Below are 1,153,433 nucleotides of genomic sequence, written 5' to 3' on the forward strand. Positions count from 1 at the left end.
GAAAGACAAGGAGCAGGGGTGCTAAGGGTGAGATGTCACATATGGAAATTGTATTGGAATAAGTGGAAGGTGAGCCTAGACAAGTGCACTCAAGGATGAACTGAGGCAAACAGGGTAAGTCATAGCCTTTGGGAAGTTCCCCTTTGGAACAGACACCCAGGGCTACGATGCCCAAGTGGAGTGGAATGTTGGGAGTCAGATGGTTATGTCATCAATAGCTACTGCCCTTCCCCCGGTCCAATACCGCATAGGTGAGAAACGTTACTCACTAAGGCAACTGTATCACCGCCCATATCCTAGACAGAAACAACAGGAGATGAACTTGATCTAAAGGTAAAGATGGCAAGAATAAACAAACAAATAATGAAACAATACATTTGCATGCATTAGACACAAGGAAAATATGCACACAAAATGAAGAACGCAAACAATACATAATGCATGAGTTTATACATGAAGAGTATCAACATGGTATCCATAGCGACATGAAGAATATTAACATAAGTACATGTAAGCTGAATGCACATGAACAATACATGAAAATAGCTCACTAACTTAGGAACACAACAGTAATGGGCAGCCATCTTTTCTAAAATGGAAGTCGAAGCAAACTTCTAAGTAGATGAAAGGCTGCAAGGATTCACGAGAACCGAAAATGATGAAATAACAAAATACAGACCTTTGCAGAGCTCAGATGCTAGCCAGTAACCCAAGCCAAGGTTACTGAGAACTTAGGGACAATCCGAACATTGCAGTGAAAGCACAAGATAACGATTCCCAGGACGCAAGCTATATATTCTTAGATTAATTAAAAGGACAACCAGCCTTTGTAGGCCAGGTGCAGGGCAACAAGAAGCCAAAGGACTTGTTGACCAATTACCCAAGAGAGTCCCCAGTGGTAAAAGGAAATATACCACTCACACAAATCTTAGTTAACATTCCAATAAATGCATGGTGAAATCATTCCAAACATGGTCTCACCACATGTGACCCATAATTGAAAAACACTGTCCATTCATTAGTAATGAACACTGATAGGACACCTGCCTCACTCCTCATACATGTTCCCAGACATGAAGTGCCACACAAGGTCAAATACACAGAAAAAACTCTGGCTCATTGCCTAGGAATACGAGATGGTAATTTCTTTAATTGCAGAGAAGGCAGTCCATGTACCTCTCTCCCCCTACTCTGGTCTGGCTTATGTCTTGGCGACCTGTCAGTTGTCCAAGGTTGGTCAGTAGAAAGCCAACCAATCAAAACCTCCAATATATTGTAGAAGTGATGTATTTTATTGTTATAAGTTTAGAGGTGGTCTTAGGAGGAGCCATCAGATTGTTGTTACCCAATCATAAGTATTAACACCTATGGAATGAATATGTAGTCGATCCCCTTAATAAATCCCCATACCCTGTAGGTTTTGTAGGTTTTTGTAGCTACAATTACTGTTTGCTGTCAGTTATGACACATTGTGATCATAAAACCTGTTCTTTTTGATAAGCACACTGAGAACGGCAACCTTTTATGTTTGTATGCCATCCCTGCTTTATTTGGATGTTATAAAACTGGGTTTTGCTTTCACATTGTGTATTTCCTATATTTAGTGTGGGATTTTGGGCTCCTGAAGCTCTGTATCATTTTGGTGTTTACCGGCCCATCTTAACAGAAAGATAAGGGCAGAAGTGAATGTGATGGATCATGTGGATGTTCAGGTGGGAGGCGTCAGTGTGGCACTGCAGGGGGCAAGGGGTGCATTATAGGACCAGCAGTGGCCCAAGCTGTGGAATTGGTGAAAATGAGGAGCCTCGGATTGTTATCATTAAAAGAATCATAAGACCCATCAATAGAATCAGTACTCTATGTAGACAATCATTACCCATTATTAGACTCACTGTTAGAGAATCATTAGAATCACCATTACCCAATCATTACTCTTTGCTATGGAATCATTCTAATATTGCATTCTGTCTAGTTCTGATAGGTACATTGCTGAAGTAGACACTATCCACATTATTTGACTGCCACCTTTGTATGCATTTGCAATTTGCTTATAGAATGATATGTTTGCATATAGTGCTTGCCATTAGGAGAGAAACATGCTAGACACTTTGCCATTTGCAATAGAATGACACTTGCACCATATTTTGAAGTGCCATGATTGTGCTTTAGAGACACAGTATATTTTCATCATGATTTGCTATGCATTTGTGTTTGCATTAGAAGTAGCGCTTAGGCTGAGAGAAACATATTGTTTGCACTAGAAGAGAACGAATTAGGCCTGGAAATGACACACACAGTCATATTTGAAATGACTTGAAGAGCCATTTAGTACACATGTATGCTTTATAGAGACACATGAAGAGACTGTCATGTATGTATGTATGTATGTATGCACTTAGAATGAGTTTGCATCATGTATGTAGCGCTTGCATTGCGAGAGAAATTGTAAACGCTAGGAAGCATTTAACACGAGGCCTATGAGACAGAAGTTGTTTTGCACTGGGCTCAGCGCAAAGATTGTTATGGAACACTGAAAGATAAGAAGTCACCCTTGTCCAAGTAGAGACGGCCTAGGCTTATCAGCATGGCTGGTGTTCGCAGAGACTGCAAGGGTGGGGGCTGCTCCATGAGCATGATGGGGAGATGGAGGGAGTGCTTTTGCATGAGAGAGAGACTGGACAGAGAGAGCATTTTGTGATGCCAACAGTGGAGTAATGCAGAAATAAATGGGGAAATAGATGGTATTTTGCACTGCAGACCCAGATGGCCATGAAAGATGATATGATGTTCAAATGTCACTTTGACACACTTTGACACAGCACACGCAGTGACAGGACACGAAAGGAACACGCAAACACAGTCTGGCAGGCATTTTTGCTAAACGCTGATAGACAGACATTCTTAGCTTATAGAATGTGAGTAACCACAGGGATGACTGCGCCAGGAAAAGAGTATAACCAAGGAGGCTGGAATTGGCTGGAGTGAGTTGCTGAGGAGTTGCAAAGTTGTTGGTTGCTGAAGGGGAGTTCGGGAGAGTTGCAGAGAGTTGGCTGGAGATGGTGCAAGACGAGATGAGAGAGCGAGAGGTGTCTTGGTGCAGCAGAATCCGTTGGCTCTGAAAAGATCGAGAGCTTGGCAGTTGGCAGTTACCAGATCTTGAGAGGCCTGCCACTGACTGACTGATGGCAAAGACAGAGCTGGAAACACATTCAAAATGGGAAGTATGGGTTTGGCCTACACTAAACTGATTGATTAGAACAGACACACTCACAAAGAGCTTTGTGTGAAGGGGAAATCAGACAGGGATTGTTTAGAGTGAGTGTGTGAAGATGGTGTGGATTGGAAAGGATTGATTTTGCATGAAGGAGCGCTTGCATTAGACTGCATTAGAACCACACACTTGTAGCACAGGCTTGCATTAGAAACCTGTAAGGCTTATAAATATTGCATGGTAGATTTGCTTTGTACCAGAAGCATAAAAGGTGCAAATTAGACATTTCATTAGGATTACCTGCATTGTTATGCTTTGCATTCTGTGTCTTCATAAATAAATGTATTTTGTTGTTATAATTGAATCGATTCATGTGTTATTTATGTGTTGTGTCATATGTTATTCTCTTGATAGAAGCAATCTAAGAGTAACACAGAGCATGCTTGCCCAGGGGGGGCAAGGCGATGGTTAGAGATTTGTATTTTTCAGACTAACAAAGCCATTATAGCAGAGCTGGATCCTTGAGCAGCACTCTTGCCGATATAGAGAGGCAGACAGACAGCAGGCTGTGAAAAGGAGTGTACCAGAGCATTGTAGGCAGCCAGGCAGGCTGAAGTCACTTGATGTCACAATCACTGGCCCTACCAATACTGGCCTTGTCCCTTGCACCTACCCTAGTGTAGTAGCAGGCACATATGCACAACGCCTGGGGTTTCCAAGGCACCACTGGGGTTCTTGGACCAAGTTGAGAAAGAACAAAAAGAGTTGGGCCCAAGCTTGGCGTACCTGGTGCCACATTTCTTATTCATGAGGTTACTATGCCCTGCCACTTCTTATTCCTCCAACATGGAGGCAGAATAAACCAAGCTGCACTTAAAATGCTGCAGGACTGCATTTGGGTGTGGCTGGCTCTGCCTTTTGGGTGGAGCTGGGCATGCTTAGCCATTGGGTGGGGCTGGGCATGCTCAGTCATTGGGTGTGGCTGGGTGTGTTTGGCTATTTAAGCCACACCCAGGCAAGGGTTCCCTGCTTCACGTCATTCTTCCACTGCAGCGTGACGCTTACCACCCTTGCTCCTGCTCTCTGGACCTGAAAGAAGAAAAAAACAGCTGTTAGACAGAGCTCCACTCTACGGAACCAATCTCTGATCCTCAACAGCACTCACCTGGTTATTCTTGTGTGAATTCTTGGCAGCAAAGTTTCTAGGCATCTCGGCTTTTCAACTCCTCTGGCGCTTCGCCTGCTGGAAATGAGAAAAGAAACAAGACAACAGTTAGTAAGTGGAATTACTGCACAAGGTAGCAGCGTTATGAAAAGTATTAACATCACACATACCATTAAGGCAGCAATTGAAGAAGGTGAAAGCAGCATTGTGATTGGAGAAAAGCAGCGCTTCAGAAAGCACCAGCATAGCGCCTTCAACGTCAGCAGCTGCTAGACGATCCACAACAGAGCACCAGGCACCAAAGAGGCAGCACTCTGCATCAAGAGACTCTACTCCGAGCATAGAAGGAACAGGGCACAGCCAGGATGCTGTGTGCCCTGAAGCAAAACTGCTCAGAACTCTTACACCGCAAAAGGACACAAGTGCATACAGCACAGTGCGCACAGCCAAATTGAACTTTAAAACCGCCCTTTACAGACAATTATCTATGCTGCAAGGTGAAAGGACACTGATCCACAGAAATAGCAGGATGGAGAGCTTCGCTTCCCAATAAATCAGGTGAGCAGTGACCACGAAAGTTGGTAACTCAGCGGAGGTACAGGGTGGAGGGAGGAGCCCTATCCACCACTCTCATTAATGCAGTATTGTGTATTCCTTTTAGGATCATGCCCAGGGGTTCAGTTCCACTGGAGGGTCCTGACACAGACACCACACGGAAGAGGTTTCCTGGTGCCCCCGCAGAGCTAAGGTGTGCATTACAAGGCGTGAAGCCATTTATGGACCTCTGCCCGGGCATCATGGAAACGTCAGACACAGACCAGTTAGCCCAGTTGTTGGGGGAACTCTGAGCTGAGGTCCTCGCAGCCCGACAGGAAACAAACACCCTACGAAGGAAATTAGTTGTGAACAGGGATCAAATTTATGAGTTGACTCGACAGGTCCTTCAGAGTCAGAATAGTCAAGCCCCATTACCGGGGAGTCACCCTCAAGCCCCGTCATCAAGTACAACATCCCTCGTACAGGTGGTACTGCCTGTTGCCGTCCCTTTGGTCCCACCTGAAAGATTTTTAGGTGACCCCAAGAAATGTGCTATCTTTATGAATCAGTGCCATTTACACTTCTTGTTTAGGCCAGGGATGTTCCCCAACAACCAGTCCAAAGTTGCCTTTGTGCTATCATACCTGAGGGGAGTGCCGCTGATTGGTCTATTCCCCTAGTAAATCGGGACGATTCTTGGTTGCGGGACCTTTAAGGTTTCAGAGAGAACTGGAAAAGTTATTTGACCGCCATACCAGAGGACAGGCCTTGGACAATGAACTATTGTCACTCCAACAGGGCAGTCAGGACCTGCTAACTTACATAGTCACCTTCAACCGACTGGTCACCGAGAGCAACTGGCCAGAGGAAAAGGGAACAACCCTATTCCATAGGGGTCTGCAGAGTGAATAAAAAGATGTACTAGCCCAAGCCGTGAACCCACCTGGTGGCTGTGCCGAGTTTATCGATCTTACAGTACAAATAAATCATAGACTCCAGGATAGAAGAATTGATCGGGCATGTGCAGAAGGGAAGTCAATGTATATACGTCATAGGGAAACTGAACCCCCGGAAATCTGAAAATCAACCAAAACGTATGCAGATCGGGGGGTACGAAGCCCACTTACCAAAGCCGGAAGGGAAAAAAGAAGACAGCAGCAGCTGTGCTTATATTGTGGTAAGTCATGGCGTTTCCTGCACGAGTGTCATATAAAATGCCCTCGGAAAACCTAAGTTTAATTTTAAAATATTTTTATTGGCATTTGCTTAAGTACAATCATGCATTTCAGTATATTGCTTTCCATTTAAGTCATACATTTATGCCAAAGTTTAATAAAAACCATTTAACAACAAACAAACAGTTTCCTACATAGATCATATGGTGTGTTGTATTGTTCACCGGGGCAGGCGTCTTGGTGCCCGGGGTTCAGTTCTTTCTCCCACTCTCCGGATGTCATTAGTAGCAATTGTCAGTTGGGCGTGGGTAGATAACTATGTAAACATGGGGTAGGTGTGTCTCATATTGTGTGACCCATTCAGGGGGGTTTGTTGTCAGATGGGTGGAACATGTCCCACACCAGTGCTTTCCATGCAACCCATTTGTCGTTACCAACTCCGATCTGAGGACCCCTTCCATCCACACCTTGGTTTCCGCCTCTGCCCACCTCTCAAATTCCCTATGCCATTTTCCGTACTGTGGGCCCCCAGCATTCTTCCAAGGCATGGTGATGGTTCTCTTGGCTAAAATGCATGCCATATCCATGAATCTGAGCACGTTCTTGTGTTTGCTAACTCTGGGGTAAGCTCCAAGCAGGCATTCCTTCGGTGACCATTCATACCTTCCTACGCCAGCTGCTCTGCAGGCTTGTTCTATCTGTGTCCAAAATCCCCTCACGTGCCCGCACCCCGAGAACATGTGTATCAGGTCGGCCCCTTCGCCTCCACACCATGGACATCGTGAACTAGCGCTCTTATTGAATGTGGCTATCCTGTGCGGAGTCATGTATGTGCGGTACAGCACATTTAGTTCTATCAGTTTAAAGCGGTGGTTCCGCGATACTGCTTTGGGGTAGCCCGATATCCTGTCCCATTCCTTTTCCGTTATTTATGTGCCCAAGTATGTCTCCCATTGTTCTTTCAATGTTGTGCTCTTGGGGTTGGGAGTGTCTATTAATATGCTGCACAGCCTTGAAACTGGCCGCCATCTGTCACTCAGATTGCAAATCAGTGTGAGTAGTGGTTCCGCTTGCGGTTCTTCCGGCCAGCCCTCCCATCTATCTTTAGCCACCTTTCAGACTTGTTGATACCAGAGGAACTGCCCACTCGGGACCCTTTCTTTTTCTTGCAATGAGTTAAACTCCCTGAAGGCTCCCTCTTCGTATACATCCCCCCACGCGTGTATCCCCTTCCCTTCCCATCTTCTCAACAACGCCATGCCTGTGCTGTCTTGGCATGTGTCCACCGCTATTGGCACTTCTGGGGAGTAAGGGTGTACGAGTTTCAGTAGGAGTTGTGTCCTCTTCCATGTTTTCCTTCCTAGTGTTACAATCATAGGGGTATGTTCTGTGCTCCCGTGTGTTACCCACAGTATTTCTTTCAACTTAACAGGAGCAACCAGGTGTTGTAACAGGCCGGTTTCTGAAGTGGACTTGTCCGCCAACAATTTGACCATATGGCTGAGTTGGGCTGCTAGGTTTTATCGCTCCAGGTTTGGCAGTTTCACCCCCCCCCTGTCGTACGGTAGGTGTAGCGTTGTTAGTGAGAGTCTGTGGCAGGGGGTGCCCCACCAAAATCCCCAGATCAGCATTTCCAGCGATCGAAAAAAGGACACTTTGATATATTAGTGCACGTTTTTGAAGAAGTACAAGACTCTTGCTAAAATGATCATTTTGGTGATGGCCGCCCTGCCTAATGTGACAGTGGTAACTTAGACCAGAAATTCATGGACTTCTTCAGGCCCTGCACCACCTTTGCTGTGTTCGTGCATCTATTCTGGCATGTATTTTATGTTGACCCCTAGATATATGAACAAGTCCACCTCCCAGTTGATTCCCACTGCGGGCAGTGCGCTGGCGTCCCTCCCTCGTAGCCCCGCTATTGGAAATATACAGGATTTAGATCTGCTGAAACTGTTCCCGACACCTTGGCATAATTGTGTAGTATGTCTAGGGTAACTGGGACGTTTAGATGTGGGTCACTTACGTATAGCAGCACATCATCTGCATAGAGTGACAGTAGGTGCCCCACTCTCCCAACCGTGACGCGAGCATCTAGGTGCTGTTTCCTAAGGTATATCGCTATTGGCTCATGGCCCAAGACGTATAGCATTGGGGACAGCGGGCAGCCCTGTCTGGTCCCCCTCTTTATGTCCCAGATTGTCGACACCAACCTCCCCGTTTTGACCCTGGCCTTGGGGCTTGTGTATAGGATCCGGACCCAGTGAATAAAAACCTCCCCAAATCCAAACTCCCTTAGTACTGCCAGCAGCCATTCCCAGTAAATTGAGTCTAACACTTTTATAGTGTCTAGGGAGAGTATAGCATATTCTCTTTGGGATCCCTTTGTCTGCACCAGGATGTGTTGCAGTCTGTGTAGGTTTAGCTCAGTACTGCGCCCTGGTATGAACCCAGTCTGGTGGGTATGTATTAGGCCCCCCATTATCCTGTTCAGGCGTTTAGCTAGTACCATGGTGAGGATTTTAACATCATAGTTCAGCATCACCAGTGGGCGATAAGAGTCGCATTCTTCCGTTGGTTTCCCAGGCTTGGGTATCAGTAAAATTAGAGTTTTTCTCATGGACACAGGCAGTTCCCCATTGGTGAATGCTTCCTGGTAGACCTCGAGCAGCACCAGTGTGAAAACTGTCTTGTGCGTTTTATAGAACTCCAGAGGGAGTCCATCACTACCAGGTGTTTTGCTAGAGGCAAGGGACCTTATTGCCTCAGCAATGTCATCCTCTGTTATTTCTGGTCTAGGGCTTCTTGTTGTGCCGATTCTATTTTGGGGAGACCTATTTCATCTAGTGTATTCAGTATGTCTGGTTGCGCCACTTCATGATCGTGGCTATATAGATGGGAGTAAAAGTCCCGGAATGTGTTATTTATTTCCTGTTATGTCTTGTGTACTGTGCCTGTTACATATTTGATCTCTGTGATTTGGTGTTGCGGTGCTCTCTTCTTCAAATTTGGAGAGCCTCCCCCATGCTTCCTGGCAGTCCCCTCGCCACTGCGTCAGTTCTCTCTCCTCCTCCTGTGTCCCCTTGGGTTAGCCTCTTTGTGCTTTATCTCATCCTCCATTTTTTCCAGTTCCGCTCTTAGTGTTTTCCTTATGCCTCCCACTCCTGTGATAGCCTCGCCCCTCACCACTACTTTCATTGCCTCCCAGACTGTACCCCATCGTACAACGCTGCCTACATTCACCTCTATGTACTCCTCCAGTTTGTCTTGCAGCCCTTCCGCAAAAGCCCAGTCGGTCAGAGCATCTGATTTCATGCGCCATAGCGGTATGGGTGGCCTGGGACCCATTGCCCTACAAGTCGCCAACACTGGCAAGTGATTGAGATTGACCTGCCCAAGTACTGTGCTGAGTCTATTTGTAGCTGGTGATGCTTGGCACAAATAGGTAGTCAATTCTGGTGTGTCGGGAATGTGGCGTAGAGAAGTACGAGTAGCCTCTGTCCATTGGGTGAAGCTCACACCACACGTCGACCATGTCTAGGGCTTCTACCAGCGGATTTAATGCACTTGACGCTGCATCGCTTCTGGTTGCTGTCGGTTTAGTTCTGTCTAGCTCCCAGTCCCTGACACAGTTGAGGTCACCTCCCCAGATACAGAAGCAATCTTGATGACGAGCTAGTTTGGCCCCCAGTGCATCTAGGTGTTTTGGGATCCCGTGGTTGGGGAAATACGAGTTTATTATGCAGATTTCGACCTGTTCAATCCATCCCCTTACTATCAGTTATCGACCCTCCGGGTCTGCCTCCCAGCTTAGCAGTTTGAATGGGACCGCTGGACTTATCCAAATGAGTGCCCCCCAGGCATACCTGGAGTAGGGAGGCCCATAGCACTGCCCATCCCAGTGGTCCATCACCACCCCCATAGTTTGCTGCATCAAGTGGGTCTCCTGGAGCAATGCAATGGCCACCCTCTTCCTGTTGAGGAAGGACTTCAGTTGGTTCCTGCGCATATATGTTCCCAGGCCCCAGACATTCCATGTTAGAATTTTAATTTTGTTAGCCATTCCAGTGTATAGATCCCCACCCCCAGCCTTTTGACCCTTCTTGTCTCAGACCCCGTCCCAAAATCCCCCTTTGCCTCTCGCCCAGGGTAGCCTCCCCCCTCCAGTCGCACACATCAACACACCCGACTTCTTGGTGCACCCCTCATTTTGTATAGGATTCAAACCGTTTACAACTCCAAAACAAACCAAAACTAAACAAACACTTAACCAAAACTAGGTAACTGCGCTTATCTGCCACCTTTCGAACATGGCGTTCGAGCGCCCCCGCAGCTGCCAGACCTTTCTGGGCCATGACGTGTGGGCTGTTGTGTGTCAGCAACTGGCTGACGCTGAACGGTTCGTAGGGTGTGCTCATTTGCTCTGTTGGAGGTGTTCACCTCGTTCCTGCCATATAGCAGAATGTAATGCTGTTCTTATTCCTTATCTCACACCTGTGGGTCCTTTTGTTATTGTGTTCCACGCTCCCCCCTTACATTTTTTGGGTCTGCTGCTCTTCATGTCACCGCCTCTTTGCCATTGTCTAAGTTATTGTGCTCCAGCCACACGTTGGCCGCTGCCAGCGTTTCCAGAAAGAAGGTCCGTCCTTTGTAGAGAACCTTAAGCCGAGACAGGTACATCAGCATGTACTTGAGATTCAGTTTCCTGAGTTTCAGCTTGATCGGGACAAAGGAGTTCTTTGCCCCCTGCACCGCCGGGGTGTAATCCGGATATATAGCTATGTTGGCGTTGTCTCGGCGGATCACAACTCCTTCTCTGGAGAATTTCAAGATTATTTCTCTCTGTCGCTAAAGTTCAGTATTTTTTGCTGTCATGGGGCGAGGGTGTGTGCCTGGTGGTGGCCTTTTTTACAAGGATCTATGGGCCCTTTCCACTGCAAACCCCTTTGATAGTGCTCCTGCCCCAATTTCCTGCAGTATCATGTTTTTGACAAAGTCCGTGGGTTGGGCCCTTCCATCCCCTCTGGGACTCCCAGTATGTGTATGTTGTTGCGCCGGGTGCATCCTACTGCGTACTCCGCTCGGGCTTCCAGCGTCACGTTCCTCCTTTCTAGCTCCGTCAGCCTTTTCCCCAGATCACTAGTGTTTTCTGTCATCTCTTTTAGCACTGTTTTTGGCCGTCGTGACTGTGAGGTTTCTCATGTCTTGTCTCATCAGTTGTACATCTGATTTGACCTCCTCAATTTTTGTATCTATGAAGGATCTTAGGGTTGCGATTGCATCGAGTACCTGGTCTTCTTTGGTGGCAGTCTCCTTTTCAGGTTGCTCGGGTTGTGTTTCTGAGGGGGTTTGTGATTGCCCTTTTTGTTTAGCAGCGTTGAAGGAGTCCATGATTGTTGGGTCCTTCTTATGTTTTGTGGAGGGCATGTCCTCAGCAGTGCTTAGTTGTGTGTTGAGTATAGTCTTATCTTTTATTTTTTTGGATGTGCACTCTGCTGTTTGTGCGCTACTGTCCCTTCCGTGATGGGGTCCCTCAGATCAGTTCAGTCGGAAGCCTTTCTGTGTCGTAGTTTGTGATCTTTGGCTTATAGTTCTTTGTACTGTCCACAGCATGTGGGGGTTTAGCATTGTTGTTGAGTGCCCAGTCGGACGCATCCCTGTTTCGTGGTTCATGCTGTTACGTGTATGGCTCCTCATACCATTCACAGCCTGTGGGGGTTTGGCACTGTTGTTTGGTGCGTGTTTAAAGAGGAGACAGAGCTATAATGTAGATGCCACACATATAAAGAGCTCCCATTGGGAGAGCCACAGAGGGACCAGTCGTGGTTAAAATGATAAACATCAGATTTAATAGAATTATGACCTAAAAAGTGATTAAATAGTGTGGTCCACAGTACATACAATTCATAAACATTTTAACATATATCAAACAGTCGTTACGTGATAAGCTAGGATTAGCTAATTGACAGTGTATCAAAAACAGGGATGCACTCAACATCAAGAGGTACGCTTTACAGAAAGTGCAACGTACCCTACAGTAATTAGAATCAGTATGTCAAAAACTTAATAACTCTGGTGACAGTACAGAGTATTAGCTCGACATGTTTCAGTTCCTACAGTTATTATGGAACATTCATCAGGAGATATACAGGTGACCACGTAACCAAGACAACATTCAAAAACGAAATGATGACATTTGAAGTATTCGTAGCATCTCCACTGATGCCTGTGGGTGCTCTCTACTCGAAAGGTAGTAGGCGGTGTAGAACTGAGGGTCGTTCCTACCTTCAAGTTGGCAGAAAGAGTGTCCGTCGTGACCAAATCCGACGGCCCCAGGATATAATCCTGCCGCCAGCGCAAGTGCTGTGTGGATAGTACGGAGAGTGCCGTCTGTTATGCGGGCAGCAGTGCAACAGGACTGGGCGACCGATGTGTGAGTGGTAGTCAGGGAAATACAGTTGTTGGTGTCCTAGCGTTTTGTTGGTGACATCCTGTTACCGGGCCTGAGTTGTGTTGTGCTCGCCATAGTGCAGTGGGCCATGATTCCCTTCGTTTTAACCAGTGCAGCGCGCTTGGTTTGCCCAGCACTTCTCTCGTGTGTGCAGGGCCCCGGGGGTGGTGCCCCAGCTTTAGTTTGTGTACTTTGGTGCCCCTCTGCCCCCGCTAGGACCTAGCCCCGAGCCTTCCTCTTCCACATTCTTGGCGGCCGTGATGGAATTATTTCACCCTGGTTCTTATGGCCCGGTTCCCTTCATCCGGGCCAGCTCACTGTGGCTTCGCCACAATGCTCCCACTGCTCTTAAGGTGTCCCAGCACACCTTTCTGTCACCCGCGGGGTCCTCCCGAGGCTCCTCTATGTTGCTTCGATGGTACCAGGCTTGTGCGTGTTTCTTCAGCCTGCGTTGATCTCTTCTCCCCTGGGCGGTTCTCTCCATCAGGTGCCTGCTGCCTGAGAAGACATGTCGCGGTCTTTGGTGATTCATTCCCATTGCCCGAAGCCTGATCAAGCCGTCTGCTCCTCCGTGCCGTCAGCTTCTTTCTCCGGATCGCTGGTAGCTCAGTGCGTATTCCCCAGGCTGTCGTTGCTGTTGTCTTCGCTCTGCCATCTTGTTGCGCTTCACTCCTTTTCCCAGTCCTTTTTCCAAGTCCGCTTCAGCGTTTGAGGGGATCAGTCAGTGGCGGTATCAGGCCCCTGTGTGCCCTCGCTTCATCTCGTGTTGGAGCATGCAGCACCGACACGCGTTGTTGTCTGCTCTGGCCGCTCCTACCCCTCACCTCCGGCCCGTGGTTGCGCCAGCCATCTTGGTTTCATGGGGAGCCTCTCTTCGTTGCCGTCTTTCATCACCTCCGCTCTCTGATTTCCAAATTCATTTATTCCGGGGAATAGGGAATCGGTTGCTGTATCTACCAGTGCAAGTATATTTGCTCAAGTTAACTTTTTTTGTGAGTTAATTTGGGATCGTATAAGGATCTAGCCAGGAGCTCTGAACAAATGCGGCCTCACAGCATGAGCTTAGGCCACGCCCCCTCAGAAAAACGTAGGTGCCTGGGAAAAGGAGATCCCTGACCTCGACCCAGAAAACTTCAGTGCCCGGCAAGAGTAGGGGTCCATTTGTTGAGTAAGGAGAAGGAACCACAGACCTCACAGTTCGCCATGCCAGTGATCCTCATATGCCATCAACAGCCATCTAAGATGCATGCATTGGAAGCATATATAGACAGCGGGCGGTAGGAAACTACATTGATCAGGATCTGGCAGTCCGGATTGGTCTTCCCATGTGTCCAAAGGCTGCAATGGAGTACGTTACAATTGATGGTACCCAGCTGTCCTCTGGACCTGTCACCCACAATACCGATGTTGTAACCCTCCTCTGCCAGAACGGCTATAAGGAAAACATTACCTTCGACTTGATAAGCACCCCACAGTTTCAGCTGATCCTGGGGATCCCTTGGTTAGAGGCCCACAAACCGCACATTGATTGGCGTGCTAGAGTGCTGACCTTCTCTAGGGAGTGCACCCATTCCTGTTATGCAATGGAATCGCAGCCTTCGGAGGGACAAGTCCGAGCTGTTGAAATCAGAAAAGGACCACTGCTGGGTTTGATGGGTATACTACCCCCTTTTACCTTGACTTCCAGGACGTCTTTCAAAAAGAAAAAGCAGAAAGACTGCCTCTGCATCGGGCGTATGATTGCCAAATTGATCTCATCCCGGGTGCCCAGGTCCCTTGCAATCGCATCTATGGCTTAACGGAACAGGAAAACTGCCATTTGAAGACCTTCCTAGACCAGTACCTGGCGAACGGCTTTATCCGGCCATCCAAGTCTCCAGCAGCCTCACCCCTCTTCTTCATACCAAAGAAGAGGGGGGACCTCAGGGCCTGTATTGACTATCAGTCACTGAACAAGATAGTCGATACAGGCCAGATAATGGTGAAAAACAGATACCCATTGCTGCTTATTCCCGAACTCCTAGATTAAGTGAAAGACGCACAGATCTACACGAATCTGGACCTCAGGGGGGCCTATCATCTGGTATGAATAAAACAAGGGGATGAATGGAAGACAGCATTTAGGACAAAATATGGCCTCTACGAATACTAGGTGATGCCCTTTGGGCTTTGTAATGCCCCAGCTGTATTTCAAAGTTTCATGAACAATGTATTACGAGACCTGTTGGACATCTGTGTTATAGTATACATCGATGATATCCTGGTATATTCCACCATGGAGCAAGAACATATCAAGCATATAAGGGCTGTTCTAGAGAGGCTACCAAAACATCGGCTGTATGCAAAGCTAGAAAAGTGGACCTTTCAAGTCACTGATGTTGAGTTTTTGGGATTTATCCTTGCCCCTCATGACATCCGGATGGACAATCGCAAGGTTGACGCGATTCTTATCTGGCCCTCACCCACATCGGTCAAAGGAGTACAAAGCTTCCTAGGCATCGCAAATTTCTACTGACTTTGTATCCCTGATTTTTCTGGAATAGTGCATCCAATCACAGCCTTACCGTGGAAAAATCGACACTTAGTCTGGTCCACAGAAGCCGAGACAGCCCTTCAAGAACTGAAACATCTGTTTACCTCGGTCCCAATATCACTGCACCCAAAGCCTGTTATCCCATATGTGGTTGAGACAGATGCCTCCAATATCGCCATGGGAGCAGTCTTTTCACAGAAAAACCCTGAAACCGGCTGCTTGCATCCAGTGGCATTCTGGTCAAAGAAACTCAATCCTGCAGAAAGGAACTATGCCATCACAAACAAAGAACTTCTTGCAATCAAGGCAGTGTTCAAAGAATGGATGCATTACCTCCTAGGGGCCAGTCACACAGTCACGGTTATCACTGATCATCCTAACTTGCAATATCTGAGGTCTGCCAAGGCACAATTATCCCACCAGCTGATACGGGTTCTGTTTTTTGCAGAGTGCACTACGTTATCACCTATCGCCCCAGGAATGCGCAACGGCAAAGCAGATGCCCTATCTCGTCTGGGGGAAGGGGAAGATGCTTACACAGTCCCAGAACCAATCGCCATCATACCTCAAAACAAACTCCTGGGCGTTACAACAATATCCCCTTTGGATGAACTAAAGGCCGACGTACTGTGCCAGATGAGTACAGAAGACCTGCAGGCTTGGAACTCGAAAAGTACGAAACACACACTCAAGAATGGATTACCATTCTACATGGGCTGCCTCTATCTTCTGACTGCAGCGCAACAAGAACGGATCATTGCCAATTACCATGACACATTGTTGGAAGGACACCCTGGATTGACAAAGACAATGGCTAGGATCAAGCATGGCTACTGGTGGCCAACCTGGCGAAAAGATATCACCCAATATGTATTAGCATGTGGGATTTGCTTGCAGAACATGGCTGACAAACAGAAACCCGTAGGACTCCTGAATCCACTAGCAATTCCTCCCATATCATGGCATACGCTAACTCTGGACTTCATCACCGACCTTCCATACCACTGATAATACTACTCCCCGCATCCACCATGGCAAAAGTATTCTTAAAGCAAATTGTCCGGCTACGTGGTTTCCCATCGGTTCTGGTGTCGGATTGTGGCAGCCAGTTTGTTTCCGAGTTTTGGAAAAAAAGTTGTGAGTTCGCACAAGTCGACGTACGTCTATCTACCAGCCATCATCCTCAAACAGATGGCCAGACTGAGCGAACCAACCAGACACTTGAACAATACTTAAGATGTTTGCTCCACCAATCAGAATGTACATGGAAAGATATGTGATGGGTTGTGTGATATGCTCATAACAAGTCACATCATGCCACGATCGGATGAACCCCGTTTTACACCTTGTATGGCCGACACCCTCGGACTTCAGTTTTTGACTTGCCAGAAGAATTGGAGATGCCCTCTGTAAGAACTTTAAACACCAAAATCACCCAAAGTCTCAAGGAAGCCACTGAACAATTGACACAAGCCAAGGAAAGTCATAAAAGATTTGCAGATCAACATCGGAAAAAGGCCCCCGCTTATAAAATTGGTGACGCAGTATGGTTAGCTTCCAAAAATGTGCCCACTAAAGGTCCCAAGGGCTTCCGCCCCAGGTACTTAGGCCCATACACCATTGAAGCAATAATTAACCCAGTCGCCATGAAGTTTTCCTTGCCTAGTAACATGCATATCCACCCGGTGTTCCACGTATCCCTCTTAAAACCTGTCCAACCAAATACCAGAGTGAAGGCATCCCCGGTTCCTGTAATCATAAATGACGAACCTGAATACGAAGTTAAAGAGGTACTAGATTCAAAAGTAACAAGGTCCAAGCTGTATTACCTCATGGAGTGGAAGGGCTATGGGCCACAAGACAGGTACTGCGAACCCAGTGAGCATGTGCATGCTCCTCAGCTAATTAAAAGATTCCATTGCGAGCTCCCGAGTAAACCCGGGGCTGGAGTGCCTGGAACTACCTTGAGCGGGGCCTTGAGATCTTAGGGGGGAGTACTCTCACGATCACTGGCCCTACCAATACTGGCCTGCCCCTTGCACCTACCCCAGTGTAGTAGCAGGCACATATGCACCCACCCCAGGGTTTCCAGGGCACCACTTGGGTTCTTGGACCAGGTTGAGAAAGAACAAAAAGAGTTGGGGCCAAGCTTGGCGTACCTGGCTCCACGTTTCTTATTCAGAAGGTGACTATGCTCTGCCACTTCTTATTTCTCCAACACGGAGGCAGAATAAACCAAGCAGCACTTAAAATGCTGCAGGACTGCCTTTGGGTGTGGCTGGCTCTGCCTTTTGGGTGGAGCTGGGCATGCTTAGTCATTGGGTGGGGCTGGGCATCCTTAGTCATTGGTGTGGCTGGATGTGGTTGGCTATTTAAGCCACACCCAGGCAAGGTTTCCCTGCTTCACGTCATTCTGTCACTGTAGAGTGATGCGACCGGCCTTGCTCCTGCTCTCCGGACCTGAAAGAAGATAGGGACAGCTGTTAGACAGAGCTCCACTCTACGGACCCGATCTCCGTTCCTCGGCAGCACTCACCTGGTTATCCTTGTTTGAATTATTGGCAGCAACGCTTCTTGGCACCTTGGCTTTTCGACTCCTCGTCTCTGCTCCTGCTGGAAAGAGAAAAGATACAAGACAACAGTTAGTAAGTGGAATTACCGTGCAAGTTAGCAGCGTTATGAACAGTATTAACATCGCGCATACCATTAAGGGAGCAATTGAAGAAGGTGAAAGCAGCCTTCAATGTCGGCAGCTGCTAGACGATCCACAACAGAGTACCACGCACCAAAGTGGCAGCGCTCTGCATCAAGACACTCTACAGAGCACCAAGCATAGAAGGAACAGGGCACAGGCAGGACGCTGTGTGGCCTGAAGCAAAACTGCTCAGAACTCTTACACGGCAAAAGGACACAAGTGCATACAGCACAGTGTGCACAGTCAAACTGTACTTTAAAACCACCCTTTACAGACAATTATCTACACCACAAGGTAAAAGGACACTGATCCACGCCGCAGCAGGCCTGGGCTGGATATTGACCACCACAGTCAATGGGCCTCATTCCGGGTTTGGAGCTAACCATGGAGTAATTAGCTCCATGGTTGCCTCCGAAACCGTCCCAGATCCGGCATGGTGAATGGAGTAATTACCGGTCCATTCCCCATTCACCTTTTGCCCTTCCCCATTCCCATTTCTGCCCCAAAGGGCTCCATGGGAATGAGGAAGGAGGTAATTACGGCACCGTAAATTACGGTACCGTAATTACCTCTGAGGTCCGAGGTACCTTTGCGGTTCCCGTACTTAACTCCTGCTAAGAGCAGGAGGTAAGGAAGGACCCACAAAGGGAACTCGGAATACAGAGTTAAGGGATTACCGGCATCGGCACCCTTACCGGTGCCAGTAATCCCTTACCTCCAACCTCGTAATGACCCCCAATGCCTTAACTGACTCTACACCTATAGCAGGATGGAGAGCTTTTCTTCCCAATAAGTCAGGTGAGCGGCGACCACAAAAGTTGGGAACCCAGGGGGTGGAGGTACTGGGTAGAGGGAGGAACCCTATCCACCATTATTTAATGCAGTATTGTGTATCCCTTTTAGGATCACGCCCAGGGGTTCATTTCCACCGGAGGGTCCTGACACAGACACCACACGGAGGAGGTTTCCTGGTACCCCTGCAGACCTAAGGTGAGCATTACACTTGATGGATAATGTGGACACCCAGGTGAGTGACATCAGTGCAACTCAGAGGGCTTTTGGTGTAGAGCAAGCATCTCCATGTTCATCCCTCCATCGGTCCAAAACCTGCAGACATCCCAGCTTTGACTCTTTGTCCTCAGACCCTTTTACCACATCCAAGAAGTGTAGTGAAGGCCCCAGAGTTACCATAGAGGGGCAAGCTGCTGTGCCTCCAAATTCCCTCCTATCTAGCATTCGAAGAGGGAATTTTCATTTGTAGATTACAGACGCTAGAGCTTGGGACAGCACCTATGACAATAGCTCACAACCCAACCCTCGACTCCCCTTCTTGAATACAGCAGCAGGGTCTGAGGACAAATATTCAAAGCTGGGATGTCTTCAGGTTTCAGATAGATGCAGGGATGCCCTACACCAACATCAACACTTCTGAGTTGCTATTACATTTACTTGGCTTGGTTAACATAATTGTGTGGTTTTCATAATATATGCTGCTGCCTATTCTAATTCATTGCCTGGGCATTAAAACATGTGGACGTCGCACAAATGCTTCCAAGCTGACAGGTATCAGTGTATCTAGAATGCTGCTATCATTATACCTATCTGTGTTGGTGAGTAGCTGAAGAGGGGCACTGATGGCACACCATTGATGCGGGTTGCCCAGGTGCTCACCAATTGAACTCATATGGAAGCCACCAATAGACAAAGAAGAAAAACAGCCTTGCAAATTGAAAGGGTAAAACACGTTGAAAATATTTTAACATATTGATAAAAATCTCCAGCAACACCTCATTATAGTTGAAGACAAGGGGTACTGAAGAAAGTGGTTATACATAAACTGAATGCACTGAAACCAGTCAAACAACTGAGCCCAGGGTTTAGTCCTTGTACTCTTTGGACATCTATACATTTAGTGGATGCCAAATGATAATGTCTATTTTTTAGTATGTCACAGCTATTCATCTGTGTTTTAGTAGACACATACAAAGATGTAATAACATTGTACTGTACCTCCTCCAGTGTCATTAGCCTTGATGTCATGGTGAAGGATGTTTAAACATGTTTTGCATAAGTATTCTGACAGGTAAGGTGTAGTCCACTTGAACAACTACATAAGAGAAATTAGATTGCGATATTAGGGCTAACTGCTCCTTTATCTGTTTACCTAGATAAGTGGCACACCAGCACAACCTAGGGAGAGACAAGTTAATTGTTTATGTGAGGGCAACACACTGAGTCTCAGTTCTGCTCTCCACACAGCCATCTCCTGTAAATAATCTCCAGAAAAAATATGTATCTTGTATATATCTCTAACTGTGTGCAAGGTGTTATATAATCAAACACCCCTCCCCTGATCTTGTGACAAAGGTGTGGCCATCCATCAGTCTTGTGAATGTAAGATCCACTCCTAGCCTTGTGACTGACAAGAGGGAGGGGGAAATGCACTCCTAATCGTATTAAGGGCATTTTGTTTTTGTAACATAACTCTTTATATGAATGTGCAAGTGTAATAAAAATAAAGTTCGATACGATCTTCATATCAGGGCAATCGATTTTTTAAACATTTTTTATCATTACACCCTAGGTGGATTTTGTGTTTGATGAACACACATGTTTCTATCTACAACTATATACAACTTGCAATTTGCTTTAAATGTCTATGATACTCCACTGTAGAGTTATACTATTTTTTAAAGGTTTGGGTGTAAATGCTACATAGACATATTTCTTCAGCTTGACAAGAATTGTGAGTTAAATAAATGGCAATTCCAGCCACAAGATGTCACTGGCGATTCATGGGAAATTTCTCTTTTGCATTTTACTGGCACAGAATGCTCAAATTATGAATATGATTCAAAGTAAACCTGGTCCCGTGAGAAGGTACCGAAAAAAAACGAGTCGGAACATGCCTCATTCAGCATATGTTCATTATTTGAGTAAACAAAGCATTTCCTTGTGATCTTTGTGATCTATATCTTATGGAAAATTCCCCAGGTTGGGTTTGCTGCTCCAAACCAAATGCAGCGTACTTGTTCAGGCTTGTTTCATTTCAAACTGAAGAGAATGGTGTGTTATTGAAAACAATGGAGCTTCAAATGGTGCTTCATCTTCATAGAACTTTGCATTATTCTAGTTCAATTTAATATATTGGATGATTCAAATATTGAAAATGAATAAAAGGTTATTTGTTTTAGAATTCACAAGTGCACCTTCTGCAAACAATATTAGGAATATGGCACTGTGGTGAAATTCTGGAATTTTTCAGTTACGTTCTAAAGTTTTAATACATGGTTTGGGGCTTGCTGAGTTCTGTTGGTGGTAAACATGCTCCAAATGTCTGAGCCTTATCTTTTTACATATGGCAAAGTTCCAACTACCACAGATACAGTTGTCTGCATGTCCTTAGCATCCACAACCTAGTAAGCAACATGTACAAAAGGGACTTAGAAATGGTTATAGTTTGGGATATTCAAATTTACTTTGTTGAAAAATGTCTCAAGTAACAAGCAACAAGCAACAAGCAAGAGGCAGCTATCTCCTACTCAAAAGAATAGGGGGCATTAAAGTTGTGCTGGCCCAGACAAACTGCTAGTAAATTCCTGCACCAGCAATTTTATAGGACAGATTTGCTGGTGGGGCTCTGATTTACCTCCAGCCCTGAGCTGCCAGTAAATCAGGCCTTCACTGGCAAAAAAAATGCTGGATTTACCTCCATATAACGGGATTTACCAGCTGGATCGGCTTATGTAGCTGGCATTTGTGAATGGAAGCCCACGGTGGCCATCGTCAGCAGTGGATGGCAGAAGGTGAGAAAATAAGGTAAATTGCTGCTGCTTAACAGGATTCAGGGAGCACGGTTTCTAGCCCTTCAGAGACTGTAACATAATTAAATAGCAATTGCCCTTTCCTTTGTCTGCCCTTCGGTTCAGACGCCTTGGCAGGAGACTCACCATGATCTAAGAGTTAGAAAAATAGGGCGGGTTAGGCAATTGGATGGGGATGAGGTAGCGTGATCTAGATCCACTTATTCCAGCTGAACCGCTGTGAAAGAAAAGGGGCTGGAAAGCAGAATTATTTTAGGAAAAAATTGTCTGGGTTAAGAAAAAGATCACCAAAAAAGAGTCATGAAAGGATTAGCAGTGATGAGCAGGTTGGTGGGGCAGAGATTGCGTGACCTAATTGCCTACTGAGATGCAAGATAGAGTTTTAATTTTGCTTCGGTATCTCAGTAGAAAAGAAACAAGAAACACTTGTTTTGTGCCTCTGATGAGAGACCTAACTACCAGGTGTTGAATTGCATGTTGTTTGGCAGACTACTTCAGGTTATGTTAAACTGGATTATTGTTTTGAGCAACATTTGTACAATATTGGCAACCATGCATGAACACTGATGGCAGGTTTCTAAAAATCGACAAAAATAATTAAAATGATTAAATGTTTGTACTAATTCATTCTTGTTTACTGCTTTGTTATTTTTCAAATTTGTATTGTGTTTGGCTACATATTGTTGCCAATTGTTGTGTACAAGTGGCTCAGAGGCTCTCTCTCGATCACGAAAGGCAGGTGTTGCCAGAGTTGGCGGTCCCTGGCACCTTGCATCATGACGCATTGAAAGGTTTTTGATTCTCTGATTATATTATCTGAGGACATTACCAGGCTCTCTCTGAAAATTATCAAATGATCTAGCCAGGATTGTGTTGGTGTGTTTGAATGGGATTTGAGAAGGTTTTAATCTTAATAACATATCTATAGTGTGTGCATCTACCTTTGTAGGCTATTGAACCATTGATGAGAAACCTAGGCATTACACTAGTCGTGAACATTTGGACCTGTTGTTGTTGAACACTCTTACCATAGGTTCAGGTCACCCATATGAATATGTTCTCCCCTTTTGTTTGTAGGTTAATCATTAGCTTTGGTCACTCTTCTAGTGTGGATCCAATCATTCAACCTTTCTTATTTATTTATGTATTCATTTATTTCATTTGTAAAGCGCACATACAACCTGGAGTCATTGAGGTGCTGTTCCACATGCAGGTCAGGTACAGGACTGGGGAACATAATTAGACAGACAGTGAGGTAAAGCTGGAACGACAGGGAAAATAAAATGGGTAGGGAAACAATTGGTGGCACTGTAAACAGTTTTACATGCATAAGTCATTCTGAGCAAATCATGGTGGGGAGACAAGGAGAAGTTGACTAGGTGGAAGGGTGTGATGGACTAAGTGGTAGAGGAGGCGAGATTAGGCAAAAGACCCAGTAGGATTTCTCGGCTCTTAGGGAAGGGGGGAGGTTGTTCCAAAGTTTGGCCGCTCAGTAGGGGAAGATAGATCCTCCTGCTATGCATCCTCTCACTTTCGGCACGAGCAGTCTGTCTGACTAAGGGGTCCTGGTAGGTAATGGAGTGGGCTTCTTGCCGCTGCTTAGCGGATTCACAGATCTCCTCCTTTTCCTGTTTTTCTGATTCACTTCATCCTACAGTCTCCTCCTGTTTGTTCTCTGTCCAATTCTGTATGTCCTCTCATTTCCTTTATTTGAACCCTACTAAAACTGAAATTCTGTTCTCTCCCCTGTCTTTTCCTCTTCCCTCTGCTATGTCTGCTGGCATTCTCTTTCCCCTGTCAACCTTTCCTTTTCCCCCACCACTCATATTTGTGGCATAATCTCTGACTCGCCACTGTCCTTTTCAAAACACATTTCCAGCACTGCCCAAACCTGTCACTATTAACTATAAACCTGGTTGCGCTCATCCTTTTCTGTCATTTCATGCAACTAAACTTCTATCTCTTCTCATGTTTTCTCTCGCCTCAGCTACTGTTAAGTCCTCATTGTTGGTCTTCCTGCCACTAATCTCACTTCGCTTTGCTCTGTCTGCAACTCTGCCATCCGCCTCCTTTTTCCTCTACCTCCTTGTGTCTCTATTACTTCTTCTCTCCCTTGTGCATCTCTCTTACCGATTCATAGTCATAGTTTAGGATCAAAAGATTTGAAAAACAAAAGTTTTGAAACAAAGGTTTCGAAAACAAAAGCTGTGACATGCTATGTTTAACATGCAAAGTGCATTTCTTTCGAAACCAATCCGTCGACAATAGTCGTCGATTGGTTTCAATTGAAATGCACTTTTACATGTTAAAAGTAGTATTTCAATGCTTTTTTTTTTGGTAATGTTGAAACGTTAGATGGAGCTGTCCAGGGCTGTAATTCCAGCACTGGACAGCTCCATGTAACGTTTCAAAGTGTTTGTGCATATTGGCATTTAAATGCTTTTTTAAAAACTTTGAAACGTTACATGGAGCTGTCCAGTGCTGTTATTTCAGCACTGGACAGCTCCATGTAATGGTTCAAGGTTTTAGTGTTTATTGGGGTGGTTCCCCCCAGGGCCTCCAACACCCACGCCACCCTCCCACCCCCCAACCCTAACCCTAACCCAAGTTTCAAAAGGCAAACTTTCACATTCTGTTCAAAGAAATTGTCATTCGAAAGAATGGTATTTAAAAAAAAAAGATTTGAAAGTTTGCCTTTCGAAACTTTTGTATTCGAAAAAATGACTGGACACCTCTCTTACCATTTGAATCCTACCTTCTCTTTCACTTTCTTTGCAAAGTCTTTAAGTATACTTATGGTCTTGTCCCTTCTTATCTATCCTCTCTTTCGCTCCTTTGACTTTCTAGTTCCATAATACTGCAATACCTTACATCTTACTATTTTCTCTTCTGCCTCTTTTAATATATTGTGTACCATCTTAAAAATGACTTCCTAATCTACGTCCTATCTCTACTTCCTGTCCCCCAATTCCCTCCTCCTCAGATCACTTTCCAGCCATGTGTGCTTAGACTGCTGTATATTTTATTTTGTCAACCGCCTCGGCGAAAGAGCTCAATAAATTAACATCATCTCTTTCTATAAAAGAACTTTAAATGTCAAAAAATGACTACCTTCATGCCAATCTGTAAAAGATGCCTAGTAGAAAATACCATTCCTTTCCCGTGGGCACCAGCACCTTGCAAACACACATAATCACATTGGTTGTGTGCATTTGAGGTGCCGGGGGGCAGAGGAGGCATGCATGGCATTTTTTACAAGGCTTCTATAGCAGGCCCCTGGGATTCCCAGCACCTCGTATGCAATGTCATGTTTGACCCCTGAGCTCCCCAGCACCTCACTGTTAGCAAAGTTTGTATCCAGTACCCTCTGGGAACACTACACACACCTATGACTACAGGTGTAAGCATACCAACCTTTGGAATAAGTCTGAACTACACAGTTTTGGTAGCGGGGCTGAGCAGTCAGGCTTATCTCAAGAGGGGAATGTGAGCAGTAATGATGTTACATAGAGGTGTACAATCACAAATAATAAACTCTTACACTCAAGGTTTCTTTGATAAATACTTATTAATTTATTTATCTGTCAGTTATTAAGCATTCATTAGAAGGAGGCAATCATATAATAACACATAAATATACTTCAATACTATTTCAATACTATTTCAGAATACTTTTCAAGAGGAGTAAAAGGCAAAGGTTATTCGAACATGAAAGGTTACAATTATTCTTAGACAGTGCAAATACTTGGAGTTCTTAGAAGAGTCAATTCAATTCAATAGTCTAGGCCAAAGTCAAGGGGCTAAAGTCTTAGATAGAATAAAGTGGTTCTGGTAGTTAAATGGAAAAGTCTCTGCACAAGTTCTTGGAAGTAGTTTGTAAAAAGTAGAATCCTATGTTGGCTCACAAGATGATTAGGCCTGCGAGTTGCAAATGTTTCATGCACTTTCACTGCAAGAGGTAAGTACTCTCAGTCTTGTTTCACAGTACCTTACAATGAAGAAAAAGAGGCAGCTGATGACCTCTGTTACTGACAGTTCCTGAAGATCTCACTATTCCTGTGCCTCAGTTGTGGGGACAAGAGGGAGGATGTTGGGGGACTCCTGCACTGCACTTGGACTGGTCAAAAAGCTTGCAACTGGCAAGCTTCAATTCCGGTGGCTGTAAGTAACGCACACAAACTGGTGGCCCCTCCCTGGTCCTACGATTTTCTGCAGCAACTCTGAGGAAATTCAACCAGCTCAGAGATGGGTATCCAGGTGGCTTACTTTGGAGTTGATTGGTCCCACTAACTCAAAGGGAGTAGTCATCTTTTGCAGGGCTTCTCTGTTGATGCAAACTTGGTGATTCGGCCCTCCAGCAGGGCTTCACCAGGTAAACCAATGGTCCAGGAGTTGCAGTAGCCGTCCTCTTCAAACTCTTCTTCGGTTCCTTCGTCCAGTGGTCGATTCTGCCTTCCAAGCCAAGAGACGTGCCTTTTATTCAGTTCTCTCCCATTCATTCCAGCCTAGCTGTCACTCCCCCAGCAGGGTGGCTGTCCTTGCTGAACAGTCAGTCATCCAATCACCACAGAGTGCATTTGGGTCTCCTAGGAGACTAAGCACAGGGAGTTTGGGGCACTTCCCTCACTTCCTGCCCACCCCAGACACTAGGGCGCCAGAGGCGGGTTTCACTCCTGAAGCCCGCCAAAGGCGAAAGAACAATGAGACCAAACCTGGTTTGGCGTGCTGAGAAATACTCTAGAAGGACCTTTCCACAAAGAAATGGCGAAAAAAGAAGACCGGGATCTGTTTAAACAAAGGAGGCTCTGACGCCATCTTGAAAAACATGGCTTCCGCGATTTAACGTTAACGAAGCTACGAATAGTTCGCAGTCGGGAAAAATCATGGTAGTTCATTGTAAAACCACTGCCACCAGCCATTCTGAGAGGAAAGGGCAACATCTGACTTTTACATGAGTATCTAGACATAGGGGATGCTAAGTAACCCCTCCAACACTCTATTGTAAAATAGGGTGTGCTGGGTCTAGGAATTTAAAAGATTAGTAAAGTCAATTTCCTTTACTCACTCTGGGAAACAGTGGTTTATCCCAGAGAAGGTAGTTAAACCTTGGGAATGCCTGCAAGGCTTCCCTGTGTCACTGCACTGAGGGTGCTGTGTGACACAATTGAAAAAGATGATGCGTACGGAGTTGGTTAAACTCCATAACCAAAAGAAACAAACACAGAAAACACATTGATTTGAAAGTACAAAGTCCCAAAGTTCAGCAACTTTTTGGGATCAATCTCATTGGAGTCAGCCAAGTGCTGTCTCAACTCAGGGGAGCAGGCATCAAAAATAGATTCCTACAAAAACAGATTTCTCATTCCTTCAAAAGTGTTAACTCTGTAACCCTTAACCCAGCCATCTAAGTTTTTCAAACCTTCACACACCCGGGTAGCCCAAGGGCTTCCATGAGTCTTTTTGAGGGTCCTAAACCTCTTATGGTACTGGGAAGGAGTTTCCCCAAATCTAGCTATCAAAGCTAGCTTCACATTTTCATACTCCAAGTTCCCCCACCTCCATTACAGCATCAGTTGCAACCTGGGGGAGCCTAGACAAAAGCCAAGGAATCCACTGATTCCCTGTGAAACCCTGTATCCCATAGTAATATTCAGAAGAACCCAACCAATCCAAAATATCAAGCTTCACCACATACATGCTCACAGCTTTCTTAGGCATGCAAGGTCTCTTAGGACTGGAAGACCTAGAAGACTCTGGGATAGAAACATTTTCAAGAGACCATTTCTTAATTTCAAGAGCATGTTGTAATTCCATTTCCCCTAGTTTGAGATCATGCTGTTTGTTTTCAGCTTGGAGTTGCAATCTTTTGAACTCTAATTCAAGTCTCATTCTTTCAAGAGAGACACATTCTGGACTCAGTACTGGACCTGGTAGGGTCCCTGTGGCTAAAGGTTGAGGCCTAAGAGCTTATTGAGGTAAAGAGGGGATCACATCCTGAGACTCCTCTAACTCTCCTGACTGCTCAATAACATTAGAGTTAGACTCTGAATCATTATGGTCCTCATCAACATTTTCCACATTTTCTGAGATAGCAGGTGTGACAGGCCTACTATTCACGTTTTGATGATTCAACAATCTTTCAATCAATTAATTTTTCTTTCCTTTAACAGGGAGATTCCTGACCTTCCACATTTCTTTCAGGTGCTCTACTGTTAGAATGATCAGGGCTTCCTGTCTGAAGTTATCCATATCTGGCATGTTACAATTGATTTTCTAGTGGTGCTTAGCCTTGTGAAGGTTACTGTTTGAACATAAGTAAAGCAGAACTCTCAATGTAACAACTCTACAATTTATCCTCAAGCCTGCCACCAGTGTTAGGCAAAGTTTGTATGCAGTACCCTCTGGGAACACTACACACAACTATGACTACATGTGTAAGCAAACCAACCTTTGGTAAAAGTCTAAACTACACAGTTTTGGTAGCGGGGCTGAGCAGCCAGGCTTATCTCAAGAGGGGAATGTGAGCAGTAATGCTGTTACACAGAGGTCTACAGTCACAGGTGTTCAAATAAACTCTTACACTCAAGGTTTCTTTGATAAATACTTATTAATTTATGTATCTGTCAGTTATAAAACATTCATTAGAAGGAGGCAATTATATAATAAAACACAAATATACTTCAATAGTATTTCAGAATACTTTTCAAGAGGAGTAAAAGGCAAAGATTATTCGAACATGAAAGGTTACGATTGTTCTTATACAGTGCAAGTACTTGGAGTTCACCAGAATATTCAATTCAATTCAATAGGCTAGGCCAAAGTCAATGGGCTAAAGTCTTAGATAGGATAAAGCGGTTCTGGTAGTTAAACAGAACCTTTTTGGAAGTAGTTTGTAAAAAGGAGAATCATATGTTGGCTCACAAGCTGATTAGGCCTGCGAGTTGCAAAAGTTTCAAGCACTTTCACCGCGAGAGGTAGGTACTTACAGTCTAGTTTCACAGTACCTTACAATGAAGAAATAGAGGCAGCTATGATGCCTGTTCCTGGAAGATTCTGAAGATCTTGTTGTTCCTGTGCTCAGTCTTGGGGACAACAGGGAGGACATCGAGGGACTCCTGAACTGCACTTAGACTGGTCAAAAAGCTTGCAACTGTCAAACTTCAATTCCGGTGGCTGTAAGTAACGCACTGAAGCTGGCGTCCCTTTCCCTGGTCCTACGGTTTCTTGCAGCAACTCTGAGGAAATTCAACCAGCTCCGAGATGGGTATCCAGGTGACTTACTTTGGAGTTGATTGGTCTCACCAACTCAAAGGGAGAAGTCATCCTTTGCAGGGCTTCTCTGTCAATGCGAACTTGGCGATTCGGACCTTCAGCAGGGCTTCACCGGGCAAACCAATGGTCCAGGAGTTGCAGCAGCCGTCCTCTTCAAGCTCTTCTTCGGTTCCTTCATCCAGTGGTCGACTCTGCCTTCTAAGCCAAGAGACTTGCCTTTTATTCAGTTCTATCCCATTAATTCCAGCCTAGCTGTCACTCTCCCAGCAGGTGGCTGTCCTTGCTGGATAGTCGGTCATCCAATCACCACAGAGTGCATGTGGGTCTCCTAGGAGACTAAGCACAGGGGGTTTCGGGCACCTCCCTCTCTTCCTGCCCACCCCAGACACTCAGGCGCCATAGGCAGGTTTCACTCCTGAAGCCCGCCAAAGGCGAATGAAAAAAGAGACCAAACCTGGTTTGGTGCACAGAGAAAAACTCTAGAAGGACCTTTCCACAAAGAAATGGTGAAAAAAGAAGACCGGGACCTGTTTAAACAAAGGAGGCTCAGACGCCATCTTGAAATACATGACTCTCGCGATTTAACGTTACCGGAGCTACGAATAGTTTGCGGTCGGTAAAAATGTTTCTAGTTCACTGTAAAACCACTGCGACCAGCCATTCTCAGAGGCAAGGGTAACATTTGACTGTTACATGAGTATCTAGACATAGGGAATACTAAGTAACCCCTCCATCACTATATCGTAAGATAGGGTGTGATGGGTCTAGGAATTTAAAACACTAGTAAAGTCCATTTCACTTTACTTACTCTGGGAAACAGTAGTTTATCCAAGAGAAGGTAGTTAAACCTTGGGAAAGCCTGCAAGGCTTCCCTGTGTCACTGCACTGAGGATGCTTTGTGACACAATTGAAAAATATGATGCCTATAGAGTTGGTTAGACTCCATAACCAAAACAAACAAACACAGAAAACACACTGATTTGAAAGTACAAAGTCCCAAAGTTAAGCAAAAGAGCTGGGGGTCTCTAAGTAGAGAGGAATTAGCATATTTTGAAAATCCTCCCTAACACTCACATGCAGACATAATTGATCATCTGTGCATGTGAGGTGCTGGGAAGCCCAGAGGGAGGCATACCATATTTTTAATGGGCATCTATCATAGATGGCAAGCAAAAATGCAATGCCTGTGCCCCGCAGTGCCTTGCATGGACACAATTGACTGTGTGCCTGCGAGGTGCTGGGGGCCCCAGGATCCCATAACCTCACACACATAATTTGCCCTCTAAACCCCCAGTGCCTTGCGCACACACATAAGCACATTCAATGTGTTTATGTTTGAGTGTGAGGCGCTGGTGCACCAGGCAGCAGGAGTGGCATTTTGCACTGGGCATATATTATAATGCAAGCTTGATAAGTGTTACTACGTGGCTATACTGACATTTTGGTGCAGCCAGACTAGCCATTTCTTAATGTGGCATGACATTTTGTAATGGGTGTCTATGATAAAGCAAGAATGAAAAGTGTTCTTATGCAGCTAGATTGACATTGTAATGCTGCCAGTCTAGTCATTTCTTATTGTGGTGTGGCATTTTGTGTTGGGCATTTTTGATGAGCAAACATGATAAGTGTTATTATGTAGATAGACTGACATTTTGGTGCACCCAGTTCGGATTCATACTGTGGCATGCTTTTTTAATGGTGAAGCAAACAGAAGTATGTTGTGTGGATAATGGCATACACTGGCAGAAACAGCGTGGACCTGCTTTCTTATAGTATAACTACTGACATTGTGCGCAAAGCAAACGTGAGTATGTTCCTATAAGGGAATACTGACATATATTGGTGCAGCCAATATAGCAATGTATGGGCACAGCCAGTGTGAAAATGTGTATACTGGAACATATTGTGGTTAAAGGCATCATGAAAATGTGTTGGAGAAAAGCTCCTGTACACTGTTGGTGGCTTGCACCAATTGGATTTTTTCATGAGTCACGCTTCAAAAGCAATTTCAAACTGTTTAGCTGTTTACCCAATTTTTCAAAGAAGTGTGCTGTGAAATACATCATTTGAATCTATTAATTTAAAGATTTTCTCCTGGGGAGAACCCCGTGAACCCCATTAGATTGTTTCGGGCTCTCTCGCTAGGGCATATTTGGGGGAAATATTTACACCCCTCCAGTTAAATACCAGATGTCACTAGACCTAGAAAACACTCACTTAAGGTTAATCTTAACATAAAAGGAGTCTGTTGTTCGAAAACAGTACACCACATTGTCAGACTTCTAAAATAAACTGGTACACACAAAGGTCAATCCCCTAAACCTAGTGATACATGTTGTAGTACTTACCAACCAGACCTCTGTTTGGCCCTGGCTGACAGGAAATCGTCCAAAATTGATGTTTAATACAGCACAAAAACAATCTGTCAATGAATAGCAGCTTCAGGGAGTTTAAGAGTCCAAAATGGGATTTTCTTTGTTGCATTAAAATGGTACAGCAAACAGGAGTCTGTTGTGGGGATACTGGCATACATTTTCAGAACCAGTGTTGACAAGTTTTCTTACTGTAAAATGACTGGCAATATGTTAAAAGCAAACATGAGTATGCTCTTCTATGGGACTACTGGTATATATTGGAGCAGCCAGCATCGAAATGTATGGGCACAACCGGTGTGAAAATGATTTTGTACTGACACATACTTTGTGCAAAGGCATCATTAAAATGTGTTGGAGAAATGTTCCTGTGCACTGTTGATGGCTTGCATCAGTTGGATTCTATGAAACCAATCAAATGGTATGGCTTTCCACCCCATTTTCCAAAAGCTTTTGCTGTAAAATGCCCAATTTGAACCCATTATTTTAAAAATATTCTCAACGGGAGAGCCCCCACGAACCCCCCGTGATTGGTTTGGTCTCTCTCGCTACGCTCGGTCGTTTGGGCATATCCAGTGGAAATAATTACACTGGTCCGCTTAAAAAATTCACCAGTCCCCAGTGGGTCTAGGAAACCCTCGCTTCAAATTAAAATGAACGTAAAATGACAAAAACAATACACCACATTGGGTCAATCTCCTAAGCCTAGAGCTAACTTTAGTAGTGCTTAGCAAATCAGAACACTGTTTGGCCCTGGATGACAGCAAACCGTACCAAATTGCTGTTTTATATAGCGCCAAAACAATCTGGCAAAGAATCGCAGCTTCAAGGATCTTGCGTTGGAACTGGGGATATTTGGCTCCCCATGAGAAATATACTTTCTCTAAGGCAAGCATTCGTTTGTGAGTGAAGACGATGATTGGGATACAAAAAGTGAAGGAGGTTGCCACAGAAATGCACACTTATGAGGCAATGGAGGATCTGTCCACTCTAAAGAAGGTTGCTTTGTAGACTTTGTGAGGTTTATCGCAATGGGTATAGAGAGTGAGTGCAAAGGTGATATTCATCCCAACTGATAGTGACATGTTCCTGGTTCTCGGGTGAACCTCATTTGGAGATAATGGTCCTCATTTTACCTTTGTGGAAATTCCAGCCAACCAATGGGGAAACATAGTTGATTCCATTTCAACCTAGGACCTGGTTATTGGTGTTTGCCATTGATTTGCAATTCTATGCGACTGGTAGATAGCAGACCAACATAACCATTCCTCCAAAGGTCAATCTATTTTTAAAATGTGGTTTTAAACTTTGAATTTTAGCTTTGGAAACTGAGCTCTTTGTGGGTACTCTAATACATTGTAAAGAGATCTGTGTGAAGTATTGCTCTCTGGCAGGGGTGTAGAAGCCCCGGCTTTTTTGCTGGAGAAGGGTTCACCATTGTGTTTCTCCCTATTCCTATATTTCCTTCCTGTCACCTATCTCAATAACAGGGACTGAACCCTGTAATGCAGGCTTGCCTTTGTCCATTCACCTGTGGTCTTTTGCTTATAAAAGAGGGGGTCTCCCACTCCATCTTTGATTCACTGTTGGATTTCAAGAGTAACGAAGAATTCATTTGGACCTCTTTTGGAAGAATAGATCTTTTTTAAGCCCTCAGCTAATGAGATGAAGAGGGAGAAGTACAAGGCAGAGGCAAGCTCTGCTCCATGCACACACACAGGGCACATTGTGGGTGACTCTTGCTGAGGATTAGAGCCTGCCACTCTGCATCAAACCTCCTTATGCTGGCGAAGCGGACCTGAAAGGACTAGTATGGCCTAGAGCCTCTTGAATGGGTCAAACAGCATTGGGAGGATCAGTTCAGACAAAGCTTCCTATTCAGCCACATCAAACTGGTTGAACCACATTTGTGCTGCGTTCACCACTCTCGAACCAGGAGGACTTATGGGTGCTGCTTTTGGCACTCCATCATACTCGAAGTTCTGCTGCATCACATCTTTTGAACCAGCTTGCTGTCTCATTGTGCCAAGCATCTCCTTTTCTTTCCACTTCAGACCAAACTTGAACCGCTGCCTCTTCAAAATACTGCATTGGTGCACAAGGTCACTGATTCAAACCAATGGAGCTTGATTCTAGTTTCTGGAGCACTGTGTTACACACTGACCTGAAGCATTGGTTACCAACGTCTCAAACTGGCTCAGCTCCTGATCTGACCTTGGTCAACCATCTGAGCAGCATAATCCAAAAGCCACACTCAAACCACACCAAGCTCACTCTCCAAACCAACTAGACACCAGCTCATCAATAGAGCCAGCATGGCTCTCTGCAGCCGAACCTGTCTTGACCGCACCACAGTACATCTCGAAGCCGGGTTTGACACTTTGCGAACAGCCTCAGAATAGTGGGAAGGTACTATTGACTCGTAACTGCCCCCTGCTACATCTGAGAGAGTGGTTAGGTCATTGTTGCACCATTTTCTACTGAAATACATATCACTTTAAATCCATTGTGTTTGCTTATTTCCTTTCCCCCTATTTCATGACACAGAATGCTGCATCTTGTGATCTATTGCATATTCAGTGTTCTCCCTTCCAAGGGTGAATTTTTTATAGTGTTTTATAGTTATTTGTACATTGCTGTATTTAATTAAAATATTTATATTTGTGTAGAACCTTGATTGGACATTTCTTTTACTTAAGACTGTTTTTACGTCGCTGTTGGTGTTACTACTGGATCTCATTTGCACCCCTTCTGAAAGGATAGCCTTCCATTCGGTCCATGTTACCACAAAAGCCAAAGGAGATGGCTGGGCCTTTTTTACCTTTATGATTGGGATCACTGTTGTTTTGTAGAAGTGTGGGCACTAAGCAGGTAGTTAAGCCACTATTCATACTCATAACCCTGCAGAGCAGAAGTCACTTGGTCACAGTCTGATATTGTGCATCTTCTTCCAGATTCTTGGTGCCTATTCCAGGAAGAGAGGGTGATACAAGTTGGTGGAAGGAGAGGAAACGGCAAGATACAAAAACTGAAGTGTTGATGAGTGCAGATTGAAAAAATAATAATTCTGCTCATTGTATTTTTTTGCTCAAGCACAAAATCTTAATGTGTTTAAAAAACAAGTGCAGCAACACTGCATACCACTGTGTTGTGTTGTTGCTCTCTCAGTATTGGAATGTGATACACTGGAGTTTTCCAATTTAATTTGGTAAAAGTAATAACCTTTAAGGCAATAGCTGGAAGAGGGGGAATCTGGCTTAAAGCACTATACAAAAATGTGATTTAATACAAAAGTCTTCGTATGCAAATCACTTTTGAAAATGACTTAGCTTTGACACGTTTCTATGTACTCTCGCCTTGGCTTTTTAACATCTACTTTGCCCGTCTTCTCACCTAATCTCTGCCTTCTCTCCTCATTTCCAGTGTTACACAGATGACACAACTCTTATTCAAGCTCCACTCTTCCTCTTCCCCCACTATAATCCCTGACTGCTTGACTGCTATTCAGTCTTGATGCACCCCCATTGATATCTGTCTTAATGCCAGTAAGACTGAGATATTTCCTATCGGGACACCTGCTCCCTGTTTCCCTCCTGCATTCTGGCCACCCTCTATGGGCCCATCTCCCTCTCCTTTCACTGAGGCCAGAAAACTTGGGGTCATCTTCCTCCACCTTTTTCCTTTACTCCTCACATCTTGGACCTTGCCAAGAAGGCCCACTTTTAACTTCACCTTCTTATGGGCATACTCCCTTTCCTCACCTTCCTCCAGAAGCTCAATGTCTCTAGAGCTGTGGTCCTCTCCAGGCTAGACTACTGTAACAGTCTCTTCCTCAATCTACCACTTTCTTTGCTCTGCCCTCTTCAACTAATCCAGAATAGGACTGTGAGACTTATTGTTGGCCTCAAGCCCTGGGACTGTGTCTCTCCAACTCTATAATCTCTCCACTGGCTCCTGGTTGCTTCACTGATCAAATTCAAGACCCTTTGCATCATGCACAAGGCTGACTGGGGCCTGGGACCCTGCTACCTGAGAAACTCTCTCACACTAAATACTCCCCTTTCAGATCCCTTTGATCTTCTGGCTCCACCTCTCTGCTGATCAAACGCTTCTCCAAGCAGAGAGCAGATCTCTCTCCTCAGCTGGCTGCCTCCTATGGAACAGACTCCTTCTCTCTTTCTCTCTCTTGAACCGGCCACCTCAAGTTCCACAAACAACTCAAGACCTTTCTCTTCTCCTTCTCCTTCCCTTTCCCCCTCCCATGCTAACCATGCAAGACTTGTCCTTGGCCTCAATCTCAGGGATTGTATCTCTCCAGCTCCGAAATCTCTTCACTTTCTCCCCGTGGCTGAAAGGATCAGCTTCAAGACCTTCTGCATCGTCCACAAGGTTTTCTGGGGCCTGGGACCGCTCTACCTCCAACTTTCTCTTCCAAAACATCTTTCTTCTCGAGCTATCCACTCATCCACCTCCAACTCTTTGAGGGCCAGCCACATCTCCAAGCAGAGAGTTGGGGGCAAATCTATCTCTACAGCTGGGGCCTCCCTATGGAACTGCCTCCATGCCTCTCTCAAACTTGAGCAGAACCACCTTTGGTTCCGGAAACAACTCAAGACCTTCCTTTTTGCTTCTGCTTTCTCTCGTCCTCTCCCCTGCTGATGCACCTGACTGCTCCGCACACTGGTCATCTGGTCACCCTCTGAACTCGGGCCCAGACTCCTGCATGTTCAGTTGCCCTTGCACTGCCTCTGGGCTCCCCAGCACTTAAGGGTCTGTATCTGCAACCCTACAGTCCCTTCTCTCTGCACTTATAAGCCACACGCTGGCTGCACTTGTGAGAAAACTGCACTTTCCCCTTCCCCTAGCCCCTGGCACTTCTCCCCTCCCTCTCCCCTGGAATTTGCGCGATTTGAATGACACAGGCCCAGTAAGATCGTTATGTTGTCCTCCCTTTGTTTTCCCCTCCTTGTCTTGTTGCACCTAGAAACACGTGTGTACAGGCGCGTTATAAATGCCACATTATATCATGACATAACAGGTCTATTATTAGACTGCATGCTCGACCTAGAGAACACCTTGTCTATGCTCACATGTAACAGATGTTTATTGTTTGTCGACTTAATTGGGCAGTGCATTATAAATACATTTAAATGAACTTCTGGTGGAAGCCTCTCAGGGAAAGCTATTAGAAAATGGTAAGGTATATATGTTCCATGATATTCTTTTCATGAAAATATCCTTTTCATAGAGCTAAAAACAAGCAGCAAGATTAACTCACAGACGTTCCTTACTAGTTTATTGGTGGTGGTAAATTATGCAGTATTTGAAAATGCCTCATGTTTTACCACCCTGCCATATTGCCAGTTTGATACCGAAATTTCTTGTTGGCTGCTTTTTGCTGATGAAAATTCCTTAATACAAACCCATTACCACATGCAGTATTGCCACAACTCTTCATGTCCACAATGGAGTTCAGTGGACTCCAAAATGTGGAAAAACAGAAGAGCCCGCATAACTCAATCTCGCTGGCTTTTCCTGTTATGGTATGCTTATGGCAGTAACAGTAGTTCCATTTGTCAGTTTACCTTTAAACTCATAATGGCCCACCCCTAAACATGTTTTACCACTGGCTGAGCACTCTACATTAGCCCTGTATTACTCCTTATTGAATCTAACTCTGCCTTTACATTCAGTACACATATTTCGTTACATGATATGATATGATATGAATGATATGATATGATATGATATGGCATTTATAACGCGCCTATACACAAGTGTTTTGGATTGTTATTTCACACCACTTCTATCTTAATGACATAGGAGCTCATGTTGCTGCAAGGAGTAATTTGGTGGTGGGGAGCTGTTACGTGTTGACATACAGGTAGGCGGCTCCCCACCGCCAAATTTGCATGGTGGATTGGTAAAGTGCAGGTCCAAAGGTGGCATGTGTGTACGCTGCCTTTTGTCCAGCACTTTTGCACTCCGCTGTTCAAATTGATTAAACACGTCCTACCATGGCAAGCAGCACTCACAATTACAATCAAACCCTGTCTGACATGTTCACATGTCAGGCAGCATTTAATTTCGTATGTGAACACATGCATGGTAAGCAGTGATGACAATGAAACCCTGTGAGCATGTCAGGCAGGGTTTAATTTTAATTGGAAATGCTGCCTGCTGTGCAAGTATGGAAGGCAGCATTTGCAATGGATACCTATGGTGTTCGGCAGCTTTATGCTTGTGGTGAACAAAGACAGCTGACTCCATAGGGATCTCCAGCATTTCTGCTGGCATGAAAATCCATGCTTGCACAAAACCTGGAACATTAGTATGGCGCCATTAGTATGGCGGAGAGGAAGAAAGGCAGCGGAAACGCAGGTTGCATTCCGCCTTTCTCTCCACTATACAAAGTAAAGTAAATGGCGAGGTAACGTTAATGGAAGGCTTTTATACCTTACATTAACGGTACAACCCCATACAAAATGAGCTCCATAGGATTCAGGCTTTTTAAGGGAAGTGATGTATTACGACGTAGATTCGAAACAAATAAGTGGACTTCCAATGGAATCCCCAGCAGAACTCACTCGACTAATTAATACCGATAATGGTTCAATCATTGCAATAGATTAAGAACCATGTTCACTTCCTATAGGCAACAAATGACTATGGCCGGTCCGCACCGGAGAAAATGCAAATTGCAAGGGCGCTCAGAAGCCAGTATTGGAAGATAATAACATGCGCAGTAAGACGCAACTTAGAGGCAGCTGTTAAAATGTCTCATGCAACAGAAAATGTTCCTCTACTGTGAGCAGCTGCAAAAAAAAATAAAATAATAATAATAATGAGCTACATGTCTTCAAAGAAATTGGGTTTCGAACCAATTGCTGAACTCAGATTTTGAATGCAATTGAATAGAAAGAGTAAGAACATGTCGGTGTTTGGTAACAAGGGGATGCTCATAGCATACATTTGTATTTATTGTAAGGGCCTCATTACACGGAAGGCGGTAAGGGTTAACGGTCACCGGTAATGGTACCGGTGACCGTTAACCCTTACCGCCTTACTACGAGGTCCCTTAGCGGGTTGGTACTTTAACGCCTGCTGTTTAGCAGGTGTTAAAAACCAACCCGCAAAGGGACCAGGGTGCTAATTACGGTACCGCAATTTGCGGCACCGTAATTAGCGCCTTCCCCATTCCCATAGAGCCCTAAGGGGCAAACATGGGAATGGGGAAGGGCAACGGGGGAAGGGGGAATTACCGCCCCGCCAACCTTGGAATAGGGCGGTAATTCCCCTTTCCACCAAGGCGTGCCGGTATTTTACCAGCATGGACCAAGGTGCTAATAGCACCTTGGTCCTCCGCCTACCGTGTAATGAGGCCCTAAATCTTAGGCCCTTATTCCCAGAGCGCTTTACGATGGGTTTTTGCCATTATAAAACACTTCTGTGAATTAGGCCCGTAATCTCCATCTGAATGCTATGTGTGTGGCTGATTTAATAGTGACTAGCAGTATCACTAAGGGATTGGAAAGATCTTGGGGTCTTGTAATGCCAGGAGGTTATACTTTATAATTTGTCAAATGTATATATTAAACAGGAGGCGTGCATTAACCTTTATTTATGTGCCATCCATTGTGTAGCCAAAAAACATGTTGTTTATGTGTTACTTTATACAATAATAAATATATTATGTTTAATATAAGGCAGGCTATTCCAGTGGAAGAGTGGATCAGATGTTTAGGCAGGGGGGTTGCTAGGTTTGTAAAAGATCCAGGGCTACGCTAATGTCGGGACTGGCGGGATTCGGGGCTAGCTATAGCCTTTTGGATGTAGCCTCTCAGCTTCTATCCGGGGCTGCAACCAATCGACCCGGGGCTATAGCCCCCTCATGCCCCCTCCACACCAGCGACACCTCTGTGTTTAGGTATTTTGTTGAAAGGCAATAGAGAAGCACAAAATAATTGGTCCCATTGGTACCCACAAGCCTTCCACTCAGTTTCCTTTTGGGCCCTCCTGGATGAATGTTGTCGTCTAATGTTAGCTGCGCCAACGACCTCGGAGGAAATGAAATGGTGCGACATAAAATGTACCCTCTCCCGTTTATTTGAGCGTCCCCATGTTTAATCAACCATTTGCAAAACATGTTCTAGGTAGAACATCTATCCAACGAAGTCATTGCACCTCGGCTGTTTACCACGCCAAACTTGCTTTGTGCAAATCAACTAAGCACCGAGCAGTGGGGGGAGGGAGGGGCGTCGAAGTGGCACACAGGAATGAGCGAATGAGCAGAGTGGCTGTAACATGAAAGGGAGAGTGAGCCAGCAGGAGTAGGGAGACTGGGGAGAAGGGCGTGAGGGGGGCAGCGAGCAGTGACAGAGGATGAAGAAAGGATCCCCTTTCAAAACCAAATCAAGGAGTGACGCAGGTTAAAGGGTTGGTTCCCCCTTTCCATGCGTAACAAAGCGGGAGCGCAGCTGCGAGTTAAGAGGCAACACATAAGAGAAGCGCATGGAAAGATATGGAAGAATTTCCTGAGCACACGGACGCACTTATGCAGGGCAGGCCTGGGTTATGGAGTGGGGAAAGCAGACAGAGTGGAGAGAGGATGCAGGACGGATGGATGCCTGACTGAAGACGAATGAGAGGACCGTTAAATGACCGAGAGTGAGGGAGGATGTGCGAATTGTGAGGATTGAAGAATGTGTGCGGGTATGTTGCTGGAGATAGGTAAGAAAGATTTTGAAGATGGATGAGTGCATGACGTTTTAAGAGCATATGTGTGAGGATGTATGGAGGCCTTAATGCATAAGTGTGATATGGATCAATGGATAATATTGAAAAAACGTGTAGGGATTGATAAGTGCGTGAGGGGAGCGAATACATGAAAATGCGAGGGTGGCTGAATGATTGAGTGCGAGAAGAGAAGTGCTAAGAACACAGCAAAGCAGTGACAGGTGAACCCACAGCTGCCAGGAAGCTTGAATGTATGGGAACTATGCAGCTGTTATTGAACACGAAAACAAGGACGTATCTCTACTGGCCCTAACAGGAGGTCACTACTGCATGCATTTGACGGTATTCACAACGTATTGGCCACCCCCACATGGACCACCCTTGGTTTTAAGATTCAGTTATTCACAGTGAGCGGTAGACCAAGATTGTATAGGGAATCCTGAAATCCTCTGCCTTGAGGAAGACCTTGAGGGTTGAAACACGTGTTGGCTGATTCATGTATTCCTTACATTAAATTTCACATATATTTACATATTAAAATTTCCTGTGATTATTAGTTGGTGCAACGAGCGCAAGATATCCGGGCACAACCCTTTATTATTCTTTAATGTGAGGTGCAGGCAACACCTTCCCTACCCATGTTCTTGCTGAAGGTTCACCTCTTCCAGTGATTTTTGGCTATCCTAGGACCGGTTCTAACTAATTGTCAAGTGCTGCGCCAGTTTAATTAATTCTCTAATCCCCCCTATTTTCCCTTATAACACAATGCGCCTCATTACGAGTATGGAGGTAGCCATGGTGCTATTAGCGCCATGGCTGCCTCCATACCGGGCTACAATACAGGGTTCCTGCAATGAGGAATTACCGGGTAATTCCGACATAGGAGGACCCGGTAATTCCTCCTTGCAGGAACCCCTCCCCATTCCCATTTGAGCCCCCATAGGGCTCAGTGGGAATGGGGAGGGAGGTAATAACGGGCACATTACAACTGGCCCGTTATTACCTCCCTCTTCCCCTCGCGGGACCCGGAAAGGACGCCTGGTTTTACCAGGCGTCCGTACAGGGTCCCGCAAAGGGAACCTCGTAACTGCACATCCCGTAATGAAGGGTGCCGGTCCCGTACCGGCATCCTTCATTACGGGAGCGCAAGCCTCCTAATGAGGCCCCATATTTGCTTACCAACAAATAGAATCATCAAAGTACTAAGGCTAAAACAAAAGGAAAGTGAAAAATAGAACCCTGAAGAAATTGAGCTACTCTGTCCATCTACCCTTTAAGCAATGAAGGTCACCACGTCTTGCTGCCCATTTCGAATGCGAAATCTCCCAGTTGAAGGTTCCAAATAAAAGGAAACTTAATCTAAAAGCTATAGACTACTTGGCATGCTTGATGCACCATATAATATATTATATTAACTTGTCATTTACATAGCGCTTTTATCCAAAGTGCTTTACATAGAACATATTTACATACACTATTTAGCCACATATTGCTGAAAGTACTGACAGAGTCGATGGAGAGCAGCAACATGCTACCATACAAGCAAAAGAGTTTCAGGAAGTATACCTCTCCTCTGGCTAACATCATGGTGCTAGAAGCCATTATAGAACAGGCCAGGCACACAAATAATCGACATGCAAATGCTATTCCATTGATTTTAGAGTAGTGCCCCCCCCCCCTTTGAAAGAGGCCAACTTAACTTTTTATGACAGAAACTTCACAAGTGGGGAATGTCTTTGGGTTTGCTGGAAGTGATTGGCTCTACATAATAATAAAACTGTGGCTGTTCAACTCTGTAATTCCGGTAGCTTCAGTGAAGCTATGGAAACATATAGGTGCTTTAAACATGGCTGACTTTTGACTCCTGCTTCATTTAACTTATACTTGGCTGGTTTTACCGCAAAGCTTTAAAGCCGATGAGGTATACCCAATAAAATTAGCGAACATCAAATTACAATGGTTGGACAGTTTTTTATTTGTATTTAATTGTTTATTGGTTAAACAAAAGCTGAACCATAACAATGTAATTTAAACAGTGCATTAAGTTACATATTAAAAAAGATATATAAACACATTTTTTACAAAACAAGACAATGCGCCTCATTATGACCCTGCTGATCTGGAAACAAGGGTGCGGGTCAGCTCTCCGGCACCCTTATTTCCGGACCGCGTAACTATGGGTTTCCTTATCAGAGCCGCTGTGCCCGACAGGTCTGACCCTGCGGGCGCAGAGGTCACGGTAAGCAAAGCCATCACGGAAGCACCAGCACCATTAACAAAGGTGCTGGTGCTTCCGTGTCCCCACTCCCATAGAGTCGTATGGGACTCTATGGGAATGGGGATTAACAAAATACCAGGAAGTTAGGCGCTGGTCATTTTTTACGAGTCTGGCGGCAACCCACCGGTAGCACTGGCAGGGTTACCGCCAGGCCCGTAATGAGGCCCAATACATATGATTTACAGAATTAATTATATAAAAAATAAAACATGATAAACTCTAGACCTGTGCAAAAAGGAACACATCGACGTGTCCCACAATTCATTCATTTTCCAAAATGATAGCCAGATTCAAAATATTAAAATAAACAATCACTGCCAATGACAGAGAAGTTGAAAGACCAGTTGGACAATCCTTCCATAGATAACCCCTGTCAGATGTGATCCCAGATTCTATAAATATTTTAAAATATTTAATCAGCAAAACCACAAGTGTTTTACAAAACATTAAAAAGTGTTTATGCATTTCCACCTCCACAGCAAGACCAGAATAGCGACAGCATTTCCATTCAATAAATACCGTCTGTGCTAGATTTTCTAAGTAGAGTTTAGATTTCACCTGAATCTGAGGAAGTCGCTCCTAGCTCGATCCCGCGGGAATACAATTAAATTTGGGGCCGCAGAGCCAAGGCATTTGTGTCCATGTTACAAATAACCAAGGCTGCTAAGCGAATACAATTTTTCTATTGTGAGGCTCCAATCCCATAAACATAACACTTTTTTTTACTTTCCTCTAGTCCTTCATTAAATCAGTGTTATCCATACTTACAGTTGTTAAAGGTGTTTGCCAATGATCCACAAAAGTATTTAATATTCCTTCTGTTCTTTTTTCCATAGCTTCTTTTACATCAGCCTAAAAATGTAGGGACATTTACGGCTAAAATTTTCAAGTAAAACGCAAATATTTTCCAAGACCCCAAAATCCTAAAAGAACTGAACCCAAGATCATATCTTATCAAAACAGATGCACAGCATTTGGAATTCAGATTGCTTTTCTCCAAATTATACTTTCCAGGGAATCGAATATTCCCATCACACTTTCATGGGTCAATTCCATATAGACGTTTAGGCAACACTCTTCCTACATACAAATTCAGCAAAGGTTTGACCGTGAATTTACAGTAAGAACTCAAGGTATTTCATTTGAAAGATTAGTCTTTCTGCCTTCTGCCTATAGTAGATCTTAAGGTATCTTTTACCTGATGTACTCGTAAATGGGACACCCAATAAAGGAGGTGTTCTACCACTTCCAATTTAAGACCATTGACATACCACCCGTTACACACTTTTTTCTTGTGAGCTTTAAAATTCAGAATCTTTGATTTAACAACATTAACCCCAAGTGTGTTTTCCTTGGCATAATGGGAAAAAGCAATTAAAAGCCTCTGAAGGCCCAACACAGTACAATCAGTAAAAATAAAACCATCAACGTAGGCCAACCAGCTTATTCTAATGTTGCCAATTTTTGGAGACACTAATGCTGCATACTCAATGTTTTCTGCTAGATCAGAAATGTACAAATGCAAAAGGCAGGGAGCTAAAATGCATCCCTGCCTTAAACCATTTCTTATGCACATTTTTTTAGAGTAAGATCCTTCCATGTTTAGGCATACCTATATGTTTGTGTTGTCATGTAATTTTATTATCAGTTTTAATCCCCCAATTTGAAAGTTTCCACCATAAGCGTTTATGACTAACTAAATCAAACTCACAGGAAAGATCAATAGCAGCAATATAGAAACCTGATTTTTTTGTTTAAAACCAGATATTGGCAGCATTTCATCAAGAACCCCTGCAGATCAGTTTGATGGGATTTACAAAATCCTGTTGTCGTTTCTCTTTTCTACCAATTCAGAACGCCCACTCTTCCAAGTGTTTCAGGATGATTGCTGCACAGATTTTACTGTCAGCTGATAATATAGTTATAGGCTGATAACTACTAGGATTTGCACGAAGACCCTTTTTAAAAATAGGTATTATTCCCACTCTAGAGAAGAGATTCTGCACTGCAGTATATTATTGAACAGTAGCATAACTATTGTTCCCTACAGATTGGGATTGCTCTTAAAGATTGTGTTGATTAAATGATTCACTCCAGGAGCTCGAGAAGAGCTTGCTTTGGATTAAAAAACTAGTAACCATTTAAGAGCCCATCTACAGCTGGGTGTAATTAAACACTGTGAACCTGTAGGCCCTTTATGCATGATGCTGCTATATGGGATGGATGGGGATGCAGATTTTACTCTTACACCAATAATAAGAGTGACTCTTGAAGTTGGAAAAACCTAACTGTTTTAATTCAAATTGTCTAAAACAGGGAGTACAACAGACATGTACGGATATCCGTGCAAATCTATCTCGACATTTCTCAAAGCATCTCATACAAAATGTATTTATATAGTCAAAATTTGTCATCATTGATGTCATACTACGTGGGAAAATAAGAAAACCTACTTGGGGTTGTGATAGGCTTAAGGGAAACATCTAGGTATACTTTCTACGGGGGAAAGGATTGTGGTTGGGTCTCTGACGTCAGGTGGACAGCTATGCCCACTCCTAGTACAAGTCATCTTCACCATCATGAAATGCACAATGTTTCATTGGCTTTAAAACTATAGGGCTCTTTTCTATGCTGCCCTCTAAGATTGGTTGGCACGTTTGCACTATTCTGGAATATTCCACCCGCTAGCAGCACGCAAGCTGTTATTCCAGGTGCCTGTGGGCTGGACTTGACCATGCCTCCTCACCCATTTAGCCCATCATCCATCATCACTCCTACAGTCTGCCATTTGAATTGTCTTTGAACTCGGCCTTTCAAAGTATCACTGCGCTTCAGAATAGAAGGGAGTGTGAGCATAGTCTTTTCTTCAAGTCTCGGTGTAGCTGCCCAAAGTCTATTTTCATCTAGACCATGTGACAGGAGACCATGTTTGAGCTCTTTCTTTCGTATTTAACACTGTTAAATGAATACAACCTGGCGTAAGTATCATTGCCTACCGATTGGGATTGCTCTTAAAGAGCGTGTTGATTAAATGATTCACTCCAAGAGCTCGAGAAGAGCTTGCTTTGGGTTAAAAAATGTGTAACCATTTAAGAGCGCATCGACAGCTTGGTGTAATTCGACTGCCCAGTGGAATAAAAGATACCCCAGATGCAGATTTGATCACTGCACAGAGAGAAGGTCTAATTATTGGAAAATTCACTCAATACTTTGAAGACTCCATGAGTTTTCATCTAACAGAATCGGATTATGACGGTAAATAGGGTCTTTGGGTGTTGATGAAGCTTTCCAAAATGTTCCGTGTTCAAGATGGTGTGTTGGTATGGAGAGCTCTATCTGGATGTTACCAATGGGTGGAACCTACCTCATTCCAAAGCCTAATGTTGAGCCACACCCATGACACAGCTATTTTTGAGAGGACAGAAAGCTGAGTTGGGGAGACCAAAGAGGATGGTGGCATGGTATTCCAGTTTACAGAAGACAAGAGTGGTTAAGAGATGCTTGGTGGTGCTGAAAGGATGGAGGTGCCTGATTTTCCTAATATTTTGGAGGTTGAGGCGAGCTGCTGTTCCAGCTTTGGAGATGAAAGTAGAGAAGGGTCATATGTGACACTAAGGTTTCTAGCTGAAGAAGAGTAGGGGAGAGTGTAAGGGGGATAGTGGATAGGCAGAGGAAGAGATAGCAGAGTTTTTGGCAGGTGAAATAGAGCATCACTGTGTTGGTAGAGTTTAACATCAGAGAGTGTGAACCCATCCAATATTTAATGGCAGAGAGACAGTTGGAACTTTTGGTACAGAGATCATAGGAGAGTACAGGAAAAGAGGAGATGATTTTGGTGTTGTCTGCAAAGAGTTGGTACGATAACGAAAAATAGGAGCTTAGTGCCCCAAGATGAGAGGTGTCGAGCGTAAGGAGGAGCGATACCAAGACAGAGATTTATGGAACACCAACAGTTAGAGGAGTGAGTTGAGAGGTGCTGTTGCTCCAGTAGAAAGAGAACTGGTGAGGTGCAAGGTAGGATCCAATCCAGGCAAGAGCTTGTTTGTGAATCTCTCCTACATTTTACACAATGCATACTCTACCATCAACCTTTTCCTCTATCTCACACTTAAGTCACATTATTACTGACAAAGTGCTATCTCTGCTGATGAAGGCTAACCCTGCTTGCGCCCCATCAGACCCCCTTACTCCTCAATTAGTCAAGCCTATTGCCTCTTTAGTGACCTACCACCACGCTGAACTCTTCAACCTGTCCTTCAACTCCACCTACTTTCCCTCTGTTTTCAAAACAGCCACGGTCATCCCTCTTCTAAAAAAGCAAGAGACTGACCCCCACCTACCGTCTAACTTTAGCCCCGTGTCTCTCCATCCTCATGACTGTTAAGTGCTTGAAAGGGTTGTGTTCAACCATCTTACCAATTTCTTAGACATGCACAACCTTAGAGACCCCCTCCAAGCAGTTTTCTGCTACTGTCACTCCACGGAAACTGCTCTCATGAATGTCTCCCATTTCATTGACTCTGCTAAGCACTCCAACCTATACACTTAAGTCTCCTTGACCTGTGTGATGCCTTTGATACAGTCAATCACTCTGATCTACTTAATATTCTCTTTCTTATTGGGATTTGCAATTAAACCCTTGCTTGGATTGAACCCTACCTGGCCTATTCTCTGTCTCCTGAAGCAACAGCACCTCTCAAATCATGCCTCTAACGGTTGGTGTTCCACAATGCTCTGTCCTGGATCCTCCTCTCTGTACATTCTACACCTCTGCTTTTGGGGCACTAACTTCCTCCTTTGGATTCATGTACCAACTCTCTGCGGACTACACCCAAATAGTCTTCTCTTTTCTGGAACTCTCCACTGATCTCTATATCAACATTTCCAGCTGTCCCGCTATTATTAAATATTAGATGGATTTGCACTCTCTTATGTTAAACTCTACCATAACAGAGGTGTTCTTCTTCCCTGCCAAATACTCTCTCTCATCTCTTCCCCTGCCTATGCAGTTTCACCGGACACTCTCCCATGCTCTTCTTCATCTAGAAACATCATCATCATCTATGACCCTTCTCACATCTTCTCTACTTTCATCTACTAAACTACAATGGCGGCTCACCTCAACCTCCTAAATATTAGGAAAATCAGGTGCCTCCTTCATTTCAACACCGCCAAACAAATCGGAACCACTCTTTTCTTCTCTAAACTGGACTAATGTGCCAGCATAATATTTGGCTTCCCCAACTAGGCTTTCTGTCTTCTCGACAAGATCATTAACTTTGCTAACCAGACTCTCTTTGAACTCCCTCACTTCACACCTAATTCCTCGTACCATCACCAGGCTGGCAGGCTGATGATGCAAAACAGGATCAGATTTAAATGTCTTCATGTGGTTCACGAATCATTTCTATCCTCCTCTATCCAACTAACAAGCCTTCTAGTGATATCCGCCCTGACTTCTTGACTACCCTTGTGGCACCTCACCCTCCCCGTGCTTCCTCTGGCTTCTGATCTTTCTCTCTTCTTGCTCCACTCGCATGGAATTCTCTTCCACTGCACATACGAGAAACATTCCACGCAGATTTTTTCAAAACTATACTAAAAGCATACCTCATCAACTCTGAGTTATCCTCTTAACCTACCTCTCATCCGCCTTCTAGGTAACATTTTTCCCTCACCTCTAACCTGCCTCTGTCCCTCACTCACTTTCTATGCCATCCACTATAGCACTCCACTGATTATCGTCACATCTTTAACACAGCTGGCCGTGCCACCTACCTACACTTAAAAATTACTAATGTTGGTTGTCCTCAATCTATGTTGGGTCCACCCCTGTATTGTCCCCAGTGACTGTTCCATTTACTCCCATCTACAACCTGGTTAGAATGTCACTCAAACTCACCCATTCTAACAAGCTCACTGCTTCTAGTCAAGTCGGAGTTCTTATCTAGTGTATGTTCTTTTGTGATCAAAAGAGCATTGTTCCTCTCTGTATATGAAATAAAGAAACAAATTTAAAAAATTCACGTTCACGTACAAAAGGGAGTAAGCGGCCGAACACGTTCGTAGGACATTACATATTATTATTATTGTTATTTTTATTAGTATTAGGGTATATATTGAGCGCAGACCTAGATTTGGGAAGCAACTGAGTGCTATACAATCATAGGGGGAAGAACACAGAGCGGGAAGCAGAGAAAAAAGGAGCGGGGAGCTAATAGGGGATGGTGGGCAATTGGCAGCATGGGGGGGAAGACAGTGGGGAGCAGATCACTCAGTCTCAGGCAGGGGGCGGAGTGCAGCATGTGACATATGAAGAGGCTAACAGGTGTATTACGTGCATATTGCACAGCTATTAAGTCAGGAGAGTACGTGTACACTGAACGTGATGCTGAGAACTTGGGACCGGGAAAAGAAATGAATCAATATTCTGAAGACCTTATAAAATGAGTGCAGCGCATGTCATTATTACTGATGAACAGGATTCATCTTGCGTGGAGTCTGTTTGCTGTGGCGCCAGAATCCTGGGTCACAAAAGGTCACCCACAAAAGCGTGCCATGCTGTGGCCGAGGCTTCGGGCGCGGCAGCACACACACTGCGAGCGGTGGAGGAAAGCAGGCAGTCCGAGGCTGGAGCCTGCATCAAGATACTGGGAGAAGGAGTGGGAGGGGGTGCAGGGTGCTGCGTAGTGGCTGCGGGTTTGCAGGTACCCCCGGCATAGACCAGGAGAGGGGCACGCACACCTGCAGAACTGCTGGCTTTTGTGCTGCAATCCCAGGTGCGATCTTTTGTGTGCGATCCATTGACATAGGAGCGATTATCTAGCCTGGATGAGGACCTGAATGGGTTGAAACACATGTCGGCTCGAGCTAAATTCAGAATTGCAAATATCAGTAATAAATCAACACAGACACTAAGAATTAGCAATGTCTACTTCTTCACACTCATAAGGGATCCAGCGCATGCGTGGAGCAGCTCATTTCATCAATTTCAGTACACTTCATTATTCCGTGACTGAGGGCCTAGTCACAAAGGGTGTTTTTTCATCAAGCTTTTCCTGATTTCATTTGAGAGACAAAGATTTGTTGCTACCAGCGCAGCACCACGTGTGTCCAGGTTCCCATCTTTTTGAAACAAATAAATAAACTTAACTGGTCAACCTGTGAAGACTGGAATTCCAGAGAGTAGCACGTGTGGTCTCCAGGCTGAGCTGTGGCAACATGGGGTGTACCCGCTGTTGAGGTTGCAGTTGTCTCTTACTGTAGGCTTGCCTGAAGCGTGCACTGATGGCCTGACTCACTGCAATCCTTTCCTTCACACACTGGCAACAACGCATGACATGTGCCACCGCCCGTGAAGAAGAATTTTCAAAGCATGTACTTTCCATTTGGCCGAAATGTAAGGGATATTGGACCCATTTGTAGCAGCAATCCTGGAATCTACCTGTAGGCACCAGGGGATTAGCCTCTGTGCCCGCCACCCCTGCCACCTTCTCCCAGATGCCAACCCCCCTTTGGCATTCGGCATCAAATCCATGCATTTCCAACGTGGTCTGATGCCTAACTTCATGAATCAGGAATGTGGGCAAATAAATGGCCTCTGGTCCGTATGTGGGGTGGGGGGACAATGGCCCCATTTCTGTTAGCTCTTTTGCCCGGGACAGTGGTGAAGGCACAGAAGAAGTCCAATGGCATGTTCAGGCCAGGCTGGAGAAGAAATTAAGACGAAAACACTGGGGGCCTGAGCTGTGAAAGCATAACACAGAGGTGGCTTGGGGCGCTGTGTACTCCTCTGATAGAATTGTGCTAACTAGTCCTGGCTGTCTGCCTCTGGTTTGGCATGAGCTGCACATTAGTGCTGACCGGCGCTGCTTTTGTTCTCATTAAATTGGCCAATTACTGACATATATTCTTAGCAATGCTAGTTTGGGTTCCCTAAAATGGGGGCGGTGAAGACGTATGTTAAACAGTATTGCCCTGGCTTTTTTTAAGTTAGCAGTGAAGGACATTTTTATGAAAAAGCTTTGTTTTCTGCCAGAGAATTCGTCTTAAAATTGCTCACGGTTTTGTGGATTTATATGTGTCCTTTCTGGGACTTCTGCAGTATGTGGCCTGGAACTCCATGGTAACTTGTAGCACCCTTAGCATTTGTGGCTCGGGGATTTAACTCCGCATGTAAGGATTCCCCTTTAGTAGTTATGTAGCTTTGTTACCACTGCTGTCACACCATCAAAGGTATCTGTGGAAGGCGTCATTATAGCAGAATGCCAATTAGGCTTATTGGGCAGGTAGTGGTTTTCTGACCTCGAGAGCAGTGGGCAGCTTAACCCCACCATGCTACATAGTGCTGAAAAATAGGACATTTCAGGGAAGTCCAGGACTTTTTCCCCAGCTACTGCCTCGGGGGGCCCTGAGGCTGGAGAAAGTGTTCCGCCACTCATCACGCTGGAATACCGGTAGATAAAGTTTTCACTCTTGTTTTTGTTTCGTATAACAGCCAGCCGGAAGTTGGTGACAAACAATCCCTATGCTCAGTGACCTTACCACACCATGGTCCTCATTACGAGTTTGGAGGCAGCCATGGTGCTACAAGCACCATGGCTGCCTCCAAACCATGCTCCATTACCGGGTTCTTGCAATGGGTAGTTACCGTGTCATTCCGACATAGGAGGACCCAGTAATTCCTCCTTGCAGGAACCATTCCCCATTCCCATTTGAGCCCCCATAGGGCTCAATGGGAATGGGGAGGGAGGTAATAACGGGCACATTGAAAGTGGCCCTTTATTGCCTCCCTCTTCCCCCGCGGGGCCTGGAAAAGACGTCTGGTTTTACCAGACATCTGAGCCGGGTCCCGCAAAGGGAACCTCATAATCGGCGCTCCCGTAATGAAGGGGGCCGGTCCCGTGCCTCCCCCCTTCATTACGGGAGCGCCAGGGTTATAATGAGGCCCCATTTCTTTTAGTGTGTGCTAAGTAGTGTAAAATAGGACATTTTAGACTTTGATTATTTTGCATTCTGGCACCTGTCTTTTGCCATTCAGGATGTGCAAAACAACACCATTATCATTTTTTGGTTTAAGATGTTTCTGTAAAGATGTAAACATTGTCTGGTTGCTTTATTTTGTGATTTGTGTATTTTTCAAGTAATTACTATAAAACAGTATTGTTGTAGCCCTGGAAAGAAAATACTGAAATATTTGTATCCAGTAAAACTGGGAAAGTATGTGTGTTCAATGCCTAAATTGTAGAGTGAGTTAAAATCATGCCTTCACTACTTCGTTTGTGATCAGTGGCTTATAATGTAAAAACGATGTGATTTAGCTGCAGACACTGGAGTTCTTAAAAGTGTTTACGTTCATATCACTGAAAAAAGCTCTCTTACAGTGGGTTAGATTTAATGATTTTAGGCACAAGAGGCTTCTGCTGCTCTGTAAGTGGCCCATGAGACCATGACCTAGAATTGCATGATTGTTGCACTGGCTCTCCCTCGGTCATGTAGCATTTGATTTGAAAGGCAGATACAAAGTCTCTGGGCCTCATTACGACTCGGGCGGTAAGGGATTACCGGTACGGGCACTGGTGCCGGTAATCCCTTACCGCCCAATTACGAAGTCCCTTTGCGGGTCCCTACCATAACGGCTGGTTTTACGCAAATTGCAGCCTTCCCCATTCCCATTGAGCACTATGGGGCACAAATGGGAATGGGGAAGGGCCAATGGTGAATGGGGAATTACCGCCGCCAACCTTGGAATGGGACGGTAATTCCGCCATTCACCATGGCGGAATCCGGCGTCAACCATGGCGCTAATAGCGCCATGGCTTAACGCCTGGGTCGTAATGAGGTCCACTGACTGTGGCAGAACCCGCATTAATTTCCTCACCTCTTACTGCCAATCGCCAAAGTCACTTGGGCTGGCCAGTGTACTGCCCCAAAGGAAAATGTGTGAAACTCTTTAAATGCCCGATGATGTCATGTTATGTCATTTAGTCTTGCATTGCACACCTTCTGCTGTTTCCATAGAGTCTTGGAGCTGTATGAGCTGCATGAGGTGAGGCAGGGACTAACATCGAAGCTGTGGGGCAGACCAAGGCTGCCTGGTTGTGCAGATTGGAAAAGATAAGGCTTTTTGTCACGTACAAGTCTTAGAAGTTTTGTGAGTTGTCTGGAGCAGTGGTTAATGTAGGTATCCAGTGATTTTATCAAAATCATTTCCAGAGAGGTATTTTATAACTAAACAATTATAACGAAAAAAACATTGATTTTTTAAAATATACATATGTGGGGTAAGGGTTTAAAACGGGTGGGGAGGGGTTTTGGGTGGGGATAAAAGCATAGGGGACGGGGGGGGCTTGAGGAGGGGAACACCACAATAAAAACAAATTAAAAATGTATGTTTTTTCGGTATAATTGTTAAGTTATAATATACCTCTCTGAAAATGATTTCGGTACAATCACATGGAACAGTTAATGTATGATCCAGGATGGTAATGTAAACCGTGCAGTTGTCTGTGGTGTCTGTCAAATTGGTTTGTAAGGAAAATGGAGAGTTGTTGGTTTATCTGTGGTGAGTTAGTGTGATGTACAGGGAAATTTAGTGTCGGCACTCGCCGCATGTCTTCAGTTGGTGGACGTTCCATTGTGTAAATTGTGTTGTTTCAGGGCTCGGGTTGTTCAACAAGGTGTTGGCTGTTAGGGTTTGAGGTACAATGATTTTGAGGTGGTTATTGTTTCCATGCCTCGACCAACAAACCCACCAATAACTGGGGACAGCATTTTTCACTTTGGAAACATTTATTTGTTTTCAGCCTTGCAAAACATTTTTTCTTCAGCTGTTATGCTTCTTACACCATATTACAGGATTTTAGGCTGACTGATGGTGACACTATGTTATAGCATAAAGTCAATGCCCACAGTTTATATTAAGTTCCCCGGGATCTCCCTTCTGACTGCCCTTTGACACCTCAAAAACACTCCAACTGTCACTCAGTCTGATATGGGATTATGGTAAAATGTAGATGGACAGGGACCATAAACCAGCAAATGACAAAGCCAAAATCTAAGCTCCACCTAAGTGTTATAGATTATTGTGTACAAACTATAGGGCACACCCCAACACTGGAAGGGACTGGGGAAACATATTCAAGGCAAAGAAAGAGCCCATCCAGGACCTGATTTTAAACAGAAATACATTCAAATAGTTTCAATATTGCTGTGTATTTGCAGTGTGCTAGACAAATTTAACTCAGTCCTGCTACAACTTTCACAGTCAGGAGTTATGGCAACATTCAAATATTAGCCAAGGCTTCTCATTGCTTTTTTGCCTAGCGTGAGGACTTTCATCACCCTTCCTCGAAAGAAGGGTGATGAAAGTCTTCACTGATAACGCCTGCGCCTTACCTTCCCCATTAGTTGCTGAGTTTCCCAAGGATCTTGCGTCTCGCTGATGCCCTATGACATTTTTACCAAGCCCCTCTTTAACCTTCTAGACTTGCTCGGCTTGCTATGCTGACGACACACAGATTCTCCTCCCACTTTCATGGTCCTACCACAAAGACTCCACCACACTCAGCGCCCTGTATGCCACAATCCAATCGTGGATGGCATCCCGCGGCCTCTGCCTCAGCGATGAGAACACCAAACTCATTGTTGGTCCAGCAGCGGCACTAAAAATGCTTGATCCCAAATACTCCAACTTCAACATCGATGGATCCGTGATCCCTGTCTCCTCCTCTGTAAAAACACTTGGAATCGATCTCGATGCCACTCGATCCCTAACAAGCCAAGTAAGTGCTATCTCCTCCACAGCTGCATACTCAACAAAACTGCTCAATGCAGCCAGGCCCTTCCTTTCCAGTGACAACTGCCTAATGATTGCCCAGGCAGTGGTGGGCACCAGGTTGGACTATTGCAATGTCCAATTCGCTGTCCCATCAACTTGGAACATAAAAAACTCAAACCATACAAAATAATACCCTACGCACTGCCCTCAATATTCCAAGATCAGAACACATCTTGGCCACCTGCAGAGCTGCCCACTAGCTACCCATTAATGAAAGAATCCTATTCAAGCTCCTTTCAGTCACCCAACATAGCCCCACCTTATTTGGTTCAGAAAATCACCAGAGTTCATTCTAACAGGCCCTCAACTTCAAACGAGTCAAAGCTGGAGTAACCCGCTTTGCAGTTCTTGCCGCCAAGTACTGGAACGCCCTCCCACCCAGCTTGAGAGTGGAAGAATCTTACTGGGTCTTCCGCAAAGTCCTCAAAAAGTGGATGTTCACTTAAGCGAACCACCCACCAACGCACCATTTCTCGCCAATAAGCATCTACTAACGCACCCAGCTTGCAAGCTGTTTTAGCAATGCCTGCATACATGCTTTTGTAACTGTAATCTGTAAATGTATACTTGCTTCTGTAACAATAATTTGGAATGTACCTACGCCCTCTCCCTACCATGGGCCCCATGTGGCTGGTAAAAGCACCCAGATGCCTATGGGCTTGGGTGCGCTACACAAATGGAAAACTAAATAAAACAAGCGTTTATTGTTACAAAATTTCTTTTCTACACTTTTATTTTATAGAATGACAATATGGACATACATAACACATTAGTATGAACAAGAAACATATATAAAAATGTGTTGTTATGTAACAAGTCAATGGATGTAATCAGAAAGAAATAATGTCCCTCCAACAGTGAGAAAGACAGTATTATCTCACAGTCTTCATAACTGTCTAGCTTTGCATACAATTGCACAAATAAAGCTGCATTGACAAAATCAAGGACTCAGGGGTCTATATATACTACAGTTCTATTCAATATGCATGTTTTATTCAATGTGACTGTACAGCCTTGCAGAAGTATCCACTGCTGTTTCAATGAGGCTATACGTTTCGGCGGATACATAACTTAACTCTGCCTTCATCAGGACCAAAGGACACCCCCCGGGCCTGCTTATGTGTAATTATCTTCCGAGTTCAAGTACTCATAAATGTATCATTGAAATGCCAGGTACAGTAACAATATACCAGGATTCCACTTGTGTTCAATTAAGTCAAGTGGTTCTGGGACTGATGGGTGCAGACGAATCACCCTAGGAACACCAGTGCTCAAAGTGCAGCTTCCTTCTGATCCGTTGGGTGAGAAGAGGATGAGAGGGAGACAATCACCGCTGCTTCCTTGTCCCTGACTTCTGCAGTGGAGCAGAGGGAGCTGAAGGCCGCCATCAGGCGGTGCCATCCCCGAACACTTATTTTTGAAGTCAGAGTGCACACACCATACCTCCTGACTTTGAATGTTCCAGCAGGACTGAGTTAAAACTGTCTAGCACACTGCATACACGAGCACCACTGAAACTATTTGATGTACTTATGTTTAAAATCAAGTCCAGGAGGGACTCTTTCTTTGCATATGATTGTGTGGCACACAGGTTTTCTGTACATAATGCATACCTTTGTCAAATTATGACTACAAGCAAGTGGGTTCATCGCAAAAGCTGTCCTGAAGGTGTCTCTAAGTCCTTAACTTATTAAGATGCATTGGACAGTTTAAGATCTTACTTTTTCTATTGTTAGTATGACATAATAAATCTTTACTGACTTTAATGGTCATAACAAAGAAAAAAATATGTTTTTAAAAAGGTTTATTTGCGTGCATATTTGCATGAGTGTGTTAATGTGAAAATATGTGTATGCGTGTGGGTGTGTATTGGTGCGTGTGTGTCTGGGGCAAAGGCGCAGCTTGTGGCGCAGCTTGTGGGCACTGAGAGTGACATGATGCAGAAATTGGATCAGCATGTGTTTATATTGAGATAGAATTCAGTATTTCATTTGTGCACCAGCAGCATGAAAGGGTGGCAGCGCGAGCATGCGGTAATGAGACAAGCCTTTTTTTGGTGCACTAGCAGCATGAAAATGTGTTCTGGAGGGCTAATTCTGGCATTTATTATTGAGTCCAGCCTCATTACTATCTTTGGACACAAAATGCATGAAAGTGAGTAAGACCTCATAATCTGGTTTTTGGCAGAACCTGCTTGAAAGCGGTTGTTGTCATACACTGTTGAGAGAGGACCCCCCTGTTTTTATTTTATTTTTTATTTTAGACTATTAGGTGCCACTTTACCGCTACTGATAAGTCAAAACTATTGCATTAGAGCATAGATAGGGGTAAATGGCATATTAGGAAGGACACACAGCTTGTAGGTGTTGTTTGGTTATTTGCCCACCCATTGACTTCCCATGGCCATGCTAATCCCTCTAGCCATTCACAACCAGTTGCTGACCCTCCCCATCCAAAAAAACTCCTCCTGGGAATTCTTTTAGCTTGCTTAAATCAAGCCTTAACATCAAACTTTGCAATTGAAGTGCCTGTCAGTGTTTTCTCAAAGCAGACTTTAGAGAGTTAAGGGATTAATTGTAGTTGGAAACATGCTACTGTTGTAATAAAAATGTCTTAACCGGGCCTGCCTTCAGCCACTCAATTTATAAGCATTCTGTGTGTCCTTTGCGGAAGTCCTGTTAAAAATAAGCATTGGCAACACCAACAGTTTTGGATTATATATAAGTTTTAGGCATTTGCCAGGTGCTGCTATTAAATGCCTGGGTATTCACACCATTTTGCACCTGCCACCATCAATGGCCAATTAATGGCACAACGGCAGTGCCTAGCAAGTACCTTTCCCATACCTACACAAAAGCCCAAACTGTTGACATTGCCAATGCCTGCTTATCTTTGAGGACAGAAAGCATCAACAACTGTTACACAATGTTCCTCTGTGCTGTTGGCGACCTGACATCTATTGGAGTGTTCCATGTGTGCAAGGTATTCTACTTAGTTGCCCGATTTTTGGGAAATTGTTGCTGTGAAATGCAAATTACAACTCATTATTTAAAAAAAAAAAAAAGCCTAATGGATAGCATTAGTCAAGGCCTAACTGCATTAGTTCAGGTGCACTCGCTCACTTCAATTCAGGGAAAACATTGAAACCCTTCCATTTTGCAAATACCCCAGCTGCAGCTGTTGCAGACTGTAGTAGTGTTGTCTCACGGGGCATGGAACCCTGTGCACTGGCTAGTGAGGTCCTGCTTAACTTCTTTGACCACACATTGGGGGAACCCGATCCACTCCCTTAATAAAATAGGACATTTTCAATAGATCGCTCCCTCCCCCACCCTGACTAGCGGGGTACTCCCCTGGAGTAGGTGGGGATGATGGATCTAGTTGTGGAAACGCCATAACAATGTTTCACCTTAACTTGTATTTTGTAACTATGTGAGTAACTATGTGACTATGTAATCATGTAAATGCAACTTGTAAGCTTAAAGTATTCTTGTTCTCAGGCCCTGATACCTTCGGGTCTGGCGCGCGTTACAAATAAACAAACAAACAATGTCCAACTCTTCTTTGAATAGCCCAGAGCAATCACCTTAAGGTCCTCTTTGTACCTGACCGGCCCTGTTGTTAAATCTCCTGTAAGTACTTACACTGTTGTCTTCTTGCTTAATAGCTTTGTCTGGTTGAAGTTTGAGGAGACCAATCAATGAATGAATCAATGAATGATGGACTTGCGTTGCGCAGCTCTGTGACCGGCTTCCCCTCAAAGAACTGCAGGACTTGAATGAAATAGTGCATACAGTCTGAGCTCAGTTTATTCTCTCATTCTTACGCTTTTCCCAGCGCTTGCTACGAGTTGAATCAGCAGCACTGATAGAGTTCCTAGGAACCAGGAAAACCCCTATCTCAGGAGTCTGCAACCGTTGGCTTGCCAGATAATAGCTCAGCGGCAACGTGCTCGCCTTAGAAGCCACACGCAACAACACAGGTTCGATCCCCATGTCAACGCTCAGAAACCGCTGGGTATTAAGCTTGTTAAATACGCAACTAAAACATATTCCTGCAACAGCGCCCCGATGTCCCCGGGATGTGTGAGCGCTTTAAAAACGCAAATAAATACAAATAAATAAATAAATAATGTTGGACCGCAGTTCCCATTAGGCCTACCCAGCATAGTCAATGAAGAGGGTTCATGGGAGTAGCAGTTCAAAACCTCTGGAGGGACACAGGTCGCAGCCTCTGCACCTGTTCTCAAATTGCAATGCAAGAAAGCTCAGTGGTATCATAAAACAGCTGCAAGGCTCTGCGTGCGGTCTTCGAATTGAAGTTCAAAATCCCTATGGACTCAACTGAGAATGTTATCCTTGATAAAGAATGAGTCCATAGATTTCAGGAAAGGTCACAAGGGTTTTTTTTTTAAAGTGCTGCGATGAAGCAATAACCATGACAGGATAGGAGCTATACATGATGTGGAGAGTCTGCGAGTGAAAGAGGGCGGGGCGCTACCTGACAAGTGTTTGGGGTGTTTTCCTGTAACAGATTGCAGCGTCCCATCATTGCTAAACTGCCCGCCGGAGATGATCCCAGCGGCCACTTCGTTGTGGTCCAGCACTTGCATCTCCGGTAACCACGGCAACGGAAGCTGCTGGGGGAGGATGCCGTTCTCCCGCTCTGACAGGAGCGAGGTGGCGGACAGTGTCCTCTCGGCGGTGCTGCAGTAGGCGCCGTCACTGGGAGGTAGTGACTCAGAAGCTGAGCGCAGGCAGAGAAAGTGACACGAGGAGACGGAGGGGAGTTTTTCCGTTCGGAGGACTGGGGAAATTACTGGATTGGAATTAGTCTCGCGCCCTACCCAGCGCCAGTGCTGCCGCAGTGCCGCTGCCAGGCATGACTGCCCTGGGAACTATAACTTGACAAACTCTTCCTAGCGTCGCCACGAAGCATCTGTGAAAGGAAGCACCTGCGTTACATCACTTCACACACCAGACATCAGAAGTACATGGATCTTCGATTACACGAATTGAGGATTTATACATCATTATTTGCGCTCTGGAAAGGATGCACCTGTGTCTTTCGTGCCGGATTCAGTCGTTAATAAACACAACGCCACCGGGGGAGCCACTTTAACCCTTTGAGCAAAGTGCTTCTCACTCACCACAGGATGTGGCGTTTTCTGGAGGGCAAAGTTGAAGACGTCTGTGGTGTGTTTGCGTGGGCCCGTGGCTTTGTTTCTGGGCTCTAACCACAGCTGGACTTTGTGGTGTCTTGTTGAATTATTGGCAGTGGTTGTATATTCTCCAAAGCGTCACCCCGCACACGCGCCACTGAACAAGAGCCGGGCGCGAGAGACGAGAACTCTGCACGTCCGAAGAGCGCGGGAAACCCGCTGCTCTACAGCCGCACCATGGAAGGTGAGCGCACGAAACACATGTGTATAGGTTGCAGTGTCCCTGGGAGACAGCCGAGTTCTCTGTTTAAAGCTGAGACATTGGTTGGGGCGGAAGCGCAGTCTGTATTTTCCCCAGGCTCACACATTGCGTCAAGCAGATGCGCGGTGAATTGAAATCAGCTCTCCCCCTTACACAGCTATAGAGCTGCGACAATTAGACCCTTAGCTACTTCCAGTTAGAACACTGTGAAGTTGTACCAAGTATACGCAAGTGCAGTTATGTTACGGGGCACTAGGTAACGTTTGCCATCTGCGCAAAGTTAACAAGGTACTAAGCTTAATTTGAAACTTTTCATTATCATCCTGTATTGAAAATCGAGCACCTTTACATTGCCCCGAAGGCATGAAAAGACAGTGTCCGCTTTCTTGAGGGAAAATACATGAGTATTCCTGGGCATGTCCTATGCACATTGCGCTACGCTGACCCCTCCGGTGGTGAAATTCTTGGAGAGTTCCATATTCTGAAGTTGCATCACCTGTCAGTGAGATGGAGACTCCCTCCAGCACACACATACACAGCTCAACGACACCTCGGTGAATCTAAGGTGGGGATTTGCACTATGTCCAGGACAGAACACCCACACACACCAATCACACCTCTGGGACACGTGACCCTCAAGGTGGTGATGAGCATTATGTTCAGGACAGAACACCTAACCAATCACACCTCTGTGGCACGCGAATCTAAGCTGGGGATGTGCACTATGTCCAGGACAGAACACCCACACAAACCAATCACACCTCTGAGATATGTGACCCTCAAGGTGGGGATAAGCATTTTGTCCAGGACAGAACACCTTACCAATCACACCTCTTCGGCATGTGAATCTAAGCTGGGGATGTGCAGTTTGTCCAGGACGGCACACCCAAACAAACCAATCACACCTTTGTGACATGCAAACCCAAGATGGGGGTGTGCACAATGACCAGGACAGAACACCCAAGTAAACCAATCACACCTCTGGGCCATTTCACCCCAAGGTGGTGATGAGCATTATATCCAGGACAGAACACCCACACACACAAATCACACCTCTGGCCATGTGACCCCAAGGTGGTGATGAGCATTATGCCCAGCACAGAACTCCTCACTCATTACACCTCTGTGGCACATGAATCTAAGGTGGGGATGTGCACCATGTCCAGCATAGAACACCCACACAAACCAATCACACCTCTGTGAGATGTTACCCTTAAAGTGGGGATGCGCAGTTTGTCCAGGACAGAACACCTTACCAATCACACCTCTGTGAAATGTGATCCCAAGGTGGTGATGAGCAGCATGCCCAGGACAGAACACCTCACCAATCACACCTCTGTGGCACGTATATCTAAGGTGGGGATGTGCACTATGACCTGCACAACACCCAAACAAACCCATCACAGCTCTGGGCCATGTGACCCCAAGGTGGTGATGAGCAGTATGCCCAGGACAGAACACCCAAACAAACTAATCACACCTCTGTGACATGTGTATGTAAGGTGTGATGTGCAGTTTGTCAGAACACCCACATAAATCAATCACACCTCTGTGAAATGTGGCTCCATGGTGGTGATGATCAGTTTGTCCAGGACAGAACACCCACAGAAATCAATCACACCTCTCGGACTTTTGAACCTAAGGTGGTGATGGGCACTTTGTCCAGGACAGAACACCCACAGAAATCAATCACACCTCTGTGAAATGTGACCCCCAAGATGGTGATGAGCAGTATGTCCAGGAGAGAACACACACAGAAATCAATCACACCTCTGTGAAATGTGACCCCCAAGGTGGTGATGAGCAGTATGTCCAAGAGAGAACACACACAGAAATCAATCACACCTCTGTGACATGTAAACACAAGGTGGGCATGTGCGCTATATCCAGGACAGACCACCCGAACAAACCAATCACACCTCTGTTACATGTGTATCTAAGGTGGTGAAGTGCAGTTTGTCAGAACACCCACATAAATCAATCAAAACTATGTGAAATGTGGCTCCAAGGTGGTGATGAGCAGTATGTCCATGACAGAACACACACAGAAATCAATCACAGCTCTGGGACATGAAAATAGAAAATGGTAAGGCTCAAGTCCTGCGCCAGCACATGAAAGTGTTAACGTGGGTTGTATGTGACATGCAAACCCAAGTCGGTAATGTGCTATATGCCCGGGACGAAACACTCAGATAACAAATCGTAACACCACCTGTGCCCTGCAGGGAATGATGTGCTGTATGTAGTAATAGTAGTTTGTCATTTATATAGCTCCTTTGCCCCATTAGTATGGCCACAATGTGCTTGTGGTGGGACCACCCTCGGGGGCCGAAGTCCAAGGTGTGGGAAAATTGTCTGAATAAGTAGAAGTCTGGGTGCATTTGACCAGGATAGGGAGTTGGGTGGGCTGGACGAACTCTAGTAAGCTACCAATGAAAGTCAGGCATGTGGATGGCTGCAGAGGTGGTCAGGAAAGTGCACAAGTGCAAGACACTCCTTATGTGTCCAGCTAGACCGAATTGTGTCGAAGGTCGTCGCTGCATTCTGACTGAAGCATGCGGGTGGGCAGTCATGCCTGCGGTTGATGTCCACTGAATTTTGGTGCGTGAATATGCACCTTGAGGCTCAGGTGTAGCTTTATCTTTGATGCAGCTGTGTGATCAGGTCAGAGTGGCTGTGTGGTTGTTGAAACAGAACATCTGCATAGCCCAATTGCACACCTGGGACATGTGCGCTTGCGGTGGTGATGTGCCATGTACACAGTGCATGACACCACATGGATATAATACCTCTGCTACTTGTGCACTGAAACTGGCGAATCTCTTTATGCACACACAACACAGGCACAGCCACAATGAACCTATGTGGCACGTGCACCGAAGTTAGTAGTGCATTGTGCTTCTAGAACACGTTCCTCCGAGGAAAGTGCACTGAAAGTGATGAGCTGCATTCCCAGGTCAGAACTCACATACGCACGTATCGCTCGTACCTCTCTGACGTGCACTGAAAGTGGTTCTGTGCTTCATGTCAGTTCAGAACATGCACTCAGCCACTTTGCACTTCCGCGACGCTTTCACTCAAAGAATCCCACATCCACACTGTACTGTGACGTGGGTACTGAAAGTGGTGATGTCCTGTATGCCCATGGCGAAACGTGCACACAACCCAATTACACCTCTGTGATATGTGCAACAGTTTTATTGTACACCGTGACATGTGCACTGAAAGCAGAACGCTGATTTAGGACCCTCTCGTCATCCGTGTGCCTGGATGAAGGTTGGCGGATGGCGAATGTAATACTCAGTTTACAAATCACGGGTAACAAGAGCAAGAAGTGGAACGCAGGGAATGAAAATGGAAAAGGGACGAAGAAATAACCATTTGAGAGTAATTTGCTGTGCTTTCCTAAACCGCAGAGTGACCATTTAGCAGCACAATAGGACCCAGAATAGTGCTTCCTAAATACAGTTCCAAATCAAGGCTCTGCAAGATTGCTTTTTTCTAGGATGACCAGATTTAAAAAATAAAAAACCGGGACAGAGCATCGACATAAAAATAGGACTTCAGTTTGAAAGGGACTTCCTTGGATACCCATCAGTAGTGGGATATTGCGGGGATGGGGCAAGGGTGTTTGGGTCTAGTCACGCCCCTGGAAATAAACTTGAAAGATTTGGCTGTGACTGTAAGCATGCTGAAAACAGAGCAACTTTTGCTCTGATTACTATTTTATGTATTGCTAATGAAGCCCTTATATACCATCACTCAATGCATGTTACTGCTAAGCCAAAGGTTGCGAGTTCGAGGCTGTCCCTAGGCAGCTTAATATAAAATAGCTATTCACATACTTGGTTTATAATTGCTCGATAAATTGACTTTTACAGTCATACCGTGATTTTTCCAAGAGTCACCCTGCCGTTTCACATGGGGCATGCAGGGTTTAAATTAAAAAAGGGGGACAGACGTCTTAATTCTGGGACTCTCCCTCCAAAACAGGTACGTCTGGTCACCCAACTTTTTTCACAAGTTGGACACTTTTGGGGATGCTCTGCCTTAGCTCACGTTGCAGCTGGAGCCCAGGGCGCCACAATAGCTTACACGTGCTGATGTTGCACCTGTCAATCAAAATACAGCTCACCTCATCTTGTGCCAGGAGTCCTATGTCACGCCTTCTTTAGCGCATCAAATCTCCTCGCTGTGCGTGATGGTACTTGTTTTTATTTTTTTTTAATTAATTGAATTTAATCACAAGAGAATGATTTTTACAAGATTAGCAGAACCAAACAGAGACACCCGGACTCATCCTCTTGAGGTAGGTACTTCGTCGTTTGTTAGTCCACTCGCTAAATATCCATGCAATCTGGACGAAAATGTATGTGGTTTCTTGAACTGGGCCATTTTTTCGTCGTCTCGTTTGTGAATTGAGTCGTCATTTTTAGCCCAGGTCTATAAGTTTCACTGCAGCTATGGTCCATCTTCTGGTTTCCCCAGATATCAGTCTGTTCCAAATAGACTCCAGGTCTGCTGTTCGAGAATCAATGATTAATGATGCCAAATAGATGCTGCGATTCTGGGTTGTCTCTGGGCACATCAGCACAAGATGTTTAAGTGTTTCTGGGGAGTCATGTTTTTTGCACAGACGGCATCCAGTTTCTGCCGATGATGATCTGATTGATGTAATTTCACGTGTTAAAAGCAAGTTAAGTCTAGAGTCTAGCTTTCATAAATAGGGTCCGCAATACTTTATTTGGGAACTTAATGCAATAATTTTGCGGTTCTTTGACTTTGTTAAAAGTCGAACGGAGATGGGCCAGCAGTTTTTATTAGCACTTCCTTTCTCGATGGTGGTAATCCAGGCATTCAATTCCATCTTTTTTTCACTCTCTGTGGATTGTGTCTCAGATCTTCCTTTGAACATGCCACCTCGTTCAGTATGTCTTTTTGACGTGCGACCCATGTTTCGCTCCTCAGTTCTTCCGCGATGATGTTGTAGAGAGGTAACAAATCTGCTACTAGGATTTTCCGATAAAGTAGGATCGTGTTTTGTTCAACTAGGCTTGCCAAGGAAACTAGCCCCAATTCCCGTCTGATTGTTGCCATTTGTCTAGACTTTGGTAGTCCCAAAACAGCCTTCCAGATGTACCCCTCGAGTTTGTTCCAGATGATTGGGGGCATATTCACAGAAGGGTCCATCCCATAGATTAATGCCGGAACAACTTTTGTTCTGTAAAATTGGATTGCTGGTAGAAGTGAACATTTACCATATTTGTTATTGACTAGTTTGGTCTGAGATGTCAGCCGCTTCGTTTTCCCCACAGCAAGTCTTGCATTGAACTTTCTCTGGCCGAACTGTCAAATGTAACTCCCAAGTATTTGAAGTTTCTTACTACTTCCACTTTTGTTTTGTCCAGATGCCAGTTTTGTTTTTTTTGTGTGCTTTTTTGCCCTGTTTGGCCAATACGAGGATTTTCGTTTTTGTTTTGTTAATTTCTAGATTATTTTCTTCAATGTATCTGGCCAGGTTATCCAATTTTCTTTGCAGCCCAATTTGAATTTGATTGATCAATATCACGTCGTCAGCGTACATCAGTCTTAATATGGGTGTTAACACTATTTTCGGGGGGAACGCCCTTGCTTTAGTTTCCCATTGTTGGTAATCACCTAAAAAGGAGATAAAAAGCACTGGCGCCAAAGGGTATCCCTGTTTGACTCCCCTGTGCACCGGAATTTCATCGGAGAGGGTACCTTGTCTGTTGAGTTTCACCCTGATTTGCGCGTCCACATGGGGGGTGATAATTGGCTTCGAGATCTCTTTTGGGCAATCCCAGTTTTCAAGTTTGGCCCGCAGTTTCGCTCAATCGATTTTGTCGAATGCTTTTGACAGATCTAGAAAAGCAAGGTATATTTTCGGAGCGCCTTCCTTCACTTTGAGCTTTAGGATGTTGAGTAGCAAGACACTGACGCTGTACTGCCCTGTTTCTGGAAACCCATTTGGAAATGGTCATTGCATGGTGCATTTTTGTGCCACTTTCTAAAGAGTCCAAATAGGCTGGAGGCGTAGATTTTCCCTATGATGTCTAAAAGGGCTGTAGGGCTGTAGCCCTCTGGGTTTTCCCTGCTTCCTTTCTTGAAGATTGGTACTATGATGGCCCTTGACCATGTTTCTGGGATCGATTTCGATCTAGCGCAGTGACTAAAGATTTTACTGATCCACTCTGTTGGGGCTTGTTTCAGATCTATATTGGTCAAGCCATCAGTGCCCGGGGTTGAGTTTTTAAGTTTGATGATCAATTTTTCAATCTCATCGCTGTGCGTTACGTCTGCCCATGGAGTGGAAGAATCCCGTATTTTGATTGGTTGACTAGTACTGGGGAGGTCAAAGAGCGTTTTAAAATGCACTGCCCATTGAGCTTCCGAAACAGAATAGGATATTTCGGTTGCTGATTGAGTTGTCATCACTTTGATCAAAGACCAAAATTCTCCGGATTTTTTGTACTAAGTCTGCTGAGCATTTCTTCCGACTAGTGTTGGTAGAGTGCTGCTCTTCGATGTTTTATCCATGTGGAGTATTGTCTTGCTTCCTCTTCCCAGTGACGCAAAGCAGCTGGAGTATTCCTTTTCCATGCAGTTCGCTTCAGTTTGCGCATGGCTTTCTGTTTTTCTACCACCAACTTATCATACACATGTTTCGGTTGTTCTATTTGCTTTCTCTGTGTAGTTGCTGTTACTCTGTGGGCCAGCAGGAGAGGGAGATAGTTAGGTCTTGTGTAGCCATCCAATTGTGTTGCAGGGATATCCTCGATGTTATATTTGGCATTTATCTTTTTAACGTCTTTTGTAGTGAGGCGAAGCCTTGATTGCTGATTGTTTATGGCAACATCATATTTGTATGACCGTTTGGGTATACGTTTTCCTTGCCAGACACAGACGAGAAGATTATGGTCGCTATGCACAGTTCTCTGTACGTCGAAGGATTTTTTAATCGGGAGCAGACCTTGGCTCACATAGATATGGTGCAGTGTGGCTTTGGCATTTAACCGTTCCCATGTCGGGATAGTATTTTGCTCTGGGAACAGGGAGGCTATATTGTGCAGATTTCTTAGACTTGTAAGACTCATCCAGGCCTTGCCTCTTTCCACTGTTTGGCCTTGTGGGAAAGGGTTCAACGGGTCGTCTGTGATTTTGCTGCACTTTGCGTTCAGATCCCCGCAAATTATAATGTCATTCTTTTCATCTGTCTCGTAGATTTTATCGATTGCAGCCTCCATGTCCGAGCAGAACGCTTTGGTTGTCGTGCGTTGGTGGTTCCAGTAGATATTTATGACCACCAACTGGGTTTGGTGAGCTGCTTCTTCGCTGGAAGTTTTTCGAGTCCAATTTAGCAGGACAGCCAAAATCCCATACGATTTTTCCAAGGTTGCCATCATGGTGAAACCCGAGTCTATTTCAATTGCGGTCAGTAGCCCCGCCGAGGGGCGCCCCAAGAGACCTTTCGTTGCTGGTGATATTTCTACCATAAAGCTATCAAAAGATGGTTTATCCGCCAACCAGGTTTGCTGTAAGCACAGAATATCAAAGTTGCCTAGGTCGACGACTCCTTTCATCGTTAAATGTGTATGTCCTCTGGTGTTCCAGGAACCTAGAGTGTAGGTGTCTGTGGGACTTTCGGGAAGATCACTAAGACTGGAAACAGAGGACATTGGTCGTTGCTACTTCTTGTTTGTAGGCATAAGAGTTGATTTCAACCAGTTCCATGGACCCTTTGTAGTGGGTACTTCTCTGGCACCCCTTGGCTTAACATCTCGTGTTGTTTCACCATTCTGTATTTGCCTCTTTGGGGAGTACATTTGTCTGTAGTTGATTTGGTTGTCTTCTATTTTGTGGTATCTACCACGCTCTTGTAGCCTACTGTGCTTTCTGTATTTTTCAGCGGCATCTCAGAGGCTTTCACTGTCGGCTTCAGATTTGTATTTCCCCTGGTGTTTCTCTTCTTGGTCTATATTCTCGTCAAAAGAATGCTGTCTGTTTCGCCCTTGCCACTTCCCACTTCGGTGGGGCCTGTAGAGGTTTTCTGTTCTTTAAGTATAGTGCTGTTTAGAAAATGACTCTTCTTTCTTTATAGAGTCTTTTTTATCCGATGGTCTTGGATCTCCTATTTCTGATAGGAGAAACCCTAACTGTTCAATTTCTTTGAACAATGCTCTCGAGAAGTCTTGAATACTGTTCGATTTCACATGGAGGTATGCTTTTGCTATCTCCCCTCTGTGGTAAGGTTCCACGAGTTTGAGGTCTTCGGTCCTTATCTGTCTTAGGGAGTTTGTTTTCCTTGTTATTGCCAAGACATTTTCTCTGTTGAGGATCGTATAACCTTCTGCTCGTTTGGCTTGCTCTAGTTTGAAGATGCGTACGGGTCCTTTGTCTTTGTTTTTTCGAGGGGAACCACACTTTTTTCTCGGGCATCTTTTTTTCTGTCACAGCTAGGCATTGCCCGTTTTTTTTGTTTGCATCGTTTCTAGGTGTTCCCTATTTAGGTCCTTATCATGATGACACCTCCGACCGTTGTTATCAAGAGGGTGTACGGAATAAAGAGTTTTGTTTGCTTCTGTCTCACTCCTGCAGGAACCTGCGTGTACATGCCTGATTTTGTCCTTATCCTTAGGCGATTGAAAGCTTTCTTCTTCTCTTATCGGAGTTGACTTTTCTCCAACCTTTGGATCGCTTTCCCAGTGCTGCGACAGGTTTATGAGATCTGAGTTCACCAGGAATTCCTCCGCTGATCTGGGCGATATTGTCAGGTCAACCACTTTGAAGCCGGGCTGTGTGTCGTCCTGTATTCTGACCTCTTCATGATTTCTTTTCTGTTCATTCCCTGTCATCTTTTTGTAATTGTTGGTGTTCACTGGTACCTCCACATGATTTGACAGTTTTAGCACAGTTTGCTGTTTCTCTGAAAGTGGTAGGTCTTTGGGTGCGTTATTCATTATTAGGGTATTATCCATTTCCACCATTTCTTTAGTTCTTTTTTTGATTTTCAAGTCATTGGCACTGTCTTTGTGCGAGCTCATAGCAGATACTTTCTTCGATTTTTTTTTGTCGCTGTTGCATGGCTGATTTTTTATTTCCGCTTGCAACACCTCCGCTAGTTTTTCAAGCATTGACACTTTGAGTTCCAAGGCTTTATGTTGGATAGTGTTTTTAGACTCTGTTGCTGTTATATTTCCTTCTAGGAACTTCTTTTTAGTGTCTATGTTTGACAGGACTGCGTTATTGTCTTGCACGCTCTCTGTCATCGATTCATACAGTTTGCCAAACTGGGCTAGGGCAATAGTAATGGCCGACATTATCGTCATCATACCAGGTTTTTTTGATGGAGAGTCTTTGGGAATTGCTGAAGAGATTTCGCTCATGCACCGGTTCTTTGGAGGGGTAGAGATGTTTGGTCGTTTGTTGCTACCACTAGGTGAATCCAAAGCTTCCCAGAAGATTGAGGCATTTGGTTCATGGCGGGGTTCAGATATCTGGGCTAGGATTAAGTTCTTATTGATACGGTCCTCTTGTGGCCTTGCCTCTGAATCCCCTTTTTTGCTTTGAGAATGCAAAGTTTGTCCTGTGTTTATATGAGCTTTAGTCCACGCCAGGCGTTGGCCCTTTTACTGCTGTTCTTGTGGGTTGTCCACTCCATTAACTGGACCATTTTCTTCTGCGAGAGATTGCCTTGGTGGCGTCGGCACCTGTTTTGGTGTTTTTGCGTTCTGTCCATTTTGCGGCAGAATATCCATTTGTTGTTGTGGTGTTGTCTTTCTCGGTTCCATCATTACAGGCTTATGGCCTGTGTTTGAATGCGTGGGTGTCTCCATCGTCTGCTGGATTTCCCTCATCTGTGGTTGATTTTGAGTAGCATTTTTTGTTGACGCAGGAACCACTGGCATAGTATTTTGCTTCCCACTGTTGGATGCATTTTCAGTTGCAATGTCAATTTTGTGGAGTTTGTTTATTGGCGTAATTTCGGGGGTGGCTTCCAGTAGCTCTGCGTCTGATAGCTCGGTGTCTGTATCTATTTTCCTCTTTTGGTAGTTGGTGAAAAAAGATTTCAGCGGACAGGACAGGAGTGGCTTTGGCAAGAACTGTCCCAAATTTGCCCCACCTTTATTTTGGTTTTTTTTGTAATGTCACCATTGTTGTCTTTCTTTTATTTGGAGCTGTGTTTTTGGAGGCTTGCTTCTGCTTACTAGACTTTGTGTTCGCCAGGTTTTGCGTTTCCACTTGCTTTTTCGTTCGAAGTTTACTTTGGGCTTTTCTCCCTGTGAATTGGTTTTTAGGAAGTTACGGTTGCACTACGCATCCATGTCCCCATCGGTGTCTGGGTCCGAGTTATCCGCCTAGTGACTCCTTTCTGTGTCACTTTCTCTTTACCCTTCACTGCCTTGGACTTCTAGGCGCTGCTCACCGCTCCTGTTGTGTTGCGGTTCTTGGTGTACCATCGCTTTTACACTTGATTTATTGCCCGCTGCTGGCTGAATTTGTTTAGCGAAGTCCTCCAGTGCTAGTGTTTACTTCGTGGGGGGCCATACCAGATCTTCCTAGGTATCATCCTGGGCGTGAGGGGGGTCTGCTCCCCCACTGCAGCTCTTCGCTTTCTCCGTCTCTGTGAGGGCTTGTTCCTTAGCGTTGCTGATGTCTGTTGCGTGATCCGGGACTCCACCCATCGGGGGCAGAGCCAGGCGAGAGCCACTGGAGCCTGTCACCTTGCAGCTGTGGTCCCGCGTGGAGTCCTGCAGGCGCCGACCTCCGGCCGCCTCTGCCGGAAGTTCACTCGCCTCAGTGGTACACGGGACGCTGGTTGCTTCAGAAAGAGTCACTTCAGGCAGGCTCGCTTCGATCCTTGGCTCTTCGCGATTCGAGTCGCTGCCATCGGGTCCCAGATCCACCTTCGAGTTCGACGGTAGGTCATTTTCACTCCCCAGTTTCGGGAGGCTTAATTCCAGATCTAGTATGGTTTTGTTACTCATTAAACGGCAGCGGCCTGGATCAACTTCCCCTTCAGAGGCAATGTTGGGGATGATCTCTTGGGCTTGATTCACCGCCGTAGACGTCATTTTAGACTCAGACTTTTGGAGTTTGTACCCCACTGTATTAGCCGTCACAGGCCGAGGTCTCTGAGCGCGGAGACTTTCCATTTCTTCCATGTCTGCTGCGGACTTCGACAGACTGCCTCTCACCTCGCTTCTCAGCTCTGCTCACCGCTCTGCGGTGTAAAGGCGCTCAAATAGGGAAACTCCCACAAACACCACTTGTTTTATATTCTCTGCTATTATTTCTGGGCCAGTAGACCCTGCCACGGGACAGAGAGAGTTGTTTTCTTTACAACGTCATGACTGCAGGTAACATATTCAGTGGCCGGAGAGGGTATCTGGTGAGAAGGCTCACAAACCGTCCAAACTGACCTTTTCATGACCCCTTCCTGTGACTGGAATTTCGGCAGAATAATCAAAATAGACTTGGGAAAGTGTGTGTGCCGTGTCGTGGGGTTATTTGGGATAACAAAGCAATGCCCGGTTGCATTAAAGGGCGAGCGAGTTCTGTCTCCCAGGTGTTGTTAATTTGCACTCGATCCTATCGCTTGGGTGCACGTGATGTGCACTTGTGCAGTGTGGATGTTGATGCGCGCTAGTGTCACACAGTTCTACTCACACACCCACTCAGTCTTTCGCTATCACTCCTCTGGCAGCTGCCGCGGTCATGACACACTTGTGATGGATACACAGAAACTGCAAAGCGTTGGCAACAGCGATGGAAGAAACCTGCTACTAGCGCTGGAAGGGAGAGGGCGGCGCTGGTGGCAGGAGAATTGCCGCCCACATCAATAAGCAGTCCCCCTGTACAGGTTGGAGTCAGAGCTGCGTGTGTGACAAATGAATGCATGCGTTATAAGCGCCTGGGAAAAGAGGCAGTCTGGGTAATTTGCAGAATGTTCAAAAGTGTATTTGCAATGCCGGCTGCAGTGGAAAAGAATGGCAATATTGCTGAGAGACATGTTTTTGAAGGTCTAATACACAGTTTTTAATGAAACGATTGCAAAATGCTGCCCGACGTGCTTTACGACAGCTAATCTTTTCAGCAATCGGTTTGTACTCCTACACTTGCACAAATGACACGTTATTAACTCACCGTGTGCTATTTATTAGATCTGGCTACAGAGAGAGGTAGAGCTATGTGACAGAGCGCCTGCAATAGTAGGTAGAGGGGCCCTGATGGCAATCATCTCTTCCATCCTGCAGGAAGAGGGCCTCATGATGAAAGCTCTATTATAACGTTCACCATTTGGTAGAATTCAGTGCAACTGTGCGTTTCATCTAGCCCAAACCTAGCTCGGGAGCAGAAGAGCTCAGTACATGCTTTAGAGGGATGGGCACATCTGCAATACAATTCCAGAGCAGTGGCATTGAACCCAAAATCAAGTCCCAAAAAAGCTGGGACAAAAGTGCTTTTCTGAACGATCCTGATAACAAGCTGTATGGTATTCCAGTGTTCTAGGACATAGCACGAGAAGGGCTGTTTCCGGTCCTCTCCCAGCACGCCGGTTTTATTTTAAGCCTTGCAATGGTCGGACTTCTCGGGGAGTTTGTGCCATCATGATATGATATGATATTGTAGGTTATTTATAACGCGATCAATACCCAGAGGTTTCTAAGCACAGAACGGCGGATCGAACCTGTGGTGCTCCGTGTCGTCTTGCTGCCAAGGTGAGCACATTGCCGCTGAGCTATCTTCCGGAGACATTAAATGTGTGGTAAGTGAGATGTGGTATGAGACATCATAGGTGGTAAGTTTGGCAGCAAGAAAGGCAGGCATTCAGGTGGTTGCCTGGTATGTGATATGGGCAATATCTGGGCTAGGCAGCCTGTATAGATCACACAAAATGGGGGCGATGTGGTTGAATATCTTGGACCCTGTTGTGAGGCATGCCACATGTGTGATGGACTACCTTGAACGGAGCCAGGTGTATGGCAGGGAGCCCAGTGAGTAGGGTATTTTCCCATTGATGTGTGCAATCACAAGGTCATGCGCCCGCAGTCCAGAAGTCTTGTGGATGAGGAAAGTCTTAATCTTGTGGAGCAGTGTGAGCGGGAAACAAGCGGTCTGAGGACTTTTGGCAGCCGCTGCTGCCTGGAGATGTTAACGTCTATAATAAACCCAAGGGACTTGGCGAAGGGTGCAGGTTGAGGAGTAAGCCGATCCAAGTGCATATCATTAAGCCATCCTTGAATGAGTTCCTGTCTGGACGGGCGAACAAGGATAACACATTCCATTTTGATTGGGTTGAGCTTTAGTGTCATCCACATTTAAATGGTGGCAATGCATATTCGGAGGTGGCTGATGGCATGGGAGCAGCTCACTCTGAGGTACAGCTGGAAACATCCACATCTTCGGGTAGAGAGATGTTTGGATCATCGAGGAGTTAACCTATTGGTTCCATGTACATGTTGAAAATCACTGGGGGAGTATTACGCCCTGTGGAACTCCATAGATTACTGGGAGGTAGTTGGAGTTGAAGGCGCCCATTTGAACAGCTCTGTGTCTCTCTGATAGGGAAGAGGAAGGCCAATTGAGGACCATGACTGAGATGCGGTTCATTGTACAAGTAGGCTGGTCAGAGTGTGGTAGTTGACCGTATAGAAGTCGTTGAAAGGTCTAAAAGCACCAGGAGGCAAGAATCCCTTTGTCCATGAGTTGGAAAGCATCACAATCACCTAAACAGTAGCTGTTTCTGGGCTACATTTGGGTTGGAACACAGATTGACGATCTTGATGGTGGCTGATTTGCTCATGGACTTGATTGGCTCGACTCTTCTTAACAATTTTACAGATAATTGAGAATCTGGTGATTAGCCATTAGTGGGACGAGATCCTCTTGGGTCAAGGTGTTTTTTTGAGGAGCAGGCGGATCAGTCCTAGTTTTAGGAAGCTTTCAGTAGCTTTTATGCATGATTGCCAGGCCTCCCTTTCCCGCCCCTAACAGGTCAGCATGTTCAATACTAAACACCAGGTGGTTGAGGATGTTGAAAACATGGGAGGATGCGCCGGGGAGCCCTATTTTAGTGATGAAGTTAGCGTCAAGTTTGTGTGTGCTGATAAGATCGATGATGTTGGCTGCCTGTAAGCCGGCTGAGCAGGTATTGATAAGAATTTAGGAACGCAAGAGGGGCATGGTAGGTGGGTGAATGGTGATGGGCAGTACCTGGATAAGGTTTGAGAAATTGGTGGCTCAGAGATGTTTAGCATGATTGACAGACTGGACCACTGTGAGCGTAGGGAGGGGAGGGTCTGTGGTAGCAAGGGAAGCATGGTGATGTCTTATTGGTATCTGAAGGCGACCAGTCCTTTGCTCTGTCGAGGCCCTAGCAGGCAGAAATCAGTCATGCCCTTCTTCATCCTTGGCTGAAGATGCTAGCGATGAGGAGAACTCCCAGTGAGTGGTGTTGAAGCTGGGGGATGTGGGGAGCGGGGGCACCAATGGGCTGCAGGAGGAGGCGGGACCTTGATCACATGACCTTGGCAGATGACATAGATCCACTTGCACCAGCTGACTGACTAAGGGCAAAAGAAGAAAAGTCTGGAAGCCAGATGAAGATGGGAAAGAAAGTTGCTGGGCTAAGGAAAAGAGTGCCATAAAGGGTACCAAAAGATTACCCATGGCTCGCCGGTGGGTAGGGATGAGGTTAGGTGTCCTCGATGCACTTTCAAGCTGGGGGAAAGCTGTTGAATGTTGCATTTAAGAGTTTCATTTGTTTCTATGCTGCTTGCTTGCGACATTAATGGTTATTCCTTTGATGCAAACCCGCTGCTCTACAGCCGCACCATGGAAGGTGAGCGCACGAAACACCTTTTATAGGTTGCAGTGTCCCGGGGAGACAGCTGAGCTCTCTGCTTATAGCTGAGACATTGGTTGCGAGGTAGCGCTCTGTATTTTGCCCAGGTTCACACATTGCGTCAAACAGATGCGCTGTGATTTGAAATCAGGTCGGGCACTGACACGGCTATAGAGCTGCGACAAATAGACCCTTAGCTACTTCCAGTTAGAACACTGTGAAGTTATAATCCGTATACTCAAGTGTAGTTATGTTACAAGCCACTGGGTAACGTTTGCCATCTGCGCAAAGTTAATAAGGTACTACACTTAAATTGAAACTTTTCAATATAAGCCTGTAATGAAAAGCGGTCACGTTTACAGTGCCTCGAAGTCATGAAAACACAGTTTCCGCTTTTTTGAGGGAAAATAAAGGAGTATTCCTGGGCGTGCCCTGTGCACATTGTGCTACGCTGACCCCTCCGGTGCCCAGTGCTGGGCACCTTTGCCCCATCTGACATTCTTGGAGGGGTCCATATTCTAAAATTGCATAACCTGTCAGTGAGATGGAGACTCTCTCCAGCACACACATACACAGCTCAATGACACCTCTGTGAATCTAAGGGGGGGATGTGCACTATGCCCAGGACAGAACACCCACACACACCAATCACACCCTGGGACATATGACCCTCAAGGTGGTGATGAGCATTATGTTCAGGACAGAAGACCTAACCAATCACACCTCTTTGGCACGTGAATATAAGCTGGGTATGTGCATTATGTCCAGGACAGAACACCCACACACATCAATCACACATCTGGGACATCCTGGCAGCTTGGTGTTAGTTTCTACTCAATTGGTGCTGGAGTCGTGGTCCAAAAGCTTTTTCCCACTCAGCTGAGTAGGTAGGTAGAGTCCACAAGATTTGTTACTTTTCATTCATTTTTATTTGCTTGTATCAGTTTCTTGATCAGTTTCTTAACCGTCCTTAGTACGGTCAAATGTGAAAATGTCATAACATTGTTTAACATGTGGTGCCGACACGTGTTTCAACGATAAACGTCTTTATCAAGGCTGGTTGGTGTGTATCCTTGGTTAAGTTAAGGTTGGAGCGAAGAGAGATCTCTTGGTGCCCAACGATGTCCTGAGTTTCGTGAGGGAGCGGCGGTTGATGCCATGGGGGCTTAATGGCGCCCTGCGAGGCTATGGCGCCCCGAGCAGTCACCCGACCCGCCCTGCCCTAAGGCCGGCCATGCTTGCACAGGATTACTCATTGCATGCTACTGCTAACCCAAAGGTTGTGAGTTCGAGGCTGTCCCTGGACAGCTTAATATAAAATAGCTAATGACATACAAGGTTTATAATTGTTCAATAAATTGACTTTTACAGTCACACCCGTGATTCTGCCAATGGTCACCCTGCCTGTTCACAAAACTGAGATGGGGTTTTTAAATTGAAAAAGGGGGACAGACGTCTTAATTCTGGGACTGTCCCTCCAAAACAGGGACGTCTGATCACCGTACATTTTTCGCAAGTTGGACATTTTTGGGGTTGATCCGCCTTAGCTCACGTTGCAGCTGGAGCCCAGGGCGCCACAATAGCTTACACGTGCTGATGTTACACCTGTCAATCAAAAGACAGCTCACCTCATCTTGTGCCAGGAGTCCTATGTCAAGCCTTGTTTAGCGCATTAACTCTCCTCGCTGTGCATTATGGTACTTTTTTTATTCTGCTGTTATTTCCGGACCAGCAGACCCTGGCACGGGACAGAGAGAGTTGTTTTCATTACAACGTCATAACTAACAGGTAACATGTTCAGTGGCAGGAGTGGGGGTCTGGTGGGAAGGCTCACACACCGTCCGAACTGACCTTTTCATGACCCCTTCCTGTGACTGGAATTTCGGCAGAATAATCAAAATAGACTTGCGAAAGTGTGTGTGCCGTGGCGTGGGGTTATTTGGGATAACAAAGCAATGCCCTGTTGCATTAATGGGCAACCGACTTGTTTCCCAGGTGTTGTTCATTTGCACTCGATCCTATCACTTGGGTTCCAGTGATGTGCACTTGTGCAGTGTGGATGTTGATGCGCGCTAGTGTCACACAGTTCTACTCACACACCCACTCAGCCTTTCGCTATCACTCCTCTGGCAGCTGCCGCGGTCATGACACACTTGTGATGGATACACACAAACTGCAAAGCGTTGGCAACAGCGATGGAAGAAACATGCTACTAGCGCTGGAAGGGAGAGAGCGGCGCTGGTGGGAGGGGAATTGCTGCCCACATCAATAAGCAGTCCCCCTGTCCAGGTTGGAGTCACGGCTGAGTGTCTGACAAATGAATGCATGCGTCATAACCGCCTTGGAAAAGAGGCAGTCTGGGTAACTTGCAGACTGTTCAAAAGTGTATTTGTAATGCAGGCTCCAGTGGAAAAGAATGGCAATATTGCTGAGAGGCATGTTTTTGAAGGTCTAATAGACAGTTTTTAATGAAGCGATGGCAAAATACTGCCAGCCGTGCTTTACGACAGCTAGTCATTTCAGCAATCGGTTTGTACTCCTACACTGTTACCAATGACACGTTATTAACTCTCTTGTGTCTGGGGTTGCTGTTGGTACTCTTGTTCAGAGGAGAATTGCCTAGCATTTCGGTGCTGGACTGTATCAGGGCAGGACAAAGACTGATATGTTTTGGATATTTCACCTCTGTGAAACATAGTGAGGTAAAGACTCTGGGTAAGGCGCTCGTAACAAGAACTAATGTGTGGCAGAGAGACTCCCAGTACCCCCCTTGTTATTTGCATATTTTAAGTAACTTGGGTCTCTCCCTAAATTACTAGGGGAATCCAGACATGGACCCCTTGCTCACTATTCTTAGAGAGGCACAGCTCCACCCCTACTGATGAGGTCCAACCAGACCGAAACACGTGTCTGGGGTTTCTGTTGGCACTCTTGTTCAGAGGAGAATTGCCTAGCATTTTGGTGCTGGACTGCCCCAGGGCAGGACAAAGACTGATATGTTTTAGATATTTCTCCTCTGTGAAAGATAGTGAGCTAAAGACTCTGGGTAAGGCTCTCGTAAGCAGGACTCATTTCTGGCAGAGAGACTACCAGGACCCCCCCTTGTTATTTGCATTTATTCAGTGGTCGAAGTGTACGAAAAGAAGTAATGTAACTATGTTCCCTGCTGGCCTGCACCCACTCCACACAAACCCCTTAACCACAACCCTCCCACGCACAATACAAACCCCCAAACACATGCGCCTGCTGTTTAAGGGAACGTTCAAAGCAGGGCACTGAAAGTGCAACTTTCAACTTCTTCCTACACTTTTATTTTAAAACTAAACCATTACAGAACTGTTTCTTTTTAAAATAAAAGTATAGGAGCTGTAAAACATAATTTAAAAAAGTATAGGAGCACCACACCCAACCGCTCCTGCTCACTTCGACCACTGCATTTATTAGATCTGGCTGCAGAGAGGTAGAGCTATGTGACAGTGCGCCTGCAATAGTAGGTAGAGGGGCCCTGATGGCAATCATCTCTTCCATCCTGCAGGAAGAGTGCCTCATGATGAGAGCTCTATTATAACGTTCACTATTTGGTAGAATTCAGTGTGCGTTTCATCTAGCCCAAACCTAGCTCGGGAGCAGAAGAGCTTGGTACATGCTTTAGAGAGCTGGGCACATCTACAATACAATTCCAGAGCAGCGGTAACCTAGGGACGTTGGACCCAAAATCAAGTCCCAAAAAAGCTGGCACTAAAATGCTTTTCTGAATGGTCCTGATAACAAGCTGTATGGCATTCCAGTATACTAGGACATAGCACAAGAAGGACTGTTTCCGGTCCTCTTCCAGCGCACCCGTTTTATTTTAAGCCTTGCAATGGTCTGACTCCTGGGGGAGTGTGTGCCATCATAGGTGATAAGTTTGGCAGCAAGAAAAGCAGGCATTCAGGCGATTACTTGGTATGTGATATGGGCAATATCGGAGCTAGGCAGCCTGTGTAGATCACACAAAACGGGGGTGATGTGGTCGAATTTCTTGGACACTGTTTTGAGGCATGCTGCATGTGTGATAGACCACCTTGAAAGGACAGAAATAGAGGGGAATAGAGTCAATGGCTACCCTGGCCAAAGGCGTGACAGGGGGTCAACAACCACCTTGCAGAGGAGCTAGGTTGCTACTGGCTTGAAAAAGAGATCACCGTAAGGTGCAAAAACATGAAGGTTTATTTCAATAAGAAGACATATTCATAGGACATTTATGTGCCCTAGCACATGGTATATGCCTACTGAAGTACATTTGTAGTTTGCATATTGGTGAGTTAGTACAATTAGTGACAGTCTAATACATGTATTGTTCACAATCACAATACATTAACATTGTACTACGGCACATAAATGTCCTATGAATATGTCTTCTTATTGAAATAAACCTTCATGTTTTCGCACCTTACGGTGATCTCTTTTTCAAGCTAGTAGCAACCTGGCTCCCCTGCAAGGTGGTTGTTGACCCCCTGTCACGCCTTTGGCCAGGGAAGCCATTGACTCTATTCCCCTCTATTTCTGTACTTCCCACCCTCTAGAGTCAGGCCCCCAAAAAAAGAGGGTATCGCCCATTTTTCTCCTTCCACCTTGAAAGGAGCCGGGTGTAGGGCATGGAGCCCTGCGAGGAGGGTATTTTCCCATTCTTGTGTGCAATCACAAGGTCATGCACCCGTAGTCCAGAAGCCTTGTGGATGAGGAAGGCCTTCATTATGTGAAGCACTGTGAGCGGGAAACAAGCGGTCTGAGCACTTTTAGCAATTGCTGCTGGATGGAGATGTTCATGCCTGTGATGAACCCATGGGACTTGCCGGAGGGTGCACTTTGAGGAGTAAGCCTATCCAAGTGCATATCATTGAGCCATCCTTGGATGAATTCCTGTCTGGATGGGGGAACAAGGAAAACAATTTCTGATGATATTGTGATACTGGACAACATTCAAATTGTTCTACAGAGGCTTCTCACGGCACTTCAGGAATACGCCAATCTAAATGACCTTAAAATAAATCCTGAGAAGTCAAATATAGGGATTTTCAAACACCCTGTAAAGATCACTAAAACTTTCACCTGCCACTTGAATGACCAAATAATTCCTATTGTCAAGGAGGTTACCTACATGGCTCCGCAGGTTAGGGCATTTCCAACAAAAGGCCTGCTAATATCGACACTCGAGGCAAAAATTGTGAATCTGGGGTCGCAAATGAAAAAAAAAAAATTCTAATTAGATTGTGTAAATTCTCCGTTGTCCCAGTCATAAGATTTGATTTTGGCTAAGTGATTCCTATCCTCCTTTACAGATTGGATACTAACCCTCAATCATTTGCTATTGACTGGGACATAATTGAAGGGATATTATGGAGGCAAACCCTGTGCCTCCCCAATTGTGTTCCGATTGCCTGTGTCCGTTACGAGCTGAGCCTCACTTCACTTAGAGCATGGTTGGAGTGGAAATGGATCTCTGTATATAGATCGATCCTTGATATACCCTCGCCATCCCTATACAAAGATGTGGAAGCCCTATTACAGGGGTCCACTAACCTTTTCTTAAATAAGCTGTGAGAAAAATGTACTGATATTTTTGTACAGTTGGATTGTACAGTGGAAACATTGATTACAAATCCCCTGAAGGCCAAAGAGTCTGTGAAAAAGATGTACTGGATTAGGGCCATTGAGAGGATGAGATCCCCAAAAATATCTGGATCTCTGACTCCGACTGACAAACCAAGGTCCTTTCTACCAACCAATCTGAGGAAGTCTCCAGTCCCCACGAGAAGATCTGATTTTTTAAAATTTAGACTTAATCTTTTACCCACACTGGAAATGCCGCATATTAGAAATAATGTAGAGATTCCCTCTAATATCTCTCAAAAATGTGATAGGACCAAAAAATAGTCCTTAGAACATCTGTGTACTATGTGTCTAGGAATGTGGGATTTGAGGGTACAAAGACTACAAAGATTTGCACATAATGTATGGTTCCTGGAAACAAACTGTTTTTGGCTAGGACTCGCTTTGGGGAATGAAGCCTTTTTGACAACTGAATTAGTAAGGATTTTGAAAGAATTAAATCTGACTAGATAGGTATGAGAATAAAATAGTAAGATACTGAACAATTAAATGAATTATTGCTACAGAGTATCAGTATAGAAATTCAAAAATGCCTTCCGCTTCCTTTACGAGGTCTTGATATGATAATAATTGTGATTGTTAGAAGATGAGAACTGGTAAATGTACTGTATCTTAACTTTTATAACTGTTATTAACTAAAGAGATAGATTTTATGTTTTGTAGGCTTTGTTGACTAGGTTTTACCCAGAATGCGTATATATATATGAGAAGTGAGTTTGCTCCTGGTTATCTTACTTCAAATTTCGGGATAAATAATCCTTCTAACACGGTAGTTAGTGCGATACAGGTTCGCTTTTATTAATGGTATTTGGAGTGGTTCTTCTGAGAAGCCGCAGGGAAGTAACCCAGCACGAGAATCACTCGCATACAGGGCCCAACAAGAGCCAAGACTGCCCTGAGGACAGCCACTACAAACACGACCAGGACCCCACTTGGGGCTCGCAGCATTGCTTACATGCCTCGAGAAAGATCCTCCGGGTCGAAACACGTGTCGGCTGACCGAGCTAGCGCACAAATGCCAGAACAGTGTTCTAGACACTCACCATTGTATTGAGAAGAACCACTCCAAATACCATTAATAAAAGCGAACCTGTATCGCACTAACTTTAGTTTGAAGGATTATTTATCCCGAAATTTGAAGCAAGATAACCAGGAGCAAACTCACTTCTCCTACGCACCAAATTGGGGTCCAGGCTAAACCCCAACCCACTCCTGTGATCTTGCGACACCAGAACAGTCTTCCAACCCAAATAGAAGTGGCGCTCAGCACGGGCAGGTTCCAATTCTAGAGCCAACCCAGACCCTATATATATATATATATATATATAGATAGTGATGGGAAGTACTTGGTTAATGTTTTAGAAATTGGTGGCTCAGAGATGTTGAGCATGTTTGACCGACTGGAGCACTGTGAGTGTATGGCAGTGGTCGAAGTTTAAGAAAGGAAGTAGCGGAATTATGTTCCCTGCAGGCTGGCCCACTGTCCCCACAAACTCCATTGCCACATAGCTCCCATGTGCAATCCAAACCCCCAAACAAGCACGCCTGCTATTTAAGGGAAAGTTCAGTGCAGTGCACTTAAGTACAAGTTTCAACTTCTTCCTTATCTCTAATTTTAAAATGAAATCATTTCGGGAACGTTTTTTTTTCAAAATAAAAGTATAGGAACTGTAAAACTGAATTTTAAAGAAGTAGAGGAGCAGCGCTTCCAACCGCTCCTGCCCACTTGGACCACTGGTGTAGGGAGGGTCTGTGGTTGCATGTGAAACATGGGTATGTCTTATTGGCTTCGGAAGGAGAAGGGAGCCAGTCCTTTTCTCTGTCGAGGCCCTAGCAGGAAGAAATCAGTGATGTCCCTGTCCATGCTTGACTTAAGATTCTAGCAATGAGGAGATCTCCCAGGGAGTGGTGTTGAAGCTGGGGGTGGGAGCACCAATGGGCTACAGCAGGAGGCGGGACCATGATCACATGACCTTGGCAGTGGCAGACGCCAAGTGACATAGTTCCACTTGCACCAGCTGGCGGACTAAGTGCAAAAGAAGAAAAGACTGAAATACAGCTTAAGAAGAGAAAGAAAGATAAACACTGACTCGCCGGTGGGAATGGATGAGGTTAGGTTTCCTCGATCCACTTTCAAGCTGGGAAGAAAGCTGTTGAATGTTGCATTTAAGAATTTAATTTGTTTCCATGCTACTTGCGACATTGATGCTAATTCCGTTTTTTTTTGTGCTGCATTACACTACGGTCACAAAAATAAGAACAGGGCTACCCATTCATGAAAGCAGCTGCTCCTTGATGCTGAGTGTGCCTTTCATTGGGCCATTGCACCTTAACTAAAGCATTATTTTCGTGTGATCAACGATGCAGTGATTGCGTTGCCTGACAATGTTATTGTTTTTATGTTAGCATGTCAGTTACATGATGATGTTTCCATTCAGTGTATGCTTTCCTTGCATGCGGAAAGGGAGTTTGAGCTGAGGCATGTAGCAATACATTAGAGTGAATTAGCCACTGCCTTATATTTTATGTGGACCTATCGCTTGTGTGTGTTTTCCATCTGTATGAAACATTTGAGCTGCAGCATGTCACAAAAATGATAGTAATTTCATTTCCGCGTCATATTAATTGTTCACTGTGTGCATTCTTGTTTTTTAAAACTTTGAGTGGCAACACTTAATTTAACAAGGCCATTAAATTAATTAATCACTGCATTGTATTATAGGAGAACCTTTTCACTTACACATTATTGGCAAAACTGTAATTGTTTCTATGAAGTTATACAAAGATGCTCTGGTTGCCATGTAATGCATTGCTTTTCTTAAAGTAATGTGCAATGTTATTTCTTTGTGTATTTCACTGAGTAAGCATTTGCATCCGCTCAATTCTCTGCCTTCAGACTGTAGTAATCCGTCCAGTGTGGGCAGATGACATGATTTTCAGGAAGAAATGAGCAGAGGGTCTAATCCAAACAATAGGGCTTTATGGTTATGGAAATCAGACCTGGATGATTTCTGGATGTGTGCATACTATGTGCTGATCCTCTAAATTGAAATACAATTAGACGGCAGAAATAGACAAAGAGTGTGGAACTATGTCAACATTAGGAAGTCTGCACATTAGGAATGATCATTAATTACACATCTGCCATATACATCAACGGTAAAGGCCATAGTTCTAGCTTTGCAGATGTAGAGAGCAAACGTTTTGTCAGTCAATACTTTTTTAGGGACAATAATCCCATGGACGTGCCAAGGCTATAACACTATAACACAGACAATATGAATAGAATCAAATCCAATCAAATAACACATAAATTCGCAACAGATACATTTCCATCAAATACTTAAGAAACTCCTGACTGGATAAGTGCCCCTTGCAGGCTTAGCTTCCTGATGTCATTGCTCTTCTCAGGAGCTGCAGAAGGGAACAGGAAGAGGCTGGTGAATTGGCTTACCGTGGCCTCCTAATAAAGGTAGGGAGCCATTGCCTGAATTACTCAATATTGGGATTCAAAATCTTTCCTGAAGGCCGAATGAAGGTTATCTTTCCTGCTATGTCAGCAAAGACGCTTCCATTAACTGATCTAAAACAACAACCAGAGGGTATTTTGTGTTTCTTTAAGCCAGCATTATCCACACGAGAATCATCCATATTAATTTGTGAGATACCTAAGGTTTTTTCTTCAATGGTATCCAAGAGTGCACCACTTTTATTTATTTATTTATTTTATTGTTTTTTTTATAACACGTTGGGTTCTAAGTGCAGGGGTGGGATTCAAAACTCTTGCGTTGCGTGGTCTTGCTTCCAAGACCAGCACATTGCCCCTGTGCTATCCTACGTTTTATGCATTGATTCATTTTTCAGTTTGACAACTGGACCCAAACACAACTTGTGCTGTGACTAAAAGAAAGGTATCTGCCTCTTCCTCAGTGAAGGTGGCCCCAGAAGGTTGAAGATGGTAGGGACTCAACGCTTATTTAAAAATGGAGGTTCACATTCACGCAGTAGACAATGTGATAACAGTGCTCACAATAATTTGACAACTAATGGACACGTGGTATTGATGGCACCCGATCACGTTTTGTTGTACTCCTGAGTAGTGGAATGAATTACTCCAGAGGAATCTCTGAGGGAAGAACCAGATGTAATAATGACTACACCACAACTAATATTAACACTGAGTTGATGTGCAAACTGTGAAAATCAAGGAAATCAGCTGGTAGATACAAACCTAAAAAGGGCATTCAGCCAACACAATGGGCCTCATTAGTAGTTTGGTGGCATCTCAGCAGTATGTCTGTCGAGATACCACCAACCTGTATTCCCGTTACCGCCACTTGGTCCGGGGGTATTATGGCTGCATTACAAGTAGTGGTAGGCAGTGTTAGTTCCCATTCATTCGTGTCCATAGGACTCCATGTGGGATTTTGGCAGTATTACCACCAGCGGTAAATCCATTGGAGGTAATAACAGCAAATTTACCAATTTTGGACATTAAGGTGGTGGAATTACCTCCAGCTTCTTGCTGGAAGTTTTTCCTCCACCTATCCCCCAAATTGGTAGTTAGGCAGTGTGGTAATACAGCGGTTACAGTATTACAGGGGCATTTTTACTGCACCAACTGACTTATAAAGAGGCGGAATGTCACTGGCCAGAGTGGAATGGTTTGGAAACACAGAAAGGGCACTTGGAGAACTATGAAAATTGATTACACTGTATACTTGCACCAAAGAATCAGCAAATAAATCAGCAAATGACCTTATTGAGACCAAGCCTCTAAGATGCACAGTGACCCCCATATAATACTCATTCTGATATAAGATCTAAAAAGGGTTTGTGGGGGCAATTCAAGCCTCAGATAATGAATGAGTAAAACATGATGGATTTCATCACCGAAAGTCAAGGCTCTCGTATTGTTTTTTCTGTGGCCAATAAAGGAAGAGCACCTTTGCATCATACAGTCCGCAAACCACAGGGAATGTTTGCCCTGATGGACAATCAGCAACCTAAGGCCAGTTCAGATTAAGACTGTGTTAAAAGATGTGTCTATAGACCATCAGTTGGCACTGACAGCCCGACGGGTGGGTTGGATTATCCTGACTACTGAAATACTAAATTGAGACTTTGTTATGGTAACCATCAAGAATTCTAGTCTGACAGATAATCTGTTAAACTCATGGCCATGAATACTAATATAAACAGACAATGGGCCTCATTCGGAGTATGGAGGTAATCATGGCGCTATTTGCGGCATGACTACCTCCAATACTGGTACAGAGTCCGCCCTGGTTCAATGGGGACTTACTGGTCTATTCTGACCTTTTCGGGACCGGTAAGTCCCCATTGAAAAGACATTTGCCATTCCCATTCGAGCCCCCATAGGATTCAATGGGAAGGGGGAAGGCACTAATAATGGTACCGCAAATTGCGGTACCGTTATTAGCTCTAAAGTCCCTTAATGGGTCCCGTACATAACACCTGGTAAAACCAGGAGTTAAGAAAGGGACCCGCTAAGGGAACTCAGAATAGGGCACAAAGGGATTACCGCCACCGGTGTCCTTACCGGTGCCCGGTATCCCTTTGCCCCCAACTCATAATGAGGGCCAATTAATCTTGCCACTCATTTTACCCATGCCCCCACATTCCCTAGCAACAGATCACTTTACCCCTTGAAGTGATGCAATACACGCAGGTAGGGCAAACCAATGAATCCTTACATTCCTTTCTACCACAACAATCATTATGACCTGTTCAGCACCTTGCAGGACATTGACTGACAAAAAGTAAATACATCGAAAGAGAGCATCAAGAAGGTAGCCAGAAATGGCAGAAAAGCTAGTCTCAAAAACATTGTATTGGGACGGCAGGGCATGTGCAGTGGTGATTTATGAAGAACTAAATATATAAATGTGGGCAATGGTAAAAATTAATCTGTGGCTAAAGATACTGAGCAAATCTCATCTCGGAATGTGGCAGGACTTACATGGAATAAGTCTGCTAATGTTTTTTCTACGGATATGAGCAGTTTGACCGAGAAAAAAAATGACGTATTGCCGAATTGACGTAATTTCTTGGATCAAATTATTGTTTACCTACTGTGGGGGGAGACCCCCGATACACTCCCTAATTCAGGGAGAGACCCCCGTCCCCTGACTTTCCCCCCATTTTAACCTATTCCCTTAATGCCACCTCACATCTATTTTTTAATTTAAATGTTCCAATTGACCTAACGAATTCAAAAGAAAAAATACGGTCAATTCGGAGTAGGTCAATTTGGCATTAGATCAAATTGGATAATGCCTTTTCTAGACATGATAGAGTATTACAATATTATACTCTTCTACAAGATCACTGCTTACACTAGTTAGTAGAAACAAACGAGGATGGAATTCTGCCGGTCATTGTGTTTTGGATGTATGTATGTGCTTGGAAACTTGCTTTAATACTGATCTCATGCAGGTTGTGGGAATCAAAACCAAGGGGAAGCCTAATTCTCTGTAATTCACTGTTGTAAATCCCCATGAAAAGCAGAGAACTGTGATTGTTTTGGGGAAACTAGAATTGTTCATTAATGATACAATGGCTGCTGAGACTATTCTTGGCCTTCCACCTTGAGGGCCGATAATGGGCATTGAGTCAGTTTTCTGAAATGGCATGAGAGGTCATATCCTCATCCTCCACTGTGGTATTCTGGCCATTATACAGTTCATCCAGGATGGATCCGATAAAGGGATGGCAGTATCTACTCTTGGCGCCTAGTGGGCAGCACTTAAGCTCTAAAAGAGGGCTTGGAGGGTAAAATGATGGGGAGGCACTGGTAGGAAGGATACGTAAATGCTTTGCTTCTTCTAGCGATTTCCAATTTAAGGGTTTGCCTCATTGAAATCTGTCTTTAGTTCTCATATTTTTGCTGGCCCTCCCTTTGGGCAAATTGATCTGATTGACACAAAACACCATACACTCAATACATCACCAATATTTCAGCCCGTAGGTTGAGAGAAATTGGGGCCTTTTTGTGTAGACCTCCCTTTCTTCAGGTTCCACACAGGATTTAGTATTGACATGTGATCCTACACTTCTCCCCAAAGTGGTAGTGAGGTTTTACTCTTCTCAAGATGTGGTTCTCCCTGCATTCTTTCAGGACCCCCGAACAACCAAAGAAGAAGCATAGCATTCCATCGACATGAGGAAAATGGTCATGGAGTACCTTACTAGAACTGAGGATTACAGGACTACAGTGTCTTGCTGGCTTTTGGTGTGACTGGGGCAGGCAGGAAGGCTATCTGATATCAATCAGTAATTTGATTCGGACTGTGATTTCCATGGCCTATGTGGCATCTTGGTTGCCCATTCCCGAACATGTGCGAGGGTGGTCCACTAGAGGCATTGCTGCTTCTTGGACAAGCACTGAGGTCATTTCCTGCAGGAGATATGTAGGGCTGACACCTGGGAAGATGAAACAGAGTCATTAGACATTAGAGATTGAGCATGGCTAACCCCAGGGATTGCTTCTTTGGGTGTGACGGGTGCTTTCAGTTGGTATGGTCTGATTTCCCTTAGTATTTGTTATTTAAGTTGGTGATGGGATCCAGCAACGCTTAGTGTCATGGTGTGTTCCATTGGGCCCTTCCTTCAAATTACTGCATGGGTACACCTCAAAAGTAAGTACTAGGACGAGGAAGAGGGATGTGATGTGATGTTAATGATCTGATTACTTACTGGTAATCTTCGTTACTTTTAGTCCTACTCTTCTTCATCACAGTACGGATGATCTTCCTTGCCCACCTTGGGTGGGGAAGGTCCCATGATCTTGCTTGGGAAATGTTAACTAATGGGTTGTGGGTAAATGCGAGGTATTATCTCTCTTAAAAAAAAAGGTTTCTATGATGAATGCGGGCATCCAAGCTAAGTACTGCAATGTGGAAAAGTAGAACTAGGAGTAATGAAGATTACTAGTAAGTAATTGGGGCATAATATACCTGCCAGCTGCATCGTGTGCAGTTGTCAATTAGCACAAGCATGTGCGTGTTGTGCACAGCATGTGTTCATTTTTTGTGCTTCAAAATTATATACATTTCAGAAGTCACCAGTGAACCATTGATCTGCTCCTCCCGATGCTCCTGAATGTATTTCTATGGAGACATTCCTGCCTTGTTAGTTCGTTTTTCGCCTACAAAATCCATATCTTCAATTCCTCCCCTTGACATACAGCCAACCTCAATATTGCTTACAGGGATGCTTTAAATCAAAAGCAGTGTAGGCACTGCTATGCGGGAATCACTGTGACTGGCATGCCTTTCCCATGCCCTTTTAAAATAATGAGTCTACCATTTACTTATAATCTGTTTCAAACAGAGAGACGACCTACAAAGGTCACCTTGGGAAATTGCATATGCCTCTGCTTCATCAGGAGATCTCAGAACTCTCGTTTTTCCTTGTTCCCTCAGTTCTTGCAATCCGATTTCCTTTCCTTAGTGTATCCATGTTTATAGGGACCCCTTTGGTCCTCCATAGCACCAGCCTTAGAGATCTGCTACAGTCATTTCATCCTTAGATGTTTCTGATGCATTTATGCTGCAATATGCAATCTTTGACCCTGCAGATGTTTTGGACTGCAACTCTCAACAGCCCTTGCCAGCATTTTATTTATTTATTTATTTATTGTGCATTTGTAAGGCACCTATACAACAAATACATTGTGTTTCAAAGCGCCTACAGCGCCACAGGGAGGGCACGTGGGAATGAAGAACAAATACAACAATGAAAGATAAAAGCAGACCCACTAGGCCTTGTGAGCATTCAGAACACGCAAGTGCAGAGAGAGAGAAGGGACGAGGGAGAGGAGGGGGGGGGGAAGTGCGAGGTGCATCAAGAGGCAAGTGATAGGGAGTGAGCAGCTGTAGGTGTCTAGGTGGAGTCGTCAGCCGCCAATACATGAGTACGTGTAGGCCTGTGGTGACAAAGGCCAGTGGGTGCCAATGCAAAGTGCTTGAATGGGTGGAGTCTGTAGGTGATTGGGTGTGAAAGGCCAGGACTCGGGAGGACACATAAGGCCCTTCATTTTCAGCAACTGTGGATTTAACAGAGGAGGGAGGAATGGAAGGAGAAGGTGAAAAGGAAAGTCTGGATGAGCTTCTGGAATTTGAGTAGATCTGTCTCAAAACAAAGAGGAAGGTCGAGGCAATTCCATAGGAGGGAGCCTGTGGAGGAAGTGAGATCGGCCATCAGCATGCTGTTTAGCAAAGCACTTAACACAGAGAGAGTTGGTGGTAGAGCAACGTAAATCTCTGGAGAGAGTGTATTTAGTGAGAGCAAGTTGTAGATAGTGTGATCCCTGGCCTCAGACAGTCTGGTGGATGGTGCAGAGGGATTTAAATTTGATCCTTGCAGCACCCGGGAGCCAGTGGAGAGTTTTTAGGGCGAGAGAGATGCAGTCCCTGGGCTTGAGGCCATGGATAAGTCTTGCATACCTATTCTGGATTAGCTGGATGGGTCGCAGAGAAGAAGAGGGTAGATTAAGGAAAAGGTTATTGCAGTAGTCTAGCCTCGAGAGAACCAGAGCTCTAGAGACATTGAGCTTCTGGGGGAATGTGAGGATAGAAATAATTCCTTTGCGGAGGTGGTGTTAAAAGTGGGACTTCTTGGCAAGGTCCTGAATGTGAGGGATGAAAGAAAGAAAGGCGATGAAGAGGACTCCATGGTTTCTGTCTTCAGATGAAGGAGAAGAGGGAGAGCCCATAGAAGATAGCCAGAGTCAGGGACAGAAAGAGGGAGCAGGAGTCCTAATAGGAAGGATCTCAGTGTTGCTGGCGTTGAGGCAGAGATCATTGGAAGTACACCTGGACTGGATGGCAAATAGGAAGTCAGGAATGATGGAGTAAATAAGAAGAGGATGAGAGGGAAGTTTGAAGAAGAGTTATGTGTCATCTGCATAACACTGGAAGTTTGGGGAGAAGGTGGAAAAGAGGTGTACAAGTGGACCAAAACACCCGAGGAGAGAGGTTGGAGCCCTGGTGGACAGGGGGAGATAGAGGTGGGGGAGGAGAAAGAGCCCAGAATAACCTGGGACGGACGGTCACTAAGGAAGGAGGTCAACCATTCCAGGGCTCCCTCCGAGATACCTAGGATATTGTGGGAACATAGGACTCTTAGTTCAAACATCTGGGAAGTGCAGGTTGCAGATGCCTACATTAGTGTGTGGAATACTTACTACAAGCTGTTAAAACATTTTTTTTGTCGGAGATGGGTCAGCAGCACAACACAGTGTCTTTATCTGTTCAGAACATATGTGTTAAGAACATAAGAAATAGAATAGAAAGTGTGCATTTCAGTTGCAGTGGTTGCTGAAGGAGAAATTATGTATGTAATGTGACATTTTCTTGTATAGCACACATCTGGCATTTTATGACAGCCCCATGTTGCCTGGAATTACAAAAAAGGCAGGAGGAGGTAGTGGAGTAGGGGATAGGCACACTGTGGAGTTAGTGAGTGCAGGCCAGAAATACCTAAGGCCTGAAGGCCGGTGTGGTTTTATGAGCTGTGTTACAGTTACACTTCAGTATATGTTTTATTAGAAGGGAAAAAAACAAGATCTCTTTGACGACAGCTCTGGCACATAGGGAGCGACACTGATTTGAAGGGTGTGTGTGTTTCTGTGGTGGGGACGTGAATATCTAGGGTGCTTGTACTGGGTTGTGAGTGGCTTCACCAAAGTTACTGTGTGGCAGGGTGGTGCTATCAAGCATAACTCTTCCAGGTCTGTTTCTGGGCAAAGGGTGGATGCTTGTTTGACGGTTTGCTGGTAGGTTGAAGAGTAAAAAGAATATTTGGGCAAGGGAGAGTGCTTCAGAAATCTCTAGGAGCTCGGTCATCAGTGTTTGAGGCTAGGCTGCGCTGGTAGAGTTCCAAGCGTTGGACTGAAATCAGAGTTCCTGGCAGGTTTTATCCATTAAGATGAGGTGTCCCTACTTTTGTGCATCCAATATAATGATGATTGAGGGGTGGAAACCATATTGCAAGTCCAATAGGGAGAGCAAGTTGGAGAGCCTAACCCAACTGAGTCCAATCACCAAGTGACCTTGATTAGGCTTAGTGTGGGCGTTTGTTCCACCTGTTAGTAAGAATGAGCTGCAAGTATCCCATCGCTATTGCATTCTGGTTCAAGAGATTGGTGTTCTAAGTGGACTTTGGGTCCAAGTTCATGGTGGCTATTATGTTGTTGATATCCTACTGGTACAACATTTTTAATTTGTATATCTGAGCTAGTTTGGCTGAGTGATTCGAGTGGGTATAATGGCCCATTCTGGAGAGTTAGAAAGTTGAAACGATCAGATTAGTCCAGTCTTTGAGGGAGACGTGCTTGTTTGTCGATTGCAGTGATATGGACATGCAGGTTTTGAGGGACTTTCTGAAGTCTAGGAGATCTGTCCCTGGACACAGTCCAATGCATATTCTGTTGCATTACTTGGTCTCAAGAAATGAGAAGGAGTCCTTCTTGCCTTTTTCCCATTGAAACAAGGCTTTGATTCTAAGACTGCAGTGTTGAAGTAAAACATTCTAACTGGCTTAAAGTGGATGTATTTCTTCAAGGTGTGTTCAGGGCTCCGGCCATGGAACATCAGGTTGGCAACACAGAGGGTTATGAATTCTGTCTTTGATATTGATATTTTATTTGTATCGCGCTCATACACAAGTGTTTCGGAGTGCAACAAGGCAAGGGAGGGGATAAGGGAAGTAAAAAAACAATTATCTTTCTAGGCCCAGTGACTTCGAGAACATGCACGTGCAGGGTAGAGGGAAGTGGCAGAGTGCAAGGGGGAGGGGAGAAAGTGCTAAGCAGGGATAAAAACAGGTTGTGCAGCCAGCAGTGTGGCAAGTGTTGGTTCAACGCGCAGGCAAGGGGTGTCTGATAAGTACAGGCAAGGGGACTGTAGGGCTAAAGATACAGACCCAAGTGCAGGGGTTGCCCAGAGGCAATGCGGGTGAGTGGATGGGTCGGCAGGGACCTGGGCTCAAAGTCAGCAGGTGACCAGGTGCAGGGTACCGAAAAAGAAGATCAGCAGGGGAGAGGAAGAGCAAAGGCAGAAGCAAAGAGGAAGGTCGTGAGGTGCTTCCGGAACTGGAGGTGGTTCTCCTCAAATTTTAGAGTGGCAGGCAGGCTGTTACAGAGGGAGGCCCCAGCTGAGGAAAGAGAGCTACCACCGACTCGTTGCTTGGAGAAGGGACTGACCCTGAGGGAGTTGGAGGTGGAGGAGCAAAGAGCTCGAGTCGGAAGGTATTTTCAGAGGGAGAGTTGAAGGTATTTGGACCCAGGCCCCAGAAAGCCTTGTGGATAATGCAAAGGGTCTTAAATTTAATCCTTGCAACCACTGGGTGCCAATGAAGAGATTTCAGGGCTGGAGAGATATGATCCTGGGGCTTAAGGCCCAGGACAAGTCTTGCAGTCCTGTTCTGGATGAGGTGCAGAGGGCGGAGAGTAGAAGCAGGCAGATTTGGAAAGAGGCTGTTGTAATCGTCAAGCCGAGAGAGAACCAGAGATCGAGAGACAGTAAGCTTCTCTGGGAAGGAGAGGAAAGGAAGAATACCTCTGAGGTGGTGCAGTAGGTAGTTTGACTTTGTGGAGACGTCAGAGATGTTAGAAGAAAACGAGAGTGTGGGGTTGAAGATGACCCTGATGTTTTTAGCCTCAAATGTGGGTGCAGGAAGAGGGCCAAGGGAGGCAAGCCAGAGAGTGACATGAAAGGAAGGTGCAGGTGTGCGATGAGCAGAATCTCAGTCTTGCTGACGTTAAGGCAAAGATCATTGGCGGCACACCACTCCTGGATAGCGGACAGACAGTCAGAGATGAGAGACGGAGATGAGGTGGTGGAGGGAAGCCTGAAGACAAGCTTAGTGTCATCCACATAACACTGAAAGTTGGAGCAGAGAGTAGCAATGTGGTGGGAAAGGGGTGCCATGTATTGGTTGAATAACCAGAGAGAGATGTTAGACCCCTGGGGAACACCACAGGAAGAGAGTGAGATGGAGGAAAGGAAGGACCCAAGTTGGACCTGGGAGGGTCGATCAGAGAGGAAAGAGGTCAGCCAGTCCAAGGCCTGATCGGTGATACCCAGGTTATCATGGAGACGGTTGAGCAGGATGGCATGGTTTACTGTGTCAAAGGCAGAAGAGAGATTGAGTAGGATAAGGACAGAGAGCACGTTAGAGTCAAGGTTGGAGAGCAGGTCTTCTCAGATGTTCAGGAGAGCAGTTTCCATGCTTCTGGCAGCTCTGAAGCTAGACTGAAGGTCATGGAGAAAACCAACAGAATCGGTGTGAAGATTAAGCTGGGAGATGGCCGGCTTTTCCAGGAGTTTGCCCAGAAAAGGAGTGATGGAGATCGGGCGATAGTTAACCAGGCATGAGGGGTCGGCTGTGGGTTTCTTGAGAAGGGGTGTACAAGAGAGTGCGTCAGAAGAGTGAGGAAGGCTTCAGAGGCGAAGGAGAGGTTGCAGAAGTCGGGCGGAGCAGGAGCAAGGGTGTCAATGTGGTCCTTGATGGTTTTGGACGAACAGGGAAGAACCTGTTTTGATGAGACTTTCATAGATCGGACTTGTCTAGAAACCTTGTCAGGAAGAAAAGACGAAAAGAAAATAAAGTGGGAGGGAGGACAACTGTAGGAGGGCCACAGGTAGAGGAGGGAGAAGGGGGAAGAGGAGGAGAGGAGGGGAGGGTGGACAGGATGTCCTGTTTTTTTTTATAGATGCAATGAGAGGCATGGGACGTGCAAAGGGCCTGGGAGGGGACAGGAGAGGTAGAGACTGCAGCAGGATTGGCCAACTCCTTACAGGTTTTAAAGAGTTTGGCTGAGTTGTTAGAGGCTGCAGAGACGCAGGCTTGAATGTGGACTCTCTTCTTATTTTGGACAAGGAGCCGGTAATGCCTTTGGAGCAGGAGGCAGCCAATTTGTCAGAGTATGTACAAGAAGCCCACCATTTCCTCTCAGCCACCCTACACTCGCCCTACAAGGGTAGCTAGGTCGGAGTGATACCAGGAATTGCACTTGACATTTTGCTTCAAGCGGATCCTCGTGACAGGGGCAAGAGCATCCAGAGTAACAGTGATGGAAGAGTAGATCATGGACAGGACTGTGTCAGGATGTGAATTAGCCAAAGGAAGAGGAGGAGAAGAGAAAGTGGCAGCAAAAGCCTCAACTGACACATTTCCTGGGTCTGATGACTGAGAAGGTAGGTGGCAGAGTTGGAGTTGGCTTGGTCTGGGAGGTAGAGAGGGAGGGATGGCAGGAAAGGAGGGAGTGATCACTTCAGGAGAGAGGAGTGGTTAGAGGGATGGAGAGGGAGAGGTCAGAGGAGATCAGCGCATCAAGCGTGTGCCCTGCGGAGTGAGTCGGGCCAGAGGGGAAAATGGAAAGTGAGAGAGAATCACAGAGGTCACAAAAGAGTACAGAGGAGGAACAGTGAGCATCCAGATGTATATTGAAGTCACCAAGAAGGACGAGTTGAGTGGGTGAGGCCAGGAGGGAGGAGATGAGGTCCGCCCGCTCAGATAGGAAGGAGGTGATAGATAGTAGCAACGGTAAGAGAGTGGCCAGGAGAGTGAGAAAGCCTGCATACAAGGCATTCGAAGGAGGAGTAGGTCTGCATAGGAAAGACAGAGGCAGGAATCCACTCAGGAAAGATCAGGTGGACCTTGAAATTGCCAGGGAGCCAGCTGAGTGTTTGCACTGCCAGGGTGATGTAGTCCCATCATTTTAGGATGAGTGTACACCAAAGACATTGATGGTTGCTGAATACTCTGGACAGACTCTTATTTTTTCAAGCCAGGAGTTCAGTCTGAGGTCAATTGTAGTGATGCCAAAACCATAAGATCTGTTTTGGTTGGGTTTCGTTTCAGTCAGATTTTTGACAACCATGGGTCTGGTTGACCTGTGTTTGAGTTGGTGATGTGTTTGTAGAATGTTTGAGTATGGTTGCATATGTGAAGCAAGTAAGGCCTGAGCTGCTTATGATTTAAAGTTTGGGGGGGGTTCATACAACTGTTATCAAGTGATTGAGATAAGCTTGGGATACTACAGAAGTGGTGTTGCAGGGCCTGACCTGAAGTAGGATATGGGAGACTCTCTATCATGTCCAAAAGGAATTATGTTGTTCAGAATACTGTGGTTCCTTCTAATCCAATGTCCATGAGTCTTTTTAGCAAGATGTTGTGGCAGATACTGTTGAAAGCTGCAGAAACTTTGAGAAGGTTGGATGCAATTAGTAGGTTTGTGTGGCTGTTGTTTTTTAGTTTATCCACATGTTGATATATACATTTTTCAAGGATATGTGAATTGACAGGGTTGTGTGTGAAGTAGGTCAGTAGCTCACTAGGTCATTGAGGTTAGTGATGGATTTCTGAGGCAGAGGCTTAATGAATGCAGTTTTGAAGTTGAGCACGTGGAACAAGGTCTTGTTCTTCAGATGAGTTGAGGCATGTTTGAATGAGATGGGAGTCTGGGATGTTGGTCAATGATCTTGGAGATGTTTTCTGAGCATGGTTCTCCTGGTGATTCTGCGTTGTTATGTGAAAAGGTATTTTTCTATTGTTCAAATAGAAAAAAGATATATTTAGAAATACCGCTCTGTGACCACACAGAACGCTTTTTCTAAATAAAACTGTCATGTCCCTGCCACACACGAGTGAGCACAGGGGCTGACCGGCATGACAGAACCAGGAAGAGCCATCACAGGAGAACAGATAAGAGTTTGTTTGTGTGTGTTGTGTATTTATGTGTTACTTGGGTAGAGGTATGCGTGGGTGGGGAGGGGGACAGCTGCAGATGAGGGGGTTCAGGTGGTGAAACCCCCCAATTTCACAGACATCCTGACAGCAAGGGTGGGGGCAAAAGGGATGTGTTTTTTATCTCTTTTTGCAGGCCGCAGAAACTCGTCCAAAAATATTGGTATTTTTGGTAGGCGACCTACAAAAGTGAAAATATCACATAGCACCAATTCTGCTACTGCCATTGACTGTGCTAAGGAGTTCTTGTATTGCAAAGGGATGGAAAGCTCTCAGTTCCAGTATTGTGTTTTTTGGTATTCATTCCAAGCTTGGTTGTGTGCTGCAGTTGGGCCTCTCTGGTCTATCTGAAAATGGATTTGTGGGTTTTTGCTGCTGAGGTGGTCAGCATAGCCAATGTTCAGTTGAGGTTGGTGAAGTATTGAATTCTTTGGTGATCTTGGGAGGGGGGGTGATTTCACCGTCTTCTCAAAGCCGGTTATTGATGCAAGTGGTCCCATATCAAACGTATGTTTGGGCTCCATTTCCTACTGCTTTAATCTGATGTCGTTTTTGGTTGTCACACGCAAACGGTCAGAAAATATGGCTTTGAGGCAAAAGCAATTTTCTATACCTGGTTCATAAATCTGATCATGAAATCAATATAAGGAATAGGGATAATGAATTCAGTGCAACATAGGTAAAGGACTTCCGTTGGGAATGGCAGCATTGTTGGGCATAGATTATGCCCAACATAGATTTTATTGACGCTGTTCATTTATTTAAGGTGCATCTTTTTTTTTTTTTTAATCAAACCTTTCACACAGGCATATAAATAACCTTTAGAAATATGAAATACAGTGAAATAATTTCCAATACACAGTACAGTCTCAATATTGTTATTTATAAGAATTATTTCATGTAAAATCACTACATATTTTTTATGTTGATAGTCAGATGTGTTCCTATAACCAGGGCGCCCACTTTGTGTGTTGGTTTTATTGTGATTCATTTACAAGGAAAAAGGTTTTTCGAAAATGTGTAGCTGTTGTATTTTGCATTTCTTTGCATAACAAATGTGTTTAAGATCTTTCAGTTTAGTTCTATATAACTCAACTAATTTAGAATTCTGTGGGTACGATTCTGACGTTGGCGCAGTGAGAGTGCTAAAGAGCACGAATCACTGTGCCATATCTGGACGCCCAGACTCCACCACTATTCTCAAGTGGGCCTGGGTGTCCTTGTAGTGCACCGCCTTCATTGCTCCTGTTTTTGGGTACAACGGACGCAATGGAAAAATCTCAACAGCACTTTCCTTAAATAACAACATACTCTTTATAAGTGCTGCAGAGAACCCTTCATATTCAACATGCAAAGTAGCAGTTAATGTTTGCAAATGTATATGTCTCCATAAGGATATTGGTTAAAGTTACAAGCACATTGAACCCTGTCTCTCAGTTGCATACTAGCACTAACTCATACAGTGCACTTTAAAAAGAAATGTCATGCTAAAACACAGCACAAAGGTAGGGCTAGTATGCAGGTGAGAGACATGGTTCAATGCAACCAGTGTCCCACTCATCCCACTCCCCCAAACACTAATGTTTGGCTACCCACCTGCACTGCGACCGGCTTCTTGTGGCACTCCTCCACAATACCGGCACCAAAATGGTACCGTTTATGTGCGCCACTTTAACTCACATTTAAAAGTGGAGGAGTGCCACAAGAATACCCGCCTTAAATGGCAGATAACGAATGTGGCGGTTGCTAGGTTTGTTTCCCACCCATCCTAGCAACTGCCACATATATTCCAAAAGTTGTGCATTCTTTTCCGACTTGGGAAGAATGCGCACACTTCAGAATAGGTCTTAGGTACTGAAAAAGTCATTGACGCCTTTTACAACATTTTCTGTACTTAACACCCAGATGAGAATCGGGCCCACGAGAAGTAAAATAGCCTGTCAGTTTAAACTCTCTCAACCTTTTTCTACTTTTGTCGTAATTGCATTCGATTCTGTGGTCCCGATTCTCATGTAAGCACAGTGAACGTGGTAAACACTGCGCTCCACTGCGCCTTTTCATGACACCCAGGTGCCACGCTTATTCTTAAGTGGTCCTGGGCGTCTGCTCAGTGTAGGACACAAGGAATGTTGTATACTGTGTTCAATCTGTTATTTAAGGAGTGTACCAGCGGTTTTCAAGTTCTCTGCAGAATTTTCGTTAAATAGCATGAAATTCGCAATTTAACAAAAGTGCTGCTGAGAAGAAACTCCTGCACGTCGAAAGCACACACTTAAGTAGTGATGTGAGAATTAGCTGTCTCCTGTTCCATCTTCCTTACCAATCACTCACCAGCCTGCAAGTACTAAACCCACACCACAATTTCTATTACCTAAAAATGTATGTATATGAATGATGGTGCTAACAATGGAATGCTTCAGGTTACTAATTGCAGTGTCTTTGTTAACAGTGTAGTCCATGCACTGTAAAATATGTGTCCTATTCTGAACGACCATGGCTCTGTAGGTCGATACAACATAGCCCACAATTTGTGCAGGCCGGGCAGATGAGGCTAGAGCCTGAAAATGGAAAAAATATATATTTTAGATGTGTGACGAGGGAGTACGGTGCCCTTACCTATTGCCACTTCTCCACAACAGTACATCTTCAGTGAGCGGGCCGCCACCAAAGGAGGTGCTCTATTTGTACATTCCTTTTTCACTGGTGCTAATGTGGAGGAGTTACACCAGAATGAGCATGCAAAGTAACAGTTTCTGAAATTGCCAGTTGTGAGATTGGTTTCCAGCCAATGCAAGCAAATGGTCCACAAGTTTATAAAGTTGTGCTTTCTGTGATCCCTCGCTAAAATCTGACATCATAGGAATAGGTGTTAATTACTGAAAGTGTTGTTAAGCCTTAATACGACTGTTTTGGTATTGAACACCTCATTCAGAAATGGGCCCAGAATGTGAAGGAAAAATCTGTTGCTTCATTTTTTTAATTTAATCAAATTTATCATTCCGTTGTCTAAAGTAGCTATAATTACAGGTAATCTAGGGGATGTGCTAGAGACCCCCCCCCCCCAAACTGAATGCAGATAGTAAATTGTCAGGCTGATCAATAGTTCCAGCATTACAAAAATCAGAATTGTAGCACTTTTTAGGCCAACAAGCACATTTTACGGTGACATATATTTTTAGGGTCATAATGCCTTTCGCAGCGGAATGTATCTCAGGTATTACACATACATTATGGTTACCAAAAATGTTGTCTAGAAAGTGGATAGGAAAAATGTTATTCTCAAAAGTAGGTTGCCATTTGGTAGAATGGCCAAGTATTCAGACGGGGCTGGATTCTAAAATGGCTGCTGGAAACAAGAAGGTGGAATTTGACATAGCCATGCCAAAATAATTAAATACATCTCTAACAATAGTTCATGGATAGTGCACTGCAGCTGGGGCATATTTTTTTTTAACTTCTTGGCAGCAATTCTGACATTGATGGACCGGGGGAGGTCAGTTACATTCTGGGAAAGTAGCAATTAGACAGAACAGCTGTTACACTAGCAACAAGTGGGTTGAGTTCATAGACAGTTCACTGCAGCCAATGGTTATATTTAGACTTTGTTGACAGGAAATCATGGTATAGCCTGCCAAAATGACTCCAAGGGGTTGCCAAGACGGCTCCTTTCTAGACATCAAAGGATTTATAATAAAGGTCAGTAGGATCTCACATACATTTAATTAGCTTATATACCAGTCAAGTGAGGCATGCCAAGACATTTTCTGTGGGATTGATGATTGACAGTCAAGCCAACCAACCCTGGATTAAATATGGGTATGTCTTTAATTGTCAGACACAATCAAAATGTATTGTGGAATACATTATAAAGTTACATCAGCCTTGGAACAGTATAAAAAGAGCTGATGTTAAGAGCCCACTGCTGGTGTTTTCTTGATGTGCTGAGATGCATTAAAAGATGATCTTTTGAAACCAGCCGTGGTACCTGTCTGCCTCTCTGCCTCATGTGTCCAGACTCTGTATGCCTGATCTACAGTTGCCAATGCCAGGGAGAGCACTTGGCCCTCCTCTTCAGTAGGTATGAAAGACAAACCTTTTTCTAACGCCATTTGTATGAAAGGAGCCAGAGGTATACTGGACATATTGATAAAGACAACAACGCTTTCTCGATTGGTGGACTTTTCAAGGTGGATTAAGGTATTAACATCCACAAAACAAACTGCCTATGTTCAGCTGTAAATAACATGTTAACAGCTATAAGATTTGATAATACCCTTTCAATAAACAGTTTAAGTGAAGATGTCGGTTTACAAATTGATTAATCCTCTTATTCTACACTTTAGAAAGTTGATGTTGTAGTATTGCTTCTGCTTACAACCACACTTTAAAAAAAGAAAAACACACTTTGCCAAGATTATACTACATAGATTTTTGAATCTAGTGTGTGTCATCTAGAGTTTTTTTTAAATTACATTGGTTATATTAGACAATTATATTATTAATATCCTCAAAAGTAGCTTGCAACTCTTCAGATGTCAATACGCTTGATATGGAGTCAGTGAGAGCATTTGCTGTGACCGGCCATATATGGCTCGTCTTTGCAAATGTATATGTTACATTTCTTGCTCAGTCCAGAACATAACAATTTAAAGAGCACAATAGAAAACCTTGCATGTTAAAGTGGTCTAACAGTCTGGGGTACTAATGGCAATAATACCGGATAAGGTAATGGCCTGCAGTCTTGGGGCATATTGCCAAAGTGATACATTGACAATTTTGATATTAGAATTGTCTTTTATTTGTGTAAGCCTGGAACTGATAGTGTGGTTAATGAGCATAACGAGGTTAAAACTATATAACATACTTTCTGCCATTGGCTTGCTGGATCGTAACTAAAGTTTATTTTCATTGGTGTCATCTTGAAATTTAACACTTGCCTGAGAATGTTATTTACTTGTATGTGTCAGCACCGTAGTAATCTTTCCATTCACTCTGTGTTTTCCTTGTATGTGACAACATTGAGCTGTGGCATGCAGTAGTACCATATATCAATGCGATTGAATCGCTGCATTTCATTATAGGCAAAGGTTTTCATGTACAGACCAGTTTTTAATGCAAGTTAGTGTCATTGTTTTACAAAGTCGCTGGGGGCGTGGACTGATGATGTGGTGGCTGTGTGTGAATTGGTTCCGTTGAAGCAACCTGTGATATTTCTTGTCAGGAAGAATGTAACAGAGTTTAATCCAAACACCTCAACTTGATTGGTCTGCAAATAAAGCCAAGCTAATTTCTGGAGCATGTTTCAGGTTCAGAGACATTTTAAAAAAAGAATACCTGTGCAATACCAACAGTGAGCTTGGCGTTCTCAAGTAGAAGCGTTGGGAATGTTCTTAATTTTAAAAAAACAAGTCTGCAATATCAAACATTGCCAAAGCCAATGTGTCTGCCTTGTAAGAGGATTCAATTCAGCACTACAGCTAAGTTAACGCCTAGTCTAGAAGACTGAATGAAAACCCTTATTGATATATCTTTAGGTCCAGTTCATGCGTTCTGGATGACTACCCTTATATAACACCCCTCTCTTGGAATCCCCCTGACCCCACTGAGCCAAGAAGTAGTTCTGTTTTGCAAGTTAAAAGGTTTATTTGATAATTTAAACAATAGGTATATATATCCCACTTTATAATAAATTAATAATTGAATAGCACACTTAATCTGATATGATAAAGATCAACAACGGAGAATCTGGCACTAGCACTCTTCTTATAATCACTAATGAGTTGACATGAATGGATAAGGTAACACACTGGTAAATAGGAACAAAAGTATAATGTGGTAGAGGATGCTTTATGTAAGCTCAGGTGGATGCAATATTCAATGAATGCAGTACAGAAAATACTCAATATGATTTCAACCAAACAATGTAATCACTTTTCTCTGGCTATTCACTCCCCCCCTCCTTATGCAATGCAAGGGAATGGGAGGAAAGCACACAGTTCTCAGAAATGCAATCAATGTAATCAGTTCAATCCAGCAAGCTTAGACAACAGAAAACAGATAGGAGTTTTGAAAACACAGGCCCAAATGCTTTGATATGTGCTAGCAATGGATGAGAAATATGCTAAGCGCTTTTAATTCCCTTACAGAGGTTCAGGGTGAGTGGTATCTAGTTAATATTAGTCCAGGCTCACACTAGCAATGATGCAGGGATAGTTAGCAGGTTAAACGAATTTCTGGCAAATGAAATCAGGCAGCAGCAGTTTTTTTTACATGTGAAGAAATTGCAAATCGCGGTAAAATTCGCGGATGCGTGTTCCGCGATTGCGGTAAAACTATAAGGGGTAGGAATGCGGTTCTTGGTGCGATTCAAAGCTACGATTCTAAGCTTTTAAATAAAAGTTATTGCAAGTCTCTAGCACAAACGGTTGCGGAGATATGAGCAATTTTGTGAAGGTCGTTTTTGGGTTTGCAAATTTCAAAAGCTCAAAATGACAAGTGCAGCTTGCAACTAGAAATGACAGGTGACAGCTAGGAGGCAGTTCTACTTAGGTTAAATAGATTGAATTAGATGAATTTAAACTAAGAGATTGGTTCTACACAGTTCTGCTGGGTACTCACACTATATTCTTGAATTAAATGGGCCTCATCACGGATCTGGTCAGGGTTTTAGACTGGGCTCTGGTCACTCTCTCTGGGCACAGCACTGCTTTCTCTCTGGGTACAGCACTGCTTTCTCCCTCTGGTCTGGTCTCTAGTTCTGGATAGATTGAAGTCTCTAGTTTGGCTCTCTGGAGGTTGATGGAGGTAAGTATGAATTTTTCCGGCAGGGCTTCCAGCGGCAGATGGATTTTGAAGGTCCCTATGTGTCCTGACTGTCTGCTTTTATGTGTTTAGAATGTGGGTGTGTTCTAGCATCACTGACCCTACCTCTCTCTCAGCTTCTAATTGGTCAAACTTCCATTTCTTACTTGATTGGGGGAATGAAATGAAGTGTCATCATGATGAGGTCTGTTTATGATACAGAGAACCCACCCCTGTCAACTTTACACACAATCTATATCTGACCTAAAAACATATTTGCACAGGTACACATTTGTTTAAAATTACATATACATGGTGTGGCTGAATTTAGCCATGTCTATGTCCAAATCTGCTCATTCTAGGAGCTTGCATTCAAAGAGTGTACATAATTGACTTTTTAACTGCTTTTTCAATTTCCGACATGGACCCAACTTTACATACATGTGTGCAGGGGGTAGGGACATTAACTGATGAAGTTTCAGATTTTTAACATGCACACATTTAGAGTAATATCCACTTTTCCGCTAAAACCCCCCTGAACATACCACCGGTTCCTACCACGTCTTAAACTGTGGGCAGAAAAATCACAAGAATTATGGTATCATTTATAAAATTTTCACATGTCCGCTCTATGAATTATCCCCCTTTTTATAAAACCATATCCTTGCTGCAGGGGTGTGTCTTTTCAGGTCACATGGTACAGAAACCAGTCTTTCCAGTTTCTGCCAAGCCAGCTTGCTTCTCACAGGCAGTGCTCCTCCCAGCTTCTCCAGGAGGAAGCCACTTTTTACGACGTCTGTAATAAAAAACCTTTGCCTGAGTGGAGAGGGCTTTGTTCACTCTCTGGCAGAGCACAGGAAATTCAATTATCAGATAGATGGCATATCCTTAGCCTGGGCAGCAAAAGGAAGGTTGGCCTGGGAACACAGTGGTGACTCAAGTTTCACTGCTGATGGGTAGTTGCTAGGCAAAATCAAGTTCCTTAAGCCAGACCTTCAGCTAACTTTTTGTTGCTTTTAAAATAACTTGTAATTTTACACATGCAGCTAGAATGCTGATTCTAAGCGCAAAACTATGACATTTCAACAGTTACAAAGGCATGTGACACCAAACATAGGTCACTCATTTAATTTAACATTTTCGATTTTGGTGGTTTTAAATCCAGTTGTAGTTAGGCTTAAGCTGCTGACTCCATAGCATTTTTGTTATAAGCATTGTTTTTGGGCTCTTCATTTCCCAGATTTTGTAGGCACACAAAACTCCATTCTGCCAAATGTCTGCTGGTGTTCAGTGAATATTTTGCACATGTTGCAAGGTTTGAAATAGGCATTTTGCTTGCCTTCAGAAAAACACACAGAGTGGTTTTAAAACGCCGGCTTTTGGATAGTGGTGAGTACTGGTACTGCACCCATTTTTGGGATTTAAGAAATGAATTCCCCACAATTCTAGGTTGCATTTGGCAATCAGCATTGCCATTCCCAATGGTTTCAGACTACTGTGCGGGTAGTCCAATGGTGGTTTTAAAGCGCTTTGAAGCTAACCGGCGCTACTGTTTTTCCTTTGGCAACCCATTTCCCTTATGGCAACCCGGCCTTTCATTCTCGCACTGGTGGGTGGCAAGTGAGGCAACCATTTTGGTGGGCGCACAAACTGCGCAGCTTTCCTGGATTTCAGCGCACATGTGGGTTTTCCGCCATCTTGAATTTTCTAAGCCCACAGCACCAAATGTTGTAGCAGGATAGCTTAAACGTGGGTCAGGACACCCAACAAGTCCCCCCCACGCGACTGCACTTTGAATTTGAGTCGATGGGGAGTCGCGTGCACAAGGGTTTTGACCCATGCACCGGTCTGTCCGCATAATCTTCTTCCTCTTCTGTAGATGGCACAGTTCAGCATCTTCTTCTCCATCCGGTACTGATCGATCGGTTCTCCTCGCCGGTCCTGATGGGAGTATTGGGCGGTCCACTGGGCCCATTGGATCTCCGTTCCCGGTCTCCGGATCGTCCTTCTTGGTCATCCTTCATGGTTTCATCTCTCCTAGGATGATAAAGCAAAAGCGGCAATATCTACTCATAGACGTTTTTCCACCACTGTTGAGGTAGTGGGGCAGCATATGCATTTTATCATAACGAAACATTACATTCTTATTTTGAGAAAAAAAAAACAGTATAACTAAGAGACAGTTTCATGCAAATCACAATATTTTAGAGACTAGATGTGGTATGTTTTATGGTTGGAACTGAATTAGTCTGATACAATACCCGCTAGGATTCCAGAGGATTCCTCCAGTTGTTGCAGAGTGTGCCTGGGATGGCAACATTTCAACTGGTTTATGTGGACCCACTTGTCTTCCCCCTCTGCCGAACCGCCTTTGGGGATGCGGATCTTGTAGGCCACAGGGGAGATCTTATCGACGATCTCAAAGGGTCCCTTCCATGTAGGCAAAAATTTGCGCTGCTTGGCCTGGTTCCTTTGGAAGTTGTATAGATAGACCCGGTCTCCCACCTGATATTCCTTCCTGGAAGTTTTCAGGTCATAATGGGTCTTCATGCTATCAGCTGATCTTTCTAGATTCCGCTGAGCATAAGCAAAAGCATGTTGGAGGTGTTTCCTTAAATTCTCTACATACTCATGAGTAGTGGAGGCATTTATCAGTGTCTGCTCTTGGGTCCTGTAGAGCAAATGCTGCGGAAGCACCATCTTGCGCCCAGTCATCAACTCAAATGGTGACATTTTGGTTGCAGATGAAGGGGTAGATCTGATAGCCATTAGGACCAGAGGTAATCGGATATCCCAACTTGGCCCAGAATCTGCCACAAACTTCTTTAATATGCTCACAATTGTCCGGTTATATCTCTCTACTGCCCCAGAAGAAGCTGGCCGATAAGCAATATGCAACTTCCTTTTGACCCCCAATATCTCCCACATCTTTGTCATTACTTCACTGGTGAAGTGGCTACCTCTGTCTGACTCAATCCTTTGAGGTAGACCAAAACGGGAAAAGATGTGGTTAATCATCAAGGCAGCTGCAGTTTCCGCCTTGCAATTTGGGGCTGGGAGACATTCCACCCACTTGGTAAACAAGCATGTCACAGTCAACATGTACTTATTCCCCCTAGCCGAGCGAATCACAGGGCCCACAAAGTCGATTTGTAAATCTGACCATGGCAGTGTCATTCCCCTCTTTTGTAAAGGCGCCCGGTGCGTGAGGGATGATGGCTGAAATTGTGCACACACAAGACACCCCTTCAGGTACTGGTCGAGGTCCTGCCCCATGTGTGGCCAGTATGCAACCTCTCTTAAGATTTCCAATGTTGTGTGAAACCCCCTATGACCGGCAGTGGCCGCATCATGGGCGTGACTTAACATCAGGCTTCGGAATGAGGTAGGAACCACCCACTGATCGTGGCCAGCTTTGGATTTCCTTACCAACAAACCGTCTTGGATCCGGAACATTTTGGGACATTTCATCAACACTCTTAGGTCCTCTTTCCCAATGTAATCGGTATCCGTCAGGGGAAAGTTCTCAGGGTCCTCAAGGTGCTGGTAAAATTTACCAATTATTGGATCCCCCTTCTGAGCAGTAATCAAATCAGCATCAGGGGTCTCCTTACTCCATTGTGCAATTGAAAGGTCGTTGTTAGCATTTGTCTGGGACCTAGTGATAGCAGTGACCTGGATTTCCCCCAACAGGGACTCAATCTCAATTAGATCCCCTTGGATGGCCCCGGTTTTGGCCAGCTGATCAGCTAAGTCATTTCCAGTTTTGTCTGGTCCCTCTACTTTGGAATGACCCTTGATCTTCTTCCAATAGATGGTCATCCCATTCGAGGTGACCAGATCATCAATGTTTTGGATCAACTTCCCATGTTTCAAGGGTTTGTTGTTAGCACATAACATGCCTCTGGTTTTCCAATTAACCAGGTGCTCCACGAACCCGTTCCGTACATAATCCGAATCTGTGATTATGACCAGTTCGTGGAGTTGATGTTGGACAGCAGTGAGGATGGCCTGATGCACAGCCATCAATTCTGCCACCTGACTACTTCGGGGACCAATTTTGAATCCGGCGGAGGGTTCTGGGGACTCATTCACCCATGCATTCCCTACGCCGGCCACTAGTTCTTTCTCCCCGTTGTAGTCAACATGGTAAGAGCATCCATCCACATAGACAGTGGGCATTCCCTCACACTTGTCTTCTTCAAAGACTTTGTGTGGGGAATTAAGGTATGCCTCCATGTTGTCCTTTATTTTTAGACTTTCGTCCTCGAGACAGTTTTCTCTGGCACAATCATGCAAGTCAGCCAGACCTTGCGCGAGGGGACTCTTCTTGTTTTGGCCATATCTGACCTCCACAGGAAAGCCTTGCATTGACAGAATCCAGGAAGTAATTCGGGAATTACTCACATTTCCGGCCCGGATTCTGTCACTTTGGAGATATTGCAGAGGCTGGTGTGGAGTCTCCACTATGATGTGTTCCCCCTGGATAAACGGGCGGTAATTCTTCAATGCCCACACCGTTGCCAGGAGTGCCTTCTCACAATCGTTGAATTTTTCCTCCACAGAGGATAAAGTTTTGCTCGCATAGGAGATTACTTTATTGACCTTGTCATGCTTTTGATATAATACTGCCGTCAAGCACGTATTAGAGAACCCCGTCTCCAGGAAGAACTCCTTGTTTCTGACAGGGTAAGCTAGGCAAGGCGCTTGTGAGAGGCTTCTTTTGAGTTGTTTTACTGCCTCGGCTTGTTCTGGACCCCATTCCCACTTGACCCCCCCCTTCAGGAGATGAATCAGGGGTCTGGTGATCTCTGCGTAGCCCTCAATGAACTTTCTGCTGTAATTAGTCAGTCCAAGGAGGCTCCTTAGTTCCCGCAGGGTTGTGGGGTCTTTCAGTTTCTGAAGTGCTTCCACTTTCTTTTCCTGGGGACAAAGACCCTGAGGAGTAATCTCATGCCCCAAGAAATTAACACGGGTTCTACACCACTGTGCTTTCTGAAAGGAAAGTTTTGCTCCGGCGGCCCTCAACTGTGTCAGAACATAACGGATCTCCGCTATATGTTCCTCCACAGATGAACTTTTGATGAGGACATCATCTACATAAGCCAGGTTACCCCTTGCACCCAGGTCGGGCATGGCCTTATGTAGGAAAATATTGAACTCATTACCGGAGTTAAGGTATCCGAAGGGAGTCCGGGTCCATGTGTACTGCTGGCCCCCAAAGGTAAAAGCCAGCTTGTATTGGTCCTCCCTACTGACAGGCACGGTCCAGTATCCATTGGTCAGGTCTATTGCAGTGAATACCTGTGACCCCTGAATCTGGGCCAGCCCTTGGTCAATGTAGGGAAGAGGCCATCGGGAAGTGTGGACCCGTTTGTTGAGCTCCCTGAGGTCAGCGCAGAGTCTCCACTGGCCGTTTGGCTTCAATATTCCCAGCACCGGATTATTGAAGGTGCTGTGGACTGGACGGATTATTCCCCGGGACTCAAGGTTCTTAATTATTTCAGTAAGGGACTCCATTGATGCGAGAGGCAAGCGATATTGCTTCACAAACACTGGAGTCATGCCAGGGTCCGTGGGGATTGTTGTGGTGTGGATGTCGGTGCGACCACAGTCATATGAGTCTACCGCAAAGAGATCTTGGAAATCCAAGAAAACTTGTTTCAACTTTTGCTTTTGTTCCAGAGTCACACAGGCATCAGCTAGGTTGACTCTCTCTTCCACCATCTGCCTGAAGCCTGGAAAGACTTCTGGTTTGGCTATCTCCGCGGCCTCCTCCAGCTGGGTGGAGAAGTCCCTGGTCAGAGTGCTGATTTGGACCGGAGGCTTCAGGTGGGAAAGGCAGCCCTCATGGACCTGGAAAATCACCTCATCCCTCCTGAAGTCACAGGTCACATCTTCCTTACCATAGGGGCAGGAAGTGTACACCAGGAAGTTCCCCCCATGCCGGGTAAAAATCCTGTCTGGTGTTGCGTTGTCATCACTGTCACTGTCAAAACAGTCCTTGGGGATGGGTCCTAACAGTTCATTTACAAGATCAATGGAGAAATGTCGGTCATCAACCGCCATTCCAATAATGGTGCCTGCGGCTAGAGTAATACTCTTTAAGTCGCTGTTATCCACCTCTATTAGAATGGGGTCATGTTCTATGTTGACTAATGGAGTCGGGTTTACCCCCAACCCTTGCTGTTGGAGAGAAGCATTTAGATGTATGTAAGCATCAGGGTTTTTCAACTCTTGTCCCCTTTTAACTTTCACTTCCAGGGAGAATTGTCGGGTCCTTTCTGGGATGGTGACTTCCTCTTTAACCTGAATTTCAACTGCATAAGGTAGCAATTGAGCTGACCTAAATGCTTTTTCTGGATCATCAAAGCCCATGGGATTATCCGCTAATCGGGACCAAGCTTTGAAGTTTATTAGGTCCAAACTAATGGCAAAGCGATTGAGAATGTCACTGCCTAAGTAAAAGGCGGCAGTGACGTCTCGCACGACCCAACAATTATGGACTATGCTCTTGTTGCCAATGGAGATTTTGAGCATACACCTGCTTGGCATGAGATGTTTGGAGTCAGGTGCTTCCAGGTCCATTTCCCATTTGTCTATCAGTTTGAAGGTGGGAATGGCTGGATCTTTTGGGAGTTGGCGGAACATGGCTTCGCTGATGAAGCTCTTACCGTTGTTCACACACACTCGAGCGAGAACAGAGTCCTTCCCATCATTTAACTGAACAGGGATGAACAACTGCTCTCCATTTTGCTGAATATCAGCCAGGTTTTGAGCTGATTTCACATCTTTCTGGACTATAGGAGTGGGAGTTTCAGATTGTGGATTGGTATAGAATTTCAGAGTGTTTCCTTCCAGCGTGGAATACCACTTTAGACTGGAAGGAAGGTTGATTTTCAGAAATAGAGAGGACCCCCCATCACCAGTCTGTTGTCCTACTGCTATTACTGTCACGTCTGGAATCTGGTTGTTCTGGAAATGAAATTCTACTTGGTCAGATTTTCGTTCAACCATGTGGCAGGTGCCGTTTAAACTAACATGGTTGACACTCTGTTTTAATTTTATTGGTCGGCTAGTCTGGGTCCAGAGGACCTTGTTTACGCAGTCTATTAGGGGTGACAACCTTCTCAGGAGGTCATTCCCTAGTAAACAAGGGGTGCCCTCTGGGGTCACAACTATGACCGGGTGTTTCAACTTATGTCGCCCGATCTTAATGTCCAAGTCTGCCGTCCCCTCGACGGGAATTTCCTTCCCGTCAAAGTTCTGCAGTTGTCCAGGAAGAGAGGTGAGAGGAATTTGGTAATTCTCTCCCCTTCCTGCATTCAGTTCGTCAAAGGCCCTTCTGGACAGAAGGGTAGCTTGAGATCCAGTGTCCACCAGTGCTGAGATTGTACCCTGCCCCTGTACTTGTACCGGGGCATAATATCTTCCCTCCTTCTCCTCAAGGGGGCACAGATAATGCACATTTTTGGACAACTGGTGGGCTAACTTTCTGGTTTTGGACATTGCTAGCGAAGAGATTTGGGCAACATTCTGTGGAGAGTCTTGGGAATCTGAAAGAAAAATTTGGCAACTGGAGATCAGAGCCATTGTGGGTTCCCCTGGCTCCAGTTCTGGGCCGCCCCCCCCTTTTTGGAGGCAGTCCCCAGGATGGGTTCGAACCAGGGGATTTTCTTGCTGTTGGTTCTGGGATGAGATGGTGGGCGGCGGTAGCTCAGTCTCCACATCTCCCCAGTCTGGATTTGCATCCCTAGGGACCCATTTTTCTTTGGGGGGAGTTCCCCCCTCTCTGAAGGAGAAGATCCTTTTCCCAGGATCCTCTGAGGATCCCTCTCCCTCAAATTGGAAGATCTGTACCTCCTCCTCAAACTGAGTCTGTTTGGGTCTTTTGTTTCTCCTACCCCCCCTCTGCTCCTTAGGAGGCAGACTTTCAGGGGCAAGAGATTTTGTTTCCGGTTCCTGGGTTTCCAGGGGCTGTTTACAAGTGAGGAAGGAAGCTTCCTCCAAGGCTTTACACCCCCCTTCCCTTTGTGCCTCCTCCCTGGGAACCGATGATTTATCGGGGTGCTGCCCCCGTCATTGTTCTGGAGCACCAGGTCCAGAGTTGGGTGCGTTCTGCGCCGGCATGCTGATCTGAGGGTTCTGCTGTGCCCTCAGTATATGACCCATATCCCGCGCCATGTTTTGAACCTGGCGCTCTAACTGGGAAACCCGCTCAGGCTGATACGGGGCCCTGTTTTCTCCCCTGGGCTGATCCCGGGAAGGGTAGCTGTCCCTCCTCTGGTAGTACCCCTGGTTGGGAAGATTTTGGTACCCCTCCACCCTTGGCCTCCCCTCTCCCGGATTCAGTGGTCTGGGCTCAGGGAATTGAGGAAAGAAGGATGGATGATTTTGGGGTTGGAAGTCGGGTGGATATCTGGGGAAAAAGTTCTGCCCAGGGTTTGGTAAATTTCTGCCCTCCTGTGGGAAGTTTGGAGGGAAGTTCCCTGGGTTAGGTGCTTGTCTGGATCCCCCCCCTTGGGCTGGAGGAGTCCACACATAACCCAGGATGGGTCGATTACCTTTGTAGCGAGGACTTACATAGTCAGGAGAGCGAGGGACCCCATTTGTGGGGCTGCCTCCCTGGCTCCCTGTCTGCGACTGGCCCGAGGACCTTCTGGGCCTAGCATTATTAGGTGCAGGTAGGTTTTTAGGCCCCCCCATCTCCAAATCCAAAACGGGGGTGACCTTTACCTCTGCCACCTTGGCAGCAGCAGGGGTGCTGTTGGCTTTGGGGTTTTTCTGGGCATTGCTTTTATTTTCTATGGGCTTCTGCACCTCATAGATGCGGGTAGCCTGTTCAATGACCCAGTCTAAAGATCTTTTCTCGTGAAAATCCCTCACGAGCTGGGTCATGATATATTTGGGCAAGGCATGGAAAAACGTGTTTATAAATTCACGGCTATCCGTGCGCACCCTTCTTGTGGTCTGTGCAAAAGCCCGCTTTAACTCCTGCACAAATTCTTGTGGGGCCTGATCCTCCCCACATTGCAAATTGTAGGCTGCCTTGCGAGCCTCTTGAGGATTTCTGTGAACAGAAAAATGTTTCAGGATGGCCGCCTTATAGGTGGACCATCTTAAATGATTTTGGTCCTCCAGCCCCGCAAAGAAACTGGAGTATTCCGGGGAGAAGGTCCACTTTACATATTGAATGCAGCTTTGGCTGTCCTTCAAATGGAAAGTCTCCATCATTTGTTCAAACAACTCTAAGTGCTCCCAAACAGAATACTTAGCGTTCTTATGGTAAGGCGTGATGACGCTCCTGATCGCCTTAATCTGCTTTAAGGGGTCCTTGAGCAAGGCCCTTTTTGCCTTATTGGCCTTTTTGGTTCGGGTAACCCTTGTCCATTCTTCGTCGGACTCAGAGGCACTGCTCCCAGAGGTTCCCGTCTGTTCTTCCAGGTTTTCCCGGATTCTGCGAGCCTGGGAATGGCTGGCAGAATGTGGGGACCTGGTCTCCTGTGTCCTGCGCAGTTCAGAGGAGTCTTCAGATTCCTCCTTGCTGTCAGGATTTGATGGGTACCCCCTCCACTGACCTAACTGGGCAGAGGTTTTCAGGATGCCCTTAATGGGCCTACTCTCCTGGGGTTCCCCACTGAACTGTACTGTACTTGGGTGCCCATACCCGGATGCCCACCCCTCCATTCCTGAGTGGTACTGGCCTATGAGCCCCATACTCTTAGCTGGATAGTAATCTGCCATCCCTGTGGCCCTGTGCTCATGTGCGCCAGGGGACATGGGGGTGGTAGAGTCCAGGGACTGGGGAAGATGAAGGCCCCTGGTGTTAGGGCTCCTGCGGTTATGGTCAGGAGTCTCTCTTTCCCAGCGGACCTCATCTCTATCCGCCCCTGCTCCCTGTTGCAATGCAAGAGCCTGCATTTGTGCTTTCAGTTCCTCTGTTAAGGCCTTACTCGACTCTATCAGTTTCTCCTGCACCGCTACCTGCTGTTGGAGCCTATCATTGTGTTGACAGAGGGCCTCATTTTCCCTCTGTGCTTCCTGGTTGGTCCTGGAGAACTGGGCCAGTCTTTGCTGCAGGAGGGTTACCTCCTGAGCTGTGTCCCTATTGGCCTGCTCCTTTCTTGCTAGAGCATCCTCCACCCTTCTGGTGTGCTCTACCAAGTTCTGGTTTTCTTTTTGGAGGTCACCCAGCCCCTGGTGGGCCAGGTTATTATCTTCCATTTTCCTTTTTAAATGGCAGACTTCCTGGCCTAAGGCGTCTCTTTCCTGACTAAGAGCCTGCATTTGTGCCGCCAGGTCGTCCCTCTGCCTTTGAAAGGCACCAGCTTTCTGGCGTTCTTCATCAAACTCTGCCTGGGTATCCAGGTCTTTCAAGATCAGCTTGTTGCTCTCTACCTTCACTCTATCTAGATGACTTTGCAGGGTGGCTACCTGCTCCGTGCATGCCCTGTTAAAGTCTAATTGTTGCTCCAGCTTTTTCTGGCTCTGCAGTAAGGAGTCCAAACTGTCTTGGTGCTCCTTCTGCAGGGCCAGAAATCTGGTATCCTGTTCTGACTTTTCCTTTTGCAGCACATCCATATCCTCCTTTATTTTAGTGATGTACCGTCTGCTGTCATTTTCTGACTCCTGGCTCCTCTGCAGCCTCTGCTCAGAAGAGTCCAGATCAGATTGGGCCTTCTGTAATGCCATCTGTTGCCTATTTGCCAGATTTTGGCTTTCCGCACATCTATCCTGCATGTCTCCAACGTATAGGTACAGGTATGCTGCTATCCTGGCAATCTTATTGTGTTCCTCTTTGGCTTTAGGAGCCATATATAGTTCACTCAGGGCCACATGTAAGGGACCCTGATCTCTATATATATCTGACCCTGTTTCAGTGACCTGTTGTGTGATGGCCTGCAACCACACATCCTGGCCCTGTTCGGTCCATTCACCTCTCACAAATAGCTTATGCAAGAGGTGCTCTCTGGCTATTTTCATGTCTACTAAGGTCGTCATTCTAGAGATTGGTCTCTGTCCTGACTTACAGAAGTTTGTATTTTATTTTTGCAGAACAGAACTTTTCTTGGAGTGTCCCTTTTGAGGAATGCTTCACAGCGTAATGCAGCGTGGTGATCCGACTGGATGTATGTATCCCGTCAGTTAGCACACTGTATTAATCTGCACAAATGGTAAATCTAACCCAACATCCCGGACGAGCCCCCACTTTGTAAGAGGATTCAATTCAGCACTACAGCTAAGTTAACGCCTAGTCTAGAAGACTGAATGAAAACCCTTATTGATATATCTTTAGGTCCAGTTCATGCGTTCTGGATGACTACCCTTATATAACACCCCTCTCTTGGAATCCCCCTGACCCCACTGAGCCAAGAAGTAGTTCTGTTTTGCAAGTTAAAAGGTTTATTTGATAATTTAAACAATAGGTATATATATCCCACTTTATAATAAATTAATAATTGAATAGCACACTTAATCTGATATGATAAAGATCAACAACGGAGAATCTGGCACTAGCACTCTTCTTATAATCACTAATGAGTTGACATGAATGGATAAGGTAACACACTGGTAAATAGGAACAAAAGTATAATGTGGTAGAGGATGCTTTATGTAAGCTCAGGTGGATGCAATATTCAATGAATGCAGTACAGAAAATACTCAATATGATTTCAACCAAACAATGTAATCACTTTTCTCTGGCTATTCACTCCCCCCCTCCTTATGCAATGCAAGGGAATGGGAGGAAAGCACACAGTTCTCAGAAATGCAATCAATGTAATCAGTTCAATCCAGCAAGCTTAGACAACAGAAAACAGATAGGAGTTTTGAAAACACAGGCCCAAATGCTTTGATATGTGCTAGCAATGGATGAGAAATATGCTAAGCGCTTTTAATTCCCTTACAGAGGTTCAGGGTGAGTGGTATCTAGTTAATATTAGTCCAGGCTCACACTAGCAATGATGCAGGGATAGTTAGCAGGTTAAACGAATTTCTGGCAAATGAAATCAGGCAGCAGCAGTTTTTTTTACATGTGAAGAAATTGCAAATCGCGGTAAAATTCGCGGATGCGTGTTCCGCGATTGCGGTAGAACTATAAGGGGTAGGAATGCGGTTCTTGGTGCGATTCAAAGCTACGATTCTAAGCTTTTAAATAAAAGTTATTGCAAGTCTCTAGCACAAACGGTTGCGGAGATATGAGCAATTTTGTGAAGGTCGTTTTTGGGTTTGCAAATTTCAAAAGCTCAAAATGACAAGTGCAGCTTGCAACTAGAAATGACAGGTGACAGCTAGGAGGCAGTTCTACTTAGGTTAAATAGATTGAATTAGATGAATTTAAACTAAGAGATTGGTTCTACACAGTTCTGCTGGGTACTCACACTATATTCTTGAATTAAATGGGCCTCATCACGGATCTGGTCAGGGTTTTAGACTGGGCTCTGGTCACTCTCTCTGGGCACAGCACTGCTTTCTCTCTGGGTACAGCACTGCTTTCTCCCTCTGGTCTGGTCTCTAGTTCTGGATAGATTGAAGTCTCTAGTTTGGCTCTCTGGAGGTTGATGGAGGTAAGTATGAATTTTTCCGGCAGGGCTTCCAGCGGCAGATGGATTTTGAAGGTCCCTATGTGTCCTGACTGTCTGCTTTTATGTGTTTAGAATGTGGGTGTGTTCTAGCATCACTGACCCTACCTCTCTCTCAGCTTCTAATTGGTCAAACTTCCATTTCTTACTTGATTGGGGGAATGAAATGAAGTGTCATCATGATGAGGTCTGTTTATGATACAGAGAACCCACCCCTGTCAACTTTACACACAATCTATATCTGACCTAAAAACATATTTGCACAGGTACACATTTGTTTAAAATTACATATACATGGTGTGGCTGAATTTAGCCATGTCTATGTCCAAATCTGCTCATTCTAGGAGCTTGCATTCAAAGAGTGTACATAATTGACTTTTTAACTGCTTTTTCAATTTCCGACATGGACCCAACTTTACATACATGTGTGCAGGGGGTAGGGACATTAACTGATGAAGTTTCAGATTTTTAACATGCACACATTTAGAGTAATATCCACTTTTCCGCTAAAACCCCCCTGAACATACCACCGGTTCCTACCACGTCTTAAACTGTGGGCAGAAAAATCACAAGAATTATGGTATCATTTATAAAATTTTCACATGTCCGCTCTATGAATTATCCCCCTTTTTATAAAACCATATCCTTGCTGCAGGGGTGTGTCTTTTCAGGTCACATGGTACAGAAACCAGTCTTTCCAGTTTCTGCCAAGCCAGCTTGCTTCTCACAGGCAGTGCTCCTCCCAGCTTCTCCAGGAGGAAGCCACTTTTTACGACGTCTGTAATAAAAAACCTTTGCCTGAGTGGAGAGGGCTTTGTTCACTCTCTGGCAGAGCACAGGAAATTCAATTATCAGATAGATGGCATATCCTTAGCCTGGGCAGCAAAAGGAAGGTTGGCCTGGGAACACAGTGGTGACTCAAGTTTCACTGCTGATGGGTAGTTGCTAGGCAAAATCAAGTTCCTTAAGCCAGACCTTCAGCTAACTTTTTGTTGCTTTTAAAATAACTTGTAATTTTACACATGCAGCTAGAATGCTGATTCTAAGCGCAAAACTATGACATTTCAACAGTTACAAAGGCATGTGACACCAAACATAGGTCACTCATTTAATTTAACATTTTCGATTTTGGTGGTTTTAAATCCAGTTGTAGTTAGGCTTAAGCTGCTGACTCCATAGCATTTTTGTTATAAGCATTGTTTTTGGGCTCTTCATTTCCCAGATTTTGTAGGCACACAAAACTCCATTCTGCCAAATGTCTGCTGGTGTTCAGTGAATATTTTGCACATGTTGCAAGGTTTGAAATAGGCATTTTGCTTGCCTTCAGAAAAACACACAGAGTGGTTTTAAAACGCCGGCTTTTGGATAGTGGTGAGTACTGGTACTGCACCCATTTTTGGGATTTAAGAAATGAATTCCCCACAATTCTAGGTTGCATTTGGCAATCAGCATTGCCATTCCCAATGGTTTCAGACTACTGTGCGGGTAGTCCAATGGTGGTTTTAAAGCGCTTTGAAGCTAACCGGCGCTACTGTTTTTCCTTTGGCAACCCATTTCCCTCATGGCAACCCGGCCTTTCATTCTCGCACTGGTGGGTGGCAAGTGAGGCAACCATTTTGGTGGGCGCACAAACTGCGCAGCTTTCCTGGATTTCAGCGCACATGTGGGTTTTCCGCCATCTTGAATTTTCTAAGCCCACAGCACCAAATGTTGTAGCAGGATAGCTTAAACGTGGGTCAGGACACCCAACAGCCTTTGCAATTGTAAAGGTAAGCCTTTTCTTCTGTTTGTGTCCATATAAAAAATCTGCGCTCTACATTAACATAGCAAGACTTAGTGGATTGGCCGTGGGTTGTCCCTTTGTAAAACAGGTGCATGTGATGTACTTGCAGATAACGCATCTAAAGAAGGGGAAAGTGTTTCTTTTCATTTTGAGAATCATCCCCAGAGAACAAGCTAATATGGATGTCACCATTACAGTGTAATGAATACAACATTATCTGGCTAGCTTCTAAAAGAAAGCTGACTAAAAATGACCATGCTTTCCAAACATCAATTCGAACTGCCCTTTGGCTATTTGAAAGGCATCAAGGTACTTTAGGACATGTTCTGCACTTGTCAAATAAGCAGGTTCATTTAGAAATAATACGTTTTCCGAGAGCTAATCGTTCCCCTGAATTTATTTCAATTTAAATGTAAGCTTTGATCTCTGAACACTGTGCTTTTGTGAAAGCCAGCAACACATGTGGCATGAGACCCGTGTCACCCAGTGTTTTGTTTTTCCTAGGCTACATTATTTAACGATTGGAGGTTGCTGCAAGGGACAGCCAAGGTGCACACGTGCATTAGCAATAATCTTAACAATGCCAGTGGCAGCTTTTGACACCACAGGGGCTTGGAGAGGGGCCCCTGAGGAGGCACTGAAGTTATAAATGATTCAGTGTGCATGCCAAGAAAGACGAGCTGTGGTGAATGGGAGGCCATTGCTGTCCCACAAAAATAATGCAGGTTTGCTTGAATTTTCTAGAATCATTTGAGTGTGATTAGCAGCAAGGTCGGGTATTCTTCGCCAAGACGAGTGTACAAAGCCAGTGTGCGCTCTATAAGTACTTATTACCATACCAAACCATTACCATAACAAGAATGTATCTGTAGATTGTGTGGGAAAAAAGAACAACATTTAAACGGCCCACCTTGCTGACCGAATGCAACAGTCTCGGTGTAAAAGGAGTGTTACACCTTAGAAGATTTAGTGCTATGGGGTCGGGGGCGGGGTGGGGCGGGGGGCAAACAAGACCCAGTCAGGGTACAATGGATTCCACTGTGCAAAAGAGCCACCACTAACCTAGACACATGACTAATAGAGAAAGGGTACTATTTCTGGGAGACTGAGATGTCACTTTGAGGGAACCCTGCGTTACGAGTCAAAAGGACTATTGAGGCAAAGAACATGGAACACAGAAGCACACTCTCAGTTTAGCTTTGTATTAAGCATGGCTGTTAAAAAACAAGTCCAAATGCTTGCAAAAAGTAGGGGATGGGATAGAAAGTTTGCTTTCTACCTAACAAAAGAGGGTCAGAAGGAGGAACACAGGGAATAATGGAGATAAGAAGAGGAGGACGGTTGAGGAAAAGATATAAAATGACTGGCTGGAAAGGCAAAAGGGGATTAAAAGAAGAAAGGAAAGACCAAAACGAAGTGGGGAAAGGAGGAAACAGACAGAAATTAAGTGGCTGTGACTGAAGGAGTGTTCAGCCTTAAATCCTGTGAACAAAAGTCTTAACTGTGATTGGGTCGGGAGTGACTGTGCAACCCCACCTCCAGGGTAATGTGCCAATGCCTTGGACATTGTAAGATTAGGGAGACCTGGAATAAGGACAGTAGCTCCTACTTAAATCATGGTACCCTTGCACTGTTCCATTGTATCCTTTAAGGTACCATTGTCCTGTTTGATTGTATTCGTTAACGTATACCCTTGCACTGTCTCAGTGTATCCTTTAAGATACCATCACATTGTTTGATTGTATCCTTTAAGGTATACCCTTGCCCTGTTTGATTCTATCCTTTAAGGTACCATTGCACTGTTTGATTGTATCCTTTAAGGTACCATTGCACTGTTTGATTGTATCCTTTAAGGTATACCCTTGCCCTGTTTGATTCTATCCTTTAAGGTACCATTGCACTGTTTGATTGTATCCTTTAAGGTATACTCTTGTCCTTTTTGATTGTATCCTTTAAGGTACCATTGCACTGTTTCATTGTATCCTTTAAGGTACCATTGCACTGTTTCATTGAATCCTTTAAGGTATACCCTTGCACTGTTTAGTGTGATCGATCTGAATTATGTTTTGGTTTTATTAGTGGAGTTCCCTTAGGTCTTCTCACAACTCTGTACTTTATAAGAATGATACAACGCAAGCCTGACTTTCTACGTATGGAGTCTTAAGTTGATCCTAGTTTCTGTGACACATATGTCTTGTGCATATTACCATGAGAACAGTTGCAAACTGGTTCTCTATAGCAAGCAGCTCCATTGTATCTTTACTGCTGAAATCAATCTTCAGATGCAAATGTGCACTACTCTTGCGGCCCCTCTTCACCATATTTATCGCTTCATGAAGGGGGTTTCCATCCTTCTCAGACACCCAGAAATGCTCCCTTAATACCAATCCCCTCATGCTCTCCTTTGTTACCCCTTCCTCTAACTCTTCTATGATTCATTCTTTGCTTATCCTCAGCTCTAAGAAACGTGCCGCCTGCGGGTGCACGTCTCCATATAGGACATACAACATTATCAATCGGCCAAATGCACCCATGCACTGCTACCCAGTGGGAAACAGAGGGGACCACCCAGAGAGAGGCTATGCTGCCACACTGCTGAGGAAGACTAAAGGGCCCAGAGTGGAGAATAGAGGCTGTGGCTTCAAGAGGAGAGAAGCCGCAGGCACGAACCCCGAGCGATGTGGACTACAGCGTCGGCCTATCCTCCACAGCATTGATTCGATATGCCCGAACACCAGACCGGCTTACCCCAGCAAATATTCTGCCCGCATGGGAATCCGAAATAGTGTAACTATCTCTACTGTCAAACATATGTGTCTTAGGTGCCCAATAAATGGCATATGTGGTTTTCTTGAAAAAGGTCATCCAAACAGGTCACATGCAAGTAGAGAGCTGACCTAATATTATGTTGGCGACCCAGAAAGGGAAAATATCCAAGATAGCCATGGAAGGGTCATTTAAAATTAAACCCGCTCAGAGGACAGCACACAAAAGAACATCAAATTGGTCTTCAAGATGTTGAAAGATGACACCTAAAGTATGCTTAACATAGATTAGCTACTGCTAAATAAAGTAGGTAGGGGCAACTTATTGGTGTCCTCTGGGAACACTCACGCTCTACAGTATATGTCATGGAGATTTGTAAGGTCAGCTGACGGCTGTTGATGTGGCCCGTTTGCTCGTGGAGTGACCTCTGCTTGATGTATTTGTTTTTGCCATTCTGGATCTTCTTCAGTTAATAGTAACTGCACCTTTCCGCTCTCTCCATGTGTGGCACTAGGTAGAAATCGTGCTGTCCATGCACAGACCTGGCGGGCAGGAAGGTACCCGTGAACAAAACTCTTAGTTTTCCGTTCCGGTAACTACGGTACCGGTAGCTTACCAGTACCGTTGTTACCAGAAAGGCGAAACTTATAATGAGGCCATATGTTTTACGTCAACGGTGGCCATTTTTAAAAACTTTTTTTATTTTATTTTTTCCGGCTGCGAAACACAACCCCTCTCGCAGCTGGGGGAAAAAAAACACTAGTACACCGGTCTAACGGGCCCTGGTACTAATGGCAATATGCTCCCCGACTACAGCCCATTGCTGCATAAGGTAATGGCCTGCAGCCTCGGGGCATATTGCCAAAGTGATACATTGACAATTTTGATATTAGAACTGTCTTTTATTTGTGTAAGCCTGGCACTGATAATGTGGTTAATGACTATAACCAGGTTAAAACTATATAACTTAGTTTCTGCCATTGGCTTGTTGGATTGTAACTAAAGTTTGTTTTAATTGGCGTCATCTTGGAATTTAACACATGCCTGAAAATGCTATTTACTTGAATGTGTCAGCACCTTAGTAATCTTTCCATTCACTGTGTGTTTTCCTTGTATGTGACAACTTTGAGCTGTGGCGTGCAGTTTAACCATATATCAATGCGATTGAATCGCTGCATTTCATTATAGGCAAAGGTTTTCATGTACAGACCAGTTTTTAATGCAAGTTAGTGTCCTTGTTTTACAAAGTGCCTGGGGGCGTGGACTGATGATGTGGTGGCTGTGTGTGAATGGGTTCCATGGAAGCAACCTGTGATATTTCTTGTTACGAGAATGCAACAGAGTTTAATCCAAACACCTCATTTGATGGGTCTGCAAATAAGGTCAAGCTAATTTCTGGAGCATGAATCATGTTTAAAGAAAGTTTTTAAAAAAAAGAATACCTGGCCAATACAAACAGTGGAAGCATTGGGAATGTTCTTCATTTTTTTTTTTTAATTCTGAAATATCAAGCATTGCCAAAGCCAATATGTCATCCCATGCAAATGTAAAGGTAAGCCATTTATTCTGTTTGTGTCCAGACAAAAAAATCTTCGCTCTACATTAACATAGCAAGACTTACTGCATTGCCCGTGGGTTGCCCCTCTGCAAAGCTGGTGCATGTGATGTACTTGCAGATTACGCATCTTAAGAAAGGGAACGTGTTTCTTTTGTTTTTGTTAATCATCCCCAGAGAACAACCTAGTATGGATGTCACCAGTGCAGTGTAATGAATATAGGATTATCTGACTAGCTTCTAAAATGACCATGGTTTCCAGACATCAATTCGGACTGCCCTTTGGCTATTTGAAAGGCATCAATGTACTTTAGGACATGTTCTGCACTTGTCAAATAAACAGGTTCATTTAGAAATAATACATTTTCCGAGAGATAATCGTTCCACTGAATCCATTTATACTCACGCTTTGATTTCTGAAAACTGTGCTTTTGTGAAAGTCAGCAACACATATGGCACGAGAACCTTGTCACCCAGTGTTTTGTTTTTCCTAGGCTACATTATTAAACGATTGGCGGTTCTGGCAAGGGCTAGCCAAGGTGAACACGTGCATTAGCAATAATCTTAGCAAAGCCTGTGGCAGCTTTTGACACCACAAGGGCTTGGAGAGGGGCCCCTGAGGAGGCACTGAAGTTATAAATGATTCAGTGTGCACACCAAGCCCTCAGAAAGAAGAGCTATGGTGAATGCTAAGCCGTTGCTGTCTTGCAAGAATCATGCCATTTTGATTGAATTTTCTAGAATCATATGAGTGGTTAGGTGGGGTACTCTGCGCCAAGGTGTGAGTCAAAGCCAGTGTGTGCTTTATAAGTACTTATTACAATACAATACTATTACCATACCAAGACCATAAAGGAAAGGAAAGACCAAAACGAAGTGGGGAAAGGAGGAAACAGACAGAAATTAAGTGGCTGTGACTGAAGGAGTGTTCAGCCTTAAATCCTGTGAACAAAAGTCTTAACTGTGATTGGGTCGGGAGTGACTGTGCAACCCCACCTCCAGGGTAATGTGCCAATGCCTTGGACATTGTAAGATTAGGGAGACCTGGAATAAGGACAGTAGCTCCTACTGAAATCATGGTACCCTTGCACTGTTCCATTGTATCCTTTAAGGTACCATTGCCCTGTTTGATTGTATTCGTTAACGTATACCCTTGCACTGTCTCAGTGTATCCTTTAAGATACCATCACATTGTTTGATTGTATCCTTTAAGGTATACCCTTGCACTGTTCCATTGTATCCTTTAAGGTACCATTGCCCTGTTTGATTGTTTCGTTAACGTATACCCTTGCACTGTCTCATTGTATCCTTTAAGATACCATCACATTGTTTGATTGTATCCTTTAAGGTATACCCTTGCCCTGTTAGATTGTATCCTTTAAGGTACTATTGCCCTGTTTGATTCTATCCTTTAAGGTACCATTGCACTGTTTGATTGTATCCTTTAAGGTATACTCTTGTCCTTTTTGATTGTTTCCTTTAAGGTACCATTGCACTGTTTCATTGTATCCTTTAAGGTACCATTGCACTGTTTCATTGTATCCTTTAAGGTACCATTGCACTGTTTCATTGAATCCTTTAAGGTATACCCTTGCACTGTTTAGTGTGATCGATCTGAATTATGTTTTGGTTTTATTAGTGGAGTTCCCTTAGGTCTTCTCACAACTCTGTACTTTATAAGAATGATACAACGCTAGCCTGACTTTCTACGTATGGAGTCTTAAGTTGATCCTAGTCATGCTGTGACACATATGTCTTGTGCATATTACCATGAGAACAGTTGCAAACTAGTTCTCTATGGCAAGCAGCTCCATTGTATCTTTACTGCTGAAATCAATCTTCAGATGCAAATGTGCACTACTCTTGCGGCCCCTCTTCACCATATTTATCGCTTCATGAAGGGGGTTTCCATCCTTCTCAGACACCCAGAAATGTTCCCTTAATACCAATCCCTACTTGCTCCCTCATGCTCTTCTTTGTTACCCCTTCCTCTAACTCTTCTATGATTCATTCTTTGCTTATCCTCAGCTCTAAGAAACGTGCCGCCTGCGGGTGCACGTCTCAATATAGGACATACAACATTATCAATCGGCCAAATGCACCCATGCACTGCTACCCAGTGGGAAGCAGAGGGGACCACCCAGAGAGAGGCTATGCTGCCACACTGCTGAGGAAGACTAAAGGGCCCAGAGTGGAGAATAGAGGCTGTGGCTTCAAGAGGAGAGAAGCCGCAGGCACGAACCCCGAGCGATGTGGACTACAGCGTCGGCCTATCCTCCACAGCATTGATTCGATATGCCCGAACACCAAACCGGCTTACCCCAGCAAATATTCTGCCCGCATGGGAATCCGAAATAGTGTAACTATCTCTACTGTCAAACATATGTGTCTTAGGTGCCCAATGAATGGCATATGTGGTTTTCTTGAAAAAGGTCATCCAAACAGGTCACATGCAAGTAGAGAGCTGACCTAATATTATGTTGGCGACCCAGAAAGGGAAAATATCCAAGATAGCCATGGAAGGGTTATTTAAAATTAAACCCGCTCAGAGGACAGCACACAAAAGAACATCAAATTGGTCTTCAAGATGTTGAAAGATGACACCTAAAGTATGCTTAACATAGATTAGCTACTGCTAAATAAAGTAGGTAGGGGCAACTTATTGGTGTCCTCTGGGAACACTCACGCTCTACAGTATATGTCATGGAGATTTGTAAGGTCAGCTGACGGCTGTTGATGTGGCCCGTTTGCTCGTGGAGTGACCTCTGCTTGATGTATTTGTTTTTGCCATTCTGGATCTGCTTCAGTTAATAGTAACTGCACCTTTCCGCTCTCTCCATGTGTGGCACTAGGTAGAAATCGTGCTGTCCATGCACAGACCTGGCGGGCAGGAAGGTACCCGTGAACAAAACTCTTAGTTTTCCGTTCCGGTAACTACGGTACCGGTAGCTTACCAGTACCGTTGTTACCAGAAAGGCGAAACTTATAATGAGGCCATATGTTTTACGTCAACGGTGGCCATTTTTAAAAACTTTTTTTATTTTATTTTTTCCGGCTGCGAAACACAACCCCTCTCGCAGCTGGGGGAAAAAAAACACTAGTACACCGGTCTAACGGGCCCTGGTACTAATGGCAATATGCTCCCCGACTGCAGCCCATTGCTGCATAAGGTAATGGCCTGCAGCCTCGGGGCATATTGCCAAAGTGATACATTGACAATTTTGATATTAGAACTGTCTTTTATTTGTGTAAGCCTGGCACTGATAATGTGGTTAATGACTATAACCAGGTTAAAACTATATAACTTAGTTTCTGCCATTGGCTTGTTGGATTGTAACTAAAGTTTGTTTTAATTGGCGTCATCTTGGAATTTAACACATGCCTGAAAATGCTATTTACTTGTATGTGTCAGCACCTTAGTAATCTTTCCATTCACTGTGTGTTTTCCTTGTATGTGACAACTTTGAGCTGTGGCGTGCAGTTTAACCATATATCAATGCGATTGAATCGCTGCATTTCATTATAGGCAAAGGTTTTCATGTACAGACCAGTTTTTAATGCAAGTTAGTGTCCTTGTTTTACAAAGTGCCTGGGGGCGTGGACAGATGATGTGGTGGCTGTGTGGGAATGGGTTCCATGGAAGCAACCTGTGATATTTCTTGTTACAGAGAATGCAACAGAGTTTAATCCAAACACCTCATTTGATGGGTCTGCAAATAAGGTCAAGCTAATTTCTGGAGCATGCATCATGTTTAAAGAAAGTTTTTTAAAAAAAGAATACTTGGCCAATACAAACAGTGGAAGCATTGGGAATGTTCTTAATTTTTTTTTTTAATTCTGAAATATCAAGCATTGCCAAAGCCAATATGTCATCCCATGCAAATGTAAAGGTAAGCCATTTCTTCTGTTTGTGTCCAGACAAAAAAATCTGCGCTCTACATTAACATAGCAAGACTTACTGCATTGCCCGTGGGTTGGCCCTCTGCAAAGCAGGTGCATGTGATCTACTTGCAGATTACGCATCTTAAGAAAGGGAACGTGTTTCTTTTGTTTTTGTTAATCATCCCCAGAGAACAACCTAGTATGGATGTCACCAGTGCAGTGTAATGAATATAGGATTATCTGACTAGCTTCTAAAATGACCATGGTTTCCAAACATCAATTCGGACTGCCCTTTGGCTATTTGAAAGGCATCAAGGTACTTTAGGACATGTTCTGCACTTGTCAAATAAACAGGTTCATTTAGAAATAATACATTTTCCGAGAGATAATCGTTCCACTGAATCCATTTATACTCACGCTTTGATTTCTGAAAACTGTGCTTTTGTGAAAGTCAGCAACACATATGGCACGAGAACCGTGTCACCCAGTGTTTTGTTTTTCCTAGGCTACATTATTAAACGATTGGCGGTTCTGGCAAGGGCTAGCCAAGGTGAACACGTGCATTAGCAATAATCTTAGCAAAGCCTGTGGCAGCTTTTGACGCCACAAGGGCTTGGAGAGTGGCCCCCAAGGAGACACTGACGTTCTAAATAATTCAGTGTGCACACCAAGCCCTCAGAAAGAAGAGCTATGGTGAATGCTAAGCCGTTGCTGTCTTGCAAGAATGATGCCATTTTGATTGAATTTTCTAGAATCATATGAATGGTTAGGTGGGGTACTCTGCGCCAAGGTGAGAGTCAAAGCCAGTGTGTGCTTTATAAGTACTTATTACAATGCAATACTATTACCATATCAAGACCATATATGTAGATTGTGTGGGAAAAAAGAACAACATTTAAAGGGTTCACCTTGCTGACCAAATGCAATAGTCTGGGTTCAAAAGGAGTTTTACCCCTTCGAATATTTAGTGCAATGGGGATGGGGAGGGGGTTAATCAGGAACCAGCCCCGGCAAAATGGATTCCACTGTGCAAAAAAGCTACCACTAGCCTAGCCATATGACTAACAGAGAAAGAGTACTGTTTCTGGGAGACTGAGATGCCACTTTGAGGAACCCTGCCTTACGAGCCATAAGGACTGTTGAGGCAAAGCACATGGAACACAGAATCACTAGTCTATCTTTAGATTAAGCATGGCTGTTAAACAACAAGTCCAAATGGTAGCAAAGCCAGCAAAAAGTAGGAGATGGGATTGCAAGTTTGCTTTCTACCTAACAAAAGAGGGTCAGAGGAGCCATTCAGGGAGTAATGGAGATAAAAAGGAGGAGGAATGAGGAGGAAAAGAGATAAATCGACTGACTGGTAAGGCAAACGAGGATAAGAGGAAGAAAGGAAAGACCAAAAGGAAGAGGAGAAAGGAGAAAAAAGACAGAAATGAAGTGACTGAATCAGGGTTCAGCCTTAGATCCTAGGAACACAAGTATTAACTGTGATTGGGAGTGACTGTGCAACCCCACCTCCCAGCTAATGTGCCACTCCCTTGCACGTTGTAGCATTAGGGAGACCTGGAATAAGGACAGTAGGTCCTACTTACATTATGATACCCTTGCACTATTTCATTGCATCCTTTAAGGTATGCCCTTGCACTGTTGTAGTGTGATCCATCTACCTTATGTTTTGGTTTTATTAGTGGAGTTCTCTCAGGTCTTCTCACAACTCTGTACTTTATAAGAACAATACAACAAGTCTGACTTTCGATGTACGTAGCCTTTAGTTGACCCTGGTCATGTTGTGACACATACGTCTTCTGCATATTAACATGAGAACAGTTGCAAACTAGTACTCTATGGGAAGAAGCTCCATTGTAACTTTATTACTACAATCAATCTTCAGTTGCAAATGTGCAAGTTAGGGAGAATGTTCAATTTAGTGCTAAATTCCTCCCACCTTGGAGACCCCCAGCTCTTTTGTTGAACTTTGGGACTTTGCACTTTTAATTCAATGGGTTGTATGTGTTTTTTTTTTACATTGGAGTCTGACAAACTCCATAGGCATCATCTTTTCCACTTTTGACACACAGCACCTTCAGTGCAGTGGCACAGGGAAGTCTCTTAGATTTCCCAAAGGTTTAAATACCTTCTCTTGGATAAACTACTGTTTCCAAGAGCAGTGAAGTGAAAGTGACTTTATTTACATTTTGTAACTTTCTGGACCCATCACACGCTATCTTACCATAGAGTGGGTTACTTAGTATCCCCTTTGTCTAGTTTCTCATGTAACATTATTTATGTTACCCTTCGCAGCCGCAATAAGGCACCCATGGGTGCCTATTTCATCAAAATGGGCCTGGTCTTCTTTTTTTGCAATTTCTTGTTGGAAAGGTCCTTCGTGAGTTTTACTCTGCGCATCAAACCAGGTTTGGTCCCTTTGTTCATTTTGCCTTTGGCTGGAATCATGAGTGAAGCCTGTATCTGGCTCCAGTATGTCTGGCAGGGGCAGGAAGTGAGGGAGGTGCCCGTACTCCCTGTGCTTAATTCCCTTGGTTACAGGAATGAACCCAAAGGTGATTGGCCGGCTTGCTGTCCAGCCAGGACAGCCACCCTGCTGTGTGATTGACAGCTGGGCTGGAATGAATGGGAGAAACCTGCGTAAAAGGTGAGGCTTTTTGGCTTGGAAGAAAGAGTCGACCACTGGACGAAGGAATCCAAAGAAGAACTTGGAAGAGATACCTCCTGTAACTCCTGGACTGTTGGTTTGCCCAGTGAAGCCCTGCTGCTGTGCTGAAAATCCAAATTCGTACCGACAGAGAAGCCCCTGCAAGGACGACTTCTCCCCTTGAGTTGGTGGGACCAATCAACTCCAAAGTAAGCACATCTGGACTGCCTCTTGAAGCTGGCTGTACTTCCACTGCTGCTGGAACTGAAGTGCCAGGGAGGAACACCAGATTGTGTGTGTTGCTTTTAAGTCAGACGTGAGCGCCAGGAAGATCCTCCGGAATTCCCTGAAGCAGGACTGGCCAAGACTGAGCCACCTCAACAGAGTGCTGGACCCCAGATGCGAGGAAAGGCCAGAGTGATATCCGAGAACTGCGGTGTTGCTATTTGCTGTCAGATGCGAGGAGCTGAAACACCAAAGGACCGCTAAATTGAAGTTTGTGCAATGGTGCCGCTGACATTCCCATTGCAGAGCAGGGGTCCCCTGACGTCCTCCCTCTTGTCCCCACGACTGAGGTCCAAGAACAACAGGATCTGCAGAGCTGTACAGGAACAGAAGCCAGCTCGAACCATTTCTTCTAACCAGAGGTACTGTAAAGTCTAAGAGAACGTACCTCTTGTTGTGTAGCCTTGCTTGCTCTCAGCTGAGACATGTCTTGGTTACCTTGCAAAGTTGCTATAGCTTTGCTCCTCACAAGCCTCACAGCTTGTGTCCCTTCAAGTGATTCTATTTTCAACAAACATTTCTAAAAACATTTTGCAAGACTTTTTACCTACCTGCAAAGAAGATCTTCAGCTCCCTAGCCATTGTACAATTAACATTGGCTGTCCTGAGAGACTGATCTTACCTTTGACTCTGTGCTTAATCTTTTCCCCAGGGAAGGGTTCATTTACTTTACATTGCAAGGTTTTAAAAGTACTTACCTGTTGATTAATTATTTGTTAACCTTTGTTTTACTCCAATATCTAACATTTGCATCAAACTCAGAATTGCTCTAAATCAAGGTTGTCCAACACACGGCCCGCGGGCCACAATGCGGCCCGCCAAGCCATTTTATGTGGCCCGCGAGGCCGTATGTTGGACAACTCTTGAGTAAAAAACAAAAAAAACAAAAAAATATATGTATTTTTTTTAAATGTGCCTGTGCGCAAAACTGTAACTTCCTCTGGTGACCCCATGGGGTCAACAGAGGTAGTTACAGTCCTCAGCCACAAAGCGTTAATTTATTTATGCAATGTTTGTCGGATATCCGACAAACATTGCAGATATAAATAAATTCGTCAAGAAGATCTTGGGACTTGATGATGGAGAAAGGAGAGACTAATTTGTATCACGGCATAGTGAGAGTTACCTCGGGAATACCATTCATTTTCAGTGAGCGCGGGTCCATACAATTGCCCAGTACTCCCACAAACTATGAACAATGGGATCACTATAGTAGCAATGACTTTGTATTTAAATATCCCATTTCAGGCAAGTAGGACCCACCATGCAAGAGAGGAACGGGCTCCGGCCCAGACATGCCCGTTCCTCTCTTGCATGGTGCTCCGAGGGGTAAAAGGTGAGCCAAGATGAAGGGAGGAGGTGGCGAGGTGAGGAGAAGAGAGTGCTGGCCCAGGCGAAGGATTATGTGGACAGGCGCTGTGCAGGAGTTCCTCTCGGCATGGGCAGCACAGCGGATTCCTGAACCCCTGATTAGCCTCGGGCCGCTGCTCAGAGGGCCATTGTGCGGAGTTACTTTCAAGATTTGTCATCTCTGGACATATGTTTAGCAGGGGTTGCAGCGAGACAGCCTTTCTGCCCCAAAAATCATTCTTTTGAATTGCGAATGTCACCGAAGATGAACCTTTATCAGCTGAGAAACTTAAACTTTGCAGTGCTTTTTTTCCTCGTCTCGAGACAAAGAAGAACAGCAGGAGCTCGGTTACGTTTACCTCTAAGCACAGTGCAGATTGATGAAAATGTCCATGCATTATACCAAGTACTTTGGACATTATAGATGTGGCCAGTGGGGTATCAAAGCATGGCGAATAATACATGTACAGCACAATATGTTACCCTAGTAGTGCCCCAATAACACACTGTAACCTGCAAATGGGCCTCAGTGGACCACCTGCTAAGGTTTCTGGAAGTTGCTTATGATCTTGATCTGTGATCTATGATATGATCTGATATGATAGGTTATTTATAACGCGCTTAATACCCATGCAGCAGTGATCCCAATCATAAAAGTGAAACAGGCAAGCCCAACAGTGTAAAGGCTGGTGGGGGTGTCTGTACTTCCGCTCTCTATATGGTAGAGGAGAGGCACAGGACCCCAGCCAAGATTCTCTATATGGTAGCAATGGACGAGCAATCAAGGCCTATCTTCTCAGGAGGTGATGCGGGCTGGTTCTTAAGTACAGTGTAGTCCCCGAACCCCCACAACAGTATGTCCACACACTGTATTACTGAAAACACAGTCTTTATATAATTAATATTCAAAGGTATGTACACGATCACAATAACGCACTTTGTACTCGGAAGTCAATAATGATAAATATATACAATTCTAAAGTGGTACCACTAATGTTATCCAAGCTCATTAAAGTGCACGTACGGTTAAAATGTCACTGTGATGCTGGAAATGCATCAGAGGGACAGGGCCTCGTATCCTTGTCCTTTACTGCTTTTTATCATGTGGTCTGTCATGTTTTCCGCACAGGAGTTCATGTGGGACTCCTGGCGGTGCAGCTCTCTTTCTTTTGGTTTGGTGAACGGACCCGTGGGATACTCTTATGGCACCCATGGGTGGGGGTCCAGCCCTGTGCCCCTAGTGTATGTTTGGGGCACCTGTGGGTGGCCCACAGAGCAGGGTATGGGCTGGTGGCAGCTCCATGCTGAATTTGACAGGTGCGCGGAGTATCCTCCATTTTGGGATACCCCGGCCCTGCCATTGGGATCAGTTGATTCCTGATGGAAAACAAGATGGCCCCGGTGGCCTCTTGCTTTCTATTACCCATTACCTTGTATTCCCAAAGTCCTGGGAAGCCCTGACTCTGTCCCTTCCCCCTGACTGGCTGTTGGATGGAAGTGCCATATATGGTGTTGTTGTGAAGGCCCAGTCAGACTAGCTGGAGCCTTCCCGGTGATGTATGTTGTGGGTACCTCCAGTGGGTGGGACCTGGGTGAATAGAGTGTGTGACGAATATGCATTCTATGTTGTGGGTGTCTAGTATCTGGTGGTTGACACAATGACTGAGACAACCCTGCCCGAAACCGGTATGAATGCAGCTTGGAGTGTTGAATGGCTCGGTACTTGTCCCAATACACATAACTTGTTGTGAGTGTCTGGAGAGAAGTGAATGGCCTGAATACCTCATCTGCCTGACTGGCTGCCTGCCTGAATGCCCGTAGTCGTGATTGGATGCTTGAGTGTGACCCAGCGGAATGAATGGGAGATCAACAGTATATCTGGGGACCTCTCACTGCTAGGAATCGTGTTCAGCAGCTGAAGTCCACTACGACGAGTAACTGGATTAACTGACGCTTGACCTTGAAGCCCTGCTGGACGAGAAGAATTGCTGTTGCTCTCCTTCACAATCTGAAATCTGCTGTGCCTACAAGGACTGACCCAGAGAGGACCTGGTAAAACTAGCAATAGAGATAGGCAGGAACGTAAGATGGTTGAAACAATAGGCAGAATACTGGCCCTGTTACCTAGACACAGTTCTGTGTGGAGATCCCCCCACCTGGGCAACCTGTAAAATAAGATATATCGCACAAGCCCAGTCCATATGTTCAATAGTCTCACTTCTTCCTATTAAGGTTTTTACCTCCCCAATGTACCTGGTGGAGTAGAGTTCTCTGACGATGGGCTGACCGATCCTTCTTGAGTGCCTCCCTTTCAGGCGGGAGCCAGGGATCATCAAGAGGTGTCGGGGAACTTGGTGTTCGGTGTCGGGGAATCGACGGCCCTTCTTGAGTGCCCTCCCTTTAAGGCGGAGTCACGGGTCATCGAACGTCCGACGGTGAACAGAGTGAACTACGGCAGGGAAGTGGCAGCTTCGTTCCTAGCGGTGCTCGTCGACGACAGAGCGTTGGCGTCCTGCAAGGAAGAGGTGTGCGGGGCACCTCAGTGATGATAGTTCTGGACCGCAAAGAGATGATGAAGAACTGTGGCCCAGCAAGGGTGTCGAGTCGTCGGCGTCTCTGCGGTCTGTAGGTGGCGGGAAACCCACTGGTGGATGCTCCTCGGCGCGTCGACGGTCAGGCCTTCTCCAACGGGAGACAAGCGGGTGACGATGCAGACGAGAGCGTCCGATGATCAATTGAAGTTCTTAGGCAAACGGGAGCATGGCGGCTCCAGTCGGCGACGGCGGTCGTTGACAGTGGCAGACAACAGTCCGGGTGCTTCTCCTTGGAGTTCCGCAGCAGTCCCTGTATCGGGTCGGCAGCCTGTCGAAGGTCTGTCTACCAGGGAGCGTTGGCAAAGATCAGCTGTGCACGATGGTCCCTCGTAGCTCGGGAAGAGGGCGCCTTACCAGGTCCTATCTGGGTCAGTCCTTGGAGGCACAGCAGCTTTCAGATTGTGAAGGAGAGCAACAGCAATTCTTCTCGTCCAGCAGGGCTTCAAGGTCAAGCGTCAGTTAATCCAGTTACTCGTCGTAGTGGACTTCAGCTTCTGAAAACAATTCCTAGCAGTGAGAGGTCCCCAGATATACTGTTGATCTCCCATTCATTCCGCTGGGTCACACTCAAGCATCCAATCACGACTACGGGCATTCATGCAGGCAGGCAGCCAATCAGGCACGCAAGGTATTCAGGCCATTCACTCCTCTCCAGACGCTCAGAATAAGTTATGTGTATTGGGACAAGTACCGAGCCATTCAACACTCCAAGCTGCATTCATACCGGTTTCGGGCAGGGTTGTCTCAGTCATTGTGTCAACCACCAGATACTAGACACCCACAACACAGAATGCATATTTGTCACACACTCTATTCACCCAGGTCCCACCCACAGGAGGTACCAACAACATACTTCACCGGGAAGGCTCCAGCTAGTCTGACCGGGCCTTCACAACAACACCATATATGGCACTTCCACCCACCAGCCAGTCAGGGGGGAGGGACAGAGTCAGGGCTTCCCAGGACTTTGGGAAAACAAGGTAATGGGTAATAGAAAGCAAGAGGCCACCGGGGCCATCTTGTTTTCCATCAGGAATCAACTGATCCCAATGGCAGGGCCGGGGTATCCCAAAATGGAGGATACTCCGCGCACCTGTCAAATTCAGCATGGAGCTGCCACCAGTCCATACCCTGCTCTGTGGGCCACCCATAGGTGCCCAAAAGCATACACTAGGGGCACAGGGTTGTACCCCCACCCATGGGTGCCATAAGGGTATCCCACAGGTCCGTTCACCAAACCAAAAGAAAGAGAGCTGCACCGCCAGGAGTCCCACATGAACTCCTGCGCGGAAAACACAACAGAACACACGATGAAAAGCAGTATAGGACAAGGATACGGAGGCCCTGTCCCTCCGATGCATTTCCAGCATCACAAACAGGTATAACTTATTTTCACTCTTTTGGTAGCGCAGTCTGAGGGCAGCCAATACCCTTCAGGAGAGGTGTGAGCTGATACAGTTGCAACACAAAAAACAATAGTACTATGTTCCCAAAATACCTTAGTTCTTGTCTTTCGGATCTCAGCAGAGCCAGGCTTTTCAGCATCAGACCAGAAGCAAGGGTCCCTTTGCGCTGGGCCTGGGGTCAAGTCAGAGAGCAGCAGCGATGGGCCCCAGTGATGCAGTTCTGTTTGGCAGTGGTGCTGATTTGTGGGTAGAAAACGCTGGGGACAGTAGGCCGTGCCAAGTGGATGGCACTGGAAGACTCCGTGACCTCTGGGCCCAGACAAGGGAATACTTGCCTTTGGCGCTGTGCAGGCTCAGCTGACACATCACGGCATATGGTTACGGCAAAGATGTCAAAGCTTCAGCATTGTTATTGAGCAGAACTCCGAGATTCAGGGGTGGTGGAGCGTCAAGGTCCAGGATGATTATGATGGTGCCAATGGGGCCAGCGCTGAGCAGCTCCACTCAGGAGGGCCACGGGCCCGTGTGGGGCCGACAGGCCAGTGGGCAGACTGCAACAGGCCTGCTCGAGCCATCCTGCTATTTATACAAATCTCGGGCCGAGCAGGGCCTGATGGGAGAAAGGAACTACGCTAAAATCTGCTCTTCTGCTGGGCTCTGCGTGCTGGAGCTTCCCCCTACACGTGGGACAGGCAGCTCTGCAGACGCTCAGAGCTTCCGGGGGGTGGGAGTTGGGGCTGGGTCAGGGCCTGCCTTCTTACCCTCACTTAGCGGGGCTTCCCAGAACTGACCCAACCCCTGCCCTCTTGCATGCAACTCATACTTAGCTGGCAGGGGAGAATCTCATCTCAAGGGCAGATCTCCCAGGGTGAGGCTTACCTATTGCACATAGGATTTGCTGACCCCTGCTATGTTCCCAAATGCGGGATACACAACTGCATAATTTCTGGTAGTGGGGGACTGCGTTTGCGCTCTCCCCCCGATTTATTGGTGAAAGAAAAGGTAAAGTGTGCACTAGGCCTGCTAGGTTGCATACTTTAAGATTGTGCTCACATTGTGTTTCTTCAATTAGGTTCACCTTTGGGTGATCGCTTTTCCACATTTTATCTGTTGAATTGAATTATGCTTCTTTCATCACCACAGAAGTAATGTGTATTACAGAAATAAGCTACTATATGTATTGAGCACACTGCACATGCCCAGGCAGCATCAATCATGCTTTGTACAGGACAATGCTGGCCTAAATTGGGAATAGCCAGCATAGACATGTTGCTACAGAGGCATATTTTGGGTACAACCAGCATGACAATGTGTTTGTTACATCAGTGACAGTGCTGTTTTACACTGTGGACACATTGATCATTAAAATGTGTTGTGTTGTAAAATGTACTTTTCTGCTGTTGGTGACATGGAATTTTCATGTTCCCCTTGTAAACCTATGGCTTTTTGGTTACCTTTTCTGCTGTAAAATGCACCATTTCAACCTCATATTTGAAAAAAAAAATCTTTGGGACTGCATGGCTATCACTGCCTGTGATGCTATTGTGTCAAAGGTCACACAATATCGCTTTTTAATATACTGCTTTGGGTGAGGTTGTTGACTTTTGGCTCGCCGGCCCACTGGGTGACAAAAAGTTAATGCTTCGGCCCCACATTCAGAAAGGTTGGACAAGCCTGCTCTAAATGTACCAGTGATAAATCAATGTCCACAGCGTCGTAGCTATTTAAGTCACCTGAGGGTGTAGGAAGTGTCTGTGTGCCATCCCCAATGGGTATCATCTGATTTAGAGAAACTAAGATTGTGTTTTGAAGTGTATTATAACTGTTACATGGTTTGCTCCCTTCTGAAGAAGGCTTATACAACTGACTGTGAAATAAATTAATAATTGTTTTATCAAGAAACCTTGAGTATAAGTGTTTATTTGGATAACTATTACTGTGAAACTCTGTGTCACAATATTATTGCTCACATTGACCCCTCTTGAGATACGCATGGCTGCTCAGCCACACTACCAACCTGTGTAGTTCAGACTTATTCCAAAGGTTAGGTCCCTATTGCTAGGAGATCAGAGTTATTGTAGTGCACCCAAAAGGTACTGCATACAATCTTGACTAACATTGCATTACTCTTGCGGCCCCTCTTCTTCATCATATTCATCGCTTAATGAAGGGGGTTTGCCTCCTTCTCAGACAACTCAAAATAATACCCTTAATACTATTACCTACTTGCTCTCTTTATTTTTAAACAAGGCCATTCCACCCAATCATGGGCTCTTTAAATAGTGCCAAACCCCACTGCTTGTCCTGTTTTTGTATGTTTCAAAAATCAGACTTCCGGGAAGGGGCAATAGACTCTTCTATCTTTTTGAAAAAGCCTGCTTTATGGCCAGGCCAGCATATCAATTGCTGAAAGCAACCGGACTGCCGTTGCTGCCCCATTCGCTAGTTTTACATTTGTTCATCCTGCTCCCCCGATACTAGTGCTCATCTAGCTCCCTCATACCGTTTCAGGCATTCTAGGCACTCGGCAAAAATAATATGCAAAGCCAGAGGTTTGGGTGTAAAAGCTGTAATGTTAACACACACCCCAGGCTCTGGAGGGCTGCATCGACTCTGACCCCTCCCAGGCCTGGCTCATCCTTAAATACAAATCGCAAGAACAGAGAGAGAGAAACATATTTCGTAACATCAGATTGTCTCTGCAAGGCAGGCTCTTATCAACTTTGGGACTTCAGCCAGCAGCTTGAGCTTTAGCGCTGTGTACTTCTCAGAAGGGAGGGCTGTTGATGCCCACCTGCGAGGCCTGGCTGCAGACATTCCACAGCTAGCTCAGCTGGTTGTGCTCTGGTGGTTCTCTGCAACATCTGCTTTTATGGCTTAGATGTTTAGGCCAGTCCTTATGCCAAATCATTAGGCCAGTCTTCCTGCTTCAGATGTGATGTATCTCAAACCAAAAGAAAGTGAGAATCAGAAATGTGCCGCATAACATCTAGTATACTGCGTACATGGATTGAGTCAGGGATGGCACTCTTTAACATGTAATTTCAGCAACTTGTTGTCGCCAACAGGTAACCCAATTACACTCTTTGAAGGACAACCGTCCTCTTATGTGGTTCTCATTCTTTGGTTTCTATTTTTATAAATCCACATTCAATGTTTAGCTTTTGGCCAAACAAGTGTTAAGTTAGAGGTTGTTGGGTGTGGATCCACCCAAACAACAATACATTTTGGTTGATTACTTACAAGCCTTGTTTGGCTGAACGTTTTCTTTATTTATTTTTTTAAGCTTTTTTACATATGATTGCTAAACATTGAATGTGGAGATCTCAGTCCCACTGCCCCCATTGCCAAAGAGTAGGCGCCCAATAAATGACATAGGTGGTTTTCTTGAAAAAAGTCATCCAAACAGGTCACATGCAAGTAGAGACCTGACCTAATATTATGTTGGCGAACCAGAAAGTGAAAATATCCAAGAAAACCATGGGAGGGATATTTAAATTAAACCCGCTCAGAGGACAGCACACAAAAGAACATCAAATTGGTCTTCAAGATATTGAAAGATGACACTATGTTGCGGGTTGGTCAATCGAAAGTATGCTCAACATAGATCACATATTGCTAAATGAAGTAGGTAGGGGCAACTTATTGGTGGCCCTTGCGAACACTCATGCTGTACAGTATATGTCATGGAGATTTGTAAGGTCAGCTGACGGCTGTTGATGTGGCCCGTTTGCTCGTGGAGTGACCTCTGCTTGAAGCATTTGTTTTTGTCATTCTGGATCTGCACCTCTCCGCTCTCTCCACGTGTGGCACTAGGTAGACATTGTGCTGTCCATGCACAAGGTTATGTCTGAACTGAGTGCTTGGATGGATGAGGGAACAGGTGTCTATACTTGGACACTGCCTCTCCACACCCTTTGACATGTAACGCTCATTATACAAGAACTAGCCTACAGCCATGCATGAACACAGTATGAACAGAAACACAAATGGTCAGACTCCCAAGCCAAACGTGTTTGTACACCGTGGAATGTGTACAGAACCTATTTCAATGCTGCTCTGGATTTTGGTTTGGGCTGGGTTGTTGACGGGTGAGGGCGCCACACTGATAAAGAGATGGTAACCTCCTACAGAGTGGCCAGTACTGCCTTTGGCCCCTTGAAAGCTATCTACACCTTGTCACATAAACGATTTATGTCTGCCCAAGATGAAACATGTCAATAAGCCCGAAGTATGTTGCCAAGCCATGATATCTGTACTTACGATGGTACTCAATAAAGAAATTGAAATTCAGAGTTAAGCGTAACTTGTGTCCCCCTTCTTCTATCAATTCACCCCACTTAACGGACGCCATTTTGATGACAACCTTACAGTTACGGTATTCATTGTGCCTTGCAACTCATGAACTACTTCTCCTGTTCTGCCTGCTTCCATAAAGTATCTTCTCCATGGAAGACCTCTACACATGCGTCCAGTAATCCCTAAAGGAATGAGCCTAGAGATGAGTGCTGCGCTAAGGGAGCCCTCCGGAGCTGGTTATCCCGTTCCAGAAATCCAGCAGCTCTGTAGCAGGCAGAGGGGTGCTGTCAAGTTTTGCACCCTGAAGTTTTGTTAAGAGTTTGTGAACTTTTTCAGGCCTTTTTGCAGGTAGCATGTCCATAAATGTCAACAAAGGCTCGCAAGTTTTCCTTTTTCTAGGACAACATGTTTCTATTTGCCATATATTTGTAATAGTTGTTTTGAATCTATAGTAGCATTCCCTGTTCCTTGTGCTTCACTTTAGGCGTCTGTGCAAAATAACAGATGAGCCGCTGCAGCAATATGAAGAGAAGACTGCGGTATCATTAGGAGATCCTTTTTATTTATTATTTATTTATTTTATTGTACTTTTTTAAGGCCCTTATACAACAAGAAATTGTGTTTCATATCGCCCACAGGGCTAACTGGGAGGGAACATGGGAACAAAATCCAAATAGAAATACAACTTATGAACAGGAAAGAGGTGTTCCTACTAAGCCTTGTGAGCATTCAGAACGTGCAAGTGCAGAGAGATGGTCATAGGGTCAAGTACAACATAGGTGCAATCTACCTTGTTCCCTAGCCTCTTAGATGGAAGTGCAGGACTGCAACATCAGTTTAAACGACATCGTTTATGTAGCCATGCCTTTTTTCTGCCCCCCTTGATCTCTCCCATGTATCATGCTTGGGCGGAAACCAGGGTAGTGTTTATATCTTTTATATTCACAGAGCCTTATTCTGACTGCACGGTTCAATCTTTATTAATTTGCAATCAACACTCCTTATACCAACTCCATGGGACGCACTCTCTCTATCATTTTTCAGTGGCCACAAGCATTGTGCTCATTTCTTTTATTAACACCTTGCCTTTTTCTGCCTTCTTGCACCCCCCTGCACATCATATGTAGGAAGTAAACAGGGGAGAATGTTTATATTTTTATCATAAGGCATTATTCTGACTTTAGAGCCACAATCTGTGCATCATGTCTCAAAAGTAATCAGGACAGTATTTCTTTCTTGTATTATCATGAAGCCTTATGTTGACTCCTTGCCCACCCCGTTTGTGCATCGTGTTTGAGTGGTCAACAGGGCAGTGCTAATTTTTGTAACCAGGACTTCTCACTCCACTGGTTATGCCTTGTTTTCCGCAGGATCAATAAAGAAAAGCAAATGGCGTCCATAAGTGCATGAGGGAGATAGGGGAAGATTTTGAGGACGTGCTATACATGAATAAGATTACGGTCATCCTAGATGTGTGCAACAGCTTGACTTTTAGTAGTAAAGAACATGTGTTGAGCAATTTTGTCCAAAGCATCCACTCAAAGAACATATTCCAGGAAATAGCCCAAAGAAGGGCCAGAACCCATAATGTTTTTTGGAAGGGCATAATGGGCACAGCCTTCTTTAAAGAAAGAATTATTATGAGGGGGCTTCTGCCGTATATTGAAACAGGGTCTTGCTCGGGTCTGAACTCCCTGGGACCGCCTTTGCTAAATCATATCATGTTAATCTGTGCACAACTTAAGGAGTAGCTCAAGTGTGTGCACAATCCTACAAACAAGGGAGAACTCTTGAGGGCATTTCAAAATGTGGGCAGCAGGTCCTGACCTCAGATATCTGGACAACCCCTTAAGTGCCAGGCTATTATGTAAGTCTATGCAAAAAGGACGAGAGCATTGAGAAGTTGTTTTTTGTTGTCATAGAGTGCAATAGGGCAGCAACAAATACATGAATGGTCCGTGTGACCTACCTTTTAACAGCTTGCACCATCATGTTATATTGTGTTAGCCAGATTGTATCCTGTGTCAGTGACCTAATAGATATATGTAATACTATGGTATCATATTTTGGGAAATTGGTAATATGTATTTGCATCTTATGCATTTTCATCGGTTTTGCTCATTTTTCAGGGGATACACAAAACAGATATAAAAAAGAGTAAGAGGGTATAGAAACAAGGTAGAGGTTTGTGGCAGGCTTGTGGGTTTATAGACTAGATATACATGCACAGTTGCAAATGCAGTACTTGCAAATTCATAAAGATGTAAATGCAGTAGATGTAAATACATGTAACTGCAAGCATCTTATTGCGGGAGCAGGAACAAGTGCGGCACAGCATGGTCAAATGTACTCAGTAGTTGAGCTTAATGCACAGTGGAAGTGATGGAGGGGAAGCAGCAGATAGAGTTGGCAGAAGGTTAATGTCAGATGCCAGTGGAACAGCCATTGGTCTGGGGGAGTGAAGGGCTGAGGTGTGTGTGTGTGTGTGTGTGTGTGTGTGTGTGTGTGTGTGTGTGTGTGTACACACACACAGCCACGGGTTTGGTGGACTTAGTGGGGCAGGAGAAAACAGCCCTGGCGTTTGCCTTTACATGTGCAAGAACTCATTTAGTATATTCTTGCAATGCTAGGAATGGCGACCCTTGAACCTTGCATGGACAGTGATTAATGTTACTAATACGGACCTGCTCATCCTGTGCTGACAAAGTGTTCAGGACATAATTAGTTAATGGGAAATCAACACTTTCTTGAGCAAGGTGGTGGGGCATGCCTGGCATATGCGGATCATAATGGGAAGGCGTGGGTATTGTTGGTGCCAAAGGCCTGACGACAGGGCAACAACCTGAGGGGACCTAAGTGCATATGCGTGAGGGGATAGCAGGAGGCAATTTCTGGTGCTGTTGTGCATGGTGTCCGACCTGGTACATTCTCCACTCCAGTCTTTACTCTAGCGTCAGCCTCCTGATGCTCCCCAAAAAACTCCAACTCAAAGTTTTGAGTAGGTATGTGGGGAGAAAACACCAAATGGGTTGAAATCATCGGCACTAAAGAGCTGGCGATGAGGCAAGAAGCCAGTAGGACCTCTGTGGGCGTGAGTGAGGAGAAGTCGAGCGGTCAATCTTGGTGCTATCGGACATGACAACATACCTTGGATAGTCCCTGCTCCAGTCCCCACTCTTTCACTCTCTTGATGCTCCGCTGCAGACTCAAACTCAAAGATCGTAGCAGCGTGAGTGCCCAGTGGATCACTCAGTTCGCTTGCTCTATGAACAAGATGGCACGCAGCCTCACGATCCAACAACTCAGTTAAGCTCCATATCGAGTCAGAGTAATGAGTGCCTTTAGTCCACTCAGGTCATCCAGGGGTGACTGAGAGAGAAAAGCATATGATATGATACGATATGGCATTTGTAACGCGCCTATACACAAGTGTTTCAAGGCGCGACGAGGCGGGGGGTAACAAGGGGAGACAGACAACGATCCTACTAGGCCAGGTGTCATTCAGATCACATAGAGAGTGAAAGAGCAATTCACTGAGAGAGAGCATGAAACAGACACGGAGAGCGAGACTTAGAGAGAGAGAGAGAGAGAGAGAGAGTGAGACATTGAGAGGAAAACACTCTAAGAGAGATATCAAGAACGAGAGTGAGGCAAAGGCACAGAGAGGGAGGGGACAGACAGAGGGGGGTAGGAACATGCAAGGAGTGGGAGAGACATAGGGGGTCATTACGACCCGGGCGCAAAGGGATACCGGGCACTGGTAATGACACTGGTGCCAGTAATCCCTTTGCACCCTATTCCGAGGTCCCTTTGCGGGTCCTTCCTTAACGCCTGCTTTTAGCAGGCATTAAGGACGGGACCCGCAAAGGGATACCGGTATATAACGATACCGTAATTTACGGTACTGTTATTGCCGCTTCTCCCTTCCCATTGAGCCCCATGGGGGCACGAATGGGAATGGGGAGTGGCTTTTCAAATGGGGATTTACCGGTCCCGCAAAGGGCGGAATGGACCGGTAAATCCCCATACCACCACGTTGGTGGCGGTACCGGTATTGGTGCTAGTCATGGCGCTAATAGCGCAATGACTAGCACCAACCTCGGAATGAGGGCCATAGTGTAGAGATGTGCAGTACAAATCACAGTACCATAGTCTAAAATAACATAATGTACATAACATATAAGCAGAACACAATGCTCTGAGTGACAGAGATAAGAGAGTGAGGGGGAATATACTATAGATATGTGTGAGTTAAATCCCAGTAACATAAGTAATATAAGATAACATCATGAACTAAGAATATACTGCACCATGTTCAAAGCCTCCTAGCTGGATGGTGCTCTTAATGTGCTCTGTCTGCAGACAGGGGATGGGCCACTCTTGGGGAATTCTGTTAAGAAAACCATAATATTTTTTAGTATATCAGCACATTGCCCCAGAGCAGAACACATTGCATAAGTTACAGAAGAAAGGGAGCAAGATCAAGAGAGAAAGAGACATACATTAGAGCGAGAGAGAAAGAGTAAGAGAAAGAGATGAGTGCTAGAAATCCTACTAGCATATTGTTTTCAGGGTGCTTTGGCATCAGGTCCCAATTTTGCTTTAGGGGCGCAAGTACTGGGCAATCGAAACTGAGTTTCCTTGGGAAGCGTCGGTCTTGGCTGCAAATCTGTGCTTCCACTGGACATTCAAATACAAACTCTTTCCAACAGCCAGGAACACACCTATGTATAAATATGGATTCCGGGGGAAGAAACCAACCCTGACACTGGGCTGTCATACAAATTAGACAAACAAGCAGCTGTCCAAAGATTTGTGGAACACTCCCGTCCCCTGCACACCTAAATATATAAGACCTTGTATACATTCAATTATGATACAAATATTTCAGTCTAGGTTCTTTTTTTACACAATCTGAATTGTTTGCATAGTTAATGCACCAATAGTATTTTACAAAGATATTTTACAAAACAAAATGTCCAAATATCACATAAATAAAGGTTTTCAATATATACAAGCATTGAATTATGTGCTCTACGTCTTACGGGAAAGCAGTTCCCTTTCTCCGGAGCTATTGATCATGTTTTTCGTTCCTCACAGAACCATACAGTGATCTACAGAACTTAAAATAGAGTATACACTTTTTTAGTGGGATGATATATATGGGCTTATTTTCAGTGATAACATCAAACAAAAATCTATCATGGCCTTATTTCATTAATAATGAAAGTTCAATGGAGTGCACTACTAATTCATATCAGTTATAACCGTCTTTTATAATGAATAATGTTACAATAAACTTCAGGTGCCCTGGGTGGTCTCAAGCTACCGGGACAAAGATAATCACAAATAACTGCCTGTCTAAGAATTGACAAGTTACCCAGTCACTCTAATGGGGAAAAGAATCAAATCCCTCTGTTGCATTCCTCAAAAGAAATGTATTCATACTAGAAAATGTCTAAGAAGAAAAAAGAACAAACAGACAACATATACAGAAAAACTAGATAACAATAAGATGCATTCATCTGTTTTAGACAATCAATCAGTGTTGTCATTAGTCACCATATTCTGTTTTGTCTTATCGGATAACACTCCTAGACTTGTATCAGAACAATAAAGCATCAATAGAGATACTATATCATTGCAAGGCTCCTCTATGACTGCACACTACGTGTTTCGGGGCAATTGCCCCTTCTTCAGGTGTGGATGTTATCCTTTTGCAGTGTCTAATAAAGTAAATGAAATGTAAAAGGAGAAGTCCCATTTCTATCAAAATATATGTTCCTTTGTTCTAAGGTAGAACCATTCGGAGAGGCACTAACCTGTGTGATCTCTCATATACCAATATCAATACAACATTGCAGGAGCTGGGATAAGGATATATACAGCCGCGTCACCTAAATTGTTCTGATTCTCAATATCAGACAGTTTTAAATACAGATACCTGTAATAACTCACCTCATTTTCTCTCTCGCCTGGGGTAAATACCTCTTTGAGTACCTCAGATCTAACATGCAGGTTTTTCTAAACGCGCCCATCCCTTATAAGTTATCTAGCATACAACGATCATTGAACCCATTAAGGGTGGGAATTGAGATATCCTTGGGGTTCGCAAAACCCCGATGAAAACAATAGAGAGAATCAAACATTGCACAAGATTGGATATCTTCTACTGAAGGCAAGACCACTGATTAGCAATTCTTGGACAACTTTAGAACCAATGCAGTATAAGCATTAATAAATATATAACACCTATTATTTTAACATAGCAGGCCTTGTGATCGTACCTGAATCACGTGCATGTTCCAGTATTTCAGAACATGATACCTACAGCTGCGACTTTGTGATCTTGACTGACACAAGGTGAATATTAATGCAATAAGACCATGATAGATTTTTGTTTGATGTTATCACTAAAAATGAACTCATCTATGCCATCCCACTAAAAAAGTGTATTCTCTACTTTAAGTTATGCAGATCACTGTGTGGTTCTGCGCACAAATGAAAAACACAATCAATAGCACCTGAGGAAGGGAATTGCTTTCCTGAAATGCATAGAGAACATACTTCACTAAGGCGGTAAGTGTTTACCGGTAAGGGTACCAGTGCCGGTAAACCCTTACCGCCTTACTACGAGGTCCCTTTGTGGGACCCTACCTTAACGATTGGTTTTACCAGCCGTTAAGGACGGGACCCGCAAAGGGACCTTGGAGGTAATTACGGTATCGCAATTTGCGGCCCTGTAATTACCACCTTCCCCATTCCCATTGAGCCCTATGGGGGCAAAAATGGGAATGGGAAAGTGCCATGGTGAATGGGGAATTACCGCCCCCACACACCTTGGAATAGGGTGGTAATTCCGCCATTCACCATGGCGGACTCGGTAAAATCCCGGCGGCAACCATGGCGCTAATAGCGCCATGGTTACCGCCGTCCGTGTAATGAGGCCCTATGTGTTGATGTTGAAAACCTTTATTTCTGTGATATTTTTAAATATTATTTTGTAACATGTCTTTGTAAAATTCTTTTGGTGCATTATTGAGAATGTGTAAAAATAATAACCTCGAGTGAATTATTTCTATTATAATTAATTATATACAAGGTGTTAATTGTTGATTGTTATACATTAACTATAGTTGTGCAGGGGACGGGAGTGGACTTTTAAGTGCACATCGGCACTTGTCTTTGCCAGAAATATATTTGGGTGCTTATTACTGTGTGTCTGTTGGGCAATGCCAAAATCAGGTGCAAACTGGGGGTATAGAAACGAATACATGTGCAGTACAGTAATTTTATTAATGAGGTATGTGCGCTGAATGTTTTGCAAATAAACCCTTTATTTCCTTTGATTGGAGGGGCCCACATTTCTCCGTGCCCTGGGAAGAGCAGACAATCGATGCCTGTTACTTTGTACTGCAATGAAGGGGAGGCATTACTCTGTTGCCTCCTCGCCTGATGAGGGACAGGCACAACATCCCCTAGACCTACTGTATCTTCAATGTATGGACCAAAGCTCTGTTCTGCCCCACAATCTTCAGAAATCTTAAGTTATATAAAGACACAATAATTGTGTTATTTTAACATTCCAGCCCACACTACATTTGACTTGCAGAGAGAAATCAGTGTTTTTGATTTACTTTGATTATTGTCTGTTGTTTCTGAACACAGGTAGATGTCATGAGATTGACATTTATCAATTAAGAGGCCAGACTTGGAATCATATTTAACATAGGCATTGTTCACCAATGTACACACATGGTGGCCAAAATAACAAATGAGTAGGCTCTGCGATAAACTAAAAGTTGCCATGATGGTTAATATCCAGGGCAGGATAGGACACTCTGACCGTAGGTCTTTTGAAAGGAAACGGTGTCTAAATCTCCCAACGATGCTTTCATTGTCCCGGGAGGATAGCTTAACAGCAACGTGCGCGCCTTGGAAGCAAGACGAGACAAAGCAACACAGGTTCGATCCCCCGGTCCGCGCTTAGAAACCTCTGGGTGTTTAAGCGCGTTATAAATACGCAACTAAGACAACAACAGAAAACTATAACGCAAAAAAAAAAAACGAACAAATCCTGTAACAGCGCCTCGATGCCCGCGGGCTGTGTGAGCGCTTTAAAAAAACAATGCACAAAAGAAATAAATAAATGAGCTCCAAGCTTCATCCAAAAAGGACAAATCAAAGACCTCCAACATTAAGTCCCAAATTGCTGCTGCTGCAAAAAAAAGTCTAAGGAAACACTTTGAGAAATTGAGATGGTAAAACGTGCCACTACTCTCTGAATCCAGCGAGTAGTGTCAGCAGTTTGCCAATCTACGCACAGAGAATCGGGCTGGATATCAAGCTAGCAGAGCACTCAGTAAGATCAGATCCACCATGTCCTAAGCTCAGAACATTCTGTAATATTTGCTCCAATATCGCTGGACGCCCTCAAAATGTCTGTTACAGTGCACACAACATTATGCCATGCAAGAGACCCACTACTGGTGCATTGCTGGCTCTAAATCATTAGCATGTCTCTGGCTTTGGTTTAATTCCAAAGCAGCCTAAAAGTACACCAGATAACCCCTCTGTTAAAGAAAACCTCTGAGGACCCATTTTACCTGAACAATTTCCACTCGATATACAGCCTCGCCTTTCTCGTTAAAACTGTTGAGAAATGTAAAGCAATGCAGCTGACCAGATATGCCGTGGACAATAATATACAGGGAGAGGACCGGTCCGGCTTGAAACACTTGTGTATAGGCGCATTATAAATGCCCTATCATATCATATCATGACCCTTGCTCCCCTTCAACAGTGGATGATGCACACATCTCGGCCAATAGAGAAGCATGTCTACTTGACCTCTTTGATATACCTACACTGTTCGAAACAGTATACCACTGATACAGTAGGCCCCCCTGCCCAGTCCACACCCACCCAGTCCATTTCCTTTCCCAGCTTTTACTTGCATTCCCTGGCACTTGCCCTCTTTCTTCCCTTTAGCACTTGCACTTCACCCCTTCACCCTTTTCCCTTCCCACCTTAGCACTTTACTTTGTGCAGACTGGCACGTCCTCCCTCCCGAATGTCACAAGACCTAGTAGGACTGTTATTGTATATTTCTCCCTTGCCCTCTCCCCCTTTTGTCTTGTGGCCCCTTGAAACACCACTTGTTGGATAGGTGCTTTACAAATATCCAATAAATAAATAGATAAACACATGGTCCTGACTGTGGTTTAATTCCAAAACAGCCTAAAAGTAGAGCAGATAACCCTTTTGTTAAAGAAAACCTCTGATGACCCATTTGACCGGAGCAATTACCACTCGATAATCAGCCTTGCCTTTCTGGTTAAAACTGTTGAGCGATGTATAGCAGCTGCGTCAACTGAACCCATTTCTCTCCTCGATCACACTCTCCAACTGCACAGTCACTCAAGGCTCTATCCTTTCACTGTGGCTTTTTAGACCTCTACCTTGCCCCCTTGGTCCACTTGATCTCTTCCTTCCCTCCTCACTTTCATTGCTATGCAGACGACACACAGCTCTGCTTCAACCTTCCCTCCCCTTCCTCCTCTTTCTCCTCTCTCATCCCTGATTGTCTATCTGCCATTAAGTCACAGTGCACTGCAATGATCTCTGCCTTAATGACAGTATGAATGAGATTGTTTTCATTGGGACCCCAGCTCCCACCTTGTCTCCCTCTGGCCACCCTCTATCGGTCCCTCCCCTAACCCTCTTGTGAGGCAAAAAACCTTGGTGCCATCTTTGATTCCTCTCTATACTTCTCTCCTCACATTGATGACCTTGCCAAGAAGGTACACTATCAGCTGCACCTCCTCAAGAGTATTCTCCCTTTCCTCACCTTCCCCCAGAAACTCAATGTCTCCAGAGCTCTGGTCCTCTCTAGGCTTGACTACTGTAACAGCCTCTTCCTTAATCTTCCTTCATCCTGCCTTCGCCCCCTTCAACAAATCCAGAATAGGACTACAAAACTTATTATTGGCCTCAAGCCCAGGGAGCGCCACTCTCCAGCCCTAATTTCTCTCCACTGACTCACGGTTACTGCTAGGAACAAATGCAGGACCCTCTGCATCATCCATAAGGCTTTCTGGGATCTGGGACCCTGCTACATCCAAGGCTCTCTCCCTAAATACCTCCCTGCTAAAGCCCTTCGGTCTGCTAGCTCCAACTCTATGCGTATCAGATGCTTCTCTAAACAAAGAGTGGGGGCTAGATGTCTCTCCTCGGCACGCACCTCCCCCTGGAAGGATATCCCTGCCCCTCTCAGGCTTGAGCCAGATCTCCTTAGGTTCCGAAAGCTCCTCAAGACCCAACTTTTCTCCCCCACCTTCACTCTCCCCCTCCCATGCTACGACCTTTCTTCTGCCTCAGTGATGGGCTGCCTGGCTCCCTCTGAGTACTACAGGGAGCCAGTCCGCGCCTCACCCAGTCCACACCCCCTTCTCTGCATTTAACCTACATTCCCTGGCCCTTGCCACTTGGCCTCAGGCCTCCACTTAGCACTTGGCCTTCGCCCCATCACCCCTTTCCCTTCCCACATAGCACTTTGCTTTCTGCATGCCTGTATTTCCCCCTCCCCCTCACACTTCCTGTTCCGCACAATCTGAATGTCATTAAAGCATAGTAGGACCGTTATTTTATCCTTCTCCCTGGTTCCCACCCCACTTTATTGTCTTGTGGCGCCTTGAAACACCACTTGTATAGTGCCTTACAAATATCCAAATAAATAAATACATTAATTAATTAATAAAAGCATGTCCCTGACTTTGGTTTAATTCCAAAACAGCATAAAAGAAGACCAGATACTTCTTCTGTTAAAGAAAAGTTCGGAGGACCCACTTGACCTGAACAATTGCCACTCGATATTCAGCCTCGCCTTTCTGGTTGAAACTGTTGAGAGCTGACCAGACATGCCGTGGACTACAATTTACGGGGAGACGACCGGTAGGGTTCCAGCAAAGGATGCAGCATGACCCCTTGCTCCCTTTCAGACAGTCGATGATGCACTACACATCTCATCCAATAGAGAAGCGCATCAACTTGCACTCTTTGATATACCTGCAGTGTTGGATAGAGTAGGCCACCAGATCCTCCTTAGCATGATTAAGAGCTGCTGAGGCATTAACAGAATAGTACTCAAATGGTTTCCATCATTTCGCGCCTTGAAACACTTGTGTATAGGCGTGTTACAAATGCAATATCATATCATATCATACTTCCAGGGTCATCCACAATGTGTAGAACCTAAAGTGTTCACGCCGTCTTTTGTATTGCACCAATCGTTGCGTAACATGTAATTGGAACCACTAAGTGAGCTGGTAGGTGGCATAGACCACAAGGTTCATCAGCATGTGGGCAACAGCTTTACCACATCACGATGCAACAAAGGATCATCCTAGTTGCTGAAAGCCTAATGAGGGCAAAAGGATACCTGTACTTGCACTACCTGTAACTAAGCTTTCAAACTGGAATTACCCTGCACGCCTTTGGCAGATGGCACCCCAGGCGCCCTCTCCTTGGGAGATTTCTAAATCTAGTGAATGCCACACCCCTTGGATTTGTATTTGATGCCAGACTTAACTTTCACCTTTACTTTGCTAAAATAGATTCAGTTTCAAGTGGGGCTGTTGGGAAACATAAAAAAACCCGGCCCAGAGTCAGACGTATGCACACAATCAACATCTCTTTGATGGACGTCCCCTTTTGGCATGCCTGACAAGAAGGAGCCTAGAAACGATGAGTCCCCTCCAGCATGCCTCAGCCTAGTACCAGTCACCTGATGTTTCATCCACGTCACACCTCTTCCTTTCCCACACCCTGACTCCCATTTGAAGCTTAATTGAGCCTCATTATGATACTGGCGGCAGCGGCTGCCGGCGGTATAATTTTTTTTCCGGCACCCACAAATGGGCAATTACCGGGGCATTACGGCTTTGCTAGACCCGGTAATTGCCCATTCGTGGGCGCCAGAGAAAAATGCTCCCCATTCCCATTTGAGCCCCATAGGACTCAAATGGGAATGGGGAGGTCGGATGCACCAGCACTATTCCAAATGGTGTCGGTGCATCTGGCATGCTCTGCTTGCGGGTGCCGGTACGCCCGCTAGGTCTGACCTGGCAGGGGCAGGAAGGCACCCGCGAGCAGAACTTGTGGTTTGCTGGTCCGGTAACAACAGTACCGGTAGTTTACCAGTACCGTTGTTACCGGACCAGCAAACTTATAATGAGGCCCATCTTTAAAACAGACCTGGGAAACATACAAGTCTCTGCACTTACAATCTCCAAAATACCTGGCCGTGACGCTTGTTCTGTCCAGTTGACACAAGGCAAAACGTTATCTAGTGATATTTTCAAATAGAAATTACCAAAAACCTTTTTCAACTGATCCAAAATACCTAAAAAATATTGTGTTAAAAAAACATATATGGGGGTGGAGTAAGGGAGTTAAATTGGTGGGCAGGGATTTGCGGTGGGGTTATAGACATACAGAAACAGGGGTTTGGGGGACCCCCAAAATATTTAAAAAATCAGTATTTCTTCGGTATTTAAGATTCGTTAAACATGTTTTTGATAAAAAACATTTTTTTGAAGAAATCACATAGATCCAGCAAAACAAAGCAGAGGAACTAATTTAAAAAGTATCAAGCTCTCATCGACCCTTTCTCATGTTGTACCACCTCAGTTCCATTGCTCATCATTTTCTGCAAAGAACACGAGACTTTTTCAAGAAAAAACAAACCAACATGCTGCCAGATATGGCTGTGAAAAGGTCTCGCCTAATGGTTTCTGAACTATCCCTGATAGCACCTGGCCGTCTCCCCCAACGCTAATCATATCCTTCTTTATCTTCACACCTTGCTCCTTCCTTGCAACACGCCAACCCTTTCCTAGCAACCGACCCTCTGCATACCTTCCTCCCTCATGCTCCGACCACTGATGATGCTAAACCTTTGTGGCCAGCTGTAACTACTTGTGTATTCCCACCCCATATTGCTTCCCTGGCCTCCACCATGGCACGCAGCATGATTGGCAGCTCTGCCACATTTCCACAGGCCCGCCTTACTTGCCATTCCATTTGATCCAGAGCTGACTAACTGGCCTATGGGGAAATTAGGAGAACACCCCCAAAACAGCAAGCAAAATGAATGTGCCTCGAGAGGAGTAGTCACTTGTCCTGTCACAGCAATGCTGACCTGTCAGAGGAAGCAGCCTGTCAAAATGTCTTTGGGCCTCATTCCAAGTCCGGTGGTAACCAAGCCGGAAAAACTGGTAAACTAAATTAGTGGCTCCGGGATTGCTGGAATTACCGGGGCATTAGAGCCCCGGTGGTCCGGTAATTCTGGAGCCAGCATTCCGTTACCCCCTATTCCCGTGGAGTCCCGTAGGACTCCATGGGAATGGGGGCTGTGGAAGCACCAGCACCATGCAGTAATGGTTCAGGTGTTTCCACGTCTGTCTGCGGGCAATGGCATTACGCTCACCAGGGCAGACCAAGCAGGTGTAACACCACCAGCCGCAGAACTCGTAGTTAGCCGGCCTGGAAACGGTGCCGGTACGGTTTTACCGGCACCGTTAAATACGGACCGGCTAACTTGTAATGAGGCCCTTTGTGTGCCTTTGAGATGTTTTTTTAGTGTTTTGTTATTTGATCTGATCTGTGGGATTCCTATACATGAGCCTAGCTGAGTTGTTCAGAGATCAGTGTAGGTGTGGTTGATTGTCTGCAAGTGGGTGTGATATCGTGTTGTGCTTGCCGATGGAGCTCAGTACCTCTGCCTGCATTGACATTGTCGGTCACAAATTCGCACAGGTGCAGATCATAACGTCCGACCACTGGTAAAATAGTGCAGTGAAGGTGCAAATAGCTTCTGTAGGAAAGACACTGAGGAGCTTGTTTATACCCCAAGTTAACAATGAGCAGTCATGCTGCTGGACAGGGCCCAGATGGCCAGGTTTGCAGAGATGTTAAGGGGCCCTTTGAAATGGGCCTCAGGTTAATCCAACAATCATCATTCAGCAACCTGAGCTCTGGGCAGTCACCAGGTTTCCAGGGTTGGTGTATTTTATGTATGTATGTATGTATATGTATTTATTTATTTATTTATTTATTCATTGACATTTGTATGGCGCCTATACACAGGTTTTTCCAGGCACCACAAGACAAAAGAAGGGGGTAAGGGGGGACGTTAGAAATCATAAGAATACAACAAAGAAACGGTTATATTGTTGTTGGTCTAGGGAGATTGGTTTGAATCAATGCTGCCATTGTATTGTGTTAACAGCCTATTCAAATTGCAATATTTCCTAGTAGGAACCATTGAATGAAAAGATGGAAAGGCCACTCTCTTCACAAAAACATGTGTGTGAAGAATTCCCCTTCTTCGAGAAATGCACTCGGAGCTTGGTGAGTCTGTAACGTCCCTAAGCCAGGGGGCATTTGCCAAGCAAGTGTGAGTCAACTTGAGGCGAGAGACAACGCGGGAAAAACGAAGCCAAGAGTGACAAGAGAAGTGTCTATTTACTAATATGTGGCACTCAACCTGCTCTCTGTCTGAGAGGCTAAACGAGCCTGGCTACGGCTGTTGAGGGGGTGGCCATTTAACAAAATGCAAATTGCACGCAGGGGGCACCCTATGTGTGCACTTACATGCTGCAGGGACCTATGCATGCACTTTTTGACTAGCTCAAGGTGGAGAGTAAAAACGGAAGAGTAAAACGAGATGGCATTGCCTTTACTTAATTTTACTCTCTGCTTTGAGAGATATAAAACACTACCTGCAAATATGCCTTGCACCAGGCGTTTCATAATGGATTGCAATGGACTCTGCCTGCCATACAACAGGTGCACAATCGAGGCATATTCCTTTGTAATCTTCATTTTTAAGCCTACATGAAAACGCTGGAGGAAAGCAAACCTGTGGCCAGATTATAGAAACTTTGCCCCGGTGCAAGTGCAAAATTTGCACCGTATTAGCACTAGGGCAACGTTTGCCCTATTTTTAGAGACAATGGGACACATTAAAACACCATTGCACCTTCACAAGTGCAGTTTGGCATATTAAAAGCACCAGTGTTAAAATTGCCATGGTGCTAAAATGATACATTTTTGATGCATTTTTGCACCAAGGCAAACTTTGCCCTAGTGCTAATACAATGTAAACTTTTCACTTGCACCGGTGCAAAGTTTCTGTAATCTAACCCCAGAGATGCTATCTGCGCTTTCCTGCAATCCTATGCCTTAGGACGGCTGTAAAATGAGCTGGTCAATACAAGGAAGGCGTCAAGGCATTGCCCCCTTTCCTTTCCAATTGAGCTCCTCTCTATTAGAACATGCCCCCCAGCGTGAATGCATCGAGTGTTCTCAGTTGTGGGAAAGTATTGCTAGCACCGTGAAGAGCTGGCTTGTTGTTGCAAGCAATGACAAGCTTACTACCTGAGAAACTGTGCAAAAGAATTCAAACCATTATAATAGTACAGAACCAGGTTGTACACGTTTTTGGTGAAAGATAAATGATTGCGAAAATCCACTACCAGACAGAGACATTCCTGAAACAGGGACAGTGAAATTTGAATCCTTGAATCATGAATTGTTTTAGGTCATCCGAAGGGGGACACAGGGGAAAGAGCCAGAAACTAAGAAGGTGACAGGGTGAAGAATAATGTGGGCTTTGAGAAATCAGACTTCCACAGTTACTCCACATGATTTCATTTTTAAGGTGTATTTGGGGCCCTATGTGTTCCTTATTCTGATCTTTAGAGTCCGATTGAAAAAGCAAATCATGGTTGGTGAGGATGCGGTCTGGGATGTTAGGGACAATAGATTGCTGTCCTTCCTGAAAATGTTGCCAAAATATTCTTTTTTTTTATACATGAACTCTATTTAGTATCCGGTGTGCCAAAATGAGAATGAAACAAATACACTGATTGATGCGCTTGCGAGCCTTTCCTGCCTGTAATCCCGCTGACGTTTCTGCATCTCTCGCGTGCCGGTCCCCAGCATTCCTTTCTGTTCTTGACCAACTCAATCATTCTGAAATAAAAAGGGAGAAGGGTCTACGTGTAGTCCCTTCTCCCTTCCCATTGCATTCATTGTTTTGTTTACTTTTTTTCCCACCATGGAACGGGAGAAGGGACTACAGCGTAGTCCCTTCTCCCGTTCCAGGGTGGCCATTTTCTTTGTTTACCATGGCCACCACGGAAAGGGAGAACGGGCTATGGGCCTCATTACACAGATGGCGGTTATGGTTAACGGTGACCGTTAACCATTACCGCCTTACTACGAGGTCCCTTAGCGGGTTGATGCTTTAACGCCTGCTTTTTGCAGGCGTTAAAACCAACCCGCTAAGGGACCTTGGTGCTAATTACGGCCACCGCAAAATTGCGGTGCCGTAATTAGCACCCTCCCCATTCCCATTATGCCCTATGGGGCAAAAATGGGAATGGGGAAGGGCAGTGGTGGAAGGGGGAATTACCGCCCCGCCAACCTTGGAATGGGGCGGTAATTCCCCCTTCCACTAAGGCGGTGCCCGTATTTTACCGGCATGGACCAAGGTGCTAATAGCACCTTGATCTATGTGCAAATACCACCATCCGTGTAATGAGGCCCTATGTTTTTTTTTGGGGGGGGGGTTCAGTTGCAAAACGTGAAGCGACTAGCAACCGAAAAAATACACCATTAGTACCCTGTCTTAATGGGCCACGGTGCTAATGGCGATATAACCCTCAGATGGGGGCATTACTGGTCAGTTAATGACCCTGAGGCTTCATTAAAGCCTGTGCTTCGCTCGGGCATGTAACTATGACACTGGGGGCATTACCCGAACGGTAATGCCCCCCCTCCTCTGGTTATACTGCCTAATTATTCTTCTTGCAAATGAAATATACAGTATATAGAGCAATATGACTATATTATTCAGCTGTTATGAAAGTAGTGCAGCTTATTTTAATGCTTGCTGAACCAATCGTAATTGACTTATTCATGGTCATAGTAAGATGTACTGGCATCTGAAGGCACAGGCCCCACAGCCTGTGATAGTTCTGCTGTGTGTGTCCCTGGCATACCAACACTATATTGGTATTTAATAAAGAGAGCAAAATGCTTCTGTCACCCAACACTGTGCAACATGTCATATTGGCAGCAATAAGAATGCCATTGATGGGTACTGCTTCACCAAAAAAATTAAAACAATACATAGAGGAGAATGCTGAAATCAGTTAATGAAGTGCAGGGGAAATGGAACAATTAAAAGGGAATATGCAGACTGGCAAAGGAGTGAGACATTCAATAATAATATTCATGTAGTAGCACTATTTGAGTCGCTGGCCCAATGGCATTTCGATGTAGCAGACTGGGCTAAAATATGCTGTGCAACTAAAATAGCCTTTTGTCCACTTTAGTACTTTTTGGCATTGTATTAATGATGCACTTATTGCATATGTGTTTCTCACCTTTGTGTTGTAATTTCCTGTGATGTCATGAAGGGCAAATATCATATGATATAATTTGAACGATAGCATAGAGGGCACGTGGTGCTCCCTCCACTGCCCCGTGTATTTTGGTGAATTGTCGTCCCTGCTATAAAGAGAAGACATTTTGGCGCTCTTGCATTTTCTGAATAGAGCAACTTTTCTGCTTTCCGAATCAACTAGTATGTCGGCCTCTGCACGTTCATTTGCCTTTTTACAGTGGCATCAAAGCAAAAAGCAACGTCTAGTGCTTAATTAGTGGATGTGTTTGCCAGGGCTCAGCCCTGGCACCTGTTTTTGAGGCCCGGCACTTATTGTCTCAGACTAACTTTAATAATGAAGTGGTGATAGTCAGTGCATCCATCAACCACATTGAGCAGGTGTGAGCCGTAGTATAACATCAACTATGTCGACACCGCGGGGATCAGATCTGGGTGGCGGCAGCCCTGGTGGGGAAATGCCTACCCACAGTGTCACGGGAGTGCTAGAAAATATTTGGGCCCTGGCACTTATTTTTCTTTACAAATTAAGCAGTGACAGTGTTACATGTGTAAGTGAGGATAGATAGCGGTTATGTTATTACTTTTAACATTGCATTTTGCATATTGTTTGTTAACACAATATTTCTGAAAGCTTAAAAGATTCATATTTTGTCTCTGAAAGATAGCCTTTTTCACGTGCCTCTCGGATGAATAGTGCAGATGTGTTATTTGGAGTAGAAAAGCAGCACTCCCATGTATTTCTCTATAGAGCGATTACGACGCATTAAAAATCTGTGCTTTGGTTATAATGGTTTAGTGACCCCTGATGCCCCTTGATGGCGATTCTCCAGGGGTGGCAGTTGGTTGAACGGCTAATCGCAGGCCCTGATCACCTCTTCTAATCACAGCTCCCTGTTCTAGGAAACCTCCCATCCATCTAAATCGTGTCTGTCACTTAGCCACGCGAGCCCAAAGTTTAGGGAGCGAAAGGGTCAAACCCTTCTGAATAGCGCGTTGTAGACGTATCGATTTTCTTTCCGCCTTTGATCACCAAACGGTACAATTTTAGTTCTCCAAGAAAAGGATTTGCGAGGGGATACTCATTTCTTGTTTTAAAGTACATAACCTTCAACAACACGTGTTTGTAATTGCAGGATGGCAAATGCATTCTGCAGGATATAGTGGGAATTAATTGCTTATCAATTATTCTTATCCATGCAATAAATAATAATTCTATAGATGATAAAATAGTTGTTATTAGCAATTATATGAAACAGCAAAAACTATGCTGGTAGTAATGGGCCTCATTACGACACAGGCGGTAAGTGTTTAACTGCGCAGTAAAAGGCTGCGGCGCCGTTAAACACTTAGCGCCTAATCACGAGGTCCCTTTGCGGGACCTGACCTTAACGACTGGTCTAGACCAGCCGTTAAAGTAGGGACCCGCAAAGGGACCTTGATGGCAATTACGGTACCGCAATTTGCGGTACCGTAATTGCCGCCTTCCCCATTCCCATTGAGCCCTATGGGGCAAAAATGAGAATGGGGAAGGGCCATGGCGGCATGCGGAATTACCGCCCCGCCAACCCCGGAATGGGATGGTAATTCCCCATTCCGCCATGGCGGACTCCGGCATGGACCATGGTGCTAACAGCACCATGGTTTAGCGCCGGAGTCCTAATGAGGCCCAATGTATTATTAGGATTATTTTTGTTGTTATAAATGTTGGGTATATAGTGATTATAACGAAAAACAAATTGCAAATAACTGAAATTAAGAACAAAAAATTATAAAAAAATGTTGATTGTTTTGGTTAAAAGTATACATGGGGTGGGGTAAGGGATTAAAACGAGTGTGGTAGTAAAGCTTGAGAAACAGGAAGGGGGGCCAAATTAAAAAATAGAAAAGATTTCGACATGTTTTCATTATTTTTAATTCCCTAAAAAGGTTTTCGTTATAAATGTGTTTGTTATAAACATATGGGACCTAAATGTTGTTGATGTTTATTCTTGAATCGTCGCTACATCCTGCAGAAAATAATGGACCATTTCTCTCTGAGCCTAAGGCTGAAATAACATATACATCAGACACAGTGGGTATTATCAAAAATGTAATTAAATGAGGTGGGATACTACTTGCCTCTGTGTCTTTAAGAAAATCTCTAATGTTCATCAATTTACTTGCAAAATCTTAGTTTTACATCAAGGGATGAAGACTTCGGGCCTCATTATGAGTCAGGCGTTAAGGGGTTAACGGCGCCGTCCCTTAACGCCTGATTACAAGGTCCCTTAGCGCCATGGTGATTTTAACGCCTGCTTTTTGCAGGCGTTAAAATCCATGACGCTAAGGGACCATGGTGCTAATTACGCCACCGTAATTTACGGTGGCGTAATTAGCGCCTTCCCCACTCCCATTATGCCCTATGGGGCAAAAATGGGAATGGGGAAGGGTAAAATGGGAAATCGGGATTTACCGCCCCACTCACCTTGGAATGGGGCGGTAAATCCGCCATCCACCATGGTGTAAACGTAGTTTACACCATGGTGGTAAGGGTACGACCAAGGCGGTAACTTACCGCCTGGGTCGTAATGAGGCCCTTCATAGTATGTTTATTTGCAGCTAGGATAAAACCACAGTCAATGTGTTCTGTATTGGTTAACAATAACAATAACAGTTGTTAAACATGGATTCAGAAGACAAATCTGGTGTTTTGAGTATTTCCTCCAGCTTAGCCCCTGCCCAAAAGACCTTCAAGGTCATGGCTCCATGTGTAGACCCTGAGCTGAATGGTGTTGTACCAGTACCTTCTTGAGTCATAGTCAAACGTGGTCATCTGGCCAAGGTAGGGGAAGAAACAGTTTTGTGTGGTTTACCTAGTGGATATGAACCGTTAGGTCCTTTTTAAAGGAGAAAGTGCATCCTTACATGGATGGGAGTGCAGAATAGCTCTCACACCAATAACCAGATCGACTCAGGAAGTTGGCAAACAATAATTGTTATATTTTCAATTGTCTCAAACAGGAAATACAACAGACATCAACAGACTTCGCACAGCATAATCTTGACGCATAACACATGAAAAAACATCTTTTTATAACAAAACTCATCATAAGTGACATCATACTACGTGGCAAACTAAGAAAAATTACTTGGGATTGTGATAGGTCAACAGGGAACATCTAAGTATACTTTCTGTATGGGATACGATTGTGATTGGGTCTCTATTGTTAGGTGGACAACTTATGCCCACCCCTTGTGCAAGTCATCCTCAATATTCATCATTGGCTCTTAAACTATAGGGCTCTTCAATACATGGCCCTCTAAAATTTGTTCGCACACTTGTACCCTTCTGAAACATTCGACTCACTAGCAGCACACAAACTGGTCCCCCAGGTGCCTGTGGGTGGACTTCACCAGGCACCCCCACCCCAATTAGCCCACCATCCATTATCACTCATGCTGTCGACCATTTGAATGGTCTTTGAACTTGGCCTTGCAGAGTATCACTGTGCCTGAGAATAGAAGGGAGTGTGAGCATGTTCTTATCTTCATTCGTGATGTAGCTTACCCATTTTCTATTTCCATCCATCCTACGTGACAGGAGACTGCATTTGAGCTTCTCTCCTTGCATTTAATGATATTAAATGAATAAAACATGGCCTTCATAGTGTTTCTGTCATACCTTAACAGGAGCTCACCTTGCTTCTCACGTTCATTGTATCTCCTTGAATAGATAACCAGTTCTTGGCTGGCCCAGCCCTTGACACTGGGCCAGACCGCCTTCATGATCCTTCCTTGATTTCCAGCTGCTTTTCTGCTGCGCCACACTTTCAACCCTTCTCTTTCAAAGGTCCTGGCTTACTAAAGTTGCGATGCTGAACAACCAGACTCTATACATACATACATATTGGAGGCACCACCTGCAGTCTATCCACTACGTATAGCTAGCCTTCATGATTACATAGTCTACTTCCATTACAGCATATGTACAGTTATGAAACAACTTATATTTTCTTCAGTATTCTTCACATGTGCAATCTTCATTTCCGACATTAAATGTTTACTCAATTCTTTATTTCGCCTTCAGTTTTCATAAGCTCTATTCATTCTCTTCTATGATCAACCTTCTTAGTGTGTCACTCTCATTTCTTGTGATGTTGCCAACCTCTTGCATTCATTGCTTCACACTTCTTCAGGGACCTCCCTCAAGAGACTGTCATCTGTTCGCGGGTACATCATTCTTCGTGGGATAGGTACTGTTACTGGCGTTGTACATGTCGCAATTTCCGACCTCCAATATATAGGCAAAATAGGGGCAGAATTTCCAGTAGTGGCATTTGGCTCCTCCTCTACACTCTCCCCCTCTGGTTGATTCAACGACCACTCTCTTCGCATCTAAACATCCTCGTCTGAAAAAGTGCTCCTTTGAAGGACAATCTTCATTACTCCCTTCAGACATCCTGCTGATTTTTCATGGTCATCAACACTCTAGGTCATGTGGCTACATTGTCCATTTGGGCTGCAATAGATCCATCATTCCACACACTTCTTGCGGTTTCTCGGATACAGAAACCTCGTTCCCTCACGTGCTAGACTGCTTGCATCTATATATTTTCTGATTTCTTAATCTGTCAGCTCCTTGGGTCCAAACCCAGGCTCAAAGTCGATCATGATCTTCATTCTTATTGCTTTCTTTGCTGTCTTCTTGCACTGTGTGATTATTACTCTGATCACACAGAATCCGAACATGATCATCACCAGTAGTGCTCCAAGAAACTTGAAGATTGATGCAAACCAGCTGTCATCTGCAATATCTTCTGTCTCATCTTCCATCTTGATGTGCAAGTTCATTAGCAACTTTATGGCGTCTGTCAAGGTCCCATTCTCGTCATCAGGAGAAGGCATGAATGTGCAACATGATTCCCAGATTTTGGCACAAACTCCTCCATACATTGACGTAATCATGTCCAGGACATATCTGTTCTGGAGGGTCATCCGTCTTATGGCTCTCAATTCTTCCTTGATAGCGTTGAATCCCTTTATAGTAGTGTTGATCATCAGCAGGTGCTCCCAGGGTTGATTTGCAACCACTTTGCATTTGCCATCGTCTGGTTCCCTGGCATAAAGATAGTCATAAATACGGCAGCAGTGTGATTGAACAACTGGTGTTCATACGGAATAGAAAAAACAGGCTTACATGGATTTAGCTGAAAAGTAATTCTCCCTTTGTGTTTGATTGATAAATCTAACTGATCTTCTCTTCCTCATGTGAGCATCTGCTATTGGAAACTCTTCAATGTTCAGGTCACTCTTTGAAATCACAAGTGCTGGAACTTGAATGAGTACTATGGAACACAACCCTCCCCAGTCCTTGGGCAACTTCATATAAGCCCTGCAACCGCAGGCCCAGCAGAGGTCCATTAACACCACTGTTCCATCCTTCATTCCTGGTACATTGAAAATTCATCCACAATGCTGATTCATTCCAACCTTTCTTGTGCAATTGTTTCTGAAACACAAGGATTCACTAGCTAGAGGTACTATCTGCAAAGGTCCTCCTTTATCATCGACCCACGTCAGCAATTTCATAATATTCGACCAATGATGCTTGCATTCATTTTCTGCAGTATCTATAAATGGTTCATAGTATCCTGTTAGTGCTAATGTGATACATGCAATCAGGCATTCCGCCCTTCCTTCTGGAGTCATCACTGTTCCCTTGATTTGCAGCTGACCTCTCTCCTTACATCTTCAAATTTCCTTGTGGTTCTTTCCTTGACAACTGAGCATTTTGTTTTCCTCCTTTCTAATTACTGCTCCATTTATTCCAAGCTGTTCACATCTTATCACTTGATTTCTTGTCTCTGATTTCCTTCTTGTCTTTAAATCTTTCCCATAGTCATCGTCTCTTAGAGCTGTCTTCTCAGTCACCCATACCAAGGATGCTGTTCGACACTGGAACTGACCTCTAGTCTGGAAGAGTGCAAGGTGCATCAGGCAATGAGCGTTTTGGACTGCTATTTCTACAGCTATGAATATCTTAGAAGTCCCCATAGAATAGGGTTTGAGAGCACAAACATGGCAACTTTCCTTGGACATTCTCTCTCCCACCTTTTTCATGTGCTGATACCACATGTTATTACCAAGTGTGCTGTGCTGTCTAGATAATTATTTAATTAATAATCATCTCCCCTTGTGCTTCTCTTGTGTCTCCCTCTTGCAAAGTGAGTGCTTGCATAATACTGAAGAAGCATATCAGTAATGGTCCTTCCTACAGGGGTGACCATCGGTACATTTGCTTTAGGAATAGGCAACCTTACATGAGCTACTGGTGTGGGGAAAATCACAAATGGTCTTGGTCTTTCAGTACTGGACAATTCTGTGTGAGTCAATGAAGTGGGAAGAATCAAAGGGATTTTTACATTGCTTGGACCAATGAAGTAAACAGTATGGATCAACAGAATCAGAAAAACCAGGATGAATGCTGAACATGCATATATTGTACACCAATACATGAATCCCCACCATTTATGATTCTCCACACGTCGTCGGTCTTGCTCACTTCCCTAAACTGTACCATGTTCAACGTTCCTCATTATGACTGTGTACTACTTTAAGGAAGGAAAACACTTTTAAATCAGGCAATTCTGTTAAATGGTCAGGTAACTGCAGGATCTGCTCAACTATCGCCAAAAATAACCTCCTTATTGCAAGGCATTTTTAGGATCATGCAGAAAAGCAGGTGTGCTGACACTACACCCAACAAGAGCAGGATGAGCTCCAAGTATAAATCTGAAAATGGTGATAAGGATCCTATGGGCATCGACGTGTGTCAAAACCATAAGTTCAACTAAACAAGTGTGTGGTGTGGAAAGAATCAGTGCATTGCTCACGCTTCCAATCTCTGATTAGATGTTGTCGCTCAAAATTATCCACAATATGTCAATCAACTTTAAAGTTCAATTTTTAAAAGATTCCTGAAGCTCAAGAACTGAGTTTGCACTCCTGCTATAATATTTATGATGAGTGTCCGAGGTGAGCCACCGTCCAAATGCACATGTGCATTTATTTAATCAGCAACCCTAGCGTTCCTTCTTCCTTGTCATTGATCGGGTCTACATATGCTGAACTTCTTCTCCTTGACTTTCTTCTGAATCAATCATTGGGGGTACATCGGACTCACCAGCATAATGCTTTACATCATTCAAATGGATCCACATGCATCTCCCTTAGAATTTCACTGCTGAGGGAGTAATGTTTCCACAAAGTAGGGACCACTTAAGCGTGGCTTGTGCCATTTTCTGGTGAAATTCCGTATTAAGGTTGGATCTCCAATAAAATGTCTAGGTACAGGTAATCATTCTGTTACTCTGGTTGTGGAATGGTCTTCATATGTGTCCTGAGACCAAGCCCCATGGCCTTTGAGTTGATCTGAAATGACAGAGACACTAGCAGTCATGCATGTTAAATATGCAGGTAACTCATTTCCTAACATTTCTGCAGTCTTCTGGGCATCACTTCTGCTCCTCAATGGAGGAGACCAAGGCGTTCTCATTCGCCTCCCTGTTACTAACTCGTGGGGTGTGAGGTGGTGGTCTGACCCAGGCTGAGTCCTTAATGCGTATAAGGCTAGGGGTAGGCAATATAGCCATTCCTTCTTCAGTGTCAATTTTAGTTTAGTGATTCTCTCTTTAAGGAGACCGTTGAGTCCCTCACAAAGCTCGTTTGCTTGTGGGGGATAAGCAGAAGAAAAAACTTGTGTTTAATACTTAACAATAGGCTAATCTGTTAAAATACTTCATTAACAAAATGGGGCCCATTATTGGATCTCAGAAACTCACACACTCCCCACCTTGGAAATACTTCTCGTACTAAAAACTTCACTGCACAGGTGGCATCAGGGTGTGTACAAGGACCTGCTTCGATCTACCTAGAAAAGGGACACACCACCACTATCATATACCTGTATCCACTACATACTTATTGCATATCAACATAGGCAAAATGCAAATGCTGAAAAGGACCATTCGGTCGAGGAATCATTCCTCTAATCATTCTCAGTGTATGCCCAGCGGTAAACTTTTGACATACCATGCAACTTACTACACAAAATGGTAAATGATTAAACCCTTCATTTACTACCATAATCATGACCACTTTTCCTTTACATCTGGAGTATCAAAACATGGAATATCTGGTGAATTTGCAACCCATTTGGCCTCTATGTCTGCAGCTTCCTTCCTGTGAGAAATAAAATCAATTTGCTTAGTATGTTCTGTGCATTTAACTATCGCTGTGGCTATTGGGAGTTGTAGTGCCTTAATAAGCCTGTCCAATAACACTGTACTGTAGTGACATCCGCTCAAAGGTAGCCCCTACTTTTCCAATTTGCTAATCCTGTGTGCACGGTTGACGTCACATAGGCTGAGTCACTGTACACCATCACTTCCTGCCCTTCGTGTTTCTCGAGCGTGACAATAAGTGCCACCAATTCTGCCATTTGCGCGGAAAAGTGAGAAGGTAGTCATGCACTTGCTACAACCTCAAATTCAACATGTGCTCCATGTGTCACCACAGCTACTCCAGAATGCCTTTCCCCACTAGTTTGATTGATTTTCGAAGAACCATCAATAAAGAGAATCTCCCCTCTACCAATGCATTTTCCTTTACACGCGCGATGTCGTTGAAGAATTCTTCGTAGTTCGTGCAATCATGCACATGCTCACCCTCTGCCACAGGCTCAGCTACAAATGTGGCAGGGTTCACTATTTTACATCTGAATATTTTAATTGCTCGATTCAGTATAATCACCTTGTATGCAGAAGCTCCCTGAGATGTCAATGTACCTTTAGGCTTCGCCAAACGAGCAAAGAAAGCACGCTCCAAAAAGAGCATCATAGAAAACCCATCACATTATTGGTAGACTTCTCAATTGCGAAAGCTGCTGCTGCCAGTGACTGTTCGCAAGGAAACAGCCCTCTCATAACTGGATCTAGAATCCCAAATACACATGCCAGAGGCTTATACCCTAGTGTAGTCCTCTGTGTAAGCACTGCTGTCATAACTGTCCCATTTGTGTGCGAGAATAAAAATAACTCCTCATCATAATTGGGAATTCCTAAAACTGGATCAGTACAAATTGCTTTTTTCAATTCTTCAAACCCTCCCTCCATTTCTTCAGACCATTTAATTTTTTCATTGTTTACCTGTGCTTCCTTTGGAGCCTGTAAAAGAGGCCTTATGTATGAACTATAATCAAACACCCAGGCTCTGACATAATTACATAGTCCCAAAAACAGCTACATGTGCTTCACTGTGTGTGATTTAGCTGTTTTCACAATCGCCTCCACTCTTTCAGGTGTGACCCTTTTTCCCTCAAGTGAAATCAACTGGCCCATTTACAACACCTCTTCTCGGCAATACTGTAACTTATCCTTGTCTACTTTATATCCCTTGTCTGCTAGGTCAGTCATTTACTGAATCAGATTGTGTCTGCATTCATCTTCAGCGGTGCTAGAAATCAGAATGTCATCTTCCTACTCTATCACAACGCTCTTCAAATCAATATTGCCTAGGTCCATCTGAAGGACCGTATTAATGATCAGTGGGTACTCATAGTACCCTTGGGGTAGCCTTGTATGTTTCAGATGAGTCTGGCGGAATGAGAAGGAAGTCAAGTCAAATGCAATGGTACTGAGAAAGGCACATTTTTCAAGTCAATCACAGTGAAACATTGTCCCTCTACTGGGATACTGCATAGTATTGTCGCTGGATTAGGAACTAAAAGAAACTCTGCCTCTACAATCTGGTTAATCAGTCTCATGTCTTGTTTGAATCTCCACGACCCACCCTTTGATTTCTTGATAGGATACACTGCGGTATTGCACAATGATTCTGACAGTACCAGAATCCCTTGTTCCATCAGTGCTGAAATGGTCTTAAAAATCCCATCATCCGCCTTTCGAGACTTTCGGTACTGTTTTGCTCAAGGTAAAATTGCTCCTGGCTTCAACTTTATCTTGACCTCCCCTACCCATCTCAATAGGCCTACATCATAAGGGCCTGTAGTCCATAAAGTGGTTGGCACCTTTTCGAAGTCCTCATCAAAAAATGCTGGCTGCTGTCACACTATCACCATTCGCCTGTGGGACCTCTCCTTTTTCTATTCTAATCCAATATGCAATACTCATCTCGAATATTACTTCATCTTCCATTGGCTCATCGTTAAACATATCATCGTTAGTGACATCAGTCAGTCTACACCCTTCCCCAATAGCAATCACTTTTCTCCATGGCCTACCCTCATCAAGGACTGCTTCGACCTTCGAGCTTTGCCATCTCCCCTCACACTATAGATGCATTTTACTCTAGGAGAATAGTCTCCCCCCCCCCTCTTCGTCCATGGGTATCTGTGGCCTGAACAAGAATTCATCAGGTATTCTCATGATCTTTCCCACTAAGCCGGGTAGCGACGTCAACAAAATGCGTACCCCATAAAGAAAGCACTCACGCTGTCTGACATTCAAATTGTCTTTGAACTTTGCCTTGCAGAGTATCACTGTGCCTGAGAATAGAAGGGAGTGTGAGCATGTTCTTATCTTCAGTCTCGATGTAGCTTGCCCATTTTCTATTTCCATCCATCCTACGTGACAGGAGACTGCATTTGAGCTTCTTTCCTTGCATTTAATGATATTAAATGAATAAAACGTGGCTTTCATAGTGTTTCTGTCATACCTTAACAGGAGCTCACCTTGCTTCTCACATTCATTGTATCTCCTTGAATAGGTAACCCGTTCTTGGCTCCTCCAGCCCTTGACACTGGGCCAGACAGCCTTCTTGATCCTTCCTTGATTTCCAGCTGCTTTAATGCTGCGCCACACTTTCAGCCCTTCTCTTTTACAGGTCCCTGCTTACTAAAGTTGTGACATCGAACATCCAGCCTCTATACATATATACATATTGGCGGCACTGCCTGCAGTCTTTCCACTATGTATAGCCACCCTTCATGATTACTTAGTCTACTTGCATTACAGCATCGGTACAGTTATGAAACGACTTATATTTTCTTCAGTGTTCTACACACGTGCAATCTTCATTTTTCACATTAAATGTTTACTCAATTCTTCTTTTCCTCATCAGTTTTCATAATGTCTATGCATTCTCTTCTATGATCATCCTTCTTAGTGCTTCACTCTCATTTCTTGTGACGTTACCAACCTCTTGCATTAATTGCTTCACACTTCTTCAGGGACCTCCCTCAAAAGACTGACATCTCTCCACGGGTACATCATGTAGGGCTTTCTTAATGGATACCTTGTTTTGAGAATTCTTCGTGGGATAGGTACCATTACTGGCGTTGTGCATGTCACCATTTCCGGCTTCCAATATATAGGCAAAATAGGGGCAGGATTTCTGGTAGAGACATTTGACTCCTCCTCTACAGATCGGTCTGCAACCTTCAGGTTTCCAAAAGTTTTTTTTTTTCACATGTCACCAGGAGTTTAACAGAGCGGGCGAGACGGGCCGGTGGTGCGCCCGCCGCAACGCCACGACGGGATCCCACCTCAGCCGGCGCGCGCCGGCCCTCACCTTCATTGTGCCCATGACTCACATGATCCTTCACCTTTGACTGTGCTGCATAGTGCTGATGGGAGTTGCAGTCCAAAAGGTCTGGAGAGTGAAATGTTGCAGACACCTAACGTAGTGGAATGCAAAGTTGTGTTGCTCATCTCCCAAGCTACCTTGTCCTTTTGTCATATCACGTAAAACTCTTCTAGCCCATCAAGCTAATAATTCAGAAAAAAGAAGGACATTCTACAAGCCTGTTATTGTTTTTCATTCATTGACAAATTTGAAAATTAACCTGTAAAATGCAAGAATCCAATGTGTACCTTTAGCCAATTATGGAGAAAATACTGAACGTGTTGTTGTCCCAATTTAAAAGTGAAGGCAGAGAGATGGTCTATCATCTTTAAACATTCCAGTGTTTCCTCTTCTCCTAGGGAAACCCCTCAGTAAAACAGGCCCCTCTGTGGATAGACGATACCACATGTATATATGTTTCATTAATTGTATATTTATGACATGGTTGATTTGTACATTATGCTATTTTTATGTGAACCTTTTTATGAAAAAGAGGCAAGTGTATAAAGTTGCATGTAAACTAAATATGCTCTTTAAACTAAATAAATAAATCGAAGACCTGCTGGGAATTGTTGAAAGATCCATGTCATCCCTTTTCCCGTATGTCCCCTGGAGCCTGTTTAACTCAGCAGTTTAACAACTCTAAATCAATAGCTTTGCTCTCTTTCTAGCACACCTCTGCCATGTCCATAGTCATTGCCAACAGATCTACCATATCCAGATATTTGCCTTGATAGTTATGCCAAGACTTTGAGGCGGTCTTATCACATTTTGTAAGAAACATAATCATTTCTGGGTCCACAGCTGAATTAGTTCAACAATTGTCTGGTAGGGAAGGCATGGGGCAATCAGATCTCATACACCCTCTTTTTGCAATATCTAATTCGGCTCAAATTGAGGTCTAAATACATTGGGCTACTGGAGGCAGGGGTTGCCATTCTGCAGAATTGGGTGTCCTAATTAATATAGGATCGAACACGAGCCCCATATCTGAGACCTGAACACCATCAGTGCCCGTGGTGGCTACATCTTGCAAATCCTGGTCCCCAGGCAAAGGCTCTTCGGAGTATCACAATGAATAGGAGAATGTACCAGCAAGTAACACAATCCTCTGCGATGCAAATCTAATCGGGAAACAATGATGAGGAGTAATACTTAGATAAGTAGCATCAAAGAGGATTTGCGGATTACAGTGTTGGGATTATATGACCCAGAGACAGCTGTTCCAGAGAGACTGGTCCCAAAGCTTATGCAACTAGTCCAGTGAACATGAAATGTGACATTTCGACCATATTTCCTGCTGCTGTCAGAAATAAAAGAAAAGAGTTGACTGCATAATATGATTCCCCTATGCAGAGAGTGTCGGAAGCGGCCAGTTCTGTGCTCTGTTACGCGAGCGAGCGTTGGAACGTTGTGCGGCTTGACGCGTATCGACGGCAACGGGTCCGTTACTCTAACCGCGAAGGCTGCGGGAGAGAACAGCGTTGCTGAAGCTCACGACCCCCTGCTACCCCTGTATACCGAACGCCTACAGCAGCGACCGTAGCCTACATCAGCGGCCGTAACCCAGGGACTGGGGTCGCGGCGGGCAAGCGGCTGTTACACGCCCAGGGACTGAGATCGCGGCCTGGGATTACGGCGGTTCTTGAGCAGTGGCTGCGGAGGCTATGCGGGTGGTTTACGGACCTGCAGGGAAGCGGAGGAAAGCGGAGGGCGGCCCGGAGCTGTGAAAACCTGCCTACCAGCAGAAGCGCCCATGCGAGGGCGAGGGCTGGGCACTTGGTAAGATTTATTTTAAGAAAACCTGGCTATTTTTTTTTTTATTTTTTTTTTCTTTTAGTTTCTGGGCCGTTTGACTTGGCCCTTGCTAGGTCCTATTTTGAAGGACCTAACTTGCACTTTGCCCTGGGTCTGGAGGCCGCAGTGCCATACGTCGACCTCAGTAGGAGACTGTAGGTCACCCTTGGATCCGGCTTTCATACTTTATATACAATCAGCTCCCTGTGACTACTTGAATTCCATTTGGATAACTGTGATCATTTGCTTGCAACCGAGCTTATAGGCATACTTAGCCCAGGGAACTGTTAATACACTGCTCTAAACTGTGTCTCTATACACGCGACACTGAGTTTTCAGAGATTATTAAAGGAGCATTTCAAGACTTAACATGCTATCAGTTAGGAAATGCTCTGCGACGAGATATAATCTACGTAATCAGAAGAGCAGAACCCCGACAATAAAAGCAAATAGAAGCAAAGGATCCAAAGAAGCACCTGTGGAGAAAGGAGCAATCACTGATTTTTTCTCGCTCCCTGATGCTGCTAATATTACAACACCAACACTCCTGATGGATAAATCTACAGGGGGTTCTGGTATAAATACCTCTATGGAGGCACTTGGTGAAAGTGTAATAGATAACAATTCGTTATTGGACTTGTGTTTATCTATGCAGAGATCTATGACTCCTTACCCAGTAAGCAATTCGGCTATCCAGAATGATAGCTATCAACATCTGCCTACTCACACACAGCGGGAAACATACAACAGTCTATCTGCTTCTCCAAATTTGGATGTACATTTGGAATCTTCAGAACCTGATTGCGGTAGGGATCAAGGAGAAAGTCAGATAACCTTGGGTGACTTGCAATCTTCAGTTGCATCTCTGCAATTTGCTCTGAACATCCTTTTAAAGATGTGTGGGAGGATATTGGAAGTCACCCTTACCCTACCATCAGCAAATAATGGTAAAAGTGATCTGCCTCACAAGGAAGAGAAGACCATCCCGCCAGACTGCCCGGAGATCGAAGACATCGATTCTAACACCCCAACGAATGTGGACGTCTTCTACTCACGTAAACAGCGACGACTGGTGAAAAGAGCCCTTGCGAGGAAAAAGCGCCAAATGGCAACCTTAAGACCACTGGACACAGTGGAGCAGGAAGAAGAAATATCTACCCCTACCAAAGGCAGCACCCCTAAACAAGACAAGAAAAAACCCAAATGCAAGGTACCTCGAGAGAATAAGGGCACTGCTAGCAGGGAGAATAAACTGACTAGTTGGCTTATTCTTGAGAAGAGCACTATCAACAATACAGTTGAGGAGATTGTGTCTAATAAGAGTATTATTGTACCTCAAGCAGATGAGAGAGATTCAAATCATTCAACATGTCTTGATGAGCTGAAGGACAACCCCGCAGTTGACATTACAAATGCCATACCAACCAATCCAGCTCGAACAGATATAGTATCTGTTCCATTAGGGGAACTCCAAAACAACGACAAAGGCAATAATATACCATATCAAGGTGGAAGGATATGTATTATTAAAAACCTGTACCAAAACAGCGATCATGATTGGCTCTCTAGATCGGCGCTGTTGACTAGACTGTATTCTATACCACAGCTTAGGGTGCTGAGATCAGAAGACTTCGAATATGTGGAGCCCTTGAAAGCAAAGAACTCTAATACCTCGGCATTACACTGTAAATTTTAAGCGACTGCCAATCTGATTCGCAGCTATAAAGCAAGCTTGTGGGAAGTGGATATTGAAGTAGATGCTGATCCAAATATAATCGATCCACAATGGCCAATACATATACCAAGCACCAAAGCGGTTGAAATTAAAGCACCAAAATTACCTAAAGGCAACGCAGTACAACTAGCGGATGTGCAAAATGTGCTTAAATGGCTTGCTGAATCCCTGCCGTCGCTTTCCTTATCCCAATGAGATCAAAGTTTAATCACATGGAATTGTTGGGGATTTAGCCACTTATTATCGGCAGTGGGCTCCTCTTCTCTGCTAGTGGGGAAAACATGTATTTGTCTACAAGAGACGTGGATCACCACTCAGGCACTTCTCAATGGATATTCAATTCATCAGGAATTAGCCAAAAAGGGTCCCAAGGGAAGACCGAATGGGGGCCTTATAACTGGAATCATACACCCACTAAAATCTTTGAGGATCCACTCGAACTTTGACGAATTTGTATTAGCAGTTGAGATTGAACTCACTGGTAAAGATAAAATGGAGAAGATGTTAGTGATTAATCTCTACAATCCACCTGAATCTCCACATAGAGACCTCATTCGGGATGCATGCCATTCGTTACTGATTGATTGGATGGTAGATTCTGACCACAATCTAGAAGCAATTGTAGGTGACTTCAACTGTCATATTGTGGGTCCAATGAGTAAGACCAATAACCCTTTGCTGAAGAATACAGGCACGATGTGGCATAAGGAGGCAAATTCGGAGGGACTGCTGTGGTTCCATTTTTTTAATGCTTGGGATTCTGAAATCCTGAATGGTAGAACTCCTAGTGACGATCCAGGTCAATCTACTTGGAGAAATACCAGAGCCCGCAGTACTCTAGATTATATCTTTGTAGGTCCATCAATGGCTAATCTGACTGCGGATATGAAGGTCAGTGACAACGATTGGAGCGACCATTCCTCTCTATTGTTAACATTTAATTTTGTTCTTCATCATATCTGCCCTCGATCGATTGGCAATTTGAGAACGAACCACACCTCTTCAAATATTCGCTGGTCAGACAAAAATATCACAAAAGCTGTAGAAGCTATGAATAAAATGCCAGATATTGGTCATGCTGCTCTTCTCAGAATGTCCGGCAACGATATTGAAAAGTGGATAACTTCCTTCTCACACAAGCATGCCGCTGTGAATATCAACATAATTGCTCCTGATGCTAAAATAACTAATACATTTGATGTTGAAATCAGAGACGCTAAAAGAATCTTAAGAGCAGAACTTAGGATGCTACAGAAAAACTCTACTACCTGGGATAGTTATCTGATTTCCAGTAAGAAACGCAAGAACGCCTTTAGATCTTGGCTTAGACAAAAGCGCTATGCATCCAAATTAGCTAAATGGCAAAAGACAGTTCAAATATTATGCACAAGAAATTCCCGCTCCATATGGAGTCTATTGAGACAGGCCAGAGGCGAAACGAATAGTAGTCTTAACAATCCTATTGACCAAGGCCACTGGGAGGAATTTTTGAGCAGTCGCAATAACCAGCTATCTGATCTGACTATGGTGCCGACAGTCTGGAACAGCCCTGCCCCTCCTTTCAAGGTGTCGATCGATTCATTGATAATCATGATCAATAAACTCAAATCATCGAGAGCGCCCGGGCCCAATGGCCTAGCAAATGTTATATTAAAAAGCAACCCTAAATATTGGGCAGAGGTTCTGAAAGTACTGTTTGAAAAAACTTTGAAAAACGGCCTTATACCGGACTCCTGGCGAACTGCAATCTTGGTCCCCATATACAAGAGGGGAAGTCGTACTGACCCCTTAAACTATCGATTATTATCTATGTTGGATTCCACTGGCAAATTATTTTCGACATATTTACTTCAAGAGCTCCATATATGGATGGACAGAGAAAAGATCTTGGACCAATTCCAATGTGGTTTCAGGAGTGGATACTCTACGGTGCACAACCTTATTATAATGGATATACTCCGGAATAAGGCCAGATCTCCCGGAAGTCCTCCATTATACATATTATTCATTGATTTTAAGGCTGCCTTTGATCTAGTGCCGAGAGACTTGCTGTGGACCAAATTAGAAAATCTAGGATGCCCGAAGGGAATATTATATTACCTCAAACAGCTACATTGGGATACCACAGTCTCTCTAAAATTAGATGCAAAGGGTAACAGGACCAATAAGATCGACCAATTGCGAGGCGTCAAGCAAGGCTGTGTGACAGCCCCAACATTGTATAATCTCTTTGTTCATGACATTCCAAAAGCCTTATCTGAAGTCCATAACTGTCCACCTAAGATTAGCCCAGCTCACTGTGCAGTTCTAGCATATGCGGATGACATAGTTATTATGGACCATACTATCAAAGGTCTCCGAAATTCTGCAGAGGCATTATGGAGCTATGCCAATAGGAATGGCCTTACTATCAATTTAGACAAAACCCAGATGATGGTCATCAGCAATAAGAAAATCGCCAGAGTGTGTCTACAAATACAAGGGTCCGGAATTCAATATACTCCCTTTTATAGATACTTGGGAATTGAAATAGAGCCAAAGGGTCAATATGCGATGTGTAAGCAGGTCAGAATCACGAGAGTGGCACAAATCAGTGCTCTAATATATCGTTTTTCTACTTCTCACTGTGGATACACAGTCTGGGCTGCACGACAATTGTATCTACAGGTACTAACTCCTATGATTACTTATGGATTAGAAGCTCTGCAGCTCATGGATTTGGGGTGGCTCCAGATATTAGAAGGAAAATTCTGGAAGAAATTACTTGGCCTCCCAAATTGTATACCAATGGCTATCCTAAGACTTGAACTGGGCCTGATATCTTTAAAAGCACAAGTTCTCAGAAAAAGAGCTGAACTATATTTAAAGATGTCACTAGTTACAGAAAATCCTCTCCTGAACACATTACATAAAGAAATAAATAAATCGTCTTCATTCCCTCCTATGAAAAAACAAATGAAGGAATATCTGGAAAAGATTGGCTGGTCAAATAGGCATAACAGCATTCGAACTTCTACCTTGTGTGCCTTATCTAAAAAATCAGAATTATACGATTGGATTGAAAACTATGCACACTTGGAAGAATTGAAACAATATAAATTTGTCCAACATATGAGTTACATATTTAAGAAACCGGTTCCCTATCTCTCTCTGTGCCCCTCTCCGCGATTAAGACGTTTTATTATATTATTGCGGACGGACCAACTGCCGGTATTGGCCATCAGCGGAATTATGAGTAATCTCACCAATATAGAACGATCCTGTTGATTATGCATGAATAATATGGTGATTGAAACAGGAAAACATGTATTAACTAGATGTTCGGCCATGCAAAAAACCTATGCAACTTGTTATGGGGGCTTTGTCCACCATTTGGACCACATTTGCAGCGAAGATTTTTGGCTTAGAGCGCTCAATGGCTCAGGAATGAAGCTCTATATTGCTGTATATAATGTATGGCTAACAATTGAAAAATTATTAGAAATAGTTATATAGAGACATTTTACCTATTTTTATTATTGTGACTACAACTAGTCTTATGGCTGTTCGTATCAGTTAAGGTTTATACAAGCTATTGACATGCAAGTCTTATAATATAGCTTGAATGCCTATTTTATAAGTTACATTATTATTATTATTATTAGATATGAATTAATGATATTATCTTTGTTTTATCTAAATAGAATTTCATTCTATAAAATGTTTTATTGATTTATATGTGAAAAGCTTATGTTAAGCTGTTAACACATTAATAAATAAATTAAATTAAAGCATAATACGAAGCCTCAGTGCCTTGACATAGCATTTATAAAAATGTAACATTTAGTTACGTGTTAATCATACATTAATCCATTATAGTATAAAATGTCAGTATTAAAAACCTTCTGTTGCTCAAATCAAACATCAAAAACAATGGGCTTTGTATCAGTGTCTACCCTGTTCACCTAAACATTTCCTTCTGCATCCACTGTGCCGCTATATGCATTGTGCCACAGTGCTCTGCAGCACCTTTCCCCCTGTAAATCATATGGCACTACATGCTTCTCTCACTATTTTCATGCCCAAGTGCTGGCTTCTGGCATCAATGCCTACGTGATGGGCAGAACATGCAACAATTATTCACAGACAGGATAAGGGTGGCTTTTTCATAGGCATTGGGTAGGTATTGCCCAGGCCTTGGCTTCCATTGCCCAGGTTCCATCACCACTTTTTACTGTTGCCTTCATATAGACATTTTATCATTAAGCCACTGAGATCCATAATCAGCCAATAGCCGGTTTCCCATAGATCGCCAACATCTTGGAAAGGGGAGTTACACTTCAACGTCCGCCCCTCATCACAAATGATGCCATCTTGTATCATTGCCAGTAAGGGTTGAGATCCCTTCTTGGTACAGGATTGTCCCTTGTAAGCATCTGGGGTGAAATGCTCATATGTGCAGCCCCACATTTGATACAGTGCACTGCAGCACCCTGCTCCATCATTTGCAGTCTGGGGTGGTTCTCTCAGAACATACTCGGAAATGGTCCTCCTCTATCCTTGCTGAACACGCATCAATTGGTGCCATATTTGTAAGGTCTACAAAATGAATGTGTTGCTCAAATGTCATATTGAAATTATCCGGATGTCCAACATGTGTGATTAGACAACAATAAACAATGAAGTTCGCTAATGGCTCAAACACTTCAGTATAACACAATGGTCCATTAGCAGGTTTAAGCAATTGTTTGTGGATCTTAGATAAGTAACAAAAAACACGTGTCTGAGGATCGCATTGTGTAAGGGATTCCACGGTACTTTCGATGATCTAGCCCAACCGTAAAACCTAATTACAAAGTGTTCCCCACATTTCCCACACGTTCATCAATTGGCTCCATATATCATTTTTCATCTTGAAGTTGTACCTGTGCATAACGCCTCTTGGAAGTCCCTCAGCTATAGCTATGCTTTATCGCCCAGGCAGACACATGCACAGCAAAGTCCTCCCTTGAACACACATTATGTCAAGCCAGGTATTATAAAGCACTTGCCCCTCCTGCAGCCACAACCAAATTACAGAAGAATCTTTGCCTCTCTGCATTGACTGTAAGTCACATCCACTGCAGTCCAAGATGGCAGACCCCTAAGAGGAGGATGCACATGTATATGTTTCCATTCATTCTGTCTCACCATCGAAAGATAAAGGCCAGACTAGAGATAGCTATGTTCTGCATGCTCCTCAAGGAACATTACTGCTACTATCCTGCATACAGAACCGGAGACACTGAAGAGCTCATGTTGCTCCTGTGCATAATTTGGCAGCGTGGACCCTTTATGTTTACACTGTAAAGTAAGCGGGTTTACACCACCACATTTTTGCCATTTGCACTGCGGGGTGCAAATGTAAAGGGCAAAAGGCAGCGTACAAGTGTGTACACTGCCTTTTGCCCTTAACATTTGTACCCTGAAGTGCAAAGCAAGTAAACGTCACCTGGCATGCTGACATGACAGGTAGTGTTTAGTTAACATTCCATTGTGAGCACAGCTTACCATGCTTCCGTGGCAAGTGTTGCTCACAATTGATTTTCAACCCTGGGAGTGTTTAATTTCAACTGGGAACACTGCTTACCATCTGCAACTCTGCATGCCCCTCTAACCCTCCCTCCTATGACCCTATCTTCTCCTATTTCACGCCTATCTTTCAATCCAAATTCCTGAAGCTATTTGCTAGCAGTCGCCCATTGAGAGCCCCAAAATACCCATGCCTCCTTACCTTCCTCAAAGAAATATTTTCTTGAAACTATGCAGGCGGCATCACAAGATCCATCATTAACTCCTCCCTTGTCTCAGGCCTATTCCCAGCAGCATTCAAAACATCACACATCAAGCCCCTCCTCATGAAAACCTTCCTTGACCCCTGCCTGCCAGCAAGCTACAGACCTATTTCTAACAACCGCTTCTTTGCCAAACTTACTGACCACACAGCCTACCCCCAGCTTTGCTGCTTCACTGAATTGAAGCACCTCCTCGACCCCACCCAGTCTGGCTTCAGGCCCCTCTGTGGAACTGAAACATCCCTAGTCTCCATCTGGGATGACCTCAAAATCACTGCAGACACAGAAGGTTGTGCCTCACTTATCCTCCTCAACCTTGCGACCGACTTTGACACCATCGGCCACAGCATCCGCACTGACAGACTCCACTCTCTCAGCATAAGGGACAGAGCACTTAGGTGGATTTCCTATTTTCTCACCAATAGATAACAAATCACCCTCCTCCCTCCCTTCTCCTGGTCACCCCACTCTGTCACCAACAGGCTTCTACAGGGCACCTCCTTATCTCTACTACTGTTCACCCTCTACTTGAACCCACTCCCTGCCCTTAATCACTCACATAACCCATCCTGTCACATTTCCCAAACTCTGGCTACATTCAGCCTCAGTGAGAGTAATGCCCTGCTACTCACAGGGATTCAAGAACAGCTCTGTACTCTTATCACCCCTGATACCTGAATGTTGTTGTCTTACCTCCCTGCACTGGGTTTGAAGATTTTGAGTTTGTCCGTAAAGAGCAGAATTCTCGATCCTCAATTAAACAATTTCTCCCTGCATTTCAGTAATGTGTGTTTTGTAATGACCCATTGTTTGGACCCTTTCATCATTCTCATCCATAAGCCTAAACATCTCATCCTCCACTGCCTGTAGTTGTTTGGCTGTTTCACTACCACCCTTTCTGAGCGCTTGAACTTCTGCAAGTGCTAGCTCCCTATCTTTTTGAACACCATCCAAAACAGATTTTAAATACACAATCTATTCCTCGTTCTCTGAAAACGGATGCTCTTTTTTCACCAATCGTGCACTTACATCATCACATTGGGCTTGCAGGCTGAGCTCACTCTGTGTTAGGTGTCCTTCCCCCACACAACCCACGCCTCCATCAGACATCCATGGATTCTCATGCTCTTATCCATTAGGCAGAGACAGGAAAAACTGATGCCTGGCAGTCAAAATGTGTCTTTAATTATCAAGAAAAAAGAACACAGTCAATGCATGTCTGCATCCAACCTATCTTTATAGATTATATAATTATATATTGTATGCAAATTAGGCCCTTGCGAATGGTAGGCTTTGATAGGCCAATCTAATTAAAGGGCAAACATCCCTTCATTACCAGTGGATAACTTCTCACACATGCAAAATTATTCCACATTAGAATAACTGGCATCCACGCTTTTCTCTAATGCACAAAATGTGTATGTCTATTTTAGAATTGGCTGGATATAGCTTTGAAAGTGCTCATCCACTGCCAAGAACATTTTTCATGTGTCAATGTCTGCCTCTTATCTACTTCATGAGGTTACATCAAGATTTCTGGTACACAACACCGTTGGAGAATTTATAGAGCCTTATATGTATGATTCCAAATAATACAGCTGAGCTTTGAAACTAGTTTATATGACATACTTTGTACACGTTCTCCACAAGAACTCAAGGACATAGATAAATGTGTCAGAAGCTTCTATTATTTTCCTAGCCTTATCCCATTCTTGTCTGATTACTATGCCAATTCCATTTTTAATCTAACAAACCTCATATCTTGTTACAAGAGACTGCCAAATTATGTGTGTCAGTCCTTGATTATCTTAAAACCCTTTTTATAGTTTATTTCTTCCCCACACTTGGTTTAGGATTGGAAACCATTTGCATTTGAGTATCCATTTTAAAATACAATCCTGATTTCTACAATGATGAACAGGTGAGTTAAATATTTGATCTTCCTACCATTTTATCTATATATCAGTTGAGGGGAGAGGGGTTGGAACCCCCTGTGCATCCCCCTCTGGTCGATATTTGACCAGAATTCACTATTCAACCACTATCAAACCTTGTACCTAGTGTCTACCCTCCCCTGTATGCAGTGTATCTATCATCCCTATCTCAGTCACCCCCCTCCATGCAATTTTCTCAACATGGGAGGTATCATGAAAGATGAAAGACACTTCTAAAGAACCAATAGTGTCTCCAACCATATTGTATTATCCTAATCTGATATATATACATTACATCCTGTATTGCCTGTTTGTGTGTTTTTGCCTTGTATTTTTTACCTCCTATTAAACTCGGTTTTTTCCTCTTTATTGGATTCGAGTTTTTTTCATTTTTCTGGGATTTAAAGACCTCATGCATGGAGTGCAGGTTTTTTCTATCCTCCATGTGCTAACATATATATATATATATATATATATATATATATATATATATATATATATATATATATATATATATGCATCCCTTTTTCCCTTTTTTGTCAAATGTTGTGGCATGTGTTTGCCCTCTTTTAATCCCTGTATGTATGTAAATATACACAAATAGTAACTTTGTTTGCTCCCATCTTGTTCTCACCCCTGTTCCCAATTAAATAACATGCACAGTAAGTGATTTCGGCCACCATGAGATTTGGGAGCTATCTTTAGAACAAATTTGATATCCCAGGAGGGAACCCACCATCCCATTATTTGCTGTTACTTCCATCCATTTAAGACACTTTTATTCATTCATATTTTCTCTTTCTTCCCACCCCACAACATTTCCTTGTTCCCTGTCTTATTCCCCATTCACTTCTAGTTCATCTTCTTACTGTCATCGTATTTGTCTTCCAGCTGCGCATCTTCCACGCAATTCTTTGCTTTCCTTATTCCAAGTCCAAGGACTTTTTCACTTAGTCCATGTATCATTTACATGTCTTTTTGGTTGATTTGCAGTTAGTTCAAGGCACATTAATTCATAGGCCATTCTTCTTCTTCTTTAAACAAGATAGTCAGTCAAGGGGATATTAAATGTTCTGTGAGTCACTAGGATGGGGGGGGGTTCATAAACAGAGTAATTGCTTTTGCTTTTATTTTTAGCTTTAGTCACAACTGGGCATCTGGCTGGATCCCTCAAAACCCCTTTTCATGATAATGAGGGCTTTTCTCCCTGCCCGCAAAATTGGTTGTCTTTAGTCACCTGGAGTGCAGCTACTGCCCGTAGATCTGTATTATAAAAACTGGGTGAGTTTCTTGAAAAACAATTACATTTTATCATCAGTACTTCCTCTTAAAATCTAAACATTACTGCTTCAGTGCATCCTTTTCTTTAAAGTACTCCTACCTCCTAAAATAATTGCTACTGAATGTCCTCATTTTCTAATGTAATAGAATGGCTGCTTCTTTCTCCCTTTCATACATACCTTAGTATCACTTATATTCATATGTGCTTATACATGGGTGTGCCTGCGACATGAGACCAAAAAGCACACGCATAAGTTGTTTTACTTTCACTTACCCCCACCTTCTCATGGGCTTACACTCCATTTTATTCTTCATATTGCTGTGTTAAAAAAAACAACTGTCATCACCAAACCGTTCTTTTTTAAGTGACAAAGTGACAAAGGAAACCTTTTCTCTTCTTTTTTTGATAAAGCTTTTCTCTGTGGTTGTGAGATTCTTCACACCACTGGGGTTACTTTGTCCCCTTCTTAATAATAAAAACAATAAAAGACAAAACAAAAAGAATGCTGTTTTCTGTAGCCGTTCCTCTCCTTTCTTCTTGGTGCATCCATGACTAACATTGTTTTGCTCCCTGCAGAAACCAAAATAGAGGCAAAGTCATAATGAGCTACAAAAGCAAATGGTATTTCCCTAAAATAGGCCTTTGTCGCTCATGTTTTTCTTTAACATGATGTTGCTGGGGTCATCTTTTTATATCTTTGATCAAGTACAATGGTATCTTATTTTTAAAAAAATATAGAAACAATGGTGCACTTTAATTCATTATTATTTTCTGTGTTAACATGGTGTAGTGGCAGGCCTGTTTTTATTCTTCTCTGCTACGCTGAATGTTTTCTCTGTACTTTTTTAGTCCTCCTTGTGATGGCATGGGACCAGAATGGCCCTCATTACAAGTCAGGCGTTAAGGGTTTAACGGCGCCGTCGGCGCCGTTAACCCTTAACGCCTGATTCACACTTTAACGCCTGCTTTTTGCAGGCGTTAAAGTCCAAGGCGCTAAGCGACCTGGGTGCTAATTACGGCACCGTAATTTACGGTGCCGTAATTAGCACCTTCCCCATCCCCATTATGCCCTATGGGGCGAAAATGGGAATGGGGAAGGGCAAATGGTGAATGGGGAATTACCGCCCCACTCACCTTGGAATGGGGCGTTAATTCCACCATCCACCATGGCGGAATCCGGCATGGACCATGGTGCTACTAGCACCATGGTCCACCGCCTGACTTGTAATGAGGGCCAATCTCTTTATTCTTTACTGCATTTATTCTGTTGAGACATAATTAACACTTTCGTTGCCCTACCTACACTAATCTACCTACCCATGATATTGGAAAGAAGCACTGATCCCATTAAGTGCATGCAAGTGTGGCATATATAGGTATACAATGTTTTGCTTATCTCTACAGTTTCATCCATTTACCAGGTATATATATTCAATATTTTCTATCACCATAATCATAAAGTGGTCACTTACCTTCCATCCTAAAGTCATCTTCATTCTCTCCCCTAGATATGTCCATACTCGCATATATGTACTATTCTGTGCTTACACCTCTTTACACCTTTCTTGGGAAAAAATGTTATCTGTTTAAAAATACTCTACCCCTTACTATCTTTCTCTCTACTCACCTGGGTCCTCTTCCTCCTGATAATGATCAATGAGGTGATTCACACATTTGCTGTGTCCACTGGTACTTACCTTTTCTCTCTCTATATTTGTCCACTAGTGTTTATCTTTTTCATAATGATTCTTCCCATTGTATCATTATACTCGACTAAGGCCATATAGACATTCCTCCCCCACTCGAAAAAGGACACTTTTCCATCTGTAATACATAAATCAACATTTTTACATAGACATATAAATAGGGCCTCATTACGACCCTGGCAGTAGCCCTGCCCTTATTAAGGGCACGGCTGTCGCAGGTAATGATTTTTTACTGGACCCCAGAAAAGGGCAATAAACGGGTCATGCTGACCTTGGTGGACCCAGTAATTGCCCTTTTCTGGGCTCTGGTAAAAATATATCCCCATTCCCATTTGAACCCCATAAGGCTCAATGGGAATGGGGAGGATGCTAACAACGGGCCTGTTAATGGCGGGCCTGTTGTTAGCATCCTGGTCTGCTAGCGGGTCCCGCTAAGGACACCTGGTCTGGCAGACTTTGTAATGAGGCAGCCCGGAATGAACGGTGCCCGTCCCTTATCAGCACCATTCATTCCGCGGCTGCCAGGGTCCTAATGTGGCCCATAATGTTCTTGTTACTTACTCTCATATGTTCTTTTGTGCAATTTTGATGGAAGTTCGCTCATATTGACAGGCAGTGGTATATATTCCGATTTCTGCTGCCCTAGGCCCAGCAAAGTGCTTGCGTGCCTGTTTTACTCCATCCACTTTACCAGACTCTGCCCCTTCACCAGACTCCACCCCATTTGGCTCTGATTACAATAAAGATATAGAAGCATAATTATTAAATCAGAGTGGAAAAATACATTGTATCCTCTTCGTCATTTAGGCATTTGATAGCATTGTGCAGTCACACAAATTGGTAAAACTTGCACATGGGTGACTGCCATAAGACCAGTAATGCCACTCCAAGGCTTCACATAGATGCGTTTCCTAGACATTACTTGGCCCAGGGAGCAAAAAGTAGATCCTGGCAGAGGTTGGTATTAAGCTAACCAGGCTCTTCTAGGCGACATGCAGGAGCTAAAGAGCACCCAGCTCCCTACCATTTTGAACCATGAGTGATAGTTTTTAAAGTCAAGTTAAGGTTAAGTTAAATCACTCTTAAGGACTGATATTCAATTATGAAAAGCTTTATACGATTAAATGAGTTGCTGAGGGTCACACACACTTTATTAAGTGGTACGGTATAGCTGGGATTTCACAGCCCAGTCAGTAGTTTCATAACATAGTCTAAATCACATTCACATTTTATCCCTGTTCTTGCAACACGGTGTAAATAGTTCTGAATGTTTGACTTTCAATACTTAAAAACAGGGTGCAAAATGTGCACTCACCACCAGCCATTCCTTTGTGATGTAATGTAATGTGCTGTATTTATAGAGCGCAGACCAGGGCCCAAGTGCATCTAGGCGCTATAGAAGAACAGTGGTGCACTCAACAGCCATGGAAAAACCTAGAAAAAGTTTGTTTTTAAAGTGGTGCACTCAACAGCCATGGGAAAACCTAGAAAAAGTTTGTTTTTAAGGCTTTTTGAAACTGCATATACTATGTAGTTGCCTGGAGAAAGAAAGGGAGCAAAGAGTGGGGGCAAGGACTGAGAAGGGCCTGCCCCCAAACCGCTGTTCTCGGGGTCTTGGGACCCCCATTTTTCTCCTCTGCACCTCTGCTAGCTCTGCTGGGCTCACGACACTCAGAAAACTACTCAGACAGCATACCCTGAGAGGGAGACAGCTTTTTCAGGGATGTCAGGTTTTATTCATGGCAGACTGACACACATTCTGCAACATTGTCAAGTACAAGAACTCCGGCCCCGTGCTGAAGGTGGACCTGTTTTAATAGCACTTCTGAGAAAGCGAGTCAAGCCCCCACCTTTCTTGATACTCGTCAGAGCAATACCTCCCCATTGGCATTAATCTCAAACCTGGCTATTAGTCATTCTCTGCTTAACCTTCAAATTGAGATACATTTTGGCACTTGCCACTGGATTTCCCGGTTCAGTTACCCTTATTTGGTCATGCAGCTGTGTCCTTTTGCTTAAAACCCAGACACAACATCTTTATCTGTCTTGTCTCAGACTGTTATCTGGCCCTGCAGGGAATATTGGCAAAGTTAGGGCTCTGTGGCCTTGAAACGTTTCGTACAGGGCTGACTCATTTCAACACTGTCTGCACAGATGAGCTTCATTAAATACATTCTATTGGTCATTAAAGGCATTGTTTGAATTGAAGGCATTGGCCAGTTACACAAAATGGTGGATTTCTTTTCTGTCTGGTTACATTTAAACACTTGGTTATTTTTCTACCCAATTTTTTATAGTACAAATTCTGTATCGTACCTACTCACTACATCATGATTTAAAGCATTTTTGACTTTATAAATATAACACAATTTGAAGCACTAACATCTTTTAACCCTATAATTTAAGTTTTAACATATTTGAAAGCCTAGATCACCCCACATGGATTTCTATGACTTGCTTTAAGTGGGCGGGTGGCTGGTCCCACTGCATTCAGTTGTCGACACCTGCTCTTCATTCCCCCATCTTGAAAGTTCTAGAATTTTTAAACAATTACTTTCAACCATATCCATGACCACCCTCCTTGATACTTATCTAAAAAAATATTCTATCACAATCCCACAATTTGTCAAATACTAATATAGTAACCTCCTTAAAATAAAACATGTGTGTGTCTCTAAACTTCTTATATCTTCTTTTATCTAAGCCCCACCTCCATTTCTCAATTTACTTTAAACTAACTATATGCCGCAGATAATTTCACAGCCATTGTGTGACTCGAGGGTTTGGTCAAGCTTTGAGATAACCAATTAGCCCATTGTCTTTTCATATGTCATATGCTGTCTGCGAATCCCACCCCAACGAAATACAATCTCTCCTTGATCTTCTTTTTCTGCCCATGCATATAAACAATGTATTCAAACTGTATTGTTTCCCTCTTGTTCCAAACATTTTCTTCTTTCATATCTTCCACTCGACTCATCTCGGGTTTCCATCTGCGGACAGTCTTGTCCTGTCGCCTTTATCCTCTTTTTTGGGCTGCTTTGCAGCAAGTTTTTTTGTTTTCTCTAGTGTCTCTCTTTCAACAAAGTACTCATATTCATTGTTCAAATAAGTCCAAATGAGGGGGTGATTCAGCATGGGGATACAAGGCTGGGGGAGTCTTTTGCAGACACATTTCAGACAATCATCTTGGTAGGGCTTTCAACTGGGTTTCTCTATGACCTCCCTCTTTCCTCACACGGTTCGACATTAATTTGCTGAGGCATACATATCACTCGATGTATACCTGTAATATAAAAAACGGAATGAGTTTCTTTTGTAAAATAAGCATGTCTCTTATTCAACACATTTCCTACCAACCCATTTCCTTAAAAAAACACTTGGTTGCATATTCTAGCTCTCATTCCCTACCTCCTAGAAAAAAACAACAACTTATTATCTCTCTTGAACACCCCTGCCTTCTAGAGAAAACTAGTTTTTTTATTTTTCATTTAAACATTTTCTTTTATGGGTCATTCCTGCCTCCTAAACAAACTACACCCAACATTCATTACTGTGTGTCAGCCGGCTGGAACCTGGGTTTGTTTTTAATATCATGCATTACACTATTTGTCCTTCCTTGGACACCTTATCCTCCTGAGGGTGACACATGCAACCCTAAGGAAATAAAAACAAAAATTAAAGGAAGACGTCTTCTTCTTTTCTTGTTTTCTTGGCACATCTGTAGTAGATGAAGATGTTATTGGGGATCCCCGTTGTCTGTAGGAAATCGAATGAGACAAAAGTAATTCGGGGACTGGCAAGGGGGTCAAGTTTTCTTCCTAACTTAAACCCCTTCCTCATTTTTCTGTTAACAAAAAATGCTTTCTGGATCATGGTCTAGTTTACTTCAGCCCTTTGTCTGCACAGGCCCTCCCTTATTTGTTGGTGCACATAAACATCTACTTTTCAATACTCAATATAATACTCAATGTTTCGATTTTGTTCTCTGTTCAGCTGAGCGGCACATTCTTCCAGGTTAGCTGAACGTTCTTGGTCAGCTCAGCAGCACATTCTTGCAAGTTAGCAGTAAATACTTAATTTTTTCTCTTGATGTTGTCTTCCCATGGTCTTTGCTTCTGTGCTTTACTTTCATCCTATTGAGACAAACAGAGGCGTTTCCCTGCACACCGTCCCTGCCTAACTCAATCTAGTCTACCTCTGTTCTTCGAGACTATGGCACCAATTCTTACTATGTGCCTCCATTTTTTATCATACACAACAGTGTTTGTCTATTCTAAATAATTGTATACCTCTGTCAAATCAACCTTCTTTGCCATTATGAACACAAACATAATTACCCACCTTCAATTTGACTTCTGTTTTCTGCGGTTGTCTGAAATGGCCATGCTGTCATCTATTTTCTACTCTTTCCACACCTGATTGCACCTATCTTGGGAAAAACGGCTACACACTTCAAGACATTGTGTCTCTTACTACCTCTTTTCCTGTTACTCACCTGGATCCTCTTAGTTTTAGTACTGATGAACTGCGTGTCCACACCCTTTTAGCGTGAACCAGTACTTACCTTTTTCTTTTTTCTCCATAAGGCCATGCAGACATTTCTCGTGATTCCGTGCAAGATCCACGACTCTTATCTGTAACATAAATCAAAATCCTTACAGGCACTCAAAAAAAATAGTTCTTTACTTATCTCAATACATTTTCTTAAATCGGCTTTGTGCACAGTCTTATTTGGCTGGTTGACCCAGTTTTTGGTCAACCATACTCCTTTTCTCTGTCTTCATGGTCACTGATGCTTTTTATTGCCCTACGCTCTTATTTACTGTTGGCCAGGAAACCTAATTAGTGTTATTTATTTTCAAATGTTTTGATTTTTTACCCTTTTTATGCTTCTGGATTTATTCCCTATTTCTTTATTCATTTGTCCAATCGAACCTTCCTCAATTTCTCTTTTATTATTTTTTATTTAAGATAATCAATCATTTTCATCTTTTTCCAATCCATTTTTCTGATCCTGTGCAAAAAATGCCCAAATGCCCAAAGTCTACCTAACATTTTTAATATTTTTTTCTAATCGTCTTTCATTCATATTGAGTACTCATTTCATTTTTTGTCATTTATACTAAAACCTACTTCCTTTCTTTTTACTGTGTGATGCTTTAAGGAAAGTACCACTTTATATTCAATTAAGCCCTGTCTAGGTATACTGTCATCTGTGACATTGTTTAACCTAAATCCTTTTATCTAAACCATTACTATCCTTCATGATTCTTATTTCATTTTCTTTGCTCCTTAATCATTCGCCATGCTTCCCTACATTATGCTACCTCTAATTACATGGAGGTCATTTGTCTCCTCCTCTTGTTCATAAATGTTCATGGCCTGCACCTGAATTTATTAAATATTTTCATCATTTTTCCACTAGGTCACACAGCTGGTTATATTACCGCTCTTTTGCCACAATAATAAAATCCTTTAGTTTTTTCCGAAACAGTCTCATCGGCCTTCTGCCTTTTTTATGCCTTCAGAATTATGCCCATATTTAAATGGTGCATGTCTCGAAATAAACAAAACATGCTTAACCTAAACAACATCCTTATGCTTTTAGGCTTTGTCATCCAATTCTTTCCTCAGCCATCTTAATCCTATAATAATAGAATCTCAACTGTTAGCTCTGAATAAAAAAGGTTTTTCACTATTTTTCAAAGAATGTTCTCCATGTCAGCCGCCAAGGCCCCAAGAAATCATAAAAGATCAACCCTGGTGCAACACCATTCAGTCTGTCCCATTACACAATGTGGAGCTCCTGAAAAAGGAATTTTAAGAGCACCCCAAAACCCTCATTCAGTACATTATGCTATCCTCAAAACTCTCTGAAAAATAGGTCACAGAGGACCCAATAACACCTTTCAACTTCAGAGAGCTCTCTAAATCAAAAATAATAGAGATCATGAATAAAATCAGACCATTCAGCTGCAAAGGCAATGCCTGACCCTAACTGCACGCTAGTTTAAAAAAAAAATGTGGAATCACTTACGCTGTATCTCATGACGTTCACTAATGCCTCCTTCAATCCCAACACTGTCTCTGCATCTGTAAAACAACTCCTAGGAGTGTTCCTTGACTCAGCCCTGTTCATGTCATGCCAGGTTAAATGCTACAATCTCTTCCGTTGCACTTATCATTAAGTGCCATTGCCTCAGCCTCACTACCAAGCTCATTAATGCTATCAAACCTTTCCTTTCCCCACAAAACTGCATATCCATCGCCCGTGCCATTATCAGAGTTACGTTGGACTACTACACTGCCATCCCTGCAGGCACCTTAACAAAAAATCTCAACAGGCTCTAAATAGTGCAGAGCAATGCTACGTGCAGCTCTCAGCATTCTCAAAAGAGTACACATTACTCAAGCCAGGCAAGCTGCTCACTAGCTAATCGTGAAGGAATGGTTAATTTCAAAATCTTAACCATCACACACGAATGCATGAATCACACAACACCAGCATATCTAACTGATACTATCAACAGAGTCAGTTCAGTCTGACCAAAAGAAGTCACAATACAAACCAACTGCAAGTCCCACTAATTGAAAGAGCTCATGCCGGAGGTCTAGGCTTCCCCCACATATCTCCCAAACCATGGAATGCTCTCCCTAGCCAACTTAGAGCAGAACATACCCTGTTTAACAACCCCACTGGTTCCCCCAGCAGGATCTGTACGTATTGCCCCTGCTGCTTAATTAACCACTATGCCCTGTGTTTACTCAATTTCTGCTGTATCCAATGTAAGCTAAACATGTAACTAATCCACTGTAACTACATTGTATATTTTTTGTCCTATAACCACAAGCAAAGCTGTGGCATGCAATCACTATGTACGTCACTTTCTTTGTAACCTGCAAGTCTCTTCTTTGTAACAGCACCACAATGCCTAAGGGGTGCTGTATGCTCTATAAATTTGAGTAAATAAATAAATAAATAAAAGGGTTATCCATGTGTTTAATCCTTTCCGCTCTACCAGGAATTGCCTATTCATTGCCAAAAATACAGTAGGCACCAAATACTGGATTACTGCAACAACCTTTCCCTGGGCATCCAATGCCCAAAACCCTCAATAAATTATAAGTCACACAAAATAAGGCCTCTAGGGCGATACTGAATACCCCCATAAGGAAGCCTCTCATAGGCTAGTAAAGAAGCATACTGGAAATGCTACCTACTAACTTATTTAGTATTTTAATAATGCCATCCATGTGACCAGCGCCACAATGCCCCTGGGCTGATGTTGCGCTTTACAAATTTAAATAACCACCACTGGTAAGTGCCTACTGCAATTATACCACAGCTAACACACTCTCCTCAAAAATGCTAAAACAACACCACATGTATAATCTTAAAAGCTGTCTTTGCTCTATGGACACACAGTCCCAATGTCTATCATTAGACCGAAACATGTTCTTTGTTGCCATATTTCTCCTTGCACTCTAAAACCCTAGTGCCACTTAACACTTCTAAACACATCAGGTTACCCTATGACGCTGTCCTACTGTGAACACATTCATTCTTTTGTTTTGCAAAAGTATTCCTTATTTTTATGTTGACACCTTTTATACCTGTTTGTCCATGTGTATCCTGTGTTTACATATTGCTGAGCCTACATGTAAGCTTACTTACTCGTCCTCTGCAACAAATTCATTTTGTATATAATGCACTTTATTTTCACAAAAAATGCAAAATATGAAAACACAACTAGCTGAGCATTTTCCAGCCTAAATGCTCACATAGGCGTTTCTTCAATCCTAACGCAGCCAGAACCCAGTCTGAGTGGCCAACCACCTGACTGCACACATCCAGCTGACTTCTCCAGCACCACACCTATCGCTAGAAAGCAGCTCCCATCCACCATTTACACCAGCTGCACACATAACTGGTGCACCCACGCACCATACAATGCCATCTCTCTCGACTGACTTGATTACTTCTCAAAAAACAATCATGAAGGAAAATCATCCTTGCTGCCATTCCCCTTGTGTAATTCATCAAACACGTTCTTAAAATGCCAACATTCATAACCTTGCTTATTGTCTGATAGTGCATATTTTTGCTGTGCCCTGGCAGAATTCTCTTTTTTTTATGTCTTCCCATTTGCTTATCAGTTCACTCCAATCCCCTCATAGGCAGCCTTTGGAGATGTCTTTTTACCTCCATCTTTTCTTAATCAGAAACAATCCTTGTATATCTAGTACATTGTGTCACATAATCATTCAGTTCCTAGAAAGCCTGACTCATGAAGTGCTTAAAAAATGAACCACACTCATAAATGCTTCCAAAACTTCTACTTTCAAGTGTTTACAGGTGTTCCATAATGCGCTGAAATGCTCAGAAAACACAACCCTTTGCATCTATAATCTGTATTTGGCACATGCTTTGATAACTGAAGCCTGTCTGTAGTGCACTGGTTTGTACGCGATTAAAATTAGGCTCACGATGTGCATTTTGCATTTCTTCAACATGCGCCAATTTCCTGAACTTGGCAATGTTATATCAAGGCTGCTTCATTGTGCATTCCTGTCTCTCTCGTGTTTTTGATCTCAATCCTTGCCTCTGACCAAAACGAAAACATAATTGAGCTTGTTCCAAATGCAATCCATTAACACATTAACTTAGCTGCATTCTGCACATAACAACACTGTTTAAATCTCACATGTCTCTCAACTGTGCGCTCTTAAGCATTTTTGTCTAACTTTGTATATATTTTTTTCTCTCTCTGCTTAGTGTTCCAGAAACACAGCCAGACTGGAATTTCATAGTGCTGCACTTCTTATCTGCTTTTGCACTGCGCACTTCACATTCTCACAGTTAAATCACTATAAATCCAATGCGATTCTCTGTTCGCACAAAGTTTCTAAAGGTCCTGACCTCTCATTCTGTCTTTCAACTCTGCACAGTTTTAGAGCGCTCATGAACAACAGTACTTCCCTAAATCACGGTAACTCAATTATTTGAATGCTAACCTCTATGGTCCCTTTGCAATTCATTAATCATCTTGTCTAGTGTTAGGAAGTCAAAAATGTAACTCTGTAGTTGTTGGCCTTAATTTATTTACTATGGCTTAAAAAGGGGAACAGTTCTTTTTCAGTTATTATAGACATGCATGGCTCTTTTGAAGTGGAACCACCGTGATTTTGTTTAGCTTGAATTATAGTCTCTAGCCATTTGAACATTTTTTTAATTTTGAGCACATTAAAATTTTAGCTAAAAGCCAAGTTTTTTAGATCATCTTAAAAATATGTATTTTTTATCATAAAGAATATCATACAGTGCACAAAAACAATATCACACATAAAACGAACTCAAGCAAACGACATGACATTTAACAAAATCACACAAACAACATGACATATAACAAATCAGACACACTCGAGCCCGCTACATGAATCTCATGCCCCTAACAATATCCCGACATGGAATTTAAGCCCATCTCTTTCAGATTGCCTCTTTCATCGATTCTAGTTTTCTAGTGTGCACTTTCTTTTCAGGACTTTGAATGCAGGCTTCTTCTAGCGCTATATTAAAGCGTAGGCATCCGGGTGTATCCTCTCTCTGCTCAGGTATCCTCCTGGTATCTCTCTGCTTGGGTATCCTTCCCGCTATCTCTCTATTGCTCAGGTACCCTCAAGTGAATAGTTTCTCCCCTTATATATATACATTATACTCTTACTTTGACATTATTTTTGTTCATATCCCTCCTCCCTCCATTACCTTTTGCTGGGGTTCCCCATGAATATTTTACAGTTGTTTCTGAAAAGCTGTTAAAATTTTAACTGAAGATACTTTTCTAAAAGTGGTCACCTAATGATTTCTAAAATTGGCCTCCCAAAAATGGCTTGCCAAAAATAGCCCCCAAAAATGTTTACCCCAACAATGTGTTCCTCAATAAATGTTTACAGCTATAATGTGTGGGGGGTACCCGAACATTTTGCATGGGGGTACCCCAATATTTCCTCCCCTATCCCCAGATGGAAAGGGCCTCTGTCATGCTATCAGGCCTGCAAGACCGCCAGAGTTTTTGCTCATTTTTGGATTTCTTGGCTTTATTTTCCAAATTTGGACTCTGACATTATTTTCCCTGAAAAGTTGCCAAAAATATGTAGTCCCCTTCTGCCATACTGTTCTGCGCCTCCCTGTCCCTTCTTTTCTATCGGCTAGGGCAGCTGCAGACTGCCCTGTCCCCATCTTATTTCCTATCCCTTTAATCCACTCTTATCTTGGTCAGAACAGTATGGCTCACCTTAATCACGAATGTCCAGGTTCTTTTTGGGCTTGAAGAGATGTACGTTTGTCATCCTATACCTCTTGGACTGGCTCGCCATGTGGTCTCGGAATCCTGGGACCCCCATCCTTCTCCTCCTCTGCACCTCTGCTGGCTCTTCTGGGCTCCCAACACTCAGAAAACGACTCAGACAGCATACCATGAGACGGATACAGCTTTTTCAGGGACGTCAGGTTTTATTCACGCCAGACTGGCACACATACTGCAACATTGTCATTACAAGAACTGTGGCCTCGTGCTGAAGACAGATCTGTTTTTATAGCACTTCTGAGAATGAGAGTCAAGACCCCACCTTTCTTGATGCTCGTCAGAGCAAAAACTCCCCATTGGCATTAATCTCACACCTTGGTATTAGTCACTCTCTGCTTAAACTTCAAATTAAGATACATTTTGGCACTTGCCACTGGATTTCCCGGCTCAGCTACCCTTTTTTGGTCATGAAGCTGTGTTCTTTTTCTTAAAACAGAGACACAGCATTGTTATCTGTCTTGTCTCAGACTGTTATCTAGCCCCGCAAGGAACAATGGCAAGATTAGGGCTCTGTGGCCTTGAAACGTTTCGTACAGGGCTGACTCATTTCAACACTGTCTGCAAAGATGAGCTTCATTAAATACATTCTATTGGTCATTAAAAGCATTGTTTGAATTAAAGGCATTGGCCAGTTACACAAAATGATGGATTTCTTTTCTGTCTGGTTACATTTAAACACTTAGTTATTTTTCTACCCATTTTTTTATAGTACACATTCTGTATCCTACCTACTCACTACATCATAATTTAAAGCATTTTTGACTTTATAAATATGACAAAATTTGAAGCACTAAGGGTTTTTAACCCTATGATTTAAATCTTAACATATTTGAAAGCCTAGATCAACCCAAACAGATTTCTATGCCTTACATTAAGTGGGGTGGGAGGGCTTGTCTCACTGCATTCAGTAATCGACATCTGCTCTTCACTGCACTTTCTGAAAATGTGGAATTTTGAGCAGAATTTGGGATACTGAGCATAATCATTGAATGGGCTGGTAGCGCTTAAGTTTAGATTGGAGGGAGGCAGTGCCTGTATTGGGAATAGCTCGATGAGTGATACATAAAATCTTAAATCTCAATCTTAATCTCAATTTGAGCTTTGACAGGCAGCTAATGGAGCTGCTGCAACAGAAGGACACATGGAGTAATTCCAGGGGCATCAGGGGCCAGTCTTGTTGCAGAATCCTGGAGCACTTGCAAGTTTTGGGTCTGGAAAGCCTGTTGGCCTAAATAAATCCTGTTGCAGTAGTCTATCGATCCCATGATTGACGAGGTGACCACCTTAATATGACAATCTTTGGGTAGGAACGGAATAACTTTCCTTATTACTTTCAGTTTAGCAAAGGCAGTGTTACAAACTTTCTTGATCTCTGCTTCTCACGACCCTAACTGGAGGACCTTCACATCCAAGCTCTGAACCGAGGTACTAGGGACTGGGCAAGGACCAAAATAATCTTGCCAATACTCAGCACAACAAAAGAGGTGATGGCTGGAAGTTTTAGAATAAATCTTAAACTCTGGCATTGTTCTGGGCAACCCTCCAGAACACTGGTTTTCACCTGCCAAGTCATTATAAAAGGGGAATGACCATATGCAAATCATGCTTGGTCCCATCCCAAAAATGGGCCGTCCAGCCTGAACTGCTTGGTTACACACCTTTTGCATGAGACCACAAGCACCCACAGACATGTTTCGGCCTTGTTGGGCTTCATCAGTGAGGAGTAGCTTGGGTCTGTAGGCCCAGCAGACACGGGACTCACGTCTGGGAATACCGGTCCTACTTGGGGTGACTAAGCAAAGCAAAAGAGGCGATGGCTGCAAGGTGTAATATAAATCTTAACCTCTGACATAGCTCTAGGCAACCCACTAGACCATCGCTTTTTGCCTGCTAAGGCATTAGAAAAGAGGAACGACCATATGCAAATCAGGCTTGATCCCGTGTCATACTCAAAGAGAACCTTTTTTCAGTACACTTGACTTATTAATCAAAACACACAAGCAGGCACACCAAGGCAAGCTGTCATGCACAGCCCTATGTACACGTGGGTTCCTGTACATGGGATGTGGTGTACTTGTAAACAATCACTGAAAAGAGTAAATTATATGCAGAAGGGCGCAATTCCTAAAATAAAAAAAGAAAAGAAAAAGTGGGAGGGATCAATGCAAAACACAGTGCGAAGAGACTTCCCAGGAGTTAACACATTTTAAGGGGAAATATGCAAAGTTTATTATGTTGGCCTTTCCTAATGGAAAATAGTGCATAGGACTAACAAGCATTTACTTTTTACAAAAGTCGATTTCTAATAAAACGTTGCTTCGAAATTATAAACGCCCAGCAGCTTTTTAGCCCAAATCTCAATATTAACACACTCCCTTAACAGGCCCAGCATAGCACTATGCCAATAAGACATGACTTATTTTTTACCAGTATCATTCATCAGCCAAGTGTGCATGTTTGTTACATCAAAACACGACGACTCAGGTTCGAGTCGCGGCACGGCCTTCAACCTATATATTCAAATAATGTAGCGCACACTTCCATTATTTTAAATCGCGCGTTCTGCAGGGGAAAACAAAACAGTTATTTGCACTTGCTCTGTTTCATTTCATTTCCGTTTAACCTAATCAATGGGTTTAGCGTACGGCTGAGCGAAGACGCGAACCCGGATCGTTGGGACATAGACCTGAACTCTTCACCACATTAAAATGAAGGTATCAAAGCACACAACATGTTTCATTACAGGTTTTCTCTTTGTGGGGGATGGGAATATTTACATACGTTCTTTGCTTAGCAACGTCATAAAAAAATGAAATCTCTTGTGTTATTTCTCATATGTTGATATTTTCCAAAAGTCGAAATTGCAATTTCTTCCATTGGGAAAGACCAGTTACATCAATTTTATATGTTTCATTTTACACATGTTCACTTGGGATGTCACTTCATATGGTAAGTTGTTGGGACTTCACTTCATATTGTAATGAGTACCATCCCTACCCCACCCCCCACTTATTTTTCAGGACTTGTGCACTGATGTCATCCGAGGCAAGAGTGGTACAAAATGCAATGTATTGTATAAGCCTTCCCGGTGACCTAGACTGTATTCAGGCCTAAAAACCATGTGACAAAAAAATTACAATGCACACACCTTAAGTGTATTTCTTCCACGGTGTGGGTGAGTGCTATGTTCTCTGGAAGGGCAACAGGGCACGAAATAAAAGATCCACAGCCAGAGCACTCTGGAAGCAGTCAGAGAGGGCATCCCTCTCATTAGAATGTGTGGGTGCTTTTTTTATCTGCACTTCATCAATTGCTGCAAAGATTTCAAATAGCATCTTAATTAAGGCTATCAACAGTGATAGTTTGTAAGATGACATTATTCAGTACCATAAATCATTCGTCAAGACAGTGGATGATGAATAAATAAACCATTCCAAGTGATGTATCCTGTGGCTACAAAATGCAGGACACTCCATTACCAGATGGAATAAGGACTCAAGCTTGGTTCAGTCGCACATTCTGCACTTTCGTGGGCCCACCATCACCAATGTGAGTAGGCAGTTTAACATGAATTTTAGGTACCATTTCCAATAGTAGGAACTGTGGAATTTTGCTAGATAAGGTCTTAAGTGTGGCAGCGGTAGGTACATTAGTTCTTTTCCCTTGTAGAGTTTTAGGTGTGAAAGATTGGACAGATCCAACGACCTATCCCAACTTTTTTTGTTTTTCACAGCTATTTCAGACTCAGAACCGTCCAGATCGATCATTTTAGTGAAGTTGTCACATCTGTTTTTCAATTTTCTTAAGCAACGATTGATGTTCTGTTTTATTAGGTTATTTAGGTAAAACCCTAAAGAGTTCTGATCAGACTTTTCTAGATTGTGCATCACAGAGAGGCTTCTAATAAAGTATTGGGCCCTCCAGGATGTGAGACCCAGTTCAAGTCTTATCGCACATATTGGTACTTCTTTTAAGATTTCCCCTTCAAGCATATCAATGAACTTTCTTTTTGAGATGTTCATAAGCTCGGACCTGTACAACACAATGGGTGAAATGTTTGCTTTGTAAAACTCGATTAAAGGCATCATGGAGCATGCACACAGTTTGCTTTTTACCCTTTTGAACGACAGGCAAGAGGTGATCTTATTATCAATTCGAGTTCTATCAGTTTTGCTCTGTTTTTTTACCGATATATCATATCCAAGGTACCTGATTGAGTCGACTTGTTTAATTGGAGATTTATTCAGTTCCCCCGTATATATTTCCTGTTCTTCCTTTTGGTCGAGCTTACCATTATGTAAGATTTTGTGGTGTTCACTTGTAATGAGTTCTCTTTCAGATAACTATTGAGGCCATTCCGTTAGCACTGGAGGCCAGCTGGTGTACAGTTCATTAGGATGATATCATCTGCAAAGACTATTCCCTTCAGTTTGAACCCCGACCACATGGGAAAATATCCTCCCCACTCTTTGCTGGCCTCCCATAGGTGAGCCAAATAGAAATTAAAAAGTAGGTGCCAGCACACAGCCTTGCCGTATGCCCTTATTTAATGTGATTGAGCTAGATAGGTCTTCTACAGTATTTAGTCCGACCCTTGCTGAGTTATTTGAATATACAGGTTCTATTATTATTTTTCAGCAGGACATTATGTTTCTAACTGGTGTTCCTAATGTAAAGAGAAGGCAGCCTATATGTGTGTGTGTTCTCATTGCGGTATTGAATTCTTTCTCTGACTACCTAAATGTGTTTTTACTTTACTTATATTCCAGTCCTTGACAGAGTAGGGAACCACCCTTCATTATACTATTTATGTGAATTGAGCCTGTGATCCATTGATTGCCTGTGCTTCCACAGGATTGAGTGTGTGTGAGTGTGTTTGTGTGTGTGTGTGTGCGTGTGTGTGTTTTTCAATTGTCTGTAGGTGACCTCTGTCGCTCTGGCACTGAATAACACATTCTAAAAGGGAAACACTGTTTCACCTGACTTTTCACCACCATTTATTCCTATATAGTGAGCTTTTTTTATCAAACAATCTGAAGGAAGGCCCTTATGCCCCTCAATAACCAATTATTAAATTATATTCTGCTTTAGGGATAATACTATATATTATTGAGGGTGTATATATATATATATATGTTCAGTTTCTTTGTGCATTTATATGTCTCTACCCCGCCTCATAACCATATCATGACCTAACTAACCCTATTTTTCCAAATCTCGTGCATAATGTCTTCTCTTTTCATATTTTCAAATTCCACTTCTCTTTATTCCTTCTAATTAACCAATTCATCATGTATAATCGTGATCCATAACATGCTGAATACTCATGCCAAACCCTCCTTGTTTCTGTTTGTAATCATTAACTGCTAAATACATTTCCAGTAAACAAGCCTTTGTTTATTGAAAATGAATATATCTGCATTCTTTGCCAAGAAGAATTATTGTTCTTCAATTGTGTTCCTTTATTAGTGCAGCTCCCAGCCTGCTCACACTCATTCATGAATATGCTTTATCTAAATAAACCCTATAAGAGATCTGAATAATGTACTCTTTATTCTTGAAAATCATACTAATCAGGGTGAGTGCTCTAAAAAAAATATGTCTTTGGCCTAATGGTGCACTCCTTTACATGTTCAGGCCTTAAACATACTAGTGGCATTTCGTGTGTATTTACAACATGAATCCCTAAAAATAGGTTACTTACTGAGATCTTTCCTCAATACATTTGTTAATTGTTATAAAATATATCATGCTCTCCTATCTATAATGTGTGTAACTTTAGTCCTGGTGCTATTGAGAATACTTCCTATCATTACTGTTGCTTCCCCATTCTAGATGCAAATATTTGCATCAATGCATGCACTTTTAATAGTGCTACTGAAAAAAGTAATGTATCTTATTAATTCTTGCTGTTCCACATAAATATTTGCTGTGCTTAATAGAGTGTAATTTGCTATTATGTTAACCTACTTTTTTAAATGTAATTTGCCTTCATAATTACATTTTTATTTTCAACGCATGTCTCACAAATAATCTTGGACACGTGTTTTTAATGCTTTTATGCTGTGCAATGGGGTGGATGGTGTCCGCCGTCTTGGAGATTGCCAATTTACCGTGGCATTGGTCCATATGCTTGAGTCTGCATGTTTCCCTGGACATAATATCCTTATGACTCTGTATTGTATTGTGGTGCATATCCCATTCTTCCTCTTTCTGTCCTTAATTACTAATATTTTCACTGTCTGATTATTTATAGCACTCTCATGCCTTTATTGCAATCTCTGTTTCCATGTCCTGTCTGTTCCTTTTCTCACTGCCATCTTTCTCTCTCTTTCTTCACTCACTGTCCTATTTCCCCCTTCTGACATACTTCCTAGCCCTCGCCTTGTTACACATTCTATGAAAATAAACTCTTCCTTCTGGTAGTGCACGAGGATGTGAGACACCTCTATTTGAGCAAGGCACCTTTCCTTGTTCCCAATTACTTTTCAGCAATGTGTTTAGACTTTTAAAACTGGTTTCTTTCCATTTCCCTTTTCTCATCTATGTAATTGCCCTATGCATGCTTGTGATATATACTCTTCCAAAGTGTGCCATCTTTTACTAATAGAAAATGCTTCTATTGCTTAAAATAAGATTAATACATCAGGGTTGCCCTAGTGTGTACTTATCTAATGTCCTATAATCAAATCCTTTAACAAAGGAGGTATCTGGAATAAATTCAAAATAACTAACAAACCTTTTAAGATGGGATGTGGTTTATGTATTTTTTTTAAAGTGATCTGGTGGGACCAATGTAATTCCTATATGTGGAGTGACTGGGGACAATTTCTAGTCTAACACAGTGGGCTCAAAATATGGTTAGTCATAAATGGCTCTTTTTTTTGCAAAAACAAAAAATGCTTCAAAGATATATACCTTTACTAAATAAACAACCAAGGGCTTATCCGCCCCTTAATCCCATATATTCCAATCAAGTGCCCCCCAACAAATTTCTTCAACACAACATGCAACAATATTGCCCCCCAAAAAATGTTCTCCTCAAAATATACCATCCAATCATTATAATACTATCTCTATTGAAACTGTTAACACATGGTCACTCTACTACTACATAAAATATATAATTTTATTCTGAAAAACTAAAAATTACAAAATGTTGATAATCTCCCTTTATTCTCAATGTACACTCATTCAATGAATGGTCTCATATATATATCATCTATAGCCCTAGTGATTCCTATTCATTTTGATCACATATTCATAAATGTATATTTTTATTTCTTCTGTCTCAGATTCATCATCATTTATTCTTCAATGTTAACCATGTTTTCTTCCTTATTCTTCACAAAGTATGCTTTATGCACATATATATCTCTCCACCAATCACTTCCAAACTAATTTAATAATCCAATGTCTACTTACACATATCATGTACATCAATCAAACTACATTTCTTCTGAGCTTTTAACACCACAACGTTTCTCATTAATTCACAGACACTTATCATTTCTCTAAACTTCCAATGTGCTGGTGTCTATAAAATTATGGCACTGTTAAAAAAAACAGTCTCAAATGAATACCTAAATAATACACTTAGGCTAAAACTACATACACAATACCTTACCTATCTTTTGCTGGGATCCCATAAAACATGTAAAAACATGCATTACTAAGCTGCAACTGCTCTAAAAAGGGAGTTGCCTAACACATCCTTTGCTCGAGGGCTCATCACTCCTTCACCCTTGCAAGCTCTTATCTCTCATTGAAGAGCTTAGTCTGCTTCAAGGCAAAGGAAGGCTGTGTCTTTTGGAACATAAATCTCGCACTGCAATATATGCATATTTTGTTCAAATGTGCGCATGTTATCCTAAAATAGATATAATCCATAGCTCTTTTTTTCTTTTACTTTTGGACACGTCATGTTTGACCGGTTCCATGTCTTAAAATCGTGGAAAAAAATGGCTGTGTTTACAAAATATTGCGGCAAATATGCTATGGTGTTGCCGACACAATCATGTAAAGGATGCGGGGTCACCCCTGCAACCCGTAGACCTGTTATATCATTTAAGGGGAGCAGGGGACACCCCCACAACCCCTGCTCCCTTAAATGGTATAATGAGGTACACCTTTAGCGGGTCAAAGCACCACATTTATGCAGCAATTTTTTTTTACCAGCAACCTTTTTGGCGCAATTTTACTACCTTATACCATTTAAACTAACTCTATTAATTTATCCAAAGAAAGGTAAAATCACTGTTAGTTCTTCAAATGTAACTCACAACCCAGTCTGGTAGCGTTTTGTCTTCTATTTGGCACAAAACACAGAACTGCCTGCTTTTTTAGCCAAAAAATGCTCGCAATTAGAAAAACTCACTTGCAGAATTTTTCACTCTCCTCTGTTATTTTTCCTCCTTCGTTTATATATTGTATCAGTCAGATATATATTGTTCTTAGTGTTCTAGTATCTTTAGAGTCTTATCTTCATTTGTGTATTAATTTTATCTACTTTTAACCCCTTGCTTGATGTCAATCCTTTGTTTAAAAGATGTAACAAAAATCGCTTTTTATTTATTTATTTTGGCAATCTTTTATATTCTATTAATTGAAAAACACAAAAGCTATATCCAAACATATAGATGGACACAACAATAACTTAGGACTGGCACCAAGCATTTACTACAGTCCACTTAAACAACTTCAATTCTATATTCACAGTTTATCACATAACAATCATAATCAAAACATTGTGTACATTAAAATCCCTGTGATCACCTTCTCTTTTCCCTATAACATTTATAGTAAGAGGTATTCTTACTACACCTCCAAATATATTTGCCCGTGCAGAGCTTAAGATGTCACCTTCCACAGTTCTGACCGTGTGTATATTCTCTCTTAATATTCTGAATGGAATCTGAGACATCTTCTTCTATCTCCCTCGAAATAGGATTACCTAGGCATTCCTTTATCCACACAAAATCCTGTTACTTTACTTATTTCCCCTTTGCATTTGTCTTCCATATGATGCATATATTTACCAGAATCCATGGAACTGGTCTTCATATCTCGACGTGTGTTATGATGGCAGGCATGAGAACACATTCTGACAAAATGAGATCGTGCTACAGGTTATCACTCACCTATTGCTTCTCCTGGGATCTCCCCCTGTTCGCCAGCAGTACGCACATCAAGAAAAAAAGGGGTCTTGGGCTTGTGTCGCTGTAATCTTATGAAAGATTTAGGGCCCCACATCTGGGCGCCATAATGTTTTGCGGGTCCTTTCCCCACACACCCAATGCCTCCATCAGACATCCATGGATTCTCATGCTCCCACCAATTAGGCAGAGACAGGAAGAAACAGATGCCTGGGAGTCAAACCATGTCTTTAATTTACAAGAAAAAAGAACACACTCAATGCAAGATTGTTCTAGATTACGCAACATTTGTATGCAAATTAGCACCTTGTGAATGGTAGGCATTGATAGGCCAATTAAATTAAAGGGCAAACATACCTTCATGACCATTAGATAACATATCACATATAACTGGCATCCACGATTTTGGGTGTTATTTATAGAAATCAGTGCACAAGTGGTGCATGCGGCTGGCGCACAGAGGATTCTCTCACGACAGGCCTGGCGCGAGCGGGGTACTTGTATTCTGAGGGGTGCGTTTGAAGTTTTACATGCGATTTGGCAGTGTGTGCACTCCCGGGTGTGCCCCCCCTTCCCATGCCCCACAGGCAGCCAACACCACAGGGGACCACCCCATACCCCTGGCCATGCCCCACAGGCAGGCCACATGGAACCATGTGCTTGGGAGCCCCTACACATGTCCCCCAAAACCATTGACGGGCACCTGCCAGCAGGCCCCGACTCATGTCCCCCACACCCCCACCATTGACGGGCACCTGCCAGCAGGCCCTGACTCATGTCCCCCACACCCCCACCATTGACGGGCACCTGCCAGCAGGCCCCGACACATGGGCCACCAAACAACATGTCATAACAAAACAGACCCATGGCCCCAATGCCAACCCAAAGGCCCCCTGCCCCCCAGTACAAGCACGCAACCATCCACCGCACCCACTCCCAAATTAGCTATGCCATGAGAGTCTCAAAAGAACCAGCTTGGCCATGCATGAGTGTACAACAGAGCCACTCAGTGGCAACACATGACTGAGGCAATGCTCATAGAGACATGCACAAAACCAATGAGAGTACACAACACCAATAATGAAGTTTGAATACATGTATTAAAAACATAATGAAATTACATAAAGAAAATCAAATTTGGAAAACAATAAACAATGACAGATATCACCAAAAAATAGAGAAAATCCAATGAAAAACAAAAATCCAAGGCATGAAAAAAGAAAAGTGGTCCATCGCCAATGTCAATATGAAAATATTATCCCAAAAAAATGAAACCATTGATCCATGGAAATGTCAAAAAAGAAAATATGTGCAAGTCTTCAACTATATACAATCCAAGTCCAAAGGGTCCATGATCCCCAAAACAAATGGAACCAACCAAAAAATCCTACGAATAAAAAACTATATACATGAAGTGGAGTAAAGTCCATTAACTCCAAAAAAGAGAAAAAAACAAAGGAAACCTAACCCTAAAGAACTATGTACAAAGGCGGCGGGAAAGTCCTACGACTCCCTCTTCGATGTTCCAGGCCAGGGCATCACTGAACTCCTCTTCAACGTCCCGGAGGTGGGCCTCTCCCCTGGCCTCAAGGTCTCACAGGGATGCAGCCATGGCCTCCTCCAACTCCCTGCGAGTTGCCTCGAGGCACTCAGCCTGCCCTAATGCCCTGCGCATGGAGTTCTCCGCCCTGACCATAGTGAGCCGTGCCTCTTCCGCCCGCTGCCGCTCCGCATCTATTTCCTGGCCCAACCGCTGCCACACGGAAGACAATCCCAATCCAGGGTCCTCCTGCCCTCTGGCCGATGCCTGCCCCTGTGATGTTGATGGCCCTGAGCCATCATCGCTCCGATCTTGATCCTGCTGCTGCCGTGCATGTGCCCTGCCTGTCGATGCCTGCACGTCCTCCTCCTGCTGGGGTCCAGTTGTTGGGGTGGCCACCCCTGCTGGACCTCTGACTCCCGACTGTGGCAGGGATGTGTACTCCACCAGCCTTGCCGCTGTTTCAGGAGCAGCTACACAGGGTGCCCAGGTGATACTTGGGAAGGAAGATGGCACGGAGGACGACTGACGCATAGGTGGTTCAGGTGAGGAGGTGGTCACCAGAAGTTCCAGCACACGGAGGAACCCACCCCTGCTGATGCCTCCTAGTCAATCGACACGGTCAATGAGGTATTTGAAATGACGTCCATTGTCCTCATGAGAACCCTGCACGTCATCCCGAATACCATGTTGACGTAACGCCACCCCAGTTAGGATAGGCTCAACACGGTCCCGGATTGCCACATCCGCAGGGAGAGGAAGGCCAGTTGTTGTGAGCGCATCCCCTCCATGAAAACGGGTCTGGACGGAGGCATCCCTGCTGGTGCCGGATGATGCAGTCACAGGATCGGGGACAGGATTACACACAGGCACCTCCGCGCAGCCTGTGCTGCCTCCTGTCCCTGCCCCTCGACTGCACCACTAGCACCAGTGGAATCCCCCCCTCCAGGCCCCGTGCATGGGCCTTCCACGGCTTCCTTCTCAACTGAACCCCCACCAACCTGGATGACTCTGTGCCATCTTCCTCCATAGGCCCCTGTGTGGGCTCAGCTGCCCCTTCTGCTGCCGAGGAGTCCCCCTCCAACCTCCGCCTCTTGGACCTTCCCTCAGCAGCTGCGGCCGCAGACGCGCCACCATACTCCTCACTTCCCGAAGAGATGTCAACCTGGGAGGGGAGCTGGGCCTTGCGTCTCCTGCTGGCGGTGGGATCCCTGCCACTGTGCTCCACAGCACTGTCTCCGCCATCTTCATCAGTTGACGCTGCCGACAGGGAGAGACAGAACACAGGCATCAGGGCACTGTACAATGGTCTGATACACACATGACAGTTGCACATGCGTGGCAGTCTCAAACTTCACAGTTGGCATCACACTCCCCAACACACATATCAATTGAACCCACACACATGCTCAAATTAACAGGAATCGTGCAGCAGGCAGCAGCATCCATACACATACAACAGCATGAACATCAGAAGGTTATCCTGACGTCACATGCAACACGGGGAGTTCCGAACACATGCGCACACACCACCAGACATACATGCATCTGTACATCTTCACCACCTGTCACAGTGCAATCATTGGTAACTATGTCACATCTGCCAATGGGGTTCTTACATGTCTGTGTCACATGCATCCATGGCGTATCACATTTGCACACATGTCAAACACACACACGCACATGTATGCCATGCACGTACATGAAGGTGGAACCAGCATCCATGTGTCGCACCCCAACCATGCAATAGTACATACACAGAATGCTAACATGTGTGCATCCCCACCTGCATTCGTGCATCATGCATTTGAACACATACACCATTGATGTGCCTCACACATGACTGGACTCACATGCAGCAGGCTCCTGTCCCTGCACATACACATCCATACATTGACCTGTCAAGACAATCAGTACACATGGACACTTACCGCTCGACTCCGGACGGGTATGCCTCTCAGGGACCTGGAGGTGAAGCGCTGGGCGTATATGTTCCAGCACCCTCATCTGGTCATTGGTAAGGCAGACCCGGCACCCCCCTGCATCTGCTGCCTCCAAGAGGCACCGGGCCTTCCTGAGGGTCCTGGACCTGAAGTCCTCCCAGCGCTTCCAGGCATGTCGTATGTCGCGGGCTGCCACCCCCTCCATGTTGATGGCAGCCACGATGTCCTTCCAGATCATCTTCCATCCATCATTGTCGGCGCGTGGTCTTCCGAAGAGGGCATCATAATGCACCAGGACTTGCTCCACCAGGATACCAACTTTTGCGGCACTGAAGCTGGTAGCCCTCTGCCTCTCTGGCTGGGGGTTGCCAGTGGTCTATGATCGTGTTTGCCCTGACATGGCAACCCCCGAGGCAGGTGTGGGTGGGCAACTGGGTCCTGGTGCTGGGCTGTGGAGTGATGGAACTTCAGTTGGGAGTCTTCTGTTCCAGCAGGGGTGGTCAAAGCAACTGGACCCCTGAAGATGACTGACTGCAGGCACCAAATAGCAGGGCACCTGGCCAGCAGGCAGGCAGCAGCAGATGGCTGTTGGGAGTCGGCTCGAGGCTCTGGGGGGCAGGAAAATGGCCTTCTGGGCAGGAGCGTGGTCTTCCATGTGTTGTCGCGTGGCCAGCTTGATACAGAGTGATTTGGCACGTGAAAAACTGCACCTCAGCGTGTAATTCAAGGAAAGACCCTTAGCGCAAAAGCGCGTATGTGATGTAACGTGCGCGCGGGCGTTTCCCTGGCACGGGTTGAAGGTCCCATGTGGGTTTCCATCACTCTGTATGTGGTTTTCGTGGCAAGCGGTGCGTGTGTTTTCCAGGCGTTGGGGTTCACACTTCACAGCGGCTACAGTGCGTACTTCTTCTTTTGGCGTGGGTGTTGGCTATGCCTTCTTCTTCTACACGCAAAGCAGACGGTGAGTTGCACACGCTATTTTTAATAATGCGGGTGTCCCTGTTAGTCGCGTACCCCTTTTTTTCCGGGCATACTAGCCTGCGTGTTGATCACGTACGTGTTTTTTGTGTTCCTGGCTGCCACAGCGTACTGCGTGTGTTTTTTTACATGCACGTGGGCTGCAGGGGTCGCTTATCTCTTTTTCTTGCTTTTTTGGGATGCCTGAGTGTTGCGTGACACGTCATTTCTCCTAGAGGGCCACAGAATGGGACATTCATCATAGCTGTATATACGTGTTTGTTGTTTGTGCACACTTTTGTAATGCGCAGACACACTACTGCCTGCCTTCATGTGGCAGACGTGTTTAGGCCTGTGCGTGTCTTTGGCCGTGCACAGGTTTCCCCTATTCAATTCCATGAATACGTGTGGTTTGCGCGTGTGTGGGCTTTCTGTGTACTTCCCAGCAGTACATCCCCAGTTACGCCCTTATTTTCATGCGTCGTTCCCCATTCCGCGCGTTCCACCCCGTGTTCTGCCCACTTTTTGGTGTGTGCGCTAACGTTGTGCGCTTTCGCTGTGCGCGACGCGCATGGCGTTCTGGATGTTGTAATGTCGTGTGCGCCTGTGTGCACCATGCACGGATTTGGCGCACATCCCGGGGAAAACACGCGCAGGCCCTTCCATGAATCGCACGTGTGTGCTTGCTTTTTCACGCTTGCGCCATGATATTTGGCGCACATTTGTTCCATGAATCGGCAAAATGAATATGTCTATTTTAGAATTGGCTGGACATAGCTATGAAAGTTCTCATCCCCTGCCAAGAACATTCTTTATGCGTCAATATCTGCACCTTATCTACTTCCTGAGGTTATGCCAAGTTTTCTGGTATACATCACTGTTACAGAATATTGGGCTGATTCATGGAATTTTTGCGCCGAAAAACGGGGATTTGTGTGCCATTCTGGCCACAAATCGCCATTTGTTAAACAGGGATTTGCGGGCAGAATGGCTCACAAATCTCTGTTTATCGGTGCAAATAATTCCATGAATCAGCCTCTTAATATATTCTCATATTTATGGTGCCAAATAATACAGCTGAGCTTTCAAACTAATTTAGATGGCACACTTTTGTACACAGTCTCCAACTCAAGAACATAAATAAATGAGTCCGAAGCTTCTATTAATTGACTAGCCTTATTTCATTCTTGTCGGATTTCTATGCCAATTCCATTTTTAACCCAACAAACTTCCTATCTTGTTACAAGATGCTGCCAAAATCCATGTGTCAGTCCTTCTTGCTTATCTCAAAACCTTTGGTATGGTTTATAGTTCCCCACACTCGGCTTTGGGTTGGAAACCATTTGCATTTGAGTTTCCATTTTAAAATACAATCCTGAATTCTACAGTGATGGACAGGAGAGTGAACTATTTGACCTAACTACCATTTTATTTGTATATCAATTGTGGGGGGGGGTGGGAGGGGTTGGCACCCCCTGTACAACTCTGTTTCAATGTTCCTTCCAACTGCAACATTTGCTCACGCATCGCTGTCAAAACACACTGTAATTCAGCAATCACAACAGAATCTTTTGCTTGCAACCTAATAAGTTTATATAATGAGAAACAAAGTTTGGCACACAAGCAAATAAGGCAGTCAACCTCCTGTTTACTGTTACCTGCCTGGAAGAGGCAGGTGACCGTAAACAAGGCAAGGCAAGTCTGTAGAAGGCTCCCTTCAGCAAAAATATCACTAAAACCTTCCTTTTCAAATTCAAAGTTAATCCTTTCTTGCCATCCTGATAATGTGTTGTATGACGATGTAGCCAAAGCAAATAGTTTGGCTTCTCATATTTACAAAAGTCAGCAAATCCAATTTCATTCTTTGTCATATTTGCACCCTATACCACCAAGGCAGTAAAGAGAAATACATTGAGCACCCAGCACAATCACTGTCACATCCCCACAGAATGCGATTTAAAGAGGGGAATAACAAAATGAGCAACATTCTGAATGCTCTTATTACAACACAATATGACCATACTATGTAGATCACACCCAGCACCTGTACATTAAGTCAAAAGGGCCAATCCAGGGATTCCAAAAATCTGTTACATATTTTTATCTCCAGGTCATAACCTTTTGTGCTGTTTCTCTGAGTTCTAGCATGGAGATTAGCTCACTGCACACAACAACAACAAAAAATGTATCTTTTATTCGGGGCACTGACTAAGGGACAGCACCGGTCCTAATGTTATATAGGGCACTCTAACTATTATCTTGTTTTTGCAGTTGTGGTTGGACCAAATTCAACCCTCTACATGTTACTAAATAGATGTGCCAAACAGAAATCAGTCAAGCACAGCCTTTGTTAGTTTATAATGCACTTTATAGATTTTTTGCAGATCAGAATAAAAACTCACAGAAATACATACAAAGTACAATCATTGTAAGATTGAATGTGAGCTGTCAGGTTCTCACAGAGGTCCAATATGGCTTTCAACATGGCTTTTGAAACCGGGATCAGGCCTTGAACCTGTTTTTGTTAGGAACCTCCTCTGTCTACGGTAGGGGGAGCCGATTTATTTAGCCTTCATGGACCTGAGCACTGCATTTGACATGGTGGACAGAGCTTCTCTCTGGCGGGTGCCCGGGTCCATGGGCTGTCTACATGAGCTGTTACAGATCCTTCAATTGCTTCATGAGGACACCAGGGCCTGCTTCCACTTTGGGGAACATGGTGAATGCACTGACTATGTCAAGGTGGTCACCAGAGTTTGTCTGGGCTGTGTGCTTGCGGCACTCCTATTCACTCTCTACATAAATGGCCTGTTCAGAGCACTAGTGAATACAAAAGCAGAGTTTCCGTGTGTGGGTAATAAAGCATTCCCTTTGCTTGCAAATGCAGATGGCACAGTCCTCAATGCCCGGTCACCAATAGCCCCACAAAACTTGATTAATGCCTACACTGACTTTATGACAGATTTACCACAAACACTCGTAAATCCGCAGTGATGGCATGTAGTGCTGGGAGGGGGAAAACAGTAAAAATGCACGCTACGATGAGCAATGGGTCTGTTATTCCCAAGGTAACCAATTTAAGTCTTATCATGGCACTGTTCCGTGCACAAGCAAAGGCTGTGACCAACTACGGGGCGACACTGTGGGGGACTGAAAACGTAATGGGCATGGAAGTTATAGAGAATCACTTCCTGAAAAAACTGTTGGACCTCCCCAGTTCTTGCCCCATTTATGCCATGCACATAGAACTGGGCGCAACCAACATCGGCAATGATTGATACAAAGCACCCTTTTTGCGCTGGTTGGGGATCTGGTCAAACACTAGAGCCACTCTGGCACATTACATTATTAGATCTTTGTTGCAGGGCCCCCTTTGGCAAAAACCCCATGGTTGAAATGTATATTTGAATGTGTGTCTCTGGTCAATTCCCCATCTTTACAATGCCTGGCACAAATCTTAATAATAGCAGAGGGGAGTGTGTACAAGAGGGCCTTCCACTTGCTTATTATAACAAAAGGCGAATTCACAGGCCTTGCTCTGCAATCGGACAGGCTCTGTCTATGCATTTAGAATCAGGATATTATTCTGCTGTATTTGACGCAATATGACAGACAGGCTGATCGATGGCGCCCAATACAGCATGCTGCAATCTGCTCCTGATGAGGGACGTTAAGCAGAAATGGCAGGGGCAGGAGCAGAATGTGTCCTGTCCAGGCTGTGGGAGTGTGAATGAAGATCATTTAGATTTTGTTCTGTTTGTTCTCGTTATCAGGACATTAGGAAACAAACCATTACCCCACCCCTGAGAGAAATGAATCTCACTCATTGTCGTCCAGCACTTTTGTTCTTGTTGCGGGCAGAACCATTAATTGTTTCCTGAGGCATGTCAGAATATCTGAGGAAGGCACGGAATAGAAGGAAGCGCATTGTGAACATTTTAGCAGAAACTGCCTCCTGTCTAAAGTTAATGTTTTTCCACCAGTCTAGATGCCAGACGCTACATGGCTGCCCGTATTTTCCATTTTCCATTTTCCATTTTCTTTTATGCTTTTGGACATTGGGGGCCACTAATATGGACTGTGTACTTTTAAATTGTGTGTATTGTAAGACTAATTATGTTGTGTTTTTATATTGGACTTTGCATATCTGTATGTGAGCATTGGTTTATGGACTTTGATCCGAATAAACTGTTTCAACAGGAAAGCGAGCTGAGAAAACATAAATATATCACCATTTAGCTACACATGCTGGTATCACAATCTGTCAAATAATTATGCAACACATTTACACCCTTAGCAATGTCTGAAACTTGCCCTTGACGCTTTCCCTCCAAGCAAAGTATAAATGTTTCCTTACAGTGGTAACTCTCTTCCTTTCTGCAGGCAGATAGTTTTGCATAGGAAAGCGCATGTGTACTCCAATGAATGAAGAACAAAGGGTTTTCCTGAGCCTAATTTGACTTTCGACAAATCAGGGCACGTTTATCTACAGTATGTAACATTCTCTTCATGGGTCACTTCATGCTTACCATAAATTGGAAATGCATTTTGTACTTGCCGACCGACAGCAATCCCTCATGGCAGCACACGAGCTCTGTCTCACTCTCTCTCTTTCCACGGTCTGCCCATTGGATCACTGCAGCTCTCCCTTCCTTCCAGCAAGGCACAAAGGCAGCTTGGCTCAGAATAGCATCCCAAGTGAAAGGCTCTCTGAAAACCACATTTTCTTTTCCCACTCCTCTTAGTCCTCGCTCTCTTGAAAATAAAACAGCCCTTCCTGCCTCTCTTTGCACGTTTTTAAAACCTCTCTCTGCCAACTCATTCAAGGTATGTCTCCCTACAAGAGGTTTATGATCTTCCAAGCCCTGGCAGTGATGTCATCCCATTAATCATCCACCTCCTCTGGCATGGCCAAGTCATCTGGAAACTTCCAGAAGTCCCTATTCTTTTTAACAGAGTTTTGTTCAATGGGCCCGGGATCGACATGTAATATTTTCATTTGGGCTTCCTGCACACGCAGCTCAAACACAATGGACTGTTTTAAACAGATTGATTCTTCAAATTCCTCATCCTCATTGCAAAAACAGTTTTAATTTCTGCATTTTATTTCTAAACAGCATTGCAGAGTCTTTGCCTAGGATCCCCCTTTACATTCCCCAATGTGCACTCTAAGTTTGCAACCTTTCTAATAACTAATTATGTTAATGGGTTAAGGATTAAATAATAGTATGTTAGGGGTTAGTATTATCAGTCTCTACCGCCAGTCACAATAGCACAGTGAGTAGCACGCTCGCTTTGACATCAGTGCAGTGCCTGCCAATGCAGGTTTGAATCCCAGCAGGGCCAAACTGAGCCTTTCATCCTTTCGAGATTGATAAATGAGCACCACACACTGTGGGTAATAATAAGCAGCGCTCAGATGTCCGAGGGTTTGTAGCGCTATATAAATGCAAAATTATTATATACTACAATGCAGTCCTATTGTACACTATGCTTATTCTATGCTATGTAACCAATTCAAACTACCCATTTCTTTGGTTTGTGTGAATTTACAACAATGTCCCACATCAGCGCAAAGCCACAAGCACATGCTGAAGTACACACCTGCACTAAATGCGCACAGACATCCACTATCTACAGGACTCTAAGTTGGTGGTGAAATTCATGGCCTAGCTGAAATTCGCACCAACTGTATCTCTTACAGTCCATAGTCCTCTGAAATTCGATAACACTAACACTTAGAGAGAAAAGGCTATTATGTTGGTGTGCATAGTCTAGTTGTTTGTAATGTACCCACATTTTATGTCTAGAATAACTCTCCCCTACCACAAAATCAACTGAGTGCTCAGCCAAGAGCTTTCAAATACTGCTAGTGGAAGTGAAACTGAGCACTGGTTGAGATTTCCACAAGCAAATTAGACTGCCCAACTCTATCCAATCCTTGTAAGCTCAACTACGATTACCAAAAAAAGACAGGACAGGTGTAGACAGCCACTGACATTTTCAACAAGTCCTCAACCTTACAAAATATAGCTGCAAAGAAAGCACGTTTGGTTATCGAGAGCCTCCCTTTGATCTGGAGAATCGTTTTGTTAAATAAAAATAGATTTGGGCTATAAATATAGCAGGGGATGAGTTTGTTTGTTTGTTTGTTTGTTTGTTTGTTTGTTTATTTAATATAGCGCAAAACCAAACCCGTGGGTAGCTGGGCGCAAACATTACAAGGATACTTGAAAACTTTATTACATAGAAGTACAGGATACTTAGGAGGCTTGGTTACATGCAATGAGTAATAAAAAACAGTTGAATAGGGTGGCATAAATGCAATTATAAGTTGGCAGTGGTCGAGGGTGGGACCCAATGACATTCCTAGATGCAATCAGCAAATACCAGAAGTATATACGGTAAGGGCAAAGTGATCAGAAAGGGCAATGGGTGGCCCGGCGAGAGGTCCTAAGGGAGGAGAAGCAGTCAGGTTAGGCGTCATTGGAGACGTATCCAGGAGAGGGCCTTTCGCCTGAAGCTGGGGTAAGGTTGGTCGGTTCTAAGGTGTAATGGGAGTCCATTCCATTTTTGGGCGGCTATGACAGGAAAGCTGGAGCCACCGGCAGTGCTCTTTTTGTATCTGGGCACCACTAAGGTGTGGGCGTTGGACATTCTTGTGGGACAGCCCGAGGTTCTCTTGTTGATTCTCTCTGCCAGGTAGTGGGGAGCTATTTAGGAATTTGGATGTGAGGGAGAGAGATTTAAGGGCTATCCTGTCCTTAATTTTAAGCCAGTGGATATTTCTTCTGTACGCAGAGACATGATCTCTATTCAGGATATTTAAGGCTGCTCTAAGGGCATCATTTTGGAACTTTTGCAGTTTGTCGAGAATGTACTCGTTAGATGTCGCGTATAAAGCATTACAGTAATCCAGTGGGATATAATAAGTGCATTGGCTAGTGTAATGCAGCTAGTCTCAGAAAGGAAAGGTCTGCAGGCACGGACCAATTTGAAAGTGTATGCTGTGGTGGATGCTAAGGAATTTATTTTTATTAAAGGTGAGTGCTGAGTTAAGGTAGACCCCCAGTGTTTTGACTGCAGGCATCACTTTGATGACATTATTATCGATGTTGAATGAGGCATAGTTAGGGTCAAGTTTTTTAATCGCTGTCTCTGTGCCAAGGATCAGTAACTCCATTTTGTCATCATTCAGGCAGAGGCTGTGAGATGCCATCCATGCCTGAATGAGGAGATATATCCTGTTTACTAAGGCTGAGTCCTCCAAGAAGTTGCCCGAAAGGGGGATGAGGATCTGAGTGTCGTCGGCGAAGTCAGTGTATATGACACCCAGGTTATCCAACTTGTCAAACAGGGACTTAGTAAAGATATTGTACATCGTGGGAGATACACATGGTCCTTGGGGGACACCGCAGGAGACTTGTATGGGGTCAGCGGCTGCTAATGGAGAGAAGACTCTCATTGTACGGTTCGAAAGGAAGGAATGCACCCAGGTTATGGCATCACTTGAGAAATGGGTGGCAGAATTGAGATGGTTGCATAAGACTGCATGATCTACCAGGTGAAAAGCTGCTGATAGGTCAAGGAGAAGTAGCATAGCTGATTTGCCATTGTCTGGCATTTTGTATATTCGTGCGCCAGGGCTTATTTTTCGGCGTATTGTCAATCTGAGGTATAGGTGATTTTATTTCGAGAAGGATGGAAAATAATTCCTTAGTAGCTGATTTAGCCTTGGATATTCTATCATTAAAGGTATTCTTTTTAGCGTCAATGATTTCCTTTTTGTACAGTTTAGAGTGATTGGTTAGCTTAATTTCATTCTCCTCAGTAGGAGAATGGCGCCAGATTGATTGTAACTTTCCTTTTTGAATTCTTAGTTCTTTCAATTGTGGTGTGAACCAGTTCTTCAGATGAGATAGTTGTCTGCTTTTACGGGTTTTGATTTGGACGATAGTGTTGAGTGCCTTAATCATAGTGCTATTGTAGACTTCCACAAGTAAGGTGGGGTCTGAATTGTTGTCTATGTTGTCAAGAGTGGGAAGAAGGTGTGGTAGGAGATGTTCTGCTGTGATGTGTTTTTTACTCCTAGTAGAGAGTGCTGGGGCCATAAGTATTGGTTTTGGGTGGATAAGGTTGAGTGTGGTAGAAAATGAGATTAAATGGTGATCAGTCCATGATTGAGGTGTTATGTTAGAAATGCTAATATTACAATTGAGGTCAGCGACCCAGTCTAAGGTCCTTCCTTTAGCATGTTTGGAGGTAGAGACTTTTTGCGTCAGCCCATAATCATTCAGTAGTGAGGCTACGGATAGGGCATGTTTATCATTGCAGTCATTAAAGCCGAGATTAAGGTCTCCCAGTAGTAGAATTTGCACATGGTCATTAGTATTATTAGTCAGGATACTGGTTAAGTGGTCCTCAAAGGATCCTAGTGGTCCAGGTGGTCTATAGATCACATAGATGGTGAGGGTACAGTTACATGAGAGGTGGAGTTTGGCTGTGAGGAGTTCGCAGAACTGAAGTGGCAGGGTGGTAGCTAGCCTATAGGTAGGTTAGATGTGTGGATGATGGCTAGACCACCTCCTCTATTGTTGGGTCTGTCAGCTCTTAGTAGTTGGTACCCATCTGGTACTGCTAAAATGATGACAGGGCCAGTTATGACCAATAGATCCATGTTAGCATTGGTTAGGGTGTCTGAGATATCAGTGGCATGCGCTACCATAGATCTAGCATTAATGAGTGACCCAGATGGTGCTAGGGTACTGGATGGTTTAATTGTGGGTCGTTGTTTAGTTTTTGTAGGGGAGACTCTTTGTGAAGTTGTCTGGTTAGTTGCCCGGAGGACAGGGGGCAGGAAGGTATAGTCAAGGTGTTGTGAACGTTTGTCAGCTAAGTCGATGTGTTGGGCAGCCTTCTGAGAGAAGCCTCTGAAGGTATGGTGAGATGACGGTTCATGGAGACGGGAAAGTCTTGCTCTCAGTCTCATGTGTCTGTCCTTGGGGGGGCATGAGGTAGCAAATGTGAAAGCCATGATAGTGAGGAGGCTTAGTGCAAGGTGTATTGTCAAGGTTTTAGTTGTTTTTAGCATGGTCATAGGCTGGGAAGGGCAAGCAATGGGTCGGTACAAGTTTGGCTGTAGGTCTAATCTGATGTCACATACAATAGTCATGCAGGTGAGTGCTAATTACAGCATTCAAGTAGTAGGCAAATATAGGCTGTTACAGCGTTCAGGTAGTTAGGAAAGTCTAAGCAAGTAGGCAAATACAGACTGTTGCAGCATTCAGGTAGTTAGGCAAGTCTAAGCAAGTAGGCAAATGTAGACTGTTGCAGCATTCAGGTAGTTAGTCAAGTCTAAGCAAGTAGGCAAATGTAGACGGTTGCAGCATTCAGGTAGTTAGGCAAGTCTAACCAAGTAGGCAAATGTAGATTGTTGCAGCATTCAGGTAGTTAGGCAAGTCTAAGCAAGTAGGCAAATATAGACTGTTGCAACATTCAGGTTGTTAAGCAAGTCTAGGCAGGATACAAAATTAGCTGTTACCTAAATAGCCAAGAGTTTGGGCAGCATTCAGTTATAGGGCCAGTACAAAATAAATCTATGAAACGGTAATGGGGGGGCTAGTCAGATGCGACATTCACGTGGGAAACAGGGGATGTTAGAGGCATCAGACATATAGTAGGATCAATATAATCTAAGCCGTGTAGGAATGGCAGGACAGAAATCGCTAATGCAATATTAAACTAATAGGCCAGGCAGGGAATCAGTGCAATGAATCGAATGACAAGAGTGTAAAGGCTATGTGCAACCGTCAAGTAATGAGTCAAGTGAGGATAACACATCCAGCATTGCGTGGCAAGCAGAGAGCCTAGTAAAGTTCAAGTCACAGATAGGTGCTAGAGCAGTATGTCTACGGACATATGACGCAGAATGTTTACAAGGCTAGTGGTATTTAGGTCAGCATTGCATTTACCATGACATTTAAACATAGTAGATATAGGGAGGTTAGCGGTCAACAATATTAGCGTTTGCCGGGACAGTCTGGAAATGTCTTAGTCCTTACTGATAGGAGTGGCGTGTCGGCATGGCCATGTGGCAGAACAGGACACGTGTAGGCGGCCGAGCAGAGGAGAGGCTGAAACGAGTTTGGTGTTCACAGTACCTTATAAGTGTCTTCAAACGGGGGCCACGAGAGAGGGTTTCGGGCAAGAGGCAAGTGTCAGGCAATGACAGGCTAGGACATGGGTACTGCCTTAGTGCTCACCTTTGTGCTGATGCTGACTTGCACCTGCCGGCTGATGATTGGCTCGTATCTAGGCAACTTTAGCCAATGGCAGGGCCACTAGTAGCCTGGGTGGACCCAAGCAGGGGGAGGCAGTGGCTAGTCGTGGCGGGCAGCTAATTTTGGAATGGCGGCCTCGAGATTCCAGCAATGGCGTCACAAGTGATTTTAAAATGAGCACTGAGAAGCGTGGGTAGTTTCCGGCAAGAAAGCTTTTCATATGTAGACTGGAGACGGCGCGCAAGCGAGCGCGCTGTGTTTCTGGCGAAATTCGCCTATTTCAATAAAAAGGTAGAGCAAGCCCAGGGGCCTACCTTGGAGTGGGAGGAAGCTCCAGCTTCACTCCCCGGCGGAGCACTGCGCCTGTGGGGCGGGTCTCCTGATCCTCCGAGGGCTGTGTGCTAGTGAGCAGACACAGGCTAGGACAGGGGTACTGCCTTGGTACTCGCCTTCGTGCTGATGAGATTCTTGTCTGCTGACCAATAGGGTGCAGTGTGTTTAATAAAAATAAACAAGGTAACTTTGCCCTTTGGTCAAAATAAAGGTAGTGACTAGAAATTTGTTTCCTTTGGATGATGCCACTCTTTTGTGTAACTGCGCTACACAAAAAGATAGATGTTTGTCTCATAAGTATTCCAGGAAGTTACCAGTAATTGTGACAATGAAATTGGTAAAATTATCCAATTATCCAATCAGACCGAAATTGTTTAAATCATCCAGTACGGAAGTATGCTATGTGCATGTTTAGTTCTGCATTCATTATTACACAAAGTTGTTCATCTAATTAGCACTTCGGTCCTTTAATTGATATGCCTACCATGCAATCAATCAACGGAAAGCATGTGTTTTTCACAAATGTGCCAAACAGAAAACACGCTATCGACTCCCCTTGACAAAAATGTATGTCTCTCTCATGAAAGGGCTGGCGCCTGACGTGTGACCAGTATGTGCGCATAAACACTTTTTCACATGAAACCAGATACACAATCATCAAGGTTGTATACCAGGAACACTTCATTTGGAATGTTAAATGCTAAAAAAAATAAAAAGTAAATACATTGTAAACACAAAGGGGAAGAAAAAGAAAAAAAAAGAAGAATCTGTCAGTATTGGTCCATCGATGTGTTGCATGTTTGTTGATGAGTATTTTCGGAAACGCATGCATGTAAATTTACATGAACAGAATTCATTTCTGTGGTGCACGGGTTTTTTTTTTTTGTTTCGTATTGCTATTTGCTAAAGGATAATTCTGGAGCAAAAGGCTCTTTTTCTGCTCTTTTTCTGGGCTCAAAACACTAGAACATTTCGTTAGTTGACTGGGAAGGCTGGCTGTCTGTGTGGGGTTTCATATACACAGCTGTGTTAGCCAGTGACTTCAGAGGTCATATTGCCCAACACGTTTCTTTGCGTCCGCTTTTGTGAAGTTTAAGAACAGCAATACTCGATCCCAAATGGAAAGTCTGCCATGGAGCAAAGAATACAAGAGACAACAAGGAATGGATGTTCCTCTTGACATTCTGTATGGAGCCCTTGCTAACCTGGGGGGTTAAGGGAAAAAAAGGGGCAGCAACGCCACGGCCTGAGATGCATCCGATTTTCTTATTTATCTAAACAAGTCATCTTAAATGTAGCTGAGACTCTTCTTAGTGAGCAGGCTTATATGGCTTTTTGCACACCAATAACCATAAGATGTTTGGCTGTGTGGTGTTTAAGGAACAATGTTGATTACTAAACGTGTTAGTGCTCATAATGTGTTTATGTGGCTAGCATTTTAATTGTCAATTTAGCGAACTTGTTTTTTTTTATTTTTTTAAATGAGCATGAATAAAAACGTGCGTACCTACCTGTGAGAGCCATGAGGATAGATCTCCATCAATCTGGTTTTAAAAAGTAAGTGGGTTGCCAATTAAATGGCTATAGTGGCTTGTTTACAGAAACAAGCAATGAGTTGACAATCTTCGCCAGAAACGTATTAATGGGAGGGCAAAAGGGGCACTTGCCCCGGGCCCCCACCTTGGAAGGGGGGCCCACACGGCTGCCTGATCTAAACAAGTAAGATTCCAATGTTCATCAGACTTAAATAGCACACGTCAGGATATTTTATGGCATGCTGCTGAGGCTCTAAGCCTGTTTCCTATCTGTTATGACAAGTGTGTTCTGACATGATCAATTCATCATGTAATGCTTTCTGTGTTCACTGTGGTATACATAGTTTGTCTGTTCCTTAGGGCAAAACTCCTGTAGCATTCTTTCTTTCCTGTGGGAATTATGTTGATCATGTGCAATAGCCAAACTTGAAATGCATATTGATAAATTGAGTACAACAACGGTTCAAAAGTTAGCTCAGTGTATTAAGCACTCCTTGCTGAGATATGTGTTCATATGCAGGATTAGAATAGCATATTCCAGCAAGGCTGGATGAGCTGTTCCAATGTTTGAAGTTTATAACCTGCCTGCATATGTACTTGGTTTTGCAGCAAAACAGGTGCTATTATCAGCAATGTACCTGCACCAGATAGGGGTTGCTATAAAAACTGACATGTCATCCACATGGTTAAGGTCTAGAAATTGGTGTGTATAGATGGGGTGTTGTAAAACCTAGGCATTCACCTCCAACGATTAACATAAACTGTTAGTCCAAGATGTGAATAAGTATCCAAATTCAAGACTGTGGAACAATAGCATTCATGCTTGTATCCTGGCTTTGCCAGCAGACGATACAGTGATCCTGGTCAAATCATCTAATATCTCTTACATTACTGCGCTGTCTTCTGTGAGGTTTGCCTTCTCGCATGCTGGTGGCATTGTTTAGCCCTTTACTTGATCTTTCCTCTTATGTAGGCCATTTAAGTGGAAGGGGTGGTAGACAGAAGAGAGCAGGCCAGATGTTGCAGGCCTCAGGCAAGCATAATTTAAGGTCTGCATGTTTGCCACAAAAAAACGGTTTGCTTTTTTGTAAAAGTCAAAAGTTTTTTTTGAACATTTAGAAATGATAATTTCACAAGCCATTGTTTTGGAAGTAAAATACAAAAGAAAACCCAGATTAAATCTGTCAAATCACATTGATCGGTATGCTGGTAATTGTATACTTCCCTTGATGATGGAGAGAATTAAGCGAGAATGATTCCCATTTTGTGTAACACCCTTCTATAATATATTGCTTTTAAAAATTGGCATGTTTCGTAATGTGATTTGTGTACTTTTGAAGTCTGTTTTATAAAATGATATTATTGTAGATCATTGTAAAAATGGGAAAAGAAAGCGGTCAAATGCAGAAATTGCAGAGTTGTCACAAATCCCAGCTTCACCCCTTGACCACTGTGTGATCATGGGCATCTCATGTAATCTTGTATTGCCTAGCCTCTCTCAAAATTGGCAATTCCCAAACCTTTCAAAATTGTCAGCCCTTCAGAGTGATTTCCTTCTCAGGGTATGATCTCCAAAAAAACCCACTCATGGTTTCACTGGCTATAGTGTTGCTTCCACTATAATAGTGAGCATTGATTTATTGCACACCACAGGCAGTATGGATATAGACACCATTCCTGGTAGCTTCTAATCTGCATCCACTATTCATGCTATTATATGTGAAGCTTTCACCTTCCTTCCAATTGGACTCCTCTATGCTTGAGCACTTCTGCATTCTGTGAGGCAGCTAACGTGAGTTCTCTGTCTATTCTGGATTACATGTACCTTTTGCATACACTCCTGCATTAATACTACAGGCTGCTGGATGCTATTGATAAAGACTCCCATATATATACTAGGGCAGAAGTAACCTCTTCGTAGACTGCTAATGTTGGCCTTCAAATGCTACTTGTTTATCATTCTGATTAGAGCAATAATGAAGAGGGTAAGGGGACTTAAAGGGAGTAAACATGCTTATTTTGAATTCTGCAAGGCAGCATATCAACCTATGGGTTGTGATTGTGACAAGGTTGGCCCCCAGATATTATTGATCACTTAATTCCTTTGGTGGAGGTGGGCACCAAAGATGTCCATGCTTAGGGCCCCAAAAAGTGTTTAAATGGCCCTTTTCTTCGCATACATTTGCAGAAAGTTTTGATTTGTCGGTTGCATTTGACCTTGTGAACTCGGTCTGGTTACAGCAGAAATAGGACACTTGGGGCATAGATCCTGCTCTGCTTGGAATAGTCATTGCACTTCACAAGGATACTAGAGTCCTTTTTCAGTTGTCTGGTAGGGAAGAAGGCAACCTGCTACTCAGAGAGTCCCTGTGTAACCCTCCACTGGCAGGGATGTCTAGCAATGTCTCCGGAGGATAACTCATGGGCAACACGCTTGCCTTAAAAGCAAGACGAAGCTGAGCAACACAGGTTCGATCCCCGGGTCCGTGCTTAGGGACCTCTGTGTATTAAGCGCATTATAAATAACCCATTACATTAACATCAGGAATACAGCACCTTGTACTTTACAGAGGCACCCATCACTTTATAACAACAAGGATGATTTGGGAACATGTCCAACGATCAGCTTCAATGTCAACAGCTCACATTGCAGTATCTTCGATAAGCAGAAACAGATTACACCAAAATCAGGAGTGTAGAGCACACACATGCAATAGGACTTATTTACAACATATATACGTTCTTGAGAATGAGTATAATGGTAAAAAAAGTCTCATTCAATCACATTTGTGTGCTTTTAACGTTTGTATTAGTTTTATATACACAGTATATGTTATGAAATGAGTAATGTATAGTATGAATGTTATGGTAATAGTAATATGGAGGTATATGCACTGTTTTTAGGCACTTGAATTATGAAATAAACTTACAACTTATGCATGAAGATTACTGCAGTTTATTAAGAGAAAGCACACTTGCATGGTAGTGACCTAGCCACGAGGAACCCTGCGTAGGCCTCCATAACATTTGCTGAGGTATGTAGAATATTGAAGTCATTATTTTCTTCTTTTATAAATGAAACCCAGAAGGTCACATACACTCAATTAGTGTGGTTTTGGGTAGGGGAAAATTAACAGCTCCAATCATAGGTCACAGAGGTTTGAGGCAGGGGTGTGTGTTTGGCTCCCTGCCTCTTTAATCTCTATCAGTCGGATTTGGGGTCAGCATGTATTCAGCAAACGAGCTTCCCGTCACGCATTGCCAAGTATATGCTCAATATTTCATGAATGGTGATGACATCATTGTGTTTGATTGTACTCCTTTCGGGCCATAGGGGGCTCCAAATGGACTCTATAACTGTTAGGAAACGAACACACTGGAAGTAAACTCAAATAAGTCCAACCCAATTTGTTTTTCAGGGGAACGAAAAAGAATCCGTCATTTCAATTGGAATTTTGCTGGACTTAAATTGCAAGTAATAATTCATTTGCGATACTTAGGGTTTCAGATCTTTAACAAATCAAATAAACTTCACTTATTTTAGATTTTAAAGAAGATTTTGGTTTAGAAGTATAATGAGGGCAAGCTTCACACCTTGCATAGGAGAATGTTGAATTTTACCATTCACTAAAACTAGTAGAAGTAGAGATAAGCCATCATTCTATCTCCGGGTCACTGCTTAGAATATACATCATGCACCAAACCTCTTATCTCCATGCATTGGGAAACCAGCCGAAGGCACAGCAAAAAACCTCTACGCAACTGCCTTCATACACCACCCGAAGACACTTCTCACAACACCTCTGTCATAAGAATGCAGCTACCCTTCACAAAGAAACATTGGATATGCAGTTGCACACATAAGCACTATCACACTCTATCACACTCCCTGTAGAACACCTAGCATCACCCATCCACATGCCAGCTCGACAAGGGTGAACCGCAGGGGCGTGGCCACCCCATATCTGAAGCACTGACCAATATGCACACACGCAAACTAGCACCTCCTCAAATCTTTTCCTGTACCCGGACACTGGTTCCCTGAGAGCGTTCAACCTACTGTGCGGTGTGACCATACTAGTGGTGAAACGAGCTATACAAAATGACACACTACTTTATTTATTTATTTTTACATTTGTATCGCTGACTAAACACAGGGGTATCAAGGCGCTAGATGCATTCAGGTTACATGAAAGTCACTTATGAGCATACAGAAATTCTTGAGTTATTTAAAAAGCCAGGTTTTCTGCAGTTTCCGGTACATCCAGTATGATCACTCTGCACGCAAAGCAGGGGGGAGCGTTTTCCAGAGTTTTACTGTGGTGCCTGGTAAGCTAGAGCCACCTGCTCTGGTGAGTCTAAATCTCGGTTGGAGGAGTCGGTTGGTGTAGGAGGAACTAGTTGGTTTGGAGGAGTGGGCTCTGTTGAGTTTTTGAGTAGGGTATGTGTGAGCCTTGTTGGAGAGGCATTTGTAGGTGATTGACATTGCCTCGAAGGTGATCCTTTCTTGTATGGTGAGTCAGTGTGCTTTTCTCCTCTCCGAGGTGATGTGATCATGCATGGGAATGTTAAGAGCAGAGTGAGAAGAAATTGTTCTGGATTACTTGCAGTTTGAGAAAGTTGTGCTTGGTTGTGCCGATGAATAGGACATTGCAGTAGTCTAGCCTCAAGCTGACAACGGCACAGGCGATGGTGAGGCGGCTTTCAGCAGACAGTAAAGGTCTGCAGGAATTGATGAATTTTTAATGCTGTGGGCTGCAGAAGAGGAGATGGTGTTGACTTGACGATTAAGCTATAGGTTGGTGTCTAGGCGGTCTCCCAATGGCTTCACTGACTGGGAGACTTAAATGGTGATACCGTCTATTGTGAATGAGGAGAATTGTTGGTTCAAGTTGTTTAGGACTGAGGGGAGGAGGCAGACAAGTAGGAGCTCATTTTATTCATTTTGCATACAAAGAAAGTTGGTGGCCCTCCATGCTTAGACGGTCAGGTATACAAAATGTAGCTTTGCAGAGTCTTAATGGTAGTTGCCTGTTAAGGGGAGGAGAATATGCGTATCATTGGTATAGTTGGGTTAGGATATGCCGATTGCATAAAAGAGGTCGAAGAGAGGTTTAGTGAAGATGTTATGTATGAAACACTTGTGTATGAGCGCATTATAAATAAAATACCATATCATATAATGTTGTATAAATATGCGGAGACACAGGAGCCTTGGGGGATTCCACAGGTGATAGGTGCTGGGGCGGGGCACTGGCATTGCCAGCAAAGACTTCCATTGGTGTCTTTAAGGAAGGAGGCAACCCGTTTGGAGGCTTCTGGAGAGAAGTTGCCAGCTGAAGTGAGATTTTGTACTAGTATTTGTGGTCTACTACGTTAAATGCAGCAGAGATGCCGAGGAGGAGCAGGAGGGCTGGATTTCCTGCATCCCTGATCTCGTCTAGCTTGTTCTTCAGATTGAGAATTGCTGATTCAGTGTCATGATCTTGGCAGAACCCAGATTGCTGGGTACCCAGGATACGTTTGGCCTCAAAGTATTTCTGAATCTGGAGATAAGTTGCCCTATCCAGAATCTTTAGGAAGTGGACCGTTGTGTTCAGTTGATAGTATGAGGGGGAAGTGGAATCCAGTTATGGCTTTTTAGAAATGGGAGAACCCAGGCTTCTTTGAGGCTAGTAGGGACATGGCAGGATGAAATGGAGGATATAATGAATGACGTGATGAACGAGAGAAGGGCATGCATGCTGTCTTTAACAATAGTGGCACGGCAAGCATCCCCATTACATCTGGATGTTTTCGGGCTTTTTAGAAGGGCCCTGACCTCCACTTCTGAGACCATATAGAAGATAAAGGGAGTGGAGTCTCGTCTATTGGGGGTGTGGTGGGCAGGGAGACTGTTGGAGCGAATGGAAGCTTGTTTCTGTTGAATTTTCATGTGGAGCACAGAGACGTTTTTATGGGAGGGCAAACGGAGCACTTGCCCAGGGCCCCCACCTTGGAGGGGGCCCCCACAAGGCTAGCTGATCTGAAGAAGTAAGATTCCATTTTGCACCAGTCTTAAATAGCGCACTTCAGGATATTTTATGGGGTGCTGCTAGGCTCTAAACCCATTGCCTTTCTGTTTTGGCAAGTGCATTCTGCCTTGATCAATTCATCAAGTATTGCTTTCTCTGTTCATTGTGGTATACATAGTTTGTGTGTTCCTTATGGCACAACTCTGTAGCATTCTTTCCTTCCTGTGGGAATTATGTTGATCATGTGCAATAGGCAATGGTGAAATGCACATTGATAAATTGAGTGCCACAATGTTTCAGAAGTTAGCTCAGTGTGTGAAGCACCCATTGAAGAGATATGTGTTCATATGCAAAATTAAAATATCACATTCCAGCAAGGCTGGCTGAGCCTTTCCTATGGCTGAATTTTATAAACCTGCCTGCATATGTATTTGGTTTTGCAGAACAACATCTTCTATTATTAGCAATGTACCTGTACCAGATAGGGGTTGCTATAAAAACTAACATATCATCCGTATGGGTTGTTCAGATGGGGTGTTGTAAAACCTAGGCAATCGCCTCCAATGATGGCATAAACGGTTAGTCCAAGAGTTGAAGAAGTATCCAAATTCAGGACTATGGAACGACAGCGTTCATGTTTGTATCCTGGATTTGCCAGCCGACAATACTGTGATCCTGGTCAAATCATATAATATAATCTTACATTACTGTGCTGTCTTCTGTGAGGTTTTCCTTCTTGCATGCTGCCTGTATCCTTTAGCCCATTACTTGATCTTTCTTCTTATGTAGGCCATTTGGGTGGAAGGGCTGGTTGACAGAACAGAGCGGACCATATTTTGCAGGCCTCCTGCAAGCATATTTTAAGGTCTGCTTGTTTGACACAAAAAGCGGTTTGCTTTTTGGTAAAAGTCAAAGGTTTTATGCACGTTTATAAATGAAAATGTCACAAGCCATTGTTCTGGAAGCATTTAAAGTTTTAAAATACAAAAGACAAACCCAGATTAAATTTGTTAAATCACATCGATTGGTATGCTGGTTCTTATATACTTCCCTTGATGGAGAGAACGAAGCTAGAATCATTCCCATTTTGCATAACAACATTCTATAATATTTTGTTTAAATATGCTAATGTTTGGTAATGTGATTTGTGTACTTTCCAAGTCAGTTTTTTAAATAAAATTAGATTATTTTCAAGTTCTTACCATGAACTAAAACGAAGTGTTCAAATGCAGAAATTGCAGAGTTGGCACACATCCCAGCTTCACTCCTGCACCCCTTACCCAATGTGTGATCCTGGGCATCTCATTTATTCTTGTATTGCCTAACCTCTCAATATTACCAGTCCCTAAACCTTTCAAAATTGTCAGCCCTTCCGAGTGATTTCCTTCTCATGGTATGATCTTCATAAAAGCATTATTCATGGTTTCACTGTGTTAATAGTGAGCATATTTATATCACACAGCACAGGCATTTATTTGTTCCTTTGCTAGCTAATGGCAACACAACAATATCCCACTTCTAATCTCAGTCTGTCTGGATAAAGACACCTCCCTGGTAGCTTCTAATCAGCCTCCAGTGTCCATGCTACGGTATGTGTAGTGTTCTCTTTCCTTCCAATCGGTGGTCTCTATCCATGCTTCAGCACTTTTTCATTCTGTGAGGCAGCTAATGTTAGTTCTCTGTCTAGTATGGGTTACATGTGCATTTTACATACGGTCCTGCATTAATACTACAACTACCTTCCTGGATGTTATTGAGAAAAAGTATCCTGTATGTACTAGAACAGTAACCCCTTTGTAGACTGCTAATGTTGGTCTTCAAATGCTACTTGGTTATCATTCTGATTAGAGAAGAATGAAGAGGGCAAGGAGACTTAAAGGGAGTAAACATGCTTATTATGCTGCGAGACAGCATATCAACCTGTAGGTTGTGAGCGCGACGGGTGGGGGGAGCGACCAGTATTCTTGATCCCTTAATTCTTTTGGTTTGGTGGAGGGGGGCCCCAAAGATGTCCGTGCCCAGGGCCCCAAAAGTGCTTAAGATGGCCCTGGTGGAGCAGGGCAATTTTGTCGCGAGAAAGGCATTTTGAACCTTGTTGCACCAGGCCTCATATTTTAGGACGTCAAGTGAAGGGGGGCAAGGGGATTATCGTGAACAGTTCTTGAGTTTTAGAATTTTCCATTGTTATTCTCATGTTGTATGTGGTGGCTTTTCCTTGTAGGATGGCTAGCTTATAGGTTTTAGCAGCAGTCGTGAACAAGGCTTTGTGAGTGGTTGATTGTTTTTTTTCCATTTAGCCTCTGCCTGTTGTTTTATTGTACAGAGGGCAAGGAGGTTGGGTGTGAATCAAGAGTTACGGTGTGGTGGGTTTAGATTTCTGGGGCATGAGGGGTGCAATAGTGTCAACTGCTAGTTGCATAGCTGAATTGTAGAAGTTGACAACTGCTTCAGGATCAGGGTGGGGAGATGCTCTGGGTACATGAGCTCCTTTCTGTACTAGGTGGTATTTATGGGGTGGTGAGAGGATGGAAGCTTCTGTGTGGGATTGAGAAAGTTATGGTATGGTGATCAGACAAGGGGCAAGGGTGACTGGATAGGATAGAGATGTGGCAACTGAGATTGGCTATCCAATCAAGGGTTCGACATTTGATATGGGGTGGGTGCTGTGATGCACTGTTTGAAGCTCAGGGTTAGGGTGACGCTGGCCACAGAGCTAGCATTGGTGTCGTTTGGGTCTGTGAAGCCTAGATAAGTCTCCTAAGATGATAGTTTTGCAGGAGGGCTTAATGTTGGTGCTGAGTGGGTGTAGCATGCTCTTTTCAAAAGACAGTAGAGGGCCTGGTGTGTGGTAGATCAGGTGCAGGCTGATAGTGTCAGTATGGAAAAGTGGTATTTTTATGGAGAGTAGGTCACAGTTATCAAGCTATTAAGCTGCATTGCATTCAGTTGTCTAATATAGAGTGAGCATTCACTATGAGGGTGACTCCACTGCCTTTGGCATCAGGTCTGTCACAGGGTAGGATCCTGTAATCATGAGGGATGGTGATGGACAGTGCGGTGCCTGAGGCAGAATGAAGCCAGGTCTAGGAGACAGCTATGAAATCTAAATTGTTGGCTGTTATGAGGTCATGGATGTCAAGTGGGTGGGCATGACTAGATCTAGCATTGATAAGTGCGCCGTTAAGCGGGGTGGTTGATAGGTGGGGTACCTGCATGGCCTTGGGAGTCTTGTTAGCAAGTTGGCTATGGATGTCAGATTATAAGAGGTGTATTGAGGAGCTGGTCTTGAAAGTCTTGTTTATGAGTTGGCTATGGATGTCAGATTCTAAGCAAGGTGGGGAGGATCCCTGTTGGGTGGGCAGGTGGTGGACGCTATTGTGATGGATAGGTGTAGTACTGATGTTTAGGAGTGGAGCTAGTTTGAATTGACCATGGGAGTTGGGAGATGAATGGGTTTAGGCTGCTGGTCCGTCGGCATTGGGTGGGGAGGGCCATGTAGAGGCTTCGTGCCTCATAAGAGGTGGGAGAGGGGATGTCTGGCAGAGTGGGTCTTTGGTGGCAGCAGGCTTCTGGAGCGAGTGCCGAGCAGCAGCTGCAAATAGATATGCTGAAATCCCAGCTGGTGCTGTTAGAACGCAGAAGGATGTTCAGACGATGTCTAAGGTGAATTCTCCTTCTTTTACCTTCCCACGGGTGGTGCATGGTGTAGGTGCTGTGCAATGGATCTCGTGAAGACCGGTGGTGGATACACAGAGAGAGATCTAAGTTGTGCGAGTCTCATCTGAGACAAAGAAAGGTAGTTTAGTGCCTCCCAACTTACCCCCTGCAAGCTGATTGAGCACTGGGAAGCATAAGCTGACCTATTGGGGAATGGCAGGTTTTAGCCAGCCCCCTACTTCAAGGCCCACTTTCAGACCTTCTGGCATTGTGCTTTGCAACTCCTCACTCACCAGAGCTCATGGATACTCGCCCCATCCCTGCCAGATGAATGCATGCCCGGAGGTCGTGATGCCTGCTTTTCCATCTTGAATTAAGGTAGGAGGACACAGGAGGAAGAATTGATATATTGCAAAATCATCTTTAAGAACTAAATTGTAAAAAGAAAAAGTAAAAAAGGAAAATTAAATCCTTTGAAAGCAAAAAGAAAATGTTTGTGATTCTGCTGTGCCACATGGCAAGTTCTCTCCATGACCATTACCTCCACGGGTTCTTGACTGCATGAAACTGCATCCATTGTCCCTTTCCTGCTGTCCTCGCAGCAATTAAAAGATGCTGCCACCTTCAGCGAGCAAAGTAAGGCTGCTAAGTGCATCCCAACTTGCCCCCTGCAAGCTCATTGAACACTGGAAAGCATAAACAGACCTATTGGGGACCGGCAGGCTTTAGCCAGCCCCCTACTACAAGGCCCACTTTCTAAGGCCCTGTCTGCTCCCTGACCACTGCCGGGACATTCTGGAAGACTTCCTGCACCCCTTACCATTGTAATGGTGCCGTCGCCTCTTCGCTTCTACACTGTTTTCTCTGGTGATCCCATGTTTTAGTTCTCTACATCTACAACTGCCCATTACCCCTCTGAATTTCCATCCTCAACCCGTCTCACCTGGACTCCCTCTCACACCACCTCCAGCATTACCCTGTGGCTGTAACTGTGTTCAACTAGTTTGCTTAATTTTAAAACCTAGCGTTGCCATGTGCCGGCGGTAACTGTGTTCACCTAGTTTGCTGAATTTTAAAACCTAGCGTTGCCATGTGGCTGTAACTGTGTTCACCTAGTTTGCCGAATTTTAAAACCTAGTGTTGCCCTGTGGCTGTAATTGTTTTCACCTAATTTGCTGAATTTTAAAATCTAGCGTTGACCTGTGGCCTTAACTGTGTTCACCTAGTTTGCTGAATTTTAAAACCTAACGTTGCCTTGTGGTTGGAACTATGTTCACCTAGTTTGCTGAATTTTAAAACCTATCATTGCCCTGTGACTGTAACTATGCTCATCTAGTTTACTTAATTAGAAAACCTAGCATTGTCCTGTGGCTGTAACTGTGTTCACCTAGTTTGCTTAATTTGAAAACCTAGAATTGTCCTGTGCCTGTAACTGTGTTCACCTAGTTTGCTGAATTTTAAAACCTAGCGTTGCCCTGTGGTTGGAACTATGTTCACCTAGTTTGCTGAATTTTAAAACCTATCACTGCCCTGTGACTGTAACTGTGCTCCCCTAGTTTACTTAATTTTAAAACCTAGCATTGCCCTCTGGCCATAACTGTGTTCACCTAGTTTGCTTAATTTTAAAACCTAGCGTTGCCCTGTGACTGATACTGTGTTCAACTAGTTTGCTGAATTTTAAAACCAAGCGTTGCACTGTGGTTGGATCTGTGTTCACCTAGTTTGCTGAATTTTAAAACCTATTGTTGTCCTGTGACTGTAACTGTGCTCACCTAGTTTACTTAATTGTAAAACCTAGCATTGCCCTGTGCTGTAACTGTTCTCACCCAGTTTGCTGAATTTTAAAACCTAGCGTTGCCCTGTGCCTGTAACTGTGTTCACCTAGTTTGCTTAATTTTAAAACCTAGCATTGCCCTGTGCTGTAACTGTCTCACCCAGTTTGCTGAATTTTAAAACCTAGCGTTGCCCTGTGCCTGTAACTGTGTTCACCTAGTTTGCTTAATTTTAAAACCTAGCATTGCCCTGTGGCTGTAACTGTGTCCACCTAGTTTGCTGAATTTTAAAACATAGCGTTGCCCTGTGGCTGTAACTGTGATCACCTTGTTTGCTTAATTTTAAAACCTAGTGTTGCCCTGTGGCTGTTTCTGTGTGCACCTAGGTGCAAAATATTGTTCTGTCTGGCACAGTGACTGCATTGTGCTACCTTGTCCTGCTGTATGTGCCTTTCCCCCTCCTCCTTCACCCCCTTTCACTCTTCTCTTCTCCCACCCTGCATCACCTATGGTGCTCTTCATTTCAACTATCTTCTCCAATTGTTTATCCATTGACTAACCTCCCCTTCTCACTAAGTCAGGCAGGAAGAAGTTCAAAAAGGATATCTTAATCTCTAATCCTGGTCTCCCTATCGGTGACACCCATACCAGCGCATCCTCCAGACAAACCCTCACTGACATCCTCTTTGTTGTTCCGTCTCCAGACCTATGGACTCTTCATGTGGTCTCTATGCTTTCCCCTATCTCTTCCTCTCCCATTAATGGTGGCACCAGATGGGAGGTCCTCCTGTCCTCCTTCTACTCCTCTAAGGTCATAATTAATCTCTACCTGAATGGCACCGTCCTGGTCCAAGGCCCCCAGGCAAACCACCTCCTCTTTGATAGACACTTCCTGTGCCTCATCAACTTCCTTCCTTCCCCTGCTGTTCCTTCTCTCCCTTCTCTGACCTCCTTGCCTCACACCTCTGCCTCCTCCCTGGCTACCTTTCACTCTTCTCCCTCCATTTCTGCTCCCCGTTCGGCTCCTTCTACACTTCTGCAGGGCGTACCTCTGATTTGTACCCCTCCCCAGACGTTTTTGAAGGCTGCCAACCTTCTTCATCGTGCCACTCTCAACTCTCACTCGGATGTCAACCACTCTCCGGACATCTGCTGCCTCCTGAAATAACTTGACCTCGATGTCCTCCGTCTCACCGAGACGTGGTTCACGGCCAGCTCTGTCACGAGTTTTGACACTTTCCTCCCAGATGGCTATAAGATCCTCTCCACGCCCACATCCAACCGTCCATTTGGGGGTGTAGCCTTGATCTTCCCAGAGTGGATTCCTGCCTCTGTGATTCCTATGCAGTCCTAATCCTCCTCTCTCTCACCTGCCAACTCTCTCACCATTGCTACTATCTATCAGCCAACTGGACTGAGGAATGACTACTTCTTTCCTCTCTGAGTGGGCTAACTTCTCCTCCTCCTCCTTGGAGACCTCAACATCCAACTGGATGCTTCCTGTCTCTCCTCTGGACTCTTTTGTGACCTCTGCGACTCTCTCTCTATTTCTATTCTTCCATCTGGCCTGACTCACTATGCAGGGCACATTCTGGATGTTTTCATCTCCTCTGACCTCCACCTCTCTAACCCTCTCACCACTCCTCCCTCCCAGAGCGATCACGTTCACCTTTCCTCCCATCTCTCACTCTCTACCCTTTAGGCCGAGCCAACAGCACTGCCACCGACTTTTTCGGTCATCTGGCCCCTTATTCGTGTGTCAGTTAAGTCTTTTGCTGCCACTTTCTTTCCCTCTCCTCCATCTCTGGCTGACTCCCATCCTGACACTGCCCTTTCCAAGCTCCACTCTGCTATCTCCAATACTCTCTATGTTCTTGCCCCTGTCATGAGGATCTGCTTGAAGCCCAAAGCCAAGTGCAACTCTTGGTACGACTCTGACCTAGTCAACCTTAAACAGAAGTGTAGGATGGCTGAGAAGAAATGGCGAGCATCTTGTTCATCCTCTGACAAATTGGCCGGGTGCCTGCTCCAAAGGCAATACCGGCTCTCTATCTGGACTTAAAAGAGAGCCCACATCCAAGCCTGTGTCTCTGCGACATCCAACAACTCGGCCAAACTCCTTAAAATCTGCAAGGAGCTGGCCAATGCTGCTGCAGTCTCTACTTCTCCTGACCCCCCCAGGCACCCTGCACGGCCCTGGTTTCTCATTTAATCTCTAAAACCGGGGACATCCTCTCCACCCTCTTGTCCTCTCCTCCACTTCCAGCGTCTAACCCCGCTAACTCCGGGCCCCCTGCTCCCTCTTTCTCTTCCTTTCCTCTGTTCTCGCCTGATGAGATTACTAGACAAGTCTGATCTTTGAAAGTCTCATCTTCCCTGTTCATCCAAAACCATCAAGGACCATATTGACACCCTCGCTCCTGCCCTGGCCGACCTCTACAACCACTCCTTTGCCACTGGAGCCTTTCCCTCCCGTATGAAACACTCTCTTGTGCATCCGCTTCTCAAGATACACACAGCTGACCACTCCTGCCCGGCTATCACCCGACCTCTATTACTCCTTTCTTGGACAAACTCCTGGAAAAGCTGGCCATCTCTCAGTTTAACCGCCACACTGATTCTGTTGGTTGTCTCCATGACCATCAGTCTGGCTGCAGAGCAGCTAGAAGCACGGAAACTGCTCTCCTGAACATCTGCCGGGACCTGCTCTTTAACCTGGATTCTAATCTCCCGTCTATCCTCATCCTACTCTATCTCTCTTCTGTCTTTGATACAGTCAACCATGCCTTCCTGCTCAACTGACTCTGTGATAACGTGGGTATCACTGATCAGGCCCTGGCCTGGCTGAACTCTTTCCTCTCCAACCAACCCTCCGAGGTAAAACTTTGGTCTTTCCTTTCCTCTATCTCACTCTCCAATTGTGGTGTTACCCAGGGGTCTAACCTTTCTCCCTGGCTCTACATCCAATACCTGGCACCCCTCGCCCACCGCATTGCTGCTCTCTGCTCCAACTTTCAGGGCTATACAGCGAAACTCAGCTTGTTTTCAGGCTCCCCTCTTCCACCTCTTCTCCCTCTCTCATCTTTGTCTGTCTGCAATCCAGGAGTGGCGTGCCGCCAACGACTTCTGCCTCAATGTCAGTAAGACAGAGATCCTCCTCATCAGCACTCCTACACCTTCCTTTCCAGTCACTCTTCGGCCAGCCACCCTTGGCCCTCTTCTGCTCCCACCTGTGAGGCTAAGAACCTCTGGGTCATCTTCGACTCCACGCTTTCCTTTTCTCCACACATATCTGACATTTCTAAGAAGTGAAATTACCAACTGCACCTCCTCAGGGGTATCCATCCTTTCCTCTCCTTCCCCCAGAGGATCACTGTCTCTAGAGCTCTGGTTCTCTCTAGGCTGTATTATTGCAACAGTCTCTTTCTAAACCTGTCTTATACCACTCTCCGCCCTCTGCAACTCATCCAGAACAGGACTGCGAGACTTGTCCTTGGCCTCAAGCCCTGGAATTGTATCTCTCCAGCCCTGAAATCTCTTCATTGACTCCCAGTGGCTGCAAGGATTAAGTTCAAGACCCTCTGCATTTTCCACAAGGACCTCTGGGGCCTGGGTCCGCAATATATTCAACTATCCCTTCAGAAATACCTTCCTACTCGAGCTCTTCCCTCCTCCACCTCCAACTCCCTCAGGGTCTATCGCTTCTCTAAGCAACAAGTTGGTGGTAGATCTCTTTTTTTGGCTGGGGCCTCCTCTCTGAAACTTGAGGAGAACCATCTTCGGTTCCGGAAGAACCTTAATCTTTGCTTCTGCCTTCTCTCTTCTGCTCCCCTGCTGATCTCTCCTGTCCCACACTGGGCAGCTGGCTACTCTCTGAATCGGCCCAGATTCCTCTCCATCCAGCTGCATACCCTCTCACCTCCTGGTAACCCTTTGCACTTGGGTCTGTATCTGCAACCCTACAGTCCCCTTATCTGCACTGATTAGAGAATCGGCTGCACTTAATTCCTGCACTTGTAGCTTGTTGGCTGCACTAACTGTTGTTGTCTTGATCACGTGTTCAGCACTTCCCACTCCTCCTCTTCCCCTTGCACTTCCCCCCTCCCCCTCCCCTGCACTTGCACTTTCTCAATGTCACTGGGCCTAGTAAGATTGTTGTTTTGTTCTCCCTTGTACCCCTCCCTTGCCCTCTTGACCTCTGCGACTCTCTATTTCTATTCTTCCATCTGGCCTGACTCACTCTGCAGGGCACATTCTGGATGTTTTCATCTCCTCTGACCTCCACCTCTCTAACCCTCTCACCACTCCTTACTCCCGGAGCGATCACGTTCACCTTTCCTCCCATCTTTCACTCTCTACCCTTTAGGCCAAGCCAACAGCACTGCCACCGACCTTTTCGGTCATCCGGCCCCTGATTCGTGTGTCAGTTAAATCTTTTGCTGCCACTTTCTTTCCCTCTCCTCCACCTCTGGCTGACTCCCATCCTGACACTGCCCTTTCCTAGCTCCACTCTGCTATCTCCGATACTCTCTATGTTCTTGCCCCTGTCATGAGGATCTGCTTGAAGCCCAAAGCCAAGTGCAACTCTTGGTTCGACTCTGACCTCGTCAACCTTAAACAGAAGTATAGGATGGCTGAGAAGAAATGGCGAGCATCTTGTTCATCCTCTGACAAATTGGCCTGGTGCCTGCTCCAAAGGCAATACCGTCTCTCTATCTGGACTAAGAAGAGAGCCCACATCCAAGCCTGTGTCTCTGCGACATCTAACAACTCGGCCAAACTCTTTAAAATCTGCAAGGAGCTGGCCAATGCTGCTGCAGTCTCTACTTCTCCTGACCCCTCCCAGGCCCCCTGCACGGCCCTGGTTTCTCATTTAATCTCTAAAACCGGGGACATCCTCTCCACCCACTTGTCCTCTCCTCCACTTCCAGCGTCTCTACCCGCTACCTCCCGGCCCCCTGATCCCTCTTTCTCTTCCTTTCCTCTGTTCTCGCCTGATGAGATTACTAGACAAGTCCGATCTTTGAAAGTCTCATCTTCGCTGTTCATCCAAAACCATCAACGACCAAATTGACACCCTCGCTCCTGCCCTGGCCGACCTCTACAACCACTCCTTTGCCACTGGAGCCTTTCCCTCCCCTATAAAACACTCTCTTGTGCATCCGTTTCACAAGAAACACACAGCTGACCACTCCTGCCCGGCTATCACCCGAACTCTATCACTCCTTTCTTGGACAAACTCCTGGAAAAGCTGGCCATCTCTCAGTTTAACCTCCACACTGATTCTGTTGGTTGTCTCCATGACCATCAGTCTGGCTGCAGAGCAGCTAGAAGCACGGATACTGCTCTCCTGAACATCTGCCGGGACCTGCTCTTTACCTGGATTCTAATCTCCCGTCCATCCTCATCCTACTCGATCTCTCTTCTGTCTTTGATACAGTCAACCATGCCTTCCTGCTCAACTGACTCTGTGATAACGTGGGTATCACTGATCAGTCCCTGGCCTGGCTAAACTCTTTCCTCTCCAACCAACCCTCCGAGGTCCAACTTTGGTCCTTCCTTTCCTCTATCTCACTCTCCACTTGTGGTGTTACCCAGGGGTCTAACCTTTCTCCCTGGCTCTACATCCAATACCTGGCACCCCTCGCCCACCGCATTGCTGCTCTCTGCTCCAACTTTCAGGGCTATACAGCGAAACTCAGCTTGTTTTCAGGCTCCCCTCTTCCACCTCTTCTCCCTCTCTCATTTCTGACTGTCTGCAATCCAGGAGTGGCGTGCCGCCAACGACCTCTGCCTTAATGTCAGTAAGACAGAGATCCTCCTCATCAGCACTCCTACACCTTACTTTCCAGTCACTCTTGGGCCAGCCACGCCTGGCCCTCTTCCTACTCCCACCTGTGAGGCTAAGAACCTATGGGTCATCTTCAACTCCACGCTTTCCTTTTCTCCACACATATCTGACATTTCTAAGAAGTGAAATTACCAACTGCACCTCCTCAGGGGTATCTGTCCTTTCCTCTCCTTCCCCCAGAAGATCACTGTCTCTAGAGCTCTGGTTCTCTATAGGCTGTATTATTGCAACAGTCTCTTTCTAAACCTGTCTTCTACCACTCTCCGCCCTCTGCAACTCATCCTGAACAGGACTGCAAGACTTGTCCTTGGCCTCAAGCCCTGGGATCGTATCTCTACAGCCCTGAAATCTCGTCATTGACTCCCAGTGGCTGCAAGGATTAAGTTCAAGACCCTCTGCATTTTCCACAAGGACCTCTGGGGCCTGGGTCCGCAATATATTCAACTATCCCTTCAGAAATACCTTCCTACTCGAGCTCTTCCCTCCTCCACCTCCAACTCCCTCAGGGTCTATCGCTTCTCTAAGCAACAAGTTGGTGGTAGATCTCTTTCTTTGGCTGGGGCCTCCTCTCTGAAACTTGAGGAGAACCATCTTCGGTTCCGGAAGCACCTTACTCTTTGCTTCTGCCTTCTCTCTTCTGCTCCCCTGCTGATCTCTCCTGTCCCACACTGGGCAGCTGGCTACTCTCTGAATCGGCCCAGATTCCTCTCCACCCAGCTGCATACCCAATCACCTCCTGGTAACCCTTTGCACTTGGGTCTGTATCTGCAACCCTACAGTCCCCTTGTCTGCACTGATTAGAGAATCTGCTGCACTTAATTCCTGAACTTGTAGCTTGTTGGCTGCACCAACTGTTGTTGTCTTGGTCACGTGTTCAGCACTTCCCACTCCTCCTCTTCCCCTTGCACTTCCCCCTTCCCTCTCCCCTGCACTTGCACTTTCTCAATGTCACTGGGCCTAGTAAGATCGTTGTTTTGTTCTCCCTTGTACCCCTCCCTTGCCTCTTCGCGCCTTGAAACACTTATTATGGGTGCAATATAAATTAAATATCATATCATATCCATGGCATGGCAGGGGCAGTGGTAGTGGAGGTAAATGCGGGTGCTGGGGAGATCAGAGGTTCTTGGCTGCCGGTGAGAGGCAGGCACTTGATCATAGTTGCTGACAATGCAGGGGTCAGGAATGAGGTGGGTTTTATTTCCGGCAATGAGGAAGCACATACCTTGTTGTGGAGGAGACTTGGGGTGGGGGGCCTTTAGACCCGGACAGGCCCAGCCAGGCTTGTTTGGCCTTAGGTGTTGGTCTTGGATTTCAGCTGGCTCCTCCTGCTGGCTGAGACCATTGGTTATCTCTGTGGGCCCCGCTGGCCAATCCGCAGCACCAAAAGGGAGGGTTTGTCTACCCACCTCTAGGCAGGCCGGGGGAGTCGCATCGGTGGCAGCCAGTTTAGTATGGCCAGACCCCATATTTACAGCAGTGTAGCATAAAAATGCACATGGTGGATGTTTCTTTAGGTATTATTACCTTAGCAGGTAGCATCAACTCAGTCGCCGTTGTGTTGTGGCAGGTGCAGTGAATCTGGAGGCATGAGCGGGCGATGCAGGTCCCGTTTTCATTATGGGAGGATTCCTTGGTGTGGCAGCCGTGTCCGGTGACGTATGATGAGTTGGCCCAGACATGAGCGTTGGTCTTCGGTGTCAGCCTTGGAATTTGGCCAGCTCAGCCTGCCAGCTGAGACCATTTAATATCCTTGTGGGCCCGCTACTAATACTACTACTACTACTACTACTACTACTGATACTACTACTACTATATGCTGCCCAAATGAAGAGAATAAAAGACAGATTTTGTTGCTTCTCATTGATTCCATTGGTGAAATTGTATAATGCAAAAGTCGTTCCTGCTATAGTATACGGGTTGTGAAGTGCTGGCAATTGGGTGATTAGGCTACTTTAAACAGATTGGAGGGAATTTTGTGGAGGAGCGTTCCGGCACTTTCACAGTGCATGTCAGGTCCCAGAATACGATATGAAGTCGGCCTCGCTTCTAAGGGTGCCTGAGTAAGATGGGAAATGCTGTCTTTATACTTTAAAATTCTAGTGTATCCTCCCAACTCTATTGGCCTCATCATGATTCCGGCGGTAGCCATGCCGGTAAAAACGGTACGGCTGCAGCCAAAGTAATTTTTGTTCCGCCACCTGGCAATGGGGACTTACCAGGGCATTAAGGCCCCGGCGGTCCCTATGGCAGGGTGCCGGAAAAAAAGAAAATCCCCATTGCCATCGAGTCCAATGGGACTCGATGGGAATGGGGATTTTATTTTTTGTGCAACAGTGCTGGTGCATCCGTCAAGGTCTGCAAGCGGGTGCTGTTCGGCCCGCCAGGTGATACCTGGAGGACGGAAAGGCACCCGCTCGCAGAACTCGTAGTTTGCTGGCAAGCTTACCGGTACCGTTGTTTCCAGACCGGCAACCTTATAATGAGGCCCTATGTTTCTCTCTCTTAATCTCCCATCCAGTGCATGTGTCCATTTGAACAAACTGACACACAAGTGCACAAGTATTCTGATTTATGGGATATGATTTAACACCTTTAAAAATAATTTCTTCGCAGTGAAAGCTGAGCTATTTGAGGCGGATTGGATGTCCACTAATGACTCTCTCATGTCGGGTCATTACGAGTTACCTGGTCTCCTGCCACTAAATCCAGCAGAATACTGTTAAACTATATCACATTTACACAACTTGGCCCGTTGGAATTACGCCAGATTGCAAGTGGTGGTGGCGGAGTAAATCCCCATTTTTAAAGAGTCCGTTGGACTCTATGGGGCACTTTTGCCGGAATTAGGACTGCAGAAATTCCACTGTGATAATTCCGGCAAAACTTGGTAGAAAGCTAGCGGATTTATCTTCAGCTCATAGCTAGAGGTGAATCCTCCAACTTTCCGCCAAACATGTATTTGGACGGAGTGGGAATGCAGCGGTATATGGTAATACCGCTGCATTTATCCTGCACCGCCCAACTCGTTATGAGGCCACATTCCGGGCTTATTTGAAATGTTTCCCTGTTGAATATATAGAGAAAACTTTTTAGATTTCATATGAATATCCTCTGTAACGGTGAAATAAAAGATATTCATGAATGGGTGTCTGCAGAGAGCAGGATCTGTAGTTTTTGTAATAAAAGAGGTCAGTGGTCATTTTTTAATTGAATGTACTGGTGCTCCACAGTTTCCACTCTTATACTTCAGTAGATAAGTATCTGCTATTGAGGGGATTTTGTCAAAACATTTTTGAACTAGATTAATTGATGGTTCTTCCACTCCATTGAATTTTGTGACGTTTAGGGTAATTACATGTTTTTAACGTGTACCTTACCTGTTTGAGCAAAATTAATTTGCATTTTTTAAATTGTTTACCATTGATCTAAATTTGGAATGTTTTAACGTTTTGATTTTAGATGTATGGATTGTTGAATTAATTATATAATGTGAAATGTTTATGTAAACCAAAACGCAAATAAAAATAAATGAGCATGCATTATCTGTTATGTAAAAGTGAATGGATACTGTAAAAGAAACTGATGGTATGTTTCCTTTTGGGTTTCAAGGCGCATGGCTCCCTAAAGCGCAGGGGAGAAATTAGTAATTTCGGGCTTACCACTAGTACATGGAAGGGAAAGCCGAACTCATGTCGGGCCAGTGGCAAACTGCTAAGAGGAAGTGATCCCTTCATACATTGGTCAAAACCATTGCTATGAGCAACCATTGTGAAAAGGTATGAAGGGTCTCCTTTACTGCCTGCAGGATACCACTTCTCCTCATAATGGTTCATAAGAAATCTTGCTGTGAAGTTGCCCATCTGAATGTGCCCTGATGGATATTGAATGAGGGCAGGAACACGTGATGAGCCCTCAAAATTGATTCTTGTTCTCTGCAATTGGGTGATCAATGGGCATTATTGAGCCTTGTTGGATGACCACCAGCCAATTACAATATGAATTGCTTAGAGCCAAATGCAATTGGTGGTGTTGGTTTGCATGGCCATGCCTGCAAGGAGTTAGAAGAGAAAATGTCAATCCTTTTTCTAAAAGTGGCCACCAATGAAGAGATCCTGTACGAGAAAGCCAGACGAAGGACCGTAATCTTCAAAATTCTCAATATCTCTGTCCCAAATACTCAGCATTTGATGAACCAAATCATACAATCATACATGTGATGCCATGTATCTTCCATGGGGAAGGGGGAACTGGCTAGACCCCTTATTATATCAAATATATTTTTGCTTAATCTGTCTTCTTCCTGAATTGGGTGTTCTTCAATAAGCACCTTAGATATATGTGGTGAACGACGTGGATGTAACCGCTTAAGTGTTTCAGGAGCACAAAAACAAGGAAGTAATGCCCATTGTCTTTATTCCTGTCAGAAAACCTGAGCTCTTGATGGCTTCTGGAGCAGGAGTTGGATAGTGAATTGGATCAAGTCCTGGCACAATGGTGTCACCAGACAACTAGAGTCTGAGAGAAGAAGAAGAAGGATATCCCCCTCGTATAATATTGCAAACCCAATAGCCAGAGATTAAGGCACTTCCTCTTCACTGGGAGAAGATTGTCCCCAGTACAGTCAGGAAAGTCTGATAACAGGTTTCTTAACCCTCAGACTGGTGATCAGATTGAGAGGATGAGCGGTTTCCCATCTAATTCTACCTAAGATGGGCTCTGCAAAATGTACACAGCTGTAAAAGAGAAAACCTGGTTTACGAAGGGATCAACATGGTACTATGTCTAATTGAAAGGTGGAACATGCTTCTGGTCGTTAATGTTTTTGTGAACTGCTGCTGGCTGAAAATTCCCAGAAATGTAGTTTTTCTCAGCATATATTTCTTTCCCTGATCGCTGAACTTGTCAGAGCTAAATGTGACATCTTGCTGCCAGTGTCGCTCCAGAAGGGAAAGGGGACCCCTGATGAGGTGAAATCATCTGCAACAAGGACTGCCTGCTGTTCCTTCTGGGACAAGAGCTGCCAACACTCATAAAATCCCCGAAAAGCCTCCCAGAATCATCTGAAATCACTGGGGGGGGGAGTGTCCTGCATATGCAGTATGTCAATACAGTAGGCACAGAGTAAGCTTTCTTCAGAGCTCATTCCCGTCTTTGATTCATCAGATTCTTTCGGTTCCATGTGATATAATCGTGGCAAAAATTGCTGTGGTAACAAAATATTGCGGCACAAATGCTGCCATTTTTGCACCGCAGTCCATGTAAAACATGCGGGGGACACCCCCGCAACCCCTGGACCCATATACCATTTAAGGGGAGCGTGGGACAACCCCGCAACCCCACTCACCTTAAATGCTATAATGGGGCACACTTTTAATGGGTTAAACGGCGTCATTTTTGCCGCAATATTTTTTTACTGCGACATTTTTGCTGCGATTATATTACCTGATACCATTCTTTCTAGTGGCCCATTTGGAGGCCAACAGACCCCTACGAGTGAACATGTTTGGTATTGAATCTACTCCCACGGTCCTCCAAAGCATACATGTTAACAGAAAATCTGGGAATATAAAGACAAGCCAAACCCTTCTGCAAACCTGATATCATATAAAGAACACTAGAGTAGCTGGGCATAGCGAGAACACTGCATTACGCTAATTTATGCTGAACAACTCAGCTGTGGCCTCTGAATGTTCACACTGTATTTGGAAATCAGAATTGCTCATCGCTTGTAATAAAATGTGTCCTTGACCTCTTCAAGGAGAAACATTGACGCAAATCTTAAGCTTGTCAGGAGTGGGATTACTCCTATGGAGATATTGAAGTGGCAGCCGAGGAGTCTGGAGCTGAAAAGAAATAAGAGGTATCCAGTGATTCCATCGAATGCAAAACATCGAATGCAAAAGCATTGAATGCAAAAGCATCAAAAAATATTTTTTTTTAAAGGTAAAGGTTTTTATTTTTATTATAGTGGGTTTTAAGGGGTAAAATAACAGAGGTTTGGGGGCCCCCCATTAATTTTTTTTTTTTAAATGAATTTTTTCGATGCATTTTTTCAATGCTTTTGCATTCAATGCTATCACTATAAACCGAGTAAGAAAGCCTCCTTCTGCTTTTTTGAGAAATATCTTTCTAACCTGAGTGAAGTGGTCAGGGTTTCCCAGATCGCGACCTTGAGTTCAGACCTGATGGCATGCAAGTTGTTTTTATTTTTTATAGTGATAGGAACAATATTTATTTTATGACAAAATATGTATTTTTAACCTTTTATTTAACTTGCACAGGGTTACATCACCACAAACCATTAGTATACCGTTGTAGATTGCCAACACAGGAATTACAAATTGCATACATTACATTCTCGATACAAGTAAAATGCAATCACTTTCAACGTCCTTTTGTTACTCCAGTAACTGCCGAAAGGCTCCCCAGATATCACGCGTGCTGCAGAGTGGGGGCTGCAGGTTAACATATATCTCTTCCATATCCTTGGGCCACAAAACATCATGAAGCCAGTTGTCGTACGTGGGGGCCTCTTTCCAAGTCCAACGCATCAGAATAGCCCGTTTTGCCAATATAAGACAGAAGTTCACAAATGTGTGTTTCATTGGGTTCAGCCTCATCACGTAACCCAGTAAACATACTGAGGGTTCTCATACCAAAGGCTGGCTGACCTACAATCTCATCAAATGCATGACATATTGCTCCCCAGTACCCCGAACAGCACCCGACACGACCACAGCATATGCAATATACCAGCTTCTAAGGCATTACAACTGGGGCATTTATCTTCCAGGGAAGGAAACATTTTCTTAAGGCCAGCCGGAGAAAAGTGTGTTCTATTTAAAATCTTGCTGTGAATGAGCCTATACCTAGAATTCAGTGATACCTGTCTCATTAATTTGCATACGTGTAGCCAATGCGTGTCTGTAATGAGATGTCAAGATCCCTTTCCCACTTGCCCCGTACATCTACGGATTGCACTCCGCAGGACATCTGCACGATTTTATGAAGCGCTGATACTGACTTTTTCCCTGCATCCAATGATCGAAGGTAGTTAAGACATGAGTGTGATGCAGGTTCTAGCGGAAACACCGGCCAGGCTGAAGCCACGGCTGAGAATCAACAAATAATGTCCCCACACGATATAAAGTAATGGTGATGCGGTATACCTATTACCGATGCTCACCTCGTTTTCTCTAACCTTGAAAAACGGGCAATTTTTGCACAAAACTGTTCCAAACACAGATTGCCACAATCTCGATATATTACTTCTTAGTTTCAGATGGTATCTTGGCAGGTTTTACACAAAACTATTTCAGAGAGGAAAATCACCACTGTCTGGATATACTACGCCCTAATTCCAGACAGTGTCCCTGTTTTCTCTGTCTCTTTACATTAACATCTTACTTGCATGTAATCATATCATTGATGTTATCAAAACAGATCATTACTTTAATTTTTGCACTTGACTGGATACAAAATCTAATCATAAACAAAACAATATTTCTTGTTATTTTAATGAAAAACATAAAACAATCTTTGTACATGAGCCTCAATAGTATTTTGCAAAGTTTTCTTAGAACGGACTTTGAATACATAACATATTACAATCACATTGGCAGCATCTAGATGAATCATGCATCATAGAAAGCAATAATAATTGAAAGCAAGTGAAGCAAACACAATAAAGATAAAAAATTCAAAAAAACAAACAGATGGAAGAAAGAAAACTTTCCATTTGAACACAAATATTGAGTATCACAGGACTTGGGTTCTTCTCCTATGTCAAAAAGATGTTATAAGATTACTCAGTTGACACCCTATTTTAGTTGTGGAAGTCCACAAATGTGCATTCCAAGGGTGCCCAAGGAAAGAAAAAAATAGTTATTATTCCTTGTAGGGTTTGGGAATATATGGCTAGTGTCGACTTAGTTTATATATTCACACATGCCAACCACTTCTTACAGTGCTGCTCAGGTGTATGTATATAAAATCTGGCCTAGCTAATATAGGCACAGTAACCACCAATGTCAGCCAAAAAAGGTCCGTCAGGTGTGGTCAGATACGTTTCGGCGTGAAGATCTAGACAGAAAACGCCTTCCTCAGGACCATAGGTCAGATGTGTAAGATAATAACCCCTCAAATGGGTTTGTAAGAGAACTGCCTGGAGCCAGAAACCAGCAGTCCCACGTTGGAATACTGTTATATCGGCTAGCTGGGGGACACCAAGGTGCAATATGCTCACTGAAGTGTGTATACACTCCACTTTCCGAAGTTGTGGACTGGGCTGGCCATGGAGGATTACGTGTTCTCTTGTTAGCACATGGCTCAGAGAATCGCTAACTGCTTAACGTGAATGTATGCGTCATGCTGATGCGGAAAATGAAAATTCAAGTCTCCACTGTGTGGCGGGTGTGCGAGTCTTCTGGAATTATACAACGGCGTATGCCGTTGTTGCGTGGTTCGCACAATTGCACCAGTTAGATTACATGTGGCTAAACGTCTGCGTAATAGTCATACCCAACGAAAAGTAATGCAACCCTGGTGAGGTGAAGCCATGGCTGAGCGCATCCGATAATACTGGAGCCTGCAGAGCGGTGTGTCCCCTATTTGTACCCTAATTAGATCCCAAGAGACAAAGGCTCCCTCATGAAACAAGTCATCCAGTTTTAGAGTGAGCTGCCAGTAACTTGCCCTATGTCGGGCTCAGGAACGCCATGCTCCAAATTGGTATAGCTTGATTTTATAACACTGTGTTTTTGGTACGTCCAGTTAGCTTAGCCCAAGGCTTCTCCGTGGCTCTCACCGGGCCCATTTGATGGGCATGGTGACGTGTATCCCCCATAGTTAAATGTATCAGTGGTCCAGTGGAATCACCTGCCTCTCCATCCTCACATGCGGCAACTGTGGGCTGCATTCCACCCAGTATATTGCATAGTATGCTTGCGCCGCAAGGCAATACAGTTTGAAAACGGGGGCTGACTGCCCCACAAGCACATAAGCCAATGTGAGTCGTTGCCATTTTACTCGAATGCGTCCTTTCCAAACAAAAGATGAGCATATCTGAGCTATCTTATCAGAGTGAGGTCTACCTGGCCATAGCGGTATATAACAAAAGAAATAGAAGAATTTAGGCAGGATGGTCATTTTTATTAATGCGACACGTCCCATCAATGAGATCGGAAGGTGGTTCCACCTCTCCAGCTTGGTGCCAATTTTGTTAACCAGGGAGTCATAATTAAGCGAGCTGGTAAGAGCAGGTGTCGGCACGATCTCAATACCAAGGTACCGTATATTTGAGGACAACCTCCACAACTCAAAGATATTGTGAGGTTCCTGTGTAGCATCTGTCAGTGGAAACACCTCAGATTTGTTACTATTTAGACCCAGGACGGAGTAGTTCCCAATCTCGAGAACCACTGTGAGTATCTTCTGCAAATATTTCCCTGGTTCTCTAATGTACATCATTATTTCATCAGCGTGTAATGTGATGAGTTCCACCTGCCCAGCAAAACTGATCCCGGCACTCAAGTGCCTTGCATTAAGGCGCTATATAAAACAATAAATACAAATACATTCACCTGGTGGGCTCGCATAAGATCCGCCAGTGGCTCTATCACTGGAGCAAACAACCGGGGCAAACAACAATGGGCACCCCTGCTTTGTGTCGCCTTCCAGCATTAATACAGGTGACAGCACCCCGTTCACATACAGCCTGGCATATGGTTGTTTATACAAAATTCTCACCCATTTGAAAAAGTTCGGCCCAAACCCATAATTGTTCAGTGTCCTAAATAGGGAAGGCCAATACACCATATTGAACGCTTTCTGCATGTCGTATGAAACTGCTACAGCAAAATAAAAACGTGATGGCTGGAAGGTTTTGAATTAATCATAACCACGGGCCTAGCTATGCGCAACCCTCCAGACCATCTTTTTTTAGCCTGCCAATCTATTACAGAAGGGGAAAAACCATTTGCAAATTCGGCTTGGTCCTACCCCAAAAGGGGCAGTCCAGCCCAAACTGCTAGGTCACAACCCTTCTGCACGAGACCACAAGCATCCCCAGGCATGTTTCAGCCTTGTTGGGCATCATCAGTGAGGAGTAGCTTGGGTCTCTAGGCCGGGCTGCCTCGGGACCCAGGTCTGGGCATACCCATCCCAATTGGGGTGACTTTATCAAAACAAAAAGGTAATGGCTGGAAGGTTTTGAATTCATCATAACCACGGGCATAGCTCTGGGCCTCCAGACCATCGTTTTTTAGCCTGCCAAGCCATTACAGAAGGGGAAAAACCATATGCAAATCAGGCTTGGTCCTACCCCAAAAGGGGCAGTCCAGCACGAACTGCTAGGTCACATCCCTTCTGCACGAGACCACAAGCATCCCCAGACATGTTTCAGCCTTGTTGGGCATTATCAGTGAGGAGTAGCTTGGGTCTCTAGACCGGGCAGACTCTGGACCCACGTCTGGGCATACCCGTCCCACTCGGGGTGACTTTAACAAAACAAAAAGGTGATGGCTGGTAGGTTTTGAATTAATCATAACCACGGGCATAGCTCTGGGCAACCCTACAGACCATCGTTTTTCAGCCTGCCAAGCCATTACAGTAGGGGAAAAGCCATATGCAAATCAAGCTTGGTCCAACCCCTAAAGTGGCAGTCCAGCCCAAACTGCTAGGTCACATCTCTTCTGCACGAGACCACAAGCATCCCCAGACATGTTTCAGCCTTGTTGGGCATCCTCAGTGAGGAGTAGCTTGGGTCTCTAGGCCAGGCAGACTCGGGACCCAGGTCTGATCATACCCATCCCACTCGGGGGACTTTAGCAAAACAAAAATGTGATGGCTGGAAGGTTTTGAATTAATCATAACCATGGGCATAGCTTTGAACAACCCTCCGGACCATCGTTTTTTTGCCTGCCAAGCCATTACAGAAGGCGAAAAAACCATATGCAAATCAGGCATGGTCCTACCCCAAAAGGGGCAGTCCAGCCCGAACTGCTAGGTCACATCCCTTCTGCACGAGACCACAAGCATCCCCAGACATTTTTCAGCCTTGTTGGGCATCATCAGTGAGGGTTAGCTTGGGTCTCTAGGCCGGGCAGGCTCGGGACCCACGTCTGGGAAAACCTGTCCCACTCGGGGTGACTTTAGCAAAACAAAAAAGTGATGGCTGGAAGGTTTTGAATTAATCATAAACATGGGCATAGCTCTGGGCAACCCTCCAGACCATCGTTTTTCAGCCTGCCAAGCCATTACAGAAGGGGTAAAACCATATGCAAATCAGGCTTGGTCCTACCCCCAAAAGGGGCCGTCCAGCCCAAACTGCTAAGCCACATCCATTCTGCATGAGACCACAAGCATCCCCAGACATGTTTCAGCCGTGTTGGGTATCATCAGTGGGGAGTAGCATGGGTGTCTTGGAGCCAGGCAGACTCGGGACTCACGTCTGGGCATACCCGTCCCACTCTGGGTGACTTTAGCAAAACAAAAAGGTAATAGGCTGGAAGGTTTTGAATTAATCATAACCACGAGCATAGCTATGGGCAACCTTCCAGACCATCGTTTTTCAGCCTGCCGAGACATTACAGAAGGGGGAAAACCATATGCAAATCAGGCTTGGTCCTAGTCCTTAGTCCAGCTCGAACTGCTAGGTTACATCCCTTCTGCACAAGATCACAACCATCCCCAGACATGTTTCAGCCTTGTTGGGCATCATCATTGAGGAGTAGCCAGTGAGGAGTAGCTTGGGTCTCTAGGCTGGGCAGACTGCGGACCCACGTCTGGGCCTACCCGTCCCACTCGGGGTTACTGAAGCAAAAGAAAAAGGTGATGGGTGGAAGGGTTTGAATTAATCATAACCACGGGCATAGCTCAGGGCAACCCTCCAGACCATTGTTTTTCAGCCTGCCAAGCCAGTACAGAAAGGGAAAAACCATATGCAAATCAGGCCTGGTCCTACCCCAAAAGGGGCGGTCCAGCCCGAACTGCTAGGTCACATCCCTTCTGCACAAGACCACAAGCATCCCCAGACATGTTTCAGCCTTGTTGGGCATTATCAGTGAGGAGTAGCTTGGGTCTCTATGCCGGGCAGACTCGGGACCCGATGAAATGAAATGGCTACCCCATGACTCTCCTCCGGTATCTTTGCATTTACATTATATATCCGTCGTTTGTTAAACGCTGTCGATCTCCCCAATATAAATCCAGCCTGGTCCTCATGCATCATGTATGGCATTAATGGGTTCAATCTAGACGCCAACATTTTTGCAATGATCTTTGCATCAGTATTTATTAAAGATAACGGTCAGCATGAACCACAGTCATTGGTGGGTTTACCGGGTTTAAGCAGTAAGATAATTATTGCTTTACTCATAGACTCTGGGAGTGTCCCAAGTTCTAGAACTTCAGACCAGACCGCAAGCAATCGGGGAGAGAGCAGGTCAATACATTCCCTGTAGATTTCTGCCCCAAGCCCATGCGGCCCAGGGGCCTTCCCTTTCGGGAGATCTCCGATAGCTTTCTTAATTTCAGCATAAGATTTCAGCCGAATGTATCGGTTCTTCCAGTGCACTCCGCGCTTCGACAGATAAAAGTGTTGTGGGAATTTTTGCAAGATACTCAACTATCTCGGATGCTTTGGCCACACTTATTGGAGCGTATAATCCCTTGTAATAATCATAAAATACTACATACTCCTCGGCCTCCGTATTGGCCACCGAGCCATCATGTCAAGTAATACATGCAACATTGGCACTACCCCTATCATTGCGGACGTTTGGGCCGTCAACTTATCAGGGCTATCCAGTTCGCCATAGTGGTGAGCCGCCGCTGGCCTGTCGAAGTGGCCCAGCTCCCTGTAAACTTTACCCCGGTATTCGTCTAGGTTTGACTTAATATCTTTTCTGATTTGGGGCGATGGATCGACTATATAACTCTGTTGCAATTGGGCCAACACCTCCTCTTTCCTCCTCATCTCTTTTCTGATGTCACATGAAACTCCAAATTCTGTAGACATGACGATGCCCCTAATATACACTTTAAACGCTTGCCAAAGCATGCAGTGTGTGCTCACCAACCCCTCATTAATGTTGAAATAGCTGTCAATGTGTTCTGTCATGCACACCCGGAAAAATGGTTCTTCTATGGAGGTGGATTTAAAATGACATTCCGGTCTTGGGGCAATGTTCCCAGGGATGTCTAGCGAGAGCAGAACTGGGGAATGATCTGACAATGTTCAAGGTAATATCCGGCATTCAGTTACCCAATTCAGTAGTTTGCGGGACACCAACCATAGATCGATGCACGAGTGCATGTTATGCACCGATGAATAGGTTTATGCACGCTGAGTGATGTTAAGTGCATGCCACACATCCCTCATCTCTAAGTCCTCAGTGTGCGTGAGTATAGTGTGTGCTGCGTTGGTTAACATTCTAGGTGTTGATGAGGTGTGGTCCAAATGTGTATCCAATATAGTATTAAAGTCACTGCAACAAATAACTGTCGCGGTAGGATATTTAGCACATTTTTGAAATAGTACATCATAAAAAACAGAGTCGTCAATATTGGGACCGTACACGTTGATCAGGAGAACCTAAAAATTATCCAGCTTCCCATGAACAAAAACAAACATGTCGCAGTCGCAACATATGGGGCCTCATTACGAGTAGCCCGGTAAAAGCGGGTTCATTACTGGCATGCCGGAATGAGCGGGTCCGTGCTCGTATGAACCCGCTAATAGCTGGTGATTATGAGTGCGCAAGCACGCGTGTTCCCCCATGCCAGTAATGGCAATACCGCAATGCCGCTAAAGGCCCTCCAACCCCCCTATACCAGCATCGCGGGACCCGCCGATAGCAGTACCGCCTCATACCAACCCCTAAATACCGGCATGGTAATACCACCATGGTAATACCGTTTTCGCAAAAAACGGACCCGGAAATTACGTCGTCGCGCAGGAACGGGAAATGGGCCGGCGGCCATCTTTAAAAACACAATCCATTGCCATCCTCCCTAACCACCAGTCGATACTCGGAGAGCACAGTGGAAATCCATAGAGAATGTCAAAGGCTACCAGGAAGACCACCCCCCGGCTGCGTAAACAGCGTTACTCAGACGCAGAGCTCACCATGTTAGCGGACACTCTTGCTGCACATGCAGACACAATACAATCCCACGACAAGAAGCAGGAGGTGCAGCAATAAGAGAGGCAAATCTGGCAGGAGGTAGCCCGCGTGGTATCAGCAGTAGGTACCACCCCGCGCAGTGTGAAGGACTGCAGGAAGCGGTGGGATGACCTCCGGTTGAGGGTACGCAATATCATGGCCAGCAATCGGAGGGAGGCCATGGCCACAGACGGGGGATCCCACCCCCCCTGCCAAATTGATGCCCTGGGAGGAGACGGCCAGCAGATTCATCAGTCCTGAGTCCATCGAGGGATTATGCGAGATGGAGACGGGTGCGGCATCAACTGTGGAAGGAGGTGAGTGACCCTTCAGATCCCTGTAGGGGAGACCATGACATAGCACAAGTGAAGTGGTAGAGAGTCTAGGCAAGGCAATGCATGTCCCAACACCCACATGACCATATCCAAATACAGATGGTGGGCCAAACGCTGCCACACTGAAATGCATGCTGAGTGCCAATTCCCATAACCAACACACAGCCAACACACCTGGAGCTTGCCCATGTGATACATCAAACAAACCCAAAATCACCGGCATGCCACCAGCCATGCAGTGAATGCTAACATGCCCCCTCTGAATACCCTGCGTGACACACCTGTAAGACATGAAAGCATGATCAAATGAATAATGAACAGCACCATCTCATGCCTCTGCCATGTCACACCATCACTGATGCCCTGCATCTCTTCTACCCCCCCAGGCACTGATGAGGAAGAAGCAACCCAGGAGACAACTGTGAGGGCATCCACCTCACACCCTAAGAAGAGGGCAACCACCACCACCACCTGCGCTGGAGGCAAGCAGGCCACACCCACACCTGTCCAAGGGGAGTCCCTGGAAGCACCTGCCTCCACTGGGGAAGAACTTGATGCCAGTGTGGAGCATGAGGGAGACACCGAGGTGACATGCCCGGCCACACCGAGCCCCGTGCCCACCCCCTTGCCCCAACACCTGCAGTCACCCACCTGCAGTGAAGCTGATCCCTGCATCCGTGAGTGTGACCTACCCACCTCTGAAGAGTAGAGTCCCGAAAATGCCATCCACGTGACCGCACAACCCACCACTCCAGCCCCCTCCAGAACCCTGGAGACACGATTGTCGATGGTGGAGGCCCAACAGGAGGCCATGTTAGACCTACTCAGCCAGTACATAGCAGACGGGGAGGAAACCAGATGGGGTATTGCCACAGCAATTGCGGGGACCACAGCGGCCATCGAAGCCAACACAGCCGCTGTCAATGCATCGGCTCGGCTAATGAGGGACTGCCTGGGGGTGGTGACACAGGTGCTGACCTCAATGCTGCGTCCTATGCAGCGGCCACGGCTTGCAGGAGGTGTGCAACCTGCCAGCGAATCACCTACTACCTCCACACCAGCTTCATCTGTCCCCACCAGCCCAGTGCGCCACACACGTAGGAGTGCAAGGCACACTGAAATGCCGCCTCTGGACAGGAAGAAGTCCCGGAAGTAGTGTGGGGGGACAATGGTAGTGGGACACAAGGTTGGGGGTGAAGGGGTGCATCTTGTGGAGTCTTTTGGGGGTGTTGGTGCTTGTTGGGGAGTCTGGGAGTTTGTTGGGGGGGGCTGGGAGTTTGTTTGGGGGGGTCTGGGAGTTTGTTGGGGGGGTTTCGGAGGGGGGAGTGGGCACATTTTTGCTGTTGTAAATAATACACATGTTGTGATTAGAAAAATCCATGGCTGGACATTGTTATTTTCGGGTGCATTCATTTAATGTGTTACGGTGTTCAGTGCCCAACTCCCAACATTCCCTGTGTGCATGTCCACATTGGCCCAGTGTCTGACTGACACATGTCTTTCATAGTCCCTGTGTTTCAGAAGTATTCGTGAATTAGATCTTGGCATACAGCATGGCCATCCCGTGCATCACGTACTGGCAGGGGGGCTACTTCACCTCCGTATCCATCATCATCCTCACCCGGGCCATGTATGTTAATGTCAGGTGGCAGTGGTACATTTCTCCAGACGAACATGTTGTGCAGCATGACACCGGCCATGGTGATCTTTGCCACCTTCTCAGGCCTATATAGGAGTGCCCCACCAGGCCTGCTGGGGCAGCGTAACTGCGCCTTCAACAGGCCAAAGGTCTGCTCAATCACAACACGGGTACGGGTGTGAACACGATTGTACTCCTCCTCATGGCTGTTCTGTGGGTTCCGCACAGGGGGTGAGTAGCCACGGCCTCAAGGGATATCCTCCATCACCTGCAAGCAGATGCAAATAGGTGTGTGTCACTCTGAACTGCCACCTTCAGGGAGCACAGTCATGGCGGCAGCTATTTGGTGTGAGCATGCACGTGTCCCTGTACGCATGCAAAAATGTTACCTAGATGCAATCTATGCTGTCATGAGGTGTGGTAGTCTGGATGGCGTTCAATATATGATGCAGGGTGTAATCATGCATGCTGAGGCAGATATGCTGTGGTAGTGCAACAATGTTTACCCTCCAATTCATGCTGTTCATTCTTTACTATGCACACTGACCACATTGCCACAGTTGCCATCCTGTTCATTGATGCATTGCTTGCCATCACCACGGTGGCCTGGTTGTGCCTCTTACTTGTTGTCATTGATATGCATTATTTGTGGTATGTGGCCCAGTGATGTGTCATGTACCGTTTGACTGGTTCAGGTCAGGAGTGTTTGGCTATGCATGCATTCTCCAATCACTGGCTATTCCCAACCAGGTGCAGTACTCCCCCCCCTTTTCCCACCCAGGTGCAGTATGCCCCCCCCCCCTTATCCATCCCCACACATCAGTACCCCAAAGCACTGCCATGGGACAGTTGTGCAACTCACCAAGCAGCCAGGCACGTGGTCCTGAATGTCGCTCCATGTGACGGAGTAGCGTGGAGTTACGCAGTAACATGGAATCATGTGTTGATCCGGGAAATCGGGCACAGCAATGTGTGATGATCTTGCTGGAGTCACATACCAATTGCACATTGATGGAGTGGCATTGCTTGCGATTGCGGTACACCGCCTCTATGGCATGGGGGACTACCAATTCCACATCGGTGCAGTCGAGTGCACCAACACAATTGGGCATGCCTGCCAGTGCATGGAAGCCTACTTTGGTGTCGGCTATCTCCTGGGCAGTCCCATGGTAGGGATATGTGGCTGCCTGCGTGCTTCAGGAGGGCATCCAGCACTTGGTTCAACATGCGTGAAAATAATGGCTGTGAAATGCCATGCGGCCCACTGTGTGTTGGTAGGTGCCTGTGGCCAGGAAGTGTAGCACAGACACCACCTTTAGTAGCGGGGGGATGGCAGTGCGTATTTCAATGAGGCTGGCAATGTCGTTTTGTATCATGTCCACTATGGTGGTGATGGTGTCACGGTCCAACCGGTACAGGGTGTGGATCTGCTCAGGGGTTAGGTTAAAAAGGCTTGGTCTGGTGCGAGGGATTGGTGGTTGCCTACGAGGCACTGCTGTTTGCGCTGGTGGTAATTGCTGGGCCTGTCTCACCCTCCTTCTCCTCCTGCGTCTCCTCTGTGCTGCCAGTTGTTGCTGCTGTAGTTGTTGTTGTTGCTGCTGTAGTAGTTGTTGTTGCTGCTGTAGTTGTTGTTGTTGCTGTTGTTTCTGTAGTTGTAGCAGTATGGGCATGTCCTCCAGCACCATGTTTGCAACAGCTAGTGGTAGCATTTTGGTGTTGGAAGGGGTGTGGTGTGTGGATGTGCTCATTTTATTCTGGCCCAGCCTCCACTGATTCCACCTGTGGGGATTGTGTGCACCTGTGGCAGTTGCCTTGTATCCTGATTGCTGTTTGCGGGTGGTCCGCGATGTCTGTATAGCCGGCATCGTGCAGCCTGTGATTACTGGCTTTGCGATGCCGGTATGTGCATGTCCGCGTGGGTTGGGATTTCCCCCTATTACCGGCATGCCGGTATTTGCTCCCTGAAGGTGCGCGTGTACACGCCTATGCCACTATTAGCAGCACCCTTATTTAGGGTGCCGCTAATACCGGGTTTGCAGGTCGGAATACAATGGAGCGGTAAACGATGCCGGTATTGCCATATCGGCATAGTTTTTGCCTTACCGCCAACCTTGTAATGAGTCCCATAGTGTCAAAATTTACAAATGGCAGATACTAATGCACCAAGACCCTGACCCCCTGTGCCCTGGTGAAATAAGACGTGAAATAGCGAAGGTCGATCCACCCAGGGGCTACCCTGTGTGCTTGGTGATCCAACAGATGGGTTTCCTGAAGAAATAAAAGCTTAACTCCCAACCTGTTAACATATGAAATAGCCTTACGCACCTTCTTTGGGGTCCCCAGTCCCCGTACATTCCAACTCAGCAGTTTCACTTTTCCTCAATCATTCCCAGCCATGGTTTCTGAAGTATAGCACAAGGAACATCCTTGCCAAGCGACCCATCATAGCCAGCCCATATTGTGATGTATTCACCCAGTGCAGTTTTATAACTCAACCTTCGACCAACTTCCCCTCCCCCACCCACATAGTTCCCCGAACTTTGAATATGCATGCCCCAACCCTATTCCCCCCCCAATCCTCCCCCCCAATCTTCCCACCCCAACTACGGTATGCACTCGCATTTGGGGGCATCTGTTACCGCTGCGAGTGGAGTTCCACGCAAGCTACAATATTTCTCAAAGTCTTATAACAAAAACAGACAATACCATCAACACATCATTACTACATCTTCACCGGTGTGTGATTCAGCCATGCCATCATGTCAAGTCATCACTGATTCTCGCCCGCAGGGAGAGCAATGTTAGTCTCCACATATGATGTAGCCTCTTCAGGGAATGTAAAGAAGTACATTTTATTGTTGAATTGCAAGCACAGTCGGGCAGTATAAAGCATAGCATAGGGTATTCCACGCTCCCTGAGGGGCTTCTTTACTCTGACAAATGTACGTCTTACCTGCTGCACCGCTGAAATGTAATCTTCAAAGATGTGGACCACACTGGATCCCATCTTCAACTCTTGTTTCGCCCGTGCAGTCTTCAGCACTAAGTCTCTGTCTCTGTAATTTATCCAGCGAGCAATTATAGGTCTGGGATATCCTCCCAGCTTTGGCCTTGCCATCAATGCCCTGTGTGCTCACTCCTCGACAAACATTGGGGACCAACCGGGATCGCCCAGTAGATCTTTCAGCAACTCCTCCACCGCATTTTACATTGCGCCGTCCAGAACATCCTCTGGCAACCCTACAATACAATGTTGTTTCCGCCTCGACCTCGCCTCCAAGTCTTCGTACCTGGTCTTGACAGTGCCCATATCCTTGGCCAGGGCCGTTACATTCCCTTGTAGAGAAGTTATGGCGTCCTCCGATGTGCCGATCCATGTTTCTGCTTCTGTTATCTGCTGTAATGCCTTCTCGAGCTGAGCCCGTTTAATGGTGACATTGGCCCTCATTACGACCCTGGCGGAGATCGTGGTGCAATATGCACCATGGAGCACGGCGGAAAGCTGCCAATACCGCCATGGGGGTTGGCGGATTTACCGCCCCATTCCGACCTTGGCGGGGCGGTAAATCCCCAATCCCCATTTTACCCTTCCCCATTCCCATTTTTGCCCCATAGGGTATAATGGGAGTGGGGAAGGCGTTAATTACGCCACCGTAAAATACGGTGGCGTAATTAACAACAAGGTCCCGTAGCGCCATGGATTTCTCCGCCCGGAAAAACCAGGCGGAAAACGGCTCCATGGCGCTACGGGAACTCGTAGTAGGGCGGAAGGGTCCGCCGCGAATACCGCTGGCGTAAACCCACTCCGCCAGGGTCGTAATGAGGCCCATTGACAGTTATCTTGTCCAATCTGTCATTGATGCACACAAAACCCTGCTGCATTAGGGCCATGTCACCCTGAAGTTCAATGGGCAGTAAAGCTGAAGTTCCTTCTTTCCACATCTGGTCATCTGCTCCTTCTCCCACCATCTCCACAGGCTTCAGATTGGGTTTTGTAAACTTATCCATGGCGCCACATTTTTTTGGCCTGCCCCTTTAGGCATGATATATCGCAATGTGGTTACCACGTCTCAATCCATAGTGCACAATAGTACTTTTCCATAGTAAAGAAGGGGCAGTAATACAAAGTGCCAACCGCTGTGACCAACAGCCTAGTCTCTCATGGCCTCAACCTGCAGCACGCTTGCTATTAGAAATTACAAGGTGGAGTTGTGGGTACGTTAGCCTAAGTGTGCAATACAGGGCTACAAGTCAGCTACTCACCGTACACCATGTAATCCAATGTCCACAGGGAGGAGCGTTGTCAAGAAAATAAAGCAAAGCGCTAATCTTACAAACCAACAGCTCCGCCGTTGCCTCTGCACACTGCAGCCACCCTAGGATGGCCCAAGCGGTGATGTCTATTTGGCCGGCCGGAATCTCAATGTGATCCAGGCCAAGCACTAAGCAGGTGGCCAGGGCAGTTGCAGCTGTTCTCGACCCCAATGGCGCGGGTATGTCCTCGGAGGAATCAGCTGCATGCCCCCGTCAATACAGGGGCCTCCTCTAGGTCGCTCACCTAGTCTTCTCCCCCGCCCGGGCTTCACTCATCTCTATCTCTCTTCTATGCCGCGGCATCCGGAAGGGAACTGCGGGGGAAGGCCACCACGTCAGGACAATTCCGCAGGATATGCAGCTTGAGCAAAATCCCGGCACTGCCACCAGTTCTTCAAGGAAATAGCCTTCGCCACAAGCTTGCAGCACACATCGATTGCTCCTCTGCATTGTAGCCGGGCGGGGCCGCCAACAAGTCACGGGCCTCTCCCAGCACCAAGGGAATCCACTGGGTCCTCATCTTCAGTGGCTGCTCCGCTTTCAGTGGCACGCTCCGAGCATAGTCTCAAACTTCAATGAGCCTTTCACCAACTTTTAAATGAGAAACGCTTTACATTCAGCCATATATCATGCAGGTAATCTCCACTCTTAGCAGAGCGCAAACGCGTTCCGCCATCTTGGCAAACGTGCAAGAGCACCCCCTCCGTGGCCATGCAATTTGCCATGATCTGAAGACAGGAATGTCTTGGTAGGGACATATGAAACCAATCAGGAGATGTGAATTATCTCTCTAGTCCTCATAGGGAGAAAGATGCTTTGTTTAACCTGTGAGTTTCCCCATTGTGCCCAGCCTACAGAAACAAATGAATAATTCAGTAGACCGCAGATGCCTTCTAACATCTCCTCTTTCTAAAATGACTAGTTCACTTAGTCGTCCTGAGTAGTATAGTGTCTGTATTCAACACGGTTAATTCGCAATATCTCAGGAAGAAAGCACATTTGGGGGTTCATGCAGGTAGAACAAAATGTGGGAGGCTTTCCCCGAGCAGAAAGGACGAGCAGGTCAAGACATCAATCTACACTACGATTCGGTGATCCATTCTGTGTCTGCCCACCTTGCCTGGCAAAGGGGAATCAGGAACAGAAGAGCAGGAACAAAATCCACCACCTACCTGTGGGTTAGACAAGAACGGCCCAAAGATGTTTCTTTCTATTGGAAGATGTTTTCTTTCTATTGGAAGAAGACTACTGACGTACTTCACGGAGTACGGACTGATAAAAGTTAAATGATCAGTTTGTAAGATAAGCTTTTGTTTTAACACTCCCTCACTAGGGCAATTATCTTTTTTGAGGGAAAACTAAGTAATCATTTAACAAACATCATCACTTGAAATATTGCAGTAAGATATTTTAAAGAATGAAAAATATGTTTCTATGTATTTATGGGATTTATAAATAGCAAACCTGGATAAGAAGCAACGTAAACTGGACATATGGGATAACATAGGGGATAACCTATGAGGTTACAGGCTGGATGCAGCGGTAGTGGATGTAACTAGAATGGGTAGGAGACACAAGGGAGGGCAGGAGATCCAGATGTGGATACGTAGGGTAGAGTGGAGTGGCCTGCTGCTATTCCTTATGAATCTACCCCGGCTATTAAGCAGACACCTAATATAGAATACCTGAATCGGTTTAATTCATTGGTCCCTCTAAAAAAAGAGCTATTTCACAATGCACATACTGTATGAAAAACTATGCATTCTATAGAATCAATGGAATATTAATCATAGAACATTTTGGAAAGCCGTCTGTTATACAGATACAAAATAAAGGTGAAATTAATGCATACAACACAACAGTCCCTTAAATAAAACAGTGGGCCTCATTCTGAGTGTGGCTGTCTGGAAATAAGGGTGCCGGTCGCACCGTACCAGCATCCTTTCGGGACTGCCACACTCCAGCTCTACGTTCCTAGGCCATTCCGCCCAGCAGGTATAACCTGCCATGAGCATTGGCCCCAGTAGGCAGGGTTGTCACGGAAGCAACACTGCTGGTACTTCCATGTCCCCATTCCCGTGGAGTCCGATCGGAGTCCACAGGAATGTGGACTTAAACTTTCTGCCGTCTGATATCCCGGGCCGCGAGGACTTGTAATGTTCCAGTAGCACCGGGATATCATGCCGCAGAATAGTGTTACGGGTTCGGCGGCAACGCTGAACTCGTAATGTGGCCCACACTTCGTAATGGGCATAATATTTGTAAAACGTCATATATATTAGAAACAATGGAATATTAATACTGGGAGATATTAGAACGCCTTCTGGCATTATTGTGTCCTTCCAGGTAGGACAGCTTTGTCAATTTCTGATAACGGAATTTAGAATGGAATATGAACGAGTCCAATGTAACAGATGTACCCAGATCTTGTTCTAGCTACATCCCGATTTCAGGGTATGCAAAAGATGCAAAGCACCCCCAGGAGGAGTTTCGTACACTTCATGGAGAACAATAGAATAGATGAATACCATTATAAATCAAGGATGGAGGACGGATGTATACTAATTGACCTTTTCACAATTGATTGCGCGAGAATTTACCTTTTCACAATTGATCATGAAATGAAGGTCAATTAGCACATATATGCGGGGGGGTTTCCCTACTCAATCCAAAACCCCCTGCAGCCCCCTACCCAATCCCATTATATTATCTGTTACCCCAAATCCACCCCACACACATATATAAAAGTAAAATAAAGGTAATGTCAATTGTGCAGAAGGTCAATTAGGGCCACTATTATTAGGTCAATTAGGACATTAGAACGCATCATTCATTTTATCCCCCAGAATGCTCCAAAATCTCTCTGATCTGCAGTCAGTACAGCCATGCGAGATGTTGTCTATCATTGTACCAGTTGGTGGCTCCTTCTAATTCAACGGGATCCCTTGGGTGCAAAGTTCATTTGTGAAAGCAAGCAAGCAAGCAAGCAGAGGTTATCTTTTTTCTGTCTGGACATTAGCTGAATATAATGTGGTCATCTGTCTAGCTAGATTCGAGTAACACAATAAACTGCAACATTTAAAATGCACTATTTCAGAATGTAAACAATAACTATTGCCTATTGCTCTTTTTATCATTTGAAATGGCTATTTTATGATCCCATCGCCTCACTATTTTGGCCCCAAATTATCTCTGATGCACGGTAGGTACAGCTATGTGAGACACTGCCTATCATTTCAATACTAGTTATTTCCTTAAAATTCCTAGTAATCCAACAGCAGTCGACGCAACTACACCTGCATGCCATGTCCACACTGCACACAGGTGCAACTTTGTCAAGCACGAAGCATTCCGAAACACATTGTCGCCAGAGTACTGGATTTATATTTGTGTTTTATGTAGCAGGAACCTAGCTCGGGAGAAATGGAGTACTGTACATGCAATCAAGAGAAGAAGCTAGGTACATTTAAATGACAATCCTAGAGCAGTGGTAATCCAGGGTGAGTGGATAATAAGCACGCCTAGGAATTCCCTATAAATCTGTTTCTTAAGCTCTTTTCTCAACTGCAAGAGAGTAGGAATCCGTCCTGATAACAACTTAGATGATATCCCAGTATGGTGGGGCATAGCAGGGGGAATTGTTCCTGGTTCTCTCCCTACATGCCAATTTTCATTCAAGCTATGTGAAGGTAGTGCCTCTGGACGAGTGTCGGCCACCAGTGTATGGTATCTTTTGCAGCAATGTAGACAGGCATTCGGCCAGTGTTTGCCTTGTATGTGATAAGCCAATGTAAGTCATGCAGAATAAGAGTGCTGTGGTTGAATTACTTGGAACTTGTTATGAGGTAAGCCGCAGCATAATGGACTACTTTGAGACGGCATAGTTGTGCGGCTAGGAGCCCAATGAAGTCGGTGTTTCCCTTAGCATTGTGTGTGATCACAAAGGCCTATACCAAGGTCTGGAGTCCTGTGTTGGGAGAAAGGGCTTTATTTTATGGAAAGGCCCTTTGGTTAATATGCTGCTTGAAGGAGATGTTACTGTCTGCAATGAACCAGAAGGATTTGGCAGAGTGGATGAGTTATGCAGTGAACTCATCCAAGTGCATTTCATTCAGTCATCTATGGATGGGTGAGTGAGGAGAACACATTCCTTTTTGGTTCGGTTGAAATGAAGTTTTGTGCTTGTCATTCACATTTGAATTGTGGCAATTCGTTTCTGGAGGCATTTAATGTTGTGGGAGCAGTACACTTTGAGATTTAGGTGGGTAACTTTCACAAATTGTTAAAAATCATTGTGAACCTAGAGATTCCATGTTCAGGTTGAAAATAACTTCAGAGAGAAATGAGCCCTGCAGGTAACCAGATGATGTTTGGATCTGAAGGTGCCCTTCTGAACAGCTTGGTATCTATCTGCTAGGTAAAAGGAGAACAAATTGCAGACTATGCCTGAGAAACTCCTTCTTTGTGGATAGAGATTGGTCAGAGTCTGGTGGCTAACCATATCAAAGGCAGTGGAATGGCCCAGAAGGACCAGGAGGCAAGAATCCCCTTTGTCCATGATCTAAAGAGCATCGTCAGCCACCTGGATAGGAGTTTTTTTCGGTGCAGCATTTCGGACAGGATTCAGACTGGTAATCCCGAAGAAGAAATTAGCAGTTGACCCCCTTAAGGTGTTGATTGGCTACTGTCTTCGAAAATGATTTTCCTAATAAATGGGTAGGCTGGTGAGTGGCTTAAAAGTTTTCTGGGTCTATGGAGGGTTTTTAAGGAGTGGGTCAATCAGTAATCTTTTTAAGCAGCTTGGGAAGATGTCCTGACTGAGTGAGGCATTAACAATTTGGAGGAGAGCAGTGGGGGCAGGTCCTTCGATCTTTTTAATACAGCAGAAGATAGGACGTTGTCACTGTAAGAGCTGTCACTGTAAGAGCTTGGTATTACTGAGATAAGAGCTTCAGCAAGTGACGTGAGAGTGAGGGTGGTGAAGGCAATCCAGTGTTGGGATATGCAAGGTGTAATAGATATCCATTGTGCAACCAATTAAGATACATCAATGTGTTGTCTAATTGTGTGGATTTTGATTTTGACAGGATTATTGATGGAGACGCATTTCACCTGTGACTCTGGTATTTCCAGTCTTGTCGGAGGTTGGAGCAGTGTTTGACTGTGAAAAAGAGGGATGATGTTGTTTGTGGCTTCCACCATCATTGTGGACTAGTAGGATGTTTGGCTTTAGAGGGAGTGCTCAACATGTAGTACAAAGTACCTTAAGGTTGAGGAGGACCTTGGGTGGGCAGGATTTGTGCCAGGGTAGCTTCTGGGTGTACCACAGGGTAGAACACTTGACTCTGGTGAGACATATTTTAAGGTCTGGCTGAGGGTTTACAGTAAGGGGTAAGGGTGCCAATGGTGTGAGAGGTTGATCTAACCGTTTTCTGTGATTCTATTGGGAAGTTTTTAAAGGCGTGATGGGCAGACATGGGGGTCTTACCTTGTCCCCAGTGGGTAGGGAGGGCTGTTTTAAAAGGGTATGGATGGTGGTATGGTCTGTCCTGTCAGCAGAATGGGATTGAGGTATTTAATTGGTACGGGAGAGGAGAGAATGAGGTATTGGATATTTCACATGATGTGGGTGATGGTTTGCATGTGTTGAGTTAGTGCAGGGAGTCTGCAAGGATAGGGAGAATGCCTATGGTGTTTAGTTGCATATCCCAGGGTAATCCAGACGTGGACCCCCTGCTCAGTGTATTTAGAGAGGCTATGCCAAAACATGTGTCTGGGGTTGCTGTTGGTACTCTTGTTCAGAGGAGAATTGCCTTGCATTTCGGTGCTGGACTGCCCAAGTGGGTGTGGCTGGACTGATAGACAAATTGTTATTTCGCCTCTGTGAAAGGATCAGTGAGTTAAAATGAGGTTATAGACCCTCCCGAGTAGGCACCTTCCCAGAGAACATGTTATTTGGCTGTGCTTTTTCTCAGTAGATGGGTTCCCAAACCTTTTTATTTGCAAATACCTGTAAAACAGCAGATTTGTAAACCTGGAGCAGGAGTCTACAAGATATGCCCACAACCTGTGTTTTCAGAGGAGGTTTGGCAGATTTTGAAGCAGTTTGGTATTCGTCTTGTTAGTTAATTGAATTGTATTCCTTGTGTGTCTCTATTTGCCCGCTTTGTTTGTTTGTTTGTATATGAAGCCACCCATTCTCGTCTTTCCTTTGTACCCTTACTCTGCCTCAACCCAATAATCTATCCCATGTTACTTTTCCATTCGTATCACCCCCCAAAAGGTTTGAAACACAGAACAAAAGCCATTTTCAATTTTATATTTCTAATTCACATGTGGTGATGTGTTTGTTCTACCAGGCTCATGTTATAGCTCCATTGGTTCTCCTTATTTGTCTTTATCCCCAAAATAGAAGGAAAAAACGTCTCCCTTTTTGAATTCCTGCTTGTCTTTGAAACCTAAAAACCATTCCATTTGTATGTGAACCAGATAATTGTAACTGTTTTAATCACCTCGTTTGTGTGTCTGTGGAGCCTGTGTGAAGTGATTTGGTTCTCGTAGGAGTCATCTGTCTTTGTTTGTATTGTTTAGTGTGTCAGTTCTTCTAAGAATTGAAATGATGAAGCAGGGCAGGAATGTGGAGGCTTAAGAAGGGGTTGAATTCATTTTGGATGGGGATGGGTATATTGATTGCTAGGTAGAGGAGAATGATGTGCCTCTCTTGGTTAGGAGCCCTGGAGATGCCAGAGGCAAGTAGCCTGAACGTGTGTTGCCTTAGGTGGAAGTGCCATTGGGGGTTGGCTCAGGAAGAGGAGAGGAGGCTGGCCTGGTGGAGGATACAGCGAGAGGCGATGGAAGGAGCAGGAGGACTAACAACAGCATTCAGTTTGCCACAGTAGACAGGATATGGCATAGGGGTGGTTTTGGAGACAGGGATGGTGCAGGGGAGTTCTTATGCCAGAGGTGTTGGATATGACTGGGAACAAACGACAGGCATTTCTTGACTCAAGGCAAGAGGAGAGCTGTGATGTTGCACTTCCACTAGAGTTTCTGGTGGACAATGACTTAACCGTCTTTGGTGTTGGAGAGGAAATGGTGGTAGTGCAGGGAAAGGGTGCAGCAGAGAAGTCGGGCTCTTGAGAATAGGGCAAAGGTGGTGGTGCTCTAGTTGTGGAAAGGGCAAGAATAGAAGAAGAAAGATTTGGGCCACAGTAGATATTTCAGGCGGAGAAAGAGGCTGAAGTAACTGCACCTGTCCATGCTCTTGTAGAGGGAGCAAAACAGGGACAGGCATCCATTGACAAGTTTCCAGTGGTTCGGTGAACTTAAAGAACACAGCCAGTGCCCCCACCTCATCATAGGCCTGGGAGCAATTAAGGTTGTTGGTGGGGAGGACAGTGAGGGGGCAGGAATGCATTATGATGTGCAACTGTCGTAATGCATATTACGCGCGTGAAGGTGCGCGTGAAGTTGCTGATCATTGGAATGTGCAGAGTATGACTTGAGCGCTACGTTCTGTTTGTGTCAGTTGGGGTTATCTATTGCGGCCGGGTGGGATGTGCCGGTGTCACTCGCTCACTGACTATCTAATGTAATAAGGAACGGTGCTGTACCAAGAAATAAACATACCTTATTTCACATACCTGCGTAATGGACATAAATTACATCACTGGCGACGAGGATGGGATGCTCCTGCGGAGGGGGCAGCCGACGGAGCTTGACACCGCCCTCCAGTCTTGCATCCCACCCGGCGGGGCCCCCACAGCGACGGGAGACTGACTGCTGGCGGTCTGGACAGGAGTTTGCCACTTCGTGGATGTGTCTGCATTGTCCTGTTACTTTGGCATTTGCTGTTTTGGGGATTAAGGTGGCGGGTGTGAGCTGCCCGAAGCATCCGGCGTCCGCTCTGGGTGTCCGGTGCCCCTGGCCCAGAGAGGTGAGTGTTGGTCTGGTCCCCTTCTGGAGTGTTTCGTGCCCTGTGTTTGTTGGCTTTCCTGTGCAGTGGCAGTTGGCTTCGTGTTGCCCTGTAGTGGAGTTCAGGAGCGGGCATTTTCCTGTTGGCTGTCATGTCGGGGGCGGTTGGATGGCCTTCCCCCAGCCCAGTTATCTTTGCCGGGCCATTGATGGACGTGGGGACTGACTGTGTTGGTTTCGCGGAGGTCATGTGCCCTGCGTCCACCAGGAGGAGCTGTTGTGCGCGACCGTTAGCCGGAAGAGACTGTGGCGTCGTACACATCGGAGTGTATTTGGGCCCCTCATGGCGAGCAGAAGGGTGATCAGGGGCAGTGTGGGGACACTGTCTGTTATTGACAGCGACATCGAGCTTCACGCTGTCTCCAGTGGGTCCACGGATGATGGGGTGTTTGTTTCTCCAGTGTTTGGGGAAGAGTTACGCGGCGAGAGTCCTGTGGGGAGAGTCGAAATGGAGAGACAGGAGGGTCGCAGCCACTTTTCACAGAAGAGGAGATTGAAGTTGGACACCGGAGTGATGTACTGTAGGTGTCCAAAGAGGACACGTCGAAGGGGATGTCGGTCCTATGGAGCTGAGGCAGGCACCATGAAGGATTTTTGTGAGGAATGTTGTTCCTTGCTGGAGGGCCTCAGGGGCTTTGATCCGGATTTACATCCCTGTTACATTGGTAAAGAGTCTCACCTTGAGTGAGGATTGAAGTATTACGTGTTGTCGAGGCCAGTGTGAGTGCGTGTGAGTGGTAGCGTTCGTGGCCTCCTTTGTGTCTTTGTGTGGGCTTGTGTGGTGCGTATGGTGTGGGTGACTATGTGTGGTGGCCCTGTCATGTGTGAATTTGGTTTTTTGCATTGTAATTAACAAGATGATTTTCCCTTGCAGGTGGGTTCATCTGATGTATTTTATGCAACAGGGTTTTTTTTGGCGCTGGGTGTCATGGGTTGGCACACATTTAGTGATGCTGGGTTTCAAGATTTTTGGGAGTGTTAAGAGTGCTACGGTATGGACTCTATTGTTGAACTTCCTTAACATTTTTCATTTCAGCTTGGACGTTTGCTGAAAGATTTCGGGACTTGTCTTTCATGCAATTTCATTTTTCATGTTGGACTTTGGGGATGGGGTCAACTGCTTGATGGGCAGTGCATCCATTGAGACAAATTATATTTGCTTAGAGCATGATAAAGGTTTTGTGTTCAGTGGAAACTTTTATTGAACATGTGCTGAATAATCTCGATCATTTGGGAATGTATATGCTTGGGGTGTGTTGGGTTGGGGCTCAGTACATGTTCGGGGGGTGTATCCGTGAATCTGTGATTATATTTGCATGTTTGTGGAATAGCTGCGAGTGTAGGCATTGTTGCCATGGCATCACTGTGGGGGCCAATGGATTTGGGTCCTCATTCTTTGTTTGGGGGAGGGTGACAGTTGCTCAGGTTGCAAATGGAGTGCCTGAGGCTGTCATTGGTGGTATGTTCCTCCTGTTAGCTTGGTTTTGAGGGCCATGTAGGGTCCATGATATTTTTGGCTTTGGCTTGTAGTCATGGGAGTTGCTAGGTGTTTGGCAATGGCTTGGGGGCAAGGAAGTTATTAGATGTCGGCAATGGCTTGGGGCCTAGGGAGTTATTTGGTGTTGGCAATGGCTTGGGGCCAGGGGAGTTATTTGGTGTTGGCAATCGCTTGTGGGCAGGGGAGTTATTTGGTATTGGCAATGGCTTGGGGCCAGGGGAGTTATTTGGTGTTCGCAATGCTTGGGGCCTAGGGAGTTATTGGTCGTTGGTAGGCATTTCTGGAAGTTGTTTTAGTTTGGAGATAGGTAGGAATTCTGTGTGAGGTTGGTTGGGCTCTGTTGTAGGTAGCGGGTAGTTGCTCTAGGTTGAGCGGGAATGTACTCGGACGTGGCAGGTCCGTTGTCCCGAGGGGCAGCTCAGGCCGGGAGGTGTTAGTGCTTGAAAGGGTTAGAATGTCAGTGTGTTCTTTTTGGAGTATGTTATGGGTGTGGCAGGCCCATTTCCCAAGGGGCAGCTTGGGAATGGTGGATGTTCTGTTTGTTAGTTTTAGCTCTCGAAGGTTGGGGTTTCCGGAGCAGGTTGTTTTGGGGTACTCAGGCTGAGGAGTTATGTTTGGTTGCTTTGGGGTTCAATAAGACATTTGGAGTTTTATCCACTTTATTTCAACATTTTAGTGGGTGATTGAAGTTTGGGGCCTGCATATTTCAGTGTTGTCATGGGAGCACCATCTGTGGGGATAAGGTGTTTGGAATTGGTGGAGATGGCTACATTCCGTGCTGGCCACACGTTATGTAATGTTGGAGCATTATGAGGAATATTTTTGGGGGCGTGGCCTGGAGCTGATGGCGTGCAGCGGCTGATCCGCTGAGCTCCGGCCGAGATGCCGTTTCCTGATCCTTTTTCTCCGGCATACGAGAAGCAACAACCCGCTGAAAAGAACGCAGTTGTGGGGGAAGCGGTTCCCTCCAAGAATCTCTCGAAGGGTTGATTATCGGACCCCCTGGACAGCAGTGGTGGGCCCGGAATACGCTCCCTCCCCCGCCGGGCCCGGCTCCAAGATGGCGGCCTGAACAGCTTGGCGGGGTCCCCGTGTGGAGCACACACACTTCCACGCTCCCGGGCCTGTTCACCAGTCGGGATCGGAGAGGAGGCGTCAACTGGCGACACCGACAGAGGCAGGCGCCGGAACCCCGAGCTCTCGCCCTGCTCCCCCTCCACCGCAGAGATCGGCTCCGGCTGGCATTACGCGCCGACGAGGGAACACGCGAGGGCCCCCGAGCTTGCGGACCCCCGCACCACGACCAGACAGCGAGCGCCCAGACGGAGGAGCACACAGAAGTTCGCGCCGACGCTGCCAGCCTCTGGACCCCAGGAGCCATCCCAGATCCTGGTCGAGACTGCGGAGTGAACACGAGACGCAGGAGCCTGGTGAACAAGGTGCCTGCGACCGTAAGACACCTGCTAGCGGGACCCCCGGTTCCGCCCTCCCTTGTCACCGCCTGTGCCCACCTCCTAGGCTGGAGCATCTCCACTGCTGCGCCCCAACGACTATACGCCTGTGACCGGAGTGCAAACGCGGTGGGGGCAGCGATAGCGAGTGCCTGGATAAGCTTGTGGAGGCCCGGAGTACTCACGTCACTGGCGGCCAGCGCCCCAGATTTCTCCCAATTACACTCATCGAACACTCTGGGTACGCTCTACTCGAGAACCTCCCTTCTGGACACATAAGTGGCTCCAAACTTTTTCACTCCGGCGGTTGCATAGATCTCGAACTTTAGCCCACCTGGTCCTGCTCCCCCAAAATGGCCACCAAAAACAAAACTAAAGCTGCCACCATGGATTCCTTTGTTTCAACTAGGGCTAAGACCCCCACCCAAGCCAAGACTAGCCCCACCGAAAACACTCGACCGACCGAGGCAGAGGCCAGTGACAACCACTCCCAAATCCTCGACGCTATTGCCTCACTAAAAACCCATATCGACTCCAAGATCGATGAGTTTAAGATAGATATACAACTCATCAGACAGGATGCTCGCAACTTGGCGGAGAGGGTGACGACCTTAGAGAACACGGCAGAGGAAACGTCCGGGACCTCCGCAGCCCTACAGTCCGAAGTCTCGAACCTGAAAAGGAAGGTCGCAATCCTTGAGGAAAGGGCTGAGGAGGCCGAAGGTCGGGCCAGGCAGGGAAATATCAGGATCCTGGGAATCCCAGAGGGGAACGAAGGCTCGAATACCACATCCTACGTCGAAACCCTACTGATACAGGAGATTGGAGCCGGCAAGCTGTCACAGGGGTTCGCGGTCGAAAGGGCCCACAGGTCCGTCCAGAAACGGCTGCCCCCCGGCTCACACCCACGACCAATAATAGCCAAGATGTTAAATTTCCAAGACAGGGAAATCATATTGAGACACTCCAGGGAAACAGGTCCTATCGGACGAGGAGACTCCAAGATCTCCATATACCCAGACTACACTCAGAAGGTGCAGAGGGATAGGAATTAATTTGTCCCGATCAAGGCTAGGCTTCGCCAACTGAACTTCAAATACAGGTTGCTCTACCCGTCCCGCCTAAGAGTCATCCACAACGGCCGAGTGGTATTCCTCGATAACCCGGAGGCAGCCAACATGTGGCTAGAAGATAATAACCTTGCTGAAGGCAAGGACGCTCCACGGAAGGAAGACTAAACCCCATAGACCTTTTCACGGCGCCCGCACGCGGCCATAAAGCGTGCATGAAACGCAGATTGCCGGACCCCAGAAGGTAATCCAGTCAACAGTTTGCCATAGGAAACGGCCCTCGCTCGGCCCTGCCGCCTCGCACCAGCCCCACCCCCAGCGAAAAACAAAATCGGGCCAGTTCTTCACCCGACCCGACTCGCGCCCGATCCCCGGATGGGTTCAGGCGGCTCGAGTGCACCTGAGCACCGCGACAGTGTTGTAGTCGCTGGGTGCACCAGTTTGAGTTATGTTACCAGTTTCGTTAGTTTTACAGTCTTCGTTTCACTAATGCCAGTAAGACACAAGATGGACAGAGGTGAAAAACCAAGTGATTGCGAACCAGATGCCGCCACCATGCAGCCCGCTATCCGCGGCCTGACACTACACCAGGCCACAGGGATTGTATCTCATCCCAAATCCAGAACACTGAACCAATGGCGTCACATCTTACCGTGATGACGTGGAACGTGAGGGGAATGGGCTCGTACCTCAGAAGGAATCGCATTCAATCCTACCTCAGAAGAAAGAAAGTCTCGTTTGCGATGTTACAAGAGACCCATCTCATGGAGGACGCAATGTCCAGACTAGCAGACCGATGGGAAGGGACTTTGTGTGGGTCCCCATACTCCAAATATGCGAGAGGCGTACTAATATGGGTGAACCCGAACGTGCCCTTCCAGCTACAGGGGTGTGAATCCGACAAGGCAGGTAGATTTGTGATAATGTGGGGCACCATAGAAGAGACGCCGATTTGCCTGGCCAACACATACTTCCCACAGCACGGAATCCCGTCATACCTCAGCGTATTAAATGCCAAGTTGGCACACCATCGTGGCCGTACCTTCATATGGGGTGGAGACTTCAATTGCATCATGGATACAGCCATGGACAGATCCCTTCCTCCCCCCCAATCAAGCAACCCCACAACTTGCACCCTGACAGAAACAATCAACCAACTTAACCTGGTGGACATCTGGAGGGCACAACACCCAGCTGACAGGATCTACTCACACTACTCAGCCCCCCATGGAGTCCACACAAGAATCGATTACTTGTTCATAGACAGGGAACAGGTCCCGTTGGCAATAGCTTCCGAGTACTTGGGGAGATCTATCTCTGACCACTCCCCGCTGACCATGCAATGGCAGCTAAGGGGACCCAGACCCCCGATTCCCTTGTGGAGGATGCCCACCGCGACACTAGATGACCCAGAGTTCAGAGAAGATCTTGCTGACAGATTGGAGGATTATGTCAAAATCAACAAAGGATCGGTGTCCACCTGGAGCACACTCTGGGAAGCCATGAAGGTGGTTACCAGGGGAGAAATCATATCCAGAGCTGGCGGCATCCGCAGACAGTTAAAGGCAACCCTGGAGACACATGAAGCAGAGATCACCCGCATGGAAGCCACCTCAGACATTTCTCCAGAGGTCGAAGTGAAACTGAAAGTAGCCCGTGAAAATTGTCAGAAATCCTGGGATAGACTGGAGAAATTTGACTTTGCAACATACACCACTAGATTACACAAAGAGTCAGACAAACCGGGCAGACTGCTGGCCTGGCTGTGTAGGCGTGAACACCCCAAACACCTGCCCATGGAGATAAGGGATGATGGAGTATCTCATAAGATGCAAATGGGGATCAACGAGGCATTCGCTAAATTCTACTCCAAACTGTATGCCCATGAAGCCCAGATACCCACCGAGTCATTAATAGAAACTCTGGAAGAGATAGGCCTACCCCGAATATCCAGCGAGCAGAGAGACGAACTGGAGCTGGAGATCTCTCCCGAAGATGTTAGGGAGGCTATCAGGTCGCTCGCCACCAACAAGGCCCCCGGCAGTGATGGCCTCCCGCCGGAATTTTACAAAACATATGAATCTATTCTCACTCCCATCCTACACGAAGTTTACCAGGAGGCCTATGCGAACGGGATCTTACCCAATACTATGAAAGAGACTATAATCATCCCCATGCTTAAGCCGCACAAACCACCCACTGATTGTGACTCCTATCGACCTCTGGCCATGCTAAACTATGACAGCAAGATCCTCACCTCGATATTGGCCAGCAGACTTGCTAGAGTGATGGGGTCCATAATCCACGAAGATCAGAATGGATTAGTTCCCGGACGTAACACCACAGCTAATCTGAGGAGGCTACAGCACATCATGGCCGAAACCTACGAGTCCGATGAAGACCTAGCGATACTGTCACTCGACGCCATCAAGGCCTTCGACTCCATCTATTGGGAGTGGCTTGTGGAGGTCTTGAGGAGTTTTGGTTTTGGTAAAGGATTCATTAGATGGATCCAGGTACTCTACAACTCCCCGACGGCCAGGGTCAAGACAGGCAGAACACTATCGGAATCCTGGGAAATACAGAGGGGCACGAGGCAGGGATGCCCACTCTCGCCCATGCTATACATACTGGGTCTAGAACCGCTCGCCATATACTTCCGACAACAATTCTTCGATGCTGGCATTAAGGTGGGCAACGTCTACAACATAATATCGCTATACGCAGATGACGTCCTTCTCTACCTAAGGAATCCCGAGGTCAATGCACCGACTGCACTGGAGGTACTTGATAACTTTGCGAAATACTCTGGAATACAGTTCAGCAGACACAAATCCTCTGCATTCCCCCTAGCCAGATTGCGAGACACCCCAGCAAACGACCTCCCGCCCATAGGGATAAAGTGGCAACTAGACAAGTTCCGGTACCTAGAAATTAATGTGGGCCACACTCCGCAGCTCACACATGAGCACAACACTGAAGTCGCAGTCACCAATCTCCGAAGATCTATAAAATTCTGGTCCAAGCTCCCACTAGCGATGGTGGGAAGAGCGGCGATCACCAAAATGATAATTCTCCCCAGATTCCTATACTTCTTCGTGAACATTTCCCACTATGTTCCGCCGCACTTCTTCAGGAAACTAGAGGCAATCATCGGGGACTTTTTGTGGGGCCCCCATAGGCACAGACTGTCACTGGCCACGTTAACTCTGCCACATAAAGAGGGAGGAATAAAACTCCCAGACCTACAGCTCTACTACCTGGCCGCTCAGCTCAGCCACATCACAAAATGGTTATTGGATGAACCAACGGCCGAATTAGGGCTACTAAAACAATACCACACCAACCTAATCCCTAAAGAAACTCTGTGGTACCCTCTCCGGCAACCCTTGGACATCCCCCTAATTGTTGAGCTCGGCAGGAAGATATGGGCCAGGACCTGTTACACAAGGAAGGTGAAGCACCCGTACTCCCCTGACAACCCTATAGTGGTGGATGTGTGCAAAACGAGGGCAGACCTCTCTGTAGCTAGGAGATGGGAAGAAGCTGGCATATACACGGGGGGGGACTTGTTCGGAGAAGAGGGATTCAGGGACTTCGAGTCGCTACAGGACATTGAAGGACTCTCCAGGGGCCAATTTCTCTGGTACCACAGACTCAAACAGACCGCCAAGAAGCAGTGGAACAGCTGGCCAGAGGAACCCACCCCAGACCCGCTGCTGCAGGAACTGCATGACCTCTCGGATGGTTGGAGACCAATCTCCAGGCTTTACAACAAGCTCATCGATAGACCTAATCCCAAAGGATTGACACTGAAGGCGAGATGAGAAGCAGACCTTGAAACACCACTCACCAATAAGGAATGGGAGAGGGCACTAATACACCCCAAGAAGGTGTCAAGAAACTCCAGATTTGGCCAAATACAGGTGAACGTCCTTCACCGAACTTACATGACTCCCCAAAGGGTTGCTTCATTCAACAAGAGGGTCTCACCGGCATGCCCATGGTGCGGGAACGACAAGGCGGATATGATCCACATGTTCTGGACTTGTACGAGGGCGATGTCACTCTGGTCCAAAGCCAAACAGTTTTGCAAGGACGCTGGAATGGAAAGATATGACTGGACACCCGGAGAATGTCTACTTGGGACCTACCCCAGACCAAGTAAGCTCAAACATATTGTGAAGTTGATGGACCTTTCTTGCATATTAGTAAAAAGAACCATAGCAATGGCCTGGAAGACGCCTGCCGGTCCCAGGTACGAACGGTGGCTACATGAGCTGGAAAGATGGGCGGCTGCCAAAACCAGAGCCTGGCAAGAAGGAACCATAACCAGTGGGGACGCCACAAGCGGCACCTTGGACTCCTGGAAGGCCCTCCTGAGAGACATGCGCTTCAACGCAGACCATAAGCCTCCCTGAGAACCCATAACGCTTTGTAGTATTGTCCTTTTGCACCACCACAGAGTCGATGCCCCTGAAACTGTTTTCCCCTCACTTCCCGAATAATCAGTATTTTGCTAATCACAAGCCATCTCAGACTCTAAATATACCATCACACGAAGACTGTTGTTTTTGTTGTTGTTCTTTTTATTTTTTGTTATAGTTCGTAAAGTTTGTATTCATTAATTTCTGTTTCAAAACCAATAAAATACTTAAAAAAAAAAAAAAAATGAGGAATATTTTTCCTTGTGATAATGAACGGGGAAGATGTGTCATAATGCATATTACGCGCGTGAAGGTGCGCATGAATTTGCTGATCATTGGAATGTGCAGTGTATGACTTGAGCGCTACGTTTTGTTTGTGTCAGTTGGGGTTATCTATTGCGGCGGGGTGGGATGTGCCGGTGTCACTCGCTCACTGACTATCTAATGTAATAAGGAACGGCGCTGTAACAAGAAATAAACATACCTTATTTCACTTACCTGCGTAACGGACTTAAATTACATCAGCAACCTATGCAACACAGCAGTGAAATATGTGCACCAAAGAAAGGCAACTCCTTGTAGACTACCATGATGCACAAGCACATACAACCAAAGCTTGGTTACCCAGTCCTGGATGCAGGTCAGTTTCCAGTGACTCTTCTCCCTTCTGCCACCGCACCCTCCAGCGGTGGAAATGACAATGAGGGTGTGTCCTCAAATGAGGACACACCTGCCAATCACTTGGTCACTGGCAATAGAACAAGCAGTATTTCATTACCCTGCCCTCTGAGCACAAGCACCTCTGTTCTCCCTACACCCTGTGCTATTTTCACCATAAGAACCTTGTTCCCACCACCAGCAACAGATCAATTTTATGATTGCTTTGAATGAAATATTACAGGTGGGATATTTTTGTTTTCTATATTTGTACCTCTGCATGTGTAGTATTCTTAATTTTAGTTATTATTACTGTGAACTCATCACCATTTGCACCACTTCAACTCGTTATTGTAGTTAGCCCAGTTGGTTGCCCACTGTTTGTGCAAGCACAGAGTGACCAAATGAGGCGCCATGCTGGCACAAACTACTTGTTTTGGCAGGTGACAATCAGATGGGAAGAGCTGAAGCACAGGGAAGTGAGTATGCTGGGAAAGGGAACGTGGTCTGGCCCACATTCCCTATTCTAAGTGAATGACTGGGCATTGGGTAAGACAGCAAGAAAAGAACATGTCGTTTTGTCTTCCTCTGATCTCAGAGGTGGAAAGATAGTCCCCAAATATTGGTCACGAGGATCCCTAGGATTTGGTGACGGGTCATTTGGGTAAAAGTGGTAATTTCATGCAGACAAACCACATTGGGCCCCTGCATACCATGTGCCATTTTTACAAAAAAAGAATGGAAAATGAAAAACTAAAAACAGGAAAGAGAACCTTTGATTTTACCCCTCATTTTGTAAAAGAAAACAAATTCTTGCCATGGTTCAAAAGTGAGCCTAGTCACTTTGACAAAGGTGGCACTAGAAACGTAATGTGCCCCTTCCAATATCAAGGTCCAGAAGGGTCACGTAGGCTGCCCCTTCCAAGATGGATGTCTTCTGCTTCTGGGGCAGCACGATTCATTCATCTGCAACATGCTAAACAGTACGTTTCAGGAATGGGCCCTTGCATCATTATAGCCCTCTAGTCCAAGGGAGGGTTCATGTCAAATGTTGGGGACCATAAGCTGGGAAAGGGTCATTATTATTATGTGTCATTTATATGGTGTTTAATGCCAGACTCCTCCAACTTCTAAGCAGAGGATCAACCCTGTGGTGCACAGCCAAGGCAAGAACACTGCCACTGAATTATACTCCCATTCCCAAATGGTAATGATCCCTTCCGAGTTCTAAAAGGCTATTAGAATATAGTGCTAGTAGCAGCAAATGCTTTGGACTTGTGGTGTTGAAGTAAAACACGTTTGTTGAATAATGAGTAAAGTACACAAAACGTGCAAGTAAATTAAATGTGGCTTCATTTTGTATTATTTAAATAACTAGGTTCTGCTCATTAGGTAACCATTTTAATTGTAAACCTGGTTGAACTGGAACAGTTTCAGCATGAACTTGCTCTAGCTGCAAAGAAGAAGGAAATGTTTTTTATTTAAAAAATTGAAAACATTCTTCTATGTCTCACCTTACACTTTGTTGTGTTAAATTAGGTTGAAGTGTCTTGTTGAAAGAAACCTTGCTGGTTGGGAAATTGCATTACTGTTTCTTGAATGCGAGAAATGTTTTATGTTGTTCCGCTAGCTTCTTCTAAAGTCAGAATGTCTGGAATGCAGTCAAACGAGTAGTTAGTGACAGCATTCTGAACATTCTGATTGGGCGAGAGGAGCTAAAATAATCTCATGTATGTGCTAATGTGGTTACGCCGGCGGGTCATGGCCTGGCAGCCAGAGTCAACAGCCCGAACGAAGTGAGGGTGGTTAACAAGGGCACCAGGACGTTACCTGCCAGTGTAGCCCATTGAATGCATTACAAACTTTACAAGCATCCCGGGTTACCAAAGCGGTAAACTGGAGTGCTAAAAGAATAATTATTTTCATTCATTGAACTAGACACATGGCGCGTAGAGTTCAATGAATGAAAATACTTTGCCAAGATGGCCCCCATGGTTGTAGAAGGCGGGCCTCCGTATGGAGCCACTCTTCCTTTACCATGGCGGCCGGAAAACTAAGATCCAGGGAAGCTGCTGGGGTGTTGGTGCACAGTGCCGCAGCCACAATCAGGTAAGCAGGGTTAAGGAGGAAGGTTGGGACTAGTTAGAAATAAAAGAAAAAAGGGGAAAGGGAGGGTGTGGGAAAGATGGTGCTGCGGGGTCGGGAAGCAGCCGGCAGGTTCCGTGGAATGCGGGCTGAGATGAGTGGTTTCAGCCTCTGATCCACAGGACCATTGGCTGCACCCCCGCCCCTGTTGATAATCTTCTGTCATGGGTGGAAAAAAGACAGGAGACACATGGAAAATGCATCAAGCCACTACTTAATTCAAAGTCAAAATAACCTGGGAAAATGAAGTAGAAGATAAAAATGTAATACTTTGAGGAGGATATAAGGTGACAATAGACAACAGACTACGTAGAAAAGCTAATTTTTTTTAACTCTTACTTGGTTAGTACTGGAAATGTGCCTACCAATTGTCATAGATAGTGTGTTTTCCAAAGCTTTGATTTTTTTATTTGCAAGTTTTGAAAAGCACAAGGAAGCATTCAATGCTACTTTCAGAGCGTGGAAATGCACCACGGTGAAATATTGCTGTTGAAACACATGCCATGGGGTTCCAGTTGTTCTCCTCTCATGACTAATAGAGACTGGAGAAGACAAATCATGCTCATTTCTGCAGCTATTGTTTCACAGGCAGAATTGGAAAAAATGCAAGAGATACTACTTGGTGTTCCTGTTGAAAGGTAGCCTTCTGTGCATTACTGAATTATTAAACAGAATAGCTGTAGCTGGACCCAAGAAAATAATAGCAATAGTACACCTTAATACAAATGCTAATGCCTGCAATAACTGGTCACCCTGCCCTGCTGGTGTCAGTAACTAGTCACTGGTACTATAGCAAGAAAGCAGCAACATGTTCTGGGATGAACCTGGCAGGATGGACTCGGGTTCCATTGGTGACTGACAACTGGTGATGAGAGGGCTTAAGAGAGGTAGTTTCGGTTCATCTAAGTCCTGTGGATGGTGTCACACCATATGGCACAGCAAAGATGTTGAAATCAACTTGGTCCCATTATTTCCCAGCATTCGATTTGATTACACGGAGTGTAGATGGGGAGAGGTGGTCAGTCTTGGTCCTGTAGTATTAAGATCTTTTTTCCCACAGCTCATCAGTATATTATCTCCCTTCTGCCTCCGAGACAGTGAGTTAAACCATTGTACAAGTAGAAAGGATACTCTGGTGCGGCAGGGAACTTCACAAGTAGTTTATTGGTTATCAGGTTTCATCAGTATCAATAATCAAGGAGCTAGAAAGATCAATGGAGAGCCCATTGGCTCCCACCACCCAGGCGACATCTTCATCAACTGCCTAGGTTAGAACTCCAATCAACACAACATTCGTCTCAGTCACACAGGGTTCCATAGTGACATCATCACTCACCTTGGACATGCATACAGGGACCAGAGCAGGACATAACACACCTCCCTCTGTTTAGTACGAGGAGTACATGAAGGTAAACACCATTCAACCAGCACTCACACAGCCTCTAAAGACTGAAATTGGTCCTCACATCGGGAACAGAGGTACCGAACCAGGCGTAACTAACTTGCTACAGAAGGCAGCACCACAACCTAAACACTCCACCACCATATAAAAATGACTTGACACCTCCTGTTAATTTCTGCCACAAATGAACATCTAGACTGCCACTCTAGAGAACTAACCTGCCCCTTCGTGGGCAAATTAACTGCATTCCTACTCCAACAGTAAAACCAAAAAGCACTTTCCATCCATCTCTGCCACTGATGGACCTCCAGACTGCCACTCTGGAGCACTAACTTGCCCCTCTTGGGCTGGCACGCTGGCCCTTCTGAGCCATCTAACATCTAAGCCAACTTGCGGTGGCAACAACTATCTCCATCTCACTCATCTGCCACAAAGCTCGATACTACCAGGATCACTCACACACACACATACACACATGGACTCAACCAGATGGGAGCAGACGCAGTGGGGCCTACTACCACACTGCGCACAGGCTACTAACAACTAATCTTTGTTTGCTGGCCAGGCAACATAAACACCCATAAAAAAACAGGTATCAACCCAAACTACCATAGGCAAAATGTAAAAAGAGTCACAAGTGATGAACCTGCGCACACAGGGCCCAAGTAATGGGGGTGGCACGGTTGATCTTAACTGTCCAAAGGAAAATTAGTAAACCAACCAATGGCTTAATTCATCAAAACACCTCTGTGACTCACCATTCTTCAGCTACAATCCATAAGTTACAAAATGGCAGGCGTCCCCAACCAAACCAATAACAGCTCAACAAGCTGGCATGTGGAAAGCGTCCTTCCCACATCCCAATTACACTACTGACAACTCCTGTCAACATAGTCAGACGCGCACATGCAACACCATTGCATCTTCCTTTGGCATCAGTGCACAAGTGGCATCTTACCCTCTCCAATGAAAAATCTTCGTTAAACCGTATGCAACTCCATAAGTGCCAAGAACTTGGTCACTTCACACACTCAACACAACCAATATTGGTGCAACTCTGCTATGAGCCCTGAATTGCATTCCTCCAAACACCTACTCTGCATTGCTCTCAAATGACTCACACCCATATAAAGATGTGTAGCATATGCAACAGTATAATATGCATACGATCAAACATCTTTCTTCCCACACCATGTTGACACTCCCGGCATAGTCATGTCAGCAGAGTCAGCACATATACTCACCCAACAGCACTGAGTCATCCTTTGGCCTCAGTGTACTAGTGACATCTTCAAGCTACACAACAGGTTCATTCATCATCCGCACCCTCAACAACTCAAAACTATTACTCGAAATTGCATTTCTACTAACATGCTAAAGCAATTAGTACTATTACTCGAAATTGCAATTCTCCAAACACTCGCACAGCATTATTCTCAAATGTCTTCCACTGCATTCCTCTTGCAATTCCTCAAAGGGTTAACTCTTAGCAAGCACATTGTAGAACACTAGAACACACATCCATGTGCATGGTCCCTCACCAGTAAAACTGTACACAAACTCCTGCACCACAGATACCACACTCAGAGCTGATTACTCTAACGCATAAGCAAAATATATATAGTCACAATATGGTAGCTGGAGCATTTGAGCTACAGTATTCAAGCTGTAATCAGAAATGATAGATACATGCTTCCACAAATCAAATAACTGTGGGCAGAGTAAGCATGAACATATTGTTGTACGTTCATGACTGTACACCCTTAAAAACAATCACTGCACATCTCCATGGATCTCCACTGAGCAATACCCCAGCCTGGTGCCAGAGGTATATACTGGCCAGCGCACATCACACTCTTTCAGCAGTTGGAATGGTACGCCATAAAATGCAAAACCTCATTAAACAGATGTACAGCATTGAGTGGGCATATCGCAGTGCAGGATTTCCAGAATTCGCACATCGAATGTCAGTCAACAGATGAAATGACGCACTGACGGTAAAAATATTGAAAATATCTCCCATATCACTCAACACAATTTTTTACCAACATCATCCCTTGTGTGAGTTCTCTCCGAGTCGAATCTTTCACAGCAGGACCGCCATCTCGAAGTAACTCGTTAGTCCAGCATTAATTGATTTTGCTTCAGAGCCGGCATGTGGTCGACATGTTGTCACCTCCAGGTAGCTCGATTATGCCTCTTCTCAGTCTTTTCATTTGTAGGCCCTCTCACTCTTTGATGCTACTAGAAAATAGGTTATCAGGTATCCGAATTACTAGCATGAGGTCATGACGCCGTCTTAACGCACCAGGGTCCATTACTCTGTGGATCTCATATCTTGCTCGGTCCGCAACACTTCATACCGAGACCGCACACCATGGAATGTGGATGACGAAGAGTTCCCCCTCCACCAACTCCTACACCGGCACAATGACATTATCATTGTGGCCAAGTGGGGAGAGGAACCACCCGGCTCCAACCGCCTCAACGGTTAGTGTGCCATCTCACATCCAGCATCACAACAAAAGAGCTCTGGCACCCTGCGACGCCATGTGAGCATGTCCACCATGACACAGTGCAGGAACACCACGTTCCCTGCGAGCCGAGTTCTATTCCTGCTGGTCCTGCATCTCCGCCCTGCTTGTCCCTCACATCCATGCACAACACTTCATGCAGGCTACGAGCTGGGCAGTTGCAGTGGCTGTTTCTTACCTGGTGCAGGAACACTCTCCCAGCCCTGGGGGCAGGACCACTCTCATTATTCTTTCGCTCGCCATCACCTTTTCGCCCTGGGTGGTGAGACTCAACTCCCGATGGGGCAGTGGGTCTCCCTCTTCCTCTCCACAAACTCAAACTCCATTACTGCTACCCGGGCAGCAGTTGCTCCCATTTCTTGTTTCATGATACATTGACAGGTACTTGTTTTCTCTTTCGTTTTCATCCATGGGACCGTATTAGAGACCAACTCGTCCCCAGTTTTCTACAAATAGAAAGGATTCTCTGGCGTGGCAGGGTACTTCACAAGTAGTTTATTGGTCATCATGTTTCATCAGTATCAAAAATCAAGGAGCTATAAAGATCAATTGAGAGCCCTCGGGCTCCCACCACCCAGGCTACATCTTCATCAACTGCCTAGGTCAGAACTCCAACCAGCACAACATTCTTCTCATTCACACAGGGTTCCACACTGATATCATCACTCACCTTGGACATGCATGCAAGAACCAGAGCCAGACATAACATGAACCTCCTCTGCATGCCTCACTCTGCACTGTTTTTTTCAAATGTTCTATCATGTCGGAACTCAAGAGTTCACGTCTCTGTTTCCAGAAGAAGACTCATGCTTCAGACTCAGTTCAAGACACTGAAAAATAACCTCCTACTATACACCAAAACGTATAATAATTTTCTCTGCAACTACTAACTAGTTTTTGGCATTGATATTGATATTGATATCTTATTTCTATCGTGCTCGTACACAAGTGTTTCAGAGCACGACAAGGCAAGGGAGGGGAACTGGGGAGAATAAAAACAACGATCGTACTAGGCACAGACACATTGAGAATGCGTAAGTGCATGGGGGAGGGCAAAAGTACATGGAAGGGGGGAGAAGTGGAAAGTGCGGAGCAAAAGAGAAACAGATAAATAATAAATAAATAAATAAATAAATAATAAAGGCACTGAACGGTGGTAGTGCAGCCAGCAATTGGCAAGTGCTGGTATTAAGGCAGCAGACAGGGTAGGTCTGATAAGTGCAGGAAGAAAAAAGGGGGAGGGCTCTATGGGTACAGATACAGACCCCAGTGCAAGGGGTGGCCCGGAGGCAGTGCAAGGGGTGGCAGGGTGAGCAGGTGCCTGGGCCCGGAGGACAGAGGGTGGCCAGGTGCACGTGCCGACAGAGAACAGAATATAAGTGAGAGGGGAGCAAAGGTAGAAGGATAGAGGAAGGGTTTGAGGTGTTTCCTTAACCGGAGATGATTCTCCTCAAGTTTTAGAATGGCATGGAGGCTGTTCCAGAGGGAGGCCCCAGCCAAAGACAGAGATCTATCTCTAGCTCGTTTCTTTAAAAAATTACTGACCCTGACGGAGTTAGAGGTTTTGGAGCGAAGAGCTGGAGATGGGAGTTATTTGCAGAGGGATAGCTGAAGGTATCTTGGACCGAGGCCCCAGAAAGCCTTGTGGACAATGCAGACGGTTTTGAATTTAATCCTTGCATCCACTCGGAGTATGGAGAGATACAATCCCAGGGCTTGAGGCCAAGGACAAGTCTTGCAGTCCTGATCTGGATTAGTTGCAGAGGGCGGAGAGTAGAGACAGGTAGATTTAGAAAGAGGCTGTTAAAATAGTCCAACCTAGAGAGAACCAGAACTTGGGAGACCATGAGCTTCTTGGGGAAGGAGGGGAAAGGAAGAGTACCTCTAAGGAGGTACAGTAGGAAGTTTGACTTTTTAGAGACCTCAGAGATGTGGGCAGAGAAGGAAAGTCTGGAGTCAAAGATGACCCTGAGGTTCTTAGCCTCGCAGGTGGGGGTAGAAGGAGGGCCAAGGGAGGATAGCCAGAGAGTGAGGGGAAATGATGATGAAGGAGTGCCAATGAGAAGGCTCTCCGTCTTGCTGGCATTCAGACAAAGATCATTGGTGGCACACCAATCTTGAATGGCAGTTAGGCAATCAGAGATGAGAGAGGAAGAGGAGGTGGCCGAGGGCAGTCTGAAAATGAGTTGAGTGTTGTCAGCGTAGCACTGGAAATTTGAGCAGAAAATGGCAATGCAGTGGCCGAGAGTTGCCAGATATTGGTTGAAAAGCCAGGGCGAGAGGTTAGACCCCTGGGGAACCCCACTGGTAGAGAAAACGATAGATGGTAGGAAGGACCCAAGTTGGACCTAGGAAGGTCGATAAGAGAGGAAAGAGGTCAGCAAGGCCAGAGCCTGATCAATGATACCCAGGTTATCATGGAGACGGTTGATCAGGATGGTATGGTTGACTGTGTCTTTCCACTAAAACATGATGCAGTCACTTACAGGTACTGAATAAAATCATATCCTGACTACTAAGCAATAGTACAGGAGGGGAGTTGGCACCATCGAGCGTGGACTGGCACTGGCCACAAGTATATCTTACGCTAATGATTGTATGGATGGAACTCGTTACATGGCAGTCCTTGACCTATCCTCAGCGTTTGACATCGTTGATCTTACATGTCTGTGGTATCAACCTATGGAATGGGGAATAGATCCAGGACTTCTGTGCATTATTGAGCTATTGTACACAAATCAAATAATGAGGCCATGATTAGGTTAACCACCTCAGCAACCTTGTCTAGTCCTATCTCTTTGGGTCGAAGAATCCACCTAGATTGTGTAATTGCGCCTACATTGTTCAATCTCTATTTGGCTGATCTATGGCTTGAATGGAAACAGTGGGGAGCATATCCCCCAAGGTGTGGAAGTGTGCGTATGACCTGTTTAGCTACGCGGATGACCTAATCCTGATGAATTACACTCCAGCAGGATTGCAACAATCATTGAATGGAGCTACACTTTTTCTGAAAAATAACCACCTGGAGATAAGTTCCAACAAATCTTTTGTGATGATAGTAAACTTAAAGTGAAAACTGAAGTGGTACAAATGGTTTATTAACGAGGCTGTTGTAAATGAGGTAAATTAATTTACTTTTCTAGGCCTTAAATTTTCAGCTAAAGGTGCTCTTCTTAAATACAAAGAGAAAGTGGGAGAGAAAGTGAAATCCTGTACCTTTTTGTTAAGGGTGATTTATAGGAAGTTTTGTCACTCCCTTGTGAGAGTTTTATTGTTTAAAATGTACTCCTATGTGTTTGTATGGTCCGGAACTTACTCTGCTCTCAACGAGAAGGTACTTTGATAGTCATGAAGGTTACATTCTAATGGAGGTTGTGGGATTGCTGAAATCGTTACCTACTAGTGTAATGCGGTTAGAGATGGGTCTGCTGTCCTGGTGGGCATTGTATTTGAAAAAAGCCATTTTTCTGTACAGAAAAATCTTAAATTCCAGCAAAATTTCTTTAGCATTCCATCTTCGTCAAAGGTTTGAGAATGGATCTAATGGATTCTTGACTTAATTTCATAAACAGCATCACAGGTTTATGGAGCTTTCTAACATTTCAATTCTTGACTCACAATAAGTAATTAAAATGAAAATTAAAAGGTGGGACATAACTTTAGTTCTTACTGTTTGGCACAGATTAAAATTGCACTTGAATAATGGTCTTTACGATACTCCCACAGCTGATCTCAGACCCTATATTTGTAAATTCCCCTCAAAAACACTACGGCCCTCATTACGACCCTGGCGGAAATCGAAAAACGATGGCGGAAATGGAATACCGCCATCGAATACCGCTCGGTGCGATTATGACCCGTCACCGTAAAGTACGATGCCATCAGCGACACCGTAGTGAACGCCAACGCTAACTGCACCAAGTACGCGCACGCGCGCCATGCAAAACCGTAATTACCACCATGTCGCAACGGTACGCGAATGCTGACCCTAGCGGACATTTACTTAACGCCATCAAGCATGGCGTAAAGTACCATTCCGCCATGGTGAGAATTACGGCATCATGAACCAACCGTAAATGGCCCTACTGAGTGCCTGTACACCACTCCCTGCCCACATTGCACAACACCTCGTAGGTGCAATGAAGTTACACAATGCAACCAGTGAAATGTACAAGTCACCCATGCATGCCAACGAACAAATGAATGTAGGGGCTCCAAGTGCCTTGTGAGTGGCCATCCATATTTGGCATGTCACCATTGCCGTACTGATGCAGCACAGGCACGTGAAGGTTCAAGTACAGCAATATGAACTGAAACATGAGACAAAACAACAACAGGCCCCCATCACTTGACACCAGTGTAAGGCAACATTCAAAGCAGTATCCTGAGGGAGACTGCACCAGCCCTGTACCCTTGCCAGTAAACAAACCAACCATCAGCATAAGCATGTACCACACAAGTTGGCAGAGTGACTGAGCAGCCAGGCTCATCTCAAGAGGGGCCAATGGGAGCTGCAGGGCACAGATGGCACGAATACAGAAGCTATTCCAATGGACATGACCTCAGTCTCCCTCCAAGAAACGCACGCAAACACAGGCACCTGTGACCAACCATTTTCTGATAATCACATCATTCCACCAATCCACCTGGCTGACCGGCATCTGTTACACAAAAGCTAATCCCCCGCCCCTGAGCATGACATCATTAAAACAGTCATAATGGCAGGCCCCATCCCTGACCTTACTGGGCTTCGTAAGCAAACGCGGCCAGTACAGTACCACGCAACTATACTCAGAAGCCGGAACCCAATGCAGATCTCCTCACAATACACCGCTCCACAAATAGGAATATGCTACATTACTTGCAAAGAATAACGCTACACGGTTGAAATCAGAATCAAATTTTAATGCACATCAAATTCACCAAGCCCATACAGCTATTAGGTCATAAACTCCAAAATATTTTTCATTACTGTGGGCTGCATCCGCAATAAATGACCAGCTTCTTCTTGTGTGACGCCCTGTTCCTTCATGGTACACAGGGGCTACATTCACGTTCAAAAAGGCAACATGGAAGCGCCGAGAACCGCAGGGCCGTCCCATTAGGTAGGCACTAGTCCAGCTGAAAGGTTGATATGTAGCTCCTAGCCACTAGTACTGCGTAAGGGCATGTGGCCCATTGGCGATCATCCCATAAAATCGTAATGGTGCTCCACTGATTAACTCGAAGCAGCAGGTGTCGGGATTAAAAGCCATCTGCAGGAGTGGCATACAGATGGCAGCGGCAAAAGGGGAGGAGATACCTGTCACCCAAATGAAATGAAAAAGAATAGCATGGGCATCAGAACTTCATTTGTATTACTCACTTCAATGATCACACTAAATCCACAGCCATATGCATGCTAGCCCACTCAAAAGGATTATTTCCACCCAAAAATCACTTGCGAATCATAACTATATAAATCGAGGTGAAAACACTATTACAAACGAGTGTTTGTGTGCATGCGTCTGTTAAGACAGAATCCATCAGATGGGATTAGTAACGTGCATAGACACAAGTGTTTGAAGGCGCGTCGAGACAGGGAGGGTTCAACAAGGGCAGATAGACGATGGTCCCACTATGGCAGCTCTGCATCACATAGCGCAGGGTAAGGGGATAGAATCCGAAAAGCCATGTACATGGCAAACTCTCAATTAAATCATCTGTCCATGCATCCATACATCATTCCCTCATCCCGGTATGAAAACGCCTGATTATTTACTCACATCACATTTGAAATTTCCATTGAGTCTGTGCGTAATGCAGTCTGCAAAATCCACTGTGCTCCAGCCCGGAATTCTAGTGTTGTGAAGTAACATGTATTTGGGAACGTCCTGCCTTATCGTCCACTACGCTATTGCGCATCCCATACTATTCATATCAATCATTGCATTCTCGCCATGGCCCCTGTCCCAAGGACATTAAACAATAGAACGTTATATTTGCAGTCAGACCTGTGGGCGTCTCCTCGCCGCTAGCTGAAAACCGAAAGCGCTGTCCTTCGAATTCCTCATTTGCAACATCACGTCGATAAGGCATCTGTGACCACTTGAAATCACGAATTCATCCATGTAGTGCGGCAGTGTGTGAAAATGGCAACTGGCTTCACTCACAAATGGGACGCCCCGCCCGTCGGTGAACCTCGGTACAGTGCTGCATGAGGGTCCACCGTTAATCGAGTACTACATTCCACTGACCCTTCACAAATTTGTTCGCGACTGCAAAGATAGTATGTGAAACAATGGGACCATAGCAGAATGCACATATAAGCCAATATTTCACTGCCATCGGGATTAAATACATGATTGTAATAGCAAGATGCCATGCGTCACATTGCAGCGTTGTGTGCGGGACGTGCTCGCCCAAAGGGGATTGCAGCTGGCACAGGTGGAATGAATCACCACAGGTGGAGGCTATACAGCCTGAAAACACATAAATTGCACACCCAACCCCCTCCCACAACCGCACCCACTCCAAAATGCTACCGGCAGGACTAGCGATGTTGGCCCTGGGGGACCTGATAGCACTGCAAGTACTACAACTTCAACAAGAAGACGAACACCAACTACTACAACAACCGGCCGCACAGAGGAGACGCAGGAGGAGGAGGAGGGCAAGGCAGGGCCAGCAAGGCCCACCAGCGCAGCCACTACCACCACGCAGGCAGCCCGCAATCCCACGCCTCAGAGCCCATCCGTTCAACCTCACTGCTGAGCAGATCCACACCCTCTACCATTTGGACGGGGACACCATAACCGCCATTGTGGACATGACACACGCTGACCTTGTCAGCATGATAGATAGCCCAACCGCCATCCCACCCCTACTGAAGGTGGTGTCTGTACTCCACTTCCTGGCCACAGGCACCTACCAGCACACAGTCGGACAGTTGCATGGCATTTCACAGCCACTGTTGTCACGGACACTATCGCAAGTTCTCGATGCCCTCCTGAAGCACGCAGACGACTACATCTCTTTACCACGCTCGGAGCAGGAGATTACAAACACAAAAGTGGGATTCCATGCACTGGCCGGCATACCGGGTTGCATTGGTGCCATCGACTGCACCCATGTGGAATTGGTTGTCCCACATGCCATGGAGGCCCAGTACCGCAACCGGAAACAATATCATTCTCTTAATGTACAGATGGTGTGTGACTCCAACAGGATCTTTACACATTGTTGTGCCCGATTTCCTGGATCAACCCATGATTCTATGGTCTTGAGGAACTCTACAATACCACGCTACATGGAGCGACACGCAGGGAACAGATCCTGGCTACTCGGTGAGTCTCATTTCATGCATGATAATGTGGGGTATGTGATGCGGCAATGACCTGGCAGGAAGGGGGGGATGCGTACGTAGCAATGTCATTCCACAAACATCCTTTATTGTCCACATACAGGTGATGCCGGGTATCCACTGAAGAGATGGCTCCTTACACCACTCCGGAACCCACAGAACCAGCATGAGGAGGACTACAACCATGCCCACTCACGTACCCGTGTAGTCATTGAACAGGCATTCGGCCTACTGAAGGCTCATTTCCGCTGCCTCAGCAGGTCTGGCGGGGCACTCCTGTACCGCCATGAGAAGGTTGCAAAGATGGTCATGGCATGTGTCATGCTACACAACATGTGCGTACGTAGAAATGTGCCCATGCCCCCTGACGCAGAACTGCAAGCACCTGAAGATGGTCATGATGAGGGTGGGGATGTGGCAGCACCTCAAGGAGTCCGCGAGGCACAGGAGGCCCGTGAAATTCGTCAGAATATCATAGATTCATGCTTCTAGCACTCACGCCTGGTGGCTGATACATGGACACGGGACTTGTGGCACTGTGTGTGTCTGGAACATGCACAATGTGGACTGTACGCCAATAAAGGCCTCGTACACAAAGATCAATGTCCACACATCTAATTGGATTATTATGTAATGTTTATAGCATATGTGAAATTATATTACACACCCCATCGACCCGCCACCCAAGAAAGCCCAACACCCCCCCTCCACCCTCCTACCTCCCCCCCGAACACCAGTGTCCAAAGATGCTCATTGTCAGTGGGCAGACGCTATTGCAAGCCCCCTCTCCGGGTATCAGGGGCACCCCTGCCTGTGGAGCGCAGGTTCCTCCCAGATCTACGTTGGGGGCTGCCCTGGACGGAACTTGCAACGGATGATGTCTCTGCCTGCTCACGTCCATGCATGTCCCTAACGGTTTGTGAGAGCTCAGTGAGCACACGGCGCACAGCAGCAAGTTCACCACATACGTCTTTGGACGTCGCATGCAGTTCCCCCCTCAGGCTCTCGGTGCTTCTCTCCATTTCTACCCTTAGTGTCTCTGTACTTCTCTCGATTTGTGCCCTAAGTGTCTCAGTAGATGTTTCTATGAGTGCCTTAGAACCCCCACATTCATCAGCATGCTCCTTGAGGAGCGTGGCCAGTTGCTGCTGTTGCACGATCACCTGGTCGAGGGACTGTTGCCTCTGCTGGGCCATGGCCATTTGCGGTGGTGTCACAGAGGGGCTGATCACCTCATGTTGCCTTGCCACAGGGCTTGTGGGGGATGGCCAGTAGTCGTCTTGTGGGTGCCCCTGCGTGGTATCCTCATGGTGTACGGGATGAAACAAACAGGGGGATTGAGACAGGTCATGGATGGGTCCTACATCGACAGCACCGTTTTCTGTGTCGGAGCATGCTGCCATTAATGCAGTGTCACCTATGGTGCTGCTGCCACCAGAAGCAGTGCCTTCTGTGGCATCCATTGGGGGGACCTGTGGTGCTGCTGTTGTGGGCATGCTGGCTGCTGGGGTGCCTCTTGAAGTCCCCTCCTGTGTGCTGCCACTTGATTTGTGCTGCTGCCGTGTCTTGATCCGTGCAGCTGAGGTGGAGGGTCTTTGGCCGTTGGTCTTGGCCCTCTTTGCAGGTGTGCTGGTAGGGGTGTCCTGGAGCTCGTCGTTTGAATCGGACCCTGTGGTGGAGTAAAGGAGGGCGAGCGTTATTTATGGGTCTGTGGAAATTGGAATGGCAATGTATCACATGCATTGGGGTGGTACCTGAGGGTGATTTGGGTCAGGGCCTTGGAGGTGGTTTCATTTTTGTGTGGATTGAGGATGCAGTTGTTTTGCAGCCTGCAGTTAGGGTGTGCATGCTGCACATGTAGAGGGTGTTTTTAGGATTTTTAATTATTTATGTATTTAATGTGAGTTTTAAAGTGCGCTATCAGGCCAATGTATGTGGACGTTCTCCTGGACATGTGTTTCTGTTGCACTATGTGGACACATGGTACTTCACATGATTGGACATTGTGGATTTAGCATTGTTTTATTTGGGCCACCTACCTGATTCTTCGGATGTCTGCACTCCTTTCTCCATCCCTCTATACTCTCCATTCCAATGGTGGAGGCACAGATTTCTTCCCAGGGGGTCAACTTGATGGGTGATTCCGATCCTCCCCCGGTAGCTGTGGCAATGTTACGGTTGGCTGATAGTATGCTCCGTACGCGTATCCGCAAGTCGTCCCATCGCTTTTTGCATTGCTGTGGGTTGCGGGGTGCGGTCCCCACCGCACTTACCCGCTGTGCCACCAGGGCCCATATGGCCTTCTTGTTCGCAAGTGCCGTCCTGGTCATTTGCGTCGAGAAGACGACGGCAGCATTCTCCTGGAGGGTCTCTGTGAGCACGGTGAGTTCCTCATGGGAGAAGTGGACCTGCCGCTTGCGGTCGCACGCTTTTTTAGCAACTTTTCCCACTTTGATTGTTTTCACTAGGGTGGCTTACGGGTTGAGATGTGTCTCAGGGTCGGATTTGTAATGGTTGTGTTGGGATTCTGATTTTGTAGGTGTACGGCGTGCTGTTTCCCGTTCCGGCCCCATGTTTTTACTTCCGTTTCCGTATATTTACGGTCACCGTATTTTGCGGTTACCGCTCATTACGGTGACCGCTATGATGGGTGGCGGAATTGCACCTAGGGCGCCGTACGACGGCGGTGAGGGGCGTTTTGGGGACATTTCCACCATCGCGGACTTTGCACTTCCGCCATGGCGTAATGCTCGTGCCCGATGGGTCGGAATTAGCCGCACTTTACTCCATCGTGCAATGGCGGAAACGCTATTTACGCTATGGCGGTCAGGTCAGTTACTTTCCGCCAGGGTCGTAATGAGGGCCTACGTGTTTTGTTCTTAACATTGAGGCTAAACTGCTGTCCAGCACTCAAGGTGATTGGACCGACATAAGGTATCCAGAAAGCATTAAGAACCTGTAGAGTTTGCAAGGACGAGTCTTTGGCGTCTCTATATCATGTTGTATCAGAATGTCCCAGCCTTGGTAAACTTATGCTTCAATTCTTGAGTCTGTATGTGCACTCCACATCAGAAGGTTTGCTACTAACCAGTCTCTGGAGTAGGCTAATGATGGGAAGTCAGATGTCGATAAGCTTGGCTCTGTCAAAGTTTTTGGTATTAATTTTCGAAGGCCAGAAGGCTCTAACAGAGCAAAGACACTCTCTTTTAATTTTGTTTTTAATTTTGTAGAACTCAGATGTACGGTGCTTTAGTGTCAATACATTAAGTATTGTATATTTGTATGTGAAAGATTTACTTTCTTTCTTGATAATCTGCAAATTTTAAGGTAGCTGTATGTATTTATTTATGTACTTGAAAACAAAATGAAATTGCTGCTTTTATTTATCCTTTTCACTTTTTGTTCTTTCTTTTTTTTCCTTCTATTTTGTATTAATATGGGTAAGGTACTTTGTGTACTAAAACGCAATAGAAAAACAAACAAAAAACGTAGCAATATATGACTGTTTCTCTGAAAATAGTATTTGGTAGGTCCCCTGAAAGAGACTGCACTCACTTAAACCCTCTGAATATAATCTTCTCATTCCTGCCAAGATCTATAACACCATACCGCTGCACATATTAATCAGTATTTGGTTTTGCCACTAAAAGGTGGCTCAGTCACTTACAGCCACTGAATTTAAGACTTTTTCTCTGTAACTAATGTATGGTAAAAGCACTAATAAACACACACAGTGAGAAATTCACCGGCATGTCAATTGTTGTGATGGTTTGGGTGGCCAAAGAAGATGGTGCTCCCACTTGCACCATGACACTGAGCCCAGTGGCAGAGTAGAAAGGAACCCCTGGGCAACTCTATCAACCACCGAACGTTAAGAAGAGGCTTGTCAAAGTAACCTAAGAGGGACTACTGTCCCTTTAAAGAACCCACAAACAAGTTCCCCAGAGTATGTGCAAACACTTTCTCAAGATGAAATGTGCCAAATATACATAATAGATGTCAATGAATGGGCAACAATCTCGAATAGTGAGACTCTTAACTGGGAAGCATGAGCGGGAGCAGTTATCTGCTCACATTGTATCCGGAATGGCAGGTGGGTAGTTAGGAGGATATGGATACTTGTCTCACAAATGTGAGCGGAATACACAGTGCAGAGGGAGAATCAGTGTGAGCAGTCCACTTCATAAGGAACTGCTGCAAAAGTGGAATCCAAGGAATATATGTCATTACTGCAATTTATTTTACTGCACATTTATTATTAACTTAATCCATCCCCCCACATATATATGCAGTGAAATGAGGCTTTCAAATTGCAACATTTTGGGATGCGCAGAAATAGCATTTGCAGTAAAGGGATGATACCGAATCCAAGACAGTGGGCCTCATTCCGAGTACGGCACTAACCAATGGCGCTATTAACGCCTTGGTTGACGCCGTACCCGGAACGGCAGCGCCTTGGTGGATGGCGGAATTACCGCCCCATTCCAAGGTTAGCGGGCGGTAATTCCCCATTCACCAAGGCTCTTCCCCATTCCCAAATGAGCCCCCATAGGGCTCAATGGGAATGGGGAAGATGCAAATAACGGTGACCGTTCATTACGGTCACCGTTATTGGCTTGGAGGCCCCTTTGCGCCCTCGACTTTAACACCTGCTCAAAGCAGGCGTTAAGGGCGAGGGTGCAGAGGGAACTCGGAGGATGGCGGTAAGGGAATACCGCCACCGGTCTCGTTACCGGTGGCCCCTATCCCTTACCGCCGTACTCGGAATGAGGCCCAGTGACCATCATAGCAAATCTGCAGAGGTAAGCCCACCAGACAAAATTGCAGCTCAAGCATGCTTTGCTAGTACAAATGCCCCAATCCTTGCACCATTAGGTCCTTAATTAAAGGCTCTTGAGAGCTATAGAAGGTGGGCACTTGACTCAGGCTATGTAGTTGTTTGGACAGAAGGCTGGAGGGGAGATCCCACAGTGCAAGAATAGGAGGCTTTGGTAGGAGAGAAGAGGCAGAGGGTGGGAAGAGTAGATCATGAGATTAGAATAAAGAATAGAAGGATAGGAGGGATAACATCACAACAGAGGAGGCATGATAACAACAGCAGAAATGGGGATGGAGAAATGAGAGGAGGAAAGGAGTTAAAAAGTAGATGAGGAGAGGAGGATGAGAAGATAGTGAGGGAGGTAAGGAGGAACATCATCAGAGAAGAGGAGAGGAGGAATACTGATAGAGAGAAAACAATTGTGCTAGTTGGGAGTAGAGCAGACAGTTGGGAGGAGAGCAGACACTGAACCTCAAAAAGGAAAGCTTGGGATGGGTGGAGGAATGAGCGCATGGCAGAGCATTTAGTAGTTTCAGGTGAAAAACAGAGAGGAGGAAGGGAAGAGAAGAGGAGGAGGTCCAAGAAGTACAAACATTAGGTGAGAGGTGAAAGGGGAAGTAAAATGTGGGCTGGTGCGCTAAAGAGGCAAGCAAGTGGGGAGAGATTGATGAGAAATCAATGGAACCCTATAACTTGGCATCCAATCTGCTCAAGATTCTCAGCCTCTGTAAAAGGATGTGCAGAATCAGCTTCAGGGGCCATCCCACTGTTGATTACCTCACTCGAACTGAAGCCATCGGATGAGGTCTCCCCAGTCTATGTAATCTACAAAAGAGAAAGTCAAGAAAGCAGGACGATCAAGAAAACCTCTTCATCTAGAAACTGAGTGCTGGGGAGAGGCCTCAATAAATTACCTGGGGGGAGGGGAGGAATATGCGATATATTCGGATTTTAGTTGTTTTATTTCAATTTTTCCTTTGGTCATATTTATAAATATCCTCAATACATCATGTTCTTATCCATTTCTGGTGTTGTACCTTTTGTGTAGAAAACACACCTTTGTGACAGCACTCAGTTACATAAAAGAAGTGTTATTCTTAAACATGCAAAAAATATTTGGACTGGCCACTAAAAGATGGTGCAGTCGGTTATATGTGATTTTACCGACCACAATTACAGAGTGTAAATTTTATCGCGGACAAAATACAGAAAAACACAGATTTTCTTTATCTGCCCCCCTAACCACCTTGTTTTTTAAACTCTTAAAACGCCACCACAACCACATCCTGACCCATTTGTGGTTTTCGAATTATGATCCACTCTGAAATGTACCACTGTGTAATGTCTTAGATCTATTGTCTGGATACCAGTGCAGTCACTTAACCGCTGTTGAATATAATGTCATCCAGCCTACTAATAAATATAAGGCTTTTTCTCTTCAAGTATTGCTTGCCAAGAAATATAATGCTTTTTTACAGCAACTAGTATTTAGGATGACCACTAAAGATAAGACTCCTAGTAACAGGCAGTGAATATAATCTCTTGATGCCTACCAAGAAATGTAAAACGTTTTCCCTGTAACTGGTAACTGCTATGGACACTAAGGGATGGCACTGTCAATTGCAACCACTGAATGCAATATATTTTCATGCCTGCCTTTAACATTCTGTGGTTTTCTTCTCCTCACACTGGCAAGAATGGTCATGTGTGGTTATGTCTTACAAGCCTTCACTGGGATATAGCAGATTCAATAGTAGTGAATACAGATTAACTATCCTATATCAATTTGCTAGTTGTCCCTCATGTCACTGGTAGCCTGAATAACTCACTGAGTCCAACAGAAGTTTAACATTGTTTTTATTTTCAAAGAGTCTAGACAACATATGGTGTGTAGTCTTTCTTGTAGCATAAATTTCTCAATACCAACCTGGCAGATGGTTTTACGGGGTGCACCAACTGGAAACAGGATCATCTGGGAAGTGGTTTTACGACCATCCCTCACTCTTCATCACCTCCCATGGGCTACCCTCCCAACCTCTTGCGTATGCAGCCCCCAGTTAGTGCTACTGATCTGTAACCCCTACTGTGTAGCCTCTGCCTTGTGCTGGGGATGTTTTCCGTCAAAACCGTGGCTCGCTAACTCATTGAGGGACTTCCTCACTGACCTTACAGTACCAGTTGTTAGTTCTACAGTGTATGGATGTGCCATGAGATCTACCCATCTCTATATCGCCTTACTATTCTGTTCCCCCTACTCTCCCCTCTGTTCTACTCCTCTTCGTCTCTCTGATGCTACCACCTTTCTTCCTACAAATGCTACTCTCACCATTACTATCACCACCAATACTTATATTCACCCTGCCGTCACTACTACTGACCTCACAACTACGGCTCTCACTACTATCACACCCTCCCCACTACCACTGCATTCTCCATGCACTCCACTTCTACACCCCTCTTTACAAGCCTCACTCTGTGCTAACACTCACTACCTCTCACACTAATTAGTACCCTACTCCTCTACTCCTATGTCCTACTCTATCTCGCTTTCTCTCACATTGTATGCACTCCCACTCCACTTCTTTCAATATAATTACACTACACTATACACCAATGATACCACTCACTCTCAAATATCTAACCTTTTCCAAGCTCTGCCACCAAATCTCCAAAACTCCACTTTGTCGTCCTTACTCCGCCTGCTCTTTCGATCCCCCTCTAGGTCCTCCCCAGACCTCACCCATACAATGCACACTCTCCCTCTGCTGTTGTCTACTTTTAAAGTGCAGGGATGGTAGTTCTATGCCTTTCTCACCATGTGCTGCAGCACTCACCCGATCCTCTTGCAGCAATCGGTGCCTATCTTTTTCCCAAGAGTAGTGCTACACAGCTGAGAGGCTTTACAAACCGCTCTAAGCCCCTCACCCTTTTACAGCATGTTTTCCTGTGAGTGCGGTTGCCAGGTCACAGCACGCAGGAATTGCTGTATTGCTCCAAGTTTTCCCGGCTGCTCACAAGGGGATTCTGGAAGTTGCAGTTCTGAAATACAAAAGAGGGAACTGTGGCTAGCAACTGTTTGGAGAGGCATTGTGATACAATGAGTAGTATCAAGGTTGTCATTTTTGGCACGTGGGAGACCTTTTTCAGGGGCTAGGGATCCCCCCAATTGCCACTTTATATATTTGGGACAGGGATAGTTCTGACTTTTGTTTTAATGAGCTTCCAGCCACAGGTTGAGAACCCGTCTCCCCTTGATGTGGGTCATGATCCTGACTATGTCACACTCAACGAAAACATATTTACATGCTAATCCTAAAATCATTACGCAACAAGAAAAGGCATTGTGAGACATCCTGGTGAGCACAACCTTCTGAAGAAAACAAAGCCAACCTCAGGTCCGTCACAGCCCTATACAAAAAAGAAATCATCCTAGCTAAATGCGAAACTTACAACACTAGAATTGCCCAAGCCAACTCTAGCACGAAATAACTCTTTGTCATCCTCAAAGAGCTAGAAGCACCCATTCCTGTGCCAGACAACTGCATCAAAGACCAACTGTGGTGCTCCAATATACAGCAAGCTCTAGCCAACAAAGTCACAACCCTTCAAACAAAAATTGCCAAGAAAAAGGCTGCACTCTCCGGCAACAAACCCATTAGCATCAACTTAGGGGAACCAAGTAACTCCACCAATCTCCCCAGATTTAAGTTCTCCAAAGTCACCATAAAAGAAACAGAAAATACAATACTATCTCTTAAACCCACCAACTGTCAAGGCGACCTATGCCCCGCTCAACTTCTAAAGGATGCAGCCAGAGACCTGGCCCCCTTTATCACAAAACTTATCAACTCGTCCTTCTCCACCAACATCATCCCTTCCAACCTCAAAGAATCATGGGTGCTTCCTCTAGTGAAAAAGCAGTCCCTAGACCCACTAATACCCACCAACTACTGCCCGATTACTACAGTGCCTTTCCTCTTGAAGATCCTAGATAAAATGGCATACTCCCAGATTCAAAAATACTTGGAAACCAACTCTCTACTATGAACTAGGCAATCAGGCTTTCGGCCCCAACATGGGACAGAAACAGCCCTCATAGACCTCAAGTCACAGATAGACGAACTCCGGGACAAAGGGAAATCAGCCCTCCTTCTACTGGATCGACCAAAGGGTCCTATGCAGCCACCTGGACTCGGCAGTTCACTTCTCTAAAGAAGCCATAGCATGGATACAATTGTTTCTAACTAACAGGACTATGAGAGTTTTCTCTTCCATGGCAGCAGCCAATCCCATCCCCATAACTTGTGGAGTGCCCAAGGGATCCTGCGTCTCACCCACCCTCTACAATATCTTTACCAAGCCCCTTTTCGATAATCTGGACCTTCTGGGTGTCACCTACACTAACTATGCAGATGACACACAGATTCTCCTACCGCTTACCGGTGATTACGAGAAGGATTTGGCCTTGGTGAACAGGATATATCTCATCATCCAGGCATGGATGGCCACCCACGGTCTATGCCTGAATGACGACAAAACCGAGATCATCATCCTGGGCACTCCCTCGTCCCTCAAAAAACTCAGCCCCGAATACTCAGCATTCAACATAGACAACAATATTATTACTGTAGCCAGAGAGGTCAAAACTCTGGGGTTCGATTTGGACTCCACTCTCTCCTTCAAAAAGCAGGTCAATGCCTTGGCCTCGGCCACGGCATATACATGCAAGTTGATTAGAGCAGGTAAGGCCTTCCTGTCACAGGACAGTTGCATCACCCTAGCCAGAGCCCTCTTCCTATCCAGGCTGGACTACTGCAACGCTCTTTACATAGGAGCCAATAAACAAACCATCAATAAAATCCAACACCTACAAAATAATGTGCTGAGAGCAGCGCTAGGAATCCCCAAGAGAGAACATATCTCTAACAACAGAAGAGCCAACAACTGGCTCTCCACTCACGATAAAATAAAACTAAAAACTGCCTCCATCACCCACAAATGCTTGAACAATGCAGCACCTCATTACCTATCCAACAGATTCACTTTGAAGCCTGCCACAAGAAGCACCAGACTCGCCAACACCAACTAACTCTGGGTCCCCAGATACAAACTGGCCAAAATCGGAGGCAGCAGCTTCCAGGTCAAGGCAGCCCTCCTATGGAACTCACTACCATCCCCTCTATGAATAGATCAAACCTATCACAAGTTCCGCCAGAGCATCACTAGTTGGCTCAAAGATGCCAACATCTAGGCATATATCTCGCTGACTTTGCCCGGCACCTCTCTCTACACTGCATGCACCAAGCGCATCAACTACTTTATGTAACTATGCATGCCTCAATGTACCCGCTTGTATATATCGCATCCTCATTTTGTGCCTACATGTAACCAACTGGCACCTGTACATAATGTATCTTACATGTTGTTACCAAGCTATCTTACATGCTGTAACCAAGCTTTGACTATCCTTATGCTTTGCACCTGAATACCTTATACCTACCCCTCAACTGAATCCTGATTTAATTTTATATATGACTCTCAACTAAAGCCTGTGCTCATGTTCTACTGCTCCCATAATTCAATCATATTCATTTTCAAATTCTCCCTCACCTAAAGCATTTTCCCCAACTGCGCTAGCAGACTCCTGCCGCTGCTTAAATAGTCTAATCCCGACATTGAACCATGCATGATTCACATATTTTATTTGATTGTCAAACACACAAATCAATTTGAAAGACCCACTGATAATGTTCGAAACAGCTCAATTCCTTAAAAATTAAAAATATTCAGGCATTTGTATTTATTCTGAAGTGTTTCACCCAGACTTACTAGGTAGCGAAGTGATAATGCATTGATAAATAAAATAAGGCACATGATTACAGGGTTACAAACTTAAATATGATTTATATTTAGTATTTACCACTTAGGTCAAAAACAAATTGGTTGAATTTATTTTTACCAAATCATTTACCGCATTTCGTTACTGCAAATAGGTAATCGTGAGTTGGAGTTAGGTAGATGGAAAGGGAGGGTTCTGAGGGGAGGTGCAAGTGTCTAATCTCACATTTTACAGAAAAGATGTGGTGAAAAAAATCGACCATTTTATATGAGACCAAATAAATTCGGCTAAATAACATAGAGCCCATTAAGGCAATGAGTCAGTATTTACATGAATGCAATTTGCATATGTTTTGCACATTTGTTTAATATTATGTGAGTTATCATATGATATTTTATTTATAGTGCGCCCATACACAAGTGTTTCAAAGCGTGAGTTGAAGAGAAAGGTGTTGAGGGGCAAGGTGGCCGCTTTACTGAAATACAGCTGGAGTTTGAGCTCGGTCTTATATAGTTCAATTTATTGTGTTGCTTTTATGCAGGAGGATGAGAATTCCAGTGATGGGGGCCAGTAGACAGAAAAAGCGGAAGAGTGAGCCAAGATGAAATCAGAAAGATAGCGGGGTCTAGGCCTTTTGATGACAGGTTCCAGGAACTTGAAGAAGCAGCACATTTATATTGGGAGCCAACTAGTGTGGTAGTGGTATGCTGAGGTGGGAGGTGATCTAGGAAGTTGTGTGGCAAATTAAGTATTGTGTTGATATCTGTGAAAAAATAGAGAAGGCCAGTTTGCAGGCTACACCACTACTCAAGTTTGCTGAGTTCCACATGGTGGAGTTTAGTTTTTTGGCAGAGTGTTGGGAGTGTTGCGAGTGAATCTGCTTGTAGTGGTAGCTGTAGTGATAAACTACTTGAGCTTGTTTGATGTCAAAGAGCACTCCAAGTCTGTGTGCCATGAGTGATCGAGTTAGGAGGTTCAGAGCAAAGGAGCTAGAAAAATGATTCATTTCTTGGAGGGGGTTAGCATCAGGCAGCGTAGAACCATCTAGAACGGGATATCAAAGAGGCGGATGGTGATGTGATTCAAAATATCAGAGGTAAAGGAGAGCATGGAGAAGAGGATCTGGGCGTCATCAGCAACAGGTGATAATGGAAGACAGAGGATAAAAAGAGTGTATCCATTGTTCATGTAAATAGAGTGACAAGGTGTAGGGCGAGAACCAGTGAAGGAAGTGGAAAAAATAACTGGTGGTACTCTGGCTGCATCCAAAAACGGACAGTGTGGGATTGCAGCAGAGGAGAGATGAAGAGCAGGGGAAGGGCAGGTTCGCCCTTGACCTTTGGTTTGCCATATTCATTAGATCTTGTTGAATTGAGGCTTGACTAGACAAGAAATACAAGCAATTAGAGCTAGGGGGGTCCTCTTTTTTAAGGGGCTGTGTGGCTGAGGACCAAATACAGGCATATACAACAAGAAATGCCATTGAACAGCTACCCACTTACACACGCACTAGGTGTGTCTAGTTGCAAACGGTGGGCGCTGGACCACGGTGGGTGCTGGACCGTGGCGTTGTGGCAGCCATGCTATATGTAATCTGTCTAAGCCCACGAAACTCTGAGGCTAGAAATTCCAACGACTGTGAGAATCCACAGCCTTAACGTTCGAATTTGGTCTACATGCCTACCCAATTCGATGCCACACACGCCAATGAAGTAATTAGAAGATTGCCATAATGTGAAGGGTCAACCAATGAACCTTTTTCGACATCAAATTCTTGGTGTCATCATTTAACGTCCTGAAGACGGGTTCAGCACACATCTAAAAGCGGTTTAAGTTGGCTATAGAGTGCTTTACAAAAATTGTTGCCAGTTCCCAGAAACACATTTCTCTGTGTCGACAAAGCCAAGGACAAGTTATAAGAATTAGGGACATATAAAACAGCCAAATGTCCACCACACACCCTTACTAACCTCACAATAGTGTTAGAAATGGGAATTGTGGTAGTTTTGATTCATTGCAATCAGTGACTTTCACAGAATGTTGTTTTATGTGATATCTTGTGTAAACAAAATGCATTTTTGTCTTTTTTATATGGAAATTGTTCCGAGTGTTTTTATACTCATAGATAAAAAATAATTAATCTCTATTGTTCCTGTCTTGATCCATTGATTGACATGATTGGTAGCACCATTTGCAACTAGACACACCTAGTGCATGTGTAGGTGGGTAGCTTGACTAGACAAGGGCATCATTACGAGGTTGGCAGTACAACCTGCTGGTAGCTGGCGGGTTTCCGCCAACCCTGTAACACTGGGCCTCATTATGACATTGGCGATAACTGTGCCTGTAATACAGGCACGGCTGCCGCCGGTGTCATTTTCTTTACGGCGCCCGCAATAATAACAGTGCCTGTGCATCCGACATGCTGTGCTCACGGGTATCGTTCTGCCCGCCAGAGCAGAAAGGCACCCACCAGCACAACTCGTACTTGCACAACTTGTAGTTTGCAGGTCTGGGAACTACGGTACCGGCATTCTTACCAGTACCGTAGTTCCCAGACTGTCAAACTTATAATGAGGCCCACTGTTTCCACCGCCTGACATCCCGGTTCTACCGAGATATCATATGCGGCGGTAGAACGGTTATTTTCCATTCCCATGGAGTCCGATCGGACTCCATGGGAATGGGAAACCTTAAGCACCGGCACCATAAGTAACAGTGCCGGTGCTTCAGGGGAAAGCATGCCGGTAGGGGCCTAAATTCCTAGCAGGTCACGACTGCTGAGAGTTCCTTTCCCCTACCAGCAAACTTACAGTTTGGCCGTGCGGAAAGGGTGCCTGTACATTGCTGCCGGCACCTTTATTTCCGGACCACCAAGATTATAATGAGGCCCAATGTCTGGAATAAAATAAATTGAACTAGATCCATTCCCGAAAACAATATTCTCATTAAACAAGAATCTATTTGACACAGGTATCTCTTTAGAACATGCTTATTAGTGTTATCTTTTAGTAATCATTTATGCAGAAACATACAATTGTAAAAATAGCTTAACGCATTGTGAATGGCATCAATTAAATAAGGCTATAAACAGTGTGAGTGGGTAGAAATGATATTTCCCTTTATGCATAGTACAGGAAGCCAATTCAGCTTTAACAGGTGATACCTTCATGTTTTTTTTTTGTTATAATTACTGCATTCCTTTCTTTCAATAAATCATGTTATATATAAATAACTGGAACTGAGCAAAACAAACTCATTACTATCAGAAAGCCCATACGCGTGCCTTCACTCAAAAAAATTATAGTTGCCAGTAATCATGTGGCTGCCATCATTTCAATTGAATAACTTGTTTTGAAGTAAACATAAGGTAAAAGCCCCAAGTCATCAGACAACCCTACTTCCTTGATAGATGACCCTCTGGCTTGTCGACCCTTTGGTTTTGGACTCCCTTATGAGTCACTCTGCATTAGTCCATCACCCCTCTGGGGCTATGCTGCTAATGTGTGTCGCCCCTCTGGTCCTTGGGTCCCCAGTGAGTACTTCTCCTCTGGTCCATTGCTTGTATAGTCCTTAACTCAATGGTGAGTCATTTGAAAAAACATACAGAAGCAAAATAGTTCCTTGTGTGTGTGCTGTTGCTCCCAACGTACATTTGAAAGCCCAAATTCAATATCTTGCATGGTGTATCTATTTAATCAAATTTTATATTTGTTAGAGAAGACTATGGTGTCACTAACTATTTAAAAAAAGCTTTTTTTCCTTTCATCTTAACCGACAACACATCTGGACACACAAATCCCCTGTGAAAAAACACAGGCTACACAATGGAACGTACACCACCCGAAAGTACTTAATTGCACTAAATGACATTAAACCCCTCACTAACCCACCACAACTACACTAACACTCCACACTCCGTTAACATATCTTTATTTATTTATTTTTGACATTTATATAACGCACACAACCCTGAGGTATCTAGGCACTGTTAGCTGAAGAATACGGTTACATTAAGTGCTTGTGCATGGAGCATTACATTGCATTGTGTTACATTTGGTTACATTATTGAAACAGAAGTCAGTGCAAACAATACATACTGTAGTAGCCGTGCCTCTTGTTGCGGGGGGGCTGAAACTGGTATGCGATCAAAGTCGTAGGTACAGTTAATACATACTAGGTACCCTCTTCAAGTTAGCAAAGGCTGCATCAGGCATGTATACATGGGACATCTTGAGAAGGTGGATACAAGCTAGTGGAAATCCGACTCTAGCACACATCATGAGACATAGTAAGTTATGTGTTAACTAGAGAAGCCAAACCTCTTGTTGCGGGGGCTACAACTAGCATACATCATGGGGCATAGTAAGTTACTAGTTAACTAGAGAAGCCAAACTTCTTGTTGAGGGGGCTACAACTAGCTAACATCATGGAGAGAAGTAGGGGAAGTAGTGTAAACTGTAGGAGCCAGAAACTTTAGCAAAGAGTTACATAAAGCAGTAGCAAGCATTGATCAAGGACATAAGGATTGGAGTTTATGCGTGCTATGCTGGCATCGTCGTTGAGTATAGGAGGCTATCCATGACATTCAGAGCGCAGAGGAGACAGGTAAGAACAATCACGGCCTATGAGCTAATGACAAGCCGATCTTTAGAAGTGAACAATGTATAGCAAATATGTAGGTAAAGAGTAGTCCGGATAAAAGGAGAGTGTGGATGCCATTTGTGATAGATCATAGAACTCTGGAAGACAACCACACAATGTGCGTCAGCAACCTGGAGTGCACATTAACCATTGCTCCAGACAGCTCACAAAATATCTAATACATACGCCTCACACAGAGCCCTATCTTTTCAGATCTGCACACACCAACACTGTAACAAGCAACCTTACACCGTTCCCTCTGCTACTACATTGGTCCCTTACAATGTGCACGGACATCGATTCACCAAATTGCTGGGGGTAGCAGAAATGACGTTGCACACCTATTGACATCACAGGAAGTCATGTCATGTTGTCTTTGACCGCAATGGCATCAGTTCCTCTTTAACCACGGTGAGATCACCGGAAGTGGCTCTGAGCATAAAATAAAGTACATAAACTTGAAATTTCTAAAATACCAAATAGGTGCTAAAGTAGACAAGAATATTTTAGATAGCAACCACATTTTAACAAAGGTGCTGCCTTCATATGTCATGGATGAGGTCATGATATGACAGGGTTAGACCCAATGGAATTAACATATGCCGAGGCACTGCGATAGATATGCCGCTTCAGCATTGTATGGCCAGTTACTAACATATTATGGCAGTTGCATGTCAGCTATTGTCATTATATGATAAGTATAGCCCTTATTTTGCCGGTTGCTGTGATAATACAGTGATAATAATAATAATACAGTATCCAAAAATCCAATAGATGCAAGTTACCAACAGTGCACATGAGCATTGATGCTTTTAGTTAATGATAATGATGTGTTAATTGTATAGCGCCTTTACCAAAGTCATTCTTCACCACCCCATATTTGAGAATGTAAATATAATCAAGATGTTTATTGTGGGCACCTTTCTTGAAGTACATTGTGGATTGAAAACAATATGGAGTAAAGCATTGAACTAAATCAGCATCCACTGGGATTCCATTTTTACATACCAGCTTTCAGAGAGATCAGGTGCACCAACCAAATGTACCACGTTGCCATGGTATACAGTCCTGCAAAATGAACGCTATTGAAGAACAGGCATACAAGCCACATGTGTAAGTATGAAACGCATGTTATCTAGTGGCCCTTTTCTTTTGCAAATAATAGTTTTTAATTTTACCATTAGCCCCCAGCATAGCTTCCAGGGTGTAGATTTATTTATTTTCTTGGCAAATGACATTTCTCACTTGGAGGGCACTAAGCTTTTTAACAGTAACCAAAAAAACTACAGTCAAAATAGCAGCCATGTAAGTAGTAAAGGGGCGTTTAGAAGTCCCTTTTCTATTTCGATGTTCAGGCCCTGGTTGAGGCAGATGGAGAGACTGGAGTTCACTGATGCAGGTAAATAAGGATTTACCAAAAGATGGGGGAGAGGCATGGCAGGAAGTGAAGGAGGTAAAGCAATGCAAAACGAGGGACTGAGCAAAGAGTGGAAAGTTAGGTCTATGAAGTACCCATACAAGGACGTGATTGCCAACAATCATTTTCTCTACTCACCCATACTTTAGAAGAAGCACTGGTTTCCCACCTCTTATGGCCAAGCTCCAACTGGCCTATAGGGCAACAGGGCAATGCCTGAATAGAACATAGAAAATGCTGGTGTGGGCCTGGTCTTTGGGTCAAAGTGGGCCAATGTGGGCCAGTTTGAGTTAGTTCACTCTGTGGCTAGTAGTTTTGACCATTGTTGCTGAATAAATATTCTTTAAAATTTGCATCAAATTTCATCAAAAAGCTCCCCCTTAGTTACTATCAAACAGTCTGTCACATAAGGAATGAATTCCCATTTGCAACTTTGGGCCACTTTTTCATTGGTGCCCCAGACTATTTTCTGCCCCTGCCCGACCCAGTTTATGGCCAGTGCTCATGCTCTGCATCATGTCTGCTCTGGAGGCTCTCTTCCTCTTTTTGTCAGCAGCAATTTCATGCACCCCTCCTCTGACCGCCCACCCACCCTGTGTTTTCTGAAAGTGGCTGGTGATGCCTCAGGCCTCCTGCTCCTCTCTGCATCCATTTTGCAAATAGTGTTTGAGGCTATGAATATAATTTAAATATTGAATGGGATGCATTCTTTTATTTGCATGTGGAACATTGTTGTATGTGCATATTTGCATATGGATATTGTCCTGTGGGTTATCTGGTAAAACCTGGTGCATCGCTGTTCAGAATACCTTAAATGTAGCCTTATTGACTGTCATGCAGTTCATGTAATAAGATAATTGATAATAACAAGGCGGGCTGGGGCCATTATTAGTGAACATAGAGGTTATTAAACCATCCTCGTTCCACAAGTCTCAGTATGAGTAAAAACCATACCTGCTCCAGGTGGACTTTTCTTTCTTTCTTTCTTTCTTTCTTTCTTTCTTTCTTTCTTTCTTTCTTTCTTTCTTTCTTTCTTTCTTTCTTTCTTTCTTTCTTTCTTTCTTTCTTTCTTTCTTTTCTCCCCTCTCTCTCTCTCTCTCTCTCTCTCTCTCTATAAAGCTGCCTGTAACTGAATTATTTATAGTCCCTTCCTATCATTGTTATTCGTTTACACATGGGAGTGATTGGTCCCCTTCCCTCAACCCAAGCCCTTTCTTCTTACTCTTTGATGTCAAACATATCAGCCAGGATCTACGAGTATGGGAGTCGGGAGATGGAAAGAGTGATAGGGAGAGCGAGAGAGAGAGCCTGAGTAGCTGGTGGTGGAAACTCAGCTCAAGGAATCAAGATTATTGCCATCTCCCACTCCATTATTTTAGATGAAAACATAGACATTACAATGGTCAGTTAGTTTGAATACCCATGATGCATTGCTGGGTGCCTTGGATCTGGTGGTGAACTTCCAGTGATAAATGCTAGGTAATTCTGTGAGTCAACAAAATAGTGTTTCGGCCTATAGCGGTTTGAGTAGCTTTTAGTATAACGGCCTTCATCAGGACAGGAATTGTGGTATTGGTTCCTCACAGCCCGTAGTGTAGATCTCTAAAAAAAATAAATGTGTGACACATCAGTGTTCTGTATCCAGGATACACATTAAAAATAGCTCTGTACATAGCTAAAGTGAAAACCCAACGGGTTAACACCATTACTGTGCTTAATTATAGAAGCCACCATGTGGGTGGCGATTCTACTGACACGGATGTGTGTGTGCCGACAGTAGTTAAGTGAGTGACCTGAAAGACAGGAACAAAGACAAGAGAGAAGGTTGGCTATTATTGCTAGAATCCTCTCTGCTATCTGTCCGAAGGCTACAGAAGTTCAGAAACTAACTTACCCTCCTAGGAGGAAGAAGGAATCACCTCGGTAATGAAACTGCCAACCTAGTGTCCTTTCTGGATGGCTGTAGAAGTGGCCTCAAAATCGCCCCCAAATTCAATGAATGTCGGATGGTTATAAATACATGTGGCGCACCTATAAGGGATTGAAAGTCATACATGAATACATGATGGTGGCAGATATCGCCATCGTGGATCAGGTGTGGTCCGGGACAGTATACATTTAAAATTGTCAGATGCCATGATGGGTGGTGCACAAAGTCCTCACCATGTTTAAATCGTGGAGTCTTAGCCGAGCCTCCGTGTCATGGTTGTGAACGTTCTGTGCTCTAAGCTTTGTATCCAGACACCCATTGCTATGACTACCGGGGCCGATATAACTGGGATTATAAATGCAGCAAAGAAATCCGCCTTCTTGTAAGGACCCTTTGTTATTAAATATAGGCAGTGACTCTGGCCCCTTAATGGAGTCAGATGTACAAACCAAGGCTATGCATGAACCCAACTTGGGAGTCCCCTACTACTGTACTGATGGCGTACTTTAGTCGGTTATTAAATGGTTGCAGCCCACTGAATCTGATACAGCGGTGCCATGTAGACCGGGACCTGCGGTAAATAACACTATTTGTAAACAATCTCCTATAGTGCATTACGTTCGCATTCCAAAAACAGTGGTGCGAGTGAGACAGTAAATGATATAGATGAAAACCTAATTACTGGACCTTCATTTCATCTCGTTATGCAGACATAACATACATGTAGGGCAGTATATAGCACCTTGTGCTTAGCTTGCAGTGCCAGAGGGCTGTATCTAATAGATCCTCTTCCATTGCATTATTAAACTTACAGAGACATGTGTACTTTGTAGGGGCTAATGCTACCATACTTTTGGCATAGTAGGACAATGCGTGAACCTAACTTAGGTGTCCTCTGCTACTGTAATGATAGTGGACTACAGTTGGGTATTGAGTGGGTGCAGTCCAGTGAATCTATAACTGATGCAGCACGTCCGTGTGGCACCTGACCTGAAAGAAATATGTATAGGGATGAGAAATGACACAATTTATGTTGTAAACAGTCAATTTCCTATCGTACATTATAATCGCACGCTACAGAATCAGCGGTGACACTAAAGCAGTTAATGATATAGACAAAATACATAATATCAGGACCTGCAATGCATCTAACTAAAGGGAAATGACATACAAGTAGAGAAATGTACAGGATCTTGTGTTTCGCTTGCAGTGCCCTGGGACTGCCAAAATGATGTCCCTGTCTACTGTTTTGTTAAAACCACAGAAACATGTTTGCCTAATAACATGTGATGATAAAATAATTCTGGCATACTAGTCCTTTTTCTTATCACCTATTCGCTGATTTTGTTTCACAGCATAGTATGTCGGTGAGGGAAGACCCTCAGCACTCTTATAAATGACGCCCACAGGAATGGAATATGGGTCAACAAAAATATGGCACACTATTCCTTTGTCTAATCACTGAGTGGCATGATAATGTTTGTCAGTACACCAGGTAGGTGAGCTAAAACCCACCTCATCTGTTAAGTAAGGCGTTCCACTCTATGGCTATGTTTAAACCATGGTGGACACTGTCCAGTCTGTAAATCCACCTTTGTTGAGTTCTCTCCGGCGTTTTTTGGAGTCGCCCCCTCTCAAGCTGGTGCTCACTGTTTGTCGCAAACTATATGTTGTAATTTTTCATAGTGATCCATGAGAGGTTTTTTGTGACCAGCTGTCAAATGCATGAGCGGTGCTCTGAGATTCTTTGTTTAATAGGTCTTGTAGTTTTGCTGAAATACATCAACCTACAGGGACATGGAATGGCATTAGCTGCCATTCTACTATTACAGTTGGTTTGCGTATTTAGATTCCAATGGAAGGTGCTGTGATCAAATGTGAGTTTTTTTATCTGTGAATTGGCACATTACGCATTTCCCACATTTATGCGGAGACCCCATGTACGATCAATAGTTGCTTGTGGTCTGGGTTCTCTGTATGTGTGCACCAAATGTTCCCTAAGATTTCTGTTCTTTTTAAATGTGAAGACAGGTTTCCTTGAGAGAAAACCGGTATTCTTGATAAGAGGCCAGTTCTTGTTAATAGCATTTTTCAAGATGTTACTTATGGGGCGGTACATGGTGACACATACAAGTCATTTTAATGGATCTTGGCGGTTGAAAGGTCAAACACACTTCTCTGGGAGTATTAGCTGCTCTTTTTCGAGTTTGTTTGATAGTTTTCTTAGGGTATCCTCTTTGTAGTAGTCTTCGTTGTAGATCTTTTCCATGATTAGAAAAAGTCTCACGATCAGTGCAATTCCTCTGAATGCAGAGAAATTGTCCATAGGGCAGATAGGGATTTAATCTCATTGAATGGTAGCTGTCAAAATGCAACAGGCTGTTGCGACCTGTTGTTTTTCTGAATAATTCAGTTTTCAAAGTTTGGCCTTCTTTGTAAATATGGAGGTCAAAGAAACCTATTGCAATATGATCCCATGTCATCGTGAACTTGATGTTTCAATCATGTTGTTCAACCATGTAAGGAATGCCACAAGTTGTTCCTCTTTGCCTGTCCAGATTAGAAGGACATAGTTGATGTACCTTCTTCAAATTTGTATCCACATTTTAAATGGATTGGCATCTGCATAAATGTGCTTGTTTTTGTAGTCCACCATGAACAATTGGCTATATCAGGTGCAAACGTGGCTCCCATGCTTATGCCCTTAATTTGTTTGAACCACTTGTTTTTTTGAACAAGAAGACATTTTCCGTCATTGCAAGATGGCTGCTTTCAAGAATGAAAGATGTGGGCACAGAGTGGGTGTCTGCTCTCTTTTCCAAGACACGGTACAGTACTTCCAAACATTCCATTTGTGGAATCGAGGTACACAAGGCTTCCACATCCATTGTAACCATTAGGCAAGATTGTCCCACAACCACCGTCTCTAATATTTTAAGGGCTTGAGTTGTATCTTAGATGAATGACACGATTTAAGTCACAAATGGTTTGAGAAACAAATCTGCATACAGTGAAAGGGGTGAAAGCTCACTGATAATGATTGATTTTCTGGTGGAAGCGACTGCTTGATCAATGAGTGTGGCCTCCTCTGTGTGTTTTTATGTTTGATTGTTTATGGGTAAATAGACCATTAGCCAAATATTGGTACTTTTACAGTGGTAATATTGTGGAAGTAGGTGTCTGACTTAAGGGTCTTCTATGACGATAACTTAAGAGGGTATAGGCGTACATATCCAAAATGCAACTAGGCCTTTATGTGTTTCCTAGAGTAAATTGGCTAGGGAATTTTCTAAAATATTACATAAATGACAAACTTGAAAGCTAATTAAATATGTGCTCATATCACATTTATTTACAGGATGTAGGCACTGTTAATAGTATCTTCTTGCCAGATCTGAGAGTTCAGCCCGGTATGTAGGGAGGAAGTCACATGATACATGATAGAAATCATTACTCTTTCTCAGTAGGAAATATAATTCACTTATTATCCTGGACTAATAGTGACCTGGTGCCTAGGAGGATGAGTTGGCATCCTTGGATAATCTCTTCCCCTCTTTGGAGCATTCTCAGATTCATTCAGAGGGAGTCCAGAAGGAAAAGAGCTATGAAACATCCTCTTATGTTAGGGTGTCTAAGATATCTACTTTCACAACACTAGCTATTAGATTATTGTATGAAATTAATAATATGGCTTTCACCCCCACTGTGGTGTGTGTACATGGTCAGTAAAAGCCCACCGGCCAAGCATAGGTAGGACTCGCAAGGGCCTTGGAGAGGGCTGGGGCCATTAGCGGCCGTGTCCACCCCCCACAGCAGGAGTGAAAGCCATTCGCAGCCCAAGGTGTATCCGGCTTGCAAATAGTTAATTCTTTTGCACATGACTCCAATCTCTTGAGAGAAGGAAAATAAAAGATGGTTGCCATCATAGGGAAGAGAGACTATGGGCCTCATTAGGACCCTGGCGGAGAGGGTTTTACGCCAGCGTAGTGCATGGCGTACCTCTCCGCCATACTACGAGTTCCCGTAGCGCCATGGCGGCCTTTTCCGCCTGGTTTTACCAGGCGGAGAAAACCATGGCGCTACGGGACCTCGTTGTTAATTACGCCACCGTATTTTACGGTGGCGTAATTAACTCCTTCCCCACTCCCATTATACCCTATGGGGCAAAAATGGGAATGGGGAAGGGCAGAATGGGGATTGGGGATTTACCGCCCCGCCAAGGTCGGAATGGGGCGGTAAATCCGCCAACCCCCATGGCGCTATCGGCGGCTTTCCGCCATGCTTCGCGGTGCATTTAGCACCGCGAAATCCGCCTGGGTCCTAATGAGGCCCTATGTCCTTTTTCCATGTCTGTGGTGGTTTGCCGGGAGTGGGAGCAGCGCCGGGACCGGAGTAACAAGCTCCAGTCCAGCAGGAAAGTAGGGTAGTGAGAGAGAGCGTGGCAAAGAGTTTGGTTTATTTTGCAAGGGCAGAGCAGTGTGGAGGCAAAAGGGAGAGGCTTCCACTGGCTGTAAACACTTGGCGGGTAATGTGTATTCTTGTCCGCTATTCCTGCTACCTGATATGGCTTTCACCCAAGATGGCCCCACCAAAGGGAAAAGGGCCTAAGTCCCTTTTCCATTTCTATGGCAGCAGCCAGGAGTAGGAGGAGCACCGGGACCGGAGCACAAAGATCTGGTCCAGCAGATAAGTGGGGAGGGAGGGAATGGGGAAATGCTTTGTTTTGGAAGGGTGGGGAGGGTCGAAGCCAACAGAAAGAGGCTCATTGTTGCTTCTCCACATTAAAAAAAAAGGCAGGGGAAGGGCCTGGGTGGCTGGAAACAGTAGGCATTGAATGTGTATTCTGACCTACTGTTCTACCCACCTGATTGGCTGTGTGCCCTTCCCTGTCTCAATGCAGACTAACAACAGGGGTGGATTGCCCTATAGGGAACTCTGAAGATTTCCCAGGTGGCCTCTGCACCCTGTGCCACTTTTGTGTGATATTTCCTAATTTTCCCCTAGGAAAATGGTTGGATTTGCTGAAAATGTGCAGCATGGGCCCACTTTGACATTTATTTCCAGGGCCTCTTTTAGTTCCCAGTCCACCCCTGACAAACAATAAGCTACAGGAAACATTTTGGACACTATGAAAATAATTGTGTAGTGTTCATTATTTTTAATAATTGGTTGTATAATAAATTAACTACTCTTCCTGATTCTAATATGTTGTTTTTTGTCAATGAACCAAGGAATTCCTCCGCGTTTAACGTTTTCTGCCCAAAATGTAAAGAACAGGTAAATGAACAAGGATATCTGAAGATGGTCTAGTGATATTTTAGTATTTGCAAACTTGAAAAGTGATCATCTTTTAAAAGCAGTGTTTTAAGTGATGAACCGCCGACCACGTTCACCAGATATTCTACTGAAAGTGGGAACGAAGGCTTGAGTAAAAATAATCCTCAAATAAATTGTATTTGTACGTCTTTGATTGGTTAGGCTGGCGTTTCAACAAACGTATCTTACAGAGAACAAAACCAGAGAGTGAAGGGAGTTCCTTTTTAGGGTGCTTTTGCATAGTTATAGTGAATATATGGCCCTAGGCAAGCCTTGTCACATAGGGGTTGGGAAGGGAGACAAAAAACCGTGAATAATGTGACAAAAATGGAAAAATAATTATCCTTGAAAGAAAAACAGATTTTGCAATCATTAAGTGAATTCAAATTGTTCCAAATGTGTCCAAAATGTTCCCATACAATACAAATAGTACTACATCGAAAACTGTAAAATGGCAGCAAAGGCCTGTTGTAGCATTAGCAGGGGTGGAGTTTACACCAACACAATCAAACGAAAGTGGGGGGGGGGCGGCAAATCTGTTCAACTGGAGATTCCAAGCCACCCATAGAAAGGAGCTATTCCACAAGATACGTTCTGAAAAACTCTTCATTTTTTTTCCATATTTTCAGTACTCTCTTTTAATTGATCAAGGGTTCTGAGGCCCGTGCATGAGAATTCCCATCTTTGGGTAGTTTGCCTCTCAGACGTTGCTCTGTTGTTGCTACCTCAGGACCCAGGTTGTCTTTGAAGTGAGACTGCCAACGTGAATTTGTATTCTTCATTAACAGTCTGAGCAGCCCTAAGGGGTGTATCAGGCCTGTTACCTCCCTAAAAATGGGAAAACACTCCCCAAAAAAAAAATAGTGAGTAAAAATACTCGCAACAGAAAATAGAAAACAAACACATAATGTGCCCAGCCCCCTGCTTTCAGCCATGCAGCTACATCGATATTTTTGGAAAAGTAGTAAACGTAGTGCGACTGGACGAAACGACTATTATTTCCTGATCCGAAGAGGTAAAAATATATCTTTTAATGTGCATGAATAACTCTGTGCAAAGATGTATTTTTGAAGAATACATCTTTTTTCTTATTTGTACATATGTAAACTAGTCTGATTAGGAATGGGAGAGAAAATAAAGGGCGCCTGGCGGAGTCCTGATATGCCCAGGTGGGTACATATATTGATAACACAAATAATCAGGATGCAAGATCCTCACAACAATCCACAGTTTTTGGATATATTTATTTCAATCTCAAAAACCAGTGTCTTAAATTATTACAAACTTTCGCTAAGCACAAAAGCGATACCAGACAGATTTCAATATAAAAACATAGGGAAGTGCAGTTGTGCACCCTCATCGGGATGTGGAGGATGAGCACCCTAGTGACAAGCACATACGAGTATACAAAGTTGGTGACACAAGTAACTCAGATTAGTGCTGCCAGAGGCTGTTTTTCAACCCGGGTGTGGTTTAAACAAAAACAGTGTACACAACACGAAATTCGAAACATACAACAAAGGGTATTTTCACAGTTGTGCCACAGGTAACCATGAGTTACTTGTGTCACCTACTTCGTATACTCATATGTGCTTGTCACTAGGGTACTCATCCTCTACATCCCGATGAGGGTGCACAACTGCACTTCCCTATGTTTTTATTGAAATCTGTCCGGTATCGCTTTCGTGCTTAGCGAAAGTTTGTAATAATTTAAGACACTGGTTTTTGAGATTGAAATAAATATGTCCAAAAACTGTGGATTGTTGTGAGGATCTTGCATCCTGATTATTTGTGTTATCAATATATGATTAGGATTGAGACTTTGTTACCCCCTAGAAATTCAGATAATTAATAAACATAATAGGCAATCACGGTGAGGGGATTCCAGCTGCAGTTCACACTTATTCATACAAGGAAAATAAAAGGCTTGGGTGGGAGGCTAAACACCCTCAAAGTATAGTACATGGAACAAATGTATAAATGAACTAAAATAGTAAGGTTTACAATAGTAAGGTAAATAACTCAATACAATACATTCTAAAATGAAAATGAGCAGACAGCCATCCTGTCATACAAAATCATATCCCTTACAGGTTTGTTCAAATCTTTGCATAGATACCTACTTATAAGGTCGATGCAACTGAGGATTATGGTACTTTATTATTCCTAGTGCTGACTGCTGACTAGAAAGGGTGCATCATTTTAATTACTGGCATTTGCACAGTGAACACCGATATTTTCTCAGGAAGTAATCTTTCAAGGGTGGAATTAAGGCCCTGATTCATGGAATTATTTGCGTGTAAAACGGGTATTTGAGTGCCATTCTGCCCGCAAATCCCCAATCGTCAAACAGGGCCCTGGTATTGTAATACCTGCTCTGCACCATGAACGGGAATAATTAGCCCAGTTAACTTGCTAGCAGGCTAACGGGTGTTAAACTAACAAGTGCTGTCAGTGAAATTTGATAGCCATTGAGTGCAAGGGTTGTCAACTTCAAAGTGGAGGGATTGTAAATGAACCACTGCAGTATTCAGTGGCAGCAGACACTTTGATCTCCTGACCACCATACACTATTTCTTCATGCTTTCAGCTAACGCCTTTCTCCGATCATTAAAACTCACCCCAAAAACGTTTTTCATCTTACGTAATATTGTTTTTAGTGCACAGTATTGTTCACTGGTCTTATCAATAGGCTCATGAGACCTTACTAGGTTGTGTAATAATTAGATGTTCAAATGTATCAGTCATGGTGGGCCAGGGGCCATTATGTTACTAGTATTGTTCTTTATCTAAAACTGGTTGCTGACATGGACCGTGTGAAAGTGCTAATTTTATTAGATCTTTCAGCATCCTTTCAGACTGTGGATTACCAACTTCTTTTAATAAGTCTAACTCATAGTGGTGGAGGAGGCGCGTGAGTTGGAAATCCTTCTTCCTGTTTGACTTTTCTCAGTCTGTGCATTTGCCACCATTTTCATCGAAATGGAACTCCGTATTAAGGGAAGGTAGCTATGGTTCGGTGCTATGAATATCACCTTCATGATTTAACATATAGGGAACCCCTTCTGCAGAATTAATAGGGTCTTTTGAGCTGGAATATGTGACTAAGGCAAGAATGGTCGAACATCCAGCACACTCTATTCTTCTATTGATGCCATTGATGCCTTGATGTATAAATATTGTCTAAAGACAAAAGGCTCCAAAAGTGAGACCTTTATTTCATTTTGTGCCACGGTAGAAGCCGTAAAGTTGTAATGGCTTTTGTGATTAGGAATGCATCCACACCAAACTAAGACAGTGAAAAAGCTAGTGATATTGTTGAATTCATCCTAAAGCTTTTCTGCCCATATTGCAGCTACAGTATATTTGTGCTTTTGTAATCTCTGCCTTTTATGCCGGATGCTTATCTTTAACTTAACTTCCTGCAGGTTATCAAACTCACCGAAATGACCCCGATTAAATAAGATTCCCCATGACCCACAGCCTGCACTATCTAAGATTGCCATTTCCTTTTTCTAGTAGCACCGTCTCCCCTTTCTGTTGTAACTTATTTTCACCTCAGGCACATATGGTCTACCTAAATTAAGTCTCTTAAGAGTCTGCAGGGTCTTGATATTGAACACACACTAATCAAGGCTCCCAAACCTTGCCTCGCGGTGTCATTTAGTGAGCTTTCAAGTGGAAAATTCTCACCTCCTGTGACGTTGCCTTCCATCTAACCTAATCAATCAAATACTATAACTGAGCATCATCATAATAACAGTCAAATGAGGGAGGACCCAGACATCTCCTCTCCTAACCTCTCTGGTGCTAGACTAATCCTGGCTATCGCCCCAGCTCACAGCAACAATGAGAATAGTGTATCCAAGTTCTTAAAAACTTTAATGGGTATCCTTCCTAGTAAACACTGAAAAGCATAAACCACAACAGCATCTTCGTGTATGGTTCCAGAATGTTGATGGAATCATATAGCAATTTTGATAAGACTGTCAATTCGTTCAGAGTTAGCCGATCCATCATCAAATTAAGCAATCTATTCCAGTTCTCTGCTAATTTCGCAAGGGGACAATTTTTTTGAGTAAATTATATTGTACCAAAATGCACCTGCCCAGGTAGATGTGCGCTTCTAAAAATATAAAACTGATCAGTGTCCAGTGAGCGTCAGTGTCCAATAGGGAGCGTAACTTGTGTGTGCTTACTGGAAACGGATATGATTTTGCCCAATTGATCCTTAAAACTGTAGTAATCCCAACATCCTCAATTTCCTCAGAGATGGAGGTAAAAATATAAGGACTGTCAGCAGCAATCCCCCTGGAAACAACAGGTGCTATTCTTTTGAAATATCGACAGTGGTATTTGAACCAAACCTGAATTTGGCAGACAGTAAATCTGGCAGTATTTGACCAATGCCCCCATATTTACCACTACAACCTAGCTCCTAATTACCCCCATAGAAACAAAGGTTCATTGCAAAGATTGGCATGAGCACAGCTACCTTGGTCTGCTTTGGTGAAATCTAAATTAGCTACTATACAAATGTCATAATCCTGGAACAAACTCCATTATACAATTTATTTGCTGACATATGAAATGAAGACATGCCCATATAATTATTCTTTTATAACGCACTTAATACCAACAGAGGTTTCTCAGTGTGGGACCGGGTTTTGAACCTGTGTTGCGCATCGAAGGCAAACACGTTGCCCCTAAGCTACCCTTCCTCACCACATCCTCTAACAAGCATATTCCATGAAAACAAAATACATTGCTATGCATGACTTTCAGGGGAAGCCATTGGTGACGATTTTCCTTTGTGAAGGTTGTATCATCCTGCAGAGACATCATGGCAGAGGAGTAAGTCATTCACAAGCAACTTCAATATCATTACTGGAGAGGAATACAACATTTTCTCTGCATGTTGGCTCTGCACGCTGGTTGTACTCCTCTCATGCCTTAAATCTGCACCCATGCAATGCTTGTCCATAGTAGGCAGTGCAAGTTAGGGGAGAAGGGGAAAGGAGTGCCATGCACAAACTAAAATTGAAGATGGGTAGCTTTCTGCTACGGATTGTATTCCATCTTGGAGGTCCAAGGGGTATCACAGACACTTGGGCTTTGATCGCGTTCTCTTGCAGGTACCAATCAGAATCCTTCTGTGGGCTATATCCTCATTGTTTTTATAGCTACTCATCCCTATTTCTGTATTCAGACTTTTGTACATGGCATACATCAATGTCCTGGCACATTATCACATTTGAAGCAAAGTCCCGGTTCAAGATTGTAAGATTTTAAACACTTTCTATGTGTAGGGCATACTCCATCTCAGTAAGTCACTGACTGCCAAGATTTAAACATAAGCAGCGTTTTTGCTAATCCCTTTCTCCGCCTTCATCCATGTCTTCATACATTCTTGTTAAAGATTTGTGAGGTTTCTTCTCATGTGTAGAACTTTTGCGAAAATCAATTAGGGGGGAAATGTTGACAAACCTCGAATGTATCCTGATGCCAACCTGGCATCAGGAAATCAGTGGAAGATGCTGCCTCTCAAATGAAGTTAAAATTGTGCAAGAAATTACATTTCATGTGGGATTGTGATATGCATGTCTACATTTTCTTTGTTTAATATCATTTTTTCAATCATGTTACAGTACAACTGACTAGCATTGAGCTCTCACTGCTTCAATGTAAATGCGTGCATTCAATTCATATTAATAAATTACAGCATGAACCAACATCTCGAATATGTAAATTACACTAAGTGGTGCCGTGCAGTCAGCCTATTCATTTTCTAACTTCTCATAATCACTTCAACATCGACCCCTGAACGTTGAAAGTGTTTTTTTTTTTTGTTCCACCGATTCAAACATATATTATAATCTAATTAGGGAACTATCCATTGTTTCTTTTTCGGAGTTTAATATAGTATCGGAGATATCTCACTGTGTTCACTTTGGCTGTTGGGTTTACAGTCGAAAGATACAAACATAAGATTAGAACCAATGTCGAGCATGGCAGTCAATGGGATTATTCAGATCGTGGGCTCTAACTGCTAGATGAAGACTGTAACTTGGGCATTCTCATTGCCAGCCACCACTGCTCCCTACACTTGCCATCACGCTATACTCTGTCTCTTGTTGCCTGCCTCCAACTCCTCTCTCCTTTCTTAACTCCCTGGGCTGAAATTTTACATTTTGCAGACTAATGTGAAGCTTGTGATACACATCGGTTGCAATTGAAATGCAAAAGAGGCTCCGTTTCAGGCTGAATTGTCTATTTTGCATGGTGGTCATCTTTCTTTGGGGTCTTTTCTTTAATCTGACAACACTCGTTATTTCATTAAAGAAAGGTTTTTGTAAATAAATCATTTGCACTTTGGGCATTTTGTTGGGGTGCTAATCGCATGAAGGTAGTGTAGGATTCTTGGCACTAATCGCCTTCAGCCGTGGCACTGGACACCCCCAAATGCTTTATTACAAAAGTATACAATTCGGTTTTTCATGGATGACTACATATATATTTCCATTGCCCTCTCAACAGTTTTTAACATGGGGGGTTTTCCTTTAGGGAAAAAAAACACTTTAGGTTCAAATAGCTCAACATTGTCTGCTTTGATTTTCAAGATTGTTTTCATGCACGTACATTTTATCAGGATTTGGAGCAATGAAAGCAAATTTTGAAAATCAAGCCAGACAATATTGACATATTCAAGTTTTAAGATGTTATCTATGTATCATGCATGCACAGAATGAATATGCATCTTCTGTACCTAGAGTCTGCAACCTATGGCTTTCTAGATGTTTTTGACTACAATGTCCAGCAGCCCTTTCCAGCATGGACAATGAGGAGCGATCATGGGAGTAGTAGTACAAACCATCTGGAAAGCCATAGATTGCAGGCCCTTGTTCTATACAAACTGTACAAGTATAAGTAGAAGTACACTTCATACATGTACATTACTGTACAGTCGAAAAATCACATCAAAGTCAGCACTGACTTTGCTGGGAATTTTTATGTGCCTATGTGATATATGGGAGAAGTAAATGGGGTCAATGAATAAATGTGAAACTCCTATGCCTCCTTATTGTATACAAACTCACATAAAAGTCCAGCTTTAATGTGAGTTTTCCTACATATAGGAGGTATATAAGACATATGCATTTCATATGACTTTACACCAAACATGCATGTTATTTATATGCAATGCAGTCACATCCCAAACACTTGTGCAACCTTACCCCACACACTGTTACAACACATACACTTATGACACACACACACATACAGCACCGTCTTATGGGTCATTGTCATATGGATTGGGTGATATTGAATGAAAATATGTTCTGTGTAAAGTGCTTTGGCAAATGTGCTATATAAATAACACATCATTATCGTAGCAGATAACAATGTTTAATTTTTGTTTGTTGGCGATGATGAGTTTCCTCAGAATTTACGGCATTGATCACCGCAGAGTTTCCTTGTACCCTTTTCATGGCGATGGACTGGATGAAAGATTTAATTGTGAGTTAAAAAGAATCAATGCAGATCTGTTGACATGCTGCCATCCCTGAGAAGAAGGGTTTAGGGGATGACATGAGTTTATTGGATAGTGGAGCTTTCAGCCACAGATGTTGCACCATTCAAACTCATGCTTAGCTACACTGCTGGAACCAGATTGTATGGCTCGTAGCTCTGTGATGCCATGGGAAAAACTAATGACGCTTAAATTGCAAGAATTAGGGAACATGTGAGAGAGGCGCAAGAGATGAGTAAGAAGAGGTATGATGTGGTTTGGTTAAGGGTGTGGCCGTGACCTGTCTTGCGGAAGGTGACTTAGTATTACTAAAGCTTCCAGAAGGGAGAACTGGGGGCTATTCATGTTTGATAAGCAACACTGTGGAAACTGAAGACAGACCCAAGGCGGCCTAGCAAGGTTGGTGCATCTGCTAGCAGTTGGATTTCAAGCTCTCAAAGATGTCTATTCGCAGTTTCTTGCTACAAGGTTATAGGACATGAGTGCACCACTTGTGGCCCGCGGGCCAGTTGCGGCCTGCCATGCTGTTTAGTCCAGCCTGCCAGCAGCAACAAAGACTTTCCTCATGGATGGCGGCCCGCAAGCAGCATCGGCCGCCCTCCATTAGGAAAAATCTGTGTTGTCTTGCGGGCCGGACAAAACACTGACCCTCATTGGTTCAATGCACGCACACCGCGTAGCTCCTATGGCTGGCGTGGTCAATAAGGCTTGATGCCGGAAGGCATTTCAGACTTGCCACGCCAGCCATAGTACCAGACCTTGCCAGCGTTCCAGCTAGACTGCCTTCCAGCACACTCGGTAAGTACAGATTTTTTTGGGGGGATGTGTGTGTGTGTGTTTGGTCTTTGTCCTGCTTGTATGTTGAGATGCTGGTGTGGGGTGTGATTTGGGTCTGCCTGAATGTGTTTGTGTGCAAGTGCAGTGCATGTTGAGATGCGGGGGGGGTGTCTGGTCTACCTGAATGTTTGTTGTGTGCACGTTCAGTGTATGTTGAGATGCGGGTGTGGGGTGTGTGTCGGGTCTGCCTGAATGTTTGTTTTTGTGTGCAAGTGCAGTGTATATTGAGATGCGGAGGGGAGGTGTGTGTCGGGTCTGCCTGAATGTTTGTTATTGTGTGCACATTCAGTGTATGTTGAGATGCGGGGGGGTTGGGTCTGTATGGGTGAATGCTTGTGAGTTTGTGTGCTGAGTTGGGGCTTGGGGTGCTCGGGTTTGTATGGGTGCATGGTGTATGCTTGTGAGTTTGTATGGTGAGTTGGGGGTGGGGGTCTGTATGGGTGCATCGTGTATGCTTGTTAGTCTGTATGCAGGGGTGGGGGTGGGGGGTTGGGGTCTATATGGGTGCACAGTGTATTGGTGTATGCTTGTGAGTTTGTGTGCTGAGTTGGGGGTTGGGGGCTCAGGTCTGTATGGGTGCAAGGTGTATGCTTGTGAGTTTGTGTGCTGAGTTGGAGGTTGGGGGGCTCGGGTTTGTATGGGTGCATGGTGTATACTTGCGAGTTTCTATGCTAAATTGGGGGTGGGGTGGTCAGGTCTGTATGGGTACATGGTGTATGCTTGTTAGTCTGTATGCAGGGGTGGGGGGTTGGGGTCTGTATGAGTATGTATGTATGCATGTGCATGGTTGGGGGGTGGGGGCCATGGGGCATAGTGTTTGGTTGGAGGGTGGGTGTCATGGGCCATGGGTCATAGTGTTTGGTTGAGGGGTGGGAGCCATGGGGTATAGTGTTTGCTTGAAGGGTGGGGGCCATGGGGCATAGTGTTTGGTTGAGGTATGGGGCCATGGGGCATAGTGTTTGGTTAAGGGGTGGGTGCCATGGGGAATAGTGTTTGCTTTGGGTGGGGGGTCATTGGGCATAGTGTTTGGTTGGGGAGTGGGGGCCATGGGGCATAGTGTTTGGCTGAGGAGTGGGCACCATGGGGCATAGTGTTTGGTTGGAGGGTGGGTGTCATGGGCCATGGGGCATAGTGTTTGGTTGAGGGGTGGGAGCCATGGGGCATAGTGTTTGGTTGAGGGATGGGGGCCATGCGGATAGTGTTTGGTTAGGGGTGTGGGTCATGGGGCATAGTGTTTGCTTGAGGGGTGGGTGTCATGGGGCATAGTGTTTGGTTGAGGGGTGGGTGCCATGGGGCATAGTGTTTGGTTTGGGCGGGGGGGCATGGGGCACAGTGTTTGGTTGGGGAGTGTGCACCATGGGGCATAGTGTTTGGTGGAGGGGTGGGCGCCATGGGGCACAGTGTTTGGTATAGGGGTGGGAGCCATGGGGCATAGTGTTTGCTTGAGGGGTGGGTGTCATGGAGCATAGTGTTTGGTTGGGGTGGGGGCCATGGGGCATAGTGTTTGGTTGGGGAGTGGGGGCCATGGGGCATAGTGTCGCACTCCAAGAGTGAACCCAATAATAAAGCTAAAACAGGCACAGTTATGAGATGTACATCCTTTGCTTTTTGTGGAAACCTGACTCAACTAAGGCCATACTCCTCTTGGGCAACCCAGACAGCAAAGTATAACTGTCCAAAATAACAGAATGTCCAATCAAGGGTCAATACAATATATATAATTTAATTAAAAAGACGATATGCAATAACTAAATAGAAATAAATGATAACAATGGAAAATGTGAAGTACAAAATGTAAGTTGGAAATACAAATAAAATCCTTAACCTCAAAAATGTATTCTTTTCCATGTTGACCACTAGTCTGCTGGGGTTTTCCCTTTTCACAGGGCGCTTGAACGTAGCGCCAAGCACTTAATTTCACAGTGTCCAAGTCCCTGTACATTAAGCAGAAACCACTTTAGCCACAGCTTTTCATTCTGTTGATAGAGGCAGTCTGTGGTCTGCTTTGAAGGACTTAGGTCAAAGTCCGATTCTGTTAAATTACTAATCTGACTCTGGAATGACTACCAAGACTCTGCCTCATGGTCACGGCGACATGTCCCTTTTTAATTTCTTGTGATGGGCGGCAGGGGTGTATCCTTGCACCACTAGTATTTCATTTATTTACCAACTTCATATATTATGTTTTATGTAAGATAGGCAGTGATATCCTGACTGCGGATACATCACAAATCCCAATCCCCTCTCACAGAGACGACAGTGTCTTGTTAGGAACAATCCCATGATTACTGCAAAAACTGCTTGACACCTGCACCATTTTGTTTGGCTCAATGTGGCTTTACAATAAATGCGGGCAAATGTGCATTTCTTTGGGAAATGTCTCAATGAGACATCGCTGGGTTATGTAGGACCCAACCAAATCCCTGTAGGATGTTTGACTTTTTGGGAAAACTGTTTACTCCGGCTTTGAGCAACTTCACCCATGTTGCCAGGCAGCCATATGGAATGAAGCAAGTCATCAGTGGATTTTTAAAATTTGCGCAGAAATTGACAACCCAACGGGTCCAAGAGGGGCTTGTTTACCGTGTATGGTGCTGACGTTTGTTGCACCTCACATGGCCTGGTTTTGTAGAAGGTAAAGAAACTGTTTTGTAAACGTTTTCTGGGGCTTACCTATCTTGCGGAACCTAGCACTATGATAGAAACACAGTTGTGTCTTATTTTGTGGATTCTTATAATACGGCGCACACAGTTTTTTTCCAAAATAAGTCAACAAATGTTCAGGCCAATCTGACACAATGTATTATGACGTGCACAATACAACATTCTCTCCTGGACCTGACTGGAATTGAGAGAAACGAAGGAACTAACAAAATTGCCAAACAGACAAAACGAGGGGATACAGGGTGCTGGTGCTATTCAACCTTATCCCGACCGGTCTCCTCTTTTTAGACCTTGAATTATGTGCACCACGCTACGTTTTAATTGCATGGAACACAATGTTGCATTCCTGTAGAGGAAAGATGCATTGCAGGAAGCATAATGTCCTTTTTGACCCTCTTATATTGAGTCTCCGATTCAGAGTGACATACTTGCCTCTCTCCTCGATGGACTGGTTAATTAGCATTATAACTCCTTTCTGAATGTGGGGCTTGACAGGGTGGGCAGCATGTCTTAGATAATATCAACTTTTGAAGGACTTTGACGAGGATTGTATTGGCTCCTGCTCTTTAATGTATTTATTTCTGACCTCCATGCTCGCTTACGGACTGTGAACTCCTTTCCACCCAAATTAGATTAATAGAGAAAGTAGGGTCTTTGTGGAGGAGGCAGAAGCCACTCCGGTTCCAGACGACTTTGGGGTGCCGCAGGGGGCGTGCATCTCCCCATGTCTATATAATATCTTCATGGCCCCCTTCTTTGCCCTTTCGGAGCAGGAAGGGGTCATGTTCTCTAATTACGCAGATGACACTCAATGTGTCATCCCATTGACTCGTTCTCACTCCATAGACGAGGGTGAACTTAACACAGTTTACTCCCTGATAGAGAAATGGACGGTCTGCAACAATCTTGCCCTCAATAGAGGTAAAACTGAGTTGATGATTGTAGTCATCGATGCTAGCAAAATCTGACCCTGCTTATTGCTTCTTCACACTTGGTGATGTGAAATTATCTCCACAGGTGAAAGTAAACTTATTAGGGGTTGCTCTTGACCAACTATTGAATATGAGGGCCCACATGGGCAGTCTGGTCTCGGCAGCTGTCTACTATGTGAAGCTGCTGGCGCACCTGAGGCCATTTATTTCCCAGGATAATGCCAAAACCATAGCAAGAGCTATTATTTGCTCTAAGATAGATAATTGTAGCAGCACCCTGGTGGGCCTTAGTAAAATGGACATTAACAAACTCCAAGTTGTCCAGAACGTAGCGGCCCGAGTGGTCGTTGGACTCTCCCGCCGTGGCCATGTTTCAGCGGCAAGGCGGTTTCTGCATTGGCTCCCGGTGGATTCACGAATTTGCTTCCGCCTTCTGGTCATTACATTTAAATGCAGATCCGGCCATTTGGCCCTGTACTTGCAAGAGCTCATTCTCAAAAAGGTCAAAAGCAGATCTCTCCGGTCTAATAACCAGAATCTGCTGGTCATGCCCAGATGTAGAACGAATAAGGTCGAAATTGGAGCCTTCTTCTCTGCAGGCTCTGAAGACTTGGAACCTGCTTCCTACTGAGTTGCGCAGGCTGACTTCTCTTAATTTCTGCAGAACAAAATTGAAAATATGGTTGTTTTCGTAACTTGATCTGATGGTGCTTTGTCCCTTTTCTTTCTGATTGGCTTTCTGCACTGATATGGTTTCCCCTTCCCTTTGGGTTTTTATGTTTTCCATCTTGTATGCACCCTAATGCCTAAGGGTCTATGGCTGCGCTATATAAATATAATAAAGTAAATAAAGTAGGTGATATCGCCTTTTTGTGAATGGCATATGCAGATGATTTGGTTGACTTCGATAAGACTCCAATTGGGCTTCAGAGAACCATGAATGGTAACATTCTTACGATTTCTACATCCCAGAATGTAAGTCGTTGCCTTTTTGTTGTTGTGTGGAAACGTGATTCCAAAAGCCTTGATGTTGTGAAGGCTGGGTAACAGAAGGGACTGCTCAAGGATTGTGGGAGGACTTCAGAGCTGTAAATTATTTAAACAAAAGGGTGGCGTCCTATTTTACTTTACATACACATTTTCTGCAAAGATGTCAACTTTTAACATGCCTGGTATCAAAAAGAGCTGTATAATTTTGCTCTCTGATGTCAATTGAGAAGGGAGCAAAAAACACATATATCAGAATTTAGCTTTTTTATTTAGCCAAAATAAATCATAAGTGGATTTGATTCCGTAAAGTATTTCTTTTGTGCTTTTTTAACAGAGCCTGAATTTTATATGGCAGGCGTATTAACAAAACAAGGAAAAGAAAAAGCAAAGAAACAAAACACAGATGAGTTCAAATCACCCATAAAGAGACATTGACATTACAATATACATGCATAAATGCAAACCAGTTCTTTAGCAGTAAATGCTGCTGGGGTTGACCTCTATACACATCACATTTCAATACTTCAAATGTGTTGTAGGACAACCTCCACGTAATGTCAAAATCGTCCTTCCGCTTCCAGTATCTGCCTCATTCCTATCCTGCCTCTATCCACTGTCACCCACGCTCTGTGTAGGATGCTGTGACTGTTTAGACCTGTGTGGGTGTGACCATGGTACCTGCTGTTGCCAAACCATGCAGATTGATTCTCAGCGTTTCTCTTCTCTGTGGCTTTGCGCGGACCCACTGAGATATCCCCCATTGGAGTGGCCTGCCATCTTGGCTGTCAGATATCTGCTATTGCTGTCTCCCCGAACCATGCTGCAGTCGTGCTATCTTCCCTCCATGTGCCCATATGCTTCTTTGACAACTGTAAGTGCTCTCTCATCATACGCGCCGGTCTGTGCAGTATGCTTGTTTATTGCCTTTTGGTCAGTCCATATGTTAAACCCAGGGGTGGACTGGGGAGCCAAAAGAGGCCCTGGAAATCATTTTCAAAGTGGCCCCATGTTACACATGTTCAGCAAGCCCAACCCTTTTCCTATGAGAAAATGTGGAAATAAAATAGGTTACCACACAAAAGAGGTCCAGGGTGCAGAGGCCTACCGAAAAATCTCCAGAGTTCCCTATAGGCCATTCCATTTCTGTTTAAACCATTGGTGAATGCTTTTATTTGCTAGGCTGTGATACCATGCATTTTCCTTTCTGTCACACGGGTTCCACTGACATTATCTGGTCATTTGTTTCATTGACACAAGTCTTGTGGACAGCCCCCCTGTGATAAACGTCCTGAATGTGTATTTGCCTGTAGGCTGTAGTTCCACTGGTAATCACAATTTAATAAGTGGACTTTTAATGTATTGATGCAAGCTAGAGGCAAGCCATGTACAGCTCTGGCACGGATGTAAACGTGCTGTAGACTTGAGCAGCTGGTCTGAGCTGGTCAACCCATCAATAATTGATAGACTCCCCTTAATGTAGGAGTTTTGAAAGGGGTACAGCCCTAACAGCAAACTCTCCCTGAACCTCGAAGGCCCAGAAAGACCTTGTTTAAACCCGAAGCCATTCTGACCACCTGTAATTGTAAAAAATGCCCTCTGAAGGTGTTCGGTTTCCAGAGTGTTTATTTGGTGGGCGGCCCATCACACTATGGGGCCCATTATAAGTATGGTGATCAGGAATTAATTTGCTGGCAATTCCATTTACTGATACCTTTCCGGACCACCATACTATAAATTTGCCAGTGGGGATTATACTACTTACCTCCAGCCAAGAGCTGGAGGTAAATCAGGCCCCCACCGGCAAAAAACTGATAGAAATACCAGCACCGGTATTACTGATGCCGGTAATACTGGCATTCCCCTCCATGGAGTCCCATAGGACTCCATGGAATGGGGATTTAACATTATTCCCCCTGCCTGTAATATGTAGGAATTACCAGCATATCAGGGGGCTGGAACAGTAATTACCGGCAGGATACCAGCAAACTCCTAATAGCTACCTGTGTTTCAAATGCTGAAAGTTAATGGCTGGTGACTGACTTACCTGCATGATATATTTTGTATCATTTGCACAGAAAATAAAATTTATCATTTATGAAAGGTCTAAAAGAGGTTTATGTTTAATTTCTGTTAACTTGGTTTATTACAGTGATGTTTCATTCATGCGACATGCACAGTGACTGTGCAGAGGTGCACAAAGAGGACTGACGGAAAAACAAAAGAGGTTATGGCTGGTAGGTTTTGGAATTAATGTTGACCTCTGGCATTGCTCTGGGCAACCCTCCAGACCATGGTTCTTCTCCTGCCAAGCCATTACAAAAGGGGAAATACCATACGCAAATCAGGCTTGGTCCCACCCCAAAAAGAGCAGCCAGACTGAACTGCTTGATCACATCCGTTCTGCACGAAACCACAAGCATCCCCAAACATGTTTCAGCCTTGTTGGACTTCATCTGTGAGGAGTAGCTTGGGTCTCTAGGCCCAGCATGCACAGGACCCACGCCTGGGCATACGCGTCCCACTCAGGGTGACTACAGAAAAACAAAAGAGGTGATGGCTGGAAGGTTTAGAATTAATCTTAACCTCCGGGCAACCCTCCAGACCATGGTTCTTTGCCTTGCCAAGCCATTACAAAAGGGGAAAGACCATATGCATATCGGGCGTGGTCCCACCGAAAAAGGAACAGTCCAGCCCAACCTGCCAGTCACATCTCTTCTGCATGAGACCACAAGCATCCCCAAACATGTTTCAGCCTCGTTGGGCCCCATCAGTGAGTAGTAACTTGGGTCTCTAGGCCCAGCAGGCACAGGACCCACATCTGGGCATAGCCATCCCACTCGGGGTGACAAAGCAAAAACAAAGAGGTGATGGCTGGAAGGTTTAGAATGAATTTTAACCACTGGTATTGCTCTGGGCAATCCTCCAGACCATCGTTCTTCGCCTGCCAAGCCATTACAGAAGGGGAAAGACCATATGCAAATCAGGCTTGGTCCCACCCCAAAAGGGGCAGTCAGATTGAATATAATCCAACATAAACCTACTGCTACTGCCATTAAAAACGATCAGGAATCATCTATATTACTTTCAGAGTGTGCCTTGATTAACTGAAGATCAGCTGTGAAACACAGCACCAATATTATGCAGCTTATATTGGCCCAAAAGCAGCATTTATCATTTTTAACAGAAATGTTGCTCAGGCAGAGCTCTGGCTTGACTTTACATGACCTCGTCCCGCAGAACTAAACGATGTTAATGCAGAATAGAGAAATTGAGAGAAGCCGAGGCCAAACTATCATATTTTGCAACCAAATTTAAATAAAATTAGCTCCTTCCACACTGATAGCCGACAGATGCTTATTGTATCAATTATCTCACACACTGTTTATTCACTTTTTTCAGTTTATCGAACAGAAAAAGTGTTCAATTAGTTTGACTGATACTGCCTTATTGACTGTTTTAGAACAGAAAACACGGACTACCCATGGAGACTTCATGCAGGTTTACTTGATAAGAGCCTGGAATATCTGCATAAGAAGCAGCTATTAACAACATCTCCCATTTCACAGGACACATATTATGTTTAGCACAGATCATTATTTCATTTTCAACCCTCTTCCCTAACCTGGTTGGATTATCATAAGTTTTTTTTTGTATCTTTCAAATATATACTGAGCCACCCCAACCAACATCAATGAGCCAATCTCCAAATTGATCTAAACTGACACCAACGCTTCTTTCAAAGCATCTTCTGCACAACAACCTCCCCGTTTATCATGAGTTTGATGTGAATGCAACTTTATGGAAAATGACAAACTGGATCTCATCCAATGTAGAGACTGTTCTATTGATGTAGAAAGTTAGGACGCGAAAACCAAATCGAAGTTTGAAACGGTTCACCCCTGAATTAGACTACACCAATTCTCACAGAGAGAAAATGTTCTTTTTAGCCCAGGACAAGGAGAAACTCATTAGAATAGCTAGAAATTATAAAGAAGAGATCCGCAGAGATAAACCAAGACATTTTCCCGGTCCCATTGTTAAGGCTCTCTCCCTCCAAAATGTTTTCTATCAGATTATAGAGGAGCTGAGGAAACCATTACCTATAAAGTTTAAATTAAAACACTTGTAAGAACTTTGTCACACTATTGATCATTAATTTACAAATAACATTTTCAAAATGCTAGAGGTAATACAGAAATCAGTGAGGTGCCAGCATCTAACATCTTAGAAACAGAACTCTACCCATAACCTGATTCGTGAGAATTAAAAACCACTTCATCTGCACTATTTAATTGGTTTGCTCAAGACCAGGAAATGTCTTGGTTCTCTGTATGACCCTTAGCGCTCCAAGTTCTAGAAGGCCCTCTCTTGAGAGTTAGCTGTTGCATCAAAGCTCTTGCCTATTTCCAACTCTTCTTTATCCTCGGGGACTGTGCCTGCTGCCCTAGCTAATGCTATACAGATCGCCAGGAAGAAAGGAGTAGACAGCAGAGAAGAGGGAATACCGGTGCTCCTGGGGTTGGCTGTGGCTTTTGGCAGAATTTGTCATCTGATCACCCTGGCATGATTCGGGTCATCATTTTAAGGGGGTTGGCTTGAATTGGATACATTTCTTTCTTATTGATTTGTTTTAGAGGGTGGCCATGCCTCCATTTCTTTCTACAGCACTCCCTCTCACTTGTGGAGAGCCAGAGCCTTCTTCATTTTCAACAATCGTATTAATTGCCTGTATGGCACTACTGATTAGACTGATATAGGCAATGGGTTTATCAGCATGCAATTAGGATGACGACATCCACTTATTTATTAGATTGCGCCTAGGGACTAAGAACCCAGTTGAGGCGTTTGCTCAAACCTTCTCTATCCTGAATGTCTGGCTGGCTTCAAATGCCCTTCAGATCAATCCCGATAAGACTGAAATACTCAATGTGGGAGCACACACATGTTGTTGGCTGCATTCCATTGCTGTGCATACCAAAATGTAGAATTTTGACAGACCCATTTCGCTGCATATAGATGTGGGGGCTGGGCAAAGTTAATAATAAATATGAGGGGGCATGAGAGATTGCGTTGGGTCTCCTCCCGCATTTATATGCAGCAAGATGCGGTAAAATAAAAAAAAATGTAATTCAAACATGTTGGTATTGCGCAGTAAGAAATGTGCACTGATCACACAGATCTTTGCTGGCCTAGAAAAATCTGGTGACAGCAATTTCGTATCCCTACCCAGCCTCAACATATGGTTAGAAATTGGGTATCCTTATGGATGACAATCTGTCCATACACTCTCACGTTTCAGATGTGGTTCAGAAGAGGTGTTTCTATTTAGAATTATTTAATATATGTTTCCTTTCTTGATCTTCCTTAAAGGGTCCAGGCTTTTATGTCAATAGTATTGTCACAAATTGACTATGTCAACAGTGTGTTTCTCAGGGTTCTGAACTATCATTATAGCAGTTTACATCATAGCCAGAATGCAGCAAAGGAAATTCGACAGCATTGTGAGCACCGTTCCGCGGTTATCTGTTACAAGAACAAACATTCTGTATGTTCTACCAAGCCTTTCACAATCTGGGACCTCACATTTGTTTTGGATTATTTTCATGATTTTGCCCCAGCACAGACTTTATGCTCCTCTTGCAGCCGGTCCTTGAAAATGTCAACAACCCACAGCGCCAGACTGGGTGACCAGGCCTTCTCTTTTGCTGCAGGAAGCTTGTGAAACAGCCTACCTGTCACACTAAGACAGACAGAGGACTCTAAAGGGTTTAAGAAACAGCTAAAACATACTGCTTTCCAAAATAAAGACACTTGCTATATGTGAAACTCTCAAGTGCCAGCATGCTTCTACAACTGTGACAGTTTGTGTTCAATAAGAGATTATAACATAATATAAGATTAGCTTTTTCATAAAATATCTTACATTTGAAAAGTTCACTGCTATTCACATTCATACCAGACTTTTAGAGAATTGATCCAACACATCATGCTAAATTCTAGTACATACTTAGAGCTATGCTCGATGTGAAGGTTTAATTCAGATGATCAAGAGATTGCATATTGATCATGTTCCCAACATTAGATTTGCAACCAAACCAAGATTGTTACACATGCTCATGTCAACAGACCAGGGTGTCAATATGGGTTATACTTTGTTGACCGTTTGATGTGCTTATCACGGACATGGATCAACATCTAAAATCCCTACCAGCTGATACCATTGACAAAGTCCCCTGCCCAACACTTGTGGTGAAGGTTGAGGTAGCCACAAGGGCTGGCTGTTGCCTATTTAGCAAAGCTTGGCCCAGGGGTGGTGTGGTCAGGATCCCATGGCTTGGCCCGCCACACCCTGGACAGGTGGCAGGCATGTGTTACATGAAGCTGACGTGTGGTCCCATGTTTGAAGGGACCTGCTTGATATTAAAATACCTGCTCACCATATTAGTCTATGTGCAGCTATTGTATCCCAGCACGTGCCCAATCTTCCTGTGGCAATTTTTCCATACATCCCTAGCAGAATAGCACAACGCTTTAACAGGGTGGATAGCGCCGAGATCGGTAATGCACAAAACTAATGAATAGTTAAACAAACCTGTGTGCCAGAGTAAACACACCCTGAGTTTACCAAGATTAAGACCACAAGCGGATAAGCAAAGGCAAGATCATGGAGCACCTATACTTGCTATTCTCGGTATCGCCCATGACAAGCAGATTTAAAATGTTGGCGGGCCAACTTAAAGACTCGCTCTGCAGGCCAGTGTACAAAGGATGAGGCAAAGGAGTGGTGAGAAAGCCACGGCTCAGTAGAAACCAACCATCACCTTTTCAAAAGTAGAGGGTTGCACACCTGAGACAAGTTAAGTAAGGACAAGATGGTTCCAGTCTCATATAGCAGGCCCAGCTGTTGTCTGAAAGGTGATGGTGTTTAGAGCCAGCGGAAGTGCAGTACAGGAGGATGGAGAGACATGGCAGAGAGGAGCAGGTAAAGCTGGGATAGAGAGAAGGAGGCTGATGAAAAATGAATAGAGGGGATGAGCAAAGTAAAAGCGACAGATAACCTGGTGAGAGGGCAAGCTAGGATCACAGAGGAGACTGAGGAGAGTAAGGAGAACAAAGGGAAAGATTAGGAGATGGAGGAGAAACACGAGGTTAGAAGGAGAAGGAGAGGAGGCTGAAATAGGGAAAAATCCCACTGGAGGAAAGGAAGAGAAACAGCGCCCAGGAGGGGCAGAAATAATGAGAGGGGCAAAGCAGTCATGAGACACACCTGAAGGAAAGGAAGCGATGTGCGGAGGAGGAACAAGCTTGTGACAAAGCACTGAGGTGTTTGTAGAACAGACCAAATGGGAATGCAGAGGAGATGAGGTGGCAGACCCATAATGAATGACATCTTCCAAGCTCACGAGGAAGGAGAGGAAGGCTGGATGTTGGGAAACAGAGACATGTCCATTAGACAGGGAAAAGAGGAAGACAGAAAACACAGCTTTGAGACCAGTCTAAGCCGTTTGCCCCTGTAGAATGTTTGGGGACTGACCTGTTGCTCTTGGGCCTATCACTTGCTGCTTCCAAGGCCTAATGTGCAGGCCCACCGAAGCCCTTTGATTAGTTTACAGTTCCATGTGGTTCTCTCCACTTTTGACCGCCAGAAATGTTTAAATTAAGATATCTTTGAGAATCCCTTTTCAAGACAATACAATGAGGAATTAAAGGGGCGCATATAAAGAACGAGGATATATATAAAAAACGAATTCATGCTAAATTGCTTCGAAGAGAAAGCATATGGAATTACCATACACTGATCACTTGACAAGGGACTATATCTGAGAAACAAGTTCTCTTTCGGATATATAAGGAAACATCTGAATTCAAAGTTAAATACATCACTAAGTCGAAAAATGGCTACGATTTAGTTGTTTAACATTTGAAAGCAGAGAAAATTAGATGAATTGTTAAAAACGGCTGTGATTTAATCATTAAACATTCAGAAGTGGGGCGAATGGCATGAGACGTTGAACTACTCAAAGGCCAAACCATCTCAATTAACTTAAAGAGTTCTGTTCTGATGAAGGCCTAAGTGCTAAACAAATAAATTGGCATTCCAGATGTCGAAGCATGTAGACATGGTTGATTGGAGTGAATGTTATATGAATGTAGTTTGGATTAATGCTACTTGGATGAATTAATGTTATATGTTTCTGTGGTCTTCAATTGATATTGTTTTTAACAATGCATTTTGAATTGCAACATTAAGGAATATTGGAATTATGTAATGTTATCTTCAGACCTTCCTTGTGATGTTGAACATACACTTATCAAGTTTATAAAAATAATTAACTGGGAGCGTTACACATATTGTCTGGCCATTGTCTTGTGAAAATGGGTGAGTATGTGTTGTGGCCCTTTGTGTCCCCTATATTGCTAGTGTAGCACATTCAATGTTAGTTTAGAGCAAAGTAGTTGTGAGTATCTTATGGAATCCCTTACACCATGAGTCATGGATCTTCCTAAACTGTTGGTTTTGGGCCATGGGGGTTGATATCCTGCTCTTAGTGGATTTAGTGCTAATGGTCATGAACATAGCAATGCTTTTGTTTTTTGGGCATACTTGTAGAACGTCAGGCCAATCTATGTGCATCTAAGAGGTTGAGTCCACATGTATGCATGTACATGCATGCTATTTGGTGTGTTGATTGCAGTGCAATAATTTGAGTACCTGTCAAGTCAAGTGAATGGGTATTGTGATTGTGTAAGGGGACTCGTAGGTGTGTGTTCAGGGGTCAGCATGTTGTAGCAGTGAGGAGTCCGGGGGTGGGGCGGATTGCAGCAGTTTGGGGTAGTGGTCCTCCTATGTGGTAATGTTGTAGCATTGAGTAATCTGTGAAGAAGGACTTTTGAGTATGTTGGATTTCAACATGTTTGTAGAATCCATGAGTGTGCGGGTTATGGGATTTTGGAGTGCGTGCCTTTTAGCCCATGAGGATTTTGGGCCATGTGCATTTTTACTTGGAATTGGGTTAGGGGTCCACCCACGTGGATAGGGGTCTGTTTGCTGCCAGTGACCTTGCAAAGGACAGGGTTCTGGCGAGGTCCCAAGTGTGAGGGTGCTGCACACTTGCCATGGTGTTTTGTTGTTAGACTCTTCTTCAGAGAGATATTGGTATTGGAGTTGGTGGCAGAGATCTGGTTTGAGAAGCTTAATGGTCCCACAGTCTTGGGATATTTAGCACAGCTTATGTGCCATCCAAGCATGGTTGTTCAAACGCGTATCAAAGAGTTAGTTGCTGAAAATGGGTATAGTGTGTCATATGAAAGCTTTGTCAGTAAGGTTGTCTATGTCTCTTTATTACAATTGAGCCTCTACTCGGCAAGGAGTTAGTACTAAGCAAGACCTAATAATGCATGGAGATTGTGGGCAGACTATTATACCCCCTAACACGTAGCATAGGATCATCTTGTCTGGTGTGGCGGAGGTTAAGCTTTAGGATGTTTCTCTGCTGAGATACCATTCTCAGTGACTAGTTGCTTCTTGCTAACCCTTTTCTTTCGAGTATGACCATATGGGTTTGAGTGTGACTGGCCACCAGGCGAGGACTGGGATAGAAGCTTCTTTGCTTCTCTTCTAGAAGGCATGGATTGAATCTGCCCATGGTTGGTTTTGTCTTTCCTCGTGTGTGAGTCACTAGGTGAGCCCGTGGTCAAATTGCATTGTTAATGTGGGGGTGTGTTGTCGAAGAGAGAGAGGTCTGTTATATTGTGCGTGAGTTTGTTGAGTGTATGAGGCTTTAGGTAGTGCCTGTCCCTGGTCCTCCTTGCCTGTTTGACTCCTAGTGGAATGTTGGTGCTTGTGGGTGAGTGACAGATCAGACCATTTTGGGTGAATGTGATGCATGTATGGCTCCAGGAATGCCAGTTATACCTGAGCTGTGAGTGCGTAAGGATGGACCAGTGAGTGTCTTCCCCAATATGTGTCTGAAGAGTTACTGGAACTAGGTGCAATAAAGAACATTTAATGTACCTGCGGACTCAGACGTTATAACATGTGCACTAAGCAGCTTTCATCCTTGTGGTATAATAAAAAGTCCATGCTACTCACTGTATGCACTAAATTGTCTCATTTGCAGGGGACGCTCAAAATGCACTCTGCGGTGCTGATTCACAACTATATTACACTCACTTCTCCTCATCGTAAGCATGCAGAGGGCAATTTGATTAACAAAAAAGTTACTATGAGTACGTGTGACCTATTCCTGACTTGCCTGGCATACACTCACTTACTCCTCACTTATACTGAGTAAATCATGTGTAAATCAGAGTTACTCCTTGTAACTTCTTTCTGCATCTAGTGGCCATTCCAGATTCAAGTCAGGGTAAGTCAAGAAGATCAAGGGATTCAATGATGTGCACATTGGGAGAATTCAAACGTTATCTTTTGGTGGCTTGAATTGATGTGTAATTATAGACACCACTTCTGGTGTTCATTCTTTTCCAACGGTTATGTCTCTGTGCCTTTAAAGTAGCCGTCTGTAAAAGAAGGCGTGATGAAGTTGTCACACGTATTGCCTGTCATATCTATTCCAATTCTGGGAAATGATGTATTACATCTATATGACTGTTACTGAGACATACCTCCAGACATATCAGAACGGTAAAATGGTTCCTGAAATATGCAGACATCCATGCATCACTGCTTCCTCCGGCACTGAATTGAATGTCTTCACTTGGTTTAATTAAGTGTAATCTTTCCTCGAACTGAAAAGCAGCTGCGTAGTTTATGTCTAGTAATTCTGAGTTTCTAGACTATAAAGATATGAATTTGAGAGAGGACTTCCCTTTTCTGAAGCCTCCAATTTTGTAATTCGAGAAATACTGGCCTCTGTGACTTTTGGAAAATTAGCAATTTAGAAAAGCAGTACAAATTGCGGTTGCTAAGAATTCCAATTATTGATAAAGGACAAGTAAATGACAAATACTGACATTTTAGCAGTTTATTAAGCATGAGCTTTTGAAACAAGTTGCCCTGATAGAGACCGTCCACTGCTGCATGTGTTTGTTTACACCGTTTGCTTTACATTGTACACCTTTAATTTCAATTTTAAGATACGTATTGTAAGGTTGTAGTTTGTAAGAATGTCGCTTACTGTTTTGTAGTATATGTGGAAGAGGTACACTCTAGAACTACCCATAACCTAGCACCCCTGATATGGGTGTGATCATTGATGGTTATAATTAAATACTGTATGCATGATGATACGCTGAAGTACTTCACAAGGAGCAAATGAGCAGTCAAAATGAGAACGTTTATGCACATTGAAAATTGGGTTTTAACCTCTTATAAGTGGTGCAGTAGTCACTTAAATGTGTCTACTGAGATGAAAAGTTGGACCCACGACACATTTTGCTTATATTTTCTGAAGATTGGGAAAGAAGCAAACTGAATGTTTTAAGAAAACAGCACTATTGCCTGGTTTGTGAAAGAATAGGGCTTTTGTTTGTAGATTATTGTTAGGAGCTCGTTAATCATATGAGGCATGTTTTTGCATGGTTGCATCATACATTGTGTTTTTCTCTGTAAAGTGTGTGGGGCATTAATTAAGTTGCTTTGCCTCTTTGAACTTGATCAGTGTCCTTCTCTGCTTTTTGGAGGTAGGTGACAAGTTGGAGTATTCCAGGTATTTATTTGCATGGATAGATGAGCTGTAAGATCTCTGTGGGAGGAATGAAGTGAGCTATATGTCGAAAACTATGTTGATAGTTTTGTAGTGTGTGGCGGCATCAGCTATGTTGATAGTTTTGTAGTGTGTGGCGGCATCAGCTATGTTGATAGTTTTGTAGTGTGTGGCGGCATCAGAGACACGGTGATGTGTATATGTGTGTGAGGGTATATTAAACAGTAAGCGACAGGAGGATCTTCATTATAGTTTTTGATGGAGCTCGGTGGTGTGGAGGGCTGCAGCATGTTTGTGATTTTCAAAGGGGTGGCATAATGTAGTATTGTGTAGAATCATAGAAAGTGGGAATTTGGGATTCCACTTGAGAACACATGTAAAGAAATAGTCCTTTCTCGGAAAATCCATTGCACTGCTTTTGTCATTGGGTTATAAATTAGAAAAAAGGACCTTGCAATGAGAGGCACACTCACACAACATGCAGCCATTTTGACAGGCCAGGCACAGGAAGGGCATCTTCATAAGGACGTCATGCTCTTTCTCATCCCAGTTTTTCAGTACAAAAAAAGGTATATTGTTTCTAATTTCACAAAGATTCAAATAAGAGAACTCAGAATAAGCTAAGTGACACCAGGCAAAGGACATAATATCAGAGAACAATTAAACTGTCAAGACAAAAATATATACATATAGATTAAAAAAAACTGTTAACACACAGTCTACCACTCAGGCCATAACGGACAATCTCAGTGGAGTAGGAGACATGTCCATGCACAATGTCCCACCACTTGAAATGTTCCTGAATTGGGTGAACCTGCATTGCCATGGACAAGATGGCTAAAAACATTTGAGCACTTTGCCAATGTGGTTTCTGACACAAATTACAGTGTTGAAAGAAATAAATCTCTATTCTTACATTGTATAGGGCCAGCTGGCCAGGAGAAATGTGTGGCTCTGCCTGATCTGATGGCTGTTGAGTGTGGGGATATGAATGGATATGAGAAATAGATATGAAAGATGAACAAGCACTATAAGAAGAAACTAAATTATATTCTAGAACATTGCAAGTTCTTAAAGAGAGTACAGGAAGAAGGAGAAAGTGTTGAATACATCATGGCTCTGAGGAAGCTGGCCAGGACATGCACATTTAATCAACAATTAGAAGAAAGATTGAGAGAGCAATTTATGTTAGAATGTAACAGTAGCAAAGTACAAGAGAAACTGTGGACTGAACATGACCCACCTTTAGAGATGGGTATACGTATGGCCAAAGAGGTTGAACACACTGCGAAATGTGTACAAACCTTAGAAAAAAGGAGTAAAGGAGGTTACAGTCAAGACCATGTCGTCAATTAATATGCTGCAGTCAACCAATGAAGAACTAATCGCCAGCATAAGTAACCCAAACATGAGAAGGAGAAGTAACCGTGATGTGAGAGAACCGAGGTTTACCAAGTACAACTGGGAGAACAGAGATGCCAGAGAAACTATGAAGGGTCAAGGTCATGGTACTGAATTTCGACGAGGTTGAAGTAGTCAACGAGGAAGGGGATGCACTACAGTGAGAACATGCTACAGATGCAACAGTCCATCCCATTGCACTAACAGTCCAGAATGCCCTGCTCCAAAAATAATATGCAGAAATTGTAACGGAAAAGGACACCTAACTAGATGCTGCAGAAATAAAGGTTCTAACATGAATTGGATTGGGAATGATGATAGTGATGAAGGAGAAGAATGTGTGTCAGCAGTGGGCAGTGAACATAAAGAGTTTGACAGCCCAAAGACCACCATAAGAGTAAATGGAAATCTGATCATTATGATGGTAGACTCAGGAGCCAAATACACACTCATCCCAGAAGTAGTGCGGAAACAAATTGGACCACAATACTTACATGAAGTTGACATCAGGACAATGGCTTCTGGTGGCTCATAAAGTGACATAATTGTATGATTCAAGGCTACGTTAGGGTTCAAAGACAGATGGGCTGAAGGAGGTACATATGTTTTCGAAGAAAGGATCATCGCTGCTACTTAGTTGGACACATCAGAGATTACTTAAAGTGCGACTAGAAACGAACACTGCAGAATCAGTTTTCATGATTGAGTCACGTGTAATTGACAAAAGGAAAGTCTGATTTGAAATATTTAGAGATGGGATTGGATGTGTTAAAGGTATAACACTTCGCATTGTACTGATACAAGGGTGCAAACCAGTGGCACAGAAGTTGCGAGTTGCTCCGATATCCATGAGAGATGAGGTGAGGTTAAAACTTAGTAAAACAACACATGCACGTGAATATGCCATACGAGCAAGCATAGAGTGTACTCCACCAAAATTGGTGAGTGCATTATGAAATAATTATTCGGAACTTGCCACAAATTAGAGACTAAACACATGGAACTATATTTAGTTTCACTTAGATGGGTTCATCTTTATTTTTCCTTAAGTACACAATCGAATATAAGGGGCCTCATTATAAGTCTGGTGGAATCCTGCCGGTAAATCTGGTGGGATACTTCCAGATGGAACTAACGTTACCGGAACCTGATCTGCCGGAATTACTGGCAGATTACAGGTGCCAGTAAGGGTAGGTTTGCTGGTAATACCGGCTGTTTTTACTAGTGCAGTGCCTGTTTTACCCCAACTCTCGGCAGGTGTCACAACCTCACACATGCGTGCCCCTGCATCCGTCAAACCAGTGATCCATCCACTCACACAAGCCTCATTGCCTCATTGGGCTTCACAACATTATCATGGAAAAGAACCCAGTTGGACCAGGGCATGGCGCTCCCGGAACCAACACTGGCTATCAACCAACATGGAGGAAGAAGCAGTTCAGTAAGAGAGCTGGAGTAGCAGACTAGTCATCACCAAGGCTCTGGGTGTGGCTGGCTATTAAAGCCACACCCAGGCATGCTCTCATGCTTCGCGTTGAACTGCTCAAAGCAGCAAGACACTCACCGTTGCTCCTCGGCAGCTCCCACCCCGCTCTGCTATAGAAAACCGACTTCCGAGGTAGTTGCATCCCAAGGACACCAACGGAGCCTCTCCGGCAGCAGAACTCACCTGATTGCTGCATTCTAAGCACACCAACAGAGTCTCTCCGACAGCAGAACTTACCTGTCCCCTAGTAGTCATCCGACTCCCGAGGTTGCTGCATTCCAAGGACGCTGACAGCTGCTCTTGCCAGTCTTCGACACGCGGCAGCTTTGTTTCCTTCCTTTTACACCCGCTTCGGCTCAGATTCAGCCTCTGGCATTCACGGCCCATCTCTTCTCAGTTCCTGGGCCCCTCCGAGTCTCGTGCCGCCCTAAAAGAAGACAAAGGGGCAAAAGAACACGTGTCAGGCGAGCCTAAGTCACTAAAACGAAAAAGACACTCAAGAATCTAAGGAAAGGCAAGCATAAAGACAAAAGCCTGTGAGTGAAAGGCACGGCTAACAAGCATACCAGTAAAGAAAAGACTTTAAAGGCTCCTCAGCATATCCATAACACTCCAGCCACAGCAGGACTGGGCCGAAAGAAGCATCAGTGACCTAACTGATGAAACAGGACCAAATGCGCCCCTGCTGAGGATAGAAAGCAGGACGGAGAGCCTACCTTTTACTTATATAAGGTGAGCACACACACACTCGCACACACCGGGTGGGGGGAAGAGGGTCAGAGGTGGGGAGCGGAACCTTATTAAATCCCAGAGCTCACGATCACCTTGTTCTGTCAATCCACTACAGGTGCAGACCCCCAAAGATCAAATCTGCAGGAGAGAAGTTCCATCCTGGGATTCCTGATACTCCCGCAGAGCTAAGGTGAGCGTGATAGCAGAAGGTAAATTAGACCACCCCACCAGCAAACGTGCCGCTAGAGGGAATTCATGGCACGTTAATTCTGGACCGGCAAACTTATAATGACCCCCTAGGTCTTAGAAAAAACCTTGGGCAATGCCCAAACATGGACGACAGGCCACAATCCCCAGCATGAGTAGCTGTTGACAACCCCGATGATAAGGAGTCATATTTTAGGTTGAGAGATGATACTAGGGTGACAATGGAAGTAGTGTGCCAGCAACTGCTCTATGATGTAGGGTTAGAAGAAGGTTGATGGGTGATCCCTGAGGCTCCACAGTGCATCAGCAGAAACTCATCATTACAGTGAACCCTAGAGAACCCAGAGACAGGATGGAATAAGACCCTGTAGGGGGTGAGTAGCCCATAATGAGGGGCACCCAGTGTTATGACAGTGAGGCCTAGAGGGTCAGTGGAGGAGGAGCATCTGGTAGGGATAAAGAGGGCTACCTGAAATAGGCCTTGTGAAAAGAAAGGCATCCAACTTCTTCCTGGGAGAAATCAACACCCAGCCCCAGAGAAACAGATCAAACCTCACAAACCTCAACCCCTATTTTCAGTTAAGAGAATTTGTCACATGGTCTTGATACCCAAATGATTGATTTCTTTAAATTTTTTGACATTTGAACATGTTCCATGGAGGTTATAGGAATGTCTGTAAAATGTGTGGCAGTGGGCAGGTTCTAACTCTACATTTGAGTTCTATGACTTGTGGGACACAGGTCACCACAGGGACTCTGCCCAGGATATTGTTGGCAAAACATAGATCAGCACCAGAGACGTAGACCTGCAGACCGCAACAATGGAGCCCACCTGGGAAATAGCAAATGTTTGCTCTTGCTGTTTGAGAACTGATGACATTGGGTGGCTCCCATCTAGGCGGCTCCGGGTTGTGTCTGCAGGTGTCCACAAGGGACGCCAGATGCCAGTTGCCACTCACCATCCCCTGACGTCCCTACTTACCACCTTCCGCCTACAGGTGGTTCTCCCTGTTGTCCACAATTTGCACTGAATCAGTATTTATAAATTTAATTGCATTGTGAAACCTAGGCCTTTCTCCAGTTCAGTCTAATCTGTAACCCTCCCCGGAAGTCCTTCAAGAATGGCAACCTTCTCCACATCGCCACTCTTAACACTCGCTCAGCTGTCAAACACTCCTCCGACATCTGCCGCCTTCTGGAAGAAATTGACCTCGATGTCCTCAGTCTCACCGAGACATGGTTCACAGCCAGTTCTGTCACTAGCGTTGACATGCTCCTCCCTGATGACTACAAGATCCTCTCTGCCCTAGGTCCAACTGCTCCGGAGGGTGTGTAGCCCTGATCTTCCCTGAGTAGATCCCTGCTTCTGCCATTCCTACGCAGGCCTACTCCTCTTTTGAATGCCTCATCTGCAGGCTCTCTCTCTCCCTTAGCCATTCCCTTACTGTGGCTACTATCTATCGGCCACCTGGTCAGATTTCCTCCTTCCTCTCTGAGTGGACGTACCTCTCCTCTTCACTCCTGGCCTCGACCACTCAACTCCTCCTTCTTGGAGACTTCAACATCCACCTGGATGCTTCCTGTCCTCTCTCTGTACTCTTTCACAACCTCTGCGACTCTTTCTCACTCACTATTCTCCCCTCAGGCCCCACTCACTCCTCTGGGCATGCTCTGGATGTTCTGATCTCCTCACACCATCCCCTTTCTATCTCTCTCACCACTCCTCGCCACTGGAGTGATCACTGTCTCCTTTCCTCCCATCTCACCCTCTCTACCCCATAGATCAAGCCACTTCCATCACTGCCACCAACCTTCTTGGTCATCCGACTCATGAAGAGCGTATCAGTTGAAGTTTTTGCCTCCACTTTCTCACCCCCTCCTCCCCCTTTGGCTGACTCTCACCCTGACACAGCCCTCTCCATGCTCCACTCTGCATTATCTGATACTCTTGATATCCTTGCCCCTGCCATGAGGATCCGCCTAAATCCCAAAGCCAAGTGCAACTCCTGGTATGACTCAGACCTCATCACCCTTAAACGCAAGTGCAGGGTGGCTGAGAGGAAATGGTGTGCTTCTCGTACATCCTCTGACAAACTGGTCTGCAGCCTGCTCCAAAGGCAATACCGGCTCTCTGTCCTAACCAATAAGAGAGCTCATATCCAAGCCCGTATCTCGGCGGCATCTAACAACTCGGCTGAACTCTTTAAAATCTGCAAGGAATTGGTCAATCCTGCTGCAGTCTCTACCTCTCCTATCCCTTCCCAGGCCCTCTGCACGGCACTGGCTTCGCACTTCATCTCTAAAACCTAGGACATCCTGTCCTCACTCTCCTCCTCTCCCCTCCCTCCCTATACTACCTGCTCTTCCTCTGGCCCTTCTGCAGCCACCTTTCTTGCCTCCTTCTCTGCCTTTCCCCTGTTCTCTGAAGACAAGGTTTCTAGACAAGTCCGATCTATGAAAGTCTTGTCAAAACAGGTTCACCCCTGTTCCTCCAAAACCATCAAATATCACATCAACACCCTTGCCCCTGCCCTTGCTGACTTCTGCAACCACTCCTCTGCCACTGGAGTCTTCCCATCCCGCCTGAAGCACTCCCTTATGCATCCTCTTCTTAAGAAACCCTCTGCGGATCCCTCATGCTCGGCTATCGCCCAATCTCAATCACTCCCTTCCTGGGCAAGCTCCTGGAGAAACTGGCCATCTCACAGCTTAATCTCCACAGTGAATCTGTTGGTCGTCTTCATGACTATCAGTCTGGCTTCAGAGCTGCCAGAAGCACGGAAATTGCTCTCCTGAACATCCATGAAGACCTGCTCTCCAACCTTGACTCAAACACCCCCTGTGTCCCCATGTTGCTTGATCTCTCTTCTGCCTTTGACACTGTCAACCATGCCATCCTGCTATATCGTCTCTGCGATAACCTTGGTATCACCGGTCAGGCCCTGGCATGGCTGACTTCCTTCGTCTCTGACCGATCCTCCCAGGTCCAACTTGGGTTCTTCCTTTCTGCTATCTTCTTCTCTACCTGTGGTGTCCCCCAGGGGTCTAACCCCTCTTCCTGGCTGTTCAACCAATACCCAGCACTCCTTGCCCACTGCATTGCTGCTCTCTGCCCCAACCTTCAGTGCTATGCAGATGACACTCAGCTCATTTTCAGGCTACCTTTGGCCACCTCTTCTCCGTCCCTCGTCTCTGACTGTATGTCTGCTATCCAGGAGTGGTGTGCTGCCAATGACCTCTGCCTTAATGCCAGTAAGACTGAGATTATCCTCATCGCCACACATACTCCCTCCTTTCCTGTAGCTTTCTGGCCGTCCTCTCTTGGCCCTCTTCCTGCTCCCACCTGCAACGCTAAAAACCTTGGGGTCATCTTCTACTCCATACTCTCTTTCTCTCCTCTCATCTCTGACATCTCTAAGAATTCACACTACCAGCTGCACCTCCTCAAAGGTATTCTTCCTTTCCTCTCTCTCCCCCAGAAGCTCACTGTCTCCAGAGCTCTGGTTCTCTCTAGGCTGGACTACTGCAACAGCCTCTTTGTAAATCTGCCTGCTTCTACTCTATGCCCTCTGCAACTCTTCCAGAACAGAACTTCGAGACTTGTCCTTGGCCTCAAGCCCAGGGATCGTATTTCTCCAGGACTGAAATCTCTGCACTGGCTCCCAGTGGCTGTGAGGATTAAGTTCAAAACACTCTGCATCACCCACAAGGCCTTCTGGGGTCTGGGGCCTCAATACCTTCAACTCTCTCTTCCTAGATATCTTCCCTCTCGAGCTCTCTGCTCGTCCGCCTCCAACTCCCTCATGGTCAGTCGATTCTCCAAGCAACGAGTTGGTGGTAAATCTCTCTCTTCTGCTCGGGCCTCCCTCTGGACTAGCCTCCCTGCCTCCCTGAAACTTGAGGAGAACCATCTTCGGTTCCAGAAGCACCTTAAAACCTTCCTTTTTGCTTCTGCTTTCTCTCACCCTCTTCCCTGCTGAAGTCCTGGCTGATATTGAGACTGCACTGGTTACCTGGCCACCCTTCTGATCTTGGGCCCTAGCCCTGCCAATTGCATGCCTGCACTGCCCTCCTGGCTACCACTGCAAATGGTGACTGTTTTCTGTATCACTACAGTCCCCCCACCAGCACTTATGTCTGTACTCACTCCGCACTGCCACCAGCTGGCCGTTCTTCTATTTATATTGTTATTTATTATACCATGTACTGCACTTCCCCTCCCCCCCACACTTTTCTTTCCTCCTTCCCTTGCACTTGCACAATCTGAATGATATCTGTCCTTGTAAGATCGCTGTCTGTCTTCCCTCGGTTCTGTTGGGTATTTTGTGTAGATTTGGGGCCTGGCAGTATTTTCTTACCGCCGAAAAATAATTTAGCAACAATCCCTCCTTGTATTCAGATTGGGCCATGTACAACAATAATACAGTGGACATGCATTATTTCAGCACACAGACATGCGTGGTTGGTATTCGTGATTGCTGGTATTTTGGTGAGCATAATTCCTTTGTTTTATTTGTGGCCCCAATATCCAGAACCCCTTATTTTTGTTTAGATTTTTCGTGTAATCACTAGAGAGACCTCAGGCTTGCATTTCAGGATCACCACATTTTCATTTTTAGTGTGCCACCATGGGCAATTTCTCTCTGTCTTATCTACGGCAGCGAGCTATCATGTGGTATTTTTCCCTATCTTATATACGGTAGTGAACTATGTCCCGGGCCTCCCTTTCTGCTGACTCATAGACCTCCGGCAGACTACAACACACACAGTTAGTTATAATTGCTCATACTGAATGACATTGTGCACACAGCTGCAGCCAAATCCTATGTTTAGCTACCTTGAAAATGACAATTGCACTGTCTAAACATCTCCCCACATCATCAGCACTGTATTGGTAAATATAAAACACACCACCCGTCTGCTTTCAGATATTTTTGTGTATTATAAAAGTTGCATTTAAACACGATCTCACTCTTTACAGAAATAAATGAAATAGCACAGTAACAGCATTATCTGTGATACACTGAAAAGAGAGTGGCGGAGACAAGAACTCAATTTGCAACATTAAACACGTGAGTAAAGCACAGGAATCTCCTTTCCTACACTGACTGATTATTCTCGTACACACTCAGCCCCCACACCTCAGCGAGATAATTACCAGGCTTATTCAGCATGTAACTTCTTTGGCTGTTCGCCTTCTGGAGGGGTTCACCCAGCAAGGACAAGCATCTGCTGTCACTCGAACTGGGACTTGTTGACTGGAAAAGCCAGTCTCTGCAACCAAGTTGAATCTGCTTTAGGAATCAGGCATCCCCAGCTGTCAACCCCGTCCTTCTTCGAGCTGTGTCAAGATGTCTCTCTTTTCTTCCCCCAGATTCTGCAAAAAAAAAGCACTAGTCACAGCCTCTAACATGATGCTTGATGTTACGTGCTCCAATCAGAATCAATCCTGTTCTATCCTCCTACTTTTAACAATGCTTCTTCTTGTACAGTTGCAACTGTAACAAGATGATTTCCTGCTTATTCAAAGTCTTTGCTTCCTGCAGTTACTGTGGACAGAGCACAGAAAGGCAAAGAGAAAAAAAAAACTTGAATGTGTGTTTAAAACTGATTTTCAGAGTCTGCCTCTTTTTGCAGTGAAGACACATTCTTTTATTAATGAGTTATAATTATTAGTCGTGTTAGTGATATTAGTTTGTTAATTACCAAATGTGTCTCTTGCAACATAGGCATTTCAGGTGAGAAATAGTGTGCATTTTGAAGGTACAGATGTGTGCTTTTAACTGTGAAAAATGTATTTGCATTTTATATGTAAAAATCGTTTTTGACTGAATAACCTGCCCTTACTTATATGTCCATGTTGCACTGGCAACACATAGCTTGAAACAACTGCATCATAGCAATGCACCAAACCCATGCAGTGGCGCCGCATAAAAATGCTCAATAACACATGTCTTGCTGTACCACATTATATCAATGCACCAAACCCATGCAGTGGCACTGCACTTCAAAAAAAAAAAACATGCTATACATTGATCCTGTGCAGTGGTGCTGTACTCTGTGCTCCCAAAACACTCTAAACACTCCTACAGTTCCCCGTCCCTTGCCTCGTCGCACCTTGAAACACTTGTGTATAGGCATGTTATAAATGTCATATCATATCATTGAACACTAGTTTTATCAAAACAATTGTTAAGTGGTGGGAACCAAGCAAAGTGCTTCTGCCCACGGATGTCTGTGTGGAGGTTGGGCACTCACAAATGCTAGCATGAACTCACATCCAGAGAAATGTCCCAGCCTGATACAAGGAGCTACAGATTTGCCCTATGGCAACACCAATGCACGTTTCACAGCTAAGATAGCAAACAAACCTTATAAGAGCTCAGTCCTCAGTTCTGTGCACAGTCATGTCAACCTAGCAGGAAAGGTTGAGAAGATGGCATTGGAGGCCACTCGGAACAGCGAGGAGGCATTACATGAAAGAGTGAGTAGGGCATAAGGATGAGCAAAAGGGGGAAAGAAAATAGAGTAAAAATGAGAGACTAATTGGTGGAACAGATGGTTAAAGAGAAGGGGCAAAGAACAGTGAAACTCATGAAGAAGAATAAGGAGGTCAAGGGACTCAAGAGGGAAGATGAATGAGAAAGAGAGTAACCATCTGGGGAGGAGAAAGGAGATAATGAGGCAGGAAAAAGAAGGTGAGAATAACCAGAGGCAGGAGGCCAAGAGGATGGGTGAGGGGGCCTGATAATTGCAGACCTCAACAAATAAAGTGGAAGAGAGGAAAAATAGTAAGGGATGCTTGTCAGGGCGGAAGTACCCAAGCCAAGGAGCACCCACATGGTAGCAGGCTTACAACCCAATACTGGTCAAGACTGATGGTGTGTTTGCCAGTAACACTCCAGGGGCCTGAGCTGTCCATTCTCAGGCCTAGAGAGGTATGCCACTACATGGTACACACTTGCAGCCTTGGTCCACAACCCAGGGGCCCCTCAATCCCTAACTGGTGGGGATCTAGGCAAATGGATTCTTGATAAGAACAAGAAAGGAACAAGTAAATCAAGCTAAATAAGAAATTCCTGTGCACTTGAGCCCCCTACGACTGTGTGTAACTTTATTTGACTGACAGGTGCAGACCATCAAAACAAGGAGAGGTGCAAGGGAAGCAAATCCCACACCTAACAGACCCTCAATTAGGTTCAGAAACCTTTAGCAGCAAACAAAACAGTGTTAGGTGGCAAATCACTCTAATGCATCAAGGTAGATGCCACTCAAAGAGCAATGGCTTAGGAGAGCATAGTGCCTCAATCAAACTAATGAAGCATTGAAAACACAATGTGAACAATTTTATTAATTTCAAAAACGAATCAAAAGGCAATAAAATTGCCAAAGACACAAGTTAACAAGAGACCATTATTAGATAATAGGTCAATAACACAGTGCAGCAATGTAACAGACAGTGCTACGTATTTAGAGCTTCTAATGTTCAGCCCTATAAACTTTTATGGAAAAAGTGTCATGAGCTGTGCAAATACCATCAGTGAAACACATCAAACACTCCATTCATACTGTTCAGGATTCACTCATACTCATTCTTACTCTCATCATATTCTTCCAACATGTTTCTTTCCAACGTTATGGGTGCAAATTAGAATGGAAATTCATCAGGGACAGTAGGAAAAAAGGGAGGCTAGGCAAGGGGGAAGTACCCAAACCAAAGAGCACCCAAATGGTAGCTGGTTTACCACCCAATACTGGTCAAGACTAATGGTGTGTTTGCCAGTAGCACTGCAGGGGCCTGAGCTGTCCATTCTCAGGCCCAGGGAGGTAAGCCACTACATGGTACACACTTGCAGCCTTGGTCCACAACCCAGGAGCCCCTCAATCCCTAACTGGTGGAAATCTAGGCAAGTGGATTCTTGAAAAGAACAAGAAAGGAACAACTATGTCAAGCTAAATAAATAATTCCTGTGCACTTGAGACCCCTACGACTGTGTGTAACTTTATTTGACTGACAGGTGGCAGAGCCAAAGGAAAGAGAAGGATACATTGACAAACTATGGTCTTAAGCAAGATTGAATTTCGCAACCTGGTTTTCTTTTAAGTTCCCCATGCTAATTTTGGTTGAGCAGATTTCATTTATTCAATTTTAAAATGTGTAGAGCAAATTTACCACAACTAAGTCTTAAGATGCCTGGTAAGAAGGGGGACATAATGGGGGAGACCTCAGACATTTTGGGCAAACATCCAGGTCTTCATGTCGAGTTGAAATTCAGAGAGGTTGCCAATATCGCTGAAGTATGGGAGGAATTCCATTGGCAAGTGCCATGCACAGCAAATCTGATGCCTCCTTATGTAGGAGATTGGAAGGTTGGGGGGGTCTAGCCAATTTTAGTTGGAGGAATAAAAGAGTCTAACAGGTTTGCAGCTAGGGATTAGGCTAGATACATGATCAAGTGAATGGATGTGTAGTGCTTTGTGAACTAGGATCAAGGTTAGGTTATTTTCAGAATTCTTTGATCAGGAGAGAATCAGGGGTGGGGTAAATGTGCTTGCTGCAACTGCAACTGCGAGACTTGTCCTTGGCCTCATTCCCATGGATCATATTTCTCCAGCTCTTTTCTGGGGCCTGGGTCTCCAACTTTCTCCTCCTAAACATTTTCTTTCTCAAGCTCTGGTAACTTGGCCACCCACTGAACTCGGGCCCAGGCTCCTGCATGTCCAGTTGCCCTTGCACTGCCTCTGGGCTCCTCAGCACTTAGGAGTCTACATCTGCAACCTTATAGTCCCTTCTGTCAGCACTTATGCACCACCCTCCGGCAGCACTTATTGAATAACCTGCACTTCTCCCCTCCCAGAACTTCTCCCCACGCTCTTCCACGCACTTGCGCGATCTGAATGACACAAGGCCCAGTAAGATCGTTGTTTTGTCCTTCTATTTCGCCCCCTTGTCTTGTTGTGTCTAGAAACACTTGTGTACAGACATGTTATAAATGATTTATCACATCATTTCACATCATATCATATTAAAGTTGAGCCTGGCTGATGAAATCTGTACATTTGCTGTTCATATAATAGAACTGGGTTAGTTCCTTCCAGTATGGTATTGAAATATTCCAATTTTAAGGGAATGAGTGCTTTTGTTACAGTCTGAAGGGTTGAAGGAAATATGGTTTTATATTGTGGATAAATGGTTTTATACAGTTCTACGTGTTTTCAGACTTTTTTTTAAGTCTTCATTCTGGTCGTGTTCTTTTGGTCAACAAGAATTTGACTTTGATTTTTATTATGGGGTTTTCCCCCATACCACCCTACCTGCCCCATGGCAAAATCACCCAGCGCCCCTACTCCCTGTAGATTTTAATCCCTCCCCACACATACAGATATATAAATAAAAGAAACAGGCCGAATGCTGGTCGATCAAAAGTGCAAGACCAAAATTAAGATTTTCAAAACGCAGTCTTTCAAGTGACAGGTTGCCGTTTTATACTGTGATGCAGTTTTATGGGTCAACCAGCAGTTTGAAAAATTTGAGCTGCGGCGTGGATTGAATTTGAAACACTAGTTGATAGTTGGTTCAGAAAATTGGCTTTTGAGGGATTGTATGTCTGTGATCCCAAATCACAGTGTATTGGCAGGAGATCTGGAGGGCAGCGAGAGCTTTGGGTAATCCGAATGTGTGGAGTTTGGTTTTGGACTCATTCGGAGAAAGAATGTTCTCTTTCATCCAGGATTGGATTTAGCTTAGGGTGGAATTCATGTGGCTAAACCCTGGGCATATTTACTGTGGAAAATAAACCACTGTGAACCATACTTTCTGGGTGTTAAGTTTTCTATTGACCTCTGTAATGTGAGAGGTCAATTGACCTCTCCATCTTTCCAGTAATTAAGGAAGGGTAACCAAATTAGTTGGGGAAACGAAAGTTGAACCATAGAGTCAAAGTATAACTTGATGAATTATCAACAGAGGTTTTGATAGTTCTCAAAGAATGAAGGAAGAGTGTACCAAGATGAGGAATACAGTAGAAACCCCAACACAAGTCACACCTAGACATGCATGCAGAAACCAGTCAACATTTACCACACATGAGTGCCTACTTTTTAGACAGTCATCTTACCTTAAATCATTGTTTTATCCTTCTCGTGCAACTAACACTGCAGTACCTAAACTTAACAAGTAAAGTGTGGTGAATCTTGTCCTGCTGCAACTGTGTGATAACAGAAAACAGAGTTAATCTTCTGTGTAATGACATCCAGAAGAAAGCTTGAAACAGAGAGCGTTACAAGCCCTTGAAAACAACATTCCTTTGTGTTTCTAATGTTGCCAATTCTTACGGCCCCTTCTTAAAACCCTACCCAAGTTCTATTTTGAACCTTTCAAACTTCTGAAAAAGTTTGCTTTAATTTAAGTGGGAATGGCTGCAGCTCCAAATATTATTGTTGGTGAGTGGGCACCGCTGTAGTCTTTGCTCTCTTTGTCTTGTTCAATTTTGTAAAATTACAATTTTTCTCACATATATCATTGGGGTGCAAGCCCAATATTGAGTGCCTCCTTGTCGGGCAGAGAACCTAGGCTTGTCAACCTTCGGTGTGGGCTGCACACCCTTAAATCCACTTAGTGGTTATCATACATTTTGTTCATGTAAATAAAGAGTTGAATTCGAAGTAAGTTGAAGTAAAGTAAATACTTTTAATTCACTGGTCACAATGGTCCTCAAGGGAAGCGTGTTTACTTTTTAACTCCAAGGATGCCATCTGCACTTCACCTGAACATCACTCAGGTGAGGGTTTCTGTCTTTAATGGTTATGAAAATGTCTGCATTCGAGACTTGTGATTTAGCCCTGATACTGTGCTGCTTTTCTAGAATGAATGACATGGGCTGGCATGCACTTTATTTTTCCCGCCGCTATACAGGGTCAAAATTGTAGAGGGCAGTCGGATACCAATAACAATCCCCAAAAATGGGGCTCGGGTTCAGCTCCCCGAAGGGGTTGCACTTTGGCAATATGGGTTTCTTATGCATGTATTGATGATCCCATAGACCTATAATGTCATTATATATGCAAGCCGTCAGTGGTGTGGCCGTTCAAATAAGGTCCTTTTTAAGAAAAAGAGACTTAATTCACATAAATATTTTATAATGACAAAAACTCATTGGAAAACGCTCTGCTAATTAGGGCCTAGGGCCTAATTCACCGAGAGTTTTCCAATGGGGCTTCGCCATTGTAACTCCCTTCAGTGTTTGCATTTGTGCTTTTAACGTTCTTCGTTAAAAATGAAATCCCAAATAGACTAGTTACCTTGGAAAATTAAAGGAAAAAACAGTCATACCTACTGAAAAACAGTCTGATGAATATATTCCAAAACATATATGGTTTGAACAAACGTTTTCAGGAAATGTCACACTTCCATGTCAATACTTATCGAGTGATATAGAGGAAGGTGATGCTGGTTGGAGGCATGATAGAGTGAGCTCTTTCCTGTCCCTCTGGTTCTTTGTTCTAGTGCCTTCAGAGAGAGAATCTGGTGGAAGCCATTTTCTGGGCTTTAACTTTTGTAAAGTTTGGTGTGTTTCAGGCATTAGTGGAGGTAGGCGGATAATTTAAACCAAGGGACTGCAGGGGTAGTTACAAAAGAAGCATAAAACAATGATTTAAGGTGAGATGACTGTCTAAAAAGTACACATTCATCTATGGTAAATGTTGACTGGTTGGGCATGGTGGGCAAACCCCTTGACAGATCATACATTTTTTAAACATGTTATGTAGGAACAGTCGGATATGAGAGACAATTATATACATTGAAGTGGGGAAAGTAGGATGCAAAAAAACTCTGCTGTCAAAATATGACCACTTTTCATAATCAACATGTTTGGGAAGGACTGCAGTTTTAAGCGAAGACAAATCAGCAATTATGCCAAATTACATAGGTGGAACAAATCAGTGCAGGCCTGTGAGTAGGGTTTGCTAGTTATTGGGTGTTGTTCGGCTGTAATAAGACAAAAGGCACGCAGGGACAATGGCGAATATAAAACTTCTTTCATCAGTGAGCAATAACTTTGGGCCGGCACTTCAGCTCCCGATTTCCCAGACATTCACCGGCCTGAGTCACCAGTCCCTCAGAAAGAACTCCCTTATTACCATTTGTGCAAGCCAATGGGACCTGTGACGTCGCCTTGTGAAATCATGTTTTTGCATTAACTTCCTCTATCTAAGGGGTGGCCTCACTTCACATTCCCACTCCTTCTTTAAGAGGTATTTTAAGTAGTCAGTGTTATTTCCTGTAGTCATCCAGTGGTCTCTGGTCCACCCCATCAGCTGTGGGTTGCTAGGCTGCTATACAGCTGAACCGCTGGGTCAAGAGGCATTCGCTCCCTGCTCCCCATGGACATAAGTGTGTATATGAAGGATTATGAGTGCAGCTGGTCGGGAAACGGAATATTGCCAATTTCATAGGAATCACAGTGAAAAATGGCGATATGCTGTATTTGTACGTCTTGGACACAGATTCATCCATCTCAATTTAGAGCCCCAACGGAGTGAACATACATATATTAAAGGGGCCAGGGGTCGCTGATTGCCAAAAGAAGTTCCTCTTAAAGTAAGTCTATATAACATTAATTTTGTCTCTGTTGGTGAGAAGTCTGGCACATCACCCTGTATCTCTAGTTGCGATCAGCATTTATTAAGCTGTCCTGTTTTATCTACCTTAAACAAGGGCACTTTCTACCATAGAAGCATCATCCGACCGCATTGAAGAAACATCAAAAAGAGGTTTATGGATGAGCCTGGCTCTGAGGAGTAGTTACAACCCACTCCTTTCTAGGCTGGAATGACCTTATTGCAGACACAACAATCCGTGTTTAAACAATAATTATTAATTGTTTCCGGAGTTCTAGTTGCCTGATACAAAAGGTGGTTGAGGGTCATTTGCATTACCGACAATCTGAGGAAGAGATGTCAGAAACCTGAGGTTATTGAGTACTTGCTGGATAAGTCTCTCACATTGCTGCTACTGGCAAGAACCTCTAAGATTGATGTTACACAATTATTTGGGCTCCAATAGCCTGAGAGTTAATGTCTAGTGCTACAAACAGATAGTGCAAGACCCAGGTGGCCTTCAGGTTTCTCCACTAATGGCCTCCGTTGCTGCAGATAGAGAGACATTACATATAAACAGTAAAACAAAGTGTATCTGAAAGAAGTGAACATTGGAGTGTACAACTTGTTATTACACATCTCATAATAAAATTCAACATGGGCCTTCACATGCTGTAGACAAGGGTAACATTAAAAAGTGCTTTGGTCTTTTTGCTTAAAGAGGCCAAGAGGAAAGGGATGTTAGCAAATGAGGAAGCAGTGTGAGAGGCATTCTGGCGAAAAAATTGGGTGAGAATATGCAGTGCCGAAGAAACTGTACATTTCAAGTAAAATGTTCAGTTTTCTTTGGTGGGTAAAATACAGTGCGGTAAAATGGATGCTACTCTACGTGAAACTGAAAAAAATGGATTTCTGGATCAGACAGTGAAATCTGACCTTTTATTTTCCTTAATTAGGAATAGAGGTTTCATTTGCCATTTTAATTTTGTGTGAAATGGAGTGGGGCTGGGGGAGGAGGAAGACAGAGAACAATTGGTTTCCTTACATGTTCTCTCTTCTTGAGGCTCGTTGGTCCATCAATATTTTTGCAAGCGATAAATGATGATTTCAAGGTTGAAATGTTTCCTTTTCAAAATCTTTAAACTTCCTTAGTGTTTCGTGCCTGTTTCCTTCTGGACTGCCTAAAATTGTACCAATCACACCCACGTCGGGGGCATAACAGTGCCGGTAAAGGGCCGCCATCCAGAGGCCAGGCGAGGGATCAGTACTCCGACCAGAGTTTGAATAGTTTGCATTTTTATAGTCCCATGCGACACGGTTCTGCATGTATCTCCCGTGGAAATAAGAAAAAAAGGTTGGCGCCGCCATAGAAAATAGAAAAGGAACAAAGTCTATTTTCTATTTCCTTTGCAGTGGCTGAGAAAGATGGAAGGATGAGGGGAGAACTGATCAGAGTCTGCAGATAAGTTGGGGGGAGGGGAAGGGATAAAGATTTTGAGGGTGACTTGGTGATGATGAGGGGTGGGGAGGTGGACTTGGAGAGGGACTGGTAGAGGGATTGGTGGGTGTTGCTCAGCCACCTAAAAGAAGAAAAAAGGCACTCGAGTAAAGGAGCTTGAGGGGGCTGATAAAATACAGGTGGTACACTGGCAGTTCTCGACTGCGTTTCCAGCCACCTAATCGGCTCAACGCCCTTCTCAATGTGTTAATAAGCAGTCATTGAGTGGATCATGGTAGACAATGCAGATCATTCTTAGGCTCTTAGTCCTCAGTTCAGACCAAACAGCCTCCCATTTCTTTAAGACGTGCTGGAATTAATTTGGGGAGCACTTCTACGGTTCATCCCTTGGGTTTTAGAACAAGCTGGTAATGTACATTCTGTCATTTATTGTGCCCGATTTATGAATGCCTCACTGCTAGATGTATTCATTTGAACTTCACTAAGATACCTACTCTCTGGCTGGCCTCTCTTGGCCCTCCTCCTACCCCCACCTGTGGGGCTAAGAACCTCGGGTCATCTTTGACCCCACACTTTCCTTCTCCGCCCACATCTCTGATGTCTCTAAAAAGTCAAACTTCCTACTGCACCTCCTCAGAGGTACTCTTCCTTTCCTCTCCTTCCCCCAGAAGCTCACGGTCTCCCAAGCTCTGGTTCTCACTAGGTTGGACTATTGTAACAGCCTCTTTCTAAATCTACCTGCCTATACTCTCCGCCCTCTGCAACTAACTAGAACAGGACTGCAAGACTTTTCCTTGGCCTCAAGCCCTGGGATTGTATCTCTCCAGCTCTGAAATCCCTCCATTGGCTCCCAGTGGATGCAAGGATTAAATTCATAACCCTCTGCATTGTCCACAAGGCTTTCCGGGGCCTGGGTCCAAAATACCTTCAGCTATCCCTCCGCAAATACCTCCCCTCTTGAACTCTTCGCTCCTCTACCTCTAACTCCCTCAGGGTCAGTTGTTTTTCAAAGAAATGAGCTAGGAGTAGATCTCTGTCTTCAGCTGGGGCCTCCCTCTGGAACAGCCTCCCTGCCACTCTAAAACTTGAGGAGAACTATCTCTGGTTCCGGAAGCACCTCAAGACCTTCCTCTGTTCTTCTGCCTTCGCTCCCCCTCTCCCCTCCTGATCTGTTTTCTCTTGGCACTGTGCACCTGGCCACCCTCTGTCCTCCGGGCCCAGGTACCTGCTCACCCTGCCACCCACCTGCACGGCTTCCGGGCCACCCCTTGCACTGGGGTCTGTATCTGTACCCATACGGCACCCACCTTTTTCTTCCTGCACTTACCAGACCTACCCTGTCTGCTGCCTTAAACCTAGCACTTGCCAATTGCTGGCTGCACTACCACTGTTTATTGCCTTTATTATTTATTTATTTATTTATTTATTTTCTGTTTCTCCTTTGCTTCGCACTTTCCACTCCCTCTCGCATGCACTTGCACGTTCTCAATGTCACTGGGCCTAGTAAAATCGCTGTTTTGTTCTCCCCTATTCTCCTCTATTGCCTTGTCGCACTCTGAAACACTTGTGTATGAGCGCAATAGAAATAAAATATCAATATCAATACCCTCCAGTTCTGCTGAAACATAGGTGATGCTGTATTTACTGTTTGTGTATTTTTAAGCGACATTGGTTACTTCGTGCTCATAAGCTGATTGGCTATATGTTGTTTGTAATTGTATAAGTCAGCTGCATCTACAGTCTTGCAGTAATAGTGGCTTCCATATGCTCCTGTATATGTCAGTTTCCTCCAACATGGATGGACATCTCTGCATGTTTCTCCTGTAAATTCCTTTAAATACATGTAGTATCATAATGGGGGTCCCTCTACGTCTCTCTCCCTCATTTTCAGCTTTCCCTCCCCTCGCATCACCAGCCTGGTTCTGTCCTTCCACTCCCCACTCCAAAACACCTACACTTTTGAGTCAAATTCTAGGCTATGAGCTAACCCCTACCTCCCTGTTTTCTCCCCAGTAAAGACTGCACTCCCGACATGCAGTACTAATTCCCAGAATGATTATGTAGGTGTCCTAGTGGCGCCAAGTACTCACTAATTGTTCTTCCCATCACCCTATCCCCACAACAATGGAGGTGGTGGAAGGAGTTACAGATTCCATAATATGGAGGCTGGATGGAAAGGCAGCAAGTTGGCAGGGGGACCAGGGTCAAGTCCTAAAAGAAAGTGGGGGGACTCATTAACATAGCAATTGAATATGGTGTCAGCAGAAATTAGCATATCAAGGTGCCCTCTGAAAAAAACTGGGGGGACTTCTGAAAAAGTGGGGGTCTCCGTCCACCCGCCTGTACCCTCGACTTGAGCCCTGAGTGCAACAATGAGACCTAAGAATGTTGGAGGGGTGCAGATGAGGACAGGACATACACTCAGGGGCATGCACCAAAGTTCTAATCAGGTTGATGGGAAAATTGGTCCTGGGCTCACACGTCTCACTACCAAATACCGAAGCTGTCTCTGTGAAGCCCACGTAAGCAACCTCCATTGCACAGATAAAATGGTAATAAAATCACATACGTTTTTCTCACCCCATTTTAATCAAAAGTATAGCTGGGATTTGGCCAATATCAATTGTTTTTGCGGACTCTAGTAATGTGCATGGATCCGGCAAACTATTGGTGACAGTGTGCACTCTGTGCTGCAAACAGCATTGCTCACCAGCACGGTGTGGCAGTGCCGTCTATGCCGCTGTCACTGAGAAGTGTGTGCAGGGGCGTTGCTAGGGGGGGGCTAAGGGGGCTATAGCCCCTGATCTTTTGGTTGTAGCCCCGGATAGAATCTCAGGAGCTACAGCCAAAAGACTAGCTAGCCCCCAGTCCCAACAGTTCCGACAGCAGCTTAGCCCCGGGTCTTTTCCAGACCTAGCAACTCCCCTGAGTGTGTGGAAGTAAATAATTTATGATACACACATTTGGCTGCTTCCAGTTGCTCTGTCTTGCTTGGCCAGGTGCCATCTTAACTTCACTTTGTGTAGCCAAGGTACCTTACATCACCGCAGGCGTTCTACCCCTGCAGGTCAGATGACTTCAACATGTAACATCCCTTCTTTATCATGTCTAAACATTAAACAGTATTAATTAGCATCTCGGCCAAGCCTCATTGAGTCAACCTTGTCTGAGAAAGATAAATCGAGCTTAACATGATAGTGTTCTGAGGTATCCCTCAGTCTGCTGGTCTGTGTGTTGACTTCTCATTGGTCAGCAGCTTCAGAATCTGGTGACACCTCTTCTAGGAACTATCTCATCAGATGAGTGTCCAATTTCTGGCCCGAGACCAACCCCGACCCAATAGCTGGGGTGACCTTCTTTCTCCATCAAGACAATCTACTCAATTGCCATTCAGTCCATGCTCTGCTGAAGTGTTCATGTCGTAATGTGCTCTTTCCTGGAACTCATTCATGGCTCGCTGCAGTGACCTGGGTGGAGATAGAGGTGGAGGCGACTCTGACTCCAGCTCCTGGATTGGATTTTGTCGACTCAGTGGGGACTTTTTTGGCGAGGTTGTGCAGGGAGCGTCGCTGTGGTGTCAATGCTACTACCGCAGCAGAAGGGTTCCTTAGCTGAAATACGTGCAGCAAAGCAGCTGCAGTTGAACTTAGAGGCTGCTGTATTTTGGAGGTGGTTAATTTGGACCACTCGAGCAGCCTGCAGTCTGCAGACCTGAGAACGAAAGTGTGAGAAGCCTGGCATCTGCTCTGCTCCACTCCTAGAGGCGCTGCCATGGCCCTGCAGTGGCGGCGCCATTACGAGCTGTCTTGTGGGCCATGGCGGGGGCTTCTGCTCTGTTGGTGGACCTCCGGGGGCAAAGGTGGCAGGGCGCTGTGACAGGGGGGTATCCTTACCTTTATCCGGTAGGGGCAGATTATATAAGCAGACCAGGCCCAGGCATCCTCCTCTTGCTTTCCTGATGCCGCCTCGGGCCTTCCTGGGCTTGAAGTTTATCCCACCCACTCAACCCTTTTTTTTGTGCTGGCAGTTGTTGTTGGCAGAGTATTTCTATGGATGTATCGAATATGGGTAGACCGTGTGCTAGGTGATGTAAAGTTGCATTTTATGGGTGCTGTTGACGGGGCCAAATACAACTGATTATATAAATGTTCGGACCATGACCAAATTGTTGAACTAATAGGAATTATGATTTTGCTACCCAGGTTGTGGGTTGAGGAGTCCACTCGCATCCAATAGGCCAAGCAGGTGAGGATGGTGGGGTTGGTCCCTCGGGTTGCCCATTTTTATTTTTAGCCTGGGCTTGGGTGTTTGGCCTGTCCTACTGAACATTGGATTTTCTGCAATTAACCCAGGGTCAGCTCAGGCAGCTAGTAGTCAATAAGGCAGCTGGCTGGTTAGGAGGGCTGCTAGGGGTCAAGGTCATATTAACCGAAGATGCTCAATGTAAAAGAACTATGGGCCCCGTCATAAATGGTTTGTACATTTTTGTCATAAAGTTAGGCCTGTTTCCTTCCAAAAAGTTGTGTGTTAAGATTCGAAAAATACAATGGGCCTCGTTTTGGCCCGGCCGGTCCAGAAACAAGGTTGCTGGTAAGCTTACCGGCACCGTTGTTTCCGGGCCGGCATATTACAGGTCTGCCTGCCGGAGCCACTGTGTCCGACAGGTCTGACCCTGCCGGGCACAGCGGCCATAGTAGGCAGACCAGTCACGGAAGCACCAGAACCATTTGCAATGGTACCAGTGCTTCCGTGTCCCGACTCCTCTAGAGTCCTATGGGACTCTAGGGGAATGGGGACTTCCATTTTACCGGTGCCTGACTTTCTGGGCCGCCTGAGTTATAATCTCCCGCTGGCACCGGGAAGTCAGGCACTGGTAAATATTTATGGGTCTGACGGCAACCCGCCAGTAGCACTAGCATGGTTACCGCCTGACACGTTATGAGGCCCAATGTGTGTTATTTTCAGAAGCCATGAGCATACTACGAGTGCACCCCTATGCCGTTGCTCGATTATAATCAATCTGTGAGCTATTGGTGTAGAAAGGACATACAACAGTTGCAGGGTTTGAAACAAATGAAAGGCCCTTTATTCAGGGCTAATTTTCCAAATTGTAGGGGGCCTCGCATCAATTTGAAAATAAAGTAAAGTTCTTCTTTTATTCCCTAAGGGAGGGCGTCTCTGTCCACCTCTGTCGATAAGCAGCCATTCTTCCAGCCCTTCATCGTACGTTCCCATTCCTACTATGCCCAGTGGTATCCGGGCGTCGGGTCCTGTAGCAAGCAGATAACAAAGAACAGAGAGTCTCTGGTTTGGGGCTCTCTCGAATCTACCGCCCGTTCCCTTCCACAATAAGCATACAGGAGGTTTTCCAGTATACCCTGGTTGGCTCCACCCCCTGTTCCCAGCTGTGCCGTTCTGGGCCACATTGGTCTCTGCGTCCAGGGGGCTGCTCCTTGGCTCACCCCTTTCTCCTCACTGGGGTCCCCTGTCCCCCTGCGACCATTCTGCCTTCCCAGGACCACTTGAGCGTATCGCCCTCGAGTCACACGCATTTGGGAGCACATACCGTCAGCAGGTAAGAGCTGCGTGTATGGCTCCTCCTTATGTGCCCGGTATCATATCCCCATGTCCTTTAGACTGGATTTCCCTGTTTGATCAATCACAAGGGGGTCTTCGAGTGACGTCGCGAAGCCCAGCTACAAACCCCCACCAATGGATCAAGCCACTCGGGGCGATCCACTGATCTGGACAGATAGTCCACCACCAACTGGAGTGCCGCTGGGCGATGAAGGGTGTTGAAGGTATAAGTTTAGTTTAGTTTAGTTTAATCATTTGTATTGTGCACCAGACCCGAAGGTATGAGGGCGCATGAGCAGCATGGTTATTCAAAGCTTGGTAAGGCTACAAGATTAGGAACCACCTCAGGACCCAATGGTTTGAATCTTTCTGAACTGCCAGCCATTGCAGTGAGGCAAGGTCCATGAAGATGGTGAGCAAGCGACCCCATTAATAGTAGCGCAACATTTCCACAGCCCATTTGATCGCCAGACACTCCTTCTTTAGAGTGGAGTAGGGGAATTCAAGGGGTAACAACTTTTGGCTGATAAAAGCTACTGGGTACAGTGCATCTTCCCTTCCCTATGGGAGAACAGCCCCAATCCTGTCCCAGAACTAATCTTCTGGAGGTAGAAATACTCTGCAAAGTTAGGGCATCATAACAACAGGACTGATAAGGCTTTTTCGTCGGTTGACAGGTCAACGTTGTGGGATGACCCCAGGGCATCTGAAAGCAGTGCAGCAATCGACGAGAAGGCGGGTATGAAAACAACGGTAGTATCCAATCACCCCCAGGAAGGCCCTAATGTCCCCTTTGTTGGTTGGCAGAGTTGTTTGTAGGATGGTGTTCACTTTGTCCATTTGTGGCCTGATTTCCCCATTACCGATCACATACCCAAGGTATCTGGTTTGGGTGGTTGCCAATGTCGTCTTCCTGGGGTAAATATGAAGGCCTGCTTCTTTTAACAATGTACCTACTTTGACCAGGTATTTGAGGTGGTCCTTCCATGTACTAATGAACACCACAATGTCATCAATGTAGGCTGAGGCGTATTCCGCATGGCTTCCTAGTAGTGTGTCCATAAGGGACTGGAAGGTAGCTGGGGCTCCATATAGCCTGAAGGGCAACACAGTGAACTTGTGAAAGCCGTTGGGGGTGGCAAAGGTAGTTTTCTTCTGGTCACATTCCTGTAAGGGTATTTGCCAATATCCCTTTGTAAGTTCTAGTGTACTAATGTAGCGGCCTGTTCCCAGACGCTCTAGTAGCTCATCAATGCCGGGCATTGGATAGGCTTTGTATGTAAATATGGCATTCAGTTGCCTAAAGTCCATACAGAGCATCTAGTTCCATCTGGTTTAGGTATCAGGACAACAGGGGAACACCATGGGCTGGTGGAGGGTTCTGTGACCTGCAGTCGGAGCATTTGTTCGACTTCGTTCTGCATTTCATAGCTCTTGTTTTCGGGTGTGCAGTATGGTCTTATCCAAATGGCACGTCCTGGTACTGTGCTGTGTCGATTATGTATTCAGCAAGGTTGGTTCACCCTTGCCAGCTAGAGAAAGTGTGAGTTAGGGGACTTAATGCTTCTAATACTTCTCTTTTCTCTGTAGGTGACAGTTGTGTACCCCAGTGTACGTCCTCCAGGCTATACTGATCTCCGAGAGGACATAACTCAGGTTCTTCCTCGGTTGGTTTAGAGTTATGGTCACTTGGCTTGCTGGTTCTGTCCACTTCTTAAGGAGATTCACATGATCATTTTTCTCCTTATCCCTTCCTCCGGCTTGTTGGACCATGTAATTCACTGGTCCCAGAATGGCCATGATTTGATATTGCCCGCTCCACTGGGCCAACAACTTATTGGTACTGGTGGGTAGCAGTACCAGTACCTGACCCCCACTTGGAACTTTCTCATCCGGCTATGGTGATCGTGACGGATTTCATTCACTAGCTGGGACCGTCCGAGATTGGAGTTAGCTGTCTCCCTTAAGGAAGTCAGATGAGATTGAAGTTTGATTACATATTCCGAGATGGACTCCTCTCTCGTTTCCTCCCAGTTTTCCTTGAGAACAATGAGTGTGGTGCAGGGCTGATGTCTGAAAAGAAGCTCAAATGGTGAGAACCCAGCAGATGACTGAGGGGTGTCCCGTAGGTACATCAGGATCCATGGTAGAGCATGATCACAATTCTTCCATGTATGGGCAGTGACTCTTTTGAACACTTGTTTCAGGGTTCGGTTGTATCATTTCACCAGTCCGTCCATTTGCGGCTGGTAAATTGATGTCCAGAGTTGGTTGATGTTAAGTTGTTGACATATTTGTTTCATAATGTTTGACATGAAATTCCTCCCCTGATCTGATACGATTTCCTGGGGTATGCCAATGCAGGGGAAAAAAAGGGATTGAGAATGTTGCATACCTGGGTGCCCCAGGTACCTCTCAGGGGGAATGCCTCTGGGCATCTGGTCACGTAGTCCACCACTACCAACAGGAATTGTACCCGCGGCTTGTAGGTTCCAGGGGGCCCAAAATGTCCATCCAGATACACAGGAAAGGCTCAGTAATCAAGGGCATCCTCTGTAGCTGGGCCTGGAGGGGGGACAAAGGTGCTGGTCTTCTCACACCTGGAGCACCCCAGGCAATACTTTGCAATGTCTCAATAAAACCCCGGCCAGTAGAATCGTTTTAACACCTTTTTATGTGTTTTTTCTGTGGCCAAGTGGTCTCCGGTTGGTTTATCAGGGGCCAGTTATATACCCATTGTGCAGAAGTCCTATGGGACCAGGAGCTGCTCCACTTCTTTCGAGTCTCCATCCTGGGTGATACAATAGTACAAGCCCTTCCTTTCTCTGAAGGTAGGGTATGTTCCATCTGGGTGTCTCCAGAAATCAGTGCCAGTTCTCTAGCTCGATAAGTGAAGGGTTGCTTTGTCCAGCCACCCAGAATGAGGCTTCTCTGCCTTCCGGTATAACACAATTCTGGGGGGGTTTGAAGTTCCAGTGTAGTTTGGCTTCTCTAACTTCTCCTGGTTTTCTTTTTCTTGATCCTGCTGTCTTCTGTAGACTCCATGTCATAGCGAAAATGGGCACTCTTCAGCCAATCCCCCATGGTGAGGCAATCATCAAAGAAGGGGATATCAGCTCCCAACAGAACCGAAGCAGGTAAGGCAGGCATAATGGTGGCCCAGACAGGCACATGCCAGTTTTGGATCTCCAAATCTATTACTCTGGACGGGTACGATCTAGTATCCCCATGCACACATGTAATTGCTATGGGGTGGATTCACCAGGTTTGGTTCCACTTACTTCTGGGGGGATGGCCATCTGCTGGCTCCTGCTGTCCAGGAGGGTATACATGGGTTTCCGGTCCACTGTGATGTTTACTGTGTAGGGAAGTGGTGTCTTCTTCGGAACTCTTGGGGTTGAAGTACGCCCACTTCCATGGGTTCTGCTTTCGGCTTCTGAGGGCAAAATCTTGTGATATGTCCCCACTCACCACAATCATAGCATTGTGGTTGCTGCTGTGCTGGTAAAAGGTGTGGGCGGACTTCTGATGTCCACTCGTAGAGACTTCCCATCATTGGTGGACAAGTGTACGGGCAGGTTTTTCTGACCTTCTGTGCTTCCACCCCCTCCCAGTCAGGGTGGTCTTGCCTTTTGGTAGGCTGTAGCGATGTTGATGGCCTCAAATAAGGTGGGTCAATGGTGCTGCCGCACCCACAATTGAACAGGCCCAGGAAGGGCTTCCACAAACTGCTCCAGTTGGATTTTTTTCTCAACAATCTCAACTAAGGTGGGGGGGTGGGTCTCATCCATTTTTCAGTGAGGTCTTGAATACGGTAATGTAGTTGCCATGGAGTGTATTCTGGTTTTAGCTTGGTTTCCCTTAAGTGCAGTCGGTAAGACTCATCTTCCATACCCAGGCATTCTAGTATGGCCCGTTTGATGGGCCATACTGGTTTTCTTTTTCTTGATCCTGTTGTCCTCTGTGGACTCCATGTCATAGCGAAAATGGGCACTTTTCAGCCAATCCCCCATGGTGAGGCAGTCATCAAAGAAGGGGATATCAGCTCCCAGCAGAACCGAAGCAGGTAAGGCAGGCATAATGGTGGCCCAGACAGGCAAATGCCAGTTTTGGATCTCCAAATCTATTACTCTGGATGGGTACGATCTAGTACCCCCATGCACACATGTAATTGCTATGGGGTGGATTCACCAGGTTTGGTTCCACTTACTTCTGGGGGGATGGCCATCTGCTGGCTCCTGCTGTCCAGGAGGGTATACATGGGTTTCCGGTCCACTGTGGTGTTTACTGTGTAGGGAAGTGGTGTCTTCTTTGGAACTCCTGGGGTTGAAGTACGCCCACTTCCATGGGTTCTGCTTTCGGCTTCTGAGGGCAAAATCTTGTGATATGTCCCCACTCACCACAATCATAGCATTGTGGTTGCTGCTGTGCTGGTAAGGGGTTGGGCGAACTTCTGATGTCCACTCGTAGAGACTTACCATCATTGGTGGACAAGTGTACGGGCAGGTTTTTCTGACCTTCTGTGCTTCCACCCCCTCCCAGTCAGGGTGGTCTTGCCTTTAGGTAGGCTGTAGCGATGTTGATGGCCTCAAATAAGGTGGGTCAATGGTGCTGCCGCACCCACCATTGAACAGGCCCAGGAAGGGCTTCCACAAACTGCTCCAGTTGGATTTTTTTCTCAACAATCTCAACTAAGGTGGCGGGGATGGGTCTCATCCATTTTTCAGTGAGGTCTTGAATACGGTAATGTAGTTGCCATGGAGTGTATTCTGGTTTTAGCTTGGTTTCCCTTAAGTGCAGTCGGTAAGACTCATCTTCCATACCCAGGCATTCCAGTATGGCCCGTTTGATGTCTCCATATGACGTATCCCCTGAGGGATTTGAGGCCTGATAAGCCCCTTGCATAGGGCCAGTGAGAAGGGGAGCAATGTAGTGGCCCAATCTCTCTGGAGCCCACCGGTAATTTCTGTCCACTCTTTCAAAGTTCATGAAAAAGAGCCTGGGGTCATCTCCAGGTTGGTATTTTTGTAGAATTGATGTATGCACGATGGGGTGCCCTCTTGACGTGCCCATGGCCACGGTCACTTGCTTTAGGGCATCCTGACTTTTTTCTTGGGCTGCACTGTGGATCTGGAGGACCTGCTCAAGGCCTGCCGGTCCGCCTTGCCCTGGTGTATTTGAACTTGCAAATTAACAAGGGGGCTCCAGGGAGTTCCTCTGCCAGATGTTAGTCCTGGTTACGAGAGCCTTACCCAAATTCTTTAGCTTACTATCTTTCACAGAGGAGAAATATCTAAAACATATCAGTCTTTGTCCTGCCCTGGGGCAGTCCACCACCAAAATTCCAGGCTATTCTCCTTTGAACAACAATACCAACAGTAACCCCAAACCCGTGTGTATCAGTCTGGTTGGACCTCATCAGTAGTGTGGAGCTGTGCCTCTCTAAGAATAGTGAGCAAGGGGTCCACATTTGGTTTCCCCTAGTAACTTAGGGTGAGACCCGAAGTTACTTAAATTATGCAAATTAATAAGGGGGGTCCTGGGAGTCCCTTTGCCAGACGCTAGTCCTGGTTACGAGAGCCTTACCCAGATTCTTAAGCTCACTATCTTTCACAAAGGAGAAATATCAAAAACATATTAGTCTTTGTCCTGCACCTGGGCAGCCCAGCACCGAAATGCTAGGCAATTCTCCTCTGAACAAGAGTACCAACAGCAACCCGAGACATGTGTTTCAGTCTGATTGGACCTCATCAGTAGGGTGGAACTGTGCCTCTCTAAGAATAATGTTCAAGGGGTCCATATCTGGTGTCCTCTAGTAACTTAGGGTGAGACCCAAAGTTACTTAAATTATACAAACTCACAAGGGGGGTGGGTCCTGTGAGTCCCTTAGCCAGACGTTGGTCCTGGTTACGAGAGCCCTAGCCAGATTCTTTAGCTCACTATCTTTCACAGAGGAGAAATATTCAAAAGATATCAGTCTTTGTCCTGCCCTGGGGCAGTCCAGCACCGAAATGCTGGGCAATTCTCCTCTGAACAAAAGTACCAAAAGCAACCCCAGACAGGTGTTTCGGTCTGGTAGGACATCATTAGTAGGACAGAGCTATGCCTCTCTAAGAATAGTGAGCAAGGGGTCCATGTCTGGTTTCCCTATGGTAACTTATGGTGAGTCCCAAAGTTACTTAAATTATGCAAATTAACAATGGGGGTGTCTCTTCTGTGAAAGGATAGTGAGCTAAAGACTCTGGTTGAGACTCAAACCCAGGACATAGGCCGGTAGAGAGCAATTCCCAGAACACCCTTTACTTATGGCTTTGAACTTGCACCAGATGTTGTAATTGTTGTTGCATCCATAGCGTGCTCTGATGAATCCCACCGCTGCCACCACTTGTCAAAAGGACACACAACAGCCGCAGGGTTTTAACTAAATAAAAGGTCCTTTATTCAGGGCTAATTTTCCAAAAGGTACAGGCTTCCGCTCAATTTGAAAATTAAGTCAAGTTCTGCTTTTATTCCCCAAGGGAGGATGTCTCTGTCCGCCTCTGTCGATAAGGAGACGTTCTTCCTGCCCTTTGTCACTCATTCCCGTTCCTAATATGCCCAGTGATATCCGGGTATGGGTCCTGCAGAGAGTCTCGGTTTGGTGCTCTTTTGATTCTCCCACCCGTTCCCTTCTCCAATCAGCATGCAGGAGGTTTCCCAGTCTACCCTGGTTGGCTCCACCCCCTTTTCCCAGCTGCTCTGTTCCAGGTCCCCATAGTCTCTGTGTTCCATGGCTCCACTCCATGGCTCACCCGTTTCTCCTTGCTGCGGTCCCCTGTCCCTCTGCAGCCCCTGTGCCTTCCCAGGACCACTTGAGCGTATCGCCCTCGAGTCAACCACGTGTGGGAGCGGATACTGTCATCGGGTAAGAGCTGCGTGTATGGTCCCTCCTTATGTACCCGGTATCATGTCCCCATGTCCTTTAGACTGTATTTCCCTGTCTGAGCGATCCCAAGGCGGTCTCTGAGTGAAGTCGAGAGCCCCGGGTTCTCCCGGGGTCCTCGTTGGGCAGAGATGCCCGGCTACAATTGGGCCTGCAAATCCTCAAGCAAACGGTCTCAGACGATGTTTGCGACCCCTGCTCTGAAACTAACAAATGAGTCTTATTCTGAGGCTGCTATGACGGCTGTTAAATCAATTCGTGGGAAAAAGTGAAACGCGTTACCTACTTTTCCCTCCTGCACAAGGGGATCAAAAAACAAATAATACAGATCCAGGAAGTCCGTTGATCGATAACAACTCCTCCTGGACCTCTGTTGCAATTTACAGCACGAGGTAAAAGCCACTGTATCACCTGCAAACGACAATCTTCCAACGACCTTTTCCCTGCTGAGGAATCTTCTAATCCGTCAGCCTCTTGCAAGCCTGCACAGCTATGTGCAGCGAAATCCCCTCCACATGCACTCACACTGAATGCTATTATGGAAATACGTGTAGAGATACACACAGGTGAGCTGAAATTACAGACGTCGCTAGAGCGCATTGAGACACTTTTAAATTTAAATAAAACTCTGATGTCCTCTAAAACCGAGAACAAAGATCCGATATGCCCCCGCCCCCCCCCCCCCCCCGCCTAGTGAAATCAATGTGCAACACCCGGGAATCAAAGCAAGTGCAACTTGCGAATGATAGCTCAACGGGTCCACTTGGAGATGAGATTAATGCTTGGAAGAATGCCGAGTCTGACTGGCCTAATGCCCGAACCAAATACACAAACTGCTGGTGTGGTCCAGATTTTTGGATCAAAGTGGGCCACTTTCTCAGCCAATGTGGGTCGGTTTGATAAGTTACTTCACAATGCAGCGTACAATATTGACCAGTGTTGCTGAATGAATATTCTTTAAAATGCACAATTTGCATTCATTTTTATCGAAAAACTCCACCTTGGGTACTACTCAAAGGGTCTGTCACAAAAGTAATGAATTGCCATTTGCAACTGTGGGCCAGATGTTCATTGGTGCCCAACATATTTATATGCCCAGTTCACCACTGTCTTCTCAAGCAGCCACACCAGCACGCACTGAGCTGAAAAAGACCTAAGCGCAAAGGAAAAAAGAAGCAACAACGGAATCCCATGCGCAAAGCAGTATTTATCATGATCAGCAGCTTTATTGCGGTTTAAAACCAGAAAATAAGCAGCATACAAATACAATGGGCCTCATTACAAGTCAGGCGGTAAGGGGTTAACAGCGCCGGTAAAGGTGCCGGCCCCGTCAACCCTGTACCGCCTAATTACGATGTCCCCTCCCGGGAACCGGTCTGCACGTCTGGTTCTACCAGACGTGCACAGCGGGTCCCGCGAGGGGAAGTGGGAGCCAACAATGGGCCGCTCGTAATCGGCCCGTTGTTTGATCCCTCTCCCATTCCCATTCAGCCCTATGGGGGCTGAAATGGGAATGGGGAAGGCCCGAGTCTGGGTTCCCAGAGGGAGGAATTACCGGGCCCTCCGAACTCGGAATGGGCCGGTAATTCCTCATTCTGGGAACCCAGACCCGGACCCAATTTTGGCGGCAGCCATGCCGCCAATAGAGGCATGGCTACCGCCAAAATCGTAATGAGGCCCAATTTAAATATCACTGCAAACAAAGGGAAAATGCATGCACAGTTAAAAGGCTAGCAATTTACAAGAATTAAGCAAAATTGAATTCTTAAAATCTGGTCACTTTTGCATAAACTAATTTAATCTACCCTTTCTTTACGGGGGTGGTATTGGCACATTACAATATGTTTCTTAGAACAACTTACATTTGGGATTCATGTTCCAACTTTCAAAATGAATTGTCTACATTATTTAGGCAATTTAACCTGAGGAAGGGGGCATTACCGGTGGGCTAATACCCCAGGGGCATAATTAGAAGCCCAAGCCAAGAGAAGGGTTTACCTGACCGTTAATGCCCCCCTCCGAGGGTTATCTTGCCATTAGTACCCCGGCACGTTGTACCGGGGTACTAATAGCAATTTTTCTCGAGTTGTGAAATGGTGCTGCAACCATTTCTCGACTCGAGAAAAAAAAGATGAGAACGTCTGCCAGGGATCGCGGAGAAGGGACTACGCGTAGTCCCTTCACCCTTTCCATGGCAGTCATTAAAACCAATGTAAAAAAGTAAACACAAAAAATGGGCGAACGATCAACCAAGTGCTAGCACTCACACCCTTTTCCTTATAACCTTAATGCGAGTGTTGATGATATTACAGCTATCCGAATGAAAATAAAGCTGTCACGAGCACCGTGACCAGGTGGTATCCCTAACGTAATAATAATGAAGGGAAACGCGTCAACATGAGCTCCTCTATTGCACATTATGTTTAAAGACATATGTAATACCTAGTTCCTGGAAAATATTGTCACTCATCAAAGAGCATAAAAGAGGATCTAGGTTAAATCCAGCCAAGAAGAGTTGGATTTATTACATCCTCTACAAATCGGTTTCAGAGCGGGGCACTGTAGTATTTACAACATATTTCTATTGCAATATGTGATGCAAAGAGCCAAGTGCATGGGATCACCATGCTATACATGGCCTTTGTTGATTTCACAGCTGTGTTTCCCTTCGATGGAATATGCAGATGATATCAAATTGATGGATCACACTATGGTGGGTTTTAAAAGATCCATAAACACACTTATTCATTATTCAAACAATAATAAACAACAATTCATTTTTTCTAAAACTAAATTCCTAGTTTGTGGGGGCAGAAATAAATCTAAATCTAATTATCCCAAGTGGACAATTAATTACATAAAATGACAACAGAGTTTCAAGTACCTTGGTCTGCTACTTAGTGATACGAGAAGTGATAAAGCTATGTAGGAAAGTATCAACATCAAAACCAGAGCCAAATGTACATTTCTGAAATAGTTTACAAGACAATCTTGTGTTTTATCTTTACAGGGATTAGTAACAATGTTCAAGACTTGCACCATTCCCTCCATATGATATGCACAGGAAATCTTTATAGATATCCAAGTAGACTGGCTTAATAGACTCGTGAATGGACTTTGCCGCCCAATTCTATCATTGGGCCTCATTACGGCTTTGTCGGTAGCCATGCTGCTAATGGCAGCATGGCTGCCATCCAAAACCGGGTCTGGGCCCGGGTTCCCTGAGGGAGGAATTACCGGGCCCTCCAAACTCGGAATGGCCCGGTAATTCCCCATAGGGCTCAATGGGAATGGGTGCAGGGAGCTAACAACGGGCCGATTACGACCGTTGTTAGCTGCCTGGTCCCTTCGCGGGACCCGGTAACGACGCCTGGTTTTACCAGGCATCGTTACCGGGTCCCGTGAGGGGACCTCGTAATCCGGCGAAATGGGTTTAACGGGTCTGCATCCATTAGCGCACCCGTTAACCCATTCTGCCAAGATTGTAATGAGGCCCATTGTCACTAAGAATACCCATACAGACTATTTTCCTGGGAACCTTGGCAATCTACAAACGTAATGCTCTATAGATAAAGTTATTGAAGTCAAGTGGTAAAACTGGACAGGGCTTACTTGGTGAGCTTCTTAGAAGAGGCACAAATATGACAATGAAACAATATAGAAAATATAGCCATTATTTGCATGGACTCCGGTTTGGGACCTGGAATCCCATCTCTTATGTGCTCAATTGAAAAATAAAATCTGGTCCTGGGATTGGGCTACCAACACTGCCTATCTGGCTGGGAGGAAAACATACTCTTGAGTACACTAGACAAGCATTTCCAATTGCAGAAATTCAGAATTGTCCTATTTCTTACCCCCACCAAACAATACGCAGATCATGTTGCATTTTTTTAATTCAGTTCTGCCTTGTCTTGTTACTGAAGCCAGACATGGGGCCCGATTCATGGAATTATTTGCGCAGGAAATAGGGAGCTTGTGCGCCAATCTGTGTGCAAAATCCTGTTAGTTGATTCATGGAATCCAATGTGCAGGACTTTTCCAGGACTTGCGTGGTGTTCGCACAAGCTCAGCACGTCTCTGAGAGCCGTCGAGCGGCTTGCGCAAGACACCACTCAGAGCGCAGGCATGGCTTGCGCACAGGGCTGGGAAGGGGGCAGAACACAAGAACATGCAAAAAATAAAGTGGCCGATACTAGGGACGCCCCGCAGGCAGTCTCTTGCACGTACACAATTGTGGCAAATTCAATGTATTCATGCAACAACCCGCGCATCCTCTTGTCATAGAAATGGCCACACAAATCCCTCGATCACTACGCAACCGAAGGCATGCATAAGGACACTTGTCCATAGGATTCGCAGTGCAGAGGTGGGTTAGCATGTCGGATTTAGGGGTGCATGTACGCAACCAGCGTTCCAATCTAACTTAGGGGGTGGGGAAAGCAGTGTAGCGGGGTGCAGGAACCGTTTACGGTGGTTCACACACAAATTTTCTTGAGTTTAACCTGAGTTACGAAGTATCACGCGCATGTTGTCGTGTTGCCGGTAGATATGGGGGACCCTGCTGAGGCTCCCCGAGATGCATGCCTGCTTGCGGTGGACCCCACACACTGTTTGAAGGGTGCATGTATTCACTCCTGTGGGAGCAGGCAAAGGTAGCTGTTCTCGCTGTTTATGCTTTGCATGGGAGACTATTGCGGCGTTCTGGGCACGACTTGCAAATACGGTTACTTTGCACAGAAAATTCCATGAATACGCGTGGCACGCATTTTTATCCTGCGCGAAGGCTCGTGCAGTGTGGTTCTCGGTACGCAGCAATTATGGGAGAAATACGCACGTTTCCATTAATCGGGCCCATGGTATTGTAAGAGAGCAAAGAAATTGTTGCCTTTGTAAATCTGCTTCTGCTCTGGAAAGCACCCAAAATGTGCTTACTCAATTCCCCAACCTTCACAAGTTTTACCAAAAAACCTAGACATTGGTCTTCAAACTGTGGGGATGTCCCCTTTGAGGGACCTGAAGGATGTCGAGGAAGGGCACAAGGCTCTTCCAAATGGGAGTACGGTGACTACTTTTAATGCAAAATATATGCAGATATGGCATCTGGGGAGGGCCGGCAACATCATTTTTTTCAGGGGGTGCTGGGCGTAACCAAGTTTGTATACCACTGTACAAGGGTCTTAGGGAAATTACATTAATTACACCCCTTCAGAACAATTCTGGGCTTATCGAGACTCTAGAGGTTTAATCTCACTAATGCACTAAAATGTGTATGTGATGTAATCATGAATAAGCTTACGACACTATAAACATTATAATTGGAATAACAATATAGAGCCAATGACTTTAATCGTTAGATTTTCCTTAAACTGCACTTGTAATTGAAATTGACAATCAGGCTAACTTAGTTGTACTTATATAATGGTTGACACGTTTATTATGTGATAACCTAGATTTATAGTGTATAGGATTTTTTTTAACATGTGACGTCTATATTTGTAACTTTTTTACTGTGGTAAATGATATATTTTAGCCGTAACACACTAATAAAAGAAAACTTGATTTTCTCGTGATTGTCTGTGACTGGCTCTTGTTTATCATCATTGACCCTTTTATATCTTTCAGTCGCCACGGATGAAGCTCAAACAGTAGGATGAGTTTCCTCCAGTCCTACCATTTCTGATGAGCACGACTTTCATAATGTTTGAGGATCTCTTATTCTCCTACATGCTTTCTCTCATATTTACTTTCATGTGTTTTTCCACTGCAAGGTCATCATTCATGCTGAAACATGTTCTGGTAGTGTGAACAGGAATCATGCCTTTCAAACACTTTCCCATGACAGTTTCCACAATGGATACTCCTGTTGATTTATGGGGCATGGATCTGTATATCATGAGGAACTGATATAGGGTCTACTGCACCTCATTCCCTTGTGCCTGTGCGATTCCAAACACTTTATTTAAAGTGTGCCTAAAACGCCCATTATAACCATTCACACACCGCCATTATACATTGGTGAATAATCTCCAATTTTGCAACGTATTCATGAAATTCCCTCCCTTGAAAAGGAGAACAATTGTCACTTTTTTGCACCTCAGGTAGTCTGTGAGTCACAAACATGGTCTCTAAACTGAGAATTACATCTCAACAGGGGTGTTGCTAGGGGGGGCTAAGGGGGCTATAGCCCCTGACCTTTTGGTTGTAGCCCTGGATAGAATCTCAGGAGCTACAGCCAAAAGACTAGCTAGCCCTCAGTCCCAACAGTTCCGACATCAGCGTAGCCCCGGGTCTTTTCCAGACCTATCAACCCCCCTGCATCTCAAACAGGTGTGAATTCAACCATTCAATATCATGAGCATTGATCAATGTCCACAATGAAATGGTGCTCTCGCTGGAACATACCAAGGTCCAAGCTCAGGTGGGCCCAGGGCTTGTTACTTTTGTGACATTAGGAAACTGTATGCAGGGTGGCTTTTTCAGAGGAGTAGCAATCTGCCACTAGACACGGATGTGGACCAATACTTTCACTTGCTATTCAAGATGAGGGAATCATACCTTTTGTTGCAATCATGGGCCTTTTTACGAGGTTGGCGATAACTCACCAGTACGACTGGTGGATTGCTGCCGACCCTGTAACACTGTTTCCGCTGTCTGATATACTGGCAGCACCCTGTTGCCACTGGAATATCACAAGTTGAAGTGGAACCGTTACTCCCCATTCCGGTGGAGTCAGACTCCACAGAAATGGGGGCACCGAAGCACTAGGAATGTTAGTAACAGTGTCAATGTTTCAGTGAGAAGTCAGCCGGGAAGGGCCTGAAGTCCCGGCAGGTCAGCTTTTCCGGGAGTTCTGAGGTCCCTACCGGCAGACTCAGAGTTTGACGGTCCGGAATGGGGTGCAGTATGTTGCTACATGATGAGAGCTAGGAATCGGCAAACCATCACTCTACAGCAGGAATTTCGGTTATTGGAAATGATTACTGTGAAATGATCACAGGAATAAGGAGTTAAATAAAAAAAGTTTTAACATCTGCAGCCCCTTTTTCTACTGGGCAGGGGGATGTGCGTGTCTAGTAACAAAGTAATAATGTGATATGGCCAGTGGCCATGACTAGTGGGCCCAAAAGAAAGCTATTGGTGCAACATGTAGAGAAGCCCATAGCTAGTGAGACCTCAAGAAACTATCCAACATGTACAGAGGCCATGAATGTAGGCCGTGACCACTGGCCATGGCATGGCATTTGTATGCATTTACAATTGTGCACCATACACTACATTAAAGAAACCAGGGCAAAATACAATGTACTCTCTAAGTATGAAATATGTACATATATGTTATGTAAAAAAACAGAGTTGTCATGTTTCAAAATGTAATTAATCAAACCACTGATATCAGTGATATCATTAGTGATGCCATCAGTGATGCCATGAGTGGTGTCACCAGTGATGTAATGTGTGATATAATTAGTGGCCATGGCCATTGGTCCCCAAAGAAACATATTGGTGCAATATATACAGTGGCTATGTCCGAAGGCTATGAATAGTGGTCATGGCCAAAGGCTAAGGCTAGTGGGCCCCAATGAAACCTATTAGAGCAACATGGACAGTGTTAAAGGCAAAGGATGTGGCCAATGACATAACTGAAGGCCATGTATATTGGGCCAGGGCTAAAGGTTGTTGACACTAGCCATGGCAAAAGGCCATGGCTAGTGGGCCCCAAAGATAAGGATTGGTGCAATCTGTGCAATGGAGAAGGCCAAAGGCCGTCACAACTGTCCATGTCTGAAGGCCATGGCTAGTTGTCCCGATGAAACCTATCAGTACAACTTGTGTAGTGGCCATGGCCAAAGGCCATTGCTAGTGGGCCCTAAAGAAAACTATTGGTGTAACATATATAGTGGTCAAGCCTTCGGCCGTGGCCACTGGTCATGACCAAAGGCAATGGCTAGTAGGCCCCTAAGAAAGCTATTGGTGCAATATGTACAGAGGCCAAGGCCAAAGGCCATGGCTAGTGGGCCCCAAAGAAACTATAGTATAACAAAACCCTTGAAATTCAGTAAAAATAACATTAATTACGAGAGAGTCAAGGGGATCACATTTTACATTGAAAAATACATTGCAACAAAACCTTTTAAATTCAGTGAAAAAAACCCCAGTTAAATAGATGTTAACCTGAACGCAACAAAACCCTTGAAATTCAGCAGACAATACAGGCAAAGCCACCTTAACTACTTGCCCTTTGTTGGGCAGCGTCTGACCATAATGATGACATCAGAGATTAAATCACTGATGACATCACCGATGACATAGGAAATGAGATCACTCATTATGTATGGTAGATGAGATTTTGGAAGACCTCCCCATTAAAATAAAATTATACCAAAATGACCACGGGGGAAAAAAGCACAAGTAATGTGACCTTGTCAAAAACAACTGAGGGTGATTCATCAGCCTGTTCTTGCATTGTCATTGGGATAGGGACTGTGGCTTCAGTCTCCAAGCATACATGTTCTTCCACCTCCTCCGCTCCAGTTCCTGGTTCCTTTTGGGCAGGGTGATGAAATAAATAGTCTGTTGGATTTTCATTGCGTGGCCTATTTGTTAATCTAACATCATGTTTCTGTAATTATAGGATCCATATCCTTGCTGGGGGGGGTGGTGGAGGGCAGCCTCTGACATAATGCAATCATTGGCTTGTGCTCTGTTATAACCACATTTCCATACAAGTAAATGTGACATTGTCTGCTCCCCGCAGTTCCTCAAGCTCTGCTCTCGATTTAGGAGGATTTGTTCTGCCCCGGACTGAGCCCTCTTTGCATAAGCTATTGGAAGGATATTGTCTGTGTTGTTTTTCTGGTACGTGGATGATGTCTAGCATACACAAGGAGCCCAAATTGGTGAGCTGGATCAAAGAAAGCATGGTCTCCTTGGATGTAAGAGCATTCTTTGATTTGTTGGAAGGCCTTCTCTTTGCAGAGTATTCACTCCCACAATGTATCCTTCTTAGTGAGTTTCATCAATGGTTCCGACAAAGTCACCAGTTTTTTTTAAGCATCCACAATAAGTGACCATCTCCTTATTTTCGATGGATTCTTAGGTACGGTTGCAGCATTCATGTCTTTTACCATATGATGATCAGCAGATAAGCCTTCAGCCTGAAATACATAACCAAAGAACTCCAGCCATGTCCTCAGAAACGTGCAATTCTCCAGGTGGATAGTCAATCCTTTTTCTTGGAGTCTGACTAGTACTTGTTCCAGGTAATCCAGATGGTTCACTTCAGTGAAGACATACATAAGAATGCTGTCACTGGTATTCAGCACCCCGGGAGGCTTGCCAACAGACTACGAATGGTGTGCTGGAAAAACCCTGCCACCGATGACACACTGAAGCTCAGCCTCTAATAACGGTATAATACCTGGTGAGTAGTAAAAGTAGCTGTAAAGCAAGATTCAGGGTCTAACACCACCTGATAGTGCCCAGTACTCAGGTCTAACTTCAAAAAGACTGCAGCACCCTGGAGATTTGCCACCACATCGTCAGTCATCAGGGTCAAATGCCTCTCTATCTTCATCGCCTTATTTGGTAGGTGCATTTTCACACCCACATGTACTGATCCTGTTAGCTTTGGCTTGGCCGCTATCCCTATCAGGGACACGTATGGGTTTGAGTTTGTTCAGCACTTGCTCCACTTTTTCATGAAGGTGAAATGGGATTCCTTCACGTTTTAGTGCCACCGGTTGAACAGTATTGTCTATGTGCGGTCTTATTGGAGGACCTTTTAGACACCTGACTTCTTTGAGCAGACCATTGTACGTCTTCAGCAGGCTGGCCATAATGCCTAAGTAGATGCCATATGCAAAGTTCAATAGACTGGAGAGTTCTTGCCTCATCATATCCTCATCTTTTGCTGTTCATGTTTCACAGTTGCTGTGATTGTTCCTTCAGAAGGACTAGGCTTGTACCCAACGAAAGTCTATATTTTGACATTAGCTGGATTTAGAGTTGTTGTCTTCTTGAGCAGGCGAAAATGAGATATGGCCATAACGTTGACTGACACTCCTGGATCAATCAGTAGGAGCGTCTCTCTTCCTTGAATGTTTAGCATGCAAAAAGGCTATGCCTGGAGCTTCAGTCCTGCCTCTTGAAAGATGGAGATGAAGAAAACTTCACCTTCCTCTCTGTGGGAATCCTCTTCCATAGGATCTTGACCCATTTCAATTTGAGCAGCCTTAGCTTTTGTTTTTCTTTTATTCCGTCATTTTCTAGTATGATGCTGAGGGAACTGGGAGTGAAACATTCTTGCAAAATGATTCAGTCTCACACATCTGTCACAGATGTGCCCTTTCTCTGGGCAGCTGCCCATGTGTGCTATTGGGCCTCTGCAATAGTTGCACCCATCTATCTGTTGAGTTCTACCTTCAGATTTGAGAGGACCTTGAACATGGGTGTCATTTAAGAGGCAGCAAGGTTACTGGTTGCGACCTCTGGCCATTTGCTTTGTAGCCCTGGCCAATCCCTTGAGACCATGGGATGTCATTTGGGGGTGGCCATGGGTCGCACCTGTGACCCCTGAGGTCTCCCTTGCAACCCCTGCAGTCTCCGTAGCTACCCCTAAAAAAAAAGATATAAATATAGTATTACCATTATTATTCTTTTTTTTTTTATGAAGCTCCTGGCTGTGGCCAGCGCCATGTGGCTCTTTTTTTCCTGGTGTGGCTGGCTTTCTTGTTCAGACCTCTTAAAAAAAACGGGTGGTTCTAAAAGTGTAACAGTTTGAGCAGTGACTCTTAATATGAAAGAATAGGAATAACAAATAACATTTCTTTCTGGATTTCTATACAATAATTGCTAGACTCATTAAAGGTTTATTTCCGGCACACTTCAGGGGGTGAGTCACTGATTCAGTCTGTTCTTAAACAGGTCAAATTCACAATGCAGACAAAAACATCCAAACACCATTCAGAGTAGAATAAGCATCCATTTCTGACTATGTATTTTGCTTTTCGCTAGTTGCAGTAATAGCATGTTTTTTTTCTGCGGTTGTCTCTGTTACATCATCACAAGACATTCCATCCGTCCTTGGTCACTTGACACAATCCTTGTGCCTAAAAGCTTGTGTACAGTGTACAAATTTTTGACCATAGCACATAAAGTGTCCCTCAATCGCATTGTGCTACAATTAGTGCTTTGTTGTAATGTGTCTATCTTTCCTATCTCTATGGCATGATGTTCAGGATGTTTGCATGTATGAGGTAACGAGTGCCCAAATACGGGAATGCCGTATGACAGCGCTGCTTTCCCTGCACTACTCTAAATTCTTTAATACACAGTTATGAACCCTCCCAATAGTATATATTTTGCCAACCGAAAGCCTGAATAGTAGATCCATGCAGGCTTGTCATGTGGCTAACTTTGCACCAGACCTGCAGACGAACTGGCCTGCTGTTAAATCTCAGTTACCAGTTCAATGGTCTCTACAATTTGCTTTCTGACATTGGGAACAATCAGACATGTATTTGCTCATTTTACTATAGTGGGTAAGTTCGCTATAGCCGGTGAGGGAGCTCAGTGGGTTGAGCATTTGCTGCTGCAATGTGTGTGATCTGCAGGTTGCAGGTTCGAATACCGTCAAGGCCAACAAAGCCTTTCATCCTTCTAAGGTTGATAAATGAGTACCAACACAGGTTAAATTATATTGTATGTATATTTGTTATATATAAAGTGCTTAAGCCTAAGTGCTATATAATAAGACATCATTTGGCCGTGTACATCTGCTTGCATTCACAGTAATTTGGTAATATGGGCCTATACACACTGATATTAACAATACATATGGTGATCCATTCTTGTATGAAATGCATGTCACATAACAGTGAAATCGTAACCATAGTTTTCGTAGTGTACTTAGGAATAATGCTATGTGATGCCACTTCCTCTTTTGTCAAGGGGTGAAAGGTTGTGTTCTATCGCTTCCCGTGATATCACTTCAGGGGTGGGGTCAAATTGCATCTCTTTCTGTGATGTCATCAGAGGTCAAGGGTTGTGTGATATCACTTCCACTACCCCTGGCATTTTGGTGAAATGACGTCCCTGTTGTGACCCCTGGCATCCTCCAATGAAAATGCTGCATGAGGGCGTGGCTAACTCCAGAACGAGGCTGGAAATGTGGCACTCCATTTTGTATTAAATTATGCAGCAGCCAGGCCCAGAAGCACTGGCGTAACAGAGGCCCCTGCAGCCCCGCAATGCGGGGGGCCCCGCCACCGCATGTCCTTGGAGGGGGCCGCACTTGGAGTAAAAAAAAAAGAAAAAAAAATGTTTTCAAATTAGTTTTTCTTTTTTTCTTTTTCTTTGTGAATTCACTCTGCATTTATAAAGAAAATATTTCTGTTACAGAAATAATTTCTTTATGAAGGCAGAGTGAATACAAAAAGAAACTTTCTTTTTGAAGTCAGGGGGCTACCACCACCCCATGACATGAAGACCCTAGGCTGGAGGCCTCCATATCAAGGGGTGGGTGAAGCCCTATGACTTCAAAAATAAATAGTTTATTTTTGAAGCCACTCTGCCTTCATAAAGAAATTATTTCCGTTATGGTTCAGTCCTTAATGGAAATAATGTATTCATGAAGTCAGAGAGACTTCAAAAAGGAACATTTTATTTTTAAAGTATTATTCCTCCCCTCAACCCCATGATGTGTGTGTGTGTGAGTGTATGGTGAAAGAGTGCACACAAATGTATGGGTGGCTGGGTATGCATGTGTGCATGTACAGTGAAAGGATGCGCAATTAAATGTATGGGTGGCTGCCCTGGTGTGCCTGTATGGTGAAAGGGTGCATACTTAAATGTATAGGTGACTGTCTGTGTGAGTGTATGGTGAAAGTGTGCATAATTAAATGTGTAGGTGGCTGCCTGTGTGAGTGTATGGTGAAAGGGTGCACATAAATGTATGAGTGGATGGGTGTGCTAATACGGTGAAAGGATGCGCACTTAAATGTATGGGTGGCTGCCTGGGTGTGCCTGTATGGTGAAAGGGTGCACACTTAAAAGCATGGGTGGGTGTGCCTTTATGGTGAAAGGTTGCACACATAAATGTATGGGTGGCTGCCTGTATGGTGAAAGGGTGCACACTTAAATGTATGGCTGGATGGGTGTGCACATGTATTTATGGTGAATGGTGTGTGTGCTTGTGTTCAGGGGCGCAACAAAACCTACATTTCAGGGGGGCTCACCCTTCAAATGTTGCGAGAGGCGCTAACTTTACGTGTGGTGGGGAGGAGCAAACTTATTTGTGTGGGGGTATCTAACTCCTTTATGCACTAGACTATTCTAGTGCACCTTCAATGTTACAAGCAGTTAACGCTCTCCTTTGAGTCTGAAAGCACCCACTTGGACTACTGTGAGAATGACTGGTCTGTTCCCTCTCTACCCTTCCAATCACTCCCCAGGCATGCAAATACTAAACCCACATCACAATTTCAATTGCTTAAAAAATTTGGCATTTGAATGCAGGTACTAACAGTGAAATGCTCTATATTAGCAATTGCTGGGCCGGGCCCTTGTTAACAGCGAAACCCAGGTCCCGTTTAACATCGGTGTCCTTGTCTGTACGGCAACTGTTCTGTAGGTCAAACAGGTCAAGTCAACATAGCCCACAATGTCAGTGTGTGGGGGGGGAGTGCTGAAGCCCAGTCAGCTCAATGGTGTTGTCCCACTACTTGTATATAATGCCTTGATAACTTATTGGTAATCTGCATTACTCCTGGACCTATTCTTCCTCATCCTAGTACTTGTGTATGAGGTAGTACTTCTGTATGAGGCACTATGCTTCATACACAAGTATTGGGATACGGTAGAAGTACATTAAGGTAATGCCTGATTTAGCTACCTGTAATCTTCATCACTCCTAGTCCCACTAGTCCTCATCCTAATACTTACCTATGAGGCAAGGAGCCTCATACGTAAGCACTGGGACAAGGAAGAGGGACGTGGAGGTAATTCTGGGCCAATGAGCTGATTTTGGAGGTTTGGGTAGGGCATGAGAGGGAGAGGGGATGTGTTGGGGGTGGGATTGTGCAATAAATCAGAATGGTCGTCAATGTCCATGCTAAGCAGGCATGATATGTGGTTTTAGTGGCTAGAGAGGCATTTTGGTGCAGCCAATCTAGTCATTCCTCAGTTTGGTATGAATTTTTTAACTGGGCATTTCTGATAAAGCAGTCCTGCTAAGTGTAATTACCTGGCTAGACTGACATTTGGGGGTCTGCCAGTCTAGCCGTTACTGCAGCACTGTATATTTTTCTGGGCATCTGTGATAAAATGATATGATATGATATGTTAAGTCATATATTACGCACCTGTACATAAGTGTTTTTAGGCATGACAGGACAAGGGAAGGAAAACAGAGGGCTGACAATACAAATGAGGTTACTAAGCCTTGTGTCATTCAGATTGTGCAAGTGCGAGAACGAGAAGTGCAAGGGGAAAGAGAGGGGGGAAGTGCAAGGGAGAGGGGAGGGGAAAACAGGGCAGCAATGCTCTCAGTGGGTGCAGCCAGGGTAGTGTGGCTCTGGGTAGTGCAAGGAGAACAAAGGACCGTAGGTTTACAGTTACAGCCCCTAACTGCATGGTAGGCCCGGAGGCAGTGCAAGGGTGACTGATCAAGAAAGATCCTGGACTCGGTGAGACTGAGGGTAGCCAAGCAACCAGTTGGTACAGCAGACAGGTAGGTCAGGTAGGTCAGCAGGGGAGGGAGAGGAAGAAAGCAGAGGAGAAGAGGATCATTTTGAGCTGCTTCCGGAACTTCAGGTGGTCTGGCTCAAGTTTGGAAGGGAGGCCATTCCAGAGGGAGGCACCTGCAGGGCAGAGGGGTCTACCCCGTGCCCCCACTCTCTGCTTGAGAAGCATCTAACCCTTAGGGCTCGAGAAGGAAGGTATTTTGGAAAAGAGCATTGGATGTAGTGCAGATCCCAGCCCCAGAAAGCCGTGTGGAGAATGCAAAGGGTATTGAAATTGATCCTTGCAGCCACCGGGAGCCAGTGGAGAGTTTTCATGGCTGGAGAGATATGGTCCCTGGGCTTGAGGCTAAGGATAAGTCTCCCAGTGCTGTTCTGGATTAGTTGCAGAGGGCGGAGAGTAGAGGAAGGCAGATTGAGAAAGTGGCTGTTGCAGTAGTCCAGCCTAGAGAGAACCAACGCTCTGGAGACAGTGAGCTTCTGGGGAAAAGTGAGAAAGGGAGAGTGCCTTCGAGGTGGTGCAGCTGGTAGTGGGACTTCTTGGCGACATCCAAGATGTGAGGGGAGATGGAGAGAGTGGGGTTGAACATGACACCAGGAATGAGCAAGAGAGGAGAGAAGGTTGAGGGGAGCCTGAAGGAAAGTTCAGTGTCATCCGCATAACACTGAAAGTTAGAGGAGAAGGTAGAGATCAGGTTGGCCAAAGGGGCCAAGTAGAGGTTGAAAAACCAGGGTGAGAGGATAGAGACCTGGGGAACGCCACAGGTAGAGAGAGGTGGCGGAGTGAAAGGGACCAAGTTGTACAGTCCAAGGGGCGGTCCAAGAGGAAGGAGGTCAGCCACTCCAGGGCCTGATCGACGATGCCCATGTTCTCACGGAGTCGATTGATCAGGATGGCGTGGTTGACTGTGTCGAAAGTAGAGGAAAGTTCAAGGAGAATGAGGACAGAAGGAATGCTGGAATCAAGGTTATAGATCAGATCTTCACAGGTGTCCAGGAGAGCAGTTTCTGTGCGTATGGAAGCTCTTAAGCCAGACTGATGGTCATGGAGACAACCAACAGATTCAGTGTGGAGAGTATGCTGGCAGTTGGCCAGCTTTTCCAAGAGTTTGAGAAAAAAATGATTACAGAAATCGCCCATTGCTGGATCAAGGGTGTTAATGTGGTCCTTGATGGTTCTGGAGGAGCACACAAGCACCTGTTTCGCTGACACTTCCATAGATGGGACTTGTCTAGAAACCTTGTCAGGTGTTAGAGAGAAAGAGGAGAAAGGAGGAGGAGAGGGAGAGATGTCCAAAGGGAGCCAAGAGAGCAAGAGGGAGAGGAAGAAGAGATAGTGGACAGGATGTCCCGAGTTTTAGCGGAGAAGCAAGAGGCCAAAGCCGTACAGAGGGCCAGTTGAGGGAACAGGAGAGGTAGAGACCGCAACAGGATTGGCCAGTTCCTTGCAGTTTTTAAAGAGTTTGGCTGTGTTGTTAAAGGCCGCAGAGACGCAGGCTTGATTGTGTGCTCTCTTCTTGAGGAGTCTTATTGCTTCGACTGGCATTTTGGTGCAACCAGTCTAGGTATGTCTTAATGTGGTCTGGCATGCTTTACTATAATGTTATTATGTGTCTACACTGGTCTACATTGTGCAGCCAGTTGGACATGTTTTCATTGTGGCATGGCATTTTTAATAGCAAAGCATTAATGTTCATATTTACTGTTGGTGACTAGCATGTATTGGATTGGTGTTACCCTACAAAACAATAGCAAACACTGAGGCTTTTTAGCCAATTTTTCTCAGAAAGTGTGCTGTATATTACATTAAAACACATATTTATATCTTTCTCCTAGTGCAGTATGTGGCAAACCCACAGCAGCACGTATGTGCGTATTGCGCAGGTGTGGTTTATCTAGGCCAGCCCAGAGTGTGGCGCGACCAGCGATTTGTTGTTGAGTTGGGGGGGCCCCCTAAGCATAGTTCGCAGGTGGCCCCCAGATCTTGTGTTACGCCAATGCCCAGAAGGCAACTGGTGCAGCTTCAATTTAAAAGTATATTTGTCTTGTCTGATTTAAGAATATAGTTTTCCCCTCGACGTGTATTTTGAAGACAGGAGATTTCTGTTACCGAGGCAAGGGCCCGAAACAAAGCAGCACGCTTGTGTTTCTGGGGTAGGCCTAATTCTCCTTGGCCCTCATTACGACCCTGGCGGAAAGGGGTTTACGCCGGCGTAAAGCATGGCGCACCTTTCCGCCCGAGTACGAGTTCCCGTAGCGCCATGGTGATTTTTACGCCTGCTTTTTGCAGGCGGAAAAATCCATGGCGCTACGGGACTTGTTGTTAATTACGCCACCGTAATTTACGGTGGCGTAATTAACGCCTTCCCCACTCCCATTATACCCTATGGGGCAAAAATGGGAATGGGGAAGGGTAAATGGGGATTGGGGACTTACCGCCCCGCCAAGGTCGGAATGGGGCGGTAAGTCCGCCAACCACCATGGCGGAGTTGGCAGTTTAGCGCCATGGACCATAGTGCAAATTGCACCATGGTTCTCCGCCAGGGTCGTAATGAGGGCCCTTGTGTTTCTGAGCACGTATTGGCAGACTCAAGTCATCACACCTGATGCAGTGCTTGCAGCGCAAAGCAGGAACTGGGCTCTTATATCATTTAATTTAATCACTGTTTTCAGATTCCCTGTCAAAATACATTTTAATGGTGTTTTATTTTTTAATATGTGTGTAATCCGGGATACTTTCCAATGCCTTCTCGTTTAAAAGAACAGAACTGACTACTGGAGGTCGCCTTTTGATTCCCTTTGTGTGAGTGATATACGGATTAATTTAATTTCTGCAAGCGAGAAATCGGAAGCACAAGTCTAGGGAACATGCTGGTTAAAAAAGAAACATGTATAAGCAGAGCCCGGCCAGCCCGTCAACCAGGCACCAACCCCTAATAAACTGTGAGTCCAGACACCTAGCCACCAGACCACCTTAATCTATAATGTTAATGTTAATGTTAAAGGACATTTGTACCGTGCACTATCACCACCGTAGTGGTCCCTTGGCGCTCTGGCGGCTCTGAAAGAGGAGGGGAGGTTGAGTTAGTGGGAGGAAGCAGGAAAAGTGCAAGAGAGCAGTGATGTGCTGTTCACAAACCGGTGAAAAGTCTCATATTGACATTCACCGTTACAGGACATATTTTGTTAGATATTTTTATACATAAAAGGTGCACACCTTTTTATAATTAGCCAGCCGTATTATAGGCAAATCTGTTCTCTAGTCAAGTGCTTATTTGGCTTGTGCACTTTCTTCAACTAGGATAGACAATTTAAATGCAATTTGCATATTTCACTCCAGGATATGTTCTCTTCCAGTGTTATCCAGTTTTTAAGTGGGGTAAAAAATTGAGGGGGGCCTCATTTGGGAGGTATGGGTTCCATTGTGGGCATAGCCTAAAGGGTTCCATTGTGGGCGTAGCCTGAAAAGTGCACAAACCATAGTAAGGTGCACAAACAAATATTTAAATGTATGTAAGTATTTAGAATGTTACGTATTTCGGTTTATAAAAGGTGGCTTGAAAGTGCACAGACTATAGTAAGGTACGCACACTCATGTAACACTTTGAGCAGTAACCCTAAATAAGAAAGAATAGTAATAACAATTGATTTGTCTTTCCGGAATTCAATACAATAATTGCTAGACTCATTAAAGGTTTATTTCAGGCACATTTTATGGGGTGAGTCACTGATTTAGTCTGTTCCTAAACACCTCAAATTCACAATGCAGGCAAAAACCTCCAAAAAGCATTTGGAGTAGAATAAGCATCCATTTCGGACTAAGTGCGTGATTGACAGAGCGTTTGCCTATGGGATTGGCCATTATAAGACACTTCTGTGAATCAAGCCCTATGTAGTTTGCTTTTCACAAGTTGCAGTTATGCATGTTTTTTTCTGCCGTTGTCTCTGTTATGATCATCACAAGACATTTCATCTCAGTGTCCTCCGTCACTTGTCACAGTCCTTGTGCCTAAAAGCTTGTGTACAGTGCAGAAATGTTTGACCATAGGACATAAAGTCACCCTTGATTTCATTCTGCCACAGTTAACGCTTTTTGTCTATCTTTCCTACCTCTGTGGCATGCTGTTCAGGATGTTTGTTTGCATGTATGAGGTAATGATTGCCCAGAGTACGGGATGCCGTGTGAGTACGCTGCTATCCCTGCGCTACTCTAAATTCCCTAATACACAGTTAGAAACCCACCCAATGGTATGTATTTTGCCAACCTCTGGAGCCTGAAAAGTAGGTCCATGCAGGCGTGACATGTGACCAACTTTGCACCAGACCTGCAGATGAACTGGCCTGCTGTTAAATCACAGTTACCAGTTTAATTGTATCCAGTACAGAGTGTTATTTTCTTTCTGACTTTGAGAACATTCAGACATGTAATTGCTCATTTTACTATAGCCAGCAAGCTAGCTATAACCGGTTAGATAGCTCAGGGGGTTCAGCGCTTGCTGCTGTGATATGTGTGTGTGATATGCAGTTTGCAGGTTCGAATCCTGGCAAGGCCAACTCAGACTTTCATCCTTCTGAGCTTGATAAATAAGTACCAACACAGTTTGGGTGATTTTGTATGTATATTTGTTCCCAAGTCAAAGTGCTTTATCCAGCAGGTTTGCCATCAGCATACACAAAATTAAAACATTTCTACGCCAATCACACACTCTCCAATGCTTTACAAAATACAGTATTAGATTTCATTAGGTCGATTAAATAACAAGGTTCCTAAAGAGCCAAGCATGATAAATAAATTTAGCAACACAATACACATCATTTACAATGTCAGTCGATCAGCATAAAACAACTGATTCAATGGTGGTTCTTGCATGATTTTTTCTAGTGAAACCAAGTACATCCTCCTCAGGCGATTATAACATTCACAGAGAAGCAATAAGTGTACAACAGACTCTGAGGCTTTACCGCAGGTTGGGCAAACTACCGAGTTACCATTCCTCCATCTTTGGGCAAAGGTCGCAACCGGAAAGGTACCAACCTTAAATGTTTATGTATAAAGCTTGCTCGTAGGCATGAGTTATTACATCTAGATAACTTTCCCTGTCTTGGATGGGCTTTGAGGAAAGATAATCCAACCCTGATTTAAATTTCAAACAGAGGGTCAAGAGGCATTCCTGATTCTCCCATTTAGCAGGCAATATGTGTTCTATACAAAGCACGTAAGGGTAAATGCTATATAATAACACATCATTATCATTTGGCCTCGGACATCTGCTTGCATTCATCGTAATTTGGTAATATGGGCCTATACACACTTATATTATCAATACATATGGTGATCCATTCTTGTATGAAATTTATATCACATTAGGACCCGGCGCAGGAAAGCAAGAAAAAGAGTTACTTGTTTTTGGCTCGATTCCGAGCCTTACTGCATGGTAATCCCGATCACGCGACGGCATGCAGCTCCCTCCCATCTCTGACAGCATTTTCGCTCCGAAATGGCTGCACGGAGTCCCTTCTCCCCTTCAATGGTGGCCATTTTATTTACTATGGCCGCCATGGAATGCGAAAACGGACTACGTTTTCTGTCCACGGCTGCCATTTTTAAAACTTGTTTTACTTCTTTTTTCCAGCTGCGAAACGAAAACCGTTTCGCAGCCGGGAAAATAAAAACATTAGTACCCTGGTCTAAGGGGCTGGAGTACTAATGGCAATAAGATGCCCCTTGACTATGGGCCATTACCGCATAATGTGGTAATGGCCCGCAGTGTCGGGACATATTGCCTAATTGCAGTGATATTGTAACCATATTTTTCATAGTGTACTTAGGAACAATGCTATGCGAGGCCACTTCCTGTTTTGGCAACGGGTGAAAGGTTGTGTCCCATCGCTTCCCGTGATGCCACTTCGCAGTGGGGTCAAATTACATCACTTTCTGTGATGTCATCGGAGGTCAGGTGTCGTGTAATGTCACTTCCGCTACCCCTGGCCTTTTGGTGACATGACGTCCCTGCTCCTCCTTTGACAAGCACATGCCCATGGCCAGGATATCAGTTCATTGTACTCCACACCACCGCATAAATACTTGGAGTGAGCAGCACCACACCATGTGAGGACTCACAGAGTGTATTTACTCAGTCTTCTGAAACCATGCCTGATATTTGGATCTGCAAAGTTCGATAACGTGGATCCCTTAAATATTCCGCACATGGTCGGGTGGTTGTTTGAAAAAGCTTTTGGATATAGATCTTGCTTTTTTAAACTCCAGCACTCTTCATCCTATCGTAATTATAGCATGTTTGTATATTTGGAATTAAGTGCTTCCACTTTCTTGGTAAATATTGTTATTACTTGATGTGATGCTTTAAAGCACATTGATTGATCTGACAAGCTAAGTGTTCATAGGATGCAAATTGAGCAGAAGGACAACAAGCTGCTGTCCAGTTATTTGACCACAAATGGGCGCAAGCTAAATGCAAAATTGAGGGGGGGGATACGAAAATCAATAAACTATTCAATATCAATTGAATCTATGAAAATTACATTCTCAAGGTCCGAATCACAGTGCACATGTTACAAAAATATGGATGCTAAGACAAGATTAACAACAGAAACAGTAGCAAATGAAGGTATATGGGGATATAAAGACACGGACTCCTGGAATGTAAGAGGTTTATCAAAGGATTTGACAAGATAATATGGTAGGTATTCAGAAGATCTTGAACAGGGAAGAGATGGGCCTGAGTGGATGAAGATTTAAATGAAGTGTCATAAGCACGTGAGACAGGAAATAGAAAGGGTTGGGAAAGACTTTGAAAATGAAACCTTAACGCCTCATTTTGATGCAGGAAGTATGTCAGAGGGGACACACATGTCTTGTGCTTCAGACCCTCTCTGTTGTATTTTTAGTTCAGGCAATTAGGTGTTGCTTGCGACACCAAATGCTGAAATTATTGCATTTGGCTACAGATAGGGAGGAATCAGTAGTCGAAGTGCACGAAACGTAGTGGAACTATGTTCCCTGCAAACCTGCACCCACTCTCCACAAACCCCATCACCAAACCGCCTCCCACACACAATACAAACCCCCCAAAACATACACATGCTGTTTAAGGGAACGTTCAGTGCAGTGGACTGAAAGTGCAAGTTCCAACTTCTTCCTACACTGTTATTTTAAAATGAAACCGTTCCGGAACGGTTTCTTTTAAAAATAAAAGTATAGGAGCAGTAAAACTTAATTAAAAAAAGTAGAGGAGCACCGCTCCCAACCGCCCCCGCTCACTTTGACCACTGGGAGAAATGGCAAATGAGGAGGGACATACAGTCTGTAGGTGTTGTTTGGTTATGTGCCCACCCATTCACTGCCCCTGGCCATGCTAATCCTAATGGCCATTCCCACCCATTCCTGCCTCTCCGCCCGCACTAAACACCTCCTCATGGGAACTCTTTCAGCTCGCTTTAATCAAGCCTTGCCATCAGAATTTGAACTGGAAGTGCTTGCCAGTACTTTTTCAGAGCAGACTTCTGTGAGTGAATGACTTAGTTGGAGTTGTAAACCTGCTGCTGATGTAATAGAAATGTCTTATCAGGCCTGCCCTGCTTGTGTAATACAAGTAGCTTACCAATCCTGCCTTCAGCCACTTTATTTATAAGCACTCTGCGTGTCTTTCACTGAAGTCCTATTAAAAACAAGCACTGGCAAAGCCAACAGTTTTGGCTTGTAGTAGTAAATATTTGCCAGGCACTCCAATTAGATGCCCAGGTACAGGCACCATTTTGCACCTGCTACCATCAGTAGCCAGTTAATACCACTCTGACAAACTGGCCTGCCTCCTGCTCCACAGGCAATACAGACTCTCTGTTTTCTCCAAAAAGAGAGTCCACATCCAAGCCTGCTTCTCTGGGGCCTCTAACAACACGGCAGAACTATTTAAAATCTGCATTGGAGCTGGCCGATCCTTCTGCAGTCTCCACCTCTCCTGTTTCCTCCCAGACCCTCCGTACGGCTCTGGCTTCTCACTTCACCACTAAAATTCAGGACATCCTGTGCTCTCTCTCCTCTTGCACTCCTGCAACCTCTCTCGGCCCCCTCTGGCCGCATCTCCCTCTCCTCCTCCTTTCTCATCCTTCTCAGTGATAACACATGACAATATTTCTAGACAAGTCCAATCCATTAAATTGTCATCAGAACAGGTGCTCCCCTGCTCCTCCTGAACCATCAAGGACCACATTGACACCCTCGCCCCATCCTTGGCCACTTTCTGCAATCACTCTTTCGCCACTGGATCTTTCCTCTCTCTCCTCAAGCACTCCCTTGTGCACCCCCTCCTTAAAAAGCCCTCTGCCAATCCTAACTACCTAATCTCTATCACTACTTTCCTGGGCAAATTCCTGGAAAAGCTGGCTATCTCCCAGCCAACTCTCCACACAGAAGCTGTTTGTTGTCTCTATGACTATCAGGGACGAAAACTGCTCTCCTGAACAACCGTGAAGATCTGCTCTCTAATCTTGACTCCGGCCTTCCTTCTGTCCTCATCCTCCTTGCCCTTCCCTCTGCTTTTGAGACAGTCAATCATGCCATCCTGATCAATCGACTCCGTGAGAACCTGGGCATCACGGATCAGGCCCTGGAGTGGTTGACCTCCTTCCTCCGGGACCGACCCTCTCGAGTCCAGCTAAGGTCCTTTCTCTCCACCACCTCTCTCTCCACATGTGGTGTTCCACAGGCCTCTCACCTCTCACCCTGACTCTTCAACCTCAACTTGGCCCCTTTGACCCACCTGATCTCTACCTTCTCCTCTAACTTTCAGTGTTATGCGGTAGCACTTAGCTCTCTTTCTGGCTTCCCTCAGCCTCCTCTTCTCTATTGCTCATTCCTGACTGTCTATCCACGATTCAGGATTGGTGCGTCTCCAACTATCTATGCCTTAATGTCAGTCAGATGGAGGTCCTTCTCATTGGGACGCCTGCTCCCACTTTCCCTCCCTCACTCTGGCCTCCCACCTTGGGCACTCTTCCTTCACCTTCCTGTGAGGCAAAAAACCTTGGTGTCATCTTCGACTCCACTCTCTCCTTCCCTCCGCACAGCAAAGGCCTTGCCAAGAAGGCCCACTACCAGCTGAACCTTCTCAGAGATATTCTTCCTTTTCTCACTTTCCCCCAGAAGCTCACTGTCTCCAGAGCACTGGTTCTCTCTAGGTTGGACCACTGCAACTGCCTCTTTCTCAATCTGCCTTCCTCTACTCTTCGCTCTCTGCAATTAATTCAGCAATGGACTGTGAGAATTGTCCTTGGCCTCAAACCCAGGGACTGTTTCTCTCCAGCCCTGAAATCTCTCCACTGGCCCCCGGTGATTGCAAAGATCAATTTCAATACCCTCTGCATCGTCCACACGGCTTTCTGGGTCCGGGGCCTGCAATACATCCAACTCTCCTGCTACATCACCAGTAAGTAGTTTACATTTGCATTGCCATATATATCACATTGTTCTAGCTGAATTTAAAACCACGCTGTACTTGCAAGAGCTAAACACTATAAGGTTGAAATTGCACCTGAGTCAACAACCACCATTCCCCACACACATACCATATAGGCCAAATGAGCATTGAACATGGTAACCAAGTAAGAGAAACGCCCCATCAATGTCCACAATTCAAGCGTACAGGGCCCATACTGATAATGTGCCTGTGGGAAAATGTAGGGTTAAAGAACCAGTTCCCAAAAACATGTGATTTGACACTCATCCAACATCACACGTGTGTCAAAGCAAAAACTAAATAGTGCACCAACTTTTAAGGTTTAAAGTCCACCTGTGGAGAGAACATATTAATCTACCTACATGGAACAGTTAAAACATTTTTTTTTTGCGTTAAACTCACAAACATCCATTTCGCTAAATGCATCCCTGATAAAAGCCACAACTTATAACTGTGGCCAGCTTGCACTCCATTCTCAAAACTTACTGCTACGGCCTCTTGCACTCATGCTCAAAATTCCGATACCATAGACCCCTCATGACAGCTAATTCCTATCTTAATCTAACGCAAGTAAAATGCCAATTGCATGCTGCCAAAACGTTTCATCTCCACGTGAAATCGGCACTTTTAAACTTTAAAGTCACCTGTGGAAGAAAACTTGTTAGACACAACATTCCTACCAGCAATCATTGGCAATCATTGTATTGGATACACTGAACCCAGCAAGCTCCACATGACAGGTCAATACCACCAAACTTCAAAACAGGGAGCCATCCCCTAACCAATGTCAACCCCAAAATCAACCAACATCAAACCCACAACACTCCACCAGAAATCCACTTGCATGAACTTGCATAAAGATTATAGCACCTAGCCTAACACACCCACTGAGAATAAGTTCTAGTCACATTGGCACCACTGATAACACACCAAACTAGACACCATTACCTCACAAACTCTACTCCACAACACCCGGAACAACACATTTAGTATAAACATGGTTAACAGTAAAACAAATACGCCAAATAAGAGTCCATAGTTTAAACTTGCAGGGTTGATCTCGGAGTGTACCTGTGGACATAAATGTTAGGTTGGGATACATAGTCATGCATATCTACTTTGAACATTGGATCATGTGCATCAAACAACAAACCAGCCAGACTCACACAAATGTCTGCACACATGTCTGACCACATATGCCAAATACAAAGGCAACACATAACCAGAAACTACCTAGTTCACCACAAAACTGTGTACTACCAGAGCCAGCTACTCTGGGACCATGTGCCACCAAATTTGTGTCACAGCATAACTAAGGACCACTAGTCCCCAACCTTAGACAGTACATGGCAGCCCCTGCAAAACTCACAAGTATGAGTCTCGCACCATGCTCTAAACCACACACATACCAAAATGATGAATTGAGCATTAAAAATGGTTTAAAATAACAATAAACATTGCATCACGATACCATACTTTAAGCCTGCAGAGTCTTAATGGTAAGATCCTGTGGAGAAATGCATGGTTAAGTTGCTCAAACACATGTATTGAACTTCTTTAGCGAATTTCACCCATATGGCAATAGTATGACTCACCAAACTTGAAGTGTGGCCCAACCACAATGAACACTAGAACCTTCCACCAGAAGGTGATAAACCATACATCACCCTCCTGGTCGGTTCCTTGAGGTTCCCAAAACAGACATCCAACCACCAATTAAGAGAACATTAATAGGCCTCATCATCACAGATATGCATTATTGGATGTTAACTTCAAACATCAATAGTTCGACATTTCCATCAAAATTAAATTGTGCACCCCCTTTCCATGAAATGTATCCCTTGGCATCTGCAGCAAAAATCTTCAGGAACGGAGATCACCGCCCCAACTGTCATTCTTGTGGAAATGCAGTACCAATACCGAACACAAGTCACAGACTTAAACTTTCCCCAATACCTTTGCTGGCTTCCTCCGCATTGCTAGCTGCAACCGCTAGTGCTCCATGGCATTCCTCTCTTCCGGCTCCTTTTTGCCCTAACAAAACAACATCATCTGGCCAAGCAAGGCGCTTCGCCTCGGCACGTATCATCAAAAAACAGAACCTAATCACATGCAGCTTTCACGTCATGACGACTCGACACGTAACTTGGGTTCCTTTTTCTTTTCCTTCACACGTCCTCACTTCACTGTTCCAAAGAAGCAAACTCTGATACTAGTGTTGCCTTCGCTCTGCTGTAGTCATCGCCTTCACCCTCTGTATTCTGAATGGCATCATCATTCAGGCTGAGACACCCATGAGAGCGGAGCTCCCAGCTCCAACACACTTTTCTGGAACACGCCCAACTCATAGCCGTGGAGTTCCGCCAGCCCCTTCTGTAATCCATCCACATAACAACGGTACTTCCATTGCACGTTTCTCCCATCAACCGCCGCAATGTTCATCTATGTGACTCCCTGACACAGCATTTTCTCATCTAAACTTTAACCAAAGTCACTTCAATTTTCAGCTCCTCACAGCGCCTGTAGCGCTACACTGAGCTCCAGTCTACTGCAGCTCCTCACAGCTCCCTGAAGCGCTTCCTTGAGACTCCAGCCTATGCCATTCCTAACCAATGGACCTCTTGACTTTCCACTGCGACTTTTAAACAGCTCCCTTGGACCTCCTGTCCAATTACATTTACTCTTCAATGCCGCTTGACAGCCTCTTGCAGTGCCTCACTGCACACTGCAGCACATCACAAAGGGGCTCACTTGCCCTTACTAAAGTGCCTCTTCACTTCAGCAAAGTTCTACACTTCAGCAAAGTGCCTCTTCACACCTCTTCACATCTGCAGCACCTCTACACATTTGCAGCACCTCACTATGCCATACAGCACTTTGCCGCCTCTGCAGCACCTTGTTCACTGCCTGTTGCAGCACCTCACTGCCCTCGCAGCACCTCTTCACTGCACCTCACTGTGCCATACAGCGCCTTGCTGCCTCTGCAGCACTCCTTATGCAGCATTACTTCACTGCCTCAAGTAGCACCTGTTCACTGCCTCATGCAGCACCTCACTGCCTCTGCAGCACTTCTTCGCTGCCTGTTGCAGCACCTCACTGCCCTCGCAGCACCTCTTCACTGCCTTAAGCAGCGCCCCATCACTGCCTCATGCAGCACCTCACTGCCTCTGCAGCACCTCTTCACTGCCTGTTTCAGTGCCTCACTGCCTCTGCAGCACCTCATTGCACATAACAGCCCTCCACTGCCTCTGCAGCACCTCTTGATAGCCATGGCTGCTCTCTGATTCCAGTGCCTTCACAGCACGTCTGTCTGGGCCTTTCTTGCGACTCTGCCTCTGTAGCACCTCTGTCTGGGCCACGCTTGCTCTCACTGCGCCTGCCGCGCCTCACAGCCATCCAGCACTCTTACCTGAGAGAGGATCACTTCTCTTAGGTGGGGCGGTGGGTGTCTCCCTTTGGTGCTGTCCCGCCAGCACAGCCAGCTTCATCCTTGTCACCACTGTTGGATTCAGGGCCCGGCCATAAATGACTCTGACACTCTAGTGAACTGTTAACTTATTTACTTAAGTTCAGGTACATCAAATACAATTCTTAGAGTCAGGTAAGTAAAAGGGAACAAAGGACACCCACCAGCATCCTCTCTCAGGGCTTACCTCCTGAACTGAGAAACCTGGAACACACTCATAGATAAACATGCTAAGCCCTGCATTCCATCTCAAGATTGTAGTCACTGGCACCAAATGCATGCAATGTTAATTACAGCACTCTCTCTTTCAAAATACCTTCCCTCTTGAGCCCTTCGCTCAGCTACCGCAAACTCTCTGAGGGTCAGACGCTTCACCAGGCTGAGCAGCGGGGGATAGATCTCTCTGCAGGTGCCTCCCTCTGGAATGGCCTCCCTGACCATGTCAAACTTGACACGTACCACCTGAAGTTCTGGAAGCTGCTCAAGACCTTCCTTTCTCCTCTGCTTTCTCTCTCTCTCTCTTTCTCTCTCTCTCTCTCTCTCTCTCTCTCTCTCTCTCTCTCTCCTGTAACCTACCTGTCTGTTGTGCTGACTGGTTGCTGGGCTCTCTCAGAATCTCACTGGGTACCAGTCTCCCATGCACTACCGGGCAATTAGGGGCTGTAACTGTAACCCTACTCCCCTGCCTCCTTGCACTTACACCCAGAGCTGCGATGACCTGGCTGCACTTACCCAGAAAATGCTGCACTGATTGCACTTCCCCCGTCCCTCTCCCTGGGCCCAGGGGCATAATTTTATGGGGGGACGAGGGATCACTGATCAGTAATTGTGGCTGCCGTGTATAAATAGTGTTGCTGTCATTACATGGGTTCCTTTTGAATTCCGCGTGCTCTTTTCACACACAAATATGTAGGCAGTCTCCACAGGGATCCCAGCCACTGTGACTGCATCAACATGTGATGCTGGTTGAGATGCGGGCAGCAGCCCTGCACGGATCGGGGACACACAAAGAGTGGACAAATGTACAAAACCAGGAAGTGGACTGAGAGACAGGCTACACATAGCAAAGCATAAAGCTTGATTCTGGTCCAGGGGATTTGCCACGCTAGCTTGTTGTGCCCAGAAAATCTGTGCCGCTGCCTATTCCAATGCCTTGTGGCATTCAGCGTAATGCTGGAGGAACTTTTGCACCCACCCATGCAGCCGCCCTCCATAATTCACAGATTTTGATCTTTTGCCCAGATTGTGCCTAGTTTTGCTTCTCCGATGGTTTCGGTCCTCTGTTTTTTAAATTTAATTGACTCCCTGATTTGACCCTTTCGTACCTCTAAGTATAGCTGGGCTACTTGTGCACCTTGCTCTACTTGTGGACTGACAAACCGGGTTCTTTTCCCCACTATCCATTTCCCCTGTTTTTTGTGTACTGTTAATATACATCTTTGGGATAATCTAATCTGGCCCTGCCTTGACTAAAATGAATTTGGCCCGTTATATTTAATTTGTTATGCACCCAGCTTCAAGCAGGGTTACCAGTCGGCCTTTGCTGAAACTTGGGGACCAAACAATTGGCCAGTACATTCTGTCTATTTGTGTTGTATAAATACTGAACAACTCGTTGACATAAATGCAATCAATTTTTTCACTTTCCCATTGTGCACAAATGACTCTTACGCACCCAGTTGATCCTAACTCACCTACTATGTGATTATTGAATAGCGAAAGTACTCACTGTGAAATCATCATTCCACATATTGTTTTTATGTCTTTTTTCTCTGTTTGCAAAATAGCCAGTTATGGTTCATGATTTTCTGGTTAAAAAAAGAACAACATGAACAATGAATAAATGTAATTGAATAATGACAAAGAATGAGGGATTTGTGCCTTTTTCTGCCATACTTGATGACCTGATTATGCATGTAAAGGATATTTGGCTTACGATTTGAAGCTCCACTTTGAAACATTCATAATAAAATCATGCAGACACTCCGACACTAGGATAGTGTTAAGAATTACTTCTGTGGTTGGAGCCCTTTCTGTTCTCCATAGTTTTGCTCCTCCATCAAAAACCATATGCACTCTGGGAAAATGAATTACTACATCACTGGCAATGGCGAATAGAATCGTCGATCCGCCATTCTGGATTAATTGCATCCATGTAGTGAATGCACCTATGGCCCAGTTTCCGCTGCGTGCATGTTGTTAGACCGCATTCCGAGTGCAGAGAAAGCTCTGAAAGCCCCAATATTATAGGGGTTTTTGTTTGCAGTAGTGTGGGTTATATATCACTGACACTCCGAGCAAAGCAGAATGAGCAAATTGAAAGAGAAATGGCCAAACGCACACCGACCACAAATGAAGACTTATTTGGTGAAGGTGGAAAAAGTATTGTAGGAGAGTACATAAATAAGGGACTCCATTGAGACACACCATGGAATTTCTCGAGTGTAAGACATTAACAGGCCGATTCATGGAATTAATGTGCGCTGAAATTTTCGGCGCAAGCGTGCGAAAGCGTGCGAATCGCTGTGCCAGTGAGAAAATCGCAGTGAATCCCGCGCACAGCGATTCATGGAAGTCCGTGCACGTAGAAATCCCAGGATGTGTGCCAAAATTATGCGTAGCGCACGCTGGCGCACACGTCTCCAAACAGCGTGCGCTACGCACACAGCGAAATCGCACATATCCGCGGTGCACACAACAAAAGTAGGAGGAACAGGGGGCGTGACACGCGGAATGGAGAACAACTCATGAAAATGTGGGCGTCACGGGGAAGTACAGGAGGCAAATGCGCGGAACGCCCACATGCACGTTTAAAACACGTATTCATAGAATCGAACGGGGCTAACGCGTGCGCCAAAAAAGATGCGCTAATCCGGAAACACGTACGCCAGCAGAAAGCAGGCATACGTGGACCCGCGCAGCATAAAAGTGCACGCAAACAACAAACAAGCTCAGACGCCAGGATGAATATACTGTTCCTAGCAGCAGTGGTCGTGGGATACCGCAGGAGGAAGAGGAGGATAGTCAGGCCCAGAATCTTTACACCCAGAACGAGCCTTTTTGGGATGCCTGATGACCAGGTGTATGGGAGTTACAGGTTTCCACCTCACATAATACTCGACCTGATCAGTGAGTGGGAGGATGACCTCACATCACCCACCCGGTACTCCCAAGCACTCAGCCCCCTGCATAAGGTCCTCAATGTACTGCACTTCTTGGCCACTGGATCATTTCAGCGGACAACTGCCATAGTGGGGGGGGGTGTCACAGGCCACGCAGTCACGCTGCCTACACCAGGTCTTGGCCATCATGACTGCACGCCCATCAGTCCGCAGGCACATATACCTGCCCAGAACACCTGCAGAAATGCAGGCTGCCATCCAGGATTTTTACGGGGTGGCACAATTCCCCATAGTGCTAGGTGCCATTGATTGCACCCATGTGGCTCTACGTCCCCCCCGGGCATCTGAGCACATCTACAGAAACCTCAATCACTGGCATTCCATCAACGTGCAGGTAGTATGTGATGCCAAGGGAATCATCACCTCAGTATATGCCAACTATCCAGGGTCCACCCACGACAGTTTCATTTACAGAATGTCAACCCTAAACCGGGACCTAGAAGCTGGTCGGCATGGCGATACATGGCTGCTCGGTGAGTATAAATGCCACAGCACATGCATGCAAGTCAGATACAGAGCAATGTCACAACCCCACTAATGATACCCATCACCACCTCCCCAGGGGACAGTGCCTAGCCTCTGAGCACCCACATGATGATGCCAATTCGGAACCCCACCACGCCACCCGAGGTAAGATACAACACAGCCCACATTGCAACCCGGGGCATAGTGGAGCACACATTCGGAGTGCTCAAGTCACGCTTTCGCTCCCTTGACCGTTCTGGCGGGCACCTGTTATATGCTCCCCCAGTAGTGTGCAGGATCATAGTGGCAGCATGTGTCCTGCACAACCTTGCAACACGCCGGGGCCTGCCTGTGGACATGGGGACAACCACATGCACGGCTGCTGCGCATGGGAGGGGAAAGGGCACGGGGTGAGGCAGCCCGTACACAGCTGGTGGCTAATTACTTCACCTAAAATCACACCCCTGTGGAGTGCACCGAGCCCTGGCACATACCATCTGACAATCAATGATGATGACATAAGGGACAGTCAACTGTCACAACCATACCAGCCTGAGATTGGTCACCTGGAAGTGTTACATTGTGTGCATCTCTACCTACACAAACACCACCAATGCTGTGTCATCAAAGGACACACTTCTATGCTGCTAAATTCATTACCCCCTTGCAAAATACAACATGACAACAGTGCCATGTCACCCAACCCCTCCCCAACACCGCCACCCAACACACCATGGCATGTCATGCTATGTGAGAGCAAATAAAGCAATCCCCAAAACATGACACAAGTGTCAAAGTACAGTGTCTCTAATGGAAACTGCCCACACACAAAATGCTCCCAGTAATGTAGAACCAACAACACACATGACCAAATACTTACAAACAATACAATGCAGCTCCACAACCTCAAACATAGCATAAACATGACAGTACTAAGTTAAAGTAGTGGTAGTCTTACAACCTGATAATGCTAGCACATCGACCACTTCCAACTGTACCGTGCTGCTGCCACGCAAATGTGTAAGTGCACTGCTTACAACATGAACTCCATCTCCAAAGAAGACGGCCTTGTGAAAACATGAGGAATGAACCTGCAAATTAGGAGGAAGACATGGATGCACAAGCACATATCAATACACCATGCAGTGTACAATACAACAACAATATCCACTAGGAATGTATACACATTATTGACTACAGACTGCCCACGCAGCTCATGGGAGTCCAACGTCACTGTGTAAGTCACTGTCACTTGGGCACACCCTTTGCAAGCCCATGGAAACGGGAAGCAGGAGGGGTGTGTGTGTCACGAACCCAAGCATCTAACCCAAACTCAGGACAAGCCTGCTTGTGCCCAGCCGGAATACAGTGGATGCCCACGGGAGCCACACAAGGCAACACACTGTAAAAAAAAATCAAAAATCAAAAATGGCCATGTGGGGGTCGGGCCACCCAGGAGGTCCGAGAACAGGGTGCGCACCAACAGCCACCTGTGTGGATGTTGGGGAAAAAAAACACCTCCATGGGCTTATGGCCTGCACAGCTATGCCAATGTGGGAGAACTGCTGCTGTCAATCTCATCACCCTCTGCTGTTGCCACAGGAAGTGTTGGTGCTATGGTAGGCAGCCCACGCAAAGCCCTGGTATGGTCCTCCATGGCAGCAAGCATGCGGGTGTGGAAGGTCTCGTTCTGGAGGAATATTGTGCCGAGATCCCCATGCACCACCTGACGTGATGCCCGGATCTCCTCCCGAGTTGCCTGAATCTCAGCTGAGAGCGAACGTGTGAGCCGCTCCAGCTGCTGTTCTGTCCTCAGGCTAGTGAAAGCCTCAAGGTCAACAAGAGTCTCCCTGAGGTGATGGAGTTCTACCCTCAGGGCTTCCCTGTGGCCCTGGGACTCTGTTGATATCGATTGGCGTAGAGTCTCCAGTGCCGCCCGTCTGTCCCTGTTGGACGCCAACATGTCCTCCCTGTGTGATTGGCAAATGGAGTCTGTTGCCTGCTGTAGTTGCTCCATCTGCCTTTCAGGGGGGACAATGGAAGTGGCCACCCTCTCCATTGCTTGAGCCATCATCTCAACTGATGCTGCCTGTTAGGTTGCCATACCATATATGGATTGTTCCCATGCGGTATTGCCTGGTGGCGTACGGCCACCGTGTCGGCGGGCACCACACCTGTTTGGGGCTAGGCGATCTGCGCCTTGCTGTGCCGGCACTGCCTGAGACTGCAGGACTGCATTCCCCCTCTGATCTGCTGGCCCAGGAACAGGATCAGATGTTGTGGAGTGTGACCCTGCATCCATAACCGCCAAAGGCGGACTTACCAACACTGACATCCCCATAGAGGGTTCTACCGCTGGTGCAGGTGGGTTGGACAGAACAGAATCCCTGCCAGAAACACTTACCTGTGACGCCACATAGGTCTCATCATCCGAATCAGCACCTGAATAGAGGTCTGGGGAGGTGCACCCAGAGGCACCCCTCGACAGAACGGTCTGCAGCAAGATTGGGTTCTCACCCACCACCCCACCACGTCCCCCACTGGTGCCCGGTCGTGCCTGAGATACCTCCTGGGTCTGCACCATCTCCTCAACCTCAACAGCATCAAGTGCGTCATCCCCTGCAAAAACATGAAAGACAAAAAATGGAAACAGGCATTAGCACCATAGCACACAAATAGGCCTGACAAGCTACAGAACCAGTACATGATTTACACATGTCCCACATGACTATAACCCTCCCATGCATGCACTGTCACTGAGTTGGAAGGGGAGGCAAAAGGCAGACACTGATGACACCAAGATGGAAGAGCAACACATTTGCTGCATGCTGGGTAACACTGCCATCACACATTGGCCTGTGAGTGGCATGTCCAATACACATACATGACACATGCCATCACACAGATGGCATGTACCATAGCCATGGTACATTACACAAGTACATCCATATATCAGTGAATGAATACTGTCGGCCATCCATGTGAGATGGACATGATGAGATGAAAAATGCTACATAGTGTGACAAAATAGGCAAGTGCCACACACTGCAACACATCCAGTGTACAAAAATACAGTGATTGCAGGCCGATGTACATATCAATGGTTGTGCACTTCAACATGACAGGAAACAACTATCATGTTCCACATCCAAACAGGCCCCAAACATTTCTGTGATCAGGCCAATACTCAATCAGCCAGAATGGTCAAATCATTCACCTAACAAGGTAACACATGTGGGCCAATGTGGGGTTCATCAATGACAGAAGCATGTCACAAATGTGACAATAGGGCTGAGGAATGCGTAGCAAAAGTGGGAGAATTGAAACAATCAGCCTGAACGAACACCGAAAAATACAAACAATGTTGTTGCAAGATGCCACTTCAAGGGCAACTGCCGTAATGTTGTGCAAAATTACTACTGTGGGCAGAAGGGATACTGTCACACCCAAATCCAAGGCCGCTGAATGTTTTAAATGAAGCACATGGGTGACCCATACCACTCAGGCACACACACCTTCACCTGGCACTCAATCAGAACCCGTCACCCAAACAACATACACATGCATTACACACACATGCATGGGCACTCACCGGACAATGCATCATAATCAGGTAGTCCTCCCACACCTTGGATCTGTTCCTCTGTGACGAAGGCCCCAGCAACAAACAGTGTAGTGGCATGATTTGAGGCCAGCTTGTTCTTTGCTCTGCGTTTCAGGTCATTCCCCCGCTTGTAGCAATCATCAGCTGTGCGCCTCACACATCCAAGGGCACTTATGCGGTCTGCGATGGTCTGCCAGTGTGCCTTACGTTGACCAGGTGTGATCTTGCACCCTGCAGTCACCACCATTTCGTGGCTATGTGCCGACACATAGGCCACAAGTGCATCAAGTTCCAGATCATTAAAGCAAGGCTTCCTTGAGGTACCGGAGTGTGTAGCCGTGTCTGGGGTCTCAGCCTGTCATGCCAGAGCACCCTTCTTCCTCTTCTTTAAAGGTGGAGCAGAGCCAGAGTGGCTTACGCCGCTCTGGTCAGTAGGGGCAGAATCACCGGTGGACTGGGTAGTAGGAGTGTGGGAATGCACAATGACCATAGGGTAATGTTGGCAGGGGGAATATCAGTTTGATGGACCGGAACTGACACTGTCCTGGCTGGGACAGTCAGAGCTGGGGCGGATGGAGCTGCAGCTGCCCTGCAGCCTCCCCACCCTGCATACTTGGGGCAGCAGATGACATAGCTGCCCCAGATCCATGTGGCTTGGTGACAACAACTTGCACCGCCACACGTGGCCTAGACTTGCTGACCTGGAAGTCAGCCAGGGAGTCATCCTGTGCCAGGTCAGGTGCCACAATGGGCTGGTCCAACAGGGGCTGAGCTTGGATCGTGTCAGCCACGTTTCCCTCAACCATGGGGGGGGGGCATGGGTATCTCTGATTGTTCCTCCACACATGGGGGTATAGGGGCACCCTGCAAATCCCGGCCACGTCCCCTACCGCGCCCACCACGCCCACCTTTTGAGGGTCGGCCACCTTTGCCTCCCTTACCGCTTGATCGCCTCCCAACCATGGCACTGATGTTGTTGTGCGTATGGGAGTTGCAGTAAATTATTGTCCTGGGCAATTGGGGGTCAAAGGGGTAGGATACCAGATGGAATTTCGTACCCTAGTGCTCTAACAAGGCTGTCTGTGACCCCTGGGGGAATATGATGGGTCATGCAACGCACAGGCAGCCCAAAATAAAAAATTAACATGCACGCAACCCCTCGTAGACCACGTGTGTGAAAAATAGTACCCGCACTACGCTGTGGCACCCAGAAACACAAAACTAAGCATACGCGTAATACACACAGCCTACAATGACCTCTGAAGGGGAACGCGACACACGGGGCAAGCACAGTTGCTAAGTACGTGCGGAACTCACCGTCTGCCTGGAAGAAGAACGTGAAAAATACACATGCATCAACCCAATGAGTGAATCCCACACATGGAACTAAAAAATGAAAATGTATTATGTACATGAAATAAAAAATGAAATGAAAGCATACCAAAACATGAAACATGAAATGAAAAGCATGTGAAAAAGATGATTGAATGAAAATAATAACCAATCCAAAAAAAATTGAAAGAAAAACAGTCCAAAGTCAACCTCCAACAACGCAAATCCAAAGGAAATGTAAAAAAAAATCTCCATTGCTTCATGTTCATAATAAAAAAAATAAGAGAAATCAATCCATAGTCCAACTATTTACAATCCGGAAAAAACAAATCCATTGCTCCATGTCCATAATGCAAAAAAATAAATAAAATGAATACATGATGAAATTATATACAATCCATTGTCCAAGGATGTAAAGGGTCCATGACCCCAACCAAACAAATGAAACCTACCTAACTAACTACCTAAAAATATAACTATATACAAATTTGGGTGGCATTGTCCATTGACCACAAATAAAAGGAAAACGAAAAGGAAACCTAACTCTAAAAACTATTTACAAGGGCAGCGGGCTAGTCCGACGGCTCACTTTTGGATGTCCCGGGCCAGGGCATCATTGAACTCCTGCTCATTGTCCTGGAGGCGGTCCTCTTCCATGGCCCGGAGGGTTCGCAGGGACGACGACATGTTCTCCTCCAACTCCCTGCCAATTGCCTCGAGGCACTCGGCCCACCTCAGGGCCCTCCGCATGGAGTTCTCCGCCCTGACCATCGTGAGCCGTGCCTCTTCTGCCCGCTGCCGCTCCGCATCTATAGCATGGCCTAACCGCTGCCCCACGGAAGACACTTCCAGTCCTGGGTCCTCCTGCCCTCTGGCCGATGCCTGCCCCTCCGATGTTGATGGCCCCGAGCCATCATTGCTCCCACCTAGAGCCTGCTCCTGCTGCTGCTGTCCATGTGCCATGTCTGATGGTGCCTGCACATCTTCCATCAGCTGGTCTCCAGTTGTGGTGTCCACCCCTGCTGGACCGCTGACTGTGGCAGGGATGTGAGCTCCACCAAGCTGGCTGTGTTGGTCGGGCCAGGTCCACAGGGGGCCCTGGTGGAATCTGGGCTGGATGACGGTGTGGAGCACGACTCTCGCATCGTCTCCATAGAGGAGGAGAGGTCCGCCAGAGTGTGTGACACATGTAGGAACCCACCAACCAGGACGGAGCCCATACGTTCGTGGGACCCCTAGTCTGTAGGTAGTGGAAAGGCAGATGACATGGCACTCTCCCCTACCTGCGGACGGGCCTGGGACGGGACCTCCCTGCTGGTGCATGGTGGTGCAGTCACAGGGTCAAGGACAGGGACATGCACAGGCCCCTCCGCGGTGACCTGTGCTGCCTCCTGACCCAGGCCCTGGACTGCACCACTTGCACCAGTGGTACGACCCCCACCAGGCCCCATGTGCGGTTCAGTAGCGGGCTCCTCCTCCTCTGTGGAGACCACCAACCTGGATGTCTCCACACCGTCTTCCGCCATTGGAAGCCCCTGTGGGGGCTCACCCGGCCCTTCCGCCACAGCCGTTGTGGCAGACGCAGCACCAGCCCCCTCGGTCCCGGATGATGGTAATTCCTGGGAGGGTGGCTGGGCCTTGCGTCGCTGCCCAGTGGAGGGATCCCCACTGCTTGGCTCCACAGCGCCGTCTCCGCCCTCTTCTTCACTTGACGCTGCGTAGAGGGAGACATAGAACACAAGCATCAGGGTACAGTACAAAATACCCTAGACAGGAAGCAATAACACATGAGTGGCACTGTCAAATGTCACTTCCATCCTGTCATTCCACAACACATGGGTGAATGCACACAACACACATGCAGAAACAGTCCCGGCGCCTGCAATCAACATCAACATCCATGTAGAAGGGCCCCTGTAAACCAAGATGTTGCCTTCAAAGTCACATGCATCCATGGCGTTTCAAAGTCACACACACACTTCTCAGGCACACAGACACACATGTGCACCATACATGTACATGACATCAGCACCCATTCCTCACCCCCCTTCATGTCCAGGAACAGAGACAGCCATGCTTTCATGTGTGCATTCCGCATAGAGCTCCCCATGTTGCATTACAACACATGCACCAACCAAGTGGTTCACACATAACTCGTCTCACATGCATGACCATGATGTCCCTGCACACACACATCCATACATGGCCTATGTCGCACATACAGGCAAGCATCAGACTACCAGCACACTGCAACATGCCCTGTCTCACACTGCAATGCTTGGCCACATTACCGCTCAACTTCAGACGGCTCTGCCTCTGAAGGATCTGGATGTGGAGCGCTGGGCCTACGTGTTCCAGGACCCTCATCTGGATGTTACTAATGCGTGCCCGGCACCCCTCCGCAAGGCGCCGGGCCTTGTGGAGGGTCCTGGACCTGAAGTCCTCCCAGCGCTTCTTGACGTGCTTGATGTCGCGGGTTGCCACCCCTCCACGTTGATGGCAACCACTACGTCGTCCCAGATCCTCTCCCGTCCTTCCTTGTTGGCGCGTGATGTTCTGAAGAGGGCATCATAATGCCCCAGGACATGCTCCACCAGGACACCAACTTCGGTGGCAGTGAAGCTGGTGGCCCTCTGCCTCTCTGGCTAGGGGTTGCCAGTGGTGCCAGATGGAGATGTGCCCGACATGGCAACCCCAGAGGCAGGAGTGGGTGGGCAACTGGGTCCTGGGGCTGGGCTGTGGAGCGATGGTATCCCAGTCGGGAGTCTTCTGTTCCAGCAGGGGTGGACACAGCAACTGGACCCCTACAGATGGCTGATGTGCAGGCACCAAATAGCAGGGCACGTGAGCAGCAGACAGTCAGGAAGCAGCAGATGGCAGGTGGGAGCATGCTCGGGGCTCTGGGGGGCAGGAAAATGGCCTTCAGGGCAGGAGAGTGGTCTCCCGTGTGTGTATGCGTGGCCAGCTTGATACGGAGTGATTTGGCACGTGAAAAATGTGCACATCAGCGTGTAATTCGAGGAAAGGCCCTTAGCGCGTAAGCGGGTCAGCACACTTACGCGATTTCACTGGACCAAAGGCCCGTAGCGCGTAAGTGCGTCTGTGACGTATCACGCTCGGGCGTTGCCCTTTCGCATGTAAAACTTCACGCAAACCCGAGGAATACATGTACCCCACTCGCATAGGGCCCTTTCGCGTGTGAAACTTTACGCGAACCCCAGGAATACACGTACCCCACTCGCACAGGCCCTTTTGCGTGTGAAACTTCCCGCGCACCCCCGAAATACACGTACCCGGATCCAATCGCGTGTGAGACTTCCCGTGAACCCCCATAATACAGGTACCCTGCTGAAATCGCGTGTGAAACTTCCCGCGAACCCTAGTTATACACATACCCCACTCGCAAAGGCCCTTTAGTGCGTGAAACTTCCTGCGCACCCCCAAAATACACGTACCCAATCCAATCGCGTGTGAGACTTCCCGCGAACCCCCATAATACATGTACCCGGATCCAATCGCGTGTGAAACTTCCGCGCACCCCCGAAATACACGTACCCGATCCAATCGCGTGTGAGACTTCCCACGAACCCCCGTAATACACGTACCCTGCTCCAATCGTGTGTGAAACTTCACGCGAACCCCAGTTATACGCGTTCCCCGCTTGGCGTTTGCTGTTTGGCAGCCCTGTAAACTGGTCCAGGGTTAGCGCAGCCCTTTGCGCTGGATTGGGGATTTTGATGGCTTTTCCTTGCGCTAGGGGCATTCTTGGGGGCGTAACTGGCGCTGCTGCAGGGTCGCTGCACCACTCTGCGCCACGGCTGGTTTTGGAGGCTAAAATCCATGAATACGCTGTGCGCGGAAATCGATTTTAGCGCACGCGGCTGGCGCAGACATTCGCACGCGCACACTGTGCGCCAGCCGCGTGCGCCAATTTTGTGTAAAATTCTATGAATTACCCAGTAAATAAAAAAGGTTTGTTTATTTATTTATTCACTTATAAAGTGCGCTAAACCCGAGGGCATCAAGGCAAATAGAGTGGTGCTTCCATGCTTTTACAATGTGTTTTTTTATTTCTTTTGTATTATAAATTAGGCTGCTCTAATACTTTCTGTTGTTTGCCTGCTTGATGCTCCTCTAATTAGACCATACACCCCACCCACTGTACAACATTTGACCCGTTTCCCTTACTGCGAAGATGAAATTGTTCACAGTCATTTTCACTTGCCAAGTACTTCTGCTCAATATAGCGGGACGTAGGATGGAAAGGTTAGACGTTAATGGCCGGAATAAAACGAGCACAGGTCCCCTAACAATATATATGTGATGCGAGAATTTTTGATCTACTATAAATCTCGCTCTGCGGTAGCGACAATGGGGTGCCGCTCTGGCGCCATGAGATCAAAGACCCAAAACTCCTTGTCCGCTGAGATAACGAGCAATGACTCAGCACTCTACTGATACAAAAACACTGATGAGTCAATCTATTCATAATTGGAAAATGGAAGAGGGCTTTCTATCAATCAGCAGCAACTTGGGCATTCTATAAATAGTGACCGAAAAAGTGTTTTGCATTTCCATAAGCAATGGCAATGGGAAAGAACATTGCTTTCCATTGTGCTGAACTGCCATTCTTGCGTTTCAGTATTGAGGTATAATATAGATTACCCCTGCTATCTGCGCAGGGAGTATTAATTCTATTAAAGACTAGGAGGCGAGCATTATGCTTCATCTTCATTTATTACTACTCTTCAGCAGTTCAACAAAACACTATAAAAAATCGTGAAAAGCGTAAACTTTGCTTTCCTCTTTTCCTTTCCTTCTTTCTTTTTTTTTTTTTTTTTTTAACTACAATGTCCATGAGTCTCTGTAGTCCATGCCCTTTCCACCAGTCATAACCCACTTCCTGTGCTCGGGCTCCTCCTCTGCTTTTACTCGCTCTGAAACTGCACAAGTCCATTAACTGATCCTCGCCAACAGAGCGAAGGTTCTTCTGAACTTTAAAACTCCACCGCCGGTGTCCTCCCGGTCTGCTACTCTCAGCTACGGCACGGCCATCAGTTATTCTTCTGATCTTCCCCTATGAAACAGAAATAGAAAGTCTTAGGGTGGTGCGTCTGTAGTGTACTTCACTCATATAATGCCACGACATTTAGTACAGTACATTACTTCGGGAGGGAATTTAATGCTCGCCTCCTAGTCTTTAATAGAATTAATACTCCCTGCGCAGATAGCAGGGGTAATCTATATTCTATGACAAGACTGGAGGCGAGCATTATGCTTGTTCAAAGCTGCCCAACACTGTACTAGCCAGACCCTCTGTTGGCTTAAAGTAAAATTCTTTAAAGGTACGGTCGTTTGACCAGTCCGCTGTTAGCATTATTACATTCAAGGGCACTCCCGCTCTCGCTGCTGACGATGCCATCGCACCCCTCACTGAATGCGCTCCATACATGTCCACATTCACACCCGCTGCATGCATGATCTCCTTTACCCATCTAGCTATAGTAGCTGATGTTACGGCGTGATAGGGTTTCCTGCGCGCTATTAGCAACTGGGTAACCTGCGCTGCTCTGTTCTCTGCTGTTCTACTCTCGTATTCTTTAATACACCGTGCAACGCACCACTTCGAATTGCCCGGAAAATACGGATAATGCACTGTGGAGGTACCTGTCTTGGTTCTCCTAGCAATAGAGAACGTGACTCCTTCCGGTCCGAAAGCTCGTCTGTTAATCTCCAGAGCTTTAACGTCTGACACTCGTTTGCATGAGATTAGACATAATAACATAGCTAGCTTACCGGATAGTTGTTTACGGGTAAGACATTTATCCGTCGGCCAATCCGATAATAGTCTTAATACTGTCGCCACATCCCATGTCGAATTATATCTGGGCACTGGTGGCACTCTGAACTTTGCTCCTCTAACGAGCCTGACTACCGCTGGGTGTTCTCCTGCTGGCCCTCCTTCTATTGGAATGTGTCCCGCTGATATAGCTGATCTGTACACCCCTATCGTACGAAAAGCTTTCCCGTCCTGCAGTAAGTTCGCTAAGAAATTTAGAATTACCACTACAGGTGCTGAAACGGGATGAACACCTCTGTCCTTGCACCAGCTTGTCCATTTTGCCCAAGCTGCGTCATAGCTCCTCCTAGTGGAGGGAGCCCAGGATTCTGCGATAAGCTGAGCTGCTTGCTCCGAAATTCCTGGCAGGGCCCAACGTCTCCTGATATCCTGCACGCGACTAAGGGGAGTGTCCCTCTCACTCTCAGAGGATGACACAACCCAGCTGGGTCCGTGATCAATCGCTCTCCTTCGGGAAGCACTCTGGGTAAGTCTGCTAGTAGCTCCATTAGCGTTGGAAACCACACTTGTGACTTCCACAACGGTGCGACCAACACCAGTTCCGCTCTCTCCCTCCGACACTTCGCTAGAACTCTGTTCAACATTGCGAAGGGGGGAAAAGCGTAATGCGGTCCTCCTGTCCACTCTTGCAGGAACGCATCCGTTCCCTGCGCTTCCGGATCTAGCCTCCAGCTGTAATATAGGCTCGTCTGTGCATTGAGCCGGGATGCGAACAGATCTACCTTCAGTGGACCCCATCTCCTGTCCAGTCTCTGAAACACGACTGGGTCCAGCTTCCAATCGCTGGAGTCTATCAGGTAACGCGAGTTCCAGTCCGCTACTATGTTCTGCTCGCCTGGCAGGTATTCCGCTATCACTGACGTCTCTGACTGTAGACAGAAATGCCAGAAGTCCTTTGCTAGTTCCGCTAGCATCTTGGACCTCGTACCGCCTAGGTGATTTATGTAACGTACTGCGGAGATGTTGTCCATCTTCAGCAGCACACAAGATTTCACTCTTCCTCTTGTGAATGCCTTGATCGCGAACGATCCTGCCAGTAGCTCCAGGCAGTTTATATGTAGCCGGAGCTCCTCTTCGCTCCATTTGCCCCCGGTCTGTAGGGTCCCACATCTGGCCCCCCAGCCCTTCCGGCTGGCGTCCGATTCTATTACCAGATCTGGTTTGTCCCCGAATATGGCTCGCCCATTCCAGGCGTCCATATTCTTCAACCACCACTCTAGTTCGGTAATGGAGTCCTGATCTAGGGGTACTTTCTGGTGATACTTCAGACCCTGTTGTAGGTGTCTTATCTTTAATCTCTGTAGCGCTCGGTAGTGCAGAGGCCCTGGAAATATGGCCTGAATGGATGCTGCTAGTAGCCCCACTACTCTCGCTAGCGTCCTGATAGATATCTGCTTCTTCTCCAGACATAATCTGATCTCCCTCTTTATGTCCTTCATTTTCCGAGCTGGCAGCTCCAGGGTCGCTTTCTTCGTGTCTAGTACGAACCCTAAGAAATCTAGCCTCTGAGCTGGTACGGTATCTGACTTCTCTGTATTCACTAGGAATCCTAGAGATAGTAGGAGGTCTTGTACCCATCCTGTTTGATATACTAGCACTTCTCGGTCTTCTGCTAGGAGCAAAAGGTCGTCCAGATAAATTATCAGTCTGACGCCTTTCTCCCTGATCGCTGCCGCTACTGGTTTCATCAGCTTCGTAAACGCCCAGGGCGCCGAGGCCAGCCCGAACGGCATCGTCTTGAAGTGCCAAAACTGTCCGTGCCATCGGAACGCTAGAAATGGTCTGTACTCTTCGAGCACGGGTACTGTGAGGTACGCGTCCTTTAGATCTAGGCGCGTCAGCCAGTCTGCCTCCCTTAGGGAGTCCCTGAGCTGATGTATGCCCTCCATCTTGAAGTGGCGATATATGATCCAACCGTTCAGCTCTTTGAGATTGATAACTGGGCGTACCTTCTCCTTCCTGTGTACTAGGAACATATTGCTGACAAACTTGGGTGGCGTTTCGCATCTCTCTATCGCTCGCTTGCGCAGTAGCTGCTCTATCTCGCTGTCTAAAAGCGCCTGTTCCGCTAGCGCTAGCCTCTGGCTCCGCGGCCTGTCCTTTTGCACTGGCCTCTCTATGAAATCTAACCTCATACCTCTGACGGTTTGCAGTATCCAGGAATCGCTGGAAAGCTTGCGCCAATTCTCTAAAAACATGCGCGTCCTCCCCCCTACCGGAGGATACTGAATCGCTCTCACCTGGTGTAAACCCTTGACCTCGTCCTGATCCTCTGGACCTGCGGCCTCTTGGGAATCTCCCTCTGGATGGGAAGAAAGTATCCTGACTCTTGTTCTCCCAGTATTGAGCTCTGGGGTTTTGAGGCCTTCTTCCGCCTTGGGTCCGACCGGCCGCCCGGCCTCTGTAGCGTCCGGTCCCTCCAAAAACTCTATTCGGGAATATCTTGCGAATCGATGCCTGGGCTTTCTCGAGCGAAGCGTATGTCCCTACGAATCGGCCCATCTCCTTACCGAAGGTCTCACCGAACAGGAGGCCCTGGGCCCCTTCTCCTGCCTCATACGATGAGAGGTCGCTGAGCTTAGAATCAATCTTGAGCAGGAGGCCTTTCCTTCTCTCCGAAGCGATGGCGCAGTTCGCGTTCCCCAGAAGGCAGACTGCTCTCTGCGCCCATCCTGCGAGAGCTTCGGGGTCAACTTCCTCTCCCGTGTCCCTTGCTCTCTCCGCCAGGTCCATGATTTTAGCGAGAGGGCCTGCTAAGTCCAGAACTTTCTCCTGGCAGCTTTTCCAGGACCTATCGATACCCTTGCGCGGGTCTTTATTTGTTTTTGATACGAATGTCAGCATCTTCGGGTCGAGCTCAGGGGCCTCCGCTACTTTTCCAGGGAGATCTGGGCGCGGGCATTCCGCTCGCAGGCGCTGCCTCACCTCCTTGTCGAGAGGCTTGCGCAACCTAGCTGCCATGTATTGTGCTACCCGGGGGGATGGTTGCCACTCCGAGGATTTCGGGTTCCGTATGCTATCGGGGTCAAACATATCCTCTTGTGGCTCGAGGAGGTGCTTCTCTTTACGAAGTCTTTTGCCCCCGCTGGGTTTGGCCCAGTCCTCCTGCTCTATCTCCTCGTCCTCTAGTGAGGCTTGGAATCCATCCTTCTCGTCTTCCGAGTCAGGGTCTTCCCCTGTATTGTCCTCCCCTGGAGTGGGGGTCATGAGGTGTGGCACTGTCTGGCGTTGCAGATAAGCTTCTTTCAGCTTCGCGAACGCGTCAGGCACCTCTGGGGCCTTATCATCTGCCCCTTCCAAAGAGCCCCGGGGGTCGTCAGAGGCTTTCCTCTTGAGGGCTAGCTTACTCCCCTTACGTCCCTCTATCGCGGGATCCGTGGGCGTGCGTCTCCAGTCTTCGGTGCTGCTGCTAGGCTGTGAAAGCATGGCCTCCAACGTCTCCAGCCTCTCCTGTAGGGGTCTGACGCCCTCTGCCACTGCATCAATGAGGGAGCTTCCTAGCACTTTTTTGAAGCTGGCCGCGAGGTCCTGGGACTGCTCCTCCTCGCTCCACTCAAATTCTGACATTCTCGTGCTTGTGCCTAAAATACCTGAGTCAGGTGTCTTAGCACGCCCACAGCTCCTCTTGATGATTTGGGGTTCGTAAAGTCGTCTTTACTCTTGCGCTCCCCCTTTTCTTTTTTTTTTTTTTTTTTTTTTTTTTTTTTTTTCAGTGGCTGCACCTAGACGCGATCACTCGTGGCTCCGAGAAGCCTTCACTTCTGCTGCGCCAATCCTCTGCTACTTGGCAGTGTAAGAGCTCCGTCGGTTTCTACCTTCTGCAGCTCCCAATCCGTGACTTTATCGTCACTCAATGTGCTTCATAGGAAACACGGCGCTTGCGGTCGCTATAACCGCTAAATCAGAGAAACAAGTCGCACGACTGAAAATCATCAGAAATGATTGTACACGAGTGTACTGTAGTCGGTGAACTCTGTAGACAGTGGCGCCATGGAGCGACCTGTCGGCACGTGCGCTTATGCGCCTAACTCCTCCCACACAAGGGTGGGGGCTGCTTGCGGAGCATTTGGCCGCGCACCGAACTTCGCGGGAGCCGGCCCGCCTCCGCGGAGATGGGGCCTGCTCTCGGATGTCGGCGCGGCCTATGCTGCGTCGTTCGCGAGGCTGACTAACCCCAAGTGTGCCGAAATTGCGACACGGGGCCGCCCGCCTCGCGAATAAGCCCCTGCCTGAGATACCCCTTGGGCTACTCCCACGCAAACTCGCGCCGACGCGAGCGCTCGAAAATCTATGTCAACGCGCTTTTACGCAGAATACACTATGAAACCATTATAGTGACTAAAATACCAAGATATTCTTTTTTTTTTTTTTTTTTTAACACGCTCTCTCGGCGTTCCTCTCTTACACACTCATATCTAAAGAATTCATAAAGATTAATCTCCCACTCAACCCCCGTCAATACATTCATGCGGAGAGGGAAGAAATTGTACTTATCTGCTTGAAGAGCAGTAAAAGAAGAGGAGGAGCCCGAGCACAGGAAGTGGGTTATGACTGGTGGAAAGGGCATGGACTACAGAGACTCATGGACATTGTAGTTAAAAAAAAAAAAAAAAAAAGAAAGAAGGAAAGGAAAAGAGGAAAGCAAAGTTTACGCTTTTCACGATTTTTTATAGTGTTTTGTTGAACTGCTGAAGAGTAGTAATAAATGAAGATGAAGCATAATGCTCGCCTCCAGTCTTGTCATAGAATAGCATTGAATATGGTAGTTGTTTTATTTTGCCAAATGTGTCTAGTTTCTTCTTTTCTTCTTTTTTTTATAGGGATTTAAGTATAGATGTATATTTTTGTGATTTTATACTCATGAATTATTGTAATACGAAGTTTTTTTTCTACTTTTCTCTAACGTATTATGGTTGAAACTTGTTTTTTTAAAAAACCAAAATACAATTAAAAAAGAAATAGAATTAAAAAAAAGCATTCTTTGAAAACAAACTTTAATCTCTTACGTCCTATGAACGTACCTCATACATGATAGCGGCTAGTTATCAAAGAAAAGTCCTCTCATTGGAGCACTTCATCGTAGCTGTAATGGCCACAGTGAACGAAGACAGAACATTTCCTGGGGTGTTGAAGGGTTGTCAGGCAGTCGGAGATTGTGACATGATTCACCTGGAATTACCATAATTATGGATTTTAGGTACGAGTGGAGTAATTGAAGCACCTTTGCCATTACATGATAGCAGAAATATTGTGAAGTGCAGGCAATTTATTCATGAATGTGTTGTCAATCCTGTGGGTTTTTCAGGCAATTTTAAAGATTGCGCGTGGGGTGAAGAGTCCAGCGTACCCGATTAAACATGCTGGGAACAACTGCCCTGCCAACAACTGTCTTTGAAAATAGCACAAGTACAGTCATCAACAATCAACATTGCGAGAGAGAAGGAGAGAGGGCGCGCGAGAGAGAATATATATATTACATGGCCTGCAGTAGCGGCCATGTAGTTATGGTTAAGTTGCTAAACCCATAGGATGAGCACTTTTTGGGTGGCTTATAACTTCGCTCCCCCTGGACGAATCCTCACCAAACTTTGCAGAAACAGTACATGGCCCACTCGTAATTTTATTTGCAAAGTTTGGTGAGGTTTGGTCCAGGGGTCAAGTCTGTTTCTCACAAACAGTCGGCATGTGTGACGTGTGTGACTATTTGTTTGTGAGAAACAGTCTTGATTTTGGGGATCTTACCCCGTTATTACTACAGGGACATCAGTCCTATGGATTGTTTACATGCAACTATGGCCCAGATTTGAAAAAGGCTCAGCAGAGCTGAAACATGTTATCGTACATGGGCTTTGCATTCAGTGTGTGAATATGCAATACTATTAAACATACACACATCTTGATGGCGCTGAGTCCTGCATTCTTTTCTTTTTCACACTGTTTATGGTGACGGTTAAGCTTTTTTTACCGTCTGGATACAGTGACCCGCTACATCCCTGAAGTACTTTATGGTTTCAAAGATACTGCACCGTATTCTCAACCAAAATCGATATTAATCCAAGGGATTGAAAGGTGTCGCCCTTCAGAGCAACTCACATTTTTCAGTCACAAATATGATTGATGACATCACTGATGACATCACATGTCTAGCCCCTTCTTTTTTTGTTCACTGACATATCTAGGCCAGTTGAGTTTATTCACTGACAGTCAGAAACTTAAAATTCAAAAGGTATTGCATTTGTAGACGTTGCTATTCTCACATGTTCTTGCAGTACTTTCCTTAGAATTTAACCGCATCTTATGATGCACATACATAGAAGCAGTTCAGAAACACAGCAATCATTTCTGTGAGTAAAGATGATCATGTTGGTTATACACAGTGGCTCATGATACTGCCTCTTGTTTACTTACTTTACTCTCCCTGTAGAAGCCATTTCTATACATTGTGGTCTCTTAATGTTTTGGGTGTAGTAGTACAAGCATGTAGTAAGTGATGCATTATTACCTACTTAGTATATGTTTCACAGTGTGCAAAAGTGTGATACAGAAGCATTCACCGGTTTACTATCCAACATGGGAAAATTAGAAATATTACATCTCTGTGATGTATGCTGCAGCCAATGCCTATGTTTCTGTATGAGTAGATTCCTGTTCTAGAAACAACACTGCAATGGAATGTTCTTTGGAGCAATACATTGTATAATCAAGTATGTAGTTCATCACACATCTCCAGAAACATTGCACATGTGATGTCATCAGTGATGTCATCAATCATATTTGTGATGTCATTTTTGATGTCATGGGTGTTATTCTTAGCAGTGCACGGTGGTGGCATGAGTTATGGTTTCTTAGCTTACCATAACTGGCGAATTTCAGGGGTTTTTCGGTTTTACTTGTAACCATAACGTCCCTTTAACAAAGTTTTTTCACTGAATTTGATAGGTTTTAGTAGCGCAACTTAACCATAATGTCCCTCTAACAAAGTCTTTTAATTGAATATATATATATATATATTCATATATATATATATATATATATATATATATATATATATATATATATATATATATATATATATATATATATATATATATTACACGGCCCACGGTAGTGGCCGTGTAGTTATGGTTAAGTTGCTCATCTAATAGGAAGAGCACTTTTTGGGTGGCTTATAACTTCACTCCCCCTGGACGAATCCTCACCAAACCTTGCAAAAAAAGTAAATGACCCACTCTGAATGCTTTTGCAAAGTTTGGTCCGGGGGGGAAAGGTTATAGGGGGGATCCCAACATTTCTTTTTTTCCCATAGAGTGAATGGGTAAACATTTTTGCTCAAGCCTACAGCTCAAACCGCTAGATGGATTTTCACCAAATTTGCGGCAGGAGCAGCAGCTTGGTCCCCAAAGCGTGCTTTTGTAAATTTGGTGGAAGTTGTTTTTTTTTTAAATGACCAAAAAGTATGTCTAAAAATATGTGTGATATCTATGTCTGCTCCGTGGACACATTTCCCCGTTCGCTCCGCGGACAGGACACCGATTAGTTAATCGGCTTGCATCATGTCCTCAGACAAGGGACGTGTTCGCTGATTGGCTGGGGTGAGGCATGAGGTGTGTCACATTGTTTTGATGCACCCACCATCTTGGATCAGTGGACAGCGTGCCGTTGAACAGAGGAAAAATACAATTTCAGGGAGTGTGTTGCTGTGTAGGAGTGCTTGGGAAGGGTGGGGGAGTAAGAGGTGGGTCAAATGCTGTATTTGTTTAGGTGGCAGGAGCCCCTGATGTGTTCACGATGTCCGCAGTCACTGTGTCTGTTGGTGTACATACTAAATGCTGGGCGCACTGCTAGCTATTTTAGTTTAGTATGATGATGGTTTTGGGTTGTTAATAGAGCATTGATTGTAATTAATATCCCCTATAAGCAGCCCACATACCACAGTCAAAATGTTTGTTAGCATGGATGTGTTATGCTGCGGTGGTTGTGGCCAGGGCCTAGAGTCTTGGGTGCATGGCCGTAGGCCTTCGGCCATGCACCCAAGACTCTAGGCCCTGGCCTCAACCACCGCAGCATAATGCACCCATAGAATCAAACACCCATCAAATATCCACATCCCAAAAGTGTGTGTACTGTTTGATTCGTAGAGTTTGTATATGAAGTTTTGGCTAGGCCATGCAATTAAGATTGTAGAGTTTGGTAACAAGCACTGCAGTATAACATACCCATTGAAGTAAACATTTTGGATTGTGGTGTATGGTTAGATGTTTGCTTGAATGGTTGTGTTATGCGCAGTTTTTGTGAGTCGATTTATTATATACTTACTGTTTGACATTTTGTAGCTGTATGTAGTTTTTTCATGACATGGGTAACTGAAGCAGATATTCCTTTTTCAATCTCTGTAATAAAAGAAAAGATCATATGTTAGTGTAGGTAATTCATAATGAGTTATTGCATTGCATAATAGACATTTCTGCATTTTTTCGAACCCTCATATTTAGTACTTTAGAAGTACTATATTTCAAACCAGTGTACTATGCAATTTGCTCAGTTTCTGTGTTTGTTTATTAAATCATTTGTTCTGTGGGGAAAAAAATCCATGCAGGATTAAACAAAAAAACCTTTTTTTTTTCGTTATGGTACAATATATTTCTTTCATTGTTTTCAGCGTTTATTTCTTCTTTCTTGCTAATCTATCTTTTGGCTTGTTGCAGATTTTTGGGGCACTTTAATACTTGTTGGTGTAGTCTAATTTTTTATTTATAGTTTCATGCTATTCTTCTATCTGTTGGCTTGTTGCAGATTCTTTGGGCCAGTTAGTTACCTGTTGGCGTATTCTAACTGTTTATTTCTTGTAACATTTTAGTGGTATTGATTTATTTGTTTGGTTGTTGCAGAATCTCTGGGCAGTTAGATAGCTGTTGGCATATTCTAACTGTTTATAGTTTTTTTATTTATACTTTCAAGTTATTCATCTATCTGTTGGGTTGTTGCAGATTTTTGGGGCAGTTAGATACCTCTTGGTGTATTCTGTTTATAGTTTTGGAATTGAAGTTTTGTTAATGTTTATGCACAGATTAGTTATTAAATTTTGGTTTTAAGAATATTAAATAAGCATTTACAAGATTTGCTGGTAATCGTTGTTTTAGAGTAATGGTAGTATCATTACATTCAAGCCATCCACATTTTTTTTATATATGCAGTGTAGTGACCTGAGTGGTTGAGGCTCCTGCATGATAGATTATACCTATTGTTTTGAAGGTTTTCTTACCAAGTGATACTTGACCATGTGTGAATCCAGTCAGCTTGCAGTTGTGTTGGCACCATCTGCATTGTAACGTAAAAGCATTACTATTTTGGATTTACTATGTGTCTGTATTTGTAAGATGGAGTGATTATCTGAATTGCAGGTAGTACATAATCTGCCATGGTTTGCATTTTGTACAAGTTGCTGAAATGGAATGGATTCACAGTTAGGTATGGATACATACATGAAGCATTCATTACGGATTTGTTCCTGTGCCACATGGTTGCAGAGAGTGCATGTATGTTTCCACATGTATGAAATCTGGAAGATTCCATTTATAGGTATGTTTTTGTTTTCCAGTACTTGTAGTAAGTACATTAGACATTTTTGTGGATCTTCTTGTGAGTTTATAGTGAATTTGACCATTTCAGCACAGTAGTCTAATTCTTGCCTTATTCTAGAAACACTGTAAGTGTTGTCAGGATTGTTGGTTGCATTTCTATGAAGGACTAATATTTGCAAACACTATTGGTCTGTATTGTGTAAGTAAATGTCAATAATTGGTGGCAATTGGAATAGAATATTTATTGCTACATTTGTGTAGCAATTTACACCAGTTGTATTTGAAAATTTGAATGGACCTGACAGTTCTGTATCCAAGTCATTTGTTCGGGGTGTGTGTTGCTTCTTTGAAGAAGTACCTGAGTTACTTTGAGCAGTAGATTCTTCTTTGGTTGTGGTACTTGATGAATTATTTGCTTCTTTTACTTTCTTTGGAGGAATTGCAGTGAGATCCTGTATCATTTCCATTTGAAGTAGTTTTCTTTTACAATGTTTTGCTTTTTGCGGAACAGGATAGGTTTTTAGATGGGGGTTGTACAGTGAACATAGTCATTGTATTCTAGAATGCAAGGAATATCAGCATTTACTTTACTTGCATCAAAGTTGATTATAAATAGTCTGTCAAGTGTACATAAGTGTGAAAGTGCTACATAGCACATGCCTTCTTTAAAGTCTGTGCTCCCAATATCTATCAATGCTTTATCTAGGTTAAGACCTTGTGATTTGTGAATGGTGACTGCGTATGCTAGAGTTAGTGAAAATTGTTCTCTGCGTACATACATATCTTTGAAAAGAAGGAAGTGGGATGTTGAGCGTGCTATCTTTTTAACTTCTGATAGTTTGTCAAAGAGAATATTGACAAACTGAATGTTGTTATCACGTGGGTATGTTTGAAAGCCAACAACTGTACTCAATGCTCCATTAACTAGTCCTTGCTCCACGTCAAGGTTACGTTTAAGCATTACTCTACAGTTTAAAGATCATTTTAATATTTTCTCCAAACCAGCTGTGTTGGAGATAGAGTTTTCTAAGGAATTTAGTCTTGGTGTGGCTTGTTGACACATGGGTAGTGTCATACCATGTATGTCCATTTTGTCTGTGGAGCAAACTTCAATTATTGGTTGCATTTATTTTTTCAACATTGTTTCATTGAATTTTGAACAGCTTGCAAGAGTTGGCATCAAGGACATACAATTGACATTTTTGTGCGCTAATTGTTCCATGACATCAGTAGCACATGAGTTATGGCCATAGAGTGCATGGATGGTGCCTGATTTTTAATATTGCTTGTGCTTCTTGAGATAGTACACCAACTCTTATACTTTTTAAAATGCTGGCGTATGTGAGGTTTGCAGACTGGGGCATGTTTTCAGTTAATTCTCTGTATTGGAAATGTTGCCAAAGGTTTACATTTCCTATGCTGCCAAGAGTTTTACGGCACGGTTTGTGACCTAAGGTTTTAAAAATAGGTTCACCTTTTACTGGTGTTAATTGAAGAAGATCTCCGAAAACAATAATGTGTTTTCCTCCAAAGAGCTCTTTGTAGTCTGTTTTGAGTACTTCTTGTAATCTGAGGTGAATCAAAGCCAACATTAGTTGGAGACCATGCTCACCTCATCTATTAGTAGCATTTTCATTTGTTTCAAAACTCTGCGTAGTTCCATTGCAGTTTCTGTAGAAAGTTTGTAATAATCTAATTTGTTTTGATGTTCTACTGGAAGGAGTAGTAATCGGTGTAAAGTGACACTCTCTGTGTTGAAGGCAGCTAAACCTGTGGGGGTAGTTACAACAGCTGACAGTTTGTTGTTTGTCAGTTGTTGGAGGAACTTGCTGATGATTTTGATTAAGAATGTTTTGCCTGAACCAGCTTGACCACTGACGTATAGCAGTATAGGTTTGTAGTCTTGGCAGGTACAGTTTTTATTTTCATGTTGTACACCATGTTCAATTTGTTTTGTTACTTCTTGGAAAATGCTACGCTGCTCATTGTTCAGTTTTGATTTCAGTACAGTGAAGTCTTCTGTAGCTTATTCATACTGACACATGGTATTTTCTACTTCTATCATAGCTAAGCCTGCCTCATTTGCTATTAGTGGCTGTCCCAGTGGTTCTTCGCTTCCTGTTACAGAAGGTTGACTACTGTCGGGAGTGTCCTCATATCGTTGGGCCTGGAGTTGTTCTTCGTGTTGCTATTCATTGTGCAATATTGTTTTGTACCGTGTAAAGTTTACATCTGTTATAGTACTTTCATTTGCTTTGAAAGCATCTTCATAGGAGTCATAGGTATCTAGTAACACTTCTTTGCTCCATGGTTTAAAAAGTTGTAGCAGGGACATGTAATATAGTTCTTTATGTTGAGGAGTTTTTAATGACAATTTGATATGATTTATTAAGCTTTGTTTGGTAAGTTTCACTAAACTGCCTTCACAATTTGCCACTCTGCATATACCTTTCTTTTCATCTGGTTTAATATTATTTTTGTATATGAAGTTTTGGGCTATTTGGTATAGACACGTGGTTTCCAACGTGGTACTCCTGTTTGGGTAGTATGTGTCTAGTAAATTGTTTTTCAAAATTGCTTGGCTGTTGGGATCATTTTTGGCTATTGTTTCTATGTCCTCATATGATTTGAGAACTCTTTTTCTAGATTTAGCAGGACCAAGGCTTAGCCATACTATATTTTCAGATTTTCCATACAAGGCAGTACCGGTTAAACGGTCTGCAGCTTCATATCAGCCACATTCTCTATGAGAGAGCATTTTTATGCCTAAGCTGTACAATTTCTGTGACAGTGTTTTGTCAGATGACAAGTCGTCCCAGCGGTCTTGAAACTCTGTTTTTTCTTCTTTGGTTAAGTAGGCTGTGACATATTGTGTAACTGCAGTGCAATTGTCTGCAATGTACTGCACATCTATATTTGCATTACATAAGAGAGCAATGCTTGCATTGTAATCATTGATCTATTTTACTTCTTCTGTCCTTTTTACGTAATATGTGTTCTTAGGCAATTTACCTTCGGCACAATGTCTAAATGAAGACATGAAGTTGTTTACTTGACCTGTTGTAACTGGTCTAGGGAAATCAAAGCAGCATTTGGTGTAGTATTTCCCATTTTTTTTATATTTGCGACAGCAATATTCCCCACATTTGTGTCTTTGAAATTGTAAAATTTGTTCATGAAGGTCACTATGTGTTGTTTGTGAAGGAATTTCACAAGTGACATATTTTTTGATAAACTGTAAAACAGTGGCATCACTGTCTTGGCCACATTTAGGAGCATCTTTAATCCATAAAAGCATGTGGATATGTGGTGCGCCGCTGGATTTGTATTCTTTTCTCCAAAAGAAGTATTGTAGTTGTCCGAGGAGAGGAATAGTTTTATTACAAATAAAGTGTAGCATAGCAATGAAGCGATGATGGAAATATCTTGAAACATTAACAGGATCGAGAGAGCAGAGTTCTACAGGTGTTAGTATATCTATGTTTGTTTTGTTTTTGTTTGCTATGCATAGGAAATCATGTAAATCTTCCCATGCATAGTCTGCACAACTTAATGTAACAAACCAAGTGGGTGGGCCAAGTTTTCTTATCATACAGTGTACATCTACATGACGTCGGAACCAGTATTCTTTTGTACCACACATGTTTGCTAAAGGATTTGTAATGCTTGACTTTAGAAACTCATCTTTTTCTTGCACTTTTTGTAGTAATTGCGTATGTGTGTGCAACTCCATAGCATAGAGTTGCTAGTTCACTTTCAAAGAGAAGGTGGAATATGTATTCCATGTTTTGTCAAAATCTGGGATCTTCAGAATACATTCGTAAAGAGTGGCATTCTGATGCTGTTATTTGTGTGGGTCTATCATTGTATCTTCCTCCTTTTCCAGTAGGAAATAGTAGAGGAAAGGCCTGTGCTTCCATACTTTCATCCCATATGTTGATTGAAGATCCTTTGGTTTGTTGCATTTGGTATGTTTCCAGTGCATCATCTATGTTGTCTTTAGAGTGTAATGGATGAATTGTATAATGGTCTAAAATATTGGATACTGTAGCAGGATCTAGAAGTTGAAATTTACCAGTTTTCTGGTGACTCTTGAGTTATTTCAATGGTTTCTCTCAGGTTTTCTTCAATATTCATTTCTGTGTAGTATTAATTCCTGTCTTTTTGATATTGCAAGGCTTGTCTAACTTTATGTAAGTCCACGAGTTGTTGCCAAATGTTTTTGTCTTTTGTAGGTATGCCATTTACTAAGACAATTAAAGACTGATCTACACGACGTTGCACTCCGAGAGTGTGTACATTTTCTTTCAGATCTAATGGTAAATAAACTACTTTGCCACAAATGCCTTTCACTAATTCAGAGGGAGGTAATTTTGCTGTTTTTGGTTTAAGGTGTATTATTGATTGAGATGGGTGCACTGTTTGAATTATGATGCTCTCATATAAATTGAGTTGTTGCAGGGTTTTTTGTAGTGGGAATAATTCCAAGTTATTTGTGATAGCATGTGAAGGAGTTTGGTTGTTGTCAAGTATTGCAGTGCGCTAACTGCAAAGTATTAAGGGATCAGTCATTTCATATTTGTTTTCTGCTATAAGGTAGAGAGCTAATTCAAACCATTTGGAATCTTCATTGTCTTCTATTTTATACGTTATGTCTACAGTTTTTGTGCTACTTTTATAAAAAGTTCTGCAGCAACACACACACACATGGTTTGGTACTTCAGCGGATGTACTTTTAAACTTTAGTATTTCTTTTTTGTATGTGTGTACTAGAAGGTTGCCATCTGTACAGTTGTTGCTAGTCTGTTGTAAAGCTCTTGCATTTTGTAAGTGGCTTTCACTTCCAAAATATTTTCTCTGGATATGCTTTATTTCTTCGAGTAGTTGTTTGCCTGTACCATGTAGAAGATTGTTATTTAAATTGGCTAGTGCTAAAGCAGGAATTTTAGCATAGTGCAGTTTAAGTACCAGATTTCTTATAGTTGAATGATGTGTTGATATCATTTTGATATGATGGAAGGTGCTTTTGCAAATAGGTCATGAAATGCAGGCTAATGAATGTCCTTGTTTTCCTGTGTATTTGCGCACTGGACAGACATCCATATTTTCTAGTTGTTTCACTTTTTTATTTGTCTTTGCTTTTTACATACTGATTGAGGAACTGGCGTAAAGATTTGAACGATTTGTTGGCAATGTTACACATTGACGTGCACAGCCATTTGTACAATGGATGTTTTGGTTCAGTGGAATGGAGAGGTGACACTGAGTTTTCCGGGGATATTTTTGTGAGCAGCATTTCTTGTTCCATTATGGTATTATTAAGTTTTTCATACCCTCATCCACTGCTATGTATGACAATTGTTTTTTTTTGCTTTTGTTTGTATGCTTCTTCATCAAAATATGGTTTTGTGCTTGTGGTGTGACTCCATTCACCTTTTGTTGACATTCCTTTTATTGAGAATTCTTTTTTGTAGTTTAGTAGTTCGTTTTGTTAGTGGTTTTATTCTGTTTAAAACTAAAATAAATAACTTCCTTTTGAGAAGGTTTGCACCGTCTATGGGAGCTTCTAGGATACATTTTCAACGGTAGGTTTTAAGGGTTGTGCATGATTGCTCTCCTGTTTTTCTAAGGTTCTGAAGGACTCTGTTGTGGAACATTTTCTGTAAAATATTTTTTGGTATGGTTACTTGCCACTAAATCATGATTTATAGGTGCAGTGTTAGCAGTAGTGGTAGCTGAAGTCTTGTTAATCACTTTCTGTTTAATTTTACATTTTGAAAGAGGAGGCAAGTTTCTGTACTGGAAGCTTGTTTTGTTTCGCTTAATGACTGTATTAGCTGTTTTGTTTGAACTTTTTGTACAAATTCTGGTGAAGATGGTTGCTTATTTTGGACACTTTTATTTTGATTTGCTCTACTTCTGCGTTGCTTTCTACAGAGTTGCTTTATGGTAGGCATTCTTTGGGGTTTGTTGGAGAAAAAAGAAAGTGTGGGTTGGGCTGTTGTGCAGTGTATGTGTGCTTTGTGCATGAGTATCTGAGTATGATGGTAAGGATGTATGATGTGGAGGTGTGCGATTGTGCAATGGCAAGCTATAACAAGTTGGGAAGACAATATTTGTATTTGTGTGTTACTATACTGGGGTTCAGATGACAATAACAGGTATGCTAATGGTGAGGGGAAGCACTAATACTAAATCTAATGGTATAGAGTTAATACAGTTCTTTGTTCTGCAATACTAACATTCTAGTGTGTTTGAGTAACAGAACGTTATGGTAGTATTGTACTTACTTTTTTGTATGGAAAGAGTAGGTTTTTTCTGAGTTCTTGTTCGTACTTCAGATGCTGCTGCTTTTCAGGAGAGTGGTCTTTACTGCAATTGTAAAAGAAAGAAGTGAGTAAATGTGTGTGTTTATAGCACTGTTGTTAATTTAGACATTGTTAATTTAGACACTGTTTTTTTTTGTTTTTGTAATAGTTGTGTTTTTTGATAACTGAACATAGTGTACATGCAGTTTCCTTTGCCTATGTGCAGCCTGCATATTTTACTTAGAATCTGTTAGTTGAACATGCTTTACAAATGAGTATAAAAGTAAGCATGTAAAGCTCACTTGGCTTCTTAAGGTTGTGTTATTGAATGTTAGGAGATAGAAGAAATAATCATATACTTGTTTTGCTATTTTTATAGGGTAAATGGCAGGAACTGTATAGAAAAGCATGGAATGCATCCATTTGCGAAGGTGTTGGAAATAAAGCAGAAGCATTTGATGTAGAGGCATTGTTTGTGAAAACAGAAACAAAATATCGAGGCTGAGTACCCCAAAAGGAAATACACCAAACACAGGTTACAAAGGAACATACAAAGTACTTTATTCTCTATCGAATTCAATTACAAAACAGTGCAAAGTCAGATAGCTATCGACCCTCAGTACAACACAACGAACTCCACCGTGGTTCAGTGTGTTCAGTGAGAGACTGTACATTAGAATGCATTCACTTTTTATACATTTTGTGAGCACTATGTCCAACCCCTCTTCGGGTTAATATTCTGCCTTATACATGACTAATTCTAGGGTTCATTGCAGAGTCTCAAATAACCGCATCTAACTGGTTTGTTCTTTATTACATGTAACAATAAGCGTATGCATTAACTGTGTATTCTAAGTTTTGTATTGCAAGTCTTCTTAAACATTAATACAATGTAGTAAAACAGATGTTCTTTGTCCAATGTGTAAATATATTATCATAATACATACTCGTGGATTGGTTTAATTGCGCGAGTGGTCCTTTTACACATATGTCAACGTAGGACGAGGTCTCAGTTCATGACCTCAACAAGGAGCCTGCAGGCAGATTACACATTAGCGATATACAGAGGTCAAGACGGCCAGGTTGTATTTTTGCAATGGCATCGTCCACCATTTTAGCTCACAGGGTGACTTTTCCACATAAATCCTAAAATGGCGGTTTGACCTAAAATGGCGGCCTACATAGATTACAGGTCAGGACCTTGTAACACAGATCTCGCAAGTGACTTTCGAGTAGCTTGGCGTAGGCCAATATTAATATATTTATTACAATAGGAGGCACGATATACTTCTTATTCCGACATGTTGTTCTTTCAGATCGGAGCCTTTCTAATGATAGTGTCTACATGTGTGCATGAATAAAGATGCATGTACTCATCCTGGCTGCATGTAATTTTATAATACACTACACAGCCTTTTTCGACCATTATACTGTTATTTCTCCCATCTTTTAATATGAAATTACACTGTTTAGATAAATGTGAGTGTAAACAAAAATTTGGAGAGCAGACAGGTTTGCAAGTGACCGTTGATCATAGCAGATGGGAGAAATGACAGTAAGTTAATTTTATAGGATATACAGGTTAAGTGACAGTTACCCTGTTTATATGCATTTATACAAGAGCTGTGCATGTACTGTGCAGGAAATATGCATACCTGTAGTTTGTGTTCATGCATGTGGATGTGCATGAAGCTGCAAGCAGAACTCTTGGAGAGTTGTGCAGTAGTTTTTGTAGTAGGTGCTTTCCAATGTCATGAGACTTGTATTCAGAGTGATCAACAGTACATCTGAAGTGCTGAACTATGATGATGGAGTTAGATGTAGAGTTCTTCGATGTAATTTGTGGATTGGATGGTTGTGTGACTGCTTAACAGTAGCCAATGAGGGAATGGTACAGAGAGTGAAGTGGAAAGGGTAGAAGGGCTGCCCAAGAGTTACGCGCTCCGCGGACACCACGGCTGTCCGCGGACAGGGTGTGCCACATACGGGACCTCTGAACATGTTTGGCATGGAAATAAGACTGTAGGCATCAGCCAATCAGGTGTTGAGGTTGTGGTTTGTGTTGAAAGAGGCTGTGTGTAGTGAAGATGGCAGAGGTGGAGAAAGTCAGGGTGTTGGTGGTTGTAGTTATGTTTGTGCATGGTTTGGAGCAGTATGCTAAATGCAGGAATGTGGCAAACAATGTTGATGTTAAAGGAGTGGAGGTAGTGTGGAGCACTGTGCCTGGTTTCAATGTGCATGGAATTGTATACGTTTGTGAAGATATGGGCAGGGTGAACAGTCCCCATGTGGTAGTGTTGCACTGTGGTGCTTTGCATTTGGGCTATGTCAGTGCCCCTACTTTGTTGGCAGATTTGGAACTCTTGGTTCAAGCAGTAATGAAAGTCCTTCCAAATGGCAAGGTTATTTTTTCTGGTTTCGTATCTAGGGCAATATGGAACAATAGTTCTGTTTTTTGTCATCCGCAAAATATTGCTAGGTGTGCAATCAACCGAGGCATGTTTGCTTCCATGCTTAGAGCTGGTATGTTCTTTGGTAATAATGAGAACATTGATTCTGGTAATGTTGTTTATTTTAAAGAAGATGGCATGTCTTTATCTTTTATGGGAAATGCTATGCTGTTTTGGAACATAAGGGTTGCTTTGGAGAAGCTTATTTGAGATTTTTGGAGTAAAATAATAAGAAAAAAACCAACTACAAAATAAAAGGTGTCTCGAGCATCTGAAAAAAATAACAAAAAAGGCTCTTTTTAGAGACAACCTCAAAGGGGAAATGTGGCACATTATTTACATTTTCATTCCCAACACTCAGATTTTTCGATTTATCTGCGGACGCTGTGGTTGTTTGCGGAGATCGTGAATTACATACAGGGATCTTGGTGTTGAGAGGCATGCAAATGAGACTGAGCTGAACAAGGTATTGGTCAATAAGGTTTACTGGGTGTGATGTGTAAGGAGAGAGATTGTCAGAAAGTATTTTTCCTGAGAGGAGAGCAGATAGCTATGGCTGTGTGTTTCAAAAAGCAGATTATCTGGATTTTGGGAGACTCATGGATACATTGATTGGAGATGCATGCAGATCGCTGTGGAGTGGATGCACATCTTGGATTCCCTCATGTGAAAGTTCACTGGCATGGAGTGCATTGAATGAAGTGGCTGGATTCGGTACCTCTTTGTGCTACTTTGGTGACACAGCGTCAGCCAGGCATTATTATTATTAATTGTGGAGGGAAAAGTTTAGGACATGTGTCTGGAATTTCTTTGCAATTTGCAATGAAAGAAGGACTTGGGAAGGTCATGGACATGTTTCCAAAATCCCAAGTAATTCTTTCCCGTATTGCGCAGAGACAAATGTGGCTGCGTTCTTCTTCATTTGGTCCACAAATGAAGAAAGCGAGGCGCAATGTCAAGAAGGCTGTTTGTGCCTTTTTGAGAGATGTTGGAATGTCCTCTTTTCACAATGAAAATATTATGTTTCGTAGCACATACATTTTTCGCAGAGATGGAGTACATTTTACTTATGCTGGCAATCAGATTTTTCTGTGAAATATACAAAATGCATTTCGACTTTTTTTGGAATTACAGCAATCCATTTTGCAGTAGGTGTTAATCATTTGAAGTTTTTGTAACACAAAAAAACACCACCAAAAGGCTCTTTTCAGAGCCACCATTTCCTCCCATAGAAAGGTGCAATGGTTCTGATAGGACAGCCCCTCAAAAAAAAATTAAAGTCTGCAGACTTCTAAAAAAAATGCACAGGGCCCTGCAACATTTAGTTGGCACTTCTATTTTTAGACTGTGAAAGGCGGCTTTGAAAAGAGCCATTTTTTTGTTTTTTTTTAGTTTTATATTTTTAGTTTTTTTAAACATGACACACAAGAAAAGGAGGGAAAAGGAGGGTAAGGAAGGGATAGCAACCACAGGGATAAGAAAGGGCAGGTGGCGAGAGGAAGATGTAGGGTGGGCCTTATTCAGGTAGGTCACAGACCTTCTCATGCTCCTTGACCGCAGTCTCGAAAGCACTCTGAAGGTTCTTCCCCCTGCAGAGTACTGCGCTGCAGTACATGCACAATATTGTGACCCTCAAAAGGTAAGGGTCAACAGCATCATGAATGACCTGCGAGGCAGCTGGAGGGATGCACTGTCCCACAGGAGTGTCTCTTGTGGTGGCAGGAGCAGAAATGGAGGATTCTTCAGGGGACCTCAACTTACTACGTTTATCGCAAGGTACAACCGTACGAATAGCCCCACCGTGGAATGACCTCAGGTGTTGCTTCATTGATGTCGTACCAAAGCTATACGAACCAGGCTTTCCACGACTCAGCACCATGCAGCACTGAGTGCATATCACCTTATTTGCACAAGCTTTTGGCACTCCATCAAGAGTGGTAAATAACCACCGCACCCAAGTCTCACGATGAGTGCTGGTAGTAGGGACTTCCACTACCTCATCCTCTTCATCCTCTTCATCCCTCTCATCTACATCCTCACGCCTGTTCCCCTCTGCAGGCCCTTGGGGAGGTGGTGGTGGTGGAGGGGTGGGAGTGGTGATGAAGCTGAAGCAGCCACGGTTGCTATCTGGATAACAGCAGGCAGAAGTCACCAGTTAATGCAGGTCAGGAGCAATGCTCTGTCAGGTAGCCAGAAGCACAATGAGGATGAGCTCTGGGGTGTGGCCTTTTATAGGGGTGCAGGTGCACGCTCCACGAACAGCTGCGCTGTCCGCGGACACGTTGAACAACAAAAAAGGGCTAAAAAAGTTCCAAAAGTATGTAGATTGCCAGGGACATTGTCTGGAACATGTGCAATGGTGAAATTTTACTGTAAAATACCTTGGATTGCTCAAGAAAATGTTCAGGGGCCCATACAGTGTCTGCAAATAAGGACACATGCTCAGCATGGGTGCAGTCACATGATGACATCACAGACATGTTCGTGAATGGGAAGTCTAACCATAGGACACCAGATGTGCAGGATCAGTTGTGCACATGCGTGTGGGTGTTCTACCGACAGTGTTCTAGTCCCCAAACTAATTAAAAGTGCGACACATGTGCGGCGGACAGTTATGGACAGACGTAATGTTCGTAGGACCCAAGGGTGTGGTATGCATATGCGCAGGTGTTCTACGGACAGTGTTGAAGTCCTTGAATAAAATAAATGTGCGTCATATCTGTGCAGACAGGCGGACGGGATATGTGTTCTATGGACATATTCATTCTGGTTGCAGACATTGCGAACAGGGGGACGTTCTTAGGACACCTTAATTTGAAGAATTATGGACATGCGAACGGATGTAGTGTCCTGCGGACACCGCCATTTTAATTACGAACAGTTATAGTGTCATTAGGACACCCCCATTTTGGTTAATTATGGACATCCCAGACATCGAATGTGGTCTAAGAACACCCCCATTTTGATTGCGGACAGTACAAACTGGTATAGTGTGCTTAGGACAACCCCATTTTGGTTAATTGCAGACATCCCAGACATCGAGTGTGTTGTAAGAACACCCTCATTTTGATTGCGGACAGTACAAACAGGTATAGTGTCCTTAGGACACCGCCATTTTGGTTAACTACGGACATCCCGTGTAAGATCAAGCAAATATCGAGGCTTGGTACCACCAAAAATTAGATATGCCAGTCACAAAGTCAAAGATTTATTCTGTACAGATTCAAATATCAAATCAGATAGCTATCTGGTTCACAGCACCTCGCAGTGTGTACCCGATACACTGTGAGGGGAGTGAGTCCTGGTCATCACAAAACATGCAGTATTTATACACAATCCTGGTCATAGCTCAGCCCGTCTCCAAACTAATAGGTTACACATTTGGGTGCGTGCCCAGTTCACATGGCAAATACAACAATATTGCCTTTACATACTTCAAGTGTTTTCCAGTCTTCAAAATACAATGGTTACAACTTTCTTCTGTCTGGTCATGTTGGTTATCCAGCTTAGGCTGATCCTAATTTCAAGAAACAAATTCAATAGCTTATTGTTAAGGTACACAGTTCTAGTTTGTCTAACATGCAGTTCTTATGTTTGAATATGGCTGAGGCTATTGATACAGAAAACCCTTTAAATTGGAGTTCACTTTAGCTCATGGTTCCTTAAACAAACTGACAAACTTTGTTGTCGTCAGCTGTGTGGATCTTTAGCTTTCTAAAGTACATTCTATTTCCAGAAATTTACACTGGATTCCTTCAAAAACACGCTGCATTAGTTTACATTCATTGTATAACACTGTTTCTGGGAGGATGAGTTTTGTAGACATAGATAACACTTTGAATGAGAGCTCGATCTGACTACAAGGTCTTGTTTGCACAGGACAAATAGTCTGCTCGGCCAGCCGTAGTGTTGACATAGGCTCAAAGGTCAATTCTCCTCTGGCAGCTGAAAACATAGCTAATCATTACTGAAGAGTGAGCAGAAGTTAGAACCAAGATGGAGGACTTTTTCCAAGATGGCGCTTGAAGTCAATTCTAATTCAGAACTTTGCAACGCAGTTTTCCCCATGGAGCGACTAGGCTTAGGCCAATATAAATCAAAAGGAGGCATAATATGATTTCCGTTTAACACCCGACATAGAGTGTGTTCTCAGAACACCTCCATTTTGATTGCGGACAGTATGAACAGGTATAGTGTCCTTAGGACACACCGATTTTGGTTAATTATGGACATCCCGGACACCCGCGCTATCCACGGATATCCCAACTGCCTTTTAATAAAAAAAAAATACAGTGGAATAAAGTAACAACACATATAATATTTATTATTGTATACAAATATTAAATTTATGAAAGAGAGGGGGAAGCAGAAACAAAAAATACAGGGGAATTAGGGGTTTGGACATGATGGATGGGAGGGGATGAAGGGATGGAAGTCTCATCATAACGTTTTTCTTTTTGGGGAGGGTTTGGGATAGTTGACTGGGAAATAGAGAGGGGGAACAGGTACATGTTGGACAGTGATATTTAATGTTTTCTTTTATATGGTCCTCCAAAAAATGTTTTAAAAGATTGAAATTTTTGATTAACATATCCATTTTAGTTCCATTCACTGCAGAGCATTTTCTAATATCTCTCTTGGTATATTATTTTCACTGTTTTTATGGTCTGTTAAAAAAAATTGTCAAGTACACATAAAGTAATGGTTATTATTTGGCTTATATAGATAAGTGTTGTGTCTACCATTATTATCACTGTCTTCACTCATTTCATCCCGTGGGAAATTTTCTTCCAGCCATTCCAAAGTACTGGACATTTCTGTGTAAAAAGAAATAATAATACGTTAGTTTTAGTGTACCTAATAAAGAAAGTTTATACATATATAAAATAGATGTAGTTTACTTACTAGTTTTTGGTAAGTTTTGTTGTTACTGTCGTGTAGGTCTGATGTTGCTTTTTGATGTGCAGTTTATGTGAGGTAATTATGTTGGAGGCATATTTATTTTGTTTTGGTATATTCCATTCTGGTGCATATGCTATTTAAATGGACGGTTGATATCTTACATATAGTTTCCACTTCTTATTTATTATTAAATGTAATGTGTTTATGTGCTGCTTTTTGAACTTGTTCAGTGTTTCTATTGCATGATACAACAATGTAAGATACCCCCCTGAGTATTTGGATAGTGTTGATGTTGACCGTGTGCGTCCGCGGACATGCGCACAGTCCGCAGACATCAAAATCACTAGCTGGGGGTTCAGTATGTTCTATGTTACATGTATATAAACTAAGGAAATCCTAGTAAACACCTATCAAATTCATGCTATGTATATCTATATTCAGTTAAAAAACTTTGTTACAGGGGTGTTATGGTTAGGTTGAGCTATTAAAAAACCTATGACATTCAGTAAAAAAAACTTTGTTAAAGGGACGTTATGGTTAAGTTGCACTTCTAAAAACCTATGAAATTCAGTAAGAAAACTTGTGTTAAAGGGACATTATGGTTAAGTTGCGCTACTGAAAACCAATGAAATTCAGTAAAAAAACTTTGCTAATGGGACATTATGGTTCCAAGTAAAACCGAAAAACCCCTGCCAGTTATGGTAAGCTAAGCAACCTTATCTCGCACCACCGCCGTGCACTGCTAAGACTAACACCAGGACATCAAAGATGACATCACAGATGTCATTGATGACATCACTAATGACATCACATGTGCATTTACTTTTCATGAAAAGTCTGTATAAGGGATTCTTATAGTAAAGTTGATAAAAAAAGTGTGAGGGATTATTGGAATAAATATCATGAGGTACATAGTGCATTAAGCAATACATTCATCCAAATAGCATTGCATTATGAAGTTTTTTCCAATATACTAAGATACACATGTAGTAACATAGGCATAGTGTGCGGCAAACATGATGGAGATTCAATATTAATAATCTTGCCATGTTAAATAATAAAATTATAATAAATGCTTTCTTATTAAAGTTTTGCATACTGTGAAACATTTAATAAGTACGTAATAAAACCCACTTAATACATGTTTGCATTATTGCACACACACAAACAGACAACACGTACAAATATAAGCATATACATGAAAAGTGAAGTAAACAAAAAAACAGCAGTATTACTAGACAATCTTCATAACCTAACTAATTATCAGGCCGATTCATGGAATAAATGTGCGCCGAAAATCCCGGCGCAGAGGGGCCAATACGTGCGCTGCGCCTAAAATCAGCGCAAAGCGCAGGGAAACCAGCGCACGTCGATTCATGGAAGTCCCTGCGCAAGAAAAGCAGAGGACGTGCGCGGAAAAAACGCGCGGCGCAGGCCGGGCCACAGGTCAACCAACGTCGTGCGCCACGGCCACTGCGCCATCACTCCGAGCGCAGCGCACAGCTCTAAAGTAGGCGGGACACAGGGCGGGACACTCGGAATGGGGAATAAAATGGGGCACAACACTCGGAATGGGGAAGAATGTGGGCGGCACGGGGAAAGTTTAGGAGGCAAGTGCGCGGAACGCCCACACGCTCGCATACAACACGTATTCATGGAATAGAATAGGGCAAAAAAGCGCACGCTCAAAGCAGCGCACAGGCACAAACAGGCACAAACACGACCGCCACAAGAAAGCAGGCGGTAGCGTCTCTGCGCCTGCAAGAAATGTGCGCTAAAAGGTGCGCCAACAAATAGCACCTATATACAGACATGATCAATGTCCAATACTGTGGCCCTCCAGGACAAATGACGTACAAAGGGGTACCCACAAACACAGACACGCGCAGAGAGAAAAAATAAACGTGTGCGTGCATACCGGGGTGCGCGGTAAGTTGCACACGCGATATGGCCGGGTACGTGGATTTCAGGGGTGCGCGGGAAGTTCCACACGCGATATGGCAGGGTACGTGGATTACAGGGGTGCGCGGGAAGTTCCACACACGATATGGCCGGCTACGTGGATCCCAGGGGTGCGCGGGAAGTTCCACACGCGATATGGCCCGGTACGTGGATTGCAGGGGTGCGCGGGAAGTTCCACACGCGATATGGCAGGGTACGTGGATTGCAGGGGTGCGCGGGAAGTTCCACACGCGAAATGGCAGGGAACGTGGATTTCAGGGGTGCGCGGGAAGTTCCACACGCGATATGGCCGGCTACGTGGATTGCAGGGGTGCGCGGGAAGTTCCACACGCGATATGGCAGGGTACGTGGATTGCAGGGGTGCGCGGGAAGTTCCACACGCGAAATGGCAGGGAACGTGGATTTCAGGGGTGCGCGGGAAGTTCCACACGCGATATGGCCGGCTACGTGGATTGCAGGGGTGCGCGGGAAGTTACACACGCGATATGGCAGGGTACGTGGATTTCAGGGGTGCGCGGGAAGTTGCACACGCGAAATGGCCGGCTACGTGGATTTCAGGGGTGCGCGGGAAGTTCCACACGCGATATGGCCGGCTACGTGGATTCCAGGGGTGCGCGGGAAGTTCCACACGCGATATGGCAGGGTACGTGGATTCCAGGGGTGCGCGGGAAGTTGCACACGCGAAATGGCCGGCTTCGTGGATTTCAGGGGTGCGCGGGAAGTCCCACACGCGATATGGCCCGGTACGTGGATTGCAGGGGTGCGCGGGAAGTTCCACACGCGATATGGCAGGGTACGTGGATTGCAGGGGTGCGCGGGAAGTTCCACACGCGAAATGGCCGGCTACGTGGATTACAGGGGTGCGCGGGAAGTTCAACACGCGATATGGCAGGGAACGTGGATTTCAGGGGTGCGCGGGAAGTTCCACACGCGATATGGCCGGCTACGTGGATTGCAGGGGTGCGCGGGAAGTTCCACACGCGATATGGCAGGGTACGTGGATTTCAGGGGTGCGCGGGAAGTTGCACACGCGAAATGGCCGGCTATGTGGATTTCAGGGGTGCGCGGGAAGTTCCACACGCGAAATGGCGGGCTACGTGGATTTCAGGGGTGCGCGGGAAGTTCCACACGCGATATGGCCGGCTAAGTGGATTCCAGGGGTGCGCGGGAAGTTGCACACGCGATATGGCAGGGTACGTGGATTCCAGGGGTGCGCGGGAAGTTCCACACGCGATATGGCCGGCTACGTGGATTCCAGGGGTGCGCGGGAAGTTCCACATGCGATATGGCAGGGTACGTGGATTCCAGGGGTGCGCGGGAAGTTGCACACGCGAAATGGCCGGCTACGTGGATTTCAGGGGTGCGCGGGAAGTCCCACACGCGATATGGCCCGGTACGTGGATTGCAGGGGTGCGCGGGAAGTTCCACACGCGATATGGCAGGGTACGTGGATTGCAGGGGTGCGCGGGAAGTTCCACACGCGAAATGGCTGGCTACGTGGATTACAGGGGTGCGCGGGAAGTTCAACACGCGATATGGCAGGGAACGTGGATTTCAGGGGTGCGCGGGAAGTTCCACACGCGATATGGCCGGCTACGTGGATTGCAGGGGTGCGCGGGAAGTTCCACACGCGATATGGCAGGGTACGTGGATTTCAGGGGTGCGCGGGAAGTTGCACACGCGAAATGGCCGGCTACGTGGATTTCAGGGGTGCGCGGGAAGTTCCACACGCGAAATGGCGGGCTACGTGGATTTCAGGGGTGCGCGGGAAGTTCCACACGCGATATGGCCGGCTACGTGGATTCCAGGGGTGCGCGGGAAGTTGCACACGCGATATGGCAGGGTATGTGGATTCCAGGGGTGCGCGGGAAGTTCCACACGCGATATGGCCGGCTACGTGGATTCCAGGGGTGCGCGGGAAGTACCACACGCGATATGGCCGGGTACGTGGATTGCAGGAGTGCGCGGGAAGTTCCACACGCGAATTGGCTGTGTGCTCCCAGGCATTACCTGTACACCCTCCACGGCCCCTGCAGGCAGCACACACAACAGGGAACTACCCTGCACACCTGCTCATGTCTCCCACCACCCCCACCCCCCATCCACCAGGGACACCCTCCACCAGGCCCCCACCCATGTCTCCCACCACCCCCACCCCCAGCACTGTGGGGAACCTGCCAGCAGGCCCCCACCCATGTCCAACCCATGTCTCCCACCACCCCCAACCCCCCATCCACCAGGGGCACCCTCCACCAGGCCCCCACCCATGTCTCCCACCACCCCCACCCCCAGCACTGTGGGGAACCTGCCAGCAGGCCCCCACCCATGTCCAACCCATGTCTCCCACCACCCCCACCCCCCATCCACCAGGGACACCCTCCACCAGGCCCCCACCCATGTCTCCCACCACCCCCAACCCCCGATCCACCAGGGACACCCTCCACCAGGCCCCCACCCATGTCTCCCACCACCCCCACCCCCAGCACTGTGGGGAACCTGCCAGCAGGCCCCCACCCATGTCCAACCCATGTCTCCCACCACCCCCACCCCCCACCCACCAGGGACACCCTCCACCAGGCCCCCACCCATGTCTCCCACCACCCCCACCCCCAACACTGTGGGGAACCTGCCAGCAGGCCCCCACCCATGTCCAACCCATGTCTCCCACCACCCCCAACCCCCCATCCACCAGGGGCACCCTCCACCAGGCCCCCACCCATGTCTCCCACCACCCCCACCCCCAGCACTGTGGGGAACCTGCCAGCAGGCCCCCACCCATGTCCAACCCATGTCTCCCACCACCCCCACCCCCCATCCACCAGGGACACCCTCCACCAGGCCCCCACCCATGTCTCCCACCACCCCCAACCCCCCATCCACCAGGGACACCCTCCACCAGGCCCCCACCCATGTCTCCCACCACCCCCACCCCCAGCACTGTGGGGAACCTGCCAGCAGGCCCCCACCCATGTCCAACCCATGTCTCCCACCACCCCCACCCCCCATCCACCAGGGACACCCTCCACCAGGCCCCCACCCATGTCTCCCACCACCCCCAACCCCCCATCCACCAGGGACACCCTCCACCAGGCCCCCACCCATGTCTCCCACCACCCCCACCACTGTGGGGAACCTGTCAGCAGGCCCCCACCCATGTCCAACCCATGTCTCCCACCACCCCCAACCCCCATCCACCAGGGACACCCTCCACCAGGCCCCCACCCATGTCTCCCACCACCCCCAACCCCCCATCCACCAGGGGCACCCTCCACCAGGCCCCCACCCATGTCTCCCACCACCCCCACCCCCAGCACTGTGGGGAACCTGCCAGCAGGCCCCCACCCATGTCCAACCCATGTCTCCCACCACCCCCAACCCCCATCCACCAGGGACACCCTCCACCAGGCCCCCACCCATGTCTCCCACCACCCCCAACCCCCCATCCACCAGGGACACCCTCCACCAGGCCCCCACCCATGTCTCCCACCACCCCCACCCCCAGCACTGTGGGGAACCTGCCAGCAGGCCCCCACCCATGTCCAACCCATGTCTCCCACCACCCCCAACCCCCCATCCACCAGGGGCACCCTCCACCAGGCCCCCACCCATGTCTCCCACCACCCCCACCCCCAGCACTGTGGGGAACCTGCCAGCAGGCCCCCACCCATGTCCAACCCATGTCTCCCACCACCCCCAACCCCCCATCCACCAGGGACACCCTCCACCAGGCCCCCACCCATGTCCCCCTGGCCCCTGGTCCTGACGATACACAATAATGGCAGTAATGGCCAGCATACCCAGCACAAACACCCAGGCAAGGATTGCATGCACCCACATAGTGAATGCAATCACATGACACAACCCCAAAGGCAAGTATGCAAAAGAACACATGTCCGCCACACACACATACACAATGGGTGCAAGTGAATGTCAAAACCCATATCATGACATGTAAGAAACCAAAGAAAAAATGACACAAGTGTAAGATAATATAAAAATGTATTAAATAAAAAAATAAGTAAACTAATACAACTATCTGGCAAAGCAAATAAAAGGTCCATGTCCGGGAACAAAAATGAGAAACCAAAAAACAAAGGATAGAAAAATCAATAGATTTTGTCCAAAGCAAACACATGTAGCATGAAATCAAAGAAAAACCATTACGACATGGTGTAAACAATATGAAATTAAAAAAATGTATCTCCCAAAAAATAACAATATATACAGGAATGTTCAAGGGTCCATGAGCCCAACACCACTAATGAAACCTAATACTAACTAAGTTAAAAAATATGTACAAAAAAGTGGCCATTGTCCAAGCGGTCCAAAATAATAAAAAGAAATAAAGGAAACCTAGCACTAACTAACTAAAAAACTATATACAAAGGCAGCGGGCTAGTCCTGCGGCTCACTTGGTGATGCTGGCCAGGGCATCCTCGAACTCCATGTCAATGTCCTGGAGGCGGGACTCAGTCCTGGCCCCGAGGTCTCGCAGGGACAACCCCATGTGCTCACCAAATTCCCTGCGAGCCTCCTCGAGGCACTCAGCCCGCCTCAATGCCTGATGCATGGAGATCTCCGCCCTGGCCATGGCTAGCCGCTCCTCTTCCGCCCGCTGCCGCTCCGCACCTATCCGCTGGCCAAACTCCTCCCACACGGAACACACCGCCATGCCAGGGTTGCCCTGCCCTCCGGCCGATGCCTGCCCCTCTGATCTTGATGGCCCTGAGCCATGATGCCTCCCACGTCGAGCCCGCTGCTGCCTCCGACGCCACTGCCTCTGCCAGCACGACGGCATCCAGGCTGATGGTAACCACCGACGCCGTCGTGCACGTGCCCTGCCCGATGATGCCGGCACATCTTCCATCTGCTGGGGTCCACTTGCTGTGTCGTCCACCCCTGCTGGACCTCCGACTCCCAACTGCGGCAGGGATGGGATCCCCACCGAGCTGGCTGCATTGGTCGGGGCAGGTCCACAGGGGGCCATGGTGGCATCTGGGCCGGAAGACGGCAAGGAGAACGACCGGTGGATAGCCTGCACAGAGGAGGAGAGGGCCGTCAGATTGGCCAACACATGCAGGAACCCCCCGAACATGGCCGATCCCAATTGGGCCACGTCGGCACGGTGCACTTCGTGATGACGTGCGTGCTCCTCCCGGGAAGCACGCACGGCATCACGAATCACAGCCGTGCGCATCGCGACCCCAATCAGGACCTGCTCCACGCGGCCAGGGGTTCCCACGGCCGCAGGTGGAGGGGAGTCAGTTGACATGGACATCCCCTCTACCTGCGGACGGGCCTGGGACGGGGCATCCCTGCTGGTGCATGGTGGTGCACTCACAGGGTCAGGGACAGCGACATGCACAGGCACCTCCACGGTGACCTGTGCTGCCTCCTGCCCCTGGCCCTGGACTGCACCACTTGCACCAGCAGGGATGCTCCCACCAGGCCCCATGTGTGCACCAGTGTCGGCCTCCTCCTCCTCTGTGCAAACCACCAACCTGGATGGCTCCTCACCGTCTCCCGCCGTAGCAGGCCCCTGTGGGGGCTCACCCACCCCTTCCGCTGCAGCCGTGGGGGCATCCCCGCCGCCTTGCTCCACAGCGCCGTCTCCGCCCTCTTCTTCACTAGCCGCTGCGTAGAGGGAGACAAAGGACACAAGCATCAGGCTACTGTACAATGGTCCCCTAGACAGGAAGCAATAGCAGATGAGCACCCCTGTCAAAGTACACTTCCATCATGTCCCTCCACAACACATGGGTCAGTCCAGGCAAAACACACACAGTAACAGGCATGGTGCATGCCATGCACATTTCCATGCATGTCCAATTGACTCTTGAAACATTCAATGATATGTAACTCACATGCATCATGGCTCATGCATATCACATGCACACACTTCACCTCAGTCACATCCATCTGGCCCCAATCACACCGAACACAGGCAAAACAAGGGGAAGTTGGGTGCGTCACTGAATCTGTGCATTGTCACACACATGTGTCATGCATCCATGGCATGCACAAGTCACAGACATGCAGGTCAGGCACACAGACATGACTACCATATATGTACCTGGCATCAGCACCCATCCTTCACCCCCATCCATGTCCAGGTACAGAGACTGGCATGCTCTCATGTCCCAAATCTGCATAGTGCTCCCCATGCCGCATTTCAACACATGCAACAACCATGTGGGTCACACATCACTGGTCGCACATGCATTACCATGATGTCCCAGCACACATACATGCATACATGGCCCATGGCACACATACAAGTATCATAGAACCAGCACACCGCAACATGCACTGTCTCACACAGTGATGCTTGGACACTTACCGCTCAACTCCAGACGGGTCTCCCTCTCAAGGATCTGGGCGTGGAGCGCTGGGCGTACGCGTTCCAGGACCCTCTTCTGGATGGAACTCATGTGGCCCCGGCCCCCCTCCACGAGGCGCCGGGCCTTCACAAGGGTCCTGGACCTCAAGTCCTCCCAGCGCTTCTTGATCTTCAAGACGTTGCGGGTTGCCACCCCCTCCGCGTTGATGGCAACCACACAGTCGGCCCAGATCCTCTCCCGTCCTTCCTTGCTGGTGCGGGACGATCCAAAGAGGGCATCATACTGCCCCAGGACATGCTCCACCAGGACACCAACTTCGGTGGCAGTGAAGCTGGTGCCCCTCTGCCCCTCTGGCCTGGGGTTGCCACTGGTGCCAGATGTAGAAGTGCCCGACATGGCAACCCCAGAGGCAGGTGTGGGTGGGCAACTGGGTCCTGGGGCTGGGCTGTGGAGCGATGTAATCCCAGTTGGGAGTCTTCAGTTCCAGCAGGGGTGGACACAGCAACTGGACCCCTGCAGATGGCTGATGTGCAGGCACCAAATGGCAGGGCACGGTGGCAGCAGGCAGGCAGGCAGGCAGGCAGCAGCAGATAGCACGTGGGAGGCTGCTCAGGGCACTGGGGGGGCAGTAACTCGGCCTTCGGGGCAGGAGCGTGGTGTTCCGTGTGTTTTCGGGTGGCCAGCTTGATACGGAGTGATTTGGCACGTGAAATTCCTGCACGTCAGCGTGAAATCCGAGGAAAGGCCCTTAGCGCGTAAGTGCGTCAGCACGCATACGCGATTCTATTGGACCAGAGTCCCTCATCGCGTAAGCGCGTCTGACGTGATCCGCACGGGCGTTCCCCACTCAGCACGTGAAGACGGAGCACACGCGGAAATACTGCACGTCAGAGTGTCATCGCGTGTAATTGGCCAAAAGTGCGCGTACACGCCATTGGCCTATGTACGTGTATTTCATCGCGTGTAATTGGGCAAAAGTGCGCGTACACGCCATTGGCCTATGTACGTGTATTTCAGGGGTGCGCGGCCACTTACACAAGCAAGTACGTCAGCGCACCTGTATGCCTGCTGCGTGGGAATTTCCACACGCGATTGGAGTGGGAACTCGATTCCAGGGGTGCGAGGCTCACACGCTCGCCTACAACACGCGCAAGGCATTAATTTGCGCACTTTTCAATAAACAAGCCAGATGCCAGGATGAACATACCGTTCCTAGCAGCAGTGGCAGTGGGCTACCAAAGGAGGAGGAGGAGGAGAGTCAGGGCCAGAATATTCACACCCAGAACCAGCCTATTCGGGATGCCTGATGACCAGGTGTATGGGAGGTACAGGTTTCCAGCACACATCATACTGGACCTGGTCAGTGAGTGGGAGGATGACCTCACATCACCCACCCTGTGCTCCCAAGCACTCAGCCCCCTGCAGAAGGTCCTGAATGTACTGCACTTCTTGGCCACTGGATCCTTTCAGCGGACAAGTGCCATAGTGGGTGGTGTGTCACAGGCCACGCAGTCACGCTGCCTACACCAGGTCTTGAACATCATCACTGCACGGCCATCAGTCCGCAGGCACATATATCTCCCCAGGACTCATGCAGAAAGGCGGACGTGCATCCAGGAATTCTATGGTGTGGCTCAATTCCCCAAAGTGCTTGGTGCAATTGACTGCACACATGTGGCTCTACGTCCACCCAGGGCAACAGAGCACATCTATAGAAACCGCAAGCACTGGCATTCCATCAACGTGCAAGTTGTATGCAATGCCAAGGGAATAATCACATCAGTATATGCCAACTATCCAGGGTCCACCCACGACAGCTTCATCTACAGAATGTCTACCCTATGCCGGGACCTAGAGGCTGGACAGCATGGAGATACATGGCTGCTTGGTGAGCATGAATGCCACTGCACATGCATGCATGTCAGATACTGGGTCATGACACAACACCACTAATGATACCCATCACCACCTCCACAGGGGACAGTGCCTACCCTATCAGCCCCCACATGATGACCCCAATCCGGAACCCCACCACGCCACCCCAGGTAAGGTACAACACAGCCCACATTGCAACACGGGGCATAGTGGAGCGCACATTCGGAGTGCTCAAGTCACGCTTTCGCTCCCTTGACCGTTCTGGCGGGCAGCTGTTATATGCTCCCCGAATAGTGTGCAGGATCATAGTGGCAGCATGTGTCCTGCACAACGTTGCAACACGCCGGGGCCTGCCCGTGGACATGGTGGTGCCCCCACATCCACAACCACATGCACGCCCGCTGCGCATGGGAGGGGAAAGGGCACGGGGGGAGGCAGCCCGTACGCAACTGGTGGCCAACTTCTTCACCTAGGAATCACAGTGCTGGCTAGTGCACACTGCTCTGGCACATACCATCTGACAATCAATGATGACACTACCTGACAATGTCTGAAATTTACTTGACAATAAACTGTCAGATACACATCAGCCTGAGATTGTTAACATGGAAGTGTCAATATGTGTGCACCCCTAGCTACACATACACCAGCAATGCATCACAACGCAAAGACACAACTCCATCAATCTAATATGCATTGCCACAGGCGATTCACTACATGACAACATTGCCATGTCACCCATTCCCTTCACAGTCCCGCCACTGAGGACACCATGTCATGGTATGTGACAGCAAACAAACTGGCCATCACAACATGACACCAGTGTCACAAATAGCAGTGCCCCAAATGGAACATAGCCGCACTTGAGCAGCTAACGGACCTGGAGCCACTACTACACACCTGTGTAAGAGTAATTTCAATCAAATTACACACCAACCCACCCTGAAGCCCACCCAAACAAGACACAATGCATGTAATCAATGGTAGTCTCATTACCTGATTCTGCTGGTATGTCCTCACCGTCCAGATGTACAGTGATGGCGCCATGCAAAAGTGTCAGTGCACATCTACCGACATGTAGTCTGACTCCAGAGAGTATGCCCTTGTGAAGATCTGTGTGAAATACCTACAAAACATGAGCAACATATGTAAGTAGAGGCACATATCAAACCATCATGCATAGTTAGGTGCAACAACAATGAACACTATGAATGTCTACACAGTATTGACTATGGACTGGCCAACAGCTCATGGGAGTCCAATGTCACCGTGTAATTTGATGTCACTTGGGCACACCCTTTGCAAGCCCATGGAAACGGAAGCAGGAGGGGTGTGGATGTCTGCTACCCAAGCATCGAAACCAAACTCAGGACAAGCCTGCATGTGCCCAGCCACAATACAGTGTATGCCCAGGTACCCACACAAGGCAACACTCTTGCAAAATAAAAATAAAATAGAGAAAAAATGGCCATGAAAGGGCCGGCGGGGGGGGGGGGCCACCTATGAGGTCCGAGGACAGGATGCACGCCACAATCCACCTGTGTGGATCATGGGAAACGAAAACACCCCATAGGCTCGTGGCCCACACGGCTACTCTGTTGTGGGAGATGAGTCGCTATGGCTCTGGCCAGACCATGCAGCTGACTCTGGAGGTGGGGGAGCTGCCTCAGAAGATGGTGTGACAATGGGAGGCAGCCCACGCAAAGCACGAGTTTGCTCCTCCATGGCTGCAAGCAGGCCGGTCTGGTAGTTCTGGTTCTGGGTTATAATCATGCGGAGGTCCCCATGCAGTAACTCCCGGGATGACCTGACCTCCGCACGAGTTGCCTGCATCTCGGCCGAGAGCGTCCGTGTCAGACGCTCCAGCTGCTCCTCTGTCCTTCTATGGGATGAAGCCTCAAGCTCTAACAGGGTCGACCTGAGGTGACGGAGTTCTTCCCTCAGGCCTTCCCTGTGGCGCTGGGACTCCATGGAAAGTGATTCCCGCAGAGTCGCCAGTGCCGCCCGCCTGTCCATGTTGGACGCCAACATATCCTCCCTGTGTGCCTGGCAGATGGACTCTGTAGCCTGCTCCAGTCGCTCCATCAGCCTTTCTGGGGGGACAATGGAAGTGGCCACCCTATCCATGGCCTGTGCAATCATCTCGGATGATGCTGCCTGTTGGGTGGCCATACCGTAGATGGATTGCTCCCAAACGGTATTGCCAGGTGGCATACGGCCACCACGTTGACGGGCACCACACCTGCCTGGGGCAAGGCGGACTGCGCCTTGCTGTGCCGGCAAGGCCTCAGGCTGCAGGACTGCATTCCCTCTCTGATCTGCAGCCCCAGGAACAGGATCAGAGATTGGGTGGTGTGGCCCTGCATCCGTAACCACCGGAGGCTGATCTGCCGACACTGACATCCCCATTGAGGGCAATGGCCCGGCTGCAGGTGGGTCGGACAGAGGAGATTCTCTCCCAAGAACACTCACCTGCGACTGCACATAGGTGTCATCCTCCGAGTCTACACCTGAATACTGCTCGGGGGAGGAACCCCCAGAGACACCCCTCAACAGCACGACCTGCAGCACTTGTGGGTTTTCACCCACAAACACACCACGTCCCTCACTTGTGGTAGGTCGGCCCGGGTTGCCTTCCTGGGACGGCTCAACCACCACATCCCCAGCATCAACAAGTGCTTCGTCCCCTGCAAAGACATGAAAGAGAAAAATGGAAACAGGCATTAGCACCATGGCATGCAACAAGGGCTGATGAACAACAGAGGCAGTAGTTCTACGACACATGTCCCACATGACTGGGAGACCTCCTATGCATTCACCATCACTGGGTCTGTAGGGGAGGCTCAGGGCATACAATGTACAGATTGGAGAGCAACGCCTGCTCACCATGCTGCCTAGCACTGCCATCACACATTGGCCGGTGATTGCCATGTCAAAGGCACATGCCATCACACACATGGCATGTGACATAGCCACCAAGTGAAGAGGGAGAGGAGGGCGAGTTTTTTGGATTTCAACCACTCTGGTCCTGACATTGCATCGTCACTTCAATAAGTATACATGTTGTACATGGATCTGCTAGTCCAAATAGGCCACGATGCACAGTGCCTTGTCTACATCAACAAAATGCAGTAAACAATGTGATTCCACCTCCCCATCACCTGTAAAGGATTCATATTGCATTCGTGAAGCACCGGTCCAGAAATGTATGAAGGTACAGCGGAGCACTGAGGGGTGGTGGGGCAGAAGGGGATGCCAGTCAACAATCCTACTGGTGCTGGTGTCATTCATGTCACGCAAGTGCAGGGGTGGGTGGCACAATGAAGTGCAAGGGGAAGTGGCGGCTGGAAGTGCTGTACAAGGTAAGTAGGACTTGACGTCAAGGGCAGATGGTGTTAGGCGCAGACAAGTGCTGGGGGGGTGGCCTATAGGGGTACAGAGTCAATCATGCAGTGCTGTGGGCTCGGAGGGGACAGGGGAGGTACACACTGCATCTGGCTCAGCAAGGTCCTTGCAGATTTCTATGTTTCCTGCAGAGTTGTCACATGCCGCAGATATGTGCCCTTGGATTGGGGATCTCATCTTGGTGAAAAGGGTGAGGCGCTATTGCCTTTGGAGCATGTGGCAGGCCAGTTTGCCAGAGGATGGCCATGATGCAGGACATTCCCTCTCTGCCACCAGGCACCTGTGGTTTGGGTTCACAAGATCCGAGTCATGCCAGGACTCTGCATTGGCATGGGGCTTCAGACAGGTGGTCATGACCGTGGCAAAGACATCCAGTGTACCTGACATGGAGTGGAGCATGGAGTGGGCCCTGTCAGGATGGGAGTGAGCCTAAGGGGGAGCTGGATGGGGGGGAGATTTTGGCAGCATGAGCCTCGACTGACACACACTTCATGGGTCGGAATACCAAGAAGGTGTGTGACAGTGGTGAGGGTGGCTTTGCCTGTGGGGTGGTGAGGGTGAGCTGGGAGGAGAGGAGAATGTGATCACTCCAGGAGAGAGGAGTGCAGAGATGGACGGAGAGGGGAAAGTCAGATGAGATCAGAGCATCAAGAGTGTGCCCTGCAGAATGAGTAGGGACAGACGGGAGTCTAGAGGGTGAGAGGGAGTTGCTGAGGTCACAGAAAGGTCACGTGGGGGCGTCAACAAGCATGCAGGTGGATGCGTACAGCACCAAGGATGAGGATTTCTGTGTCTGGGGACATGAGTGAGGAGGAGAGGTGAGGACACTCAGAAAGGAAGTAGTACATTTGACCAGTTTTCCCAGACACAGTACGCACTGTTTGAGAATGTCAAGGTGTGGTGGAGAGAGACGTCACACAAGCCATTCCAGAGTGGAGTAGGTCTAAGTAGGAGTGACAGTGGCAGGAATACCCTCAGGGAAGCCAAGGGCACACCCCCCCTGCACAGTAGTGGCGGGCCAAGGAGAGGGTCTCCTGAACATCAGGTAGGAGTGTGTGAAGGATGCAGACAGAGCTGGCCGTCAGACATGTTTCCATGAGACCAAGGATGTCAAGGTGCATAACCTCATGTAAGTGACAGATATCGGAGGAATGCCTGATGCAGCCGCAGTGAAAGGAGTGTAATTGTGGAGGAGGTTGACAGCCTTGTAGGACTTACGGGGAGTGCTAGAGATCAGGGGTGCAGCATGTGTAGGAGTTGGAGTGGGAGGCGGAGAAGGTTCATGGGAGGGTGCAGGGAGGCAGTGCAGGATTGATGAGGAGAGAGGAGGGGGGACAGCAGGAGAGGTAAGGAAGTTGATGAGATGTGGGTAGCATTTCTCAAGGAGATTGAGGTTGGCCTAAGGGCCTTGGACTGGGACGCTCCCATTACCATGCACATCAATAGTGGCCTCTGAGGATTGGAAGGAGGCCAGGAGTACACCCCAACGGGTCCCACCATTGATGGTGGAAGAGGAGCAAGGAGAGAGGACAGGGACCATGTGAAGGGTCTATGGGACAGGCAAAGGCATGTATGAGCAGATGTCAGTGAGAGTTAGCTTTGAGTAGGCTCAGATGCACTGGTCAGCAATAGGGTGGGTCGCATTGGAGGGCAGGGTGCCCTCATTTGACTTTTGGCAAGCAGGTGTCGTGAGTAGGGCACGATGGTCTGAACTGTAGAAGTCATGGAAGATAGACCATGAAGAGCAGCATGGAGTGTGAGGGAATGGGGCTCGAAACCAGACGGTACCAAAGCCCACAGGTAGGAGGTGGATGTCAAGGCAACATCCACAGTATGACAGCATGTTGGTTGGCATTTATATACAGAGGACGCATTAGCATGTGGTATCATTGCATGTCAGGCATGTGAAGATGAAACTTGAATGGCTGGGGGAAAGTATAGGAATGGTATGTAAGACATCAGATGAATAGACAGGGGAGTATGAGCAACAATGTAGTGACAAAATGACAATTCAAGGGCAACTTCCATGGTGTCGGGCCATATGTGCACTGTTGCCAGTAGGGATAGTGCTGTGGGCAGATGGTGTTGCACTGAACATACTGGATGGGGCACATCGGTGCCACTATCAACTCTGCCACACACCCCCTTGACAGGCACCCAACATGAATGCTTCACACACACACCATGCACATGGATAATACACACATGCATGTGCACTCACCGGATGATGCCTCGTAATCAGGGAGGTCTCCCACACCTTGGAGTTGTCCCTCAGTGACGTAGGATCCAGCTACGGACTCGTGTGGTGTGAGTTATATTTCCTGTGCTGGGGACCCACCTCCAGTCACCAAGGTTGCGGCATGACTTGAGGCCAGCTTATCCTTTGCCCTGCGCTTAAGGTCATTCCAGCGCTTCTGGCAATCACTAGCTGTGCGCCTCACTACTCCAAGGGCACTTATTCTGTCAGCAATGGTCTGCCAGTGTGCCTGGCGTCTGGCATGTGTGGTCTTGGACCCTGCAACGATGACCATTTCCCTATCATGATCTGACACATACTGAACAAGTGCATTCAGTTCGGCGTCTGTGAAGCTTGGCTTCCTTGATGGGCCGGACTGTGCAGCCGTGCCTGGTGCATCAGCCTGTGCCGGACGTGCACTCTTCCTCTTGCGCTTGGAAGGGGGTGGGGATCCAGAGTGTCCTACGCCGCTGTGGACACTAGGGGCAGGAGCCGTGGTGGACTCAGTACTGGGTGTGTGGGATTGCCCACTCAGCATGGGAGTAGGTGCAGGCATTGGGGGTAGTGGGATGGGGTCAGGCCTGATCTGAGGTGCATGAACTAGGACCGACACAGTCTTGGCAGGGTGTATGAGAGGTGGGGTGGATGGAGCCACACCCTGGCTACGGGGGCCAGCAGATGACCTATCTGGCATAGATGCGCGTGCCCTGATGACACCAATGTGCACCGGTGCACGTGCAGTGGACCTGCTGACCTGGATGTCAGCGATGGGATCACCCTCGGACAGGTCTGGTGCCACAATGGCCTGGTCCGACAAGGGCTGATCAGGGTTGGTATCAGCCACATGACTCTCAACTGGGGGGGGGGGCATGGGTGTCCCTGACTGGTCCTCCAGACTGGGGGGGGACAGGGGCACCCTGCAAGTCACAACCACGTCCCCTAGTGGATCCTCCACGGCCACCACGTGTGGCTCGGCCACCTTTGCCACCCTTACGGCTTGCACGCCTCCCAACCATGGCACTGATGGTATTGTGCGTATGGGAGTCGGTGTGCACAATTGTCCTGGGCAATTGGGTGTCAAAGGGGTTGGGTACCAGATGGTATTCGTACCCTAGTGCAGTGGCAAGGCTATATGACACCCCTGGGGAAAGATGACGGGTCACGCAACGCACAGGCACCCCAAAAAAGTTAAGGAACGTGCACAATACCCCTCCTAGACCACGTGTGCTGATGGAAAACCCTGCACTACGCTGTGGCATCCAGTAACACAATGAACGTATGCGTGTCACACGCAGCCTAGAATGACCTCTGAAGGGGTAGGCTACACACGGGGCAAGCACAGAAGTTAGATACGTGCGTGACTCACCGTCTGCCAGGTAAAAGAGCGTGAAAAATGAGCGCGTTTGGTTGGCAACACCCCCGCCAAAAGAAGATGTGTACGCTGTCTGAGGAGACAGGACAACAGTAGAAGGGGACACTGTTTGAGGGAACAGGCCCAGGTAAACCAGTACTAGAGGAAAAAGAGAAAAAGCTGTCAGAGGTAACAGGGAGTACGAACTGGAAACGCCGTGAAGTCAATCGCGTGTGAAACGACAAGAAGTACAGAATTCACCCACTCGCTCTCCACGAAAAGCACGTACAAGAAAATGGTGTTCAACACTACCTTTTATACAGGCCCACACGTACAGCGTCACTTACGGCGTGTACGTGCTTGGCCCATGTTCACCAATCACACGCTTTGTCACTTCTGCGTGTGGATCCTTTTTCACCAATCACACGCTTTGACACTCCTGCGTGTAGCTCACTTTTCACCAATCACACGCTTTGTCACTCCTGCGTGTGGATCCTTTTTCACCAATCACACGCTTTGACACTCCTGCGTGTAGCTCACTTTTCACCAATCACACGCTTTGTCACTCCTGCGTGTAGATCCTTTTTCACCAATCACACGCTTTGACACTGCACGTGCAGGTAACTATTGACGCACATATGCTGGGGACGGCTTTTCGCGCGATTCGCTGAGTGTGGGGTTTTCACGTGCAAAATCACTCCCTATCAGGCTGTCCACGCGTTCAAACACGAAAGACCACGCTCCTGGCCAGGAGGCCAAATTAAAGTCCCCCAGAGCCCTGAGCACGCTCCCACCTGCCATCTGCTGCTGCCTGACTGCCTGCTGGCCACGTGCCCCACAGTGCTGGTGGGTGGGGGTGGTGGGAGACATGGGTGGGGGCCTGGTGGAGGGTGCCCCTGGTGGATGGGGGTGGGGGTGGTGGGAGACATGGGTGGGGGCCTGATGGCAGGTGCCCCTGCACTGCTGGGGGGTGGGGGTGGTGGGAGACATGGGTGGGGGCCTGGTGGAGGGTGCCCCTGGTGGATGGGGGTGCAGGGGGACATGATCAGGTGTGCAGGGTAGTCCACTGTTTTGTGGGCTGCCTGCAGGGGCCGTGGAGGGTGTACAGGGTACACCTGTGAGGGCCCACCCAGCCTATTCGCGTGTGATAATTCCCGCGTACCCCTGTGATACACGTTCCCTGGCCTATCGCGTGTTCTACTTCACGCGTCCCCCTGTAATACACGTTCCCTGGCTAATCGCGTGTTGAACTTCCCGCTACCCCTGTAATACACGCACCCTGGCTGTTCGCGTGTGATAATTCCCGCGTACCCCTGTCATACACGTTCCCTGGCCTATCGCGTGTTCTACTTCACGCGTACCCCTGTAATACACGTACCCTGGCCAATCGCGTGTTGGACTTCCCGCTACCCCTGTGATACACGCACCCTGGCTGTTCGCGTGTGATAATTCCCGCGTACCCCTGTAATACACGTTCCCTGGCCTATCGCGTGTTCTACTTCACGCGTACCCCTGTAATACACGTACCCTGGCCAATCGCGTGTTGGACTTCCCGCTACCCCTGTAATACACGCACCCTGGCTGTTCGCGTGTGATGATTCCCGCGTACCCCTGTAATACACGTTCCCTGGCCTATCGCGTGTTCTACTTCACGCGTACCCCTGTAATACACGTACCCTGGCTGTTCGCGTGTGGTGATTCCCGCGTACCCCTGTAATACACGTTCCCTGGCCTATCGCGTGTTCTACTTCACGCGTACCCCTGTAATACACGCACCCTGGCTGTTCGCGTGTGGTGATTCCCGCGTACCCCTGTAATTCACGTTCCCTGCCTAGTCGCGTGTAGTACTTCCCGCGTACTCATGATTTGAAGATTGCCCGCTTTGCTTTCCTTGTTTGCCTGCCCTGTGAAGTGGTCCAGGGTTAGCGCAGCCCTTAGCGATGATTTAGCGATTTTGATGGCTTTTCCTTGCGCAAGGGCGTTCTTGGGGGCGTTACTGGCGCTGCTGCAGGCTCGCTGCGATTCTCTGCGCCACGGCTGGTTTGGGAGCTTGAAATCCATGAATACGCTGTGCGCGGAAATCTGTTTTAGCGCACGTGCCTGGCGCAGACTATCGCAGGCGCACGCTGTGCGCCAGCCGCGTGCGCTACTTGTGCGCTGGATTCTATGAATTAGCCTGTAATTATGTTAATGTACAACAATGATTGCTCTACTTGAAAGCTGCTACTTCCCTATGTATAACTATCACACAATGTGACTGGGCCCTAAGGAAAGTAGTATGAGTACAATGTATACAAAAATGAGCATGTCCAGGGAAAATACAGTAATAAAAAAACAGCACAACTTTAAGAACATGTTCATAACCTTACTGATTATCTTTATACACAACAAAGCATTGCTGTCTTTCAAGTTTGTGTTTTCCCCTATGTATATGTTTCATATGCTGTGAGTGGACCCTAAGTGAATTACTGTAAGAACATATTTGAAGTATAATTGTACAAATTTAGTACTTTTTGAATTTTTAGTTCCTGACTGTTACTGGCCTACACATATCTCTAAAGGAAAAAAGAGTGAGCCAGACATGTGATGTCATCAGTGATGTCATCATTGACATTTGTGAAGTCATCTTTGATGTCCTGGGTGTTAAGTCTTAGCAGTGCACGGCAGAGGCATGAGTTATGGTTGCTTAGCTTACCATAACTGGCGAATTTCAGGGGTTTTCTGGTTTAACTTGGAACCTTAACGTCCCTTTAATAACGTTTTTTACTGGATTTCATAGGTTTTTAGTAGTGCAACTTAACCATAACGTCCCTTTAACAAAGTTTATTGTACTGAATATATATATATATATATATATATATATATATATATATATATATATATATATATATATATATATATATATATATATATGTGTGTGTATATATTACAAGGTCTGCAATAGCAGCCCTGTACTTATGGTTAAGCTGCTCAACTCATAGCAAGAACACTTTTGGGTGGCTTATAACTTTGGCGCCGTTTGATGAATCCTCACCAAACTTTGCAATAAAAGTATGTGGCCACCTCAGAACGAATTTGCCAAGTTGGTGCAGCTTCGTTCAGGGGGCAAAATTATAGGTGGGGCCCTAAAATGTTTGAAATCCTCATAGACACAATGGAAAACCTTTTTTGTTCGTGCCTAGAGCCCGAACCGCTGGACTGATTTTGACCAAATTTGCATCAGGAGCAGTGGGGTGGTGCCGAAAGAGTGCTTTTGTAAATTTGGTGTATGTTAGTGCAGCAATTTTTTTTTAAAAAAAAGGTCAAAAAGTAGAAAACAATAATTAGTGATATTGAGGTCCAGTCCGTGAACTCACTTCCTGATTCGGTGTCCGCAAAGACCTGTGGACCAATCAGATGGTTGCTTGGTGTCTGCGGAGATCAAAGAAACATTCTGATTGGATGTTCAAAAACGTGAGGTGCGTCCGAATTTTTGAAACGGTCACCAAATTCGATCTGCGGACAACTGCCACTGACCACAGACAGCACAGTGAGGAAAGGGTCTGGAAATCGCCTTTGGCGTTACTTTGTGCTGAATGAGGGACTGCTACACAAGTGTCTCTAGAGACTACACTTAACAGTAAGGTCATTGAATAGGTCATAGGGGGTATCTTAAGTGATTTCTGAGATAATGTAATCAATGATAGCTTCTGACATGTTCAAAGTGATACCATATGTGATGTTATCAATGATGACATTTGTGATGTCATCAGTTTTCTTAGGGGCTGTGTAATGGGGCCTCATAGTTAAGGTGGTGTAACTTCCAACCGCTGCCAAATTTCAATGGTTCTGCTGCATTAAACAGCACCTTGACGCCACTTCAAATAAAATTCAAGTGGTTTGTTGAGCTGAACTTATTGACCTTAACAGTTCCTTAACTAAAGTTCTATCACTGAATATATATACATATATATATATATATATATATATATATATATATATATATATATATATATATATATATATATATATATATATTCTCTCTCTCTGGCTCACTCTCTCTAAATCTGTGTAATGTTGGTGACCATAGGTGTGCCTTTTACAGTGAGAGCGAGAGAGACAAAGAACAGGTCTCATGTTAGGTCTGGTGGTTACTAAAAAAAGGTTGTATTTAAAATACAATCTATTTTTATGCTATTCAAGATTATGGGCCTCATTACGGGCCCAGTGGTAACCCTGCCGGTAAAACCAGCGGGTTGCTGCCAGACCTGACTTCTTGGTGCCACCGGTCTACTCCGTGTCTGGTAGCCGGAAAGCCAGGCACAGGTAATTTTGTTAGTCTCCATTTCCATGGAATCGAATAGTACTCCACGGGAATGGGGACACATGTTAAGAACATGTTCACCTCCACTGTCTGTATATTCTGTATATATCTGCTGCTCTACTATTACTGTTTATTACCATGTACTGTGCCTTGTAACTTGTACTAAGCACCCTTTTACTCCCGGGTCCGGAGCACTATAGAAATAAAATAAACAAACAAACAAACAAACAAACAAAACAGTGCTGGTGCTTCCATGAGAACTCTGCAGGTGGGTGCCATCCTGGCCGGCAGGTCTGACCCTGATGGGCGGGACAGCACCCGCCCGCAGAGTTGTACTGTGCCGGTCCAGAAACACTGGTGCTTGTAGGCTTACCAGCACCATTGTTTCTGGATCAGCACAGTTGTAATGAGGCCCTACGAGTTTGGAAGTATTTACCTCAGACAGCACTAAGCATTTGGTAAATGCAGCTTAATTTTGAGATTTAATTCCTCCACAAATAATTCTGCAATTTGTATGCCCACCAAGAAATGGAATAATAAAAACATTAAAGAAGACTTGTGAAGTTTTAAAAGTTTATTTGCTGTAACGCTGGTAAGCACAAATTACGCATTTGTTGCAGGGAAATATATCTCCCTGGGAAAATCCAAATAGGGTGAAAAAGTGGGGTATCTGATTTGTAATTGTATTTATTTGAAAAACAGGGAAGTTGATTTTGATCAGAAATTAATTATAATATTATTTCTCAGGGTTGTATGCATTTTTACATTTTATCTATGTTGCCTTTATTTACCTTCATGGCATGTTGCTGAAAGAAAGGTATTGACTGACATTGACTAATTGACTTACAGTAGCACTTTTACAGTTGGCAGAGGCATTCCCTAGAACAGTGCTTGCACAATTGCACAAAGATGAGAACAAGTGTTGAGCCAGTTTATCAGTCCATTGTAGGGAAATCTAAAGAAAAGCAAAGAATGCTAAGGAAAACTCTACATTTAAAAATAAATATATGAACTGCATCCTGTGCAAATCCTTTGAAAGAAACAAATGCAAGGAAATATTGTGATGTCAGCTGCTCATTTACAGCAAGAGTGCATTTGTTGATAGTAAATGACAAGGCAAAAATAATTCCTTCCACTTGTATGAAAGTATACAGCAATTTGTATTAAATAGAGAACAGTCAATCTGGGATGAAAAGACCAGCCTACTATAGAAAAGTAAAAATTGAATTGCGGCATTTATTATTTCTTTTTAATTCTTTGCAGCACTGAGAACCAGCATTATCAAATAAAAACCTAGAAAGACTTGAAGTGTAAAGCCAAAACACAGGCAGGATGCCATGGTGTAGCAACCTGCAGACATCGCGTTTTGCGCTACACTGAGCGCTTGATCACGTGAGGAGGAGAAGGTTTAACAGATATAAATACACTTCACACAGGCAGTCCCTTGACTATGTCCATGACATCAGCTTGGTGAGGCTACATGAGAAAACAGAGGCGGCCATGTTAGAGGGGAGTAGAAATACATAGAAATTCATAGCGCCTATAATCAGAGCACTGAGCCTACCCCTCATAAAGACTATAATACTGTTAGGGAAATGCTGAAATATAGGTGTGCAGTGCACAAATAAGTTCTATACATATTATGAATAGCCCAAACCATGGTAAAATAAACAATACATGGAACCTCACAGTGCCAAAAATAAGGGCACTAGGTCAATCCCTCATAAAGATAAAAATATGGGGGAAATGCTAAAATATAAGCGCACAGTGCACAGATAATTATATGCATATTACAATATTGCGGCCAGTTGTGAATGACCAAAACCATGATCAAATAAGTAATGCATTCCCAACCTGGTATTATAAAATGCCTTGATAAGAACAATACATAGCAGTGAAATATGCATATTAAACAGCACAAAAGCCCCATGTTAGCAAATGATTAACATCAAGAGATAGCAGTCATTCTGTGTTGGAATCATAAACACATATGGGGAATGTTAACAAGACCAAAACATACAGAATGAAGCCGCAAATGTTTAGTCAACCTCATAATATAAGACGATGAATCATATTATTCCTATCAATCAGATAAAATTGAAATGAAGACAGGCCAGCCAAAATATTTGATGAAAATGGTCAATGAATACAGCTGCTCCAACATTGTGTGTCTAATAAAGTGCCAGTACAAGAAGCATATTTTTATGTGCAAAATGCAAAAATAGCAGCAAGACAACAATGTGTCTATTCTTCTGTGCAAAAATGCAGAACTAGCAGCAAGACAAGATGTATCTATCCAGCCTCATGAAATGTGGGTATGTTAAAGTGCAAGTGCATAAGCAGCAACAGCATGTCCAAATGAAAATACCATAAAGGGAATATGAATAGGCACAAAATATTGAGAGCCCTAAGACACATGACCAAACATAATTAAATCAATGGTTGGACAAGCAAGATCAACAATGACAGCAAAATAGACAGATCCAAAGAAAGAAGGGAAAATCACAGACGTGCAAAAGACCGCATGTAAGCCTCCAAATGAGGAAAACATTATAAATGTATCATATATATATATAAAACATGGAAATATGAAAACAAAAGTCACTTTAAATCTTACATTTGGAATTAAACAGCAATTTTGGGCTACACAGCAACATTGTATTTTATCTGACTCCCACCAGAAGGCTGAGAGGGATGTTCTTCTAGGCCTTGAGGCTAGGCTCTCAACCTTGCGACACTACCTGGATTCACCAAACAAGCAAATGTTTTCTTTGTTCTCAAACAGGAATTCTGAGAAAAGAAATGATGATCATTTGCAATCCCCATTTGTCACTGGTTCTAACCACCACTTCCCCAATGATACAAAGAATATATTCTGAGAAGTGGGCTCACAGTGGACTGGTCCCAAGTAATCAAAAATTGTCAGCAAACAGGTCTTCCATGAAGAATGCGATTCAAGCTTAATTTACCATGAAGACTGGTATTTGTGGCAGTCAGCTCTTGTAATCACTCTGAGAAACTGAACTTAAAAGAACCTTATAATAGTGGTGCTATGACAACCAGCCCTCTCAGAGGTCATAAATGTCACAACTCTGAGCTTCAAAGGACCAGTAGCTAAAAGGGCCACTCCAGCTCAAAAAAGGGAACTACTATTAATATTATTTTAAACAAGAAAAAAATGTATCTTTAAATATTTATATATGGGATCAGAATTTCCTGAATATGCGTTGTGAGGAATTTCATGGCAACTTATTTTTTTTCAATTTGTTTGTGGTGAAAATCTCTAGCCGCTGAATTTCATACAATTGTTTTTTGAGATTAGTTAATTATGCAAATTAGAAAATTGTAGATATTTTTGTGCAGAAACATTGCATGTTAGTGGTTCATATATCCTAGAATCTGTGCTGGGTAGGTCAATATTCTGAGATGGGAACAGAATATTTATGTGAAAAGTATCAGTAAATGAGCAAGAATCTGTCAGAGTCACATCATATATCATGCTGAGATGTGACTAGCATTATTTGATACAACTGAATGAGAGTAATCTGGAAAATGAATTAGTAATTTAAACACATGTGGAATATACTGTTTTATAAAATCACATTTTCCCAGGCGACATCAAATCAAATGGAAGGGAAACTGGGTTTAGTAGTTACTCCCATTAGATATCCCTCCTCATGAATATGCCCAATGAGTACAAAGGGGATGGTTTAGTGTGATGACACTTTTGGAACACTCTCCATTCAGATAGACTGACCCATCAAAATAGAGAAATGATACACACCTGAAAAAGGAAGTTGTTTCTAATGTATAAAAGCCCCAAACCATAGAATTAAAGTGATTCACTGACTCACACACTCACTGATAGACTGACTGACATGACATACTTACTTGAAGAAGGATATGGAAATAATTAAGAATAGGGTGGAGAATAGAATAGCTTGCTTTTCCTTTTTCCTATTTATGTGAAAGAATCGGCAAATAAAAAGCCATAATCTGTCACATGCACATCATGTGTGATGCCGAGATGAGACTAGCATTATTTGAGTCATCTGAATGAGAGTAATCTAGAAAACAAATGAGCAACTTAAACACGCATGGAATTTGCTGTTTTAGAACATCTCAACTGTTTAATGAAAAAATCTCCCTGGTGACATCATGTCAAATGGGAGGCAAACTGGGTTTAGAAGTTATTCACATCAGACTGCCCTCCACATTAATATGCCCAATCAGTATGAAGGGGGTGGTTTAGTGTGATATCACTTTTGGAACACTCTCCAATCATATAGACTGACCAATCAAAATGGAGAAATGATGCACACCTCTAAAGGTAGTGGTTTCTTATATATACAATCCCAAATCCATATAATCAATCAGGGGAACTCACTGACTCATTCACTCACTGATAGATGGACTGACAGGTTTACTTGAAGGAGATAGAAATAATTGACCAGGGGGGGCATGGCCTGATGCCACAGATGACAGACGTGTAGTGCTGCCGCTCTGTCCCTCGTTTATAATTAATGTCATTATTTAAATCTATATAAAATTTACTTTACACACCTTACATCAGGATTCCACCTTCGGTCGCTGCTCCTTGCTCCGACTGCCTTCCTGACACAGTGCAGCCCCTCCTTCAGCACTCCGTGTGCTCCAGAGGTCTGCCCTCAGTGACAGCTCCTGCTGGAATCCACTCTCCCTGAGGTGACTAACAGCTACGCGCCCAACGCAACATGCCGGCTGTGGCCTGGTCGGCTCTCTCTGCTAAACACTGCCCCCTCACTGTCAATAAGTAAGAGAAAAGAAAGGAAAAGGAAAAAAAGAGATAATGAGCTTCGGGATTTTGCTCACACGATGATTCAATCTACCTAAAAGGTACAGGGACACATTTCTATAAAGCTTTGGCTGCAATTTTTTTTCTTTTTTTGCACAATGTTTGAAAAGAACTGGATTCAGCCACATATTTACAATTATATTTCATGAATAAGCTGTCAATATTCTAATAGGTCATATGGCATCCTCTCACAGTACATTTTATATATACACAACTAACAGTTGCATTTAAGTCATCTTATAAACTTGTGGTCTATTACCCTTTCTGTTGTCAGCCATGTTTAGAGCCCCTCCAGTTAATTTTTGGATACCTCATGCTGCATACATCCTTTTATAGACTTTCTGTCTAGTCATGAAGGATCACTCTTGGAGTTGTGAGAGAGGGAAAAAAAGGAAAAAATAATAATAAAACCACCTTGCTCCTTATTCTATAGTTAATCTGCAGATGCTGAATGAATTTTCATTACCTCAGGGCTAGTGGCTCTTCCTGAAACACTCCTCAGTTTACTCCTTGTCATACTTTAGTGTTGGCTTTTTAATCTTCTTTAAGGGGAATGACACTTCATGTATAATATGGATGTAATAATTGTAAACTGAGGTGTACTGATGAATACTTCCTCTGGAGAACTGCTATTACTAATATATATATATATATATATATATATATATATATATATATATATATATATATATATATATATATATATATATATATATATATATATATATGCTGACTCTTCCACTAGCCTCCGTTTAACCCACTGAATGTGTGCTTTGTAGCATGCGCTGATGATAATATAAGCACCTCTGTGCTGTTCAACATTTAAACTTTCAGTCAAATATTCAGATTATCTATATATTCTTATGTGTATCAACAAGCAATATGGCTACTAATAAAAAGATACAACAACTGCAAAGAACCTAATATCTCAGCCTCTAACCTTAAAATACCTAAGAGTGACTCACCACCTCCGCTGGGTATTTCAGATCCTGCCATTGATGCCATTTTATCTGAAATCAGATCACTAAACCCTTCATCGAGACCACAAATAAAAAAATTACAACAACTAGATGACCGATGGAAGGGTTTTGAAAATAGAATGGATGAAGTGGACAGAACAGTTGGTCTTGTGGAGGAGGTTTCTTCCAAAGTTGCATTTCTGGAGAAGTCAGTCAAAGACCTTCAAAGGCACAATGAAGATCTAGACAACTGCAGTCGACACAATAATCTTCGCATTTCAGGTCTGCCGGACGGCTCAGAAGGAAACAACAGCATTGTCTTTTTACAAATGTTTCTCTCAGCCCTGCTCCACTAACCTTCTGATTTAACAATCAACATCCAACGTGCTCATAGAATAAAGCACCCATATCTTCATCTCCTAAAACATCACCCAGAATACTGATTTTCTGTCTTCTAGAATATTCCCAACTTAAGCTCATCTTGTCGGCTGTCAAAGAACGAAAATCTCTCATATGTAACGGCAATAAGGTGTACATTTCTCAAGATGATGCTAATAGCACGGCCAAGCGCAGGAAAATATTTCTATCCTTCCATCCAACCTTAAAACAACTAAATATCCAGTGTGGTCTATACCACCCTTGTTCTTTCAAAGTGACGCATGAACGTCCTTAGAGCGTTCCATCAAATCCGAAGGCATGCGCACATCATCTCCAGCCAGCACCTCTACTTCGCCCATTAAATAAATGTACTCCCCCTTATAAGCATTCTTATCACATATGTAATAGCATGATTATCATCTTATCATAATTTATGGGACGGATGTCCTTACAACTTCTGTCTCCCATCCTGAGTCATTTTTTTTCTTCTTTTTGATGACTCAGCGGGCGTCACCCATCCCTACATTTTCATTCACCTGTTGTCTCCCTTATCCAGTCTGACTCTAATTTCTGTTTTATTGTCATACACCCTACCTAACACTCTCATGATAAGACCCCCTACTTCCCTTCCCTATACCCATTGTGTCACCCTCTTGTGTCTCCTTATGAATATTTATGATTCAATATGTTATTTTCTGGCTCTAAATTTCTACATCAACATGGTTTCAGGTTATGTTATCATCATTTTTGAAATGTAACAATGATTTTCAAGTGTGTCACATGGAACATCAAATGTTGTAATAACCCCATCAAGAGATGTAAGATCATTTCTCATCTTAACAAATTCAACCCCTCTATAGCTTGTATACAAGAAACATATCTTTCTAACAAAGAAGTATCGAAATTGAAGTCCCGTTGGGTGAAAGAAATCATTTCAAGTCCTGCTGTCGCCAATAAAAATGGGGTAGCCAACTTAATTAGCAAGAAATTACCCTTTAAAGTTCTTGACCAAGGTGCGGATACGGTTGGGGGATGGGTCTGGGTCAAACTACAGATAGAATCTACACAGGTCACCATTCTGAACATGTACGGTCCCACTAATCCTGATCCTAATTTTTGGGTTTCCATCAAACAACTAATACTTCAAAATAATTTCACCAACTTAATTATGTGTGGGGATATAAATCAGGTATTAGATGCTTTTCTCAATAGAAAATCTAGTTTTCTGTTCAAAAACAACAAATCACACAAATCCTTTTTGATTTGTTTAGGTGAAACTGGCCTTATTGATACATGGAGATTATCACATCCTACCCAGCTTGACTATACTTTCCACTCTCCCCCACATATCTCCCCCTCTCGCCTTGATTACATTTTCTCTTCTAAAACCCTCACAGATTCCATTATTGATTCTAAAATAGAAAATATCATTATATCTGATCATGCCCCAGTATGTACCTCTATCAGTCTTTTAGACGTGCATAAACCGTCATCTCATTGGAAAATTAATAACTTTCAAGTTAAGCAAGACCCCCAATTCATCCTATCTGTTAAACCTTTTGTTCAACAGTTCTTTCCCGATAATCTAGAGTGTGACACATCAGCTGTGAACGATTGGGATGCTTTTAAGGTGGCTCTAAGAGGCCACATCATGGCTTACACCGGCAAAAAGAAAGCTCTACGCAAAAAGCTTCTGGATGACCTTTACTCTCAGTTTACCTTAGCTGAACAACATTATTATAGTGACTCCAACCACACTAATCTTCATCAGGTTCTGGCCATATGCTTCCTGATAAATAAGGAGATCACTGATCTTGCCGCAGGGACTATTCTCAAATATAAAACGAAGATCTATCAAACATCTAATAAAGCCAGGAAAGCACTTGCCTCTTACTTGAAAACAAAAAAAGAAAAATGTTTTATTTCCCATATCAAAGACTCATCCTGCACTGTAGTTCATCAACCTAACGATATATTAAATTGCTTTAAAACATTTTATGCTAACCTATTCACTCCTGAGCATTCATTTCCCCATAACAACATCACATCCTTTTTTTAAAAATATTAATAGATCCTCCTACCCTCAATTGGATCTATCTCACTTAGATAACGAAATTACGTTTCCAGAAATCTCCAAAGCAATTAAAGGTTTAGGTAAAGGCAAAGCTCCTGGCCCAGATGGTCTTTCCACTGAATTCTTTGATAGTCTGTCTCAATCTCTCATCCCAAAACTCCAAAATCTATTCTCTTACTTTATTTCCCAAAAAGCCTCCTCAGGATCCTTTTCAGAAGCCTTACTTGTACTCTTCCCCAAACCCGACAAGGACCATTCCATCCCTGGTAATTATTGGCCCATCTCTCTAATCAATGTTGAAAGCAAAATCTTTGCAAAGATTTTAGGCAATAGGATCGAGTCCTCTCTTCCTTCCCTAATAAAACCCAACCAAGTTGTCTATGTAAAAGGGCATAACATCTTTTCCAATGCCAGACTACTTTTGAATGCTATCCACCTGTCGGCCAAAAATAAAAAAAGATTACCAAGGCTTCACCGCTATAGCACTAGATGCAGAAAAGGCCTTTGATCGGGTCAATTGGGACTTCATGTTTCAGTCGCTTCATTGGCATCGGTGTGGTGACAAGTTCATTTCCCGTGTCAAGTTACTTTACTCTTCCCCTAAATCTTCAATATGTATTAATGGTTTATCCTCCCCATTCTTTTCCCTTAACAGAGGCAACAGACAGGGTTGTCCCTTCTCACCTATCTTATACGTCCTTTCATTAGAACCGTTGTTAGAAATGATTAGATCAAACAAAAATAACCTAGGTATTTCTGGTGGTATTTCTCATATAAAAATAGCTGCATATGCAGATGACATCCTCATTCTCATTAAAAACCCTAAAATACACCTCTCACATTTACTTGACGTATTATCTCAATTTAGCTCGGTATCAGGTTACAAACTAAACAAAGGCAAATCAGAAATCATGCCCCTCAATCCCTACTGTTTTATACAAGACATTGATTCCTTTGGTTTTAAATGGTGTAGTTCCTCTATTAAGTATCTAGTTTTACGTTTTACCCCTTCTATCAAGGATACCATAATACTTAATACACAATCATTATTAGAAAGATTAAGGGAACTAACATCAAGATGGTCCCACCTGTATCTCTCTTGGTGAGGACGACTTGATACGATCAAGATGATACTGTCACCAATTTTATACTATCTATAACTCCTATGTGTTCTGATATCTCCTTCTTATTTTAAATCTATCTATTCTATTCTACTAAATTTCCTTTTGGGGAGGGAAAAAGCAAAAGAATTGCTTTGATCAAATTGAAGGTGCACTATGACAAGGGAGGGGTTAGATTTCCTGATTTTAAGGTATGTCACACTGCTTTTCTCTTGAAACAATCTAGATGCTGGTTTGCAGGCCCCATATCATCGGATATTCCCACATGATGTACCATAGAGAAATAATTGGTGTTTCTGGCAGAAATAACTGACCTTATTTATATATTTAATCATTCTTCATCGGGCATGTCAGACCCAATCAGAGCCACAATATCTGCCCTTCAATTCTTTCTATTTCCACATACAAAATCTCCTAAAAAAAGCCTCTCCCCTCTATTATGGCATAATAGTAAGATCCTGATTAATAATAGAACCCTAAATAGAAAATCCTGGTTGAAAAAGGGTATTAGATTTATGCAACAAATTATAGATAGGTCCTCTATTTTATCTTTTCAACAACTCAAACATCAGTTTTCTATCCCCAATACAGAATTCAATTTCTACAATAAATTAGTCAACTCTTGCATTGATGCACTCTACAGTTTTTCCAATGACATATGAACTCCTGATGCTCATAGACTACTACAGCTTACTATGCTGTCAGACATTAAGGCTTCAAAATTGAATAATATTCTTATCACATCCTTCAAAATATGTACGATCCGCTACAAATGGGGTAATGCATTTGATCACATTTTAGATGATCATACATGGTTTATCCTCTTTTGCAGAGTTAAACATATCTCTACATCAGTGAATATCTCACAACATTTCTACTTCTTTATACATAGGGCATTCATTACACCTGCTAAATTATCTTAATCTAAGATAATCAGCAATGATAACTGTTGGACATGTGGAGCTACCTCTGCCTCTTATGAGCATATGTTTTTTAAATGTTCCTATACTTTTAAGCTCTGGCAACATGTATGGAAATATCTTAATTCCATTTTTTTTAACTAATATCCCACTTTCTCTCACTAACATAGTCTTGGGAAGCCTAGCAATAACCGTCCACTTGCCATCTGGAGCGGCCAAACTCTACAATCTCTTTTTTAGTCTGTCTTTGAAGAACATAACTGCCAATTTGAAAGACTCTCGTTCTCTATGTATCAGAAGCTGGTGGAATAACATATGTCTCACTCAAGGATGGAACTGTGTATGACAATCTAAACTCTATACCTAAGTATAATGCCAAATGGTCTTTTTTCATCCACTATCTGGATCATTTTAATGTTACCACAGATGGAATGTGACCTATTTTTACCTCTCATACTCCTTGGATACTCATTGCATTTATATATTTGTATTTAATGCCTGATATCTTATTGAATACTTTTATCATATGCAAAAGTGCCATATCTTCCTTACTTAGCTCCCTATGATTCCCCCATCTCCATTCTATCTCTTGTTTGTTCTATGTTTATCTAGTGTTTGTCTCTGCCCCTCGAAGCCCCGAGCAGCCTTCTACGAGCCATCTGCTGCTGCCAGCCACCCTGCTGCCAACATGCCCTGCAATTAGGTGCCTGCACAGAAGAGAAATCGGCCTCATCATGACTTCGGCGGTAACCCTTAAATCTAGCAGTAGTGCTATTACCGCCGGATTTAAGGGTCTGCCGAATCAGGGCTTCGGTGGATTTCGCCCCAGCTCTGAGCTGGGGGGAAATCCGCCAAAAATTTGCGCTATTACCGCCGGCGGTATTAGCGCGAAGATTCCCCATTGAGCCCAATGGGGAATGGGGCATTCCCGAATGGGCTCAGTGGGGAATGGGGACTTACATTACCGCCGAACTCGTGATCCGGCGCTATTAGCGCCGGGGAGTTCGGCGGTAGGGCTAATACCGCCCGCGCTAATAGCGTTACCGTTACCGCCCAAGTCGTGATGAGGCCCATTGCCGGAGGTCCTGTTGCTGCGGCCACCTCTGCTGGAACAGAAGATTCCTGACTGATGTACTATCACTCCACAGCCCAGCCCCAGGACCCAGTTGCCTACCCACACTTGCCAAGCAACATCTGGGGCTAGTGGCAACCCCCAGTCAGAGAGGCAGAGGGCTGCCAGCTTCACTGCCAATGAAGTTGGCATCCTGGTGGAGCAAGTCCTGGGGCATTATGATGCCCTCTTCTCGACATCGCGCCTCGACAAGGAAGAATGAAGGATGATCTGGGAGGACATCATGGGTGCCATCAACGAGGAGGTGGTGGCACCCTGCGACTACAAGCATGTCCTGAAGCGCTGGGAGGACTTTAGGTCCAGGACCCTCTACAAGGCCCGGCACCTCGTCGAGGTTGAAGATGGAGTGGGGAGCCAGGACAAGTTGAGCAACATCCAGATGAGAGTCCTGGAGCGCATACACCCAGTGCTTCAACACCAGGTCCTCGAGTTGCAGACCCATCTGGAGTCGAGTGGTAAGTGTCCATGTGTATTTGTCCAGCGTAGTGCATGTTGAGGTGTGGCAGGAGTGGGCACCTCGGCCATATGTCTGGCATGCCCCATGTATAGATGTCTTTGTGCAGGGACATGACGGTGCTGCATGTGAGTCCAATCAAGCATGTTCCACATCAATGGTGTCTGTGTTGCAATGCATGATGTGCACCAGCATGTGACGACGCACACATGTTTGCATGCCTGTGTCTGTACTCGGCCATGTTTGGGGTGTGAGACATGGATGCTTATGTCACCTTCATGGACGTGCAAAGTGTACATGTGCGTGTGCCTGAGTGGGGAGTGTGTGACTGGGAAACGCCATGGATGCATGACACATGGCCATCTCGATGCCTGATTGACTGATGCGGCACAGTTGCCAACGTGTGCTCTGTGACAGGAGGTAGACATGGCCGGATGCATGACTGTCCAGTGGTCTGTGTACATGTGATCAGCTTGTCCCATGATGCATGTGATGTTCAGCCCCCCTTCTGATGTTTCAACAGTGCCTTGGACATGGATGCAAATGTCTGTTGCACGTGCCATGCTTGTTTGTGCATGTGTGTTGCTTGCACTGACCCATGTGTTGTGTTGGGTGATGATGGTAGTGATGTTTGACAGTGCCACTCATGTGCAATTGCTTTGTGTCTAGCAGACTATTGTTCAGTACCCTGATGCTTGTGTTCAATCTCTCCCTATCTACAGTGGCGATTGAGGATGAGGGCAGAGACGGCGCTGCAGAGAAAATTGGCGGGATGCATCCACCAGGTCGGAGACGCAAGGCCCAGTCACCCTCCCAGGATATGTCATCTTCCAGGAGCAAGGGAACTTGGGCTGTATCCGCGGCTGCAGCTGCCGAGGGGATGCCCAAGAGGGCGAGGTTGGAAGTGGGCTCCTCAGCAGTGGAAGGGGCAGGTGAGCCCCCACAGGGGCTATCCAGTGCGGAAGAAGGTGCAGAGGCATCCAGGTTGGTGGTGGTTGAAGAGAAGGAGGAGGCTGCATCAGCCCTGCACATGGGCCTGGAGGGGGTGATGCTACCGGTGCAAGTGGTGCAATCCAGATGAGGGGCAGGAGGTAGCACAGGTCGCCGCGGAGGGGCCTGTGCCTAATCCTATCCCTGATACTGAGACTGCATCACTGTGTCCCAGGACGGGTGCCTCGGCCCAGGCCCGTCCGCAGGTAGAGGAAGGCTCCACGACAACTGACATTCCTCTATCTACAGACGAGGCAATCAATGACACGGATGATGGGGGGTCCCTTGTGGTGTGGGCTGCCTGCGGGCATGGTCACGGGTGATGGGGGTCCCTTGTGGTGTGGTCTGCCTGCAGGCATGGTCACGGGTGATGGGGGTCCCTTGTGGTGTGGTCTGCCTGCAGGCATGGTGAGGGGTGATGGGGGGTCCCTTAGGGGGTGGGCTGCCTGCTGGCATGGTGACGGGTGATGGAGGGGTCCCTTGTGGTGTGGGCTGCCTGCTGGCATGGTGATGGGTGATGGGGGGTCTCTTGTGGTGTGGGCTGTCTGAGGGCATGGTGATGGGTGATGGGGGTCCTTTGTGTTGTGGGCTGCCTGCGGGCTAGGTCATGGGTGATAGGGGTCCCTTATGGTGTGGGCTGCCTGCGGCCATGATGACGGGTGATGGGGAGGGTCCCCTGTGCTGTGGTCTACTTGCAGGGTGTGTTACGCAACGGACGGGCGGGGTACGCAAGTTCACAGGGGTACGCAAGGTGCTTTTCATACAATTTTGTTCGCGTGAGCGGGGTATGTGTATTGAAGGGGGTGCGTGGTAGATTTTCACGCCATTTGGCTTGCGTGAGCGGGGTACGCATATTTAAGGAGGTGTGCAGGGAGTTTTCATGCGATTTGTCTGCCGTGAGTGGGATAGGCATATTTGCGGGTTACGGTAGGCCCTTTTCACGTGACTTGGCTTGCGCAAGTGGGGTAGGTGTATTGAAGGGGGTGCACGAGTAGATTTTCACTCGTTTTGGCTGGTATGAGTGGGGTATGCGTATTCAATGGGGTGTGCAAGGAGTTTTTAATGCGCTTTGGCTGGCGTGAGCGAGGTACATATATTAAAGGGGTTACAGTAGGCCTTTTTCACGTGATTTGGATGGCGAGTGCGGGGTACGCGTATTGAAGGGGTGCACGGGTAGATTTTCACACGTTTTTGCCTGGCGCGAGCGAGGTACGTGTATTCAAGGGGTGCGTGAGCAGAATTTCATGCTATTTTGCTGGCGCGTGCCTGGAACAACATTTAGCAGGGTTTCGCAAGGCCCTTTTCACATGATTCGGCAGGCACGGGCGGGGTACGCAAGTTCACAGGGGTACGCAAGGCGCTTTTCATGCAATTTTGTTCGCGTGAGCGGGGTATGTGTATCGAAGGGGGTGCGTGGTATATTTTCACGCCATTTGGCTTGCGTGAGCGGGGTACGCATATTCAAGGAGGTGTGCAGGGAGTTTTCATGCGATTTGGCTGCCGTGAGTGGGATAGGCATATTCGCGGGTTACGGTAGGCCCTTTTCACGCGACTTGGATTGCGCGAGTGCGGTACGTGTATTGAAGGGGGTGCACGAGTAGATTTTCACTCGTTTTGGCTGGTATGAGCGGGGTATGCGTATTCAATGTGGTGTGCAAGGAGTTTTTACGTGTTTTGGCTGGCATGAGTGAGGTACATGTATTGAAGGGGTTACGGTAGGCCTTTTTCACGTGATTTGGATGGCGCGTGCTGGGTACGTGTATTGAAGGGGTGCACGGGTAGATTTTCACACGTTTTGCCTTGCGCGGGCGAGGCACGTGTATTCAAGAGGTGCGTGAGCAGAATTTCACGCTATTTTGCTAAATTTAGCGGGGTTTCACAAGGCCCTTTTCATGCGATGTGGCTGCCGCGACCGGGGTACCTGCTTTTTTTCACGCCAATATGGTGTAGGGGGGCTGTATGCGGGTCCAGAGTTAGAGTGGCTCTTTGCACCGTATTGGGGATTTCTATGGCTTTTTCTGGCGCAAGGGGCATTCTTGAGGGCGTTACTGGCGCTGCTGGATTTTCGTTGCGCCACGGCTGCAAATGGCTCGGGAAATCCATGGATACAAGGTATGCCAAAATGCTGTTTTGTGCTGCTTCTGGTGCACGCGTGGTGCATGCTCCCTCTCTGCAGCAGGTGCGTGCACTACTTCGGCGCTGAATTCTATGAATTGTCCCATAAAGATTTTATTCGACAAAGTGTGCCTGACACAAACAATTCCAGTGTCATGGCAGCAGTCCATTTTACTGCCAGTGCAAAAGAAAGGGGATCGGCTCATGCCTGGAAATTAGAGACTCTTTTCATTATTGGATGTCTTGGGGAAGATTTCTTCTCCTTATTATTAAGGGAGCTCCAGACATGTGCCGATGAGTCAAACATATTGTTACCCTTACAGACTGGGTTCGACCTGGCTGTGGTACCACAGATAATTTAAGAATTTTGGACTGATTGATAAGAGGTACACTTCACTCTGGTGGACGCACATTATTTATGATGTTTGTCGATTTTAAACCAGCCTTTGATGGTGTTAGTAGAATTATGTTGTGGGATAAACAGCTTGACTATGGTGGTCCAAATTTGATTTTCTATGCGTTAAGGTTGTTACATGTTAACACCCAGGCACGTATACGCATGAATGAAGAGGACGGTTTATCCATGGTAATTCACATTGGGAAAGGGGTGAAGCAGGGCTTTGGCACCCCTACTGTATAATTTATTTGCAGCGGGCTTGTTGTCTCGGCTTGCAACAGACAGGGGATGTTGCCTGAAGGTTGGTGCATGCAGGGTTCCCTGCATGTTGTACACCAATGACCTGGTAATGATGAACTACACCTATACGGGGCTAAAGCGATGTTTGAGTCTCTGATTGATTATGCAGCTGTAAACGAGATGTCCATAAACCAGGGTAAGTCAAAGATCTTGGCCGTCTTGTTCAAAAAAGTGGAACTCCTTGACTTCCACACTTCTCTTGTTAAGGTTGAATATGTGTTATCCTATCCATATTTGGGTTTAGATATGAGAGGCAGAAGGGCCCATGAGTATATAGTGGCTACCAAGAAGATTAAGGCCCTGCGCATGACTCATTTAATCCATAACTTTGCAAAAACACAGCTGGGTTCTCTATGGAGGGAATCATCACCTTTTACAAACAATGCTTCTGTCCCATGGTCCTATATGGTCTAGAGACATTGACCATGAGAGATTTGCAATGGCTATATCACATCGAAGGAGCCCTTTAGAAGCGCATATTGAGGCAGAGCAAATCCACACCTATGGAATATTTACAGTTAGAGTTGCTCATTAGAAGAGATCTTCTACATATTAAAATCTATTGGCATCCAAAATGTCAATTGCTTACATTACTGGGGACTAGTGTTAGATCCTCCCTTGGGTGTAGTACAGGCCAATTTGATGCCTTGGCCAGTAGCCTCTATAGGGACATTGGCTGGTGTGTGGATTTCTCTAGAGGGACAAGCTATCTCTGCAAGAAATGTATTATTAAGCATAGAGCTCAACAGTGGGACTGGGTAAGTAACTATACCTATTTGGCCACAATCAGAAGTTATGTGTATGTATCTAGAGTGGTGCATAAATATGTGAAACCCCAGAGATACTTTAGGCAATGCCCGAATGTATTGATTCAAGCTTTCGATTTAATATTATGAACAAACCAATTCCAAATATTTGTGACTGTGGGTGCATACTCAGGGATTCCCCTTATAGAGAGATGCTGCTGCCTGTGTAAAAAGTCTAGGGTACTGAAGGCGACAACACACTTATTCATGGAATGATCGACTTTGAACTCTGAAAACATGAATATACTAGAGCAAATGGTATATTGTTATGATTTTATTAAGGATGATACATTCTGGGACTATTGTCTTAATACAAACACACTCAAAGTGTGCATTTTGCATTGTATCACCTGTGGACTATCATAAGCAAGTGATTGTCAGCTGATAAGGAACTGTTGACAATCGGAGGATGGCTATCAGTTTTAGTTGTTTTTAGAATTTTTAAACAAATGTATAGTATTTATTGTTTTAATGATACATTTATGTGTTAGCTGCTTTGTGTTACTTAAGCAGACCTAAACATTGACTCTTTAATCTACTGTTAATTGTAAAAAGGTATAGTATCTTGTGTTATTTTGACAAAGTTACCGAGGCCTAAGGTTATTTTTCACATAGTTTAAATAAGCCACCTGGAATTGGGGTTATCTTCAGAATCCGAGGAATATTACACCTGTGTGTTAAGCTGAAAATTCAAAGTTCCTTTTGGAAACGTAAGGAAGGAATCTGCAGTTGTAAATGAAATTGATTTAATATTTTAACTGTTTAAACTGTGAATACGCACTATAGAGTATGGGTATGTGCCGATGAAATGTAATTAGTTGTTTTTCATTTTATTTTGAGATATCAATTGAATGTACATGCTGGGATATTTTCAGAACTGTAAGTGAGTTTGGAAACTTTGGATTTAATAAAAGATACCAAATGGTGTGTATATTGGGAGATCCGTTTTTACTGCCCCTTGGGTTTTCCCACTTTAAATTGCCCATAGAAAAATGACAAATGACTACACAGTATAGTAAAAGAAACACCATTGAAGGGAATCTAGCAAACATATATGTAAAACATGCATTATTCTTTTTGAAAGTGATTTACATGCCGGAATGACAAGTAGCCTCTCTTTAAATTGAGTTCTATAAAATGCTGCTTGAAACACCCATATATCGATTGTTAAAACAGGAGGTATTTATCTGTAATAAATGAGAAGTAGAGAGATTTAGATAGGCTGGGATATTCTGATGTAATTTTGTTTTTCATAAAATTAAGGCTTTGTCCCGATTCCGCTTTCACTTTTCCATGCATGATGACTGCGTGCTCAGGGTAAACCAAATGTACATATGATGAAGTGTGTGCTGTAAAAACTCTACATTTAAGTTAATTGCAGCAATGGTTTGATATTATTTCATTGCAGTAACCATTGACATTGGAATTTCATTCGAAATGATGAAAATATATACTTTGTTTATATTTTGAATTGGTTCATTTCTAGTTTTTATGTTTTCACTATATAGACACTTTGTGCAACCCTGTGTATTTCTTGTCTGAAATATGGAGGGAAACTGTAAGGAATCAATACTGTTAAACTGGTGGTTAATCTAAAGAACTTTGATGAATAAATAAAAATTGTACACACCTGATTTGAGGTGGGTGGAAGATTCACCCAAACTAGATGTTGCCCGATTAAACACCCTTGACTGTATTGGCCACCTTGTGACCTCCTTACAATTCTAAAGCAGAAAAGAGGAAACAATTACAAATAGTTTGCATTATTCAAATGTGTACAATAGCTGTACGATCTGTAACTGTACATAATTCTTTCCTCATAACAAAGGTGGACATTCATTACAAAATGACAATAATGTATGCATTCTGTTTAAAATAATGTATTAGTTCCAAAAATCTAAATCGGTTACCACCAAACCAGTGGATTTCGTGTAATTAATTAGGCATATTTCAAAAGTTACCAAATATGAAAAACGGAATTGCTTTAAGTGGTAAATCTGTGAAAAAAATCTGCCAAACTAATTTTCAGCCCCAGAGAGTGTGAGAGAGAGAGAATGAGCTAGAGAATGAATGAGAGAGAGAGAGAGAGAGAGAGAGAGAGAGAGAGAGAGAGATAGAGAGAGAGGCAGGGAGAGCATGTCAGAGTGAAATAGTGTGAGAAAAAGTTTAAGATCGAGTGTGAGAGAGTGAGTGAGTAAATATGTGTTTGTGTGTGCATGTGTGAGCTGTTCTAATACGAAATACTTCTACAATAATTGTGTTTGTAAGTGTTAATTTCTGCATTGTTCATAGCACAAAACTTCACATGTGGCAACTCTGAGGCCTATTTACAGAAATGTGTACAGGTGCAGTTTTGCACAGAATACAGAATAAGGTATGTTTTCAATGCACGTTTGCAAAAGAGCTATTTGTGCCCGAAAGCAAATCACATGCCATTTCATCAATAGAGTAAACCATGCCCTAGATGAAAAATGCATTGAAAGAATATGTTTTTGTTCAAGGACAATTTTTGCTGCAGTGCTAATTCTGCGCAAAGCTGCACATATACGAGTGCAAAGGTTCTGTAATGAGGCACCAGATTTCACAAATCCCTTTACTCCATTTGGAAGGTAAAAAGACCCACACGACCTTGTAAATTATGTGGCAGTTGTGATATATGTTTTGATAGTGGAAATGAGAACTGGGCAATGGGAAATGCTCCGGAACCAGCAAAGATTTTGCAAATGTCACATGTCACATGTTGCATTACGAAACTGAGCCTCTATGCTTCTACAGAAGATCTATGTGAGCCTTATAATCAACTATATCATAGCCAGCAAGCAAGTTGAGCAGAACACAGCTGCCCGCTGACCCTAAACAAGTGATGCAGTGAAGTCTTCATGATGTTAGGCAAGTTTCTGGATCTCACGGTAGATGAAAGTTTGGCTGCTGATCTCAAAAAAGATTAGGATTTCGATGAAGTAAATGATATCTCCCTTGTAACCCTGATTTTCAGGGACTTGCTGGAGAAAAGATAGTGGACTATAAGGCAGGGGATGAAAATGTCTTTAGGGACGCTCTTAGTTTCTCTGTGAGGGAGATACAAATTCATCATTTAGCATGGTACATAGGTATTGCCGAATTTGTTCGAATGAAATTGATTGCAGGGTAAATCTGGCCGAATTCAGCTAGTAGCATTTGATCAATTTAATTGGAACAAATTGGGCAATCAATACCAAACATGGGAAGCGGGGGCTGCAGGGGTGTCCCCCACTTCCTGACAAATGGAGGCGGGGGACAATGAAAATAAAAAAAATGAAAGAAAATCGCACCCTACAGCATTAGATTCGACCCGCATAAGAGGGATGTAACTGACGCTGCATGGTCAGAAGCAAGCAGAGAAGCGAAAGGTAAGTGGTGGGCTTGTGGGGGTCAAAGTTTTGCCTGATTTGGCCACAGCAAAATTGTATTCTGTCACGCCGCCCATCCTGGGGTCTCCTTACCCGCTACGGCGCTCCCCGTCCTGGAGGCTGTATCCTCGTTTGCGGCTTCGGGGTCCGGGGGTGTTCTGGGTCCCGGGCGCTTCCGGGTCTCCTACGCGCACTACTTTGGGCATGCGCGGGCGCCCGCTCTCTGCTCTTCGCGCATGCGCAGTGCGCAGGATGCTCGATTCTGGAGGGTATGCGGCTCAAGCCTCGTTGTGAGGTGTCCGATGCCTGGGAGACGGCACGGCTTGCGTTGCAAGCCTCCCAGGTGCTGGCGGGCCTATTTAAGGAGCCCTGATCCTTTTCCAAACCGCGTCTCAACGCGGTTTGTTCGGATCGTGTCTTTGCTGCCTTGCGTTGTATCCCCGTTGCCTGTTGCCTTCCACCTTCCCTTGTTCTGCCTGGGGGACCCCTGCCTTTCTCCTGTCCCTCTCCTTCTCCCTCCTTCCTTCCCCAGAGGTTCCGCTCGCCCTCCTTGGTTCTGGTCCCAGCTCAGTCCTTCCTGTTTTCTATTCGCTCTGAGTCTACCCCCACAAGTTCCGTGCTCCTCTCCTTACCAGCCTGCTCTTCTTACTTCCTTGTCTTTGTCCCTGGAGGGACCGTCCTGCTTCCAGTCCCCGGACCTGCCTTCCGTCGGAATCCCACTAAGGACCCCGGACTATCTACTCAGAGGCTCCCCCTGCCAGTGCTTGCACTGTCCTGACGCCACTCAATCAGGGGTGAGCCAACCCGTGGCGTTGGGAGCCGGCTCACCTCCAATCCGGTTCCATTTGGGCTGGTGTTGGGCTGGTTCCCCGCGCCATCAGTCACGTCTATCCGGATCATCTGACAGCCTGGCCTCATCACCAAGGAACCCAACCGGACGAACAGGTACGCAGCGTTCTCGTGACACTATTTACAACAGATTGAGACGCCTGTCTTCTGACTCCTCGGACTCTACGATGGAAGAGGATCCGGGTCTTCGTAACGAGCTTCAAGCGCTTCGTGCTGAGATGGCGGCACTCCGTCAGGAAAATGTAGCCTTACGCCAAATGGTGACACAGAACGTTGGTGCCATTTCACAACCTGAAGGTCCCATGGCTCACACAGCTCCCATCAAGTTCGATGGAGATCCCCGCCGTGTGGGTGAATTCTGTAATCATTGCCGCATACACTTTCTCTTCCGTTCATCTCACTTTACCAATGACAAGGCCAAGATCGGATACATATTGGGCAACTTATCTGGTAACGCGCTTGCCTGGGCAACTCCTTTGGTCGTTACTAATAACCCAATCCTGAATGATTTTTTAGCCTTTGAGAAAGCATTCTTGGATGTGTTTCAATCCCCCAATCTGGCCTCAGCAGCGCAGAACCAACTGATGGATCTACAACAAGCCAATACCGACATCATCTCTTACATCAGCCGTTTCCGTCAATTGGCAACTGACTCCTTATGGCCAGAGGTAACGCAAAAGACCTTGTTTCGCCGGGGATTAAGAGAGGAATACAAAGATGAATTGTTGCACATACCGGAACCTGATGATCTACAGAAACTTATTGAACAAGTTCTGAGGATAGACCAGAGGTTGACCGAGAGAAAAGGAGAGAGACGACGGTTTGAGAAGGGAAACCCCAGACCACTGATTCTTCCTACTGGGATATCAGCACCTTCGGATGCTACCCAAGAACCAATGCAACTGGGAGCTGTAAGGGGCCCATTATCGGAAGAGGAGAAGAAGCGCAGAAGAAGTCTGCGACTGTGTTTATATTGCGGAGGCGCTGGACATTTTCTGGGAACCTGCCCTCTACGTCCTATCAAGAAAGGGGGAAACTAGAAGACCTGTCGTCTAAGGGAAAGGCTACGACAGGTCCTTTCTTGCTTTCAGACCTTTCCAGCCCTGGGTTACAACTGCCCTCAATGCAGCCTGCCGTCTTGATGATTCTAGAGATCACTTTGAAGTGGCTTGATAAGACGATTGATGTCCATGGTCTATTAGATTGCGGGGCCTCCGGAAACTATATTGATGAGGCATTCGCCATCAACCTTGGTATGCCTTTATTTACCAGAAGAACGGTTATACCAGTAGAGGTCATCGATGGTACACCCTTAGCTTCCGGTCCCATTCGGTTGCATACCATCGGCATGCTGTTACAGGTCAAGGGGCATGAAGAAAGGATAGCCCTCGACGTCATGAAGTCACCATCGTATCCTGTGGTTTTGGGACTGCCTTGGCTTTTGCGACACAATCCTACAATCGATTGGGAGTCCCGTACTTTGAAGTTTGTTTCTGCCTTTTGCCTCCGTGAATGTTGCTGCCACAACACCTCCTTGAAGTCTACAACCTTGATTCCTCTAATCCCGGGAGAGGACTCATCTGCCTTATGTTCCCTGTCACAGATTCCGAATGTTTACGCCGACCTTTGTACGGTGTTTTCGGAACCCGGTGAAATACCTCTTCCTCCTCATCGGACATTTGACTGTCCCAGAGACCTGATCCCTGGTGCTGTGATTCCTCATGGGAAGTTATACTCTCTAACTCAGTCTGAAAAACAAGTACTTCGGGATTATCTGGATGATTGTTCTAAGAAGGGTTACATCGTACCCTCCAAATCCTCCGCCGGTTTTCCGTTGTTCTTTGTCAAAAAGAAAGAGGGGACCCTGCGGCCCTGTATCGATTACCGTCAATTGAATGACATAACACTCAAGGACAGGTACCCATTACCTTTGATTCGGAACATCATGGAGTCCTTACGTTCTGCCAATATCTTCACTAAGTTGGATCTCCGGGGAGCCTACCACCTGGTTAGAATCAAAGAAGGCGACGAGTGGAAGACGGCATATAAAACACCCTTTGGGCACTACGAATACAGGGTAATGCCCTTCGGGTTGTGTAATGCCCCAGCCGTCTTCCAACGGTTTATGGACAACGTGTATGGTGATCTGGTTGGCATCTCGGTCTGGGTTTACCTAGACGACATCCTGATCTTCTCGGACGATCTGAAGGAACATGTCTCGCATGTCCGTGAAGTACTTTTGCGTTTGTCACGTAATCACCTGTACGCCAAAGCCGAAAAATGCTCGTTTCACCGGAATAGCATGGAGTTCCTGGGATACGTAATAAGCAATGCAGGTATACACATGGATTCGGGCAAAGTGAAGGCTATTCAGAACTGGAAACAACCACATGATTTGAAGTCCCTTCAGCGGTTTTTGGGGTTCGCCAATTTTTATCGGCGCTTTATTCCACAGTTTTCACAGGTCACGGCCCCATTGACACGTGTGACCAGTGTTACGATACCTTTCCTTTGGTATCAAGAGGCATCGACAGCTTTTGAGTACTTGAAGACAGCGTTTAGTACAGCTCCTGTTTTGCGTCATCCTAACGATGAGATGCCATATGTCATCGAAGCAGATGCCTCCAACTTCGCTGTTGGAGCGGTCCTACTGCAAAAACATCCTGCATCTGGCGATGAACATCCTGTGGCCTATTACTCTCGGAAACTCACTAGAGGTGAGCTGAACTATGCAGTCATTGAAAAAGAACTTTTGGCCATCAAGACGGCGTTTGAAGAATGGAGGCATCATTTACTTGGTGGTCGTTTCCCTGTAGAAGTTCGTACCGACCATCGCAACTTGCAGTTCCTACGAACATTGCAGTGTCGCACTGCTCGCCAAGCCCGATGGGCCTTCTACTTCTCTCACTTTGATTTTAAAATCACATACATTCCTAGCTCCCAGAACCAGAAGGCTGATGCCTTATCTCGATCCTTGGACAAGGAAGAAGTGGGAGCCGGTTTGGACACGCCTATGATATCTCCCAAACACTTTCTACTAACCTTAGCTCCGCATCTCCAGAAGATCATTCAAGAGACCTTGAGGGATCCGGAACGTGTCGATCTGCTGAAGAAACCCCAGATCTGCGAACGCGACGGTTTTTTGTTCTTCCTGAACCGATTATACATACCTTCGGCTGCCCTTCGCTTGGACATTCTCCATGGTTTTCACGATTCTCAAGTAGCTGGTCATCGTGGTATCAAGGCTACCCAGGAGTTGATCTCCAGGCAATTCTGGTGGCCTGGATGGGCCAAAGAAGTAAAGTCATATGTGGAAAGTTGTCCTATCTGTGCTCAGACGAAGACACCCAGAAGAAAGCCTTTGGGACTACTTAAGCCTACTGAAACTCCTCCCTACCCTTGGCATACTATCGCCACCGACTTCATTGTTGAGCTTCCGCCCTCTGCAGATCACACTTGTGTCATGGTGGTCGTGGATTGTTTCACTAAATATGCACATTTCATTCCCTTCATAAAGATCCCAACTTCCTCCCAGATGGCTTTGGCATTTCTACACAACATTTATCGGTTACATGGACTCCCTGAGAAGATCATCTCTGATCGTGGTTCACAATTTCTTTCTTCTTTCTGGCGTCAGTTGTGTAGTCATCTAGGTATCCACAGAGCCTTGAGCTCAGGCTATCACCCGCACACCAACGGTCAGACCGAAAGGACGAATCAAACCCTGGAGCAATACTTACGTTGCTATGCCAATGCCACTCAGTCAAACTGGCTAATGTACCTGGACTTGGCGGAAGTTTCCTATAACAATGCGGTCCATGCTGCCACCGGGATCAGTCCTTTTTTATGTTCAGCTGGACAACATCCCAAGCTGGTTCCTTTCTCACCTGTGGTGCCCAGCTCTGTTCCGTCTGCGGATCACTTGGTCTTCAATATTCAGAAACAACATGTCCTGGCCCGGAAAACCCTTACGGAGACACGTGAGCGCATGAAGGAGCAGGCTGATAGGGGCCGAACCACGGAACCCGATCTCCACGTGGGCGATCTGGTTTGGTTGTCTTCCAAAAATCTACCTATTCGTAATCTACCCACTAAATTGGCACCCCGGTTCTATGGGCCTTTCAAGATTGCCAAGCGTTTGTCCTCAGTGGCTTTTCGATTGGTGCTGCCCCGCACTTGGAGGATACACCCTGTCTTCCATGTCTCCCTTTTGAAGCCCTATGTGAAGGATGTCTTTCGATGCTCTGGTCCTCGGCCCTCCTCTGATCTGGTACGGGGGGTTCCTGAGTTTGAGGTTCGGGAGATCTGTGATTCACGGATTCGTCGGGGTGTGCTCCAATTCTTGATCGATTGGAAGGATTATCCCGCTTGTGATCGCACTTGGGAGCCGCACTATAATGTGCACGCTCCCCGGCTTATCCGTGAATACTTTCTTCATTTTCCCTGGAAGCCTGGGGCCCCGGGCCTTTCTGGGAGGGGGCATAGTGTCACGCCGCCCGTCCTGGGGTCTCCTTACCCGCTACGGCGCTCCCCGTCCTGGAGGCTGTATCCTCGTTTTCGGCTTCGGGGTCCGGGGGTGTCCTGGGTCCCGGGCGCTTCCGGGTCTCCTACGCGCACTAATTTGCGCATGCGCGGGCGCCCGCTCTCCGCTTTTCGCGCATGCGCAGTGCGCAGGATGCTCGATTCTGGAGGGTATGCGGCTCAAGCCTCGTTGTGAGGTGTCCGATGCCTGGGAGACGGCACGGCTTGCGTTGCAAGCCTCTGTAAGAGGATTCAATTCAGCACTACAGCTAAGTCAACGCCTAGTCTAGAATACTGAATGAAAACCCTTATGGATATATCTTTAGGTCCAGTTCATGCGTTCTGGATGACTACCCCTATATAACACCCCTCTCTTGGAATCCCCCTGACCCCACTGAGCCAAGAAGTAGTTCTGTTTTGCAAGTTTAAAAGGTTTATTTGATAATTTAAAATATATATATATATCACACTTTATAATAAATTAATAATTGAATAGCACACTTAATCTGATATGATAAAGATCAACAACGGAGAATCTGGCACTAGCACACTTCTTATAATCACTAATGAGTTGACATGAAATGGATAAGGTAGCACACAGGTGAATAGGAACAAAAGAAGAAGGTGGTACAAATTGCTTTATAGAGTTCAAATGGATGCAAGGTTGAATGAATGAAATGCAGTATAGAAATACTCAAGATGATTTCAACAAAACAATGTAATCACTTTTCTCTGGCAATCCCCTCCCCCCCTTGATGCAAGGCAAGGAAATGGAAGGAGGCACACAGTTCTCAGAAATGCAATCAACGGTAATTCAGTTCAATCCAGCAAGCTTAGACTACATAAATTTGAAAACACAGGCCCAAATTGCTTGGATATGTGCTGGCAATGAATTAAAAATATGCTAAAAATGCTTTTAATTCCCTGTCAGAGGTTCAGGGTGAGTGGTATCTAGTTAATATTAGCTCAGCTCACACTAGCAATGATGCAGGGATAGTTAGCAGGTTAAACGAATTTCTGGCAAATGGAAGGCAAGCAGCAGCAGTTTTTACATGTGAAGAAATTTTCAAATCGCGGTAAAATTCGCGGATGCGCCGAGCGCTATTACAGGAGAACCACAAGGACTATCTCTATCGTTTTGGGGTCCTAGGAAAGCCTAGGATCTCATCTTCCAAATGAAAGTTACTGCAAGTCTCTAGCACAAACGGTTGCGGAGATATGAGCGATTAAATAAAGGTCGTTTTTCAGATTTGAAATTTTAAAGTTCAAAAAGACACGTGCAGCTTGCAACTACGAAATGACAAGTGACAGCTTTGCAAATGACAGGTGACAGTTAGGAGACAGTTCTACTTAGATTAAAATAGGTTGAATTAGATGAATTTAAACTAAGAGATTGGTTCTACACAGTTCAGCTGGGTACTCACACTATATTCTTGAGTGAAATGGGCCTCGCCATGGATCTGGTCAGGGTTTTAAACTGGACTCTGGTCTGGTCTGGTCTGGCCTCTGCACTTCACAGTGATCTGGGTCAGCTCTCTCTGCTGGTCTGGGTCTCTCTGGGTACAGCACTGCTTTCTCTCTGGGTACAGCACTGCTTTCTCCCTCTGGTCTGGTCTCTAGTTCTGGATAGATTGAAGTCTCTAGTTTGGCTCTCTGGAGGTTTGATGGAGGTAAAGTATGGATTTCTGGATGTTGTATGGTCCGGCAGAGCGCGTTGCAGCAAATGGAATTTGAAGGTCCCTATCTGTCCTGTCTGTCTGCTTTTATGTGTTTAGAATGTGGGTGTGTTCTAGCATCACTGACCCTACCTCTCTCTCAGCTTCTAATTGGTCAAACTTCCATTTCTTATTTGATTGGGGAATGAACTGTGAGTCCGAGGGATGTCATTTTACAGCCTGCAGAAAGTCCACTCCTCCTGTCAACTTACACACAAATCTAGATTTGAAACAAATACATGTTTGCAGAGATACATATTGTTTTAAAATCATATGCACCCATCATGCCTTACAGGAGGTATCCCCTGTTCAAACTCTGCTCTTCCTGGGAGCTTGCATTCAGAAATGGCACATATTTCACTTTTTAACTGATTTTTCAATTTCTGACATTGACCCAACTTTACATACATGTGCGCAGGGAGTAGGGACATTAACTGATGAAGTTTCAGATTTTTAACATGCATACATTTAGAGTTATATCCACTTTTCCGCTAAAACCCCTCTGAACACGCCACCGGGTCGAAAAACCTCTTAAAATGTGGGCAGAAAAATCACAAGAGTTATGGTGTCATTTATAAAATTTTCACATGTCCGCTCTATGAGTTATTCATCTTTTTAGAGTTATGTTCTGGCTCCAAAGGGGTGTGGTTTCCTCTCAGCAATCCAGTTCTGCCAAGCCAGCTTGCTCTCACAGGCAGTGCTCCTCCCCTTTCCTCAGGAGGAAGCCACTTTTTACGACCATTTACGACTCCTGCCAATAAAACCTTTGCCTGGGCCAGGACAGGGCTTTGTTCACTTTCCTGCAGAGCAGGTAATTCAATTATCAGATAGATGGCATATCCTTTGTGTGAGCAGCAAAAGGGCAGATGGCCTGGGAACACAGCTGTGACTCAAGTTTCCCTTCTGATGGGGGTAGTTGCCAGGCAGAATTCAGTTCCTTAAGCCAGGTTTCAGATAAAATGTCACTTTTTGTTCCCCAGTTCCTGCATTCAAATAAAACTAAACATTTTTACATATGCAGCTAAAATGCTGATTCTAAGTGCAAAACTATGGCATTTCAACAGTTACAAAGGCATGTGACACCAAACATAGGTCACTCATTTCATCTAAACATTTTCGATTTTAGTGTCTTTAAATCCAGTGCAACTTAAACTGCTGCACTCCACAGCTCAGCCAGTCTTGTTATAAACCTTCAAGTCACTTCAGAATATCACTTTACATTGTATCCACCTCTCAGTAAGTCTTTCTTTGGCATGTTTTGGGTTCATTTATTCAGTTTTCTACAAAAAGTAAAATCTGGTGTTGTTTTAAAACGCCGGCTTTTGGATAGTGGTGAGTACTGGTACTGCACCCATTTTTGGGATTTAACAAATGAATTCCCCACAGTTATGGGTTTGCATTTGGCAATCAGCATTGCCATTCCCAATGGTTTCAGACTACTGTGCGGGTAGTCCAATGGTGGTTTTAGGCAGTGTCCTTCTGTGCCCATAACATCGGCAAAAATGGGTGGCAGCCTATTCTTCCTGCATTTCCCTGTGCATTTTCTGGGAAGCTCTGGCCATCATGATGTTTTCATGTCAGTACTGCACAGTTTTGAGGTAGGGCTCGGATGCATGGGTAAATACATCCCACAAGCCCCCCTCTTGCGATGGCCATTCGGTTTCACTGATGGGACTCGCAAGATCTGGGATGTTTCCTCATCTTCTTCCAATAGATGGCACAGTTCAGCATCTTTTCCTCCATCCGATCGGATCGATCGGTTCTCCTCGTTGCGTCTCAGCTCCCGGTCTCCGGATCGTCCTCCTTGGCCCGTCTCAAGGTTTTCTTTCTCCTAGGACGACAAAGGAAGAGCGGCAATACCTATTCATAGACGTTTTTCCACCACCGTTGAGATAGTGGGGCAGCATATGCATTTCATCATCACGAAACATTACATTCTTATTTTGAAAAAAAAACAGTATAACTAAGAGACAGTTTCATGCAAATCACAATATTTTAGAGACTAGATGTGGTATGTTTTATGATTGGAACTGAATTAGTCTGAGACAGTACCCGCTAGGATTCCAGAGGATTCCTCCAGTTGTTGCAGAGTGTGCCTGGGATGGCAACATTTCAACTGGTTTATGTGGACCCACTTGTCTTCCCCCGCTGCCAAAGGACCTCTGGGGATGTGGATTTTGTAGGCCACAGGGGAGATCTTGTCGATGATCTCAAAGGGTCCCTTCCATGTAGGCAAAAATTTGCGCTGCTTGGCCTGGTTCCTTTGGAAGTTGTATAGATAGACCCGGTCTCCCACCTGATATTCCTTCCTGGAAGTTTTCAGGTCATAATGGATCTTCATGCTATCAGCTGATCTTTCTAGATTCCGCTGAGCATAAGCAAAAGCATGTTGGAGGTGTTTCCTTAAATTCTCGACATACTCATGAGTAGTGGAGGCATTTATCAGTGTCTGCTCTTGGGTCCTGTAGAGCAAATGCTGAGGAAGCACCATCTTGCGTCCAGTCATCAACTCAAATGGTGACATTTTGGTTGCAGATGAAGGGGTAGATCTGATAGCCATTAGGACCAGAGGTAATCGGATATCCCAACTTGGCCCAGAATCTGCCACAAACTTCTTTAATATACTCACAATTGTCCGGTTATATCTCTCTACTGCCCCAGAAGAAGCTGGTCTATAAGCAATATGCAGCTTTCTCTTGACCCCCAATATCTCCCACATCTTTGTCATTACTTCACTGGTGAAGTGGCTACCTCTGTCTGACTCAATCCTTTGAGGTAGACCAAAACGGGAAAAGATGTGGTTAATCATCAAGGCAGCTGCAGTTTCTGCCTTGCAATTTGGGGCTGGGAGACATTCCACCCACTTGGTAAACAAGCATGTCACAGTCAACATGTACTTATTCCCCCTAGCCGAGCGAATCACAGGGCCTACAAAGTCGATTTGTAAATCTGACCATGGCAGTGTCATTCCCCTCTTTTGTAAAGGCGCCCGGTGCGTAAGGGATGATGGCTGAAATTGTGCACACACAAGACACCCCTTCAAGTATTGGTCGAGGTCCTGCCCCATGTGTGGCCAGTATGCAACCTCTCTTAAGATTTCCAATGTTGTGTGAAACCCCCTATGACCGGAGGTGGCCGCATCATGGGCGTGACTTAACATCAGGCTTCGGAATGAGGTAGGAACCACCCACTGATCGTGGCCAGCTTTGGATTTCCTTACCAGCAAACCGTCTTGGATCCGGAACATTTTTGGACATTTCATCAACACTCTTAGGTCCTCTTTCCCAATGTAATCGGTATCCGTCAGGGGAAAGTTCTCAGGGTCCTCAAGGTGCTGGTAAAATTTACCAATAATTGGATCCCCCTTCTGAGCGGTAATCAAATCAGCATCAGGGGTCTCCTTACTCCATTGTGCAATTGAAAGGTCGTTGTGAGCATTTGTCTGGGACCTAGTGATGGCAGTGACCTGGATTTCCCCCAACAGGGACTCAATCTCAATTAGATCCCCTTGGATGGCTCCGGTTTTGGCCAGCTGATCAGCTAAGTCATTTCCAGTTTTGTCTGGTCCCTCTACTTTGGAATGACCCTTGATCTTTTTCCAATAGATGGTCATCCCATTCGAGGTGACCAGATCATCAATGTTTTGGATCAACTTCCCATGTTTCAAGGGTTTGTTGTTAGCACATAACATGCCTCTGGTTTTCCAATTAACCAGGTGCTCCACGAACCCGTTCCGTACATAATCCGAATCTTTGATTATGACCAGTTCGCGGAGTTGATGCTGGACAGCAGTGAGGATGGCCTGATGCACAGCCATCAATTCTGCCACCTGACTACTTCGGGGACCAATTTTGTATCCAGCGGAGGGTTCTGGGGACTCATTCACCCATGCATTCCCTACGCCAGCCACCAGTTCTTTCTCCCCGTTATTGTCAACATGGTAAGAGCATCCATCCACATAGACAGTGGGCATTCCCTCACACTTGTCCTCTTCAAAGACTTTGTGTGGGGAATTAAGGTATGCCTCCGTGTTGTCCTTTATTTTTAGACTTTCGTCCTCGAGACAGTTTTCTCTGGCACAATCATGCAAGTCAGCCAGACCTTGCGCGAGGGGACTCTTCTTGTTTTGGCCATATCTGACCTCCACAAGAAAGCCTTGCATTGACAGAATCCAGGAAGTAATTCGGGAATTACTCACATTTCCGGCCCGGATTCTGTCACTTTGGAGATATTGCAGAGGCTGGTGTGGAGTCTCCACTATGATGTGTTCCCCCTGGATAAACGGGCGGTAATTCTTCAATGCCCACACCGTTGCCAGGAGTGCCTTCTCACAATCGTTGAATTTTTCCTCCACAGAGGATAAAGTTTTGCTCGCATAGGAGATTATTTTATTGACCTTGTCATGCTTTTGATATAATACTGCCGTCAAGTACGTATTAGAGAACCCTGTCTCCAGGAAGAACTCCTTGTTTCTGACCGGGTAAGCTAGGCAAGGCGCTTGTGAGAGGCTTCTTTTGAGTTGTTTTACCGCCTCGGCTTGTTCTGGACCCCATTCCCACTTGACCCCCCCCTTCAGGAGATGAATCAGGGGTCTGGTGATCTCTGCGTAGCCCTCAATGAACTTTCTGCTGTAATTAGTCAGTCCAAGGAGGCTCCTTAGTTCCCGCAGAGTTGTGGGGTCTTTCAGTTTCTGAAGTGCTTCCACTTTCTTTTCCTGGGGACAAAGACCCTGAGGAGTAATCTCATGCCCCAAGAAGTTAACACGGGTTTTACACCACTGTGCTTTCTGAAAGGAAAGTTTTGCTCCGGCGGCCCTCAACTGTGTCAGAACATAACGGATCTCCGCTATGTGTTCCTCAACAGTTGAGCTTTTGATGAGGACATCATCTACATAAGCCAGGTTACCCCTTGCACCCAAGTCAGGCATGGCCTTATGTAGGAAAATGTTGAATTCATTGCCGGAGTTGAGGTATCCGAAGGGAGTCCGGGTCCAGGTGTACTGCTGGCCCCCAAAGGTAAAAGCCAGTTTGTATTGGTCATCCCTGCTGACAGGCACGGTCCAGTATCCATTGGTCAGGTCTATTGCAGTGAATACCTGTGACCCCTGAATCTGGGCCAGACCTTGGTCAATGTAGGGCAGAGGCCATCGGGAAGTATGGACCCGTTTGTTGAGCTCCCTAAGGTCGGCGCAGAGTCTCCACTGGCCGTTTGGCTTCAATATTCCCAGCACCGGATTATTGAAGGTGCTGTGGACTGGACGGATTATTCCCCGGGACTCAAGGTTCTTAATTATTTCAGTAAGGGACTCCATTGATGCGAGAGGCAAGCGATATTGCTTCACAAACACAGGAGTCATGCCAGGGTCCGTGGGGATTGTTGTTGTGTGGATGTCAGTGCGACCACAGTCATATGAGTCTACCGCAAAGAGATCTTGGAAATCCAAGAAAACTTGTTTCAACTTTTGCTTTTGTTCCAGAGTCACACAGGCATCAGCTAGGTTGACTCTCTCTTCCACCATCTGCCTGAAGCCTGGAAAGACTTCTGGTTTGGCTATTTCCGCGGCCTCCTCCAGCTGGGTGGAGAAGTCCCTGGTCAGAGTGCTGATTTGGACTGGAGGCTTCAGGTGGGAAAGGCAGCCCTCATGGACCTGGAAAATCACCTCATCCCTCCTGAAGTCACAAGTCACATCTTCCTTACCATAAGGGCAGGAAGTGTACACCAGGAAGTTCCCCCCATGCCGGGTAAAAATCCTGTCTGGTGTTGTATTGTCCTCACTGTCACTGTCAAAACAGTCCTTGGGGATTGGTCCTAACAGTTCATTTAATAAGTCGATGGAAAAATGTCGGTCATCAACCGCCATTCCAATAATGGTGCCTGCGGCTAGAGTAATACTCTTTAAGTCGCTGTTATCCACCTCTATTAGAATGGTGTCATGTTCTATGTTGACTAATGGAGTTGGGTTTACCCCCAACCCTTGCTGTTGGAGAGAAGCGTTTAGATGTATGTAAGCATCAGGGTTTTTCAACTCTTGTCCCCTTTTAACTTTCACTTCCAGGGAGGATTGTCGGGTCCTTTCTGGGATGGTGACTTCCTCTTTAACCTGAATTTCAACTGCATAAGGTAGCAATTGAGCTGACCTAAATGCTTTTTCTGGATCATCAAAGCCCATGGGATTATCCGCTAATCGGGACCAAGCTTTGAAGTTTATTAGGTCCAAACTAATGGCAAAGCGATTGAGAATGTCACTGCCTAAGTAAAAGGCGGCAGGGACGTCTCGCACGACCCAACAATTGTGGACTATGCTCTTGTTGCCAATGGAGATTTTGAGCATACACCTGCTTGGCAGGAGATGTTTTGAATTGGGTGCTTCCAGGTCCATTTCCCATTTGTCTATCAGTTTGAAGGTGGGAATGGCTGGATCTTTTGGGAGTTGGCGGAACATGGCTTCGCTGATGAAGCTCTTACCGTTGTTCACACACACTCGAGCGAGAACAGAGTCCTTCCCATCATTTAACTGAACAGGGATGAACAACTGCTCTCCAATTTGCTGAATATCAGCCAGGCTCTGAGCTGATTTCACATCTTTCTGGACTATAGGAGTGGGAGTTTCAGGTTGTGGATTGGTATAGAATTTCAGAGTGTTTCCTTCCAGCGTGGAATACCACTTTAGACTGGAAGGAAGGTTGATTTTCAGAAATAGAGAGGACCCCCCATCACCAGTCTGTTGTCCTACTGCTATGACTGTCACGTCTGGAATTTGGTTGTTCTGGAAGTGAAATTCTACTTGGTCAGATTTTTGTTCAACCATGTGGCAGGTGCCGTTTAAACTAACATGGTTGACACTCTGTTTTAATTTTATGGGTCGGCTAGTCTGGGTCCAGAGGACCTTGTTTACACAATCTATTAGGGGTGACAACCTTCTCAGGAGGTCATTCCCTAGTAAACAAGGGGTGCCCTCTGGAGTCACAACTATGACCGGGTGTTTCAACTTATGTCGCCCAATTTTAATGTCCAAGTCTGCAGTCCCCTCAACGGGAATTTCCTTCCCGTCAAAGTTCTGTAGTTGTCCCGGAAGAGAGGTGAGAGGAATTTGGTAATTCTCTCCCCTTCCTGCATTCAGTTCGTCAAAGGCCCTTCTGGACAGAAGGGTAGCTTGAGATCCAGTGTCTACCAGTGCCGAGATTGTACCCTGCCCCTGTACTTGTACCGGGGCATAATATCTTCCCTCCTTCTCCTCAAGGGGGCACAGATAATGTACATTTTTGGACAACTGGTGGGCTAATTTTCTGGTTTTGGACATCGCGAGAGAAGAATTTTGGGCAGAATTCTGTGGAGAGCCTTGGGAATCTGAAAGAAAAAGTTGGCAGCTGGAGATCAGAGCCATTGTGGGTTCCCCTGGCTCCGGTTCTGGGCTGCCCCCCTCTTTTTGGAGGCAGTCCCCAGGATGGGTTTGAACCAGGGGATTTTCTTGCTGTTGGTTCTGGGATGAGATGGTGGGCGGCGGTAGCTCAGTCTCCACATCTCCCCAGTCTGGATTTGCATCCCTAGGGACCCATTTTTCTTTGGGAGGAGTTCCCCCCTCTCTGAAGGAGAAGATCCTTTTCTCAGGATCCTCTGAGGATCCCTCTCCCTCAAATTGGAAGATCTGTACCTCCTCCTCAAACTGAGTCTGTTTGGGTCTTTTGTTTCTCCTACCCCCCCTCTGCTCCTTAGGAGGCAGACTTTCAGGGGCAAGAGATTTTGTTTCCGGTTCCTGGGTTTCCAGGGGCTGTTTACAAGTGAGGAAGGAAGCTTCCTCCAAGGCTTTACACCCCCCTTCCCCTTGTGCCTCCTCCCTGGGAACCGGTGAGTTATCGGGGTGCTGCCCCCGTCATTGTTCTGGAGCACCAGGTCCAGAGTTGGGTGCGTTCTGCGCCGGCATGCTGATCTGAGGGTTCTGCTGCGCCCTCAGTATATGACCCATATCCCGCGCCATGTTTTGAACCTGGCGCTCTAACTGGGAAACCCGCTCAGGCTGATACGGGGCCCTGTTTTCTCCCCTGGGCTGATCCCGGGAAGGGTAGCTATCCCTCCTCTGGTAATACCCCGGGTTGGGAAGATTTGGGTACCCCTCCACCCTTGGCCTCCCCTCTCCCGGATTCAGTGGTCTGGGCTCAGGGAATTGGGGAAAGAAGGATGGATGGTTTTGGGGCTGAAAGTTGGGTGGATACCTGGGGAAAAAGTTCTGCCCAGGATTTGGAGAGTTTCTGCCCTCCGGTGGGAAGTTAGGAGGGAAGTTCCCTGGGTTAGGTGCTTGGCTGGATCCCCCCCCTTGGGCTGGAGGAGTCCACACATAACCCAGGATGGGTCTGTTTCCCTTGTAACGGGGACTTACATAATCAGGAGGGCGAGGGACCCCATTTGTGGGGCTGCCTCCCTGGCTCCCTGTCTGTGACTGACCCGAGGACCTCCTGGGCCTAGCATTATTAGGTGCAGGCAGGTTTTTGGGCCCCCCCATCTCCAGATCCAAAACGGGGATGACCTTTACCTCTGCCACCTTGGCAGCAGCAGGGGTGCTGTTGGCTTTGGGGTTTTTCTGGGCATTACTTTTGCTATCTATCGGTTTCTGCACCTCATAGATCCGGGTAGCCTGTTCAATGACCCAGTCTAAAGATCTTTTCTCGTGAAAATCCCTCACGAGCTGGGTCATGATATATTTGGGCAAGGCATGGAAAAACGTATTTATAAATTCCCTGCTATCCGTGCGCACCCTTCTTGTGGTCTGTGCAAAAGCCCGCTTTAACTCCTGCACAAATTCTTGTGGGGCCTGATCCTCCCCACATTGCAAATTGTAGGCTGCCTTGCGAGCCTCTTGAGGATTTCTGTGAACAGAAAAATGTTTCAAGATGGCCGCCTTATAGGTGGACCATCTTAAATGATTTTGGTCCTCCAGCCCCGCAAAGAAACTGGAGTATTCTGGGGAGAAGGTCCACTTTACATATTGAATACAGCTTTGGCTGTCCTTCAAATGGAAAGTCGCCATCATTTGTTCAAACAACTCTAAGTGCTCCCAAACAGAATACTTAGCGTTCTTATGGTAAGGCGTGATGACGCTCCTGATCGCCTTAATCTGCTTTAAGGGGTCCTTAAGCAAGGCCCTTTTTGCCTTATTGGCCTTTTTGGTTCGGGCAACCCTTGTCCATTCTTCCTCGGACTCAGAGGCACTGCTCCCAGAGGTTCCCGTCTGTTCTTCCAGGTTTTCCCGGATTCTGCGAGCCTGGGAATGGCTGGCAGAATGTGGGGACCTGGTCTCCTGTGTCCTGCGCAGTTCAGAGGAGTCTTCAGATTCCTCCTTGCTGCCAGGATTTGATGGGTACCCCCTCCACTGACCTAACTGGGCAGAGGTTTTCAGGATGCCCTTAATGGGCCTACTCTCCTGGGGTTCCCCATTGAACTGTACTGTACTTGGGTGCCCATACCCGGATGCCCATCCCTCCATTCCTGAGTGGTACTGGCCTATGAGCCCCATACTCTTAGCTGGATAGTACTCTGCCATCCCTGCGGCCCTGTGCTCATGTGCGCCAGGGGACATGGGGGTGGTAGAGTCCAGGGACGGAGAGGTATGAGGGCCTCTGGTACTAGGGCTCCTGAGGTTATGCTCCGGAGTTTCCATTTCCCAGCGAACCTCATCTCTATCCGCCCCTGCTCCCTGTTGCAATGCAAGAGCCTGCATTTGTGCTTTCAGTTCCTCTGTTAAGGCCTTACTCGACTCTATCAGTCTCTCCTGCATCGCTACCTGTTGTTGGAGCCTATCATTGTGTTGACAGAGGGCCTCATTTTCCCTCTGTGCTTCCTGGTTGGTCCTGGAGAACTGGGCCAGTCTTTGCTGCAGGAGGGTTACCTCCTGAGCTGTGTCCCTATTGGCCTGCTCCTTTCTTGCTAGAGCATCCTCCACCCTCCTGGTGTGCTCTAGCAAGTTCTGGTGTTCTTTTTGGAGGTCACCCAGTCCCTGGTGGGTCAGGTGATTTTCTCCCATTTTTCTTTTTAAATGGCAGACTTCCTGGCCTAAGGTATCCCTTTCCTGACTGAGAACCTGCATCTGTGCTGCCAGGTCGTCCCTTTGCCTTTGGAAGGCACCAGCATTCTGGCGCTCCTGATCAAACTCTGCCTGGGTATCCAGGTCTTTCAGAATTAGTTTGTTGCTCTCTGCCTTCACTCTATCTAGGTGGCCTTGCAGGGTGACTACCTGCTCAGCACATACCCTGTTGAAGTCCAGTTGTTGCTCCAGCTTTTTCTGGTTTTGCAGTAGGGAGTCCAAACCTTCTTGGTATTCCTTCTGCAAGGCCAGAAATCTGGTATCCTGTTCTACCTTTTCCTGTTGCAGCACATCCATATCCTTCTTTATTTTAATGATGTGCTGCCTACTATCATCTTCTGACTCCTGGCTCCTCTGCAGCCTCTGCTCAGAAGAGACCAGGTCAGATTGGACCTTCTCTAACGCCATCTGTTGCCTATTTGCCAGATTTTGGCTTTCAGCACATCTATCCTGCATGTCTCCCATATATAGGTACAGGTATGCTGCTATCCTGGCAATCTTATTGTGTTCCTCTTTGGCTTTTGGAGCCATATATAGTTCACTCAGGGCCACATGTAAGGGACCCTGATCTCTATATATATCTGACCCTGTTTCAGTGACCTGTTGTGTGATGGCCTGCAACCACACATCCTGGCCCTGTTCGGTCCATTCACCTCTCACAAATAGCTTATGCAAGAGGTGCTCTCTGGCTATTTTCATGTCTACTAAGGTCGTCATTCTAGAGATTGGTCTCTGTCCTGACTTACAGAAGTTTGTATTTTATTTTTGCAGAACAGAACTTTTCTTGGAGTGTCCCTTTTGAGGAATGCTTCACAGCGTAATGCAGCGTGGTGATCCGACCGGATGTATGTATCCCGTCAGTTAGCACACTGTATTAAGCTGCACAAGTGGTAAATCTAACCCAACGTCTCGGCTCGAGCCCCCAATTTGTAAGAGGATTCAATTCAGCACTACAGCTAAGTCAACGCCTAGTCTAGAATACTGAATGAAAACCCTTATGGATATATCTTTAGGTCCAGTTCATGCGTTCTGGATGACTGCCCCTATATAACACCCCTCTCTTGGAATCCCCTTGACCCCACTGAGCCAAGAAGTAGTTCTGTTTTGCAAGTTTAAAAGGTTTATTTGATAATTTAAAATATATATATATATCACACTTTATAATAAATTAATAATTGAATAGCACACTTAATCTGATATGATAAAGATCAACAACGGAGAATCTGGCACTAGCACACTTCTTATAATCACTAATGAGTTGACATGAAATGGATAAGGTAGCACACAGGTGAATAGGAACAAAAGAAGAGGGTGGTACAAATTGCTTTATAGAGTTCAAATGGATGCAAGGTTGAATGAATGAAATGCAGTATAGAAATACTCAAGATGATTTCAACAAAACAATGTAATCACTTTTCTCTGGCAATCCCCTCCCCCCCTTGATGCAAGGCAAGGAAATGGAAGGAAGCACACAGTTCTCAGAAATGCAATCAACGGTAATTCAGTTCAATCCAGCAAGCTTAGACTACATAAATTTGAAAACACAGGCCCAAATTGCTTGGATATGTGCTGGCAATGAATTAAAAATATGCTAAAAATGCTTTTAATTCCCTGTCAGAGGTTCAGGGTGAGTGGTATCTAGTTAATATTAGCTCAGCTCACACTAGCAATGATGCAGGGATAGTTAGCAGGTTAAACGAATTTCTGGCAAATGGAAGGCAAGCAGCAGCAGTTTTTACATGTGAAGAAATTTGCAAATCGCGGTAAAATTCGCGGATGCGCCGAGCGCTATTACAGGAGAACCACAAGGACTATCTCTATCGTTTTGGGGTCCTAGGAAAGCCTAGGATCTCATCTTCCAAATGAAAGTTACTGCAAGTCTCTAGCACAAACGGTTGCGGAGATATGAGCGATTAAATAAAGGTCGTTTTTCAGATTTGAAATTTTAAAGTTCAAAAAGACACGTGCAGCTTGCAACTACGAAATGACAAGTGACAGCTTTGCAAATGACAGGTGACAGTTAGGAGACAGTTCTACTTAGATTAAAATAGGTTGAATTAGATGAATTTAAACTAAGAGATTGGTTCTACACAGTTCAGCTGGGTACTCACACTATATTCTTGAGTGAAATGGGCCTCGCCATGGATCTGGTCAGGGTTTTAAACTGGACTCTGGTCTGGTCTGGTCTGGCCTCTGCACTTCACAGTGATCTGGGTCAGCTCTCTCTGCTGGTCTGGGTCTCTCTGGGTACAGCACTGCTTTCTCTCTGGGTACAGCACTGCTTTCTCCCTCTGGTCTGGTCTCTAGTTCTGGATAGATTGAAGTCTCTAGTTTGGCTCTCTGGAGGTTTGATGGAGGTAAAGTATGGATTTCTGGATGTTGTATGGTCCGGCAGAGCGCGTTGCAGCAAATGGAATTTGAAGGTCCCTATCTGTCCTGTCTGTCTGCTTTTATGTGTTTAGAATGTGGGTGTGTTCTAGCATCACTGACCCTACCTCTCTCTCAGCTTCTAATTGGTCAAACTTCCATTTCTTATTTGATTGGGGAATGAACTGTGAGTCCGAGGGATGTCATTTTACAGCCTGCAGAAAGTCCACTCCTCCTGTCAACTTACACACAAATCTAGATTTGAAACAAATACATGTTTGCAGAGATACATATTGTTTTAAAATCATATGCACCCATCATGCCTTACAGGAGGTATCCCCTGTTCAAACTCTGCTCTTTCTGGGAGCTTGCATTCAGAAATGGCACATATTTCACTTTTTAACTGATTTTTCAATTTCTGACATTGACCCAACTTTACATACATGTGCGCAGGGAGTAGGGACATTAACTGATGAAGAGGAGCAGTGCTCCTCCCCTTTCCTCAGGAGGAAGCCACTTTTTACGACCATTTACGACTCCTGCCAATAAAACCTTTGCCTGGGCCAGGACAGGGCTTTGTTCACTTTCCTGCAGAGCAGGTAATTCAATTATCAGATAGATGGCATATCCTTTGTGTGAGCAGCAAAAGGGCAGATGGCCTGGGAACACAGCTGTGACTCAAGTTTCCCTTCTGATGGGGGTAGTTGCCAGGCAGAATTCAGTTCCTTAAGCCAGGTTTCAGATAAAATGTCACTTTTTGTTCCCCAGTTCCTGCATTCAAATAAAACTAAACATTTTTACATATGCAGCTAAAATGCTGATTCTAAGTGCAAAACTATGGCATTTCAACAGTTACAAAGGCATGTGACACCAAACATAGGTCACTCATTTCATCTAAACATTTTCGATTTTAGTGTCTTTAAATCCAGTGCAACTTAAACTGCTGCACTCCACAGCTCAGCCAGTCTTGTTATAAACCTTCAAGTCACTTCAGAATATCACTTTACATTGTATCCACCTCTCAGTAAGTCTTTCTTTGGCATGTTTTGGGTTCATTTATTCAGTTTTCTACAAAAAGTAAAATCTGGTGTTGTTTTAAAACGCCGGCTTTTGGATAGTGGTGAGTACTGGTACTGCACCCATTTTTGGGATTTAACAAATGAATTCCCCACAGTTATGGGTTTGCATTTGGCAATCAGCATTGCCATTCCCAATGGTTTCAGACTACTGTGCGGGTAGTCCAATGGTGGTTTTAGGCAGTGTCCTTCTGTGCCCATAACATCGGCAAAAATGGGTGGCAGCCTATTCTTCCTGCATTTCCCTGTGCATTTTCTGGGAAGCTCTGGCCATCATGATGTTTTCATGTCAGTACTGCACAGTTTTGAGGTAGGGCTCGGATGCATGGGTAAATACATCCCACACCTCCCAGGTGCTGGCGGGCCTATTTAGAGGAGCCCTGATCCTTCTCCAAACCGCGTCTCAATGCGGTTTGTTCGGATCGTGTCTTTGCTGCCTTGCGTTGTATCCCCGTTGCCTGTTGCCTTCCACCTTCCCTTGTTCTGCCTGGGGGACCCCTGCCTTTCTCCTGTCCCTCTCCTTCTCCCTCCTTCCTTCCCCAGAGGTTCCGCTCGCCCTCCTTGGTTCTGGTCCCAGCTCAGTCCTTCCTGTTTTCTATTCGCTCTGAGTCTACCCCCACAAGTTCCGTGCTCCTCTCCTTACCAGCCTGCTCTTCTTACTTCCTTGTCTTCGTCCCTGGAGGGACCGTCCTGCTTCCAGTCCCCGGACCTGCCTTCCGTCGGAATCCCACTAAGGACCCCGGACTATCTACTCAGAGGCTCCCCCTGCCAGTGCTTGCACTGTCCTGACGCCACTCAATCAGGGGTGAGCCAACCCGTGGCGTTGGGAGCCGGCTCACCTCCAATCCGGTTCCATTTGGGCTGGTGTTGGGCTGGTTCCCCGCGCCATCAGTCACGTCTATCCGGATCATCTGACAGCCTGGCCTCATCACCAAGGAACCCAACCGGACGAACAGGTACGCAGCGTTCTCGTGACGCTATTTACAACATATTCACAGTGAAATTGACCACAGTCAATTCTGTCACGAACAATTCTGCCACAGCAAATCAAATATATCCTGGTATATAATGTGCCATCTTTTCATTATGTATTTAATAGTGCTACAATGTCCAGAATGAGAATTGGAATACACTCTTTTAGGAATGTAGTCTGTTAGGATTCTAATGCTTTAAGATTTTAACTCTCCTTTTGAATTTAAAAATATCGGGCAGGATAATTGCTTGGACAAAGAGGCCTAGAACTGGGGCCAGTGGTTGCTGGAGGAGTACATGATATATGGGTTGACAACGGTTGTTCCAGAATAGCCAGATCTAGTAATATTCACAGGTTAGTATTTTCAGTATAGTTGACTGGTGCAGAGCTAATTTATGAGTGTTCCAGAGCGATGCTCTAATGATAATTAAAAAACTAATGTAAGCCACATGAAATATTATGGTTAACTTTTTCTGTGCTTTGGGCAGTTATGCTCATGAAATTGACGTTGTCTAGCTATCGAAGGTGCGTTGTCAGTTCAAACCAAGCAAAACAGGTTTAGTGCCATTGAAATACATCTGGTATTTTGGCACATTGAAATGAAAAATAGGGATGTAAAGTAAACTAATTTAAAAAAAAGCTCAGTATGGCATTGACTGTATTAATATTCCTTAGGATTGATATACTATATATGCAGTATTTTCAATAAAAGTACTACTTATGGGTGTGTAAAAAATGTACAGTTTGTGGGAATTTCAACATAACGCCAGCGTCTAGTGCCCTTTTGAAATGTCCAACCATGGTTAACATGATGATCTAGACTATCAAGGCAAGTGTGAAAGTCCCAGAAGACCTTGTTTGCCTAATGGGAAGCTATTTTGGGATTACCAGTAGTGAGTTCTGTAATGGTGTCAGATGAGGAGCTGCTCATAGCAGAATTCCCCCTGTCTCCACCCATTCACCTAAAGGTTCAAAAAGGATTATTTCGATTTTACCATGTGCTAAAAAGCATCTGTTCAAAGAAACTTTGCCAACAAAGATACTGACATTCGATCTATCAACCATCGTCAAGCATTCACAACCAGTTGGTCACTCATCAAACACTGTGTAGAGTTAAGGGTCTTAAGAGGTCCCAAAGGAAGTTCCGGGGGAAGGAGGCGGCAGCTCCCGCCGACGGTATTCGGAGCATGCAAGCAGGGAGTGAGCAGCAACCTGCTCACGCTCCCTCCTACAACCTCCTGCTTTAGAACTATATACATCCTGAGCATAGGAACCACAAGAGGACATTATCATTTACATTACAGATATAGGGCCTCATTACGAATTTGGAGGTAGCCATGGCGCTATTAGCACCATGGCTGCCTCCAAAATCGTGTCCGGGTCCGAGTTCCTTGAATGAGGAATTACTGGGTCATTCCAACCTTGGAGGACCCGGTAATTCCTCATTCAAAAAACCTATTCCCATTCCCATTTGGGCCCCCATAGTGCTCAATGGGAATGGGGATGGAGCTAATAACGGGCCCATTATTAGCTCCCTGGTCCCCTTGTGGGACCCGCAAAGGACATCTGGTCTGACCAGATGTTCTGAGCGGGTCCCGCAAGGGAACCTCGTAATAGGGTGGAATGGGTTTACCGGCACCGGCACCATTACCGGTGCCGTTAAACCCATTCCGCCCACCTCGTAATGAGGCCCATAGTGTTGTAGGCTGGGAGATCAGTATTATGTGTTAACAAGTGTCATGTGTTAAAGTAAAATAAAAGACACTAACACAACCCCTGGGCTCGTGTCATCATTGACATGCCACTACATAATTTGCAACAAAGGACAGGATCCGTCCAGCTACACTACTAGGCAAGTACCAATGCCACCACCACCATTCCTGCAAGTTCCAGGCAAGCCAGCTATTCCGTGGCTCCAAATCTATCTGGCAGCGATGGGTGGAACAGGCTATCCAGCCGCACTCAAGAAGGCCATGTTATTAAACACGCTGGGTGTGGAAGGACAAATAACTTTTGCAGGCCTGAACCCAGAAACCCTGACAGGAGAAGGTGATGACGTCTATCAGGAAGCGAAAAGGAGAATAGCCAATAGATTCTCCTGTAAATAAAATGTAGTGCTACACAGAATCAGATTTTATGGCAGGAAGCAAGAGATGGCAGAACCTGTGGACGACTACGTAGTCAAGCTTAGAGAACTGGCTGTGCTACGAGCATTTGGAGCAACGTCAGAGGAAAGAATCTGCAACATGCTCATTGTACACATGAACACCAGAAAGGTACAAGACAAATTTATTCTTGAAAAAGAAATTGTGTTAGATAAAGCAATCCAGATTGCGAGGGCTGTAGAAGAGACGTCCAGCAGGCGCAAAGAGTGGGAAATTGCTGTGCAATCACCCGAAATACAGTGGGTGCAATCCAGAGGCAGAAGGGACAGAGGACAATGCGAAGCCAGGGATGACGCAGCAGTGAAATCGACACTTCGCATCAGTGTGCACGTAGAGAGCGAAGAAAACTGTGACAACAATCCAGAATAAAGAAAGCAGAGATGAGGCATACTCAGGTGAAGAAGCAGGCACCACAGTTCTGATGGTGAAAGGCGACACAAGTCGGAGAGAAAAGCCCCACTGCTCCATCAAAGTCAATGGTCATGAAACAAGAGTGATGGCAGACTCAGGTTCAGACCTCACCATATTACCCTTAGGAGTAGAAGCCTACAAAACAAATGTCAGTCCCTCGGTGTATGGAGGTGCAAGTATAAATCTTTTGGGGAATGTCAGAGTGACAGTAGAATTCAAGGACAGAGTTACCAGAAAAAAAGTATATCTGGCAGAAAATGGACCACCAGTGATAGGCTAGGATGACCAAGCAAAACTGCAAATCAGGCTCGACCCCAGCGTGGATGAACAGGTCCTGTCCATGCACAAAATTGGCGCCTCAATCAGCAAAGAATCATTTCCGCAATTGTTTTCAGACACTCCCGGCCGCATCAAAAACTGTGTGCACAAGATAAAACTGAAACAAGGAGCGATACCAGTCAAGCATAGAGTGAGACCTGTGCCGGCAACGACGAGAGTCACACTACAAGAAAAGCTCAACAAGATGCGTAAGGAATTATAGAGAGGGTAGAGTAATCTGAATGGCTCAGCCCAGTGGTTCTTATAAAGAAACATCATACCGGCGACTTGCGTATTTGCATTGACTTGCTCAGCCTAAATATGGAGATGGTGGCGGACAGTTTTCCCTTACTGAGTATAAATGAACTGATCTTGCTAATGAAAGAGAGTTAAATATTCTCAAAAGTAGACATGAGGGATGCCTACTACCAAATCACTTTAGATTGAGAATCCAGACCCCTCACGGTGTTCATAACCCCGTTTGGAATGTATCACTTCACCAGAATGTCATTTGGGTTGTCCTCGGTGGCCTCTGCATTCCAGTGCATGATAGACTCAATCTTGAAGAACATTGAAAACGTCTCTTACTTCCAGGATGATATTTTATAGACAGAAGATACAGAGACACATGATGCAGTGTTCTGCAAAGTGTTGGCAACATTGCAGGAAACAGGAGTGCGACTCTTACTTCCAGGATGATATTTTATAGACAGAAGATACAGAGACACATGATGCAGTGTTCTGCAAAGTGTTGGCAACATTGCAGGAAACAGGAGTGCGGCTTTGCTACAACAAATATGTACTGCAGGCAGATGAAGTAGAATACCAGGGATATACCATAGCCAAGGCAGGGAGTAGTCCCAAGAAAGACTTACTGCAAGCAATCACCAAGGCCCCCCCCCCAACCAGCAAAGAAGAGCTGAGATCTATCAGAATACTATGCAAAATCCATACCGAACTTCTCAGAGACCACTGCTCCCATGAGAGAATTACTCAAGAAAAGCGCAGAGTACTACTGGGATGCAGAACAAACCAGAGCATTTGAAGATGTCAAAGAAGGAATAATGCATGCGCCCTGCTTGCAACCTTTCAATCCCCAATGGAAAACCATGATTACCACAGATGCCAGTGCATATGATATAGGAGCAACGCTCATGCAAAAGAAGGGCGATAAAGAACACATTGTCGCCTTTGCATCTAAGGCTCTCTCACAACCAGATAAAAATTACTCCACCATTGAAAAGGAAATGTTAGCATGTGCATGGGCTATGGATTACTTCCGCACATACGTTTGGGGTACAACATTTCAGCTGGTAACCGTTCACAAACCCCTAGTGCACCTACTGAGCCCGGGAGGAACCCACACAGTGACACTGGCTTGCTCACATTATCGCCAAGCTGCAAGAATACACATACCAAATACAGCACATCGCGGGATGGAAAAATGCCCAAGTGGACTGTATGTCCAGACTCCCACAGCGCAAAGACAAGGAAATCAGTTTTCTAAGAGACAAATGCATCATTGCATCACTCACTGACCTAAAAAGCAGGGAATTCCTTGAAATGAGCGAGAAACACTGGTTTGAAGAAGCAGCCAAAGATGACACCACAACAAAAATCACGGAGTGGGTCAGAAAAGGGTGGCCCAATGAGAGGTATATTCCAGAAGGGTTGCCTCCCTACTGGAAAATGTCAGATGAAATATTTGAAAATAGAGGGATGCTCATAAGAGGAGACCAAGTGATTCCACCCGTAGCCATGAGAAGAACCATCATATGCAGAGCTCACGCCGGTCATCTTGGAAACAACATGACGAGAAGGAGAGTAAGGGAAGCGTATTGGTGGCCAGGCATGGACTTGGACATATGGGCCATGACAGAGAGGTGTCACAAATGTGTGAATAGTGAAAGGACACTCAAAATCAGGCAAGCACCATTACACCCCACAGAAGTGCCCGAAGAAGTGTGGCAAAAATTGGGCCTAGAGTTTATAGGCCCGCTGGAACTCATGTAGCATGAGAGCAAGTATGGCATAGTGCTGGTGGACTATTTATCGAAGTGGACAGAAGTTGCATTTGTACCAAACATAACCACAGCCACAATGATCCTGTTCCTTAAAAACATATTTCAGAGAGAAGGATTACCCAGAGAACTGGTCACCGACGATGGAGAGCAACTCATGTCCAGAGCGATGGACAGTTTCCTGAAGGAGAACAATACCAGGCAAATTAAAGCAGCCCTATATCACCCACAAGCAAATGAGTTGGTGGAACGCACCAACAGATTCATTAAGGTAGTGTTTCAATTGGCCACAGCAGCAGGACTCGACTGCTTTGTACGGGTCAAGGAGGCCATAGCTGCGCATCGCCTCACCCCCAATGGGGTCACAAACATATCACCATTCCACCTCCTCAGAGGATGAAGGGCAGCCTCTACCCTGGTCCCGCCATGGTTAGCAAGCGTGAGAGAGGATGAAAGGGTGGACATGGAAGAATTGGTATGGCAAGTTAAGAAGAGCAAATAACACATGAAGAGATATAGCGATGGAAGGAAAAAGCCCCAACAAAGCACAGTCCAAGAAGGAGATCTCACAAAAATGTAAATGGTGCACAGAGATCCAGAGACAGGGTCCAAGCTCAGTAGACCATTGAAAGTGATGCAACTATGGACAAACCATGTATGCACCCAAGACAGAAAACGGTGGACCTTAGAGAGAGTAGCCCTGTATGAAAGGGGGGGCAGGAGTAGCACACAACTCCAAAACACTAGATCACAGAAGTCAAGAGGAGAGCCTGGCCAGAGAGAACTTGACCATGGGAGAACAGTCAGGACAGACAGAGACAGAAGACATAGGGACACCCCCACAAGTGGAAACCAGTCCCAGGAGGAATACGACGAGGCAAGAGAGAACCAGCGAAAAGGGCTGCAACGCCATGACAAGAGAATCCAGAGAAGAGCCGACCACAGAGAGAAAGAAGACGACCAGGGAAGTACACAGACTACGTGATGGAGTAGAACCAACTTCATCCAACAAAAGGAGATATGTAGAGTAAAGGGCCTTAAGAGGTCCCGAGGGAAGATCCGGGGGAAGGAGGTGGCAGCTCCCACCCACGGCATTTGGAGCCGGCAAGCAGGGAGTAAGCAGCAACCTGCCCATGCTCCCTCCTACAACCTCCTGCCTTAGACTATATACTTCCTGAGCATAGGAACCACAAGAGAACATTATCATTTACATTACAGATATAGGGCCTCATTACACGGATGGTGCTAAGGGATTACCGGCACCGGTAAGGGCACCGGTGCCGGTAATCCCTTAGCGCCATACTACGAGGTCCCTCAGCGGGTCCCGTCCTTAAAGTGTGATCAGACCACACGTTAAGCACGGGACCCGCGGAGGGACTTCAGGGCAAATAACGGTACCGCTAGTAGCGGTACCGTTATTTGCTCCTTCCCCATTCCCATTGAGCCCTATGGGGGCTCAATGGGAATGGGGAAGGGCCTTGGTGAATGGGGAATTACCGCCCCGCCAACCTTGGAATGGGGCGGTAATTCCCCCATTCACCAAGGCGGAATCGGTAAAATACAGGCGGCAACCATGGCGCTAATAGCCATTGGGTTAGCGGAAATTGGGTCCTTATGCTGGGCAAGCAGTAACGATGCTCCTTTCATGGTTGCATCACCATGAGGTTGTGTAAAGAGGCACATGGGCATGCTGAATTTACCCAAACCAATGGTACTTGCTCATTTACACAGGTTTACTGCTTTCCACGACCAGAAACCATGTCATGTTTACCAGAGAATTATACATGTATTTACATAATTTAGTTTGGGAAATTTACTGGATCTGTACTTATCTGCATGGTAGGGATTCAAGGCACATGGTAGATGGTTGTGGGGGAAACCGTGCATACAATGCAGCATGTATTACTGTCATACCATTTAGGATCAAAGGGAATAGTTAACATTTACAACTAGTGTCAAACATGTAACAGTGCCAATAATGTTTGTGGCAAGCAAAAGAGGGGGTTGGGTTGCAAGGGGTGGTCATCAGGGGGACACTAGGTTGTATGGGCTTGGGGGGTTGAAGGGAGTGAATATTGAAGAGGAGGACCTTCATTTTAATTTCTAAATTGGCCGATGGGTGAGTCTGATGTCGACGGATATGAGGATCCACAGCCTGGAAGCACAGTAATGATCCAGGTTTTCTAGCCAGGGTGGGCCTGCACATTATATCTGTGAATTGGAGGGCGGGGGTTCCAGCAACTAAAGTAGATATACTTACTTTAACACATTGTTTATGGACCATGTCAACATTTTAATTCTTCTAGTTTATTGTATACTTTTAACCCGTCAAAAGTCACAATTCAACCAAATGCCCACTTTCATTGAACCGGTACATAGTTGTACACATGTTCTTTCAAGACACATAACAAAATAAACTGTGTGGTAATGCTGCCTGCTTGTAGTCATTGTTTGACAGTGACATGCAGCTTTTTGAAGAGCTACAAAAACAAGCAAACCATGTATATCTGTCTGGCAAACAGATATTGCAGAGATACACTAAGCAGTTTAAAAAGAAAGGGTTTTTACTTTGTGATTCCTTTGGTTTTCTTACAAGATAAGTTTGCTTACTGACTGATGTCTGAGGAGACTTTGGAACCAGTGTAAATCACTAAAATATTCACACATACTAGAAAGACGTCACACGCAAAAGAGCAAAATGCACAGTGAGGACAGTACCGTTTTAACATTTTTTATTTTTTTTATTTTTTATTGTATATGGTTTACATGAAACCTTTACACAAAAAAAAGTTTAAGAAGAAAGAAAACATTCATTACATTTAAATTTCAAATATACAAACAAACATTAAAACATAGATCCAATTTCCAAATAATAAGGGACAAATTTAAATTTGAACGGTTCAGTGCAAAATACAGTGCAGCATTGAAAAAATATACCGACATTAAAATTTAAGAAATTTCAAAGTTCTAAAATAGAAAATAGGCATTCAGGAATTGAAAATTTCATATAAACGGGCATAATCATAACAGAGGGGCGTATAAATCTAGAGCTTTAATAAAACCCGCCACAGCAAGTCCATCCTTAATATTAGAAATAGCGAGACACTGTGACCAGATCAGATTGTCCGCCCCCATTTGACCTATTACATTAAAGCTAGCTAAATATTTGTCCCTTAAAGATGTCAAAGCATTACAATCTAAGAAGGTTTCAATCACCCTCAGAGTTTTGCAGAAACGGCAGATAGGGTCTAAGTCAGAAAACTCCTTCCTTTTATGTAAGACTTCCCGGGTGGGAGGGAGATTCCGTCTAAGTTTAATGTGAAGGGAACGATAATATCTATTGGGAAATTGAGTCAGAATAAAAGACAACAGGCCTCTTTTCTTATTGTCGAATTGTAGGTCTCTCAAAGAGGGATACGAATGTAATTTTTCAATAGTGTTACTCCAGTCATGACTGAAAAGACACTCCTTAACCTTGTTGGGATTCGTTAGTAGAGTGTGCCTATCAGTTGAAATATCCAACAAGGTCTTGTCACAGAGATCACTGAATGCATTGAGATATAGATTATGGACTAAGGGTCCCTGAGAAAAAATCATGTGACCCACTTCAGCATAGAGGGTGTCGGGTTTAGGAGAAAGCAAGGATGAAAAAAGGGAAAGGACCCTCCAGAGAATCCTGGTTCGCAGTGAGACTAGCCCTAGTTCATACCTTATAGCCACTGTTGGAATAGAATTCGGTAGTTTTAGAATTTTCCTCCAATAGATACCCTCAAGAGAGTCCCAAAAAGTCAAAAGTGCCGAGTAGTGAAGTTCCATTCCGTACAGAAGCTTTGGAGTAACCTTACCCTTAAAAAAGTCTACTACATGCTTAAGGGAGAACATGCAGTATTTGTTGTCTAATCTAAGGGATTCGGAGATGAGTGGGAGCAGTTTATGTCTAAGAAATCGTCTAAGTTCAATCGCCGAGGGTTGGGCCAGAATCAAAAAACCAAGATAGACGATTTTATGTGCTCTGATTATATTTTCACCACCTATTTTCCATACTTTGTTGTTCCCCGTTCTCCCCTTTGAGAAGACCATAGAACAGGTTTTGCTTGGGTTAATCTTAAGCCCATTATGAATGGCGTATTCTTCAAATTTGCAAATGAGCCTCTGCAGGCCCACTTTAGTCTGATCAAAAAGAAGAAAATCATCAGCATAGGCCAACCATGAGAGCCTCAAATCCCCAAGTTTAGCACTCACCAGGCCTGTATTTCTCAGAAAGTCATCCACATCAGCCATATGGAGGATAAAGAGACAGGGAGCTAGCAAACAACCCTGTCTCACCCCAATACGTGTCCTTATCCTTCTGGAGAGGGTTCCTTCCAAATCAAGCCTAATATGGACTCCCGATGCATTTGACAGGTCAATAGACGCAACGTAAAGGGAACCATCATATTTACCCAAGGTGGAACTCTGCACGGTACTAATAATAAGACCATTAAGATTAGTTGAGTGGCCTGCCCTAAAACCTGTTTGTTGTTTGGGGAGAATATGATTATCTTTAATCCAAATGTTAAAATGGGAAAAAAGCATAGAAGAAAAAAGCTTACAGTCCTCATCAATAAGCGAAATAGGTCGGTAATGTTTGACCACAGTACGCAAACCTCTTTTAAAAATTGGAACAATATGAGCAGTTTGCCAACTAGTAGGTACTTTCCCAGAATTGACGATGTCTTGAAAAACAGGGAGAGGAGATTGGCCCAGAGATCTGGCTCAGCTTTAAATGTATTGTTGGTTAGGCCATTAGGCCCCGGAGCCCTAGATTTCTTGGCTTTGGAGATGAGTCCTAGTACTATCTCAGAATCCATAACAGGCTTCCAAGCGTCCTTAGAGGGGTTGTTCCCTGGAAGACAATAATCTAGTCCCTCACCCCCAGTATCAAATAGTTTGGTATAATGCTCAACCCATTGAACCTCTGGGATGGCGTTGAGCTGGTCAGCCACCGCCACATCGTCTAAGGTAGACACAGTAACCCAGAATGCCCTCAAATCTCGTTTTATTAACACTGCAAGCATATGCCCCGCATCGTTTTGTAGCATAGTAGCTTTTCTTGACTTACAGTAATTCTTATATTTTTGGCGGATAGTTTTAATTTGTGTTTTTTATCAACCCATTCAATATCTAGGGCTTGTACACCTCTAATAGGTTTCCTAGTGAGAGCCTTTACATTAGCCAATTCTTGATCAAATCTATGAGGGTGGGATATTTTAGAAACACCCTTCCTAAACTGGCCATGAATACTGCAGTGAAGAGCATTAAGAAAACTGTCGAAATGAACTGTGTTGAAAACTGCTAATTTCCAACAGAAGGAAGTTTGGTTAAAAGAAGAAATCAGTTTACGGTTAAGTACACTGATATTGAGAGGTGTCCAACTTACCCGTGTCCCGTGTCCCACAGTTTGGAGATGGGTAGGGCAATGACTTAATGGGAAAAGGACAGAGAAATGAAACCTGGAGGATACCATGATCATTCCATGAATGAAAAGAGACCTCGACATTGGACGAAAAAGGAATAAGGGAATGATCTACAAAGACATAGTCTAAGGTAGATGTTGATGAAGATCTGCGCCATGTGGGACAAGGTAAATTAATGGCGTCATAGTAGCCATTAAGACAAGTTAGACCAACTGAATCCAGGGCGAAATTCCAACAACGCCACCGTACGAATTTCAGGCCTAGGCGAGAATCATCCTCCATAGCCAGTCCCAAGTCATCATATTTGGATTCAGAAGAGATAGAGCAATCAGAGTTGAGATCACCTGCCAAAATCAATTTACCTTCAGGGTACAAAGATCTCCAAGAAAGAAGCATGTCTGTTAACCTTTGCAAAAACGGCTCAAGAGCAGAGATTCCCTTGTGCCAATATAAATTAACCAGAAGTAAAATAACCGTAAAATCATGAGAGGACACCTCCAGGGCCAAGATGCCAAAAGGCGTATCCAAAAGCTCCTTAGTCCTAAAACCAAAAGAGGTTCTAATTCCTATAAGAAGACCCCCCGAAGGCCTCCCTCCTAAGCTGGGTTTAGCATTTTGATAAAAGGTATCAAACCCATATAGAACGGGAGTTGAGAGCATCCAGGTTTCTTACAGAAAAAAACAACGCAAAGCCCTAATCAGAGTTACAGTATCCAAATTTGTGAAGAGATGAGAATTACCTCTGGAATTCCAAGATAGAAACAGAAAACTATTCACGGGAAGAGCCTTTGGAGAGAGTTCCGAATGAATCGAAAGGAACTAATTTCCACAGACCTGCGGTAACCTGTGCCAGTTTTGAAAGTTTCCATTTGATTTGGACATAAATTGCCTCAGTTGGGGCTGTGGAGTTCTTTCTGGATGATATACCATAGTGAGATTGCCCCTATATTCTGCACCCCCTCCGTTATTATTGGAAAACTGAGTGGATTCCAGTAGAATTGCTTCAAAACCAAGTTGCTTTAACCCTTCCCTATGCCCTATGATCAAGTCCAGAACCGCTCTTGATTTAAGAATGATATTACTCACATCTACCCGATCATGAATGGGGAAAAAAATCCTATCCATGTCGTAACTAGAGATGAGTGAGAGCGAGGGAAGTTGATCGAATATCTTTAAAATGTTACCACGATTAAGACAGATTGACATTTCTTGGCCCCAGAGACTGGTAAGCTGTAAAATATCACAATGAACTTTCGCTTCTGATAAATCAGGTAGAGAATCAGTGATCTTTTTAGTGAACTGAGTTAAAGAGTCATCTGCCAAGTCAGTGCCCCTTGCACCTCTTAATATAGTCCTATTTTGGATTGCGTTTGGACCCACAGGAAATCTTTCACATGATTTGAAAGAATTGTTATAATGGACAAAGTCGGGCTCGAAAGGGACACCTTCACGGCCCATAATCGGGCCAGCACTAGGCAAACTTGGATAGGCTGAGTTAAGAGGGATAGCAGCAGAAGGACCCCTCACTAACCGAGCTCCCATATCACCGTCCCTCGTTGTAGGCTCGGTGTTGACAGGAAGACCCTCAGTAACCGAAGCAAACGATGGCTCCAGAGATAGAGAAGGGGAAAAAGGAGCCCCATCCTGGGACGGGCTTATATTTGAGTTAGGCCCTGCCCCGTGGGCAGTTTTAGGAACCAGTAGCGCCTGGAATAAATGTTTGACCATATCAATATTAACCAAGTTTGCTGTGATCGTTGACAGAGTAGTCTCTGAGTGACCCGGATCTATCCCTGATATAGAGTTGGATGGAATAGTTGGGAGAACTGCAACTGAAATGGGATCCTTCGCCTTGACAATAGTATTGGTGGTTAACTCAACTGAAGCATTAATGGAGGTTGGCTCTAGTAAAGTTGGAGCTGTTGTCAGAGTACTAGAAAACGCAGATTCCACAACCCCCTCAGTATTTGGCCCCACTTCTAGAGGGGCAGTGTTGTTAATCGAGGGACCATCAACCAAACCATCCAGTAAGGAAGATAGAGCTACTGTAGTGGGAAATGAATCGGCAATAGCCGAAGTAGCCACCGTAATGGAAATAGGTGTCACAGAAACCACTGGTTCAGCAGAATTCCCAGTCCCCTTCGGAACAGGAGTAGGGGTTGAGGAAGCTAAAGTATTTGCCAAGAAAAGATTTTTAAAGAATTGATTGGTATATGAAGTAATATTTTTCGCGTTCTTCTGATTTTTGGTTTTCTTCATTTGCTGAATAGTTTTTCTTTTCCTTCCTATGCAAGGCAAAACTTTTTGATGTATAATTTCTTTAGTGGGTTCAGTGGGATCAGATGAATTTTCTGAAGTCGAAGTGGATATAGGGTCCACAGAGGAGGCGAATTGGATACCCTTAGATGGATACACCCGTACTAGAGTCCTTCCCACAGGGGGAAGACCTTGAACAATAAGATTGAGAGGCGGACCTACCAATTTCTCTTGGACTTTGTCCTCCGTTAATTCCATAGTAAGTTTGGTGTGAGGAGTAAGATGTGTTACCATCGATCCAATAGCCTCTCGCACACCCTTAGAAATAATTAAAGGAATCATAGAGGGTTGAGTACAGAAATCCAGATCCGAGCATTGGGGGACCGTAAAACCCGAACCCTTATCTAAAACTACCCCTTGTATAGATGGCGTTGTCCCAGTAAGCCCTTGATGTACGATATGGGCTTCAGCCGATAGCTAATTAGAAGGGATTGGGTTAGAACCGTGTGTGGACAAAAGTGGATGTTCTTCCTTAATAATTTTAACTAACTCTTCAAATCTATCAAGGCCCTCTAACATAGAATAGATTTCAGAGAGAAGAAGGGAATGTGATCTTACCTCAGACCATATGTTATCATACAAACTCACAAAGGAACTCAGGACCATATTCAGAGCCGAGATAGTAGGTTGAGAGAGTTTAATTCTTTTATCCGCCTCTTTAAGAGTATGATGTAAAATAGACTCACTGCCCTGATCCTTTTTTGAGTCTGGAAGTAAACCCCTTTCTTTCAACCAATTTTGTTTCTCTGTATAATAATCAATAAAGTTGATGAGATCGGAGGGAGAGCCCACAAAGGAATCATCACAAATTTGCTGAGTGACATTATTTGTATTATTACAGTTGGGACCCAGGTGGCTATCAGCAATTGCCTTATCTGCACATTCTATAATGCTAATATCGTCAATATCCTGAGCTAGAGGGTCTTCAATCTCCAATTTCTTAACTACATCAGCTACATTAGTATGATCCAGTGAGCACGCTGTTGGAAGTAAGTGTAGAGATTTAACTAGGGTGCAGTCCTCTTTCCAAAAAAGTTTGAAATATTTTTCCCTTGAATTGGTTTCCCTTAGGTAACCAAATTGGATTTTGTTTTAAGGGTGGGATTATAGGTTTTATTGAGTGGAGTTTTGAACAAAATAGGATTTCCTTTAAGGAGTATGGGGAGTTCTAGCCAAATTGGCAGAATGATTAACATGGATAGACGAAGTATGATTTATGGCCCTAGCTGAGGAATTAACCTCTGGCGAAGGTTTAAAGGGAAGAGTACAACGTTCCCATTGACCATCACCATTGATGATTCTGGAGCATTAGCTACAGAGTCATCCGCCATGACAGATAGTTTAGGCGTCCTTGGATGAAGTTCAGCAGGTGTTGTAAGCACAATGTTTACCATACTGTTGTTAGAATGAACCAAGTGACCCTTACCCTTTGAAAGAGTAGCACCTTCCACAAGATTAGAGGCTAAAGTAGCTGCTAGACGCTCTTCCTGTGTATCCATCGAGATATCATGTATTCCATTAAAGATAAAGCTATTATAAGATGTATTGCGTGGAATGATACCCATAGCATTAAGTACCTCAGACCTATCGCTGACATGGATTTGAGCCTGGGCCAGAGTTTTAAGGGGTAAGGGATTGTGAGGGACATTTACTGGAATGTGATGTAGATTCCCCAGTGCAGCAGGGGAGGGATCTTCTAAAACAGTAGTAACTGATAAAACAGAGGGGAGATTACCATTAGCAGAGGGAGTCGAAGCAAGAGAAGCCTCCATAGCTGTCTGACTTCGAAGTCCCTTTCGTGTCATTCAGACAGAACCAAAACCCAGGAAAAAGAGACAGGGGACTTAAGGAAATAACAATAATGGGTTAAAACAAAAAATAATGTTTACATTAAAATACACAGAAATCTAAAATTTTGCACTTGAAACCGGAGGCAACCTCAAGCAAAAATAAAACTTGTCCAGATACACTCTTAGATTAAAAATACGAATAAAAAATGGATCTATGCAGTCAAAAAAGAAATAGTAAAAACAAATATATTATGCACTAGAATTGTTGATGTTCATTGTCAATACGAAATCAAAAAAAATTGTTTTTAAGAATAACTACAATCATCCAAGGAGCCAGGTGAAGCGCTCAGTCTCAGGGTAGGGAATGCCCAACAGCTTGTGGAGCTGCCAGAGTCCGACGCTCCACCCCAAACCCTGAGAACTGGAGAAGAAAGTGTGTATGTATTTACAACTCAGGACCCCAGTTCAAGTTACTCACAGGTCACAGCCAAACAGCACAACAGCGGCTCCAGCCCTTACTGCCTCCAGGGCTTAACGCCGCAAGGGCGGTTGGTCCGGCAACTTGTGGAGGCTGGAAGTCACGTGATGTGTCACGTGATCGGGATGGGCTCTGCCCCCTCCAGGAAGCGAGTTCGGCAGAAAGAGCTCTGCTCACAGTGCTGCAGTGAGGGATAGAGCTTGCAGGCACGAGCGTTCGTGGGATGAGAAAAATTCTCCTTCAAGTCAGCAAAGAACTATTTACTACCATTTTAAATAGTACATGGTAGTAATCATTGGTGGGTTGTGATGTTTTGCAATACCGAGGGGGTATTTCACAGTAATGAACACAATCAAATCAAGGGTGGTCCAAGTGGGTTTTGCCCAGTGATAATCGTTTTAAATAATGGATTAAAATGTGCAATTTAGGTGCAATTTCTGTGGAAAATTGAGTAGGAAATTACACAATTCACATCCCGTTCTCTAGAGTAGCATATGACCACATCGAATAGTTGCTAAGCCACCAACAGTACATAGAAGTATTACCTACCACCTTTTCAGGCTGCTGCTACCCACGATATATGCCAACATTCCCATTGTAGAAGCACACTCATGCTGGCTATGACAGATTAGTTCACATTGCCACTGTAGAAACACATGGCTTTGACCAATAATACCACATCTGCAACAGTAAGATCACACCCTGAATGGATTTGTCCAAAAGGCCATTACTGCCTCTGTTAGAACACACTTGGGTTGGCTTTGCCCAAAATCACCAATATTTGTGACTGTAAGAACACACTCACAATTGCTTTGATTGATAAGCCCAGTACTGCCACTGCAAGAAATCATCCATTATGGCTTTACCCAAAAAGACCAGTGCTCTAAGACTCTAAGACCACACTCGGCTTGGTTTTGCCCAATAATACCAGCACTGACATTGCACGAACAAATCAATATTGGCTTTCCTCAACAGGGCCACTACTGCCCATGTAAGAACACACTCATGATGGCTTGGTCCAAAAATACCAGTACTTGCCACTGCAAGAACACACTTGTGATAGCCTTGCCCAAAAGTTGCAATATTTGCCATGTAGGTAGACACTTATGTTGGCTTTGCCACATAATTCCAATATTTGGCCTGTAAGAACACACTCATGATAGCTTTAACCAATGCTAGGATTTACATTATGCAAAAAGACCTCGACCCCACTATCTTACACACACATGTTGGATATTTCACCCCTCCATCTACCCCCCACATGTACATCATGCAGCCATACACACACACACATATACCTCGGCAAGCACTCTCACACAGGGTTCGAATTCACGCTGACACACAACACTCATACATGCAAAGAGATTGTTTTGAACTTTCTTGATGATGATGAAGATGATCCCATGCCTGGTGCCTTAGCTCTGCTCCTCTTCCTTGTCCTGGGCAGCAGTAGGAAGCGGGGAGGGAAATTGACACTTACCACATTGAGTCTTGCCCCCAGAATAGACCATAGAAAGACATGAGAGGGGCATTAAAATAAGTGAGTGCCTTTCTACAGGCTGTACCTCTTTGCTGTAATCTGCTTGGTTCAGGGACAGATGATATGTAGGTCTCCACGTAGGATAGCTCTCCAAATCAGGGTCTGCATGGCATATGTCTCTGCAAGCAGATGCAATTATTCTGTCATTAAGTGCACTTCTGATATGGAGTGTTGTGCAAGACGGAATGAGTATCATCAGGAGCAGTACCACACTAACCATTAAGCACCGCCAGCCAATGAAAGTTTAAAGATAAAAGAAAAGACTGACCCTGCCAGAATGTGAGGAATTGTACATTTCCTCTTCTGATGCGCAGCAGTAAAATGCATGCAAATTAACTGCTGCCTAATGTGGTGAACTAGAAGAAAGACTTGGACTACTCTGTGCCAGGTTAAGGATTTTGTATCTATCTATTTGTAAGGCAGTCCAGAGGACCAGGGGTTTGCATAACATAGCACTGCTTAGCAGAGTACCTGGGGCCCATCAAACCCTCCCCTGGCAATGACGGAGGACTCAGCCATAGGGAAAATTAGAGCTGTCTTTTATTTACCAAACAGACAGGTGTCCTACAGGAAACACAAACATCTCTGGAAATCACTGCTCCTGAGCCCATGTCATGAGCTTTTATCCAGTAATGAGGTCACAATCTCCAACCCTTCCACAGAAACCTAAGAGCAAGCTCTATTGGGTAGCTCAGGTAGTAGCACCTATAGGTATCCTCTATATGAGCTATCTAACTCGTCCTTCCATGTCAGGTGGGTTCGCCTGAGACTTGTCCAAAAACAATCTATTACGTTGTTGCATGGATGCAGAATGACCATTGGCCCTTGCCCCATTACACACCAACCCAGGATTCGTTCTCCCTGATTGGCTGGAGTCGGCCTCCCCAGGCCGGGGACCCTGTTCTGTTCACAGAGCTCAGTGTACCTTTTCAAGGCAATGACAAGTACTGTTTTTCCCCATTGTTAATGATAATGATAATGATGTGTTATTTATATAGCGCCTTAATCCAAAGCGCTTTACAGAGCACATATTTACATACAATATCACCCAACTGAAATTGGTACTCATTTATCGACCTCAGAAGGATGAAAGGCTGAGTTGGCCTTGCCGGGATTCAAACCTGCAGATCACGCTCAGATGGCAGCAGCAAGCGCTCAACCCACTGAGTTATCTTAATCATCATTGTTGCCACTGGTATAGCCACCTAGCCTGGGAGAGTGTCTAAAGGTTGCAATGTCTGTTGGCTAACACATGTAAACATTTTGTCTGTCTTTGCTGGGTACCGCTTCTCTTCCCACCCCGGGTAAATGGCCATTGTTCAGCTTGGCTGAGTCACATGGGTGAGGACTGCAAAACTGAGGTTTTCGGTCTGCAATTAGTGAGGATTTATTCTGTTATTTTGTAGGTGGCTCCCTGCCCCAGGAGGCCTTGTCCTTGGCTGTTTGCACTTGCTCTGTGCTTCGTGCTGCAGAGTCTACATCTCTTCTTCACTTATTCTGAGGCCTGTTGTTTCATGTTTGTTTGTTTGTTTGTTTATTTTATTTAGTATAGCGCTCCAGACCCAGGGGTAAATGGGCACTTAGGACAAGTTACAAAGTTACAGTATACAAGCGGTTATACAAATGTGGCGGGAATATGCTATATATAGTATGTACAGGCAGGTAGTAAGAAGCATTTCAGAGTATGTAAAATATATACAATAAGAACTAAGCTTAGTGTGTTAATGTGAATTCACTACAATCATTCTATGGTTTCCATATATATATTGTATTATTCTTCTTAGGGGTTAGCAGTATTCAGCTCTTCCAGGTTCCCATGGTTTCCCTATATATATTGTATAATTCTCCTTAGAGGTTCCTTATACGTCCCTGTAGCTCCATATGGTTAGTTGGAATAAAGCGGTTGCAAGCTTGCTCTCTGTGACTTTTGCTTTCTTTTGTTTATGCGTTTGGCAAGTGAAAAAGAAAGGCTTCTGATAGTCTGTATATGTATCTGTCCTCTATCTACACAACTGTGCATGGATGTTCTTTGTGAGTGCACATGGGTGTCTGCGTAACTTCGTGCAGGAATGCGAGTTTACTTTGTGACTCAAGTTACTATGTTGGGGTGTCACTAATGACATCAGCACGACAGAATATTTATCATTAGACGACCTGGTCCAATGATGGGGTACCTGTATCTGCGAAGACACAAGCTAGATAGGGTTTGAACGGTTGCCTAAGAGAATATCTGCTAACATACTTGGAATGCACCGGTCCACCTGGGGTTTGGCCAAACAGCGACTGGCATCTCTTGTTTCTCATCCTTTGGGCTGTCATATGCATAGGGGACACAAGGGCAATTCCAGAGACACTCTCTTCATGTATAAAGGTAAAAATGTGTTTGTTTGTTTGTGGCAGGATTTGTGGTGAGGCGTTGTTCCTTATACAATTCCACACTGTTTCACCAATCTGCACCAAATGTTGCATAGTTGCCTGTTAGGACCCTCCGAACATAACTGGCTACATGACATTTGGATACCCCATCCCTTTCCCTAGATTTCAGCAAAAGCCAAAATTTGTTTGTGGGTTTGTGGCGAAGCATTTCTCCTTATACAATTCCACACCATTTCAACAATCTGCACCAAATTGTGCATAGTATGAGACAGGCATGGTATCAAGAGAGACACTGACTCAAAAGTGTTTGTTTCAAACCTTTATTTACTAAGGTTCTAAAGGGATGGTTCCCTTAAATGATGTTTCTAAAGGCAGTTGATGTCTAATAGTCCACAATGAAAGTGTGTCTGTGTCTAAACCTATGCATTCCCTCACTCTGTACAAAAATGTGATAGGAAGTCTTTAAAAAGGAAAAAAAGTGGTTCAACAGAAAATAGGAAACCAACGTTGGTTTCAGGTGGTCTTCTCACCAGATGTAGTATTGTCAATGTCACAAAAAAGAGTTAAATCAAAAGGGCTGTTTATGTGACCTTCCACACAGAGCCCGTGCTACATTCTCCTCTACCTTCCATGTCTTTGGATTCCTTGGGATTCCCTTAACCAAGCTTCAATTTGTTCAAGTTCCAAACACCACAAAATAAATATAACAGTTCCTTTCAAGTTTCTCAGGGTTCCCTTCCCCAAGCTTCAATCAAAACAACAGGTCAGGCCTCTCAGGGTTTTCTCCCCAAAGCTCACACCCCTTTCAACTTTTCCAAGTTAAAAAAAGAATACTACAAAAGAAATATAACCTAGTTCTTTGTGAAGCTTCTTAGAGTTCCCTTCCCTCACCTTCAATCCTTTCAACACTACAAAACAATAGGTTTGCAAATTGGTTCTGCTTCTCAGGGTTCCTTTCCCCAAGCTTAGGCCCCCTTCACTTTCCAACACAAATTCAGTTTTGTCAGGAGGTACTTTGCTTTCTTTGTTAGGCCTCTCAGGGTTCCCTTCCCCAAGCGTAGGCCCCTTTTTGGTTTCAAATACAAATTCAACTTGTTAGGATGTACCTTTCCTTTTAAACACAGTTTTTCACACCTCCTTCACTTGTGGGGCACAATCTTGAAACCGCCTGGTTCTTTGCTCCTCCTAGGCATGGCCACTCTGATCTGTAACCCCTCTCTTTATTCCTTGCTCTTCTTGCACATGCACATTTGCACCTTACCTTTGCTGTTCCTTTTGTTCCACAATGCACTCTTGCACTTTCCTTTACTTTTTATTGTGCCTCTTGCGTACCTCACATCCTTTTGTTTCACTGTGCACTCTTGCACTTGTCTGTTGAATTCCCCTGCTTCCTGCACGCTTAACACACTGCCCTCTCTTCACTGTGTATGCTATATACCTCTCTTCATCGTACACGCTTTTCCCTCTTTAAGCTTTTCACATGCCTTTCTTTTGCTTTTTCTTTTCTTCTGTGCCACTGGCGTCTCTTTTTTCTTCCATCTATTTCTCTTTGTCTATTTATTTCTTATGCTTTCTGTCCTTTGTGCACTGTCAAATCGTTCTGCTCTGTGCTGCTTTAATACTGTGGCCCTCATTACGACCCTGGCGGAAAGGGGTTTACGCCGGCGTAAACCATGGCGTACCTTTCCGCCCGACTACGAGTTCCCGTAGCGCCATGGTGATTTTTACGCCTGCTTTTTGCAGGCGGAAAAATCCATGGCGCTACGGGACTTGTCGTTAATTACGCCACCGTAATTTACGGTGGCGTAATTAACGCCTTCCCCACTCCCATTATACCCTATGGGGCAAAAATGGGAATGGGGAAGGGTAAATGGGGATTGGGGACTTACCGCCCCGCCAAGGTCGGAATGGGGCGGTAAGTCCGCCAACCCCCATGGCGGAGTTGGCAGCTTTGCGCCATGGACCATGGTGCAAATTGCACCATGGTTCTCCGCCAGGGTCGTAATGAGGCCCAGTGTCTTTCTCCCACTCCAATTCAGTCAAACGCATGCTCTCGTGTCTCTCTCTCTCTTACTGGGTAGTGTTTCATTGACAAGGGGTTCCTCTGGACACACAGGGTTGAGGTCAGGGTATTACCACCTGCTCCTCAGACACACTTGGGACCGTCACACATCCCAAGGGAACAAGATGTTATCCAAACACCACCAACGGGATGCAGGTTGCCTTACTCCAGCTCCTTGGAGGCACGGCTCCCTAGCCATGCTAGCCCCTAATCCCTCACAAACACCGAGCCAGCATCTAATCACGCCATTCTCCTCCAGGCTTTTACCCCAGTTCGCTCTCCTTATTGTGAAAAACCACACCTTTAATAGTTGAAAGAACAGTCAAGTGGAGTCAGCCGTGAGTGATCATTATTAAATGCCTGGCCCTGCCTGACTCCATTAGTGGGACAACCTGAGTTCTTTCTGCAGTAGGTTTCCCTTACGTTCCTTATGTTGTTTCTATGGATAATCTTTACTGCTCTTAGTTGCCTCCTCCTCATCTCAGGGAGGGGATATGGGGTGAGATTGAAAATACCCCACGAAGGCTGAGGGAGAGTGGGGGAATACTATGTCTCACCCTTGGGTATCCTCCTACCAATCCCTCATGAACCTCCACTCAGGTGATCCTCCCTCACTTCTTCACCCCCATGGTCGGGATCCAAAAGGCGATGGCTCTTCCCTTCCCTGCCCACCTGAATAGAGGATCCTGGGGATATAGGTGGGAGAACACAGTCAGGTTTCTCACAATAGTTACCTGTTAGGACCCTCCAGACATTACTGGCTACATGACATTTGGACACCCCACCCCTTTCCCCGGATTTCTGCAAAAGTCAACATTTGCATGTGGGTTTGTGGGATCGCAGCTTGGCGAAGCGTTGTTCCTTATGCAATTACACACTTTTTCACCAATCTGCACCACATTGTGCCTACTTACCTGTTAGGACCCTACCACATTACTGGCTGCATGACATTTGGACACCCCATCCCGTTCCCCAGATTTCAGCAGAAGTCCAAATTTGTGTGTGGGTTTCTGGCATGGCGAAGCATTGTTCCTTACACAACTCCACACTGTTTCATCAATCTGTACAAAAGGTTGCAAAGTTACCTGTTAGAACTCTCCGGCCATTACTGGCTACATGATATTTGGACACCCTGCCCTTTTCCCCGGATTTCTGCACTTTCACACATGAGACGGTTACCTGAAATTGGTGAAACATCAATGTGGTCGTAGAAGGACCAGGAGGAGCAAAACCTGAGGTCCAGGCCCTAGGATTAATGGTTTCCAAGATATTTGCAATGCAATGCACTGAAACGAACTGTACCACGCCAGGGTAAGGCGACAGGTAGGGAGAGAGCACAGAATTTCACAGTTTGCAGCAGCACACCAACTCTCGCCTCCCCCCAATGTCTGCTCCGGGGGATCTCAGCCAGCCACACGCACCCATTCTCAGTGCAGTTCACTTCAATATGCAAAGCACCTCAAGCGATAAGCAAATCGGAACAGCAACCTACATGATCAATGTTATCATGTCTGTCTACAGAACCAATTCGGAGAACGGGTACTTCTGCTAGATTAATAGAAAAAGAAAACCCCTATCTAGCCCTACCGACATGAGGGGTGTTCCATGCCTACTGAAACTAAAACTAAGGGTGCTCTTCAAAGACTGATATTGAAAAGTCCTGAGTCAAAATCCTAGAAGCTAACAGGCCCTAACACTTAGAAAATTTCATAAAAAGGAAGAAGCTGGCGCAATGGCCTCTGTCTTCGGCTTCTGCCTGGCCCAATCCCTTGGATCTCTTTTCCGCAGGTTCAGCAGTATTGCATAACACACTTCATAACCTCTCTTTAGGTTCTTTGTTCATAGGTTAATATCTTTCATACAGTTTTCTCTTCCTCAGGAAAATCAAGGTTTTTCTCATGGAATTAACCCCACATTCGACAAGGTGCTTGAAACCTCCAGGTTCTCTTTCTCTACCTGTATTTATTTAAACGTCATGGTTCTTGGATTCTCCAAAGTCCTTTGGCCTTCTCACAGGCTTACTTTCTCTGAGTCTCAGTGGGGCCTCAGCCCATTCAGGTTTGTTCAGTTCCGGCAACCCTGATGCCTCTCCCAGCCTTGAATCTACAGTCTATTTGTTTCTGAGGACTCCCCAAAGACATCTGGCTTGCTACCTCCCTTGTTACAACTTGAATTAAAAAGGGCATCTGCCCACTTGGGTTTATCAGGCTCCCGTAACCTTGTCGACTTTCCCAGCCTTGAAAGTCTCTCAGTTACTCAGGACTCTTCTAAATGCTCTGGCCCTTTTGTAGGCTTGTGTTGTCTCTGCTTGGGTTTATCAGGTTTCCGTAACCTCTGCAGCTTCTCCAGCCTCGACAAGCCTCGACAGTATCTTCATTTCTCGGTGCTCTCCAAGCCCTATGGCCATCTGATAGGCTTGCTCTCTCTCTACTTGCGTTTATCAGGCTCCATAACCACGTTGGCTTTCCCAACCTTGATTAGCAATGTTCGTACCTCTCAATTGCTTTCTCTCCTCGTGAGCACTCGCTTCCCTTCTGTTGCTCATCTCAGCAGTAAACGAGGTTCTCGAGTGGAGCTCAGGGATCGGGGCTCTCCTCTGCTGTCTGGTCTCTGCGTTGGTAACCAGGCCCTAGACCCACTGCAGCTTCTGTGTGGTTGTGGCACATCAGATGACATCAGACTTGCAGCGTCCAGCTGGTGATTAGACACTGCTGGCTCCATGGACTTGCGTGGTTCTGCTCCTCCAGGCTGTCGCTCCATCAGAGGCTTGCCTCTGCGTAAGAATCTTCCTTCTTCGTTCCACGTTCCTTGTGGTTTTATATATATCATCAGAAACAAAAAGGGTGTGCCCTTCTTCTTTGACTGTGGTGTTGAGGCAAGATCCAGCATTTTCTGATGCTAAAGAGATTAAAGCAATGTCAGTATTCGTTGGTTTCAAAACAGAAGTAACAACAGAATTTCCAATTCTCATGTAGGCGAATATTGTTTGCTGGAATTGGAGTTCCTTATCGGAATGGTAGTCCTTATCCCTGAGACGGGAGTCACTCCCAGTGTGGTCCCACTTGCCCAGATCTGTGCGGAGGGGCTTGCTGAGCGGGTTCACCTCCCAAGCCTCAAAGGAGGTGAGTCCGGGTAAGGAGAAGGAATAAATTGTCCAGATTTGTCACATTACTAAGAGTTGTAATGCAGAAAACAAACGCCCACTTTCCCATAAAACATCACTACTTCATACACACTCCTCTTCCTTAAAAATATCCCGAAACAAAGCTCTCATCATGTTCTATAAGTTCTGGCATTTGTATCACATTCCATTTTGTATTCATTTGCATTATACATGTAGAGTGTCATGCGCCAGAATGCAATATAATGTGAGATAAAAGCCAGGACTAGTTTACATTTCTTCACAACTGACATGACATAATTTAAGCTCTCTCAAAACGACCCTATGAATGGCTGTGCTTCTGTCAGACTTATACAAATTTCAAAAAGGACTGTGTGTTAGTCACCTGCTAGTATCATTGTTTGACACATGCCAGTAACACATACCTATTAAAAATGTGCCACATTCTCAAAACCTAACACAAATAAAAATGTTCAAAGGATGTGCTGTTTTTAAGCTTATTCAAAAGTAACCAGAACCTTTCAGCAGGGCTGAGCAGTAGCACAAACAATTCAGTGGAGAGCTGCCTCTGTGCATAAGTCGCAAGGGCTTGCTCCTCACACTGCTGTATGCCAGGCTCCCAGCATCCCCCTGTGTACTTAGAGCACATTTACCTGTGACTGCACTTAAAGGACCTATTATTTTGAAATGTAAAAAAAAGAATTTCTTTCCCTGTGATTGCAAGCGCGATAGCAGGGATTCATTCGACTGTTATTACACTTAAAAAATAAAAGCTTCAAAAATGACTTTGGCATGCATTGCACATCCTCCCTGCGCCTATTCAATTTGGGATTCTCTTTAAAATGTGTGCATTTGTGATGCACACTTTCATGTACCATTTGTGTATTGGATGGACTGTTTTTTTAGCACAAGTGAAGCTGTGCTTGCGCATTTCAGAATCAGAATCAGAATTGCTTTATTTTCGGCACAAGGCCATACAAGCGTGCACAATCATAATACATTACTTTCTATAATTAAAACATCACAAATATTTTAAAAATACATTAAATTAGATACTAACATAAAAAGAGCAATAATCCTTCCAGTCGATGGTCATTATCTCATCAGAACAATTTTGTTCAACAATTAAAAGTTCTCTATACTTTCCATAATCCTGCAAAACAAAACCCAGACATTATCAGAGAGAGCCTATACTCGCAACCCAGAAGTCCTTATAGCAAAACAATTTGGGCATGAACAAGACCACAACATTTCCATCTGCTCAGCCAAGCTCTGTGGATGAATTTGTCTACACTGGCAACCGCGGCACGGTCTGTGGTATTTTCACAAACCTCCGAAGCGTCCCGTAGTGTACGAATATCTGTCTGTCTAACTAGAGGTTTCAAGAGTCACATTCTGATGTATTTTAATGCATCTGCATCACACAATAATAAGAAATGGGCCAATGTCTCCTCATTCAAGCCACAAAGGGGACATAGATTAGACCCATTCCCTATCCAACACTTTGTAAAGCTTGCAACCTGTGAATGACCTAATCTAAAGCTGAAATACAGAGACCGACGGGGGGGGAGGGGTTAATGCCATCCAAGTACTACTCTAATCCAAAATTGGATTTGATTCTCATGTCCCGGGGGCCTAACTTCAACACCCTGGCCATCTCCATCCTTGCACATTTCATCACTTGAGCCAAACGAGCTTTGAGACATGGCCAATAACATTTCTAAATCCACAAATACTTGTGATAAATCCCTTGCCACAGATGCCCAGTAAAAGCCTCCTACCTACGTCTGACCTGGGACTGTCAGAGTTATTTCTTGGATTTATTTGGGTTTATTTTAGCAGCAGTGCCTTTCTGAACAGTCTCTCAATGCTTCCCTTAAAAAAAAACTAAGTCCTGCGAGCATGTGTGTTTATCCTGAATTCCTATTAGGAAACATTGTAGGCTCCTCCCACTCCTGCAGTTCCATGTCGGACAGACCACTTAATATGGATGTGTAGCTCATGTGCACATTTGTATATTGTAGAATTAAGATCCAACATCTTTAATTCAGACAAGGGAAATACTTCCCAACATGATATGTATTTATTATTTGCCCCATTTCTTTTGCCCAAGGATCCAGAATAGGTCAAATAATTATATTTAAATCTAATTGAGTAAACTAAGCTGCAAACAGAGCCCTGGTGCCTATTACGCTCTTTTGGAGTTCCCTGTGCTGTTGTGACTGACCGTTCTAGATTTGTTCTCTTATCAGCATACTGTAATACTGTTTTTAGCCCTCTAAGAGCAGCAACTTCTGACTCCATACTGACCCCTGCTCTGCATGTGAAGTCAGAGGTAGGGCCCCGGAAAATAGAGAGAAACTCTATTGTGCAACTGGGGAAGCAGAAAGACTCACGATGGCTCTTTCCTTTGTGTCCTGGTTCTTTGCTTACTTTTCAGTTCTGCTGCTCTTGTCTGGCCAGTTTTAAATGTATGATGAAGGGCTGACCAGCTATGAAAATGTTAAATGGATAACACAGTTTTCATAACATATATTACTCTCTCTAAATATGGATTAGTACATCGTTTTCCCCCTGGACCAAAGTTAAATACATGTATGGTGCAAATGTGTTTTAAGTAAGAGGTTTTCCCACACTACTGAAGGGTTTCCTCAGATACCTGACCAAGTAAAATGTAACAGATTATGCTAAGGTATTTGTCAGAGCTCGAGACTATTCCATTGATGCCTGGGTGGCTTTAATTTCGTCAGTTGTGACAAGGCCGACTTTCTGAAGGTGGGTGCCTTCATTCCATCGTATGTGTATTCATTTGAAGCACAGATATGCCAATTTCGAACAGAAATGACTTTCAATAACACATTTGCAGATGGTGGCGTCCTCCCCGGAGGATTACTGTACACTAGTACAAAGATGAGAACAAGTGGTGAGTCGGTTCATGAAAAAAGTGGGGCATCTACCAGGGACAAAAGAAAACTAACAGGAAAAATATATACAGGAAAACAGGTGACTTATAAAGGTATCATTAACCTAAGGGGGCAAAACTAAAGAGGAGTATTATTGAAATGTACAAAATGAGATCATTATGTGTCACTGGTGGCAGTTGTGGGAACGGGTAGAAAGGATGGGGGAGTGGGTAGGGGAAGCTCCATCTTAAGCAAGTCAGTGACTTTCAAGCCAAGCTTTGAAGAGAGCCACAGTTGGGCTGACATTGATTGTTATGGGCAGTAGGTTCCAGTGGAGAGGGGCGAGTAGGGAGAAAGTGTGGAAGCGAGAGAAGGCCCAGGGAGGGTTGAGATGGAGAGGTTGAGTGCAGAGGAGGGTAGGAGTGAACAAGATGGCGAGTAAAATGAGATACAATCAGCAGGTACTGAAGAGCAAGACCATTGATAGCTTTGTCGACTAGGAGAAGGCACTTGACAAGAGAATGGTTGTGCATGGAGAGCCATCCAGCATGTTGGCAGTAGGTAGAAGTGGGGATGATCTGGGTAGATTGTAAAGAGTGCAGGCAGCAAAGTTGAGGACTTTGTCTAAAGGAAGGAAAGAACTCCCAGTGCCCAGATGTCAGAAAAACCCATTCTAAGCCTTTAGCGATAAAAAGGACAACTGCACACACACATACAATATGCTTTCACCTCTGCTTAGTAAAGAACTGCAAACACAGCTGAAATGTATCCAGCATTGTGCTTCCTCCCTGGCCAGAGTTGTTGGAGATAGAATGTTACTATTGTGTTGGGAAAAACTCCTAGGTATGCCAGAGGGCCACTAGGAGCTTGCGGATTCTTGGAAGGCCCAGCACCTTCCACAGACAAATGGAGGACTCAGTCAACGGCAAGTCCAAACTGCGGTTTATTACAAATAAAACAAACAGGGATCAGCACAGGGACAGAAGAAATCCATGGCCATCTCAACTTCTCCTGGGTCGCAGGCCAGTTTTGTACCATAATTGCATCAGAGTGATGTAGCAACCTGGGCCCTACTCCAGAAAACCTATGCTCTCTGGGATTGGCAGTCAGGAGCCAAATAACCTATGTGATCGCCAATATGTGTTATTCTACTGGCTCTCCCATGTCAGGTGGCTAGCCTGGTCCATCCCCAAGTCACTATCTATAACAATGTTGCACTGTGAGGGTCTTACCATTGGTTCTTGCCCGTTGTCACCCACCCCTAGGATACTAAACTGTGATTGGCTAGAGCTGATGTCCCCAGGCCTGGGTTCAGCAAAGATTCTCAGCTCTTGGTGTACCTTCTCAAGGTAACCAGAATGGCTATGTATCGGCATTGTAACTTGTGTGTACCACCTTAGTATATGAGAGTACTCTTTTGCTCGGTGCAACACTTTTCTCACATTGTAGCATATTTGTTGCATGCTTCTGCCTGGAAGCGTGAGATCCGCTCCCATTCTGAGCGCTAGTTGCTGTATATTGTCTGCATCGACCGGGTCACGTGTTCCGAGACCATGATTTGGAGCTTTGCAGCTTTGAATTCTGAGGAATGATTCGCATTTACTGCAACTGTTGTTCAGGGAAAGGAATGTCAACCGTATCTGGTGGCCTTGGCAGCGAGTCCTGTCCACACGTTCTGCTCTTGTCCAGCCTGAATTCAGCTCAGCTTGATCCTCGGTGAGAGGCCTGTGGCCTGCTGTAACTTTCCTAAACCTTAATTCGGGTTCTACAGTGTTCATGCTGTTCTAAATTCTCCAAAGGTTAGTCACAGTTGGCTCTGTCAGGTCCCATAGGTGCTCCTGCAGTTCTATAAGGTTATTCGCATATAAGCATCTGCAAGCTCTGTTCTGGATCTCTTGCTTCTTGTGGTTTCTGCATTGCTGCATTTAGCTAATGGCAAAATAATAAAAGCAATGACAGTATGTATATGTATCTGTCCTCTAACTATACAACTGTACACTCGTGTTCTTCGTGTATTCAAGTGTGTTTTGTTTCCCAAAGTGTGGATGGCATGTGTGCTTCATGTCTAACGCTGCTAAGTCGTGGTGTCTCTATTGATGTCAGCACATGGCTTCTCAGAGCTTTTAATCAATACTGTCAATTGAGATGCCTTTAGTTGCAGCCTGGGGCTCCTCATCCACTCTAGGGAAGATTTGTACCACACCTTGCCTGTAGAGCTGGCTGAGGGGGTACCTCTTGACATACTTGTCAATCCTTGGAGCACTGGGAATTGGCACAAAATAGTATGGGCGATCACAGTGTTTCCTGGCTTTTTTCCTTGTTATGTATCTTATAGGAGGGGGCGGGGGGTAAACTTCCCCATCCCTCTTCAATTGTTAACTGCCAAACCCTTTGTAACAGAAACACAGGTAGCATACACCTCAAAAGATTTACTGAAGAGTTTACAAATAGAGAAACCACATGCTAGACTTCAGTTTACACAGAGGGAAACAGGCAGCCCCACAGGAGATTCTAAGGTAAGGAGTGAAAGCACACATTCTACAGAGGCCAGTATGAAATCCAAAACTGTGTCTTCCCTCTATATAGCTCCAGGTCAGCCCCATGATGAGGGTCACATGGGCCAATTAGGAAACAGACTCAGCCCCATCACACATGTGCAGCCTGTTTCCTTGAAATCTAGCCCAGAGACTGAGCATATACTAAATAAAAAGCAGCCTTCCTAAGCATCCTTTGTCAGACTTCGGGAGAGCTTCAAGGAGGAAGGCATATCATAGGATACGCCAAACATGGAGTCTTGGCACCAGGAAGACAAACCTGTGCAGAGCTGTCCAGGCGAGAGTGGCAGACCATGGTACTTGTTCCAGAGAGGCTTTAACTGTAGGCAAAAGTGCCACAATGGAGTGCTGGTGAAGCAGGCCCTAGTATGAGGTCAGTACACAGAAGCAGGGGAGTGTGAGGAGAAATGTGGGTTGTTAGAAGGAGATCTAGAGAGTGAATCAAGGAGTAGTATTAGTGGGAATCAAGCACCTTGGGGAGTGTAACTAATGGTACCATTTGGAAAGTGAAAAAGAAAGTGAATAAGGAGAAGGCTTTACATTGGTAATAGATTGTGGAAGAGTTGTTTTGGGTGAGAGTAAGAAGAATACAGTCTTAGATTGAGAGGTGGAGAGAACCATACGGGAACAGGAAGACATATCATTAGAATAGACAGTAAGATTACACTCAAATAGTAAGGTATAAGAGAGAGGAGGGCAGAGTGAAGATGATGGAGGAAACAAAGGTAGAAAGTGTGATTACCAAATAGGCTTGCATAGGGAGATAGAGAGAGACAAAAAAAGAGAGACAGAGACAGAGAGTGAGAGAGAGAGAGAGAGAGAGAGAGAGGGATTGGGAACAAAGGAGGGGAAGACCAATGAAGTGATGAAGTGACTGGTAGAGATATGTATCATTGATAGAGGATGGATTGTGAGGTGCAGGAAAGAGAGAACAGTGAGGAGACATGGTGTAAGAGAGGCAATCAAGAGGGGATGACTATGGACATGAGACAGACCATTAGAAGAAAGAAGGAAAAGTGAAAAAGTGACAGATAAAGGGAGATTAGGCACAGTGAAAACTAAGGCAGGAGTACATCTCCTTTGGCAGGGAGTTAGCGGGATAGCCCAAGCATAGACAAAATGAAAAAGAAAACAGGAAGGGCTATTTCCTTTAAAATTAAGATGTTTATTGATTCAACTTATTCATATAGGCCAAAAGAAAAAAATAAGTTATTTTCAACCATTTAAATTTAAATGAATCCAATCCAATTAGCATACATCCTGCAAAATATTCTTAAAAAGGATTTTTTTAAAGCAAAAAAAAATGGGTTACATGTCCACTAAAATCTCTGTCATCCAGCTATTTTCACTTACTTGTCCCAGCATAAGGGTAGTTCTACAAGAACCCGCATTATTTAGGAGTTCACAGAGGTCCCTTGTGCTTTTCTGACATACCGCCTTCAACATCATCTCTGCATCAGTTTGCATTTGTTATGATTTAGTGGAACTAAGCCAATTCCTGAACTTCAATTTCCGCAGCCTAATCAACTCCACCAAATTTGTCTGTTTTATATTTTTGGATGGTTCTCAGGGTTGCGCAAAGTTCTTCTTTTGCTTTGTTGACCAGCGGGTCATATGTGTGCCTTGGTGGGGACCCAACCTTTCTCCCGTTCTTCCAAGGTTTAGAGTAATCTTTTAAAATCCAATTATAATCTACACAATTGGTATATGCCTCTACGGCCTCTTTAAATTTCCCACACGTTTTTTTTTTTTTTTCTTTTTTTTTTAAACTTTATTTTTAGGTATTTAAACCTCAATACAACTTCACACCCACATTAGGGTGGACTTTAAACTTTGCGCCATGACCCAGTATCCACCCCGAGACCACCCCCGCACTTCTCCAACATCCCCGCCCCCCAGATACAATGTTATCTCCTGCTGCGTGTGGGCCACCCCCACCTCGCGCTCCAAGGATATGGAATTACCAAGGGCCAGCCCTCACCGCTGGATAACTTCAGAGTCCGAGGAATCAGACAATTGGTCCTCCGTTTCCCCTCTCAAGAATAGTGTCAATGGTCCCCAGATGTCAGGTGGTCGGGTGTGCAGTGGGAGGAGTTTGATAAAGTCTGTTTCAACATCTTGGTAGTAAAGCAGGTCTCTGCGCCAGGCGGCGACTGTCGGGGGGGGCCCCGACCCCAGGCCATGGCAACCCTCCTCCGAGCCAGAGTCAACAAAACCCCGGCAAGTTTTCTTGTTGGAGGTGAGAGCAGCCTAGTCATGCCTAGCAGGGCTGCTGTATGGCTCGGGTGTATCGGTTCTCCCACAATAGCAGCTGTCGTGTCCAGGACTTGTTTCCAGAAGGATGATAGTTCGGGGCAGTCCCAAGCTAGATGTACAAAATTTGCTGAAGTTGTCCCGCATCTGCTGCAACTCGCATCTGCGTCTGGGTGATGTTTGTTGGTTTTTGCTGGTGTGTGATAAGTTTGATGGAGGAAGTTGAAGTGTATACGTTTTAAGCGTGAGTTAAGTGCCACTTTTTGAGTTTGTTTCAGACTATAACACCAGTCTTCGTCTGAGATGTCAACGTGCAATGACTTTTCCCATCTGGCTTTTGCACCTGTGATGGCGACAGTCGTATTGGGGATGAGAGATTTATAGATCTGAGACACCAGTCTACCTTCACCCTGTGCTTGGATAACATTATGCAATAGTTGCCACGTTGGTGGTTGACGCGGGAAGTCTGGCAGCAGCGCCTGAATGGTGTAGCGGGTCCTGAAGTAAAGGAATACATCCAATGCAGTGTTGCCCCCTTTGTTTTTGGCTTGTTCTGGAGTGAGAAAGCCCTTTTCTGTGAAAAGATCCCCTAGGGTTCGTATGCTCAGTTTTTCAACCCACTGGTGGAACACCGACTCTGAGGTCAGTGGGACTCCGGGAATAAACTTGACGGGTAGGAGTGGGGAGTACCGTGACTGCACTCCGAGTTTCTGGGCCAGAGTCTTCCAGGCTTTGTACGTCGTGAGCATTACGTTCATCGTAGAGCTGGGGACCGGTGTGTGGCTAAGGACAACCGCGGTTAGGAAGTTCGGTGTGGCGAGGGCTCGTTCGACTTGTACATGTGGTCGGGAAGCTGGCGAGGCATACCAGTGGCTGAGGAACTGTGCTTGAGCTGCCCAGTAGTATTTCTTGAGGTCAGGCAGCGCCAGACCCCCGTTTGTGACCGGGAGTGTCAGCGTGGTGTACGCCACTCTGGCAGGCTTGCCCGCCCAGAGTAGTTCAAGGACCAGGCTTTTCAATTTTTTGAAGAAGGATTGTTGCAGCAACAGAGGGATATTGTTGAATAGATATAACAGTTTTGGAAGGATCACCATCTTTACCAGGGAGACCCTACCCCAGAGGGTTAGTGGAAGGGACTTCCATCGAGAAATCTTGTCTTGCAGAGACTTGACTGCCTCTTCGTAATCATCACGAAACACATCTTGACACTTTAGGGATAATTGTATGCCGAGGTACCGAACCTTGGAGAATTTCTATGTGAATTGGAAGTCGTCTGGAATCTGTTTGGTGGCTGGGGTCAGGGGGAATACAATGGATTTAGTCTGATTGATTTTTAGGCCTGACGCTGCTCCAAACTTGATGACTTCCCTCATGACTGGATTCAGATTGTCCTCCGGGTCTCGGATGAACAGTGCAACATCGTCGGCATAGAGAGAGATGATGAGCTTGTGAGGACCAATAATGAGTACCCTCTGCTGCTGTTGTTCACGGAGTTTGGAGGCCAGTGGTTCCATCACCAGAGCGAAAATTAAGGCCGATAGTGGGCAGCCCTGTCTCGTGCCTCGTTGCAAATCTATTGGAGCTGACTTGGCTGTACCCACGATGATGCTGGTGCGTGGCTTGGTATAGAGAAGGGAAACAAGGTTGATAAAGCGGGCCCCTAGGCCCATCCTGGTGAGAACCATGAACAGAAACGGCCACTCCACTGAGTCGAAGGCCTTTTCTGCGTCGAGAAGAACTGCCACAGCCTGCAGCGAGGGGTCCAGTGCGGCAATGTCCCCGAACATCCTCCTGATTCCGAAAGTCGTGTTGCGGCCCGGTATGAAGCCGGCTTGGTCTGCCAATACGAGGGCTGGCATCAATGGCATCAATCTCCCCGCCAGCACCTTGGCGAGAATTTTATTGTCAAGATTGAGGAGAGAAATTGGTCGGTAGGATGAACAATCTTCGGGGGGCTTGCCAGGTTTGTGGAGCAAAATGACATTGGCTTGACGGGAGGAGGGTGGGAGGTGTCCCCTTTCCAGTGCCTCTCTGTAGACTTCCGCCAGGAGGGGGGCCAATGTGCTTGCAAATGACTTGTAAAATTCTCCCGTCAGTCCGTCGGGGCCCGGCGCTTTGGAGCTGGGAAGGGACTTTATGGCATCTATGATTTCTTCTTGCGTGATCATTTCATTTAAGGGTTCACGGAGAGCCTGTTCGACCCAGTAGAGCTCCGTGTCTTCCAGGTATTCTAGTGGGGCGGTTGAAGACTTGCTGAGTTTAGCACTATAGAGGTCTTGGTAGTAGTTACGGAACTCCTCTGCTATCTTTTCGTCGGTGTGAACCGGCTCACCTGTCTTGGTCCGGATCAGATCTATTTGCGCATGCTTGCTATCAGCTCTGATTAAATTTGCTAGGAGGGTCCCAGGTTTTTGACCTTCACCGTGTTGACGGACTTGGTTGTTGCGATTCAGGAATTTGACCTCCCGGTCTGCTGCGAGATTAAATTTTAGCAATTCTTCTTTCAGGTCTGCCGTTATTTGAGGATCTGCCCCGTTTGTGGCTTGGAGTTCAAGAGCTTTTAACCTCTCCTCGCTGGTTGTGAGCTCGCGCCTGATGAGCTTTAGGATACCGTTTTCCTTGGCGTGGCAGATTCCTCTGATGAAGCATTTTAGGGACTCCCAGATTGTACTTGCTGAGGGGACTGATCCTACATTGACCTCGAGAAACATGTTGATCTCCTCCCTTAGTTCAGAGGCAAACACCTCATCTCTCATTGCGCCTGTTTTGAAGCGCCATCGCTGTAATGGCGGGGAAGGAGTGGCAGGTTTGAGGCTGAGGAAAAGAGGGGAGTGATCGGAGAGTGTTCTCGGATGTATGCAGCAGCGGTCACTTGAAAATGGACTGCTGGCTGAGACCAAGAAATAGTCGATGCGGGAGCTCGTGTTGTGTACTGATGAGTGATATGTGAATTCACGCGACCCGCCGTTCGATGCCTTCCAGATGTCTAGCAGGTTGAAGGCCTTGCAAATTTCTTTGATTTGGAGTCCCGCTTTGGTCAGAGGTCGTGAAGAGGCTTTCGATCTGTCTCTTACTGGATCCAATACAGTGTTCATATCCCCCCCCCAGATTATGGTTGCTGGGTCCTGCATGGAGAGCTGGGTGAACACCCATCCAAAATTGTCTGGGCCATCTGTGTTTGGAGCGTAGGAGTTCACAAGGGTCACTTTCTGGCCTGCTATTATGCCGCACACTAGGATCGCTCTCCCTTCTGCGTCTTTCACTGTGCGTATCATGCGGAAGCTCAACCTCCTGTGGATGAGGATAGCGACTCCTCTGGAGTAAGTTGAGTAGGAGGAGTAGTATCTGTGACAGCCCCAACTCTTGGCCCATTGGTGGTCTTTCCCTGGGAGGAGGTGGGTTTCCTGGATCATCGCCACGTCAATTTCGTGACGTCTGAGGTATTGCAATATTTTCCTGGATTTAGCTGGAATGTTGCCGCTTCTTATGTTCCATGTTAAAACGTTGAATGGAAGGGGTATATCTTTCTATATGACCAGAGCTCTTCACCTGAAAATGGCCGTAGTGTGGCGTCGGGGTGGGTTTTGCTGGAACTGGTGTTGAGGAGTTGGAACACAGCTTGACAAGATGACCCCAGCACCTGATTGGGAGGCGGAGAGCAGGGGGGTGGTTGAGAACTGGTGGCACAGAACTTCCCTGATAAACTCTGAGGGCACCGGTCATGGGTAGCCCCCCAATGGCCCGTGGTGTTTCTCTCTTTGAGGTGGGCAACCCCCAACTGGCCCACAGGGAGAACCCTCAATAACCAAACAAAACGGAAGGCGAAACATGTGGATACCATGTCGCTGTGAGAACTTTACCCCCAAGGGACTCCGCTTAGAACAATAGAAACTAAACTGGTCGCTGAGTGAACTTTGGGGAATGAACTGGAGCTGTGCTAGGGGCGCCTGGGGCGTTCCAAGTATCCCTGCCCCGCGTTGTAAACAAGAAGAGTTGTACCTGTACTTATTGCAACTTATCGTGAGTTTAAAAGCTGGCTCTGGTCGCTCCGGTTTATGGTGGATTCCTGAGATTTCTGTCTCTTTGGGGCCTGGGGCGACCGGGGCTCGGATCAGGGCAGCCTATCTGGTCGAGAAACAAGCCTGCGTCTTCGGGCGATTGGAAAAAATGGACCCTCTCTCCTTGTTGTACTCTGAGACGTGCAGGATAGAGCATTGAGTAGGGGAATTGATTGGCTCTGAGTCTTTGTTTGATGGCGGTAAAGGATTTCCTCTGGGTTTGAACTGTAGGAGAGAAGTCTGGATAGATATGGATTTTGTCGCCATCATGGACCAGGTCACCCTTCTCTCTAGCTAGGCGTAATATAATGTCTCGGTCCTTATAGTTGAGCATCCTTGCGATGATAGGCCTAGGCGGCGCGCCGGGGGCAGGGCGGGCCGAAGAAATTCTGTGTGCTCTCACTACGATGAAGACTTGAGACAGTGCCTATCTACTGAAGAGTGACGTGCAGAGAGACTCCACGAACTCCTCCATTCTACCTTGTGGCTGCTGTTCCCTCACCCCGATGATTCTTATGTTGTTTCTCCTTGAACGGCCTTCTAAGTCTTCGCATTTGGCCATTGTTATTTTCATTTGAGCTTCGAGCTGCGAGACTTTGGTTGAGAGGGTCGAGGCGCCATCGTCTAGATTTGACACTCTTTGTTCGACCTCATTTAAGCGTTCTGAGTGTGTGTCCATGCGGTGTTGAAGGAGGTCGACCTTGGAGGCGAGGCCGTCCATTTTGTTGTTTAAATTTCCAATGCCAGCTTTCAATTCCAATAGGAGTTCTTTGATTTCAGATGAGTTACCCTCTGATTCCATCTGGGGTGAATTGCTGGAGGCAGGAGTTTGATCCTCACGATTAATGGGGGCTTTAGGAGTCGCACCCCCCTCAAAAGTTAACTTCCTCTGAGATTTGTCGCTTTTCCCCATTTCCAACGTGAATCAGGGGATCTTAGAGTGAGACCAGCAGTGCTTTACTGCGCTATGGGTGATCTTTGGACCCACCTGGCTGGACCAGTTTGGGGGGGTTTTCGGTTGTGTGGTGAGTCAGCTCCTCACTCTTGCGCTGTGTTTCGTGCGTTCTGCGAAGCACTCTGTGGGACCGATTTTGGCTGACCTGGGGGGGGGGGAATATGCTGCACAGTGTGTTTGTGAGGAGCGCGTTGCTGAAGTCGCTGCGGGGGGATGGGTAGTGCTGCTGTGATGGAGCTGCTTCGGCCCGGCAGCAGGGTGTGTGCAGAGAGGACCGTGTGGAGCAATCCGCCTTCGAGTTGGGTCCAGCGCCTGCTTTAGAGTTAGGTAGGAGGGGGGGCGGGCTCTATACCCCGTTATCCGATCACTCCGGAGCCCTTCATTGGGCCCACATTTCGCCGCTCCGAGCCCCCATGTAGCAACTGTCTGTTCCGGAGTGCCACGGGAGGCACGACAAACCCTCCGGCTCAGTGCGGCAGGGGGGGCAAACGGGAGGGGGGGCGGGCCAGCTCGGGAAGGCCCGACTCGCTCACGAAGCACGACCTCCCCCACCTCCGTACCTGCTGTCTCTGCGGCACGTCGCTGAGGATCTCCGCTGCAGGGGAGCTTCGCCGTGGGCTTGGGTGTCTCGCAGATAGGGGGGCGGGCTCCGGCGCCGGGGGAGCGGATGCTGGGCCTCCTCCTCTGCCGAGCCTCAGCGGCCCACCACTGTGCCGACGGGCGAATCCCCCGATCCGGCCGCCCCTCCAGGCAAGGTCCGGGACGTCTCCGGGGCGGCCCCCAACAGGCACACCGTGGGCGGACCCCTCTCGATCTCCCGGCACCCGCCGTGCCTCTTCGGTGGTCCGGAGCGCAGTCCTCGAGCCGGAGGGGGTGTGTGTGCAGGACCAGCTGCCGCCGGGGGTCGGGCCGGCCTCGCCGGTCTCAGGGCCCGGGTCACGCTGGGTCCCGAACAGGTAGGGAATGGCCGATTTTCGCCGGGATTTCACTGGTAGGCTGCTGGGCAGGGTGGGCGGCCTGAAGCCGGGAAATTAAAGCTTTTAAGTACAGGATGTGGGAGGATTGAGCAGGATTAATGCGGGGCGCAACGGGAGCTCAGACCATGGCGGCCATCTTGGTTGGCCCTCTAGCGCCCTCTTCCCACACGTTTTTTAAATTTCCCTCTTTCGTACACTTAACCTATTTCCTGGCCATGATACTTCAACTTGGCCCATCCGGTCTTTAGGAAGTTGTTTCACTTTTGTTTCTAGTTCCAAGCTTAGTAAGTCATGGTCACTCACCACTTGTTTCATTATTTCGAATCTTCTAACTTTGGGGGTCAAGTTACTTGACACAAAGCATTAATCTAGGCACAATGTTCTATATCCTCTTGACCATGTACAACATCCCACATATCTCCCACAAACTGACCATGAGCATCACAAAGTCCCTCAAACTGATTTCCTGAAGCCGGTTCCGAGCTCATCCTTCTAATTCCCTTTCTTTTTTTGGTTGGCCAACTGCAGCAAGTAGATGAATATTTAAATCCCAACAAAAAATCACCCAAATTTCTTCCCCTTCTGTCAAAGCCTGGTCGACCACATTACAGACAGTTTGAGCAAAATCAATTTCACTCCCAGAGTTAACCTGACAATTAACATTTCATAATAATAAATATTCTGAAATCCCTTGCACAACTCTAGATAGCTTAAGTCTTTGCATATATCGATTTGGGGAGAGGTGAACAGTGACTGCAAATTCTGAGTCCATTTTTAACAGAGTTAACAATCCTGAAGATGGTCTCCCCATGACCTCTTTGCCTGCTGGATTCAAAAAGGCCTCATAGCCATCACAAGAGGGTAGGGACTGGAGCCAAGTCTCTTGTAAGCAAATCATATAGTATTCACCAAGGTTCTTCATTTCCTCCATGAAGATAGTTTTGAAACCTCTTGTGTTCCATGATTCCAACCTAATCACCTGCGGGTCTTGTGACCTAAGAGTCTACTTTTGGCTCTTGGATGCTGCCAACCAATCCCAGTTCTCACCCTTATCATCTGATCCTGTTACAGAAGCTGGCTTACAGTTATTAACTGTGAATCTTCATTTGCCTAACTCTCGGTTTTATAAAAATAGCCCTTTACTGGACGGAGTTATTTGGTGTGGCTTCCTTGTCAGCGATTTTTATAGCAAACTCCACGGAGGGCTTCAAGGGACTATTAAAGGGGCTAAGCATGAAAGGAGCGCTCACTTCTTGGCCAACCCTACTATGGTCAGCCAGACCAAGCAAGCCTTCCAGGGTATGCAAGACCATAACCATATAACTAGAAGGAGGTTCCAAACCCAGAAACCCAGGAGAAACACCAGTAAAGCTCGAGAGAACCACCAGCAAGAGGCTTAGGAGACTGAGATCTTGTTTCACCCTTTAACACCAGTCTGACTGTGAGCCGTTGGTCCAAGTAAGGGGGAATCCCAAAAATCAGAACCCAAACTGAGAGATAGATCATGTCCCTCTCTGGAACACTTCCTGGAGATAAACATAACCTCTGTGAGATGAGAAGATAGATTGGTTGTAAATACTTTTGATTTGACCTTTGGACTTTTGTTGCCTGGTGTTTTGGTTTGCTATAAAGTTTGATATTTGAACACTTTTACAAAGGAACCCCTTTGGAGCACATGGGACAATCTCTATTCTTTTGTGCCTTTTGGTAAACCTCATTGCACTGAACCTCACTTTTGAAAGGTACTTTTCACTTGTGACAACACTTGATAGCCTGTCATTGTATGTTTGCTTGCACAATTTTAAATGAATACTTAAAACCTATCTTTTTGTCATTCTCTAGTTCTGGTAGCACTGGTGAAAGGCTGGAAAGACACAGCAACTTCACTAGACAGCATGAACTGGACCTTGTAGTTGGCATTCTGCAAATATCGCTGACTGTTCACACTCTAGAGGTTCTTCCAGAGTCAGGAATCCTACTGTTCTTTGCTTTAAACGCCTTTGTTTCAACCATGACAGATGCAGTAAGATATTTCATAGGGGAACATTTCCAGATCAGGTAAAAATGGATCACACGTAAAGATGATGCCTATTTCGGGGAAAGTGCCCCTTCCTGAAGGGGGCAACGAGTATTAGGTGTGACCCAACTAAGCAAAGCACATTCTTGGTGAGTGAAATGTGTCAGGTGCTGAGAAAAAGAAATGTACCATGAAGAGTATATAATAGACAGTCCGATATGTGGTACAATCCTTTTGCACAATAATTTTTTTGGCACGAATCTCTCACCAGACAACATTATGAATATGTTTAAGGGAGTTTTGGCAGCAGTGAATCTGGGTGAGAGTTATTGATCGAGTTCTACTTCTGCACACCTAGACGGTAAAACTGTGTCTGCCTAAATCACCTACATAGACCAATTGCTAAAACTGGTTCACAGCAAGGTGCTGTATGTAAAATTAAAACACTTAGGTTGCAGGCGCAACCGTGAATAACCAAATCACCCACAAGGATGCTGCTGCACCATTATCAAAAAAAGAACAAAATCCACCAAACATCACTGGTGAAGGTGTGAAGTAGCTCAGGGTCCTCGGTGAAAACAGAAACACGTGCATAATCAGGCTTCATCTCAAAGTGTCCAAATAGTGGGAAGTCACATCCAAACCTCAGAGTCTACAGAGTTACTGGTAAACCAAGATAATGTACTGCAGAAGGAGCTGACTCTGCTAAGCCTTGGAACTGCAGACAGAATGGTGTCCTTACCTATTCTTGAGAGTGGTAGAGGATCTGCACTGACATTCTTACAGAGCTGGAGAAGCAGCATTTCTGATAAATTTAAGAGTATATAAATATAGAAGTTAAAATAGCCACATATCACTCCAAAAGTGGTCATCTTTTAGCACTCTCATGGATGAGAGGTCAGGGAATTAGAACCTGCAATAATATTGCCAAACATGTTTGGGTGATTTAAATAATTACACAGAATTTCAGGGCCGATACAGGGAAATGCTTTTTAAAAAAAAATGTTTTACAAAAAACGTTTTATTTGTATAGCGCACAACAGCCCGTGGGCATTGCAGCGCTGTTGCAAAGGTAGGATAAGCTCCTTAGTTACAGTGTTACATACAGTGAATATCAAAGATATTACAGGTAAATTAGTTACAGTGGTACTGACATATCAGCTGTACACAGTTCATTTGGTTACAGGGAACATGAGTACGCAAACATTAGGCAAGCAGCGGGTGTGCAGAGGTTAGTCAAACATCCAGGTTTTGAGTGCTTTCCATAATGCAGGATGGGAGGGTTCATTTCTAAGGGCGAGTGGCAGGGAATTCCATTGTCTGGCAGCAATGAAAAGGAAGCTGGCACCGCCTCTTTGGCACGTTTGAATCTGGGGATTATGAGCCAGTGGGAGCATGGTGTTCTGATGGGTCGGGAAGGGCCCCCTCTAACTACTTTCAAGAAAGTTGGGGGGTCTGTGTGGAGATACATTTGTGAGTGATGGCGAGAGTCTTAAATAGGATGCGTTCTTTCATGGAGAGCCAGTAGCATTTGCGTCTGACTGGAGAGATGTGTTCTCTTTTGGGAATGTTGAGGGCAGCTCGAAGTGCATTGTTTTGGATTGTTTGGAGTTTCAGAAGGTTTTTTGAGGACGTGTTGGCAAAGAGGATGTTAGAGTAATACACGCTTGAGCCTATTATAGCTCTAGCACAGCTAAACACTCAATCACCACCAAAACAACATGAGCTGAACAAAGCAACACAAAACGCAACCTCAGCAACTAATTCTAGGCAACAATGTGAAAGAGTCGTAACACCGACTGATTCAATTGTAACCATAATGGAAGTGCTAGTAAGGGTGGAAGGAATGCTGTGCAAAGCCTTACTTGACAGGAGCTCACAGGTCACCATTGTCTTCAAACCATACTACCAGAAGTATCTCTGCACCTGCCTTTGGACACCTGGCAGGAGGTGAGATTTCATGGAGTCCTAGATGCTATATGTAATTGCATATATCAAAGTAAAAGCGCATATACCTGTAGGCTTTTTATATCTTTGATTACCTTCACCACCTACAAAAGCATGCATCTACAACATAGGAGATTAGCTTGCTGTTATGTCCTTTTTATTTGGGTCCTCTTGGCTACAATCCCAGACTTAGTGTGGAGCTGAACACACAACCCTTTATATTATGAAAGAATACTCAGACAATGATAGGCCACACAATTTTTTAATATTGCTCTTTTGCTTTTATCTGCATCGGTTTAAAAATAGGAAGGAATTCAAATGTAGTTTACCAAAACATAATTAGAAAAACTTAGAATAGCATAAAGCACTCAGGTACATGGAAATAGACATTAGTAAAATAAAAATGTGGGTGTCTCTTTTCTTCTAAAAAAGGCATGAAACATTTCACATTTATGCATTCCTAGACAGCTCTCCAAATGCGAACACTCTCGGAATCCCTTTTTTATGTTCCAAACCTCCCACAAGAGAACTTGGCAGGCGATCCAGAGCTATCTGCGCAACTTTGGAATATTTTGGGGTGAGTTTGCAATCCAGCAAGTGACTAATCGCGCACAGAAAACACACCTATATATTCCATTATGAAAAGAGCATGAGGTCACTCTTTTTAGTTATATTCTAATTATGTAACTTATGCTTAACAAGAGCTTTGAAAGTGCTCTTTCTGCACCGCTGACAGCGAAATCCTTTCATCCAAGCACAAAGGATCTGTCCCCGTCTACTTTGGCAGTTAACTGAAGCCACCTGACACCCTCCTTTCTCTGCTCTTTTCTCTGCTGCAGACTCTCAGCACACTCAGCAGCCTGGTCTCAGCTCATTGCACACGCCTTCCACAGCAACCACCAAAACTCTTCAATATTCCTACTACTTGCTCGGATCTCCTCTTGGTTCCCCTTTATCTCAGCAGAAAGAAAACCTCCTACTCACTCTCTTCCCCGCTTTAAAGCCTTTTCCCTGCCATCCCACTTTTCATATACCTTCAAACAAAAAGTATATTACATCACCACGCCCTTTCCGTGAGGTCACCCATCAATCATTACTCTAGTATGGCCAGCCTTTCAGTACATTTTCAGAAGTCTTTTAGCTTTTTAACCATCCTCTTTGTGCAGCGTTGATCCTCCAGGCCCGGGTGAACATGCAACATTTCCATCTTGCGCTTCCTGCTCAATCAATGATTTATCTTTGCAAACTGAATTCTGCAGTTTAATCGCGTTCTGAGACTCACATCCACACCGTGGATCAGTTTGCAATTATTTTCTAAGCCATCACCCACAGTCAGCACCTACAGTTTGCACCATAGGCTATGGCATAGGCGAATCCCACTCTAATCACTAATTAGATTAGTTTGGTTAAAGTTAGTGAGGTAAGTATGTTAGATAGGTTAATAACATGAATGTTACTGACATATTAACATTATGTTATTACTACTTTGACTCTACTCTCACCTTCTCTTCTCACATCTAAGGCATGTCCAAAAAGTCCCACTACCAGCTGCACCTCCTCAGAGGTATTATGCCTTTTCTCACCTTTCTCCATAGGCTCACAGTCTCCAGAACCCTGGTTCTCTCCAGACTTGACTACTGCAACAGTCTCTTTCTCAACCTTCCTACTTCTACTCTCTGACCTCTTCAACTTATACAGAACAGAACCGTAAGACTTACCCTGGGCCTCAAGCCCAGGGACTGCATCTCTCTGGTGCTGAAATCTCTCCACTGGCTCCCCATAGCTGCAAGGATCAAGTTCAAGAACCTCTGCATAGTCCACAAGGCTTTCTGGGGCACGGGCCCTTACTATCTACAATGCTCTCTTCCCTCTGGAACAGCCTTCCTACCTCTCTTCATCTTGAGCCGGACCACATCAACTTCTGGAAACTCCTCAAGACTTTCCTCTTCTCTTCCTCTTTCTCACTCCCTCTCCCTTGCTAACCCCCCCACTTTTCGCTAGTTTCCCTCCCTCCTTTCTCATCCCCCCTGCCCGGTTAACTGACTGGTCACCTGGTGCACACCCAGAACATCAAAGGTCCCAGACTCCCCCACCAGTCCTGCACTTGCCTCCGGGCCTTTGCACTGTGCCTGGAGCTACTGAAATATGCCCCATGATAGGGACAACCACTCTGCACTTAACCCTGGCACCTGCCAGACTGGGCGCACTTGTTCCCATCCCCCTCTCTCACACTTCCTGTTCTGCGCACTTACTCAACCTTGAATGTTCTAGGCCCAACAATTCTGTCTGTCCAATCCTCCCTCTTGTCTCCCCTCCCCTAGTTTTGGTTGTGCTTGAAATACTCATGCATATGCACATTGGATGACCAACCACCAAGCAATCTGAAGTACGCCAGACCAGTACTGTAGCTCATGATCTGTATGTTCCCTTCCCTCTCCCAACCTTTTACATTTTCTCCCCTCACCCTTAGTCAAGCACTTCACTAGTAGATATGCCTCTTTGCCTAGTATGCTAGTTATTATTGTTAGATCATTCGGAATCTTCAAGCCCTAAGAATGATGACTGTATTCCCTTGTTCTGTTCCCACCTTGAAGTGCTTTGAAGCACTTCACTTGTGTATGAGTGCTATATAAATAAACAATGACAATGGTTAGTCTCTGCCATACTACACTACACTGTCATGCTATGCTACGCTATTCTATTCAATCTATTCAAGCTATAGTATGCTCAGACCTTTCTTTGGTTTGTCTGATTCTCATCAGTGTCTTACAAAAGTGCAAAGCCGCACACACCGGCTGCAACGCCATCATCATTTGTACACTGGCATACACTTTCTATACGAGTCTGAAGTCACACTTAGGACCTGATTCACAATGGGATTGTGCTATTATAAAAGGCTTCTGTGAATCAGGCCCTAAATGTCTTGCATTGTTAAAATTCACACCACTTGTTCCTTCATCCCCCAAGAAGTGGCTGGAGTATGTAAGGGAGGAAGTGTCTTTTTGCCCCCCCTGTACATTCCCCATTAAAGAAGTCTATTGCTCATCCCATCGCAGCGAGAATTCCCCCTTGCCTTTCCTCTGACGACAGTGGAAGGAAGCCATTGGATGATACACTCAGACTCCATTTTGTGCCACCTCAGACTCCATCTATTTACTAGGCCACACAATGATCTCTAAGAAGCCTTCTCTCCCCTCATCCAGCACCGCGCACAGCCAGCCCTGACACCCCCGCCACCTCCTCCCCTGTCTGCGATGAACCGGCACTTTTCTCACTGAAGCCCAGGCGCATTTTCTTGCAAACAGACACAGTTTTCTTTCTCTTCCTCTGAGCTCATTGTCCTGCGTGTGACCAGGGCGAATCTTGACTTGTGTACTCATCCGTCTCCACAAACCTGCTCCTGCTCCTTCAAACCCCACTTTAGGAATTATTGCCTGCACAACCTTTTGCCCCTCTATTCTCCTTTCATGTAGCAGTTGGTGAGACCCTTCCCCATGAACCACCCTAGATTGCCCCCAATATACCTAATCCTGTGTGATCATATATTCACCATGGCCTAACACCAATCAATCCATGTGTTTGAACCATGAGGCACCAGGGTGAATAGATCTCAGATCAAAACTCCTAGATAAGACACATGGGAAGAAGGACCACTGCATCCCGGCCCCCACAAAGGCCTGGGTTAAGAATGTTTGCCCACGATTTATAGGTGACCGCTCATTTCGAAATAAGTTTGTAGTCTGCATTACTCTTTGCATGCCAATAAATACTGTGTATTTTAGAATAGCTAGAACAATTGCAACTTGTGGACCCAGCCTGACCTTCACCCCGCAGAGATTAGCCCAGCTGACCCACATGTACACAGACCGCTCCAGCCACAGCAACCAATCAGCGTCTGGCACTGTTTATTGTTACATACTGGGCCATAGGGTCCCACCAATGAACGTTTTTACTTTTCACACTATGTATGACATCACGCATGACGTGTTTTTCTTTTATAATGTAGTGTTCATGTACTGTGGAACAGAGCGCTCTCAGAGCAGCAGAGTACTCTGTGTGCATCATTTACCTGATATAAACTTCGTTCAACCTGCAATCTTTCTCCTGGTCTCATTCCCTACTGGGGTGTGTCCATTTATTCTGAGTTTGGGATCTGTGTTTTGGGGAATGACCACCTTCAAGTATAACAAGATATGGCTACTCTTGCCTTAACGTGCGCAATCCGAGATGCCAGTCTCATCATCCTGTCTGTTACCAGCTAAGCTGAGCCATACAGAGTAAAGCAATGATCCATATTTTACCAGGTGTCTGGCTATGCCTCTCTTGCATATTCAGGCATATTTAAAAATAGAAATGGAAGCACATGCTTCACCAGAAGAACCAGCCTTATTTATAAACCTCTCAAATGCTGACTGACTTAGTCATAATTCTTAGCAAATACTGCATGATTGTCCCAGGATCAGTCCACCTTCTCAAGAGTGGCCAACCCAGAAAATGTTGATGTAAGCATCTGAGTATGTTTTGGATACATTTTTGTTTAAGTGAGATCTGAGTTCCTATGACCTGTATCATAAAACACATGCACACCTTGACAGGAGGACCCATGATTGTACGATTTCATGTTACACTTAAATGTTCTCCAGTTTAAGTGACAAAACCCATTTTTGTGACAAAAAGACTGACTAGAAGCAAAGCGTGCACAGAGAATGGTGTGTTTCCACTTGTTGAAGGAGTATCACATTATAGTCACCAACATCATTCCTCTGTTGGAATGGTCACACCGTTGACAACCTCAAGATAATAGAGTTGCGCAGAAGCACCGGAATGAAATTGTCAGTGTAGGTGCCAAGCAGGCTCCATCCCTCGACTATGCTACTGGTAAGACAGTGCAATAGTGACGTGAGGATGTGTATCACAATAGCAGACCTGGTGCAGCCAAAGACATCACCCAACAGTGGACTGCTCATCGGGGAAAGATCCAATGTGCTTAATCTGAGAAGTTTTTACTACTAGATGTTAAGTCCTCAAGATAACGAGAAGACCATCTTTAGTTGAAGCATGGGATTTCAGGAGTTTAATCAGATACCAAAAAGTAAATTAGGAAGGCACATTCCAACGTCGAAGGACAAGACCTTTAAATGGAATGAATTTCTGCTACGAATCTTTTTCTTACAATGTAATTATAAAGATGATTATATAATAATAATAATAATAATAATAATAATACTAATAAATACAGGGGATACTGGAATATGACAAGGGGTCTCAAGGGAATAGGGAAAGCCCTTGGGATCGGTACCAGCAGAGTACTCTTAGCAACTGTCACACAGCAGTATCTTGAGTAGGCGTGCTGAAGAGACCGATAAGATAAGAACGCAGATACTCACCTCTAAAACTAGCACCAAGACATTAGGGGATCCTATCAAGGGGAACAAACACAATCTTCATTCAATCAAGAAGAAAATGAAAATAAAATGGCAGGGTGCTGCTACAGGTCACTATTTGCCCACTACGCATGGTAAGCAGATCACAACATCAAGTAGAATTACGTAAGAAATTTGGGCTCCAAGAATTCTCTGCTGTGTCACTGTTTAATTGTGATAGAACTATATATGTTTGCCTGCAATAATGCACACTGATCAAAATCTTGAAGTCTATCCCACCACCACAGCAAAGCAACAGCACTAAAAGCAAACGACCAACTCCAACAACAGCAATTACTAATGCTCCATTGAAAGGTTCTTCTCTATTGCAAATGTTGAGGACATGGCAGAGGTTCAAGCTTTGTCTACGTCAAAAGGCATTAAGACATTTGGAGGATGCAAAGATCGGCTGAAGAATTCACCAAAAGATTCATAAGCCGTACTAGCAGTATATTGAAATACAGTTAGGGGAACCATGTTTGTGAAGGAGTAACATAAAATAAATGCGTAAAAAACATGTGTCAAGCTTTTACGCATTTATTTTACACTACTGCTAATGTTCATACATTTGTATGAGAGAAGTGGCAAGGATTGTAATTATTGAGTTCGCCTTCCCTTCCTTTTGGTCCTACAAAAAGCAACAGCATTTACGCCAGCACGTCATTTTCTTGCTCATGTAAATGCTGTGGACTCGTATGGAATCCGCCTGCTTTTTACATTAGCAAAAAGCAGACAAATTCCATCGGATTTTACTGTCAACGCTGCCTGCCATGCCTAAATGCTAGGTGGTGTTTACTCAATTTGCACTGCAGGATGCAAATAGAGGTGTGAAGGCAGTTTTGCCTCCACTTTGCACCAATGCTTTGCACTTTGAAGTGCAAATTGAGTAAACACCACCTGGCATGTATGCATGGCAGGCAGCAGGGATCTGTTTGCACCTAAGTGCAACCATAACAGGCCCCTTACCCGTGCATTGTTCTTTGGGCTGTTTTAATCGTACATAGAAAAAGAGGCAGACAGGAAGAACATTCGTAATGCCCTTAACACCATAGAAAGAAATGCTACAGAAAACTATATGTGCACACGTGTGTTCATTCTTACTATAAGAACGTTGTCTGGCCACTCCCATTACACTACATGTATGGATCTGTTCGCAGAGACTCTTTCTCATACTGGAAAGCATTCACTGCAGTGGCAGAGTACACCCCTTAGTCCTTTAATTCACCAGGGCCACAAGAAACCAATTCTGAATAGGTTTCTGGAAAAACTGGAAGCATTCATTTGCCCAGACTGTCAGCCCAGAACTAGCATTATCAAGGTGCACAGTTGTGCTAGACCTCATTACATGTTTGGCGGTGCAGGAAAAATAAAGTGGCAGTAATTCCATTGCATCACTTCTTTTGGTGGGAACAGGATTACTGCTGTTGTTCCTGCACTGCCAAATTATAGGTTTTGGCAAATGTCCTGCAAGTGGAATTACAGTGCTGTAAATCCATCCATGTTTTTTGGGCGGGGAGTGGTGGATTTACCTCCAGGCAGTTACTGGAGGTAAATCCTCCACTTTACCTCCAAAAATCAGCAGGCTTACCATGCGGCAATTTCAACAGCAGTACATCTGCCAACAAATCCCCATGGAGTCCATTATTGGAGTCTAAAGACTCCATGAATGGGGAATTACAGCACCCTTCCACCACTTGTAACCCCATGATAACTGCAGGGGACCAAGCAGCAGTAATGGTAATTGAGTTTGTTGGTAATTCAGCAGATTTACTGCCGAAATACCACCAAACATGTACTGAGTCGCTAAGAAAGAGAGGAGCTGGGAAGAGATACCACCTATAAAAAGTGCATAGTAGCTGCATTGCAGAGAGTCACTTACCAGGTCATGATCTGGAATTAACCTGACCAGTCATGGCCAACAATTCCATCTCCCATGGGACATAGACGCAACGTGGAGGATGGAGGAATAGTACCCGTTCTCTGTGAAGTGCTATGTGCTATAGCTTCCATTCGGCATTGAAAATATGTTTGTGTGTGAAGAACAGATGCAGTCCACTGTATACATTGATAGAAAACAAACTACCTCATGAGGCATGTGTGGGTATGTGGCAGAAACAATACATTTTGTAATAGTTATTCTTACACTGTACTCAATTTAGCAGCCTCTGACAGTGGAGACGATTCCAGCAAAAATTATGTTGTTAACATTTAGAAGCCAACATGGAATCGTATTTCACAAGTTAAAATAAAGTAGTAATTCCTCAAAGTTCATATTGATAGGTTTTATTTCCCCTGAAACATCCATTTAAAAGTAAAAATGAGGTTTCATAATATCAATATGGACATATGAAACACCATTGACTTCAGAGCAAATGTACTTAGGACCACCTTTTAAGAAAATATCTTTCAACTGAGACCGTAGAAATTGAAATCTGCCCATAATTAACAGGTATATTGAAGATTGTACGCACTCCATTGTGTTTACAGCTATTTTGATGAAGTCCTCCATCCCATACACCCTGATCCATAAAGCCATACCATGAAAATTATGAATCGATCAGTATTTTTTGATGACATAAGACTAGTCTAACCTTTTTCTCACTAAAACCTAGAAATACTCCCCATACTCCCCATATAGTTTAGTGTCCTTTTCCCTACGCAATGGTGCTGGACTACAGTTTTTATACCCACACATTTTAAATGACCCAATTTGTTATTTTTACATGAGTGTCAATGTACTGGCAGAGAGTAGTTGGTAATTGCTCAGATGTGTTCCGGGAGAATGGCCTTCAATAGTCTCATCATGATTCACACATATATCTTATTACATCTAAAGATTAGGATGCATACTATATACATACGTTTGCAGCTATTACGCTGTTGATCTTTGTAGCTTCTACCATTCTCCCTCTCTCTTCCCGCCCTCCTTTACTTTTGTCTATACACTTATTCTATCAGAATTGTCCCTGGACCTAGAATGATAGCAACAAATTTTTGTCTCCTCCCCCCTCTTTAATTTTAACCCCCCCCAGCACTATCTGACATGTCATCCGTCAGGCCTAACAGGATAGTCACTTGTTTTGTTCCTCTCCCTCCTTTCTCGTCCCCCCTCACGCACCTTTGGTAAATATCCGGCTCTACCTGAAATGTTGTCAGGCCTAGTACGGTAATCACCTGTCTGTTTCCCATTTCCTTTCTATCTGTGTTTTAGCTATTGCATTATATGAAATATCGTCAGGCCTAGTATGATAGTTAATTTCACATTCTTGTTGTTCATAGCCTATAAGAATGTCATTGTATTTTCCTTTGTTGCCTCCCTTGCCGTAAAGCACTTTGAAACACATTGGGAGTCATTACGACGAAGGAGGTAACCATGCCGCTATTAGCAGGATGGCTACCCCCTTACTGGGTACCGGGTCCGGGTACCTTGAATGAGGAATTACCGGACCATTCCGACCTTGGAGGGCCCGGTAATTCCTCCTTCAAGGAACCCGGACCCGGTACATCCCCATTCCCATTGAGCCCCTATAGGGCTCAATGGGAATGGGGATGATGCTAACAACGGGCCCGTTAATAACGGGCCCTTTGGTAGCACCCTGGTCTCCTCGCGGGACCCGCTAAGGACGCCTGGTTTTACCAGACGTCCTTAGCGGGTTCCCGCGAGGAGACCTCACAATGGGGCGGTAAGGGGTTCACGGCTCTGGCACCTTTACTGGTGCTGTTAACCCCTTACCGCCCTCCTCGTAATGAGGTCCATTGTGTATAGGCGCTGTATAAATAAACTATATTATATCATATCATTGTGAATTTGAATTCCGTGTTTTGTTGCATGTGTTTTGGCACAAATGAAAATCTCCACATGTGTAAAATGTTTTCAAGGGGATTTCAATAGCTATGTTTCTCTCGCTTTACATTTATGGTAGGGCCCTAGAACATATAGGGTTGCATAATGCTTCTTTCTTTTGTGTATGTTATGATTGGATGATCCATTATGTAACACATTATATCCTGATCAAGAGACAGTATATATATTACAGGGCCTGTGGTAGCGGCCTTGTAGTTATAGTTAAGTTGCTTAACTCATAGGAAGAGCACTTTTCGGGCAGCTTATAACTTTGCTCCCCCTTACCAAACTTTGCAAAAAAAGTATATGACCCCCATCTAAATTTGTTTGGCAAGTTTGGTGAGGTTTCATCAAGGGGGGGGGGCAAAGCTGTAGGAGGTTCCCAAAATTTCAGACGTAATGGAAAAAATGTTTGCTCACGTCTACAGCCCAAACCGCTGGACCGACTTTCACCAGTGCCTAGATTCTTGGGTGAATGGCCGTAGTCCGTAGGCCATGCACCCAAGAATTCAGGCACTGACCACAACCACCACAGCATAATACAGCCATGCAGCCAATAATCTGGCCAATGGCCACAACCATTGTAACAATATGTGTACAGAAATGGAATCCGGCCACTGGAAACAACCATTCTAATAACATGTATATAATAATTATACATAGCGTGTGGGCAGCATATATTATTTGTAACATGGTGACACAATAGAATTGAAGTGCAAATGGTACTTATGATTGCTGTACCATTGGGGGTACAGGTTGAGCTTGTTATACATGGTAATGCAGGAGAAATCTTTGCTTCTTTTTCTGTAAAAGAAATAGCATAATATGTTTGGTATGATAGTTCACAATATTGCATTGCATACAATCTCACATATTCATGTACTTTTTAGATCCTCATAATCAGTACATTCTAAGTACTATGTTTGAAACAACATTACTGTGCGTTTTGCACAGTTGCTGTTTTTGTTTGCATAATCCTTGGGTCATTGGAAAAAAAATTCATACAGGATTAACAAAAAATCCTACTACATTTATTTGACGTTATGTGTCACAGTATGTTTGTTTGAAGTGCACAGTAATTAAAGGAATGCTTTAGGTACACAAATAAGTGTATTTGTTGCTACAAGCAGTGTTGCAGTAGGAAGATTTGTAATGATGTATTTGCCATGAAGTGAAATGAAGGGTATTTTTGAAGCAGTTAGATACCTGTTGGTGTATTGTAAGTGTTCTGCTTTTTGAAAGTGCTGGTGGACTCTTTTTTAAAGGAATTTTTGAAATATTTATATATCTGTTGGCATATTGAAACTGTTTTCTATTTCAAAAGGAGTATTGCAGTACTATAGATGTATTTAGATACCAGTTGGCGTATTCTAACTGTTGATAGTTTTATAGTTCTGAAGGGTATTTTTTGAAGCAGTCCGATACATGTTGATGTAGTCTAACTATTTTGCTATTCAAAAGTAGCATTTCAGTAGTATGACTGCAGTTAGATACCAGTTGGCGTATACTGATTGTTGATAGTTTTACAGTTCTGAAGGGTATGTTTTGAAGCAGTTTGATTCCTGTTGGTGTATTCTAACATCAGATGCACCGGCTGATTGGATGCTGAAAAGCATGAGGTACGTCATTTTTTCCAAAACACCCGCCATGTTGTATCCGCGGACAGCTGCAACTGACTGCGGTGGGAAAAAGCCTGGAAAACACATTTTGGATCATTTGGTGTTGGAAACAGGGGCTGGGGAGGGTGGGAGAGTGAACAAAAAGATGATATGGGGCTCTTGATTTAGGTGGAGAAGAGCACACAGGGGCGTGACAGTCTGCGGACAATGCGGTAGTCCACGGACAGACTCTTAGTCAGAAAGCTTGAGAAACACATTTGGAGTTATTTGGTGACTGAATGAGGGCTTGGGTGGACAGCTTCAGAAACACATTTTGGGTTATTTGGCGACTTGGTCAGGGCAGGGGAGTGGAATCTAGATGATATGGGGATATTTGTATAGGTGAAAAATAGGGTCGGCAGTCTATTTCGATGTCTTCAGATGCCATTTGAACTGGCAAGGTCAGAGCAAGTTGCGGTGTGGTGGTTGTGGCCAGTGGCCAGATTCTTGGGTGCATGGCTGTATTATGCTGTGGTGGTTCTGGCCAAAACCACAGCATAACAAGGCCATTCACCAAAGAATCTGGACACTGGCCACAACCATTTTAATAAAATGTGTACAGAAATGGAATCCAGCCCCTAGAAACAACCATTATAATAATATGTGTATAGTAATTGTACATAGTGTGTGGGCAGTGTATTATTTGTAACATGGTTACACAATACAATTGAAGTGCACATGGTACTTATGTTGCTCTACCATCATGGGTACAGGTTGAGTTTGTTATAGATGGTAATGCAGGAGAAATATTTGCTGCTCTTTCTGTAAAAAAACATAGCATAATATGTTAGGGAGGATAGTTCACAATCTTGCATTGCATACAATCTCGCATTGCATACTATCTCACTTGTTCATGTACTTTTTAGACCCTCATAATCAGTACATTCTAAGTACTATGTTTGAAACAACATTACTGTGCATTTTGCACAGTTGCTGTTTTTGTTTGCATAATCATTGAGTCATTGGAAAAAAGAAATCCATACAGGATTTAAAAAAAGACTACATTTATTTGATGTTACCTGTCACAGTATGTTTGTTTGAAGTGTGCAGTACTTGAAGGAATGCTTAAGGTGCACAAATAAGTGTATTTGTTGCGACAAGCAGTATGCAGTAGGACAAATTGTAATGATGTTTTTGCCATGAAGTGAAATGAAGGGTATTTCTCAAGTAGTTAGATACCTGTTGGTGCATTGTAAGTGTTTTGCTTTTGCTGGTGGACTCTTTTTTTAAAGGAATTTTTGAAGTATTTAGATATCTGTTGGCGTATTGAAACTGTTTTCTATTTAAAAAGGAGCATTGCAGTACTATATATGTAGTTAGATACCAGTTGGCATATAGTAACTGTTGATAGCTTTACCGTTCTGAAGGGTATGTTTTGAAGTAGTTTGATTCCTGCTGGTGTATTCTAACTATGTTGCTTTTCAAAACTAGCTTTGCAGTACGATGAATGCAGATAGGTACCAGTTGGTGTATTCTAACTGGTTATAGTTCTACAGATCAGTGACTAAACCTTTTAGACCCTCACAATCAGTGAATTCTAATTGAATTAGATTAGAAATATGGTTGAAACAACATGACTGTGTGCTTTGCACAGTTGTTGTTTCTGTTTGCATAAACATTGGGTCATTTGGATTAAAAAAAAACATACAGCATTAAAATGTGCTACATTTATGTGAATTTTACTTTCACAATATGTCTGTTTGAAGTGTGCAGTACTTAAGGGAATGTCTAAAGTGCACTAATTGTTGATAGTTTCACAGGCCAATGACAACATATAGGTTTAAGGAATATGAAGTAGTCATTTGTTAGATTTCCTGGTGATCTCTGGTTTAGAGTAATGGAAGTGTTTTTGCATTCAAACCAACCAGATCTTTTTTTAATGTGAGCAGTATAGTGACCTGCAGCGGTTGTGGCACCAGTGTGGTACAGTATGCCTACTGTGTTGAGGGTTTTCTTGCCAAAAAATAATTGCCCCTGTGTGAAGCTAGTAAGCTTGCAGTTGTTTATGGTACCATCTGCTTTGTATCTTAAAAGCATTAGTATTACATATTGGCTATGTGAGTTTATGTGTAAGGTGGAAATGATTGTCTGAATTGCAAACAGTGCATGATATGGCATGATTTGCATTTTGCACCAGCAGATGAAATGGAATGGATTCACAATTTTGTATAGATACATACACAAATCGTTCATTAAGGATGTGCTCTTCTGCAACATGTTTGTAGAGAGTGCAGGTATGTTTCAATGTGTATGAAATCTGGAAGATTTAATTTATAGGTATGTTTTTGGTTTCCAGTATTTGTAGCAACTAATTAGAAATTATTGTGGATCTTCCTGTGTGTTTATTCCTGTGTGTTTATTCCTGCAGAGTAGTCACATTCTTGACTTATTCTTCAGATGTTGTAAGTGTTGTCAGGATTATTTGTGGCATTTCTATGAAGGACAAGTATTTCTAAACACAACTGGTCTGGCCGTTCAAGTAAATGTTTTGAACAATTGGTGGCAATGGGAACATTTGCATAGCAATTTACACCAGTTGTGTTGGAAATTTTAAATGGACCGGAGAGCTCTGTCTCTGTGTCATTTGCTGGACCTCCACTTATTTTTTAGAAGAAATATTTCTCTTTATATCTGCTGTGCACTTGCATTTGCACTAGATAGTTTTGTAGTTGTACTACTTGATGGAGTAGTAGTTGTTTTCAGTTTCTTTGGTGGTATTGTTGCGAGATCTCTTATAAGTTCTATTTACATTATATTTCTTTTAAAAACCTTACTTTTTTCAGGAACAGGGTACATATCTAGAAGGGGTGTGTAGAGTGCATGTAGTCTGTTGTACTCTCTGATGCTAGGAATGTCAGCCTTGACTTTGCATCAAAATTGCCTGAAAATAGTCCTTCGAGTGTAAGCAGATGTGAAAGTGCTACATAACTCATACCTTTTTTAAGGACTGTGCTGCCAATGTCAATCAATGACTGATCTAAGGTTAGACCTTGTGATTTGTGAATTGTGACTGCATATGCACGAGACAGAGAGAATTGCTATCTGCATGCATACATGTCATTGAAAAGAAGGAATCGTGCTGTTTAGAGTCCTATCCTTTTAACTTCTGAAAGTTTGTTAAAGCGAATGTTGACAAACTGAATGTTGTTGTCATGTGGATATGTCTGGAAGCCAACAACTGTACCAATTGCTCCATTGACTAAACCTTGCTCCATGTCAAGGTTATGTTTCAGAATTACTCTGCAGTAATTTAGTCGTGCTGTTGCTTGTTGACACATAGCGGGTGTCATATCATGCACTTCCATTTTGTCTGCAGAGCTAATATGCACTATTGGTAGCATTTTATTTTTTAACATTGTCTCATTTTAATTGCAATCAGCTTGCTAGGGTTGGCATTAAGGACATACATTTCATTGTTTTGTGCTATCTGTTCCATAACATCAGGAGCAGATGTGCATGCCCATATAGCTCATGGATTAGTCTACTATTTAAGATAGATTGTGCATCTTTAGAAACAAGACCCGTCTGAAAGCTTTTTAAAATGTTATTATAGGTGGGGTCTGCAGACTGACGCATGTTCTGAGTTAGTTCTCTGTATTGGAAATGTTGCCAGATATTTACATTTCCTATGCTGCCAAGTGTGTTGTGGCACTGTTTGTGTCCTAAGGTTTTTAAAATAGGTTCACCTTTCACTGGCGTTAATTGTAAGAGATCTCCAAAAGCAATAACGTGTTTTCCTCCAGAGTTGTTCGTGATCCGTTTTAAGGACTTCTTGTAATCTGAGGTGAATAAAAGCCAACATTAGATTAGAAACCATGCCTTCCTCATCTATTAGAAGCATTTTCATTTGTTTCATAATTCTGCGTACTTCAGTAGCAACTTCTGTTGATAGTTTGTAGTACTCTCATTTGTTTTGGTGTTCTATTGGAAGGAGCAGTAGTCGGTGTAAAATAACACCTACTATGTTGTAGGGAGCTGAACCTGTGGGGGCTGTTACAACAGCTGAAAGGTTGTTGTTTGTTAACTTTTGTATGAAATTTGCTGATGATTTTTATTAAGAATGTTTTTCCAGAATCAGCTTTACCACTTACATGGAGTAGTAGAAGTTTATAATTTTGACAGCTACACGTTTTACTTTCATGCTTCAAACCATGCTCAATTTCTTAAGTCACTTCTAGGAAGATGCTAAATTGCTCATCATTTAGCTGCGATTTCAGCACTGCTAAGTTTTCTTCTGATTGCTTATAATAATACATGTTGTTCTCTACTTCAGTCATGGCTAATTCTGCTTCATTTACTATGAGTGGCTCTCTAAGTGGTTCTTGGCTTCCCTTAACAGAAGGTTGACTGCCCTCAGGAGTGTCTTCATGCTTGAACTTCTAACTCTTGTTAGCGTTCGTTGTCCAACATGTTTTTGTATTGCTTGAAATTGATATTTGTTATACTGCATTGAATGCAGCTTCAAATGATTCATTGTTGCCCAATAAATCCCTTTCTCTTCTCCATGGTTTAAAAAGTTGCAGTAGGCCCATGTATTGTATTGTATTGTACTGTATTCTATTTGGTTATTTATATAGTGCTCTTTCCCCACTTGTGTGGCTTCACTGCACTTTATTCGGTTGAAACGTCCCATAGTCAGTGTGGTGGAAAAGTCTAAGGGGTTCAGTTTAGGAGATGGATGTGTGCATATTGCCGGTTTAGGGATTGGGTGGCTGGCAAGGCTCGACTAAGTGTCCCAAAGAGATGCCAGGCATGTTGGTGGGCGCTGTAGAGGGTTTGCAATAGATTGCTATAGTTGAGAGTGTCAATGTGTGGCCAGCTATACCGAGTTCCTTTCAGGTGATATTCGCTGTATGCTAGTGGCAGAGGTGTTGAGGTATGTCAGGTGTTTCAGTCTGGACTGCTATGTGTGGCGCTAGATGGGATGAACATAGCCAATAGCAGCATTCTACCGTGCATGGATGCTTGGACGTGCCTTGGTCGGTGTCCACACTGGTGTTGTGAGATATATGTACCATAAGCTTTGAAATTGTTTGGCCTAGATTTGAGAGTCCTATACCATTGGGGAAGCCTAGGTTTCGAATAAATTCTGTTTACAGTATAAAGGCATTTATTGGTGGATAGGATTAGCTTAAGGGATCCTGTATTTAGGGTTTCACTATATAATTTGGGTAAAGAGTCCACACCTAGACCTGAGAACCCTTCACAGTAGGAGAGAGGCCTCGGTCTCACCATACAGTATGTTTCGCCACATAAAGACAAGATGGATGCTACACCCAGACCTGAGGATCATGTGCATTGGGAGAGGTGCCCATGTCACACGATGCAATAGGTTCCACCAGATAGTAAACAAAGATGGAGGCTAGACCTACATCCGAGAGTCCTGTATAGTGGGAGAGAGGCCCAGGTTTCCCAACAAAGTATGTCCCACCATGAAATAAACAGAGATGGAGGCTACACCTAAAATTGAGAATACTGTACAGTGGGAGAGAGGACCAGGTCACACAATGCAGTAGGTTTCCCCATGTAATAAACAAGGATGGAGGCTACACCTAGATTATAGAGTCCTGTACATTGGGAGAGAGGCCTATGTTTCACAATGCTTTTGGTATAACCATGTAATAAACAAAGATGAGGGCTATACCTATAATAGAGAGTCCTTTATAGTGGCATAGAGGTCTAGGTTTCACAATGCAGTATGCTTCATTCTATAATAATCAAAGATGGAGGCTACACCTAGACTATAGAATCCAGTATGGTGGGAGAGAGGCCTAGGTTTCAAATGCTGTGGGTTTCAGCATATAATACAGTAGTTTTCAGTAATATAACAGACATAGGTGGTTTGTTATAACTAGATTTGAGAGTGCATTTGTGGTGGGAGATTGCCATTATTTAGAATTCCCTAAGTGAGCGATGTAGGTTAACATTCACAGTGATTCCTTAGTGATGGGCGTGTGCTACTCTGGGCTACTTATCTCATTGTTTGTGGTCTCTCATTTGGATGATCTGGTGGCGGGGGCGCAGTGAGAATGTTGTGGGTGTGCCACAGTGAAACCAGCTGGCTTGCCTGCAGTGCTTGTCGGGTGGGAGTGTTGCTGTGGGTGGGTTGATAATGTAGGAGAGGCACGATGACAGGTCCGGGCTGCCAGAGTCTTTGGAATTTGGGATTTTGAGGATGATCTGGGTGTCATCTGTGTAGTTGTAGCAGATAAGGTTGTACGAGCTGATGATTGGGGGAATGGGATGGGTTGTATGCAAAAGATGAAGATTAGGGGTGATATGGCTGCTCCTTGGGGGACTACTTTGCATACAGGTAGTGATATGGATGTGAACTGACCAAAGGTGCATGATTTGCGTCTGATGAGAGATAAAGGATGAGATCCAAGAGAGGTCTGTGCTTTTGATTCCAAGTGTTTGTAGTCTGACTAGTAGAATCAAGTGATCAATGGTATTGAAAGCTGCAGAGAGGTCTTACAGGATGAGAACCGCATAGCTGTCTGCGTCTGCTGTTCCTTTTAGGTCATCCCAGATAGACACTAGGGAAGATTCTGTTCCCCTAAATGGGGACTTCTTCCTCCTCTTTCCTCCATACTCCACGCCCCTCTGGCCACGGTGGAGGTGTCGCTCTCCTGTATAACCCCAAATACACCTCCTCCTCCTCATCCCCATCTCTTCCCTCCTTCCCTTCCTTTGAATTCCTCTACAAATCATTCTCCTCTCCCCACCCTATTTCCTTCCTGATCATCTACCGTCCCCCTGGCGCTCTCTCCTCCTTCTTCGAAGGCCTAGATCACCTCCTCTCACTTATTTCTCACTCCCCCTCCCCTCTAACTGTGCTTGGCGACTTTAACATCCATCTCCCCCCCCCCCAATCTTCTCCCCTCCTCTCTATCCTTGACTCCTACCTCCTCTCCCCCCTTCCTTCCTCCCCTACTCACTCCTCTGGTTCCACTCTTGACCTCATCTTCAACTCCTCCTATCCCTCCTCCCCTGTCTCCTCTCTCCCTCTCTATCTCTCTGACCACGCATTACACTCGTTCTTCCTTTCTCCTCGCTCTTCTTCCACTATTAATAATCCCTCAGTTCCAATCTACTCACGTCGTGACCTGCGTGATTTCGACACTACCCTCTTCTCTGACACCTGCTCTTTGTCTCTTCCATCTCACCATGACTTTGCACTACTCTCTCCTGATGATGCTCTCTCTTCCCTCTCATCTTCCATCTCTACTGCCCTTGACCATCTCTATCCCCTTTCTCTCTTCCGCCCCACTCAGAAACCTCCTCAACCCTGGCTTACCTCCCATCCTCTTTCTATGCGGTGCCTTCTCAGGCGCCTTGAAAGACTTTGGCTCAAAACTCCCTCGCTCTCTAATCAAACCTCCTACTTCTCCTACCATGCACTTTACAACTCTTACCTTGCTACGGCCAAATCCACCTACTACTCTAACCTTCAACAGTCTCAAGCCTCACAACCTCTTCGGATTTTTCAAACTCTTTCCCGCCTCCTCTTTCCTCCCTCTCCTGGTCCCTCATCTAATTCCACACTTTCTCCCTCTGACTTCGCCAACTACTTTTCCTCCAAAATCATCACACTCAGACAAAAAAATGGACTCCCTCTCTGACTCCCTCTCTTTTCCTCCCTCCTCTCCTCCTTCTTCCAGCATGTCTGTTTTCTCATCTGTTTCCCCTTCCGAAGTATCCTCCCTTCTTTTGAAAGCCCACCCCACAGCCACCCCCTCTGACCCTCTCCCCTCCGTTCCCATCCCAAAAATGTACCCTCTTCTTATCCCTTACCTTACCACTTTCTTCAACTCCTCCCTCTCCTCATCTATCTTTCCCTCTGCTTTCAAACATGCAACGATCATTCCTATTCTTAAGAAACCCTCTGCTGATCCACTGCTCACTGCCAGCTACAGACCTATCTCTCTTCTGCCTTTCCTTTCTAAACTCCTTGAACGCCTCGCCTACTCTCAGGTCTCTTCCTTTGTCTCGTCTTCCTCTCTCCTTCCTCCTTTCCAATCTGGCTTCCGTCCCAAACATTCCACTGAAACTGCTCTCACCTCGATTCTCAACTCGCTCCTCTCTGCTCGCCATGCGAAGCAATCTTCCATCCTTATTCTCCTTAATCTCTCTGCCGCCTTGACACTGTCGATCATCCTCTCCTGCTCCACACTCTCCCCTCCTTCGGGTTCAAAGGCTCTGTTCTAAAATGGCTCTCCTCTTACCTTTCCTCTCGTTCCTTTGCTGTTTCATGGGGAGGCCAGACCTCTCCTTCCTTCCCTCTGATTTACGGTGTTCCTCAAGGCTCTATAATTGGCCCTTTCCTCTTCTCTGTCTATACCTCCCTCATTGCCCCTGTCATCTCCTCCTTTGGCATCTCCCATCATTTCTATGCGGATGACACCCAACTCTTTATTTCTTTCTCCTCCTTCACACCTGACCTCCACCTTAAACTCTCCACTTGTCTCACAGCCATCAAGAACTGGATGTCCTCACGCTTTCTCTCACTTAACACAGATAAAACTGAAGTCCTTTTCTTCCCTGCTAACTCTCTTCCCCCTCCGTCTCCTCCCCCGTTCATCCACTTTCCTCCTTCCAATCTCCCTATATCCACTCATGCTCGCAACCTAGGTGTTCTTTTTGACTCCTCTCTCACCTTCTCGCAACACATTTCGCTCACCTCCCGCTCCTGCAGATACCACCTTTACAATATTCGCAAAATCCATCCCTCCCTCACATTTCATGCTACCAAGCTCCTAATCTCCTCACTCATCTTTTCCTGCCTCTTCTACTGTTCCTCTATAATTTTTGGTCTTCCCTCATCTCAGCTTGCCCCTCTTAAATCTATATACCACTCTGCCATTCGAACCCTCTGTCTCCTTACCTCCCGTGACTCCATTTCCTCTTCACTCTCTCGACTAGGCTGGCTACCTTTCCACCTACAACTAAAATTCCACTTTCTCTGCCTTGTTTTCAAATCCCATCATGGTCTTGCCCCTCCTTATCTCTCCTCCCTTCTCTCCTTCTACTCCCCCTCTCGCTCCCTTCGTTCATCTGACCACTTCCTGCTCTCTGTACCTCCTTCCCCTTGCGCTTCCTCCCGGTTCCGCTCTTTCCAACTTCTTGCTCCTCTGCATTGGAACTCTCTCCCCCTCTCAATCCGCTCTTCCACTACTCTTATCTCATTTCGCACTTCCCTTAAATCCTTCCTCCTCCATTCCCCACCTTGAAGCCCCCCCTGACCTCTCTACTCCCCCCGTCTTTCCCCTCTTCTAATCCCTCCCCTCCCTTTCCACCTTCCCTTTTCTATCTTACACTCTCTCTCCCTTCCTTCTACTCTCACTCAATCCTTCCCCGCCCCTCCCTTCACTCTCCTATTCGCACTCCACTTCTCCCCCCTCTCAGTCAATTGCTCTTTGCACTGTTTTGTTGTTGAATGATTCAAGTTGCCACTTTGCTCACATTGTTATTTGTTGTTATTACTCTGTATTTTGTTGGTTCATTGTACAGCGCCTTGGTGTAAAGCGCTCTATAAATAAATAAATCAATCAATCAAAACGTCATATTTGTCTTTTATCTTTTGAAATAGTTGGGTAGCAGACATGTTTAAAACATTAGAGCCTGTTTTCAATGTGTGTGCAACTCCATAACATAGAGTTGCTAGTTCACTTTCAAACAGCAGGTGGACTGTGTATTCAACATTTTGTCTGAATCTGAGGTCTTCAGAATACATTTTAAGGAGCAGTATTCTGATGCTGTTATTTGTATGGATGTTTCATCTTATCGTCCCACTTTTCCTGTAGGAAAGAGTAGAGGAAAGGCTTGTGCTGCTACACTTTTTCTCCCATATGCTGATTGGATTTCTTTTGGCTTGACACATTTTATATGTTTCTAATGCATTGTCTATGGTGTCTTTGGAGTGTATTGGATACATTGTATACTGGTCTAACATATTGTATGCAATAATAGGATATACAAGTTCAAATTGGCCAATTCGTGATGAAGCCTTAATTATTTGGGTGGTTTCCCTTAAATTGTGTTCAATGTTTATATCTTTGTAGTAGTCATTGTTTTCTTTAAGATATTGTAGGGCTTTTCTAACTTCTTTTAAGTCTACTAGTTGTTGCCATACTTTTGTGTCTTTCGTTGGTACACCAGTAACTAGTATAATCAAAGATTGATCTATTGGCCGTTGCACTCCAAGAGTTTCTACATTTTCATTAAGATCTAATAGTAAATAAACTTCTTTGCCACAAATGCCTTTTAGTAATTCAGAAGAAGGCAATTTGGCTGTTTTGGGTTGAAGGCGTATTATAGCTTGAAATGGGTGTACTGTTTGAATTATATGGTTCTCATACAAATTAAGCTGTTGGAGATGTTTTGGAAGTGGGAATATTTCAAAGTTATTAGTGACAGCACGTGAAGGCATTTGGTTACTATCAAGCTTTGTCTTACAGTATGTGCAAAGTATTCAAGGGTCAATTATTTTGTATTTGTTTTCTGTAATAACATATAGAGCTAATTGGAACCATTGGGATTACTCATTGTCTTCTATTTTGTAAGTCATATGTACAATTTGTGTGTTCTTTTTATAACAAGTTCTGCAACAACACACAATACTTGGTTTGGTACTTCAGCAGATATGCTTTTAAACTTTGCTATTTCTTTTTTGTATGTGTTTATTAGAAGATTGGCGTTTGTAAGGTTTTTGCTAATGTTCTCTAAAGTCATCTTCACTTCCAAAATATTTACTTTGGATGTGGTCTATTTGTTGAAGGAGTTCTTTGGCTGTCCCATGTAGGAGAATGTTATTAAAATGTTGCAGTTGTAAAGCAGGACCTTTTGCATAGTACAGTCTCTGGAGAAGATTCCTATAGTGGAATGGTTTGCTGCTAACATTTTGATGTGGTGGAAGGTGCTTTTGCAAGCAGGTACCGAAATGCAGGCTAATGAATGTCCTCGCAGTCCAGTGCAGTTATGCACTGGACAGGAGATCATAGTTTGTAAAGTTTTTATTCTAATTTTGTCTTTTACTTTCACATAGTGATTGAGGAATTGTCATAAAGATTTGAAGGATTGTTTCTGTATGTTACACATTGAGCTGCATGTCCATTTGTAGACTGGATGGATTGGTTGGGTGGAAGGAACAGTTGATTGCAAGTATGTTGGGGACGTTTTTTCAATAAGGGTTTCTTGTGCCATAATGGTGTATTCTAGTATTTCATACCCTCGGCCATTACTATGTATGGCAATTGGGTTTCTCTGTTCTTGTTTATAAGGCTCTTCATTGAAATATAGGGGGTAATTCATAGAATTCAGCACAGAAGTAGCGCACGCGGCCAGTGCAGAGAGGGAGACTGCGCCAGCGAGTGCCAGCCGCATGCGCCAAACAGCATTCAGGCGCACTGCATATTCATGGATTTCCCAAGCCATTTGCAGCCGTGGCGCAGCAAACATCGGGCAGCGCCAGTTACGCCCCCAAGAACGCCCCTTGCGCCACGAAAAGCCATAGAAACCCCCAATATGGCACAAAAGGCCACGCTAACCCTGGACCAGCTTACAGGCCCCTACACCGTAATCATGTGAAAAACTATGTGTACCCTGCTTGCGGCAGCCACAATGCGTGAAAATCTACTTGCGCACACCCTTGAATATGCATACCCCACTCATGGCAGCCAAAACATATGAAAATCTCCCCACGCACCCAATTCAATACGCGTACCCCACTCGCAGCAGCCAAAACACGTGATAATCTACTTGCGCACCCCCCTGAATATGCATACCCCACTCGCGCCTACAAAATCGCATGGAAAAGGCCTACCGTAACCCTGCGAATACTTGTACCATGCACGGGCAGCCAAATTGCATGAAAATCTCCTCGAGCTCCCACTGCAATACAAGTACCCCGCCTGCACCAGGAAAATTGCGTGGAAAAAATCACCCGTGGTGTGAGCTGCCTGATGGGCAAGGACAGGAGTGAAGGGTGGTCCCCTGTGGTGTGGGTTGTATGCGGGCATGGACAGGGGTTTAGGGGGTCCCCTGTTGTGTGGGCTGCTTGCAGGGGGTGCATGTGGCACCTCACCACATGGTGCGTGAATCTGGGGGTACGCAAGTGCGCTTTCCACGCAATTTCACTTGCGCGAGCGGGTGTACATGTATTCCGGGGTACGCAAGCGCGCTTTTCACTTGATTTCACTGGCACGAGTGGGGAACATGTATTGTGAATTCTGGGATATGCAAGTGCACCTTTCACGTGATTTTGCCGGCGTAAGCGGGGTACGTGTATTCTGGGGTATGCAAGTGTTAGGCAGAAACATGTGCAGTTCCCTCTGGGACCACTGCAAAAAGTTTAAGTCTACAGGAGTTAGCAGTAAACCCAATTGGTAGCAGTCTGTACCACCCAGATTTACCTGGTAGCTGTGGCTGAGCAGTCAGACTTCTCTCAAGACGAGTTAGGCTGTATTTGGGGTATACAGGATAGGGCAATTTACACAGTAGAACAAGCAGACACTGATCAGAGCTTGGGTGTAAAGATATATAATTATTTATTTAAAAACACATCTATGGAAAACACACTGGCACTAATATGGCAAAGAACTTCAATCACAGTTACTATAAGTATATATCAATCCCATAACAATATTTCGACAAGTCTAGGTTCAACGGCACCACTTATTTGCAGACAGAGGTGAATGCTTTAACCTAGATGGCACTCTAGTATTCGTTAGAAAGGGAGAGAAAAAGGCAGGGTATGAAACCAACTCAGTACCAACACTTTTACGAAGCAAATGCAAGGCGAGCAAGGCAGGGTCTACTGTAAATCACAAAGTTCAGAGGCCAGGCCCACTCGGAGAGAGGCAAGGCTGTATGTCCCAAAAGTATCACAGTGGAAATGCAATTCAAGTCTTTATAGCAAAATGTCACAGAAAGGTTGGACCAGTTTTAGAACAAAAAATTAAGAAGGTCTCGAGGTGACCCAATGGAAAGGTAAGGATTTAAGACACCTCACGCTAACCATCACAAGGGAAGCCAGGTGGACACAGTACCTTACAAGTGAAGAGACAGCTCCGGCGGGGGCAGTTGTTCCTGGTGGTGGATGCAAGTCGGGGCTTTGCCAGAAGATGAGGGGATCCCGTCGTCGAGGAAAAGTTGAAGATCGTTGCACCACCAGGGAAGAGACAGGCCGCGGTGTGCTCCGTCACAAGGCACCACCTTTTGGTCGCGGTACAGGGGTTAGTGGCTATCCAGTTGCCGGGGTGCTCAGCACGGGCAATTCGACCACTAGACGTCCTGGAAGCGAAGAAAAAGCAAGGGACTGGTTGTTCCCACCAGTTAGGGGAAGAAGACTCTCCAGCAGTCGGTTCAGCAGGGCTCCACCGGGGGTGTCGTCGTTGCAGGTCGGCTCAGCTTTACCCTCATCGGATTCTTAGGTCCTGTGGCGACTTCTTAAGTTCCAGTCCCAAAAGCCCTGCTTTTATGCAGAAAACCCCCATTCATTCAGCCTAGCTGTCGATCAAACATGCTAAGTGGTGAGCGGGGTGGCTCAGCACTTGGGCCAATCACACCAGAGTGCGACTTGAGTTGGCAAGGCAACTCAGTAGAGGGTGCCTAAACCCCCTCCCACACCCCCTGTGGTACCCAGACAGAATGGCACCATTCTGGAGGGCTTCTGTGCAGAAGCCCGCCAAAAGTGGAACAACGCGCTCAACCTTCGGTTCGGAGTTACAGAGGCGAACACATACGCCATTTTAAAAACCGAGTTCTGGCAGAAAATACCAACCGGTGGATTTATTTAAGACAAATAAACCGGCGGTATGTTAGAGACTAATGGGAAAAAATATTAGCCTCCAACAATGGGAAGAATCCCATAGGAATATATTCGCGGTCGAATCTAAAAAGTAGTATCCACTGCCACCAGCCAAAACTCGACGAGGGGGACGGGACAGTGCCCCCTCGAACAACAGACCCAGGAGTAATCGAATTACCCCTACTAGTACGGCCACAATAGGATGGTTTGTACTAGTTCTGTTAGTAAATTTAGGTCTAGTAAAGCCAATGGTGACTTTACATGCCCTGGGAGACAGTAGTCAGTCCCAGGGTATAGAGTCTATGGTGGGGATCCTCTAGGACACCCCAGTGTTACGGCACAGAGGGTGCGGTGTAACACACATAGCAAAACACATGAGGCCCTATGGAGTAAAAGACCCCATAGCCCATAGAACACATTGACATTCAAAGAAATCAACCACATTCATGTCCAAGAGTGGGAGGAAAAGAGTCTCACTCTTGGCAGGATGAAAAAAACAAACTCCAGAAATCCAGCAAAGCTGCTGGGGGACTCACTAGGTTAGGACATCCAGTCTAAACAGAGAATTCTCCCTAACACTCGCCCCCCACCCCAGACTAAGGGACAGGAGGATTTAATCCACTCCTGGATGAATCTCATACCTCTAGTCGATGATATACATCCTAGAAAGACCATCAGCATTTTGGTGGTGACACCCTGACCTGTGCTCAATGGTGAAATCAAACCCTTGCAGGCAGATTGACCATCTCAGTAGTTTTGGGTTTTCCCCTTTCATTTGCCTTAATCATCTCAAGGGTTGGTGGTCAGTCTGAATGACAAAAGTAGAACCATACAAGTATGGCCTAAACTTCTTCAGAGCCCACACGACAGCAATGCATTCTCTTTCGATTGTTGCCCACCTTGTTTCAGGATCCTTCAGCTTGCGGCTGATGAAGCAAACGGGGTGCTCCCTACCTTTCCCATCCAGTTGACTGAGTACTGCACCTATTCCTACATTTGAAGCATCTGTCTGACCAATGAAAGTTTGGTGGTAATCAGGAGCTCTGAGTACTGGGGCTTGGCAAAGAGCCTTTTTCAGGTTTTCAAAGGCCTGATTGCACTCCTCGTTCCATCTAACCTTCTTAGGGAATTTTGGAGAGGAGATGACATTCAGAGGAGAAGCTATGGTCCCATAGTTCTCAATGAAATTCCTGTAATACCCAGTGAGACCTAAGAAGGCTCTCACCTGGGTCTGAGTAGTAGGTGTTGTCCAATTTTGCACAGCTTTAATCTTACTGAGCAAAGGCCTTATTTCTCCACCTCCTACCTCATGTCCACGTCCACGACAGACTACCTTACTCTGTCCAATTTGGCATTTACTCGCCTTTATGGTCAGATTGGCTCGTCCAAGAGCCTGCAAAACATCTCTTAGGTGGGTTACATGTTCTTCCCAGGAATTGCTGAACACTGCTATGTCATCCAAGTATGCCATGCAGAAGTCCTCCATCCCATTCAGAACCTGCTTTACCATCCGTTGAAATGTAGCAGGTGCTTTTTTCAATCCAAAAGGCATTACCTTAAACTGGTATAAGCCAGCTGGGGTAGAAAATGCAGTTTTCTCCTTGGCATGGTCTGTCAGGGCTATTTGCCAATAGCCTGACGTCAAGTCAAATGTGTTGAGGAACTTGGCTGAACCAAGTCTATCCACCAACTCATCTGTTCTTGGCAAAGGGTGGGCATCAGTCTTGGTGACTGCATTAAGAGCTCTATAGTCCACACAGAATCTAAGGTTTTTAGATCCTGCCTTTGGTACTAACACAACTGGGCTAGACCATGGACTAGTAGAGGGCTCTATTACCCCGAGATCAAGCATCTTGCTGACCTCACCTTTGATGTGGGTTCTTACACTTTCTGACATTCTGTATCCTCTGCTTTTGACTGGCAGACAGTCACCAGTGAGTATTTCATGCTGGCCCCAAGGGGTCAAGCCTGGTGAAAGTGAGAACAGAGAGGCAATCTGATTCAACATAGATTTGCACTCTTCTTGTTGCTCAGGTGTCAGATTTGAAGAGAAATTTACTCCTTCAATTCTTTCGTCTAAAGGTAAGCCTCTGAGGAGATCCGGAAGAGCTTCACTCTCTTCTTCTTCCTCTGATGATGCTAGAAGCAACGCTCCTACATCAGGTCTCGAGACATACGCTTTGAGTCTGTTGGGGTGGAAGACTGTCGGAGCCTCCTTGGGATTGCCCAAGTCCACCAGATAGTTGACCTCTCCAAGTTTACCCACAACTCTGAAGGGTCCCATCCATTTGTCTTGCAAGGCCCTCTGCCTTGTTGGGATCAAAATGAGAACTAGCTGGTCTTGAGTGAACTCAACCATGTTAGCCTTTTGATCATGCCAGTGCTTGACCAATGCTTGTCAAGCTTTCAAGTCATCACTTGCTTCCGCCATCATGTGTGACATTCTCCTCCGGAGACCTATCACGTATTCAGTCACTCTGACTGGCTTGGGGGAAGGAGCACTCTCCAACCCCTCCTTAATCAGGGCCAATGGACCTCTGACGGGATGACCATAGAGAAGCTCAAAGGGAGAATAACCTACTCCCTCCTGAGGGACTTCTCTATAAGCAAAGAGAAGGCATGGCAGTAGAAGGTCACACTTCCGTTTAAGGGGTTCCTATGAAACACCTATCATGCTCTTCATGGTTCAATTGAACCTTTCTACCAACCCATTGGTTTGTGGGTGGTAAGCTGTTGAGAACTTGTAAGTAACTACACAGGTTTTCCTTATGGCTTTCATGTAGTGGGACATAAAGTTTGACACCCTGTCAGAGATTACTTCCTTAGGAAACCCGACCCTGGTAAAAATACCAAGGAGGGCCTTAGCCACAGCTGGAGCTGTAACAGTCCTCATAGGAATTGCCTCAGGATACCTAGCAGCATGATCTACTACAAGTATAAATCTGTTGCCTGAGGAGGTTGGAGGATCAAGGGGACCAACAATGTCAATCCCTACTTTCTCAAATGGGACTCCCACAACTGGGAGAGGCACTAAAGGTGCCACATTCTTGGAGCCAACCTTACCAGAGGTCTGGCAGGTGTGGCAGCTCCTGCAGTGTTTTTCTACTTCGGCCCCCATCTTTGGCCAATAAAAGTAGAGGGAGAGCCTTTCCTTAGTCTTCTTGAAACTCAAGTGACCAGCCAAAGGAATCTTGTGGGCTAACTGCAAGAACTGTTGTCTGTTCTCTTGGGGTACTACAAGTCGTTTGTAGTCTCCAGGTTCAGACTCAGTCGGTTCACTGTAGAAGAGGCCATCTTCCCAGTGCAACCTGTATTTCCCAGGCTCTTGCCCTTCAGCCTGAGCTTCTGCCTGGTGGCGAAGACCTTCCAGAGTTGGACATTCTCTCTGTCCCTTACTGAAGTCTGCCCTGTTGGGTCCACCTTCTGCCAGTAAAGACTGCAGCTCAGGATGGTCAACAGGATCCAGATCTCCAATGAGTTCCTGGCCTTCCATTAGCTCTTCTTCCGAGTCTAATTCTACCACACAGGGTTGTACCACCCTGTCAGCCTCAGCTGGAGGGGGAGTTACTGGTGTAACTTTGGACAACCCAGGGGAAGTCCTTGTTGGCTGCACTGAAGTGCTGGCTGCTGGTTTCGGCATTGAAGTTTTAGGTTTCCCTTTCGCTTCTGATTTCTTTGAGACAGCAGCCGACAGTTCCAGTGGAGCAGGAGTGATATCCTTCTTCATCATCTCCTCGGGAGTACCTCTCATGGTTCTCTCCCTTGCAGGTCTGGTTAGCTCCTGTAACCGTTTACTAGGAGGTCTGGGGGTATGAGACACAACTCCGAGAGTTTTTAAATCGTTACCCAACAGAACTCGTCTTGGTACCTCACTCTGTATGCTGACAGGTATCTTCACAGTCATGTCATTACACTGGATGAGAACTGGTAATTGGGGAAGCATCTGCACAGGCCCTCCAGCTAACTTGGTGAGGCATTTGGGTGCATTAGCAACATCCTCAGCCTGAAAAAAAGATTTATCCACCACAGTTATGCTGGCTCCAGTGTCCCTAATGGCAGGAGTTTCATGGCCATTCTCCTGGACACTGACCTTATAATACTCTTTAGTATTATCTGGGATAGAATTATAGACATCTAAATTCTGTTGTTCCCACAAACCCAGAGACACTAAAGAAACACTGGCTGAGACTCCAATGGGTTCATCAGCCAGCAGTAGAAAGTTTCCACTTGCCATTTGGACTGTCTCCTCTGGAGCGAAGGCTAAGGAGACAAGCTGGACCCCTGAAGGTTTACCCTTGCATCTGGGATCTCCTTTTACATGGTCAGTAGAGCCACAAACAAAGCATTTTCCGAATGCTTTCTGGAATGGTGGCTTGTTCTGGCCTCCTCTGGTTTGGCACCAGAAGGTACACTATTCTGCTGCGGTTTTCCTTGTGGCTTACCCTTATGGTTTTGTTTGGGGCCTTCTTTGGAATTTGAGTTATTAGAATTCTCTTTTGAGTCTTTTTTAGGCTGTTTTCCCTCATCCTTTTTCTGAGTTGCCCCAGAATCCTTATGAGTAGCCCTGTTGGCAACCCACAAGTCAACAGCCTTAGCTAACTTCCTGGAATCTAATTCCTTTGAATCAGCCAAGTGCTGTCTGAGCTCAGGAGAACAGGCATCATAAACAGACTCCAACATAAAAAGATTCTTCATACCCTCATAAGTGTTCACCTTGTAACCCTTAATCCATCCCTCTAAGTTTTTCAACCCTTTACTCACCCAGGTAGCCCAAGGGGTACCATCATGCTTTTTGAGGGTTCTAAACCTCTTAAGATACTGGGAAGGGGTCTTCCCAAATCTAGCTATCAAAGCTAGTTTCACACTTTCATACTCTTTCCTATCCTCCTCCCCCAACTCCATTACCACATCAGTTGCAACAGGGGGGGCCTAGAGAACAACCAGCTAAGTAGCTCATTACCTGTGATGTTCTGGAGCCCATGATTGTACTAAAAAAAACTCAGCCAATCCAACACATCCAACTTTGGTTCATACATACCAATTAATTCCTTAGGCATCCGGGGTCTTTTGGGACTGGAGCTTCTAGAGGAGCCAGAGACAGAAGCAGTTTCGACAGACAACTTTTTCATTTCTAACTCATGCTTGAGCTCCATTTCTCTGAGCCTAAGAATTTGTTGCATTTCTTGGTGTTTCTGTTCAGTTTGAGCAGTAATCCTTCTGAATTCCAAGTCTATTTTCATTTTTTCTAGTTCAAGGACTTGAGGACTTAGTGTGGGACCTGTTATAGGCCCAGTAGGTACAGCTGGTAAGGCAGACAGAGGAGCAGGGGAGACAGTTTCGTTAGCCTCTCTTTCCTCTTCAGCCTCTTCATCACTATCATCAGACTTTGATTTAGATCAACACCATTACTGTTATCTACATTTGCTGGAGAAGTTGGTTCCTCTGAACCAATACCCAGACTTTGGTTTTCCAGCATTCTCGCTATCAGTTCTATTTTCTTGCCTTTTACAGAAAGATTCTCTTGTCTACAGAGAGCTCTCAAACTCTCAGTATTTTTCCTGACAAGGACTCCTGACTGTAAACTTCCATAGTAGACATGTTTTTTGAAAGTTGCTTTTTACTGCTAAGCTTTGTGGTTAGTTATCCTAAAGTGTTGAAAAGCACTCTAAACTGGATACTCGATACGAATCCCACCGCTGTACACCAGTGTAAGGCAGAAACCTGTGCAGTTCCCTCTGGGACCACTGCAAAAAGTTTAAGTCTACAGGAGTTAGCAGTAAACCCAATTGGTAGCAGTCTGTACCACCCAGATTTACCTGGTAGCTGTGGCTGAGCAGTCAGACTTTTCTCAAGACGAGTTAGGCTGTATTTGGGGTATACAGGATAGGGCAATTTACACAGTAGAACAAGCAGACACTGATCAGAGCTTGGGTGTAAAGATATATAATTATTTATTTAAAAACACATCTATGGAAAACACACTGGCACTAATATGGCAAAGAACTTCAATCACAGTTACTATAAGTATATATCAATCCCATAACAATATTTCGACAAGACTAGGTTCAACGGCACCACTTATTTGCAGACAGAGGTGAATGCTTTAACCTAGATGGCACTCTAGTATTCGTTAGAAAGGGAGAGAAAAAGGCAGGGTATGAAACCAACTCAGTACCAACACTTTTACGAAGCAAATGCAAGGCGAGCAAGGCAGGGTCTACTGTAAATCACAAAGTTCAGAGGCCAGGCCTACTCGGAGAGAGGCAAGGCTGTATGTCCCAAAAGTACCACAGTGGAAATGCAATTCAAGTCTTTATAGCAAAATGTCACAGAAAGGTTGGACCAGTTTTAGAACAAAAAGTTAAGAAGGTCTGGAGGCGACCCAATGGAAAGGTAAGGATTTAAGACACCTCATGCTAACCGTCACAAGGGAAGCCAGGAGGACACAGTACCTTGCAAGTGAAGAGACAGCTCCAGCGGGGGCAGTTGTTCCTGGTGGTGGATGCAAGTCGGGGCTTTGCCAGAAGATGAGAGCATCCCGTCGTCGAGGAAAAGTTGAAGATGGTTGCACCACCAGGGAAGAGACCGGCCATGGAGTGCTCCATCACAAGGCACCACCTTTTGGTCGCGGTACAGTGGTTAGTGGCTATCCGGTTGCCGGGGTGCTCAGCACGGGCAATTCGACCACTAGATGTCCTGGAAGCGAAGAAAAAGCAAGGGACTGGTTGTTCCCACCAGTCAGGGGAAGAAGACTCTCCAGCAGGGAGATCTCCTCTGTTGTTGGGAAGTGGTGAGTCGGTTCAGCAGGGCTCTACCGGAGGTGTCGTCGTTGCAGGTCGGCTCAGCTTTACCCTCGTCGGATTCTTAGGTCCTGTGGCGACTTCTTAAATTCCAGTCCCAAAAGCCCTGCTTTTATGCAGAAAACCCCTATTCATTCAGCCTAGCTGTCGATCAAACATGCTAAGTGGTGGGCGGGGCGGCTCACCACTCGGGCCAATCACACCAGAGTGTGACTTGAGTTGGCAAGGCAACTCAGTCCAGGGTGCCTAAACCCCCTCCGACACCCACTGTGGTACCCAGACAGAATGGCACCACTCTGGAGGGCTTCTGTGCAGAAGCCCGCCAAAAGTGGAACAAAGGGCTCAACCTTTGTTTCGGAGTTACAGAGGCGAACACATACGCCATTTTAAAAACCGAGTCCTGGCAGAAAATACCAACCAGTGAATTTATTTAAGACAAATAAACCGGCGGTATGTTAGAGACTAATGGGAAAAGTATTAGCCTCCAACAATGGGAAGAATCCCATAGGAATATATTTGCGGTCGAATATAAAAAGTAGTATCCACTGCCACCAGCCAAAACTCGACGAGGGGGACGGGACAGTGCCCCCTCGAACAACAGACCCAGGGGTATCGAATTACCCCTACTAGTACGGCCACAATAGGATGGTTTGTACTAGTTCTGTTAGTAAATTTAGGTCTAGTAAAGCCAATGGTGACTTTACATGCCCTGGGAGACAGTGGTCAGTCCCAGGGTATGGAGTCTATGGTGGGGATCCTCTAGGACACCCCAGTGTTACGGCACGGAGGGTGTGGTGTAACACACATAGCAAAACACATGAGGCCCTATGGAGTAAAAGACCCCATAGCCCATAGAACACATTGACATTCAAAGAAATCAACCACATTCATGTCCAAGAGTGGGAGGAAAAGAGTCTCACTCTTGGCAGGATGAAAAAAACAAACTCCAGAAATCCAGCAAAGCTTCTGGGGGACGCACTAGGTTAGGAAATTCAGCCTAAACAGAGAATTCTCCCTAACAGCAAGTGTGCCTTTCACGCGATTTCACGAGAACGCGCGGGGTACGTGTATTCCAGGGAACACAAGTGCGCTCTTTACGCAATTTTACCAGCGCGAGCGGGGTACGTGTATTCCGGGTATGCGAGTGCGCTTTTCACACAATTTTGCTGGCGCGAGCGGGGTACGTGTATTCCGGGATATGCAAGTGCGCTTTTCATGTGATTTTGCTGGTGTGAGTGGGTTACCTGTATTCGGGATATGCAACTGCACTTTTCACGTGATTTCACTGGCGCGGGCGGGGTACATGTATCCCGGTGTACGCGAGTGCGCCTTTCAGGCGTTTTCACCGGCGTCAGCGGGGTACATGTATTCCGGGGTATGCGAGTGCGCCTTTCATGAGATTTGGCTGTGTGGGCCCTCCCGGGTGTGCCCTCTGCCCCTCACCATGCCCCACAGGCAGCCCACACCACAGGGGATCCCCCTACACCCCTGACCATGCCCCACAGGCAGCCCATCATCCCTGACTATGCCCCACAGGCAGCCCACACCACAGTTGACCACCCTACATCCGTGACCATGCCCTGCAGCCAGCCCATCACCCGTGACCATGCCCCGCAGGCGGTCCATCACCCCTGACCATGCCCCACAGGCAGCCTACACCCCTGACCATGCCCTCCAGTCAGCCCACACCCCAGGTGACCACACTACACCCGTGACCATGCCCCACAGCCAACCCATCCCCCTGACCATGCCCGCAGACAGCCCACACCACAGGTGACCACCCTACATCTGTGACCATGCCCTGCAGCCAGCCCATCACCCCTGACCATGCCCCGCAGGCAGCCCATCACCCCTGACCATTGCCCACAGGCAGCCTACACCCCTGACCATGCCCTGCAGGCAGCCCACACCACAGGCGACCACCCTACTCCCGTGACCATGCCCCGCAGGCAGCCCACATGGCACCATGCACTTGTGAGCCCCAACTCATGTAACCCCCACCAGTGATGGGCACCTGCCAGCAGACCCCGACTCATGTTCCCTCCACCAGTGACGGGCACCTGCCAGCAAGCCTCGACTCATGTCCCCCCACCAGTGATGGACACCTGCCAGCAGACCCCGACTCAGGTCCACCCAACCATCACATTGACACAACATACATGCATGTACCAAATGTTCACCCAAATGCCACCCCACACTGCCCCCCACAGTGCAACTCCACACCCATCCATTGTCCCCACTTCCCAGTACAGGCCCCATGGCATGTCATGCACAGAAGCATACATGCATGCACACAAAGACATGCCAAACATGGCCACACACCACTGACACATGACTGAGGCAATGACGACTGACACATGCACCAAACCAATGAGAGCACACAACAGAAATATATGAACAGATGAAAATGTATCAAATTAACAGAAATCTCACAGACGAAAACCAAACATGACAAGGATAAATGAAAATGAACAGAACTGAAATGGCAATTCCCAAAAATATGTCATCAAAAAATAAGAAAAAAATCCCAGTGGTCCATGTCCTGAAAAATGAAAATCATAATCCAAAGGGTGAATGAAAAAAAAACATACCAGCATGGGTGTTAAAAATCAGAAAATAAAAAAATTCCACAATTCCACAACTATATACAATGAAAGTTCTCAGGATCCATGATCCCAAAACCAAATGAAACCTACCAAAATACCTACAGAAAAACAACTATGTACAGTGGAGCAAAGTCCATCAACTCCAAAAAAAAATGAAACGAAAGGAAACCTAAGCCTAATAAACTATATACAATGATGTTAATGTCATTGGCCAGGACATCATAGAACTCCATGTTGATGTCCCGGAGGCAGACCTGGGATGTGTCCTCGAGGGCTCACAGGGACGTCGCCATGGTCTCCACCAACTCCCTGCGAGTCTCCTCAAGGAACGCTGCCCACCTCAATGCCCAGTGCATGGAGTTCTCTGCCCTGACCATCGTGAGCCGTGCTTTCTCCACCCGCCGCCGCTCTGCATCTATCTGCTGGCCCAAGCTCTGCCACACGGAAGACACGTAGTCCAGGGTCCTTCTGCCCATCGGCCGATGCCTGCGCCCGTGATGTAGATGGCCCTGAGGCCTGACACCTGCCACCTCGAGCCTGCCGCTGCCTTAATGCCAACTGACTGTGCAAGCCACAACGGCCTCCAGGATGATGGAATCCCTCGGGGCCTCCGTGCTCATGCCCTGCTCGGAGGTGCCTGCACATCCTCCATTGGCAGAGGTCCAGTTGTTGGGGTGATGACCTCTGCTGCTCCACCGACTCCTAACTGTGGCAGGGATGTGTTCTCTACCAGCCTGGCCGCGGTGGATGGGGCAGGTTCACAGGGTGCCCAGGTGAGACATGGGTGGGAAGATGGCACAGAGGACGACTGGCACATAGGGTGTGCAGATGAGGAGGGGGTCACAAGAGCGCCCAGCACACAGAGGAACCCAGTGCCAATTACCTGTCCTAGCAAGTCACAGGTGTCCAGAATGATGTGCATTGTCCTGCCTGGAACCACGCACATCATCCCGAATCACCTGTGTGTGCAACGCAACACTGACTAGGACAGGCTCAACCTTGTCACGGATTGCCTCATCCACAGGTAGAGGAAGGTCAGTTGACATAGACACATCCCCTACCTGCGAACAGGCCTGGACAGAGGCATCCCTGCTGGTGCAGGATGATGCAGTCACAGGATCAGGGACAGAATTACAAACAGGCACCTCCACAGTGACCTGTGCTGCCTCCTGCCCCTGCCCCTGGACTACACCACTTGCACCAATGGAACCACCCCCTCCAGGCCCCATGCGTGGGTCTGATATGGCCTCCTCCTCAACCACACCCCCCACCAACCTGGATGACGCTGTGCCATCTTCTGTAGCATGTCCCTATGGGGGCTCACCTGCTCCTTTATCTGCCAAGGAGTCCACATTCAACCTGGGCCTCTTGGACCGCCCCTCGGCAGCTGCAGCCATGGCGGTGGCATCCATGCCACTGGGCTACACAGGGCCGTCTCCACCCTCTTCATCAGTCAACGCTGCAGACAAGGAGAGACAGAACACAGGCATCAGGTCACCGTACAATGGTCTGCTAGACACATGACTGGAGCACATGAGTGGTAGTGTCAAACATCACAGACAGCATAACCCCCCCATCCCTCAGGTCAATTGAACCCACAAACATGCACAAACAAGCAGGGAATGTGCAACAGGCATCTTCATCCATTCACATGGAACTGCATGAACATCCTAAGGGTGGCATGATGTCACAAGCATCATGGAGCATGCCATTCACATGCACACAAGCCACCAGACAGACATGCATCTGGCCATCTCTACCTCCTGTCACAGTGCAATCATCGTCCACTATGTCACATCTGCCAATCGGATAGCTACATGTCCATGTCAGATGCATCCATGGCGTCTCACACACAGTCACACACACACCAAACAGACAAACGCACATGTACACCATACACGTACATGAAGGTGGGACGAGCATCCATGTATCATATCCCAAACATGGCTGAGTCCACGCACAGGCATGCAAACATGTGTGCATCTTCACATGCAGTTGTTCATCATGCATCGCAACACATACACCATTATTTGAAGCACACATGACTGGATTCACATGCAGCACGGTCATGTCCCTGCACATACATATTCATACATGGGCCATGTCAGACATATGTCCAAGCTGCACAATCCTGCCACACATCAACATGCAGTGTGTCGAAGGAGAATGCATGGACACTTACCGCTTGACTCCAGATTGGTCTGCCTCTGGAGGGCCTGGTGGTGAAGCTCTGGGCGAATGCGCTCCAGGACCGTCATCTGGTCGGTGGTAAGCAGCACCCGGCCCCCCACGGCATCCACTGCGTCCAAGAGGTGCCGGGCCTTCCTGAGGGTCCTGGACTTGAAGTCCTCCCAGCACTTATGGACATGTTTGCTACCCCCTCTGCACTGATGGCACCGACGATGTCCAACCAGATCCTCTCCCGTCCATCCATGTCGGCGCGTGCTTGTCCGAAGAGGGCATCATAATGCCCCAGGACTTGGTCCACCAGGATGCCAACTTCTTTTGCCGGGGGGTCGCCACTGGACCCAGATGGTGTTTGGCCCGACATAGCAACCCCCGAGGCAGGTGTGGGTTGGCAAATGGGTCCTGGGGCTGGGCTGCGGAGCAATGGAACACCAGTCGGGAGTCTTCTGTTTCAGCAGGGGTGGTCACAGCAACTGGACCCCTAGTGATGGCTGATATGCAGGCAGCAAATAGCAGGGCATGTTGGCAGCAGGCAGTCAGCAGCAGATGGCTGGTAGGAGGCTCCCGGTGCTCTTGGGGGCAGGTAAATGGCCTTCTGGGCAGGAGCATGGTCTTCCGTGTGTTGTCGCATGGCCAGCTTGATACAGAGTGAATCCGCACATGCAAAAACAGCATGTCAGCGTGAGATTGTGTGAAATCCAAGGAAAGGCCCTTAGTGCGTAAGCGTGCGAGTGAAGTTACACTCACGGGCGTTTCCCTCAGCACGGGTTAAAGGTGAGCGGGGGCAACAGTTTGCTGTACGTGCTTTTTGTGGAAACCAACGCATGTGTTTACTCTTCTTGTGATTTCACATGCGATTGCTTCACAGTAGATACCGTTCGTACTTCTTCTTTTGGCGGGGGTGTTGCCTATGCGCAAAAGCACATGTGTTTTTATTTTCCACGCAAGGCAGACAGTGAGTCGTGCATGCTATTTTTCCCACTGTGGAATCCCATGCATACCCGTTTTTGAGGTCATAGTAGCCCGTGTGTTCCATGCGTATGCATTCTTTGTGTCCCTGGGTGCCACAGCATACTGCGGGGGGTTTATTCCATGCACGTGAGCTACCGGGGGTTGCATGCCCATTTGTCATCATTTTTGGGATGCCAAAGTGTTGCATGACCGTCATTTTTCACCAGGGGTCACAAACAGTCTTGCAGGAGCACAGGGGTGCATCTAACATCACATACCCTGCCCCATATACCTCAATTGCCCAGGACAATTGTTGAGTGCACCTCCCATTGGCAATATACCATCTGTGCCATGGTTGGGAGGCCACCAAAGGTACAGGGCAAAATTGAGCATCCTCCCAGTGTTGTGTGTGGTTGGGGACGTGGCCAGGCTGACCAGAGGGTACAGGGAGTCCAGGGTGGCCGCAAAGGGGGAAGAGGCAGGGGTGCACCACTGGGGCAGGATTTCCAGCCACATGTTGGTGCATGCTACCACCCCCTGTGGCTCTGGGAGATGCAGCTGTTGCATCCGACCCAGGCACCCATATGACCCCACACTCAGTTACATCTGCTGTCATGGGCCCACCGGTTGTGGTAGCTGCAGGTGCTGCTGTAATGACCACCACCCAGGCTCAAGGTTGGCCTGCGCATGTTGCGTTGGAACCTGAGGACTCCCAGACAAAATTCCAGGCCATGTGTGTCCAGGGTTGCTGTGATGTGGCACACGTATCTAGGGCAGTGGTGACATCTGCTGCCCCAAGCCGCCAGGTGGTGGTAACTGCATGGGCAGATGCAGCCAACACCACCCCGGGTGTGAGTCTGCCAGCCAGGACTGTGTCGGTCAAAACCTTGGCACTGCGGCAGATGTTGCACTGGGTCCTGGCAACAGCACCCAGCAGCCACTGACTCAAGCCAGGCCTTCCGTCCGGTTCCACCAAGCACTCCCTTGGTTTAGTCCACCAGCGCCACTGCCCCGACTGATCAGGGCGACATTGGACACTCAGGGTCCGTACCACCGCTCAAGAGGAGAAAGCCTGCTCATGCGCAAGAGGCTGGGACCCCAGACACTGCTCAGGTGCGTCGAGGAAGATGCCTTTTAACAAGCAGGAACTGGACTTCCTTGTGGGGTACGTGTCGGCACACGATCGCGATATACTGGTGGGCCCACAGTGTCATACTACGCTTGCCCAGCGTTGGGTTCACTGGCAGCATATTGCAAATGTGTGAATGCCATGGGATTCCAGGCGCATATAGCTCAAGACTGCTACAAGCGTTGGAATGACCTCCGATGCTGTGCAAAACAAAAGCGTGCCTCCAATTATGCCATGACTCCGATGACTGGCAGTGGGCCAGCACCAGAGGAGAATGCGCTCACTCAGCACGAGGAGATCACTGCAGAGTTAATTGAGGCAGAACTAAACTGTGGAGTGCGAGAGAGGATGGATTATGATGCATCGTCCGGTGAGTGTCGATGCATGTTTGTCCAGAACATGTGTATTTGGCTTGTGTGATGTGTTGTGCTTGACTGCCACTACATGCTACGTATACATGGTTGTCATGTGTGAGTCATGCAATGCTTCACTGATGCGTGCCTTTTGTGATGCATGCAGGATATGTGATGCCCACGGGGACTGTCCTCATGACCACACATGCACCCTACTCACATGCAAGTCACTCCGCTGCACCTCCGCTACATGTTCTGCTCTAGAACCTTGACTCTTACAGTCCCTCTGTCCTGATCCTATTTGTTCTCTCCTCTGCTTTTGACATGGTCAACCATTTCACCCTGCTTAATTGTCTCTGTGACAACCTGGGCATCACTGATCAGGCTCTAACCTGGCTGACCTCTTTTCACTCTGATCGACCCTTCCAGGTACAACATGGGTCCTTCCTATCCTCTATCTCCCTCCCTACCTGCGGTGTTCCCCCGGGGTCTAACCTCTCACCCTGGCTTTTCAATCAATACCGGGCAACTCTCGCCTACTGCATTTCTATTTTCTGCTCAAATTTCCAGTAATATGCTGATGACACCCTAATTATTTTCAGGCTTCCCTCAGCCTCCTCCTCTCCTTCCCTCATCTCTGACTGCCTAATTGCCATTCATAATTGGTGTGCCGCAAATGATCCTTGTTTATACTCCAACAAGGCTGAGATCCCCCTCATTGGTACACCCACTCCATCCTTCCCCCCTCACTCTCTGGTTGTCCTCCATTGGCCCTCCTCCTGCCCTTGCTGGCTAAGCTAAGGACCTCGGGGTCATCTTTGACTCCACACTTTCCTTCTCCACACAGATCTCTGATGTCACCAAAAAGTCAAACTTCTTACTGCACCTCCTTAAAGGCACTCTTCCTTTCCTCTCCTTCCCACAGAAGCTCCTTGTCTCCCAAGCTCAGATTCTCTTGTGGTTGGACTGCTCTAACAGCCTCTTTCTAAATCTACCTTCCTCCACTCACCGCCCTTTATAACTAATCCAGAACTGGACTGGGAGACTTGCCCAGGGCCTCAAGCCCTGGCATTGTATTGCCCCACCTTGTAAGCCCTTCATTATCTCCCTGTGGTTGCAAGGATTACATTTAATATCCTTTGCATTGTCCGCAAGGCTTTCTGGGGCCTGGGTCCTAATTACCTTCAAGTACCCCTCTGTATATACCTCCCCTCTAGAGCCCTTCACTACTCCGCCTCAAACTCCCTCAGGGTCAGCTGTTTTTGACCACTCACAGGCTGCACTTCCACTGTTTTGGATCACCATGTGTATTTGTTTATTTACTCATTATTTATCTTGTCCTCTCTTATGCTTTGCACTCTCCAATTTGTCCCCCTCCCATGCACTTTCCCCCTTTCACTCCCCCCGTACTTACGCATTCTCAATGTCACTGGGCCCAGTAAGATCGTTGTTTCTGTTTTCTCCAGTGTCCCCCTCCCTTTGCCTGGTTGCGCTCGGAAACACCTGTGTACGAGCGCAATATGAATTAATTATCATTTCATGTCATGTTCCTGCTCACTCACATGTCTGCATGTGGCCTGTGGTTTGGTTGCACTCAGCACTTGGCCTATCTGATCACATGAGTGCCGTGTGTGTGTGTGGACAGCCTGCAAGGTGGTCCTCCTCACGTGCACGCTTCCTTGTCTCTCAAAACCCCTGCAGCTCAATTTCAATATGGCACTGGAGAGTTACATGTTGGTCTACTGCCATTGCCTTTTCCCTGTTCCTGTGTACATGCACACCTCCCTCTGCAGACCTGCAAAACACGTATCGTGGTGTACATACTTTGTCCTTGGTGCAGTGTGTCTCACTCGGACTGCGCATATGGCAGTGGCTCCCTGTGGACATCAGTGCCCATTCATGCTCCATGTGCATTCCATGTATGCCCCTATGGGTCCTTGACAGGCTGATCATTGTGGTACGTCTCCAGGATTATTTAGGTGTCATGGTTTTTGGTCATCCATTCAATGCTCTCTCTGGGTCAGTCCCTCATCATGTACATGTTTAGGGTCTCCTCGTCTGTGTCATGCACAGGCCTCTCCCTGTTACAGGCCCCCTGCTTCTGTTCAACTGTAATTGTGGCTTCTTCATGCATGGGTGTACTACTGATGGTTCCTCAAGTGTCCTTCTTCATGTCCACTTCTCATCTGCTGTAGTGTAATTTGACTGACGAGATGCAATTGACGCATGCCAACACTGTCTGCCAATGCACTGTTCTCTGGTCAACCTTTCATTGGCATGCACTGGTTCACTGTATCCATGATACCCAGTGCATGCACTTTGCACATGATGGCTGCACTGCCCTGACACTGCCGTCATATTTAGAGACTGACATCACTATGTATGTGTTGTTGTTGGAAGTTGAGGTGGTACACATGCACTGCACTGCACCCACCCATTTCTGTACCATGTTCCGGCCTTCAACATGCCTACGCAATGATGCTATGAAAAAGTGACCTGGCATGTATGTTCTCATGTTCATCCCTTCACTGTATTGAAACGCACTAGCGTAGGTGCATCCTGTGACACATGTACTCTGTATTGGTGATGGTAGTTGAGTGCTGCATATCAACATGCATATTCCATGTGTCATGGTGTGTTTGGTTTCACTTGCAGCTGTGGCTTTTTGGGTGTTCCGCCGTGCTTATGCTACGTGCCATCTCTTTGTTGCCATCTATCATTTCTGGCTTGGATCTGTGCCTGCCAGAGGTTGTGTGTGATGCAGGTGAGATGCAACATGCAGTACATGTTTAGGCTTCCCATTTTACACACATCTATTTCTGCTTTCGGGATACCCTTGCATTGCAATACCACTGGATGCATTTCGGAGATTGAGTTGTGTGTGACATGTCTGCTTCATGTGTTGGCTGTCAATGTTGTGATGTCTATGTGTGTGGTATGTGCTGCTGACATGTGTGCTCATCTTTCCTTTATTTACATTACAGGTGATGAAGCACCGGAGGCAGAGGATGAGGATGTGATTCCAGTGGTGGGTTTAAGTCATCAACCTAGCACCAGTGGTGGTCGTGGGGTGGTAGACCACGAAAACCCATTTTTGCTCCACGTCATTGTGTCCAGGACTGACCATGAGTCAAGATCTGATGAACTCTCTGACCACAATGTTGAGTTGGATGTGCATCATGACGTGTCATCGCTGGTAAGTGATCCTGCAGTGGATGATCCTATGTCGGCAACACCTGCAGTGAGGGGCCAGGCAGTGCTGGAACATCCGCCTGTGGTGGTTACGGGCGCATGGTCACACTCCACACAAGTTGCTCATGTTCTTAGGGCATCAGGTCGACAGAGGGATGCAGTCCTGCAGCTGTGGGTGGTGCCAACCCAGCAAGGACCACGGCTCCCTGGGCCCGGCAGGTGTAGAGTCCGACAATGCAGTGGCCGTGCACCACCGGGGACCACTGAGTGGGAGCATGCCACATATGCCATCGCACAGCAACAGGGGGGAGCAGTTGAGATGATGGCTCAAGGCATAGAAAGTGTGGCCCGTTCCAACCTCACCCCTGCGAGGAAGGTGCAGCTCCAGCAGCAGGCAACGCAGTCCACGTGCCGCTCACTCAGGCTGGGCATGGCGGCCTCCGACAAGGCACGCCGGACTGAAATGGTGGCTCTGCACCAAGCAATTGCTGCTCAGGCAGAGGCACACAGGGAGGCCCTGAGGGAAGAACACCAATCCCTCAGATCTACTCTGTGTGTGCTCATGATGACGCAGTCAGAAGAGATGATGGAGCAGATTGAAAACACCATCTCACCTGAACTCTGTGCAACCCGGGAGGTGCTCCATATGTCATTTGAGGCCATGCAAGCAGAACTCTGTCATACACGTGAGACTTGCAGGTGGGAGCACGTGTATCACCTGATGTGATGCATGGAGACCTACATGCCATAGCCACGCAGGACCGGGCTTACCATACCTGCATGCTTGCTGCAGATAGGCATGGTGAGGCAACTGTGCCATGTCCACCTTCTGATTTACATCCAGAAGGTGGTGACAACAACAACTTATCTCTCACACATGTCGGGCTGTGCAGGCATTGAGCCCATGGAGGATTTTTTTTTTATCTCAACATCAACACATGTTGGTGTTGAGGTGCACCCTGTACCTCCCGCCTCCTGGGTCCCTCCCACCTCCGGGTTGTATGTGGCCATTTTTTTTCTATTGTTTGTCCTTTGTGCATTCATATGACAGTGTGGTGCTTTGTGGCATTTGAAAGCATCCACTGTGTGTTCCAGCTGGGCCCATACAGGCTTGTCTCTTGTATGTGTTTGTGGCATGGGGTCCTGACACATATGCCACTCCTGCTTCCCCTTTCCATGGGCTTGCAAGGATGGCTGGGTGTGACAGCATCTTACACGGGGGCATTGGGCTTCCATTATATCTGTGGCCAGTCTGCAGTCCTACTTGTGTATACACCCCTAGTGGGTATTCTGGATGGTTTGTCCAATGCATGTCTGACTTCATTTTGGGGAGTATTTTGTTGACTATGCATTTCATCATGTTGCTTGTGATATTTTTTATGACTTGCCTGTCTATGTTGTTGATGCACTTCCTGCTGTAGGCTGTAACGTGCACCTTTTGGCTGTGCAACACACACTGAAGATGGGAGGGGTCCTTGTGGTGACAATGTTACATTGGGACACTTGGGCTACAATGATTGGTCACTGTCTGACATTGTCGCTGTGGGGTACTCTGTACATGATGTGTTCTGCTGGTCAATGGATGATCCTGTGTTGTGTTTACTTTTGAGGTGTCAGGGGATTGGTGTGGTTAGACACACTGGGAGGTTCACAGGGGCAATGTTCACATGTGCTGTGTACAGAACACTGAAGGTCACTACTTTTCACATGCATATATTCAGTGCATGTCCCTACTGACAGAAACACTTAGACAACACACCCCCACACCAATAATGACAACTACATGCACACACGTTCAACCAGATTACCTTCTCAGGCATGCTGTGTCCCTGCAGTGCATGATCATTTTCAATTCCTTGATCTTGTTCATGCATCACAGGGTACTTTTGGTTGATTGTACTTATTTTTCATGATGCTCAAGGGCTTTCACCAACGCCCAGTAGCCTCACTGTGCTGTCTGGTGAGCGGTGTGTTGCAGGGGACACACACGCAGCACACAGTATTTCTATTGGCAAATTTCTATTGCCCAATGTGCATGGCAACAGGCATTTTGACTTTTGTTGCTAATACCGCTGGTGGCATGCATTTGTACCACACTTTTTATGGGTGGGAGGTTTTAGTTACTCATTTCATCAGATTCCATGTCAGGTGTAATTGTCTATTGCCTGTTTACTTTTCTCATGTGGCACTTCATGACAATTGTGTCATGTGTTGTGCGTTTAGTTTGCTGTTTTGCCGTTGCATGCAATGGCATTGTGTAGCGGAGAGGGGGTCATGGGGGTTGGGAGGGTTTAGGTGACATACCAGTATTTTCATGCCCTGTTTTGCAGGGGGGTGGTGGTGGGATATGCACCTTGCATGTGTTCCTTTTGGTCACACGGGATTGGTAATGTTTAAGTAGCTATGGATGCACACAATGTAGCACTTCCGTAGGCACATTCTCAGGGTGGTAACGTTGTGACAGTTGACTGTCCCTTTGTCATCATCGATTGTCACCTCGAATGTGCCAGGCCTGTGTGCACTCCGCTTGGTTGGGAGTTTAGGTGAAGAATGTGGCCACAAGCTGGGTACGGGCTGCCTCGCCGTGTGCCCTTTCCCCTCCCATGCAGAGGGCCTGTGCGTGTGGTTGGGGATGTGGGGGCACCACCGTTTCCACCGGTATGCCCCGCCGTGTTGCAACACTGTGCAGGACACATGCTGCCACAATGATCCTGCACACTACTGGGGGTGCATATAGTAGCTGGCTGCCAGAGCGGTCAAGGGAGCAGAAGCGTGACTTGAGCACTCCAAATGTACGCTCCAGTAAGGCCCTGGATGCAATATAGGCTGCGTTGTATCTTACCTGGGGTGGTGTGGTGGGGTTCTGTATTGGTGTCATCATGTGGTTGGTGATAATGGTTTTCATTAGTTGTGCTTTTGTATTTGTCTGTGTGTGACATGCATGCATGTGCACAGGCATTTGTACTCACCAATGAGCCATGTGTTGCCATGCTTCCCAGCTTCCAGGTCCTGGCTCAGGGCAGACATTCTGCATATGAAACTGTCATGGGTGGACCTGGGATAGTTTGCATAGACAGAGGTGATGATTCCCTTGCATTGCATAAAACCTGCACATTGATGTAATGCCAGTGCTTGTGGTTGCTATAGATGTTCTCAGTGGCCCTAGTTGGATGTAGGGCCACATGGCTGCAATCTATGGTACCAAGCACTTTGGGGAAGTGTGCCACCCTGTAGAAGTCCTGGACCACGGCCTGCCTTTCTGCGGGTGTTCTGGGCATGTATATGTGCCTGCGGACTGAGGGGCACACAGTGATGATTGCCAACACCTGGGGCTGCGTGGGCTGTGAGACGCCCCCGACTATGGCAGTTGTCCGCTGAAATGATCCAGTGGCCAAGAAATGCAGTACAATGAGCACCTTTTCCAAGGGGCTCAGTGCTTGGGAGCACAAGGTGGGTGATGTGAGGTCATCCTCCCACTCAGTGAGCAGGTCTAAGATGATATGAGGTGGAAACCTATACCTGCCATATACTTGTTCATCAGGCATCCCAAAAAGGCTGGTCCTGGGCAAAAAAATCCAGGGCCTGGCTATTCTTCTATCCTGCGGTGTCCCACGATCACTACTGCGAGAAATGTGACATTCATCATAGCTGTATGTGCTTGTTTGTTGTTTGTCCGCACTTTTATACTGCACAGGGCGCTTCCACCTGCTTTCGTGTGGCGGACGTATTTACGCGTGTGCGTGTCTTTTGGCATGCATGGGTTTTCCCTATTCGATTCCATGAATACATGTTGTTCACAAGCATGTGGGTATTGGGTGTATTTCCTAGTGGTGCTTACCCCGTTATGCCCACATTTTCACATGTTGTTCCCCATTCCGCATTTTCCGCCCCCTTTTTAGGTGTGTGCGCTAGGAGTTGTACACTTTCGATGTGCATGTCGCGCACAGCGTTTGGATAGTCGCAGTGACGTATAAGGTAAGCGCGGATTTGGCACAGCTCCCAGGAAAACCACACGCAGAGCCTTCCATGAATCGCCTGCGTCGCTTTTTTACGCTTGCGCCACACATTTCGGTGCACAATTATTCCATGAATTACCCCGATAGTTCTGTGCTGCTTTTGTGAATCCATTCACCTTCACAGAACATTGAAAAGGTATCTATGTTGTGCATGTTTAGAAGTACTTTTTGTAGTTTACTGATTAATTTTGTTAGTGGGTTCATTCTGTTTAAAATTAATATGAACAATTCTTTTTTTAGCAGTATTGCGGTATCAATGAGTGCTTCCAGGATAAGTCTTCTGGAGTAATTTTTAAGGGTCGAGCATGACTTTTCCACTGTTTTCATAAAATTGTGAAGTACTCTACGGTGGAGCATTCTTTGTAAAATGTTTGTTTTGGAATGCTTAACTGTGGTTATGTTAACATTGGTAGATATAGCGGTAGGGTTATTAGCAGTTTCATTCTTCTTTATACATTTTTATTTTTATTTTAACTTTTTGGAACAGGGGCCCTAGTTTGTTTAGTGCTAGTTGGTTCAGTATTGTTGACTGACTGTATTACAATTTCCTTTGAGTATTTGATGCACATTCTGCTAGAGGTAGATGAGTATTTAGCATCCTTTTATTTGTATCTGCTCTATTTTTCCTTTGTTTTCTTTGAAGTTACTCTATAGTAGCCTTCTGTTCTGTCTGCTGGAGAAAAAAGGAAAATGCTGGTTTGAAAGTTGTGGAATAAATGTGTGTGTATTGTGAATGAATGTGTGAATATGAGGGCAGGCATAAATAGAGGCCTGTGTTATTGTGCAATGGGCTGTTAGTTCTGGTTACAAATGTTGTAAGAGTCGCTGTGTGTGTAGATGTGAGAAGGGCTTGGGTAAATGCTTAACAGAGTGGTAGTGTGAATGAATAAATAAGGAAATTACAATGTTTTCAGGATAATAGTGGATGTTATAATAATGGTGTTCAGATGAGAATACAAAGGGGCTGATTCATGGAAAAAATGTGTGCCGAAATTAGTGCCACAAGCTGGCGCAAGCGTGAAAAACCAAGCGCACGCGTGCTATTCATGGAAGGCCCTGCGCGTGTTTTTCCCGGCTGTGCCCCAAATCCACGGGTGGTGCACACTGGCGCACACGCCACTGCGACATCCCAAACGCAGTGCGTGGAAAGCGCACACCGTGTAGCGCAAACACCAAAAAGGGGGAAGAAAACACGGAATGGAGAACAGCGCGTGTTAATGAGGACGTAACTGCGGAAGTACTGCTGGGAAATAAACAGAACGATCACACGCGCGCGAACCGTTCATATTCATGGAATCGAAAACGGGAAACCTGCGCAGGCCAAGACACACGCACAGGCGTAAACACGTCCGCCACACGAAGGCAGGCAAAAGCGTCCCCACGCAGTATGAAAGTGCACGCAAACAACAAACACGCAAATACAGCTATGATGAATGTCCCATTTCTCGCAGCACTGATCGTGGGACACCGCAGGAGGAGGAGAATATCCAGGCCCCACATTTTCTTGCCCAGGACCAGCCTTTTTGGGGTGCCTGATGACGAGGTCTATGGCAGGAATAGGTTTCCACCTCGTATCATCCTAGACCTGGTCACTGAGTGGGAGGATGACCTCACATCACCCACCTTGTGCTCCCAAGCACTGAGCCCCTTGGAAAAGGTGCTCAATGTCCTGCATTTTTTGGCCACTGGGTCATTTCCGTGGACAACTGCCATAGTTAGGGGTGTCTCACAGCCCACACAGTCACGCTGCCTACACCAGGTGTTGGCAATCATGACTGCGCGCCCCTCAGTCCGCAAGCACATATACATGCCCAGAACATGTGTAGAAAGGTAGGTCGTGGTCCAAGACTTTTACAGGGTGGCACACTTCCCCAAAGTGCTCAGTGCCATAGATTGCACCCATGTGGCCCTACGTCCACCTAGGGCCACTGAGCACATCTACCGCAACCGCAAGCACTGGCATTCCATCAACTTACAGGTTGTATGTGATGCCCATGGAATCATCACCTCTGTCTATGCAAACTATCCTGGTTCTACGCATGACAGTTTCATATACAGAATATCCGCCCTGAGCGGGGACCTGCGAGCTGGGAAGCATGGCGACACATGGCTCATTGGTGAGTACAAATGTCTGTGCACATGCATGCATGTCACACACAGACAAATACACAAACCCAACTAATGACAACCATCCTCACCTCCCCAGGGGACGGTGCCTACCCTCTGAGCAACCACATGATGACACCAATACGGAACCCCACAACAAAACCCCAGGTAAGATACAACACTGTCCATATTGCAACCAGGGGCATAGTGGAGCACACATTCTGAGTGCTCAAGTCACGCTTCAGCTCCCTTGACCGCTCTGGCGGGTAGCTACTATATGCACCCCCAGTAGTGTGCAGAAACACTTGTGTATAGGCGCGTTACAAATACCATATCATATCATATCATATCATTGTGGAAGCATGTGTCCTGCACAATGTTGCAATACAGCAGGGCGTACCGGTGGACATGGTGATGCCCCCACATCCCCAACCACAGGCAGAGGTGCTGCTCATGGGAGGGGAAAGGGAACGTGGTGAGGCAGCCTGACCCAGCTTGTGGCCACATTTTTCACCTAAACTCCCACCCCTGCGGAGTGCACACAGGCCTGGCACATACCAGGTGACAATTGATGATGACAAAGAGACAGTCAACTGTCACATCCTTACCACCCTGAGAATGTTGCCACAGAAGTGCTACATTGTGTGCATCCCTAGCTGCATAAACATAACCAATCCTGTGTGACCAAAAGGAAAACATGCAAGGTGCATATCACACCACCACCCTGCAAAACAGGCCATGACAATCACTGGTATCTCACCCAAACCCTCCCAACCCACATCACCCTTGTCGGTCACACCATGACATGGCATGCAACAGCAAAAGGGCAAACCAAAAGCACAACGCATGACCAATTAGCTACGAAGTGACATGTGATAAATGGAAAGAGGCCTGAGACAATCACACCTGACATGGAAACAGATGAAACGACTGACCAACAACCTCCCACACATACAAAGTCATACACAAATGCATACCACCAGCGGTACCATCAACAAAACACAGAATGGCTGTTGGCATGCACATTGGCCAATCCAAATCCGCAAATCCCAAACCCGTGTGCTGTGTGTGTCTCCTGCAACACATCGCTCAGCATACAGCACAGTGAGCAGCCATTGTGTTGGGGATATACCTTGAGCATCATATAAAAAGGACAAGCAACAAAAATAACCCAGTGATGCATGTAAACGATCCCCAATTGGTAAGTGATCATGCGCTGCAGGGACACAGCATGCCAGAGAAGGCAATCTGTGTGCACGGTTGGGCATGGAAGGGTGGTTGTATGTGTGGTGGAGCATTGTGTAGTGTGTGTTTCAGAGGGGACATGCACTCAATACATGCATGTGAAATCATGTGACCCTCAGTGTCTTGTACACCTCACATGTGAACATTGCCCATGTCTACACCCCAGTATGTCAAACCACAACAATCCCCTGACACCTGAAAATTAAACCCAACACAGGAACATCCATTGACCTGCAGAACACCTCATGTACATAGTACCCCACAATAAGAATGTCAGAGAGTGCTCAAACACTGTAGCCCAAGCTTACTGTCTGACAACAAAAGCCCCTCATTTACTCATCACCATGACCTTCAGAAGAACTGTCTCTGGGGTCTGTTGGCTTCTTCCTTCTAGTCTACCTGGCTTCAGGATCCCCTTTCCCCTTGGTTTCCTTGTTCTTCCTTTCGTGTAAATAGGGTCCAGCCCCCTCAGAGGCCACCTTGTCTGGTAAAAATACCAAATCGCAGAGAACTCCAAGGAGCCAAACCCCCAAACCAGGGAAAAAGCCTGTAGATACCAAAAAACCCTGGAAGAGTCTCCAGTAGATGACTTGAAGTCGCTGAATAAGGCCAAGCACATGTCCAAGCACAATGATAGAATAACTACCAAGGGAGCACACTTGAACAATGGTTCAACAGGATGGGTAGCAATTTCAGTACACAATAATCAATGAGGATGCATAACTGATGGGTAGTGTCACAGCTCTGGTCTCCAGGCACAGGAGTGGCACGTACCAACCACCCACTCCACGGTCTGGGCGCCTGCAAGGTAAAACTTACACAGGCCTCCGAGACCCCGGCGGGGCAAGAGGGTTAGGGATCCGTTGGTTGGATAGGTATCAGTATTTAGGATAACCAGAAAGAGGGTCAGGAGAGGGGAGGTGGATGGGCAAGGGAAAGTAGGCAAAATACAAAATACAACAATTGACAATTACACATACTCAATCGCAGAAACCATGTTTTTCATGCACATTGTACTAAATGGAACAAAGGTGAGCCAAAGAGAGACTTATCTCTGGGGTGAGTGGGGGCCTCCTGCCCGCACACTCTCAGGTCCAGTAACAGGAGCAGTTCAATGCTGCAAAGAGAGCGTGAGTTACTATTCTGTGTGTGTTTTCCCCACACACAACACCATTCATGCCTCGAAGTTAGTGACTCCTCCCCAAACAAGCACTCTTGTCTGCTGCTTCGTTCGTATACTTTTGCTTGCCCCTGTGATGGTTCATACACTGTTAATGCAGTAACTTAGCTGCAAGTAGCCCTGCGGTAAACAGAAGACTATGGGCCTCATTACATGGTAGGCGCTAAGGGATTACCGGCACCGGTAAGGTCACCGGTGCCGGTAATCCCTTAGCACACTACTACGAGGTCCCTCAGCGGGTCCTGCTGAGGGACTTCAGAGCTAATAACTGTACTACAGATTGCGGTACCGTTATTAGCTCCTTCCCCATTCCCATTGAGCCCTATGGGGGCTAAAATGGGAATGGGGAATGGTATTTGGAATGGGGACTTACCGGGTCCTCCAGCGTCAGAATGACCTGGTAAGTCCCCATACCGCCTAACCGGAACCGGTATGCGGTAAGGGAGTAGCCATGCCGCTAATAGCGGCATGGTTACCTCCTACCGTGTAATGAGGCCCTATGTGTTAAGAATCACAGATGATCGAATAGGCCTTGGATGAGCTGCTAGCCACGTGTTGCGAGGTGCAACTTCAGTACAAATCGCATTCTGCAAGCCACGGCTTTCTCTAGGCAGCGCATGTGGCAAATTGCATATGCTTATGATATGCACTGCACTCAAGTTTGTGCATCGCTGGGGGCCCCCCCTTGCGCTGTATTAGTTTGTGGCTAGGAACACTACTGTTCTAATAACTTAGCTTCTCTGCAGCAGGGGGAACTCGAGGATATGGGCTATGCCCCCTGCGGGTGCCCCTGACAACTTGGAAAGCTTCTTGGCATTTGCTCCTCAGCGCGGCTTAGCTGTACTGTGCGCGTCTTCCCCAACGCCTGGCTAAGCACCCCAGCACTGGCGCTACTTAGCTTGCATGTGCGAGGGGCCTGGAGGAAGGTCGGCTGGGGCGTGGCCCCTCATGCTGCTCACCTTGCTTGGAGCTCATGGAAACACATCTGCTTCTTTCGGACATCTGAGCACAAGCCATGTGCTTCTGCTCATGCGCGCATGCACACGTGTACCCCACCCAACGTGGCCAGGGTTTCTCCTTGTCCTGCAGAAAGGGCATAAACGCCTTTTATAAGGCTGGAATCTTTTCTGTGTGTGTGGCTTAATGCTGCTTGTTACTGGGCCATGTCTGAGACCTACATCTGACTTCCTCCAACACAACCCCAGGGTCTGTACCCTGACAGGTAGAGCTGGAACTTGAGTAGAAAATAACCAAGGAGGCTGGCACAACTGGATGGTTTAGCTGAAACCCAATCAATCCTTGATAGCGTGAACAAAGAAAGGCAGAGACAGCAGGGGCTGAACTCAACAAGTACCAACTTGACATTGTCAACACCCAGCCCCCTCCCACCATCAGTGTAACTTTGACAGCTGAAGGTGCATTAAGCACATATACAGGCAAGAAATGAACATACATCAAAATCAACATCAATAAATGGACAGTTCAATAATGTACTCACCAAAATTGATTGCAGCCATGCCGTGGAGTAAACATCCATAATCCCCACTAGGGGTGTAAACACAAGTAGTACAGCAGCAGACAGGCCACAGATATGACGAAAGTCCAATGCCCTTGTGTAAATGGTTGTCACACCGAACCATCCCTGCAAGCCCATGGAAAGCGGAAGCAGGAGTGGCATATGTGTCAGGACCCCAAGCCACAAACACATACAAGAGACAAGCTTGAATGGGCCCAGCTGGAACAGACAGTGTATGCTTTCAAAAGCCACAAAGCACCACACCGTCACATGAATGCACAATAGACAAACAATTTTAAACTATATTAACTAATTAAACTAAAAAATAAAAAATGCCCACATACGACCGGGGGTGAGGCACCCAGGAGGGGGTAAGTACAGGGTGCACCTCAACACCCACATGCGATGATGTTGAAATAAAAAAAAATACCTCTATGGGCTCAATGCCTGCACAGCCCGACCTGTGTGGGAGATAAATCGTCGTCCTGCTCACCCTCTGGATGGAAAGCAGAAGGTGGATGTGGCACAGTACCCTGACCATGCCTATGCGCAGCTTGCCCCTCTTCGGCAGCAAGTCTGCTGAACTGGTTAGCCTGGTCCTGTACAGCGATGAAACACATAGGTCAGCATGCAGTACCTCACACGATACGGATGCTTCCTCTTGCAAGGTAGCACATGTAACATGGAGTTCTGCCTGCATGGCCTCACATGACATCTGGAGCACCTCCTGGCATGCAAGTAGCTCAGCTGAGATGGTATTCTCAAGTTGCTCCAACCTCTCTTCTAACTGCTTCCTCTGGGACATGTTGAGCACACCCACAGTAGATCTGAGGGATTGATGGTCATCCCTCAGGGCCTTCCTATGTGCCTCTGCGTGAGCAGCAAGTGCTTGATGCAGAGACACCATTTCAGCCCGGCGTGCCCTGTCTGAGGCCACCATGCCCAGCCTGAGTGAGCAGAGATCTACCTGCCTAGCAGGGAAGAGCACAGATTGGGACACATGTTCCATCCTCTGAGCGATCTTATCAATAGCTGCCCCCTGTTGTTCTGAATTGGCATACATGGATTGCTCCCACTCAGTATACCTTGGTGGCGCATGGCCACCGCGTTGCTGGACTCAACCCCTGCGGGGCCCAAGGAGACGTGGTCCTTGCTGGATTGGCACCGCCCGCGGCTGCAGGACTACATCCCTCTGTTGACGTGATGCCCCAGGCACATGAGCAACTGGTGTGGGGTGTGACTGTGCATCCCAATCCACCACAGGTGGAGATTTCAACAGCGTCTGGCCCCTCAATACAGGTGTCATGGACAGAAGATCGTCCACATCAGAATCACTCACCGTTGACAAATGGACATGATGCGCATCCAACTCAACATCATTGTCAGAGTGATCATCCGAGCTAGAGTGATTGCCGGCCCTGGACACGATGGTCTGGCGCACGAGTGGGTTCTTGTGGCCTACCACCCCACAACCCCCACTTGTGCTGGGTTGCTAATGTAATAGCAACCCCGTGCCAGGAATGACATCACCATCCTCTGGCTCCATTGTGTCATCATCTGTAATGTGGAAAAAACAAACATGAGTGCACATGTCAGAAGCACATAACCCACACACACATAGACATCACATCGACAGCCAACACATGAAGCAGACATGTCACACACAAATGAGATTCTGCATGCATCCAGTGGCATTGATATGCAAACACATCCCAAATGCAGAAATGGATGTGTGTAGATAAAGAAGCCTACACATGCACTGAATGTAGTAAATCACCTCCATCACACACCACCTCTGTCAGGCACATGCCACAGGCAGAAATGACAGATGGCAACAAAGAGATGGCACATACCATAAGCATGTCTGAACTCCCAAATGGCCACAGCTGCAAGTGAATCCAAACACACCTTGACACACGTAATATGCATGTACACATGCATCACTAAATCATCATCACCAATATAGCTACACCCATCTGCAGCTCGGCCCATACCGGGTGTCATGGGCCATGTAGACATAGTGAATGTCTGGAGCAAAGTGAGGGCCTGCAACCAGGCATGAGGGACCATAATGCCCAGTACGATCCGAACTGCCAACCACAAAGCCTCCAGGACACCCCTCAGAGCCTGAATGAGCACATTGTGCATTGATTGTGCCCTAAACCATTATTCAGTGTGTCAAATCATCACGGCCAGGCCCCACCAGAATAGTTTATTGGGCCTGGGCGTACACATACTGCATGACAGTGCACCTTCAGGATTGTGCCAGTTGAACATAACGGGCGCAATGCTGAAATCTCAGCAGCCTTAATGTTAATCAACTACATATTAGTCATTCAACAAAAAAGCTGCAGAGGACACATGTGTAAATGAACACTATCACACACACATAAGTGAGTAGCGGCAATGTTGCACTACACAACGGTGAAGCTGCTTGCATATGTACATGTGAAAGTATTCAAAAACACCTGTGTCCATATAGACCTGTATGGTGATTATGAACAGCATCCTATACCGCAAAGCAAGCAGCTAGAATGCTACTTGCTTTGATGTATGTTAAAGTGCACATACACACATGCAGGCAGCTCCACAGTCATTACAACCCGATTGGCAGGCTATAGTGAATCTGCAGCATATACCAGTTAGTATAGGCTGCAGATTGACCAATCAACTTTGTTAAACACCCGCTAGAGTGTTCCTATACTAAGTACATGTGTACGTAACCCACTATCTACATCAACAAGTACATTATGATGTCAATCAATAAACATGAAGGCAGTGTTAGGGCAAGGTCAGGCATCTCATGCTATGTGCATGCAAAGGGTTGCATGGCTGCGGGCAACCTCCTCCCCTTTGTGAAAATACAGAAATGCAGGGAGGCATAGCATGGCAGTGAAAGGTTGTGTATTGGCAGACAGTGTTGAGTAGCGTCAATTGCATCATCTGAGTCAACTGATAACAAGAATGGGACAGTAAGCATGACACATGAGGAACCCTCTGTAGTACACCCATTTGTGCAGAAGTCACTACACCAGTGGGACAGAGTCAGGGGGCCTGAAACCAGGGGAGGCCTGTGCCCCACACAGACCATGACACCCTAAACATGTACGAGATGCAGGACTGAGCCAGAGTGGGCATGGAATGGATGATCAAAAGCCATTAAATGTATGTCATCCTGGACACCTACTACTATGATCATCCTGCCAAGGACACATAGGGGCATGCATGGAATGCACATGGAGCATGAATTGGCACTCATGTCCCTGCAGAGCATCTGCCATCTGCACAGTCGGAGTGAGACACCCTGCATCAAGGACAAAGGATGTACCCCACAGTATGTGTCTGGCAGGTTGGCAGGGGGAAGTGTGCATGTACACAGGAACATTGAAAAGGCCATTGCAGTAGTCTAACATGTTACCCACCAGTGCAATGGTGTAATAGTGGTGCAGGGGGGTGGTGGGGCAAGGGAGTATGCCTACTTGGAGTACCTGCATGCAGGCAGAACACACATGCACGTCAGTCATGCGATGACATAGTCTGAGTGCTGAGTGGAAAGACACCCCAGGCTACATGCAGAAGGGCCCGTGAGCTGGAACATAGACTGGAGGGGCAGCCGGGTGACTACCTTGTGAGAAGGGTGCAAGTGTGGTGATGAGGACAGTCCCTGTCTGCACTACATGTCCAGCATGCTGCACAGCAGGCACGCATTAGTGAAGCATTGCATGACTCACACATGAGAACCATGTACACATAGCATGTATTGGCAGTCAAGCACAACACATCGCACAAGCAAACCACACATGGCCTGGACAAACACGCAAAAACACTCACTGGACGGGGTGTCAAAATCCAGCATCTCTCCCACTCCTTCAACCAATTCTGCCGGGATGAACTCTGCAGCGATCACCTCGTGCAGAGTGAGTTCTTCCTCCTCAGCTGGTGGCTCACTGCCAGTCACCCGAGTCATGGCATAATTGGACACACGCTTTAGGTTAGCACAGCGTCGGAGGTCATCTCAACACTTTTTGCACTCCTGAGCTGTGCGCACCTCATGTCCGAATTAACTAACACCCTCCGCAACATGCTTCCAGTGGTCCCAACACTGGGCAGCCATAGTGTGACAATTTGGGTCCACTAGCATATAATGGTCCTGTTCTGACACGTAGCCCACAAGGAAGTCCAGTTCCTGCTTTCCGAAAGGCTTCTTCCTCGACGTGCCAGGAGCCGGAGCTGTGGCTGGGTTCCCAGCATCTTGTGCAGGTGCAACCTTTCTCCTTTTGGGCAGTGATCCGGACCCTGACTGGCAAATGCCGCCCTAATCAGTAGGGGTAGTGGCGCTGGTGGATTGAACCAAGGAGTGGCAGGTGGAACTAGGACGGAAGCCCTAAATTGTGTAAGTGGCTGCTGGGTGCTCTTGACTGGACCCTGCGCAGTAGCAGCCGCTGTGCCAAGGTCATTGACCTAGACTGTCCTGGCTGGCAGACTCCCAGCCGGGGTGGTGTCGGCTGCATCTGCCCATGCAGTTGCCAACACCCAGCTGCTCGGGGCAGCAGAAGACAACACTGCCCCAGGGACATGTGCCTCAGTCAGAGCAGCCCTACATGCACTTACCACTGCCTCCTGACCACCTGGAAATCATCCTGGGACTCTTCGGGTGCCAACGCAGCATGCACTGGCCGACCCTGAGGCTGGGTGGTGGTGGCCACAGCTGCACCTACAGCTACCACTACCCTTGGGCCCGTGGCAGTTGATGAAACGGACTGCCGAGTCACATGGGCACCAGTGCCAGATGCATGAGCTGCATCTCCCGGAACCCCAGGGGGTGGCATGACTGCACCAACACGTGGCAGAACATCCTGCCGAAGTGGCGCACCACTGCCTCGTCCCCCTCTGCAGACACCCTGAACACCTGTCATGATGCCTGCCCCCGGAAGACCAGACCAGGCCCAGCAGCCCCGGAAGCAGGCATCATGCCACTTGGAGCATGCCCAAAAGCCCCAGTTAGGGGCTGTTTGGGTACAGTCCTGGCGCCTATGGCACCAGGCTCATAAAGATAAAGTCAGTCCTGGCGCCATGGGCGCCCCAGGCTCATTATTGATAACTTACCTGAAGCAGACCATGCTGCATACTCACCTGAGGCAGACCATGCTGCATGAAGACTCAAGCCAAATGAGGCTTAGGAGGGACTATTTTACTGAAGGGACTATTTTGTTACTTGGGTGGGGCTGTGGAAGAATACTTACCTGGATCTACTTCCAAGGCTATTTAAACCACGCCCGGACAGCCACACGTGCTTCGCGTTATTCTGCTTGCTGCAGCGTAACGCTCACCGTGTTTTCAGCAGCTCCAGTCTTCAGCCACGCCCGCTTCAGTCCTGGTACTCCTGAAACAAGAAGACAAAAGGGATAAAGGTTAGAACAGGAGTTTTAACTTTAATCCTTACCTGAATCCTGATCCGTTTCGCCACGGAACTGAAAGACAGAAGTCTTTGAAGCATCGCTTCGCATTCCTACGGCGCCGCGCTGAACTCACCTGCTTGGCGGTACTTCAGCATTCCATCACGCTCTCTCCATCTCGCGGCCGCCCTCCGACACCTAAGGAGACAAAGACAGCAAGGTGAGCAAGGGGACTCTCTAAGGCCATACAAGCTACCCCCAAGGACTTACCTGATTTACCACGGGAGGTACTCACCTCATTTCGGGTCGGCGCAGTCAACTCTGCTTCATCGCCGTACCCTGGCCCCTAAGGGGAGAAAGCAAGGACAATACCAGTTACCCCCCACAAAACTTACCTGATTTACCACGGGGGTCTCACCTCATCTCGGGTTGGCACAGTCAACTCTGCTTCATCGCCGTACCCCGGCCCCTAAGGGGAAAAACACAATAGACTTACCTGAATCTTACCAAGTGCCATTTGGAAATCTTCGAGTGGATTAATCGGCAACTTGCAAGGAATCGGACAGAGTGAAGAGCAGACATTTGAACTCTTATGAACAATTGGACTTTAGAGTCAATACTGGAACTCACCAATTCCTCTACGCCAGTGAAGTAACTGGTCATCAACGCGCCCCTGCGGTCGACGCAGGATGGAGAGCTCATCCTCCCAAACCATCAGGTGAGACTAAGGAGGGGACATCAAGAGTGATCAGTGGGAAGACAACGGGAGTGGGGAAGGTGGGTTGACACTCAATTCCACGGGTGGTTAATTCCTCTTCTCCTTTGCAGAAGAATATTCTTGCGAGCCAGACAAACTAGGCTGAGCGGGCCAGTCCAGTCAGTCATCTCGGCGCTACACGTCACGCTGGTGGAAATAACAGCGGCCCAGTTCCGGTCGACGCCCCCGTGGGAACCAGGTGAGCGTAACAACACCCTGGAGTCCCCCTACTCTCGGGTCACCCCGGCCACATCCCTGACCATGCCCACCATGTGGAAGACGCCCAGCTGAGGCGCGCCTCACCTTTCGTGGCCTTCCAACCATGGCACAGATGTAGTAGTGCCAATGGGAGGTTTACACGACAATTGTCCTGGGCAATTGGGGTGAAGGGGGTGGGGTACTAGATGTTATCAGAACCCCTGTGCGCCTGCAAGGCTGTATGTGACCCCGGTGAGAAAATGACGGGTCACGCAATGCTCAAGCACCCGAAAACTGCAGTAAAACAGTGCACGCAACCCTCGGTAGCCCACGTGTGGGGAATTAACCTCCCGCAGTACGCGGTGGCACCCAGGGACATGAAAAAAACGTACGCATGGGACACGCAGGCTCCTATGACCTCAAAAACGGGTAAGCAATACACAGGGAGACCCGCAGTCTCTCTAGCGTGGTAATGAAAAACACGCGTAGGCAAGACCCCTGCCAAAAGAAGAGATACGTCCTTGATCCGCTGTGAAGTAGTGATGGATCATGAAACAACCAGAAGTAGCAACACACGCATCGGTCTCCACAAAAAGCACGTACAGCGAACTGCTGGCCCTGCTCACCTTTAAGCCGTGCTGAGGGAAATGCCCGTGTGCGTCACGTCACTTACACGCTTAGGCCCTTTTCATTGAATTACACGCTTTAACACGTGGATGTGCTGTTTTTTCACGTGCTGAATCAATATGCACCCGTGCCGAGAGAAACTCCCACGTGTGTTAGGTCACATACGCGCTTACGCGCTAAGGGCCTTTCCTTGAATTACATGCTGACGTGCTGTTTTTTCACATGCCAAATCACTCCGTGTCAAGCTGGCCACACGCCAACACACAGAAGACCACGCTCCTGCCCAGAAGGCCATTTTCCTGCCCCCCAGAACCCTAAGCCGACTCCCACCAGCCATCTGCTGCTGTCTGCCTGCTGGCCATGTGCCCTGCGATTTGGTGCCTGCACGTCAGCCATCTGCAGGGGTCCAGTTGCTATGACCACCCCTGCTGGAATAGAAGTCTCCCGACTGCAGTTCCATCGCTCCATAGACCAGCATCAGGACCCAGTTGCCCACCCACACCTGCCTCGGGGGTTGCCATGTTGGGGAAACACATCTGAGACCACTGGCAACCCCCAGCCAGAGAGGCAGAGGGCTGCCACCTTCACAGTAGGAGAGGTTGGCATCCTGGTGGAGCAAGTCCTGGTGCATTATGATGCCCTCTTTGGAAGAACACGCACCAACAAGGATGGACAGAGGAGGATCTGGAAGGACATCTTGGTTGCCATCAACATGGAGGGGGTGGCAACCCGCGACCTACCACACGTACATAAGCGCTGGGAGGACTTCAGCTCCAGGACCCTCAGGAAGGCCCGGCACCTCTTGGACACAGCGGATGCAGTGGGGTGCCGGATCCACCTTACCAACGACCAGATGAGGGTCCTGGAACTCATACACCCAGCGCTTCACCTCCAGGTCCTCGAGAGGCAGACCCGTCCAGAGTTGAGCGGTAAGCGTCCATGCATACTGATTGGACGCAGTGCATGTTGAGGTGTGCCAGGAGTGTGCAGCTTGGACATATGTCTGGAAAGGCCCATATATGGATGTGTATGTGCAGGGACATGAGCCTGCTGCATGTAAGTCCAGTAATGTGTGATGCACATCAATGGTGTATGTGTTACAAAGCATGATGCGCAAATGCATGTGGAGACACACACGTTAGCATTTTTGTGTATGTACTATGCCATGGTTGGGGTGTGACACATGGATGCTGGTTCCACCTTCATGTACGTGCACCGTGTACATGTGCATGTGTGTGTGTTTGACATGTGTGCGACTGTGATACACCATGGATGCATGTGACACAGACATGTAGGAAGCCGGTTGGCAGATGTGACATAGTTGACGATGATTGCACTGTGACAGGTGGTGGAGATGTACAGATGCATGTCTGTCTGGTGGCGTGTATGCATGTGTTTGGCACTCCCCATGTTGCTGGTGACATCAGGCTAACCTTCGGATGTTCATGCTGTTGTGCGTGTATCGATGCTGCTGCCTGCTGCACCATTCCTGTTAATTTGTGCATGTGTGTGGGTTCAAATGATATGTGTGTTGGGGAGTGTGATGCCATCTGTGAAGTTTGACACTGCCTCTCATGTGCAACTGTCATGTGTGTATCAGACCATTGTACAGTGCCCTGATGCCTGTGTTCTATCTCTCCCTGTCTGCAGTGTCGACTGATGACGAGGGCGCAGACAGTGCTGTGGAGCACAGCAACAGGGATCCCACCACCAGCCGGAGACGCAAGGCCCAGCTCCCCCATCCCGGGTAGTCATCTCTTTGGGGAGTGAGGAGTCTGGTGCCACGTCCATGGCCGTAGCTGCGGAGGGAAGGTCCAAGAGGTGGAGTTTGGAGGTGGACTCCTTGGCAGCAGTAGGGGCAGCTGAGCCCCCACACGGTGCAATGGAGGAAGATGGCACAGAGTCATCCAAGTATGGTGGTGGGTTCGGTTGAGGAGGAGGCCTTGGAAGGCCCATGCACTGGGCATGGAAGGGGGGATTTCACTGGTGCTAATGGTGCAGTCCAGGGACAGGAGGCAGCACAGGCCACTGTGGAGGTGCCTGTGTGTAATCATGTCCCCCGATCCTGTGACTGCCTCATCCGGCACCAGCAGGGATGCCTCCGTCGAGACCCGTTTCCAGGGAGGGGATGCGCATACAACAACTGGCCTTCCTCTCCCTCCGGACGTTACAATACATGACCATATTGAGCCTGTCCTAGCTGGGATGACGTTGTGCCAATGTGTTCTTCGGGATGACGTGCAGGGTTCTCGTCTGGACAATACATGTCATTTCGAATACCTCTTTGGCTGCGTCGAAGTACTAGGACAGGTCGTCGCCACTGGGTTCATCCATGTGCTGGAACTTCTTGCGACCCCCTCTTCAATGAGCCCCCTATGCGCCAGTCGTCCTCCCTGCCATCTTCCGGCCCAAGTATCACCTGGGCATGCTGTCGAGCTGCTCCTGAGCCAGTGGCCACGCTGGTGGAGGACACATCCCTGCCACAGTTGGGAGTCGGAGGTCCAGCAGGGGTGGCCACCCCACCAACTGGACCCCAGCAAGAGGAGGAAATGCAGGCATCAACAGGCAGGGCACGTGCACAGCAGCAGCGGGCTCAGGGTGGGAGCGATCATGGCTCGGGGCCATCAACATCACAGGGGCAGGCATTGGCCCTCGGGCAGGAGGACCCAGGATTGGGAGTGTCTTCCATGTGGCAGCGGTTGGGCCAGCAAATAGTTGCGGAGCGGTGGCGAGTGCGGAGGGCATGGCTCACAATGGTCAGGGCGGAGAACTCCATGTGCCGGGCGTTGAGGCGGGCTGCGTGCCTCGAGGCAACTCGCAGGGAGTTGGAGGAGGCCATGGCTGCATCCCTGTGATACCTCGAGGCCAGGGAACAGGCCAGCCTCCGGGACATTGAAATGAAGTTCGATGATGCCCTTGCTCGGGACATCAATGAGTGAGCCGTCGGACTAGCCCACCGCCTTTGTAAATAGTTATGTAGGTGTAGGTTTCCTTTTTGTTTTCTTTTTTTCTTTGGGGCGCATGGACTATGTCCCGCCTTTTTGTATGTAGTTATTTATTAGGTAGGATTTTGGTTAGGTTTCCTTTGGATTGTTCGGATAATGGACCCTTGGATGTTCTTTTGTATATAGTTATGGATCTGGATTGACTCTTTTTTTTTTACCCATGGTGGAATACTTTGCTTTTTTTTTACTTTGGATTTTGTTTAATGGACGGACCCATTGGATCCTTTTTACTTTGGATTTTATTGATTACAGCATTCATTTTTTTAATCATTTCGGGAGTCCCAGACTTTGATTTTTTTTATTTTCTTATTGTGTGCTTTTGGTTTATTCATTTAGTTTACGATTTAATACATCTTTTTCTCTACTTTACTTGTGTGGTCTTCTCTCATTCGTTTTGTGCATGTCACAATGTGGGTTTTCTCAGTCATGTGTCGCCATTGTGTGGGTCTGAGGGACATGTATTCATGGGCATGCTGGTTATTTGTTTTCTATCATGACATTAGGAATTCAATGTGGAGTGGATGGAATGCTTGATTGGGTGTTTTGACTGGGGTGGCGTGGGGTGGGATTTGGGTGGCCATAAGGGCCATGGCTCTGGATTGTGTAGACGTGTTGGGTGGGGGGACATGAGTCGGGGCCTGCTGGCAGGTGCCCATCACTGGGGGTGGGGTGGGGGAGCATGAGTCGGGGCCTGCTGGCAGGTTGCCGTCAATGAGGGTGGGGTGGGGGGCATGAGTCGGGCCTGCTGGCAGGTTGCCGTCACTGGGGGTGGGGTGGGGGAGCATGAGTCGGGGCCTGCTGGCAGGTTGCCGTCAATGAGGGTGGGGTGGGGGGCATGAGTCGGGCCTGCTGGCAGGTTGCCGTCAATGGGGGTGGGGTGGGGGACATGAGTCGGGGCCTGCTGGCAGGTGCCCATCACTGGGGGGGTTGGGGTAGGGGACACGAGTCAGGGCCTGCTGGCAGGTTGCTGTCAATGGGATTGGGGTGGGGGACATGAGTCAGGGCCTGCTGGCAGGTGCCCATCACTGGGGGTGGGATGGGGTACATGTGTCAGGGCTCCCAAGTGCATGGTGACATGTGGCCTGCCTGCGGGGCATGCCCAGGCGTGATGGGCTGCCTGCGGGGCATGCCCAGGGGTGATGGGCTGCCTGTGGACCATGGGGGGTGGATGGGCTGCCTGTGGGGCATGCCCAGGGGTGATGGGCTGCCTGCAGGCCATCGGGAGGGGGGATTACCACACCCGGGAGGGCCCACACTGCCAAATTGTGTGTAAAATTCCCGCGCACTCCTCAGAATGTGCGTACCCCACTCGCACCAGCAAAATCACGTGGAAAACTCCCTGCGCACCCCTTGGAATATACGTACCCGATTGTGCTAGTGAAATCGCGTGTTAAACTCCCCGCCACCCTCAGTATACCTGTTCCCTGCTTGCGCAAGGCCGATCGCGTGTAAAACCCCCCGCGCACCACCAGAATATGCGTACCCTGCTCACGCAAGGCTGATTGCGTGTAAAACTCCCTGCGTGCCCCAGGAATACATGCAAGCAGCCCATCCACCCTCCCCATGCCCGCAGGCAGTGCATCACCCCTGGGCATGCCCCGCAGGCAGTCCATCACCCCAGGGCAAGGCCCGCAGGCAGCCCATCACCCCTGGGAATGCCCCGCAGGCAGCCCATCCACCCTCCTCATGGCCCACAGGTAGCTCATCACCCCTGGGCATGCCCCGCAGGCAGCCCATTACCCCAGTCCATGCCCCAAAGGCAGCCCATAACACAGGGGGGACTTTTTCCATGCGGTTTCACTGGCAGAAGCAGGGTACGCGTATTCCGAGGGGTGCGCTGGGAGTTTTCCATGCGATTTCGTTGGCACAAGTGGGGTACACGTATTCCGAGGGGTGCACGGGGAGTTTTCCACGCGATGTCGCTGGCGCGAGCGGCTACGCGTATTCCGAGGGGTGCACAGGGAGTTTTCCACGTGATGTCGCTGGTGCGAGCGGGGTATGCGTAATCTGAGGGGTGTGCGGGGAGTTTTTCATGCAATTTCGCTGGCGTGAGCGGGGTACGCATATTCTGAGGGGTGCACGGGGAGTTTTCCATGCAATTTTCGCTGGCAAGAGCGGGGTACGTGCATTCTGAGGGGTGCGCATGGAGTTTTCCACATGATGTCGCTGGCGCGAGTGGGGTACATGTATTCTGAGGGGTGCGTGGGGAGTTTTCCATGCGATTTCGCTGGCGCGAGCTGGGTACGCATATTCTGAGGGGTGCACAGGGAGTTTTCCACGCGATTTTCGCTGGCAAGAGTGTGGTACGTGTATTCCGAGGGGTGCGTGGGGAGTTTTCCATGCGATTTTACTGGCATGAGCGGGGTACGTGTATTCGCGATTTCGCTGGCGTGAGCGGGGTATGCGTATTCGAGCAGGGTGCGCATATTCCGAGGGGTGCGCAGGGAGTTTTCCAATGCAATTTTGCTGGTGCGCGCAGGGTACGCGTATTCTGAGGGGTGCGCAGGGAATTTTCCACACGATTCCGCTGGCGCGAGCGGGGTACGCATATTTCGAGGGATGCACAGGGAGTTTTCCATGCAATTTTGCTGGCGCGCGCATGGTACGCGTATTCCGAGGGGTGCGTGGGGAGTTTTCCACGCGATCTCGCTGGCGCGAGAGGGGTACACGTATTCCGAGGGGTGAGGGCTGTGTGGCGTTTGTAGTGCTTTTTCGTGGTTGAGGGCTGTATGCTGGTCCACTGGCCTTTGCGCCATGTACGGGATTTGTGCAATGTTTTTGCCACACGGGACAGGGTTGGGGGCGTAACTGGCACTGTGCAGGGTCGCTGCACCATTCTGCGCCATGGCTGGTTATGGATGTTAATATCCATGAATAAGCTGTGCGTGAAAATGGGTTTTGGCACACGTGGCTGGCGCACACTGGTGCACGCTCCCTCTCTGCGCCAGCCGCGTGTGTTACTTCTGCGCTAAATTCTATGAATTACTGAATTACCCCCCTAAGAGTATAAATGCTGAGGTGCAATGAATAAGAGTGAAATAAATGTTAGTTTGAAAGGAATTTTGTTGGCTGTTTTGGGGCTACACTGTACTGTATGAGTAACACAAAGAATACTACTACACTAGTACACTTACTTTGTAGGATGTGAAGAGAAGTTTTGTTCAGGTTGTTGTCTTCAAGGAGGTTGTTCGTCACTGCAATTGGGAAAGAAGAAAATTAGTGGGTATGTATGGTAATAGTGAAGTAATTTTAGAGCAAGAAGACATTATTTTTGAATGTGGGAGGTGTTGTTGTGAAGAAGAATTACTAACATTGCACCTCATTATCATTATAGTGGTAACCCTGCCATTGTTGCAGATGGATTGCCACCAGATTCCACATAATTCTTCACCTACTAGCTTCCCGGTGCCACCAGGACATTACAGGTCCTGTTGGCCAGGAAAGTTAGGTGCCGGAAAATGTTAGTCATTATTTCTTGGAGTTGCACAGGACTCTATGGGAATGGGGACACAGAGACTGGCAGCGGTGCTAATGGGGCCAGTGGTCCCGTGAGAATTATGCCCAACAGGGCCTTAGCAAGAAAGTGTGACTTTTTTATACAATTCAAAATCGAAAATGCTGAGCGTTTAAAAAGCTGTCCTTTTTGGGAGACTGTACATGAAAGTTAAAACATGTTTTTGGGATTTATAGCAACACTGTGCATAATGCTTTTCTACAAAAAAAGAAATGGAGATGGAAAGTATTTATAGACCACTTTTAAGTGGTACTTGTGTGAAGGTTTGTTATGTTGTCAGTACATGCATACATGCGAATGTGTTCCATTGTAATGTGCAGTTGCTTGTTAAATGATGGTTCTTTTGTTTGTGTTGTGGAAGTTGTGGTTGCACTATTTGCATTTGAAAAGGTGCACTGCAAGTCCCTGAATGCAGAGAAAAATCGAGGAGCAAATAAGCAAGTACAGATCAGAAAGGGGAATGTTAGCATGTATGCATGCGTGGGAAATTTAATGAAATGGCACACACTGAGAGTTAGTGCACTATGTTGGAGAAATCATTGTCACTTTCTTTTATTTATTAAAATTACAGACATCACTTCTGTAAATGTGTACTTGCATTTATTTGTTTCACTTTAAATGGTGCTGAAATAAATATTTGTAAATACATTGCATTTTGCAAATTTTCATTCCATGTACATGCCATGCTTTGGTAACATACATGCGGTTTTCGTTTTGAGTTCACATTGTGGGAGTCTTAGTGGACTTTGTTGGTGGGAGAAATGGTGTTTAAAGAATGAATGAAAAAAATAACACTTGGTGGATTGTAATGGGTCATATTGGCAAGTATGCATGTACTAGTAATATATTGAACTTAGACACAGGATCGGACACTTAAACATGCTGTGGAAATGTTTTAAATGTGGTTTTCTTTTTTTTCCCAAAAAAGACACAGAGAGTGCTCCTGAAATTGCAAATATGTGTTTTGAACAGTTATGAAAATGTTCATTAAAAGAAAACTTTGCAACCACACATCATTGTAAGTAATTGCCTGTTGATGTCAGGAGGTGGGAGAAATTTGTGTATGATTATTGAGCAGGTTAATGCAGGGTATGTGTTAGAAACCCTGTTTGTATGCATTTGTAAAGGTGTTGGAACTGTCATTTTAAAAATATATGTATACCTGTACTTTGTATTTATAGATGCAGATGTGACTGAATCTGCAAATAGAATTCTTGGAGATTTGTACAGTAGTTTTTGATGCAGGTACTCGGGAGTAACAGGAGACATGTACTCTGAGTGTTCAACTGTACATCCGAAGTGTTGAACTGAGATTACCGATTGAGATGTAGAATATTTGGGTGTGATTGGTGGATGGGTTTGTGACAGCTTGAAAGTAGCCTATGAGGGAGTGCTACAAAGATTGAAGTGGAAAGGGAAGAAGGACTGCTTTGTGTTAGGGTGTAGTCAGACAGCACGGTAGTCCACAGATAGGTTGTGTCACATCCAGGTCTTTTAAGGATGCCTTGCATAGAAAGGGGGCTGTGGGGATTAGCCAATGAGATCTTCTGGTTGTGCTTTATAGGAAGAGAGGATAACAGTTACTTTATTTGGTGTGTGTAGGGAAGATGGCTGTGGTTGTTCAGATGAGAAGGCTTACTGTGTGGATGGTGGAGGATTCTTTCATGGTGAATGTGAAAAGATACACAGACATGTGTGGCATTTCTGCTAAGCTTGGATTGGAGGGAGTGGAGTCTTTTTGGTGTGGGTATATCAGTGCAATAAGTGTGCAGATTGCAGTGAAAGATATGCTGAAGAAACTAATGGAATTGTTTCCATGTGGAACGGTAATCTTTTCAGATATACCTCCTATAGCACTATGGATAGGCACCAATATCTTCTGTCCTCAACAAGCCGCAGGAAGGTGACTTGTAAACAAAGGGGTAAGTTAATTTTTGCATGCTTTTGGGATAACAATCTGCTGGAGGTGAACATACTTTGTTTAGTGAAAGCATCACTTTTACTGATTGTGCAAATGCAATCTTTCTTGACAACGTTCAAAATGCACTCAAATGCACATCATGTAGAGTGCTCTTGAGTAGGAGGAGGAAATAAAATATGAAAATCCCCCTCAAAAATCAAAACACAAAAAAAGGTTATTTTCAGAGCCACCACTAAAGGGTAAATAACTTACATTGCATTTAATTTCTGTCCCCACCCCCTTCAATTGGACGCTCTGTCCATGGACACCGCGGTGGTCCACATATGGCATGTGCCACAACTGGGTCTTTTGAGAAGGTCAGGCATAAAAATGGGACTGTGCAGCCCAGGAGGTTAGCCAATAAGGTCTCCTGGGTGTGGTATGTAAGGAGAGGGTTTGACAGAAGGTGTGTTTGCTGAGAGAAGTGCAGATGACCATGGCTATGGCAATGTCTTTCAGGAGGCAGAGTGTGTTGATTTGGCAGGCTTGTGCAAAGCAGCGTGGAGTGGCTGAAAATCTTGGATTTCAAGATGTTCTTGTGCAATGGTATGGAGTGTGTTGTATGAAGTTGGTGGACTTGCTCCCATATTGTGACAATTTGGTCACACTGCAACATCTGGACATTATCATTGTTCATTGTGGAGGGCATGTAACTGGAATTTCACTGCAGTTTGCAATAAAGGAGACATTTGGCAAATTGAAGGAAATGTTCTCGAATTCTCTACTGATTTTTTCTCGAATTGCCCAGAGACAGATGTGGATGCGCTTGAGTACATTTTGTCTGCAAATGGAGAAAGCGAGGCACAATGTCAAAAAGGCTGTGTGCTTTTTTGGGAGATGTTTGCATGGTGTCTTTCCATAATGAAAATATGAAGTTTGACATTGTAAATATTTTCCGCAGAGATGGAGTACATCTTACCGATGCCGGTAATTAGCTTTTTCTGCAAAACATTAAAAATGCTTTGAAGCACCTTTTGTAAATATAGAAAGCATTTTCCAGTAGGTGAAAACAATGCATGTAAGCACGCGAACACAAAATGCCTACTGTTTTGCAAGTTGAAAGAAAAAGTTTAGTTCAGTAGAATGTTGCTTAGTTTACTTTAAAACTTGAAAAAAACTTGAAAAAAACTTTCAAAAATGAAAAATACAGAGCCAGCACATTCCCATTCAAACAAGTTCAATATTTGTGATGCCACCACCACCTAAATCTTTTTAGATGTCTGCAGACTACTGTGCTATCCGCGGACTTCACAGGCTTTGTAGGGGCCTGTAACAATTTTTGGTACTTCTATTTTTTAACTATGAACGGTGGCTCTGAAAAGAACCTTTTTCGTTGGTTTTTTGTGTTTTACATTTTTTTGGCTTTTTCTCGCAGGAGAGACTAGGGAGGGCAGGAAAGGGAGGAAAGGGGAACCAACCACAGGTACAAAATGGGCAAGTGGAGAGAGGAAGATGTTGGTTGGGCCTTAATTAGGTAGGGGACAGTGTTTCGCATGCTCCTAGATAACAGCCTCGAAAGCACTCCGAAACTGCTTCCTCATACATAGCGGTGTGTCACAGTGCATACAGAGCACTGTCACCCTCAAAAGATAAGGGTTGACTGTGTAAGGGATGGCCTGTAAGGATTCCACAAGCCCCACAGGAGTGTCCCTAGTGGTGGCAGGAGCGGATGATGGGGTGCGGGGGTGGCCATCAGCCTACTCGTCGCTTCAAAAGGTACGACTTTTCGCACTGCTCCCTTGTTATTTGATCTGAGGTGGCACCGCATGGAGGTGGTCCCTTAGCTGTACAGACCTGGTTTCCCATGACTGAGTACAACCTTGCACTCAGTGCATCTAACCTTGTCCGCCCAAGCCTTAGGTACACCCTTAACGGTGGTAAAAAGCTGCCACACCCAAGATTCATGTCGGGTTCTGGAAAGAAGAACTTCCAGTACCTCATACTCATTCTCCTCTTGATCCACTTCTGTATCACCATTCCTGTTCCCCTCTCCAGGCCCTGCAGATGGTGGTGGTGGTGGTGGGGCAGCTGCAGTGGCCACGGATGCCATTGTCTCCAAGAAGCAGAAAGTACAGATAGCTAGCACCATAATCAGCAGTAGGTGCTCTCTCCTGGACAGGCAGAAACACAAAGAGGGGCAGTAGTGGGTGGGTTCCATTAGAGGGGCTGTCCATTGACAGAGCGACTGTACGTGGATGGTCAATCCACAGATAGGGCTTAAAAAGTTATAAAAAGATGCCAGATAAACTAAAACATGGCCTAGGAGCTATGCAAGGGTAAAGTTTCGGCTTCAAACACCCTGGATTGGCCAAAAACACTGTTTTTAACTGTCCAGGGGTATGGACACTGTCCACGGAAACTCCCAACGTGCAGCACGGCTGTGGTCCCATGATGACGTCCCCAGATGGCCATGGACAGGACAGCTGTCCTGCAGACATCTATTGTGTGGGAGACGGTGTGCGCATGTGTGATAGGGTCCATAGGACAGGGGTTTAGTCCCCAAACTAATAAAAAATGTGACACCTGCAAGCAGACATGTACGGACAGGCGAGGTGTCCAGGCGCACAATGAGATCAGGAGCGCATGCGTACCAGTGTTCATATGACTGGGGTGGAATCCCTGAACTAATTAAAAGTGTGACACGTGCAAGCGGACATGTCAAGACAGGCGCGCTGTCCGGGGGCACAGCGAGATCAGGTGCACATGCCAGCTTGTGTCCGTAGGACAGGGGTGAATTCCCTGAACTAATTAAAAGTGTGACATGTGCGATCAGACATGTCTGGACAGGCGGGTTGTCCGGTGGCACAGCAACATCAGTTGTGCATGTGCGCTAGTGTCCGTATGACAGGAGTGGAGTCCCTGAAGAATAAAAAGTGCACCACAACCGAGCAGATATGTGCAGACAGGTGCAATGTCCGGGCACACCTTCATTTTGGTTACAGACAGCCCGGACAGTCACGCAGTCCGCAGACTCCAAACTGGGCCTTTAAAAAGAATATGCACCAGCAGTACAGGCACGCACACATATTTATTTAAACCAAAACATACAATCAATTAGGAAAGAGATGGAGAATCAGAATGGGAAACATATTTGGGAGAATTGGAGGTTTCTACACACTTTTCATGAGGGAGAAAGGCATTGAGGTTTCATCATAGCGTCTTTCATTTAGGGAATTTGATGGGGATGATTGGTTGGGAAAGGGTGAATGGGCACAGGTACATGTCGGGCATTGATATCGGATATTTTCTTTGACATGATTTTTAACAAATGTCATCAACTGTATAAAATTATTATTTCGTTCATCCATTTTTCCAGATAAAATTATTAGTTCATTTTGTGTATTTTTGCATTTGCAGTTAGGGGCTTTCTGTGCCCATCTTCAGGTTCATTTAATTGTAATTCGAGCACACTTTCTTCATTCCCACTATGTACTGTTAAAAACAAAACCATGTTTTAGTGACATCTGAACACATGACATCACTTTTTCTGCTTTAAAAATGTATTCTGTACCATTAGATTTGTTTCCTTCACTCATTTCGTCATGGCTTAAATGTTTCTCCAACCACGCCAGTGTGCTCGCCATTTCTGTTGAAAGAAAACAATACTGATATTTCTTACAAGTTATTTATACATAGTAAATTCTACTGGTACAGAAAGAAATATAGTGCACTTACTATTTTTCAAAGGGATATTTCTGGAATAACTGCCAGCTGCTTCTCGGTGCTTAAGGAAGGTTCCACTGAGCTGGTAGGTGTACAGTTAACTTGCTTGTTGCATTCCATTATGGTGTGCAACCTATGACAACATACTTCTGGTTTCTCAAGTACAGAATTTGTATATATATATATATATATATATATATATATATATATATATTTATTTTTTGAGTGTGGTACATATATCTCTTATAGTTTCATGTACATGTCTTTGCCCGTTGCACGATACAACAATGTAAGGTGATACAACAATGTAAGGTATCCGCTGTGCTTTTGGGAAGTGTGAATGCAGTCCGAAATCTGCGGACAGTTGCACAGTCCGCGGGTTATGCGGCTATCAGAATGGGGCAGAGGGGGGTCAGTATGATGTAAGGAACATGTAAAAAATGTAGGGTATCCTGGTAAAAACCCATGAAATTCAGTGAAAAAACTATGTTAAAGAGACTTTGTGGTTATGTTGCACTAATAAAAACATAACAAATTCAATGGAAAAGGTTTGTTAAAGGGATGTTATTGTTACAAGTAAAATCAAAAACCCCCAGAAATTCACCAGTTAGGGTATGGTAAGCAACCATAACTCACACTACCACTGTGCACTGCTAAGACTACCACCCAGGACATCAAAGATGACATCAAATTTTCATTGATGACATCACTGATGACCTCAGAAATCTGGGGCACTTGGTTTTATTGACTGACATATGAAAGTCAACCGGTTTTCTTCACTAACTGTAAATATTTTGCAACTGTGGTGCCGGCGGGCTGGATAAACAAATTAACAGGATGTAAAATGAATCGGATTGGTGCACAGAGAGGGAGATTAAATTGTACTAGTGGATTATTAGTTACAATGCATAAGTATGCAGAGTGTTTAAAAAATTAACAGGCTGCCTCAGCATTTTAATAATGCATTTCGGCTTCTGCAGGTGCACTGGTTAAATGGTAAACTAATAAGACCAGAAGCTTCTTTGCTACTGACGGTTTAGAGGTTGGGCATGGACATGCGTGAAGTGGTGTTTTGGGTTTCTGCCCAGGCCGGATTTCGTTCGTGTCTCATCTGTAAGAGTGGCTGCAGCAGGGACGTCATTTAGGGGTTACCAGAGGTCGCAACTGCGACCCCTGAGGTCTCCCTTGCGACCTCTGTGGTCACCCTTACAACCTCTAGAAAAAAAAGAAAAAAAAAAGAAAAAAAAGTGTTTTAATTTTTTTTTTGTAATGCAAGCTCATGGGCTGTGGCCAACACCATGTGGCTCTTCATTTCTGGAGTAGCTGGCTTTCTTGTTAAAGCCCCTTAAAAAAAAAGAAGAAAAGGAGTGAAACAAGTCTAACACTTTCAGCACTGACCCTAAATAAGAAAGATTAGGAATACCAAATAATGTGTCTTTCTGGAATTCTATACAATAATTGCTAGACTCATTAAAGGTTTATTTCAGGCACACTTCAGGGGGTGAGCCATTGATTTAGTCTGTTCTTTAACGCCTCAACTCAGCCTTTCATCTTTCTGAGGTCGATAAATGAGTACCAATACAGGTTGGGTGATTTTGGGTGTATATGTATTCTATATAAAGCGCTGAAGCGCAACTGCTATATAATAACACATCATTATCACTTGGTCACGGACGTCTACTTGCATTCACAGTAATTTGGTAATATGGGCCTATACACAATGATCTTAATGATACATATGGCGATCCATTCATGTATGAATTGTACATCACATTATAGTGATATCATAACCATATTTTTTGTAGTGTACAATGCTATGTGATAGCACTTCCTGTTTTGTCAACGGGTGAAAGGTCGCGTTCCATCGCATCCCACGATATCACTTCGGGGTGGGGTCAAATGACATAACTTCCTGTGATGTCACCACAGGGTCAAGGGTCGTGTGATGTCACTTCCGCTACCCTTGGCATTTTGGTGAAATGACGTCCCTGGGCTGCAGTAAAGAAACTTTGTATTACGTGTGCTTTACACCACTCACAGACAAAGGAGCCTACAGGAGAGATAGTAAAAGGCAGTCGTTTGGCAAAAGGGGAAGGTGAACGCGGGAGGCATACTGAGCGGACCAGACAAACACGCAACATGCTAACATGCCTCCCAAAGAGCATGAACCAGGGTCGGATTGGCCCCTCTGCGTTTCTGGGCCAAAATCGTCCCTGGGGAGTGGGGGCCGGTTTCTGGCCATGCCTGGGCTGGTTTGGAAGAAAAAAATTGAAAATAAATATATATGTTTTTTTAGTTCCAAATTCTTTTTTTTTTTTTTCAAAAAGCCTTTCATTCTTCTTAGGTCGACAAATGAGCACCAACACAGGTTGGGTGACACTGTATGCACACCTGCTCCATAAAAAAGAGCTCAAGCTTAAATGCTATACAACAACACATCATCACCGGCCCTGCATGTCTGGTTGGATTCAGAGTAATTTAGAGTACTTGGGTAAAATGCTACCCGATGCCACTTCCTGACCCGCTGAGGGGCGAAAAGTCGTGTTCCACCACCCCCTCCACCCCCCCCGGGATGCCACCCCGGGTGGGGGTCAAACTACACCACCCCCGTGATGTCATCAGAGGTCAAGGGCCGTGAGGCGAGGGGTGGGTCACATTTTTTTGGGTGACCAGGCCTATTTTTTGTCCCAGTTCGACCCTGGCATGAACAGTCTTTCAAGTGCCATTATGAAGTAAAAGAGCGAAACATTGTACAAAAGAAGAAAAAAGCCTCAGCTTTCTTTAAAAAAAGGAAACCTTTCATCTTCTGTGCTCAGATCTCAGCCTAATCTCTTGCACAATTACATAGTCGAAGCAGGCCTGCAGTGAACGTGTGCAGCATTGCTTTTCCCAGGCTAAGGACAGGACATCATCAGGAAGTAAGCACATTTCAAAGTCACCATTGTATGTTATTGTGTCCGCGGACAATGGCAAGCAATTAAAACAATAACGTGGGCAGAGTTTTAAGTAGAATGGTGTATTTAGAACGTGATAAAGGGTCATATTACATGGAGAAGGGAGGCAATAGGGGAGTTTTAACGGATACAAAGAGAAAGAAGAGGTGGTTTACTGGGCTTTCTGTTTCGTTCTGTCTCTGCAGCTATTTTTTGGGACCTGAAAGACAGCGGACCTCACTATAATTCTGGCGGTAGCCGCCCTTATTAAGGGCACGGCTGCCGCCAGAGTTGTTTTTTTTCTGGCACCCGCAAATGGGCAGTAACCGGGTCAGGCCGAGTTTTGCCGTTATGGCCGGCCTCCCGATCCGGGAGCATGGTTGCACCGGCACTGTTTATAACGGTGCGGATGCAATCATGAGTTCTGCTTGCGGGTGCCGGTATGCACGCCTGGTCAGACCAGGCATGCAGTCCGGAACCGGCGAGCAGAACTCGAGTGTGGTGGAGATGTAACAACGACCGGCGCCGTTGTTGCCTTTACGCCACACTCATAATGAGGCCCAGAGACATGCTAGTCAGGTTTTTGTTTCTGATGAATTCTACATACATACCAGGAGATGTGAAAAAAGGGGGAGACACTCTACTGGAGTCCCTGACGTGAATGAAGCTAATACACGAGTCACAGTTGCAGATTTCCTTGAGCGCCAATTTGGTTGTCTCCTGTGGAGAAACAGAACTATCTGAAATTATGGTTTTAGGAGGAGGGTATTGAGTTTATCATTGTTTCTCTATCTGTGTTGGGGCCTAGGGAAAGGAAGAGGTGTGTGTGACGCCCATTGTAATTTGCAAGTGCAAGTCACTCCATTCAGGTTGCCTGGGGCTATGCATCAGTTTTCACAGGGCATATTGAAGATGTGAATCCTAAATTAACTGCCACATTGGAAAAGCCTGGCATGAAAAGGTAATGGCTGCCATCCTATTTGCAAAATACAATGATTAAGTATTGTTATGCAAGGTCACATTGAACAGAAGAACAGCACATGATGCTCTTTTTCCCAGAATGCTGTTTGTGTCTTTAACTGACTGCGAGAAATGGAGATAGTAAAAAGAAAGTGCTTGGGGAGATTCAACCTGTAATAAGGTCTAGCTTGATCTTACCCGAAGGAGGTTCTCATACTAATTTGATGTCATTTGCATAGAGGCGACACGTGATTCACTGCATTGCTTCTGGGTGCATATTAAACACCTTTATTTGGGCGAAGTGGTGTGATATGGTGGGTTCATTCTCAAACACTAGTGCTTCTGTGTCTGAATTGTTTCCCATGTTCTTTGAAGAGATCACAGTGCGGACCAACACGCTGAGCTGCCTCATTAGCACACGTTTTTTAAACAGTGTTTATCAGCCTTCCTTCACATTGCATTTTACTAATATTGGTTCTTGCTGCGAAGAGCTTTGCTGCTGTTATGCTCTGTACCTGTAAACAAAGCTGCATTATTTAGCGGTTTTTCCTTTTGTCCCTTTATCTCGTAGCAAATTCATTGTGATATATAAATGACTGGTGAATTGTTCCGGGTCATACCGGAATAGGCAGTATTGGGAAAGGCATGACTAGTACAACGTCAGGTTTGTAGTCATGAACATGGACTTGCACAATCACGTGTATTGTTGCTTTAGATACAAACCACTTCTGTGTACAAAGCTGACAGAAGGAGGAAAGAGGGCAGCAAAGCCAACTCAGCCTTTCCCCTTGGTGCTCACTGTCTTTGACATTCAGTTCCACAGGCAAAACCACCAGAGGCTCATAACTGTGTGATGCTGTCAGTTGAATTATTCCTGGTTCAACTATTCCACAAAAACATTACATACTGTATTGTAACACTTCATAGTAATATAATGCCACAATCCATCTGGACCAATGAACTATCTCATACATACATTGTGCATGTGTCCATCCATTCAGTAACAGAAATGGGCCAATGAATACATTTCCAAAGCTTGAAATGTACTTACAATTCCTACTTTCTGGTGATATGCCTTGCCACTAAAGGTGAAATGTTGTCTTGTAGGGTAAACCCTAAAGTGTAATTGATCACTTTGTTCTGTGATAAGTAACTGGATGATGTGTTTTAAGATAATTGTTGACTTCTCCCTAACCTGGATTGTCATTAAGTAGGATATACAGTGTGGCAACATCCAGAGGTTTCCATGGTATTGTAGAGCTCTTCAAACGTGTGACTGTGGTTGTGTTTCCATGGGTGCCACATAGTGTCAGCAATATATTTGGAGATTGAGTAAGTGAGCGAGGGAGACAATCACACTGAAAACCACGCAATATGGGGGGTGTTGGTAGGCCTGTTTGTGAGCTTTAGGAAGGAAATAGGCTACTTTGATGTTTGCATATTTATTTGTGCAGAAAATGTCTTTCTTCTTTGGTCATCCATTTAGCTGTGCATCTACGTTATTGGAAAAGTCTAATCATTTAGTGATGTATAAAAGCAGGATCATTCAATTACACAAATGCTTCATTTACATAATTTGACAAATTCATGCTTTTTGCACAACAAGCTGTTTGTATTTTGGATCTTTTACATGACCTTTATTTCTCCAATACATAGATTATTTCTGAAGTATATATATTTCTTGGATTGTAAGGCAGATGCTTGTATGTCCTCCCATGTATTTATATCTATGATCACTGCCCTTGAAAACTTACCAGCAACGTTTTCCTTTGAAATTAAAGGAACACTTTGAGATTGCATTTCTTTTTAACGGCTGTCTTTGAAAAGATTTGTGTTATTTTTTGTGCAGAATATATTTGTATTGGCATTTCCAATTGAACCTAAACAATACTCATAAATGCACTTCAACAGTAAGTGCCAAGCCCGAATATGTGTCTCCTAAGGTGCATGGATACTGCTCTCCATCTTTACTACGTTCAATCTTCATGGCCTTCCCATCGACAATCATCACCTCCCACTAACTCCCAGGTACCAATAACTTTACCCTGTCCTTCAAGCGGGAGCCGTCACCAAGTCTGTAGAAGACACCGAGACTCTCAACCCTATGGATTAGCATAATCCCCATTCTTCCATGAGGTCCCTCCATTCCCAGCCCCCATAGGCCACCATACTTACTTGTGAAAGGAAACCATTCTAAGGCTCTAGAATTTCTTACATTGTGCAACATTCCCATCATATTTTCAAAATCAAACATTTCCCACACCCTGTTGACCCACTCACCTTTCGTTGGTAACCGATTCCTTTAATGGATTGTTAGGCAGGCTCTAGCAGCCATCAATAAAAGTGGGTCATGTGTGGAGGCCTGTCAATCATTCCTCCTCCTCCTCCAAACCAAATTGGATCAAAATATGATCCAAATCCCTCTGTATCCCCTCCAGGGCCCTAATCTATCCCAGCACCTCTTTCCAATACTGCTCCACCTTTACACATGACCACCACATATGCCAATAATTGTCCCTTTCCCCACATCCCCTTTGGCATAAGGGGATAACTCCCTGAAATATCTTTGAAAGCCAGACCAGATCATATTGTCATCTGTAGTAATTTAAGGCCATGTAACTTATATTGGCAGGTGCTTTTCACGTTTTGTGCGGTTTTATGTACAGCTGCTTCCACTCCCCATCACTCAATGCCATACCAAGGACTCTTGTCCATTTATCCCTGGTTCTCAAAACCTCCCCCACTTTTGCCCTCACGGTGACCGCATAGAGCCTGGAAATCAGTAATCTAAAGCCCACACTCATATTTAGAAAATCTTCCATCTGAGTCAACACCCTCTTAAAGTTACCCTTCCATTTCTCAGCCGACAGAATCCCTTTCAATGGCAAGTAGCTAAATAATGATAGGCTGCATATATACATGCTACACTTCAGGTCCCTTAAAAAAAAGACATTCCTCCACTTTCCACAGCTTTCCAACCCTTTGAAAACCCACCTCAAACCACTCTTGAAACCGAAGGGGGTCTGGGAAATCATCTCGTATAAGGGTTGAGGGTGAAAATGTGGCTCAGCGGAAACGGCCACATAGTTATGCCCTTCATTTTCCTTTGGTTCTTCCAAATATCCCAATATAAACCAAGAACATCATGCTGAAGGACTCGCCATGAAACCTTCCCTTTCAGGAACCACAATCGTTCCCAGATCGTCGCTGGCTGCAGCTAGTAGTTTTTAAGTTTCACCAATTGTTTTGTGATATCTTTCCGTAGGGGGGGTACCAATGCCCTCATCTGTGCTGCTCGATTATAACATTTCATGTCTGGAAGACCAACTCCACCCATTTCCTTCAGTAATATAAGGGTGTAGTAACCAAACCTCTGCCTCTTACCCCTTCATAGGAAATGAGTCAGTCTGCTCTTCCCTAATATGAAGTACCTGAAACATATGTGGGATTTTAGGCAAGAGCATCATGTCTAATGAATTCAACCTACCCATCCAGAAGATCGTGTGTTTGGCCCATACTTCTAAATTTCTAAACAGTTGAGCAAACAATGGCAGATAATTAGCCCCATACAAGTCTGCCAGCGTGGGGGTCAATACTAACCCATAATATTGTAAACTCTTCCCTCGAATTTCCATTGAAAGTGGAGCTAAATCCGTGGCATCAGCTGTCAATGCTCTATCAAACAGGGTGTGTATCGACTTCTGTACATTCACCAAAAATCCAAACAAGGCTGTATATTCCTGGATTAACAATAGGGCTGCAGAATATCATCAGCATACATACCAAGTTTATATTCCATTTCTCCCACTTTGATTCCCTCAATCTCAGCCGTATTCCTAATTACCATCCCTAAGGGTTCCATGCTTAAGGTAAAAAGGCGGGGAGACAGGGCAAACCGAACCCTCTGCACGGGAAATTGTCTTGATCTCTTCCCATTTACCATTACCCACACTCTAGAGTTCGCATATACGGCGACAATCCCCTTCAAAACTCGGGCCCCAAACCCCCATACAGGAAATTCCACACCACTTGATCGAAAGCCTTCTCTACATTGAGAGCAAGCAACACCAAGTTGTCACCTCTCCCCCTTGGAAATTCCATCAGATGCAAGGTATTCTGCAGTGTATCGACCCCTTGGCTCCCCGGAATAAATCCCATCTGATCAGGGTGAACCAATTTGGGCATGAAGCACTCAAGGCGGGTGGCCAGTGTTCTTGTGAATTTTATTTCGTTGATGTTTAAAAAGGAAATATGTCTGTATGAAAAGAATTGGACTGGGTACTTCCCCTCCTTATGAGTCACTGAAATTATCACATTTTTAAAGGAATGTAAAGGAATTGGTGGCACCTCCAGTATCCAGGATGCGGTTGAAACGCTCTACCAAATGGGTTAGGTGTTTGACCGAAAACCTCTTGAAAACTCCCACTGAGAATCTATCTTCTTCCGGTGCCTTCCTGGAAGGCATTCTCCTAATTGCAACTCCAACTTTCTCTGGAGTCACCTGAATCTCCAGAAACTCCAGTCTCCTTGGAGGTTAGGTATGGGAGGTACACTTTGTCCAAATAACCTGAAATAGTCCTAATTCCTCCTGTCTCCACTTTCTTATACAACTCGGAGTGAACATCTGCAAAGCTCTGCTATGTCCCCTGAGCTTGTTAACACAGAGGCTTCTACAGTCTTAAACTACTTCGCCCTCGTTTCCGATCTCTGTACTCGCAACTGGGCTGCTAAAAGCATCGCTGCTTTATCACCTCTCTCGTACTACTTTTGTTTCAGGAACCATTGTTTACGAACAATTTCCCCCATTCCAAGCGCCTTTAGCACAAGTCTCTTCCCTCACAGTAAATATTAAAAGTCTCCAGACTCCACTTCACCACTCAACACTAACTAACTAACTAACTAAATAGTTTTTTATATAGCGCAACTCTCACCCAAAGGTCTCAGGGCGCTTACGTAGACAGAGACAACAAAGAAACAAATAAATCCAGATAAGGGATTAAAAAGTAATTTTAAGTAAAATGACACGCAAGGTCACGAAGAGGAACAGGTGTTTAAGAACAAATATCTAATTGTAACCTTAGAACAGAAAGGTCTTAAGACGCTTTCTAAACTGCTGCAAAGTTGCACATTGTTTTAGATGAAGCAAAATCATATTCCAATTTTTTGGGCCCCATGCCGCAAAACTTGCTTCGCCTAGTTTTTTCATGATTGTGCGCGGTTGGATCAGTAACATCTGATTTTTAGAGCGTAAACTACGTTTCGGTATAGCCAATTTTAGTCTAGCTTTAAGGTATTCTGGAGCACTACCTGTTAAACATTTAAAGACTATAACTAGCCCCTTAAAGTTTAGTTGTTGCTCTATAGAGAGCCAGTGTGGTCTTTTACGATGTTCTGTAATATGTGATTGACGACTCAACCCACTAACAGCCTGGACTGCTCCATTTTGGATTGTTTGAAGGCTCTTGATATTGGATTTAGTAGCACCTATAAAGAGGCTATTGCAATAGCCTAGTTTAGTATTGACTATCGCTGCTGCAATTACCGCTCTATTAGCTTCAGATTTAAGATATGCTGCATGCTTCTGAAAAGTCAGATGTGTATCAAAAAACACTCCAAAGGTTTTTACATATTCAGATACTGCAATGTTATTGCCACCTATCTCAAAGGTCTTATAGGAATCATCTAGATTTTTCAGCCTATAGGGTGTGCTAATAATCAATAACTCTGTTTTCTTGTCTTTAAGAGCAAGAGAGTTTAAGGCCATCCATTTCTGGATTGCCTCATAAATTCTATTAATAGTGGCAAGATCATCTTCATAGACCCCAGATAGTTTAACAACTATCAACATCAACACTATAGCCTCCAATTGGGTAATCTCTACTCTGATTCTTTTCTCCACTAAAACCCTCTCTCTCTTTCTACTGGCACTGTCACTTATCAATAGTCACTTCCATGTCGCCTTAGCAGCGTCCCAAAACACTCCTGTCGCAACCTCGCCAGTGTCGTTGAACCCACAAAATTGACTAACTTCTCACCCCATCTTGTCACCAAATAACAGATCACTCCAGAGAGTGTCATTGTATTTCCACGTTGCGTCCCGATTGTGGAGCCCATCAACCAGCAATTCCAGAAGGACTAGATCACGGCCTGTCCAACCCAATGTCTCACTGGTTCTGACTCTATTTCCCGGCCATTTATAGGATAGCAAATAAACTATTCTGGTGTAAGTGTTGTGTCTTGGCAAGACATGACACCACACATCCAATAGGCCCCAAGATCCCAAAATATATCCCAGTCTGTCCACCTCCTGCACAGCCCTCTTAGTTTCCAAGCTTCTCAAAGAAAGTCTATCCATCCCTGGATCTGCTTTCCAGTTAGAGCCCCCCCTATAATGGTAAGATCGGAGTCAAACCCCATCATAAGGTCTAATGTCTGTCTACAAAAGGGTGCCTTAGCTTGGTTTGGAGAGTATATAATTGAAAACACCACCCACATCCCAGCCATCAATCCCTTAACGCTGAGGAATATGCCCTCTATCACTGGGTGCACCTTCAGTTCCTGGAGGACCATTTATCTTCTGAGTACTATTTCCACGCCACCCTTCTTGATCCATCCCAGGGACCAAAAACACTGTCCCATCTGCCCAAAAAGCATATGTTCCGCTCTCACTTTCCATTTTGTCTACTATAGAAACAGGACATACAACTATGCTCTGCGAACTTCTCTGGCGACCAAAGCCCGCTTCATTGGGGAATTCATTTCTTGACTAATCAGAGTGTTTTGTGATCTTTTTGTTGTTGGTTCTCTTCCCCCAGTTTGGGTCCATTTATCAATGGGATTACATTTAGGCACTTGCTGCATTCATTGAACGTATTCAGAGGGCAGATTCATCAGCCTTTTTCTCCCTAAATCCTTGGCTGAGGCCACAACTTGGCTGTGGTAGTCACTTTAACCCCCTTGTTTCTTCCCTTTTTCCTTTTTTGATTCCTTCTGTTCTTAGGGGTCCTCTCTCTCATTTTTAGCTACCCTACCCCCACTCAAATCTATAGGGTTAGTATAACTTCCTACAGCACACAGTGGGTGTTGATCTCTTCTCCCTTTTTTACTGCAGGTGGTGGTGTCAGCGTTTAATTTACAGTCCACTAGACAGTTGGTAGTGGTCGTTCTCATTGGGTCTCAATGTCTGCCTGGGAATTGGCATGTAGCCTAGCCTAGTTAAACATTTCAATATTTTTTTCTCACAGGGTCATTAGTCTTCCTGGTCCTGACGAAGGTATAGAATTCCAACTATTGCTGAAACGTGTGGGATGTGCCTCCATTACTGCTGGAAGTTGACAATTATCCATTTCTTTTTTAATTGCCTTAGCGGATACGCTCCAGCTGTGTCTATGTACTAAGTGCATGATGTATAGGGGCACACCAATATACGTAGACCTGTGATGTTTAACGACATTGTTTGCTCTTTTCATCTGTGTATAACCAGTGCCTAAGTTAATTTTAGCAATACAATTCACACTGTAAATAGGCCACAGATGCTTGAGGTCTGTTATTAAGACTTAATTGTTAGGTCTGTCTTTTTGTTAGTCTTTTTTTCTTCGTTTCTTCATTATTCATTTGAGCATTTTGGATGTATTCCTGTTTTTATTGAAGTAATTTAATTTCACATGCATTCTTGTGATGCATTAAATAACGATTAAATCAACTTAACATCTGTTCATGAGTGTCTTTCAGCATCAATTTGCTTGATTGATTGTTCTCTATATAGGACTGGTTGATTCTCTCCTAACATAGATCTGATACCAAAGTGAGAGATGAGGCTAGGGCCTCCCTCATATGCAATAAATAACATTGTAACTAGTTACCAATAATTCCTGATGGGAACACCCCCTTTTTGTGTTTAGTCATTGAGGAATTGAGCCCCTGCATGTTGAGAGTCCCCCTCAGTTACCCACATAGAGCCAATCCCCTCACTCCACACCATCAACGTGAGGAAAGCAGCCCACACTCATAACACTCACTTTGCGTACTGCTACCGCTCCCACAAAGGACGACCGAAGGTCCAAACAATCCACCATAGTATCCTGTACCTCCCATCCCTCATCCCACTATCCCCCCATTCAAACCCCATAAACATCACCCTCTGATTCGAGATGCCCATCTCCATATGGGCTGCTAGCATCATTTAGCTCTCCACTCCACTGAATTATCACATTAGCAACCACCCTCTTCTCTGCTCCACCAGCCTTCCCCTCATCTTGAGCCTCCACATGTCAAAAGTCCACACAACAAAGTCTCCCCCACCGCCTGCTTCAATGACATGTCATTCAGCTGGGGATGGAGTCCCAACTTCATAAACGTCCTTCCCCTTGGAACACGATGTACCCCCAGTTGTCCAGGGGAACCTGTCGGTTCTCCAGTGTAAAAAAGGTGCCATTCTTGGATCGCTTCAGCTCCAGTAGTAATTCTAAAGTCCACTTTAGCTTATTCAAAGACCAGCGTGAACAGAAAGGCCCACATATATTGAACATCTTTCTCAGGCAACCATTGGGTAAGCTGGCGACAGTCTCTTCATCTCGAAAGTGTGAGTGATGACAGGTCCTGCTCCACCAGCCCTCCCCTCATCTTGAGCCTCCACTTCCCAAAGGTACACACCACAAAAAAATCCCCCACCAGCTGCTTCAATGACATGTCATTTAGCTGGGGATGGAGTGCCAACTTCATAAACTTCCTTCCCCTTGGAACACGGTATTCCGCAAGTTGTCCAGGGGAGCCTGTCGGTTCTCCAGTGTAAAGAGGGTGCCGTGCTTGGATCACATCAGCCCCAGTAGTAACCCCAGAGTCCACTTCAGCATATTCATAGACCAGTGCAAACGGAAAGGCCCACATATATTGAACATCTTTCTCAGGCAACCATTGGGTAAGCTGGCGACAGTCTCTTCATCTCGAAAGTGTGAGTGACGACAGGTCTTGGTAAATCCTTATCATATCTTCCCCCCATATGTAGCAGTTTCAGCCATTTCGCCTTTTCGAAAATCACTGCTTTTTCTTGATATAGAAGGTATCACACCTCCACTGACCGCGGGCCCGTATCATTAAAAGCACCGGTCCTATATGCTCTTCCATTTCCTCTTCCCTTCTGACAATGTCAGGATATATGACATTCATAATGTCCTTCACCTTCTTCTCCACCTCTTTCGGAGTATCCCCCTTCCTGTCACTCAGGCCAACAATCCATATGTTATTCCTCCTCTCTCTATTTTCGAGGTCATTCCCTTTCAGCTGCACCTCCGCCGCCCTAGCTTCGAGGTCCAGGACCTTTGCATCTCCATGAGGTCTTCCGCAAGCTGATTATTTTCCACACTTTCCATCTCAGATTCCAGGGAGACAGCTCCCCCCTTCAAGTCCACCATCGAGGAGTGAATATCACTTCTAAGCACCTTTATGTCACATAATAGGCTTGCAATGTCTTCCTTCATCGCTGGATGAGTGCCATCCATCCACCCCTTTAGTCACCATATCCGTCTATCTCTGAAATCTCTGCAGGCTGCTGATGATCTGTGCCAAGCTCTCTCACTCAGTGTGCCATTCTTACCTGTCTGGCTTTCCTGTAAATCCACACTGAGGCTCTTAACTCACAAAAAGCCCTGAATCTCCACTCCTCCTTGACACACTGCAGTTGGCCTTCCCTGTGCTCATTGGCCTCTGCCACCATTCCAGCCAAATTTATGTCGCAATAACTGAAAGGGAGTTCAAACACGCACATCAGGCTTTTTAGGGCACTCTGCCCATGTTCCAAATCCCAGCCCCAACTCGGTATGCACTCACAGCCCCTCAAACACAGTCTCCTCCCAGACTTCTATCAAATTCTCAGGTACTCCTCCAGGCACTACCAAGATGGCCACTGGGCACAAGAACCTCTGGGCCTTTCCACTTCAGCTCAGCCACCACAGCCGCCATCGTTCTTTGATCAGGCATCCGCAACCTACAGATGTAGAGGGGTTCCGTTGCCCCCTGAAACCACCTCTGAGGATTCCATCTGTCAATCCGCACCACACACAGCACCTAGCTTCCAGCAGTGAGCTCATTCGTCCCAAGTTGGGTCTGAGGCCCTCCTTCAATCAGCCAATCTCATCAAATCAAGGGGGTCATCTGCAGTGGTCGAAGTGTATGAAAAGTAACAGCGAAACTATGTTCCCTGTTGGCCTGCCCCAGTCCCCACAAGCCCTGTCGCCACGCTCCTTCCCACACAAAATACAAACCCCCCAAACAAATGTGCCTGCTGTTTAAGGGAACGTTCAGAGCAGTGCACTGAAGTGCAAGTTTCAAGTGTTGCCTACACTTTTATTTTAAAATGAAACGGTCTCTTTTTAAAATAAAAGTATAGGTACCAAAAAACGTAATTATAAAAAAGTAGAGGAGCACTGCTCCCAACTGCTCCTTGCCACATCGACCACTGGCCATCTGGCCGACCACACCATCGGGGGAGCCTCCTGCCACCTTCCTACCCTTCACCCGCCTATCAGAGGGGGTTGAAATACCTAGTTTTTCACATATTCGGCAGGGTGGAACAGAGCCCAATCTCCGACGGCCATTACGGTCCGCGCCCCCTAGCAGTCTCCTGTGTTCATTTTAAGTTCTTCTAAATAGTGTCTCAAAGTGCTTTCGTCTGCTAGGGTTTCATACAGATCCCCCATGGTTGTGCTTGAGGGTTGCTCAGCCTCTTGTTTTATAGACTTTATAATTCTATTACCAAATCAATTTTGTACGTTTTAATTTACAAGCAAATTGTAATAAATCAATTTGAACATATGTGATATTGCATGATTTGGCGAGGCAAAGCATAGGTCTTTATTTAGTCATCAAGTTGATATTTTACTTGCAATTGCACCAGACTAGTTATAAAATACTGCCTCTGGCTTTTATACCATTGCTATTTGTTCCAGTATCGCAACTGTGTCATAATGCCATCGTCTGTTTTGCTTTGTTTGCGCTTTCCCCTCATTCCTTCTTTCTCTCATTGTGTGTTTGCAGGGTGATAATTTTCGGTTTGTTTTTCTGAAAAATATACTTTCTTTGAGTAGGTGATTGTGTGTTCTCACGGGTACCTCAGTATTTATTCTCAAAAACAACATGTAATTTGTACTTTTACTTCTGTGCTTACTGCTTCCACAGAACCATCACCCCTTACAAACTCTGTATCTGAGCTTGGAGATGTTGAGCATTGAGTAGTTTTGTCATAATGCACTTTCCGAATACGGTCATCATATTTTTTATGAAATGTAAATACTCTCTTACTGTTACAATTGCCTTTATCTCAATAGAAGTTTCTTGCTGTTCTCACTTTAACATAGTCTTGGTGTGTTGTCAGTGTTTATTCAATATCCTATAGTTTTGGCCCACTGTGCTGGGGAGGTTCATTTTAAGTATATCCCATTTTCTTTTTCAAGTTGAGTGTTCGCTTTTCTAGCCTTTTCTATAAGCCTTTGGTTCATAGTGGTGGAGTCATTATGCAAATACTGTTCTCATGTTTCTGCTGCCTCTTTCTCCTGCTCTTCTTAGTACTCTGGGAATATCGCAGTTCTTAGGGTTGCATGTGTTAAAATCGTGGCAAAAATGGCTGTGGACACAAAATATTGTGGCAAAAACGCTGTGTTTTTGCCACCCCAATCCATGTAAAGGATGCGGGTTACACCCCCGCAACCCCTGGACCCATTATACCATTTAAGGAGAGCGGGGGACACACCCGCAAACCCTGCTCCCCTTAAATGGTGTAATGGGGTATACTTTTAACGGATCAAACCACAGCATTTTTGCTGCGATCCCACAGGAAACTAGCCTAGGTCTTTCCATATTTAACTCTTTTGAACCATCACCCTGAGCTCCACGTGAACCACTAACTTGAATATCACGGACATAGTTAAGATGGCACAGCCTGTTCTGTTCTTCCATCGCCTGCGTTGTTTGAGAATAGACATTCTCTGTGTTGGGAACATCTAGTGGGACTGGGTGATCTTGTTCCATTTGTGTAACCAGCCGCCGATTCTGTTTGGAAACTGTGTCCCCAGTTGACAACTCCACTCCCCTTTCATTCACTGATTGCTGGTTCTTTCGACTTATCACTTCCTAGAGTGAACATGGGACAGAACCGGGCTCCTGGATTTAGTTCAGTGCCAATAGATTTCTCATGTTGTGGGCCCTGTCTCTGAATGCCCCCACATTGATCCGAGTCTGCCAGTTCTCTCCCTTCCTCCTGTATCAGACTAATGTTGACCACCCTGTCCTCAGTAGCCTGGTCACCAGCCTCTTCCGTGAGGTGGAGATTTGGAGGAACTTCCTCGATTTGGCCCTGCTGCCCTTCTTTTCCTTTTTCCTGGCCCTACTTGTTGTTCTATTGGCCAGGCCAGTGGTTGCTTGCCATATAGACGTTTGGTTTTTAATTGGAATACTTGGTGTAGGTTGAACCAATATGTGTGAATCTGTCAGACTGTTGGTTATTGGTTTTGGCACCTCTGTAGGTCCTTTCCACCAGGCCCCCACAGTCTCCAAGAGGTTGGTTACAGAATTGTGAATCATTTCTAGGTTCACTTTCACATCACTGAGTTGAAGGGTGTGCGTTGTTAATTCTAATCGGAATGTTGTCGTGTAAGGCTGACAGGAAGCTTAAAACCTAACCTGTTATCCTGTTCCCTGAGTGTGTGATGTAACTGCTGCTGTGGGGCAAAAACACCAATCACTGTATCCTCCTCTTGTAAGCTGGTCAGACTGTTTGAGTTCTCTGTCAAGAATGAAAGGAAACCATCAATGTCAAAAGGGGCATTGAGAATCTCTGGTCTGTCTATGGAAGATAGATTGTTAATTGCTGATCCAACGAGAGATCCCAGATCCAAGAGACTCTGATCAGTGATGAAATTCGTACTTGAAGAGTCTAAGCGTTTCCTTGTCCTTGTCAGTGTTTGAGGCCTTAGATGTGTACATGTCGATGGGCCATGTTTCTCGTAATAGTCAAATATGTTCTTCTTGTTGCCCTTGTTAGAGGAGTAGGAGGATTAAGGGGCGTATTTAACGTAGATCCCATTTAGGTGTTGCCTGTGGCGGGCATCAGCCTCTTAGTAACAGTCTTGGTCTGAGGTAATACATCCCCTATTGCACTGTCACTTCTGTTACTCTGTGGTGCACTCCCAAGTGTCAACTCCCTTAAAGGCGACGTGGTGGGGTCCTCATCACTTGAAGACCCCAAATTGACATTGTCAGTTTGCCATGCAGGTTCTTGATATGATCCTATACAGAGCGAGTGCTCTCTTGCACCTTTATTCCAAGAATCCACCATTGGAGCACACAAGGTGCTTTCATATCTAAAGATGGCCGCGGCCCTAGAATCGTCGTGTTCTCACCACTTGTGCCTGGCCCCTCCAGGATTCTAGCTGCGATTTGATTGTTTAATGTCCTTCCTCTAAAAAGCAACACGATTCGCCGGCATCCGGAAGTAAGGTGAAGAAAGAAGGCAAAAGCTCTGACTGAGTTGACCATTCATCTTCCATGCCCTTGGGAGCAGGAGCTCCTCATCGCCCTTGGTGCTCTGCAGGAGCAGTACCCCTCGGCCCATACAGGATTTGAGGTAAGCTTGGGGCTCATGATCAGCTGTCCCTAAGCCCCACTGTGCCCCGCTGTACTCAGCACTTGCATTTCCTGTGCAGATCTCTCATACCACAATCTACTTCGTTTATTCACCCGCACGCTCCTATACAGAGCGAGTGCTCTCTTGCTCCTTTATTCCAAGAATCCACCATTGGAGCACACGAGGGGCTTTCATATCTAAAGTTGGCCGCCGCCCTAGAATCGTCGTGTCCTCACCACTTGTGCCTGGCCCTCCAGGATTCTAGCTGCTATTTGATTGGTTCATGCCCTTCCTCTAAAAATCAAGACGATTTGCCAGCAGGCGGAAGCCGGCATCCGGAAGTAAGGCGAGGAAAGAAGCCAAAAGCTCTGACTGAGCTGACCGAGCACAACCGGCGCTTGTCAATATCCGTATGCCCATTTTATTGCTGCAGGTTACTGTGATCTCCATTGTTCCTTCCTGCCTACCTCACCCAGCGGTGCCTGGCAACTCTCCTGCGCATGGTAACCCCTACTACCCTGCATCAATCCAAGGTACAATATTAACTTTGTGATCTTAGCGCTTCACTGGTCACTTATATCTCAGTACTCCGGCGCATTACCACGGCTGTTTCCTGTTTCTGCTGCATTCTAGCCTACCATCCGCATTCCCAAAAGACTTAGGGCCTCACTACACGGTAGGCGGTTAGGGTTTACCGGTACCGGTATTTTACCGGTACCGGTAAATCCTTACCGCCTTACTGCGAGGTCCCTTTACGGATTGGGGAATTTAACGCCTGCTTTTTGCAGGTGTTAAAAACCAACCCGCAAAGGGACCAGTGGAGCTAATTACGGTACTGCAATTTGCGGTACCGTAATTAGCGCCATCCCCATTCCGATAGAGCTCTATGGGGCAAAAATGTGAATGGGAAGGGCAATGGTGGAAGGGGGAATTACCGCCCCGCCAACCTTGGAATGGGGCGGTAATTCCCCTTTCCACCAAGGCGATGCCAGTATTTTACCGGCATGAACCATGGCGCTTATAGCGCCATGGTTCACCGCCTACCGTGTAATGAGGCCCTTAATGACTTACCCATCTGCCCAGCATAGCACAGCATTACCCCCACCGCGTCTGTGTGCCCTGCATTGCTTAGTCCGATGTGCCTTGAACCTTTTGCACATGATGTGCCCACAATTGTATTCAGACTCTGCGTGCCTGCATTGCCTAGTTTAGTTGCTCCTCGCACTCACAATTGAAATTAGCCTTTGTGCGCCTTTGCTTTGCTTAGCCTGATGTGTCTGCTCCTACAATTGAATTTAGCCTGTATGCCCTGCACTGTCTAGCATTATGTGCTCTGCACCCACATTTCATTCTTGCCTCTGTGTGCCTTGCACTGTTTAACCTGATGTGCCTGCACCTACAATTGATTTTAGCCTGATGTGCCTGCACCTACAATTTGAATTTAGCCTGTGTACCTTGCACTGTTTAGCATTATGTGCCCTACAATTGTATTCAGACTCCTCGTGCCTGCATTGCTTAGTCTAGTTGCGTCCCGCACCCACAATTCCGTCCAAAGGCTGTTGCTCTCTTTACTGAGAGTCCCCCTCTTACTGTGGGCATCTACCTGTGCGTTCCATTTATCAACATCCAGCGCAACCTCACCTAGCACTCTGTGCACTGGAACCATGGCCCCTACCTACAGACCTTCGGACACTTACCTGAGCACTGAGCATCAACATCCTAACATCTACCTTAATGTCCCTGCCTTATGGCTCGACCACTTCACCAAAAAACCTACACCCAACCAACCTTGCTCTACTCTCCTAAGAAACATAAGATTAGGTCCCAGACTCTTGGGTAGAAAGGGACAACCCATGTACCCAAGAGCATACCTAAAAACCCAAACGCCTGGCTTGTCCCCCCAGATCCCATCTCACCCACTCCTCAGTGCCCCCAGACAAAACCTGCTTCACCAAGCAACGCCGGTTTGATCAAGGCTGGTTTGATCAAGGTCCCTAGCAGCTCACGCACTGGACATTGCTGATCTCATCATGACTCAGGAGCTTGACCTCATTGCCATCTCTGAGACATGGTTGCACCCTGCCTCTGGCCCAGCACTCTCTCTGACCCCCCTGATTACTCCATTACCAGGTGCGACCGAACCTCTAGAGGCGGCAGAATCGCATTCATCCATAAAAACTCACTAGGACTAAGAACCCTACCAAGCTCCAATCTGGAATCTGCTGAGCTACTCTCTGTCAAACTTCCACTATCGGCCAACCAAACAGCCACCATCCACTTAATATACAGACCCCCCTGGTCCCCACACATCCTTTGTGGATTACATCACCACATTAGTACTTGACAAAGCGAAAACAAACTCTCAAACCATCATCCTCGGAGACCTCAATCTAGGTTACCAAGACCCCAATGACTCCGCGGCCCTCGACTTTGACAACACCCTAACAGATCTAGGATTCTCACCTCATATACAAGAACCTACCCACATTAAAGGGCATTCCTTAAACTGGCTTAGCGACACTAACTGCAACATCTGCCTGCTCTCGAACGCCCCCGTGCCTGGTCTGATCACCATATCATCACCTGCAGCATTGAAGCAGCTCTCCTACCTATTCCTCCCATCGCTCCAGCCACCCTTACTAGAAATAAAAAGAACATAACCTCTGGGAAGCTACTCCCCCTCATCCTTCCTACCCTTAATAATGCCACTAACTCTTGCTCGGACCCTACTATCTTAGCCGACACCTATAACCAGACAGTGCTCGCAGCCATAAATTCCATCGCCCCGCTCAAACTTAGGAGACCCAAACAACAAGCGCACCTTAACTCGTGGTTCACACCACAGCTCAGAGTGCTACGTAAAGAGAAACGCAGCGCAGAATCACGTTGGAAAAGTCACCCTTCGGACACCCACAAGGACCGTTTCTTCTTAGCCACTCTTAACTACAAAGAAGCTATACTCCAGGCTAAAAAAGAATCCTACAATAACTCATCTTGTCAGCACATTCAAATACCAAGGAATTATTCAAAATTCTCAAGGAACTCGAGACACCCGCAGCCCCCCTGACTCCTGCACCAAAGATAGCAACTGGTGTACAAATATACAGACAGCACTCCTGGGCAAAATTGCCACCCTCCAAACTAAAATTAGAGACAAACAAAAGTCCCTACAGTTAGACCAACCTTTGACTACTCCCACACCTAGTACACGCCAAGCCAACCTGACCTATAAACCGTTGGCCCTCTCACTACCCTTGAAGTAGAAGGAATCATAAACAACCTTAAGACGATGAACTGCCAAGGTGACCCTTGCCCGGCACCTATTATCAAGGAAGCCTCTCATGACCTAACCCCCTTCAGCAAAGCATTCATAAATGCCTCCTTCAAAACGGGTATAGTCCCTGACAACTTCAAGGACGCCTGGGTGATCCCATTACTTAACCATCCCTTGACCCTAACATACCGACCAATTTTAGACCAATCACTATGGTCCCGCTCCTGCTCAAGATCCTAGATCGTGCAGCATACCTACAGATCCAAGACTACCTTGAATCCAACAATCTTCTGGGTCTAAGACAGTCTGGCTTCCGCCCCAAACATGGCATGGACACAGCCCTGATTGATCTGAAAACTCAGATGGAGACACTAAAGGACAAGAGGAAGTTAGCGTTACTCCTTCTCATCGACCTCTCTGCGGCATTCGATTTGGTCAATCACCACATACTTTGCCAACATCATAAAACAGCAGACCACTTCTCAGACTCTGCCAATGCCTGGATCCACTCCTTCCCCAGCAACAGATCCATGCGGGTCTTCTCACCTATAGCATCGGCAGATCCCTCTCCTATTCACTGTGGCGTCCCTCAAGGCTCTTGTGTATCGCCCACGCTTTACAACGTATTTCACCAAACCCCTTTTCGATGTGCTCGACTATCTGGGTGTCTCCTACACCAACTACATGGATAATACCCCGATACTCATCCCCATCACTGGTGATTACACAGCCAATACCAAATCCTTGAATGATGTCTACCTAGTCATTCAGGCCTGGATGGCACAACACGAACCATGCCTTAACGACGACAAGACAGAGCTCTTACTACTAAGATCAACTCAACGTCTCAACAAATTAGACCAAGCCTACAAGTCTTTCATCATTGACGATAATGACATCAAGCTCTTTAAAGACACTAAAACTCTAGGTGTCTATCTGGACTCTACCCTTTCCCTAAACAGACAAACAAATGCAGTAAGGTCGGCATCGGCCTATACATGCAAACTCATCACCGCCTGCAGACTCTTTCTGAACCCTCACAACTGCATTACCCTTCAAAGAACACTCATTATGTCCAAAATTGATTACTGTAGTACCCTCTACTTGGGGACGAGCCAGTATAACATCAACTGCAAACTATCCAAAATAATGCCATAAGGGAAGCTCTCAATATCCCTAGACGGTCTCATATCTCTAACGTCAGATCTGACCTACGCTGGCTCCCGGTAAAACAAATAATTGCCCTGAAAACACTAGCCTTGAATCATAAATGCTTGGACAACAATGCCCCACCCTACCTCTCATCTCATCTTACACTCCACACCTCCTCCAGACCAACCAGATCAGCCCAAATTCACAACCTAACCCTGCCCAGATTTAAACTCCAAAAAGCGGGCGGTGTGAGCTTCCCTGTCCTAGCCTCCAAACTCTGGAACACACTGCCTACCTCCATCAGAACGGAGCCTTTGTTCCTAACTTTCAAGAACAATACCAAATCTTGGCTGGTCACGCAGAAACTTTGAAGCTCCTTAATTTAAGATACGCTACCGACTTGTAAAATAATAATTTGTGTATATACCTCATATTGTACTTGTATTATAATTTGTAAATTTGTATTTTGTGCATACTTTTATATTGTAACCTGTATCTAAGAATATGCGCCTGGTTGCCTAGGGGCCTGGCTGCGCTTTACATATAAAATAAACTTCAAATTTCAAACTGATATCTCCCGCGTGCTGAATGATTGGGCAATGGTTTGGGGTCAGAATCAACTTTACAAGTTTTTTTTATTAGAAACGCCTCTTTGCTTCCAACCCCTTGTAATCCAGCTTCAATTGCATCTGTGGTCCCTTGATTAATGGCCAGACTGGCCTTCTCTGCTCCTGATGCTTGTACGGACACTGAATGTCCAGTCAGGGGGGACAGCTGATCGGACTCTTCTCCTTCTCCTTCATGTTGGGCTGTTGAAAGCACCTCTGGGGTGCTACCCTGTTGACCTGCAAATGGCGGTCCAAAACGTGAAGCATAAATGAGGAATCCATTACAATTCCAGGCAAGGGCAGTCTCTGCAGTGGACTCTGTGCTGGTTTGGAGCTGCTGGAAGAGGAGGGTCTCCCTAACCTGCAACACACCTGCATTACCTTAAAATCACCTAAGGCACGAAAGCCATGGCGGAGGGCGGACAAGGGTAGTCTCTGCAGTGGTCTCTGTGCCTGTCTGGAGCTGCTGGAGAAGGAGGGGCTCCATAACCTGCAACGCACCTGCCTTACCTTTAAATCACCTAAGGCAGCGAAACTGCTGCGAAGGGCAGACAAGCACAGTCTTTGCAGTGGATTCTGTGCTGGTTTGGAGCTGCAGGAAGAGGAGGCGCTCCTTAACCTGTAACACACCTACCTTACCTTAAACTTACCTAAGGTGGCAAAGCCATGGCGGAGGGCGGACAAGGGCAGTCTCTGCAGTGGACTCTGTGCTGGTTTGGAGCTGCTGGGGAGGAGGGGCTCCCTAACTTACAACACATCTGCTTTACCTTAAAATCACCTAAGGCGGTGAAGCTGCAGCGAAGGGCAGACAAGGGCAGTCTCTGCAGTCTGTGCAGGCTTCAGGGCTCAGGCTGCTGGTATTTGGGATCATATCTGTGTGTCTCGTTACATTTGTTAGACTGCATATTGTTCGCTGTGCCCACTACCAGGAATAAGCTGGAGACAAGAAACCGTGTTTGTTGGCTTAGTGCTGCGGTCCTATCTGAGGTGTCTGCTTCGTGGTCTCGGCCTGAAGGGCTTTTTTCTGCTTCCGCTCAGCTTTCTAGCTTGGTGGAATTCCTCCAGACTCCTCTCAGCTGCTTTTTTGGGTCTCCCGCTTGACGGTTTGCGTTTTGTTTTCCACTCGGCAGGGACGTTTCCCTGCCGCTTTCCAGATTGCGCTTGGGTTGCCTGGCAGCGCAGTGTGTGTTGGGGCTGCCGGGCCCTTTGGACATTGGAAAGCAAAACTGTGAACCAAAAGGGCGTGGAACCGCTAGCCCTGCGAGTAACCCTTGGTTAACCGGCTTGAGCACTTTGTACTGCTGCTAAAAGCAGTTGGTTAACTTAAAGAACTAGAACAGTTTTCCCTTAGTTTTTAGATGTTCAGATGTTATTATTATTTTATATTACCCATTCCGCAGCTAATAGCAGTTTTATTATTCGTTTTTAGCAGGGTGTTGTTTCATGGTGCTACCCTGACAAGACTTGTTAAGTGAACCAACACTTGGAACCATGGTGAAGAGGAAAGCAGAGGGATCTGCCTTGTGGGTTTTGGGGGGGCACAGACCAATTATTATTATTATTATTATTATTTTATGATGTATTTATATCGCGCCAAACAGTCCGCCGGCATCGGGGCGCATACACTTAGACATATACATACAAAGTTAGATAGGACAGCGTAGTCATTACTCCTATCTAACTTTATTTTAAGATAATGGTTTTTATTTCTTTTCTGAAAATCATGTAGTTTTCTGAGTTTAATCGGTAGACTGTTCCAGGTCTGGGATGCTCTCACAGGGAAGGATCTTCCTAGTCCGTTCGCTCTTTTAGCTGGAGTACATGTGATTTGTCCTTGTGTCTCGGATCTTAACGATCGACTTGGAGTATATGGATAAATCCGTTCTTTTAGATAGGCGGTTGCCTGACCAAATAGGCAGCGGTGCACCAGGGTCGTAGTTTTAAAGGTGATTTCCTCTAGTGCTAGCCAATGCAAGGCTTTCCTATCGGCTGTAACATGATCCCTTCTGGCCTTCTGTCTAACGATTCTTACTGCGGTGCTTTGGATATATTGTCATTTCCTTATGCAACATTTGCTTGCTCCCAACAAGAGTGCAGTCCCATAATCAAGCCTGGAGAGACTATTGGCCCTTGTTATAGTAGCTCAGTTCTTTTCACTCAAATACAGTCTGATGCATCTTAATAGCCTCAGGTAGTACTGGCAATTTGAGTTAGATTGTTATTGTGTGCATCTGTGCCTAGTGATGCCTCCATGTAAATCCCCAATGTTTTAACCTTTTCTGATACCTGGATGAGGGCGTTTTTGATTTTGAAAGCTGTGTATTCCCGTTTTAATTTAGCCAGTACCTGATATGATCTGAAGATCATCAGTTTTGTTTTACACCCATTTAAACAAATCCAGTTGTCTTTCATCCAGGCATCAATGATGTTATGCAGGTTTGTCATCCTGTTACTATCAGTGTCGTAGCTCCCACTCAGCTCCACCACTAGCTGAGTGTCATCTGCAAAGTTGGTAAAGTAGGCTCTGAATTCCTCAAGCAATGAGCAAAGACACCTCAAGTGCAGGTTGAACAACATAAATATCTAGAGACATAAATCTATAGAATGCTAAAACCAATCTCTGATGTGAATTTATTGATCACAGAAATGTAGGGCTTATTTCTTGATATAGATGGAATGGATGGTGTGAAAGAAAGTGAGTTGTTGGAAGATTCACAAAAGGAGGCTAGGGGTAAAGTGCCAGTTGTTATTTCGAATTGTGTCACTCTTGAGTGTGATGATTTCATTTCCTTTCGCGATGCAGTTTTTGAAAGCAGGAGGGCTAAAGAGGGCCCTAGACTATGTATTTTGAGCGAAGACCACCTGGCACCATTTGAAGTGGCCCCAAATCCAAACCAAGAAGGTAGCAGACATTTTGTACTTCAGGCGAACTGTAATTGCAGGGTGTCAGGAGCCCAGAATCCTGATATTATCAAATTTTATTCACGGGATCCTGAGCAACTCTCCCCTGTACACTGTGAGACTATAGCGCCTCACGCTGTATCTGGTAGCCCTTTGTTGCCACCTATTGGCCCTAATCTGGTATTTCGAGAAGGAGGGCCAAGGGCAGCCAGGACATGTTTTATACCAAGAAAGTGCTATTACTCTGCCCTTGTCAAACCATTTTGAACACCTCACAAATTGGGCTTCTCCTGTTGAGCCTTGTTGCTCCCCTTTAGTCGATCCCCTTGGCAGATTGTGACCCACAAGAAACGTAAAAAGGATGATTTGCTGTACCTCTATAACATATACAAAAGACCCTCATTGGGCTTGGCAACATTAGTGTGTCTTCAAAATTCAATTAATAATAAGTGCCACAAAGCCCTGTGCTCCAACTACACCCTTGTGGCTGGAGACTTTACTTTACAAATTGACCCCTGAAAGGTCTTTTAGACCTACGGCAAGATCAGGATCAGCCTTGGGATATTACTATAGTAAACGTTCTGGCACCCTCACTAACCATTGTCTCGCTATGGAGTCAGCTTGTAGCCTTTTGAATTTGAATCTCAGGGCCTGTAAGGTGCGTCTTCCCCTGGGACCAACCTGCCAAATAACTTTTCAAGGCCTTTATGGAAGCTCTCTGAAAGATTATTTGGTAATTTCCGGGAAAGACTGGGCAAGACGCAGAGACTTTATGATCTGTGAAAGATAGAAAAGTGACCACCACCCCTTAATGAGTGAAGTTTTGGGCAATTGAAGGGACAGGGATTAATTCCCTGTCCAACCCCTGGAGCTAAATAGTCATACAAGAAAATTGGTTAAATGGATTAACCTATTGAATCATTCTGCAAAACTCGATATATATTCTTCCATTTTAGATGATATCCTAGTTATATGCAATGAGCATTCTAGTGATAGGACTATTCTGGAAGAATACAAGAAGCTACATAGCAATCTAATTCCCTTTATTTCTGTCATCCCAAGATAAATGAAGAAAAGAGTCAAGACTAAGCCTGAGTGGTATGACAGTGATAGCCGTAAGGCCAAAGGGATATTGAAGCTTGTGTAAGAGCTCTATCAGGAACAGATAAATCTACCCTGCATTCTTTAAGATCGAAATACAAAGGGTTAACCACTTTAAAAAAAGAGATTTGGTTAAGGAGAAGTGGCGTTCGTTGGACAGTGCTCTGCAAATGGGCGATGTCTGCCTTTTTTGGAAATTGGTTTCGGACAAGGAGCTAAATGGGGACCGGGATATTCACTGCTCCATTGGTGAAAATGCTTGCTGGCGCCACTTTTCTAGACTATATGGAGCAGAGCATATACCAGCCCCAATGCCTCCTACAGGAATTTCAACTCCTTGCACAAATCTCGTTTTTACACTGAGTGAAGTGGCAGTTGCCCTTAAGTCATTAAAGAATGGCAAGGCTGCTGGGCCAGACTTAATTCCACCTATTTAAGGACGAGATGGAAATGTAGACTCCTGCTTTTTGCAAACTCTTTAATGTAATTCTGAGTAGTGCACAAATCGTTGTATATTGGCAAATGGCCACCATCCTGCCAGATTACAACAAAGGAGGCTGGGATCTCCCAGCCAACTATCACCCAATTTCCCTCTTGGACGGTGCTGGCAAACTTTTTGGGAAACTAATTCTTAACCATTTTCAGGATTGGGCCAATTGTAATAATGAAATTAGTCATCTTCAGGCAGGGTTCAGATCAAATCACAATGGACCACTGTTTTCTATTATCTATGCTTATACAGAAGTACACAGTGCTAAATCAAATGTATCTTTCTGTAGTCTATTTAGACCTAAGCACTGCCTTTGATTCAGATCCAAGGGAAATTTGAATGCAGATCCTGTTAGCCTAAATGCTCCTGCAGATCTTGTTTCAATCATTTCCTCTCTCTACTCAGCCAACAAAGCAAGACACCACTATGGTCTGGGTGGTGGGATGACGCAAGCCTTTGGTGTACATACAGGTGTCAGACTGGGTTAGTCATGGCACCTCTTCTATTCTACATTTATGTACAGTAGATAACCGATGCATTGGTGGGAGGGCGCTTCTGATAAATATCCTGCTCTATGTTATGCCGACGATGCTCTTCTGTCGGCAACTACCCCAAAGGGTCTAAAAATGTCTTTTTTTCTATTTTTCAGGACAAATGCAAGCACTTGGGTCTAAGTTTAAACTCTGATAAATCTAAAGCGATGGTCTTTAACCCCTCTTTTGACAAATGCAAACCGTTGGCTTTGAGTGTGTGTGATTCTGTTATTGAGTAAGTCCCCATTTCGATTATTTCGGGGTGCACTTGGTATCCTGTCCTTTTTTACAAATATGGTAGTGGGGCAATCTCCCGGGCACTGGACCTGTATTAAAATCAAGCACTGGCGGCCTCATTGTATGGCGCCAAATGATGGGGTTGTTCAAATGTTGGTAGGTTGAGTATTTGCAAAATAAATACATTTAAAAAAAGAACTGTTGATATTACCGATTAGTGCTCCCTGGTCTTTGGTCTTTTTAGAACTCAAACATGTTCCACTAGTATTTCAGATATTACTTAAGCCAGTTTTATACTGCCTTAGAGTTTGGAACACTAAGGGGCTTGAAAAATACCTCAATATGTGATCCCACATTACGAGCCTAAATGGAGGCAAGAGTCTAAAATGGTTTAAGCATGTGAAGTCTGTGCTTTCCTACTTAGACAGCTCTGACCTTTGGAATAACCTGCTAGGTTTTCTGCCGCAGGATACAAAGTGCTTGAAATCATGCATGATCTTGAGAGCCGAGAAAAAATGATAATTGAAGCAACAAACCTGAAATTGGGCTCCAAATATCTACAATACAGAATGGAACAGGGTTTCAAAACTTATTTAGATATAATCTCCCGCCCTTCGAGAGATCTTTGCATTTAAGCTTTAGACTCGGCATACTGTCAGTAGCGTCCTTCACTTCCTTTATTGTATTTATTTATTGTTTATTTATATAGCCCTTATACATAGGTGAAGTGCTTCAAAGTGCTTAATCATGGAGTAATGGTGACATTTCAAAATGTCCATTATGTAGATTTTGTAAAGAAACTCTGCCGCCATATTTCATGCTAATTTGTGGGGAAACCTCCCATTTGAGGTAGTTGTACCTGAGACCATTACTAAAGACCTCTGGTATTCGCCATATAGCAGTTGCCTTGTTGTTTTTAAGCCAGTGCTTGTCTTTAAATGCGTTCGCTATATCTCTAGAGCATGGTTCCAGAGAAACAAAGCCTTGAAATATGGAGCTACCAAACTGGGGCCACTGGGTAATTAGGAGATGGTATGCTTTCAAAAAAATGTTTAAACTCTGCTATTGCACTTTGTAGGGCCTGCTGCTGTGTTTTCCTTGACTTTGTATTTGTATGTTTATATGACCCCTTTCTTTCCTTATTCCTTTTTTGACCAGCGATGTATGTTTTTTATCTGTTTTATTAACTCAAACTTCGTATATGTTGTCAAGCAACAGCTGGTGGTTGTAGCCATGATGTTGTCAGTTTCCACATTTTCCCTGTTATAAGCATAAATCAGTTTAAAATTACTCGCTGAAGCAAGAGTTTTGTTATGCTGAGTATTCACGGCCGTCCCGTCTGGTTTACACATTTGCCTCCCACAGCCTTCCTAAATTACAGAACAGGCAGCATCATTTCGTGGGGCATGGTTCGGGTAGTTGCAATTTCCCAATTGTCCCAATGTGCCCAGATGCGCTCTGTACTGGCACGGTTGTAATTGTAATAGTATATACTAGTTGGGCCACCATGAGCAGCCAGCCCCCTTATGCTAGCAATTAACTGATTTTTTAGATCACCTTCTCACCTCACTTGGCTTCTTCCTGTGTTGTGGGTTGCTTCTCAAATTCTAATTCTTTTCCTGAACGAGGATAGTGAATGTAATTTGATACTCGGTCAAGATCACAACAAGGTCACAACAGAGTTCAGGAGACAATTTAGGTGAAAGGAAAAACATGCATACATGACGCACTGTGCACTAGGAGCCTTCCCCCTTCCCAGCACCAACACTGACACCACCATTGTGAGCACTTCGCACACGCTTTGCCCGGCAAAGTGGTTTAAGAATGCTCGTTAGGCAGATTCCAAGATGGCCGCGATGCTGGAAGTACTGCAACCAACGCTCTGCCGACCCACAGGGCCGTAAACACACCAGAAAAACACTTGAAAGCCCTCCCCAGGCTCGAAAAGCACTGTCAACTACCCCAAGGGCAAGCAGAGACAAGAGGATAACAACAGCATTCACCGTCATTATAAACATCCACAGTGTAATCGGGCAGACACTTCACCCACGACCAGCAATGGCAGCGCCCAGCAGGGAGGAACACGCGGCTGAGCCAGCCAACTCCATGCGGCGTGCCGAGGGATAAAAGCAACCGAGGCCGAAGTGTGGACTGACACAACCAGACGCAGAGATAGAGGACTGAGTGTCCCCAACAGCACGCCACTCCCTCCAGCCCATTGAGAGGTACCTGGGCAGAACGCCGCCCAATCCCCCAGCGTATCTTGACGCGCAGGGGTGCACCAACATCGAAGAGTGGGGGGCCGGCAACCCGACCCGGGACCGTTCGGGTGGGCACAGTCCCTCACTGAGGAAATTGAAAGCATCCTCCAGAGGAAAAGGGGGCGGCATGGACCTGAAGCTCAAAACAAGTAGGCCCATAGCAAGTGAACACCTAACATACCCAGCCCCAGCACGACAGGCACCCACAGGCATAGCAGGAGCGGGGGTCCCTCTGTTACCTTCACAGGCCAGTCATACTGACTTGACATGAATGAGTAGCGGCGCTTCACATTAAAGCACCCCCAAACTAGAGCACGGCTCCCAGGGACCACCAGGACAGCACCCATAATACCCTGCCTACGTGGAGCGGGGGGACTGGCCGCTAGACACCTGCGCAGGCCCCGATCAGGACCATCGGCCAGACACAAAGAAGCAGTGGGGCATAACCATACAATTTGCCCTAACTAAGAGCACGGCCCCCTGGGATTATCAGGGAAATAGCATATAGCACCCCGCCTAAGCCAAGAGCGGGGTGCATCCAGGAGTCAATGGAACAGCCAAATGGCAGCAGATGGAAGGGAAGGGGATTAGCCCGCCCTACCATCAGCGCACACACAACCGTTCAAGAGGAGCACATAAGTGGGGAGAGGGCCATGGAATAGATCCCCCTGACAGAGCCTTCACACCAGAAAAGGCCCATTGGGCACTAAGAATGGCAACTCAGAACTCAACTCGCGGACCGGATACCCCCGCTCGCAACCAGAGCTAACAAAACAAGCCTTAAGGCCACTGGCATACAACCTGCATACCAACTATGTTGAAAACCAGGGGAAAAGACCCTCCACCTTTGGCAAGGAGTTACAAAAAGTTCCAGGAAGGTGCACTGGTCAAGATCTGGGCCAAAGAGTCAGACCTTCCCGGCGTACACCACACAGCACACTAGCCCACGGAGCCAGGGGAGGACCCTACACATGAGGAACAGGATCCAACCTTAAAACAGTCTATGCTTAGGCAATTCGTCAGCGACTTCGGGGACAGGATAACCTCTGCGGTACAGAAACAAATAAACGTTCTGAGGGAGGACCTGGCAAGGGGGCTGCAGGAGATCAAGCGAGACACCAACAAAATGGAAGAGAGAGTGGACACCAATGAAAGGGCAATACAGGAGCGGATGGAAGATGCCAGAAGATCTGATGCCCTGTTGGAAACCCTGGCAACCGCCACCCACAACCTCAAATTACAGGCGGAGGACCTAGAAAACAGGTCCAGGAGGTCCAATATCCACATCAAATGCATCTCAGAGGACACACAGGACCAAGATCTCACCAAAGTCGTAAACAATATCTTCAAGGGTCTTCTGGAACCCAACGCCGATCTGGAGATAAATATTCATAGGATCCACAGAGTGGGGCCCCGCAGGCAAGAACCAGGGGCGAGACCGATGGATGTTCTGGCTGTCATCTAGGACTATACCACCAAGGAAAAAATACTCACCAAGGCCAGGAGAGCGAGACAGATCACACACAATGCAGCAGAAATATACCTTTACCAGGACCTGGCGCAATCCACCCTCTTTAAGAGGAGGAAAATGGGCCCAATCCTAGCCTCTTCTTGAGGGACCGAGAGATCTGCTACAGATGGACATACCCATTCGGGGTACTCTTCAACTGGCAGGGGAAGCAACATAGAGTTTAATTGTATGAGCAAGGAGCTACCCTCCTGGGTATTGAAGAAGACCGCTAGTTGATAGCCCACCCAATGGACTCGCAGCAAAACATATGAAGACCCTGGGAATGGACCATTGTAAGACCCAAAAGGGCCAAGAAGGGGGAACACCAACCCCCCCCCAGGGGCCCCGCAGCAGGGAAAGTTCAAGACAAGAACAAAACCCCCAACATAATTCATGGATTTGAGGGGGGCTAAAAGCCAGTTGAATTCAACCAGAACAGGGGAGGGGGGTAGGAGGGCAGGGAGGTGAGGTGGGGTCCGGGAAGATGGGAGTTCCATGGTGGATGGGGCAAGAGGGTAACGATGGAGAAACCAAAGGGGAGGCCAAGATCTGACCCGAAAGCTAGACAGCTACAAGGGGAGCATACACACGACAATGGGTAGCAGCAATAACCTCAAGATTATATCCCTACACATCAACAGCCTAAATTCCCCAACCAAAAGGAAAAGAACAGTGAGATACCTAAGAACAGAACATCCAGACATAGTAACCTTACAAGAAACGCACATCCACACCAGCGATAGTAGAAGAATTAAGTTCTTGGGGTATGCAAGACTCTTCCAAGCCACTCAACCCAAAAGAAAGGAGGGGTACACCTGGCCCTGAAAGATGGCGTAGCCCAGCCCCAAATGGAACAGACACTGCTGACAGGAGGAGATGCCTAGCAGTAGCTCTGACCAGGAGGGGGGAAACCTACACAGTGGCGACACTATACGCCCCCAATACAGGCCAGGACGCATTCATCCAAAAAGCACTGACCAGACTCAAAAAATGTGTGAAAACCTATCCTAACAGGGGACTTCAACATAGCGAGGGGCCCCACTAAGGATAGAAGCAACAAAGCGCTTTATGAGCACAAGGGAGACCTTCAGGGGAGCTCAGGGAAAAAATTCAAGACCTGGATTTGGGAGACGAATTGAGGGAGCTAGAGGGAGACAAGGTGGGCTACACCTTCTACTCACACGCAGATCACACACACTCTAGGATAGACTACATTTGGCTCTCTAGAGGTCTCCTGGGTCACACAACAGGGATCACAGTCGGGACGATCATACAGTCCGACCACGCGCCCATAACTCTAACCCTAAAAAAAGAAACCGAGGCCCAGCTGGATGTGGAAGTGGCGTTACCCTGCCACCCAATTTAAAGATGAGAATAAGTCCAAGAACTTGCCGAAGGGATTGAGGCTTTCTTTGCGACCAACAAGGCCAGAGAAACGATCTCGCAGACTATGCCTTCAAGGCAACAATAAGGGGGCAGATCATCGCCATCAAAGCAAGAAGAGATAGGGAAATCAGGCTAGAGGAAGCCCGTTTAGAGGCCAAGCTGAAGGAGATAATGTCTAGGATGTGGACATCCCTGAGCGCAGACACCAAAGGGAGTACAGAGCCACAAAGGGCCAATTAGACTTAATACAAATGAGGGTGGCGGAGCGAAACCTATTGGCCCTGAGACAAAAATATTACATAAAGGCAAACAAGTCAGACTGCTTACTGGTCAGACTACTGAGGATGGAAAAAAAGGACAAAACTATCCTGAAAATTAAGTCAACGGGGGTAAGACTAGCACTAACAGCAAGGACATTGAGAGAGAGTTTGTCCAATTCTACTCCAAGTTCTCTGGGTCAGACAACCCCCTACCAACACTACCGGAATCCTACTTAGAAAAGATAGATCTGGTGCAAATAATGGAGGGGGAAAGGGAAGCTCTGGAGCAGGACATAACTAGAGAAAAATTCAGGCAGCAATAAAATCATTACCGCCTAATAAATCCCCAGGACCAGACGGCTTCTCTGCTGAGTTTTACAAAACCCACGGGGAAACATTAATACCACACCTGACCGAATTGTTCAATCAGTTTGGCCTAGACAGAGTCATCACAAAGTCCATGGAGGAGGCGAAGGTGGTCCTCATCCCCAAAAAAGACAGGACATGTCGGACCAATCAGGCTTTGTCAAGGGACAATAGACTGGGGACGTTAGGGGGATAGTGCACCTAATTGAAAAAGCACATAAAAAGGGAAGCCCCGCTCTCCTAATGGCCTTAGATGCTGAGAAAGCCTTTGACCGAGTGGAGTGGGGATTTTTGTTCGCAACCATGGACAAGATGAGATTCAGCAATACATTTATGAACAGGGGAAGGGCCAATTACTAACACCCACTCCTCTGACTATACATAAATGGTCAGATCTCACATCCAGTGGTAGTCCAGCGGGGCACCAAGCAGGGCTACCCGTTGTCTCCCATTTTGTATGCAATCCACTTAGCACCCTTCCTAGCAGCGGTAAGAGCCAATGAGGATATAGTGGGAATCACATTTGAAGGAGAGGCACACAAAATCACAGCTTTCGCGGATGATGTGCTCTTAACCCTTACCCAACCAGAGCACTCCCTGAGGGCGATAGAAAATGAATTTAACCAGTGTGAGGCGGCGGCCGGGCTAAATAAACGCAGACAACTCTGAGGTCCTGAATCTCACACTCCCGAAGGAAGCTCTATAAGAGCTTAAGAGGGGCTCCACCTATAGATGGGTGGGACACTCTATAACCTATTTGGGAATCAAATTGGCCAAATCAGTGGAGCAACTACCCGCCCCTCCCAGAAAAGCTCAAGACTAAACTGATAGATTGGGGCCCTGGCTAGGCCGCATAAATGTCCTAAAAATTGTGGTACTTCCCCAACTATTACACGATTTCTCAGCCCTCCCAGTCCACGTACCGCTTGCCCTATTCAGATCACGCCAAAAAACGATGAGCACATTTGTGTGGAATGACAGAGCTCTGAGAGTAGCAGCTAGAGTCATGAAATTGCCCACCTCTAGAGGGGGAGTAGGGGAACCGGACTTTAGGATCTACTACCTGGCAGCCCAGATAAGAGTTATTCAGGACTACAAAACGAGGACTGGGCAAAGGTGTGGAGACCAATGGACCGAGCAGTAGCAGCAGAAAATTTGGAAGTGATACTTTGGAAGCCCAAAGCTGACAGACTGCCCCAAATGTACAGCAGCACCATCCTCTCACTGGTGGGAGACTCATGGGATAAGGCCACAAAGCGGGCACACATCAACTCCTACCCATCCCCATTCACGCTGATATTCAACAACCCACAATTCACCCCAGGACACCAAACCTCCACCTTCACCAACTGGCAGCAGGGCAATGCCAAAAGATAAGAGACATGATTGAGGGAAACCAAGTCAGACAATGCGACCAATGTAAATCAGACTTTGCCTTGGGAGAGAGGAAGAGGTACCGTTATGCTCAACTGAGGCATTGGTTACTCCATCCCACCATGAAACAAGCAGGGACACGCCAACTAAAACCTTTCGGAAAAATACCTAAACAAGGACCCTGTGGACAGGTGGGTGGTAGCTTCCATATACGTGCAACTAAAATCGGGCAAAGACCGACCCCAAAGACCCTAGATGAAAGATTAGAGGTATCCACCGGGCACACAATAGAGGAGACTGAGTGGTCAGACTTATGGGCATACATTCCTAAACTCACCAGATCCCTCCAAATATGGGAGATCTGCATAAAAATGCTCTTCCAGTGGCACACAAGACTCCACACAATGTACCCGATGGAATAGAAACACTGTTGGAGGGACTGTGGTGGGGCGGGAACATGGAGCCACATATGGTGGGAGTGCTCCAAAATAGAGGGATACTGGGAAGTGGCATACACAAGGCAATAGAGCGAGTCCTGGGGGTGAGGGGCAGCAGAAACAGAGGCTTGGCACTGATAAGCCTAGACGGGACCCTGGAGGATCTTCCTTCAAAACCATATTGCAAAGTCTACATTAACATGATGATGGTGGGCGCATTAGTGCTGGCGCAAAAGTGGTCCAAGGACCCCCCACTTGAACATGAATGGGTGGCAAACATCTGGAACTTTGCAGCCCTAGAGTGGCTCACCTACTCCCTTTAGGGGGAACACAGACTGTTCCGCAGAGACTGGTTGAGATTACTGGAATTTCGATAGGAGGGAGCGGTGCGAGCCTGGTGCCCAAGGAAGATGCGCCTCCTGGGAATAGTGAAATAGTCGCTCATGGAGCAAGGGAGATAGCCTGAGGTCCGAGCAGAAGGCTGCTGCCAAGTACGGACTCCCAACACCGAGGAACAGATCGATCTATGGAGTCACTTGTTGACCACGGACTACCATCAGAACAATATGGGGGGGAGCACGAGGGGGCACACCTATGGTTGAACTGGTATGTTTAAAAATGCAAATAAATAGTAACATTAAAAAAGAATGCTAGTTAGGGGAGGGGGGCCATCTCTGGTCACTCTCGCAAGCCGCTGTAGTTAAAGGAACAGACTCCTTAATGCTCCAACCAGCGTCACTCCTGCAGTGCTGTGAAGAAACACTCTCCTGAGAGTTTACAGGGCTCCCAAAACGTGGCAACAAAAACAGCAGAGTAGCTGACAAACACCAACACCACACTTGTCTGCAGTTCACATGAGATTTACATTACGTACATTACACAATTAACATCTCCTAAAAACTCACATTAAAGTCTAGTCTCAGTTGACTTTAAAGCGTGTTTGAAGGTGAAGGAATAAATGTACACTTTCAATATGAACTGCCCACGGAGCAGTTGAGCTTTACAGTTCCTACATTACACAATTAATGTCTCTTAAAACACTGATTAAAGGCAATTCATAGCTGACTTTGATGTCAGTTTTAAGGTAGTGGAATAAATATAGACATGTCATACGAACTGTACACAGAGCATGCTCCTATGACACATTCACCTACGACACATGCTCCTATGACACATTCTGCTATGACACATTTTCCTATAACACACGCTCTTAACACACACACACGCTTATACCACATACTCTAAAGACACACACTTCTCTGACACATGCTTCTACGACATGTCCTGTTGTAACAAGAACTCCTACAACACACAATCCTATCATGCATGTTCCTATGACACGCTCACTTACTACACATGGGCATACTGCAAATAACATGCAGACTTACAATACATGCTCTCACAAGCACCTAAACAACAAAAAATGAGGTTGTCCCATCTATGCCATATCATCACCTGGGCTCAATGGGAATCAAAACATACCAAGAAGAGGAGAACTCAGGGAACATTTTAATGTTTACAAGGTGAAGAGCATACAGATGCTAATTAAATGGGAAAGACCATTCTAATATAAGTCTTGCAAATGTTAACTTTGTAAATTGTATTCAGAAAAAGCAAAAACATAAATTTTACATTGATATCAATTGTAAGACATACAAAATGCTTCGAATAAATTGCAACACAGATATTTTTCAAGGGGACGCGGACATGTGGAACATTTAATCAAACTGTAACTAAATTCAATTCATGAAATTCAATACATTACAAAGCCTGTGTCAACTGTAGAAAAAAAACACACACTCATCCACCAGACTGTCAACCTCCAAGTATCATCATTATATATACCTCAAACCACACTTTACCATAGCACTTCAAATCCCAAACCAAACAATATACTCATAAATCATACTGTGTGAAATAAATAGACACATCAAGATGCTAATATATATTTCCCAGCTGGTGCTGTACTAATATGGGTTGTGCACCAAACTTTATACCACCTAGCGTTGGATTGAATTGATGCCTAGGGACATATTTTAACCAAAAAATATATATCACAAAAACGTAATCCTTCAACTACTATTGAAAACTCGAGTTTCGGCCCTCGAGTGTATATAGTTCATGTAGAAACACCCACCTTCATCAGGGCAGACACAAAACCATAAGTTGGTGGATGGAAAATTCATATACGCAATTGTAGTCTTGACCACTGAGACATTTCATCTCGAATATCTGATGGTAGCAAGAATACAAGCAACCTCCCCACGCTCACTCAGTGCCACAGGGAGCACCTTGGGCAACGGACATCAGAGGGCATGTCAGGATTTAAGGCAAGCACAACAATGTCCTTATGCACCGGCCATGTGGACACATGCCACGTGTTCCCACAAGCACCTAAGACACATGCACCTTCAACACATGCACCTATAACACATGCACCTAACACACACACTCCTAACACATATGCTCCTACCACACATGCTCCTATCACACAAACTATTATGACACACACTGTTATGACACACACTCTAAATGCAGACTCTCCCATGACATAAACTCATATGACACAAGCTGCAATAAAACCTGCTCCTACAACACACACACTGTTATAACCCATATTCCTAAAATACACTACTACATGCATCTCCTATAAATAACATGCAGACGTACGGCACATGCCCCTACCACACATGCTCCAAAGACACACACCTTTACAACACACACTGTTATTATGCATACTCTTACAATGTACACTTACCACACACTCTTACAACACATTCTGATGAGACACACTCCTACAACACGCAAACCTAAAACACATGCTCCTATGACATCTGCAGCTAATACATATGCTCCTACTACACACATGTGCGCCTTTGACAAATGCTCCTATGACATGCCTTTCTATGACATGTGATCTTCCAACACATGGTCCTACGACACACACTCTTACACCACATTCTACTACTATGCATGTGCCTACTACATATAGCATGTGAATGTATGACACATGCTGTCACATGCACCTTGGGTACATGCACATACGACACATTTGCCTATGGCACATGCTCCTACGACACATGCTTCTATGACACACGCTCCTACCACACACACACACACACTCTACCACACACACACACACTCTAATTACACACATGCTCCTATGACACACGTTGCTATAACAAGTGCTCCTACAACACACACTCCTATGGTATATGTTCCTACAACATGTATGCCTACTACATATACATATGCATCTACTAGACATAACATGTGTGTGTATGACACATGCCCTCACGTGCACCTAGGACACATGCACCCTCGATACATGCACCCTCGACACATGCTCCTACAACGCATGCTCCTACAACACACGCTCCCACCACACACACACTCTTATGACATACACACTGTAATGACACACTCCTACAACATGTGCTCTTATGACAGGTGATTCTACAACATGCATGTTTGTACAACACACGCTCCTGCAGCACATGCTTCTACAACACATGCTGCTACAACAAACATTACACAATCTTACAACACACGTTCTTACATCACAGAAACTTGCAACACATGCACTTATGACACATATATTTACACCATGCTCTGTTATGCAGCATGCTCTTATGCCCCACACACACACACACTTATTCTACATGTTATTAAAACAAAAACTCAGAATCAATAATCATGTAACCATAAACAAATTAGACATTGTTTTAAGAGAAAATCATTTTACAAAAGAGTTAAGGCTTTTTGTTTTGTATACATGTTTTATTGAGGGCATGAAAAACCAATGCGTGTACATAATAGTTCTAAAATAAATCTGAAGATGTAACAGTTTGTAAACAATAACAATACTTAAGTGATTTGAGTTGTTGTATCAATAATTAACACATTAAATTAAACAAGCAAGAATAAGAAACTAGAATACATTTTCTATATATATATGGGGAGGGGAAACATATAACAGACATTACAGACAAGGATGTAAGGAAATGGAGAGGATAAGTAGGGGAGAAAGAAGATAGGATCAGGGTAATCGTCAGAACATAAATATTGGTATCATACTAAAAGAAAGGAAATCTAAAAACATTCTCCATTTCAATTCATACTTGTGATATAATATTGGGGTTGATGCTATACAACCCTCCAATCTGTGAACGTTGCATATGGTGTTCCATTCCTCTTCAGTGACTTTTTGGTTCCAATAAACATTCACACTTGCTGGAATGTTTATATATCAAAAAAGATTACAAAATTATTATTTAAATTATTCATCGAACATAAAATATTTTCATAGAAAATATTTTCAATTCAATACAAAACACATCCTTTGCTAATTTTACCCTTTTCAGTTGAATCAAAGAGATGAACACTTAGTACCATCAATGTGCAATCAACTATTACCTTTTGTCATTGACATTCACTCATACAACAATACATCTATTTCACATTGACAAACGCATTTGTTGTGTATTACACTAAGACCCAACATGTTTCCGTTGTGAAGACCAGATTACGCCCGATATTCTTCAGGGGAAAGTTTTCTTAACCCATTAAGTGCTATGGGTATTTCCCCCAGTGTCATTGCCTTTTTTGGTGATTTGGGTATGTGGCCATTCAATGCCTTGTAACTTTTTTGTTATATGAGATATCTTGGCCAAATGTGGCTCCTTTTTCTCCCACATGTAGTCGGTTGTAACGCCACCCAGGAATCTTAGGTTGCTGTAGGGGGGTGAGAGAAAATAAGCAAAAAGGGTGAACATTTTGGGTTTTTCAAAAAATGCCAATAAAATGATGTACAAAGAAGCCTGTGTTTTTTTCCTTGTAATAGCTAGGAACAAATGGTTTGGTGTGCTGAGTTCCCAAATTTCCTGGCTTTCAAGAACAGGTTGAGTGGAAACAAAAAAAAATATTTTTATGTGGTTATCAACTGTTTTGTGAGAGGTAGGTGATTTTGGCCATTTTTGCCAATTGGACATGCATGGACGGAATGGAAGAAAAGGGTAAGAAAGCCGAATTAGAGGACAGAAAGGCATATATTTCTGAAAGCAGACAAAATTCCAAGTTTAGGAAGGGGTGATTTGCGTAGGTCAGGCAACAACTAGGTAGGGGAAAATGCCATAGATTGGGGGAAAAGCGGAAAAATGACTGAAAAAAAGGTATGTCTTGGATATGGTTGGCTTGGTACGGCAATGGCTTCTATGAATTTTGAGAAAAGCAATGCTCCACTACATTCCCCCGACTCTTGCAGTTAGGAAAGCACACATTTTTGTAGTGTTTTACAAAACAAGCAACACCACAAGCCAAACACTGAGCCATGGTACACAGGAGTTATAGGCTCATGGCCTGAACAGACGCACTTAGCATGTGTAAATCGGGAAAACCAATGTGGTGAGGAATGGCAAGCATCAATTTTTTGAAAGAGCAGAGGCAGACTTTTTCAAGGGTAGGTGACTTGTGCAGGTTACAAAAGTGTATGGTGCCTAAAGCAGCGACTAAATGTAGGTCACATTTGGGAAATGAAAGGGCTGTGTGACAAAGGGCAACAGCAAATGGGTCAAAACGTTATGAAAACCACACAAACACAACAAATGTTATACCTTTGTGCATTCCCACAGGTATCTTGATGAAAACGGTACCTCACATGTGTGGGTGCACCTACCTGGGCACCAAGGGGAAAGCCTAAAACACAAGTAACCCCAAGTCTGTTTTCAGACCTGAATTTCACACTTTCTCCAGACAAGCGCAACATACAGATATGGGCCTCGGGTGTCCAAGCCACCAAGGAAAACAGGGAACCACATGCATTTCCAAAAAGAGGACACCCGTGGAAATCTGCAGAGGTATGATTTGCGCAAATTGACTCAGAATGTATTACCCAGACACCCATGCAAACTCCAAAATGTGGGAAAAAGAAACGCATTTTCTGTACATTTCACTCGGCGTACTTATTGAAACACGCCGCCAACAACACATGGCCTACTATCCCGCGTTCCCACAGGTGTCCCAATGAAAACGGTACCTCCAATGTTTGGGTGCACCTACCTGGGTGCCAAGGGGAAAGCCTAAAACACAGGTAACCCCAAGTCTGTTTCGACAACTGAATTTGACACTTTCTCCAGACAAGCACAACATACAGATATGGGCCTCGGGTTTCCAAGCCACCAAGGAAAACAGTGAACCCCCTCCATTTCTGAAAAGAGGACACCCGTGGGAATCGACAGAGGTATGATTTGCGCAAATTGGCCCAGAATATATTACCCAGACACCCCCACAAAATCCGAAATGTGGGAAAAAAACACATTTTCCGCACATTTCACTCGGCGCACCCATCGAAACACACCGCCAACAACACATGACCTACCATCCCGCATTTCCACAGTTGTCCCGATGAAAATGGTACCTCACATGTGTGGGTGCACCTACCTGGGCGCCAAGGGGAAAGCCTAAAACACAGGTAACCCCAAGCCTGTTTCGACACCTGAATTTGACACTTTCTCCAGACAAGCACAACATACAGATATGGGCCTTGGGTGTCCAAGCCACCAAGGAAAACAGGAAACCCGATGCATTTCCAAAAAGAGGACACCCGTGGGAATCCGCAGAGGTATGATATGCGCAAGTCAGCGCAGAATTGATTATCCAGACACCCCCGCAAAGTCCGAAATGTGGGGAAATAAACGCATTTTCCGCACATTTCACTCGGCGCACCCATCGAAATACGCCGCCAACAACACAGGGCCTACCGTCCCACGTTCACACAGGTGTCTCGATGAAAACAGTACCTCACATGTGTGGGTGCACCTACCTGGGCGCCAAGGGGAAAGCCTAAAACACAGGTTACCCCAAGTCTGTTTCGACACCTGAATTTGACACTTTCTCCGGACAAGCACAACATACAGATATGGGCCTCAGGCGTCCAAGCCACCAAGGAAAACAGGGAACCCCATGCATTTCCGAAAAGAAGACACCCGTGGGAATCCTCAGAGGTATGATATGCGCAAATCGGCACAGAATTGATTATCCAGACACCCCCACAATGTCCGAAATGTGGGGAAACAAATGCATTTTCCGCACATTTCACTCGGCGCACCCATCGAAACACGCCGCCAACAACACATGGCCTACCGTCTCGTGTTCCCACAGGTGTCCCGATGAAAATGGTACCTCACATGTGTGGGTGCACCTCCGTGGGCGCCAAGCGGAAAGCCTAAAACACAGGTAACCCCAAGTCTGTTTCGACACCTGAATTTGACACTTTCTCCAGACAAGCACAACATACAGATATGGGCCTCGGGTGTCCAAGCCACAAAGGAAAACAGGGCACCCCATGCATTTCCGCAAAGAGGACATCCGTGGGAATCCGCAGAGGTATGATTTGCGCAAATCGGCCCAGAATGCATTACCCAGTCACCCCCGCAAAGTGCGAAATGTGGGAAAAAAACGCATTTTCCGCACATTTCACTCGGCGCACCCATCGAAACACCCCGCCAACAACACGTGGCTTACCGTCCTGCGTTCTCACAGGTGTCCCAATGAAAACAGTACCTCACATGTGTGGGTGCACCTACCTGGGCGCCAAGGTGAAAGCTTAAAATACAGGTAACCCCAAGTCTGTTTCGACACCTGAATTTGACACTTTCTCCAAACAAACACAACATACAGATATGGGCCTCGGGGGTCCAAGCCACCAAGGAAAACAGGGAACCCCATGTAATTTCCAAAAATAGGAGACCCGTGAGAATCCGCAGAGGTATAATATGCGCAAATCGGCGCAAAATTGATTATCCAGACACCCCCACAAAGTCCAAAATGTGGGAAAAAAAACCCATTTTCGACACACATTTCACTCGGCGCACCCATCGAAACACGCCGCCAACAACACATGGCCTACTGTCCCGTGTTTCCACAGGTGTCCCGATGAAAACAGTACCTTACATGTGTGGGTGCACCTACCTGGGCGCCAAGGGGAAAGCCTAAAACACAGGTAACCCCAAGTCTGTTTCGACACCTGAATTTGACACTTTCTCCAGACAAGCACAACCTACAGATATGGGCCTCGGGTGTCCAAGCCACCAAGGAAAACAGGGAACCCCATGCATTTCTTAAAAGAGGACATCCGTGGGAATCCGCAGAGGTATGATTTGCGTAAATCGGCGCAGTATTGATTATCCAGACACCCCCGCAAAGTCTGAAATGTGGGGAAAAAAACGCATTTTCCGCACATTTCGCTCTGCGCTCCTATCGAAACACACTGCCAACAATACATGGCCTACCGTCCCGCGTTCCCAAAGGTGTCCCGATGAGAACGGTACCTCACATGTGTGGGTGCACCTACCTGGGCAACAAGGGGAAAGCCTAAAACACAGGTAACCCCAAGTTTGTTTCGACACCTGAATTTGACACTTTCTCCAGACAAGCACATCATTCAGATATGGGCCTCGGGTGTCCAAGCCACCAAGGAAAACAGGGAACCAAATGCATTTCCGAAAAGAGGACACCCGTGGGAATCAGCAGAGGTATGATTTGCGCAAATCGGGCAAGAATTTATTACCCAGTTACCCCTGCAAAGTCCGAAATGTGGGGAAAAAAAGGCATTTTCCGCACATCACACTCGGCGCACCCATCGAAACACGTCGCCAAAAAAAACATGGCTTACAGTCCCGCGTTCCCACAGGGGTCCCGATGAAAACGGTACCTCACATGTGTGGGTGCACCTACCTGGACGCCAAGGGGAAAGCCTAAAACACAGGTTACCCCAAGTCTGTTTCGACACCTGAATTTGACACTTTCTCCGGACAAGCACAACATACAGATATGGGCCTCAGGCGTCCAAGCCACCAAGGTAAACAGGGAACCCCATGCATTTCCGAAAAGAAGACACCCGTGGGAATCCTCAGAGGTATGATATGCGCAAATCGGCGCAGAATTGATTATCCAGACAATGTCCGAAATGTGGAGAAAAAAAGGCATTTTCCGCACATTTCACTCGGCGCACCCATCGAAACACGCCGCCAACAACACATGGCCTACCGTCTCGTGTTCCCACAGGTGTCCCGATGAAAATGGTACCTCACATGTGTGGGTGCACCTACCTGGGCGCCAAGCGGAAAGCCTAAAACACAGGTAACCCCAAGTCTGTTTCGACACCTGAATTTGACACTTTCTCCAGACAAGCACAACATACAGATATGGGCCTCGGGTGTCTAAGCCACCAAGGAAAACAGGGATCCCCATGCATTTCCAAAAAAGCACACCTGTGGAAATCTGCAGAGGTATGATTTGCGCAAATCGACCCAGAATTTATTACCCAGACACCCCCACAAAGTCCGAAATGTGGGGAAAAAAAGCATTTCCCGCACATTTCACTCGGCGCACCCATCGAAACATACTGCCAACAACACATGGCCTACCGTCCCGCGTTCCCAGAGGTGTCCCGATGAAAACGGTACCTCACATGTGTGGGTGCACCTACCTTGGCGCCAAGGGGAACGCCTAAAACACAGGTAACCCCAAGTCAGTTTCGACACCTGAATTTGACACTTTCTCCAGACAAGCACAACATACAGATATGGGCTCGGGTGTCCAAGCCACCAAGGAAAACAGGGAACCCCATGCATTTCCGAAAAGAGGACACCCGTGGGAATCTGCAGAGGTATGATTTGCGCAAATCGGCGCAGAATTGATTATCCAGACACCCCCACAAAGTCCGAAATGTGGGTGAGAAAACGCATTTTCCGACCATTTCCCCCGGCGCACCTATCGAAACACACTGCCAACAGCACATGGCCTACCGTCCCGCATCCCCACAGGTGTCCCGATGAAAACGGTACCTCACATGTGTGGGTGCACCCACCTAGGCGCCAAGGGGAAAGCCTCAAACACAGGTAACCCCAAGTCTGTTTCGACACCTGAATTTGACACGTTCTCCAGACAAGAACATCATACAGATATGGGCCTCGGGTGTCCAAGCCACCAAGGAAAACGGGGAACCCCAGGCATTTCCGAAAAGAGGACACCCGTGGGAATTGGTAGAGGTATGATTTGCGCAAATCGGCCCAGAATTTATTACCCAGACACCCCCGCAAAGTCCGAAATGTGGGGAAAAAACGCATTTTCCGCACATTTCACTCGGCGCACCCATCAAAACACGCCACCAACAACACATGGCCTACCGTCCCGTGTTCCCACAGGTGTCCTGATGAAAACGGTACCTCACATGTGTGGGTGCACCTACCTGAGCGCCAAGAGGAAGGCCTAAAACACAGGTAACCCCAAGTCTGTTTCGACACCTGAATTTGACACTTTCTCCAGACAAGCACAACATACAGATATGGGCCTCGGGTGTCCAAGCCACCAAGGAAAACAGGGAACCCAATGCATTTCCGAAAAGAGGAAACCCGTGGGAATCAGCAGAGGTATGATTTGTGCAAATCGGGCCAGAATTTATTATCCAGTTACCCCCGCAAAGTCCGAAATGTGGGGGAAAAAAGGCATTTTCCGCACATTTCACTCGGCGCACCCATCGAAACACGTCGCCAACAACACATGGCCTACCGTCTCGTGTTCCCACAGGTGTCCCGATGAAAATGGTACCTCACATGTGTGGGTGCACATACCTGGGCGCCAAGCGGAAAGCCTAAAACTCAGGCAACCCCAAGTCTGTTTCGACACCTGAATTTGACACTTTCTCCAGACAAGCACAACATACATACAGATATGGGCCTCGGGTGTCTAAGCCACCAAGGAAAACAGGGATCCCCATGCATTTCCAAAAAAGGACACCTGTGGAAATCTGCAGAGGTATGATTTGCGCAAATCGGCCCAGAATTTATTACCCAGACACCCCCGCAAATTCCGAAATGTGGGGAAAAAAAGCATTTCCCGCACATTTCACTCGGCGCACCCATCGAAACATACTGCCAACAACACATGGCCTACCGTCCCGCGTTCCCAGAGGTGTCCTGATGAAAACGGTACCTCACATGTGTGGGTGCACCTACCTTGGCGCCAAGGGGAAAGCCTAAAACACAGGTAACCCCAAGTCAGTTTCGACACCTGAATTTGACACTTTCTCCAGACAAGCAAAACATACAGATATGGGCCTCGGGTATCCAAGCCACCAAGGAAAACAGGGAACCCAATGCATTTCCGAAAAGAGGACACCCGTGGGAATCAGCAGAGGTATGATTTGCGCAAATCGGGCCAGAATTTATTATCCAGACACCCCCGCAAAGTCCGAAATGTGGGGGAAAAAACGCATTTTCTGCACATTTCGCTCGGCGCACCTATCGAAATACACTGCTAACAATACATGGCCTATGGTCCCACATTCCCACAGCTGTCCCGATGAAAACAGTGCCTCACATGTGTGGGTGCACCTACCTGGGCGCCAAGGGGAACGCCTAAAACACAGGTGACCCCAAGTCTGTTTCGACACCTGAATTTGACACTTTCTCCAGACAAGCACATCATACAGATATGGACCTCGGGTGTCCAAGCCACCAAGGAAAACGGGGAACACCATGCATTTCCAAAAAGAGGACACCCGTTTGAATCCGCAGAGGTATGATTTGCGAAAATCGGGCCAGAATTTATTACCCAGTCACCCCCGCAAAGTCCGAAATGTGGGAAAAATAATCGCATTTTCCGCACATTTCACTCAGCGCACCCATCGAAACACGCCGCCAACAACACATGGCCTACCGCCCCGTGTTCCCACAGGTGTCCCGATGAAAACGGTACCTCACATGTGTGGGTGCACCTACCTGGGCACCAAGGGGAAAGCCTAAAACACAGGTAACTCCAAGTCAGTTTCGACACCTGAATTTGACACTTTCTCCAGACAAGCACAACATACAGATATGGGCTCGGGTGTCCAAGCCACCAAGGAAAACAGGGAACCCCATGCATTTCCGAAAAGAGGACACATGTGGGAATCTGCAGAGGTATGATTTGCGCAAATCGGCGCAGAATTGATTATCCAGACACCCCCACAAAGTCCGAAATGTGGGTGAGAAAACGCATTTTCCGACCATTTCCCTCGGCGCACCTATCGAAACACACTGCCAACAGCACATGGCCTACCGTCCCGCATCCCCACAGGTGTCCCGATGAAAACGGTACCTCACATGTGTGGGTGCACCTACCTGGGCACCAAGGGGAAAGCCTAAAACACAGGTAACTCCAAGTTTGTTTCGACACCTGAATTTGACACTTTCTCCAGACAAGCACATCATTCAGATATGGGCCTCGGGTGTCCAAGCCACCAAGGAAAACAGGGAACCAAATGCAGTTCCGAAAAGAGGACACCCGTGGGAATCAGCAGAGGTATGATTTGCGCAAATCGGGCAAGAATTTATTACCCAGTTACCCCTGCAAAGTCCGAAATGTGGGGAAAAAAAGGCATTTTCCGCACATTACACTCGGCGCACCCATCGAAACACGTCGCCAAAAAAAACATGGCTTACAGTCCCGCGTTCCCACAGGGGTCCCGATGAAAACGGTACCTCACATGTGTGGGTGCACCTACCTGGACGCCAAGGGGAAAGCCTAAAACACAGGTTACCCCAAGTCTGTTTCGACACCTGAATTTGACACTTTCTCCGGACAAGCACAACATACAGATATGGGCCTCAGGCGTCCAAGCCACCAAGGTAAACAGGGAACCCCATGCATTTCCGAAAAGAAGACACCCGTGGGAATCCTCAGAGGTATGATATGCGCAAATCGGCGCAGAATTGATTATCCAGACAATGTCCGAAATGTGGAGAAAAAAAGGCATTTTCCGCACATTTCACTCGGCGCACCCATCGAAACACGCCGCCAACAACACATGGCCTACCGTCTCGTGTTCCCACAGGTGTCCCGATGAAAATGGTACCTCACATGTGTGGGTGCACCTACCTGGGCGCCAAGCGGAAAGCCTAAAACACAGGTAACCCCAAGTCTGTTTCGACACCTGAATTTGACACTTTCTCCAGACAAGCACAACATACAGATATGGGCCTCGGGTGTCTAAGCCACCAAGGAAAACCAGGATCCCCATGCATTTCCAAAAAAGCACACCTGTGGAAATCTGCAGAGGTATGATTTGCGCAAATCGACCCAGAATTTATTACCCAGACACCCCCACAAAGTCCGAAATGTGGGGAAAAAAAGCATTTCCCGCACATTTCACTCGGCGCACCCATCGAAACATACTGCCAACAACACATGGCCTACCGTCCCGCGTTCCCAGAGGTGTCCCGATGAAAACGGTACCTCACATATGTGGGTGCACCTACCTTGGCGCCAAGGGGAACGCCTAAAACACAGGTAACCCCAAGTCAGTTTCGACACCTGAATTTGACACTTTCTCCAGACAAGCACAACATACAGATATGGGCTCGGGTGTCCAAGCCACCAAGGAAAACAGGGAACCCCATGCATTTCCGAAAAGAGGACACCCGTGGGAATCTGCAGAGGTATGATTTGCGCAAATCGGCGCAGAATTGATTATCCAGACACCCCCACAAAGTCCGAAATGTGGGTGAGAAAACGCATTTTCCGACCATTTCCCCCGGCGCACCTATCGAAACACACTGCCAACAGCACATGGCCTACCGTCCCGCATCCCCACAGGTGTCCCGATGAAAACGGTACCTCACATGTGTGGGTGCACCCACCTAGGCGCCAAGGGGAAAGCCTCAAACACAGGTAACCCCAAGTCTGTTTCGACACCTGAATTTGACACGTTCTCCAGACAAGAACATCATACAGATATGGGCCTCGGGTGTCCAAGCCACCAAGGAAAACGGGGAACCCGAGGCATTTCCGAAAAGAGGACACCCGTGGGAATTGGTAGAGGTATGATTTGCGCAAATCGGCCCAGAATTTATTACCCAGACACCCCCGCAAAGTCCGAAATGTGGGGAAAAAACGCATTTTCCGCACATTTCACTCGGCGCACCCATCAAAACACGCCACCAACAACACATGGCCTACCGTCCCGTGTTCCCACAGGTGTCCTGATGAAAACGGTACCTCACATGTGTGGGTGCACCTACCTGAGCGCCAAGAGGAAGGCCTAAAACACAGGTAACCCCAAGTCTGTTTCGACACCTGAATTTGACACTTTCTCCAGACAAGCACAACATACAGATATGGGCCTCGGGTGTCCAAGCCACCAAGGAAAACAGGGAACCCAATGCATTTCCAAAAAGAGGAAACCCGTGGGAATCAGCAGAGGTATGATTTGTTCAAATCGGGCCAGAATTTATTATCCAGTTACCCCCGCAAAGTCCGAAATGTGGGGGAAAAAAGGCATTTTCCGCACATTTCACTCGGCGCACCCATCAAAACACGTCGCCAACAACACATGGCCTACCGTCTCGTGTTCCCACAGGTGTCCCGATGAAAATGGTACCTCACATGTGTGGGTGCACATACCTGGGCGCCAAGCGGAAAGCCTAAAACTCAGGCAACCCCAAGTCTGTTTCGACACCTGAATTTGACACTTTCTCCAGACAAGCACAACATACAGATATGGGCCTCGGGTGTCTAAGCCACCAAGGAAAACAGGGATCCCCATGCATTTCCAAAAAAGGACACCTGTGGAAATCTGCAGAGGTATGATTTGCGCAAATCGGCCCAGAATTTATTACCAAGACACCCCCGCAAATTCCGAAATGTGGGGAAAAAAAGCATTTCCCGCACATTTCACTCGGCGCACCCATCGAAACATACTGCCAACAACACATGGCCTACCGTCCCGCGTTCCCAGAGGTGTCCTGATGAAAACGGTACCTCACATGTGTGGGTGCACCTACCTTGGCGCCAAGGGGAAAGCCTAAAACACAGGTAACCCCAAGTCAGTTTCGACACCTGAATTTGACACTTTCTCCAGACAAGCAAAACATACAGATATGGGCCTCGGGTATCCAAGCCACCAAGGAAAACAGGGAACCCAATGCATTTCCGAAAAGAGGACACCCGTGGGAATCAGCAGAGGTATGATTTGCGCAAATCGGGCCAGAATTTATTATCCAGACACCCCCGCAAAGTCCGAAATGTGGGGGAAAAAACGCATTTTCTGCACATTTCGCTCGGCGCACCTATCGAAATACACTGCTAACAATACATGGCCTATGGTCCCACATTCCCACAGCTGTCCCGATGAAAACAGTGCCTCACATGTGTGGGTGCACCTACCTGGGCGCCAAGGGGAACGCCTAAAACACAGGTGACCCCAAGTCTGTTTCGACACCTGAATTTGACACTTTCTCCAGACAAGCACATCATACAGATATGGACCTCGGGTGTCCAAGCCACCAAGGAAAACGGGGAACACCATGCATTTCCGAAAAGAGGACACCCGTTTGAATCCGCAGAGGTATGATTTGCGAAAATCGGGCCAGAATTTATTACCCAGTCACCCCCGCAAAGTCCGAAATGTGGGAAAAATAATCGCATTTTCCGCACATTTCACTCAGCGCACCCATCGAAACACGCCGCCAACAACACATGGCCTACCGCCCCGTGTTCCCACAGGTGTCCCGATGAAAACGGTACCTCACATGTGTGGGTGCACCTACCTGGGCACCAAGGGGAAAGCCTAAAACACAGGTAACTCCAAGTCAGTTTCGACACCTGAATTTGACACTTTCTCCAGACAAGCACAACATACAGATATGGGCTCGGGTGTCCAAGCCACGAAGGAAAACAGGGAACCCCATGCATTTCCGAAAAGAGGACACATGTGGGAATCTGCAGAGGTATGATTTGCGCAAATCGGCGCAGAATTGATTATCCAGACACCCCCACAAAGTCCGAAATGTGGGTGAGAAAACGCATTTTCCGACCATTTCCCTCGGCGCACCTATCGAAACACACTGCCAACAGCACATGGCCTACCGTCCCGCATCCCCACAGGTGTCCCGATGAAAACGGTACCTCACATGTGCGGGTGCACCCACCTAGGCGTCAAGGGGAAAGCCTAAAACACAGGTAACCCCAAGTCTGTTTCGACACCTGAATTTGACACTTTCTCCAGACAAGCACATCATACAGATATGGGCCTCGGGTGTCCAAGCCACCAAGGAAAACAGGGAACCCCATGCATTTCCGATAAGAGGACACCCGTGGGAATCCTCAGAGGTATGATATGCGCAAATCGGCGCAGAATTGATTATCCGGACACCCCCGCAAAGTCCGAAATGTGGGAAAAAAAATGCATTTTCCGCGCATTTCACTCGGCGCACCTATCGAAACACACTGCCAACAGCACATGGCCTACCGTCCCGCATCCCCACAGGTGTCCCGATGAAAACGGTACCTCACATGTGCGGGTGCACCCACCTAGGCGTCAAGGGGAAAGCCTAAAACACAGGTAACCCCAAGTCTGTTTCGACACCTGCATTTGACACTTTCTCCAGACAAGCACAACATGCAGATATGGGCCTTGGGTGTCCAAGCCACCAAGGAAAACAGGGAACCCTATGCATTTCCGAAAAGAGGACAACCATGGGAATCCGAAGAGGTATGATTTGCGCAAATCGGCCCAGAATTTATTACCCAGAAGCCCCGGCAAAGTCCAAAATGTCCTGAAAAAACCCACATTTTTCACTTTGTCGGGGGCTCTGGGTAAAACGTTCTGGTCTGCTTCACTCAAGTTGGACCTCTGTCGATTCCTACTGGTGCCCTCTTTTCAGAAATGCATGGAGTTCCCAGTTTTCCTTGGTGGCTTGGACACCCTATGCCCAAATCTGTAGGTTATCTCCCCAAACCCTTTTGTGTTTACCAGTGGGTTAGCCGTTTCCATTTGCGGCTAGATTGGTGAACCCACACATGTGAGGTACCGTTTTTTGCCGGGACACCTGTGGAAATGCAAGAAGGTATGACATCTGTTGTTGGCGACGTGTTTTGGTGAGTGGACACAGGGAAATGTCTCTGAAATTGGCTGGAAATGAAGACAATTCTCAGACATTTCGCTCTGGCCACCCACCGAAACACACCGCCAACACCACATGGCCTAGCTTCCCGCGTCCCCACACGGTACCTCACATGTGTGGGTGCACCTACCAGGAGCGCAAAAGGAAAAGGGTAACCCACTGGTAACCCCAAGCCTTTCACCACCGCCCATTTTGTTCATGTGGGCAACCTACAGATTTGGGCCTAGGGTGTCGAAGCCAGCAAGAGAAACAGGGAACCCCATGCATTTCTCAAAAGAGAACACCCATGGGAATCCACAGAGGTCTGCAAAAGGACCGGCAAAAGCTCCAGGTTGCACGTAACGTATTTCCAATCTAGCTCTAATTTTAACTAACAATGGGCCTCATTACACGGTAGGAGGTAGCCATGGCGCTATTAGCGCCATGGCTTCCCCTTTACTGCATTCCGGGTCCGTGTTCCCGGAATAGGGACTTACCAGGTCATTCCGACCTTGGAGGACCCGGTAAGTCCCCATTCCGGGAACCATTCCCGATTCCCATTTGAGCCCCCATAGGGCTCAATAGGAATGAGGAAGGAGCTAATAACGGTAGCGCAATTTGCGGCACCGTTTTAGCTCTGAAGTCCCTTAGCGGGTCCCTTCCCCCAATGCCTGGTAAAACCAGGCGTTGGGGGAGGGACCCGCTAAGGAACCTCGTAGTAGGGCGGTAAGGGATTACCGGCACCGGGGGCCCTTACCGGTGCCGGTAATCCCTTACCGCCTACCGTGTAATGAGGCCCAATGTGTTTGCCATGCTCTTTGGTAGGCATACAAGTTTCTTGAGAAATTAATTCTCTATGGTCTTCAACTTATTGGTTTTACCATACCACAGGGTTCTTTCTGCACCATACAATGTAGCTGATATTGCCTTGGCCAATATATATAAAGGGCAGGTTTAACTGCACTATAGCCATGTGTACTCCCACATTTACAGACAGCATTGCTAGTTCTTTTAAGTGTGGACGCTGCTCTCTCAATTTGGCTAGCCCAGGAGTCTTTGTTCGAGAACCTCATCCCTAGGTGATCATACTCTGATGACTATTCAAGCAATAGCCCTGATTCTAACCTTTAACCTCAAAGTTGTCTTCCTCTGCAGATAGAAGACCATGGTCTTCATTTTAGTCAAATTCATTTTAAGGTCATTGGCCCTCATTACGACCCTGGCAGAAAGGGGTTTACGCCGGCATAAACCATGGCGCACCTTTCCGCCTGAGTACGAGTTCCCGTAGCGCCATGGTGATTTTTACGCCTGCTTTTTGCAGGCGGAAAAATCCATGGCGCTACGGGACTTGTTGTTAATTACGCCACCGTAATTTACGGTGGCGTAATTAACGCCTTCCCCCAGGGGAGTTGCTAGGTCTGGCAAAGACCCGGGGCTAAGATGATGTCGGAACAGTTGGGACTGGGGGCTAGCTAGTCTTTTGGCTGTAGCTTCTGAGATTCTATCCGGGGCTACAACCAAAAGATCAGGGGCTATAGCCCCCTTAGCCCCCCCCCTAGCAACGCCCCTGCCTTCCCCACTCCCATTATACCCTATGGGGCAAAAATGGGAATGGGGAAGGGTAAATGGGGATTGGGGACTTACCGCCCCGCCAAGGTCGGAATGGGGCGGTAAGTCCGCCAACCACCATGGCGGAGTTGGCAGCTTAGCGCCATGGACCATGGTGCAAATTGCACCATGGTTCTCCGCCAGGGTCGTAATGAGGGCCATTGTATGACAAGAACAGATTAAATAATTTGCATTGTTTGCAGAGGCCAGATGTGGTCATAGAAATAAGTAATGTGTTGTCTGCAAATAGTAAAAGCCAAATCCTGTCAACTCACAGAATTTTGTCATCTTTGGTTACCTTTTTTGGGATACTCAACATAGGGTTTATTAAGAGACAAACCAGTAATGGAGCTAGGGTGCAGCCCTGGTACACTCCATTCTGGAATGCAAATGTATCTTTCAGGTCCCCTTGCAGGGTCCATTGAACAGCTGCCATATTGTTTTTATGTATAGAGAGGGAGATATTAGCTTTCTGTAGTGGCAGTGTTAACCATATTTCAACAAGTCTTTCCATCAGTCTGCTACATGGAACACCATTGAAGGCGGCTTTTAAGATCTACAAAGCAGACATATAAGTTGATCTTTCTTATGGAGGTATGCTATTGTAAGTGCAGATGGAATCTAAAACATTGGTCCACACTGGAAGCTGTTAGATTTCAAAATGTATATTTTCACATCAGTACTAGATGGTTCACAAGCGGATCGAGTAATGAGGCATCGGCAGCAATTAACATATGATGCCAGGACATGTGTATGTAGGATGGCTGTACCTAAAGAAGAGGCTATACCTGGAATAAGGGGGTTCTTGTTTGGCCATTTGCTTTCCATAACACTACATGGGCCTCTCTATCATTTGATTGGTGCACCTGTCAGAAGAGGCTGTACCTGGAAGATGTTACCTAGACTTATGCGGCTGTATATAGAATTTCATGGCAGAACATGGGAATATTTTGGCAGCACCTTGGCATGTGAGACTGCTGAAAGAATATGATGGCAGTACCTGACATATTTGGCTTTACTTGGCATCCATACACACGTTAGCCATCAGTGGCTGTACTGATGTATGTCTGGATGTTTGCTCTGACATAAACTGTCTGTAACCATGGCATATTAAGGAAGCATCGTATTTAACATATTCTTGGCAAATAAAGTAGCATTTTCTATCTATTTATGCTTATTGAAGGTTTTTTTTTTACATTTGAGATGCCACTTCGACTAATGTCATCATGGTCATGGGCTGTCAATGATGTCTTATGAGTTTATCAGTCATATGAAGTCACTTCCTTCTGCTACCCCTGACATTATGATGTGTTAACAATCCTGCATGAGGGAACACCAACAAAGTTTGCGGCTAAACCTCACACCTCAGGAGGCAATGGCATCTCACCTAGCAAAACTATCAAAAGGTCGGAGTCTAAGCTAGCCCATAAATCGGAGACTCGCAAGCTGTCTTTCTCTTCCCACACCCTGGTCATCTAGAGCACATATCCAACAAAGGCTCGAAATTCGGCCACATTTTCCACGTCCACAAAATACTAATAATGTGGTTCTTTCCACAATATTTTATGGACAGTGACAAATCTCTCACTCAACCAGCAGAATTGCATTGCTCTGTAAAACATAAAGCCCATGGCTGGAAACCTCACATTGTAAAGCGCTACTCTTGCCCCTTCATTATGGAGTGCCTCAGGGTTCTATCCCCTCACCTATGTCATTTAACATCTATATGATACCACTGGGAGATCTGCTGACCAGATGGTCCACTGCCTATGATACTCAATTATATCTAACAGTGATGTCTCTGGGTGACATATTTGACTTAGTGAGTGCCTCAGTGTCATCGAATATTGCATGTCCTCACTTTCCTCAACACTAAACCTATCTAAAACTGAGTTTATCCTGGTTTGTTCTTCTTCCCCATCAGTACTGTTTTAGAGTGGCTTACCCTACTATCTTCTTTTAGCGTCATGCCTTCTCTGGTGCCCTCTGATAAATCTCTGGGTTTTACTCTTTATTCAAATCTAAACTTAATAGCACACATATCATGTCTTAAGCAATCTTGTTTTGTTGAGTTGTCTTTGCTTTGCAAATTAAAATCATGGTTTCTTCCCCAGACCTCCATACTTTCATTTTGGTTCTCCGCAAAATGAACATTTGCAATGCTGTCATAACAGGTTTCCCAGCCTCCACCCTGATGGTAGTATTATACTCTTCCGCTTATCATATTTCCAGCGTTTGGAAGTTCATATGCATTACCCCTATTTTAATTTCTCTCCATTAGCTTACACTTCACTATCATATAGTTTTCAAGATCTGCTGCGCCACAACAAAGAAGTGGTGCTAGAACAGCTTTCGCAATTTGCCAGCAAGTGGCATATTTCCAGGGGCCTGACAAAAACCATGAGTGCCAATATACTATGACTAGAAACGCCACTTTTCAAACATGGCCATATGCAGCTCAAGCCTTCTCATTCGCCGGCTTTTGGGCCTTGAATTCTTTAACAATACAAATCCCTCTTTTATCTTCTCTGTTACTTTTAAAAAAGCTCTCAAAACTCACTTGTTAAAAATTGCATATTCCTATTCATCTAGTTTTTTTTTTTACGTGGTGATAGCTTTATTTTTTATTGTTGTTGGTGTTTTTATTTAATGAATATTGTTATTTTGTTATTAACTTTATGTGTATTACCATCTTTATGGTTTTGTTGTACTGTTCCCTGATGCCCGTAACACAAGGTATTCCTGCTTTGTAAATTAAAAAATAATAAATAAATAAAGCATGATCAAATGTATTTGTAACACATGGAATATCGATGTACTAGATGGACAGCTTAGGGCATGTATTGTGGAACATCTGAAAAGAATCCAAACTGGAGAAGAAAATTACCGGCTAGCCCTACACTGAGAATAAGTTGCGCCATTTGACAATGTAATATTTCTCGATCTGGAAAGAATAGAGGTGGAGACCTTTTCAAGGAATATTGGCAACATGAATCTAAACAGACTTTTATAATGCTCACAAAGCATATAGGACGTAACTAAGATAAGTCACATTCCTTTTTGTAATTATATATATATACTAATGATATAGCACTTTTATATATGACATATTCAGCTGGTTGCTATTACTTACATATGCAGGAGCCATCATTGCATTTTTTTTAATGTGCATTTGGTATCTCTGAGTTTCCCATGCTTACCTACGTTTCTATAATATTAACTTTTTTGATAACATAGTGCATATGGCCACTATGGATTATAGGAACATCGTAGAGTTCAATACCGTATTCGTTGCAATTGTTTTAGGTGTTAGATGATAACAATACCATAAAAAAAAGAATTCATCTGATTTATAGAAGGTTGTATTATGGCCTTGCTTGTATCTGTATTAGCTAGGAATACTTAACAAAACTTCAGAAGAATAGATACATTGTTTCACATCATTGTCAGTCGTGAAATATTTGCCATCCATGGGAACAATTTATGTATGAGTAAAGACCTTAGATATACTTCAATGATCTACTGACGTATGTGTGTGTGTGTATATAAATATAAAATGGTTACATGTTTGTATTCAAGAAATGATTGTGTTTTTAACTATTCAAATGTGTGAATAATTACTTATGTAATCTTGTCAATGTGAATCTGAGTGCACCAATGTAGCTTGTGTGTAGATTGTTAACAGGTTTAATAGAACTAAAGTACAACTTTTATCCTTGTGAGTGTAGCGCAGTTTTGGGTCCTTACTCTTTACATATCGACATACCGTAGCAGGTTGCAGCATGGGAAATAATTACTGCAGCACTTGACTTAATCATTAAAGTCAGCACTGGAATGACAGAAAGGCATTTCGACCATTTGGATTTTTTGAAGTGTCAGTCAAGGGATTCAACACTTGCCCAGCACTAAATGTACTTTTCAGAATATTTTTTTCTATCCACATCACCTTTTTATATCCTCATCATCATATACCCTTTAGTCCGGCAAAAAGCCGTAAAGGTTCATGAAAAATGCACAAATTCATATTGCACATTTTCCACAGCAGCATACATCAACATGGTGCAGTATGAAATACACACATACATATATGAATCATCCCATAACAATTGATTCAATCAAACATAGTTATTTATGGAAGGATGCCTGTACCAGGTCTGCTCCCATCAGGGATTTTGTCGTCATGAGTTTTCTTTTAAGAGGTGTCAGAACTCTGAAGGATTCCTGGTTGGAGATCTGCTCCGGCAGTTGAACCCGTCGAGTAGCTGACAAGTTCTTTCTGCCAATGTACCCCTCAGGGATGTAAAAACAATCACCTGAGGAGGTAATTGACCCAAAGATGGATGGACGCCACAGGATACCGCTGACCTGCAAAGGAAGGTCAAGATTAATACCAACGTATGCACATGAACAACTGACAGGACAAGATCAGGGAAATAGTACCTTTGGGTTAGCAGGTAATGTTCCAGTATTAAGATCTAAGTTCCTTAGGATAACAGGCGTATCCTATGAAATGGATAACAGTATAATAAATGGGTTGAATTAACCAAGGAAATTAGCAGTATGACAAAACAAGACAAGCAAGACAACACCTCTTACGATATGTCCAAAAGTGGGTACTGCAGGGTGAAGTAGGCTTTGGAATGAATGGAGAGGGAAAGACCTACCCTCTGTTGCACAGTCCTTGTACCAATGAGGTGAAGAATGCTCCTCCTAACACCCGCCGACGCAAGGACGCCAAGCAAGTTCCAGAAGGCAGTCCCGCATCGATGGAATTGAAGAATCCTCCTAACACCCGCCGGCACGAGGACGCCTAGCAGAGTTCCCAGGAAGCAGTCCAAGTTCCAGCGAAGAAATGCTCCTCCTAACACTCGCCGGCATGAGGATGCCTAATAGGTTCCTGAAAGCAGTCCAGGCACACCCGGTGGAGAGAGTCAAAAGGTAAGTTAGTGCAGAGGCGGTTTTAGATGAGTGCATGAACCGCACGCTGAGCAAGCAGGTAGAATGGTCAAGAGTTCCGGGTCGATATCCGTGCAGGCAGAAAGAGGTACAGAATCAGCAGCCGTAGCGGGTCAAAAAGCATTCCAAGGTCATAAACTGGATATTGAGAACAGACAGATAAGGAGCAAGACAAGACGATTCCGTGGAGCGTAGCCGGGTAGGTAAGCAAGAAAGTAGTTCCAAACAAAGTAGCAATGGCCGTAGAAAACAAATTCAGAAGCAGTGATTGAAAGAGGGGCGGGGCATAACTAGGAACCATGTGCCACGTGACATGGTGAACCAAGGCTTAACGTGAAAAGACACTTGACTGAATGAACGCGGAAGGACCGCGTCTCCATGGTAACTTCCAACGACGTTTAATTGCTAAACCGTGGATTTTCATGGAGTTAGATGTATGTGGCGCAGTACACTGAGAGTGTAAACGAGAGGGGAAGCCATGGATAGGTAACCTAGCCCGTAAATGAGTTTTAATATTGCCTGAGTGTCTGGACCGAGGCGGTTTCCTGACAGCATCCTCCCCCAATGTTGAGACCCCCCTACTTGAAGCAAGAAATCGGGACATGAGAAGCGGGGCATGGATATTAGAGGCGGGTTCCCAGGTCTGATCTGCCGGACCATACCCTTTCCAGTCCACCAGAAACAGCCTAGTGCCCCTTGATACCATGGAGTCCAGGATGGCATTAACTTTGTACTCCTCAGAACCCTGAGCCATAACAGGAGAAGGGTGAACAGGCAATCTAGTGGAGTCCACACAAGGCTTGAGTAACGATACGTGAAATACAGGCTGTATTTTCCAAGAGTTAGGCAACTCCAACCTGACCACCACGAGATTAATCAATGCCTGTACCAGAAATGGCCCCAAAAAACAAGGCAATAGACATTTACGACCTGGAATATGGAGGTTTTTTGCAGACAACCACACCTTTGAACCAATGGAATACTTAGGAGCCTCCTGGCGGTGTCGGTCAGCATAAGCTTTGGATCTTTCCTGGGCCTCTGTCAGATGAACACCGACTGCTTTATGCACAGCAGAGAGGTCCCAAAGGCAGGCATGAACAGCAGGGTTGGTACTGTCTGGGGCTAAGTCCATGGGAATGGTCCGTGGATTTTGGCCGTACAAAGCATGAAAGGGTGTGCTACCAGTGGATGCATGGATGGAGTTGTTGTAGGGGAATTCAGCATGAACAAGAACCGAGAACCAAGTTTCCTGGTATTGAAGGGTAAGACAACGCAGATATTGTTCTAAGGTAGCATTAAGACGTTCAGTCTGACCATCAGTTTGGGGATGATATGCACTAGAATAGCGGTCTTCAATACCAATGGAAGTGGTAAGGTGTTTCCAAAAACGGGAGGTGAACTGCATCCCCCGGTCTGATATTATCACATCCAGAAGACCAAATAGACGAAAGATGTTGTGTAGAAACAGAATGCAAGGGGAGGAGTGGTAGATATTCTCTTGCAAAGGATAAACAAACCTAATTTGGTAAAGTAGTCAATGACCACCCATATGGTGTCAAAACCCATGAACGGAGGGAGTTCCACAATGAAATCCATTGAAATCATGGACTAAGGACATTCAGGAATAGGAAGAGGCTGCAAGAGACCCATCGGTTTGGTAGTAGTACCTTTACACTGGGCACATATAGAACATGAGGATATGTAGGTGGATACGTCTTTGTGCATAGGGGGCCACCAGCACCAACGTTGTAGTAATTCTAGGGTTTTACGTTGGCCAGGATGTGTGGCCACCAAAGAATCGTGACACCATTGTAAGGCCACGTGTCTCATAACTGAATCGGGAATGTAGACACGGCCTTGGACATATGGTAGTTTCTTGATCACATCCATGTTGTATTCCTGGATTTCCTTAGGGTCCTTAGCCACCCACTCCTGTATTAAGGATTTCAATGTAGGTTGCAAGAACAGACCACCTGGTTATCAAGTAGTAAGGTGCCATTCCATGTCCGGGAGGATGAACCGTGAATCTTTGAAAGGGCATCAGCCTTCGAGTTCAACTGACCGGGACAGTAAATTAACACAAAATTGTACATGGAGAAGAATTCGTGCCATCTGGCATGACGGGCTGTGGTGCATTTCAATAACTGTAATGTACACCTGTACGGGAGAAACAGTACCGAGAAGATGATGGCCCTCATTACAAGTCAGGCGTTAAGGGTTTAACAGCGCCATCGGCGCCGTTAACCCTTAACGCCTGATTCACACTTTAACGCCTGCTTTTTGCAGGCGTTAAAGTCCAAGGCGCTAAGCGACCTTGGTGCTAATTACGGCACCGTAATTTACGGTGCCGTAATTAGCGCCTTCCCCATCCCCATTATGCCCTATGGGGCAAAAATGGGAATGGGGAAGGGCAAATGGTGAATGGGGAATTACCGCCCCACTCACCTTGGAATGGGGTGGTAATTCCGCCATCCACAATGGCGGAATCCGGCATGGACCATGGTGCTAATAGCACCATGGTCCACCGCCTGACTTGTAATGAGGGCCGATGTCTCCAAACTACGAACGCGTCCCGTCGCTAGGAGTTCACGTTCAGTGACTGTATAATTCTGCTTGTACTGTATTAGTTTCCTTGAGTGATAAGCTACTGGATGTAACCAACCAGTATCGTTGCAAACTTGAGAGAGGACAGCCCCAACCGCAACTTCCGAGGCATCAGCCTCCACATGAAACAGACGTCCGGGATCAGGGTGTTGTAAGACTGGTGCGGTCGTGAAGGCCACCTTCAAGGCCTCAAATGCTAGTTGGGCCTGCTTACTCCATATGAACTGACATTTATTACTGGTTAACGCCGTCAATGGAGCGACGGTTTCTGAAAAAGACCGGATAAACCGCCGGTAAAAGTTTGCAAAACCAAGGAACGACTGCAAGGCTTTAAATGAGGTAGGAGTAGGCCACTCCAACACGGCCTTCACTTTGATATCACTCATCTTGATCCCCATGTTAGTGATGTCATATCCTAGAAACTCCACTTCTTTAACATGGAACAAACATTTATCAAGTTTAGCATACAGACGGTTTTCTCTTAACCGTTGTAGGACAGTAGATACATGCTTGACGTGTTCTTGGTGCAATGGAGAATATATCAGTATATCATCCAGATAAACAACTACGTATCTATCAAGCATGTCACTCAGTAAGTCATTTATGAACCTCTGGAAGGTGGCCGGGGCATTACAAAGTCCAAATGGCATAACCAAGTACTCAAACAGGCCATATTTGGTTTTAAAGGCCGTTTTCCACTCATCCCCTTCCTTCATCCTAACGAGATTGTAAGCACCCCGTAGATCCAATTTTGTGAAGTATTCTGAGGTACCCAATTGATCTAGCAAAACCGATATGAGAGGTATCGGATATTTATTATGTATGGTCACAGCATTGAGTTCCCGATAATCAATACATGGGCACAGATCCCCCTCCTTCTTGGGCACAAAGAAGAGGGGAGAAGCAGCCGGAGAAGGAGATGGACGTATAAAACCGTTTTACAGGGCTTTGTCCAGATATATTCTTTAAGAACCACATTCTCTTTTTGTGTCAGGGAATAAACACTCCCTGAGGGAATCCTGGCCCCTTCCACAAGATTGATGGGACAATCGTAAGGGCGATGCAGTGGTAACTTCTCTTTCTCTACCTTATCAAATACGTCCTGAAACCTTTTGTATTCATTGGGTAGAGGAACAGAGGTAATGCCCCCGATCGCTGTAGCTGCATCCAACAGCGGAAAACATGGACTGGTCATTTCGGATTTGGGAGAAAAACTGTGATTTTCACAATGACTAGATGTGAACCTGACTACACCGGATTGCCAGTCCACCAACGGTTTATGCAACACCAACCATGGCAAACCTAGAATGAGTTTGAATTGAGGTGCCGCAATAAAATCAAAATGTATCTCCTCCACATGCCCTGAGGCAAGGGTCATGACAAGGGTGATGGTACGTTCAGTGACCAGTCCTAATAACAATGTGGTACCATCCACGCGCTGACAAGCTCGGGATGATGCTTGCAGGTGACCGGGATGTTCCAGTCTTGTACTTATTGTGCATAAATGTAGTTCCCAGTTGCGCCAGAGTCCAAAACAGCCTGAACCAACCATGAATTCCCAGACAGAACAGTCAACTTAGCATGTAAAACAAAAGGTACTGATAAGCAGGAACCCTGATGATTCTTGCTCGGCAAAGGTGTTCCCTCTATTGCCTGGCTTTGGCATTTCCCTACTTCTTATGTTTTTTCGGGCATTCTCTTAGGAAATGCTCAGCTGAACCGCAATAGAAACACAAATTGTTCTTTTTGCGTTGTTCTCTTTCCTCGGAGGACAAAACACCCTGAATTGCCCCGATCTGCATTGTTCCCCCTCCACCGCAGATGGTACATTAACAGGAGGCAGAGCGAGAAATACGCCTCTTTTCTCCCCCTTCCTTTCTAACCTCCGGGTGTCTAATTGCAAAAGAAGGTCCAATAATTTGGGGAACGTGGAGGGCACCACCGGAACCATGGCTAGGACATCTTTCAATGTGTCCGACAAACCCTTATAAAACAAAGCAGCTTTCTTTTCATCAGGCCACCCTGTCTCTGCGACCAATTGATTGAAACGAGCAAGATAAACCAGCAAAGGGGTGTCCCTTTGCTGCAAAGACAAGAGCTCCAGATCATTAGCTTGGGTTTTGTATCTGGTATCGAATACCCGTGACATGGCCGTGATTAATGCATCACAATCATGAAGCAATGGACTTTCTTGTTCCAGTAGCGGATTGGCACAAACTGCTGCTGTACCACCTAAATAGGACAGAATGAAAGCCGATTTGGTGGTAGAATCTGGAAATGAGGAAGGTTGGCACAAAACGTGTAGTTTAGACTGATTGATGAAGGAACGGTATTGCTTAGGGTCACCATAAAAATGTTCCAGTGGAGCAGGAGGGAACTGAGCAGCCATGAACACAGGGGTCCCCTCCTGTCTATTGGAAGGACCGCTTGGGGCGGAAGCTGAGGGTGCTGCTGTCCCCGAGGTGCTTGCCCCAGTAGGTTGCATACGGGCATGAAATTCGAGAAGATTTTGTTGAGTGGCTTCATGAGCGGCTGTCATATCAGCCCTTAGGTCTGCCACTATCTGGGCCAGAGCGGTCAATGGGTCTGTGGAAACATCCATTCAGAAAAGAGGCTTCTGAATATGTCAGAACTCTGAAGGATTCCTGGTTGGAGTTCTGCTCTGGCAGTTGAACACGCCGTGTAGCCGACGAGTTCTTTCGGCCAATGTACCCCTCAGGGATGTAAAAACAATCGCCTGAGGAGTTAATTGACCCAAAGATGGATGGACGCCACAGGATACCGCTGACCTGCAAAGGAAGGTCAAGATTAATACCAACGTATGCACATGAACAACTGACTGGACAAGATCAAGGAAATAGTACCTTTGGGTTAGTAGGTAATGTTCCAGTATTAAGATATAAGTTCCTGAGTAACAGGCGTATCTTATGAAATGGATACCAGTATAATAAATGGGTTGAATTAACCAAGGAAATAAGCAGTAAGACAAAACAAGACAAGCAAGACAACACCTCTTACCACATGTCCAAGAGTGGGTTCTGCAGGTTGAAGTAAGCTTTGGAATGAATGGAGAGGGAAAGACCTACCCTCTTTTATACAGTTCTTGTACCAATGAGGTGAAGAATGCTCCTCCTAACACCCGCTGACACGAGGACGCCTAGCAAGTTCCAGAAGGCAGTCCCGCATCGATGGAAGTGAAGAATCCTCCTAACACCCGCCGGCACGAGGACGCCTAGCAGAGTTCCCAGGAAGCAGTCCAAGTTCCAGCGAAGAAATGCTCCTCTTAACATCCACCGGCATGAGGACGCCTAATAGTTTCCTGGAAGCAATCCAGGCACACGCGGTGGAGAGAGTCACAAGGTAAGTTAGTGCGGGGGCAGTTATAGATGAGTGCATGAACCGCACGCTGAGCAAGCAGGTAGAATGGTCAAGATTTCTGGGTCGATATCCGTGCAGGCAGAAAGAGGTACAGAATCAGCAGGCGTAGCGGGTCAAAAAGCGTTCCAAGGTTGTAAACTGGATATTGAGAACAGACAGACAAGGAGCAAGACAAGACGATTCTGTGGAGCGTAGCCGGGTAGGTAACCAAGAAAGTAGTTCCAAACAAAGTAGCAATGGCCGTAGAAAACAAATTCAGAAGCAGTGATTGAAGGAGGGGTGGGGCATAAGTAGGAACCATGAGTCACGTGACAGGGTGAACCAAGGCTTAACGTGAAAAGACACGTGACTGAATGAACGTGGAAGGACTGCGTCTCCATGGTAACTTCCAACGCCATTTAACTGCTAAACGGTGGATTTTCATGGAGCTAGATGTACGTGGTGCAATACACTGAGAGTGTAAACGAGAGGAGAACCCATGGATAGGGAACCGAGCCCGTAAATGAGTCTTAATATTGCCTGAGTGCCGGGAACGAGGCAGTTTCCTGACAAGAGGCAATTGAATCATGAAGGCTGCCTATCCCAGAGGGGGCATACCTTTGTTTTACAGCAATGGCCTGTTTTTGCTGTTTGATTTATTATGATGTGGTTGCTTTCGTGTCTATATCTTAATGGGACGTTTCTCAATATTTTCAATATTTAATGCTTGACAAGGGCAGCAGAATTAAAGAGATACAAAAGTCAAATTTCTAATAATATTAATAATATAATCTTTACCTGCATAGCTTCAGGGACTGTTTCTGGGCCAGAGTCATGCCATGATGGAACAACCATTTTATTTTCTGCTCTATATTCTGCCTGATACTGAGCTCCATGTGAATAAAGAAAAGTATAATTCTGTGACTGAACAACACTTTTCATATTTTCTCCATATTCTGTATCTTTATAAATATAGGTACATGGTAGGAAGCAATCAAGAAAAGTGCTATTCCATCAACGAATGACACTTTTCCTCTTTTCCATGGATCTCTGAATCAGGCCGCACGTGCCTGCATTTGTAAAGTTAGAGAATATGGAGCAAATAAGAAAAGTGTCATTGTATCATGGAATTACACTTTTCTTAATTTACGTGGAGCACAGGACCAGGCCCTTAGTGCTAATACGATCTATAGGGCCCTTTAGGGGAATTGCCTCTTTTTCTGGATCTAATGTGATAAAGTTATTGCTCTGTGTTAGGAGGTGTTTCTGAAATTCTCTGGTGAGGTCTTAGTAAGATACATTTTCCGTGTATATGCAGAGTTTAGTAAACACTCTCACAGTGGTAAACGTGACAGAGCAGTCTCGCTTTACTCTTAAAGGGTAGAGGGTTAGTAGCTTAGAAGCGCATCAGCACTCAATAAAGGAATGTCCACAAATTATAATTACTGAACGTGTTGATTCTTTATGTAAAAGTTGTTCATTAAAGAACCAGCTACATATAGGCAAGTAATAATTCGTAGGCATAAATGTTAAAAACAGAGCAAATGTGTTCACATAATACACTTTAATGCAATGGTAAAAAAACACAACCTAGTCCTACAAAAATAGAAGATAAGTGAATGCATTTTTTTACAATTCCCCCAAAATCCTAATACATACACGAATGCACCACAATACTTCTGTTCAGTAATACTTTAGAGGTAAACATTACAGAAGGAGGCAATTGCCAGTCCGTGAAGTGCGTCAGACCCCACCCAAAGTGTTCCAAGACCCAAGTTCCATGAGCAAAGCACAAAGAAGGATGTAGCAGGATGCTGGTAGAGTTGGAGATGGAGCTGCAGTCAGAGACTTGGTTGGGTGATGATTGAAGTCAGTCTGCAGGTAAAGCTTCAAGAATTTGGAGGGGGGATTCAATTTAATAATTCTAAGTCTGAATGCCTTAGGAAGATCCTCCAGGCTGACAGTGATCACTGAGAAGGCCTGAGAGGCACGGGTGTATGGTTTGGCTTTGGTGTCAGCTTTTAGTTTGGGTCAATTTGCCTGTTCCTGAAGCACGGTTGGGAATCAGAGCACTGGAAGATTGCTGGGTGACAAAAACACAGGGTATGACATTAGATGACTCCATCGGAGCAACTCATGAAGAATTGTGTTAGATGGATGAAGCTGCAGCTATGAAGCAAGAAAATGACCCTTTAAAAAGGCTCAAAAATGCTTTGAGACAAGAAGCAGCTGCTGAGGTCGGAGACAGGATGTCCCACAATGGAAAAGATGGCTTTGAGCTACACGCTACTCTAAATGGATTTCCAGTTGACAGCATGGGCTCCAAGGTTTGGGAGGAGAGGATTCTCAGTCCAAGAACTTCAGGGGAGCATCATAAAGCATCATAAGGTGGCAGAGGAAGATGAACTGACTGTGCCCACTGGTGCAAGGGGAGGAATGACTTGCAAAAGGTTTCCCCTGGTCATAGAGAGGCATAGCTTAGCCTTCTGGAGGATAAGATGTAAAGCAGCACAGATTCCAGCAGAGTTCTCAGCGTTGTCTTGGTCTCTCGGCTACCTCAGGATTAGGTCCAGTAAATTACCAATGAAATGGTGCATTATCACTATGGAAACACACACTCATGTCAGTATCTTTACACCATTCAAAGAGTTGGCAGCAAATTCAATGAGGGATGGCAAGCCCATCTCCAGGTATGCAGGCACACATTCACAGGGGTGAGCATTAAGGCATCTCGGAGATCTTTATACAGCTCAAACTAGATACTATCAATTCAGAGGCTCCTTTCTGGGCTTTGTGCACATCCCACAAAGGTCAATGATTCCTGTATGGAAAACAGAGGACTTGAACCAACATAGCCAGCGTTTCCATTCAAAGGGCTTAAAGACAGCAGGCCCCACCTTTAGCCACTAACAAAGGACTAGAGGCTGCCTTGCCATAAAAATGGCTACACGGTGGTGTTACCAAGTAAAAAGAACATATGTGCCACCAGCCTTCGTGAAATTATGTTTCTGGATGAGGGGTTCACCCATGGACAACAAAAAGAGGCAAACGCTGTGCCCCTGTCCTCGTAGTCCTATGGGCTACTACGATAGCACATGATAAAAACGAGTTACAGTTATAGGTGAGGCTTGGAAAAGCTATGCTTAAGATAATATGACCGCAGGACAACAAAAATGTACCTCAGGACAACAAAAAGTTGGGGGAGCTCAAAACGTGAGTCAAAGAACATCAAAAAGGGGAAAACCTCCCTATACTCTTAACTCTTTTATTCCTCAAGGGACATTCTCTTTTCCAAGTGCACCATTCATTATAGTCAATCTTGACGTAACCATGCCAATATTTCAAATGCTGTATTTTCATTTTCTCATTTAGTACCGCAACCGACTTCAGTAGATGGAGTTCAATGTCTGAAGGCTTGGTTTGGTCAAAGACAAACCCGCTTTACGGGGTTGCCCCTGTGCCTTGCTTTAAGATCTGATGTACAGCTAGACCAAGATAATAGCTACCTTTCTGCTTGAAGGGGTCAAAGCCATACCCTCACATATCCAGAATTGGGAGATACGCAGTTATCATCTTCACTAAATATTAGATTATCAAGTGGACACGCCCCTGTGCCCAGATACCTCCCCCTGACAACTCCTTGCTGATAACGCTCTGGCACTTTTCACTTGCTCTTTTCCTTTTGCTATGGAGTCCCCATAACTGGAATCAGGAGTGGGAGCTAGTTGGAGGTACAGTTGCGTGGAATCCTGGGACATGTAGTCTAATGGGCACACACTGCAGAATGTTGATAAGGGGGGACATATCGAAGCACTATAAAGATGTGTGATGGTATTAATTGCACTAACCAACCAGGTAATAAACATGTTCATTGCACTGTTTTTTTTTCGCATTCTGTCCTTCTATATATACATATTTGGAGCAGGTAATATCTCAGTAAGGTAAATAAACGCTTTCGAGATTTATGTGGGACCTGCATTTACAGATTCAAATCATAACATTTACTACTCAGGTCTTCATTTTTCGGAGGTTAATACACTAAGTACCACCGAGAAGGGTAATCATATCCCCTGCTATAATCTGGCATGTGGCACAGTGTAGAAAATGGTAGTAAGATTATTATATCATTTTATGATTACAGCTATGTTCTGATCGTGGTATATACTCTATCCAGCCACTTTTCTGCCATTCCTGTTTACGGCATAGTTAAACACCCACAATTACCTCTTGTTTTCTATTTTTCATGCCTGCTGCATATAAACATGGACATTAAGTACCATTTCCTCCTATACATATACTGTGTGCTGGTCTCTCTGAAATGTCATTTATTTATTGAAGGACATATTTAGTATTCTCGATAGAATGCAGCCTGTTTCAGCAAGGCATGGTAAAATGCTGCCACATACTGTATTTGGCTTTGTTCATTTGTTTTCATATGTTGTATTTTCCTGATGAGAATTCCTCAACTACCGTCTATTGAATCACTTTTGACCTTTTGCTTTTAGCCTCCCTCTTGCACTTACTGTTTCCCCTGACTTCATCAATCTGCTACAAAATGCACCATGTATTCCCTAAACACATATGCCCATTATCCCTCGGCATTCACACAACTCCCCTATCAGCAGACAAACCACCAAAGTTCCCAAGAGGATACACGTGCCATAAGAATCAATTTAGCATCATTAAACTGAAAGATAATCACTCTTCACCTAAAACAAATGTGGCTCTAAAATAAATATATCAATGTAAGAAGTGATGAATTCTGCCTTCCTAGTCTGATTACCCAGACGTTTTACTTTTCTGCGCACTCTATTTTACCTCCACCGAGGAGAAGCCTTGCATTGTATGCTCAGTCCCCATGTGCATCTGCTGTCATTAAAGTAAACCTGCGAAAAGGTTAAACGTATCATTGTGCAATGAGCTGTGTATGTGTGTGTGTGTGTGTGTGTGTGTGTGTGTTTATATATCGATCTTTAAATCTATGTATGTCTGCTATATTTATATATAAATATTGATGTATCATGATAACTACATATTTATAGAAGTGTATATATATGTCTGTCTTTCTATACATCTCTCCATCCATCTAGCAACTGGTCTGGTTGCTACCTATCTAGAAATCTATCTTTCTATCTCTGTATCTCTGTATCTATCTATCTATCTATCTATCTATCTATCTATCTATCTATCTATCTATCTATCTATCTATCTATATATATATCTATTTATCTATGTTCACGACAGAGGGTGAAGTGGGATTTGAGAGGGGAGGAATATGACCACAACAGAGAGAAAAAGGAATTCATGTTGCCTCTGCAAACATTGCCATGCCAAGTTTGTGATTCTGCAGACTGACCTGCAGGTTCAAGCAGGTCAGCAGGTTTGTGCCAGGGCTGGGACCTGGCTAGAGCCCAGCTTGGGCATGCAAAAGTAGCCATAGACCAACTACATGTGTCTAGTGGTAGGTTGTGCACCCACGATGGTCATTGGATCCCCTTTGAATGTCCGAAGGGCATGCCTCAGGTATGGATATGTTCATTTGGCAAATCTGGTTCATTGGAGCTGCATAGGGAATGGTCATGGGTGCACTAGGCATGTCTCAGATGAATCCCAATGGGACCCCTGTGAGGGTTGGGGTGCCCGGTGCATGACCTGGTTTGTTGGGGGAGGCAACACAGTTTTATGGGCTGCCATTGTGGCTTGCAAACTATTGTGATGGAGTCCATAGCTACCTGTGCTGCATTAATTATTTAAAAGGGTACAAACAGTGCCCCCCTGCCATGCTACTACCCCAAGAAAGTTTCGTAGGCGAAAAGGTTACAATATGCCACCATTAGGCTTTAGCCAGAGGGTCTTCAGCCAAAGGCTGGTCTCTCCGCCCCCAAAAGGGTCTTGGGCTTCAGTCAGGTCTTGGATCCAGCTTGAAGAGTGGCCTACAGCGGGACATAGGACTTGGTGCCCGAAATAAGGGACAAAGTGGCCACAGTACCTGGCCTCATATCAGGTCCTGTGGCCACTTTATGGGGGCCAATGGTCAGGGCCAGTGGCCACTTCGACCGTCAAAGTATTCACTGCCCATCACTGCCATCAATGGCCAGTGATCACTTGGGTGGCTAGCTATGTTCATGGGAAATGCAGTTGATCATGCTCTGGGCACAGGTTCATTCAGACATATAACATTAAATACCCTATTGATTCAGTGAAAAGCTACACATTTGCCAGTCAAGCAACACTAAATTGTCCCCTGTGACTGTAAAAAACACATTACTTGGCCCCCGGCATACAATTTCATGACGCAACTTGTACCAACAAAAGTGACATTTTGAAAAGGACACAAGTATCAAGAACAGCTGTGGAAACAATTAATAGCTTGAACTTTCTAGGGTCTCTTTAGTTTTGATGAATGGGCCAAAGCAAACAAAAAAATAATTTTAAAAGTTTACTAAAATAACCTATTTTCCCAAACAATGCGCTGTACGATAATTGTCATGAGCAGCGCATTTGGTGAATGATTTATGGTTGTTTTTCAAAGACAGTGGCGGGGCTACGGTTGCTTTACGAATCTTAACTGGTACATTTGGGGGGGGGGAGTTGCGTCACAATCATATCATCCCATTATTGAAGATTTATATATATGAAATGCAGGGATTTGATGCAACCTGGGATGTTCCTCACCTAAAATCAAAAATCATAGAGTTACCCTTAGGTTCTTGCATATTTTACATATGTTATGGATGACTTTGCTAATCCGAGCATTTTGTTTTCATGAGTGTGGGTGCTCAGCTTTTGCCTGGACAAACCTTTCTTCTCTGACAAGCTCCAATCAGAGGGAAACATTTCTCCGGGCCCCATGTTCTCTTGTTCCAGGTAGCTTGGACCATTTCTTACCCATCCAAAAGATGTAATACTGTGCCTGAAATGGTGAAAGTCTTTAGCCTGTTCCGACTCGGCATGGATAATATTTGATGAACTCTGTGCTTAAAGGCTCTACAAGAAGAAAGACATGTGATAGGGCCAAATAGGGTGTGATTGTGTGATTGATGGTTCTAATTTAGGATGCACTCCACCTAAAAGCAAAACTTACAAAGATTATCTGTCCAGTTTGTGCACCTATTATATGTCACCCTATGCTTTAGAGTGTCTTATTTTGTCTACATTGCAAAAATGCTTTCCTCTGTAACATTTGTTTTTGTCTATGAAAGTTCACTAGATTTACCATGCAACTGATTTTACCATATCATAGCATGGATCCCAAATTGGTAGGGTACAATTCTGTTTGTCAATAGAGGCTGAAATGTGCACTATTTAGCCTGCAATGCGTATCAAAATTGTTGGCTTCGGTGCTTGTGTGCGATTTTTGGTCTATGCCTTAGCCTGAAATAGTGTAAGCCACAACAGTGACGCCTAAGGAGTCTCCAGAACCACTACAAATTATGTGCGTTTGCTATAAAGGGCAGCCTTACAATTAGACATACGCATAACCCACCCCCTCACACATGCACCACTCACAAATTGAACATAAACATTGACTATTTTCTCTGTTTATTTGATAGTCTCTATAACAGGTGCAGCTCAAGCAGTAGCAATTCCACGCTTGTGCTTCGAAAGGCCTACAACTTAATTCTCCACTATTACAGCTCTGCATGCCAACATCCAGGCCCATTGCATCCTGCAGCCGCACAGTCAGCAGTATACAGGCTGTCAATATCAGGAGCACCACCTCACAAATTCACAAATTCATCAAAAGAAAATACAGTGTATCAAAAAACATCCTGGTACTTCCGTTACTTTATAATGGGGAAACATCAGAGCCATCTCAGCAGTAACTCACACCCCACCCAAACAGAGCAGTGCATAACTAAATTCTGTCTACACACTGAAACATCCCAAGCGCATTACCTAAAGTGCTATTTCAAGGCACACTGCGCCCAACAATATATTAAAAAATGCAATGAAACATCAGATGCAATACCCACATTTTGCATAACCACACCAATATATCAATCATTGATTACCTGATCACAGGGATTAGATAACAACACCAGCAGTCACTGACACACCACCCAAACACAAAATCGAACACGCCAATACGAGGGGCTCGAGTGCAGTTTCGAAAGCCATGCGTCATACCAGCCTATATCATCTCGGACAAGGAGGTGAAAAATGCCTTGGAGGCTAAAGATACTTCACGGCCCTGTAATGATTTTTGTTGATAAGGGAGCAGAGATTATTGGTAACATCTGTTCCAGAGTGGCTACGCTCAAAACTGGAAAATTTAGAAGACTTTCTAAACCTTGGTTTACCCTGGACCTCCTTCCTTTACGCAAACACCTCAGAGCAATGGAGTCAAAGTATTGGAAACACAGAACCTCGACTCATGTTGTCAGGGTGAAGTAGGCCCAAAAAGAATATAAACATGCTATCTTCAGAGCAAGTCAGAAAATTGAGGAATCAAAAAAACAATTGGGAGAACCGTTCTCTACTGTTGCCAACTTTGTGCAGCCAAAATGTTTATTTTCCTCTATGGCACCTTCAGTGGATCAGGCTGTTGTTAACTAATTTTTTCATAGGATTATTGATCTAATCCAGGAAAACATTTTACATAGCTGCCATCAATTTTCAGATGGTGCAAACACTGTTAATGATTTCTCTGGAGCAGAGAAATTACAAGCTTGCCCGGAGGGGGAGCCGTTTTCCTTTACACTAGTTAAGGAGGATATAGTACTGTCATTATTTATTGTCATCTGGGTCCGTATCTTTGGTGCTAAAAAGGTCCATGGTCACAACCTTCCTAACAAAATCGAACCCAGACCCTCAGAATCTGCAGAATTACCGATCAGTGGCCGGTTTACTATGGTCGGGTAAAAATACTGGAGTGGATTGTGACTTCTCAACTACAGGAATATGTAGAAGAGAATCCTTATTGGATCCTCTTCAGTCAGGTTTGTGCCCAGGCTTTGGGACTGAGACTGCATTGTTGGCTGTGTGAGATGATGTCCTTGAGGTGGCAGACCAAGGAGAACTATCATTACCGGTCATGTTCGATCTCTCTGTGGCCTTTGATACAGTGGATCACTGTATCCTACTTGGATGCCTCAGGGAGATAAGAAACATCTATGACCAAGCCATAAAATGGTTTGATTCCTTTCTTTCAGACCAGCAGCAATATGTGAGAATGGGTGGGTGCATCTCAAACTCCCTCCCACAGGAGTGCAGAGTCCCTCAGGACTCCTCAATTTCCCGCCTTCTTTTCAGCTTATACCTGCACCCTCTGATGGACATACTGAGGAGGCATAAGGTTAACTACCACTCCACCCAGGTGTTCATCAAAACAGGGAATGTGAAAGAGGTGTTTCAAACTGTAGAACTGTGTTTGGAAGAAGTTCAGGCAAGGATGTCCTCCAACTAGCTCATACTTAATGCCAACAAAAAGGAAGTAGCACTGTTCACATCCAAACATCTTCTCGAGCCCAGTAGGCACCTAGATCCAACATCCTTCCTGGGATCAGACTTACTGTGCGCCCGCAAAATAAAAAACACATAGGCTTCATCTGGCAGTAAAACTTGTGGCGCAAAGCACAGGTGACTGACAAGGTGCAGTCAGTGTTTGGCACATTGTGCTTCTTGCATCAGGCTCTTTGGTTTATTCCAGTTGAGGATCATCCAGTGATGGTAGGAGCCTTGGTGAACTCTTGTCTTGACTATTGCAATGGTCTGCTCACATGTATTACACTTACACAAGTTCAGTGCTTGCAAAAAGCAAAAAATGCTGCAGTGAGATTGTTTTTAAGAGTAAGAATATCCTGTCTGATCTCAAGCTTACACTGATCCATACACTGGCTTACTGTAAAGTATTGAATTGATTTTAAAGGCCTGTGAACATTGTTATTAAAAGTGAAGAGTACTATCTCTAAAATGTGTGTATCGATTAACTTTGGAAATGCCAAATTTTAGGTTACACTTATAATTAGATTATAAACATGGCACAACATAAAACAAATATTAGCACCAAGCATAGCATAAAATAAAATCAACATTATTAGAGCCTTAAATCACCCTCAGACAAGCAACTTAAATAACATCAGCAAATAGGTACAGCTGTACAGTGCACATCAACAGTATACATAGCAAACATGCAATGCATTTTAAGAACACACAACACAAACCTTTTAATAAATAGAAATATTATACTCTTTGTATTAAGTGACCTCAAAACATACACCAAGAGCCAAACTACATACATCTCCAAAGACACCTATTATATGATTTGAAGGCAAACACCAAAAACACACCTCATATTAAATGATGCCAACACATGCACTCACAACCTCTAGCATCACTACCTCTCACCACATAAACTCTTAGCAACATCTTCAAATCACACTACAAATGAAATACAACACATTAACAAGTTGCACTTTTCTTTTAAAACCTCTAATAACTTTGAATGTATTGAACTTCGTGGTGGTTTAAGGAGATTTAAGTGCAGTCTATTTGGGTTATAGGTCAAAGGATTGATTCAAAAGGATCGAATGGTCAAAGGATCGATTCAAAAGGACCGAAAACAAAAGGATCGAAACATTTATTATTATTTTTTTTTACATTTCTTTTTTTCTGGGGGGGTGGTCACCCCCAACCCCCGTTTTTGTGGTAAAAACCACTTTTTTTACCTATACGAAAACCCCAAAAAATATATATAATTAAAAAAAATGTGATCCTTAGGTTTTCGGCCCTATTGCGTCGATCCTATTGCATTCGATCCTTTTGAAGTCGACCCTTTGACCGGAAACCGTCTATTTGGCCGTGGGACTCCTACGTGTGTGCATGCCTAGTCAAAATCCATGCACCAGAGTTTGAAAATTATTAAAAGCAAAAAGACACAACTTCCCATCAGAAAAATAATATTAAAAAGACTGGAACTTTGCTACTGCTGATCACACTGTCATCTAAAACATTGATACAGTTAGAGGAGAAAAGACCAAGCATAGCACTAAGAAGAGTGAAACTGATGCCATACAATGGAATGTAGACTTGGGTAGAGCTGGTGCATCTGCATAGACCACCAGCTTTATTAAGAATTATGATTTTCTGGACATTTATGTTGTTTTGTAATATGGGTTTCTTTTTCTACAGGCATGTTTGCAAAATATAATTGAAAGAGCCTTGGTTCTGGATAAAGGAAGGGGGGTATGGTGTGGTGTTTTTTGGTTATCATTGTTCATTTTACTTTCGCTCTGTTGTCAAGTGGTTCCACTAGGAATCTAGGTAGTATGCAATATTTATATATGAGAATGTACATTTGAGAGAGGGCCAGGAAAAGGCTTAGCTATTGTACCTTTGGTGAAGCGTTCAAAAAACTATTACTTAGTTACTATCCATCCTGCATGAGTCTATATTTCTGAAAGCCAGGGGCATTGGGACACTGTAACGAAGGCAATATTTATTATGTTGCAATACAAGTCCCTTCAAAGCTGATTTTTGCTTTGTCGTAATAAGTACTCAGTGGTCCTGCATAATGTTTGCCACATTGTGGTGCTGGATACATATATTTCTGAAAGCCACGGGCATTTGGACATTGTAATGAAAGTAATATTTATTATGTTGCAATAAAAGTCCCTTCAAATCTGATTCTTGCTTTGTCGAAATAAGTACTCAGTGGTCCTGCATAATGCTTGCCACATTGTGGTGCTGGATACATATATTTCTGAAAGCCACGGCATTTGGACATTGTAATGAAGGTTATATTTATTATGTTGCAATAAAAGTCCCTTCAAATCTGATTCTTGCTTTGTCAAAATAAGTACTCAGTGGTCCTGCATAATACTTGCCACATTGTGGTGCTGGATACATTCCACTGAACAATCCCATTGTTAGCTACCTCTAAGTTCAGCCTACGTAATACAAAAGATAGTTAGAATGGGTTAGTAATTAAAACTAGCCTAGGTGGGATTCTCACCTTTGAAAAAGGGATTCCTAATGCCTCTCACTTCACTGTTGGACTATCTGGTACATAAAGTTACCACACCTTTTTTCATGGCGTTCATCTCCCCCACCTATGCAACTTAACTCTTTGCAGCAGGCCTCCTCTTCTGTCTGATTCCTGTTTCTAAGCACTACCCCTGACTGCAATTGCCTGCCAGAGGAACACGGTTGGCCTACTGTCTAAACTGAGCCTATTTGCTGACATTGAAAACAAATGGCAGGGTTGTACTATTAAAATTGCAGCATCCCGTCTGTTAAGTATGTTAATGTTCTATTATCTGTACCACATGTCTGATTAGAATTTCCGCAACTTTTATATTGAAAAGATCTGCTTTGGCTTGCTTTGCTGAAACGTTGTGGTAGATTCACACACTTTCTATCAGAGTACTTTATACCCAGTCGCATATCAGATTACACCCCAAGTTATGCGCTGCCCTATCTGATGAGACTATCAACAAGTGCCAGAACAAATTACACACACACACGCAACATCTAAAAATAAACACAACGCAGCTTAATTCTAAAAACAAAGTGTTAACATAAACAAATATAAGACTCATTGACTATGCCATTGCTTGTTTTGTTTTTCTTGCTTACCCCTTTCAACTCATTCAACAAAGCTTTAGCACAGTGTTTCGCTATTACTTGTCGTCACCATCTTCTATTGTCTTACATGCATAGACCGTCACCATCTTCTATTGTCTTACATACATAGACCTTCACCATCTTCTATCGTCTTACATGCATAGACTTCCATTTCAGATGTATATGGGTTGAACAAGCTATGCATGAAATAGCACTGTCCTGTAAGACAACAGCATTTTTCTGGAGTAAAAGGCAGGCATCTCAGCTAACCTGCATACCAATAATGCATTGTTGATGTGGCTCTGAACGGAAGGGGAAGTTCCAGTGATGGTTACTCGGTGGCGCTGTGGCATGTGTGACTTGACTCAAATGGCTTATTCTACTTTCACATTTCAGGTGAAAGGGTTTTTCAAATGGTTCTAAACCCACTAACCCGACCATAACTCGTGTTTCCTTCACATGCCCCATTGCTCTAACGACAAGGCTGTCGGGCTATACAGTAGTGGTGATCCCTAATAAGGGTAAGACTGGCATGCAGCTGTCAGCAACCTTGAGTTCTGCTTGTCATTGGTTGAAGAAACTATGTATAAACAACACTGTTCTATGCGGCACAGACATGTTTCTTGAGCTGAAGGCATCCCTGTGGGCTAATTTTCATGCTCACAATGCTTTTCTGGTGTGGCTCTGAACCTGCGGTGAATATCCAGCGATGGCTAGTGGGTGTCACTGTAGCATGAGGGAGTTTGCTCAAATGGCGTATTCTACGTTCCTGTTTTCATACTTGGATACTTTATTCTCTCTTTGGAATCTCTCCCTTTTTAGCTTTTTTTTATTGTTTCGTATTTCTTTTCACTTTTATATCAACTTTTTTACAACAATGGGCCTCATTATAAGTTTGCCGGTCCGGTAACAACGGTACCGGTAAGCTTGCCGGTACCGTTGTTACCGGACCGGCAAACTACGAGTTCTGATCGCGGGTGCACCCGCATGCAGAGCATGTCGGATGCACCCGCACCATTCAGGTATGGTGCCGCTGCATCCGACCTCCCCATTCCCATTTGAGCCCCTTGGCGCTCAAATGGGAATGGGGAGCATTTTATTCCGGCGCCCGTGAATGGGCAATTAACAGGTCTGGTGGGGCTGTAATGAACTGGTAATTTACCCATTCGCGGGTGCAGGAAATAAAATGATACCGCGGCAGCCGGCTACCGCCAGTCTCATAATGAGGCCCAATGAGTTGTTTTTGGCCCTCTTCTTTTTTCTGTTTTATTATTAATTACCTATCACATCGTATTGCCGGTCCGCAGGCCACTGCCTGGCGTTTGCTGATTTGTCCATAATCACTGTAATAGAAGTCTTATTCCTGCTATAAATTATTGTCGCATATTAAAGGCTGCCCCTGCACACATACTTAAAATGTGCATTCTATTTGCTCAACACTACTGCAATTCTGGGTGTGGGTAGATATCAAATTAAGGAAAAGCCAGGCTATTAGCTGGCTCTCGCTTGGTTTCTTTTGTGATTATGGCAGGGACCATTACTCAGCTGTAATGTTTACAATTGCAAAGCTGTGTACGCCCAAGTTCTTATTAGCGCCTGGAATTTCCACATAGCCTCAGGTTACCCTGTCTTTGAGTGCGATTGCTGAGCCCCTGTAAGTGGGCGAGAGCCTTATTTGTAAAACTGCTTTTTGTACAATGGGGGCAGAGCTCTCCATGACCCCTCCTCATTGGCTGAGTCACTCAGTATTATTGAAATGGAAGCACTGATCCTGGTAAATACAATTGCGGGTCAGCAGGAGGTGAATGGGCGCCGCTACACAATTTCTGGACAATCAATAAAAGCAAGGATGCCCACCTGAAAGGATCTGTGTGCAGTGCTACGGAGGGAAATTGCTATGCAGCCTTTCTAAGAGCAATTTCGACATCAAATGTCCGCTCTTTTCCGTACAAGACTTTTCAGCCATGTGAGGGGAAAGCCTCTTGAGAACACTCCCAAAGAGATCAGTTACTCATTCTTGTGGATCACAACAAGCCTTGAGTACCTTCACAAATGTATAATATAAAGAGGAAACTATCCAAAGACTTGGGCATATCCTGGCGAAAATGTCCAAACATCATTGAACTCTACCTTTTTGCTTAAAGGAAAAAAAAGATTTAGAACTTTTTGGTACAACCAGATGCAGATGCAGAAAAGGGGGAGTTAAAAATGCAACCCATTTTTCCATGCATCTTGGGAACACCTCAGGGGAAACGTCCCATGGGACTGCTGCTCCGCTTGGAAATACAAGTGTCATGCAATGTGTATTGGGGACATGAATGGAAAATGACCAACTGCAATACAAATGATGATCATGTAGTTTAATAATAGTTTAATATGTCAGTGTGACATACTGGGCCTCATTACAAATCGCCCGGTATGGAAACAACGGTGACGGTAAACCCACCGCCACTGTTGTTTCCATGCCGGGCGATCACAACTCCTGCAGGCGGGAGGTGATGTTCCGGCCAGGTCTGACCTGGCGGGTTTAACACCGCCCCCCTGCAGGCGGACGAGGAAACACCAGCAGCATTACGAGATGCTGCCAGTGTTTCCATGATGCCCATTCCCATTCAGTCCCATAGGACTCAATGGGAATGGGGATTAACACCATTCCGCCTCCGTGATTCCCGGAAAACCGGTGTTGTAATGCCCCGGCAATTCCGGGAATCACGGAGGCGGAATGGTAATACGGGTCTGGCGGTAACCAGGCGGTTTTACCGCCTCGGTTACCGCCGGACTCGTAATGAGGCCCACTGTATGTACTGTTTGTCACACAGGCATATTTTTTTAAACCCGCCATCACATTGATGGCCTATGTAACATTCAGCATCAAGGTGATGGCGGGTTTATGCAAGGAAAAACCATTGTACCTGAGATGCATGTCATCCAGTAGCCAATCCAGAAAGTTCCCTTGTATTTCAGAGCCACACAGCAATGCGTTGTGGGTGTGCACACTAGCTGAAAAGCTTCCACGTTAGCCCCATGTAAGATTTTCATTAACAGTACATAGGTATAAAGACCTAAGCAGCTAGAACATCCATTGTAGAATACAGGTGCTGAATTCGGAATAGAACAGCCACAGCTCCTTTCGTAATGCATTTTATGGCCAATGAACACAGTGAAGAGTACTTGAAATTGACTATTAGTTCACATAAATAAAGTCCCCCATGCAGCAAAGAAACTCCTAGAGTGGGCTGAAAGGTTCGTATTCATAATAAAGAGCCATTTGAATAGTCTAAATAAAGAGGTGGATGTCCTAGATTTGAAAGTGGCATCTGCTAACCCCGACACAAACATGACTCTCCTCGACTCCCAGCGTTCACAGTTCCAGAGGTGTTGCCATATATTCTCCAAAAACATTTTTCTGAAGATAACATTTTGTAAAGATTGTTTTAGGCAATACAAATGTTATTCAAGTAGAAATATTGTATCCATCTTCCCAGTGTGCTTCTTTAACTCACACGTCACAACATATGTGCACTTAGAAAGAGGTCCACTGTTTAAACAAGGGTTAGTTTCCACTCCAAAATGGCAGCCCCAACAGACAGGCTCCTCCAGAGGTGGAGGGTGGTTCCATTTTGAGTTTAATTTCATTCAACACCACCAGCTAGCAACACACAGTCAATGTTCTGCATTAGTTGCATTAGTAGGGAGGATCCTCTTTTGGGTACATTAAGACTTTCTATAAATGCAATGGGTTCCCATCAAATTTCATAGGGCACATGGCAATAATCAATTAGCAAGCAGCCCTTATTCCAAGTTTGGTGCCATTTTGGCAGTAAATCCACTGAAATACTACCAAACGGATTTACTCTTACCGCCACTTGGTCCGGTGGAATTACCACCGGATTACAAGTGGTGCTATGGCAGTGTTAGTTCCCATTCATGGAATCCATAGGACTCCATGGGGATTTCGACGGAACTACCACCAGCAGTTATTCCGCTGAAATGGGTGCATTTTGGCGGTAAGGTGGCAGAATTATCTCCAGCATTTTCCTGGAGGTTTTTTCTCCATCCCACTGCAAAAACCACAGTTAGGCGATGCAGTAATTTGGTGGTATTGGGGCGGTTACAATGTTACCACCACATTACTGAAGATTTTGAGCCACACACCCTAACTTGTAATGTGGCCCATGGTGCCATTACTTTTGTAGAGGCACATTTGAATATCTTGCTAAAAGGAATGAGCTTTTACTAAAAATCAGCATCTCTTCAGCTCACTTGTGCTCCATCCGGCCAATCCCATCACTCCCTCACTTAGGACACTAGATTTTAGGTAATCTATTGGTCATTCCCATTATAGATGAATAATGTATTTTGCATATAGGCGATGATCTCAAAAAAATGTTTTTACAAATGTTTTTCAGAAAATGTTCCCCAGGGGTCTAACCTCTCTCCCTGGCTTTTCAACCAATACCTGGCAACTCTCGCCCACTGCATTGCCACTTTCTGCTCAAATTTCCAGTGCTACGCTGACGACACTCAACTCATTTTCAGGCTGCCCTCTGCCACCTCCTCTCCCTCTCTCATCTCTGATTGCCTAACTGTCATTCAAGATTGGTGTGCCACCAATGATCTATGTCTGAATGCCAGCAAGACGGAGATCCTCCTCATTGGCACACCTTCACCATCCTTTCCCCTCACTCTCTGGCCAGCCTCCCTTGGCCCTCCTCCTACCCCCACCTGCGAGACTAAGAACCTCAGAGTCATCTTTGACTCCACTCTTTCCTTCTACGCCTACATCTCAGAGGTCTCTAAAAGTCAAATTTCCTACTGCACCTCCTCAGAGGTACTCTGCCTTTCCTCTCCTTCCCCCAGAAGCTCATGGTATCCCAAGCTCTGGTTCTCTCTAGCTTGGACTATTGTAACAGCCTCTTTCTAAATCGACCTGCCTCTATTGTCCGCCCTCTGCAACTAATCCAGAACAGGACTGCAAGACTTGTCCTTGGCCTCAAGCCCTGAGATCGTATCTCTCCAGCTCTGAAATCTCTCCATTGGCTCCCAGTGGATGCAAGGATTTAATTCAAAACCCCACTGCATTGTCCACAAGGCTTTCTGGGGCCTGGGTCCAAAATACCTTCAGCTATCCCTCCGCAAAAACCTCCCCTCTCGAGCTCTTCACTCCTCTACCTCCAACTCCCTCAGGGTCAGTCATTTTTCAAAGAAATGAGCTGGGGGTAGATCTCTGTCTTCGGCTGGGGTCTCCCTCTGGAACAGCCTCCCTGCCACTCTAAAACTTGAGGAGAACCATCTCTGGTTTCGGAAGCACCTCAAGACCTTCCTCTTTTCTTCTGCCTTTGCTCCCCCTCTCCCCTTCTGATCTATTCTCTCTTGGCACTGTGCACCTGGCCACCCTCTGTCATCCGGGCCCAGGTACCTGCTCACCCTGCTACCCCCCTGCACTGCGTCCGGGCCACCATTTGCACTGGGGTCTGTATCTGTACCCATTAAACCCCCCCTTTTTCTTCCTGCTCTTATCAGACCTACCCTGTCTGCTACCTTAAACCTAGCACTTGCAAATTGCTGGCTGCACTACCACTGTTGTTTGCCTTTATTATTTATTTATTGTTAGTTATCTGTTTCTCCTCTGCTTCGCACTTTCCACTTCTCCCCCCTTCCATGCACTTTTCCCCTCCCGCTCTCCCATGCACTTGTGCGTTCTCAATGTCACTGAGCCTAATAAGATCGCTGTTTTGTTCTCCCCTGTTCCCCTCCCTTGCCTTGTCGCGCTCTGAAACACGAACGCAATAGAAATAAAATATCAATATCAATAACTGAATAGAGCCACATCAGTGTTCTCAAAACAAGATGGCAGAAATCTATGCTATGGTTGTTCACTTTTGGTCAATTGTATATCAATAAAACAAATACTTATAGATACATCGAGATAGTTTTCTTCTTTGTGTCTTGCTTTTATTTAATTTATTTGCAGTAGGAGTAAACTTTATTGTTGCTCTAATATCCCCTGGTGTCGGTGCCTTAATGCTGTGCTGCATCCATTTATAGTATAGATTCTGATTGCAAAGCTTTAATCATATCTATTTTAACATAATCATATTTTACTATTTCAAACGTAATAAGTTGCTACTTGAACGACTACCACCTTCTGCACTTTTGCTATTCAGTATGATTTGATTTTATTGTATGTAACCTGCAATGTTATGTTGCTTTTTGACTATTTTTATGAATATAAACACGATTATATTTTTATAGTATTTGTCCTTGTTTACCTGTATCCCTTTATCTGGGCACCTGAAGGGACCAGTATTATCCCCTTGGATCCCCTTATTGCTGCCAAATTCCGATACAGCTCTCTTCTCCACTTTCTGATGAAGCTTCTTGAATCCTTGTCTGGTCCATTGCTTACTGTTTTCTTTAAGGAATCCCTCCCAATCAGGTTTTACACCTGACAGAGGAACTGAGTGTGTGCTGGTCTCCTCTATGGATGATCCTGCTCTCATTCAGGATCGGGGCAGTGAGGGGCCTTGTTGCTACATGACCTCTCTGCCGCCTTTATATGGTCGATCATCCCATTTTGATTGGCCAATTGACAGAGGCTGGCCTCTCTGGTACCGATCTTTCATGGTTTTCTTCTTTCCTCCTTTCCGTTCTAAGCCTATGGCTCTCACATGTGGTGTTCACCAAGGGTCTGCCATCTCATCTCGGCCATGCTGCTCAACATGTACATCCAGCCCTTGACTAAACTCATCTTCTGCCATGGTTTTTGTTGCCATCCTTATGCAGACGACACGCAGATCCTGGTTTGCCTTGACCTGTCGTCATCTGAGTGAGCCACCAGGTTCAGTGGTTGTCTGGAGACTGTGGGAGAATGGACGGAGGATCACTGGCTAAGGTTGAACGGCAATAAGACTGAGGTGATGGCGGTTGGCCCTTTGTCTGGGTCTTCTTACTGGACTCCTGCTTTTTGGCCTTCTACTCCTGGTCTGTTTCCCTCCCCAATCCCTGTAGTCAAGGATCGGGGGGTGAAAATAGTTGTTTCCTTGTGTATGGAGGCTTAGGTTGGGGCAGTCTGCCAGTGTGGCTTTTTCCATCTTAAGATGCTCCCCTGGTCCTCCTGCTTATTCCAGCACAGTTCCAGGCCCCAATGGTTTCGACTCTGGTTGTTTCCCCTATTGACTACTGCAACTCTCTGTATCTGTCACAGCTGGCTTACCTTTTGCGACGGTTACAAGTCCTCCAAAACTCTGCCACCCATGTAGCCACCTTTACATCTCGTTGTGCCCACATTTCACCCATGCTACGGATGCTTCATCGGCTTCCGGTAGCACTGCGTATTCAATTAACGGCATTATGCCTCATTCATCATGCCTTTTATGGACAAGGGGCCGAATAACTCCAGGTGAAATTTCGACCATATGCCCCTGGGCAAGCCCTTTGCTCGGCTAATGCTTTTCTTGTCTCTAACCCTAAGTTTAAACTTAGCTGGGTTGGCGGACAGTCTTTCTCTGTCACAGCAGCGACCTTGTTGAACTCCCTTCCTCGTTTGCCTTGGGCTATTTCCACCCACCTTCGCTTTCATCAAGTATTGAACATTTTTCTTTTTAGGCCATTCTCTTTCTCTTCTTCAGGAGCAGCGCCAAGATGCCTTTGGGTGAAGGCAGCACTTTAGAAGTTATGTTAACATAAAATAACATAACATCAAAACTTCAGCAATCATATGGTTCTTAATTGGAAAATGTCTCTATCAAACATTTAAAAAAATAAAAGTAAATATTAATTTTCATTGGCAACCATGACGTCTCCCATGTTGTTGGCTGATGTTCAGTGCAAATGAATGCATGTCCCCCCTATCCTCACATATTCAATTGTTTAAGTAGTCTTTTAAGACCTCTAATAACTTTGAATTTCTCAAACTTCTTTGAGCATTAATTATTTCAAAGAGATTTAAGCACATTTTCAATGGCCATGGGTCTCTTTTAGAGAGGTTTGAACATACCTAGTTAAATGCATGCATGGTAGCTTGAATATCATAGAAACCATAAGGAGAGAAGTTGCCACGAGAAAAGTAAGCTGAAATAGGCCCAGACCTTTGGTGCTGCTGATCGCACTGTGACCTACATTATTGATGCAGACACATAGGAGGAGACTTAGGATGGCATTTAGAGGATCAGAAATTATGTCAGAAATAGGGGTAAGTAGGAATCTATGCTAGGCAAATGTCTTGCATCTGAAAAAAACACAATAGAATTCAAGACTACCAGCTTTTTTAAGAATTAGGAATTTCTGTACATGTATGTTGTTTTGTTGTATGGGTAGATTTATTATTTTCTTTCTTTTTGCCAGTTATGTTTTGAAAAAATGTTAAAGTTGGAGCCTTGGTTCTAGTTAAAGGAAGGGAGGGATGTGGCATGGTTTCCCTGGTCATCATAGTTTCTTTTAGTTTCCCTCCGATGGGAAGTGATTCCATTAGGGAACTAGGCAGTATAGCATGTTTACATTTGAGAATATCCATTTGTGAGAGGACCTGGAGAAGGGTTAGCTTTTGTACCCTGGGTGCAGGGCTCAATATACTATACCTTAATTACTACTATCCTGAGAGAGTCAATACTTATCAAAGCCAAAGGCATTTGGACCATGTAATGAAGGAAATATTTCACACTAAAGAGGTGAAACCCCCTATAAATCTGGTCCATGCCTTGGGGCAAAGAAGTTCTCAGTTGTGCTACAGTATACTTTACACTCCTTAGTTAAAGAAAGAAATGGCACCCAAGCTATGTAATTGAAGCAAACCGAGGTTGATAAACTGCACTACTGCTTTTAGCAAAATGCAAATCATGGATAGAAAAAATGAGAGATGTAGAAATACCCCACAACCAGTGGTTGAAGTGTACAAAAAGAAGTAGTGGAACAATGTTCCCTGCGGACCTGGCCCTGCTCCCCACAAACCCCATTCACACGCCCCCTCCCACACACAATCCAAACACCCAAACACATGTGCCTGTTGTTTAAGGGAATGTTCAGTGCAGCAGACTGAAGTGCAAGTTTCAACTACTTTCTACACTTACCAGTCTGGAATGGTTTCTTTTTAAAATAAGTATAGGAACAGTAAAACATTAAAAAGAAAATAGAGGAGCACCGCTCCCATTCGCTTCCACCCGCTGTTTGAGAGTTCACACACTCACAGGAACATTTATGCAAGCAATCCCAAAATGAATGGGGTTGTAGTCGACTTTAATTGCAACAACAGAAGTTTCAGAATGCCCCTTACATCATTAATGTGAATGGCGAACTTTGCAACTTGATTAAGGAAGGAGATGCATAGCATTTATTACATATTAGTATCAGACAATATGCAAATGATTAAGCAAGATATTCTCTAAGAAGAGAACATTACCATACTTTCAAGAGATGTACAGTTCTAACATAATGAGTAAAGTGCCAATGTCTTCACTGTTGTAAAGACATTTCAATGTAATATTTATCTGATTCAAATTAATGTGTTTAATATTCACATGATTTGAAAAGTCATATGTTGTGCAGTTTGGAAAAGCTGTGTATTCATTTCAGTCCTCTAATATGTTGGTTTTAAGTGACATGAAGATCATTAGTTGAAGCTAGCTCCCACCCTGGGCAGTGGCTGACAGAATACTCTCAAAATATAGGCATAACATTACAAGATTAAGATTACTAGGTTATATTTTTCTCATAGCAATCTTGGCCCATTTTAATTGAGAGCGTTAAATGCAAATCCACCCATTAAAATGACACTCTGAGTTCTACATGGTAATACACTTGATCCACTATCCAGCTAATGCAAGAGAACAAAGGGATCTGTCACATCCATCAAGTCCCGAACTCCTCAAAAAGGTCTGTTCATTTGAATCATGGGGCTGGCGAACAAGTTCTTATTCATAGAGCAAAATGCAGGCATGACTAAATGTTTATATCCCGCACATGAAGGCTGGTTTGAACTGTGCTGTAGAACTGAGGCCACCCAGTGGAAACAAAGAGCACGTCAGTTGTGCATTTCTAATGTCAAATTAAATAAGAATGTATGTTGTAACATTGATTGTATATTTAAAAAATGAAAATTAACATAAATCAGCATCCCTACCATGTAAACGTGTGTGACCAAGTGTGTTGTGAGCATGTATTCTCTTTTCACACCAAATTAGCATTTTCCACTATTTTGAAAATTGATAAAATTATGAAAATCGATAACTCCATAAATAAATATTGTATCTGGTGTGTAGCATGTCCCCAAGTGTGTCTAGAGGCACAGATTTCAATGGTCTTGATTTCATTGAATTCGTGTGTTGGTGTCAGGAATTATGAGACAAACACAATTTCATTCAGCAGTGTCGGAGTGAAATCACCCTCGCTTCTCCTCATGTGCAAAATATAGTAATTGGGATAAGCATAGGGGAGTGCATATTTTTGGGAGTTTCTGATTATTGAACGAGCCAATGACAGGACCAATGAAAATATGCAGCAGCATCATAATTTAGGGTTTAGAATACTTTGATTTTAAAATAGACTGCAGGCAGATATTAGTATTATTATTATTATTATTATTATTATTATTATTATTATTATTATTATTATTATTATTATTATTATCATCTATGGATTGATGAGAGACACTAACTGAAGAGCTGGGATTCCATAGAGGCTGCAGAAAGGATTATTTCTATTCTAGGTAGATGAGTCCAAGCCATATTTTAACCTGTATAGATCATCTTGGGGGACTTGCTGATTGAGCGATTCCAATCTGAGAGGTTCCAGGATGATTTCCAAAAAATGGAAGCACCATTTAAAGTGAGTATATACCTCTCTAATGTACTTCCAAATTGCCCTTCAGTTCTTTCCATGCAAAGTCCCCAGAGTGTGATGTCTGAGAGAACTAGGTGACAATACTTTCCATTCAGACACAAGCGCATTGTAAAGTGAAATGCATGGTGCTCTTCATGGTAAGTGATTGCAAAGTGAGATTTCAATTGAATAAAACTGGTTACAGTTTTGTATTGCGTGCCCATTCTGTGAAATCTTGGCACTGTTTGGGTTTTGTAAATTAAGTCAAAATAAATGTAAGCCCCATATTTCCCAGGCTTAGTTGAACACTCTGACTATGATTCAATCATGAGGTTTCAGAGACTGACAGTGAGCTATTGATCATTTGAAGCCTGTGGCGGTAGTAGATATTTAAAAAAATGATTAATGGATGAAAGGTAGCTTGGAGTATTCATTTTGATTTCCATGAGAATAAAAGTGAATGTAAATCCTTGGCAACCTCTTATTCTGAAACTGCACAGGAGGACCATTTGTGAAGGAGAGCTCATTTGTGACATGAAAGGGGAAGGTTACTTATTCCTATTCAATACAATCTGCGGCCCATTCTCCTAGGTTAGGATGGGTGAGCTGAGGTTGAGTGCACCCTAAATTGGTGACATCGCTCCCCTCACCTGAGATAAATGTAGGGGTTTGGGGCAATTCACTTGGAGCTTACTTTCAATAACATACCCACACAGGCAGAATTCAGCGTCATAATCACATGGGGGGCATTCAACAATTCCCTGATAACAGCACTGATTGGCAATATTGGGGAAGAAAAACATTTGCATATAATGTGCAAATGTAAAAATATGTGTGCTTAATGGACACTAATTCGAAACAAAGAATCATTTGAACCAAATGGCTGGTGAGCTGCAGAGTATAATTAGAATGCTCTACAGTTATTCAGAATTCAAGTTTTATATTATAGGGCAGTGGTCGTTATATCAAACTTTTGTTAAACCTGAACATTGTTGCTTTGGCATAAAGAATATAAAAGAATGTCTTTCAATGTTCAGCAACCCGTATTGTAAAAATAACATGTGCCTTGCCACCTTAAAGAAAACACCCAGGAAAGATATATCTTCATTTCCCTTGATGGAGGTTTGGTGAAACAAAGTAATTGTCAATACATTTAATGGAACTTTGGTGAAACAGAATTATTGTCACTACCCTTAATGGAACTTTGTTGAAACAGAATATATATATATATTTTTATTTGTTTATTTGTTCTTGGTTTATCACAAACCTTTACAAAAGTTGTCACAAAAACAAAGTAATAAGAGAGAAAAGAACCACTACAATTTTTGGCAGTCAGAATATAGACGTTTCATTTAAAATACATAAGAACACAGAACTAACAATAAAAAACAAAATCAGAAATCAAAACATTTCTAACTTAATTCACATACTATTTTTAAAAAGGAAATTACTTGAATAATCAGAATCGGTTAATATCCGTTTCTCATTCTGTACCATATAAATTCAGGATCATTGCAAACACCATTATCAAATAACTCTGCAAAATATTCAGTTCTTTGTTTTAACAAGTGGGGACATCTCAACATAATGTGTTCAAGAGTCTCATCTGTTTCAAGCACATTACAGAATCGCCACGATTTCTTTTCCACCCGTGGAATTCTTATGTTTAATATAGAGCGAGTGTGCATGACATTGAGTCTAAATCTCATATACGAATTTCTCAACCTCCTTGAGGGATATTTGATCAAGTAATTCTCCATAACCGGCAACATTTTCCAAAAAGAGTGTACCTGATTGTACAATTTAGATGCTAACACTTTACTCTTTGTCAGAGACCAATCCATACCTCTTAAGATCTTTTTGCATTTGTTGGGTTTTCTCATTACAGTGCATTTAGCAATACCAATTTCTTCCATCATAGATTTGATATCAATATTTAAAACACACATAAATTGACAAGAGAAATCAGCACCCACCTCTGCATAAAAGTTAGTAGACCTAGATAGTTTGCATTTTCTCGATAACATAAGCCTTTTGGTTACAACCAACGAATGGAGCGATTGCAAACCCAATTCGTACCTTAGTACTTCAATAGGTATGCAATTTGGCAAAAAGAATAGCAGCCCCCTCCATATAATTCTTTCCAGAATTTTCATGAAATCAACGATCTCTGTTGGGAAAATTTCCAGGCCATAAGTAATCCGTGGTATAACTTTACTTAAATAAAAATCCCTCATGGGTTTCATGGTGAAGCCTCCAAATTTTCTTTCAAGCATTCGCATCTGTCTTAGAGCCACTTCTGCTTTAGACCTAAGTTGATTTTTAAACAGGGTGATTGATTCAGTACCAGTAAAGCAGTATCCAAGATATTTGAACGCTTTTTGAGGCTTAATAAGTTTGCCCTCACAAAACCAGGAAAACGATTCCTGCTTCTTATTGGCACAACCCATTTGAATTATGATCATTTTGGAAGGATTAATTTTTAGTGTAAGTTGCTTATAAACTGTTCAAAGGTCTTAATTAAGTGCTGCAAACCCACTTTGGAGAAATAACCCATAAGGAGAAAATCATCAGCGTAAGGCAACCACGAAATTCCCTTCCCATTCAGTTTCAGGGATACCAAACCCCCGTTCGCAAAAGCAAATTGTGCTCCACTGACATAGAGATTAAAAATCGCTGGGGCCAGCATGCATCCTTGTCGTAAACCATTATTTGTTACAATTTTAGAAGAAAGATCTCCTACAGAGTTCATACGTACAACTAACCTTGTGTCAGTATAAAGCTCAATAATAATATTCAGCAAATGATTAGGTATTTTTAAAGATCTTAATTTGTGCCATAGCATTGGCCTATCAACTAAGTCGAATGCCTTGCTAAGGTCCATGGCGGCAACATAAGTTTGACTCTTCCCCTTAATCCAAGTTTTGCTTTGCAAGCATCACAACACTAAACCCCCACAGTCCGTACCACAGTTTTTCCTAAAACCGACTTGGTTCATGCTGAGGATATGATTGTTATCCATCCAACTCTGAACATCCAACAATACCAAGGAAGAAAATATTTTTGAATCAGAGTCCGCAATAGCTATCGGTCTGTAATTACAGGGTAGCAGTCTGGAGCCCTTTTTAATCACCAGGATGACAACCGAAACCCTCCAAGAATGTGGAATAGATTTAGAAATACACACATCTTTGAAAAGAATACATAACATTTTTGCCGATAGAAAGGGATTGGATTTTAAGACCTTGTTACTGAGGTTGTTTAAACCGGAAGCCCCCGTGTTTTTAGATTTTATTATCAGCCTCATAAATACATCTACCTCACATCTCAATATCCATAAGGATGAACTCATTCCCTGAGGTGAGTGGCATTGATCATTAGTCTTATATAGCTCCGCAAAATGACCAGTCCAGATAGCTTCAGGAATTGGGTTTACCAATGTTAGAGCTTGGGTTGAATCGACATTATTCATCAATTGCCAGAAATTAGATGATGTCGCCCCTCTCATTGCTCCCAACATACGTTCCCCATCACGTTGAGCCATGATACATCTATGGCTCATCAACCAGTTTTTATAAGATTGCTTTAATCGTTTGATAGAGACCCAGGAGCTAGGGTCTACTGTGCTCATTTTCCGTAATCTGCAGAGCTCCCTGTTAAGTTCCCTTTTTCTTTTGTGAACCTCTATATCCATATCATTTTATGATGTATAAGTTGTGCTGGTCTACAGGGCCTATGTTAAAAAATCTCATAATTTTGGATCTAATAGTGCTATCAAATTCTTTTACAGAAAACATTTGTAAACGTTGTTCAAGCTTCGTGTTTTCGTATTCTGCAATCAAGATAGAGGTAAATGTGTTCGTAGAATTAAAAGACCACTTAATCCTATTATTTGCAGAGTTAAGTAAAAGATCCTTGTTATAACACTGTTTCTCCTTCACGCGAATTGTAGATTCAAACTCCACCATCAACATACAGTGATCACTCATCTCAACAGTTTTTACTTCGAACTTTGCCACAGAAAAACTTAGTTTAGCAGTCAAAAAAAATAATCAATTGTGGACACACAGCCCCTTGCATTCCATGTATAGTGGTCATTTGGAATATGCTTTAAACCCCACAGTTTAGTGTATTTAAGCCATAAAAATCCTCTGAGTTTCTGACTACTGATCATAGTGGTCGCCATCTTGAGATACAAAAATTCTCCAGTCAGGCTATCCACGCCACAATCTGCATTTAAATCGCCCGCTATTATTATTTGACCATATATATTATCTGTAGACCACCGGTCTATTTGTTTACCTAGGTCAATTAGGTTGGTTTCAAGCTGTAGATCCGATAATTTGTTGGCATTCTAATAAACATTAATAACCAGTAAAGAAAAAAAATTCACACCCTCTCCAATCGAATAATCGGTTAAGAGAAAAGAATGACCTTGATTCAAAGTATTTTTCATTAGTATACCTGAGGACTCTTTTTAGGCCGTAAGCATGCCACCCTTGGGTCTACCTCTCGGTCCTTTTATGGCACATAAGTCCTCCACTACAAAATCATCCCAGCCCACATGCGAAGTTAGCCAAGTTTCCTGCAGCACAATTAAATCAAATACATGTAAATCTGTCATAAGTGACTCGTTGTTGAAAAGATTGAAATTGCCGCGAGAGTTCCAGCAGAGCACTTTCAAGTTATGATTTCTAGCTATGCAGGTTTACCCAATTCTTTTAGATTAGAGATAGCATCACGCAAAGATAAAGCAGGCCATCTCCAATCCTGTTTTTCAGGGACATCATCAGTTCTGTGATTGGAGTGGTAATTCACCCGATCATATCTTTCCTGCTCAATTGACCCACCTCTATCTGGGGCTTGCGCTGAAATAGACTGATCATTAAATTGGAAGAGATCGAAACCCATTCGTTGTAAGTCTTCTGCTTCCTTCAGTATCATTGAACGAACCAATGGGGATGGGACAACCAGTCTTACAAAATCCCATCTTTCCTTATCTATGAAATCAACCAGATGGATATCAGCAGAAGTAATGAGTTTGAGTTCAGATATCCCCGCAAATAAAGAGAGAATATAAGATCTATTTAGCGGTTGATTTCTCTCATCTTTAAATAATGAGCATAAGATCAATCCCAGCATATTGGGGAATGCCAAAGGTCTGGTCTCCTGCACATATTTGGTCTCTTGAGGTAATTTTTCATTATTCCATCTATCTTCCCCCCTTACATAGGAGCGATAGTCACATTCATTCCTCTCTTCATCTGATAAACCCTCATCTTTTTTTTGACAGTTCAGCTGAAGATCTTTGATTCTCAACCTCTCATTTTCTTCCACAATATCATGCACATTTTTTAAAAGTTCCCCAATTTGGTCCAAGTCTTTGGACTTCAGATCTTTACTTGTATCACTAGATTCAATATGTATAGTAGGTTTCTCCATTTGTACCACCTTAGTCATCTCCATATATAATACCGGTCCCTTATCATTTGTACACACATTCTCATTCATATCGTCCATTACTCTATCTCTTTCTTTCAGCCTTTTATTTTCAATCATCAACTCCTGCACATTTGTCAGAATACCCTCCACATTTGTCTGATTTTCAGGTGAGGTAAAGTGGGAACTATGAAGTCCCTCTTTAACCCCTTGCAACAATGACATCTCATCTGTTTTTCTGTAGGAGTTAACAACTGTTTTATTTGTAAAAGGCAATGTATTGTCTTTAGCAATGTCTTTGTGGTATAAACCCGTATTTATCGATTGTACAATAGGTTTTATTCGAGACTTAACTATCTCCAGGGTAGTCAAGAGGTTGGTTAAGTTTGACCTGTTCTATGACAGTATTCTTGCTAACAGGTCTAATGGGCTCCTTTGGAGCTCGGGGTCTACATCCTTACCCGAGGTGCTCGTTGAGCCCTTAAAGATTTTAAAAATGTCACTCAACTGACAAAGCTCTTTTTTTTCATAGCTTCATACATTCCATCCAATCCTTCTTCATATTCACTCTGGGTTCCCTGATCAGCAGATGTTCTCTCGATTTCGACTGCCTTCGTCTGTGTGGCGCCAGTATGTGTCGCCTCACAAACAACTGCATCCGAAGCATCCTCCTCGATCATGTGTTTCATATCAATATCTCTCAAGAATTTTCTAGAGGATTTGTTTTTTAGATCAGCTTTTTTTGCTTTATTATTGTTTTTCTTAGCTTGTTTTTTTGCTGCTCTAAAAAACAGGGTATCCGTCCCGGGACCTACAGTGATAACCTTGGGAGTGCTTTTCGATATATCAATATGCTTTTTTGCAGAATTGGCCACGATTTCCAAAAATTTGGGAATCGCCATATTATTTATGGGTATTACATCTTTTGGTGGTGATGATAAATCAAAGTGACCCTTCCCTGATCCATCCCTTTCTAAATGACATACAGGTTTCACTTCAGCGCCCCGGATTTCCATCGGCTTCTTAACTAAGGGCACTAGTATATCAGATATACTGTTGGGCAATACCTCTATACCTTTTACAATAGGTATGAGTGATGCTGATAGAACATTTGGAATATTGTCGATCGCTGTTACCAATGACATCAACAATTCATTATGTTTTCTAACCTCAACCAGAATTGCTCAATTAAAAATTCCTAGCATCGTCATCGTATCATCAGCGGGAGGAAAATCATTTCTACCCCCCGTGAAGATGTCATATAGAGGGTCAGACAGAGTGTCATCCGGGATAAAGATAGCCGGAGTGTCTAAATCAAGAACATCCGTCTCCACAGCCATATCCCCCTGGTGTAAATCATAAGGTCCCACTTCCTTCTCATAGTCTCCAAACATAGGTTGGGAGGGATCAACATTTTCCTCTAAATTTCTGATTTCTACCGAACAGTCCTGTGCATATTGTAACAATTCCTCTTCATCTACACAGGGGGCTGGCAGAGGGAGCGCCACCGCTCGTGCCAGGCTAGCCCTGCGAGTACTAACTGCGGCAAAGAATTCTGCCCTGCGGTCTTTACGAATAGCTGCTAATTTTGTTTTACCCTCAATAGTCGTTATTTGAATCACACTATACCACAGGACAAGGCAAGAATAATAGAACAAGCAACACCTACTTTCCAATTTTACAGAAATATTTCAAACTATAGGAACTTCTAAACTCCTACAACAGCCCGCAAAGGTCTGAGGCAAACAGGCTGCAAGATCTCAAAATCTTTATTGAAGAACAACTGGCACTGAGGACAGATAGTACTACCATTTTCCTGCTGAGTGGAGATTTCAACCTCAAAATGGGTGCGGTTCCACTGGATGATCTTCTAGAACCTTCAGAAGACATGACACTTAAAATTCCCAAAGCACAGATGTAGGACTCTGGAGTTTGTGCCAAAGGCCTCCAATGTTTTATTTTGCTTATCGAATAGGGCATGCAGGCAGTCAATGTCTGCGTCCTACCGTGTATACCGAGCCTTCCTACATTCCAAAATCATCAGGGATCGTCCACTATCAATTATTTCTGCATTTCAGTGCAAATGTGGGACAGGATACAGGAATTTGAAGTACTGGATGATCCCGGTAGTGATCATCACCCAATTGGTCTTAAATTGCAATGGATTGTGGGGTATGAAAGGAAGATTGTAAATAATTGGGCCAGAATTGTGGATTCAAATCTACATCTTAAAATTCTGTCAGAGCAATCCCCCTGTGTTTTGTCAATTTTAGACAATCTTGATAACACTGCCCTGGTGGTAACCAGATTTGTTGCACTGATGGGGGCTTTCTCAAAGGGTTTTCTGAAGACATGTAAGAGGAAGGCAAATCTGAATAGGAAGGGGTGGATTAATAAAGCATGTGTCCTTGCTAAAAATGTGTTTTTGGCAGGTATACAATCTCCAGTCGGATCCAAGCGCAACATCATCCAGGAGAGAGAAAGGTATCCTGAAGCCTTGGAAAAGAGGAAACCCGAGCTGGATGAGGAAGCGTGGGTGGGTTTGCTGGAGGCTGTGTCGACGAAGGGATCAAAACGATTTTGGGAGTTTGTGAATGGGGAGTCGGCATACATGGCCGCAAACAGGATGAAGGGAATGCATGTGGATGAACATTCATATGTGGAGTATTTCTCCAGTCTGTTTAACGGCACAGATCATTCTGAGATGGGTTCAAGCTCCAGTTCTTCGCTACATTTTATGTCAGAGGAGGTACTCTTGGTCATCAATAAGCAGATGCCTAATCGCGACCCAGGCCCAAATGCTATTCCTGTGGACCTCTTTCACGAACAGGTCAAAGTCTGGGCACCATTGTTGACTCTGACCTACAATGCCTTTTTGAAGGTTGGCAACTATCCAACCTCTTGGCTGTCAAACATTATTTTCTCCACTTTCAAAAAGGGGGACCCAACCATGCACCAACATAGCCAGAGCTATCACCGGCTCTAGGTTGAACTACTGTAACGTTCTCTTCCTAGGGACCTCCACTAAAAATCTAGAAACACTGCAAGTAATCCAGAACAATGCTCTGCATGCAGCCCAAGGTATCTCTAAAAGAGAACACATCTCGGCCACCAGAAAATCAGCCCACTGGCTCCCAATAAAGGAGAGGATTATATTCAAAGCCCTGACTCTTACTCATAAATGCATCCACCTCTCTGCACCAGCTTACCTATCACAAAGAATCCACCCCACCACATCTGCAAGGCCAACCAAAACACTCTACGCAAACATGCTCATTGTGCCCAGGGTAAAAAGAGCCAGGGCAAGGGGCGCTAGTTTCCCCTACCTTGCCACCCTACACTGGAACGCCCTTTCTATGACGCTTCGTGCCAAAGCCTCACTCCTTGCCTTCTGCAAAACCATTAAAACCACTGTGTTCGCCTGATCAACACCAAAGTCCCTATAGGACCTCGCGCCACGGCTACCGATAAACCTGCAAATGTATCTGCAACTAGCTGACTGCATTAATGTGTTACCAATGTATACTATGTAAAATGTAAAATATGTATATTGTACATCCCTTATTTATATTGTACCTCCCTGTAACTAAGCTCCCTGCAAGTAATAGCGCAGCGATGCCCATGGGCTGTTTTGTGCGCTATACAAATGTAAAAAATAAATAAATGAAATTAAGAAATACCACTGTCATACCGACTTATCTCCCTGCTTGACACTGCCTTCAAAATATTTGGGAGAGTGTCACTGGGGCACATTGAAACATGGCTTTTGGAACGTTCCATTCTCTCAGACATTTAGCTTGGTTTTAGACTAGGGGTGGGCACCATGGAACAGGCTCTGTACATGTACTTAGTGGTCACAAATTTAGTTTTCTGTAAGGTTGAGGCTTTACAGCTCACATTCATGGACGCGAGCACAGTGAATAGGTCCAAATTGTGGCCTGTGCTCAGGTCCATGAAGTGCCGAGAAGAGATCTTCACTGTGTTGCACGAGCTACATAGTGGAAATGAAACAAGTGTGTGCAGCAGGTCGGAGGGGCAATGTATGGCTTGTTTTGAACTTGGTTTGGGGGTTGGTCGGGGCTGTGTTTTGGCTGCAGTCCTTTTCACCCTTTATATTAATTGGTTTACACGAGACCTGTAAGGATATTTAGCAAACAGCACAGAGTACAGCGCTACTGCACAAGTAGCAACATTTTTTTTGCAGCACCACCACCACAAGGGTGCGGTGCATTGCTATATGGGTTAGCAGATTAACAAGGAAAGACAGACTATTCAGTAAAAAACGATTTTAACATATAAGATGCAAATCTATTTTTACAGTTAAAAGCACACGTGTTCATTTAAAAATGCACACTATTTTTCACCTGAAATGCCTATATTGCTAGAGACACATTTGAAAATTAACAGCTAACCTATTAACCATTAACCTGACTAATAAAACCTTATTTTAATATAACCCACTAATAAAATGTGTTCTCTACTGCAGAATTAGGCATACTTTAAAAACCATTTAAATGAGTGTGCAGATTTTTTTTTCTTCTCTTCTCTGCCTGATTATCCGTGTTGTTGTGCACAGTAACGGCAGGAAGGAGGAAGTCAGATTTGCAACAATTGCAAATGTATAAGCGAAGCTATTGTTGAAGAATAGGAGGATGAGAGATGATGGATTTCATTGGAACACGTCATAAAGAGGGCTGAGAGGAAAGTTTTAGTGGGCAGTAGCAGGGAAAAAGACAGGCAGACATCTTTCTGCACTACTGGGGAGAAGACCTGGCTGTGGGGGTGTCCTGCTGCAGTCGAGACTGGGGAAAGCTGAAAGAATTACCTTTCCACTGGCAGAGGCAGTCCTATCTGAAAAAGCTGAGAATTCCAGGCAATGACCCCGGCTTGAGAAGGCAAGCGTTCCTTTTTGCTGGAATTAAGCCAAGAGAGCCACATTCACAGAGAGAAGCCTCTGAACAGATAAGGTAATTACCTAACTGGGGGAGCTGTGTGTGTGCACGAAAGTATGCAGTCAGTGTAGAAAAATGAAAGTCCCGTGCGTGTCTTAATCAAGTGCTAATGTTGCAATTTAAGTTCTGTTCTCCGCCACTATAATTGCAGTGTGTCATTGAAAATGCTTTGATTGTTCCATTTTATTGCTGTAAAGAATGAGATCATGTCTAAATGCAACTTTTATAATACAGAAAATATTTGAAAACAGACGGGTGGTTTATTTTCTATTTACCATTACAATGCCAATGATGTGGGGAGATTTTTAAACAGTGCAATGGTCATTTTAAGACAGATGTGTGTATGTCAGAATCAGTATGAATAATTGTGAGTGACTGTAGTATAACTTGTTGGAGGTACATGAGCCAACGGGAAGAGAGACTCTCTGAACATAGCTCCCTACCGTATATAAGGTAGTGGAAATTACCACAAGACTACCACATATAGCTCTCTGTCGTAAATAAGTCAGTGAGTTTGCCCATGGTGGCGCACCAACACTATCACTGGAAATTGTGGTATCTCTAGAATGCAGGTCTGAGGTCTCTCTAGTGATCACACGAAAAATCTAAGCTAAGATAAGGGATTCTGGACATTGGGGCCACAAATATAACAAGGGAATTATGCTCACCAAAATACCACCAACCACGTATACCAAATATGCAGGTCTGGGTGCTGAAATAATGCATGTCCATTGTATTATTGTTGCACATGGCCAAATCTGAATACAAAGAGTGATTATTGCTAAGTTATTTTTCGGCGGTAATAAAATACCGTCAGGCCCCAAATCTCCACAAAATACCCTACATATTTATGGTGCGTTGCAGGCCGGGAAAGTGATCATAGAGTACCTACTGGGCGTGGCAAGCGTGTCTCACACTGCCATTTGCACATTAAAGGGAACCCATTTTATAATAGCAGTGTGCCACTAAAAACGAATTTCAGAATGTCACAAAGGGAAACCACATTCTCAGATCTAGTGCAATATTTAGAGGCAAAGTTATTTGCACATGGGAATTGGTCTTCGAACAGTACCTTAGAATGGAGTAACCGCATTCAGGGTGAGGTGCAGAAAGAAAAACTAGACAATATTTTTGCAGAAGGCAGCATAATTCAGGTCTGCCTTACAAGATTATTGAATGCAGCCGATAAAAGTGCAGAGAAAGACTGTTTAATACGGCTATGCGGCAAAATATGGTTTATTTTAAACAAGTCCCTGCGAATGCAAGAGAATGATACTCAGCTAATTAACAGGTTAAAGACTGAATTAGATGGGGCAAGTAAAAATCAGGAAATGTTGAGAGCAGAATTGGATGTATGCCAAAAAGACATGCAATTAAAATGCAGAGACTTTGATACTCAGTTATCCAAAAGCAAGAAACAATTTGAAGATAGTGAGCAAGAATTGACACACTTAAAAGCCTTAGTGGATCACATTAGGCAGGATAAAGATGAGGTTGTTTCAGAAATGCAGATTTTACAAAAAGAACATTGCGAAAAAGAAGGTGATCTCCAGAGTGCGGAACAAGAAATGATTAAAATGATCCAAGAAAGAGACAAGAGAAATAAAGAGTTCAATGAATGCCAAATGCAAATGTGCGATATGCAGGAGGCAATTAATAAAATGAGTGATGAAAATAATTATTTGCATGATGAAGCCAACAGACTCCTTAAAAAGTGTAAGGACTTAGAACAGCAAATGTGCATTCCCAGGTCCCAGGAGAGGCGGCAGGGTACCACATTCAATGGAGTGGAGGTGAATTCTAGCTCTGCCCAAAGAGCTAGTGCCCCAGTGACTGGGCCGGTGACTGAACTTGGTTGCAGCGCCCTTGGGGGATTTGATACTCCCATTGGGGGCAGCCACCAATCTCATACACCTGAAAACAGGATTGAATCACAAAATAGTGCAATTCCATGCATTGCAACAAGTAGCCCCATAAAAATAATGAAATCCATTAAAGCCCTGATCAAACCATTTAAAAAGGGAGGTGAATGCTGCATTGAGGATCACTTAGAAGCGGTGCATGACATTTTTAAAGCGCTCCAGATACCTAAGGAACAGTACAGACAATATTTTCATTTAACTTTAGATGCCCCGACGGCCAGCATCATAAGGGGATTAAATGAACAGCAGAATATGACATGGCTGGAGTTTGAAAAAGAAATTAGGCGTCATTTTTCTCCTTTTCAGTCATTGCAGGAGGCAAAGAAAGTCGCGTACACTATTACTGCTGGACCTAATACATCACCTCGCCAATTTTTACAAGACTTAAAAAGAGCATTCTCTCGCTTTGATGTATCTTTTGACTCAAATTCCAATGAGTTTAAAACCGCATACTTCTATGGGCTACAGAAAGACATCATATCCCAATTGGTCCGTGAATTTGACCGTGACAAGTCCCTTGAATGGATTGTACATCAAAGCACCAAGCTATATGAGGTACTCTATTGTCAGGGTAGAGAAAGTGATAAAATGAAAGATACTAGGCCTAAATCTAAAGAACCCTCAGCCACAGTAATGGAAATCAGGTCAGCCAAAATGTCCCTTGAGTCTGCTCAAAGCCAAGGTAAAAATAATGTGACACCTGAACAAAGGGGTAATCAACAAAGATCGCCATTTCCTGTACCAATGTTCCAATCACATGATCCTAGTAATAGAGAGAGCTACATCAGCCCTAGATATTTAGGAGATAGACCCCGGGTAAGGTACCGGTCTGATATGGCAGGTATGAACAATAACCAGAGACAAAATCAAGATCAAAGAAATGATGGTCCCTACCAGTCATTGGGGACACAGAGCAGATTTGATCCCAGCACCATGATATATGGTAATCAGGATAGGCCCCGATATGTGGATCGATTTACTGATAATGGAAATCAATATAGGGGCCAGTACCCACAATCTGAGAGACAGGACATGAAGCAAAACGTGAACTACAGTCCACGCCAGTACAATGATTCCCCACCAGGGGACTATAATCAAAGGATGGGTGCAACCCGCTCCCCTCCACAAATGAATCAAGAGTTCAGAAACCATCCCAACCGGTATCAATCACCTGAGAGGTATCAGAATAGATCCAATCAGGGGGAAAACAACCAATATCGACCTAGGCCACAGAAAGAGGATCCTAGAGAGGTGGAAAGGTTCCAATGCCTTGAGGCCCAAGTGAAAATGTTAGCTGAGCAAATAGGAAAGCTCTATACAGCGCAAAAACAACCTTCCAAAGAGGGGGCTGATGGCCATAGCAATGACCGGGGGGCTTCCGAAAAGTGACTAAGTACTCATGATAACTGCAGTGCCAAAATGACAGATTGCTCTGATATAACTTTGCATAACGACTCTGAGATGACTAATGGATTAAAAATGAAAGTACCAGTAAATGAAATTGTGATGGAAAGTGTAAATACTTCTAAAAAAGAGGTACGGCTTAACTTAGAGCTAAATAAAACAGTAAAGATTTGCACAAATGAAAAAGAAACATTAGGAATTCCAAAAGAACAAAGGGACAGATTTAAGAAAAATGACTCATGCATGGGGAATACCAGTGAACAGGGAGTAAGTGGGGATGCCATAGCTCCTTCTCTGGGCAAGCAAAACAATGACCAAACACAGACAGAAAAAGGAAATACTCACAAGGAGGGTACAAGTCAATCACCTGAAAAATTCTTTGAGCCACATATTTTTGAAGAGGCTGAAAGGGCTGGTATTACACTAAATGATCACAAATGCACAGAATTAAAAAATGACAAATTGCTGAATGATGTTGTTATACATGTTCAGTTGGAAGGTTGTAATGTGGTCTCTGATGTTACCCAGATGGATGGGCGAACGGTGGCCACACTCCAAAAAACCTCTGAACATGGAGAAATGAATAAAATACCTCGCACAGAAATGGGTAAAAAGGAGGGAAAAATGTCTTTTCATTTACCAATGTGCTTAGCCAAAAGTGAAAAAGACCTGAGAAAGGTGAGCCCTGAAATCAGTAAGAATTCACATTTCTTATGTGTATTAGAGGAAGTTGAGGACAGATATTATGCACCCATCACTGTAGAAGAAAAATGCCACACCTTTGCTATGATTGACACTGGCGCACAGGCCACAATTATGTCCAAGGAGCTGGTAAAGAGTATCAATGAAGGGAGGCCTCCACAGAGTCAGATCACAGTGAAGGCAAATCAAGGCCCAGTGCATAACTTTAATGGGGAGGAGGTGCCCATCATAGGTGTAACTGAGGTTGACATAAAAATAGGAAAGCACAGAATGAAACAAGAGGTATTGATCACATCTATTTGTGAAATTCCATTTCTGATGGGGACAGATTGCCTGAAAAGATTGTCTCCTCTCATAGATGGGGTGAATGGAGTGCTGTGGTCCTTAACCAAAAAACCATTGAGGCCTAAGAAACTAAAATCACAAAACAGCAATATAAAAGAATGTCACACCGTTGCCAAAACAAATGATGCTGTGGAGGTATATCTCCAGAATAGCTGCATACCTAGTGTCACTGTTATATTAATGTGTCAAGACAAAGATCAGAGCGACAATGAAAAACTACCTGTACAAATATACTTGGACCCAAGGAAAGATTGGCAGACTGCCATAGACGAACACACATTACGTTTCTATTTAAAAGAGAATACATGCAAACAGAATATTGTTCCTAAAACAGATTCAGAAAAACACATTACCACTCTGGCAGAGATACACATGGAAGATGAGCAACCATGGGTTCACGCTGGTATAAATGATTATCTTAAAACAATAAAAGCCACTTTAGCGCTTGAACATGAAAGGAGTTTCATTAATGAGAAATTGTTGCAAAAAAATTATGGAGAGGGAAGAAATCCCGAAATTTAGGATTAAAAACCAATATGTTTCTGGGTTGGACAGTCCAGACTTTGAAAACCGAATTACAGGCAGATGCATGCTTAAAATTAGCATTGGGCAGAAAACAATTTACCATAATGTATGGATAGTGAATGGAGCACAAAATGAATTTTACATGGGCAATGACATCATGCACAGAATGTGTATGGTGTTAGATTTCCTTAATCAAAAAATATGGTCACGCCTAGGTGGGCCGGCGCCTGAATTTGAAGACAAAAGAAGGGCTTATCATTGTGCACAACTAGTTCCTTATGCAGTCGAATTACAAATGAGGAAAAATACTATTGTTCCTGCATTTACAAAACAGTTTGCAATAACACTGAAATGCAAAAATGGACAGCAGATGAAAGGCTCTGATGCATTTGTATGCCTGAATGAATCCATAAAACAGCAAGGCCTGGATTATGAATACATTCCATTGGTAGACATTGGTGAAGGATCTGTAAAAATCATGGTAAATAATAAAGGTTGTCAGGACATTCATTTAGAGGAAAACTCCCCATTAGGAATGGCCATACAAAAATCACATTATACGGCAGATTTAAATAACATGGTGATTGGGAATATTCCTGAAAAATATGTAGATGCCAAGGGCGAGTTGCCAGAACACCTGGACTCTCAGCCCAAAGGAATATTTAAAATTCATTCTGTGTATCCTTATGATTCCAATGAGACAGTGTGCTGCCATCAAGAGGATTGCATAATATTTAATTTAAATGAAAATGAAACAGGAAATCAGCCCATTGAAGTGGAAGCTGATATGCCAAAATATTTGAAAGTGGCAGCTCTACAAAAAGACACAGCCACACAGTTAGAGGAAAGCGCTGAGATTCCTTTACCAGAAGAGTTTCCAGAATTTTCCAGAATGGTAGAAGAGCAGATCTCCTTAGCGGATGCATGTGACAGCGATGAGGATCGACGCAATCTGAGGGAAATATTTATGGAGTTTAAGGATGTATTTGCAAAAGATGCTTATGATTGTGGTTTAACTGATTTACATGTGGCCACACTACCAGAAGGTTGTAGCAGAAATCCAGTGTTTGTACGCCAGTATAGACTACCGCTGGCATGTTTAGAATCATTGGCAGAGATTATTAAAAATTTGGAATCACGGGGAATAATTAGGCCCATTCATAGCACATCCAATACGCCTATTTTAGGTGTGTTAAAGCCAAATGGTCAATGGCGGCTGTGTGCAGACTTAAGAGAGTTAAATAAAAGAGTACCAGTATCTAGATGGCCACTACCATTCATTGATCAGGGCCTAGCTCAGATACATGGTTCAAATGTATTTACCACATTAGATCTCACATCTGGATATTGGTGTGTGCCATTGGCAGAGGAGATACAACATCTATTTTCCTTTACATTTGACAGGACTCAATATGCCTGGCTTAGAGCTCCGTTCGGGTACATCAATAGTGGGAGTGAATTTGGCATATTTTTGAGAAAGGCCATGCCGGATGCAGCGGAAAGAGGGACAATAGTTTATGTGGATGATGTCTTGATAAAAAATGAAAACCTTAAAAGCCATTTTGATGAAATAAGACATGTGCTTGGCCAATTGCAGAAAGCAGGCGCCAAAGTATCTTTGCAAAAAGCACAATGGTGCAAGAAAAAAGTGAACTTTCTAGGGCATGAAGTGACTGAACATGGGCTAAATCCACAAAGGAAGAAAATAGAGGCCATACAAAGATTAAAAGATCCTAAAAATGTGAAAGGAGTAAAAAGTTTATTAGGGATGACAGGCTATAACAGAAAGTTCATTGAGAATTATGCAGAAATCACTCAACCATTGACTAAACTGCTTAAACTAAATACTCCCTGGAGATGGGAAAGAGAGCAGTCTGATGCAGTGGCTAGATTGAAGGAATGTCTTGTAAAGGCACCATGTTTAGCATACCCCATAAAGGACAGGGATTTCTTTATAGAAATAGGCTTTTCTGAACATTGTATGTCAGCAGTGTTATCACAAAAACACGATTTGAATCACAAAACCATTGCATATGCAAGTAAGGCATTTTCCCAAGTTGAAATGAAATTTAATGAATGCGAAAAGGCCCTATTAACCACTGTGTGGGCGCTACAACATTTCCGCCCCATTGTTCAGGGAGAAAAGGTGATTATTGAAACAAATCATCAACCTTTGCAATTTTTAGAGAGTAAAAGAATTAGATCAGGCAATCTAGCGCAATCCAGAATCACTTCATGGACACTGGCATTACAAGGTTTTCCCGTAGAAGTAAGATATGGACAAAATAAAAAGAGCCCAATTGCTCAAGGGTTAGCTGACTTACATGACTGTGCAGCTGAACAAATAACAAATGAAATGGATGTGGAAGCTAGTTTACAGGAATTTGAACAATCACCACACAAAGCTTTTGATGAAAAAACATGCAAGGATTTGCCAACTGTATATGTGGATGGTTGTGCTTTTCACATTGAAAATGACAGTAATAAACAATTAGTGGCAGGAATAGGAAATGTCTGGTTGAAATGTGAAGGCGTTCCTAGTATAGGGATGAGGATTGGAGATAGGAGCAGTCAGGTGGCGGAATTGGCAGCCATCTATAAAGCAATTGCTACTGCAGTTGATAAAAAGTTCAGTGAAATTGTCCTGGTGACTGATTCTGACTATGCACGGAATAGCTTTGTGGAGTATTTGCCTGGTTGGAAAGCAAGAGGCATTGTTACATACAACAAAAAGCCACTTAAACATGGAAAAATGATACAAGCCATAGACAAATTGGTGTCAGAAAATAATTTAACAATATACTGGAGAAAAATTCGTGGGCATTTAAAAACACCAGGAGAGGATAAGGAGGGAAATGATAAGGCAGACCATCTGGCTAAGATTGGGGCTGTGATGGGAGAATTGCTACCTATTGATTATTTAATGGGTGAAATACAAATTGATGCAGTCACACGTTCTAAAGCACCAAAGGAGGTAGATCAACCGGTGGTGCAGTGGAGTCATGACACGCCAGACCAAGATTTGATTGAGGCACAAAAGAATGATCAAATTTTAGGAATCTATTATAATCATTTGATAGATCCTGAACAAAATCCTTTAACAGAAAATGATTGTATGGGAAAAGAAGAGTTGAGGGTGTTATTAAAGAACAAAACACGAATTAGATTACAGGATGGACTCATGATTAGAGAGTCCATAACAGGGCAAATACAGTGGGTAGTACCCCTTTCATTCAGAGGACTAATGCTACACCATGCACACGATGCCATAACTGCAGGCCATAGAGGTTCACAAAAGACATTAGAAATACTAAAAGATTATGCTTACTGGCCACATATGTCCCAAGATGTGGAATTATATACTAGAGGATGTCTAGTATGCGCCCAATTTAAACCTGCTTCACCAATGCATAGAGCACCATTGATGAAAAGAGGCCTAACTCTCCCATGGTCAGATTTGCAAATAGACTATGTAGGTCCTTTAAAAAGGTCGAGCAGGGGACACCGCTATATTTTGAGTGTGGTATGTTTGATGTCAAAGTGGATTGAGTGCATTCCCGCACCAGATTGTAGTGCGCAAACAGCAGCCACATTGCTGGTGAACCATGTGTTCTCAAGGTTTGGGTTGCCACAAAGAATTGAGTCAGACAGAGGAAGTCATTTCACAAGTACTCTAATGAGTAAGGTATGGCAAATACTAGGTGTGAAAAGGAAACTACATATCGCATATCGGGCGGCGTCTTCAGGTACAGTTGAAAGAAGCAATAGGTCTGTTGTGGATATTTTAAAGAAATTTGTGGCAGAAGCAGGTTCCAGCTGGGATTTGCGTTTACCATTGGTTTTGATGGCAATCAGGTCGACTCCTGCCAAAGCAACAGGTGTTAGCCCCCATGAGGTCTTAACAGGTAGGAAAATGGTGTTACCACAACACCTACTATACAGAACACATGAGCAAACTCTAGTGAGTGCATCCACAGTTCATGAATATATTGATGAACTGAGGAGGCATTTGCAACATGCATTTGCTTTTGTGCAGAGAAATCTGGAAAGAGCTGCTGACAGTGCAAAGTCATATTATGACAAAAAGACATCAGTAAAGGAATACAAGGTAGGGGATCAGGTGTACAAGTTTCATTTTGGAAAAAGTAAACAGAAAAATTCTAAATTTCTAGCAGCCTGGCAGGGGCCATTTCGAATTATAGATAAAGTCTCTCCTGTAGTGTATAAAATTTTGAAAAATGAAGGTGAAACAGCAATAGAGCAGTTTGTCCATGTAAATCAAATCAAACCATGCCATCCCAGACATGAAATCAGGCAGCTTGAGCATGTGGAAACGGATAGAGTCCCTTGAGAAAATAAATGGGTGTAATCAGGAGGCAGTGACAAAGAAGTTAAAAAAAAGTTGATTGTTATGATGGCACATAAACACTGTAATATATGTAAAAATATATAATATAAATAAATAAATAAATAAATAAATAAATAAATAAATGCACATATAACGGAAGCTCGTGGTTGGTGTGCAGAGAGAAAGTGTATTAAATATTGAATGCTGTTTTATATATGCTTGTTTTCTTTTAACTTGTGTTTAATTTCAGAAGAAAGAAAAAAAAAAACGAAGTATTTTTACCAAGCATGTTTTATTTTTGGCAAAAGGATGAAGTCAGTATTGTGCTATGTACTTAATCTGTTTATTTTCTATTTTGATTTAGACAATTAACATTATTTGGTCGGAGGTTCCGGGATCAGAGGCCACGGGAGACGATGGAGTCCTGGAGTCCCCTGGATGAAGACCAAAAGATGCCTGCCTCCAGGTGGAGGTGAAGACAAAATAACCGGAATGCCAAAAGAGATGACTACTGTGGATTCAAGATTGCCAAGATGAAAGAGTACTCGAATGAACCGAATAACATCGCTGGTCGAGACATACCAAAAGAGACAAAGCAAAAGTTCCGGCATATGAAGTTCCACGTATTTATTATTTTAATTATTTATTTTAACTTGTTATATTACTTATTTGTTTTAGTTAGTTGTTTTATTTCATTGTTTTTAATTGACTTGGAAAATTTAAACTTAAAGTAATGCCACTTCCACTGAGAAGGCAAATGTGGAACATTTTATGAACTGATGGACTCAGATGAAATGTTGATTGCAAATTTTCATTGATGCACATGAATATTCATTTTGTTGGATTGCTATATTGTAAAAAAAAATAGAACAAGTTGTTTTTAGGAATTGGCTTGGATTATAGCCAAGTTCTAAAAACAAAAGGAGGGTATATGTAAGGATATTTAGCAAACAGCACAGAGTACAGCGCTACTGCACAAGTAGCAACATTTTTTTTGCAGCACCACCACCACAAGGGTGCGGTGCATTGCTATATGGGTTAGCAGATTAACAAGGAAAGACAGACTATTCAGTAAAAAACGATTTTAACATATAAGATGCAAATCTATTTTTACAGTTAAAAGCACACGTGTTCATTTAAAAATGCACACTATTTTTCACCTGAAATGCCTATATTGCTAGAGACACATTTGAAAATTAACAGCTAACCTATTAACCATTAACCTGACTAATAAAACCTTATTTTAATATAACCCACTAATAAAATGTGTTCTCTACTGCAGAATTAGGCATACTTTAAAAACCATTTAAATGAGTGTGCAGATTTTTTTTTCTTCTCTTCTCTGCCTGATTATCCGTGTTGTTGTGCACAGTAACGGCAGGAAGGAGGAAGTCAGATTTGCAACAATTGCAAATGTATAAGCGAAGCTATTGTTGAAGAATAGGAGGATGAGAGATGATGGATTTCATTGGAACACGTCATAAAGAGGGCTGAGAGGAAAGTTTTAGTGGGCAGTAGCAGGGAAAAAGACAGGCAGACATCTTTCTGCACTACTGGGGAGAAGACCTGGCTGTGGGGGTGTCCTGCTGCAGTCGAGACTGGGGAAAGCTGAAAGAATTACCTTTCCACTGGCAGAGGCAGTCCTATCTGAAAAAGCTGAGAATTCCAGGCAATGACCCCGGCTTGAGAAGGCAAGCGTTCCTTTTTGCTGGAATTAAGCCAAGAGAGCCACATTCACAGAGAGAAGCCTCTGAACAGATAAGGTAATTACCTAACTGGGGGAGCTGTGTGTGTGCACGAAAGTATGCAGTCAGTGTAGAAAAATGAAAGTCCCGTGCGTGTCTTAATCAAGTGCTAATGTTGCAATTTAAGTTCTGTTCTCCGCCACTATAATTGCAGTGTGTCATTGAAAATGCTTTGATTGTTCCATTTTATTGCTGTAAAGAATGAGATCATGTCTAAATGCAACTTTTATAATACAGAAAATATTTGAAAACAGACGGGTGGTTTATTTTCTATTTACCATTACAATGCCAATGATGTGGGGAGATTTTTAAACAGTGCAATGGTCATTTTAAGACAGATGTGTGTATGTCAGAATCAGTATGAATAATTGTGAGTGACTGTAGTATAACTTGTTGGAGGTACATGAGCCAACGGGAAGAGAGACTCTCTGAACATAGCTCCCTACCGTATATAAGGTAGTGGAAATTACCACAAGACTACCACATATAGCTCTCTGTCGTAAATAAGTCAGTGAGTTTGCCCATGGTGGCGCACCAACACTATCACTGGAAATTGTGGTATCTCTAGAATGCAGGTCTGAGGTCTCTCTAGTGATCACACGAAAAATCTAAGCTAAGATAAGGGATTCTGGACATTGGGGCCACAAATATAACAAGGGAATTATGCTCACCAAAATACCACCAACCACGTATACCAAATATGCAGGTCTGGGTGCTGAAATAATGCATGTCCATTGTATTATTGTTGCACATGGCCAAATCTGAATACAAAGAGTGATTATTGCTAAGTTATTTTTCGGCGGTAATAAAATACCGTCAGGCCCCAAATCTCCACAAAATACCCTACAGACCCTGGTGTACTCTAAAGCATAAAATCAGACGTTGGTGGTAGAGCTTTCCCAAACTTAGCTTACACTGATGACACAGTTCTGATAGCCAGAACCCCAGTGGCCATTCAGAAACTGAGCAATGCCTATGCTGCGTTCATCAATAATTTGGAATTGAAAATTAACACTATGAAATCTGCAAAACCCTATGGTTTAAAAGGGAGCAGTCATCCTAAGAGTTAGGGAATTTGACTATTTGGGTGTCCATATGTCATCGACAGTAACGAGTTAAGCCGATCTAGGCAAGCAACAACTGAAGATGTCACAAAACCTGGGTGGGCTTTCCCGTTTTTTGCCCCAGTGTCATGGCCAACCTCTAGATTTGATATTGTAAGTTTATGGCACACAGACAAAGGCTGCTGGCCTCTACGATTCCTCCGTTTGCTGTTGCACAAAAATGCCTGAACTACAGATACAGGGAAAACATGGGAATATGTTTCAAAAGAGGCCCATTAACTTGGGCTGTTCTGTTTCTGGTGCTGGGTCTTCTGGATCGAAGATCCCAGATCTAATCAATAGTGTACATTCCACTGGTCCCTGGTTCCAGGGGCCGTCACAGGACACCTTGTGCTTCTTAAAGCTCAGAGCACCGTAGGAGTAGTGTGAGTTATTGAAATGAGAGAATCAGGCTGTTAAAGATACAAGGTTAACAGAAAATCGTAGTTATATATACAGGTAAGTAATGTGATATATATTCATAGCCCCCAAACTCAAAACAAAACAAAAAGAGGTCCAATATGGTTTTAATATGGGTTTTGGAAAATCTTAAAAGCAACAGTTTTTGACCTTGACAAACAATAGTGACACTTAATCCACAAATAATAAATTACACTTAACGACATTGAGAAGTTCCTCCTGAATATACATCAATAGATCAGTAGAGTCACATCGAATTATTATATGACAATACATGTGATACATAAAAAGCTTGTGCAAATAGATGAATTAAATGAAGAAATGAAGACCATTTTTGGACTATGTTCTTTTTACAATATGTGCCCTTGTATGGGGAAAGTTCTTGCTTGCTTTCACTTTAGATTGAGGCCGTTGTCTTCGGCCGTTTCTATTTCACTCCTAACCTCCAATCTAAAATATCCAGTTGTATGGGTATATGGGTATTGGAAGCCTTATTGTTGATCAGGAATTCTTAATCAGAGAGATTATTAAAACCTGTATTCTGCCTTCATTGTGGCAAGAAAGAATATCGGGGTTATTCATTATTCCTGTCTTATACCTGATTTCTTGGAACCAGGGTTGTCAGGGTCGTTCTTTAGCCTCGTCAGGGCTCCTTGTTGAAGACCCCACTGGTGCTATATCCCATTCCCCAAGCCTGGGTGGCAGTGGAGAGGCACATGCAGCTGTGTGAGTCACGTCAGAAGGGGGTGCTCGTAAATTCCTGTCTTGCTTTTCAAACGAGGAACATAACTTTATGCTCTAAGGTATGGTGTTCAAGTCATAATAGCCCCTTCTTTAGTATTCCTGTGAGCCTGCTTTTTTGTTTTTCTCCGAGCCATCGCCTTGTCCACTTTTATCAGTTTTACAGTGTGCAGTGCATTCTGAAGGGTCACCTCCTTGTTTGTGTCTATAGAGGAATTATGTTGGTATCAGTTATCTCTCACTTGAGCGCTGGGTTCTTCCCAGGGGGAGAGAGAGAGAACGTGGCGGGCGTATAGAGACAGATACAGAAAAACAAATTCCTCCAGGGCCTTCTGGGACTTCCGGGGTCCGCTCCTAGTTATGCCATGCACCAGGACTTGGGACTTTAATGCGCTGATTAATATACCCCCAGGGAATTGGGTTTTGTCCTATTCTGTTGAAGAGATAAGATCATTAATAATTAAATCATCAGTGTCACTGACTCTCCAATGCAATCTTAAAATCAAACCCAGATCTTTGGTAAAGGGTGTTAAAGGCATTATTTGATAATATCATTAGAACATATACTATTCCTAATTCCTGGAGAAGTTTCCTATCTTTAAGCATGGTGATCATCTAGCGGTTGCCAATTATCGTCCAATCTCTCTTCTGGACGCGGATAGCAAAATATTTGCTGGCCTGGTCCTTGGAGATCCTGAAGGCTGGGCTACGGCTAAGGGAATTCACTCTAAATTCCAGACGGGATTCCGCAGAGGCTTATCTACCACACTTAACAACCTTATCCTCACTTGCTTGAGCTCTGGGAGTACAGTTAAGGGAGAGAGACCTCTCTTTGGGGTCTGGGTGGATTTATCCCAGGCCTTTGTCACTGTGAAAAGAGAGCGTTTGTGGTGAAAATTGAAGAGCTGGGGGATTCCTAAGTCCTTATTGGCTATTCTCATAGAATCGGATCATAATTCCACCTTAAGAGTAAGGTTATCTAGAGCTGGCGACTTATCGCAGGTGATTTGTATTCAGAAAGAGGTCTGCCAGGGTTGCTTAGTGGCCCCCTTCCTATTTAATCTTTACCTATCCGATGTGCTTCATTCCTTTTCGACTCTCTTGTTGGCAAGTCCTAAGATTGGAGAGACCAGGTTATATGATATGATATGATATGGCATTTATAACGAGCCTATACACAAGTGTTTCAAGGCGTGACGAGGCAAGGGGGGGAACAAAGGGAAGACAGACAGCGATCCTACTAGGCCAGGTGTCATTCAGATCGCGCAAGTGCATGGGAAGGGGAGAAAGGAAAGTGCAGGGGGCAAGGGAGAGGGTAAAGTGCAGTACATGGGAAAGTGGAATAAATAAAGATAAAACGGGAAAGTGCAGTAAGTGGGAAGTGGAATAAATAAGATAAATAAACGGCCAGCTGGTGGCAAGTGCAAGGAAGTGCAGACATAAGTGCTAGTAGGGGGACTGTAGGGATACAGAACAGCGATCCCCAGGTGCAGGGGTTGCCAGGGAGGCAGTGCAGGTGGGCATTTGACGGGGTCAGGGCCAGAGATCAGAAAGGGTGGCCAGGTAGCCCAGTGCAGTTACGGTCAGGAATTCAGCAGGGAAGAGGGGGAGAGAAAGCAGAAGCAAAGAGGAAGGTTTTGAGGTGCTTCTGGAACCGGAGATGGTTCTCCTCAAGTTTAAGAGAGGCAGGAAGGCTGTTCCAGAGAGAGGCCCCTGCCGAAGAGAGTGCTCTGCCACCAACTCGTTGCTTGGAGAAGCGATGGACCCTGAGGGAGTTGGAGGCGGATGAGCGAAGAGCTCGAGAAGGAAGATATTTAGGAAGAGAGAGTTGAAGGTATTGCGGTCCCAGACCCCAGAAGGCCTTATGTATAATGCAGAGGGTTTTAAACTTAATCCTTGCAGCCACTGGGAGCCAGTGAAGAGATCCCAGTCCTGGAGAGATATGATCCCTGGGCTTGAGGCCAAGGACAAGTCTTGCAGTCCTGTTCTGGATAGGTTGCAGAGGGAGGAGAGTAGAGGCAGACAGATTTAGATAGAGGCTGTTACAGTAGTCCAGCTTAGAGAGCAACAGGGCTCTGGAGACAGTGAGCTTCTGGGGAAGGAGAGGAAGGGAAGAATACCTCTATGGAGGTGCAGCTGGTAATGTGTCTTCTTGGAGACGTCAGAGATGTGAAGGGAGAAAGAGAGTGCAGAGTCGAAGATGACCCGAGGTTTTTAGCCTTGCAGGTGGGGGTAGGAAGAGGGCCGAGAGAGGCCGGCCAGAGAGTTGCAGAGAAGGAGGGAGTGGGAGTGCCGATTAGTAGAATCTCAGTCTTACTGGCATTAAGGCAGAGGTCGTTGGCGGCAAACCACTCCTGGATGGCAGAAAGACAATCAGAGATGAGGCAAGGGGAGTCAGAGGCCGAGGGTAGCCTGAAAATGAGCAGGGTATCATCCGCATAGCACTGAAAGTTGGGACAGAGAGCGGCAATGCGGTGGGCAAGGAGTGCCAGGTATTGGTTGAACAACCAGGGAGAGAGGTTAGATCCCTGGGGGACACCACAGGTAGAGAAAAAGATGTCGGAGAGGAAGGACCCAAGTTGGACCTTGGGGGGTCGGTTGGAGAGGAAAGAAGTCAGCCACGCCAGAGCCTGACCAGTGATACCCAGGTTATCACGGAGATGTTGAGCAGGATGGCATGGTTGACAGTGTCAAAGGCTGTGGAGAGATCAAGCAAGATGAGAATGCATGGGGTGTTAGAGTCAAGATTGGTGAGCAGGTCTTCACGGATGTTCAGGAGAGCAGTTTCCATGCTTCTGGCAGCTCTGAAGCCAGACAGATGGTCATGAAGACAACCAACAGAATCGGTGTGGAGATCGAGCTGGGAGATAGACAGTTTCTCCAGGAGCTTGCCCAGGAAGGGAGTGATGGAGATTGGGCGATAGTTATCCGGGCAGGTGGGGTCGGCAGAGGGTTTCTTAAGAAGAGGGTGAGCAAAGGAGTGCTTCAGGGGGAAGGGAAAACTCCAGTGGCGAAGGAGTGATTGCAGAAATCAGCGAGGGCAGGAGCCAGGGAATCGATGTGGTCCTTGATAGTTTTGGAGGAACAGGGGTGAACCTGTTTCGACAAGACTTTCATAGATCGGACTTGTCTAGAAACCTCGTCTGCAGAGAAAAGGGGAAAGGCAGAGAAGGAGGGAGGAGGGGTGGCTGCAGAAGGGCCAGAGGACGAGCAGGGAATAGAGGGAGGGAGGGGAGCGGAGGAGAGTGAGGACAGGATGTCCTGAGTTTTAGAAGTGAAGTGGGAAGCCAGTGCCGTGCAGAGGGCCTGGGAAGGGACAGGAGAGGTAGAGACTGGGGCAGGATTGGCCAGTTCCTTGCAGATTTTAAAGAGTTCAGCTGAGTTGTTAGATGCCGCCGAGACACGGGCTTGGATACAAGCTCTGTTCTTGGTGAGGACGGAGAGCCGGTATTTCCTTTACAGTAGGCGACAGGCCAGTTTGTCAGAGGATGAACTTGAAGCGTGCCATTTCCCCTCGGCCGCCCTTCACTTGCGTTTTAGGGTGACGAGGACTGAGTCATACCAGGAGTTACACTTGACTTTGGGCTTCAGGCAGATTCTCATGACAGGGTCAAGGATATCAAGAGTATCAGATATAGAAGAGTGGAGCGTGGAGAGGGCTGTGTCGGGATGAGAGTCAGCCAGAAGGGGAGGAGGGTGTGAGAAGGTGGCGGCGAAAGCCTCAACTGACACGCGCTTCATGGGTCGGATGACCGAGAAGGTGGGTGGCAGTGAAGGAGGTGGCTTGGCCTGAGGGGTAGGGAGGGTGAGGTGGGAGGATAGGAGAAAGTGATCAGTCCAGGAGAGAGGAGTGGAGAGAGGGACAGAGAGGGGAAGGTCTGAAGAGAGCAGAACATCGAGAGTGTGCCCTGCAGAGTGAGTCGGGCCGGATGGGAGAATGTTAAGTGAGAGAGAGTTGCAGAGGTCGCGAAAGAGTCCAGAGGGAGGACAGGAGGCATCCAGGTGGATGTTGAAGTCTCCCAGAAGGAGGAGTTGAGTGGTTCAGGCCAGGAGTGAGGAGGAGAGGTCAGCCCACTCAGAGAGGAATGAAGAAATCTGACCAGGTGGCTGATAGATAGTGGCCACAGTAAGGGAATGGCTTTGGGAGAGAGAGAGCCTGCAGACGAGGCATTCAAAGGAGGAGTAGGCCTGCGTAGGAGTGACAGAGGCAGGAATCCACTCAGGGAAGATAAGGGCTACACCCCCACCAGCGCGGTTGGGTCTGAGCGTGGAGAGGATCTTGTAGCCATCAGGTAGGAGCGTTTCAAAGCTGGTGAGAGAGCTGGCCGTAAACCATGTCTCAGTGAGACCGAGGACATCAAGGTCAAGTTCTTCAAGAAGGCGGCAGATATCAGAGGAATGTTTGACAGCGGAGCGGGAGTTAAGAGTGACAATCTGGAGAAGGTCGCCATCCTTGAAGGACTTCCGGGGAGGGGTACAGATCAGAGGTACACCCTGCATAAGTGTAGAAAGCACCTGGGATGGGGCAGAGGGGGAAGGCAAGGTAGCAGAGGAAAGGGGAGGTGGGACAGCAGGAGAGGGAAGGAAGTTGATGAGGTGCGGAAAGGTCTATCAAAGAGATGAAGGTTGAAGGCCTGTGTGCCTTGGACCAAGATGGTCCCATTTGAGTAGACATTAATGATGACCTTGGAGGATAGAAAGGAGGACAGGAGGGCGTCCCAACGGGTGCCACCATTAATGGGAGAGGAGGAGAAAGCAGAGAGCACAGAGACCATATGAGGGGTCCATAGATCTGGTGAAGGAACGACAAAGAGGATGTCGGTGAGAGTTTCCTTGGAGGAGGCACTGGTGTAGGTGTCGGTGATAGGGAGGCCTGGGTTGGACACCAGGATGTCCTTTTTAAACTTCTTCCTACCAGACTTAGTGAGGAGTGCAGGATAGTCAATACAGAAGCAGTTAGAAAAGATGGGGGAACAGAGAGCACCATAGAGTAGGTGGGAGAGGAGGGGCGTCCCAGGGGTAGACAGACAAGACAGCGAGAGGCAAGTGGGTAGAGCTATGGGACAAGATGACAGCGCTCAGGAAGTGAGCTCAGAAAAAGCACAGGGACGTTCTAAGACATGAGAGAAGACATCAATTAGAGAATCCTAAAGAGGGAGAGAAAGGCCCAGGTTTCACAGTGCAGTTTTAGTGGTACGGATACAAGCAAATCTAAAAAACAAGTGGAAGCCACCTAAATTTGAGAATCCTAAAGTGAGAGAAAAAGGCCTAGCTTTCACAGTGCAGTTTTAGTGGTACGGATACAAGCAAATTTAAAAACAAGCGGAAGCCACCTAAATTTGAGAATCCTAAAGTGGGAGAAAAAGGCCTAGGTTTCACATTGCAGTTTTAGTGGTACGGATACAAGCAAATTTAAAAAACAAGTGGAAGCCTCCTAAATTTGAGAATCCTAAAGTGGGAGAAAAAGGCCTAGGTTTCACAATGCAGAGCAAATGGCAAGTGGATTATGCAAGTGGAACTGCAGAAGAATAACCGCTTGTGAGTGGGGGGGTAAGTAGGAGGTCAGAAGGGAGGCGGCTGGCAGCTGGCATTCCCAGCGGACACCTGCAGACACCAACAGGGGAGCCACCAATAGGAGCCACCCTTTGCCTGGGGCCCTTAGCCGAGGGCTGCCGGGCAGAGGCTGCCCAGGGAAGGATAGTGAAAAGGGGAGGGGAAGCCAATCAGGGGGAGTGGGCGGGTTGGGAGGCAGGCAGGAAGGAGGAACAGGCGAGGGAGGAGGGAGGTAGGGACACGGGAACACAGAGGCGATTTACAGAAATAAAAACAACAAAAACACACAATTTGCCAGTCAACAATGGAGCACAAAGCCCAGGAGGGCAACTCGGAATGGATAGAAAATAATGCTGCACTCACCCTGCTCAGCCGGAATGGAAGTGGCGAGCGTGGGTGAGCAGCAAACAACGTAGCCCAAAACACTGAGGACCAAGAGCCAATCAGGGGGGTGGTCGGGTTGGGAGGCAGGCGGGAAGGAGGAACAGGCGAGGGAGGAGGGAGGCAGGGACACGCGAACACGGAGGGGATTCACAGAAATAAAAACAACAAAAACACACAATTCGGCGGTCAACAATGGAGCACAAAGCCCAGGAGGGCAACTCGGAATGGATAAAAAATAATGCTGTACTCACCCTGCTCAGCCGGAATGGAAGTGGCGAGCGTGGGTGAGCAGCAAACAACGTAGCCCAAAACACTGAGGACCAAGAGCCAATCAGGGGGGTGGGCGGGTTGGGAGGCGGGCGGCAAGGAGGAACAGGCGAGGGAGGAGGGAGGCAGGGACACAGGAACACAGAGGGGATTCCCAGAAATAAAAACAACAAAAACACAGAATTCGCCGGTCAACAATGGAGCACAAAGCCCAGGAGGGCAACTCGGAATGGATAGAAAATAATGCTGCACTCACCCTGCTCAGCCGGAATGGAAGTGGCGAGCGTGGGTGAGCAGCAAACAACGCTGCCCAAAACACAGAGGACCAAGAGCCAATCAGGGGGGTGTGCGGGTTGGGTGGCCGGGAAGGAGGAACAGGCGAGGGAGGAGGGAGGCAGGGACACGTGAACACAGAGGGGATTCACAGAAATAAAAATAAAAACACAGAATTCGCTGGTCAACAATGGAGCACAAAGCCCAGAGGGCAACTTGGAATGGATAGAAAATAATGCGGCACTCACCCTGCTCAGCCGGAATGGAAGCGGCAAGCGTGGGTGAGCAGCAAACAACGTAGCCCAAAACACTGAGGACCAAGAGCCAATCAGGGGGTTGGGCGGGTTGGGAGGTGGGTGGGAAGGTGGAACAGGCGAGGGAGGAGGGAGGCAGGGACACGAGAACACAGAGGGGATTCACAGAAATAAAAACAACAAAAACACACAATTCGGCGGTCAACAATGGAGCACAAAGCCCAGGAGGGAATGGATAGAAAATAATGTTGCACTCACCCTGCACAGTCGGAATGGAAGAGTTAGTTATTCACTTGTTAGTCTATGCGGGCGATATCATTGTTCTGGATTACATGCAAATTGGCCTACAAATGCTAATGACGTCGCTGGGAGACTATGCATTTGTTAATGGTCTGAAAATGAATCCAGACAAATCCCGAGTGATGATCTTTAAGCGTCCTTTGACCAAAACGAAGCCATTTTCCTGGAGAATTGATGGCTGCGCTGTCCCTCTGGTAGGGGAACTCGTATATCTTGGCTCTAAGATCACTCCTTGACCAACTAAATTGGAATTGAATAATGTCTTAGATTTGGAAGTAACAAAATTGGGATCTCATATGATCAAGATCCATTCGAAATATTGTAAATTTTCACTTACCCCACTGAAAAAATACTACGTGGGGAAGATTATACTAACCTTGCTGTTTGGTTTGGAGTGCAATATTCAAAGTTTTGAAATTAACTGCGCGCGTCTTGAAGCAAGGATATGGAAAAGAGTCTTGAATCTGCCCAACTATACTCATATGGCCTTTATTCGTTATGAGTTGGTCCTGCTCTCCCTTTGGGTTTTGCTATTTAGACTGATTAGTATCCCTCAAACTGACTCTTTCTATGAGGATGTTCACATGCCATTGCTAAAGGGGAACAATATTTTTTTGAAAACACTTAAATCCAAATGTTCTGATATTCTTGCTTCAGCGGACTTAGATATAGACACCTTGAATTCCAATCCCCTAAAATCCAATGAATATATCAAGAGAAGAGACTGTACTAGGACAATTGGTAGTATACGAACAGCAAAGCTATCCACAAACTTCTCAGCCTATGACAAACCCAGAGCTGTTTTACCCACCTATCTACAAAAATTCCCTGATCCTAAGGCCAGGATGAATTTCCTTCAATTTAAACTAAATGTTTTGCCGACCTTGGAAATACTACATATTCGGGATAAGATTGGCTTCCCAGCTGACACATGTCAGGAGTGTGATATGAACATTAAACACACAACAATACATCTTTTGTTATCCTGCCCTGGGATAAGGGAATTAAGACGGGGAAGATTGCAGAGGTTTTTCGATAGGGAGATATGGCCAAACTTTGCCAGTCTATGGGAGAGAATTATTTCAGGCAGTGAAGGTTTTTTGACAATGGTCAAACTTCTCAAGGATCTATAACTGGCTGATCATGTTCTCATTTAAATTGATGAGGCGAGCTAATGTTTGGCCTGAAGGAGGAGATTATACTTTTGTTATGTTTGCTCTTCTCCTTGTCTTTCTCCTATTTCTTGGTACATATCTTGATAATTTTCTGTTGAGAGAATGGTATTTTTTATTTTCTTTCTAATCAAAAATCTTTGTTTTATTTTGTTTACTGTATTTATTGTGGTGTAGTTGAGTAAAGTGTTATGTAGTTATCTTTTAATTGCTTTAAAAGATGTTATCTAGTTTTATATGTCTTGATGGTTTTTGTACTTTGTGTAAAAAGTCGAAATTTGTTTTGGCTAATCTGAACAATAAAAAAAATAAAAAAATAAAAGGGAGTGGGCTTCCTAGAGGACTAGTGTGTGATGGAACCAATTCTCTTCGGGTTGCATCTCTGGTCAAATGAGAAGGCAAGCCTTACACAGAAAATTCTGTGACTCTCTTTTATAAGTCACTTATTAATTGAAAATAATCCCTCTGCAATTTTCCCCAAGCACACTGCTGCGATGTGCGCATTTAGATCAGCATAAACATATGTTTAGAGCTCTAGTTAATGAAAAAAGGGAATGTAAGGAGTTACTTATTCCATCAAACAGAGCCATAGCAGCCATACGTAGGGTCGATTTTATCCAGCCATATCTTCATTTGAGCTCGAAAAAGGGTGAACATGGACTGATTAGCAATGCATGGTTCATCAGCTTGCTGTTGAGGGGAAACACTGCTAGCTGGAAGGACTTTTCCAGATCTAGATTGCATTTTTAGTACTTTGCTTATCTGCACTGGACTGATTTTCTTTGTAATGTGTTTTTAATGGCATTTTTGTCAAGGGCCAATGTGGAAAACGTAATTGTTATGAATTCATAGGATTGTGTTTAGTGGCTGTTTTCATCCAAATAAACGTATTGAATGAATGACATCTAGTGAAGAGTGTCATAGGAACACTCCTCCTACTAACGGGCCTTATCCCCAAGAAATGCAACCAGATTTCCTTTCCTTAATCTCTATTACTGGAGACAAGTCAAACCCAGTCCATTTTCCCACTAGAGGAATGGGACCTTTAAGAGAAGATTTGGGGAAAAAGGTCTTCTAACTCTAATACAGGGGGGACTTTCCAGATATTGTCTAACCATGCTATTTTACCTATTAGTGAAACTGTATTAGGTAATTTTGAAAACATTTTCGGTCCTTAAGATTGCTTGATACTGGGAAAAGATAAAAAAAAGGATCCCTTTGCAGTTATAAGTAGCCTTTCCTGCCTACATGTTCCTCTATATTATTCAATATAAAGAAGGGCAACACAGCAGAAGAGCAAAGGCGAGAACCATCAGTGCACATTTTGGGGTTGTTTGGCTAAAGCATTGGTGACCAACAAAAAGAAAATGTTAGCTAAGCCATCAACAGGAGTAGGTTCAATGGGTTATAGGCAGCTGGAACACAAGAGGCTTTGGTCATCGTAGCTAAGGTGAATTACCATGGGATGATTTTGATATCATTTTTCTCCAAGGGACATGGTTGAGGACCACCCCAATATCGAAGGGGCTTTACTGCCTATTTAATTACAGCCACAAAAGGCCTCAGGGGGAGGCCTGCATCTGGTTTGTTGACATTGGTGAAAATGGGAAGAACATATAAAACCTCCAAGGTATGGAATCCAAACCCCTTTATTCAGGTCCTAAAAATTTAAAGCACTGGATTATGTAGAGAATAAACCCAATGGTTGATTATATTGCACGTATATTCAGTGGGTATTAGTGATGTCAACTTCATAAATGGAGTTGTGGCCCTGATTGATAAGTTCTGTGAAATTTTGGAACACCCATAATAATAATATGTGGGGATTTCAACATGAATATTTCGAATAAAGAAAGTTCAAGAGCCCGATGGCAGAAAGGGGAATTATGGGGTGAGGAAGCCGCCCTGTGAGATCTATACTGATCGAACAAGGGGCAATATTCAAGCCTGCCCAAACTGTTCTCAAGGGAGTCATAAAAAGGTTCTGGACTATTTCTATGTCTCAGAAAATGTTCAGTTGTGGTTATCGGAGCTTGAAGTAATTCAGATGATACATAGTGACCACAACATAATAAAACTTACGTGTAAGGCAATTTCGGAACTTTTGGACGAAATCTATCCTTTTGAGATTGATATTGCTTCGTGCCGGAACCGATTAAGAATGGACCTGATAAAAAAATTCCTGTAACAGTGCCTCGATGCCCCGGGCTGTGTGAGCACTTTAAAAATGCAAAATAAAAAAAATAAAAAATAGATAGCTTTAAAGATCTTATCACAAAAAGTCGAATTAATTTGAGGACCTAGACTATCCGAAACTCCTCACTTCTTTTGTAGAAACTAGAAAAATCAGAATTAAACCACACTTCTCCCATAAACATTCCTATGACATTGAGTTAGTTATTCAAAGGAAGAAGTTAAAAGCATATCTTCGGAGGGTAAAAATTAAGAATTGTTTAACAAAGACAACTATGGTTAAAAAAAGAAAACAGCAGTATAAAAACTGGATAAAGGCTCGAAGACATCAAATGGCCCAGGAAGACGTGGAGCAAATGCTGGAAAAAATGTCCAGAAAGAAGACAGGCAAAATCTGGAAATTACTGAACTTTGTGAATACCCCACCAGCAGCTCTTTAAGCTAATGTAGAAGCATAATCAGTATGGGTAGACCACTTTATATCCTTTTTCAATATGGACATTGGAAAAAAAGAGCAGGTAGAGTTGAATCTGGAGCCTTAATGGACATTCCGTATGGATGAGGAGGATATATTGTGCCACATTAATAAAGCAATTATCTCTAGGGCCCTGGGCCCGGGGGCCAGTCCAATGTTGTCCTCAAGGAGGAACCAGAATTATGGTCTCGTTTTCTGGTAATATTGTTTAACTGGATCAAGAGGTTAAAGCAGGCCCCACTGTCTTGGAAAAATGTGATAATGGTACCCATTTTCAGGAAGAGTTATAGGGCTGATCTGACAAATGAGCGGCCAATCGCCCTCCTTGACATTATAGGAACATTTTTGGCAAAACTAATCTTAACTCGTCAGGAGGATTGGAAAAGACTTCAGGCCATTTTGATATATGGCAATCAGGGTTTCTGGAGGAGTTGGGTACCTCACAGAATGTCTTTTTGATTAACCTCCTTAAAACACGATCCACTAAATCAAAAAGTAAAACCTTCCTGGCATTCATTGATCTGTCCTAGGCGTTGGATTCTATAGATAGGAATTTGCTCTGGGAGACATTGGAGAACTGGCATTGACCTTGACATATTCTGGGAGCCATTAGGGTTTTGTACATTGAAACATCTTTGCAAATAAAGTTGGATCAAAGGGGTCCTATGTCAAGGCCGATTGGAACATCTAGAGGAATAAAACAAGGATGCCCTTTGGCACTAGCTTTATTTAGACTTTTTAATTCAGACCTGTCAGAAGCATTGAAACAGCAAGGAATTTTCCACCGAAGATCAATGGCCACCTGCTGGATCATCTAATGTATGCAGATGATTTGTTCTTAATTGACCAAACACCAGTGGGCCTCCAATGGCAGCTGAATGCCCTACAAGCCTACGTGATGGCTAATGGACTAAAAATGAATACAGAGAACTCCGACATTCTGATTCTACAATCGGCTAAAGGAAGAACTTCCAATAAATGGTCTTGGTACTTAAATAACAAAAGACTAGTAAATTTGATCATCTGTCTTGGAATGTGTATCAACATCACTTTAAGAGATGCCCCCGTGAAGCTATTTTGTGAAGAAAAACAAAGGCATTGGCATCGCAAGCAAAATTGATACAAAAATGATATGGCAAATTTTCAGTCGCCCCTGTGGTAAAGTTCTATAAAATGAAGGTGGCATCAATTCTAACCTATTGGGAGGAAGCCTCCTTTGCACTTCCAAAAGCAATTTGGCCACTCTAGGAAAGCCTTTTTTGCAAAAAGGTTCTAAATCTACCAACTTCTGTGCCAATACAAGTATCATGACAGGAATTGGGCTTAGTTTCTTTATTTGCTTTGGTCACATGGATGATCATAACGCTATATCGCAAGTGTATGTTGGTGTCACCAGTAAGAGGCTTTGGTCTGTTGAAAAGACCCCTTTGTGAGCAGAAGTGATAAAGCTTTGCTGAGTTGGGAAGCAGCCTGCAAAAAGACTCTGGAAAGTCTAGATACAACAGAGCTTGAACTGTTGGCTAATCCAGTATCCATTAAAAAAATAGGGAGACAGGACTTTATAGAGACATTAGAAAAAGCATCCCAATTCAAGCTCTCTTCCAATGTTTAGATTTGCAGAGCCTATAACACTCTATCACAATATTTGCTGAGATGCCCAAGCCCTCACTGTAGACAATGTTTATGCGATTTCGACTGAACTTGTATCCAACAGCAGAGGTTTTAAAAACAAGAAATTGGGCCAGTGACATGAGTGATAGTTGTAAGCTCTGCAAAAAGGACTCTGAAAAAGAAACCCTTAAACACTTGCTGCTGTTTTTTAGAGCACTAACAGACCTTTCTGATACAATACTTCAGCGCGTTTTGGAGGAAATGAAGACCATTATGCGGGAGGAGTGTTGGAGCATGCTTATGCAGGGGAGAAGAGTTTTCATAATTATTGCCATAAACTTGTTTATGCACACAGGGTTTGAGTGTATTGATAAAGCTTGATTGGGATAACACTCAACAAGGAAGGGAAGATTACTCACAGAAGAGATATGTATATACTGTTTTTATGTGAATGCGCAAGCTGAAAGACTTACTTTAAGTCAAACCAACTATAAATAAAGTGCCTCTGAGTGCTGTTGGCTGAGTTGGCGCCCTCTCTCCTTGCTGGATCTTCTTCTGACTTTTCGTTTTGCTTGGACTTTATCAACAGGTATATTAACAAGAGACAATATTGCTTCATGGGCAGCGACCAGGACACTAATGAACCACAAGAACATAAGTTAGATCTATTTTTTGTGCACTATTCTTAATTTATTGTTTTTTCTTTCTTAGATTGACCTTGGCTCCACCCACACACCAGAATCAGCTGACAGGGCACGGGCAATGCGGCTCTGCGCAGTGCATCCCGAGTGCTGTTGGCTGTTCACTGGGTTGGTGGGGCTAAGGGGCCTGGATAGACCTGCCTCTACACAGAAGAATTGTGCTCTCATATTTTCCGGTCTGTTCAGGGTGAACCTAAGTGCTTGACAAGTCTAGTCTTTTCATTGGGCTTCTCAGTACCAAGTGCACATTTGTAATCAACTGTGTCAATTGTGTCTGGTGGTAGAAGGAAGAGCTTCTCAGTGCAGTGCATTGTTGTGCCACTTGAAAAGTGAGACCTGCACTATGCGTAACAAAAAAGATTGGGCAGCGGCATTGAAAAAAGACATGCTGGTGGTACCCCTAGTTTTCACCAGCAGAAGAGACAGCATGTCCAGCGCCCTAGCGCTTCCACTTCCACCCCCCCTTACCCTTCTGTTATGGCTGAGGTTTTCAACCACGAGGACCGGCAGAGGGGGAAGCTGGTCACGGGTGGGGACACAGTGCGGGATCTGGAGAGTTTGCTACTGGATTTTAACAACTTTACACCTTTTCCACAGGAAGTGCATACGCACATTCTGGAGAAGGCTGCTTTTGACCAAATGCTGGCCTCAACTGATTCAACAAATCTTTCCTTTTTAGACACTCTGCCGATACATTCGCGGGGGTGAAATTTCACTGTTCAGAGTACCCACTTACACAGGGGGATGGTCTGGACTCTACTCTCCTGTCGGCCCAGACCCCTGTGTTGGGCCAGGAAGACAGGAACATGTCAGTGATTTGTTTGTCGGTTCAGGACTCTATATGTGGAGAACTCCAGGAACACACTAAATGTTTGCAAGCACTATTGAAACAATTGGGGATAATGGATGAGCTTTTAGGCCAGTACCCTATGAAGTCTGTTGATGATCAACACTGTGTGGAAAGGGTTACTAAGCTACTGGGAAATGTCCCCAATTTAAGTGATCCAAGGGAAAAGACCTGCAAGGGAAAGTCTTAATTCCATCCCAACAAGACAAAGCTGAGGTGGAGAGGGTAACAGTGGGGGTTGAGTCAACGGCCCTGGTCTCCTCAGTGCTGGCGAATGTAGAGCCGATACTGGACAGGCTAGTTATTGCCAAAAAGGGACATAAGAGAAATAAAATGAAGGATAGAAACAAAATGATGTCCCTAGATTCACAAAGAGGAACTAAACAAAACACCCTGCAATTCATGGAGAACCATGGTGAGAAACAAGGTAACTGACACCCAGGATATTGTAAATTTGAACTGCTCACTGTCTGGTGAGGAGGGGGGCTGCTGTGAGTCATTCACTGGAGGCGGGATACCATCTCTCATGAGGGGTAGAGTAACTTCGAAAGAGAGCCCCGGTGCTAAGTTATACAAATAAACCTGATAGTACCCCTGTGGTGGCTGATGGACCAGGTATTGACAGCATGGAGGCCCAGGTGGAGCAGGGCAAGGGGAAGGGTTTCACTGAAGGAGTGGCTTCCCAAGATCTGTTAATCGAGGAGATAGTCAGATCCACAGTCAAGACCTTGATGGAACAGTGGATAGCCAATGGTGTTCCCCCTTTGGACGGGGAGAAGGTTAGGCTGTTGATCCAACCTGCAGAGGAGGTAAGGGGTCCTCAACCACCATCGCATTTTGAGTCAGAGGGAGTGCCACAAGCAAGGCCCTTAGAGGAACTAGGGGGATACAATGTGCTTTAGTCCCCACTGTAGATACTCAGTGTACCCTGACGGAAACCCCAGGGATTGTGGGGCCTCCCTGACCCAGTTGACACCTCGGCACTCCCATACAAAAAATAGGATATTTAAGTCTGTATCTAACAGTCTATTAAGTAATGTCCAGTGGAGACTGCCTGGCTTCCCATATAATCCCAGTCTGTTACAATATTACATGTTTGGTCACAGAGGGCCTGACTCCCTAAATAGATGTATTAACCCTCCTGAACGAGATTTCAGCCCTTAGACTCATCGTGTCATCTGATATTAAATTGCTTGACTTTATTCACCTTGAAAGATAGGATTACATCAGGCTGGTTCTTCACTCTCAGGTGGTGTATGAGGCTCTCTAGCTGAGGCCTCCAATTTTAAAAGGTTGGGCTGTGAATTGCTAGCTTTCAGTGTTGGATCTAGCAGTGGGCAGAATGATCTATCTCAACAGATGTATGATTGTTTCACTCGAGGGGGAGACTCGTGTGAGCAGGAATAGAGAATCCTTAACCAGACCTAGATAATTGAGAAGGATCAGAACTGGAGATGGCTAGCGCTCCCGTTAAGAGAATCTATTTCTCAGTTGAAAGGCTTAAAAAAACAATGTTAGCCATCCCTTAGTTGTATCACACATTTATGGAAATCTGGGGGTTTTTCTAATTTATGTGCCTGCCCAGACTTGTCATCAGCTTAGCCATTTTCCAATTATTTTTCTACAGGAAACAATGCTGACTGTGCCCCAGAGTTTGGACAGGTATGATATACGAGTGAAACCTGCAACCAAGGGTGCTAAGGGTTGGCCGGCGGGTGGATTATTTGTTGCAACTCGGAATGCTTGTGGTTTTAGTGTGCTTCTTCATGAAACTGTGACCAAAAGAATGCTAGTAATAGTACTAGAGGTGGAATCCAAGTTCATGAGTCAGTCTATTTTGTTAGTCAACATATACTGGAATCCATCCTCAAATGTAAGTCATATGCTTAAAGAACTTGATGGCGTGATTGACATTTTCTTCTCAATTTGTCGGGTGGGCAGATGATAATCGCAGGGGATTTTAATGCTGATTGCTCATCCTCTAATCCTATCAGCTACGATTATCATCAGCTGGGTTCACAACAAAGCCTGGGCACCTTGTTACTGACACATTGGGTGGAATGCCTTTAGGAAACCGAAAGAGGCTTCACAGTAAAATTTGGTCTGATACCATGTCAAGTTGGGGACTGCACATGGTGAATGAACTGCTCAATGACAGTATGAGCCCCGCTACATGGTCCTGTGGGAAACAGAGCTCCACAATTGATCATACATGTATAACAAAGGGCTTAATGGACCAGGTTGTGGAGTTCAGGATTATCTCTGCAGGGCTCTGTGACCACAAGATGTCACAGGTTACCCTCTGCCCTGGGGATGTTGGTAGGACACTGGGATTCTATACTGCCTCCTCCAATGGGAATAATAAAGGATCCCGAGTCACCTGGCATGAGGGTAACATCTCCAATTTGAAAGCTCTTTTTATGAATTACTTTATGAGCTTGACCTTGGATTCTAAGCTGATGAAATATACCCACAGCACCTTTGGGCCTTATGTGCAAGACCCAATCAGTAAATCGGTAAAAGGATCTGGAAAGTTACCCCCTAAGAAAACACTTAAGCATAGGTGTGATGCTACAGTCCAGAATAGAAAAAAATCTTCCATAGGGGCATCCGGGCAATCACCAAAATGTTGTGTAGCAAGGATATAAAAAACACAAGGTAATACTTAAAATATAGAAACTGGATTAAAGCTAGTCGCACCTCTATGTACCAAAGAGATGGGGAACACATGATGTCTGCTTTGAAAGATGGAGCACCAGAAATGTCTGGCTTTTAATAAATGCATAGAGGGCTCACAGTCCTCGACCCAAAATAACCCCATATAGGAAGGGGTTTGGGAGGGTCATTTTCATGCCCTATATGGGCTGGGGGAGCATCAGTTCTCAGCAGGTTTAGTTATAGAGTCTAGGGCATGGGACCTGAACTTCACTGTAGAGGACATTGGGGCTCTGATTGGTAAGTCTAGTTCCTCTAGAGCAGCAGGCCTGAGTCAACTCACGAATACAACCCTAAAGAACAATGTGGACCTTTGGTCTAAAGCCTTCAATATATTATTTAAAGAAATAGTTGTAACAAGATTCTCTCCTACACCCTGAAAAACATCATAGATCGTCCCTATTTGTAAGAAGAGGGACAAGGGCTCACCGCTGAGCTACTGCTAGAAAGCACTGCTAGATGCAGATCCTAAAATCTTCATAGCCTTGGTTTTAAAACACATAGAAGAATGGAGTGATAGTAATAATATTCTGTCTCCACCCAAAAAGGCTTTCAGAAGCAAATGGGCCCTGACTGCGGGGGCCTTTTGCTATGCATCCTTCAACAGTTATCTGGTAGGATAACTCCATCCCGATATATGTGGCATCTAAGAACCTATCAATTGCATTTAATTTTGTCGATAGGAATACATTATGGTCTAAACTGAATAGGAGGGGACTACCTGGGGAATTGCTTGCCATTCTGATTCATCTGCATGATGGCTCCAAAATACAGTTACGAATGAACAAGGAGGGGCTGCTATCCAAAACTATTTGTACATTCAATGGGCTCCATCAGGGTTTTATATTCGCTCCTGACCTTGTTCAATTTGTATATGGCATATGTTGATGACACCCTTGCTGGTGCTTTGTTCGCACCGCCGAAGATTGAAGGTCGCAGAATCTGTTGGACCGCATATGCAGATGATTTCTTATTGATAGATCATACACCGATTGGGCTTCAAAGACTCATGTCTACCTTTAACCAATTTATAGTTGATAACCATTTGAAAGGTAACCCACAAAGCACTGTGGTGATCAGATTAAGCAAACATTCTCATCAGATTTGTTTTGCCCAGGCCTTAGACAGCACAGGACTGACTGTGAAATCAAGAATGATCTATTTGGGGTTCCCTGTCATTTTATCACCTAAAAGGTATTTTTATCAAAATTATTTGTGGAACAAAGCAATCAAACAAGTGGCACAGATTAAAAAAAATAGATACGAAATATGGCAAATTCTATATGACCCCAACAATAAGGTTCTGTTACTCTAAAATAATTCCTCGCTCTGATTTGGTGGTCTGTTTTGTATTGCCTGCTCAAATGTGTGCCACTATCTGTAATCAGATATGAACTAGGCTTACAATCGATTAGTGGAATGGAGGAGATTGTCTTTTATCAGGAATTATATGTGAGCTTGAATGAATCCCTATACATGTTACTGAATAAAGGGGTTAGTGATGGTGTGGCAAAGGAGGGTTTTGTGTTTAAGCTTCATGAAAAATGTCTACTATTGTTGAAGAAGCCGATAAAGCTAAAAGGCAGTTACAACATAATGATTGGGCCATTTCTAATGATGCAGTTATATGCTTCTAGATCTACTCACATATTATTTCGTCCCGAAATTCATTGGGTTGTGCTGAGCCCTATTTAAACAAGAAAATGTGCCAAAATGTCTTGCTTTTTCGACTGAATGTTCTCCCGACAAGAGAAATCTTATCGGTAAGAGGGGATGCAAGATTCCCTATGACAAGCTTTCGCTTCTGCAATGTAGTCGATTCTAAGGAAACGCTATCACATTTGCTGATCGATTGCCAAGCTCTTAGATGGCACTGAATTAATTATTTAAAAAAAATGTGTGGTGATCCCTGAATGGGTCTTTCTGGATCATTTATGGTGGAATATCCTGCATAGCAAATCAGTTGCACTAAATTTGCCAGTAATGTAATTTATTTTAGATAAAGTATTCACATTTGATGCTTCTGTTATAGATAATGGACACTTGAATTGAATCAGAATTGTACTACGGAATTGTATTTGTTCTATGGATAGTGCATATATTGATGTATAAACATTTGTAATTATATTTGTATCACTAAAGGTGTTTTAAATCAATTGTTTATCTATGATATAACGTATAATGTGTAATAACGTTTTTAATTGTGTTGTTCTTAAATGCTGATTTTGTGAAGGTTTATATTAACCAAAACAAATAAATAAATAATAAATAAATAAAATTAAAGAAATAAAATAATGAAGGGAAATTGAAAATTGTTCCCCTTCTTTCGTGTAGAGAAGAATTGATGTTAATTTTCTTAAATATTTTTCCAACTCCCATTAAAATCAGCAGATGTAAACCAATAGGGGACCTAGTATATGAAGGTTCTTGGGAACCATCTAAAGAGAAACTTTGAAAAACAATATCACCTCAAAAAATGTTCACGATACTGTGGCAAAAGAAGCTGATTGTCAAATCAGAAGGTGGCTTACTCTGGGAAAAGAAGAACAACCCACTTAGAAGGGGCTTCTCCTTAAAGTCTGAAAACCAAGAACTTGAAGCCTTATACTTTGAGGAATCAGATTCCTCTTTGGAAGTTTCTAGATCTTTTGGGAAATGTCCATTCATTATACCTAGGATGCTTTATCTGTTGGAGTTTTCAATATCTTGCCTATCAATGCCCGTTGCATTATCCAAGAATCTTTCAAATGTCGGATGAGCAACAAAAATCAAATGCTGAACTCTCCTGTGAAAGCACTATGGGCCTCATTACATGGTAGGCGGTAAGGGTTTACCGGTACCGGTAAGGGCACTGGTACCGGTAAACCCTTACCGCCTTACTACGAGTTCCCTTTGCGGGACCCAACCTTAACGGCTGGTTTCCGGTGCCGCAAAGGGACCTTGCTGCTAATTACGGTACCGCAATTTGCGATACCGTAATTAGCGCCTTCCCCATTCACATTATGCCCTATGGGGGCAAAAATGGGAATGGGGAAGTGCCTTGGTGAATGGGGAATTACCGCCCCCGCTCACCTTTGAGTAGGGCGGTAATTCCGCCATCCACCAAGGCGGACACGGTAAAATACTGGCGGCAACCATGTCGCTAATAGCGCCATGGTTACCACCTACCGTGTAATGAGGCCCTATATCTTTTCATTCTAACGAAACAACATCTTTAGAAAAACCTGATGTCATGCTTTGTACTGCAGATAGGAGACTGTATCGAATCCCAGTGATATCACATGGAAAAACAGCTTGGGCCCAAATAGACACAGGAAGTAAAGAATATGCTTACTTCTTCGGCACTGGAAACCTATGGGACAAATGACTATAGGTTGTATTCATGGTCCAACCAAAGGAACTCAATTGACTCAGATTCATGATACCATATTGGGGAAGGAGGTACAGTTATTAGTGGCAGTGCTACCTGAATTTCCAACTTATTATTTTTGGGAAGTGAGGTACCCCATTTTGATCCGCAGGTATTTTGTATGAACCAAAGAAAAATGGAAACACCCAAAAAGATCAAAAATGAAAATCAGAAAACGTTTCCTTCCTATACCCAGTTGACTCATGTAGAAAAGAAAAATGTCTATCAACAGATTCTGTTTGGAATTGGGAAATTCAAACTCAGAAATCTCTTACCCATTTGGGGAAGGTAATTGGTTCCTTTCAAACTGATAAACCTTGAGCGTGAGGTCGAGACATTAGAGGAAGGGTATTTGATGATTCCTGCAAAGTCATCACTGAGTCATCCAGCCTAAAGTCTCCTCCCATGTTGCCTTGGGAAGGCAGTCACTACCTGATCCTGACACTGGGTGTAGTATTCTGAGGGTGATCACATGGTAGGAGATGACTGTCGGGGCAGGTGATGGCTCTGACAGGGGAGGTTCAGTGTTCTTCCCTTGACAAGCTACTCCTCACTGATGAGCCCCAACAAGGGCGAAACATGTTTGGGGATGCTTGTGGTCTCGTGCAGAAGGGATGTGGCCTAGCAGTTCGGCCTGGACTGCCCCTTTTGGGGTGGGGCCAAGCCTGATTTGCATATGGTCTTTCCCCTTCTATAATGGCTTGGCAGGCAAAGAACGGTGGTCTGGAGGGTTGCCCAGAGCATTGCCAGTGGTTAAGATTCATTCTAAACCTTCCAGCCATCACCTCTTTGTTTTTGCTTTGTCACCCCGAGTGGGACGGGTATGCCCAGACTTGGGTCCCATGCCTGCTGGGCCTAGAGACCCAAGCTACTCCTCACTGATGAGCCCCAACAAGGGCGAAACATGTTTGGAGATGCTTGTGGTCTCGTGCAGAAGGGATGTGGCCTAGCAGTTCGACCTGGACTGCCCCTTTTGGGGTGGGGCCAAGCCTGATTTGCATATGGTCTTTCCCCTTCGGTAATGGCTTGGCAGGCGAAGAACAGTGGTCTGGAGGGTTGCCCAGAGCAATGCCAGTGGTTAAGATTCATTCTAAACCTTCCAGCCATCACCTCTTTGTTTTTGCTTTGTCACCCCGAGTGGGACGGGTATGCCCAGACGTGGGTCCCGTGCCTGCTGGGCCTAGAGACCCAAGCTACTCCTCACTGATGAGCCCCAAAAAGGGCGAAATATGTTTGGGGATGCTTGTGGTCTCGTGCAGAAGGGATGTGGCCTAGCAATTTGGCCTGGACTGCCCCTTTTGGGGTGGGGCCAAGCCTGATTTGCATATGGTCTTTCCCCTTCTATATTGGCTTGGCAGGCAAAGAACGGTGGTCTGGAGGGTTGCCCAGAGCATTGCCAGTGGTTAAGATTCATTCTAAACCTTCCAGCCATCACCTCTTTGTTTTTGCTTTGTCACCCCGAGTGGGACGGGTATGCCCAGACTTGGGTCCCGTGCCTACTGGGCCTAGAGACCCAAGCTACTCCTCACTGATGAGCCCCAACAAGGGCGAAACATGTTTGGAGATGCTTGTGGTCTCGTGCAGAAGGGATGTGGCCTAGCAGTTCGACCTGGACTGCCCCTTTTGGGGTGGGGCCAAGCCTGATTTGCATATGGTCTTTCCCCTTCGGTAATGGCTTGGCAGGCGAAGAACAGTGGTCTGGAGGGTTGCCCAGAGCATTGCCAGTGGTTAAGATTCATTCTAAACCTTCCAGCCATCACCTCTTTGTTTTTGCTTTGTCACCCCGAGTGGGACGGGTATGCCCAGACGTGGGTCCCGTGCCTGCTGGGCGTAGAAACCCAAGCTACTCCTCACTGATGAGCCCCAACAAGGGCAAAACATGTTTGGGGATGCTTGTGGTCTCGTGCAGAAGGGATGTGGCCCAGCAGTTCGGCCTGGACTGCCCCTTTTGGGGTGGGGCCAAGCCTGATTTGCATATGGTCTTTCCCCTTCTGTAATGGCTTGGCAGGTGAAGAACGGTGGTCTGGAGGGTTGCCCAGAGCATTGCCAGTGGTTAAGATTCATTCTAAACCTTCCAGCCATCACCTCTTTGTTTTTGCTTTGTCACTCCGAGTGGACGGGTATGCCCAGACGTGGGTCCCGTGCCTGCTGGGCCTAGAGACCCAAGCTACTCCTCACTGATGAGCCCGAACAAGGGCGAAATATGTTTGGGGATGCTTGTGGTCTCGTGCAGAAGGGATGTGGCCTAGCAGTTCGGCCTGGACTGCCCCTTTTGGGGTGGGGCCAAGCCTGATTTGCATATGGTCTTTCCCCTTCTGTAATGGCTTGGCAGGCGAAGAACGGTGGTCTGGAGGGTTGCCCAGAGCAATGCCAGTGGTTAAGATTCATTCTAAACCTTCCAGCCATCACCTCTTTGTTTTTGCTTTGTCACCCCGAGTGGGACGGGTATGCCCAGACGTGGGTCCCGTGCCTGCTGGGCCTAGAGACCCAAGCTACTCCTCACTGATGAGCCCCAACAAGGGCGAAATATGTTTGGGGATGCTTGTGGTCTCGTGCAGAAGGGATGTGGCCTAGCAGTTCGGCCTGGACTGCCCCTTTTGGGGTGGGGCCAAGCCTGATTTGCATATGGTCTTTCCCCTTCTATAATGGCTTGGCAGGCAAAGAACGGTGGTCTGGAGGGTTGCCCAGAGCATTGCCAGTGGTTAAGATTCATTCTAAACCTTCCAGCCATCACCTCTTTGTTTTTGCTTTGTCACCCCGAGTGGGACGGGTATGCCCAGACTTGGGTCCCGTGCCTACTGGGCCTAGAGACCCAAGCTACTCCTCACTGATGAGCCCCAACAAGGGCGAAACATGTTTGGAGATGCTTGTGGTCTCGTGCAGAAGGGATGTGGCCTAGCAGTTCGACCTGGACTGCCCCTTTTGGGGTGGGGCCAAGCCTGATTTGCATATGGTCTTTCCCCTTCGGTAATGGCTTGGCAGGCGAAGAACAGTGGTCTGGAGGGTTGCCCAGAGCATTGCCAGTGGTTAAGATTCATTCTAAACCTTCCAGCCATCACCTCTTTGTTTTTGCTTTGTCACCCCGAGTGGGACGGGTATGCCCAGACGTGGGTCCCGTGCCTGCTGGGCGTAGAAACCCAAGCTACTCCTCACTGATGAGCCCCAACAAGGGCAAAACATGTTTGGGGATGCTTGTGGTCTCGTGCAGAAGGGATGTGGCCTAGCAGTTCGGCCTGGACTGCCCCTTTTGGGGTGGGGCCAAGCCTGATTTGCATATGGTCTTTCCCCTTCTGTAATGGCTTGGCAGGCGAAGAACGGTGGTCTGGAGGGTTGCCCAGAGCATTGCCAGTGGTTAAGATTCATTCTAAACCTTCCAGCCATCACCTCTTTGTTTTTGCTTTGTCACTCCGAGTGGACGGGTATGCCCAGACGTGGGTCCCGTGCCTGCTGGGCCTAGAGACCCAAGCTACTCCTCACTGATGAGCCCCAACAAGTGCGAAACATGTTTGGGGATGCTTGTGGTCTCGTGCAGAAGGGATGTGTCCTAGCAGTTCGGCCTGGACTGCCCCTTTTGGGGTGGGGCCAGGCCTGATTTCCATATGGTCTTTCCCCTTCTGTAATGGCTCGGCAGACGAAGAACAGTGGTCTGGAGGGTTGCCCAGAGCATTGCCAGTGGTTAAGATTCATTCTAAGCCTTCCAGCCATCACCTCTTTGTTTTTGCTTTGTCACCCCGAGTGGGACGGGTATGCCCAGACGTGGGTCCCGTGCCTGCTGGGCCTAGAGACCCAAGCTACACCTCACTGATGAGCCCCAACAAGGGGCGAAACATGTTTGGGGATGCTTGTGGTCTCGTGCAGTAGGGATGTGGCCTAGTAGTTCGGCCTGGACTGCCCCTTTTGGGGTGGGGCCAAGCCTGATTTGCATATGGTCTTTCCCCTTCTGTAATGGCTTGGCAGGCGAAGAACGGTGGTCTGGAGGGTTGCCCAGAGCATTGCCAGTGGTTAAGATTCATTCTAAACCTTCCAGCCATCACCTCTTTGTTTTTGACTCATCCACTGCATACACATTTCAAACATACACTCAAGAAAGGGAATACATAATTCAAGCAACAATTTGCAGCCAACATTATTATGACCACACACAACATTCACACTCACCCCACTGCATACAGTCTACAAACATACACTCAAGCAAGGAAATACATAATTCAAGCAACAATATTCAACCAACATTATGATGCCCACACAATACATGCACACTCAACAACATCACTTACACATTACACACATGCACTCAAGCAAGGAAATACATAATGCAAGTAACAAAATGCAGCCAACAATATCACGCCCGCACAACCACATACAACACACACAGAGCATACACACTCACCGCACAGCAAACACATTACAGGCATAAACTCAAGCAAAGAAATACATAATGTAAACAACAATATGCAGGCAGCATTAGCATGTCCACACAACCACATACAACACATACACAACTGTAGGCACTCATCCACTGCATACACATTTCAGACAAACACTCAAGAAAGGGAATACATAATTCTAGCAGCAGTTTGCAGCCAGCATTATGATCACACACACCATTCACACTCACCCCAACTGCATACAGTCTATAAACAAACATGCACTCAAGCAAAGAAAAACATAATTCAAGCAATAATATTCAACCAACATTATGATACCCACACATAACATGCACACTCAACAACATCGCTTACACATTACAAACATGCACTCAAGCAAGGAAATACATAATGCAAGTAACAATATGCAGCCAGCATTATCATGCCCGCACAACCACATACAACACACACAGAACATACACACTCACCTCACTACATACAAATTACACACATACACTCAATCAAGGAACTACATAATTCAGGAACCAATATGCAGCCAACATTATCATGATGAAACATAACATATGCACCCACCCCACTGCTTACACTCTACAACATGCACTCAAGCAAACAAATACATAATGCAAGGAACAATATGCAGCCGCACACAACACAGAGACAGCATACATACTCAACCCCACTGCGTACACATTACAAACATACATTCAAGCAAAGAAATACATAATTCTTGCAACAATATGCAGCAAACATTATCATGAACATTATCATGAACACACAGAGTATATACACTCACACCCACTGCTGAAACATTACAAAACGTACACTAAAGCAAGGCAATACATAATTCAAGCAACAATATGCACCCAACATTGTAATTTTCTTTTAAAGATTATGGATAAGATAGCCACATCACAACTACAGGCACACGTAGAGGCATCCGCAATAGAAATAAATAAATAAAATAAACATTATCACAACCACAAAAAGCAGGCAAGCTCATCTTCCTGCATACACATTAAAAAAATACATTCAAGTAATGAATGACAATTGAAGAAACAATATGCACCCAGCATTATCATGGGAGAGGATCACATGGGAGAGGAAGCCCCTTATGGGATTAGGGATGACCATCCCCTGAGCAAGTGGTATACATCCGCTTTGTTAGACCCTCTCTCGTCTTCCCATCCTAACTCTCCTTACCTGTGCCAAACTAGTGACAATATCATGTATAATAAAGGCAGCCAACCTAGTATGCAAGTCTTGACTAAAGCACCAGAGAACATAATGGGCTTTCCATATAGTCCCAATGCAAACATTGTGACAAAGGTGACCAGAAGGAGAGACAAGGTCTAGTTTTTCACAGAATTTGATTGGTCAGAGGGAATACAAAATAACAGAGGGAAAACAAGATGGGGAGAGCCATCCTCCAAGGATGAAACCTGGGAGACGCTGACCCAGTGAGCAGGGAAGCACACCAGGAGATGTTGTGCATGGAGGTGAATGGGAGCAGGAAGGTAGTCCAGGGAGAAGAAGCTCCTGTGTCCACTGCCTGCGCAACCCTCTGTGCATCCCAAAGTTGGGGAAGCCACTGGAAAGAAGAGCTGCAGCCCAGAAAGGAAACAGTGACTGGTGGAGCAACCGCCAGCCAGTAGAAGAGAGCTCTGAACACGGCTGGAGATGGAAAGCACAGCCTGAGAAAGGAGGAGTGACTAGTGGAGCCGTCGACTGACCTGTGAGGGCACCCAAACGCTACCGGAGCCTCACACATGAGCACCATCACTCGGAAGACGCAAACCACACAAACAGGTGTGGGCAGACCAAGAGGTATTAGAGGTCTGGGAGGAATCGGGGAACAACTGCAAAGTACAAGATAAAAGGGATTGGGTCCCTGAGAATAACAGATAGAGAAAGAAACAAGTATATGTTTGGCATGAGAGTTGCCAAGCAGGCCAGAAACATAATTGCAAGCCTGGGACACACACCCATATAAGATCCTGAGAAAAAGTGGGTCTGGGACCCTGATATAAATAGAGGCAGTCTAGAAGGGTATTTATGCTTGGCAGGAGAGTAAACCAAGCTATTGCGAAACCGCATTGCGAGTCTGGGACCCGTACCCATATGAGAACCGGAGAATAAGAGGGCCTGAGACCTTGATTGAAACAGAGACAGTCGAGAAGGGAATATATGCTTGGCAGGAGAGTAAACCAAGCTGTTGTAAACCGCAATGCGAGTCTGGGACCCACACCCATATGAAAGCCAGGAAATAAGAGGGTCTGAGACCCTGAAAGCAAAATAGATAAGAAGAAGAAACCATATGCTTGGCACAAGAGTACACCAAGCTGGTATAATTCATCATTTCGAGTCTGGGACTCGCACCCACATGAAGGTCTAAAAGTGAAGTGAAGAGCATTCAAGAAAGTACCGGGTCTGGGAGCCAAGAAAAGGAGAAGAGACGTTTAACAGTGACTATCCATTATAATTTCCTCGGATATGTTTGGCAGGAGAGTGATCCAGACATAAGCCCTCCATGAACAAAGAAAGGCTGTTCACGGGAAAGCTGTAAAATTTTATTGTGATCTAAAGTAAAGGAAACTACATTAGGGGGAGACAAGCTCCTAGCTTGCCAAGTAAGTTAAGAAGAAATCCAGGGGGAAAAAAGCAGCTAATCTCTAATCAATGGAATATTAGTTTTTCTAACCCTTTTAGTGGTTAATAAAAGTGTGTAACCAAAACTATGGCACCTTTGTGTCCGAGCCTTACTTCTGTACCCTTACAGTGCACATTACAAAAATGCACTCAAGCAACAAAATACATAATTGATGCAACACTATGCAGCCGACATTATTATTCCGGCACCTAAATATATGCACTCACCCCCACCGTACACACATTACAAACATACACTCAAGCAAGGAAAGACATAATGCAAGAAACAATATGCAGTCAACATTATAATGCCCACACAACCACATACAACACACACACACCATAGGTACTCACCCACTACATAGACATTATAAGCATACACTCAAGCAAGTAAATACTTAATTCAAACAACAATATGCAGCCAACGCTATTATGCCACACAACCACATTCAAAAATACACTTTGCATCGCTCTGTGAATTAGGCCCGGTTCAACGTGTTTTTGGCAGTGCAAAGTCACTTTCCACCGCGCTAAACATTCCATGAATTAGGCCCTTACTCAGCAAAAAGGAATCATGATAAGCTATTCAGGATCATAACACATCATTGGTGTACGGGCCGCAGCGGTGGCAACATTGCCACTAACGCTGGGAGTATAATTCAAAGGAATCTATTTCCTGTCGGCCACATGATCACGCGCCTGCCACCTACGCTCTTCGCTAAGTCAGGCACTCACTGTGGAGGCCATGCGTTGGTGATGACCAGGCACATCTGAAATCACCAGAAATCGCTACTCCATCTGCACTGAAGCCGAGACGGCCTTGTGCTACTCTGATCCTTAATGGCAGGCTGTATGTCAGCCATGGCCCAGGGAGCAACAGGACTGCCAGACTGGGGGGAAATTGCCCCCTTAACCCGCTTGCCAAGCCAGTCCTAGTGAGATGTTTTCGAGCCTCTTACATTTGTGCTTTATGTTCAATTCATTTTTTTCCCCTGTATTTTAATAATTACCTATGACATCTGTTGTTGTTCTGCATGCCAGTGCCTGGTGCTGCCACATAACGTTTGCTCATTGGATCCATAACCTCTACTTCTACAAAACGGGTTGACATTGCACGCGAACGTCTAATTGCTGCTATATGTTATTTTAGCAGACTAGGATAATCTCCTCTGCACAAACGTAAAACGTGCAAACTGTTTTTATCAATACTACGCAGTTATGGGCGTGGATTGATATCATGTAAATTAAACATGCTTGGTTTCTTTTGTGATTATGGCAGATACCATTACTCAGCTGTAATGTTTACAATTGCAAAGCTGTGTACGTCCAGGTTCTTATTAGCTTCTGGAATTTCCACATGGCCTGAGGCTTTCTGTCTTTGAATAAGATTGCTGAGCCCCTGTCTGAGGGCGAGAGCCTTATTTTAAAACTGCTTTTTGTACAATATGGACAGAGCTCTCCATGACCCCTCCTCGTTGGCTGAGTCACTCAGTATTATTGAAATGGAAGCACTGATCCTGGTAAATAGCATGGCAGCTCAGCAGGAGGTAAATGGCCACCACTGCATGGCCTCTGGCCACACAGATTCAATAAAAGCATCAGCGTCCACCTGGAAGAATCTGTGTGCACCGCAAAAGACAGGACATTGATATGCAGCCGGTTTGGGAGCACTTTCATCATCAAATGTGAACGCTTCAAAACAATCTTCTCCCATGGGGCCTATTACTCATTCATATGCATCCCCTCCAAGCCTTCAGAATAACAGCTTATAGATATACCCAAAACAAACAGAAATATTTATCTTCGAGTAGAGATTCATTTATTCTGTTTAACTATCTCCTTCAAAACAGTATCCTCTAGAAAGTGATATTTGATTTATAAAATCACATATTGTACAAATCATGGTTTGCTCTCACTGAATCAAAAATGCATTCTTCCAAAACAAAAACATAACAATACTAAATTACAAATCTCTACTAGCGTTCTATGTGATTACATCAACCACATTTAGTTTGTGGTCTGGTAGGTCGACTTTTTAGTCTTGGGAGGATAGCTCAGGGGCAACGTGCTCACCTTGAAAGCAAGATGATGAGAAGCAACACAGGGTGGACCTCTAGTCTGTGCTTAGAAACCTCTAGGTATTAAGCAGATTACAAATAACCAATTATTATATTTTCGTGTTTTTTTATTTTATATGAGGATCCCCCAACACACACAGACACAATAAAAAAGTGAACTTATACCTCTAATTTTCATATCTTCCTATATCATATCAGGGCTTTCCGGGGCACCCCAGCATGCCGTAGTAGGCAATGTACAGAGCCACACCACAAGTAGAGCTGGTGGTATGGGTTCCGCTACGTTGTTGATCGCCCACAGGTGCAGAGAACCGACACCACTCTTCCAGGCATTTGCTGTTCACAATGTACTCCGGATTGGGCAAAAGACAAGTTAGTTTAGCTTTCATGGCAGCGTGCATTTATCATTGTCAGAAAATCTATGCACTGCGTCTCAATTCAATTCATGCGGTGGGTGACCCTCGCCCCTGTTTTTCCATCGCCAGTTACCTTTTTCTAGTTTACCTTCCTGTGCTTCAGCTACCCTCACCCTACCTTCACTGATCTTGCGTGCCTTCTCTAATTTGTTTTGCCTGAAGTTCCTGCCATCTTTCTTAACCCTAAATTCTACCCTTTCTTGAGATCCTTACTCGGGCTGGTTCTATAACCATGCCTGTTTCTTTGGACCTTGCTTTCCTTATGGGAATATCAATAAGTCATCCGCCACAGTTCTTTCACTGTCCCTTGTCAACATTAATGGTGGATGACTTTCCTGCATTGTGGAGCAGGGAGTTAGTCACTGACGCAGCCTTGTGTTTAGCAAAGGTTCAGTTTGCAGTTTGCTCTCTGTTAGCACTGTTACCCTGGAGCATGATCATATTCGTATGAGGGTTTTGTCAATCTCTGAAGGGAACTGGAGAAGAATTAAATGCATAACACAGAACAATGTGTTACCATCAGGTATAATTCTGGCCACTGAGGCAAATCTCTCAGTTGGAGCCAAAAGCTTTACAATCATTGGTTAATTCAGCTCTGCCAGGAAAACAAAATACATCTTTATTTTACATATATTAAGAAACTAAGAATGAAATAATATCAAAATATAAAGTTTCATTTACAAATGTACAAACTGTTTCTTTAGAAAAAAGCTGCCTATACAAAAAGTTCCAAAGCAACACCTGTACAAAAAGTGCAAACATGAGTAGCAATTGTACATAAAACTAACAAAACACCAAATCAAGTGCATTGGCCACATAAAAAAAATAGATAAATTGCAAATCGACATCCACACAAAGCTGTCAGATGTCTAGAACCTACCCAAAAACTGCAGTCCCACTCCTAATCATCTAGACATGCCCTTCCTACAAACTGGAGGACATGGGACACCTAATATATAGGTATATAGAGGAGAGGTGGAGGAAGGGGTTAAATGCACATCAAAAGGTCCATGATATCAGTACTGCCTCAATTCACTTCACCAGAAGACAGAAAGGTATGCACCAATAGCGAGACATCCTTCTTGAAAGTCATGTAATTCACACTTGTGACAGCGCCATCCAGTAGTCCTCCCTGGTAGTTTACTGCCAGTTCAGAGCCACAAAGCAATGCATTATGGGTATGCAAACTAGCAGAAAAGCTTGGACTTTGAGCACACTATGGGAGTTCATTGAGCCTCATCACGTTTTGGGTGGAGCGGTAAAAATATGGCAGTAACACTACTACCAACGCATTACCACTCCCCCCAATCCCGAGTTTGGAGGGAAAATTGGGAGATTCACCTCCAGCTTGAGTTGGAGGTAAATCTGCTGACTTTCGATCCATTTTTGGTGCATTTACTGTGACACAATTTGTGCTGCTGTAAATGCGGCGAAAATACCCGATAGAGTCCTATGGTCAAATGCTACAATGGGGATTTGTAGACTTGCTCAACCTGGGATCCGGGCTAATAGGCAGATTTACAGCCGGCATACCACCCAACTTGTGATGACCATTGTAGATCACACAAGCTTAACTCGGAATAGAAAAGCCACAGCTCCTTTGGTAAATAATTTATGGGCCAAAAAAAGACACAATGAAGAGGATTTGAATTGGACTGCTGTGCTATTTCGAATAAATAAAGGACTCCATGCAGCAAAGAAACTCTAGAGTGGGAAAAAACACTAACATTCAGTGTCTAATCAACTGGATTTGAAAATGGCATCTTCTAACCCCTACATGAATGTTAAGACAGATTTCTGAACTGTGACCTGGTGGGCAGAGGTTCAGAAGGCCAGCCTAGTTTCTTGGAACAGGGTAACCTCTGGAAAAACCACACCAATCAAGGTAGCTATGGCAGGCAGTCAAGACTGAGTCTCACGAGGGCTGAGGGTGACTGAAAGACCTCAATGAGCACACAGAGCAAGGACACTTACAAATTACTCCCAGATAGGTGTATATATCAAAAATATAAACACATTTATTACAAGGCCTTTGTAACTCAAAACACAGTAAAAGAATCACAGCAATCCTACTAAACCAACACAACACAATCAATACAAGATATATAAAAGACCATTGGGGTCTAAAAGGTTAAAGGCACGAAATATATTCACAGCCTAGAGGGGAAGGAACATAGGCAGTGCAGGTAGTCTTTAGTCCCCTGCAACATCAAACACACACCAAACTAAGAGGCAGTCCAAACGCTAAGAAGAGAGGAGCGTTATGCTCAATAGTACACAGCGTGCAGCCACACACGGTTGTTCCAATGGGCAATGGGTCTCTTCAGGGGTCTCTAGCTGCTCAGGAAGCTGGGTGAGGCGATGAAGAATAGATTCCCACTATTCAAGGAGGGGTCCACTTAAAGGGGTTGTATACGAATTGTTCGTTTTACAACTGTTCGAATTGCAATTGACCTTTTCACAATTGACCGAATTGTGAAGGTCAATTGTAACATATATGTGGGGGGAAACCCCTCAGAAACCCCCCAAAAACCCCCCAAAACCCCTATATATATATATATATATATATATATATATATATATATATATATATATATATACGGTCAATTGTGAAAAGGTCAATTGTGACCCTTTAAATTCAGTCAATTGTTCATTCGAACAATTGTAAACGAACAATTTGGGTAATACCCTTAAAGGCAGAGGTGATTCCAAGGTTCGGGAATAGGTCACTAGTTTGCACTAGCAGTGGAAAGGAGAGGGACCCCCAGGGGCCACTCGTGCGTAAAAACAGATGGAGGGGCTAGGGGCCACCAATTAAGGTTACGGTTACTACCCGGCCCCAGGCAGACTCCGGACCAAACTTCGCCAGTTGGGTCCACTGCGGCTGCAGGTTCAAATGCGACAAAAAGGACGTCTCTGCAGCTTTCTGTTCCGGCGATACAGTGATGATTCCCAAACGTGACAGTGGCGATTTCTCCGCTCCTGATGGATGGATCAGGCCAGTTTCACTACAGCAGGCTTCAAGAGCAAGAGGGTCACAATTTCAGCACACCTGCAAAGATTGTTGCCGCAGCTGGGCAACACGGTAACTGCGTTTACTACAGTCCTGACGCACTCGTCTCACTTCAGACCTGGGAAAGCCAAGCGTTCATAATTCGGTGTGAGGGTTGCGAGGACATGGAGCTAGCAGTTTAACAAGTTTCAAAGGCCTCCTCAAAACGACGGTGGACACAGAGCAAAGGTCCTGAGTAAATTAGTCGGCCCACTGGTTGGCCCAGGGACACTTCCGAGAAGGCTTACATGCAGGTTTTGTTGAAGGTGCCAAGAATAATTGGTCCCACTATTCTAATGGGTCGAAGCATCTTCACAGACCTTCTAGGACAGCCAGATGCAGAGGGGTCCCATGGGATGACAGCGGGCTCAGGGTGCCAAACCTTCCAACAGTTCACCAGAGGTTCCTCGGCTCGGCTTCTTAGTTTTAGGATACTTGGATCCTATCCTTCGTTCAGTGAGAACTCAAAAGATTGACATGGTGTGGGTGTTTTTGGCCTCCTCTTATTCAAAGTTCCCATCGCGCCAAAACGGAGAGGACCCAATGGGAGATCTGCTCACAAACACACACTCCATACATGGACCAATCACGGACTACGGTGGTCCCAGGCATTCACAGCACTCCAGACTCTCTGGCACCCAGGATGTGTATTGGGTCAGACACCCCAGCCACATCCTGGAGGCGCACACACAAGGCATGCAGAAGCCCGTGAAAGCTTGGTGTTTCGCGGGAAACTGCATCACCAAATCACCCGGGTCAGCTCAACCTGGGGGAAGGCAAATGGGCAAGATGGCCAAAGGACTGGACAAAGAACCTTGTGGCACGGCCATTTTGGAGCGTGGCCATCTATTCATGCCAAATGCAGTAAGCACAGTTAAAATGGCAGGAAAGGGTTAAAATCGCATGAAAAGATAAGCTGCCACCTGTGCTGTCCATGACACATCTGCACATCTCCCAAAAAGTCCTACGAGAGTATCTAGGGTCTTTGGAAATGACTGTGAGACCCAAGTGCACTGTATTGTAAGGTACATTGTGCACTTGTTACATGTTACAGAAAAGTTGCAACATTGGAAAAGGACTAAGGGAAACAAAGTCTCCCAGTACTGACTGTCTTACGGGCATGTCAGTTTCCCCATAAAAAGTGAGCGAAAGCCCAGAGGATTGCAGTAGAAGGCTGTGCTCCCCTGGCAAAGTCAGACTAAGATGGTTAAACAGCAGCAAAAGGTTTGGGGGTGTACAACTGGAGGGAGCATTACATATAAAATGAAATCTTTCCTAACAATGAACATGTCTCTCCTTGACCTCTAGGGAAGACAGTTTCTGTGGTGTTGACATATATCTCCAAAAACATGTATCAGTAAACAACACATTTTTACTTTTTTTATAGACATTCAGTATGTATATACCTATGGAAGTATTGTATTTATCTTCACCATGTACTTCTTTAACTCACTATTCACAAGCTATTTGCACTTAGAAAGAGGCACGCTGTTTGAGCAAGGGTTGGAAAACACTCCAAGATGGTGGTGCCAGACAGGGTCCTCCAGAGAAGAGGAAGGAAAACTTTGGGCGCCCCCTGGATCATCCCAAATGGTGGCGCCATTTTCAGTTCCATTTCACTTAACACATCCTGCTAGCAAAGCACAGGCAACTTCCAGCATTCAGTGCGCTAGGAAGAAGGATTCTACTCTTGGATGCATTAAGCTATTCTATAGGTGCAACAGGTGTACCTATACCTTTCTTTGGGCACAAACAAATATCACACTAAATTAAGGACATGTTCACATTACTCCTTTTGACAGGAAAATATGAAGATCTAAATAATAAACAAATGAGGTTTTACTAAAAATCAGCATCTCTTCTGCTCTCCTTAGCACTGCGTGGCTACGCACATCACTTCCTCACATGGGACACATTTTCTGATTTTAGGTCATCTATTTATTTTATTTATTTATTGTGCACTTGGAAGGTGCTTAACAGCAAATAAATTGTGTTTCAAAGCACCCACAGAGCAACAGGGGAACATGGGATTGAAAAACTATTTAAAAACTGAAGGATAAAGACGGACCTACTATGCCTTGTGAGCATTCAGAACGTGAAAGTGCAGAGAGAGGAGAGGGGAAGAGGGAGTAGGGGATAAGTGCGAGGAGTGCCCATGCTTGTCAGTGAGCAGCAGGTGTAAGTGCTCGGTGGAGGAAGGGCTAGGGAGAGGTCAGCTGCCAATAAATAGGTAAGTGCAGGCCTACAGTGGCATCAGCAAATGGGTGCCAAGGTAAGTGCTGTGAGCCGGCTGAGGCTGAAGGTGATTGGGTGTGGGAGGCCAGGGCCCAGAAGGACACATAAGGGCCCTGGTCACCAATCTCAGCAACTGTGGGATTAGTGGAGAAGAGAGGGAGGAAGGAGGCGGTGAGAAGGAAAATCTTGAGGAGCTTCTGGAATTTGAGGGGATCCGGCTCAAGATAAGTGGAAGGGGGAGGCTGTTCCATAAGAGGGAGCCAGCTGAGGAAAGAGATTGGCCCCCAGTCCTCTGTTTGTCAGAGCGCTTGACACACAGAGAGTTGGTACCAGAGGAACGTAAAGATCTAGAAGGAAAGTATTCAGTGAGAGCAAGTTGTAGTTAGTGTGGTCTCAGACCCCAGACAGCCTTATGGATGATGCAGAGGGATTTGAAATTGGCAGAAACCGGGAGGTAGTGGAGAGTTTTTAGGGCTGGAGAGATACCATCCTGGGGTTTGAGACCAAATATAAATCCTGCTGGCCTTTTCCGGATTAGTTGGACGGGTCATAGAGAGGAAGAGGGTAGACTCAGTAAAAGGCTATTGCAGTAGTCTAGCCTAGAGAGAACCAGAACTCCGGAGACATCGAGCTTCTGGGCGAAGGTGAGAAAAGGGAGGATTCCTTTGAGAAGGAACAGTTGAAAGTGGGACTTCTTGGCAGGGTCCTGAATGTGAGGGAGGAAGGAAAGACAGGAGTTGAAGATGACTCCAAGGTTTCTGGCTTCAGATGAAGGAGATGGGGTAGAGCCCATAGAGTATGGCCGGAGTGAGGGAAGGAAAGAGGCATCAGGAGTCCCAATAGGTAGGATCTCAGTCTTGCTGGCATTAAGACAGAGATTGTTGGAAGTGCACCAGGACTGGATGGCAGAAAGGCACTCTCGAATGATGGAAGAAGTAAGGAGAGGGTCCGAGGAAAGTTTGAAGAAGAGTCGTGTGTCATCTTTGTAACACTGGATGTTAGGGGAGAAGGTGGCCTTGAGGATGTGCCAGTGAAGCAAGGAACGTGTTAAAGAGTCAGGAACATGTTAAAGAGCCACTGAGAGAGGTTGGAACCCTGGGGGAACAACACAGTGGATAAAGAGGTAGGAGAGGAGAAAGTGCCCAGAATAACCTGGGATGGACGCTCGCTGAGTATGGAGGTCACTGAAGAAGTGATCCTTCCAACTATAGAGTAATAAGGTGTTATGCATATAGACAATCTTCTAGAATAGGTTATTACAAATGTATTTCAGTAGTGCATAGAATGGCAGTAGTGTTCTCACAACAATATGAGGGAGATCTATGATATGGTTGTTGTACTTTTCATTGATTGTGTTACAATTACACAATTACAGTTGTAACGTCCCTAGATAGAGTGAGATAGTTTTCACCTTTGTCTTTTTTTAGCTTTTAACAAATTAACTGCAAAATGTATTTAAAAAGAAAATCACTGATAAGAACATTGTGTGACTATTGTTCTTTAAGTCTGCTGGGTTCATTCACCTTGGATTTCAGGTTCCGAGTTCAACACTGGCACCACTACACAGGTCTGTACCATGTGGGTAAAAGCTGAATATGGTCTCCAGCTTCCCTGCTAAATCAAGATGGCTTTCTTGCCCAGGATTACTTTTTTATGTATCCACAGGGCAGTCTTTTGAATAGTAATGAGGAACTGCCAAGCCGGGAGATGCGACCCAAGAGTAGGACAGGCTGCTATTGATCTCTCTACATATTCTCGGATATGTTGCACGTCTGAAACATAGAAAGAGGGGGGAATACTGTGATATCCAAATAATATATTGTCTGTGAGTGCAATCGTTGCACCGCTTAGGGTGTATGTGAAGGAAGCTGCTTGTGTTACATGGCTTTTACGATATGGCTATGACTCGCCTGTTGGTTATTTAGTATTTTATTACATGTCAAGACCAACTCAGTGCACCCAAAGAACCCAACTGGAAGACCCTTCTACTGCAAATAGCCAATTTAATGGTAGTAATAAGCCGATGTTCCTGAACACAATTCTAACTCTGGGTGTCTCTCAGTATGCAGCTTCTCTGCTGATGACATGGTCCCTCAGGCTGCTGCCCAAGCATTCATTGGGCCCTGCCAGAACGTTATTGAGGATTCCTGGGCCAGTTAGTATAAATTCTACCTATTTACCATTTCATGTATTTTCCTTTCTCAATATTTCACAACATTTCATAGTATCATTCAGCAATGTGGGAGGGACCCTCTTATGAGAATAAACAGATAGGGCCTCATTACACAGTAGGCGGTAAGGGTTAACGGTCACCGGTAATGGTACCGGTGACCGTTAACCCTTACCGCCTTACTACGAGGTCCCTTTGCGGGTTGGCACTTTAACGCCTGCTTTTAGCAGGTGTTAAAAAACGAACCCGCAAAGGGACCTCGGAGCTAATTACGGTACCGCAATTAGCGATACCGTAATTAGCTCCTTCCCCATTCCCATTATGCCCTATGGGGGAAAAAATGGGAATGGGGAAGAGTCTTGGTGAATGGGGAATTACCGGCCCCGCTCACCTTGGAGTAGGGCGGTAATTCCGCCATCCACCAAGGCGGACCCGGTACGGTACCGGCGGCAACCATGGCGCTAAAAGCGCCATGATTACCGCCTACCTTGTAATGAGGCCCATAGTATAAGAATTGTATTATCAGTGGGCCTTCGTGGTCTATATTTCATTTAAACCTTTCTCAATGTGGTTTACATTTTTTTTAATGTGATTTACATTTTCTTAATGTGAATAATAAAAACTCCATGCATCTACGTTCCTTGGTACACAATGTGTGGCTCGATCAAACAATATTCCACAGTACATTCCTCATCATGGTGACTGTGGCCTTTATGTAATCCCTGACCTTATCTGACATCTTGAATGATTTACTTTGCACGGGTATGAAGGTACCATGCCATTATCATGCCTGCACTACAGTTAAGATCTAGAATGAAGGAGAACAAAATTGAAAATGATGAAAGACCTATTGGATCAATGGGGTATGGCCCATTGTCAGAAGGACATATTGATAAAAGTGACTAATTGGGAGCTGAACCTATAATAAACACCATGTGATGTGATAGCAGATAAGAATGCAGTATGGGGAATCCCACTTATTAATCACTGCAAACCAAAAAGGGTATATTGTTTTGCAATAGAAATGCTACAAATCTGGCTTTGGGCTGGAGTCAAAACATAAAATGGGAGGGCTGTAGGTGATCTTCCAGCAAAACCAACTTTTGGTAAAGGAATAGCGCAACATATATTGATGGTATATATTGATCAATCTAAATGTTTGGAATGGTGTATGATCCGGGTAGGTCACTTATCAAACTGATAGCGACCATACCCAATTAATGCTGGTATATTTTGAGGCACTTTCTCATCCAGGATCCGGGGATGTGAAAAAGGTGTCTGTTCCTATTTTTTGCAAGAAAACTATGCATGCTACCCACATTGGAGCAAGTGATGGTTAATCTCTTGGTTATGACATTGCTAATTTTGAACTCTATTAACAACATTACAGAGATAGCAATGTGTTTTGTAGATAAGCCTAGCAATGCCATTGCAACTCTTGCAAGCAAAAGAAAAAGTTGGTATGATATTGATTATAGAAGGTGTACAGTTAAACTTCTTCATTTACTAAAGTCACCACAGGGAAATCATACATCAAAAATAATAAAGATATATGCCAAGCTTAAAAATGTCACTGAAACGATCAAAGGAAAATGTGCTGCAAAAAAAATGAGAGGCTTTGGAATCTGCGATTGTAACTAATGACTGGGGTGATTATTGATTATTGTAAAATTGTCTCGACTGGATGCGAGGATAGACACTGTTCTTTTGGGGCTAGAATTTCTCTGATGAAAGGTTATTTCCTTTTCAGTCCTCATATAACAATCACAGAAGGGCTGATGAGACCCGCTACATTGGTAATGCTAAGCAGACTGTTAGGGAACAGAAATATCCTTCACTTGCCTTTTCAATTGCAGAGGTAGAGGCATCCTAACACAGGCCCAAGATCACATAAAGCCCCGGGCCCTCATTTTTTCTAGCAGATTTATTTAAAATAAAAAATCATGGGCCCCCTATTTCACATTACTTTTTAATAAAATAACTATAAGGGATGAGGCTCCCATTTGCTGGTTGAAGGCAGTAATAGTCCCAAGTTATTAGAAAGGGGCAGAGAACTTCCTAATTGTGTCACAAATCTCCATATTACTTTTGTCTTGACAAATCTATGGTAAAGTCTAGCTGGCTCGATTGGAAACATAGACAGAGGATTGTGAAGTAATCACCCATCTACAGGAGGGGTTTCATAGAGGATTATGCACTTTTGACTAGAGTTCCAGGTTTTTCTTGATAATGAAGTATTGTGTCACATTAAGGAAAATGCACCTATACATGGCTGTTTTTAGATCTTAAAGATGCCTTTTATGGCATACAGAGGGGTAATATTTGGTGCATTTCATAAAAGAATGAGACTCACAAGACTCTGCTGAATTACCCTACATAGTAATAATTGCACCTCTTACATGTGGGGCCCTGGAAGGGAGAGTGCCATAGCTTTCAGTGTGGGAAAAAGAGTTAGAAAAGGGTGCAACCTTGCAGCAATTCTCTTCTCCCATTATATAACTGAAATTACTGGAGCCATTATGACATTATCTGATGATGCTCCATCATTAAATGGCCTTTCCATTAGCATCCTGCTGTTTGATTATGATTCCATAGTATTCTCCAAAACCCTGTGGGTATTAAATAAAAACAACTGAGAATGTTTTCTCTAAATTGTGTGGAGCTAAGAAGCTGGAGATTAATACCAGATAATCAAGGTAATGCCATGCTCCATAAGAAGATGAGGTACATTAAAAATCAATGCAAACATAAATGGCTGCCTATTAGAGGACGCTCACTCCTATTATTATGCGGGGCTTCGACTTACCTCCAGGGAGCTGGGATATACACGTATCTACTGGTATCATTGCTTTGATCTGACACACTGGAGCTGTTAGCAGGTTTACAAGGCTGGGTGGGCAACGTTAAATTGGACCAGCTCTAAAAATCTATAAAATTAAGGCACAACAAGACTCACTTTATGGTGCCAAACTCTGAGGCCACTACACTATCACATCTCTTATTAGTAGTTAAAATATACATTTGAAACAGATGCTGGGGCTCCCTCTATCAGCACCAATTTAACCTACTGGATGTGTGCTGTGATGGACTAAAATTGAGACCCTGGATGCCATTATAGCTGGTATGTGTATCAAGTTGTGCTTAAGCTAAGACCGGGGCTTGCTATCTTTAGAGAAGACCTGCTGGACGTTAGGACATATAGGATATACATCTCTCCCTTGGTTTGCACATCTAGGATCTATGTTAAGGAAGACAAGAATCATAGAGTTAAAGAGAATCCCCATTTGTGTTAGTAACGACTCATCCTGAGAAGATCCATCTGATACAAACCCCGGGTAGGCCAGCGGGGCGGGGGGGGGGGTCGTATCTCAGGGTGAAACATACATGTATTTATGAAAGCCATCTACATGATAAAGATACACCCTTTGTAGGCTCATTATTTATTAAGTTTCATTTGAATACTTCCCAATGGAGGCAGTGTTGAAGACATAGAATAAAATCCTTGACTACCATGTAAAAGCGCAAGAGAATTACCTAAGCTAGTTCCTCACTTAATAATACTATCTTTCCCATGGGATTAAATTGAAGGTTATTTTGACAAGAAATGATTATGTTTTATATTATTGATGTGTAGTTATGGATGCCTTTTGCTTGGTAGTTTGAATGTTCAGAATGTGTTAATACAAGCCTCGGCATTATGAACAATGCAGTGAGAGATTGAGAGTTACTCAGTGAAAAATGTTGATTTGGAGTATATAGAAGTGTTAGAAGTGTTAAATCTGCATTTATCATGGCGTGTGACACGCCGCCTGTATTGTAAGCATCTTTATACCCGATGTGCCAACTGTGGTTGTGGTTTATTGTTTTCTGTTATATTGTATATATGCTGCAAACGGACATTATTAGGCACACATTAAATTGTGATTTAATTTGTTTAACAATGTTCTGTATTAGTACTGATTTGTGCACATTTATTGTAACATATGGGTCTTCCACATATTTGCAAAATGCACTTTCGTTCCATCAACGGTGCCATACAATTTTTCAAACGATTAGGATTTATTGTACATATTTATTGCAATTTAACGTATCAATATTGCATTGTTGCACAAGACACATACGTGTTCTCACAGCACTATGCAAGCACTGTATAAACTAAATTTTTAAAAAAGAATCTCTTTGTATGAGTGACCTCTTTAGCTGCATGGCCAGATGGTACTTGTCTATTGATTTTATGTTAAATTCAATCCACACTAAGCACACTGGAGCGCATTTAGCAAGAATGGTCATTGCATGCTAAGTCCACCTGCGTTCACACTAATGTGCTGTTGGGTCATGCTTTTGCAGATTCCTACATAATGTGTCTGGGTTTTATTGCAGGTGCAAATTGCAGGCACATTTTATAGGAATCCTTTACTTTTATAACAGCATAAAAAACGTATGCTGGCTTAAAAAGAAGAGGTTTTTGCAGGTGGAGTGGGAGGTCTGAGGCAGAAACGTAGTTCCCTCCCCTCTTCCACTCTGCCTGCAAATCATGTGTAACATTGATCGGGCCAGGAAAGCAAGCGTAACGCCTTACTGTGCCACTCCACCAGATTTGTGCCCCCTAGGCATACATCTTCATAGAGTTTCTGGAATTCACTTTTTTGTGCTGTTCAGAGTTCCTACCGCATGAAAGGCTTGCTGAATGGCTCATTCGAATGAATAGTTTGGGCTTCTGCCAAAGAATTGTATGGCAGATAAACAGTCCTGTTAGTTTCTACAGCTTCTTAGGTTTTTGCACGCATATTACATTCTGGGTCCATCAGGATGCAGAAACCTGGCATAGAAGAAAATGGCAACGCATGGTCAGGGTGCACACTTACACTTAAACTAATGCAACGTGCACCTACCGAACAAAAGAGGCAGCGCATCATGCAGCAAAAGTGACAGCAAATAAAGGTAATACAGAGGTAGACCAAGTGGCTGACACCGCAACACTGCACTTCTATATGCCACTGACCATGTATGTTATGAACCTTACATGTCTGAGCTATATGGTCAGTGGCATATATGGTTGAGTAGACCTGGGTTCAAACTTATGACATGCCAAAAACAAATAGACCCCATCAGTGAGCACTTAACCCACTGAGCTATCTTACCAGCTATTTATCCTTAAATGTGCATACCACACATTTGCTAATGTGTTGGCTATGGAGGGGTTTCATTACTTATTAACATAACACTTATTACAGTGCTTAGAAGCAGCAGGGACATGTCATAGTGCACTAGTAAACCTGATAATTGTAGTGCTATATTTTGCTTAAAAAGACTTTTTAAGGTTGGTGGGTAGCTACCCTCATAAATGTTTCTTTTTAACTGCACAATTTATTCTACAGCATAATGTGTTAGAATTGGATAGCTCAGAGAGTTTAAATCTTATGGCTGTATTCTATTCCTGCTGCAAAATGTGTTGTAAAATGTGTTGTTTTGACCTGGGGATTTGTGCAGCTCACATTGCGTCATTCAGTGTGGGAATCTGTCCCATAGCAAAAATCAAAAGCTGACACCCATTAATGTATGCACAGTAAGTGAGCATATCACATGTAGTTCAATATACCTTTCCCTTTAGAAGAAAGTGCACAAGACAAATGAGCATTTGCCTTTCAAAAAACGTTATCAACACTGGAAAAATAACCTGAGAGAGGAGAATTTCTGATAACTATGCTGACAAAGTATAAAGGTGCCCACCTTTAAACCCAGCAATTTATAATGAAATATTCTAAGGAAAACAAAATCCAAACAGCAGACGTGTGCTTTGATGACACTTGCTCTCTCATCATTACCCTTCTCATCCCCAGGTTTGGCTTTCAACAATACTCTGCTGATTGTGCTTGCTGCAGAGTATAAGATATGCATTTAATATTTGTACTCACAATTCTGTCTTGGTTGAGAATGTGTGAAGTAAATGCTAACCAGAAAGTGTACCACCCTTTACATGGATGCACTGTAGCCAGATTTCTGCTGCTGATTTGTAAAGGATACAATTGATTATGACCCACAGTTCTACAGCGCAGTATCTCTCTCCCTTTACAGGTAATCTTCGAGTGAGCTGATAGCAAGTATCTCTAACACTGAATTGCAGCTTGATTAAATAGTCAATGGGCCTCATTAGGACCCAGGCGGTAAGGGGTTTACGGCGGCGTAAACAGCGCCGACCCTTACCGCATAATTCCGAGGTCCCTTAGCGCCATGGAGGTTTTAACACCTGCTTTGAGCAGGTGTTAAAATTTGTTGTTAATTACGCCACCGTAATTTACGGTGGCATAATTAACGCCTTCCCCACTCCCATTATGCCCTATGGGGCAAAAATGGGAATGGGGAAGGGTAAATGGGTTAATGGGGACTTACCGCCCCACTCACCTTGGAATGGGGCGGTAAGTCCGCCAACCACCATGGCGTAAACGTAGTTTACGCCATGGTGGTAAAGGTACGACCCAGGCGGTAACTTACCGCCTGGGTCGTAATGAGGCCCAATTAATGTAATCCCAGATTGTGGTGATGATTTAGCAATGGATGAGTGTGTTTTTAGGAAAACAAAATATATCAGTTGTAAAAATAAAAAAGAAATCGCCAGAGGACTGAAGCCAAACGGGATACGTGGAGGAAGTGTGGCAGTGTTCAGATGCATCCCACCATTTCCACTTTGCAAAATGCGTATACTGCTGTGATATGTTGGAAGCAAATGCCTAGAATATTTATTTTGAGCCTGTGGTTTCAAAATATCAGGAACTTGTAATCCAGTGTGCATGTTTCTTGCATCTGTGTGTAAGTGAGACCCCCTAAGCAGGAGGTAAGGGCTCTGCCAGTGCAGTGGCCGACCTTTGCCTTTGTAGATTGATTGAGCTGAAGGTCACACCGCTATGTTGTGCACGGGGCAAAGAGTACAGTCCCTCCACTCCCACCTTGCAGAAGCAGGCAGGTGGCCTTGTTTAGTGCACAGTGGTATTTCTAGTGTTAGAGCATATCACGCCCCAAAATACACACCAGGCCCATTGCTCTCAGAGGGCCGCCCATGAAATCCCAAGGCGCACACCCTTCCCCAGAAAGCAGCGTGACCCGAAGTGTGCTAAATGGTGGCTGGATGAACTCACCCAGGACACCTGTATAAGCGAAAGAGGTCTCACGCCTGCATGTGTGAAGCCGCTACCCCCCTCACTCACAAGGTCATCCCCATCAGTCCTTGTCGAATGGGACTTCCTAGCTGGCGCACACTGGATATCTCTGCTCTGTCACGGACATTGGCTAAACTCATTCCTCCCCCACATTCCTGTAGCCCACGGATCCCCGTCACATCGGTTTCATGAATGATTGGAAATGGGGCAGATCTGCTTTTGAATTCAGCACGGGCCGCGGTCTGATGTGTGCCGAGCTGAAAGGGGGAGGAGGGGCCTCCAATCACCACCCAAAGTTGCAGAGGGCCTTTTTCGCGAACACAATGGATGCAGTGGAGTTACATAGCGGTGTCAGCCCCCATTGGTGCCCCCCCTTGTCGTGTGAGGATGACATACCTTGGGAACCAAAACCTGAGCAGCCAGTGAATAATAGTCCAACAACTGTTTACATTTTTGGAACAAAGATCACAGTTTGTTGGAGCATAAAACACAAAGGGAGCAGTCCCAGCCCTAAAGCATCATGGTTCATGACCATCTATATCACAAAACGTCTGGCCCCCAAAAAGTGTGGCAAAACTTCTGAATGTTCCAGTGTCCCCTTGCCGCCTCCCTGCATGTCGCAAGGCACCGGACATTTGCTCCAGTTTGGTGCACAGAGTGCTTCTCCCTCGGGCCACTGCATATGAAGGTGAGGAGTCTCCAGTGTTCCTAGGGATCCAATGCGGGTCGTCCGAGTTTGGCTCGAGTACGGCCGTTGGGAAACCGCCCACAGTTCAAGCCGTGGCGTACTCCTCACCGGCTAGGACTGCCCCTAACTCCGCCTGTGACAGAAATGGAACCATTAGTACAAAATAAAGCCAGGAATTTCGCACAATTCCCTTCACACCCACTTACACCTCGATCTCCGCTCATAACTTAAAATTAATACAAATTGAAGCATGCAAGCATTTTAAACCTTTTCCCCGACGCACACCCTGGTCTATGCTAAAAATTGGAGCAACTATACACCATGAAGCAAGAAATTTAAGACACTGTCCTTTGCACCCACTTACACCTTAATGTCCGCTGAAAATGAAAAATGAATACAAATTTGAGTCTTCAAGTCTTTGAAACCTTTTCCCCATTCACACCCTGCTCTCTGCTAAAAAATGTATAATTCTACAGAATGAAGCAAGAAATTTAACCCACTTTCCTTTGTATTCACTTACACCTTGATCTCCTATGAAAATTTTAAAATTAATACAAATTGAAGCAAGCAATCCTTTGAAACAATTTCCCTTTACCCCCACTCACACCTCGGTCTCTGCTTGAAAAAACTGATCAATGAATAACCAACTAAGAAAGCCAACCATTGGAACTATTTACAACACCGCCACTTACACCTTGATCCTCCGCTCAACCTATATTCCACCCTCCCCGTCTTTTCCTGCCTGGAGCTCACACTCTAGTTCATCAAAACTGTGCTCCCCAAACTACCTTGGGTGCTGGTGGGTGGGTAATTTGACAGAGGAGGACTGGAAAGAGGCCATTCTCCAGTCCTCCTCCGTATTTGTAGGCAGTCCCCAGGGCTGGCCGAAAATGCCCTCCCTGGGGATGGCCCGCCCCCACTCGTGACAGATCTGAAGGGGGAGCAACCTGCCTAGCCACGAGGGGAGGGGGGCAGCCAGAGGGGCGCCCACGCTATGTGGGACATCCCTCAAGCGGCCCCTGCAAGGGCTGGAACATCCCCTTAGCGGTGTCAGTCCCCATTGGCGCCCCCCCATGTCATGTGAGGATGACATACCGTGGGAACCAAAACCTGAGCAGCCAGTGAATAATAGTCTGACAACAGTTTACATTTTTTGAAACACAGATCACAGTTTATTGGAGCATACAACACAAAGGGGGCAGTCCCAGCCCTAAAGCATCATGGTTCATGACCATCTGTACCACAAAACGTCTAGCCCTAAAAAGTGGGGCAAAACTTCTGAATGTTCCAGTGTCCCCTTGCCGCCTCCAGGCTTGTCGCAAGGCACCAGACATTTGCTCCAGATTGGTGCACGGAGTGCTTCTCCCTCGGGCCACTGCACATGAAGGTGAGGAGTCTCCAGTGTCCATAGGGATCCAATGCCCGTCGTCTGAGTTTGGCTCGAGTACGGCCATCGGGAAACTGCCCACGGTTCAAGCAGCATACTCCTCCCTGGCTAGGACTGCCCCTAACTCTGCCATGCTTTTGGGGTAGCCCCCCGCTACTCCCAATGCCCCATGCTCCAACAACTTACCATCACACTTATTTGGTGTTGTAGTGTCAACGGGAGATTTCTCGCCATCCGTCCAGTCAAGGGACCTTCATAAGTAATCCTGAATCCCTGAGGGAACCCTCCCCACAGTAAGACCCCTCCCAAAAACTCAGGCATTCCTGCAGAAATTCAAGGGGCACCCCTCCATCCAACCAGTGAGGCCCCATAGACCAAGCTGCCTCATTGCCCCTCTTTTTGTCCTCCTTCAGCACTGAGTCCCCCCTTTTTTCCTACTTCAGCCCTGAGTACCCCCTCAGTTTTGGAGCAGGAAATGACTGGGTGGCTGCCTCCACATCTAAAACCTTGATGAGAGAAACGGCACTTGCTTCCCCAGGTGCAGGACCCTTTATTGAATGGCCTACCCTCAATTCCCAGTTTGCTTGGTCCCTTCCATCTGGTCTCTTATATCCTTCCATGGATACCCTGTTGGCCTGGTCCCCCCTCCCTATCTTGGAGGGGATGTCTGAAATGGCTGCCACTCCTTCTTTTGGTCCTCCTTATTAACCCATGGCCACCCTGCTCCCTTGCTCCCTGCATCTTTAGGCAGGCTGGTCCTATCCTTACCTCCCATAAACTTAGTCCATGCATCCTCATCCCCGTCATCCCACCTCATGTCTGGATCCCAGGCCATCCTCCTTCTAAAGGCTCTATCACAGTCTATCCAACCTGTCGTCCCATATTTTTCGTACTCTGTCGTGATTCCCTTCTTATATGTCAGTAAAGCCTGACCATCTTTTGGGAATGTCTCCAACCAGACTGCTGAACATACAACACAGGGGGCAGTTCCAGCCCTAAGCATCATGGTTCATGACTATCTATACCAAAAACTAACCCCAAAAAAGTGAGGCAAACCATCTGAATGTTCCAGTGTCCCTTTGCAGCCCAATGCTGTCACAATGCACCGGACATACGCTCCAGATTTTAACTGCACATGTCTGAATGTTACGGTGTCCCCTTGCTGCCTCCATGCATGTCGCAAAGCACCAGACATACTCTCCAGATTGCTGCACAGAGTACTTCCAACTCGGGCCACTGCACATGAAGGTGAGGAGTCTCCAGTGTCCATAAGGGATTCAATGCCCATCGTCCGAGTTTGTTTCGAGTGCGGCCATCGGGAAACCAGCCCACGGTTCGAGCACGGTTTACCCCTCCCCGGCTAGGAGTGCCCCAAACTCTGCCAGGCTTTTTTGGGGGTGGTCCCCCCACTACCCGCAATGCCCCCATGCTTCAATAACACATATCCTTGCTCTAGCCAGTAAACGACCTTCAACCTTCACCTAAAGAACAGTTCCACATATCACAGGGTTTATTCAACATCCAGTTTTACCTATGTAAATCCACCTTGTGTAGGGCCCCCCATTTTACCAAACCTTTCCAGGACGCAGTTTTACCTTGTAGATCACATACTTCCAGTTATGCTGTGGCATTTATCTTGACGTTGTGTCCCACTGCTTGCCCAACCTCACAGGTTCACCGTGCCTTCAAAGACGCAATTTTTACCTTGTAGATCCATATTTATCCACAGTTATGCTGTGGCATTTATCCTGAAGGGGTGTCCCCCTGCTTGGGCAACCTCACAGGTTCGCCGTGCCATGTTACTTGACCGACCTTTCAGTTGTATGTAACCACCCTTACAACTTACAGTGCATGTATCCATCACCCGGTCTCAACCCTGCATGCACCGTGTGTGTCAGCCATCTTACCATTTCCGAATGTATCCTTCAGTCTTACCACTGGTATGTAATTGTGGAAGTGTCCCATAGCTTACCAGACCTTCCAGGATCGTTATGATGCATTCCCCGTAACACTCCTGGGCACCGACTGAGGCGTCCACATTGTTTTCCAATCTTATGATGACACATAAGCACAAATCCGTTATTCACACCGTAAATCTGCATACTAGTGCCCCCAGCTGGCGCCATCACCCCAATGGATCCCCCCCGTCCATCTGCGCTAGGTACCCCTGGCCAAACAGCTACACATGGCCAAACCTGCTGCTGGTGAACATACCCCTTGAGCAAGAACCAAGATGCTGCTGAGAAGCCATCTCAGTAAAGGTCCCTCCGTGCAAATGTGATGCAAATTGTTCATTTACGGAGACCCTTATCCAACCTTTATTGTCCTGCAATGCCCCTTTTACTTGTTTTATACATCGCACACCTTACCCTTATTTGAGCTCATTGCCTGTACCGTGTCCTGCTTTCCTAATGCGCCTTTTCCCACTTATGCATCCTCAAACCTGTACTTGCAAATACATCAGATTGTAATAACCACAAAGCAGGTCATGGAGTTCTACTGTCAACCTTTTGGGACTAATCTGCTTAGCTGAAACCTAACCTGTGGATAGATAGCCACCCAATACATAAAATGGCACCCATTTCATTAATTCGCCCTCCTCCTACAATCGTGGGTGAAAATTGCAACCCGCCGGTCTGGCCCCAACTGATTACAAAGTAATGGCTCCCGAACCACTCATTCCGTAGCCAAGTATCTGCCCTGTACTTCTTCAATGGTGCAAGAAAAACACGAAAACACTTATGTCATATGTGTTTTTAAATAAATGAAGGTGACCCTAACTAAGACATCTACAATACCTGAAGGTGGGTGAAAAAAGACAATGGGCCTCATTACACGGATGGCGGTAAGGATTTACCGGTACCGGTAAAATACCGGTGCCGGTAAATCCTTACCGCCTTACTACGAGGTCCCTTTGCGGGTTGGGGGATTTAACGCCTGCTTTTTGCAGGCGTTAAAAACCAACCCGCAAAGGGACCCAGGGAGCTAATTACGGTACCGCAATTTGCGGTACCGTAATTAGCGCCTTCCCCATTCCCATTGAGCCCTATGGGCCAAAAATGGGAATGGGGAAGGGCAATGGTGGAAGGGGGAATTACCGCCCCACCAACCTTGGAATGGGGCGGTAATTCCCCTTACCGCCAAGGCGGTGCCGGTATTTTACCGGCATGAACCATGGCGCTAAAAGCGCCATGGTTCTCTGCCATCCGTGTAATGAGGCCCAATGAGTATTTTACCGTTTACCCATCTTCCTTACTTAAAACTCTTAACCTGGTTTGGTCCCGACCCTCACTCCCGTTCACCAACCACCTTCCTTTGTTGATTTACTAAAATAGGTTTGGGGCACCTCTTATTTCCGTTTTGTATTCCACAGGCCTGTCTTTTCAACCACCTTACCAATGAGCGTGTACTGTCCACCGTACCTCCTTCACCTGAGCAAGTATTCCTTCCAGGTAGCCTAAGACCTGTTTTGGTACACAAGTAAAATTCATTATTCCCACATATGCCGAACAAATTAATTCCATTGATGCTTCTTAACCTAGCCCTGGGAGAGGATGTCATGTCTCGGGAGGTTGCCCCGGAAGCAAGACGACAACGAGCAACCCAGGCTCCATCCCCGGGTCCGCGCCCTGAATCCTCCGGGTATTAAGCGCCATGTGCAATGCTATGTTGTAGCAGTAATTTGAGCAAAATATCTTACCTTTTTGCTCCCTAATCCCCCCCATTGTTCTATGCCATTTTACAGTGCGTGAATACATTATTTCCAACCTGTGCATCGCTATGCACCCCTCAATCTATATATGGGGGGGCGCCATGAGGCGCATCCCAAAGAACCCTTAAGTTCCATATGTCTGTTCCGGCCCTGATAAACCAAGTGTATCCCTCCTTATGATCAAGGGGTAGTGCTAAACCACTAACCATGAAAACAACGCTGTGTTCAATCCCCCTGTGGCCCCACAACCTACTACCCCTTTTTACCCGCGCGTGGTAAACCAACGGTTTGCAAAAACTACCCTTACAGAATGAGAAACGCACAACCTCAAACAAAAAGGGGATCCACAGCAGACGAGGTGTTTTTACAACTTAAAACGTGAAAAACGCACAAGCCCTCCCCCCCCCATACTTCTGACCGACGTAGCATCCGGCACCATGACCCCTGCGACATCGAAGTGCGAGTAACCCTTTCTTCCAAAAAACGTGTTGGAGACACCCCAAGTACACCGGTGCCATAAAAGAAATTGAGAGCAAGCTTGATAAACATGGTGATCAACGGCATGCCATGTACAGTTTGCACCAATACAAGCCATACAAATCACTAAAATACTTAACGACAAACCAGAGCACTACCAACAGCTCTGTCAACCCTTGGATATCACAAAATGGCATCTGCAAAAGCTTCTTGCCTTCCCTACTGGAGTGCAAAGTATTAACACCCAAGGCTAAATGCACCCTAAATGTGCCCAGTATTAAGAGTCAGGGGGCAGGCGATAGCACATTTTTACTGGGTGCCAGAATTCCAATTCTCTTGCCTTCATTCGCAAGCTCGATACATCCCGATTTTCAGGAGACAAGCAAAGATACCTTCATTTTGGGATTTTTGCAGCATAACAGAAATTGTGTGCAAGCTTAATAAACCTGATGTCTTTGCAATCCTGCGATTCCTTCCCCGTCTTGTGGTTTTAACAACTTCTAGCAACTAGCTGTATTTAAATCATACTCCATACAGCTCTCCGCATCGCCACGTGCTTAAATACATTTAAAGCCTAACCCGCACCCAATGACAACAAACCTCCGAAATGCAGCAACAATTGGCTGTTCCGGGGCCACGCAGTGCAGAGCCCACTTCCCTGTTAGCCTGCTCTAGCAAAGCAGGGTAGGAAAGCACTGTTCACACCTCATCGAGTTTTAAATTAAACATTCGCCACACCAGCCGCGGTTTTACTCATTCATAAAGCACACTGTGCTGTATTTAAATTACCGCCACTAAGCAAGACCCTTTTCGTGCACGATAAAGCGCGTCATATTGCCCTATTGATCCACCCCCACAAATGTTACGCCTTTGAGTGCAACTATATAGCCAGACAAAGTAATACAAAACTAAAACCCACGATCTGAACCCTGAACAAGGAACCACCCGATTGACTGCAATTCCCTAAAAACACCTTCCTGGCCCTGTATCATGAACCATTTACTAATCCCACCCCATGCCTATCCATTCAAACTTGGAACCCACTCCACGCACTGCGGTTTCCTCCCTTCATAGTCACAAGCACGATGCCTATGATGAGACCCTGCCTCACCAAATTGTGACTTCTAACCCCTCATGGCAGACATGCTAGCAAGCACTTTAGGGCCTATCCCCCGTACCTCGTTTCCTCCCTGCATCCTCTTTATTACAAGTAAACACGCCTGTATTCCCCGGTAATAATTCGTTTTTGGCCCAGCAAGTAACATGTGGTTTACTTTCACCTGTCTGAGCGGTGGCTTGAACCCTGCTCCTTGCTGTTGCTAGACCCATGCTCTGCAGTTTAAGCTATTGGGTTCCCTATTTGACAAGATCCCTTTGCTGAAACCCTTTCACTCTACTGCACCGCGTATTACCATTTAAAAAACACCCACATGATGCATTACGTGAAATATTCACCCGTTCCGACAGCGGTTCGCCCCCTTAAAACCTATAAAACTTCTACATCTTTATCATCACATTGATGCACCATACCAGCCCCGCGGTTTACCCTTTAAACCCACAAACCTGCTGCCTCTCTTGAAGCACATTCCGCGCCCCTACCACGCGGTCGGAATCATACAAAGTAAACCTGAAAGCACAAATTAGCCCTACTGTGAAAACAACGTCAAAATATCGAGGCTGAGTACCCCAAAAGGAAATACACCGAACACGGGTTACAAAGGAACATACAAAGTACTTTATTTTATACTGAATTCAGTTACGAAGAACAGAGCAAAATCAGATAGCTATCGGCCCTCAGTGCAACACAGCGAACTCCAGCGTGGTTCAGTGTGTTCAGTGAGAGACGCTGTACATTAGAGTTAATGACTCTTTTATACTATTTGCGAACATGATGTCCAACCCTCCTTCGGGTTAATATTCCTCTAATACATTACTGATCTAGGGTTCATGTCTAGTTCGCATATCCACGTGTAACTGGTTTGCTTTAAATACATATATCAACAAGCCTACATGGCAACTGTGTGTTCTTGGATTTCCAATGCAGATCTTCTCAAACATTAATACAATGTAGTTAAACAAGTGTTCTATGTTCAGTATTTGAATACATTGTTCTCAACATGCTCACGGATTAGTTTCTTTGCACGAGTAAGTCCTTTAGGACTCGATGGAATGGGCTTGCCCCTATCACCGGCACCGGTAGTAATGATGCCAGTGATAGGGGCATTTCTTTGCTGGTGGGGGCCTGAACTCCCATCAGGTCAGGCCTACCAGGAGTTCAGTGCCCCTACTGGCAAATTCGGAATATGCTGGTCTGGGAAAAATGCCAGATCTGGTATTACCAGCTGTTTTACCAGCATTTTTCCCAAACAGGCTTACTCGAAATGACCCCCAATGTCTTTAAACAAACATTTTTCTGAGTCCTGATGAAGGCCAATGTCATAAACCGCATGAAGGTGCACATGGGACAAAGGTGCATCCTGTCATTCTAGGACAAAACACGGTGTCAACATGTTTTAAGAGATCCCTTTAAATGACATTGCATGTCTGAAAGATGTTAACCCCTACTATGGGATAAAATATTGATCCATAATTGATCCACAAAAAAATGTATCAACAGTATTGTCTTCTGGACTGATGCCAAACGTAATGCATAGAAAAAAAACTCTATTTTAATTTTGAATATTTTACTTTACAGTCAACACACCTTTGGCTTGGAATCTCTATTCCACATATAATGATCCTACAATTCATAAAGGTAAACAAGACACATCACGACAGTATACTCCATTCGCCTCTTTTAGCAATGTGGGCCAAAGAAAGGCTACACTCTTGGAAAGGCTGGGAGCTAGTAACAGTAACAATCCAAAATATCATTAATACACTCAGAATGAAATAAAAGAATGTATAATTCAAAGTTCTATTAAAATAGGGCCTTTAATCAAACTAAAGAGAATGTAGACTTTATAGTAAAAAGTGCACCCTGGGTCTTGTAGATAGGGGCAGGACATGCAATATTTCAGCAGTGATGTCACTAAAAATATTTATTTGGGAAAATGTAAAGAGAGAGGTCTTAAAAGTCACTGGGGCCCTAAAAAGTGGGAAGGGGTGAAAGGACCACTGGAAATACCCTTTTACCTTGTTCTTGCACCCAAGAGACTTCAGGGAATGTCCTGCAGTGGTTATCTGTGGTCGAATTGGTGACCTTGGTAACCTTGGTGTCTGGGTCCACCACAGGTTGTGGTCCACAAGAAACACCATTACATGGTGTAGATAAGCTTTGCAAAGGCGGCGATGTCCAGGTTATTGTAGCTCACAAGTGGCTTGATGCAGGAATCAGGAACTAGAGCTTTTCCTGACTTCTGGATTGCTGGGAGGCCCTATCCAGGGTCGTCATGGACAAGAGTAGTACTTGTCTGCACTTCTACTTGCATTCTGTCACATGTAGGATATAATAATGAACCTAAAAGCTGCAGTCTTGGCCTCACCCCCTACTATAACTCTATTGCCACACCATTCATGACCAATGATGCTACTGTATGTAGCTGAGAACTTCCATAAAACGTCAATTAGTGAGTTAAATGGAAACCACTTGCAACCATTAGTAACTGTTATGTCCTGTCTTCAGTGTGTTGCATTCCTGAGTGAAGCAAAGGAGATGTGTTATGTCCTGTCTTGAGTGTATGCAGGGACTTAATGCTGTCACAGGTGGAATGTTATGTCAGAGTTGGAATGTTGTTCTGTGAATGTGTGTTCCACCCATGGCAGTTGTAACCATGTAGCTTGTGTGGTGGAAGCCAGTGAGCGTCTCTTCCTGCTTCTGTCCTTGTTCCTTACCACTGAAGCTGTTACTTAAAGTACATGAATAAAGGAACTTGTTATGTCTTACCTTGCTGCCTCTAGAACATTCATTCTGAACAGTAACCACTGAAAATGTTGATGTCTTTACATCACAAAAGGAGGGCAGATTAAAGTAGGTGATGTGTGTAGGTGCCACTTTGCTGCGAAGATATTCACAGGCAGAGACGAGAAGAGACAGAATTAAAATGTACAGCATGGTGCAATGGAGGGTTGGTGGGCGTGTGTGGGGCAGGATGACAATGAGTAAGCCACAGTAAGTATCTACTTCCTTCTCAGCTGCAATGTATTTAAGTAAGCAATAAGACCCAAGAATGGTGGTACATCTCTGCGTGAATAGGGATTGTTTTATCATCAATTGTATGAGTACTTAGATAATTGAAGGCAATGCCACATAATGCTGTAAGTACCTTGGCATTTGGTGGCAAGACATGGCAATGATTTGCAAATGTACATGGAAATGACGAGCCTGCCCTCACCCTTTCAACTGCATCCAAAACCACAGGTGCTAGCTGGGAGCTGCTTTAAAACATGCATTGAGAGGTTTACTGAATCTCTAGACACACACACATGCATGCATGCATGCACACACACACACACACACACGGCTATCACAACTACAATGTCTTTGGGGAAATATCACAGCATTGGTAGTAATGTGAACAATTAATTCCCCAGGACACCAATGTCGCCAAGTATTTTGAATACCAGTAACAATAAGAAAATAATAATTGTCATATTAATGGTGCAAGGTATCAAAGGCTGGAAGGCGGCCTTTGAGCAAGACAGTAATGTGCAGTGGAGTGGGGGCTCATTACGAAATCTACTGTACAGTCGGCTCTGTTTCTTTGTAAACCAGAAATGAAGATCACATATCCATAAAAGCTGCACGTGTAAAATGTAGCAATGCATTAACTCTTTTTGGTGATTTTGTTTCAGTGTCATTGACCTGCTACAAGGCAAAACACAATACAATAATATTAACCCCTATAGTAAAATACATGAAAAGAACAGAGGGCAAACCAAAAACAGAAAGCATAATACAATGCATGCTCAATAAATGCTGCAGGTGTTACATGAATACATCACTGAATGCATTGAAATATAGCAGCAGTGGTCAGATCAAATCCTGAGATATTTTTTGATTGAGATCTCGCCCAATTGATGAGGTGTTTGCTCACTTGATGATCCTCACACTAAGTACAAGCAACGGTCCTCAATCTATAACAGGCGCACCAGTTAAGCATTCGACAAAGCAGCCATGGCTGCTTCAGAGACTGATGGGCACCAAAATGGGCATCATAATGCTTGAAGGGTGCCTTTAGACAGTGCTCCTACCAGCATTGAATAGCAAAGAGCCACCCAGTGGTGAAATGTTGAACAGCATCTCAAAAGGCTGTATGTGATCAATACTCTTGGATCTGTGGCTGATGTGACCAATTCTTCCATTTTTTTAAAGCAATATATTCAGGACACGCTGCTAGGTAATATACCGTAAAATACAGAACAACAACTACAGCTACACACACACACACACACACACACACACACACACACACACACACACACACACACACACACACGACAAAACTAAATGATAAAAATGTAGTCAAAAGCACAGGATGATTGGATTGGATGCGCCCAAGACACAGATGATCAGCCACATCTAACACACAGCATAGCCACTATATTTGTGTGATAGCATCTGAGTGACAGAGAGATCACAATAATGCTGTCAACTGAAAACTATTCTGCAAAATAAAACATGTTCTATGAAACACACAAGATAATCCAACACACAAGGACCATTGTACGAGTACAGTAGGCACCAAAAGACATAACAGAATAAATAATATACTCTAAAATGCACACACTAATCCACAGCCCCAACACACACAAACACGCACATGTCTTCAGTCAAGCACAGTAAAGCTGGAGAGAAAAACATAATAAATAATACATTGAAAAATTAAAAATATTCTGGAAAATGCATAAAATGATCTGCCACATCCAACATGCATTAGGCCCACTGTACATGTGCAGTAGGGTTGGAGATAAAAGAACAAAAAGTGAAACATTTTGCAACATGAAAACTATTCCATGCAGTAATGCCGCATTACACACGATTGGAGGGACAACACTAAATGAAATACCCCAAAATTAAAAATACTTTGTGAAATACAGACGATGTTTGGCCACACCCAACATTCTGTAGGGCTACTGTAATAGGGCACTAGGGTCAGAGGGGCAAAACAAAATGAAAAACATACCGCAATATGAAAAATATCCCACAAAACACACATGATGATCATCTGCATCCAACCTGCAGTGGGAGCGGAGGAATGAAACAAAATTACAAAAATGCACAAAAGTATCTGCAGCCCCAAAACACTCACACACACACACACACATACACACAGCTATTAAGTCATGTGCAGTTAACTGAAAAAGACAAATGCAATGAAAAATATACTGCAAAATTAAAATGACTCCACAAAACCCACATTATTGACCAACATGAAGTAGGGCCACCTTACAGACACAATAGGGCAAGAGGGATACATCAAAATAAAAACATACAGTGAAATTAAAAATATATTTTTTAAGCACAGCATTATTGGCTTCTCTCAGCACGCTGCAGGCTACTGTACAGGCATAGAGAGAAAACGCTATGAAACATTTTGTAAAATGTGAACTATGTTGTAAAATGCACAAGATTATCAATTGCACCCCAAATGTTCTAGGCCAATCTACAGGCACAGTAGGGTCGGGGTGACAAAGCAAAAAGGAAAAACATTCAGCAAAATGAAAACTATTCTCTGAAATACACAAGATGGTTTGACACACATAAAATTCAACAGAGCCACTGTACTTGTGCACTTCGGTCGAAGGGACACAACTAAATTAAAAACATACTGCAACATGAAAAATATCCCACAAACACACGTGATGATCATCTGCACCCACCATGCAGTGGGAACAAAGGAATGAATGAAACAAAATGACAAAAATTCACAAAAGAATCTGCAGCCCCAAAACACTCATGCACACACATACACAAACTATTGAGGCATGTGCAGTTTAGTGCAAGAGACAAATGAGATGAAAGATATACTGCAAAATTTAAATGATTCCACAAAACCCACAAAATATTATTGATGAACATGCAGTAGGGCCACCTTACAGGCGCAATAGGGCCAGAAGGATACATCAAAATAAAAACATACAGTGAAATAAAAAATATTCCAAAAAAAGCACAACATTATCGGCTTCTCCCCTGCAAGGCACTGTGCATGCACCGTAGGCATAGAGAGAATAAGCTGAATGAAACATTTTGTAAAATGTGAAATACTCTGTCAAATGCACAAGATGATCAATTTCACCCAAAATGCCACCAGGTTACTCTACGTGTGCAGTAGGGTCGGAGTGACAAAGCAAATAGAAAAACATTAATTGACATGACAAATATTCTTTGAAATACACAAGATGGTTTGCCACACAAAACATTCAGTAGGGCCACTGTACAAATGAAAAACATACTGCAAAATGAAAATATCCCATAAAACAAGATGATCAGAGGCACCCAACATGCAGTGAAAACGAAGGGATGAAACAAAATGAAAAATATATCTCAAAATATACAAAGACATCTGCAGCCCCAACACACATACACAGCAATATTAAGTTATGTGCACTTAGGTCAAAGAAGCAAACAAGAAGAGAAATATCTTGCTTCTTTTTCAAAGTTTTTTTTTTATTTTCTGTGAGTTGGTTGACATCAGACCTTTCACTATTTAACATAGAAAAGGAGACAAAAATACATATTACAAAATACATTCCTCAAGATAACATTCCAAATCAATCATATAATAATTAACACGTTTATCAAAAGAAAAGAAAACTCAGTAAGAAAGAAGGAAGTTAAGAAAGAAGGAAGAACAAAATTGATAACAGATTAATTAAAACATCAGAGAAGATTTCCATTAAAAATCTTACACTAGCTAAAATGAAAGACACTTGCTAACCCTCTAAAATCGTCTTCCATAAGTCAGTTGAAGTGATAAACTTTATATCTTCAAAACATCTAGCAAAGTGTATCTGTCTTTTCATAGCCAAAGATGTACATTCTATGACAATGGGCTTCATTACGAGGTGGGCGCAAAAGGATACCGGGCACCGTTAAGGACATTGGTGCCTGTAATCCCTTTGCGCCCTATTCCGAGGTCCCTTAGCAGGTCCCTTCCTTAACGGCTGGTTTTACCAGGTGTTATGGACAGGGCCCGTTAAGGGACTTCAGAGCAAATAACGGTAACGCAATTTGCGGTACGGTTAATAGCGCCTTCCCATTGAGCCCTATGGGGGCTGAAATGGGAATGGGGAATGGCTTTTTCAATGGGGATTTACCGGTCCCGCAAAGGTCGGAATAGACCGGTAAGTCCCCATTGAACGAGGGCATACTCGGTACCGGTATTGGAGGTAGTCATGGCGCTAATAGCGCCATGACTACCTCCAACCTCGGAATGAGGCCCAATGTGTCTTAAGGTTTCAACGGTTTTTGTATCGTTGCCTCAGGGCTCATGGAGTACTGTTATGCGCCCCCAAAACTTTGGTTTTAGGGAGCAGGTTGAACCGTAATGTGCCATATTCTGTACTACATATCGGGAAACATCCGAAGATAGAATAGTACAGTGTTTAGAGCTTTTTCTGATCCACTTCTATATGGATATAGTTTACATTTCTTTGTGTCTTCCCCCGTTGCAATCCAATCCCTAACCCAGAGTTTCTTTTTAAACCTTAATGGATTAAGGAGTCCTTATATTGTTAAATTAAATTTTTCCAACAGTGCATCTCCATAAGAGAGCCAGTTCCTTAATTCACTTTTTGAAGTATTTACAATTGCAGCATTTAATAAACAAAAGCATCATGTTTCAAGGAGGTTAAGTATCTTCCTATATAGGGTAAGATATCTCCAATTTACCATTGCTCTGAGAGATGTCAGGCCATGTTCTTGTTTAATCGTAGCAATCTGAAAACAGTTGGGCAACCTTAAAACACTCCTGCAGCATATACATTCAATTTTATCCAAGAAGCCCCCTATCACCTGTCCTACCACTTTGGCTCCATATGTAAGAATAGGGACTATCTTTGATTTGTAAAATTTCAAAACCGGAATGAATTAAATCTGACCAAAACTGATGTTAATTCTATTGCCTTAACTAGCAAGAGCAAAACACTTATTTCAGAGCCTCATGAAATGTGTGATGGTCTCATTTTTGTGAAAGTTGAAAACCCCAGGTAAGTAAAAGACCCAGTGACTCAGTTGTGCAAACCCCACATAAACTTACAATTGGATCTAATGCTCTTAGACAAAATTAAAATCTTGGTTTTCGATGGTTCATTTTTAAAACATTGTTACTTACATATTCCTTAAGAGCTTTAAATTGGCGCTGACTGGCGTGTAGTCTAAGAAGATTATGTCATCCGTATAGGCCAGCCTATTTCCCGGTTTTGGAGCAAAGGATGTGACCTACGGTCTGTCCAATGTCGATCATGCACATATTAAAAAGAAATGGGGCCACCACACAACCATGATGTAGGACTTTGTAAGTAATGATTGGTTTGGATAAGGCACTCTGTGAATTTACTCAGATATCGACCTTAGTGCCGCTATATAAATGATGCAGGATATTTAACAGTCCCCTAGGACAACCCCAAATGTGGACTTTTGTCCACAGAAGGGATCGATTAACACAATCAAATGCCATGATAAGATCTGCAAAAGCCATGAAAAGAAGTGCCTTTTTATAAATGATCTGTTTTCAAACAAAGACAGAATTAGAAAGTTCACAGAGGTGCTCAGATGCTTCCTAAAACTTTCCTAACTGTGGCTCAGCATTGTAGTTCCCTTAAAGTTTTTATCGCTAACATCTGATAATGACCTATCTCCTTTTTTGAAGATTGGAATGATGTATAAAAGTTCCCATGAATGATGAGTGGAGCAAGATGAAAGCATTTGATCATGCAACCCTTTTAGGATCCTGGTCCACATTTATGGGTGCTATTTATTGCAACATTTGAAGCCCGTCTGGGCCAGCAGCTCTAAACGCCTTGTGATTTTTTAACTATTGTGAGGATATCATTGTAGTCAATATCAAAGGCCCACTTTAAATCAGAAGGGCCAGCAAGGGTATCGTTTGTTGTAGTATAGAGCTCATTGTAATACTTTACACAATCCTCTGGGATAGAATGTATCAACATATACGCTTGGGACGTACTGGTACTATTTACAATTTCCAAAATGTTGCATTATTATCGGAAGACAGAAAATGAAGCATAGACTTAAAGTCCATCAATAACATCTGATTTTAAAAACCTGTGACCCAATTCTTATAGCTTGATTTAATTTCATAATTACAGTTTTAGTGGTGGTGTTTGGCGCCTTACATAAAGTTCTAATATAGCATCTCGATTCTCATTTCTTCTCCCAGATGTTAGTATCAAAGATATACTTACGTTTAGGCACATCACATGCATTAGAAAGATAGAAGGTATTAAAGGCAGCAAATAAAATCTGAACATTCTCTAGTGAAAATACCTCATTGTATGTTGCCCAATGTTTAACTTAAGATTTTAAGCAGTCTTGTTAAACAAGAGCTCCATCTTAATCCATTTCCTCCACCATTTATTTCTACCAATAGAATGGTACAATTGTACTTAGGGATAGCAGTCTTAAGGTCTATACTCCTCTCTGCCAGCAAAGGTAGATGGTCACGTTTGTAAACTTCTAGAACTTTGAACAAATTACACCTTAAAGAAATGTCCTCAGAAACAAAGATGTAGTCTAAACTGTATTAGATGTGCCACACCACCATGTGAAATGAGGCAGAATTTCCGCTCGAACATTGCCATTTAGCTTAAATAAACCCCAGGTATTCATAAAGTCAAGCCAGGCTACTCTGCGATCTGTCTGATCTCTCATATGGTGGGGAATGTGGGAAGGGGTGTCCTCTTCTGAGTCACCACAGAAACAATTTAGATCACCAGCAATTATGACACTGTTAGAACCATTAGTTGATGGACACTGATGTAATAGTGAGAATATATGCTCTACTAACTGTCTTCCGGAGGTAGTTGAAGTATTCCAGAAAAGGTTGATTAGAAGTTCAACCCATTTATCGCAATATCCCATACGATTTCAATTGCTTGGGTAAAGGGGGTGTCATCCGACAAGTTTCCAAAGAAAATGCCAATACCACTCCTAACCCCAATTACACACCCTCCAAATGGCCAGCCTTTCTGCCTCTTAGCTTCTGGGTTTAGCCTTATGGTGAAACCATCTGGATCTGCGTGACATATCCACGGCTGATCTTCCTGCAACGGAAATGTTCACATGGGAAATGTATGCATTACAAAATGTTCGTACATTTCCCATGCAAACATTTCCACTACAAATCACACAGATTTCCTTCCTCACCCCCTACTTATCTTTCCTTTCGACGCATTGTGTCCCTGCAGCCCCGGTTCCCTTTCACCCTGTGATTTGCGAACCGGCCCCGCAGAGGCCTTTTTTTTTCTTTTTCTTTTTTTTACTTTTGCTCAGGTGAGCTGCGTGGGTGTCCCCTGCATCCCCAGCCAACTAATCTGTATAGTATAGTGAGCGGGGTGTTGCGGGGGACACGCCCACAACACCCAGCTTTTTTTTCCTTTTTGTTCTGGCAGTGGGCTGGGGGGTGTCCCCTGAAATCCCTGCTCACTGTAGTGAGCGGTGTGTGGCGGGGGACACCCTCCGGGCCCCATGCTGACCCCACTGAAACACCTAAACACATACCACAAAAAGTTCAAACTTTTGGTAGTTAGAACTTTTCGTCGTGTGTGTTTAAGGTCTTTTGGTGGGGTCGGTAATTTTAACTCGGACAGTTCGTCCTATTCCAAACCATCTAGGTGAGTGCTTTCTCTCAACCAAGTCTCCTGTAATTGAAAAATATCAAATTTGTCATGGATTAATGAACATGTCCAGGAGTATTACAAGACAAAACATGGATACAAGGATAATGTTAGTTCTAAAGACAATGGGGAAGAGAAACATTTTGTTTAAAAATGCTTGGTTGCAAAACCATGGCTAGCCATGTTCAATTGTTTGAACTAGCAGCCCTAAGTGCTTCACTAGAGTTTTTAATAAGCACCCATCTTTCCTCTGAATGGGCAAAATCACACTTGATCTCTAATAGAAAGATAATTCTATTGTCAAAAATAGTTGGACACCTCTCCAAATCATAGTGCCGGATTTCTCAAAGATCAGAGCCCAAACTTAAAAGGCTAGGTAGAGCTGATACTAAGGTGTCGAGGACAAGTTGTGATCTCACCTGCGGGCAAACTGAATCAGAAGTGTGATTATTTAGAAATTCTATCTGGTCTATGTTGCTTGAGGTAAGAGATCTTAGGCAAAGGGCTGATTCAAATAATGAGAGGACATTAAATCGATTGAGGACATCTTTATCATCTACTGCTATCATTCTTTCGAGGATCACCCATAATGGAGAAGGTTGGTGATGTATAGTCTAAACCATCTAATGGTAGGTTCTGTCAAGATAATGCTCTAGATTTTAAGTTACATAGTTTTATGTGTCTTTCCTCTAGTGTTCTAAAGGCACGTTTTATGTTCAAGTTATCGCATTAGCATCGTCTTGTTGATTATCTGTCTGTTTATTAGCAATGTTATATTGCCAATCTTCATTATATCATGTTGATATGTTCATGAGATGGACTAACTCTATAGCGCTCGTGTTGTTGGGGTTATCAACATCACAGGGCTCCCCACCTAGTCACTGGTCTTGTTGCTTGAGGATGTTTGTTGTCATTCCAGGCCATTTGTTCTGTTTTTCCTTCTTAGCTTTCTTCACTTCCTTCTTCTTAACACTTTCTGCACTTTCACAGAGACTTCATGCAAAACCACAGGAGATGTAACAAGCCCTACTAGGTTGCATAGAAACTTATGATATCCCCAGCATGTGTCTTTTTATTGCCTTTCTGATATTTAAGTTTATTTTCTTGATGATTTGCTTTGGCTTTCACTCGTCGCCTCTTCTTTTGATAGAATATGGAATTGTTGCCTACTTTCATGGGACACAGGTATTGGAGGATCAGAATCTATTACAGAGTGGACTACAGATTTGAGTAGCATGTTTCCAGTTTGATTGGCATCCTGAGAAATTGCCGTTGTTGAACATGTTCAGTGATATAAGATCCAGAAGAGGTACTGCTGGTTCGTCATGATCATAAAACTAATGCATCTTGGCGGTCTTAGCAGATCTGCTCTCTCCCAGAATGAAACCTTCTATGGAGGATACCTTTACATTCATCATCTAGAGCAAGGATTTCTCTGCTGACTGACAGTCCTTAATGTTCTCATAAAGTTGTACTATTGAGTTGATGCCAAAATTGAGCGCGACCAGAGACGAAGGACCCCGAGAGGCTTGATATGAGGAACCGACTATCAAGTGTGGTGAAAAAAAGGGGGTTGTTGAAGGATGGGAAAAATAACTATCTTTTTGAAGTTCTCCCCTTAAACTGGGTTTGTGTTTTTGAATCATTGTTGTCATTTTATACCTGTTCTCGTAGAGGAGAACTTAAAACTGTGCGGTTGATTTCAGTAGAAGCGTTGTCAGGAACATTAACAGGTTCTGCATCTCGAATTTTAAGCACAATCACTATCTCAGTATTCAGCAGGGATGGGCAATAGAATGGCAACATTGCTCTTTCCTAATAATTCTCTTTTTCAATGGTTATGTGAGGACGCAAATTAATTCTCGTTTCCCTTTTCTGTACATAGAGGCAAATGGTTTTTATTGGTACCAACGCTTTATCCCGTTTTTGAAAAAAGGTTGTTATTCTAGAATCAACTTTTGGAAGTAGCTTTGCCATAATGGTGTAGCTGCTAGCTGAAAAAGATAAGGTGGGCTGTACCTATGCCATAGGAGTAGTTACTGGATGTCGATGTTGAATCTTCCCTGTCGCCTGAGACCCGACAGGTGGTTGTAGAAGCTGCTGGCTCATGGACCCTGTCCCAGAAGGGGAAGCAGAATTAGTGGTCTTGCTCTGCATTTCGTACAGTTTCACCCACCGAACTAGAGATTTGTTAGGCCACAGCAGTACCAGTGAAACGGAAAACTTAGTGGGAGCTAGATCAGCTGAACCGGCTAACAGCGCCCTCCCAAAGCAAGTTGGCTTACCTGGAAAATCAGCTGTAAATGGTGTCTGTTAATAAAAGATGTTGATTATTAGCTCAGTACGAGTAATCTTAAAGGAACCAGCCTCACCTTAGAAAAAGTAGGGAAAGTGTAGGCTGAAGGCGTCCACTCACGGAACCGCAGCGGAGTGCAGCTGACTGCATTTTCACCGCACATCCATGGTGCTCCGTGCTTGAGAGCAGATTTAAAATAAAGCTCCTCCTCTTTCTTCACACACCAGGGATCCCTGCCTCAAAGCTGCAGAAACAGCGGACAGGTAAGCACGTGCAGCTCACTGCATTTTAGCCGCACATACGCACACACACCACCCTAAGTCATGTGCAGTTTGCTCAAAGAGGCAAACAAGATGAAACACGCAAGATGATTGCCCAACATGCAGTCTCTGGAGAATAGCTCAGGGGCAACCCGGTCGCCTTGGAAACAAGACGATGAAGAGCAACACAGGTTTTAGAAACCTCTGGGTATCAAGCGCGTTATAAATAACCAATTACAATTACAAGTAGGGCCACCCTAAATGCGCAGTTTGGTCAGAGTGACAAATCAAAATTAAAAAGCACAGTGAAAGGGAAAATATTTCCAGAAAAGCACAATATAATTGTCTCCACCAAATGTGCTTTAGGGCACTGTGCTTTCACAGTAGTCAAGGAGGGACAAAATGAAACTAAAGATTATGTGAATGCAGAAGGTGATTAGTTGCACCCAAAATGCCTCAAGGCCACTCACCGTACATGTGCAGTAGAGTCAGAGGGAAGAGACAACGTTTAAAAAAAAATCAAAAGAAATGAAAAGCATTCTGCGAAATTAAGCATATTCTGCATAAGACACAAGATGATCTGCTGCTCCCGAAATGTGGTAGGGACCTGATCATGCAAAGAGCAGGGAGAGGAACGAAAAAGAAATGAACATATATACACTGTGAAACGCACAAGATGACCCGCCACGTCCAAAATAAATCTGGTAAGATATTGCGCATACCACTCACACAATATTCTCTTTAAAACCATTTGGAAAAATCTTTTTTTTTTAAATGTAGGGTTCCTATTGTTGGGGGCCTGCTTGGGGTACCGGGCAGGCCCCTTGCGCATGTCGGGATCACCCGACGGGGTCTTCCAGTGCGGCGCTCACACCGCGGATGCAGGGGTGGGGGTCACCCGACCCGCTCCGGATCACCGGAGCTAACCACGTGACTGGGGGCACCCAGGCCGGGGTCGCACCAGTGGCCATGTTCACATGGCCTGGGGATTACCCTGGAACGGCGTTGCCCAGCAGGGGCGCCGTCCGCGAGCTCGGCCCCATCCTTGGGCCCAGCGCTTGCGGTGTGGCACCAGCATGGTGCGGAACAAACACACAGCGGAATCCTAGTTTGTCTGACCGCCGAGCCGGAACTTTTATTAAGTTGGTCACGTGGCTATTGCCAGGAGACCCATTACAACATCCTGGGAGCTACCATCCCATAAGCCTATCATTCCAGCTGTTTGTTTATTGAACTTTTTTTAGGTAGTTGATGTTGTAACGTAGCATTGCCAGGACCAGAGGACGCACGGTGGACATGACGTATTGTTCCAATAAAAGGGCCCACCTTTCCAGTGGGCGGGCGGTACGTTACTAACTTCTCATGTGTGTCTGTGCGTGTGTTTTTTCCAGAGGTAGTAACCCATCTCTGTATTTATGTAACAGTAACCTTAACAAACTATATTTGTGAAACATCTTTTCCATCCATGAAAGTTCATCAAACTTGGCATGCACCTCATCTCAGCAAACCTGAAACGTACGCCAAATCTGGCGAAGTTTCATACATGTTTTCATGCATAACGTGATTGCTGAATAAAAACCGTTGTTTGTCTGTGTATTTCCTTGGAGGTTGAAAGATTGACTATTTAGTTTTAATATCTCAAAATCGCCTACTTCCATTTTCGGAATTTTTGGCACACACCTCGGTCTTAGTATGAAGTAGTGAATACTGAAAACATTAAAACATTGCTTCAGCTAAACTCATAACAGGAGAAAAAAGTGTTTCCGGACTAGGGCAATAGGGCAGAGAAGGGGCAAGCGAAATTAAGTTTAAAAGTCCAGCGCACAACAGCATTCGCAGACAGGACCCCCAACATGGAATGCATGTGCAGTTAACATCAAAGTGCCAAACAAAATGAATTTAGACCGGCCAACACACACAAACATTCACAGCAAGCACACCCAGCATGGAACCAGTGTGCAGCAAGATGGTTGCACAAAGTCAATTTCTGCCGAAACTGAGCAATACATACAATTATTTGAGCCACCCTATGCACTTGTGGAAGAAGCAAGACTCATTACAATAACATAACTCGATACGCAAGCACACACACGCTCATCCTTTACGCGCACAAGCAAGGGTATGCTTGACTAAACAAAATCCAACACACATGGCAATATTTCCGAGGTACTTACATCCAGGGAGGACACTGCCTGACTAGAGGAGACAATAGTGAATTCAATAGCATTTACACCAAAGGATATAAGAATAACAGATGTACCCCCTTTTGGCACAGGGACAACTGCAAACTTGTCTCCTGGAATAGATTGGGCCTAGTGTCAAAATTACTACAACCTGATTTTAAAAGGTTCATTATGCAGCATGATGTGTTTCTGCTACAGAAAATATGTTAAATATCTTTGCCTCCCCTAGAGGGATTTCTTTCGGGTGGCAAAGTCGTCAAAAGAAAACAAGAGAGACAGGAATTGTGGAGATGTCATGTCTTAGGACCTCCGTGCCCGGGGGATGGTCCCCATCAAAGATGGCTACCGTAAGAGTCCGAAAACGACCTACCCAAGATGACACCCGCTCTCCGCCCAACGCTGCCTCCGTATCTGACCAGGAGTTCAAAAAGAACCCTAGCTCCAGTTAAGAGCATGTCGCAATGCTTTAGGTTACCTCAAGCCTGTTCTGACACTGTTGCTTGCTTTCTTGGTTCCTTTGCCTTGCTCCTGTCCTTCCTGGTTCCACTGCTCTTCCTCCTCTACCTGCCAATCCAATTGGAACCCTGTTATTCCTGGTCCCCAGATTGCTGTATTGAACTCTTGCTACTGGTACTCCTGGATACCGGACTGGCCTTAATTTCCTGCCTTCAAGATTTCATATGGGCTTTTTCCCTTCTTGGATTTTTCCCCATGTCTGGCAGCCACCTTCGGACCCAAAAGCATTGCTGCTTTTCCTGGTTGGTACCTTGGAAACAATTAGTGCCTGCTGCTATTACTCACATCTGCCTGCTTCCAGTACAACAAGGTAAATTCCGACAAAATCTTGACAGGAGGCTCGTGTATTGTTTGTCAGTTAAAGCAGACTGTAAGATTTATATAATTGTATACGCTTCTCCTAATGTGTTGTGTTTCAGAATGACTGCCCCATATGCATAATGTGACATTTTTAAACTTTTATAAAAATAGTCTGTCTTAATATTGTAGATTTAGAAGAAATTTGTGCATCATTGTTTTCGTCCCAAAAGGGACAGATTTCCTCCTAGACTAGGAGGTGATTTTAACCTCAAACTATGGAGTGGGCCCTCAAAAGAGTTATTTGATAGTGAGCAGGAAATGGCCTGGGATATACCAGATGTCGTTTTGAGTGATCCTCGACTTGGTGACTTGAGTCTAAAGCTACACTATGTTTATAAATGAATGGGGTTTAAGTCCCGTCAACAGAAGACCCAGTTCGGGTTCTCCTGGGCAGGTAACCTTTTCAAAACTCGAGTTTAATTGCATAATTGGTGACAAATGCATGATTTTAGGGTCATCAAAAGTGGAGAAAAACCATAGTAATTTAGTAATTACAATTGACATGGGCCGGGGCCCATCCACTTTCATCAATGGCTGTCAATTCTGGTTAAGGAAATGGACTTAATGATGGAATGGGATTTGATAATGACGGGGAGGGAAGACTGATAAAGATGCTCATGGAGGATCTCATGGAGGATCTGAATTCTCAGTTTGAACCTTTAGAAGGTATTTGTGATGCTGTTCAAGAAGAGGAAGCATCATTGAGTAGGTCACCGCTACTGCATCATAAACCCAAAACTGAAAATAGATTTGCGGTAAAAGTAGCCCAAATGTGGATTTGTACTGGATTTAGGGCCTCTAATGCTAGAGTTCAGATCGACCTTACTGCTCAGCCAACCTTTGCTCGGGATATCCCAATCTCACATATTGACTAAATATTTGTCAACCTGAGTGAGTGGAAGAGAGCATGTCCCTTTATATAACTGGGAGAGTAGAAAACGATCACAAACCTCTTAGGTTGAAATATTCAGTGGAACTGCCGGACATGATCAGCAATGACAATAACACCATGCGATCTCTAATTTCTTTCATTTTTTCATTGCAAGCTTGTTTCATCAGGTTGCAACTGTTGTTGATGACAGAAACTTTTTCCTTATTCAAGGTGCTCATCTGTTCCTGTAGGAATTTAAATATGGCTCTCATAGAATTTGAAATTCTTGATATCTGCTCTGCCAAAAGGTCTTTTTGCCGTTATATTGGCTGTCTTATATTTCGTTCAGGACCTTTTCAGAATCATGGAATGTGGATGTGTCAGATCCCCCCTCCATATGTGTTGTAGCCTTCTGACATCTTTTTCCATTCCAGCAAGCGCCTCATTTTGCCATGTTGTCCCAGAATGTTTTGTTCTCATAGCTTAATGCTTAATGGGTGGAGTCTCCTCAGAGTTTGAGCAATAAGTGTATCGTTTTACAAGCTCTGCCACCCTAATGCCCTCTGGCAGGTCTGAGAACATTTTAGATTTTAAGAAAATCTGATCAAGCCCCTCCCCCACATAATACATGTTTATCTCTGTAATTAATAGTCATTTTGTCATTACTTGCGCTGATCAACCAACAAGTTTGTTATGTGGAAAAATGCACACACGGGTAGTGCAATTTGTGTATCGCGCCAGACCACACAGAGGGAGGAGTTGTGCAGTGGGTTGCATATCCACCAAAAGTAAAAAAAGGAAAGAAAAGTGACTCGCCAAAGGGCCTGCTATTCACAGCACGTGTCATCTGAGATCACAATTATCCATAACAATCACTGGAGGACTCCACATTGTGGCATGAACCTTGTCTGTGTGATGAAATAGCTGGTTCAGATTTTGTAAAACTACTTCTGTTATATTTCCTTGATCGCAGGCTAAGAGACACCCAAAGGCATAACAATGAAATGTAATTGAACTGTTTTGACTGGGTACCACTTCTGAAGGCACAGCATTACTGAAGTAGTTCAAAACAATGGAGCAGTGCATAGGCTCATAATTACCCCTTTCCCAAATCCCGGAAAGTTATGGATCATCTGTCTCCACGATGTGTGTGCTCTGCATCTGATACTCTATTAAGTATCACGCTTCCTTTCATCTTCCACTCCACTTTAATTTATCATCTTTGCTCCAACATTATTTTACGTTCTCTTCATTTCCCTTTCCTTTCCTATAAATGCATTGATGCATTGGTTAAATGTGTATTCAAATGGAGGATTAAACGAATATAAAAGTGATACTTATTTTCAGGGCCAGAAGGATAGTTATGGCTTCTGTTATTTGTAGCATTTCTAAGTTCCTCCGACCCCCCATAATACCGTCCTTTGTTGTCCAGTGCCCCCTTGTATGTCCTTCAAGGTGACCGTCCTTATCGTTCTACTGCACCCTTCTCTCTTGAAAGCCTTATTTCATTCTTTAGCTGCCATTATTATGGGACCGTTGGCACCTTGCCTGCGATTTTCATCTTTCACAAAATGGAGTGGAAAATGAAAAAGTAAACACAGGCTAAATTGTCTGCACTCCTTCATTGCTCTCTTCGCGTTTGCAAAAAATGTAAATGCCACCTGCGAATGACTCTTTGAGACATCATTTACAAAGGATGACCGAAGAATGCCCCTGATTTTAGCATTTGCTCACTCCAGGCAGATTCCATAGCAATCCATTTGTTTAAAACTGCTTTTGCAGACAGTGTGGTAATGAGGAGCAGGAATTGCTCCCATCATCTCTTCCACTCCATCTATAAAACACCTTCAATACCCACCGAAGTGTGAGACCAAGGCCTAAATCACTTCCATTTTTGTTTTTCCCCTTTTTTCTGCTCAGTTGATACTACAAATCACCCCTTTGTGGGTAATTTGGTAAAAAATGCGAATTGATATTATATGACATTTAAATTGCGCCTATACATACTTGTTTCAAGGCGCGACGAGGCAAGGGAGGGGAACAAGGGGGGACAGGGGGGACAAGACAAGGATCTTACAAGGCCAAGTGACATTGAGATCACGCACGTGCAGGGGAAAGGGAGGGGGAAAGTTCCAAGGGAAGGGGAGGAGGAGCAAGTGCAAGACATAGGATCAAACATTGAGGAACAAGGAAGTGCGGCCAGCAAGTGGCAGTGCAAGGGTTAAGTGCAGTCAGCAAGTGCTAGATAAGTGCAGCTAGGGGGGACTGTAGGGTTACAGATACAGCCCCAAGTGCAAGGTTGCCAGGAGTCAGTGCAGGTGCGTAACTGGGAGGGGAGGGGCCTGGGCCCGTGGTTCACAGGGTAGCCAGGTAACCAGTGCATTATCAGATAGGAGATCAGCAGGGAAGAGGAAGAGAGAAGGCAGAGGCAAAGAGGAAAGTCTTCAGCTGCTTCCAGAACCAGAGATGGTTCTGCTCAAGTTTCAGAGAGGCAGGGATGCTGTTCTAGAGGGAGGCAACAGCCGAAGAGAGAGATCTGCCCCCAACTCGTTGCTTGGAGAAGCGACTAACCCTCAAGTATTTGGAGGTGGTGGAGCGAAGAGCTGGAGTAGGAAGATACTTCCAAAGAGAAAGATGGAGATAATTTGGTCCCAACCCCCAGAAGGCCTTGAGGACAATGCAAATGGTCTTGAACTTGATCCTTGCAGCCACTGGGAGCCAATGGAGAGATTTCAGTGCAGGAGAGATAAGATCCCTGGGATTGAAGCAAAGGACAATTCTCACAGTCCTGTTCTGGATGAGTTGCAGAGGACGGAGAGTAGAGGTGGGCAGATTTAAAAAGATGCTGTTACAGTTGTCAAGCCTAGAGACAACCAGAGCTCTAGAGACAGTGAGCTTCTGGAGGAAGGAGAAGAAAGGAAGAATACCTGTGAGGAGGTGCAGTTGGTAGTTTGACTTCTTAGAGTTGTCAGAAATGTGAGGAGAGAAGGGTCGAAGATAACCCCAAGGTTCTTAGCCTCACAGGTGGGAGCAGGAAGGGGGCAGAGGGAGGCTGGCCAGAGAGTGGCGGGAAAGAGGGGTGAAGGTGTGCCAATGAGGAGGCCCTCTGTTTTACTGGCATTCTGGCAGAGATCATTGGCGGTGCACCACTCCTGAATTGCAGATAGACAATCTGTTATGAGGGAAGGAGAAAAGATGGCAAAGGGGAGCCTGAAAGCGAGCTGGGTGTCATCCGCATAACACTGGAAGTTGGAGCAGAGAGCAGCAAAGAGGTGGACGAGCGGTGCCAGGTATTGGTTGAATGGCCAGGGAGAATGTTTAAACCCCTGGGGAACACCACAGGTGGAGAGAGAGATAGAGGAGAAGAAGGACCCATGTTGGACCAAGGAGGGTCAGTCCGAGAGGAAAGAAATCTGCCAGGCCAAAGCCTGATCAGTGATACCCAGGTTATCCTGTTGAGCAGGATGGCATGGTTGACTGTGTGAAAGGCAGAAGAGAGATCAAGAAGGCTGAGGACAGAGAGGGGATTAGAATCAAGGTTAGAGAGCAGGTCTTCACAGATGTTCAGGAGAGCAGTTTCCGTGCTTCTGGCTGCTCTGAAGCCAGACTGCTGCTCATGGAGGCAACCAACAGATTCAGTGTGAAGATTAAGCTGGGAAATGTCCAGCTTTTCCAGGAGTTTTCCAGGAAAGGAGTGATAGAGATCTTGTAATAATTAGCCAGAAGGGAGAGGTCTGCTCAGTGTTTCTTGAGAAGAGGGTGCACAAGATAGTGCTTCAAGGGGAGGGGAAGGTTCCAGAGGTGAAAGAGTGGTTGCAGAAGTCAGCCAAGGCTGGGGCGAGTGTATCAATGTGGTCCTTGATGGTTTTGGAGGAACCTGTTTAGATGAGGTTTTCATAGTTCGGACTTGTCAAGATACTTCCTCAGGGGAGAAGATAGGAAAAGTGGAGAAGGGGGGGTGGCTGCATGGGGGCTGGAGAAGGTGGAGAGGGAAGCAGGATAAGCCAACAGGGTGGACACGATGTCCTCGGTTTTAGAGATTAAGCGAGAAGACAGGGCCGTACTGAGGGCCAGGGAAGGGACAGGAGAGGTAGAGACTGCGTCAGGATTGACCAGCTCCTTGCATATTTTTAAGAGTTTGGCCGAGATGTTAGACGCCGGGCTTGGATGTGAGTTGTCCTCTTAGTGAGGATGGAGATTCTGTAGTGTCTTCGGAGCAGGCAGCAGGCCAGTTAGTCAGAGGATGTGCAAGATACCCACCATTTCCTTTCAGCCACACTGCACTTACGTTTAAGGGTGACAAGGTCTGAGTCATACCAGGAATTGCACTTGATTTTAGGCTTCATGATGATCCTCATGACAGGGGCAAGTACATCGAGAGTATCACAGATAGCAGAGTGGAGCATGGAGAGGCTGTGTCAGGGTGTGAGTCAGTCAGAGGTGCAGGAGGGGGCGAGAAAGATGCAGCGAAAGCCTCAAATGACACACACTTAATGGGTTGAATGACTGTGAAGGTCGGTGGCAGTGTGGGTGCAGGTTTGCCCTGAGGGGTAGAGAGAGAGAGAGGAGAGGAGAAAGTGGTCACTCCAGGAGAGAGTAGTGGTGAGAGTCAGGCCAGAGGGAAGAATACAGAGAGAGAGTCACAAATGTCGTGAAAGAGACCCGTGGCGGGACAGGAAACATCCAGGTGGAAGTTGAAGTCTCCAAGGAGGAGGAGTTGAGTGGTTGAGGCCAGAAGGGAGGAAGAGAGGTCCGCCCACTCGGACAGGAAGGAGGTGATCTGACCAGGTGCCCGGCAGTTAGTAGACACTGTGAGAGAATGGCAAAGAGGATGTCAGTGAGGGTCTGTCTGGAGGAAGCACTGGTGTACATATCTGCAATAGGGAGGCCTGGGTTGGAGACCAGGATAACCTTTTTGAAATTCTCTGTACCAGACTTAGTGAGAAGGGTAGGATAGTCGATAGAGAAACAGTTGGAGAAGATAGGAGAACCAGAGAGCACCATAGGTAATGTGGAGGAGGGGGAAGAGGGGAAGGAGAGGGGGTGGACAATGAGAGAAGAGTGGCACTGGGGGAGAACACAGGGGGGTGGGGGTGCAAGCAGAAGAGACAGAACAAGACCGGAACAGCAGGACAGAATTAAACACAATGCAGCCACTGGGCACAGCTAAGATTGAAATTAGCAGGACAGAATGCATGCAAGGGGTGGAAAACTTTACCACCTACATGTGTGCTGTTGGGTGCCCTGCATCAAACTTTCAACTTTTACAAATGGAGTGAAAAAAATGAAATCGTAAATACAGGCTGAATCGGCTTAACTATTTAATTTTACTTTCTGTTTTGTGAAAGATATAGCTGCTGCCTGCAATAACGCTTTGCAGATGACATTTACAATGAATTCCTATAGAATCGTCCTGCATTTATCAGGCGTAAATGCAGGCAGATCCCATAGAAATCCATTTATTTTACACTTTCATGAAAATGTCATAGAAGTGTAAAACTGTGTGCTTTTGCAGACAGAGCAGGAATAAGATGGAGGAACTGTATTTCACCTCCTGTCTCTCACTATGCCTGCAAATATCTTCAACAAGCCCTGCAACATGGGGGCAATGAAAGACCTGACTGCCACTTTGGTATCCCTCAAGAGCACAAAGTATGCGGATGACATCCTTGTTGCCTCTGTACTCAAGACACGTCTGAATCAAGCACTCTGCCCTTATCTGTCAATCCTGAACCGTTGCCTTGCTCAAGGTACCTTCCCCTGAACCCCTAAAACCAGACAAATCCTCTAACTTTGCAAGAAACCAACACTGGACCCTGTCGTCCTTAGCAACTACCGCCATATCACCCATCTTCCCTTCCTAGGTAAAATCCTTGAGAAATCAGCAGTCATGCAACAACTGCTGCACATTGATGCCCAGAAATGCCTTAATTCCAGCCAATCTGGCTTTAGGCCAAGACACAGCATGGAAATACTTTCATCAAGGTGATCAATAAAGCCCTTAACATCCTTGACGAGGGACTCCTTGCTTCCTAGTTCATTTTTGCTGAGTTCGATACAGTAGGCCCCTTCAGACGATCAGAAACATTCAACATTGCTGCATGTGGATCAGTGAGACATCCACAGCTGGCTCAAATCCTATCTTGCTAACTGCCAACAATTTGGGAAAATGTATTCCTCCAGATCACCAACTCTACCCATTAGCTGCATATTCTTACAAGAAATCACCCCCTCTCAATAGATTATAAAACTTTAGAATCATTCAGGGTCCTCCTGGCTCCACACAGCATCCACCAATAGGCAGACATCACACAGGTCTGCATTAAGATATCATCCATCTAAGACATCCACAAGCTCAATGCCAGCCTCACATTGATCCACTCATGGATGTCCAGTGCTTACCTGCAGCTCAACCCTCTCAGAACAAATTCCTACTGCTGACCAACAATACTCTACACATCGACATGCAGACTTGGCTGTCTGCAATGACTCTTGAGAACGGCACACTCCAGCAGACCACTTGCACCAAATCCCTTGAGTTCTACATCAATAGACACATAAACTTCTAAGAGCACATAGCAAGGAAAACAAAAACAGATTGGTACCTACTTTCTCTCCTGTGGAAATGCATGCCCTTGATCCCAGCCAACAACTTTAGATTGACTCTCAAAGCCTTGGTCCTCTTCCACCTGTATGGTGGCAAGACCTCTCTATAAATTACACTGCCGATCACCCCGACACCCCTTAGATGTGTCTTACTAGTTGCTGCACAAACATGAATTTGACCCTCTTCGAACTGCAATTGCTCCTTCTACAAGCATATAGAACCTTCAAATTCTGCTGCATCTTTTTCAAAGCCATCTCCCTCAAGTCACTAACCTACATCACTGACAAGCATCTCTGAAGGCCTACAATCAATCAGAAGTAAGGAAATATGCAGAACTGAACTCCACTGGTGCAGTAAGGAAACAACAAGAAGAGAGGACTTCTCTGTCTACATCCCCAAATATCTGGAACCTCCTACCCGTCAACATGAGCATCCCTGCTTTGCATCTACAGTTCTGGAAGGAGCTCAATGGCCTCTGGTTCAATGAATTGCTCCTCCCTAGCACCTAGGTCCGTACACCCTCCACTCACCACCTAACCCGAAACTGGGTGATCTACTTCCCCCTGTTTTCCGCTCTAGTTTATTGTTAATCCATTCATGCCTACATGCCCGTCTGCCCTCCCCTACCCAGTTCTTAGCTCCCCTACCTTGTTGTAAGCCCCCTCCCTGGTATATCTTCCCTCACTGTGCACTTCCTCTAGGACTTGAAAAGCATGCCAATGCTTCCCAAAGCTAGGACCACACTCATTAAATACCCTAACATTAATTAAAGGCGTAAAGCACTTAGGCCTTGATTTACCATCTTGATTTTACACTCTATGTGGATCGCAAATGATGATGCCCCATGTGCTTTGCAGACTTTCCACATGCAGGTTACCATTATCACCTGCAAAAAAATTCAAAGGGGTTCTGTATGCTCAGGGCTTTTCTGGCTTACTTTCAGTAAAAGATACAGATTTTAAAAAAATCTGTGTCAGATGGTTTTATAAATGCATGTTAGGTTTTTGTTGTTTAAAAAAATAATCCATCACTGCTATCTTTCGTAAAATAATGCCCACTAGGGGTAATAATGATCCTTTTAGCCATTATACAGCCAAGATGGTTAAAATGCTGGCAGTCCAGCACATTTGTGGCTATTAAGTTGAGAGGTCGTGCTAGTGAATCCCTGTGTTTACAGGACAACTTCTTTTAATGCTTGGGAGAGCGTTTACAAATGTTACCTCATTTTAGGTGGAGGTAAAAATTGGAAGAATTTGTGTCAGGTATTTCACTTTGTTCTCGATATTTACTGCATGCATTATTTCAAATACCACAAGCTCATTTTGCTCTGTGATGTATGTTAGGCAAAGTTTGTATGCAGTACCCTCTGGGAACACTACAAACAACTATGACTACAGGTATAGGCAACCCAACCTTTGGTATAAGCTTGTACTACACAGTTCTGGTAGCGTGTTGAGCAGGCAGGCTTATCTCAAGAGGAGAAATGTGAGCTGTAGTGGAGTTACCCAAAGATTCACAGTTACAGGTATTCAATTATTCAAATAAACTCTTCTACTCAAGGTTTCTTTCATAAACAATTAATAATTAATAATTTATTTATCAGTCAGTTATAAAGCCTTCTTCTGAAGGGAGCAATAGAATAGTAACACACAAATATACTTCAATACTGTGCACTCTGAGTTTCTGAATCAGACAAGGCCCTTTTGGGATGGCCCACAGACACAACCTACACCCACAGGTGACTTCAGTAACAAGGGTGTTGAGGACATTAATACCTTACTGTTGGCATAGAACACAAGAAATTACAAATAGTCATAAGCAGGGCAAATACTTTCAGATATCACTTAGAAGAGTCATTCAATTCAATCGGCTAAGCCAAAGTCAATAGGCCAAAGTCTTTGTATAGGATGCACCACTTAAGGTAAGTAAATGGAAAAGTCTTTGCACAAGTTCTTAGGAGTCTTTGAGAAAAAGAGGAACCACATGTAGGGCCTCAAGCTGATTAGACTTGTGAGTTTCAGAAGTTACAAGCACTTCCACAGTAAGAGGTAAGTTTCTTAGGCTAGTTTTACAGTACCTTAGTAAAGAAGAAAAAGATGCAGCTGAAGACTTCTGTTCCTGTGCAGCTCTGCAGATCTCACTGTTCCTGGGCCCCGGTTGTGGGGACAAGAGGGAGGACGTTGGGTGACTCCTGCACTGTACTGGCGCCATCAAAGCTGGCAACCAGCAAACTTTACTTTCAGTGGCTGTTTCGCATTTCAGCTCCTTGCGGTACAGCAATTAGCAATAAGCGCGGTTCCTGGCTGTCAAGGTGGGCTTTCCTCACATCTGAGGTCCAGCACTCGACTGAGGGGGGTCAGGCTTGGTCAGTCCTGCTTTGTGGGAGTCTGGAGGATCTTCAACAAGCTTTAAGCCAGCTTACAACCAATGCATGCAATCTGATGTCCCTCTCCCTTGCTCTACGGTTTCCTGCAGCAACTCTGAGGAAATTCAACCAGCTCTGGGATGGGTGTCCAGGTGGCTTACTTGGGAGTTGATTGGTCCCACCAACTCAAAGGGAGAAGTCATCCTTACAGGGCTTCGCTGTCGATGCAAACTTGGCGATTCGGGCCTGCAGCCCGGCTTAACCAGGCAAACCAACGGTCCAGGAGTTGCAGCAGCCATCAACATCAAGCTCTTCTTCGGTTCTTTCGTCCAGTGTTCGACGCTGCCTTCCAAGCCAAGAGACTCGCCTTTTATTCAGTTCTCTCCCATTCATTCCAGCCTAGCTCCCACTCACGCAGCAGGGTGGCTGTCCTTACCAGACAGAGTGCATTTGGGTCTCTTAGGAGACTAATCACAGGGAGTTTCGGGCACCTCCCTCACTTCCTGCCTACTCGAGACACTCTGGAGCCAGAGGCGCGTTTCACTCCTGAAGCCCGACAAAGGCGAATGAACAAAGAGACCAAACATGGTTTGGGGCACAGAGAAAAACTCTAGAAGGACCTTTCCACAAAGACCTGGCGAGAAAAGAGGACTGGGCACCATTTTATCAAGGATGGCTGGACGCCATTTTGAAAAGATGGCTCCGTGGTTAACCACTAGACCCACTCATCGCCACAAACTACCTCCCCATCACGATGGTACCTTTTCTACTTAAAATCCTGGACAAAGTTGGTTACTCGCAGAACCAAAAATACCTAGAGCTACATGAACTCCTAGGGGTCAGACAATCAGGTTTCCGTCCGCTACATGGGACGGAAACAGCCCTGATAGACTTGAAAACACAAATTGATGAGCTGAGAGATAAAGGGAAAACTGTACTACTACTGTTACTCGATCTCTCAGCTGCATTCGACCTGGTGGATCACAAGGTCCTCTGAAAGCATCTTGACTCAACAGCCCATTTCTCCACAGATGCTGTCAAGTGGATAGAATCATTCCTGAGGGATAGAATTTTAGAGTATTCTCCCCATCTGTGGCTGCTGATCCCACCCCAATCGTGTGTGGGGTGCCTCAGGGCTCTTGCGTGTCCCCAACCCTGTACAACATATTCACCAAGCCACTGTTCGATGATTTGGACCTTCTGGGTATCACCTACACTAACTATGCAGATGATACACAGATTCTCCTCCCAGTTTCCGGGGATCATAGCAAGGACTTGGCTTTGGCGAATAGGATCTACCTCATTATTCAGGCATGGATGGCCATACGTGGCCTATGCCTGAATGATGACAAGACAGAGATGATAATCCTTGGCACCCCTTCTTACATCTCCAAACCAGGTCATGAATATGCCTCTTTTATCATCGATGGTAATAACATTACAGTCTCAAAAGAAGTAAAAACCCTAGGTTTTTACTCGGACACAACAATGGCCCTCATTACGACCCTGGCGGAAATCGCGGTGCTAAAAGCACCGCGGAGCACGGCGGAAAGCTGCCGATAGCGCCATGGAGGTTGGCGGATTTTCCGCCCCATGCCGACCTTGGCGGGGCAGTAAATCCCCATCCCCCATTTTACCCTTCCCCATTTTTGCCCCATAGGGTATAATGGGAGTGGGGAAGGCGTTAATTGCGCCACCGCAAAATACGGTGGCGTAATTAACATCAAGGTCCCGTAGCGCCATGGATTTCTCCGCCCGGAAAAACCAGGCGGAAAACGTTCCATGGCGCTACGGGAACTCGTAGTAGGGCGGACGGGTCCGCCGCGATTAACGCCGGCGTAAACCCACTCCGCCAGGGTCGTAATGAGGGCCAATGTCTTTTAATAAACAACTGAAATCCCTGGCCTTCACTACAGCCTACACGTGTAAATTAATCAGAGCCGGCAAGTCCTTCCTATCCAATTACAGCTGCATCATATTGGCCAGAGCATTAATTCTTTCCAGATTAGACTACTGTAATGCTCTCTACAGTGGTGCTAACAAATCCAGTATCCAAAAATTACAAATATTACAAAACAACGCTCTCTGAGCCGCTCTAGGCATCAACAAAAGAGTGCTCATGACTGCAATTAGACGCCAATACAAATGGATCTCTACCCGAAACAAAATACAACTGAAAATTGCCTCCCTGACGCACAAAACATTACACAATGCTGCCCCAGCTACCTTATCAACAAACTATCTAGAAGAATCTCCAGCAGGCCCACCAGAGCTGCCAACACAAACTGTCTGCTGGTACCAAGATTCAAATCCTCCAAAATTGGAGGCAACAGCTTCCCCATGAAGGCTGCCAAACTCTGGAACTCACTGCCACACAAGCTGAGAGCTGATCAACCATACCCACTCTTCAGAAAGACCCTTATCACCTAGCCTAACCTGACTCAAGACTAATCACAATTCTATCCACTGCACCTCAGTACATTTTACCCCCTAGACTGTAAACTTTGTTTACGACTGTATATTTCGATGTAAATATCCTTCCCCCTAATCTACCTCCCGCTTATTCCGTGCCAACATTGTAAACTTTGTACACCATGATGTAAATAACTTTTCTTTGTATCTATGTCTGGCACATGCTGAGCCCTACCTACTTTGTATTGTACATGTCATTTCATACTGTTTACCACTATGACACTTTGTAAGCCTTGCATAACCTTTGCGGCGCCCTGCTGCCTCTGGGCCTGGTGCACTTTATAAATTCAATAAACAAACAAACTAACAAACGTTACCGGGTCCGCGAACGGTTGTGGTAAATACAAACCTTGGTAGTTCAAAACGAAACCACTGCCACCAGCCATTCAATTGAGGAAAGGTTAACATAAAAAATGTTACATGAGCATTTAGACGCAGGGGATACTAAGTAACCCCTCCAGCACTCTATTGTAAGATAGGATGTGCTGGGTCTAGCAAGTACAATGCTAAGTAAAGCCAATTTCACTTTACTACTCTGGGAAACAGTAGTTTATCCTAGAGAAGGTATTTAAACCTTGGGAAATCTAAAAGACTTCCCTGTGCCACTGCACTGAAGGTGCTGTGTGACACAATTGTAAAAGATGATGCCTATGGAGTTGGTAAGACTCCATAACCAAAAAGAAACAAACACAGAAAACCAATAGAATTAAACGTTCAAAGTCCCAAAGTTCAGCAAAAGAGCTGGGGGTCTCTAAGGTAGAGATGAATTAGCACATTTTTGAGAATTATCCCTAACAACGTAATGTGAATGAAAGGCGTAACGCCTTGCATAAGTTATTTAAGCCTTTAATTCATGCCATGCCACATTTTCATTTTTTTCTAGGGCGGAGAGGAGGGGAAGAACTCAACTTGCATTTCTGCCACTCCTGTCCTCTTCGCATTACAAAGACTCCAGCATTTCCATCGGCATGCATTTTCATGGAGGCGCAAATGCTTGGGATCCCTATGGAGCCCGTTGGTTTTTAGCACCATAGGAATACAGTGTAAACGCTGCCTGTCATGCGTACATTGGAGGCAGTTTTTACCACCTGCACAGCGGAGTGCAAAGTGCAGTGCAAAAGGTGGTATACATGTTTGTTTGCTGTCTTTTAACCTCTCCGTTTGCACTCCGCTGTGCAAATAACAAACATTCGGTGGCAGGGAGACGTTTATGCTGCGGTGTTAATGTAATGGCTCATGCTACCAAATTACAGACTCATTCAAAATGAGCTCCCACCTGTTTGCACTATTACTGCCTGACTCATAATGAGGGCCTTACCCTTTGAGAGTGCAAGCTTTACTTTCAGCAGTGTCCACTAATCTCTCTACTCGTAGGCATTAATTGCCTCAGTAACGTATGTTGTCTCATACCTCCAATGTTTAAATTATTCCATGCCACATGAGGCCTACCTAAATTAGCATTTTCCGACAAAACATTGTGCGTGTACTCGTCTTTCCATTAAATTGCAAGACAGCAAACATTATGAGTAGGGATTTGAGGTCCGATTACAGAACATAATGTTACGCAAAACTGAAACAGGTTCCTACCGAACTGTAATTAGCAGTGTTTCACTTAGCTTCAATAAGAATCATGTACGATAAACACGCCCAAAGTAACTCAATTTAATTGAGTCTTGGCTAGCCTGCCCTCTGCCATTTAGAATAAGTAAAAATGTTCACACTGAGATAGTTAATAAGCCTTTTTATTTTCAATGCGTTAAGTTACTACCAAGGCATGTTCTTCAATACACTGGGCCTGATTCACAAAGCGATTTTCAATGGGATTTTCATATTGAAAAATGCTTTATGCAGTACAGTATTTTAAAATGTGTCTAGTTTAGTTATGTGTATATTTTTTATATTCATGATGACTATGAAATGATACATAATAAGAATGTCTTCTATGGTATATTTGATATATTTGTGTGCACCTATGGGTGAAAGGTAATCGAGGAATTGTAGGCTATTATCTAAACACAAATATTTCATTCCTAAGCATATGTATATATTTGACATAAGAAAACTCTAGACACTTTTATTCTCTCAACATGGTAAACATACATGATATTGTGCCTGTTCAAGGTGGCTTATTCGACCCCTCTCTTCTTTTGCTCCTTTTCTGAAGAAGGCCTTCATGTTTTGTCCAGTGTCTTGTGGTTGTTTGAGTAACTTATTAAATCTACTCAACTCTTCTGCGTCCACTCTGTGGAGTGAAATATAGCCCCTGAATGCCAAAAATAAAGAGACCAGGGTGACTTGTAAATGCCCATTGAAGTATATGTCCAGCACAGAAATGGTGATGTCAGACATGAGGCCAATTGAACCAAAAACATACCTAAATCGCCAAGGAAAGAAAGTGGGTTTGAATCTCAAAAGTGTGAATATATGTGCAATGCATTTCAGCAAGAAAAAGAAAGACATGTGGTTGACAATGCTGCTTTACTCAATCCATGGAGAGCTGCACTTTTAATTAAAGAGACAGCAATGCGTACATAATCTTCAATGTAATACCAGATTGTGCTCCAGTCATCTAAATTGAAACCAAGCTTCCTGCATTTACAAGAAATAAAAGTATTTCCTTTTTGTTTTTCCTCATTCAAATGACAGAGAGAAGCCCTTACTAGACTTTCAGAGTTTGAAGATGGTTTTCTCATATAACTGCCCTATACATATGGGCAATCCAGAGGTGATACTCATGTATTTTGAAAATGTGAAATTAAAGAAGTACATTACATATGGATAAGGCCCAGGTGCCTTATAAATGTCATGTGAAATGCATTGTGTGTGAGTTTAAAAGCCATTGCTTGCAGGATTACATGAGCCGGACATTTCTCCAAAGATGAAACTTAACCTCCAAGACCTTTCTTCTGCTGCCCTGGAGAGAGGGGACTGGTTGTCAACCATTAATCTGGGCCATTACTTAAAAATATAGAAAGAAATACAGATTTAAACAACGGTGGAGACAGATCAGGCCATGCCTGTTCTTTCAGCAGAAGTGACTTTGAGGTCACAATTCCCATAAAATGTCCATTAGAGTTGTAATCAGAGCCTCTGGCTGGTCACATGCTCAAAGGTAAATGCAATTTAAGAGAACAAAGGAGAAAGGCTGCAGTTGAATTAATAGAAAAATACACATTATTGCATAAAAGGGGCAGCGATTATGCCACAACGGTCAAACTTTTATTAAAGCTGACATTAACCCCATTTGAACCATGCTAAAACAATTTTTATGTGATAAACATAAATAAAGTTATTAGTGAAAATTTGATTTGGGCCTTCCCTTGATTCTGAGAGACTTGAAAGTTGGTGTGAGGGTGAAGGAAATAAATAACAAGGGAACTATGAAGTGGTATAGTTTTCACTGATATGGCTTCCGAGTAAATAAAAAAAAACATGTCTCTGCATAGGAAGGGTGCGCCGACTTCAGATTAGCATCTTAACAATGTATTCATATGTTTAAATTAGGGTACTTGCCATGTTGATAGAATTTCGTCCATGCCGAGCCCACCTGTCAAATTAGGATGATGAAGATTTCTCCTCCCACAGCTGTTCTGACTCACTCCCCTCATCTCTTCATCCTATTAGCACACAGGTGGGAGGTGGGTAGAGAATACCAACCAATCCCTTTCGCGGGGATCATGATAAGTTATTGATGTCATTTGCCCTATAAATAGATCAGTTTGCATTTGAACTGGGATTTTTCACTTATTCCGCGTGGTAACCTGCTGCTGAACTCTTGCGGGAAATATCCAAGAAGAGAGGCCCAAATATTGCATTGAAGGCAGGATCCAGGAGACATAGAAGCTGACTTGGACCCCTTGGAGGATTCAGAGGAGACTCTCCTTGACTGACACCCTTGTCATCCCAGAGGTGCCCTGCTGGTCACTGATGCCCATTACAAGGCCTCTCCTGTAAGTAACACTATCCCCAAAGCCATAGATTGTCCAGGCCCTGCAATTTTCAAGTATTGTTTTAATTATTTTCCCATAGCAAAATATTATGTTTGTCTGTGTAGATCCTTAGCATATTTAATTAAAGTAAATCAATTAATTCCCCTATAGAAATCACGGGATGTGTTTTGTTGGCATTCAAAACCAACAAGCTCTTGCCAGTGTGTTTTGAGCCAGTATGGACATAAAGATCTGCCAAAAGAATGAATGGCAAAACCCAGTTTCAACGTGAGTGCACAGGGTGCGAAACAAAATTGCCCATTAATCCTCCTCATTTTTAATCAGAAGTGTGAAGCCTGATATTTTCTTTACATGTGCGGGTTGCAAAACGGAAAATGTCTTCTTTGTTCCTATGTGCTCTGACCAAACCAGAAAGCCCTGCCTGTTCTGTGTAGTTGTGGCAAAACAAATTTTCCCATTGCTTTTCTTGCTCTCATATTGCATCTGTGATCAGAATCACAAAATCATTTTCCCATTGTGCTCCCAATCTCTGCCACTGGCCTTCAATTCAGCGGGGTCAAGTCTAATTAATATTTGGAGGGTGGGGGTTGCTGGGAGAAAAGTATTATAACCAAATCAGCAATCACAGTGTGTCTTGAATAGTTTTTTTTTCTGTATTGGTGGTTGATTTAAAAAGAAATTGTGATTGCATATCTCAGTATTATCTCTGTGTCAGTGCCTTTACGGAAGTCATGTGTTTTTTGTTCTTGTGTTGCCACAGCACTGGTGGCTGATGTTAGTCTGTTTGTCAAATTTGGTTTAAATAAATTAATAAATATATTCTTACTAGACACCGGCCTGGTTCTTAGTCCAGTATGGCCCCGGGTACTTATTGGGGTTGGGTGTGAGATGGGTTGAGGCCTTACCAAAGTGAACCGAATCAAAATCATAATGATTTATTGTGCTCCATACTCATTGGGAGGAAAGGAACTCCCTGAGTTGGGTATGACTGCGTAATAAACCATGACAACTACTACTGCTCTATTTAGTCTCTGGGTCTGGCAGGTCAGATGGCTAACATAATATTGTCATACAAAAACACGTCCAAGAAATGGTTATAATCTTCTGGGATTATAACCATTGCAGTGTTTATTGGTTTCAAAGAGAGACAGAAAATGTAGTGTCTATAATGTATGGTCCTCTGATATTAGCTTACTAAGATTAGGAGCAGATGGATAGCTCGACCCTAAGTGTGCCTATGTTCGATGAGGAGCTGCAGCAGGGAAATGAGATGAAACTCTACCAGGGAGGGGGGGTTACTCATACCATCATCCTTCTGGGGTTGGATTGTGGGTAATAATAGGCAATTGTAACACATGTTTAGCAAAACTTTCTAAAACCACTACCCTGGTATGCAACTCTATACAAAACACAAAGGGCCTGATATATGGATTTTTTTGCACGGTGCAAAGTGACTTTGCACTGCCTGTGAACACCATGATTTACAGCGCTGCAGAAATGCACTTTTCACTGTTCTGTAAATCACTTTGCACTGAAAAAGTACTCTTTGCAACGTGAAGTGGGCCCATTTAGCGCGGTGCAAAGAGTACTTTATCAGTGCAAAGTGATTTACAGAATGGCGCAAAGTGTATTTTTGGAGTGCAAAGTGGCTTTGCACTGCTAAAATACACCAGTAGAAAGTCACTTTGCACCTTGCAAAAATATCCATAAATCAGGCCCTAGAGGTAAATTGCAGAAACGTTGCACCGTTCGTTATAAGTGGCCTATCCAAAGAAAACATGTTCTTTCAATTCATTTCTAAACTAGCAAAATGTTTTCCCTAGTTCTTTACCTTTGCCCTGGCTCAAAAGTGCATTGAATTAATGTGTTTCTTGTTGTAGGGCAAGTGTTTTAAATGTTTTCCCTAGTGTTAATTGCAATTGCACCAGTGAAAGGTTTCTATGATAACACCCCACATTCCAATAATAAAAAAAATGAGGTTATCAAATGTATAATAAGATGGATGTTATTACAAATTTATCAAGTGCAATTTATGCGTTGTGCATTTGCACAGGTGTATAATAATCCGAGTTTGAAAAATAAAAAAAAACAGTCAAATGGTGAGTTGTTCCCATTAACAGATTTACTTAGTGATTTCCAATTCAAACTCTCCCCACAGACATCTGTGATTGATTCTGATGTTGTGTATTGATTTCTGAAAACAAGCATTGGTCCTTTGTGAGTGTCACTCAGTCTTTTCATATATTTTTGCTTTTTTAATCACTCCTGTTCTCTGATTGTATCGGAATTCTTTCACCTCCGGCAGATATTTAACTTTACAATTCTGAGAATATCGTATTTGCTTGATGTTCTATAAGTATTATTTGTGTTTATTATTGACCTCATCCCAATCTCTCTTCTTTCCACCTCAGTGGCACAAATGCCCTTAATCACAGAGCACTTTCCAATGGAGTTTTGCCATTATAAAACGCCATTGTGAATTAGGCCCAAAGCCCCCTTCTACCGAGAGAACTATTCACTCTGTTGAAAGAGCATGCCCCGTTTCTCCATGCTTAGGGATAAGCAGAATATCTTTCCAGGGAGCGCAATCAGAGGATTCAGCTTCCAAATTTGGGATGAAGTAGAGTGGAATTTTTAGAATCTCTTTTTTTTGTACCTTCATATGTAGGGGGCCTATCTCGGCTTTCATTGAATAGCATGGCAAGCGTTTCAGTGGATTCAAAGTGGCTAATTAATTCTGGTCGATTGATGACTCTGCATGTCAACCAATGAGGGAATGCACAACATTTTGACCGTCTGATTGGCTAAATCATCTGTGCTCCTGATTGGCTGGAACTTTCATGGATATTGATTGGATGGAATATTGCTCAATTAGAGAGGCTTACAGCTGAGGCCATCCGAAATGAAGTGAGGGTGAATTGAAGATAATTTCACCAGTCCACATTGCTAAGGCTGCTGGGCCTTGAGAAAGATCTATTCATATTTACTGCAGAGCTCTAAGCCCTTTGCTGGAGCACTCGATCTCTACAGACATTTTTGGTTTCATTCATTCAACCAGCCACCGCCTTTTTGATTTGTAATCATGAACTTATAATAGTCTGCAGATTAAATTCAAAGTGCAATTATAAATCCAATATTTCAAAAAATGCTTTACATAGAGTTTCTAAAAATGTGCTTTAAAAAGATAATGCCAGTCCCAAATTATTATTTGCGCAATTAGTGAATTGAAGGATAGAGTTTCTAAAAATGTGATTTAAAAAGATAATGCCAGTCCCAAATTATTATTTGCGCAATTAGTGAATTGAAGGAGAGGAGTTTAGTCAAATAACTTCATATTTTATTTGAAGATGTATTGAAGTTATTAAGCACTCCTGTGAAACTGCTGTTCGGTTCTCATGAACGCTGGAAATCAAACAAGGTTAAAACATGGATTAATTACGAGCAGAATCATTCCAATGTAAGGTTTACGAGTGTTTTATGTAGAGGGATATTTTAGAAGGTAGCAAGATTTATAAGTGTGGGAATATAGCATATGTACATATTAAGAACATTCCAGATTGGAATACAGCAAATGATGTAAGAGAAACAGGTGTGTGAAATTCAGAGGCACCACCAGTGGCTGGGACAGGAGAGTTAATAGAAGAATAAGCAAGAATTGGAGAAATGAGGATATATGTGATCACTGCGCCCCCCGTAACTGCGACAGCCGAAAATGCTGATACCATTTACAGCGCGGCGCAGTGATCATATGGATCACTGTGCCCGCTTCCCCTGGCCTGCATTACCCCTCCCAACCCCCCCACTCCACTTACCTTTAGGGCAGCACACGCAGAAGTGTGCCGCCCGCACTCTGCGATCCCTGCGATGTAGGCTCCTCCCACTAATGTAGTTTGTAGCTGACGCTGCAGGGTGCTTTTCTTTTTTTATCTCACGTGTCCCCCGCTTTCCAAAATGATAAGCGGGGGACACCTCCGCAAACCCCGACCCCCGTTACTGCGCCCCAGTAGAGCAGGAGACACCCCCGCAACCCGCGCTCTGCTTCGGCACAGTAAATGTCACCCTCATTTTGTGCGCCTCCAAGGTCGCAGTGACTGCGGGGGCGCACAAATGAGGTTGACATTTTGGTACAATACCGAGAAATGATCATCGGGAGGTTATACAAATCTGCAAGAGAAGAGAGTCAATGAGGCACATATAGGAATTTTAAAAAACGTGGAAGGTTAGCAAAGGAACATGTAGTAAACATTGAACAGTTGCTATCTGGTTTGAAAGGATACGAAAATGGTGAAAGTCCATGCCAAGCATGCATGCATTGGCTAATACGAGGAGTAACGTCTGGGGAAAGGAGCAGGAATCCAGTTGTGCATGTATAGGGAGAGGATGCAAAAAACAGTATTGAAATTTTGGAAACACCCAAGCATTGGGGAGGATTTAAAATCCAATGCTTGTTTGATAAAATGCAGTCCGAGATTATTGGCCAGAGTAAGATGAAATGTTTTACCAGGTCTGCCTTCACCCACTCGATTTATAAGACTGCTTGTCTTTCACTGAAGTTAAGTATTAGGCATTTGCCTGTCACTGCTATTAGATGCACAGCTCCTTGCACCCTTTGGCACCTGCTATCATCAATGGCCAGTTAATTCCAGTACGGCTTTGCCTGGCAAGTGCCTTTCCCATGCCTACACGAAAGCCAAAACTGTTGGCATTTGCCAATGCTTGTTTTTAACAGGACTTCAGTTAAGGAAATGTACAGTGCTTATAAATCGATTGGCTAAAGGCAGACTCGGTAAGACATTTTTATGACATCAGTAGAGGGTTTACAACTCCAATTAAGTCATTAACTCTCAGAAGACTGATTTGAAACAACATTAGCAGGCACTTTGAGTGCAACGTTTGATAATGATAATGATGTGTTATTTATAAAGCACCTTTCTCCAAAGCACTTTACACAGCATATATTTACATACAATATCACCCAACCAAAATTGGTACTCATTTATTGACCTCGGAAGGATGAAAGGCTGAGTTGGCCTTGCCGGAATTCAAACCTGCGACCTGCAGATCACGCTCAGATCGCAGCAGCGGGCACGCAAGCCTTGAGCTATCTTAAATGGATGGTAAAGCTTGAATAAAGCAACCGGAAAGAGTTCCCATAAGGAGGTGTTTTGGGCAGACAGTGGCCGGAACTGTGTGGTAATGGCCATAGGGATTAGTATGGCCATCGGGAGTCAATGGGTGGGCACATAACCAAACAACACCTGCAGGCTGTGTGTCCCACCTCAAATGCTGTTCCACCATATCTGTACTCTAATGCAATAGTTTCGGCTTATAGGTGTCCCATGCAATACCTAATAGCCTAGATTAAACATTGCAAGGCTTTGGTGGCAATCCAGCCACATCCGTTGTGCCTGTGACATCTTTGGAAACACACAACAGCAGGGACACTGCATTCTTTCCGAACGCCATGTAGCGTTCTAATGTTTATTTGTCATGGCGACCAGTGTTTCTGAAAATGCAGCATAAATACTCAGACCTCGGTACCAGACACTGGGCCTAGTTATAAGTTTGCCGGTCCAGTAGCAACGGTACCGGTACGCTTGCCAGTACCATTGGTACCGGACCAGCAAACTGCGGGTGCTACTCGTGGGTGCCTTCCCGCCCGCTAGGTCTGACCTGGCGGACATACCGGCACCCGCGAGCAGAGCATGTCGGATGCACCGCACCATTCACGAATGGTGCCGGTGCATCCGACCTCCCCAATCCCATTGTGCCCTATGGGGCTCAAATGGGAATGGGGAGCATTTTATTCCGGCGCCCACGAATGGGCAATTACCGGGTCCAGCTGGGCCGTAATGACCCGGTAATTGCCCATTCGCGGGCTCCGGGAAAAAAATGATACCGGCGGCAGCTGTACCGGTTTTACCGGCACGGCTGCCGCTGGTCTCATAATGAGGCCCACTGTGTCACAAACCCTCCTCTTGAGGTGAGAGGCTTTCCATGTTTCTTCCTATGCCTCCCTTTCTCCTTGATTCCTGTTTTTTCCTGTTCCTCTGGATCGCCTGCCTATACTTGACCCTCCCGTTTACCTTCATTTACTCCCCGTTTTACTCCTCTACACTGCTGCTTACAGAGAAAGCTAGTTGAGGCAGCAAGCAACGTGTTTAGGATGATAGCATCTTGTTGAAATCAATTCTAGACTCAATATTGTTTATTACACATGTAATTCAAGTAAATTCCACTGCACATTGTGCCACAAAGCCTATACATGTTTCCCGTGCACTAGTCCCCTATGTTCATCAGGGCGTATAATTAAATATTAATATGCATGGTACATAAAATGTAGATTCCCTGTGATGTCGGTGTGTTATGGAAAGATACCCAGCGACTGTTTACTTCCAGATATGAGTACTGCCCCTTGAGCCGCATACTTGTTTTTAAACATGAGATTCCAATCGTAGATTCCCTCTGGTGTTGGCGTGTTATGATGGAAAGATGCCCAATGACTGTTTATTTACAGACATGGGTACCCCCCCTAGAGTGGTATACTTGTTTTTAAACATGGTCTGTGAAATGGAGATACCAAACGCAGATGCCCAGTGGTGTTGGCGTGTTATGGAAAGGTACCCATCGATTGTTTACTGTAAACATGGTGTAGAAGATGGACATTACGTTTATGAATTCCCTGTGGTCTTGGCGTGTTATGGCAAGGTGGCCAATGTTATTCTTGGTCTGTATTTCACTTTTCTCTACTGCTGGGTCCTCCCCTGGCACGATTCTGCAGTGGGATGTCTTGTTCATGGCCACTTTGATTTTCATGAGCCATTTCATAAAGGCACTCCATGATCAAGCATTCATTCATTTTCTCATTGATTTCCTCTTTGTTTTCTGCCATTTATCACTGGAGGAATTCCGGTCCTCGTTTAGGTTCACCATGCAATCCAACCTCACTGCAGGACCGATCCTCAATTACTTTGCGTAAAATTGTGATGATACAGAAAAGATCAGCACAAGGTCTGGCCCCACTCCCACCTGTTCCTAGAAGTGAAAGAAGGTACAAGCTGAGAAAAGATCTGTAAACCACCAGTTTAAACATTTCAGGTAATACAAATGCTATAAAGAGTAGAATAGATTGTGCTACATAAGTAGGATGAGAATTAGAGTGCACTCAAAAGTTTAGTCAAAGGTTGCAGAATACACAGATGGGGTTACACAAGCAGCATAGAGATGGATGTAGATAGGGATAGGTTGCTGAATACATGGGCAGGGAATAATGTATGGCTGCATGCAACGGATGAGACATGAAGAACTTTAACATGGCGGAGAAAGAACTAGAGCACCGCCGTTTTTCAGACCGAACTTTGTAAAGCTTTTATTCTGAAATACTGAATCCTGACATCAAAACAGCTTTGCACACAATCCCAAGCCCCATGATGTTCAGAAAGACGCTCTGGCCCTAGTGTCAGAAAGGAAGGGGAGGGACCTCCTCACCGTCAGCATCAGACTCACTCCCATGCTCCTACAATTCAGAAAAGAACTCAAGACCAACCTCTTCAAGGAATTTCTCTGCCTCAACACCTAGGCCATCACATCACCCCATGTGTCAACTGACTCGCTAGATACCGCCCGCCCCTCTCATCCCCATCACCCGGTACAGCTGCACCCCGCCTCTGTGTCCCACTGTATCCCACCCTTTGCTGTATATCTGCTCTGTTGTTACCTCTGAAAAGGGCTCCATTATGCATGTGTACTGTTATACACCTGTGTAAAGCACTCTGTTGCTTCTTGAAGCCAGATTCACTCTCAAAAAATACAATAATAATAGTAATAATAATAATAATAATAATAATAATAATAATAATAATAATAATAATAATAATAATAATAATAATAATAATAACATTAATAAGGGGCCCTGACAAAGAATCGAAAGCACACTAGATAACATTCTTCAGAACTTCAGAAGCACACAGCATGCAAATATAAAGTGAATTAGTTTCTATTGGTAGAAGTGAGAAAGTACAGATTGCCTTGATCTCCAGATGCAAATAGACCTCCCAATGAAAAAACGCACAGTGCAGCATACACGGGTTAAGACAGCAGGAACACTCAATAAATAGACTAACATTTGCTCTGAACAGTGATCCTCTACCATGTGATCGGAAGAGTAATTATTTATTCCAGGCCTAACTAGATTGTGCATTTGCTACTCCCTTAGCACATCCATACACCGACAACATGCCAAGGCCACAAACAAATTTTCGATAAGGCTTCATACCTGGGAACGAGAAGGGAGCAACTCTTCAGACTGGATCATAGTGGTCCGTTCATCTCCCCTTCCTCTCCACACACTGTGGCATCACATTAAGATGCCTAAGGTTGCATGAGCAAACATTTAACCAATTAGAATTCTGTCTGCTATGTTGGCTAATGTAGTATGGTGCTAACCAATGATATGTGAGAATGGAGTGTAACATTTTTAGTACGACGAATTTAGGAGCAGCTGTCAGTTAAAGAATACCCAATAGTAGTAGCCATTGCATATAAAATATATAGGTGTTGTATCTTATTACCTTTTAGCTTAAGGGGATGCCAGGCAATTTCATAAAGAGAGGGGGAGCCAACCTGGTATATATAAACAACAAAACACTTAGCGTTCCCTCTCTTGTGGATTATGGTACAGGTCTCTAGGGTTTACACAAACTGGGAATCAGCCTATGATATGCTCCATGTGATAAAGTTAACAATGTTGACGGAGTATTCAACCTAACAAAGTTGACTTTCATCGGTATATTAAAAAGAATTATCATTTATTAAATAAAAAGCAATTAAAAAATATATTTTTCAATTAAAAACCATCATAAAGTGGCTCATGCAAACTAAAGTGACTAGCGCCTAACACCTTTTCAGTGATTTTTAAGTGCAGGTGCAGTAAAATACAAGGTTTCACAGGTCAAGAAGTACACTCAAGTGTTAAATGTCATCCCATTAATCTGATTATAAACAACCGTACATGTTTGGCAGTCAGCTCAACAATACATGTATAGGATTAACGCCTGCTGGTATTACATTAGATATTTTTTGTGTGAATCATAACGCAACACCTGTTCTGGTATTGTCAAAAAACCAACATGTTTTTTGCTCTAATCTAGTTGTCGAAATAATTCTGGGAATTTCTCCAAGGGTGAGCAACACTAATGGAAACCACATTGGTCTATCACATGGTGATATTGCGTGGCACTGGTGAAGCACTCTAAATGTGGGCACTCTCTAACATGGAGTAACATATAATAGAGGCACAGAGGTATTTATTAGTTTAATTCCTCTGTGTCTTCCTTCTCAATGGGACTTATCACCCTAGACCATAAAACAAAAGAAAAAAAGGCGCCTAATCAGTGATAGGTGTTCCTTTCTATAGTCTCCAATACTAGTCAAGAGTAAATGGTAGACACAATTAATGCTTACCATTTTGCAGGTTCTGTAATGCATCAATAGCTGTTGCAGTCTCTCAGTTTAACTGTAGCTGGACCCTAAAATACACATATATGGGGCTAGTCTCAAACAGCCCACAAGTTAAAACAATGCTGCACTCACAGCATAAGGTCCAAAATGAACTTAAGCAAATTAATTAATACCCCACTTACTTGATGTATTATGAAAGGGGCTCGTAGTTCGATCACATGGTGGTGAAGTCATCTAAGGGAACAGGATCAAAACAGATGTATTATCAATATGTCTGTACGTCCCTGGATTCCCAGACCTCATTCTCTCTCATCTTTTAGTCTTTCGTCCTCTTCTTGTGCTCCTTTCCAGAACCTCTGGGAGACAGCTTTGGGAATTTTATGTTACTGTTTTTTTTTGGGGGGTGTTTGTGGGTGGCTTAACAACTGGACTACCCCCTTTAAACAGATTAGTGGTCTTTTTCAGGGTAGAGCTCATAAATTGTTGAGGCAGTGGGGGGGCTCTGCGACAGCTGGTACAATAAGGTATGTTTACCAAATAAGTGTTTCTTTGACACTAACACCCATTGTAGGAGAGGTACCACCTGTTCATTCTGAATATTTTGTTTTTTTTAAGCAAAAGTTACGGTCAGGTGGTGAGTGAGAATAGTTGGAGAAGTGTAAAAGACGAGGATAAGTAAGCTCTCGAGTGGCTAGTGTCTGTAATTTCTCTCGCACTGTTTGTGGTGGCCCAATCTATACTTCCATACCATGTTGCATGTACAAGGAGGAGGAGGACATGGAGCAGAAACGCATGCCTGGAGATAACTGTTGTGCTTTGCTACTTCACCACTTAACTGACGGACCCGATCTGTGCAGGTTCTAAACTTCTTCCACCAATCCCAGTCCTTATTCCAGCTTCATAATCAGCTAAATTCATACGATGAAATAAGACAGATCCGTCTGCCCAAAATAACGTGCATTCTCCTTGACCCGACAACAGCAACAAATATTTTAAAAATCCCTCAGGTCATATCATGTTAGGGGAGTGCTGATGAAGCAGCGGGCTGCAAGGCATGCAGTGCAGAGTCAAACATGCTGGTATATTGCGGCCTAGGTGGCAAGGGCTTCCTGGCCAATGTGTACCACCACAGCACCTCCCTCTCTATCGCCCATCATGTCCACCCAGCTGCAAAGAGGTGGTGCCGCGGCCGGTAAAGGGCTGGCAAAGAAATCTGCCCGGGTGGGGAAGGCAGGCAAGTGGACAGGTGACTATCTAGCGACAAGTCACCCTGCGATACTTCGAAGCCAGGACTCGACTTTCCAGCTCTGTCCCCCGTCCACAGCACCGGCTAGTGGTGAAATGATGAACTGCATCTCACAAGGCTATGCCTGGCGTGTATTGAGAAAGTGCCCCAAGAAATTGCAAATGTCTGTTGGCGAAACGGCAGGTTCGACTGAAACAAAGAGCAATACGTCCAAATGATACTCTCATCCACATTATTTTTATGTTATTTATCATGAACTCTCCCCTTTTTTGTATTCTATTTCATTTTGTCTTTATTATTTCCATTGCACCATTATTGTCTATGTTTAGGCCTTCAAATATCTACCCCATGCTGGCACACATATCACCTCTTGGTTGTTACCCCAGACTCTTTGCTCATATGATGCCAATCTCAACATTTCATCCATCAACGTTTTGACAATTAGGTACTGGTAGGACCTCCACTTACTGAGAATGCATAGTTTTCCTATTACAATGCCATATAGCAATACTACTATTCGCTCTTTTGGGACTATACTGCCTGATATGTTATTAAATACATTTTACATATGTGTTAGAAATTCTATCGGGTTATGTTGTTATGTTGTAAAATGTTTCCCTTTTCTTCGCTACATCTCAGGCATGTTGCATCTAAGGTTTAGTGCATGTTACACATTCTCAATGATGCTCTCTTTTTGAAGTTACACCGTGTTATGTTATGCACACTTTCTTATGTTAGGAACTCTGTGTTTTGATCTAAAGGAATCTTATCTTGAATCTATGCTTTGATTTGGAGCTTCCTTCTGATTTTAGGTGCCCCATTCCCCACCTGAATCCTTGTATAAACGTCACTCAGTTTATAAAAAGGGGCATGACGTCCAAAGTAGACTCGCAGATGCAGTTTGATAACCACACTCCACATCCCTGTTTGGACCTCAGATATGCATACCACCCCCTATTAATAAGAAATCTTAACTGCAGCCCAAGTCAAGAATGATGTGTAGGGCCGGATTATGGAGACTAACTCCCAAAGGCGCCTAGCCTCAGCCTATGAGGAGTCCTGCCTCACACACACCACTAGGCCACCCCCATCAAGTTCCTAACAGGCCTCCAGAACATCAAAGAAGCCCGGTCCAGGGCTTTGCTCCCAATGGAACCATGTTCCGAAACACACACATTAAAAATGCTCATTTTCCCCTCCACCTTTCCTATGCATAGAACCTGGTAGTTACTGGCACAGGGGAGTGCAAATAAGGTTTATGATTTCAGTGATTGTGTGTGCATTGTTTCAACATACACATGCTCACAACAACACCATGGCACTGGGAAAGGCTTAACGTTCCGACCAGTGCTGGGCAAAATTCTGTGGCCATGTCCTCAAACATTTTGCACAAAACCTCACTTGGCATAACCACTAACTGCCTGCCTTCATTTGTTTATAAGGTTAGTGGAACCAGTGATGTGCTCAGGTATATACAATTACAGGTGAAACATTAGATGGTTCACTAGCATGATGAAGTAGAACCTTAGATGAGGGCATGATAGACTTACTTTACAACCGCACCACCAGGCTAGGTCCCTCCAGACTACAATAAACCTACCACATATAAAAGATGTGCTCCTATGTATTTGCCATCTAAGGATGAGCTACATTGAAGAATTGTATTCGTAGGAAGTTATTATCAGCTGGTTACTACATTAAGTATCACCCCGAAGGACGAGGTAGCATAACAGTTACTCATCCATTTTTGCCACTTAACGAGGCAGGAATACAATGTACTCCCCATTTATCTCACTCACTTCTATTATATACTTCCACCCATATTTACAGCCCTAATAACAAACCATTGCCATCAAGCACAACCTTTTTGAGTTCACACTCAACAAGTCATTCTCTTTGTAGTGCTGGCTTGCAGCATCTCTTAGAACCCTGTTGACAGTCCAGGACACCCCATTCTCCCCTTATGTTCTCTTATGGCGTTCTGACTTTCACATGGTCTATTCTTAAACAGAGTGGCCCAGGTCTATCAGTTCTCCTAGAATTACCATTCTGGATCTGACTAACAGTAACAGTCATACATTAACAAGCGACAGCATCAAAGGTCTCTTGTAGTCCAACAAGGTCTTTCAAGCACTTCTTGAGCCCATCACCCAATCCAACACGGTGGGAAGGGAACAAGGGAATACAGTCATTATTCTTGGGCCTTGAGGATTCCGAAAGATCTTAACAGAGATAACTAGCAAACGAGGCCAGAAGCATTTCAACTAGTAGAAATACATGACAGGAACAGGAAGGAATGAAGAAGGGGTGGGGAGACCGTAAATCAATAAACTACCATAATATGACTCACGTCTAGTCAGATAGTGCAAGTACATGACAAAAAGTGGGGAGAGCAGTGGTGGGGGTGGAGGGAAAATGACATATAGAACAATAAGCGACCATACTAGGCCTGGCGACAATTCAGATTGATTAGTGGTTGGTCGACACTAATACACCTATGCTCGAGTATTTCAGGTACAACAAGCAAGGAAGGGGAGACAGAGGGAGGACAGGACACACAAAGTTTCTAGGCCCATTATGTTCAAGGTCGTGCAAGTCCGCAGATAGGAAGTGCGAGGGGGGTCGGGGGGATCAAGTGCACCCAGTCCAGAAAGGGCCTGGTTAAGTGTAGAGTGGTTGCCCCTCTCATGGAGTGTATTCAGAGTGCAGTAATATCAAGCAGAGTGCAGTGGACCGGAGCCAAGCACAGGAATGGAGGGAGAGCCTGGGACCTGTGAGGCTCTGGAGGTGACCAGGCAACCAGTCTGTGACCTGAGCGAGTTGTGAACAGAAAGGAGGGAAGCAAGGGAGAAGGGAAAGGAGCTTAGCAAGGGAGAGAGAGAAAGAGGAAGAGATGAGGAAGGCTTTGAGGAGTTTCCAGAACTTAAGGAGGTCCCTCTCAAGACAGATAGAAGATTATGAAAATATCATACCTCACAAATGCCTCCCATAGACAAGTGAGTTAAAAATTAAACCAAAGAACACATATTATTCCTTTTTCATAAAGGACACATGGACCACCCAAATGCTCCACATGCATCCATGTGATTACAATCATTCGACTCCCCTCGCTGCATTCCACACCTAAGGTCAGTCTATCATCACCATCCTTATCTTGCCATGTTCTTTCTTTGCCTTCTGAAGAACATGATCTGGATACCCTTAGACTACTATGGTGGTGATTTTACACATTATTAAGGCCTTTTAACATAACATATTTTAATGTTCTGCACCTTCTCTCATTGTTTGCTTGAAGTCCAGTTTCCATTCCCAGAGTGCTTGTGCACCTTGTCATGTCTATTTACCAAATGATTTTCCTTTCAGTGTACCCAAGCATATTAATGCAAATAATGTACTGTCACAGATAGATGACACAAATACCACTCTATGGCCCAGAAGCAGTTAAGGGTTTTTTATGGAAGTCTTTGTGAGCCCTATGGCCTATATCTCTCTCTCTCTCTCTCTCTCTCTCTCTCTCTCTTTCTCTCTCTCTCTCTCTCTCTCTCTCTCTCTTTCTCTCTCTATCTCTTCTATCTCTCTTTCTCTCTCTCTCTCTCTCTCTCTCTCTCCCTTCTTATAATGTATCACCTCCCTACCTCCCTAACGCAGACCACCCTGAGCCCAGGTTAGTAGATATGGACGATTACTATGTAATTTTGGCTTCGGAAAGTTGTTAAGGCCTAAAGTTGATACACCGTATCTCTCTAACCTTCCTTACGGACTTTCTTTCTAACTTTCCCTACATTATCCAGTGTCCGTGTTCTACTGGGATTTGGGAATGGTGCCTTACAAATGCCCTTTTGAATTCAGTCCTCTGTCTAGCATGATCTCTCTCATCTCTCCCTTTCCCACTCTTACCTATTATCCATCCCACCTCACTTCTCCTGCTAATCATCTATCCCTTTGAGGTTTCTCAGTCTATATAGGTTTTCACTTCACACTTTGATGTAATCTTTCCTTCGACCACTCTACCACTCTCTCCTTCCCATTACGACTTCCGCCGTTACAATACTACACCCTCCACAACACTATAATTCATCCCCCAATATTATGCACTCCCCCACATTACTACTCCCTCTTTCACAGGGCTACTCCCTCCTTCCCACTACTTCTCCCTCCACTAAACGACTTCTCTCCTTTCATTCAGTACCATCCACTTCACAATCACTCCATACACTAATCATGCTAGCTGCAGTCGCCACACCTTCTTTAATAAATCATTTCCATACTACACCGCTCCTTCCTCCCTCCTGCTGGTCTCTTGGTCATTCAACTCCGATTCCTCCTCCGACCTCACCTGAGTGACCCACACTTCCTATTTCTGGTTCTTCCCCTATATTCCTCCTGGGATTGGTGCTCTTTACCAGACCAATCTGGCCCTGTCTTCCCCACCCAGGTTGGTGAGGTGTCATGTGAAGTTAGAAATAGTGAGGTAAGCCTCACCCACTTTCATTGCTTGGACTAGTCGGGGAACGGCCATGGTAGCCCAGGCAGCCCAAAGTTTCAGTTTGAGTTAGCGAGTCTCCAGCAGGGTGCCACACTGGTAAGTCCCAAGTCGGTGAGTGGTTTTGACATAAATAGTGGCAGCTGTGTCTCCTTTCTGCTTTCTACCAGCTGTGCTGCCTGGCTGTTCTGGCTACTGTTCACAGGGTTGTAGGTTTGTTCCTCTCTCTCCATTGGATTCTCTTGGTTGGGCGCACCTCGCTGAAGATTGTGTAAATGCTTGTTGGGGTTGATGGTTCTCTGCTGCTTCCATGGGGTCCTCAACCCTGGCACTCCTTGTAATGCTTCTTGTTGGCCTGCTGCATTGTTTTTGACTCTATAGAAAAGATCAAAAGAATCAGGCCTACGTCTTGTTGAAGAGGTATGTGGCATGAAAAGGGGGGTTGACAAAGAAGCATGCTTGCACAAGGCGGGAACAGAAACTGGGGACCCGCTCAACTGCCACCATCGACCTCAGGGTTAGGGGTCTCTCCCTGGTAGGCCTCTTGTTATAGTGTTAGCACCTAAGTTGACAGAGTTCTTAAAGCAAAGTGAGAAAAGACCAAATAAGCAGAAGAGTAGTGGCGAGAAGGGGAGAAAGGGTAAGAGGAACAACCAAAAAGGGGCAGGAAGGGAGAAGAAAGGGTGAAGGAAGAAGGAAAAGAGGACTAGAGAGGCAGAAAAGAAGGAGAAAAAAAGTGGAGGGTGAGTGTGCAGAAAGGGAGGAAGCCAGCGAGCGTGCACAAAAGAAGGAGAAGAGTGAAGGGTGAGTGCGCAGAAAGGGAGAAAGCCAACTCATAAATAAATAAGGGTTAATAACCTCAATCTGTTGCAAACAAGAAGTGCCATTTCACTCTCCAGCTAACAAGGAACGGGTTACAAACCAACGTAAAATGGCGATGTCCAGTGTAAGTGGACGAACTATGTTCATGGCTACCCCGGGGCCAGAGAGAATCAAATGGACACAGTGGAAGAAGGGATTCTTACACTACCTTAAAGCCGCTGGTGGGAATTCATTTTCAAATAACAGGAAAGTCGCCTTGTTGATGCACCATCTAAGGTACGAGGGGCAGAGAATTTTTGATACTCTGCCGCAGATCCCGAGCAATGGCGATGCCATGAATGAGCTTGAAAGTGCGTTTGCTAAGTTAGACTTGCACTTTAATCCTAAAACTAACACAATATTGGAGCATTTGTATTTTCACATGAGGGTGCAGGAGCCTGGAGAATCAGTGGAGGAGTATTTTACAGCCCTCTGCCAATTGGCATCATCAAGCACATTTCAAGGATCCAGTGATGAACACTTGCGGGCCAATTTATGACACATTGTAACTCAGATCGAATATGTGAAGAACTATGGCTAAAAGATGAGCTGACCTTGGAAGAGGTCCTGAACATTGCCCGTAGAGTGGAACATTCATTGGCATGTATCGCCAACTTGTCAAGAAAAGAGTCATGCGAAGTGAAGGTGGAGGTGTTGAGTGTGAATGAGCCCAAAAACAATAAGAAAGTGAAAGAAAAAAAGAAACAAGTGCCGCGGGGTGGAACTGATATGAAAATCATCAAACAAAGGGGTGAAAGAGGCAACTTATGCTATTGATGCGCTCATTTCACTGCCTCAGCGGTATGTCCCGGGAGGAAGACGATATGTGCAAAGTGCAGGAGTAAGGGACTTTCCTTTTTATTAGAATACCTCCTAGTTGTCTGTAGATAGCTCAAAACCTATGCATTTGATAGAAACCCAATGATTTTATTTAGAGTGCCACCTATGGGTTGTGCCTGGTATCACTGGCTTATATACATCCAGTATGTCACAATATATGCTTATGTCATAATGTCATATTCTTATGCTTATAAGTATGTCACAGTATGCTTATATATGTCACAAAGTATCACTGGCTTATTTACATCAGTAATCTATGTCATAAAGTATCACTGGCTTATTTACATCCAGTAATCTATTAATCAGATCCTTTCCCATCAGCATGCAAGAAAAGGGGCATTCATCATACCGCACACAAACCTTCTCTTATCTGTTACTTTACTTGCGTTGATAAATTGGGAAATGCGCTACTGCACTAATATGAGCCTCCCCTTTAGGTATTACCTATGTAAACAAATAAAAGAAAATAATTCACAGATGCATGAATAACACAAACTCCCATTTGTTTTCATAGGTACTCATTATATTGAATTACATATACATGTCTATCAAGTCTTACCATGGTTATTTACAGCAACCTCTGAAAAGCCTTAGCATTTCGGTGCTGGACTGCCCGACATTTTTATTTGCAAGGAGTTTGGGGTTGGTCACCCTGAGTTACCTGGGGGCAACCAGATGTGGACTCCCTGCTCACTGGGCTCAGAGAGGCAAAGCTTCACCTCACTGATGAGGCCCAACAAGGCTTAAACATGTGTATGGGGTTGCTTTTCGTATTCTTGTTTAGAGAGGAATTGCCATAGCATTTCGGTGCTGGACTGCCCATGTGGGTGGGACAAAGACTGATATGCAAATGGTTATTTCCCATCTGTGAAAGGTACAGTGAGCAAAAAGCATGTGATGCAAACTCTCATCTCAGAACAGGTTATCATGCCATGTTCTTTCTGGAGAGGAGCGCCTGCTACCTTTTCTGAAATATTTGCAAGGAACTTGGGGTTGGTCACCCTGAGTTACCTGGGGGCAACCAGATGTGGACTCCCTGCTCACTGGGCTCATAGAGGCAAAGCTTCACCTCACTGATGAGGCCCAACAAGGCTTAAACATGTGTATGGGGTTGCTTTTGGTACTCTTGTTTAGAGAGGAATTGCCATAGCATTTCGGTGCTGGACTGCCCATGTGGGTGGGACAAAGACTGATTTGCAAATGGATATTTCCCATCTGTGAAAGGTACAGTGAGCAAAAAGCGTGTGCTGCAATCTCTCATCTCAGAACAGGTTATCATGCCATGTTCTTTCTGGAGAGGAGCGCATGCTACCTTTTTTGAAATATTTGCAAAGAACTTGGGGTTGGTCACCCTGAGTTACCTGGGGGCAACCAGACGTGGACTCCCTGCTCACAGTGCTCAGAGAGGCAAAGCTTCACCTCACTGATGAGGCCCAACAAGGCTGAAACACGCGTATGGGGTTGCGTTTGGTACTCTTGTTCAGAGAGGAATTGCCAAAGCATTTCAGTGCTGGACTGCCCATGTGGGCGGGACAAAGACTGATATGCAAATGGTTATTTCCCATCTGTGAAAGGTACAGTGAGCAAAAAGCATGTGCTGCAAACTCTCATCTCAGAACAGGTTATCATGCCATGTTCTTTCTGGAGAGGAGCGCCTGCTACCTTTTCTGAAATATTTGCAAGGAACTTGGGGTTGGTCACCCTGAGTTACCTGGGGGCAACCAGATGTGGACTCCCTGCTCACTTGGCTCATAGAGGCAACGCTTCACCTCACTGATGAGGCCCAACAAGGCTTAAACATGTGTATGGGGTTGCTTTTGGTACTCTTGTTTAGAGAGGAATTGCCATAGCATTTCAGTGCTGGACTGCCCATGTGGGTGGGACAAAGACTGATTTGCAAATGGATATTTCCCATCTGTGAAAGGTACAGTGAGCAAAAAGCGTGTGCTGCAATCTCAGAACAGGTTATCATGCCATGTTCTTTCTGGAGAGAAGCGCCTGCTACCTTTTTTGAAATATTTGCAAGGAACTTGGGGTTGGTCACACTGAGTTACCTGGGGGCAACCAGACATGGACTCCCTGCTCACTGTGCTCAGAGAGGCAAAGCTTCACCTCACTGATGAGGCCCAACAAGGCTGAAACACATGTGTGGGGTTGCTTTTGGTACTCTTGTTCAGAGAGGAATTTACATAGCATTTCGGTGCTGGACTGCCCATGTGGGCGGGACAAAGATTGATATGCAAATGTATATTTCCCATCTGTAAAAGGTACAGTGAGCAAAAAGCGTGTGCTGCAATCTCTCATCTCAGAACAGGTTATCATGCCATGTTCTTTCTGGAGAGGAGCGCCTGCTACCTTTTTTGTATCAGTGTCAGCAGTTTTTCAAAAGGTCATGGATAGGTTAGTTGGTGGAATAAGAGGAGCGTATGGTTTTCAGGACGATGTGCTGGTAATCCAGAGATCTGAAAAAGAGCATGATGTCATCCTCGATAAAGTATTAGAAATATTGAAGAAGTGTGGCATTATATTGAGGGTGGAGAAATGCAAATTTGGAGTCACCAAGGTGGAATACTTAGGTCATGAGATATCTAAAAATTGAGTGAGACCTAAGGATAGTTTAGTGGATGTGGATGCTACCAAAAAGATCAAAAGGCCTGAGGACAAGGTGCAGTTAAGGTCGTTTTTAGGAAGGACAGAATTTTATCAAAAATGTGTGTGCAACTATGCAAGTGAAGTGGTTGAATTGAGAAAATTGTTGAAGAATTGATGTGAATTTGTATGGGCCCCCAAATGCAAAGCGGAATTTATGAGATTGAAGAATGAGATAGATCGTGCACGCCCTCTGGGGTATTTTGATACCAGGCGTCAGAGCAAGATTACAATTGATGCATCAGAAAGAGGTATTGGTGCAGTTTTGTTGCAGATGGGGGAACAGGGATTATCATTGCAGATGCTTCTTGCGGTTTGAGGGGTGTTGAATCCTGCTATTCCGTGTTGGAAAAGGAGGCTCTGGCGTGCTATTAGGCCACGGAGAAGTTTAGGAATTTTGTTTGGGGAATGAATTTTGTTATTTGCACAGATCATAAGCCCCTGAAGGAAATATTGGAGAATAAAGTCCTGGACAAAGTATCATGATAGGTTGCTGGATGGATCACTCGCATGCAGTGCCACAGTTTTCTTGTTGAAGTTATTCCTGGGAAGGAAAGCATTTTAGCTGATAGTCTCTAAGGAAGAGTGGTTGGAGGAAGTCAGGAAGGATGATACTTTGGTGCAAGTTATATCAGTCTGGCATGTGGCCAAGAAAGATGGATATTCAGCAGGAGGTGGTGCCCTTTTGGGAGGTGAGGAATGAGTTAAGTGTGATGTGTGGAGTGCTATTTAGATGGGAGCGGGAGGTTGTTCCCAAAGTTGCACGCAATAGGGTCATAGACATAGCTCATGGAGGGCATATTGAGATTACCAAAACCAAGAGTGTTTTGCAGAACGACTACTGGTGGCCTGGTTTTGACAAAGATATAGACAGGTGGTTGTTGAATTATCAATTGTGCATTAAAATAGGGAAGGGAGAGGAAGCGAGAAAATAGCCCCTAGTGGAAGTTAATGTGCCAACGGTGGTCTGGAAAGACTTAGCCATTGATATTTGGGGCCCAGTGCATTTGGGATATGGGAAAGGAAAATTTGTCATGGTCATTGTTGATTTATTTTCCAGATGGTGCGAAATTCAGCATCATGAGGGAGATTTCGGGGGAAGCTATGGCTAAGGATATCCAGGAAGTATTTACAATTTACAGCTGTTTGTTTTGGCAGGTACTTAAGAGAGTGTGGGTTTAGGCATAAGAAAACGGCCTTGTATCACGCGAAACTAATGCGTGTGTCAAAAGGATGAATAGATGCACCATGGAAAGCATACATCCAAATGGCTACAGAAACTGGTTGTGACAAAAAGATTGTGATTCAGGAAGTATTATTTGCCATGAGGATGTCGCCACATATGACCATGGGAATAAGCCTGTTTGATTTGATGAGGGGTCGAAAACCCAACACTGCAGTTCGTCCACCATGGTTGGGCAGAAGCAGGAAGAGCGACTATGTGGTGGATGGTGTGAGGGGAGTATTGAAGAAGAAGAAGGAGGAATGGGTAGCCCAAGAGAATGTGAGGAGAGGTAAGAAAGAATTGAGGATTGAATGTGGTGATATGATTGTATTCTGATCCTGTGAGGGTTGTGGCTGTGTTGCGTGGTGCGGTATGAGTAGTTGTGGTCAGGTATGGGACAAGGGTAGCAGTTGTAAGGAGTGTTGAACAGAATAAACGGAGGGAGATGTGTTATAGTGTTAGATTATCAGCTTAGCTTTGTTTACACATGTATTTTAGCTTTTGCTAGAATGTCATGATGTCATCAGGTATCTTCACTGTTCTATATCTATGATATTAGCCTGTTTACTTTCACTGGGAATTCTTTGTTGGGGCAGTTGGTTGTCAGCAATACTGGTGGGCGCTGTACCGGTAATGCTGGGGGTCTTTTAGTGTTCTAATTATCCTAATAAAGCCTATGAAGATATTATACGCGTTTGGGTGTCCTTGGCTTAACACCTCTCACCCCCTGCTGAGAGGGATTCCCATCCCTTCCTGACAAAGCTTGCTTACTGGCCTTGTCACAATACCGTTTGCTCAATGTACTTGTATAGCACTGTTTATTTGACTCGCTCTTTTATGCATTTCAGGAGTTTTGATCAGCAAATGGTGATCTTATTCCTTTCCTCATAGCTCTACAAATTGCATGTTGTTGTTCGCGTACATCAGATCTCCAATAATATGGATGTCCAGATCTTCCCAACCTTTTAACTTTAATTCTTTACCTTCAATTTTAATCTTCTAATGCCTTCAAAATGGCACCACAATTTCTGTTCCCAGGTACATTTTAAATAAATCTCTGGGCGTTCATAATTGCATCACTGTCTTTTTGTGGTAGTGGTCAGCGTTGTCTTAAAACCAGAGGTCGAAGTGGGCGGGAGCGGTCAGGAGCGGTGCTCCCATACTTTTTATTTTTAAGTTTCACTGTTCCTATATTAATTGCATCACTGTCTTTTTGTGGTAGTGGTCAGCGTTGTCTTAAAACCAGAGGTCGAAGTGGGCGGGAGCGGTCAGGAGCGGTGCTCCCATACTTTTTATTTTTAAGTTTCACTGTTCCTATACTTTTATTTTAAAAAGAAACCGTTCCGGGATGGTTTCATTTGAAAATAAAAGTGTAGGAAGAAGTTGAAGCTTGCACTTCAGTGCACTGCACTGAACATTCCCTTAAATAGAAGGTGTGTTTCTTTGGAGGGTTTGGCTTGTGTGTGGGAGGGGGCGCAGGGATGGGGTTTGTGGGGAGCAGGGCAGATCAGCAGAGAACATAGCTCCGCTACTTATTTTCGTACACTTCGACCACTGCTCAAAACATATTCCCCAATAGTAGAGTCAGGACGTATATATCATTTAACTTCGGAAGCATAACCACATTTGCTACTTGTTCTTACATAATGTCTATAATATAACCCAAGGGTCTTACCCACTTTTGTCAAATTACAGTTTTGCTGATTTCTTTTGGTCTAATTTTTAACACTTTATTTTACCACAACATGCAGAAGGTAAATTGGGGTAAGATATATAGAAGGGGGTGTTGTAGATTAAGGGAAGTGCAGGGTATGCCCCCACACATTTTGTGGTAAAACACAAGTAGTTTAGTCGGTATAAATAAAATCTGTAATCATTCATAAATCCATTGCAAACAGTTATCACCAGCTGAATTTTCTATCTTCCTGGGTTGGTTTCATCCTATGCCCAGCTGTCAACAGGGCCTTTCTGATTAAATATGTAGGCACTGTTTATTTATTGTAGTTTCAGGCACATGGCTCTTGGTCTGGAAACAAGGTTATGAACTAAGCGGGTTACTGACTCTTATAAGGCACGTGCATAGTGATAGTTATTCCTCATTGTACATAGTATGCTCAAAGTTGTGGTGCTATTATTTATTTATTTATTTATCCGTGTCTCGGATATAAATGCCACCAATCCATTGTCAATGTATTGATGCTATGTACGTATTCATTAATTCATGTCTAGGATATAAATGCCACTTATCCATTGTAAATGTATTGATGCTATTTATTTATGTATTTAGGCCTAATATATAAAAGCCACTCACCAGTATTGACAAACTCAGGAGCAGTGTCTTTATTTCATGCATTTAGTCCTGCAATAGCAACCAGTTCATATAGAGGTATGATATAGTGTATTCTCACTGAGAAAAAAGGGTACCAGGAGATAGCTCAGCAACAAGCTCCTGGTGGTGACAATTCTACACAGTTATAGGATCCAGGTTGGTGCACCCTGACTCTTGTATTCGCACCTAGGTGTGGTAAGGTGTGTGTCCTTTTCTCCTGATCCCTACAGGTTGCTAACTTAGAGTTTTGCGCAATACCCATCTAGTGGTTCCACATCACGCAAGGGCACCTACACCTTACAGGTGCTCCTCTACTTAAAAAAAAGGTTTAATGTTCCTATACTTTTATTTGAGAAAGAAACAGTTCTGAAATGGTTTCGTTTTAAAATTAAAGCGTACAAAGAAGTTGAAACTTGCACTTCAGTGCACCGCACTGAGCTTTCCATTAAACAGCAGGTGTATAATTGTGCCTGAAATCGAGCTAGGTTTAATAGCTGGCAAATTGTTCTTATTGTTAATCGCTATTCATCAACATGCTACAGCTTCAAATTCTCAATGAAGATGGCTCCTTGAAACATACAATGACCTATACTTTAGATTCAGGTTTATGTGCTGTCACCTGCTCTGGTGTCCTTGAGATGTCGTGGGTGGCCTAATCCTAATCGTGTCTCCCAATTGCATTTGGTGAAAGAATTTCACTGACCGCTTGCTCCCAGAAAATTTTTGAAGATCGTACTACTGACCTATCCATGATGTGCTTCCTTGGGATATGTCGGGTCTTTATTTGGTGGTGCTTCCCAAAGGTAAGTCTGTGTTTCTCACTCCTAGCTCCTTTGCTCGTGGTGGGCAGCCACTCCTGCTCAGCCCTGCATGTCTGACGGTGTTGCCACAGGCCTTTGCTGCCGTCATGACCGTAATCTCCGACTGGGAGTTCTACTAGTGAATCCAACAATAGGATCTCCCCATTTGTACCACTTTTATCTTGGGCATTTGAAACCTGTTTTTCAAGAAAACGAATATGCTATGAATCCCTGACCTTTCAAAGTGCTTGCAATGCCAATCACTGAATTAGACTTTATTTCAGGAAAACTATCTCTGCAAAAGGAAGGTAAAAAACAAAACAATTGCATTAACACTTGTCCCCTCTGTGGTCCCTTTCAAACGACACACTATCGTTTGAGTCCTAAGGACACTGCAGGAATAGGGTTTCTTGAATAAACCATATACAGAGACGGAGTGTGGTTTTATTGTTGCTTTATTTCTTCACGCTAACTTTATTAGTCATATCAAGCCACATGGGAGCTCTTTCTTCATGCTCCGTTCTTCCAGCTTGTTCCTCTCCTTTCCGCAGACTCCCCTACTCCCCCTTTATTTGTTCCCTCTCCTGCGCATGTCAATAGAGACGCGCCACAGAATTTGGGTGGGGGATTGCTTTGTTTCAGCCAGATTGCCATCCTTTTTGATGACTTCGGGCGGCATTTGCTGGGAGTAGACACAGTGACTAACAATGTCCTGGATCGGCTGAATCTTTTGGTTGCTTTCTTGCCCCATAAATGCCTTTTCTTCTGCAGAGGGACCATATGTTTCTGACTTATGGTCACTGCATACCGCAGAACGGTCGATGGCCAACTCTTCTGTGTGCCCCACAGAAATTGGATTTCTGTCCCACTTTCTACATGGACGTTTGCATTTTGTGGAGATTTCTGAATTTGCCTTTGATATGCAGTCTTTAATATTAAACAAACATGTTTCAGCTTCCTCCAAGCACCAAAAGTGCTCCCTGAAAAAATAAACCCAACTAAGCCACTGGTCTTGCCCACGGAAATATGCCCTTTCCTGTTGGGTGCAGCTAGAGGTTTGCCCCACTACAGAGGAAAACATTGTGGCAGCTGCAGACCCATTGTGCATTAGGCCAGGCAGTGCCCATAGGAAAGTCCCTGCAGTGTGTTGCCTCCTAATGCATAATGTGGGCCACACATTTGGATGACACAGCACTTTCCCCTTTTCCCCTTAACTGTATTACTTCACACAGAATGTGCCTGATGTCCCGCATTTAACTTGCCAGAAGTTTCCTCTCCGACAGTTAGGAGCTTACACAGGCACTATAGGAAGTATGCTGGAAAGGGGGTCACGTGGCGGAGTGGCAATACCTTGGTCTCTGTTTCAAACACAGCCAAAGCGCCTCGGTTATTGCCCCCAAAGACTTCAGAGTAGAAAGTAAAATCAGATGTTCGCAAGATTAAAATGGTGGTCGTGGCCTCTGTGTGACCTTCAATAGCGACTTTTAGGAGGGCGCACTCGCTTTCATTTCCCTGGTGGAAGTGGTCGCCCCGATTACAACCTCCATAAGGACCATGGCTTGTTGACACTGTAAGACATGGCTGCGCTCAGTTCAGAGATCAGCTGTCATCCGCCTGGAGGTCCATGTGGCATTGCGATCTCGCGGCAGCCCAGACAAAGGCGAGATAGCAATGTGCCACTCCATCAGCTGCCTCGGAAAATCTGCCCATTGCAGGCTCTTCTGTTCACACGCCATAAAAGGAAGGGACGGGTCTCCGGAGAAAGGCAGAGACGGCAATCATAATGGCCTTCAGCGAATAGTTACAATACGTATGTCACTCCGAGGGCACTTGTTCACTCAAGCCCTGGCCCATACTTTCCAGAAGTCATTATTGCCTTTGATAATAGGCATTCCGTTGTTTGACATCCAACTCCCACCAGGTTGCAAAGAATGCGACGGAAGCATCCGCCGAGAGCTGGCAGAATACAGAAGGACAATTGAATGCCAAGGCCAGCGATGACTTCAGGCCTTTGTAAAAGTTCCCCTTTCGAGTGCCGGAGACAAATTGTTACCGAAGTACAAACATTGACCTGCCTCTTTCCATGCTGATACTATTGTGACGAGAAAGGGGGAAAAAGATGTTTTTCTCTCAACAACGTACTCATGTTTTATCCGCATTATGCCTAACGTGGGACGTTGCTTTAAACAATCACACAACACGTGTCTACGTTTTTAATGTGTGGCAGAAGAGTTGGCGCTGGTGTGTTGTGTCTGCGAGAGACACACGTAACAACTTCTAGACAAACTAATGTTGCAAACTCCTGGGGTCCACATCAGTACTATACCCCCTATTCTGGACAGAGGTGTGTATAAGTGACTTTAGCTTTTCTTTTGTGAGCCACCATATGTGACCCTAATAGAAGATTGTTGTGTACAGTTGGTTTGTTGGCCTGACAAAAAGTCATGCTGATTAATGTATATGGGTCAAACATGGAGATCCAATCTTTTCATGAACTATGTAATCAATTGTTTGCCCAATAGCTGGATGCTAAGTGATATGGAAGGAAGATTACAGTGTGGTGCGTGTACAACTCAAGCACGGATAGAACCTGAGGTTGGGTGCAGTGAGTTGGACCCACTCCCCATCCTGTTCTGTAAGGCAGTGGAGCCACAGGGAACCGGGTTGGTCCAGACGCCACCTGAAGTGCCTCCAAGTGGGTGGTTGCAATGGTATCCCATGGTCTCCAGACCACCCACGGAAAAGCTGCAGCCCCATACAGTTGAGAACGGTATACTCAATCGCATCAGGAAGCCCTTTGTAAACTCTATGAGTTCCTCGGGGGCCGATCACCCTGGTTACATGAGAGAGGATGGAGTGACTGGTGAGAGACTGGAGAGAGATGCGAATGTGGAATGTTCATCATTCCAATCAGCAGCAAACAGACATCAATATAGGCTTAGACAAGTACAGCACGCGAGGAGTGGCCTTCACACCTTTGCACTTTGCACTGTGCAGCTTTACCAGGGGATGCCACAGAAAGCCACTGAACTGAGACCATCACACAAATGGATTCCAAGATGGCGCTCGTGTTGCGGCGCAGCTTTATAAAATTGGTTCTGGGAAAACCTATTCCCAGGCAACCTTATAGCAATCACCAATCCCTGCAAGAGTCCCTCAGACCAGTCTCACCCCTGGAATATAAAAGATGCCAGGGCCAAGCGGGAAAGCAGAGACGTCATTAGCGTGTAAATGTGTTGAACAGCCATCCTTGGATACTGCGGGGAATCCACTACTTGGGGAAAGGTTGCCTGATCTAATCAAACAAGCACGTTATCTTCATCAGAGAACAAAGCAACCCCATAAAACCTGGGTACAGTGTGAGGGAGATGCTGCCAAGCCACTTCCCATGCAGATAGGAGTCAAGGAGCCCTGGGAAAGGTCAGCTTGGCAAAGTCTACGCCGATATCCTCTCCCCATCTAGAGTAAGGAGAGTGGTGACCACTGGCAGGAGGGCCTGAAAACCATCTGCCTGAAAAGACCCTAATAAATGAGGGATGAGAAATACCCACACCGAGATTCAGATTGCCAGACGTTTTAAAGAGCAGATTTACAGTAAAACGAGCAAACCAGGTCTAAAAGAGACCTAGAAAACCAGAAGTTCTAAGGAACAGATCAACAGTAAAGCATCAAACCAGATTCATTAAAAGACCCAGAAAACCTGAAGGTCTAATGAACAGAGCAACAGAGGATCATCTTACCAGGGCTACAAGAGACCCCAGTGAATCCAGAGAAACAATAGGTCTGAAGAAGAGACCTACAGTAAAGTAACAAGCTTGGTCTAGAAGAGACCCCAAGAACCTGAAGGTCTGGGGGATAGACCTACCAGTGAAACTGTGAAACAGTTCTGAGAGAGATCTGAGAAACTCAAGAACATTCATACCAAAGAAAAATACCTGAGAGCAATTATGGGAAAGGTCTCTTGGGGATCCATGAAAACCGAAGGCCTGAACAGAAGGCCCTGTTCTGGGAAGACTTCCTGAAGGTAGAATCCAAGAGAAGAATCTCCCAGAACCTAAAGAAAGGACTTTGAAATGAACCCACTCAAAAGGCAAACTTTAAGCAAACCCAAACCCTGATAAAGTATCACGAAGACCCCTGACATCTTGTTACCAACATTATAAACACAACCCCTTGTAGGGACTTTTCATCACAATTAATTTCATATGTGTTGTGATGTCATCAGTGATGTCATCAATGACATTTGTGATGTCATCTTTGATGTCGAGAGTGTTAATCTTAGCGCAGTGCATGGTGGTGCTTAACTTACCATAACTGGTGAATTTCTGAGGTTTTTCGGTTTTACTTATAACCATAACGTCCCTTTAACAACGTTTTTTCATTGAATTTCACTTTAACATAGTTATCTCAGTGAATATATATATAAATATATATATATATTGTCTCTGTCTTCATTTCTTGACACCCTTCACATCAGGACAGACCAATATATAGGTCAGCCAGCACTCTGATGTAACTTGTATCATTTTAACGCTTTATTGGTATATGAGTTATTATGCATGCTGATCTTAGAGAATATAAACTGTATTCAGAGGAGCATGAACCTTTGGCCCAGGTTGATTATATTTTTAAATCACAGAAGGCTCTTATTTGGGTTGAAGAATGTAATTAATATAATTCCTCACACACTCTCTGATTGCAACCTCATTCAATTGTGATTAACGTTTCCTCCAATGTCACCTTCCTTTAATACAAAGAGGTTTAAAGGACAGGCACTCACTAGTATTTAAGAATGATGTTCTAGAATCCATTACTGCAAAGGATGGTTCAACCAGGAAACAATTTCCACTACAGCTACACTATTAGAGGCCTTCAATGTATATATAGGATGCGTTTGCCTGTGAAAAGGAACTCATAGTTTAAGGAATATCTAGAACAAGGTGAATACACTTGAAAGAGAATTACGTGAACTTCAAATTTGGAACAATTGAATGCCACCGTTGAACTTAAAGTTCAGTTTCTCAACAGATCCATATCCGTGAGACTACATGGTGAACACCAAAGACTTGGTAGATCGTTAGCTTGGCAAGTGACATGGGGAAAGGTGATCATTGATTGATTTTAAATTGTGATGATTTGACAGTTGATTTTAGCTTTACATGTATTAGGTTTAAATGTAATTGTTCTTATGTTATGATTTTATAAAAAGTGATGACAGTGTGGTTTAATGAATATGCATAGCAATCCGAAATAAACTTGGTGATGATGTTGATGACTAGGGAAAGGTAAGATACAAGGGTACAGTAAATATTAGAGGAGGATGGGAGCATCATAGTAGTCAGTCTACAAATTAATGGGCCTTTTCAAATTTCTATGAAAAGTGTCTTCATTCCAAATAAATAGTACTGAGACAGAACTGGAGAATTATTTCGATTCTATAGAATTCCTGTGCCTGAAACACGAAACTTTGCAGCTCTAGAAAGTATTGTACGATCGGACCGAAAACAAAAGGTCCTACCATACAAAAAGACTGAAAAATGCTACCACCAAAGGTTCGAACACCAAAAGTTCGAACCTTTGGTGGTAGCATTGTAGGTAAGTATAAAAAAAAAGACTGCAGGGGCTGCCCCCTGCAACACCCCGCTCACTATACTGTGTGGTATAGTGAGGTATAGTGAGCAGGGTGTTGCGAGGGACACCCCCGCAGCACACCCAAAAAAATAAAAAATACATTAAAAAAACAGGGGTTGGCGGGGTGTCCCCCTTAATACCCCACTCACTATACTTTATAGTATAGTGAGCGGGGGTTGCAAGGGAAACCCCTGCAGGTCCCGAAATAAAAGAAAGGGACCCTGCGGTAAAGGAAACAGCGCAACGCAATGACAGGTAAGTGGGGTGTGGGTACGTAGGGGGTGTGTGGGGGGTGTGTCATGGGTGTGGGTGGGGGTGTGGGTATGTAAGGGTTATGAACGTGTGTTTGCATGGGAAATGTACGCACCTTTTGTGGTTCGTACATTTCACATGCAAACATTTCGGCCGCAGCAAAATCAGCCGCGGTCAGATCACGTAGATCCCTCTAGAAGCCACAATTTAACTGACTGAAATACATTAAGCCCTAAGTGAGCTAGTGGGAAGCAAAGCAGCACGGCCAAGCAACCTTTCAGGTGATTTTCAAAAAAGACGTTATGACTACCCTGGCGCCTATATTTCTTAGACCTTATAATGAAGCATATTCCACCTTCACTGAATGAAGCCACCATTATTGTTCTACGTAAACCTAATATGCTGGCAAATCAATGTGGTTTTCATAGACTGCTGGCTATGCTAAACTTGATAATACATTCTCACTAATATCATTGCTATGCACTGTTGGTTTATGTAGCCCAATATGGATTTGTCAGGGCCACAGCCATTTGAGTTTTTTCAGATTATTTAAGACCATTTTTCGATGCTGGAAAAGTGTTTAACTGAATGGACGTATTAATGTTCGTCATGAGAGCATTTTGGATTTGGCCCTGGATTGGTACCCTGGATACAATAGCCATATAGCATCCCTTAAGCTAGAATACCCCATCATTAGCATCAAAGAGGGTCTCTTAATAAAGCTTTCTCCTTTCAATGGCAGTGGAGCCAAAGTACAATTGAGGCAAATACATTTACAGAATGGTATATGAATCCTATGATCCACTAGCCTGATTTCCCTCTATGTAGAAAATATGGTAATTTATGTTGATGACCCTCAACAGAATTTGAAGCCATTTGTGGGTGAAATTACTCTCTATGGCAACTATGCCGGCCTATCCATTGATTGGAGTAATTCAGAAATGTGTGAATTAAATGCTTTAGCTAGACTACTTTGGGTGATATTGGGTCCAAGTGTGAAATAATGAGGAGTTAGTATTGTCACACGTCCTCAAATCAGTGGTCGAAGTGGGCGGAAACGGTTGGGAACGGTGCTCCTCTACTTCTTTTAATTAAATGTTACTGTTCCTATACTTTTATTTTAAAAAGAAACCGTTCCGGAACGATTTCGTTTTAAAATAAAAGTGTAGGAAGTAGTTGAAAGTTGCAATTTCAGTGCACTGCACTGAACGTTCCCCTAAACATCAGACGCATATGTTTAGGAGTTTGTACTGTGCGTGGAAGGGTGCGTGGTGATGGGGTATGTGGGGAGCAGTGCAGGTCATGAGGGAACATAGTTCCACTACTTCTTTCCGTACGCTTCTACCATTGCCTCAAATGCTCTTCAAGTTGAATTATTTATCATTACTTAATTACTTTTGTTCTCAATTTGAAAGATGACAATCACTGCTTCTGACCATGTCTGGTAGAGCTTCCATGTTTACATGGTGGTGCTGCTTAAATTCCAGTATCTATTTCAGGCAGTTCTAATCCCATTTGCTACATCCTATTTTTGTGTAACTTAGAAGTTTGGGCTCCAGACTGCCCTGGAGTGACGGCAACCCGAGAATGAAGTGGGAACAATTTACCAGACCATGTTATCAAGGTAGTTAAGCAGTTTCAGATTTTTTAAGCTAATATTTAAGCCATAACACCGGAGCCGGTGGGATTTGACAGCACAGGCTCCAAGTTACTCAACGAGGCCCGGCGCTGTTACCACCCGATCCAGAACACCAACTGGAATGCTATTGCTATTAGCGTCCTGGTTGTTAATCCAGGGTGCTGATAGCAATCATTTTGTTTGAATGAATGGGACACATTCTTGTGGCATTCAGTTAATTCAAACAAATACTTACCTAAAATGGCCACCATAGAAATGGAAGATGTAGATCTAGGCGGAGCCCCTCTTCCATATCCATGGCAGTATGGGAGGCGGAGCAGCGATGGTGGTGGTGCCGCCAAAGGAAGAACGTTTAGTGGGGCAGGAGGGTGGGGATGGAAGGGGTTGAGACTGAAGGGAATGGGAGGGCCGGGATTAAATGGCAGGTAGGATGTGAGCAGTTTTCATGTTTCCCAGAGCACAGGCTTGGATCGTGGGATTTAACCCACGATCTGAGCAACCTGATTGGCTGCTGCACCAACCCTGGAAGCTAATTAATGTTTCAGAAACTCTCTGCTAGCTACTGGTCAAAGGGGAACCAAGCTTCCCACATGTAATGGAGCAAAGAAATGTAGAGACCACTGATACACTTACAACAACAGTTGCAGTGTTTCACTGCAAGGCCTCTGTCAACATCAAACCTATTAAAAATTAAAGTCATGCTTGGAGTAAGTTTGGTAAATGTAAGTATAATGAAAATATATCTTCTTCTTCTTTAAGTATTTGGTGTGCCTCTAGTATTGATTTTTCCATCAAACCAGGAATCTAAAAAACATGTTCTGGCAAGCCTTTGGAACATGTGTTATACTTGTTTTCTTGGTTGCTATGGATGTCTTATTCCACCAACATAAATATTACCCCAGGGATATACTTCAATATTCTAAAGTTCATGAAAAATTGAGGAAGATGTTGAAAGAATTCCCTAGACCCACTATTGGGCAAGATTCTATTAGTCAACTAATATTCAAATGATGTAGTCACATTCAGACTGATAGACCTTCTCCATGTTCAAAAGTTCTAGCAGAATGGATAGTATATTTGGACTCCCCCCTGGATGATGAATCCTGGATCATATATGTGCTTCTTCTAGAAATATCTTGTTGAGTCATAACTAACAGTTAATAGACTTCAAAATACTGCCACAGATTGAATTACTGCCCTGGCAAAGGACTTACTATCGTTGGGTTCACTTCGCACACTTACCCTTGGTATGCAGTGAATTATACAAGCTTTTTCCACTTGGCTTGACAGTATGCATTAGTTACACGTTTCTGGAAACAAGTGGCATGTGGATGTTGAGATATGCTTACACTGATGGTCCTCCTATTGCTGACAGGTTGCCTGCTGGGACTTTTCGATGGAGCTCCAGGATTGAACTCTAGGTTTGTTATGCTTGCACTACTCACTATACATTGAAATTCAACATATTGGATTATGATGGTCTATCCGAGGCAAGAGGAATGTCTCGAAGATATGATTTTTGTAAATTAAGGCGAACAAGATCCATTCAGTTTATTCATACCTTAAAACTGCTCCTAAAATATATGGCCCAAAATCCCTACTTACCATAACTCAGTACAGAATAAAAAAGAGTCCTGCAGTGACACTTGATCATCTGTTTTGGAATCACTGTTGCATTTACACTGCATGACAACATTTAGGTATCTGGTAATGGGTTTATGCAATTTAAATCTGCACATTTTGTAATTCATATGCATATCATTGACCTAGATACAGTGCAGGGCACTGGAATTAAGTAATATGTTGTTCAATGCTTCTGTTTGTATTATTGCGTTACAATGGAAATAAAGATAGTTGCTATACCTGTAAGCAGTCAAACAGGTAAAAAAACACTGACAACAGTTTAAAACAACAAATCCGTCCTTATCCAGAGGTAGTATAAACATATAATTTATGTTACTGTATCATATATGGTTCAATGTACCCTTTATAAAGCCTAACATTACATGAAACACACATATACAAATTCTCAAGTGCCTTTGAATCAAAATATGATAGGGTAAGTCAGTAAAATGTCAATTTTGCAAGACCATGAAATGGAATAAGGACTTCAAAGAGCGTACATTATTTCTCCTAAAACACTGCACAGGTTGGAAATGTATGTCTATTAATCTTATTATCCTGCAGCATTCCCATCTATTCTGTAATGCATCTGTTTTTTTTATTTTTTATTTTGAAATTCCTGTTTTTGGTGTGTATGCATTGTGTACTTTTGATTACTTTTCCATTAGCTGTTTGTAAAGAAAATGAATTATTTTTTAAACTAAAAAAGCGTATTTTCCTAAACATTCTATATTGTTAAAGGAAAACTCTAAATTGGTTCCTAATACAAATGTGTTAGCATTGTTTTAAATACTAGGTTAACATGAGGAAATCATCTGCAGCGTCTAGAAAATAACATGTGCATTGATGGTAATCATAGCAAAATGTACTAATACATTTGGAATGCAGTCGAAGTTTGTAAGAATTACATATATGACCTATTTGGTTCCAAAATATTTAATTATGAATCTAATAATTCTCTTTATATAATTGAGAGCTTAAACTGGAAATATCTATTAAGCATCTGAAGATTTGAGTAAAATCCATGTCATAAGTATCTTTGCTGTATTAGTACCTTTTCGATATAAATTAGCTATGGTAAATATTAAAATTTGCACTCCAACGTCTATCAAAAGATTACTGTACCAAGACAGTTTAGAATCATTAAATCAGCATTACCAAATTAGGTTCACTAATGGGCATTACTGGTAGTATTGCCAATATATTTGTCCTCAGTTTATAAAAAAGAATCAAGAGAACACCTTGGTAAAACATCAGATTAAGGTTTTGGTGCATGAGATGAACATCGAATATATGCCTAATATGATGAAGTCAATAGATGTTTTACTGTAGTTGAAACCAGACTGTCCTCAACATTGCATGTAAGAAGTTCCATATCTGTCAGTGCACCCTTTTATATTAAATACTTGACTGTGTTTCTAACATACGTGAGGTTCCACAGGTGCCTAGTTTGGAACTAAAAAAGATTAGATACGTTTTAGACAATATTGACTAGAGACTGAAATTACCTCTCAAATATTATTGTTTTCCCATGTTATAAAAGAGCAGCAAAGAACCCCTTTTTTATTTTCTTCTTCAGGATATTTGACAGTCTAATGAATAGTTTAATGCAATGGTAAATATGCATATATTTAAATAGCCATGATGTATGCATTGGTTTCATAAACTTACTATGCAAATTAATACATTAAGAGGACATGCAATTAAAATGATTCACCATTTTAAAACTCATATGTACAAAGTTAAGGCATATTGAGGACATCATAGAAGCAAAGGGATATTATCCAAAATTCACCATATAATTCTCAAATAGGACAATGGAGAAATGTTAACATTGAGATATTATAACAATATTATCTATTTGTTGCCTTTTAAATGCCCTTTTGGATTTCTGAGGTATACAGTAATTCATTGATTTACTCATTCACCTAAAACACAGACAATCACCCGTGTGGAATCCAACTCTTTTTTTAAATTTTAGAAGCATCTAATAATCATAGAATTATTAGAGAATACACTTGAAAATGGCATGGAGCATGGGAATATCAGACACTTGTATAATTTCTGACTCACTCCATCTAAACCTATAATAAAAAAAATAGTTAAAACTGTTCATTTTGGTCATTCATTGATTGGACAGAGTCATTGGACTAAGTAGGGGCCACGATTCCAAAGTAGACATAATAAAAAGGTTGCATATTGATGGTTTATGCTGTACTACCAAGTAAAGCACTTAGTGGCGGTAGAGGCTTGTGGTGCGATGCGATAAAGAAGTGAGTTTACCATATGGAGAAAGCTAGGAGCGAATAATGTTATTAATGGTTCAAGATGGACTAAACAATGACTGATTACACTGACACAATGTATGTGCAATACAGCTGTAATTTAAGAGTGATGTGAGAATACATGTAGACAATGGTGCATGGTTGACCATAGATAATTAATTCAACAAGTGTGTATTGTATGCTCACTCAGATGCATATTGTATTAACCTTAGCTTTCAAAGCATGAGAGATGTCAATCCATTTTGTGAAGGCATAAGCTGAAGACCTGTTGTGGGTTTATAAGCTTCAATAAATGTTCACTTGCAGGGACCTGCATGGGGCAAAGCATGGTTATCAAAACAAAAGAAGCCTTTTGTCGGCACAGAGTTAGCTAACAATGCTTGCATGATGAATGGTTGTAAGGCAATGCTTGGTTGTGTTGAAAAGTTTAATATGCTTCCTTCTGCATTAAGGAGGAAAGGGACCTTGGCAATAAAGGCAATTTTGTGATTCACAATGCTTTTGTACATGGAAAATAACGTGCATTTGCCATGCTCAGTGGGAAAGGGGTATTTTCCCACGAGCAGGCAGAGTGTGGCCTGTTTTCAGCCTGTTAATAAAGACTGAGGCACATCTGACCATCGGAGTGGGAGCTGGATTTCATCTTGAACTGAGGGCCGTGTGAGTGATTCCCTTCAGCAGAGGGCAGGTGTGCTCAAGAGACAAAATCCACAGATGATACTTTCCTTGTAAATATGATAAGATTGAACATGAGTTAGGTAATATATTCAAGTTCATATATCAGAGATCTGTCTTCACATCATTGAATCAAAACCTGTGACTTATAATGTATCCATCACACCAAGATAAAAAGCATTTTGTATTTTTGATTTGAAGAGTTGGATTAAACTCAATATTACATTACCATGAATTGTTAGATATTAACCCACCTTATGTATCTATAGAGAATGGGGGTCACCTTAGATGGCATCATACTTTCCACACTTTTAAACTTTAGTGGTTACTATTTGACCATGGCCATATATTGTTTCTAGTCAGTCATTTTCTTTCTCACTGGTTCCTACACAGATTCTTCTATCCCATCCAAGAAATGCTGATGTTGACATAGTTGTCAAATAGAGCCAAGTTGAGAACAATGTGATATCAATTAGTCTGCTGTGACACATCTGGGCTATGTCACTGTTTCCCAGGCTGGAGCCACCTGCTTTGAGACTAAGCAAGACCCTGCCTAGGAGCTGAGAAATTGGAGAGAGAAGGAATCCCATTCCTGTAAGGAACTCATTATCTAGAATACACTATCTGCATATATGGGAATACAAACGATTGATGTTACTTTTATTTTGCATCCAACACATAGTGACATTGCTTCAACCTCTTTGGCTTCAGGTAATGCAGTATTCCTCTTGAGCTCAACAGTCAAAGAGGAATGGCATGCCCCTTTTAAAGACTGTGGCAGAAATAAAGAGATTATGAACCTTGAATGGAGGAGAGACAATTCTACGTAGAGGCAAGCCTCTGACATGAGAACGTCCTGGAGGGTTAGATGCCTGCTGCACTTCGGAGACAGCAGTAGCATGGAGGAAGAGCAAGAGCAAAGACAGATGCCGAAAGGTGGGTATCGAGAGTGGCAAGCAAGCTATGGTGAGATGGGGACAGAAGTACTGTCTCTCCTGGTGACGTGACAACGCTGCAGTTGTGTTAGGCCCGGGTCCCACAGAATGATGCTAACACCAGGGTTACATGGAGGAACGAATCCTCCACTCCGTATACGAGGAAGGAGACTACTGAGATGAGCAGATTCTGGAGAATACGCAATGACAAACAGGAGAAGCCAGAGCGGAGAACGAACAGGAATCACCATGTTGAGATGCTCTCCCGCTGGAGCAGACCCGATGATAATGGAGGTACCAGGGTTTCCCAGGGCAGAGGGAGGGGAGTGGGTGGAAGAGAGCAGGAAGCCAGAATGCATTACGGGAGCCCTGGAAACCCAAGTAATGAACATTATTTACTGCCAATACATGACCCCAGCTAGGGAATCAGACGGTCAGGGGAACCCTATTGAAACAAGTGACACTACATTACCCGAGGTAAAGCAAACCTAGAGTGTTCGAACAAGTAGAACAAAAGTCAAGAGGGGAACAACCAAACTGCTGAAAAAGGGAAGAAGGAAACATCCCTCTGTTAAAAGACGCTGACAGACCAGAGAAGCCGAGAGAACAAACGAAAACTACCACAATGGGATGATATCCCGCTGAAACAGACCTGATGGAAACAGAGGTATTAGGGTTGCCCAGGACAGGGGGAGGCAAGTGGAAGGAATAGATCAGGAAGCCAGAACTGGTTACAGGAGCCCTAGAAACCTGAGTCCTGAATATTGGCCATGGCCAAAGAGATCACCCAAGCTAGAGACTCAGAGGTGTCATGAGAAGCCTTTAGAAACAAGTGCCATTGTCCATTATTTTGAGTAGAAGAAAACTTGTAGTGTTTACACACGCAAAACACAAGACAAGAGCGGAACAACCAAACTGGTGGAAAAGAAATGAAGGAAACATTCCTCCATTAAAAGTATATAAGACTTTGGATGTATACCAAGAGTTGCAACTTTTCCTAAGGACGTTAAACAGGGAAGTCAAGAGTCTTCTTTGGTGAACTGGCATTGAACATTTTATTTGGAACTGAGAATAATATCCCGAGATATATTACCCAAAACCTCAGATGGACAAGGATTGAGCCCGAACCATAGTGCTTGGGTTTCATTTATGTTGTTTTTCCACAAGTTGTAGAGCCAGATAGCGGTTGGGTTTAGACTGAGGACTACCTTTGATTTTGACAATAGACAAGCACCCTTAACTTAATTTTGTAGGCAGGGAAATCCCACTTGTGAAACGTGACCTGCATCCGTTTGTGGGCTAGATAGCCTAATCACTGTGTGGTATTGCAGAGCATGGACTAGTAGGGAATACAACATTCATTTGTTTGCCAGTATTACAGAACATCCTATACAAAATACTTTGTTCCAATACACAAATCAAAGAGCAGGAAACTCCCCTGATATGTGTTTGTCTTGCTACTTCCTAAATTAGGTCACTCGAGGTCGGCAAGGATGTTCGCCTCCCCTGAACTTTCTATGATCTATCTGTCAGACAGAGGCATTCACTGATATGCATCATTTGTTAGTATATGGCACTTTTCTGTTTAAGTGTGCGTATGTGCATGCATGCATAAATGCACATACAAATCATGCAACATGTGGCAGCTGGATATCTGTGAAAAGGAAGAACAACTTTAGTGTAAGCTTTTTCTCTTTTGAGAATTAATTTATAAACAACTATCATTTATGTAAAAGGTGAACACTTGTTGAGACTTGCGTTGCTTTGTTGTTCTTTTCACTAATTAGCCATTAATAATCTAATTTACCCTAGTATTCAGCCCCACTCCACAATTCTGGGACAATAATCAAGCTATTTCTGCTCATAACTTAAATATATTCAAACAAAAATAAAACAAAGTGGTCTCCTTATTTTCTTCAAAGGAAGTCACCACAATACGATACATAAACAATGATGATTGTTTTACACAATTTGAGTTGGCCTGCCTCTGACAATATCGCTATGAGATAGCACACAAATGCAATCACACCATATCTATGAAATATAATTCTAACATTTCTATCTTAAATAATACAAGGTCACCTGCAGGCAGCATTCTTAATTCTATGCCACCTATCAATCAATATAGCAAAGCTCTCTTCAATTATTTTATTTATTTATTTTTATTTATTTAACATTTGTATTGCGCCAAACCCTGACCCATCACATGAATAGTGCAACATGTCCATATAATTTAAATGTACACTACAACAAGTTTCATATAATTCTGTACATTTTGTTTAGAAAAACGTTGCTATCAATCTAGAATGAACAAGATATTAGTTCACACACTCAATATAGGAAAATATGTATACAAGGAAGAGTGCCCCTTCCAATTTACTTTGCAAATCGGATCCCACAGGTGCAGAGCCCTTTCCCTACTGCGCAACATCAAGAGATAGGGAGGATACGATTTATATTAGTATGATTTTCTTTGGGAATGGAATTAGGACAGGTAACTGTCTTTCATTTCCACATTCACTTTTTACATATCTCTGGCCTTCAAATGTCACAAATGATCAAGTAATTTTCAGGAAGCGTGGCCACCGATTCACATTAGTGCAGTGAACGCAAGATATAACTCGCACTATTATATCAATTTATCAGCCCTGGGCACTTTGTGCATAAAAATGCTATGTTTTCTAAAAACAGTCAAATACTGTTTGCATTATAGACACAATTATCAAAATATGCCATCTGGAATCGGTACCCGTAGTTGTAATCCCCTCCCTAATCCCTCCCACTCCAGAGAGCTACCAGTGCACTGATTCCAAATTGTATTTGGGGAATCTTGATACTCACTTTGACATATTTTTATGATGTGTTTTCAAGGAACTACCAGTCAGAAAACAAGTCTGCTCCAGGTAATATTATCCTTGTGGATAGAGCCCAATAATCAGAAGATGTCCAGATTGAGGACTCAACCATTTGGAATAGGTTGTATCGCTTATGCGCAGCTTTTGATTCCAGAGTCACATCCCATCCCTTTTCCATGTATTATTTCACTATAATGGGTAATATTCCCACCCTTATGTCACATTTTGTTTATTGGTTATGAAAAGAAAAAGGTGGGTGCTAATCTGCTGTTAATCCTTTTGAATGCAGAATCATTTGTATTCCATATTTGATTGCAGCACCATGCCACCTTGATGAAATATGGATTTCTGGGACCCCCAGCCCAGTTGGGCATCTGGCTATGCAGCACAAATGTGTACAATTATGTAAAGAATCATTGCAAATCATAAGCAATGCATGGAACTTGATAATAACATTTTTTTCTGTTTGTTTTTAAGTAATTTGGTTGTGGATATTTGGGCAAAATATGTTTTAAAATGCATGCATATTATTGGTCCACATAGCCCATTATATTTCTGGCCATTTTTAACTTTCAGCTCTGAGTTTTGTTTCTTGGGAGTTCACAAAGGTGTGTGCCTCATTAAGAGAAGTGTGGAAGTGGTTTAACAGCACCGGTAATGGTGCCGTTAAACCCACTACGCACTATTACGAGGTCCTCTCGCGGGACCCGCTGTGGACGTCTGGTTTTTCCAGATGTCGATAGCAGGTTCCTCGAGGAAACCAGGGAGCTAACAGCAGGCCTGTAATTGACAGGCCCGTTGTTAGCTCCCTCCCCATTCCCATTGAGTCCTCTGGGAGCTCAAATGGGAATAGGGAAGGACCGGGCCCGGGTTCCCTAAAGGAGGAATTACCGGGCCCTCCAAACTTGGAATGGCCTGGTAATTCCCCATTCAGGGAACCCGGACACGATTTTGGAGGCAGCCTTGGTGCTAATAGCGCCATGGCTACCTCCAAAGTCGTAATGAGGCTCAAGGTGTTTGTTTTGCAAGGCCTTTAGTTCTGCCAGCCTAATGGGTTTTCATGATTAAAATCAAACAATGCTTATTCATTCCATCTGAATCAGCCAAATGTACAGAAAAACATAACCCTCCCCACAATGGAACATGTATGCAGGGATAACAGAAGAAATGTGTTTTTCAGAGATTTCACTGGAGAGATATTCACTATTGCCTTAGCCAACTCAAAACATCATATGATTATGAATGAATGAAAGGTGTTTTTACTTCTGTTGCAATGACAAAATGTAAACCATTCTTATCAAATAATATTTGAATGGATTAAATCCTTTGTCTTTACCGTGTTCTAAATGAGAATAGTTTTGCAATATAAAGTCTGCCAAAATAATAAAGAGATGGTACACTGTGATGTGTGTGCTTCATTGTGAAAACATACTAACATTTTAAATTATAACATTACAGAGTAATACATAGGGTGGTGTTGTCTTAAACATGAATGTTTTCCTGGTATGCAACTAGCTCAAGGTTTCTTTAGCTTTCAGTGCGTTCTTCCAATGTGACAAGGCACCACTTTAAATGACTCCAGATAGTTTTCCTTTTTTTAATGTTTTCAGCACTTCTGGATGTGAATGTAGTATTTAGTTACAGATGTGTTTGGTGTGTTGCAAACTCTGCGCCATTTGTTGGGCGCGGTCTCTCAATCAATCATGTAACTGCCTGCATCTCGCAGGTACACCCGTTTCAAAATAAATAAAACTACACACCAGCCTCCATTTGTCTTTGGTTTTCCTCTACACTCTGCCCTCCATCCTAAGTGATCATAGTTAGGATAAACTTGAACAATGGCACGTCAATAAGACACGTCTTTTTTCTTTTGATCTACAGGTTCTTCTGTGTCTGTGTCCAATCTCAGCTTTCATTATGGGAAGAATGCAAGCCACGCCTCGATCAAGAACTTCACCTACTCATTTTACTATCAGCATGCTACCCCGGTGGCGGCCATGTTCATCCTTGCCTACATTTTCATCTTTCTCATGTGCATGATTGGTAACATGCTGGTATGTTTCATTGTGCTGAAGAACCGGCAGATGAGAACAGTCACCAACATGTTCATCCTCAACCTAGCCGTCAGTGACCTGCTAGTGGGCATCTTCTGCATGCCAACTACACTAGTGGACAACCTGATCACAGGTGAGTAATGCTGCTGCCAAGTGCATATACTACATTTGTCACCACATATTAAGTTTCTTAATTTTGAATAAGGTTGTCTAAAATGCTTCTAATAGATGTAACCTATCCACACCTGAGTCATTGGGCCTCATTACACGGTAGGCGGTAAGGGTTTACCGGTACCGGTATTTTACCGGTACCGGTAAATCCTTACCGCCTTACTACGAGGTCCCTTTGCGGGTTGGGGTATTTAACGCCTGCTTTTTGCAGGCGTTAAAAACCAACCCGCAAAGGGACCCAGGGAGCTAATTACAGTACCGCAATTTGCGGTGCTGTAATTAGCGCCTTCCCCATTCCCATTATGCCCTATGGGGCAAAAACGGGAATGGGGAAGGGCAATGGTGGAAGGGGGAATTACCGCCCCGCCAACCTTGGAATGGGGCGGTAATTCCCCTTTCAACCAAGGCGGTGCCGGTATTTTACCGGCATGAACCATGGCGCTAATAGTGCCATGGTTCTCCGCCTACCGTGTAATGAGGCCCATTGTGTCATAAATGGCCATTCCTTTGAATAATGTGGATTATAAAATCTTTAATCTGTTATCCAAGGTTCAGAAACACACATGAAGTAGATCAGAAACACACATGAAGTAAATAAACGAACAAACACGTTCCAGGATAAGTTAGCCCTGAAAGGGGATTCCCCAACGGTGTACTAGCTCCCTATCTCTATCACCATGTGAGAATGTAAGGAAATTGGTCAAATCCTCCCCTTATCAGAATTATTTATTACATTGTTGAACTTATTCTGTGTAATTTCATTTATTTCTTAGTGCTTAATTTGCACAGGTGTAATTTCTATGAGCAATGTATTCAGTGACGGTTGGTGAATTTGTTTAATTAGAGGGGCGTAAACATTTCCCATGAATATGCATGATTGATCGAACATAGCGAGGGTGCCTAAACAACCATGGGGGATTCACAAGTGTTTATTACCTGAGAACATGTTTGCCACAAAGAGTTAACATGATGCATTTTACAAGGTGCTTTGTTCCAGAGTGGGTAAAATGAGTAATGAGAAGGCACATTGTGACAACGTTGAAAATACAGGAGGAAACTCATGTGAAGTGCTATATAAAATGATGGTGTTAATAAACACAGGCTTAATAATGCACATACTCAAAATTGCTTTGATGAAAACCCCAAAACAAAACTAAGTGAGACACTACAGCATGGTAAGTACAATGGAACCATCCCCCATGTAACATGATCTGTAAAAACGTGACCTGGCCTTGTTCTATGACGTCAGATTCCATATCAGCCATGTTAGGTACTGCGTGAAGAATTTGAAATGACTTAGGTGCTCATTTCTTTGAGATGAGTAATTTAACGGGAGGCGGGGGTGGGTAGCCGTTCCGTTTACACTTGAATGTAAGCAGGTTCCTGCCCTCAGATTTTTGTCATTTGCGTGGCAGAGTGCAAATGTGCAGGGAAAAAAGCAGCGTACATGAGCATACACTGCCTTTTGCCCTTCACATTTGCACTCTGCAGTGCAAAGGAAGTAAATGCTGCCTGGCATGCTGGCATAGCTGCACACATGGTAAGCAGTGTTCACAAATATAATTCAACTATACCCAGCATGCCAGCATGTCAGGGGAGGTTTAATAGTAATTGTGAGTGCTGTTTACTGTGCTCGCATGGCAGGTAGTGTGTAAAATGGATCCCTATGGGGTCTGCCTGCTTTATGCTGTGGTCTAAAGCGGGCGGATCTCACAGGGATCTCCAGCATTTGCACCGGCATGAAAATACATGCCGGTCTAGATGCTGCAGCAATTCTATGGCGGAGAGGAAGGGAGGCGACGGAAACACAAGCTGCGATCCGCCCCTCCTATCCACTATACAAATGACTGAAAATGAGCCATGGAATGAATGAAAGGTTTTTGTGCCTTGCTCAAGGCTTTTAATCCTTCCATTCATGTTGCAGCTTTCATGAACAGGAGCTCTTTAGTGTTAGGATTATCATGAGAAAGCTACATCCTGACTCAATGTGAAGTCAGATGAGGAGAGAGGGATTACTTAAAATGTCAGGAGATTGGGGTGTGACCTGCCCTTCAAAAAGCACCTGGAATTGAAACAATGGGCAATTCAGGAAAAGGTGAACAGAAAGATGGGTAGTGTCCGGGTGCAGCTAGCCTCAGAGATCCCCAAGGGCCCATAAATGGACGTCAGCTGTTCTGGTATATCAGACTATATCTGGCTACCGGTGCTCAGGCAGTACACCCATGTGACTGCCCAGTTCTTATACCATGTTACCCAGTCGGAAAGATGGCTGCAGCCCCGCTGCTCCCCGATCCTTCCCCCAACCATATCTGTCCCGAATCTCAGGAACTGCAGATGCACAGTGCAGTGTACTCAGATTACGCACTACTTGCTTGCTTGTATCCCACCCGCGCCCACTCTGAGAGATCACTGGTACACAACAGCAAGACATTGGGCCTCATCACGACTTCAGCGGTAACCCTTAAATCCGGCGGTAGCGCTATTACTGCCAAATTTAAGGGTCCGCCAAAGCAGGACTTCGGCGGATTTCTCCCCAGCTCAATGGGGAAATTCCGCGCTAATACCGCCGGCGGATTTCCCGCCGGCGGTAATAGTGCCAATTTTCGGCGGGTTTCTGGGGGGAAACCCGCCGAAAATTGGCGCTATTACCGCCGGCGGGAAATCCGCCGGCGGTATTAGCGCGGAATTCCCCCATTGAGCCCAATGGGGGAATGGGGCATTCCCGAATGGGCTCAATGGGGAATGGGGATTGACATTACCGCCGAACTCGTGATCCGGCGCTATTAGCGCCGGGGAGTTCGGCGGTAGGGCTAATACCGCCCGCGCTAATAGCGTTACCGTTACCGCCCAAGTCGTGATGAGGCCCATTGTCTTGTCTGCATTGCATCATGTACATACAGTGTCCTGTAACCAGCTGTATGTTCCTGTGGTGTTCTTGCATAATCCTTCAAATACTCTATACAGTCATCCCCTGTACCCAGCAAACTGCTGGCTTTTTCTCGGTTTGAGTGGAATGGGCTGATGTGCACTGCATTTGGCCTTCCCTGTCGCTACAAAAGCAAAACTATGGCCCTCATTACGAGTTCGGCCGGTAGCCATGCCACTATTGGCGGCATGGCTGCCGCCGAAATCGCATCCGTGTCCGGGTCCTCGGAATGAGGATTTACCGGGCCATTCCGAGTTCGGATTGTCCGGTAATTCCTCCCTCAAGGACCCGGACACGGTCCTTCCCCAGCCCCTATAGGGCTGAAATGGGAATGGGAGAGGGAGCAAACAACGAGCCATAACGAGATTGTTTGCTCCCTCTTCCCCTCGCGGGACCCGGTAAGCACCCTGCGAGGGGACCTCATAATGTGGCGGAACGGGTTGAACGGCGCCGTCACCTTTGACGGTGCCGTTTAACCCGTTCCGCCAGGGTCGTAATGAGGGCCTACATGTTTGATATAGAGCACGGCTAGTAATCAACTCGCAGCTTGTTTTCTTTGTCACTGACATCTGCTGGAAGGCCTGACTCATGTCACGTTCTTGTATGCATTGTATGCTGTTCTCAGATTGAGAAAATGAGTGCCTGTCTTTGAGAAAGTGTGCTTTAGTCAATGTTCATCCGTTTGGTGTTTATCTTGACTACTGCCTGACCCGCCTGTGGAGCTCATGTTGTAAAAAATAGCAATTTGACGGCCGGTAGCCGTTAAGTTTACACTGCAACATAATCAGCTTCCACCGAAAAATGTTCATCATTTGCAGTGCGGGGTGCAAATGTAAAGGGCAAATGGCGGCATACAAGCAAGTTTGCTGCCTTTTGCCCTTAACATTTTCACTCTGCAGTGCAAAGTGAGTAAATGCCACCTGGCATGCTGGCATGCCAGGCAGTACTTATTTTTGTTTGTGAGCGCCGCTTGCATCGCTCGCATTGGCAAACGCTGCTCACAAATGAAATGAAACCCTCCCTGACATGCGAGCATGTCGGGCAGGGTTTAAATGGCATTGTACACACATGGCAGGGAGCGTGCAATGTGGATCCCTGTGGAGTTTGCTTGCTTTATGCTGGTGCATAAATTAGGCGCACCCCATAGCAGTACTGCAGCATTTGCGCCGGCATAAAAATGCATTCCGCTGCAGATGCTGGAGCATTTGTATGGCAGAGAGGAAGGGAGCAGCGGAAAAGCAAGTTGCATTCCACTACATCTCTCCACTATACAAATAATTGAGATTTTTTTAAATTTGTATTATTAATTTGGTTAGTTGATATAATCAACCTTTCAAATGAGATTTTTCAACTCACTTATCCTCAAAGGTGACAAGCATATAAATCACGTATGACAAGTGATATAATGCCACATTACGAGTTTGGAGGTAATTCGGCGGTCAATCTTCTGAATTCCCACCTAAATCATTTACTGCTGCTGCCACTTGGTTCCGTGGCCAAACCACAGGATTACGAGTGGTCGAAGTGTGGTATGATTCACCCACTTCTGGCGTCCTTGTGACTCCAAGGGGGTTTTGGCAGATTTAGCGCAAGTGGTCCAAACTCGGAATTTGGTGGTATGGTAACAATGGCGATAATTCTGTTGCCTTCAAAAAAGTGTTGGTAACAGAAATTCCACCACTTTTTTACCACACAGCCGAACTGATAATGAGGCCCAATTGTTTATTTTCCAAGCTGTTATGAGGATGGTCTCTTTTGGAGGACTCCCACAAAGTGAATGTTTAATTAAAATGTATTTTAAAGAATGCTTGTGAACAACCTTGGATTTTAGAGTAATTATTACATTTCTTCATTGAGTTTGTTTAACTTGTTTTATTTTTGCATTTATTGCAGCGCACAAGCCCTTAGGCATCTAGGTGCTAGTTAGAGTAGAAGTGCAACAGCACGGTCCACAAAGTGCAGGACCACACACCAAGTTACAACATAAGGGCGGATTGTGAAAGCACGCTCCGGTAAAGCCTCACCTCATGGTACGGGGTGCTCGTCGAGTGAGCATACACGCATAAGGAGTAACATGTCTGGAAAGCCATACCACATGGTGCAAGGGGCTACGTCAGGTGTGCAAAAAGCATGAAGAGCAACAATTGTGTGAGCATGCACATTCTGGGAAAGCCTCACCCCATGGTGCAGGGGGCTACGTCAGAAATGCTTAAGGCAGGCTTAGCAGGCAGACATTCTTTAACGGTGCAAGTATGCAAATAGTAATGATCAGAAGTATCTAGTAATGAATACAATGAGTACAAGTTTGGTGGTTACAAGGTCAGTAGTTGCAAGATACAAAGTTGTAGGGCATTGATAGGATAGGTAAATCAAACACAAACACAGATACAATGGATTTCATAAAGTTGCGATTAATGTCTCGAAGTAAGAGAGTGTGAAATACACTGCATCCACAAACCACCATGCTGGTGCACTGGATGAGCCTTGTCGCCAAATGTTGGGCTCGGTATGGCCCAAGGAATAAGGACGCACACCAGCAAGGAATGTTCACGTCTTCTTCTTTATTCAGGATCTAACATTAAACTGCCAAACTCTACACATCTCCCTCCCTCCTTCCACGTCATGGGTCCACGTGACTTGTCCTCTCGCCTTTGTCTTAAAGGCGCAGTGCCCCATAACAGACTGGTGCACACCACGGACTAGGGGCTGCATCAGCAGAGCTGGCCAAGGAATCCAGAGACAGCGGAGGGCCCCGTGTTTACTGAGCTTACAGTGGTCGTCGGCCCTGAGATGCAAACGTGTGGGGCAGGCATAAAGATTGTAGGCTTGTCGCAAACCCTTTGGATGGGGAAAGAGGAGGGAAGGAACAGTGGACATTTCTGCAAGAGGTAGGACATCAAGGTTGGACAATCCTGTGCCAGGGTGTGCAATAGTCTGAACGGGGGGAGGAATGGACTAGGGGCGGGTGTAATGGTATTTGGCACCAAACCTCTGCATGACGAACAATGAAACATGGACTAATGTTACAAGGCAGTACTGGGGGCAGTACAGATATTTTTATCTATATGTACTAATGTTAATATCTGTATGTTGGCTTTTATGATAAATTTTATCGAAATAAAGTTAAAATAATGATGAGCACTGATTCTCACGCACAGCTTTACCGATGGTTAGTGTAATAAACGTGCGGAATGAATCGGAGACCGGAAGAGAGCTCGTACTGCAGCCATAACCTCAGGCCTTTACTGAGGGCTGGCTGTGCCTCCTGGCTGGGATTAGCAAGCTCCATTGAGTCACACTCCAGCTAAGGGAAGGCTGTATCTCGTGGGCAGGCAGGACTCGGTGCTGAGTGCACGGTGGTGCTGCGGCCATCACACAATGGTTTTAGGGATGATTCAGATCAATCATGATATGCAGCTGGTGGAAACCTTTGTCTTAGGCCTTCCTTCAGTGCTGGAGCCTAGATGTTTCAAAGTGCTGGCATAGATCCCATACTGATTCAGTAGGGTCAAACAAAGGTCGATTGTGAATGGATGTTAGCCTGTGTCTGTTTTGCAGGTTGTGAGGGGCCTACACAGAGGTGAAGTGTGTTATGAAAGACAGTAATCAGCCTGCAAGAGAGTGTGGAACTCTCTGGGAGTGGCACATGCGCTAGCAGGTACATCCTGATTGGCTGACTGCTAACGATTCTTAGTATTCTTATGAAGTGATGATTCTTAGAATGTTCACCATACTCATTTTATTGGTATAACAGAGATATAGCATAAATAGGATGTAATTACAAGTCAGAACAATAAAATAATAATCAGATTATTAGGAGTGGAAGGAGGGAAATAAAAGAAGAGTATCTCAACAATTTGCATGTTGCAGGGTTCCAGACAAGAGGATATAAATGGCCTGGTGATTGCTCAGAGTATCAGTTAACATGCTGGACAGGATGGCCTCCTTAAGATAAATGAATACTTGTTACTGAAACCTGGATGTGTCATGTGGATCTTCATTTACTTTAAAATGGCAATGAGAATGGGATAGGGGTTAGAATGCTGATAGACACTGGATCTTATTATACCATCATTAATAGAGAAACATGGCAAAACAAGTTTTCTGCAGTGAGCTTAAAGCCTTCTCATCTCAGGGCGAGTGATTATGGCGGTGCCAAGATTGACATGGCTGGTTGTTTTGAGCAACCCTTCAGTGTCAACACAAGCAAGTTCACCAAAGCCAAGGTGTATGTATCGGATATGGGTGGTTGTTTGCAAAGACGGTACCAGCAAAGTGAAATGGGAATTATAATTAACCCAAAGATTCCAGTAAGCATAGCTGTCATTACCCCATCGAAAAATGTGCTGCCTGAGGAAAAAGATGCAGGTGTTTTTAGGGAGAGTCTTGGATAGCTCATGGGTGTCTGTCATTAAATAGACTTAAAAAGTGAGCTATTCCTGTAGTAGCTAAAATTAGAAGCATTCTGCAGGCTTTAATAGAGGAGGTTGCAAAAGAGATCAAACGATCAGTAAAACATGGCAGAATACTTATTTGCTCAAATGTATTCACTTAGACTCTTCACTAGTTACAAATATTGAAACATAAACATTTCTTCTTGAGAAGAGCCAGCTACAGCAGGTACTAGTCAACATCAGCAGACAACCCCCAGCCACTGATAGTTGCTGATGAATCAGAGATGGATAGATGTCAGCCACCAGAAAAGTTCCAAATAGTTTTCTTCTGTTATTGAGGATACAGTATTGGTTCAATTGACAAGTTCACTGTTACTTGAAGTTATGTTGAAGTAAAACTAATGATCAGGATGAACCCAGCTGCAAGAATGTAGAGCACAGGTGTGATCCGTGTACATGGATTGAAGGAAGCAACTGCATTCATCAGCCAGTATATAGAGCTCGGGAAGGAGCTCCGATTTGTTGGAGTAGAGCTTTCCAACAGGGCATGAATCTCCTTTGTCCATTCTGGTATTCTTACAGTCAGTCTTTGCCCAACGGCAGTGCTCTGTTAGATGCCTTTACGAAAGTCATTGTGGTGCTAGTGCTGTGTATTTTCATATCCAGGAGATATGACAGTCTCAATGTTAGTTGTGGGAATGTGCGGATGGGCCTTTGATCTCCTTAACCCAAAGTAGGCCCACCACTTAAGAAGAAAGGGCACTTTTGTCTGGAAAGCAAGTTTATTGTACAAATGGCTAGATGACGCTGTAGAGTAAAGAATAATGAGTCTCCTCAAACCACACAAGTTGACACTTTTTGTAACAGTAAAAACACTCACACATATTTTATTGCAAATCAGCCCCACACATGATTGGTCAAACCTATACAAAAGAAATACAATCTCCTTCAATCCCCATGCTCTCAATGGATGCATTTATTTAACTACCATAACCAGCTCATATAATCGTAGCACACCCCTTTTTTGGATCTTCCGTGGGTAGGTCATGATGTCATCACATAGTTACACATTCAAACACAAAAATAATTAATTACAAGTTCCAGCTGGCAAGGGGGCCTCTAACCCCAGACGTGATGCACATGGTTTCCAAGGACAAAAACGATATGCAGAGGGGGAGGAATAACATGTCCTTTTTAAACTGGTGATAAATATCTCACCGCCCAGAATTGCTGGCCTCTTTGTTTCACTCTAATCTGCACAACTACCCTTTCAACACGCATGGCCTCTGAAGATTCGGACCAAAACCCATAAAGCGGCCCTTGCACAGAATTTATCGCTGATACAAACAGATGGGCAGACTTCCCTGTACACAGAATAACGGGCTCCCATATACTTTAAGAGATTGCATCACCTTTCCACAATAGTGCTAAGCCATTAAAACCCTGAGCCTGCCTGTGGCCGACCATATGATATTGTTGTTGCTGTTGCTCGCTGCCCTTCCTCAACCTTTAACCTTGCTAAACCAGTTTTCCCAGTCACACAGAGTTCATCATGCAAGCTCGGGCTCCTAAGCCCTGCACAATCCTTAGCTATGAGAGGATCTGCAGCATAGAGATTGTATATTTAGCACTCTGGGACCGTTCGGGCCTGTAGGCACCATATAGAAACTCTATAGAATAGAATAAAATAGAATATATTGACCATGTACCGCAATTGTCTCAAACACATATCTTTAAACAAACCCATGTATGAAAGTCTGTACATGTATGTTCAAGACTACTGTGTCCTCGCACTGTGATTTCCTCATTGCAAATCTCCTTTCTCACATGTGCATATGAAGTTCCTCATTACAGAACTTCTAGGTACTACGTGGCACACCATACCTACATTATTTATAGTTCATCAGAAGTTTTGACATTTATCTTGCTAAGCGCGTGCAATCTACAATTTGACAATTTAAACACAAAGTAACACTGAAGTAAACATATCCCATTTCCATTAACTACACGAGAAAAATGTAATTTGTAAATGTGTGTCTACATTGCCTTTCCCCAGTCACCAATATGGCACGTGCAACGTGAATCCCTCTTTCTCATTGGGACCTTTGTCGACCACCCCAACAATCCCCCGTTTAGGTAATACATTAACTAATAAACTAATTTCTTGTTCTCTCAAACCATCACTTTGGGCAAATAAAACCCTGCAACCATCTTTCACATCGGTTCCATTATGGGTATACTCCTCCACTGAACAACCCCAACTCGTCCCCCATCATTTCTGCTATCTACCCCCTGGTCCACACATCATCCCAATTTGGTGGAGGAGACAAGATAGCTTTGGTCTGAGTACCCATGTGATATGAAATGGTAGTGGCTCTGGCATTGGACGGGTCACAGTCATCATGGCAGCTGCTTACTGTACCTGGGCAGAACAGCAACGTAAGAGCATTTGACAAGAACAAAAGATAACAAGAAAAAAAGACAAAAATTGGCATTAAAATCTTGACAGCTAGGCTAATCCAAGACGGTACCGAAGAAAAAAGACAGTCCGACCAAGGGTCATTTGTGATTCCTGCCTCATTCTTCATGACCACCCTAAGCTTGCGCAATGCGACAATAGTTTCAGTCAAAGTACCATTTTCTGAATCATAAGGAGGCACAAATGGGCAGCAAGACCGCCCAATCTTCTGGCACACCCCCACCTCTCCATAGCTGTCAGGAGGTCCAGGATGTATCTGTTATTCAAGGCAATGAGCCTCAGGGCCCATAGTTCTTCTTTTATGGCATTGAAAGCAGATCCAGAGGAATTCACAAATAACAAGAGCTTGTATCAGGTGATCTGGATGCACTTCGCATTTCGATAGCTTGGACACCAGGTGCCAGAAGCAAGTTCAAAAAAATATCTCTGTCTGTCTAAACATATGATACTGCTCCAGAATGTCCATCAGAGCTTTCAAGGATGTCGCTGAAATCTAATTCTACTTCTTCATGATCAGTGTCAGGTTCTCAAATTTGCGCGTAGGTAGCACGTACACCTACCTCCCCGTTGGGTCTTAGTGCCTGGCAGAAAACACAGGGCACCGCGACCCGCTGGGGAAAGAGGGCTAGGGTCCGATGGATTGGATAGGTAAGGGGAATTAGCGTAACCGGGAAAAAGGGTTAGGGAGTGATTATGGATAGGGAAGGGGGTTTTGGGGAAGGTCCGCCTTGATGTGCCCTGCTGGGGCTCCTGATATCGAAGGTACTCTGCCCTTGCACACACTCTCTTACCCATGCAAACTATGGCCTCAATTTGATGACATTGGATCAGTATTTACACATAACACCTTATGCAGAAGCGTTCCTGCCACGCTTAGGTTTAAAACATTTCCTTGGTTGTTTTCCCAGTCACAACTAAATCATTCTATAGCCCCCAGCAATTATTTCCAAGCACAATAGTTGGAATAACCAAACAGCACTTAGCTTCGTATGATGCTGCCGAGTTGCGTGCAAGGCTGCCGCCCAGTTCTTGCCGTAGGACTACGGCGACGAGGTGAGTTCTTGCTGACAGTACAGCGGTGCGCCGCTACAAGAGAACCAAAAACAAATATTAGTTTAGGTCAATGCCATGTTGCTTCACATGGTACTAAGAAACATTCACAATCTGCCCAGAGGTAGCAGGATGCCGTGTTACTGCACACAGAGTAAAGTACACCAGTAAACTCTCTGCAACTTGCTCTTTCCGACACAATGAAGTGTGCTGAGGCTTCCCCCAGCTGACCGGCGTATACACCAAGCGCCGCTACCTAAGTGGAGCCTTCCCCACAAAGGGACAATACACTATGAGTTGTCAGTAATTATACAGCAAGCAATCCTCAACCGATCGCTTGTTCGTAACATGCACAGTGAAGGAGAAATGCACTTATCTGTCTGGGTGCGCAGGGCCTGCAGTCTTCACAGGTGGGGTGTGGCCCCGCGGGTCGCTGCCTGCAGGAGCCCTCAGCCGAAACGTCTTCTCCGCTCCGTATCCTCTAGCGCAAGCGGGGATCCTTGCGCGCACAGCGCGCATGTGTAGAACGTCAGGCGTTGTCCGGTTGGGTAGTTCTTTGGCTCGCGAAAACGCGAGCATGCTGGGTATTGAAGTCTTTTACCGGTCTGGATGCTGGATGCTTTCTGCTGCCCCCGGCCCATTTCCTGCAACAAGGGCACAACAGAGTCCTATAATATGGCAGTTTGCGCCACAACAAACCTTTCTTGGGTCCAGGCTGCTGCCTCCCATGCACCGCCCTGACAATCAGGCATAGTCCCTGGGTTGTCCAAATATGATGACATGGGGATTCAAGGGGCAAAGAGGACAAAGGGGGCACAGATGTTGCTTTGGGCATTGAGTGAGCAAGTACAAAATGTTCTCCTGGAATAACAAGGACAGGCACATGTAGCGTAGTGAGACTGCACATACCTCTCCAGGCTGAAGGCAATTGCCTATAACCATATTGTCCACATCACGAAAACACAACAAGCAGCTCAGCTCAGTGATGCAAGACATGCAGCTGCAGTTAAAATTTGTGCCTTCAGGCACTGTGCCATCAACCTTAAAACACAGCGAAAAATGTTTGAGCAACTGTATTTTAGTAGGCTTTTCTGGCTTCTTGGGCCATGTCAGATATTTTAAATACTTCTTCCTTACATTTTCACACTTTTGGTCAAGTTGTGCCACCCCTTCTTCTGAGAATGCCCTCATTCCACCAGCTCTGCAACTCTTCACACCTTGCTCCCATCAGTTGTTTATTATAATGGGTCCTTTTAAATTCAACTGGACTGTTTGTGTGCAATGCACATTCTTCTGCTCTTAACGATCTTTGGTCAAAATGTATTCTTCAGCAGGTAAGATAGATGCTGTGACTGATTGCCCTAGAAACTGCCCTTGTACCACGCACAGTGAGAGGTGCACCAGACACAGTGCTTCTGCTAACTCTATTTCATATTGGATAAACACCCTAGGGACACCAGAAGTATGGAGGATGAGAGAACAGACAGCAATTCCTATAGCTCTCTCTCTCCCCATTCACATCATATGGCTGTACCATACGTTATCTGATGCAAAACCATGTGCATCTACCATCAGATCTGAATTTAAATCCTCATCATTGCTCATGAAATTGGAATTCATTAAGTGTGACCTTGATAATACTTTGTCAAATTGGATACATTAAAAATATGCACATTCATAATGGCCGTCATTCTGGAACACAATAACAAAATAAATGGAAATAACATATAATAAGCAATCCTAATATTCATTTTAAATCCAAATGTTCCCCTAATTTTAAAAAAAAAAGAACAATTACTGGTCTTCATTCACTCTCCCCTTTTATACTGGACCGATCTGAGAATCCTTAGGGCATACTTAACTTAGAGCCTGCTCGTGCGCCTGTGCCAGTAGAGGGGTGCTGGTATTCCTTTGCTGCCCTCCACCTTCACAGGAGACAGAATTGCAAAACAATATGTGTTGCAGCCCATGGAAATACCAATAGTTCCAGTAAAACAAATGAGGGAACTACACTACGTACCTGGGGAAAAACTGTGGCTGTTGTAGATCATCCCTCAAAATAACAACAAACAGGGTAAACTGTTGTAAGCAAGAGGGCACAGGCAAGCCGTTGGTTTCCTTTGAACCGTTAACAGGATAGACGTGATAACACAAAAACAACGGTTTTATAGGAAAAGAGCGATTCATTAATTTCAATGAAACGGAGAACTGGTAATCCAATTGCTCAAACTCAAGGACAAGGGGGTAAGGGAGAGGCGTTGGGTGGCAGGGGGGGCAGATCCACTTTGGTCAGGCAACTCCTCTATGCACATAGGGTGTGCTGCAGCCGGTCTGTCCCATTGATGGCAGGCAACGCTGATGGTCATTGCTGCTGCACCTACGAGGGAAGCCGCTGCTCCGTGAAGGTGTACGGCTCTAAATGGAGTTGCCTGACCTAGTTCAGACATTCTGAACTTTTGGATTTATTCTTTACATGGAATCACGGTCCTGAGGAAGATGACTCCAGATCTGCATGCCATTGAAACCGGTCGACCCCAGAGGTCATGCGGGCTCTCATGACCCACATCAAATATCTTTAGTACAAGGAAAAAGATATTGTGATACAACAACTGTTCCTGCGCACACCCAGATGGAAAGAGTGTGCATTTCTTAGAAGAGCCTTTCTAAAACCCTGCGGCCCCATCGCCCTTTTATTTTGCCTGTTCTTAGGCTTTTCCACTTTTTGAACTTCAAGCATCTCCTGCTTTTTGTGACCTAAGGGAATGATTAAAGATTGACACATGAAAAGGAATACGAACAGTTGACCTGATCTTAGGTCTTTTCAATCACAACAAGACAGCTACAGAATCTAATCCACAGTTCTGGACAGCACTGTACTAACCAAAGTGGATCTGCCCCCACTCCTCCCACCCAACACCGGTCCCTTACCCCCTTGTCTTTGAGTTTGAGCAATTGGATTACCAGTTCTCCGTAGATCATCCCTCCCCAGCAGTCTGCCTGATTTCAGCTCCTTCCCTCTCTCTCCCTCTCCCTCCCACCTGCTGATGCTGAGGAGCTGGATGCAGAGGCCTGCATTCACGTAAGTGCAACTTTGTGCACAATAAGATGGCCGCCGCCTTCCCCGATGCATGATCTCCGCATCCGTTGTCCCAGAGACCACCTCTCAGACTGATTGGCTGTTCTACACTTCTTGAGTGAATCATGGCAGCCGGGAGGCGAAGCCGCCCCCCAGCTTCAAGGCCCACTTTAAGGCCGTTGTTTGCTGTTTGGCGGCTCCTTCCCTCCGCAGCAGTCTGCCTAATTGCAGCTCCTTCCCTCTCCCTCCCACTACATCACGCCTGCTGATACTGAGGAGCTGGATGCTGAGGCCCGCATTCACTTAAGTGCAACCTTTTGCACAATAAGATGGCCCCCGCCTGATGGCATGATCTCCACATTCGTTGTCCTGGAGACCACCTCACAGGCTGATTGGCTGTACTACACTTCTTTAGCCAATCATGGGAGCCAGCGAAGTGAAGCCGGCCCCCAACTTCAATGCCCACTTTAAGGCTGTTGTTTACTGTCTGGCTGTCTGGACTGGACGGCGTGCCGTGCCTCCCTCCCCCTTCCTCTCCTTCAGGCTGCCTCACCTCAGTGCCCTCCGCACCCTTTCCACCCACTTTATCTCCGGCTGGGGCACCCCTCCAGCATTGAAATCTGCTCCTATCCCTCCCTCTGCCTGCTACATCTACTCGCCCTCCACTTCAACTAACCCGCCTGTGATGAAGCACCTTGAAATTAAGGTATCTCTACTGTCATTCCATGTACAAATTGGCCCTTGTATCATTAAGCACTCACTTTGGTCTTGAATTTTTTCGGTGCTCACCACTGACTTTCGAATCATGGCATGTTCTTGCTTGACTTCCTGAATCATGTTTGCTTACCATTGACTTTTGAATCTCGGCGTGTTCTTACAGGACTTCCTGAATCATATTTGCTTACCATTAACTTTCGAATCATGGTGTGTTCTTGTTTGACTTCTTTAATCATGTGTGTACACTCTCGACCTCTGTTTCACCGCGTGCTCTCATTGGTCTTTTGGCATGTCAAGCACAATTCATTGTTGCTGCTCTTGTTCATTGCACTTCGTCGGCATTGTATGCACTCTCTGATCCCTTGTCTTCTCTACCTCTTCCTTCCTTACCCTCCCCTCTTTCCCTCCCCATAACCTATGCACTTGCACTACCAGGATTGCCCCTGGGCCTAGTATGATAGCACTGTTTTTGTTTTGTTTTGTTCATCTCCCTGCTCCCCCACCTTCCCCTTCCTCACCTATTGTCTTCTCCCTCACCTATTGTCTTCTCAGAAATGTCATCAGGCCTTATACGATAATTCTTGTTCTCCCCCTTTCCTTCCTCCTGCCCCCTCTCACCTTTTTTGTCTTATCCCTGCACTATCAGAAATGTTGTCAGGCCTAGTTCAATAGTCGCTTGTCTGTTCTTCTCCTTCCTGTCTCCCTCCCTTACCTACCACCATTCCCCTCTCACTATTAGAAATGTCATCAGGCCTAGTACAATAGTCGCTTGTATGTTCCTCTCCTTCATTCTCCCACCCCCCCTCCATCCCTTCCTTCAATCAGTGTCATAGCTCTTGCACTATCTGAAATATCGTCAGGCTCAGTAAGATAGTTAATTACCCTTTCTTAAATGTCTCAAGGCTTTGTAAGAATGTTATTGTATTTTTCCCTTGCTCCCTCCCCTGCCTTGAAGCACTTTGAAACACATTGTGTATAGACGCTATTAATATCAATATCAGATTCTTTGTCATTTCTTCCTGAAGTTCTCTTTGATAAGACCACAAAAACTATGAAGATATAAGTCTGACACGTTTGGTTAAAGCCCTAAGGTATTCTCTAAACTCCTCACCAAGTATCTCTTCAGATGTATGTGCATCTGATGCTGTGCATGCAGTTGAGGGTGGTGTATATAAGATAGATTAAGTCACAATGGGCCCCATTACGACATGTGTGGAATGGGTTAATGGGTGCCGCTAATGGTGGCGGGTCCGTTAACACCATTCCGCACTATTACGAGGTCCCCTCGTGGGACCTGGTAAGGACGCCTGGTGAAACCAGGCGTCCTTACCGGACCCCGCGAGGCGGACCAGGGAGCTAACAATGGGCCGGTAGAAATCGGCCCGTTGTTAGCTCCCGCTCCCATACCCATTGAGGCCTATGGGGGCTCAATGGGAATGGGGAAGGACCGGGCCCGGGTTCCCTGTAGGAGGAATTACCGGGCCCTCCAAACTCAGAATGGCCTGGTAATTCCCCATTCAGGGAACACGGACCCGGTTTTGGTGGCAGCCATGCCCTTATTAAGGGCATAGCTACCGCCAAAGCCGTAATGAGGCCCGATGTCATGTGAACTGAGGTGGGGATCTTTCTCTAGCTGATTTCCCAAATAAAACAGAACAATTGGTAAACAATATTGCCAACTTGTATTCAAATCACTATATAACTTTGACAAATGACTTTTAGGGACACCATTTAGTCTTTCTACTGTGCCACTGGCCTGAGGTTGGTACACTGAACACAACCTGTGCTTGATCCCAAGAGCAAAGTCATTTCTGCAATTAAGGCTTTAAAAAAGTGGGGAACATTGTCAGACCTCAGGACCTCACAGATTCCCTACCGTGGAGATACCTCCCTCACCAATGATTTTGCTGCAGAAGTAGCATCAGGGAGTATGCAGGGACCACAGACATTACTACCTCCCATAAACTCCTGTCCCCACAGCAAATCCATGGGAGTGATGGCACATCCCCTCTTTTATCAGAGCTCCTTTTCATCCTTAGGTGCTCTCACTTGCATTTCCATAATTTAAAGCAGAGGGGCTGTATTGTATGAGGCTGGCAACTCTACCTGCTGGGACATGGTTTCCATTTACTGGGACTCTGTAACAGCAAATATGCAGCTTCTTTCACCGCTCTGCCTGCAGCATAATTTCCAAGCCCTAATGGATTATTAAGGTTAGTGTGCACATTGTATTTAACAATTCCTACCTCTGAGGACAATCTTAGTGCTTTGATTAATCTGGATAGCACCACAGCATGTGGGACAGGGGTCCCGTCAGATCTCCTAACCTAAACCCTCTTACCTGCCACCTTGACAAGCCTGGATGTACAGTGGATGTTACATAAACAGAGTCAGGATAAATAGTGACTCAGTTACAGTTCCTCTATAAGTGCCACTAGGTCTGCCACTGGTGTAGAATAAAGTGAATGTAATTGTTTCTTTATCCTGACCTGGTATTCCCCATCCACAAGGCCCACAATGACTGCACCTGTATGCCTCTCACCAGTGTCCTGATTAATTGTCAAGGACTCATCAACAAAGAGTACCTCACCTCCCTCCAAGGCATGCTCCTTAACATTTGTCTTCTCTTGCTCTTCTCCCTCATAAGTCGCACACTCATGGACAATGTCATCAGGTTTGACTGGCTTGTCTATAAATGAATTATGATTTATTAGGTGACAATGTACTGGATATAAGGAAGCATTTGATAGGATAACCACATACCCGAAACTCTCTGGGTCCTCAAAGTCAACTTAGTCTTTTCTAAGATCACAAAGACCACATGTTCGGCCACAATGCCACCGGGCAACCCATAGTAATGGTCGAAGACTTTTGAATTGCAAAAGCGCTGCCACAAAAGCCTGTTCACAAGGAAACTGTCATTGCATCACTGGGTCTAGGAGTCTGCAGTACACTAAAGGTTTATGGCCTAGCAATGTTTGCTGGGCTAGGATCGCTGTTAGAAAAAGATAAAATTACTGAACCCAGCCTTGACTTTCCAAAGGCAGGTCACAATTTCCTCAGACCATTCTATCAGACCTTTCGCCTTCTGCACTCCCTTAAGTACCTGCAGTAAGGGCCTCACATAACTAGAGTAGTCAAAGATCCATGATCTACAATAGTTACAGAGTCCCATAAACTGCTGTATTTGTTTCACCATCACTGTTTGGGATGTATTCTGGACTGTGGTGGCTCTCTCCAGCATTAACTTCCTGCCTGTGGGTGATATCTCTTGCCCCAAATATACTACCTGTGTCTGGCAGTATTGCAATTTTTCTTTGCCCTTCTTCTCTGCAAGCAGGGTGAGGAGCGTTATTGAATCTCCTCGTTACTGCTCTTCTGAAGTACAACACACTAGGAAGTGAAAGCAAGCGTCCCCAAACAGCACGATCCTCCCCGCAATGAGAGACAATGAAGGACTCTCCCAAAATGGGAATAAGGCCAAGACAGAGTGCGGGTGAGCGTAAATGGGAGTTTATCAATCAGAATAGGGCACGCAAAGAACTCTGCAAACTCCGAGAGCGCTCTGTCTGACAATAGCAAAGACAGGCGTATATATTTACAAAAAACGTCATAAGAACCTACACACTATAGGGGGCACAAGTTCAAGGGGATTGGGTGGCGACGACTAACTATAGGTGCTGCTGTGATGTGGTTGGCTTTGGCTGGAAGACGTCACTGGTCAGCCTCGTGGGTTGGGCTGGTCCTGGCAGGGTGGCAGAGTTCATCTGGGCGGTGTTGTCGTGCCATTGCGGCCAGTGTCAGAGATGAATGTCTTTTCTTGACTTATTTGCCCTAGGCCATGCACACCGCAGTCATTCAATCATTTCAATATTATCTTCTTTAGTAAATCTTCCAATAGGTTATACTACAGGTTAATGCAACACAGGAGGAATGCACCTTGTGAGGGGTCTGGAGGTAATACGTCAGGACATGGTTACCAGTGTCCTGTTGACCGGGGCCATAGGTCGAGGGGCTAAGCTTCAGGGCCTGGGACGGGCGGCACAGGTCTTTCTGCCTTGTTAGAAGTTGTTATGGATGTTCCGCTGTGTGTTGTCAAAGTGTCGGGTGTCCTGATTGCACAGGGCCATAAGTCTGAGATGGTCCGGTGGGTTGCGATGTTTACGAGGGGGCGAGTGTGTTCAGGCAGAGGTTTACTGCTGTGCTGTAAATAATGCAGGTGGCGGGTGGCGGCCTTGGGTGCTACAGAGGGGGTTACAAGTCTTTGAAGCGGCTCCAGTCTGGTTGGGGGAGGTAAAGCAGCGCGGCGCGGTCTCTGCTCTCATGCCTTGGCAGCCTTCGCAGGGTGGGAGGGGGAATGGCCTTGCACGTATTTCACAAAGGTATCTCCCTCGTGTGTTGCCGATTTAGGTAAAAACATCACAAACATTTGAACACTCTATAATACTTATTGTAAGCAATACAAAACATGCATTTAAGCTTTGCTGGATGTGTTTCGATTATACCCAGTCTGAGCACCTTATTCATACATTATGTTTTAATAAGTACAGTATTTAGTTATATGCATATATATATTTGCAATAAGTGAGGTAGAATTAGGATTGGTGGAGAACATAGAAAGTACTCCGCCACTATTCGTGACGGTGGTGGCACATATGGGGCCTGGACATGCACACATGACATGCGCCTTCTCGTGCATCCTTCACATGGGGCCTCGGTATGGTTACATTCGTCTTTCTTGTGTCCTCTAGCAGCATTAGTTCAGTTATGGCGCGAGCCCATGGGGTGTAAGTTTCCCAGTGATACACGTAACAAATGGATTCCTGGTGCGTTCCTTTATTATTAGTACCCAACTGAAATGGTGTGGGCTCGCCATTGCTTATATCATGGAAGCATGCTTTCTTATATTTTATACATTTTACAGGCTTTTGTAATATAAGGCATTTTGTGGAAGAAAGCATACTTTGCGAGTGGTCTTAACATTGATATATATAAAGACTGTTTGCCACCTGATGTCAATTTTACTGTTCTTTTCATTGCGCCGGCCTACTGGCCGGGTCATGCTGGGAGCGATGATACACTGCGGGAGGTGAACTGTTACAATGTTAGTGTATTACGCTAGCTCATGTCCGTCTTGTTCGTGGGAACGTGCTCGCAGCGGATCTGCCAGGGTGCTGCGGCAACAAGGATGACTGAAACCCTCCAAGGGTGGGGGCCGCACTACAGTGCGCTGAGCTCACACCATCTTTACCAGACAAAATGGTTTCTGGGCCTAGCTAAATTTTAATACATGTGGGCAATTAATACGTGCGGGCAATGTCTCCAGTGGGTGAACCCTCCACCACCTGGGCCCGGGTGGCATGAGGGGACGCCCAAAAGAGCCATAGCCCTCACCTGGGGAGAAAGCGCAGGCGAGGGGGGTCTCCTGGACCAGTCCTCTCCTACATTTCCCCCATTTCGTTACTAAAGTAACAAATTCTTTAAATCTTCTATCCTCCTACATTCTGCCTCGTCCATCACCGCCTCATCCCATGCAGGAGTTCCTTTGATGGGCATCCATGCTCTGCACACCCCCCTTAAGCTCTCACCTCTCCGGGCGTATTCATCTGGGGTACACATTAGATATATGCATCCACCATCTCCTTCCAAATCTACCCAAACTTCCTCATACCATTCTAGTATACGGGGCTCTTTGATGGTGGTGTGCCACAACTTATCTACAATATCCTTATCATGGTACATAGGCACCAGTTGGTACCTGGGTGAGTTATCTATCCCTGTTTGGACTTGTGCTTCTTGCATCGTTTTTATTGTACCGTGTGAGTTGCCCATTGTCACCATCATCGTTGCACCATTTGGTACTGCGTTAGCACAAACTCGAAGACCCACCTGGCACAGGCAAAAAAGTAAAAGGAGGAACACAACAGCTGGTATTAAAAATTTCACAGTCGTTCCAAGCCATGAGGGAACCCAGGAGAAGATGTTGTCGAACCATGTACTCTCTTCTGCTCCACCTTCCATTTTCATTTTTTCTCCTAGGTTGTGGACTGCTTCGATCACATGGGACAGGGAGCCATTCTCTGCATCTTCAGAAGGTACGAAAGTGCAGCAGGCACTTCCTATTTTTCGGCAAACACCGCCGTCCATCGCCGTCAACAGGTCCAGGACATACCTGTTTTGCATGGTCATTAGTCGTAAAGCTCTTAGTTCCACCTTTATTATATTGAATCCTTCTTCAGTGTCGTTTGCCAGCTGAATCAATTCCCAGCGGGTTATCTGGAGCCATTTTGCGTTTGCCCTTGCTTGGACACTTGAGACGAGCGAGGCAAAAAATGTTTCTGCTGAGCTGAATAATCGATATTTGTCTGGGATCTGAGCCAATAGTTCTGATGATGCCTTTGATATGTAATTTGATGCTCGTCTGTTACGGGTCAGCACTTCTCCCTTGCTTCCGGAAGACAGGACATATATTTGTGACTCTGCAGTTGGTTGAGCCACACTCTGCATGCGTTCCTGTGTCCTTTTGCTCCCATCGATGTGGCTTTCTGGTATCACCATTAGGGCTGAGTGCAGAGTGGCCATTGAGCAGCTGCCACTCCATGACTGGGGGAGGTGTAGGTATGCCTGGTTGCCGCATACCCAGTACGTGTCCATCAGGGCCGCTGTCCCTTTTCTCAGATCTGGAATGGTGAGGGTCTTGTTACAGTTCTTGTTTGTTCCCATGGGGGTTCTCCCTTCTCCTTTAAAACACAGTCCATAGTCCATTTCGCTCTGCAGTTTGAACAGTTTTTCAATGGCAGTTACCCAAGTTAGTTTTGAAATGTGTTCTCTCCATACTGGTGTACATGTTTCTTCTATCCACTGCAATTTATCCGGTGCCACACCTCTTAGTGCTTCCGCTTTGCACAGTACTTCTTCATCCTTCCGCTTGTTGTCAGAAAAAAGTGTCCCTTCTATTACAAAAAATGGTTCTTTCAAACATACCACCCCTGCCGTTTTTGGGTAACACGTTTTCTCGTTCTGCAGCATTTGAAAAGTCACTTTGTGTGCCTGGAAGGTGTTCTTAATCCTGCACAACGTGAGATGAAGGAGACACTGGGCATCTATAATTGGCAACTCTTTGGGTAATAATACTTTGGGTGTACCTGATGCGTGAGGGATGAGGGAACAGACATAACAGCTCTCGTTTGTTGTCTGTTTAGCTGTGGCACTCATGTCTGCATACCACTTATTTGTTTGATGGGGGTGTCGTGGGTCTTCCATCTTATCTAGACCTAGCCCATAGTATTCATCATACTTCCTCCTCCCTGCTTCCCTCTTCCGCCTGTTGTTCTTGTTCCTCATGTACTTCCCAACTCCCTGGGCAGTGGACAAACTAGACCCCCCTTTCTCATTCCCGCCCCCCTTAGCCCATTTATCATATAATATTTCGTGTATTTCTAGTAACTTTTCGTCTTCTTTCCTGACGTTAGCTGGCAGGTTGTTTTTTAGTATGGGGGCAGGCTGGCTGGTGAGGGTGTTGTACAACCATGATATGGCAGACGGATTTCGGTCATTTAGACTGTGGGCATTGTAATTAGATACCCCTGGTGGAGACACTGTGTTGTTCTGCATTCCACCTTGTGGCTTTTTTCTTTGTAAGGTGACAACACTGGATGGTGTGGTATGATACCCCCATACAAGTTTAGTTCCGTCCCATATCAAAAAATCACCTTCCCTGGTATTGACACCTGTAGTTACATTGGGCCCGGTGGTGCTTTTAATTCGTCCAGTAGTGTTGTTACTCCCTCCCCCCTCGTACATCTCGATAGAGATGAACGCTATAAACCAATACGTAACCAGGCCAAACATTATCATAAAAAACAATGTGATGCATACAGATAATCCACACTCATACGAATATCTGCATCTCTCCTGTACTAATTCTCTCATTCTACTAATTCTATCCGTTGCAGGCTGCCCGTTAGATGCCATGGAAGCTCCTGTTTGGGATATAAAAGTGCATTAAGTGCATGTGTGTAAACATTTTGCTAGCACCATCGGTGCCAATATATATTTGACAGGGAATGGAAGTGGGTGGGGATGCGGGGAGGGGTATTCACAGACAAGGGTGTATACAGGCTATAATTTTGTTATTTCATTAATTACATACCATTCAACAAGATAAAAACAAAACGCACATTGGGCCTCATTACGAGTCCGGCGTTAACCGAGGCGGTAAAACCGCCTGGTTAACGCCGGACTCGTATTACCATTCCGCCTCCGTGATTCCCGGAATTACCGGGGCATCACAACCCCGGTTTTCCGGGAATCACGGAGGCGGAATAGTGTAAATCCCCATTCCCATTGAGTCCTATGGGACTCAATGGGAATCGGGATCATGGAAACACCGGCAGCATCTTGTAATGCTGCCGGTGTTTCCTCGTCTGCCTGCAGGCGGGCGGTGTTAAACCCGCCAGGTCAGACCTGGCGGGAACATCACCTCCCGCCTGCAGGGGTCGGGATCAGGCGGTCCGGAAACAACGGTGGCGGCGGGTTTACCGCCACCGTTATTTCCGGACCGCCACGGTCGTAATGAGGCCCATTGTCTTTTTTTTTTTTTTTTTGTTTGAAATATCCTTATCAGTTATTCTCCCACTCTAGTCCAGTGCTGACACACACACACAAGTTCATATTTAGACATTCTACTCAGTTTCATCGTTTGCTGTTGTCTGTGCCTCCTCATCTATCTCCTCTTGTACATTGCTGTATGCCTTCCGTACGTCGGTCAAGTGCACCCAGTACCTCAAGCCCTTCACCTTCACTGCCGTGGGCGTGCAAAATATTACCTCGTATGGGCCATGGAATCGTGGTGCATTCCACCGACGCACAAAGCTTCTAACATAAATTGAGTCGCCTGGCATCAGCTGTAGCTGTTGCTCTGGCTCCGTGACAGATCCTGTTACGTTTCCCTCTTCTCTAGTGAAGGGTGGGGAGAGTTGCTTTGATATGGCGCGTGCTGCCCTTGTCAATTTCCTTAAATATTCTGTAAACTCATCTCCCAATATTGCGGCACTTCTGTGAGCATCTGAGTGTTCGCGCAGTGGAGAGTGTGCTGTATTCATTCGTCTCCCGGTCACTATCTCATGCGGGGACAAATGGTGGTCTTTGCTTGGCTGATTTCTCAATTCAAATAGCGCCAGGGGTAGACAGTAAATCCAATTTTTCTTTAATGTAAAACATAGTTTTGATAATCTGCCCTTTAACAGTCCGTTCATCTTTTCCACTACGCCATTACTTTGAGGATGATAAATCGAACACAATTTATGTTTTATTCCCAATAATGTAGTAACTTCCTTGAAAAGCTCATTCACAAAATGAGTGCCGTTGTATGAGCGAATCACGTCACAAATTCCCCAGCGCGGGAACACTTCCCTTACTTGGCGGCGCTTTTGGCGTCAGGTCGCGCACATGGTCCTGCTTCCACCCACCTTGAAAATGGGCACACAACCACGATCATGTACCGTGCGCCATTGCACCTTTCCCCCATGTCTGCGTAATCTATATGCAGTTCTCTGAATGGGCCAATGGGTTTAGGAATTGTTCCCCTGAGCGTGCGTAATGTCATTCCTGAATTGTATATTTGGCATGTTGTACATTCCATTGCTAATCGAGACACATGCTCCTGGAGACAGGGCACGAACCATTCTTCCTGTATTTCCGCTGCGATGTGCTGTTTGGTATTATGTGCAGGGAAGTGTAGCTGTTGAAATGCAACTTCTAGTAACTGTAGAGGCATTACCACTTTCCCTGAGTTACTTTGCCGCCATAGTAGGTCTGTTCCCGACCGGCTGCACCCCCGTTTTGTCCACGTCAATTTTTCCTCTGCACTAGCTCCTTCCTGCAATTCTAGTATTTGTGATACGGACATCATGTTGTACCCTTCTGGGGGTTCTTCGGTTGTCTTGTTCTTAAGCATGTACTCACCTGTGTCATATTTCTGAAAATAGGAAGCCTCCTTGGCGGCAGCGTCCGCTGCCGCGTTCCCCAAAGATACAACGTCTGTGTTGGATGTATGGGCTTGGCACTTCACTATTGCTACTGCAGTAGGGTTTTGTAGGGCCTCAATTAACTCTTTTAACAATTCTGCATGCTGTACTGGTGTTCCATCTGCCCGTCTGAATTCCCTACGCCCCCATCTTGCTAGACCTCCATGTACTGTCGTTGTCATGTAAGCTGAGTCTGTGTATATTGTCACTGCACAACCCTTTGCTGCATGTAGTGCTTCTATGAGCGCAATCAGTTCTGCTGCCTGTGCAGAGTAATGTGATGGGAGGCGGTACTGTACTAGTGTTTCATACTCACCGTCTTCTAGCCTCACTACTGCCATGCTAACGTGTTTTTCTCCCGTGTCCACATCAATTGATGCAGACCCATCCACAAAGTACACTTCCCCCTCGCTTAGAGCGTTCTCACACACCACTGTGTCCTCCCCTCCTTCTCCTGTGTAGGTTGCGCAATCGTGGTTCTGCATATCCTCTAATGTGCACGCTTCTGTAATGAATGTGGCAGGGTTCACTGTCTTACATCTCACTATATGGATGTTGGCGCTGGACAATATAATCTCGTAGGCTGTTGCCCGCTGTGTGGTCAGTGTGCTTTTTGATCTCTCAAGTATTGCAAATAATGAATGTTCCACAAACAATGTCACAGGGCAACCCATTACTATTGTGGCACTTTTCTCAATCGCGAATGCGGCTGCTGCGAGTGATTGTTCGCACGCGAAATTACCCTGCATCACGGCATCCAAAGTACCACTATAGTAAGCCAATGGCTTGTGTCCTAAGGATGTTTTTTGTGTCAGTACTGCTGTCATGAGTGTTCCCTTGCAGTGTGAGAATAGGTAAAATTCTCGTCCATAATCAGGGTTTGCTAGTACTGGAGCGCTTGAAATTAGCTCTTTCAATGATTGAAATGATAGGCTCATTTCTTCTGACCATTTTATTTGTTCATTCTCCTGTTGTGCTTCCTTGAGTGCTTGCAGGAGGGGCCTCGTGTATGCTGCATAGTCTAGTATCCATGCTCGGCAATAGTTGCACATCCCCAAAAATTTCTGCATATCTTTCACTGTTGTGGGTTCTCCTACTGATCTTATTGCCTCTACCCTGTCGGGAATTATTCTTTTTCCATCTTTTGATATGAGCTGTCCCAGGTATAGGACCTCAGTCAGGCAGTACTGTAGCTTCTCCTTGTCTACCTTGTATCCTTTGTTGGCTAGTAAAGTCAGGAGCGTTGTTGAATATTTTCTACATGTTGCTTCGTCTTGTGCACACACTAATAAATCATCTACGTACTGAATAATCGTACTCTCAACTGATAGGTTTCCCAAGTCTTCATGCAATATGCGGTTTAATATGCTCGGGCTCTCACAGTATCCCTGAGGTAGTCTGCAGTGTTCATATCTCTTACCCCCCAGTGTGAAGGCTGTAAGGTATCTACTCTCTTCAGCCAGGGGTATTGAGAAAAATGCATTTTTTAAAGTCCACTACTGTGAAATGTGATGCCGCTTTTGGGATGCTGCATAGTATTGATGCAGGGTTCAGGACTAGAGGGAACTCTTTCTGAATTACGTCATTGAGGGGGCGTAAGTCCTGTATCATCCTCCAAGATCCCCCTTTCGCTTTTTAGATTGGATAAATACATGTGTTACATGGGGAGTTTGAAGGCACTATTATCCCTTGTGCTAGTAGTGCATTTATTGTTTCTTTTATCCCTTCTTCAGCTTCACGGGACAATGGATACTGTTTGACTCGGGGTAAGATTGCTCCTTGCTTTAGTTTTATTATCACAGGTTGTACGCCGTGCAACAGCCCTACATCATGGGGGCCTGTTGTCCATAAATTGTTTGGTACGAGCCTCATGTCGTCATCAAAAAATGACGGTGGTGTTCCTACCACTGCCATCAATTGGACGGGGATCTCCCTGGCTTGGATCAAAATGTCACAGGGCATCGCTATTTCCATTACTATCTCACCATCCCCTTCTGTGTCTGAAAAGAGATCCTCATCTGTTACCTCGCGTAGGGCGAGGTTGGCGTTTGTACACAGCACTGTGCACCACTCACATCCTTCCCTGTCCACTCCAATCACAGCAATCCTTTTCGTTGATACCTGCACAGCGTGCAAATCCAACGATACCACTGATCCTGGTGCTGCGTTTGGACACACTATAGGGCGGAAGAGGAACTCTGCTGGAATCCTCCAATCCATGCTTCTTAGCTCTGGAATTATGAGGGCCAAAGTCTTTAGCCCTTCAATAAACATTTCCTCATTTTGTGGCAGCCCTCGTATTTCCTGTGTGGTTGTGTAGGCTTGCACTACCAACATCGCACGCAAGGGGCATATCCCGGGTGTAGAACACACTATTCCTCTTTCAGTAAATGATATGGTCATGTTAAGTTTACTCATAAGATCCCTCCCCAACAAATTTATTGGGGACTGTTCGTAATACAGTAAGGGTGCCTTCACAGTCTTGCCCCCCACTGTTACATCCAAAGCTTCTGTGTAAGGAACTTCAATTACAGCCCCAGAGAGCCCCTGCGTCTCTAACTTCCTGTTAGATAACGGGAACCGGCCCTCTCTGACACATGATTTCTCCGCTCCCGAATCAACCATGAATATAAACTGCTTGTCTCCTATCTGCGCCCCTACCAATGGTTCCTCTGCTGCACTGTAGGTGGTAGATAGAACTGGACACGCAAGTGTTCTCTGTGGGCTGTCCTATGCGGGGTGTCTCATCGCCCCCCCCTCATTAAATACGTTTCCTGAGACCACTGACATGCCGTTGTAAGGTGCTGGTGCGGGGGCCCCGTTTGCTGTTGTCGCGAAAGGGTTACCTGGCGTATATTGCATACTGTCGTTGTTTTGTGGGTGGTTCTGTGTTCTATACTGGGGTCCCTGTTGCTGGCCGGCATTACCTTGGCCTGGGTTTCTTAGTTGTTGTTGTCCCATTGGGAGGCCATATGGGCTTCCCGGGTGGGGATGGCCATATTGTTCTACCTCTTGGAACCCGTTATTGGGTCTGCTTCTGCACTCTCTAGAATAGTGCCCCCATCGCCCGCAGTTCCAGCAACTTCCTTGTGCACCTCTAGGACCCTGCCATCCATTTCCTCCCGTTCCCCCGTACCCCGTTCCACCTCCTCTTCGGCCCCTGTACCCACCTCGTCCCCCTCGAGGGGTCCACTCTTGCCACTGCGGACCTCCACCTTGCTCTTGCTCATTCCACTGCCGCTGTCCTGCTCCCGCCCAATTAGCTGCCATCCTTCCTTGTATTGCTATCAGCCCCTCCTCCTCATCGTCTCCCTCCCTGCTGTGTGGGAGCGCAGCTACTGCTGCTGCGACCTTCACCAATTTTGTCTGTACTAACTTCGCTTCGTCTGCCAATCTTTTCTGAGCCACCTCCTTCTCCCTTTCCTTTATTCGTTTACAATGGTGTACTATTATGCTCTGAATTTCTGGCCATCCCTTTGCTTCAATACCTGCTATCTTGTCGAGCCCATTCTGCACTTCCTTTGGGAGCCCTCTTTTTATAATGAAGTAAAATAAAGATGTCGATTGATACCAAGGCGTGCCCGTCTCCGCTCTCCACATCTCTTGGACCCGAAAAATGTAATCCATAGCCTCCTCCCCGTCATTCATTGTACATTGCATCACTGACTGTAAGTCCGGTGTATCTGGAATGTTTCGCGTAAGGCGTCCCACACCCTAGCCCGCACTGTGTTAAAGGAGGCCCCATCATGGCGGTCACAATCTAACGTTACTCCCGGGAAACCCGCTTTAACCCATACTCTTTCAGCCTGATCGCCCACCGCTGATACGAGCAGACTTTTCACATCTCCTATAGCTAGGGGTACCCCAGCAGTATGTTTTTCAAAGGCGTATATCCACTTACTTGCCCCTCCTGATAATGGGGGCAATAGCTTTAATAAATTGGCTTTATCCATCTGTGCCCATGGGATATAGTTAGGCCTCCCTCCTCCTCTGTGTATCAACGGGAGCTGTAGCTTTCCTTTCGTTAGGGCATCCGGACCCGATTTGGATGCTGATGTTTCCAGTGATGCCATTTTCCCCACTCTGTTCCTTAGTCGTCCCGTCCACTCATCGTCCAGTGTTCTCACTGAACATGTGCCATCCCCCCCTTCGCTTCCCCCTCCCATAGCCATGCTCAACCTGTCACTTTCTTCTAATTCGTCCCTTATGTCGCATAGTAATTCCTCTCTATCCCCCATAGGCCTTTCATCATTGTCAGTATCTCCCTCGCGTGTCTCTATTTCAATTATTCGTGTTGGTTCTTCTTCAATTCTGAACAGTATCTCACCTTTCTTCCACCCCTCTTCAGGTTTTCTATTCTCGCCTGGCGCTCTAGACGTGCGCCCTGATCTAGCCGCATTAAGTGCTGTTTGTCCGCACATGTCTTTTATCCTCGAGAGCTCATCTTTTGCTATTGAGAGTCTTGACTGTAAATCATCTGTGAGTTTCTCTATGTCCACCCTTTGTGTACTCGCCTGGCCTCGCTCCCTTGTACTTTCATATGGTGGGGGTGCAGTGGGCCGGTGGGGTGTAGTGGTTGTCGGGGGAGGCACATACGTCGGATCACTGTATCCTTCTGCGGGTACAGGCTTTTTTAATATCGGGTACAAACTTATTACCTCTACTGGTGGCGCTACACTTGACAATTCTTTGATATCTTTCTGTATCATCAGTGGATTGTCTGTGGTGGATGGGAGATCAGGATTTAATGCTGGTGCTTTAGGCGGTGGTATCTCTTCAAATAACCTCCAAAGATCTAATATTTCCCTCCTATTTTGCAACTGCTTTCCTTTGTACTTCAAGAAAATGCATGTGACCACCATATCCAGAACACTTTTATCAAATGACCCTCCCTCTGGCCATATCTGGGGTAACCCCTCTCCCTTCAACTCAGTTACCCATTGGTCGTGATATTTCTTAATCCGCTCTGCGTACCCTGGAAGACTCTTACAAATATGTGATAAGGGTGTTTCAGCCCCCATCTCTGTGCCCTCCTAGTGCTTGTGTGTCTCTGTGTGTCTGCAACTACAAGGTAAATGGAGTATCAATATTTCTTTTTTTTTTATTTTTTTTATGCTACTTCACATTCAATGTTGGGCTTGTTTGGGCTCTCCCCCCTTCCCCTGATTGCACGATACAAAACTAGCTATACACAGCGTCTACTCTGTTCTCTTGGGGGGGCACATACAAGGGCAACCCATCATCTATTTCGACAATATCAATCCGGAAATCAAAACATGCACATCACACTTACCATGACCATTTAACTATTATACATTTATAACCGTTATGCACATTCACAACCTCAAATCGTCCCCTGACACATACGAGGTGCACACACCTCTTGGTAACACTCAATGCACCATTCAAGCTGCCCTCCCTTTCCTCCCTAGCCGGCTGTCCCTGTCCGTCTTACTTAGATAGATGGATGCGCATATGCATATATTTATATGTTTTAACCTGCTCTCCCCCTTCTAGTAGGACCCCTTTTTCTCTTACTTTCTTCCCAAGTTCGTGCTAAACTCGTTTTTTATTCTCCCCCTACCCCTAAAGAAAAAGAAAAGAAAGAAGTAATAGCGATCACTAATATATTCTCAGTGCCCCCTTTTGCTGAACACTTTTATCTTGTATTTCACTTCGTCATATATTCCCAGTACTAGTCAATATAGCACTATGCGGCGCCGCCTTCCACCCCCTTTCGGAGCTAGGTTCCCGTCACTTTTATCTCTTATTCACCTCTTATCCTAATGGCCATATGCAAAGAAAAAGAAAGGAAATTTTAGAATGATCTTTAGTATATCTTCGTACCCCCTTCTCGTTCCCTGTCCTACACTTCTCTCCCCGCTCCCTTTACAATCGCTCACACTCAGTACTCACGTGCCCGTCTTGAACCGATAGTCTCCGAAACTGGGTCCGTCCAGGCAGTGTCGCCGTCAGCTCAACAGTCAGCCCCGGCTCCGGCGAGCGGTACTCAAAGGGGATTTTTCAACCGGGATCCCGTACCCTCTCTCTATTGAGTGCGCACCTCTTAGTGTACCGGTCGCCGTTGGCGGGCAGCCTCCCGGAGCCGGCTCACCGTGCGTATCCCTTTTTGACCGGAGATTCTCGTGCCAAAAGGGGACGGTTATAATGAGTTAGGAAGAAATAAAAATCACGCTATCGGGGTCACCACTGAAAGCAAGCGTCCCCAAACAGCACGATCCTCCCCGCAATGAGAGACAATGAAGGACTCTCCCAAAATGGGAATAAGGCCAAGACAGAGTGCGGGTGAGCGTAAATGGGAGTTTATCAATCAGAATAGGGCATGCAAAGAACTCTGCAAACTCCGAGAGCGCTCTGTCTGACAATAGCAAAGACAGGCGTATATATTTACAAAAAACGTCATAAGAACCTACACACTATAGGGGGCACAAGTTCAAGGGGATTGGGTGGCGACGACTAACTATAGGTGCTGCTGTGATGTGGTTGGCTTTGGCTGGAAGACGTGACTGGTCAGCCTCGTGGGTTGGGCTGGGCCTGGCAGGGTGGCAGAGTTCATCCGGGCGGTGTTGTCGTGCCATCGCGGCCAGTGTCAGAGATGAATGTCTTTTCTTGACTTATTTGCCCTAGGCCATGCACACCGCAGTCATTCAATCATTTCAATATTATCTTCTTTAGTAAATCTTCCAATAGGTTATACTACAGGTTAATGCAACACAGGAGGAATGCACCTTGTGAGGGGTCTGGAGGTAATACGTCAGGACATGGTTACCAGTGTCCTGTTGACCGGGGCCATAGGTCGAGGGGCTAAGCTTCAGGGCCTGGGACGGGCGGCACAGGTCTTTCTGCCTTGTTAGAAGTTGTTATGGATGTTCCGCTGTGTGTTGTCAAAGTGTCGGGTGTCCTGATTGCACAGGGCCATAAGTCTGAGATGGTCCGGTGGGTTGCGAGGTTTACGAGGGGGCGCGTGTGTTCAGGCAGAGGTTTACTGCTGTGCTGTAAATAATGCAGGTGGCGGGTGGCGGCCTTGGGTGCTACAGAGGGGGTTACAAGTCTTTGAAGCGGCTCCAGTCTGGTTGGGGGAGGTAAAGCAGCGCGGCGCGGTCTCTGCTCTCATGCCTTGGCAGCCTTCGCAGGGTGGGAGGGGGAATGGCCTTGCACGTATTTCACAAAGGTATCTCCCTCGTGTGTTGCCGATTTAGGTAAAAACATCACAAACATTTGAACACTCTATAATACTTATTGTAAGCAATACAAAACATGCATTTAAGCTTTGCTGGATGTGTTTCGATTATACCCAGTCTGAGCACCTTATTCATACATTATGTTTTAATAAGTACAGTATTTAGTTATATGCATATATATATTTGCAATAAGTGAGGTAGAACTAGGATTGGTGGAGAACATAGAAAGTACTCCGCCACTATTCGTGACGGTGGTGGCACATATGGGGCCTGGACATGCACACATGACATGCGCCTTCTCGTGCATCCTTCACATGGGCCCTCGGTATGGTTACATTCGTCTTTCTTGTGTCCTCTAGCAGCATTAGTTCAGTTATGGCGCGAGCCCATGGGGTGTAAGTTTCCCAGTGATACACGTAACAAATGGATTCCTGGTGCGTTCCTTTATTATTAGTACCCAACTGAAATGGTGTGGGCTCGCCATTGCTTATATCATGGAAGCATGCTTTCTTATATTTTATACATTTTACAGGCTTTTGTAATATAAGGCATTTTGTGGAAGAAAGCATACTTTGCGAGTGGTCTTAACATTGATATATATAAAGACTGTTTGCCACCTGATGTCTATTTTACTGTTCTTTTCATTGCCCAGGCCTGCTGGCCGGGTCATGCTGGGAGCGATGATACATTGCGGGAGGTGAACTGTTACAATGTTAGTGTATTACGCTAGCTCATGTCCGTCTTGTTCGTGGGAACGTGCTCGCAGCGGATCTGCCAGGGTGCTGCGGCAACAAGGATGACTGAAACCCTCCAAGGGTGGGGGCCGCACTACAGTGCGCTGAGCTCACACCATCTTTACCAGACAAAATGGTTTCTGGGCCTAGCTAAATTTTAATACATGTGGGCAATTAATACGTGCGGGCAATGTCTCCAGTGGGTGAACCCTCCACCACCTGGGCCCGGGTGGCATGAGGGGACGCCCAAAAGAGCCATAGCCCTCACCTGGGGAGAAAGCGCAGGCGAGGGGGGTCTCCTGGACCAGTCCTCCCCTACAGAAGTCATCCACATACTATATTATTGTACTGGACACATGTAAATTCTCCAAATCCATTTGAACCACCCTGTTGAAAACACTCAAAGATTCACAGTACCCCTGGGGAAACCTTGTGTGCTCGAATCTCTGACCATGAAACGTGAACTCAGTGATGTACTAAGAACCGGGGTGTAAGGGGACCAAGAAAAATGTAATCTTTAAATCGATCACCGTGAAGTGGGTTGCTCAATCCAGTAGGGATATTGCAGAAAATGGTAGCAGGATTCCGAACCACTGAGAACCCTGCCTCAACAAAATTTTTGAGAGTATGCAAATCCTGGACCATCCTCCTTCTGGACCCCTTTGCTTCCTTCACAGGGTAGATTGCACATCTCATTGATGTGATTTTTATCACCCCGACCTCCAGGGTCTTGCCTCCACCCCCAGGGGAGTGTCCATGACCACCCCAGCAGGGCCTGTGGTAGGGAAAAGCATGTACCTGTCACTGTACATCATAGATGAGAGCAGGCAACAACCCCTGCAGTAGGTGGCTGCTCCAAATTTCCAACACAGGAGAGGTTTACCAATGTTACATATATTTTTTATTGATAGTCCATTGCTCACACCATCCATTAACCCTTGGTGTGCGTTTAAAAGACATGTGCATTGGATAACACATCAATACACAGTAATTTAAATAGATGGCCCACACTTAATAATCATGTTCAAAGTCATCTGGTATCACACAGTAATTAACACTCAATGAATGTGTCTTACACTCTGATATACAAAATAAATCATTTTAATTATGAGAAATATGTAATAAAGAAATATTATCATTATTATCATCTCTGTACACAACACACTTAAAATGCAATAAACCATTAATGGAAAAGTTGAACCATTGTCATTTGCCTCTACCTGAAGTCAAGACTAAAACTTATCAACCTCCTCCAAGAAATCAAAGTCACCTTAAAATCCAACTACCTGCCTCACCAGGTTGTGATAGGCAACCACACAGAAAATACTAGGCAATCTAGCGCCTGCCTCACCAAATCACGATAGGCAATCTCATAGAAGCATCTGCCGCAATCAATAATCAATACCTCAATACCTTTCTCAATGTGATATCAAATGCAGGGTAAAAAGGACTCATCCATACTCACTAACTGAAGAAGGTAGGGAGTTGAAGAAGGCTAGAGAAAAGACTGGATGCCTAGAAAACATCCACAATTCAAACCAAAAATGAACAATTGAATTGTATGAAAAAGTTGGCCAAAATACCAAAAGACCAAAAGACACCTATTGCTGTACCTTGGGCTTTTCATAAGCATAGGAAAAATGCATAGAAATAGGATTAAATGCATCACAAAGAATGATATGTCCTTTGGACCTCTTAGTACCAGCATATAGTAAATCCAGAATAAGATGTCTGCTTTTAGGGCCTTAGGCTGTGAGCGTAAGTGAGCTGGAATGCCTTAACGGAAAGAACAAAGATATTATAAAATAAAGCAAAATAGCCAGAACCCAGTGTGAGGCTTCAAAATCCAGAGGAAGTATTAGGAGTGGGTTCACCTCTCCCATCTGGCCCATCTGGGAAGCCTGGCTGCTTTTACTCTGCTTCTAGGCATCTACGTCTTCCTCCCATCTCTATCACCCTGAACAGCAGTCTGCAGGGGCTGAGCACATTCCCTTATATACCTTCTGGGCACACCCTATTCTCATGCCTTACATGCCTACTGTCTCTAGCTGACTGCACTGTTCATATGTGCAGCATGCTGAAAATCATGGCTTCTGTCCTTGAACAGCCACTGGGGATTTGGCCAAAAATTGTATTTTAGCTGACAACATCTTCCTCTTGCAAAGACTAGCCAAGGACATGGTCCTGTCCTTCAATGACTACTGGGGATTTTACCAACAATGATATTTTAGCTGACAACATTGTACTTGCGCACAGATGGCCTTCGGACAATTCTCAGTCCTTCAATGGCTGTTTTTGGATTATTCCATGACAATTCCAGTGAGCTACCGAATAAAACTACAGAAAGGCCTGCACTTTGTAGATCAGTGTTTGCCATTATCTATGTGTTGTGTTTAGTGAGAACTTTGGCTCTCTTCCTGGAAAGAGCCTAAATAGCAATCGATGGGAATGTTCATTTAAGCAGAGTACAGTGTACCCAGTTTCAAGGTCACAGGTGCACAGCCCAGAATAATGAAAAAACCCTAATGTATTTCACTGCGACATGGAAAAGTGAATCTTGTGGACTGTGTTTAAACATATATATTAGGGGGAGTCGGGTAAGGGGTTAAAACGGGTGGGGAGATGGTTGGGGTGGGATTAAAAACATAGGGGAATGGGAGGATGGGGATTACCGCTCTCTAATTTCTTGCAGTAAAATCACATAGAACCTGTGCATTTCACTGAATATAAATGTGTTTACCTCGCACTGCGCATCATAGCACAAAGTCCTGTATTTCAAGTGTTTACCTTGCACTGTGCATTATAGCAAGATGGCAGAAGGCCTATATTTATGGTGTCTACCTCGCACTGTGCAGAAGGCCTGTATTTCAAGTGTTTATGTCATGCTGTGCATTATAGTAAGAAAGACCTGTTTTGTGGCTCAAAATCATGGCTAATGTGAGCAGACCTAGAAAATACATGTCAACATGGGGACACAGAAGGTTCTATTATGCCTTGCTTCAATGACATCCTAATGGTCTCATAAAGCCCTTCGCCAGCCTCTCTAGTCATGGGGTACTGTTTAACACGTGGTAATATCACACCAGGTTTCCATTTTATCTGTACAATTCCAACACTCTTTAACAGTCCCACAGCATGGGGATTGCTGGTTCATAAATGGTCCGACACCTTCTCCAAATCCTCTGTCCAATATGGTGATGTATGAGCATGGTCGGTGGTACTTCCCTTTGTTCTATCGCTATCTGGCAAGACACCACAATCGAAAAAACCATCTCTCCTGTGTCTTTAGGTGCCTTCGAACAATTGTTCGTCAGACATGGCCCTTAACGATAAGGTTGGATTGATGCACAGAACTGTACGGCACTCTCAAGCTTCCTCATCGGTGCCTAAGAAAACCACCCTGTCTTTCTTGATGCCATGTGTTACCTCCTGCAGATCAGCAGGCTGAAACAAAAATTCAATCAGTACCGACCATGTCAGATCTCTGATTCCCACAACTAAACACAACCATTACTCCGTGAATGAACAAATCTGAAAGTACAGGTACCCCCCTTATCATGCTATCACAACAGTATGCATGCAAAGGCAGTGCTTCTCTGACTGAATATAAACCTGGAGTCAAGAATACTACACCTTCATCTGTGAAAGCAATTGACATGTTGAGTCGACTGAGGAGATCTCTCCCCGAGAGATTCGCTGGGGTGTCTGTGCAATACAACAAGTGAGCAGATACATTTTGTGTAGCTACCTTAATACGTAGATCCTCGGTATAAGGAACCGATAGGATAGCCGACAGGATAGCCCCAGAGAAACCCTGCACATTGTTTTGCCAGGTAAGGGGAACTCATCTTCCTTGATGCAAGATTTCATTGGCTCTGTATCCACCATAAATTAAAACATTTGGTCACCTATCTGTACACTTATCCTCTTCCGGATCAGCAGCAACAGGCAGAACTTGACACATCAGAGATCACTATGGGCTGTCCTAATTCAGGTACATATCACTGGGGAACAGGAAAGGATTATCTCCAAATTTTCTCCAGTGTAGTGAGTGGCCGTTCCTTGGGGTAAAGGATTTTTCTCTGATGCTTGTACTGTTGCCTTTGCTGGCACGGTTAGTTGAAGTGCATAGGTCTGTGCAGACCCAGTCGCAGGGTTCTGGTCAGCCCATATTTGCTGGGATTGCACAGAGCCTCAGGCATATGGCATGGCTGGGGGTTGCATCTGCTGAGCACCTACAATTTCGTGCCACGTTTCCCATCCTTCCACATGACCAACTCTTTTTCCTTCTCTTGCCTCCTTTTACAGAAATGCGCAATGTGTGCCTGTATTTCCAGACAATCATTGGCCTCCATCCCTATTAGCTTATCTAGATAATGTTGGACTTCTTTGAGAAGTCCCTTTTTTAACATGCTGTAAAATATCGCCAAATCTTTATCCCACGCTCTTCCCATGTCTGCCCTCCACATCTCCTGAATTATCTGGGTGTGTACGGCAGGATAATCGTCTAACTTCATTGACTTGGCCAAAATAGAATTAATGTCTGGCGTATTGGGATACATGTCCTGCAGGGCCCCCCAGTCCTGTGCCCTGTAATTATTGAATGCTGCTCCATTATGGGTGTGTGTATCCAACTGAACTCCTGGATACCCTGCTTGCCTCCAAAGCTCATCTAACCAAAGTGAAGGGAGTGTTTTCATCAAAATATTCCGGTCCATGTATGACCACAGGACGTAATACGCCTTTTCCTGACCCTTCTGGAGAAATGGAAATTGAGTCACACCCGCCTTTTCTGGGGCTCTCCCCATCTTTCCCCTGCTGCTCACTACGGCTGTACAAGTACCACAGTGTCTTCTAAGACCCCATGGCGTGTTCTCTGTCACTGCTATTGGAGCGCGAGGTGTGCTGCTTCACCCTGATCTCCTTGCTCAACATCTGATTCACATTATTCTCAGCTTCTGCTGCTGTTATGACACCCCCTTGTATTTCTATGGGCACGGAAACATACTCGGCACTCCCGTAGGGTGTCAGTTCCCATTCACCTTGCTAGAATCCTGTAAGAATAGCAACACTTCCTTCCTCAAGGTCCCCATTGACCTCTTTGATAACTGACCTATCCAATCTAACAAGAGCTTGTCCATGCTTCCACCTTCCTTCCTCTTCATCCTTTACCTGCCTATGCACTTCCACCCGCTCTTCACTTCTCCGCTGTCGTAACAGCTCTACCTCTTCCGCCGCTAGCCTCAAAGCTTCTTCCAATATATTCCGCTCCTGTGTCTCCACTGCCATTTGCAGCCTATCCTCTAACCTAGAGGTAAAAGGAACAGTCTCCCTTTTTTTACTCATTCTCAACCCTTCCTCTAGTCTTCTGGTTGCCAATCTCACTCTCTCTCGTTCCTTCACCCTTAACGTCTCTGCTAACCTGTGCTTTGATGCCTACAGGCTTGGGCGCGTTACAAATATAAATAGAATAGAATAGAAATTGAATAGAACATAGCAGTTGGGGGAGTTATTCCCTTTCTGCACTCCATTCTCAATCGTTCTGCAAGCCTAATCATTGAAGGAGTTGCCCTTCCACTTCCTCAGTATCCCATCTTTCGGGAATCTTTGCTGATGGAGGTGTTACCTGTGTCCGTCTCGCAACCACTGGAGTGGCCGCTGTAGAAAATGGAGGTTCGAACGCAGGATCAGTATACCCTCCTGCGGGTGATAAAGGATATCACCCATATTGGGGCGGTGCAGAAGGAATTCCTGCACCCTTCTTTCTAAGCCCTTTCTCTGAGATTTTAACATTATGGGCCTACCTACCCATTTTGTACATCCTCCATGAAGCTAAGATTTTTAAATGATTTTCTAACTTCAAACGCTTGTGCCTAGTAGCTAAGAAAGTATAAAGGGTTTCTAATATTCCCTTATCATAGGTCCTCTTATTAGGCCAAGAATTGAGCATGTTGCTGTCTTGTTGATACTTTCAAATCTTCACCTTGTAACCAGGAAGTACTTGACACAAGTGATTCAGTGGAGTCTCCATACTCCATACCAATCTAACTGTAATAATTTTAATTAAAACCGAATTCACGGGACAACCTCAATCCCTTTTTTCCCCTTCCCTGTTTCTTAATTTTACCCAAAATCACTCACTTTGTTCGCTTTCACCACAATCACCTCACTTAGCTGTTCACTTTAATTATACTTCTCACTCTTACACAAAAGAAAGCATATCATCAAACAAACAAAGCCGGTCAAATCTCCATGATATCTCCTTCACTCGAGCATAGAAGGAGCGCAATGTTTTTCACTACAACACCACTGCTCTTCCTCTCTTCATCACTAGTGCAGTATTTTCAGGGGCGTTCTGGCCTGTAGGGAACTCTGGAGATTTCCCGGTAGACCCCTACAATCTGGGCCTCTTTTGTTTGGTATTTTCAAATTTTTCCATCGGAAATTGGTGTGGCTTGCTGAACATGTGTAACATGGGGCCATTTTGAAAAATTATTTCAAGGGCCTCTTTTGGTTCCCAGCCCACCCCTGAGTATTTTCGACTACAATACCATATGTCCCTGACTACTGGAAGATATCTTTCACTACTTTGACTAACCAAGAAAAGCGAGGCGAGGCAAAGTGAAGCCATAGGATATACTCCAGAAAGGTCAACCGTAGATACCTTCAACAACTTACCATAAGATGCCACCTCCCCCCTAGTGAGGGCTCCAGCCAACCAGACAAGCAAACTGAATGGGATCAGGGCAAACCTCACAATGGACCTGCTCAGGGGGATACCAACTCACACCCCTAAAATAATAAACTAGGTAACTAAATATATACAAAGGACTCACAACATGAAACATTTCCTTCACTCCTCTAAAACACTCACTCTCAACTCACCTAACTTCATCTAACTCCACACATGCACGCCTACCATACCCTTACAAAGCCCCTTAAATCAAAGAAACCCCCTCTTTTTCCCCTATTACATTTCCCCTGTAACCCCCTTGCTTAACCTGCCAAAAGTGCACTCAAGTGAAAATAAACCCTGAAGTGCTCTGAAGTGGTGCTCCTTCAATTCAACCTGCACAGCTGGAACATGGTACAATGCCTCCAGAGAGCAGACAGGCCTTTAACCAATATGGCACCTATAGAACCCTCTTTTCACCATGCACAGGAGACTGGTCCCAGCAAAGAAGTGCTGCAGCTGTGTTGTATGGACAGGAAACCCTCAATGTCTTGGAGGGCCTGGGGCTCACACAGGGAGGACAAATGTGCAGATGGGCCTCTGATCGCATTAACCCAAAGTAGGCCCACCACTTAAGAAGCAAGTACAGGTTTGTCCATAAAGGAAGTTTATTGTACAAATGGCCGGGAGGAGTTAGATGACACTGCAGAGTCAATCTAACCAGAGTCTCTTCGAACCACACAAGTAGACACTTGTATACAGTTGTAACAGCAAAACAAAAACTATGTATTTTATTACATCCCACCCCCACACATGATTGGTCAAATCTTTACGAAAGAAATCCAATCTCCTCTAATCCCTACACTCTGATTGGACGCATTTATTTAATAGCATCATCAGCTCATATTCATAGAAAACCCCTTTTTGGCATCTCGCATGGTAGGTCATGACATCGTCACATTCAAACACAGACATAATTCATTACAAGTTCCAGCTGGCCTGGGGACTCTAACTCCGGGAATGATGCATATGGTTTGCAAGGACACTTTAATGATATGCAGAGGGGAAGGAATAACAAGTTCCCTTTGATATCTCACCCATCCATACTTGATGGCGTCCGTGTTTCATTGTAATCTACATGACTACCAATTCAACACTCATGGCCTCTGGTGAAACTGACCGAAACCCATAAAACATTTGTAAACTCTGCCCTTAAGTGGCCCTACCACTGAGTTTCTTGCTGGGTCACAAACAGATGGCAGGACTTCCCTGGACAATTTATAACAGGCTCCCATGTACTGTAAAAAATTGCATCTCCTTTCCACAGTAGTGGTAAGCCATACAAACCCTGAGTCTGACTGTGGCTGACCATCTGATATATGCGGAGCTGCTTGCTGCACTTCCTCACCCTTGAACCTTCTTAAACCAGTCTTATTAGTCACACAGAGTTCACCTTGCAAGCCTGGGCTCCTAGGCCCTGTTCAACCCTTAGCTATGAGAGGATCTGCGGCATACAGATTGTATATTCACCATGTACCCCAATTGTCCCAAACACATATCTTTAAAGAACCCATGTATGAATGTCTGTGCATGTATGTTCAAGACTACTGTGTCCTCCAATCTTAATTTCCTCATTGCAAATCTCCTTTCTCGCATGTGCATATGAAGCTCCTAGTTGCTCAGCTTCTAAGTGCTACATGGCACACCATACCCACATTGTTTATAGTTCATAGGCAGTTTTGACATGTATCTTGCTGCATGTGTGAAATCTAAAATGTATCAAATTAAACACAAAGTAACACTAAAAGTAACTCACATCCCATTCCCTTTAACTACACTAGATACATGTAAAATTGCAACATCGCGTCTACATTGATGTTCCCCAGTCACCAATATGGCATGCACAACGTGAACCCCTCTTTCTCATTGGGAACTTTATTGACCACCCCAGCAGGAACTTCATGGTGATAATTCTCTTTAGGTCATTCCAATTGCACTAGCTCAGTCCGCACTGGAGGATGTAGAATAATACTGCAACAGTTCACCACATTTGAGAAATGGATCCAGCTGGCAATTACCACAGGTACACCACAGCATGAAGCATTGAACTGCACAGTGTAGTATCCATTAGGCAGTAGTAGAGCTTTGCTACTGAAGGTTTCCATTCAAATCACAATCAGCATACACTTGGTTGAGTCTGCATTCTGCTCACATGGGCTGATCTTGAGAATGTCCTGGCCTCTTGTATGGGGTGTTCCCACACAGTTCTTCAGCAAATACAGTTGTACTGTAGAGTCCTCACCATTCACACAGGCATGGGTCTAGAGCACCTCATAGAGAGTTTGGATCCATTTCTTCTGTACTTGATGCATGGTGCACCAGGACTGTGTATCTTCCCACAATAGAGGTCTTTCTGCTGGCATGGGAATATTCAGGATCCTATGCAATGTCCATGACAATGAGTCTTTGTCCTACGTCAATACTCCATAGAATGTCTTCTTGAGTGCACTCAGCAAAGTGTAGGTGGACTCTGAAATGGCCTGTCTCTGAGCTTGTCTTGATAGATTCAGTTCTGTCAGTTGCTCTGCCCATATTTTGGTAGACCATTCTGTAATCTGGAACACCTGCAGAGAGTTTGTCCTGAAGTCTATGAACTTCAGAAGTTCAATAATTGATTGTTGTTCATCCTGTAAAGTTTCCAGGTCTTCTTGGATGATATGCACCATATTCACTACCACATCTCTTCAGCTTGTAGATTCCCTGCTGCAATTCAATGAAGTTGTCATCTTCTGCAAAATGGCTCACCTCGGTGTGCAGTGTGAGGAATCCTACTATCCGCACGGTGGGTGTGCACTTGCCTGGGCTTTTTATTTTTATTTTGTAAGAATTGGAATGATGGGAGATCAACCTCAGAAAATATGTGGGGATAATCCACACACATTTTCCTATGCTAGGCACATAACAAACACATAGTCAAGTGTACTCTGGGGGGACACAGCGTACAGACTCAGTCCTCCCTGTCACATTTAGTCAGACTGTGACAGCCAGGAGTACATGAAAAGCATCAAGAGGAGGAGGGCAACACCTTCCTCCTGCCATGGACAGCCTAATTAAATATCAGTGGCTCCATGGATCCACCCTGCTCATTGTAGTTCTGTGTTGTGGCAGCGCATACTGATGTGAGTTAATTGAAGCAGCTTTGCCAAGAGGCCTGTTCACAGAACAAACAAAGGGCAGGAAACCCCAACACCTCCTTGATATGCAATGATGATATGATATGATAGGTTATTTATAATGCGCTTAATACCCAGAGGTTTCTAAGCACGGCCCCACGGATGAAACCTGATCGAACCTGTGGTGATCTGTGTCGTCTTGCTTCCATGGTGAGCACATTACCCCTGAGCTATCCTCCCGAGACACGGTGTCAGCTTGAAGCTAGCTCCCACCCCTCTATATGAAGGGCAGTGAATGTCATGTCTGGGACAACTGTTTACAGTAGGCAACCCCCATGTGATTTGATGGAGACAGAAAGTCAAGGAAGACCTGCGCTTTGATCAAGAGCCACAATTAACCAGTGAGACACCTTGATCCACAACAGACAGGAAGATGGGTGGGACTTAGTAGCTTATGTTGTCACCCTTTACCTTTCCTGTTGCAAAGCACTCTGGTTATGACCTCACGCATAACAGAATATTGTTCGTGGGGACCCAGGATTGGTTCATTAAGGTAGGCTTAGCCTGCACCAATCAAAGGGGCCCATTTGGCTTTAAAAGAGGGTTGAGCATTCGAGTCCTCGAACCGCGACAAGCTGCACCACTGACTGTTGTCACGGTACAGTCACTCGACTGGCGTTCCTGATCCACCAACCAGCACAGAGATGATTCTTGACCCAGAGCCTCCCTGTAGGCCAGCCTGCAGCCATCCATCCAGCCTCGCTTGCCGAACTGCCTGCCGCCTGATACCAGCAGCTGTCTCCCATCTTGAACTCTGTCGCAGGATATACAAGGTGTCCTGCAACCGACTCGATGCTGTCGAACATCAAGATCATCTCAAGCGCCAGGTACATTGTGGTTCTGTCTTTGTGGTCCTTCTCCCAAGGCCCCTAGTGACCCCTTGCTCCCTTGGCGCTGAAACCAATAGCCTTGAACAGTTAAGACTGATTGCTTTACCGACTATCCTCCGGTCAGCATTCAGAGTGCATCCCTTTCCTTCGTGAAACTTTTGGTCCTTTGTGTTCCCTTACAGGGTGGGTTGTATTTTGTAGAGTGCTAGAACTGTCTGTTGTAATAATAATAAAGTATGTATTTGTATACAACCTTGACTGGACAGTCCCTTTTATCATTGGGTAATAATTGTATTTTTGCTGTGTTGCAACTAACGAACCATCCACGACCTTGCAGAGATAAGCCTGCTGTTCCGTCCATGTTACCAATATTGGACAAGGAGGTTTATAATTTGCTTGTCTTTGCAATCTGTTCAGATGCCTTCTGGTGTACTAGTGGTGTGCTGCTGATTGATGGTTTAAAAACCGATATTCATCCTTGGACCACTTGGGCCCAGAGGTTGATTTGTCCCATGCAGCACAGCCAGTCCTTGGATATTTAGGACAGTTTTCTTCCACATAGGTTCAGTTTCTTTTGCCTTTTCTATGTAACCTACCCTGTCTGGGATTGCTGCCAAAATACCTGCCTCCCCTCATGCATCTATTACACTAACAACCAGATGTGAAGGTTCTTGCTTTGCCATTAGTTGGCATGCTTTGCCTATGGAATTAGCATACATTTGTGAAAGATTTTCTGAAGCCCAAGCTGTGTATGGACCTTCGCTCAAACCTATATGCCATTTATGACATTCGTTGCCTCCAAGATTCCAGTTTACTGGAATGCTTGAGGCATTTGTAATATGTTCATATTTAACTTCCTTTATTGCTTTGTTACGCTGTTTAGTTGTTTACTTAAAGCCACCCTCCTTGGTCTCCTGATCTATATACATGGGTAAATTGGATGGACTACACATTACTGCAAAATTAGTGTGATCGAGAAAACATCAAATTTTATGTCTGCATGCTACATTTACCGTGCCTGTTCCATGCACTTTTTCACATCACTGTTCCATTTCACCCTCTGTGTTAAGAGGGACTGTGTTTTGCCATGTATTTTCTGTCATTGTGGCATAGAATGCTTCATCATAGACCAGAGAAAGTGTAGACCATATATACTGGCCATCAGTAGGATGTGGGGGAATATATATCCATTTTGCACTACACGCTCTTCCTTCACTTGGGGCTTTGGTATGTAAGGAACGTCTTAAAAACTCTAATGGTGAGTCCAAAAGTGGAACAGGACAATGCTTCAAGAGGGTTGTGTCTAACTACTGCACAGGTTTCCCATTATAGAGAAGGAAGGTGTCAAAATATTTCTCAAAACATACATGGTCTGCCATGTCATATAGCATTTCTAGATCATCTTCAGGATCTAACAATGCTCCTTGAGTGAAGGCTTCTATCATGGATTGCACCAGGTAACTATAGATGTCAGTGATGTGCATCATAGGGGTCGCTACCCTACATTCATATATCACCAATAGTGCACGCACCTATGGTTACATACTAGGCGCACGGTAGGGCTATACAGGCTTGTCCATAAGTGTCCTAACACCAGTGGGTTTATGCCTATTTGTGTAGAGACTCCTCCCACATAAGCCTGCACCTCCCTCTTGTGTATTGGGTTTGAAGTGTGTGTTGTTTTCTAAAGTTGAAATATTCAATTTATGGCTGATAATTGGGATCTCCAGTGGGATTAACAAAAGTCCCAAAGTCAATAAGACAAAAAAGGTGAGAACGCTTATCCACAAACAAAATGTAAAACATGATCACTGTTCCAACAGAACGTTTGCAAGCTTTCATGCACTTTATATGGTCAGAAAATCTTCATCTTCACGATAGACCTTGCGCTTAGTTTTGTTTCTAGCCTTGTTCCTGTCTCTTCAGTTCCCTGAAAAATAGATGTGTTTTCATAGGATGTGGAGATTTCTGGAGTTACTCTTAACTTCACATTTTCATCGATTCTTGCCTGCTTGTTAGAAAGAGGTTGTTCAAGAAAGAGAGTCTCCTCCATCTTCTCTAGGACATAATACCCAGATTTGAAGGTCAGTCTGTGACTTCTCTTTGTCTTGATGCTGTTGTGCGTCTTCACCATCGATGCAGTCTCTTATGAGGTTTATGAGGATCAGCTGGGCTGGCCTGTTGAAAAAACTTGTGTAAATCAGACAAATTAATTGGAGCACCAAACAGCAGCTCTTAAGATGTTTACCCTCACATTGAGTAAGGAAAGGTGCATTATTTATGTTTCACTGCACTATAGGAACATAACTCACACAATTATCAGGAGAAGAAAGGATCCATTTAGTAAAGGCATGCCTTACTTTCCCATTTGCTCTCTCTATGACACCATTAGCTTGTGGGCAAAATGGGTTATAGAACTGCAGACTAAAGCCCCAGCTTGACCAGGCCTCTCTTAAGGCTTTGCCTGAAAAGGCTGGCCCATTGCCATCACGGAACACATTTGGTGCTGCCATAGTTACTAAGGACAGCAAACCCATTGTGACCTCTTTACAATCAGCTTTCTTCCTATGAATTAGCCAAGTGAACCTAGTGTTCAAGTCCACCACGAATAACAAATATGTGTACTTTTTGATGGGTGTCAGTGGACCTAAGTGGTTCATATACAGGCATTCAAAAGGCCTGTTTCCCTTGTTAGTGTGCCTACTAGGGGTTAACAGGAATTGCCCACTATTTTGTATAAACATACTTGGCAATTTGCAAGGTACTGTCACACCTCGTTACTAAGCCCTGGCCACCAATATCTATTCTGCAAGAGTCATATTGTAGCTGAAATCCCTAAGTGGGTGAGGCTACACTTGCATGTGCAGTGGGGATTCATTTTAATCTACCCTGCTTGTGTGGTAGTACCCTGTCAGGGCCTCCTTTTCACTTGGGTATAGTGACTATCACTGTATTCTCTTTTACAGTATAGTTATAAGTTGTGAGGAACCAATGAGGGTTATGGCTGGTTGCATCTAAACATGTTTTTATGTCTTCATCTTTGTATGTGGCTGAGCATGTTAATGCCGCTACCACTTTTTGTGCAGTTCGCTGTCTTTCCGACTGATGAGCAAGCTCATTTCCTGCACTGTGCACATAATCTGTTGTGTGCTTTTGTATGCATAACCCAGATGAGAAGTCTAGCCTTTTAGATGTCCCGTATTATTTTCCAAATTTGTTTTGACAAGTTTGGTTTGCCTTTAAAATCTCTGAATGAGTTGGCTTGCCACCATTAGAGGTAAAAGTTATAACCTCTTAATACAAAGTCTGAATCAGACACAATTACAGTGGGCTTATGTGGATCAATTTGTTTTAGTGCAAGGAGGAGGCCTTGTAACTCAGCATCTTGAGCTGATATATCCCCTATGTGTTTTGTTTGGGTATCCTTGTGTTCAAACTCATTGTTATGGTTGAATCTCACAGCAGTACAGGCAGCAGAAGACTTAGACTGTGTACCAACTGCTGGAACAGCTCTTCCATCACAGTATACTACTTTTGCAAGAAATCCAAAGCAGGATATCTGGTACTGCTGCTGCTGCTTCTAGTTGTAGAGATCATTCATTTATAGCTATTCAGGTTTATAACGATGCCTTATATCTGGTGCTGTCTGTGTTACTTCTGCACTATCATTTGTACAGCAGCCAGAATCTGTTCCAGGGACGTCATTTCACCAAAATGCCAGGGGTAGCGGAAGTGACATCACATGCCCTTGGCCATCTGATGACATCACAGGAAGTGATGTCATTTGACCCCACCTCGAAGTGACATCATAGGAAGTGATGGAACACGACCTTTCACCCCGTGACAAAACAGGAAGGGACATCACATATTGTTCCTAAGTACAGTACAAAATATATGGTTGCGATATCACTATAATGTTATATACATATCCTACAAGAATGGATCACCTAACAACAAGAGACTAGTGGAGTAATTTACCGACGTCTGGATCCAACTCCAACTAAAGCATAATAGACAATATAAAACCACAAAATCCAGTCATCACTCTCCTCTAGACACTGCCTCCTTCCTGAAAATCTCGGTCCATGGACCAAAGAGGTACCGAGTTGTGAAAAAAATAGTACACAATTTATTAATACATCACAAAGTTAATATCACAATATCAAAAACATACATCACGATAAAAAATGTGTAAAACCTAGTGCACATTACTAAAACACATACAGTACAAAAATATATAAAAGCAACTATCCCAAATGTAACCTGTACACCCCACAAAGCGACACACCCTGCCTATACAAATCTTCAAAGTTAAATTTGTAACAAGCAAGACAATATCAAAGTGTATAGCAACACAATGGTTTGTAGCACCTCAGAATCCTAACATCAGGAATTAATCCGAGGTCACCATAGATGGTTCAAAGAGCGTACTTTCTACCCTCATATCTGCTACATGGGTGACTATAGCAACTGAATATGATATTAATCAGTACCAATATTATTTTTGTATAAATAATTAGACTTTTTTGGAAGACTAGTCTGTTAGGCGACACTTGAATTGTGAGTCTTGGTAGTTTTAAAATGTTGTTGTTAATCTTTTTATTCTGTCGCGTCTAATCTGAGTTAGGTGGAGAAAAGTCTACGAAACCACCTTGAAAATAGTAACTTCTACACCAACTCAGAGAACAAGAAATGCGCCAGACTGAATTATAGCATTGTCTTAAATTTGAATATTATGCCCATAGTGGTGACATGTGTTTCGGCTATTGAAAGCCTATCTTAAATCAGGGCTATTAGTGCTACCATAGTTCAATAAGAAACCAATTAATGTGATTAGACAAACATATATACATACATGGACACACCGAGATTAGGAGTTGGAGTAGGGGAGGATTGGTAGGTGATTGAAAAATAAAATAACAAAAGAGAGAAATGAAAAATAGATAATCAAATTGCAATAATAATTCAGTATACACAATAGTAAAACCGTTCCATATTTTTCTCATATGGATATATATATATATATATATATATATATATATATATATATATATATATATATATATATATATATATATAACTTCTATTGCACATTATCTTTGCAGCATTATTACATTGTCAATCCTTGTTGGTTTTTTCTGATCATTGAATAGGGTCCAATCCCTGTGGATAAATGCCATAGTATTGTGTTCAATGTCTAATACATAATCTAATATCTTGTTAGAATGCATCTGATGATCTATATGATGTATCATACGAGCAGTATGCTTATGCTAAACTGCATTTCTGCAAAAGCAGCATATATACGTTTAAATGTCCTTTTTGGCGCGTTGTCTTATAGCTACTTGTGTTTACAAGTTAAGACCTACATGTATAAAGAATCCAGAGTGATGCGCTCATGTCCCGCTAGAAGTGTGGCCTTATTATCCATTAGAGTCTAGCGACATTACATTTATATTTGTTCTTGTTTATACTTGCATGCTTAAATCTCACTTTCCATTACTTGGTGCCTCCGCGGCTTGTATACTGGCATTCTAATTTTCTAATTCCCATCTATACCGAAGTGTATCATATGCACTCATAATGAAGCGATCCCATTCGGCTTAATAATTGGCTTTGTTCGCATTCTAGAACTCACTGGAATGCATTGATGGTCTCTTACCTCCGCATCTAGCCCTCCGGCGTCCCTCGCGTTGGCGCTATTCCTCGCGTACTGATCGCCCAATGATAATACTAAATCGCCTCGGTACGTTGCCTAGGCAATGGACAATACTTACGTCCTTCCTCTGTTTCTACTAAAACGCCTGGCTTTTCGCAGATGCCATGTTTTGGGAAAGCAAAGCCCTTACTGCAATTGTTATCAAGTTATACGGTGCCCATACCAAGTGATTAGAGTATTCGATTGTAATCCTGGAATATTGATGTTAACATGTGCTTGACAGTATTACTGTGTACATCATTTTCTTCACTTAGCATACAGAAATTGGTAGAGAATAATGCATAATTAAAAAAGATTCTACCGATACATTGTTATTACGAATATCGTAAATGGCTCATTAGTATCTGATAATCAAGTCACTCAAAAGCATTCTCTAAATTAATGTCTGAAAAGGCAAAAAAGGCCAAATTCCTCGTGGCGACAGATACAATTCCAATGCAAAGTTCAAAGAAATGACGCCATCTCATTGTCTGAATTCAATCCAGTTACTGTACTGTTTAGTTTACAAATGATTCTGGCTTCTGCCTGGCGGAGTGCCCTTTCTCTGTCTCTTCCTCTTTTGCCCATTTGAACATGTTGTAATTCAATGAATTTGAGATCATCTTTCTTTTCCATTTTGTGAAGTTTCTGCCAGTGTGCTGGTAGGGGTAGTCGCTGGTCTTGGGTACCTATTTTGGCCAGATGTTCCCTAATTCGTATACGTAATTTTCGAATGGTACTGCCTATGTATATTTTGTTGCAAATGCAAATTATACCATATACTACATATTTCGTATGGCAGTTGATCACTTGTTTAATTCAAATTTCTTAGCCATTTTGGTCTTTTAAGAGATGAGTTGGTTCGCTTGCAAATTTGCACATTGTGCAATTGCCACATTTTCTGAAAGCTTTGGTAGGTGACAGTCCATGTACTAGTGTTGCATTTCTTAACATCTGGTAAGAGTGATGGGCTTAGTTTGGTCTTCAATGTGTCTGCTTTTTTAAAAATGATTCTTGGTTTGTCTCCCACTTGGACTCTAATATGTTCATCGAGTTTCAAAAGATGCCAATGTTTCTGTAGAATCCTATTGATCCTATGACTATCCTTGTTGAATTTGGTTATGAAACCCACTTTCCATTCTAGGTTAGAGTTTTTGGTTTTGATGTCGCTTGGAATTAGTGTTTGTTCTTGAGTTCAATTTTTGGTTTTATTATACGCTTTTTTCACACACTTATCAGAGTACCCACGCTCCAAGAATCTGGTCTTGAGTAGATTACATTCTTCCTCAAAGGCGTTCTGTGTGCAGCAGTTTCTCCTTGCCCTCACAGACTCCCCCATTTGAATATTCAGTATTGTTGATTGCCGGTGACAACTATTGGCGTGCAAGGTGGAATTGACATCTGTATCTTTCCTGAAGGTTCTTGTTTTTAAACTGTTGTTATCTACATAAATTGTAAGATCAAGGAAGTTGATTGTTTTAGAGTCACAATTACCTGTGAATTGAATACCAAATTGGTTGGTGTTGATCCTATTTGTAAAGTCTTGGAATTGATTTTCAGAACCATTCCAGATAATCAGAACATCGTCTATAAACCTCATCCATTGAATCAGTTGGTTAGGATATGCTTCATCTTCATAGATAACTTTGTCCGCAAAGAGGCCCATAAATAGGTTTGCTAGAGCAGGGGCATATTTGGTGCCCATTGCTACTCCTTTCAATTGTTTGTAGAAACAGTTATCAAAATTGAAGATGTTATATTCAAGTGTCAATTTTAGCATGTTCTTGATCATCTCGATCCGTTGGTACATAGAGGCCGATGACATCTGTGGTGTCTTTAATGTATGATTTGAGTTTACTTGCTCTGGGTCTCAGCACGTTATCCAAGTATTCAGACATATTTTCATTAGCCCAGCCTATCTCGTTGAGGATTGGCCTGCCTTTCGGTGTGTTGCTGAAGTTTTTATGAACTTTGGGTAGAAAATACATGATTGGTGTGACTGGTTCCTTTATTATAAGAAAGTTCTTTTCATCATTGGTTAGAAGTCCATCTTTATGCCAATGAGTAATCATTTTCCCTAATTCTGATACAATATCTTTCTTTGGGTTCATCGATATTTTGATGTAGCATCCAGGGCTCTCTAAGTGTTTTCTGGCCATTTGTAGATAGTCTGTTCTTTCTATAATCACAATATTGCCTCCTTTGTCGGCTTCTTTGATCACCACAGAAGTGTCTTCAATCAGATTCTGGATTGATCGGTATTCCTTAAATGTTAGGTTGAATTTACAAGTATGTTTATTTTTCTTTTCTGATAGTTTGTAAAAATCCTCTGTTATGACTTTATAGAAAGTATCAATGACATTGTCTGGGGTTAGCTGGAGAACAAATTTCGATCGTGGTTTCAATTCCTTCATGGACAAATTGGCTTGTTGAATGTTCAATTCTTGTAAGACATCTCCTATACTGAAGGTTTCAGATTCCCCTAATGATCTCAGAAGATGCACATCTTCTCTTTCTTGTATGGTTGTCTCACTTGGTTGTTCCTTATCTTTTCTAACATAGATCCTTGGTGCGTGAGTTGCAAAGAACTTTTTTAGTTTCAGTTTTCGAATGAACTTGTAGAGGTCGATGTCTAAGTCTGTGTAGTTACATGTTGCAATTGGTGCAAAGGAAAGACCTTTGTTTAATAGTTTCCTTTCCTCCTCTGTTAGTTCTCTTTTTGATAAGTTCAATACTAGGTCTGTTGTTACTTGTTCCTGTTGGTCTCTCTCGCGCTGACTCTGGTAAATCTTTTGTTGACATTTTCTGAACTCATTTGATTTTCTGGGTTTCTTCCCCCCCATCCCCTCTTTCCTCTCCTCCTGGAGTGGGTTGTGTTGGTAAATTATTCGTCGGTAATTGAAAACGGACTTGTTTCTGTGGGATATTCCAATTGCTGTTTTTTATATTGTTTAATCTGATTCATAAATCCTTTGTTCATAAATCTGATTCATAAATCCTTTTGCCTTTTCAGACATTCATTTATAGAATGCTTTTGAGTGACTTGATTATCAGACACTAATGAGCCATTTACGATATTCGTAATAACAATGTATCTGTAGAATCTTTAATAATTATGTATTATTCTCTACCAATTTCTGTATGCTAAGTGAAGAAAATGAGGTACACAGTAATACTGTCACGCACATGTTAACATCAATATTCCAGGATTACAATTGAATGCTGTAATCACTTGGTATGGCCACCGTATAACTTGACAACAATAGCTGTAAGGGCTTTGCTTTCCCAAAATATGGCGTCCATGAAAAGCCGGGCGTTTTAGTAGAAACAGAGGAAGGACATAAGTATTGTCCATTGCCTAGGCAAAGTACCCAGGCGATTTAGTATTATCATTGCGAGATCAGTACGTGAGGAATAGTGCCAACGCGAGGGACGCTGGAGGGATTAATGCAGAGGTAAGAGACCATCAATGTATTCCAGTGAGTTCTAGAATGCGTACAAAGCCAATTATTTAGCCAAACGGGATCGCATCATTATGAGTGCTTATGATACACTTCGGTATAGATGGATATTAGAATGCCAATATACAAGCCACGGAGGTGCCAAGTAACGGAAAGTGAGATTTAAGCATGCAAGTATAAACAAGAACAAATGTAAATGTAATGTCGCTAGACTCTAATGGATAATAAGGCCACACTTCTAGCGGGACATGAGCGCATCACTCTGGACTCCTGATACATGTAGGTCTTAACTTGTAAACACAAGTAGCTAAAAGGCAACGCGCCAAAACGGACATTTAAACGTATTTATACTGCTTTTGCAGAAATGCAGCTTAGCAAAAGCATACTGCTCGTATGATGCATCATATATATTATCAGATGCATTCTAACAAGATATTATATTATGTATTAGACATTGAACACAATACTATGGCATTTATCCACGGGGTTTGGACCCTATTAAATGATCAGAAAAAAAATCAACAAGGATTGACAATGTAATAACACTGCAAAAGTAATGTGCAATAGAAGTTATACATATATCCATATGAGAACAATATGGAACGGTTTTACTATTGTGTATACTGAATTATTATTGCAATTTGATTATCTATTTTTCATTTCTCTCTTTTGTTATTTTATTTTTCAATCACATACTAATACTGTTTGTCTAATCACATGAATTGGTTTCTTATTGAACAATGGTAGCACCAATAGCCCTGATTTGAGAAAGGCTTTCAATAGCCAAAACACGTGTCATCACTATGGGCATCATTAAAATTTAAGATAATGCTATAATTCAGTCTGGCGCATTTCTTGTTCTCTGAGTTGGTGTAGAAGTCAATATTATTTTTGGTGCCTATCCATACCCAACATGTTTCATTCATACATATCTTTACAATTGTTTCATGAACTTCATCAGGGGACCATAAGTGCCCTCTATGCACATAAACAACAACACAGGTTTTGAACCGTCCTACATCTGTAGTTGTGAGGCCCGTCTGGAATAGATTCCAATTTCAGTCTTCACAACCTATCATGGAGTAAAACCAACACAGGAAGGTGACAGACAGGAGAGACAAGGGATCAGAGATCAAAACTTGATATATTACTGTCAGCTGTTCTTCTTACTCGGCTATGATTCACCTAAGTAAGACTTAACAATCATAACAAGAATATTAAATTAATCTTGAGTCTGGTATCAAGGGGAGCGTCTTATCAGTAGACATTCATCACACTCTTAAAACCAAGAGAGAAGGAAACAAGAACAGAAAACAAGAGAAAACCAATTCAGTATACTATGCTTACGACCGCAGTGTTACCTCGAATAGCATTGCTCCAATCACTACCAAACCACCACCACGTGATTTCAATATTCAAAATGTATCTGGCTATCACAAAAAAATGGCCAGTTCACATATTCAACATAATGGGTGTGGTCGTCTGTGTAAAGTCCATTTCTCAAAATGTTTATGAAATCTATTGGTGATACATGCTGGAAAATAGTTCTCTTAGATCGTATTTCAAACACTGTGGGCCTCATTCTGTGTTGGGCGCAAAGGGATTACCGGCACCGGTAAGGACACCGGTGCCGGTAATCCCTTTGTGCCCTACTACGAGTTCCCTTAGCGGGTCCCTTCCTTAACGCCTGGTCAGACCAGGTGTTATGGACAGGACCTGTTAAGGGACTTTAGAGCTAATAACGGTACCGCAATTTGCGGACCTTTATTAGCTACTTCCCCATTCCCATTGAGCCCTCTGGGGGCTCAAATGGGAATGGGTAATGGTTTTATCAATGGGGACTTACTGGTTCCGCAAAGGTTGGACTAGACCGGTAAGTCCCCACTGAACGGGACCGGTGCCGGTACCATTATTGGAGGCAGTCATGGCGCTAATAGCGCCATCACTGCCTCCAATCTCGGAATGAAGCCCTGTATCTTTGTCATTATTAGCCTCTTATGCTCATACCTTCAGTCTTCTCTTATGCGAGTAATAGAACGTGAACATTGTGCATACCCCGCTCACTCGCCCTCTGTACTGCCAAAGGTCAAACTATATAAGCTTGCCATGAACAAGGGACTTGTTATCTGTAAAACGAAAAACAGTATACAAGCTGTTACTACCGTACCGTGAGCAGCCTGAATAAAACAACACATAATCAAGTATACTTCACATAGGTCGCTTACCAGAATCTTTCCTGAGTTCGTTGCTCAGACACGTGTGTGGTGCTCCCGGCATCTTGCCACCGTCTCTGGAAGTAAACCAGAAGTTGTATTGTCGGTCATAACCCGGAAGTATTTCAAGGACCGCGGTCAGTTGCATCCTGTCATGTGACTAATCTTGTCACATGACCATTGTGAAGCCACACCTATCTTGTATCAAAGTTCGTCATCGGGGTAGCTCCCAATAGAATAGAACATGAATGGGTCACCATATGTATCGTTAATATCGATGTGTATAGGACCATATTACCAAATTACTGAGAATGCAAGCAGACGTCCAAGGCCAAATGATAATGACATGTTATTATGTAGCACTTACACTTAAACGCTTTATATAGATCAAATGTACATGCAATATCACCCAACTTGTGTTGGTACTCATTTATCGACCTCAGAAGGGTGAAAGACTGAGTTGTGGTGTTTAAGAACAGGCTAACTCAGTGACTCACCACCTGAAGTGTGCCTGGAAATAAACCTTCATGTATTTAGCGTCACTTATCAAAGTGATACACCTGTGGAACCCCTGTACAAGAAAGTCAGCCACTCCAAAAATAAAGAGCCACATGACACTGGCCACAGCCCTGGAGCTTACATTTAAACCAAAAAAAAAAGTAAAACAATAAAAAGATTTTAAAAAATCCTTTTTTTCTATGGGTAGCATGGGAGACCTTATGGGTCGCAACTGCGACCCCTGGTGAACCCCAACTGACGTCCCTAATCTGTTTTTTTGGAGCACATTTTAGCTCAGGAATTGTATAGACATGTGAATGGTATGCTATGGGTTTTGTGTCTCAATGATTAGATGCTACATATGTAAGAGTAGACATGAATCTGAAAGGGTTGACTCGCACTCTATTTCACTGATCAGTGTCGATTAGCTTTTGTACTCAAAATTTGATGAAGTAATCAAAGTAGCAAATAGTATGTTTAGCCTAGGCGTTTGCGGACGGCATAGAGCCCGTGGACCTGTTCAAGCCATTAGAGGTAGAGAATGTTCCAACACACTAATTTGAAGGGAATTACCCACGCAGTCCGACTTTGCTGGCATACGGTCTTCAATGTATGCATTTTCATTAAGCTGTGCTAGACAGTCAGTGCATTTACAGTTATCAAGAGTCATACCACACAGTTTAGCAGCTGACCTCCAAACAATTGAATCAAGACCAATACTGTGTATATACCAATTTGTTAGAAGAAGCGCCTTGAGAACGACCACTAGGTCGAAACATGTGTTGGCTGTCCGCGGCAGGAATAAATTGGATTTCTACAACATACTATTTGCTACTTTGATTACTTTGTCAAATTTTGAGTAAAAAAGCTAATCAACACTGATTCCTGACAATAGAGTGCGAGTCACCCCTTTCAGATTCATATCTAGTTTTATCATATCAAAACTATAGGTGGGTGGGTTTTATGGAAGGGTGTACGCTGCCTGTTCAAGAGTGTGACTTTAACCATGAGTGGTCTGTAGCACATGGATATACTTTCAAACCCATCAACTCTACTATTACTTACATATGTAAGAGTTTTTGGACCAGGAAATAGTGTACTTTCTGAGTCATTGTCTGTGTTCCTGTCCTGAAGAGGACTATTTTGAGTCATCTGTTGGTAGAACTGGCGCAGGATGCGTGTGTTACCCGCCCTCCCAGTCTGTTGGATGGAAGTTTGGCTTCAAGAAGTCATATAACAGTTTTACAAATGCTGGATAGTCTGCCACATATGATCGCCCAAAGTAAAAACAAAGGCTAAGTATTGCTTGCAATTGCTTAAGTATACATGGGCTTTGTAAGTGTACACATTTCTGCAGGAATTGTGAAGCAAGTCCCCTCCCTCCCTTCATCAGATAATGAAAACCCCAGAAATACGATTTCTCTATGGACTAACTTAGACTTCTTGACATTGAATATGTAGCCTTTAGCTGCTAGTGTTCTAATGATCAAGTCCACTTTCTCTAAGTGTTCCTCTAAATTATCATCTGTACAGTATATGTCATCTACATATGTCCAGCATGTCGGTAAGAGGGATTGTATTCTATTTAAGAAATAATCCCCGAGCCAGGGGGGCATTACCTGACTCAGTAAATGCCCCCCCCCAGCGAGGGGATTATTGCTATTAGTACCCCACCCCGTTGGAGGCCATTGAAAGAAATAAACAGGAAAACAAATAAAATGGCCACCATGGAAAGGGGGAAGGGACAACAAGTAGTCCCTTCTCCCTTTCCATGGCGACCATTCAAAAAATTTGATAAAAGTAAACAAAACAAATGTCTGCCATGGAAAGGAGAGAAGGGACTATGTATAGCCCCTTCTTCCTTTCCATGGTGGCCTGTCGCAGTTTGGGACTGGACGTGCTGGGGACAGAGTGTTTCCAGTGCATACCATCCCGAATAGGAGTGAAAAAGCAGGTAAGTGGAGGGAAGGGGGGGTCTGTGGAAAGGGAGGTAGAGTGCGAAGGGGAGCAGAGCACTTACCTGATTCCCCGCTGGGGGAAGATGGCAGCCTCTAGCTGTGAGGAGGCTCGGAGCGGGGGGATTACCATGTGGTTATTCCCCTTTCTGAACCTTCCCAATTGGCTGGGAGGCTGCCTCCCCATTGCCAGGTACTAATAGAGGATAGCCCAGGACTTGTATATACCCCGTGGGAGTTTAGTGAAGCATATTATTTTCCCCTAAAGGTTAAAGTTGTGTATGTATAGCTCTCTGGATCCGAAGGATGTGTAATAAATACATCCCCAGTTCCAATACAGCTTTATATTTGTATCTCTGTATGTTATCCCAAAGGCCTGAACTATGCATGTTCTGTACAGCCTCTGTGCGTGTATTAGCATTTAACATTCTTAAATCTATTACCAATTAATATGAACGATGTGGTGTGGATACTGCAATTAATGCTATAATGTATGGACTTGTATGTTGTATCAGAACCCCTTGTTCCAATAACGGATTCACAATTACCTGGTATAGCCTGTGCTTTGATTGGATATTGTTTCTGAGGCTTTGGTATTGCAAACACTTGACATTGTATGTGGATGCTAATCAATGTCATGTCCTACATGATTTTTGTACAACTATACTGCACCTAAAAGAGCCCATGAGGCTGCATAGGAGCACACTACATTTTCCCCAAGTCTAAATTAAAAAGGTTGGTTAATTTCCTCCTCCCCTCTAGGAATTTCCCTAACATATAACTTGGGACATTTATGTTCTGCTAAAAGGACATATTCTGTTGTTTGCAAATTAGACCAAAATAGTGCCTCTATTTCCATTGGAGGTTCCCCTTCAAGGTGATTTGTAACTATATACACATTATGCATTTTAGCGCTCACCCAGTCTGGGGACTTAAACCCTTCTAGCCTGTGCATATCCTGTTTAAAGCATCTCCTTAATCTGTGTCTGCTTGGCTGCTATGCCACCTGGTGAGTTTATTCGTGCACTGTGCAGCCCCCCTGTCTGTCTCTCTCCCTCCCCTGCTACTTACATGGCACTCTTTATCGCCCCTATCTTTTCTAACTGCTAATCTATCAGCTATCCTATCGCTCTCACGAAGTCTGGATAAAAAAAGCTTAACAAAGCTCTCCTGGCCTCTAATTCAGGTCTACCCATATTCTGACACCTACGTCAATGCCACTTTCAGGCAGACTATTACCGACATCCTCTTTTCGGTTCCTTCCCTGGACCTATGGACGTCCCATATGGTCGCCACTCTCTCCCCTTTCTCCTCTTCACCCATTAGTGGTGGTACTAGATGGGAAGTTCTCTTGGCATACTTCTCATCCTCTAGGTTCATCATTAATGTCTATCACAATGGCGCTATCATGATCCAAGGTTCTCAACCTACTCTTCTCCTTCTTTACCGGTGCCTGCCCTCTCTCATTAACTTCCTCCCTTCTCCTGCGTCTCCTCCTTCCTCCTCTCCATTAACCTCTCCACCACCACTAACGAAAGCCACACACATGTAGCCCTCCTCGGAAAACTTTCAAAGGTGGTAATCAGCTTCACTTAGATACTCTGAATGCTTGGTCTGCTGTCACTTCTCACATCTATCTCCTTTTTGAAGACTTTGACCTCAATATCCTCACCCTTACTGAGACGTGGTTCAATGCCAGCTCTATCACTGCTCTTGACACTCTTCTTCCTGACGGGCTACAAACTCCTTTCCAAACCCAGGAACAACCGGCCTGGAGGTGGTGTCCCTGATTTTCCTAATTTTCCCTAAATGTGGATCCCTGGTTCTATCATACTTACTCATTCCTACTCCTCTTTTGAATGCCTCATTTCTAGGCTTGGGGTCTCTCCTACTCTCTCACTCACCTTTGGCCCTATCACTCTGTTCCTCTCTGAATGGCCCGACCTCACCTCCTCCCTCTTGACCTCCTCTTCCACGCTCATCCACCTTAAGGACTTTAATATCCACCTCAACTCTTCTGAATCAGCCACCTCACTGTTCCGTGACCTCTGTGACTCCCTCTTCCTTCCTATTCTTCCTTCTGGTCCGACCCACTCAGCCGCACACACTCTGGATGCCTTAATCTCTGGAGACATCCCTTTCTCTAACCCTTTCACCACCCCCTCTCCTGGTCTGACCACTCTCTCCTTTCCTCCCACTTAGAGCCTCTCAGTCTGAGCCACCCCGACACTGCCAGCCTCCTTTACAGACATTCAACCGATGAAGCAAGTATCAGTCGTTGCTTTTGCTTCCACCTTCATCCCCCTCCGACCCCTGCTCCTGACTCTTTCTCTGACACTGTCCTTGCTAACCTTCACCTATCCATCTCCAACACCCTTGAAATCCTTGCCTCTGTCATGAGGATCTGTCTGAAACCTGCTCCAAGTGCAATGGCTGGTATGATTCTGATCTAACATCTCTGATATGTAAGTGCAGAGTTGCTGAACAGAAGTGGTAGACCTCGGATTCATCCTCTGACAAACTGTCGCCTGCTTCAAAGGCAATATTGTTTCTCTATCTGCTCCAAGAAAAGGGCACGCATCCAAGCCCACATCTCTGGAGCCACTAACAACAAGGCTGAACTTTTCAAAATCTGCAAGGAGCTCACCAACCCAATTGCAGTCACCAAACCTCTCTCCTTCCTTCCCAGGCTCTCTGCACCACTTTGGCCTCCCTTTTTGTATCTAAAATCCTGGACATCCTGTCCTCACTCCCCACCTCCCCCGCCTCCAGTCCTGCTCATACTCCCCTGCCTCCATTGGCTCCCCTCCCACCACCCCCCACTCTCCTCCCTCCTGCTCATAGCACCTGATGAGGTCTTCAAAATTGTACGCTCTATGAATGTCTCATCCAAAAAGGTGCACCCCTGCTCTTCTAGAACCATTAAGGACATCTCCTCTCTTGCCGATTTTTGTAACCACTCCTTCACCACTGGCTCTTTCCCTGTTTTCCAAAAGCACTCCCTTGTGCACCTTCTTCTAAGAAAGCTCTCTGCGGACCCCTCCTGCCAGGTTTACTATCGCCCTTTTTCCACCACCTCCTTCCTGGGCAAACTCTTGGAGAAGTTGACCCTCCCCCAACCGATCCTTTATAATGAACTTGTTGGTTGCCTCCATGACCATCGATCTGGATTCCGAGCATTCAGAGGCACAGAAACTGCTCTCCTGAACACCTGTTAAGACTTGTAAATCTTGACTCTAACTCATCTGCTGTTCTCATTATTCTCGATCTCTCCTCTGCTTATGACAAGGTCAACCATTCTATCCTCATAAAATGGCTCTATGATACCCTCAGCATCACGGACTGGACACTGGATTGTCGAACCTCTTTCCTCACTAAACACCCCAGTTGCAGCTGGGCACTTTCTCCTGCACCACTTCACTCCCTAACTACCGCATAACCCAGGGCTCTATCCTATCACCATGGCTCTTCAATATCTATCTCGCCCCTCTTGCCCACCTGATATCCTCCTTCTCTCCACATTTCCAGTGTTATGCTGATGAGACACTTGTTTCCAACAAACTTTCCTCTATGACCTCCTCTTCCTCTTTCATCCCTGACTGTCCGACCGCTATTTAGGCATGGTGTGCAGCTAACAACCTCTGTCTTAATGCAAATAAGACAGAGATCCTACTTATGGGGACACCTGCGCCCTGTTTCCCCCTACCCTCTGCACGCCTTCCTTGGACCCTTTACCCTCACCATCATATGAGGCCAAAAACATTGGGGTCATCTTGAACTCCTCTCTCTCCTTCATCCCTCACATCTTGGACATTGACAAGAAGGCCGACTTCCAGCTTCATCTCCTTAGAGGCATTATCCCTTTCCTCATCTTCCCCCAGAAGCTCAATGTCTCCAGAGCTCTGGTCCTCTCTAGGCTGCACTACTGCAATAGCCTCTTACTCAGTCTCCCCCTTTCCTCCCTACGCTACCTTCAGCTAATCCAGAATAGGGCTGCAAGACTTAACCTTGGCCTCAAGCCCAGGGATGGTATCTCTCCAACCCTAAGATCTCTCCACTGGAGCTCGGTGGCCATGAGGATCAAATCAAGACCCCCTGCAACATCCATAAGGCTTTCTGGGGTCTGAGACCATGCTATCTTCAACTTTCTCTCCTTAAATACTTCCTTGCTAGAGCACTCCGCTCCTCTAATTCTAACTCTCTGCCTGTCAAACGCTTCTCCAAGCAGAGATTTGGGAGCAGGTCTCTCTCTTCAGCTGGTGCATCTCTTTGGAACAACCTCCCCGCCCCTCTCAGACTTGAGCCGTACCTCCGTAAGTTCCAGAAACTTCTCAAAACTCTGCTTTCTCTGCCTCTTTCCCTCTTTGCCTTCTTTGCTAATAACCCCACTGCCGAGGAGGCTGGCGGCCTGGACGTTCCTGAATCTCACAGGTTGCCAGGCCCCTGCCATTCAACACCAGCACTTCACCCCAGCACTGCCCTTGTGGGCCCCCCCCCTGGCCACTGTGTATCCCACCCTAGGAATTCCTCCGCCCTTGGTCTTAGCCAGTGGTCCCCTCCCGGCACTTCCCTCCCAGGCTCTCACCAGCACTTGCCCATACCTTGCTCCCTCACCCACCTCCCCTATCTCCTGCACTTCTATTCACTACCATTACACGTCTGAATGTCACGAGACCTAGTAGGACCAGCATTGTATATTAACTGTTTTTGTCATTATTTTCTCCCCTTGCTCCCTCCCCACTTTGCCTTGTGGCGCCTTGAAACACCATTAGTTGTATAGACGTCTAACAAATGCTCAATAAATAAAATAAATAAATACATTCACCTCAACCACTACTCCTGTGGGAGCAATAACCTCTACTGTTTGATTAGTAGGTATATGATGTGAAAGCTTCTTGTGTCCCTCTTTGAATATGGAGACTTGTGTGCCAGAGTCCAAGTGTACCACTAACCAATCCCTTGTATATTAAGTCACTGGTATTATCCAATGAGTCTGGTTTAGAAATGCTATCATTATTTCCATTGCCCATTCTCAAAGTTGCAGTTTGCTTCCTTTCTTCTTTCTTCTACTTACTCCTGGCGGGCTCCTACTCTCCCTGTTTCTTCTCTTTCTGTGTAGGAAAAGAAAGATGGTCTTCATCTCTGTATCCTTGTGGCTGCCTAAACTGAACCCAATCTCTTAACTGATAGGTGTTTTTTTTCACCACTTCTTCCCTTAAGGGGACCTCTATCCCAACAAACTTTTTGCCTGGGACTGGTGCTATCTCTTTCTTCGAATAACGCTCTACCACATTAGGTCTTCATTTCTTCTTTAGCATGGGCATACTGGAAGCCCTTGCCCTTCCATTTCTGCCTCTCGCTGAGAAGGTATGCATGCCTGTTTCCTGTCTGGTACCAGGGGTACTAGTAGGTGGTGCTCTATTAGAGGGCTTATTCTCACTTGATTCTTTCCTTTGTCCTTCCCAGGGGTTCTATCCAGGTCATCTCTTGCTAGGGACCTGTAAGTAGCTGTTACTATGCAGCCAAACTGGGGTTTCCTTTCTTGGTTACTGAGCAATCCTGCTAGGCATCTGATGACCTCTGGTCTTACTGATTCACCTTTTATAAGGGCCATACATATTCTTTCTACCAAGGAATAATTGCCCAAGCTATTGCCAGCCCTAAACCCATTGCTGCTTCTGCTCCCTGTGAGATTAATATCTGTTTCAGAATGGAGGTTAGTGCTGCAATTGAAGGAGTCCCATTTAAATGAGGGTACAACCAACTATACACTGAAACCCAACTATCATAGTGTTCCATGGGTGGATTACAACCTGTTGGCATTATGATTGCTAACGGCCTCTGCCTCTGCTGAGGAGTGACCTGAGGGTAAGATACCTCTAGCTGGCTCAGTTTTCTTGAATACCATCTAGGGATGTCCTCCTGCTTTGTAGGGCAAGTGCCCCATAAGGCTTTAAGGGTTTGGAATAGACGTGCTCCTTCCTTCCCAGCTACTATAGGTCTGGGTGCTGCCGCAGCAGCTCCCAAGACACTATATTCTACAGCTTGAGCATGCACAGTGTCAAAATGTCTCACCAGAATATCATAGTGCTCCCCGGTATATGGGCCATTTGTCCCCCTGTTTGGGAGGAACCTAGGGATGTGTTCTAAGTGTAACCCTTCCATAGCAAAAGGACCATGTCTAGCCCATGTGGTGAGGTTTGTCAGTACCCCTTGAAACCAGTGTTGGTGGTCTACCTGCTGGAAGGCTGCTTCAGGATAGTCATAGGATGTGTATTGTATTTGATTTAGATCCCTCCTAATTTGTAGGGTTTCAAACATGCCTCCCAGTTTGGACAAGGTGTCTTCATGTATGTTAAGAGGGTTTCCCATGGCAACCCTCCATGCACTGCCACTGCCAATGTGAAGTTGGCGTTGACATTCCAAACACCTTTTTCCTGTAACTGCCCGGTTACTGCACAGTGGCAGCTCACAGGTATAGGGACATCATTATGTGGGTTAGCCATTCTAATACCTTTTAACAAGATAACTGTTAAGAGTATTTGCTTGCACCATGCTCTTCACTTGAGTGCTTTAAGCTATTTGTTAGACACCTTGCTCTTCACTAGATTGTTTTAATGCATCCTAGCAAATAGCTGTTTAGAGGACATGCTTGAAAAGACACTCTGCTCTTCACCAGAGAGCTGTAGGCTTTGGTTTACACTCTGCTCTTCACTAGAGTGTATGTTAGTCTGTGTATTGCCAGGACTGCAGCAACCACCCTGGCTCCTCTTCAGTAGCCTGCATGAATGCCCCACTGAATGATTGGCTGCTGAGCTTGGCCCAGCAGTGTTAATGAGAGACAGAACAGTATATCAGGGGACCTCTCACTGACTAGAATCATTCAGAAGCTGAAGTTGAAACTTGATGCTTAACCTTGAAGCCGAGATGGAAGAAGAAGGCTTTGCTTCTGCTTTCCTTCGACGCAATCCGAAAGCTGTCGTGTCTCCAATAACTGATTCAAGAGAGGACCTGGCTAGGAGACATCTTCCCGAGCTACGAGGGAACATCATGCACCAGCTTAGCTCCATCACGGCACCTTGATCGTCAGTCCCTAACAGCTGTCAACCGGAGACAGGGTACGCCAAGGAACATTGGAGTAAATGCCTGGACTCCGAGGCTGTCAACGACCATCACCAGAAACCGAGGTTCGGAGGACCGATGTAACCTCGTGGATCGGAGCCGCAACACTCCATTGCCTACGACACTTTTGAAGTCAAGGACTCCCTTGCCATCACCGTCGACTGCTTTGTCCTGCCGGAGAAAGTCGAGGTTGCCGATGAGGTTGAACCTTATTTATATAAAGAACTGTGTTATCACCTAACATAGTGTGTGGACATTCCCTTGTGGGGGCTTGGGGACTATACTTTACTTAAGAACCAGCCTGCATCACCTACTGAGAGCTTAAGCCTTGATTGCTCATCCTTCGCTACCGCATAGAGGATCTTGGCTGGGGTGCTCTGTGCTTCTACTCTGCCATATAGAGGGCAGGAGTACAGAAACCCACCTCCTGTCTTTACACCAACCATCCCCATGGACACTCACAGACAGCCAATTAGTCACCTTATACAGACTGAACCGTTCAGCCATCGCCAACCTGCTTACCCTGACACAGGCAGAACTTCAGATCGCCATTTCCATCAGGGCAGCCATCCCAACCCTGCTGAAGCTAGCTGGTGGCAGTCATACATTTCTGTGGCATAGGTACCTTCCAGGACACAGTAGGGACAATGCATGGCATGTCCCAGCCCACATTCTCCAAGGTGCTGGACCAATTCCTGGATGCCCTAATGACACACGCACATCTGCACATCCCCATACCCATCACACATGCACAGGTGCAAGCAGACAAGGCAGGGTTATACAGGATTGCCAATTTCCCCAACACCATTGCAGCATTGGATTGCACACATGTGGCATTGGTACCACCCCAAGCAACAGAACAGGCATACCGCAACCGGAAACAATATCACTCGATGAATGTGCAGATGATCTGCGATGCCGACCTAACCATCAGTCACTGCTGTGACCGATATCCTGGGGCCACATATGATTCACTGATTCTGTGCAACAGCAGTGTGCCTGCGTACATGGAGAGGCACAGAGCCAGCACAGCTATCTCATGGGTAAGTAGCACTCAGACCTGACTGCCAAAATCACTTACACACACCTGGGGCAAATACACAGTAGTAAAGCGAACGAACCACAATTCCATGATGCAACACCACCAACACACAGAATAGGCCAGGCACCTTGAATTACCCACCCCAGGACACAGACATGAAACATGTGATGACACAGGGCATCCAGTCGTGCAAGGCAGCAACACACAGTCAGGGCAAAGTACAACTCATGTAAGCATTACCATGTACCCTACATAGCATACTGCCACTCCGTAGTTGACCAGTACATTTCCAAAGTCACAGCAGTGACAGACACCACATTACTGCCAACTAATACAACTTGTATGACTGCTAGGGAGCCATGCAGCCCATGTCCCTGTAAAGACCGGAGGGGGGGGTCTGCACTTCCGCTCTCTATATGGTAGAGGGGAGGCACAGAGACCCCTGCCAAGATTCTCTATTACGGTAGCAATGGCCGAGCAATCAAGGCCTAGCTTCTCAGGAGGTGATGCGAGCTGGTTCTTAAGTACAGTGTAGCCCCCAAGCCCCCACGAAGGAATGTCCACACACTGTATCGGTTAAAACACAGTCTTTATATAATTAATATTCAAAGTCATATACACGATCACGATAACCCACTTTGTACTCCGAAAATCAACCATGGTAATATGTACATTCTAAAGTGGTACCACTAACGTTATTAGATCCTATTAAAGATCATACGGTCAGAATGACATACAGATCAAAATAAAGAGGAAACCATCAGTAGAGAGAGGAAGGAAAGCAAGATGGTTGAACAATAGGCGTAGTACTGGCCCTGTTACCTAGACACAGTTCTGTGTGGAGATCCCCCCACCTGGGTAACCTGTAGAAGAAAGATACAAGCCCAGTCCATATATTGTTCACCCTTAGACTTCCCAATAGTTCTGCAACCCCAAAGTACCTTGGTGTTGTAGCGTTCCGCGTCGGGGAAATCGACAACCCTTCTTGAGTGTCCTCCCTTTCAGGCAGGAGTCACGGGTCGTCAAACGTCCGACGGAGAACAGGTCGAGCTACGACAGTGAAGTGGCCGTGTCGTTCCTAGCAGTGCTCGTTGATGGAGAAGCGTAAATGTCCTGCAAGGAAGTGGCGTGCGGGGCACCTCGTGTCGATAGTTCTGGACCGCAAAGAGTTGAAGAACTGTGGCCCAGCAAGGGCGTCGAGTCGTCTGCGTCTCTGTGGTCTTTGGGTGGCGGGAAACCCACCGGTGGATGCTCCTCGGCGTGTCGATGGTCAGGCCTTCTCCAGCAGGATACAGCGGCGACGATGCGGATGAGAGCATTCTTGGATCAATGAAGTTTCTTAGGCAACGGGAGCAGGGTAGATCGAGTCGGCGACAGCAGTCGAGGACGGTGACGGACAACAGTCCGGGCGCTTCTCCTTGGAGTTCCACAGCAGTCCCCGTATCGGGTCGGCAGCCTGTTGAAGGTCTGTCTACTAGGGAGCTTAGGCAAAGATCAGCTGTGCATGATGGTCCCTCGTAGCTTGGGAAGAGGGCGCCTTACCAGGTCCTCTCTGGGTCAGTTCTTGAAGCACAGCAGCTTTCAGATTGCAAAGGAGAGCAACAGCAATTCTTCTCATCCACCAGGGCTCAAGGTTAAGCTTCACTCCAGTTACTCGTCGTAGTGGACTTCAGCTTCTGAACACGATTCCTAGCAGTGAGAGGTCCCCAGATATACTGTTGATCTCCCATTCATACCGCTAGGTCGCACTCAAGCATCCAATCACGACTACGGGCATTCATGCAGGCAGTCAACCAATCAGGTACATGAGGTATTCAGGCCATTCACTTTTCTCCAGACTCTCACAACAAGTTATGTGTATTGGGACAAGTCCTGAGCCATTCCATTCAACACTCCAAGCTGCATTCATACCGGTTTCGGGCAGGGCTGTCTCAACCATTGTGTCAAACACCAGATACTAGACAGTCACAACATAGAATTCATATTCGTCACACACTCCATTCATCCAGGTCCCACCCACAACATACGGTCGTTGAGAAGGCTCCAGCCAGTCTGGTCGGCACTTCCCCACACTACCATATACGGAACTTCCACCCAACAGCCAGTCAGGGGGAAGGGACAGAGGCAGGGCTTCCCGGGACTTTGGGAAGATCAGGGTAACAGGTGATGGAAGACAAGAGGCCATGGGGGCCATTTCGTCTCCATTTGGAATCTACCGATTCCAATGACAGGGCCTGGGCATCCCAAAATGGAGGACGCCCAGGGCACCAGTCGGTTCAGCACGGAGCTACCACCAGCCCATACCCTGCTCTGTGGGTCACACACATGTGCCCAAAAACATACACTAGGGGCACAGGGTTGTACCCCTACCCATGGGTGCCATAAGGGTATCCCAGGGGTCTGTTCACCAAACCAAAAGAGAGAGAGCTGCACCGCCAGGAGTCCCACATGAACTCCTGTGCGGAAAACATGACAGAACACACGATAAAAAGCAGTAAAGGACAAGGATACGGAGGCCCTGTCCCTCTGATGCATTTCCAGCATCACAGTCACCCCCCCAGACTGAGATGGAGGGTGCCTAATCTCCCATGGGATAGGCACCCTCATGCAGATGATCAACATACCTTCTGGAAAGGCCATCTGCATTATCGTGACTCTTCCCCAGTCTGTGCTCAATGGTAAAGTCTAGTCCTTGCAGACTAATGGACCACCTGAGCAGTTTCGGGTTTTCACCCTTCATCTGCATAAGCCACTTCAGGGGCATATGATCGGTTTGGACCTTGAAGGTAGACCCGGTAAGGTAGGGTCTAAAACGCCTAAGGCTCCAAACAATACTAAAGTATTCCTTTTCAACAGTAGCCCACCTAAGTTCCCTACCCTTAAGTTGTCTACTGATGAATATGATCGGATGTTCTCTTCCTTTGTCATCTAACTGGGACAAGACAGCTCCAATTCCGGTGTCGCAGGCGTCAGTTTGAATGATAAAGGGCTTGCTGTAATCCGGCGCACACAGCACGGGGGGCCGACACAGACTTCCTTTCAAGCCATCAAAGGCCCTCTGACAGTCTTCAGTCCAATTAACCTTCCTAGATTGCTTGGGCAAAGTCAACGCTGTCAGGGGTGCAGCTATGGTTCCATAGTCTGCCATGAAATTGCGATAATACCCAGTGAGGCCCAGAAAGGCTCTCACCTGGGTTTGAGTAGTGGGAGTCTCCCAGTCCTGTACATCCTGTACTTTACTGGGGAGAGGTTGGATTTGACCCCCTCCTACCTCATGACCAAAATAGGTGACTTTCCCCTGAGCTATCTGGCACTTGTGAGGTTAGCCCTTTTTAACGCCTGCAACACTTTGTCCAGATGGGTCAAATGCTCTTCCCAGGTGGAACTGTAGACGGCAATGTCGTCTAAGTAAGCCACACAAAAGGCTTCCAGCCCACTGAGCGCATGGTTGACTAATCTCTGGAAAGTGGCAGGGGCGTTCTTCAGCCCGAAAGGCATGACCCTAAACTGGTAGAGTCCCTCTGGTGTTGAGAACGCTGTCTTTTCCTTGGCATGGTCCGTCAGAGCTATTTGCCAATAGCCTGAGTTAAGGTCGAGGTGCTCACAAATTTGGCAGCACCTATGGTGTCCACAAGTTCATCAGCCCGGGCAAAGGGTGCGCATCAGTTTTGGTGACGGCATTGACTCCTCAATAGTCCACACAAAACCTCCAATCCTTGATACCTGCCTGGGAACTTGCCTTGGGGACAAGGACCACGGGACTGGACCAGGGACTGGTTGAGGGTTCAATAACACCCAGATCCAACATCTTGGCGACCTTAGCCTGGATGTGCTTCTTGACGGTATCTGACATGCGGTAGCACCTGCTTTTGACAGGCACACTGTCACCAGTGTCAATCTCGTGCCTACACCACGGTGTAAGGCCTGGTGTCAGTGAAAACAGAGAGGCGTACTGCCAGAGCAACGCCCGGCAGGCCTTCTGCTGCTCTGTCGTCAGATCGGGAGAGAGATGCACTCCCTCCATGGAGCCATCCTGAGGCTTGCTATGCAGCAAATCAGAAAGGGGCTCACTCTCATCCTCTTCTTGCCCTGAAGCCAGCAAGAGGCATGAGACTTCAGCCCACCTGTGGAAAGGCTTGAGCCTGTTAACATGGAAAATCTGAGGGGCTGCCCCAGAGGCTCCCATGTCAACCAGATAATTGACCTCACCCATCTTGGAGATTATCCTGAAGGGTCCAGTCCATTTATCTGCCAAAGCCCGAGGCTTGGTAGACTCCATCACGAGGACCTCCTGTCCCGGAGTCCAATCCACTTGCAATGCTTTAAGGTCATGCCAGTACTTGGCCTTAAGATTCGCTGTTGCCTGACCCATCATCTGTGTCATCCACCATCTAAGGCCTAACACATAGTCCCCCACTTGCTTGGCGGGACCTGGAGGGGTGGCCTCCCAAACTTCTCGGATCAAAGCGAGGGGCCCCCTCACGGGATGTCCAAAGAGTAACTCAAAGGGGCTGAAACCAACACCCGTTTGAGGTACCTCTCTGTAATCAAACAGCAGGTATGGCCGGAGGAGATCTCAGTTATTCCGGAGGGGCTCTTCCAAAGCACCTAACATGCTCCTGATGGTTTTGTTTAATCTCTCAACCAAACCGTTGGTCTGTGGGTGGTAAGAGGTGGAGAACTTGTGAGTTACCCCGCATTCTTTCCACATGGTTTTCATGTAACTCGACATGAAGTTGGATCCTCTATCAGAGACAACCTCCTTAGGGAATCCAACATGGGTGAAAATGCCCAGGAGAGCCCTGGCAACCACCTTGGCCGTAACCGTCCGAAGGGGTATGCCTCAGGGTACCTGGTGGTATGATCTGCCAAAACTAGGATGAACCGATGTCCACCCATCGTGGGAGGGTCAAGGGGACCGACAATGTCGATGCCAACCCTCTCAAATGGTGTGCCCACCACTGGCAATGGTTGCAGTGGGGCGATGACTCTGCCTCCAGTTTTGCCAGACAACTGACAAGTTGGGCAGGTCCGGCAGTGGGACTCCACTTCTACTCCCATCCGTGGCCAGTAGAAATGGGCAGAGAGCCTCTGCTTAGTCTTCTTGGTACCAAGATGACCAGCCAAGGGCACCTCATGTGCCAACTGCAGCAGGAAGGGCCAGTAAACCTGGGGTACCACCAACCTCTTGAGGGCACCAGGTTCAGGCTTAGTGGGCTCACTAACAAGGAGCTCACCCTCCCAATGAATCCGAAATGTCCTAGGTACTTCTCTCTGTGCCTGGGACAGGGCCTGTGTCCTCAGACCCTCGGGAGAGTGGCACTCTCGCTGTCCCTTACAGAAGTCCATCCGGGAGGGTCCCCCTTCAGCCAACAAGCATTGAAGGTCTGGATGATCCTCCGGGTTAAGAGCCTCTCCCACAGGAAAGTCTTCTGGCTCGTCTCCCACAGGAGTTGAGACGGGATTTGCCACTGGACCCAGCCCGTCCGGAGCATGGATCCCAATGGGTGCTGTTGGAACAGCAGGAGGAGTAGGGGCTCCCTCCACAGGGGCGGCCTTCTTACTCCTCCGTTTCTTTTGTGCCTTGGGTTTCCTCGTTGCCAAGGATACCAGGCTCGCAGCCGGACCCTGTGTGACCTGCGATCAGGTGACTGCCACAGCAGCCATGGGTAGACAATCCATGATCATCCCCAATTCGACCAAATCATTTCCCAACAGAATATTCGCAGGCACGTTGTCCTGAACCAGGACCGGAAGCTTTGCTGTCTTGGCTCCAATCGTAATGTTGACTAAGGCTACAGGCGATAATTTGGGAGGCCCACCAGCTAACCTGGTGGTTCTCAGAGGAGCACCTACATAGTCCTCTGGCTTGAGCAGGGTCCTGTCTACCACTGACATGCTTGCCCCAGTGTCTCTCAAACCAGTAGAAGGCTGGCTATTCAGGAGGACACTTCTCAAAAACCTACGAGTGTTTTGCGGGATAGTCGCCAGTACTTCTGCGTACTGGTCCCAGGCCCCAAGGGACACTAAGGAAATCTCTACGGGAGAACCAAAGGTGATCCCAGAAGAGGAGGGGAGGACGGTGGCCTCCACCTCAGGTACAGAGTAGGGATAGGTCAGGCTGACAGCCTGGACTCCAAGTGCCTTACCCTTACACTTGGGGTCACCCCTTCGGTGATCCAGAGCCCCACAATCCCAACATGTGCCAGGTGTGCGGGGTACAGTACTGGAACCACTGGGACCCTGCTTTGCAGCAGGCGGACCACTACTCTTACTCCCACCCACAACAGACTTATCCCCACTAGGTTTTTGGGTCTTCGGAGAGGAAGATTTTGGTTTACCCGACTGTGATTGCTTTTGGGACTCCTCAGCTTTCTGAGAGGCCCCCTTTTCTTTGTCCTTGTCCTTCCTACTGGAGTCCTTAGGGGACACCCGGTGGGAGACCCACTTGTCAGCCAACCTAGCCAGCTTAAAGGGGTCCAAAATGTTCTGGTCAGCAACATACTGATGCAGCTCTGGTGAACAGGCTTCCGAAAAAAATTCTCAAAAACAAGAAGTGAGACAATTCAACAAACATTTTCACTTTGTAACCATCAATCCACCCCATCATGTTCATGTGCGCAGCACTCACCCAGTCAACCCAAGACACATTCTCCCGTTTCTTAAAATCCCTGAACTGTTTAAGATATTGGGTAGGCGTTTTGCCAAACTTGGCGACTAAAGCAGACTTCATGCACTCATACTGACCCCTTTCTTCCACACTCAGCTTCAGAATACAGTCATATCCAGTTTGAGGCACTCTGCTTAACAAACACTTAGCCCAATCTCTCTTATCAACATTGTGAATTGCACAAGCATTCTCAAACGCTTGAATCCATTGGAGGATATCAGAACCCTCCACATACACGCCAACCAAATCCTTCATAAACTTGGTTGCTGGGGACCTGACACTCTCGACTGATTTAGCTGAAGTCTCCACTCGAGCTTTCTCTAGCTGGATTCGCTGACATTCAGTGTCCTTGTCTTTGATTTCAAGATCCCTATTTTTGAGTTCCACTTGCTGTGCCAACTCCTCTTTCTTAATCTCAGCATCTAGTTCCAACTTGCGATATTCAAAGGCTAACTTCATCCGCAATAACTCAAGCTCTAAAGAATTGCTGGGCTTTGGAACAGAGGCAGCAGGAATGGCGGCATTCCCAGAATCAGTTTCGGCGACAACCCCCGGGGTAGAGTCCTCATTGGTTGCATCCCCCCCTTCAAGAGTTTCACAATCGATCTGGTAGTCCACCAGGGCAGCTATCAGCTCTGCCCTAGACTTATCCCCTAAGTCTAATTCCCTGGCTTCACAAGCACTCTGGAGAGCCTCTAAGCTCATGCGAGTCAATTTACCATTCGCAATAGATTCCATTGCTTGTAATGCAGTTATCTTTTACACGACTAAACCTTAATTTAACAAAGTGCAGATATCCTTCGTAAGTGGCACGGTTATACACTGAGTCTTAAAACCATAAGCATCCCACCGTAGCCATCAGCTGTAAAGACCGGAGGGGGGGGTCTGCACTTCCGCTCTCTATATGGTAGAGGGTAGGCACAGAGACCCCTGCCAAGATTCTCTATTACGGTAGCAATGGGCGAGCAATCAAGGCCTTGCTTCTCGGGAGGTGATGCGAGCTGGTTCTTAAGTACTGTGTATTCCCCAAGCCCCCACGAAGGAATGTCCACACACTGTATTGGTTAAAACACAGTCTTTATATAATTAATATTCAAAGTCATATACACAATCACGATAACCCACTTTGTACTCCGAAAATCAACATGTACAATTCTAAAGTGGTACCACTAACGTTATTAGATCCTATTAAAGGGCATACGGTCAGAATGACATACAGATCAAAATAAAGAGGAAACCAGCAGTAGAGAGAGGAAGGAAAGCAAGATGGTTGAACAATAGGCAGAGTACTGGCCCTGTTACCTAGACACAGTTCTGTGTGGAGATCCCCCCACCTGGGCAACCTGTAGAAGAAAGATACAAGCCCAGTCCATATATTGTTCACCCTTAGACTTCCCAATAGTTCTGCAACCCCAAAGTACCTTGGTGTTGTGGCGTTCCGCGTCGGGGAAATGGACAACCCTTCTTGAGTGTCCTCCCTTTCAGGCAGGAGTCACGGGTCGTCGAACGTCCGACGGAGAACAGGTTGAGCTACGACGATGAAGTGGCCACGTCGTTCCTAGCGGTGCTCATTGACGGGGAAGCGTAAACGTCCTGCAAGGAAGAGGTGAGCGGGGGACCTCGGTGTCGATAGTTCTGCACCACAAAGAGTTGAATAACTGTGGCCCAGCAAGGGCGTCGAGTCGTCGGCGTCTCTGTGGTCTTTGGGTGGCGGGAAACCCACCAGTGGATGCTCCTCGGCGTGTCGACGGTCAGGCCTTCTCCAGCTGGATACAGCGGCGACGATGCGGGCGAGAGCGTACTTGGATCAATGAAGTTTCTTAGGCAACGGGAGCACTGCGGCTCCAGTCGGCTACAGCGGTCGACGACGGTGACGGACAACAGTCCGGACGGACTTCTCCTTGGAGTTCTGATGCAGTCCCTGTATCGGGTTGGCAGCCTGTCGAAGGTCTGTCTACCAGGGAGCTTAGGCAAAGATCAGCTGTGCACGATGGTCCCTCGTAGCTCGGGAAGAGGGCGCCTTACCAGGTCCTCTATGGGTCAGTTCTTGAAGCACAGCAGCTTTCAGATTGTGAAGGAGAGCAACAGCAATTCTTCTTGTCCAGCAGGGCTCAAGGTTAAGCTTCACTCCAGTTACTCGTCGTAGTGGACTTCAGTTTCTGAACACGATTCCTAGCAGTGAGAGGTCCCCAGATATACTGTTGATCTCCCATTCATTCTTCTGGGTCGCACTCAAGCATCCAATCATGAATACGGGCATTCATGCAGGCAGTCAACCAATCAGGTAAACAAAGGTATTCAGGCCATTCACTTCTCTCCAGACACTCAAAACAAGTTATGTGTATTGGGACAAGTACCGAGCCATTCAACACTCCAAGCTGCATTCATACCGGTTTCGGGCAGGGCTGTCTCAACCATTGTGTCAAACACCAGATACTAGACAGTCACAACATAGAATGCATATTCGTCACACACTCCATTCACCCAGGTCCCACCCACAGGCATACCCACAACATACGGTCGTTGAGAAGGCTCCAGCCAGTCTGGTCGGCGCTTCCCCACACTACCATATACGGAACTTCCACCCAACAGCCAGTCAGGGGGAAGGGACAGAGGCAGGGCTTCCCAGGACTTCGGGAAGATCAGGGTAACAGGTGATGGAAGACGAGAGGCCATGGGGGCCATTTTGTCTCCATTAGGAATCTACCGATTCCAATGACAGGGCCTGGGCATCCCAAAATGGAGGACGCTCAGGGCACCAGTCATTTAAGCACAGAGCTGCCACCAGCCCGTACCCTGCTCTGTGGGTCACACACAGGTGCCCAAAAACATACACTAGGGGCACAGGGTTGTACCCTTACCCATGGGTGCCATAAGGGTATCCCAGGGGTCTGTTCACCAAACCAAAAGAGAGAGAGCTGCACCGCCAGGAGTCCCAAATGAACTCCTGCACGGATAACACAACAGAACACACAATAAAAAGCAGTAAAGGACAAGGATACGGAGGCCCTGCCCCTCCGATGCATTTACATCATCACAGTTCCATCAACCCCAATGCACACAAGGTGTACTGTGCCAAGTCATGCACATAGGGGCATTCACATCAGGACCATTAACTTGTTTCCTGGCCATCACCCTACCATGTCTCACACAGTCCATTCATGTTTTGCAGGTGACGCTGGATCCCTGCAGTTGGCATGGCTAATAACCACTGTGAGAAACCCTGCTTCACCACAGGAGATGGCCTATAATGAGGTGGAGAGGAGTACAACATCATGTATTTAGTGGACATTTGGCTTTCTGAAATCCAGGTTCAGGTGCCTACATCAAACAGGTGGTGCACTGATGTACAGCCCTGAAAAGGTAGGTAAAATCGTAGTGGTCTCCGCCAAGATGCACAACATGTGCATACGCAGGAATGTTGAAATGCCCGCAGATGAGGACAATTAACCCCCTAGCTCTGATGAGGAATAGACTAGATGTGAGAAGAGGGCACCACAGCCCATACATGGGGAAGTAAGGAAAGGCCAGATGGTCCCCCAGGAGCTCATGAATAATTATTTCTGACTCTAGAGACATGACGCCCATGCATGTAATGAATGCATATGCCAAATGTACATAAAATGAAAGCTGTCAGACTGATAAAGATTCAAGTGTGTGTATTACTGGCAACAAGGTGACCACATCCCTAACACCAACTCCCACCCCCTACTCCATCCCCAACACCTACTCCCACCCTCAACCCCCATCCCCAACACCAACTTCCACCCCCACCCTCAACACAGAGGACTACTCCCATTAGCGCATGCGCTTATCACCCTTGTCTGCTTGCATAGCAGCATTGGAGACACGCCATTGTGATCCCCTGGGCGGGGTGCTCACCAATGACACATGCACGCTCCCTCGTAGATGTTCCATGCTGAGATGTATGGCTCTGGCGATGCTGTCATGTGATGAGGACCTTTGTTCAGCCAGCTTGTCCACCCTCTGGCTTGTGAGGCACAGGCTTGCATTGCATGCCACAGTACTCCTGCAGAGACGGTTGATTGACATTGACAACTAGCTTGAGGCTCCCTGGATGCAGTCATGCATGGCCTCTGCATGCCCAAGTGTTCCTGTGCAATGGTACGCATTCCCGCCTGCCTCTGTTTCATCTGGTCCAGACGGTCCCAGATGGCCTGGAGTGTGGTGGCAGGCACTGGCCGTGGTGATTGACCTTGGCCATGTTCCTCATGCTGGTCATGATGGCGAGCATTCCTGGCCTGCTCGTCAGATGAGCCCTCTGCATAGCGCAGGGCATGACGAGATGGTGGTGTGTGCAGTGGGGAGAGGCTGCACTGGAGGGGAGACTCAGGCATAAATTGATGGATGGGGGAATGTAGGTGGCTGGACACAGGGGAGGCACCCTCATACTCCTCAACACCTGTGCCCACAGTGGCCTGATCTGATTGCAGGCTGTTGTCCACACTCTGACCCACCGGTGCGTTTACAGCCGAACCTGATGTGGTCGTATCCTGGCTTGTCTCTGGTGGCACACACTGCACAATTGGGGTCTGTAGTGACCCCGTTGGTGTGTCTGGCTGGATGGTCAGGGTGGCTGTAGGTGACTTGATGTCCTGATGCCTCTTCTTTTGTGGCATTCTCCCACTCTGCCTTGGCCTGGCTGCTTGCTGGCTGTAGTTGCTGCTGGTGTCGTGGAGGGGCCAGTGGCCTTGGCCCCTCCCTGGGTGTCTTGCGTTCCTGTCGGGACAAATTGAGATGTGTGTTAACACATTGGTGATGAGGTGCTTGGCAAATCAAAATTCACTGTCACTTGTACTTCGTCATCACTGTGTGTTGGGTCTCCTGTTGGCACTGGCATCAAGCGTCAGCCGTTGTGTACATGGCATACATTGCATCTGGACAGCCAGGTGTGAGTTGGCCAGCTTGATTTGGTGGTGCATCCCTCGGGTGTGTTTGGCTACAGGCTGTCCTGTCCAGTTGGGCATCAGGTCTGTTGGTGGCAGGTATCCGCTGGTCCAGTCAGGTGAGTGCAGTGCATTTGGTTGTGTGTGGGTCAGGTGGCCATGTTGTCAGATATGTACTCCTCAATGTATGTGTACATGGGCCATAGTAGTCAAGGGGCTAGTGGCTGTGGTGCAACTAGCCACAGGTATGCATCATGGGCAGGGACACGTTGCATGGTGTCTATGTTGGCTATGCATGGATGTCACGTCAGGGGGTGTCCTGTGGCCACTGCTTTATGTCACTGTAGCCTGGTGCCTCACTTGGATGGTGATTGCTTGTTTGTGGATGCCTGCAGGATTGTCCATTTAGAGGTGTATGTGTTACTCACCAGATTTAGCTTGGCTGCTGGCTCCTAGCTCTTCCATGCCCACACCCTCGATCCCGACCACGTGCAGTATCCCACTGACCATCTCCTGCCACTGTGTCAGTTTCAAGGGTTCCACTGAGCCACCTCCAGATGCAGCTGTCTCCCGGCTGTGGATGGAGTGATGCTCCTGATCCTGGCCTTGAGATCATTCCCCCTCTCCTTCATGTCCTCATCCTCACATTGGATGTGCTCTATGACACCACTGTGTCCCTGATTTCTGCCTGTGTATTGTTTTTGCACTGTTGGCTGGTCTTCCTGTGCAATCCCCCACACAGCTCCTCAGAGTGGGCAGCCACTTTCTCTGCCAACACTGTGAGCTCCTGCTCTGTGAATTTGGGCTTCCGCTGCCTCATATCAGGCATCCTGCCTTTTCCCTTTCCCAGGAACATGTTTGACCTTAGCTGGGTGTCTGGGTGGCACTTCTATCTTGAGATATTTGATGGACTGTGATTTCCAAAATGGCCGCCATGGTGCTTTCTTATATAATGAAAACGAATTTCCGCTGGAGGAATTACCACCAGCGATTTTTCTGCCACAGCAGTAATGGTTGGTCTGTCAATTTTTGGCAGAATTACTTCATACCACAGGTTGTTCGGCAGTAACTCTGCTGGGCTGAATTAATTACTGTTACCCCATTGGTGTGTGTGCACATCCACCAGGTTGTAATTCTGTAGTTATTCCTCTGCAGCACATGGAGGCAACGCTAATTCCACCACTGCAGAGTTACCACCGGAATACCACCAAACTCGTAATGAGGTCCTAAGACTGATCACCCTTCTTCAAGAAATTAGAGTCACCATAAAAACCAACTACCTGCCTCACCAGGTCATGATAGGGACACTCACAAATCATGCTAGGTGATCTAGCCCCCTGCCTCACCAAATAATGATAGGAAATCTGATAGAGGCATCTGCCTCAATCAATGCCTCAATAACTTTCTCAATGTGATATCAAATGAAGAGTAAAATGTCTCTTCATGCTCACTAAATGTAGAAGGTAGGGAGTTGAAGAGGGCGGCAGCAGCCTTGGGCCTGGGATTATCCACAATTCAAGGAAAAATTGAAAAATTCCAAAAGTATGAAAAAGCCACCTCTTAATGCGCCATGATCTTTACATCAAAAAGTATCAAAAATAGGATAAAATGCTTAACACAAGGTGAAATGTCCATTGGCCTTACTAGTTCCAGCCTATAAGCAATCCACAATCAGGCGTCTGCTGTTAGGATGTGAGCTGAATTGCCTTGGTGGGGGAAAAGCAAAGATCATCCCCCAAGCAGCTCAATAAGAATTCAAGTTCTGCTAAAAAAAATCAAAATAGCCAGAAACCAGCTTGGGGCTTCAGAAATCCAGAAAAATAATTAGGAGGGAGTTGGCACTCACATGTGGGAGGCCTCACACTGCCCCGAACAGCTGTGTGAACGAGATAGTCATTTGCTGTCACCCTGCGCAATGTCACTCCTGTGACATTCTACACTCTCATTCAGCTGCTGCTTCTGTGCTGCACGCAATTTTACTATCTGCTCAGACAACATCTTCTCCTGCACCTCCAAGCACTGGAATCTGTCCATATGCCTACAGCTCTAAGAGATTACCTAAAGACCATAGCATACTCTATCTATCTCCCTTAGGGGATTGTGTAAGGGTTTTCACATCAGTCGAATGTTCAACCTTTGATGTTTGTGCCACTTCCTCTCTTTCTCTCTTTCTCTCTCTCTCTCTCTCTCTCTCTCTATGTCCTATTCTAACACCACTCACTACCTCTTCTTTTCCTTCTCTCTCTCTCCCGCAGTCTCCACACTCTCTCTCTCTCTTTACCCAATCCCTTCATCTTGTCCCCTCTCATCCTAATATCCGCCTTTATCCTATTCTCCACTACAACTACTATCCCTGTTCTTCCACCACCTTCGGGTTACACTCTCTCCCTCACTCCAACACAACACCATTTCCACTCACTTCCTCACACTGTCTAATCCCCATTCTACTCTAACTCTCTCCCTCTCACTCACTCTCACCATCAACCACTCTCTCACTCTTGCTACACACTGTAAGACATAATTGGTACCCAGTGCCTTAAGTGGCACTACAAAATGAGCCGGGGCTCATCAAGGGGGCGTGGCCTAACGGCGGGGTCCCGCTGGCCAGTTAGGCCACGCCCCCCTGACGAGCCTCGGCTCAATGGCCTACTAGCACCCCTGCCAGGCAGCCTTTTGTAGAGATCAGCACCCTCTCCCCGTTGGGGAGAGGGTGCTGATCTCTACATTTATTTTCTACAGGCTTACCTGGCAGGGGATAGCGCCTCGCCTATTCAGCCTTAATGGTGGCGCTGCCCCATGCCAGCTGGGGAGGGGCATTGTCACCATTAAGGCTGAAAGGGTGAGGTCGCTGGAAGCAGAGGCCTTTTCCTAAAGAATGAAACTCCCGCGAATCTGCGGGAGCTTCAGTATTTAGAAAGCAAGGCCTCTGCTTCCAGCGGCCTCACGTTGTCTCCATAATGGTGACGCCGGCCCACGGGTATCCCTTGCTTAAAGGGACGCCTCGTAGGTGCGGCGCCACCATTATGGCGGAAAGGCATTTTTTTCTGAAGCCTGAAGCTCTCGCACACGAGCGAGAGTTTCAGGCTGTAGAAAAAAATGCCTTTTCGTGTAGTGCCGGAGCTGCCAGGGGAGATTAGTGGGCCCTGGCAGGGCCCCGCCTCAAAACGAAATTTCGGAGCCTGCTAGGGCCCAGCCCCGGCGGGCCCCGGCCCACTTAAAGCCATGTTGGTACCACTCTCTCTCACACAACATACATTACCAGCATTCTCTCTCAGCCCAGCTACAATCTCCTCAGTTCTCCTCTGCTGCATCTGCTTTCCTCCACCTGGTCTCTTGGTCTACCAACTCCTCTCCTGACCTCCCCGGAACTTCTTTCATCCATTTTAGATTGTCCTTGGTTTCTATAGCTCATCCTATCCTGCTCTGGTATTTCACCTTGCTCCTATTGGTTTTTCCTATCATCTGCATTATCAGACAATTCTTGTTTTGCTCCTCACGGCGGGGGTTGGGTTTTCCTACCCCATGTTTGAAAAAGTCTGTTTAGTCCTGTCCCTCTTGTTGGTTGCTGGAATTGTGTCAGTGCTTTCACTGTGCCACTTCGCAGCAATAGGTGAGATTGTCGTTCCCACCACTCCAGATTTCGCTCTGGCACAGGAAATCATGGCATAGAAAGTGTTCATGTTTGGAATGACTGATGTTCAGCGTTCCGTGGGAGTCTGTTTGGTCTGTTGTGTCCCCCCCATGTCTTTCTTGTCTCTGCTCTGGGAACTCTGGGAGATGTAGTCCTGAACAAGGAGAAGCCTGGCCAGAAAAGAGACTGCTAAGCATTGTGGAGGTGACAGTGGTGAGTGCTTTCACACTGCGGAGAACAAAGGGGAGTAACGGACACAACTCCCTAGGATCATCTCTGGGGTAGGTTAGGCTCTGGCAATGCCCTGTTATACCACCTACGCATGGTTGAGAGGGGCCGCTGCTCCCCTCTGACACAGTCATGACCCTGATCCTATCACACAGACCACAGGGTTATGTTGACTGCAGAGCTGATTTCTTCTACAAATGTAAGTAACAGAAGTTAGCATCCGAACTACACTTATTATCCTAGAAAATGTTTTACTCTGTGTCTACAATTCACAGGCAGATATAGTGTATGCACCTTTTTGCCAAAATTTGTGTAGTGTCTTGTATTTCCTTCCCTTCTCCCTGTGTTGGCAGAGTGAGTGCTGGGATGCTTACAAAGTATGGAAGGTTCTTTCCAGGAGGTTCCAGGGGTTACAGTTGGAAGAGTTACCTGGGTGGTGGGGGCCGGTGGGTCTTCACCTACCCCTGTACATGTAACCTATGGACTAACACTGAATAAAGGAACCTGCTTCTACCCTTGTGAGTCGCAGACTTTCAATATTTACACTGGCAACGAGTGGTCCTTGAGGGATCTTGGGATCTAACCTTCCGAGCTGATAAGGAGCTGTGGAAGTGGGCAGCCATATGAGAAGACCCACCGCCCCGGGAAAGGAGGACCCATCCCCCAGAGGTAACATCAAGAGTAAGGTAAAGCGCTGTAAGCATGCCAAAGCGCTATTTGGGTAAGCTTGGCAGAGCGCTAAGAATTCAAACTCCCAGGTATGACGTTAAAGGTAAAGCACTGCAAGGATACCAGAGTTCTACTGAATGAAGAGGCCTTGGACTGTACAGTTAAAAATAAAAAGAAAGGTGCTTCAAGCTGCACAGCGCTGCAAATTAGACCAAGGTATTGCTTTTAAAGTAAAGCGATTTAACCGTAGCAGAGCGCTAATCTGAGCATTTATATAAGGAACCGAGGTACATAATTTAAAGAAAATGTAAAGCGCCAATAAGCCAATGGCATATGCTATGCTGTTTTACTTCAAAGTAGGATAAGTCAGTTTGGCAGCAGCTTTTAACTGCAATATGTTACATTGTGAGTTGGATGATGTGGAACCTTATGTGTGGAATGTACATCATGGTTCCACAAGGTGCTTAGCCTGTTTACCTGTGATGGGGGTTCCATGTTCTATTGGTTAACAGTTGAGTTGATTGCTGGTTGAGTCCTGCTGGGCTCAGGGTTCGTGTTGACAATCAAGCTTCTGTCATCCACTACGAGTGTCCTTCATTTCCACACTGGCGACGAGGATCACTGTCAGCACAGCCCTGTGTGAACCCATGAGGCACCGTGTTTTGACAGCCCAGTGGGAATGCGTCTGCGGCCAGAGGCGTAACAACTTAGCGGGGAGATCCCCGTTGGACACCCCCACCTCCTGTAGCCAGTGTAACATACACACATGATGAAATAACCACAGACAACTTTTGTAAGGTTTTTTGGAATATAGAAGGTCACAGGTTTATTTGGAGCAAACAATAAACTTGGGACGGTCCCAGCCACATATTACATACAGTCAGGTAAGGGTGAACGGTGTCACCATGTTTTGCCACTGGCACAAGCTGACAACGCTTCTGGTTACTCCCAGGAGAACACTTGTTACTATCAGTAGAACACTGTCCCAAATATGCCACTGGCACAAGCTGACAACGCTTCTGGTTATTCCCAGGAGAACACTGGTTACTACCAGTAGAACACTGTCACATATATGCCACTGGCACAAGCTGACAACGCTTCTGGTTACTACCAGGAGAACGCCGGTTACTACCAGTAGGACACTTATGGGCACTGATAAGGAGGTTGCTGGCCTAGAGCCCTAAGGAAGTCAGTGCCCGTCGAAGGATTTGGCTTGAGCCCGGCCAATCCTGAGCCGCTGCCGCCGAAGCTGCAGCGTGAACGTCCCTCATTGGCTAGGACCGCCCCGATACTCCGCCACGCTTTGGGGGTGGCTTTCGCTGCCCACAATGCCCCATACCTTTGCTCCTTTTGTTCTAACTCTGCCCTACCACCTTTACTCATACCTTAAACCTTTCATCTAATTCATCCCAACTTCCATGGCAACCAGTCCCAAGACTGCTGTATCCTAAAGTTGTACCAACATTCCCCCTAGGTGACACTTGGAGATCAGTGTGGGCCACAGAAGTGCCCATGCTCCACTTCTGAGTCCAAAGATCACTTTGTTATGAACCCCCCATACTAGGGGGGGGGGGGCGCTCTGACTGGAGCCATACTGGGCCCACCCCTTTAACCTGATTTCACTCAGTTGCCTCTGGAGATCCGTGCGGGCACGATAGGTGCGCCTGCGCCATCCTCCGGTGTTACCGTTTGCATGTACCTTGTGGCAGTGTCACCAGCTTGCCCACCTTACGTGGTCATAGTGCTGTGTTGCCAGCAGGACATTCAGGTTGTACTTCACCACACTTTACTTATCATTGTCTGTAATATCAGTGCATGAATGCCCCATCCAAGTCTTACCATAGCCATATATTTTGTGGGAGTCTTGTTTGTTTGTTTGTTTATTTATTTAGTATAGCGCGCAAAACCCAGGGGTAACAGGGCGCAACAGAGGTCAGGAAGATAGGATTGCATAAAAACTTGGTTACAGAATAAGATAGGCATGAGAAAAAGAGCATTGCATTTACAGTTACATTGTGTGGGATGTGCATATATACATATAATTGAGCGAAAGCTTACAGGTTTACATATTAATACTGTGCAAAGGGGCAGTTCGGTTGCATTTACATATTTACAAATTAAGGCTGTACATGGTAGTCAGGTTATAGCACTGGCATGATCAGATTAGATGGCAGGGTTAGTCGTGAGGATCATTGGCCCGCAGCCAAGTGAGGGTGTTTCGCCTGAAGCTAAAGTAGGATTGGTCAGTCCTAATGTGGAGTGGGAGGGCGTTCCAGTGTTGGGCTGCCAGGCTTACCAAGTTCCACAGCTCACCGAACCTTTCAAGGTCCCCGAGCGCCGTGTTAATGGCCAGACCCTAACCTGCACATAAACCAGAATGTCCCATTATCAGGGAACGTATGCCACCATCAAGTCTTACCGCAGCATATACCTTGTGGGAGTGTTCCACAACTTACCAACCTGTCGGTCTCATTCTGCCACGTTCCTGCCCATACTCCTGGGGCTAGACCAAGGTGTTCCTTGATATCCTCAATTGTCTCTGTTCCCTATGATAATACATAATCACATGCAGTTATTACCAGTTAATACCCCCCCTTCCTACATGGGTCACCCATCACAACAACCTATATTAATGCTGTGTTTCACCGACCCTACCCTAACACTGTTGAAAAATCCCCCCGTTTTGTATAAAACACCCTCGCTAAGGACTGCACTGCATGGGTCCAACCTGTGCTCCAATTAGGCAGAAAAAGATAAAAGTTAGCTGAATGCCTGAAGCTGGTGCCATATTGGCCACTTGTGGCACCGCCAGCGCCCGAGGGACATCACACCTCCCAAAAGATGCTGCGCACATATGGTGCAGGAAGCATGCAAACATCTGCAGCTAACCAGCATTGCACATTAACCTACTGACCACCTGGCATGTTGTGACTACTGGGTCCCTGTAAGTAGATAAAGCATGCCAGCAGCCCGGGCTGTATGATTCAAAGCCATGCAGGAATTACCACTGCTCTGCAGTGACCAAAACACTTTTCAAATCATAAATTTGTTCGGCAAGTAGTGTGTCAACTACGGTATGCAACTCCCTTTATGAACCCCTAATACCATCTTTGTTTATTCCCACCAGCTGACAAGTAAGGCGACCAGCCTGCCTTAACGACATTGCTCAGCCATAACAACTGGCAGCTCGGCGGCCAGCCAAAGGGAAATCGAAAACCCATTGAATTTACAAAGACCCTTAAGAGGACGCTGCACCTAAAATGGTGTCCTAGGCGACAGAGCTGCTGCCTGGTCCCTTTCAACCTAACAGAACCATCGCCTCATGACCATATACAAAACAAATCGACAGCAACTGCCGGACAAGGTTGTGAACCTCGGTGCTGCACCAAGTGATCCTGAAACTCTGTGCCGCACCATTAAAAACTGTGGCTGCAAGCCCCCAAAATAAATTCATATTTTTTCATTCATATAGCGCTACAAACCCTCATTGACCAGTGTGTGGTGCCCATTTTTATGACCTAGGAAGTGTCGGGGGGAAATTCTCCCGGGGTCGGCTGGGCCGTCCGCGGACCTCCGGGCAGGGAGGCCCCAACTCCTCCCGTATATCCCAAAACCAACAGAGTATGAGGCACACGCAAGAAGCAAGGTGGTTCTGCTGTTTATTAGACAAAACGGCAGGGATGGGTCAAGGATCGTACGCGTCCGTCCTGACACACACTCCTAATCGTGGGGCTCGCAGGCCCTTTTTACCTTAGTATGACGCGCTACTTGCGTCACCTTGGAAAGTTAGCAAAAAACCTATCGCCACTCTGGATTGGTTGCTCGAGTGGTAGGGTTAGTATAGCATACGCATAGATAGTATTATTAGTGGTTAAGGGTTAGTCAGGTGGTATGCTTGGGTTGTCCCTTGAATTTGATACATGAAAATTGTTACATGAAGACCCCTGAGGATTGGTCAATGTTAATGGCGTCAGTGATAAGAGCCCCATGTTCTGATTGGTCCACTCGCGAGCCTCCCAGTCTGGGACCATCGCTGTTCCCAGCTCGCGGTGCACCTGTCATTTGCAACAATGTTTCACTATGAGTATGTGCAGACAATGTGAGGATTTATTCATATGCTGGAAGGCCGACTACTCCCACCGCCGCAGATGTTCATTGGGTCGCTTAATTGTATCTGCCTGTGTCTTGAAACGAGGGATCCAGGCGCCTCCCTCCTCCTGCGCTTGGCTCCCTGTCAGGTTCGGCTTGGTCACGTGGGGTGGGACCGTTGTTGAGGCAGAATTCTGCACAATTAATATTGTTTTTTCCACTGTGTGCCTGGTTTAATTTGCAGGTGTGACCTTGGCGTTGGCTTGCGGCATGCGAGTTTGCAACATTGTGCCCTTGGCTGTCTGCTTTCGGCGGGCTCATTCTACAGGGTCAGCAACCGAACTCTTGTTCATTTAATGTTCATGGAAGCTCTTGCTTGCGGCCTACTTGGGTCTGGTGTATAGGTGGAGCCATTTGATACACAGGCACTTTAGGTTATGGTATCATATTGCTTTATCCCCAGTATCGTGTCGTCGTTATATTTCTCATTATGGCGCCTGGGTTTAGGAGAAGCGTGAGCAAGCTTTTTAGATGAGTTCATTGTGCGTCTTGCGTTTCTGTATTTTGAAAAGCCTATGTGAAAAATAATAAAGATGCACGTCCGTGGGTGTGTCCGTCACCTACGTCATAGCACTGAGTATGACGTAGTGGATTGGTGTGGGAGTGTCCAGTGTGCATGTTTGCACAGGTGTGCTGACTGTTGGCTAGGTCGTCATGGCATCTCTAATGATGTGTTGGTTTAGTCGAGTTCATCCATGCTGCAGGTGTCGGCATGGGTAGGGCAGGCTGGTGGGCAGGCGGGTGGGCACATCCGTATGTTCCTGTACCAGGGTATTTGGTCGTCTGGTAGATGGGCAAACTCCTCTCGTGGCGGGTGCCTGGGCCGTGATACTCTAGGCCAGGGGCGAGAGGGGATTGGTGGGAGCCTTTTGTTCCATTCTCCCACTTCATTCCCCCCTCTGGTCGACTTGTCGACCACAAACATATCCTTTTCCTTATCTCCTCTCACTCTCCATATTTTAGTTACTCCTCCCAAATGCCCATAGTGGTTAACATGGTCTTCAAATGACCAATACATATATGCACATGTTCCTTCAGGTGTGCAGTATACCCATTTCCCTATGTAGCTCCTTGGGTTTCTTGGGTTTTCGAGTTTCACGGATGGTGGGTCCAGGTGGTTGGTGATGATCTGGTTGCGCAACTTCTCTCTCTTTTATTATTGTGCCTGTGTGTTGGCCGTCATCTGCTGGCATCAAGGGGTGCATACCGACCATGTCGATCATCTCGTCTGTGGTGCGTGCCTTCCGGGCCTTCCAAAATCTTGTTATGATCAGTGCAGCTCCAGCCAAAATAATGCATGCAACTATAACCTTCAGTCCATCTGACATCCAAGATGGCATCCATGACCATAATATTGCAAACCAGCTCTCATCCTTTTTCAGACTTTTACTTTCATCCATCATTTTGGAGTGCATCTGGGCCAATTGTGACACTGCTTCTGTCAGTGTACCATTGTCAGCATCGTTGGCAGGGATGAATGTGCAGCATGATTGTCCTATCTTTGCGCAAACTCCTCCTTCCATTGCTGTGAGGAGGTCCAGTACATATCTGTTCTGTAGTGCTACCATCCTCACTGCTCGCAGTTCCTCTTTTATTGCGTTGAATCCATTTACTGTAGAATTAATCGTCATCATTAGTTCCCATCTAGTTATCTGTATCCATATTGCGTTTGCGTAAGCCTGTAGTCCCGGATGTATGATTGAGGAGAAGAACATTGCTGCTCTGCTGAATAGTCTGTGTTCTGGCGGAATTGAAGTGAGTGCTGTTTCCGACCTTCCCCATAGGTAATTTCCTGTCAGAGGTTCTCCTTGTCTTTTCTTTCTATTCAGGACAGTGTTGTTGCAGTTGTTTTCGTTCTCTGGCCCCTTCTGGGGCTGTACAGATCTCTTCTTCCTCTTGTTCCTTTCATCCATTTTGGGGAAGTTCGCCACATTCACATGTTTCTGGAGCACCACTAGTGATGGTACATTAACGTGCACCATTGTGCATATACCATTCCATAGAGGGGGCAGTGTGTGGTATGCCTTGTCTCCGCAGGCCCAGTAATGGTCCATTACTACTGCTGTTCCTGCTCCCCCCTCAGTTAACTCCGTCACGCTTGCACAGTTGGTGTTGTATCCTACATCCACCTCTCCTTTATGTTGGTAGCATACCTTAGGCGCAGTCAGCGGCAGTATTGTTATTGGGTCTTCATCCTTCTCCATCCACGTCAGCATGGGTACGTACTTGACCCAAATCGTCCAACATCTATTGTTGTGTTCATCAATAGTTGTAATATTTTCTCTTGTTACCATGTTGCTGCCAACCACTCCTATGTCCCATCTGTTGTCCATGTATACCTTCCCTGTTATTGTCACCAGTGGTCTTTCCTAACATCCTTGTTTACCAGAACCTTCAGTGGCGTACCAATTACATGGTAGGTATTGTAGTGTTACTTCCTTTGTTTCTCCCTTTTCAGGACCACTTGTCATGTATCTGAATGCTTCAGCATGCAAACTGCTCTTGTGGTAACTCAAATAAGTCTTGAGGAAGTTGTTTTCGTATGGATATGTGTCTCGTGTTTTCCACACCAGTTTCACCACCGTCCCTTGAAATCTCCCTTTCGTTTGGAACAGTGCCAGGTATATTATACATCGTGCTGTATTTTCATCTATATCCGTGGCAACGAAAGTTCGGGAAGCGCTCATGGCGTAAGGGATCAGTGAGCAGACGTAGCAGCTGTCTCCTGTTGTTTGTTTACCTATTTGAGTCAGGTGTTGGTACCACATGTTGTTCGAGACGTGTGCTGAATTTTGTATGTAGTTGTCAATACCTTTATTATCTGAGTATGTGCTGCGTTTAACTCTATTTCCCTTGTGGAATTTTGCTAGTACCACCTGATGTAACACCTGTTGCAGCCGGTGGTGGGGGTATATTAGGTTTGGGTACAGCAAAAATATTGATAGCATAATTGTTCTGCCATACAGAGGCAGCCAAGAACACGGTGATCATCAAAATCCCTATCATCTTTATTACAGAGGCTAATCTCACCGGCATTTTGCTCTTACCTTGCTGCAGTCCGGCAGCTTATTCTTGTGACGTTAAAGTTGCCCGCCTGAAAATTCTCAATATGCTTGTTATTAGTGTTAGTTGTTGTTTTCAAGCTCTCCCTATCAGGTAGTCGTTCAGTGCCCAGGCGAAGAGCTGTTCCCACGCCAATCTAAGTGATCTATCTCTTAGGACAGGCAAGTATGGGTGGAGTTGGGGCATTGAATATTCTATGGCCAAGAGGAATGCTGTGTAGCAGACAAGTACCGTCCTCCTTTTCAGGTACTTTGGCCTTTTTGTGTGATATAGAAATTGGTGTGATAATTTTTCAGGGTAGTTATCGTCTGAGGGTACCATCTACTCCTGGGCAGTGAACTTGTTAGTTATCTGTTTTCTTAGCAGTACAATAATACGCTGTACCTGCATGTGCGAGAGAAAAGAAAGAGAACATTCAAGTGTTTACATGTGTATATGTGCAAGACAATGTCCTTCAGTTGAGTTATTACTGCAGTGGGTAGGGGGTCGATGGGCAGAGGGTTTGGGGCTCAACTGGCGGAAGTCCCTTTACTCTTTGATCGTGTGACCATGGGGTGGGCGGTATGGGGATCACCCCTTTCTTTTTCAGTAGTTGTCTCTGGGGAATCTGGGGGGTGGCAGGGTATGGAGACACTTAGGCCGTTAGCTGTGGTAGAAGTCTCTTCCGCCGTTGGTGACGCTGTTGTTGTTCTTCCAATGGCCCTGTCGGTGACGCTAGGGCGGGTCTGGAGTTTGCAGATCTTTACGTCGTGTAGGTGATTCCAGGCACTTTTGTCCTGTAGCTTTACTGCTCTCGTTGATACCTCCTCTACCAGGTGGGGGCCAGTGAAGCGTGGGCTGTTCCACTTTCTGTTGAAATTGCGGAGTAGTACGTGGTCACCTTTAGCAATTTTGCACAGTCTTTCCTTTTCCAATTCTTTATCAGTGTCTTCTTGTTGATCACTCTTAGACCCGCACCGCGTGCACTCGAGCTGTTGAGACACAAACACTACACTAGTAATCAAAGAAGACACATATTGGTACATTTCATCACCAAGAACAGTTGCAGTGTTTTCGTGGTCAGTGAATGCTCTTGATGTTGGCGTCAGAGGAAGGCGCATTTGACGTCCGGTCACCACTTCGTGAGGGGTGAGGTGGTGGTCAGAGCCTGGTCTATTCCTTAGCTCAAATAGGGCTAGCGGAAGGCAATACAACCAACTTTTCTTTGTTGTTTGCTGTATTTTTGCAATTGCCTCCTTTAGTAGGCCATTCAGGCATTCGCATATATCGTTGGCCTGCGGGTGATATGCACATGCAAATTTATGCTTGATCTTCAGTAAGGATGTGATGTGCTGGAACATTTCATTGACGAAATGCGGGCCATTATCTGACCGCAGTACCTCGCACACTCCCCACCTGGGGAAGACCTCCCTCACTAGGAATTTAGCTGCTCTGAATGCATCTGGGTGTGAGCAGGGCCCTGCTTCAATCCACCACGAGAATGGGCATACTATCACAATCATATACCTATTTCCTTGACATACGTTGATCATATCAACATAGTCAATATGGATGTGTCGGAAGGGTCCCTCTGGCTGGGGTATAGTACTTTTTATCACCTTCAGCGTGTGACCGGCCGTGAACTGTTGGCATGTGAGACAATTGCTGATAAAATTTGACACATGGGAATTTAACTCGGGGCAGAACCAATCTTCCCTAATTCGTGCTGCAATTACTTCCTTGCCTGTGTGGGCTGGGTGGTGTAGTTGGCTCAGGGCGGTGTTCAATAGTGCCAGTGGCATTACAATCCTTCCAGTGTTACCCTGGCACCATAGTGCGTCAGTTGGTGACATTGTGCATCCTCTTTTTACCCATATATCTTTTTCTGTCATTGGTGCAGCCGCTTGTAGCTCCATTATCTGTGTGGCTGGGAGATGGGTGTACCCTTCTCTTATCAACATCTCCTTAGCTATTCCCCTCCCTCTCCCTCTCTCTGACTCTGGGGGGTTTCATATCTCACCAAAATATGCAGCATACTTCGCGTGGGCGTCTGCTGCTGCATTCCCTCTTGAGATATGATCTTCTCCATTAGTGTGTGCAGTACATTTGACCAAGGCTAATTCTTGGGGGTCATTTATTACTTCAATTAGTTCAGCCAATAAGAGAGCATGTTGCACTGGAGTGCCGTCAGCTCTCCTAAACCCTCTTCTCCTCCATTTGGACAGTCCTGAGTGGACAGTAGACGTGACATATGCGCTGTCAGAATATATGGTCACTCGTTTGTGAAAGCTTTCCTTCAACGCCAAGATCAGTGCAACCAATTCGGCTGCTTGAGCAGAGTAATGCTGTGGTAATTGTACACATTTCATCGCCACACACACCGGTACCTCTGTCATTTTTACCACCGCTGCCCCAGTTCTCCTTATCCCATCATTTTGGTCAATTGTTGATGACCCATCAATGAACAAGAGCTCGCCTCCCTCTAGTGCGTTCTCTTCAACCTTTCTAGTACATGAGTACATTTCAGTATTCTGCGTACAATCGTGTGCATAGTCTCCTTCCTCAATTACTTCTGCTAAAAACCTTGCAGGGTTGACCGTGCTACATCTAACAATTGATAGTTCAGCTCTAGATAAGATGATCTCATAACCTGATGCCCTCTGCGTGATTAGTGTGGACTTAGGCTTATTCAATATTGCAAATAGTGCATGTTCCACAAATAGTGTGGTTGGGCACCCCATGGTGATTGCTGACGCTTTCTCTACCGCAAAGGCAGCTGCGGCGAGACCTTGTTCGCAAGGGAAATGACCTAACATCACAGGATCCAAGTGGCCACTGTAAAACGCTACTGGTTTGTAGCCCATGCTTGTTTTTTGAGCCAACACTGCTTTCATTACTGCTGAGTCGCAATGTGAAAATATAAAGAATTGTCGTTCATAATCTGGGGTGGCCAGTACCGGAGCAGTTGATATTGCATCTTTCAGTTCATCAAAAGCCTCTTTCATTTCCATTGTCCACCCCAACTTTTTCTCCCCTTTGTTAGCTTCTTTCAACGCCTCAAGTAGGGGTCCTATGTATGATCTGTAATCAAATACCCATGCTCTACAGTAGTTGCACAGACCCAGGAACTGCTGCAGTTCCCTCACTGTTTGTGGCAATGGCGTTTTTGAAATGGCCTGTGCTCTTTGTGGTGCAATCTTTCTTCCATATTGGGATATGAGCTGACCGATGTAAAGTACCTGTTCCTGACAGTACTGTAACTTTTCCTTGTCTACCTTGTAACCTTTTTCAGCCAATATTGTCAGCATCTTTAATGAGTCATCTCTGCATCTTTTTTCGTTTGTGCTGCAAATTATTATGTCATCGACATACTGCAACACTGTGCTTTCCATTTCAATGTTACCCAAATCCATCTGTATTACTCTGTTGAATATTGAGGGTGATTCGCAGTACCCTTGTGGCAATCTGGTGTGTTTCCACTTTGTGTTTCTGTAAGTGAAGCTTGTCAGATCTTGTGAGTCTGGGTGCAGTGGTATTGAGAAAAAGGCATTCTTAAGGCCGATCACTGTAAATCGTGATGCCTCTGCTGGAATGCCGCACAATATAGTGGCCGGGTTTGCACCTATGGGGTATTCTGCTTCCACTATGTTGTTCAAAGGCCTGAGGTCCTGTATGAAGCACCAAGACCCCCCTCTAGCCTTGCGCACTGGGTATACAGCTGTGTTGCATGGTGATTCTGAGGGGACCAATATGCCATTATTTATAAGGGCCGTTATTCTTTCATATATGCCCTCATCTGCCTCTTTTGATAGTGGGTACTGTTTCACTCTGGGGAGTATTGCACCCTTTTTCAATTTTATTCTTACTCCCCCTATACTTTTTATGCACCCCACGTCATAGGGGCTAGTAGTCATAATGATGTGGGTACTTTTGCCATATCCTCCTCAAAGAAGGGAACTGGGATGGATGTGGGTGCCTCAAGTGCCATTGCAATTTTCTGTGCCACTTGTTTGTACGTCACTCTTAGCCATATTTCCACACTCAACATAAACACCATTTCGCCTTCTTCCTTTTCTTCTGAGAAGAGCTCCTCATCTGACACCTGGGTGAGTCTACATCCCTCTGCTAGTGCTATCACTGCCCTCCATGCTCTTCCTTCTCTGTCTTGGGCATATACCGCAATGTAATCAGCTGTTGCTATAATGCTCTCTATGTTCACTGAAATCACCTTTCCTTCTGGTTCATTGGCTGGTGTTTCTGGTCTGAACAAATAGGATGCTGGCCTCCTCCAGATCTTTCCTTCTATCCCTGGCATCCATGCAAATGCCATGTCTGTCCTGTACTGGAACAGTGCACCATCTACTGGCTCAGCCCTAATCACTGTCTGTCCACAGTATGCTTGCATAATTTGTCGTACCGTGAGCATGTTAATTCCTGGAGTGGAGCAAATTATGCCGTCTTCCGTAAAGGAGATCGTCATATTCAACCTGTTCATTATGTCTCTCCCCAGTATATTTACTGGTGAGGCCCTAGAATATAAAAGTAGGACTGACATGTCATAATCCCCTATTGATAAGGGAATGTTATCAGTAAAGGGAACCAACCCCCTAGCCCCAGAGAATCCTTGGGTGTTCATGGCTTCGCCTGACATCTTAAATTTACCTTCCCTTATGCAAGACCGGGTCGCCCCGGTGTCAACAAGGAATGATCATTTTTTGTCACCTATCGTTACCTCTATGCGTGGTTCCTCCGCACTATTAGGTGTTACCGACAGGATGGGACACACCAAGGCCGTATGTGGGCTGTCCTATTGAGGGTATAATGATTGACCATTTCCTGTGTAAGGGTTGTGTACCAGGACGTCACCCTACCCAGTTGTGTTTGTTGTGCTTGGGGTTGTTGTGTTATCGCTACCTGTTGTTGTGGCAGTGAATATGCCTGTGGCTGTTGTGTTACTAGTTGTTGCTGTTCATTTCCCTGTTGCAACGTCTGCTGTTGCTGTATGCCCTGCTGTTCCTGTGTGGGCCTTTGTTGTCCCTGTTCGCTCCATGATGGTGTTCCTGGTCTCACTCTACACGTGCGTGACATGTGCCCTACTAATCCACAGATCCAACACACCGGTGGTTCCCTGTTCTGCCATGGAAAGCTTCCTGTGTTGTCCTGGTATACTGGTTGCCCGGTGGGGTAGGAATTTCTAAGTCCTCCCACCTGCTGTTGTGTGTTATATCCGTATCCTCTCCCCCTCATCATTCCTCCCCTTCCCCTGTTGTAATTATAATACCCAGCTCCTGGCGTTGAGTATCCTCCTCCCATGTTAGTCGTGTATGGTTGGAGTGGTGGCATCTGTTGTGTTACAGTCTGTGATGATTGTATTTGGGAGGGATCTTGTGCAGCCACTACTTGTGTGGGGCTTTGAGTCATTGTTGCAGGTGTAGTTATTAGTGCGCCTTCCATCGTGTATTTAGTAAGTTTTTTCTGTACTAGTTTAGCCTCTTCAGTTTTCCTATCCTCTTCCTTTTGTTTCATTTTTCCTTGCCATGTCCTACAATGATGCACTATTGTCAGCTGTATTTCTGGCCATGCTTTTGCTTCCATCTCCACTACTTTCTTCAGTTGTTTCTGAACTGCTTCTGGGAGCCATTGTATTAGTATATGGTAGAATATTGCTGGTGTTTTGTCCCATTGTTCTCTAGTTTCCATGCGCCACTTCTATTGAATTTCCTGGATATAATCAACAGGATCTTCGTTCTCACGCATCTTGTGCGAGGTAATTGCTCCTATGTCTGATGTGTCTGGATACTGTACCCTCAGTGTCTGCCATAATGCATGTCTGCAGTTTGCGAATGGTGCCCCATCGTGTGATGTGTTTGTTATTGTGAACCCAGGGAAGTCCGCTCTCTTCCAGATGTCATCCGCTGCATCCCCTAATATTGATATTAGAAGGCCCTTTCTATCCCCCACTGCCAGTTTCTGTCCTGCGGTGTGTTTTTCCATTTCATATATCCATTTACCCGCACCTCCACTTAATGATGGGAGCCTGAACTTTATATTTTCTTTGTCTGCATGCTTCCAAGGGACGTATTGTGGTCTAACCCCTCCCCTCTCCAGAAGTGGCATTAAGTTGTGTCCCGTTTGACCCCTTGGGTTCCACAAAATCGAGTCCGCGCACCCTTCCTCTTCTTCCGTGTCCCCTACATCGTCAATTTCGTCCGTATTTCCCCTGCTCGTAACTCTTGCTCCTCCATCTCTTCCCCTTCTTTCATCATTTCCTGTATTTAATGTGAGCGTGTGTATTAGCTCTCCCTGCCTGCGTCCAGGGAGGTCTCTAAGCCTACCTGCATAGGGTGTCAGTTCGTTTGTGAAGGGCGCGAGTTTAGATGGGTATGTTGCACGTAATGGGTGTGAGGTGGTGGAGCATGTAGGTCGAGATGGTGACGGTGTGGCTTCACGTGTCTGCCTTTCCGCTATTCCTTGCTCTTCCTCCTCACTTCTCTCCAGTTCATCCTTTCTCCTGCAGATCCATGGTGAGTCTATATTTGTCCGGGTGGTGTATAGTTTATCTAGGCTTTCCCTTTCACTATTTCTTCCTTCCTTCTCCATTCCTTCTTCTTCCTCACTACAAAATACATTCGTAAATGGCAACCCCCAATCTGTCTTTTTCCCCCTAATCGTTACTGTTTTTAAGTCTATTAGGTCTGTTCCTTCCTTTTCTTCTTAACCAATCGCTCCCCTTTGCGCTGATGTTGTTGCTACTTCTGTGTCTCTATATACATACCTCCTTACTTCACTCTCCCCTCTCCTATCTTCTCTTTCCCCTTCATTTCTCTCCGCTATCTCTCTACCAATTTCCTCTCTTTTCTTTTTTAATTACTCCATTACTTCACTACTCATCTTTTCCAATATCCTTTCATCTTCTTTCTTCCTTTCCCATCTCACCCTCTCCCGTTCTAATATATTCTCTAACATCCTCCCTTCTTCGTATTTCCTTGTCGTTTCTGATAGTAATCTCTTCTTCCATATTGCCATTTCATTTTCTTTCTCTTCTTCCTCTCTTTTCCTATCAGGCAGTGCTGCTCTTGATACCCTTTCTGCTACTGCCTTTACCCTTTCTGCTCCTCTCTTTTGCTCCTCAGTTCGTTCCCTTATTTTTTCCAACTCGTTCTTACCTTCTTTCCTCTCCCTGGCTCTCTCTCTTTCCTCCCTCTCGAGCTGCTTGATCAGTGCATTCTGCTCATCCCTTAACTCTGCTAGTCGTTCCTCCAAAATCTCTTCCTTTTGTCGTAACAGCTCTTTCCCTTTCATTTCACTCTCCCTGGTATTATCCTCGTCCATTTTCCTTACTACCTCCTTCTCTTCTCCTGTTAATGAACCTCGTAATTTTAATAGTATCTGCGCAGCTACCCACTCATCATGTCCTATTTCCGCAGTCTGCTCTTCTCCAGTCCTCCCCTCCCCTGCTGGCATCTTCCTATGAGCTGATCCCGTCGTACTAGTCCGCTCCCCTCCCGTGTGGCCACCTGTAGGTGTATATGGTGGCGGGCTGTATGCCGGGTTCGAGTACCCCTCAGCCGCCCTTAATTGTTCTCTTGCTATTTCTCCTAGTTCTCTTAAAGGATACAACCCCCCTCCCTCTGTTTTCACTACCTTCGCTAGGGGTATATCGTCGCCTGTTCCTTTTTTATTTCATTTTCTTTTGAGTTGTTACTCTTTTCTCCTCCCTCTTGTCCGTTCCCCGTGTTCTTTGTGCCTTCACTCTCTTTTTCCCCATTCTCTCCTTCCTCCTTAATCTCCTTTTCTTCCGTTGTTTCCCCCACAATGAACATTCCGTTTGGTCCTGGTCGGGACCCTTGGAACATCCTCCATAAGTTAAACGCCTCCACGTGGTGTGTCAACTTCTTCCCCTTGTATGTGTTATGCAGATGGTTTAATAGTGAATGTTGGGTATATTGATCGAAGCTACCATTAGGCGGCCATGGTGTTGTCATTTTGTTGTCCGTCCCCTGTGTCCATTCTATGCTATACTTGATCAGTTTCTCCCTATGGGGTGACAGTGTTTTACATATGTGTTGTAGCGGGGTAGTGAGGGTGTTCCCCCACCCTCCCGACCCTGCCCCGTATTACATAGTAGCCCTCCACTTGTTATCCTTCCCCTATTTGGTAGCAGTTATCTTACTAACACTTTACAATACACACCCTTATACCTTTACCTGGCCCCGTAAGTTTGGGGACTTGCGATAGTCCGCTAAGGAAAATATATTAAAATATAGTATTTACATTTGTATATTTTTTTCTTCTTTTCTTCCTTTACAGAACACCCTTACGGCCCCCTGCGGCCGAGGCGCACGTAGCCCCCTGCGGCTGCGTGCCCCTTGTTACGTTCTTATACAGCCGTCCTATTTTCACTTGCTCCTCCTCCCTCTTCTACACTTGCCATGGCCGGCGTTCTCCGTGCGCAGTCACATCCCCCTTTTCGCCTTCCCCCGATCAACTCATTACCGTTTACCTCCGTTTCCACTCCCTTACCACAACTCTCCTCCCCACCACTCTCAAAAATAAAAATAAAAATGCCTTGTACTCGAGGTATCCTATGAAAGCCCTACTGGTGACGTCACCGATCTCTTCAAACTACTGGTAAGTTCTTAATACACTTGCAATCTACCCCCAATAACCCCACAGCTGTCTTCCTGTCACGCCTGGAACAAGGTAATCAATAATATAATCGGACTGCGCACACTGCGTCGCCTCGCGTGTGATACGCCCCTCGACAGGAGGGCTTAACCAGCCAATTATCTTCTGTATTGGGCAACCAGCTAGCTACCGCCTACAGGGAAACGTCATCTATCTATCGAGTTTCCTGCTCGATCAATAGGGATCCTCATCTACTCATTGATCAATAATTACCAAATCGTAGGAAACCGCGCACACACACACCCTTACACGTAGTCGCGACCTAGGCCAATCAGTGTCTACGAGCGGCCACACGTGATGTTTTCGTGCTCCGCCCCCTTCTCTCCCGTAACGTAGCCAACTGCTCTCGCACTCGTCCGGCTACCATTCATTTCATGGCCAACACTAAATTGTCAAACTTTCGCCGCGCACCTGTGCAACACCTCCCACCTCCCGTATTTAATTCCTCCCCCCTCCCTCATAATTTCACATTGCTTGTTGGGCGTGGCATACTCACTAAGTTCTCCTGATGCGGGGCCGCTCGACAAGCGGCTCGCCACCTCCCCTCGTCTGGACCACGTCTGGACACTCGCCAACCGCGGGCGGGATACTTCTCAACCGGCTCCCGAAGGCCAATATCCGGATTGTGCTGTCCGGTCGTCTCGCAGTTCCGCGATGGTCCTGTAGTCCTCAAAAGGGGGCAGCGGCAGAGGGGGCCGCGCCGCCGGGCCTCCTCGCAACGGGAGCACTCGGAAAAATAAAATAAAAGCAGATCTTAAACAGATCTCAGCAGTGCCTCCAACTTGTCGGGGGGAAATTCTCCCCGGGTCGGCTGGGCCGTCCGCGGACCTCCGGGCAGGGAGGCCCCAACTCCTCCTGTATATCCCAAAACTAACAGATTATGAGACACACGCAAGAAGCAAGGTGGTTCTGCTGTTTATTAGACAAAACGGCAGGGATGGGTCAAGGATCGTACGCGTCCGTCCTGACACACACTCCTAATCGTGGGGCTCGCAGGCCCTTTTTACCTTAGTATGACGCGCTACTTGCGTCACCTTGGAAAGTTAGCAAAAAACCTATCGCCATTCTGGATTGGTTGCTCGAGTGGTAGGGTTAGTATAGCATACGTATAGATAGTATTATTAGTGGTTAAGGGTTAGTCAGGTGGTATGCTTGGGTTGTCCCTTCAATTTGATACATGAAAATTGTTACATGAAGACCCCTGAGGATTGGTCAATGTTAATGGCGTCAGTGATAAGAGCCCCATGTTCTGATTGGTCCACTCGCGAGCCTCCCAGTCTGGGACCATCGCTGTTCCCAGCTCGCGGTGCACCTGTCATTTGCAACAATGTTTCATGTGCAGACAATGTGAGGATTTATTCATATGCTGGAAGGCCGACTACTCCCACCGCCGCAGATGTTCATTGGGTCGCTTAATTGTATCTGCCTGTGTCTTGAAACGAGGGATCCAGGCGCCTCCCTCCTCCTGGGCTTGGCACCCTGTCAGGTTCGGCTTGGTCACGTGGGGTGGGACCGTGGTTGAGGCAGAATTCTGCACAATTAATATTGTTTTTTCCACTGTGTGCCTGGTTTAATTTGCAGGTGTGACCTTGGTGTTGGCTTGCGGCATGCAAGTTTGCAACATTGTGCCCTTGGCTGTCTGCTTTCGGCGGGCTCATTCTGCAGGGTCAGCAACCAAACTCTTGTTCATTTAATGTTCATGGAAGCTCTTGCTTGCGGCCTACTTGGGTCTGGTGTATAGGTGGAGCCGTTTGATAGACAGGCGCTTTAGGTTATGGTATCATATTGCTTTATCCCCAGTATCGTCTCGTCGTTATATTTCTCATTATGGCGCCTGGGTTTAGGAGAAGCGTGAGCAAGCTTTTTAGATGAGTTCATTGTGCGTCTTGCGTTTCTGTATTTTGAAAAGCCTATGTGAAAAATAATAAAGATGCACGTCCGTGGGTGTGTCCGTCACTTACGTCATAGCACTGAGTATGTTCTTCGTGTGGATTGGTGTGGGAGTGTCCAGTGTGCATGTTTGCACAGGTGTGCTGACTGTTGGCTAGGTCGTCATGGCATCTCTAACGATGTGTTGGTTTAGTCGAGTTCATCCATGCCGCAGGTGTCGGCATGGGCAGGGCAGGCTGCTGGGCAGGCGGGTGGGCACATCTGTATGTTCCTGTACCAGGGTATTTGGTCGTCTGGTAGATGGGCAAACTCCTCTCGTGGCGGGTGCCTTGGCCGTGATCCTCTAGGCCAGGGGCGAGAGGGGATTGGTGGGAGCCTTTTGTTCCATTCTCCCACTTCAGAAGGATGAAAAGGCCGACTTTACATTCCAAAATCCACTTCCATCTCTTTTGAAAGCCGAGGCTCTGGCAGCAAGTAAAAACAAAGGAAGGAAAGGTAAGCCAACGTGCCACACCCATGCCCATGCGGCATCCTTTAAGTAGCCACCCTACAGTAATACCAGTTAAAGCCACACCGATCGATGAAGCATTACAAGGAGACTGGGGAACCACAGCGGTAACAGGGTAAACTTATGCCCGCCCGAAAGAAGGCCATTACCTTGTCTGAGGAGGGTTGGGGGGGGAATAGTTAGCAATACCGCGTAATCCTGACCGTACAAGGAAATTAAGCTGAAATATCAGACATTGCCCGCATAACTGTAATATGTTGCCCGCGGAAAGCCACACTTCGGACCCCAGCCCTACGTGCTTAGGATGTAAAATTGCCATGTCTTGTCAATGGCATACTTCCAATTTTTGTTCTTATCTACCAGAAACCAAACGTGTGGCCCGTCGTCCCGCTAAAGTACATTGAAGTGACATCACGTGGCCCCGGGGCATTATTCTTTCGGCCACTTGTCGTACGTCAAAAGGACATCACATGCGGGGCTTAAAACACTCCATTTCAGTACACCCCTTACTGTCTAGTCCCTATCCACCACACGGACTGATGCAGCATACCTGAAAAACGGGCGACAATGGGATACTTACCGGTAAAAAACATATTCCTCCCAGTGGAAAGCATTCCCCTTCCATATACGGAGTGAGAAATTTATTATAATATACACGTGTAGCAACGTAACGGCCGCATTCTGTAAATTATAAATTAAACATCGCCTGCCAAACTCCACACTTTTACCAACCAAAACCGATTATTTGACGATCACCATGTGATCCACCCACCCATCCGAACTAGAGGAAAGGGCCCTTCCAGCTGCTTTTATGCGGGCGAAGGGAATGCCTGTATGTCCCCTCGCTTTAAGTCGCCCCCACACTAAGCTACCTATCTGGGCAACTCGAAATAATGCAACCAATAAGGAAGACGCGGAACAGCAGGGCAGAGTACTTATGCACCGGAAGGGAAAGATTGCGAGGACAAGTCACAACACTTACTCCACCGAGACCGGCTTGTGCTGCCAGAGACGAGCATTGAACATATGAATGTGTAGTGGGATATTCCGACTTTTTCATGGTATCACCGTTCTTAGCACGTCATGTTCAACGTAACGTGAACCCTCAACCCTCAGTCCATCCAAAATAAGCTTTATGTTCGTCAGCCCATCGAACCCTATGCATGTGAGGTGCGGCAGCCATGCAGTCCTCCCAAACAGAGCGCATGTCGCCACCCCGACTCGCGAATTACACTAGTGAAGTCCTTCCGAGTGTAAATACCTTACATTTCTCATGGCAAAAAACCTGTGCTACCTTGGCGTTATTAACACCACGCTCTAACCATTTTATCAGAGCACTGACTACGTATTATCCACAGTGTGTGGAGCTCGTTTCTCGAACTCGGAAGTGGGGGGGCGGGAAGGTCGAGTTTGGGACTGCCGGTATTCAAACCTGCATGGGCAGGCTCTGCCCCGATGCCAAAGCACGCGTTCTACTCGCTGAGCTTGCTATACAACCGGCGTTGCCAACTTCGTGGCACATGCCGCTACTCGCTTTCTACAGGCCTGAAATAAGCTTGTAAGGAGAACTTGTGCTAACAAAGTCTGAGCTAAGTAAACGCGTACCTGCAGCGGTTGCCGAAACAAATTATTCATTAAAATTTGCTGAAAACATGCCCAGGAAAAAACATGCCGCACACTGGATTAGAACTCAGGTCTCCAGCATGCCAGGACCAAGCACTTACTGCTTGAGCCGCTGGTGGCTGCGGTTCGGAAAATGGATTAGAACCCAGGTCTCCAACATTCCAAGAGCAATCCCTTACCACGTGAGCCACTGGTGGCTGTGCTAACACCGGCTGTACTAGGCAAACACGTCGCGGCAGCTGCTGCCCTAAACAAAACCTTTATAAATGTATAATTAAAGGGAATAAAAACAACTGGACCACCGGTTTTCCTGCACGTATTGGTAAGACCACGTGGCAATGATGACCAGTGGGACAGTGTGCACCCACAACCTTGGTGCTATTATTATGGCCGCCTAAACCCCTGCGCCAAACCCACGAAAAACACACAAACCAATCCTGCTGCCGGCGCACCCCACCCCTGCAGGACCGTGTTTTGCATGTTCGGCACAAGTAAGAAAACATTACCCCCATGATCATTGTGGAAAATTAAAACTACCACCGGTATACCATGGCCCGTGGCGTGGATGCCCCCCGGCGGGCCCGCGGAGCCGAAACATACAAAACTGCACCCTGCCTAACCCACAAAATATCAATAGTATCCACTCAAAGACCATTTCCTCCCCATGGCTAACGTGGATTTTGATAGATTTGTCATGGGTGCCGAAAGGCAACTAGACGGCGAGCCCCTAGACAAATTTTGTGCCCGTCTGAGACACCTGGCGACCTCCTGCAGATGGGTCGATGAGGAAGAAATGGTCCGCAACCAACTACTGCAGGGGTGCAGCTCCGGCAAACTTCAAAGGCAGGTACTGAGAGAACCTGGCTTGATCCGCCAGCAAATTTTGGACCTGGGAAGAGCACATGAGCTAGCGGAAGCCAGAGGTGCGAAAATGGATGCTGCCACGCGACCGAAGAACGACGAAGACGCATTTGTTGTGGGGCGGTCAGCAGCAGGAAGGTCAAGGTGGGTGTCAAGAAGGCCTGATACCCCGCCCACGCCAGGCAACACCTCATCGTGCTCCTACTGTGGGTATGACCTCCCCCACAGCGGTGAATGCCCAGCGAAGTCGAGAACGTGCGGCCGGTGTGGCACACCGGGGCACTACGCCAGGATGTGCCGGGCTGCCGCCTCTGTTGCGGCAGGAAGAGGACCGGAGAGAGTTGGACGGGGAGGCGCTCGCAGAGTGAGAGGCATCTCTTCGATCGATCAGGGCCTGCAGGACCTGGACATCGCGGAAGAAGAAGAGGAGGAGGAAGAGGTTTTCTTCATCTCCAGCATCCTAAAAGACCCTGGCACGAGGCGCCAACCCACATGCACTGTCAACATCGATGACGTCCCCACCCCCATTCTCATTGACACTGGGGCTTCGGTCTGCGTGCTAGCCACCAAACATTATGAGGCCCTGCCAGGCCCACCGGAGCTGTCAGCGTCCATGGCACGAATATATGCATTCGGTAGGGACACCCCCTTCCCATCCAAGGCGTGTTCATTGCCCCGGTTTCTCATGGACAAAACACCATCAAAGCAAGATTCTTTGTCACCAGCGTCAGCCCACATTCCCTGCTGAGCTGTGCGGCGTCAGAAGCACTCGACATTGTCCACTTCACGTTTGGGGTATACCACGCCGATCTGAAAAGCATGCTGCACAGGTTCGAAACTCTCTTCAAGGGCATTGGCAAACTGAAAGCAGAGCCCGTTCGCATACACATCGACAAGTCCGTAAGGCCGACAGCCCTCAAACATCGCCGGATTCCTTTTCACTTAAGAGCCCAAGTGGAAGAGGAGTTGCAACAGCTGGTCGACCGGGACATCATTGAAAGAGTGGAAGGCCCCACCCCTTGGGTGTCGCCCATTGTGGTAGCCCCAAAGCCGAAACAGCCGGGGGCGGTACGCATCTGCGTGGACATGAGGCTCCCAAATGCCGCCATCAAAAGGGAGCGTCACCTCACACCCACTCTAGACGACATCGTCGGAGAACTCCAAGGTGCCAAAGTCTTCTCCAAACTGGACCTCAGATCTGGGTACCACCAGTTGGAGCTACACCCCGAGTCGAGGTACATTACGACATTCACTACTCACGAGGGGTTGTACCAGTACAAGAGACTAAACTTTGGAATCTCGTCCGCGGCAGAGGTCTTCCAGAATGCCATCAGAGGAGCCCTGTCCGGTCTGAAAGGTGTCATTAACATGTCCAACGACATCTTAGTCTTCGCCAAGTCGGAAATTGAACACCTTAAACGGCTAGAGAAAACATTTGAGAGACTACAGGCGGTGGGCCTGACCCTGCACCAAGAAAAGTGCGAATTCCTCAAAGACCGACTGGAATTCTTTGGGTTCACCTTCCATGCGGGGGGCATATCCCCAGACCCTGGAAAAGTGAGGGACATAAGGGATGCGCCTCCACCCACATCAGCGGCGGAGGTTCGGAGCTTCTTGGGGATGGTCAACTACTGCGGCCGTTTCATCAAAGACCTAGCCTCTCTGTCAGAACCACTGAGGGCACTTACGAGGAATGACGTGACTTGGCAGTGGACGGAGATTGAACAACGATCCTTCAAAGCCATCAAAGAAGCCCTGTCAGAGCAGGAGACAATGGCCTATTTCAACCCCAGCCGGGAATCGGAGATTGTGGTCGATGCCAGCCCGGTGGGACTGGGGGCAGTACTCATGCAGGCAGACGAACTAGGGGTCATGAGGCCCATAGCATATGCCAGCAAAGCCCTCACCGACACGGAAAAGCGGTACTCCCAGATAGAAAAGGAAGCCCTCGCCATCCTGTGGGGGTGCAAACACTTTAGAATTTACATCCTCAGCAAACCCGTCGTCGTGATTACGGACCACAAACCCCTGATTCCTATCCTGTCGGGAACGTCATCCAAACCGCCTCCCCGCATCGAAAGATGGATGCTGTCCCTCATTGAATACGGCGTCAAGCTAGTTTACTGCCCAGGCACCCATAACCCAGCCGACTACCTTTCTCGCCACCCAGGCACGAGGGACACCCAGAGTCCCATAGAGGTAGCAGACGCTGGAGACGCCATGCATCTCGTCATTGAATCAGCCCTGCCAGTAGCCTTGTCGAGACAGGACATTGCGGACGACTCGAACTCTGACGAGGGGTTCCTAAGAGTGAAAAGGGCGGTGGCCACAGGAGAGTGGCGGGACATCCTTCTAAACAACGCCAGGAGGAACCCTGAGGTACAAAGGGACCTACAACTGCTGTGGAAAGCTCGACACGAGCTCTCGGTGTCCACGGACGGCCTGTTGCTGCGAGGGAACCAGATCGTGATCCCCAGGTCGTTGGCCATGAGAGTCCTCCAGTTGGCCCACACAGGGCACCAGGGCATGGCCAAGATGAAGGCACGCCTCAGGCTGAAGGTCTGGTTCCCCGATCTGGAGCACAGGGTAGCCGAGTTTGTGAGGACCTGCATTCCCTGCCAGGCCACGAGTCCTGTGGAAAGAGGCCCACCCATTCAGGCCATGGAACGGAGCAACGTGCCATGGGGAACGGTGCACGCAGATTTCGGCTCGACAGGAAGAGGCCTATATTTCCTGGTGGTCACAGACAAGTGGTTGAGGTATCCGGAAGTGGAACTCGTGGAATCCACCGCCAGCGATCACACCATCCTGGCGATGGACAAAATCTTCGCCACCCATGGGTTCCCATTTGAGATTTGCTCAGACAATGGAGCGCCGTTCCAAGGACAGCGGTTTGCTAGATACTGCGCGGAACGAGGCATCAAGCACCGGAAGGTAACCCCGCTATGGCCAAGGGCCAATGGAGAGGTTGAGCGTTTCATGCGGACACTAAACAAAATTTTTCGTATTCCTGTCGATGGAGGGGAGGACCTGCGACACAACCTAATCGACTTTCTCCGTGAGTACCGGTCCACCCCACATCGTTCCACCGGAATCGCACCCGCTGAGGCACTGTTCAAGCGAATACCCAGAGGGCTGATACCCGAAGCGGGAGACCGACGCCCAGGTGTGATCGATAGCGCACGGGTGACAGCAGACAGAGCAGCGAGAAACGAGAACGAGACAACAAGGCGGAGGCTGCCAGGAAAAGAGATAGCAGTAGGAGATACCGTCCTAGTCCGGAACAGGAAACCGGAAGGGAAACTCTCGATGACTTACGAAACCCAGCCAATGGGAGTAACTCATGTCAAAGGGTCAATGGTCACAGCTGCGAATGCGCGAGGGACGGTAACCAGAAACGTGTCCTTCTTCAAGCGCATAGGACCCGTGGCCGCGGAGGAAGAAACCAGTCCTGCCGAAGGACAAGCAGCAGAGGCACCGCAGGAAGGCGGTGAACCGCCCGGGGACCCTGGGGGGCCAGAGGACCTCGAGAGAGGCTCGCCCAGGTACCCGCGCAGGGAAGGACGCCGTCCACCGCAAAGGTTCCAAGATTTCATCATGGACTCGGCAGCCTGAGTAACGAAGCCTGTTAAGTACAGTTTGATTTGAGCCACGTTGGCTCCCCTGTTTAATGTGTTTGTTGTTTGGGGGAAAAGGAGGGATGTTGTGTACACGAAGCGCACATGCGCGGCCCAGCGGGCCGGCGCATGCGCGCTAGTTAATAAAGGCGGTTGCCGGGCAGTTCGCGCCGGAACGAGCAGACGTCTCCGGCGTGTATTCTTGCGCGCTGCCTACGCGCGCTGGTGTCCCGACCCCGGGAGGCCCGCGCACCACCACAGGGCTTCCGCAGGGCACAACCTGGTGCGGCTTATTTCCACCCACGGTGTGGGTGCCCATTTATCGAAAGGCTGAGTTTGGCCCCGTCGGTATTCGAACCTGCGTTTGCAGGCTCTGCCCGGATGTCAAAGCGAGCGCTCGACTCGCTGTGCCACTTGGCCAGCTCAAATATACCACCAGTTTTCCATGACACACTATAAGATATGCACAATACAACCAGTGGCTTAAAGTTGAACACAAATTCGTACCAAAACATTTTTACCGAAACACAAACGGAACACATACGCACAGGCATTTATCACAATTGGCACGGCGGCCACCAAGGATGGGCATCCTTCCATAAACAGTTTAAAACATATGCTTATCATCACGTTATGTCCAACTGTTGCCATGCAATCCTTACAACTTGCGCGGCGGCCACACAACGCTGGTTATTTGATTCAAGACTCCAGACATTCCATTACAACTTAACTTGGGTCTCCATTATTCCCCGACCCGGAATTTACACCCGAACCGCTGGTGGCTGTACTGGCCCTGTTCCTAAACACGTTTGCCACATGCGTGATGCGAAAATGCAGCTCATATAAATTTATATAGCACATTCCAAGACCAAGCACGTACCACTTGAGCCACTGGTGGCTGTGCTAATGAAATGTGAAACCATAAAGTTAATCTGCCAAATAATAAAACGTGATCCCAACTGGAATGCGCCGTGGGCAGTTTACCGGCCTAACAAAGTGAGCGCAACGGCCGAACACCATTGTGAACCAGTGCGCTTCTCGCCTGCCCGCAACACGTGGCTCTGAAACCCCGAAATGAGAAGTGAAAACGAGATACAATACTTCGATGGTAAGATATTACAGCCAATGCAATGCACAAAATGGCACGGAGGCCCCATCACACACCGAACCTATTCTTTGCAAACATTTGCATCATGCTTTAAAAACATTAAGCCACGATGAACCCGGCGCAATCGGAAAGACAATGTACGCCAACAACCATGAACACGCAACCCCTGTCCATTGCAGCAAGCCCCCACCGCCAAAAACACCCAGAATGGCCTTGTTAAAGAGCCTCACATTCGTGGCCTCTCCTTCCCGATCCCGCATGGGTAAACAGCACTTAATGTAAAGCCATTGTGGCCCCAAAATGCCTGGCCATCACACCCAAGATCACGTGGCACGGAGGCCCGGGTGTGCATCCAGACACAATGGTGGTCCCCAAAAATGAGACCTCCCAGTGAGACACGAGACGACGGGAGCTGCTGTATCATCACACGGCGGGAGCTGCTGGGCTAAAGACTGACTGCCCGCAGCTCCCGCCCTTAAATGCATCCCCAGTAAAACCCGACCGGAAGCCAGGTCCCTGGGGACGCCTCCTCCACCTAGAAGGAGAAAGAGTTGAGGCTAGACCAACCCCGGAAGGGGGTGGCCAGAGGGGACAGCCCGCTATGTAGGCTGTCCCTCTAGCACCCCCTACGGTGGCCGGTCAGCCTCTGACTAATCAATCCGCAGCATAGGCTCCGACACCTCCACAGGGCTCCCCTGAGAGTGGGGGGGGGTCGAGCGCCGGCAACATCCACCATCCTGAAGAGGAGACGTTACATTGCCTGTTCGCTCCCCTGAGGCACTGGGGTCGAGCGCCGGCAACAAACGTTCCCTGTTATTCCAGGGGCAAGGCGGAGGAAGAAGCTGTCAGTCGCGCCGCGTCCCCTGAAGAAGTGGGGGTTGAGTGGTGGCAGGCATCCGAATCTGGCCGCAATATCGCAACTCCAGCCTAGGCTCTGGGAAGAAAAGGATCAGCACAAGAGGTAAGAAACACCTCCTCTCCCGCGACCAATCAGAAAGGTGACCGAGGGCAAGCCTTACATTCACAAGGCCCCAACATGCCATGAAACGGAAGGCTCGGGCAACGCCTCCGATGAAGCTCAAGCACAGGGGGCGGGCCTCACAATCTCAAGCCCTAATACGCCCGCAAAACAGAAGGCTCTGGTAATGCCTCCAACAAAGTGCAGGCGCAAGGGACCCGTGCACATAAAGAGGAGAGATTTAGCTCCCAAGTGAGCAGAGCCTCAGCAACAAGGGCCATACTACGAGGCAAAGTAAACACAAGAAACCACGACAGTACGTAAACTGTCCAGTTACAGACACCAACGCAAAGAGGAAGCAGCAAGATCAGTAAACAGCAATAAATCACAAACATTGCACGAACAGAGAGAGAGATACAACAATTGGACAGGTAGAACTGTAGAACAATAGTCAAGCAGATATGCACCAGAGCAATGCGTGCCCATCACCAGACTTTTTGCAAATTCCTGGAGAACCTCCCATACGTTGGGATCTATGGGTGGACACTTTTAAAGTGTATTTAAGAGCTGCAGGTGGTGCCAAATTAAATGATGATGACAAAGAGGCTGCCCTCTTAAATTGCCTTGGAACTGAGGGACTGAGAGTGTTCAGGCATCTTCCTGGACCAGAATTGCGTGCACCACCCACAGGTGAGGGGGATGGAGCAGGTGAAGGGATCTTGTTGGCCTATGAGACTGCATTGGGTAAATTGGAACTGCGTTTCGGAAAAAGGACAAATGTGGTGTTGGAAAGATACAATTTCTTTTCTAGGGCCCAAGCTGCAGGAGAAAGTATTGACACTTACCTAACAGCTATACGCACCCTTATTGCACCATGCAAATTCACTGGGGTGCTGGATGAATACATCAAATTATGATGCGCACAAGTGATTCCAGGATAAGGGAGAGACTTTGGATTGAAAGGGATCCCCCCCTTGGAAAAAGTAATAGAAATAGTGAGAGCAATAGAGGAGGCAAAGAAGAGTATCCAAGAAGTGACTGATAAAATTGTAAATGTACATGCCATAATGGCCAAAAGAGGACCTGACGATCAAAAGGGAAGAACCAAGGATAGAAGAGGAATATATGCCCAAAGAGAAGAATGCAGGAGATGTGGTTGGCGGGGACAAGCTCCTTGCGCGAAAGAGTGTCCTGCTGCCAATGTAGAATGCAGGAAGTGTAGAGGGAAAGGAAACTTTGCCCGGATGTGTACAAATACCTTCCAATATAGACAGACTGTCAAGATGGTTGAACCAGATGAGGACAATGCATCCTTTGTGGGTTATGTGAGCGATAATGTACCTGACCAGGGGAACGAGAGAATGCATGAAGGAGTGTTGTTGAGTATGGTGTCTAGCAACAGAATGAAGGGCCCTTGGGTGATGTTATCTGTGAATGATGTACAATTTCAAATGTTGGTTGACACTGGTTCGCCCTATACTATGATCTCTCCTGCGTTATATATGGCAAATTACCATAAGGATGTGACTAATTTATTGCCGTCCAACTTCAATCCATGTGCCTATGGGCATGTTCCCATTAAGGTGTTAGGGTATGAATGGGCCACAATTCAATTTGAAGGGCACTCCACCCGGGGGAAGCTGTATGTGGCCCACAATGGTGACTCTGTAGTGGGATGGGACCAGTAAGCCGCGCTTGAGATAGAGATCCGCCCTGGGAAAGCAGTTCCCATTCTTAGTGGGAGTGTGAGTGATAGTGTGACCAGTGAAGGCATGGTAACTGTGGAATATCTAAAGGAGACTTTTCCTGGTGTGTTTTCCTCAAATCTTGGAATGTTGAAGGGATTTTCCCATAAGATTGTACTCAAGAAGGGCGCAGTTCCAAGCGTCCACAGAGTAAGGAGGGTACCAGTGTTGGCTCGTGAAGGACTCAAAAACGAGTTGGTGAAACTTTAGGAGGCTGGAATAATAGAGGAGGTGGAAAGTTCTGAATGGTTGGGTCCTGTAGTTCTGGCTCACAAAGCAGATGGTGGTATGAGAATGTGTGTGGACCTAAGGGACCTCAATACTAGTATATTGGTGGACAGACACCCTTTGCCCAACATAAATGAAATGTTAGCGCTGGTAGGAAGAGCCTCATGCTTTTCTATGTTTGACCTATCCTCAGCCTACGACCAAATTGATCTTCATGCAGAAGCACGCCCCTTAACATCGTTTGTGACCCCTTTTGGTGCTTTTTGTTTTTGTAGAATGCCGTTTGGTTTGGCATCGGCATCTGCAGTTTTCCAGAGATTGATACAGAAACTTTTTGGTGGTATGTCAGGTGTGGAGTATTTTCAGGAAGACATCCTAGTATGAGGGAAACATCATAGCGAGCATGATGCCAGGGTATTGAGGGTGATGAATGTGTTAAAGGAAAGTGGCCTGACAGTGAAGTGAGAAAAATGTCATATAGCGGTACCCAGTGTGACATACTTGGGACACACCTTGGATGAAAGTGGTATTCATCCTAAGGAGGGTCTTCTGAAGGTGTTAAAAGAAGCACTTGCCCCTGATAACAAGGAACAGCTTAGACCCTTCATGGGTCTGACGGAATACTATGCTCGTTTTATTGCTTCCTATGTTGAAAAGACGGTTAACATGAGGGCGTTACTTAAAAAAGGAACTCATTTTGATTGGTTGGGTAGTTGTCAGGCAGAATTTGAGGGGCGGAAGGAGGAGGAGGACCAAGCTCCATCATTAGCTTCATTTTTGCCTAAAAAGAAGACAGTGTTGACTGTTGATGCTAGCGAAGTGGGCATTGGAGCGGTACTAGAACAGTGGGATGAAGGAGGCTATCGCCCTATTGCTTTTGCTTCAAGGGTATTGAGGGACACAGAACAGAGGTATGCAGTGATTGAAAGAGAGGCACTAGCCGCTGTTTGGGCTTCCGAACATTTCTGGACCTTTTTATGGGGGGTTCCATACATGTTAAGGACTGATCATAAGCCCCTTGTACATGTCTTAACCACTAAAGGTTTGTCAAATGCATCTTCTAGAATTTCTAGATGGATGGCAGATATGCAGGAACTCAACTTTAAGGTGGAGTATATTCCAGGAACAAAGAATGCAGTGGCTGACTGTCTATCACGTCTTCCTAGTTCTTCTAGCAGAGCCTGTGACGATAAGGTTAACATGGAGGAGTGTACCATGATCGCCAGTGTAATTCCTGTGATTGATGTGGAGGAGTGGCACAAGGAAACCTCCACTGATTTGATTTTGAATAAAATTAGAGCTGCGCTTAAGAATGGCTTTATAGACAAAGAGTTGAACAATAATTTTGGTCATGTATGGGACGAACTGTCAGATGGACCGTGGGGAGTATCGAGAGGTCTAAGGTCCTTGAGGGGCAGGCTTGTTGGATTAGCTCATGAAGGACATTTGGGCAGGTCATTGACTAAAAGAAGGTTGAGAGAATCCTATTGGTGGCCAAAAATGGACAATGATGTGGAGGTGGAGGTGAAAGAATGAGTAGCATGTGCCACAAGTGACAAAAGTAAAGTGCCTAAACCCCAACCAGTGCATCCAGTGGAGGTTCCTGATGTTGTGTGGACTAAAGTTGCAGTCGGCATCATGGGTCCCATGGACATTTTGGGTGGTGATTTTAGATTTATTGTTGTTCTTGTGGACTATAGCTTGAGATGGGTCGAGGCCACGTTTTTGGAAACTGCCACGTCAGAGAAGGTTGTGGATTTTTTAAAGAAGGTGAATGACATAGAAGGTGTGCCGGTGAGTATTGTCACTGCTAATGGGTGCAATTTGTGTCAGGACATATGCAGGAATTTATGAAGAGCTTGGGAATACGGCATCATAAAACCGCTTTGTCCAACCCAGCAGCAAATGGTCTAGTCGAAAGAATGAACAGGTTTGTTAAGGGTGCCATTCAATTAGCTGTAGCCAATGGTCTAGGTTGGAGGAGCATTTTGTCAGAAGCTCTCAAGGCTTACAGGTACACGCCATCCGCATTGATGGGTTGTTCACCTTTCGAGTTGATGCGTGACAGAAAGGCTGGTACAACGTTGAGGGTGTGTGCGTTGGGTGGTGGTGCACATTCTGGAGTTGGCATGCAGGAGGTACTGGAGCGAGTTCGTTCAAGGCAGGAGAAAGTTAGAAAACATTTTAGTTCCAGGAAACCTTTACCGGTGTTGGTAGGAGATTGATTGCCGATATGAAATCCCCAATATATGTGACCAAGGTACCAGTGTTTTCATGGAACGTTGTACAGTTGTTAAGGTGGGACAAGGGTATGTGAAATTGGATGATCGATCCAGATGGAGTAGGAGGAGAGCCTTAGTGGTTGAGAAGGGGCATTCCATGATGAGGCATACCATGAACACGCCCGACAGGCCTGGTGAGGAAAGCATTTCCGATATGTTAGTGTGTGAAATAGAGAGAAATAATGACAGGTTTGATTTATGTTCCAGAGTTTCCCCTTTGACGAGAGGTTCCAGAGACCCCTCTTTGGCCAGAACTGTTTCTCTTGAGAGAAAGTCCACTGAGGCATCAGTTGTTGTGGAAGGAGGAGTGGTGCCAACTATGCCTGTAGGTGGGGGAGAGGGATTGGGAAAGGGTAGTAGTTACCCTGTGCGGGAAAGGAGGATGCCATCTAAGTTCAAGGATTATGTTTTGGGTGTCACTGTGAATTAATCACCCTGAGTGTTGAATGTGTGTTGAATGTGTGGGGTGGGTGCGTAGTGTATGAGTGTGTGTGTGAGTTTTGTTGTATTGGAGCCCTAGGGGAGGAGAAGTGTTACATTGTGAGTTGGATGATGTGAAACCTTATGTGTGGAATGTACATCATGGTTCCACAAGGTGCTTAGCCTGTTTACCTGTGATGGGGGTTCCATGTTCTTTGGTTAACCGTTGAGTTGATTGCTGGTTGAGTCCTGCTGGGCTCCGGGTTCGTGTTGACAACGAAGCTTCTGTCATCCTCTACAAGTGTCCTTAATTTCCAGACAATACGTGTATACTGCTGACTGAAACTAATTACGAGCATCTCAGTGTCAGATGTCTAAAAGAACTTAAACTGGTCTGGCATGAGGAGAGGAATGTTTAATAAGCTTTTTTGGCATTTGGATGCATGCCATTGATAAGCAGAGCGCTCCTTCCAGCTCACTCCCAACTACATAATGGTGACATCAGGGAGCACCTGTGGGGGTTTGTTGATATTGGAGATCCAGAGCATTGATACCGGGGGCCACTACAGAGATTCCATGTGCTGACAAGAAGGAGTCATGTCGGCTCAAGAAAAGGCCCTTACTGCGTGCACAGCATGAGGACATTGCGCACGTTAATGAGACGGTGTAGGAGAGTGCGTGGAAATGGGTGAGATTGGTTTGCTGCATGAGTGTTTACCGCTGCGTCAAATGAGTGGTTACAGCTGCGGCTACATGGTTTCACAGCTCTCCACTTTTGAGGAGAACACATACTTACTAACACTGTGTGACCAAAAAGCTTTAGGATTTTTCAAGTTTCAAAAATAATACTTAGCATAACAATGACATCACAGACAAATTAAATAACATACATAGTTGGCACCACTGGTGCATTCTAAAATACACAAGCCATCAAACAGCACAAAAAGGAAAGATGCTCAAATGTTTAAAATATATAATTGTGAATGGTAAGTCAACACCAAATTCAATTACCTAACTTCCCAGAAAATAATCACACAGAGCTGGTAGGCAACGTTTGCCACTGCTCTGTAGCAGCAGCCCAGGCAGTATATATTTATTCCTGCACTGCAGGTTGAACACTGAACAACATGGAGGCTGGTACCGGCCTCAGTCTAAAAGGCAGATGGTGTGTGATGGTGGTACGCTCTGCTACTTGCCTTCACTGGTGGTTCACCTAAGGTCTGTCCCGGCAAGAGTGCAGGGCAGCATCATCTAGCTGTCTGGTCAGTGGATTGATCTGAGCCCATCACTTAAATGTATCACTTATCCTCCCACCGCACATACAGATTAATTGCCTTAGAGTCTCATATATTACCTGACACTGTAAAAAGCAGTAGGATCTGTTGCCCAAATCTGTAGGCGGTAGGACTGCTTAAAAAACAGTAGCCTACTGCCTAAATCAGTAGGGTTGGCAAGTATGAGAACATGTCTAAGGTAATCTGACGGACATGGGCGGTGCGACAGGAACCAGTGCTTTAATCAGGTAATGATTAAAGCACTGGTTCCTGTTTTTTATGGGGCAGCGCTATGATACAGAGTAAGCCTGAAAGTCAAGATATGAAGCTAGCCTGCTGATCGTAAGACTCATTTGGAACTCTTTTTTGTTTTTGTTCAGTTTATTTTACATTGACTGACTCATCTGTTTTCCTGCTGGGCAGCAGTTTAATATCATGTGCCATGGACTCAGTTAAACAACATAATTATAAGTTGCTTAATTGAGGTGGTTGCAAAGCCATCAAAGAAGCCCTGTCAGAGCAGGAGACAATGGCCTATTTCAACCCCAGCCGGGAATCGGAGATTGTGGTCGATGCCAGCCCGGTGCGACTGGGGGCAGTACTCATGCAGGCAGACGAACTAGGGGTCATGAGGCCCATAGCATATGCCAGCAAAGCCCTCACCGACACGGAAAAGCGGTACTCCCAGATAGAAAAGGAAGCCCTCGCCATCCTGTGGGGGTGCAAACACTTTAGAATTTACATCCTCGGCAAACCCGTCGTCGTGATTACGGACCACAAACCCCTGATTCCTATCCTGTCGGGAACGTCATCCAAACCGCCTCCCCGCATCGAAAGATGGATGCTGTCCCTCATTGAATACGGCGTCAAGCTAGTTTACCGCCCAGGCACCCATAACCCAGCCAACTACCTTTCTCGCCACCCAGGCACGAGGGACACCCAGATTCCCATAGAGGTAGCAGACGCTGGAGACGCCATGCATCTCGTCATTGAATCAGCCCTGCCAGTAGCCTTGTCGCGAGAGGACATTGTGGACGACTCGAACTCCGACGAGGCGTTCCTAAGAGTGAAAAGGGCGGTGGCCACAGGAGAGTGGCGGGGCATCCTTCTAAACAACGCCAGGAGGAACCCCGAGGTACAAAGGGACCTACAACTGCTGTGGAAAGCTCGACACGAGCTCTCGGTGTCCACGGACGGCCTGTTGCTGCGAGGGAACCAGATCGTGATCCCCAGGTCCTTGGTCATGAGAGTCCTCCAGTTGGCCCACACAGGGCACCAGGGCATGGCCAAGATGAAGGCACGCCTCACGCTGAAGGTCTGGTTCCCCGATCTGGAGCACAGGGTAGCCGAGTTTGTGAGGACCTGCATTCCCTGCCAGGCCACGAGTCCTGTGGAAAGAGGCCCACCCATTCAGGCCATGGAACGGAGCAACGTGCCATGGGGAACGGTGCACGCAGATTTCGGCTCGACAGGAAGAGGCCTATATTTCCTGGTGGTCACAGACCAGTGGTCGAGGTATCCGGAAGTGGAACTCGTGGAATCCACCGCCAGCGATCACACCATCCTGGCGATGGACAAAATCTTCGCCACCCATGGGTTCCCATTTGAGATTTGCTCAGACAATGGAGCGCCGTTCCAAGGACAGCGGTTTGCTAGATACTGCGCGGAACGAGGCATCAAGCACCGGAAGGTAACCCCGCTATGGCCATGGGATTCGAACCTGCGTTTGCAGGCTCTGCCCGGATGTCAAAGCGAGCGCTCGACTCGCTGTGCCACTTGGCCAGCTCAAATATACCACCGGTTTTCCATGACACACTATAAGATATGCACAATACAACCAGTGGCTTAAAGTTGAACACAAATTCGTACCAAAACATTTTTACCGAAACACAAACGGAACACATACGCACAGGCATTTATCACAATTGGCACGGCGGCCACCAAGGATGGGCATCCTTCCATAAACAGTTTAAAACATATGCTTATCATCACGTTATGTCCAACTGTTGCCATGCAATCCTTACAACTTGCGCGGCGGCCAAACAACGCTGGTTATTTGATTCAAGACTCCAGACATTCCATTACAACTTAACTTGGGTCTCCATTATTCCCCGACCCGGAATTTACACCCGAACCGCTGATGGCTGTACTGGCCCTGTTCCTAAACACGTTTGCCACATGCGTGATGCGAAAATGCAGCTCATATAAATTTATATAGCACATTCCAAGACCAAGCACGTACCACTTGAGCCACTGGTGGCTGTGCTAATGAAATGTGAAACCATAAAGTTAATCTGCCAAATAATAAAACGTGATCCAAACTGGAATGCGCCGTGGGCAGTTTACCGGCCTAACAAAGTGAGCGCAACGGCCGAACACCATTGTGAACCAGTGCGCTTCTCGCCTGCCCGCAACACGTGGCTCTGAAACCCCGAAATGAGAAGTGAAAACGAGATACAATACTTCGATGGTAAGATATTACAGCCAATGCAATGCACAAAACGGCACGGAGGCCCCATCACACACCGAACCTATTCTTTGCAAACATTTGCATCATGCTTTAAAAACATTAAGCCACGATGAACCCGGCGCAATCGGAAAGACAATGTGCGCCAACAACCATGAACACGCAACCCCTGTCCATTGCAGCAAGTCCCCACCGCCAAAAACACCCAGAATGGCCTTGTAAAAGAGCCTCACATTCGTGGCCTCTCCTTCCCGATCCCGCATGGGTAAACAGCACTTAATGTAAAGCCATTGTGGCCCCAAAATACCTGGCCATCTCACCCAAGATCACGTGGCACGGAGGCCCGGGTGTGCATCCAGACGCAATGGTGGTCCCCAAAAATAAGACCTCCCAGTGAGACACGAGACGACGGGAGCTGCTGTATCATCACACGGCGGGAGCTGCTGGGCTAAAGACTGACTGCCCGCAGCTCCCGCCCTTAAATGCATCCCCAGTAAAACCCGACCGGAAGCCAGGTCCCTGGGGACGCCTCCTCCACCTAGAAGGAGAAAGAGTAGAGGCTAGACCAACCCCGGAAGGGGGTGGCCAGAGGGGACAGCCCGCTATGTAGGCTGTCCCTCTAGCGCCCCCTACGGTGGCCGGTCAGCCTCTGACTAATCAATCCGCAGCATAGGCTCCGACACCTCCACAGGGCTCCCCTGAGAGTGGGGGGGGGTCGAGCGCCGGCAACATCCACCATCCTGAAGAAGAGACGTCACATTGCCAATTCGCTCCCCTGAGGCACTGGGGTCGAGCGCCGGCAACAAACGTTCCCTGTTATTCCAGGGGCAAGGCGGAGGAAGAAGCTGTCAGTCGCGCCGTGTCCCCTGAAGAAGTGGGGGTTGAGTGGTGGCAGGCATCCGAATCTGGCCGCAATATCGCAACTCCAGCCTAGGCTCTGGGAAGAAAAGGATCAGCACAAGAGGTAAGAAACACCTCCTCTCCCGCGACCAATCAGAAAGGTGACCGAGGGCAAGCCTTACATTCACAAGGCCCCAACATGCCATGAAACGGAAGGCTCGGGCAACGCCTCCGATGAAGCTCAAGCACAGGGGGCGGGCCTCACAATCTCAAGCCCTAATACGCCCGCAAAACAGAAGGCTCTGGTAATGCCTCCAACAAAGTGCAGGCGCAAGGGACCCGTGCACATAAAGAGGAGAGATTTAGCCCCCAAGTGAGCAGAGCCTCAGCAACAAGGGCCATACTACGAGGCAAAGTAAACACAAGAAACCACGACAGTACGTAAACTGTCCAGTTACAGACACCAACGCAAAGAGAAGAGGAAGCAGCAAGATCAGTAAACAGCAATAAGTCACAAACATTGCACGAACAGAGAGAGAGAGATACAACAATTGGACAGGTAGAACAGTAGAACAATAGTCAAGCAGATATGCACCAGAGCAATGCGTGCCCATCACCAGACTTTTTGCAAATTCCTGGAGAACCTCCCATACGTTGGGATCTATGGGTGGACACTTTTAAAGTGTATTTAAGAGCTGCAGGTGGTGCCAAATTAAATGATGATGACAAAGAGGCTGCCCTCTTAAATTGCCTTGGAACTGAGGGACTGAGAGTGTTCAGGCATCTTCCTGGACCAGAATTGCGTGCACCACCCACAGGTGAGGGGGATGCAGCAGGTGAAGGGATCTTGTTGGCCTATGAGACTGCATTGGGTAAATTGGAACTGCGTTTCGGAAAAAGGACAAATGTGGTGTTGGAAAGATACCATTTCTTTTCTAGGGCCCAGGCTGCAGGAGAAAGTATTGACACTTACCTAACAGCTATACGCACCCTTATTGCACCATGCAAATTCACTGGGGTGCTGGATGAATACATCAAATTATGATGCGCACAAGTGATTCCAGGATAAGGGAGAGACTTTGGATTGAAAGGGATCCCCCCCTTGGAAAAAGTAATAGAAATAGTGAGAGCAATAGAGGAGGCAAAGTAGAGTGTCCAAGAAGTGACTGATAAAATTGAAAATGTACATGCCATAATGGCCAAAAGAGGACCTGACGATCAAAAGGGAAGAACCAAGGATAGAAGAGGAATATATGTCCAAAGGGAAGAATGCAGGAGATGTGGTTGGCGGGGACAAGCTCCTGGCGCGAAAGAGTGTCCTGCTGCCAATGTAGAATGCAGGAAGTGTAGAGGGAAAGGAAACTTTGCCCGGATGTGTACAAATACCTTCCAATATAGACAGACTGTCAAGATGGTTGAACCAGATGAGGACAATGCATCCTTTGTGGGTTATGTGAGCGATAATGTACCTGACCAGGGGAACGAGAGAATGCATGAAGGAGTGTTGTTGAGTATGGTGTCTAGCAACAGAATGAAGGGCCCTTGGGTGATGTTATCTGTGAATGATGTACAATTTCAAATGTTGGTTGACACTGGTTCGCCCTATACTATGATCTCTCCTGCGTTATATATGGCAAATTACCATAAGGATGTGACTAATTTATTGCCGTCCAACTTCAATCCATGTGCCTATGGGCATGTTCCCATTAAGGTGTTAGGGTATGAATGGGCCACAATTCAATTTGAAGGGCACTCCACCCGGGGGAAGCTGTATGTGGCCCACAATGGTGACTCTGTAGTGGGATGGGACCAGTAAGCCGCGCTTGAGATAGAGATACGCTCTGGGAAAGCAGTTCCCATTCTTAGTGTGAGTGTGAGTGATGATGTGACCAGTGAAGGCATGGTAACTGTGGAATATCTAAAGGAGACTTTTCCTGGTGTGTTTTCCTCAAATCTTGGAATGTTGAAGGGATTTTCCCATAAGATTGTACTCAAGAAGGGCGCAGTTCCAAGCGTCCACAGAGTAAGGAGGGTACCAGTGTTGGCTCGTGAAGGACTCAAAAACGAGTTGGTGAAACTTCAGGAGGCTGAATGGTTGGGTCCTGTAGTTCTGGCTCACAAAGCAGATGGTGGTATGAGAATGTGTGTGGACCTAAGGGACCTCAATACTAGTATATTGGTGGACAGACACCCTTTGCCCAACATAAATGAAACGTTAGCGCTGGTAGGAAGAGCCTCATGCTTTTCTATGTTTGACCTATCCTCAGCCTACGACCAAATTGATCTTCATGCAGAAGCACGCCCCTTAACATCGTTTGTGACCCCTTTCGGTGCTTTTTGTTTTTGTAGAATGCCGTTTGGTTTGGCATCGGCATCTGCAGTTTTCCAGAGATTGATGCAGAAACTTTTTGGTGGTATGTCAGGTGTGGAGTATTTTCAGGAAGACATCCTAGTATGAAGGAAACATCATAGCGAGCATGATGCCAGGGTATTGAGGGTGATGAATGTGTTAAAGGAAAGTGGCCTGACAGTGAAGTGGGAAAAATGTCATATAGCGGTACCCAGTGTGACATACTTGGGACACACCTTGGATGAAAGTGGTATTCATCCTAAGGAGTGTCTTCTGAAGGTGTTAAAAGAAGCACTTGCCCCTGATAACAAGGAACAGCTTAGACCCTTCATGGGTCTGACGGAATGCTATGCTCGTTTTATTGCTTCCTATGTTGAAAAGACGGTTAACATGAGGGCGTTACTTAAAAAAGGAACTCATTTTGATTGGTTGGGTAGTTGTCAGGCAGAATTTGAGGGGCTGAAAGAGGAGGAGGACCAAGCTCCATCATTAGCTTCATTTTTGCCTAAAAAGAAGACAGTGTTGACTGTTGATGCTAGCGAAGTGGGCATTGGAGCGGTCCTAGAACAGTGGGATGATGGAGGCTATCGCCCTATTGCTTTTGCTTCAAGGGTATTGAGGGACACAGAACAGAGGTATGCAGTGATTGAAAGAGAGGCACTAGCCGCTGTTTGGGCTTCCAAACATTTCTGGACCTTTTTATGGGGGGTTCCATACATGTTAAGGACTGATCATAAGCCCCTTGTACATGTCTTAACCACTAAAGGTTTGTCAAATGCATCTTCTAGAATTTCTAGATGGATGGCAGATATGCAGGAACTCAACTTTAAGGTGGAGTATATTCCAGGAACAAAGAATGCAGTGGCTGACTGTCTATCACGTCTTCCTAGTTCTTCTAGCAGAGCCTGTGACGATAAGGTTAACATGGAGGAGTGTACCATGATCGCCAGTGTAATTCCTGTGATTGATGTGGAGTAGTGGCACAAGGAAACCTCCACTGATTTGATTTTGAATAAAATTAGAGCTGCGCTTAAGAATGGCTTTATAGACAAAGAGTTGAACAATAATTTTGGTCATGTATGGGAGGAACTGTCAGATGGACCGTGGGGAGTATCGAGAGGTCTAAGGTCCTTGAGGGGCAGGCTTGTTGGATTAGCTCATGAAGGACATTTGGGCAGGTCATTGACTAAAAGAAGGTTGAGAGAATCCTATTGGTGGCCAAAAATGGACAATGATGTGGAGGTGGAGGTGAAAGAATGTGTAGCATGTGCCACAAGTGACAAAAGTAAAGTGCCTAAACCCCAACCAGTGCATCCAGTGGAGGTTCCTGATGTTGTGTGGACTAAAGTTGCAGTCGGCATCATGGGTCCCATGGACATTTTGGGTGGTGATTTTAGATTTATTGTGGTTCTTGTGGACTATAGCTTGAGATGGGTCGAGGCTACGTTTTTGGAAACTGCCACGTCAGAGAAGGTTGTGGATTTTTTAAAGAAGGTGAATGACAGAGAAGGTGTGCCGGTGAGTATTGTCACTGCTAATGGGTGCAATTTGTGTCAGGACATATGCAGGAATTTATGAAGAGCTTGGGAATACGGCATCATAAAACCGCTTTGTCCAACCCAGCAGCAAATGGTCTAGTCGAAAGAATGAACAGGTTTGTTAAGGGTGCCATTCAATTAGCTGTAGCCAATGGTCTAGGTTGGAGGAGCGTTTTGTCAGAAGCTCTCAAGGCTTACAGGTACACGCCATCCGCATTGATGGGTTGTTCACCTTTCGAGTTGATGCGTGACAGAAAGGCTGGTACAACGTTGAGGGTGTGTGCGTTGGGTGGTGGTGCACATTCTGGAGTTGGCATGCAGGAGGTACTGGAGCGAGTTCGTTCAAGGCAGGAGAAAGTTAGAAAACATTTTTGTTCCAGGAAACCTTTACCGGTGTTGGTAGGAGATCGATTGCCAATATGAAATCCCCAATATATGTGACCAAGGTACCAGTGTTTTCATGGAACGTTATACAGTTGTTAAGGTGGGACAAGGGTATGTGAAATTGGATGATGGATCCAGATGGAGTAGGAGGAGAGCCTAAGTGGTTGAGAAGGGGCATTCCATGATGAGGCATACCATGAACACGCCTGACAGGCCTGGTGAGGAAAGCATTTCCGATATGTTAGTGTGTGAAATAGAGAGAAATAATGACAGGGTTGATTTATGTTCCAGAGTTTCCCCTTTGACCAGAGGTTCCAGAGACCCCTCTTTGGCCAGAACTGTTTCTCTTGAGAGAAAGTCCACTGAGGCATCAGTTGTTGTGGAAGGAGGAGTGGTGCCAACTATGCCTGTAGGTGGGGGAGAGGGATTGGGAAAGGGTAGTAGTTACCCTGTGCGGGAAAGGAGGATGCCATCTAAGTTCAAGGATTATGTTTTGGGTGTCACTGTGAATTAATCACCCTGAGTGTTGAATGTGTGTTGAATGTGTGGGGTGGGTGCGTAGTGTATGAGTGTGTGTGTGAGTTTTGTTGTATTGGAGCCCTAGGGGAGGAGAAGTGTTACATTGTGAGTTGGATGATGTGGAACCTTATGTGTGGAATGTACATCATGGTTCCACAAGGTGCTTAGCCTGTTTACCTGTGATGGGGGTTCCATGTTCTTTGGTTAACCGTTGAGTTGATTGCTGGTTGAGTCCTGCTGGGCTCCGGGTTCGTGTTGACAACGAAGCTTCTGTCATCCTCTACAAGTGTCCTTAATTTCCAGACAATACGTGTATACTGCTGACTGAAACTAATTACGAGCATCTCAGTGTCAGATGTCTAAAAGAACTTAAACTGGTCTGGCATGAGGAGAGGAATGTTTAATAAGCTTTTTTGGCATTTGGATGCATGCCATTGATAAGCAGAGCGCTCCTTCCAGCTCACTCCCAACTACATAATGGTGACATCAGGGAGCACCTGTGGGGGTTTGTTGATATTGGAGATCCAGAGCATTGATACCGGGGGCCACTACAGAGATTCCATGTGCTGACAAGAAGGAGTCATGTCGGCTCAAGAAAAGGCCCTTACTGCGTGCACAGCATGAGGACATTGCGCACGTTAATGAGACGGTGTAGGAGAGTGCGTGGAAATGGGTGAGATTGGTTTGCTGCATGAGTGTTTACCGCTGCGTCAAATGAGTGGTTACAGCTGCGGCTACATGGTTTCACAGCTCTCCACTTTTGAGGAGAACACATACTTACCAACACTGTGTGACCAAAAAGCTTTAGGATTTTTAAAGTTTCAAAAATAATACTTAGCATAACAATGACATCACAGACAAATTAAATAACATACATAGTTGGCACCACTGGTGCATTCTAAAATACACAAGCCATCAAACAGCACAAAAAGGAAAGATGCTCAAATGTTTAAAATATATAATTGTGAATGGTAAGTCAACACCAAATTCAAATACCTAACTTCCCAGAAAATAATCACACAGAGCTGGTAGGCAACGTTTGCCACTGCTCTGTAGCAGCAGCCCAGGCAGTACATATTTATTCCTGCACTGCAGGTTGAACACTGAACAACATGGAGGCTGGTACCGGCCTCAGTCTAAAAGGCAGATGGTGTGTGATGGTGGTACGCTCTGCTACTTGCCTTCACTGGTGGTTCACCTAAGGTCTGTCCTGGCAAGAGTGCAGGGCAGCATCATCTAGCTGTCTGGTCAGTGGATTGATCTGAGCCCATCACTTAAATGTATCACTTATCCTCCCACCGCACATACAGATTAATTGCCTTAGAGTCTCATATATTACCTGACACTGTAAAAAGCAGTAGGATCTGTTGCCCAAATCTGTAGGCGGTAGGACTGCTTAAAAAACAGTAGCCTACTGCCTAAATCAGTAGGGTTGGCAAGTATGAGAACATGTCTAAGATAATCTGACGGACATGGGCGGTGCGACAGGAACCAGTGCTTTAATCAGGTAATGATTAAAGCACTGGTTCCTTTTTTTTATGGGGCAGCGCTATGATACAGAGTAAGCCTGAAAGTCAAGATATGAAGCTAGCCTGCTGATCGTAAGACTCATTTGGAACTCTATTTTGTTTTTGTTCAGTTTATTTTACATTGACTGACTCATCTGTTTTCCTGCTGGGCAGCAGTTTAATATCATGTGCCATGGACTCAGTTAAACAACATAATTATAAGTTGCTTAATTGAGGTGGTTGCAAAGTAATCTCGCTTCTATGTGAGTGTCTTGTGATGTGCGGGTGTTGTAACCTTTCATTTAATGTTTTACATGATGTAGGCTGATAGGGGCTGCACAGCTGCTGTTGTTGTAGAGTGCATGTTTAATGACCAGTATCTGTTCCAGTCTTTAAATGAGGATACCAGGGAGCATTACAAAAACTAATACCATTTTCTTTCAGGTGGGACATTGAACAGAAAATAAGTGCACTTTGTTTTGATAATGTTAAAAGGTTCTCCAGGTCATTGTGTGGCAACCAAAAATTGGGATGAGATACAGCGATAATGAAAAAAAACCTGTGATTTAAGATGTTAATAGTGACAGAAGTCAAATTTTTTATTTAAAAAAAGGGGGTCTACCAAATGTTGATTGGTCAGAAAAGAAAGTACCCCAAAAATGTTAATTGGAATTATCATGAATGCATAAAATATTGTGCATTTGGTTAGAAGTGGCAAAGGTCACATTTAAAAAAGGGGGGCTACCAAATGTTGCTTGGAATTATCATTAATACGACAAAGGTTGTACGTTTGGTCCAAAAAAAAGTACCCAAACAAGTTAAAGTTTTTGAAAAAGTACATGTCATCTTGTAAAAGGAATGCAGCACATGTAATAAGTTTGTATGCTAAGTATTGCAGGGATGGATATTGAACTGTGATAAATGTCACTTATGATGGACTGTGCCTTGGTGTTCCAAGGAGCAGCAAAAGGGGTGAGAGTTAAGCAATTATTTTGTGATGAATGTATAGGGTGCCCCAGTTTCCTCTAAGGGGTATTCAAGAAGGAATAGTGATAAGCAATCTGTGTTGGCACTGTGTTGGGTGCTGGTACTTCGAGGGATTTCCACTTAATTATTTGAGTATAAGATAATGAAAATAACATAAGTCAGTGCGTGCAAGCATGATATATGATGTATGCTGATGAGATGTTGTATCGACCGGTAACTTGACTTCCTTTTCCAATGGCTAGTCAGGTTGTATGTATGTTGAGATAGAGTGGTGTGTTATGTGTGTGTTTGTCATCCAGCATAATAGAGTTGGTCCAGATTGTGGGTTTCCTCACCCGGTTCTTAAGTGTGTGTGGCTCATATGTCTATGTGGTCCCCATTCTTTTTAGCTGGTTCAGACATTTGTTCTTTTTGTCCTATCTGTCCCTCACCTCTTACTAGACAGCAGTGCGTCTGCTGCACTTTTGTTCTCCATCTCTCTCTCTCTTATGTGTGTATGGTCACTCGTGGATCATGTTTGGTTGATAGGGAGGTGTGTGTGATATCCTGCCCCCATTCCTGTACCTTACTCCTTTGTACGTTTTAGTTTTGGAAGAAACGGAGGTGTTTAGTGTCTTGTATTCCCTTCCCTTCTACCTGTGTGGGTGAGCCTGTAGCTGTTATGTCAAAGTGAGTACTGGAATGCTTGCATAATATGTTAGTAACAGAAGTTAGCATCCGAACTACACTTATTAGCCCAGAAAATGTTTGTGTCTACAATTCACAGGCAGATATAGTTTATGCACCTTTTTGACAAAATATGTGTAGTGTCTTTTATTTCCTTCCCTTCTCCCTGTGTTAGCAGAGTGAGTGCTGGAATGCTTACAAAGTATGGAAGGTTCTTTCTAGGAGGTTCCAGGGGTTAGAGTTGGAAGAGCTACCTGGGTGATGGGGGCCGATGGGTCACCCCCTTCCCCTGTACTTGTAACAAATGGACTAAGACTGAATAAAACACCTACTGGAATCCCGCAATGATTACTGATGATGACTATCTGCGGTCAGTAACCACCCAAATAGACAGTTGCTATGCATCATTTGTTGCGCCATTCATATTAATCTGCGGTGATCTAAACTTTTCTTGGTTCAATAAATCCAATCAGTCCAATCTGGACTTCACACAAGTGATTCCATCAGAAGGTTCTGATCGTAGTATGAAATGGACATACGAAATATCATCCCGTAACTGTGTGTTGTTGAATGGTTGCACAAAAGGAGATATTCCAGCTGCTGCAAACGTGGCAACGTGATGACCTATCTAAAACCTTAGACTACATATGGGTATCCGAGAATCTGCATGCCTTTATTTCTGACCTACAAGTAAGAAAAGCGTCCAATAGCGATCACAATCCACTTATCTTATCTTGGTATATTAGTCCTACATTAACGCATCAATGTTACCCCACGCAATTGGACATTAATTCTTCCCAAAATCGTTTAAGAATAAACAACAAGCAAATTGATATCATGACTTTGGCCTTCATGGAGGCATGTTCTACAAATTTATATACAGAATATACTCCTCTCCTGGATCAGCACAGAAAAACAAATAAGAAAACGATCAGAGACCACACCCATCCTTTTAGTCCAGAACTAAGCAAAGCGAAAAAACTACTCGCTAGGGACTTAAAAAAACTAAAATCTATCGGAGGGATTAATTTACCACAACAACTAGCCACCAGGCGTCAAAATTATCGGAATTGGCTGAAATCCTTTAAAATCATTCGAAAACAGGAACAAGCGGAACTAATGCTGCGCCTCTTAATCCAAAAAGACAGTTCCAACATATGGAAGATAATAAATAATGGCTGTTTGACTCAACCCAATTATCTAGCAAATGGTGTGAACGCAGCCTCTTGGATACTTCACTATGGCGCAGTTTTCAAAAACATTGGTGATGACACTACTTCAAATTTAAAAATAGAAGAGTGTAACTGGGATGTAAAAGAATCACTTGAGAACATTTTACACGCAATTCAGAAGTTAAAGTCATCACGCGCCGCTGGCCCCGATGGAGTATCTAACATCATGTTAAAAACAAATAAAGCAAGTTGGGCAAATTTCATCAAGGTGCTATTCGATCAGATTGCCCATACATCTAAAATTCCTTATTCCTGGACAAAAGCAATAATGGTTCCAGTGTTTAAAAGAGGAAACAATGAAGATCCAGCAAATTATTGCCCCATAGCGCTGCTCGACACTATGGGGAAGATTTTTGTCACATTGCTCCAAGAGAAAATTGCAAGATGGGCAAAATTGAACAAGATTTACGACGCGAGACAAACTGGGTTCACCAAAGGAGTCGGCATGGAACCTAATCTGGTATTGCTAAACCTGGCTAAACTAAACGCAATAAAACAAAAAAAAAGGTTGTTTTTAGCGTTTATTGATCTAAAGCAAGCCTTTGACTGTATAAACCGGAACTTGCTGTGGCAAAAACGAAAAAGGTGGGGATGTCCAAATGAACTACTAGCCCCACTGATGGCATTACATACCAAAACCAGCATCTGCGTACGTCTAAATGCAGAAGGAGAACTAACTGACGAAATAAAAACCACACAGGGTGTGAAGCAGGGCCGCCCGCTTGCAGCCTTACTGTTTAAACTTTTAATTTCAGATTTACCCGAAGCCTTTTTTCTAACAAGGTGCTTTCCTCCGAAAATCAACGGCACGCATGTAACGCATATAATCTACGCGGATGACATAGTGTTGCTTGATAGTACCGAAATAGGCCTACAACGATCACTGGTAGCACTGCAATCCTACCCAACAGCAAATAATTTAATGATAAATGTAAACAAATCTCAAGTGATGGTTTTTGGACCAAAAACAACTCAAGAAAAGCGAGGTTCAACTGGTACATTCATAAGGAAACACTATCAAGAACAGAAGCCATCCGATATCTGGGTGTTTCATTCAACGTATCAATCAGAGAATGGAGTTGGACAAATGAAATCATCTCGCGTATGAGAATGTTTGCTTTACAAGGACGCAAATTGCATTTAAACTACGGGAAAATCTCCCTCCAACCAGTAATGACTTTCTACCTCCAGAAAGTGATCCCTGCAATATGCTTTGGTAGCGAAACAGGGTGGAACATCAGGGCATGCCTATTGGCCCAAGTTGAGGGTTGCTTTTGGCGCAAAGACCGCCAACTACCACAATGTGTCTCAATGGTGGCCGTGAGGCACGAATTGGGTCTTAACTCCCTGCACTCAACAGTATTATGGAAATCCATACTACTGCTGAGGAAAATGAGAATGGTGCCGTTAACAACTGCTTACACAATCTTGGCCAACAAAAAAATGACATATCTGCATCCATGCTAAAAAGCTGGGAAGAGAACCTACTAGGCATCCTGGAAGATGCAAATATAAAAATGCCTCTGGTTCCACGGTCGCCGAAACTGGCAAAAATAAAATTCATGCAACCCAAGTGGATTAAAAATGCAGAAAGGCGAGCAGCACTATCCACAGGCTTAGACTTTGGTATGTGCGAACAGGAAAGAGGCACCCTACCGAAATACCTGTCTAAGTTTCCGTCTTATTATCACCGAAATCAATTTCTAAGGCTTCGCCTTAATTTGTCCAACACCAAGCTATACAAGAGGAGAATAAAAGATCCCATGAATACTGATGCTAATTGTCGCTTTTGCAAGCAGGAACTTGAATCTATCAAACATCTCATAATCGAATGCACACAGATCATCGAACAGCGCTCCCTCCATCTTGAACGTTATGCCCCTAAAAATGGCAATATGGAAAAGTGGTGGTCATATTTGATAACGGGAAGAAACGTGCAGTTAACCTGCAACGTGATCAACTTCATGGACATGGTACTGACTTAATTATTGTAAAACATTGGCCCAGCAGAATAAGGATACTATCTCAGACGAATCATTATGCCCACGCTTGCATAACCCGAATGGAAAAATGCATTAATGCAATGATGTGGGCTGAGGATTATAAATGTACTAGACAAAAAGTTTGTTTTTCTTTACAAAACTAAAAGTCTATAAATAAATTTTAAAAAAAGAATAAAGAAACCTGCTTCTACCCTCGTGAGTCACAGACCTTCAATTATTACAATTTTCTACTTGGTGACTATAATACTGTGGGATATATTGACCCACTCAACAGTATTTCACCACACCACCAAGCTGCGTTTGTGCAAGAAAAAGCCACCTGACTGTGCTGGTTCCTGTGCGCACGAGGACCTCAAAACTGTGTTTTGGCAGCAAAATAAAGATGGCTGCACCATCCTGCCTAGCACACTTCAGGCAAAATGGAACAAGGGGACACAATGAAAAAGTATACCAGTGCGTCCTGAAACCTACAAATGGAATCAAGTGAAAAGGAAAGCCTGCCATTGCTGCAAAAGCCAAAAATCCCCTTCAAAATGAAACATTTCACCCTTTAAAAATGCTGTTTTGATGCTAATTCCATCTGTTTATTCTGAAACCACCGGGATTCAAAAGGCCCTGTCATGCCCAGGATATTTCACTGTGCTTCACCATAACCAGGCATAATTCCTGAGTGACAGGCCCAGTCAAACCAACTCTGAGATTAATCAATGATCAACTTCACTTGTACTGGCACAGGAACACGCATTTATTTATTTCCAAATGTATCCAGGCTCAGCAGTTCAAAGAGGCTTAAACTCTCTGAGCCAGGTCAAGTGTAAATGTATATATGCTTTAGATAAAACTCCTGCATTCAAGGAAATGACCACAGCTGCGCAGACAGTGTGGGCATCTGGGGGAGCTGCCAAAATTAATTTAAAGAAAGAAATGCTAGCAGTTTTTAACCCATGTGGAAAAATTGGCTTTGCTGACTGAAGAAAAAAAATTGCCTGTTTAAAAGAAATTGTTGAATGAAAGCCTGCTTACTTAGCAATGTAAAGGGATTATGTTAGTGGTGATAATACACACATAGGCTATCTTCTTTCACAGATTTGTTTTAATTCAGGACCCAAAATAAGAAAGTAAAGAGTTAAAAACACATGGGCTGGATTTGCAAGCTCTGAGAAAAAACAGTCATTCCAGTTGCCAGCCATGAAACTTCCCCAAGGAAGGGAGACACACCATAAACTTCCAGGACATGAAACTGTTAATTGGCAGCTTGAAAAGCTTTGAATGAGCTAGGACAAAGAAAGTTCACACGCTTGTCAGACATGCGTCTGCGCTCCAGGCTGAGACAATAGAAGTGCTGGGACACTGACCTATGAAGTGTGAAGCGTCAATAAAACCTTCTATTAAGATGAGAAACCCCTACCTTGCCTTGAAGGAAATGACAGTTGGCAGCAGTGGGAGGACAGCACAAAACAATTACCCAACAAAGGAAATGCCTTTTGGTGCCAGAGACTATTTTATAAAGAAACTTTAAAGACTGTTTATCTCTGCAGCAAGAATTAATACAAATGTAAAAAAGTTCGCAGTTTCAAATATAATTTGATAGTATTTATTTTAAAACTTGGTAGAACTCATTGCCGCATGGGGAACAGAAGTTACAAAATCTGACATATTACAAGGAAAGTATTAATTTTGCAAACATAACATTTTGTACATACATCCCTGGGGACAATGCTCATCTGTTTATAAAGTTACGGAATGCTAGGCCAAATTGTTCATGCTTAAAATTACCAAAATGTATCAGAAAGGTGAAACAAGGTCCCACAGACCTGAGAATTGGACCGATCTGTGTTGCACATAAAATGTAACATGTGTTTGTAATTTGCCAAGAGATTGCAAGTGTATACATGTATGTTTTTGGCAAAATCGGATTTTAATTAATTTAAGTAAATGTGGGAGTTTTTTGGACATTGTAAAACTCACCTCATAAACCTGACATCATTCCCTTGGAAATCCAGCCAACTGAGATGAGGCGGAGACTAGTACGCTTGTCCAATCCCTTTGTTAGGGATGTGTTTAGTGAAGCCTGCCCCAGTCATATACTTTGATGATGTCACTAGGCATTATAAATAAGGGTCCCTGACAAGACACTAGACAGACACTCTTCCTGATTTCCTGCGCCAGCGTCCTGTTCCTGTTTCCTCTATCCAGATTCCAGATCCCAACTACAAGGCCAAAACATTGCTGACCCTACTCCAGGGTTCACTGCAAAACCAAGAATTGCTGATCCTGCTCCAGCCAGGCCTCACATTCTGAAAATCACTAACATTCCCAAATAACCAAAGGGAAAAGCCGTGGTGTTTTTGGGAAGCATCCTGATCCCACTCACTGCATGATGCTGCCATCCTGCTACCCTGATGACCTATATTATCCTGTGACCAGTATTGCCAGTCCAGAAGTGCTTCTGGTAACCAGTCCCTGGCCAGCTGATCCTGTCCCACTGATTTTGTCCAGTTGTCCTTTGTTAGACCAGATCCGTGTGGTGACCAGATCGCTGACTGTCCAGAATTCAAAAACTAAAAAGTGGACTGTGAGTATCAATTGCCACCCACCTAAACCGATAGCCTATCTTGTCTTTGTCCTCATCCCACTCTCTAAGCCACCCTATCCTTATCCTGATACCGTGTTCAAACTGTCACAATAGTTTTTGCCACACTGCCTTTGATTTCTAGTGCTCACGCCATCCCTTAGTAATTTTGTCTTGTGAAATCCTTAGCCATTAATCCTATTTCGAGTGATCGGACTGGTTCTGCCAGGGCGGGCACTGGGGAGCTAGGGTTGAATTTGCAAATCAACTTTGGAGCTTACTTCCTTGGTGGCCTATACTGAATGCTCCAGTGTAGAGTCAAACTGTTCTTGTCAAAACTGATTTCCTTTCCTTTTTCACCACTCCATTTTACTCAAAACGCACCTTTCTAGATCTTGCATAACTTACTGAATTTACCAGCTAATTTCACTTCCATATTGTACCTATGTTCTATAGCTACACCCCAATACAAAAATCGCATTGCGATTTACAATATTTCACCAGTTTTTATTAAAAACTGTTTTGGTAATTTCAGGCAGGAATTGCAAAGTTTCCCACGTGTCATTTGCTGCAACATGTTTTAAAAACCTGCCACTCATTTTCGAACTGTATGCTTTTGCTAATCCATTGCTTGTGATTGTTAGTACCTATACATTGTTGCTGTAGTGAGGAATAATATTTGTTTCAAGGTTTTTGCACATATTCATTATTTTATTCATCCATTTCCGAGTTCAATTTTTAGCATTGCCAGGGTTTAAAATCTTTTTTCTCTCTTGTTTGGGGAGGTAAGGTCGGATTTCAATTCTGTTTTCCAGTTGCCATTCCTGATTACCTGATGCTTCTGTTTATCCACGTAGAATTGATCATTTGTGGGTTGAGAGAAACCTGCAGGGGAAAATTCTAACTCAAGTGCTATCTTACCTAAAATCAAAAAGTGCTCATATTCCCTAGTGTTTTGTAGATGGGTCAATAGAAGGTTAAACTAAGTGCATTGCTTATGTTCCTATTGTTAGTATCACCCCACTGATGATTGCTGTCCCATAATAAAAATGATATGATTTCTTTTCAATTTTAAAATAAATAAATAAATATTGTATTTTATCAACCAGCCTGGTGCATGGTCCATTTTGACCCGGGGTATTTGAAAAGGGGGTGTGATGTGAGTGGTGGACTATCTCAATATTGAATCTAACATAAAAACATAAAAACATAAGCATTCCAATTGCACTCTGCAGACTAGGCCGAGACCAAGGTGTGTGTCGCCTGATTGAAATCCTTAACAATACTTAGTGTGTTAGGATCAAAAAATTGTCTCATTATGGATCAATATCTCCTAATGAAACAAACGTATAACAATAATGTCCTTGGGCCTCATTATGCCCACTGCCACCGTTGTTTCCGGACCGCCTGATCCTGACCTGATCCTGACTCCTGCAGGCAGGAGGTGATGTTCCCACCAGGTCTGACCTGGCGGGTTTAACACCGCCCGCCTGCAGGCGGATGAGGAAACACTGGCAGCATTACGAGATGCTGCCAGTGTTTCCATGATCCCCATTCCCATCGAGTCCCATAGGACTCGATGGGAATGGGGATTAACACCATTCCGCCTTCGTGATTCCCGGAAAACTGGGGTTGTAATGCCCCGGTAATTCCGGGAATCACGGAGGCAGAATGGTAATATGAGTCCAGCGGTAACCAGGCGGTTTTACCGCCGCGGTTACCCCCGGACTCGTAATGAGGCCCCTTGTCTCTGTTTGTCACCAATACTCATGATACCCAATGTACCCTCAGCTGTGTTCAAGTGTATCTGATAAAGGGTTTTATGTATCTGCAATGTAAAAACATTCTATGCTCTGAAGCTGGATCGATAAGCATGTACTCCTTGCCCTCTTGCCTCCTCTGACTCATAGTGAAGTGGCAGGAGGCAGGCTGAAAACACTGATTCCACTAGGGAGAAACTGATGCTTCAATCAATTACCAACAAATTGGTCAAAGTTTGATTGCCAGCTCTTTAAAAATAATGGTCCATAGTGGAAACAGAGTGTGCCATAAATTACATATACAGAACAACATAAAACCATTTGTTTAGACATTTTTATTATAGACAGCAAACATACATAGCAATGTGTACTCATTAAGAATATATGAACATTATGACAAACGTTGAACGAAGCATAGTAATGCAATTGGCAAACAGACATTTGGCATACATTGAAGCCAGACATGTATAAATAACTGGATATAATTAGCCTGAAAAATGTTCTAAATATGAGGGGTAGATGACAATACAATGACTGACAAATGAATAATGGACTAGACAAAGCAGGACATAACACCCAGGGTGGAGGAGGGAAGGCGATGAGGTGGTTGTTAGGGAGAATTCCCTTACCTACTGAGTCCCTCAGCAGCTTTGCTGGATTTCTAGGATTTATTTGTTACACCTGGTAAGAGTGTGAGATTTTTTCCCACTCTTACATGTATTTTGCTGTGTGTGTTTTCACTTTTTGTGTGATCTTGAGCACTGGAGCCTCACCTACTCCATGGCATCATATTTTCATGTGTGTTACACAGCACCTTCAGTGCAGTAACACAGGGTTGTCTTTAGACTTCCCACTGACTCCATTTTTCTGGGGCTAACTACTGTCCCCCAGAAAAGGTAAAGTTGCCATTAACTTTATATAGTCACTTTTAACTACAGACCCAGTACACCCCATCTTACATGGAGTACTGGAAAGGGTTAATTCTTATCCCTTTTTGTCTGTGTCTCTTGGAGCCTTGTTTCGCTCCCTTTACATCAAGACTTGGCTGGTCGCAGTGGTATCTACCCTAACTTTCCTAGCGCGATTATCTTATATAAACGTGGTAATGTTTTAGGCTATTACATTAGCCTCGAACATAAACCCGCTTGACCAAATACATTTTATTTTGGCTCCGGCTTGGTTTATTCGCCATTTCTTTTTGTTAAAGTCTTTCTCGTGTTTTTCTCTGCATGCCAAACTGGGGATGATTCCTTTGTTCGCTGTTGTTTCGCAGGCTTCTGCACAGAAGCCCTCCTTAAGGCAGCTGAAAGTCTAGGTAGGAAGGATGTGAGGGAGAGATCTTCGGACCCCTGTCATGGGTTCCCTTGGTAACCCAAGTCGCACTCTTGTCTGATTAGCTAAGGGGACTGGCCTTGCCAGGCAGCCACCCTGCTGTGTTATTGACAGCCAGGCTGTATGAATGTGGGAAAACTGCTTAGAAAGCAGGTCTCTGGGACTGGAAAGACGGAGTCGCCACTGGAATGAAAGAACCAATGAGGAACTGGCTGAAGAGGACCCCTACAACGACTGAACCACCCGGTGAAGCCCTGCTGCAATTCCGAATCTCCAGAATCTGATGACAGAGAAGATCCTCCAGGAAACTACTTCCCTTGAGCTGGTGGGACCAACCAGTTTGCCCAAACTGCAACCCAGGATCCCTCTTCTGGTCGAATTCGCTGTACAGAGCTACAGTGGGCCGGTTAGCCAGGAAGGTCAGACCCTGCTTGGGTTTTAAGGAGCCCACCTTTAATTCGTTCTTTTGCTCTGCTTTTGTTTCTTCCCTGGGTGGCGCATGACCCTCCAGACTTCCTACTTCGTGTCAGTCCGACAGTCGCTTCAGGAACCGTGAGCCTGCAGGAACCACCAGGAACGTCCACCTCAGCTACAGCTTCCTCTCCGTTTTAAGGTACTGTGCAAATCTGGTTGGCCGCTTCATTCAACCGCGGTGAAATTGTTTGAAATCTTTCTCCAATCTGAGGGCTTGTCCTTCTCTTCTCTTGAACTAACTTTTCTACCAACCAACCTCATCTGGAATCTGCGCCACAAACTTTACCACAAACTACCCTGAACTGTGCAATCTTGAGCAAAAGACTTTTGACCCATCGGGCCTCATTACGAGGTTGCCGGGAAGCGAAAAACGATGCCGGTAATGGATTACTGGCATTGCTTACCGCTCCAGTGTATTCCGACCCGCAAACCCGGTATTAGCGGCACCCTAAATAACGGTGCTGCTAATAGCGGCATGGGCGCGTACACGTGCCCCTTCGGGGATCAAATACCGGCATGCCGGTAATAGGAGGACATCCCAACCCACGCGGACATGCAAATACCGGCATCACGAAGCCGGTAATCACGGGCTGCACGATGCCGGCCATACAGGCATCGCGGACCACCCGCAAACAGCAATCAGGAAACAAGCCAACTGCCACAGGTGCACACAATCCCCACAGATGGAGTCAATGGAGGCTGGGCCTGTATAAAATGAGCACACCCACACACCACACCCCTTCCAACACCAAAATTCTACCACTAGCTGTTGCAATCATGGCGCTGGAGGACATGCCCATACTGCTACAACTACAGCAACAACAGCAACAACAACAACTACAGCAGCAACAACAACAACAACTACAGCAGCAACAACAGGCAGCACAGAGGAGATGCAGGAGAAGAAGGAGGGTGAGACAGGCCCAGCAATTACCACCAGCGCAGCCAGCAGTGCCTCGTAGGCAACCACCAATCCCTTGCACCAGACCCAGCCTTTTTAACTTAACCCCTGAGCAGATCCACACCCTGTACCGGTTGGACCATGACACCATCACCACCATAGTCGACATGATACAGAACGACATTGCCAGCCTCATTGAAATGTGCACTGCCATCCCCCCGCTACTAAAGGTGCTGTCTCTGCTCCACTTCCTAGCCACAGGCACCTACCAACACACAGTGGGCCAGCTGCATGGCATTTCACAGCCACTATTTTCACGCATATTGAACCAAGTGCTGGATGCCCTCCTGAAGCACACAAGCACCCACATATACCTACCACGGACTGCCCAGGAGATAGCCGACACAAAAGTAGGCTGCCATGCACTGGCAGGCATGCCCAATTGTGTTGGTGCCCTCGACTGCACCCATGTAGAATTGGTAGTCCCCCATGCCATAGAGGCGGTGTACCGCAATCGCAAGCAATACCACTCCATCAATGTGCAAATGGTATGTGACTCCAGCAAGATCATCACACATTGCTGCGCCCAATTTCCCGGATCAACACATGATGCCATGGTACTGCGCAACTGCGCACTACCGCGTCACATGGAGCGACTTGCTGGACCATGTGCCTGGCTGCTTGGTGAGTTGCACAACTGTCCCATGGCAGTGCTTTGGGGTACTGATGTGTAGGGATGCATAAGGGGGGGCATACCCCACCTGGTTGGGAAAGGGGGGCATACTCCACCTGGGTGGCAATTGCCGGTGATTGGAGAATGCATGCAGAGCTACACTCCTGACCTGAACCGGCCAAATATAACATGACACATCACTGGGCCACATTTCACAAATTATGCATATCGATGACAACAAGTAAGAGGCACAACCAGGCCACCATGGTGATGGCAAGCAATGCATGAATGAACAGGATGGCAACTGTGGCAATGTGGTCAGTGTGACCATGCATAGTGAAGAATGAACAGCATGAATTGGAGGCTAAACATTGTTGCACTACAACAGCACATCTGCCTCAGCATTATTACACACTGCATAATCTATTGAATGCCATCCAGACTACCACACCTCATAACAGTTTAGAATGCATCTAGGTGACAATTTTGCATACGTACATGGACATGTGCATGTCCACACCAAATAGCTGCCGCCATGACTGTGCTTCCTGAAGGTGCCAGCTCAGAGTGACACACACCTATTTGTATTTGCTTGCAGGTGACGGAGGATATCCCTTGAGGCCGTGGCAATTTACCCCTGTGCGGAACCCGCAGAACAGCCATGAAGAGGAGTACATTCGTGTGCACACCAGCACCCGTGTTGTGATAGAGCAGACCTTTGGCCTGTTGAAGGCGCGTTTCCGCTGCCTAAGCAGGTCTGGTGGGGAACTCCTATATAGGCCTGAGAAGGTGGCAAAGATCACCATGGGCTGTGTCATGCTGCACAACATGTGCATCCGGAGAAATGTACCACTGCCACCTGACATTGACATGCATGCCCCACGTGAGGATGATGAGGATGGAGACGGAGGTGAAGTAGCCCCCCTGCTAGTACATGATGCATGGGATGGCCATGCAGTACGCCAAGCACAGATTCACGAATACTCCTGAGCCACAGGGACTATGAAAGACATGTGTCAGTCAAACACTGGGCCAATGTGGACATGCACACAGGGAATGTTGGGAGTTGGGCACTGAACACTGTAACACATTAAATGGATGCACATGAAAATAACAATATCCAGCCATGGATTTTTCTTATCACAACGTGTGTATTATTTACAACAGCAAAAATGTGCCCACTCCCCCCTCCCTAAACCCCCAACTAACTCCCAGTCCCCCCGACAAACTCCCAGACCCCCCAACAAACTCCAAACCCCCCCCAACAAACTCCAAACCCCCCCAACCAACACCAATACCCCCAATAGACTCCACAAGATGCACCCCTTCACCCCCAACCTTGTGTCCCACTCCCATTGTCCGCCCACACTACTTCTGGGACTTCTTCCTGTCTGGAGGCGACATTTCAGTGTGCCTTGCACTCCTACGTGAATGGCGCACTGGGCTGGTGGGGACAGATGAAGGTGGTGTGGAGGTAGTAGGTGAGTCGCTGGCTGGTTCCACACCTCCTGCAAGCCGTGGCCGCTGCATATGGAGCAGCATTGAAGTCAGCACCTGTGTCACCGCCCCCAGGCAGTCCCTCATTAGCCGAGCCAATGCATTAACAGCGGCTGTGTGGGCTTCGATGGCCACTGTGGTCCCCGCGATTTCTGTGGCAATACCCCGCCTGGTTTCCTCCCCATCCGCTATGTACTGGCGGAGTAGGTCGAACATGGCATCCTGTCGGGCCTCCACCGTCGACAATCGTGTCTCCAGGGTTTTAAAGGGAGCTGGAGTGGTGGGTTGTGCAGTCATGTGGATGGCATTTTTGGGACTGTACTCCTCAAAGGTGGGTAGGTCACAGTCACGGAGGCAGGGATCAGCTTCACTGCAGGTGGGTGACTGCAGGTGTTGGGGCGAGGAGGTGGGCATGGGGCTCGGGGTGGCCGGGCATGTCACCTCGGTGTCTCCCTCAGGCTCCACACTGGCATCAAGTTTTTCCCCAGTGGAGGTGGGTGCTTCCAGGGACTCCCCTTTGACAGGTGTGGGTGTGGCCTGCTCGGTCAGTAGTGTGTCAGGCACACTGGCAGCAGGTGTTGCTGGCTGTGTCACAGCTTGCAAAGGCACACTGGCAGTGGCTGTGGCCTGCTTGCCTCCAGCGGAGGTGGTGGTGGTAGCCCTCTTCTTAGGGTGTGAGGTGGATGCCCTTGCGGTGGTCTCCTGGGTTGCTTCTTCCTCATCGGTGCCTGGGGCCTAGAAGAGATGCAGGGCATCAGTGATGGTGTGACATGGCAGAGGCATAAAATGGTGCTGTTCATTATTCATTTGATCATGCATTCATGTCTCACAGGCGTGTCACGCAGGGTATTCAGAGGGGGCATGTTAGCATTCACTGCATGGCAGGTGGCATGCCGTTGATTTGGGGTTTGTGTGATGTATCACATGGGCAAGGTCCAGGTGTGTTGGCTGTGTGTTGGTTATGGGATTGGCACTCAGCATGCATTTCAATGTGGCAGCGTTTGGCCCGCCATCTGGACTTGGATATGGTCATGTGGGTGTTGGGACATGCATTGCCTTGCCTAGACTCTCTACCACATCACTTGTGCTACATCATGGTCTCCCCTACAGGGATCTGCAGGGTCACTCACCTCCTTCCGCGGTTGATGCCGCACCCGTCTCCATCTCGCAAAATCCCTCGATGGTCTCAGGACTGATGAATCTGCTAGCCGTCTCCTCCCAGGGCATCAATTTGGCAGAGGGGTGGGCATCCCCACCTGTGGCCATGGCCTCCCTCCGATTGCTGGCCATGATATTGCGTACCCTCAAGTGGAGGTCATCCCACCGCTTCCTGCAGTCCCTCACACTGCAGGGTGGTACCTACGGCTGATACCTCGCGGACTACCTCCTGCCAGATTTGCCTCTTTTGTTGCTGCAACTCCAGCTTCTTGTCGTGGGATTGGATTATGTCTGCATGTGCAGCTAGAGTGTCCGCTAACATGGTCAGCTCTGCGTCTGAGTAACGCTGTTTCCGCAGCCAGGGGGTGGTCTTCCTGGTAGCCTTTGACATTCTCTATAGATTTCCAATGTGCTCTCCAAGTATCGACTGGTGGGTCGGGAGGATTGAAATGGATTGTGTTTTTAAAGATGGCCGCCGGCCCATTTCCCGTTCCTGCGTGATGACGTTATTTCCGGTTCCGGTTTTGCGAACCCGGTATTAGCATGGTGGTATTACCGGGCCAGTATTTAGGGGTTGCACCTAGGCGGTGCTGGTATCGGCGGGTCCCGTGATGCCGCTATCGCGGGGTTAGAGGGCCTTTAGTGGCATGCCAGTATTTCCATTACCGGCATGGGGGTTCGTGCGTGCTCGCGCACTCATAATCACCCGCTATTAGCGGGTTCATACGAGCACGGACCCGCTCTCGCCGGCATGCCGGTAATGAACCCGTTTTTACCGGGCTACTCGTAATGAGGCCCATTGACTTTGCACCTAAGCCTTTTCTAGCTGATCTCCTCACTAAAGTTCCTCTTGTTCAATTGCCCTGAGTACTTACCTGTTGGTTTGCCTAATTTCTAATAACTTTGTCTTTCCCTCCCTTTTAAATTGCTGGAGGACCATTTTGCTCCCACTTCATTTTGTGAGCTTAACTTGTCTGGAATTTAAGGGAAGTGGTGTGGTGCATTTATGATTGGGATTTGTAACTTGTTTATGATAGTGAAATGTTATACAACTGTTGAGTAAATAAATATATAGGGCCTCATTACACGGAAGGCGCTAAGGGTTAACCGTCACTGGTAATGGTACCGGTGACCGTTAACCCTTACCGCCTTACTACGAGGTCCCTTTGCGGGTTGGTACTTTAATGCCTGCTTTTTAGCAGGCGTTAAAAACCAACCCGCAAAGGGACCAGGGTGCTAATTACGGTACCGCAATTTGCGGTACCGTAATTAGCAACTTCCCCATTCCCATTATGCCCTATGGGGCAAAAATGGGAATGGGGAAGGGCAATGGGGGAAGGGGGAATTACCGCCCAGCCAACATTGGAATAGGGCGGTAATTCCCCTTTCCTCCAAGGCGGTGCCGGTATTTTACCGGCATGGACCAAGGTGCTAATAGCACCTTGGTCCACCGCCTACCGTGTAATGAGGCCCACATTCTTTTACTTACAAACCTTGAGTCAGTGTTTGCCTGAATCATAGTAATTGTTGTCCTTTGTGTAACTATTTGATACTGCTCACTTACTCTTGAGATAAGTCTGGCTGCTCCGCTCCTGCTACCACTTTAACTGTGCAGTACATGCTTTTACCAAAGGTGAAATTGTACTGTCACTTGCAGTCTTAATTGTGTGTGGTGTTCCCAAAGGGTACTGCATATAATTCTGCCTAACAGTGGTACATGGTAATCATAGCAAATTATGCTAGTTGGCATTAATGAGAGTCAGTATTGGATACAAAGTCAAGAAAGGGTTGCCAGTTCAATTGATGTTTACGTAGTAGATCAGGAGAGGATGCAATGCAATTTTCTAATCTGTGAACATTGCAGATATTGTTCCACCAATAGTTATAATTAACATGATTTAAGTTTTTCCAATTAACAGTAATAGTTTGGATTACAGCCATTAAACATAAATCAAAGAGATAGTTTGCAAATTTGTTAGCTGGAGTAGCTTATACAAGGGAACTTCCAAAAATAAGAAAATCAAAGCAAAAAGTCTTCATGAAATTTCAAAATAGATTTGATAGTATGCCATACAGAGTCCCAGAAAGGTTTGATATACAGACATTCCGCTAACATATGCTTAAAGGAACCATGGATATGGAAACAACTTCAGCAACAGTCATTATGTAATAGTCCATGTTTGAAGAGAGAAACAGGGGTGATAAAAGCCCTATGACAAAAGAAGAAAAAGGTTTGGGTTAGGCTGGCTGAAGCAGTAATCTTAGAAATACACTTCCTCTGCGAAGACCAGTGTGGTTGAAGATCTGGTATCGTGCAGTCATTCTTCCGGTCACTGTGAAGAAGGTCCACCATTGGAGAGAGTGATGTTGACATCAGTATTTTATAATGATGGGAGGCTGTAATATTAGAGTTCAGCATATATAACAGCCATTGGGCAGCAGGAATATTGGAGTTATGTATCAGTAATTCATAATTTTCAAAAAAAGCAGCATTAATATACAAATATTGATTTAGGAAAGAGGCAGGCATTTGGTACCTGTTGGCAAAATCATTAAAGGTAATGGTAACATTCTGCAAAAAGTGTTGATTATGAAATTGAATGCGTCTAAGGAGCCATGGCTTCCAAAAAATAGATTTACCTTTGATTTTTATTAGGGGATTAAACCAGATGAAAGGAGAGGTAAACAAGGACCATTTAGTTAAGGATGGGAACATATTGTCACAACCCTCGCCAAAAACCCCCTCTGGCAATCCCATTGGCCAGGTGGAGTCAGGACTCGGGCCTCTAGAGCCTGGCATCCTCTTCAAAAGCCCTCATGGGGCCAGTCCTGGCGCCTATGGCGCCAGGCTCATACGTCATGACAAACAATGTGCTTGGGCATTACTTTATTGTATTGTCAGCCAACATGGAGGCATTCACATAGCTTGGTTCTTAAGAACCAAGCTATGCAGTCTAGTGTTTTGGGAATGGTAGCCTAGGGACTACTTTACCTGGACTATTTTGTTGAGGCTACTTAAAGCACACCCGAGCAAGACAGCACGCTTCGCGTTACTTTGTAGTTTGCAACATGACGCTCACCGTGTCCAGTTATTCCCTCGAACCTCGGAGAAGCAGAACCTGAAAGGAGACAAAAAGAACATCATTAGCAGCAGAATCTTACCTGCAGTCTTCATCTTTAAACACTTGCAGCTACTGAGAACAGCTTCCTCGAATCTGCACGCTTCCCGGACAGAACGACCTGAAAGAGGAAGATAGAGGCAACATTAAAGAAAGCAGTAGAGACATTTACAAATTACAAACTGCTCAAAAGGCTTACCTGGCTGGTCGCCTCTCGGCTGGCACCACTCCGGACATTCCACTCGCACTGAAGAACACCGCGACTTACAAGGAAGGAAAACACAGGTTAGCAAAGGCAAGACTTCGCAGCACTGCGCATAGCGCTTACTTACCGCATCATAGTGCTCTTAATGCACCATCATTTACCAGTGGGGCTCAACCAAGCCAGTTCGCTGTGCTGAAGCTCCGCATACCTAAGTGAGAAAAAAGAGACATTGTAAACAAAGAAAGGCATGCAGGATAGCAACAAAACTAAAGAGCAGCAATAAGGCCTACCTGAACTATATCAAACGGGCCAGCGTAAGTGAAGTAACTGGACCGCACTCGCCCATGAAAGACAACAAGCCCCTGCAAAGAAGGCAGGATGGAGAGCATGCCTAATTCTACCACAAGGTGAGGAGAGGGCGCCAGAGGCACTGAAATCATACGGGGGTGGAGGGAGGATACCTACCCCAGTCAGTCTGTCTTGAAAACAGTCCTCCTGTATTTTCAGGCAGAACCTTCCCCACAGACCACATCAGGGCAAAGCTGAGAAGCATACCAGCGAGTAACCCAGCTGGGTGGCGTCCCTGTGGATACCAGGTGAGCATAACAGAATGCGAAGGATACCATAACAAATCCACCTGGGCACCATGGAGACATCAGAAATTGACCAATTGGCCCAATTACTAGGAGAGCTTCGTGCTGAGGTTCATTCTGCCCGACAAGAGACTAATGCTCTCCGGAGAGACCTAATAGTGACCAAAGAACGCACTGAAGAGATTAGCAGGCAATACTTGCAATCACAGGCAGGACAGACACCTCTACCTCGAAGCAATCCAACGATGCAAAACCCCGCAATACCACCCACTCCAGTACAGATCACGTTACCTGGAACAATGCCCCTGGCACCACCAGAAAGGCCAGGGGGAAGTATGCGGCTTTCATCAATCAGTGTCGCCTTCATTTTCTTTGTAGGCCTGGAGCATTTCCAAACGACCAAGCTCGGGTAGCTTTTGTCTTATCATACCTGAGTGGTAGTGCAGCAGATTGGTCGGTGCCGTTGGTAACCCATGACGATATTCTATTACATGACTTTGGGGGGTTCCAGAGAGAAATGGAAAAACTTTTTGCTCGCCATACCCAGGAACAAGCAGTAGACAATGAACTCTTGTCCCTCCGACAGGGGAATCAGGACTTGTTAACGTACATTGCTACCTTCAACAGACTGGTTGCCGAAGCTAGGTGGCCAGAAAACAAAAGAACCACGTTATTCCATCGAGGCTTATGAGGAGAATTAAAGGACGTCTTAGCCCAGGTGGTTGATCCACCCTGAGACTGTGCAGAATTCATAAGTCTGGTGGTGCAGCTAGACCACCGGTTGCAGGACCGAAAGGCAGACCGGTCTAAGACGGACCCTCGGACCGTGTATTTCGACCAAGGGAAAACACACCCCGTGTACCTGAAAATGCTGTAGAACCCATGCAGATTGGAGGATACGGCTTCCATTAACAAAACAAGAGCAGGACAAAAGAAGACAACAACAGCTTTGTTTGTATTGTGGGAAACCAGGACATTTCCTGAAGGACTGTCCAGTAAAACCCCCAAGAACAGTAGGGCCACAGAGAAGGATGAAGCTAAGGAATCAGAAAACAACCAAGCTCGACTAACGTAGAGGTCAGTTTGTCGAGTGAGAAGAAATAGTTGCTGACCTCACACTTTGCAATACCATTGATCTTAATTAACCACCAACAGTCATGAAGAATGCATGCCGTTGAAGCATACAACGATAGCGCAGCAGTTGGAAATTATATTGATGAAGAACTGGCAGCAGAGATGGGGCTTCCTTTGTGTTCTAAGCCAACTATGGACAAGGTAACCACCGTGGATGGGACAGAAATCGCTTTTGGACCAGTAACCCAGTACACAGCCAGGGTAACCTTGCTGTGCCAGGACGGACATCGGGAGAATATTTAATTTGATCTCCTCAAGGCACCTCAATTCAGGCTAATACCAGGGATGCCATGGTTGGTTGCTCACAACCCTTTGATAGACTGGCGGGAACGAAAATTAACCTTCCCCGGTGACTGCTCCCCTGCCTGCTATTACCAAGAGGAGAAACCCAGCGTCTGTATTCCCATGACTCCTGGAGCGACAGTATCAACCCTGGGAGCAACTAATACCTTGCCAAGTGAATACCATGATTTCTAGGATGTTTTCCGAAAAGACCAAGCTAATACATTGCCGCCACACAGGCCCTATGACTGTCAGATCGACCTTGTTCCTGGTGCACAAATCCCTTGCGGCAGGATCAACGCTCTCACAGAACCAGAAAACCTTCATTTGAAATCCTATTTAGACCAGTACCTTGCAAATGGATTTATCCATCCTTCGAAGTCCCCCGCAGCCAGTCCTTTGTTCTTCGTACCAAAAAAGCAAGGAGACTTGAGAACCTGTATTGACTACCGTGCATTGAACCAGATCATCGTGAAGAACCACTACCCCTTGCCACTTATCCCTGAGATGCTATACCAAGTTAAAGATGCTCAGATTTATACCAAATTGGACCTTCGAGGAGCGTACGACCTGGTCCGAGTCAGAAAAGGAGATGAATTGAAAAACGCCTTCCGTACTAAGTACGGCTTGTTTGAATATAAAGTCATGCCCTTCGGGTTATGCAACGCTCCTGCAGCATTCCAATATTTCATGAATGCCGTCTTAAGGGAGTTAATTGATGTGTGTGCCTTAGTGTACATGGACGACATCTTAGTATACTCAGCCTTGGAACAAGATCACGTCAGGCACGCTCGTTCAGTCCAAGCTCCGTCAACATCGCTTGTTTGCAAAGCTTGAAAAATGCTTTTTTCACATCACAAAGTAGAATTTCTTGGTTTTATCCTTACTCCAGGAGGTATCAGAATGGACGTGCTCAAGGTAGATGCCATTCTGAAATGGCCTTCACCGACATCTCTGAAAGGGTTACAAAGCATGCTGGGCTTTGCCAACTTCTACCGCCGGTTCATCCCTGACTTCTCTCAGGTTGTGCACCCAATCACAGTACTATTACAAAAAAACAATAAAAAGTTTGCTTGGACCGAAGAAGCAGAAGAAGCCTTTCAGGAACTTAAACGAAGATTTGCCTCCACTCCAATCCTGCGACATCCTCATCCAGACCTCCCTTATGTCGTTGAAACTGATGCGTCCAGTCTCGCAATCGGGGCTGTCCTTTCACAGAGAGACCCGGAAACCGGCCAGCTACATCCTGTGGCCTTCTGGTCGAAAAAGTTCTCACCTCCAGAGATTAATTATGCCATCACGGACAAGGAACTCCTGGCTATCAAATCCACCTTTAAAGCCTGGAGGCACTACCTTCTGGGGGCTAGACACACCATTACAGTCATCACAGATCACTGAAACCTGCAATATCTCAAAACAGCCAAGGCCCAGTCCTCGCGCAAATTACGGTGGGCCCTTTCCTTCGCCGAATATGATTATGTAATCACATTTCGACTAGGAGTCAGAAACAGAAAGGCAGATGCCTTATCTCGCATGGGCATAGATGAAATAGTATATACAACTCCAGACCCAGTACCTATTATACCGGAAGACAAACTCTTGGGTATCACGACAGCCTTAACACAAGCAGAACTACGAAAAGAAATCCAACGGCAATGAATCCTGATGCCTACCTCGCATGTCAAACTCACGGAGAACAATATACCATCAAGGACCATCTACCCTTTTTTAGGAATCGCCTATATGTACCCAAGAAGGAATTACAAGAGCATATTATTTCAAACTATCACAATTTACTGATCGAAGGGCATCCTGGAATAGCCAAAACCCTAGCTAAGGTGAAAGAGAACTTTTGGTAGCCTACCTGGCCTAAGAACATCATTCAGTATATTCAGTCCTGCGTTGTCTGTGCACAAAATAAATCACAGAAACAAAAACCATCTGGTCTCCTACAACCATTGGACATTCCTCCAGTTCCATGGCACACTCTTTCCCTTGTCTTCATCACTGATCTACCGCCAAGCCAAGGGTTCAACACCATCCTTGTAGTTGTGGACTTATTCTCGAAGATGGCCCATTTTATTCCTCTCAAAGGCCTACCAGACGCAGCCACTTTTGCAAAAGTGTTCCTGGAGGGCGTGGTTAAGCTACATGACTTCCCTGCGATTCTGGTCCCTGATCGAGGCAGCCAGTTTGTTTCAAACTTCTGGAAAAAATGTTGTGGAATGGCGCAGATCGACGTCCGTCTATCTACCAGTCACCATCCGCAAACGGACGGCCAAACAGAGAGAACCCATCAGACACTCGAGCAATATTTACGGTGCATGCTGCACCACGAACAAAGGAATTGGAAAGACCTACTATGGATAGCAGAATATACATATAACAATACTTTGCATTCAAGCATGGGACAAACGCCCTTCTATACCCTTTATGGCAGACATCCACGTACCTCTGAACTAGACCTTCCAGCTAGCTTGGAAATGCCAGCGGTAAAGACTCTACACACAACCATTACTCAGGCTTTCAAAAGGGCAAAGGAACACCTTATTCACGCCAAAGAAAAACAAAAGAGATTCGCCAACCAACACCAGAAAAAGGCACCTGATTATCAAGTAGGAGACAAAGTTTGGTTAGCCGCTAAATTCGTACCCATCAAGGGAACCCGGACCTTTCACCATTAAGGCAATTATCAACCCTGCAGCCGTGAAACTGGATTTACCACCTAATCTACACATCCACCCAGTATTCCATGTGTCCCTCTTGAAACCAATGCAACCCAGCACACGGATTGGGACACCACCTAAGCCCATACTTGTTGACGGAGAACCAGAATTCGAAGTCAAAGATATCTTAGACTCTAAACACTCTAGGACCAAGCTATATTATCTCATCGATTGGAAAGTATTTGGACCACAAGATAGATCCATGGAGCCAAGTGAGAATATCCACGCACCATGTCTAATCAAGAAATTCCATCGGAACTTCCCAACCAAACCTGGGCCAGACAGAAGGAAAACCATGGGAGGGGCCTTAGGGGGGAGTGCTGTCATAACCCTTGCCCAAAACCCCCTCTGGCAAACCCATTGGCCAGGCGGAGTCAGGACTCAGGCCTCTAGAGCCTGGCATCCTCTTCAAAAGCCCTCATGGGGCCAGTCCTGGTGCCTATGGCGCCATGCTCATACACCATGAAAAACAATGTGCTTGGGAACTACTTTATTGTATTGTCAGCCAACATGGAGGCATCCACATAGCTTGGTTCCTAAGAACCAAGCTATGCGATCTAGTGTTTTGGGTGTCGTAGCCTAGGGACTACTTTACCTGGACTATTTTGTTGGGGCTATTTAAACCACACCCGAGCAAGACAACACGCTTCACGTTACTTTGCAGCTTGCAACGTGACACTCACCGTGTCCAGCTATTCCCTCGAACCTCGGAGAAGCAGAACCTGCAAGGAGATGAAAAGAACATCATTAGCAGCAGCATCTTACCTGCAGTCTTCATCTTTAAACACTCGCATCTACTGAGAACAGCTTCCTCGAATCTGCACGCCTCCCGGACAGAACGACCTGAAAGAGGAAGATAGAGGCAACATTAAAGAAAGCAGTAGAGACATTTACAAATTACGAACTGCTCAAAAGGCTCACCTGGCTGGTCGCCTCTCGGCTGGCACCACTCCGGACATTCCACTCGCACTGAAGAACACCGCGACTTACAAGGAAGGAAAACACAGGTTAGCAAAGGCAAGACTTTGCAGCACTGCGCATAGCGCTTACTTACTGCATCATAGCGCTCTTAATGCGCCATCATTTACCAGCGGGGCTCAACCAATCCAGTTCGCTGCGCTGAAGCTTCGCATACCTAATGGAGAAAAAAAGAGACATTTTAAACAAAGAAAGGCTTGCAGGATGGCAAAAAAACTAAAGAACGGCAATAAGATCTACCTGAACAATATCAAACGGGCCGGCGTCAGTGAAGTAACTGGACCGCACTCGCCTATGAAAGACAACGCGCCCTTGCAAAGAAGGGAGGAGGGAGAGCACGCCTAATTCTACCAGAAGGTGGGGAGAGGGCGCCAGAGGGACTGAAATCATACGGGGGTGGAGGGAGGATACTTACCCCAGTCGGTCAGTCTTGAACACAGTCCTCCTGTATTTTCAGGCAGAACCTTCCCCGCAGACCACATCAGTGCAAAGCTGAGAAGAATACCAGTGAGTAACCCGGCTGGATGGCATCCCTGTGGATACCAGGTGAGCGTAACACATATACATTTTGAGATAAAGTATAGAATGGCAAATACAGGAGTATTTAGTTAATGTATTTTTACCTTCAATAAGGTAAATGTTTACCAGGAAAATTGGGGAAGCCATGGTTCTCTCCAGATGCACCCAATTAGGCATATACAGCAATTCCCTTTGGGTAAACCATAACTGTGTTTGTTTAATGATGAAAGCATGTGATATTTCCTAAAGTCAAGGAAGTTAACACCACCTAAAGAACATGACTTTCTTTATGTACTCAATGAAATTCTATGCTTTTTCTTACCCCATATGAATATAATGAAACAGGAATCAATGGATTTGATAAAGGAAAGTGGGAGGGAAATAGGAAGCATATATAGGAGATATAGGATAACAGGGGAAATCATCATCTTTATAGATTCTAGATGGCCCCACCAGGAGAGAAAAAGGGGTGACCATGAGGTTAGTAGTTCTTTGATTCCGGCCAGTACAATGTCCGAGTTTTGTTTGCAAATGTTGCTAATGGAGGCAGAGATATGAACCCCAAGATATTTGAAACCTTTGGGGCGCCATTTCATTCCTAGGGAAAGAGTATGATGTGGTGTACAATATATGTTAAGTGGAAGAATTTCCAATTTATCTATGTTAAGTTTATAACCAGATGCTTTGGAGAATTTTGAGATGACATCAATTAAATGCTGTGCACTTTGTCCTGGATTTCTTTAGAAAGAGAAGAACAACATCTGCATAAGCTGCTGTCTTGATATGAAGATGTTTATATTGAATTCCTAAAATATTTTCATTTTGTCTAATGGGTTGCAGAACAGGCTCAAGTGCTTGAATAAAAAGGATTGGAGTGTGGGATGTCTTAACCCACTGGTCCAAGCCCTGCAACATTACTGTGCATTGCTGGCAGCAGAAACATCATAATGGCCGCCGGAAAGCATGCTGCTCGCTAGAAATCACCAGAAAGTGTGCAGTGAAAATCTGAAAATAGGCCACCATCTACTTTTGCCTATGTCAGTGGTAACACAGGAGACCACTGCCAAAACCCATCATTTGGCTACCCACAGAGCAAAATCATTGCAAAAGAAACAAAGCTGTTTTCAAAATTCAGTTTTTATTTGGTGTCAAATTTGCAAAAATCATGGCTCGCTAACCACCCAAAAAGATCCAACCTCCTTGTTGGGTGGTGAACATCATTCTCCTTCAAGAATGTACATAAATATAAGGTCCACAGAAGTATGTGTTATCTGAACAAAGTCCACTTTTGAGGATTGCTTGCTGGAAGAAATCTGTCAAAAATGGGTGTAATACTGTTACTCACCTCTATCAGAAGCCGGCGATTTAAAACCATCATGTGTAAAGTTGTACATTGAACCCAAACTATCCCAAAGAAAGACTTTCTATCAGAAGCCTAAGAGGTGGAACAATTCAAAACTATATTCTGAAAAGGCTTGAAGTAAGAAATGGTTTGATGTATTTGTGAAAAATGTGAGTTATATTTTAAGGCAAAGTATTAAAGGAGAAGAGGGGGTGAGTGTACGCTTTACACTAGTACAATAAAAAACAGCTTGATAAGTAGTTTGATATTTAATTCACAATCACCGACACGTGTTTCGACACACAGGTCGTCTTCAAGGCTGGTAAATGTGTAGTGATACAAGATTGAAAATACACACAGTAGCAAGGCATATAAATAAATGCAAGCAGACAATAAATGATAAAATTAAATACCCAACACATTATATCACATAGATGTTAAGGTAAACAAAAGGTGCAGTGTATCAGTTGCATTGCATAATTAAACAGTAAGAAATAAGTAAGAGATATGCCAATAAACGTGAACAGCCCAGAAAAAGTGTGGGCATTACGAAGAATATACATAATAAAAAATATAACACATACCACATGTCCAGTTGGGAGGGAGGGACAGGACGCAGCGTGGGAAATATCGGGAGACAAATACGGTTTGTAAAGTAAAGTTACGCATAAGCATCATATTGAAGTATCTAGGTCTGGAATAGTAGATCAATTCACGTGGAATAGTAGTATCGGTAATGGTGGGTTAAGCATCCAGTGAATGGTAAACAGGAGTATCGCCCAATGATGTCAAGGCAACCGTTAACCTCCAAACCGACTGTCAAAGCACCAGACACCAGTAAAGTGATATTCAAGGAAGCTAGAGTACATAGTAAAAATTAACTTAAGTGCCAGGTTGGCTCAGGGCAAATAAAACAAAGGCATATGAATGCCATATGACGTGCAGATATCAGGAAGGATATGAAGAAAAATAACGTGCAAGGGTGCTAATCAAAATGGTGGTGTGCATGTGAAAGTAAGAAAAATGTAAAAACAATGAAGATCCTTACCGCACTTGAAATTCAAATAAAGAGCTCCTAAATCAATAGAGACAAATAACCTAAAATGGTACTAGTAGCATAAATAAAGTGGGTAAACTGCCAGGTAAAAAATGCAAAAGTACAGCACATACCTGATAGCAGGCTGTATGTTAGGACGGCTCAGTGGATAAGAACAATCAAGGATGTTCTACCGGCAAGGTGAGTATCATGCCACAATGGCGAATAATATATAACCTGAAGAATTAGAGACCACAAACCAATTAAAATACTATTATCCATGAAACAGGGAAAAACGGCACACAATACACATGGCCCTAGAAAGAGGTTCGCAAATTGATTCAAAAGCACAGAATGGACGGAGATGTACTTACTCGTCAAATCGAGCTGCAACAATCAAATGGGAGGGCCCAGTAACAACCGCTGGTGGGGCGAGTCAAAATATAAGAAGAACGCTGTGTACGTCACAGAAGTGACATCTGCAGCGTTGCAGGTCGATGACGTAACTGGCGTGACGTCGAATGCAAACAAAGCTAATTTGCACGGGGGAGAGCCAGAATGATGTGAGTGTCAATGAGACACGAAACAGGGTAGGCCGGATACGATGAAAGAAGAAAGTGTGAAAACGAAAGTGGATACAATAGATAAACACGGAAAAACCATGCCGGGTGAAAAGGTGACAAAACGTTAAGAAGGAGAACAGGTAGAAAAACAGAATATCAGAATGCATCAATTTAGGAAATCCGGGAAACAACGAGGAGGGTTCCTAATAGAATGGAAAGGAAGTGGGACTCAAATAAATGAAAGAGGGTGGTGTAGTGCTGAATGAATAAGGATGATTCAAATGATGGTAAGACAAGATAAGAACATCAAATTTGAGCCGTAAAAGAACGGTTGCTGGGCCAGAATATCAGTCTGCTATACTGAAGATTAAACAACGGTGCCATAGATGTTGGTGCTAGGACAGAAGTGGAACAATCAACGGTGCCCGACAACTGGTAGATCATGAAAGGAACAAAAGGGAAATGATGGGCCACAAATTCATGGGGACAATTATAAAAACTGGCTAATCCAAATTTATGCAAACGTAAAAATGGCATAAAAATACATGCATTTCATGATCAGAATTAGGACCTCGAAAAGTACAACGAAGAAGGCAAATGAGCTTGGCCTCCATTTCCCGTAATTTAAGTTGTAAATTGCCTCCCCTTTTACCCGATTGCACTTTCATCAAACCAATGTACCGTAGATCAGCAATATGATCTAGCTGATGTTCTTTTTGCCAATGAACGGCTAAAGGCGATTTCGCTTCACACATCCTGAGACTGCTCAAGTGTTCCCTGATGCGAACTCTAAGTTGGCGGATGGTGCTGCCCACATAGATTTTGCCACAAATACAGATGATGGCATACACCACATGGGTGGTCTTGCAATTGATAAATTCACGAATTTCAACTGTTGATCCGAATTTATCATGAAAGATTTTGCATGGAGGGTGGGCCCAAGGACATTGATTGCAATTACCACATTTGTGGAATCCAGCAGATTGCTGTAGCCAAGTGGGAGGCTTGAGATTATTATCAAAGAAAGAAGGACTCACCATGGATTTAATGGTGGGAGCTCTGGTAAAAGTAAATTTAGGCTTTGTTGTCAAATAAGGTTCGATATCACAATCAAGTATCAGGATGTGCCAATGTCTAGCAACCCTTTTGTACAATATTGGAGGATCATTACTGAATCGGGTTACAATCGAAATATATTCTGGAGATTCCTTAGGCTTAGAAACCTGTTCCAAAAGGTCAGATTGAGCTACATTTACAAATTTGGCGTAGGCTTTATTGATGACATTACCATTATAGCCATGGTTCAAAAACCTCTGGTTAAGAATGTTGCATTCCTTGAGGTAATCTTTCGAATTGGTACAATTTCGTCTGGCCCTGTAAAATTCACCCATCGGAATGTTATCAATGGTTTTAAGTTGGTGATTACTTTGGGCAGCCAAAATCGAGTTAACCTCTGTGGGTTTTCTGTAGGTGTTAGAAAACACATTACATCCTTCAATGTAGATATGTAAACCAAGAAAGTCAATTTGGTGGGGATCACACTTTCCAGTGAGATGGATCTCAAACAAGTTAGTGTTGGCAAACAATGAGAATTCCTGAAATGATTCTTCAGTGCCTTTCCAGATCAGGAAGATGTCATCAACACTAACTTGTTGTAATGTGTTTACTAACACCTACAGAAAACCCACAGAGGTTAACTCGATTTTGGCTGCCCAAAGTAATCACCAACGTAAAACCATTGACAACATTCCGATGGGTGAATTTCACAGGGCCAGACGAAATTGTACCAATTCGAAAGATTACCTCAAGGAATGCAACATTCTTAACCAGCGGTTTTTGAACCGTGGCTATAATGGTAATGTCATCAATAAAGCCTATGCCAAATTTATAAATGTAGCTCAATTTGACCTTTTGGAACAAGTTTCTAAGCCTAAGGAATCTCCAGAATATATTTCGATTGTAACTCGATTCAGTAATGATTCTCCAATATTGTACAAAATGGTTGCTAGACATTGGCATATCCTGAGACTTGATTGTGATATCGAACCTTATTTGACAACAAAGCCTAAATTTACTTTCACCAGAGCTCCCACCATTAAATCCATAGTGAGTCCTTCTTTCTTTGATAATAATCTCAAGACTCCCACTTGGCTACAGCAATCTGCTGGATTCCACAAATGTGGTAATTGCAATCAATGTCCTTGGGCCCACCGTCCATGCAAAATGTTTCATGATAAATTCGGATCAAGAGTTGAAATTCGTGAATTTATCAATTGCAAGACCACCCATGTGGTGTATGCCATCATCTGTATTTGTGGCAAAATCTATGTGGGCAGCACCATCCGCCAACTTAGAGTTCGTATCAGGGAACACTTGAGCAGTCTCAGGATGTGTGAAGCGAAATCGCCTTTAGCCGTTCATTGGCAAAAAGAACATCAGCTAGATCATATTGCTGATCTACGGTACATCGGTTTGATAGAAGTGCAATCGGGTAAAAGGGGAGGCAATTTACAACTTAAATTACGGCAAATGGAGGCCAAGCTCATTTGCCTTCTTCGCTGTACCTTTCGAGGTCTTAATTCTGATCATGAAATGCATGTATTTTTATGACATTTTTACGTTTACATAAATTTGGATCAGCCAGCTTTAATAATTGTCCCCATGAATTTGTGGCCCATCATTTCCCTTTTGTTCCTTTCATGATCTACCAGTTGTCGGGCACCGTTGATTGTTCCACTTCTGTCCTAGCACCAACATCTATGGCACCGTTGTTTAATCTTCAGTATAGCGGACTGATATTCTGGCCCAGCAACCGTTCTTTTACAGCTCAATTTTGATGTTCTTATCTTGTCTTACCATCATTTGAATCATCCTTATTCATTCAGCACTACACCACCCTCTTTCATTTATTTGAGTCCCACTTCCTTTCCATTCTATTAGGAACCCTTCTCGTTGTTTCCCGGATTTCCTAAATTGATGCATTCTGATATTCTGTTTTTCTACCTGTTCTCCTTCTTAACGTTTTGTCACCTTTTCACCCGGCATGGTTTTTCTGTGTTTATCTATTGTATCCACTTTCATTTTCACCCTTTCTTCTTTCATCGTAGCCCGCCTACCCTGTTTTGTGTCTTATTGACACTCACATCGTTCTGGCTCTCCCCCGTGCAAATTAGCTTTGTTTACATTCAACGTCACGCCAGTTACGTCATCGACCCGCAACGCTGCAGATGTCACTTCCGTGACGTACACAGCGTTCTTATATTTTGACTCGCCCCACCGGCGGTTGTTACTGGGACCTCCCATTTGATTGTTGCAGCTCGATTTGACGAGTAAGTACATCTCCGTCCATTCTGTGCTTTTGAATCAATTTGCGATCCTGTTTCTAGGGCCATCTGTATTGTGTGCCGTTTTTCCCTGTTTCATGGATAATAGTATTTTAATTGGTTTGTGGTCTCTAATTCTTCAGGTTATATATTATTCGCCATTGTGGCATGGTACTCACCTTGCCGGTAGAACATCCTTGATTGTTCTTATCCACTGAGCCGTCCTAACATACCGCCTGCTATCAGGTATGTGACGTACTTTTGCATTTTGTACCTGGCAGTTTACCCACTCTATTTATGCTACTAGTACCATTTTAGGTTATTTGTCTCTATTGATTTAGGAGCTCTTTATTTGAATTTCAAGTGTGGTAAGGATCTTCATTGTTTTTACATTTTTCTTACTTTCACGTGCACACCACCATTTTGATTAGCACCCTTACACTTTATTTTTCTTCATATCCTTCCTGATATCTGCACGTCATATGGCATTCATATGCCTTTGTTTTATTTGCCCTGAGCCAACCTGGCACTTAAGTTAATTTTTACTATGTACTCTGGTTTCCTTGAATATCACTTTACTGGTGTCTGGTGCTTTGACAGTCGGTTTGGAGGTTAACGGTTGCCTTGACATCATTGGGCGATACTCCTGTTTACCATTCACTGGATGCTAAACCCACCATTACCGATACTACTATTCCACGTGAATTGATCTACTATTCCAGACCTATATACTTCAATATGATGCTTATGCGTAACTTTATTTCATTTTTACAAACCGTATTTGTCTCCCGATATTTCCCACGCTGCGTCCTGTCCCTCCCTCCCAACTGGACATGTGGTATGTGTTATATTATTTATTATGTATATTCTTTGTACTTGCCCACACTTTTTCTGGGCTGTTCACGTTTATTGGCATATCTCTTACTTATTTTGTACTGTTTAATTATGCAACGCAACTGATACACTGCACCTTGTGTTTACCTTAACATCTATGTGATATAATGTGTTGGGTATTCCATTTTATCATTTATTGCCTGCTTGCATTTATTTATATGCCTTGCTACTGTGTGTATTTTCAATCTTGTATCACTACACATTTACCAGCCTTGAAGACGACGTGTGTGTCGAAACACGTGTCGGCTGTTGTGACTTAAATATCAAACTACTTATCAAGCTGTTTTTTATTGTACTAGTGTAAAGCGCACACTCACCCCCTCTCCTCCTGTAATACTTTAATTCTATTCCAACCAGGGTGGATTGGTTGGCGGGAGTTGAGGTGCTGCTTACACTATCTCCTTAACTACTTTTCATACCATAACTTATTAGTGACTACTAGCGCACAGATCCTTTATTTTCGAATCCACACCTGTTACATATTTTAAGGCAAGACAATTTTTAGACATTTGGTTTAGGAGTTAAAATTTCCCACACTGTGCCTGAAACAAATTCCACACCTTCCCCTGAACAAAGGAAACTTCCTCCTGCCCTTGGCTAAGAGATTGACAGGGTGTTGTGAAAGAGAGCTAGGAGGGGCACCCTGGCCTGTTGCTCTGAGAGAAGACAAAGGAATCCTTGGGCTAATAGGAATGCTAATTCGGGTGTGACTGACAACAAACTGCTGGCAGGAAGAAGGACATGTGAGCCTCTGAGTCAGCCCGCCTCTGGAGGCAGACCAGACTGAAAAGTGGATTTAACATTGGATTATATATATGTTTTAGAAAAATGCTTATAACAAATTGCACTGAACTGACAAAAATGTGAAACTTTGAGATTGTTAAAATGAAAAATGTGCTCACAGTTTAAGACTAAGCTGGAATCCGTGCGATGTTCTGAGACTGAAACCCGGAATTTATTCATATTGTAGCTACTGTGTTTATGCTAGGAACATGACAAGTTACAGAAATGTGCCCAGATGGGGTGTGGAGGCATGTATGAAAATTGGTGCCGAACTAATATTGAGAAACCCACCAAAAGCATCAAAAAGTTCTGAACCAAAGCTCTTAGGAAGATGAGAGTTGAAAAGAAATGTACCTTAGGCAATCTGTCATGTAATGTGTGTAGTATTAACAAGCTGTGCACTTTGTAAATATGTTTTTTATGAAAAATAAGATATACTGTACAGACACAAAGGGGAGGATTTTTCACTAAGCCATAAATATGTCACAGAACGACACTGCTCCTTTCTCCAATCAGGGGACAGGGAATCCTGTGACCTATCAGATCTTTAGAGGGTTGGGCATAGAGAATCAGCCTGCCCACCCACTTTGGAAATACAGAAATAGGGACTGCTGAGGACAGACAAGACAGACACACTTTCCACTTCGCAACTGATTTCTTGGCGAGGCACCCTGCAGGAAGATCCAAGTTCCAGACATAAATCCAGAACCCAACTCTAGAACCAAACTCTAGAACTTTGAAGCAGAGAGGCCTAACCCAAGAAGCTGAACCCTTTTTCAGCAGGCCTTCAGAATCTTTGCAACCTGATTCTAACCCCTAAACTTCCACGGGGCCTAACCAAACCATTCAACAGCGGGCTGAGCTGTTTTGCTTCTAGCTAAGAACCCTGTGCTAGAACCAAGATCCAGACCCAGAGAGCAGAGCTGTATCCAGAACCCGTCAGATCCAGTGCAAGAGGCCGCGCAGACCAGAGTCCCTGAGACCTGTCCGGTGGTGAGGGAATCCCATCCAAACCTTTGACCAGATCTTTGACGGGGCCCACTCCATTCCAAAGCCATAGGAGTGAGTATCTAGTCTAGAACTGTCCATAGTCATCTCTTAGTTTAAAGTAATCCTATTCCAACCATTTCAACCTACCCAGAACTGCATTATAGAATCTTGTGTCCACCCTGAATTCTTCTCATTATATTGTCTGTGATAATTGTAACAATAATCATCTTTGTGCTGATATTTTTCTGAAGAGGGATAAGTGTTTTGATGGACAGAGATATCAGAGCGGAGGCGCCGCTGTTTTGGTGGCTGACCGTTGAGTGTCTTGCTTCTTCACAGCCCCTTAGTATAGGTCCATATTGATTCCTAGTCTTTAAAGCGCAATCTTTCATTTTGAAATCTTGACTTTATTTCTGAAAAATCGACCTTCACAAAAACCTCTGTAACTTTTGAACCGCAATTAACTGTCATTTTGAAGCTACGATCCTAAGCTTTCTAACGAACCTAAAACGACATTCCAATTCCTTATAGTTTTTCCGTAATTGCGTTTCACGCACGTGGAAAAGTTGCTGCGAATTGCATTTTGGTTAAATTTCACCACATGTCAGAATAGCTGTTTCTTGTTTGCAACTGCTGAATTTCGTTTTCAATCTGATAATCATTCATAATCATTGCTAGTGTTGACCTGAATCAATCCAAAGTAACTCTCATCCCATTTAGTGAATTAAAAACATTTTAGCATATTTTCCCATTCATTGCAATCACATTTAAAAGCATTTTTGCCTGTTTTAAAATCATACCTATTCTCTGTAAGCTTGCTGGGGGAACTGGGATTGAACTGCATTGTTGATTAATATTCCTGAAACCTGTGTGCCCTCATTTCCACCTCTTCATATTGCATAATAGTGGGGGAAGTGAGGAGTCACAGGGGAAAAAGTGATTATATTGTCTTTTAATTGAAAGCATATCAAGTTTTATTTCTGTGTTGCATTCTTTCCTATTATTGCATTTCCTTGAATCCATATCAAGTATTCTTTGCTACCTTATCCTTCCTCTTCCTACTCCTAAGTGATTAAAGAGATTGTTGATATTGTAATATTACCCTTACTGATCACTGTTCATATTCATAAGTGTGCTATTCAGATATTATTCTATTCATAAAAGTGTCATATATATATATATTGTTCAATTCTTCAAATAAACCTTTTAATTTGCACATCAAACCTACTTCTTGGCTCAGTGAGGTCGGGGAGATTCAAAGAGAGGGGCGTTCTATAAGGGTTAATCATCAAGATTTAAAGATCTTTTGACATCAAAATATATAAATAAGGGTTTCCATTGGGCATCCCAGACTAGACATTGACTTAGTTGGAATGCTGGATTGAAGTCACTTACTGGAGAAAGGGGCAGCCTTGGCGTGTTCCTCTTGATAGAGGGAAAAGGGAAGCTAACTCTCCATTTACAAAGATTGAAGTTTTTGCAGCAGAGTAAAGGACATTAATCATAGATAGAAAGGGGGACCAAAACCATGCCATTTAAGAGTTTTAAATAAAAAATCCCATTCCACTCTATCAAAGGCCTTTTCCGTGTCGAGAGCTAACGCAGCATGGGGATCTTGAGAGTTATGATTTAGGTCTATATTGTTTAGAAAGAGTCTAATATTGGAGGAGGACACTCTATCCTTGATATATCCAGTTTGATCTTGTTTAAGAAGATTAGGTAAGAAAGAGAGGAGTCTAATGGCCATGGTCTAAATCTAATAGTCAGTGTTAATAAGGGAAATGGGGTGATAAGTTTGAGGGAATTCAGGGTCTTTATTGGCCTTGGGGAATAAAATAAGCATAGCCTCAAGAAATTAACCCTGTGCTTTTTTCTTCTGATATGAAATAAGAGTAAATTCACTGAGTTTAGGGACTAATAGGTTGGATAAATGGGCAAAGAAATCAGTGAGGAAGCCATCTGGGCCAGGATCTTTACCTTCTTTAAGATGTTTAATAGCTAGAAGAATTTCAGAAGGTGTAATTGGAGCATTAAGTGATTGAAGATCTATCAAGGGATAAGAGTTTCTGGGTATATTATACAAAAAGTCATCAACAACAGCATTATTAGGAAGGGATTCAGAGGTATACAGTTAAGAGTAGAATTTTGAGAACATTTGAATAATACCTTTGTCTGAGCATTTTCTATTACCTAGATGAATTTTAAGGACAACAATCCTAGATCTTTCTTTTTTGAATGTGAGCAAAGATGCTAGCGATTTATTGGCCTTATTGGAAAGTTGATACAATTTTGCCTTATATTTAAGCATGTTTGCACAAGAGTATTGCGTAACAATTTGATTATATTGAAATCTTAACTTTAGGATATCTTTAAGAATAGAGGGGGAGTTAGTGCCAGCAAATTACATTTCTAAGGGTTTCAGCTGTTTGAGAATGGATTCCGATTCCTGTTTGAGATTTTTCTTTTTGTTGGCAACAAATTATATTATATGACCTCTGAAAACAGCTTTATAGCAATCCCAATTATTTGCAGTAGATGTATCTTGATTTTTATTTTCGGCAAAGTAGCTATTATGTTGTAAGGTTATAAGGTGCGAAAGAGATATCATTCAGCAAGCTAGCATTAAAACGCCATCTATTTGAATGTTTAGAGTTCATGGGGGATGCAAGTTGGATATATACTGGGGCATGATCAGAAATAGTGATAGATTCTATTTGGGCCGTAATAAGAAGGTTAACCATGGAATTAGGAATGAAAATATAATCAAGTCGTGAGAAGGAGCTCTGGGGTATAGAATAAAAGGTGAAATCAGAATCAGTAGGGTGAGTTAGGCCCCAGGTGTCACTAAGACCTAATTCGGGTGTAAAATGTATGAATTGCTTGTGTGAGGTAGTGTTGGTGTATCGTACAGTGGACTTTCATTCTAGAAAAGGGTCTATGACTTGGTTACAGTCGCCACAAACAATCAAAGTCTGGGGATTGCACTGAAGCATACTATTCCTGAGTTGTCGCCAAAAATTAGGATCTGGGGATGTCGGGCCATAAATATTTAGTACTGAGTATTCTTTAGAACTAATTAGCAATTTGAGCAAAACCCATCTTCCCTGGTCATCAGATTCACTAGACAGTACATTTGAGAGCTTTATTAATTAGAGTAATAACTCCATTTCTTTTACCATTTGTGGCACTGGAGAAGACCTGACCCACCCAATATCTCTTAAATTGTATTGCTTCCTCATTGGAGAGATGTGATCTTGTATACAGGCAATTGAGGGTTTCAGTCTATTGATGTGAGATAATACTTTTTGTCTTTGGATTGGATTATGTAGTCCTTTAATATATTAAGTGGCATAGTATAGAGAAGGAAATGATAAATTATGGAACACAAGCAAAAAGAAATGGTCACCATGATACCAGTTGGATAAGACAATAGAGCGTATTGGCAGGGGGTATACCAGTGTACCCAACCTCACAGATGAGGACACAAACGGGAAGATAAAGAAGGTAGGGGGGATAACAAACAATGAACACACGGAGCTTGGTAAGAGTAAAACATATTTCTGAGTTACAAGAAAAAAGGTGGCGAACAGAAACTAGCCACACCAGTCCATGTAACAAAAATAATAGATTGGGGGGCGGGAGCCAAAAAATGACATAGGCTCGCCCAAACACAGCCCCAGTGGAGGGAAATAACAAAAAACTAGGATAAGATACCAATTATAATTTCAGTGATAGGGTTGGATGTGCCCATGTCATTCCTTTTATGGGATTTAATATTTTATGGGATTTAATATATTGTCTCAAGTCTGCTGAGTTTTGAAATGTCAAAGTTTGCCAATTTAGGGTAACTTTTAAGATGGCAGGGTGGATAATACCATATCTGGAACTCAACTGCCTAAGAGCTGGTCTAAAGGTCAAGTGTTCTTTCCTTCTTGCAGCTGTTGCCTTGGAAACATCTTGAGTGATGAATATTCTCTTTCCCTTTCAGGTTATGTGTTTGATCTGCTTAACCTTTTCCATAATGAGGGTAATATGGGTGAAATCTAGGAGAGCCAGTATGAGGTTCCTAGGTGAATCGATGGGATTTCGAGATGACCTGATGGGACCAATTTCTATTCCTTACGGAAGGCCAATAACACGAAGGTTGTTTCTTCTATTCCTGTTTTCCAAATTTTCAACCTGCTGTTGTAGAGAGGCAACTGAAATTTCCAAATTGGTAACTTTATTAGAAATATCTTCTGTATTTCCAACACGCCTCTCCATCTCATTCATTTGATCTTCAAAGATGGTCCACTTGTTATCAAGTTGCTGTAATTTAGCATTGGTGTCTTCCATAAAGGGCTTAAGAGCCCTTATTTCTAATAGTTATTTCTAATAGACTAGTTTACATGACAGGATCACTCACATCTTCTCTAGGAGGGGGATAAAAAAACTAAAGCATGAAAATAAGGAGTAAATGTGTATTGAGGAAAGGCAAAGGAGAGGAAAAGCAGCAGTGCCTTTCAAAAAGTTGTTAACATGTGAATGATTGCTTCACCAGAAGAAGAATTTGATAAATAGTTCTCGAAATGTATTCAAAATCCCTTGAAAACTATGAAAATCCCAGTATAATGGGATTTATTCAAATAGCGTGCCAGTGTTGTTAGATAAAAGTGTTATCAATAGGATAGCGGGCTACCAACATGCTGAGTCCGCTCAGCTGACAGGAGACGCCGGCCATATTCCGATGAGATGACGTGGCCCCTAGGCCTGGCCTCCGGACGTTTATTGTGAGGAGATGTCATCACCACAAATCTCTACCAATTTATCTCCGGAGCATCAGGGCAACCAGCGGAGTGCAGACAGTTCACCAGGAGAGTTAAACACGAGGTAAGAGGGAATACATTAAATACTTTCGCTCCACCAGAGCGGAGGCAATGAGTCAGGTGGCCATTCACCACAGCGCCATGCCACGTCCCCCAGAAAACCATTTTGTAACAAGGAGCACATAAAAAGCAAATGTCCAGGCTCACATTCTGCTGAGTGATAGCTTGGAAGTCTATTACGGTGACGTACATGCCACTTCTGCACATCTCTCCACTGCTCTAGTGATGCTACCCATCTCCTAAAAGATTACAGGGAGAACAAATAAGTAGTGATCTCATGGAAAAATATTTTGCCAGTAGTGGTCCATGCCTGTGTATTCCTGCCTGGTTAAATCAATAGGTCCCTATGACGTTCCAGTGGTTTCTTTTTGTCCATCTTCCATGTTGATGGAATATGCTTACGTTAACAATCACAGATGTGCCATGTAGAAACAGTGTACACTTCTACCCCCTTGTTGGTGGAGCAGAATTTTCCAATCCACTCGCTGGTGCTCACTGGCTTGAATTGAATTCTTAGCTCTCAAAGAAGCCATGCACTGCCTGGGGACTGCTAAACCTGCTGCACTGATGACCGCTGTATGGCATTTGAAAGGCCTATACTACTGCCCTGACGCAATGTCTCTCAATTCTAACTGATGAAATGGAACGTCATTGCCATTCATGCCCAGATATTCATTCTGTATCCCTGGCAGATTGTCCTGAAAGAATTAGTATCACAAGCACCTTTGCTGTGCATATCTTTCCACTGTTTACTGCAGTTCTCTTTTTGTGGACACATGGGTCTATAGTGGTGGTTCTATATCAATTCTCTGCCCTGAGCCTCTCTGTTAGTGTGACACAACTGTATCCTGGACACCTTCGAAGCACCATATATTTTTGCTCTTTTTCGACTGGTAAGGAATCGCTTAACTAGTTGGATGCCATTTATAAATACAACTCAATTGGTATCTCTGATACCAATTACGCAAACGATACTCAAATCCTCCTCCCTCTCACAAGCCACTACCCCAAGGACTCTGAAACCTTAAACACTGTCTACCAAACCACCCAGTTTGGATGGCCACACACCTTCTATGTCTTAATGACGACAAAACTGAATTTCTCCTTGTGGGCACCCCTGCAGTGCTCACATTTCTTAACCTCAAATACACATACATCACCATTGATGGTATCTCCACCCTGCCTCCCCGACATTAAAGACCTTGGGAGTCTACCTTGATGCTTCACTCTCTCTCAATCGCTAAGTGAGTGCCATTGGCTCCTCTGGAGCCCACACCATGAAATGCCTGAAGATTGTTCTTCTCGTCCGACAACTGATTCACCATTGCCCGAGCCATCATACTCTCAAGACTAGACTACTGCAACAGATTCTTTACAGGCACCTCCACACGCAACATTCAAAAGTTGCAAGTCGTAAAAAACAATGCTCTTCGTGATGCCCCAACATACCCAGGCTTGAGCCTAGCTCTGCTGGAAGAAGAAAGGCACACTGCCTCCCCATAGGAGAATGGATCACCTTTTAAACACTCTCCATCACTCACAGATTCCTTACTTACTCTGAACCCCTTACCTCACACAGAAAACGAAAGCCCAATCTTCGAGAGCGACCATATCTGTCTATGCTCACTGCCTCATCATACCCAAATTTAAACAGGCTAAAGCTGGTGGCTCAGGCTTCCCAGTCATGGCAGCCAAACTCCAGAACACTCTCCCACATGCCCTGAGAGCCGAGCAGTCTTACTGGGCATTCCGCAAGCTCCTGAAAACCTGGCTCTTCAATTAGAACACTTCCTTATGCGCCTACCACCCGACACTTTTCTGGCAATCTGAGAACTTCCATCATGCAACTTGTAATGTACGAGCTATACAACCTGTACTGTAAGAGCGCCTTGATGACCAGGGGTTTAGCACGCTTTATGAATGTAAAAATAAATAAATACATAAATAAGGGGTAGTGCGTACTCGTGGTGCTACCTCTGACAGTGGAGAGCACCATTTTGCCTTTGGTGAGGTTATGGACTTTTCCCTTGCAAGCTGCACAATAGTTGGACTGCTCACGTGCACATAAATAGACGAGTCAGCCCAATATCCAACTGCCCTCCATAGAAGATTCACTTGTATCATTAATCCATAACATTCACAACGTCTTATTTCTTTCACTCCCACATACACGTTAAAATCAGAATACACCCCAAGTGTACATTTATCAGGGTCTGATGAGTGGGGACACACCTCATCACGACTTGGGCGGTAACGGTAACGCTATTAGTGCGGGCGGTATTAGCCCTACCGCCGAACTCCCCGGCGCTAATAGCGCCGGATCACGAGTTCGGCAGTAATGTAAGTCCCCATTCCCCACTGAGCCCATTTGGGAATGCCCCATTCCCCATTGGGCTCAATGGGGAATCTTCGTGCTAATACCGCCGGCAGTTTTCCCGCTGGTGGTAATAGCGCAAATGTTCGGCTGATTTCCCCCCAGCTCAGAGCTGGGGCGAAATCCGCCGAAGCCCTGATTCGGCGGACCCTTAAATTCGGCGGTAATAGCGCTACCGCCGGATTTAAGGGTTACCGCCAAAGTCGTGATGAGGCCCTGAGTTGTTAAATTCCCGGGTCTGCGTGAGCTATTCCCTCGCTTTCGTGAAGTGTTTCGTGCAGCCCGGATGGAATACTGTTGCCAAGATGTCCATGCTATCGCTACTGGATCCTTAAATAATAGATTGCACTCTCTCTCTTTTCATTTCTTTCCACCTATTCTACAGGATGAAGCTGGGCTCCTGAGCGCCTCTGGCTACCTAGCAAAGCTTGGTAGCTGTCAGGGTGCCACACTGTATGATCATTTCGATAAGAGTCACTCAAAGGTCCCATTGTGAAGAAAATATATTCTCCGAACAGTGATTTATGTGAAATGCTGACATGTTTACAATAGCATGTAAATCAGTCCCAATGGGTTCCCAGGCTCGCTTTCTATCTAATTATATAACCGAGCCAGTGGAAGCGTTGGGAAATAAATGCGCCACAGAGATTGAGTTAGGAAGATGAAGGATGAACATATATGATTTTCAGTGTTAACATTAAATTATGACTATATTCACAGGTTTCTCTCATGTGATATCATTTATTTTCCTTTGTTCTTTTCCCATGCCCTCACACTGGGACCAAAATGCGATGCCTTTTCATATTTCTGTGCATTAAAATGATGAAATTTAGAACACTGACTTTTATTTATTTTTTTATTATCTGGGGTTTTATAATAAACTACCTAAAAAAGCAGACAGATCAAAGAATGATGAGATGTGTGTGACACAGGGGGTGAGAAGAAAGGGATAACATCGCAGCTAAACCATAGTTGCATTCCTTGAACAAAAGAGTGTATGTAGGTGGTGCTTTAATAGGCCTACCATTGTGCAGTCTCACAATTAATTGCATTTTGCCTCTGATAGTCAAACATGAAATATTTACATCAGCCAATGTAAATGATGCCTGGCACAATTTGACCAGGCCAAACACATTCCACTGCTTTTCCTGTACCAGTGTTGCCACAGATGCTTATTAGACACTACTAAGCGAACAATAAATAAATACATAGAAGCAGTATGTTTTTTTTAACAACTTTATTTATTTCGGTTACAGCTTTATCTATGCATTACATGAGTTATTTTGACTCCCTTTACAGTTAATATGCACGCAGCTTATACTTTACCCCCTCCGCGTGGTCCCTCCTCTGCCAGCCACCTTTTTAAGTATGTGGTGCTCTGATGGGTTGGAGACCCGTCAGGGCTTTGGGGGACCAGAAAGTTCGATACCAGGCAGGACTGAAATGTTAACGCCGGGTATCGGGAGTGGTAGTCCAATACTGGGGCCCAGCAGTCGGTGAAGCGGTGGAGAGACATAGATGCAGTATGTTAATCCCTCTTCATGTGCAGTAGATTATTGCTGCTAAACTCCCCATAAAGTATTGGATTTATTGCTATAACATAGAAGCAGTACTAACATGTGGAATGTGAACACTGCATGACAAGTGTGTGCAATAGGGATCATCCTGCAAGAACCCCTGTAAATTGCATGGGGAGGACCTGTTACCTTTTGCACAGCAGGTCCCCTCCATGCAATGTTAGTTTTTTGCTCTATGTTGTGAAAAGAATCGGTGTAAATGCAGGTGTAATAACCCTGTGTTGCTTTTGTTTGCACTTCTTGCTACAAATTGAGTAAATGCCACCTGCCATATACTGATGGGAGTCAGTGTTTGCTACGGATTTGTGTGGCATGCACATGCTTTCGTCTGGTGTAAAAAGCATGAAGATCACATAGGAATCCACCGTATTTGCGCCAGCATGAGAATGACAGTACATGGTGCTTGAGGAAATAGTTATTCTGCTTGATTGCACCAATCTGCCATACAAATGATGGCGAATGTGTAGTTGAGCAAAACATCTGTAAACTTAATATGCATGCATTCTGGATCTATGAACGTTTACTGACTCTTTTTCCCGACATTTGCTGATTTTCCTTTTATAAAATTTTACAATTTTGTTACCAAAAAATGCAGTGGGAGTACCCAGGCCCCCACTTCTATATACCTTACCTCAACTTGCATCTATATTTTGCAGTAAATAAAAGTTGTAGAGAATTCGGCCTAAAGCAAAACGGCAAAAGTATCAAAAGTGGGTAGTATCTGCATTTTAATGCATACTTTGTACTTTACTTCACGATGAATATGACTTTGCAGCACTCAATTCCTTTTCAATGCCGAGCACATAAAGGCTCGACTATTGACCAACAGGCTAAGATAATATCATGTGGCATGCCAGCTTATTGTGTGTATGGAATCCCTCCTGAAAACAAAAATGTATGTAAAGGGTGCCTGCAGCAACACCTCGATAAAGAAAAAAGAAAAAGACAATAGGCCCAGGGACGTAATTTGGGGGTCGCCAGAGGTCGCTGGTGCGACCTCTGTGGTCTTCCATGCGACTGCTAAAACAATATATATATATATTTTTTTTTTTTTGCAATGCAAGTTCCTGGGCTGTGGCCAGCACCATGTGGCTCTTTAATTCTGGAGTGGCTGGCTTTCTTGTTCAGGCCCCTTAAAAAAAGAAGAAAAATAAGAACATGAGGGCCACAAGTCTAACACTTTCAGCACTGAACCTAAATAAGAAAGAATAGGAATGCCAAAAAGTGTGTCTTTCTGGAATTCTATACAATAATTGCTAGACTCATTAAAGGTTTATTTCAGGCACACTTCAGGGGGTGAGTCACTGATTTAGTCTGTTCTCGAACGCCTCAACTCAGCCTTTCATCCTTCTGAGGTTGATAAATGGGTACCAACACAGGTTGGGTGATATTGGGTGTATATTTCTTCTATGTAAAGCGCTTAAGCTTAAGGGCTATATAATAACATATCATTATCATTTGGTCATGGACGTCTGCATGCAATCACAGTAATTTGCTAATATGGGCCTATACACACTGATCTTAATGATACATATGGCTATCCATTCAGGTATGAAATGTACATCACATTATAGTGATATCGCCACTTCCTGTTTTTTCAACGGGCGAAAGGTTGTGTTCCATCACTTACCGCGATATCACTTTGGGGTGGGTTCAAATGACATCACTTCCTGTGATGTCATCAGGGGTCAAGGGTCGTGTGATGTCACTTCCTCTACCCCTGGCATTTTGGTGAAATGACATCCCTGAATAGGCCACTCAAAAGAGAAGAGACATATTTCAACAGTAAAAACGAGTGAAACTCTTCAGAAAAACCTTTTTCCAAGAAGTAGCTGTTAACGCAATGATTTTGTTTGGCCTTTACCTCTATGGTCATAATTAGGTCTGGCTGTGGAGAACTACAGACCTCAGAAAAATCTAATTCATCGGTAAAAAAAAAGAATGGTCAAAAAGTGCTCTGAAGTGCAAAATGTTATCTCACTATGCCAGTGATAGGTGCAACAATTTTCAATGCTGGATACTGGGAGAGCTCTGCACTATCTCTTGTGGGGCGGGTCACAGGCCTCCTCTCTGAAGCATATACAAGGCCTCACCATGAGTCGGGCGGTATTCTGGTGCAATTCCACAGAGCGGAAATAGCATTACTGCTGGGTCGTGTGACAGTATTAGCGCTGCATCACAACCTGGCGTGAACGCGTGCCCCACTCCGGCGGTAACGCTATTACTACTTGGGATAAACAGCACCAGAATGAGGGTTATCGCCAAAATATCACTGCTAATAGCGCTACTGCCTGGCGACCACAGCACTATTGCGTCATCGCTGGAAGGGGAAGCATTGTGGTGGCCATCTTGAAAAACTAAATCCATCCAGAATCTCCACTTCCTGCAGCCATCTGGACCTGGAAACAAGCCAAGATGTCATAGGAGAGGACCCAAGGCAGGGTGCATGCAAATCGCTAAAGAAAACCGAAAGTTCAGTGAAGGAGAGCTGGTGGTGCTCACTGATGAGGTTATTGCCGGCTGTGAGGAGCTATATGGCAGCAGGCATTTAAAAACCTTAGGAAAGCGCAGGACAGCAATCTGGCATGACATCAGCCAGAAGATAACTGCCGTGGCCAGCTTACCCCGTGATGGAGAGGACTGCACGAAGTGATGGAAAGACCTCAGAATCTGGGTGCATAGACTCCTGCCCCAACACCGCCAGGAGTCCCTGGCGACTGGAAGTGGCATCATAGAACCAGTGGCCCTCAGTGCCTGGGAGAAGTGCAGCACGGTCCTGGACATGGAGGGGATTAAGGGAGTTGGAGGTGCGCTGGCGGGTGCCAGCATCCAGGAGGCAGGAGATGAGTCAAACCCCCCCAGCAGCACATGTCCATGCACACATGTCAGCCTAGCACAAGATGCCCCAGTGGACAGGGGCACATGTTGGCAGACCCAGAAGCTGAGCAGGTCGATCAGGGTTTAGTGACAGGGTGCCTCATCAGCCACCCTCCACAGTAGCCATGGGTCAGGGCACCATGGGCACCTGTGAGTTTAACAGCAGTGGGAAGGGGTGGCAAGTGACCTATCCAAGTGCCATGCATACCACACCCCTGCCAGTGCACCCTGTGCCAGCGGGGTTGTGGTGCATGAGCATCAACAACAATGTGCAGCAGTCACACCAATATGTTGCAGGCCCAGTTGGCCTTCCCCATGTTGGCATGGCAGATGGGCCACATGGAAGTACATGTCCCCCTACGCTGACATGGGTACAGCTAGCCAATCACTGTACACCACAGTGCAACACTGCTGGCAGCACAGCAGTGCCCTATAGAGCCATACCAGTGCCATAGAGGAAGCCACCACATCCACTCCCTCAAGGTGTGTGCCACTCAGGCAGGGGATATGGGGGCATGAATGACCACAAGCATACAAGCAATACATCAGCTTCCCCAGAATGGACACCCTACCCTCCCCACACTCAGGCCAAAGGTCAACTGGCCATGATTCACACACACATTGCAGCACCCATTCCACAATGCTGTGCTGACATGCAATGTCCTCTGATCAACCATGCCCATCTACTCAAATGTGTGGGGTCCCACTTTATACCATAGCAAATGTGTCTTGCATGCCAACACTCATGGACAAACCATACCTGACATAAATTAATATGTCCCCTAAAGGCACTCAAGCCTCACCAGAGGCATTGGAGGAGGACAAGGCGGTAGGCCCAACTGGAAGTGGCACCTTTAGGCCCTCCAGGCCAGCCACCACCACCAACACCCCACAAAGGCACACAGAAGCTATGCCTAGGCAGATGGATCACCATGAGACACCACGACCCAGCATGGCCAAGCCTACAGCAACACTTCAGGACACCAGAAGCACCCCCAAAGCCCACTGCACCCACTCCCACAGCTGCAGTGACTGACACAGAGGTCACACCTCCTGGCAGGGCAACTGCTAAATCAAGAGGGACATCAGCCGGGTGTCACTGCCTGCAGAAGGGTCACAGACCCCTGAGAACCCTCTCCACCACCAGTATGCCCAGACACCTGAGCCAGGCATCGACACACCATATTATGGCTCCCCAGCCAACAGCCCAGAGCCACTTCACAGCCCCCTGCCATTCAGCACACACCACCAAGTAACACTGTGCTTCAGAGGCTGGAGGAGATGGAGAGGCTACAGAGGGATAGGAAGGCTATTGGGCACACCCATTCGGAACACCTCCAGGTGATCCGTTAATGCCTGCAAGGGGCCACCTGCAGGATTGTGCAGGTCATGTCAAGGAACCGGAAAGAGGCATATGCAAGTACTACCACGCTGACTGTTTATGGGCAGAGGGTCAGGGAGATGTCAGAAGGGGCCTCTGCCTTTGCAGAGGCCATTCACCAGAGCAAAGAGATCACATTCCAAAACATCCGATGACCAGGCTCGATAACCTCTAGTTCCATGACACCCATAGAGGAGTCACAGCAGAGTACATCCAGGCGTTGGTCCCAGCATCAATTGGGTCCCAGATCAACAGGGGCTGGAATGGGGGAAAAAGGCTACGGAAATAACATTGAGACACTTTTTGCCCTGAGTGGCCATGATGTGGAGTTGGTGGTGGGAGGGATTAGGGGGATAGTCTGCTGGCGAGTTGGTGGTGGGGGGAGAGTTATAGTGTGCTGGGGAGTTGGTGGTAGGAGGGGGGGGGGTTATTTGGGGCATAATCATTCAATTCAAACTGTTGAACTTCATCAATGCGAGGACATTCCTGATTGTGCCATTGTGGTGTTTATTAATAGAGGTAAGTGTCACACAGTCATGCATGGCTTGTGCCCTGTGAATGTGTCATAAGAAATTGTCTATCAGTCCCTGCCGAGCCAGTCTCCCATCCCTCACATCCTCTCTGGCAATGCATGCATTTGCCTCTGCCACGGGCACTTCACCTTTCTCCTCGTGGGTGTCAGGTCCACATCAGGGGATAGTGGAACATTTCTCTTCAGGCAGATATTGTGCAGCATGGCACACACAAGCATAATTCTACCCTGTTTCTCTGGAGCATACATCAGGAATACACCGGTATGGTCGAGGCAGCAGAATCGTGCCTTCAGGAGGCCAAAGGTACGCTCAATTCACACACAGGTCCTGCTGTGAGCGTGGTTGTAGGCAATATCACACAATGTTTGTGTATCATGCACATGGGTCATTAGCCAAGGCAGCTGTGGGTATCCGGAGTCACCTGCATGGGGGAGATACTGATATCAGTCACAGTGCAATGTGTGGGGGTGGCCTTACACAGTATCAGGGCAATGGACATCATATGCATGAATATGTCCCATCATTTTGTAGCATGTGTCTGTGTAATGTCTCTGCATGCTGTGTCACTCGTATCATGCATTGTTTTAGCTTCACATGCACCCTTTTCTCTTGCAGCAGATGTTACGACAGGTGTCTGTCAGTGATATGTGCAGCTGCCAAGGGGGCTGTCATGTGGCAGTGTATTTCTCCCATGCATGTGGCATGCTGGGTTTGTCATTGACCATCACTAGGCTTCTGGGGCCACCAGGTCGGCAATGCAGGCTGTGCGCACATGGGTGCATGGATGTGGTACTGGCAGGGTTGCTGTTGCGTGATGCAACGTGGCCATTTGTCAGCATTGCTTTGGATTGTGCATGTTGCATTGTGGTACCTGTAGTCATGTTTGTGTTAGGACTTGCTACTGGTTGTGTTCATCAGCTTCTCCATTCAGGTATGTCCAACATATGCATGCTCCCTGGGATGTACTGTGACGCTGGTGTAGGAGGTGGTCAGGTACAACTTTTGTATTAGCTTGTCATGCCATGTTTTGTGTAGTCATTAGCACCCCACCCCATTTGGTCAGGTGCATCGCAGCACATGCGTGCAGGTAATTGTACTCATCCACTATCCACGTGGGTTGTCCTACTTGCCTCTCCATGTATCGTGGCAGTGTGCTGTTCTGTGGGACCATGCAATTGTGGTTGAAACCCGGCTAGTGGGCACAGCAGTGGTTGGTGTACAGGTTGGAGACTCAGGTCACCTGCACATTTAGGGATTGGTAGTGCTTCCGGTTATGGTACACTGCTTCATGGGCCTGGGGAACCACCAACGCAACATGGGTACAATCCAGGGCTGCTATCACATTTGGCATTTTGGCAACGGCTGTGACCAGGGCTGGGGTGGTAGGCAGTGAGATGTAGCATTGCCCTTGCAGGAGGGTTTCAAGCACCTGGGCCAACACTGCTTAGAATGTGGGCTGTGCCATGCTATCCATTATGTCCATGGAGTGCTGGAAGGCGCCTGTTCCAAGGAATTGTAGGTCAGACACTAGCTTCAGCACTGGGGGCACGGCTGTCCAGATGTTGATCCTGCTCCCTATGTCGTCCTGTCTTGTGGTGAGCAGCTCAGTTATGGTCTCCCTGTTGAGGCGGTACAGGGTGACCAACTGGCTGTCAGTGAAGGTCCAGGTCGAGGGCCTGACTCTGGGGAGCGGTGCATGCCTTGCTTGGGCTCTCGTCCTCCTCATCCTCCCCCCATGTCCCCCTGTGCCCCCTGTGTCCTGGCCTGGTTGTCCTGCATCTCTAATTACAGGCACATCATGAGCAGCTGCCCGTCCCAGCACACAGTGGCTAGTGGCAGCATGGTGTTGGGAGCAGTGTTATGTAGCCCCCTGGAGTGCATTGTGATCACCTGTGGCTTCATTTCTGACACCCGTGGTAATTGAGCTGTATTTTCGGCAGTATTTGTGCCAATTTTCGGTGCTAATTCTGCCGTACATGGACTTGTGATGCAGCTGTGATTGCGCTTCTTGTTGCCGGCACACATACCGCTGGCTGTAATAGCGCTGGCTGATTTTACAGTCAGCGGTATTTGCGCCGGCTCATGATTCTGCGGAGTGGTATTGGCGGTGCTAATTCCATTACTGCCACTTTAAGGGCTCACCGCCCCAACATGTGATGAGGCCCAAAGTATGGGACGTGTATTTGTGTGGGTTGGATAATTCTCCAGAATGAACCAGAAGGATTTCTGGAACATGGCCTATGATGGGTGAAGTAGGTTGCATTCTAAGACACCTCGTCCATTGAGGCTTCCTCGTTGAGTGAGGCAGAATGCATTCTGGGAAATGTGCATTTGTTGCGCCTTGTGCCACAGTGAGGCAGCATGCTTTTCAGCAACATGTAGTCACATGGCTGGTCTCTGTACGCTGTAAACAGTTATGTTTGGGCAAGCAGGTTTTTATAAGAGAGTGCCATTTTAACGCATGGAATTGTGTCAGAGTGGTTTGAATTAAGTGGTTCAGAGTGCATTCTTGTCCTGTGGGAGATACATATGTGCTGAGTGAACTAGCATGAATTCTGTGACATGTAGACTTGCGGAGCAAGTGTGTGCGGCATATGTGCATTCCTGGTCATGTGGTCCTTTGGAAGACGGGCTACACTGAATTGTTCAGGGCCCTAACAAGACATGCAGTGCTGTTTGTGGGGGTTGTTCCATTCTCACATTCAGTGATTCCATGACTATCCTCTGGCTGATTTCTGCAATCACTCCTTCACCACCGGAGTCTTCCCATCCCCCCTGAAGCACTCCCTTGTGCACCCCTTTCTTAAGAAACCCTCTGCCGACCCCTCATCCCCGCCTAACTATCACCCAATCTCCATCTCTCCCTTCTTGGGCAAGCTCCTGGAGAAACTGGTCATCTCCTGGCTTAATCTCCACACTGAATATGTTGGTTGCCTTCATGACCATCAGTCTGGCTTCAGAGCTGCCAAAAGCATGGAAACTGTTCTCCTGAACATCTGTGAAGATCTGCTCTCCAATCTTGACTCTAACACCCCTTGTGTCCTCATCCTGCTTGACCCATCATCTGTCGTTGACACTGTCAACCATGCCATCCTGCTCAACCGTCTCCGTGATAACCTGTGTATCACTGGTCAGACTCTTGCGTGGCTGACTTCTTTCCTCTCTGACCGACCCTCCAAGGTACAACTTGGGTCCTTCCTCTCCGCCACGTTTTTCTCTACCTGTGGTGTCCCCCAGGGGTCTAACCTCTCTCCTTGGCTGTTCAACCAATACCTGGAACTCCTCGCCCACCCCATCACCGCTCTCTGCCCCAACTTTCAGTGCTATGCGGATGACACCCAGCTCATTTTCAGGCTACCCTCTACCTCCTCCTCTCCTTGCCTCATCTCTGTCTGTCTGCTATCCAGCAGTGGTGTGCCACCAATGACCTGACCTCTGCCTTAATGCTAATAAGACCGAGATTCTCCTCATCGGCACACCCACTCCCTCCTTTCCTGCTGCTCTCTGGCCAGCCTCTCTTGGTCCTCTTCCCGCTCCCAGCTGCAAAGCCAAAAACCTCGGAGTCACCTTCGACTCCACACTCTCCTTCTCACCTCACATCTCTGACGTCTCCAAGAAGTGACACTAACAGCTACACCTCCTCAGAGGTATTCTGCCTTTCCTCTCCTTCCCCAGAAGCTCACTGTCTCCAGAGCTCTGGTTCTCACTAGGCTGGACTACTATAACAGCCTCCTTCTAAATCTGCCTGCCTCTACTCTCCGCCCTCTGCAACTCATCCAGAACAGGACTGCAAGACTTGTCCTTGGCCTCAAGCCCAGGGATCGTATCTCTCCAGGACTGAAATCTCTGCATTGGCTCCCAGTGGCTGCGTGGATTAAGTTCAAAACCCTCTGCATCGTCCACAAGGCCTTCTGGGGCCTGGGTCCTCAATACCTCCAACTCGCTCTTCCTAAATATCTTCCTTCTCGAGCTCTTTGCTCATCCGCATCCAACTCCCTCATGGTCAGTCACTTCTCCAAGCAACGAGTTGGTGGTAGATCTCTCTCCTTGGCTGGTGCCTCCCTCTGGAACAGCCTCCATGCCTCCCTTAAACTTGAGGAGAACCATCTCCGGTTCCGGAAGGACCTCAAAACCTTTCTCTTTGCTTCTGCCTTCTCGCCTCCTCTCCTCTGCTGACCTCCTGTCTGAATCCGGTACTTCACTGGCTACCTGGACACCCTTTTGATCCCTCGCTCAGGTCCCTCTCCTACCAGTGTCACAACCTGCACTGCCCACCTGGCAAACCCCGCACTCTGGGACTGTTCTGTATCGCTACAGTCCCCCCCACCAGACCTCGAGAGCTGATGTCCGCACTTACCCTTGCACTTGCCACTTGCTGACAACTATTTATTTTATTTATTGTTAACTACTCCCATGTACTGCACTTTCCTTTCCTCCCTTCCCATGCACTTGCGCGATCTGAATGACACCTGTCCTAGTAGGATCGTTGCTTGTCCCTGTGTTCCCCTCCCTTGCCTCGTCGCGCCTTGAAACACTTGTGTATAGGCGCGTTATAAATGCCATATCATATCATATCATATCATGGCTATCCCCTGCCATGCTCCAGGTTTCTTCTGCTCACCTCACCTGGGATCCTCATCCACTGGCTCTGAGAGTCTACTGGTACTTGAAATCACGGCCTTTGTGATGCTTAGAGGTGGGCAGGGGAACTCATCACAGCTTATAAGTATTTGTTCCCACCCCTCATCAGGCTGTTAATAAACATCAAGTGCTTTGGAGATGAAGTGCAAATCAGATACCTATCCAGCAGACATGGGCACGGATACTAATTGCTTTACAAAGTGATAGAGATCTAAGCAGATAAGTGCTGCTGGACTAACCTCCCTCATAGAGCTCTTAATGTAGTTCTTTTTTACAGAGCCAGTCTTGCACATCTTTCCAAAACAACATAAGTGAGTAGATCTTTCAGAAGGAGCAAAACAAGGAGAGATGACGTACATTGGCTAATACAGCAGTATATTTGTTTTGGACTTTATAGATTAATGCATAAGGCAGAAGAGCAAAAGATGCACCAAGTCTTCATATGTTCGATAGTCTCAAAAGCTTGTAGAACCTCAATTCTTTCATCTAACTCATAACTGCAGTCAGGGTCAAAGTCCTTGGTCAAGGGAGACCTATGCCTTGCCCAAACAATAACTGCTTTGTACGCAGTATGTTCCTCGGTAGGGGTGGGTGGCAGGTGAGCTGAAACAGGGTTGAAACACCTTTTCAAGTCTTGGTGATTCAACAATGTGTATGTATATACTTCACTCAAGGAATGCGTCCCCCTGTTTCACTGCCTACCTGATCTGTGACAATGTGTTCAGTGATCTACCATGCAGGTTGACAATCAAGCGGAACTCAGAGTTCAAAGGGTTTTGAAGCAATTGTACCAAAGACAGAGGACATGTCCAGCACTAGATGTATATTAAAGCATATAGTGCAAGGGTGCAAGGAGGAATACCAAAGACTATGGACACAATTATTTCCACTATTATTGCCCTGCCTAGCTACATGCCCACACCATATTTATTTAATTGTTTATTTGTTCAAAAAATAGTCAGAGTGAAAGGAGCATGTTACAAGCTGGGTAATAGTATATATGGTGCAACACAAAAGTGAACATACAAATATGCTATGGCTAGTATATACATCACCATGTGCATAATCATAATTGGCTACCTTGCTATACTAGTTGCATATCTCATAGCAGCCCCATTCATTTGGAACATTCGCCCTACCTGTCCGAAAATATAGCTAAACAAATGCCATGCCTGAGTAATCATAAAGGCACACGTTTCCACAGTATTCCCATTAGAGTACAAATCGCTAGCACAGCACGTTATTGGTCTGCTAACTTGAGAGCCACATCTGGACACGTGGCTATGTTTGATCCACTGAAACTGCCGTGTTTATCAATACATCTCACCACTATTTTGGCCCCGAAAATGTCCCTGATACATGCCAGCTGTGTGAGGCACTGCCTATTATTTTGCCACTATGTGTCTATGCGACATTCAGCTGGACCTGCTCATGTAGGCCCTGTACAAAATTGATGCCAGTGTCTTTGGACTGCAAAAAGGTGCATATGATCGGTGAGTACGTCAGAACATGCATATTCTACCCACCATGCACACATGTCTTGGGAAGAGTATTCATAGCATGCCCCCACTGCAATGTATAGTCATTTAACAAGATATACACTATCAGAGTGTTGATAGATCAGAAGAATTCAACTCACACATTTACTGCTGACATCAGAACTCTTAAACTAAGGCCCTATAATGGCACAATGGATCAATTTGTGTTTTCAAAGTTTGGCAGCCCCAATAGAACCAATGGTCTTTGATTGTATGTGAGTATAAATTGCACGATGGAAGGAGGTCATGTCTAATGGCTCGGTGCAGTAACTCCACTAGTCTCTTAATTTTGTCTTCAAGCCCACCACTTGCTCTCCATGGCCACTTGGCAGTAGCATGTCCAGTTGGTTCTCTTCTGACCCTTACCTGAAGAAACCATCAAGAGCACTTGAAATTGCATTGCAAGCCAAACAGAGAGGCATGTCCGGCCTGGAAGGTATAATCCATGCCTACAGGGGGAGCATCCCTCCAGAATGCTTTGGCTGGATGGGTAATTTTAACTGTAGCCACTTATATTTACAAAGCGTGGCTCCATAGGGGCAAACATGCGAAGGCCCCACGAGAAGATATCTTGTATTAGGATTGCAATATACTTTAAATCTATTTTGATGTATCGTATCAATATCTTAATTATGTTCGTCTTGGGTAAATATATGATATATGCATTGAGGTATATACATATTTTAAATATATATTTCCAGTTTTTAATTGATTAACTGTTATTAATGTTTTTTCTGACGGGAATTTGACTGTGATTGTAATATTATTGTGATGTGTTTTAAGGATTTCTATATCCCATATATACTATGCTTTAATGAGCACGTGTCGAATAAAGCTTATTGCAAATTGGAACGGAGAATTGATGTGAAAGGGGCCATAACCTTTGAAATTCACAACATGCAGGAATGTAAAATGACAAAGGATAAAAGGAGACTCAGCTGGAAGAACATCTGCTGATAAATCTACTTCTGCGTGTTTTTGTGAGATGGGTATATCCCTGGCCAGCAGTTACTGTGCACTAATATTACTATTGTGGGACACAGGAAAAAGAATGACTACTTTCTATACGTAGATCATCGATAATCTGTGGAGGAGTTTTGCTGGGATCTGAGCGCAACCTCCTTATACTTGTTGTTAGCCCAGTAAGGGCAAATTAGTGTATCATTCTCTGAGGTCGATAGAATGGCTGCCACTGGTGATAGTAGCATGAGTTAGATGAGAGCCACAGCCGTTATCTACAGTGAATGCGGGGATCTTAACAGGTTTCTTTCTTTATCTTTGGCTGCGCTGGAATTTCCATGCTTCCTGTGGCCCTTGTATTGCGTCTCCTAATCATCTGGGCCAGATGCCTTCTCTTTACCCTGCTCCATGAATCATTTCCCTTTCCCTGGCAGGCTTCGCAATAGACATCCCTCTAGGGGGAGATAGTGGGTGGGGCAGGGGTAGTCACTTTCGATAAAGCATGATGTGTTTTCCTCCTGCCCATTTTTCTCAGGCTTAGCACATCTTTAAAACAAATTGCGTTCTGTGAAATGTAGGGGTGGTTCACCAGATGTGAACAGATGGTTCTAAGACTTCTGTTAATCGTGACTTGTAAAAGGAATAGGCAACCCTGAAAATGTTGTTCAACTGTGACACTGAGCATTCCGAATGATCCTGTGCCCCTCTCCCCCTCACAACCTCCATCATTCTTTTTCAGTCTCTCTCTCTCTCTCCCTCTCTCTCACTCTATCTTTCTCGCTTTCTCGTTTTCCCGTTCTTCCTATCTCTCACCCACCTTCCTGTTCCTATCATGTCTTCCTTCTCTTTTTTGACATTTTGTCCCCTCTCACAGCCTTCATTTCTCTCATTCTCTTAAATACGTACTACAATATTGCTGCAACAAATCAAAGGGCATATAACCAATAGTATTTGCCTTGATAAGCATTACGTATAATTACTTAGGAAGAAAAGCAAACGTTTTTTATAAACACTTGTCCAAATGTTTGTGTTAGGAAATATGGGTGAACACTGACTATCACAAATAAAGAATGTTTGGATACAAACTGTCTAAACAAATGAATACAGACATATGTTTTCGTTACGCTGATATGTATGTGTGTGATATACTGAGTTTTAGTGAGTGACAGCTAGGATGGGGCTGTGTTTCTCTTTTTTTCTGCCACTTTGATACATTGCTGGAGAATAAATAATTGATGAGTCTGTTGTTTAAAATTACTTAAACAGAGAAACATACAGATTTTGTTTAAACTATGAAAAAACACCACTAGGATTCACTCGGCAAAACCGTTGAAAAACAGGAAACTCAAATTCTGAATAAATGTAAAATAAAAATACAGAAGAGTGGGAGGTCCTGGTTACCTTGCAGAAAAAGTTTCATTAAATCTTGTGAATACAAAGATTCTCACGCTAGATGCAGTGTTTCCAAATTGTGTTTATTTAATATCCGTAGTGTAGACACATGGTCTAAAGAGTGGTCACCCGCCGTTCGTCAGGTGTGCTGCAAACTAAACTGGTCTTTTGAATGTTGTTCCTTTTGTTGCGAAAAATGTCTTTAGTTTAAATCTTCGTGTAAATTCAAAAAGGTCCATATGAATGTCTACGTAGTTGTTGTGGCTTGTAGGAGAAAAAGAGAGACCTTTGTTGAGTACCCGGGTCTATATTGGTGTAAGTTGTTTGTCAGATAGATTCATGACTAAGCTTTGTTGCTCCCTTGTCCCACTTGTTTCTGTATCTTGGATTCTGTGAGTCTCTGATCTATTTCTTCTTTTAGTTTGTTTGATCTCTTCCACCTCTTCTTCGCTTGATCAAGTTAGAGTATTTGTCAAATGGTCTGCAAACCAAATGGTTTTTGTTGTTTGTGTGGGCTTGGTTCAGTTTGCCTTTCTGTGGCACTTTATTTGTTCTAAATAAGAGAGCCTGTTGGTTGCAGGTTCCTGGTTCTATAATTCTTCGGGCTCGCTCTCTGGATCTGAGCTGGCCGGAGAGCTAGTAGGGGTACTTTCTCGAGATTTGCTAACTTGGTTGTATTTTGCTTGATAAGTGAAGGCTCTATCTTCTCAGTAGTCTTTGTCGTCCCTGAAGAATTTGTGAAGTTTTCTCACTTTGACTTCATCTTGATGTTTCTTTAATATTCTGTACATTGTTTTATAATTCTTCTCCTTTGTTGTCGTTGGTGCCTCGTAATCATCTATTTCTTTTTTGACTTTGTCTATTTGAGTGACAAGTCTTGCGTGTGCTCTTTCTGCCTGTTCAATGAGTAGGTGAATCATGTTAGCACATGTTAGCTTTGGATCAGATTTTTCTCCCATTGATCTGTTAGATCTGCATCTTTAGAGTCTTCAAAGTCAGGGAATATCAGGATCCTTAGGCCTCTTGGTATTCTCCTCTGATCTGAGTATTGTTGCATGGTAGTCTTTTGCCAAAATCCTTACACAGCCTTAAAGAGTCCACCAGATTTCATTCAAAAAGTAAAAGACCTGGGTTATGCCAATAAATACAACCTGTTGATGTATGCTAAGCTGTTTTATGCACTTCCAGTTTAGGTTGTTTTTAATGGTGCCTGGCAAAAGGCAAAGCACTTCAATGGACTCCTCCCAGCTAAGGTCCAAATGTCCAAATGAAAGCACGTGATCAGAAGTTTAGGATAGTTTGCCATTGGATAAACTATTCTAAATGCTCTCACCATGACTTACTTGAAGACCTACTATTACAAAAAAGTGTACCTGCAACGCCCATCTGAATACATTATACCACTGAGTGTTCTAAACCCAAGTCCCACAATGGAAGACAATAACATTGATTCATCGATTTGCACTCATATATCGGTGAGGGCTGTCAGATGTATTGACCTACTTTTTCTCTGCTATACTGCATCACTCTGTTATGATGGTGCCAGAAACAGCAAAATGGCTGCAAAACCCTTGTGCGTGCCAAAACCCCTGGAAATCGCGCTTTTCAATGCACGAAAAGATGGCTGCCCAATCTGCCACGAATGTTGTCAGTGGTGGAACAGGGATCTCACTACTGAAATGTGTCACTGGGCTCCACAACAATTGAAAATGGAGTGCAGAAGGAAAAAGCAGTTTTTTGCTAAATGAAACTCCAATATTGCTTTAAATCACTTTTTCTTTGCTGCTGAAACTTCAGAATGCCGGTACAGAAGACCTTCCAAATATTCTAAATTATCGCTGGGTGCTACAATTCACTTAGTTTAAGAAATCATTGTAAACTTACAAGGTCCTGAAAGGCTGAGAGCATAAAGAGATCTCCACAGCAAATACGGCCTGTCTGTGGATCTGTAAAAAAATCTCTGTGCAGCAGAGGGCTGCTGTGATGACAGCTGTCAGGGGCCTTCCTGATTAAACTTTAACATGTATAAACTGAAAGTCAAATGTTTGCAATCTAAGAGGCCTGTTACTGATAGTAACCCATATTGTAATTGTTTTGATCCCATGGGTTTAAAATCTTGAATGAGATTTCTAGCTCTTATTTGATACAAGTTTGTTTTGTGCTAAGGAAAAGTCAACAGAGTTAACAATTAAATTAAACCTGGCTGAAGCTGCCAAACTGGAATAGCAGGTTTTTCTCACAGAAGGAAGGCCTTTCCCCCCCAGCAGGAACTCGCGGAGAAGTGTTAATTGCTAGGTTGGGAAAGAACCTGGTCTACAGAGGCAAAAGGAACAATGACAAGCTGCAGCTCAGGAAATACGAAGTGTGAAGACGGTCGTAAATGGCCTCTGCAAGGAACAAACATAGGGGATGGCTCCTGGGCTTCCAGGGAGAGACCAAGGGGTGAAGCCAAGCGACCATTTGTTGCTTAATATGGACAAAGAACACATTTTAAAAAGACTGATGATTTACTATTCAAAATTGTGAAAAATATAAAGATAACAGAGTTTTTAATCTAATTTCTGGTTGCACGATTGAAGAGGCGCCAGAACTGCATGACATGTTCTGGACAGCAATGGCAAGAAATGTGATTTTACGCAAAATGTATTTCCACTAGAATTGTGGAACGTTATACACTCATTCCCATGTTAAACATGCACACTTGTAGAAATTTGCTTAAAAATTGGACATTGTGTTCATAGTGACAAGGGCAAAATTCTGTGAAAAGCGGTGACACATCTATGGGTTTTGAGGAATAGCTGCTATGTAAAATATGCAATCTGTATATGTGATTTTTTACAGAGGTTGCACATGTGGAAACACGTATTTTGCCAAAATTAGATTTGGTGTTCCAGGGGCTAGGGTGGATTCTCAGCCTCATAAAATTAAATTGCACCATAAAGATGACACTCTGTTTCTCTCCTCCTATCAAGGCAAAGAGTAGACTTTGACCCAATCACCTTTCAAAGGGGCAAGCTTGGCTAAACCGGCCCCCACACCACCTTTATGATGTCATTTCAGAGCATAGAGACAGCTCACCACACATAAGGACAGACCGATTCACTCACTCTCCTGATGCTGACGGAGCACCCTGCTGCTGAAATCTACATCTTCTTTGCTTCAGAGTCCAGAACCTTGCCATAGCAAAGGCCTATTGCATAGCTGAACCCTTCTCAGCTAGGCCTCAAATTCTAGAACAGAACCTCACAAGCCTAAGGGGAAGCATCATAATACAGCTGGGCCTTGCTGTTACTGCTTGCCCGCTGAATGGAAATATCCTCAGAACCAAGAAGGGCAGATCCAGTCCAGTCCTGTGCCGTGCTGTGACCAGAGCACCTTGCTGACCCTGTCCAGTCCTCTGCCGTGCAGTGACCGGAACGCCTTGCGGACCCTGCCCGGTCCGATGTGCCCAGCCGTCAGTCCCTGATAGGTCCAGAATCCTGACGGTCCACAATCCTGACGGTCCCATCCAGTCAGTATAAATAGGAAGAATAGCATATGTATTTTGCATAGTCTTAGCCCTATCTTTAACCCATCCTATCTTGTATTCACAACCAGAATTGTTAGAACTATCTCTGCACTGATCCTTTTCTCATCTGAAGAATGCGAGTTTCATTAGCAGGCAGTCACCCTGGGTATTCATTTTTTTCATAGTCATCCTCAAGTGTAAGAAACTCATTTGCCATTTTTAAAAGTGCGCTCCTGCTTTCCATTCTCACGCCTATCTCAAAAAATGACTTTTACTAAAACCTCTGTAACTGCCTCAGTTTTTGTGATAGAAACAAAATGTCCACTCCTGCTTGTAGCTAACATCCATATCTATCGATAGCACCTGCAAATCAATGTGATTCTCCTGTTATCGCGAATATCGCGCAGTGAAAAGTTTGTCCCACAAATTTTCATTGTGGGAAATGTTTACACGTGTAAAACAGCTTTTAATTGCTTCCGACTTGAATTTTAAGATTTTAATTATTTTTTGGGACTAAATCATTGCTTGTGTTTGTGTGCAACTGTACAGAGTGGCTCCCATAAGAATGTATAACAATTTCAGCAATTTCGACCATTTTTGGTGTTTGCCCAATCCATTGTTAAGATAACTGTAAAAGCCAGCTGACAGCTTGATATTCTGTTTGATTTCTGCCATTCCTGAATACAAGAATAATGAACTTTTAGACAAAAAAAAAGGATTTCAGTTGTGCACTACATGCTAGGCATTGACTTGAGTGTTTGCTGGATTGAAATCACTAACAGGGCACACATTGGAAAATTATGAACCAGGTTTAGCTAGTGCAGCATCTCATCATCCTAAAAACCAGAACCCATGCTCATATGGAAGTCCACTCCATTAATCATGGCAAAATCCTTCAAAGCTTCTGCCGTCTGAGGTATTAGTAGGGAAACAACTAAAATTGAGGGTTAGTGAGGGTTAGTGAAATTGACCAGAGCAATAAAGCGCACATCTCTATTAATGAAAGACAGACCTTGAATACTTTCAAAGTCAATAGAATGTGGGCACAAAGAGGGACACAACCCCCTCGCACAGTGCCCATTTCTGTTGGGGATGGCTAGACTAATGTTTCCTTTTTTTTTATTTGTATGCAGTTCTCATTAACCTTTACAAACATAAAACAAGTTCTTTTGGTAAACAAGAGCATTTGGTAAACCAAGGGTACTTTTCCAGGTCCTGCCTTGGAGTTGATCTAGGATTTTGTTGATGTTCAATAGGCAAAGATCAAGGCCAAATAACACAATGGCTTCCACCTTCATGGTATAGAAGTCTAATAAGGGCATGATGGAGAACTTACAATGTTTGTTAAGTATCAGTGTAAGATATTATAGGTCTGACTTTCAGATTTGAAGAGTCTTTCCACATGCGTAGTGAAGATGTGTCGGACAAGTTGTAACCAAAGTATCGAGTGTGCCCTCTATTGGTGTGCCTCCTATGAACCATTTGAAGTTGTGAATTTTCCTCCTATTCATGAATATTACTATATTGGATTTGTTTTCATTTGTCAGCAAATTACATTTTTTCAGCATATATGGAAAAAAGTAGCAGTTAATTCTGAAGACCATTTGGGGTTCTATCAAACAATATCAAATCATTGGCGAATGCCAACCAGTGGAGCAGAAGGCCAACTAATCTTACTCCAAAAACGTTTGAATGATTCCACATTTCATCTAAATCACATAAGTAAAGATTAAACAGGATGGACGCGAAGTTGCAACCTTGTTTGACTCCAAGTTCTGTTGCAATTGCGTCTAAAAGTCCATTCGAATTAATGCAAACCTGGTGTTAAAGTGGCGTTTTGCAATCCAACCAATAATGTGTGGAGGTACGCCAAAAGACACAATTTTGCTCCAGAGATGTGCTCTGACAACTCGATCGAATACTGAGGACATGTCTAATGAAGCCATGTAAATAGGACCTGCTTGAGTGTATTTTGAAGTTTCTAAGAGGTGGGCCAGAATAGTTGCATTTAACGAGGTGCACGTGTGTTTGTGAAGCCTAACTTTAAATCGAGATAGCGTATGGTTCTTGTTAATAAAGATTTGAAGTTCATCCAAGATGAGTATCGCAAAGACCTTCAATGACGTATCCCTTAGCGCAATCAGCCTGTAGTTGGATGGATCTGTCGGGGGACCTTTCTTATGAATGGGAACAATAACCGATGTAAGCCATGAGTCCAGAATAATTTTAGTTTTAAAAATGTAGTCAAACATTTTTTTTAGGACAAAGTCATCCTTTAAGACACCAGCGGGAATTACATCAGGGCCTGAAGCCTTGGAATAGTTAAGTTTACAGATTGCCCCTCGTACATCATCCAATGACCACAGGCATTGTGCCTATATAGCATTGGATAGATATTGCTCAGGGACAGATGTTTTTCCATAGGGCAATTGATATTTCTTTTCAATATTGTCAATAAACCTCGCCCGAGATCGATGTTACAAATTTTGATGTGGCCCTTACAGTAGGATTTCTCATGATGGCCCACACATTTTAGAAATTTTGCTTACATATATGACGAATCATAAGTTGATTGATCTTCATCCATGTAAATTGCTAATTTAATTCTTTTGAGCTTAATTTTATATTGCTGACAAATCTGTTTTCAAGGTAAAATATGAAGTCTCAGTTTTTACTGCCATTTTCAAATTTCTTAAGTCCTTGTTTTTAGAGTGTTTTAATAGAGCCACCTCTTTGCTAAATGTATTACTATGATGTTGAGTGACTATTGTACGCTGCTGATGAGCTGGGTCATTTACATGAGAATGAATCATGTTGGTTTTCCATTCCTCTTGGTACTGCAAAGGTAGTTCCAAGCGAATTGCATCGTTCTCAGTCAGAAGATCATGATTAACCAAGGCAGACAATTTTCTGCACAATTTATTATTCCAATGGATGGACCTTGCATAGCGTTCCATTTCCACCTTATCTAAAACAGGGCGATCTTGATGCTGCTTATGTGCAATGGTCAGATCAAGTTTTAGTATGATATGATCACCCACCCCTGGATTCATCACAGTAACCAGTTCACAGCTTACTAGAAGATTCCTAGATACCCCAAAGTAATCAATGACAGAGCTGTTTGCCCCTCTTTGCCAAGTAAATGGCATTGTAGTCGACCAGTTGACACTATATGAATGTCCCATTCAGCAAAAAGGTTGACCCATCGATAACCTCAGGCCAGTGAATTCATCATATAGGAACCTTTTGAGGAGGAAGATGGATCAGACACCCCTTCATTAAGGTGGAGTTAAAGTCTAGTATTTCATTTTTATTTTGTCTAAGTTGCCTTCTTTTTCGTGATCTTAGCTCGAGTCTCTTGGCTCTGCGGGATAGATAGTGCTTTGAGCCATTAACAATATCATAATCCAATGAGATTTCAAGGATTAAAGGATCTGTCCTATTTGCGGTGGTCTTCTCCTCAATTAGATCTGTAAGGGGAGTAGGGCTATCGGGTGTATCATGTCGAGGCGCCATATCTATGGTTTAAGTGATTCTTAATTGCCAATATCCTTTCATGCTGGAATTTAACAATTTGTGCAAAGTCTGTTGTGGTATCCCCCAAAGGATGTTCCTTACTACTATCATTGTTACCCGCCACACTAGCATGGGATCCGCCCTTGGGCTCATGAAGGTTCTGACATAAGTGTGTTTGAGTAGATTTATATAGTGTAGTTGCAGTAGGTGTTTGTGTTGCGCTCATGCTTTGAGTAACATGTTGCGCTGCTTTCTGCGATGAGGCATGAATCAGACAAAAGGACTCTTGGGCTATCATAAAGCCCTCTAGTCTGTTTAATTTTGCTATTATATCCGATAGAATCACTTTGACTTCTCTTATTATATAATGGGTAGTGTTGTGACCTTTGTCCAGTAAGTTCAGTATACATGTTAGGACGGGGAATGAGTAGTTGTCCGGAACATTGTGCACGTGGGAATTATCACTGTCTACTGAGAATGAAATATGTTCCTGTCCCATTCTCATGGAATGTTCATGCTCAATATTTGCCTCATGGCCAGTTACTATGCCAGTTAATGGAGGTGAGTCGGTACTATGTACGAATTGCTGAACCATTGCTGAAGTGGAACTGTCAGTCATGCCAAATGGAGGTCGATGAACTGTGCTTATAGGTGAATGAGGTGGTTGTGGCAGTCGCAGATGTGAATTGCAATCATTGTGAAGGTGTACATCTTCAATATTTGAACGAAAGTTAGCAACCGGTGTGGAGGGACCCAGAGAGAGTCGAATACCCTTGCCAAGCTCTACCATAACGGCAGGCGCAAGCATGTTGATGTCAGCAATCAAAGTGTTAAATCGTTCATCTGAATTGGGAAGAAACGAGTTGTTAATGGGAGGCATGTTGGTTAGTGTTTCTCTAAGCATTGGGTGTACATCATTCACCTCATGTAATACGTAGTTCCTACGTAGTTCACACCCGAGAACTGGTGCTGCGTGCACTTGGGCAACCACATGTGCAGTGGAGAGACTCTCTAAAGGGGGGGAATTATTAGGAAGGCACAGTCCTTGAATTTCAGGGACTGTTTCAATTGTCACAATTCCTACGTGACACTCAGCCTGTGTGGGTACATTGTTGGGTACTATTTCCTTCACAATGACAGAGTCCGACATGTTAGGAGCTTTAGTTGGCGAGTTGTGTATTGGGTCCTTAGGGCGTTTACCGCTTCTTAAGCCCCTAGCCATTGTCAGATTATTTTTTATATAAAGCTTTGTTTAGGAATTATTAACCAATTAATGCACAGGGAGATTTTGGATCGCCGTCACAGTGTCTAAGCACGTCCGTGAAGGTGGAGTGCATGTAACTTAACCTGTATACAGGTTTGTGCTTTGTGCAAGTCTAGCGCGGAGCATATAACGTTGACAATGCAAGAGTTGCAGTGGGCCTCATTACAAATTTGGTGGTAGCCTTGCCGGTAAAACTGGCAGACTGCCGCCAAATTTATGAAATATTCCAGCGCCCATGAATGGGCAATTACTGGGTCATTACGGCCCTGCCGGACCCAGTAATTGCCCATTCGTGGGCGCTGGAATGAAATCTCCCCATTCCCATTTATGCCCCATAGGGCTCAATGGTAAGGGGAGGTCAGATGCACCGACACCATTCAGAATGGTGCGGGTGCACCCGACATGCACTGCCGGCAGGTACCCGTGATCAGAACTCATAGTTTGCCAGTCTGGTAACAACGGTACCCGCAAGCATACCAGTAACGTTGTTACCAGACTGGCAAACTTATAATGAGGCCCACTATTGGGCCTCATTACGAGTTTGGAGGTAGCCATGCCGTTTTTACCTGCATGGCTACCCCAAACTCGGATCCGGGTCCCGAAAAATGGGAATTACCGGGCCATACCGACCTTTGCGGGCCCGGTAATTCCCATTCGCGGGACCCAGACCCGGTACATCCCCATTCCTATTTGCGCCCCCAGAGGGCTCAATGGGAATGGGGAAGATGGTAACAACGGCCCCGTTAATAACGGGACCATTGCTACCATCCTGTTCTGCTAGCGGGTGCCGCTCTGCACGTCTGGTCTGACCAGGTGTTCAGAGCAACTCGCGAGCAGAACTCGGAATGTTGTGGTCGTTGTTGCCTTACCGCAACACTCATAATGAGGCCCATTGTCCATCCACAGGAGCACATATCAATTCACCTTATCCTTGACCAGATTCTTGATTGCAAAAGAGGCCGCAAACTACTGCACACAGTTTATATGCAGACACCTCTCGTCTAAGGACCACATTTCTCCCAAAGAAATTCCCCACCATTCCCGCATTCTAACTGAACATACTTGTATCGGATCCTGTTTATTTTATTGTATTGTTTAAAGCACAGACCCAACACGAGAGCAGTGCACTATTGTACAGGGTGTGGGTAGCCAGCGTTCGGGCTGGCATCTTTTGACAGTAGTGCATTACTCTGAGTTGCTGTCTGTATATTGGTATGTGCGTCCATTGAGATTAGTTCTTGCTCAATTGTTGTTGAAAAGGCCACATTTTGAGAGATTTGCAAAATAGGAGAATTGTTGGGGCCATCCATGCCGACCGGGAACAAGTTCCAGAGGGGAGGTGCATGAAAAGAGAAGGAATGTTTGCATGTCCTCTCTTTGTGGACGAGTTGTGATTCAAGCCGGTTGATTGATTTGCTGTGTGTTGAGCGCCTGCCACCAGATATGTGGAGCTTACCCGTCAGGTACTCAGGTGTGATACTCATGGCTGCTTTGTAGTTGATACATCTGCACCTCAAAACACATTGTATATAGGTGCATAATAAATACATACATGACCTCTTGAACAGTATCCTGGCCTGGTAAGGAAGCCAATGTAGTTTGCGTAGAATGAGGGGGATTCGGTTAGATTTTCATGTACCCATAATAAGACGTGATGGACTGCTTTTAAGGGCGCAAAGTGAGCAGCTAGGAGCCCCATCAATAGAGCATTTACCCATTGATGTGCAAGACTACACCTGCCTGCACTATGTTCAGGAAGTCCTGCACTGGGATGAAGGGTTTGATTTTGTAAAGGGTGGAGATTTGAAGCCAGGCCATGCAGGCCTTCTTGGCTTTGTATTTCTTGAAGGAAAGGCTGCTGTCAATTTAAAGCCTATGGATTGTTCTGAATCCAAGAGTTGCGGATCAAATCCTTAAAGGTGAATATCATTGAGCCTTTTTTGGGCAAGTTGATGTTTAGCAGGGACAAATTCAGCCTTGGGTGGGCTAAGTTTGAGGTAGGCAGTCAACATCCAGGATGAGTAGATGAGGGCTAGGTAATCTCAGAGACGACTGATGTCCTGTACAACCCAGTATCCTCTGCATGTTGTGGATGGCTATATTAGGTTCTTTGAGCAGTGTGCCCTGAGGCTCCATTTAAAGTTTAAAAAGGATTGATGGGAGCATTGAGTCTTGGGGCAATCTTTAGGAGACTGAGAGTCTGTGAGATGCAACGTGTTCATCTGACGGCCTTATGTCTGCCCCCGAGATAGGAAGTAAACCAATTCAGGACAGTTGCAGAGAATCCGATCCTATCAGCATGGAGAGAGGATGTGGTTGCCGAAAGTGTTGAATGCAATCGAGAGGCCAAGGAGGCATGAGTCGCCTTTATCCATGATTTGAAGGGTTCAGTCTCGATGCTACACTTGGGGTAGAAAACCGACTGGTAGTCATTTAAGATGTGTAGTTGTTCAATTCTGGCCAGGAAATGTGTAGCGACTACTTTTTCAAAGAGTTAACAAATAAAGAGAAGGTTTGTAATGGACTGGTAATTGGTCAAGTCGTCTAGGGTTGTTGTTTTCCAAAAGAGGTCATATGTGACCAGTCTTGAGGGAATCCGGGAATGACCCTTCAGTGAGTGAGGCATTCATGATGGAGCCTGGGATGATATTGTCAGAGTAAGAAGTAGGTTTGAGAGAAGAGAATTGGCTTCAGAGCGTAAGTGTGGGTGCTGGTGCCCCGGGGGGAAGGGGAGAGCTAATGCTGTGGGTGGTTGATTGTAATCTGTTGGATTTTGTCTATTTGTCCAATAAAAAAGTTGTTGATTCCTTGCAGGTTCTCTGATTTTTTGGCACCTCTGGGTTGGGTGAGGGTTTGGAACAATGCTTTTCTCCTTCAAAGAGGACTTTGTTCCTGTTATTTATTAATTGTGCATTTGTTAGGCGCTTATACAACTAATTGTAAATTGTGTTTCAAAGCACCCACAGGGCAACATGGAGGGAGTATGGGATTGAAAACTATTTATACACTGGAAGATACAGACAAACCTGCTAGACCTTGTGAGAATTCAGAACATGCAAGTGCAGAGAGAGAAGAGGGCAGGAGTGAGTGGGGGTAAGTGCTGGAGTGTCTGTGCACCTGGGTGAGCAGCAGATGTAAGTGCCCAGGATAGTAAGTGTTAGGGAGCATTGAGCTGCAATAAGTAGGTAAGTGCAGGCCTACAGTGGCATAGGCCAGTGGGTGCTGAGGCAAGTGGTGTGTGTAGGCAGAGGCTGATGCGATTGGGTGTGGGAGACCAGGGCCCCGAAGGACACATAAGGGCCCTGGTCACCAATCACAGCGACTGTGAGATTAGCAGAGGAGGTGAAAAGGAAAGTTTTGAGGAGCTTCCAAAATTTGAGGCGGTCTGGCTCAAGATAAAGAGGAACAGGGAGGTTGTTCCATAAGAGGGAGCCAGCTGAAGAAAGTGATCAGCCTCCAGCCCTCTGTTTAGCAAAACACTTAAAACATAGAGAGCGGGTACCAGAGTAACGTCGAGGTCTAGAGGGAGAGTATTTAGTAAGCGCAAGTTGCAGATATCGTTGTCCCCGGCCGCAGACAGCCTTGTGGAAGATGCAAAGGGATTTGAATTGAATCCCTGCAATAACCGGGAGCATCACGGCATGAGTGACACCTAAAACAACATTTCTGGTTACCCCTCATCGAACGCAGGATAAGAATGTTTGTTTTGGTAGTGTTTATCTCCAACCTATTGGTTACTACATGTTCCTGTAAGCAACACAATCTTTGTTGCAGTCTTATCGGGGGGTGTGGTCGTTCAAAACAAGATCATCTGCCTTGAGAAACCAGGCTAGGTCTTGACTACCGATCTTAGGGGGGAATGACTTGGCAAGGTCCAAGGTTTCATGGAGGTCAGATATAAATCAATTAAACAGGATCGGCACCAAAGGACATCCTTGTTTAACTCCTCTATGAGCACTGGTCTCTTTAGTCAAAAGGCGCTGAGAATTTAATCTAATTTGTACTTTTTTCAAGGTATATAAAGCCTTGATTGCCAACAATAAATCCATTGGGCATCCCCAGGCCTTAAGCTTAGACCAAAGGGTCTGCCTGTCAACACTGTCAAATGCCTTTTTCGGACCAATAAAGACCAAATTGATTTTTGAACCGTTTTTCGGTGCTTTCATTTTTAAGATATTTAAAAGAAACAGGTTCAAATCAGTCCCCACACCCTTTACAGAGCCCGCCTCGTCAGGATCTTATCTATCAGTGTCGTTTACCCATTTCAGGAGGTGAATAAAGATTACAGCAGCAAATAGTTTACCCAAAACATCCAAGGGGGCAATCGGGCGGTAGTTGGATGGATCTGCCCTATTGCCCTTCTTGAATATGGGGACCATTATTGCTGGCCTCTAAGTATCAGGTGCATCTCCTAGCTGCATTACCTGGTCAAAGAGTTTTATAATAAAGGGGATCCAACGTCGAGGGCCTCTTTAATCATATTATTTGTTAGGCCATCTGGGTCAGGTCCCCTTCAACGAATTTGCCTTTTTGATTAAAGTTTCTAGGTCATTTGCTTCTTGTGGAAAGTAGTTGGAGGGATCTTCCCTATTGCCCTTCTTGAATATGGGGACTATTATAGCTGACCTCGAAGTACCAGGCGCATCTCCTAGCCACATTACCTGGTCAAATAGTTTTATAATAAAGGGGCTCCAACATCAGGGGCCTCTTTAATCATATTATTTGTGAGGCCATTAGGGCCAGGTCCCCTCGACGAATTTGCCTTTTCAATTAAAGTTTCTAGGTCAGTCACTTCTAATGGAAAGGCCCATGCTGTTTTAGGTTTCCTCACAACCAAATGCTTGGACCCCTCAACACAGCCAGATCATTTCTCATAGAATTTGGCCCAAACCTCCTCTGTGACTGCAATAGTAAGAACCGCTGCTTGTGGAGAGATCCAGTTATTAATCATTTGCCAGATTTCTCGCGTATCTTTTTTCTTTATTGCATTTAGCAACTCTCCAGCATTGTAATGTAATATTTGAGCTTTTTATTGGGACAACCAATTTTTGTATTTCTATTTTCCTTTTTTTAAGGAATTCAAATCCAAATTCATTCTTTGTTTGCCTAATTGCCTGAAGTTCTCTGTGTAGCTGTTATTTTTTTCCCGCTGTAATCCTCTCGTTTTAGCAGTGTTTAGGTGTAAAATACGATGTTGTTACTTTTTTATCACTTATAGTTGTGAAGTAATAACGGTAATGTATTTACTTCTTTCATTTATTCTCATTCCTCAGGTCAATTTTAAATGAGAATGATCACTTGTTTTCTGATTCAACACCTCCCAAGTTGTTACATTGTTAATCATATTTTCTGATACAAAAAAGTAATCCAACACTCTAGATTGCTTACCATTGGACCAGGTAGAATTGCCAGGAATATCCCTCGTAATTTGACATTTAGCTTGCAAAATTCTCTCGTTTGCATTGCATTAAACCACCTTACTGCTCGTTCATTTACTGGCCTTTACTAGTGAGACTGTTCGGATCCCTGATAATCTCACCTTTTTTATCTATACATGGGATATTCAAATCCCCACATATGACCATGAACAGACCGTTAGATTGTGAGCTATTATTATCAATGTTGGTCACAGAATCCATAAATGTCTTAGTTGTTATTGTAGCAGGATTCCAATATACATTAAACATTAAACCCCATGTTAATGCAGTCTGTTTTCCCTGTTCAAATTGCAGTAAAAGGGCCTGTACAAAGGGATTCGGATTCCATGTGTGAATCATTGTATATAAAGAGGTAATTGTAGTCTGCTTGCCACGCTTAACAACAAGGCTCCTATTTGTATACTCCAAAGAAGATACAAATTTCAAAAAGAGAGATGCTCAAATAATTTTCGGCCTGTGTGGCTGAATTTATTTATGAAAAGCAATCAGAAATTATGAAAGGCAATCAGAATATTCCTGTGTAAGAATAACTTGTATATTGCATGTCAAAACAAGAGGTTAACAAAAAATGCAAAAACCCTCTGTGCCGTGTGGTTCTTGTCAGCCTGCATTTGAAGCAGCTTATCTTGCGCGCTCATTACTGTAGTACAGACAGATCTGGCCGTATGGGCTGCACATTAATGTGCTGAAACTCCTAGCCGGCAAAACAAACAGCATCTTTCACGTGGTTAAATTTTATTTCAAGTACGCTCAACATACTAGAAAAGACAGATTTTGGGCGTAGTGATGTGCAATTGCGAGCTGTGACTTCTAGTCTTCATACTGAAACAATATTTTCTACAGAGTCAGAATCTAAATCCAGACAGATCTGGGCTCCCATTAATCTGGTCTCTCAGAACAAGGACAACATATTTAAAAGTCCAGATGCTTCGTCTCTCAAATGAACGCTTGCATGACATATAGCAGCAGACCCAACATTCAATAAACTCCATATCTGCAAATTAGCAGGTTGATTTAATTTGTTGGACAATATTGTTGCTTATAATTTCTCAGCCCTAATGAAGACCCTAGACAGTTGAAACACGTGTCGGCAGTTAGTTGTGTTAAAAGTTTGCACACCTCAAATTTATGTTGTGTCATAAACTCTGGAGATTTCAATTTATGTTTCAAATGCAAGAAGTTTAGGAGATACTGGTTGTTATTTCAGGAACTATTACATGGACTGACATAAAATTAAGCAACTCCTTTAATACCCAAAGAGGGTTTTTTGCATTTTTTGTTAACCTCTTGTGTTGACATGCAATATACAAGTGATTCTTCCACAGGAATTTTCTGATTGTTTTTCATAATTTCTGATTGCTTTTCATAAATAAATACAGCCACAAAAGGGGGGGGGGGGCGTGGCTTGATGGCTACGTGAGGGGACGTTCCATGGAGGAGCTCCCGAAGATCCGATCCTGATCCTGGGAAGAAGTGACGGTTTTTGGCGAACTTTCGATCCCACGGTGCATCCAAGGGCGTATGAAAGTGGGGGGCACACGGTGAGTGCCCTCACCACTAGCAAGACTGCATATCCACGGAACTAGACTTCGAAGAAGGTGGTGGTCGCGCAATGGAAGGGCAGCACCCAAGATGGCCGCCTGTGGACAAAGGGCCATAAATGGTCCACAGAGCTGAGGAAGACAAAGTTGGTCGGAACGTGGGCGAGCCCAACCAGACAGACGTGTCGCATGCGCCTCTGGCTGAAGGCAAGAACATAAGGGAGAGCCCCCACTGAGGAGGCCGTGGATCGTGGTGGGCTTGCGGAGTGAATCCGGGTTCAGCGGAACCTCGCTGTAAGAGAGCCGGCGAGGGAACCCCGCAAGGTACTCAGCAGCGCCGAGGGCACAGCAGGGCGAGTGGGCCCAACCGACGTAGCAGGATGTCCTCCAAGGTGGTGAGACCCCGGATCAAACAGCCCTACACCAGGTCGCCCTCGGGCGCGGAAGGGGGCAAGAGCAAAGAAACCCCCGCGGCGACGATGGACCCACCGGGCACTATCCAGGAGGTGCTGGCAGCAATTGCCAACTTGAAGGTGGCCTGGGCGACGAAGCTGGGCCTAGCCAGGAAAGAGCTGCAAGAGGGCCTAAACCTTAAGATCGGAGCGGTCCAAGAAGAGGTGAACCTGTTGCGCCAGGACGTGCGAAAGATCGCGGAGCGCACCGGGGAACTAGAGAAGGAGTTGGCCCCAACCACAGAGGTGTGCAATACACACGCCAAGGAGCTTCATGCCCTTGTGCAACGAGTGGGCAATTTGGAAGACAGAGCAGAGCAGGCAGAGGGGCGTGCCACGCGCAACAACATTCGCATAGTGGGGGTTCCGGAGGGAATGGAAGGATCGAACCCCACGGATTTCGTCGAAACCATGCTCTTGCAGGAGATCAGAGGTGGGGAGCTGACTCAGGGGTTTGCGGTCAAAAAGGGCGCATAGGGCCCTGACCAGGAGACCGGCCCCAGGAGCCCCCCCGCGGCCGTTGATCGCGAATATCCTGAACTATCATGACCGCGAGAAGATTCTCAAATTTTTCCGGAAAGGAGGCACGATAGAAAGAGGGTCAGCGAATGTAACGGTGTATCCAGATTGTACGGAGTCGGATGAACTTTGGAACGGTAAAAAGGAGGCTTAGAGAAGCAGGCCACCGCTACATGTTGCTCTACCCTGCCAGGTTAAAGGTGTTTCATAAGAACAGATCCCTCTTCTTTGAGACGCCGACCGAAGCGATGGAATGGTTGGATATGCAAGGGCAAGGTCGACCTCAGGAATCGGATGCCCAGACAGAAGCGGCTGGAGATAAGTAGCACGTTGCAGAGGCACCCGTGAGGCCATAGTTATGACATTGGGACTGGAATATAGTATGATATTGTGCTTGTGGAGGGGAAGTCATGGTATCCGCCGGCGGGTCCCGTTGAATTCACTTCTTCTAAATAGATGACTGGGAGCTCCTGGGGAGCAACCCCTGCACCCAATAATAGTATATTTAGTTAGGTCACTGTTAGAGTGGTGACACCCCGCGTGGTCCTCGTTCTCGGACACGAGACGGGTCCAGACGTGGCTAGGCCTGAGATCCAGGGATGGAGCTGGGCTATTGTTGGGGGTTGGCGGGGAGGGGGGGGGGAGTTGTGTGCAGTGGAGTGAAGTAGGGGAAGGGGGGAGGGGGGCACAGTTCGTGAATAGTAGGGAAAGAGCCAGGGAACAATCCTACGTGCAGAGCATTATGGGAAGGGATGGGATGGAGGTAGACCGACCGGATGGCATTGGGTAATCTCAGAAATTGTGACCTGGAATGTACGGGGCCTCAATAGCTACCTTAAACGTAACAAAGTGATGTTGTATTTAAAGAGGATGCGCGTAGACATAGCCCTGCTGCAAGAGACCCACCTCACTAGGGAAAGGCTGGAGGTGGTCAGGAGGAAATGGAAGGGCACTGTTGTGGGAGCGGCGTACTCGGCGTACGCTAGAGCGGTTATTACTTGGGTGGCGCCCCATGTGCCGTTTCGGGTGCTTGATTCCACGATGGACCCGGAGGGTAGAATGGTGGTGGTAACGGGTCTCTTAGAAAACAGAGAAGTGCACATCGTAAATTTGTACGCCCCCAATAATGATACAGCGGCATACTTTAGGACCCTCTACGGTAAACTTGGCCCCCTGGCAGGGGGTACGGTAGTGTGGGGGGGGAGACTTTAACTGTACCGTAGATCCCAGAATGGACAGGTCCAAAGACAGGGCAGGAAAGACGGCACCGGCGGCTAAAGCGCTGAGTACCTTACTGAGGATGCGTGGAGAAGACTGCATCCCACAGATAGACAGTACTCACACTACGCAGCGCCACATGATTTGCACACAAGGTTAGATTACATGTTTGTAACAGCCGAGATAGTGAGAGACATAGAAGGAGCGGAATACAAGGCCTGAGTACTATCGGACCACTCGCCCATGGTAGTAGACTGGAGAAACCAGCCCCCACGACCGCAGATCCCTACATGGAGACTTAGGACTGAGGCTCTGCAGGACGAGGGGTTACGGGAGGGCCTAAGGGATGCCATCGAAGAGTACTTTGACAAAAATACGGGAAGCGTAAGCTATGTGGGCACACTGTGGGAAGCGTTCAAGGTGGTGGTGCATGGGGTAGCTATCTCCCAAACTAAGGGGCTACAGGGAGGGGTCGAGAGGGAACTCCAGGAGGCGGAAAGGGAGCTAGAGGATCTCACGCGTTGCAAGAGCACCGCTCATGACAATAGAACCAAAGTAGAAGAGCTACAGTTGTCCTGCAGCGCACTCTGGGACAGACTGTGCAGACTCAACTACAGGAAATATACGGAGAGGATACACGCAGGGGGCGACAAGCCGGGCAGACTGCTGGCCTGGCTGTACAAGAGTGAGACCCCCCGCTTGGTGATCAGTGAGATTCAGGATGAGAGAGGTTACATATGCAACACCCAGAAAGAGGTAAATGAGGAATTCCTTAAGTTTTACAGACACTTGTATGAGGACACGGGGGAGGATATGAGCCAAGACATACTGGACACATTGGGGGACATTGAACTGCCCACCTTAGATGATTTAGAACGCACTGAGCTAGACGCGCCCGTCACCTCGGATGAGCTGGAGATAGTGATTCGGAACTTGCCCACTTGCAAGGCGCCGGGTTCAGATGGGCTGCCCAGTGAGTTCTACAAAACGTACCAGCAAGAGTTGCTTCAGCCACTGCTTGCCACTTTCAATGAGGCCTATGAGCAGGGAGAACTCCCATTGTCCCTCCGTGAGGCTGTAATTATCCCGCTCCTGAAACCAGGCAAGCCGGCCGTGGAGTGCGGGTCTTACAGACCGTTGTCCATGCTCAACCAGGACAGCAAAATACTCACGGCGGTGCTGGCTAATAGATTGAAGAGGGTGATTAAGAAATTGATACACCCAGATCAGACGGAATATGTTCCAGGCAGGAACATCACCGATAACCATAGGAGGCTACACCATGTCATAGATCAAACCGAGGAAGACACGGGCGAGCTAGCTATAGTGTCGTTAGACGCGGTCAAGGCCTTCGATTCGGTGCGATGGCCCTGGCTGAAAGCGGTCCTGAAGGGATACGAAATGGGACCTGGATACCTCAGATGGGTCCAGTTGTTTTATAGTACCCCGACGGCGAGGGTCAAGACAGGGTCCACAGTCTCAGAGTCCTGGCAACTTTGCAGGGGGACCAGACAGGGATGCCCCTGGTCACCCATGCTGTACATACTGGCATTAGAGCCGCTGGCAATATGCCTGCGACAACAATATGGGGAGGTGGGTATAAGCACTGCCAATGGAGAACATCTGATATCATTATATGCGGATGATATGCTCCTTTATTTGCGCTACCCAGAGGAAAACCTACAGTATGTGCTGGAGGTAATAGAACGGTACGCCATCCTCTTGGGCATATCGGTGAACCCCGGAAAGTTCAGTCTGTACCCTTTAGGCAGCTATAGGAATGTCCCGGTGCAGAGGCTGCCTGTCCTGCTAATACCATGGCAGCCCGTGACATTTAGATATCTGGGAATAAATATATACTACAAGGTCGAGGCAGAACACAAGCATAACACAGAAAAGGCGATAGAGGGGATCAAGAACAGCATTGTGTTCTGGTCCAGATTGTCCCTGACCATGATGGGAAGAGCGGCCTTGCTCAAGATGGTGGTCCTGCCTAGACTTTTGCACTTATTCGTAAACGTCCCGTTTCTGATACCTAGGAGCCTATTCGCAAAACTTCATAACGTGTTTAGGGGTTTCGTGTGGGGCAGCTCTAGGAATAGGGTTGCTCTGTGGAAGCTCCAGAACCGTTGTGACAGGGGGGGGGATAGGCCTGCCTAATTTTGAACTCTGTTACCAGGTGGGGCAGCTGTAGTACGTGGCCAGGTGGCTCTCGGCTGAAGACTCGGCGGAAGCCAGGCTCCTGCGAGGAGACACAGCCCCATACTTTCTGATGGAAGTGGTGTGGTTGTGCAGAGACAAACTGATGGGTAAGGGGCGGCTACTGAGGCTGGACTGCGAGATCTGGCACAGGACATGAAAGATAGGGGGGGACTCTGAGCCGTACTCCCAGCAGGCCCCTTTGGCGGCGCTGTGCGGGAGGGACTATCAACTACTTGAATCGGTCCGCAGATACTTGGAACAGGTAGGCTTAGCCACCCTCGGGGACATATGGCAGGAAAGGGAGGCAATGGACTTTCAGAGGTTGCAGGAAGAGACGGGGGTACATGGTGGCCAATATATAACCTACACTAGGCTGGTGAAAAAGACTAGAGAAAGATGGCATGAGACAGTGCTAGCGGAAGACCCAGATGCCTCCCTGGAAACTATGTATGATGTATCAGAGGGCGGGCATGAAATATCAAGGATATATGAGCTCCTGCGAGGAAGGGCAGGGAAGGAATGTCTCCAATTGAGACAAGATTGGGAGGAGGAGGTGGGAGGACCCATGACAGATGGACAGTGGGAACGGGCCCAGAGGTGCCACAAAAAGGTGTCCCGAAATGCAAGATTCCAACAGCTTCAATTGTACGTTACCCACAGGGCTTATCTAACCCCCGGGAAGATTGCAAAGTTTGGGGGACCTGCTACGCAGCAGTGCCCCAGGTGTGGGGAGGTGAATCCGGGACTGCTACACATGTTTTGGGCTTGCCCGGAGGTGCATAGATTTTGGGACAAGGTTAAGACGAAACTGGCTGGTGGGGGGGTGGTGCTGGATGTGGAATTTGAAACACATAAGTAAGATGAAGGACCTGGCTTATGTTTTGGCCAAACGTAGGATTGCCATGGGCTGGAAGGCGGCCCACAAACCTAGGGTGGAGTTATGGTGGACAGATCTCTTGAGGTGGGCGGAGGCTGAATCTGTAGTCTGGTTTGAAGCGGTCACCAGGGGAGGTGAGGTGGAAGTAGGGCCCCTGCTGGCCTGGCGGCAATTGGTGGCCTCGTTGGCAAACCCTCACCAGGGTGACGACGAAACAGAGGACCCGGATGATGACTGCCCAAATATTGTGCTACCCAATGATGCTCCCGTAAATGACATGGGAGAAACGGCTCTAGTTTAAGGGGGGGAGGGGAGAGTTGGGGAGTTTTGTTGGAAATGTGTTGAAACATGATGCTTTCTATGCTTTGAAACAGTTGTAGTGTGTTTGTTTGATTTTAAAATAAAATAAAAATAATTTAAAAAAAAAAAATACAGCCACAAAGGCCGAAAAATATTTGAACATCTATCTTTTTGAAATTTGTATCTTCTCTGGAATATGCAAATTTAACAAGGGGGGTCGGGGGAGTCCCACTGCCAGACATTAGTCCTGGTTACGAGAGACTTACCCAGAGTCTTTAGCTCACTATCTTTCACAGAGAAGAAATATCCCAAACATATCAGTCTTTGTCCTGCCCTTGGGCAGTCCATCACCGAAATGCTAGGCAATTCTCCTCTGAACAAGAGTACCAACAGAAACCCCACACACGTATTTCGGTCTGGTTGGACCTCATCAGTAGGGTGGATCTGTGCCTCTCTAAGAATAGTGAGCAAGGGGTCCACGTCTGGATTCCCCTAGTAATTTAGGGTGAGACCCAAAGTTACTTAATTATGCAATTTTTACAAGGGGGGTCCTGGGAGTCCCTCTGCCAGACATTAGTCCTAGTTACGAGAGACTTACCCAGAGTCTTTAGCTCACTATCTTTCACAGAGAAGAAATATCCCAAACATATCAGTCTTTGACCTTGTCCTGGGGCAGTCCATCACCGAAATGATAGGCAATTCTCCTCTGAACAAGAGTACCAACAGAAACCCTAGCAGGCCTAGCAGTTCGGGCTGGACTGCCCCTTTTGGGGTGGGGCCAGGCCTGATTTGCATATGGTATTTCCCCTTCTGTAATGGCTTGGCAGGCGAAGAACGGTGGTCTGGAGGGTTGCCCAGAGCATTGCCAGTGGTTAAGATTCATTCTAAACCTTCCAGCCATCACCTCTTTGTTTTTGCTTTGTCACCCCGAGTGGGACGGGTATGCCCAGACGTGGGTCCCGTGCCTGCTGGGCCTAGAGACCCAAGCTACTCCTCACTGATGAGCCCCAACAAGGGCGAAACATGTTTGGGGATGCTTGTGGTCTCGTGCAGAAGGGATGTGGCCTAGCAGTTCGGGCTGGACTGCCCCTTTTGGGGTGGGGCCAAGCCTGATTTGCATATGGTCTTTCCCCTTCTGTAATGGCTTGGCAGGCGAAGAACGGTGGTCTGGAGGGTTGCCCAGAGCATTGCCAGTGGTTAAGATTCATTCTAAACCTTCCAGCCATCACCTCTTTGTTTTTGCTTTGTCACCCCGAGTGGGACGGGTATGCCCAGACGTGGGTCCCGTGCCTGCTGGGCCTAGAGACCCAAGCTACTCCTCACTGATGAGCCCCAACAAGGGCGAAACATGTTTGGGGATGCTTGTGGTCTTGTGCAGAAGGGATGTGGCCTAGCAGTTCGGGCTGGACTGCCCCTTTTGGGGTGGGGCCAAGCCTGATTTGCATATGGTCTTTCCCCTTCTGTAATGTCTTGGCAGGTGAAGAACGGTGGTCTGGAGGGTTGCCCAGAGCATTGCCAGTGGTTAAGATTCATTCTAAACCTTCCAGCCATCACCTCTTTGTTTTTGCTTTGTCACCTCGAGTGGGGCGGGTATGCCCAGACGTGGGTCCCGTGCCTGCTGGGCCTAGAGACCCAAGCTACTCCTCACTGATGAGCCCCAACAAGGGCGAAACATGTTTGGGGATGCTTGTGGTCTCGTGCAGAAGGGATGTGGCCTAGCAGATTGGGCTGGACTGCCCCTTTTGGGGTGGGGCCAAGCCTGATTTGCATATGGTCTTTCCCCTTCTGTAATGGCTTGGCAGGCAAAGAACGGTGGTCTGGAGGGTTGCCCAGAGCATTGCCAGTGGTTAAGATTCATTCTAAACCTTCCAGCCATCACCTCTTTGTTTTTGCTTTGTCACCCCGAGTGGGCGGGTATGCCCAGACGTGGGTCCCGTGCCTGCTGGGCCTAGAGACCCAAGCTACTCCTCACTGATGAGCCCCAACAAGGGCGAAACATGTTTGGGGATGCTTGTGGTCTCGTACAGAAGGGATGTGGCCTCGCAGTTCGGGCTGGACTGCCCCTTTTGAGGTGGGGCCAAGCCTGATTTGCATATGGTCTTTCCCCTTCTGTAATGGCTTGGCAGGCGAAGAACGGTGGTCTGGAGGGTTGACCAGAGCATTGCCAGTGGTTAAGATTCATTCTAAACCTTCCAGCCATCACCTCTTTGTTTTTGTCTTCTCTGGAATATACAAATAGGAACTTTGTTGTTGAGCGCGGCAAGCAGAGGACAATTACCTCTTTGTTTACCTGCACCCAATGGGTGACCTACGAAAGTTACCAGATCCCCTGCTACTGCAGCACATCATCATGTATTTCAATCACTCTCCTTTCAAAAACAAATACAAGTGTATGCGCGCTCTTGCTCAGGTTCCCTACCTTTTCAGTTTAATCATTGTATATACCAACCCGTTTCTCACAAGGGTAAGGAGTCCCAGTGTGGATCTACCCCAAAAACCGGTGTAAGCCAGGTTAAGGTAAGCACTATAGCCATCCTATATAGGGTCTGATCGAAGGCATGTTTCCTGCAAACTCAATACGTCAAAGTTTTCAGAAAACACGTCACCACTAGTAAGCAAGTGTGAGAAGCCCTGAGTATTTGAAGAACCCATTACCCATGCAAGTCCTCCAAAAGTCTCGTGTTGTCATTTGTTAACTTGAAGAGAGCACAATACCACTTTCCAATCGCTGTACTGGGGAATCAAACTAGGCAGGGTTTCTGGGGAATCTCTAACCATCCAATCCAAATGGCACCTTCAAGGAGCGGTTTAAGATTGTGCCAGAGGTGCAATGACCTTCATTCACCCTTATCCTTTGTCCACGTTCTACCCCCACTAGATTTGACTCCAGATTTATGGTCAGCTTTAATATGATGTCCTCATCAACAAGTTTCTCCAAATCTTGTGGGTTAAAACTTGCCGATCGCTTGTTTACTAGGAGTTCTCCCAATTCAAAGCCCAGTGGGAGCAGCAAATGTGCTACCTCAAGTAAAGACAATTTGAGCACACTAGACTATAAATGTAAAATCACTTTGTCAAATTGTGCCTTGTTGACAAATTTCACAGTTTTTATGTCTTCGGCGTTAAAGGAATATGATGAAATAATCTCAATACATTACAGCGGTTTAAGATCAATCCATCGTTAGCAGCTAATAAGCACTCCAAAAGCCGTGTATGTGACCCCTGATTTTTCTGATTGCTTAATTGGGCTTGACCCTTTCCGTTATATCTCAAGAACTTCAAGTTAATGTCAGGCTCATTTTCAACAATGGCTGATTTTATAGTAATTAATTTGTTCTCAATAATCAAAGTGCGCTATTTTTTGCTGCCATTCACCAACTTAAATTTCAAATCGGCAGCCCTCCGTTTTTCCGCCAAAGTGAGAAAAGGTGGATTTTTAGAACAGCCTTTATGTTACCCTCTTTTATAGTCTCAGTGAGGTGTAGATCTATAATTCATATTGCCCGGCCTGCCCAATCCTCCCAGTCGTCATCCATCATATATGTAGAAACATTTAAATCATCTACTTCTTCAAAGGTAGCCTTTCCGTTGTCAATATCAGACTAAGAAACTAACAAGTTGATTTCATTTTGTTGCTGTGTGCGAGATTCGCAGCTGGACAAGAAGTTATTACTATTTTAATTTATAACCGAGGTGCAAAGGAGGAATAGATACATTGCACAAAAAATTCCTTGTGTTGTTGGACTTTCTGCCTTTTTGTTGTTGGATGGTTTTTGACTTCTTAGTTTGTGGGGCTTCTTTAGCATTTTTAGAATAGAGTTTTATTTTCTTCCGTTTTTTGAAAAATTGGAAAGGAGACTGCTGGTGATAGGTCTGCAAAAATATTTTCGGATGATGTGGTGTTGAATGTTAATGCTTCTATGTCTTGGATAGGCAGTTGAGGGGTTTCTATATCCGTTGATGTGCCCACTGTGCCACTCCTCACTTCTTCAAAAATTTCAGCCATTCTGTCTGTGAGGCAGGGCTCTACATTAGATCATACAGTTTGGTACTGCGAGGTTGGGTCTATCAAGTTAACCGATTTAGCCCCTGACAATCTCTTTAAATCACTCACTGATGATTTTGAATTGGTCTTATCAATTTTGTGAGGATTGGAGCCCTTAGATCTTTGATTATGGTCCCTCTTTTTTTTCTGTAAAATCTCCAGAAATTACCCCGATATACTCTTTTTATCCACACGCTCTAATTCCAGAGCTTCCTGTAGTTCCTTTTGCAACTGTGAAGTAATCGCTGCTTCGTGATCCACTCTTGATTGCAACAAAGTAATACATTATTCTATATATATAATTTGGGTGGATCATGGCTCACAATGTTTCTTGATCTTTAATGCTTCCATTCACATTTTCATATCATTTTAACTAGGATGCCAGAGAAATGGATAAAGCTGACATGAGACTGCAGTGCGTTAGGAATGCAGTTTTTAAAGGATTCACAGAGCCTTGAGTAGTTTTAGGAGAGTCGCCAAGCGAGGACTATGATAAGGAAGAAGAGATGTCTTGCATCGTAGAAGGCTCAATAACCGGCTCCGATGAGAAAGAAATCAGCCACACTTGGCCATTTGGAGTTGACTCGGCTACCTTAAGTCCCATCTCAATATTCGAGTAAGCATGCAAGGTCCTTTTATACCGATCTTGTGTAGATAATTTTTTATATTGTTGCATATCTGAGGGCAAGGGGTAATTGTAATTGGTTATTTAAAATGCACTTAATACCCAGAGGTTTCTAAGTGCAGACACAGGGATCAAACCTGTGTTGCTCCACATCGTCTTGCTTCCAAGACGAGCGCGTTGCCCTGAGCTATCCTCCCGAGACTTGGGGTTATCCCCAAGATCAGGTTTTGTGCCTTTGGCCTTTTGGTTTAAACTTTCATTTATAAGAGCTATATCCTGAGCCAATAGTGCAGCCAAAGGGGAAGGCGCCACTTCAGTATTTTGCAAACAACGTTCCTGTTGGAGAGCCAGGGATAGAGACTTCTGCAGAGACAATGTTGTTTCAAATAAGGCAGGTACAGTAACTGAAGGGGCTTTCGTTCGCGAGGGAAGAACGTTTTCTGAGGCATTTGGAATTAGTTTAAATGGAACGGGCTATATTCTGATGCAATGTCCTAATTAGCCACCATGTTTTTCTCATTCAGATCAGGGATGTCTCCCTGTCCCAACACTGGTGATAAATTAATTTTCAATATTTCCGCATCCGTCAATTCATGGACCTTATTCCTTGCAGATACATTTGAAGATACATTTCCCTGAGCTTCCAACATTATGGATCGATCTTTAATGGCTCTGGGCGGCGGCACAGAACGTGCTTTAGAAGGAATGAACAACTGTCCAACCGATTTTAAAGGAGATTTCTTGACTTTCATGATCTTAGATAGACCCACACGTTCTCTGCCCCCTCAGAGTCTGCTCGCCGAGTGTCAGCGCCTATAAAGGGCCATTGTAGCGCTTGGTTGCTTGGGAGGCTGTACCTGTAGCTTTCAAAAAGGGAGTCAGGGGAGCAAGAGGTGTCTGCTTCTTAGCCTGCATTTTCGTCCAATTTTCTTGACATCTAACCTGTTGTCTTATACACGCTAAAGGCATTTTCATGTGAAGGAGGGGGACTTGGAATGGAATGGAGAGTTTATTTTAACTTCATGCCCACCCCTTCTTCACTAGATGTTAATTCTTCTTTATGCCCTCTTTTCGCCGGTACGCCTGAAGTTGACTCGTACGTTATCTTAAAGCCTTAGAATATTAGGATCTAACCCTGGGTGAACATGCCATGTCGTTTGGAGCAGCCTCGATCTCCTAGCTCCCTGAGCTCCCGGGGAACACGGGAAACACTCCAGGATACTCTGCAATGCTACGCATCCAGAGTGAGGTTTTAATGATTGTGCTCCTCCTCCACTACCAGCAGAAGGCAAAAACAGACTGCTTACATCGCCTCTCCAGGAATCTTCACACAGAAAACACTCCAGGAGACTCTACGGTGCTTTGCGTCTGGAATGAGGATTTAATGATAGTGCTCTGCTTCCACAGTGAACAGAGAGCAAAAACAGATTGCTAACGTCGCCTCACCAGGGATCGCCACATGAGACCCTTCCAGGACACTATGCAACGCTCCGTGTCCGAAGTGAGGTTTTAATGGTTGTGCTCCACCTCGACAGCCAACAGACAGCAAAAACAGACTACTAATGTCGCCTGTCCAGGAATCCCCACCCGGGAAACACTCCAGGACACTCTGCCTTCATGTGGCACTAAGGAAAAAATCAGGGCACTGCCTGACCACAAATGGTCACTTTTACAGACAAGGCCAGGCCAGATGTAAATGGAAAATATGGTCGTTGTCATTTTGGGGATCCAGCGTCCATGCGAGGTGGGTGGGGACCACACTGTATGGCCCTTGCAGGTGCAGAGCAGAGAGTGAGATGACTGCTATTTTAGGAAAGCACGAGTGTCGGGTGAGTGCCAAAGATATTGAAAGTGTGATAAATTAGTCCAGGTCCGCTTTTAATATCAAATCTTGCAATAGTTGTAAAGTAAAGTTTTCTAAGTTTAATTATCCTGTTAAATTTTATAGGATACATTTTTCTGGACAAAACGGATACATACATGTTTTGTACCAGAGAGACACCTGTCCAAGGCCTCCAAAGTTATATGCGCATCACATTTAATTTGCCATCAGTAGAAAATGAGACATTCAAAACCTCTACAATGAAAACATCAAATGTGTGCAAGTTATGTAACCAATGCACGAGTGTATGCATACGTGTCATTTATGCATGTTGTTTTATATAGCGCACACTAGATGGGGAGTAACAGAGTGCTATGCAATTATGAGAGAATAGTTACAAAAGGTCCTACATTCAAGGTATAGCATGGGGGGACGTTGAAGACCGGACCACTATTGTATGCCAGAGTGGGATTTTCCCGCGGTGGGAGCTAGATATTTGAGATGTCTACCAGGTATTACCTAAAGAGCAAAGGGGCTCATCATGAGTTTGGCAAGAAATCGGCAGAAAATCTACCAATTGACTGTCAAACACATTTACCGTTACTGCCACTCGGCCCTGTGGTATTTCCTTGGGATTATGTGTGGTGGTGGGGATTTCTGGTGGATTAACCATGGGCTGTAACACTGCACGATAAATCCAATGATTTAGGGAGGTAAAGTGGAAGATTCACTTAAAGCAGATGAATCCACCACTGTATCACCAAACTCTGAATTTGGCCGTGCCGTAAAAGGGACGTCATTCTGTTGCCACCAAAAAAAAAAGTCCTGGGAACAGAACTAGCATCCCTTTTGTTACAGCACCACCAAATTCCTAACGAGTCCTGAACTGTTTAGTCCTTGCCTGAAATGATGGAGTGTCTGAGCCGTTCCAGTTGAAGACAGACTGTGATATAGCATGGGAATCCCTGTGTCCTTGTTCCTCCCGGCAAACGCAAGTCCACGCCTAGAGATTGTGTGGCTCCTCAATGTTTGCAAGCCATGAACATTGAAGGGTGCTGCCCTGAGGTGGGCTGCTTTCTGGTTCTTATCAGACTTATCTACCAATCATGCTGGCTTGAACAGTATTCTGGCCAGAATGGGCAGCCAATGGTATTCTCTCTGGATATGAAACATATCAATTGTTTTGGGGGAGTACCATGTGTGTTTAAAGTGTCCCAATACGTATAAAAAAAGGAAGTGAGCCCAACACCAGAGATAACGCTATATCATTTTAAATCACAAACACAAAAAGTTCTTTTTTATTTTAACTAAGTAGAATAATACTGTGTGAGCAGCGAAGTTAACCAAAAGATGGGGTGACAAAATATTGTAAAATCACACAAACCTTAGCACAATGATGTTGTCATATTCTGTGAATTGTAGTTCTGGAGGTAAGCCGGGAATGCAAAGTATGTACTCCGTCACGGGAACCGTTGGATCCCTTCAACCCGCTTATGGTGGTCACAGGATGCCTATGGGCCTATGATTAGGGGTTTTGATGTGCACAATTTGGAGAAGAGTAATTTAACAGCCAATTCACAATATAACACAGATAGGCATGGAATTATCAAGCTGATCAGCGGGAACACATGTGGGCACAAGCACCTACTGTATAAAGATGGATCTATGAATAAACTTCTTGATCAAGATATTTTTTTGTTGCAGGAGACTTGGCTAGATAGCCCAGTTTATTTCGAGGGCTATCATTTATACCATATGTTTGCCAAGAAAGGTCCTAAGGGGCACCCCTCTGGGGGGCTGGTTGCAGGTGTTAGCCAAAGGTTGTGCTCACGTGAAGTCTGGCGTACTGTAGACGAAGGGTACGCTCTTGGTGTGGAGATCAGCAGTAATATTGGTAATGTCAGATCAGCTATGCTGATAATCAATGTGTATCTTCCCCCTAGTATCAAGACAATTAATGGATTCCTGCATAAACTGGAGGAGTGTTTGGCAGAGAATGTTAAAGAAAATGGAGAAGATGGATTGGTCCTGCTGGGTGGTGATTTTAATGCTCGGTGTATAGATAACACATTGGGTCCATCTTATGCTAATGTTGCTCCCAGAAGTACTGTTTTGCAGGATGGTGATAGTAGTTGAGGGAAGCGACTGGTTGAGTTCTTTAAGCATTGGGATATCAGTATGCTGAATGGTCGCACCATGGGTGATATGCCTGGTCATTATACCTGGAGGGGGCCTAACTCCATTGCCACGCTGGATTTAATATTTGGAAATAACACTTTTCAGCTAGCTGCCAGAGAGCTCCTAGTTAGATATATGGGCTGTAGTGATCACAACTCATTAGGTCTGACCCTGTAAGTGCTTGGTGTTCTGAAGGTAGGCGAAGGTCACCCTGGGTGTTCGGGAGTACAGGCTAATTCAGCTGGAAACATCATCTGCTAACATCATCTGCTAGAATGATAGGAATCTGGGCAAGATAGGAAGTATGGTTGACTTCCTTGATATCTATGATATTGAATGTCTTTGGGGTCAGAGTGGAGATGCTATCGAAGATTGGATTAAGAATTTAGCCATATCTACTGGTAAGTGCCATATTTGGTATAGCATGGTATTTGTTAAAAGTAATAATTTAGATGACCCAGCTGTTCGAGGAGCTAAGCGTACCATGCGAAGGGACATCAGATGGATGTATGTTTCATAGAATACTAAGGAAGTTAAGAAAGTAAAGATAAACAAGATTAAGAATGTTTATAGGGGATGGTACAAGCGCTGGAAATTTTCCAATAAAAATCAAAGATGGCAAGAGATGATCAGTGTCCTGAGTAAGAGAAATCACAAGGATGTATGGAAGCAGCTAAATGAAGCAAAGGCTGCTAATAAAGAGAAGACCCTTTATCCCATCCAGGAAAAGGAATGGGTAGAATATATTAAGAAGACTAGTGGCACAGGTATTTCTTCTTCTCCACCTGCATTCTATTTGCAAAAGGTGGCATTTGAATATTAGTGAGGGTGTAATAGAGAAAAAGAATATGAAATTAAACAACTCTAGGGTGCCTGGCCCTAATGGCCTTGCTAACGCGTTATTGAAACTGAATCCCTATACTTGGGCTAAGTTGTTCAATATACTTTATAATAGAGTTTGCTCCACACAATGCATCCCTAGATCATGGCAACAGGCACTACTAGTGCCAGTCTATAAAAAGGGTGAGTGTATTTCTCCAGCAAATTTTAGGCTTATTTCCCTGTTAGAATCTGCAGGGAAAATGTTTGGGCGTTTGGGTCATTTGTTTTAGATGCCCTGCAAAAATGGGTTGATGACTCGGGGATATTGTGCCTTGCCCAAACTGGGTTTAGGCCTAGATGTAGTACTGTACATAACATTACGGTGATGGATACCTTGTATAGGGAAGCATCGACCACGGGAGGGAGCGCCCTATATTCCATATTTGTGGATTTTAGGGTGGCCTTCAACGGGGTCTACAGGCATAAACTGTGGGCCAAGATGGAACATTGGGGTTGCCCAGGATGATTACTTAGTGTGTTAAATGGATTACATTACGAGACATTGTTACGAGCCAGGCTGGATGATAAGGGTGGGCTTATGCCACCCGTGCCCATTAGGGCCGGGGTTATGCAGGGATGCACATTGGCGCCCCTACTTCATTATATCTATACGGCGGATCTTCTGTCAATATTTACCCCATCTTTGGGTTGTTTTCCAAAGATAGGGGCCAGACTGATACTGTGCATGCTATATGCTGATGATCTGGTTATGTTTAACTTTACTTTCAGTGGTATTAAGAGTATGTTTGAAAAACTCATTGAATATATGAGTGCCAACGACTTGATTATAAATATGGAGAAAACAAAGTTGATGATTGTTAGAGCTAAACCGCTTAAATGTCCTCTATTCTCCACCAGTCTAGGAGTACTCGAGAGGATTGTCAAATACCCCTAGTTGGGATTGGAGATGAGCCCTTCGAGAGCCCAAACACATATTAAGGAAACCAACAGGCTTACAGCAAAGCAACTAGTACATTTAATACGTACATTTGTATCAAAGGTGGCGGGTTATTCCTTGGAAGGTACCATTATATTGTACAAACAATGTTTTAGTCCAATGGTACTCTATGGGTAGGATGCACTTGCCATGAGAGATTTCCAATGACTTGACAAAATTGAAGGATACTATTGGAAAACGGTCCTCGGTCTGCCAAGGATAACATCTATGGAATATCTTAGATTAGAGTTTTGCTTGGTGTCACTCAAGGGTCTTGCTATTTTGAGGTAGGGTGTAATATACCTAAAAAAGAATACTTTTCCTCAATGTGAATTGCTTTCACTTTTGGCTAATACACCGGATTCTATGCAGAAAGTAGAAAGCAGGGATTTTGATAATTGGGATATACAATACCTTAGGAATATGACTTGGAAACCGGATTTTAGACGTGGTACCTGTTTTGAAGTCCTGAAGAGAATGTATAAAAAGAAGCTATGCTTATGGGACTGGACTCAGAATTATGACCATCTGTATAAGCTACGGTCCCATATTGAAGTTCAGAACGTTCAGCACTTATTTGAAGGCACAAAGATAGCCGATTCATGGAATTAATGTGCGCTAAAAATATCGTCGCAAGCATGTGAAAACGTGCAATTCGCAGTGAAAGTGCAAAAATAGCAGTGCAAGTGCGAATATCGCAGGGAAACCAGCGCACATCTATTCATGGAAGTCCGTGCGCGAGTAAAATCTGGGATGTGCGCTGAAAAAGTGCACGGCGCAGGTCATCTAATGGCGTGCGTTAAGGCCACAGCGAAAGCGCACATAACAAAAGTAGGTGGAACACGTGGCGTGACACGCGGAATGGGGAACAACTCGTGAAAATGTGGGCGTCACGGGGGAAGCACAAGAGGCAAGTGCGCAGAACGCCCACACGCTCGCCTACAACACATATTCATGGAATCGAATAGGGCAAAACAGCGCACGGGCAAAGACGCGCACAGGCCTAAACACGTCCGCCACACGAAGGCAGGTAGTGGCGTCCCTGCGCATGAAAAAAATGTGCGCCCACAAAAAGCGGGTATATACAGTTATGTAGAATGTCCCATACTGTGGGCCTCTAGGACAAATGACGTGCAAAGGGGTACGCGACAAACTCGGACACCCGCTGTGTGAAAAATACCGTGTGCGTGTATTTCGGGGGTGCGCAGGAGGTTCTACACGCTATTTGCCCTGGGGGACCGGGGCACGTGTATTACAGGGGTTCGTGTGAAGTTTCACACGCGATAGGCCTTGGTCGACTGGGTACGTGTAAATCTGGTTTGCGTGTAGTTTCACACGCGATAGGCCTTGGTCGAGCGTGGTAAGTGTAAATCTGGGGTTCGCGGGAAGTTTCACACGCGATTGGCCTGGGTACGTGTATTTCAGGGGTGCACGTGAATTTTCACATGAGATTGGTCTGGGTACGTGTATTTCAGGGGTGCGCGTGAAGTTTCACATGCAATTGGCCTGGGTGCATGTATTTCAGGGGTGCGCGTGAAGTTTCACACGCGCTTGGCCTGGGTATGTGTATTTCAGGGGTTTGCGTGAATTTTCACACGTGATTGGTCTGGGTACGTGTATTTCAGGGGTGCGCGTGAAGTTTCACACGCGATTGGCCTGGGTACGTGTATTTCAGGGGTGCGCGTGAAGTTTCACACACGATTGGCCTAGGTATGTGTATTTCAGGGGTGCGCGTGAATTTTCACACGCGATTGGCCTGGGTACGTGTATTTCAGCGGTGCGCGTGAAGTTTCACACGCAATTGGCCTGGGTACATGTATTTCCGGGGTGCGCGTGAAGTTTCACATGCGATTGGCCTGGGTACGTGTATTTCAGGGGTGTGCGTGAAGTTTCACACGCGATTGGCCTGGATACGTGTATTTCAGGGGTGCGCGCGAAGTTTCACACACGATTGGGCCTGGGCGAGCGGGGTACCACTCACCGTCTCCCTTGCGTGTAGAAGAATGCGTAACCAACACCCACCCGCTGTGAAGTAATAGCGTGTGAACCCCAACGCCCGGACAACACACGCACCGCACCCCACGAAAAGCACGTACAGGCCCGTGCGCGATACGTCACAGACGCGCTTATGCGCTGAGGGCCTTTGGTCCAATGAAATGGCGTATGCGTGCTGACGCGCTTACGCGCTAAGGGCCATTCCTCGAATTAGACGCTAACGTGCATGAATTTCACGTGCCAAATCACTCCGTATCAAGCTGGCCACGCGAAAACACACGGAAGACCACGCTCCTGCCCAAAAGGCCGAATTACTGCCCAGCAGAGCCCCGAGCAGCCTCCCACGAGCCATCTGCTGCTGCCTGCCTGCTGCCATCGTGCCCTGCCATTTTGTGCCTGCACATATCTGCCATCTGCAGGGGTCCAGTTGTTGTGTCCACCCCTGCTGGAACAGAAGACTCCCGACTGGTATACCATCACTCCACAGCCCAGCCCCAGGACCCAGTTGCCCACCCACGCCTGCCTCGGGGGTCACCATGTTGGGGCAAACACCATCTGAGACCACTGGCGCCCCCAGCCAGAGGGGCAGAGGGCCACCATCTTCAGTCAGAAGGAAGTTGGTGTCCTGGTGGAGCTTGTCCTGGGGCATTATGATGCCCTCTTCGGATCATCACGCGCCAACAAGGAAGGACGGGACAGGATCTGGGACGACTTTGTGGTTGACATCAACGCAGAGGGGGAGGCAACCCGCAAAATCAAGCAAGTCAAGAAGCGCTGGGAGGACTTGAGGTCCAGGACCCTCTTAAAGGCCTGGCACCTCATAGAGGGGGGCCGGGGCCGCATGAGTACCATCCAGGTGAGGGTCCTGGAACATGTACGCCCAGCGCTCCACGTCCAGATCCTTGAGAGGCAGACCCATCTGGAGTTGAGCGGTAAGTGGCCAAGCATTGCTGTGTGAGACAGGGCATGCTGCAGTGTGCTGGTTGTCTGATACTTGCCTGTATGTGTGACATAGGCCATGTACGTATTTGTGTGTACAGGGACATCATGGTCATGCATGTGAGACCAGTAATGTGTGAACCACATGGTTGGTGCATGTGTTTAAATGCAACATGGGGAGCTCTATGCGGAATGGACACATGAGAGCATGCCAGTCTCTGTTCCTGTACATGGGTAGGGGTGAGGGATGGGTGCTGATGCCATGTAATGTATGGTGTCCATGTCTGTGTGTCTGATCTGCGTGTCTGTGACTTGTGAGTGCCATGGATGCATGACACATGTCTGTGACAATGTTCAGATTCACTGATGCAGCCTAGTCATCCTTGTATCCGCTGTGTCTGGGGTGTACGAGGCCAGATGGATGAAACTACGGTGAAGTGTGTGCATGTGATAGGCATGACCCATGATGCATGTGAGTCTCAAACCAACATTTTATGTTTCAAAAGTCCCTTGGACCTGTATGCTAATGTCCATAGCATGTGCCATGCCTGTTACTGCATGTGTTTTTCCTGCACTGACCCATGTGTTGTGGAGGGACATGATGGAAGTGATGTTTGACAGTGCCACTCATCTGCTATTGCTTCCTTATCTAGGGGACCATTGTACAGTACCCTGATGTTTGTGTTCTATGTCTCCCTCTACCCAGCGGCAAGTGAAGAAGAGGGCGGAGAAGGCGCTGTGGAGCAAAGAGGCGGTGATGCCCCCACGGCTGCAGCGGAAAGGGTGGGTGAGCCCCCACAGGGGCTTGCAATGGTGGGAGACGGTGTGGAGCCATCCAGGTTGGTGATTTCAACAGAGGGGGAGGAGGCTGCTACTGAGCAGCACATGGGGCCTGGTGGGGGTGGTACCACTGGTGCAAGTGGTGCAGTCCAGGGTCAGGGGCAGGAGGCAGCACAGGTCGCCATGGAGGGGCCTGTGCATGTCACTGTCCCTGACACTGTGACTGCACCACCATGCACCAGCAGGGATGCCCCATCCCAGGCCCGTCCGCAGGTAGGGGGAATGTCCATGTCATCGGACACTCCTCTACATGCGGACGAGAGGACCCCTGGCCGTATGGAGAAGGTCCTGATTGGTGTCGCATTACGCATGGGTGTCCTTCGTGATGACGTGCGTGCTTTCCAGGGGGAGCACGCACGTCATCACGAAGAGCAGCGTGCCAACGTGGCCCAGTTCGGAGCAACCATGGTCGGGGGTTTTGTGCATGTGTCGGCCACTCTGGCGACCCTCTCCTCCTCTGTGGAGGCTATGCGCCAGTCGTTCTCCATGCCGTCTTCTGGCCCAGATGCCACCAGGGCCCCCTGTGGACCTGCCCCGACCAACGCAGCCAGCACGGTGGGGCTCCCATCCCTGCCACAGTCGGGAGTCGGAGGTCCAGCAGGGGTGGACACACCAGCAACTGGACCCCAGCAGATGGAGGAAGTGCCGGCATCATCGGGCAGGGCACATGCACGATGCGTCAGTGGATTCCATCAGCCTGGATGCCGTTGTGCTGGCAGAGGCAGTTGCGTCGGAGGCAGCGGCAGGCTCGACGTGGGAGGCATCATGGCTCGGGGCCATCTACATCAGAGGGGCAGGCATCGGCCGGAGGGCAGGAGAACCCTGGAATGGGAGTGTCTTCCGTGTGGCAGCAGTTGGGCCAGCAGATAGGTGCGGAGCGGCGGCGGGCGGAGGAGGAACGGCTCACAATGGTCAGGGCGGAGAATTCCATGCGCAGGGTGCTGAGGCGGGCTGAGTGCCTCGAGGGTATTCGCAGGGAGTTGGAGCTGGACACCGCATTATCCCTGCGAGATCTCGGGGCCAGTGAACATGCCCGCCTCCAAGCCATTGAACAGGAGTTCAATGATGCCCTGGCCCATGACATCAACCAGTGAACCGTTGGACTTGCCCGCCGCCATTGTATATAGTTCATTAGTCTTAAGTTTCCTTTCTTTTTTCCTTTCCTTTGGGGCGCATGGACTATGCCCCACATTTTTGTATATAGTTGTTTATTCTGTAGGCTTTTTTGTAGGTTTCCTTTGGACAGTTGGGCTCATGGACCAAGGATTTCATCCTTGTAAATAGTTGGAGTGTGCATTTGTCAGCTTTTTCCATGGAGCAATGGATTTTACTTTTTCATTTCTGTTTGGATTTGCTTTGTTGGAAGGAGACTTTGGAGACATTTTTTATTTCATAATTTTGGATTCTGATTTCCTTTTTTTATCATTATGTGACATTCTGCATTGTTTTCTTTATGTCCATTGTTTGCTATTTGATTTTCTTTCACCACATTTTGTGTTCAATACATTTGTTCCCGTACTTCAATGTGTGGTATTCTCTCATTGGTTTCATGCATGTCACGATGTGGCTGTTCACATCACTGGCACCCGTTGTGTGTGTGTGACGGACATGTGCTGATGTACATACATGCCATTTGGGTTGTTTCATGTAATGGCCATTTCAATGTGGGGTGTATGTTATGCTTGGTTGGTTATTGGGGCAGGTGCGGCGTGCCGTGGGCTTTTGGTGGACATGAGGGCCATGATTGTGGGTCATGTTGACATGTTGGGGGGGACATGAGTGGGACATGAGTGGGGGCCTGCTGGCAGGTGTCCCTCACTGCTGGGGGGTGGGATGGTGGGGGTGCTGGGGGACATGAGTGGGACATGAGTGGGGGCCTGCTGGCAGGTTTCCCTCACTGCTGGGGGTGGGGGTGCTGAGGGACATGAGTGGGGACCTGCTGGCAGGTGCCCCGCACTGCTGGGGGGTGGGGGTGCAGGGGACATGTGTGGGGGCCTGCTGGCAGGTGCCCTGCACTGCTGGGGGGTGGGGGTGCAAGAGGACATGAGTGGGACATGAGTGGGGGCCTGCTGGCAGGTGCCCTGCACTGCTGGGGGGTGGGGTGCTGGGGGACATGAGTGGGGACCTGCTTGCAGGTGCCCCGCACTGCTGGGGGGTGGGGGTGCAGGGGACATGTGTGGGGGCCTGCTGGCAGGTGCCCTGCACTGCTGGGGGGTGGGGGTGCAAGAGGACATGAGTGGGACATGAGTGGGGGCCTGCTGGCAGGTGCCCTGCACTGCTGGGGGGTGGGGTGCAAGGGGACATGAGTGGGACATGAGTGGGGGCCTGCAGGCAGGTGCCCTGCACTGCTCGGGGGTGGGGGTGCTTGGGGACATGAGTGGGGGCCTGCTGGCAGGTGCCCCGCACTGCTGGGGGGTGGGGGTGCAGTGGACATGTGTGGGGGCCTGCTGGCAGGTACCCTGCACTGCTTGGGGGTGGGGGTGCAAGGGGACATGAGTGGGACATGAGTGGGGGCCTGCTGGCAGGTGCCCTGCACTGCTGGGGGGTGGGGGTCCAAGGGGGTAATGCGTTGGTGTTCACTAGTGCAAGGTGACATGTGGCTTGGCTGGGGGGGCATGCCCATGGTGGATGGGCTGCCTGCGGGACATGACCAGGGGTGCAGGGTAGTCCCCTGTGGTGTGGTCTGCCTGCAGAGGCCGTGGAGGGTGTAGAGGGAACACCTGGGAGAACCCACACTGTCAATTCACGTGTAGGACTCCCCTGCACCCCCGAAATACACGTACCCCACTCGCACAGGGCCTATCGCGAGTGAAATTTCCTGTGCACCCCAGTAATACACGTACCCAGCCCATTTGCGTGTGAAACTTCCTGTGCACCGCTGGAATACACGAACCCAGCCCATTCACGTGTGAAACTACCCGCGCACCCCTGAAATACACGTACCCAGCCCATTCACGTGTGAAACTTCCCGCGCACCTCTGAAATACACGTACCCAGCCCATTCGCGAGTGAAACTACCCACGAACAACAGTTATACATGTACCCCACTCGCAGAGGCCCTTTCGCGTGTGGAAGTTACCGCGAAACCCGGAATACACGTTCCCCGCTTGGCGTTTGCTGTTTGGCAGTCTGGTAAACTGGTCCAGGGTTGGCACAGCCCTTTGCGCTGGATTGGGGATTTTGATGGCTTTTCCTTGCGCGAGGGCGTTCTTGGGGGCGTCACTGGCACTGCTGCAGGGTCACTGTGCCACTCGATTTTAGTGCACGCAGCTGGCGCAGACATTCGCACGGGGACACTGTGCGCCAGCCGCGTGCACCACTTTTGTGCGAATTTCTATGAATTACCCTGATAGTGTGTTGTCCAAGCCCTGCTTGAGATTGTTTATGTTAAAGGGATGGTCTAGTAAAATTGTTTATTTAAAAAATAGATAGGCCACATAAAAAAAAAATACTAGCATCCTCCGTTTTAAAACTTCCTATGTAAAATTTTGAGCTATTCAAGCTCAAAATTCGAAAAAGCAAGCACAGGGGCGCAGCCATTTTGTGAAATGGAGGCCCTCCTGTGCTGGCTTTTGCTTTTGCGGCACTAATGAAGGAAAAGCCAGCCAGCTGTAGTAAACAAAGTCTACCGCTGGGTGGCTTTCCCTTCATTAGTGCCGGGACTCGGAGGACGTTGACCGGAGACCAGAGCAGGAAATCTCGGTAAGTGCTATTTATTTTTTTTACAAAAAATAAGCACTAGCTGCGTTTTTTTTTCTAAGTTTTCCGGGCTGGAGGAGCCCGGAAAACTTAGAAATAAAACCGCAGCTTTAAAAATGTTGTATTTATGTTTGCGGTCGCTTTTGAAGCGACCGCAAACATAAATACAACGTTGTTGTGTTGGAAAACGCTGCGGTTTTCCTTTCCAAATTTCTCAGGCTCCTCCGGCTCGGAGGAGCCTGAGAAACTTGGAAAGAAAAACCGCAGCATTTTCCAACACAACCGCATGTGTTTCTGCCTGCTGTGGCTATCACTTTGGGTCTCCGGTGCTCCCAGGGGAGCCTCCATTTCACAAAATGGCTGCGCCCCTGTGCTTGCTTTTTCGAATTTTGAGCTTGAATAGCTCAAAATTTTACATAGGAAGTTTTAAAACGGAGGATGCTAGTATTTTTTTTTTTATGTGGCCTATCTATTTTTTAAATAAAAATTTTTACTAGACCATCCCTTTAAAGTTTAGGACTAACCAATCGCCGATATTGATGAATCTTGGCCCCAGATATAATATCCCCCGTTCTGAGCGCACTTGTCGGATATGTAAAAGCAATAGTATCTTGGAATCCGCTAGGTATTTACTCACAGAATATGTAGGGTTAGCACCCGCTATAACAGAGATTCTTAGGTGTTTTGTACATAATATTGAGTCTATTAAGTCAGATACCTTTTGGTTATATTGCTTAAACTCTCAGAATGGTAAGCTACAACTTGCATTGTTTAGACTGTGGAAAATGATTTTAGAATTATTGCCTCAGGTACAATCTCAGTAACGTATGGTACAGATGGTGTTTGCTTGCTTAGGCTCGAATGCTTATACTAATAGACCTATGTGGTTTGACTACGGGAGTGTTTTAATATGTAAGCTGGCACTTACAGTTTTAATTATTATTCATGATATTAAGATTAGTGTTAGGGTTAATGGTTATAAATTGTGCCTTACGGGGATTTAATGATTATTTAACGAATATTAATGAATTGCAGTGCTGTTGATACAGTGGTTTCATGTGAAGTGTCCATAATGTTCATATGAACTCTAATATGGGGTGCTATTGGTACTCTATATTTATATTTACACTGATTAATAATTATTGATGTTTTATTAGAAATTGAATTTGTTCATTCAATGTTTGTAAAAGTTTAATTACTGTATACGAATAAATAAATAAATATATTCTGGCTTGAAATCAAAACAGTAGAAGAGCTTTAAAAGAGGGGCTAATGAAATCATGACATCAAGAAAAATAAGCAGAACAGTCTGCTTGAACGAGCACGTTGTTTGCAAAGTAAAATAAATCATTGAAGGCACATCTTGTGCAGAGACAAATGAGCCTTTTTTAATGCTTATCCTGTGTGTTTTCCGAACTGAATAAGCGCCAGAGCGTTCTCCCAAGGTCATTGAACTAAACATAGATTATGGAGTAATAAATTGTGTTGAAAGTGGAAAAAAAGGCTGTTGGATCATAACATCGGACAGAAAAATAATAAGCTGTGGGCGATGTGCATTCCACCTCTCTGCAGCTGTGAGTTAAGCACATATGTTGATAATAAAATATAACTGGTCCTAGGATAAGAGCCCTTTCTTGAGGTGGCGAAGTGGGTGACTGCACAGGTGCAGAGTTTGGGGGGGGCAGGAAGAGCCCACCAGACATTGCCTCTGAGCACCCGGCCGCTGCTGCGTGGCACATAGAACCTGAACTGATAACCAGCCCCGTCCTTTCCTCACATTGGACTCCTCAAGGGCTGTGATACTTTCTGGAATGGGGTCTTTTTTTTACTAGCTGTCCCAGTGACACATGGGGGGTCATTACGAGGTAGGCGGTAAGGGGTTAACGGCACCGGTAAGGGTGCCGCAGCCATCAACCCCTTACCGCCTCATTACGAGTTCTGCTCGCGGGACCCGCTAAGGACGCCTAGTAAAACCAGGCGTCCTTAGCGGGTCCCACGAGCAGACCAGGGTGCTAACAACGGGCCCGTTGTTCAAGGGCCCGTTGTTAGCACCCTCCCCATTCCCATTGAGCCCTATCGGGACTCAAATGGGAATGGGGATGGGTATCTTGAATGAGGAATTACCAGGCCCTCCAAGGTAAGAATGGCCCAGTAATTCCTCATTCAAGGAACCCGGACCTGCTACCTAACAGCGGTATGGTTACCTCCTACCTCGTAATGACCCCCATGGTGTCTCCAAAACCTTTACAGCGCTCCGCCATCCCCTCTCCACCTGCTGATCAGTGGCTGCACAACAGGCCTCACTGAGGTCTCGAAAGTGCTTTCCTGCTTATCGCTGTCTTTGTGTTTGAGCATTTAAAGTGGGGGCTATTCATAAGAGTGTGCTCATTGATTCACAGAGTGCGTTCTTAACATTTGCACGGTAAGAGCTGTAACTGGGGTCATTTTTATTTTGAAAGCCGATACAAAACACCAGCTAGCTTTGTGCAACCATCTGTTATTTTCAAGGGAATTAAAATGTCGCACAGAAAAAGTGTTGAACTATGACATTTATTTTCATATTTTCTTATTTGACGCATTTGTTGTGTGTGGAGTGTCGCTTTTTCCTCACACATGGGAGCGTGCCTGCCTAACTTGGCAAGATTCAGGGAGTGCAGCAGCAGTCACACCACCTTTTGGGCAGGACTAGCATAGAACAGACTGGAAGATTCTACAAGGTATGTGTGTGGAGGCCTGAGATCCTTTTTCCAGTAAGATGACATGGGCACAGGGCAGCCTTAATTGAGGACACCACAGCACTGTACAGGCAAGAGAGGACACCAAATGTAGCCTTTAACTGACTCCCTGTAGCTGAATTTAAAGTTTTTGGTCCTTTTTTATCAGCTCATCTCAAACAGAAGCGGCACTTCTGTGGTGACTGTCAATGTCTAAGCACACGCAGAGGGCCCCTGTATTGTCTTCATTTAAAATTAAAATGAAATATAAATAGGCGCATGTCCATATTGGGGGATTTCAGTGCTGGCAGATGTGCATACAGATGTAGTGTTGCCTAAAGACCTTGCACTGTCAAACAGTATAATCACGTAGCACGAAGGTTTAGACTCTAAAGGTATACATGTATGCTGGCATTTGTTGTAGTGTCGTAACATTGAATTGCATTTGAAGGGTATTTTTATTATTTATTTTTCATTTTTAAACACGAATCCCCCACCCCGTTATGGATTAGCTGGATTAGCTGTACTGTGGGTCACAGAAGGTCTACTCCCAGAGATGGTTGAACTCCCAGAAGTGTGTAGTGTCCAGAGAGGACACAGTTAAGTCTGTGGCGAAGCCTCATCATGAAGGCAGCGCCCTATGAGAGTGGGGAGAGCACGCATGCGCAGCAGGGGTTTGCCATGTATCACAGCAGTGTGAGGAGAAAAGGAAATAAAGACGATGTGTTCCCTCAGCCGATGCACATGTATTATTTACCACGCATTTCATGCACTGCACGCACACAACAAGGGTCGCCTCTCGTCCTGATTAAGCAGTTTACTCTTTAACTCACATCCCCGGGGTTAATATCTAGAGAGCTTGTTAACATGTCTGTCTAATTTCTACCTCACTGCCAGAGACGGCCCAAAGGCAATCGCCTTATCTATCGAACCTCCCTCTGGGATTTCCAAGCCTGGACCAACACTTGCGTTGAGTTTAGTTCGAAGGGGTTTCCTTTCAGACACTCAAGCCCAACTCTGACCTTCTTCCTTTCACTCCCCCGTTTTCCTCTCCCTATCTTGAAACACTTGTGTATAGGCGCATTATAAATATCATATCATATCATATCTCTCACTGCTATTCTATCCTCCTACCCCTACTCTCCTCCTGTCAACTCCACCGCACTGTCTCGCCTGGTACTTCCTTCTGACCCTTTGATGTCTTTCTCTCTCTTGTTCTATGCTCTACCTTCACCCTCTGATGTTACCCTCTCCTCTCCGCATTTCACACTACTATTACTCTCCTCTCTCACTCTACTACCACTACTCTCCACTCTACACACCAGTACTACTCCACCCCACCGTCTGCCTCAGCCACCCTCATTGCACTCCCTCAATACCTGGGCAAGCTTGAGTAAATGTTCAAAATAATTGGTTGAAATAACGCATTCTACAGCACACATTTCAAAACAATTGGGGGGGAAAAGACTTTCAATTTGCATTCGGTTCTGTGAGGTAAAGCATGACAAAATCTAATAGAACAGTACACCAAAGAATTTAAAATACAGTTTTATGATGCTTGTTCCAACTGTGGAAACAGAGAAATTGACATGAGGCCGGGAAGCCCAAAAGGAAACACACCAACACAGGTTACAAAGGACATACAAAGCGCTTTATTTCAAAGTTACAAAGTTACCAAAGTCAATTGACATGCGAATAGCTATTCGGCTCTCTGACTAACACACGAACCTTCAACGTTAGGTTCGCACTGAAAGTGGGAGAGACCGATCATCGGGATGCTTGGGTTTTTATACATTTAGTACTGCATTGGCCAGCCCTCTTACAAGTTAACCATTTCTGGAACCATGGCTAGGGTTCGTAGCCAGGTCGAACACACAATTTCCATACATTAGATCAGTTCCGCTGATACGGTTACATATTTACACATAGGTTAAACAGAGGACAGGGTCTTAGTTCATGACCCTAACAAGTAGCCTGCGGACATATTATTCATTCACGTGTGCGGAGGTCACCATGGCCGAAGTCTTACTCGAAATGTCATTCGGCCTCCATTTTGTGATTCAGGTTGACTTCCACACTGCAAGAGCACCTAAAATGGCGGCTAGATCCAAGATGGCGGCTTACACGATACATTAAGGTCAAGACCTTGCCGCGGAACCTATGTACATAGTATCCTTTAGACAGCTTGGCGTAGGCCAACATACATTTAAACGATGCGATTGGGGTCATAATATTATATCGATTTCCACAGACCCTCCTTTTGGCCTATGCCAAGTGCTAAAACATTATTTCCTAATACTTTTGAAAATACTTGAGGGCATTAGCATCCATAGGTTCCGCATCATTGCCTGAAATGTTAATAGCCATAAAGTTGTTCATAAGAACTTCTTGCAACATGAATTCTTTAGATGCTGTCTTCGGGGTATATATTCTACGCCCTATTGCGCTCATAACTTGGGCACAACATCCCCCTATCATTCCGCATATACTCGGGAGGCATTGAAAACAGCAGCAAAGGAATAACAGAGTCCCAAAAATACCTAAAATAACAGAAAGCACCTTCCACCCCCAAGATCGTAGAGAATCCCAAAACCAAGTACTAAGGCTCCAGTCTCCTACAGGGATATGGACTTCAGAACTAAGAGTGTGTAAATTCTGAATTGCTTTGAATATTGTTGGTGAAGAATCTGGTACGAAAACACAGCAAGCGGACCCCACTAATTTACATACTCCACCTCGTTCAGCTAAAATGACATCTAATGCCATTCGATTTTGAAGTGCTACCAATCTTATCGCCTTTTGCTCTAAGGTCATATTGTAAAGTATGTCCGTGGTCCGGTTGATTGTTTTCTCCAACACCCTCGCTAATCCCCTGATGTTTTCTGAATTTGCTATTTGTCCCCAGAAGGGAACTACTGATTTGGCTATATCCCCGAACACTTGTCCAGGGGTATCTCCATCATTATCCCGTCGCGGGCGAGCCTTAGATATCTCTAAGGTACTGGCTATAAATACACCTGGTAACAATATCCCTAAATAATAAGTCCCCTGCCAATCCTTGGGCAACCAGGGAAAAGCTAAACTACCACACACAAAATAAACCGGTCCCCCTACATACAAAGGCCTATTTTCCCCAGTCAAATTTACAATATTTATATAAGGCTCGAAATCTCCCATTGGCCTAGTGCCGTTTCTTTGTACACAGAAAGGGACAGAATCAGGACTGTGATTTACAGAATAAGAAGGAGGCATGGCATCCTTATTGCCTATCGGAGCCATCTTGAAAGAAACTAGATTTTGAAAAGGAAAAGAAAGTTTATCAGACGGCCTAATAGAAGCGATATTAGGTCTACTCCTATTTGCGAAAAGCGAGCATCCCAGGGGAGTCAATTCACGTTTTTCAAATTCATTCAAATTAGTCCCATCGAAGTTCCCTGAGATGCTATCATTCCATCGGCCAAAAAAAAGTGCTCTAAGAGAGGCATAGCAAGAGGTTGTTAGAGGTAAGGGATCTATATACCATCCCAGTCCCTTGTTCCCATGTTGTGGTAAGTGAGTGCAGACCCAACAATTACTCCTATTAAAAATAGCATGCGTAGCATTCATCACTATCATCAAAGTGTTATTATAATATTTCTGTCTATGCCGAGAGTCCCTAGGGGACAGAGTGTGAAGGTGTACAGAGGGAGTCAAAACAGTTGGTACAATTTTGGTCGGTAACAGAGGCTTCAAAGGATAAATTTCTTCAAAGTACCAAAGTCCCACAGCAGCAGTTGCAAAACTAACAATAATCAAAACGAGAACACAACAGTACGTTTTCGGGGCCCAGGCACATTGTCCATTGTTCGAATTGGTCACCTCCTTATCTAATAGTTCAATACGAGGAGCAGCGGTGAAGGCGGCAGGCATCATGGTTATCCCGATCGACGGCCCCAATGTTCGTTGCTGGCGGCACTTCGGCCGCGCGACTTCTTAGTCCTTCCCAACCCTGGCCAACAGAACCCCCCCTTTTCTTTGTTCCAAAAAAAGGGAAGACGATAGTATTTCAATCACTCCTTTTTCTTCCAGATGCACGATACTCGTGCGGCGATTTTATTTGCGTGGTCGAAGGTTGTACCGGATGGTACCCAAGTTTGTTGAATCCAAAAGCAAAGTATCGTCGCTCCCTGAGGGGAGCGTCGTATCAGTAGCGACGGAAGTCGCAGAGCTCGAAACAAGGTTTTCCGGAAGTGATTGATCAAGGGAGTGCGGAGACAAAATGGACGGCTCCCCGAGCTCCTCAGGCTCAGAGAACTTCTCCGGCGCACTCACAACGCTGCCTGCTACTCCGAGATCAGAGAGTGTAGCACCAGCGAGGGGTTCTGTTTCTTCTGTAACGTGTGGCGTCGGGTGAGGGATCTTCTTGATATGTGTTGCATGTATCCAGTTCTTCTTTCCTGCCACCCGCACTGCCGTCCTGGTGACCAATAAAACCTGGTAGGGTCCCCGCCAGCGAGGCGCGAGACAGGAAGACCTTTCGTAGGCCTTCACCAGGACCCAGCTGCCGGGCAATATATCGTGTCCTGGGCCCGTAAACCGTACAGGTAAGGCAGCATTCACCTGGTGGTAAATGAAATACAGATTTTTAGTCAATTGATTACAATAGTCTATGAGCAATACATTCTCCACATCCCTCAGGGCTTTAGGTTTAGGGAGACCCCAAATATTAGCAGGCCTTCCCATTACTACCTCGAATGGAGAGAGCCCAGTTCTAGTCTGGGGTGTGGTGCGCATAGCTAACAACACAATAGGTAAAGCATCTGGCCATTTTAATTTAGTGTCGGCACATGTTTTTGCAAGTTTGTTTTTCAAAATACCATTGTGTCTTTCTACCAACCCCGCACTTTGAGGGTGCCTAGCTGAATGAAAACGTTTCTCTATCCCTAAGGCAACACATATTTGCAACATTACGGCTGCGATGAAGTGGGGGCCGTTGTCCGACCAAATTATCCTCGGGAGCCCAAATCGAGGAAAATAGTCTTTTACCAAGATCTTTGCGGTGGTCATGGCGGTAGCATCTTTGACGGGGAAAGCCTCGACCCATTTGCTAAAAGCACAAATGATAACAAGAACATATTTCAAGTTATTACATCGCTCCATTTCAATAAAATCAAGGTGAATGGTTTCAAAGGGGACAGAGGGGGGCCTGAAACTTCCCCTTGGAGTCACTGTCCCTTTACCCACATTATGCTGCAGGCAAATCATGCAGTTCTGGACGAGTCTTTTTGCAGTTTCCAAAATTTTATCATTCACCCAAACCTGCTGTAATATTTTCGCAATTTGCTGGGCACACACATGTGTTGGACCGTGTGCCATCGTGACCATTGCTAATACATAAGAATCAGGAAGCAACCATTTCCCGTCAGATGCGTCCACCCAACACCCTTCGTCATCCAATTTCCCCATGCCTTCAGCCCATTTCCTAGATTCTTCAACAGAGGCATCAGTCTGAATATCTCGCACAGACCCAATGCCTTCATCTATTATACAACCATCTCTCACTTCCCCCGAGGTGTACATGTCTGTGCTAAGGTCTGTAGCTGTTTGTCTAGCTATCAAATCTGCAAAAGCATTTCCTCTTCCCACATTGTCTATGACCTTGCGATGTGCTGCACATTTCATGATTGCTAATTGTTCAGGGAGTGAGAGCGCTAAAAGTAGTTGTACTATTAAGGGACCATGCTGAATCTTGGTCCCGTGTGAGGTCAGAAACCCTCTTTCCGACCACAGTTTTCCGAAATTGTGAGCCACCCCAAAGGCGTACTGACTATCCGTATAAATGTTAACTCTATGCCCTTGGGAGAGCTCACAAGCGCGGGTCAACGCTATAATCTCTGCGGCCTGCGCGGAGTTATGCGGAATCCTTTTAGTTTCTACGATCTTGTTCAAGGTAGTAACTGCATAAGCAGCTGTAGACGTGCCATTCGGAAGTTTAAAACAGGAGCCATCACAAAACAGCTCCCCTTCCGCATTCTCCAAAGGAGTATCTGAGAGGTCTATTCTGCCCTTTGTTTCTTGTTCGGTGGCATACAGGCAGTCATGTGATCCGTCATCGCCGCAAGCAGTAGTTTGCGGGAGAGGCAAAAGTTCAGCCGGATTGAGAACACAACACCTTTTAATTTGGATATGAGGAGCAAATAGAACTAATTCGTACCTGGTCAACCGGGCAGAAGTAAGGTGTTGTGTTTGAGTTTTATTCAATAGAATATCGACAGAGTGAGGTACCATCAAAATTAAATCGTGGCCTAGGACCATCCCCTCACTCTGTTTTACAGACGCAGCGGCAGCAGCAACAGCGCGCAGACATCGCGGCAAAGCGCATGCAACAGGATCGAGGGCGGAGGAATAATAGCCGCACGGCCTATTCTTCCCTCCATGTTCCTGTGTTAACACAGACAAAGCACATCCATTACATTCATGCACAAACAACACAAAGGCCTTATCGTAATTTGGTGTACCCAGAACCGGTGCTGAACACAGCGCGGCTTTGAGAAGCTCAAATGATCGTTGATGTTCCGATTCCCATGGCAATGGCAGAGAAATGCCCTTCTTCGTCAAAGCCAACATCGGTTTTACCACTAGGGCAAAGTTCGGGATCCACAGTCTACAGTAGGACGCCATCCCTATCAGGGCTCTGACTTCCTTCTGTGTTTTTGGGACAGACATGCCAGAAATGTGTTTTATTCGTTCAGGTGTCAATCTTCTCCCCTCCTTTGACAGGAGGTAGCCTAGATAGGCAACCTCCTGACAACAATATTGAAATTTCTTAAGTGAAGCTTTGTGACCATTTTCAGCTAAATGAACAAGCAACAATATAGTGCCTTCTTTACAAGCTTTCTCAGAGTCTGCAGCCAGGAGCAAATCGTCTACATATTGAAGCAGCGTGCAAGTAGATGGTAATTCAAGGGTGTCGAGCTGCTCTTTTAAGGCTCTACTATAGATACTAGGACTTTCAGTATACCCTTGAGGTGCCCTTGTGAATGTAAACGAGCGTCCCCCCAAGGTGAACGCAAACAAATACCTGCTCTCCTCATGTATCGGAATACTAAAGAAGGCGTTTTTTAAATCTACAACACTAAAGTGTGTAGCCGTAGCAGGGATCATTGTTAAGATCGTTGTTACATCAGGCACGATTAGAAATTGTGGGGCTACCACCCGGTTAATAGCACGAAGATCTATTATAAACCGGTACGGAATTGCATTGTCGCCTTTCTTATATACTGGCAAGATCGGGCTATTACATAAGCTACCTGTAATCTCTTCGATCACTCCACGATGTACAAAATCAGAGACAATGCATTTCAGAGCGCGCTCTCCTTCAATTGAAATTTTATATTGCGGAATGCGCGGTAGCTTAACCCCATGTTTCAATATTATCTTAACAGGATCGATGTGCAATATCCCGACATCATTATCGTCTATTGCCCACAAACATTCTGGGACAATGTCAAATTCGGGAGGTAGAGGTCGGGTCAAGTATTGGGAGTTAAAGGGTTGCTGTGGTGAAACTGTTAATCTTATTCCGTCAGGGGAACAATGAATCACTGCATTCAGTTTCTTCAACAAATTCAACCCCAGCAAATTTTCTCCACAGTTTGAAGTAAGAAGAAAAGGGCACTGGTCTGTAAAAGGACCCAAAGAAACGGATACCGGCGCAGAAACCGGACAAACAGTTGGTATGCCAGAGAACCCTATAGAGACTTTTGTTTGCCCTGACAGTGGGATATTTGGAACCCTCGAATGGTCGATGGAGCACTTTTGTGCTCCAGCGTCGATCAAGAACTGATGTTTCCTATTCCCCACCAATAATTCAACATAGGGGCCCTTCTGAATAACGGGAATAGGTAAAGGTTCCAAACGCTGCTTCGGGCAATCCTAGTAAGGCAGAACTTCATCAAAGGGAAGTTCCTCAGAAAGATAGGCGGCGGAAGGGTGATCAAATATATTTCTCGAGTCCATACTCGGAGTCTGATTTTCCCGTGAAAAAGGTTGCTGGGGATCTTGTAGAAGCTGACCCCTATCAGGGCCTCATGCTCCGGGGCGGCCCCTTGGTCGCCTACCCATACCTCCAAATGTGCCTCCTGACCTCTGACGAAGGGCAGGGCACTGTGCTCGCCAGTGACCTTCCTGGCGGCAATAAGCACACTGATTAATATTTATAGAATTTGGAGGAGTATTTCCTCTTGGAATGTACTGACCTCTAGTCTGTGTCGTACCTCCTCTGGGGTTTCTGACAATTTGCTGCAACAATACCTTAGTCTTTAGGTCACCCCTTCTTTTTTCGATTTTCTCTTTTTCGTTATTAACCCGATTCTCGTAATACTGAGCCATATGCAAGACCTCTGACTGAGATTTTGCCTGCCAAGCGCTCTCTGAGGACATAATTTGTGACTGGATGTCGGGCAACAATCCACGCACAAATTTGTCCACAAACAACCTCTTCCCCGACTCTGTACCTAAATCCTGTCCACTGAAGTCGGAGAACACCTGTTCGAATCTATTAAAGAATTCAGTAGTACCTTCAGTTTTCCCTTGGACGCAGGCCGTAAGCTTGTCCCAAATAATCCTTTTTTCTGGGATTATAGTTTTTAATTTGGCAACTATTCTATCAGGTAAAGTGAGTATTACCTGGGGTGGTTTCTCACCAGCTGGTCGTTCACAATCTTTTCTAGTTAAGTTTACCCATGTATCCCCTAACCCCGGCACATCATCTATTGTTCGTACCTGTTTCCATACATCAACAGGTAAAAGCACTGGAAACAATAAATCCATGTCACTTAAGGTGAACACAGAAGACTGCAAAACGGATTCTATTTCTTTGTAAAACCCTGTCGGGTTCTTCCTGATATCAGGGACTGATTGTCTAATCGTGTTCACTTCCTGTCGAGAGAACGGGACGTGAACAAACTGTGATACGTAATGTGCAGGGATATCCACCGCGGCAGCACCAGTCGCCGCGTTGGCGGGGATTTCTACTTTTGGGACAAAGGTCGGAGGGACCTCTCTCATAGGCAACTGAGATATAGGGACCTCCGACCGCTTACTGAGCAATAGGGCCAAATCGAGCGCTAAAGCAGCTGTAGAAGTGTCGGGCGAAAAAGCTCTTTTACAAATACCCAATAACTCTATGGGGCAACCAACCTTCTTCCTTATACATTCCTCCTGTAAGTGCTGTACCATCACTTGGATTACCTTCCTTTGCATCTCTACCGTGTATTGACTATATGTGTCATACACCTCATCTGGCGGTATCGATGAATCCGAGATCCATCGAATCGCGTCTTTGGTACAAATTCGTACTTCCTCAGGTGCTGAACTTCGGCACGAAAGGAACCGTTTTTGTGCATACATCCTGTCGTCCTCATCATCCTCGTTTTGTAACCTTTCAAAATCCCACCTAAACTCAAACAATCTGTCAACATGTCCATATACTTTCTGCTCTGTATCCCTTGAAAGTGCCAAGGCATTCAGATCTCTCACCCCTTGTGGGAGATCCGAAGTCTGCAATCTACCCCACATTACACCTAAATGAATCCCCAGTCCTTCAATAAAAACGTTTTTCTCGGGAAAATCGTGCAAATTAGATAATGTTGAAAGTACATCAGTTTGATCACCTTTTTCCATGCAATGTTTAGCCCAAGCAAATAGTTCCTGTTTCCTGCCCGCAGGAACAGTACTACGAGTCACAATTTTCGACCCTGCACCGGGATCTGATTTAGTGAACACGGGACTCCCCAGAATCGGAGGTGTAGGTGAACCTAACAAGGGTGCAGGGGAAAGAGGTAATGTAATAGACGAAATAGACAGAGGAGCGACAACCAAAGAACTAGGGGCAGTAGGCTGCGCAGGAGGAGTAGGAATAACGATAGGAGCAATAGCAGGAACGGGCAAGGTGCCCACAACGGGAGCATACGGAGGTGGCGCTGAAGAATCAGGCCTCCGTTCGTTTAATATTTTCTCAATAAACTCCTCGGAAACATGGAAATCTTTAGAGGGGTAAATTTTCTGGACCCCGAGCGAGAAAGCTCTATCCATCTTCTGGGTTTCATCTAATCGTTTTTCCTTGTCATACAACAATGCCTTTTCGGCATTCGTTTTATGACGTCGTGCATGTTTATCCCTACTTTTAAGCTGCTGTAATGCTTCCTTTTTCCAATTTTGTAACACATCAAAGGCTGCTGGCCTAGCCTTCTTTTTAAGCAAGATCGACTCTAAGTATTCAATACGGGGGATCTCAAAGCTACCATTGATTGGCCACTGAAATTCAGAGGCATTTCTGGTCTGTCTGTGCCAAATGTCATTAAATACAATACTACCAATGCCATACTTACAGTACATAGTACACGGCGGCGACCCCTCCTGTGGTGCCGGACGGCTAAATTCCAAAGATTGTCGATCGCTGCGGAACAGAACCCTAAAGCAGCTAGACAATTTCCCAGGCATTTCTCAAAAAATTGGTGTTACCTGGTCCAATAATTGTGTCTGCAGATACAATACGCCAAATTCAAATTGTCAGGGTTAAATTAAGAGCCGGGTCACGACTGCACCTGACCAAACCTAAGGAGGACCGTACGGTTTACAAAGGACTTCAACTAACAAATTTTACCTGCGTTCGGTGGTTTCGGCAAATCTGCCCGCCTCGGAATTGGACCCTCGTCAAGATGCCGTGTCAGACCGCACGACTATCGCCCAAGGATCGGATCGTGCAGCGCTGCCGAGGTATCGCGTCTCGATCGGTCGGGCCCGCAGAATCACACCGTCCGATCCCGATTCGATAGTCTGCGTCAACCTTCAATGATCCGGCATCAATCTTGAGGGTCCCTATTCGGGCGCCAACTGTGGAAACAGAGAAATTGACATGAGGCCGGGAAGCCCAAAAGGAAACACACCAACACAGGTTACAAAGGACATACAAAGCGCTTTATTTCAAAGTTACAAAGTTACCAAAGTCAATTGACATGCGAATAGCTATTCGGCTCTCTGACTAACACACGAACCTTCAACGTTAGGTTCGCACTGAAAGTGGGAGAGACCGATCATCGGGATGCTTGGGTTTTTATACATTTAGTACTGCATTGGCCAGCCCTCTTACAAGTTAACCATTTCTGGAACCATGGCTAGGGTTCGTAGCCAGGTCGAACACACAATTTCCATACATTAGATCAGTTCCGCTGATACGGTTACATATTTACACATAGGTTAAACAGAGGACAGGGTCTTAGTTCATGACCCTAACAAGTAGCCTGCGGACATATTATTCATTCACGTGTGCGGAGGTCACCATGGCCGAAGTCTTACTCGAAATGTCATTCGGCCTCCATTTTGTGATTCAGGGTGACTTCCACACTGCAAGAGTACCTAAAATGGCGGCTAGATCCAAGATGGCGGCTTACACGATACATTAAGGTCAAGACCTTGCCGCGGAACCTATGTACATAGTATCCTTTAGACAGCTTGGCGTAGGCCAACATACATTTAAACGATGCGATTGGGGTCATAATATTATATCGATTTCCACACAACAGTCTATGCTGGTATTGCCACTGTAAAGCACATTTTCATCATGCCAGTGCCCACAATATATGCCGGAATTGACAATGTGACGCACATTCTAATGATGCCAATTTTAGCAGTATCTGCCAGCAGCAGTGCCCTGTGAAACATGTTGTCATGATGTCTATGCCATTAATATAATATTGTTGTGTACGTTGCTTTGTCTGTTTATGGCTGTAAAGTACTTGAGAGTCAATGTAAGAAAACCAGCTTTATTTGTATGGCAGTGATTTGTTGATATTGAGGAAGGGTTACGACACAGAGATGTAGATTGGGAGTGACATGTGTGCTTGCTCGGGAGGGTGGCGGGAGGGGCATGCATTGTAGTGTTTCACCTTGGGCACAAAATTGGCTAGGAACCTACATGCCTAGGATTATAGGAGCACAACGTTTTAAGGACTAAACATTACAGAACTCTGCTACCATATAATAGATGGGCTCCATCCAGAGCCCCTTAGACAATGGCAGTCCATGGGTAGGTTCTCTGGAGGTCTGAATGCATCATTCCCTCTTCTATTGGACCTGGCAATAAGAATGCACATTATAGGTGTGGTCCTGGGTCTAGCAAGGATTGTCAATGAAGAAATACTGACGATTTTCAGAACACATCATTAAGTGGTGTACTAGCCTGTTAAGATAATTTGAATGTTAAGGATTGTCACAATTATGTCATAAGGGTGATCCCTTATTATTAGTAAGTGTATTGGTGACATTAAGATAGGAAGTTAGATATGGCACAAACCCATAGGCTAGGTGGCAGAGAGGAGATGAGAGGGAAAGATCATTCAAATATGTGCTTTGAATCAGCAAAAAGCTTTTAGATGGCCTTAGAGCAATAGATAAAGATACGCTGTGGTAACACACTACGTGTTTGCAACAAAGCTTGGCATCTTGCTGAGTTAAGAGCATATATGCCGGACAGAAATACATGGAAGAATACCCACTATTCAGCATCCATTTATAAACCAGCCTGTGACACGTGAAAAAACAGGTAATTCAAATAGCTTTTGGTTGGAGCATCTGTGATTCACTGTTTTCTGCCTCCTGTATTTTGCTCCATGTGTTTTATTGCAAACAAGTATACCTCCTTCCGATGAATGGCCCTGTGGGTCATGAAATATATTTAGGGCTCTGAGAAGCTCATGTGTTCTTGTTCAGAGCTGTTTTATGGTGCTCCCAATACAGGATATATTGCAGGGACGGATGAGACATCATACATTAGTACCTGGCGAGGGTCAATGAGCTTGTTACAAGCAAGCTCATTGCCCCCGCGCCCAGGCCTTACCTCGCCGATAAGGCTATGAAGCCTCTGCTGCACCGCGCAACTCTGGGGTTCCTTCTGTGACTGGCCACCATGCAAAGGGAGAAGGGACTACATGTAGAACCTTCTCCCTGTTGCATGGTGGCCATTTTTGTTTGTTTACTTATTTTTCCATTTGTCTGAATGGCCGCCATGGAAAGGGAGAAGGGAATACATGCAGTCCCTTCTCCCGATCCCTGGCAGACATTTATTTTTCTTTTTTTTTCTCGAGTCATGGAACGGGGGCAGCGCCATGTCTCAATTCAAGAAAAATTGCAATTAGTACCCCTGTACGATGTGCCAGAGTACTAATGGTAATATGACCTTTCGAGGGATGCCATTACCACCTGGTAATGCCCGCAGGGCTCATATAAAGCCCTCGCTTCACTCAGGTTTCTAACTGTGGTCCTGGGGTCATTACCCAACTGCTAATGGCCCCCCTCCTCAGGTCATATTGCCTAAATATGTCATTGAGAGAATTTAAAATAAATTGAAATGGCTTTTCTTGCTGACAAGTGTACATTATTCCCTTATAAGCGGTATCATTTTTGACACTCTGTGACCACTTTGGGCATGTAAGGTGGAGATAGCAGCGTTGGGCTTTTATCAAACCTTACACCAAATAAAAAGAATAATAGTGGAAATAAAAGCATCAATACATTACAAAATATTTCTGAGACTAAGGGCAATACATAATTGTGATGGTAGTAACATCTATTCACTGCTGAAATCAACGAAATCTGACTTCCTAACATCATTTATTTATGTCCAAAACTCTTCAATATATGGAAATATTTTGTTAAAAACAAAACGATTGATATAGATCTTTCTGAAAGTCTGTAGTTTTGGACAAAGTTTAAAAATGTGACCTAACCTCTAATAGAATTAGAATTCCTCCAAATACGAAAGAGTCGATCCTTGCACCTAGGACAAGCAACGTGGGCAATAAATAAAAAAATTAAACAGCACTACAAGCTTTGCACAGATCTTAAGTGAAAATTAGAGATATATAAGCATGTAACACTAAACTTGGGAAAAAAACATTGGCATACTACCCAAATATCCGTCCAATCTTATTGAAACGCTTTCTTTAGAAACTTCCTAAAGAAACGGTAAAAGGGCTGCTTGCACTAAGAGGATGGTCTGATCAAAATTGATCATTTGTAGATTCTTTTCATATTTCTTTATAAAAAAAAGAATGAGGACGCCGGTTTGACTGTAACAGACTGCAGAAAAATTGAATTATGTGCTGCAGATTCAATTTTAATATACATGGAAATTCTCTATGGCATAGCTAACATACATGTCTGTAACTAAGACTCGGCCCCAGTAGTCAGTATCGCTCCTCCAAGCTATTCAACCATGCTTTAGAAACCTCATAAGAAATCTTTAATCCATGGAGAATGTTATCATTTGTTTATAAAAAAGGACGCATGGAGAATCCTAAATAACTTTATCTCTGGCTTCTCCTCAATGAGCTATTATCCAGCCGCCAGTGATACCTCTTTTTAATAGAACTGGCCCCAGAAAATTGCATGACAGAAGATTTGGAGGGATTCAATTTGAAATGATTACTCGTGGAGTATCTCCAAATCTCTTTCAGAATGTGTTGAGGACCAACCATTGTTTGATCAAAAAACGCCAGATATTTCCATAGGCTTGCAAGGTTATTTTGCTGTTCCAAATTTAGGGAAAACCTATTAACTCCTGATAAAGTACCATCCAAATCGGATAAGTAAAGGTTGAGTAAAGAAGGGGCTATGACACAACCTTGTTTTAAACCTGTTGTAGCAGGAATAGCTTGCGAGCATTCGCCCTCGATATTTAAACATGCACACATCTTTATTTTGGCAATAAAAGATTCAAATCCACAGTATCAAATGTGGCTGTATAATCATGATGCGCCACCGAAAGTGGAGTAACAGTACCACACAAAAAGACTGATATTTTGGAGCCTTTGGGATAATGCAACCAATTTCCAACCCAAGCCCTTCCTAAAGACCAGTTAATATGTGGGAAGTATGTTACTTTCCTGTGCCCAGCTCTTCTTTACAAGAAAGGAAGCAAAGATCTTTCCTATAATGTCCAGGCATGTAATCTGATGATAATTACCCTGATCACGCGTTACACCCTTTTTAAACATTGGGACCACAAAAAATGAGTCCAGGTTGAGGGAATCGTATCTTGCTTCAGAATGTTCCCATAAATAATGCATAAAGCCTCCCCCCAAGTTGCAGGACCATGTATAATGATCACATTCACCACACCCTCCGGACTGGAAAGTTCTGACAAAATCACTACTGCTCCACAGGGGTACAAGGATGAGTAATGGCTCAACCGCATACTCGGCCCTTGAACTACTACAGAACACACGTTATCCCAATCATAAAGATGAAACAGGTGCAATCAAGAGATATACCACCTTCTCCTGTTGTGGTAACATGGGCACAGGGTGAGCTATGCTGCAGGCCATGTGAATGTGATAACTGTAGCAACCCAAACAGCAAAAATAACAACAGTCCAAAATAAAGGAATGTCCCATCAAGGTTCTATAAAAATGTATATACTTTAGTTAGCCACACCAATGTGCACTAACTGTACTTTAAAAACAGTAACAAAAAACCCTCCCGTAAAAAGAACACAGAACATGCAGTAGGTAGATGCTGCAAGCAATGTGGATAATGTAGGAGCGGTGAAAGGCAATACATTACAAACAATGGGCATCATTACAAGTCAGGCGGTCCAGAAACAACGGCAGCGGTAAATCCGCTGCCACAGTTGTTTCGGGACCGGCTGATTCGAGTCCTGCAGGCAGGAGGTGTCACTCCCGCCTTGTCTGACCTGGCAGGAGTAACTCCACCCGCCTACAGGCGTACATGGAAACACTGGCTCTGTCATAGACGGAACCATTGTTTCCTGTGGGACTCCATGGTAATGGGGATACAGAATTACGCCTACAGAATTACTGGGTCACCAGGTTTGTAATGCCCCAGTGATTCCAGCTATTGTGGAGGTGGAATGGTATTACGGTCTGGCGGCAGCCTGCTGGATTTTCCGGCACGGCTACCGCCGGACTTGTAATGAGGCCCAATGTCACCAAAAAGCATATGCTTTGTAGGACAGATGCAAAATTGGTAGCATATTTGTTTATTTATGTATTTATTTATTGTTTGCTTGTTAGGTGTTAGAGAGGTGTTACCCAACAACGCACATGATCGAAGAGAGGTGCAGATTTTGTGCCCATAATTCTGCTGGTTGAGCAGAGACAGCAGTCCAACTTGAACACATACAACCCTTCCTCAGTTGGCCCGAGCTCAGAGTGTTGTCAAGAGGAGGACTCAGATCTGCTGTGGTTTCAATGATTCTGTGCACTATCAGCCACTGTACCAACTAATGTATGGCTTATAATATGGCTTATATTTCCTTATGGCCCTGCCACCAGGTGATATGTCACCTGAAAAGAGGACTTCCTGTTCATCCTCTGACAAACTGGCCTGTCGCCTGCTACAAAGGCAATACCGACTCTCTGTCCTCACCAAGAAGAGAGTCCACATTCAAGCTTGTGTCTCTGCAGCATCTAACAACTCGGCCAAACTCTTTAAAATCTGCAAGGAGCTGGCCAACCCTGCTGCAGTCTCTAGCCCTCCTGTTGCCTCCCAGGCTCTTTGCAATGCCCTTGCCTCTCACTTCATTAAAAAAAACCAGGACATCCTGTCCACCCTCTCCACCCACACCCCTCTTCTCCCTCTCCATCTGTGCTTGCTGACCCTCCTTTAGCCACCCCCTCACCATTCTTCTCACTCTTTCCTCTTTTCTCCCCTGACAAGGTCGCTAGACAATTCCGATCTATGAAAGCCTCGTCAAAACAGGTTCATCCCTTTTTCTCTAAAATCATCAAGAACCACATTGACACCCTCGCTCAGGCCCTTGCTAATTTTTGCAACCACCCCTTTGCCTCGGGATCCTTCCCCTCCACTCTGAAGCACTCCTTTGTGCATCCTCTTCTGAAGAAACCCACAGCTGATCCTTCTTGTCCAGCGAACTATCGCCCAATTTCCATTACTCCTTTTCTGGGCAAACTCCTGGAAAGGTTGGCCTTCTCTCAGCTTAACCAGAGCTGCCAGAAGTACAGAAACTGCTCTCCTGAACATCCGTGAAGATCTGCTCTACAACCTCGACTCTAACATTCCATCTGTCCTCATCCTCCTCGATCTCTCTTCTGCCTTCGGCACGGTCAACCATACCATCCTGCTCAACCGTCTCCATGAAAACCTGGGTATCACTGATCAGGCTCTGGCCTGGCTCACCTCTTTCCTCTCAGATCGACCCTCCCAGGTCCAACTTGGGTCCTTCCTTTCATCTATCTCCCTCTCTACCTGTGGTGTTCCACAGGGGTCTAACCTCTCGCCCTGGCCTTTCAACCAATACCTAGCAACTCTCACCCACTGCATTGCCACTTTCTGCTCAAATTTCCAGTGCTACGCTGATGACACTCAACTAATTTTCAGGCTGCCCTCTGCCACCTCCTCTCACTCTCTCATCTCTGATTGCCTAACTGCCATTCAAGATTGGCGTGCCACCAATGATCTTTGTCTGAATGCCAGCAAGACGGAGATCCTCCTCATCAGCACACCTTCACCATCCTTTCCCCTCACTCTCTGGCCGGCCTCCCTTGGCCCTCCTCCTACCCCCATCTGAGAGGCTAAGAACCTCAGGGTCATCTTTGACTCCACCCTTTCCTTCTCCGCCCACATCTCTGAGGTATATAAAAAGTCAAATTTCCTACTGCACCTCCTCAGAGGTACTCTGCCTTTCCTCTCCTTCCCCCAGAAGCTCATGGTATCCCAAGCTCTGCTTCTCTATAGCATGGACTATTGTAACAGCCTCTTTCTAAATCTACCTGCCTTTACTCTCCACCCTCTGCAACTAATCCAGAACAGGACTGCGAGACTTGTCCTTGGCCTCAGATCCTGTGATCATATCGCTCCAGCTTGGAAATCTCTCCATTGGCTCCCAGTGGTTGCAAGGATTAAATTCAAAACCCTCTGCATTATCCACAAGGCTTTCTGGGGCCTGGGTCCAAAATGCCTTCAGCTATCCCTCTGCAAATACCTCACCTCTCAAGCTCTTCGCTCCTCTACCTCCAACTCCCTTAGGGTCCGTTGTTTTTCAAAGAAACGAGCTGGGGGTAGATCTCTGTCTTTGGCTAGGCCTCCCTCTGGAATAGCCTCCCTGCCACTCTAAAACTTGAGGAGAACCAACTTCCGGTTCTGGAAGCACCTCAAGACCTTCCTCTTTTCTTCTGCCTTCGCTCCCCCTCTCCCCTGCTGATCTGTTCTCTCAAGGCACCGTGCACCTGGCCACCCTCTGTCCTCGGGCCCAGGTACCTGCTCACCCTGCCACCCTCCTGCACTGCCTTCGGGCCACCCCTTGCACTGGGGTCTGTATCTATACCCATACAGCCCCCCTTTTTCTTCCTGCACTTATCAGACCTACCCTGTTTAATGCCTTAAACCTAGCACTTGCAAATTACTGGCTGCACTACCACTGTTTGTTGCCTTTATTATTGATTTATTGTTATTTATCTGTTTCTCCTCTGCTTCAAACTTTCCACTTCTCCCCCTTCTCTGCACTTTTCCCCTCCTCCTCTCCCATGCAATTGCGCGTTCTGAATGTCACTGGGCCTAGTAAGATCGCTGTTTTGTTCTCCCCTGTTCCCCTCCCTTGCCTTGTTGCGCTCTGAAACACTTGTGTATGAGCGCGATAGAAATAAAATATCAATATCAATATCAATTATCATGGTTTTGGATCCAAGGTACATGTGTAAATACAACTTTTGCACTGCAGTTGCTTTTCTGTCCCAGAAGCTATCAAAGAGTTTACTTGGGACCTCTGAAACTGCTCTGAGCCACTCAAGAGCAGGAATGCAGATCAGTCGACTGATGCAGAAGGGCACAGGTGTTAACTATGCTTTTGTCATGGAGTGTAATGAAAGACAAGCCTGTTCAGCAGACCACATGTTCTGAGACTGATTACCTGCATGATTTACTATCAATACAAAATAAAAAAGACAGGGCTACAAAACCCACAGCCAATAGCAATCCTTTGCAGAGCTCAAGAGCATTTTATGTTATGAATTACAGTTTTAATATGTTACTTTCAGAATTCTCTGTCACAAGAGCTCCCAGTCCCAATCATAGGGAGTTCAACTTCCTTAGCCTTAGAGGACAAGGCATGCTGAAGTGAGATATCCACTTTTTCAGTGTAATAGTTAAACGTATCAGCCTCCTTCAGCTGACTCAAAATCTCAATCATTACTGGATAAAATGCTCAACATCTTACTTCAGTCATTGGACACCTTTATACATTCGTGGATTTTCAGCCAATTTTTATATTGCAGTTTTAAATTAGCAGTTGCTTGCTCATACGCAGGCCACTCCAACCCACAATCAGTTTAAAGACTCTACGAAACTTGCCTCTTATGCTGTTGAATAGTTCTATATAATGGGTCTTGAATGAGAGATTGATTACCCTGGCTAAAGATGTTGAATGAACTTTGATCACATAAGTGACCAGACATCCACAGATCCCACTGCTTTTTTAATCTTATCCTACCCCATCTTCTTGATTTGGCACTTGCACGATCTGAATTGTCTTACGACCCAGTAGGAAAGTTTCTCTTTGTCTTCTCCGCTGTCCCCCATTCTTTCTGGTTATCACATTTTCACAATCCGAATGTTCAAGACCTAGTAGGAACGTTTCTGGTTTTCTCCCCTGTTCCCCCTCCCTGTCTTGATGTGCCTTGAAACACTTGCATATAGGTGCATTATAAATACCTAATAAATAAATAAACAAAAATAAGATGTCATGAAATTAAAGTTTTCAATAGACCAGAATACGTGTTTTCCCCCCATAATTAGGTTGCACCTTCCCATCCATGACTAATGGAGATTCCAATTGTAATGGCCTATTAAAAGAAGCGCTTAACATTGAATGGTGACTTGCCTCAGTTTGAGTAATAACGAGTAATCAAAACTGACCGCAGAGATAAAAATATGATCTAAAGTAGATGTATGTGTTCCAGAGCACCATGCATAGGCAACTAGGACATCTCACCATGCTCTACTATTGACCATCATCATCTCCCAGTGAACTAGGAAATCTGCCCAATTTCGTATTCCATGGGTATAAGGAGGGCTGTAAACATCAATGAATAGTCAAGGCTCATTGTAATACAGCCAAGAACAAGAAGCAAATGAATCATGTGCGCTTATCTTCAGAGATTCTTTCAGGCAGGTAATTCCTTACGGTAAACGATAGGCCTCCTTTGGGCCCCTTGATTGCCATTTTAAGGACCATGTGGTACCCATCAAGAAAAATAACTTCTCTCAAGCCCACCTCCAATGAACCTCATTCTAAGTTTGCCGGTCTGGAAACAACGGTGCCGGTAAGCTTACTTGCAACGTTGTTTCCAGACCGGCAAACTGCGGTTTTGCCTGCCGAAGCCACTGTGCCCAACAGGTCTTGCCCTGCCGGGCACAGCGGTCACAGCAGGCAAAGCCGTCATGGATGCAACGGCACCGTTAACAACCGGTGCTGGTGTTTCTGTGTCCCCATTCCCATAGAGTCTTGTGGGACTCTATGGGAATGGAGATTAACGAAATTGCGGGTGCCCGACTTCACAGCCTCTGGGCTTGGAATAGCCCAGTGGCACCGGGAATTCAGGCACCGGCAATTTTTTATGGTACCGGCGGTAGCACCGGCACAGTTACCGCCAGATCCGTAATGAGGCCCCATGTTTCGTCAATACTTGAGTGTTGATGCATTAGATAGTAAACTGTTGTATCCTTGTGAATTTAATAATATTTATAATTTAAAATAAATATCGCTCTTATCAGAACTGTTGATAAGGGACTGACCGAAGAGCATAGGGCAGCTAAGACCAGTCCTAATCAACATCTTCAGATGCAGTAGAACTATCAATCTTTTCTGATCTGTGCCCAGTAACCTCATTGTTATAGTCTATCTGAAACCTCTGCTTACAAGGCAAAGGGACTGTTATTCCAAAGCAGAGCTGCAGTGAGAGAAGATACAGTTACATTTCTTACTGGATATATGTATCACAGAGTTCACTCCTGGCTGTTTAACAGCACCAATACCATATCCCAACATTATCAGTGATTCTGCTTCCATAACATTCATTCATATGATCTTTGATGACTCAAAAAAAATGGTGTATGTGCATGATGTTAATAATTAATGAATTCCACCTGCTCAGTGTCATACGTGGATACAACCCTTAAAGTTGTCATTTCAAAAAACAATTGCAAAGCACGTCTTTTGCTCAAGGCTATTGACTAACTGAACCAGACGTAGTCTCTAAACACAGAATCATTACATCTCCCAAGCCGCAACTGTGTCTATTCAGAGGGAGAAGTCGTGCAAGATCCATTATACATTGGGTTGAATGTGCACTGGAGACATACAGGAAAGGTCTAGTCGTTCTGCAGCAGATTGACTCTTTGCACAAGGCTTGCAAGGCATAAATGTAGTCCACGTCCTGTTGATTCTCCTGTGGTCCAGGAGGACATTTGAGGAATTAATGATCATTAGTTGACTGTTCTGTAAAGTCCTCTAAATGATTGTCAAGTCTTCTACCACATCAGGTCATGGTCCTTCATCTGTGTCATTCAAGTTTGGGCCGAGAGGACAAGAGGCTACCTACTCTTTCTGACGGACAGAACAATGGTGAATATCCTTGTTATTTGTACCCAATTAGGAGTGTTGGTTCTTGCTGATCATAGGTGGAGCCTTTTTGATTTTTGATGCCTTCAAAGTCAAAGAATGTACCTCAAACCAATTTTCAGCTTTTGTTGTCAGAGAACGATTCAGAATAAGTCACTAATAATAACTTCTTTCTGAGACGACTTCCTACCAGTGTTCCTTTCTCAGCCTTACCAGTTATACCACACCACCTTTTGCCAGAGGATAGGATTGTCTACGGCAATTAAGGCGATTTCATTGTATTTTCCCCTTGCTGCTGGGCAGCTATTTGTAAAGAATTTAAGACAGGGTCTACAATAAGAGCACCAAATAGCTACTGCTGTGATTATAGGCTAATGTTCTTATTATGGGGTCTAGGAGAAGACATATGCGAGTCCTTTGACCTAACCGAACATACACATGTTTTTAAATTAAAATGTGTGCCTTGCAGTTCATACTTAATACCAGGGCAAAAAGGGCTAAGTACCTTGTTTTGAGTTAGCACATGAATCCAATAATAAAACCTTATAGACCATAAGCATGGATTGAAAAACCACGTGTATCGCTCAAAATGGCAGAGGCCCAGGAGTCTCAAATTGAACTAGAGATGCTTGTTGATGACTGAACAAGAACGCTGTTGTAGTACCCAGTAAGTGAGAAGGTCGAGGCACGTGTAGGCCAAATAACTGCTCTATGTTATTACATTCTTGTGAAACTGACTTAACTGGAGAGGTAACTTCATGCCAAGTGGCCCTGCGTGCTTCATGTTCGAAGCTCTGGCATGCGTGAAGAAGTGACACTTCAGTTCCTGAATTACTAGAGTCCAGACGACGAGGGCATGTATTTGGTGACGCTAATAGCGAGTAAGTAAAGTATTTATGGTGAGTTTCGTCATCTCCGTGTCATTTACCAATTTAGGACCTTTAGTCAATATTTTATATAAAATATGTCAATATGTCATTTTTTTAATCGGCAGGTTATGGGTTAAAAAAGTCTGCTGAAGCTTTGTTAGAGTTCAGTGAAAGCGACTTGTTCAATCTACTGTGTAATTTAGAACCAGGCATTAGGGCCATACATGTAGTATAAATAAAAGGAATGCTAAATGTATAAGATTGTGTAATTACCGTAAATACTTTCTAAATCATCTAGTCCATGCAAAAAAGGGAGGTTATATTTGCGTGCCACTTTCAGGATGGTTAACTCCCCGTAATGTTAGTGTGGAGCGCGAGAGTTGTGTAGACTGCTCAAATGCTGGACACTTTGTGAGCCACTTCATGTTACTCTTCGTGCCTCAGTGCAAATCATATACCATCTTCCTGGTCAGCAGCTCCTCGCACTTGTGCTGACTGCTTAACACTTTTCAAGCCATTTTGCCCTAGAATGTCATGCTGCCATGTGGATGATGTACCATCTTCCTGGCCAGCAGCTCCTCCCACCCGGTGGCCCTCCTTACACCTCGGTGGGCTGCTTAGCTATGTGTGAGCTATATCACGTGGTGCTTCGTGCTGCTGTGCTTATTATGTAGTATCTTATTGGTCAGCAGTTGTTCTCACCAGTTGATGCTCCTCATACCTGTGCTGACTGCGGAAAACTTTGTGAGACACTTTACGCAGCGCGTTGTGCTGGTGTGCGGATGATGTAGCGTCTTCTTGGTCCGTAGCCCTTCCCACCGGCTGCTCCTTCTCACACCTTTGATGACTGCTGAACAATTCGTGAGCCACTCCCACAGGGTGGACCTACTTGCACCTGTGCTGTTTCCTTTATGTGTGGGCTTATGGTAGGTACATGTAAGGTAAGCTCTGCTTGAAACTGCTTTGAATTAAGCCTTTTCATTCATTTGTATTATTTCCTCAACAGTACGAATATCATCAACGTATTGTGCTTAAATGTTATTCGTGGCATCATTCTCTGGGACTTTCCAAATGTGTGTTTACTCAAAGTGTGCTATTAATAGGATTGGAAATGATCAGCAGAGTTTGACCTCATAGTAATACCGTGTTGTTACTTATAGATTTGTCATTTGAAGGAAAAGATATTGTTAATGTGAATCGATAAAACTATCTCAATTATCCTGCAGTTGCGTTTAAGTAACTTGCAATTGTTTTCTCTTACATTTCTAATTATTATTTCATTAATGGATGACATTTCTTGAGGTAAGGAAAATACTGTCCTAATGGCTTCCTGCTTGTTTGTAAATCTAGTTAAAATGGTCAACTGCACTGTGTGTTCCTCTGTATGCGAAATGTCAGAACCCTGGCCATTAGCTGTTAACTGTATCTTTTTCTGGCTCCCCATGTTGTGGTAACAGTCTGAGTGTGGACCTGTCTTTTTTCTACCTTCATTTATTGTATCTCTTCCCTGATCAGGATTACAGTAATGGCAGGACTTATCCATGCAACATTTATTTCACCTCTATAGGGCTTTCCACTGCAATCAATTTGCCATCATAATTGACCAGAGTTCATTCACATTTTTGAATGGGCAGTTTGAGTTTCTCTTCTTTGCTTCCGTTAATTATGTCAAATAGTTCTTTAGACATAATAGGAGTTTTTCTGCCAGTGTTAAAGAGAACTCTAACCTTTTACTGGCCTTGAATGGCCATGGAGTGTGGTTACAATCCGCAAACACATGGCAATGGTATGGCATACAAGAGGTGAGTGCATGCACGTAAAATGCCATCTTTTTATACCTAACTGTTAGGTGGAAACCTGTGCAGTTCCCTCTGGGACCACTGCAAAAGATTTAGGACTACAGGTGTTTGGCAGTAAACCCACTTGGTAGCAGTCTGTACCACACAGATTCACTTGGTAGCTGTGGCTGAGCAGTCAGACTTCTCTCAAGAAGAGTTAAGCAGTATGTGGAGTATACAAGATAGGGCAATTCTTCACAGTAAGACGAGCAAACACGCAACAAGGCTTCAGTGTAAAGATATAAAGGTATTTATTTATAACGGCACATCTATAGAAAACACTTTGGCACTATCATGGCAAACACTTCAATTACAATTACTCTACGAAGAGAACAGATCAATCCCCCCAACAATAGTTCGACAAGTCTAGGTTCTACCAGCATCACTTATTTGCAGACAGAGGTGTATGCCTCAACCTAGATGGCACTCTAATATTAGTTAGGACGGGAGAGAAAAATAAGTAGGTTATGAAATCAACACAGTTCAATACTTCACGGGAAAAAATGCAAGGCAAGAAAGCAAGAACCACAATAGATCATAAAGTTCAGAGGCCAGGCCCACTCGGAGAGAGGCAAGGCGATATGTCCCAAAAGTCTCTTAGTGGAAATGCGTTCGAGTCTTTGAAGCAAATTGTTATTGGAAGATTGGACTAGTTCAGAACAACACGCTAAAGAAAGCTTGGAGGCGACCCTATGGAGAGGCGAGGATTAAGACACCTCACTCTATCCGGCAACAAGGGAAGCCAGGCGGACACAGTACCTTGATTGAGGAGAGACAGCTCCGGCGGGGGCAGTTGTTCCTGGTGGTGGGTGCACGTCCGGTCTTTGCCAAGAGAAGAGGGGATCTCGTCGTCGAAGGAAAGTTGAAGAGCGTTGCACCACCAGGGAAGAGACCAGCCGCAGAGTGCTCCGTCACAAGGCACCACCTTTTGGTCGCGGTACAGGGGTAGTGGCTATCCGGTTGCCGAGGTGCTCTGCACGGGCAATTCGACCACTGCGTCCTGAGGCGAAGAAAAAGCAAAGGGGACTGGTTGTTCCCCCCAGTCAGGGGAAGAGACTCTCCGGCAGGGAGATCTCCTATGTTGTCGGGAAATGGTGAGTCGGTTCAGCAGGGCTCCACCGGAGGTGTCGTCGTTGCAGGTCGGCTCAGCTTTACCCACGTCGGATTCTTAGGTCCTGTGGCGACTTCTGAAGATCCAGTCCCAAAAGCCCTGCTTTTATGCAGAAAACCCCCATTCATTCAGCCTAGCTGTCAATCAACACACGCTAAGTGGTGAGTGGGGAGGCTCACCACTTGGGCCAATCACACCAGAGTGCGACCGGAGTTGGCAAGACAACTCGGTCCAGGGTGCCTAAACCCCCTCCCACACCCCTGTGGTAACCCAGACAGAATGGCACCACTTTGGAGGGTCTCTGTACAGAGCCCGCCAAAAGTGGAACAAAGGGCTCGACCTTTGGTTTAGGAGTCACAGAGACGAACACAGACGCCATTTTAAATACCGAGTTCTGGCAGAAAATACCATCCGATAGACTTATTTAAGATAAGTAGACCAGTGGTATGTTAGAGATTAACGAGAAACAGTATCAATCTCTAACAATGGGAAGAATCCCATAGGGTTATATTCGGGGTCGAATATAACAAGTAGTTTCCACTGCCACCAGCCAAAACTCGACGAGGGGGAACGGGACAGTGCCCCCTCGAATAACAGACCTAGGAGTAATCGAATTACCCCTACTAATACGTCCACAATAGGATGGTTTGTACTAGTTCTGTTAGTAAATTTAGATCTAGTAAAGCCAATGGTGACTTTACATGCCCGGGGAGATAGTAGTCAGTCCCCGGGTATGGAGTCTATGATGGAGGTCCGCTAGGACGCCCCAGTGTTATGGCACGTAGGGTGCGGTGTAACACACATAGAAAAACATATGAGACCCTATGGAGTAAAAGACCCCATAGCCCATAGAACACATTGACATTCAAAGGAATTACACACATTCATGTCCAAGAGTGGGAGAAAAAGAGTCTCACTCTTGTCAGGATGGAAAAAAACAAACTCCAGAAATCCAGCAAAGCTGCTGGGGGACTCACTAGGTTAGGAAATTCAGCCTAAACAGAGAATTCTCCCTAACACTAACTAGTCTCAATGTTAAGGCACAGTGCAGGTTGGACCCCTTCCCCCATCCAAAAGTAGTGATGAGCACATCAAGCAGTCATTTCCCATACAAAGGCTATATAATTTTGGTGCCCAATATTTTACGGGTTCTTTAGTTTATGTTCTCAAACGTTCGTCGACTTCTGTAGGGCCTGACACTGAGATCTTTTTGTCATCATAATTGACTACAAGTTCTAATGTTTGGAAGAATATTTTTTGGTTCTCCTCAGAATCCTTGCAGGTGCCAAAAAATTCACTTTTGATATCGCTTATGAAATTTAGCAAGGGAATCATATGATTTCTTTGAAATCTGAATTTGCCATGCACACACACCACAACTGAAACAGTTGCTTTATCGCTCTTGCTTTTCAGTATCCGTACATATATATTTGTATTTATTTGTATTTTCTGTGTTTATATAGTGCTTTAATCCAAATCGCTTTACATTATAACAACAGAATACATTGAACATTATAACAGTTGAAGCAATTTACTTCATGAATCAAACCAATAAAAACAGTAAGTAGAGCAATTAATCTGTGAGGGAAGAGGGAAGGGGTGAGGAAGGGAAGGAGGAGGGAAACAGAAGGGGTATAAGGGTGAAAGTAAAGGATGGTAAGGGGAAGGGGCAGGGTAGAGAGGTTCATAGGAAAGATGCGAGGGAAGGAGAGAGAATGAGAGGTGGGGAAGGTTTCATGATGGAGAATGGAGAAGGAAAGATTTCAGGGAAGTGTAGAAGGAGGTAAAGGTAGGTATCGAGCGGGTTGAGAGAGGTAAGGAGTTCCAGTGCAGGGGGGCTAGGAGCTGAAAGGAGCGGAAACAGGAGGAGGCACATGGGGAAGCAGGGACGGTGAGAAGGAAGTGGTCAGCGGAACAAAGGCAGCGGAATGGAGTGTAGAAAGAGAGGAGAGAGGAGAGATAAGGGGGAGAAAGATCATGGCGAGATTTAAAGATTAGACAGAAGAAATTAAATTTAAGTTGGGAGTGAAAGGGAAGCCAGCCAAGGAAGGAAAGCAAAGAAGAAATTGAGTCATGAGGGGCAAGGAGACAGAGGGTACGGACAGCTGAGTGGTAAATAGATTTGAGGGGGGCAAGATGAGAAGCAGGTAGTCTAAAGAGTAAAGCGGAGCAATAGAAGAGGCAAGAGAAGATAAGGGAGGTGTTTAAAAGTTTAGTAGCATGGAAGGTGAGAGAGGAGCGGACTTTGCAAATATTGAAAAGGTGGTAGCGACAGGCGCGAGAGCTAAGAGAAATATGGTGGGAAAAGGAGAGTGAGGAGTCGAAGTGAATGCCTAGATTGTGAGCATGGGCAGAGATAGGAAGATTTGAGGGGGGGAAAGTGAATGAAAGGTGGAGGAGAGGGAGGGGGAAGAGTGTTGGAGGGAAAGAATAAGACTTCAGTCTTATCAGTATTGAGAGAAAGAAAGCGGGATGACATTCAGTTTTTAATGGCAGTAAGGCAGGACGAGAGTTTAAGGTGGCGGTCAGAGGAGAAGGAAGAGAAGGAAAGGAAGAATCGGATGTCATCAGCATAGAAATGGTGAGAAATACCGAATGAGGAGATAACAGGGGCAAGGATAGAGGTGTAAAGAGGGAATAGGAAAGGGCTGAGAACCGAACCCTGGGGTATGCCATATTCCAGAGGGAGGGTAGATGAGGAACGACCACCCGAGGAGACACCGAATGAGTGGGAGGAGAGGTAAGAGGAGAGCCAGTTAAGAACAGAGCCTTTGAAACCAAAGGAAGAAAGAGAGCTGAGAATTAGGGGGTGATCAACAGTGTCAAAAGCAACAGAAAGGTCTAGGAGGATAAGCACAGAGGATTGTTTAGAGTATCGAGCGGAGAGGAGGGAGTTAAGAATATAAGTGAGGGCAGTTTCAGGAGAATGGTTAGGTCGAAACCAGATTGAGAGGGGGTAGGAGAGAGAGATTAGTGACAAGCGCTGAGAGTTGGTAGTAGGCGAGGCGTTCAAGTAGTTTAGAGAGGAATGGGAGAAGAGAGATTGGACGGTTGTTAGTGTTATATATACCAGTGAATACCCAATATGAGCTTTTCAGCAGGCATATGAAAGAGGTTAGAGCATTGGACAATGGCCAGATTCTTCCTTGGCTAAGGTATATTTAAGTCTGGTTAAGGGTACTGCGCCGCGGCTATATGTGGGCAGCACATGGCGTATTGCTTACAAGCTAAATTTCTTTCTGAAAATCTAATTGTGAATCCCGAAAGGTGGCCACATTCGAAAAATAAAGGAGTATGCCAAAAGGGAAAATGTATTTAGAGTCCAAGATTTATTGGCAGAATGAGCTTTATCTAGAGAAACTGCCCACTCCAAGGGTTAGAAGATTGAATATAGAGTTGAGGCTTGGTATTCTGTAATTAAGTGTAATTACAGGCTCTTGCTCTCAGCCCTTGTGGGGTATCAGCTCTCCCCATTGAATGTGTGATCAGCTTTCTTTGGAGATACACATCCATTTTTTGTATTTCTTTTGTCATCTATAAGACCAACTTCGCCAAATATGGAAGAAACCTGCCATTCCAGTCACTGGTGATGTGGCCCTGCAATATGCAGAAGCCCAGCATCTGTATGCTCGTGTGGACAGATGAGGAAAAGGCATGGCGCTCAGCAGGGCCTTCATCTGAGAGTGTGAGAGATGTTGGCAGGGGGTATTCTCTTTTTGGGAAATAACTGTACTGGCGTAGTTGGGCATTTCCCCATTCATTTAGCGCTAATGCCTTCTTTTGTTTTTTTTATTGTTTAATAATATATGTTAGTTGCAGTGGAAAGGAAATGTTATTGTTGTTTCTAAACACGGTTGCCATTACTTGTGCCAAAAAGAACTTTAGCAATGACAGTAGGATGGACCTTTGTCAAGCGGACTCCAACATTTAACTGACTATTAATGAGCACAGGCATAATACCATTATGAAAAATATTCCAGATCACAAAAACAATGGCAGTCTTGCTTAAATCAGAGTTCATTACCAATCCTTTGTTTGGTTAAGCTTCACATTGTGTTAATTCACTTAATCTGGCTTCCATATGTTTGTTTACTCAAATAATATCTATTCATGGAAGTTAGTTATGATTTGGCAGCAAACCCAGCAATGTCACTCCTTTGGGACTGTGACATTCCTGAGCTGTCGCTTTTGTGAATGTCAAATGCAGATAGCCGGTTGTCCATGATTTGTTCGAATCAGAAATGTTCGAGGTAGAAAAAATCAAAAGTCATTTAAACGTAAATGACTTTAGTTTTTTCTCATATGGACATTTCTGGTATCCTGCACCCCCCGACCCTCTTACTTACCGTTTGGCGGCAAACTTCGTTGTGTGCTGGCAACTCCTCCACTCCTCTGCAATGCTGGTTCCCTTCACTTACGTGTAAGGGAAACAGCACCGCAGGGTTCTTTAAAAAAATGTTTTTAAAAAAACCTTCCTGTTTAGGTTACGGGGGACACCCATGCAACCCCTGATGTGATTGTAGTGAACAAGGGTGTGCGGGACACCCCTCCTTGTTCACTATAATGGCACAGATTGGATATTTATTCGAAATGTTCTGCTGTTCGAAATTTTTGTACTGCCGAAATTCGAATAAATATCCCATTCTTTTTTTTTATTCTGTGTTTTATACAGATACCCAGATAGCTGGCATTTGTGTTCTAGCTGGCATTTGTGTTCTGATTTTCTGCGCATATTGAATTTTCACTTTCAGAAACTAAATCGCAAGAAAACAATCTGAGCCTGCCTTCATATCATCCAAGATTCCATCACCGTTTTCTGGATTCAAGCCCCCATACTGCCAAGCTCCCTTTTTCAGTATTAAGGTGCATCGATGGTAATCTCCAAGGGTTATTTCAGAAATTGAATCTCAGGCAAAAAGGGTTGCAGGATTTCTACCCATTTATTCTCCTTCTTTTTTAAGTCCATCTTTAACCATTTGTTTCCATTTGAACTCTGCACTTTTCTCTGTTCGGTAGGGGCTTCAAACCACACTTTGGAGTAACAGCTGACTCGTGTTATGCTAGAATTTTCTGCAGAATATCCAGTCTGATTTTCAAACAACTGTCTATGGCCCTCATTACGACCCTGGCGGAAAGTGACTGACCGGACCGCCACAGCGTAAATAGCGTTTCCGCCATTGCAAGAAGGAGCAAAGTGCGGCCCATTCCGACCCATCGGGCACGAGCACCACGGCATGGCGGAAGTGCAAAGTCCGCGATGGCGGAAATGACCCCAAAACGGCCCACACCGCCGCCGTACGGCGCCCTAGGTGCAATACCGCCACCCATCACAGCGGACACCGCAGTGTGCGCCTACCGTAAAGTACGGTGACCGGAAATATACGGAAACGGAAGTTAAAACACGGGCCCGGAATGGGAAACAACCCGCCGTACACCTATAAAACCACTAAAACCACACAACCACTAAAATCACCACCCTGAGACACAACCCAACCCGTCATCCACCCTAGCGAAACCAAGAAAAATGGGAAAAGTAGCGAAGAAAGCGTGCGACCGCAAGCGGCAGGTCCACTTCTCCCGTGAGGAACTCACCGTGCTAACAGAGACCCTCCAGGAGAATGCTGCCGTCGTCTTCTCCACGCAAATGACCAGGACGGCACTCGCAAACAAGAAGGCCATATGGGCTCTGGTGGCACAGCGGGTAAGTGCGGTGGGGACCGCACCCCGCACCCCACAGCAATGCAGGAAGCGGTGGGACGACCTGCGGATACGCGTCCGCAGCATACTCTCTGCCAACCGCAACATTGCCACAGCCACCGGGGGAGGGTCGGAATCACCAATCAAGCTGACCCCCTGGGAAGAAATCTGTGCCTCCACCATCGGAATGGAGAGCATAGAGGGAGTCGGAGGGATGGAGAAAGGAGTGCAGACATCCGAAGATTCAGGTAGATGGGCCTAATGAAACAATGCTAAATCCACAAAGTCCATCCATTCGAAGCACCATGTGTCCCCATAGTGCAACAGAAACACATGTCCAGGAGAACGTCCACACACATTGGCCTGATAGCGCACGTTAAAACCCACAATAAATACATAAATAATTAAAAACCCCTAAAACACGCACTACACGTGCAGCAGGCACACCCTAACTGCAGGCTGCCAAACAACTGCACCCTCACTCCACACACAAATGGAAGCACCTCCAAGGCCCCGACCCAAATCACCCTCAGGTACCACCCCAATGCATGTGATACATTGCCATTCCAATTCCCACAGACCCACCAATAACCCTCGCCCTCCTTTACTCCACCAGAGGGTCCGATCCAAACGACGAGCTCCAGGACACCCCTACCAGCACACCTGCAAAGAGGGCCAAGACCGACGGCCAAAGACCCTCCACCTCAGCTGCACGCATCAAGACACGGCAGCAGCACAAATCAAGTGGCAGCACACAGGAGGGAACATCAACAGGCACCCCAGCAGCCAGCATGGCCACAACACCACCACCACAGGTCCCCCCAACGGATGCCACAGAAGGCACTGCCTCCGGTGGCAGCAGCACCATAGGTGACACCCCATTGATGGCAGCATGCTCCGACACAGAAGACGGGGATGTCGAAGTCAGATCCATCCATGACCTGTCCCAATCCCCCTGTCTGTTCCATCCCGTACTACATGAGGATACCACGCAGGGGCACCCACAAGACGACGACTGGCCATCCCCCACAAGCCCTGTGGCAAGGCAACATGAGGACAACAGCCCCTCTGTGACACCCCCGCAAATGGCCATGGCCCAGCAGAGGCAACAGTCCCTCGACCAGTTAATCGTGCAACAGCAGCAACTGGCCACGCTCCTCAAGGACCATGCCGATGAATGTGGGGGCACTAAGGCAGACATAGAAACATCAACTGAGACACTTAGGGCAGAAATGGAGAGAAGTACAGAGACACTAAGGGCACAAATGGAGAGTAGCACCGAGTGCCTGAGAGTCCAAATGGAGAGTAGCACCGAGAGCCTGAGAGTCCAAATGGAGAGAAGCACCGAGAGCCTGAGGGGGGAACTGCATGCGACGTCCAAAGACGTATGTGCCGAACTTGCCGCAGTGCGCCGTGTGCTCACTGAGCTCTCGCAAACCCTTAGGGACATGCATGGACGTGAGCAGGCAGAGACATCATCCGTTGCAAGTTCCGTCCAGGGCAGCCCCCAACGTAGATCTGGGAGGAACCTGCGCTCCACAGGCAGGGGTGCCCCTGATACCCGCAGAGGGGGCTTGCAATAGCGACTGCCCACGGACGATGAGCATCTTTGGACACTGGTGTTCGGGGGGGAGGTGGGAGGGTGGAGGGGGTGTGTTGGGCTCACTTGGGTGGCGGGTCGATAGGGTGTACAACATGATATCACATATGCCATAAAAAGTGCACGATCAACCAATGAGATGTGTGGACATTGATCTTTGTGTACTAGGCCATTATAGGCGTACAGTCCATATTGTGTATGTACCAGACACACACAGTGCCACGCATCCCGTGTCCATGTATCAGCCACCAGGCGTGAGTGCTAGAAGCATGCATCAATGAGATGCTGACGAATGTCACGGGCCTCCGGTGCCTCGCAGACTCCTTGAGGTGCTGCCACATCCCCACCCTCATCATGACCATCATCAGGTGCTTGCAGTTCTGCGTCAGGGGGCATGGGCACATTTCTACGTACGCACATGTTGTGGAGCATGACACATGCCATCACCATCTTTGCAACCTTCTCATGGCGGTACAGGAGTGCCCCGCCAGACCTGCTGAGGCACCGGAAACGGGTCTTCAGTAGGCCGAATGCCTGTTCAATGACTACACGGGTACGTGAGTGGGCATGGTTGTAGTCCTCCTCATGCTGGTCCCGTGGGTTGCGGACTGGTGTGAGGAGCCATCTCTTCAGTGGATACCCGGCATCACCTGTATGTGGACGAGAAACGTATGCTGTGGAATGCCATTGCTATGTACGCACACCCCCCCCCCCCTTCCTGCCAGGTCATTGCCGAATCACATACCCCACATTATCATGCATGTAATGAGACTCACCGAGTAGCCAGGATCTGTTCCCTGCGTGTCGCTCCATGTAGCGTGGTATTGTAGAGTTCCTCAAGACCATAGAATCATGGGTTGATCCAGGGAATCGGGCACAACAATGTGTAATGATCCTGTTGGAGTCACACACCATTTGTACATTCAGGGAATGAAATTGTTTTCGGTTGCGGTACTGGGCCTCCATGGCATGTGGGACGACCAATTCCACATGGGTGCAGTCGATGGCACCAATGCAACCCGGTATGCCGCCAAGTGCATGGAATCCCACTTTTGTGTTGGTAATTTCCTGCTCCGAGCGTGGTAGAGAGATGTAGTCGTCTGTGTGCTTCAGGAGGGCATCGAGCACTTGCAATAGTGTCCGTGAGAACAGTGGCTGTGATATGCCATGCAACTGTCCGACTGTGTGCTGGTAGGTGCCTGTGGCCAGGAAGTGGAGTACAGACACCACCTTCAGTAGGGGTGGGATGGCGGTTGGGCTATCTATCATGCTGACAAGGTCAGCCTGTGTCATGTCCACAATGGCGGTTATGGTGTCCCGGTCCAAACGGTAGAGGGTGTGGATCTGCTCATCAGTGAGGTTGAACGGATGTGCTCGGAGGCGTGGGATTGCGGGCTGCCTGCGTGGTGGTAGTGGCTGTGCTGGCGGCCCTTGCTGGCCCTGCCTTGGCCTCCTCCTCCTCCTGCGTCTCCTCCGTGCGGCCGGTTGTAGTTGGTGTTCGTCTTCTTCTTGGAGTTGGAGTACTTGCAGTGCTATCAGGTCCCCCAGGGCCAACATCGCGAGTCCTGCCGGTAGCATTTCGGAGTGGTTGTGGGAGGAGACTGGGCGTGAAATTTATGTGTTTCCAGGCTGAATGGCCTCCACCTGTGGTGATTCATTCCACCTGTGCAAACTGCTCTCCCCTTTGGCCGAGCACGTCCCGCGCACAACGCTGCAATTCGTGGAATGGCATCTTGCTATTGCAATCTTGTATTTGTACCCGATGGCCGTGTAACATTGGTTGATATGTTCATTCTGTTGTGGTCCCATTGTTTCACATACCATCTGTGCAGTCGCGAACAGAGTTGTGAAGGGTCAGTGGAACGTAGTACTCGAGTAACGGTGGGCCCTCATTCATCACTGTACCGAGTTGCAACGACGGGCGGGGCGTCCCATTCGTGGGTGAAGGCAGTTGCCATTTTCACACACAGCCGCACTCGATGGATTAATTAGTGTTTTCAAACGGCCACAGATGCCTCTTCGACGTGATGTTGCAAATGAGGAATTCGAAGGGCGGCGCTTTCGGTTTTCAGCTAGCGGCGAGGAGATGCCCACAGGTCTGACTGCAAATATAACGTTCTATTGTTCAATGTCCTTGGGACAGGGGCCATGGCCAGAATGCTATGATTGATATGAATAGTATGGGATGCGCAATTGCGTAGTGGACGATAAGGCAGGACGTTCCCAAATACATGTTACTTCACTAGACTGGAATTACGTGCTGGGGCACTGTGGATTTTGCAGGCTGCATAACGCACAGACTCAATGGATATTTCTAATGTTATGTGAGTAAATATTCAGGCGTTTTCATTACGGGATGAGGGAATGATGAATGGATGCATGGGCAGGTGATTTGATACAGTGTTTGCCATGTACAGGGCTTCTTGGGATTTGTCCGCCCCCCCTGCGCTATGTGATGCAGGGCTGCCATAGTGGGACCATCGTCTATCTGGCCTTGTTGGGCCCTCCCTGTCTCGACGCGCCTTCAGACACTTGTGTCCATGCACGTTACCAATCCCATCTGAAGGATTCTGTTTTCACAGGCGCATGCACAGGTACACTCGTTTGTGATGGTGTTTTCACCTCGATATAGGTAGTTATGATTCGCAAGTGGTTTTGGGGTGGTGATGATCCTTTGGAGTGGGCTTGCATGCATATGGCTGTGGATCTAGTGTGATCATTGAAGTGAGTTGTTCGAATGTAGTTCTGATGGCCATTCTATTCTGTTTCTTTTCTTTTGGTTGACAGGTATCTCCTCCCCTTTTGCCACTGCCATCTGTATGCCACTCCTGCAGATGGATTTTACTCCCGACACCTGCTGCTTCGTGTTAATCAGTGGAGCAGCATTACGATCTTATGGGACGATCGCCAATGGGCCACATGCCCTTACGCAGTACTGGTGGCTCGGAGCAACATTTCGGCCTTTCAGCTGGACTAGTGCCTCCCCATTGGGACGGCCCTGCGGTTCTGTGCGCTTCCATGTTGCCTTTTCGTACGTGTATGTGGCTCTGTGTACCATGAGGGAACAGGGCGTCACACGAGTAGTGGCTGGTCATTTCTTGCGGATGCAGCCCACAATGGTGAAATGTGTTTTGGAGTTCATGGCCTGATGGCTGTATGGGCTTGGTGATATTGATGTGCATTAAAATTCTATTCTGATATGGGCCGTGTAGCGTTCTTCTTTGCAAGTGATGTGGCATATTCCTATTTGGGGAGCGATGTATTGTGAGGGGATCTGCATTGGGTTCCAGCTTCGGAGTTTTGTTGCGTGGTCCTGTACTGGGCGCGTTTGCCTACGAAGCCCGTGAGGTCAGGGATGGGGGCTGCCAATATGACAGTTTGAATGTTGTCATGCTCAGGGGCGGGGGATTGGGTTTTGTGTGACAGATGCCGGTCAGCCAGGTGGACTGGTGGAATGTTGTGATTTTCTGAATATTGCTGGTCACAGGTGCCTGTGTTTGCGTGCGTTTCTTGGTGGGGGACTGTGGTCATGTCCATTGGGATGGCTTCTGTATTCGTGCCATCTGTGCCCTGCAGCTCCCATTGGCCCCTCTTGAGGTCCATTTGTTCGTTGGCATGCATGGGAGACTTGTGCATTTCACTGGTTGCATTGTGGCTTCGTTGCACCTACGGGGAGTTGTACTTTGTGGGCAGGGAGCGGTGTACGGGCAGTCAGTGGGGCCGTTTACGGTTGATTCGCGATGCCGTACTTCTCACCATGGCGGAATGGTGCATTCCGCCATGCTTGATGGCGTTAGGTACATGTCCGCTGGGGTCGGAATTGGCGTACCGTTGCGCCATGGTGGTGTTTACGGTTTGGCATGGCGCGCGCGCGCGTGCTTGGTGCAGTTAGCGTTGGCGTTCACTACGGTGTCGCTAATGGCATCGTACTTTGCGGTGACGGGTCATAGTCGCACCGAGCGCTATTCGATGGCGGTATTGCATTTCCGCCATCGTTTTCCGAATTCCGCCAGGGTCGTAATGAGGGCCTATGACTTTTTATCAACTTAATCTCCACATGTGCCTCTTTGTCATTTTGAACCTTTGATGTTTTGGGGATTTCTGGTGGACTGGGTTCAACTGGGATGGCCGAAGGATGCATATATTGGTGTCCTGTGTTAATCTGAAGGACTCTGTTCACTATATTTCCATAAGTTATTCTTCATCACTCTTTTTGTATTTTCTTGTTCTATAATGTGTATAGATTTCATGGGCATGTTGCAAACGCCAAGTCAAAATGGTGCTCACTGAAGTGTCCTCTATTTGTCAAAGGTCTGTAGACACCCATATAGTCTTCCTTTGGTCTCCCACTCTGTCCTTAAGATGGTCCCAGTCACTGATAATCGTTAACAGGTGATCAATATCAAAATGAAGTGAGGTATACCAAGGCAAGGAGAAAACCCAGCTTTATTCAAATATAAACAGCCAGGAGTGCATGCAACACAGAATTCTCTGAATGATATAATACAGTACCCAAGTTTTTAAATGAAATACACATCACAAATGACGTCATGGTTAATGATAAGTAAACACTTTTATTCACTTATCCTATTTTATTGGTTGATAAGATATGACACCTCTACATTCCATATGTAAGGGCTACTACCATTGAATATTCTAAAACTGATGGCTCATTCTAAGCTCGCCCTACTAAAAATATTACTCTTGATTCTGACATATCATTGGTTGGCACTATACTACATTAGCAAACATAGCAGACAGGATCCTAATTGGTTATAAGTTTTCTCATCAGACCCTGGGCACCTTAATGTGATGCCAGCATGTGTGGTGGGGAAGGGGAGATAAACGGACCGCATGATCCAGTTGGAAGAAGTTACTCCCTTCTCAATCCCAGGCCTAAGGCCTTATCTGCCAATGTGTTTGTGGCCTTGGCATGCCAGCGGTGTATGGATATGCTAAGGGAGTAGCAGGTGCACTATCTAGCGAGGCCTAGAATAAATGATCACTGTTCCAATCACATGGTAGAGGACCAGTGTTCAGAACTAATTTTCGTCTATGTATTGAGTTTGTTCTGCTATCCTAACCCGTGTATGCTGCGCTGTGCATTTATTCATTAGGAGGTCGTTTGGCATGGTAGCTATTTGCATCTGGAGATCAAGACTAAATGTACTTTCTCACTTCTACCAATATAAACTAATTAACATTATAGTTTCATGCTGTGTGCTTCTGAAAAATGTTATCTAATGTGGTTTTGATTCCTTGTCAGGGCACCCTTCTGTCTAAACATTGGGGGGGTTTGGGATTGTGTGCCAAGCAGTTTTGATGTCAGGATTCCATATTTCAGAATAAAGGTCTTTCAAAGTTCTGTCTGAAAGATGGAGGTACTCTGGTATGATATGATATGGCATTTATAACGCACCTATACACAAGTGTTCTCTGCCATGTTAATGTTCTTTGTGTCTCATGTATTATATGCTGCAATAGGTTATTCCCTGCCCATGTATTCCACAACCTATCCCTACCTACGTCCATCTACTTGTATAACCCTATCTGCGTATTCTGCAACCTTTCCCTAAGCTTGTGAGTGCATACTTCTCACCCTACTTGTATAGCGCAATCTGTTCTATTCTTTATGGCAGTTGCATTACCGCTAATATTTAAACTGGCTGTTTACAGATCACTTCTCAGCTTGTACCTTTGTTTGCTTCTGGGAACAGGTGGGGGTGGGACCAGACCTTGTACTGATCCTTTCTGCATCATCAAACTCCTCCCTCTGATCAATTTATTGACAAAATACCAATTTTCTGTCATTGGCTAATTTCTACCTTTAGAGATCCATACCTTAAAGACCCCCCTCAGGTTACTTCCCTGTTCCACATATTCTTCTGGACCACATGTCATGAAATAGCAGTCCCCATCTCTTTCACAGTCCACCCAATGCTGGGTATAATTTTCAGGATCTGACAGAAGTTCATGTTTCGTACCAGGGGGAGCAATTGGTCTTTCTACAACCTGCATGCAGTGTGGTTCATCTGTCTGTGTATGAACATGTGCCATGTTATCTTTACACAGTACTATTGTCACCTATTTTCTTTCCCGCTCGCCTACATTGTCTCAGGATAATTTGCAGGAAACATATGCCAGTCAGTACTTATACTAGTACTGATATTATTATTTTAAACCATCTCCTAATCAGGTAGATGCTGATGAGAACAGATAATCAAACCATACCTCATTGTCTTTCCCATCAGTCTACTCCAACATTTTAGTATGTAATTCCTGCAGGGACTTTATAGCTTTTGTCAAACTCCCATTTTGCTCATTTGTTTGCTGGTGTTCAAAAGTGCAGAAACTTGATCCTATCTTTGCACACATGTCCCCTTCCATGGCAGTGAAGTGGTCAAGGACATAGTTATTTTGAAGTGTCATAATTCTGACAGCTCTTAGCTTCTCCCTAATAGCATTAAGCCCCTTTGCAGTGGCATTGATCATATGCAGTAACTCCCATCTTGTTATCTGCAACCACTCAGCATTGGCAGCTATGTGCAGGCCAGTAACAAGGAGGGATGTAAAGAAAATCAATGCTTTTCCTGGACAGCCTGTGTTCATGTGGTATCTCATTCAGTGACTCTGCACTTTATATTGAGAAATAATTGTCTCTTTTTCTGTGCTGCAACATTAATGATTTTTTTCAGTTTCTTTATTATCGGTCATAGGGTAATTTCCAATTTGCACCACATTACTTTGAGGCTCTACTAGTGCCGAATAATGCATGCAAGACTATTGTAAGCACATATCACCCTAATTTGGCAGGAGCTGCATATAAGCCCCAGTTGTGGAGCGCAATCTATTCTATTATTTATGGTGGTTGCATTACCTCTAATGTTTAAACTAATTGTTTACAGATCACTTCTGTGCATGTACATTTGTTCACTTCTAGGAACAGATGGGTGCTGCGCCAGACCTTGTAGTGATCTTATCTCCTTTATCACACTGTTTTTCAGTTTTTTACTTTTTTGAAAGGGAGTTCTTCTCCTTCAAGCCTGGTGTGCTTCTGCATGACTAGGGCAGCATATCCTATGTCAGAGTAAACAATTTAGGTGAGCTCTAGTTAAATGTAACTTTGCTTCCAGGTTTATACCATGTTTTGGGATGGGACACCCCTGTGATTGCATGTTTTGTTTTTATTTTAATCACTTTATTTAAAATTTTTAACAACAAACAACAAAGAAAAACAATCTCCAGTACATCGCATCGTGTTCAAATTGCAATGTCTAAAAGAACCTCAGAAATAAACAAAATAATACTGAACACATGGACATCAATAATATTTGTAAAAAACAAATACAATTTGAACAAAAATCCCTGACACTCAACCAATAAGACAAAACAACAAGAAACAAAAACACACAACAAAACAGCCCCCCATCACCAGAAGTATCAAAGTATCCCCAACCCAAGTAAGGGATTACCCACCCAGGTTTGGAACCCAACCTTCAGCCAAATAGGTCATTAAAGGGTCCCCAAAGTTGAGAATAACGCCCTTCTCTACCTTGTCCAAGGAGCATAACTTTATCAAAGTTCGACAAGACCTGCATATCTGATAACCACCCATCCACACCCGGTTTCTTCCTTGATTTCAGACCCGTAGGATTTGTTTCATTGCCAAAATCAACCCTTTATTAATCCATTCTGTACAGTCCCTAGCTCTGTCTCCTCTACCCCTGTTGGATAACAAAATGATTGAAAGGAAGGAGCGAGGAAGTTTCTCTTCCAATACAAGGTCCAGTCTATCCAATACCCCAGTCCAGAAGTCGGAAACTCTCAGGCACGTCCACAACATATGTATCAAAGAGCCCACACTACATCCACAACCCCAACATGAATCAGTGTCCGAAAGACCCAATCTGGCCATCTTGGACGGAGTCCAATATAGTCTAAAGAGGACCCTTTGCCTAATATAACACAGCTGCAAGTCCATCTTTGCCTGCACTCCTACATGAAGCAAATACGTCCATTCCCGAACCGAGATATCCGCCCCAAGATCATCCGCCCAGGTTTGACGAAGCTTATCCCATGCTCTCACATCAACCTAATCCGCCGGCATCAACTTCAGATAAGTTGAAACTCCATACGATGCAGAACGGAGAAGTTCACACAAAGCAGGTCTCTCATTCATGCCCCCATCCAACATCCCTGTCCTTTCGGTCAAGAGCACCTTTAAGGCCTCATAACGATTTCTTTCTCTAACTCCAATACCAAAGGATGCTCTCAGCTGTTCAAAGGAGATCATGTCACCTTTATGCCACACATCACGGACCCTGAGTATGCCCTTACCTATCCAACTCTTCCAGCATAAGGGCCTATTCTCTAGTTGCAAACATGCATTTTGCCATAAAGACGCATCATAATGCAACCCATCATTCCCACCTCCAAAGTCCAGAAAGCGCAGCACCTCTTCCCTAGTCGCACCCATTGTGGGCAGCTTCTGTACTGAGGCAGGCAATTTAGACATTGAATAGAGGTCTCTCAGCGCATAAGGCGAAAACTGGTAACTCTCAATTATATACCAATTGGGAACATATTCATTAGCCTCAGAAAAATATGGGGTCGATTTTTTCAAGAGAAAACCTGTGCAATAATTCATCAAATTCGGGAATCCAAATCCTCCGTCTTTTACTGGACCATTCAAAATAAATTTAGGAATTTTAAGCCGCTTGCCTTCTCCCCAAAGAAAATCCCGAAAGAATTTATCAACAGGAGCAACAACTTTTCTCGTAAACTTCAAGGGGATGGACTGTATGATGTAAAGAACCTTCGGTAAAAGTACCATTTTAACGGCATTAACCTTGGCCCAAATTCCCAACTGCAGTCGGCCCCATTTCAATATATCCCTTTTAATTACCTCCAATATCCTTGACACGTTGAAAGCAGTCATCCTTTTTAAATCCCAAACTAAATGTATACCCAAGTATTTCATTGTTCCCACCTCCCAGCGACAGTCCCAAGAACCCAAGACATCACGCGGGACACTAACATCCAAAGGAAAGGCTACGGTCTTCCCCCAATTGATCCTATGGCCCGATAAACGTCCCACCTCATCAAACATCTGTTTAAGTAGTACACATCCCTCAGCCGGGTTAGACAATATAACTGTCATGTCATCAGCGTAGCATAGCACTTTCATCTCCTTATCTCCAAATCTAAGCCCCCAAAGGCCCTGCTCTTGTTTTAAGTATAGGATGAGAGGTTCCAAGGCCAGATTGAACAGATACAGAGACAACGGACAACCCTGCCTAGTTCACCTAGATAACAAGAACGAGGAGGACATAACCCCATTGACCCATACCTTCGCACTAATATTAGAATTCAATGCCCTGATGGTCCTAATAAACGCGTCCCCAAATCCCATCCTCTTAAGGGTGTGGTAAAGGAAGGACCAATTGACCCTTTCAAAAGCCTTTTCCGCATCCATAAATAACAACAAGGTGTCCCTGGTCTTTGTCTTCGGTAGGCCCATCAAATCTATCAACGTCCTAATATGGTCATAACCGTATCGGCCTCTCATGAATCCAACCTGTGATCCACTGATCAGTTTGCCTATGCACATATTCAGTCTATTAGTCAGAATCCTGCTGAAAATTTTTAGATCCACATTCAGGAGCGAGATCGGCCTATAATTCTCGCATCTCTTACCATCTTTCCCCGGCTTCGGGATAACAATTACACAAGCTTCCTTCATAGTCGGACAAAGCAAACCATCCTGCATAAAACCATTGTATAGATTGCACAAGAACGGTACAAGAACCCCACTCAGTGTCTGGTAAAACTCTACCGGAAGACCATCTATCCCCGGTGATTTACCCTTATTGAGCTGACCAATAGCCACTGACACTTCCTCTTCCTCAATAGGGCTATCCATCATCACAGCTTGGTCCGCACTCAATTTTGGCATAATAATTTTATCAAAAAAGGAGTCCATGTCTACCTGGCTCGGAAACTGGTCTTCTCGATACAAAGTTTCATAAAACGTCCGAAAACCATTACATATCTCATCCTTCTTACTAATATGAACACCATTGTCATCGACCATTTTTTCGATAAAAGAAGCATCCGATAGACCCCTTATCCTATTCGCCAACAGTTTCCCACTTTTGTCACCTTGTTCCCAAAACTTTTGCTTCATAAAAAACATACCCTTCTCATATTGGGCATCCATTTTTTGTTTAAGCAAGTCCTTGAATCACCCAACCAACAACTTATCTTCAAGTCGCTCACCGCAAAATCCTTCTGCACTTTCTCCAGTTTTCTTTCCAGCTTCTGAATCTCCGCCAAGGTTTTTTTCCGAACCCGGGATGTAATATTCATCAGTTCCCCCCTCAAAGTCGCCTTAAAGCTTTCCCAGACCATGACATAAGATGCTGACCCAACATTCATATCAAAGTTATTCCTCGTGAAATTGTCCAGAGAATCAGCAACCCCCTGTTCTTGTAAAATATGAGTTTTAAGTCGCCACTTAGTAAACCCCGACCTTTCCTGTCCCATACTTAACTGCATCATAATAAGCGAATGATCTGAAATACTCCTCTCTTTTATAGTTACCTCTCGCAAAGCCTCAGCCAACCGATCAGAAAAAAGAAAATAATCAATATTTGAATGAGAGTCATGTACCGGTGAGTAAAAGGAGAACTCTCTCACCTCAGGGTTAAAAAATCTCCAAGCGTCAATTAAATCCTGATTATCCCCAAATTCTTTAAAGGATCTACTAGTGTTCCCAGCAGTAAATCTACATTGCGCCGAACGGTCCATTTTTCCGTCAATCACACAATTGAAATCACCTCCTAAAATTACATGTTCCCCTCTCATCTCCCTCAATAGCGTCAACAGCATCCTAAAAAAAGGGCCACTACTACTACACGGACCATAAACAGAACCAATTGTGACCAACATACCCTCATATGTGACATCAATAAGAAGTATCCTCCCCTCATCATCCATCACAACTTTTTCCACCTGAAACATTAGGCCTTTGCGCAGCAGTACACCCACCCCCCTTGATTTAGAACCATAGCATTTAAAAAAGGTCTTGGTAAACCATCTATTTCGGAGTAAATGCACTGACTCATTCAACAAATGAGTTTCCTGGATGAGGGCAATATCTGTCTTTTCCCTCCTCAGTCTGTTCAGCACTTCCTTCCTCTTCCTCGGAATATTCAGGCCCTTAACTTTCCAGGTACATATTCTCAAATCACCCAACGACATGTGAACTCAAACCAAAACCAACCATATTGACCAACCATATTGAACTAGGACAGATCCAAACCAGAAAACTAAAGGGAAGCAAGCAAACAGAAATATGCAAACACTACAGAACAACACAAAACAATACAAAACACACACAGACATAGCAAACCCATGAACACACAATAGCAAAACAAATGACACACCCTGAAAAACTGTAAGGTGATGTTGAGTGCAGTTATTTACAAAAAACATCAAAGTCTCGAACTGTAACCGCCCCAGAATCCACACCCAATGCATATACAGTGACAATCATAACAAATAGTCCTCCCCTATAACCCCTAACATCCCATTAAAAGTACTAACTCAATCAAAACCCACTACATCAATTCAAAGGAGCGTGGCCCAGCAACCACCCCAATAGCATAGAACAGATAGAATTCGTCCTTGCAATCCCATTAACCCAACTACCCAAATTAAATAATAGACAACAGATAAATAACCACGCTTATGATGCCAGACATCCACTAGTACAAATCAGTGAAAGACACTGTATACCGTCAGGCTTAATATCCGCCTCAGACCAAGTGTCAGCTTAGAATCCACAACTGAAGAATATTCTCAGCCCAGGCATAGCATGGTCCACAGAGAGTCAACTAAACCATTGAAGTCACAAGACACCCATAACCCCCACCCCACCCTCCATAACAACTATGTACAACCATGGTTACCCTCCTCCACCCCCAGTCGGTACACAGGCCAGTACACCTCATGAAGGGTATACGATATTACAGTGTCCACCATAAATGCAGTTCGATGGACACACAGCCATGAAGTGAACCCGAAACAAATTAATCTGCCATGTCATTACCCACCCAGCTTCCATCAGAATAAAGGGATTCCCATGACCCACCATGTTCCCCCAAAGCCATAACAGTATTAAACACTCCATTTCAGATATGCATTTCGCGTGCTGTGAACATATGAACAATCAGCCGGATATGGAATTTCCAGCACTGTATACACTAAGAGAAGTGATACTGTGCATGAACCACACAAGGCAGGATGGTATCTATGTCCAATGTTTTGATCCAGCCAGGTGCACAGCCACAGAAGAAAACACCCGCATGTAACTGATACCAATACTGTACGCCAGCAAAGTTTGCACTTCCCCTGTTCATGCTTTTAACAGATCTCATTCCATGCCCTCCAATATGATCCTCCAAGGCCAGAACACATGAAGACCACAGTCAAATTGCAGACCTGTTACTCATGAACAGTTTCACGAAACACTGAACAAGGCAGTCACCAAGTTGCCAATGTTCAAACCTGACCTAATGGGTAATTATACAAGATAAAAGCAATCAAAGTCAGATAAGGTCACTGTTTATGTTTTAATGAATGCTAATGCAGCGTTAAAGGGGGAGATGCTGCAAGTCTCCATGAGCGTGGTGTTAATCTCAGCCCCAGCCACCACAGTCCACTTAACAGCTTGCACTTGAATTTGGTCCCAGATCCTAGCGCCTTATTGTTAGGCAAAAGTAACCACAAAATGAAGAAAAGCATCCGAGGGGCTTACTGCGATGATTTTCGAGCGATATCCCAGGCAGGCTTCATCGACCGCTCCAAACGTCAAACATCTGGGCAGTGCTGCAGACCACCGTGGGCAGAGCGAGCTGTCAGGACAGAACAATTGGAGGCAGGGATCAAGGAAGCCGGTTACACAATCCCAAACCATAACATAACGTAGCCGCGTATGCAAGATGCGTGCAGGTGGGAGACACGGTTGCAGCCAGAGAGTCGCGTACGGGCGTCTCCGGAGGCAGGATAGGGGAGGGAGAAGAGGGAAGAAACTCGGTCCCGCCCAGTCAGAGCACGCAGACATTCAGAGCACTAAAAGCTCATTAGTGCTAACTGTTACACCTACCGCCAGCCTACCCTCCTAGCACAGCTTCCTCCATTCACACGCGTACCCGGATCCTCCATAACAATCGCCGGCATCCATTAATCACGTCCCCATGACGTGGAACGACCCGTGGGAGCGGCAAAAGTACTATGGCCTTTCTTCTAATGGCCTGTGACTGCATTCTCAAACGAAAACATCCATTTCAACTGATTTAACGATCGTTACATCCAAATAATGGCAAGTGGGTGACAATTGGATAAAAATAAAAAAAATAAAAAAATGAACCAATGTTTAAACATTAACACATAAAAACTCCACTGCTTTTCTAAGCATCCAGTTTGTCTATCTCTTCTTTTTGGCTGGCATTATTCTCTGTGAAGTAGACACAGTAGCCTCCATGGCCCCCATAGGTTGCTCAGGATCATTCCTGTTTTCAGTCCCTTCCAGGTCACTCAAAAAAGCCTCAGCCCCCTTGCTATTGTTGAAGGAGAACAACCTGCCATCCTTAATTACCCTGAAGATGGCAGGGTAAACCATGTAGTATTTGAGGTTCTTCAGTCTTGCTTTGTCTTTGGCTGTATTAAATTCTCTCCTTTTATCCAAGACATCCCGACTGAGGTCTCCAAATATCATCACGCTGTGGCCATTCAAAGTCAGGTCACGTAGTTCACAGGCTTTCCTCAACACCATTTCTTTGATTGGAAAGCGCAGGAATTTAACCACAAAATGTCTGGATCGCTGGCCTTGAGCTGGCTTAGGTCCTAAACTCCTGTGGGCCCTCTCCAACTCTAGGTGCATCTTGGGATCCAGTTTGAGGACAGAAACCAAAACTCTCTCAATAAATTCAAGGGGTTTGCCCCTCTCCATGTCCTCAGGAAGGCCAGCCACCCTCACATTGTTCCGCCTAGACAAATTTTCCTGCTCAGAGAGCTTCAGAAACAATCTCTCATTCTTTGATTGTAAATCTTTGATTTGGTTTCCCATTCTTTCCACTGTGCTATCCACATCATTCAAATGAGACTCCACTCTGTTAAAATTTGAAGTGAGTTCAAAGTATCTCTCCTCTGCACTGGACATCTTATCCTTGATCTCATTTACATCCAAAGTCAGCTTTGTGAGCATGTCCAGAATTTTATCAACTCTCTCATCTGAAGTCTTCTCACCAGTCCCCTTCTGCCTCTTTGCAGGTTGTTTCGTATCAGGTGAAGTTGGTTCAGCCATCACAGTGTAGAGTAGGGATTCAATCCAGGTGCTGGAGCTCAGCCTTCAGGCAGCCATCCCTGAAGCTGACATTACCTCTAATATTTGAACTGGCTGTTTACAGATCACTTCTCAGCTTGTACCTTTGTTTGCTTCTGGGAACAGGTGGGGGTGGGACCAGACCTTGTACTGATCTTATCTGCATCATCAAACTCCTCCCTCTGATCAATTTATTGACAAAATACCAATTTTCTGTCATTGGCTAATTTCCACCTTTAGAGATCCATACCTTAAAGACCCCCCTCAGGTTACCTCCCTGTTCCACATATTCATCTGGACCAAATGTCATGAAATAGCAGTCCCCATCTCTGTCACAGTCCACCCAATGCTGGGCATAATTTTCAGGATCTGACAGAAGTTCATGTTTCGTACCAGGGGGAGCAATTGGTCTTTCTACAACCTGCATGCAGTGTGGTTCATCTGTCTGTGCATGAACATGTGCCATGTTATCTTTACACAGTACTATAGTCAACTATTTTCTTTCCCGCTCGCCTACATTGTCTCAGGATAATTTGCAGGAAACATATGCCAGTCAGTACTTATACTAGTACTGATATTATTATTTTAAACCATCTCCTAATCAGGTAGATGCTGATGAGAACAGATAATCAAACCATACCTCATTGTCTTTCCCATCAGTCTACTCCAACATTTTAGTATGTAATTCCTGCAGGGACTTTATAGCTTTTGTCAAACTCCCATTTTGCTCATTTGTTTGCTGGTGTTCAAAAGTGCAGAAACTTGATCCTATCTTTGCACACATGTCCCCTTCCATGGCAGTGAAGTGGTCAAGGACATAGTTATTTTGAAGTGTCATAATTCTGACAGCTCTTAGCTTCTCCCTAATAGCATTAAGCCCCTTTGCAGTGGCATTGATCATATGCAGTAACTCCCATCTTGTTATCTGCAACCACTCAGCATTGGCAGCTATGTGCAGGCCAGTAACAAGGAGGGATGTAAAGAAAATCAATGCTTTTCCTGGACAGCCTGTGTTCATGTGGTATCTCATTCAGTGACTCTGCACTTTATATTGAGAAATAATTGTCTCTTTTTCTGTGCTGTAACATTAATGATTTTTTTCAGTTTCTTTATTATTGGTCATAGGGTAATTTCCAATTTGCACCACATTACTTTGAGACTCTACTAGTGCCGAATAATGCATGCAAGACTATTGTAAGCACATATCACCCTAATTTGGCAGGAGCTGCATATAAGCCCCAGTTGTGGAGCGCAATCTATTCTATTATTTATGGTGGTTGCATTACCTCTAATGTTTAAACTAATTGTTTACAGATCACTTCTGTGCGTGTACCTTTGTTCACTTCTGGGAACAGATGCGGACTGTGCCAGACCTTATAGTGATCTTATCTGCTTTATCACACTGTTTTTCAGTTTTTTACTTTTTTGAAAGGGATTTCTTCTCCTTCAAGCCTGGTGTGCTTCTGCATGACTAGGGCAGCATTTCCTGTGTCAGAGTAAACAATTTAGGTGAGCTCTAGTTAAATGTAACTTTGCTTCCAGGTTTATACCATGTTTGGGGATGGGACACCCCCGTGATTGGATGTTTTGTTTTTATTACCTTTCTCAGCTATGTTACAAGTAGTTTAGTCAATCCCCTTATTTCTTTTGCTGAACCCTAGCTCCTAAGTGCTTCATAATTTCTCTTTATTAGTACCAGGGTGCATGTGTTTCTGCCTAGCTTGCACAATATAAATATATCAAAACCAAGTCCATGTATGTTCCCTGGAAGCACGGTGACAAGGATTCATCATGGTTGTTATTAATGCACTTGTTATTCCATAAATATATCACTCCTATATTCTCTGGATTGTTTTTGAGGGGTTGTATCGGATTTTATTGCTGTCCTGATCCTTGATACAAGGGGTCAGATCAATATGGGTAGTCTGTGTAATAGGTGTATCCCTTAACATTCCACTTCCATCGACATCCTCTCTTCTGCCCCTGAGAAATTTACTACACACGGCCGCAGTCCTCATCAAGGGCCTACACAGATATGACCACATCACACAGGACCTCATCAACCTTCACTGGCTCCCTCGACATTCATGAATTACCTTCAATACTTGCTGCATCATCTATAAGGCAGTCACCCTCAAGTCACCCAGCTACCTCACAGAGAAACTCAGCATCTCTGGCGGACAGCACACCACCAGAAGCCAGGGCACATGCAGACTTAAAAGAACACTGCTGCAAAAAGGAAAGAGGTACGGAAAAGTGGGATGAGAAAAGAGAGAAGGAACGAGTAACAGAAAAATAGCTTGGAAGGCTAAGTGGAACAGGTGAATCTTAAGATTCCTGAAATTATTTCTGGAAACAGAGTAGATATCTTCATGGCAAAGATGGAAGGGAGAAGATTTCCAAAGCCTTGGCTTCTGCAGAACAAAGCAACCTCCGATGATCATTAAGCCAGCTCCAGCAGTTGTGTGTCAGTTCTTTCCATTTTAGAGTATGGATGTGCAAGGTTTTCATCCACAGCACCACAAAGTTATGCATGTAATTGCATTAAGTAATTTTCAACAGTACAGTTGTACTGAAGAGCTGGGAAGCATGGCACCATTTGCAAAGTGTATTCCTATAGTGCCTTCTGCATAATATAACACATACCCACATTTGTGAACATTAGTATTCGCTAAAGTACATTTATCAGACAAAAGGTGAATAACTACATTTGTAGGCATGTATTTATGCACACTGCGCATGTCATAGGCAAAAGCGTTGGCCCATGTACCCACACAACACACAGTTTTTGGGATCAGCCTAGGGGCGGCTGCTTGTCTTGGTGATTGTCACTGGGTGGTTGTAGTTTGAAAGTTTGCTACTCGGCACACAATTTTAATGAGGTGGCGATGCCCTGCATCATACACTATGTGGCATGAGAGAATAAACCCTCCCAGTGAGGAAGACATTGTAGGAGAAGGAGGTCTCTCCGATGAAGGTGGTAACCAGCAAAAAAAAAACATTGCCAAAATGGCCCGGCATCCATGGGGCAATGTGCTCCATGGGGTGAGGGGACAGACATTTTTACAAGCTTGAGCGTGCAGGTGTGTAAGAATGGGAAATCCAAGCCTACAAAAGAAGTAGAAGTCAGTGGTTACAACGAGCTCATTGTGAAATCTGTGACTCTTTTAACTTACCTTTAACAATCAAACCAAAAACTACACTCTAAAAATGAAACTGAAAAAAACTAAAGTCAAACTCTAAATTCTAAGCACAATAAACTAACCATAAACATGAAATGTTATGATACACTGAATTATAGTCTAAAATAAACACGTAATTCAGTACCTTGTCCATGCTGTATTCTGTTTTTGCTGTGTTCTTCCACATTAAAACTTCTGAGTAATCTTGTGGCTTATAACTTCACTCCCCCTGGACGAATCCTTACCAAACCTTGCAAAAAAAGTTGATGGCCCACTCTGAATTTTTATTTTGGCAAGTTTGTTCATCAAGGGGGCGCTTGGGGCAAAGCTATAGGCGGGTACCAAAATGTTTTTTTTTTCCATAGACGCAATGGAACCATTTTTTTTGCTCATGCCTACAACCCAAACCATTGGAAAGATTTTCATCAAATTTGTGGCAGTAGCAGGGGCTTGGTCCTGAAAGCGTGCATTTGTAAATTTGGTGGAAATCTGACCAGTAGTTTTCTCTAAAACAGGCAAAATTCAGACTGAAACAAATTTGTGATATCTAGGTCCGCTCCGCTGACCCACTTCCCTGTTTGCTCCGTGGACAGAATTCCGATTGGTCCAGAGGGCGGCGTGATGTCCACGGACACTGAACGTGCTCGCTCATTGGTTGGTGAAAAGGGTGATGAGTGTCATATTTTTCCGAAACGCCCACCATGTTCAATCCACGGACAGCCGCGACTGGACACCAACAGGTATTATTACAACCATTATAATTATAATAATATGTGTAATTATACATACTGTATAGGCAGTGTATAGTTTTTGGAAGATAGTGACACAATACCATTGATATGGAAAAGGTACTTTTCATTGATGTATCATTGGGGGTACAGGTTGACTTTGTTGTACATGGTAATGCATGAGAAATCTTTGCTTCTTCCTCTGTGAAAAAAACGTAGCATAATATGTTAGGTATGATAGTTAACAATGTTGCACTGCATACAATCGCACATATTCATGTACTTTTTAGAATGTAATTAGTACATTCCAAGTACTGTGCTTCAAGCAACATTACTGTGCATTTTTCACAGTTGCTGTCTTTGGTTGCCTAATCATTGGGTCTGTGGGAAAAAAATACATGTAGAAAATAAAAAAAAATGTAAAAATAACTAGTACATTTATTTGACGTTACTTTTCACACTATGTTTGTTTGAAGTGTGCATTACTTAAGGGAATTTTTAAGGTGCACAATTAAGTGTATTTGTTGTTAGAAGCAGTGTTGCAGTAGGAAGAATTGTAATGGTGTACTTGTTTTGCTTTTCAAAAGTGCTGGTGGTATGGCTGCAGTTAGATACCAGTTGGCATATTCTGTTTATAGTTTTGCAGTTTTGAAGAGTATGTTTTGAAGCACGTTCATTCCTGTTGGCAGATTTTAACTCTTTCACTATTGGAAAGTAATATTGCAGTGTTATGGGTGCACTTAGATACCAGTTGGCGTATTCTAACTGTTTTATAGTTTTAGTTTTCAAGGGTATCTTTTGAAGCACTTTTATTTCTGTTGGTGCATTTGAACTCTTTCACTATTGGAAAGTAATATTGCAATATTATAGGTGCAGTTAGATACCAATTGGTGTAGTCTAACTGTTGATAGTTTTATACTTTTTAAGGGTATGGTTTGAAGCACTTTCCTTTCTGATGGTGTATTCAAACTATTTCAGTATTAGAAAGTAACATTGCAGTATTATGGGTGCAGTTAGATAGAGATTGGTGCATTCTAACTCTTGATAGTTTTACAGTTTAAGGGTATTTTTTTAAGCACTTTTATTTTTTGTTGATGTATTCTAGCTATTTTGCTATTTGAAAATACTATTACAGTGGTATGGCTGCAGTTAGATACCAGGTGGCATATTCTAGATGTTGATAGTTTAACAGGTTAGCAGACCCTCATAATGAGTACATTTTAAGTACTAAGGGTGAAACAACATTAGTGTGTGTTTTGCACAGTTGTTGTTTCGGTTTGCATAATCATTGAGTCATTGGGGAAAGAATCCATATGGCGTTATAACAAATTTACTAAATTTACATCTGTTGGCATGTTGAAACTGTTTTTCCATTTCACAAACAGTATTGTAGCACTATGGGTGTGGTGAGATACCAGTTGGCATAGTCTAATTGTTTATAGATTTACAGTTGAGCAGGGTATTTTTTGAAGACGTAGATACCTCTTGGAGTCCAAAGTGCACTAAGTTACGATAGATTTACAGGTCAGTGACTAAATTTAGGTTTAAGGTAAGTAGGCATTTGTTATATTTGCTGGTAATCTATATTTTAGAGTAATGGAAGTTTTATTGCATTCAAACCAACAACATCTTTTTTTATGTATGCCATATGGTGGCCTGCAGTGGTTGTGGCAGCAGTGTGGTAGATTATACCTACTGTTGTAAAGGTTTTCTTGCCAAGAGATACTTGCCCGTTTGTGAAACTAGTAAGCTTGCAGTTTTTGTTAGTGCCATCTACCTTGTACCTTAAAAGCATTACTATTACATATTGGCTATGTGAGTTTATGTGTATGGTCGAACAATTGTCTGAATTGCAAACAGTGCATAATGTGTCATGATGCATTTTGCACCACCTGATGAAATGCAATGGATTCACAATCAGGTATAGATATATACACAAATCGTTCATTAGGGACCTGCTCCTGTGCAACATGGCTACAGAGAGTACATGTATGCTTCCACGTGTATGAAATCTGGGAGATTTCATTTATAAGTATATTTTTGCTTTCTAGTACTTGCAGTAAGTACATGAAACATTCTTGTGGATCTTCCTGTGCGTTTATGGTTAATATTACCATACCTGCACAGTAGTCTAATTCTTGCCTTATTTCTTAGACACTATGTGCCTCATTACGAGGTTGGAGGTAAGGGGTTACCGGCACCGGTAAGGATGCCTGTGCCTGTAACCCCTTACCTCCGTATTCTGAGATCCCTTAGCAGGTCCCGCTAAGGGACCAGGGAGCTATTAACGGGCCCGCTATTAGCGAGCCCGTTATTAGCTCCATCCCCATTCCCATTTAGCCCTATGGGGGGGGCTCGAATGGGAATGGGGAATGGTTCTCAGAATGGGGACGTACCGGGTCCTCCAAGGTTGGAATGACCCAGTAAGTCCCTATTCCGAGCACCATGGCTACCCCTTACCGCATTCCGGGTCTGGGTTCTCAGAATAGGGACTTACCTGGTCATTCCAACCTTGGAAGACCCGGTAAGTCCCCATTCTGAGAACCATTCCCCATTCCCAATCGAGCCCCCATAGGGCTCAATGGGAAGGGGGATGGAGCTAATAACGGGCCTGCTAGTAGCGGGCCCATTATTAGCTCCCTGGTCCCTGAACGGCTCCCGCTAAGGGCGCCTGGTAAAACCAGGTGCCCATAGCGGGACCCGCTAAGGGACCTCAGAATACGAAGATAAGGGGTTACTGGCACCGGCATCCTTGCCGGTGCCAGAAACCCCTTACCTTCAACCTCGTAATGAGGCCCTATAAGTGTTGTCAGGATTATTTGTTGCATTTCTATGAAGAATGAGCATTTGCAAATGCAACTGGTCTGAGCCGTTCAAGTAAATGGGCCTCATTACACGGAAGGTGGTGAACCATGGCGCTATTAGCGCCATGATTCATGCTGGTAAAATACCGGCACCGCCTTGGTGGAAAGGGGAATTACCGCCCCATTCCAAGGTTGGCGGGGTGGTAATTCCCCCTTCCACCATTGCCCTTCCCCATTCCCATTTTTGCCCCATAGGGCTCTATGGGAATGGGGAAGGCACTAATTACGGTACTGCAAATTGCGGTACCATAATTAGCTCCACTGGTCCCTTTGCGGGTTGGTTTTTAACGCCTGTAAAAAGCAGGCGTTAAATTCCCCAACCCGCAAAGGGACCTTGTAGTAACGCGGTAAGGATTTACCGGTACCGGTAAAATACCGGTACCAGTAAACCCTTACCGCCTACCGTGTAATGAGGCCCAATGTGTTGAACAATTGGTGGCAATTGGAACAGCATAGCAAGTTACACCAGTTGTGTTGGAAAATGTAAATGGGAGTTCTGTCTCTGTGTCATTTGCTGGACCCCCACCTGTTTTTTAGAAGACATATTTCTCTTTGTTTGTGCTGTTGGATATGCACTTTCTTTTGCACTAGATAGTTTTGTGGTTGTGCTACTTGATGGAGAAGCAGTTGTTTTTAGTTTCTTTGGTGGAACTGTGTTAAGTTCTGTTTGCATTACTTTTCTTTTAACAAGTTTACCTTTTTGAGGAACAGGGTATATATCGAGATGTGGTGTGTAGAGTGCACGTAGTCTGTTGTACTCTACGATGCAAGGAATGTCAGCCATGACTTTGTTTGCATCAAAATTGACTAGAAATAGTTCACCCAGTAAGTCCCTATTCCGAGCACCATGGCTACCCCTTACCTCATTCCGGGTCCGGGTTCTCAGAATAGGGACTTACCTGGTCATTCCAATCTTGGAGGACCCGGTTAGTCCCCATTCTGAGGACCATTCCTCATTCCCAATCGAGCCCCCATAGGGCTCAATGGGAATGGGGATGGAGCTATAGCGGGCCCGTTATTAGCTCCCTGGTCCCTGAACGGCTCCCGCTAAGGGACCTCAGAATACAGAGATAAGGGGTTACTGGCACCGGCATCCTTACCGGTGCCAGTAACCCCTTACCTCCAACCTCGTAATGAGGCCCTATAAGTGTTGTCAGGATTATTTGTTGCATTTCTATGAAGGATGAGCATTTGCAAATGCAACTGGTCTGAGCCGTTCAAGTAAATGGGCCTCATTACACGGAAGGCGGTGAACCATGGCACTATTAGGCTATTAGCGCCATGGTTCATGCCGGTAAAATACCGGCACCGCCTTGGTGGAAAGGATAATTACCGCCCCATTCCAAGGTTGGCGGGGTGGTAATTCCCCCTTCCACCATTGCCCTTCCCCATTCCCATTTTTGCCCCATAGGACTCTATGGGAATGGGGAAGGCACTAATTACGGTACCGCAAATTGCGGTACCATAATTAGCTCCACTGGTCCCTTTGCGGGTTGGTTTTTAACGCCTGCAAAAAGCAGGCGTTAAATTCTCCAACCTGCAAAGGGACCTCGTAGTAAGGCGGTAAGGATTTACCGGTACCGGTAAAATACCGGTACCGGTAAACCCTTACTGCCTACCGTGTAATGAGGCCCAATGTGTGGCATTGAACAGCATAGCAAGTTACACCAGTTGTGTTGGAAAATGTAAATGGGAGTTCTGTCTCTGTGTCATTTGCTGGACCTCCACCTGTTTTTTAGAAGACATATTTCTCTTTGTTTGTGCTGTTGGATATGCACTTTCTTTTGCACTAGATAGTTTTGTGGTTGTGCTACTTGATGGAGAAGCAGTTGTTTTTAGTTTCTTTGGTGGAACTGTGTTAAGTTCTGTTTGCATTACTTTTCTTTTAACAAGTTTACCTTTTTGAGGAACAGGGTATATATCGAGATGTGGTGTGTAGAGTGCACGTAGTCTGTTGTACTCTACGATGCAAGGAATGTCAGCCATGACTTTGTTTGCATCAAAATTGACTAGAAATAGTTCACCCAGTAAGTCCCTATTCCGAGCACCATGGCTATATCAAGATGTGGTGTGTAGAGTGCACGTAGTCGGTTGTACTCTACGATGCAAGGAATGTCAGCCATGACTTTGTTTGCATCAAAATTGACTAGAAATAGTTCCTGGAGTGTATATAGACGTGACAGCGTTACATAACTCATACCTTCTTTAAGGACTATGCTGCCAATGTCAATCAATGCCTGATCTAGGGTTAGACCTTGCGATTTGTGAATAGTGACTGCATATGCTAGAGGCAGAGAGAATTGTTCTCTACGTACATACATGTCTTTGAAAAGAAGGAATCGTGCTGTTGAGCGTCCTATCCTTTTAACTTCTGAAAGTTTGTCAAAGTGGATGTTGACAAACTGAATGTTGTTGTCATGTGGCTATGTCTGGAAGCCAGCAACTGCTCCAATTGCTCCGTTACCTAAGCCTTGCTCCACATCAAGTTTACATTTCAGAATGACTTTGCAGTTCAAACACTACGTTAACATTTTCTCCAAACCAGCTGTGTTGGAGATACATTTTTCTAAGCTGTTCAGTTGTGTTGTTGCTTGTTGACACATTGGGAGTGTCATGCCATGAACTTCCAGTTTGTCTGTGGAGATAATATGCACCATTGCTTGCATTTCTTTTTTTAACATGTTCTCACTGAATTGCATACAGCTTGCTAGAGTTAGCATTAAGGACATACTTTTTATATTTTTTGTGCTAATTGTTCCATGACATCAGAAGCAGATGTGTCATGCGCAAATAGCTCATGGATGAGTCCATTATTTAAGATAGATTGTGCATCTTTAGAAAGAAGGCCAGTCCTAATGTTTTTTAAAATGTTAGCATGTATGAGGTCTGCAGACTGACGCATGTTTTGAGTTAGTTCTCTGTTTTGGAAATGTTGCCAGAGATTTACATTTCTTATGCTGTCAAGTGTGTTGCAGCATTGTTTGTGTCCTAAGGTTATAAAAATATGTTCACCATTTACTGGTATTCATTTTAGGAGATCTCCAAAAACAATAATGTGTTTTCCTCCAAAGAATTTGTAGTCTGTTTTAATCTGAGGTGAATTAAAGCCAGGATTAGGTTGGAGACCATGCTCACCTCATCCATTGGGAGCATTTTCATTTGTTTCAGAATTCTGTGTAGTTCAGTACCAGCTTCTGTTGATAGTTTGTAGTACTCTCATTTGTTTTGGTGTTCTAATGGAAGGAGCAGTAGTTGGTGTATAGTAACACCTCCTATGTTGTCAGCAGCTAAACCTGTGGGGCTGTTACAACAGCTGAAAGCTTGTTATTTGTTAACTTTTGGAGGAATTTGTTGATGATTTTTATTAAGAATGGTTTGTCTGAACCAGCTTTACCACTTACATAGAGGAGTACAGGTTCATAATTTTGACAGCTACAAGTTTTAATTTCATGCTGCAATCCATGTCCAATAATCTTTAATCACTTCTAGGAAAATGCTAAATTGTGATTTGAGGAGTGCCAAGTTTTCTTCTGATTGCTCGTATTGATACATGGTGTTTTCTACTTCACTCATGGGTAATTCTGCTTCATTTACTATGAGTGGCTCTCTGAGTGGTTCTGAGTGTAACAGAAGGTTGACTGCCCTCAGGAGTGTCTTCATTTAGTTGTGCTTGAACTTCTTCCTCTTGTTGGCGTTCACTGTTCAAAATGTTTATGTATTGCATAAAATTGACATTTGTTATACTGCTTTCATTTGCATTGAAAGCAGCTTCAAATGAGTCATTGGTGCCCAATATATCTTTCTTTTTTCCATGGTTTAAAAAGTTGGAGTAGGGACATGTAGTAAAGTTTTGTATGTTGAGTTTTAAATGATAACTTTATATGATTAATTAGGGTGGGTTTGGTAGGTTTCACAAAGCTGCCATCACAAGTTTTGGCTATGTAATTTCTATTTTTTTTAATGTGGTTTAATATTATTCTTGTAGGAGAAATGTTGGCCTATGAGGTATAGGCACATGTTTTCCAAAGCAGTACTTCTGTTTGGGAAGTATGTGTCTAATACATTGTTCTTCAAAATGTCCTGGCTGTTCGGCTCACTTTTGGCTCTTTTTTCTATGTCTTGGTATGATTTCAGCACAGTACCTGTTAAATGGTCTGCAGCTTCGTAGCATCCACATTCTCTATGGGAGAGCATTTTGATGCCGAATCTGTACAATTTGTGCAACAGTGTTTTGTCAGATGATATGTCATCCCACAGGTCTTTTAGCGCTGTTTTCTCAGCTTTGATTAGGAAGACTGTGACATATCTTGCAACAGCAGTGGAATTGTCTGCAATGTATTATATTTCTATGTTTGCATTCCACAAGAGGGCAATGATTACATTGTAATCATTGATGTTCCTTGAAGCTTTGTTTCATTTAATGCAGTATGTGTTGTTAGGCTATTTTCCTTTCACTCTGTGTATAACAGAAGACATGAAGCTGTTTACTTGTAATTTTGCTGAAACTTGTCTAGGGAAATCAAAGCGGCATTTGGTATTGTATTAACCTTTGTTTTTATACCTGCGTAAGCAATATTTGCTACATTTATGTTTTTGGAAGTGTAAAATGTGTGTATGCAGCTCACTATGTGTGCTTTTTGAAGGAATGTCACAGGTTACATATTTGTGAATAAAATGAAAAAAGAGTGGCATCACTGTCATGACCAAATTTAGGAGCATCTTTTATCCACAAAAGCATGTGGATGAGTGGTACTCCTCTGGATTGAGATTATTTATCCAAAAGAAGTATTCCACTTCTCCGAGGGAAGGAATTGTTTTATTACAGAAGAAGTGCAGCATGGCAATAAAGCAGTGGTGAAAGTATCTTGATATATTTATAGAGTCAAGAGAGCAGAGTTCTCCTGGTGTTTTTATGTATATCCCTCTTTGTTTTGGTTAGCTATGTGTAGGAAGTCGTGCAAGTCCTCCCATGCATATTCTGCACAACTCAAAGTGATAAACCATGCGGGTGGTCCAAGGTTCTGTAGCATACACCGTACATCAGCATGATGTCGGAACAAGTATTCTTTTGTACCACGTATGTTTGCCAAGAGATTTGTGATACTTGACTGCAAAACTCCATCTTTGTCTTTTATCTTTTGAAGTAGTTGGGTAGCAGACCTGTTTAAAAAATTGGAACCTGTTTTCAATGTGTGCGCAACTCCATAACATAGAGCTGCAAGTTCACTTTCAAACAGGAGGTAGAATATGTATTCCATGTTTTGTCTGAATCTGGGGTCTTCAAAATACATTTGTAAAGAGCAGTATTCTGATGCTTTTATTTGTGTGCATCTTTCATCATATCTTCCCCCTTTTCTTGTAGGAAAGAGTAGTGGAAAGACTTGTGCTTGTACACGTTTCTCCCATATGCTGATTGGAGATTGTTTGGCTTGACTCATTTGATATATTTCCAGTGCATCGTCTAGGGTGTCTTTGCAGTGTAGTGGGAGAATTCTATAGTGGTCTAAAATATTTGATGCTGTAATATGATCTACAAGTTCAAAATGGCCAGATAGTGAGAAATCCTGAATTATTTTGGTGGTTTCCCTTTGGTTTTGTTCAATATTTATTCCTTTGTAGTACTCATTGTTCTCTTTAAGATATTGCAGGGCTTCTCTAACTTTGTTTATGTCTACTAGTTGTTGCCACATTTTTTTGTCTCCATTCACTAGGAATATCAAAGATTAATCTATGGGCCGTTGCACTCCTAGAGTGTCTACATTTTCTTTAAGATCGAATGGCAAATAAACTACTTTGCCACAAATGCCTTTAGTGCCAGACTACACTAAATTCAGAAGGAGGCAATTTGGCTGTTTTGGGTTGAAGTCGTATTATAGTTTGAAATTGGTGTACTGTTTGGATTTTAATGCTCTCATACCAATTAAGCTGTTGGAGAGGTTTTGGAAGTGGGAATATTTCCAAGTTATTAGTGATAGCCCATGCAGGCATTTGGTTATTATCAAGCTTTGTATTGCAGTATGTGCAGTATGTGCAAAGTATTGAGGGGTTAGTAATTTTGTATTTGTTTTCTGCTATAAGATAGAGAGCTAAGTGAAACCATTGGGATTCCTCATGGTCTTCTATTTTGTATGTTATAGCTACAGTTTTGGTACTCTTTTTATAAAAGGTTCTGTGACAACATACACATACTTAGTTTGGTACTTCAGCAGATGTGCTTTGCTTTTTCTTTTTTGTATGTGTTTATTAGAAGATTGGCATTGGCATTTGTAGGGTTTTCCCTACTTTTCTGTAAAGTTACTGGATTTCCTAAGTGATCTTCATTTACAAAATATTTACTTTGGATGTGGTCTATTTGTTGAAGGAGATATTTGGCTGTGCCATGTAGGAGAATGTTATTAAAATGTTGCAGTTCTAAATAAGGACGTTTTGAATAGTACAGTCTCTGGACAAGATTCTGTATAGTGGGATGGTGTGTTGCTAACATTTTGATGTGGTGGAAAGTGCTCTTGCAAGCAAGTCCTGAAATGCAGGCTAATGAATGTCCTCGCAGTTCAGTGTAATTGGGCACTGGACAGGAGTCCATGGTTTGCAAAGTTTGTATTCTAATTTTCTCTTTTACTTTCACCTAGTGATTGAGGAATGTGCGTAAAGATTTGAAAGTTTGTTTTTGTATGTTACACATTGAGATGCAGGGCCATACTGGACAGATTGTTTTGGTGGAATGAAGAGTTGATTGTAAGTTTGTTGGGGACATGTTTTCAATGAGAGTTTCTTGTGCCATAATTGCATTGTCTACCATTTCATACTCTCAGCAACTGCTATGTATGGCAATTGGGGTGTTCCGTTCTTGTTTATATGCCTCTTCATTGAAATATGGTTCTGTGCTGCTTGTGTGAATTCAGTCACATGCACAGAAGTTTGCAAAGGTATCTATGTTGACATTGCACATGTTTAAAAGTATTTTCGTGGTTTACTGATTCATTTTATTAGTGGATTCAATCTGGTTAAAATGTATATAAACAATGTTCTTTTGAGGAGCATTGCGCTATGAGAGCTTCTAGGATTAGTCTTCTGTGGTCATTTTTGAGGGTTAAGCAAGACTTTCTGCTGTTTTTATAAGATTGTGAAGTACTCAACGGTGGAACATTGTCTGTAATAATTTTTGGAATGCTTAACTGTGGCTACATTAACATTGGTAGATGTAGTGCCAGCACTATTAGTAGTTGTATTCTTCTTAATACATTTCTTTTTATTTTTACTTTTTGGGAGAGGGGCCATATTTTTCTTTTCTGTTAGATGGTTTTGATGAGCTGTTTTGTTTGAACATTTTCTATACATTCTGCTAGAGGTGGATGAGTATTTCCCATGCTTTTAGTTTTATCTACTCTATTTTTTCGTTGTTATCTGCAGAGTTGCTTTTCGGTAGGCATTCTGTTCTGTCTGGTGGAGAAAAAAGGAATGTGTGGGTTTGAAAGATGTGCAATGTATTTGCATGCATTGTGAATGAGTGTGTAAATATCAGGGCAGGCATAAATAGAGGGCTGTGTGATTGTGCAATGGGCTGTTAGTTCTGGTTGGGAAGGTTATAAGAGTAGCTGTGTGTGTAGATGTGTGAAGGGCTTGGTTCAGTGTGTAAAATTGTGTACTGTGTGTGAATAATAAGGACATTACAATGATTTCACAATACTAGTGGGTTTTACGATACTGGTGTTCAGATGAGAATACACAAAATGTACCTGCTAAGGTTCAATGAGTAACAGTGAAGTAAATGCTGTTGGTTTTGAAATAATTTTTATAGGCTACTATACGGCTACACTGCATTGTATGAGTAACAGAAAGAGCACTAGTGCACTTACTTTGTAGGATGTGAATAGTAGTTTTCTTCCAGTTGTTATCTTCTAGGAGACAGATTGTTGTCTTTCAGGAGGCTGTACTTCCCTGCAATTGGGAAAGAAGAAAATTAGTGGATATGTGTGGAAATGGCAAAGTAATTGTAGTACAAGAAGACTTTATGTTGCACTGTAGGAGGAGTTGTTGGGAAGAAGAGTAAGTAACATTGTACGTGATTAAAAGTATGGTTGTAACACTGCTGTTGCTGTAGACGGTTGCCACCAAATTCCTTCTAATTGTTTGGCAGCTACCTTCCCAGTGTCACTAGGACATTACAGGTCATGTTGGCCTGGAAAGTCAGGTGGTGAAAAATGTTATTCTCTATTTGTGTGTAGTTGCATAGAACTGTATGGGAATAGGGACATGGAAGTACCGGCTGCATTGGTAATGGGGCCGGTGGTCCTGTGATAAGTATGCGCTATGGGGCTGCAGTTTTGAAAGTGTCAGAATTGTTGTTGCACTATTTGTATTAGAAATGGTGCAGTGCAAGTTCTAGTTTGCAGACCAAAATTAATAAGCCAAGACGCATCTACAGATTAGAAAGGAGAATGTTAGTGTGTGCAATGTCATTAACTTCCCCACACATGCATGCTTGGTACATGAGTGCTATTGCAATATGTTAGAGAAATCGTTTCTATTTTGTTTCATTTATTTATTAAAAATTACACACAGCACTGCTGTAAATGTACAAATGCATTTCTTTGGTTTCCTTGAAATGGTGCTGAAATTAATAGCTTTAAACGCATTGGATTTTGTCATTATTCATTCCATGTACATGCCATGCTTTAGTAACATACATCCAGTTTTCGTTTTGAGTGTGCATTGTTGGAGTTTTAGTGCAGATTTGATAGTGGGAGAAGTGGTTTTAAAAGTGACAGAATGAATGAAGAAAATAACAGTTTGCACATTAGAATGGGTGATACGGGCAAGCATGCATGTCTTGGTAATATATTGAAGTTTCACACAGGAACTGGCACTTAAACATGCTGTGGAAATGTTTTCAATGTGGTTTTCTTTCATTTTACTTAAAAATCACAGAGAGTTCTGCTGAAATTGCAAATATGTGTTTTGAAACTGTTATGAAAAGGCTCTTTAAAAGACAACTTTCTAAGCGCACAGCATTGTAAGTAACTGCCACTTGATTTCCGGGAGATGGGACAAACAAGAGTATGATATTGAGATGTTTATGTAGGGTAAGTGGCAGAAACCCTGTTTATGTGCATTTGTAAAAGAGTTGGAAATTTACTTCATACAATATATGCATACTTGTACTGTGTGTTGATGGATGCAAATGCGGTTGAATCTGCAAATCGAAATCTTGCAGATTTTTATAGTAGTTTCTGATGCAGGTGCTTTGGAATAACAGGAGACCTGTACTCTGAGAGTTGAAAATACCTCTGTAGTGTTGAACTGAGATGACATAGTTAGATGTGATTGGTGGGTGGGTGTGTGACTGCTTAACAGTAGCGAATGTGGAAGTACTGCAAAGTTTGAAGTGGAAAGGGAAGAAGGGCTGTCCTGTTTTATGGGGTCCGCAGACACTGCGGTAGTCCATGGACAGGGTGTGCCACATCCAGGTCTTTTTCAGGATGCCTGGCATGGAAAGGGGACGGTGAAGATTAGCCAATGAGGTGTTCTGGTTGTGCTTTATAGGAAGAGAAGATATTCGTTTTTTTCATTGCCGTGTGTAGTGAAGATTGCTGTGGTTGTAGAGATGGAGAGACTCAGTGTGTGGACGGTGGGAGATTGTTTCATTACTAATCTGCAGATGTATGCAGATATAAGTGGCATTTCTGCCAACCTTGGATTTACGTGAGTGGAGGCTTTATGGTGTGGTCTGCCTGGCCGCACTTTGAAAGGTGTGCTTACACTTTGTCAAGATATGGCTGTTTTTAATACTCTGGATGTCCTTGTGGTGCACTGTGGAGGACTGAATTTGGGGTACGTTAGTGCAGTAACTTTGCAGAGTGCACTAAAGGAATTGCTGAAAGGCACTAATGCAGCTGTTTCCCTGTACAAAGGTGATAGTTTCTCACATACACCTAGAGCACTGTGAAACTTGGCCAATGTCTTCTGTCCTCAGCAAGATGCAGAAAGGTGCCTTGTGAACAAAGGCATATCTTGTTTTTTGTGCACTGTTGGGATGTACTCTTTTGAGAATGAGAACATTAATTCGCATGATGTGATTTTTTTCGCTACGGATTGCATTTATCTGTAAAATATTGGAATGCTTTAAAGAGGTTCCTGTAGGCCTGTAAGGAAAACAACAAGATAAAAGCCACAGAAAATTGATTTAAAAAGGTGCTTGTTTGCAAGCCCCTTTAAAAAGGGTCTTTTCAGAGCCACTACTAAAGAGTAAATACCTTACCTTGAGTTTAAATTCCCTCCCCACCCTCTTGAATGGGATGATCTGTCTGCAGAGAACACGGTTGTCTGTGGACAGCACATGCTACATCCAGGGATTTGAGGATGGCAGGCATGGAAATGGGACAGTGGAGCCCAGGGTATTCGCCAATAAGGTTTCCTGGGTGTGGTATGAAAGGAGAGAATTTGCAGAAGGTCTGTTTGCTGATAGGAGTACAGATGGCTATGGCTATGGCTGTGTCTTTCAGGAGGCAGAGTGAGTGGATTTTGGGGGACTTGTGGATCCATTGATTGCAGGTGTATGCAGAGCAATGTGGATTTGAAAATTTAACATCTTGGATTTCATCATGTTGATGTGAAGTGGTATGGAGTGCACAGCATGAAGTCGGTTGACTTGCTCCCATTTTGTGTCAATTTGGTCATGCTCCAACATCCGCAGATCATCATTGTTCGTTGTGAAGGGGAACAGTTTAGGCCATGTAACTGGAATTTGACTGCAGGTTGCAATGAAGAAGACATTTGGGGAAATTATGGACATGTTCCCGAACTCCCGACTAACTTTTTCTCGCATTGCCCAGAGACAGATGTGGCTGTGCTCCAGTTTATTTGGTCTGCAAATGGAGAAAGCGAGGCGCAATGTCAACAAGGTTGTTTGTGCATTTTTGAGAGATGTTGGCATGATGTCTTTTGATCATGAAAATATTAAATTTCATAGCACCAATATTTTTCGCAGAGATGGAGTACATCTTACTGATGCTGGTAATCAGCTTTTTCTGCTAAATATCCAAAATGCTTTGAAGAAATATTGCAAGCATTTTGTTGTTGTGTTGCCTACTTTACTTTAAAACTTCAAAAACACTTTTAAAAACAAAAAATACAAAAAAGGCTCTTTTCAGAGCCACCACTTTCCCACCCAAAAGAGTGCAATGTTTTTGATGACACCACCAGCCACTTTTTTTCCGGTGTCCGCGAACTACTGCGCTGTCTGCAGGCTTTGCAGGCTGCATAGGGGCCTGCACCTTTTTTGGTACTTCTATTTTTGATCTGTGAAAGGTGGCTCTGAAAAGAACCATTTATTATTTATTTTTTGTGTGTTTATATTTTCTTTGGCTTTTTTACAGGACCTAGGTGATCCGACCGTGGCTGATTTTGCCGCGGTCCGAACATTTGCATGAGAACCAAAAGTTTGCACCTTTGTCGTGCGAACACACGTACATACTATGGGGACTGCAGGGGTTTCCCCCACAACCCATGCTCACTATACTATGAAGTAAAGTGAGCGGGGTGTTGCGGGGGACACCCCCAGATCCCCCGTTTTCTTTCTTTTTTGCGGTTGTGCTGCGAGGGTGTCCCCCGCACCACCCCGCTAACTATACCACACAGTATAGTGAGCATGGTGTTGCGTGGGGGACACCCCGCATGGACCGCAGTCTTTTTTTTAACTTACCTGCAATGCTACCACCAAAGGTTCAAACTTTTGGTGTTCGAACCTTTGGTGGTAGCATTTTTAGAACATTTGGTCCTTGCAGACCTTTATTTTCAGTCAAAAAGTACAATTCCTCTTTATACTGGCGACACAAGGGAGGGAAGGGGCACCAACCACAGGGACAAAGAGGGAGGTGGAGAGAGGAAGATGTTGGGTGGGCCTTACTGAGGTAGGGGTCACAGCTTCTGGTTCTCCCGGACCGCACCCTTGAACGCACTGCTCCCCCCTGCAAAGTGGTATGTAACAATGCATACAGAGCCTTGTCACTCTCTAAAGGTAAGGCTCGACTGAGTCATGTATGGCCTGCGAGGCATCCGCAGGGATCCTCTGCCCCACAGGAGTGTCTCTTGTAGTCGCAGGAGAGGATGATTAGGATGTGACAGTGGATGTGAACCTGCTCGCGCCTTTGAAAAGGTACAACCCTCCAAACTGCTGCCTTGTGATTCGACCTTAGGTGTCGCTGCATGGAGGTGGTGCCGTAACTATACAGAAGAGGCTTTCTGTGACTGAGTACAACTTTGCATTCAGTGCATCAAACCTTGCTAACACGTGCCTTGGGTACCCCTTCACCCCCCATGGTGGTTAAAAGCCTCTACACCTAAGATTCAAGGTGGCAGCTTGTGACAGGGATTTCCACTACCTCATCCTCTTCGTCCTCTTGATCCCCATCTGCATCACCACGCCTGTTCCCCTCTCCAGGCCCTCCAGATGGAGTAGCTTGGAGTTGCTTCTGAGAATTGCTGCTGAGTGTGTACGCAAGGTTGCACTGAGGTAACATTATTAGATGAACAGTTCACTTTTGTGCTTGGTGCATTCCATTATGTTACGCAACCTATGAAATTGTACTTCTGGTTTGATAAGTACAGAATGTGTATACTTATTTAATGTTTGAATGTGCTACATTTATCTAGTGTACTTTAAAGTACATATCTTTGCCCGTTGCAGGATAAAACAATGTAAGGTACCCCCTGTGCTTTTGGGCAGTGCGAATGCTGTCCAAAGTTTGCGGACAGTCGCACTGTCCACGGATTCTGTGGCTATCATGTTGGGGGCAGAGGGGGTAGTATGATGTAAGGGACATGTAGAAAAATTAAGGGTATCCCAGAAAAAACCCATGAAATTCAGTGAAAAAACATTGTTAAAGGGACGTTATGGTTAAGTTTCACTAATAAAAACCTATGAAATTCATTGAAAAAAACTTTGTGAAAGGGACGTTATGGTTAAGTTGCACTAATAAAAACCTATGAAATTCAGTGAAAAAACTTTGTTAAAAGGATGTTATTGTTAAATCGACTAATAAAAACCTATGAAATTCAGTGAACAAAACTTTTTTAAAGAGACGTTATGGTTAAGTTGCACTGATAAAAACCTATGAAATTCAATGGAAGAACTTTGTTAAAGGGACGTTATGGTTACAAGTAAAACTGAAAAACCTCAGAAATTCGCCTGTTATGGTAAGCTAAGCAACCATAACTTGCGCCACCACTGTGCACTGCTAAGAAAATAAAGAAGTTATTAAGAAAATAAAAAACGCAGTTTCAGCCTTGTCCCCATTAATTTTCCTATAGAAGGAAAAGTCAAATCTTTGCTCAAGCGCACAGCCCAAACTGCTGGACGGACTTGGACCGGGTGCAAAACTATTTGGCCACCAAACATCGACTCACTTTCCATGGCAATTGTGGGGATATTGCATTCAGTAGTTTTTAAAATATTTGATGCAGAAGGGTGTGCTCCCTTCTCCCAAAATTATAAGGATATCTCCCATGGTCCTTTGCAGCAGAGGTTTTTCAGAAATGAAAAAGCCACCATTTGTTTTGTTGGATGGGAGAGATATTCGTGAATATGCAGAGTTATCCAAAAACCAAAAGTTGAAAAAATACCTTTTGGAGTAGGAAAAAGGAAGTAATGTCATCAGGCTAAAGGTGGGTAAGGGGTAAGAGGACACCATGCGAAATTGGGGAGTTGGGGGGCTGGGGACCAAGTTCAGAGCTTCAGGGTTATTTTGCGTATTCAGGCTTATTTTTCATATTCAGGGGTTTATTTTGCATATTTGCGGTTATGGCCTTTATGGCCAGGGCCAGTGGGCCCGAAAGACATGCACAGTGGCCACAGTCATGTGGCTACCTTGTGGGTTCAAAATAAACATAGTGGGGGGAACATGTGCAATGGACACAGCTGAAAGCCATGGTAGTGGCCCTGTAGCATTTTAAAATATACTGTAAAATATACAGTGGCCACTTCTGAAGGCTGTGCTTACTGGCCAGGGCCTTCGCCCCTGGCTATTGGGCTAGAAACACATGTACAGTGGCCACAACCGTGTGACCACCTAGTAGATCCAAAATAAACATATTGGGGAACATGTACAGTGGACACCGCCCGTGGCTAGTGCGCTGAAAGACATTTATAGTGACCACGGCCAAAGACCATGGTTTGTGGCAAGGCAGTGTTTTAAATACTGACGGAGGCTGTGCTCACTGGCTAGGGCCAAAGGCCCTGGCTAGTGGGCCAGAAAGACATGTAAGGCCATGGCCACCTATTGGGTCCAAAAGTATTTAGTTTGTATATAGTAAATGGTGGTGGTAGGATGGAAGCATTGAAACATATTGGCTTCTTTTCATGTGTATGCATGGGCACCCTGTATAAAAACAACTGTCCATTCCTTGAATCACACTGACAAGATGAACCTTCATCTCCTCCTCCTGGTTCATGTCTGGAACCTGCTGCTCCAGGCCTGGCATGGGCATCCAGTTCCTGGTCGCTATTTTGTACAGCTACAGCATATGATGATAATCTCACAAAGCTTACGCTGGCACTGGAATTGGTCAAAATAAGTGCTCTGTTATAGTTCTCCTCATGATGGGGTTTGGGGTCACAGATGAGAGGTTGTAGTCATAGCAGGAGCTGAGAACCAGTGTCTTCAACAGGGAACAGCAAATGCATCCATGTTGAGGCAAGACACTGATGTAAGATGTTGATGGGCGTAATTGTGCACACACTTACTGCAAATGACTTCTAACAACCATGTTGAGGTTTGGCTATATGACCAAACGAACAAGGTCAGAGTACTGTAAAGCAACATTGAGTTTTGGTTCAATTTAGAAAAATTGATACAGCAGTGTGAGATGTACAACGTGAAGTTGCAGGTCATCAGTACATTGATGGTGAGATATCGCCTCCATGTCCTGAATAAATCCTCCCTTCCCTGGCGGAAACAAATGGTGTGTGGTGGGATTCCCAGATCCCAGCTTATTAAGGAAGCCGGGTATGGGACAACTTGTGTTAGTGCTGTTGCGTTGATGTCAACTGTGTGGCAGGGAGGGAGGCTTAGACATTTGCCTGGGGCAAGAGGACATTTAGGTCCTAACTGAGTGAGGACCCTAGAGAATGTGAGCTTTGACATTCCATGCAGCTGTCTAGTAGTGTGTTGGAATATCCCTGTGGCAATGAAATCTGGGACTGCTAGTGGTTTTATAGATTTTGTATGACAGTCTGTACGTAGATATGCTGTCCATGTCTTCCTGAAGGAGTTAGAAAATGGAGCTGATCATTCCCCTACCAAAAGTGCACAATGTGTGGATTTTCTCATTGCTGTGCTACAAGGGAATATGGGGTTTGAACCTTTTCTACACCTTTGGACCAGCAGTCTGCTCTCATATTCCTTCTGGTCTACCATGGGTCACTCAAAGATTATACTCCTGCTCTGCACATGCAATGCATGTTGATGAGGCTTGGCCAAAATGTTGCTACACAGTGTTCTTGCTGGGCTCTAGCCTTTCAGACCACATTGTATGTACTTGTCTGTAATTATGTAATTGCCTTCAATCCAGAAGTTGAGTATTGCATTTTCTACATTTTGATATGCCTCCATTGTCCTTCTTAAGCATGCCTCTTGCTTTACATGTGATATATGAGAGTACCATGATGACTTCCATTTGTGACCACCCATTGAACTTTTCTAATATTGTACTCAGGGGGTCCTCCGATCCCACCATATAAAACTCGTAATCAAAAAGGAGCACACACCAGGCAAAAAGCAACGTTGTGATTCCTAAGAAACTAATTGGTTAGACTATGTCATATCCTTAGAACTAACATATGTGGCATCACATCGATTCTCACCCCTCCCAGGGACAGTTTGCAATAAGTAAAAGAACATTTGTGCTGACCTCTAGAACTTTATTATACTGCCATTGGACAGCACCATTGCGAAAAGAACATGAGACACCCTGCTTCTGGTGTGAGAGGAGAAATTCACACGGTACCTGATGGATATCGGCTTTCTCAAAACTTGTAGTGTATATTCCGAAGGCTGGTCACCTCCCACGGAGACAAAAGCTTACCATTTGATTGGTCCATCCATGAACGCCACTCGGTTCAGCTTCCCCTCTCATAGCCACATGCCGATAGGCACTCGTGGCTATGTCAACTGGTCTCTGGCTCAAGTCCATTTTCCCTCTATCCCACTGGATTGGCTTGCCTCCCTGTCATTACATCACCCAGTGTTGTCTTAGCTGCTTCAGTCTTCCTTTGACGCACAGCTTGAGCTCTGTCTGCCTCCTCCCTGGCCTGTGGGGTGTTTATCATGTGTTCAGAGCAGGGTTTCCCGGGCAGGGCATCTTTGCTGAATGTGCTTACATGTGATGTGTTTTCGTTATTTTGTGCTACTCATACAATGGTCCTTGAGCCGAAGGTACACCTGATGCCTCCCTACCCCCGCATTTCCTTGCTAGGCCTTCTTTCATGGTGTGACTGCAGTTTGTTTGTACACCTGTGTTTTCCCACCTAGAAGGTGCCCCATCCCTCTTGCTTACTCTTGAAGGTGGTAGGTGCACCCCCATGTGTCGCTGAATTAGCACCTTTTAGTACATTCCCTGCTTCAATCAACATCTTCTTCACGCTCATTTCCTCACCCTTTTTCTTGCACACCTACACCTGTGTAACCCTATTCACATCCCCTTCCTCTTTGTGCCCTTCTAGATATTTCCAAATACTTGTATCTTTGTCCCATCAGCTGAGCACTCGCCCCAAATGGCCTTGTAGTTTTATCATTCTTGTGAGGGGCTGTACAAATGTGTTCTACATCATCCTCACCCTCATTCATGATTGTAAGCTCCTCACCTAACACTTTACCAAGCTCAATTCTATTTGCTGGCATTATGTGGCATGCTTTCTTTTTGTGGCTGTTGCACCAGCTGATGTCCCTCCGACCGATGCAGACGGCAACAAGTATCACGACTAGCAAAGGGGCAGTAATTTTGACCATTACTGCCAGCCAATCCGGGACCCAGGCAAATAATGCATCCAGCCAGGTGCTTGGCGTGACGTCTTGTGTCTCTTTCAGTGTAAATGTTTCATTGGCTGCATTGTTAGCGGGTTTTGCTGTGCAACATGTACTCCCGATTTTTTTGGCACATGTCACCTTCCATGGCAGTCATAAGGTCCAATACATAACGATTTTATAGGGCTGTTAAATGCAAAGCTCAGAGCTCTTCTTGCACTGCATTCTGTTTGTTTTCGATTGCATTAGCCAATTGGAGCATCTCGTAACGTGTTATGTGAATCCATTTCGCGTTAGCTCCCGTTTGCATCCCAGAAGCAGGAGCGAACTGAAGAACAGGGACGCCTTGCTGAAGAGTGATAAATGTGGTGGGATAGCATCCAAGCTCTGGGTGAATTCTGCTGGTACATGATCGCTGGCCCTCTTCCTCCCTGATATCTTTGGTTTTGTTGTTCTCCTTGTGTCTCCATGGGCCTTTTTGCTTTATTCGGCCATTTTGAGAGGATAGCTTGATGAATGGTACTCTGCACCTTAGGTACCTATTCAAAACTAAGAGAAATGCCGAAACAGTATGGAAGAGCCATCCCACAGTCACCAACAAAAATAACTTTATATTGGCTTCCCTCAACTACAAAGATTCTATACTACAGGCAAAAAAAGACACTTATAACAAGCGCATCATAAACGCCAAATCCAGCACAAAATAACTCTTCAACATTCTTAAAGAACTTGAAACCCCCACCACACCACTGGCACCTGCACTAAAGATACTACCTGGTGTACGGACATCCAGCAAGCCTTGCTAGGCAAAATATCATTGCTTCAAGAGAAAATTGAAGCCAAGAAACTAACCCTGCCACATGACACCACCCTACCGACTACACCAATGTCTCCCATGGCCAACCACAAAACGTTCAACTCAATCAAAGAAGTTGAGGACTTGATTTCCAAATTAAAACCCTCAAAATGCCAGGGTGACATCTGCCCAGCCCCAATCATCAAAGAGGCAGCCGAGGACTTGGAGCCATTCATCACATCCTTCATCAATGCCTCCTTTGAAACACGCATAGTCCCAAACAACCTAAAAGATGCATGGGTCCACCCACTTCTAAAGAAAACAACTCTTGACCCCAAAATCCCCACAAACTATAGACCCATCACCAGCATGCCGTTTCTTCTGAAAATCTTGGACAGAGTGGCTCACCTGCAGATGCAAGAACATCTAGAAGTGAATAATCTCCTCGGACTTAGGCAATCTGGCTTCAGACGCAAGCATGGGACTCAAACAGAGGTAATTGACCTTAAGACCCAAATTGAAAACCTCAAGGACAAAGGCAAATTACCCCTGCTTCTCCTATTATATGTATCAGTTACGTTTGACCTACAACCACAAGGTCCTATGCAACCACATCACCTCAGCAGCATATTTCTCAGACACAATAGCTTGATCCAATCCTTTCTTAACAATAGAACAATGAGGGTCTTCGTACGCACAACCAGCACCAGTCACATGAAGTGTCCCCCAAGGATCATGCATCTCCCCCATGCTCTATAATGTTTTCACGTAACCACTGTTTGATGATCTTGATTATTTGGGTGTCACCTACACTAATTATGCCGATTACACCCAAATACTCATCCCTCTTACGGGTGACTATGCTACGGACTCTAAAGCCCTGGACAACATTTATAGTATCATCCAAGCATGGTCTCTGTCTAAATGATGGCAAGACAGAGCTTCTCATCCTGGGATCGCCATTGAAGCTTAAAAACTTTGACGATCAGTTCAACTCATTCGACATTGATGGCAACAACATCAATGTCTCAAAGGTTGCACAAACAATAGGTATCTAAATTCACTCTACTCTGAGCCTTGCTAGACAAACCAATGCGATAGCCTCCTCAACAGCCTACACCTTCAAACTAATTACAGCATGCAAACCTTACCTCACCACTGCCAACCACTTCACCCTAGCCAGAGCACTAGTCTTATCAAACCTCGACTATTATAATGCGCTCTGCTGGGGAACTAACCAACACAACCTAAAAAAGATGCAGGTAATCCAAAACAATGCCATCAGATTGGCACTAAACATCACCAGATCAGAGCACATCTCCTCATCAAGAGGAAACCTGAACTGGCTTTCGGTCAAACAAAGGATTGCCCTCAAAACCATATCCTTGACAAACAAGTGTCTCAAGAATAAAGCCTTACCAAAACATATCTCGAAATATCTCAGAATGCCCTACCAGAGAAGCACAATCACATTGCCTTAAGATCCCACAATTCAATCTACAGAAGGCAGGAGGTAGCAGCTTCCCGGTACCAGCTGCCAAGCTTGGAACTCACTACCTCTAACGCTGAGATCTGAACCTTCCTTTCCCACACTTAGAAAAAACACCAAGACCTGGCTCTCGACGCAAGAGAATTAACAACCTGACACCCTTATGACCGCCTTTCCTTACATTCTGCATCAAATGGAAACTGCTTCCTGCACTTGCCATCTTATGTAGCCCCCGCTAACCACATCCTTCTTCCCTGTGTATCTTATTGTACTTATGATTGTAACTACCATTTCCCCATTCATCTCATGTAACTGCATTGTAACCCCACCTACCTCATCTTAATTTCCTGTAACTCATTGTATCTAACCTTCACTGCATATAACTTCTTGTTATTTATTGTACCTGTAAATGTCTCTCATGTAAGTAATGCACTTGTAATGTATGTGTAATTATTCTTATGTAAGAAATGCACCCAGATGCCTCAAGGTTTGGTGCGCTCTATGAATAAACAAAATATAAATACAAATACCCCCAATGCAGGGCTGTGGAGCGTCACAAGTGCACAGACTCCTCCCCAATCTGGTGACAGCTGGGCATACGCTCTTGTCCCACAGGCCCAACATACGTCCATCACTGCCGTGGTCCCTTTCTGAAATGCTGCAATGCTCATCGTCCTCTCACAGCAGGCGTTCATGTCTAGCACCCCCGTCCCATTTACTCTGAAACACAAAGAATACTGTGTGGGCGGTTTTATGTAGAGTGGATGATATTTTTCATCTATCCATGTTAAGGCATGTACATTGGTAGACCATATTTTCCTACACCCTGCATCTATTTTCTATCCAACTTTCTCTTCAAACCCTACCAGCCCTTCTACACAGCACTCTACCATCCCTCTTTCCCATTTTCCATTGGAATACACCGGATCTCGGCTTTGCATCAGGGGCATGGTGTGGCACCATGATAATCATGCCCTGTTGCAATCTTGCAGAATATTCTCTTGTGGGCAGTTACAAACTATTTTCCCCTCTGTGGCCCTTCTGTTATATTCCAATATCATGTGCTTGGTTGCTTCTCCCTGGGCCATGCTTTCTAGTTGCATATAATTATCTGTGTACACCTCCTCCCCCTCATCTATCCATTTTACTTCTACGGTGTGCCCCTGGAATAGCCCCCTTGTTTTGCGCGAAAACATATACATCAGACATCCCCTTCCTCTACTGTCACTTCTTGTGCAGGAATTGTTTTGGTATCCCTGTGAGGTGTGGGATGAGTGAGCACACATAGCAGGGGCTATTAGTCCTTCCTCGCCCCACCCTCTTTATCTCCCTGCACCATAGATTTTCAGATGCAAGGTTCCCTCCCTCCCCAATAGCATTGTAAAATTCTTCACCCATATGCATTAGGAAACAGAAAAGGAGGAAAGGAGGAGAAGACAGAAGGCAGAAACACAGAACAATCCAACCCCTATTATATTTCCATCAAGTTTTGTTCTTCTCCCATTCCCCTTAGTATTCTCTTGCCCATCTTCTCTTTCATTTACGGCCCTTCTGTAGAGTCTTATTGCAGTGCACAATGTCAATGTTAATTGATTTATGCTTGCCATTAGGTGCTGCTTTGTCTTTCTGGTGTGCTGCTGTTGTCTTTGCGAATGTCGGACAAATGGATCCATGCCCTTCTTTCCTTTATCTTCCCTGCCGTTGGGGTTGCATAAACAAAACCTCTGCTCCTTCCACTTTCCTACCACAATGCGGATGAGAACTCGGTCTCCAGGGTAGAGGGGCTGTGCTTGTGGAAAGTGCTTCTCCTGTTTGGCACTTGTGTGCTCTTCAGCATTAGTTGGCCGACATGTAGATCGCTGAACCTGGCAGGAGATGTAGCAAGGAACATTTGTCATTTGTGTCAAATATGCTTTAATTTAGTCTCCAAGCATCCCTGAGCTAAATTTAGCATCCAAAATTGTATATGTAGGAGGGACAGGTGCATGCATGCTCCACACTGGTTGAGTTGCGCGGGGGAAAAAGAGCAAGGGGGAGGCAAGAAAGCCAATTTTGGTACAGAGAAGAGGTTAGATTTGCCTAAGCATTCTTTAAGTAAGCCATTGAGCCTTTCAACAATCCTGTTCACCTACAGCTGGTACACTGCAAAGCTTGTGTTTTATCCTTAAGAGATGTGTAATCTCATTGAAAAGGTTGTTGGCGAAATGCTGGCCATTATCCTACTCTATCTCTTCACATACTCCCCATCTTGGAAACAATTCCCTTACCAAGAATTTGGCTGGACTTTTCGTGTCATTTTTTGGAAAGGCTCCCGCCTCAAGCCAATGTGAGAATGGACAAACAGCAGTGATCATGTACCAATAGCAGGCACATCTGTCTTGTATGTCAACATAGTCATTATGCAAGTACAAGAAGGGCCCTTCCAGCCAAGGTATTGTTCCCCTGATTGTTTTCAAAGTATGACCATACAGAAATTGATGACAGGTTACACAGTTTCGCATGAACTCCACCGTTCAATTTGGCACATACCATCCTTCATTAATTTCTTCCGCTATACTTTCTTTAGAGGCATGGGTGGGAAGTCCAGCTGTTCTAGTGCTACATTTTGCAATGTTTGGGGCATGACAAGCTTCCTGGTGCTATTCTGCCCCCAGAGCAAGTTGGTGGGTGAGAGTGAACACCCACGCTATGTACATAAGTATGTTTTCTCGCTTGGTGCTTCCCCTTGCAGATCTATAATTTGGACAATGGGTATTGTGTCCAAACTCTCCTCTCTCTCTTCCTCCCCACCCACCTTCCTTTCTGCTGCCATAAGTGGAGCTCTTTCCGTTGCTCCTGGGTACCCTCTTGTACTTCCTTCAGGTAAGTAGGCTGCTTCCTTCGCTGCTCTGTCAGCCATTTTCTTTCCTAATGAAATCCTGTCTTCTTTATCTGCGTCGGCGGTGCATTTTACTATAACCACTTCTACTGGTACCTTAAGGGCTTCAATTAACTGTTTATGCACCTCAGCATGTTGCACAGGGGACCTGTCACTTCTTCTGAACCTTCTCATTTCACACTGTGCTAACTCTGAATGTATTGTTGATGTAACATAGGAAGAATCTGATTTAAGTTTTGCGGCATGTCCTTCCATCGTGTGTAATGCACTGATCATTGCCACCAATTCTGCTGCTTATGTTGAGTTCTGTGAGGCCAGCTGCTGTTGGGATTCTATTACATATTCCCTGTTTATGTTGCACACTAATGCCGCTCGAGTATGTCTCCTTCCCATCTTCTGGTCTATACTCGACAACCCATAAACATAAACCATGTCAGCCCCTGCTATTTTTTCTTCCTTTAACTGTTTGTTCCCTTCCATCCAGTCTATGTGTGCTGCGCAATCATGTTTGTAGTTCCCTTTCTCTACAGGCTCTGCTAGGTCGGTAGATGGGTTGACCACAAGGCACCTTACCACTTAAATGGCTGGGTTAGTCAGTATTGCCTTGTAGCCTCATGCCCTTTGTGTGGTTAATGCCCTTTTAGATTTTTGAAGGATGGCAAATAGCAAGTGCTCCACGTGCAGTACTATGGGGCACCCCATGGTGATTGTCACTGTGTTTTCTATGGAAAACGCTGCATCCCCGAAAGCTTGTTCTCATGGCAATTGTCCCTGCATCACAGGGTCTAGAATATCGCTGTAATATGCCAGTGGCTTGTTTCCCTGCGGCCTCTTTTGTGTGAGGACCGCCATCATTACTGAGCCGTCTCTGTGTGAGAACAGATACACATTTTTTATCTGCAGTTTGGGGTGGCCAGCATTGGCGTGTGGGCCAGTGCATTTTTTAACTCGGTGAAATGCTCATTCATTTCTGATGACCATTTTAGTTCCCTCTTCTCTTTTTGTGCCTCTTTAAGGCCCTGCAAAAGGGGTTTTGTAAATGTGGAATAATCAAAGACGTAGGCCCTGCAATAGTTGCATAGTCCCAGGAACATTTGCAATTCCTTCACTGTGCTTGGGCAAGCAGTGGAGTGAACATCCTGTACCCACTCCAGTGTTATCTTGCGCCCCTCAATGGATATTATCTGTCCCAATACACAACCTCTTCTTGGCAACATTGCAATTTTGCTTTGTCCACCTTGTATCCCTTGTCTGCTAGCACTGTCAGAAGATGCAATGAATCTGCTCTACACTCGTCCTCCGTCTCACTGCATATCAACAAATCATCAACATACTGGATCACTGTGCTTGGCATTTGTACATTGCTCAGGTCCATCTAGATCACTCTGTTAAAGATTCTAGATGTGTGCTCGAATCTGATGCCGCAATACATAAAGGAGGTCAAGTATCTTGAATCTGAGTACAATGGAATAGAAAAGAAGGCGTTCTTCAAGTCACTGACTGTGAAGTAATTTGTTGGGATGTTGCACAATATTGTGGCAGGGTTCGGAACCAAGGGATATTCTGCCTCGACCACCTCGTTTAGAGGGAGCAGATCCTGGATGAAGCTCCATGACCCACCCTTTGATTTCTTTATCAGGTATATTGCTGTTTTGTATAGCGATGAGGATGTCTGGATGATGCTCTGCTGCCATAGTGCATGAAGAGTAGATTATATTCCCTCATCTGCTTCTCTGGACAATGGTATTGTTTTGCGCAGGGCAATAGTGCCCCTTCCCGTAGTTGTATCTACACCGTCCCCACTACTTTCTGTACCCCTACATCATGGGGCCCCTTGCTCCATCATTTCTCTGGCACTTTTTTGAGATCTTGATCTATGTTTTTTCCCTTCTTTCACTAACTGCGTTAGTATTGGTACCAGTTCTTCCATTGCCTGAACTGGACAAGTTATCTGTATCTGAAACACCATCTCTCCCTCCTCTTACTCATCAGAGATCAATTGTTCATCCAGTACTCCTGTTATTGTCAGTGTTGGATCGATGCATAGCACTGTATTTCCCACACAGGATCATTATGTTTTTGCATATCATGACCTCCTCTAGCTGTAACAAATATGCTTCTCCCTTCATGTCATCCTTCTGGCACGGTGGTCTGAACAACAATTGTGAGGACAATTGAAACACCTTCCCTTGTATCCCTGGGACCCATCCTAATAAGATCGAACCCGTACAGGATCACGCTTGGGTATAAGGATTGTGCTTGCAGGGTGCTTTGTGCGTGCACCGCCAAGAGGAGTGTGGCCACGCATGTGTAATAAATGCCTGATGGATGTGGTGCCACCATCTCTATTTATGTGAATGAAATGATTCTGTTCAGTTTTCTAAGCAAATCTCTCCTTAGTATATTGATGGGAGTATCTTTGGAGTTTAGTAGTTGTGTGACAATGTGTTGCCTCCCTATTGTTAGTAGTAAATCTTTTGAAACGGTAACCATGACCACTGCCCCAGAGAAGCCATGCATATCCATCACCTTGTTTGATAATGGGATTCCTCCTCCCTGATGCAGGATTTTGTTGCTCATGTGTCTATGAGAAAGGAAAATGATCTTGGTCCTATTTTCACTGATACCTCGTGTTCCTCTTTGGGCTCATCTGTTACTGCTAGGACTGGACACACTCTGGCTTTCTGTGGCCCCCCCTATTTTGTGTGTTACTTGGTGGGAAAGGAAAAGGATTTACCCCTACAATGATGACCCTGGTGTAGTAGGACAATGGGCCTCATTCCGAGTATGGCGGAAAATAACACTAATTACCGCCATGGTGTAAATACCATGTACGATGTGGTTGGAAGGCGCTATTTCCACCATATTCCGACTTCGCGTGCGGTAAACTCCCTTGCGGCATAGCGCAAAAGGTCCCGTCAAACCCCTTACCGCCATAAACCTAGACGTATTTAACACCATCGCCTTCGCTGGAATCCGTAATTAGCGGAGACCGTAATTTACGCTAACCGTAAATTACGGCCACCGTTAAATACCGGAAATGGAAATAACGTCATCGCACAGGAACGGGAAGCATCACGGCGGCCATATTTAAAATCACAATCCATTGCAATCCTCTCCATACAGGACATACAGGACTCCATACAGGACTCAGATCGACCAAATAAACTACAGAGATCAGCATCATGCCTAAAGTTCTGAAAAAGGGCGCTGCGCGCATCCGAAAAGAAAAATTCACCCAGGATGAGTTACAGGTCCTGGTCAACACTCTGCATGAACATGCAGATATCGTATTCTGCAGCGACATGCGTAGGCCCACCATCCTCAGAAAGAAGGAGATATGGGAGTTGGTCGCACAGAGGGTGAGCGCCGTTGGGAACACCCCCCGCAGCACAACGCATTGCCGCAAACGCTGGGATGACCTCCGTCTCAGGGTGCGGGCCATCCTGTCAGCAAACCGTCAGCAGGCCCTGGTGACAGGAGGAGGCCCAGGCTCACCCATTAAAATGATGCCCTGGGAGGAAACATGTGCGGAGATGATGGGCACAGAAGCCATCGAAGGTGTTGGCGAAATGGATTGCGGTGATCCCTCATCCGCCGATGCAGGTGAGTGTCATGAGTCCAAACAGTACATGCATCCCTAATGTAATTCACCGCAAAGGGCCGGCCAAAGAGTCACATCATGTTTGCTTCGTAGACCCCCCCCACTGCAACCATGTCGTAACAAGTGGGACCCAGGATGATGTCAGGTGCAAGGCTGACACCCATATTGGCCATGCCACACAGAAAGCTGGTCAATGTCACTCACCACAGTACTCCGCCAACATGATTGACCCCGCCAACAGTATGCTTTTACCATCCAAGCCAAGTTCACTCACCGACCAAAAGATCACCAAAACGCTGCTCTCCCAATGTGTTACCATAGGCTTGAAGTCATGATGACCCCCAGATCATTGCTCATGCTGTCTCTCTCTCTTGCCCCCCACAGGTAGCGGTCATGAAAGTGAGGAGCAGGAAGGCTCCCGGCCAAGTACCTCCCGGGACAGGGGCAGGGTACAGCGCATACCTGCTGGCAGACATAAGGCCCATACTACACCACCTGCTCCAGCAACCCCCATGGAGGGTACACAACCCCCACCCGCGCACCTGGACATGCCTGCAGTTCCGCCGGAAACATGCCCCACGCTGCACCCTGAGGAATCCAGCATGTCAGGGGAGAATGCTGCCATGTGCCTCCTTAGTGTGCCAGACAGCCCCACATCCTATTCCGTGGTCAACGTGGAGGAGACCAATGACTACAGCCCTGAGTCACCATCGTACAGCCAGGTTGCACACAGCGACTCCGGGTCGAGTGATGGCCCAGGTCTCACAGGCGAAGGGGTAACACCTGTCTCACATCAGCCCACTTCCCCTGCCGAAACACCTGAGAGGCCTGCAGGCCCAATACCAAGCCTGCCAACCACATCCCCCACATCGGCCGCAGAAGCTGTGCACTCCCAGAACCTCACGGCCATGATAGAGGAGTTTCTCCGGGACAACCGGGAATCAGGGTTGGTGCATGACAATGACCTGCAGGCTCTGGGCGAGGTCATCACTACATGCACAAACCGGCTCTGTGAGGTGCTCGGCAGGATTGCTGATGCCCTGGAGGCAGCAACCCCCAGACCTCAGCCCCAGCAGGAGGAACCACCCTCCCAGTGCTCCTCCACGCAGACCAGCCCGGTCCGCAGGTCACAACGCACAATGCGAAAATGATACCCCAGGCTCGGGGAGTGCCCATTGACTATGAAGCCACACACATGTGGCCTATGTAGTATTGATGGGACCATTGTGGGGCTGTTGTGGGGGGAGGGTGAGGGGGGGTGAGGGTGTGCGTGGGAGTTGGGGGGGAGGGGGATGAGGGTGTGCGTGGGAGTTGGGGGGGAGTGGGGTGAGGGTGTGCGTGGGAGTTGGGGGGAGGGGGTGAGGGTGTGCGTGGGAGTTGGGGGGGAGGGGGGTGAGGGTGGAGGATTATTTGTACACGTTTTCACATGATTATACAATACACAGTTTGGTCTATCCTGGAAAACAGAGTGGACATTGATCATTGTGCATGTGTCTTTTAATGTCTCACAGTGCATGTAGTACATGTATCCCCACACCCAGTGCCCAATGTCCTGTCATCCTCACCCCCTCAGCTGACTTGTGACTCAGAAATATTGGTGAATCAATGCTTGTCGCACTTGACGTCCCTCCTGTGCATCGGCCCCGTGATGCTGTCATGCCATTCCTTCCTCCTCCTCCTCCTCCTCCTCCTCCTCCTCATCTGGTGGTAGCAGACCCACGTCAGGGGGCAGTGGCACGTTCCGATGGATGCACATGTTGTGCAGCATTGCACATGCCATGGTGATCTTGGCCACCTTCTCGTGGCTGTAGATGAGGGCCCCACCTGACCGGCTGAGGCAACGAAATCGTGCCTTCAAAAGGCCGAAGGTCTGCTCTATCACCACCCGTGTACGGGTATGAGATCTATTGTAGTCCTCCTCGTGCCTGTTTTGTGGGTTGCGGACCGGGGTCATGAGCCACGGCTTCAATGGGTAGCCAGCATCACCTGCATGAGAGTGGAATGAAGGTAAGTGTTCGTGCAATCATGGTGGAGAACTGTGCTAATCTGACATTGCAGCAGGTGTTCACTGGCCATGCACACATGTCCCAGGATACAGTCACCCCATTACATCGTACAATGGCGTTGACTGTCCCACCCGTATGCATCTCTCTACCCCCCCCTTTACCACCCGGGTGGAGTATGCTGACAGCCTACTCACAGCCCCAATGGACTGCCATGGCCCATTCCGGTTACTCACCAAGCAGCCAGGTACGTCGTTCAGCATGTCGCTCCATGTAGCGTGGTAGTGTAGAGTTCCGCAGGACCAAGGAGTCATGAGTTGATCCGGGGTATCGGGCATTGCATTGTGTGATGGCTTTACTGGCATTACACACCATCTGGACGTTGATGGAGTGATATTGCTTGCGGTTGCGATACGGCACCTCCATGGCATGGGGAACCACCAATTCTACGTGGGTGCAGTCGATGGCACCTATGCAATTTGGCATGCCTGCAAGTGCATGGAAGGCAGCTTTGGTATCATATGTCTCCTGGCGAGTCCGGGGGAGGCATATGTAGTCCCTTCTGTGCTTGAGGAGGGCATCGAGCACTTGGTTGAGTATCCGGGAAAATATGGGCTGTGAAATGCCATGCATGTGCCCCACTGTATGCTGGTAGGTCCCTGTGGCAAGGAAGTGGAGCACAGACACTACCTTTAGTAGAGGGGGGATGGCAGTGCTGATTTCTATTAGGCTCACTATGTCGTTATGTATCAGGGCCACTATGGTGGTTATGGTGTCCCGGTCAAGCCGGTACAGGGTGTGTATCTGCTCTGGTGTGAGGTTGAAGGGGGTGGGTCTGATGCGTGGAATTGGGGGCTGACGGCGTGGTAATGGTGGCTGCACCGGTAGGGCATGCTGGGCCTGTCTCTGCCTCCTTCTCCTCCTGTGTATCCTCTGTGGTGGGGGCTGTGGTTGCTGTGGTTGCTGTTGTTGATGTTGTCGTAGTTGCTGCCTTGCAAGCAGGGCCTCCAGCTCCATGAATGCTGCGAGAATTGGTATCATCTTGGTGTGGGAGGGGGTGTGGTGTGTGGGTGTGCTCCTTTTGTGCTGTGCCTGACTCTATGGACTCCACCTGTGCTGATTGGGTGCACCTGTTCCTCTTTCTGGCACTGTTCAGGGTTGTTAACACCTTCTCTGCGATGCCGGTAATTACGCCATGGCGTTAAGGTACTTTGCGCCCTTGTGGAGCCCGTTTTTACCGTGTCCGCTTTACTTGGGATCAGCACTGGTTAACGCCTTAGCGTTATTTCCGACGTGGTGTCTCGGGCGCGCGACACTGGTCCGCTATTTACGCCGTCGTACTTTACGGCGGCGGTAATTACGGTGTGATGGGTCGGAATAGTCCACGGCGGAAAAGGATGGCGGTATTACTTTACCGCCATCGTTTTTCCATTACCGCCGGACTCGGAATGAGGCCCAATATGTCCTAGCACCACTGCAGTCCCTGCCGCCACTGCTGGAGGTTGTGTCACAAATGGTGCTGCTATCCTGTCATCTGTTGTCCCTCCTTATATCTGTGTCCACCCTGCTGTGTTGGCATCTGTGCTTGTTGTGATTGTGCAATAAGAAGCTGTATCTGCTGTCACTGAGGCTGTTCTGTACAGAACCCCTGTTGCTGTGCCACTTGGACAGCCTGTGCCTGGGCTTACTGCACGAAAAGGCAGGTGCGTGCCATATGGCCCATATATAACACAGTCCGAAGACCCTATACCCTGATCCTCCATAGCCCCCTCTTCCTCATTGTGGCTACCCTCTTCCCAGAGGAAAATATCTCCATGCATGTAATACTCTTGTGGTGGGGTTCCCCATTGTGGCGTGCATTGTGGCTGCATGGAGCTCAGATGCGGCAGCATGTTTCCTTTAGGAAATCTTCCCTGTGCTGCGTGTGCCACTGCTGCGGTGTCTGGAACAAGCATTGCCCCTTCCATTGTTTATTTTGACAGTTTCTTTAGCACCCGTTTGTTTTCTGCCTTGGCAGCATTTTCTGCCGCCTGTCTCTCACTTTCCTTTTTTTGTTTGCAATAATGCACTCGTATTTCAGGTCAGCTCTTAGATTCGATGCCCACAATCTTATCTCATGATGCCTGTACTTCTTTTGGCAGTCCTTTATCGGTATGTGGTAGAACAAGGGTATGCATTCATCTCAGGACCTTCGGGTCTCTTGTGTCCATAGGTCCTGCACCCGTTTTATATAGTCTTCTGGGCCATCGTCACCTTTCATTTTATGAACCATTACTGTCCCTAAGTCGTAACTGTTAGGATACATACTTCTCGAAAACTCCCAAATGTGTGCTTAACAGTTATTAAATGGGCATGTGTGCTTAATTTCACCCCTTTGTATGCTGCCTGGTCCATATTTTGCCAGAGGTTAGGATTCATTCCAAACCTTCCAGCCATTACCTCTTTTGCTTTGCATAAGTCACCCCAAGTGGGATGCGTATGCCCAGATTTGGGTTCGTGCCTGCTGGGCCTAGAGACCCAAGCTACTCCTCACTGATGAGGCCCAGCAAGGCCGAAACATGTTTGTGGATGCTTTTGGTCTTGTGCAAAAAAAATGTGATCAAGCAGTTTGGGCTGGACTGCCCCTTTTGTGGTGGGACCAAGCCTGATTTGCATTTGATCTTTACCCTTTTGTAATGGATTGGCAGGTGAACAATGTTCTGGAGGGATGCCAGAGGCTAGGATCAATTCCAAACCTTCCAGCTAACGCCTCTTTTGCGTAAGTTACCCTAAGTGGGAAAGGTATGCCCAGACATGGGTTCTGTGCCTGCTGGGCATAGAGACCCAAGCTACTCCCTACTTATGGGGCCCAACAAGGCCATAACATGTTTGGAGATGCTTGTGGTCTCGTGCAGAAGGGATGTGACCAAACAGTTTGGGCTGGACTGCTCCTTTTGGGTGGGACCAAGCGGATTTGATTATGGTCTTTCCACTTTTGTAATGGCTTGGCAGGCAGAGAACGATGGTCTGGAGGGTTCCCAGAGCAATGGCAGAAGTTATGATTAATTCCAAACCTTCCAGTCATCACCTCTTTTGTTTTGCATATTACATATTTTGTTTGCCTGCTCACCTATGATTGCTGTGAATAAACTTTTCATGTCCGTGATCGCTAATGTCACTCCTGCCATCTTTTTCTTGAGCGCCTCTTTCCCTTTACTGGCCCCTGCCACGAGGGAGGGAAGGCTGCATATTATATTGTCTCTCTCCATTGTTTGCCCAGGCACATGATGCGTGTCCCCTCTTCCTTTCTGTAGTACTGGCATTACTCGTGTCTTTGTAGCTATTACTCCTCTGACTGTGGTCGCTTCAGTTATTCCAATGGTTTCATGTCTTTACAACAACACCCTAAATAACGACATACTTTTAAAACGACACCTGAATAACGAATACAGTCAAACCCCGATATATATATATACTTTTACTTTAAAATGCAACTTTTTGTCATTATTCCGGTGTTGTTTAAAAAGTGTGTTGTTATTTTATTTCCATTATAAACACTGGATACCATTCTCATTCCCAGTTACTGCCATTATCTCACTTGCTTTTCCTCCATACCTCCTCTTCTATCACTCTCTCTGCCTCACTGAATAAAACTTCCACCTGTTGTCGCATATTCTTTTCTATGTCTGCTAAGTATTTCTACATGTAGAAAAATGCATTCAGAATTTTAACTAGCACTCCACATTTCAACATCCATATTTTAGCAAAGCTCTGAATTTCAACTAGGGCCAAGTGTGTGAGACTCAGGGTGAATCTAATAGATGTGAATATTGGGAATGCAAAAAACACATGCTAGAAAATAAAGGTTTTGAATTGGGCATTGCATAACAGGGTGTTATCACTTTGTGCCACGATACCACAGCTGTGGGCTGAGTTGCACTAAAATAAAAACATGAAACTAACGTATCCTAATGTACCGTATCCATCCAACATATAAGATATACCAATACTAACAATCAGTTGATGCTGGTTATATAAACTTGGTGCAGGTTGATAAATCTATTGTAGAAGACAATTGGGCTGTGCAGGTTTAGCTTGGGAATGCAATAAATTAAATGAGCAGAATCAAGGCTGGGCTCTGTTTGAATGTAGATGTGACAAATCAGAAGTATGGAATGGGAGATCTGTTGTTCTAACGATATTGGCCTCATGACGAGTGTGGTGGTCTGGAAACAAGGGTGCCGGTAAGCTTACCAGCACCCTTGTTTCCGGACTGCCCCACTAAGAGTCTGCCTGCCGGGGCCGTCATGCCCAGTAGGTCTAACCTGCCGGGCGCAGCGGCCCCAGTAGGCAGACTTGTCACGGAAGCACTGGCACCATTAGTAATGGTTCCAGTGTGACATGAACTCAGACTAATTTCAGACAGCTTTTCACATCTCATACGTTCTGTAGTCATGAAGGATGTTCTTCACACAGACACAACACTTTAACATACAATTTAATAATGCATACAAAGTGTGCACAAGTGTTCTTAAGTCCTGCGAATCAGCCAATGACCAGGAAATGGTGTGTTTCCGCCTCTGGCAGATTTTCCAACCACAAAGCTGTCTGCTACATGCCTGTTTGACTTCACACCATTAAATGTTATCTGGTAGCAGCTTTTTAACCTCACACGGTTAAGTGTTATCTGATAAGGAATCAAGAACAGGAAACTGACAGACGTGAACAGAAGCATCTTTCACATTCACAAAGTCAAAGCCCATAAAGTGCAATAGAAAACACTGGGTAACAAGTAAGAAAGATATTTCTTGTTAACAGACAGCCGGCTAAGATAGTCCACAGAAGCATACAATGCTGTGATGTTGCAGAACTTCACAGATGCCATAGAGTACAGTGAAGGCAGTTACTAGCGGGTCCAGAGATACCACTTTGAGATGCAAAAAAAACATCTAACGTAGTTTCACATAGGAGCTCTACCTCAAACCAACAAAGTGACATGCTAGCTCTCTCACAGTTCCAAAAAGCGGATATGGCGAACCCACACGTGCAGGGCTGCCATGTTACTTGATAGATACATAGCCCAGCACAGGAGGGAAAAAAGGAGAGAAATGGATCCTAGCAGACTTGTCAGTCCATTTCAAGTGGGAGGGGATGGGGAGGGTTGCAGAGCAGCAGCAGCATACTAGCGAGACAGCCAGTCCCAGCTAAGCAGAACTCATTAACCCCAGGAAGAGCTGTTTCATTTGAAGCACAATCTGCTCTAAATCTGCTTTAAACGTGAGTGACAGGTGGATGCTCGCTGGGTGCATGGATACAGATGGCATATAGTGTAGCATAGCTTAATGAGAGCTATAGGTTACCCATGTGTTTAAACCGGCACTTCCTCTATTCTATGGGGATCTATGGGAATGGGGAGTTACAAAATCTGGTGCCTGACTTCCCGTGCCGCCAGAACTTGTAATGTCCCAGTGGCACCGGGAAGTCAGGTGCCGGATTCAGTGTTACGGGGTTGGCAGGAGTTACCGCCAATCTTGTAATGAGGCCCATTGTATTGTTTAAAAGACTTTCAGAGCAGGAAAACAGCACAGAGATGTAGCTATTTCTTCTGTTGCTACCATTTAAGGCTATCGGGATGTGCACAGTCAGAACATTCTTGTGTTGGCTGAATTTCAAGGGAGGTAGTTTTGAATGACACATTATATCACAGAAAAAGGTTTGGAACTTTTACATTTCATGTAGGTGCAACTTATCTCATGGGCCGTCTTAGCTCAGAGGGTTTAAAAAGGCTTGCAGAAGGGAAAGCACAGACTCTCTCTCCTGGACTGGGGCTCTGATCCTTCACTTTCTGGCTTCGGGTTCCTAGCTGGCACCCATCTCAGAAGAGTTTTGCTGACACGGGGAGAAGTGTGCAGGCAGCTGCTGGCAGAAGAATCCATGGGCTTGTTCCAGGAGCAAAGGGTGTGGACCAGATAAAGAATTCTTCTGTCAGACAATTAGACTGGGGTCGCGAGCCGTTCAGGACACACATACAGATTATTTTGATAAATTCAGTTAATTCGAGGAGCCTGATAATGAGTAAATGATTAGTATTAGATAGTGTAGAGTTTTTGTTGTTGGGGGACAAGTTTCAAGGCAGGAAGTTTGCATACAATGTTTAATAACAATGGGAAACTGGTTACACCTCACGTATGACCATATTACTGGTTGGGATTGACACTATCCAATACTGTGCACTATTTCAGAATTGTATTCAACCAAGAACTTTTTTATCAGTTTATCAATATTTTTCTCAAATATTGGACACAAGTATACAATCATGTAACCATTAGAATGTCATACTGTGGGGAAGTAAAGCATGTGACTTAATTTTTCCATGACACATACAACATTATTGATTGTCAAAGAGTAAAGTGCTTCCTTTTCTAATTCACAATGAAGCACCTTTCAATGACATATCCCAATGTTCAAAATCCACCTGGACACTGCAGAAAACACAAAATAGGCTAATTGTCTAGCCTCAGAGAAGTGAACATATGTTTCGGCCCCTATGTCTTAGCACATTATCCCTAATGCTTTTTTTGACTATTGTTGATGGGCCTTCTTCAGGACGATATTGTATTTGTTGGATGAATTAATCTAGGAACCCCTTTGGTATCTTGTACATGAACACTTCACTTAATTTCAGTAAATGTAGAAATGGGCGGCATCTGCAGACATATTTCTTCTGTCTGGAGATGGTGAGAAATTCATTTCTTTTATCATCCTTTCTTCTCTTATCATGGTATCTCCTGTCAGTAAGAAACCTTGATTTTAAATGATTTTTCTTCTTTATTTGTTCTTCTGCTCAGCCCTGTGTCGCTGTGTCTCCAATACACTTGCATTCACAAGTGCATGCAAGTGTATTGGAGACACAGCAATGACTTTCTCACCATCTCCAGACAGTGAATAGTGTCAATCCCAACCAGTAATGTGGTCATAAGGGATTGGTAGCCAGTTTTCTATTGTTGTTACGCATTTTGCACTGTACATTTTAAATGTGAATAACTGTGTTCATGTTTTTCCATTAATGCAATAAAATTCAGATATGAAAGAAGATTTTGCACCACTGCCAAGTCCAAGGCTGTTGGCAAAGCTTTGGGCATTGTTGCAAATAGAATGTTTTGAAACCCATTACAGGAAAAGCTCAGTTTTATAAAGCAGAGCGTTTTGAAGCCT

At 45.2% G+C, this 1,153,433-nt stretch overlaps 1 protein-coding gene and 1 non-coding gene across 2 annotated transcripts; both read left to right on the forward strand.

Moving 5' to 3' along the window:
- The first annotated feature begins 58,664 nt into the window (after positions 1-58,664).
- Positions 58,665-843,683, forward strand: LOC138472456 (neuropeptide FF receptor 1-like). The gene is made up of 2 exons (XM_069610635.1): positions 58,665-59,493; positions 843,370-843,683. The coding sequence occupies exons 1-2, from the start codon at positions 59,487-59,489 to the stop codon at positions 843,681-843,683; spliced, it is 321 nt and encodes a 106-aa protein (XP_069466736.1). The 5' UTR covers positions 58,665-59,486.
- LOC138474930 (U1 spliceosomal RNA) lies at positions 134,282-134,443 on the forward strand. Its single transcript, XR_011269150.1, has one exon. It is a non-coding gene; the product is annotated as a U1 spliceosomal RNA (small nuclear RNA).
- Positions 843,684-1,153,433: the final 309,750 nt, after the last annotated feature.

The sequence above is a fragment of the Ambystoma mexicanum genome, chromosome 8 (genome assembly GCF_040938575.1).
Source record: "Ambystoma mexicanum isolate Mex_15411 chromosome 8, UKY_AmexF1_1, whole genome shotgun sequence".
Lineage (NCBI taxonomy): Eukaryota > Metazoa > Chordata > Amphibia > Caudata > Ambystomatidae > Ambystoma > Ambystoma mexicanum.